The 1,111,466-nt window shown below is 40.6% G+C and overlaps 39 protein-coding genes and 11 long non-coding RNA genes across 81 annotated transcripts; 19 read left to right on the forward strand and 31 right to left on the reverse strand.

Annotated features, from left to right (window-relative positions):
- The first annotated feature begins 5,753 nt into the window (after window positions 1-5,753).
- Window positions 5,754-8,485, forward strand: LOC145434442 (uncharacterized). 3 transcript variants are annotated; one of them, XR_013913395.1, is made up of 4 exons: window positions 6,563-6,704; window positions 6,901-7,121; window positions 7,475-7,633; window positions 7,898-8,485. It is a non-coding gene; the product is annotated as an uncharacterized LOC145434442 (long non-coding RNA). The 3 variants fall into 3 exon arrangements; XR_013913394.1 differs by having other exon boundaries at window positions 7,475-7,616; XR_013913393.1 differs by having other exon boundaries at window positions 5,754-6,704; window positions 7,475-8,485.
- LOC145434441 (uncharacterized) lies at window positions 7,235-10,714 on the reverse strand. 5 transcript variants are annotated; one of them, XM_080311790.1, is made up of 4 exons: window positions 10,522-10,714; window positions 10,167-10,368; window positions 8,896-10,103; window positions 7,235-8,471 (listed from the first exon to the last, which is right to left on the reverse strand). In XM_080311790.1, exons 3-4 carry the CDS (start codon window positions 9,052-9,054, stop codon window positions 7,827-7,829), a joined length of 804 nt encoding a protein of 267 aa, XP_080167916.1. In that variant the 5' UTR covers window positions 9,055-10,103; window positions 10,167-10,368; window positions 10,522-10,714; the 3' UTR covers window positions 7,235-7,826. The 5 variants fall into 4 exon arrangements, 4 of the variants coding, with proteins under 4 accessions (XP_080167916.1, XP_080167917.1, XP_080167915.1 ...); XR_013913392.1 differs by having other exon boundaries at window positions 8,896-10,368; XM_080311791.1 differs by having other exon boundaries at window positions 7,235-10,103.
- An 8,086-nt stretch (window positions 10,715-18,800) lies between these two features.
- On the forward strand, window positions 18,801-23,762 carry LOC145458355 (uncharacterized). The gene is made up of 3 exons (XR_013921116.1): window positions 18,801-19,014; window positions 19,071-19,182; window positions 20,792-23,762. It is a non-coding gene; the product is annotated as an uncharacterized LOC145458355 (long non-coding RNA).
- A 5,841-nt stretch (window positions 23,763-29,603) lies between these two features.
- On the reverse strand, window positions 29,604-37,425 carry LOC145458314 (uncharacterized). 2 transcript variants are annotated; one of them, XR_013921111.1, is made up of 4 exons: window positions 37,204-37,425; window positions 36,208-36,406; window positions 32,675-33,806; window positions 29,604-29,955 (listed from the first exon to the last, which is right to left on the reverse strand). XR_013921111.1 is itself a non-coding variant. In XM_080336651.1 (2 exons), exons 1-2 carry the CDS (start codon window positions 32,892-32,894, stop codon window positions 29,762-29,764), a joined length of 414 nt encoding a protein of 137 aa, XP_080192777.1. In that variant the 5' UTR covers window positions 32,895-33,550; the 3' UTR covers window positions 29,604-29,761. The 2 variants fall into 2 exon arrangements, 1 of the variants encoding a protein (XP_080192777.1); XM_080336651.1 differs by lacking the exons at window positions 36,208-36,406; window positions 37,204-37,425 and having other exon boundaries at window positions 32,675-33,550.
- A 31-nt stretch (window positions 37,426-37,456) lies between these two features.
- LOC145458301 (uncharacterized) lies at window positions 37,457-45,849 on the reverse strand. The gene is made up of 3 exons (XM_080336638.1): window positions 45,667-45,849; window positions 41,695-41,809; window positions 37,457-38,823 (listed from the first exon to the last, which is right to left on the reverse strand). The coding sequence occupies exons 1-3, from the start codon at window positions 45,778-45,780 to the stop codon at window positions 38,636-38,638; spliced, it is 417 nt and encodes a 138-aa protein (XP_080192764.1). The 5' UTR covers window positions 45,781-45,849; the 3' UTR covers window positions 37,457-38,635.
- A 6,632-nt stretch (window positions 45,850-52,481) lies between these two features.
- LOC145458193 (hydroxylysine kinase-like) lies at window positions 52,482-54,978 on the reverse strand. The gene has a single exon (XM_080336526.1). The coding sequence runs from the start codon at window positions 54,474-54,476 to the stop codon at window positions 53,376-53,378; it is 1,101 nt and encodes a 366-aa protein (XP_080192652.1). The 5' UTR covers window positions 54,477-54,978; the 3' UTR covers window positions 52,482-53,375.
- A 32,591-nt stretch (window positions 54,979-87,569) lies between these two features.
- On the reverse strand, window positions 87,570-90,928 carry LOC145434444 (heat shock protein 75 kDa, mitochondrial-like). 2 transcript variants are annotated; one of them, XM_080311793.1, is made up of 2 exons: window positions 90,101-90,928; window positions 87,570-90,002 (listed from the first exon to the last, which is right to left on the reverse strand). In XM_080311793.1, exon 2 carries the CDS (start codon window positions 89,982-89,984, stop codon window positions 87,906-87,908), a length of 2,079 nt encoding a protein of 692 aa, XP_080167919.1. In that variant the 5' UTR covers window positions 89,985-90,002; window positions 90,101-90,928; the 3' UTR covers window positions 87,570-87,905. The 2 variants fall into 2 exon arrangements, with proteins under 2 accessions (XP_080167919.1, XP_080167918.1); XM_080311792.1 differs by having other exon boundaries at window positions 87,570-90,042; window positions 90,101-90,927.
- Window positions 90,929-114,802: 23,874 nt separating this feature from the next.
- LOC145434479 (uncharacterized) lies at window positions 114,803-128,436 on the reverse strand. 2 transcript variants are annotated; one of them, XM_080311840.1, is made up of 4 exons: window positions 128,173-128,436; window positions 121,378-121,483; window positions 121,092-121,213; window positions 114,803-115,521 (listed from the first exon to the last, which is right to left on the reverse strand). In XM_080311840.1, the coding sequence occupies exons 1-4, from the start codon at window positions 128,299-128,301 to the stop codon at window positions 115,303-115,305; spliced, it is 576 nt and encodes a 191-aa protein (XP_080167966.1). In that variant the 5' UTR covers window positions 128,302-128,436; the 3' UTR covers window positions 114,803-115,302. The 2 variants fall into 2 exon arrangements, with proteins under 2 accessions (XP_080167966.1, XP_080167965.1); XM_080311839.1 differs by having other exon boundaries at window positions 121,092-121,294; window positions 128,173-128,435.
- On the reverse strand, window positions 122,494-128,163 carry LOC145434482 (uncharacterized). The gene is made up of 2 exons (XR_013913413.1): window positions 126,251-128,163; window positions 122,494-126,192 (listed from the first exon to the last, which is right to left on the reverse strand). It is a non-coding gene; the product is annotated as an uncharacterized LOC145434482 (long non-coding RNA).
- A 5,331-nt stretch (window positions 128,437-133,767) lies between the features above and the next one.
- LOC145434448 (uncharacterized) lies at window positions 133,768-135,617 on the forward strand. 2 transcript variants are annotated; one of them, XM_080311802.1, is made up of 3 exons: window positions 133,768-134,268; window positions 134,623-134,699; window positions 135,144-135,617. In XM_080311802.1, the coding sequence occupies exons 1-3, from the start codon at window positions 133,944-133,946 to the stop codon at window positions 135,198-135,200; spliced, it is 459 nt and encodes a 152-aa protein (XP_080167928.1). In that variant the 5' UTR covers window positions 133,768-133,943; the 3' UTR covers window positions 135,201-135,617. The 2 variants fall into 2 exon arrangements, with proteins under 2 accessions (XP_080167928.1, XP_080167927.1); XM_080311801.1 differs by lacking the exon at window positions 134,623-134,699 and having other exon boundaries at window positions 133,780-134,268.
- Window positions 135,618-142,373: 6,756 nt separating this feature from the next.
- On the forward strand, window positions 142,374-161,320 carry LOC145434447 (sodium-coupled monocarboxylate transporter 1-like). The gene is made up of 12 exons (XM_080311798.1): window positions 142,374-143,650; window positions 143,719-143,822; window positions 145,434-145,622; window positions 147,391-147,456; window positions 148,842-148,961; window positions 153,609-153,763; window positions 155,989-156,129; window positions 157,308-157,526; window positions 159,004-159,116; window positions 159,176-159,333; window positions 159,805-160,129; window positions 161,051-161,320. Exons 1-12 carry the CDS (start codon window positions 143,605-143,607, stop codon window positions 161,221-161,223), a joined length of 1,809 nt encoding a protein of 602 aa, XP_080167924.1. The 5' UTR covers window positions 142,374-143,604; the 3' UTR covers window positions 161,224-161,320.
- An 8,720-nt stretch (window positions 161,321-170,040) lies between these two features.
- Window positions 170,041-196,330, forward strand: LOC145434446 (aminopeptidase N-like). The gene is made up of 23 exons (XM_080311797.1): window positions 170,041-170,245; window positions 171,104-171,252; window positions 176,347-176,525; window positions 177,202-177,435; window positions 178,980-179,136; window positions 181,503-181,634; window positions 181,868-181,994; window positions 183,661-183,815; window positions 184,021-184,134; window positions 184,197-184,331; window positions 184,392-184,457; window positions 185,553-185,618; window positions 185,685-185,875; window positions 185,940-186,028; window positions 187,103-187,224; window positions 188,452-188,507; window positions 192,192-192,339; window positions 192,472-192,560; window positions 193,716-193,826; window positions 193,886-194,014; window positions 194,608-194,790; window positions 194,866-194,944; window positions 195,886-196,330. The coding sequence occupies exons 1-23, from the start codon at window positions 170,128-170,130 to the stop codon at window positions 196,039-196,041; spliced, it is 2,985 nt and encodes a 994-aa protein (XP_080167923.1). The 5' UTR covers window positions 170,041-170,127; the 3' UTR covers window positions 196,042-196,330.
- A 1,815-nt stretch (window positions 196,331-198,145) lies between these two features.
- Window positions 198,146-228,046, forward strand: LOC145434445 (aminopeptidase N-like). Of its 2 annotated transcripts, XM_080311796.1 has the most exons (24): window positions 198,146-198,339; window positions 205,418-205,553; window positions 208,898-209,049; window positions 210,397-210,575; window positions 211,960-212,196; window positions 212,964-213,120; window positions 214,230-214,364; window positions 216,911-217,037; window positions 217,700-217,854; window positions 220,699-220,812; window positions 220,875-221,009; window positions 221,067-221,132; window positions 221,432-221,497; window positions 222,046-222,236; window positions 222,316-222,404; window positions 222,465-222,586; window positions 222,749-222,804; window positions 222,887-223,034; window positions 223,755-223,843; window positions 225,630-225,740; window positions 225,963-226,091; window positions 226,488-226,670; window positions 226,745-226,823; window positions 227,569-228,046. In XM_080311796.1, the coding sequence occupies exons 2-24, from the start codon at window positions 205,436-205,438 to the stop codon at window positions 227,722-227,724; spliced, it is 2,994 nt and encodes a 997-aa protein (XP_080167922.1). In that variant the 5' UTR covers window positions 198,146-198,339; window positions 205,418-205,435; the 3' UTR covers window positions 227,725-228,046. The 2 variants fall into 2 exon arrangements, with proteins under 2 accessions (XP_080167922.1, XP_080167920.1); XM_080311794.1 differs by lacking the exon at window positions 198,146-198,339 and having other exon boundaries at window positions 204,156-205,553.
- A 27,089-nt stretch (window positions 228,047-255,135) lies between these two features.
- Window positions 255,136-315,761, forward strand: LOC145434449 (uncharacterized). Of its 8 annotated transcripts, XM_080311803.1 has the most exons (41): window positions 255,136-255,266; window positions 259,334-259,473; window positions 259,537-259,722; window positions 263,082-263,205; window positions 264,054-264,320; window positions 269,704-269,814; window positions 269,877-270,002; window positions 271,520-271,609; window positions 271,677-271,802; window positions 272,558-272,728; window positions 275,879-275,995; window positions 276,561-276,671; window positions 276,727-276,843; window positions 280,738-280,860; window positions 282,561-282,671; window positions 282,733-282,843; window positions 283,621-283,731; window positions 284,582-284,686; window positions 285,674-285,778; window positions 293,740-293,844; window positions 295,708-295,812; window positions 296,909-297,013; window positions 297,564-297,668; window positions 297,891-297,995; window positions 298,069-298,173; window positions 298,245-298,349; window positions 298,422-298,526; window positions 298,600-298,704; window positions 298,773-298,877; window positions 300,320-300,424; window positions 301,929-302,033; window positions 302,424-302,528; window positions 302,863-302,967; window positions 304,008-304,112; window positions 305,011-305,115; window positions 307,047-307,151; window positions 307,354-307,458; window positions 307,518-307,625; window positions 307,699-307,809; window positions 312,656-312,850; window positions 315,405-315,761. In XM_080311803.1, the coding sequence occupies exons 1-41, from the start codon at window positions 255,203-255,205 to the stop codon at window positions 315,467-315,469; spliced, it is 4,785 nt and encodes a 1,594-aa protein (XP_080167929.1). In that variant the 5' UTR covers window positions 255,136-255,202; the 3' UTR covers window positions 315,470-315,761. The 8 variants fall into 8 exon arrangements, with proteins under 8 accessions (XP_080167929.1, XP_080167933.1, XP_080167931.1 ...); XM_080311807.1 differs by lacking the exon at window positions 302,424-302,528; XM_080311805.1 differs by lacking the exon at window positions 298,245-298,349.
- LOC145434451 (uncharacterized) lies at window positions 264,723-268,218 on the reverse strand. The gene is made up of 4 exons (XM_080311812.1): window positions 267,379-268,218; window positions 266,414-266,527; window positions 266,048-266,127; window positions 264,723-265,291 (listed from the first exon to the last, which is right to left on the reverse strand). Exons 2-4 carry the CDS (start codon window positions 266,454-266,456, stop codon window positions 265,037-265,039), a joined length of 378 nt encoding a protein of 125 aa, XP_080167938.1. The 5' UTR covers window positions 266,457-266,527; window positions 267,379-268,218; the 3' UTR covers window positions 264,723-265,036.
- Window positions 286,632-289,251, reverse strand: LOC145434452 (uncharacterized). Its single transcript, XR_013913396.1, has 3 exons — window positions 288,057-289,251; window positions 287,544-287,674; window positions 286,632-286,909 (listed from the first exon to the last, which is right to left on the reverse strand). It is a non-coding gene; the product is annotated as an uncharacterized LOC145434452 (long non-coding RNA).
- LOC145434453 (uncharacterized) lies at window positions 303,337-306,372 on the reverse strand. Its single transcript, XR_013913397.1, has 3 exons — window positions 306,090-306,372; window positions 304,342-305,483; window positions 303,337-303,430 (listed from the first exon to the last, which is right to left on the reverse strand). It is a non-coding gene; the product is annotated as an uncharacterized LOC145434453 (long non-coding RNA).
- A 15,592-nt stretch (window positions 315,762-331,353) lies between the features above and the next one.
- LOC145434454 (uncharacterized) lies at window positions 331,354-344,578 on the reverse strand. Its single transcript, XR_013913398.1, has 2 exons — window positions 344,433-344,578; window positions 331,354-331,718 (listed from the first exon to the last, which is right to left on the reverse strand). It is a non-coding gene; the product is annotated as an uncharacterized LOC145434454 (long non-coding RNA).
- On the forward strand, window positions 331,718-344,942 carry LOC145434455 (uncharacterized). Its single transcript, XR_013913399.1, has 2 exons — window positions 331,718-331,863; window positions 344,578-344,942. It is a non-coding gene; the product is annotated as an uncharacterized LOC145434455 (long non-coding RNA).
- A 6,062-nt stretch (window positions 344,943-351,004) lies between these two features.
- On the forward strand, window positions 351,005-353,789 carry LOC145434456 (mucosa-associated lymphoid tissue lymphoma translocation protein 1-like). The gene has a single exon (XM_080311813.1). The coding sequence runs from the start codon at window positions 351,235-351,237 to the stop codon at window positions 353,206-353,208; it is 1,974 nt and encodes a 657-aa protein (XP_080167939.1). The 5' UTR covers window positions 351,005-351,234; the 3' UTR covers window positions 353,209-353,789.
- Window positions 353,790-384,418: 30,629 nt separating this feature from the next.
- Window positions 384,419-388,457, reverse strand: LOC145434477 (endophilin-B1-like). The gene has a single exon (XM_080311837.1). The coding sequence runs from the start codon at window positions 388,352-388,354 to the stop codon at window positions 387,308-387,310; it is 1,047 nt and encodes a 348-aa protein (XP_080167963.1). The 5' UTR covers window positions 388,355-388,457; the 3' UTR covers window positions 384,419-387,307.
- Window positions 388,458-390,600: 2,143 nt separating this feature from the next.
- LOC145434474 (lysosomal leucine aminopeptidase-like) lies at window positions 390,601-619,669 on the forward strand. Of its 2 annotated transcripts, none has more exons than XM_080311834.1 (2): window positions 390,601-390,612; window positions 617,805-619,669. In XM_080311834.1, exon 2 carries the CDS (start codon window positions 617,839-617,841, stop codon window positions 619,429-619,431), a length of 1,593 nt encoding a protein of 530 aa, XP_080167960.1. In that variant the 5' UTR covers window positions 390,601-390,612; window positions 617,805-617,838; the 3' UTR covers window positions 619,432-619,669. The 2 variants fall into 2 exon arrangements, with proteins under 2 accessions (XP_080167960.1, XP_080167959.1); XM_080311833.1 differs by lacking the exon at window positions 390,601-390,612 and adding an exon at window positions 391,685-391,974.
- Window positions 431,835-434,464, forward strand: LOC145434457 (uncharacterized). The gene has a single exon (XM_080311814.1). The coding sequence runs from the start codon at window positions 432,233-432,235 to the stop codon at window positions 434,447-434,449; it is 2,217 nt and encodes a 738-aa protein (XP_080167940.1). The 5' UTR covers window positions 431,835-432,232; the 3' UTR covers window positions 434,450-434,464.
- Window positions 440,034-442,657, reverse strand: LOC145434475 (PDZ and LIM domain protein 7-like). The gene is made up of 2 exons (XM_080311835.1): window positions 442,517-442,657; window positions 440,034-442,129 (listed from the first exon to the last, which is right to left on the reverse strand). The coding sequence occupies exon 2, from the start codon at window positions 442,100-442,102 to the stop codon at window positions 440,939-440,941; it is 1,164 nt and encodes a 387-aa protein (XP_080167961.1). The 5' UTR covers window positions 442,103-442,129; window positions 442,517-442,657; the 3' UTR covers window positions 440,034-440,938.
- Window positions 443,710-447,474, forward strand: LOC145434458 (uncharacterized). Of its 2 annotated transcripts, none has more exons than XR_013913400.1 (4): window positions 443,710-444,054; window positions 445,276-445,467; window positions 446,080-446,222; window positions 446,277-447,474. XR_013913400.1 is itself a non-coding variant. In XM_080311815.1 (4 exons), the coding sequence occupies exons 1-3, from the start codon at window positions 443,774-443,776 to the stop codon at window positions 446,176-446,178; spliced, it is 483 nt and encodes a 160-aa protein (XP_080167941.1). In that variant the 5' UTR covers window positions 443,710-443,773; the 3' UTR covers window positions 446,179-446,222; window positions 446,277-447,474. The 2 variants fall into 2 exon arrangements, 1 of the variants encoding a protein (XP_080167941.1); XM_080311815.1 differs by having other exon boundaries at window positions 445,365-445,467.
- Window positions 466,883-496,980, reverse strand: LOC145434473 (uncharacterized). Its single transcript, XM_080311832.1, has 13 exons — window positions 495,199-496,980; window positions 492,550-492,656; window positions 491,911-491,975; window positions 482,873-483,063; window positions 477,822-478,079; window positions 477,047-477,164; window positions 476,183-476,334; window positions 475,148-475,342; window positions 474,635-474,787; window positions 473,831-474,001; window positions 472,833-473,111; window positions 471,376-471,874; window positions 466,883-469,911 (listed from the first exon to the last, which is right to left on the reverse strand). Exons 1-13 carry the CDS (start codon window positions 495,234-495,236, stop codon window positions 469,357-469,359), a joined length of 2,781 nt encoding a protein of 926 aa, XP_080167958.1. The 5' UTR covers window positions 495,237-496,980; the 3' UTR covers window positions 466,883-469,356.
- Window positions 497,613-502,164, forward strand: LOC145434469 (DNA-directed RNA polymerase III subunit RPC1-like). The gene has a single exon (XM_080311825.1). The coding sequence runs from the start codon at window positions 497,814-497,816 to the stop codon at window positions 501,966-501,968; it is 4,155 nt and encodes a 1,384-aa protein (XP_080167951.1). The 5' UTR covers window positions 497,613-497,813; the 3' UTR covers window positions 501,969-502,164.
- On the reverse strand, window positions 512,604-518,119 carry LOC145434470 (uncharacterized). Its single transcript, XM_080311826.1, has 4 exons — window positions 517,629-518,119; window positions 517,531-517,570; window positions 512,943-517,467; window positions 512,604-512,851 (listed from the first exon to the last, which is right to left on the reverse strand). The coding sequence occupies exons 1-3, from the start codon at window positions 517,655-517,657 to the stop codon at window positions 513,874-513,876; spliced, it is 3,663 nt and encodes a 1,220-aa protein (XP_080167952.1). The 5' UTR covers window positions 517,658-518,119; the 3' UTR covers window positions 512,604-512,851; window positions 512,943-513,873.
- LOC145434460 (uncharacterized) lies at window positions 525,234-537,805 on the reverse strand. 2 transcript variants are annotated; one of them, XM_080311816.1, is made up of 10 exons: window positions 537,628-537,805; window positions 536,633-536,675; window positions 535,083-535,236; window positions 533,121-533,169; window positions 532,904-533,038; window positions 532,126-532,222; window positions 529,690-529,726; window positions 529,553-529,625; window positions 527,404-527,659; window positions 525,234-526,115 (listed from the first exon to the last, which is right to left on the reverse strand). In XM_080311816.1, exons 1-10 carry the CDS (start codon window positions 537,645-537,647, stop codon window positions 525,387-525,389), a joined length of 1,593 nt encoding a protein of 530 aa, XP_080167942.1. In that variant the 5' UTR covers window positions 537,648-537,805; the 3' UTR covers window positions 525,234-525,386. The 2 variants fall into 2 exon arrangements, with proteins under 2 accessions (XP_080167942.1, XP_080167943.1); XM_080311817.1 differs by lacking the exon at window positions 535,083-535,236.
- Window positions 550,353-952,606, reverse strand: LOC145434472 (sarcoplasmic/endoplasmic reticulum calcium ATPase 1-like). 3 transcript variants are annotated; one of them, XM_080311829.1, is made up of 23 exons: window positions 952,595-952,606; window positions 580,666-580,876; window positions 579,833-579,850; window positions 579,686-579,768; window positions 579,519-579,623; window positions 578,131-578,269; window positions 568,760-568,840; window positions 568,612-568,697; window positions 567,445-567,600; window positions 566,359-566,463; window positions 565,387-565,590; window positions 564,099-564,290; window positions 562,315-562,446; window positions 560,519-560,651; window positions 559,822-560,027; window positions 558,730-559,065; window positions 557,568-557,788; window positions 556,729-556,931; window positions 555,222-555,307; window positions 553,997-554,130; window positions 552,774-552,891; window positions 552,463-552,580; window positions 550,353-552,253 (listed from the first exon to the last, which is right to left on the reverse strand). In XM_080311829.1, the coding sequence occupies exons 2-23, from the start codon at window positions 580,781-580,783 to the stop codon at window positions 552,219-552,221; spliced, it is 3,009 nt and encodes a 1,002-aa protein (XP_080167955.1). In that variant the 5' UTR covers window positions 580,784-580,876; window positions 952,595-952,606; the 3' UTR covers window positions 550,353-552,218. The 3 variants fall into 3 exon arrangements, with proteins under 3 accessions (XP_080167955.1, XP_080167957.1, XP_080167956.1); XM_080311831.1 differs by lacking the exon at window positions 555,222-555,307 and adding an exon at window positions 555,850-555,935; XM_080311830.1 differs by lacking the exon at window positions 952,595-952,606 and having other exon boundaries at window positions 580,666-580,878.
- LOC145434471 (paladin-like) lies at window positions 640,629-719,305 on the forward strand. Its single transcript, XM_080311827.1, has 25 exons — window positions 640,629-640,821; window positions 649,525-649,689; window positions 666,451-666,564; window positions 668,554-668,664; window positions 670,604-670,780; window positions 671,654-671,818; window positions 674,073-674,233; window positions 676,415-676,490; window positions 678,000-678,136; window positions 688,195-688,300; window positions 691,677-691,839; window positions 691,903-691,981; window positions 692,579-692,696; window positions 692,975-693,109; window positions 695,015-695,113; window positions 701,525-701,676; window positions 701,734-701,827; window positions 702,947-703,037; window positions 705,453-705,577; window positions 707,768-707,908; window positions 709,642-709,722; window positions 711,133-711,273; window positions 712,062-712,220; window positions 713,451-713,607; window positions 719,062-719,305. The coding sequence occupies exons 1-25, from the start codon at window positions 640,807-640,809 to the stop codon at window positions 719,133-719,135; spliced, it is 3,036 nt and encodes a 1,011-aa protein (XP_080167953.1). The 5' UTR covers window positions 640,629-640,806; the 3' UTR covers window positions 719,136-719,305.
- On the forward strand, window positions 731,648-747,775 carry LOC145434461 (uncharacterized). Its single transcript, XM_080311818.1, has 9 exons — window positions 731,648-731,769; window positions 732,369-732,442; window positions 734,069-734,361; window positions 734,420-734,537; window positions 738,160-738,290; window positions 738,353-738,460; window positions 738,521-738,653; window positions 746,143-746,415; window positions 746,829-747,775. The coding sequence occupies exons 3-8, from the start codon at window positions 734,131-734,133 to the stop codon at window positions 746,409-746,411; spliced, it is 990 nt and encodes a 329-aa protein (XP_080167944.1). The 5' UTR covers window positions 731,648-731,769; window positions 732,369-732,442; window positions 734,069-734,130; the 3' UTR covers window positions 746,412-746,415; window positions 746,829-747,775.
- LOC145434476 (N-formyl peptide receptor 1-like) lies at window positions 754,772-761,955 on the reverse strand. Its single transcript, XM_080311836.1, has one exon. It carries the CDS (start codon window positions 759,749-759,751, stop codon window positions 758,681-758,683), a length of 1,071 nt encoding a protein of 356 aa, XP_080167962.1. The 5' UTR covers window positions 759,752-761,955; the 3' UTR covers window positions 754,772-758,680.
- Window positions 762,104-807,128, reverse strand: LOC145434478 (ficolin-3-like). The gene is made up of 6 exons (XM_080311838.1): window positions 807,115-807,128; window positions 774,650-774,991; window positions 774,421-774,575; window positions 774,260-774,356; window positions 774,021-774,117; window positions 762,104-763,362 (listed from the first exon to the last, which is right to left on the reverse strand). Exons 2-6 carry the CDS (start codon window positions 774,966-774,968, stop codon window positions 763,050-763,052), a joined length of 981 nt encoding a protein of 326 aa, XP_080167964.1. The 5' UTR covers window positions 774,969-774,991; window positions 807,115-807,128; the 3' UTR covers window positions 762,104-763,049.
- Window positions 779,946-801,186, reverse strand: LOC145459854 (uncharacterized). Its single transcript, XM_080338379.1, is given in 3 exon segments — window positions 779,946-779,997; window positions 780,359-780,836; window positions 801,132-801,186. Coding segments are annotated over 3 exon segments (585 nt in total).
- On the forward strand, window positions 819,590-829,601 carry LOC145434481 (uncharacterized). Of its 8 annotated transcripts, none has more exons than XR_013913408.1 (6): window positions 819,590-820,096; window positions 822,128-822,441; window positions 823,650-823,747; window positions 824,136-824,432; window positions 826,800-826,959; window positions 829,152-829,601. It is a non-coding gene; the product is annotated as an uncharacterized LOC145434481 (long non-coding RNA). The 8 variants fall into 8 exon arrangements; XR_013913410.1 differs by lacking the exon at window positions 823,650-823,747 and having other exon boundaries at window positions 824,136-824,252; window positions 824,320-824,432; XR_013913409.1 differs by lacking the exon at window positions 823,650-823,747.
- On the reverse strand, window positions 835,840-836,842 carry LOC145434672 (calcium/calmodulin-dependent protein kinase type II-like). Its single transcript, XM_080312016.1, has 2 exons — window positions 836,400-836,842; window positions 835,840-836,275 (listed from the first exon to the last, which is right to left on the reverse strand). The coding sequence occupies exons 1-2, from the start codon at window positions 836,840-836,842 to the stop codon at window positions 835,840-835,842; spliced, it is 879 nt and encodes a 292-aa protein (XP_080168142.1).
- Window positions 856,106-858,729, reverse strand: LOC145434462 (uncharacterized). Its single transcript, XM_080311819.1, has 2 exons — window positions 857,159-858,729; window positions 856,106-856,917 (listed from the first exon to the last, which is right to left on the reverse strand). Exons 1-2 carry the CDS (start codon window positions 858,377-858,379, stop codon window positions 856,588-856,590), a joined length of 1,551 nt encoding a protein of 516 aa, XP_080167945.1. The 5' UTR covers window positions 858,380-858,729; the 3' UTR covers window positions 856,106-856,587.
- On the reverse strand, window positions 865,716-866,873 carry LOC145459532 (calcium/calmodulin-dependent protein kinase type II alpha chain-like). Its single transcript, XM_080338174.1, has one exon. The coding sequence runs from the start codon at window positions 866,793-866,795 to the stop codon at window positions 865,785-865,787; it is 1,011 nt and encodes a 336-aa protein (XP_080194300.1). The 5' UTR covers window positions 866,796-866,873; the 3' UTR covers window positions 865,716-865,784.
- LOC145434463 (peroxisomal sarcosine oxidase-like) lies at window positions 918,563-935,512 on the reverse strand. Its single transcript, XM_080311820.1, has 9 exons — window positions 935,354-935,512; window positions 935,188-935,288; window positions 931,553-931,701; window positions 929,181-929,400; window positions 927,837-928,025; window positions 924,911-925,057; window positions 924,679-924,849; window positions 921,123-921,198; window positions 918,563-920,266 (listed from the first exon to the last, which is right to left on the reverse strand). The coding sequence occupies exons 1-9, from the start codon at window positions 935,358-935,360 to the stop codon at window positions 920,142-920,144; spliced, it is 1,185 nt and encodes a 394-aa protein (XP_080167946.1). The 5' UTR covers window positions 935,361-935,512; the 3' UTR covers window positions 918,563-920,141.
- Window positions 941,744-944,214, forward strand: LOC145434464 (3-oxoacyl-[acyl-carrier-protein] reductase FabG-like). The gene is made up of 2 exons (XM_080311822.1): window positions 941,744-942,322; window positions 943,853-944,214. The coding sequence occupies exons 1-2, from the start codon at window positions 941,745-941,747 to the stop codon at window positions 944,037-944,039; spliced, it is 765 nt and encodes a 254-aa protein (XP_080167948.1). The 5' UTR covers window position 941,744; the 3' UTR covers window positions 944,040-944,214.
- Window positions 952,607-954,333: 1,727 nt separating the features above from the next.
- On the reverse strand, window positions 954,334-955,008 carry LOC145434466 (uncharacterized). The gene is made up of 2 exons (XR_013913403.1): window positions 954,854-955,008; window positions 954,334-954,570 (listed from the first exon to the last, which is right to left on the reverse strand). It is a non-coding gene; the product is annotated as an uncharacterized LOC145434466 (long non-coding RNA).
- Window positions 955,009-955,247: 239 nt separating this feature from the next.
- On the forward strand, window positions 955,248-957,776 carry LOC145434465 (uncharacterized). The gene is made up of 3 exons (XR_013913402.1): window positions 955,248-955,383; window positions 955,763-955,892; window positions 957,255-957,776. It is a non-coding gene; the product is annotated as an uncharacterized LOC145434465 (long non-coding RNA).
- Window positions 957,777-987,863: 30,087 nt separating this feature from the next.
- On the reverse strand, window positions 987,864-988,445 carry LOC145434673 (calcium/calmodulin-dependent protein kinase type II delta 1 chain-like). Its single transcript, XM_080312017.1, has one exon. It carries the CDS (start codon window positions 988,443-988,445, stop codon window positions 987,864-987,866), a length of 582 nt encoding a protein of 193 aa, XP_080168143.1.
- Window positions 988,446-988,463: 18 nt separating this feature from the next.
- LOC145434674 (calcium/calmodulin-dependent protein kinase type II-like) lies at window positions 988,464-988,868 on the reverse strand. Its single transcript, XM_080312018.1, has one exon. It carries the CDS (start codon window positions 988,866-988,868, stop codon window positions 988,464-988,466), a length of 405 nt encoding a protein of 134 aa, XP_080168144.1.
- Window positions 988,869-999,988: 11,120 nt separating this feature from the next.
- LOC145434467 (calcium/calmodulin-dependent protein kinase type II alpha chain-like) lies at window positions 999,989-1,001,345 on the reverse strand. The gene has a single exon (XM_080311823.1). The coding sequence runs from the start codon at window positions 1,001,135-1,001,137 to the stop codon at window positions 1,000,127-1,000,129; it is 1,011 nt and encodes a 336-aa protein (XP_080167949.1). The 5' UTR covers window positions 1,001,138-1,001,345; the 3' UTR covers window positions 999,989-1,000,126.
- A 17,314-nt stretch (window positions 1,001,346-1,018,659) lies between these two features.
- Window positions 1,018,660-1,019,926, reverse strand: LOC145434468 (calcium/calmodulin-dependent protein kinase type II alpha chain-like). The gene has a single exon (XM_080311824.1). The coding sequence runs from the start codon at window positions 1,019,781-1,019,783 to the stop codon at window positions 1,018,785-1,018,787; it is 999 nt and encodes a 332-aa protein (XP_080167950.1). The 5' UTR covers window positions 1,019,784-1,019,926; the 3' UTR covers window positions 1,018,660-1,018,784.
- Window positions 1,019,927-1,041,502: 21,576 nt separating this feature from the next.
- Window positions 1,041,503-1,042,531, reverse strand: LOC145434675 (calcium/calmodulin-dependent protein kinase type II subunit delta-like). The gene has a single exon (XM_080312019.1). It carries the CDS (start codon window positions 1,042,529-1,042,531, stop codon window positions 1,041,503-1,041,505), a length of 1,029 nt encoding a protein of 342 aa, XP_080168145.1.
- A 19,498-nt stretch (window positions 1,042,532-1,062,029) lies between these two features.
- LOC145434676 (proteinase-activated receptor 1-like) lies at window positions 1,062,030-1,063,097 on the reverse strand. The gene has a single exon (XM_080312020.1). The coding sequence runs from the start codon at window positions 1,063,095-1,063,097 to the stop codon at window positions 1,062,030-1,062,032; it is 1,068 nt and encodes a 355-aa protein (XP_080168146.1).
- Window positions 1,063,098-1,104,366: 41,269 nt separating this feature from the next.
- On the forward strand, window positions 1,104,367-1,110,714 carry LOC145434484 (uncharacterized). Of its 2 annotated transcripts, XR_013913415.1 has the most exons (3): window positions 1,104,367-1,106,286; window positions 1,106,740-1,106,840; window positions 1,107,021-1,110,714. It is a non-coding gene; the product is annotated as an uncharacterized LOC145434484 (long non-coding RNA). The 2 variants fall into 2 exon arrangements; XR_013913414.1 differs by having other exon boundaries at window positions 1,104,367-1,106,840.
- Window positions 1,110,715-1,111,466: the final 752 nt, after the last annotated feature.

Below are 1,111,466 nucleotides of genomic sequence, written 5' to 3' on the forward strand. Positions count from 1 at the left end.
GAGTCCGAATCCAAGTCATTGTGCTGACTGCTCAGTTTCAGTTAAAGTCTTGGTAAACCCACTTTTTATCTCTGTTTGGTGATATAGAAGGTTCGCATTTATAATATACCAATTTCCTCACTTTTAGCAGTTTCGGTAGCATTTTCAATTACAGACAGACGAAATACCAATAGTGTGTTGGCTTCGAAATTACAGTGAAATGTCGGTCTTGGCCGTCTGAGTCTCGAGTCAATGACTTGGTTCGAGTCATGCGCAATGACTCGAGTCCAAGTCGAGTCAATACACAGATTGACTCGAGTCGAGTCGAGTCATTTCCATGTTTTGAAAAAATGACTCGAGTCAAGTCGAGTCATCAGAAAATCGTGACTCGAGTCATTACAACCCTGATCCCAACATTACCCCCAAAAATATTTCAGCCTTCGGAACACAATAGGGGACCCACCAGAATCCGATGAAAATGGATCATTTTTCAGGAAATAGACATACCAGTATTGATATTATAACGGAATTACAAACCTAATTTTCACTACCCTGCGGCGTCAAAGGCGTAACTACATATTGCTACAGGTCGAGAGGAGTATCCCAACATTACCCAAAAAAATATTTCAACCTTCGGAACACAATAGGGGACCCACCAGAATCCGATGAAATGGATCATTTTTCAGGAAATAGACATACCAGTATTGATATTATAACGGAATTATAAACCTAATTTTCACTACCCTGCGGCGTCAAAGGCGTAACTACATATTGTTAAAAGTCGAGAGGAGTATCCCAACATTACCCCCAAAAATATTTCAGCCTTCGGAACACAATAGGGGACCCACCAGAATCCGATGAAAATGGATCATTTCTCAGGAAATAGACATACCAGTATTGGTATTATAACGGAATTACAAACCTAATTTTCACTACCCTGCGGCGTCAAAGGCGTAACTACATATTGTTAAAAGTCGAGAGGAGTATCCCAACATTACCCCCAAAAATATTTCAGCCTTCGGAACACAATAGGGGACCCACCAGAATCCAATGAAAATGGATCATTTTCAGGAAATAGATATGCCAGTACGGATATTATAACGGAATTCCAAAAATTATTTTCACTACCCTGCGGCGTCAAAGGCGTAACTACATTATGCTACAAGTCGAGGGGAGTATCCCAACATTACCCCTAAAAATATTTCAGCCTTCGGAACACAATAGGGGACCCACCAGAATCCAATGAAAATGGATCATTTTCAGGAAATAGATATGCCAGTACGGATATTATAACGGAATTCCAAAAATCATTTTCACTACTCTGCGGCGTCAAAGGCGTAACTACATATTGCTACAAGTCGAGAGGAGTATCCCAACATTACCCCTAAAAATATTTCAGTCTTCGGAACACAATAGGGGACCCACCAGAATCCGATGAAATGGATCATTTTTCAGGAAATAGACATACCAGTATTGATATTATAACGGAATTACAAACCTAATTTTCACTACCCTGCGGCGTCAAAGGCGTAACTACATATTGTTAAAAGTCGAGAGGAGTATCCCAACATTACCCCCAAAAATATTTCAGCCTTCGGAACACAATAGGGGACCCACCAGAATCCGATGAAAATGGATCATTTCTCAGGAAATAGACATACCAGTATTGGTATTATAACCGAATTCCAAAAATCGTTTTCACTACCCTGCGGCGTCAAAGGCGTAACTACATATTGCTACAAGTCGAGAGGAGTATCCCAACATTACCCCCAAAAATATTTCAGCCTTCGGAACACAACAGGGGACCCACCAGAATCCGATGAAATGGATCATTTTTCAGGAAATAGACATACCAGTATTTATATTATAACGGAAGTTAGAAACGTCATATTCACCCTCATCTCCTGCGGCCTCACAGACAGAACGGAATTACAAACAAAATCATTTCTAATCTAGTAAACCGCAAGGAGAGTACGGATCAGGAAATTGAAAATGCCGTCAGGGAATCTGCTGAGGCTTGTAAGTTTCCAGAGGGACAACAGCAAGATGCCATAGAATTTTTCGAGCTCTGCAATATTCCCACAATTTTGGAAAAGGCCAAAGTGAATTGCGACACGCATATTGAATTACGAGGAGCTTGCCAATCCTGTGGCTTCATAAATCAATCGACCACAAACAAAACAGTCATTCGTCTTGTTGTCGGGGATAATGCACCTGAGTCACTGGAGGACAATATCCGAAAACAATTCGATGATTCGACGACAGAACATTGTTTGAAATGTAACTCTATGGTGGATATGCATCGTCAGATCTTGTCGACTCCGACTTTATTGGTCGTTCATGCACCAAGGAACGATCGCAGCAATATTCTTTCCTACAGTCTCGCAGCAGCGGAAAACATTAAATATGGAGGCAAGTGCTTTAATTTATACGCCGTAGTTTCAAGGCTTGGTGAATCGGTCAACGCGGGGCACTACGTCACCAACGTATTGAAAAAGGATGGTACCGCAGTTGTTTATGATGACAAAACCGTTTATCGAGAAAGCCGTGACGTTTCATCTACTGTGAAGACTCAGAATGGATACATATTTTTTTATGTAAGACGCCCAGATAAGCGTCTGATTATAAGCGACGATGATTCTACCGCCGACGAAGATGAGACTCCAAAACAAAAAATTGTGAAGAGGAAAAGAATGAGACCAATTGAAAATGTGGAAATCAGGATGGAAAATGTGACGGAGTTCCAAATGATAATATTTAAAATACCACAAGAATTTGACGAAATCTTTGCTGACGGTTTAGTTTCGTACTTCGAAGTAAACAGCTTTGTGTGAAAGGCCTCGAAACGCGTGCCAGGAGCCAAATCATCAAACTCACAGATCTTTTCTTATCAACAAGAAATTAATGATGATGCAATCCAGATTGGCTCAGCGTACTCCGTCCAAAGCGCCGGCAGACTTATTACCAGAAGATCAAATTGGAAACTTGTATTGGTATTTGATGTCGAAGTTATGCCTGCATAAGAAACTCTTCAGAAAATGTGTCAATTCGACTGTCACTGTGCACGCGATCAGCACCACGTATCACGAATGTGTTCAATCCATCGGTCATCAAAAAAGATTGTGAACTGATGAAAGTGTTGGAGCCCGATTTTCGTGCAGATGAATACTTCCGACACGTTATACTCAAAGAGGTCTGCATTAAATATGTAATAATTGATCGCCGATTTTTACTTGTATCCTATATATTTGCGACGAACTCTATATAACCCTGGTTTGCATTCGCATTTACGATCTAACGTGAATGTTTGACTTTAGACGAACATCAACGAACATGACATGACTCGACATTATTCCTGTTTTTTTTTCGGAAAAGTTTATGATTGGGATAGTCATTTCGACCTGTAGCACAGTGTAGTTCTGCCTGTGAGGCCGCAGGAGAAGGGGGTAAATATGATGGTAGCAATATGTAGTTACGCCTTTGACGCCGCAGGGTATAGTGAAAATTATGTTCGTAATTCCGTTATAATATCAATACTGGTATGTCTATTTCCTGAAAATGATCCATTTTCATCGGATTCTGGTGGGTCCCCTATTGTGTTCCGAAGGCTGAAATAATTTTGGGGGTAATGTTGGGATACTCCTCTCGACTTGTAGCATTATGTAGTTACGCCTTTGACGCCGTAGGGTAGTGAAAATGATTTTTGGAATTCCGTTATAATACCAATACTGGTATGTCTATTTCCTGAGAAATGATCCATTTTCATCGGATTCTGGTGGGTCCCCTATTGTGTTCCGAAGGCTGAAATATTTTTGGGGGTAATGTTGGGATACTCCTCTCGACTTTTAACAATATGTAGTTACGCCTTTGACGCCGCAGGGTGGTGAAAATTGTGTTTGTAATTCCGTTATAATATCAATACTGGTATGTCTATTTCCTGAAAATGATCCATTTTCATTGGATTCTGGTGGGTCCCCTATTGTGTTCCGAAGGCTGAAATATTTTTGGGGGTAATGTTGGGATACTCCTCTCGACTTGTAGCAATATGTACTTACGCCTTTGACGCCGCAGGGTAGTGAAAATGATTTTTAAAATTTCCGTTATAATATCAATGCGAGCATGTTTATATCCTGAACAATGATCCAGCCAATTTCATTGGATTCTGGTGGGTCCCCTATTGTGTTCCGAAGGCTGAAATATTTTTAGGGGTAATGTTGGGATACTCCTCTCGACTTGTAGCAATATGTAGTTACGCCTTTGACGCCGCAGGGTAGTGAAAATGATTTTTGGAATTCCGTTATAATATCCGTACTTGCATATCCATTTCCTGAAAATGATCCATTTTCATCGGATTCTGGTGGGTCCCCTATTGTGTTCCGAAAGCTGAAATATTTTTGGGGGTAATGTTGGGATACTCCTCTCGACTTGTAGCAATATGTAGTTACGCCTTTGACGCCGCAGGGTAGTGAAAATAATGATTTTTGGAATTCCGTTATAATACCAATACTGGTATGTCTATTTCCTGAAAAATGATCCATTTTCATCGGATTCTGGTGGGTCCCCTATTGTGTTCCGAAGGCTGAAATATTTTGGGGGGTAATGTTGGGATACTCCTCTCGACTTGTAGCATAATGTAGTTACGCCTTTGACGCCGCAGGGTAGTGAAAATTAGGTTTGGAATTCCATTATAATATCAATACTGGTATGTCTATTTCCTGAAAATGATCAATTTTCATTGGATTCTGGTGGGTCCCCTATTGTGTTCCGAAGGCTGAAATATTTTTAGGGGTAATGTTGGGATACTCCTCTCGACTTGTAGCAATATGTAGTTACGCCTTTGACACCGCAGGGTAGTGAAAATGATTTTTGGAATTCCGTTATAATACCAATACTGGTATGTCTATTTCCTGAGAAATGATCCATTTTCATCGGATTCTGGTGGGTCCCCTATTGTGTTCCGAAGGCTGAAATATTTTTGGGGGTAATGTTGGGATACTCCTCTCGACTTTTAACAATATGTAATTACGCCTTTGACGCCGCAGGGTAGTGAAAATTATGTTTGTAATTCCGTTATAATATCAATACTGGTATGTCTATTTCCTGAAAATGATCCATATTCATTGGATTCTGGTGGGTCCCCTATTGTGTTCCAAAGGCTGAAATATTTTTGGGGGTAATGTTGGGATACTCCTCTCGACTTGTAGCAATATGTACTTACGTCTTTGACGCCGCAGGGTAGTGAAAATGATTTTTAACATTTCCGTTATAATATCAATGCGAGCATGTTTATATCCTGAACAATGATCCAGCCAATTTCATTGGATTCTGGTGGGTCCCCTATTGTGTTCCGAAGGTTGAAATATTTTTTAGAGTAATGTTTGGATACTCCTCTTGACTTGTAGCAATATGTAGTCACGCCTTTACGCCGCAGGGTAGTGAATATGATTTTTCAAATTTCCGTTATAATATCAGTGTGGGAATTTCTATTTCCTGATAAATGATCCATTTTCATTGGACTTTGGTGGGTAATCTATTGTCTATGGTCTGTGATTTTGATTGTTGCGTCATACTGTGCCTTTTTGGCTTCAGTGTGCCGATAACTCTTGAAAAGAGGCACCCGAAAAGTCTTTGAGTTTAATAAATATACTGCTACAATGGATGTTGTATTGAAAGCTGTAATCTATTGTGTTCCGAAGATTTAAATATTTTTTTGGGTAATGTTGGGATAGTCATCTCGAATTGCAGCACGGTGTAGTTCTTCCTTTGAGACTGCAAGCGGGTAAATCTGATTTTTGAAATTTCTCGTTTCTTAACATCAAGAACTGGCAACTGGTTTTCCAGAGAATTTTGAGATCTGGCAACCCATGTTCCAGTTATTCCTAAATTTTATATACGGAAAAAATACGTTATTTCCATGTACATTCACAATGATTCACCCGGTCATGATATTTCTGCTGATGTGCTATTAGCATCACAGTGGTATGGCAATATGCCGCTCAAATGATGATAAAGGCCTGCAAATCCTAATATCCAAGGTTAGAAGCTTAGAACGAGAACTGAAGAAGAGAGATTCGATTTTACATCAGTTTCAATTGTTATATAATTTTATAGTAAAATGCGCCAATTTGGAGCCAACGCGTCAAACGTAATTTTTCGTTGCCAAACGACCTTTAAAACAGCCAAATTTCCGAAATTTGGCACTCAAATGCGCCAATTGCAATTGGCAGTGCGCCTGATTGGAATCGCTGGCCTTTTTGCCTGATATATCAGGTGAGCAGCGATGATTTTCCAAGTTAAAGTAATTTAATAAAAAATAATCAAAAAATAGAATATAGTGTGAGCACAGGACACCGATTCCATACAGGCCAGTGCGCAATTGTCAGTGCTATCCTCCAATGTTGCCAACTCCGCAACTCCGGATGGAAGAAAATCGGTAAAACTGGTGTCAAAAATCGCTAGATGTCGCTAAATATTGAGAAAAAAGCGCTAAAAAATAGCGCTAAATCTGCATTGATTGCTAAAGGTGTTAAATTAAACCATAGCCTTTACAAACTAGCCTGGAAGCGGCAGACCGATTCAGTGCTTTTGTTGTTCCGTGCAGCGACACCGCGTGTAAGACTGCGACTTTCAATTTCTGCAGCCATTTGATACTTGGAGATGTGTGTATTCTGCATATCTACCCGATCGATCTGACTGAGGAAGAACTCAAAGAAATGTTTAAAGACGTAAGTAATAGCTATAAAACATCAAGGACAGAAATAAAATACGTCCTTTCTTGTGGTAACTGATGATATACAAATTATTTCAATAGAGCAGTGAAATCAAACGGAATCAGGGAGTAGGCCTACTCTCCCCGTTGCTGTTCTGTTGATCCAAGCTTGTTGAAAAGTCGGATGACGTGTTGCTCATATTATGTTTCAGAATGAAGAGGACGTAGTTGTAACGTCAAATGAAGAGGGATGTTTTGAGATTCAAACTGGAGATATTGATATCGGATGTTAACTGCCGTCACTTTCATCTTCACAACAAAGATCTGTACAGTACTGCTGGTGCTGGGGTTATAGATCCTCTCTACTGGGATCATAACTATTATTGGTGTGACATTAGATATGACTCTGCAACCCAACGGAATACTCAACAATGTGAGTAATAATTATTTACCGCGTTTTTTTCGGACGATTTGTGCTTCTAAACTTGTCCCTGGAAACAGCAGAACCATACTATAAAATGACTGAAAAATTGCAAACTAACAGCATATCATTGCAAAGAACAGTATATTTAAAAAATATCGATCATACTGTAGCTATGTCCTACATAGTCATAACTTAACGTTGGAACTTGTTGGTGCTTCAATTGGTTGCTTCAACACAGCCAAGTTCAACATGTTGGTAGCAAACTGACATATTGTTGGATTATTTGTCCTTGCCCCACGTTCTCTTTGCATACCGAAGTATGCCTCCAAAGTGTCGACTGGCCCTTTCTGCTTGCTTTATAGGTACCTCCTGCAATTTGGACAGCCTGCGATATTTACTCCTTTGCTTTTCATCAAATTTAACATGTGACTTCATGCATTCTGCACATACAGAACCATCTTTGGAGATGACAACCTCGCATGTTTTGGGATAATGTCTGCAAAAGTAACATCCTCGAAATTGTTGGTATAATTGCGTCACAGTTTTAAAATAAGGATAATAATATTTATAATATAAGAATATATGATAAGTATCTGCTTTGCTTGGAAACTTGCAAACTACCTCATTGCAATGTACTTGGTCGTATTTCTGAAGTTTTTTTTAAATTCTTTGCCAACTTTTGTAAGTCTATTCAACTTTGTAATTTTTATTTTCTCAGATCCAATACACGAAAAACTTAACTGACCTCGATTTTTCGACCAACTTTCCTCCCTCTTTTGTTGCAGTGCAACGTACTCTCCAGAGGTTATCTTCCACGCTAAAATCTGCATACCCGTCACAGACATCCAACTTTTTCAAATCCCGAAGCAGCTTTTGAAGCGAAAATTCCAAAGTAAGAGTATGTGAGAATGCTGATGCATACACTCCTTGAATGGCTAAAGACAGTTCAAAGGAAGAAGATTGATGCCGAATCAAGAGACTCATGTATGGACACGCGTGAATGTCGGGGTCTTTGTAATATGTCAAGTGCAGCCTGTTTTCATCGATTTTGTGGGCTCTCCAGTTTACAATAGGATGCAAAACAAAATCAGTGTAAACATCATCAATAGAACCATAATATTTCTTATTCGGGTAAGAAATTGGAAGTGAATATTTGACAATTGTTCTTCTAGCAGAATTTGGAGTGCACTCGTGTGATTTTTTTGGGAGATTTTCCGTAGGCAGAGCTCCCCATTTGATCCGGGATCGTTTGCTGTTGGCCACTATGTCTCCTGAAGCAAAATGCTTCTCGCAAATGTACACTTCCTTCGTCTTCAGACGATTACGAAATTGAGAATCATCCCTGTATTTCAATAAACGCTGAAATGAAAGGATACTTGATGTTCATGGATTGCATTGTGGTTTTTGGGGGTCAATGAATAGATGGATTGGTAACAACGGTAGGTACCGGACGAGCAGGTATTCACTAGAGGTGGCAATAGAGTAGGGTTACCATACGTAGGATTTGTCCTCCTTTTTCAGGTTTTTGAAAATGTCCTCTGAGGACACCTAAATGTCCTTCTTTTTGGCGATTCGTCCTTTACAGCTGAGATAATGGAAATTCGTGGTTCGATCAAAAGCGACGACCTTTTTTTAGTCAACCCTTCAGCAAAAATAGCAAAATCGGCTGATTTCAGTTTTGACCAACTAACTTATCTGAATTGGTAAAAGTATCCTCCTTTCCCCCTTCCAAAATATGGTAACCCTACAATAAAGTGATCATAGTTTAGAACGAGTTGTTAACCTGATGAAAATTGGATGCCCATTCTTGATCTGCAGAATGGGAGCTACCATCTTTCTCATTTGGAACTTTATACAGGCGAATCCTACTTCTCTGAGAACTTGTACACCCCGGCAAACAGCAGTATTTACCGGATCCCTTTCCACACCAGGCCTTTTTCATGTCTCTCTGTAGGCAAAACTATCTAATTCTTTCTCAATTAAAGAATAGAACTCGGTCACTACTTCACAATTCCAGCAACTTGACAGCAAATTTTGTCATTGTAATGCAAAAGTAACAAAGTTTAACACTCAATCATTGGGCTATTCATGCATACCAAAACTTAGCAATTTTTTTTTCGTTCCAATGTAGTAATTGACAAATAATTGCAAAGAATGAACGAAGTGACGAGCAGCCAGTAATCTATTGATATTTTTTTTCCAATAAAAAACTCTTAAAAACACAAGATTGTCATAATGAAAAGTTACGAGGGAGACTTGGAGTAATTGTTTTTTAATTTTCTAATATGACACCCAACTTGGCCTCAGAGAACATTTAAATGCATGCAAAGTGTACACTGAAAGAAAATAATAGAAAGCAATATAAAATGGAAACGGAAATATGCAAAGGAAATGAAGTAGCATATGTCGGAAATATGAAGAACCAGTTTCGATAATGTTGAGACCATATTCAACTTCGGATACGATCTCGCAGTGCTTTGGAACCTCTAGATTTATATTTCTTTTGTTCATGATAATTTCTCGTCGCAGCCAGGCAGTATGTATGAGTTCTTGTTCTCACATATTTAGAAATGAGGAGTTTCACAAGAGTCTGGTCACAATGTGGATAATGTAATGGAATATTGACATTCCCGAGAATGCTTCTCATGTCAATAAACCGTGAGTTTTTTTGCTTTTGAAAATAAATTTCGACTTTTTTCATTAGGTAAAAAAATCTTTCATTTGGGCATATCAGTCCTCCTCTGTTTTTAGGTTCGAATTCCATTGGTAGAGGGTTCTTAGATACTTGGTTTTTACACCAATCTCTCCATTCACCAGGAAACTTTTTGACAGCCCACTTCAATATAGCACCACATCTATATTTAATTACTTTCAGGTCATCATCAGTTATCAATACACTCTTATACTTTGAAACTCCCCAGTCCGTAGCTTTTTTAATTGCTCCAGGAATAATCGTCTTCAGCAAGTGCTTGACACGACTTTCAGGTATATCTAAGCAGCAAATGTAGGTCTTTTGCATGAGGGCAGAGTATGATAGCATCATTTCCTTTTTACTTTCGAATGATAGAGTTTTCTTTATATCTTGCAATAGTTCTTTGTATAGGTCTGTTTCCTTTTTTATCGTTATTTCCAATCCTAAAGTACATATCCCGGTGTCCAATAGTTCCTCACAGTTAACATCCGATATCAATATCTCCACAGTTTGACTCTCCGAACATCCCTCCCTATCTGACGTTCCTACTATGTCCTCTTCATTCTGAAACATATGAGCAAAACGTCATTTAACTTCAAGAGGCCCTTTTCAACACAACAGCAAGGGGGGGTACTCCCTGGTTCCGTTTGACTTTCACTCCTTTATTAAGAACATGAAATAATTAGTATATCATCAGTTACTATAGCTATTACTTACGTCATTAAATATTTCTGCGAGTTCTTCCTCAGTAAGATCCATCGGCTAGATATATATACAAAATACGCACAGGTCCAAGTAGCAAATGGCCGCAGAAAATGAAAGTCGCAGTCTTACACGCGGTGTCGCTGCACGGAACAACAAAAGCACTGAATCGGTCTGCCGCTTCCAGGCTAGTTTGTAAAGGCTATGATTAAACCATTATATCAATACATTCTTCTCGGCTATATTTTACTCGTCTGGGGCCAAAGTCACTTATCATATTTCTTTTTCATAATACGGAATAGTCATCTCTAAGCGGGACAAAACGTGCAGTGCATTTCGATAAAGCAAATTGCTTTGCACAATGATCGCTATACGTGACCACTGAGCAGGTTTGCAGGCATAACCGCTGAATATATAAGCGTGCCTTGCTCGATGCGTCCGTGGATACGTGATGCGATGTACCGTGAAAAGTGCGCTTGACTTCTTCTCTAAACCATAGTGTCCTATATGGTGTCGACACAAGCAAATCTCACGGTTCAATGAAATTGTATCACGTCGCAATTTCCATTTGGCAACAGGCAATTTGACGGTTATCTTTGACCGGCTTGCCGGGCAATAAATTTGATGAATCGGGTATCAATCGAAAGCTGACTCCGCACTGATTACGAAAATATAAATTTTATTCCACTCATGGCCCTGGAACCCCCACAATCAGCCCCAAATTATTCATTGTTGAGTAGATTGGCAGTGTGACGCAACAATGCTGTCTGGCGAAACGAGAGAGAAACTCAAGAGCAAGGATGCGACCGAGCGGCGAGAGTGGGATCCTCTTGAGTTTCTCTCTCGTTTCGCCAGACAGCATCGTTGCGTCACACTGCCAATCTACTCAACAATGAATAATTTGGGGCTGATTGTGGGGGTTCCAGGGCCATGAGTGGAATAAAATTTATATTTTCGTAATCAGTGCAGAGTTAGCTTTCGATTGATACCCGATTCATCAAATTTATTGCTCGGCAAGCCGGTCAAAAATAACCGTCAAATTGCCTGTAGCCAAATGGAAATTGTGACGTGATACAATTTCATTGAACCGTGAGATTTGCTTGTGTCGACACCATATAGGACACTATGTCTAAACTGTGTTGGAGTACTTGAACACGACATGCGACTTGACACACGTGAACACGATATGCGACTTGACCCGACTCAACACGACTTGAACCGGGTTTGCCAGCCACTATACGTGAGACGCTAAGAAAATAATCCGAGGAACAACCCGGGGTATGAAATTTAATTAATCTGGTCTTAAACGAAAGCTAGTGTCACACTGATTCCGACAATACGAATTAAATTCTTGTCAAGACAACGACCTCAAAACAGCCCCCAAAGTCTGAAAATCGGCATTGATCATACAGAACAATCGCTGAACGAAATTGGTCATTGTTATGATCATAGTGTTGCGGCGGTGCCATTGTTGGAGCAATGCCGGTTTTCAGATTTTGGGGGCTGTTTTGGAGTGCATGGTTCCATTGTCCGGACGAGATTTTATTTCGTATTTTCGAAATCACTGCGACACTAGCTTTAGATCATGGCCAATTATATTAAATTTCAGCGCTCAGGTCGCCAGATGTAGCACTGCTACTTTTAGATTACTCAGCAAGAAGAGACACTGTTTGCCCATGCGTAACCGCCAGGAGTTGCGTATCTACTATCTATCCGTATAGGTTAGTAATCTATAATTATATATCATAGGAGTCCGCACTCTGGTGACCGGTATAGCGAATGTAGTGGTCGGTCAGAACTGATATTTATTGGTTATTTTCGGTAAAAAAGCGCTAAATAATCGCTAAATACTTTATCAAAAATCGCTAGATTTATCGCTAGGCGCTAGATCCGTATTTTTTGGCGCTAAACCGGATGAAAAATCGCTAGATCTAGCGCGAAAATCGCTAAATTGGCAACACTGCTATCATCACTATTGCATTCGCATTTCGCAAGACATTAATATTAGCAAGTCGAGCAGAACGGTGGTCAGTGAAGCATGTCTGATAACCTGCTGGAGTTGTAAACACTGATACAAGCCCCACGTTATAGTAGTTGATCTGCGTTATAGTCCTTAATCTGACAATTCAACGAGAATGCGATTACATTAACTATTGCCTCAGATACAGCTGGGGAGATAGCGTAGTGGTAACGATAAGCGCCCCCAAATCTGACGGAACCGGATCGATTCCCGTCAGAGGTTTATCTGGGCTCCTCTTCCCCCGCCGTTGCCGTTCTTACGGCGACAAAAAAGTCCAGAAAAATACCCGACGAAAGAAAGCACTCGCAAGGAATGGAAAGAACTATAGTAGAAAGGTCCGCGGCTTCAAAAAGATCAACATCGAAAAGAACTGTGACATCGGGCACTCTAGGCCGAGGTGGATGTTAGAGTATAACCCAACGATATTATATTGGTCGAACGACATATATTGGTCGAATGGATGGAATATACATTAGGATATGGCGGGCTATATATAATTGAAATACACGCGTTTATAAATGATAAGTCAGGTGGTCGTCATCATCATCATTGGTTTATTAGCAATTTTATCAGTTCAATACACCACAAATTGCGATACAATGAAAAGATAGGAAGGTGTCGAAGCGACTTGGAGTAGTCTATGGAACGAGAAGAAAGCTCAGTGGAAGAAAGGCATAAGAGACGATATATACAGATATGGGAAAATGTACCATAACGAGATGTTATATCTTATAAGTGTATGGACCGCATTGTGTGTCTTGTATATCGCATTATACATTGCGTATATGTCTTGGGCAGATTAAAAAATATATATATATAAAAGAAGTGAGGGCGCAGGGCGACCTACACCCGACAAAAAAAAGAGTTCATTATAGCGGCACATCGAATGTATAGGTGAACGGGGTGCCATAATATCCAAATCAATGAATGCGATAACGTCGATCAAATGACTGCAATATTGTAATGATGTAATATTTATACATCATGATTTTATACACCAGATTTACGAAACATTGTCAGGTAACATGCGCAGAAATTTGGGATGTTCTCCTATCGGGTTACCATATTTTGAGATCCGAAAAAGAGAACACTTCTGAAAGCTCCTGTACCGGAAAAGAAAACTGGTGATTTTGTGACTTTTCCGACCAATAGTACCAAAAAAAGGTCATCACTTTCACTCAACTCCCGAACTAACTGCTTTTTACGTAAGAACTTTTGTTGACTAAAAAAAATCTTTCCCATCACTACTCCCAAAATACCAGTCGCGTCGTATTTTTCGTTGATTGTCTTGCCAGCTCTGGTGTTCGCTGCGTTGGAGTCGAGATTTTGATCGCATTTTAATACTTTTCCTAGAAAAGAGGACAAATTCGCAAAAAAGATGAACATTTATAGGCGTCTTTCGCAGACACTTTCAATTTATTGAAAAAAGAGGACAAATCCTCTTAAAAGAGGACATATGGTAGCCCTATTCTCAGTGAAATATTCATTGATGCCATCAGTTACTGTTCATTCGAGACATCTAAATACCCAACAGCTGTATATTCGATAATTGAGTCGAATTTGTGATGTTGGGTGTATGCGTTAGTTTGTTATAGGCCTATTCCTGATGAAATAAGGAAAAGACAGTTGCATCATTGATAGGGTTGTAATGACTCAAGTCACGATCTTCTGATTCTGATGACTCGACTTGACTCGAGTCATTTTCTTAAAACACGGAAATGACTCGACTCGACTCGAGTCAATTTGTGTATTGACTATACTTGGACTCGAGTCATTGCGCATGACTCGATCCAAGTCATATGACTCGATACTCAGACGGCCAAAACCGTCATTTCATTGTAATTTCGAAGTAAGGTAACCACACTATTTAGATTTCGTCTATTGGTACTGGTGCTTGAAAATGCGACCAGAAACTGCTAAAAGTCTGAAAAATTAGTTTATTATAAAGACGAACCATTCGATGTCACCAAATAGAGTTATAAAAAGTGGGTTTAACATAGGGTTACAATATTTTGGAATCAGGGAAGGAGGACACTTTTTTAATATTTTCAGACTTACAACACTGGAGTAAAATCCTGTAGAAATGATCAATTAAACACGAAATTTTGGTTGGTTTACTAAAGAAAAGTCGTCGCCTACGTTCGAACCACGAATTACCTGTTTAGCATCATTTATGCCCATTTTCACTCGAATCTATACCCATCATCTTTGCTCTAAAGGCTGTAAAGGAGGACATTGAGGCGTCCTCGGGAGACATTTTAAAAAACTTGATAAAAGAGGACAAATCCTTTTTTATGACGTACGGTAACCCTAGTTTAACAATACTTTAACTAGAAACTGAGCAGTCAACACAATGACATGAAGTCGGACTCGACCCTCTGCTCGCCGACTTGGACTCGGATTTGACTCGGTTGTGAATTGAAAATGACTCGACTTGACTCGGTTACAACTATAAAAGTGAGATTGACTTGTGACTCTGAGCCTTGTGACTTGGTTATAACCCTGATCATTGAAGAAATCGGCTCATGAAAACTGCATACAAGCATACAGGGATCGCGTATCATTGTTATTGCTCATTTGCAGGGCCGTATAACTTACGCAACCTATTATAGGGGATCTCTCTCGCCCCTTGTAGTTGTTACCAGATTCTAGCATGGCTTGTTATGCTTAAACAAAAAAAAATAGGAAGTACAAATACCGCCATTTGAACCAGTTCAAAGCAGCAAACCCATATTGAAGGATGAGTAGGCCTAAGCCTACTTATACCCACAGTAATACATGTTGGTATTTCTAGCATTAAATTATAGAAACCCACAGGGACGACAGCTAGCGTACTGTATGTTGATGATTATGAAAATTAAATATCTGAGACAGGGGTGGCTAACCTGTGGCCAGAGAACAAACATTATCCAGCCGCCTACCTACACGTTATTTAATTAGCGTGTGATGACAGCCGTGAAATGCAATTTCAATTAAAGAATTGGATTTTAATTCAACTTGAAAATTTTGTCTCGCGCCATTCAGGCTGATTTAATTTTTCGTTATTAATATAGTATTGCCCTTGTGATCTGAGCACCAATGCACACATGCGAATCGCAGAGTTAAATGATGCACCCCATAAAAATTAAACATAGAACAATAAAAAAAAAAAATGGAATCGTGTGTGGTTGAGCGCCTCACGAAGAAAGGTTTTTCTAGTATACATTTGGGCGATTCCAATGAAATTTTGACGATACCAACAATCTGTTGCCAAATTTATTCCAAACCCTTTCAATACTCTAACAACATATTCACACAATTGTAGTATGCGAACTCACGGTAATCTGTGCCTTATCCGAACGAAAATCATGACTTTATATGCGATCAAACAGTAAAAGTCTTCAATCCCGGAGCCTCGTAGATGGACGTGTTTGATACTCTTTTAATGGAAGTGACGATCGACGACCCATTTGCTGCAAAACATGTAGGCCTATTTAACATAACATAACATAACATAACATGGTTGGGTTATATTTTTATCTGAACAAGTCACACACAATGTACAATGCGATAAGACACAATGCGATGTCATGAACAGATAGGAGGATGTAGAACGACACGCATCAGTAGCGATCCTTTACTCTAACATCCACCTCGGCCTAGAGTGCCCGATGTCACAGTTCTTTTTCGATGTTGATCTCTTTGAAGCCGCGGCCCTTTCTACTAGTTCTTTTCCATTCATTGTGAGTGCTTTCTTTCTTTTCGGGTATTTTTCTGGGCTTTTTTGTCGCCGTAAGAACGGCAACGGCAGGGGAAGAGGAGCCCAGATAAACCTCCGACGGGAATCGTTTGCAGTAGGCCTATTTACTAGAAATTTTGTTTAGCTGACTAAAAATGGGACATCACAATCATTCGACTCTCGAATGACCCGCTCGAACCTACTAACCTATTTCACATCATTTATGCCAATTTTCAGTTGAACATCTACATTATCCTAGCTGTAAAAGCTGTAAAGGACGACCAGTTGCCAAATAAGAGGACATTTAGGCGTCCTCGGAGGACATTTTCAAAAACCTGAAAAAGGGGGACAAATCCTCCTAAAGGCGGACGTATGGTATAACCCTACTTGATAAGAACCACTAATCTATTTACTGCGTGTGGATGATTCGTTACGCATTGACGAGCAAACCTAATACTTTGTGATGTAATCATGAGTAGTAGAATTTGAAAACCCGACGTATCTGCTATCAATAATTTGATCAAATATCGCACTATTACTTGGTCAGGGATGGTCAGTTCATGTCATAGTTCTGGTAGTAACAAAATGTAATAGTTATTTTACAAATAAATCGATTACATTTGTCAAATAATGGATTACTATTACTATTACTTCAGATTTTGTTCGAATGTAATCGATTGCGATTACGATTATTTGAAAATGCTGTAATCGTTGTAATCGATTACGATTACTAACCACGATCACCCGATTATTGGGCCTACTTCTGCGCATTTGATTCTGATTTCAGAGACTACTCCAACTCGTTGCGACACCTTCCCATCTTTCCATTGTGTCGCAGTCTTGTGGTGTATTGAAATGATGAAATTGTGGGACAGTGACCGCGATGTACTTCGTAGGGATGGTGTGAACGCCAGGTTCGCGTTCGTGTTCTGTGTGAGAACCTCGGAAATTTAGAGGTTCGCGTTGACAACAGAACCTCGGTAGGTTCTGCACTGTTAATCTTTTTTCATAGATTACAATTTTCACTTCATTGTAACATCTTGGTTCAAATTTATTATATTTCAACTGCGGGCCAGTCTATGTATGGCGCTGGCAGCATTAAAAATCAACACTAAACGAACATGCACCTTGACAATCTCTAAAGTTTTACCTGCTTTGTTACGATAGTTTGCTCGAAATATCCAGCTTTCCGTTTGTGGATATTTAGTAACACTCTGCTGTGAGCTTGAGCCGCATCACACAACATCACGAGCCGAATACGTGGTCAGCGAATGATGCTTATTCAACCAATCAATGAGATTGATATCGTTTTCTGATGCAAAAAATCTAGCAGGCGTACGGGGTCAATCTTGAATTCATATCTTTACTGTATCATTAAAACCAAATCCGTGCGATTGAGGTGTTGGCTACTGCTGTAGAACTTGTTAATGGGGTAATATCTGTAGCAAGTAAAGAAACCCGGTTTACACTCTGCTCAATATCAATGTAGCAATACCCAGACGCCGAATACATTGTCCGGTCTGGCCAAGACCTTCAAGGCGTAAGCTTATATTTCTTCGTAAGTCCTCGTCGAAATTGTTGGCAAAGCGACGGAAGATATTGATTTTATGGGAGTATTATATCCTTTGATTGCCTCAGTTGATATATTTAGCGGCGTTTAAAACACCAATATGTACTTCAGCATTGTGGCCTTATATGGCCTGAGTCGTCGCTACGTATCGTGTACATCAGTGGTTCCCAACCTTTTTCGACTCATCGCCCCCTTTTCAAGCTCAAGGCCGATCATCGCCCCCCAGATTTTGTGGACCGAAAAATCGGTATACAATCTGCAGCCATCGGCGGGTTGACTAAAAAAAAAAAAGGTCAACTTTGCGGATCGTTGTCGAATTTTACACTTTTGCAACCAAATTTTCGTGGGTTGACCAAAAAAAAAAGGTCATTTCTCCGAATTGACTCCAAAATAGCGTCATCGCCCCCCTATCGCCCCCTTCGCTATTTTCGCCCCCTGTCGCCCCCTTTGTCCATTTTCGCCCCCCTATCGCCCCCTTCGTCATGTTCGCCCCCCTAGGCCGCCAAATCGCCCCCTGGGGGGCGATATCGCCCACGTTGGGAACCACTGGTGTACATTAATATCGGTTATCGCTTCATTGAAAGATAGAGATGAAGGTAGCAAAATGACGTCACGTGACGTCACGAGGTTCACGTTCGTGTTCACACAGAACCTTTCAAAAAGGTTCGCGTTCACACGAACCTGAACCTTTCAGAGGTTCACACCATCCCTAACTTCGTTCTGTCTAAATATAAATCGAAAATGAAGTGGTTTTAAAGTACGATTAACAGTCTCTCGTTTATTAAACCAGTCATTATAAATATCACAAGACTGTAAAACATCGAATATCGATAAAAGTAATTGTTGAATTATTTGAGTTTATGGCTCTCCCTGGACCGAGGCAGCGCAACTGAAATTGTGGAGTGACATCGCGTCCGATAAGAATGTAATGGTGCATCACTCTCGCTCTCGCAGTCTCCTCCAAAGCTTGTCATAAAATATCTCTCGCTGGTCACATTCTTAGATTACTTTACCGCGAAGAGAAAATCCACCTACAATATCCGCAGGCCGCGTTACGAAACATGAACAATTCCTTAAGGCTGATGGTTTTCATTACGCCACATTATCCTGACTGCATTCAGAAGATCACTCCAGGATGCGCAGAGAAGGGGTCCGTTATTCTCTGTAACAATGAAGTTGATATACAACAAAAGTATAAAGGTGACATCAAATAGAATGACGTTGTGCACTCGATGCAGTATCCACCACTTGACCAGGTAGTGCTACCGAGATGCGCGGAGAGGGGATGTGACACTCGTCAATTTGTCTCCGTTCACTGTGTGTTGATGGATCAGCCCCCACTTGCTGGAGCTCATCGCTGGGTGTTTCGTGAGTGTTCGATTGATTTGCAGTTTGCATGCAAGCGGGAATGGCGTTCTGAATGTCTTCAATCAGTCGCTTGCTTGCGGTTTTGATATCGGCTGATGCAATATAGTAAAGGAAGGGATTGACACATTCGCAAATGCGAAGGACGCCATGAGCCGTCAAGATAAGCGGTAAAAAGACGTGTTCGGGAATCAGCATTTTTTTAGCTGCCATATATGTCCTGACCGTGAAATCAACAGAGTATCCCAAAGCATGGGTGGTTACAATTGCCACCAATTGAATCAGGGCTTGTTTCTCTGTACGCGACGAAGATGACATTCGGTGTAATCGGCGATGTACGAGAAATACTATCAACACAGAACAGAATACCAATATTAGAATTGATGGAATGATTGCACCAATTACAGTTGACAATATGACCGTAATTATATACTCTACATCCATCCTCCTCGAAACAGTGCAGTGATGCGTGTCACCATTTTGATCATATTCGATAATGCTAATGGCTATGCCTATGTGAACGAGAAAGGTACTGATATACGAAGTGACAACAAAAATACGACATCTCTTTGTTGTCATGTTCATGGTGAATCCGGTAATTTTTGTGATGCTCACTAATCGTATGAGACTCAACAGAAAAACATGATGGACAGTGATGTAGGTTGTTGCGCTGTCCACCGGTAGCCAAACGAAACAAGAGAGCCATGGAAGTCTGTAGTCCCATTTGTTCAGTTGTGAGTAAACAAACAGTGGGCTGTTGAAACCGGAAATGATATCCGAGAAGCAAAGTCCAGTTATGATGACAGTGAAGAAAGTCGGCTTCATACGAAACAAAATTATTACCATTAGCGTATTCATGATCACTCCAAATATGGACAAAAAAGTGACCGCTGCCCAAATGCTCGATTCCTGCATTGCAGTGAGATTGAAGTTGTCCAATGAAATATTCATCGGTGCTATCGAACGCTGCTCAGTGCTCATTCGAGAGATCTAAATATCCATCAGGATTCGCGAATGCAGCTGACTTTATGATACTTGATGTTTGACTGCATGTATTAGTTACATTCCTATGGAGGAATTGATGGATGGAATAAATAATAAATTGTTGATCATATGAGTAGTAATAATAATAATAAAATAACTTTATAGCGCCGAATAAAGTTATATATCATCGCTACACTAGAGCGCTGGACAAGGGCAATATAACGATATGCATATGAGACAGAGTACACCAGCTCGTACAAACTCGAAAGAGCACAACGCGCAACACTCGCCTCACAGTCTGTTTTCAGATTTTAATATGGCTTATTCGATAGGACAGTATAAGTGTGGGAATTATGAAGTGCACAAACTATGTAGCCTATAGGTGACTGTCATTTGAAGCAATTCAAAAAGCAGCAGACCCATCTTGAAAGGTGAGTAGGTCTACTTACCAACGGCAATACATGTCGGTCCACTTGTTGCATCTAACTAGAATCTATCGGGATTTCGGAAGACAGCGAGGTTACGTTGGTTAGGTCAAGTTGAAGAGGCACTGCGCTGTAGATATGACGTGGCCTCAAATTAAAGACAAAATAGAGAATAAAATTTTATCCGCAGTCATTTTCTTCAGAAAGCCACCGTAATGAAACTGCATCTACTGGTCAGGCACTCAACGGAAGACGTTCAGCCACGTGTATTTGTGTTTGAAGCTTGTACCGTACGACTACTTGCCGTAACTAAAGCACAGTGGTTTGTGAAACAAAATTCTTTCATAATATATCGGCAGACAACTATTCAAAATTCATTCTCTGCGTGATTGCTTGATCGCGTCGAGCAAGTGCGAGTGAAGATATCGTGGCAGAAATCTCGCAACGGGGAAAGCAACAAACTTGCGCAGCCGCGACAGCCTGCACTGCACCTGTGGTTCTTAACCTTTACTATCCCGCGGAACACTTACGCTAATCTGGAAGCTTTCGCGGACGCCACATTTTTACTGAGTCGTAAGAACAAAAATATAGGCCTACCACAATACACATCTAATACATCACTATAGATTGCTGGTGCTAAAACAGAGTTTTAAAAGAACAAAACCATTTAAATATGATTTCCACTCAAAACGAAAACATAAAAATGATTTGCAAATCTGTTTCCATTCAGATACCGATTCAGAAATGCGAGGCTTCAACTTGGATAGTTTATTGTACTTTTCGATCGAAACGCAACCGCGATGCCAATGGCTTGAGTACAAATGAGATTATAAATATTGGATATCTAATTGGCATTTTAGAAAGGTTGGGTTTTGATTTCAAATCTCAACCTTCCCTGCGTACGCCATTGGACACGACGTACCCCCACAACATTCCCAAACTCACAATTCGACTTCTGATCGCGCCTAAATGTCGGCAGCCAATGATGACCAAATCACAAATCATATATGGGTTATAGGGTTGCATTTAAAACAAACGGTGTTTCAAAACACTTTGTTTAAAACAGTGTTTTAAACAAAGGTCTTTAATAAATAGTGTTTTTTTTTAGTTGTAAAATTATGCCATAATTGTGTATATACTATCCAAAAAACATGCTGTATGAGCCTATCGGACAATTGCCACCTGATATAGTCGACGTATATCAATATGGGATGGTTTGAACTCTCAGAATAGTCGGTTCAACAGCAATAGCACAGATATTTCGTCAAAGGAGCTATATTTACCCTATATTTTCAATTGTCAATGATAATCCCCTATGACGTCACAATTGGATATTGGTGAAGTATTAGCTTTGAAAAAAAAACGACAAAAAAATGATTTAAACAAGGGCCTTGTTTTAAACATGTTTGATTTAAATAGATTTTTGTTTCAAATGCAACCCTAATGGGCTGAGTGTGTGTCCTGAGCTCCAGGGAACTCTTAACACAGGCATATAGAGTGGAGCGGGGATTTTAGAAAAGTAATTTAGCTGCAGTTTCATTAGAGTGACTTTCTGAGGAAAATAGCTGCGGTCAAAAATTGTTTCCCGATTTTATCTTTAATACGAGACAACATCATATTAATAGCGCAGTCCCCTTTTAACGATTATGAAAATTGTCCTTGTATTCACATCCATTTCGATGGCAACCCGGCGTATAATATTTATCACGCACTGGACAAGTAGGATATTAGATATAGGGTAGGATTCATGTCGGCTTGGAGAGTTGGCATCGTCACAAAATTTGCTAATGAATTACTGAATTTGGGAACATCTTCAAATTGTCAGAATGTCTGTGGCTGGGCGAAGTCGAGTGCGCAACTGATTCGATTCTGATTCAACTCTATTACATTCCAATCGAGTCGACTGATCGAGCTACATTTTGTTTATTACGTTCTTATGATATGTTAAATTCCACAATTGAAAGCACATAGCGGTAAGAAGGCGCAACACTCAAATTTCATAAACTCAATAATTTCGAATTTCAATTTCGCTTCGACTGATCGAGCGTAACTATAATCATTCAATCATCGAATATAGGCCAAATATATCTAATATTATATACAGTAACAAACAATTGACAATTTTCCAACGTTTACGCGGAGACGAAGAACGTATAGTCGTATAATTCCTGTTACAGTCGCCGAAGATCTATAATTCGGTATTTGTTGACCTTAACTACTATATTACTGCACTTTGTGATAATGCTGTGGGTAGATCACTATACAGCACAGAAATAGATTTTACATGTGTCCTGTCTATAGGCTTGATGTTTTGGATGCTGTGAAACAAACGATAGATTCACACGGTAAGCGCGCGCATGCTCACGCTCACTTGCTCAGGCAACCTGCACGTCTCCGAATGAGAATCATGACTTGGTATGCAATCAAACTGATGGTACCCTTCAAGCCTGCAATCGTAATAATGAACTTGTTTCAAACACATTTATTGGAAGTTGCTGTCTACGATCCATTTGTAAACCATGTATTTATCTGTAGCATAAGTATCAAATTCGTATTTTAGGGTACCTCGAAGTTTGCAATCTCGCGCAATCGTCCATTAGAAGCACCAATTGATTGCATTTTAGATCGCAATCATTGAAATCAAACCTCACCTCCTTTAATTTTATATTATTTCATCATACATTCCAAAGTCTGTGAGTGTACGACGCTTTTAATTTTATGTTAGACCATAGGGGGTTGTAATGACTGGAGACATTTTCTCAGTGGGTATCGACCCCAGCTGATATCAAGAACGACATGGGGCCCCCAGACCTCCCATTAGGCTCTACTTCTTGCCGCTACTTATCAGTGAGATCTGTTGTACTGTTTGGTTAGTCAGCTTCTTTCGCCTAGACGCGGGAAGTGCGAAAATTTTCTCTAATTCATGATTGAATCGGTAAATATGATCGGGAACTGCATATATATCGTGACCAATCTCACGTAATCGGATTTACCGGTAGAGGTCAGTGAGGTGTAGGCTATTGTGGCCGTAAATAACAATTAAACAGCTTCGGGTGGACCCGTTGGTATAATGACTTTGTTACATGATGCTATTTCGAGACCTTCTGTCTGCTATGTCAAAAGATATTGAAATCGCCGAAACGTACTAAACTAAAAGACGCGAACGATTTCAAATTGGTATTTTTTCACTGACAAATAATTTTCCCCCTGCAGGATGGCATTTGTCTTGTGGGGTTCCGATTGCCAGGAAATGCAGGAACATTCGGCGCCAGCCATTTAGCATAAGGTTACCATATTTTGGAATCGGGAAAGGAAGACACTTTTACCAAATCAGAAAAGTTAGTTGATCAAATCTGAAATCAGCCGATTTCGCTATTTTGCTGAAAAATTTGATGGGTTGACGAAAAAAAAGGTCATCACTTTCGTTCGACTCCCGATTTACACACTTATTTTACACACGTATGGTAACCCTAATTTGTCACCTACGGATATTTACACAAATAAACATATATGTATGTATAATGTATATATATCGAAGTCATGCGTACTTTTTCTTGGGGAAGAGTACCCATACCCAATAATCGAGCTATTTGGCAACATTAAATCGCGTGCAGCGCGAAAATTTTTTGAAAAAGTTGCATAGATTTTCAAAAAAATACACTATAATTTATGTTAATTCACGAAATAACTTTGGGCCCCTTCGTGCGGCAGTTATGGTCCTGGGTAGAAGTCATGGCAAACGAATCATTGCATGGCATCCGTTTTGATGCTCTCTAACCCTATTCTGGCCACGGAACCCTTTACGGAAGTCAATGCAACTAATTTTAGAGATTTCGTTATAGTACATAAGCCTACTATATAATATGATTGGACAACATGGCTTTTGTGTGTTTGAGTCCTTTGCCTACTTTGGGAGCACTGAATGTGGTATCGTTTTGTTTCCAACGCGTTATGTGTTTCAGATTACAGAGATTGTCCGTACCGAACTACTTCTCTTTTGAAGTAGCCTACTACGGCCGGTATATTTTGACTTTCCTTACATCAATTAGGAATGATTAAATTTTTAGACCGCTTCCTCACCCATAGAAGGTAGATATGGATGGAAAATACATGGCAGCTAAAACAGTAAGAGCCGTTTGTGCGTGACAAAGCCAGATTTCACATTTCTTGGCGATTTTGAGGGGTTCTGACCAGAGTTCGATCAATTGTAATTTGTAATTGAACCGAATGTAATTAATTACATTTTTCATGTAATTGGAATTGAAACATTTCTATTTTGTGTAATTGTAATTGTAATTTGATAAAAATTTTGCTCAATTACAATTTCAATTACATTGTTATGGAAACCTGACAATCACAACATTCATTCGTCACACCAGTGAAAATCCGGTACGGACCGGGATGACGACGAGGGGCCGCAGGCAGGGTTGGGACTTCGGGATCAAATTTAGAAATCCCGGGATCGGGATTTCCCGGGATTCTCGCATCTCTGATCTTAAAGGCTACTCCAAGTTGTTTCGACACCTTCCCATCTTTTCATTGTATCGCAGTCTTGTGATGTTTTGAAACGATGAAAATATTAATAAACCTGATTGATTGATTAGAAAAGTAGTAAAATACACATACAAGCTACACAAACAACATTTATTCCTTGTAATTTGACTCAAAACATGCATATGTTTGGATTGTTCGTCAATGATGGTGTATCCCGTGAGAGCGACCAATCATTTAATGATCGTGCGTTATACTGAGACTCCATTGTTTTCTCACAAATTTATTGACCGCTAACGAAGTGATCGAAGCTTACAGCTTACGTTGTCCTAAACTAGTATAGTAAACTAAATTCTGTTCTCTGTTTTTACCTTAACCAAACCTATTGTTTTATTGAAACTGAATTCGAATATAGTTTATATAGTCCTCAACCATTGGCGCAGGCTCGAATTGTATCATATCGATTTGTAAATGCGTAATGCATTGCATCTCAGTAATTCGTATCTATATTCACTATCTTGTCTGCTGGTCACTGTAAACTGAGGTTTAGCAGTTCTACTTATATGTAGGGCTGGGCAAAATCGAGTACCTGAGTGATTCGATTCTGAATCACGTAATATGCTTCGAGTCGAGTCGAGTAATCGAGTATCCCCCATTATGACGTCATAAAAGGATGTAATACGTCAAAGTTCAAATATGTACCGCTTATGCCACCACAGAGAATATAATGCCTGCTATCCATCTCATAAATGATACTCTGGTAGTTTTTCGACCATACCGATTTCATTCCACGTGGTGACGTGGGATAATCATGACTTCGGAAATGCGCTACGTCCAGTAACCGTCGTAGCTTTGTATTATATGTTTCGTATGTTACGATACCGTCGATCAAGGTTTCAAGGCTTCAGCAGTGAAAATTAGTATCAAAACTATCATTCTCGTTGATAAATTAACTTTCAGTTGCCAGGAGCGTATAATTTCAGTACTCGAAAAAATCGTATTTTAATACTCGACTCGAATCATTAAAATTAATACTCGATTCAGATTCGAGTACTCGAATCATTGTGCCCAGCCCTACTTATATGTGCGCGATACAGCGCCTTCTTGCGTGTATATTTAACTCTATATTCGTTCATCGGTTCAATATCAATGACCACTCCATCTGTATTTCAGACAGCTAGCAAAATGCATTGTCGTTATCATGCTTCATACTTCGAAAGGGCAACTTGACTTGAATTGTGACTTCTCTCGTGACTTGACTTGACTCGAGTCACCTCCAAAAATCGAGTGACTTGACTGGACTCGTGTCACCTTTAAAAATCGATTGACTTGACTTGACTCAAGTCGAAATGTGCAATGACTCGAAATGACTCATGGCTCGAAGGTAGTGACTTGATCCCAACACTGTTAGACACCATACGAGACGACAATTGCATCATGTCATCGTAAAAGCAGTCGCGCTAAAAGTTCGCAGCTAGCGGACATATGACACGTGATAGCGATTCGGGTGTTTGGAGTGTCTTTAGAGTGAATTTTAAGTTTTCAAATCCGAAATAAGAAATTTCCTGTTAAATATTGGCGAATACTTGAAATTTCAAAATGCCGACGTAGGCTGCAAAAAATCTTCTCGCGGGCCGCGTGTTTGAGACCACTGTTTTCGACAATCAGCCGAGTTTGTGACATTGCTTTATTACCAAAATAAGAGATATGGCGCTACGTAAGCCTTGATAGATACTGTTTACAAATCCCGGAATTTCATTGGGATTAATTCCGGGATCGAGATTTCCCGGGGTTCCAACGCTAGCCGCAAGGCCTTTTAAGGCCTTAGTACACAGTCGCCACCTGTAATAGCCTATTTACATCGGTGTTCTATGCGTGCCGCGTTATAACCAGATAATTCAGCCATTCTAAACTGTTTCCCATACTTCAGTAGCAACAGAAAACTTTGTGAATTACAATGTAGGCTAAACCAGTGGTTCTCAAACTGGGGGGCGTGCCCCCTTGGGCGGCGCGTGAAAGCCTCTGAAGGGGGCGCGAAGCTCCGGGAAACTAAAATTTTTCCGCGCTTGGTGCGATTCACCTCAATTTCATAGTTATTGCTCGGTGTATAGTCCGAATTTCATATTGGAGAATTCTCTCATCAACAGTCATTACCTTATACCAGTGGTTCTCAACCTGTTTGACCTCGCGGCACACTTTGGAAACGAAAAATTGTTCGCGGCACACCATCACAGTGGTTATGAACTTTTTTGGCTTACGACACCTGTAAACTACCAGAATACTTATTAGCACCCAGTAAGAACGCCGACTAATGTGACCACCTCTGCAGTAAATCCAAAATGTTTCTGTAGGCTACTCCTTTTTTAGAATAAACTTTTACATTTTAATAAACTTTTGTACGCAAAGCGTCCCTTATATAGCTTACTATGCCGTGATAGAAAGTCGTCGTGTTCCTCGGGCCAGAATATCGTTGCTCCGTGATTACAACAAACAGCGCGTAGTCAGACGAAGGCAAAAGGAGGGATTTTGATATACGACTTCACAGAAACTTCGACCATTTCATACGATTTGTTTGACAATAAATCCGCCCACTGCCGCATTAGTTCGAAGAGGTCAAGCGCCATCGCCGCTAACGAATACGGAGGCGTAAAGGTGTACGCTATACCAGGCTATACAATAATACATTTTCACGCACATCGTGTACCACGCGTGAGGATAGCCATACCTCAATAGTTCTAATGGCAGCTGCCCGCAGTTCAATTATACTTTCAACAAACGAAGATTATAACAACAGCGGCTATGAGGTTTGTTAACTGATATAATTTGATCAACATTACTTCTCAATTCTCATATTCGTCGACATTAATACAACGTTGTGCTACGAGCCTACATTTTAACCAAAGTGTCGGCACGATACCTAACAATCGCAATCGGGATTGGCATCTTTGAAATTCGAATATGTAAACGCGAACGTCAATCACAAAGAAGTTGATTTATCGCCGGTGATTGGGGAGACAGTGAGGATTAGACAACTGCCTTGTCATTCAGGCGCGGCCTTGTTCGTTCTTCTCTGCTTGCGATCATCTATAGTGCAAAATTGAATTCAGCCTGCAAGGCACGCGATCCGCCCGGTAAAGCGAATTCGAGGGGGATATTGATTGCGGGCATAATATCAATTTTGATTTGTCAAATGTACAAACTTCACATTAAGCTCGATTTACATGATTGATCGTTTGTTACAGACTAGAATTATTTTGCGCGTAATTTCGAAATTCTGGAGAAATCGCTCGCGGCACACTTGCGAGACGTAAACGGCACACCGGTTGAGAACCACTGCCTTATACCATCAAACTATCTGTAAGGATTGCTAACATTCTGGTTTCATTGTGTGATATGACGACAAGGGGGGAACGAACTATTTCACTGTCATAAAGAGGGGCACGTGTCTAAAAAAAAGTTAAAGAACCAGTGGGCTAAACTAAATCTTAATATTTCAAAAATGGATGAACAGTAAATAAACCCTTCTGAAACTTGTGCTGAACCATTTCCTACACCACGGTCAGAGTTTTTTTTAAATCTCTGACCAGTACCGATGCTTGCTGCAACAATTGCAAAAAGAAATTCAAGTTTCCAACAAAGGCTCTATCAAACTTGATCACGCATTTGTAGAGATGTTATCCCAATCTTACTTTCAATCTTGGCCAAATTTACTGGGGCCAGAAACTTTTCGCATCCTAATGTTCATCAAATGCAATCTAACAGTTTCCGAGCAAGTGTAAATGTAAATGCGAACCAAAATGTTGTAATTCGTAGTTATCAGGAGGTTCTTTCCTTTGGCATTTATTTTAATTTTACACACCTTATCGCTGACGCCTTACCAATTACATTTCATTGTCCTCACTCTGCTCTGAGTAGCCTAAACGTTTGATTGCATTTCATTAACTGTCCTGTAGCCTATTCGATGCTAGTCGCTCAAACTCATTGTTGTTAACAGTAGCTTGAAACATTTTTCTGTGTTTGTAGTTTTCAGTAGTCATGATTAGAAATAGTTCGAATACGTTCGAGTTTTTTTTTAATTAAAGGGTATTCTTCGTATCATTACGTCGCTACGGTTGTCAAAGAACACCTCTCTACCGAGTCAATTACATGTTTAAAAGTAATTGATCCGTATCTGTTCTGACACTTTTGACGATTCGATTATTACCGGTAATTCTGAGCTGTTTATGACGAGTTGTGCTATCACAGTTGAGGCTCGACTCGTCTGCCTCAACCCTCCTTTCGCGCCGTATTTTTACCACTGCCTCGCTGACCGCAACTCACTGGGTGGGTTGCGTATGGTAACTTCCGTGAAAAACTTCTAGATGTAGTTTTACGGTGGTGACTTTCTGGGGAAATGGCAGCTACAACCTTAATTTCCAGACCAGATCATATGTAGAGGGAAGGGCCTCTTCAAGTCTACAGCCCGACTGCATTGGCAGCCTACACACTGCGCTAACAGATTACAACTTGTACACCATCAGAACGCATACTGGATCGCTTTAATAGTGTCGCAAATATCCAAAGTGACGCGACATTCACAAATTACGAAGCGAAAATAGACATGATAGCAAAAATCATCCAAATACGACGTATTCGATTGTTATTTGTATTACGATTGCATAGGTATTGAAACACGGCCGTCTTCAATCACTTTTCTCCTTTTTACGTCCCTTGCCGCACACCACGAGGTAGAGGCAGGCGCAGGCCAGGCACGCGGGAAAGGCTATTTTGCCAACGGGATCTTTCAACTTGTAATGTGTGTGGGCGGCGGAAGCCATAACAACTGTAAGTATCAGTGCCGCCAACGCAGCTAAATTGTTTGTGAGTAGGAGCATTCCTGAAAGAATAGCAGAATGATGGGAAGTAACGGAAAAATAATGTTTATCATGATTAATTCATTTCAGCATTATCATAATTAAAATAACTAGCAACTTCACCGATAACTACGATATATGTATGACAACTAGCTAAACCAAAATTTTCAAAACTTCAAAGCCTTTATTTGAACGTATTTGCAGTTTCCAGTCATTGCTATGATTGGACATGACAGGCTGCATCTGGGCACGCGTAAGCTATATGAAATATATCAATAGTCCCACTCTAACAGTAGCAGACTATACTTCCCACCACCACAGTGTAACGTCAAGAAAATTGCCGATATTTCTTAACCTCGTGCCCGTTACTGGCAATTCTTGTTCAAGACTGAACTAAAAACAATCGTTTTTTTGGCACGTTCTGCTATCACGTATAAATGCAAGAGCGAGATGAGCAACGCCAACGCGTGAACTTGAATTTGAAAATACAAGATTGCAGTGTTGGGATGACTCGAGTCAGACTCGAGTCAACTTTTTCGTGTGACTTGACTTGACTCGAGTCACTTTGCAAAAATGACTTGACTTGACTCGGCGCTTCAAAAATGCGGATTGACTCGTGACTCGGAGCAAAATTTACGAGTCAATTTCAAGTCATCAAGTAAACGGTCTCGATTAAATCACTCTATTTTGTGTATGTTCATATCGTTCGTGATACGCCTATGGCACTTGTGAGAGTAACCAATGACCAGTCATCCACTGATTATACGTTTCACTGATCCTCTATTGTCACATCCCAAATAAATTGACCACTAACGAAATGATCACAGCCTATACGTTGTCGTATCAGCAGTAGATTAATATAATAGCAACGTATCTCTGTTTCTTTCGCATCTCTGCTCAGTGCTTACATTGCGCAGTGATCCCCTTTACCAACCCTCTTGTATGATTTAAATGGAGTGAATACAGGTTATGCGTATATTTTACCTCCGATGTGTATATGTAGATGGGTAGTGTGTATTGTACCATATTAGGTTGTTTCAACTTCTCGAGGCTTCGTATTCGATCCTATTGGCTAATAATAACAGACTGTGGCATATGGAGCTATACAGTTACTGGCGTATTATATTTGCAGTTCCACGTGTGCCGGTGTGCGTGATTGATACAGCGCCTTCTTGCATATTTGATTCAAGATAAATGGCCAATTATTCTGTCTTTCACACTGCTAGCAAAATGTAATGACTTTGAATCGTCACTGATACTTCGAAAATTCAATTTTACTTGAATTGTGACTTGACTCGTGACTCGATTTGACTTGACTTGACTTGACTCGAGTCACCTCCAAAAAACCAGTGACTTGACTTGACTCGAGTCACCTTCAAAAATTGATTGACTTGACTTGACTCGAGTCAAAATGTGCGATGACTCGAGATGACTCGTGTCTCGAAGGTAGTGACTTGATCCCAACACTGCAAGATTGTAAGATTTCGGGCGAATTTGAGACAATTTCTCCGAACAAGATTTTTGACACGCATTAATTTTCGATTTGCACACCACTCCTAAATGGATCTCAGCGATTTGGAATTCGAGTAGATTCGCTAAACTTTAATCAATACCACGTGTAACTTTGAAAAAGAACAGTATAGATGAGAGCCACTGGTTCAATGGCACTATTATCCAGTGGTTTTTAGTTCTAAGCACTCGAAAATCAAGTTTTTTCAACTGTGAAGGTCTGTGTGATGCCATGCCTCTAAACCAGTGGTTCCCAAAATCCCAACTTGGACAATATCGCCCCCAGTGGGGTATTTCGAGAAACGAGGGGGCGGCTGAGGGTGAAAATGTTAGAACGTCCAGAGTCTGAGATCTATTTGATTAACATGTGAAAAAATGCACGTGAAGACGGCTTATTCTGCGTATGACGAGAAAGTTGACTTGAAAAAGTCAACTCAACGGAAAGTAAACACAGAAACCAGTTTTACGAGCACCTACTCGAAAAATGACCTCTTTTATTCAGTTCACCAGCGATTAGAGTTTGGTGAATAAATTTTCTGTTTATATCTTTTTCGGATCCGTGAATATGGGGGCCGAAATTGGTGTCGAGCTTGATAATGGGCCTATGAGTTGAAAAAGGTTGGGAACCACTGTTATAAACCATTTACTGGTACTCAAGTACTTTCAGAACCTCTGGATCACTACTTGCACTAGACGGATTTATGGTATGCACTAGACACCTCTGTTTGCACTCTAACCTTCGAGTACTTGAACCACAAAAATAAATCAATGTTCCCAGTCTAGAAGAGGGTGGAATGCAAAAAGTTTGGATTTCAAAAGTGCCATTGATACTTGGTCCCAAATCTCAAATGAATTACATCTATCATGATTTCAGGTTCTAGGTCTAGCACCCTCTTAGTGGCCGTGCAATTTTACCAAACAAGCCGAAAATAGCTAATTTTGCCATGTCTTGATAATCGCTCATGCTAGAAAGCCAGTTTTGGGCTTGAAATGCGCGGAAGTATTCGCAGATTATAGATCTCTGACTCCCTAATTATCATGCTATTGCTATGGCATCCCCAAAATTGCTGATATTTTATACCTCATGGCTGATACCGGTGTTTCTACCCGAGTGTGATATCAACTCGATATTTTCGCCAAACCAATGTCACGCTCTACTGAAGCAGTTATGCTTTTACCCGTGCTCAGCTCTATTCAACGTGAGAAACACTGATATCGTAATCGGCCACTTACCGGCAAGTAATTCGGTATAGCCGACAATGTGCATGTACTGCACAGACGTGATTTTGATGTACCCCTTGAAGGGCGCCACGCGCAAGAACTTTCCGAAATCTTTCGCCATGCTCTTGTGCACGTCGGGAACGATGGCGTGGCCAAACCTGGTGATTTTCACGCAGCCGGAGCAGACAAATAGCGCCCCAAGAGTGAAACGGAGTACCGTTGACAAACCCATAAGTACAGTTAAATATATTCGTTAATCTGGTAAAATGTTCGATAAAAGAAAGAACAGTTATGTTGACGTGCGGTCCTAAATGATTTTGGTGGCATCATAGCTAGAAGATGAATTAATAATGAAATCGTTCAGAAAAATTAAAAATACCACAAAAACGATGGTGCATTGAACAAGAAACTTCAGCAAATAACATAACTTACGTAACGTCAGGGGCCACAATTGAAATGCGAGACACCCGCTTTCAACATCAGAAATAGCAGAAAATATTTGAATCAATCGAATTTCAATTATGTCGAATAAATCAAATTTCTATAAAACTGAAATCTCGAACTCTATCTTGTGGTATCGTACCAAGTGAGATGGGAGATGCTGATCAGTAAGTGCCGACCTAATCAGGCTATTCGAAATATCAGCGCTGCAGCAGGAACGACTACTTACAGGTATTGGCTAAGAATGGATTTTAATTTGGTTTTGAAAACAAACAGATTTCAATATTTTCGCACAATTTGGTTAGACTATTGAGTTACGATGAATTGAACTGAAAATTGTCTTCAGAATTTCGTGCAGCTTTTGAAAAAATTTCAGCCATCGCATTTGTTTGAAGATGATTCGGAAGAAGATTTGGACTACAAGCAGAAATTGGATTTACAAATAATATTTGGTCACACGGGTGAATCATTGCAAATAAACATCATAAAGCTATTCTGTGCTAAATTGACTTCAAGATAGGGATGTGCGGATGGGTTACAAAATAAAAAAAAAGCTCTACTACGTAGTACGTATATAAATCATAAGCGCTCGTTGATACTGGGCTGGCAATTGTAAATGGAGCACAGTGTACTCCAGTCTCGGCATTCAAGAGCATATCATGTAAGCATGTCCACATCCATATTTCCTGTTGACTGAAAATACCTGCAAAAATACAAAATCATCAGATTTATCATATCATCTGATTTATGTACCGATATTTGTTGGATAATCTGAGAGAAGCATGGTTATACATTAGCATCTGAAGATGTTGGCTGGAGCTAGATTTATAAAAATGATCCCACATGGTAGCCTATCCGTCACATTTACAGATAATCTTGGAGAGAAAGTAGAAACAGAAGTACCGATTTCCAGGATACCACAAGTGGAAGTATAAAATGAAAGGTCTGGCAATTTTTTTTGGTGGCTACTTTTGAAAGCGCGAGACGAATCTACACAGCTAAAACACATAATGACATGAGAAAAGAAACAAGCGCAATCTTCTAATAAACATCTAGTTAACTAGATGCAGGGGCTATTTCACACAGTTGTCATGACAATTTCCCTCAAAAAAGTAGTAGCGTAGCCTACTAGGTTACCTACTAATGCATGGGCTGGCAACCTTTTGTATGCAGGGTGTCAAAATATCAAAAAATTGTAAAATATTACCAACTGGCGTGTCAACCATATTTAATTTTGTCATATTCAGCGTTTCAAGCAAGGAATCACACCAACTACCTATCTGCAACGCAACTGGCACATGGCAACGGCGTCGGTTACGTCAGTGATTCTTACAGTATTAGTCGCGAAGGGTATAAATGTTGGTCGCTACCGCACTAGACATACCGCCTTCTGTACGTAATATGTGCATCATCCAAATTTGGTCGTGTAATGGTCTTTCTTCTACGGTTGCCTTGATAGTTCACAAGTCTACTGTGTTCGGTACCATAGCCAATAAGTGACAGGCCCATCAAAGATGTTATGAGATGGCCTGATGATAAAATGTGCCAACCCCTGTATCATGCAAGTCGGTTTGACGTCACAATTTAGTTGGTCTGGCACTAGATTTGTGTGCAAAGCTTCAAAGATTGCGGTATAGCAGTAAAGGTTATTGTCGTTGTTCCAGATATATTGGAATCGCTTACACGTATCAGGCGAAACTAAAACAATATATCCTTTCATGAGACGAACACAATTCCAAATTCGCATTTCGACATGGGACTCATTATTTCCCTTTGTGGGTCTCATTCGAGACGTGCTGCTCAGGCTGCGGGAGCTGGACTCTTCGCGTCAGTCATTTCGGCGCCTGGACAGTGGACATATCAATGTCGAACGTTTTGGTCAACATGCAGGAGGTTATTATATTTATATGTTTTATCGTCGCAAATCATTTTGGCCACGCACACAACGCACGGAGTCGCCTGTTGCCGAAACGTGCATCTCCTAGGGTGAAAATGCCCAGCACCAAAATGCTGGTTCATATAAAATATTCGCGGTCCCACATGCTGCACAGTGCACACTCCTAGACTAAAGCATCTTAACAGTTTCATACGATATTCGGTTACCGTATATATATTTTTGTGGGCTTCGAAAAATCAAGTAATTAGGTCACGGTGAATCGAGCTAAAAAAATGTGCAGGATAACTAAAATCTGTCATAAAAAGTCTCCGTATTATGTTCATTTATCAAATATTTTAGCTTTTCGATTTTGAAAACTTACGGTATGTGAAATGTTTTGCAACAAAACATGGTTATAATGTCGGGTTCGTTGAATCATTTATCGTGCCATGAAAAATCACCTCACGTGCCAGGGTTTGCTGACCCCTGGACTAATGGCTACCTCTGGACATTTGGGGTGTTCAAAAATGACTTTTTTCTAAATTGTACTGGCTACTCGGTAGCCTACCACTTGGCAAACCAAATTTGGTTTAATTCCAACCAGTTGCCGCATTGCTACAGGAGAAGTTTTTTCATTTAGTATTTCTCATGAAAATTAATTGAAAAACAATTTTAAAATTTTCTGTTATCCCAATGAAATTGTTATGTTGCCTATAGAAACGATGTTCACCGAATCTGACTGAATTCCAACCAGTGGAAGCAAAGTTATTGCCGTCGAAAAATTTGGATTTGGATAAAATAGTATTGACGGTGGGCACACCTATAATAAATAATTAAAGAATTGGTCACCGTTAATACTATTTTATTCAAAAACTTTTTCAGCGGCAACAACTCCGCTTTCGCTGGTGTGAATCGAGCCAAATTTGTTGAGCCTCGATTCTATAGACAACCCAACATTTTCATGGGGTGATCAGAAAATTTTGAAAATTTTTTTCATTCATTTTTACATACCGGTAATAAATACAACACTTTCTTCTGTAGCAATGCGGCTACTGGTTGGAGCTGAACCAAATTCGGTCTGCAGGCTTCAATTAGGTAACCTAACAATTGTATCAAATAGCCAGTACAATATGAAAAGGTAGTTTTTCAACACCCCTACTGGACATGGTATTAAACATACTATAAAAGTTGATTGGAAACACATTCTGTCAAAACATTGTGTACATACCATCATTAATCGCATTTCTTCATCTTACGCCCCTTCCCACACCAAGCGACGTAGAGGCTAGCGCACGCCATGCACGCATGAAACGCTATTCTATCGAAGGGCTCTCTCACTTTATAGTGACTATGTGTGGCAGCCACCTTGACGAGAGCAAGCACCAATGCCGCATAGACTGTTGCATTGTTTGTCAGCAGCAGCATACCTTCGAGAGTAAAGCCTGGTCAGTGTTGTATGAGGTACTACTTCTACAGTTTGAAAGAACGCGACCAAGGAGAAATAATTGCGAATCGGAATCATTAGGTGGCCTAAATAACAGCCGAACACGAAATTTGGCTCAATCCCAACCAGTAGCCTACAAACCACGACAGAGCCAATTGAAATTTCAAGTAAAAAAGTTTTTCGAATTTCACTGGCATGGCAACCCTATGAAATTGTCAAGTTGCCTTAAAAAATAAGATGCATAACAATTTTTGCTCACTTCCAACCAGCGGAAGTGAAGTTATGCAGTTGAAAGTTTTGGATTTGCAAGAATAGAATTGAATGTTGGGTAGCCTAATTCCAGAATTATTGATAGAAAATTCAAATAACCTTACTTCTACGGGTTGGAATGGCGTCAAATTTCTTTTACATTGTTTTTGTAGACAACTCAACAATTTCATGAGGTAGTCAGTCCAATTTATAACTTTTTTTAATTTTCTGAATAAACTCAAAAATTTCAATCAGCTCTGCCGCGGTTTGTTCTGGTTGGAATTGAGTCTAATTTGGTGAGCAGCGTTTTAGGCAACCTAGCAATTTAATAAGTGAATCTCTGGAAATCCGGAAAAAAAATAAGTTATTTTTGAACAACTTATTTCACACCTATGATTCACAGAACCACTCTCGCTTGTGCTTGAGTGCAATCAATGATTGCCACTTTGACCAACGACCAGGAACAGCCGTCAAATGAAACTTTTGCAGCGACGGTGAAATCAGCAACTTCAACAGTGATCATTCACTCACCTCCCAGTAGTTCAGAGTAGCCCACAAAGTGCATATACTGCGAAGACGTGACCTTGATGTACCCCTTGAAGGGTGCCGCGCGCAGATACTTTGCATAATCTTTGGCCATGCTTTTGTGCATGTCAGGAACCACTGCGTTACCCAACCTGGTAATTTTCACGCAGCCAGAGCACACAAATAACGCTCCTACTACGAAACGAGCAATTGTCGCCAAACCCATCAGTGAAGTTATATATATTCAATGTAAATACAATCTGTAAGCAAAGAATAGGTGAACACATCGTCGGTCATGATTTTAATGGTATCGAAGTTGAGTATCAAAAATTGATCTCACAAAACATGAGTTCAGCCAGAAACACTTTCATTACCCTAGAAAAAATTGTGTGGTAGATACACTCGAGCATAATTTCGGCACACAAAAATGAGTAAAGATATACAATCAAAACATTGCGAATTGTAGAAAAATGAAGACAGACCGCAAAGCAGACTTGTTAAAAGTTAATTTCAGATTGGATAGAAAATCACAGCAACACGGAATGTGACTGATACAATTTGGAATGTCTCATGCAACACACTAGCATTTTGGTCAGCAAGGCAGTAAATGAGGAACGTAAATTTATGCAGCCTAATTGTACGTCCCGTTTGCAGGAAAAGGAATTTGTTGCAAAAGTTGATAACAGTGCAAGTTTCAGCGATAATTTGAGCCAAAAATCAGCAGTGACAGTGTCAGCACAGTGTGCCGATCTTATGGCAGCAATTGAAGCGATCAACATGACATAACACCGCTAATGCTTGGAATATCTCTAGGTTTCAATGCATACCATTTGTCCCAAGCATAGTGGGAAAAGGACAGCCTAAATAGCAAAATCTTCAAGATCAATTCATCTCAATCGTATTTTTCATTAAAATTCGCCAATCATGGAGAGAATCAAATTAATATTTGTGTAATATTGTAGTGTTTGCTAGTAATTGGTCAATGACTGATACAGTTATCTGTATTTTCAGTACCAGTGTATGTCATATATCCACAGCAAAATTCTAATTTTGTGGTAGCTGGCACAACTCGCAACTGATATACTCCAAGTCTGAAACTTCAAGTTAAAACGATTAACGACGTCTTGAAAAAGTACATCCATATCAGCTTCAGTCATGATGATCGCAAGGCAAATCAAAAGCATGCGATTGCAACCTATACAAGGTCATTCAATTCATTTCTATTATCGTACAATATCCAAATAAACGCTAATTTCAGTAAGACGCACAGCCCAAAATATACAAAAATTCATTTCATTCAAATGTGCACAAATTCTCGCAATACAAATTATACAGGTACAGCCCCGGCAGGCCTCTTGCACAAATTACATACACATCACAGACGTTCCTCTCTTCGGAACTAACTATAGTCCACGAAACACAATACCCGATGTACACCTCAATCGGTTTTCTCTTTCGAGCCCCCGCTAAAGCAGATGGAGGCTAACGCCAAAATCAAGCCGCCGACTACGGCCATGTATTGGACCGGTGCTTTCATGATGAACAGAGTGTACTCGAGTCCCGCCGTTTCGATGAGCAAAGTAAATGACGCGAGACCCACCATATTTCCTGTCATTATCAAAAACCCTGCAAACAGTAATACACCGATGAAGAATTTGATTAGTGGGATGAGCGTTAGTTCATTTTTCTCTGTTCAATCAATGAATTTACCATTCAGGTTGCTCTGGAGATCGGGGCTTGGTGATTTTGGGTCAGAGTAAGGTATACAGCTGAGTGACCAAATATATTTGAATTATAGCTTTCCTGTAGCTATTATATTATCAATGTATTATTATACACTGGCGTTTTCGACGTGAATAACTATTATTTGGTCCATTTTTCCAGAAAACTCTGAACTAATAGTGAGCTTTTTTGCATTCTCAAAATATAGCGTCAATGTCACTGACTTGTTCCTCCAAACTCCACACTGCCTTCAGATGGTGATAATGTTGCTCAGGAACATGTTTCACATTTACTGTCCTATGCATAGGCGCCTACTTACGAGGTGATGCGCCACCTCGTGACCATATTTACGAGGTGGCGGCCACCTCGTACAAAATGCTCAAACACCCAGTGATTTGTGACCAGTAATTAGTAATCATGCAAATCGATGCGACCTCGTTAGAGACGCGCGTGTGCCAGGCTCGTAGCCCCGTTGGTTTCTGGGGTCAAACTTCCCTATTTGAAACGCGAAACCCCGTCATTTTGAAATGAGCATTCTAACTCTAATATTCAGTTGCAATTCACTAATTGGGTTATCAGTGTTCCACGCAGCCGATTTGCGACACATGTTGTCAATTAGCGAGAAGAGTCAGCGATGATTTCCCGCTGAGATGGTCGCAAAATTACGTCATTCATTCCCGTGCACGTGGCAATCGTCGCTAGCCTGATTTATCGCGTCTCGAACAAGCCTGGTTCCGCAGGCTTGAACAATCGCATCTGCAATAGGCCCAGTTCACACTGTATCATCGCTTGCCTGCGCAATCGCACCTGCATTGGCGGCTTCGGCCGGGTGTGCACAATATCATCGCTGGCCTACACATACACAATAGCATCTGCAATAGGCCTGTTGTGAAAGATATCATTGCTGGCCTAACTATCGCGTCTCGGGCATAGCGTGCTTTGGCTCCTAACTCTTGCTGGTTTGGAGACAAGAGGTCGGGTTTACGCTAATTAGTAATTGTTTTATGTCATATTGATTAAAAAGCGACATCGCGAAAACGAATAACATCGAATCGTTGCAAACAGACGTAATTGATTCCCGCTAATACTTGAACGTAACAATCAGATGAAGTGTATCATGGCTTGAGTTCTGAAAGACGACAAATGTTTGAAATCGGTGCCATCAAGTTCGGACATTTTGCTTTGCGAAAACTGTCGCCGAGACAGCGTAATATACGCCCGTGATTAATTGTTTACCAGAGATCAAGGACTCGCTACTTGACAGCACTTCCGACTCTTTGGCAAGCTTATCATACGCCAAAAATCGTCGATACGAAGAGATGATATGATCGCCATTTACACATGTACTTGACCCGAATTGAATTGATGATATATTAGTAAATTTGAAAAAAAATTCCCCCTAATTTTTCAACTGGCTACGCGCCTAGCGTGTGCTGAGAAGCACCATCCTAGATCTCCTCTCTCGATAAGGCGCCCAAATTATGATTTGATTCGATTCGTTTGAACATTGAACCATTTACATTCCGGTAAACTTGATTGCTGGATGTACTCGTATCGAGAACAACAATATCGAATATTAAACTATTAGGCATTAGGTAGACAGTGGATTTCTATTGATAAGACCGCGGCTTGCGCCCGGTAGTGGAATTAATTCTAGCCCAGAGGGGGCCAACCTGCGGCCGTAGAAGGAAATTTGTGCAGCCGTCAACACGTAATTCAATTAGTATGTGTTGGCGGCCGTCGACAATGCAAATTGAATTTACGAATTGACCGATGTACTCCTGAAATACTGCGCGAACGTAAATCAGGAAATGCACCAATGCCGTCCAAATCGCTCTTTTAATCTGCAAATAATTTCAGCGATGCGAGTAGGTCAACGCGAAGCAAGAAACCGCAAGATACAATTACTGATTGGCTGCGCGATTTCGCGTTTGGAATCATCATTATTGTCCGCTTGAAATATTCGAGAGTTGTCGTGTGTTACTTGGCAGGCGAGTGCGTAGTGTATTTCGTTGCTCACACGGCTAGTTGCGCGTGAATAACATTGATGCAATTCCAGATTCTCAGTGACGTAAATTCTGATTTTTGTTCGATGCATTCCGTCGGACGGACTGGTAGCGCAGGCCGCAGTTACACTTTCGAATGATCGTACCGTTTTAAGATTCCATTTAATATGCATGGTTTGATATTAATGAGTGCAGACTACAGCCTGCAGGGCCAAACGTCACTGAATGGTTTAACACTGCACGTACACCAGCGGCATGTAGTAAAGTGTGTTTCAGTGCAACGATGACGTCATCGATATGGAACAATTATGACGTCACAAGACTTCGCCACCTCGTAAAAAAATAAAAGTCGGTGCCTATGGTCCTATGGGATTATTTACAAAGAACACTAAAAATCCAAATTTTGTTGAAATGTGCTGGATAAAACAATTATTTTTTAAATTTACACAGAATGGCTCTGAGGTGGGGGGGGGGGGGGTGCGGCTCGTATGCTCGACACCCCCGCCTTAGAGTCCCCATCTTCAGCTCAGCTAACATATCATACCAGCACCAGACGATAACTTCGATTGGAAAGACATTTCGCCAGCCGTCCATCATTCAAAATTGACACGTCTGACAGCTGTGGCCTGTCCTACGGTTTCACAATTTACAATAAGCAGCCTTTTGAAAATTGAGCTAATATCTCGGTTACATCGATAATAACTGACATCCTCATGATTAACGCATGGAGTGCTTTTATAAGTCACAAATAAATTGAAAATACACTGACCACAAATCAAGTCTACGTAGCCGAATAGTTCTTGCGCTTCGGCAGCGGTGACTTTCACATCATCTCGTCCGGGAAAATCTTTCAAGGCACGGTCCATGTCCTTAAATCCTTTTTCCTGCAATTTTTAAAATCATGACGGTGAACGCATACTCTCCCAGATCGAGATTACATCTTTATATCAGATATCATATTCAGATCTCCCTTAACATCTGCCGCAGCTCTGTGTTCGGAGCATTGGTCCAGCAATCTGCAGGTCTGGACACCCAGGCTCCGACCCAGTGGCAGTACGAAGAAGGGAAAATGCGCCGAGGTCACAGGTAATGCAGAACAGGGCATTGCGCTTCCCAGCCCACATTTAATATAAGCTTTATTGTGCGACCAACTATGAGATATCACCAAATAAATGAAAACCAAATTTATGAGAAAATGAACAATCTATAAACATGCAATTTAATAGCAATGCGGAAATTGCATATGGTAGGGTCATATCAAGTCACTTGCTCCAGGCCAAATTTCCACCATCTCGGATTTTCATGAAAAACTGCTTGCTTACAGAGCTTTGTTTTCTGATTACAGAAAACCAAATTTCATCGAAAAAGGTCATCTAGAACCGAAGATATGGCCGTTCAAAAATTGCGGTTTTTGTGATCGCTCAAGCGAAAAAAATGTCAGAAATTTATACATGAAACTTGAATTTGCCATAATTCGATCAAATTAGGGTTGTTGAGGGTGACACTGTCACACATGTTCATTTACATCAGGGGTCGCCAACTCAAAACGGGTCGCGGGCCACTTTTCAAATTTCGTAGCGGCCGCGGGCCGCATGAATTCAATATCGATATAAAGTAGGCAACCACGTTTTAAAACTTTATGTCAGTACAACGCTGTGCTACCTAACATAGTCGATGGGCATAGTGATCACAAAAGAAGTGATATTGTATTAGAATATCACCGTCATCAATTTCATTTTATTTTGAACTCTGAGCTGTGCACGATACCTTGAAACGATTTTTGGGGCTAGCGATATACGCTACTAGATGAAAGACCATCTCCACGTAAAGCTCGATCTTGTGAAGAAGCCCTAAGTCAGTGGTTCTGAAACCTTTTTAGACATGTCCCGCTTTATGATACTGAAAATTGTCTCTCCCCCCATTATTGTCACGTCACAAAATGCATCCATAGAGCTAGCAATCTGAACGGATAGTTTAATGGCATGGATGGTAATGAATGTTGATGACAGAATTCTATAATATGAATTCGGGACTATACAAAGAGCAATAACTATAACTATGAACACGAGACAAATCGCGCGGAGCGCGAAAAAGTTTTCAGTTGACTTCAGCTCCGCGCCCCCTTGAAATGCTTTCACGCGCCCACAAGGCGACACGCCCCACAGTTTCAGAACCACTGCTCTAAACCGTTTTCTAAGCGTCTCGGTCTTGGCAGTATTTCCGCCATTGAAGGTCAATTTCAGCATTTGCAAAATCTTTTCTTAGCTTTCTTCCGAAATCTCAAATCAAGTCGCGGGCCGCAAAATAAGACCTCGTGGGCCGCGTGTTGGTGACCCCTGATTTACATCCTACTTGATACTTTGCCCCCTTCTTTGACACCTTGGGTTGCACAGTCTGACCTTTAACCCCGTGATTCTGTTCATGTCTTCAAAAATCGCTCACGCATGACGTCATTTTTAATTGCAAATATCATTTGGCTAAGAGGAGATGTCATCAAGTGTAAGGTGTCATTGGAAAGCTCTTGACAAGGACTTTCGAAATCAACAATAACATTGTTGGATATAGAATCATTACATACCATAAGAGTGCCATGAAACTAACCTGCAAATAACGTGTTTTAATTAAAAATCTCACCTTTCGTAACATGACACAAACTCTGTGAAACAACTAATTTTACTTTTATTCCATATACAGTACCAATTGATCCATAGACAAGGTAATCAGTATAACTCAGAACAGATAATTGCTGACATAAATTATGCCGGAAATAATTTTGAAGATATTTTTGAAAATTGGAGAAAAATTTGCTACACAGTTTGAGGTGAACACACAGTACTTCAAAAATGAATCAGAATTCACAACTAACGTAATGATAAGATGCGATATTTTATGTATTCTACACAATACATTTGGGCAACGATCAGCACTAAACAATGAAATGAACAATTACAATTAAATCCAATATCAATGACCTGCGGGTTTCAGGGTTTGTAGTTTTCATATTATGGTGAGATATTAACTATGCACATATCAGAGTCTTCATGCAGTTGGTGAATCTCCAGTAAAGCTGCATTCTCTTTCTGGTAATCGAAAAATTAGATACGACAAAAGAAAAATACAAGAATTGAATCTCAACGTAAGAGCAAAGCTTGCCAAGGTTTTACATGTTGATGAGATTCAAGAATTAGTAGTGACGGGAAAAGAGGAATATGAAAATGAAACTGCTTTTGAAAATATCATATCAAAAATGAAAGAAAAAATCAGTAGCCCTTAGCCCTAATTCAACAAGAGCTCAAAAAATTCAAGTCTTAACAATGGCTCTAGAAAATTGGTCAAGAAAGATAATCTCGGAAATTTTTGGAGTAAGTGAGGTTGGTTGGTGAGAGATGCGAAACAGCAATAAAATGACAATGGAGTTTTTTCTTTGCCACCACCACGAAAAGGGAAGATGCTTTCAGAGGAAACAATTGAAAAAGTTGTGAAGTTTTTCGAAAACAACGAACACAGCAGGTTGATGCCAGAAATGAAAGAACGAGTTAGCAATAAAAAGAATGTGTATAAACAACACTGAAAGTCAAAGAAGTTTGGAAGACATATCATCAAAGATAAATATATCTGATATGTGCATAGTTAATATCTCACCATAATATGAAAACTACCAACCCGCAGGACATTGATATTGATTTTCATTGTTATTGTTCATTTCATTGTTTAGTGATGATCGTTGCCCAAATGTATTGTGTAGAATACATAAAATATTGCATCTTATCATTGCGTTAACTGTGTGTTCACCTCAAACTGTCTAGCAAATTTTTCTCCAATTTTCAAAAATATCTCCAAAATTATTTCCAGCTTCAGCAATTATCTATTCTGAGTTATACTGATTACCATTTCTATAGATCAATTGGTACTGTATAAGAATAAAAGTAAAATTAGTTGTTTCACAGAGTGTGTGTCATGTTAAGAAAGGTGAGATTTTTAATTAAAACATGTTATTTGCAGGTTAGTTTCATGGCACTCTTATGGTATGTAATGATTCTATATCCAGGAATGTTATTGTTGATTTTGAAAGTCCTTGTCAAGAGCATTCCAATGACACCTTACACTTGATGACATCACCTCTTAGCCAAAAGATATTTGCAATTAAAAATGATGTCATGCGTGAGCGATTTCTGAAGACATGAACAGAATCACGGGGTTAAAGGTCAGACTATGCAACCCCAGGTGTCAAAGAAAGGGCAAAGTATCAAGTAAGATGTAAATGAACATGTGTGAAAGTGTCACCCTCAACAACCCTAATTTGACCAAAATATAGCAAATTTCAAATACATGTGTAAATTTCTGACATTTTTTCCGCTTGAGCGATCACAAAACCAGCATTTTTTGAACGTTCACATTTTCGGTTGTACTTGACCGATTTTCATAAAATTTGTTTTTCTGAAATCAGAAAGAAAAGTTTTCTAAGCATACCAATTTTCATGAAAATCTGAGATGGTAGGGGTACATTTTGAAATTTTTCTGGAGCACCTGAAATGAACTGACCCGGTATGCATATGCACGGATAGTGTGTATGTATATCATGAGTCAGTGTAGGAGGCAATATGCCGTAAAAACATCAAGGACCTAAATAACGTTCTGTTCCTATTTCACAAACCCCTACAAAATAGTCACGTCTGTAGGCCTAAATACAAAATTATTTTGGATTACTTGCAATGCAACCAATTGGTAAATTCAAACCTACCGCTATTTTCCACGCTTTAGGCACGAACCTCTTTCCCAGCTTCTTCGTCTTCACAAAGCCGGCAGTCATGAAAAACAGTCCGATGGCAACACGCAATAACGTAGACGTCCTCATCTTGCAATATTCTGTTGCCTAATATCTATAAAGTAGACTAAAGAAAACTGCCAAAATAGAAGAATTATATTAATAAAAATGTAGCGATGCGTTTCAACTAATAGAACCGAGCAAGTAAGAATATTATAGCTTGGCCGCATAAGAACTAAATATTGTGCAAAAATAACACTGGAGCCATAAGAAAAGACGGGTGATATGCGCGATTGTACATGTACATATTTGAATGACACAGTGGACTTTGTGATAACATAATAACAGAGCTACCTCTCAAAACATAGCAAAATAACAAATCAAACACTTTTGAATGACATGATTAGGAATTCCGTGCGAGCCAAAACAATGATAGAAGTTACATCCGGAAAAATCTCTATTCATGATCCATACCAGATATTAGAAAGCATTCAATAAAAAGAACGTTGACTTCAATGGAGGCATCAAAATGGCATTGTAATCAAGTCATGACATGCAAAACCGGCCTTCCCAACTTCACAGCTATTGATCCTCCATATCGCAGAATATGTGTGCTATTTGTTTCAATGCAACCCTGCCACTTACTGCAGTTTCATTACTAAATGTAGACTACTATAAATCACACTCCAAACAATGTTTGTTCTGTAGCCTAGCTCACTTAGTCTGGCTTAGGGCTAGGCCAATTAGGTAGAGTCGTCTGCACTGCACTGAGCTGGTGTGCCATTTGTAAGCGAGCGAAATTCGCTGGGTGCGTTGAGTCGCTGGCCTAAACATTCACATCTGCAACAGGTCTGGTTATGCTGGCCTGAACAATCGCATCTACAATAGGCCTTGTGTGCACAATATAATCGTTGGCCTGAGCAATCGCCACTGCAATAGGCCTGGTGCAGAAGATATCGTTGCTGGCCCGAGCTATCGCATCTCTTCGACTCCTATCTCTATTTCGTTTAGAGACAATGCCGTTAAGCGTATAATGATCAGCGATCGTTATGTGACATCGACTCAACGCAACTTCAACGTGCGTAATTGATTTCCGCTAATACTAGAACATAATTATCGATGGTAACTTATAAAACGCTCAAGTTCGTCAACAAGAGAATCTTGCATTATCGGCATTTACGCATGTACTATGCCTGTACTGCTCGTGCAGGGTGCGTACTATACATGGGTACAGGTTTTTTCCGAAAAATCTACATGCTATTTTTAGGACGCGTATTATTAACCTGAACATCTCATGAAACCTCGCCTGCTGACACACAAATCAATAGGGAACACTTGCGTCAAGGAGGAAAAATATTCAATATAAGCCAAAACGAAGGAATATGAGCACTGTGATATTGATACAAGAGAAAGACAACTGGGCAATGTATAAGCAGTAGGGCTGTTCAAAAATAACCTTTTTTCCTGAATCTTTCTGGTTACTTGATTAAATCGTTAGGTTGCCTTAAAAAACGACGCACACCAAATTTGAATTCATTCCAACCAATATTCGCGGATTACGTAGAGTTCGAAAATTTTGAATTTGCCTAAAAATACAAAAAAAAAATTTTTCAAATTTTTCTGTCAACCCCATGGAATTGTTGCGCTGTCTTCAAAAACGATGCAAAACAAATTTGACTCAATTCGAAGCCGTAGAAGTGGAGTTATTTCAGTTTTTCTTTGATAATTCTGAGATGATCCTTGATTGGTGGATCATCCCAGAATTATCATCAAAAAACTTGAATAACTCCGCTTCTGTAGCTTGGAATTGAGTCAATTTTTTTTTCCTTCATTTTTGAAGACAGCGCAACAATTCCATAAGGTTGAAAGGAAAATTTGAAGAAATTTTTTTTTTCATTTTTAGGCAAATTTAAAATTTTCGAACTCTACGTAATTCGCGAATATTGGTTGGAATGAATTCAAATTTGGTGTGCGTCGTTTTTTAAGGCAACCTAACGATTTAATCAAGTAACCAGAAAGATTCAGGAAAAAAGGTTATTTTTGAACAGCCCTAATAAGCAGACAGCACACTGACACGATTGCAAACTTGTGCATTCATATAGCTGTATTTCCTCATATTTTTGGTACGCGGAAGTGCACAAATAATTTACGACCAACATCGACATCCTTTCATTCACTAGCAATGTTGGTTTACCATATGTAAATAATGAATTGATTCAAACAAAAAAACGACTTTACAGCAGGCCTATTTGCGATATCGGGCCAAGATGAATCTGGTCCAGTGGCGCAAAGCCTTTTGCCAGTCGCGCATCCCCTTTTTAAAAATTATAAAGCTTGCAGATCCATTAATCACCAAGACTTTAATCTGTACAATAATTTTGCCATCCCGAGTAGATACGGAAATCCTAGCGAATCTCAATTACGGCGATTGAAGGTGGATTAGATGAAGCAGGAGTGTAACAGAATTATGACAGCTCTCCACTAATATTGGTCTTGGCTCTTCACATCGTTATCAACCACACTAATTAGAGCGAAATGCAAGGAATCCAATTCTGATCTAATTTGTGAAATGTTTCCATGCAGTAATTTCAATTCCAATCTAATTTCCGTAGCCTAAAGTACGGAACGGGCCAAGCTTGCCTACAGGGTTGGTTCGATTGGTTTGAAATAAGGATAGTCATGTTAGAAATGAGGACAGTCTCATGTTTGAAATGAGGATAGTCATGTCAGAAATAAGGATAGTCATGTTTGAAATAAGGATAGTCGCTATATTCACTATAAAGTCAGTTGCAGTACCAGGCACGACTTTCCAGTGGGAACCCAGTCCGAACACATCCCAGACATGATGTCCGAACACGCCCCAGACACGATTTCCTAGCGTCAGCACAGTCCTAACATACCCCAGACATGATGTCCGAACACGCCCCCGACACGATGTCCGATTGGCAGCACAGGCCGAACACACCCCGGACATGATGTTCAAACACGCGCCAGACACGATGTACGACTGTCAATACAGGCCTAACACGCCCAAGACACCATGTCTGAATGGCAACACAGACCGAACACGCCCCAGACACGATGTCCTAGTGTCAACTCAGATCCGAAAACAACCCAGACACCGTGTTTGAATGACCGAACATGCCCCAGACACGATGTCCGATTGGCAGCACAGGCCGAACACACCCCACACATGATGTCCGAACTCGCCGCAGACACAATGTCCGAGTGTCAACTCAGTCCGAACACAACCCAGACACCATGTTTGAATCGCCGATCTCGACCCAGACATGATATCCGAACACGCGCCAGACACGATGTCCGAGTATCAACACAGGCCGAACACGCCCAAAGACACCATGTCCGAATGACAACACAGACCGAACACGCCCCAGACACGATGTCTGATTCGCAACACAGGCCGAACACACCCCGGTCATGATGTCCGAACACGCTCCAGACACGATGTCCGAGTTTCAACACAGGCCTAACACGCCCAAGACACCATGTCTGAATGGCAACACAGACCGAACACGCCCCAGACACGATGTCCGATGAGTGTCAACTTAGTCCGAACACAACCCAGACACCATGTTTGAATGGCCGATCTCACCCCTGACATAATGTAAGAACACGCGCCAGACACGATGTCCGAGTATCAACACAGGCCGAACACGCACAAGGCACCATGTCCGAATGGTAGCACAGGCCGAACACACCCCAGACTTGATGTCCGAACACGCCTCAGACACAGTGTCCGAGTGTCAACACAGGCCGAACACGCCCATGTCTGAATGGCAGCACAGGCCGAACACCCCCCAGACATGATGTCCGAACACTCCCAAGGCACGATGTCCGAACACGCGCCAGACAGGTGTCAACACAGGCCTAACACGCCCAAGACACCATGCTGAATGGCAACACAGACCGAACACGCCCCAGACACGGTGCCCGAGTGTCATCTCAGTCTGAACACAACCCAGACACCATGTTTGAATGGCAATAGCACAGGCCGAACACACCCCACACATGATGTCCGAACTCGCCGCAGACACAATGTCCGAGTGTCAACTCAGTCCGAACACAACCCAGACACCATGTTTGAATGGCCGAACACACCCCAGACATGATGTTCGGACATCGTGTCTAGGATGTGTTCGGACTGGAGCTGGGATGTGTTAGGACTGGGTTCTGGGAAATCGTGCCTGGTACTACAACTGACCTCATAGTGAATATAATAGCGACTATCCTTATTTCAAACATGACTAACCTCATTTCTAACATGACTATCCTCATTTCAAACACGAGACTAACCTCATTTCAAACATGACTATCCTTATATCAAACATGACTATCCTCATTTCTGACATGACTATCCTCATTTCAAACATGAGACTAACCTCATTTCAAACATGACTATCCTTATATCAAACATGACTATCCTCATTTCTAACATGACTATCCTTATTTCAAACACGAGACTGACCTTATTTCAAACATGACCAACCTTATTAACATCGTGTCCGGGGGGGGGGGGGGGGGGGGGCTGGGACTGTGTTGCCAATCGCACATCGTGTCTGGGGCGTGTTCCGACATCATGTCTGGGTTGTGTTCGGCATGTGCTGCCATTTAGACATTATGTCTGGGGCGTGTCGGCCTGTGTTGACACTCGGACATCGTGTCTGGGGCGTGTTTGGACATCATGTCTAGGGTGTGTTCGGCCTGTGGTGCCAATCGGACATCGTGTCTGGGGCGTGTTTGGACATCATGTCTGGGGTGTGTTCGGCCTGTGCTGCCAATAGGACATCGTGTCTGGGGCGTGTTCGGCCATTCAAACATGGTGTCTTGGTTGTTTTCGGATCTGAGTTGACACAAAGACATCGTGTCTGGGGCGTGTTCGGTCTGTGTTGCCATTCAGACATGGTGTCTTGGGCGTATTAGGCCTGTATTGACACTCGTACATCGTGTCTGGCGCGTGTTTGAACATCATGTCTGGGGTGTGTTCGGCCTGTGCTGCCAATCGGACATCGTGTCTGGGGCGTGTTCGGCCATTCAAACATGGTGTCTTGGTTGTTTTCGGATCTGAGTTGACACTAAGACATCCTGTCTGGGGCGTGTTCGGTCTGTTTTGCCATTCAGACATGGTGTCTTGGGCGTGTTAGGCCTGTATTGACACTCGTACATCGTGTCTGGCGCGTGTTTGAACATCATGTCTGGGGTGTGTTCGGCCTGTGCTGCCAATCGGACATCGTGTCTGGGACGTGTTTGGACATCATGTCTGTGGTGTGTTCGGTCTGTGCTGCCAATCGGACATCGTGTCTGGGGCGTGTTCGGTCCGTGTTGCCATTCGGACATGGTGTCTTGGGCGTGTTAGGCCTGTATTGACACTCGTAGATCGTGTCTGGCACGTGTTTGAACATCATGTCTGGGGTGTGTTCGGTCTGTGCTACCATTCGGACATCGTGTCTGGGGCGTGTTCGGACATCATGTCTGGGGTATGTTAGGACTGTGTTGACACTAGGACATCGTGTCTGGGGCGTGTTCGGTCTGTGTTGCGATTCAGACATGGTGTCTTGGGCGTGTTAGGCCTGTATTGACACTCGTAGATCGTGTCTGGCACGTGTTTGAACATCATGTCTGGGGTGTGTTCGGTCTGTGCTACCATTCGGACATCGTGTCTGGGGCGTGTTCGGACATCATGTCTGGGGTATGTTAGGACTGTGTTGACGCTAGGACATCGTGTCTGGGGCGTGTTCGGACATCATGTCTGGGATGTGTTCGGACTGGGTTACCACTGGGAAGTCGTGCCTGGTACTGCAACTGACTTTATAGTGAATATAGCGACTATCCTCATTTCAAACATGACTATCCTTATTTCTGACATGACTATCCTCATTTCAAACATGAGACTCTCCTCATTTCAAACAAATCTGTCCTTATTTCAAACCAATCGAACCAACCTTCCTCAAGCTTGCTGTACACGACATTTGCTATTTCCAGGCTCGGTAGAATAAGCTATGATTTGATATCAACAGAACTTGATTCAATGTCTAAGTTTTCGATAATTCAGTACTGGTAATTCTAATCTAATTAGGAAATACCTGTGTAGCTATAATTATAATTCTAGAATATAATTTTAAAAAGCTTAACATTTTTAGTTTGTATCAACAAATCATTTATGATTTAAAAAAATGATTGTGAGGCTCCTCTTCTAGTTTTGACATACCAATTACAGTTTTGGGGTGCAGAAGCTATACAAGTCCTTGTTTCACATACAAATCAGTTGATTTTGCCTGGCCTTAGCTACATCCGGATGTAGTCAGTACCACTAACTAGTTCAATTTTTACTTCCGAGTGGTCAAGCAGGTAAGCACAATATGCACAAGCCATGTTGCTCTGCTCTGAGACGTGGGAAGGAGCCTCTGCACCACGTTAAATAATTTGTTTGTAGTGTCATTGGTCATTCTGTTGGTCGTGAAGACGCAACTAGCAATTTTCAAATTGGTGACCACTGATTAACCGCTAAAAATCTACCGTACTTTTTGAAAGTACTTACTTGAGCATCCAACTTTTCACAAGTTAATTTTGTACTTGCACAGATAGCCTATTCCACTTTACTCAATTTGCACTGGACTACTATATTATGATTCTTACCAGACAGCTACAGTTGTCCTCGCAAAAGCTCATCCGAAGTTGAGATTCATTGCGACGAACATCAAAAAGAATACCCTGTTAAGAAACAGGCTATAGGGCCTATTCATTATCCAATCAATAAAGTTAATAGGTTGACCTACAAAATGAAGGTATAGTTTCAATAATTATGGTGCAACACCAATCACAGTATTAGCCTACCTAAAGATATTCAAATTGTCTTGAATAAAATTAAACGGGTGTAGCATAAAAATCAGTATTACATCAATTAATGGCGCAATCAATGCCCAATGAATGAGTAGTTCAGACAAGAGAAATAATTCTTGTTACAAAATGCAGTTCGGCCAAACTAGAAAGTACCCAGCACTGTCAATTACGGCTACTATAGATAATAAAGATCATTAAAGATCTAGGAAAATGCATGATAATGTAGGCTGTGGCTACTCATATTATTTCAAGTTTGGAAAGGGCATAAAACAGCTTAGTAGTACATGATTGCCTTGTATGTTGTTTTAATGAACTATCTATGTAATTATGTGCTCAGCCATTAGGAGAGAGAGCATTTCAGCTTCTCTTGACTGTGCGTAGCCACAGCGAGCGGATCAGTGCGCAATTGCCTGTACAAGGATTTGACTGAACCTGAGACCCCAGGAATCTTTGTACTTTTCACAATAAATTGTGAGGCATGATAGGTCTCTATATGAAATTCTTGTCAATTACGAGGCAAGTCACAAAGAAACTGGATACCAATCTCATGGACGCCAGTGGTATTAGCAGTTAAATTAGGCTGCTTTTTTAAATTTATGTCATCAAGATTACTTCAACAGTGGTTAGTGCAGAAAGGAAAGTTGAGCAAAGACGTTAAATCAACACATTTGCTTTCATGCTTTATTGGGTGCTTGTGGCTATTTTCAGGAGGCCGTGTGCAACTAGAAAAGGGTTATGGCCACACAAGACACTAATTCCACACTGTGACGAGAATAAAGGTTTGAGAGACTGGGGGTGTTACTAATGATGGCTGTTACGCGCAAGCATCACGATCTACGAAAAACATTATCAAATCTCTCTTTTCCAACACACCACAATTCCTCAATGAAGTAATCCAGGGTGCTTGATTCATGCTCCTCATGTTGTGAGGTCTGTGGGTTATGAAGAACATCATACCCACCCAAAATTCTCAGGGAAGCAAAGCGGGCTAAGACTGCATAGTACAGAAAATCTATTTCTTCGGGTTTGAAGGTGATGTGCTGTTGAAATCCACTCATAAATAATTTGGCTGCCGGGAAGTACGTCAACCCATTCACAAAGTAGGTTTGATACATACAGCTCGCAATGGGTATGGCAGCATCAAAAATAGAATAACCAAACGTCATATCAGAAAAATCTATCACGCCAACAACAGCATATTCCTTTCTAACGTTAGGTGAAAATACTAAATTTTCAAGGCAGAGATCATGATGAATCAGTGTTTTCGTAAGAAAAGACGGTTTAGCTGACAAACTTTCAATGACATCCATAATTTTGGAACAGATATTTTGCACATTGAGATTCGTCACAATATTTAACTTATCCCGCGATAAATGTAAACTTTCAGTCATATAAACATCATTGGGACGTAATGGCAGGAGGGTTCGGGTGTCATTCGAGAGAATATGCAATTGAGAAGCAAGCCTACCAGCACAGCATCCGATATTGTGACACAAAGTTAAGAAATTATCTTCGTTGAGACGCAATTCTTTGTGATCAATCCCATCTATGTAACTTAGGAGGACTACTTTTCTTGCAATACCCGTGATCGATGTGTGTTCCACAAACTTTCCATTGTCAGTCGCTATGGGTCGGGGAGTTGACATTTCCATGGATGGCAGCAAGTGAAGAACATTCATTATCGCTTCCGTCAAGTTTTCAGTGTTGGAATCATTGACATTAACGATTTTAAGAACATACTTTCCAGCAATTCCGGATGACAGACACTTCCCCACAACTGCATAATTCATATCATCATACCCTGTTAGCCGTGACACAGATTCTGTCTCTAAGTTGAATTTATCAAGCAATAGTTTACTGATGTCGAGTATTTCAGGAACAATGGTCATTGCCACACAAATATATACAATAGTTGTCTGGAAAAGCATAGGAATCGTTTGATAGAGACAGCAACCCAATCCTTAAAAATTGAACAGATTTCAGTTGATTTGTATCTGGGCGCCGCCGGCACTACCGAAATGACACGTGACACAATATCTTGCCAGCACATCAGTAACCGTTTGCATATCACGTTACATTATGCAATCACCTTGCGTCGGACGATTCGAATTCAAGACCAACATTTGTCGACACGATATTCGATAAGCATTCATAAAGGTATCGGCACGGCAAAAAAGTTGTGAGAGTGGTAACATGTACTCTACAAATGTATCGGCCCTGTACATCGCAGACGTGTATTGCATATATTCCTTACGCAAATGCACTGGAACGACACTGGAAATCTGAAGCGTTACAAGAAATACTTCTGATTACTAGGATAATGCAAAAGCTTCCGGATAGTCGTTAATCTACGGGAAATTCTGTTTGCACAGCGGCAAGACCGCTCTGAAGAGCGGCAGATCGGCGAGTAGCTCAAACAGAACCGACCCGCCTTCTAGTTGTCCAATAGCAAATGGCCGCCTCGCCAGTTTTACGAGAACCGCCTCTTTAGCAATTCATGCATGAATGCATGGATATTGGACACCTATCATTTGACTACAGGTAACTAACCTCCGTATGTTAGCTATAATTTGACTCAGTCATAATTTTCCGGTGACTCGACGTCATGAAGTAATAGGTGGTTGGCTTTGTGTTTGCAGGTTTGAATTGGATGTAGGCCTACCGCTCGGAATCTGGGGCACAGCCTGCACGTCACTAATGATGCTACACGGCAGCTACGTGAGCATCAAAGGGCAGAACTGGGCGAAGTGCGGCCCGCTAAGCTATTCTGTGCGGCCCGCTAACCTATTCTGTGCCTGTACGGCCCGCGAAAGGTCGCTTGGAATTCGTACCTTAAAACCTGCATTTTGAATGTTGACGCATATGGACTAAAACCATAGGCTGTATCAACTAAACAGAAAATTCGTTTTCTTTGAATCCGGTTCATTATTATGCCACGATTACGCTGCCTACGTACCTCGCATGCATAATCCAGATTGAAAATAAAAGGCAATTTGACAAAGTATGAGTATAGCAATTAAAGTCACAAGAAATCACTCTTTGCAAATAGTTTAGGTCAAACCTTTGCTGCCATTATCGCATTACGTATTATACGGTAGGCTATGTGTTTCAAATTGTTACTTGAGGCGTTTCCAAATCCCTTATTTGTAAAACAAGTCAATCAGTGCTCGCAATTGCTATCTGAATCATCATATCACATCACTCATAAAGGATGAACGGGCATGTCAAAAAAAGAAAGCTGCTGGAAGCTGAAATTCAAAGAAGGCTATAGAGCACTATATATTTGTAAACTGGAGATTAGGGGTAAACCCGTCTTTTTAGTTTTTGCCGAGCATCTTGCCGAGATTTTAGGGATCTTAATTATGGCAAAAACACGAAACACTCGGTCAAGGAAGGGTGAATTTCAGAAAAACTGCAAGCTTCGCCCAACATCAATCAAGGTTATTTGAGGTGAACACTGCTCGATCGGAAGGCAGCGATCGAGACAATAAACTTTGTACTATGCCATACATTTCAGTGCAGTGGTTCTCGAACTAGCGGGCGTGAAAGCATCTGAAGAGGGGCGCGACGCCGAAGTTATAAAATGATTTTTTTTTTCGCGCTCGGCGCGGTTTACCCCGTGATTATGGTGTTATAGTTATGGCTCCGTGTATTGTCCGACTTTGATATTTCCGAATTATCTCATCATCAGCCATAACCTTCCATGCCATCAAACCATCCGTTGCCATTAATTATGCTCTTGGTGTACAGACAGCCGCGGCGGCCAACCCGTGGCCCGCGAGAAGGTTTTGAGTGAGGTAATTTTCGAAATGAGTTACAATAAAAATAATTACCCAGGTCATTTTTTGTAAACTTTCAAGGGCTGCTTTGCAAAGGATGTTGATGACTATATTCCGCACATTGGCGTCGCAAGGGGCCATAAGCCACAATTTCGTAGATCTTCGTATTACCCAGCTAGCACGCCCACTTGGTATCCAGGTGGAATTTAAGTGGTTAGGTGGGATGGATGATCGGAATGGGTTAGTAACATGTAACCCACATCGAAACCAAGCGGGATTTCCATCCATAAAGATGCGTGGTTATACCATACCAATCCCAGGTAGATTGCAATAAGTCTCTTCTAATTGTACCTATCAATTTGAACTCGGGGGAGTTTTACTTGTTGAGTTTTTGATATCAAATCATCTTGAAACATGAGAAATCCACTTATGGAGGAGCTCAGATTTCCCATATATCACCCACACAGGAACCAACCTTATTTTCCATCAATGTTATTTGGTTTATTTCATCGAATAATAAAGGTGGTTCGATATGTAGTAAAGTTTTCTAGCTATTATGCTATCCCTGTTGGTTGCTCGAACCTCGAACATTAAAACCCCTATGCTTTACTTCGTCAATGTGATTTGAACTATTTAAAATTGACCGTTTGTCACACTGAAGTGAACTGAAATTTCCGTTGCTAGAGTAGGCTACTCAATTCCTCACAGCGTGCGGTATATTTTTCTTGCGTAGATCCCATTACCTTTATCCCTTATCTGTATCTATTATTTTTAACTCAGGATTAATTTTACTCGTAAAATTTCTGTGATCAAATAATTGGAACTTGTTATTTTCGTCAATGAAGAATGGTCGACTTTTCATACGGCTCCCACATGTGACCGAGTAGTTTTCCGAAATAGATGCTTCTATTATATTTTCCTACAGCAAGGTTTGTTCATTTATATAGTAAAGTCATGTTATAATCGGTTTCTGATTTATTCATTTGCGATGCTGGTCGCTGGGACATTTCCAAATTGAATTCCACCACCATATGAATTGAATTCGGGTACTGGTGACGATAAGCGCCTAAGAATCGGGCGGCCTCGGTTCGACTCCCGTTGGAGGTTTGTCCGGGCTCCTCTTCTTGCGACATATGAGACCCGAGAATATCTCGACGAAAGAATGCACTCACAAGTTATGGAAATCGCTAGCAAGGGCCGTGGCCTCGAAAATGATCAACATCGAGAGTAACTGTGACGGCGGGCACTCTAAGCCGAGGTAGATGTCAGTCTAAAAGACGGCAACTGCGCGTTGGTCGGCATCCTCCTATCTGTTCATGACATCGCTTTGTATCTTATCGCATTGTACATTGTGTGTGTCTTGTTCAGTTGAAAATATAACTCAACGATTACACTTAAACAGTGATGATGGCCTCACTCACCCACCGTAAAGGTTATTATATACTCAGATTACCGTATATATTGTTTGGTTTGAGTAAGTGTTGGTAGCAGGTATTTACTGTACCGGATACAATGTCAAAGTTAAATAACGTGTAGGGATTACCCAACATCGCCTTAGGACATGTCTACATCGAAATCTCGGCCCACTTAAACTGTCACTGCTACTGCCACAAGGACCGGGGTCGTAATATTGTCTTCGCTATCAACTTGGTGGGTTACCCACATGGTTCCCCAGAAAATACCTCTGTAATATGGGGCCAAAAATGTACGGTTCCCGATTGGTTTCACCAGCTGGTTACCACAATTCATCTCACCTTGATACCTTGTGGTACCAGGCGCGTATCCAGAGCGCGAAAAAGGGGGGGGGGTTGCGTTACGAAATTGGCTATTGTGACGTCATCATTATGATCACTCGTCTCCACACCATGGCGAATATTTAATATATTATAGTTTAATAATAAACAGAGATTTGCGGTGAGTGGGAGATGTACGAATACGATACGGACATTGCCTGAAAATCGCGTTTCTTTTAATGTACGATTGAAAGAAATTCGTAAATGCTCACATTTAGTCATGAGCCGGCAAACGCCGCCCGTCTTCAAGCGCCTAGTTGCAATCAGAGATGCGCGATTTTGTTGGGTTTTGACGATATTATGCGCTCGGTCGGTAGTAACGCAGCGGACGAACAAGCGCGGAATAGGGCGGTAGCATAAACGAGGGCGATCGCCACAGAGAGGTGTGGTGTGAACAGTGTACGTCGTACACGAATGTGTGCTTTTCGATGGCTTTACTAGCCGTACGGCTGAGCGTGTAGTACGCGCGAAGATAATTAGACCTTAATTGCAAGCACGCAAGTCAGTCAACTAATACAGAGTACACACTGGGATAATAACTTGATCGACAGAGAAACTTGTCAGCCGATATAATTAGGTTAACTTTACTACTAGGCCTACTCAATTCTCCCGTTCAGCGACAACATAGGCCAGTATTTGGACGACAGCAAGCCACCTAACAATCGAGAACGTGGATTGCTAGGCTTGTATTTTGAAATGTGAATGTCAATCCTAGGCCATTTCTCGCCAATAATCGCGAATACAATGTGGATTTGAGAATAGCATTGTCGTACTGGTGCCGTCGTGTCTGCGTCTCGCTGATCAATCAACACGCCGCGTGCAATTCATAATTAGGATTTCATGGCGAGCAGGTGCAGCGAATTCGCGAGCGATGTTGATTGCCGACAACTTCGTCTTTCCAATTACGTATCGCGTCGGCCAATTAGATTAGATTTTCCTAAAATGCGTCTCTCGTTTTAGCAAGCCGAGAGAGAAATCGAGGGAAGAAAGTTGAGAACGTCGGCAATTGCCACAGCTGAAATGTAGCTGAACAAGCGCAGAATTCGTATGAAATTAGCGAATTATAATGACCTATTTTATCCTTTCGACTAATTCGGCGCATAATTCCAATATTTTGTAGGGGTGTTAGTCCCCTTAAATAACATCAAGACGCCATATTCGCCTTTTCATACGTAAAAACGAATATGTTAAACTAATAAATTAGCAAATATTAGAGGCTATATTTGACATCAATTTTTATGATTTTGAAAAGGGGGGGTTCCGACCCCCTAAAACCCCCCTGGATACGCCACTGTGTGGTACCCAAGCAGGCGTGCTACCTGGGTATAGGGTTACCACGTCTTGTGCGCTTTTTTTACTTTTTTGAAAGCGTCCTCGGAAGACGCCCTCTTGTCCTCTTTTTTGAGAAAATTGTTAAAATTTACGGCCAAATTCGACTGATATGCCGTAAATCAGCACCGAAGTACCGCCCTGGCGGGTATTTCGGAAGCTGAGCCGGGTATAATTGACCATTTTGTTTGGTCAACCACGCTGATAATGTTAAAGCAAAACTGTATTTTGGGCACTGAGCGAGAAAGTTAACCTTTTTCTGTAGTCAACCAACCACGAAGTGGGAAAAATTTACCATTATTTCAGGATTTTCCTCCGGTTTTGCAAGTCTAAATCAGGGATATCTAGACTAGATATCCTTGATCTAAATATTATGAAAAAGTGTCCTCTTTTCAGATTTCCAAAATATGGTAACCCTATAGTATTAGGGATATGGTGTGAACCTCCGAAAGGTTCAGGTTCGTGTGAACGCGAACGTAAACCTCATGACGTCACGTGACGTCATATTGCTAATACCAAACCTACATTTCAGTGAAGTGATAGTCTATATTAATGTATACACACGATATCTAGCGACGGCTCAGGCCACATCATGCCACAAAGGCTGGAGTATATATTGACGTTTTAAACGTCGCCAATGGACCAACTCGAGCAGTGGTTCCCAACCTGGGGGGCGCGCCCCCCTTGGGGGGGGGAAAAGCGTGAAAGCATATCTGAGGGTGGCGCGAAGAAGCGATCAACTGCAAAAATAATTCGCGTTCTGCGCGATTTACCTCCAATTCACGCGTGTTTCTCTATATATAGACCGAATTTCATATTTCCTAATTCTCTCATCAACAGTCATAATCTTCCATGCCATCAAACAATCTATTGAAGTTGCTAGCATCCCGATTTGATTTTGTGATATGACGATAAGGGGGGCGCGAAATTTTTCACAATCATAAAGGGGCGCGTGTCTAAAAAAAGGTTGAGAACCACTGAACTAGAGCAATCAAAGGATATAATGATGTCACAAAATCTATATCTTTTGTCGCTTTGCCAACAATTACGACGGGGACTTGCAAGGGAATATAAGCTACGCCTTGGTAAGACCGGACAATGTATTCTTAAAGGCACCTATGACTACTGCTACATTGATATTGAGCAGAGTGTAAAACTGGTTTCTATACTTGCTACCGATATTATACCAGAGGTGGTCAAAGTAGTCAAGAAAGCTACTCAAGTAGAAGTGGAAGTAGCGACGAAAAATTCTACTCAAGTACGAGTAGAAGTACTTTTTCCATAAGCCACCTTAAACTACTTGAAGTAGAAATAGAATTGACTGACTTTAAATCTACTCAAGTATGTGAGTAGTTTTGATAACAGTCTTTCGTACTTGGACTGTCAAAAGCTGCAAATTGAGCTATGCGGAAGGTGCAGAGAGCTTGATTCGTATTGCTTCATCCCAGGAGGTATCAATTTTCGACAGAATATAAGCATTCTTTCGCATCATGGGATGCAAATTATAGTATTGATATGTAAATGCGATACTAACTCTTGGTTAACTAGAAGACCCCGTTTTAGAGAATATCATGGCATGGCGCCTTACTCCATATTACAAGGCCCCAAGTTTAGGCGAAGAGCAATACGGAGAAGTTGTACCAAATATGTTTCAACACTTTGCGCGATTAGTATACGTTAATAACAAATATTGTGGATCGTAAAATTTATATTTAGAGTAGCTTTATTTTCGGAAAATAGAGGCATTACTACACTTCCCAGCAAACACGAGATGTCTTTTGAACTTGTCAGGATATCTTTTTCTGGTCCAGCCATGTTCAAATCATATCTTGTGCATGCCTTGTGCTGAAGCACAACTTAAATATATCTTTTTCATGTCCAGTCATGTTCAAATCATATCTTATGCATACCTTGTGGTGAAGCACGACTTGAATATATCTTTTTCTTGTCCAGTCAAGTCCAAATCATATCTTGTCCATACCTTGTGCTGAAGCACGACCTAAATATATCTTGTTTTTGTCCAGTCAAGTCTAAATCATATCTTGTGCATACCATGTGCTGAAGCACCACTTTTCTTGGCCAAATTTTGTCGAATGCTGAAAATATATTTGTTGCGAATATCAAATTCGATTATTGCTTCCTATTGTGGGAGAGTTGCGTTTATAAATGTACAGTTGATTATGTTGAACTTTTGCTCTCATAGGGCGATTATATAGTCACCTATAAGTAGTTATGTAGATCGGTCGCGAACGGCTATTGGTTCTTATGGGCGGGGTGGTGACTCGTATTGAAACCGGGGGTGGTGATTCGTACTTTCAGACCCCCCTCTCGGCCGTGATTCGTAATGGGTTCTTATGGACGCGGTGGTGAGTCGTACTTTTGGGTATAGGCTGCGGCGGTGACTCGTATTGAAAACTCGTGGTCGTGAGTCGTACTTTTGGGTATAGGCTGCGGCGGTGACTCGTATTGAAAACTCGTGGTCGTGATTCGTACTTTCGGGTATAGGCTGCGGCGGTGAATCGTATTGAAATACTCGTGTTGGTAAGTCGTAATTTCAGGTATAGACTGTGGCAGTGATTCACCTGTCGTGTATTCTTACGGGATCTGTGGTGACTCGCCATGTGTTCTTATGGGTGCGGTCGTGATTCGTACTTTCAGGCATCTCTCGTGCGGTGTTGAATATGTACGAGTCACCAACAATAACCGCACAAACGGAAACGTGGCTTGCAAGAGGATTATTACGCAGTGCGTGCGACCTATATTCCGAATGACCTGCGCGCTGAATTATTTCCCGTCCAGCTGTGTGCTACTATCGATTATTACACTAGACCAGTCAGTGCGAAATAGTTTGATCGTAAATTATGATATATGATGTCGTAGTTTAGTCGTGTCAAATGACCGATCGTGTTCTCTTTCCTCGCTATTGATTGCTACCTGAATAATACTTTCGGCTTATTCACACCGCTGTTTCGCGCCTACAGAATAGTCTGCTGTTCACAGTCGCAACTTCATCGCGATAGCACAATTTTCACACCTCGATCAGTAGAACAACACCGCGCTAACCCAGTTGTCGAAACACATAGGTCATACATTTTACGTGAAAATGAAATATTGTATTGTGGTATACAAATATGCAAACTATTCTTTCAATTCGACAAGTCTAGTTAACTGATCGATTTTCAATCTGCCGACACAGTTTTTAACACGAGTGAGTTGATATTTCTTCCCGGGTACGAGCGAGGCCTTGTTCCATCGATCCAACACCACCTCTCCGGTATCGTCTTTTAATGTAAAACTGTATAATTTCAACTTCTTTCCGGCACCAGAATTGACCATCTTCTCCTCTCGAGAAACACAAGTAGCGGCGATCGATACGTATTCATCTTTATTTCCGTATACCGATTCACAGATCAATAATGGGTATTCTTCAGTCGTATGTCTCGATTTTCCATGCAGAGTTACTGACGAAGCCCGTCCCAGTAATACAGCAGGTTTTCCAGTAAACTTGTCAATTTGGACCCAACCGGATTTGACCATGAGTTTTTTTCGTTTGGAGAATGCTTTCTCAATGACCCCGAACAATTCACGATTGAAACACGTGAAAGATATCTCTTCGTTATTACTGTCGATGAATATACCTTTGAGATATTGACTAACGCCACCTCTTTTGGGTGATGAGACGAATTTGACGCCGACGTGAAAATTTGAAACTGCTCCGACTTGCATACTGCTGACGCTGTTCGATGCCATATCGTTTGGTAAAGTGAGAGTCATCAACAAATCCGTCGATATTTATAGAATTAGGTGCGTGGTATTGAGTGAGTTAACAGTCTTTGTATAATCCTGATGACCCGCGTGAATAGACTTGGATTGAAATAAACTTTACAGGAGTTCTGTAAGAAAGGATACCGTTCACAAGTACCAAACGACACGAATGAATTTTCTTCTTACCCAGTCACTTATCAATGTACTGTAGTGAGTATTCAAGATGTCTGTTGCTAAATCTCTGTACGTCGCTAGGGTGCGTATGTCACTTTTCATCGCCGCAATGCTTATGACACTAAAAACCCCATTCCAGTCGATGTCGTATGATCGAATCGAGTTAACCAATGCGGTAAAATCACACTTTCGAACACGGTTCACGTTTTGTCCATGTACATAGAAATCTAGTATCTTATGGATGGATTTTTCCGTTTCGCTCAAGGCGGGGGTAGTCAAATTATGATAGTACAGAAGGTAATTCTCAATAATCGCGCTAGTTGCCATAACGAGTATATGTAACTATCAACTGAAAAAGTAAACCATGAGAATGTCACCACAATGTGTTAAAATGGTGAAATACACCGCTCAGATTTCGAAAAAACAGATGTTGGCGGGTGCGTTTGACATGTGTGACACAATAAAATCGCCCGTTTCGCTAAACAGGAAATTCATAAAGCGCAGTGTGCTGTGCGATTTTGAAAAATCAGATATCTGTAGCGACGTTTTGATCTGTGACACACTAAATACGTCCGGTTCTGAAAGTCGGAAACGCGATCGGATCTGAGGATTACGCAGTGTGCGTGCGGTCTATATTTCGAATGACCTGCGCACCGAATTATTTTCCATCCAACCGCGTGCTACTATCGAATTAAATCTATAAATAGCCAACACCGCGATCCGGTTGTTATACTTCGCTGTTGCAGACATAAACGCTGGTTGGAGCAGTTAGATTAATTATTATACAATGGCCGAGGTTCAGATAGATAATCTTGACAAATTTGGTTATGAACCAAATGCATTCGAATCGCAATTTGAAGAGAACGCGGATATCTTTGATGCGATTAATCCTGGTGATCTGATGACGCCGGATTTAAGAGTTGAATCCGCAGAACGCGACCTTACGGCAACGATCGAAATGCAGTCAAACTATACAGATATAGCGCGCCAGGCGTGGCTGAAGTCGGGTCAACTAGCTAGAGAAAGCGCGATTAACGATCTCACGAACTTGGTGACGATACCGTGTGTACCGATCGATGAGACAGCCGTTAGCAACGAATTACCGAATCCCGAGAAACCGTCGACTTCTGGGATGACGATACCGCGCCCCGCGGGGTCGCTATCGACGACTGATTTATTCCTAAATCTGTATCAACCGGCAAGCCAACTCGAAAAAGAACCACATCGACAACGGCGGGCATACCACCGGCTAAACAGCTTCGTAATGGAAAATCGAAAAATTTGAATCGTACCGAACCCAGACAGAAGATTGGTAAGAAACCTGTGAAATCTAAAAGCGCGCGTGAAGGGAAAAAAGAAGCAGGAAGAAAAGTTATGTCAATACACAGTTGACAAGATGGTCACCTACCTCCAGACTATTGACGTTGTTAAGCCGCATTTAGGTTCAATACTATGTTATGTTGATTCGTTGACGGAGAAAAAAAATTTGACTGTCACAAAGCTCATGGCTGACATCAAACGATTGCTTACTGTCAAGGGTCAGCGTTGGAGTCTTGATGAGATTCAACCTGAATTAAATACCGCAACCAATGAGTACTTGCATCGACTTCTGGAAATTAGAACAAAATTGAAGTATAATTTGTGATTGTGCTGAATGATTTTCATTGTTGTGAGTGTCTATTCTCAATTTCTGTTTTCCGTTTCAGATTTTACATTAGAGTCATAAATAAACAATAGATTCTAAAAGCGCAACCACTAGTGGTGCTGGCGCTCTTGTAATCTCGAATCAGCGGTTTGGGTCTTTCTCTCTGGGTGTCGAGTAGCGAACAACGTGGCTGACTGTCTGGGTATATTCGACTGCGATTGGTGGATAAGGAGTTAATTAGTAAGTTATTCGGTACGATTACTTTGATTTATGAATATAATTTGTTATTTATTTATCCGCCAGACAAAACAAGCGCGGGATTAAAGAATTGAAACGGTGAGATATTACTGTTCAGAATGATAGGAGTGTGATGTAACGATTTTGTTGTTGAACAGACAGAGCAAACTCAAGGATTAATAACAACAGCCAAGTCTACTGGTAAGTTATCTGCTATAACACAACGTTAGTGGACATAGATTGATGTGTTACTTGTTTTATTAAGCATAAAGAATCGAAGACACCAACAAAGAAACTAGAATGTAAGTGAGACCAGTTTCATGTTCGCCAAGTGCTGAATTTGACCACGTGTTATTAATTTTACAGATGAGTCGACGCAGACGGAATCGTGTTCGCGAAGAACCGAATGCACCACCAGAGATTGGCGACGAACGCCAAGAAGTTGTAAATCAGAACTGGCAAGCGATAAAATCGTATGTAGTGAAAAAGACCAGTCATGTGTATAATATTCGAGTTATCGATCGTGAGCTAACGGATGTTTACCGCGATATCCAAGCGATATTTTTCTCCGAGTCACATACCTTTAAAGTGAACTACGCACATGCCTTCATTTTATATCACACTGAGACTCTGAGATTTCGGTATTTTCATGCTTCGGCAAACATCGATAGTGTATTAGAAACACCAGCGCTAATTTCAACACTATCTGAATTTGATGAATTCGTTGAATCTATTCACCTGGAAACCGCACTTGATTTGTTACAAAACTCTCGAGCAGATACAAAGTCACTGCCAGTCTGTCTGACTAATGTCCAGTTTTATGTATACCCTACGAGTCATTTACTGATTGGTTGTGGTGGTATTAAGCTACCAATGTGGCTTGCGAAATCGAAATGCATCTTGACATTTACCCATCAAAAAAATCGAAATCGATACAGAGACAATCTGTGCGCTTTTCGCTGTATCGCTCACTCACTAGGAAAAGACACCAAAGATTTAGCTCAACAATTCACTTCGGTGTATGGCATCAGTGTAGAATCCGGTGTGACTCTCGACATGCTGAATGATATCGAGGTCTTGTTTAATGTGGCCATATTTGTATACACCAAGACTGATGGTGAAGCTGTCGCGCTCCGTCGTAGTACGTTTGAAGCGAAACCTGTGTATTTACATCTAGAACATGCACACTTCTGTCTCATTTCTGATATGAGGTGATATATAGAGACCTATAAATGTGATGTTTGCCAACGATTATTTGATGAACAATATGATTTGACCAGACACAAATGTGTAACGGGTCCCGTTGAAGTGTTCCCGGGTGGTGTGTATACACCTCCTCTGAACATCTTTGAAAAACTTGATCTAGTAGGGGTGTTCGTTCCTCACCGACTTCGTTATTTCAAATACCGTATCGCGTTCAGTATAGAGAGTGTGTATGATACCTCAAAAACTTTGCGAGAGCGCCAGAACATCCCCATCTCTGTTAGCATATCGTCTAATGTGGAAGGTTACTTGGAGTCGCATGTAATTGTCTCGAGTGGTGATACAAACGATTTATGCGCACAAATGATTGATCATTTTCACGATATTCAAAGTGAATCATTCAGACTGTCACTCACAGAATATCGACCCTACCTGGACATGCTCAAATCGAAAATTACCGAAATGAAAGTGCTCGATCCTTCAAAACACCCAATACCCCTTGAACGTTTACAAGTGGAGTTTATGAGTTATTTGCGTCAAATCCCTGTTTTGTCGTTCAATGGTGATCGATATGACTTGAACTGGCTCAAAGCGTACTTGTTTGGTTTTCTCGTTGACGACAATCTTAGTGTACTGAAACGCGGTAACAAATTTCTCACAATGACGACCAACAGACTTCAATTCTTGGACATTGTGAATTAATTGGCACCCGGGTTCTCGTATGATTCATATTTGGAAGCCATCAAATGTAGCACCGCTAAAGCTCACTTTCCGTACCAGTTTCTGACTAGTTTGAAAAAGTTGGATAACTCGAGTCTACCAAGCCACGACGAGTTTTACAACCCACTAAAAGGTTGTAATATATCCACAGCTGAATATGAAAACTGTTTGAAGGTTTGGAACGACAACAAAATGACCTCTCTGCGTGATTATCTCAAATGGTGCAACGCGAACGATACTCACTACTTCATAGAGGTTTTAGAAGAACAATTCCAATCATTCAAAAGTCAATTCAATGTTGATATATTCAAGGATGCGGTCTGCCTGCTCGGGGTTGTATCGAGGCATCTTTTTAACAGCATCCCGCGTGATTTCACAATGTTCAACGACAAACACCAGGATCTGGTTTCGCTATTCAGAGACAATTTAGTGCGTGGACCATCGATCATTTTCCATCGATACCCAAAACCGGGTGTAACTCGAATCAAAGAACATGTCTATAAGGAAAATACACAGATTGCACAACATATAACAAGTTTGACCAGCGACTCGCTCTATCAGTATGCTTTAAGTCGACCAAGTCCAACTGGATTTGCGATACGTTGGCAACCAATCGACCCCGAGTGTACAAAATTCAAACCTGTCAAGACCGCGCCGAAATGCTCAGAGACTGTAACCCAGTGGATGAATTGGTATTCCCATATTCATAAGGTTCATGTTCACCACGCTTTTAACGGACCTGAAATTCATGTGGGTGTGCGCAATTATCGACCTGATGGGTTTTATAGTAATTCGGCCGGACAAGGGATAATCTTATCATTCCTTAGATGTGATTTTCACGCCCACGATTGCAGATTCGGATGTGATGACCCAGTACGTCGAGAGCGAGCTAAACGCATTCATGATTATTACGAAAGTCTAAATTATCGAGTTGTATGTAAATGGGAATGTGAGTGGAATATTGAGAAGAGAAATCCTCATATTGTGCGATATCTCGATGGTATTCAACTATAGAGTATGACTGGAGTGACGACTCGATTGTTCTCCCATTGTTAGCCGGCAGAATGGTCACGGTCAGATGGCTGCACCCAAAACAGGATCGCTCAGTGCTTGTTTATATGGCGTTCAAGGCGATTCGTCGTGTATTTCTTGAAGCTGCGTCGGATTTAGTTAGACAGTTCAACATTTAGGTAGCGGTGGCGAGTCGTTATGACTAGGGAATAATACCGTGTAGCCTCTGTTATATTTTTCGCCAGAATTAGATCATACTTCGTCACGCATAGAGTCGGTATCATGGCTGATTCGGCCGCATCACTTTGGCCTTTGGGGATGGCTGGGAGGGATTAACTGAAATGGAAATTGAAGAATGTTTCGAAGGACTCAATAACTGGAAAGGTGTGTTTTGTAAGGAATGCGAAGCATCCTTTCCTACTGTGAAAGCTTTGAAGAAACATTACAAAAATCATAAAGTTCTCGCCAGTAATTGGAATATATCTGAGGATGCTGTAATTGCTGTTTTAAAGAGGTTTTGTGTAAATAGCAAAAAATACTTTGAATGCGCCCCATCATTCGAGGAACTAGACATGACCAAAGCTGTTCCATTGGTGGAAAAACTCCATTCTGAATATTGTAAACTTGGTATTGACGGATTTTATCAACATTATTCTAGTATCTGCCTTTGAGCTAAGAAGTTTTTGGGTTTGCCACAATTGCCAGCTTCAGCCTTACTTTTGAAGATTTTTGATTCTCTCGTCTGCGGTAAAGAACAGCATCCAATCACATAGATTGGAGGAGTCAACAGCTAGGAATGTGGTAAGTAAATAGCCTATACTTTGCCTTTCCATGGAAAAACTTTGACGTGTTTTTAGACATACTTGAATATATTGGTAGAGTGCTTTTGGGAGCCATTTCTAAGCAAGCCAACGAAGCAATTGCCACCTACCTAGCAACTGCAGCGCCATCGGGAAACCTCATTAAAGTGATGCAGAATAAAGACGGTGGATTGAAGAGCCCGTCTGAACAGTTTCATGGCATGGTTCTCCGCTTATATGTTAACCACAGTGTAAAGAAATGACAAATCCCATGAAAAATATAATTTTTTCAGGGTACTTGAGGCAATTCAATGTCATCCATTCTATAACAAATTGATTCATACTGTATCACTTCAATCTGGTTCAGACGTAAATGAGGTTGAGGATGTCATGGACAAGGCAATGAAACACTTGAATAACATCTGTTCTCACAATTTTGCGATGTTTGCATTGCATGAGAAGCAGAAAAAGTCTTCCACATTTTCCAAATGTTTGCGAGATAGCTTGAAAAAAGCAGGGGTGTCAAAGATACGGCCCGCCAGACGATTTCATCCGGCCCGCGAAGCAATTCTGAGTAGAGTGAAATATTCTTATATTTTCCAGCATATCTGTTACAAATGTTGAGATTTTTGGCAGGAATTACTTCCATGTTCATAGGTCCCATTATAACCCCCCCCTCCGACTATATGTGGCTCCACTCTAGTTACCACTAGTAACAAGTCGGTGAAATTTACATCAAATTTCAAGAAGGCCAAAAGTGAACACTAAGTTCAGAGTTCTATACAAATATGAACCAAGAACATGGTCAAGCTGACAATTCGGCTTTTGAATGGTGTTATGGAATCAGTATCTTTCAGAGTCCTAACACAAGATGTTCTGGAAGCACCATTTGGATCTTTGATAACTTCAGTTGACAGTCATTAATATTATTCACGAATGTTAACCTGAATTAATGATTGCCTTTTTAACTGCGGTCTTCGATGAGATACAGCAGGAATCCAGATATTAGCCAAGTCAGTTACTCAGTGAATGCCTTATGCCAGGGTAAGGCCATAAAGAGAGGGAAGGGTGCCGATACAACATATGCCTATGGTGATCAAAAGTCTGCCAGGAACCCATGACCAAGAAAAGATTCAGCAAATGAAGCTAATGTAGTTTCTGGTAGTGTTAGTATGGTCGTTTTTTCTCTCTGTGGAAAATGCTGCCTATCCACATTCCCTACCTAAAAAAGGAAACCAATGCGTTGGTCGAAACCTTGACGTGGTGCATTGGCTTTCTACTAATGTCGACCAGAAGAGGTTTTCCAAGCGAATTCCAGGTTATTCTACTATTTTTGGTAATGCCAACGAGTTCCATTCAAGTGCGTTTTTGCATACTTCCAAGGAGTAAGCTCTGACTATTGTGAATTGAGATCAAGCAGAACATTAACATTACACGAGGCTCTGGTTCTAGTCATCCTCAAGTTTCTGCGGTTATCGAACAGGCATACAAGACTATTGCGATGTTATTTGTTATATTCATACTTGAATTTCTGCAGTTAATATTGGACATACTTTCAATCAAAGATATTGTGAACTGCATATCGATATAGTTCAAGATCTTTCTTCTTGTTCACTTTGTAGTATTCTTCGGTCGTCCTTTCCATGAATTCGTCTCACACTAGCCAATGCACACGAACCAGATATTCTATATACCTTCTGTCTTTATATTTAAATACGTAGCAAACTCTGTAAAGGATCAAAGCCAGAATATCACTTAAATCTCGTGAGAAATGTAACATAGGTTACACGGTAATATTCACTAGTCATAACGACTCGCCACCGCTACCTAAATGTTGAACTGTCCAACTAAATCCGACGCAACTTCAAGAAATACACGACGAATCGCCTTTGAACGCCATATAAACAAACACTGAGCGATAGTGTTTTGGGTGCAGCCATCTGACCGTGACCATTCTGCCGGCTAACAATGGGAGAACAATCGAGTCGTCACTCCAGTCATACTCCATAATTCAACCACAACTGACTCGTGCCAAGTCTGTCACCCCACAGAAATTGATGGAGATGGTGATGAATGGTACTTTCTTTGGTTGTTTGCTGGTTGATATTTGTACACGACCACATACACGATATTCAAAAATACCACAGTGTCTCGCGATACCGTGAAAAGTGACATGAATCAGCTTGCTGTAGATCGGAAATCACCCAGTAAACCCACTGACATGTTGGTTGCGTCGTACTGCGGTAAGAAAATCTTGCTAACCTCCGACTTGATCAAATGGTATGTAGATCACGGATTGGTGGTATCAAAAATTCATGAGGCTGTCGAATTCACAAAAAGACATGTTTTGACAACTTTGCGAAAAATTTCTCAGACTGTCGACGTGCTGGGGATCGCGATCCTAACATGGAGATTATTGGGCTAACGCAAAAACTCGCTGCGAATTCTTGTTATGATCGCGAGTTAATGAATCCGCGTAAACTCGAACAAACCACGTTCTGTGATAAAAGTGAATTGAACGCAAATGTGGAGGATCGCTTTTTCGTCAAGTGTGAACAATTAAACACAGATCTATTTGAAATAACGAAGAGCCCTCAAAAGATCGAGCAAGATAACTGCATTCAAGTATCGTTCTGGATGTATTATAATGTCAAATTACGGATGTTGTCGTTTTTTTTATGACTGTTTATGCAAATATTTTCGCGCTGACTGCTTCATGCTACTTTCGGTGGATATCAACTCGTTTTTCATCGCACATTCAGCACCACTCGATGACATTCTCATCCCCGAGAAAAGGCATGAATTTTACTGCGATTACGAGAACTGGTTTCCGCGTTATTTTTGCGATGACCATCGAAACGAATTCTTGACTGACCCGGCTTCTTTTGACCACTCGAGGCAGTGCTGTAAAGATACGTATGCTCATTATCTTCATCAACCTGGTTTGATGGAAGTGAGATACGACGCCGATGCATCTTTCAGTGGTCTCAATCACTTTCACAGCGATCCAAAAAAACATTAATCACGGCATTGAATGTTATTGCGGTGTACTTGTATATATTTTGTGTGACTTTAATTTATTTGTATATACTGTGTGTTTGATGTGATTTATTTGTATTGTGTGTTCATGTATCATTTGTTTTCCAGATCGATAACACTATTACCTATCTAAAGTCTATCATGTCATTATATTTAAATAGTTTACATGTAGAGATGATTACCTTGGAGTGGGAATTACCACAGTTCATGATTCTTGGTTTTACCAAACATTCCCCAACGTCGATGATACCCGATTGATGAAAAAGCAGATCACCAAAACTTGTGCTCCGTGGTGAGGTCTATAGTTTGTTATCGAAACACTATATTTTAAAGCGCTATGAACGTACATTATGAATCCTCTAATGTGATTTATTATTTTGCAGATTGGGATCAGCTGCTTGACGACCTGAAGCATTCGTAACACTACAACTTCCACCGATGATGAGGAACAGATGAAGATTTCATAACCAGTGGAAAATTGTTAAATCGAGCTCTACTGGGGTTATATATTCCACTAGAACAAGATGACTACAACAGTGGATATTCCAACCTTGTTGATATATAAACACATACACTTTATCGAGTTTTCAATAAACAACAAACGATGGAATTGATCCACCCATTCGCGTGTATTGTGAGTGGTCCTTCAAGAAGTGGGAAGACTACTTTTGTTGCAAAGCTGATTAGGCATGCCACATCAATGATTAAACCAAGTGTATCCAGGGTCGTATATTGTTACAATAATTATCAGGAAGTTTTCAAGACGATGCATAATGTAGAATTTCACGCCGGTCTAGATATTTTAGAAGAGTTGAAGGTTTGCTTTGAAGACACCTTGATTATAGTGGATGATTTCATGGCTGAGACCGCGAAAATTGCAGACTACTTTACAAGATTTTCACATCATTCGGCCAATTCAATTTGCTATATCACGCAGAACCTGTATCACAAGGGTAAAGGAGCACGTGACTTGAGTCTTTCAAGCTCGTATATGGTGATTTTCAAGAATCCGCGCGATCAACAACAGATCAGTTTTCTTGGTCGACAAATGTACCCAAACTCTAGATTTTTAACAGAGGCTTATCGTGACGCTGCTGGGCAACCTCATAGTTATTTATTCCTTGATCTCACGCAAGAAGCACCTGAAAATCGACGAGTTATGACCAATATATTTCCTGGTGAAACCATGGTGGTTTATAGCCCGATGGTATAAATAGCCAAGCGCAGAGACGACTTTAAACTCAAAATGACCAAGGTACCAGCTCGGACACGACGGCATATACCCACACTAGAGTTCCTACATAAAAGTAAACCCGAGATACGCAAGCAAATTATATCGGGAGCCAGCAAAGAATTTATCGAGTGTATATGCGATTGTACAAAGAACATTTTAAACGGCAACATCCCTCTTTCAAAGTATAAAAGAAAGCGACTATCAGTTCATAAATGTAGTTTACGTCGACTTGTCAGGAAAGACATCCCTATTCGACATAAGAAACGTATGGTTAATCAGAATGGGGGTATGTTTATGACTCTATTATCAAGCATCCTACCCGTCGTCACTGGTTTACTCGGTAATCTTTTCAAAAAATGACTTCTTTTAAAAAAATCTTCATAAATCCGAATCCGATCAACGAGGTTGAAGTTCAGAAATTGAATTTGGATATCGACAAATGTATGAGCGACATATTACAGATGAACATACCCCAAGAACGAAAATTAGCCTTATATAACGACGCACTAAATCGTTATCAAACAAAACACGACACACTGAATCAACAGATGAAAATCGATATATCAGAACAAAGGAATCTATTTTCGGCTAGTGAGTTGGACGCACTGCGACGCCTGATCAAGGGTGAACCATCAAGGATTCCTATACCATCACCGAGTAGCCAACGAAGCAAAGTAAAGACTCAGCATGCCCCGACGAAGAGCGGTCGTACACCCAAGACCCCGAGACGATACGGATGGGAGCCGTACTAAGTATTTCACGCCAGGGCTACCTGGTAGTTACCGCGGTGCATACGTATTCTCTAGAGGGCGGAATAGAGCCAAAGTCAAGGAGTTTCTTTCGAGCAAGGACGCGTACACAAAACATTTTCCCTATCGAAAGAAATTTAAGAGACCTAGAGTGATTACGTCCGGTCTTGGTGTTCAGTATCAAACCGATCTCATGCATATGCAAAACCTTTCAAAAGAAAACGACAATTTTAAATATGTGTTGGTGACGATCGATTGTTTCAGTCGATTTTTATATCTGTATCCACTCAAGAACAAAACCTCGCATGGTATTATTCGCGGATTCAAGGAAATATTTAAGGATCGTATACCTCATGTTATTCAAAGTGATCAGGGTTCCGAGTTTACTAACCGTGCGTTTCAGACTTTCTTAAAATGTAACAATGTGCGACATTTTCATACAGATAGTGAACTGAAAGCATCGATATGCGAGCGTGTTATTCGTACTCTGAAGCAGGTATTATACCGCTATTTCACGCATAATAAGACTTTGAATTATGTCAATGTCCTGTCTGAGATATGCCAAGGGTATAACACTACTTTTCACGTGGCTATAGGGTGACCTCCAGCGGATGTTAATTATTCAAATCAAGAACAAATTTTCCATAGGTTATACGGTGACATGACCCCTAAAAAACCCAAACTAACTATTGGCACACCAGTCAGGATTTCGAAATCGCGTGGTAATTTTGTAAAAAGTGCCTTGGCAAGTTGGACCGAAGAAATCTTTTTCGTATCTCAATGTCGTAAAGGTGACCCTCCTACTTATCAGTTGAAAGACTACCATGGTGAAGTTATAGACGGTAGATTTCAACGCGAAGAGTTACAACCAATAACTAAAAATAATAATATTTACAATATCGAAAAAATCCTGTCTACTCGCAAGAAAGGAAAGAAAACGCAATATCTTGTAAAATGGTTGGGTTACCCGTCTAAATTGAATTCCTGGGTCTCGGATTTGTATAAATAGACGCTGAAAATGTTGTTCAACCAAACTATGGATTCTGATTCCGTCTCATCTCGCATGGGTCAAGTCTCGAACAGTCTGAAAAACCAGATTGCGTTTATTGTACAGATTTGTATGTTAGTGTGTGTAATCGTGTTTTCATTATATCACATTTCTGTCGGGGTGGATCGTGAAATATATTTAACGCTACTGTCTTCTTCACTTGGGTATTTATTACCGAATCCATCACCTCACCGTATATGTTGAAAGAAACAATAAAATGTTGTTGACTCTACCTTCGAATGCGAGTTTGGATAAATTTCCGAATACTAGCACAGATTTTCAAACGGAACTTTACAAAGAATTAGAAATGAATCGCCATGAGCTAGGATTATGTGAGCTGACCTTCCCCCATGATTTTCAGCCGCGAATTGAAGTGACAGCGAAAAGTATCGGTTTTGGATTTGTCGATGCGAATGGATACACCGAACGGTATTATATTCCCGAAGGCTCGTATTACAGCATCGGTGAAATGTTAGAATCGTACGAGAAATATTACATGGGGGACATTTTCATTTTACGAGGATTCGGTGACTTTAGAATCACATTCAGAAGATTAGTCACGAGTAAAAAAAGACACAAGCGAGCTGCATCCATAAATACCGATACCGCAGACTCTAGCGCCAAACACATACCCCGTACCACGCATGACTCACCCGAGCCTTACGGACTGATACCGCTAGGTTCTGTGTTGGACACAATAACATTTAGACGCGTTGTATCTCGTCGCCGCGGAGTGGTAGAATTTATATTTACACCTGCGATAAAGTTGGAACGGATTGATAAGGTTTATGTGTATTGCGATCTGATACAACCAAGACCACATGGTAACAAGCTGCAACAACTTTTACGGGTGGTTACTGTAACCGCTAAACCGAATGAAAACCAAATCAACATATTCCCAAAACCATACTTCTTTGCTTTAGCGAGAAACAATTTTAGAACAATACGAATTTATCTACGTCAGTGGTTCTTAACCTTGCCTCCAGCGCCCCCCAAGGGGCGCTGGCGATTTTGAAGGGGGCGGAAACGCTCAGGGGGCGATATGGGGGGCGCTGGGCTCAGGGGGGCGATATGGGGGGCGCTGGAGAAAAATGGCTTCGCAGTAGATGATGTGGTAGTAGGACATATCCTTAATGAGTATTCAGAGCGAATTAACACTGAAAACTTCGTTATATATAGCCTACAAAAGGCATATAGGTTTAATTGTCCATGGGCGCCTATAAATGACTGGCACCGAATGTTTCTGTCTTGGCAATCTGAACCTCAGAAGACGAATTCCATCTGGCTGGGAAAAATTATATGCCAGTGAAGAAATACCAATTTGAAATCGTGTGCGTCTTTTAGTTTAGTACGATTGGGCGACAGGGATATATAGAACTAGATATCCCTGTTGGGCGATATCCCTGTTGGGTGATTCTATATTTTTTGATATAGCAGACAGGAGGTCACGAAATAACATTATGCAACGAAGTCATACCAACGGGTCCGCTCGCCCGAATATGTTTAATTATTAGTTACGGCCCCTACAGTTTCCAAGATACCTCACAATGTTCCCTTTACGTTTTGACGAGTCTGCGCACACCCACTAACTCACTGCGCAGACCCTTGAACAACAGTGCGTAACGACTAAAAAAAGGTCATAACTTCGGATTTGTTGGGCGTAACGTAGATTTTCTGTGCGCAGAGACCGTGTCAGCACTGCGCACGTGCGCAGCTTAGAGGGAACATTGCACCTCACTCAGCTCTACCGGTAAATCTGGTAACGTGAGCAGAGAGGACAAGAAATTGATAGCAATAAATGCAATTCCCTATCTTACTGACCGATTTTATCATGAATTATCGAAAGTTTTCGCGCTTCGCACTGGCTCGCTAAACAGTACAGCTGATTTCGTGGCAAAAGCGAACAACGTGATGGGTCGGTTTATCACCGTATGGGAGCCGAAGACCCAAGTTTTTTTCGGGGGCCCTGGCGAAGTGCCGTTTCGTTCCTGCCAACGGGTATACGCCCGAAGATGTATAATTATTATTGAGGGGTCCTACCTTTTCAATCACACATCACTCAGCTCTACCGGTAAATCTGATTACGTGGGCTGAGAGGATAAAAAGTTTATAGCGACATATATATGTAATTACCAACTATTCATTCATGCATTATAGAAAATTTTGGTACCTAGGGCGACCAGGCCACACAAACTTTGCTGACCATCGAAATCACGCTACGGGGTTCTTGGGAGCGAAGCCATCAGAAGTTTGGTTTCTCATGCTATAGGTGCGCAAGGCAATCGTTTTTAGGGGGGTTGACGAAGTGCTGTTACGGCCCTCCCTCTTACTCATTGTCTTTATTACATTCCTTACAATATGAGGTTGGGGGGCGCTGGAGCACGATAATTTTTGAAAGGGGGCGCTGGAGGAAAAAAGGTTAAGAACCACTGATCTACGTGATGCAGCTGGCAACCCTATTAAATTTCGAAAAGCACCAGTGACAGTAACCCTACGCTGCCGTCGTAGAGCTGTTGATTCAATATAAGTTACATCACGTTGTCTGGCACCCAAGGTGAATTCTCGGTGGTGTTACCGAATGAAATTATTTGTAATGAGCTTGCGTTAATGGATATGAGTTTTGTCAGTGAATCTCTTGATCGAATTATAATCAATCGTGATCAAGCACTCTGGGAGCTACATAACGAAAAAGATCGAGTAGTAGAAGCGTACCTAACACCACTTGGGAATTATGCAAACAACCTCGAGTTGATGCGAAGAATATTATCAGACAGTTTCAAACACTGTTTCACCGAAAGAATCAACGATGAACTTTTCCGAATTCGTTACCCGAAACATATCACACTCCATCCCACGGATATATTCACAAATTATTTCACTGTAGTTGATCAAGTGTCGACACCAGTATGTAATGTCTCGTCGATCAAATCTAAACCAACTCAACCCCACCTCAGATATCTATTTGTGTATATCAATGTACTACGACATCATCCGGTGGGTGATTACATGAGTCAATTGCTTCGTGTGATCCAAGTAAATAACGAGACGTGTATGAGACAAGAAGTTGTATTTGAAAAACCGTTCTATTTCCCAGTATCGATTAACCACATCCGCGATATAAAAATCACCATCAGGGACCAATACGGTCAGTTAGTATATGATATAGAGACCACATTGACACTCCACGCGCGATGAAAATAGTGATGTTAACCACCTCTATGCTTGGTACTGATTTTGAACACAGACTACTCACCATCAACAACATCCCGACGAGATATTGCGAATTAGCCCTCATGGAGATCGATTTCACTTTAACCGAACCGGCGATTGGTCAATATTTGTTTGTGTATTGCGATATTATTCACCCTCACTTACTTGGAGATACGTTAGCGAATTTATTACGAGTTATACCGCTGACACCCGGCGATGTCGCACATAATTGGATAGCGACAAATCCGTATTATTTCCCTGTTTCAAAAGATGTTGTAGATTCTGTCTGTCTTTACCTCAGGGATGAGTTTGGGAAGCCTATAAATATAATAAGTCGTTCATTGCAAGCTACATTTAACATTAGGAAGCGATTATGAAAGTTGTTTTCACGTGTGATCATCATTCTGTCCATCGTCATTATAACCAGACAGGCGATGGTTATGGATATTTTAGTGGTGGAGTTCAAGCCGGTTCCGGTATCGGGAGTTTGTTTAAATCACTTGGTCGTTTAGTGACACCTATTGCGAAATACGCTGGCGGTCAATTGTTACGGACTGGAGGTGAAATAGCGAGAGATCTATTACGGGGTAACTCGATCAAGTCTAGTGTTGTCAAGAGAAGTAAACAAGCTGGCGGTCGAGTGATTGATAAAATTTTAACCCCAAAAGCTATAAAAAGGAAAAAAACAAAGTCAAAGAACACTTCATCCAAACGTCGTCGTAAACAACAGGATATATTCGACTAAGAACTATGTTGATGCATGCGGGTTCCCGAGAATGTCATAACTCCGGATTAAACATATTTAGTATACCCCACACGCAAACCAGTATTGAAGAATCGCAATATGTCGTCGTCAAACCCCATAGTTTAGGTAATGTCATGGAAGTACAATTACCGAGGACGGATCGATATATGGATCTACAAAACACATTCTTGAGATTACGTTTGAAGCTCACTAAACGCGATGGATCTGATTTAGCAAACGATACACAAGTGGGTCTTGTCAATAACATGATGGATTCTCTTTTCAAACAAATCGATGTAACTATTTCAAATGAGGTTATCACAAATTCGGATAATTGTCATGCCTACAAAGCTTATATCGCTCGGTTGTTGAATGATACTCACGGTGCCTCGGAGAGTTTTGTGCAAGGACAAGTATTTTATAAAGATGTCGCTGGCTCTATGGATGTTCTTGGTGCAGCGAATACTGGATATGTTAAACGAAAAGACCTTACCAAAAACAGCACCCCGCTAGTGTTGATCGGAAAAATTCGAATGGGTCTTTTTGAACAGTCTAGATCAGTGGTTCTCAACCTTTTTTACCCGCGGACTCATCTCAAGCTCGCCAGTATACCCGCGGACTCAAGCTATATATTACTGAAAATTTTTTTTTTCTATCCGAGGGAGTGTAATACGGTATCAACAAAAAATGAGCTAAAATTGAGTCAAGGAAGCTTTCTTAAATCTGTCTTTCCACATCTGTCGGCTTTGCAATTCAAGCAACTATTCAGTAATGCAGACCACATCTCGAGTTCCACTTATATTAGACAACTATAGACTGTTTCTGTGATTAGCACATGTCCCTACGATTTGTAATTTCCCAAATAGTCTGTAAGTGAACAAGTCGCCATAATCAATTACCAGCACTCAGCGTATATCGCGCCGGAAACCTGTGCAATGTGCCTACGTGCAGGGCCGTAACAGCACTTCGTCAGCCCCCCTCAATAACAAAACGTTGGTCTTGGGCCACACAGGCCTTAAACCTAACTTCTGGTGGGCTTCAACCCCAGACCCCCCTTCCGATAATTTTTCTAAAAAGTTGCATAAATTTTCAAAAAACACTCTATAATTTATGTTAATTCACGAATAATTTTGGCCCCCCTTCGAGGTCCCCCCCTCAATTATGGGGGTTTGGTGTACGGCAGTTACGGTCCCGCATACGTGTGTAGTGTATAAAGAGCTGTTTATACCTGGCATATTCTGTATGTGAATTGTTAATAGTGAACACGCGGCATTAAATTCCGAGTCCGGTCGTACTAAATTCAAGTGAATCCGACCAAAATTGTAGAGTTTATGACCGTGATAAAATTGCTTATGACAATTTTAGCAATAGGCTATACCTCGAACATAAATGTAGGGCATTTTGAAAAATTCCAGTTGGCGATAATTGGGGTTTTATACCTGGCGTGATTGGTATCAAACCAGGATGATGCGACAGATGTGCAAAGCATACCCGTTTTGCCTGTGATACTTGCAACCAACTGGTTTGCCCAAGACACAGAAAATCTCAGGAGAACCAATAATGCTTGGAATGCTGATCAATTTGTAGTGGTGCTGTTTCGTTGTTCTTGCGTTTGAAATATACGTGGCCAAACATCGCTTATTGAGGTATCTCTAATATTGCTTCCAAAACTACATTCACTGCAGTATAATTTATTAACTTGCAGGAATTTCGTATGCCCCTTATCAACAAGAGGTAACGGTACAATAAGAAGCATATAGAAAGAGATTCAAACAAAATCCAAATTGGCAAAATATGACGTAACAAGGGAATGATAAAAAGGAACGGTAGCTGGCCAAAGTCAGCTGTACCGGTACTCCGGTAGTCATAATAAAGGGATAATAGAGAATCAAATTATACGATACTCAGAAGACGTTACACAGACAATTAGCGGAATATATTAATGGAATATTGAAAGATTGTATACAAACTCTTTAGCCTTTGTATGGTGCCGTTAATTCTTGATAAGGGAAACCCGAAAAGTCACCGAGGTAATAAATTCTACTGCAATGAATGTAGTTCTGAAAGCACTATTGAAGTTGAGTGCCGCCAGTCACATATTTGAGGTATCTATGCATTTTTTATGACAGCTATTAAGGTTACTAACATTTCAAAATAGGTATTTTGCAAATCACTCAGCCTAATCCTCAAATCGGAATTTGACGAAACCGGACCAGGACGGGGCTCATTCACTTTCGGACCAAAAAGCTATTTTTTCCGTAAGGCTGCAATGACTTTGGTCCGAAAGTGAACGAGCCCCGTAGGTCTGTCAATTACATGTTCCGAAATCATATCGGAAGTGGAAGAAAAAGTGTGCCGAGCCGATTGAGTTACTGAAAATTCCTGTGTTCGCGGACTCACCAAGGACCTTCCGCGGACTCAAATGAGTCCGCGGACTCGGGGTTGGGAAACACTGGTCTAGATGTATGTTGGATAATGTCGACATGAAACTAAAATTTACACATAACGAAGATAATTTCTGTCTTCTCGGTGACGCGGAGGATGTACAAATTGTTTTACTCGAAATGGAGGTGTATGTCAAACAGATGAAGATCGCTGAAAGTGTAAGCCTAGCACACAAGTCTGTACTACAGAAGAATACTGCCAAGTATCCCTGGATACGCTTACAAATGTCGACTCATACATTCGCCGCGGGTTTGTCGAAAATTGATAGAGAGTTAGTTAGCGGCACCATGCCAAAGAAGATCGTAATTGGTTTAGTCGAGACCACGACATTTAACGGTGTTCGAGCCAAAAATCCATTCAACTTTAAACACTTGATGTTCAAAATCTTTCGTTAAGTGTGGACGGGCGTCAAATTAACGGACGCGAATTTCATTTCGATTTTGATAAACATGGCGGACTCGAAGGTTATATGACACTATTCTCTCAGACAGGTCGCTGGGAATCCGAGGCACCTTTAAATATTTCTCGCGAAGATTATGTCAATGGGTACACTCTTTTTGTGTTTGATTTGACACCTGATAATAGTTTGGGATGTTATCAACTTCATAAGACAGGAACTGTGCATCTGGTTTTGACTACGTCGAAGCCTTTACCAACCTCCGTAACCTTGTTATGTTTGAAGGAGTTTCAACATCTTCTACAACTGAATCAAAAAAGACAAGTCGTCGAAATATGAATACGTCTGAGATCGATGATATTCTCTATAACCACCCTGACACACAAAGTCTATATCTAGGAACTTATCCAGTAGATCAGTTACCGAAGAAACCAACTAGCGGAAAATTCGCTATCACCATTAATTACGATGAGTCGAGTTTGCCTGGGTCTCACTGGGTGTCTATATACAGAGATGACGATACTCATTTTCATGATTCGCTAGGCTTCGGACCACTAAAACCTCAGATAATCGAATTCCTGGAGCCGGATGAATTTTCTGTGACTGGGAAACAGTTACAGAGTAAAACTTCAGATGTGTGTGGACATCATGCTATAGCATTCTTGATAAAAAGAGCTCAAGGGTTTTCAACCGAGGAATACTTGGATAATTTTGGCGATGATAAAAAAGTGAATGATACGATTGTACGTGCTTTTGTGAAGAGTTTGATTTCGGAGTAATAAACGAATGTGTAAATGTGTATACTTGTGATTCTTGTTGCGACTGTGAACAGCAGACTATTCTGTAGACGCGAAACAGCGAATAAGCCGAAAGTATTATTCAGGTAGCAATCAATAGCGAGGAAAGAGAAGACGATCGGTCATTTGTCACGACTAAACTACGACATCGTATATAATAATTTACGATCAAACTATTTCGCACTGACTGGTCTAGTGTAATAATCGATAGTAGCACACAGCTGGACGGGAAATAATTCAGCGCGCAGGTCATTCGGAATATAGGTCGCACGCACTGCGTAATAATCCTTTTGCAAGCCACGTTTCCGTTTGTGCGGTTATTGTTGGTGACTCGTACATATTCAACACCGCACGAGAGATGCCTGAAAGTACGAATCACGACCGCACCCATAAGAACACATGGCGAGTCACCACAGATCCCGTAAGAATACACGACAGGTAAATCACTGCCACAGTCTATACCTGAAATTACGACTTACCAACACGAGTATTTCAATACGATTCACCGCCGCAGCCTATACCCGAAAGTACGAATCACGACCACGAGTTTTCAATACGAGTCACCGCCGCAGCCTATACCCAAAAGTACGACTCACGACCACGAGTTTTCAATACGAGTCACCGCCGCAGCCTATACCCAAAAGTACGACTCACCACCGCGTCCATAAGAACCCATTACGAATCACGGCCGAGAGGGGGGTCTGAAAGTACGAATCACCACCCCCGGTTTCAATACGAGTCACCACCCCGCCCATAAGAACCAATAGCCGTTCGCGACCGATCTACATAACTACTCCTATATCGTCGCAGTGGAATCAAAGTGACTTCCCAGCAAACACCTAATCGCCGTGGGCTATCCGAGTCGTGTCCGAGTGGTCCGGCTGGACAGACAGGGGCATATACTTTGCTGTTATGCTTCAACAATCAACAAGTATGATCTGCCGACAAAAGAACTGAAAGTAATTAGAACTCAAAGTATGATACTAGGAATTGAAAGTGAAATAAAAATAACGCTTCTAAAAAGCGGAAAATATATTTCATGTCTTTTGTCCATAAAGCTTCAAAGTGATCTGCTAAAACAGCTGTAACGTTCAAAAAGCCGTATTTTCCAGATTAGTAGGACACGTCATGGGCTGATAGATTACAATATGATAGGTAATTGCTAGATTGCGAAACGGTATAGTTTCAAACGCTATAATGGGCCATACTGTGATGAAAAATTTGATATGGGTGACAATGCGGTGTGAGCGGAACCAAGCAATCTCTGGTACCTAAATTATATTCACTGATACTTTCGTGAAAATATATTTGTCACTCCATGACTACTGTGCGCGAAGCCCAACAAAATTTCTGGGCTATACCTGACTTTTATGAATATTAAATGTTGGTCCTGCGTGAAAACAGCCCCGAAATTCCTCAGGCTATCTTTCGTATTGGGGGATTAAACTACTTCTACTTGAAAACTGAAAATAGCGAAAAGTAAGTAAGTAGATCACAAAATAATACGAAGTAGAAGTAGAGAAAATCAGATCTACTTGAGTAAGTACCAGAAGTAGAGGAAAACTACTTGAGTACTTCCAAAAAGTAGAAGTACTTCGTTATACTGACCACCTCTGTATTATACCCCATTTACAATTTATACAGCAGTAGCCAACACCCCAATTGTACGGATTTGGTTTTTATGATACAATAAACATATGAAATCAAGATTGACCCGCCCGTACGCCTGCTAGATTTTTTACATCAGACAAAGATATCAATTTTATTGATTGGTTGAATAAGCATCATTCGCTGACTACCTATTGTAGTATATTTCGCTCATGATGTTGTGTGATATTACGGGTTAACTCACAGCAGAGAGTCACCAAATATTCACAAACGGAAAGCTGGATATTTCGAGCAAACTTTTGTAACAAAGCAAGTAAAATGTTTGAGGTTCGCAATGGGGCATGCCCGTTTCGAGTTCATTTTTTTTATGTCGGCAACGCCATGCATAAAGTGAGGCGAAGTTGTGAAAAATGGTAATTTATGAAAAAGGTTCACAGTGCAGAACCTTACCAAGGTTCGTTTGTGAACGTGAACCATTAAATTTCTGAGGTTCACACACAGAACGTGAACGCTACGTTCACGCCATCTCTAATATGTAGAGAGAGAGAGATTTATTTTGTCAACCGATGACGCCAAAATAAATAGAACTCCTACATATAATTAAGCTATATTTAACAAACAAAACAGTGGTTTATCGGTATTGTGGACATGTGTGATCATGGCGATCTTCGTCTATGTAGCATACTAGCACCCTCTCTGAAACACTTGTTCGACCCAAGCAGCTGAGCTACTTACTAGAAATATTTTTGATTTTGTCAAGTGGGAAGCAGCGTTTGGTTACATTTGCATCAATTTTACAAATGATGCTGTCACTTACAAAACCGGACGATGTAGTCTTATTATTTACTCTTTTATAAAATCAATGCATAATTCCAAAATTAAGCCAATTTGTGACTGCATCAGTAATTTTGTGTTGGTCGCGGATGTTCGCTTTATTCACATAATTGGTGCTTTTAACAACTTGGGTCATTTGCACCCAGCACGGAAATGCGGACTTTTTCTGGTCATATTGCTGCCATCTTTCCAGAGTTCGGCTCTCTCGTCATCTGGGCTTTTCAAGGCGCTGTGCATGTGCATACAGCTGGATCGGCGATGGAGCCCAGATAAACCTCCGACACATAGAAACACGGCAGAGCCGAGACTCGAACCAGCAGGCATTGGTGTCGCGACTGCAGTGTTTAAGCAACTGCGTCACTCCTACTCCAACTCCACAGCCTTAGCAGAAAGACACAAAGTGATGGAGAAATAAGATATGTGCTTTTGAGGTCATGTCATATGTCACGCATAATATGCAGCAGGAAGCAAGGATTTATATCGAAGTGGCTTAGAACAGTGTTTCTCAAACTTTTTCCGGTCGCGTAGCGCACTAATTTGTTTTTTACTACACCGCGTACCACATATAGATCCCAAATGACCCATGTTAGTCAAATGTACCAGTATTATTAGTAACTGGCGTTGTTAATATTCACCATAACACCAATGAATAGTACGAAAAGTCACAGGCCGAAAGCCTTCCTCGCATTTGCACGCCGAGGCAAGTATGGTGCAAAAGCGGGTAATTCGGGAGATCGAGTCAAAGTGATGACCTTTTCTTGATGGCAACACATACAGTACTATCAGTCGAAAACCTGTCAAAATCACCAGTGTCATCTTTTTCCGGGGAGATAGCGTAGTGGTGACAATAAGCGCCTACGAACCGGCGGCCCTGGTTCGATTCCCGTCAGAGGTTCATCTGGGGCTCCTCTTCCCCCGCCGTCGCCGTTTTTACGGCGACAAAAAAGCGCAGACAGAGACCCGACGAAAGAAAGCACTCACAAGGAATGGAAAGATCTAGAAAGGGCCGCGGCTTCAAAAAGATCAACATCGAAAAGAAATGTTACATCGGGCATTCTAGGCCGAGGTGGATGTCAGTCGAAAACAGTGGATCCCAACCTGGGGGGGGGGGGTGAAAGCTCGGAAGGTGTGCGCGAAGAAGCGGTCAACTGAAAAAAAATTTCGCGCATTGCGCGATTTACCTCCAATTCACGCGTTTCTCTATATATATACACCGAATTTCATATTTTTTAATTCTCTCATCAACAGTTATAACCTTCCATGCCATCAAAAAATCTGTTGGAGTTGCTAGCATCCCGGCTGGATTTTGTGATGTGACGATAAGGGGCGCGCGAAATTTTTCACCATCATAAAAGGGGGCGTGTCTAAAAAAAGGTTGGGAACCACTGGTCTAATCGGATCGCAACTGCGTGTCGTTCGATATCCTCCTATCTGTTCATTACATCGCATTGTACATTGTGTGTGACTTTTTCAGATGAAAAATATAACCTAACGATTATCATCTCAAGTATGTTAACCCTACTTATGGTGAGTTCTACACCATGGGCATGTGGAATTGTACCTCTCACATTTTGGTCCTTGCTACGTCGAGGCGAGTATGTTGGATATAAATTTGGTTCCACAATATGGTAAATCGATCTCACCATTCATATTTTCGTCAACGATCCACGTTCAAATATAGCAAACTCGCTGCAGATTACTGAATATTCCCATTCTTCAAAACTATCTCATGTGGCTAATTCACACAATTACATCCTTATTCTTTACTGATCATTTCACACTGCCTGTATGGAACATCATTTCAACGTACCCAGAAATAATAATATGCATTGTTTTGCAAGAACACGGACTGGAGTATGCAAACTTTGATATTTTCACAGTTGGTTGCAATATCTATGGGGCGCAAGACTGGAAATCCTCAGAGTTGGTCATGGTGTTCGGCGTTGTCACTCAAGTAGAAGTAACACCATACATTTGTAATCAGTTACAAGTGGAAGTAGTGATTTCCAAGACATGTCGAAACCAGATCAAGCGGAAGTAAAAAGATGAAGATAAGTACCCAAATTAGCGGTTTCAAACAGTAGATATGGCAAAGGGGCCTGCATACATTTAGCCAGTAATCGAAGGTGGCTACTTCAGAAATCATAGTAACACAAAATGACACTATACAAACGGTGCAATTTTTTAAAATATATATAGCTACCTTGATACATGGGATATTTCGCCCAGTTGTTATAAGCAATTTACTTGCGAAATTGACCCAAACACAACCCTAAACCACTTCTTATGTTACAAAATCATAAGTGTTAACGTAGTAGTTTGCCCTAAACAGCTTAGTACAAGTGCTTTAAAACACACTTGAGTAGTGCAAGTAATCCAAACTGATTTGAGCACGTTGAAAAAGTACAAGTAAACTGCGTTACGGTTCAATTCTGAAAATCCCACACAACTACCAAGTGTATAGAAACAAAACCGAGATATATTGTAGTAATTGTACCATAATAGAAATCAACAATTCCATGTCACAATTTTCAACAGCACATACACAATCCAATTGTAGACTTGCAACCAGCACATACCACAAAAAACACATGATTCCTACAATCCAATCTATCCCTATTTGCAGTGCTGTTACGGATTTCGTATACGCTGGATGAAACTAGCAAGATGCATTTAGGTTTCTCTCATAGAATGTAAAATTACTTAATCATCCGTGAGAGAAGCACGTAGTGAAATGAAAACCGGTACGTTTTCCTTGTGGTGAGAGGAGTAGCATGAAGTCGTCTGTGAAATCATCAAATTTTCTCCAAAATCTTGGTTAGCAAGTCATTCAAACGATTGACCATAGGTCTCGCGTCTTCTATTAGCCCGGCTGATACCATAGCGTTTTCGTACAGCTGTTCCAGCGCTAGCGATGATATTTCGGGTTCCGTTTCGTGTATTTGAGAAAGTTTCAGTACAGCTGGATGGTTGCTGTTCAGCTGGAAAACGGGCTTGAATAGCATGCCCCTCTCTTTGTCCGACAAGCCTTTCGGATCCACTAAATACTGACTGCGTAAAAAGTGCCGGACCGAACCCATTTCCCAAACAGTCACCATGGCGGGGTGTTTATCGAGTTTGGTCGTTGTCTTTACCTCCGCCACGCGTTCGCCGAGAACACCTTTTGTCCAATCTTTAAACTTGGTCATTTGCGGCGAGACGAGTTCATCCGTGGTGTCAGTTTTCTTATCATCTTTGAACATGTCCGCAACTATTTCGTTCTCCACCGAAAAAAGCTGCTTGCCTCGATAGGTTTTCAACTGCAGCATCATTATTTCATCGAAAGGATCGTAGCAGAATAGGACTTCCATTTTTTTGCTTTTGACGGCTTCATAGTACGGTGATGATTCGGCAAGTTGTCTGCTCGGCGCGCAAAGGTAAAATATGTTCCGCTGATCGTCTGTCATGTTCTTAATGTATTCGTCTAGACTGACAGACTGTCCTTCCGGTTTTAACGAAGTTTCATACCTTAACAACTGCGCTACCTCTTCTCTTTTGTCTTGCGTCGATTCAGACATGACGCCTTCGGCGATAAACATTTTGTAAGCCGCGTGAAATACGGCATACTTTTCTTCATCTTTTTTGCTTTGGTCTTTGAAGAAACGGATTAATCTGCCAGTGATGGTGTCTCGAATTTTGGCGATTAGCGAACTATTTTGTAGCAGCTCCCTGCTCAAATTCAAAGGTATGTCCTCGCTATCGACAACGCCGCGTACGAAACGAAGCCACTTCGGTATAAGATGTTCGGTTTTGTCCTGTATGAGCACTTTTCGCGAATACAAAGAAACGCCGGACGTAGATTCCTTTGACATATCCAACAAGGAAGGTCTCGATTCTGGAACGTAAAATATACTTCGAATATTCAACGGGGCGTCGGTCTTGTAAACGAGCTTGTACTGGTAGTGATCAGTAGTCGAGCCTGACATGTACCTAAAAAAATTCAAGTGCATGTCCTCATCTATCTGACTCGGCCCCATAGTCCATAAAGGCTGCACTGTGTTCAACTGCGTACCGTTTAGTTTTATTGGAAAACCCACAAAATTGTTGTATTTCTGGACAATCCCTTTCACCGCGTCTTCAGTCGCAAATTTTCTGCAATCCGGTTTGAGATGAATCACTATTTTTGTTCCAGGATCAACGTTTTGCGCTTCGCTGATGCTAAAAGACACCCCGCCTTCCGACGACCACATGAAACCAGGACTGTCATCACCGTGAGGTTTACTGTACACAACAACTTTTGATCCTACCATGAAAGCGGAATAAAACCCAACGCCGAATTGTCCGATGATAGAATTGGCACCGTCGCCTTGGCTTTTTAGCTGTTCGATAAATTTTTTAGAGCCGGACCTGGCAATGACTCCTAAGTTGGATATCAAATCTTCTGAATTCATGCCGATTCCGTTATCCTGAAACGTGATTGTGTTCTCTTGTTTATCAACGATGATGTTGATTTCATAGTCGTCATCGCTTACACCATCGTTCTCTTGACTGAGATGTTGGTACCTTTGTTTTTCCAAAGCATCGCTGCTATTGGATATCAACTCTCGAATAAAGATTTCATTTTCAGAGTATAAAGATTTTGCGACAATATCCAGCAACTGTGCCGTTTCCGCTTGGAACTCGTAATCACCCAACTTGGCATCACCAGACTGTGAAGTTGCAGTATTTGCTTGCGCGGATGAGTAAAATGCAATTGACGATGGGTGTTGTTTTGGCAATGCAAACAGTTGGTTTGTGCATGTTACACGTGCAGAATTCGATATTCTACTGTAAGATCTTGTCAAGATGCTCTTCAAGCGTTGACCAACGATTCGAGACACGCCAGAAGTTGCCATGATTGAAGAAAATAGAATCTGGAGTAAGCAAGAATGGAATTTGCATTCAAGTTGTGATCTGTTATGAAAAATACATTCACATTACTACTCCAACACATCAAACTCAATAAAAATACCTTAATGGCTGTGCAGAATGTTATTCAGGTGCCCTACTGGAATCTTGGTACGTTTTGCCTGATATAACAGGTGAGCAGCGATGATTTTCCAAGTTGAAGTAAAATAATAAAAAATAATTAAAAAATAAAACATAGTGTGAGCACTGGACAACGATTCCATACAAGTTCAGGTGTGTGCTGACACCAGGCCTGAGATATCTTGTCCCAGTATTGAATTTTACGACTATTTCATGCGGTCACATAGGCTGACTAACAAAGAATTTTCGGCACACCACGAACACAAATAGATTTCAGAGGTAGATACAATACAAGTCAAAAGACATTACAAATCCATATATTGTAACTCACATTCACAAGCATTTGGTTTATAAAGCTTTGAAGTCATTAGACTAGTTGGACTTGCATGCATTGGAAACGCGTCACTCAAACTCGGAAATACAAGCTTCTATTCTAATCACATTCAATTAGTTGAAGAAAAGGTACCTTAATTACACAATAGACCAAAATTTCCAATGTATATTCAACCACATTAAACATAACTACAATGCAGGTGAAAATATTTGTCTTTGTACCAACAGCAAGGAAGCCGGGAACACTGCGTTAGATAAAAGCAACCGACCGTTTTGAGGCCATTTCAAAGACGACTTCTGCGATCTGCTCATTATACTGTTCTTTCTACGCATCTTAAAATTGACATGTCACTGCAAGCGGCATGTTCTGCAAAGTGCAAACGATGACAATCGTGAACGTGAATTTTGCTCACGTTACGTTGTTGCCGCCCTATGTACGCATCCTTCAGAAATCGCTACAATCGACACAAAATCACCTTCGAGACCACACATGTTCAACACATTAGTATTTAGCAGAGACCAGAGATGAGCATGGATTAGGATTAGGATTAGGATTTGAAAAAGCAGGATTTGTGAAATTTTATTGGATTTAGATTGGATTAGGATTAGAGATTTTTTTCTGAGCGGATTAGGATTTGGATTGGATTTACCGATTTCCTGAGAGATTAATATGTCGTGGGGCGAATGGCGACAAACTTTATTCAGATCAGTCATTGATGTACTTATAGTTCACTACACTATGGTTTACTCGGTGCAAATGAACATGAGAGGTGCAGCCCTATGCTAAGTTATCTTAAACCAAGAGAATCGTTGATTGTGAAAGAAAATTTTCCAATCCCTCCTTTGCATAAATTAGCATTTTTCTGAATTCCAAGTTGGAATCGGATCAGGATTGGACATGGACTTGAATGTGAAAAAGTTATTGATTAGGTTTTGGATTTGGATTTGAAGTTTCGGATTTGGATTGGATTTGGACATAGAAATCCCAAATCCGCTCATCTCTGGTATTTAGTAATCGGTTGTTACGTGTGAAGCACTTCAGATAACGACAATCACTTTAGGAAGACGAAAAACAAAATGCTCATTGCTTATCCTTAGGCATTGTTATTATTGGTATTTCGGGAAACAAATGCCAAAGACTGCCAAAAATAAAATTTTGAAAATGTCAAAAATAAGACGTTTCAGGAATATAGATTTTTAACCCTAGACTGCATACACGAAAAAACTTACGCTAATGCATAACAGGGGGCATTTTGACTCATATTGCTATTACGTGCAATTCTATTATAAAAGACGTAGAATATTTTACTTCTTGTTTTTTTCCTCGGATCTTCCATAAGCGTAATGATGACATATATCTAGAGTTTTCGCTGCATTTTAATGAAACAACCGACGAAAAACAGATTGAATATAGTACATTCATATTGAAATGAATATACTATTCAATTGTATATTGAAGTTCTGTACCTCCAAGAAGCTCTTCGAAAAACAGATTAAAGAAGTCAATAATGATAAAATAAAATAAAAGTCCAGAACGGTTTACACTACAAAGAATAGCCCGATTCATTCACTTCATTTGGGAAGCGAGTGGCGCAGTGTGCTAAGCGATACCATCACCGGTTGCTGGTTTGAGTCTCGGCTCTGCCATGTTTCTATGTGTCGGAGGTTTATCTAGGTTCCTCATCGCCGACTTCGCTGTTACCGCAGCGTCTTGAAAAAGCCCAGTAGAAGAGTGTGCATATGCTCGAAAGTCGGCAACAGACACCAGAAAGTGGACGCGCGATACCGAGAGATAATGAAGAGTGGGAGTGCGCGTGGAAGCAAAAAGTCATCCTCATTACCCAAAGCTAATAGACACTGAACTTTAAGAAATGTACTGTTGTGGCGCACAAGGCTTAAACAGGCGATAAACACCACTGTAAATGTGTATTAATAATGATAATAATTCACTCCATTTGTTGCCTGTGATCATGGTCACGCTGTATTCTGGGCTCACGGGTCTGCAACATCTGTAGCAACATTTTGCAACTTTCTTATCCTTTGCGTTTGGACATAAGGAACCAGACATGGGGTAATCGTGATTAGTAATCGTAATCGATTGCGACGATTACAGCATATTCAAGTAATCGTAATCGCAATCGATTACATTCGAGAAAATTCAGAAGTAATCGTAATCGTAATCGACTACTTCCCATATTTAATCGATTTCTTTGTGAAAGAACGATTACTTTTTATTTGTACAGGACTATGACATAAACTGAGCATTCGTGAACATAGAAGAGGTATTATACCAGTTAGTGATAGCACAAACGTCAGATTTTCAAATGCCACTGCTCATTATTACGTCAGAAGTGGCCTATTAGCTTTGCTCGTCATCGTGTTAGAAGTATCCAGCTATCCACACATAGTGAATAGATATTCGATGTACATTAGTGTGATTGTAAGAACACTCATCGTGCTGTATATCAGGTTATCAATACATTCTAGAAACCAGCACTACCTCGCAGCACGATAATTAATCACTACTCTGCCTAGTTTAAAATAGTAACTTTTGTATTGATGTTTGGTTAAGCTTAGTTAAACGCAGTTTGACCGTTGCTGCTTAGCGAGCAGTAGGCCTAAGTATCACGAACGTACACCGGACAAAGGTTTGAAATTTTTTAGCCTAATCGTCAAATAAAGCATTACGGTTTCCACGACGAAGCATTAAAAATCAACAGCTGCTGATATATATCATAACCGAGCCGTTTCTCGTGATGGCCGCTTGCAATACATTATCTGTATTAAGTTGAAGGCAGAAGTTTATGTTCACTTTCTCTTATTCTGATAAGAATCTGCTTGAAACGGGCACCGTTATTTCACAATTCTGTACTCAAAATTTGGACCTGCCGCCATAGTCCTCGGCTTATATACAATGTTAGCGTGGCTTGTAGCTAGAATCAGGACAAAAACAGCAAATCGTCCCCCACTCCAAACGTTGGTCTTGGGTCCCTATAGGGTAGCCTAGTTAATTTTCAAGTTGAAGATTTAGTTTCGTCAATAATATTGGTAATTGCAATATATTACTATTCATTTTTAACATTCTCTCAGCCCCCGATGGTCAGATTTATCTGAAGAGCTGGGAGCACGCAATTCATAATTATAACATCTGGTATCTTGTAATAATTACTTTAGGGTATGTTGTTAATTCGTGACCTTCGGTCTGTTATATAATCAAAAGATATTGTTGTGGTCAAAACGTAGCAGACTAAAAGAAATACTTGCGTGAGACGCACACACAAATTGCCATGTCTTTAATGCTCTGTGGGTGCCAGGGTGGCATTTGCATTGGGGGCTTAGATTGGAAGGACCGGACTATTAGTCACGCCCACCCAGCTCGGCTATTGACAATGAACGCATACCCCAAGTTTCGGCCAATGTCTTTCATTAGTAGCACACTTCGTGGGTTCGCATGTTGGCCGAAACTGCATATGTATTTTGCAGGGATATCTAGACTCTAGATATCCCTGGTATTTTGGTGTGTCGTGGCGCAGTATTGACTGGCACCTAAATGCCTGTTACTATAAATGATGCATGAGGAGACGTAGGCTATGCATTTCAAAATCAAGCTATCTAGAGATATTTAAATCGCAATGCTCGTAGGCAATTTCCAAGTTCATGAAATCTCTCGAAAATAGTCTATAATTTGCGTTGGTTTACGAAATACTTTTGAGTCCCCTTCGAGCTCGCTCCCCACCCTATTAGGAAATTTGGGGTGCGGCAGTTGTGGACCTGGCAAGAATGCAAATCGTTGGGTGCGATAAATCGTCCAATATAAAATGGGCAATGGGTACTTTATGACGTAACAAGCAAATGTCGCATCTTTTTAAAAGAAAGTTTTTGTCTCATTAGGCCTTTGTCTTCCAATATAAGTTGTAAGAAGCCAAATATATGTAATCGTGAGTAATCGTGATTACTTTTCCAAAGTAATCGTAATCGTAATCGACTACTTCCTGATTTTGCTGTAATCGTAATCGTAATCGTAATCGCGTTATTCAGAAGTAATCGTAATCGCAATCGATTACATTCACGAAGTAATCACCCCATGTCTGTAAGGAACACCGATTCCTCTTCGGCAACGTGTTTACTGTTTGCGGGGATGAACTTCGAAAAGCTATCAAGCCACATCTCAACATAGCCTCTCTTGTGGCTCTGTGGTGTTGTCTTGTCTGTCTTGTCATCATGTGGGACAAAATGAGGCATTTATTAGCAAGATATGTTATGAAACTTCGCTGCTTTGAACCTTGTCCACTCTTATGATCAGGATATACTTGACTGAATATAGTATATGCATTTAGAGCTGCGATGTCGAGCAGACTGTAGAAGAGAACTAGAGGTCATCGGCAGGTTTGTCGTTTGCAAGTGTATGATAGAACCATTTGGTCAATCAAGTCCACACAAATCTGGTTATAAAATCTGATGATCACAGGCCTCTTTTTTCTATTTCAATTGGCTGCGGGTCAAAATGACCCCTGTTATGCATTCTCGGGGTACTTAATGAAAAATGCATTTTTTTGTCAAAAGTAAAATTGTACAGAACAATTTTTTCTCATCATGTATAAGTATAAAAGACTAACAAAGGCAAGAAATTCCAGAACTTAATTCCCAATATGTGTTAAGCAGTTATGATGAGTAGCACCGTTTGGGTCATTTTGAACCTGTTCTGCATTCTAGGGTTAAGAAAGTTTTTGATAGAAATGTCAACAAAAATTAGCAGGAGTTTGTAAGAAGCGACAAAATAAATGTATAAAGCAGAATTGTTAACTTAGGGTCCGTGAATCTTTCGGGGGTCCGGAAACTACTATCCACAGGTTCCATGAAAAGGCCAAAAAGTCCAGTGATTAAATGTGGACTTACAGCCAATCTGTGGATTGATGAATCCAGCGATCAGGATACAAATGATATCCAGCGATAAGGAAGTAGATGGTCCAGTGGTTCCCAACCTTTTTCGACTCGTCGCCCCCTTATCAATCTCAACACAAATTTTCGCCCCCCCCCCATATTTACGAATCTGAAAAATAGAACATATAAACGGAAAATTTATTCACTTAACTCTGATTGCTTGGGAATTTTCCGAGGTGATAAGTGCTCGGAAAACCGGTTTCCGCGTCTGCTTCCCGTTGAGATAACCCTTTTACGCGTCATATGCAGAATAAGCCATCTTCACATGCATTTTTCGACGAGTTAATTAAATATATCTCACCTGACGTTCTAACATTTTTTCTCCCCAGTCGCCCCCTTTGGTGTTTTTCGCCCCCTTGTTTCTCAAAATCGCCCACTGGGGGGCGATATCGGCTACGTTGGGCTGGAAGTGGGAACCACTGTATTAAGCGATTAGGAAGTAGATGATCTCTGCACCTAAAAGTATAGTAAATATTTCGAAATCGGTGATAGAGGGCTCGATTTTTTAAATTTAACGCAAATACTAAACATTTTCCTGTTGTCAATGTTCATGCCCCCGCCATCGATATCTATTCTAATTACACCTCGAAAATGCAGTAAAATTTGATTTTTCGATATTGTGGTGCAATGCTGAAGTCAATTGAGTCCAAGCTGGTACAAAACATCGAATTAAACAAACAGAAACTCACTTTCATGCACTAGAAATTTAGAATCCTCTCCTGATCCGGATCCGGAAGTCGAGCAAAACATGAGTGTCTGGATCCGATCCTGATTGAGAACAACTTCCCGGATTCATGTCCGGTTATAATCTAAAATCCTGATCCTGTAGCCCTATCGCTAATGTTGATACCGAATTGACAAGTCAGAATACGCCAGATTCACTCAAGCTATGCATAAAGCAGGATGTTTCGGATTTTTCGCAATCAGTAATTCAATAAGATTTTTAAAAGCGTCGAAATGCAAAGTTGTAACCAAAAAAGTCACAGAGTCGCGAGTCAGTCACAAGTCAATTCTACTTTTATAGTTTTGACTCGAGCCAAAGTCGAGTCATTTTCAATTCATCACTGAGTCAAGTCCGATGCCAAGTCAGGGTTCAAAGGTTCGAGTCCGAGTCACAGTGTTGGGATTAGAGTCCGAGTCCTATAGTCATTGTGTTGTGTTCACTGTTCATTTTCGAGTTCAATGTTGTTCAACTCACTCAAATCTGTTTGGATGACATTGAATGCCTAGCATTCATAGGTAATTTTCCTCACTTTACAAAATTTCTGACCCTATTTTACGAACACCAGTACTGATAGCCAAAATACCAATCATGTGGTAGCTTACAATGCTTCGAAGTTACACCGAAATGTTAGTCTTAGCCGTCCGAGTCTCAAGTCATATGACCTGGTTGTGTCATGTGCAATAACTGGAGTACAAGTCGAGCAAATATATTGTCTCTGCCGAGTCGAATAATTTTCTATATTTTGGAAAATAACCGGGGTCAAGTCAAGGCACCAAAAAACCCCACTCGAGTCTGACTTGAGTCGAGTCATTACAACCCTGGAATTTAGTAGGATTTAATCCATGGGCGGGCAACATACGACCCGCGAAGGGATTTTGTCCGGCCCGCGGACAGTTTTCCATCTTACATGATAATGTGGCCCGCGTCCCCAGTCTGCCAAGACTCCCCACTACTTGCTTACTACGTCAAATTTTAGTGACTGTATGTTATTATATACGTGTATGAGCAGCGTTGCGAGATTAGAGCTTTCGCGGAAGTTCGTCGAAGCGAGAAGACTTGCATTATCGGCATTTACGATGCACTCAACCCTAATGTCGTCTGTGGTAATCATGATTTTTATCGACTACAATGGTCATTTACACCAGGCTGATATTTCTTATTTTTGATTCCGTAACCGCCGACTTGTAGCACGGCACACTTCTAGGCTTTTTGCACCGCATATGCCAGGGGTCGCCAACTCAAAACGGGTCGCAGGCCACCTTTCAAATTTCGTAGAGGGCGCGGGCCGCATGAATTCAATATCGACATTAATTTGGCCACACAGTTGAAGAACGACGCTGTCCCGTCACCTACTCAACCCTAATGAATTGGTATCTAGGTAAATTAGGGTTACCGGGCTTATCGAACGCCTTGAAATCCTAATTAGGGATTCACCGTGTGTTGATTGATCAGATAGAAGCAGACATGCAGACACAAGCAGACACAAGCCTGTATGACAATGTTATTCTCAAATACACATTGTCTTCGCCATCAGGGGCGAGAATTGGCTTTGAAGTGACATTGCTGTCGTAAAAATACATTCATTAAATACGATTTATTCCTTGTATATGTGGATAAATGGGCGAATAATGTATCGATTCAGCAATCCGGCCCGCCAAGTACTCAATTTTCCTAAATCCGGCCCGCCGACTGGTTAAATTGCCCGCCCTGATTTAAGCAATTCTTTCGAGCAACGCTCACGACACCTAAGTGGATGTGGGTGTCTGATTTCGAAGACTATTCCAATTTTCAAGTCGTTGTGGCACCTTCCTATCTTTTATTGTATCGCAGTCTTGTGGTGTTTCGAAATTATGAAATTGTTAACAATAAATTGAAGTGAAAAAATTAATCACTAGGGCGCAGAATTTGTCTCTACGGGTGGCATTTGTAATGTGCATGGGGCTCAGATGATCAGGACAATAGTATTCAGAGGTGGTTAGTGACGAAGTACTTCTACTTTTTGAAGTAGATTTTGCCTACTCGCACCACTTATTAAGTAGTTAAGATTTTAGACTACTTCTACTTGACAGTTTTCAGTTTTTTAGGCAAACATAGGCGTAAAATACCTACTTACTTACTTGCTTGTGAACTGCCACTCCTACTTCTACTTGAGTAGAAATTCCGGCGTTACTTCTACTTCTACTAGAGCAGCGACGGTGACTACTTTGACCACCTCTGATTGCAATAGGCACGGGCGATCTAGTCACCCGTCAACGGCTTTTGTGCGTCGTGACGCGGTAATGGCCGACGCCGAAATGTCTATCTCTATAAATTACGCGGTTTTTGGGTGGAGGAGGGTACCCATTTTAAGAGCAACACAGCTGTTGATATCACACCGCAAAGAAAATTTGTAAAATGTATAAATTTTCAATAAATTACTCTATATTTTGTTTTAATTCACGCAAGAATTTGGGGCTCCCTTCGAGTTCGCCCCCCTCCAATTGGGGGTTCGAATGTGGCTATAAGCTTGAGAACTTTGTTCTCTCGTCTCCACGATTATATGTCCGACAAAATAACTATAGGGTTGAAAGGGTGATTGAGTGCCTGTTCGCATTGATCACACGATATTTAGCCCTTGCTTTTGGATTATATGATGCGACAATCAAGTGCATCAGCGATCCTTTTCGATGTGCAGCCTGCAATTTTCGAAAATAAATGCCAGATACCGACTGTAATTCGGTGCACTGCGACAGCTGTAATTGCCATGGATCCTACAAGCGAATGCTAGTTCAAATGTATGCTACATTGATCATCGAATCTCGAAGCAACACAGCTTGCAACACCAACCAGTAAGCTTATCATACTACATTGCGGATACTCGTCTTGACAGCACGACATCACGGCGATGGACGACATAAATCAAACTTCATCTACCGTTGACGTTCGGATTAATCTAGGTACAACCCAAAAGACGTACTGGTCGGATGTATCCAGTTTTAAAATATGGCTGACGTCGGTCATAACATCCAGTCTGTTTCTGGTGATATCTGCGTACATTCTAGTTAGATTACTGATCGACTCGATGCGAAATGGAATATATCATGACGGAAGCTGGCAGATTTTGCCGGCTGAGAGATATTGGTCTGGTGCTATGTCTGTCTGTCGCATAACGTCAGTGACCTGCGGCGCTGTGGTCTTCGTGGAAGACTTGTTCGTGCGGGTAGCAGTCGATCACTTCATGCAGTACCTGTGTCATGCTAGCAAAGTCACAAAAGTAGTCGCGATGAGTGTTGGATTCATATCTAGCTACATGGTGATGTGGGTGAGGCAGAAAATGGCGTACGACAAGTCCACGGCTAGAAGTCTTCGCGATGAAAACACGAGAATGGTGTCCGCCTTGGTCCCGATCTTGCTCTTCGGAACAAGCATCAGTTACTGCTTATCATACGTGTTAGTAACTACGTTCGGAATGATCGAAGCTGGTTGTGCAATTGAGAAGCTACAGGTCCCCACCCGTCAACCGTGGATCATTGCATGTGTGATATTCGCCATGATGCAAATACTTATCCTCTGGCTTTTCCATCAACCATTGAGGAAGAACGAACTGAGTAAAGACGACCTATTAGGAGATCTCAAGCCTATATTGCAGCGCGGATTTTACACTACTCTCGGTTGCTCTGTATCCGACTCCATCAGTTCAGCGTTGGCAGTGACATCAAAATTCGAGGACGGAGTGAAGTTGAGTTTGGTGAATAATATCAGCGTGTTTACAAACGTGATGATGGTGACGGTCTCCTACATTACCTGGAAGGACACCATACTGTTTCGAAGGTCGGTTGAGGAAGATAATGCGGAACAATAATAAACCTTTACTAATACATCAATTTGCGACACATTATGGTCAAACATTCGATAAGTCCTGGGCCTGGGTATCTGCAGACACCGATGACCATTTTATTTAGCACCGTATTGCCGAGGCAGGGACTCGCTGCCCGCACCATACTTTAAGCCACACGACACACAAAAAGAATTAAAATCTGAAAGAAAGGACCGTTCTATAACCGCCCATTTTGTATGAAAAGTATTAAGTATTTGGTCTTTCGTAAATTTTGATGAACGTTACGCCATAATCGTCGTGAATAAATTTTCGATACGTGACGATTTCCATTAGAGAAAATTTGCTTGCTATGGTTGAACATTTAGCTCCAGCAATCCATACATGGTGGCTTCTGTCGCGTTTCGTGCTACAAGAACTTAGTGATGGAGTTTAGGCTAGGATTGTTCGCCGATGCTACATTTCGAGGGTCTAAAATTGATGCACGTACGAATTCGCAACAACCAAAGGCAGTATATATGGATGACTATTTTGCAATTATGTACATTTTAGTGCTGTTCCGCTTCATTTCCAACAGCTTGTCGCTTGGTTTTATTTATATTGAAATGTTTCGTGTCCGCATTATGCATTATTAAATACATCCTGCTAAGCAAAGTCTTTGTATCTAACCACGAGTATTCTTTTTGTTTTGATAAACGGGGGAGGTTGAACTTTATAACGGTTGATGGTTGCGAATGAATGAGTTTGTATAAGAATAATCCAAGAAATATATTGCGAAATTTACAGTATACACACGCTTCGGAATATGACGTAAACTTTCGGGGAAAATGAAAGACGATTTTTACACAAGCACATCTTCAAATCATTATGCCTGACCATGAGCCTAGGAGTTCCCGCAACCGTCATATAGCTAGGGCTCGGCACAATCGAATCTGAATCGAGTATTATAATTCTAATGCTAATTCGAGTTGAGCATTGAGAGACGTTTTTTTCGAGTACGAAAGTTATACGCTCCTCGCTACTGAGAGTTAATTTGTCAACGAGAATCATATTTTCAAGGGAATTTGCCAATGCGGAAGGCTGTAACCTCGAAACATGTAGTACAACAGAGCCGCAACAGCACTTCGTCAGGCCCCCCCCAAAACGTTGGTCTCGGGCCCCCCATAGGGTGGGAAATCTAACTTATGGGGGGCTTCGCCCCCCAGACCCCCCTCCGACTATACGCTGTTTACATACGGTGTGCGCTGTTTCTTCAATGCTTGTCCGTTTAGTGAGTCTGCTTTGCTTGCCTAATCGCGCGAAGCGCGAGAAAATTTTGTAATTCACGACTGAATACGTCAATATGACGCTGTTTATACATGGAGTGTCCGTTTAGTAAGTCAGCTTTGCTTGCTTAATCACGCGAAGCGCGAGAAATTTCTATAATTCATGACTGAATCTGTCAATATGGTCGGTATTACTTATATATTGCTATCAATTTTTATCCTCTCTCTGCTCCCGTAATCTGATTTACCGGTAGAGCTGAGTAAAGTGTACTTGAAAAGGTAGGACCCCTCAATAATAATTGAACATCTCCGGGTGTATACCCGTTGGCAGGAACGAAACAACACTTCGTCAGGCCCATAAAAAACTTGAGTCTTGGGCTCCCATAGGGTGATAAACCGACCCCCCCAAATCACGTTGTTCGCGTTTGTCATGTAATTACAGTTGTACAGTTCAGTTAGCCAGCGCCACGCGCGAAAACTTTTGATAATTGATGATAAAATCGGTCAATAAGATTGGGAATTGCATATATATTGCCATCAATTTCTTGTCCTCTCTACTCACGAAATCAGATTTACCGGTAGAGCTGAGTAAGATGTCTTTGAAACTGTAGAGCCCGTAAATAATAATTAAACACCTTCTGACGGGCGGACTCATTGGTATGACTTCGTTACATGATGTTACTTCGTGACCTCCTGTCTGCTATATCAAAAAATATAGAATCGCCCAAACGTAGCCTACTAAACTAAAAGATCACACGATTTCAAATTGGTATTTCTTCACTGGCATGTAATTTTTCGATGCGGGATGGTATCTGTCCTATGAGGTTCAGATTACCAAGACAGGAACATTCGGCGCCAGTCATTTAGGCGACTATGGACAAATAAACCTATATGTCGCCTATTTCGTAGCCTATAGCCTATATAACGAAGTTTTCGGTCATCATAAGGGCAGTCCTTTTCTGCCAAGGTTTCTCGCTGCCGATCGTTCTGGCACACTTCTTGGAGTCGCGTGTTACATGGCCTAAAACTGTATATGTCTTGGTGCGTCGCGGCGCGGTAATGGCCAACGCCGATATGCCCATTTCTATAAATCTTGTGTATTTTTCACTGGGGTAAGAGTACCCAATAATCATCACATTTGGCAACTTGAAATCGCGCGCAGCGCGAAAAATTTGTGAAAATGTCGCATAAAGTTTCAAAAAAATGCTCTATAATTTATGCTAATTCACCAAAAAATTTGGGGCCCCCTTCGAGCTCGGGCCCCTCCCAATTGGGGGGTTTGGGGTGCGGCAGTTACGGCCCTGAGTACAAAGCTACGCACGTATGTGAACTTGTGGAGTCGTGATAGCTCACATCATTGTCACAACTCACAAGTGCAATGATTTCCCCGAATTTTCAAAAACTCTGACGTTCGCTGTGACGGACTCGAGTTTTTGATAACATTTAATACATTTTCTACAAAACGAGTGCTGTCGCTTCGTCTGATGATTTTTTTCGAACAACAGGTGGATAGTTTTTCTGCACGGCACACATTTTTCTGTGCTAGCAGCTTAGAGGGAGCATTTCCATTTACCCTGGGTAAAACGGTGCTTGCTGTGCAAGCAGTGAGCACAATTGCAAGTTACAGTTACTTAGTAGTGTTTCCCTTTCTATCAGGTGAAGCAATATTTAGGAAAGTGATGGAAAAGTATAGGCCTACGTATCTACGTGAATGATATTACTTCTATATTCTTACACGTTGTTATAGTCTGTATACTGTTTTCTGAAGCTTTCACTTTGCTGATTACCCTGGTCAACACATATTTTTAGGCAGACAGAGTAAGAGTGGTCTTGGGGGCTCCGAAGGGCACTGATTTCGAATATCACCTAAGCTCTGTATTTGGAGATAACTCATGGAGCTATTTTGACTAAAATCTCATATTTTCGCTGTATGGGCTGGATAAAAATAGGCCTACGGTTCAGTCGGATTATATTGTTCAGAAATTCAATCTACTTGTTATTTTTACACACTGAAGACTGTTTTAAAACAAAATACAGCAACATCATTATATTTAGGGCATTAGATTTATCATAGTTGTATGTAGCCTACATAAATAAACTATAATAATCATATATATATATGTATCTATCTAAATACTCATATAACATTGCATTAATTCAATCAGTTTTATGTCAGCCACCTATTGTAAATTCAAAATAATCAGTTGGAATGTAATATTATTAATTTATCTTAAAAGAAAATTGTTTTCTGGACGATTTTCGCTTTTAAGCAATTTAGTGCAGCCTCTCGAGAGATTCCAGCACTATTTTGCCATAATATGTTCACGTTCAGCCCATCTGCCCTGATATCATTCTTTTGTCGTTTTGACGTCTTGATGGAACCTTAACCTAGCCCTTCACTCTAATCACAGAGATGATCAGAAAATATATCAAGATGACTGAACAGGAAGTGAACTTTAATGCTGGTGTTTTCTCCAAGTTTTCCATATGCAGAACCAATTTTTGGACCAACTGTTTGTAGTTGAGTGCTTTGAAATCTTCAAAAAAGTTTAATTTGCTACATCCTATAAGGAATTCATTGCAGTGAGCTCTTTTCTAATTATGAAATTTAAATCTTACATCCATATTCGAATCTGAAGTCCATCAAGGATTAGGGGGACCATAAGCAAATTCTCAAAACTCATTAGCGCCAACTAGTGTGTTTCAAAATGAGGTATGAACACATCATAGTGTTCTCTATTGGTTGGACTCAAGCAAATCTCACGGCTCAGTGAAATTAGTCTACGTCACACTTTCCATTTGGATAAAGGCAATTTGACGGTAATTTTTGACCGGCTTGCCGGACGCGAAATCTAATAAAACGGGTATAAATCGAAAGCTACCGCGGCACTGATTGTAAATATATAAATTTTATTCAGCTTGTGGTCGTGAAACCCCCAAAATCAGCCTCGAATGCTGCATTGTAACGGATCAGAGAGAAGCAGACGTGGCGGCGCCAGTATGACAATGCTGTTTGCAAATCCACATTGTCTTCGTCATTATTGACAAGAGATGGCTTTGAAGTGACATTACTTTCATTAAAATACATTCGTTAAATACGATTTATTTCTTGTAGATGTGGATAAATGGCCGAATAATGTATCGATTCAGCAATCCGGCCCGCCTAGTACTTAATTTTCCTGTATCCGGCCCACCGACTGGAGAAGTTGCCCGCCCCTGAACTATGGAGTGAATATCCTCAATGTAATTCTAATGCCTTGTTTCGGCGATGCAATATTGTTCGGAACAATGCCATATTCTCATCATTGGTGGGGATTGTTATCTTCTTGATCTTGTTTGAACAATAACTCATACGACGAGGTTGCAATACGAAATCAGTATTATCAGCAGTATGACTTCAAGACAGGCGACACGATCCAGAGTTCAGTTAAACGAAAGCCCAGTAGTCAACAGAACACAGGGTATAAATACAAAGCACGACACACGAGGAAATAATGATTGGCGGTAATTACTAATCCTAGACAAATGAGAGACAAACGATACCAACGTAAAATGCACGAACATAACAGTCCTCCCCTGTAAGTTTAAAGTACAAGATAATTTACGTTGGCCGATAGAAATCAGTTTTGGTCCTAATTCTAAGATGATAACGTCTGCCCGACGTTCGAGCAGGACTAGCTGCAGGACGTTGTGCCCTATGTAGCGTTGGGACCCCGGGTAATCCCGATCCCGGGATCCCGGGATTTGAAGCAATCCCGATCCCGGGATTAATCCCAATGAAATCCCGGGATTTGTAAACAGCATTTTCCAAGGCTTACGTAGCGCCATATCTCTTATTTTGGTAATAAAGCAATGTCACAAACTCTGCTGATCGTCTAAATAACAATTCACAATTATTTGATATTAAAGCCAACTATGTCATAACAATGATTTACACAATCACTTTCGTCGTAGTCTACGGATCGTAGCAGTGTATCGGAAAGTCACAAGGACGGTGCGGTGGAGGTGAAATACAGGTCGAACAATAGCGAATTTCGATTCGAAGATGTCAATGCGAAGAAAAAATTACATGTTTGGCGACACTGTTTGTTTTATAAATCTACATAAAAAGCCAAATGCAACTTGTCTCAAGACGTTTTGAAAGCTTCAGTGTCTAGCATAAAGGGACTGATAACGCATTTAAGGTCTGTAAAAATGATAGTAATTAAACCATGCATGATTCAATCGGACACGTCAAAGAAAGATCAGCCAAAATGATAATGAAGAAGATCGATTCCTATAAAATAAATCGCATAAGCCTCGCCTCGATGAACTTCTTAACCAGTTAACTGCTGTGGACGGGTAAACATTTATTCAATTACCCAAAATGAGTGAATTCGTCGGGCCTTCAAGGCTTATGGCTATGACTTGTCAAGATGTCGCAAACGGGTTTGTGACTTGGTGATCGAGCACAGCAAATAAATCCGTAAGTGTGTGGAAGAAGAGCTTATGGCAATGAAACGCAACATTGGACGTTTTTCGATCACGTTTGACGAATCAACTTCTACACGAAACAGGCGGTACACGAATTTAAACGCTCACTATCCGGGTGGCCTTCGGTCGCTGGTTTCATTCGTCTTCACGGGAGCATGTTTCTGCGTCAATACTACAAGGAATAAATGTTGTGTGTGTAGCTTGTATGTGTATTTTACTATACTTTGCTAATCTCGGGAAATCCCGGGATTGAGAAGCGCAAATCCCGGGAAATCCCGATCCCGGGATTTCAAATTTGATCCCGAAGTCCCAACCCTAGCCCTATGTCTGACCAATGGTTGCTCAGCTTGTGACTGTTGCGGCTGAGCAACTTCCTGTGTGGCTGTATCATGACCAGTGGAAATCAAGCGTGGTTGAAGTTGGTTTTTGTGCCTCCTCCAATAACCATGATGTGTTTTTATAATGTACACAACACGCCCCCGTATTTCCGTCACCACGCCAGCACCCCACTTTGGTTCGCGTCGGTAACTACGAGCGTAAACCGAGGAACCAATCCCGAAATGAGTGACTGATTGTCTAGGCGTAACGGGTTTCGATTTATCGAAGGGCGAGCACAAACTTTACAAATTGCGCGGCTGTCGACCATGTAAAATCTCGGCAGGCGTTTTCCAGTCTATGCCCGGGTGCGGTGCACATCGGTACGTAGCGAGAAGTGTTTGGAGCGCGAAGTTGAGATCTTTTCCCCCGTCGCAATTTTTTATTAATCCAGCTTTTAAAGTCTGGACGAAACCCTCCGCTTCCCCGTTCGAGGCAGGGTGAAAAGACGGTGATACGATATGGCTGATTGCCAAATTAGAACAAAACGTATCGAATTCATTCGATGTGAAATGCGGCCCGCCATCCGTGACAATTGTTATGGGCAAGCCTTCGATAGAAAAGACTTCCCTCAAAGCGTTTACTACACACAAGGTTGCGGTAGATCCGACATTCATTACTTTAACGAAAGGATATTTCGAATGCGCATCGACGATGACAAGAAACATTTTATTTTTTATTGGACCTGCGAAATCCAAGTGAATTCGTTCAAAGCTTTCAGACGTTTTTGGCCATTCGCGATACTGACGATCAGGCGCTTTCATTACTTTACGGCAAGCGTCGCAACTCTTAACGAGATTTTCAATGTCGCAATTAATGGAAGGCCATGCGATGTAACGTCGAGCCATCTGCTTCATTTTCGCGATACCCCAATGTCCTTCGTGCAACAATGATAAGGCTCGCTCTCGAAGTGACTGCGGAATTACTACGCGCTGGAAACCATCGATATTGAGCATGACTATGTCTTCGTGCAGAGAAAGCGAATGTTTGCGAGTCGAAAACCAAGAAAAATCATCAATGTGCGTCTTTGGATTCCAATTACCATGAGTGACAGATAATTTCACTAGTTCCATGGTTTTGTCTTTCAGCGTCGCGTCGCGAATTTCATTGCGAGGTAACGGTAAGCCATCGAATGCCATATTAATAGCGTGAACGATCTCTGCGTTTTCACGCATTTCCAATTCGTCAAACTCAGGGTCTGGACCCTTTGGTAGGCGAGATAAACCGTCGGCGTTTCCGTGCTGATTAGTCGGTTTATAGCGAATGTCATATTGATAAGCCATGAGCGTTAGTGCCCATCGCTGTAAGCGTTGCGCTGTAATCACAGGAATTTTCTTGTCCGGCGAGAAAATAGCTAAAAGCGGTTTGTGGTCCGTCACGAGCGTAAATTTTCTACCATACAAAAATTGACGAAATTTAGTGACTCCGTAAATGATCGACAGAGCTTCCTTCTCTATTTGAGAGTAGGATTTTCGCGAATCGGAAAGCGTTTTCGATGCGTGCGCGATAGGTCTCTCTTCGCCATTGTGCTCAATTGAGAGGACAGCGCCGATTCCGAATTGAGAAGCATCCGTTGACAAAATGAGCTGCTTGTTTACATCATAATGAGCTAACTGCGTAGCGTCGATTACGCCGTTTTTGAGAATGCGAAAAGCTGCATCACAGTCCGTATTCCAAATAAATTCCGCGTCTATTTGAAGAAGACGGTACAAGGCAGCGGCTTTATTCGTGAAATTAGGAATAAACGCGCGATAATAATTGACTTTGCCCAGGAATGCCTGTAGCTGGCGAACATCCCGAGGTTTAGGCAACTGTTTGATTGCTTCAACGGATTTGTTAGACGGGTGTTTGCCATCCTTGTCAATTATGTGACCAAGATACTCGATACTACTTTTGAAAAATTCGCATTTCGCGAAGTTGACGGTGAAACCGTATTCGGTGAGGCGCTCAAAGAGCAGCGATAAGTTGCGAAAATGATCGCGTTCATCAATGCCAGTAACGATTATGTCATCGATAAAACTAGCAACACCGGGCAAGCCGGCGATCATGGCATCAATACAGCGTTGAAAATTTGCGGGACTAGATGCGACTCCGAAACACACGCGTCGATAACGGAAAAGACCGAATTGCGTGTTGATGACACACAAATTCTTCGCATCATCATCTAATTCTAGCTGAAAATAAGCATCGGCAAGATCAATTTTCGTGAAAATACAACCACCCTGTAACTTGTGAAGAATTTCATCCAAGGAGGGCAGGGGATGTTGATCTATCTGAATCTGTGGATTCAATGCTTTAAAGCCGCCACAAATGCGTACTGATCCATTAAACTTGGTGACGGCAACAATTGGTGCTGCCCAATCACTGTAATTGATTGGTTCGAGAATACCATGATTGACTAATCTATCCAATTCGGTTTGAACAGCGATTTGCCTTGCAAACGGCAAAGGGCGTGGCTTGTTAAATACGGGCTTGGCATTGGGTTTCAAGTGAATTGTCACCTTTGTCTTGGTGCATCGTCCTAATACATTAGAGAAAACGGAGGGAAATTTGGACTGAAAAGATACCAATTTGTCGTTCGAATCAGAAATGTCGATAGTATTACATGATTGCGATTTGACCATCTGCGAGGAAATTGCATCCAAAACAGACGTTCCCTTAGCGGTCATGGAGAAAGCATCGCTCCAATCGAGACCAAAACTGTTTTGCCCACGGTGTTCGTCGAGAACTACCAATTTTAAGCCAACTCGAACTTCGGAACCCACCTGCACTGTTACAGTGCAAATACCTTTCACTTTCAGTGGCTTGTCGCCATACGCTACGAAAGAGCAATGGTATGCTGAGAGTTTCGGAGAGCCCAAAGTTTTGTACCCAGTCAATCCCACCATGGCGGAGGGTGCACCAGTGTCCCACTGTGTCGGCAACGGAATGCCGTTGATGCTGGAGTTGATCCAGAGCTGGTTTATTACGCGTCGATATAGTTGATCGATGTCGAAGGAGAGGAGTGGCACTTAGCAGAAATTGACGGATGTGACCTGTTGCGTGATACTAGGTTTGGTTGACATGCACACAGGTTTGATATGACCTTTACGACCAGTAAGTGTTACGACACAGTCAAAACCAATGTGATTTTTACAACAACACAACTGCTCCCTTCAACACGCAAAGACGCTCTCCCTTCACTTCAACAAAGTAATGTAGTGTACGAATATAAATGCCACTGTGATTGTGGCTACGTGGGAAGAACGTCAAAACGTCTGCAGGAACGCATAAACCAACATGTCCCGAGATTCATCAGAACACGTGCTTCACGCTCAGTGAAAAGCTCACCCTTACCTCATCCGCTTAAGATTGATGCTGATCGATCAAAGGCCATCAATTCTGCCATCGGCAAACATTTGTTAGATAATGCGATTTGTGCGAATAATTATCGAGACGACCGATTTCGAATCGTTGGGCGAGGCCGTTCACAATTCCATTTGTGTGCCTTGGAGTCGACTTTTATCAAAATACACCAACCACAACTCTGTCAACAAAAGGAGTACGTGTACCACCTAAAAATAGTACATTGAACTATAGATAACTAACCTACGTAGGTTAGTTATCTATATAATTGAACGCTCGCTCATTCACGAAATTTCATGCTGGTGACGTCATATTTTGTGATACGATTGTTGATATACAATGTTCTTTCCATTTCTCTACTAGTTGCTGACGATTACCCCTGACGAGTGTCAGCCGAAAATATTCGGGTTCATTTCAATATGAATATACTATTCAATTGTATATTGAAGTTCTGTTCCTCCAAGAAGCTCTTTGATCTTGGTAGAATGACCAATCGATACAGGAGAATATGTATTTCCGTTGTGCAAAAGTACAATTTTCAGGCTTGACAAATTGCGTTTTTGGCAAACAAATATTTCGCACCAAGTCATGTTAATATTGATAGAATGACTGAGAATGACATAAGGGTTCTTCATAGTCAATTAGTTATTTATGCACAGTATAAAATTAGAAAAAAACACGATTTTCTTCCTACCAAGTGAAATATTTAAAGTTAAATACAGTAAGTTTGGGCGTTTTTAGGGGTGTGAATATCTTCTGACAATGAGCCAATCTGACAAAACTAATGTGATATTCGTAATCAGCAACCTCAAAAACCCCAGAAACGGCTCTCAGATGTTCTGCCTAAAAAATTTTTTTTTCATTTTGTTGACCAGTGTTATCAGCCAGTACAATAATAGTTTTCGGCTGGATCCGATTTTATATTATGAAGGTACAGTCGCTATATTGATACCATACTATATAAAATTGCCTAGTTGCTCTCACAATCATCGTAATCATCCCTCCTCTGTTAGTAAATCAAGTGGCGTAAATGAAGCCAGAAAATTTTCAAATCATTATTTAACAAATCCTTCCAGGTTCTGCTCATCTATGTTGACGCTCACCCTCTAGGCCAGTGGTCGGGAACCTTTTTCGACCGAAGAGCCATATTGGCCCAATAGTTTCAATTGTAACTCCGAAAGAGCCATACATGTCAATCAACTGTAACGTCACAATTGAGCATGCGTGACGTATGGTAGTACTAAATTAGTACTACTAATATATGGGATTCGTAGTGTTTGCCATATTTGTCTGCCCACACGCGTAGTTGGAGCCAAACATGGTCACTACTGCTGTACATACATGTGTGATACGGCAGTGCCTCAGATGTCGTCAGTGATGACTGAAGGAAAATTGTGAACCCTTCAATGGTTATTGGTATCTTCTATCGATGTTTATGAATGAATGGATTCTGAACATTTTTATTCCCCAAATCACGGAATTTTCATATCTCCTGTTCGAAAATGAAGCGCGAAAGGAGAGGTAAGACTCAGATGAGGCACAGGCGGGCCAAGCCTCACCTGTGATAGCGCAACTCATCGCCAATAGCTTAGAATTTATGATCACTGATATTAATGAAATGTAATTGACGCGCTGATTCTGAAAATCTAAGTATTGATCGACTTCTAAAATATTCGGCGTAACGTAACGTTGCGTTACAAACTCACATTTTTACGGCAGTGCTAAAAAGCTAATAACTAGGGCAAGTTTTTGTTGCAGTCAAATCTGCGGAAAGTTGCATTTATTTTTCACAAAAGTTGCAGTAAAAGTTTGCATTTATTTTTCACAAAAGTTGCACTAAAAAGTTGCATTTATGGACAAGTTCCTTGAAATTATTATGATATGAGACACTCGAATCGATCCGTATGCAAGGCACTGTAGCAAAACTCAGTGTTGGCGACTTCAACAAAATCAATAGCCTGAAGAGATTTACCAAGTGAAAAAGTATTTTTCGGGGCCTAGCTTGAATGTACGTCAAATCAGAAAGGACCTCAAATTTGAACGACAGGGTATTTAATCAAGCGATATATTCACATATAAGTGCCAAATATTTCTAGTAAAAAGTTAGTTGCAAGAAAAATCCAAAAAACTTTCAAAAAGTTGCATGAAAAATCAAAAAAAGTTGCATAAGGTTGCATGAGAAAAGTTGCAAAAAGTTGCAAAAAGTAGCAATGTAAGATTCCTCCAAACAGCTTAAAACACCATAGTACATAAGTATGTTGGAAGCTGCCTGAAGCTGTAAAAAAAGTTGCAAAAGTTGCAAAAACTTGCCCTACTGATAACTAATCGAGAAAAGGGATAGGTATAGCGTTGTTTTTAATTTTAATTTGTAATTGTGAATGTTACTTCAACGGCATTTTATTTCTCGGTGTAGATCAGGAAGACATTGTGTATGAGAAAACTTCATTGTCCTACAAGTGTCGCCATGTCTGTTATTCTCTTTCGTCAATCAAGGTAACCTGCAATCTAAGATTGCTAGGCGCGCGATGGTTGGTAGGTCGAATTCGCGTGTGGTGTTAGTCGCCGGTGCGACAGAAGCTTAAATTTGGGAATTTTGAAAAGAGGGCGGTGCGAGCCCCTAACCCTGCATACCCCACTGTCTTGACCTCTCAAATACGCATGTTTGTGCTGCCACGAGAATAATTATTCTCGCCACCATTAAAATTTACCAACAAGTTGCTGCAATATTGATAAATTGAGTAAAAAATAAAAAATTAGGAGCCATATCTTATACCCAAAAGAGCCATAGGTTCCTGACCACTGCTTTAGGCTGTGTCGTACATGCATGTATGTCACCGATGCGGAAATGTTTAGCAGCTAGTCGGTACTTTGATCAACGTGCATCGTCAAAAGTTTTTCACATCCTAGCAGAGGTGGTCAAAGTAGTCAAGAAAGCTTCTCAAGTAGAAGTAGAAGTAGCGACGAAAAAGATCTACTCAAGTACGAGTAGAAGTACTTCTTCCATAAGCATCCTAAAACTACTTGAAGGAGAAGTAGAATTGACTGACTTTAAATCTACTCAAGTAAGTAAGTAGTTGTGAAAACGATCGTAATTCGTTCGCATGGATTGTCAAAATATAGAATGTAAACATTCTATAGTCAAAAGCTGCAAATTAAGCTATGCGAAAGGTGCAGATCTTGATTCGTTTTGATGCATACCAGGAGGCATCCCCTTTTCGACAGCATAAGCATTCGTCCGAATCATGAAATGAGAATTATAGCATTGATATGGAAATGCGATACTAATCCTCTGTTTACTCGAATAGCCCGTTTTAGAAAATACCATGGTATGACGACCTACCCCATATTATAAGGTCCGTAGTTTGGTCGAAGAGCGATACGGAGAAATTGTATCGGATGCGGTATACACACTTTGTGCGATTAGTAAACGTTAATAAAAATTTGATGGATCGTGAAAATGCCATATTGTGTAGCTTTATTTCCGGAAATTGAAGGCATTTCTACACTTGCTCTTATACTTCAACATGCATGTCCTCCAGAAAAAAAGAATGGAAACTAATTAGAACTCAAAGTATGATACTGGGAATTGAAAGAGAAATATGAATACTACTTCTAAAAGCGGAAAATGTATTTCATGTCTTTGGCCCAGAAAATTTCAAATGTGGTATGCTAGAAAAGGTCTAAAGCTAAAAAAAATCATCAAAGTCCACTTTTCCAGAATAGGACACGCCATTACGATACGATAGGTAAACGCTTGATTGCGAAACATCAGATTCAAACGTTATGATGGGCGATATATCTGCTGCGATGAAATATTTTATATGGGCAATAATGCGGTGTGAACGGAACCACGAGACCCGCTACCTAAATTATATTCACCGATATTTTCGTGAAATCATATTGGTCACTCCATAGCCACTGTGCGCTAAGCGCGACGAAAATTCTGGGCTTTACTCAACTTTTATGAAAATTAAATGTTGATACTCCGTGATAACAGCCCCGAAATTACTCAGGATATCTTCCTGTTTGGAGGAGCAAACTACTTCTACTTGACAAACTGAAAATAGCGAAAAGTAAGTATGTAGATGACAAAATATTACAAAGTATCAAGCAGAAGTAGAGGGGTAATTAGATCTACTTGAGTAAGTACCCAAGCAGCGGAAAACTACTTGAGTACTTGAAAAAAGTAGAAGTACCTCGTTGCCGACCACCTCTGCATCCTAGTATGCAGCACTGCCTCGATATGCTCACGAATTCAACTAAAACTCAAACAACTAGGTAAAATACGTGAAATATTACGCCATCAGGGTCGATTGCAGCACTCCACCGCAGTCGACATAACGCAATCCGGTACCTCCGCTCAAGCATATCCCCCGACGGACTGATTTCGCCGGGAACCGATGTTATAGCGTTAAGGGGCGTGGCAGTTTCCAATCATTGTATATATATCATTGGTCCACACCATAGGACACTATGAACACACTGTCTGTCAATATGCGTCACACTATCTAAGCTTTGCCTATCGACTGTATTCAGGAGTGGAACATAGGTATTGAATCTAATGCGAGCTCTGCGGTGATGCTGTACAGTATTGGATTCTCATTTGATCTGCGAAAGATTTCTTCGCGAATCGTCTGGTGGGCCGTTTCCGACCCGCTGGTGATGGATGATGACTACGAAAATGCAGGGATCGTTAAATCATGTTCATGTCACACGAATAAGACTATTTATGACCGAAATAACGGTTCGCACCAGCAGGTTGCACAATGCACATCCGGTGATTTCCATCCTTTTATGGTCTCGATTCCATTTCCAATTTGAAAATGTTCCTTGGCCCAAGTCAAAATTTTGTAAGCTGATTACTAAAAAAAGGCAGCACCTTTGCACCGACTTACTCATGGCCTATTTTGGAAGCTGATTACGATCAACATCTTTCCATTCCTCAGAATAAAGGCCAACGACCATCAGGTTCAGAACCATTGTTGTTGACTAAAGCATCCATACGGTGGGTTTACCATACGTCCTCCTTTAGGAGGATTTGTCCTCCTTTTCCAGGTTTTGGAAAATGTCCTCCGAGGACGCCTAAATGTCATCCTTTTTGAAATTTTGTCCTCTTTTTTGAGAATTTTGATTAAATATAGGGCAAAATTCGACTAAAATACAGTAAATCAACACTCAAGTAACGCTCCAGTGGCTATTTCGGGAGCTGAGCAGGAAAGTTGACCCTTTTTTAGTCAACCGACCACAAAGTGGGAAAAATTTACCATTTTTCAAGATTGTCCTCCGGTATTCTAAATTTTAAAATTTTAAAAAAGTGTCCCCCTTTCCCGCTTCCGAAATATGGTAAACCCACCATACGGCCTTGAACGACTCTAGGAATATACCGTTATCTTATCATGGCGATTACAATTAGACTTACATACAATTGAACAGTTTATTCATATTGATATGAACCCGGATATTTTTGACTGACACTCGTCAGGGGTAAACGTCAGTAACTAGTAGAGAATGGAAAAGGACATCGTATATCAACAATCGTATCACAAAATATGACGTCACCAGCATGAAATTCTGAATACGAGAGCGTCCAATGTACTATTTTTAGACGTTACACGAACTCTTTCACACACACTTTCATTTATGTGCCTTGGATTTGACTTTTATTAAAATACACCAGCCAAGGCTGTGTCCACGTCCAAATTAAAATCTAAATCTGATACTAATTCCAATGAGTTCTTCAATTCAATTTTTCCCATACAAATCTAAATCCACGCACACCTTTGCTATATTATTGTAAAATCATCGTGGGAAACCGACTAGAGCTTGCGCGTTGACTTGGTATAGGTAACGGAAATCAATGAGCCACACAGCTGTGTTTCAAAATACATTTTAAAAACAGGAGTTATATTCCTCTGCTATAATATCTTTCGCATCACATGAATCTTGATTAATCCGTCATGAATATTGACTGTACCGAATCCCAGATATCTTGCGACATTCAAAGCATCGACGGAGGTTTCTGGAACGCAGTAGAGCACGGTATCGTAACCAGAGGATTTTGCTTTTGCAAGGCCTTGCTCAAGCAGTTCGACGCCGATAGTCTTGAAATCTTTGTCGGTACACACGGCCGTCCTCTTAAGCAAAATATTACGACAGTAGTCTGCAGTCAAGATCACATACTTTTATAATCATACAAATAATTCTCATGTAGCGATAATTGGGTTTAAAAATATATATAATGATACAAAATCTCGAGTCGGCGCTTGGGATGTCAAACCGATATCTTATCTTACCAACATCACACATACGCATTGAGCAGGCTATATGTGTTCCAAACTGGTTAGTGGTTATGCAACGCACCAAGTAGTAAGAAAGGTAGAGGCATGCTATACAATACATGCATAGCATGCCAATAACAAAAATGACTCTGATAGCACTTCCGCACAATTGAAGCCAATAATATCAATTAAAATGAACATAAATTGCTTTACATAAGTCTGGCCAGTATGTCGTGGTGACTATTTATTGGGAGATTCGGTAATTTTGTATTGAATGTTGTTGCTACCACAAGTCGATAGACGCCGAGTGGCTACCAGATGTATTACTGTAATCACAGGTATGCAGTTGTGCACAGAGGTGGTCAAAGTAGTCAAGAAGGCTACTCAAGTAGAAGTAGAAGTAGCGACGAAAAAATCTACTCAAGTACGAGTAGAAGTACTTCTTCTTCTTCCATAAGCAACCCAAGACTACTTCAAGTAGAAGTAGAATTGACTGACTTTAAATCTACTCAAGTAAGTAAGTAGTTGTGAAAACGATCCTAATTCGTTCACAGGGATTGTCAAAAGCTGCAAATTGAGCTACGCGAAAGGTGCCGAGCTTGATTCATATTGATACATATCAGGAGGTATCCAACTTTCGACAGCATCCGTGCGCATCATGGGATGAAAATGATAGTATTGATATGGAAATGGTATACTAATCCTCTGTTTTCACGAACAGCACGTTTTAGAAAATATCATGGTATGGCGCCCTCCCCCATATTATATGACCCGTAGTTTAGTCGAAGAACAATACGGGGAAGTTATATAGGATACGGTGTAAACACTTTGCGCGATTAGTAGACGGTAATAAAAAATATGGTGGACCGTAAAAATGCCATATTGTGTAGCTTTATTTCCGGAAATTAAAAGCATTGCTACACTTGCTTTTAGAGTTCAACATGTATGTTATCCGGACAAAGAACTGATATTAATTAGAACTCAAAGTATATGATACTGAGAATTGAAAGTGAAATATAAATACTACTTATAAAAGCGGAACATGTATTTCATCTCTTTAGTCCAGAAAGTTTCAAAGGTGGTATGCAGCACCGTAACTGCCGCACCCCAAACCCCCCAATTGGGGGGGGGGGGGCGAGCTCGAAGGGGGCCCAAAATTATTTCGTGAATTAGCATAAATCATAGAGAATTTTTTGAAAATTTATGCATCTTTTTTTCGCGCTGCGCGCGAATTCAAGTAGCCATTTATCTTTATTATTGGGTATTGGGCCATTACCGCGCCACGACCCACCAAGACATACAATCAAGTTTTAGGCCATATAACATGCGACTCCAAGAAGTGTGCCAGAACGATCAGCAGCGAGAAAACCTTGGCCGAAAAGGTCTATGCCCTAGGTCTATGCTGACCGAAGAATTCGTTATATATACAAAATACACATAGGTTTAATTGTCCATAGGCGCCTAAATGACTGGCGCCGAATGTTCCTGTCTTTGCAATCTGAACCTCACAAGACAAATACCATCCAGCTGGGAAAAAATTTATGTCAGTGAAGAAATACCAATTTGAAATCGTGTGCGTCTCTTAGTTTAGAAGCCTACGTTTGGGCGATTCTACATTTGTTGATATAGCAGACTGGAAGTCACGAAATAACATCATGTAACGAAGTCATATCAACGGGTCCGCCCGCCCGAAGATGTTTAATTATTATTTACGGGCCCTCCCGTTTTCAGTACACTTCACTCAGCTCTACCGGTAAATCTAATTACGTGAGTAGAGAGGACAATAAATTGATAGCATTATATATATGCAATCGCCGATCTGATTGACCGATTTTATCATAAATTATCGAAAATTTTCGCGCTTCGCGCTGGCTCACAATACAGTACGGATGATTTCGTGACAAACGCGAACAACGTGATGGGGGGTCGTTTATTCACCCTATGGGAGCCCAAGACCCACATTTGTGGGGGCCTGACGAGGTGCTGTTTCGTTCCTACCAACGGGTATACGCCTGAAGATGTTTAAATATTATTGAGTGGTCCTACCTTTTCAAACACACCTCACTCAGCTCTACCCGCAAATCTGATTTCGTGAGCAGAGAGAAGATAAAAAATGATAACAATATATGCAATTCCCCATCATACTGACCGATTCAATCATGAATTCTAAAAATTTTCCGCGCTTAGCGCGCTTAGGCGACAAAAGCTGATTCACTAAACCAACTCCCAATGAATATGATAAATAGCGGTAAACAGTGTATCGACGGAGGGGGGTTTGGTTCGGTCTATAACCCTATGGGGGAGCCCAAGACCAAAGTTTTTTTTGGGGGGGGCTGACGAAGTGCTGTTACGGCCCTGGTGGTATGCTAGAACAGCTCTAAAACTAAAAAAAGGTCAGAGTCCACTTTTTCGGATTAGGACACGCCATGGACATGCTATATTACGATCTGAAAAGTAAATGCTAGATTGCGAAACATCAGTTTCAAACGTTATGATGAGCCATATATATACTGTGATGAAATATTTCATATGGGCGAAAGGCGACAATGTGGCGTGAACGGAACCACGCCAACCCGTTTCCTAAATTATATTCATCGATACTATCGTGAAATTATAGTGGTTACTCCGTATCCACTGTGCGCGAAGCGAGACAAAAATTCTGGGCTTTACTCAACTGTTATGAAAATTAAATGTTGATACTCAGTGAAAACAGCCCCGAAAACCTCCTGCAACCTTCCTGATTGGATGATTGAACTACTTCTACTTGACAAACTGAAAATAGCGAAAAGTAAGTAAGTAGATCACAAAATAACACGAAGTAGAAGTAGCGAAAATCAGATGTACATGAGTAAGTACCAGAAGAAGAGGAAAACTACTTGAGTACTTCGAAAAAGTAGAAATACTTCGTTACTGACCACCTCTGGTTGTGCAGTGTGCAGGGGACGTATACACAATTACACATACACGTATACACGCCGGAAAGTACGGCAACAGCCAAAATTAGCAGCTTCACTACCACGTCATTTGATAACTAAGTTTTCCTGTGAAAAATACAATGATATGCACAGTGCACACCTAGATATCCAGATATAGATTGTTATGTTCGTGCATTTACGTTCGGTGTCGTAGAACTCTTTCTTTCTATAGGATTAGTAATTTCAGCCAATCATTATTTCCTCGTGTGTCATGCTTGTATTTATACCCTGTGTTCTGTTGTCTCGTGGTCTTTCATTTAACTGAACTCTGGATCGTGTCGCTGCCGTTAAGTTATTCTGCTGTTATTATATACTGATTTCATATTGCAACCTCGTCGTATTGAGTTATTGTTCAAACAAGATCTAGAACATAACAATTGGTGTCAGAAGTGGGATTCGAACCCACGCCTCCATTCGGAACTAGCAGGGATGGTGTGAGCGTGAGGTTCACGTACGCGTTCTGTGTGTGAACCTCAGAAATTTAGAGGTTCACGTTCACAAACGAACCTTGGTAGGTTCCGCACTGTGAACGTTTTTCATGTAGCCTATTACAATTTTTCACGTCATTATAACATCTTTGTTTTATATTCTTTGCATTTCAACTTTGGACCTCTCTATGCAAGGCGCTGGCAGCATAAAAATATCAATACTAAACGAGCATGCACCTTGCTCGACTCGAGTCACTTCGAGAAAATGACTTGACTTGACTCGTCGCCTCAGAAATATGGATTAACTCGTGACTCGAAGCGAAATGTCCGAGTAAATTTCAAGTCGTCAAGAAATCAGTGTCAACTACGTCAGTCTCCACACCCTTATATGATCTATGTAAGCAAACAACCATTTAACGATCGGTCAGCCTGATTTTTATCAGCCCCTATCGCTAAGTCTCAAATTAGTTGACCACAAACATACAGTGATTATGGCATATGTTGTCGTAGACTAGTAGTATTCCATCTATAGCAGTGTCTTTCTGCTCAGTGCTAAACTTAACGAAACTATTTCATAATTACAATAGGACCGATATAGTAGTTTATATATTTATATTACTCGATAACCATTGGTGCAGGCTATTGTATTGATGTGGTGGAGGATTATGTATTGCATCACATCAATTTGTTCTGAGGTTTCATTTTCAATTACCTATTCGGCGGACAGTGACTGACGTGGCCTACTTGTATGTTAGGGTTAACATACGTCCTTTCAAGAGAATTTGTCCTCTTTTTGCCGTTTTTTTTAAAGTGTCCTCGGATGAAGCCCAAATGTCCTCTTTTTTGCCATTCTGTCCTCTTTTTTGAGAATGTTGTTTAAATATAGGGTAAAATCGAGTGAGATACAGGAAACCAGCAATGAAGTAACACTCCGGCGGCTACTTCGAGATCTGAGCCGGAAAGTTGACCTTTTTTTTAGTCAACCATTAGTTACCATTTTTTCAGGATTTTCCTCCGGTATTGCAAGTTTGAAAATTCTGAAAAAGTGTCCTCTTTTCAGATTTCCAAAATATGGTGAACCTAATGTACCTAGTGAGCCATACAACGCCCCATTAAAGGTGTAATAACGCTTTATTCGTCTCTCGATTCATAATTATAGTAAATCAATCCGTACTTCAATCATCTTGCAAAATGAATTGGCTGGAATCATGGCCCGAACTTTGAAAATTCGACATGACTTTGTGACTTAACTCGAGTCACCTTCAAAAATCGAGTGACTTGACTTGACTCGAGTCAAAATGTGCAATGACTCGAATTGACTTGTGGTACTACTCGAAGGTAGTGACTTGATCCCCGCAACACTGGTAGGTAGCCAACGAATGATGCTTATTCAACCAATCATTGAATTGATATAAGGAATACGTCGTTGTCTAATGTTAAAAAATCCAGCAGGCGTACGGGATCCATCTTGATTTGATAAGTTTATTGATTCATGAGAGCCAAATACGTGCCTGTAATAACTTGTTTATGGAATAATATTGGTAGCAAGTAAAGAAATCCGCTTTACACCCTGCTCAATATCGATGTAGCAAAAGTCGGACGCCGAATACATTGTCTGGTCTGGCCTCGACCTTTAAGGCGTAAGCTTATATTCCTTTGCAAGTCCTCGTCGAAATTGTTGGCAAGCTGAGGAAGATACATTTGGTGAAGTTCGAAAAGAACAGTACGTCAGCATTGTGGCATAATGCGGCCTGAGTTGTCGCTAGGTATCGTGTACAATGTATATTTATCTATCACTTCACAGACATGTAGGGTTGGAGTTGGTAATATGACGTTAAGTGACGTCACAAGGTTCACGTTTGCGTTCACACAGAACCCTTCAAGAAGGTTCGCGTTCACACTAACCTGAACCTTTTCGGGGTTCGCACCATCCCTAAATCCCTGACATGGAGGCCCGTGGATTAGGAATCATGAATGGTATACTTAGATTTCAGTTAATACCCTGATTAGGCAACTATCTTACCGTAATTTCAACGCAAGAGCCTTTATATTCGTCTGACGCAATTATCGAGCGATTTTTCGGGCCGAGAGCGTAAGAACCGACAATTTCATTCTTGTTTTTAGATTCCGCCACCCAAAATCCACCTGTAAAGGCACCTTCACACGCTTCCCAGTCCCATAAGTCTTTATTATGGCTCATGATACGCAGTCGGAATATGATGAAAACTGTGTTGTCGGGGTAATTAGTCAGCTGGTTTGTGAATTTATTGATGTAGCAAATCCATAAAGATTGATATAGGCCTACTCACCAACAAATACCATCAACGCGTTATTGAGGATGTGGATTACGACAAATGAGAGAACTCCTCCTTGTGCTAACGCAAAGCCGATGAGGGACATGAAACCCAAGAAGGCCTGAAAATTCAACATATATTTTAGAAAGATCTGGTACCATTCCAAATCGCGGTACGTAATCCGATCAAAGGGCTTCTCCACATGTTGTACAGCAGGGGTCAGAAACTTTTTATACTCCGCGGAACGATTTCAAAATGATCCTTTTATCGCGGGTCGGTCTTTTAATATTCAAGGAAATGAAATTTGCCACTATCGAATTACTTATTCATAGCGGGTTTCTGCAGACTGAATTAACTCAGCTTTCCGTCATCATTATCTAATCAAATATGATATCTATAACATAGTGTAGCATTCTAGTTGTGTTGAGATGGTATTGCTCAGTGAACCAGGGGCCGGGAACCTATGGCTCGCGAGCCATATATGGCTTTTTGATGATGTGATATGACTATTTGAAAAATTTTCTATTGTGCAGTGAATTCAAATCTTATTCATAGATTTGTTGTACAATTTCACAATTGCCCAAGTCATTATCCTTTATCCTTGTGGTAGCAGAGACAAGTTCATGTGAGGTCAAGTTAGAGGCGTATCCACACTACACAGGGGTTTCAGGAGGCTAAGAACAGCCTCCTTCATTTTCAAATTTCTGAAAATTAGGACCAATATTGCCTGCTGATAATTGCTCATTTATTGGTTCAATATGATCATTTTTTTTACCTATAATAGGTCAAATACGGTACGTTATTTAGGGGCCTACAACAGACAAATCTTATCCGTGGAGCTCGGTACAAAGTTTGTGTTGCAAAACAATATCGCTGTCGCGGCGGCGAGCAATATCACTCACGATCTCGTCGAACCCAACATTCGATGCCTTGAAATCTAGGATTGCACAGTATGCGTTGATTGGTCAGAGAATCAACGCAGATTTAAAAAGTCCACATTGTATACCTGATGATAGACCTGAAATGAACTTCTTTGGAACTTCCCAACAACAAATTCACTTTACAAACTGATATCTGATATTTCTCGCTTCCGATGAATCTTGCGCGTTTTGGAAAACGATTGGCAAATAACTCAATTTTCCACAGAAAAGGAGAAAAATAGGATCGTCGCATTATTCGGTATAAGCACACAGCGCGCGTCTAATTACGAATGAGCGTTCATGCTGAGATATATTACGGATGGAAACAAGGATTCGAAAGTGAGGAGTATTTGATCCTAGAAGGGAAGTGTTCGAACTTCCGAAACTTACCCCTGCCTAAGTCACGGCCAGTAACACACATGGTTTGATCAAAAAGTTTTTGTTCATTTATGTATAATTGATCATCGCCACTGTTTAATACCCCCCTCTACACTGTAATTTAGTACACTTTTGGTTTTATTTCAATACAGGAGGTTAATAACTGTGCGGCTAGGGTGGTGTTTCAAAGGTTTTCTGATATTTGAGCATGCGACACTTGAACATGTGACGTTACAACTCAAACTCAAACCGGACCCTAAAACTAACCATATTGGTACCCTAACCCAGGGCTATCTAGATATCCCTGCCCAATCCTCGACCTAACTTTGACCCACGTGCATAAATGTCACCTGCTATTGTGTTGCATGCTCATATGTCCAGGGAATGTTTCAGCACCACCATTGGTATTCATTTCAGGAAATGGTGGTTTAACTGTGAAACAACCCTAGATTGCACACAGCACAGCACACACTCTCTATTTTACAAGTTATTCGATATCTGTACTTCATATTCATGAGATTTACAGTGAAAAATGGATGATTATGCCATCAAGGTTGGCACACATGATGAATTTCACAGTACAATTAGATGTAAACGATTTGAATGATTACATCAATGACCATGCGAGATTGTTGCCGATCGGGAATGCGTATACCAGTGGTTCTCAAACTGGGGGGCGCGAAGCTGCGGTCAACTGAAAAAAGTTTACCTCCAATTCATACTTGTTACTCTGTATATAGTCCGAATTTCATATTTGAGAATTATCTCATCAGCAGTCATAACCTTCCATGCCATGAAAACATCCGTTGGGGTTGCTAGCATTCTGTTTGCATTTTGTGATATTACAATAAGGGGGGCGTGAAAGTTTGAGAACCACTGGCGTATACCGTAAAACCTGCTATTCTTTCAGAAATTCAATAGCGCGATTAATTCGAATTGTTATTTTATATACTTCCGGGGCCTACGATATTCGTATCGTAGGCTCCGATACTTCACTACGTAACATACTGGTAGTAGTGTATTACGAAGTGGAGCCATATTGGCCAAATAAAAACTAGTTCATAAAAATGTCGATAAATATCCGACCCATACTGCAAGCAAGTCGCCTAATGTGTCGTTGAAAAGAGGAGATCGTTATCTAACCCAGTGGTTCTCAACCGCCGGTCCGTGACGACTTTCCAGCCGGTCCGCCAGGTATGTTACAACTTTATACCTTAATTTCAAGATGCAATATCTTGAGGGCTTTTCCATTGATAAAATAAATATAACACCAATTTTTAAACTGATTCAGAACTACATGAAAAAATAGGTCTGGAAACATGTTCGATTTGACTTGTAGTTCAAGCCGTGTCATTTGACGACATGCGAGCGACAAGTACGAGCTGAGTCGCTAAACCGCGCAATTCGCGCGGTCATTCGTTTTCGATTCATTCATTTTGTGAAGAACCGTAGCTGCCGCACCCCGAACCCCCAATTGGAGCGGGGCCGAGCTTGAAGGGATCCCCAAAATTATTTTGTGAATGAACATAAATTATACAGTATCATTTGAAATTTTATTCAACCTTTGTCGATTTTTTCCCGCTTTGCGCGATTTATGTGGCTAAATGTGTTGATTATTGGGTGCCCTTCCTACAAGAAATACGCATGATTTATAAAAATAGGCATTTCGGCGTCAGCCATCACAGCGCCGCGACGCGCCAACACATAATGCAGTTCAGGCTAACATGGAACTCCAAAAAGTGTGCCAAAAATTCGTCATCGAGGAAACCTTGGCCTAAAACGACTGCTCTTTGTTGACCGTAAACTTCTATATGTACGTATATGTATATTGTCGATAGGTTCATAGACGGCTGACTCCTAATCTCACTGCACTGGCAATCTGTACCCCACTGGACAAATGCCATATACTAAAGAGAAAAATTATTTGCCAGTGAAGATATAACTATTTGGAATCGTGTGCGTTTTTTACTTTAGTACGCTTGGGTGATTTCAATATCTACTCATTAAATAACAGACAGTAGGTCTGGAAATAATGACATGCAATGAGGTAATTACTTCAACAGTCCCACCCGAATATGCCTAATTACTAATTACGTGCCTGCATTTTCTAAGGCGACACCTCACTCAACTCTACCGGAAAGTCGGATAATTCTTAAAGTATAAAAAATTTATAGCAATATATATGCAATTACCAATATTATTGACCGATTCAGTCATGAATTATGGAAAATATTCGCGCTTCGCGCGATTACCTTGCATCAACTCTATGCCTACACTAAGTAAAATGATTGTGCTCACAAATACACGTGAAAACATTCACCCAACTGTGATGTTTGGGGGGCGAAGTCCCCCAAAGTTTGCTTCATCACCCTGTGGGGACCCAAGACCAACGTTTTTGGACGGGTGGGCTGACGAAGTGCTTTTTCGGCCCCGATTTTGTGGACGGTCAGCTATAGCTGTTGCCAGGTGTTTTCGCGCGGCGCATTGTATTCGTAATAGTAGCCAGAGTAGCCCAAGTCTGGTGATAGTGGGCAATGAGCATGGTAACACGACAAAGGGCTTGGTTCGACTCCAAAACGTCTTTTCTCTCGATATTGCCGAAGAGAAGAATATTATTCGAGTTAGCGTGCCCGGTAAAATCCATGACCTTCGGCGCGAAAGGCTGTAAACGACTCTCGGCGGTAGCACGTTTATTTGGGCAACGCAAGGATGCTTTCATGATCATAATTAATTACGATAAAACACCGCAAAATGTCACTCTTTAGCACCATATAATTGCAAACAACGGTTGCATACTTCACGTTTGAGGTTGATTTCAATTTTTGAAGGTCCACCGGCACGACAAATATTTTTGGAAATTTGACCGGTCTGCGAGGTGAAAAAGGTTGAGAACCACTGGTCTGATTACGCAATCGTACGGTAGATGCGAGAGAGGGCGTCTGGGTTCACGTCTTGTAAACACGAGAAATAGTTTTGAGTTAGCTAGACTCGTTGTATCAGAATGTTATAAAATCTGAACCTACTTTCGATCATATTTATTTTGTGAATATTCATTACGCTATTGTTCTGGCTAAATGTACCCTGTTCAGCTCACTAAAGCGATTACTCCTTACTATCCCGCAGCCAACGACTAAACCAAATGAACGAACGAATATGAACTTTATTACCGAAGCCGCACCTTTCTGTAGAAATAGTTATTGGTCATATTGACCACAAATTCCAAAATCTTCAGCGAAAAAAAAAACTCGAGGAAAGCCGTAGCAGGCGAATGGACAGGGTTTCATCGTGTTGCACGTTCATTTGGCTTTGTGAATGCTATCTTTGGCGTCTCTTCAGGGACAGTCTTTGTCCAAAGAAATGCCCTTTCAGGTGTCCTAGTTTTTTGTACTTTTTTGAATTCGATTTTGATAGCAATTGGAATTCGTTACAGGATCAGAACTCGCCTCTGTTTGAAGGGGTGTTGCTGCAGTAGTAGAAGACTCTGTATCCGAAACTGAACTATCGGCAACCACATCTTAAGTTCGAACATGTACTATAAAGAAATTATTACAAATTTTTATCGATTCAAGTATTTATTTGCTACTACTTACCATTTTCATCCGGTAGATCTTCATCTTCCTCTAGAGCAGCGTCCTCTTCTTTATCGGGCCAAATGTCTTCGTCCACATCATCTCTCAGTATCATTCTCATAACCTCATCAAATGGCACTACCCTATCTCTATCCATACCTAAAACCTTCGATCTCTCAAACGAGTCAAAAATAACTAAGTGGTAGGGGAGATGTGGTACCGATGGATCAAAAATCGGAAAATGATCGCTGGCCCTAAAATGTTCAGCCGAAAACAACAGATCTTTTGCTGGCTCAGCACTTTGATACAAGCTCTACCTATCGCGCACATATACATGAATATCCGTCTTTTCAAAAAATATTTATGGGCGTTCAAAATTTGTTGCTCGAACGTGTCATCGGTCCCCACCCGGTGGGTCCAATGACACACGACCCGGGGACCTATGACACATATACCCTAAAAAACTCAAATGTAACTACTTTTCTTGCTCAGTATTATAATCTAAGCTACAGCAAGCCAAAGAAGAATGTTTTGTCGCACATGTCAAAAAATAGAATAAATATTAACTCAAATGTTGTCATAAAATCGCGTCTCGATTTAGGCTCGGACCTATAAATTTGAGGGTACATACATATTGTCCGAAAATCGACAGTGTGACTTCCAAATACCTCGTTATAGCGGTAAAACATCATATGCAATTATTACATAAAGATTTTCTGTACGTAGACATGTTTCATTTGTTTCATGATTAGTATGCATGATTATTTTGCTTGATTTGGCTATTGTATCATCGGTCCCCACCCTACGAATTTTATACATGAATCGAAAAAAAGTCCACTCAAGGAAAGTACTGGGTGGGTGATAGGTGTCATTATATAGCCTGATACAAGTCCTACACTTCACAATAAAAATGATTGCTGTTTTGTTCGTGTTGAAGGTTACAAAGAAAAATGTATATGTCGATCTAAATTTAGCTTACACCCCCTAAAACAAAAATCATCTGTGAGAGACCCCATTGCTCGCGCACGTCGAATTTTTTTGTATGTGAGGAAAGATTTTGCCAGAATACAATTGTAGACAAGTTCACGGAGTGTAATCATAGAATTATCATAGAGAATTTTCAAAGTATTTTCGGTCCCAGTGATCCATCGGTACCACATCTCCCCTACCTAAGTCAGATACCAACTTCTAAATTGGGTATGTTTAGACTAGAGAGTATGAACTGAGAGAGGGGAAAAGTATTGCGGAAAAGATATTATGGCATCACTGGAACCCTGTGTGAGTGAAAACAACTTTCCAGCCTGCATACAAATTGAGATATACTTGAAAAAAGTGACCCATATCAGATATGATACGCAAACTTCGTAAGGGTTGAAAACTGACGCACCTAAAAATCATAATAAAAACTAAGAATACCAATGGCTATAATAAAAATAAGGGAACTGATGACGACATTGATGATCATTTAAAATAAGGAACTGAATGAGAATAAAAATCATAATTCATGGCACATTAAGCTGATTTCACATTTACTAGATTCAAGTCACTATAGATCGTGTATTCGGGATTTGAATCACGACCTATTTATATTCAGACAACCATCCTGCCGATAACTGCCAGTGCTCCAGCAATATATTGTGCTCATCTTGTTGTGGTATGCAACCGCTTGAGACAGCTGCTGTCGTAAATAATCTGGTAATATAGACCGATTTCACCGAATATGCGCAGCACAATCGTACTAGTAGAGACAGTATTTCCAATACTGATCTAAACTTTACTAGTATAATCTATTGAAACCTCTTTCGATAAGGGTTTTTGTACTGCGGTAAAGTGAAATCATATCATCATATTATCTGCATGAAGTAACATACCGGTAATATAAGGCGACGATGCCCATCACCTTCGCACTGAAGAAAACCGAATAATCTAATTGATTGCAGTACCTGCACAGCCCAATGCGAAGCTATCATCCAAAGCAGCTTACGTCTCATCGGGTTGAATTGCGGCATAATCATGGCGCGGATCGCAGGTAAGTCCGACATGCAGACTTCACGAACCCTGTATTCATCCATAGTTATTACCTCCCCTTCGTAGTAGCCCTGCGCACTCGTATCTACACGCGGTACATCCTAATGAACACGGCCAATCGGCTATCATGTGTGCAAACGGTACATAGCCTACCTCTCGCCCTCTATAAGGCATAGTAAGCTTTTGGTCGTGTGACTATAGTCATGTTTTCTCGAAGCAAACACAAAATGTGTAGAGTATTGATTTAAGAAAAATATGGCGCCGATTCATGTAAACTTAATAATAGGACATAGGAGATCACGATAAATTGTAGTCCAGTGGTTCCTAAACCGTTAGTCCTTGGACCACAGTAACTTTTTGGTGTAGACGACAGATCTATATCTGTAATATCACACAGTAAATTCCGGAAAAGTTCATTAGCACAGTTCGTTCGATTTACTATTCAACGTTATAAATTTATTGTAGTAAAAATCCATCGATAAATCGAATCCCCCCGTCAGGTTGAAAGTGTTTGTCGCGACTGATCATCGGCAATTATTGTACTGTCTAGTGCAGGGGTGGGCAAACTACGGCCCGCAGGCCGCATGCGGCCCTCCACACCGTTCTGTGCGGCCCGCGAGAGTCTAAAGAAACTTATTAAAAATATTGATAAAATGCGTACTAAAAATCTAATTAATGCTGGGACTTGGTTAAACTGTTTCTTAGTATATTTCACCATGATAATTCTTAGGTAGTGGTTGCCAAACTGGAGGCGCACTCCCCTTGGGGAGGTAAAAGCATTTGAAGGTGGGCGCGAAGCTGAGCTCAAACGAAAACAATTTTCGCGCTTCGCACGATCTACATCCATTCATATTTGTTGCTCTGTATTTCTAGTCTGGATTTCATATTTAAAAATCTCTCATCCACAGTCGTAACCTTCCATGCCACATAACTATCCGTTAGGTTTGCTAGCATCCTGGTTGCGTTTTGTGGTATGACGATAAGGGTGTGCGAACTCTTTTACCCTCATAAGGGGGTGGGGTGGCGTGTCTTAAAAGTACGATATCATCAAAGCAATGTTTAGATTGTTTTAAATAAGCAAATATATTATCTCCTTGTCCTCACCATATAATCAAATACCAATGTTGCGTTTTGGTTTATAATGCCAGTTTTATATAGTGCGGCCCGCGAATGGATTCAGACATTGAATGCGGCCCGCGAGCTCAAAAGTTTGCCCACCCCTGGTCTAGTGAGACGCGTTACTTCACCTAAACGCGTCTAGCGCGAACAATTCATGATTAAATCGGTCAATATGATCGGGAATTGTATAGATGTTGCTCTCAATTTTTTTATCCTCCCTACTCACGTAATCAGATTTCCCGGTAGATCTGAATGAGGTGTCTTGGAAACTGTAGGGCCCGTAAATAAACAATAAACATATTCAGGCGGAATAATAACTTTATTGTATGATATTGTTTCGTGAACTCCTGTCTGCTATGTCAAAGGATATTGAAATCGCTCAAACGTATAGCCTACTAAACTAAAAGAGGGACAGGATTTCCAATTGGTATTTCCTCACCGGCAATAAAATTTTCCTTGCTAGTTGGCATCTGTCTTGTCGGGTTCAGATTGCCAGAACAGGAACATTCGGAGCCAGCCTTTTAGGCGCCTATGGACATGGACAATAAAACATATAGGCCTATGTATATATATCGAAGTTTTCGGTCGACATAAGGGCAGTTGTTTTCGGCCAAAGTTTTCTCGCCGCCGATCGTGCTGGCACACTTCTTGGAGTTGCATGTTACATGGCATAAAACTGTATATGTCCTTTGTGTGTCGTGCTGTGGTAATGGCCGACATACCCATCTGTACAAAACATCCCTATTTATTGTTGGTACCCGATAACCCAGATATTCGGCAACATTCAGTCGCGCGCAGAGCGAAATTTTTTTATCAAGTTGCAAAATTTCCAAAAAACTCTATAATTTATGCTAATTTACGAAATAATCTTGGGCCTCCTTCGAGCTTGGGCTCCCCTCAATTGGGGGGTTTGGGGTGCGGCAGTTACGGTCCTGCATACACAAGATGAGCTACAGTTCCATTGTTTTATCTACATCAGGGGTGTCAAACTCAAATTACGTCGCGGGCCGGATTCAAACCTTCAAATCGCTCGCGGGCCACACCAGTCCACTGATTCCAAAATTTTACCTCAAGTCTTCGCTTTTCACATTAATGCATTATTATTATGCATACATATATAATTATAATTCATCATCATCATAATCATTGGTTTACTAGCAACTTTATCAGTTCAATGCACCACGAAAATGCGATACAATGAAAGGATAGGAAGGGGTCGAAGCGACTTGGAGTAGCCTAGTCTATGGAACCAGACACCCACCTTGGCCTAGGCGATGTAAAGAGGAGGCATGCACAGTTGCGCACTGAATGAAAAGTAAAAGAAGATAATATAGAAATAGCAAACGACAAAAATGGGGTGGCATATCATGGAAGGCGAGATCGATAGGTCAGGTCGTGGTCCGGTAATCTTGAGAATGGACTAGTATTCATTTAGTAGTACTTGCTCGTATTTCGACTTGAATGTGGACATGCTCGTCGACTGACGGAAGGCCGTCGGGATACTGTTCCACAGGTCCGGCATATTTTTTCGGTCTATCATATGATATTTGGACGACGTGGACGCGCGTATGTTGTAGCCTACTCGTGAGCTTTTGATTCCGAGGTAAAGAAGTCATTGAAATATTTGGGGCAATGACCGCAGTGGAACTGAAACATAAACTTGGCGATTTCTAGTTTCCGCATATCTTCTATGTTTAGGACACCGAATCTCTTCAACAGCGACTTGTTGGATTGACAACCACGCCCCTTTGGGGCCCTAGCTATGATACGGAGTACGAAGAATGTTGTAGTTTTTTCAGTGGCTGGAGTGCAGTTTTACTGAACCGCAATACGACGTAATATGCTATTGCAATAGTAGGCCTATATATTACATTGCATCACGGTTCATAAGGGTTTTATTCTAGCAAATAGCAACACCTCGATTCGCGAACAATGGAATTGGTCAAAGTACGATATTTAGCCTGTTGAGTAGCAGTTATTAACCGCTAAACAGTGGCGGAAACGACGGTATGAGTCGGCATACTTCTTAGCTCCCTTAGCTTTGGTCCTAATCTTGGCCTTGTGAGGAATACAAGAGATTCAACTGTAAACGGAAACGTTGGACTTTGGTTGAAATCAGATTAATTTTTGTGTGGATTCCGGAAACCTTGTGAGTCGGAAGCGACACAGCAGAGCGACCACATATACTTGAATTATATCTTTGGAGTAACTATAGTGTATTCTCCATGTGCCCTTCATATTACGTCTCCGCTTTGGCGTTTTCAATTCTGTGAATAAGCACTTTTTGGTTTATTTTCCATAAAATTTAAATCAATGTTCACTTTTGAGCCTTATCGAAATTAGGTGCCAATGTATTCGACTTGTTCCTAGTGGCAACTAGAGTGACAACATCATCACCGCAGTTGGGTGGTTGTGGCCTACGAACATGCTCGACATTTGCTGTATTGAGGGATTATTTAATGGAAGTATTTCCTCAAACATCTCAACATCAGTTACAGATGTGCTTGATAAGATACACATTTTTCAATCTACTCAGAATTGCTTCGCGGGCCGGATGAAACCGTCTGGCGGGCCGTATGTTTGACACCCATGATCTACATTTTTGATTATACAGAATTGGATATATGTCATGTTTGACTGATTCATGCATATTAGGGTTTTAGAGAGTCCATGTTATAAAAACTCATAAAATATGAAAAAGGAAGGATATGTAGCAATGCACTCTTACATGTTGATTGCATGGTAAATAATTCGAGCTGTACCAACAATGAATCAAGTTTGCATGCCATCGTTAATTATATGTTTGCATAACTTTATTGGTTACATGATAGTCATTTAACAGTTATTGTGGCATATAATTTTTGAAGTAATTTGGTAATACTGTTGGAGTCGGTATATTGAAAATGTGTGGAGTCGGTATAATGAAAATGTCTGGAGTTGAAGTCGGTTTAAAAATTTACCGACTCCACAGCCCTGTATGTTATGTTGAAAAGCATTAGAAGAAACGATCTTCTTTGAGAGTGGTAGACACAGTGGTTCTTAAATACGATTCACAAGACACAATGCGATGTACTAGTACTGGTACAACCTGACATGAATCAAACGCTGCGTTTACTCCAGGATGGGCATTCCACAAAAATTAGAGCCTTCACGCACCCAATTCGTAAAATTCGGGAGCAGCTCCGCCATTCCTAACAAATGATAGATAGATAGATAGATAATTGTATTTCGTGTGTAGCAATTTACGCTTTATACACTGTCTGACTAGGATGATGTAAGCGTTATTTGGCACATTCATAATATGCGCCAGGTTTTCACGACAAATTCGTAGATTTCGGCATCTAGCAATGGTTCAGATAAAATGTCAAATGACACTCGTGTTGCAGATCCCTTACGCCAGAATAACATGTCTACTTGCCACTTTGATTAATAATTAAATCAGTTGCAGACACACATTTATCCAATTACGTCGTGGCGGTGTTTATTATCCTTTCTATGGTTTGTCTCAATGCTGTCTGCCACACATAGTTGCAACCGCAGTGAGAGGTTCTATGGCGCGGAGGAGTGATAGGTGCTACGTGCGGGCTGTATTAGTAAATTGCCAGCAGTTGTACTTGGGTAAAATCTATGTTGTGTTATCATATATTAACAACTCAACGTAGCATAACGTGGAAGGTGTGGGGGCATTAATACACCTATGGAATCACTCCAGACTATATCGCGGCATCGGCTATTGGTAGCCTGAATGATGGAGATTTGAGACTGACAAGTTAGTTGGCGACCAACGAGTAGATGAGTTGAAGTATAGCGAAGTGTCCTATACTTGAATGGTATATTCGCAAGTCGGTTCGCAGATCGAATCATCTGCATTGTGCAAATTTTCTTTGAAACTCGTCATCAGACTTATCAAAATATGAAGCTTGGTGGTCGATATGGGCTACTAATCGTATATGGGCTACTTATCGTAATCGTATACTACGCCAGTTTCCACCCATAGATTTTTCAGAGCTACAAGTATAGTTCAAATTATCCTGTTTCCATCATGGAGTAGGACGCAAATACGTAAATTAGATGAACAGCGTTCTACGGTACCAAATATTGCTTTCACACCCATTCCAATGTGTTAAAACGAGTCAAATCCACCAATTCTTATGGAGATATGCTGCGGATGCGGAGTAGGTTGGGTTGTGGCGTACCACCACAGAAATGCGCAGGAAATGGTACTCTCAAACGTAAATCGCTACACACGTATCTGGGAAATATCTATTTTTCACGGTTTCCCCGATTTAAATAGTTGTGAAAGCCGGAATCCAGTACGAGAATGTGCCGGTGCCGACGGCCTCGTTTTGCATTCTACGCTTTGATGTAAATCTGGCAAATACACGCTATTTTTTCCACTCGCTCATTTACAGCGTTTCAACTTCCGCTGGCTTAAATAGCGCTAGGATATTATATCTTATACTTCCGATTACCCACGAAGTGAAGCCTGCAATGATCTTAACAGCACACCCACGTCTAGTTTCAGTCTGTTGTGGATCCCTGAATGAATAGTTACCCATACTAAACAATGCTTTTCGAGCTATGCACATGGTCGCAATACGAAATGCTGCGCACCGTAGAGCTCATGATTGAGTACGCCTGCGGCACTAGAGAGTTTCTTCACTATGATGTAGTACCTTTGACTGTTACCGGGTCCGAAGGAGGGTGCATACCCAATAAACTGTGTAAATACGAAGAACGCTCCTGTTATTCGTGTGGTTTACCTTATGTCAAAGATGATGAAAGAAAACCCATACGAGACATCACGCCTGTATATCGTTTCGTTGCTGCCAAACTAGGACTGATACCGTTCAGACAACCTACTAGAATGAGAGAAGTGGCCGGATTTGAAGGTAACAAGTAATTTTCAATTGTTCAAGAGGTTATGTACTTCAAATCCTATCCTCGCTGTACAGGTGTTCAGGACCTGGTTAATAGGCGTCGCTTGTCAATTTATGTTTGTTCATTGATGATTGAATTGCAAATTAATTGCTGCATAACAATGAACTTGTACGGAAACGTTGACGACGACTTCCAAATTGAATGCGTCTTGTACGATCTCGAATGACATGACCACGTCTCAATATATCTGCTTTTAGTGTGCAAACAGTAGATTTACGGATTTCAATAGTGCATGTCACCCCCTTTTATTCAACGCCGCAATCGACCGGTTTGTAGTTATCGTACTTGCAGGTTCTTGGTTGCAGGTTGTGAACGCCCCCCCAGTGAATGGCTGGTTTATGGCCTACCTTCATCATATTGGTTGGTGTTTGCAATGACAAAGGTAATAATTTGAATACGAGGTTATAAAACGTGGCACTCGCATTTGATAGTAGAGTGAGTAGAAGTAACAGGAACGCCCTGACTTTCTACTCGGTAGAAGTAAAAACTACCAAGTCAGCATTCTGGTCTGATCTTACCTAATAAGCTGAACTATTTTGAGTAGAAGTCGATGTAAGCCTAGTCTTGAATCGTAACCAATTGAGTGTTGTAGTCTCAAATCGTAAACAAATGAGTAAGTAGTTCAAGTGGAAACGGTGATCTTGTTCAACTGGTTAGCCGGCAACGTTGAATATCCCAATATCTCGAGCCGAATCCGTTCTATTTCAGACTGTACGGAAAGAAGTGATGCTTCCATGCACATTTCAAAGTTGATTATCGAATCAGCTAATGATCGCCAAAGAGTATGTGCCAAATTCGGTAAACCAACCTATTTTGTTATCTTCAGATATCTTTAAAAAGGCTCGAGCCGACTTCTATGCAAAAAAAGGCCAAGATGTCCTGAGTCGTAATTTTGGCCCGGTCAATGATCATTTACATTCGCATTATTATCTGGGTTCCAGCATTCCTAACTACGTCGATTTCATCCTTTTCAATTTGATGGAGCTACATGAACGTAAGCATCCAGGCTTCATCAGTAAACTTCAATATATAAGGCGTCACTACAATAACATGAAAGATCTGCCAAAAGTGAAAGATTACCTTCCGCGGTATGGAATTGGGGAAGATGCACCAAAAAGGGGTTACGTTCTCAAAGCGTATCGCGGTCTACGCACTCCGCACGACTGTGTGAAAATGTGATCAGTTGTGCTGTTAACTTGAACGGGATGTTGTGTTGACTTTGAACCTTCCTTCGAGTGTTCATTAAATCGCTTCATATTGCCTTTGTCGCCTGTCGCCAGTAAACCGATCACTAATAGCATTCCATTGTTTAATGATATTGCTTTAGCAGTGATGTGCAGCGAGGTTCATGGTTGGTAAGGTAAGGCACTCAACAGTTTGAGTCTGGATTCAAAAATATATAAACCCAAAATGATAGCCGACTGCGTCGAGGACTTTTCTCATGACGTTCGCACTCTTCTCGTGCAGGCTACGTACAAGAATCTACTATAATGTTCAGTGTTCACGATTGAATTGATGTGGATGGAAATAGCAACAGCTACATCGGTAAGGGAATGATTTTCACTACACTACGTGTTGGCAGTAGCAACTATATAGTATACACGATTCATTACTGCCCGTTCGAGAAATCGATAGCGCATTGTATCATTGCGCTCTGAGCGCATTGTATCATAGCGCTGTGATTGTGTTGTTAACCAACAATGAGTGAGGTATGTATATTCATCTGTGCCTCACTTGGTCATTGTTTCCCTGCGCTGTCACTGTACGTAAAAAAGCCAAATTTCTCATACATTTGTGGTATGAGCGGGCCCAGTCCTACTCCGTTCCCGTTTCTACAATGGAATCTGGCTCTGATCCAACTCCGGCCATATCAGAACAAGTTTAAATGCGGATCCTATATCGACTCTGGTATTGAAAGTCAGCTATATGGTTAATAAACTTCCAATTTTGGCAAAGAATGCGTTGATATAACCAAATCGATTCCACTTTCAAACTTGTCTAAGGTCAGCAAATGCGGTCCGGCTTGGTGCCAAATTATGGTACTTTGATTTATCGCTGGTATTACGTCTTTACGTCCTTCACTTGCGACCTCCGTTCAAATAAACTTTTGTTCGAATAAACTTTTGATAACCAGGACACCTCAACTTCCTGTAGATTAATCAGATGAAGGCAGTTCTTCCACTTCTCGTCAGTGCGGCTAACCATTGGTTTGGTTCCCGGGGTTAACTAAAAGCTTCACAACATTTCAGTATGTTTTTGAATAAAGGGGCTATGTCTACCATAGGCCTATAGATTACCTTCATTGCGCCACAAACTATATTACGGTAAAGAAAAAACCATTCACATAATTCGTTCAAAGTGCATCTAGAATTGGCCGACCAGTAATTCCAAGATACCGATGCGCGTATATGCGGGATATAATTGAAGAGAGATTATAGCAATCGCACATTGTTGTCTTCTGCCTTTTCAATGAATACGTTCACGTGATAAAAGTCCAAACATGAAATGGAGTGAACAAAATCGGACTGCATTAAGGTGAAAGTATGATTGCAAAACCCCTGACTACCTTCTTATTCAAAGCAATGCACAGCCCCGCAGTTTATGTGTCAAAGGTTCATACGAAAATTCAAGGTTATCGAAGCACTGCTCGTGGTATTTGATGAAGTTATCGAATAACTGGAACCATGGGATCGGAATAGGAAAGATACGCTATCGTTGAAATTTCATTAGGAAAACAATTTTCACGGGTGGCATTTAGCAAAATTTGAGATCTCGCGTAATAAATAAAATAAAAATACTGGATTGATTGTTTAGGTCGTGTATTTCAAGAAATTCCATATCATGATTTATTATTCCATATATTTAAAAAAATTTGTATTGACATGTATTCGACATATACATATAATATTATTGTCGAGAAGTCGGGAATATGGGTGAGATTATTTCTATCTTGCTGCCAGAGAGACAGATATTCGAAAAAAACAAAGTGATTGAGGTGAGGCGGAGTCGTTGGAGAGCAAACTGCGACGTTGATAACAGCTTGGTTATACATATATTTACATACTATACTTGGTTAAGAGCAGCGTTCAAAGTCAAGTTTACTTGGAAAGTTCCGAAAAGTACAACGGAACGCCAATTTGACCAATTGCAATAGATACGGCATGTATGTAAATTTTCGCAGAGTCGCAAAAACAAAAATCTACCACATTACACATCTAACTACAAGTTTCATACATTATATAAATCAAAGGTGGCCAACCTTTGTGCCATTCACGGCCGCATTTCGACTGCTCATGTAGCTTCACGGCCGCATTCCACGATATAGTCGTAATGATCTAGCTGCACGCCGAGTACTCATGTTAAACTATCTTTGTCAATTTCCGGGGCACTCCGGACTAATCTATTTAATGATATAGGCATAATACACGCACCAAAATCGCGAGTGGTCACTGGCCATGTCCTCGGGCTGTTCATAGTCGCGCGAAGCGCGAAAAACTTTTCAGATTCACTGATGCATTTCGTCATTAATATTATTAGTTTTGCATAATACTATCAAACATTTATCCTTTCTCAGTCCATGTGATCAGATTCAAAGGTAGAGTTGATGTAGAGCAGTGGTTCTCAACCTTTTTCACCTCGCGGACCGGTAAAATTTCAAAAAATATCTGGCTGACCGGTAGAGCTTCAAAAATTGAAATCAACCCAAAATGTTAAGTATGAACCGTTTTTTTGCACGTATGGTACTAGAAAATGACATTTTGAGGGTTTGGTCCATGATAGTACTCATGTGATTTTACTGTAGCTAGTCAGCTGAGACGAGGTAAATTCTTATTACAGTCATTCGCGATGAACGCCGTGGATTAACTGACTATCTGCCACTTCTATAATATTCTTCTGTTCGGCGATATCTGTAAGAAGCGGTTCGGAGTCGGACCATGCCAGTGTTGGGATGGCTCGAGTGATGACTAGACTCGAGTCAACGTTTTCAAATGACTTGACTGGACTCGGTGTCTCAAAAATGTGGATTTACTCGTGACTTTAAGCAAAATTTCCGAGTGAATTTCAAGTCATGAAATAATCGGTGTCGACTAACTCGCTGTTGTACTTCGCCCCCCCCCCGTAGGGTATTAAATCAAACTTCTGGGGGTTTTTACCCACCATACCCCTCTCAATTTATACGTTTCCAGCGCTACTTGTCAGCGACTTTTCTTAGAATCATCAGTGAATCTGTTTATGTGGGTCCCGCCTAGTGCAAAAATTTTCATGTAATTAAAGACACTATCGATCAATAATATCGGGAAATGCATATATATTGCTACAATAAAATTTATCTATCCCCTCTCTGCCGACGTAGTCAGATTCACTGATGGAGCTGAGTGAGGTTTTGTGATGGAAAATGTAGGCGTCGTGGCGCAGTAATGGACGCCGTCAAAATAGCTATTTCTATAAATCATGCGTATTTTGTCTTGGGGGAATAATACCATATAACGGAGATAAACGGCAATATTAAATAGCGCGAAACGCGGAAAAAATTGTATAAAGTTGCATAAATTTTCAAAAAATACTTCAATTCATGTCCATTCACGAAATAATGTCAGGCCCCCATCGAGCTCCGCCTCGCCTAATTTGGGATTTGGGGTGCGTCAGTTACGGTCCTGCGTACATGCTCTCGACACGCTGATATGATATGTGAGCAACCAGCCATTAAACTATTGCGCAACTTGGTTTTACTTAGCCTCCGTCGGCAAGTCACAAATAATGATTGCAAACGTAGAGATTAGAGCTTTCGTTGTTGTTGACTAGTAGTATTCTATCTGTAGCAGTGTCTTTCTGCTCAGTACTTATCTTTACGAACCTGGTATATTTGTTTATACATTTATAATACTCCTCAACAATTGTTTCAGGCTTCAATTGTATCGTATGGATATATCGTTGAATTGTGTATGGGATCATAATCAATTTGTTTCAACTTCTGAAGTTACCAACGTGGCCGAATATTTCTGCGCATACGTGAGCCAATCAAGGCCCGGTTGTATGTATAATTACCTGGATATTCGTTACTCGATTCATCGTAAATCAATGTGTACTTCAATCACCTTGCGCAATGCAACGGCTTGAATCATGCCTCGAACTTCGAAAATTCGACGTGACTTTGTGACTTGACTCGAGTCACCTTCAAAAATCGAGTGTCTTTGACTTGACTCGTACCAGTTAGAGTAGTGGTTCGAACTGAGTGGTGACCCGAAGTTAGGGACTTGATCCCAACACTGGACCAAGCGCGTTGTTGTTCTACCTTGCTCATTTCTCACCACCACCAGAGGTACTGTGAGTGCAATACGCCGCACGAAAATACCTGACAGCCGCGATACGGGCTTATCCATAAAATTAATGAAGTTGAAAAGGAATGATTGTGAAAACTGCGTGGTTTAGAGAGTCAACTCGTACTGGTCTCTCGCATGTCGACAAAGGAGAAGGCTTGAACTTCAAGTTATATCGAACATTTTTCCAGGCCTAATGTTACCTCACGAAGTTCTGAATATGGTAAGGTTTCATTTATTTCAGCAATTGACAAGCCTTCAGCATTTTGCATCTTGGAATTAAGGTATTAGATTTTAAAATACCTGGCGGACCGGCAGAAAAGTCAGAACGACTGATGTAGAGGATGTTTTAGAAAATTTGAAGAAACGTCCTCCCTTCGCCAAAAGGTCCTCCGTTTTGACAATTTGTCATCCTTTTTAGTCTAAAATGCCCAAATGGACCGCGAAAGTCCTTAAGTTAAGTCTAAAAGATAGACGACGGGTTATGTGGGAGTGATATCTGAAGAATATCCTTTTTTGGTGACCCTTTAATATGTAATTTGAATTTTTGTCTCGACATCAAGGAAACCCCTGAAACTGCTGACTCATTCTCCTTCAATGAACTACCAGTAGGCAACCTGTTGGGGACAAGAAATAAGGCATAGCCATAGTTTTCATACTCATACAAGCACATAACATCCACCTACTGGACTACGTGACTACCACAGAATTGTTGACACGGCAAGGGTTGGGGACACCGATTCAAGTACTCGAATCTGAATGGAGTGTCAATGCCAGTGGTTCGAGACGAGCAATGAGAGATGTACTTTTCGAGCTTACGCTTCTTGCCATTGTAGTCTGAATAATGTTTTCCCCTGGATAAGGCCTGGTTAGTGGAAATGACATTTCCTGATGAGTAGTGATCACTGCACAACATTGTCACAAAGTGAAATGACATAGGTTTGACAAAAGACACCAAATAATCTTTAATGTGATATATAACTGGCATTACATTCTATTCAGTAGTTCCGAACGTAAGCGATATCAAAAATGTTGGAACGTCCAGGGAGATATATTTAATTAACACGGTCAAAGAATGCACGTGAAGACGGCTTATTCTGCATATAAACTCAATGGAAAGTAGACGCGGAAAACGGTTTTCTGAGCACCTAACACCTCGGAAAATGGCATTTTTCAAATAAATTTACCGGCGATCAGAGTTAGGTCAATAAATTTTCGCAGAGTCGCTAAAACAAAAATCTACCACATAACAAATCTAACTACAAGTTTCATACATTATTTAAATCAGGGGTGGCCAACCTTTTTGCCACTCCACCGCGTGTTACGGGCACCGGCCTTAATTTATCTTAATAGATAACGGTACAGTTTATAATCGTATGCTTCAGCTTGACACATGTGCATTTAAAGAGAGAAATGAAGGTAAAAAGATCACTTTTCGTTTTTATCAAAAATTCATAAATGTAATATTGTACCCCCAAGGGGTCCGTGGACCCCGGGTTGGGGAACACCACTCTACGTACACGATTTTGCCCGGCCCGAGTAACGATGAAATTATTGAGTATATAGCTAAAACTTGTGATGTTATGACCAGTGACGTTCGAAAATATGCCACTTCTATATTGCCAATAATAATTTGATACCTCTCACTTTTCCTTGTTCAGCTTTTGCCCACTGTAAAACTAAAAAGCATCGGATTATGTATACAAATATAAAAATAATTCATAGCGATTACCTTGAACATTTGCAAATGTGTGACAACGATTACTTGAGAATGTTGTAACCGTCGTAATCGTGAAAAAATATAGCTAACATTATGGTTACAATACGCCCTCCTTTAGGAAGATTTGTCCTGCTTTTTCAGGTTTTTGAAAATGTCCTCTGAGGACGCCTAAATGTCCTTCTTTTTGGCAATTCGACCTTCTTTAAGCTTTTAGAGCTAAGATGGGGAATAGATTCGAGCTAAAATGGGCATAAATGACGCTAAATAGGAAATTCGTGGTTCGAACGAAAGTGACGACCTTTTTTTAGTCAACCAATGTAAAGTGTGAAGGAAAAACTGTAGCCTATTTTCTGAGTTGAGTATTTTAGTCAACCAACGGACAATGTGAAAGAGAAAGGGTATTTTGGTAGTTGAGCTGGAAAGTTGACCTTTGTTTTTGTCAACCGACCGGGTTTTTCAGGATTTTCCTTCGGTATTCCAAGTTTGAAAATTTTGAAAAAGTGTCCTCCTTTCCCGATTCCAAAATATGGTAACCCTAGCTAATATATATTATTATCATAAAGAATGACATCGCGAAAAAGTCGTGAAAATATTGACCCTGATGTCGCATAAGAATCTCGTATGAGTGGGTATATTTCTTTCTTCGACGCACGGCAAATTATCAGCACGGTGAGTCAGTGACTTCGGGTCGAAATAACGATACCAACACGTCATGCCACAGATTGTCGTATTGTGGAATGAAGAGTTCCTGTGGTTGAGTGGTGATTAGCATTCTAAAATCTGGGATGTTGGGTAAACACTCGCTTATCCAACACTACAGCGTATTGCCAAGGCATGAATCGATTCGAGCCATTGATTCATGTTGTGCGAGCAGTTCGAAGTTGCGAGTAAACACACTCGAGTCGGTTTCCTCGAAGACGTATTTACGCGTTAGCTTCACGACGTCATATTTGATGATGAAAGCAGCATAGTATAACGTCGCTTTGTAAAATACACATGCTCACTGATTTGTATACAGCGGGGGCCAGAAGTCACTATAATGATTCCAATTATTGCACTGGAAAACATGAGCTTTGCTTGCCGTGTGAGTAGTTGGCGGGTTGGTTATTCCACCGCCGCCATCGGTGCTGGAAACCTCGGTTGCAATACCGGCAGTGGCACGATTCGAACTATCTTAGTTGTATCTTGGTTCCTTTCCACCACGTCGGTGTTGTTATGGCCTCTTTCCAACAAGACACGTAATGACCCGGTAAAGGAGGAATACAAGGAAAGGGAACGGAAAATAACAAGGGAAAGCGTGTAAAGACAGATAATAATCATCAAGTATTTTATACATCGGCCATCAGAGGGATGTGGATGTCAATCTGAAAGACCGTACTTCGTCGCTTCGACTGCCTCCTCGCTGTTCATTACATCGCCTTGTGTATTGCATTGTACAATGTATGTCTTGAACGGATGAAAATTGTAGAACCGCTAATTATGATTATTATGGTAGGATTGAAATCAACATCCAGTTACTCAGATTGACATATCATGCAGTGTCGATTACTGTTGGTATATTGTTTGTGTTGACCTACCTATCAGAAAATGACTAATGCCTATAAATTCTCGTAATTCATATTTGGAAGCATCAATCTAACCGAATTCCTATGATAGATCTACGATTGATTCTGCTGTCAAAATTACTGAGCTGGTCACAACAGTTCAAGACCTGAGTTTAAACATGATGATGCCTTTGTAATCAAATTATGGTGTGCAAAAACAAAAGGAACCAATGTTCATAGTATCAAAATGTTTAGGCAATATACAAATCTATTGGGGTCGATTTTAATCGAAAGCTCGAACATATTTTCGTCAGTCGCAGTCATATATGGAGAACAACAATCATTCCAAAGTGTAGCGGTAATGGGCTACTTGCAAAGTGCTGAAGTATTGTAACATAAAGAACTGGCAATAATGTAATGTTGGCGTTTGTAGATCAACCTAAAACCGTTCGGGTGAATCTGTTTGCAACAGCTAAAAATAAGATAGGATTCTTTTCCTTTATACCCGACTCGCACGTAATTTCTTCACTAACTAGCAGTCCGCGAGACCTGCATGATCGGGTCGAACTAAACATTTGTTTTTGATCGCCATCTCAAGTGGATAGAGTTACCGCAACAGAATAACATTGCTACTACATAGCGGACGTGTCTTGGTACGAATTTGGGAGTAGGATTGCAACGCTCCTGCTAAGGAGTGCACGCGAAATGGATCATGACTATTTTGGAAGTGTGGACTTTATGTTTTTTGGAGGTGCGAATGTATAAGATTTGAGCGCGATCATTCCGAATACCATTTCATTTCACGCTGAACATATTTAGGGTTGTTGCTCCTGTCGTCCCTAATCGGTATATTCTCGGCGTGCCAAGGGAAAAATGAACAGACCACGGAGAATTATTACTTTGGAAACAGGAGAATGTCTCCGGTAAGTAGGGGGTTTCGGTTTAGATGCTTTCAACCTTTGCCAGTTGAAGTCTAGAATATGCGTAACTAAATTGAAACAATATAGCCTATATTAGCACTTGCTCTTGCCACACAATCAGCAATATCAGCAGCTGTACACGAAAAGAGTGTGGCAAAGGGATAAATCTTGACAAAACAACGAATGTCATACTTGGGCAATGATATTGTCACCAAATATCACCCAGAAACTTTTCTGTGAAAATTCACGATGAAGAGGTAACTCATTGTCATACTTCGATAACTATTCCGACCATTGTAGTGTTCCAACGATGGCGTTGACGTTCAAGTTGCGAAGGTATTGACTGTTCATATCCTTCCTGGAGTTCGGGAACATCATGCATGTCACTTTATTTCGTTTGTTGCTTCTTAAGACGTGACACGATCCAACTCAATTGTGGAAAGTTTGCGACTGCAAATTCAAATTCCTGCTGCGCCGCTGTGAGCCTATTTGCACGCATAATTGTTCGTAGTCTTCTTACTCTACACCGGGATAATTTATTACCGCGTACTTCCCGAAGAGCCGTGACGCCAACAAATATAGTGAGGTTATGCATCAATGTTAATAACGATATGCCCGTCTGCCAAGGGGCAAATAGGCCTATGCGGTTTATCAAGTGTACTTAAATTGGCACATATCATAATAATAAATAAACAGTGAATATATTCTAATTAATGATATCTTCATCTGTGATCCATAAACAGCATTGATATGTAAAGCGTGATAATATTGGATGAATGACGTAGATATAAATGAGTCACAAGCAGTGTCGAAATTATCACACACATAGGCTACATGCAGCATTGCCATTTTCCCGGTAGCACAGCCTAAGCGGCTACATTGTTAATTGAGAAATATCAAGTGAGACTTGGTTTCGATGCTGAAGATTGCAAACTGCAATTAGCATAATGTTTTGACAAATTTTCGGCGATAGCATTGCCACTTTACGTGGGTGGTTGATGAGCATATAGCCGTGTTAGTCACTTGAGCCTACGGCAAATTCAATATTGTGGTTGGTTGGATGCTGTTTCTCAAGTGTTACAACACTGTTGTTTACACGTCATGGCACGGAGTAACATTCGAAGTACACAAATGTACAGTCAAATTAATTGTAAATTTTTCATTGCGACGATTATACCGACGGCGCGATATTTTGCAGTTACTAATGCGGACTGGGTAAAAAGAGTCTAAAATAAGCCTACGCTTAACTACATATTCTCATAAAATAGAATTATAGTCATGTCAGAAAGTATGATATGCGCAATCACGCTATTTCGTCATTTTATTTTAAACAAATGCAAATGCTTGATCAGCAATATTATGTGTGCTTCCACTACGCCGATCCTTGAACGAGTTGAAAGAATATGAATGAAAAGTCATCGTCAAAACGTGGCACAATATGAGATTGTATCAAAGTTTTCTTTGTAGAACCACTCCGAATATGAATAGTTCCACGCGTACGCAGTAGCGTGCAGGGTTCTGTTGACAGCGAACGTCGATGAACTCAACCGTGCACCCGTGATCTCCCTAATCCAATTAAGATATTACAATATTGTTATTTTTCCACCGCCACAGATACCGGTCGGTTTATCCCTTGGCGTTTCATTCATATCGGCCGTTACTGTGATCGGCGGTCCCGTGGAGTCGTATCTGTTCGGCGCCGTACTCTCGTGGATGTCTGTCGGGTTTGCCATTGGACTGGCGTTTACATCGGTTTATTTCGTGCCCCTCGTCTACAGACTAAACATATCCAGCATATATGAGGTAAAGATATATAAAAATATGGTAGGAATATTAAGTCTACCACATATAGGGTTGCGAGTCTCATTCGTTATTGGGTATCTGCGGTTGACCGACATTTGAGCATGCGACAGGATGAAACACAACAGTGGGACATGCGACATTTGAGCATGTTACTTCAAACCTAAAAATAACCATACCACAGCTAAAACCCACGATTTAATCGTTATACTAACCGTATAACACATACCGTAACCCTAATCTAACCCTAAATCTAACCGCCACCCTAGTGTGATCCCAGTTGTAACCCCCATGTTCAAGTGTCTCAAGCCGGAATATCGTATGCTGAAGTGTAGCAAGTTATATTGAGTCGCATGGTGACGGTCATGTGTCCAGGGGCCGGTATCAGCAACACGAACCACTAATTTGAAATTGATTCATATCACTTTAGATGTCACCTGATTCGAATCACGTGTCTCAAATCGAATCAAGCCTTTCAAATAACGAATCACACGATTCTACGAAGGAACAGCGAAATCGAGAATGTAGAACGCACGGATCACATATATATGATATAATTTGCGAGCAAGAATAACAAAGTTACGAGTTGCTACAAAGTGTACCTGTGATATGGAATCATCAGATATGTTTTGTGACTCCATATCAACTGATTAAATTTTGTGTCGTGCAAAAGAACTGATCTATTCACATACAATAATTGAACCATTCCTTCATTTGTTTGTTTTCATTTTCACGGCGTTTCTAGACGCATAATCCAAAGCCCTCGCGCTTGTTGCTACTTCGTGAATCGTTAGCTTTTCACCAGCAAATCAACGTATCATGTGTGCTCGATATATTAGTGATTTCGTCAATTCCCAGCACAGGCCACACTTGATACCTGTCTCGGGTCCCGCAGTAGTACAAAATTATGATCGTTAAGAGATATAGATCGGAATCAAAATTGCATTTATAGACTAATTCTTCTCTAAAACAACAACAACAAAGGCTACGACATACATGCCTTGCGGTGTGAGAAATTCCATTTAATTAATACGTAACAGCTGCTTAACATTTATTCGCTTGAGCGATTTATAATTATATACCTCAAATCCCATTGTACACAAACTTGACAGTTATCGCTGTCCAACACTTTAACGTCAACCAGTAATTTGGGAAACCGCATCGCAGATGCCTGGTTACATTATTTACATTCTTTATCGGGTATGTGTTCTTATTAGGGTGATGCATGCGAAGTTGAATCCAACATGCCCAATTGTGCAATGTTGTTAGGGCAATTCTTTCTGATAGAAAAATAAAACAATGTCAAAACTCATTAAGCTGACAATTTTTAGGCATCGCTGCTACGCATTTTCATTTCTTCACACTTCGTGGGTTTGCGACATGATATTCTAAGCAAATAACATACCACCGTGATAAATCATGACTGATCTCAAAACACTAGTCACTGGCCCAGAATCCGTTACGAATTCAATTATACTTATTGATATTGTTGTTGTCTCGAAACGATTTTTGCTGATAACTATTATAATTGATATTCCACTGTATATAGTTAGTGTGCGATTCATGAGCATGTGAGATATATCAAATGCGATCCGAATGACTGAGCCTAATTGGCATTGGTATATCTCTCCTGTCATACGTTTGTATCGAACGATATAATATCCATTACCTGTCCAGTGTCCACCCATGATTGGACCATCAAATTTGTAAGAATTGAAGGATTCTAAGGTCCACGCCACCTTGCGTCACAGTATGACGATATGTTTTGCAGTATCTCGAGATGCGATTCGACAGAAGAGTTCGCGTGTTTTGTTCGTCCTTGACAGTTTTACAAATGGTGGGTGATAAACATTTTCGTGACCTTTCGCTCACTATACTTAAAGGGAGTTTAATGATTTCATATCGTCAGATTTAACGCTTGCCTCACTAGCATCGATCACTTGTCAGCATCAGCCAGAATTTCTTAATGATTCACGTTTAATCGGCTATGTTTGTCAGCTTTTAGGTCTTTTTGAGTTACTATGTTACGGATATCTTGTGTGCGTCCAACTAAATATGGTAGAACGAATCGGGGACCTTAATTCTCATATTGACGATATTACGGCTCATTGACGGGGATTAACCGATGATCGAGAACTGCTGTCACATACAGTTCATCTAACTGTCAGTGCGAACTGCACGCGTGTATCGCAGCTTACAATAGATATGTTATGAAATTAAAATGGTTTGTGATGAAAATAGTTGGCGAGTATCTTTGACAAAATCTCATCACTAATTAGTGTATTTTCGGTCTCACGGACATAGATGTGCTGATTTCATGAATTAAAAGGTGATATCCACAAATTTGCATAGCGACGTAGGGTAGTTGTAGGATCCACAGCTGCATCACCAATAGGTTACGGGGCGACTCAAGAATCCCTTCTCAAGTATCGTGGGCTCATCTAGGATCCTCCTTATCCCCGTAAGCGGTGTTGCAAAGAAGATTACAGTTGGGCCGTGCTACAAGTCGGTAATCATAATAAAGAATACAGGACTGGTGTAAATGACCATTTTAGTCGAAAGACACCAGGAATACCACAGAACAACAACGCGGGTATTCCATCTCAATCGACATTTTGAGTTCGTATTTCAACAACTGAAAGTTCAAATATTTATGTGCCACTTGCCAAAGCCCCTTTACGAATCCACGCGTAACCCCAATGACTCGAAAGCGCCAATACCGCGGAATAGTTTGGTAGGTATTTACTCCATATAGCGCACAGGGTTACTATATTTTGAGATCCGGAAAGAAGGACATTTTTAAAAATCATAAAATTTATATAAATCAGACGAGAAAAAAGGTAATTTGCAAATCGTTACAAAATATATTTTATTAAAAAAGTCATTTTTCAACACGACTTCCGGAAGTTCCGCTCTTACGTAATATTGTTGTGTTGGCTATAAAAAAGGTCCTTTTCTCACCTCGACTCCCGATAAACTCGCTAAAACGTCCACATTACAGATTTCGTGTCATATATGGCGTATTTGAATTGTGCCTTTACGATCGACTGGCTGACAAAGCTATGACGGAGGGCGAATTGCCAAAAAGGAGGTCATTTGGGCGTATGGTAACCCAAATAGCAGATGTAGTGTTTAATTCGTCCGTCTCGGTTTTCCATAGTTCTATATTGAATCTAAATGTCTCTGGTTCACAATTTGACACATGCCCGACTGCTTTCCCAGGTATTTTATATGGGAGTCTGCATATACGTTCCAGCATTGGCACTGAGCGCCGTCACACCCCTCGAGATGAAATGGACGATCATTCTCACAAGTTTAGTGTGCACCTTTTACACCAGTTTGGTGAGTCAAAGCCTATACCATTCGCCGATTACGCGGTAAGCGTTACCACCATTACATAGATATATGAGTGAACCGCGAAGTTGCGTCATAGTTACGTACCGATCCTATGATTGGTGTGTGTGGGGTTGGCAAATGAGCAGACAGGGCTATATGTATTTACTATGGACTTGAATGTGACACAATCGGTTTGAAATATTTCGATTGATAATTCTGGCAGGAGGTGGTGGTCACTCAGTACTTTTACCTTTTCGGAATACTCATGTATAGGTTCACGACTTACTCAAATGGTAATAGAACTAGAGCTATAAACTTATTTATTACGTACTTTGAAATCGCTACTTCTATAATTACACTTCAGTATAAATTTATGACACTACTTTACTTATACTCTGGAGTACCGAGGCTGACTTCTTCGGCCTCTTCCGTGTGAATGAAATCCACCTAAACCTAAGAGCCTTGCTAAAGGGGTTATGTAAAAATGCTTACACTTCTACCGCACAATTTTTAGGACAAAACTATTTACTGTGTGGATCCTTCAATTTTATAAGGTAGAAAGTAGGTTTGAGTAGGGGAGAGAGAGAGGGGGGTAGGGAACCACAGTACACAAATAAGCCCTAAATGAAACACACAGGATGGACAGTGCTGGCTTTTGGGGTGGGTGACGTGTGCGGTCGGCCGCCCAGGCCCCTGGTTGAACGGCCCCTCTTAGATATTAACGCTTTTTTCAATGGTTATAGTGAATAGACGTAAAAATCCGTGTACCAATCCAGAAGATGATTCCATTTAGATGGGTCAATCATCAAATCTCTGCATTGGTTAGAAAAGTACCATATTCATCATGCCGTAGAGCAGTGGTTCCCAACCTGTGGTACGCGTACCACTAGTGGTACGCAAAGGTCTTTCAGGTGGTACGCGAGTAGATTCTGATTTTTTCGACCGAAGTGAGTTATTAGTTCAGGTGAGGTTGATTTCAAGTTTTTTGAATCCGTTGTCTCACGCTATTCCCCAGCTGCTAATTTTCCCTTATACGTGGGAATGCGAGCAAGGATTTTCATCCCTGATGACTATCAAGTCGAAGAAACGAAAGCGACTTGTTGCGCCCATTCATGACTTTCGATGCGCTGTAAGCAAACGTATGCCACGCATCGACAAGCTAGTGGAAAATAAACACAAGCAGCCACCGCATTAAATAAATTGACTTTTGTTGTGTGTTTTTATTTCATTATGTTGTTCTTCTTGTGACTGGTGGTGAAAACATCAATTCCATACATCCCATCAACCCTGGCTGATAATGCCTAGTTCAGGGGTGTCAAACTCAAATTGCATTGCATCGCGGGCCGGATCGAACACCAGCAATGAAATTGGCGAAAATACGATGTATGTCCGGTTGAATACAGTTAAGAACCGCTAAAACAATGGCATTGCCGGCGATACAAGTAGACATATTTCAGTGTTCCCTTTGCTTTAGTCCAGGGGTGGTCAACCTGCGGCCGTAAGAGGGAATTTGTACGGCCGTAGACACGCAATTCAATTGGTATGTGTTGGCGGCCGTCGACATGCAATTCGAATCTACGAATTGACTCCCGATTTCTTGAAAGATTTTAATTAATCTTGGAATTTTCTTCGCGCTGCGCGCGATTCAATGCAACTACATTTTTCGATTTTAATATAGTAGCACCCTTTGTTACTAATATCAATGACGAAATTCACTGGTGAATCTAAATTTTTCTCGCGCTTCGCGCGACTATGAGCACCTCCTTCCTTAACATTACCAGTGACCACTCGCGATTTTAGTGCGCACAGCAAGCCTATCATTAAATAGATTAGTCCGGAGTTCACTAGAAATGGACATAGACACTTTAACTTGGGTATTTGGCGTCCAGCTCGTTCAGTACGAATATGCCCTGGAATGCAGCCGTAAGCTACACTAGTAATCGAAATGTGGCCGTGAATGGCAAAAAGGTTGGCCACCCCTGCGTTAGTCATAATCTGGCGTTAGCCCTGCGTATGCGTTGTGATGAATCAGGGATTTCTAGATTCTAGGTATCCCTGTGATGAATACAAGATATTTAACAGTCAACGCGGACGTTGTAATTTGGTTTATTACTGTGGATGTGATGGTTAATATAATCTTTTTTCAATGTACTCAGAATTGCTATGCAGGCCGGATAAAATCGTCTGGCGGGCCGGATCCGGCCCATTGGCCCTATGTTTGACAATTCTGGCCTAGTTTAATAAAATACACCTCTCGTAGCTCAAATACGGGAGGAGTATGACGTCATAAATTGTGGAAACGCGCGTAACTTATATAGGTAATACGCGAGCACTGCCTAAAACCTCAAAATGGTACGTGGGTGGAGAAAGGTTGGGAACCACTGCCGTAGAGGTACTGAGTTTAAATGCAGTCTATCCTTGTAACAATACAATGATAGATATGACCTAATCCAGCGCCTGGCTCAAACTTTGACGTGGTGTGCTGGCTTATTACTAATATCAAGCAGTAACTTTCCAGTTAGTGTGGTATATTCAGCCTGCAGCAGTTGTGTCCCTATTCTATTTCGGTCTGCTTCAAAGCTATGTGTTAAAGTGTCATATACATATCACGTAATACCGTTCCATATGGCGCACTAATATTGAATTGGTATGCGAAAGGGGGGTCTGGGTGACGGAGACCCCCAGAAGCTGTGATTACATGCTTATAGGGGCTTCCGGAAGTCTCGCACAGAGCCCCCTAATCGTAGGGCCACCCCTGAGGATAAAAGAACAATTGTCTTCACCAGATTCTCGATATAGTGCTTTACTACCAGGTTATGTGTATTTTGGTCAAATGGTTGAAATGTATTCAATAAATGCCAACGTTGATTTTACATGTACGGGATGAGCCACGTACAAACCTATATACTGCGAGACTACAACAGTAATAATTCGAAAGCCTCTATTGCTGGATTATCAGGAATGTTGCCATTATCATACCCCCACCCTCCGTTTTCGCTGACATTGCTAGCGAGTTATTACGTAACTTCTAGAAATCGCGGGCGACTTTCAGCCTTAGAGGTTGTCACGGTTGGCATGCGGTATTTGTAGGTGGCCGGATAACACGGATTACTTCCGTCATTAGTGCTAAACCTCTTGTGGTTGGCGAAGATGAAATTGTAAACTAACTCTGCTATCCCATAACAAGAGCGGTTATTGTAGGCTAAAAACAATTCAATCCCGTAACCTACGTCACACATACAGCACTGCGTAATGCAATGCGATAAGTAGTGTTTTCAAGCATACATAAAATATGAGCTTTCACACTTGTAGAAGAGAGGAAGGCGTATTTGGCATTGATTACCGTGATTCCAAGAGCAGGAAGCATTGCGTTTAAGGATTGGCAACGTTAAATCACAGCCGATAAGAATCGAGTTCGAATAATCATGCCTTAATTGGATCATCAGATTCGGTTTGAATTAACTGACTCAAATCGGATATGATTCGAATTTATTGTGATTCGTACTGAGTATTGACCATGCTTAACTGTGTTAATCTTCGCGTCGAGCTGGATAAAATAATTAGTGGTGACATCTTTATTTCCACTACTGTGTGAGTCAATGCGCGATTTTATCTATATGTTCCTATTATCTTTCATTATATTTATTCGACCGATGTGGATTTCCATTCATACTGCATTTGGCATGGTAGGATACGTTGGATAACTAATAAACTAAAAACGACTGCAATGCTAACTATTTTCGTCAGATGTGGAAGATCAAGTATAAAAATATCCCCAGCTGATCTTGCAACATCTCGGTCACAACGTCTCTTTGTTCGAAATCGCGCATGGTTCATGGAAATAATTTTTACAGCGTGACCCACAGAATTTCTGGGTAATCCCGACCGAATCCTTTCTCTTGCTGGTAACTGTTTACTACATAGTAGGCGAGCGTGAAATCAGCAAGGTTTCAAATTGCCCATTTGTTGAGTACTAAAATTCCGCCCACCTAGGCGGTAAATTGTTATAAATGGGTTAGTTTGCATCACAAGTACTTATCGACAATCTTGACCAAAACAATGGTTAAGAAAATGCGTGAAATTGAAACTATGCCAACTTGAGAAATCATGTATCGGAAGTTTCACATTATTACTGTCATTGATCGCTTATTATACGTATTTCAAGACACCGCATCACAAGCAGGTAGTTTACGGACATCGTTACATTGTCATGACACATCTTATAGTGTTATACCAAAGAATAAGAATGCACTCTACTCTATATCCAACTGGCTAATTAAAGCACGGCGTCATCTCACCGTGGAGCAGATAGTAGCACCAAAACGTATTGAAAATGATAGTCCGATCTGACTCTCATCACAGCATTCGCTGAGAAATATCTAATCTTCAATCGCACCGATTGCTTGATATAACGAAAAATTGTGCGATTAATGTCGCGGTTACTCAACACCACTGACTTGAAGTAAACAAAGCAAGACTTCTTAATGAATTAATGAATAGCCGATGTACTTATGATTTCTTTTTTCGGCAGGTCGAAATTATTCAAATCCTACGCCTATATTTTATCTTTCGGGACATGTTATGTATAACATAGGTCTATATAACATCGTCCTGTTTACCAGTAACGCTATCAATATTTAAAATTTATTTCAGGGAGGCTTCAAAGCCGTTGTTTGGACGGACTCGTTGCAAGCGGCTATTATGTTTATCGGCTCCCTAGCACTGTGCATTCAAGGAACGATTTTGGTTGGCGGGTCATCGAAGGTTTGGAACGCTGCGATTCGCGGTGGAAGACTGAACGTATTCAAGTAGTGTATTTCTCCTTATTTTATTTACCTTTCTGGCGTACTTCGTACGTGATCTTACTTTCGCTACTTACTCAAATAGTTATGCTAGTGGACTACTTCCAATTCTTCTTCATTTCTTGCCATAATTTCTTTGATTCCGAATAGTAGAAATCAGTTTCGGGATAAATTTCCAAAACTGCATGGAAAATCCCGTTAATCCCGTTAATACATTTTCGAAGACTGTCAGTGTCAGTAGTGTCAGTCACGGTGAAGCTCGTAATTTCGCATGAAACCATATGCGATTAGGGACTATATGGCATTGCTTGATTAATTCTATTTTTGAAATTATTCACTTGACTACTTTTCAAGCATTTCCAAGTGCTCTTTGGATTCTATTTTGCCTCGGACCAGAAATGAAGTTGATACCCGGGTCTGAATGTGATTTGGTCAAATGTCACACGTGAAGCCACGTGTGAAAAGTAAAATTCGTCGAACCCAAATCCTTGCGAAAAGTTCAATACATAATTCTTACTCATGTTACATCCACAGCGACCGCATAGCTCACCGGTTTAACCTGCTTTCTGGTAAACCAGAATTTTCGGTTTAGATTCCTGTTGACTATCTCTCAGGAATCTAGCCTTTACAGGTCCCGATCATGAATAGATGGATATGGTTGCGACAGGAAGGCCTACTGGAATAAACTTTCACCAGTGATATGAATGATCGAGCACTGATCCACTGTGGTAACAAAACTCATTCCGATGCTCTTGTACAAATATTTAGCCCACAACACGTATCAGCAATGATCATGGATTTAGAGTTGTGTCTCAGAAACAGATTGAAGATTGTGGGTTTGAGTGGACAGGATTTTCATTTCATAGTTTTATTTTCCACTGGATTTTGACTTGGATATGGACTTATTCATTTTTAATTTCTATTCGGCCTATGAAATCTTCTAGTAGAGCGCGCGTGTACGACTGGCTTTATAGCATGCGGGGTCGAAAATGGCGAAAATGAAACATTTATCTAACAGTGGCAGCCAACCCGTGGCCAACAAGAAGGTTTTGAGTTGAGCTAATTCTCGAAATAGTTATAATATCAACAACTTAAAATTACCCAGGTGAACTTGCAAGAACAACCAAAATTTGATTCACCTGACCGCGAACTTTAGGATGTTGATGTGTAAAACATCAATTCCGACTTATTGGCGTAGCCAGGGGCCATCCATATTTTCGTAGATCTTCCTATATGACAATAAAATAGAATATTTCGTGGCAGATTTATGTGACTCGATATTTTCTTAGCACTTCGTGCGATTTATTGTCACTCGATTTCTTACTTTTAGTATTGGTGGCTCCTCCTGAAAACTCAAAATTATAAATACGCCTAATTTGCGGAATTGAGTCTAACTATATTCGCAATTATTAGAGAACGTGTACTCCAACATGCGTCTGCACTCACAGAAAGACCGTCGGCGATGTAACCTTAGCACTGAGTGATAGACGCATGTTCAATGACCCACAAGACATGCAACTGACAGTATTATTGACCGAATTCATTCATTAGCTTTGATAAAAAGTTGGCCACCCCTGACTAACAATTGTCTCACACCATTGGACATGCCCTTCCTTAAATGAGTTGTTCGTATAGCTAGTCTCGAGCGTCAGTTACCGTTTCGACACTCCCTAAAAGGTATATTCATTATCTTCATGCGCAACTGAACTGATATTATTTGGGTTGCATTTAAAACAAACGGTGTTTTAAAACAATTTGTTTAAAACATGTTTTAAACACTGTTTTAAACAAAGGCCTTTTTTTAAACGAAATTGTGTTTTTTAATTTGTAAAATTATGCCATAATTGTGCAAATACTTCCCAAAAAACATGTTGTATGAGCTACGGACACTTACCACCCGATTTAGCCAACGTATATCGATATGGGATGGTAGGAATCCTCAAAATAGTTGGTTCAACAGTTATAGTACAGATATTTCGTCAAAGGAGCTATATTTACCCTATATTTTCAATTGTCAATGTCAAATCATTATGATGTCACAATTAAATATTCGCGAGGTCATGGCTTAATATTAAAAAAACGATAAAAAATAGGTTTTAGATAGGGCCTTGTTTTAAACATGTTTGTTTTAAAGTGATTTTTGTTTTGAATGCAACCCCACCCTAAATATTATGATATTTTGCTCGATATGAAATCGCTGACGAGACAAGAAATCGCTGTTGTATTTTCAGAGTTTCGTTTGATCCAACCGTCCGAATATCAATTCTACACTGTATCATTGGTCAGAGCGTCATGACCATGGCCCTAACGTGCAGCAACCAAGCGATGGTGCAGCGAATCATGTCGTGTCGATCTCAAACGATAGCAAGAAGGTAAATGCAATGGAGTGGCCGTATTCGTGCGCAAAATCGTAGGCATATAGTAAAGCACGGTGAAATACAAAGATCATACCACACAAGGCGCGAATAGCAAGAATGACACGTAAAAGGAGCGATTAATTTTAATATTGTAGTGATGACAACGTGGCATGCGTAACCAGAATGGCGTCAAAACAAGAATATGTACGACGGGAGAGAGTGATCTTTGAATACCAGACCATATGCCACGGTCATCCACGTTTCTGTAGTAGCTTAGCGCAGTACAGCCATGCTCATATCAGTGTATTGATATAAAGCAGGTCATGGCAAGTCAGGCGGGAGAGTTAGCCTAGTGCTGGTAGGTGGTAGGTGGGAAGCCCCTGTTCGACTCGTGACAGTAGCACAGTCCGCTCTGTTGAAGTTTCGGAAGTTGATGTGCATTCCTACTCTCCTATCTTGCTGTTCTTACCGCATCTTTACGACGAAGTCCAGAATAAGACCCGATTAAAGGCGAACACAAAGAAAGCGAATAAAAACGGAAAAGCGTCTTAAAGGCAGCCGAAGTTACACATTCGGCGTTAAGCGGAGATGGATGCTCGATAAAAAGATCTCACTTGTTCCATACAACTTTCTACTGTCTGTTCATTGCATCACATTGTGTCTTGTCTAGCGAATTGTACACTGTATGTCATAAGCGGACAAAAATAACATTACCCCCTCATTGTTGGATATCTCTCACTTCCTATTTGTATAAATGAGTATATCTCTCGTATCAGTATGAGACTGAAGTTACCTACTGCTAATGAATACACCCGAAGGCGGAATCGGGTTGTGTTTTAGTGCACCACCCCAAGAAGGCACAAAAAGGTGGTACACCCCTAATATAGCCTATATATGTTCATAAAGTTTTATGTATGTTACACGCATTTGCCCATTGAAATGGGCATGAAAGTGCAATTTGGTACCACAGAATGCCGATGACCTGATTAGCACCATCGTACACTATATGGTGGAAGTTTCGTAAAATCAGATATTAGAAAACATACATATACAATGTCGCCTTTTCGAAAATGATTTCGAAGTCCGTGAGCAAAAAAGACTTCAAACGCCGACCTACAGTGCGTTCGTTTGATTTCAGAGAATTCCGAGATGTGTAGCCTACATATTACGGTAAGATTCCCTCTACATTCCAGAGCCCTCTTCTTCTGCCTCGTTCCGGTATCAGTGATCTCCACGCTGGCTGTAGGCAACGGCTTGGTGATGTACGCCTACTACGAAAATTGCGATCCACTTCTGTCTCATATCATCAACAAGCCCGACCAGATGATTCCGAAAATGATGACGAAAGCGTTTTTCGAAGTACCCGGTTTGGCTGGGATATTTGTCGCCGCAGCATGTAGCGGCACACTAAGGTACTGAGATAAAATGTCAACAATCAATTGTTATGATTTTGATTGCATTACATAATCTAAAATAGACTACGTATATTTACAGTAGCGATTGCTTGGATCGCTAAAAGGTTCTAAGACTTATGAACCTAATCTTTTACTCACTGGTTCCCAAACTATTCAGGCATGTGGCACAACAGAAATATCAAAAAACAATCGCAGCACAAGCAAATTGATGTGGTAACTCACGTGGTAATGCGAGGGTCATGCTTATCCAGACCACGAGTGAAACGAGCTTACATTGCTGACAAACATGACCTTATTAGGCGAGAAGCGCTACTGTTGTTGTGTCAATAAAACAAACAAACAAACCCGCATTTCATCGTCAATTTCAAGCAGTGTCTCTCGTATCCAACAGCTTTTTTTACTTCAGTCAAAACAGCAAAAGCTATATTCGCATAGTCATAGGGATACGCAATGTGCATGGCATGAAATACTGGTTTCTTTTTTCACCCATGGTAAAGGATTATGAATCAGACCGCCATAACCATATTTGTGGAAACAGCGTTTCCGAAAACTGGGCGTTTTGTTTATCAGTGAGCTGTTATTCTGTAGAAAAATTGCTTGATTCACTGCTTCCAAATGTACTATATACCCATCTAACGTTGTGCAGAACAAATCGTGAGAAGTAATATTGGATTGTAAGTTGAAGTCCAGGCCGCTTGCCCACGTTTTGAGGAGTAACATTTTGTTTCATTTGGAGCGGAAAGCGAATTTAGGAATTCAGACTTCACACTTCCACACACCACAATCCAATTATGACGTGAAATTATCCAACTCATTGGCAATGTCATGATTGGTTTCATTGTAATGGTCACATGTGCCTGCTTATTTATCATCTATGAAGCAGTTAGAGCGCTTCAAGTCGCATATGCTACCATGCATGCGTCATTTTGAAAGCTGAAATTCGTTCATAAATTTCTTAAAGATTCAACGCACATCTAAGAATCTGTGGCGGTAAACTAATGCGTCGCGGCACACAATTTGGCAATCACCGATAACTAAATAATTTTTGCGAACACGAACGATGAATTGACTGTAATCTGTTACAATCTGCCAAATATGGATCTACTGTGACGAGAAGTAGCGTATTAAATATGTCCACATCCGCAACTCATTTCGTTTTATTCATACAAATCCATGTTGACATCGTATGACGACTCAAATGTATAAAAATATCGAAGGAAAAAGCCAAATTCATCAAGATCTCCTCTACAAATACCTTGTATAAATCCAGTTTCGCAAATCCAACAAATACAAATTTAATTCATTTCTTACTAGAACCATCAAATGTTTGTTTTTTTAAATCCATTCACTCGCCCATATTCGACTCTATATAGCATGGGTGCGCACTGCGCATATTAGCGCCTCGCCGATTCCCAGCTGCTGAAGCATGACAAATTCCGGCAGACATTTGTATTGCCCGTCAACATTTTCGCAGCACTGTGTCGTCGGGAATTAATTCGCTGTCCGTTGTGATCGTGGAAGATTTCGCGACGCTGCTGAAGAAGTCATTGTCGCCGAAACAGAAATTATGGGGCGGCAGGTTATGCGGTAAAGTCTCCTTTTTGCTTTTTCTACCGATAACAACTTCTAAAACAAATATATTCCAGGAGCCTTTCTTGGATGTCTGGTTACTCTTATAGCCTTCATAGCCGGAAGCCTCGGGTCAACCGTTATTCAAATCGCTTCGTCGTTAATAGGCGGGTTCGGCGGCCCTATCTTTGGTATCTTTGTATCTGGTATATTCATTCCAAGAACTACGGCGAAGGTACGGAAACGTTGACGATATCAGGCTTGGACAGCTCGATAACTCGTGTTGTCTAATTAAACTAATTCCGTCGAAATGCCGGTCATCTAACTGTAATCTAATTTGTGACATCTTTAAGTACTTTAATTTCAATTCTAGTCCAATTTGAGGTTTACCTGAAAATGTTGCATGACAACTGTATAGTCCGAAACGCGCCATGCCGTAATACAATATGAGAATGATTTCTGATTTGATATGAAAAGAGCTTGATTTTTGTTGCGTTTCTTTTTCAACTTGTAACTAATTTAAGTCAAATTCCAAGATATTGAGAATCCAATATCTCTAATTATAATATAATTTAGACAAAGCTGTTTAGCTATGTTAATTCTAATCTGATTGGAAAAGCTGAAATTTTTCTAGTAATCGACCCCTGGTCATATGTGGAGCCGTAGAATGTGCCAGTTGAATCGCAGTAAACGATTTATTCAACAGGGCGCCTTGGTTGGGCTTACCGTATCGACGATTATGAGCCTGTGGGTAATATCAGGGTCGGCTGTTTACAAAGGCAATCCTGCGAAGCAAAATTACCTAAACAGATCCATCAGCAATTGCTCGATCGACGTTACATTGCCACCTATTGATTGGAATGTGACGACTCTTTCGCCCACCTTCGAAACGACAGTCAACGAAACAATTGCTACTCATGACGAGCGGCCTTTAATAGCGGACACCTTGTATTCAATCTCGTACTTTTACGTTTGCATGTTTGGAGCAGCGGTGTCGATTGCTGTCGCATCATTTGTTTCAATCTTGTCGGGTATGTTTATTTCTATCTATTGCGTAGCAGTCATATACTATCGGAATTGATATTCATCATCACAAGCAAATTTCAAAATTCAGGTGTAGCTCCAAATCTTGAAATCATTTCCGCTCATGCCCAGATCCGTTTCATTGTAATTAAAACATGATGATTCGATGCGTACATTGTACATCAAATTTGCTTCATATTAATTGCAACATGAAAGTAAGTAGGGTTAGCATACGATCTCTTTTAAGAGGATTTGTCCTCTTTTTGATTTTTTCGAAAGTGTTCTCGGAGAACGCCGAAATGTCCTCTTCTTGCGATATTATCCTCTTTTATGAGAATTCTGGTTAAATTCGACTGAGATACAGTAAATCAGCACTGAAGTAACGCTCCGGCGGCTATTTCATTTCGGCAGCTGTGCCGGAAAGCTTACTTTATTTTTAGTCAACCGACCACGAAGTGGGAAAAATTCACCATTTTTCAGGATTTTTTTTTCGGTATTGCAAGTCTGAAAATTTTGAATAATTGTCCAAAATATGGTAACTCTAAAAGTAAGTGGCATGCAAGAGATGTCAATTTTGATTCGGGTACATTTGACCCCAAGAGACTTGTGGGTCTCACTCATTAAAACGGTCGGGCTTATGTTTAACCCAACCAGGATAACCAACGAGAACCTTTAATAATTCTTCGTACTCAGTGATCACATCATAAACAATTTGGAATTCCCATGAGCTGTTAGAATGAATTTGAGTTCGACGACAATAGGGGGTAAAATGTGGGCATGATACGGTATTAATTTCTAATTCCGATTTGAACTCGGATATTCAACTAATATCAGCGGCAGCAGTTGAAAATATCCACTAATTTCAGCTGAATGAACTTTCCATTCGTACATTTTTTCAATGTTCAATAAAAAACAATATATTTTGTCAGGGCCAAACAATCCAAAAGATATTGACCCCCTACTGTTCGTGCCATTGGTCGACAACAAAAGATTGCCAGCGAAAATCAGAAAGTTCTTCCGCTTCGGAGTCCCGGAATACGAGGAATACGAACACGTCGCCGTGAAAAATGATGACTTACTCCTCAGAACTGACGTTGCATGAAATACACTACATTCATTGATAGCTATGAGATAGGAAAGATTGTACAACTACATGTGTTACACACTTAAAGATACTATGAAATGTTCAAATCTGTAAACAGTGTCGAGTGCCTACTGAGTACATAATGCGGTTTGTTTGAGGTTGTGTTTTAAGCAGAGTCTCCCTGGGACGACAACTAGGGTAGGTATGTCCGGGTATTGCGACTTTCAAGAGTAGTTTTGGCCACTGGCTCCTATTTAATGATGGATGTGATACTGTATGGTCCGCGTAAGCACTCTCCCAAAGTTTGACAACTTATCCAGTTTCCATGAATTCAGAATAACAGACTTTGATCGACCGTTAAACGGATATATTGCTTACTTTATGTCAAGTACGGGACGCGATAACACACATCGGGAGCATTTCTAATAGTATATATCGATAGATCAGCGCAATGTCACAAGTTTTAGTTGGATTAATCACCAGAAACGAGGTGGAGCCTAGATAAACCTCCTACGCTATTACACTAGTGTAGGAATTCTGGAGTCGGAACCGGTCAGTTTGGGACTTGAGTCCCATTCGTGCTGCAGACGTGGAACACACCACAATGCTATCACACCAATTCAAATCTGACGTCTATGGGCTTACGTTGAACAGTCTCAGGTATGTTATATATAAATCATACAATATCCAGACATATGACTCTCGACGTATAACTCACACCAGGTCAATGCTGAGTGCTGACGTACAAGTATATGTCAATGTACGCTGTCGGCGTGTTCTAAATCAACACATAAATCAAAGTAGAATCAATACAACTGATTGGTTGTTCCCCCTAAACTACAGGAAAACCAGTTAACGATATTTGCACAATGCAGGTAAATGACTACGCTACACGAAAGAGAGGGAAAGTCAAAAAGACACATCGTAATAAAGGTTAAGCAAACACACCACCATTATCGCATACAATTGGGTGCATGAATAATCGTTAAAATCATGTGACATTCGCTTACTCAATGCTTTTGTGGTGTTATACTACGTTGTAATTTAGCATCGAGCTTTTACTGCTCAGGTTGATGAAACGAAATCGTAGGTTAGATAACTGGGCTTTGAATAATTTTATGTTATGATGTGGTCGTCTCCTTCGTTTGCATATGGATAAAAGCGATTTGGGGCGAAGTTGACTCATTTATTATCCAAGACTAATTTAAGGGTCGGTTGAGGTTAAGGTTAGTGTAGGGTGTACCACTGGAATCAGCAGAGAAACCAAACTTTGAATTGAATTTTTGCCTGATATAATATAGTCTATAAAATCAAAATATGGAACACTGTCACTTAAGAAAATCATAATTGGATTTGGATTTTGAAAAAAAATCGGATGGATTCACGCTTTGAGTTCTCAGATTGCAGCTCATGCCCAGAGTGAAAGGTGCTGAGTTTATATGGTAGTATAACAGAGACGAGAAACCTGTAGCCGTTTTACTTTTTTCATTTCGCCCATCCATGCTGTAATTTCGTCAAGTATGCGAAATACGATAGATACATCGATGGATCGTACTTTCTGTCGTATTCCGGCCATTCGATTGCCTGTCTCTTCAGTACAAAATCTTTTACCACGTTTTAACTTTTCTAACTACTCTTGTTAACTATTCCAAGTTGTTACGACACCTTTCTATTTTTTCATTGTATCACAGTCTTCTGGTGTGTTGAAATGATAAAATTCCTAACTGAGTGCAAGGTGTGGCGAGATAGCGCAGTGGTATAATCCGTGGCTGCTACACAAATGGGTTGCGGGTTCGAGTCCGACCGAGGTCGACTTCAGAATTCCTATACCTAAGTGTTGGAGGGCTTATCTAGGCTCCTCCTCGCCACCTCATCCGCGTAAGCGAATATCGTGTATTCCCCGATTTGTACTATAGTGTATCTCAGTTTCACACACATTCCAATGAGTGATAATGAGTCAAATACACCATTTCTTAGTATGCCAGTGATATATTACAGAGGTTGAGAGGGTTATGTTTTCCAGTATATCACTTCCAGAACGCGTTAAAGGTGGTACACGTACAGATCTCCTACGCTTCCGGGATATATCTCCATAAGTAGTGGTGCATTTGATTCATGAGAAAGCAAGTTAGGGGCCGGAAAGTGCCGATTTCCTGATTTACACCCTGCGCTGTGGCCGTGGTCTGGTAAATTCACCTAATTCTCATCAGTCCGTTACGGCAGGGGCGGGCAACATACGGCCCACGAAGGGATTTTGACCGGCCCGCAGAGAGTTTCTACCGTGAAAGGGAAATTCTAATCTGAAAGTACAGTTGAATAGTATATTCATATCGAAATGAACCCGAATATTTTCGGCTGACACTCGTCAGGGTTAATCGTCAGCAACCATGGTGAAAAGCTCGCCCCTCACTCATCCGCTCAAGCTCGATGCTGAGCGATCAAAGGCCAGAAACTATGCCATTTGCAAACATTTGTTGGATAATCCCGCTTGTGCAAAAAATAATCAAGACGACAAATGTTGGCGTCATCGGAAGGGACCGCTCACACTATCATCTGCGTGCCTTGGAGTGGACCTTTATCAAAATACACCAGCTCAAGCTTTGTCTAGAAAAAGGAGTTCGTGTACCTTCTTAAAATAGTACATTGAACGCTCTCTTATTTGAGATTACATTCCAAGCCGGTGACGTCATATTTTGTGATACGATTGTTGATATACAATGTTCTTTCCAATTCTCTACTGGTTGCTGACGATTCCCCCTGACAAGTGTCAGCCGAAAATATTCGGGTACATTTTAATATGAATATGGTATTCAATTGTATATTGAAGTTCTGTACCCCCAAGAAGCTCGTTAATCTAAAAGTATCGACAAATTTTATGCGTCACAAAATGAATCCAAGTGTGCCAACCTGGGCAAGATGGACATGAAACTACTTGCTCTGATCGGATGTACAATGTACATGTAGGCTACATATATTTTCGACCGTGAACATTAACGAGACAAGGCTACGTTCCAATATAACTGATGTTCACGTGCAGTCTTTACTAAGGGTTTCTACATACAACATGCAGCCAGCGTCCAAAGAACTTGTTGACAACTCTGACCCGCCACGGATGTCCGATTGACCTCAACAGCTACTGTTAATAAATTCATTGAACAGGCCACTGTTTTGGTGTCTATGCTTTAAACTTAATGTTCACATTAAATACGATTTATTCCTTATGTAGGTGGATAAATGCGATTAATGTATATATTCTGTAATCCGGCCCGCCAAGTGCTTCATTTTCCCATATCCGGCCCGCCGACCGGAGAAGATGCCCGCCCCTGCGTTACGGTATAGCGCAACGTGCCATTTCTGTTATTTGAAGTCGTTCCACCTGGAAAATAGAAAGATAAAGGAGTGAGGATGGGTAAGGAGGGTCTTCAGAAACCGGTGGAAAGCTATTAATTTTTTTATTTTCGTAAGTTATAGACTTGCGAGATACGTTCGTTGGAAGCGGTCACTGGAGGGAATAACTATTTCTATACAGTCCTTCCGCTGGTTAGAGGTGGAAGTCGGGTATACGGTACTCGGGTTTGGCTCGGTTTTGGAAACGAATTCGCGATTGAATAGGTTCGGATGACCATTCCATCAATCAACAATGTGATATTTTCATTGGTTTCCGGAATCAAAACAGGCTCTAATTATACGATACAATCGACCTTCGGGCAAGGACCCAATGCGCAGTCCCGTTTCGATCTCTGATTTGGCTACCCTTCAGATTACCTGATAAAAATGCGTGGTTCTAATGGCTCGAGTCGCGATTTTGGTGTCTCGACTTGACTCAAGTCATTTACTTTAATGCGGAAAATAACTCGACCCGAGTCATATGACTTGGAACTATATAGAACGGCAAAGACAGGTTCACTGTAACCGCGAATAATAATAAAGTTACCACATTATTGGTATTTCGTCTATCCCGTACTGGTATTGAAAAAGGGCCAGAAGCTGCTAAAAGTGAGGAAAATTCGTATATTAAGAATGCGAGGCTTTTGATATCACCCAAGCAGAGTTGTTTAAAGTGGATTTAACATGACTTGAATTCGAAACTGAATAGTAAATGCAATGACTTGGACTCGTGCTCGAGTTTAAACGCTGTGAATCGAATCTCAGCGCGCTGACTTGGATCGGACTTGAGTTGGTGGTGAATTGAAAATGGCTCGAGTCAAGACTAAAAGAAGACAAGATTGAATTGTTACTCGGAGAATGGTGACTTGGTTATAAAAATGAAATGAAATTTGCGAATAAGAACATATTCATTTCCACCAAACACCCGTTCGACTTAACATCACTTGTTGTATCGGGGTTATTTTATAAGGATTTTAGAAATGAGAAAAGGCGGCCTTTCTAAAGCACACGATTCATGCGGCCCGTAGTACACGAACGATTCCCCACTCCTGCAGTATTGTGGCATACCCCGCCAATATAGTGCACGCGAGTGGAACGATTACCACATATTTTATTGGAACGTTAAAACGTTCAGATCATAACCGAGAGTCTTAAAAATACCTATACATGATCATTTATGATATTTACCTGAGCTATTTATTTCCGGCTATTGCTATGAGCTAGGTCTATTTGCGGAGCTCAAAATAAAGCTAGCGCCGGTTATGCATTGTGTATATGGGAATCTTAAAAGCAGGTACCCTATTTGGCAAATATAACTTGCATCCCATGAAAAATCCTTTTAGGCATCTTTCTGATATAAACACCGTACTTCTGTTATTGCCTATACCCACGGGCTCCCTTGTATGTACATTGCACAGTACACACACTTTTCGACAAAGGAATCAAACATTTCTATCCAGAGTAGCGATAGATAATATATTTGCTGTTTTGCACCATTTGAATGGTGATGTAGGTCTATTTACGCAGTTATCCAGTTTGCGCTGAGTGGTGGCGAGCCGTCCACAGAAACAGGCGTGTAGAAAAGTTGAGACTAAAACTTCATATTGTTTGACAAAAGTCGGCAAAATGATGAAATTGTATTAGTCATGTGGTATATTTTAACAGGATTTGGCGATTTCTCGGCTCCCATAATTCTAAGAAAATATCGAAACTCTGTTTATCGTTGAGGAAAGAATTCATGGTGTAATGTGAAGGACGTATATTTTTGTTACCCAGAAAACCGAATCATTCTACTTTACACAAATCGTTACAACTGATAATAACGATGGTCAACACATATTTTTAGGCAGACAAAGTAACAGTGGTTTTGGGGGTTCTGAAGGGGACTGAATCCGAATATGACCTTGTTTTGTTTTTTCAAATTGGCTCTATTTTAGAAGATAACCCACGGGGCTATTTTGACTAAAATATCATATATTCAGAAATTCAATCTACTTGTTATGTTGACACGCTGAAGACTGTTTTAAATCAAACTACATCAACAGAATTATATTTCAGGGTACTATATTTATTATAATTTAAGACTTTCACGGATATCATGTACATTGTACATAAATAAACTTTAATCATGTATATAAGTATTTACATATGTACTGAATTAACGTTGCATCAATTGAATCAGTTTTTTATCATCCACCTATTCTAAATTCTAAATAATGAGTTGGAATATAATAATAATACTTTATCCTAAAGCAAAATTGGTTCTTGTACTAGGCCTATTTTCGGTTATAAGCAATTTAGTGCATTAATCCGAAAGGTTCTAGAAATAGGCTGCCATAATATGTTCGTCGCATCTGCACTGATATCTTGTTCTTGTTGTTTTTATGTATTGGTGGAACATTTCCCCTTTCTATTCCCTCTAATCAACAATATCATCTAAATATATATCAAGATGTCTGAACAGGAAGCGGGATGTATTGCTCATGTTTGCTCCAAGGTTTCCATATGCAGATACCAATTCTCAGACCAACTGTTTGTAGTTGGTTGCTTTGTAATCTTCCAAAAAGAAACATTTACTACATCTTAGAAGGAAGTTTATGCACTGAGCCCCTTTCTTAATATAAAATTGTAATCCTTAGTCCGTATTCAAATCTGATATCCATCAGAGATTGCAGATTCAAACTTCTCGTTTGATATGGATACTAGGTATACCCACTTTGTTGGCTTTACGGAAAATTATCCATTTACAAGTGAAAAGAGATGAGACGTATATGAGTATTTTAGTTAAGCTTTCCAGGGACAACTTGACAGCTTTATACTCCTCTTTCATCTTGGTAGAATGACCAACTGGTAAAGGAGAAAATATATTTCGATTGTGGCAAAAGTACAATTTTTAGGCTTGACAAACTGCTATTTTAACAAACAAAGTTCTCGCATCAGGTAATGTTAATATTGATGAAATAACTGAGAACGACATGCGTGTTCATCATAGTCAATTAATTATCTATTTATGCGCAGTGTAAAAGTAGAAAAATCCAATATTCACTTCCTACCAAGTGAAATATTCAAGGGTAAATACAGTAATTTCAAACTTTTTTAGGGGTATAAGTGTCTTCTTTTCTAGCGCCAATCTGGCAAAACTAATGTGATATTCGTAATCAGCAACCCTGAAAACCCCAGAAATTGCTTATAGATGTTCTGCCAATTTTTTAGCTTCATTTTGTTGACCAGTGTAATCGACTCGGATCAATGTTCCAATCCCTAACCCCACATAAAAGCTAGTTGATTTGAAAAAAGTGATATTTCCACCCAGCGTAGTCGAAATTGCGCCAGTGCAATAGCTTATTCATAATCATTTAGTTTTGTCAGGTATAGTAAGTGTTTTTTTTTGCAATGACATTGCGTAGGTTCAATTAAGAGCAAACAATATTCGCTAAAAATTAGGATCCAACGTGATGAAACGCTTCCAACTAATTGTACTGCTTTGCGGTGGCTACCTGAGTATACGTTAAATTAGTGATTCCCAACCTTTTTCGACTCATCGCCCCCTTATTAAGCTCGGCACAAATTTTCGCCCTAATATTTATGGATCCGAAAATGAGGACATATAAACGGGAAATATATTCACCTAACTCTGATCGCTTTTGAATTAACTAATAAAAGACAAATAATTTTTCGAAGTAGGTGCTCGGAAAACCGGCAAGATAGCGTAACGATGAAGCGTCCGGCTTCTCTTGATCGGTAGGTTGTGGGTTCGATTCCCGGCCGGGTCAGATCAAAGACCTGATTAGTAACACTGGTATCCATGACTTCCCCGGTTGGCGCTCATGCATTACTGGGATAGCATGGACGGGTGGTAGGGCCGTAACAGCACTTCACCAGGTCCCCCTAAAACTTTGGTCTTGGGCTCCCCATAGGGTAATAGACCGAACTTATGGGGGGCTTCGCCCCCCAGACCCCCCTCCGCCAATACACTGTTTACCGCTGTTCATTGTATACACTGGGAGTTTCTTTAGCGTATCAGCTTTTGTCGCCTAAGCGCGCCAAGCGCGGAAAAAATCTATAATTCATGATTTCATCGGTCAGTATGATCGGGAATTGCATATTTGTTATTAATTTTTATCTGCTCTCTGCTCACATAATCAGATTTGCCGGTAGAGCTGAGTGAGGTGTGTTTGAAAAAGTAGGACCACTCAATATTAATTAAACATCTTCGGGCGTATACCCGTTGGCAGTAACGAAACAGCACCTCATCAGGGCCCCATCAATTATCTGTACTGTATTGTGAGCCAGCGCGAAGCGCGAAAATTTTCGATAATTTATGATAAAATCGGTCAATCAGATCGGCGATTGCATATATATTATGCTATCAATTTATTGTCCTCTCTACTCACGTAATTAGATTTACCGGTAGAGCTGAGTGAAGTGTCTTGAAAATGGGAGAGCCCGTAAATAATGATTAAACGTCTTCGGGCGGGCGGACCCGTTGATATGACTTCGTTAAATGATGTTATTTCGTGACTTCCAGTCTGCTATATCAAAAAATATAGAATCGCCCAAACGTTGGCTTCTAAACTAAGAGACGCACACGATTTCAAATTGGTATTTCTTCACTGGCATAAAATTTTTCCCAGCGGGATGGTATTTGTCTTGTGAGGTTCAGATTGCAAAGACAGGAACATTCGGCGCCAGTCATTTAGGCGCCTATGGACAATGAAACCTATATGTATTTTGTATAGCCTATATAACGAAGTCTTCGGTCTGCATAAGGGCATAGACCTTTTCGGCCAAGCTTTTATCGCTGCCGATCGTTCTGGCACACTTCTTGGAGTCGCATGTTATATGGCCTAAAACTTGATTGTATGTCTTGGTGGGTCGTGGCGCGGTAATAGCCCAATACCCAATAATATAGAAAAATGGCAAATTGAATTCGCGCGCAACGCGAAAAAATTTTGAAAAAATTGCATAAATTTTCCAAAAATAGTTTATGATTTATGCTAATTCACGAAATAATTTTGGGCCCCCTTCGAGCTCGCCCCCCCCCCCGATTGGGGGGTTTGGGGTGCGGCAGTTACGGTGCTGGGTGGTGCATGACTTCGAAAGCCGTAGAAGGCTATATCTGTACCTTCCTTGTCCTGCGGCATACGGACATCATCCACTCATGGTATGCATATGCAGTTACGCACAGATCGTGTACATGTATATCATGAGTGGGTGTATATGCTGCAAATAAAAACATCAATAACAGAAATAATTTGTGTCTTTTTCCTTTTTCGCGTTTACTTGCCGTTGAGTTACTTTTTTATCGTCATATGCAGAATAAACCATCTTCAAGTGCATTTTTTGGTCAGGACAGTTAAATATATCACACTGGTCGTTCTAACATTTTCGCCCCCATCTCCCCCTGTCGCCCCCTTGTTTCTTAAAATCGTCCACTGGGGGGGGGGTATCGCCCAAGTTGGGAACCACTGCGTTACATGGAAACAACCAAGAACATATGGCATTGTAATTTCACAGTAACAGCGTAGTGTCATCATGGGATATGAAGATTTTGATAGTGACGGCCAAAAGCTTGGAGGAAAGGGATATTTTCTCACTAAAACTACAATCGCTTTCGTGTCACTGATGGTGGTGGTGTTGCTGGTAGCTGAAGGTAAGAATATGTTTTGGAAGCTGGCAGATTTTATATTACTCCTCTAACGATATTGTCCCCGGTTGTTACATGTCCACAGGTATGAGTAACCAGGCTGGAAATTTGGGATCTACCTAAATATACGAAGTGACAGAACCATTGCGACATAGTCACCACATATGACAGCAAAATGAGGGTGGGGGTCTTCTGCCGTATGTCTAGACATGTGTGCTCCGGAATTTGTCTAGGATTTTCATTTCGATATTCACCAGATTTCTAATATTTACAATAAATTTAGTACCAGATTTCAATTGGGATCTTGACGTGAAATCTTTAAAAAATTTCAATTTTTGTGCGACAATCGTGTAAATTGCAGTCATCGATGAATTTGAACTTGGATGTCGACATGATTTGTACTAAATTCGGGATTTCGGCTGAGATTTGACTATCAAACCCAGAAAAGTCTCTCAATTTGAAAACATCCGCTTATTTTAAAATAGCGCGAAGTCGTATAGTCCTTGATATATCCCCAGTATCACCACATCAGACTGTAGTATAGAAATTGTACCTGGCAAGCGCAATAGTCATACTCCAATTGCCGAGAGTGTGCGTCGGACGGTCGATGTAAATAGTCGATTCGAAACCAATTACAATCGTGACTTTTAATGAGAATACTTCGATATCGCTTGTATGTTTGGTTTCAGGAGATAAGCATCAGTATCTATATATGAGCGGAAATGTCGTATGCGGGGCAAAGATAACATTGGGAAATAATACAAATGACTATTGATATTATGTCAAAAATAAATACATTGGAATTTCCAGATTTGATTTAATCCGAATCGCGATGCAATTTCACCCGCTGTAAAATAATTCCAGGTCTCATAATCGGATTAGCTGGACGGCCCGAATGTGAGGTTTACGCTCCTATAGATGCGACAACAACTAAAGCCCCCCCGACGACAGCGACCACAACGCCGATAACCGTCACCACCACCACCAGCATGTCCACAACGACATTTGAAGATGTAAGTGAAATTTAGTTCAGGGTTATCATAAATTCGGCCTACCGCTCATTGTTAACAATATTGCTGTAAAGGACATTCATGAACCATTTGACTTCATTCAACACAGATTCGTACACATGCAACGACGGCTAACGGCTGATACTGAAGTTCACATGCATAGGCTGACATTAATGGCAGGACATAGCTTGAATTGATCCATGTCACATTATATCAAGGATTGTTCGGCGTTGTGATGCAACAGTGCAGTGGTTCCCAACATGTGGTACGCGTACCATTAGTGGTGCGCGAAGGTCTTTCAGGTGGTACGCAAGTAGATTCTGTTTTTTTATTCGACCGGAGGGAGTTATTCGTTCTGGTGGGGTTGATTTTGAGATTTTGAAACCGTTGTCGTCGTGGGTAGGGGCAATCCCACCCATGACGACCTACGGGGAAGACATCTAGTTGCAAAGCATTGGGATTTATACTTAACTAAATTCCGTTTTAATATATTTGACCACAAGAATTCCAAGTGGATCCACTACAGAAATCATATACTGCGCCTTAAAACTGACAGGCTGTTTCTGCCAAAGGTTTTTGACCGCCTTCGGCGCGCGTACCTTATGCAGGTGGTACGTGAGCACTGCATAAAACCTCGAAATGGTACGTGAGTGGAAAAAGGTTGGGAACCACTGCACCAGTGGCATAGTAAACAGGCCCGCGAACGGCATACATAAATCACATCGATATATCTATATATATTAGGGTTGTCCAAAATTTGGAAAATCTCAAAAAAGATGCGTATCCATGTCTCATTCTATAGATTATTGATAAAAAACGTCAATGAACATGCAATAAGCTTACAGGAAAGTCGTTAACATTTGTCTTAACGCGTTTGAAAGTAGCTCCCATAGAGTGGGCGTGTCAGCGACCATGGAACGGCGAGAAGACTTGTAATCACGAAATCACGTCTCTTGATAGGTTAATCAGCTATGCTTCAATGATCACGACCACGGCGGCTTGCTGATTATGTGCTTCTACTAGTTCAAGAAGTACGCTAACGGCAATGATGATTCTGCAAGCGCATTGTACGTTGGTGATTAAATACTAAAATGAGACACTTGGTCATTGAATTTTCAGCGTTAAAACTAGATAACGATAGGTTCAGAACAACAATACCGTCTTGCATGCATGACAGAGGTGAAACAGCGAATGCTTGTGAACTTATAGGTCCCTGAAATACCTATCTGATATGATTGAGATTACGCCAAGTGGTCCTGCTTTTCTGGGTGCAGTGCAGGTGAAGTATATTAGTTATCACCAAACTGGTGCAGCACACCATGTGAGATGGATTCTGGACACAATCCTTTATGCTCAGAATATGTGTGGGCCGACCAGGTAGCTTGCATTGGGACTCTGAAGAAATGTAACTACCGCACCGCTTCAATACATTCTTTTTTATGTCCATGTCTGGTTTGATTCAAGCATTAGTCGTGATGCAGCCGGTAATGATCTAAGATTCATTATGGACATGATAAACAATGCAAGCGAACAGTCTTTTTACTGGTCCTACCAGCATAGTCTATGCTTGCCTTTAGACCTTCTTCCGGGGCATAATTGAGGACTTAGACAGCACTCGTAGGTATGATTCATTATGCTACAAGAATGTGACAAGTGACAAGCATAAATGGCTGATTCATCCAGCCCGTACAGCTTTTAAGACTTCAATTATATAGGCTACCACAAGATAAGATCAGACACAGTAGTGTCAATGTCAAGTTTTATATTTGTATTCATTCATGGAACATCCCCCCTCAAACTACAAGTTCGTTCACCACTTGCATAAGCGCCTTTGCAATATTTCTTCTCGTGTTTTTGTGCTTTCTCTCGATGAAAACAAGGCATACAGGCTACAACGGTAGCCTTCACAATAAGCCATCAAGTCATGTATTTGAAGTTTTTGTGAAGCAGCTGTTCTTTGTTCATCATGTATTTCGTCACTCAACATGTTCTGAATTAATCTTGAATCATTATCTGCGAAGCAAACTACAATGCGCTTACAGAATTGCAGCTATTAGCCGACTCCTTGACCAGCTGATCAGCAAGCCGCCACCGTCGTGAGCATTGAAGCATAGCAGATTAGCCAATTAAGCGCCGTGATTTCGTGATTACTAGTCTGCTTGCCGTTCTATGGTCGCTGACACGCCCACTCTACGGCAGCTGCTTTCAAACGCATTTAGACAAATGTTAACGACTTTGCTGTGAGCTTATTGCAGGTTCATTGACGTTTTTCATCTATAATCTATAGAATGAGACATGGATACGCATAAATTTTGAGATTTTCCAAATTATGGACAACCCTAATATATATATTGAACATGACGTGTATTCTGTTTGTAACGGTTCGAGCGTGAGTTTAGAAATTGGTAAGCGAGATAGTGTAACAGTGATGCGTCCGGCTTATTGATCGGTAGGCCGTGGGTTCGATCCCCGGCCGGGTCAGACCAAAGACTCGGAAACTGGTATCTCAGCATCCACGGATAGCACGGAGGAGAAGAAAAAAGCGGGGTGCTGTCTATAGCTAGGTGGCTTACGGTCGTATCGCACCTCCGTCGTCAAAAGCATATCGATGGTACAGGCGAAAACGAATACCCCCATTCCCTCTCTCTCTCTTTCTCTCTCTCTCTCTCTCTCTCTCTCTCTCTCTCTCTCTCTCTCTCTCTCTCTCTCTCTCTCTCTCTCTCTCTCTCTCTCTCTCTCAAGTGTCTGGTTAGTAAATATTGTAAATTGCCTCCAAAATGATTCGAAAGAATGCCAATCGTTAAATCATTTTACTTTCGACGGACGACAGATCGTGACTAATGCGTGATCGTTTAATGCTGGCAGTATGGTCCCCTGTAGCTTGCATCAAGTCTTCTATGTCATGCAATATTTGCGCGGAATGTCAAATAAACTTGGAAGCCTGTATGTTCTGACGTCATAATCAGTTTAAACAAGCAAGAATTAATGTTTGATCAAAGAATTCAACTCAAATATATACTCACGCGTATACTTTTGTAGTTCCGCTATGTCCTTCACGCTACTGAATGGTGTAGCATACTCGAAAACCTTGCGGCTCCAAGCACGTCGGTGGTGCAGACGAAAATAGGCGTCATTACCTCCTATTCTGGAAATGAAATGAACGTTGCTACGAATTTCGTGGTGTCGCATGAACTTACTGTCGTTTATCAATTCTCACACTATAATTGTTTCCGTGTGACTTTTGATGTTAACACAGAGTATTTTCATATATCACTAAACGGGGCTTCTACCAATCCTTTTCCAACCACGGCCCGCAAAATTAGGAAGTAGTGATAATGAAAAATAACTGCAGTGTAAGCGTTGCTTGGTTCAATGTATACGAGTTTTGGAGTGAACTGGACTTGAAGTATTGGAACCCGCGGTAAATATGCGGTGATACAGCTCATTGATGTATATCAAAAAGTGTTGGATTATCAGGATCAATGTAGCATACGCACTATTTCGTTACTTTAGACTTGTAATTGAGTGAACAAAACCATCGAAGTGCAGCATTCTATAAAATATATCTCTGGCAGTATTTTCGAGACTATTGAGCAATAAACTACTGCAGCAACTCTAACCGCTTGCCCGAAGCAAGCAACCAATGAAATGCCACATTATTTATGGATCTAGTCCACCATATACCACGAATAAATATTGAGTGCTTAGCTTCCGAACAATGCATAGAGTGGAATTAAATTCCGTTCATATATATGTTATTTTGGCATACTTGTGCAGGACAGTAACAGAATATTTCTGCAGTTTGGAGAACTTTTATGGTTTGTATATTCTGCAACCAACAGAAGTGGTTGTGTTTTTACACTACTTTCATTTCTACTCAGAGGGGTCAAAGTAGTCAGCGTTACTACTCAAGTAGATGCAGAGGTAACCGCCTGACTTCCTACTGAATTACAAGTAGCCTATATGCAGCGATTTCTAAGAGATCAAAACTACTTCCAGTGATATAGAAAATGAAAGGTCTGACAATTACACAAGTAAATAGTTCCAAAAAGTAGATTTCATCGAGGGCCGCATGCTTTTAACAGATATTACAATCAGAGGCGCTACTTTAAAAGTTGCACTGTGTATCTTGGACGAATGAATAATGCAACTACTAATAGGGTTACCATATGTCCTACTTTAGAATGATGTGTCCTACTTTTTCAGGAAATCGAAAATGTCTCCCGCGTAAACCTAAACGTCCTCCTTTTTGAAGTGCCATCCTTCTTCATAGCTTCGACAGACAGGCTAATGGACAGACACAACTAAAATGGCATAGATGAAGCGAAATCAAAATCGAAATGCGGATGTCCGGACGGGTCTTTTGGGAATAGGACTGGAAAAATTACCTATTTATTTCAGTCAAAACCACATCAGTGTTATTTTAAAGAGAGAACTCGGCAGTCGAGTTGGAAAGATGACCTTTTTAAGTCAGCACAACATGATTTCCCGTAAAAATTCTACAACTGGCAGTTTTCTAGTCCGATAATGTAACTTTTGTAACTTATGAAAAGTGTCCCCCTTTCCGGACTCTGGAATATGGCAACCCTAACTACCAATATCTGTAATTATCAAATATGTATTTAGTTACCGTGATATAGAGGCTATTACACATGGTTTCTATGACAATTTCAATCGCAAAAGTGATGAAAAAGGCATCTCAAAACGACATCGTTTCAAAATCCTAATTATATAAAGTACATAAGTATAAGTATATGACGAAATAGCGCATAGGTATAATCCGCGGCTGCAGCACCAATGGGTGCGGGTTCGAGTCCGACCGAGGTCGACTTCAGAATTCCTATGCCTAAGTGATGGGGGTTTACCTAGGCTCTACCTCTTACAAAAAGCCTAGAAGTGGGTCGTGCTATAAGTCAGCAGTTACGGAAAAAATGAAGAATCTCGGCCTGGTGTAAATGACCGTATAGTAGTCGACAAATACCATGAATACCACAAAAAAGTATAAGGATCTTTGCGATACTGGTTAGAGCTAGTTTCAAAGGACACTGTGTGTCCGATTTGAATCTCGCTGGTAACGCTAAAATCGTCTATTCAAAGGGGCCCTGGAAGAATTTCAGGATGCCTCTCAATCTTATTCCGTACGAGTACGACATATCACTGCGACCCATCTTGGATCTCGGCACACCGATATCGTATAACAATTACACGTTCAAAGGCTCGTCAACCGTACGATATGTCTGCGATATTCCAACCCCGTACATAATACTACACACCAGGTGGGTACCAGAGGGTGATTGCGATGAAATTTCGAGTGGGTCTGGGAACTGGAAAAACAAGCGATATTTCCGGAGGTGGCCAGTAATCGAGTAGTCAATTGAGATTTTCCGACTTGCACCACTTACATATATTTATGGTTTCTGGACCACTAACACTTCTCTGAACAGTTCTTGAAGCATAACTAAGGCGTAAAACATTAGATGTAGCATACCTAGTCTACAAGACATGGATTTGAACTTGAAAAAATTTAATATTTCAAGATTTTTGCTTGATTAGGATCGAATATGTGTATACGATTTTTTAAGCTGGATTTGGATTTTTATTTAGATTTTAATATAATTTATCATTTTATGCTTGCTTTGTTAAAATATCTGTAATTACGGAACATGAATTACATGATACAAAATCCAGTATGGATTTAAATCTGAAATCCGGAACACGATTTGAATAAGAGTATTAAATACATGAAACCCTGAAGCCTGCAGCAGCTCGATCGCAATATAGCATCGAATTTATCGAACATGTATTTGCCTCCAACGTTGCCGGAACCTTCATAAAATTCAGTCATTACAACTTACAGTACCGAATGAAGTTCATGAAGCCTAAATGTTTCTTATACAAATCACGTGATGTTGGAAATTTTGAGATTTACGTATGGTCAACCTGCTCTTCCAGGCTTCTGGATTACGCCCTGTCGGACTGGACACTGAGTAAAATTGGCGGAGGATCAATTACTTTGAAACGAATGTTCTTTTACGAGCCGAACGCCTACGTGATTTTCGAAACGGAACAATCGTGTGAGCAAGGGGAGAGTTACGAATTACACGTGGCTGACTTTACAGGACAGCTGAGAAATGACGGCGATGGTCTTTACAGCAGTGACTATTATAACAACGACGGAGATTACATGTAAGTTCTCGTCTTTGAGAATAGTTTGGTGGGCGTGAATAAGCCCCCAGAGGCATGTAGTGTTTCATCATCACCCTAGGGTTCTCTTTTTCGCACCGTAAAAGAAGTCCATAGGTCAGTGATTGTCAACCTTTTTCAAAATGTTACACCCTTTTCCGGATTTCTTCAAACTTATACACGATGGTCTACGCCAGTGGTTCCCAACGTGGGCGATATCGCCCCCCAGGGGGCGATTTGGCGATCCAGGGGGGCGAAAATGACGAAGGGGGCGACGGGGGGGCGAAAATGGACGAAGGGGGCGACGGGGGGCGAAAATAGCGAAGGGGGCGATAGGGGGGCGATGACGCGTAAAAACGGCTGACCTTTTTTTTTTTTTTTTTTTTTTTTTTAGTCATCCACCTAGCACCTAGAAAAAACGTTATTTTCAGCTCTGAGCGGTGAAATATGACCTTCTTTTTTTTTTTTTTTTTTTTTTTTAGTCAACCCGCCGGTGATTACAGTCTGTTTGCCCAATTATCGGTGCACAAAATTTGGGGGGCGATGATCGGTGTTGACCTCGAAAAGGGGGCGATGGGTCGAAAAAGGTTGGGAACCACTGGTCTACGCAATATAACAGATATGTGGTAATCCTGATCGGAATAGGCAAGTGTAAGGCTGCAACGTATAACAAATGCATATTTAATATTGCATCGGTCATTTCATTCGAACGTTGCTGCTGAATTTCCTCAGCCAGTTTTGGATGTAGCCTTTTTTCAAGTGCCCTCTTAAGAGGGAATCAACATCCTTGATACAAATACTTTTTTAGACTTAATTTTGACGATAGCAGAGAATATTCTCATATTTAGGGTTACGGTATATATTGCAGTACACTGTGCATACAAGTACATGCCAAGCAGGAATTGAACTGTCTGATAAACGCATGGCAACTCCGCACTACTCTACTGCACAAATATGGTTAAACAACCAAGAGAAAGATTTTGTTTTAACATTACAACTCGTACAATGTACATCCAGTAAATATGGTCTGAAGCATAAAATTGCTTATTTATAGTGATAGTGAGTCATCGGTCTACTGCAATGTGATGTCTGGTAGTCTACAAAGCAGTGCACAATATAAAAATGGTCCACCCCTTCTACATTATGGTACGCCCGAGTGATATAGAATGGCTCGCATTCATAATACCGTAATTTTTCTCCGTCCTAGCTGTTTGTTGCCCTATTTTTCAAGTATCAGAACCGATAGACGAATTATCAATAATGTGGCGACTTTACTATTCTTCCAAGATACAATGAAATGTCTGTCTTGGCCGTCCTAGTCGCCGTCCTTGTCTCATGTCATATCACTTGGTTCGAGTTATGCACAATGACTCGAGTACAAGTCGCGTCAACACACAAATTGACTCTCAAGTCAAGTCATTATACACATTTGAAAAATGACTCGAGTCGGGGCCTACGATAAGTTATAGTAGGCCCCGCTCGAGTCAAGTCGAGTCTCCAAATAAATCGTGACTCGAGTCATTACAATCTTGTCTGACCTAATTCAGAGTCATCGCAACCTCTCAAATGGAATGGACTGGCGCCAGGAAGACATTTCCGTGCTTCGACGAGCCGTCGCTCAAAGCCAAATTTGTAGTGACGTTGTGGCATAAAACCTCAACCGGCTTCTTCTCTTTGTCCAACATGCCGGAAGTTAGTCAGCAGGTAATCCGGACTTTTCATCTTTGCGCGGACTTTCATCTTCTTAATAAGATTTGTCTGCAGTTTAAATTAATATCCGTTTACAGTGCTTCCGAGCCTTTCACAGTTCGCGACCAATTCTATATGCAAATATAGTTGTACGACGCACAATAGGCTTTGAGCGAACGAATTAGAACGTAGTTCCACTCACGATGAGTCGCGTGAGTGTGACAAAACGTCGACAAGTGACATTACGCGATAATTCCGGAATACGAGTTTATCAAGCAGATAAGAATTACTAAACGTAATAGATTATTACAAATGAGAAAGCGCGTATTCTATCGTCGAAGACATAGAGACATATAACAAGGAATTTAAGGAATAAGCAGTAAACACGGTTCTGGTGCACAAAGCCTTAGCAGCTAAGCACCACTCATCACAAATACCCACCCACCCACAAAGAGTTCTGAGTTGCTTGCATCGTGGAAATTATTTGCTGATTATTGCGGCAAATCGGAGAGGATTGCTGCATTTGCAGATTAACTTTCGCAAAGCCTAGGGAGGAAGGAATGCATTCCCACCTACAGACATACACAATTACACACTGCTCAATTTCGCGCTACCCCACGAATTATTGTGAGCACGAGAACACGACTTGCGGCGCTTATGGGCCCGAGAATAATTCAATTTAGAGGAGAACGTATATTTGCTCGTCGGATGTTGTGAGGATAAAGTATTTGGTATATTGGGTAAATTGAATAGAAAACTGCAACATTTAGAAGTTCTTCGCGGCCCGTCTGAAATAGCTTCGCGGTCCACATGGTTGGGAGGCACTAGTTAGGGTCATAACCTTGCGAGACGGGCCACGTTTGCGTTTGTACCATCAAACGATTGAACGCATGCGATATATCTGGGAGAATTCTTCAAAGAATTTGATCCAATAATTCGTTGCTTCCTCTAAATCTCTACAATTGATTATTATTAGGGTTGTATTTAAAACAAAAATTCATTTAAAACATACATATTTAAAACAAGGCCCTTGTTTAAAACTTCTTTTTAAGTCATGACGTTAATAATATTCCATTGTGACGTCATAATCGATTACATTGGCAAATAAAGACATAGGGTAAATAAAGCTACTTTGACGAAATAGGCTTCTAACGCCTGTCATACACGGACCAAAAATATTCTTAACCAGGACTACATCGTCATGCAGCATTTTCACAATCGTGGTCATGATCATCAGAACATTTCATCCCGTACCCATGGTCTATATTTGCTATAGCTGTTTAGCCGACTATTTCGAGGGTTCAACCATGCCATATCGTATACGTTGGCTATATCGGGTGTAGATCGTCCGTAGGCTCAAACTACATGTCTTGGGAAAGTATTTACACAAGTATAGCATAATTATAGCAACCCTAATTACGAGGACGCTTCCTGTATTTGGTAAACGATACCATTAACTGAACTGGCGTGCGATTCTAAACGGAATTCGTCATATTCGAATTAAATTGGCGAGTAACGCGCACATAATTCTTTCACCCATGGCCCAAAACGAAGGTGGTGACCTGGTCAGCAATCGGCGTTGCTGCGCAGGTAGGCATTGAAGTCGCACCTAAGATGTTATTTCGAATACAACTGGAAGTATCGATTCCCAAGATTTTTCAAAACTACCTCAAGTGTATGTAGAATATGAGCGGTTTGAAAATTACCCAAGTGAGTCGTGTCAAAATTAGGTTCCTTCGACGCGTCGCATACTCTTAGCACTCAGTCAGCATTGGCTACTTTCGAAATGAAAGATGCTTCATAGCGGGTGACACAAAATAACTAATGGCGATCAACTTTTCGAAAAGATATCAAGTGTCCATGATACGGGGACTATTATGATTGGTTGTCATGACAACTTCACTCGTAAATTTATTACAATGCAGCCAAAAATGACTTTATAGTTTACAAAAATTCCAATTTTAAAATAGCTCTTCAGAACCCGTGAAAGTGTTGAGTGACTCAAAAAGCAAAGCATTGAAACTTGCTCATGACATAGTCGAAAAGGTGTAATATATTTAATCTTCATATTTCGGAGAATAGCATTTCAATAGTAGAATATGTGTAGCATGGCCGCCAGCCGGGTTTCCCTGCCGATTCAGTTCCATAGGTACAATCACAGTACCTCTCGCCATCACAACCATAGTTGATCAAACTCTACCACGATCTCAGTCACTACCCTCCCCACAATCGCGTGCACGCCGTGCGTGGCATCAATTCCAAACTGTGATAAAGAACAATGTCGCACAACCAAGAATGCCACACTTGTGGGTGAAATTTAATTAATAATTCACATGAACCTACGGCATTGGGATATCATTCAATAATCATCACTTTTGTAGACTCAAGTGTTTGATATGGAACAATGGACTGGAACCACATTCGCACAGACGGTGGTTATGCCGACATATTTACTTGCGATGGTTGTCAGCGACTTCGGATACCTTGAAAATTCTACAACGGATGGTGTTCAGGTATATGCAAAACTTTATTATCAAACATTTCTGTTTTCGGAGTAGTTTAATCCAGTGATTCTCAACTGACGGTCCGTGACAAGTTTCCTGTCGTTCCGCCAAGTATTACAATTTCTTATCTCAATTAGTAAATGCAAGAAATTGGTTGCTTGTCCATTAATTGGAGAAATAAATTATATCATGTTATAAGACATTTCGTCACAACGTTATAAGTGACATAATATCAATTTCAGACCAACATTTACGCAAGAAAGGATTTCATCGCAGCCGGGGATGCAGAGTACGCGGCCCAAATTACCCCCATCCAACTTGAATTCTTCGAAAATTATGTCGGGATTGATTACACGCTTGCCAAATCAGGTATTTATCTCCGACGTATTGACCACAGCGTTTCCGTATCCGGAATTGATCTCGTTCTGTTGCCGAGTTCGAATATAAATACGGTTTTTCGAGACACGTCAATTTAATCCGGCCCAATTCTTCAAACCGCATCTAAATCGTTGATATTCACTGCATCAATCTCTAGATCTCTCCTTGTGGGGAATTAAGAAAATTAACTGTTTTAATTGCAAATCAATTCATTGTCTAAATCAGTGGTTCTCAAACTTTTTCGACTTGGGGTACACTTGAAAAGTTATAAAACTCTCGCGGCACACTTGGACCGAGAAAAAATGCTTTGAAAAAGATAGATGTTTTTGTTACATGAACAGAACATATGCCAGGGTTGTAATGACTCGAGTCATGACTCGACTCGAGTCACGATTTTATGATGACTCGACTTGACTCGAGTCATTTTCTCAAAATACGGAAATGACTCGACTCGACTCTAGTCAATCTGTGTATTGACTCGACTTGGACTCGAGTCATTGCGCATGACTCGAACCAAGTCATATGACTCGAGACTCAGACGGCCAAGACCGACATTTCATTGTAATTTCGAAGAATAGTAAAGTAACCACAATATTGGGATTTCGCCTATTGGTACTGGTACTTGAAAATGCCACCAGAAACTGCTAAAAATGAGGAAATTAGTATAATATGAATGCGAGCCATTCGATATCACCAAACAAAATTATAGAAAGTGGATTTAGCAAGACTTAAACTGGAATCTGGTCAGTCAACACAATGACTTGGACTCGACTCGAGTCATAATACCATGACTCGGACTCGACCCTCTGTTCGTTGACTTGTACTCGGACTTGACTCGGTGGTGAATTGAAAATGACTCGACTTGACTCGAGTCAAAACTATAAAAGTGAGATTGACTTGTGACTCGGAACCTTGTGACTTGGTTACAACCCTGAATATGCAATAGAAAGGAGGTTGAACTGTTTACAAACTTACCCGCATTTTGTAATGCACATCCATATATATTAAAAAGATTTTAGCAAAGGGCGAACAAACTACTTGCGTTGAAATCGCCAAACAAACCTAATCAACAACAATAACCCACATTTAGGCATTAATTAGTAAGCAGTGTGTCTGGTTTACAGCTTGCTTTTAATTTCCCTCAAAAAGAAAATACATATAGTTGCTGGAAGACAGCTAAAATATACCCCATTTCTTTTGGAGAAATAGCTTTAAAATTTTGTAAATCAATTAGCTGATCTTCTGCTTGATTTCTTTGGATGCCATAACTGATTTCATCGTCACTTGTGCTTATTTATCAGCTGCTGAAAAAGCTAAAGCGCGGATATTAGGCTTCAGGTATTTTTTCAAAATATTATTCAGTTCTTTTTCGAAACTCCAGGAATGTTCGCGGCACACCTGAGAATCTGTGGCTGCACAGTAATGTGCCGCGGCACACAGTTTGGGAATCACTGGTCTAAATTCGGCTGATGCGACCCGACTTGCGATTTATCAATGGTCAGTAGTCCTAAGAACGAATATTTACGGTTACGAATAAGCCATAGCATAACAGCGGTATCATTTCGGTACATGAATTACCATCCCCCCGTTATAAAGCACGGTGTAACGGCCCTCCATATATCGAGAACAAGATATTCATAATTGAAATCTATTTCAGATCAAATTTGCGTCCCGGATTTCAGCGCGGGAGCCATGGAAAACTGGGGCTTGATCATTTACAGAGAAAGGTACTTGATGTATAATGAGACCACAACATCCGACGGCCTGAGAATTTTCATCGCGTCAATCATCGGACACGAATTGGCCCACCAGGTCGGATTAAATTATATATTTTGTGATATCTGTCATCACTGCGACTATAGTATTCACACCATCCAACCGCGTAAACATAAGGGTAAATCATCGTTACATCAGTAAATTACGCCTAGCAGCTATATATTGCACGAATAATATAACGCATATTTAAAGATTTCATTGTCGAATAATACCGTAAAAAGATAGAAATATCATATTCTAGTGGTTCGGCAATCTTGTAAGCTGCGAATGGTGGGACCAGTTATGGCTCAACGAAGGGTTTGCGACCTACTATTCTTATCTGGGCGAAAACTCCGTGAAATCAATATGGAAACCGGTAATGTACAATCCTGTATTTCCGATATATCATAGTTCACACCAACCTAAAATAAATTGCAGTTGATAAGATTCATCAGTGACGAGATGCGACCCGCCTTCAGAGTGGACGAAGTTACCACGTCGCATCCAATTATACGGCCGGTGAATTCTGAAGCAGAAATAGGCTCGATGTTTGACACTATAACGTACAACAAGGTATTCACACTTGAATGGCGTTTCATGAGTTAACGTACAACTTTAGAAGTGATTTTCCAGGGCGGCAGCGTGCTGAGAATGGTGAACGCATTTATGGGTGAAGAGTATTTTATAGCTGCGAATAAGGCAAGTCACCAAGTAGAGCGACAGATCTGTTAGTTGTAAAGCAATTCAAGCGCCGCTAACACTATTTCTCTGTGATCGATAAATGACAAAATTATTGTGCAATAATAGCATTTCAATCAACAGCAGTACCAATTAGCCCGGCATAACGTCCTTTTCGTCATACACATCAAACGTTGTGTCTCTTTTTGAGCAAGAGATTTTACACAGCGATGTATTTCTTATGTGATTCTTCAATTCTTTCTCAACTCTGAGCAGGGTGCACAAAGTATAAATACATGGTTGTAAAATTGGTTTCTTTATTAGATTTTAACCATAGAGAAGCGTTCGAATCAAACTACCAACGCTTTCTGATAACCACATTTTGCTTTCACAACCATTCCTAACTATGACAACCAGCCAAATACTCCAATCCATATGGAGATAAATCCCTGTGGTACAGTGGGTCTTGTTTTGTGCACCACATATTTTCGCCTTCTTGGGTACACGAAGACAAAGGCCACTCCGCCAATGGGAGATATCTAAAGAGGAGAAAAGGTATTTATCTCGTCATCATCCATTGGACTGGCTGCGGAAGCAATATTTTGTGCTATAAAATGCCGTCTCCATGTTGCTCATCCAGCGCAATGGTAAAAATCGCCAACATACACGATGTTCGTTTACAGTGCAGTGCGCGCAGCGGGAATTTAAGATTTTCACCACGACGATGCCGTGTGGTGCAGATCAGGTTTGCGGCGCGTTACCACATATCCCTATACAAACGTGAAATCATATGCATAGGTCGGGGTGCGTTTCTTTCACGTCTAGGCTACCACCACCGAAAAGGTGAAAAAAGCAATAGCGTAAACTGAATCCAATTGAACCCCTTCATGTGGTCTCATTGCTATAGATGTGTTCGCCGCGTTAACACCAACTGGGTGTAAAGAACGAATTATCCCACTAATCATAAATTACCGCTGAATTGATTTGCACCCACGTCATGATAATGTAAACATCAAAATAACTATTTTTTTGGTATGTCGAGGTGGTTTCTATCCAGCAAGTACCAGTATTATCGGTCACGTAAATCAACACGACTATAGCACCTTCATTCACCAGGAATACCTGATGGGCCGAGAATATGGAGTCGCAAATCAAGATCAGCTTTTCTCGTACTGGGCAAACGTAAGTGAATTACATTGAAGAAGGTAAGAAAACTAACGCGGACAATATTCTTTTTCAAACTCACAGCACGTCTCACACCTCAGTCTCCCTACCGAGATGTCAACCATTATGGAGACTTGGACTTTACAAATGGGATTCCCACTTGTAACCGTGACTGACACTGAACCGCTGACCAACACCTTTACCGTCAGCCAAGAGTACTATCTGAGAAAAGCCGACGCGGAACCGGTACACACGCCTGGCAGTATAAAATACGGGCAAGCATATACAGTCGCTATGTAACTTATGAATTGTGGATCTTATCTGTACCTTGTCGTTCAGATACAAGTGGTACATTCCGTTCATGTACAGGAGAGGCAGCAATCTGGCTAGAGAAGCGGAACTGGTATGGATCGTTCCGGATCAACCACGTGGGTTACTTTATTTGCCTTAATTCAAGGCATTGCTTGCTTGACTCAGGGCGGTAAACAGAATGTTAACAATGTGGGATTTACCCAGCGAATAAATAATTTCAGTAAAATCTTGTCACAATTTTCCTTACCACTTCTAGGCATGACAACGTTATTTCTAAGGCTGTGCAACATGATTCGATTACTCAAGTCTCAATCCACTTTTATTCTAATGATTTGAGTCGAGTAGTGAGTGATGATTTTTGAGTAGGCCTACGGTAATTATACGGTCGTTGCCACTAATAGTTAGTCTATCAAAGAATTATAGTTTTGATATTAGCCTATCTACCACTAACGAAGGCTATAAACCTCGATTGAGCGTATCGCTGCATACCAAGCTACTCACGTTACTAGAAATGACGTTTCTGCGAAGTCGTAATCAATCCACATCGTTGTCACATATAGCAATGGAATAGGTATGGTGGAAAGAGGTATCAAGTTTTAAACTTAATGCGATATGGGGTTAACATTATATGCTTTGTGGTCGCATTAAAGACACACATACTCGATTTTGTCCAGCCCCAGTTATTTCTATAGTATCATTTATATCATTAATACGTCACAAAGACTATAGTGTATCTTATTTCCATGTTGAGCAACGTGCATTGTCACAATGCATTCTACTTGATCGCTGTGTTTTCTCTCTCACTTTCCTGTGTCAATCTCCGTTCTCTACTACAGGCGTCGAAACTCGGGTGGCCCGGCCTGTGGGCTCTGAAAGTCTCAATGTCCACAGGGAGATAGGCGACAGATAGAATAACCTGCGTACATGGGAAATTGGCATTTCTGGGTTTCGAACGAGATGCTATTGGTGCCCTGAATGTGTCTTTGCGCATTAACTTTCCCCATTATGATATCAATATTGTCTTGGCAAATATAAATGTAACGATACCAGCGGCATCATTCTTGGTAACCCACTATTTGTATACCTACTACCCTACCCACCCAATTCACCACCGCATCGTGCACTGCATTAGCGTTGGAGTGGGGTCTATTTGAATATATGAGATATTTGTAGGTAATCTTACTTTACAGTTACGTTGACGGAGTCCGAATTCATCCTCGGTAATTCCGAAGTGCAAGGGTACTACAGAGTCAACTACGATATCGGATCGTGGGAGAGAATCGCCAACAGGCTCAACTCAGAATTCTACGTGGTACAAATATTAACAATCCCTCTGATTGTTAACATTATTTAAAGTATTCAAGCAGTTTCACATATCTCAGACTATTATAAATCGTGAAAGAGTCGAGCCTGTAAAATAATTAAATAAATAATTGTATTCATACAAATTAAAACATAACCATTTGCTTTATTATTTTCATCCGTTCATCACACACAATTAACGATGCGATACACAATGCGATGTAATTACTGATAGGATGTCGAAACGACAAGCCACAGTCAATATCGATCTAAGAACCAGCTGGGCCTAAAAAGCCCCGATATTTTAATGTGGCCGTGATATTTTGGATGTAATTATTATAACGCTTTCCTCGCCCAGCTCATTCCTCTATACGTAGGCCTATTCGTCCTTCGTCGTGTGTTTCCATGAACGTCTGTTTTGCAAAGATAGAGTATAAATAGCGAGGAAGGCGCATTTTCTCTTGCGTTGGCGTTGGCCGTTGGCGGTTGAAATAATATATATGTTATAAATGAGGCGATTATCTTTTAACCGATAAAAACTGAAGATTTTGCACTGAAAACTGAATATTTTGGCATTTTTTGACATTAGAAAACTGGATATTGACAAAATATTAGAATTAGACATTGTTGCACATGATATTGGAATTTTAGTAATTTTCCACATTTCAGATTGGAATTTTCTATTCTAAAGAAGTAGCTAGACAGTAATAGAAAATAAAAAAACGTTCAACAATCTTGTCTACATCGCAACATTTAGACCGCAACCTGAAGCTGAGTTTGTACATCTCCCGTACAACTAATACGTTGAGAACCACTGTGATATAAGAGCCAATGTCCACTACGCAGCCAAGTTTCAGATTCGGATTTGAGAAATCGGCGTGAGCTTGTAAAAACTCCATACCTGCTAAAAATTTCACTAGGTTTTAGGTGTGTTGATCATCATGCCATTTCAAATTATTTGTTTCAATCGACAGTTTTGATTTACAATGGACCATCTACAGCAGTAGGCATATGAAGTAAGCTGCAAGGTGTAAAATGTCTATGAAGTTTTCCGACAGGGCAACCTCTATGACGCCAACGAAATTTCGTGAACTTTGTGAGCAATTTTGACAATTTTCCTACTAATGCTAAAATCCTTTTATTTTGCACGTAAAAGATTAATCGCCCTCGTATAAATCATCATTTCTGAAATTTCAAAACTGTAGTATTGCAATCATTGTAAAATTACCATTCACAGGATATACCAGAGGAAAATAGAGCGCAGCTTATCGATGACGCCTTCGCCTTGTCAAGGTATTTATAGCTGTACGGTCATAATTATAATCTAAAACTTCACACGACATCAAAGTAGCATATTCGGGACATTTTGAACCTGCGATGTCACATTACTAATTCGGAATGCGTTATAAATCCGAAACACGTATACAAGTGAGTGCGGACAGACTTCACAGCTCGTTTTAAAATTGGACGCAGCGTGACGTCACCATTGAAAACAAACCTATTAGGAAAAGTACCGTTCTCCCAGTTCCTCGCTCACAACATGGTTGTGTGCAGCTTTGTATTTAGTGGTTCTTACAATGTACTTTTAAGTTGTAACCGTTTAGGTTAAATTATCCTATGACATTTCAATCAAGTATTGACCGAAACTGATAATTTACTATATGTATTCGATTTAATGTTTGCACACCGGGCGCAGCATATAATTTGTAACCATTACTTTATTATTATGAATGTCGTGGCACTTCGCGAAATTAATTATCTAGCTTGTTCAGATTTATGAAAGTTAGTTGCTTGTGATGCAAACGACATTATCCTTGTAATTAGCACCATATCATTCTTTAATGATAATAAAACTACTGTGTTGTGTGACCTCCCATGCCTGTTTCGACTTCAGGCTTCATGAGGTATAAATAGCTACCTTACCAACGTAAAAGTCATATTAACAAGAACAGGAAATAAATCTTGCGGTTCATTCGCATCTCCATAGTCCAATCACTTCGATGGTGAAGACGAAATTGAACTGTCTACCTCAGGGCCGGCCAACCCGTGGCCCGCGAGAAGGTTTTGAGTGGCCCGCGAGGTAATTTCCGAAATTTCTAATATCATCGAAAATGGATTGCACAGATTGTGAACTTGCAAGGCGAACCAAAAATTTGATTAGTCTGGCCGCAACACTAGAGATGTGGTGACTAAAATACTAAAATATCAGTTCCAAAGCATTGACAGATCCATCAGCAATTCTTATATTGGTATATCTTCGTACACTACAATAAAGCAGAATAATTGGCGATATATTTATCAAAGATAAAAATTTTCTACAAGCTTGGTGCAACATGTTGTCACTCGATTTCTTGTTTTTAATGTTGTTTCCCTTTTGTGAAAATGGAAGAATACCTAATGTATCAGATTGAGTCTAACTATATTCGCGATTACGAGACAAAGTGTCGTTCAACATATGCGACATTGCGTTTGCGCTCGCAGTAAGACCGTCGACTATGAAATCTAGGCACGAAATGATTGACGCATGTTGGTCGCAGCTTTCGATATCGATATGTCCATGCGCCGAATAGCCCAGTCCTCGCAAACTTAGAACAGCGATATACAACACGCAATATAGTCAAGTGACAATATTATTCACCTATGAACTTCAAAAAATTTTCGCGCTTTGCGCGGCTAGTGGCCCGCGCAATAGTTCGTCAATCGAATGTGGCCCTTTGGCTGAAAAGGTTGGTCAGCCCTGGTCTACCTAGAACAGGGGTCACCAAGTCAAAATGAGTCGCGAGCCACTTTTCAAATTTCGTAGAGGCCCCGAGCCGCATGACTTCAATATCGAGATAAAAATGGGCAACGTATAGTTTAGCAGCCACGTTTTGACAACTCAACGTCATTACAACGCTGTGCTCTTCAACATGGGCGACGGATATAGGCCTGGTTACCACAAAAGAAATAATATTTTATGGACGAAATGCAAATGCAACGGAAAATATCTTGATCATCACTTTCATTCTATATTGAACTATGAGCTGCGCACGATGCCTGACAACACTCTTCAGCAACTAAAGCAGGGGGAAACCGTTTTGCTATTTACGCCCGCATTCGATAACTTAGGTAGCACACGGCTGTATTCAAGTGCATAGTCGTTATGAACTAACTGCTGGTAGACAAATACCCACCTTAAACTGTCCAGTGTCCATGTCCATTGTCGTTGAACTCCGGACTAATCTATTTACTCATATCGCCTGCAACACCAATGGGTGCGGGTTCGAGTCCGACCGAGCTCGACTTCCGAATTCCGCTACCTGAGTGTTGGAGGTTTGCCTAAGCTCCTCCTCGCCACCTCATCCGCGTCAGCGGTGTCTTACAAAAGCCCAGAGGTGGGCCGTGCTATAAGTCGGCAGTTACGGAAAATAAGAAGAATGTCGGCCTGGTGTAAATGACCATAGTATAGTCGACAAACACCATGAATACCCCAAAACAAAAGAAACTCATATCGCTTTACTATGGGCACCGAAATCGCGAATAATCATTTTATGAATAGGCACAGGGATGCATGTTGTAGTTATTTTTCATATTCATGAGTGAATTTCGTAATTAATATTAGTATAGTTTTACATATTACTATCGAATATTTATCCTTTATCAGCCCATTGTGATCAGATTCACCGGTAGAATTGATGCAGCGGGTGTCTTAGAAAACTTTAGGAAAATTATCCTGTGCTGCATCTTTGGGCGGGCCAATTGTTATTGGTCCTCTTTGTTGGATGCTGTTGTTTCTTGACCTCCCATCAGGGCTATCGATATATAGTTGAAATATATTGGACACGTCCAAACGTAAGCCTATCAGGACAAATTTCCTTCGAGATGAGGAGGACACGATCACAGAATGGTATTTCGTTATGGGGCGCATTATTTTCTACGCATCTCTACCCTACGGCTCAGATTGCAAAGGACACTACTATATTAAAATTCCATTTGACCGGGTTTAAGGTGAAAAAAATCAAGAATAAATCAAACCTCTCAGTAATTAGGGAGTCAATTCATAAATGCAATTTGCTTATTGACGGCCGCCAACATATCTTAATGGAATTGAGTGTCGACGGTCGTATAATTTTCCTTTTACTGCCGCAGTTCGCCAAACCCTGGACTAAAGAATTGATATTGTGGTTAGCTAGACACCGTACTTCCTGGAAAAACTATCTCCTCGTATAGCTTGGTGTTTTGGGGAGCCCGAAGTCGTTTTCAAAGCGTCTCGGTCTTGGCAGTAATGGGCCATTGCGCGTCAAGGCAATATGCTCATTCATATCAGCAAATCTTACTCCATGGAATGATATTTACTATCGCCGAAGCCGTATCAGTTAGTGAGGAATAGTGATATTGGCAAAATGGGAATAGTTTACATTGAACAACAACAACATCAGTATGTTTAAACTGAAATCAATTTCAGCATTTCAAAATGCTCTACTACAATTTCTTCCGAAATTTCAAATCAGGTCGCGGGCCGCAAAATATGACCTCGCGGGACGCGTGTTGGTGACCCCTGACCTAGAACCTACTATAGTGCGGAGCGGATCGACAAACTCTCTAGTACTACTCCGATCCTGTATTTTATCTCTCTGGCCCGACTCCGGCGAGACACACAGGCCGGATTTTAGAAATGACCGTGATCCTGTCCGCAAAACTCCGATAGTAATTAATATTTACCGTTTTATAATATGGTCACAAATTTGACCTTATCTAGACTTTTAAGAAGCTGTATTTTGCAGGATCAAAAAAATCCTAATTAAAAAAATCCGGATTTCCTTTCCTAGACAAGACCCAGGAATCACGACACCGATACAAGTTGGTTGATCAGCAATCTAGCAATTCCTAAATTGAACCTTTTGTTAGAGTTATGGCAATAAATTTCCAGTATCCAATGTTTCCATGCAACTCCCTTCGGAATTTTGAAGAACTTCAATGCTTCCGTTCGCTTTTTAGCTCCGGAAGGTTGGATCCTATTATACCCCTCCAACTGTCTGAATACCTACATCGCGAAGACAGTTACTTTGCATGGGACTCCTTCGTCGACAGTATAAAATATTACGAATACATGCTCGGCAGAACAGAGGTTTTCGGTACTTTCAAGGTAAACATGCACAATTCGATCGAATGGTTGATTAGGGAAATCAATTCGATCTACACTTCCTATGCCACACGAAGCTAAGTATTACATTCCCTTACCTTTGTCATTTATATGCGACTCCTGATATTTTCTCAGAACTACGTGTTGGAGCTTGTAGTGCCTTCTTTGTACAATAAATATGGATGGGACGATGGCGCAAGAACAGACGACAAAATGCTGGAAAGGTAACCGATTTAGGGATGCTGAAAATGTTTTGTTAACGGTCTTGTCTTGTATGAGAACCATGATAATTCAGTGGTTCGAATTGGCAAACGAACCTTAGTTGGTTTTGCTCTGTGACGATATCTGTGGACTAATAGAAGTTTACAGTAGCTTCGACATCTTTTAACGTTATAGCGTACGGAAATGTAACGAATTAAAGTGACTGTTTGCAATTTTTACGGTTGTGTTCGCAAGGGCCTAAACATTTCATTGGTTAGGAGACAAACTCGAATAGTAATCACGTAAAGATCTATTAAAAGTAGATTGTGGTGCAGAATCGCGAACGTTTCTCAGTCAGTCGCCAGTGAGCACTGTCAATTTCCTTGCAAACCCAGATATTGTAAGTGACTAATGATGTCACAGCGAGATGAAATTTTGACAGATGTGGTCAAAGTAGTCAGCATTTCTACTCAGGTAGAAGTAAGGACGAAAATTTCTACTTTGCTACAAGTAGAAGTAGCAATTATCAAAACGCGCCAAAACTATACTACAAGTTCGGATATGTACTCGAGTAATTAGTTTGTATAATTCGAGGTCGTATCTAATCGAAGGAGGTACAATAGGTACAATATTTGAAAATATATTCAGCTACCGTGAGAGAACGGTTATTCGACATGGTTTTATGAGATTTTTATTCATAAGTGATACAACTCCTTTCAAAACTACCTCTTCGTTTTAAAATCCAAATTCAAAGAATAATTAGCTTTGTCTAAAAGCTGTCCAAGTACAGAAGTGGAAATAGTCTTGAGCGAGTCTTTACCAAACAATCTATGTTTCACCGATTTTAATTGGATTGAGCGCATGTTTAGTGGGGGATGGGGGTTGTAGACTGCAGGGGATGAAGACCCGAATAAATCGGAATTGGATGAAGAAGCAAATAAGTTCGGAACCACTGCTCTAACGTGCACAATATATATTTATATTCATATATTGATACGGCTGCAAGCTTACACTTAACTGATCCAAACCCTACTACGTAGGCCTACCGCCTAAAATATGAATTGTTGCAAGCTGCAAATTCCGACACAACACTAAATGTGCGCTGCTGATAGGGCTATACCGGTCTAAGACAAACATTGGGTCAACATTCTGTGGATATATCTCACTATATTGTGCAGACTTACCAGAGCGGTTGCGATAGACGCTGCTTGTTACTACGATCATCCGGAATGTGTGGGAAACGCAACCGAATACCTGCAGGAATGGATGCAATCACCCGAGGACGAAACGTGAGCCATATCATGCGGTGCCTGATTCCAGTTTTAATCCGTGATATGCATTTTTTCAGGATACTGCCGCTGTATTACAGATCTGATATAGTTTGCGCTGCGATCCGTGCTGGTGATATCGAAGAGTGGAACTTTGTATTTGAGAGATACCAAGCCGCTAGTGACGTTGATTTGAAATCCAGCTTGAGGTGTTACAGAACGATCAATTCTACTAGTACTTTATGCCGTTGCATCGATCAAATTGTCGTTTGTCCATAAAATGCACTAATGCAGGTCATACCTTTTAAATTATTTGAGTTGTCATGTATACTTATTTCATACATAATTACTACTCATCTCGTTATCTTATCTTATAGTAACTAATTTCAGATTTCTACTAAATGTATGTGACACTTCGGCCAAACCTATTTATCAAAATTATTCAGACCATTCAGTTTGTATTTCGACTTGAACTAGTTTTAGTTTTGGAATGTCTTAGAAATCGCTACTCGTACCTATAAATGAGTATATATTTACTGTAATACTTCAACTTCTATAGTTGAGTAGCAATACTGACTAATTTTACCACCTCTGCTTTTTATAACGGAGGAATGCTGATGCTGATGCATTCCTCCATTCTTCGAATAAATTGGTTGAAAATGTGATTCATACCCATGTATCATCCGTGCTATGTAATTTGATTAGCATATGACATCTTCATTTTTATTCCTGATATGATTTTGCATTCGAACTGGCGCTGTGCACTCCGCCTGCATTTGTCATTGACGATATTGATATTCAGGTACGGAATGGCCTGCAGTAAAGACCCGTGGACTCTAAACCGCTACCTCGCGTACACGCTCGATTCTTCCAAGATCGATCTATCAGACGCAATCACCATCATGCGATACGTCGGACGAGAGGAATACGGTCGAGATATCGCTTGGTCTTTCCTGGTCAACAACTGGAACGAATTGGTCACTACGTGAGACGCCATACTATATTAGGCTATGGAGCGCGCGTGGATCCTTTTTAATCAAAACCCTGATTTATATTTCAGATTTTCCCGCACTACTGTATTTTCCAGCCTGATCACAGATATTGCCAGGCGCTTTTCGACTGAATTCGACCTTAAACTGGTAATTATGTTTCTAATTTAAAACACTTTAGAATGGTTAGTAACGAGATGCTACTGCTTCGTAGGGTGTATTCAAGTGGTTTATATCGATTATCTACTTCAATTTCGTACTCAACAGATGTGGCCGAAGAAGTCAGTGTGGCTAGTGAAGTAACAGTATAATGTCGTAAATCTCTACTCGAATAAAATTAACAAGATCGATTAACAAGACTAAAAACTGGAAGTGGAAGTCGAAAATTAAAGTTCTGACAAGTACACAAGTAAGCAGTTCCAAGAAATAGATTTCGTCTAGATGTCATAGGCTTTTTGCAATCGATCGGAGGTTCCTACTTTCTAAATTGCAATATGTATCTTCTCGACTCATACAATACGTCTAATGACACTACAGGTAGATGCTATATATAAATATATAATTATTTACCGTGATACATGGGCTATTTCACGCGATTTTTTTGACGACATCTCTGAATAAAGTGATGCAAATTTTTGCCATACGTCTTTCGAATTTTCAAAATCCAAGTTGTTATACGTAAACAATATTATCTAGAAGTGTAAGTAATCTAAAAACATTAATACATTGCTGGTAAGTTAAATCCTGCATTAGTAACTACGCAGATATAGAACTGATTCTTTACTGGTACTCTCCTGGATTGTATTTATAGTACAACTTACATCTTGAAGCGAATCAATATACCTTCTACATTTTGGGTTTTGTCAGGTGGAAATTAGTGTTTGTATAAATTTGCATCACTTTTATGAGTGAGCTCGGCAAACTGACAAAAATGGCAACCTTGAGATGTATCGCTGCATGACTGTAGCAGAAAACGATTCGGAAAAGTACACTTATTTATATAATTGTTGGTCATTCTGATCTGGTCTCGGCGACACAGTGTGCGGTTTCGATAGCTGTCGCTGCTCCTTAAAATGAATTCATTTCGTCAGCTTGAAGACTTCAAAGAGACTACGCCCGACCTCGGAGGCCTGGTGGCATCCATTGACTCAGCCATTGAAACAACCAAAGCCAATATTCAATGGAGGGCCAACAATGAAGCGGATTTGACCCAGTGGTTTTACGATAACGTGGACGTGGTGGTTTGACAAGTTTACGTACCATGGAGTATTATTTTTGTCAATGCAACGCATCAGACGATCATTTTTACCATGAATTTCGAATCAATAAAGCACGAGGGTTACAACTTATAGCGATACTATGCAGACTATCGGCGGATATAAATGTTCCTGAATACATATCGCATAATTGAATTTCTTTCGCGAATAGGATATTGTCTAATTTTCTCACAATGCGTTTTACAATTTCCGATTCATCGTATTCAAACTAAAATAATTATAGTTGGTGATGTACAATACAGTATTGAATATTGCGAAATATTGGTGTGTGAAATGATTGTTAATGGTATTAGAAGTCTGCCTTACCGAGGTCAGAAGAACATGGCAACGGCTTGGCGTTCATCGGCAACTCAGATATACCTTTTAATTCTGGTCCAATAATTACACACGACGTGATAATATCGATGATGGTCCGGTGCATTTATTTTGTCTATTCTCGATTTAAAGGGATGGATTATTCCTTTTCCGAACTCTATAGATAAATGACTGCGGCTCCGTTTGAAGAGGAAAGTGCTACTAATGACTTTTGAAAGCAGATATGTAATAAATTAAAACATGCTTTTGATAAATGTTTGTAAAATATTTCGATATATTCAACTTATAATATTGCCAAGTTTCCATCCAGTACCCGTGCATGTGCATAGCTTCAGGGTGTCGTAGAATACATGGCGGGTATATGTGTACAAAAAGACATGAAAATCCAAGTAAGCCGAATGAACTATACATAACATATAGTAAATGTGAAGCAGAACGGAATCGGTACATTGAGGACGTATTAGGGCACTTGCGGAACGTACAGGGATGTCAAATTTTAAAATGATTTAATAACAATAGAGTACATAATAGGCTGGCACACACGATATGTCGAGGCGAAAAATAATGTACTTAAAATATGGCAACGAATTCATGCCGCCCGGTAACATGTCACCGAGCTCGTAAGTCTGAATAAAATCAATATTTGAAAAGGCAATTCTTACCCGAAGCAAACAACAATGATTATTCATAAAGTTTGCGAACAGTAACCCGTGGTCTCTAATCACGGGCACTGGATCAAAAACATTACAAAGGAATTTTTCGTAATTACTGGCAAACAGTTCGCTTGTAGCTAAGGCAATCATCGGAAACATACAGTGACGCTTGTGTTCAGTCCAATGTATGCAATGACTTTATGTAAAAGCTATATGTTTTACCTTAGCTGTTGAACTCAAGGCCGCGCAGCGGGCGGAGTTGAACGAAATATTAGCTGGTAAACAAGTGTGAGATTGACTTTGAGTGCAGCAACTGTCAAGTTTCGGACGTAAACATCTATAGAAGTTGCAAAATGTTATCATCTTCACTGAATGCGATATCTCTGACCTTGTCAACATTTCTTATCCCCCGATCCCCACCGGTGTCTTTCTGGGCAGTAGGAATATCGATATTATTCATCACGCCTAACGTGGTTCTTCAGTGCAGTTTAATTGATTTATCAGAAAATAGACGTTTACTTCTTGGTGAAAATGCGGAAAAGTTATTCTCATAAACTACGATGTAGACTATGCCTGATGGATTGAAAGTAGCCTGTGATATAGTTTCCTACTTAAGCCTATGCCTGCAGATTCAATGTAAATATATATGAAGATTTTTCAACCTACCGTTGCTAGTTAAAAATCCCAGCATAAATACATGTCACATTGTTATATCGGCTTTGGACTTTGTCGGAAGAATATTTTGAATCGGCTTACATCGCAGACATCGTTCGAGCTCCAGTTAACGCAGGTGGAAATAGTTATCCTTAAGTAACGTTCCTCTTATTCAACCGCTGCTCAGTCATTGATTTCCGTTTCAGATATGCAATAGGGGGTATCGAATGCCACATTGCCACATAATTGGAATCGATAGCTGGATCCGCTACCAAAACTAAGTAAACATGTTTTTGTGTAATGTAACTTGTCCTCTGCTCTACTGATGTAGATAATACAGATTAAATCAATCAAGCGTGAAATTTTAAAATAAGTATAAGCTGGTGCTGCGCTGATCGTAAATTTGTTTATTGAACCTAATAACCCTGCTCCACCAAACGGGAAATATATCCTATGTAGGAATAATGTATCCCATGTAGAGATTATAGCCTTTGCTAATAACTGTTGCTGCGACGATAATGAATAGGAATTTCCGCGAGCATAAAGATCATTTTCTTGAAGGATCATTGCAAATATGAACTTCACTACACAAGGAGAAGCAATAAGCATGACCTCGTTCGAACAACCGAATACAGCAGCTGATAAGGTAATACCAGTCGTCTCATCATCGAAACAGTGGAGAGTGTTATATAATGATGTTATCGGAAGACAGACGACGATAAAAGTCTAATCAGGAGTCGATACTGGAACAGTAACAAAGTACATGCTCTAGATATGCAATAGTCAACGAATAGCATATATTTCATGTTGTTCGACGTATGACCAATGGCCATGGACAACAGATGGTACAGATGGTCAGTAATGAAGTACTTCTGCTTTCTCGGAGTACTCAAGTGCGATTTGTCTACTTTTACTCCTTATTCAAGCGCAAAATAAAAGATAATGTTTTTTAGATTTTGGATTTTGTTAAGTATAAATTAATTCGGGGATATGTTTGCTTGGGCTTTATAGGTGAAATTGTGATATCATCTGCCAGTGTTGGGATTAATCGAATCATGACTTGACTCGAGTCAGACTTGAGTCACCTTTTTCGTATGACTTGACTTGACTTGACTCGGCGTATCAGAAATGTGGATTGAGTCGTGACTCGGAGCAAAATTCCTGATTCAATTTCAAGTCATCAAGTAATCGGTGTCGATAAAAGTAACTGTATCTTGCATACGTTCGGATTGTTCGCGAATCGCAGGTGTAGCCCATGAGAGCGACCAATCATTCAATGATCGTGCGTTTTACTAAGCCTCCATTGTTCTATCACAAACGAAGTGATCGAAACTTACAGCTTACGTTGTCGCAAACTAGTAATGAAGTAATATATTTGCAAAATATCTATTTCTGTTCTCTGTTCTTACCTTAACCAAATCTCTTGTTTTATTGAAATTGAAGTCGATATTTTATAATATACTCCTTAACCATTGGCGCAGACGCGAATAGTATCATATCAATATGTATGAATCATATTGCATCTTATCAACTCGTTTCTCTATTCTCTATGCTCTATTTTGGATGGTAACTATAAAATGAGGCTATGGAATTACTTATCCAGTTCAACAGTTCTACGTATATGTGAGCAATACAGCGCCGTTTTGCGTGTATATTTAACTCTATAGTTGTTCATCGGTTCAGAATCAATGACCACTCAATTTGTATTTCAAACAGCTAGCAAAATGCAATGTCGTAATTATGCTTCATACTTCGAAAAGGCGACTTGACTTGAATTGTGACTTGACTCGTGACTTGACTTGACTTGACTTGACTCGAGTCACCTCCAAAAATCGAGTGACTTTATATGACTCGAGTCACCTTTTAAAATCGATTGACTTAACTTGACTTGACTTGACTCGAGTCAAAATGTGCAATGACTCGAAATGACTCGTGACTCGAAGGTAGTGACTTGATCCCAACACGGTCATCTGCACTAAATAGTCCCGTGTCACGGCAACTGACTTTATGTTCGATAATTGTTCCTATATTTTAGTAGAATTAGTCATTTTGAGGTAATCGCGAAGAAGGACCCTGCAATTTCAAAACTCGTCATCTCCGATATACGGCTAGAATTATGCGACACTTAATCCAAATCTAATTTTTGAAATTACACACTCCATTAGATCTTAGTCCTGGCATTTCCTCCTTCTTCTTGCAGTAGTTTTGACATGTCCTGGAAATTGCTACTTCTACTTATAATGGAGTCGAAATCTACTACGTACTTCTGCTTCTATATCTGTACCAATGATGAATACTTTGACCACCAGTGGCTTTAACCCGCATGCTCATCAAGTGCCGCATTCTCAAATGTTCCATGCGATCGCTTCACTTTTCCGCATGTCATTTACAGAATAGGGGTTGCCACATCGGGATCGGTGAACCGCATTACAGTGTGACTGAAGTGTTTACTACTTAGCGCCGTATGTTATTTCTGACGTAAATCTACCCATTTTCCCGATTTCGGGACCGGCACTGCAATGGATGGATCTCACCGGTGGCTTCGTTTCAGTGTGATAGCCGCCGATGAGACTCAACCAGGACCTGCCGATTGCGAGACCAGTGCTATCACTACTGGGGCATAGATATTATATTTTGATTGCGTAATGATGACAGAAACAAGGTAAATAGACGTGGGTTGTGGACATTGTGATTTCGATAAGGCATTCCTATTTATCATGCTTCAGAAGCATATTTGACGTTAAGGCACGACATGACCTATTATATACAATTATGGTCAGCCTCTTATCGGCATCACGCGGTGTGATCAAGGATTGCCCGACACTGAACAAATGTTGGCATAAGTTGACGAGTAGGGATGGTGTGAACCTATGAAAGGCTCAGGTCCGTGCGAACGCGAACCTTATTGAAAGGTTCTGTGTGAACACGAACGTGAACCTCATGACCTCACGTGACGTCATGTTGCTAATTCCAACCATACTTTTCAGTGAATTTATATATTAATATACACGATACTTGACGACAACTCGAGCCACATTGCTGAAGTACATACTGACTTTTTAACCATCGCCAAATGCATCAGCCGGATCAATCAAATGATCAATATCTTCCGTCGCTTTGCCAACAATTTCACAATTACACTGATATTGAGCAGAGTGTAAAACGGGTTTCTATACTTGCTACCGATATTATCCCATTACCAAGGTATACAGAAGTAGCCAACACCCCAATCACACGGATTTGGTTTTTATTATACAATAAACAAATCAAATCAAGATGAACACCATACGCCTGGTAGATTTTTTACATTAGACAACGATGCATTCGTTATATGAGTTTCATTGATTGGTTGAATAAGCATCATTCGCTCACTACCTATATGTAGCGTATTTCGCTCTTGATGTTGTGTGATTGCGGGTTAAGCTCACAGCATAGTCCCTAAACATTCACAAACGGAAAACGGGATATTTCGAGCAAACTTTTGTAACAAAGCAAGTATAATTTTTGAGATTGTCAAGGTGCATGCTCGTTTAGAGTTGATTTTTTTTTACGTTGCCAGCGCCATATATACCAGAGTGACCCGCAGTTGAAATGCAAAGAATGTCAACCAAAGATGTTGTGATGACGTGGAAAATTGTGATATATGAAAAAGGTTCACATTGCAGAACCTACCAAGGTTCGTTTGTGAACGTGAACCGCTAAATTTCTGAGGTTCACACACATAACGCGAACGTGAACCTCATGTTCACACCATTCGTACTGACGACTCATTGCCTATAGTCACCCTTCAACGTCACGAATCAATACAAATAAATTTTGGTATCTCACTACTCCTAGATAATAAATAGATAGCCTATATGCAAATAAAACAGCAATAACTCGACCCCATTGTCTCAGCGTATTTAATAGTTAAAGATACGCTAATGACGAACCACAATGCAATTCGCTAAAACATTTTGCGCAGTGATACAAACCCGCAAACATATTCATAATCAGGTGTCGAGGGGCAGCCAATTTTCATTCTGATTCTTCCGAGTACCCAAAATACCTCATTTGGTATTGAAGGGCATGCCCGAAACAGGATTTCGGATTCGCCACATGACCGACTGCCGCCGAGGGGCACCGCTGGCGAATAGAGCAGTAGTATATTATGTGTATCAACCCCGATGGGTTGCAGGTTCCTGTACAGCCGACGTCCACTCCAGAATACTTGACCTCATGTATGTGGTAAATCCAGACTCCTCATCGCCACCCGACACCTTGATTCATTGCGTTATAGTAAGATTCAAGAAATCGGGGAAGCAGAAGAGGGTGGATGGATCTTCAATGACCTCCTCGACTAGAAGCATAAATAGTAATAGGAATATAGTTCAATTATAAAATCGAATTTCCCTTCCCTCCCTACATATCATTGATGAAACATGAAATAAGTGTGTGCATGTGCTTGGTTTATGGCAGTGTTGGGATCAATTCATTACACCCGAGTCACGCGTTAAGCAAGGTCAATTCAGAATTTTTGAAATCAAGTCTCGTCACGAGATCAGCCGTTCAAATTTGCAAAGAGGCAAAAAGTCACAGCATCCCAACTTTTCCGAGTTGAAGTCTCTTTCAAGTCACCAAATAATCCAAGTTTTACTATGTGGCTGGCCAGATGCAGGTACACATGCAGAACTAATAAGACGACAGGAGTTGCTAGTTATTTATGTAAGTTGCTAAGAATATTTATTCCGCAGGAAGCTTTTCGACTGGCTCTCTTCAGCAGTGAACGCCAGTAAATGAGGTTAACCAAGTTCGAAATATAGAAAGAATATTGTGATATGTGTACTTGTCATTATTGCGTCACAACGACAATATTTTTTCTATATTTCGAACTTGGTTAACCTCATTTACTGGCATTCACTGCTGAAGAGAGCCAGTCGAAAAGCATCCAGTGGAATGAATATGACAATATGAACGTATTGTTTACTGCAATATTGAAGTTCTGTACTTCGAAAAGCCTATTTGCTGAGAATATTGCTCACATGCTGAACACTGTAGGGGTATATTTCAATGTTAGCGAAGTTATTTGACTGAAAGTCTGCGTTAAGGCAGTGCGGGTAGGGTTGCATTCAAAACAAATGGTTGTTTAAAACACTTTGTTTAAAACATGTTTCACATAGCATTTTAAGCAAGGACCCTTTTTTAAAATTGTGTTTTTATAAAGTTGTATAATTATGCCATAATTGTGTAAATACTTTTCAAAAACATGTTATATCAGCCTACGGACGACGATTACCACTCGATATAGCCGTCGTATGCGATATGGAATGGTTGCAACCCCCGAAACAGTCGGTTCAACAGTTATAGTACGTAGTTATCAATCATTGGTACGAAATGAATGTTCTGATGATGATGACCACCGACCAGAAAAATGCTGCAAGACAATGCAGCCCTGGTTAAAGATATTTTAGTCCGTATATGACAGGGTTTGGAAGCCTATTTCGTCACAGGAGCTATATTTACCCCATATTTCAATTGTGAATATCAATCTACTATGACGTCACAATTGAATATGTGTGACGTCATGGCTTAGACAAAAAAACATATTTTAAACAAGGGCCTTATTTTAAACATGTTTGTTTTAAATTGATTTTTGTTTAAAACGCAGCCCTAAGTACGAGTGGTAGCCGAACTCATTATGTAGGGAAGAAAAAAATGTTCCAGTGTTTATGATAAATTTGTTAGCCGCACAGCGATGTCTTGATATCTCCGGCCGTCAAATTTGTCGGAATAGTCATGAAAGGACCAACCTTAGCTCTTAGTAACACAGAATTTTAATCAGCAACGATGCAACTGAATGCTGAATGTGAGTGGCTCTGCCGTTGCATGTACTCCATTCTCCAAAATTCATGTAGACTCTTGGAGTAGACCAGAAATGAGATTCTTCCAGAACCAGCGCACAAAGCCGGACCGTAACTGCCGCACCCCAAACCCCCCAATCGGGGGGCCTGAGCTTGAAGGGGGCCCAAAGTTATTTCGTGAAGTAACATAAATCATTGAGTATTTTTTTGGAAATTTATGCATATTTTTCAAGAAATTTTCACGCCGCGCGCAAATTAATGTTGCCAAATATCTTGATTATTGGGTACCCTTCCCCCAACAAAAAATACGGAAGGTTTATAGAAATGGGCACTTTGGCGTCGGCCATTACCGTGCCACGACGCACCATGACATATAAAGTTATGGGCCATGTAACATGCGACTCCGAAAAGTGTGCCAGAACGATCAGCAGCGAGAACACCTCGGCCCTTGGCTGAGAAGGACTGCCCTTGTGCTGACTGAAAACTTCGATATATTTATACAGATATGTTTAATTGTCCATAGGCGCCTAAATGGCTGGGGGTTCGGTTTATCACGCGGTGAAGGCTCAAGAGGGGGGTGACTGGCGAAGTTCTGTTACGGTTCTGGCACAAAGTACACACCAAACAGATCTTGCACAATTGGTGCTCGTATATTTTATACCAGTTTAAAATCCCGCATATAGCCCATGATGGCTTCGAACACGTGTGACATGTGCGCATGTGAATAAATAGATGCTGACTGTAACGATATTATAATGCCAATCAAAACCATTATCACTGCACTTGTTGCCATTCCCAACTTCTTACATCTGTGATTTAGCTGCTGATGGAGTTACAGCCATATCGGAAACGTAAATGGAAATCAAATTTAATAGATAAAGGATCAATTTCAATTGTGGCTGCGGGTTTTTGAATACTTTGCGGAGTTTGTTTGTTGGTAGTCTTCGTGGTGTTTGTCGACTAGGCTACTATGGTCATTTACACCAGGCTGATTTTTTAAATTTTGATTCCGGAACTGCCGACTTGTAGTACCGCCCACTTCTAGGCTTTTCTAAGACACCCCTCACGCGGATGAGATGACGCGGAGTAGCCTAGATAAATCTCCATCACCTAGGTCACAGGAATTCTGGAGTCGATCTCTGTCGGACTGGAACCCACAACCAATTGGTGTTGCAGCTGTGGATTATACCACTACGCTATCTCGCCAGTACTACTTTGTGGAGTTCAATATGTCACAGCAGAAAATTGACTTAAACAATTTACGAGCCCGAATCAAGTCAAGTCATTCAAAATAGGCGACCAGAGTCATCTGATCACCGATTTATGAGTACCAGCACGAGATCAACTGAAAATCAACAACCAAAATAAAATTACCGATGTTTAGTAGCCAATTTCAATGAGTTGTGTCGAAATGAAGCTTGTCATGTATCGTTGCTGTGAAAAGATTAAGTGTGTACCTTGCAATATGGGCATTCGTTTTTAACATGATTCTGCATTTCATGACTATATTTGTAGTTTGGAGTTCGATTGAGGAATTACGGTAATTTATTTTGACTCCTTTCTTTATTTTTCTTGTATCGTTATTCTTATGGTATTTTAAATCAATAGAACTTCTTATAAATCAATTAATGAATGAGATACCGAGAGGCTCCATGTCAGAGGTTTCTAATTTATTTTTACCGCGGACCCTTCCATTTTTGGGTGGTTGCATGAACCGCCTAACCATAACATAGGTTGTCACTTTTGCTATCGCGTCTCAAGTTTATGCCTAAAAAACTATCCGATATGATTCACTTTTTCCCCAATCGCGTCACTTAAGTGTGCATGGTATGATTGAACGTTACTGCTGTTTATCTAACTTTGTGCTTATCCTCTTGAATATAGATATAGCGTAAATCAGCCATGGCTTACGACAGTTTCGACGAAAATGGCCAAAAGCTGGGAGGCAAAGGATATTTCTTTACCAAAACAACGATTGCCATCGTATCCTTTCTAGTCGTCGCATTACTTATCGCTGAAGGTAAGGGCAAAATTCATTGATACATCGCATGATATAGAAATACGTCTACTTTGTCAACCAAAACAGTCAACCAAAATATAACATATACATGAGTAGCCTACCTCCAAAAAGTCGAAATAATTCTTTACTGATCACTAGTAAAGTTTTTGTAGCACTAAAAACCTGAGAAAGTTGCATTTTTTTAAAAATTTTATCAAAAGTTGCAGAAGTTGCATTTATACAATTTTTTGAAATCATGAGGGTATGAGATACTCGAAAGGTTCCAGCAGTTTAAAATTTGCATGGTGTCTGCTTGTTCCGTTTCTTCCTTCGCTATTCAATCGATCATGGTTACATTTCTATTTACATAGGGTTTGAAACCTACATGAAAGCAGCAAGAAAATATCGAAAATAATAAGCGATATTCCCCCCAAATCAAATATCACACCCAAACCACCTCCCTAGGTCTGCAAACATGATCCAAGGCTTCCTGGAAAAGGTGACCCAGTGAAAATATCATTTTCGATCGCATCGATTGGGCGTCCGAGAAATAGGAAGAGACGTCAAATTTGAACGACAGTGAATTAATCAAGCGATCTATTTATATATAGTGCCAAATATTTCCAGACATTGTCGGGGGAGAAATGACGATCGTTTGCCAACAGTTTGTGTGGCATGCTGAAACTTCGTTCCACAGAGCATGAAGCTGCTTGGCAATTTAACAATTTGGCATACAGTTCTGGACTGGTGTTTGGTTGGGTCATTTCCACAATTGCTTTCAGGTGCCTGTTCAGTTCAAATCGATGATCCAAATACAATTTTATTCTTGATGGATCACTGCTAAAGTCAAATGTGTAACCTCTTTCATAGGCTTGAGCAATGCTACATTCTGTGCTCTCTGCTCTTTTTATTTCATCAACAAGTTGAATATAACATTGACAAATTTCCCTTAGGCTTCTAGGAAGGCTTTCAGCCGTGACTGCTTTCTTCGCTTTCATCACTAACAGCCCCGTGCCTTCAAAAGCATTAACAATCTCAAGAACTTGCGGAAGGTTTTTGGCATAGTATTTTGTTGCCTTCAACCAACTTCCCCATCTGGTGACCACAGGTTGTGGGGGACTATTGATTGCTGAAAACTTGGCTCTTCGATCATTATTTTTCACCACTGAAGCTTTTACTGCTGCAATTAGGTTATCAACATCCTCACAATTATTCCGGATTCGTTGCGCTACATTGTGTAACGCATGAGCTACATAGGTGATGTGAAACACCCTCGGAAATGTTCCTTTAACAACACGACCTGTTGCTGTCATGTACCTTGCAGCATCTGTGATCAACAGGATAAAATTATCTCTGTCTGTTCGTAGTGTACGTATTGCATCGTCTGCTGCATGTACAATGGTTTGCTGATTTGGTGATGCGCCAAGAATCTTACAATGCAAAAGATAACTAGTTTGTGGATATTCTATATCTCCGACTAGAGTGTTTAAATATTTGAATCCTGAAATATCAGATTCCTCAATGACCATGAAAATGAGCTTATCTGATAGAATATTGCAGATTCGATCAACTTCATGTTTACCCATGGTATCAATTCGCTTTCGGCGTGCTGACTCAGACGGAGATTTTCGTCCAACAAATTTAAATAGAGCCTGTAGGTCAGGATTGTTAAGTTTGTAGAGGGGAATATCTGCTGAAAGGAAAGCAGCTGTCGCTTTGCCAACATAATCATTCCATTGGAAACTCGTTGCTGGTAGCGGTTGCTGCCGTTGTTGCGATGTTGATGACAGAGCCTTGAGATGCTTTCTACTCTGACGATGTTTGTCCAGTAGTCCACTGAAAATTTCCTGTCGTGCGAGACAATTGTGGAGCACTGTGTGCAAAATAGTTCTCCGCGGGCACTGACCATGAGTTCCGCATCGTAGCGTGCAACGTAGGCTTGCGCCTTGGAAAGTGACGATTTTGTTTCTTTTGGCAATCTTGTATAAATGTTAATAATTTCTATTGTATGATATTGAGATAATACAATTTTTTTGAACAGTATCTAAAATTCATAGTTATTCTTTGTAAGTTACCGACGACTCGCAGAGTAACTTCACGGAAAAGGTATCGGTAGCCCAAGACTCACGTAGACAATAAGGAGATTTCAATCACTCCGTCCCTGGAACAAGCTATACGCATCTTCGGCGACGGCTAGCTATCGTCACAAACTAAAGTTACAATAACTATTTACACAAATGCCCAAGTATGATAACTGGAATCGGTTGAGTAGAGTGACACCAATTTCAGATGCGTCAAAACTTTTGATATCTCTAGCCTGCAACACATCTTCTGATCGCAAACCAAAATCAATAACGCCGCTTGAGTCTGTTCGCAACCAGTATGCTGTATGTATTTTAATCAACTTCGTCCGCGTCCTCAGTCTTGATCCAGTATGACATCACAATCGCAGTAGACGTAATGGTTCCGGCCGGCGAGTCGGATATCATATTTCTACAGAGCAGGAGAGGGCAATTACAACATTTCGCGGGTGTAGAAATCAACATCTTTGGTATCGAGCTCCCGGTCTTGTCGTGTCGCGTCGCGTTTTCTAATTACTCACGTTTCATCAATGTGTTGATAATTTGCTCACGTAAGCAGTAGCACGTCAACAAAATACTTTGCTTATTTCCGAATCTCACAATTTACCAGTTAGTTCAGGGAGTTTCACGACTAACGGAATAGTGGGTATGCCGCATACCCGAAAAAATTGCTAGGTAAACACGGCATACCCAGTATACCTGCGTCCGGCGCCTATGGTGGGCCGCATTGTCACTTGAAATCCATTAATTTAGTCTTACTTATAGTTTTATAGCATATTCTGCGCAATACTTGAGAAAAGTTGCAGAAAGAAGTTGCATGAAAAATATAGACAAAAGTTGCAAAATGTTGCAACATAAAACTCCTCCAAACAGATTAAAACACCATACTACATACATTATGAGTATTTACGAAGCTTCCAGAAGCTGTAAAAAAAGTTGCAAAAGTTGCAAAAACTTGCCCTACTGATCACATGTGCAGTATCATAACAACAGCAACGGCAATCTATACAAAAACTACTATTTGAAAAACGTAAGAACGGTGAAGCGCAAGTACTAATATATTAAAATTGGAGGTAGGAATAATTGAAAACCAACTTCACTCGCGTCAGTGTAATGTAGTGTATGTAGAGGAAGTATACTTGACTACTCCTAAAACGTCCCACGGCCGGTCGTCTCTTATTCATAACTTATTCGTATATTGTAATATGTATTCGTGTTATGAAATTATTAAAAGGGATGATTTGAGCATGAAATACCTGCTTCAGCTTTTTAATCTTGTTTAAGGTCTGATTATTGGTTTGGCTGGCAGACCAGAATGCGAGGTCTGTGGTCCTATCGATGCAACAACAACGAAACCAACTACCACTACATCTAGCACCACAACGTCGACGACAACAACGACAACTAACGAAATGTCAACGACCACAGCTGAAAGTGTAAGTGAATCTTATAGCGAATATTTTTCATATTACATCGTAGTTCAAATGCTATGAATTGCGTGTTCAATTCAAATTCGAGTGAAGACTGGTACTGGTACATACTGGTACATACTGGTACATACTGGTACAAAATAGGATGAAAGCAGAAATAATATAATGTAGACTTTCAGTCCTTGATCCAGGCTTGTAATCAAGTCACAAGGTTCCGAGTTACAAGTCAATCTTACTGTTATAGTTTTGACTCAAGTCGAGTCATTTTCAATTCACCACCGAGTCAAGTCTGTGTCCAAGTCAGTGAGTCGAGCTCTAGTCCGAGTCATAGTGTTATGACTCGAGTCCGAGTCCAAATTATTTTGTTCACTGTTCAGTTGTGAGTTCAATCCGATTCAACTCACTTTTTTCTACTCTGCTGGAGGGATGGCTTACATTCATAATATCGTAATTTTCCTCAGCCATAACAGTTTCAGACCTTATTTCCCAAGTATCAGTACTGACATATGAAATACCAATAATGTGCTGACTTTACTATTCTTCGAAGTTACCATGATATGTCTGTCTTGACCATCCTAGTCTCGAGTCATATGACTTGATTCGAGTCATGCGAAATGACTCTAGTACAAGTCGAGTCAATGCACAAATGGACTCAAGTCAAGTCGAGTGATTTTACGCGTCTGAAAAAATGACCCGAGTCAACTCGAGTCATGACTAGAGTCATTACCACACTGCCTCGGTCCTATCTAACTTTCCGATGTGGATGGCTACCATCCTCCAGGCTTAACTGAATCGAGTGACCAGCAGATTTAAAGGATATATGGCCACGAATGCAGGTACATCTATATACACAGCAACCAATTCATGTCGGATCAGCATAATATTTCCCTGTTACCGGCTACCGCAAGACAGCGACAAGCCGATTCATTTCTCCCTTTCTCTCAGCATGCTACACAGTACACATGACTGATCTTGCCACCAGCGGCCACACAGGGTGGTTAGTGGGTACACATCCCTCTATTAAATCGGAGTGAACCAGAAGTAGAAAGAGATCACTCACACGTGGCAAGACATCAGCATGGAGCAAGGAAAAGTATTACAAAATTGGCAAGGAAATGTAGAAGGAGATAATTTCACATACAGCGATAGAGTCAAATTAAACCGGCCACTTATATTGCTGTGAAGCGAAACAGTTCCATAGTAATTTATCATAGATGTCAGAGAAAGGCATCTGAGGTGATCGCGAAACAGAATCTCTGCTATACAGTTCCATGATTGTGCATGTGCAATGCACAATATGCTTCAAACTAACTGTTCTAGAAATATCGACATCTTACATTTCTATCTTCATAGGGACCATGGACTAGCTATCGCATGCCACTCAATCTTATTCCTTATGAATATGAAGTATCACTCCGTCCTGTCCTCGACCTCGGTCAACCGATCGCATTGAACAATTACGTTTTCTACGGCTCTTCCACAGTCCGATACGTTTGCGATGTACCGACGAACTACATAATACTGCATTCAAGGTTAGTGAATTATCGCATGTTTGCAGTTAAAGTATTATTGCGTCGTTCACTTGCTATAAACGGTGTTTAGTTGGTAGATTTCGAGATATTATAGCATATGCTATAGGTGTATATGTGTGAACACGTGATGTGACAATAAGACTCATGAAAATCTCACCTTATCTCACCTTAATATGTGCATTTTAACAGTTCGATGTGGTCCGATAGTCATTCTAGTAACCAGTTAATGCTCTTCGTGCAACGCTTATCCCTAATCAAGTGCAATGGGAAGTAGTGCCTTCAAATAAAAATAGTAAACCTGAAAGGTAATCTAATAAGGAGTTTAGAAAGATACGTTGGAACACGGAATCACGGCACCAACTAAGATCCATCACGGTGCCTAACGCGGGATAACGAATGGCGTCACAATATAGTTGCATTTTCGAAACTATCCTGTGAACGAGATGCAGGGCCACATCGGTCTGCTCTTAGATCGTTTTCAGTGGTACCGGGGCCAACGATACGAATATCGTACGCCCTGGTGCACCAATAATGCAAATTTACCAGAAATCTACGGATTGCATTATACTTTGACTCCAATACCCGCAGTGATCTCAGCGTCCAGGTATAGTCTAATATCAACAGCACTTGAGCAATTAGTGCAAATAGACAGAGCTTATCTGAGCACTCACACAGCGTGAAGTAGCCTACTTCATTGCTGACAAATGTGGTCAGTAAAGATGTGCGTCTGCTTCCTCGTAACATTTAAGTGGATTTTTTTCAAATGTACTACTTTTCCGAGTGGCTATGTTCTATTTACCATATTTTTATAGCAAAAAGACCTACTTCTCGCAGTTTGGATTTTGTAAGGTGGAAAGTAGTCTTGGGATAAGCTTGCGTCACTTTTATGAGCGAAATCGTCATGACAACATCGTGAAATTACCCCTGTGGGTCGCGGTAACTGGATTTATAAACGTGTAGATTGCACCTATATCGGTAGTGTGATTAATCCTTGCTTAGCCATTTTGTGTTGTGCTTGTTTCGCAGATGCAAGCTGCAATTGAAAATATAGCTTCTTCGAAAATACCTGCTACGAATGCGCCTCTCGATCAAATCCATATTTAAACCTACTTACTATGAGTACTTTCTTACCTTTTTTTTTATATAATTACTAGGCGTAGATTTGAAATGTCTTGGAAGTCGTTACTTCTACTCGTATTTAGTAGTCCAGTACTTCTACTTGTACTTACGTAGCTCCGCTGAGCACTTTTCCCATATCTGATTGTATTGATGAGGCCCATATGCACTGAATAACTGAAGCGTACTGGACGGAACTGGTATTGCGGGATTTCATGCTGCGATCCGTGTTGTGTTCACTATATCCTTAATGAAATCGATTTTGCAGACTCCTGGATTATACCCTGGATGACTGGTCCCTGACCAAAATCGACGACGGCCTCAGCATAGCGTTGACACGGATGTTCTTCTACGAACCAAATTACTACGTTATTCTCGAGTCAGAGGCAGCGTGCGAGCAAGGTGCCAGCTACGAATTGGCTCTGGCGGCCTTCACTGGACAGCTAAGATCGGACAACACCGGGTTTTACAGTAGCGATTACTTTAACAGCGACGGAGAATATGTGTGAGTAGTAGGGTAGATTGTCGTAGATACCGACTGCTCTGAAAGCGTATTACTTACTTCGTTTGCAAATATGATTTAACCGTTAGTACACAAGCCGGTCCACCGCCAGTCGCACTCCATGATCACCTTTGCTGTCACAACTGTTGTACAGTAGCACAATCCGCCCAGTTGCATCAATTTATCAAGCTAACATGATCAATGGTCAATGATCAATGGTATGAAGTGTCGCATATCATTGATCTAATGTGATTATATTTTTCCCCTGAGTCATGCATGTTTTGGTAGAGGCAAATGACTATTTGCGATGTAACCAAAATGTAACTCCAGCGATCGCAATAAATCTTAACATTCACTTGACATGACATATATATTATGACGCCTATGGAGTCAATACTGGGACCCCAAAAAAATCCACATTTAGTTTAAGCTTACTATCCAGTGTCAGAGAGGATTCTATGTTCATGCCTAGCTTGTACAATGTAGGCCTACATGTACTGTACATGCACAGTACATTGAACACATATCTCAAAGATGCGGCGAAGGTGTGAACGCATATTGGTCCGGGTCCTGTACAAATGTGAATGCAGATACAATCCCACTCCGGAAAAACTTGCCACACTCCTACCTGGTTATTATTTAAAATTACAGTAGTATAGTAGTACATATTACGGTATTTATTATTACAGTAGGCTTAATTGAATTCAGTACATATAAGCCTGTACAGCATCGTTATAACGTATACCTATCCAATAACGCTTTGATTTCAGTGTGATTGCAACTACCCAAATGGAGTCATCCGGGGCGCGGAAGACTTTTCCCTGTTTCGACGAACCGTCTTTCAAGGCTCAATTCGTGATCAAGCTCTGGCACAAAACGAACAGCGACTATTTATCATTGTCCAACATGCCGGTTCAAGGCACTAGGGTGCGTACAATTGAGACTTGCATACTTCGTACGTGACGTCACCACGCATATTAAATTTGAAATCTCCCGCTCCGAAGGCTCGATGATCCCGTAGCCTTCGGATTCTCTAGGCTACTACGTTAGAAGAGCGCAGTCTTTCACATGGTTAGCGCATATATCACAAAATGAGTAATGGCATCAGCTTGTGCCTGAAGAAAAGTGCAAACGTTTCCTCTCTCGAATAGCTCGACCACCAAAGGTCCGGATTGTCTCAGATTCATTCCTGTCTTAATGCAAGTGCAAGACTCTCATAGGCTTTAAAAAATTGCTTGAAACTATATGCACAATTTTCCATCACTTGAAGATACTATTTACTCTAGTTATTCGTTCTTTGGCTTTCCGAATTATTGCTCACAATTTCACACAATAAGCACCTGCACCTTGATAACGGCTGAGGGATAAAATTAGACAGCGACAATTCTCAAGTAAATGTTGGGTTTACGCGGCAAATTTCCGCTCAAGTATACAGACGTAGAAATTTCTATGACTTGTCAAAACTACATTATTCGAAAGTAGAAAACGATATTTCTAAAATTTACTGAAGTACAAGTAGTTTTAAAACGTGGATTTTCTCGAGGGGTCACATACTTTGCTCAGGTCATCTGAGGGTCTATAGTCTATACATTCGAAGTTGCAAGATGTACGACTAACACTAAATGGTTACTGGCACTATGAAAACAAATATTCGCAAATACATATTGAGTTACCTTGATACAAGGGTTATTTAATATAAAGTTCTTACGGTAATTTCGTTCATACATGAGATGCAAACTTATAAAGAAACTTTATTTATACTTTTCGAAGTCCCACTCATAATAAATAAATATTTCCTAAGAAATTCAATAGTTGTAGTGAAAGTAGTGTAAAAAGATAACTACTTGCGTTCTGCAATGAAGCAGAAGTACATCGTCACTGATCACTTCCGGGTAAGGTCCTTTCCCACTGACCAGATGGTCGCTTCGAGTCTGTACATTCTGTGCAACAGGGTCGGCAGCCCCTGGCACGCGTGTCACGTGAATCAATTTCTTCCAAGCCAAGAAACGAATAAACACACTCCTGAAATATTTTAGGAGGAGACAATCGACGGGGTACTATGGACGGAGACTACATTCGATCAAAGTGTCGTAATGCCAACGTATTTACTTGCGATGGTAGTGAGTGATTTTGGAGCGGTTCAAAACAGAACGTCGGACGGTTTGGTGCAGGTAATTACTACACTTGCATATCAGCATGACGTTGCTACAAATAAGTGCAATCTCAAAACAATATTCCGTTATGTGATACGTATGCTTGGACCGGGCAGCGAAAGCCGTGTTTGCCCATCAATTTTCGTATCGGACATCGTGTTTCACTGCTGCCTCACAATATATTCATGATTTCATGTTATGACAGGACAAATTTCTCTCCCCATCATCACAAATGAACTGTTCTCCTGAGTAGGGTTTATAACAGGGTCTACAACATTCCATAATGCAGGTTTAATGTTATGAATTCCAAGCAACCTTTCGCGGGCCGCACAGAATGGCTTCACGAGGCGCATTTGGCCCGCGGGCTGCACTTTGCCCAGCTCTGGTCTATATCCATATTAACTGGTAGTTAGGCGATTTATCTCCGGAAAATGATGTGAAAGTATATATACATCGACGAAGTACTGTCTGCTATACAATATATCAACTAGTAAAAGTAAATAGGTTCTTTCGGAACACCGCTAATAACAGGGATTGGCAGACTTTTTTAGCTCACGGTCCGCATTCAACATCTGAATCTATTCGCGGGCCGCACTATAAAAAAATTGAGATACTGAGCCAAAATTCAATATTGGTATTTGACTATATAATGACCAACGACATGGAAATAATATAATTGTAATTGTATGTTTAAAACAAACCAAACATTTGATGAAATTCGGTTGTCTCGATTCTTAGAACTGGATGTAAATTTGAGTCTGTAAGCACCGATCTTTTCATAGATTTGCTGGTAAAACTTTTGGTTTAAGTCCAGGACACACAATGCTGACAGTATGATAACGATGTTACCTTTAAATACGATTCTACAATATATCAATATTATAGATATAAATACTTCTACACATACAAAGAACGAATCTATCTAACATACTCGCGAATCAGTTTTCCAAGTACAGAATTAAAAGCAATAAACTTCCTCGTGTTGTCAATCTAAAAATTACACTCGTGGTCCGAATTATGGTAAGTCATTTACGTTTCACTTTCTGTGATGCTTAGGAATTGAAACCTTTCAAAATGCTTAGATATCGAGGTCGGGCTTTCACGCCACCAATGGAATAGAAAAAATACTAAATTAGGATATAAGTTACTATCATGTTGAATTAGTTTAATAAAAGTGTAATCAAGTACCCAGAGTAATTGTAATTTTAGTACGCATTTCATCAATATATTTACAACGCTTCTTGAGGCTTTCACGGGCCGCACAAAACGGTGTCGCGGGCCGTAGTTTTACCACTCTAGCTATCAGAATACTATAGCTGACTATGCCCATAAAAGGTATGGTATAATTCACTCATAAGCCGGGAATATTTACAGACCAGAGCTGGGCAAATATCTTTCCCATGGGCGAAAAGCGAAGCCGATAATATGTTGTCGGGCCGAGCCCAAAGTTTAAATTATATTCTGGGGCGAATTAATTTACTTCTAAATTGAAAGCAGTGAATTACTTAGTTTACACAGGCAGCTATGTCGATGTGTTGATATTGGATAATGATAATAGGAACATTATTATACAAAAATTAGTGTTTATTCAGTGTCATTATTCCAAACGGTGATCAACATGAAACATTTCCAACTCTTTTTTATTCACATTAACCCCATAGACACTTCTTTCTACTAAGGCACCAAAACGTATTTGTTTTGTGATATTGCAGATAAAGAGCTGGCCTTGCAGTCGATGCAACCCGAGTTGTGCGTAGCTTGATGTAATAGCCTTGTGGATCTGCTAGCTTCATTAACAGGTCTTTCGAAATTCGCGTTCTCTCAGCCTCTGACGAGAGCCTGTATTTCGCTGGGTGTTGTTCCTCATAAAGCAGACTCAAATTATACTCATGAACGCAGACCACATGATCATCCCAAACTAAACTAAAAAGACGAGTTTACCTCTTAACTTCAGGAAACAAATATTTTGTACCCCTAATCTTCTTGACATTTCGGCATTCAGCCTCCCCCTTCCTTATTTGACATGACATTTCATGAGTGACGACGACACCTGATCATGATTATGTGCATTGATTGACTAGTTTTATAAATCAGGGGTTGTAAACGTTTAAAGGACAAACTGTTTAATTTATAATGTACCAGTTGCAACAAAAACAGTTTTAACTATACTATATGGAAACAGTGAGTACTGAATTTAAATCTTGTGACAAACTTTGCTGTATATTGGCTTTATTTTGAACCTGGATTACGCATACGACGTACGTGCGCTACGTGATCACTGATCACGTTACATAAATAAACAAGCTTCAGAGTAAACGCGTGTCCAATTTGATTCAAACATCCTATGGTTTTAGTCTACGCATTACGTTCAAAAATATAGGTTTGATGTTCTAAAGTCCAATCAGCTCTTAGCGGACTGGATTTGGCCCGCGGGCAATAAAATACCTAGGTCTGTTACGAACTATATTATATATATTTACATAATAGATAGTGTATATACCAGTCAAGTTATTTTGAACGCTTACCCCTGCAATTCGTATACTGATTGCATAGTGTTTTTGTAGACGAACATATATGCAAGGAAAGAATACATCAGCGCTGGAGAGGCGGACTATGCGGCAATCATCACCCCTGCTCAATTAGATTTTTTCGAGGACTATACCGGGATAATATATCCGCTCGCGAAATCAGGTGCTTTACGACCACCAATTGTTTTGATTGAATATGGTACATTTTAGAAACTTTTTATTTATTAGATCCTTGCCTAAACGGCAAATTTGTTTCCGGTGATCGGCAGCTCCGTTACATAGGCCTGTCCGTCATTGGCATACTCGGGTTTATTCGTCAAGTAAATACCACATTTTACCAACATCCTGGTACTGACCCGAAGTAAACCTACACATCATTCTTACGGGGTGTTATGGGGAAACTTCTCAGGGTTAGGGGATATTGTAAAAATCGTATCGTCCTGCGGCATATAGCAAAAAACAATAGTCGTCATTTACAACTTTCATACTCGTGCTCATAAACTTTACCAATATACCAGTGAAGTGTTTCACGAATCGATGTGACTGTATTAGTCAGGACGTATTAAGCGTAGATTTAGCATCGAGAAATTTAATATTAAAGTTTTATTTTTAATTTTGAAATCGTATCAGAATTTGAAGTTGAATTACAATGTTTTTTATGTTACATTTGAACACGTTCGATACAGGCCACACCTGCCGCCATGCATTATGACGTGATATAAAATAATATGGCCGAGTATTTGGATTTGCAGGTTTCAAACCCTATATTTTTGCTTCAAAAAGCTCGTATCTGAAAATTAAATTTAATCACTAATAATTTTACAGATCAGATATGTGTTCCGGATTTCGCTGCGGGGGCCATGGAGAACTGGGGACTTGTCATTTACAGAGAAGAATATTTGATGTACAACGATACGTCGACATCTGACAGATACAAGATCTTCATCACTTCCATCATAGGCCACGAATTGGCTCATCAGGTTTCAACATAGCATTGCAATAATACTGATACTGATTATGCGAAAATGTATTCCCGAGCTGGGAAATGGGAAATATATTCCCGCATAATTTTCCTATCGTATCATACCGAATTACGTGTCGTAAAATCGAAGTTGCTACCTCGATGACGTTTAGCGAATATATTCAACTACTTGATAATATTATCTCGCATTCAGTTCGCTTATGGGTATGAAACGAGCGTGGTGACCTGGAAATCTTTCATTTACACTTTGGTTTCCATAGCGATTATCTGTTCGTTGACTTTCATATACTTCCACTTGTTCACGCATTTTCTTTTCCTGTTTAGTTTGTCATGATATCGGATGAATCGCTTCGATTTCAACAGATGCGGAATTGAATACTAATTCTTACAATAACTCTAGAACGAAACTGGCCGTGCTACAGTCGGCAGATCGGTAATCATAATAAGGAATATTAGACCTGTGTAAACTGACCAGTGACAATATAACACTCAATATGTGCTGACAGTGGTCCTTTCCCGTTGAATATTTTGATACGGTTGGGTAACATCACTCTAGACCAGAGTCTAGTCTCTGTAATCACTATGTTACAGGTAATGATTTTGCACTTTATTTTGAAACTGAGTAAACTTTCATTTATTAAGAACATGAATCCTTGCCGAAAGGCAACATGCAATAAGGTATCCAATTAGGTTCAAAAGCTAGTTTTACCCGCACCTACTTCTAGGAAGAGTAACCTTTTTCACCGAAGGGAAACAATAAACACAGTGACACATGTGTGAGATGCATTCCGAACTTTCGCCACTATGGTCACAGGGCGAGACCCCGTCTGACAGGTATAGCTAGCCTAGGGTTGCCATACGTCCGGAATTTCCCGGACATGTCCGGAATTTCACTGAAAAATCAGCGTCCGGGAGGAATTTCTAAAATATGCCTAAATGTCCGGAATTTTGAAGGCTTGAAGCAGGCTCAAAAGTTTTTCGTAAATCAACATAAACAATATTACTTTCAAGCAGATTTATGCTATTCAAAATTGTTCTTCGCGCCGCGCGCGAGTTAATGCAACGTATAATGATATTAGTATGAGCACCAGGCACCACCCTCTCCAAAAAATGCAATCAAAAGTAATATAACTAACCATCATTTACTGAAATAAGTCCGATTGTAATCGCAATTATAAGCTAAAGGTCTATTCCTAGTGTTGGTTGAGGCCGATTGGATGCTTCAATCACAGACAGTGGTTCCAACTCTTGGGGTCGTTCTCCTTTATCTGGGGATCGCGATGATGTTGGACGTAATCAACTTCCTAGGCCGTGAGTAAGTTTGGGCAAGCTGAATTTTTTTAGTAATCAGCTAATCAAGTTTTGAACTTTGCCACGGAACATTTGCAAGTGGGAAAAGAGGTCGCGACCATAAAAGGTTGGAAATCACCGGATGTGCAACCTACTGGTGCATTTCATAGTAGCCTAATATATATGGAAGAATCAATGTTATTGACAGAATTAATACATAAAATTTAACAGCCAAATGCATATAGTAAGTGCCCAACAAGTTACATCGACTACCCTATGGTTGGCAAAAGATCAGTGCTTTTTGGGCGGAAGGGGTGGGGGGTGGGGAGAAAAAAGGTTGTTTCGGACCTGATTAAAACACATATACAGATAGCCCACCGACCTACCAGTATAGCAGGGCTGTCAAACACAATCCTGACAGGCCAGACACGGCCCGCCAGATGATTTCATCCGGCCCATGGAGGAATCTATTGCAAACCCTAGCAAGTAGCAATCACCAGAACTCACATTACAGATGGCCCTAGTCATGACCTATGTTCCACTCCATTTCTGTATAGCAGGGGTGGCCAACCTTTTCGGCCAAAGGGCCACATTTCATTGACGAACCATCGCGCGGGCCACTAGCCACGCGAAGTATGAAAATTATTTAAAGTCTATAGGTCAATATTATTGTTGATTGAGAATATTGCGGGTCGCTGTATATTGTTGGGCTCAGTTTGCAAGAACTGGACTATTCGGCACCTGGACATATCGATATCGAAAGCTTCGGCCAACATGCGTCAATCATTTTATGCCTATGTTTCATCGTCGACGACCTTTCTGCGAGCAGAAACGCAAGGTCGCATGTTGGACGACACTTTCGCTCGTAATCGCGATCATAATTAGACTTAATCAGGTGCGTTTGGCGTTCTTTTATTTTCGGGAGGGGATAACATAATATTAAAAGCAATAAATCGAATGACAAGATATTGCGTGTAGCCTGAAGAATATTCCGCTTTATTCCAATGTACGAAGATCTACCAAAATTTGACTGGCCCATAGATCTGACAATGCGTCGGAATTGATATTTTAGTCGTCACATCCCAAGTGTTGCAGTCGGACTAATCAAATATTTAGTTGGCTATGCAAGTTCACAATCTGGCAGTGGGCAATCCATTTTTGGTAATATTACTATTTTCTAAAATTACCTCGCGGGCCACTCAAAACCTTCTCGCGGGCCACGGGTTGGCCGGCCCTGCTGTATAGTGTATACAGTCGATGGGCAATGCTTTGCTAGTGTGACGTGATATTGGCGGTCAATGAGTTACACCTCATTTTGAAATCCGCTAGTGGGCGCTAAAAAGTGTCCGGAATTTGCTTCACAAAAATATGGTAACCCTAAGCTAGCCTGATTTCCATTGTCTCGAGGAGAATAAATGAAACGTCACGAAAAAACAAATTGAAGCGAGGAAAACCCGCTCGAATCGAATGGGTAATATTAGAAGTCATTGCGACAGGGTCGCCACAAAGACCTTGGATATTTCCACATGCTAACATATTTTACTTTTTCAAGTGGTTCGGTAACCTGGTGAGTTGCGAATGGTGGGACCAGCTCTGGTTAAACGAGGGATTCGCCACTTATTACTCTTACCTTGGCGAAAACGCAGTTCAACCCACGTGGAAACCGGTGAAAAACACTCGCGGTCCGTTGCTGACTCAGTGACTGACGCTAAAAATAATTAATTCCAGCTGATAAGATTTATTCCTGACGAAATCCGGAGAGCGTTCGGAGTGGACGAGCTCACAACCTCGCGTCCGATTATTCGGGAGGTCAACTCGCAGGCGGACATTGGAGCGATGTTCGACACCATCACTTATCAAAAAGTAATGATCGGATTTCCGGTTACCGGATTCAGCTGTTTTTAAAAACATATTTTCCAGGGTGGCAGCGTGCTACGAATGGTCAACGGATTCATGGGGGAGGAAAACTTTGTTAATGCAAATAAGGTATATTATTCAGTGTGGCTCATAATTTACATATATATGTACTGTATATATAATATGCGGTCTACTGATATAATGCGAGCTCATGTGAGGATTTTCGGTTTCACTCCAATCCTGTTTCAAATTGACAATACTCCAATGCTTCAAAATTCAATATATAATATCGTACAACCAACTAGCTGATATTATCACCGTTCTGGGCGATACTAGCGTGTATGACTCTGCCCGTACGGACACTGCGGATGTAGTTATTCGAAGGTAGCTTTATAATCAATATGCTGAATGTTTATAATATATTTCAGGAATATCTCACTGCTCAGGCATATGGAGTGGCGAACCAAGACCAGCTGTTCTCATATTGGGAGAAGGTAAATTTGGCTTGAAATGTTTCGGCCAGCATCAGCAAATGATGTCCAATCTGCGTCAACGCTTAGTCACGATCGCCGTGCTGTTACAATCAAGCGTGGCACTTGTTGGGTACGAGGGATAGATTGCTTCTTTCTGAATCAGAGGCGTAAATAAATACGGAAAACTATTGCTGTTTTTTTTATTACCATTACCTACATTTGGACTTCTTTCGCAATCAGTAGGGGATATTTTAGCTCAGTTACAGGTGTTTTGTCTAGGTATATGGGCGGTTTATGCATCGATTTTAGTGCTTTAATTCGTAGCAGTGCGGATTCGATACTGAATGTCATCAAGCTTCGAATTTAATATTAATATTAACTCGCATACCCCAGTCACGGAGTTGTTAATGCAGCTACTTACCTAAACTCAGCAATACTGTAAAATAGCAATAAAATACGAATTCCCCTTGGTGCTTCCACCTGGCCCTAAAATAAGATAGCTACCGGTGTGAAGGGAAAGGGAAATTGGAAAGTGCCGTGGAGTGATTTATCTGCGCATTCATTTACAGTACACGTCGCATTTGAGTCTTCCTACTGAGTTGTCAATTATCATGGAGACGTGGACTTTACAAATGGGATTTCCTCTTGTTACGGTAACTGATAGTGAACCGTTGACCAACACATTCACAGTCGGCCAAGAATACTATCTGAGAAATGCGGACGCGGTGCCGACGCACACAACTGGCAGTTTAAAATATGGGTAACCACTAACCAGACATCAAATCGACGGCTTGAACGGTTTTCTTGAGAAATATCTAATGCTATATCTTTTCATTCAGGTACAAATGGTACATTCCTTTCTTCTTCAAGAGAGGTAGCAATCTGGCGCGGGAATCGGAGCTTGTGTGGATCACGCCAGATCAGCCACGTAGGGTTGAAATTGATTTGACGGATGCGAGTTGTGTTGTTCATTGCGTTCTATCTTTAGTTACGCTGACTGAATCGGACTTTATACTCGGCAATTCCGAAGTGCAAGGGTACTACAGGGTCAATTACGACAGGGGCTCCTGGGAGAGAATCGCGAACAGATTGGATTCCGAGTTCTATGTGGTAATGTCCGCTGTTTTCATACCCTAATAATTCTAAAAATATATAAATGCAACTTTTGTTAAAATTGAGTTCGACTTTCTCATGATTTTAGTGCAACAAAAACTTGCCCTAATCATAACGGATCTAAAACGAACCCTTCAAGCTTCTCACATATTTTTGCAGGATATACCAGAGGAAAACCGTGCGCAGCTCTTAGATGACGCTTTCTCGCTGGCCAGGTACATGCCGTGATTTTCACAGTGTGCTGTATACCGTGTAGGAGCGATCTTTACGTGTGCTGACTGATTGTGTCATTTGCAGCTCCGGCCGCCTGAATCCAGTGATTCCGATTCAGATGTCAGCTTTTCTTCATCGCGACGACAGTTACTTTGCTTGGGACACTTTCGTCGATAACATAAAGTATTACGAGTACATGCTCGGCAGGACTGAAGTTTTTGGAACATTCAAGGTGACAATACATTTTAATCATACTGAAATAGATTTCGTGATACACGCTATTAGGTTTGTGGTACTACTACGTTATAGGTGTCGATTTAAGCAGTCTAGATCGGTGTTGCTAGATTTTATCAGAACTGATCAAAATGGTCAGCGTGTATACTCAAGTAAATGTATAAATAGCATCGTATTAGAAGTAGCGATTTCAAAAAGATGTGAAAACTACGGAAAATGGAAGTAGAATGTTAACGTCTTAAAAGTGATCAAGTTCCGGGATACACTATAATTAAGTATATTTGGTGGAGAGGTCGCGAATAACACAGAATGAAAAATGACACTAAAAATCTAGGAGCAATGGTCAAAAATATAATCAGTAACCGTGATATACGGCTATTTAGCGGAGTTGTTGTGACAGCTTCAATCATAAAATATATTCAAACATATCCCCAAACCACTTTTCATGTACAAGTGCCAAACGCTGAGTAAGTAGATTAGATAAAATCTATACTTTAGTTCTCCGAAAATGCATATTTATTTCGTTATTGGCCACCTCCGTGTTCTAGCCATCACTTGCAACGACATCTGCATTTCTGTCGGAGCGCAACGCATGGTGTAATGGTGATGTCTGATATCTGATGTCTGATGGTCTGGTTATGTCTCGGAACCGAACACCCAACCTATTGTGAAGAAATTTGCGGGATGTCGTCAACGTAACATCGCATATGTTATTTAGAGTTTCGTGCTGGAAATGGTGGTGCCGTCATTGTATGACAAATACGGCTGGGAGGACGGCGCGCGAACCGACGATAAGATGTTGGAGAGGTGAGTGAAGCCACTCATTTTCATCTCAGACTGAATTTAATGCCAGTGTTTTCGAATATCGCCATGGTTGCTTATAATATGAAATGTTTCACGATAAACGATGCCATTTTATGTGTTCGTGCTGTAGTCAGTAAACGGCGCGCGTCTGTAAACGGCGCGTCAGGAACGTCTACCAATCTTGCACTGTTGCTAAACACGGTACAACAAATTTCATCAAAGTAGCCATTAGTGAACATTCCGTAGCACCTTTCTAGTCTGAACCAAGACGTAATTATTTCTCGAACATGATGCTGAAGGTATGGATAAACGAAAAATAGAAAAGTTAATCTGGTTCAAGGCAAATGCATGATTTGTTTGCTTGTTTGTTTTATTCAAACACAAAGTGGCGCTTATCGTCTATAAGCTCATTTAGCCGCGACATTAATTTCAGTAATTTCAGTCCATCAGGCATTTGTAATGTTTCGGACGACTTCCATGCTCTTTCATCATCTTACATTATCTTTCGTCATCGGTCTCTCTCGTTTTCCATGCGCCCATAGGCTGGACTTGGCTCGGCTCACCTTCACTCTGGGCATTGAAAACAGTGCCTGTGAAGTCAGCGATGAGGCAGAGAGGCACCCACAGAAAACTCCGACACATAGAAACTTATTAGAGCCGAGACTCGAACCAACAACCATTGGTGTCGCGACGACGTCGCTTACCACACTGCGCCACTCGCTTCCCCCAAACGGTTACAAGCAATATATATATATATGTGTATTTGTATTCTTGTCGCAGTTGATCCATATTTTTTATTTTCTGAACTACGCTAAATATTAAACAACCTTTTTGAAACCAAGAGCTTCTTCGGGGGTACTGATTATTTCGACGGGCTACCAGTTACTCCCGTCGTTTATCCGTGCTCAGCTGGGTTTCTTCGCTTAGACCAGTGGTTTCCAACTTCTTTCGACTCATCGCCCCCTTTTGCTCCAAACCGATCATCGCTGCTCAAATATTTGGAACCGAAAATGGGCGTACAAACTGTAATCATCAGCGAGTTGACTAAAGAAAGTCAACTTTTCGGCTTGACCTCGAAATTACACTCTAACATTCAGCTAAATTTTTGTGTGTTGACTAAAAAAAGGTCATATCTCCGACATATCTCCAATATAGCCGTTTTAACGCGCCATCGCCCCCCTACTGCACCTTCGTTATTTTCGCCCCCTATCGCCCCCTTCGTCCGTTTTCGCCCCCCTATCGCCCCCTTCGGTATTTCCGCCCCCCTAGACCACCAAATCGCCGCCTTGGGGCGATATCGCCCACGTTGGAAACCACTGGCTTAGACTATAGTTTCTTAACCTGGTCGCCAGCGCCCCCAAAGGCGCGATTTGGATTTTAAAGGGGGCATAAACGATCAGGGCACGATATGGGCGCTAGACCCAGGGGCTGTATGGCGGAGGGCGAGGAAAATAGCGTCTCTGTAGAGGTGTAGTAGGGACATATGTTTATATAGTAGTGGAACAACGACAACAAAATCTGCCAAATCTTGAAATTTTTAGTCACTAGTTCTTAAGCCTTTCATTCTTTACTTTACCGTGAAGTAGTTTGTTCATGCATTAGTTATCCCTACTTCCTGTAATTGAGTAATTTCTATGACCATCTAAACAATAGTCAAGCAATACGTTAAGACAGAGCTTGTAGACCCGAGTTTCGCAAAATTAAAATAATAAATTGGTATCAGTATGATTCAATCCGACCTAAACCTAGCGCTGGGTATGAGATAAAATTTATTTCTATTCTTTAACAGGCAGAGCAGAGCTATCGCTATCGATGCGGCTTGCTATTATGAGCATCCTGACTGCGTCGAAACTGCTACCAACTATTTCCAGGACTGGATGACATCTCCCGATGACTATACGTGAGTGAATGAACTGCGTGTGTAGATATTCCTCCATTTGCTATATTTTATAGCGAATCTTTAAGCATATGCAGCGATGTATTACCCTGACGAGTGTATATTACATCTAGTGTGTCCGTGATAGCCAAAACAATATAGATTATCGATATAGATTATAGGATACGTAGTATCAAATTCTGAAGGTGGGTGCTGACAAATAAATTTTTGCGATACTCCATTAAGAATAATCCCAGCATCATACCGAAGCGACATTCTGTGCGCCGCAATCCGCGCAGGTGACATTGAGGAGTGGAATTTCGCCTTTGAAAGATATGGTTCAACTAATCACACTGGATGGAAATCAAGTTTGAGGTACGATTTACGTCGCAACAACAAAAGTTAAACTGCCCTTGAATTTCCTATTAGGTTTATTTGAATTATCCAGGTCAGAAAAATTAATAATTATTATTCACGATTTTCATTCGCACCATTCGCACCACCTTCGTCATTCGCACTGCAATTTTTTTCATTCGCACATGTGCAAACCGTCACACAGGTTGAAAAGCACTGCATAGACGAAAACGGACCAAATACACCAATCCCAAGGGCGTAGTGCGTTCTTACAGTGTGTACTACATTTCGGAGTCTTCTTGGGGTGGTATACGAAAACAGTAGGCCTGCCAACTACACTTCTGTCTTTGTTTGCTATCTTTTAATAATGACTGCTCTTCAATTACCACGGTATATCTGGTATACTAAATTACCCAGGTACGGCATGGCCTGCAGCAAAGATCCATGGGTCCTAAACCGATACCTCACTTACACGCTCGACTCCAACAAGATCGCTTTCGTCGACGCTATTTCAAGCATGCGATATATTGGACGGGAGGAATATGGCCGGGATATCGCCTGGGCCTTCATGATCAATAATTGGGATGAGCTCCTCGCAAAGTGAGACGCTGGCCTATGGTTACATTTGTTTTTGGGCATATGCTCTCATCTAACGAATCACTTCGTTATTCTAGATTTGGATCGCCAGTTATGTTTTCGGGTCTTGTGCTGGATATTACAAGGCGTTTTTCGACAGAGTTTGACTTGAAATTGGTAATACTTTCTCTTCTACCGTATCTGCAGTTTCGTTTTATTTTCGTCCGTGGCTTGCGAACCACACTATGTAAAATAGGGGGATTACCCAAATTATCACCAGCACTGGATGCAAATCAGGCCATCAGCACAATTCAGCATCTCAATTCACTTTCACATCTATTTCCGTGGGTAAAAATAAGTCAAATATGTACACCAATTTGTTGGAAACATGTCCGACTGGGGTATAAAATGAGTGAAATGGGCGTGAAAACAAAGTTTCGCACCTGGATATGTCGCTTAACCGGTTTGACTTTGTATACAATTTTGACAATTTTCTGACCTAACGCTACAATTTTGACAAGATTTTTACTTATTTTGACATGTCATAAAAATCGCATCAGTGATGTCCCAATGTTTGGATCATGATTTCGGTGTGAAAACGTCTTTTTCTCTCTCTTTGCGATCCATATTTATTGAATGTGGCAGTGCTCGAATCATTATATCCAACCTTACTAATTCATTACGCGGCAAGGGCACCACGATGCCACACAATTATTGGAAATTTTTAGCCTCTTCTAAATTTCTTACCGCTCCTGTTAAGTTTTTATCCTGGCTACGCCAATGGGCCAGAACCTCGCTTTACCTCACGTAGATGATTTGGAATAACGTCGAGCGCTAAATTGCCTAAATACGTCTCTGTGGTATAACATGAGGTAGTAGTGAATATTAAAACTCACTGTTTAAAATCCGAATCTTTTGTCAGCTTCAAGATTTCAAAGAAACAACCCCTGATCTCGGAGGGCTGGCTGTATCGGTAGACTCCGCCATTGAAACCACCAACGCAAATATCAATTGGCGGGCAGCCAACGAGGATACCCTAACGCAATGGTTTTACGACAACGTGGACGGTGTCGTCTAACTTGCGCATAGTTTCATTGCAAACACCATTGAATTTGTGACATCAACAAGCCGTTCGCCGGCTTTTTCGTTTGAGTTGTTGGCATATTTGCCCAAGCAAAATTCACCATTCACGGAATTGTCTCTTAAACTGTTAAAAATGGTTTTCAATATTCTTTGAATTCATCTCGATTTGTGAAGATTTCATTATGCTCGTATCAATACGTTCCGAATTTGTCCTATGCAATGAATAATGTAATGGATTTAAACAAGATTTGATGACGGTTAAGTGCTCGATGACGTTAATTATTGCGTATACGAATGTATAAGATGATTTGCAGAAAGGCGAAGTGGTCAATGCTGAATTCTCCGTATGGGATGGACTGTGAGATCATTGATGTAACGGAGCTGCTTCCCAGGAGATGTAGGCTAGAGAGAGAGAGAGAGAGAGATTCTTTATTTTCATCCAACCAAAATCCTTAGAAAAACAGACGGCAATAGTGGTGGTACAGAAAATATGCATGCACAGTATTCGGTATTAGATAGGAATGATCGACGCGACCGTGAAGGTCAACTAATCCGATCACACCAGCATCAAACAGGTACACTTGACTCTATACAGCCTGGCTGTAAAAAAATGTTAGTTTAAAAAAGGCAAAGAAAAAACAAAAGTAAACGATGGTAGCAAATGATCAATGAAGCAATGTCTGGGCAAGGTTGGACAACAGTGTCAATAGAACGACAAAAGGTGATTAAGTAGGTCTTTTTTTAATCTACTACAAGGCAATTCACGGATATGTGGTGGTGATTCATTCCAGATGATAGGTCCTGAGTCGTCGCTAGATCTCTTAGTTCGGTTGCTATTGGGTGGGGGCAAGTAGATATACGTCCCTTTGATGAGGATCTCGTGTAATGGGAGTGGACATTTTTATCAGGTATAATAAGTCATCAAACACATTGGGCAAACTATTCAAAAGTATTTGTGTATAGCTTTTGATACTTCGAAGCGATAAGTTCGACAACTAGCAAAATTCGATGCTTACGGTAGTAAGGCGACAATTTGGTGCGTTAAGATACAGATGAGATCAACCGTATCGCACGATTTTGCGGGGTTCGAATCCTGTGCAAAAATAATTTGCATGCATTTCCCCGCATTACGATTCCATATTACAGGTGAGAGTGAAAAAGTGAGAAGTAGATGGTTCGTAGTATTGATCTAGAAACCAAAGGTCTAGGTAAGGATCAGTCAAGGTAGGCCAGGGGCTTTGCGACGACACGTGGACGTTATCCATACTACATTGTTCTCCTCTCTCCGTATTTGTAATGCAAACATATCAGATTCGACGATTAGTGAACCACGGTACGGCTACGTACAACGACCGAGTATCATCTATCTCTCGCGTACAAAGTATTGGGTTATTATTCTAATAAGTAATTGAAGGCGGCCATGTAAACACTTCTGCAGTCATGAGCATGTGAATCAAATTTAGGAGCGAACCGGCATACAAAATAAATTGCAGGACATTAGCAGGTGTCGTAATTTCTTCTCATTCTTGAAAAGCGACAGAAGCATTGGCGTAAAAAGTGTTATATATTCCTAATATTAGAGCTAAGCAGGTGCAAGGATTTCATTATTATTGACTCTCATGACCATGTTTGATGTTATCGTGTGATATTATCAAACAATGTATCGACTCAGTAATATTTAGAGTTTATTTGTGTAATTCGATGGTTGCCAGTCAAAAACAAACAAAATAAAGTGTTTGGTATGGGAGTTACTGACATAATTTGGCATTTGGCATGCTGCATATGAGAGGCTGTCGACCAATGTTATACATGCATTGTATACAATCGGAATCTAACCGTATTTTTCCACATATGTTGTTTGCGAATATAGACGTTGCCAGAATAGCGCGCTTCACTATCTTTTGTGATATTATATATGATGTATAAGCTTCAAAACAAATCATACCAGTGTAAAACCAAGGTCTGGAATTGAAGGTACCGTTTTGGAATCAGTTCACTTGTGCGGCTCGCCAACCATCATAAGGTTCAAATCCGGCCCGCGTCCCAAATTGAGTTTTACACTCCTGCGGCAGAGCTTTATTGCACATGGCTAGTCACTTATCTCCAGTGTTGGGATCAAGTCACTACCTTCGAGTCACGAGTCATTTCGAGTCATTGCACATTTTGACTCGAGTCAAGTCAAGTCAATCGATTTTCAAAGGTGACTCGAGTCAAGTCAAGTCACTCGATTTTTGGAGGTGACTCGAGTCAAGTCGAGTCAAGTCAAGTCAAGTCACGAGTCAAGTCACAATTCAAGTCAAGTTGTCTTTTCAAAGTATGAGGTACGCTACTTCACGGCATTTTGCTAGCTGTCTGTAATACAGATTGAGTGGTCATTGATTTTGAACCGATGAACGAATATAGAGTGAAATATAGCAAGAAGGCGCTGTATCGATCACATATAAGTAGAACTGCTAAACCTCAGTTTATAGTTACCAGCCAAGATAGAGAATAGATACGAACTGATAAGATGCAATACATTACGCATTTACAAATCTATATGATACAATTCGAGCCAGCGCCAATGGTTGAGGACGATATAAACTATATTCGAATTCAGTTTCAATAAAACAACAGGTTTGGTTAAGGTAAAAACAGAGAACAGAATTTACTTTACTCTACGAGTTTACGACATCCTAAGCTGTAAGCTTCGATCGATTAGTTTGCGGTCAATTCATCAGTGAGAGAACAATGGAGGCTCAATAAAACGCACGATCATTAAATGATTGGTCGCTCTCACGGGTTACACCAGCGTATGGCGAACAATTCGAACATATGCAAGATGCAGTGATTTTAATCAAAGCCGATTACTTATTGACTTGAAATTGACTCGTGAATTTTGCTCCGAGTCACGAGTCAATCTACATTTCTGATAGGCCAAGCCAAGTCAAGTCAAGTCATTTTAGCAAAGTGACTAGAGTCAAGTCAAGTCATACCAAAAAGGTGACTCGAGTCTGACTCGAGTCAAGTCATGACTCGAGTCATCCCAACACTGCTTATCTCACTGTGATGATAATAGTATTGTAGCATCTTAGTGATTTTAAACTAGGCCTTTCGAGTCACAAGACGAATATTTCCACATAAAGTATATGTTTGTATAGGATAGGCCATCAGTAAATTCAGCAATTCATCGCGGTGTCGCACTCTTTTATGTTCGACGCGAAGGTCTTCGTTCACGAAACAGTTGTTTTGTGACATAAATGACAATGGAGTACAATTTCCGTATGTATATACTTGGACAAGACCTTGTATGTTTAGTATAATGCTTAGTCGAACTAATTTATTCGGTGATGTCAACTTGACCGTGACATTCTGTCCTTTGCCGCAATCTCAGTGTGCGGATTGTGACGAAATCAATCGCATTGTATAATAATGGTAATATTATTTTGAAAATCTGAAAAGAGGACACTTTCTCAAAATTTTCAAACTTGCAAAACCGGAGGAAAATCCTGAAAAAATGGTAAATTTTACCCACTTCGTGGTTGGTTGACTAAAAAAAGCTCAACTTTCTCTCTCAACGCCCAAAATACAGTTTTTCTTTCACATTATCAGGTGGTTGACTACAAAAAGTTCAATTTTTCGGCCCAGCCCCAAAATACACGTGGGTGCGTTACTTCAGTGCTGATTTACTATGTCCAAGTCTATTTTGCCATATTTACCAAAATTCTCAAAAAAGAGGACAAAATCTCAAAGAATAGAGCATTTGGGCGTCCTACGAGTAAAACAAGAGGACAAATCCTCTTAAAAGAGGACGTATGGTTACCATAATGTATGTCAATGCAGGGGTCACCTCGGCAGTGCCCGCGGCTCCAGAGGTATCCTGTCAGACCAATTGAGTCGACTGCGGTCGCAGTAGCAAATGTATTCAGATGAGATCTTTGAAGGACGAAGATGGAGAAAGGTTCCATATGAATAGCAGTTGAGCATGGGTCAGTCGACCCTAAGGAACATGCAATGATGCGAACGCAGTTTTCGAACGACGCATTGCTCGTCTTCGCCTGCGCCTTCGCAGAGGCAATTTAGTGCGGAGCGGATCGACAAATTCTCTGGTCCGATTCCGATTCGGTTTTTCAATTCTCTGGTCGGGCTCCGATCCGGCTCCGGCCTTATCAAGAAAAAGTGCAGATACGGCTCTGATCCGGTTCCGACCAAAATTGAAAATATCCGGTCGGATATCCAATCCGGCTCCGATCCATGCTCCGCACTAAGAGGCATACCGGCAATATGATCAATATTCCTGAGCCTCGACGCGGAGATTGGCGTTTCGCAGCGCAGTGCAACAACGCAACTGAGCTCGGAGACGTCGGTGTGAGTCCCAGAGAGAGTTATCCGTTCTTTGAAGAAGATTAAACCTGGCCCAGTGCTCTGAATGTCTAAGTCAGGAGTGTCAAACTCAACTGGCATCGCGGGCCGTATCGAAACCTGCAAATCGCTCGCCGGCGGGACCAGTCAAATCATTCCACCATGTTACCTCGACATCCATGCCCGCGAACACTTTATTATCAAGCCTATATGTAGGCCTAGATATTAGTGCGTATTTTATTATCTTTCGGGTCATAGGGGTTATATTCTAGCAACACCTTTATTCAATAACAATGGCATTGGAACAATACGATGATTGACCGATTGAATACAGCTATAAACTGCAAAAATAGGGGGGTCAAAGGACGATATAAGTTGGTATATTTATACGCTCCCTTTGCTTGAGTGGCAGTATGGTGTTAACACCTCGTATGCGCTGTGAGAAATACAGGAAATTTAACTGTAAACGCGGACGTTGAAATTTAGTTTATTATCATTAAGTCGCGATTCGGGTTTGTCTGGAATCCGGGGAACTGCAGAGGCAGAGCCGTGATACACTAGTGCGAACACATATATTTGAATTATATATCAATTATATTTTTTGTCTAATTAATATATTCTCCATGTAACATTACTAAGTGTGTACATTTGCCTACTAGGAATTGGGTGTCCATGCCACAAATTTGTTCCTACTGACGACTAGAGTGAAACCACAACATCGCTGTCGGGTGGTTATAATGTGGCCCATGAATTGAATGCACCCGACATTGGCCGTCTTGAGGGATTATTTATTGGAAGTATTTGTTTCTGAGAAGCTCAGTATTTGCTGTAAATGTGCGCGATAAAACAAACCTACTCCCGTCTACTCAGAATTTCTTCACGGGCCGGATTAAATCGACTGACGGGCCGGTTGCGGCCCGCGGGCGTTATGTTTGACACCCCTGATTTAAGTAAATAAATCAAACCTAGCACAGATGAACGGCATGAGTAACTGGTAGCCCATCGTATTAATCAGTACCAAGGACGAAGCTCACGCGGTTTCAAAATGGATGGTGACACCTGGTTCGGTGGTATATAGTCCTATCTCGCCCCCGTACTGCCACCACTATATTTCCAGTGTAGTAGGGGAGATGTGGTACCGATGGATCACTGGGACCGAAAATACCTGAAAAATTCTCCATGATAATTACATGATTACACTCCGTGAATTTGTCTACAATTACATGCTGACAGAATCTTTCCCCACATGCAAAAAAAATCGACCTGCGTGAGTTATGGGGTCTGTGACGAATGATTTACATTTTAGGGGGTGTAAAGTAAATTTGGATCGACATTTGCATTTTCCTATATCACCTTTCAGACTAACAAACCCGCCATAATTTTTGATGTGAAGTACAGGGCTTGTACCAGGGTATATAATGGCACATATTTTTTGATTCACTACCATGCTCGAGTGGACTATTTTCAAGTCAATTACAATATTTATGGGGTGGGGGACCTACGGCACCATATCCAAATCAAGCAAAATAGATGGACCAACTAATCACTCAACAACAGAAACTCGCCTACATATATATAGCAGAGGTGGTCAGTAACGAAGTACTTCTACTTTTTGAAGTACTTGAAGTAGATTTTTTCTACCACACTACTTTTTAAGTAGTTATGATTTTAGACTACTTCTACTTCTACTTGACAGTTTTCAGTTTTGTAGGCACAAATAAGCGTAAAATACCTACTTACTTACTTACTTGTGAACCACCACTTCTACTTCTACTTGAGTAGAAGTTCCGGCGTTACTTCTACTTCTACTTGAGTAGCGACGGTGACTACTTTGACCACCTCTGATATATAGGCTGTAAATCATAGTTACCTGTGGTGTTTTATCGCTATTACAAGGTATTTGAAATTCAAAATGTCGATTTGCGGGTAATATGTATGTCGCATTAATTTTGTAAGCTAGGCGTAAATCAAATCATGATTTTATGCCAACATTTGAGTTAATATAATCTATTTTATTCTTGAAGGTCGTGACGAAACATTCCTCATTGGCTTGCTGTAGCTTAGCTTATAGTACACAACAAAACAAGTTAACAAATTTGAGTTTTTGAGCATATGTCTCATAGGTCCCGTGGTCGTGTGCCTTTGGACCCACCGGGTGGGGACCGATGACACGTTCGAGCAACAAATTTTAAACGCCTATCAATATATTTTGAAAAGGCAGATATTCATGTAAATGTCCGCAATAGATAGAACTTGTATCGAAGTGTTGAGACAGCAAAAGATCTGCTATTCTCGGCTGAAGATTTGAGGGCCAGAGATCATTTTGCAATTTTTGATCCATCGGTACCACATCTCCCCTTCCTAAATATTAAAAGTCAATTGATTTGTTTAAATGGTCTATCGTATGGTAATAAGATATTCAACCAATATTCTGAACCCAAAATGTCTTATCAGATGCCTAAACTATAGTAGGCCTACCTAAACAAATTTTGTAGACCAGTGATTTCCCAACTTTTCAACTAAAAAATTTACGAAACATCCCACGTTTTTTTTAATGATTCACGTTCCGTTACCAAATCAACACAAAACAACACATTGAATTTTGTCGTGTGCGAGGTACATGTGAAATCCTGTGTAAGCTAATCAATACCTACGTCAGTGCTCTTCAACCTGTGTGACCGTTCGCACTTGTGCGAATGATAAAAAAATGCAGTGCGAATGACGAGCATGGTGCGAAGGGGGCGAATGAAAATCCCGGATGAGTGCGAATGACGAAGGTGGTGCGAACAGTGCGAATGAAAATCCCGTATGAGTGCGAATGAAAATCGTGAATAATAATTATTAATTTTTCTGACCTGGAATAATTCAAATAAACCTTATAGGAAATTCAAGGGCAGTGTAACTTTTTTTGTTGCGACGCAATTGTAAAAACTTGCTCAACTTACGACGGACCACTAGTCGTAGCTCTCACAAGCCGTAGTGAATTAATATTTTCGCACTATAATTATTACGTGACCAAAAGCCTGGTTTGGAAGCTAATGTAGTGGCAGACATACAGTATATCAGCCCGTCTGAGCCTGCGACAGGCTGGGAAAATGACGTTAAATTGACTTTCTACTTACTTTCGCTAAACAATCATCATACTTCCATAATACCTGTTCGATTAGTGTGAGGCACGAGGATAGTAGTTAATACCATCATAACAGACTCCCATTTGCAGGTGACTGTAACGAAAATTTTACTCCTCCATCCAAGGGTTATTAAAGTATGGACTGCAAAAGGTATAATTTTGGGTCTACACGGTGCCAGAGCTATCCGTTGAAATGTATGTAATATTTGTTGAAATTATTGCAAAAATCCTACGACAGTTTTTACAAATCTATGGTCACGGTGTTGGGTACTGGAGCGAATAAGCGGGACATGCAGAAAATATGGCTTTATCATGAGAATTCATGGTAAGAATTGCCCGACTGGTTTTTCTGGAAAATATATTCGAAGACCGTTGGGATGAACGACTGTAGGGACTAGGGATGTGCAACGAGCAAGTTCAGGTCTATGAGACTTATTCATTTCGAGGCCAACCACTTTCGCGTCGGGTCACATGAAGATGGAAAGTTTTGATCAACATACGGCTGATAAAATGCAATACCAAAACATAAGCGTCGACAAAACCTTGGCCACAAAATGACCGATACTGGATGGCCAAACCATTCCATATGGATATGCTCCATTGACGGCACGGAATAGTCCCGTTTTTGCAATCTAAGTAAACCAGGGGTGTCAAACTCAACTGACGTCGAGGGCCGGAATCAACACCTCAGATCGCTCGCGGGCCGCACCTAAATTCCCCATCCCCAAATTACCTCAAAATCGATGCCTTATTTTTCATTTGATTACTCCATTAACCAGCGTACATACACAATAGTGTGTTACGCTGTATTGCGGATCATAGGGGTTCTATTCTAGCTGCACCTTTTATTCGCCAACAGTGGAATTGGGCGGATGAGTCAAGTTATAGCCTATAAAGCAGTGGCTCTAACGATGGTTTAAGTTGGCATATTTCCATGCTCCCGTCGTTTTAGTCATATATTGGCATCAACCCTGCGAATGCGTTTTGAGGAATGGAAACACGGACGTTGGAATTTACTTCATAGTATTATATCGCGAATCGAGTTTCTCTAGAGTAGTGGTTCTCAACCTTTTTTAGACACGCCCCCTTTATGATAGTGAAAAATTTCGAGCCCCCCTTATCGTCATATCACAAAATCCAACCGGGATGCCAGCAACCCCAACAGATTGTTTGATGACATGGAAGGTTATGACTGTTGTCAAGAGAATTAATAATATGACATTCGGTCTATATAGAGAGAAACACGCTTGAATTGGAGGTAAATCGGGCAGAGACCCCCCCCCTTCAGGTTGAGAGCCACTGCTTTAGAGGCTGGGGACCTCTAATATATTTAATATATTTTCCATATAACCTATATATCAGGCTTTTTGGCGTTTTTACTTCTGTGAATAACTAGTCGTTGGTCAGTGAAATGAGTTCGCACTTTCTTGCCTTCTCGGAATTGAGTGTCAATGTCAGCGACCAGGTACTAATGGTGACTATAAGAAACCACAACAACGTCGTCTGGTGGTTATTAGGGCTGGGCAAAATCGAGTACCTGAGTGATTCGATTCTGAATCACGTAATATGCTTCGAGTCGAGTCGAGTAATCGAGTATCACTCATTATGACGTCATAACAGAATGTAATATGTCAAAGTTCAAATATGTACCTTTTACGCGACCACAAAGAATGTAATGCCTGTTATCCATCACATTAAACACACTATGGTATTTTTTCGACCATGTTGATTTCATGCACTTGGTGACAATGTTGTGGGATGATCATGGATTCGGAAATGTGCCATTTCCAGAAACGCTCGTAGCTTTGTACTACATGTTTCGTATGCTACGATACGGCCAATCAAGGTTTCAACACTTCAACATTGAAAATTAGTTACGAAACTATAGTTATTGTTGATAAATTACCTATCAGTGGCGAGAAGCGTATAATTTCAGTACTCGAAAACATTGTCTTTTACTACTCGACTCGAATCATTAAAATTAATACTCGATTCAGATTCGAGTACTCGAATCATAGTGCCCAGCCCTAGTGGTTATAATGTTGCCTATAAACATGCCCGACATGTGCTATCTTGAAGGACTATATAATGGATACATTCCTTACTAAAACTCTCAACGTCGTCTGATAGAAATGTTCTGGATATGACAAGCATTTATCAATTTACTCAGAATTGCTTCGCGGGCCGGATGTTTGACACCCCTGGAGTAGACAGTAGCACAACTGCGACACGCAAAGGAATTTAATTCATCCTAATTTGAAATCGCGTGCATCAGACATATTTTGTAGAGCTGTGTTGGATAGAACTGTGGTGTGCGCGTTCTGTATGTCATGCATGTCCGTAAAATCATAGCATACTACTGTAATTCCTTTTCATGGGTGAGGCTCGGGTCGCGAGAAGCCACAAAACTCAGATTTTGGTGGTAGTCTAAAAGCTGCTTTAAATGTAATAAACTGTCATAAATTCTGAAGTTAGATTGAGCTAATGAGCAGAACACACAGTATCGTGAGTTTATTTTAGGCTTACCATACGTCCTCTTTTAAGAGGATTTGTCCTCTTTTTTCACTTTTTTGAAAGTGTCCTCGGAGGACGCCCTTTTGTCCTCTTTTTTGAGATTCTGTCCTCTTTTTTGAAAATTTAGGTCAGATTTAGAGGAAATCTCGAGTGATATGCCGTAAATTAGCGCAGAAGTGAAGCTCCGGCGGGTAATTCGGAGGGAAAAGTGGTGATTTAAGCACTGAGCGAAAAGAAGACCTTTTTTTTTAGTCATCCACCTGGCAATGTAGAGAGAAAAACGTTATTTTGAGCTCTGAGCGGTAGTGATGACCTTTTTTTTTTTTTTTTCTTTAGTCTTTCTTTTTTCTTCTCCAGTTTTGCATGTCTGAAATTTCTGAAAAAGTGTCCTCTTTTTACATTTCCAAAATATGGTAAGCCTAGTTTATTTGCTCTTACCAATACTTGCGAGACAGAAAATGGGTAATCCAAAAAAGTAGGAGCAACGTATCATAAGGTAGCGAGCTCTAATGTGCCTACTCTACTTGATCATTTGGACCTTATTCGCCAAGACATAAGGCAAAGCCTCCACACAAACAAGTGGGTTTTTCACACTTTCGACATACACGAGCCTCCTATACCTTTTTATCAGCTCTCAAAATCGATTTTTTTTTCAGCAAGCATTTTTCACTCTTGAAAAATACGATGTTTGATAGGAGTGCAGAACAGACTTCGAGACCTGGCCATCCAAGCACTAGTAGAAGGGTTTTAGTGAAATAGCTGAAATCAAAACGAGCGAAAATAGTAGCCTTTTTAATGAAACACTTAATAGCCTAAGATACATAGTAGCCAATTTGTTGCACATCTGAGCAAATAAATGTTGTATTTTCATCTTCTTTTTGTATAACAATTTTCGGTTAGTTTGTGTGAATGAAATTTATTTTACAAAAAAAGTGCGAATGAAGCTCAAAAAGGTTGGAAAGCACTGACCTGCGTGATTCAAAAGATCTAATCGGTCATAAGCGCAACTATCCAAATAATAATAAGGTTAACGTTACTTGATTATTCAATTAATTACTTTAACTTAACCTAACTTCTGAACTGACGCACCACTGCTGTGGATGGGATGCCTGCCAAACGTTCTAGATATATCGCAACTGGACGTATCTGCCCCAGGAACAGGCGGATGACCCCAGAGGACTCGCCAACTCCGACCACACGGGAACACCAAAGAGGAGATATTTCTCAACATGGCGCCAGTGCAACACCGAACTGTGGATCACAAAACAGCTCTGCTGCAAAAGAAGAATAGAAGAGACACAGATGGAGTAAAGAAGAGTATGAAGAAATAATGAGATGTTACTTCTTAACCAACCTTGAAAACTCGGCAGGAGTAACCGAAGGAACTTTTCAAAAATGGAAAGAGAGAACAAACAACTCTCCAACCATGACTGCCAATACCCTGGCAACTATGAAGACGCTGTGTAATCAAAAATTTATCAGAACAAGAACTCGCAGAAATCGAGAGTGAAATTTGAAACAAAAACACAACAAATTCTGAGGCACTACAACTTCAATTCGGCCAAGATGACCTGAATCCGCTACAACCACTTTACGACCATAACATAACAGAAGTAACATTACAAAACACCACCGGACACCCGAATGAACCAACAACACCTAACTATGACGACATGAACACGGAATTAGAATTGGAGATCAAAAATCAAATCATCGACCGAATGAACTCCACATTGGATATAAATGACAGAGTGAAATTACCTGACCTACTAATTACAAAGAAACTGAAAACTGATATTTCAGTAGCGAACAAAATTTTGACAGAAACCATACTACCTGCAATTCTAAATGAAAAACAAGAAGAAAGGCCACAATGTCCATTGACAACAATCAACAACTTCATTTACAGCACTGCAGCACTTATCTCAGAAAGGCACTGCAAAATACCAAGACCTGTCAAAAAAAGGGGAAGCATACGCCAGATTGGCAACGTAAAATTGAAAACAAAATCGCAAAACTAAGGTGTGATGTTGCGATACTCTCAGAACTAAAAAAAAAGGAAATGTTTCTCGCAAAGTAAAAAATAAAGTAAAAAGAATAGAACTGGAATACCAAAGCAAACTGCAGTCAACAGAAAAAGTGACAATGTTGCAAGAAGAATTAAAAATGAGAATATGCGCCAAAGCACAACGATTGAAACGATATAAAAAACGAGAAACACAATATCGCAAAAACTTGTTATTTGCTCGCATACCTGGCTAATTTTTCCGAGTGGTGAAACTGACGTCAAACCACAAAATTACCAGCAGCACAATACCAGCCAGTGCAGATGTGGAATCGTTTTGGAAAAAATATGAGAAACCATACAATTGTACAACCCAAATGCAAATCGGATAAGAGACCTCCACACTGACCAGCGACCACCAACAAACACCAGAACAACAGTGGTCAGAAATCACAAAACAAGAAATCAAGGAGGCCCTAAAATGTTCGCTGAACTGGAAAGCAGCTAGTCCTGACCAGATCAAAAACTTTTGGCTGAAAAAACTGCAACACATAAATACCTAGCAGCAACCTATTATCCTCAACCAACTCGCACGAGATCTTAGCCTGGTTCACACAAGGGATCACCTATCTTATTCCAAAAAATGAAAACACCAGAGACCCCAAGAACTACAGGCCGATAACATGGCCGACAACCATGTACAAAACACTGACCAAAATCCGGGCTAAACGAAGCTATAAACACCTAGAAAACCTTCTTCTGTCTGAGCAGAAAGGATGTAAGGAATGCGTCCATGGCTGTAAGGACCACCTGCTCCTTAACAATACCATTCTTGAAAACTGCAAGAGGAGACACACTAACCTAAGCATGGCATGGATACACTACAAAAAAGCTTTCGATTAAGTCCCTCCCACAAGGATACTGAAAACAATGCGTATACAAAATGAATCCGATCATCATCACACTTACTGAAGACTCAATGAAAAATTGGCATACAAAACTGTTGATCAAACATAACCAAAGTGAAACAGAAACCTGTACAATTCAAATCCACAATGGTATCTTTCAATAATGCGACTCATTTTCGCCACTTCTATCCTGCGTCAGCTTAGCTCCGATCCGTGAGTTGCTGAGGAAAAAGAAACAGGATACGTGATGAAAAAAGCAGCAAAGTCAGGAGGTCAAAAGATTCATCACCTTTTGTTCATGGATGATCTGAAATTGTATGCGAAATCCGATGCGGACCTGAATCACCAAATGAAAATTGTTCATGAGTTTTCGGAAAATATAAGAATGAAATTTGGCTTGGATGAACGTTGAAAACGTACCATACGTGGTGGCCGTGGAACAGTCACCGGCACTGGAGACATGAACTTCAAAATGGGTGAAACCATAACAGAATTGAATGCTGAAGATCACTATAAATATCTAGGGATCTGTGAAAGCGACAACATCAAACATGCTGCAATGAAATTAAGTCTAAAAAAAGAATGCATTAGCAGGCTCAAGTCAATCCTCCAAACTGAACGCATTTCCGAGAATAAAATCAATGCCATAAACAGTTTTGCAGTGCCTGTCTTGAGATATAGCTTTGGTGTGGTGTACTAGCGCAAAGATGAAATGAAAAAATTGGACACAAATACTAGAAAACTGATTACAATGTACCACATGCATCACCCAAAATCTGATAGAGAAAGACTGTACATCCCCAGAAAAAAAGGTGGTCGAGAACTACTAGAAACTGAACAAACTTTCAAAACAGAAATCATCGGCTTGTCACAGTACATCAACAACAGCGATAACATTTACTGCAAACTCATTGCACAGGAAGACAAACAGCACAAACCAGAATCTATGCTATCGGCACGACAAGTACGCCAGAGAAGTCAACATGAAAACCACTAACCTGTACAGTGTACACTGCTGAAAACCCTGTTGCCAAACCCATAACAATAGCAAAAGCAGCACGAGTTCAATACAACGATGCAACACTCAAAATGAGAGAAACGATATGGGAGTCGATGCCTCTTCATTAGGGCTCTTCAAAAATGACTTTTTTCTCAAATCGCAATGGCTACTTAATAGAATTGTTAGGTTACCTAATTTAAGCCTACACACCAAATTTGGTTCAATTCCAACCAGTAGCAGCATTGCTACAGGAGAATAATGTTTCTATTTATTATATAAAAATAAATAACAAAAAATTTGAAAATTTCCTGTTCACCCCATGAAAGCGGTAGGTTGTCTATAGAAACGACGTTCACCAAATTTGGTTGAATTCCAACCAATACAAGCGGAGTTATTGCCGTTGAAAAATTTGGACTTGAATAAAATAGTATTTACGGTGGGCACTACTATAATAAATAATTAAAGAATTGGTCACCGTAAATACAATTTCATTCATAATCCAAATTTTTAGACGGCAATAACTCCGCTTCCACTGGTTTGATATGAACCAAATTTGGTGAACATCGTTTCTATAGACAAGCTAACACTTTCAGGGGGTGAACAGAAAATTTTCAAATTTTTTGTTATTTATTTTTATGTAATAAATATAAACTTCCTTCTCCTTTAGCAATGCGGCTACTGGTTGGAATTGAATCAAATTTGGTGTGTAGGCTTAAATTAGGTAACCTAACAATTTTATCAAGTAGCCAGTGCGATTTGAGAAAAAAAAGTCATTTTTGAAGAGCCCTACTCTTCATGGACAGCACAAGAAGTTAACTTCACAGCCCCATGTACACGAGCTTTCATGGACCTAAGCGAAGGGTTCATTTTCGCAGCACAAGATCAATCGTTTCCTACAAAATACTATCGCAAAAGAATTCTGAAGCAAAACACGGACGGAAAATGCAGAATGTGCCACAACCAAAATGAAACTGTAGCACATCTCATATCCGGCTGTGGTGCACTTGCAGCTACCGAATACACATGGAGACACAATAAGATTCGTCACTACATTCATCTTGAATTATGCAAACATTTTAACATTACCACTTCGACAAAAAATTATTGCGATTAGAGCCGAGCACCAGTTACAGAAAACGACCAAGTAATAATTCTGTGGGATGTACCAGTTATAACTTACCGCGAAATCAGGAGCAACCGCCCAGATATGATCATCAAACTAAAAAAGAAAAGAGAATGCTTATTCATTGAACTGGCTGTCTCAGCTGATCACAACATACTACAAAAAGAATCAAAATCCAGAAACTACAGCATAAAGTACTCCGAATCATAGCTAGGGCCCCAAAGGGGCCTGGCTGCCTATCCAATAAGTCGCTGCTAAAGAGATTCGGCGTCCTAAACATAGAAGATATGCGGAAACTAGAAATCGCCAAGTTTATGTATCAGTTTCACTGCGGTCGTTGCCCCGAATATTTCAATGACTTCTTTACCTCTGAATCAAAAGCGCACAAGTACACAACACACGCGCGTCCACGTCGTCCAAATATCATATGATCGACCGAAAAGATCATCGCTCCATCAAATATGCCGGACCTGATGTGTGGAACAGTATCCCGCCGGCCATCCGACAGTCGACGAGCATGTCCACATTCAAGTCGAAATACAAGCAATTACTACTAAATAAATACAGTCCATCCTCAAGATTACCGGACCACGACTGACCTATCGATCTCGCTTCCCATGACATGCCGCCCTATTTCTTGTCGCATTCTTTTTCTATACTATCTTCTTTACTTTCATTCAGTGTGCATGCCTCCTCTTTACATCGCCTAGGCCAAGGTGGGTGTCAGATTCCATAGACTACTCCTTGTCGCTTCGACATCTTCCTGTCTTTTCATTGTATCGCATTTTTGTGGTGTATTGAACTGATAAAATTGCTAATAAACCAATGATGATGATGATGATGATATAAAACAACTTAGTTGCTCACACAATTATTGTAATCAACCCTTCTCTTTTAAAAAAATCAGGTGACATAAATGCGGCCAGAATATTTTAAAATCCTCTTTTAACAATCCTTCTAGGTTCTGCACATCTATATTGACGCTCATCCACAGTATCTATTAATTTTTTAGGCTGTGTCGTACATGCATGGTTGCAACCGATACTAAAATGCCTCACAGCTAGTCGGTACTTTGATAAATATGCATTGTTAAAAGTTATATTACATCCTAGTATGCAGCACTGCCTCACTATGCTCAAGAATCCAACAAAAACTAAACCAATTGGGGAAAATCAGTGAATTAGTACGCCAGAAAGGTCGATTGCAGCACTCCCCCACAGTCGACATCCGCAATCCCGTACCTCTACTCAAGCATATCCCGCGACGGACTGATTTCGTCGGGGATCTATCTTATAGCGTTAAGGGGCGTGGCAGTTTCCAATCATTGTATATATATCATTGGTAAAGCCTCGTACGGATCATACTGGTTGTCTTATTTGAGTAATGAGTATGCGAAACTTGAGTTACATAGGCCTTTTGCACTGCGAGCCATATGATATTTTTCGAAGCTTGAGACAATCAACATTTAGATTTCCAACAGACGCAGACAACAGTAAAAGTATTAATCTACTTTTACACGCTTTTTACAGTTTATGCGTATTTTGATATTGCTTGGTATTCCTGATGGCTTTGTAGTCTGGTTGCGGTTAAGCTTCATACAAAATTTGAGACTTTCGTCAGTTATACGAGATCGTAGGTTCGTCTTGATGCTAGGCTATTCTTAATGCGAGGACCAGGGTTGCAACCGAGTCACAAGACTCCAAGTCACAAGTCAATCACACTTTTATAGATTTGACTCGAGTCAAGTCGAGTCATTTTCAATTCACCACCGAGTCAAGTCCGAGTCCAAGTCAGCGAACAGAGGGTCGAGTCCGAGTCATGGTACTATGTCTCGAGTCCGAGTCCAAGTCCTTGTGTTGACTGCTCAGTTTCCAGTTAAAGTCGTGGTAAACCCACTTTTTATAACTCTGTTTGGTGATATCGAACGGCTCACATTTAAAATATACAAATTTCCTCACTTTTAGCAGTTTCTGGGACCATTTTCAAGTACCAGTACCGATAGACGAAATTCAACAGCGTGGTTACTTTATTATTATTGGAAATTACAATGATATGTTGGTCTTGGCCGTCTGAGTCTCGAGTCGTATGACTTGGTTCAAGTCTTGCGCAATGACTCGAGACCAAGTCGAGTCAATATACAGATTGACTCGAGTCGAGTAGAGTCATTTCTGTATTTTTTGAAAATGACTCGAGTCAAGTCGAGTCATCAGAAAATCGTGACTCGAGTCGAGTCATGACTCAAGTCATTACAACCCTGCCGAGGACCCATGATGACATACGAAGCTGGAGCCAAACATGGTCAGTGGTCACTATACATCAGTATACATATCCACTGTAATGTGTGATGCGTCGGTGAGGTGGGGTCAGGGGAGGCAAAGTGAGGCAGTGCCTCACTTGTCTACTAGATTGTGAACATTTTTACTACCAAAATCGCGCAAATTGCCTATTTACTGCTCGAAATTAAAGCGTGAAAGGAGCAGTAAGGCATAGGGGAGGCACGACTGGGCGATGCCTTTGCTGTGACAGCGCAATTGATCGTAAATATTAAAGAATTTATAATAACTGATATTAGTCGAATGTAATTGTGGCAATGATTCAGATACGACTTTCTTAATTCCCGAGGTATTCGGCGGTAAAAAAAAACGAAGCGCCACGCGCCCACATTTTAAAGCGATTACAAAGCTACGTTGTCAATCAAGAACGTGGATAGCCATGGCGTTGTTTGTAATTTGAATTTGTAATTGTGAATGTCACTTCCACGGCAATTCAATTATCTCGCCGTAAATCAAGAACACAATGTGTGTTTGAAAACTGCATTGTGATACAGACGCCGCCCTGTGTGCTATTGTCTTTGATCAATCGACGTATCGTGCAATTCAAGATTGCGTGGCGTGTACATCGAATTCGGGAGTGATATTGGTCGCCGGAGTGATATTGGTCGGCGGCGCGACAGCAACTTAAATTTGAGGATTTTGAAAAGGGGGTTCGAGCCCCTGACCCTAAATACGCCTCTGTATTACCCTATCAAAGACACTTTATACTGTCACGAGAATATTTATACTGGTTGTGCTGAAGATTTAATTACAATAGTTGCTACAATATTGATAAATTAGGTACAAAAATAAAAATTTCGCAAAGAGCCATATCTTTTGCCCAAAAGAGCCATATATGGCTCGCGAGCCATAGGTTCTCGACCACTGATATACACGATAGTATAGGCCTACATATTTACGTAGACACATGCACGATCACCGTAACCAGTTAAATCAGTGGTTGCCAACCTTTTCGACTTCATTCCCCACTTCAGATCTATCTCGAGTCTTCATTCCCCACTATCCAAAACTCCTATATACTCTTTAAAATAGGGTTACCATATTATGAGATCCTAATAAGAGGACACTTTTCTATAAATTCTGAACGCTCCATGAAAACTGGTGATTTTAAACATTATTCGACCGATACTATTGTGTTGACTAAAAAAGCTCATCACTTTTACTCTGCTCCCAATTTTTTTATGAAACTTTCCGCGTCGGAGTGGCAGTTTTCGTGAGATTTAAATCCTTTTCGGAGAAAAAGATGAAAAATTCCCCAAAAAGAGGACATTTAGGCGTCATCCGAAGACACTTTCAATTTTTAATTTTCGATACATACATTCCAGAGCATTTAACTCAGTGGTTCCCAACCGGTGGTTGGTGGGGAATTCAATGGTTTCTGGTAGGAAATAGACGCATTTGTTAAACATTATATACAGGATAGTCTTCCTATTTACGGAGACACATGCGCCTTGCGCGGTTACCGTTACCAGTTAACTTCTCCGGAATGTATGTTTCGAAAATTATATTGCGTGTTGTTCACTAAAAGTAATTTTAACTCTGGATAATCAATGATGGCGTCGCAAACACATCCAGCACGACCAGACGTGAAATACCGCTTTCGCTAAATTTTGCGGGTTACAGGTATCGGTTCACAATACGTTTATGTTGCAGTTATAGGCAATTGTCTTGCGTATTGGTGTGGCTGTGTGTCTTTTGTACTCGAACAACCAAATAGCTGCTCCGTAATGACAAAAGTGTTGAGTAGTGGGGAATGAATGCTCGGAATAAATCTGAAGTGGGGAATGAAGACAAAAAGGTTGGGAACCACTGCATTAGAGGGTGTCATACCGAGCGAGATAGTGTAATGGTGATGCGTCCGGCTTCTTTTTCGGTAGGTCGTGGGTTCTACTCCCAACCGGGTCAGTCCAAACACTTGAAAACTGTTATCCTGCTAGGCGTTCGGCATCCACGGCTAGCATGGAGGAGAATAGAACGGGGTTGCTGACTAGGTGACCTTACGGTCGTATCGCATCACCGTCGTCAAAGCATCTAGAAAACGAATATCCCCTTCTCTCATCTGTAATATTCTTGGTAAAAAGTACTGATCCGACTGTACGATCCGACTCCGGCCGCATCAGAAAATCCAGCCGCATATCCAATCCGGCTCCGGTCCATGTTCCCCCCTATTACACAGTAGCCAACCCCCCAATCGGACGGATTTGGTTTTTATGATACAATAAGGATTATCACGTTCTCAGCCAACTCGCTCATTAACAATCTCAACACGCGGTCTCCAGCCATACCACGCACAACATAATTTCCAAACGGCAAATACATAACATTCTGGAAACCCTGGGTTTCCACAGTTCATTAGAGAGTTGGCTTAGAGCGCAACTAAAGATGGATACGAGTGAGTATGTCTCTATGTTTGGTAGCGTCAAGTATTAGTAGTCGGGAGCAGCAGCATCAAGTAGTAGTAGTATAATTCAGTTGGCGCGTTGCAGGCTCGAGGTAGATGTATCCTGTCGAAATCTATTCGCGGATAGTTTGACTGGGGCACGGAATGGTCACAGACGATGCTGCGCGAGCATCTAGGACAGTGGTTCCCAACCTTTTTCATCCCATGCCTCCTTTGGCCGAAATCTGAGCCAAAATTCCCCCCTTGGCAGAAATCTGCCCCATGATTAAATAAGGTCATTTTTACCGCGCAAGCACCTGTTGACTGAAAAATAAGACGTACGGTACCGACACCTTTTTGACCTCCAAAAACAATGGTCTTGGTTCCAATCAAACATATTCTGGAAGGCTTGACTCAAAAGACCTACACTTCCATTTGTGTTTTCGGCGTACCAGGCACCAATCGCTAATATAACTGCTGAAAAAAATCAGTATGCATTAATTTACTGGTGTCATGATATTTTCTCAAGTTTGCGTATGCATTTGGTCAATAATATTGGTGCTTTGGTACTACAAGGTTGACCAGACTCGAGTCCGACTCGAGTCATTTTCTTAAAATACGGAAACGACTCGACTCGAGACAATCTGTGTATTGACTTGACGTGGACTCGAGTCATTGTACATGACTCGAACCAAGCCATATGACTCGAAACTATAAGACGGCAAAGACCGACATTTCATTGTAGTTCCGAAGAACAGTAAAGTGACCACCCTATTGGAATTTCGCCTATTGGTCCTGGTACTTGAAAATGCGACAAGAAACTGCTCTAAGTGAGGAAAAGTAGCATAGTATAAATTCATATCTTTCAATATCACTAAACAGGGTTATAAAAAGTGGGTTTAACAAGACTTCAACTGGAAACTGAGCAGTCAACACAATGACTTGGACTCGGACTCGAGTCATAATACCATGACTCGAACTCGACCTTCTGCTCGGTGACTTGGACTCGGACTTGACTCAATGGTGAATTGAAAATGACTCCACTTGACTCGAGTCAAAACTATAAAAGTGAGATGGACTTGTGACTCGGAGCCTCGTGACTTGATTGCAGCCAGATATATCACATACACGTGATCAGATTTCCTGCTGGAGCTCATTGAAACTTAGGACACCCATTCCGTTTCGGCAACATTACACCAAGTTTAACATGTATTTCATCGATCGGGTAGCTTTTCACTAAAAATAAAGCAAATCTCTCTCTAAGGTAGCATGCGGGATTGGGAAAGCGGAAGTGAAGATAGTTGGATTTGAGTTGAGCTTGGATAGTCTTGGTATGGAGTTTGTCTTGGATTGTCTCTGTGTGGGGTTGTTACTGCGTTAAGTCTTGGATTGGATTGGAAGTATTGAAGTATTTTTTGTGCCTGCCTAGGTTGTAATATATCCGTCAAATCTGCAATGAGTCACTGGGTCCAGTCGAACCTGAAGTAACTTAGCCGCATTCAGTCAGAAAGCGAGGACTACGACCGAACGGTTACACCTTGCTGTGATAGATTCGGCACGACATTTGCTCGCTTAGGATATATTTGATTGAGATGCCGTCGCTGGCCTACAAAATTGTCTTGCAAACTGCAGCACATCCGAATAAGTTTTAAAAAGGGGGAATTTCTATGTGAAAAAGAGATTTCAAATAGCATTGCACATACTTCGAGCAAAAAACAGCCTTAAGGAGCATACGTTCGGATATAACTGGTTCACTACATGACAGTTCGGACATGTACAATTTGGGATATCCGTAACAATTCTAAGGTGGAAATTCTCCCTAAAAATTGCAAAATTCCTCCTAAGGGGGGAATTCCTCCCCGGTTGGAAACCACTGATCTTTACGGAGTGCTGTAGCTCAGTAGGTAGTCCGTACTCGCATATATATGCAGCTTCTGTAGATTTAGTCATAGTTATCGGAATACGGTTTGTGTGAAGTTCATTGCTGCCTGCTGCGTGTGGGCCTGTATCTCGTATTGGTAGGTTGTCTGTTTCCGTTATCAGTTTGTGTGTATCGCTATTGCGAGAATATGAGTTTTGTGCATCGCCGTTTGAAATAATGTGCCTTGGAATACAATCTTATTAAAACCGTATGGACTTGTGTGCTGTGTTAGGCGTTTCGTTTAACGAGTGCGACCAGGCGGCTATCGCAGAAAGACGATGTCTCTGGCCCAGGAACACACCCGCGTTCCCTGTTAGGCAGCCTACACCGCGCCGTATCAGGGTCACTAAACATGAAAACGGTTCACAGTGCAGAATCTACTAAGGTTCGTATGTGAACGCGAACCTCCAACTTTCCGAGGTTCACAAATATAGAAGGCGAACGTGAACCTCACGGCACACCATCCCTAAACTCGCACAGAGGGGACTACGCCGAATCCCAAGTACAAAGAGCAGGGCATATATTATGTTAACTTATAGAACGGAAAATTTCCGTATTCCATTCCCGCCTCGCTCGTCCGATATCACACGTACAATTTTCCGTACTATAGCGGCATTGTTCCATACGATATTCGATGCATTTCCATACCTTCTCAGTTGCTCAACATCTCGGATACTATAATCATATTTTAGAGGTGAAGAAATTCTTCAGCGTTTAAATTCTAATTACTTTTAATTGCATTATACTTTGCATCCCATTCCCATTTTTCTAGTGTCATATGTCATCGATCATGGTTGCCTGATCATCGAAGACAGAATGTAAAATTGCCATAAGGGATTCTTCTTCTGTGTCATAATCGACGTAGCGTGATGAAAATACGATCACCGTGCAAGACACGATTCCAAATTCTCAAGTTGATACAATTTGAGATTTGAACTGAGACCTTTAAGCGAACGATTTTCTGGGGCATGCAATCAATTCGATAAATAAAAAGTAGTGCATTTGTCATGCTTTTTGCAAAATTGCCAGGTATGGAAGTATTGAAATAATTCCCATACCATACCATACCATATAGGCTACTATACCCTGAGAATGAGGCCGTATGTGCATTGTGCATGTGCGTGTTCACTGTGCACTGTGCTCATCAGAAATAATTTAGACATGACGCACCATTGATAAGATTGCCTGACGATAACATTGATCCTAACTGATATTAACGACAAATTACGGAGAAATGCTCCTCCCATGAATAGGTGTGCATAGTTTTTCATATCATTTCTAATATCTGCCTATACGCTTATCAGTAATGGTGACACGTTATTACGTATATGTTTGGCGAGATAGACTAATCGTCTGTGAATTACTTTCAGTATCCGATTTCTGTATGACAACTTCGCTGACGACCAGATTGAAGAAGAACAAAACTGTTTTTAGTTACATGATCACAACAATCTCATTCTGCGGCTCTATCATTTTTTCAGCTCAAGACACACAATATACAATGCGATACACAAGATACAGTGCGATGTCATCAACAGATAGGAGGATGTCGAAACGACCGAGTACGTTCTATCAATATAACATCCACCTATGCCTACTCGTCAACATGATGTCCTTAATTCGGTTCAATTATAAACAACCACTCTAAAAGCGCGTTAAAGCGTGGACTGTTTATTAATAATGACGATCAGCTATATCTTGTCCATGATTGCATATGGTGGTACAATCCGGGACTGAAAACGAAAAGCGCTGGTTTAGGCGATGCCATGTTGTAGTTAATGTCAGCTTTATCATTGAGCCGTAGGGCGAAACAGGCACAATAACAAATGGATGCTCGTGTTGCAGCTATGCTGTCTGCAGAATTACTCGAATAAGACAAAAGATTTTCGGAGTTTGTTTGAATTACGTTTCGTCTTAGCCGTATCATTATACCTTTCGCAAAGGACGATGCTTTTAAGAACGGGTAACGATATCAGAAATCTATTTCCACGTATAACGGAAAACCTCATTTCGAAAGTTACTGCAAGCATGGCTCTCGTGCGAGAGGCGGTCAGTAAACGAAGTACCTATAATTTTCGGAGTACTTGAGTAGGTTTAGGATGTTGGAATTGCTTACTCCAATGTTTATATTTCAGCCTAGTTCCATTTCGACTTAAATGCTTTTAGACTTCGAGCTTTGATAACACTAGTCGACATGATTTTTGTTTTTTGGCCCAAATTATGTCTATTATGTCAATTTTCGTACGCTGATTACGAATATGAAGTCGCTTTTTTCCCCATCACGTCAAGATTTTTTATAATCTGTGATTTAAAATTTTGCATTTCAGTGCTAAAAACAGCCTGTTCTGTGACGTATTCCTTGCTGTTGGGTCATAGCTATAACCATTGTGACATCATCAGAGGTGGTCAAAGTACTTACCATATGTACTCAAGTAGAAGTAGAAGTAACGGCGTCAATTTTTACTCAAGTATAAGTAAAAGTAACTTTTTATAAGTATGTAAAAAAGTAAGTTTTCTAGGCCTAGTTTTTGATATCAGTACCAATATATTAATATTTCCTTCCTTTCTAAACATCACAGGACGGCGATACAATGAAAAGATGGGAAGGCATTGAAACGACTTGGAGTAGTCTTTGAAAGCTATATAAAGTTGAATCAAGCTGAACTAGAAAACCTTGTCATAAATTTGAATTTGCCAAATTAATCCGCTCTTATTGTAGGTTCCAGATTAAAAGCCAAACATTTACTTGGCACTGATACCACTGTTGCTTGATATATGCATCGTGATAGTGAATATACACGCTTCTTTGCCTCCGAACCATCTTTAGTCCATTGTGTCGATGTTCAAAATCTCATAGAGACATTGGGAACTGTGAATTGTGCCTTTTTATTTATGCACCAACCCTCAAAGCTGCTTTGTCGCACAATACAAATCAATGCTCTTCTATCCCTGTAGCTGGTACAACTGGCATCAAGGGGTCTTACGAGGATATGAAACTTTTGATTTCAAATTTGGAATATAGTAGCCTACTCATACTACTCAAACGTGTAAAGTTTGCATTAATTTTGAGCTCATAAATATGCTACTGGTTCAACTGTCAAGACCTATAGGGTATCCTTGTTTATATATGAATGGGACAGTAGATATCATTGAATTAAACGTAAGTGGCCGATGAGGGAATATCTTACACTAAGCTTTAAAATGTTTCAGAGCCTGCTCTTATCGAAAGATCTAATGTTGTATTTGTACCATTATATATTAAACTGGATCTGATGAAAAAGTTTTTGAAGGCTCCGATCAAAGAGGTGCATGTTGTAAATATATTCATGAAAGATTTCCTAACTTGAGTCAATACAGCATAGAACAGTGGTTCCCAAACGGTGGGGAATTCCCCACTGGTGGGGAATTCAATGATTTCAGGTGGGGAATAGGCCCATTTGGTATACATTATATACAGGATATTATACATATTTACTGAGACACATGCGCGATTACAGTTACCAGTTAACTGCTCAGGAATGTATGTATCGAAAATTATAAATTGAGTGTCCTCGGAGGACGCCTAAATGCCCTATTTTTTGGTAACTTGTCCTTTTGTTCCGCTGAATTCCACGAAAAATACGTCAGAGTTTCGGGAGCCGCGAGTAAAATGACGACCCTTTTCTGGTCGAACTGTTTTTTTAATCACCATAGTTCTCTTGGAGCTTTCTGAATTTATGAATATAAGTGTTCTCTTTTTTGGGCTCTCGAAATATATATAACCTTATTTAAAAGGAATATAGGAGTTTTGGGTAGTGGGGAGTGAAGACTCGGAATAAATCTGAAGTGGGGAATGAAGACAAAAAGGTTGGGAACCACTGGCATAGAACATATATGTCGGACCTCAATCAGAACACTCACCAGAACCCCCTATCTCTTATTAGCAAGGCAGATTTGAAAAAAAATACATGACTCTCTTTCATTGAAGTTGCATCTAAATTTCGTGGAAATACCAAGGATCCTGATTATTTGGAGGGTTTAGTTTAAGATAACTACACCTCAAATCCAATAAAGCAAGTTCGGAGCATTGGATGTGTTTCGTATCATATACGGGCCTGAACGGCATAAGCGTCCTTAATATAGCTGTTTTTGAGTAAAATATTTATTCGATTTTTGTGGAAAACTGTGACGTGATGAGTGACTTCTGACGGCAAATTCGGAATCAGCAACGTCAAATTAGGTAAACTCAATTAATCGTTCTCGAAAAAAAAAAGTTGAAAAATGTCGACCAGTGTAAGTAGAAAGTAGTTTTGGGATAAGCTTCCCCTTACCGACGATGTCATTAGCAACGGGTGCGATGGCGAGCGGATTTAGGTTTACGTGAGCTGCGCTGAGAAGACGCAGGGTGGTGTTGCACGTGAGCCGAACGAACCTCTTCCCACACATATGGAATCATACGTTTGAGTGTATTTATCTCATTTATGCCAATTCGTGAGGGTGGAAAGGCCGAATTACATATCGGAAAGAGACGCCGAATCGATTAACCAGCCACATCTCGGTGAAAATCTGTAATACCGTGTATTGCTTTTGTTGCATGGTTACATTTGTAGGAATATTGATCCAAGCACTTGAAATTATACTCGCCTGCTAGAAAATCACGTGGAAAGTGGGAAAGGAGAACTCTAGAATTGTGTAGTTCATTTTGTATTTGTATGTTTATTTTGAAGCATGGCTCTTTCACATTATCATGAATATATTTCAGTATTTTCAGTCAAAGCCTTATCGCTATGATCACGTACACGATGCATATGAATTTTGTACAGAAAAGCTTTGTACTGACTTGCACGCAACTACGCTCCGTTGTAAATTAACGAAATACACGATATTCGTTGACGAAGTCAACCATGCAAACAACTTGAAATTACATCCTCGAAGTTGGGATACGGCAAATTCAAAATATAGTCAGGGGTTGACTTTTATCTACACAGCCGAGGCAGGATAAATTTAAGGTCACCAAAGTACCCTGCGGCGATAATTAGTCCTAGAACATTGAAATTATACACCTTGCTAAAATAGACATTCGAGTAAACCCAATGAAGAAGTTCTCGTAGGTGATATAAGTCACCTTGTACCAGACGGTTTTATTCTAAAACAGCGCTGCAAACGTTGAACCGCACATCATCGGCTTAGATCGTATCAGCTTGTAAACAGTATGTTTCGATAATGAAAAGCTTGAGGGATTGTTTAAAAGTTGATTCAAACAGGTTATGGTTAGCATTATATTCGTTTGGGGACATATCAGCGTCGGATTTAAATCTAGAAGCTCTAGGAAAATACAGAGGGTTGTAATGTCGTATCGATTGTTGTCTATAGAATTCGATTGAAGTAGGATTTTCGACAATTACCACTTTCGCGACACGACTGGAGTAATGCCGTTGTGGTACGAGGTGCAGATCCCGACCTAATCGTGTGAGTTTGATCTTGGATCACACATTGACACTTTTGAGCAAGAAAGAGCCAATTCATCAAAATATTTTAAAGGGAAAGCGTAGAACTTCGCTCAATGAAGACATTGCTCCATTGTGGTGGTGGTGTTATTATCATATAATGTTACGAGATCTACGGACATTTCCAACAGGTCGGCAATCATGTTTGTGATCCCGTGGTCGTAGCAATGCCCTATTTCATTTGGGCTCTGATGTCAATATAGCAGTCACATTGCCTTAGCTATAACAGAGCTACCACTGCTTGTTTGGCGTTAACGTATATAACGCATATAACTCCTGTGATAAAGTTGCCGCATTGTTATTTTACAGCGGTAAGACTAAATACAGCAGTCATGGAAAGATTAACGGTGATTTTAGCTGCGATCGCTTCCGTGTGCGGCCAGGTTTTCCAAGAAAGTAAGTACACCATTTCGTAGTCAAATGTTGCATATTCTTTTGGGCAGTGGTCCGCTAGGAGTTCGTTAGTGGTCCGCGATAAGTTTGTACACTCGAGCAAAATGGTCAACATCACTGATAAAATTGAAAGAGAATCGAGTTAATCTCTTTAATCTAAACATATACGTGCTACTGCTTTACCGCATACCCTTTACTGACATTATCTTGTACGAGGTGGAAACAAGCATAAAGGTTGCAGACCCAACTCATTTGATTTAACAGGTAGTGTCGGGAACAAGTCCGTAGCTTCGAGTATCAAGTCATTTTGAGTCACTTCAGTTTCTGACTAGAGTCTTGTCAAGCCACAATTCCGATTGCCTTGAGAATTAGAGTAGCTGATCAGTTGCGAATTGTCTTAAAATGTAACTTTAGATTCACCATAGTCATTTCACGTTTGTTATACCCCAAGTCCCGGCCAAATCAATTCACGGGAAAATAGGCTCACATCGGGTGATCACAATGCTGTCAACAAAGTTTGACGTTGTGCTAGATAGTCCCGCAAACTTGTGCGAGAAGTTGACCCCAATTTAGCTCATATTATGGTTCAAAATTCAGCTTTAACGTGCATATTAGTTGGTTTAAATATTAATGACTCATGTACGTTCATTGAAACGAGGCCATAAACCAGGGGTGGTATTGGTTTATTTGTATGTACTACCTGATGATGTGGTAATAGTAGTGATACACCTCATTTTATGAAATGTTTCTTGCCATGGAGGACAAGCATATGCAAAACATCTGAAAGTACTATAAATTAATTATTGCGAATCCATCGTATCAGAATTTATAATGCGATCATCACACTAAAATTTGAGGTATGTCAGTCTTGATTCGTGAGTTCCATTACCTTTACTTCGCGGCAAGCTTTAATCGAATGGAATCACTGATAGCGGGAAAGTGCTTATTACCATCACGAAAGGTGGCTTACGTCAGAATCGGCATATCGAATCACAAGCGTGGGTTGATTTGGCATTTACTTCAACTGATATGGGTGTAAAAGCGGGAGCGTGCGCCGAAAAGACCGTTTTTTTACTCTATGACGGCAGGCTTGAAAATCCATACTTGTCGTTTACATTGTAGTTTCGGTGATCTTTAGAGTTCGGAAGATATTCGGAATGTCAAGTCCGCGAAACAACGTAGATAAAAATATTTACTTTTTGTACACCCATCATGAACTCTTCTTTGCGATTGGTGCGATACAATAAAATTAGTGTTAAGTCTAGACTCGCGCGCGGTCTGCCTTTTATTATATTCGGCTATCGTCTATAAGAGGGTCGCAATGTTTCGATTCACCTTTCTAAGAAACCATCACTCGTGTCACCCGGCTCGATATTTCAAGCTGCGCCGGTCAGCACCAGGCACAGATTCGCACAAACCTGAACGATTCTTATCGCGCTTTCTCGCGTAGTTACTTAGCGATCCCAGATTTAGTTACGAAAGTAGACATGTTTAAAGTGAAATATATTGCTGCGTTATATCGTGCCATCGATCGAATGTCTTTACCTTCCGTAATGGTACAATACGTGTGAATTGACCCCGAGGGCGAGACGCACGTGCCGCCGAGATCTGTAAACGTCTTGTTTCGGCCGCTCCAAAGATTCTGAATTGCCCGCCTCACGCGAGTAACATTTTTCGTCGCGTGCCGCGAAACTGATTGTATTTGCGTCGCGTGTGTTACGGCAAATACTCGGTGCTATCTTTCCTTTACGAATTACTGGATGGCTTCTTTGCGCAGTATATCCAAAGCATAAGTCTTTAGGTCTGATTGAGTGATATGTACGCTGTAAATTAAAAGATTTCCACCATTTCGTACGGTGTATGTCACGTCATTACCCCATTTTGGTACCAATTACAGCATTCTCTTCCATTTCAATGGGTAGTAGCAAACCAAACACACCAATTAGGATGAGGGTATATCCCAACGGTGTTGTGGGTGTAGTTTCCCTATGCTTCCTTTTTGTTCCATCTTGAGTGGCACACGAAGACAGCAGCAACTGCACTACTGGGATATATATCCAGAGCTATTGCTCTATGGTTCGTTTTCTTCCGTTCGAGTGGGTGTCAACGCATGATTTTGTATTAGAAGGGGCGTTTACCGCATTTCCCCTATACGTCATGTTGTAAATCGATGAAATACGCGATTTTCGTTTACAGTTTATTGTGATAGACTGATGTACTGATTCAGTGTTTTCCAATCCGAATCTCGAATTAGTTCTGCATCATTTTGCTACAACTGTTCCGGAATTCAAAAATCGTATGTCTAAACCTCGCCACAGAAATCCGAGTCTATTCGTTATATTTGAATGGGGCTGCCTCAACACCATTTCCATAGTGTATCCATGATATCGGTAGAGAAATGTACGGACTATGATTTCCACTGTTATTGTACAGCAATAGATATTAAAAGCCTGGACTCGACTACAAAATAAAACTTCTTCCTATTCTTCCAGCGCCTGCAATATCAGTCGCTGACTTCGTCTTTTGGTGTAGTAGATTCCTCTAACAATTTGCAATATTCCTTACACATAACGAACGAGTTTTGGACTATAACTTATCCCATCGTAAGCTCCAAACCTTGTCAAGTGATAATACCCAATATCAGTTCGTTTGTGATATCAACAAGCTCTAATCCGGTTCCGGTAGCCAACCAGCAGTTAAAAATGTCATATGAAAAATAAAAATCGACTTGGAAATTTTATTTTGTCCAAATAAAAATCTACTTTCGCAAGTATTCCGAATCCGAATTCATGCCAAAGTCGTCAAATTCTTCCGGTACAGATTTTAATGCATGTCTCTGAGATCTGGACACGGTATGTTAAAGTGAGCAGCTGAAAATGTGTACACATACAACCGTATAAAATTTACATTACGAGTAATAATGGTGTGATACGGGAAGCACTGTAAATATAAATCGATTCAAAGTTGAACCCCACTTAATAAAATTTACTAATACCCTTGTTATTTTGATATCGTCTCCAGGTCCAAAACTGGATTTGAACAAGTAGGAATAATGACTGCATTGACTGTTCTGGATATGGGGAATAAATTATCTCTGATTCGAGTTTCTGTTCGGACTTCGAGCTTCAAAGTAAAGTCCAACTCGTGATTTCTATGGATATCATTTCCGAGTCCGAGTCTTATTCCAGTTTTATCGCAATATGGTCAGCCAGTTTTCCAAGACCTGAATAGCACTCCAGGCAGGTAGCTTATTTGCCTTTAAATTCAATTGCAATCATATGTATCTGAGTTCCAGGGGGTGTCAATTGAAAACCCGAATCAAATTTTACACTTTTATAGATTAGCTCTTATCAGGATATCATAATTCATTGCCAAATGCTTATTTTTGTCCGCTCATTTAATTCATCCTCACGTAAAAACCAACACCAAATATACCATTGACGACACAATGGATAGCTAATCGCTAAATTATATTGAACACTGTTACGTAATCCCTCAAAAATAACTGTTGTGTTGTCAATGGATAGGTCTTGAGGAAAAATCGAGTACTTGAGTTATTCCGTTCCGAATCGGAATCGGCTTAGGGTCGAGTCGCTCCGAATCGGAATCGGAGTATGGGACAATGATTATGATGTCACAACACTATTAATGACTCTCAATTCAAATATGTACCGTTTATGCAAATGTAGAGCAAACAATGCCTGTAACATCACATAACAAATGAATTGATATTTCGTAGATGCTGCAGATTAATCACCATATCACGGAAATGTCATTTTCATGAACATGCGTAACCTAGTGCTCCAAGTTTGGTATTCTGGGGTATCACCCACTTTGGTTTCAAGATCTCCACGGTGAAAAGAAAGTACTGAACTCTATTTGTTGTTGATAAAATATTCAACTCCTAATCGCACGGGATACAGGCTATTACTATGTTGCTGAAGAAATTAGTTACTCGACCAGAATCATTACAATCGAGACTCGATTCGGATTCGGGTGCTCGAATTGTTGTTCTCAGCGGAATCTTTTTTGTTACGAAAGAACCTGATCAAGATATAATATTTTGACAGGTGGCACTCTGTCCCCAAGTCCAGATTATACGGTTTCGTTCCAATACAATCGAGCTGACGACAGCGTTACGTTCACGATAACAGCTTCAGTTCAAGCTAATCGGTGGGCCGGATTAGGGTTCTCTAATGACCGCAGTATGGTATGATTCAACAGTTAGCCAATGGTGTTGTAGCAAAGTAACAAACAAGGATTCCATTCGCAGACCAATTCCGACGCTGTTGTCGGACATATACCGGCGACCAACTCACCTGTGATCGGGGACTACTTCTTAGAATCCAGGAGTCTGGTTGGGGTAACGAAGGACGCTACAAATGATGCCACGCTCGGGACAGCGAATTATGCAGACGGGAAGCTTACCTATTCGTTCACGAGACCACGAGTAACTTCGGTAATATTATTAGTACTACTTCAAGTTTTAGGTATGAGGCAATTTACTACTACAGCTAACATGTTAGGTCTGCGAAGTAAGCCAAATAAAACGGCCGGCTGTCACATTGTGATCCGCGTATACTGTATATATAGGATAAGATTCTACACATTCTTAACATCACCTATAAATTAACTATAACGAAAAGGATTAACGGCATCGTTCATGGATATTACAAGGGATCAATCTGAATTTCTATAATGTCAAATAACAGTCATTAGCTATTTGGATTGTAATTTGTTTTTGTCTGCAGTCTGCACTACCGCAAATCGGTGCAACATATTAGCCAACTCTATAATGTAATCAATTCGATGTTATATATCCGTATTCAAGTCATTCGGCTATACCTTGACGGAACGTCGAAATCATCATGGTCTACTCTAATCTTACCTTTGAAAAGGAAATACTATAGTATCAAATTACTCGATTATCTCGCGGGCGAATCAGTTGTTTTATGGCTAGGAATTCAATTGGGGTCATCGGGTTTCATTATATCATTTCACAAAATTCGCCGCATATCGATTTAGACATATAAATCGGTGTCGTTCTATCCTCTCCCCCACTCTCCGTACTAAGCGATCCCGTCGTCATCTTAAACCACCAACGTAGCTGAGATCCTTCGCGATGTAATCGGTCACTATTTAACTGTTTATATATACGTGTTTACAAACGGTATGCGCTGTACTGCACATTAAGCTGTGAGCTCATACTATAGGTATATAGTATTCTATTTGATTGACTTTGATGCTATTACCTACCTCCAGGAATAAGAAAATTCAAGATTTCAAAATTTTCCCGGTAAACATTCGGTGAAAGCAGCAAGTCTAAGAAAAGATATAGTAACATCGCTTCTCTGCGATAAACTTTCCTACTCTGTTGAAAATATATCTCTCATCGCAAAATTTACCATTCGTGGCTACTGGCTAGCTGGCTACATTTGCCGCTGATTGTAGTAAGTAAGAGGACTAGGGCAGGGAAACATCGAGTACCTGAGTGATCCCATTCGGAGTCCTGTATTGCGCTGTATCACTAATTATGACGATAATTCTGTATAATGCTGTATCACTCATTATGACGACTCAACAGAATGTACTATGTCAAAGTTCGAATATGTACCATTTATTCCACCACAAAGAACATAATGCCTGTTATCCGTCAGATTAAACATACTTTGGTATTTTTTTCGAAAATACCGATTTTATCGCACTGCTTGACAATGTTGTGGAATGATCATGACTTCGGAAATGTGTTATTTCCAGTAACGTTCGTGGCTTTGTACTATGTCTCGAATGTTGCGACACGGCCAAGCAAAGTTAGGCTTCCTCAGTGGAGAACAGTATCGAATCTATCATTGGCGTTAGTAAGTAAAACGTTCAGTGGCGAGGAGCGTATAATTTAAGTACTCGAAAAATTCGTCATTTACTACTACTCGACTCGAATCAATAAAATTAATACTTGGTTCAGATTCGAGTACTCGAATCATTGTGCCCAGCCCTAGTCAGGACTGCGCGGTTGATTAGCCCATAAGGTTTCTTGGAGTTATGCCGATTACGGGTGCTAAGTTGGGACATACTTTCGACTGAAATTCGCCAAGAAATCTTGGTGGTTTCATAGCACAAGCACAAACTTATTGTAGCCTATTATGCATTACTCACGATCCCCACTCACTGAAATGAGTTTGTTTTTTATTTTCTGCGATTAATATGGCAAGGCATCTTGATTCATGAATCAAACAGGGATTTGATGATTTTGTTAATGTTGCTCATATAATTCACTCTCAAATTTCTTCTAAAAATGCTTAGGGATCGGTGCTCAATCCAGAGGTGGTCAAAATGGTGTTGTTACTTAAGTAGTAGGACAAAATCTGATGTATTAAGTCTTGCTCAATTACAAGTTGAAGCATCATTTTCCAATAAATTACTTCAAGTAGAAGTAGAAGTTGAAAGGTCCGAAATTACCGAAGAAAGTAGTTTTGAGAAATCGGATTTGACCTAGGGACCGCACATTTTTAGAAGTTAATGATGGGAGGTGCCTACTTTCGAAGTTGCATGGTACGTCTTCGTGACTGATGACGCAACCAATAGTTGCAATTTTATCTACCGTGACACAGGAGCTATTTTGACCAGCTGTTATGATAAATTCACCCATACGAGAGACGTACACATATCCCAAAACTAACTTCTACTTTACAAAATCCAAAGTGTCAAATTTAAGCAATTTGTTCTTAAAAAATATTGAATTTAAATGGGCGTAGTGTAAAAGAAGTAATCTAAGTAATAAAACCCATCCTGAGTGCTTCTACAAAGTACTGTGCTATTGATCACCTCTGGTTTTGACCTCAAGAAGCATTACTTTCAAGTTGGATCTAGATCAGGGACGGGCAACATAAGGCTCGCGGGCCGGATCTGGCCCGCGACGGGATTTTGTGCGGCTCGCCGACAGTTTCCTGTCTTACGTGATGATGAGACCCGCGCCCCCGTCTACAGACATTTAGGCGCGAACATTTTCGAGCATGAACATTAGCAAGACAAAGCGATATATATCAATACAACTGATATTCACCGCATTGACGTACGAATGGGATAATGCTATTCCCAAATTTTTCGAGAATATTCGTAATATTTATAAATAGTGTAATATTTTCGGGCAGATGGATTCAAACTAAAACATTTCGCGCGCTTCTCGCGAATTAGAGAGGCCGTTGGGTTGCAGGAGTTTTTCAGCAAAGTAATCAATAAGAATGAACCGGCCCGAAGTGAATAATCTGCGATAAGTTCATGCCATGATCAATGTTCAAAATTATAATTAGACGTGCAGTTAATTTTCGAAGAAACCACTTGCTCATACACTCATCAATATCATTGATCAAATTCATTCTTTTATGATAAAATTTTTGCGCCTGGCGCGACTAGTAGTCAGATATACTATGATTTTCTATCACATTCATATCAACGATTTGGGCTCGCCCGTGAAACGGTCACCCAATCCAGATATGGTTCGCAACTGCAGGAATGTGTGCGTCTCTGAATTGTATGTACAAAGGGTAGTGCAGGGTATGATGGACGGATCTGTGGCGCGTTCCCACGGAGGGAGTTCCCCTAAACTCATTAAAAAAAAATCAGAAATCCGGCCTCATGTTCATGTTCCCCTATCCGGCCCGCCGGATGGAGAAGTTGCCCGCCCCTGATCTAGATATTCCCACATATTGTGATATTGAAAAGCCTAACCCTCGACATCTAGGTCTTGTTACTACAATTTGCTAGCACCCTTGAGTGGATATTTTGGGAAATGATCTTTATCTCGTTGTATGTTTCTGACAGGACCAGGGTGACTTATCCCTTGACGAATGCCGATACATGATTTTCGCTTGGAACGGACCCGTCTTTGGAGATCAGATCTTCAGACACTCTTCGACTGCGGTCAGCGACCAGCGTATTTGCATCGGTGAGTTCAATTACTGCATAGTCATAGCGGGAATAGATACTTGGGCTCGGCGGTTGGGAATATTATGAGGCGTGAACATTTCTGCCAGTGATGTTCATTGTAACGGGGTGACTAAAACTATGACATGGCGTCCAAGTTGAATTTCTGGGGCACGCGCACCATTCGCCTTCCCCTTGACTACTCAGGTTATGTACGGTGTTGGTACGCCGTTTTGAATCGAGAACAGAATATTTTGCGACGAAAACTGAGTCAGGGGAACGTGGATTTGGAGTTCGCTTTAAAACGTATCAGTTTTGAGGATTTGGACCGGGTTCGGATTAACGATTTTTGACAAACTAGATCTGAATTTTGGATAATGAATTTCTGAGAGCTATTTCAATTTACATGACGCTCTTGAATGAATTATCCAAATAAAACTTTGGTTTAAGCAAGATTAAGGGTGGACAATGGACAATAATTCGAATCAATATCGGCTCTAACGACTATCGAAGCATTGAGTTCGACAGGAATCCAGAGGAATTTTCTCATCTCGGATTGCTTACTTTGTATCAGTTTGCATAAGTTTATCATTGGGCGAAATAGTTATGTTTAGCAGCTCGCAATTATCATGTCATGCGCAAACCAATCAGTTCTGACGTTGAATATCGAATATTTCAATTAAATCGACTCGATTCGATTCCGTAGTTTTTATCGGAATTCGATCATTATAATCATTTTACGTCTGTGATTCGAAGCCGCCCAGCCCCAAGTATGACATAGTATGAAATAAGGATTTCTATTTGGATTCAAGTCTCGAATCCCGAACACAATTTGGATTGGAAAATATTAAACCAGCTCGTCTCCGCTAGGTCCGGAAGTGACTCAGCCTCTCTTCGTCAAAGCCACTGCTCATTTCCAAGCCACGAATGACCCTGTTATCAGACAGCAAGTCAATTGCGGGCCACCACCTGATGTTGAATTCGCGAGTCGGTCTTTTCCGGACGAGTCTGCGTTCGGGGTTGGGTCTATCATAGTTTTTACATGCGCCGCCGGCTACACCCTCAACGGCCCACAGTCATTGTCATGCGTCGAAGGAGGGACCTGGAATAATGATGCACCGGCTTGCGTTGACACCAGTAAGTATGGGCAACCTGCATGGACATTGGACAGGGATAGAGAGCATGTACCACGGGGAAGCGAAATGGTGCGCGGTAGTTTTTAAACACGAACTTCCATCTCAATACTCTAACTACACTGTAAATCTAAAAGGTGGAGATTTCCTCCATTAGAAGTGGTTCACCATTTTGACCATTTATGGTGGAATGCAACTCCACCCCCCATCATGGTGGAAATACTTTCCACCCTATATGGGGGAGTACCCTCCTCCCTATATGAGGATTACCTTCCACCCTATATGGAGGAATACCCTCTACCCTATATGGGGGACATACCTTCCACCCCAACCTATCTGTCAGCTGCCACACATCTTTGCTTTATGCAATACTGCAGAATACAAATCCAATTAAAACATACAAGCATGGCATTTCATGCATTTTATTATGCGTATTCAAACAGTCATTACTATAGGGTTACCATATTACAGAATCGAAAAAGGAGGACAATTTTACCAATTCAGGAAAGTTAATTGATCAAGACTGACAGCCGATTTTGCTATTTTTTGCTGGAAAACTTTTGGTGTTGAATGAAAGCGTTGAGTCCAGAATTACCATATTTTTACTTAAATTTAGTCGTGTTGACTAAAATAAAAAGTCGGCACTGACAATCGACTTCGAATGACCTGCTTGAGCCTCCGTATGGTAACCCTACATAACTATGATGACAGTTCCATTGTTTATGGCAACATATTGGTAGCCCTAACAACAAGATTTGTCAGCTCTACGCCAGGCAGCTTTAGCAGGTATGACGAAAGGCAAGTGAGAGTGTGCTTGATATTCTTCTGAAACTTGATGTTCAATATCCAATGAGCTGCGATCAGAAGAGCATGTGTTTCATCAAAACTGGCAATGTTTTTTGAGAAGACGATTCCATCCAAGTGCAGGCTCCATTGCGAATTGTAGACCATCGTTGGATATGGAGAGATAGAAACCTGAAAGATATATTATATTACTATGAAATCTTCGGACTTCAGATCATTATGATATCGAGATAGGCTTAGCACATAGGACAATTTATATTACCACTGCACAAGTTATAAACATGAATTTGTGTCACAAAATGTTGCTCATTTGATTTATGCTTTTAAAAATATCTTGTCACCAGTCTGTCTGCTGCAATGAAGTATATTTCAATCTCATGAGCCCCAATCCATTAATTAAGCTATGCGCGACGCCTGTACCAGGTCTACTGAAGCTTGCCACTTTCTATTGCTAGAAGTTGTAACGGCATATAAGAAATATGGATTGACTTGATTTTGAAACACTGGTTTACCATTATGGTCATTTACAACAGGCCGGTGTTCCTTATTTTTTAATCCGTATTTGCCTACTTGTAGCACGGCTCACTTCTAGGATTCTTGTAAGACACCGCTTACGCGGATAAGATGGCGAGGTAGAAACCAGACTTGTACAAACTACTGAATTTTCAAAATCATCAACTAGAACTACAACTACTGAATTTTCAAAATCACTAACTTGAACTACAACTACCGAATTTTCAATATCAGCAACTAACTACAACTACTGAATTTTCAAAATCCGCAACTAGAACTACAACCACTGAATTTTCAAAATCAGCAATTAGAACTATAACTAATCGAAAAAACGTTAGCTAGCTGACCAACGACTAACCAACTGTTTAGTTGTAACAATGTATATTATACACCATCTATCTACGAACAGCTTACCTCTCCAATATGAAGAAAATTGTCATATCCTTCTCCAAAAATGGTTGTTATACCAGCACGCCAATCCAACACTCCATCACCTATAAAGCAGACACAGGTTATTAGAACTATCGATGATCACTTCTAGCATTCCCATATTTATTTTGAACGCGTGTAATTTTCGGAAATGAATCAAACTCTAACTGGCTGGTACGAGACTATGTTATTGTGAAAGCCACGATTATTGGTGCGGCGCAAGTCAAACAAGTTTCTACAATTGCATCTCAACGGCAGAAGTTAGAGAGCCACTGCACTTGAATTCATTCGAAAAAAATTGTTAGCGGAAAATTTGCAATGCCACACAATTTCATGAAATAATACTCTCACCTAGTAATCCTTGTATAGTCTCGGGAACTTTAGGCCACTTCATTTTGGCCTGAGCTATATTGTACCGGCTCTGTGTTGTGCACTTCCCATCAAGGTTTCAGCCTCTTTCAACATCTTAATATACATAAGATATGATACACCCGTGGCAATGACAATTTATACTACCAGGGGTCACCAACACCCGGCCCGCGACTTGATTTGAGATTTCGGAAGAAAGCTAAGAAAACATTTTAAAATGCTGAAATTGGCGTGTAATGGCCGAAACACTGCCAAGACCAAGGCGCATAGAAAACAGCTTAGGGCAATGGTTCTGAAAGTGGGGGCGCGTCCTCTAGTGGGGGCTTTAAAGCATTTGAAGGGGGCGCGGAGCTGCGGTCAACTGAATTTTTTTTCGCGCTCTGCGCGATTTCATAGTTATAGTTATTGCTCTGTGTATAGTCCCGAATTCATATTATAGAATTCTCTCATCAACATTCATAACCATCCACGCCGTTAAACTATCCGATTGCTAACAGTATGGGTACATTTTGTGATATGACGATAAGAAGGGCGGGAGAAATATTTCAGTGTCATAAAGGTTTGAGAACCACTGGCTTAGGGTTTCCCCACAAGATCAGCGTTCCCAGGTATCGTGCACAGCTCAGAGTTCAAAATAAAATGAAATTGATGCCAGTGATGTTTTGTTGTATTTTTATTCCTTCATTAAAATATTACTTCTTTTGTGGTCACTATGTCCATCGCCTACGTTAGGTAGCACAGCGTTGTACTGACGTAGAGTTTTAAGCCGTGGTTGCCTACTTTATATCGATTTTGGATTCATTCGGCCCGCGGCCGCTACGAAATTTGAAAAGTGGCCCGCGACCCGTTTTGAGTTGGCGACCCCTGCTATAGACTATTGTACATCCTGAAAAATTAGAGTTTAACTAGCTCATCTTAAATCTAAGATATAAATTAACTGGACTTACAACCCTGGCTCTTTTGCATCTAGAGCTGCTGGCTCCTTCTTCTTCCTCAATCACATTCTTTCGTTTTGTACCATGCTTCTGCTTCATCTGATTCACCAATTCAGTTTCCAAATGTCTTCGATAGTCCTTGAACTTCTGCCTCAAGGCAATATGCCACGAGCCCTGAAGAAATGCAAATATTGTTGGACTCAACTCTGCAGAGAGTACTATTACTAAAAGCAAGGAAAAACCCCTAAACAGTCCACAAAGTCTAAAAATTGGCATTGTTTCAACAATGGCAGCGCCACGACACAATGAACATAACAATGGGTGGTTCTATTGCATTGACTCGATAAGCGATTTTTGGGTGACTCGACTTGAATCTAGTCTTTTTTTTCAAATATGTTAAATGACTCGACTCGAATCAATTTTTCATTGCATCTACGAAGAATAGTTATTTCGAGTACGAGTCCTGATACTTGGCAAAATAGGGCCAGAAACTGCTAAGACTGAGGAAAATTACTGTATTCTGGATGCGAGCCAATTACACAAGCAGAATTGATAAAATGTGGATTGAGCTAAAAACCGAACATTGAACATACGGTAACGACTTGGACTCGGCTTATCTTGTAGGTATTCTGGAATTGTAGCTATTGCCTTCAGAACTACATTGAAGCTGCGTACAGTGTACGGGTATAGTCATGACAAAAGAGACCATAGGCGACGACTTACGAGGTGGCGCAAGTTCGGACATTTTGATTTGCGAAAACTGTCGCCGAGGCTGCGTAATACCAGCGCGTATTTAATTGTTCACCAGACATCAGGGACTCGCTAATTGGCAGCGCTTCCGGACTCTTTGGCAAGCTTATCATACTCTAACTATATATAGCAATCGTTCCCAAACTTTTTCGTGTCAACCAGGGCAACGTCGAATCGCTCATGTGCCATGCGGTAATCAGAGCATCTGCGACGTGCAGCACCAGGTCACGCTCACGCATGTTCTGCTCCTGGAGAACACTTTTATAAGTGACCTTATCAAAAGATTCTATGTAATAATTGTAATTGTAGGGTGACAAATATAGAATACTTCTGAAAGCTGTGCGATGAAATCAATCTATATCAAGATCTCTAAACGGCCAAGTACGGCCAATTAATCAGGCATCCTTCTAGGTCTTATGATGTTACAATGTTATATAATGTAAGATATAAAAGTGCTCGATTTTGATATTTCCGCGTTCCTTGCTCTTTTCCTTCTCTTCCTTGCCTTGGTTGTTCATCGGGTCTTTCTCTGAGCCGTAGGATCAAGGTTGTAATTATCCGTTGGCGATGAAAGATTGAAAATGATGACTAGCAGTAGTGCATTCCTCTTATTACAATTACTCACTCAAAGCATTTAGACTGACTCTAATAAGGGTCGATTTTCAGTAAATATGGTGTTATATGATTTTCACATCAGAGTTGAACTTGAGATTGTCAATAAATTTAATACAGCTTTGGCTTTCATTAAAGTTTAACTCAAAGCAGTGTTGAGATGATTCGAGTCGTGACCTAACCCAAATCAGGCTTTTCAAGTGATTTAAGTTAATCTCGAGTCACTGCCTCCTGTCCACTGCCCGGACTCGACTCATGACAAATATGAAATGACTCGTGACTAATAGCATAATTTCCAAGTCATTCTGTTTCTTCGCAACGCATTCTTGACATGCTTGGTACACTGAGAAATGACCACATTACCAATCTTAATAACTAGGGCGCGTTTTTATTGCAATAAAATCTCGAGAAAGTTGCAGTTTACTTATCTGACTATGTAGAAAGCTCCCCGAAGCTGCAAGAAATAGTTGCAAAAGTTGCAAAGACCGCCGCACTCATGAAAACCACATTCCCTTCTCATATACGTTTTCGATATGGTTATAATTCCGTCAGCAGCGACATAGCAGAAACAACAGCTGTGACAGGCCCTAAATTGCGAGCATATCAGCCTGTACATTATAATTAACAACCAGTAATACCTTTAGTCAATATAAGTCTCGGTTGGGTGTAATTTACTGGTGTTTTCTATGCATGCAACCAAGTTAAACTAATTGTTACACATCTTTCAACATAGCACAAAATCGTGTCTTATTTGAAACGGCATGCCATACCTCTTGCTTTGGCGCTTCGTACCCCTGGGCAGAAATCCCTGCTCTAATAGAACTCAATCAGGCAAGCTCTATCATTTTTAGGACCTACTGACGAATGCGGCCTGTTTTGCATTCTATATATATATATGCTTTTGGATATTGCGATTTTTATTTAGTCGGGTCCCACAAGAATGAAATATGTTTATGAGCAAGATATTATTCTCAGGCTCTGATGCTACCACGACGGAAGCAGCCACGACGACCCCGATAACAGCGGCTACTGCCGCAGCAGCGGCCGAGCCAGACACTGAAGTAGGAGCCGGTTCCAGATCGCTGGGTCTGTTTCACAACTACAACCGCACCCATTGATTAAGAATGCACCCTAAATTTCAATTACAGATCCATGCAATCCGAATCCATGCCCCGCTAATTCACAATGCAAAATCGAACCCACTCTCGGAATCGGATTTTGTGAGTGCAACGCCGGATACACGTTCAACAGCGACGGAGAATGTGCGATGACGGGTCAGCATTTCAATTCGATCCATATGAATCTTTTAGCTTTATCTGAATCTTGCGCAGGATAAAACCACACACTTAACAAAATCTCTTATACAGTAGCATTAAGCATTATTTATACAGCTGTTTACCATTTTATCAACTGCCGTTATGACCGTTGAGAAATGCGATATTTCTTTCCGTATGTTTGGTAAGTGTGTGACGGTATTGGCGACGCTATGGTTGATATTATGCTCCATTCAGTATCCTTGCCCCGCCAATTAGTCGTGTGATATGCCCATGATTGTCCAACGTCGAAAACCGGTTTAGGATTTATGTTAGAAACCCGTATTTATCGTGGGTTTTCTCTAGAGCAGTGGTTCCCAACGTGGCGATATCGACCCACAGGGGGCGATTTGGCGGTCTAGGGGGGCGAAAATGACGAAGGGGGCGACAGGGGGGCGAAAATAGACAAAGGGGGCGACGGGGGGCGAAAATGGCGAAGGGGGCGATGACGCGTCAAATCGGCTGACCTTTTTTTCTTTTTTTTTCTAGTCAACCCACGAAAATTTTGTTCCAAAAGTGTGTCAAATACATCGATCCGAAAATTTGACCTTTTTTTTTTCTTTAGTCAACCCGCCGGTGATTACAGTTTGTATGCCCAATTTTCGGTACTCAAAATTTGGGGGGCGATGATCGGTGTTGACCTTGAAAAGGGGGCGATGGGTCGAAAAAGGTTGGGAACCACTGCTCTAGAGGTAGTTAACGTATACGTGACGTAGTAAATTTTACTTAATTACCAGTATAGAAAGAGTGATTGCCAAGGCATGTCAAAACTGGTCGAAGTGGAAGTGGTCAACGAAACTCTGAACGCAGGCTACTGGAGTGAGTAGTGTCTAAAGGTAGTATGTTTACCAGGTAATCGGAGATGGCTACCTTTGAAATGGCAAAGTGTATCCTCGCAACTGACACAAATTGAACAATGGCATTACAAATAGGCCCAATATTTGGATATATATGTAGTAGGGTTGCCATATTTTGGAATAGGATAAGGACAGGACACTTTTTCAAAATTTTCTGACTTCCACTACTGTAGTAAAATCTGGAAAATGGTAAATTTATCACAAAATTGTGGTAGTTGACTAAAAAAGGTCAACTTTTCGGCTCAAGTCCTGAAATACAGTTTTTCTTTCACATTTTCCGTTGGTTGACTAAAATAACGGACGTTCGAAATAGCGTCATTTATACCCATTTTCACTAGAATCTGTCTATCATCTTAGCTCTAAAAGTTGTAAAGTAGGGGAAATTGCCCAAAAAAGAGGACATCCAGGCGTCCTCGAAGGACATCTTCAAAAACTGGTGAAATGAGGACAAATCCTCCTAAAGGAGGGCGTATGGTAACCCTAATATTTAGTCACCGTTTTATTGGGTCTATCTCACGCGGATTTTATCCACTTTCACTCATTTTGTCGCTAATGTTGTTATACTACGTTCTGTGAATGTAGGCATCATGTTCACGTTTATATACATTTTTTTCTATACAGCCACAGCACCACAGCCGCCACAACAACAGGCGCCAGCAGCACCAGCTGAACCAGCAGCACCATCCCTCCTGTCCTACCAGTCCTCCGTCGGTGGGTTGAAAATATACATCCAGGGTCAATTAGCTGCGCATTGCTAACACCATCCTTACCATGACAGATCCGTGCGTTCCGAATCCTTGTCCCACGAATTCAGCCTGTAGAATCAATCCAGAATCGGGTGGAGGCTACTGTCTATGCAACACGGGATACACATTTAACACTCTCGGCCAGTGCATACCAATTGGTTAGTGCAATCATTTTATTCATTCGACAAATTTGAACGGGGCGCTCGCGGTACGTTGCATAATGCCGTTTGGATGCGAAGTAACGATGAATTTACTTGCATTCTGGGTACATAAATATTGGTAGACTGTATTTTCGTGGTACCAGAGGTGATAAAAAGGACTATCAGTCGTCGGTACGAAGTGCTACGAAAATCTATCCTCCAATACAAGTTTATGCAGGTAGCTATTTCAAGATCATGTCCAGCCCAGTGTCACTGACAAATATATATTTACGTCTTTTTAATTTCGTAACCTGTTGTAACCCATTCTATCAAATTATACAAGGAAGCACTTAGTGTGTTACTTTACAAAATTCACAGTTTTAAATGTAAGTATTTTGGCCAAAAACTTGCTAACCCCTTGATGATGTACTACAAGAAGGCAAATTATGCTAATTGAGCAGTTGAGCACTCCGAAAAAGCAGCACATCGTTACTGAGCACCTTCGTCAAACAGTTCTTTCTACATCTCGTAGTTGAAAACTACCATAAGCCTCGACTAAAATACTGTTGCTGAAATAAGGTCAGTTATGGTTTAGGAGCAACACTACCAGAGTGAGCAGTGCAAGTATGCATAAATACTTCTGCGAAATAGAAAAGCACCAACTCTTTGAAACCTTTTTCAATAATGCAGCAACATTGTTGTCATTTTGTGACCGCACCTGATGATATTTTATGTTGCTGCTAAACTAATAGGCTGACTTCTTATGGGTGCAGCAACGCCACCGACAGCTCCGCCCCAACCGCGACCAACCACCACACCGGTATCATCGAACATTTGTGCGGCGGTGCAATGCGGATCGTACTCACAATGCGTGGCAATCGGCGGTGTAGGCTATTGCGTCTGCAACGAGGGATATCACTCGTCACAATTGGGAGTTTGCGTTCGTAAGTATCATTCAATTCATAATTACTTGGAATGGTTCCAACGTTATGTTCATCTTCGCAATAAGTAAGCCAACCTAAATAGTACGGTAGTTCGTGTTTGCAAATGGACTGGGAAGGTTCTACACTGCGGTAAACTTGAAATCTTTGATCGTAAACTTTGATATGCCACTTCCTATCACTATCACGATGACAGCAAGAAAGGGGCGTCAACATGAATCTAAACTAAACCTATAACATAGTGACGATTTTTGTTGAAGAGTTGATTCATAAGGAGCGCGTAACGATTCAAATACTTCCTTCCAGACATAGCAGCCCGATTACAACTTGTCAATTAGGCCTACCCTACTCTTCGACAATGTCGCGATTGGTTTCATGGTGATGGTCAAATGTAGGCTAAGCATTTAATAGCTATTGGAGCAGTTGGGGTGCATATAAGTAGTAGGCTATGTGCTGGTCTGCTAGTCTTATGGTAAATAGGGATACAGTTCTTATCCAAAATAATAAAAAGATTCGATAGCACACCTAAGAATCTCTGGCGGTACATCACTGAGCCGCGGCCGACCGTTCGGTAATACCTGCTTTAAAATAGTATTGTGACGTGACATATTCGTTTATTTACAGCGGAAATTACATAAACGTTCGTTGTCACGCGATCCAGAACCCTTTACTGGTGCGCCCTGAGTCATAACAAATACCTTATAAGTATAACTAGTATCTGTGGCTTCCCCTCTAGTCGTACAGCATTCCGGGATAGCATAGGTGGTGTTAAGAGACTTATAGAAATCCTTACGAGTAATATTCCCTCTCATTTTTCACAAGTCTGCGCGCATTCACCAACAGCTCACTGCGCGGTCCCTTGCACAACAGTGCGTAACGACTAATAAAAAGGTCATCACTTCGGCCTTTTTGTGCGCTGCACAGATTTTTCTGTGCGCGGTGGCGCACGCGCGCAGCTCAGAGGGAGCATTCCATGCAGGGCTATTCTGCACCCTCTCCATCCAGCGGCATGCGCACATCCATGATATGCATGCATATATGCAGTATGTAGGCTACAATGTACATATCGATAGTATCCCGGGTTGTAACCAAGTCACAATGACGCTCCGAGTCACAAATCAATCTCACTTTTACAGTTTTGACTCCACTCGAGTCAAGTCGAGTCATTTTCAATTTACCACCGAGTCAAGTCCGAGTCCAAGTCATTGTGTTGACTACTCAGTTTCCCGTTAAAGTCTTGTTAACCCCACTTTTTGTAACTCTGTTTGGTCATATCGAATGTATGATATACTAATTTTCCACATTTTTAGCAGTTTCTGGTCTCATTTTCAAGTACCAGTACCGATAGACGAAATCCCTATAGGCTGGTTACTTTACTATTCTTCGAAATTACAATTACATGTCGGTCTTGGCCGCCTGAGTCTCGAGTCATATGACTTGCTTCGAGTCATGCGCAATGACTCGAGTCCAAGAGTCCACAGATTGACTGGAGTCGAGTCGAGTCATTTCCGTATTTTGAGAAAATGACTCGAGTCATTACAAACCTGATAGTATTTATATCATGAGTCGACGTATATGCCGCAAAAACATCAAAGGCAGAAATATAAAACGTCCTAGTCCTTTTCCCCTATACCTGGCCTACGAAATACCACGATTGTCATCTCTCACGATATGCAGCATTTGCATATGCAACGCGAATCTTCACTTGGATATTAATGAGACTTCTTATGTTGACGCATGATACCGAAGGTGAACGTTTTTATATTTCTGGAATATTTTTGTTTCCGTTAATCAATCATTTGTTATCAATTCCACCAGTTCAAAATAATGCGATGAAACGAAGGATTTCAACTTACAAACTCCTAAGTCTAGATTGCAACTAAACGGCTAAAATTCACATCGATCAGTATGCGGATCGGCCAATTTGGCATTTACAATTCTGTATGAATTCAATAATTGTGTGTAGCCAGATTCTATAATTCTGAGACTCGGTGATGCACAAAATCAATTGAGGACTGAGAACTAGGGATGGTGTGAACCTCTGAAAGGTTCAGGTTCGTGTGAACGCGAACCTTTTTGAAAGGTTCTGTGTGAACGTGAACGTGAACCTCATGACGTCACGTGACGTCATATTGCTAATTCCAACCCAATATTAATGTTCAATTGTACGCGATACCTAGCGACGACTCGGGCCACATAATGCCACATATTGGCGTTTTAAATGTCGCCAAATGTATCAACTGAGGCAATCAAATGATATAATAATTCCATAAAATCAATATCTTCCGTCGCTTTGCCGACAATTGCGACGAGGACTTACCAGGGAATATAAGCTTACGCCTTAACGGTCTAGGCCAGACCGTACAATGTAGTCGGCGTCTGAGTTGATATTGAACAGAGTGTCAAACAGGTTTCTATACTTGTCCCCGATATTACCCCATTAACAAGTTATACGGCAGTAGCCAACACCTCAATCGCACGGATTTGGTTTTAATGATACATTAACATATGAAGTCAAGATCGCGCCTGCTTGATTTTTTACATCACAAAACGATATCAATCTCATTGATTGGTTGAATAAGCATCATTCGCTGACTACATGTAGTGTATTTCGCTCGTGATGTTGTGGGATTGCGGGTCAAGCTCACAGCAGAGAGTCATATCTAGCTTTCCGTTTGTAATCACAAACGGAAAGCTAGATATTTCGAGCAAACTTTTGTAACAAAGCAAGTAAAATTTTTGAGATTGCCAAGGTGCATGCTCGTTTATTGTTGATTTTTTTATGCTGCCAGCGCCGTGCATAGAGTGACCCGCAGTTGAAATGCAATAAATTTGAACCAAAGATGTTATAATGAAGTGAAAATTGTAATATATGAAAAAGGTTCACAGTGCAGAACCTACCAAGGTTCTGTTGTGAACGCGAACCTCTAAATTTCCGAGGTTCACACACAGAACGCGAACGTGAACCTCACGTTCACACCATCCCTACTGAGAACCACTGTAGTGAAGTCTAGCACAGTACAATATACACACTCACATTACGATAGAATATAGCATATTGTTTGGATCAAGCTGTTTCAGATTTGATCATCATTTGTGCAAATCATTGAATGTAGATCCCATTGCTTTCACTTCCTCATCGTTTCTTTCCAGGCAATGACGCGTGTTATGGAGTCGACTGCGGTGTTCATGGTGTTTGCAACGTACAGGGAACTGTTGGAGTGTGTCAATGCACGGCAGGATACAGGCGTGTAGGCAACGTTTGCGTAGGTAATAGACTCTCCACTATGCTGTAATATTATTGTTGAATTTCCACCAACGTTGTCAATAGAATAGAGTATGCCAGCGCTTCCCCGTAAACAAAACTAGCGCCAAACGCCCATTCGTACATCCTTTCGCTGTCACTTTGTGAAACTGCACTGCCCGACACATAAACCTGCAAAAGCTGACGAAGCATTTCCTGCATCATGTAGCCGCTAAGCACGCCATATGTCTTTGGCACATATAGTTCAATCCTGATCTAGATATCTGGATACCACTCGCGTATACCCCGTTATTCATAAATCCTCACACGATGCAAGCATTGGCAATCTTCGTTGAACACTCTGACCAGTGTAGAGAACAGATCAACTCCTTCGAGTGTGATATAAAATCAGTGCCAACTCCAATTGTGGTGACGAATCTGTAAGAATTTCCCGTGCCTACCTGACTCAGGCTGGAATAGCTACCGTAGGTTGGTCATCCATACTCAGACAAGGAATTGCCATACTTTACGTCATAGTGACTTTTTGCAGAATTCTGTCGGAATGATTTACATGACATATTTTCCGTTCAGTTATTTCTGCGTGTACTGGTGTTCAATGTCAACAGCACTCTACGTGCTCGAACGGAGCCTGTGTGTGCAATACCGGTTTTGTGCAGCCTTCTCCTGGAACGTGCGTGCCAGGTATGTCACGTATATTATAGGTAAAATATCGTGTACTGATCGCTTATTATCTCAGCAAACGCATGTTCATCGACGACATGCGGTCCGAACCAAGAATGCTCTGTCAATGCGGGACAGACTTTCTGCATTTGTAAGCAAGGGTACATTCCGGATGGATCAGGAAACTGTGCTGGTATGTGTCGTGTAATTCCGTTAACTCGATAGACTTTGACTGACCGTAACTACGAGGGAATAGTACGCTGTCCATCAGCAAAAGTAGTCATGGAGGCTACTCAATTACAATGAACATGTATAGCGATTTTCCAGACATGCTCAACTATAACAGATGTATGTGGTGAAGGGTTATTGAGAAAAGTACTCGAGTTATTTGAAAAAAGAAGTTTTGGACAAGGTCTAACAGACTTGTATCGGTCAATTGCCGGCGACAACTTTCAAAATTCCAAAATCATTGAGGAGCTGATTACATTGCAGTATACAAAATTTTTTGTTCAACCCGAAGTTTAATATCTCCAATCAGTCGTTCTGGATACAGATTTAACTCTAATAGAAATACTCTTACTGGAGTCGGGTTGACTTTTTCATCGTTGCCCTTCCCGCTCATATTTGATAGAACGTGTTTTCAGTGCCGTGACAAGGTTTTTGGCTCACAGCAACAACCGATTTGACATTACGAGACGTGGAGACTGGAGATTTTAGAATGAGATTGTTCTTATCAAAACTGAAACCCAATATGACGAAGATGATGATAATAATACACCAGCTTCATCCGTCTCGGTATTATTTTTAACAAATGCAAAACAACTTTCGTTTTGTGATTTACGCGTGGTGAGCGGGGTTGGGAGCTGGCACTTTATTCGTTGTCTAGGGGAGCGGTAGCTCAAAAAAGTTTGGGAAACACTGGATTAGATGCACGCCTTCTCCTTTGCGACCGGCTGTATTTCTTGTGGTCTGCTTGATACACTCGTATTCCCGAATTATCGCGCATTGTCATTTGTCAGTGTACCATTCGATATGAACACGGCGCATTGTGCACGACATTGAATTTCGTTGTCAAATATTGATGCATCACGAGACGGCACAATTCTGAATTTATTCGATTCGTTTGGACGGGCAACATTCTATATTCCATTAAACGTGATTGCTGGTCGGAATGTTATCGAGAGCAGTAATATCAAATTACAAACTATTGGGCATTTGGTAGACAGTGGATTTCTACAGATAAGATCACGGCATGCGCCCGGAATTAGAATTAATTATAGCCCATAATCGTTACATTAAATAGAAATATGACGTGATATATGTTTGCGGCATATACACACCGATATACTCCATAATCCAGGGGTGGGCAAACTACTGCCCGCGGGTCGCATGCGGCCTGCGAAAGCCATATGAAACGTTGTAAAAATATTGATCAATGAAATCCAATTACTGCGGGTACTTGATTAAACTTTTTCTTAATATATAATGCTTCAACATGAGAATGATCAGTTATATTCTTATTCTTACCACAGTATTTTTTTTCATTTATTTTATTGATGTCGCGATAGTCGGACCTCGCGGCTCATGCATTTTTAAAGGTTGGAATTGCTAAACATCGCAGAAAATGAAACGTGAATGACTTAATTCAGAACACGGGAGTGATTTCAGTTTGACAACACGAGCAAGTTTATTACATTTGGTGCTACTTGGATGAACCGATTCACGAGTGTGTTGGCTAGATTCGTTCTTTATGTGTGTAGGGGTATTTATATTTATAATATTTATATATTGTAGAAGCGTATTTAAAGGTAACATGGTTATGATGCTGTCAGCATCGTGTGTCCTGGAATTAAAACAAAAGCACAATCAGCAAATCGCTGCTCACAGATTCAAATTTACAGCCATTTCTAAGAATTGGGACAACCGACTTGCATCCTTACTTTTGACAATGAGGACTACCATCTTTTAAATTCTCAGCAATGTTTCTGACGCGTGTACGTTATCATCAAATCAATGTTTGATTTGTTTAAGATTTACAAATACATCTGTATTATTTCCATGCTGTCGGTCACGATATACTCAAATAACAATATTGAATTTTGGCTTAGTATCGCAGTTTTATATAGTGCGGCCCGCGAGCTAAAAAGTTTGCCCACTCCTGCGTAAATCGCGAAATGCAGGAATGCCGCCAAAATCGCTGTTTTAATCTGCAAACAATTACCGCGATGCGACCTAGGCTACTCCACGCGAAGTCAGAAACCCAGTGTGCGGGCCGAAAGAGACAATTACTGATTGGTTGCGCGCTTTCGTGTTTGTAGTCGTCATTCTTGCCTGCTTGAAACATAATATTCCAGAGTCGCGCATTGCGAACTTGCCAGTGCGTAGTATATTTCGTTACTCGCACGGCGCATTGTGCGCGAATTACATTGACAAAGTTTTCAGCAGAGGTGGTCAGTATCGAAGTACTTCTACTTTTTCGAAGTACTCAAGTAGTTTTCCTCTACTTCTGGTACTTACTCAAGTAGATCTTTTTTTCGCTACTTCTACTTGTTAATATTTTGTGAACTACTTACTTACTTTTCACTATTTTCAGTTTGTCAAGTAGAAGTAGAATAATCCCCCCATAAGAAAGATAGCCTAAGGAATTTGGGGGCTGTTTTCACGTAGTACAAACATTGAATTTTCATAATAGTCATGTAATACCCAGGATTTTCGTTGCGCTTCGCGCACAGTAGATATGATGGGAGAAATGTGTTTTAACGAAAGTATCGCTGAATATAATTTAGACACCGGGTTGCGTGGTTCCGTTCACACCGCATTGCCGCCTATACCAAATATTTCATCACAGTAAGTACGACACCCCATAACGTTTGAAACTATCGTTTCGCACTTTAGCAATAACCTATTATACCTAGCAGCCCACGAAGTGTCCTAATATGGAAAAGTGGACTGATTTTTTTAATGTTAGACCTGTTTTAGCAGACCACCGTTGAAACTTTCTGGACAAAAGACATGAAATATATTTTCCGCTTTTTAGTAGTAGTATTTGCATTTTTCTTTCAATTAGGAGTATTATACGTTGAGTTCTAATCATAGTTTCAGTTCTTTTGTCTGGAAAACACAAATGTTGAAGTATAGAAGCAAGTCTAATACTTTCCGAAATTAAAGCTATATACTATATGGCATTTTTACGATTTGCCATGTTTCTAATTAACGCATACTAATCGCGCAAAATGTTTAAGCAGTATCCGACACAATTTCTCCGTATTGCTCTTCGACTGAGCTAGGGACATTATAATATGGGGGAGGGCGCCATGGCATGATATTTTCTAAACGGAGTGTTCGAGAAAACAAAGAATTAGTATCGCATTCCATATCAACACTATCATTTACATCCCATGATATGGACGACTGCTTATTCTGTCAAAAATTGACATTGACATTGAAATTGCATCAATATGAATCAAGCTCTCTACACCTTCCGCATTCGTCAATTTGCGGATTTTGATATTCCATGCGAACGAATGACGATCATTTTCACAACTACTTACTTACTTGAGTAGATTTAAAGTCAGTCAATTCTACTTCTTCTTCAAGTAGTTTTAGGTTGTGTATGAAAGAAGTACTTCTACTCGTACTTGAGTAGATTTTTTTCGTCGCTACTTCTACTTCTACTTGAGTAGCTTGCTTGACTACTTTGACCACCTCTGGTTTTCAGTGACATACATTTCAATTTTATTCGATGGATTTGAACGGGAACCTTCGGTATTCCATTAAATCGATTGCCGTCGGACGGACTGGTAACGCAGTTCCACTTTTCAATGATCGTAGGCTACCGTTTTAAGATTCCGTTTAATAACTCGACTGTATAGCTTGATGTTAATGAGTGCAGGACCGGTATTAAAACGTCACGTGAGTGGTTTAACAATCAGTAAGGTGCGTTCTAGTGCGACTATGACGTCACCGATTGTGGAATGATTATGACGTCACATGACGTTGCATATTCTTGTTGAATATACATCAAACTGGAAATGGGACGTCATGACATTGCTAATAACTTGCGGCACTTAATTTCCTATTTTTACAGCTCCCAACGCATGTGGAATCGCAACATGTCCCCAGTTCAGCACCTGTTCCACTGAAGGCGGAGTGTCTGCGTGTATTTGTATATCGGGATATGTCTTTGCCTCTGCTACGCAAACGTGTGTTGGTGAGCTCTGCAACTTTTCCAATTTTCCTGGAGTCTCCAATCGCAAACTATTACATTTAAATATAGTCAATCGTATAGCGACGCATTGCAACATGGTTGTACCGATTACTTGTGGTCATTGCTCAGTAACGAAGTATTTCTTTTATTTTTTTATTATTTTGTGTGTCTTTTTCTTTCCTCTGTTATCTTCTATATGGGTTACAGACTATCTACTGTTGACATGTTGAAATGAATACACTGTGTTACTCCCCCAGTCGTTTTAGGTTTCCCCATATTTATTTCCATCCAGTATTCATGCCTCTTAATTACGTCGCCCAAGACCAGTGGTTCCCAACCATTTTGTCTTCGCGGACCGCCTTTGAACCGTCACAGACTTCCGCGGACCCCCAGGTTTTAGTTCAAATATAGCTCTATCGTGCAACCGTCATCTGTCTTCTTCAAGTATTAGTTGTAGGCAAGTATTAAACAGCAACAAAATTACCATTATTTAAAATAACATCATGCTATATTTATGTTGAAATTGAGACGACTTTCAGTATTTCAAAGCGAATTCTGTGGCCACATTTATTGAAACACACTACCGTGTCTCGAAAATCCTTGACGTCAATTTTACATGAACGAGTGTCAAAATTCCAATAATTTCCACAAAGCTATTAGGTGGTGGGGAATGTAACAAAAGCGTCTAACGCTTCCGACGACACCTTTGGGTCTCATCGCAACATCGGCACCAATATAACGTCATTTCTATCTAGCAACTCATCTTGAAGTTATTCTGGAACAGCGGTTATGTATATCAAAGGAGAAAGTGAATTTTTTGCAAGCGAATTTATTCCAAAACCTAATAAAACATATCTGAACAGCGATATGTTTGTATCAGTAGGGTATCGGCAATTTGGCGATTAAAATGAGCTCGCAAAGTAAGATATTTTATTTCAGACGGCCATTCTGTTTACGTAAGTCCTAAGTTTTAGCAGGTATGAAACGAAACTGCTTCGAAGTTTCTCTAATTTTAAAAAAAGGAATAGGTTGACAGATCACACATTTTGCAAATTTGAAGGTTTTGCGGACCCCCTGAAATTGTTTCGCAGACCCCCGGTTGAGAACCACTGGCCTAGACCCAGTTGGGTGTCTGGTTTCAGAGACTACCACTCCAAGTCGTTTCGACACCTTCCAATCTTTTGATTTTATTGCAGTCTTGTGTGTTTTGAAATGATGAAAATGTCAATAAACTGATACTGACACTGCTTTTATGGTGACGATTAACATATCATCATGTCTGCATCCCCGGTCTGCCTGAATTCGTCTGTCTGTCTTCTACTTTTTCGGAATACTCAAGTACTTCTTGCCTACTTGTACCACTTATTCAATGCATTAAGTTGTTAGACTACTTTCACTTCTACTGAGCTGTTGTTCTGGCAAGACATTTGACGCTATTAATTTTGTGAAGTACAAAGTAGTCTGGGTATATGTTTGTATAACTTCGAGGAGTGCTATTGTCAGATAATTTGTGAGAAATAGACCCGCGTCGCCCTTCATCACATTTTTGCATTCCGACAGTCCAGCCAGTACGATTTCATTGTCGTGGATTATTTATTGTCTTGTAGGATACTGAGTTGAGTCAATGGGCTCTTTGTGGACATAGGACGAAGTATGATTTCTTACCGGCAATTATTCAACTCTCATATTTTTGTCTATTCCAGTTATCGATCCCTGCCAATCCGTCTCGTGTCCTCAGTATTCCTCTTGCAATCGGGGAAGATGTTATTGCAATTCCGGTTACGAAGGCGACCCGTCACGGGGTCCATGCACTCGTAAGTAGATCTGTGTCGCTCGAAATATGACGGTGATTTATGAAGGCAACCTGTTTTTCAGTTATTGACCCTTGCCGTACGGTTCAGTGCCCACAATACTCCAGCTGTCAACAGGGACGCTGTGTATGTGACACCGGTTATCAAGGCGATCCTAGTAAAGAACCATGCAGTGGTTGGTGTTCCGTTCGTATTTTTAGTGTAATAATTATGAATAATATACGCCGAGATTTATAGACTTATGAATAACAGCAAAGGACTTCAGAGTAACTATAATGTCCAGTCCATGTGGTCACTTCACTTATCATCCATATTACAAGTAGTAGACATTTTTCCCTATTTAAATGTTTAAAGTTTATTCGGACTTCCCTCAATACTTTACCTTTTGAGCGAGCTGCAAAAGCTAAGATCAAACGTGGGTCGCGCTAAATGAAAGTAGAAAACGGACCACACAAGACACGTATAAACTGCCGTAAATGATCTTGGTTGTCTCAACGCCCTGATATCATAAACACTATCACCAGTATACATTTGTTCCACATATCAGCGCAAACGACAATAGGGTAGATGTTTTTGTTGCTAACAAATCAATCAAGTATAAATAGACATGATCGAAATACATGACCAATTGCAGGGAGAAAGACATTTTGTATTAGTGAATATTTGTTGGATGAAGTAGCAGAGTTAGCGAGAGAACTGCTCAAGTGCTCATACGAATGCATTATGAATTGGTTGAACATTTTCCTTGTTTTTCTACATCCCTACTCTGCTGTATATATTAGCAGAAAAACTGCGAGGAGAGAAAATATCCCACGCTCGGGCTAGATCCGACTAACCGAAAACATTAGCTGTACATTTGCTACTCATATAGTGTGATGTACCATGAAGAATAGTGCCGTGATTCCACATTCAACCCGACTTCAAGTGTCAAAATATGCCATTTTACCTTCAGCGATTGACCCATGCAAAGGAGTGGTTTGTCCAACCAATTCGCAGTGCTTCCAAGGAAAATGCAGATGCAACGCTGGCTATCAAACTGATTCCACCAGGCAACAATGCATCCGTGAGTCATTACATTCAAGTGTTTATAAGTGTCTGAAGAGTGGCAACAGGCCTCTGCGTAATTCGTTAATCTTGCAGATCCACCCCACATCGTTAGAGATTTCGATTTAGGGATTGAGAAATTGAGAAAGTCCAGGTTGCTATGATCAAATGCTGTTGGCCATGCTGACCATGATTAATGATAAAAATTAAAAGCTGTAGTACTGTTTTCTCATCTCAATCCATAGTAGTTAATCATATAATTGTGACAAAAGTAAGAAATGGATTTGTCCGCCAACAGGATCTTGTGCTCAGATCCTCTCTCTTGAAGAGCGCTTCGCTGGAAAGGCAATATGCCGATTAATACATGTATATAATTGTATATGCATTCTTATTCTTATGAAACTTTCTGATCTTTATGTAGTCCCAAAATTTCTAATTGACCCTGAGAACAGATATCAAAATCGGAAGAATTATTTTGAAATGTGTTTCCCGTATCATCTGCATCTGACCCAATGGTTCTGGCACGTTTTCTGTTGTGCAGGCTACAGCAAGTGTCCAATGTCCATGCAACGTCCTGAGTGTAGGACACATGGTGAAAATACGATTTCAAAATGCTCTCTGAATGTGTTGGCTGTTACACTGTGTTCAATCTGACATATATTATGGAAGCTCTTAATATATTATAATGTAAATTATTTCTATTCATATTTGGGCAATATGAAATCTTTTGAAGCATTGCTGCATAAAGTTGGATTTGACACAAGTGCTACGCAACCGTTACTATGTTACCTGTGTGGATACACTGCAGCATGTTTCATGTTACTAAAACGTAATCGTCAAACATTCATTTGAATTCATTACAATTGTAGCAATCGATCCTTGCGCTGGGGTTACGTGCGGGCCAAATTCGTCCTGCGACAAAGGAGTCTGTGTTTGCCGAACAGGCTACGTCTTGCGGGCGGATGTGTGCGTCGGTAAGTCAAGCTACACATTTTAGGAAGGTTAATTGCTTCGATTGGAACTCATTGTCAAAGTGGTTCGGTGTGTGGTACTGTGATATATTTCGTTAGAGGTGACATGTTGGCCGTTTCTTCGCTATGCCCCGAGGGAATTTTCGTATGGATAAGCATAAATTCACCACTCCACTACTCACCGCCAGTTCCCCGTCATTCGCATGGTCCAATATGCCTTATTGATAGCGTCATCACGCAATCACTCAAATCTAATCTCCGGTGATATCAAGATAAGCACTTTCTCCATCATCCAAACGCAGCGATTGTTCAGCCATTCGGTGAAACAAATTCGCATTCAGTATTTCGATGGTTTTGCGACAGCATGTCACTTCTTATGTAACGCCTAAAGGTGATATCGAGAGCAACGTCTCTCTGAAAACAACCATGGTGTCCTTAACATTTTACAATATCGAGAGGTCTTCCCTAGTGTTAGCATAAAATCCAGCTTGGCTACGTAAAATGCTGAATAAGGTATTTTGCATTAATGATCATTAACTTACAGTATGCGCGGTTTCACCTGACCACAAACTAAACAATAACAAACACAACAAACTGGACCGATTTGCACCATTGTTAAATAATGCTACATACAAAGTAATGTTGGATTCCGTGATAGTTATTTATGCCTACGTGTACGATCAGCTATCTGAGATTGCAGATGTTCGAGAACATCACAGCCTGCCATTGATAATGGAAATTCATACTTTGGCCTTGAAGTTGTCGGCTTTTTGTGGGGACAGTGCTAGCACGCCTGACTCCCGAAGCTATTAGAATGAGCGGTCGCTGGAATGTTATGGATGGAAATGTTATCGCACATGCCGCAATCCAGCAACAATATTCATATCCAAGATGAATACTATATAAATGTATTTTAATTCAATGAAGAATGAGCACCCTATCTCTAAAATAAAGTGTCAATTTGTGCAAACTGTGTTTCATATACAACAGTTATTGACCCCTGCAGTGGAGTTACGTGCGGAGTGCATTCAACCTGCCGCCGAGGTACATGTATTTGCAACACTGGATACGTGGCTCAAGGAAACGTTTGTGTTGGTTAGTGTTGGATTGCTAGTTGTCATAGCATTCAGCAGGGATAGCCGTCGCTGACAGCATATTTTTCATTAAGAGTTAGTTGATGACCTTTAGCAATGCTTGATAAGACCGCGCTGCAAAGAAGTTTTCTTCGATCCAGGAATAGTGGAGAAGCTAACACTTCCTATAATTTTCCTATATACTAGGGTTACCATACGTTCTCCATTAAGAGGATTTGTCCTCTTGTTTCAGGTTTTGGAAAATGTCCTCCGAGGACGCCTAAATGTCCTCTTTATTTTGAGAATTTTTGTTAAATTCGACTGAGACTGAGTAAATATGCAGTGAGGTAACGCTCCGGCGGCTGTTTCGGGAGCTGAGCCGGAAAGTTGACCCTTTTGTTTTGTTTTTTATTCAACTAACTGATAATGTGAAAGAAAAACTGTATTTCGGGCACTGAGCGACAAATGTGACCTTTTTCAGTCAACCGACCACGAAGTGGAAAAAATTTACCATCTTTTCTAGATTTTCCTCCGGTATTCTAAGTTTGAAAATTTTGAAAATGTGTCCCCCTTACCCGATTCCAAAATATGGTAACCCTACACTGTAAAAAAAAAACTAGATTTACCGCGAAATGTTTGGAAGCACGGTAGCCAGACATTTCGTGGTAATTTAACATTACCGTTAGTCAATGTAAATTTAACTTACACTCGTCCGGTAATCTCACTTAACACGCCAGACTGTAATGTTACAGTCACCTCCGGTATATCCAATCTACATTTTATCCTGTATATTTGCCACTCGGACTGTAATTTTACCGCCTACATATTATACATGCTGTCTCTGTAAATCAGGATTACATACCAGCTTGTAAATTCACGTACATCCCATACCTATCGCAAAGCAACCCGATGCTAAAATATCGCAGAAGCTTCTTCACACCCCCAAAACGACATTGGAACAAACTGTATAGTGTATAATCATTCATGATTCACGGTGAGAAGATTATCGATGGAAAAGTATTGCTGCTGGAGGTCTAATTCTTCTTTAGGAGACATGCAGTAACACGAGTGGTCTTCCACCATCGGCCAGACTTCTAATTGTTTCTTTTTCCCGTCCTCATTCCTTCTGTGTAGCTAGTATCTTGCAGTTCCACTAAAAAGAATTCATGCGTAAGTCTCTATATGAAGCAAAGTTCCTAACCTAGACATGACATTATAAAGACTACTAAGACAAATAGGGTAACAAAGATATAACAATTTTTGAAGTACCGGTACTGGTACATTGTGAGGTGACGGCTCCGCCTTTTACATGATATAGCAGAGATTCATGACTTACTTTATCAAATGCAGCGGGCAAGTTATAAATGATAATGCATCTTCGTGTGGGCCAATTATTATTAGTCATGCAATTTATTGCATGCTGTTATTTCTTAACCCCCGATCAGGATTGTCCATCGTATTGGTAGTGGAAACATCTTGAGATCGCCCAAATGTACCATAAATCAATTTGTTTCAAGGTAGGTTGCACTGAGACTAATCCTGATGCTGGTAGTGACTACAGAGAACAGGGCGTCGTTCTGTACTGCCATGCTCAATTTGATCAGTTTTGGAATTGAATTGAGTTAAATTGTGTTGATGTAGCGTAGCTTAATTGAGGGCGAAACCAAGCAACCTATATTGCATCTAAGTCTGTCTTACGCAGTGCAGTTCGCCAGCTATTAACAACAGCTACCCAGCGCAACGAGCTTTAGGCTACTGCCAAAGCTATGAAGTAATGAATGACTTACACGTGGGAATTCCTCCAAATCTTCAAAGAATATCAAAATTTTGCTTAAATGAAGTTGAGCGCGGCTGCTGGAGTTTGAATTTGGCGAGCTTTCTTGAATACGAAATAAGTTTCATCTTCAACGATCGTCTTCTGAAAATGGTTGCAAAATACATGTTTAGTCAGAATTCATACAGACTTAGTCAATTTCTCGCGTTCCCCAGGGTGACAACCACTGATCCTATGTATTGAAGGAAAAGGTTCCTCATTTGAGGTGGCATGTGTGCCATACAAATCCAGCAGTGGATGGAAACATCTCTATGCTATGGCCCAAAAATGACATAAACATGCCAACAGTTTCAACTACTCCGCGGCAGAGTATGTGGTGTCACAGGTCAGTATATGGGTCGACTAACATCCCAAAATAGAACAGAGAATGCGGCGAATTAAATATTTCAATCATGAAATCAAAGTCATCCCGGTGGTGTGCACAGTCATAGATATTCACGGCAACGAATACTATGTAGTACTGTACCTTTTACGATGCGTATCCCAATCACCATTCCTAGGAATCTTCAACGATCGTGCTGTCCGCTTTCTTCAAGCACAACAAGCTTCGCTCCACCAGTGTTGCCACTCTAGGTTCCCGGAAAAACACAAGATTATGTCGTGAAAAAACACTAGATTGGCGAAAAATACACTAGATTAGTAAATTGCAGGAAAAATTTGTCCTTGCCAAGTAATCATGATGACCAAGGTACAAATCCACAGATAAGAAGTGTTCCACACATGAATTCGATACATATGCATGATATACTGCATGATTAATTGATTATTCAACGAAAATTAATGAAACGAATTCAACAGCGCAATAAACCAAATTTGTCACTTTCGAATTGTGCGGCATCATAAAAATTATCTTTCGATTGTACACCATCCATCAAACATAAGTATCTTTTGTGGGGCATCTTGCTCACTACCGCACATCTTCAACCAAACAATGGGGAGGTTTCCATGTGCAGCATACTTCAATGGAATATGGCAATGCCAAGAAATTCGTCATGAGCTTCCCCAGTAAATGGAATCTGGATTCACCGAATCCATTGTGCACTTATTTCAATTTTTGCAAAAATTCTGTTGGAGGGCATTGACTGATAACCTGCAGCTCATTTTGCGATCTTGCCAAAGTTCAAGTTCATCAAATAATATCACAGAGGGAAATTGCACAGCTAGAGGAATGATTGATTTTACTATTATTATTCTTACTATTCTTCGGCCTGCTTACGTTTTTCAATATTTATTGATGACGCGAGACTCGAATTGAACAATGCTTAATTAGCACTCCATCAATGCAGCTGGCTGGATGATCCGCGGGAAACCGACAGATCGTAGCGCTGCAGCATGAATTATATTTTTATTGCAATTTTGTTCAATAAAACTGTCTGTCTGTCTGTCTCGGCAAATGAAAATCTTGCCCGAATCTGCATACTGAGTTCAACAAGAAACGACAGAGCATCAGAGCGAAATCGCTCTTCATTTTTTTAGAGACTTTCGCTCATGAGTACGGATTCACAGCGCACCCTGTTACGTAATAATTGCGTGTTACTGCACCACCACATAGAATTGTTGAAAACAAACACAGCCAGAGACACCAAATCGCCTCATTAGCGATAAATTTAGCGTATAATTAAGTAGTCCAACGTTAGAATATTCATCATTCGCATAATTGCCGAAAAAACACTAGATTGGCAAAATTTTGCGAAAAAAAACAATAGAACACTAGGACAACCGAAAAAACACTAGATCTAGTGTTAAAACACCAGGAGTGGCACCACTACGCTCCACCCTTTGCTCAAATCTCAATAATGGCCAGACGACGATACGACACTATTAAGATTTCGAAATAAGTGGTATTCATCCGTTGACATGCCACCAATAATATTTACTAGCCACTGCGTTATAATGTTTGATTAGGGTCGTTTTTTCATACAGAAACATTTATCATTACATCTAGTCCCTTTCATTTCCATCTGATTGCGTATAAGTTGATATTTATTCCATATTTTGTCACTACTTGCCGTACTTACGTAAACCAGACGCTGCTTGTGATGTCACAGTTGTGCGTTGGTTGTTTACTACGAATCTCAGAAAAAGCAGTAACGCGTAACGGTAACCTAACTCGCCTTGTTCGCCATTAACAAATGGCCAACTTAGCATGCGGTGCTGATATTTCTAGTTTCCCGAACAATATTATACATCCTAAACTGATATTCTAACTCATCAGTCCTATCCGTGACAACGAATGTAACCAGCGAGACCGGCCGTATAGCCATAGCCTTATAATATAATATAGTGGCTATCTACGATTGCCAGTTGTTTCTTTTACCCTACTATGTACTATACCGAAATTGGTACTAGGGCCAACAATTTCCGTATGACAGACCCCAGTCTCGCGAATGAGGTTGAATCAGGTCAAATCACCACGAGAATGATATCAGTAACATTCATCAGTTCCACGTATACATTGGCTCTTGGCTGCAGAGATTTTCAAGCTAATCAATTTTGCCAATAGCCTGGTAAACTTCAATAACCAGTAAATGTCAGTAATTTTTCGAAGAAATTCTGGTAACTTGACTTTAGAGCTAAATTGAGGTAATAATACATATCAAAATGTAAAATTACAAGCTACGCACAGTTATTGGCAGCAGACATGGGGTAATAGCGATTAGTAATCGTAATCGATTACGACGATTACAGCATTTTGAAGTAATCGTAATCGCAATCGATTACATTCGAAAAAAATCCGAAGTAATCGTAATCGTAATCGACTACTTCCCATATCTAATCGATTTGTTTGTGAAAGAACGATTACTTTTTGTTTGTACAAGGACTATGACATAAACTGAATATTCGTGAACAAGAATGAGATAATATACCACGTTAGCGTTAGCACAAACGTCTGTTTTCAAACGCCACTGACTCATTATTACGTCAGAAGTATTAGCTCCGCTCGTCATTGCGTAACAAGTATCCACACATAGTAAACAGACATGCGATGGACATTGTAGTGTGATTGTAAGAACACCTCCCGTGGTGTATATCAGGTTATCAATACACTACAGAAGCCGCTACCTCGCAGCAGGATATTGATCACCACTCTGCCTATAGTTTCAAATAGTAACTTATGTATTAATGTTTGGTTGTGCTTAGTTAAACGCAGTTTACCATTGCTGCTTGGCGAGCAGGAGGCCTACATACGCACGTGCACCTGACGAAGATTCGGAATTTTGTACTCGTCGAATAAGACATTGCAGTTTCCACAACGAAGCATTACAAATAAACAGCTGCTGATATATATCATAACCGAGCCGTGCTTAGCCGTTTCTCGTAACAGCAGCTTGCTGTATATGTATTAAGTTGAAGGCAGAATTTTTATGTTAACCATATCTTATTCTCATATAACTACTTGAAACGGGCGTCAATCGTTATTTCACAGTTCGTTACTTAGCATTTGGACCTAACGCCATGACCATCCGCTTATATAGCCTGACATGTTAGCGTGGGTTGTAGTTAGAATCAGCAATTCAGCCAAAACAGCAATTCCCCTGTCCAACCGTTGGTCAATTTTCAAAAGTGAATTTCGTCAATAATATTGGTAATTGCATTATATTACTATTCATTTATAACCTCTCTGAGCCCCGAGTGTCAGATTTACCTGTAAAGCTGGGGCACGTAATTCATATTCATAGCATCTGGTATGTTGTTATAATTACTGTATGTTGTTAATTCGCGACCTCCAGTCCGTTGTATAATCACAAGATATTGTACTCGCCCAAACGTAGCAGAATAAAAGAATATCTTTTGTGAGATGCACACACAAATTGTCATGGCTTTATTCTTTTATGGATGCGCCGGGTGACATTTGCATTGTGGGCCCAGATTGGAAGGACAGGAGTTATTAGTCCCGCCCACTCAGCGCGGCTATTGACAATGGACGAATACCCTAAGTTTCGGCCAAGGTATTTCTTTGGTATCACATCCCGTGGAGTTGCGTGTTGGCCGAAACTGCATCTGTGATTTGGCGTGTTGTGGGATCGTGGCGCGGTAATGACCGGCTACGAAATGCCTGTTCCCATAAAATATAGCCTATGTATGTTTTTTCTTGAGGGGAAGGGGTATGCATTTCAAACCCAGCTATCTACTGGAGCAGGGGTCACCAACTGTTTTGAAACAAAAAGCTACTTCTTGTGTAATGTGTACTGATTATTGCGACGACCGACGGGTTACCTCGTACTCCCGTCGTTTATCCATGTTTCCGCCCCTTACCGAAAAAAACACGCTCACTCGCAGGGACTCACACCAGCTCCTCCAAGCTCAGTTGCGTTGCTGCAGTGCGCGCAGAAGCGCCGATCTCCGCGTCTAAACTCGGGAATATTAACTATATAGATTCCCGTTGAGACGCCGCGTGGGCGAAGACAAGCAATGCCCAGAGCGACTGCGTTCGTATGCTCCTTGGCGTCGGCCGACCCATGTTCAACTGCTGCTCATATGAAACGAGCTTCAACTATCAAATCTCTCATTTGGATATTTGCTACATACGAACGGGGGGGGGGCTGGGCGAGACTTACCGGCCCCCCCCCCTATAAGTATCTATCCGTAACTTATGGGGGGCTTCGCCCCCCAGACCCCTCTTTCGCATCTGTTATTATTATCTATCTATCAAGGTTTGGCCAGGTGCTGGATTCGGCCATGTCTATTTTTTCATGTGTGCAAAGATACGCGACATTAAAACTAAGTAATTCTACCGCATGCAGACACGTGATGATTATCGGGATATGGTACTTTTCTAACATATGCAGAGATTTGATGATGATTGACACATCTGTACGGAATCCTATTCTTGCCTTACACGGATTTCCATGTTTATTCGTTATTATCCTTAAAAAAGCGCATAATCCAAATAGGGGAGCCCTTCGGCCAGCCAGCCCCCCCTGGCGACCGCCCACCTCGCCCACCCCAAAAGCCACCACTACTACAGCGACTGCGGGCGACTCATTTGGTCCGCGCTGGTGACCCCTGTACTAGAGATATTTGAATCGCAAAGCTCGAAAAACATTTACAAGAATTAATTAAATTCTCCAAAATGCTCTATAATATATGTTGGTTTACGAAATACTTTTGAGTCCCCTTCGAGCACGCTCCCCACTCTATTAAGGAATTTGGGGCGCGGCAGGTAAATACCTGGCAATAATGCAAATCGTTGGATGCGATAAATCATCCACTATAAAGTTGGGCAATTGATATATTATGACGTAATAAGCAAATGACGCATGATGAAGAAAGTTGATGTCTCATTAAGCCTTTTCATCGCAATCCTTGTATTGTCTTCCCATATATCATTTAAGAGTATAGTCCTAATCAAAACAAATGTAATCGTGAGTAATCGTGATTACTTTTTCAATGTAATCGTAATCGTAATCGACTACTTCATGATTTTGCTGTAATCGTAATCGTAATCGCGTGATTCCGAAGTAATCGTAATCGCAATCGATTACATTCATAAAGTAATCACCCCATGTCTGATTGGCAGCTACCGATAATTCGTTGCAAAATTTACAGAGATTTCCCAGTAAATCTACCAGATTTTTTACAGTGTATATATACTGCTTTCAAATATGTAACGATTATTTATATCGTATTTAGTAATCATATCACGACATAAATCAAACGACTGACCCAAGATCCACTTAAGCACGCACATTGAAGAAATAGATTGGGGCGAGGCGTCGCCGATTTTTGTTTATCAATCGCTGGTGCTAGATTTCAATATCGCAATATGCATCTTCATCTCCAATGCAGAATTACTAAAGGCGAGGAATAGAGGTGCAATTCTGGAAGTTGGGATATGTCCAGTCCATCCATACACTAATTTTTACCTGACAAAATGCATAAATGGAATAGTTACGCTTTAAAAACTATTAAATGAAAGTGGAATTAATCTAGAAAACGCAACCACTTGAGTAACAGCAGTAGACAAAATCCACTTTCGTATTTAGAAAAAGAAGTACTCCGTGACCGACCACTTCTGCAAACTGATAACAATTTGCTGCGTCTGTGTGTCCGCCCTTTACTCCTGTCTGAATATGCTGTGGATTGTAGCGTGTTACTAGGAATTAGTCGTCGAACTCGTAATCTGAATTAGCCCGTTACCATTGCAGCAATTGACCCTTGCTACGGAGTGACGTGCGGACCAAATTCGTCATGTAAAAATGGAGTCTGTGTCTGCCAAACAGGCTACGTCCTGCAGTCGGGAGCGTGCGTTGGTAAGTGAAACCCCACATTTTATGAAAGTCAATGATGTCGATTGGGACTTATTGCCGCCAAATATGTTTGCTCCGCGGTACTGTGATGGGATTCTTTCGATTAGGCATGTTGGCTGTAACTACTCTCTGCCGTCGGTGAATTTCCGCATGGATAAACGCGTGTTCCCGTATTGTAGGGTTGCCATGCGTCCGGAATTTCCCGCACATGTCCGGAATTGCACTGTTAAAACTGCGTCCGGTTGGAATTTCTAAAATATGCCTAGATGTCCGGAATTTTTAAGGCTTAAAGAATGCTCATAATATTTTCGTAAATCAAATTGAACAATATCATCTTTGGGGAGATTTATGATACATGAAAGTTTTCGTCGCGCTGCGCGCGATTTAGTATCATATATATTGGTTTACACCGTTTGGATGCTTTATTCAAAGATAGTGGTTCTAAACCTGGGGGTAATTTGCCTTTATTCTGGAGTTCGCGAAGATGTTGAACGTAATCAGCTTCCTAAATAGGCCGTGAGTAAGTATTGACAAATGTACCGAGCGTTAATAAGTAATCAGCCCATCAAATTTTGAGCCGGGCCACGGAACATTTTTGAAGTGGAAATGGAGTCGCGACCAAAAAAGGTTGGAAACCATCGGATGTGCGGTGTTTACATAGCTTAGTGGTGCGGTGCGCACTGGCATTAGGCTGATAAATAATCCTATCGGTGTGACATGAACATGACTCAGCGATGTACAAATACACTCGTTGCATTTTCGAAGTCATCATCCTCCACCAGCTTTACCGCTAACTCTGATCATCTGGGCAGAGAGAGGATCAAAATTATGTAGTAATATTTGGAATAACCAATATTATAGACATAATTCATTTAAATCATTTACCGACCAGATGCATACAGTAAGTCCCCGGAAGTTACATCGATTACCCTATGGTGGGTCCAAAATTTGTGTTTATTTGAGCAGGACGGGGCTGAAAAAATGTGACTTTGGCGCTGGTTACAACTTATGACACGCAACCAGATACTCCTGAACCGGATCGTGACCACCTCTAGTTGATAGACAAAGCTTTGCTGGTGTGACGTCATATTGATCGACATTGTGCTCATACCTCATTTTGAAATCCGCTAGTGGGCGCTAAAGAGCGCCCGGAATTTGTGCCACTCAAATATGGTGGTAACCCTACCCTATCGCTAATAGAAGCCAGCCATTCGTCGCTTTTCTGACGGTCAAATATTGCCTCGTCAGCCAATAAATAAATTGTAATCTCTACTGATATCGAGATTTACAACTTATCTGTGTCTTCACTTCCAATTGACGACAAAATACGTATATTGATAGAGCGTCCAGATTGTCGCGTCATAACCAGGTGGCGGGTTTGGGTCACTGCCGGGTGAATCCTAGGTTTACTCGGGAATTTGGTATTAACGGCTTAACCGCTGGACACTCACATATATCGTGAAAGGGAATATGGTTGTGCCCCCTCAGTAACCTTATGTAGTGCATTCGCATCGCTTCTCTATGATCCAAACCCCTTGATTATGCGGGTGAATATATACCCTGTTCCTTCCTTACCCCTTCATGATAAGAAATTGGCGTAGCCTACTACAGTACTTGAAAATGGAGTTAGCATTAAATCCGAACTAGATACACCAGAAAAAAATTCTTCATCAGACGTGGACAATACTTTACAGTATGAACGGTTTTACCTGGCCATAAAAGTGAGATATAAAACACCCGTAAACTGGCCCTAGTCCCAGCGTTATTAAACAATTGTCGAATTTAGATGTATCTGAATTTAATGACGAATGAGTATCAATAAAATACAGTGTCATTTTAGTACAAACTTTGTTTCATATACAACAGTTAGGGACCCGTGCAGAGGAGTTAGATGCGGACAGTATGCAACCTGCCGTCGAGGTGCATGCGTTTGCATCACTGGATATGTACAGCAGGGATCCGTATGCGTGGGTCAGTGCTGGAATGCTATTTCATATTCAATTCAGATAGTGGTTATCAGCATTGCTGAAAGCAGTTATTTCATTGATGAACACAATGTTTTGAGTTTTTTAATGACCTTGCACCAGGCTTGATAAGACCGTACGATAAGGAACAATTCTATTCGCGCCAGGAATAGTAGAGAAGCTCGAATATTACAATAAGATGTACTTGTTGTTATTATGACGCGCTTAATTTTTCGTGATTAGTTATCATCTGGCATATAATCATAGGTGGTCATAGGTCAAAGTAGTCATTGTTGATACTCAAGTATATAAGTATTGTTGCAAATTTCTGCTCTAACACAAGTAGACGAAGCGATTTTCAGAGCATGCTAAAACTCTTTCAGGAATACTGTTAAAAAACGACAGACCGGTGAAGCAATCTGGCAAACAACTTGAAGAATTAGATTGGGATGAAGCGTTGTCAATTTTTCTTTATCAATCGCTGGTGTCAGTTTTCGATATTGCAATATGCATCTTCATGAGGAAAGTTTAAGGCGAAGAAATTATATGCAATTCTAGAAGTTATAATATGTTACCATCATAAATAGTCTTCAACGCCCAGTTGTCATGGCAAATTCAGTTGTGAAAGTGACGTAAATCTATTCATGAATGACTTTTGACTTAGCAAAGTCCAAAACGTATAAAAAGAGGTTGTGGATTTTTCGCTGTTGCCGTAGAAATGGGAGTAATCTATGGAAATATAGCACTGGTATGTAAGTAGCGGTAGTATATCCTACACCACCGACTTGCGTATTCCTGCAAAGTAGATGTGCCAACAGAATGAGGTCGTGTATCATTCAAAATAGTGCAGTGAGCTTAAGCTATCTGTTCACCTCGATTATTCGAAATTTCATGCCAGTAACGTCATATTTGGTGATACGATTGTTGATATAAAATGTTTCTTTTAATTCTCTAGTCTCTAGTATATTTGCTGACGATTACTTCTGACGAATGTCATCCGAATATATATGGATTTATTTTCAGTACGAATATACTATTCCAAAGTGTCGGGTGTAATCAGAAATTCACCGACACACTATTAATCACAATCATTACAATTGCAGTTCCCGATCCTTGCGCTGGAGTCACGTGCGGACCGAATTCGTCATGTGACAAAGGAAAGTGCGTCTGCCGAACAGGCTACGTCCTGCAGTCTGGAGTATGCGTTGGTAAGTCAATCCTGACACTACAGTCATTTTATGAGCGATAACGATAGGGGTGCCGTTATTTTGTACAAGGAAACTTATGAAACTTTATTTTGTACATCTAAACTTATGAAACAGGGTAACTAATGAAACAGGGATAAGCATGTTTCATTATCATGATGTGCACGCCCAACGGCAGATTTCGACGACAACAAAGGCAGCATAGAGATATACCAACTTCTATCATCGCTAGCGCCACTGGTTTATAGGCTCTTAACTGTATTCAACCTGACAAGCATCGTGTTTTTGCCAATATAATTGTTCGCGGATAAAGGTGTTGCGACCTGCTGGAATAGAATCCCTATGATCTCTGTGTTATCTATATACGCTCGATAATATAGTATTCAAGTGAAAAGCAAGGACAGGAGGTAACATTTGGGAATCAGTTGACTGATCCGGCCCGCGGGCGATTTGAAGCTTTGAATCCATCCCGCGACACAATTAGAGTTTGACACCCCTGATCTGTTATATCTATTATTGACTGCTTTGACCACTAATATTACTACCTTTCCAGTTCCCGATCCATGCGCAGGCGTTACGTGCGCAGCAAATGCGCACTGCAGAGGTGGCATATGCGTCTGCAAGGACGGATTCGTCGAATATCAAGGCACATGTGTCGGTAAGTTTCCCCGCCTGTTGTGTATAATGTAATCGCAGTTCAGAGGGAAGATCCCCTTGAAATTGGAAAAAAAAGCATTTTTGTGTTGAAATCTGTTCTATTAAAATTCCTCTGTCCAATGATGAGATAAGCCTATGTGTGACAAATTTAACCCTATGGCGAATTTTATGATATAACTCTATCGTACATTGGGAATTACCAAAATGTTCAATTGTATTATAGTCCCAGATCCGTGCAGGGGCGTAGTATGCGGACCAAACTCGAAATGTAAAGGCGGCATTTGTGAATGTGTGGCGGGTTACTACGTTGATGGGTCTTCATGCAAGAGTTAGTATTCATGCACCACAGTACAGAAATATATTCCTCGTTACGATGTTATATGTTTGGTTAATTCTTCCAGAAATTGATCCATGCAGTGGTGTGGTTTGTGGACCGTACTCGGAATGTAAAAACGGCATCTGTGAATGTATTGCTGGTTACCACGTTCAAGGATCGTCTTGCAAGAGTTAGTATGCAGGCACTGCAATCCAGAATTTTGTTCCTCGTTACGATGTTTTGTTCTGTAAATTCTTCCAGAAATTGATCCATGCAGTGGTGTGGTTTGTGGACCGTACTCGCAATGTAGCAACGGCATTTGTGAATGCATTGCTGGTTACCACATTCAAGGATCCTCTTGCAAGAGTTAGTATGCGTGCACTACAATCCAGAAATTTTTTCCTCGTTATGATGTTATATGTCTGTAAATTCTTCCAGAAATTGATCCGTGCAGTGGCGTGGTTTGTGGACCGTACTCGAAATGTCAAAACGGCTTTTGTGAATGCATTTCCGGTTACCACGTTCAAGGATCGTCTTGCAAGAGTTAGTATTCATGCAACGTAACCCACGAATGTATCGCTCGTTACGATATTATATTGTCCGAAAATTCTTCCAGAGATTGATCCGTGTAGTGGCATCGTATGCGGACCGTACTCGCAATGTAACGGCGGCATTTGCGAATGCGTTGCTGGTTACCACGTTCAAGGATCGTCATGCAAGAGTTAGTATTCATGCCCCGTAATCCACTAATTTATACCTTGTTACAATGCTATAATTGCGTTCACACAGAAATTGATCCCTGTCATGGAGTGAAATGTGGACAAAATTCATATTGTTCTGGAGGCGTATGTCATTGCATGGATGGTTACACAGTGAAGGGCGGTCGTTGCGTCAGTAAGTACATGACAAATGGGACATGTTTCAAACATTTGAATATGCAAGCTCATTCGTTATTTAGTCCATGCATATTGCATCGGAATAGGATGAGCTGCGACTCTCTGTGTGGGAAAATCTCACATAAATCCGCCATACAAACATCTCCCTGAGCATTCGACTAACGACTAGCCGTTCCGACGTTACACTCCGGACTAATCTATTTACTCATATCGGCTTCATATGCGCACCGAAATCGTTGGTAGTCATGTTGTGAATGACCGCAGGGATTCGTTTTCTAGTCGCGCAAAGCGTGATAATTTTTCATATTCTTGAGTGAATTTCGTCATAAATATTAGTATAGTTTCGCATATTACTATCAAATATTTATCCTTTCTCAGCCCATAGGATCAAATTCACCGGTAAAGTTGATGCAGGGGGTGTCTTAGAAAATTTAGGGAAGTTATTAATGCTGTGCTGCATCTTTGGGTGGGTCAATTGTTATTAGTTCCCTTTGTTGCATATGCTGTTATTTCGTGACATCCCATCACGATTGTCGGTATAGTGGAAAGATATTGGATTCGCTCAAACGTACCAGAAATGAATTTCTTTTGCGAGAAGCACACGATTCCGAGTTGGTATTTCTATATGGGGTGCTTCGTTTTCCTCTGCTGATCGAATCTGTACTGTGGGGCTCAGATTGCAAAGGGCGATAGTATATCAAAAATGAAAAACGAAGTATTGAATTGAATTACGTTGAATCGCGCGTGGCGTGAAGAAAATTTCAAGATTGGTCAAAATCTCTCAAATATTCCGCGGTAGGACTACCAGAAACAAATTTTCTTCGTGATGAGTACGATTACAAATTGGTACTTCTTTATGAGCCGCATCATTTACCCTGCTGTTCGCTGTTCTGTGGGGATCAAATTACAAAGGACACTTCTATATTAAAATCGGAAATGAACACGCATTGAACCGCGCGTAGCGCAAAGAAACTTTTAAGAATAGTTAAAACCTCTCATTAATCAGGGAATCAATTCGTAAGTTCAATTTGCATATTGACGGCCGCCAATACATCCTAATCGACATGTGTCGACGGCCGCATAATTTTCCTTTCACTGCCGCAGATTGGCCACCCCTGGACTTGAGAAACGATAATGGGGTTAGCTAGACATGATACTCGTAAAGCTTGGTCTTCTGGGAAGCCCGAAGTTGTTTTCTAAGCATCGCAGTCTTGGCAGTGGTGGGACATTGCACGTCAAGACAATATACCCATTCATATCAGCAAATTCTTCCTCCATGGAATGATATTACCATCGCCGAAGCCGTATATAACAGCTAGTACGGAATAATGATATTGGGCGCGGGAGAATAGCTTACTATGAACCAACAACAACAATATGATTAAACTGAAATCAATTTCAGTATTTAGAAATGCTTTAATGCATTAATTTATTTTCTAGTGATCGACCCGTGCATGGGAGTGTCATGTGGACCGTACTCGAGTTGTCACAACGGAGCGTGTCATTGCGATGACGGATACACTGTTCGCGGCAGCCGCTGCGTTGGTGAGTTGGACTACATTTGCAATTGCACAATGTGGATGCATGTATTGTATATTAGCAGGAGTTCAGTTTCTGGGGTAGGTGTTGTTGTTTTAGTATTCATTGCGTTGCGATATCTGTCGCCGATATTCTTAGGTTTTGACTTGGTATAGTTCGAGCAGTCGAGTTATTGCATGGCACAATTCCATTTTCGAAGCATTTGTAGGACTCTGTCTGTATACGGATCGGGTGGCAATTAGGAGCCTATAGTTAAACTTCCATCGCTGGAGTCGATCTCGATCGGCATCTCGCAGGTAAATCATCGATTTGCAGCACTGGAATTTGCCCCTTGACTGCTCTCTACCTCTCTTGGGTTCCCAATGGAAAAGACAGCGGTAGTTATTGATGATAATCAAGGTCCAATACAAGTAATGCCTTGAATCTTGACTGAATTAAAATTAGCTGCAGCGATTTTCAAGACATGTCAAAGCTATTTGAACTAGAATATCATATGTTGCAAAAGGCTGCTAATCTATCTGGTTTGATCAAGTATAGATTTTGGCTTTTGTTACTCATTCACCGGTGACAGCTCTCCAAAAGACTTGTTGCGTCTTCGGAACTCTTGCAGAATGGCTAATGGCGTCTCAAATGTAGGTGCTATTATCGAGTGTCGGCCTATGCATTCTTTGTTACCACCGTGATGCAGTGTTGGGATGACTCGTGTCAGACTCGAGTCACCTTTTTGGTATGACTTGACTTGACTCGAGTCACTTTGCAAAAATGTCTTGACTAGACTTAACTCGGCGTTTCAGAAATGGGTATTGACTCGTGACTCGGAGCAAAATTGACGAGTCAGTTTCAAGTAATCGGCGTTGATAAAAATTGCTGTATCTTGCACATGTTCGGATTGTTCTCGATACGCTGGTGTGACCCGAGAGAGCGTCCGATTCCATTTATTCAATGATTTTGCGTTTTACTGAACCGCCGATGCTCTATCACAAATAATTGACCAGAAAGGAAGTGGGCTTACAGCGTACGTAGCCTACTACTTTGACGTAACTAGTAATATAAAAGCAAAGCATTTACCTCTGTTCTATCGACTGGTCATTTGTGCTCGGTGCTCATGCTCACCTTAACCAAACCTCTCGTATGATTTAAATTGAATTGTCGCAGGCTTAATCATGCCTCATACTTCGAAAAAGCACAGCTTAACTTGAATTGTGACTTGACTCGTGACTTGTCTTGACTTCACTCAAGTCACTTTCAAAGATCGATTGCCTTGACTTGACTCGAGTCAAAATGTGAATGACTCGAGATGACTTGTGACTCGAAGGTAGTGATTTATCCCAACATTGCCGTGATGCAGGGGCGACCTTGCGCGGTTGATATTCACTGATTGCTATTATTAATGTGCTTTCTCCAATTGAGCCAAAATAGCACGGCGTGCAAAAATACATGATGATAACAGACACTTTGATTGTTATCTGATGAGTTTTCTATAATTTGTGTTATTCATTTTATTTTTCAGCAATGGACCCGTGCATGGGTGTAACATGTGGAGACCATTCCAGTTGCCAAGGTGGATCGTGCCATTGCGATCATGGATACACTGTTCGAGGCAGCGACTGCGTTTGTGAGTTGTTCAACGAGTTTTGTCATTCGCACTGTGCTTCTGTAAAGTGTCTAAATTACACTGATGATACATGCATGTTTGGGCTCAGTTTCTGGGATAGTTGTACATATAGGTTATATGACATTGAGCTATCTACAACAATTATTGCTTGCCTTCGTTTTAGGACTTAACCGCAGTCTAGAATTCAACACTGCATACCTGTATGACTAGTAGCTAGTTTGCATATAGTCATAGTCTTCGATGTATATCTTTCATAGTTTTCTACTCCCATTTAATGAAAATATCCGATCATGTTCACTTGTGGTTAAAGTTAATACATTCAACTAGTGTTTTATGACTTTTTTTAACCCTTCTGTCCACTCCAAATGCGTAATATATTTTCTTTTTCAGCAATCGACCCGTGTATGGGTGTTTCATGTGGAGACCATTCGAGTTGCCACGATGGATCGTGCCATTGCGATCGTGGATATACTGTTCGAGGCAGCAACTGCGTTCGTGAGTTGTTTGACGAGCTTTGCGATTCGAACTGTGCTTCTATGAAGTGTATCTACAGCTGTCCACACACAGCATATTATCTTCATCACTGCTATCTAGGTTGCATCTATCCAGAAGCTTTGATGTAGAGTAGGGCTGCATCTTTCATAGTTTTGCTACTCCCATTTAATAATGATATCCGATCATGTTCACTTCTGGATCAAGTTAACGCATTCAACCATAGTGTTGTTCTAACTTTCAAATTCTTGCAAACAAATGCAATATAATAACAGATACTTTGATTGCTGTCCAGGAGGTTTCTTTTCATTGTTTATGTTTTCATTTCTTTTTTCAGCAATCGATCCGTGCATGGGTGTCTCATGTGGAGTCCATTCGAATTGTCACGAAGGATCGTGTCATTGCGATCATGGATACACTGTTCGTGGGCACAGCTGCGTCCGTGAGTTGTTTGATGAGTATTGAGATTGCTAACTCGGCTTGAGTGACTTGTGTGAATTTCAATGGCGATGCATGCAAGTTCGGTTTCAATTCCTCGGGTAGATATTACGGAAAGGTCATACCAAATTGAACCGTCCGCAACAATGCAACAATTCAGTGCCACTATTTGTGAACTCAATAACAATCGAGTATTCGATACTGCTTACTTTGGGCACTGATATCTACGGTAGTTTTCAGCTGGCCAGAAGACATGTTTTTGTCTTTTAGCTGTTGTTATGCTACGCCACGATTTTGTTTATCCGTCCTCTCCAATTCCTCTAAACTTGAAGTATATGAGTGAATATTGTTCTGAACGGCGTGGAGTCAAATACTTGACAATAGCAGATACTCAGAATGCTTTGGTCTTACAGTATCAAACGATTCTCGACTGGACATCATCAAGTTGTTTATGTCCAGAGATTCCGCTGAAAATAGGATAATATGCATTCGATTTCTCGCTACGATTTTCTTCTCAGTACCCCCTCTCTTAGACATAGACAAGCTATAGTTGCCTATTTTCATATGGACACCGATTTAGCCTCGGAAGACGCCGTTTTCGTTACCTAAACTCCTTCCCGAACATAAATTCAACTTGTAATTTATGATATTATCTAGGTTGGATATGTCACAATTGATCAGTGACATAGTGCCGTTGTTTGTTATTTTTGCCGGATCCCCCTACTGTTAGCAGCATTCAAGGACACTATACCTTTGCGTGATAACGAACAGACTTGAGTCAGCAAACAGAATATTTTGGGCCGTCATTTTCGTGGTTTAACTTGTGTTTGAATCATAGAGAGCTTGTTTCAGCTCGATGTCTAGCGGGGAATTGTAGAGGTCTCTTGAACCTCTGTTTATACTCGCATCAACTCTGTATGCATGACATCAGTGTTTCAGGAATGGAGACGATTTTAAAGGATTACAAAATCAGTACGGCTCACCCAAACATAATAGTATCCGCCCCAAAGAAATTTCCAAAAAAGACATTTTCCCTAATTCCAGCTGTTGATCCATGCGCTACCGTTACGTGCAAAAGTTACGCCTTATGTGTGAATGGCCGATGCAAATGCCAAACTGGATATGTACAGCACGGCGAGGAATGTAAAAGTAAGTGGACTTTTTAATATGCGATCGATGGTAATCAGTCCTCCATCACCCAATCAACAAGGTCAAATACGGGGAAGCTGTGACGTATGTAGGAATTCAAGAAGCATACATGTAAACAAGACATCTGAACAATTATTAACGACAATGATGCGAGATACTGGCCGTCCCTTCTCTGTATATTTATTATCTGGTCGGTTGATAATATAACTTTGTGGCACAAGAAACTTACCATAATTTCGGTACTGCCATGCTCGATTCGGATTCAAGTACGCGAGTCGTTTTTTCCGAGCCCTCTTGTAGCCGCCACAACCAGCCTCTGACATTAATTTAGGGTTTCCATGCCTGTATATAACACCGCAGATCTTGAGGGTGCCATCCGTTCCGGAGGCTGGCTAAAAATAAGACTCTGAATATCCTTGGTACTGAAATTTGCTGTAACTGAGATACACGCATAATACCAATGCCACTTAAATCAAAGGTTGAAATAAGCTTTCGCTCATTTTCGTAAAATATCGCACATTGTGAGTTCCTTTACGTTGACCAGACCACGGCAAATGGATCCGTGACGTGATGCCTTTGTTGTATTTTTTCAACGTTCTCGACGGTCGCTCCCAAACTTCATCTTTGTCAAGCTTGTTCTTGCAGTAATGACTAGTCAGTTGGTCTTGTTGTCTGGTGTTCATGGTGTTTCGACTACATAACGGCATAGTCACCTGTCTGATATTCTTCAATATGAATCCGCATCTATCGACTTGTAACACGTGTCGGAATTTCACTTGTGGTGTGCGAACTTGATCGTTTTCATTTTCTGCATTTGGCCTTCATTAGAAACCGTCGACACCCCTGGTCTACATCTATGACCTGGTATGATATCATAAAAATTTCTGGTGTTGTTCAGATGCGGACCCGTGCGCGGATGTACTTTGTCGAAAGAATTCACACTGCGTCAGAGGGCAATGTCACTGCGACCGTGGTTACCTGGCCAGGGGAAATGAATGTGTCCGTGAGTCTCATTCCCGAGGTTGTAATGACTCAATTCGAATCGCGGTCTTATCGTGACTCGACATGACTCGAGTCATTTTCGTAAAATACGGAAACTAAAAGCTACTCGATTTGAGTCAATGTGTGTGTTGAATCGACTTGCGCTCGAATCATAGCACATGCCCCGACCAAATCATATGACCCGGACTCGGACGATCAAGACAGACATTTCTCTGTAACTTCGAAGAAGAATAAAGTTCCCACATTATTCGAATTTTGTCTGTCAGTACTGGTACTTGGAAAATAGGGCCAAAATTCGTATATCATGAATACGATGCATTCGATATTATTAAGGCAGAGTTGTAAGAAGTGTCTTGATCATGACCTGAACTCGAAACTCAACACTAGGGTTGTTCAAAAAAAACTTTTTTTTCCAAATCTCACTCGCCTACTGACTAAATCGTCAGGTTGTCCAAGAAAACGATGCACACCAAATTTGACTCAATTCCAACCAGTCATGGCCGTGCAATCTTGAATTGAAATTTTTAATTTATTAAAAAAATTAAAAAAAAAAATTTCTCAAATTTTTCTGTCAACCCCATGAAATTGTTGAGCTGTCTTCAAAGACGATGCAAAACAAATTTTAGTCAATTCCGACTAGTAGAAGCGGAGCTATTTGAGTTTTTCGTTGATAATCCCCGGCTCAAGGATAATCCGAGAAATATCAACGAAAAACGCGAATAACTCCGCTTCTACTGGTCGGAATTGACTCAAATTTGTTTTGCATCGTCTTTGAAGACAGCTCAACAATTTCATGGGGTTGACAGAAAAATTAGATTTTTTTTTTTTTTTTAATAAATTAAAAATTTCAATTCAAGATTGCACGGCCGTGACTGGTTAGAATTGAGTCAAATTTGGTGTGCATCGTTTTCTTGGACAACCTGACGATTTAGTCAGTAGGCGAGTGAGATTTGGAAAAAAAAGTTTTTTTTTAACAACCCTACTGAACACTGTGCTATATTTTGAGAGCTGACTAATCAAGTAAGTACATTTCAAAAGATGTTGGCGATTTGCAAGTTTCGAATATATATTCAGTTATCTTGATACGGGCATTTGTGATGGATTTGACTTATAACTGTCATGCAAACATGTAACAATAGTAGGCCTACTTTCAATCTTGGTGTAAAACGTCTGTAGTTTTGCCGTCAACATTCTGAAGTGGAAATGGTGAAAAAACATACCCACGAAAGTAATGCATGTATGCAAAGCCTACGGAGTAGAAGTACATCATAGCAGGGTCACCTCTGGACGTATTTCTAGGCTTCGAATTTCGCCAGCTGAAGTTACGCTCAATATCGGACATATTTCTATTTGAAGCCACACAAAATGCCGAACTCCCTCACCCCCTGGCCCCATCCCCCCGTGAATGTAACCGCGAATGCAGAATATGTAACAAAAAGAAAATATCAGCTGTTGGTCAGTGGTGAGCGGATATTGCTTTCTGAGAATCCGAATTCGTCCGACAGCTTTAGTCACTGAGGGACAATCCATCCGATTACAAAATCTGGTTTGAATAACTTTTCCGAAGATTCCGAATTGTACAGCTTAGTTATGATGCCTTTGAAAGGTGTTAGCTGGTTTATATTTGTTTGTAGTTTTGGCAGAACCGCTTTAAAGTGCTACCAGTCCTGTCACAAGGTGTTCACTGTTCACTGTCCGTGTTTTTTTGTCGAGCGAACGATTTATTCTCTTGGCTTGTGAGAGCAAAAGTCACGTCTGGCCAGAACTATCCAAAAATATCCCAAACAAAAGTTACAGCGATATGAAAACATCCGAAATAATATCAGCAATAGAATCCGAATCCAATCCACTGTCACATAATCCGGTCCAAGTCCGGTCAATGCTCATCACTGCTGTTGGAGTTATCCGTGACATTTAATACGCTATTTACAGATAGTGACCCGTGCTACCAAGTAAAATGCTCAGCAAACTCCCACTGTGTTGGCGGACATTGCCAATGCATGGACGGCTACGTACGAAGACACAACAAATGCGAAAGTAAGTCATCCGGATTACCTGAAAGCTGTTATTTCACCAGCTTAAATTACGACCCATGCTAGACATCTTTCTTTTTGAAGCCACACAAAAAGCCGAACTCCCTCAACACCCCTAGTGAATGTAACCACAAATGCATAATAAGTAACGCAAAGCAAGCGTCAGCTGTTGGTGGCAACCGTGACACTTGTCACGCTATTTACAGATAGTGACCCGTGCTACCACGTCAAATGCGCTGCAAACTCCCACTGCGTTGCCGGACAATGCCAATGTATGGACGGCTACGTACGAAGACACAACAAATGCGAAAGTAAGTCATCCGGATTACCGGAGACATGTTATTTCACTCAACCATTTGCTCAACTGCAGAAGACGACCCGTGCTACGATGTCAGATGTCCAAATTTAGCATCATGCAAAGACGGCCAATGCTATTGCAGAGACGGATATATCAACGATGGACACGGTAAATGTACATGTAAGTTGAGATTGCTCTGTTGTGAAAGATTGTATCATTGGAAATCGACTGTACATGATGTGATTTATTTCAGCGGCTGATCAATGTCCGAGAAAGCCTTGCCCTCCCAATTCAGTGTGCCAGCAAGGGATATGTGTCTGTTACCCAGGATTCGTTGCTTGGGAAAAACGCTGTATACAGCAAAGTGAGTGCAATGTCGATCCGGACCTAAGTCACATCAGCTATAGGTCACGGACTACATGTTCTCGGAGTTACAGTAAGGATAATATGTTCTCGTATCCGATATTAAGGCTATCGGCGATGACATTTTATGAGATCACTAGGATGAAAGTGGTGTTCGTGGTTCATAAAGTCGAAGGAACATTGTTGCTACGGCTGGGCAAATTTGTGTACCTGGCTACCTGATTACCTGCCTATTTCAAAGACAAGCAGAAATGTAGAAAATTACATGAGTAAGTAGTTGTGGCAAGTTGATGGGAAAAGGCACCGTATATTCGTTCGTGGATCGCCAGTGTCAATGTCCGCGACTAAGGGGCAGAGGGGGTCAGGAACAAAGTATTTTTACTTTTTTGAAGTACTCAATTAGTTTTCGCTACTTGGATACTTACTCAAGTAGATCTTATTTCCTGCTACTTCAACTTCGTAATATTTTGTGATCTACTTACTTACTTTTCGCTATTTTCAGTTTGTCAAGTAGTAGAAGTAGTTTATTCCTCCAATCAGGAAGATAGCCTGAAGAATTTCACGGCTGTTTTCACGGAGTATCAACAATGAATTTTTGTAAAAGTTGAACCACCGTGTTTTTTATTAACGTTTACTAATCGCGCAAAGTGTTTATATCGTATCTGATGCAACTTCTGCGTATTGCTCTTCGACTAAACTACGGGCCTTATAATGTGGGGAATGGCGCCATACCATATTTTTTTTCTAAAACGGGCTGTTCGAGTAAACAGTGGAATAATATCACATTTCCCTATCAATTCTATCATTTTCATGCCATGATGCGGACGAATGCTTATGCTATCGAAAATTGGATACCTCCTGGTATGCATCAATATGAATCAAGCTCTGGACCTTTCGCATAGCTCAATTAGCAACTTTTGACAATCAATGCGAACAAATTACGATCGTTTTCACAACTACTTATTTACTTGAGTAGATTAAGTATCAGTCAATTCTACTTCTACTTCAAATAGTTTTAGGTTCCTCATGGAAGAAGTACTTCTACTCGTACTAAAGTAGTTTTTTCCTCGATACATCTACTTCTACATGAGTAGTTTTCTTGACTAATTTGACCAACTCTGCTAAGGGGAATGCTCAGTGCTACCTCAAACAAGAAAACTTGAAGTTGTGATCGCCATGTCGCAGTGGCGTATCCAAGGGGGGGTTAGGGGGTCGGAACCTCCCCTTTTCAAAATCCTAAGAATTATGTCAAATATAGCCTCTATTATTGCTAATTTATTAGTTCAACATAGTCGTTTTTTCGTATGATAGGGCGATTATGGCGCCTTAATGTTATTTAGGAGGTCTAAAACCCCTACAAAGTTTTTGAATTATGCGCCGAATTAATCGAAAGGATAAAAAAGTTATATTTCGCTAATTTTTACGCATTCTGCGCTTGTTCAGCTACATTTCAGCTATGGCAGTTGCTGCCGTTCTCAATTTTCTCCCCTCGATTTCTCTCTCGCCTTGCAAAAACGAGAGACGCGATATGTAATTAGAATTAAACCAAGATCAAGTTGTCGGCAATCAACATCACCCGCGAATTCGCTGCACCTGCTCGCATTGAAATCATAATCAAGGATTGCACGGTGTACTGAAAACGTACAACGACCTTATCGCAAGTTTGGTTTTCATTAACTAAATGAAGACTCAAGCAACTTAACGCGACACACAAAAACACCCAATATATAGGGAGGGTAAGATGCGGGTAATAATCAACACAAATGATGAGATCACGAAGAAACAATAAACACCACACACGGCGTGTTGATTGATCAGCGAGACGCAGACATGGCGACACCAGTAAGACAATGCTGTTCTCAAATCCACATTGTCTTCGCGATTATCGGCGAGAAATGGCCTACAATTGACATTCACATTTCAAAATGCATAAGCCTAGCGATCCACGTTCTCGAATATTAGGTGGCTTGCTGTCGTTAAAATACCGGCCTATGTTGCTGCTGAACGGGAGAATTGAGTAGGCCTAGTAGTAAAGCTAACCTAATGATATCGACTGGCAAGTTTCTCTGTTGCTCGAGTCATTATCCCAGTGTGTAGTCAGTAGTAATTGACTGACTTGAGTGCTAGCAATTAAGGTCTAATTATCTTCGCGCGTACTACGCGCTCAGCCGTACCGCTAGTAACGCCATCGAAAAGCACACATTCGTGCACCCTGCACAGTGCACTGCACACCTCTGTGTGGCGATCGCCCTCGTTTATGCGATCGCCGTATCCCGCGTTTGTTCGTCCGCTGCGATACTACAGGCTGTGCGCATCATATAGTCAAAACCTAACAAAATCGCGTATCTCTGGCCGGAACCTGGCGTTTGGGGACGGGCGGCGTTTGCCGGCTCATGACTAAATGTGATAATTTACGAATTTCTTTCAGTCATACCCGATAAACGCAGTTTTCAGGCATTGTCGTATTAATATATCATTTCCCACTCACCGCATTTTTTTTTTATCGTTGAACTTCAATATATCGTACAAATTCGCCACGGAGCTTAGACGAATGATCATAATGATGGCGTCATTATGGTCAATTGTGTAACGGAACCCCCTCCCCTTTTTTGCGTTCTAGATAGACGCCTGTCCTGTCGGTATGATGACTTCATTCACAAACCTTCCACATAAAAAACCAGCGGTTTGACCTTGAAATCTGACAAAGTAGAATGGTAGTAGTCTTCAAAAATATACGCTTGATGAAGTCGAACAAATGCTGGTCGATACCCTCTTGAGTATTTCCGAACATACCGTATGTCGCAAAAAGAGGCCGGCAACTCTAGAAAAGTGTTACAACAACTATGATGTCCGTCAAGACTATCTTCTGTATGACAGCAATTTACCCAATATAATTTTGGCAGTTAATTGGAGGTGGCTATTTTAATAATTTCGAGATGTATCGTTACGAATAACGCAAAATGACCAATGTTATTATTAGAATTGTAAAAAGTAGTAGAGGCTCTTATCTCCCGGAAGGATCTGGTGCGTCACCGTCTGTAATTACCGAGACCCCCAGACCCCCCTCCGACTATACGCTGTTTACATTGGGTTTACGCTGTTTCTTCATTAGATGTCCGTTGAGTGAGTCAGCTTTGCTTACCTAATCGCGCCAAAGCGAGAAATATTTATAATTCGTGACTGAATCGGTCAATATGATCGGTGTTGCTTATATATTGCTATCAATTTTTATCCTCGCTCTGCTCCCGTAATCTGGTATACCGGTACAGCTGAGTAAGGTGTGCTTGAAAAGGTAGGACCCCTCAATAATAATTGAACATCTCCGGGTGTATAGTAGTATACCTGTTGGCAGGAACGAAACAGCACTTCGTCAGGCCCCCCAAAAAAACTTGAGTCTTGGGCTCCCATAGGGTGAGAAACCGACCCCCCCCCCCCCCCATCACGTTGCTCGCTTTTGCCACGAAATTACAGTGGTACTGTTCAGTTAGCCAGCGCTAAGCGCGAAAATCTTTGATAATTAATGATAAAATCGGTCAATAAGATCGGGAGTTGAATATATATTGCTCTCAATTTCTTGTCCTCTCTACTCACGTAATCAGATTTACCGATAGAGCTGAGTGAGGTGTCTTTGAAACTGTTGAGCCCGTAAATAATAGCCTATTAAACGTCTTCTGACGGGCGGACTCGTTGGTATGACTTCGTTACATGATGTTATTTCGTGACCTCCTGTCTGCTATATCAAAAAATATAGAATCGCCCAAACGTACTAAACTAAAAGATCACACTATTTCAAATTGGTAATTCTTCACTGGTATCTAATTTTCTACTGCGGGATCGTATTTGTCTTGTGAGGTTCAGATTACCGAGACAGAAACATTCGGCACCAGTCATTTAGGCGCCTATGGACAAATAAACCTATCTCTATTTCGTACATAAAACGGAGTTTTCGGTCACCATAAGGGCAGTCCTTTTTTGCCAAGGTTTCTCGCTGCCGATCGTTCTGACACTCTTCTTGGAGTCGCGTGTTACATGGCGTAAAACTGTATATGTCTTTGTGCGTCGTGGCGCGGTAATGCCCATTTTTATAAATCTTGCGTATTTTACCTTGGGGGAAGAGTGCCCAATAATCATAACATATGGCGACTTGAAATCGCGCGCAGCGCGCAAAATTTTTGAAGAAGTTGCCTAAATTTTTGAAAAATACTCTATAATTTATGCTATTTCACCAAAAAATTTGGGGCTCTCTTCGAGCTCGCCCCCGCCCAATTGGGGGGTTTGGGGTGCGGCAGTTACGGCCCTGGGTATTAGTTACTTTGAAACATAATTCATCTTCGGCTATATACGAATCCAAATTAGGTAGTCTACTAGATGATATCACAAATTCGGCCGCAGGGGTTAATAGCTCGGGCTGTGCCAAACAAAATGACTAATATCACCACAAACAGGTCAATCTGCAACAGTAGGCTATATTCAGTTGACCTTGATATAAGGAATATTTCACGTGGATGTTAAGACAGTCTCATTCGTAAAAGAGACTCAAACGCATCACCAAACTGTTCTCTACTGTTTAAACCAGAGTGTAAAAAGGAAACAGTTAGCCTAAAAAAACTTGGCTAACTGTCAAGTATAGGAGTGTAAGTAGTCTAAAACCATGACCACTTGATTAAGTAGTGCAAATTGGCAAGACCTACTTTGACTCCGAAAAAGTAGAATCACTTAGTTACTGGACACCTCTGGATGAAGTTATCTGAGAATCATATAATAGTTATGTTAGTATAGTAACGAATGCTTCGAATATACGCAGTTACGTACTCAAGCCTAAGCCGACCGCCATGTTTACGTTTCAGGCATTCCATCTTATGGTAGTGGTCCTGGATATGGACAGGGTGCGGGAATGGGCTATGGTCCGGGATACGGTGGCGCTTCTGGTGGTTATGGATATGGGAGTTGCCAGGGATTTTGCGGATCAGTTACGGGATCGTGTTCCTGCCAGGCGGCCTGTCTAAATTCGAATACCTGCTGCAGTGATTTCAGTCTGCACTGTGAGTTCCTTACTGTTATACGCTGTACTTCGTAGGGAATTATATGGAAGCTTGACTCTGGAATTCCGGCCTGTGAAACGTTTGTCTTGACCCCTCATGGCCAATCGCAGCAGCTGGGCTATGAGTTGAAAAAGCCTAGTGCAAAAACGGTCTGTGGTACTTTTAGTTAGCAGGAAAACACGGCAACTCAACGGGTGTAATATCGATCGCCAAGAGTGATCAAGTCGTACCAACGTCAAGTTGATCATGTATCTCCGTTGGACATTGTCCAGAGCTCGAAGAGCGTTGTCAAGAAATGACCAGTTTTCAAGACTTCATAGCTTTCAGTCAGTGCATTTCAAAAACATCTGTTTCCAGAACGTTTCTCTGAACTGATGTGTAAACAATTGGGTCACAACCCAATTTCCGATTTGAAAATGTTCCACTAAAAAAGGCCAGCACTATCGCTCAAACCTAACCACGTCCCATTTGGGAAGCTGCTTCCTGAAAAAGTCAGGACCTCGTGGCCTCCAGAAAAAAGGTTGAACCTTGTATATCCCTGAAACGAGGGTTGCATACAAAACAATCATCAACTTGAAACAAACATTTGTTAAATCGCCATTGTTTAAAACAAGTTTTTTATTGTTTCATTTGATTTTTTGTAACCATGACTTCACGAATCTTTATTTGTGACGTCACAACGAATTGACATTGCCAAGTCATAATTTAGGGAGAATATGACTCTTTAGAGCAGTGGTTCCCAACGTGGGCGATATCGCCCCCCAGGGGGCGATTTGGCGGTCCAGGGGGGCGAAAATAACGAAGGGGGCGATAGGGGGGCGAAAACGGACGAAGGGGGCGATAGGGGGGCGATGGCACGGTAAGACGGCTATATTGGAGTCGGGACCGTAACTACCGCACCCCAAACCCCCCAATTGGGGGTGGGGGCCCAAACTCGAATGAGGCCTAAATTACTTCGTGAATTAACATAAATTGTGGAGTAATTTCTTAGTAATTCACGCAACTTTTTCGAAAAATTTTCGCGCTGCTCGCGATTTTATATTTTCTTATATCTTGACTTTGGGATACCCATCCCCCAACAAAATTACGCAGGATTTATGGAAATGGGAGACTTCGGTGTCAGCCATTACTGCACCACCACGCACCAAGACATATTAAGTTTGAGGCCATGTAACATGCGACTCTGAGAAGTGTGCCAGAACGATCAGCAGCGAGAAGACCTTGGCCGAAAAGGAATGCCCTTGTGCTGACCGAAAACTTCGACATATATACATATATGTTTAATTGTCCATAGGTGCCTCATTGGCTGGAGTCGAATGTTCCTGCCCTGGTGACCTTAACCCTACAGGACAAATGCTATCCCGCAAAGTAAAAATTATTTACCAATTTGAAATCATGTGCGTCTTTTAGTTTGGTACGTTTTGACGAGTTCCATACCTTCTGACATAGCAGATATAGGAGGTCTCGAGATAGCAACATGTAACGAAGTCAATATAACAACGATTCCGCCTAATTTCGGGGCCAAAGCGAACAACGTGATGGGAGTCGGTTTATCACCCAATGGGAACCCAAGACCAAAGTTTTTTTGGGGAGGGCCTGACGAAGTGTTGTTTCGGTCCTGCCAACGGGTATACACCCGAAGATGTTTAATTATTATTTAGGGCTGTCCTACCTTTTCCAACACACCACACTCAGCTCTACCGGTAAATCTGATTACGTGAGCAGAAAGAGGATGAAAAAATTGATAGCAATGTATATGCAATTCCCGACCATACTGACCGATTCAAACGTGAATTCTATAAATTTGTGGCTCTTCGCGCGTTTAGGCGAAATACGGTGACTCACCAAACAGTACATGTCTTAGGGTATAGCTGATATGTAGCGAAAAAAAAAACACTGGCTGACAGGGGGTCTGAGGTGGTTTATCACCCTATGGGGACAAAGACCAACGTTTTAGGGGGGTGACAAAGTGCTGTTTTTTGGTTCCCAATATTTGGGGGGCGATGATCGGTGTGGAGCTTCAAAAGGGGGCGATGAGTCGAAAAAGGTTGGGAACCACTGCTTTAGAGGCTTTCGACTCCTGTCAAAAATATCTTTAACCAGCACTACATCATCAGACCACCCATTCCATACCAATGATCTATATCTACGTGCAAGAACTGTTGAACCGACAACGATTACGAGGGTTCCACCAACCATTCCATATCAAATATAAAGCGTACGAATCGTCGGTAGGGTCATACTACATGTTTTTGCGAAAGAATTTACACAATTATGGCATAATTATACCACGGTGAAAAAAAATAATTTTAAAGGCATCTTTTAAAACACCATTTGTTCAATATGCAGCCCAACCTGAAACACTGATATTGTCTCGTCTATAGTGAATTCCTTAACGACGCTGCTTTTGAAACATCCACATTTCTTGCGATCGGGGTGTGGGGATAATTGTGGGATGTCCCCAAAGACGAGTAATTGTCTTTACTGTTATCGCCCTCTCTCTCTCGAATATACTCTAAAGAAAGCCCCATTGTGAGACCTACTTCTTATTCAGGTGCTCTGCAACCAGTTGTGCAACCAGTTCAACAAATGGTTCCAGGATTACCCTATTACGGTTAAACTTTTCAAGAGAAGTTCATCGGAAGAATCTGGAGAGCTTTTCAATATGAATATCTATATATTTGTTCTAATTATTTCATGTATATGTTATGCGATGCCCCTTCTTCCACTTACACAGGAAACATAGAAACAAAAAGATACCTCATTAACCGGAAATGATCTGTATCTGTTGATGAAAATAAGGATTGGACGAAGTTCAGTATCGCTACAGATTAAATTATGATGGAAACCTTAATCGTTTGTCTAATGATTTGTACGAAATATATATGGTTCTGGAAGTGAATTAACATTATCTGTGCCCGCGTATTAACCAATGGCTGTTGTTCGTCAATGTGAGACAGAGCGAGAGGGTTTATTAGGCTGCAGCTACATATGGAACGATTACTGTCTCAGTGTAATCGATTGTGATTACGATTACAGCAACGTCCCCAAATATTCGATCATGATTAGGCCTACATGGAAAGTAATGACGATGAACTCACATTGGAAGACAATATAAGAATTGAGATGAGACTTAATTATGAGCGAACATACTTTTGAGAATTGTTATGTTTCACATTGCTTACTCTCATTTTTCGTTCTGGTTACTACCCAAACAAATAATGGCGGATTAACGATCGCCCTGGTTAGTCTGCGGTTAGTTTCCGCTGATGGTTGAGGTCGTACGAGTGCTTGTGATTTTAAACTTGTCGGTTGTGATGTTGCTGGTTTTATTTAGATTGTATCCAAGGTAGTATGTGTGCTTTTGTGAGAGTGCTTTTATAGGCAGTTCTCAAGTTTTGTGGCGAATAGTGTAGCATAGGATTTACCATATTTTCGTTGGTCAAAATCCGGGCGCTCTTTAGCGCTTACTAGTTGAGCGTCAACCACCGTTGAAACTGCATCGACAATATACATGAAATATATTTCTTCTTTTTTTAAATTATAGTTGTATTTAGCTTTATGCACCGTATCGCTACAGAGAGATCTTCTACGTAATCTGAGTTCTTTGGTCCGGAGCGCATGCTCGTGGAGGCTTAAAATCAAAGTACACTGTTGCTTTTTTCCTCCCGAAGTGAAATTAAATGTAAATGGCATATTCACGATCTACCGTAATTTTGGTGTGTGAGAGAGAGAGAGTCAGTCTTCATTTTCATCCAACCAAAATACATAAACAGACGACAATGATGGCGGTACAGAAAATATGCATGCACATTGCACAGTATTAGGTTCCAGATAGGAATGATTGATACGACCGTGAAGGTCAACTAGTCTGATCACACCCGCATCAAACAGGTACACTTCTTGTCTCCATACGGTCTGGCTGTAGCATACAATAATAGCGAATATCGTTATTGCAGTGGGGTAAACAAAAGTTAAGAACCACTGTGCCAAAGCAAAACAATCATTTGCATTCCATATGATGCGGTCGAATTCTTATGTGTGGAAACCTTGTAGGCCTACCTCTTAGTATGTAGCAGGACGAACACAGCTCTCTGCGCCGTCCGCTCAGCTCTGACATACGCCTGCACGGCATTGATAGTGACTGCAACATCCATTTCATTCGCACATGATTTGTTCCGACCTGGTGTGCTTGGATGGGGCACAATGATATCCAAAGGCAGATTTCACAAAATATAGAAAAACAGAAGAGTGCATAGAAGCAAGATCGTCACCTACACACTCCCTTACAAACATCCCTTGCAGTGTCAGGAGGACGTTAAGCTGATTTTACGACTCCTTATAATCATGAGACGCGACAAAGCAGCGAACAAACGGTCTTCGTTCAAGTTTCATTGCGAATCCAAACTTCGGGAAGTAAATCATAACTGATCTAGGAAACCTGCTAGTCCATCCTTGTCGCCAGTGGTTTTCAGTTTCTTGCCAACTGATGCGGTGTTTAATTTTTAGTATGCTACTGTCTCATTTCCCCTACCGCTTGTCCCATTGTGTCCCGCCTAACGCGCCGTAGCCTAAGACCGGAAGTTTTATTTGGCGTGTCGTAAATACTGCCAAACAAATTATTACAGTACTTTACGAACATAGATTACGAAAATATAAATTTTACTCTGCTCACGGCCATTTTGTGAATGAAATCTGTCTATAATATTGGTTCTTCCATACATTACTATCAAATTTTGATCCTCTCTCCAGCGACATGATCATAGTAAGCGGTAGAGCTGGAACGGATGATGACTTCGAAAATGCAGGGAACGTAATTGTACATCGTAAAGTCATGTCATGTAACACGGGTATGACTGTTTATAAACCTAAATGCCGTTATGCACCAGCAGGTTGCACATCCGGTTGCATCCGGTTGCACAACCCATTTATGATCGCGACTCCATTTCTAATTTGAAAATATTCAGTAGCCCAATCTCAAAATTTGATAAGATGATTACTGAAAACCGATCAGCAATCAGCATCTTTGCCCAGACTTACTCACGGCCTATTTCGGAAGCTGATAACCACGTTCAACATCTTATAGCTTGTTGCACCCAGATAAGTGCATTGAGTGAAGGGACAGATACATTGCTTCCTTGTTGTTAAAATGGAGGTGTCGGATCACACTTCCCTAAGGAAGCGGGTCCGACCGGAAGACGAGAACTTTTGCGATAGCGATGAGAGCTGCAGTACAGATGCTAAGATTCCTGCCAGACACTATGCGCCACCTTCGTCGTCCAACAGTGCTGAAAATGTAGCTAGTGGTGCGCCGTGCTCCGATGGAAATAATTTGAAGGTTTTGGTGACCGGTACAAATAGGCCGTTAAGGCAATATCACCCCACCGCAGTCAACAGTGCAATATTTCACCTTGTTGGTAGTTCGGAAAGCATTCGCATGCTTAACTCTGGCGATCTGCTTACATCTTGCGTTAATGTTAAGCAAGTAAAAAAACTCCTGGAATGCGATAAGCTTACCCACGCAAAGACTAACATCCCGATTAAGGCATCCGTTTTCTTACCCAAACCCCCAACATCTAGGGCTGTGATCTGGGACGTGCCCATAGAGATATCAGATGACGAATTGCTGGACGGGTTCCAAAAGTACAAGGTTTCATATGTCAAACGATTTCGTAGGAAGACAGACGAAGGCTTTGAACCCTGCCAATCAGTTCTTTTAAATTTTGCTAGCACTACAGTCCCCCGGTTTCTGACATTCGCCTATCTCCGATTCCAAACCCGACCGTACAACCCACCACCGACCAGATGCTACAACTGCAACCGTTTCGGCCTTACAGCGACGAAATGCCGTGGAAAACATAGCTGTACCAAATGTGGGGGATCAGATCATAAGTCCAGCAACTGTAAAAATTTAGTACAATGTCTCAATTGCAACAAACCGCATAGTGCAGCATACGCAGGCTGCCCTAACTACAAGGAAGAAGCGCGGATACAAATAATTAAAGAACGCAATCAGGTTTCCTACTCCGAGGCGAAAGAAACCCTACTACTAGGCGAAAATCCTAGCCCGATTACGCCAGATGTAGAGCTCGCTAGTAATAACGTTCCAAGCCGAGACCTCGCGTACTCGCAAGTGCTTAGACATAGTAGAAGGAATACATCGCGCATTACGACACCAGCCCCAAACGACGCAGACCTACGCTTCTTCGTGCCTCGTAATAACCAACGTTTCGATAATGAGCCGATATCCCGAGAACCCTAGGCTTACCATATTTCGGAAATGAAAAAAGAGGACACTTTTTCAGAAATTTCAGACATGCAAAACTGGAGAAGAATTCTCAAAAACCGGTAAGTTTTTCCCACTTCATGATCGGTTGACTAAAAAGAAAAAAAAAGGTCATCTCTTCCGCTCAGAGCTCAAAATCACGTTTTTCACTCCACATTGCTGGGTGGATGACTAAAAAAAAAAGGTCTTCTTTTCGCTCAGAGCTGAAATCACCGCTTTTCCCTCCGAAATGACCGCCGGAGCTTCACTTCTGCGCTAATTTGCGGCATATCACTCGCAATTTCCTCTAAATCTGACCTAAATTTTCAAAAAAGAGGACAAAATCTCAAAAAAGAGGACAAAAGGGCGTCCTCCGAGGACACTTTCAAAAAAGTAAAAAAAGAGGACAAATCCTCTTAAAAGAGGACGTATGGTAAGCCTAGAGAACCCCCAGTCGGAGTCCGTAGCACCTCCAACATAGCTGCATCAATAGCACAACTCGATCCAATTCGCCTACTTGCGCTTGTTGCGGAAATCGTACAACTTACTGTCACAGCATGCAAAGACGGGAATAGCAATGTATTTAGCCTAGTCGCGGAAGTTTCCTCCAAATACCTGGGGTACACAGTTGAGAGTGCAACCCTTAAATCAGTCTCTGACACTTGCAACAACCGTTGTCAGTCCTCTGTTCCGTCTGCATCAGAACAGCCTTCAGCTTGACCCAATCGCTGAACCTGATGCAATGGAACTGTCGCGGTATCTATCGAAAATTCCATGAACTCAAACATTATCTCGCGACGCTAGAAGCGAAACCTGACGTTATAATTCTGCAGGAGACGCATCTTGTTGAAAGGTACTCTCCTAGGATACATGGCTATACCATATATCGGCAAGACAAAACTCTTCACTCCGGTGGGTTATGCATTTTTGTCGTTGAAACTCTCTCATCAAGTCTTCTTTTTACAAAACAATCCAAACTCGAAGTTCTCGCGGTGAAGGTTTGCAATATTACCATCTGCAATGTCTACATACCCCCAGACTGCGTTGAACCGATGCGATCTGCAGTTTTTCGATAATTTATTGTCAAGGGCCATTATATGCGGTGATTTCAACGCTCACCACACGTCGTGGAGCCCCATGAACAACCAACGCGGAACGCTGCTTTATGATGTTATGGACCATCATAGCATGGTGTTACTAAATTCTGGATCTCCTACCAGACTCAACATCTCAACTAGTGCGGTGAATCGCTGGTCCCTTATCGATTTAACACTGGTCTCTAGAGATATTGCGGCAAAATGCCTGACTACGGTATCAGAGCGACTTCTTGGGAGCGATCATCTTGTCGATTTCACCACCTACAACGATAGGATCCTTCGCAGAATACCAAGACCGTCAAGATGGATATTTAATATAGCAGACTGGCCGACACTTTCGAGACTTGTTAACGACCAACTATGCTCACATGACCTTCGAGATTTCAATGCCGAAAGGTTGAACGAAACCATTACAAAATTCCTGCTCGCCTCTGCTGAGGAAACAATACCGCGTCTGAAGACCCCCGAAAAGAACCCCGTGCCTTGGTGGACTGCAACGTGTCAAAGAGCAATCCGTCGTAAAAAAGCAGCTTTTCAGAAAATGAAGCGGACATTCTCCACAGCAGACGTGTTACAGTTCAAGAAGATGAGAGCAGAATGCCGAAAAACGATCTTGGCAGCAAAACGCACATGTTGGGAGGAATTCTGTGCATCCTTGAACGAGCACTCGGGTTTTAAAAAGGTATGGAATGTGGTAAGGTCAATCTCTGGTCAAACTGCATCTCGAGCAATCACACATATCGTTGACAATAATATCACTATTTCGGACGACTATGAAAAAGCTAATGTATTCGGCAGACTCTTTCGTGATGTCAGCAGCTCCGATCACTACACAGAGGCATTCCGGTCTCACCAAATGCGTGATAGCATGATTCAGCCTATTTTATCCTCTTCTACTGCGGATCCAATTAATATTCCTTTCAGCCGGGAAGAAATGATGTCCGCAATTGCTTCACGTGGTAAAACGTCTCCCGGCGGTGACTCAATTTGCTATCAAATGCTGAAAAATTTATCTCAGAACTCGCTCACTGATCTTCTTGCGTTATTCAACAGATCGTGGGACAAAAGTGAAATACCCGAATCCTGGAAGCGATCAGTTGTCGTCCCCATCCTGAAAAGTGGAAAAATTAAGTCTCAAACCAAGTCGTATAGGCCAATCTCATTAACTAGTCACATTTGTAAAATAATGGAAACCATGATTGTGTACAGGTTGAAGTGGTACGTTGAATCGAACAATCTATTATCTCCCAGTCAATCCGGTTTTCGTCAACGTCGGAGCACTCTCGATCACATTCTGCGTCTCCACGATACCGCCTACAAAGCGATCAACAACCAGAGATCAGTTGTTTCCGTCTTCGTCGATTTCCAGAGTGCATACGATATGGTATGGAGAAAAGGTTTGTTGCATAAACTTTCCCAGATGGGAATACGAGGTAACATGCTTTTGTGGATTGAAAACTTTCTGACGGAGCGGGTGTTTCAAGTGCGAGTTGGAAACTCTCTTTCGGCAGATTATACCCTTGAAAATGGCTTGCCTCAGGGTTGTGTGATTAGCCCGATTCTGTTTTCGATTATGATTAATGATCTACCACAGATTATTAAATGTGACCATGCGATGTATGCAGACGATGTTGCTGTTTGGGATAGTGGATTGTCTATCCCGTCACTGGTTGAAAATGTGCAAATATCTCTCAACGCCATACACGACTGGTGCCAAAAGTTGGGCTTCATTATTTCGGAATCCAAGACTGTGGCTATGATATTCTCTCGCAAACGCAATTTCCCCCAGGTGTCCTTGCATCTCGGAGGCAAATCCATTTCAGTGCAAGATATGGTGAGGTATTTAGGAGTGACTTTCGACAAAACATTGTCCTACAAATACCACATCGACAAGATCGTCGATAAATGTAGCAAACGACTCAACCTTATTCGAATTCTTACAGGGACGGCATGGGGCGCTGGTAAAAGATCCCTCTTGATGCTATATAGAGCACTGATACGTCCTGTCATAGAGTATGGGATGGTAGCATACTTCTTTGCCCCGAAGTGTCACCTTGCGAAAGTCCAAACTATCCCGAACCGTGCACTACGTCTCTAATGTGGGGCGATGCGAAGCTCACCTATATGCGCGCTACAAGCTGCTTGTAATGAGATGCCGCTTAGTCTTCGTCATATCCAGCTGTGTCTCAACCTCCGTTGTAAATTGCAAACGGTGCCATCGATGATTCCGTACCATGAACAGCTCATTGAAGGAACTTGGCACGAGATTTACCATCTAACAAACCCCAACTTCCGAACATTTAATATAATCACACAGATACCCTCACTGCGAGAACTGAAACTGCAGACCAAACCAACCTCTTTTCCCGCCCCGTGGACCGCGCCGTGTCCAAACGTCGATCTCGAACTTTGCGAGACTATATCGAAGTGCTCCACGCCCCCAGTTATCCTATCTGATAGCCTGGATTTCATTTTTGAAAAATACGCAGGTTTCCTAACGATGTACACTGACGGGTCCAAGACTGAGAACGGTGTTGGCTACGGCCTGTTCATTCCCGCCCACTCCGTTCAATTATCCAAAGCGTTACCGAATGCATATTCCAGTTATTCCGCCGAATTGAGCGCCATTCTTCATGCTTTGAAGTGGATTACAGAACATGGCTCATCGTACTCTCGGTATATCATCCTGTCAGATTGTCTCGGTGCCCTCAAATCCATTTCAAATGTATCGCGAACAGAGCTACCGTGCAGCACCAACGCTATTTTACTAAATATTTTCGAATCCTTACTTCAGGTCACCAATCAGTGCCTCCATGTAACTCTGGCTTGGATCCCAGGACACAGTAGGATCCCGGGAAATAGCCAAGCCGATGAACTTGCTAGGACGGCATCGTTATGCCCTCCTCCAACCGATGCAGCGACAGTGTCACTACCAGAAGCCAAAACCGCAATCAGATCACTGTGTGTTGACCAGGGCTTTGGAGCAGCCGTAAATTTAAACTGCTCCAGCTCCGGCGCTTTCTTCTATCATACATTAGCTCCGGCTCCAGCTCCGGAGCCGCATTATTACCACTGCTCCGGCTCCAGCTCCGGCTCCGGCTCTGAAATTATCGAATGGGCCTGTCTATATCAGGGGTGGCCAACCTGCGGGCCAAATGTGGCCCGCGAGATGGTTTTGCGTGGCCAGCGAGGTAATTTCCTATTATATTATCGAAAATGAATTGCTCAAATTGTGAACTTGCAATGCCAACAAAAAATTACAAGTCTGGCTGCGACACTTGGGATGTTGATGACTAAAATATCAGTTCCGAGGCATTGGCAGATCCAGGGTCCAGTCACATTTTCAGTAAATCGTAGTACATTACAATAAACTAAAATAGTAGTGAAATTTTTCTTCACGCTTCGCGTTTATAATTATCACACGATTTCTTGCTTGGTAGCCTACCCCTACTGAAAATGGAAAAAACGCCTAATTTACCCGATTGAGTTTAACTTATTTCGCAATTACGGGAGAAAGTCTTTTCGCGTTCGCGCTCGCATAAAGATCGTCGACGGTGAAATATAGGCACAAAATCATTGTCGCATATGATCGGAGACCTTCGATATCGATGTGGCCAAACGCCGAATAGTCGTGTCCTTGCAAACTGAGCCTAGCGGGCGGTATACAGTAGACCCGCAATATACTCAAGTAATAAAATTATTGACCTAGTTTATTTATAAACTTTGAATATTTTTACCCATTTGGCGCGGCTAGTGGAATGCGCACTCGTTCGTCAATCGCATGTGCCCCTTTAGCCGAAAAGGTTCGCCATTCTTAGTCTATATAGATTACTAATCTACCCCTAGGTTAGTTATCTATAGTAATCTAGAGTCGGTCAGCCGTCAGTAACATCCGATGTAGCAACAACGACATAGGTGCCGGCGTGCTGGCTTGTGACGTCATACTTGTCAGTTGTCGATAACATCATAGTTGCACTAGAACGCACTTTACTCTATATGTCATTGCTGTGCACAGCATTAAAATTCAGGCCTGCTGTTCAATTACGATAAATCAGCAGATGTGGTTGTTGCATATATAATAGCATCTTATGAAATGCGTCGGAGCCGGAGCTACTCCTCAAATAACTGGCTCCAGCTCCGGCTCCGGCTCCGGCTGAATTTTATTTAGAGCTCCGGCTCCTGCTCCAGCTCCGGCGAAAATGCACTGCTCCGGGGCTCCGGCTCCGGCTCCAAAGCCCTGGTGTTGACCTCTGGCAAGACCGATACCGTTCTTCGGACACCGGGTCGCACTACCGTCAATTCCGAGAATCAATCCTCGCGCCTGCGCCGATGCTCTCTAATCGTCTATTCGACTCCATCATGTTCCGGCTCCGCACTGGACACTGCAAGCTGAAGAGTCATCTGTTCAAAATCGGTTGTGTTCCCTCCCCCCTTTGTGAACGTTGTCACGTACCTGAAACGGTGTACCATTTTGTTATTGTATGTCCGAAATATCAATTTTATCGCAGATTTCTGCGCGACGAGTGTACTAGGCTCAATCTTCATTTTACTCTGTTTCAAGTGTTGTCTAACCCAGCCTTATCGCCCGCTGTTGCTGAATTTGTTCTATCAAGTGGTAGATACATCTGAGTGCCGTTGTCATGCTGAGTGCCTTGTTCTTGAATTTTCCTGAGTACCTTTTTCTTGAATTTTTCCTAATCTTATTTGCGTCCGTGGCACACAAGACCTTAACAGGTGATAAGTGCCACTGAAAACCTTTATTAATAATAACAATAAGACACCCATTTTGGCCTAGGCGATGTAAAGAGGAGGCATGCACGCTGAATGAAAAGGAAAGGAATAGTATAGAACGGGGGTTCTCAACCTGGGGGGCGCGGGAGGCTCTCAGGGGGGGCGCGAGAAATTGACGAAGTCTGTATAAATTGTGACTAAAAATGTGTTTCGCAACCATTCTGAAAAGACGATTGTTGAAGATTAAACTTTTTTCGTATTCTATAAATCTTGCCAATCTCAAACTCCAGCAGTCGCGCTCAACGGAGTATAGGCTGACTCAACTTCATTTTGGCAAATTTTTGATATTCTTTGAAGATTTAGAGCAATTCCTACGTGCAACTCATTCATTACTTTATAGCTTTGGCAGTAGCCTATATCTCGGTGCGCTAGGTAGCTGTTGTTGATAGATAGCGAACTGCACTGCCTAAGACAGACTTGGACGCAATATGCGTTACCCGGTTTCGCCCTGCATTAGGCTATAATTCAACTCAATTTAATTCATTTCCAAAACTGATCAAATTTAGCACGGTAGCACTGAACGATGCCGTGCTCTCTGTAGTCACTACCAGCATCATGATTAGTCTCAGTGCAACCTACCTTGAAATTAATAGATGTACCGTTCAATGTCTTTTTTTGTTATTTTCGAACAAGTTTGGGGAAATTTGTCAGCAATGTAAAAGACTCAACATCTGGAATGCGGATTCAAAATTGGCGTAAGATATACCTTATGTATACTATTAGATCAGGGGTGGGCAACCTGCGCCAGTAGGCCTACGGCCGAATGCGGCCGTAGAAGGGAATTTGTGCGGCCGTCGACGCCTAATTTAATTAGTACGTGTTGGCGGCCGCAAGCATGCAAACTGCATTTACGAATTCACTCCCGAATTTTCGAGAGATTACATTTAATCTTGAAATTTTCTCGCGCTCCGCGCAATTCATCAAGACTCCATTTTTCGATTTTAATGCAGTAGCGCCCTTCTTAAACTGAGCCGGAATGGGAATCGTCAAGAAATAACAATTCATTCGCGGCTCTGAAAAATTTTCGCGCTCCGCGCGACAATATGCGCTTTCAGCAACTATTCAGGACATTGCCACTCGCGACTTCAGTGCCTACAATAGGCCGTTGTGAAAAGTAGAATAGTCCGTAGTTCACCGGGAATGGATATGGATACTTTACCATAGGTATTTAGCGTCCAGGTCGTTCATTGCGGCTATGCCCTGGAATGCGGCTACATACGTGATCGAAATGTGGTCGTGATTAGCAAGATGGTTGTCCACCTTTGTACTAGCTGATGTGCTCTTTTTGACATGACGATAAATGCAAGCCGTCAGGGGGGGCGCGATTTTCTTTACCATCGCCAAGGGGGGCGCGTGTCAAAAAAGGTTGAGAACCGCTGGTATAGAAGAAAGCATGCAACAAAAATGGGGTGGCGTGTCACGGAACGCGAGATCGATTGGTCAGGTCGTGGTCCGGTAATCTTGCGGCCTACTAGTATTCATTTAGTAGTACATTGTATTTCGACTTGAATGTGGATGTAATTGCTCGTCGACTGTCGGATGGCCACCGGGACACTGTTCCACGCGTCAGGTCCGGCATATTTGATAGGGCGATGATATTTTCGGTCAATCATATGATATTTGGACGACATGGACGCGCGTGTGTTCGTGATGTACTTGTGCGCTTTTGATTCCGAGGTAAAGAAGACATTGAAATATTCGGGGCAATGACCGCAGTGTCCTGGGAGGACGCCTAAATGTCCTTTTTTGGGGGGAATTTATCCACTTTACTACAGAAAATGTTAAAAAGCGATCGAGTTGGCAAGACAATCAAAAGAAAAATGCGACGTGACGGGTAATTTGGGAGTAGAGATGGGAAAGCTTTTTTATTCAACACAGTACTATTGTCGAAAATTTAAAAATCCCCAGTTTTCTTTTCCGGTACTAAAGCTTTCAGAATTTTTGAAAATTGTCCTCTTTTACAGATCTCAGAATATGATGGGAACCCTGGTTTACATCCCATGCAATGCACCTTGTGGAGCGTGATTGAAGAATGGAGACGCATTGAGATGCAAAGCTCATCCGAGTCTCTATAATATCCAGCAGAGGAGGCCACGATCCGGTTCAGTAGCCGGAGTGGGAGCATGATTTTGAATTTTATTTGAAAATCGTTTTTTTTTTCACTAGAATTTAACAAATTAGCAGGATTTTTTCAGACTCTGTCATGGATATCCAGATTCGAAATTTACCAGTCGGATTTTTTAAATTACCAGCCGGACCCGGATGGATTCGGATTCTAAATATTAGGAATCCGATCATCTCCGTCCTACAGGGTTGGTTCGATTATGTTCACAATAAGAGCAATTTTGTTCACAATAAGAACAGTCTCATGTTCACAATAAGAGCAGTCATGTTCACAATAAGAGCAGTCTCATGTTCACAATAAGAGCAGTCGTTGTATTCACAATAACATCAGTCGCAGCACCACCATATCCCCCGGACACGATGTCCGAGTGGCAACATAGTCCGAACACAACCCAAACATGATGTCCGAACACCCCCAGACACGATGTCCGAACCCCCCAGACACGCCCCAGACACGATGTCCGAGTGTACACGCAGTCCGAACACACCCCAGACACGATGTCCGAACGCCCCCCCCCCCCCCCCCCCAGACACGATGTCCGAGTGTCAACGCAGTCCGAACACACTCCTGACATGATGTCCAAACACCCCCAGACATGATGTCCGAGTGTTAACGCAGTCCGAACACACCCCAGACACGATGTCTGAACGCCCCTTCCCCAGACACACCCCAGACAATCCCCAGACATGATGTCCAAACACCCCCAGACATGAGGTCCAGAGTGTCAATGCAGTCCGAAGATACCCCAGACATGATAATACAATAAGAACAGCCATGTTCACAAATACTCGACTGATTTTATCGCATCACGTCATTTGTGAAACAACTGACAAAGAATATAAGCTCGACTGGCACCTGAACAGAGCTATCTCGCGAAACACTATCGCCGTCGCGAAATCTTCACAGCTGATAGTTGTCGCTCTGCTGCAAACAAAATATCGAAAAATGCATTTCTAGACAACAAAATCTGGATTGGACAAAACAAATAGTGTTCCGACACCTGAAACACCGTACCTCAAAATCTTGATGTCTCTCTTGATCAAACAGTTATTTTAGAAAGTAATAGGACAGTCCTATATGTTGCTAAACTGTAAACAAGTGTGTGCAACTCATCTTGAAGAAATCTCAAAACTATACGATACGCTCAACTATACAGTCAAGAATATTAAAAGTTATTCACGAAAAATATTCTAAATTTTTCAATCTATTCACTGTGTCAAGGAATGGCTTTCAAATACGTATAGCCTTTAGTTAAGCCTAGCATCACACCAATTTTCAGAGATATCCAAGTGGCGCAAGGTGTCCAACGGGCCCGATACGCTCGGCTGCACGGTCATTGAAATTCAAATTTATTCACGAAAAGTATTCGAAAATTTTCAAACTATAACCTGTGTCAAGGAATGGCTTTCAAATACGTATAGCCTTTAGTTAAGCCTAGCATCACACCAATTTTCAGAGATATCCAAGTGGCGCAAGGTGTCCAACGGGCCCGATACGCTCGGCTGCACAGTCATTGAAATTCAAATTTATTCACGAAAAATATTCTAAATTTTTCAATCTATTCACTGTGTCAAGGAATGGCTTTCGAATACGTATAACTTACAGTCAAGCCTAGCATCACACCAATTTTCAGAGATATCCAAGTGGCGCAAGGTGTCCAACGGGCCCGATACGCTCGGCTGCACAGTCATTGAAATTCAAATTTATTCACGAAAAATATTCTAAATTTTTCAATCTATTCACTGTGTCAAGGAATGGCTTTCAAATACGTATAACTTACAGTCAAGCCTAGCATCACACCAATTTTCAGAGATATCCAAGTGGCGCAAGGTGTCCAACGGGCCCGATACGCTCGGCTGCACAGTCATTGAAATTCAAATTTATTCACGAAAAATATTCTAAATTTTTCAATCTATTGACTGTGTCAAGGAATGGCTTTCAAATACGTATAGCTTACAGTCAAGCCTAGCATCACACCAATTTTCAGAGATATCCAAGTGGCGCAAGGTGTCCAACGGGCCCGATACGCTCGGCTACACAGTCATTGAAATTCAAATTTATTCACGAAAAATATTCTAAATTTTTCAATCTATTCACTGTGTCAAGGAATGGCTTTCAAATACGTATAGCCTTTAGTTAAGCCTAGCATCACACCAATTTTCAGAGATATCCAAGTGGCGCAAGGTGTCCAACGGGCCCGATACGTCTGACTGCTCATTGTGCTCAGTGATAAAAATTCAAATTTATTCACGAAAAGTATTCGAAAATTTTCAAACTATAACCTGTGTCAAGGAATGGCTTTCAAATACGTATAGCCTTTAGTTAAGCCTAGCATCACACCAATTTTCAGAGATATCCAAGTGGCGCAAGGTGTCCAACGGGCCCGATACGCTCGGCTGCACAGTCATTGAAATTCAAATTTATTCACGAAAAATATTCTAAATTTTTCAATCTATTCACTGTGTCAAGGAATGGCTTTCAAATACGTATAGCCTTTAGTTAAGCCTAGCATCACACCAATTTTCAGAGATATCCAAGTGGCGCAAGGTGTCCAACGGGCCCAATAAGCTCGACTGAACAATCATTGAAATTCAAATTTATTCGCGAAAAATATTCGAAAATTTTAAACTATAACCTGTGTTAAGGAATGGCTTTCAAATACGTATAGTCTATCGTTAGGCCTAGCATCACACCAGTTTTCAGCGATATCCAAGTGGCGCACTGTAGCCAACCAATTATTAATAGCAGTGAATGGTATTAAATGGAAAATAATAGTGAAATAATAATAAAATTGTGTTTTTTACAAATGTATGTATCCATCAAACTGGATACGGCGGTATGAAATATCGACAAAAACGAAATTGAATGATACGAACATTCAAACAATAGCAAAACAATAAAATATTAAATAATAATAAATAATGAAATTATGTAAATGAATAATTTCAAATGCCTATAGCACACAGTACCATTACAGAGTACCATAACACCAATTGTCAGTGATATCAAAGTGGTGCAAGGTGTCCAGATGCGCGCCATGAACCAGGAAACTAAATTATAACTGACACACAATTATAATGAATACAATCATAGGATCATACTAAATTTGAATCACAATGAATAAATGAAAACAAAATGATATTAAATAAAACAAACGCGCCAATGAATGACTTCCACATACATATGGCATACAGTCAGGCCATAATAAATTATAGCAATATTCGAGTGGCTCAAAGGTGCCAAACACCATCCACTAAGTGAGCTCATCTACTTGTCGCATAGGAATTACGTTGCCATGGTATAGCCTCATTTTCCTTTACTTCTTTTGGAATGGTCGTTGGAGAACATCGAGCATGAATCCATTCCTTACAGGAAGAGCATTCAACCATATCACCGTGCATTGTGACGTATGGCAGTTTGCAGAGACAGTAAGTCTTCACAGAAATAGTTGCTCGTGGTTGTGGAGCTTCTTCAACACTGCTATGCATTTTTCGAACAATGTTGTCCTCCATCATACCACGACAAGTTCTTCGCAGTTCGGCCTCAGTGAACTCGGCGCATTCGGGTCGAACGTCAAAACAAATGCAAATGGCACAGGCGATCGCCAGCACACCGCAGTTTCCTGAATTAGTTTGTTGTTGGACATCAGGAAAAATCATCTTCACATCTTGTGTGTTGGGACGAAGAAGTTTCGCGATGACGCATTGCGATGCCGCGTTGTAGGCATGCTTGTTATATGCGGAATCGTATACGCACACCTCTTGTGAGTTCGCAGCAAAATAATTTGACACTGTTACCCAATGATTATTATTGATGTTGATAATTTGGACAAATTTTGAATTCGGTGCATACGATACATCGCAATCCATTGTGTAGATGCTGCAACTGGAAAAGCCATCCACGCTTGGAAATTTCCTTGACATCATCCACATCAAATGGTCAATTATATCTCCATTCAGCCATGCATCCGCTGAATCTATAATGCGTTTGCATGCGATAGTAGTATAGTCGATCGCTCGCATGACGCAATGGGTTTCTTATGGGCGGGGTGGCATGGTGCCGTGAAACCGGGGGTGGCATGGTGACCCTTATGTCTTATGGCGGGGGTGGCATGGTGCCATTGTGTCTTATGGCGGGGGTGGCATGGTTACCTTTTCGGGTATAGGCTGCGGCGGCATGGTGCCGAGAAACCGGGGGTGGCATGCGGCTATTTCGTCTTATGGCGGGGGTGGCATGGTGCCATTGTGTCTTATGGCGGCGGTGGCATGGTTACCTTTTCGGGTATAGGCTGCGGCGGTATGGTACCGTGAAACTCGTGGTGGCATGGTGACCCTTATAACTATAGGCTGCGGTCGCATGGTGCCACTGTGTCTTATGGGTGCGGCGACATGCTAACGACGATAAATGTGTCTGTCATGTATTCTTACGGGCTCAGTGATGAGTCGCCATGTGTTCTTATGGGTGCGGTCGTGAATCGTACTTTCAGGCATCTCTCGTGCGGTGTTGAATAGTCACCAACAATAACCGCACAAACGGAAACTTGGCTTGCAAGAGGATTAAGCAGTGCGTGCGACCTATATTTCGAATGACCTGCGCGCTGAATTGTTTCCGTGCAGTCGTGTGCTACTATCGATTATTACACTAGATCAGTCAGTGTGAAATAGTTCGCTAAATCTAGGAATCAGTCGCATGGTGTTACTTTAGTAATTAGTTTACCACAGAGCCGGCGTAGCCGGTGATTCGAATACCGACAAATTTTCACTTATTTCTGACCCAACCCTAATCCTCTGTGAAGTTGACGCTTATTCAAAAAGGTGTGAAATATTTGTAAAACCCTGCGATCGCTGACAAGATAATGTCTCGAACATAACCATCTTTAGCGACTTGGTGTTACAGACATACCGATCGCTCACAAGGTAATATCTCCGCAGTAAGTTTGTCACAGAGCCGGCGCAGACGGTGATTCGTAAACCAACAATTTGACACTTTCTGGTGGTCGCTATATGTTTGACACTTCGGAACGCGGTTGACTTTAGTTGTATGATAAGAATCATGCAAAAATACAAGTAATGTGTCAATTTGTCAACTTGAAATGAAACTTACTACACAGCTCAAGTTGATTCGTATCTGAATGTGTTAATTCGGTACAATTCTAATTATTTTGAGAAATCTTTTCGTGATCTTTTGATTCGACCATAACCCGAATATTACTGACGCCGACTATCAGCCACATTGAATTATTCGCACATTCCACGCTGCTGTTTTCACACTTATAGAATCAATACCAACTATAATTCTACAAGAATCAAGAATCACAAGTATGTGCATTATACAGTTATTGTCTTTATCAACACGAAATCAAACTCTTAACAAAAACACACATCTTATCACTCGTCAACTCTATCATGAAAAGCCTCGAGTCCTTATTATCAAAAATGTTATACCGCGGTGTCGGAATCCATTCGCGGGATGTACTACAGGTAAATCCAGATAATCCAAAATGACATATTTGGACTTTGACATAATCTGAATTGAAATATATTGACAAACATGACTACCAACTTTGATCCAGTCACATTTCAAGATCATACTTTGAAACTTACAACTCTATTCACGATCCTGCTTTCCGTTTGTCAAAGAGATATTTCAACATCTTACCATACTCAAAAGAATTATTCACAACATTAACAATTGTTAAAAATCTAGTTTTCACTTACTTGATTATATCACTACAACTCATAAATTTGAATTAATTCATCTTGGTTGTACTCGTATGATCGGTCTTTTTTTATTCGATTGTAAAGGTCGTTACTATTCTGAAGAGAAAGTATTTACTAATCGGTGCATATACGATTTTACTTGAACATATTATATTTTGAGTATACGAGATTTGAATGTCTGAACAATAACTGAGAAATAATTTATCACAATTAAATCCGTATATCACAGCGTAAAAGATATTGGAATGTCAGCAACTCGGTAAGGTCATAGTTACTACCGCATTACCTAATTTACCCGACCAACTCGTCATGATCATTCCTGAAATCAACACAAACATAACCACTGACTTGAGTTAACCACAAAACAGCATCAAGTTTTAAATCCACTTGTAGCTTACGGCTTATTTGAATGCGGGTTATGTTTTGTTGTAATAGTATTACGTCTCGACATCTCACCATCTTACCATATTCAAAGAGTCAACCACGAAAACATTGTCAAGTAAATCCGTTTGTAACTTACCCGACCAACTCAAACAGTATCAGTATGAAAAACAGCCAAACATACACGAATCCACACAATCACTAAAACCTAAAATCCATAACAAGCTTGGTTGTATTCATATCCCTACACACCTTTTTTTATTCAACTTGAAAAGTCGTTACTATTCTGTAAGATAGATGAATTACTACGCGGTATATTCTGCAAGACAAAAGTAATTACTTCTCAGGGTCGGCGACTTGAGATTAACATAATATGTTTGAGTATACGAGATTTGAAAGTCCGACCAACGTAGTTGAGAATTCATTTCTTACAATCGAACGATGGTGTTATATTCAAAGTTATCATGCTGTGAACATAAGGATTGACACATTGATTTGACATATGAGATTTTGTAATAGTTGATCATTACTTTATTATTAAATTATTCGCGTTAATTAGACCCGGCGTTGTGGTAAATGTTATGACAGCAACAAACTTTTCAGTACCAATGTTATTAACATATTAAGCTGTAAAACTATGTGTGTCTGAAATGTTCTTGATAGGAAAATTACTCCACCTTGGTAAAAATCACTCTGCGTATCGCGGATATCAGAAAATATTTCCAGTAACCAAGACTAAAGATGAAACGACAATATCGGTATTATTACATTCAACAATCAGTACAATTATTAAAATCTATCGTTTGCGATAAACAGCACTAAAGATGTAATAATTCCAGTATTCATACATTGAACATTCGATACAAAATGCTTTATTATCCCGATTCCCAACGAGTAATTGAAACGACTAAGTGTAGAATCAGTATATCAAAATATCGTTACTATTGAATCCAACGATTTATGGTCGGAATTTGTGACAGAGAATTGAAACATATGCACTTTACAGAGTGTGAAAATATCACTTTGAGTATCGAGTACCGTTCGAAGCTAGCGATCAATTCTTAATCATTTCAGTAACTCCCCGTTGTGCGCGCTAAATGTAAAATATCGCGAGGTTATACACTTAAAGACTTTGATTATTGCAAAAGTAAATTGTGATATGTTTGTTAGATGCATCCAATTCAACTAGAAGTGTCTAGTGCCCAACACTCGTAATATCGAAAAAGTACTTGCTACAATATAATTCGCTAAACGTGTTTTGTATTGTTGTTCATTTGTAGTATTGATTGTTTTTGAACCCTCAAATAATAATTCCCGACATGAAACTAAGCCGCCGAAAGTCGTTACCATCACAAAGAAACAATTTACACGATGTTTGCCAAATGTATCCTATAGTTAGGTGTACTGGAATTATTTGTAAAACACACTCTGGTAAAGAAATCGAAAAGATATCCTACACCTAAATCTGATAAAACCATTTTGTACTTTGTGTTCGTCAGTAGTATCCATTTGAATTTTTCCATTTCCTCTCGTCAAAGTAGATGTAATCATAGTCGCTAAAGAACTTACTTGGATGTGTTTGAATTCTAGACATAGTTCTGATTTACCCAATACAAGACCCAAGGACAACCCTAGTTTCAGCCAAACACAGATATCCAAAATATCACACACTTCGCTATTCCTAAAGCACAAACACCCGATACAAAATAATACTTGTTGTGTTGTTGCGGCATCATCACTCAACAATATCACCCTCAATACAAATGATGTTTATGTGTAACATGCTATTGATTTGAACCACACCCACCTGACGGAAGAGGATTTACTCAATCTTTACAAAATGGATATTGACCAACATCACATCACCGGATTGTATCTGTTTCGCTGGATACGAGTTATGTTAGTTCAACAGTAAACAAATGTCACCCTCTTGGATTATGAACTCAATGCGTTAGCAGTCATTCAATATTTTGTTTGTGTCAACTAGTTACTTGGTATGTTACTCCACAACTCTTACAAAAGTACGAAGGATATTAACATCACACTAAGTAATTAACTTTACTCGATATTCCCGCATTACGAAACTAAAGAATGGTTGGTTAGACTCTACAAACTGTTTCGATATCACAAGACCTTTATTGTCTGAATAGGTGTTCATGTGTCTTAAGAACCAAATAGTTCAACACAGCACTAGTACCAACAGAAACATCAGAGTTGTTTACACAAAAAAGTTTGTATGCGTGCAGTATGCGAATACCATGTATAAGTCCAGCACAATTGCGGTATCCATCCGGGTTTAGTTAACACAATTTACGACACCGAGGTCACCTCATCTTTCGTAAGACAACAAACCAACCAAGGTTCAGGATATGTCCATGTCATAGCAATAAATCAGCTACTCCAACAACAGAGTACATATGTTTTGTAGTTACGGTGCTTACATCTTACACACAAATCAATCTACTTTGCTAACAAAAAGTGCTGGGTCATCAAGTGATTGCCCTAGCAACAAAACAGCTAAACGTACTATCATACAAAATGGCCGTTATAGTCACCAACGGTACATGGTACAAGTAACAAGTCTCGAGAGTCCAGTTATTGAAAAAACATGAAAGTGTTTCTCCTGTGCCAAGTCGGTATGTTGACGAAAGCGTCTAATGTAATATCATGATCGATTTGCATTCGTTGGTCACAAAATGTCACTACTCTAAATAATTATTTTTCACTCAAACACAAACGCATACTTGTCACCAATCGTTTTCATCAAGCACGAGTTAAAGAAACCTGCTACGACATGAATTCCGATTTAGTTTTACAAATATTTTATAATTGTTTTTAGTAACACTATATCAATGTCACCAAGTTGAGTGTTTACGATATTGGTGTGTAGATGTGTGTCATACTTGGGGGATCCGTATTACAATTGACTCGAATTAACTAAATGTAAGAAGGGTTGAAATGTTTCGAATCGATTCATAAGTGGTCTTCGTTGTGGTTTTCGTCGGACATACAGCACGAACTAACTGTAGGCTCCTCTCTGTTGTACAGCTACTCGGTAATCGAAATGCATTAACATGTAAACAACGATCTTGTTTCGGCACACCAAAAATATGTTCACTGTCGCGATACTCCGCACAAGACGTGCATAGCCTTTTCACACTCGTAATAGTATACCAACGTCAAGCGATAACGTTTAACAAGACCAACGACACTGAACCCACGACGTTTACCTATGTAAAATTACCACTTTCACTTGTCAGTCCATCGTTTACCTGACTAAACATATTATTTTCCTTTGGAGATCTGACGTTTACCCAAAGTAAGAAACCATTTTCACTTGTAAATATATTTTTTCCTCGGCTAACAAACCTTTTTTCACTTGGAAATATATTTTTTCTCTGGGTAACAAACCTTTTTCACTTGGAAATATATTTTTTCTCTGGTTAACAAACCTTTTTTACTTGGAAAAATATTTTTTCTCTGGGTAACAAACCTTTTTCACTTGGAAATATATTTTTTCCCTGGGTAACAAACCTTTTTCCCTGAGCAACAAACCATTTTCACTTGGTGGTCCGTCGTTTACCCGAGTAAAAATATCATTTTCCTTTGGAGATCCGGCGTTTACCCAGTGTAACAATACATTTTCACTTGGAAAAATACTTTTACCTAGAGTAACTAATCATTTTCTCCTGGGTAACAAACCCTTTCGTCTGGAAACTATCATTTAACTGAGTACCAATACCGTTTTCACTTGGAAATACATTTTTTCCCTGGGTAACAATACCATTTTCGTTTTGAAAACTGACAACCACACCGGCCAATTTGATATTTTTGTATATTGTTACAACGGTCAGTGACAAAATATACACCAACAACGACTCCGATACATTTGTGTAATCGCATACTCACTTGCTCTGGCGCAGTCCCATCAAAATCGACGGTTAGCCACACACACACACACAAACACAATAACAATGCACTATTTCGATATGACTGCGATGTCCGGGTTTATGCTTTAGATTTTCCAGAACCAATCCGTCTAAAGTTGTAATCCCCCACCTTTGTTAACTGGTTGATACACGGATAACAATCTTCGGAAAATGTAGGAACGCATACTACCCATCGTGCTAGCGATTCCAGGTTACTTGTGATTAATTTCCTTGCTCACCCTATACAGGTTATACGTACAGCGATATGTAGCGGTAATCGGTTTGGTCAATACATATCGCCCCATTCAGTATGGAATTACCAACCCAATACAGGTCAGTTCATAACCGGATCCGGATATTCAATGCAAAGCGATAAAGCAGAACCAATGACCAAATGTAATTAAACATGTAGATTCACAACCCTTGATTTTTTTCGTGAAAATTGACAATACATATCGAATATGTATTACATTACATACAATGTGTCGGTGTACAAATGTTGGGTGTTTATGCACACATCGGTATGACCTATAGACAACATCATCATACCCTCCAGGACTTCGTTATTACATCGCGAGTTCAATAAAATCAATTTTGTATATTCAATCGGTGGCATAGACGACGGAAGGCTTGGAGATCCAATGTAAAATTCAGACAAACAAACGGGTATATTTGTCCATCTTGGTTCTTCACTCAACTACCATTGGTGCTCTCGATACGGCGAACGGTACAGTATGCAACGCATATCATTAGAGTGATATATCCACAGGTAAATATGGGGCCTGGCCACAATAATTGTATCGAGATTTAACCCAGATTACTATCCGTTCACTGATTCACTCGATGGTTTTAGCAACTAGTAACAACACAAGATAGACACGACTGGAATTACTAATATTCATAATGTTTATGATAAGTGTCGTTTCCGATCGTTCACTAAGTCGATGTGAATATTCGAAAAATCGGATATCACTACTCTCAACACCAGTGATTCGGTTTAAGTTTGAAATCGATTTGGTAATGTAATCCAAGTTGTGCTTCTGCAGGATCTGCTAACCTTTACAAGAGAGTGCTGTATCTTTGACACATGAAACAATTATCATCAACCACACCTTGCGTGCATCGATTTGTCGGTGTCGTACAATTATTGTGGCCAGGCCCCATATTTACTTGTGGATATATCACTCTAATGATATGCGTTGCATACTGTACCGTTCGCCGTATCGAGAGCACCAATGGTAGTTGAGTGAAGAACCAAGATGGACAAATATACCCGTTTGTTTGTCTGAATTTTACATTGGATCTCCAAGCCTTCCGTCGTCTATGCCACCGATTGAATATACAAAAGTGATTTTATTGAACTCGCGATGTAATAACGAAGTCCTCGAGGGTATGATGATGTTGTCTATAGGTCATACCGATGTGTGCATAAACACCCAACAATTGTACACCGACACATTGTATGTAATGTAATACATATTCGATATGTATTGTCAATTTTCACGAAAAAAATCAAGGGTTGTGAATCTACATGTTTAATTACATTTGGTCATTGGTTCTGCTTTATCGCTTTGCATTGAATATCCGGATCCGGTTATGAACTGACCTGTATTGGGTTTGTAATTCCATACTGAATGGGGCGATATGTATTGACCAAACCGATTACCGCTACATATCGCTGTACGTATAACCTGTATAGGGTGAGCAAGGAAATTAATCACAAGTAACCTGGAATCGCTAGCACGATGGGTAGTATGCGTTCCTACATTTTCCGAAGATTGTTATCCGTGTATCAACCAGTTAACAAAGGTGGGGGATTACAACTTTAGACGGATTGGTTCTGGAAAATCTAAAGCATAAACCCGGACATCGCAGTCATATCGAAATAGTGCATTGTTATTGTGTTTGTGTGTGTGTGTGTGGCTAACCGTCGATTTTGATGGGACTGCGCCAGAGCAAGTGAGTATGCGATTACACAAATGTATCGGAGTCGTTGTTGGTGTATATTTTGTCACTGACCGTTGTAACAATATACAAAAATATCAAATTGGCCGGTGTGGTTGTCAGTTTTCAAAACGAAAATGGTATTGTTACCCAGGGAAAAAATGTATTTCCAAGTGAAAACGGTATTGGTACTCAGTTAAATGATAGTTTCCAGACGAAAGGGTTTGTTACCCAGGAGAAAATGATTAGTTACTCTAGGTAAAAGTATTTTTCCGAGTGAAAATGTATTGTTACACTGGGTAAACGCCGGATCTCCAAAGGAAAATGATATTTTTACTCGGGTAAACGACGGACCACCAAGTGAAAATGGTTTGTTGCTCAGGGAAAAAGGTTTGTTACCCAGGGAAAAAATATATTTCCAAGTGAAAAAGGTTTGTTACCCAGAGAAAAAATATTTTTCCAAGTGAAAAAGGTTTGTTAACCAGAGAAAAAATATATTTCCAAGTGAAAAAGGTTTGTTACCCAGAGAAAAAATATATTTCCAAGTGAAAAAGGTTTGTTGTTCAGGAAAAAAATATATTTTCAAGTGAAAAAAGGTTTGTTAGCCGAGGAAAAAATATATTTACAAGTGAAAATGGTTTCTTACTTTGGGTAAACGTCAGATCTCCAAAGGAAAATAATATGTTTAGTCAGGTAAACGATGGACTGACAAGTGAAAGTGGTAATTTTACATAGGTAAACGTCGTGGGTTCAGTGTCGTTGGTCTTGTTAAACGTTATCGCTTGACGTTGGTATACTATTACGAGTGTGAAAAGGCTATGCACGTCTTGTGCGGAGTATCGCGACAGTGAGCATATTTTTGGTGTGACGAAACAAGATCGTTGTTTACATGTTAATGCATTTCGATTACCGAGTAGCTGTACAACAGAGAGGAGCCTACAGTTAGTTCGTGCTGTATGTCCGACGAAAACCACAACGAAGACCACTTATGAATCGATTCGAAACATTTCAACCCTTCTTACATTTAGTTAATTCGAGTCAATTGTAATACGGATCCCCCAAGTATGACACACATCTACACACCAATATCGTAAACACTCAACTTGGTGACATTGATATAGTGTTACTAAAAACAATTATAAAATATTTGTAAAACTAAATCGGAATTCATGTCGTAGCAGGTTTCTTTAACTCGTGCTTGATGAAAACGATTGGTGACAAGTATGCGTTTGTGTTTGAGTGAAAAATAATTATTTAGAGTAGTGACATTTTGTGACCAACGAATGCAAATCGATCATGATATTACATTAGACGCTTTCGTCAACATACCGACTTGGCACAGGAGAAACACTTTCATGTTTTTTCAATAACTGGATTCTCGAGACTTGTTACTTGTACCATGTACCGTTGGTGACTATAACGGCCATTTTGTATGATAGTACGTTTAGCTGTTTTGTTGCTAGGGCAATCACTTGATGACCCAGCACTTTTTGTTAGCAAAGTAGATTGATTTGTGTGTAAGATGTAAGCACCGTAACTACAAAACATATGTACTCTGTTGTTGGAGTAGCTGATTTATTGCTATGACATGGACATATCCTGAACCTTGGTTGGTTTGTTGTCTTACGAAAGATGAGGTGACCTCGGTGTCGTAAATTGTGTTAACTAAACCCGGATGGATACCGCAATTGTGCTGGACTTATACATGGTATTCGCATACTGCACGCATACAAACTTTTTTGTGTAAACAACTCTGATGTTTCTGTTGGTACTAGTGCTGTGTTGAACTATTTGGTTCTTAAGACACATGAACACCTATTCAGACAATAAAGGTCTTGTGATATCGAAACAGTTTGTAGAGTCTAACCAACCATTCTTTAGTTTCGTAATGCGGGAATATCGAGTAAAGTTAATTACTTAGTGTGATGTTAATATCCTTCGTACTTTTGTAAGAGTTGTGGAGTAACATACCAAGTAACTAGTTGACACAAACAAAATATTGAATGACTGCTAACGCATTGAGTTCATAATCCAAGAGGGTGAAATTTGTTTACTGTTGAACTAACATAACTCGTATCCAGCGAAACAGATACAATCCGGTGATGTGATGTTGGTCAATATCCATTTTGTAAAGATTGAGTAAATCCTCTTCCGTCAGGTGGGTGTGGTTCAAATCAATAGCATGTTACACATAAACATCATTTGTATTGAGGGTGATATTGTTGAGTGATGATGCCGCAACAACACAACAAGTATTATTTTGTATCGGGTGTTTGTGCTTTAGGAATAGCGAAGTGTGTGATATTTTGGATATCTGTGTTTGGCTGAAACTAGGGTTGTCCTTGGGTCTTGTATTGGGTAAATCAGAACTATGTCTAGAATTCAAACACATCCAAGTAAGTTCTTTAGCGACTATGATTACATCTACTTTGACGAGAGGAAATGGAAAAATTCAAATGGATACTACTGACGAACACAAAGTACAAAATGGTTTTATCAGATTTAGGTGTAGGATATCTTTTCGATTTCTTTACCAGAGTGTGTTTTACAAATAATTCCAGTACACCTAACTATAGGATACATTTGGCAAACATCGTGTAAATTGTTTCTTTGTGATGGTAACGACTTTCGGCGGCTTAGTTTCATGTCGGGAATTATTATTTGAGGGTTCAAAAACAATCAATACTACAAATGAACAACAATACAAAACACGTTTAGCGAATTATATTGTAGCAAGTACTTTTTCGATATTACGAGTGTTGGGCACTAGACACTTCTAGTTGAATTGGATGCATCTAACAAACATATCACAATTTACTTTTGCAATAATCAAAGTCTTTAAGTGTATAACCTCGCGATATTTCACATTTAGCGCGCACAACGGGGAGTTACTGAAATGATTAAGAATTGATCGCTAGCTTCGAACGGTACTCGATACTCAAAGTGATATTTTCACACTCTGTAAAGTGCATATGTTTCAATTCTCTGTCACAAATTCCGACCATAAATCGTTGGATTCAATAGTAACGATATTTTGATATACTGATTCTACACTTAGTCGTTTCAATTACCCGTTGGGAATCGGGATAATAAAGCATTTTGTATCGAATGTTCAATGTATGAATACTGGAATTATTACATCTTTAGTGCTGTTTATCGCAAACGATAGATTTTAATAATTGTACTGATTGTTGAATGTAATAATACCGATATTGTCGTTTCATCTTTAGTCTTGGTTACTGGAAATATTTTCTGATATCCGCGATACGCAGAGTGATTTTTACCAAGGTGGAGTAATTTTCCTATCAAGAACATTTCAGACACACATAGTTTTACAGCTTAATATGTTAATAACATTGGTACTGAAAAGTTTGTTGCTGTCATAACATTTACCACAACGCCGGGTCTAATTAACGCGAATAATTTAATAATAAAGTAATGATCAACTATTACAAAATCTCATATGTCAAATCAATGTGTCAATCCTTATGTTCACAGCATGATAACTTTGAATATAACACCATCGTTCGATTGTAAGAAATGAATTCTCAACTACGTTGGTCGGACTTTCAAATCTCGTATACTCAAACATATTATGTTAATCTCAAGTCGCCGACCCTGAGAAGTAATTACTTTTGTCTTGCAGAATATACCGCGTAGTAATTCATCTATCTTACAGAATAGTAACGACTTTTCAAGTTGAATAAAAAAAGGTGTGTAGGGATATGAATACAACCAAGCTTGTTATGGATTTTAGGTTTTAGTGATTGTGTGGATTCGTGTATGTTTGGCTGTTTTTCATACTGATACTGTTTGAGTTGGTCGGGTAAGTTACAAACGGATTTACTTGACAATGTTTTCGTGGTTGACTCTTTGAATATGGTAAGATGGTGAGATGTCGAGACGTAATACTATTACAACAAAACATAACCCGCATTCAAATAAGCCGTAAGCTACAAGTGGATTTAAAACTTGATGCTGTTTTGTGGTTAACTCAAGTCAGTGGTTATGTTTGCGTTGATTTCAGGAATGATCATGACGAGTTGGTCGGGTAAATTAGGTAATACGGTAGTAACTATGACCTTACCGAGTTGCTGACATTCCAATATCTTTTCGCTGTGATATACGGATTTAATTGTGATAAATTATTTCTCAGTTATTGTTCAGACATTCAAATCTCGTATACTCAAAATATAATATGTTCAAGTAAAATCGTATATGCACCGATTAGTAAATACTTTCTCTTCAGAATAGTAACGACCTTTACAATCGAATAAAAAAAGACCGATCATACGAGTACAACCAAGATGAATTTATTCAAATTTATGAGTTGTAGTGATATAATCAAGTAAGTGAAAACTAGATTTTTAACAATTGTTAATGTTGTGAATAATTCTTTTGAGTATGGTAAGATGTTGAAATATCTCTTTGACAAACGGAAAGCAGGATCGTGAATAGAGTTGTAAGTTTCAAAGTATGATCTTGAAATGTGACTGGATCAAAGTTGGTAGTCATGTTTGTCAATATATTTCAATTCAGATTATGTCAAAGTCCAAATATGTCATTTTGGATTATCTGGATTTACCTTTAGTACATCCCGCGAATGGATTCCGACACCGCGGTATAACATTTTTGATAATAAGGACTCGAGGCTTTTCATGATAGAGTTGACGAGTGATAAGATGTGTGTTTTTGTTAAGAGTTTGATTTCGTGTTGATAAAGACAATAACTGTATAATGCACATACTTGTGATTCTTGATTCTTGTAGAATTATAGTTGGTATTGATTCTATAAGTGTGAAAACAGCAGCGTGGAATGTGCGAATAATTCAATGTGGCTGATAGTCGGCGTCAGTAATATTCGGGTTATGGTCGAATCAAAAGATCACGAAAAGATTTCTCAAAATAATTAGAATTGTACCGAATTAACACATTCAGATACGAATCAACTTGAGCTGTGTAGTAAGTTTCATTTCAAGTTGACAAATTGACACATTACTTGTATTTTTGCATGATTCTTATCATACAACTAAAGTCAACCGCGTTCCGCAGTGTCAAACATATAGCGACCACCAGAAAGTGTCAAATTGTTGGTTTACGAATCACCGTCTGCGCCGGCTCTGTGACAAACTTACTGCGGAAATATTACCTTGTGAGCGATCGGTATGTCTGTAACACCAAGTCGCTAAAGATGGTTATGTTCGAGACATTATCTTGTCAGCGATCGCAGGGTTTTACAAATATTTCACACCTTTTTGAATAAGCGTCAACTTCACAGAGGATTAGGGTTGGGTCAGAAATAAGTGAAAATTTGTCGGTATTCGAATCACCGGCTACGCCGGCTCTGTGGTAAACTAATTACTAAAGTAACACCATGCGACTGATTCCTAGATTTAGCGAACTATTTCACACTGACTGATCTAGTGTAATAATCGATAGTAGCACACGACTGCACGGAAACAATTCAGCGCGCAGGTCATTCGAAATATAGGTCGCACGCACTGCTTAATCCTCTTGCAAGCCAAGTTTCCGTTTGTGCGGTTATTGTTGGTGACTATTCAACACCGCACGAGAGATGCCTGAAAGTACGATTCACGACCGCACCCATAAGAACACATGGCGACTCATCACTGAGCCCGTAAGAATACATGACAGACACATTTATCGTCGTTAGCATGTCGCCGCACCCATAAGACACAGTGGCACCATGCGACCGCAGCCTATAGTTATAAGGGTCACCATGCCACCACGAGTTTCACGGTACCATACCGCCGCAGCCTATACCCGAAAAGGTAACCATGCCACCCCCGCCATAAGACACAATGGCACCATGCCACCCCCGCCATAAGACGAAATAGCCGCATGCCACCCCCGGTTTCTCGGCACCATGCCGCCGCAGCCTATACCCGAAAAGGTAACCATGCCACCCCCGCCATAAGACACAATGGCACCATGCCACCCCCGCCATAAGACATAAGGGTCACCATGCCACCCCCGGTTTCACGGCACCATGCCACCCCGCCCATAAGAAACCCATTGCGTCATGCGAGCGATCGACTATACTACTTGCGATGGAGACTTCGGTCAAACGGGGAGCGAGAAATTTTTCTACTTCTAAACGACTATTTAGAGGCACTGGATCTGACGTGATTAGGTCCGATTCATTTGTAGTTTGGATGATTGAAACTCCACGAAACGACTTTGAAGGAGGTTGGAGATATTTTCCGACGGAAATATTTGGTGGGTAGTGTCTTCTTCGTTTTTTCCATATTTCTACCTCCTCCGCATTGCTCTCTGATGGAATTCTACGAATTTTTGGATTTTTTTTTGCTTCTTGAAGGTATCATATAATTGTCGTGAAATTCACGAATCAGACCAAGGTGAAGATTATCATAAAGTATCGCCAATTCATCCAACCTAGAAACTCTACGACCCTCTAACCTTGTGCTTTTCAATTCTTGGTTAGATTTTTCCATGATCCCGTTTGTACGGCAATTGCTAGTCAAATTTTGAAATTTTGATCGTTTCAATGACATAAAAAAACGTATTATAGTTCTCGTAGGCTTCACTAGTGCCAAAACGCGACAAATTGCCCGATAGCAGACTGGTGAAGAGGGGAATTCTTGGAAGAAAATTCTTCGTGAAGCTATCAAACATTTCAGGGCAGAAGAACCGGTTTTCTCCATGTTTTGCTGCAGCGTCTACTTCGCTCATTGCGGATGCAATTGTGTGGTTTAATTCCACGATGAACGGATCTTGATCATTGATTGCCGCGGAGTTGATTGTAAAGTCGTTCGATGTTTCGTCGTCATCGTCGTCTTGACTTTCCTCAATACTGGATACCATTTCATTTAATCCGATGTCACTCTCGATGACTTGACTGAAGAAATAGTGCGATCGTTGTGACAACGTCTCATTGGAAGAATTCAGAAGGATCGTCAAGTGGTGAATTTGGAGCTTGATGAATTTCCAATTTGATGACCTCACCAACAAGCCGAATATAAACATCATTTCACTGTACCTGCGGGAGTTCTTTTTGCACAAGGTTTTAAAATTCTTCATGATGTGACTAGCACATAACCGTAGGAATGGCTTGTTCAAGTCACAAAATGAGGCATTTCCTGAAATGACGCGATGGCACCGAGCGATGTATACTGGTACCTGCTCTTCCATGAATACGTGAAGTATTGATTTTATTAGGACAATGCTTCCGTCGCAAATGAAAAGTCTAGCCGGCTTTTTATTGGTATTACTTCTATTTGCATCACGACTGAAATAGAGCAGAAATGTCTCGATCTCAGCGACGTTGTGTCGACTGGTGAGGAATGAGGCCAATGCTATCGGAGCCTTCCTAGAGACAGGGTGTCTCGCTATACATGTAGTATGTTCCATCTGCTCCACGGAGGATACTACCAGTTGCATCTATATAAATAACGTCGATTCGCGATAAGTGGTGGAAAATGCGTATGGTTTCTGAGGACCAAAACATAATACCGGGTGGCTCAAAGTTCACCCGCTGCAGCGTTCCACGCACGAATCTTTTGTCTTTATCTTTACAGCGCTGTCGATCAATTATGAGGCGCAAAGATTTCCAGAGATCCTTGTGGGGAACGGGTATACGGTTAGCCTCTTGGCTGACTTTGTTCAAAACAGATTGTGAAGGAGTAAAGTCTCGATTTCCAGAAGACCAAACGTCCTGTGGTAAATTACTCAAACACCTGATTGCTGTAATTCGAGGTTTGTTGTTCTTCATGATTTTTCTAAATTTAGCCCTTCGCTGCCCGGAAAGTTTGGTCGATTTCAATCCCATGTGACGCATATCCCCGGAGAAATTTGCACACATCACTCTGGGTCTAGTTCGATGGCAAGACACCTTTACTATGCAGCTGCAAGTTTTGAATGTGCATCGTCCGTAACACACGAAAACTGTTTTTGATTTTAACCCATTGAAGTTATGGCCTTTGAATGCAAAACTGCAGTAAGGATTGAATTTTTTCAATCCCTTCCGAATGACGTCCGTCCAACCAACCATTAAATTGCACAGTTCGTTCTCGAACTGAGTTAACAATCCGAGACCAATTATGCATGATAACACGAAAATTACCGTTTTCCGGTCTTTTTGTAGGTCTCCAGACGCGTTCATCCGGTAACGAATGCGGTGCTGTCTCCGTGCAGCCAGGGGACAGATCGCAGGAAGGCTGGCAAGCTTCTGAAGAGGCGTGCTGATGTGAATCTTCCACCTCTGAGACTGCATCACAGGAAGAGCTTTGAGACACCGAATCACAGAACGGTAGTTCTTCATGGGAGGGACTGTGACTCGCCAAACTTTCCTGAGGCTCGACACCATCAGACGAGGTGTCATCGAAATTCAAATTTTTTAGTGGCTGTTTCGACAAGCAAACACCATTTACGAACTGTTGATTCGATTCCACAGCTTGACACGATGAAGAATTCGATTTCTCAGATGTGTGGTTGTAACCGGGGTTGAGATATGCATGGGATATTGATGCGTCTCCGTTCAAGCACGCTTCGTATGACGGGACATCATCAGGGGGAGGATGCTTGGCCTCAGACTGTATAGCGGCCCGTTCCAACTGGTCCGATAAGTGGTTGAAACCAGGAATAACATCTTCTTTGAGAATTGATCCTTCTCCGTTCAAGCACGCTTCGTATGACGGGACATCATCAGGGGGAGGATGCTTGGCCTCAGACTGTATAGCGGCCCGTTCCAACTGGTCCGATAAGTGGTTGAAACCAGGAATAACATCTTCTTTGAGAATTGATCCTTCTCCGTGCAAGCACGCTTCGTATGACTGGACATCATCAGGGGGAGGATGCTTGGCCTCGGATTGTATAGCGGCCCGTTCCAACTGCTCCGATAAGTGGTTAAAATCAGGATTAAAATATTCTTTGGCAATTAATCCTTCTCCGTTCACGTACACTTCGTATGACGGGACATCATCAGGAGGAGGATCCTGGGCCTCAGACAGCATAGCCGCTCTTTTCGATAATATAGCAACTTTGTGCCTAGCATATCGGCTTCGTAGCAGCTTGATGTACCGTTTCAAATTGTCGTTACCGCGACGACATTTTCCAATGAAATTTTGCGCTACGAGTTTCCACGTAGGTGTGACCCCGATGTCTGCTATGCAGAAATCAACCAAAGCAGCAGCTATCTGGTCATCCGTCACAAACGTGTTGCGTGATGCCATAATTTTGAAAACACGTTATAATAAGCAGATTGCATAAAGGACGTTTTTGTAGCGCAGTCGCAGTAAGCAATGAATGACTATTTGTAAAAATCGAAAGTTTTTATACTGAATGCCACCCAATGTCCGTCTCTGTGCAACTACTCGCGTCAGTTGAATTGTCTCATTTTATGTGTATTCGACATGACTGGCGCCAGCTGCGCGCAGAATCCACCTGCAGCATGACTCTCTGGGCGTGTTCTGCAGGTGCGATAGGGCTTTGAAAAGCCGCGGTGCATCTGTTGTTGTTGTTGTTGTTCTTGTTATTCTGGTTTGTTGTTGATGCTGTTGTTGCTTGTCCTTGGTATTCATGGTGTTTGTCGACCACAATGATGATATATACTAGGCCGATATGCTTTATTTTGTTTCCGTAGCTTCCGACCTGTAGCACGGGCCACTGCTAGGCTTTTTAAGACACCGCGTACGCCAATGAGATGGTGAGAAGGATCCTAGATAAACATCCAATAAATCGGTAGGAATTCTGGAGTCAACTTCGGTCGGACTCGAACTCGCACCTCATTGGTGCCACATAATGTACGTTTGTAACCAAGTCACAAGTCAATCTAACTTCAATAGTTTTACCCAGAGTCATATTCAATTCACGACGAAGTCAAGTGCTTGCCTACGTCAAACAATTACGAGGGCTACTTGGATATCGCAATTTCTCATGGTACCTACATTGAAATCTCTGAAAATTGGTGTGATGCTAGGCTTGACTGTAAGTTATACGTATTTGAAAGCCATTCCTTGACACAGTGAATAGATTGAAAAATTTAGAATATTTTTCGTGAATAAATTTGAATTTCAATGACTGTGCAGCCGAGCGTATCGGGCCCGTTGGACACCTTGCGCCACTTGGATGTCTCTGAAAATTGGTGTGATGCTAGGCTTAACTAAAGGCTATACGTATTTGAAAGCCATTCCTTGACACAGTGAATAGATTGAAAAATTTAGAATATTTTTCGTGAATAAATTTGAATTTCAATGACTGTGCAGCCGAGCGTATCGGGCCCGTTGGACACCTTGCGCCACTTAGATATCTCTGAAAATTGGTGTGATGCTAGGCTTAACTAAAGGCTATACGTATTTGAAAGCCATTCCTTGACACAGGTTATAGTTTGAAAATTTTCGAATACTTTTCGTGAATAAATTTGAATTTCAATGACCGTGCAGCCGAGCGTATCGGGCCCGTTGGACACCTTGCGCCACTTGGATATCTCTGAAAATTGGTGTGATGCTAGGCTTGACTGTAAGCTATACGTATTTGAAAGCCATTCCTTGACACAGTGAATAGATTGAAAAATTTAGAATATTTTTCGTGAATAAATTTGAATTTCAATGACTGTGCAGCCGAGCGTATCGGGCCCGTTGGACACCTTGCGCCACTTGGATATCTCTGAAAATTGGTGTGATGCTAGGCTTAACTAAAGGCTATACGTATTTGAAAGCCATTCCTTGACACAGGTTATAGTTTGAAAATTCTCGAATACTTTTCGTGAATAAATTTGAATTTCAATGACCGTGCAGCCGAGCGTATCGGGCCCGTTGGACACCTTGCGCCACTTGGATATCTCTGAAAATTGGTGTGATGCTAGGCTTAACTAAAGGCTATACGTATTTGAAAGCCATTCCTTGACACAGTGAATAGATTGAAAAATTTAGAATATTTTTCGTGAATAACTTTTAATGTTCTTGACTGTATAGTTGAGCGTATCGTATAGTTTTGAGATTTCTTCAAGATGAGTTGCACACACTTGTTTACAGTTTAGCAACATATAGGACTGTCCTATTACTTTCTAAAATAACTGTTTGATCAAGAGAGACATCAAGATTTTGAGGTACGGTGTTTCAGGTGTCGGAACACTATTTGTTTTGTCCAATCCAGATTTTGTTGTCTAGAAATGCATTTTTCGATATTTTGTTTGCAGCAGAGCGACAACTATCAGCTGTGAAGATTTCGCGACGGCGATAGTGTTTCGCGAGATAGCTCTGTTCAGGTGCCAGTCGAGCTTATATTCTTTGTTAGTTGTTTCACAAATGACGTGATGCGATGAAATCAGCTGGTAATTTGTATGCTGATTGATTTATAATTACTTTAATTCGTATTTCAACGCGGCCAACGTCGAAACATCATATGTGGCCGATTGCTGCCACGCGCCATGGCCGGAAGAGTGATCCTGGTGATACATTCGATACCTGCGTTGTTGTACATAGTAGTTCTGAAATTTTTTCTTGATGGCTAGAATTTGATGGCCAACTTCCCCCCCGGTCCTGTATAAGTATGAGGCAAGGGATTTCGATGACCGAATATAATAATAGCGCAAGTAGGTGTAACTTGGCATCGGCATACCTCGCGTCAGCAACGATAGGTCGTTGATGTTTCAGTAAACGTGGTATTTCAGCTACACTAGGCCGATACCAGTATGGAATCGGTGCCCTGTGCCCACACTGCGTTTTTTTTATTTATTTTTTATTAAATTACGTTAACTTGGAAAATCATCGCTGCTCACCTGATATATCAGGCAAAACGTACCGAGATTCCAATGGGGAGCCGATATCCTTCAATGTGATTCTTGAGCTGTCGACTACACGACTATGAATCTATGACCCATGTGTAGCGTGCTGCTGGGGTGCTGCATATGTTGATGTTTTATTAACCTAAAAAGGCCATAAGCACAAACATCGTTTGTGTGAACAATACCATAAACAAAACTTTATGTCGATGTTAGGGGGGCGTTCGGTACCTGAATTATTGCCCAAGGAAGCGTTGTGTAAAAATGTTTTGGAAACACTGATTAATACATAGCTCGTGATGTTCTGCACAAGGTGTTATCATATATATATATAGCCTACTAGTGACTTGATGTGACGCTTAGGTCGAAGAATGACCGACCTCAACTTGAATGAGGCCGCGATTTGTTGTGATTGTATTCTACGCCTCCAACCGTCATCTCTGCGAATCGCCTTCAGCCAATTGTGCGAATATCTCAACGCAACAGTATGGGCCATCCTCTGCAAGCATTTCCTCCAGATAAAGTTCCTCTGCGATGGCGACATGGAAGCGATATCCCGAGCTTCGCGGCTACACAGTGCTTCGCAATCGCAAGAAATGTTACTCCGGCTAGAGAAACGGAAAAATATGACAATCGGGATGTTGTTACGGCATGTGCGATGTGCTTTTGATGACTCTCAATTTAAGTGCGTCGTGTCCTTATTCAGTCCGTTGCACACGAAAACGTGCGCCGTCTATTCCCTGACAGCTCAATATTTCGATCCAATCTCGCTGCAGCCTACACCTGCTACTTCTGCAAATTTGAACCATTTACGACAGTGTAATTCACTACCAGCACCAGTCAGGCAAACACAACATCAGGGTCACGTTCATGGTAATAGTTACTGCCCAAGCATTGCGCACAATGGCAACGTGTCTTCAAATTTTAATTCATTACAACTCGAAAGCATGAATAACCTTTCCGACCCTTTCAAGCCGTATTTGGTGATAACACAACACCCCAAAAGCGTATCTCTTCCGGGAGGTGACGATATAATGCTAAAATGCACTGCAGAAAGCGATGCGCCGGTTAAATACTCTTGGAAAAAGAATGGCAAATTATTAACCGGCTGTACCGGGAAGCTGTTGATGATACCCGATGTTCGACATGATGACAGCGGTGTGTATTTGTGTGTAGCGAAAACGGATACTTTGGAAGTTGTTTCGGACTCCGCCAATGTGACGATTGATGATGCGAACGCCTCCCATGTTGCAATTATGCAAAATTTTGAAACGCCGGGGTATTTCGCAACAAAAAAGGTGGCTTTACTTATCGCGAACGAACAATACAAGTACAACCCAGTATTGTCGTCAGCATCGAATGATGTTCTAGCCATCGCCCGGACTTTGAGAGAGCTCGGGTTCAAAACAATGACTCTCGTCAATCTGAAATTGGATGAAATGGTGACGGCGGTGGAGTTGTTTTGCAAAAGTTTGATAGACGGGGCCTACTGTGTAACGTACTTGGCCGGTCATGGTTTCGAAAATGACGGCCAAAGCTTCATCGTGCCAGTTAATGCCCCTGTGAATTACACCATGGAGCATTGTTTTTCAATTAAACAAATGATCGAAAATATCCAGTCAGCACGAGACTTGAATCTCGCCGTGTTTTTACTTGACGTGTGTCGGAAGAGATTGAAACGTAGCGACGGATCTGTGAGACCGATGCCTTCATACAAGAAATCCGGCAATTTCGTGATCAGTTACGCAACAATGGAGCATGGAATGGCGTACGAAGTTAAAGGGCATGAACTTGGCGTTTACGCTTCAAGTTTAGTGAATCATCTCAAAAAAGACAAACGAGTCACGAGAGTAGTTGAATTGGTACACAGCGATATCTATAGGAATAGTGTTACGAACGGTAACCAGCGGCCTGAATTTAATTCCAATATGTTTGAGGACAGGAAATTAACCGATCCGTTACATTCGCCCTGCGGACAAAACGAAGAAATTTTGGAAAACAAAAAGTGGAATCTAATTCACGTTGGCCAGAAACCAAATCTTTATATCTTCGAATGCGGAGTCGACGTCGTATTGCATAAGACTTCTCCGTTTTCAAATCAGTTCCTGCTAGAGGCCGCGTTCGAATCTGGCAACACTCCACCTCTCAACGTTTTCAACGTCTGCATAACTCTAAAAGGACACAGTAATGCCGCCCGTCAAAAGATATTGATCGAAAACATTCAACGTTTAAGCAACAGAGAAGTGACCATTGAAATACAGTTGCGATCTTCCGACGCTAATGTCATCGATCGTTATGAAGACTCGATTTACATTCCGTTTGTGGATTGGTGGAAACAGTCCTGACGTCGGCTTTTGGTCGATTGTGGCACTGTCTCATGCTTCACCACTGTGACGCGTTTATTTGCCAGGCATTACCGGAGGTGGTCACTGGGTCAGTTTTAAATACTTGTACCTAGCCTACTCTTAATGGATAATCACTTAGCTTTTGTGTGCTTGCAGACTGCTTCCGCTGAACGGTTTCAAAACTTCATACTTTTCACACTTTAGATTTTGTTTAGTGTAAAGTAGTTTAAGGCTATGTTTGTGTCACAGCGACTGAATATATATTTGAAATTGTGGCTATTCGTAGTGTTTTTTTGTCGCAAAGATGCACCAGCCATTTCAAAAGCAACCACCTCGGATTACATGCTGAAAGTAATTGACCCCTTGATCAAATCTACATTTTCGAGCTGCCTAGTTGAGTACTATTAAAGCCTTTATTTTGTACTTCGATTTGAAGTAGTTTGGACATGTCTTTGAAATCATTACTTCTTTTTGTAATTGAGCAGGAATTTCCAGTTTTACTTCTACTCCAATTCTTACTACTTTATGTTGACCACCTCTGGGCTTCACATACAATCTTTCGATGACTATCAACTGTCCTCGAATTTATCTTGTTTACCGTGCTGCTACCTCTTTGTCTCGGGTGCTATGGGGAACGTATTGCATCATTTACTATTTCTACATGGGCTTTATGACCTTTGACGGCTGAGTGAGTCGATTATGTGTCAAGCGTTGGTTGCTTAATCGGGCATCATTCCTAGGTAACTTCACGGGTGGACACATATTTGTTAATTTTCCGCTGTCTGAAACTATAGCCTATTATGCATTTTGCAACTTTGGGAAATATTGGCATGGCAATGGGTGTACTTTTACGGTACCGTAGTTGCTGTTTTTAGGCTGCAGTTGACTCGACAATTTCGTATCCTTTCACAGCAGCCCTGTTATCATTATTTCTCGTATTTGTGATTTATTTATTATGAACCAAACTAACTTGGTGCCATTAACTTTCAACAAGAGACACTTGGGTAATTTCCTGCCAAATCAACAAGGGGGTTGCACCAAGGTTGGAGAATTTATATGAGATTTGGCACACTGGCTGATGTAGCTTTAGACAGGCCAAATCCAAATTTTTTTTTGAAAAATTCTGAAAAAGTACCAAGTGATGATGCTTCAAAGTTTGCACATTTTCCTTGTCACACTTCATTGAACACTGTCAATAATTTTTTCAATGTCATAATTTTAAAGGTAAAAAGCCGTCAGCGTGGCTGAAATTTGGGGACATGATGCTACTGCTATCCAAGAATTCTTAAATTGATGGCCCAAACATTTCAGAGTATGTTATCATAGAAAATAATGTCACCAAAGACTCCTACTGCATGTTTTGGTACCGAAAGTTTACACTCCCATAAATAAAAAGGGGAAAAATTTTAGAAGCCTAAATTCTGGAAAAATAATCTTGAATATATTGTCTTTCATTTAATATTGATTCAATTCATTAATTTCCAACTACACCAGTAAAAAACTTCAAATTAATAATTGGATTAGATAAACAATGAACTAAAACTTTCAAGGCATTGTTCACTGTGATGTCACAATGCATGGACTGTTAAAGGAGGCTGAATGGAGTAAACTGGCCATGGGAATTAAAGTAAAGTTGTGGCTGAGTAACTAGTCCAATTTTAGTGATTGAGTGACTTTATTGTCTTAATTTCAACAGGTAAATAACTCATTTGAATGCATAGTTAGAAAGGTGATGTCTCAGCTTGAAAATTGCAGTATTGGAAGAAACTTGGAAGAAATTTGCCACAAATTACATTTTACCGCAAAAACCGGGTTGATAACTGTGCCAAGCTTATTTCATTGGCCAGCAAGAGAAGATATCTGCTATGTCCCATTTTCTCATATACTTCTTTGCATTGACATGCCTTCAACTTTAGTGGCAGGCAGTACAAAGTACATGAAGACAATATCCAAAAAATACAGAACATTTTCCATGGATTGGGCAATTGAGATGCTTTTGTACAAGTATGCTACGAGATCAATTTCATTTTTTTTTAGTTATGTGGTATATGATTAGAGAAACTGTTGATTCCAGAGCAATTAGCATGGGAAATTTGGATTGAATTACATGTATTCATTTACAGTAGGCCTATACAACCATTTTATGTGAATTTCGTTTGTTAAGCTTGTTTGGTTTGTGACGTCATAATTGGAAATGCTAAAAATTCACAGTAATCAGAAATTGTCCAATTTCCACCTGATAATGTGGAAATTAATTGTTCATTTTTTGTAGCAAGGTAGAATGCTCATTGAAAACCATTAATTCATGAAAATGACCTTAAATTTTTTTTCCCCTTTTCAGATATACCACATTCCATTCAAGCTGTAGGAAAATGAGAAGCTGCTATTCACAAGCCTCACTAACATGATATAGACTTCAAATGGTTCATTCAGCTCACTTTATATGTTAGTCAGGCTCTTGAGGAGATTTCCACCAAATTTTAGGGTTATCAAACTATCATAGTAAGATATATTGCTGTTTCACTGCAGATTTGATGAAAATCACTGAAGCGTGACATGCAAAAAGCATGATTTTGTGAGGAGTGTAACTCGGTCATCAGATTGAATTTGAGAAAAAAATTTTGGATTCCCTCATGATAATGACAAAAGAATCAATGTGCCAAATTTCATAGCCATCCATTAACCTTGGTGCTCATCTGAAAATAAATTTGCTCATTTGGCAGGAAATTACCCACTTGGAAGTTCAGAATGTCTTCTTGCAATAGATGTTGAGATGAAATCAATCTTAATTGATTGGAGGGAGTAAAGAATCAATTTTCAGTGCCTTGCTTGATGATTACAATCGATACTTGAACTACCCGGCTCTAGTAATAATGCACTTTTTCCGTGTCTTGTCGTTTCTATCGCCATTTATCCCTATGTTGATTCACTGTTTAGTACACACCCCACTGACGCAGTTGCAAGCAATGACCCGACTGCAGTATTACATTGCTTTTGACATCTTCGCCATACTGATGGCTCGCTGTAGTTCTGTGGAGTGTGTTCAGCTATTATCGCTTTCTCTCAAATGAGCCATTGTAAGTATTAGTGTCTGTGTCGTAAAATATGCGAGGTACTTATTTGTTATTGCCACAAATTTTCAGTTTAAGTATTCTTATCCTTATTTAAGAGCTTCGAATTGAATAGCCTGCTTTCTTCAATTGGTCGTACAATGTTTCATTGTGGTCAATCTAAACGCCTTATTTGAATATTATCTAATCTTGACCAATTCACATCTGCTGTTATAATGTTGCATCTTGCCGGAATAGATCTGTGTCCTACATGTATGGTTTGATTATCTTTCGAGAATGATACGGTACGACATTGAGATAGCCCGAAACTAATCAGACTAAATTACAATTTTGCCTCAGGATACTCAGAAAACTATTTAATATTAGAATATGAGTGCACGGTGGCTACTGTTTCATTCTGATGTGATATTTGCTTGCTACAATATAGGAGAGTGGTATCAGCACTGTTACTCTCTAGACATCCTATTCCAAGAATGTGACAACCATACTGATCATTAAACTGCATAATATGAAACCTCACAGTGACAGGAAACTAGATCGAAGTCGTTCAAACCTCCCATTCGCATGCTAACACCATTTCTTATTTGAGCAAGCCAACTCTCAAACGTACCAAATGCACAGAAGCTCTCGCTTTCTTTATTTCCCCATATGATGCTTGGGAATACAATCCATTATAATAAATACGAATGCAATTACAGGCGTGGTGAGGATCGTAAAACAAATGCATGATTGCTGTAAAGGGACAAAATGTTGTCAAGATGAGCTACACAATCTGTCCCGGCTATGTTTGTTCATTTTGTATTACATTCTTACGACAATTCAAGTTAAATTTAGGTCATGCGTTAAGACTTCTTTAGTAGTATGCATCGCTATGACATAGTCACTTCATGACATAATGAGATACGGTATAGAACAGTTGGTATCAATCTTATGTATGGTTTTCGCGGGCCCCTTCTGGACAGTCATGTCACACGGACCCCCAAAGTTTTAGTTGAAGTATTTTGCAACCATCATCTATCTGTCTTGTTTCAACAAAACATCTCTAAACGACATGTTTGTATCAGTAGGCTATTGGCAATTTTGCAATTAAAATGAGTTCGCTCAGTAGGATATTTCGCCTCAGAAGGTCATTCTGTTGATGAGAGTCCTGACGGCCTGCCTCATGATTTCTCTAATTTAAAGAAACACAAATTAGGTCATCAACCAGTTTGCAAATTTAGAGATTTCGCGGACCCCCGGTTGAGAAGGATATCCCTGGGGTATGAAAGCATCCGAGGAGAGCGCGAAGCCGCCTGTCAGAAATGATGTTTCGGCAATAATACTAGTTACATTTTGATTTTAAATGTCATAATTACATCGTAACATCCGTACACCGATGCTAGATTTACATCCAGCTCAAAATTATTGCTAAACGTGTAGTCTGGATTTCATATTGAGGAGTTACTTGATCAATGGTCATAACTAGGGCAAGTGTTTGCAACTTTTTTGTACAGCTTCCTAGATACTCAGATTCTATGTACTATGATGTTTTAAGCTGTTTGGAGGGATTTTTTACTGGAATGTAAAGGACTTGAGTTAAAACATGCTATAGATCAGGGGTTCTCAACCCGCGGGCCGCATGCGGCCCACAGACGATTCTTTTGCGGCCCGCGACATCTTTCAATATAATCACTACTGGCCCCGTATTGTTATGGAAGACCGATGTGTCACATTTGTCGAAGAACAGTTGTTGTAACAAAGCCTAGAAGCTTGAAATGATAGCACGATAGTTTCATCTGGAGTTATACATATCAAACGTTGCTAGCTTGGTTTCAAGCCCAGCAATCCATATTTCGAATCATTTTTAAAATTGCCGACGACGTGACAGGCGCATTGTTCAAAATTGCTTGGAATATCGCTAAACCCAAGAATCTGCTAAAGAAGGTATGACTTCAATAAAACTTTAACGTACTGTGCGAATATTCGCTGTTTCCGGAACTTAAGCAGCAAGTCTTACATCACCTGACAAATTTCGAAGCTACAGTTGTCTGATTCAACAGTCACCAGACGAGTAACAACGATATCAGTCGATCTTTTATCGCATGTTCTGTAACACGTTGCCACGTAGACTACTTTAGCCTATAGCATTGGCCCTGTCCATCGATGCAAAAAGTGCACACACATTGCATAGCTAATTATCCAGGGGCTTTTTATCAGAGTGAGCATGGGCATATTTCCAGAGGAAATGCTGACGGGGCGAACGTGGAAAGGGGACCAGGACATCAATTTGACAAAGCTGACTTCTGCAACTATTGGTGTAGGGTTCCAGCCATGGAAGGAAAGGAGGAGAGTTGATTGATTTGCTCAGAAATGACCCCCCAACGTCTTAATTCTTCTCATATCACTGAGAGCTCAAAGTGATAATGACCTCAGTAACGAAAAAGTCACCGTAATTTTATACTTGCTCGCTCACGCATTGAAACAGAGAGTTCGGTTCTCTTGTGGTGGAAGGGTTTGAAGGGTGCATATACTATACCGACATGGCAACGAATGGAATGTACGCTCCATGAAGGGATTTACTTGCGCCACTTGAAGATCGATATTCTCACAAAAAACAGCAACTGCAAACTTACGAACGCTCTCCATTAATGCTTTAGAATGCATAAAAACGTACTAAATGCCCGAATATGACTGCTAAATAGGCCTAAATTTAATAGTAGCCCACAAGTACATGGTGATAATGTTCTGCGGCCCGCAGCGTCTTTTAGTGTGAAAATGCGGCCCGTTATACGAGGGAAGTTGAGAACCCCTGCTATAGACTATTTGTAGTATGATTCTATTCTATTCTGCAAGCAGGAATTTCAACTACCCCTGCCAAGCACGACCGTGGCAAGAACAATAAGGTATATAGATCGCTTTATTAATTCTGTCGTTAAATTTTGAGATAGTTTCCCATTTCATGAACGCCCAGACGACACCGCCAAAAAATGCATTTTCACTGGGTCGCCTTTTTTAGACACTGGGTCGCCAAGAGTGAGTTCTTCTGCAATGCCTTGTGTCAAGTTATACAAAGGAACCTTGCGAGTATCTCATACACTAATAACCAGTGTTGGGATCAAGTCACTACCTTCGAGTCACGAGTCATCTCCAGTCATTGCACATTTGATTCGAGTCAAGTCAATCGATTTTCAAGAGTGACTCGAGTCAAGTCAAGTCACTCGTTTTTTGGAGAGTCAAGTCAAGTCACGAGTCAAGTCACAATCCAAGTCAAATTGAATTTTTGAAGTATACGAGTGATGATTGAAAGTCATTTACATTTTGCTAGCTGTGTGAAAGACGGATTAATTGATCATTCATCTTGATTCAAATAACGAATATAGTTATAAATATACATGCAAAAAGACGCTGTATCCCTCACGCACACGTAGCACTGCTAATAAGATAAGGAAGTAACTGTACAGCTACATGATACAGTCAGTTATTATCATCCAAAATATAGGACCTAATGCGAAGCTTCGAGATTGATATGGTACAATAGCCTACACTACCCGTTTACACATCCGTGAGAATATAAATGCACTTGCACAAACTATATTTGTTCGATTTAAATCATACAAGAGCAGGGTTGGTTAATATTAGCACTGCGCAACGTAAGCATCGAGCCGTCTAAGAAACGGAGACACATTGCTATTTAGATTAATCTTCTACTATTATTTCGACAACGTAAGCTGTGATCGTTTAGTTGCGGTCAATGTATATGTGATGTAACAATGGAGGATCAGTGTAACGTAGAATCGGTGAATGACTGGTATCTCTCACAAGTGACACCGGCGTATCTCGAACAATCCGGACATATATAAGATACAGTGATTTATTCGACAGCGTTTACTTGATGACTTGAAATTAACTCGTAAATTTTACTACGAGTCACGAGTCAATGCCCATTTTTGAAGCTCCGAGTCAAGTCAAATCATTTTTCCAAAGTGACTCGAGTCAAGTCAATTCCTACGAAAAAGTTGACTCGAGTCTGACTCGAGTCAAGTCATGACTCCAGTCATCCAAACACTGCTAATGATGCAACAAAAATTATAAATGCAACTTTTGTTCAAATTAAGTGCAAATTTCTCGCAATTTTAGTGCAACAAAAACGTGCCCTAGTCATAACCTTCCATTCCATCAAACTATACGTTGGGATCGCAAACATTCTGGTTGCTCTTTCTAACAGTGTTGGGATCAAGTCACTACCTTCGAGTCACGAGTCATCTCGAGTCATTGCACATTTTGACTCGAGTCAAGTCAAGTCAATCGATTTTCAAAGATGACTCGAGTCAAGTCAAGTCACTCGTTTTTTGGAGGTGACTCGAGTCAAGTCAAGTCAAGTCAAGTCACGAGTCATCATCATTGGTTTATTAGCAATTTTATCAGTTCAATACACCACAAAAAATGCGATACAATGAAAAGACAGGAAGATGTCGAAGCGACAAGGAGTAGTCTATGGAATCTGACACCCACCTTGGCCTAGGCGATGTAAAGAGGAGGCATGCACACTGAATGAAAGTAAAGAAGATAGTATAGAAAAAGAATGCGACAAGAAATAGGGCGGCATGTCATGGGAAGCGAGATCGATAGGTCAGTCGTGGTCCGGTAATCTTGAGGATGGATTGTATTTATTTAGTAGTAATTGCTTGTATTTCGACTTGAATGTGGACATGCTCGTCGACTGTCGGATGGCCGGCGGGATACTGTTCCACACATCAGGTCCGGCATATTTGATGGAGCGATGATCTTTTCAAGTCACAATTCAAGTCATATTGAATTTTCGAAGTATGAGTGATCATTCAAATTCATTATCTTTTAATAGCTGTGTTAAAGAGATCAATTGGTCATTAATCTTGAATTAAATAACGAATTTAAAGTTAAATATACATGCAAAAATGCGTTGTATCGCTCATACGCACACGTAGAACTGCTAATAAAATATGTCAGTAACTGTATAGCTACGACTCGGTGTCAAACATACGACTCGCCAAATGATTTCATTCAGCCCGCGAAAGACATTCTGAGTAGGCTATATGTTGAAAATTGCGTGATTTTATCCAACACATTTCTCGAATTTCTAGTAAGAAATACTACTAATAAATATTCCTTCAAGATAGCAAATGTCGAGTATATTCATAGGCCACATTACAACCACCCGACAGCGGCGTTGTGATTGTAGTCATCGTCAGGAGAAAATCGCTGACATTGACACCCAATTCCGAGAATGCGAAAAAGTGCATATATTGAGTTAAGAGTTATAGTAATATTGTGGAATCATTTGACTGGTGCGGCCCGCGAGTGATCTGAATATTTGAATTCGACCCGCGACGTCAATTGAGTTTGACAACTCTGAGCTACATGCTACATTCTCTTATTATCAGCCAAAATAGAGGATCGAATACGAAGCCTCGAGAAGATGGAAGAAATTGATATTGTACAATACACTGGCCATCTATACACACCCGTGTGGATATGAATGCATAAAATGTATTTGTTCGATTTAAACCATACAAGAGGGTTGGTAAAGGTGAGCACCGTGCAATGTAAGAACAGAGCCGTCCAATAAACAGCGTTGCTATCAGATTAATCTGCTACTACGACAACGCAAGCTGTGATCATTTCGTTTGCGGTCAATGTATTTGTGAAGTAACAATGTAGGATCAGTGAAACGTACAACCAGTGCATGACTGGTTGCTCTCACAAGTCACAACGGCGTACCGTGAATGATCCGGACATGCAGAAATACATTGATTTAGTCGACACCGTTTACTTGATGACTTGAAATTGACTCGTAAATTTTGCTCCGAGTCACGAGTCAATCCACAGTTTTGAAGCGCCGAGTCAAGTCAAGTCAAGTCATTTTTGCAAAGTGACTCGAGTCAAGTCAAGTCATTCGAAAAAGTTGACTCGAGTCAAGTCATGACTCGAGTCATCCCAACACTGCTTTCTAATATTTTTTGATTTTACGATTAAAGGGGACGCGAAAGTATTCCTTATCTTCAAGGGGGGCGTGTCTATAAAGTTCGAGAACCACTGCTCTATATGGTCCATGAAACAGCAGGAGCAGGAGTCGATTTGAGTCACAATTAGGAATCGTTAGCTGGGTGAGGAGGTGAGACTCCTCAGTCCTGTACCGGGGATCGGTTCTTAACCCTACGTTAGTAGCCTGGGGTGTTTCAACACCCCAGTAAAATATATTTGCTTGTAACTTTTTTTTGGAAGAGCTTGCATCATTGTTCTTTTCAGTACCTTCCTAAATATTACTGCTTGGTAATCCCTGAAAATTTCACGGTCCTGGGCCTATTTCTTCCCATCGTTTTTGAGGAACTGTTTATTACCCCTAAGATACTCAAATTGGTGGTAGAAAATACTAACATGATTATTCATAAGTAAAAAGATATAAAACTATACCCTAAAAAGAAAAAAAAGCCTAGTGATGATATAGAAGTGCAAGCGCTCGTTGTCAAATACTTTTAGCTGGTAACTTTCACTAGAACAGAATAAAACTTGATGTTTTATGGAAAAGTCTTGAAACTGATAGAGACATTTATTGACTCCCAATGTCACTGTGCGGTTTCTGATTTTACTGCGTTACAAACGGTTTGTTGACAAACCATACGTACCTCCAAGAAGGTTATTAGATAAGCCTGCCCGAATAACAGACATTGTATATATATATATCGACTTTTCAATTAGATAAAATAAAAAGGGCAGAAGAAAACAGGAAACAAGACAACATCGAAATAATCAGTTTTGGGCTCGTGTTAAGCGTCTCCAACGTAGGTGGTCGTGGGCGTCTTCAAGCGACAGCCCGAGTTGCGCTAGATCAGTCTCCATTGTCGAGCGCCATGTTTTCCGATTCCAGCCACCTCTGCGCCATGGCTCCGTGGGAATGTGATTGATGATGGCGGCGACTGGTTGCTCGTCTTGATGCCGCACTATAGATGGCCGATTAGGAGGAAGCGTCGTTCAGCTGCCAGTAGCCGGCATGGGACCGTTCCTGTGAGTTCTCGCAATGCATTCGTGGATATAAGCTCCGGATGGTGAATGCCGAGTGCATAGCGGAGGAGTGCGTCGTAGTTAGCGTTGAGATTCTTAGCCAGCTTCTCTGTCAGCGTGAGTGCCTCTATTCCGTAGAGAAGAACCTGCTCGACAGTGGCACGGAAGATACGGGTCTTGAGCTGGGTTGAGGCACTTGAATGGAAGAGGCTATATGTAGCCGTCTTGCCGCGCCCCAGGCCTTTGCTCGCCTCGCCTTGGGCGCTTTTCCAGAGTCAGCGACGTCAATACCGAGGTATACAAAACTCGTTACATACTTGAGATCGATTTCTCCCAGTTGAATTGGTGTCGCGTTCTCCGGTAGAGCTGGTACGGCCAGAACCTCAGTCTTCTTGGCGTTGATCTGGAGGCCAACAAGAGCGGCGGCCGCCTCTAGCTGGTTAATGAGGCGCTGTGCCGATGCGGTGTTCGGGGCAAGCAAGGCTAGGTCGTCTGCGTAGGCAAGAATACCTACGTGGATTGCCTCGCGAGTCGTACGCTTGCGCGTTCCTTGCCGTGGCCGCCATTCAAAGATTCAAAGAAGCTCGTATTATCCGGAAAGGCCGTTCGTAGCACGAAGTCAAGGATGACCACGAACAAGAATGGTGCCAGGGTGTCACCTTGAAGCACACCAGCCGAAGTGTTGAAATCTCCGCTTGGGCCGTCATCTGTTCGGACTCGCGCTCGTGTGTCAGTGTAGAGGCCCATAATGGCGTACGTTATCACCTCAGGAATTCCATTGAATCTGAAGATCTCCGCCATGGCTGGGCGCGAGACCGAGTCGAAGGCTTTCGCGAAATCAACGAAGACGGCCACAACATTCTTTTTGTGTGAGCGGCAGGTGTCAATGATTGTGCGCAGTGTCAAGATGTGCTCTGTTGTACCGCGAGATGATCGAAATCCATTCTGAGCATTCAGGAGCTTGGTAGAGAGTTGCTCACGTATGCGAAGGAACAGTACTCGGTCGAACAGCTTGGCAGCGGTCTGCATCAATGAGCATTGTGGAGTATTTCGAACGATTATTTACGATCGTAGTTTGTAACAATTGATGACACAGTTATTGTCTTCGAGGGCAAATCAGACAATAAATGACTACAAAAAACTAGCTGAGTATGGAATAAAGATGCAGCAATTAGCCGATGCTAATCCCTATTATATTTGCAAAATTAACATTTATGCAGGAAAACAATCTGAGTTCAAGTCGTCAAAAGTCAAAATCAAAAATTCCGCCTTTGTAGAACGCAGCATATTTGTGTCCTTGATTTTGTGCGGCACATATACCGACTCACGATACACATACACACGATCTGTATATATGCATACCAGAAGTTCATGATGTGCTTAGGCATATGCCGCTAGAGAAGGAAGGCGCAAATATAGCCCTTGTAAGGCTTTCCAAGTCTGTTACCACCCCTCTCGGTTTAGAACCCCTAACCTATACTCAAATTAGTGATAGAAAATACTAACATGATTATTTATAAGTCAAAAGATATAACTATACTCTAAAAAGAAAACAAGGGCATGGTGATAATGTAGAAATGGAAGCGATCATTGTTTAATACTTCTAGCTAGTAACTATCACTAAAACAGAATTAAACTCGAGGATTTATGGGAAAGTGATGAAACTGGTATGGCATATTTTTGTCCTTGATATTTGTGCAGCACATACACCGACTCGCGATACACATACACACGATCTGTGCATTTGCATACAATGAATGCATGATGAGCTTCGGCATATGCCGCTGGAGAAAGAAGGTGCAAATATAGCACTGTAAAAGGCTTTCCAAGTCTGGTACCACCCCTCCATGCTATCAAGGTAATGCTGAGCGCCAAGCGGGGAAGCCATAAATACCAGTGTCACTAATCAGGTCTCCATGGTCTGACCCGGCCCGGGATTGAACCCACGACCTACCGATCAAGAAACTGGACGCTTCACCATAACGCTAACTTGTCGTTATCAGTATCTCATCCACCATTCGCTATATTTGATGTAGTTAGTAGACTTTATTTAAGAATCTCAGGATCAGGAAGAAATTATACATCTGAAAATAACTGGTGTACCTTTAGCCCAATTTTCTTCAGCTTTGATATTTCTTCAGAGCTTTGAGCTTGTTTGCAAGATGTGTCATTGTATTCCGACATTCGTCATACAATTTTTGATGGCCAAAATGCAATTTCTGGTAATAAATAACCGATTTTGTGATGGGGTGTCAAAACACCCCACGGTACTAACGGTGTTTACAATTTGCCAGGGTACTAACCAGGGCTTTGGAGCAGCCGTAAATGTTAACTGCTCCAGCTCCGGCTCCGGAGCTTTCTTCTATCATACATTAGCTCCGGCTCCAGCTCCGGAGCCGCATTATCACCACTGCTCCGGCTCCAGCTCCGGCTCCGGCTCTGAAAGTTACCGAATGGGTCTGTCTATATCAGGGGTGGCCAACCCGCAGGCCAAATGTGGCCAAATGTGGCCCGCGAGAGGGATTTGAGTGGCCCGCGAGATAATTTCGTATTATATTATCGAAATCCTGTTATATTATCGAAAATGATTTGCTCAGATTATAAACTTGCAAGGCCAACCAAACATTACAAGTCTGGCTGCGACATTCGGGATGTTGATGACTAAATATCAGTTCCGACGCATTGGCAGATCCAGGGTCCAGTCACATTTTTAGTAAATCGTCGTACATTACAATAATCTGAAATAGTAGTGAAATTTTTATTTACGCTTCGCGCGTTTAATTGTCACACGATTTCTTTCTCGATTTTTTGCTTGGTAGCCTACCCCTTCCTAAAAATGAAAAAAGCGCCCAATTTACCCGATTGAGTCTAACTGTATTCGCAATTACGGGAGAAAGTCTTTTCGCGTTTGCGCTCGCAGAAAGATCGTCGACGATGAAATGTAAGCACAAAATGATCGTCGCATATTACCGGAAACCTTCGATATCGATGTGTCCAGACACCGAATAGTCGTGTCCTTGCAAACTGCGCCCAGCGGGCGGTATACAGTAGACCCGCAATATACTCAAGTAATAATATTATTGACCTCGTTCATTTACCAACTTTGAAAGTTTTACCCGCTTGGCGCGGCTATTGGACCGCGCACTCGTTTGTCAATTGCATGTGCCCCTTCAGCCGAAAAGGTTGGCCATCCTTGGTCTATATAGATTACTAATCTACCCATAGGTTAGTTATCTATAGTAATCTAGAGTCTGTCAGCCGTCAGTAACATCGGATGCAGCAACGAAGACATAGGTGCCGCCGTGCCGGCTTGTGACCTCATAATAAATACTTGTTAATTGTCGATAACATCATAGTTGCACTAGAATGCACTTTACTCCATGTCATTGCTGTGTACAGCATTAAACTTCACGCCTGCTGCTAAATTATGTGGAATCAGCAGATATAGTTATTGCATGTATAATAGCATCTTATGAAATACGTCGGAGCCGGAGCAACTCCTCAAATAACGGGCTCCAGCTCCGGCTCCGGCTCCAGCTGAATTTTATGTGGAGCTCCGGCTCCGGCTCCAGCTCCGGTGAAAATGCACGGCTCCGGGGCTCCGGCTCCTTGCTCCGGCTCCGGCTCCAAAGCCCTGGACTAACGTAGGGTTAAGCATCACATTGCTACCGCACAGCAGATAACGGGTTTCAGTATTTTGATATATACTGTTCCAATTTTAAAATCAAATCGAAGTTCAGAATTCATTTTGTGTCATGTCCGAGTCACGTAGCTACTGGCTGATGTTGTCTCATATGCTGTGTGAAAATGAAAAATTTCATGCATGAATCCAGCTTTGAAGCAGTCGTAAATCCGAATTCTGCACTGGGTACCTTTTCATATCTTACAATTTTCATGCCATCATAATATCTTTGGGTTGAAATTTATTGCATTTCAACTGCGGGCCGCTCTATGCATGGCGCTGACAGCATGAAAATCAACACTAAACTAGGGTGGCCAATGGCCATACGTCCGGAAATTCCCGGACATGTCCGGAATTTCACTGTAAAAACTGCGTCCGGGAGGAATTTCTAAAATATTCCTAAATGTCCGGAATTTTGAAGGCTTGAAGTAGGCCCGATTTTTTTCCGTAAATCAACATAAACAATATTTATTTTGAAGCAGATAAATGCTATTTGAAATTTTTTTCGCGCTGGGCGCGATTTAGTGCAACGTATGTTGATGTTAGTAGACCACGCACCGCCCTCGCAAAAATGCGAGCAAAAATAAATGAAAATAATCATCATTTACTTAAATACTTTTAATTGTAATCGCAATTATAAGATAACGGTATATTTCTAGAGTTGTTAAGGCCGTTTGGATGCTTTAGTCAAAGACATATAGGTTCTAAACCTGGGGGTCGTTTGCCTTTATTCTGGGGATCGCGAATATGTTGGACGTTATCAGCTTCAGTAAGTCGTGAGCAAGCCGTGAGTAAGTCTGGGCAAGCTGACCTTTTTTAGTAATCAGCCTAGCCGGATCGTGGAACATTTGAGGTCGCAACCATAAAAAGTTGGAAACCACCGGATGTGCAACCTGCTGGAGCATTTTATAGTAATATATGGAAGAAACCAATATTATTGACAAAATTTATTCAGAAAATGTTACAACCAGATGCATATAGCAGTGTTGGTATCAAGTCACTACCTTCGAGTCACGAGTCATTTCGAGTCATTGCAGATTTTGACTCGAGTCAAGTCAAGTCAATCGATTTTCGAAGGTGACTCGAGTCAAGTCAAGTCATGTCACTCTATTTTTGGCGGTGACTCGAGTCAAGTCAAGTCACGAGTCAAAGTCACAATTCAAGTCAAGTTTCCTTTTCGAAGTATGAGGCATGCTTGCGTCATTGCATTTTGCTAGCTGTCTGAAGTACAGATTGAGTGGGCATTGATTCTGAACCGATGATCGAATATAGAGTTAAATGTACACGCAAGAAGCCGTTGTATCGCTCACATAGGCCTATACGTAGAAATGCTAAACTACGTAAGTAATTACATAGCCTCAGTTTGTAGTTACCAGCCAAAATAGAGAATAGAGATCGAAACGAATTGACAAGATGCAATATATTATCCATTTACAAATTGATATGATACAATTCGAGCCTGCGCCAACGGTTGAGGACTATACAAACTATATTTGAATTCAATTTCAATAAAATAAGAGGTTTGGTTTTAAGGTGAGAACAGAGAACAGAAATATACATTTTGCTATTAAATTATACTCTACTATACTAGTTTACGACAGCGTAAGCTGTAAGCTTCGATCACTTCGTTCGCGGTCAATTCATTTGTGAGAGAACAATGGAGGCTCAGTAAAATGCACGATTATTGAATGATTGGTCGCTTTCACGGGTTACACCAGCATTTCGCGAACAATCCGACCATATGCAAGATACAGTGATTTTATCGACATCGATTGCTTGATGACTTGAAATTGACTCGTGAATTTTGCTCCGAGTCACGAGTCAATCCTCATTTCTGATACGCCGAGTCAAGTCAAGTCAAGTCAATTTAGCAAAGTGACTCGAGTCAAGTCAAGTCATTCGAAACAGTTGACTCGAGTCAAGTGATGACACGAGTCATCCCAACACTGGCATATAGTAGGCCTAAGCCCCGGAGAAGCTAGATCGATTTCCCTATGGTGCGCACAAGATCTGCAGTGCTTTTTTTGGGCGGAATTGAACTGTTAAACGCACGACCGGCCGACCGGATACGGTCCGCCAGCAAGGGCGTAGCCAGAAAAAATATTTGGGGTGGGGCGAAAAATTCGATGACGTAAATCAGCCAATCCCCCTTAAAGATAAGGAAAAATAGTTTAAAAACGGTGGTCTTGGCCCCTTATTGGATGATTAACACAACATCTTGGGCTAATATTCCACTCATACATAAAGTGATGTGATAATATAATGATTGTTGAAAACTCGGGGGTGAAGACTTTCGCGCGAAGCGCGAAAATTTTGTTATAGTTAATGAATGAAATGGGTTCAATATATTGTTACTTGCATATTGCAAATACGTTTACCGGTAGAGCTGATAAAAGTGGTGTCATCGAACATTCAGGGGACCCGCTTGAACTATGCTCATACCATACGGCAAGACCATTTAGAGCAGTGGTTCTTAACCGGGAGTCCGCAAATCATAATTGCCAATAGCCTACTCATACTAACATATTGCTGTTCAGGGATGTTTTGTTGGGGTTTTGGAAAAAATTGTTAGCAGATATCCATTTTCTTCTATGATATGCACGACCGCTATTCCAGAATAACTTCACGATGAGCTGTTCGATAGAAATGACTAGGCTGGAGGTTATATTGGTCCGTGTATGTTGCCATCATATCTAGGGTTACCATATTTTTGAGAAGCAAATTCCGGACGCTTTTCAGCGCCCACTAGCGGATTTTAAAATGAGGTGTTACACATTGACCGTCAATATGACGTCACACTAGCAAAGCATTGGCCATCGACTGTATACACCAGTGGTCGGGAACCTTTTTCGTCTGAAGAGCCATGTTAGCCCTATATTTTCTATTTCAACTCAAAGAGCCATACATATCAATTAATTGTTACGTCACGATTGAAAATTCGTGACGTCCTGACAGCACAAATTCGAACTCACTACGTGGGATTAGTCGTGGGGCCATATTTTCTCTGTAAAAACTGGTAGGCTACTAATCATCATGTGATGGCGCAATCCATCGTAAATAGCTCAGAATATATGATAATTGATATTAAGCGAACATAACTGTAGCACTGATTCCGTAAATCTCAATATTGATCGACTTCTCAATTAGGAGGTAACATAAACGTTGCACTACGCATACATTTTACGGCAGTACTAGAAAGCTACTTATAATTGAAGAACGTGTATAACGAAGCGTTGTTTGTAATTTGGATTTGTAATTGGAATGTCACTTCCAAGGCAGTTCATTTCTCGACGTAGATCAGGAAGACAATGTGTATTTGTGTGTCTGCTATTCTCTTTGATCAACCAACGCATGGTGCAATCCAAGCTTACACTGCGCGCGATGCCTGGTAGCCTACATCGAATTCGCTAGGGATTGTGATCGCTGGCGCAACAGCAACTTCAATTTGAGGATTTTGTAAAGTAATCCGAGTCCTTAACCCTGGATACGCCACTGTCTTGACCTCTCAAATACATGTTTATGCTACCACAAGAATCATTATTCCGGCCGTTAAGAAAATTTACCAACAAGTTGCTGCAATATCGATAAAATTAGGTACAAAATTTAAAAATGTCAAAGAGCCATATCTTATATCCAAAAGAGCCATATATGGCTCGCGAGCCATAGGTTCCCGACCACTGGTATACACTATGCAGGAATGAAGTGGAACATAGGTCATGAATTGGGCTATCTGTCATGTGAGCTCACGTGATTGCTACTTGCTAGGGTTTGCAATAGATTCCTCCACGGGCCGGAAGAAATCATCTGGCGGGCCGTGTCTGGCCTGTCAGGATTGTGTTTGACAGCCCTGCTATGCAGTTAGGTCGGTGCGGCTATCTGTTTATGTGTTTTAATCAGATTCGAAACAACATTTTTTCTCCCCCTTTCCGCCAAAAAAAGCACTGATCTTGGGCCCATCATAGGGTAGTCGATGTATCTTGTTGGGCACTTACTATATGCATTTTGGCTGTTAAATTTTATGTATGAATTCTGTCAGTAATATTGATTCTTCGATATATTAGGCTACTATAAAATGCACCAGCAGGTTGCACATCCGGTGATTTCCAACCTTTTATGGCCGCGACCTCATTTCCCACTTGAAATATTCCGCGGCAAAGCTCAAAACTTGATAAGCTGGTTACTAAAACAATTCAGCTTGCCCACACTTACTCACGGCCCAGGAAGCTGATTACGTCCAACATCATCACGATCCCCAGATAAAGGCGGACGACCCCAAGATTTCGAACCACAGTCTGTGATTGAAGCATCCAATCGGCCTTAACCAACTCTAGGAATAGACCGTTAGCTTATAATTGCGATTACAATCAGACTTATTTCAGTAAATGATGGTTATTTATATTTATTTTGATTGCGTTTTTGGCGAGGGGTGCCTGGTGCCCATACTAATATCATTATACGTTGCATGAACTCGCGCGCGGCGCGAAGGACAATTTTGAATAGCATAAATCTGCTTGAAAATAATATTGTTTATGTTGATTTACGAAAAACTTTTGAGCCTGCTTCCAGCCTTCAAAATTCCGGACATTTAGGCATATTTCAGAAATTCCTCCCGGACGCAGATTTTTCAGTGAAATTCCGGACATGTCCGGGAAATTCCGGACGTATGGCAACCCTATCATAGCCGCAAAGGTGTCGTCGGAAGCGTTACATTCGCCACCTCCTATCTTTGTGGAAATGGATTTTCGGCACTCGTTCATATCAAATCGCTGACATTAAGTGATGAACAATCAGTGTGAATTTTGGACCTATAGTCGCGCGGAGCGTCAAATGTTTTTGGATAAATGAACGAATTTGATGAATAATATTCGTGCGTGAGCAAGTGGATTCCGGTCTTATTAATTACTTCGTTGAAGCACGGTTATTTAGCAACCTCTGGTAAAGATTGACGCTATACGTTAAAGATTGGAATTGCTGATACATACCAGACCAAATTAAAAAACTCCTTTGATCAGACTTTTTAACGGTATGTGTGCCAGTCGCATTTATGTCGGAGGGGTCTGCTGATTGCAGGGGCAGGATCAATAGGCGCCAGCCATTTAAGCACCCGAAAATCTATATCGAAGGCTTCGGAATACATGCGTCGGTTTTATAGTTGTCAATCATTTTGAGAGCGGACTTTGCGGAGTCTCATGTAGCCTACTTTAAATGTCTTCGTGTGTCCCGGTACGGCAATTGCTGGAACTCACAGTCACCAACCCCCTTACTGAACTGACACCCCTAGACTCAATCAACTCAACGACCTCGGGCTACTCTCGTGTATGTACTGGTACTGTTGTATTCTCATGAGAATGCAGCTAAATTCAATTATGGGTAGGCTATTTGTAGAATAATTTTTTTTTTCGGGATTCCGATAATAAAAACAAGACGTGTATATGGATACTAAATCGCGCGAAGCGTGAAGAAATTTTTTAGGTTGCATTCGTCTGCCCCAAAATACTGTTATATTTATTGATTTTAGTAAAAGTTTTCAAAAATTTGGGGAGAGCGATTGCCCGTTTCGCCCCTCTCTGGCTACTCCAGTGTCCGCCAGGCGATTTCATCCGGCCCGTGAAGAAATCTGTTGCAGACCCTAGCAATCACCAGAGCTCACATAAGAGATGGCCCAATTCAGAACCTATGTTCCACTCCACTCCTGTATACAGTCGATAATCGAAGCTTTGCTAGTGTGACGTCATATTGACTGACAATGTGTTCATTAGGGTTGTTCAAAATTTGGAAAATGTTTGGAATTCTGCGTGTCCATCGCTTATTCTTTAGATTATTGTTAAAAAACAATAATGGGCTTGAAAGAAGCTCCCAGGAAAGCCGCTAACATTTGTCTAAATGCGTTTGAAAGTCGTTGTTGAAGAGTGGGCGGGCAACCGACAGCAGAGGCGGGCAATCACGAAACCACGGTTCTTGATTCGGTAATCGGCTAAGCTTCACTGATTACTGCAACAGCTGACTCGGATTCGGGAGCTTCGCTGAATTGAAAGTCTGTTTTGCTGAGGTAGAGTCTGTTAGTAGCGGTTGTGGTTCTGTACAAGCGCGTTGTGTGTTGATGAGTCATTAGTAGTACTGTAACACGTGTTCTTTGAATGCATCACAGTCGATAGCAGTAGTTTATGCTTTGGAGCAACAATAGTGCAGTCATGGCAGAGGCAAAACGGCGAAAGATTGCACACATGCCGCAGCGAAGAACAAGATCCAAATCTGAGCAGTACTTGGTCGGATATACTTGCGATTACATCTGTGGCTCGAGATTACCTACTATACGAGAAGTAATGAGTTACTTGCTGCATCTGAAAGAGCATTGTCCTCAGTCAACCCCTACTCATGAACTATGTACTGTGGTGGTGGATGATGTAATGACAGTGTGGAAAATGGCGAGAATTGCGACAATGCAGAAATCACATGTGGTGCGATCACATGAAAACCTGCACGAAAGATGGCGTGATCTGAAGAAGAATACGAAACAGGAAAGTGATTCCAAAGGTAAGAGGAGAAAATTCACTGATGATTTGGACAAGCTGTGGGATATTGGAAGTAGAGATGCCATACCAACAATAAAAAATGACATTTATCTATCACATGAAAGAAAGCTTGAAGACATTGCAATTTATGAAGATCAACGGCAATCTCGCCAGTCAATAATGTTGGGAAGAGACAAAATTCTGGCTAAAGACCTCAAAAAGAAAACAGCAGCCATTGCAGATCAAACTGTTGAAAACGTTTCACACGACTCAAGTTGTGACTATGTTGTTTTAGCATCATCGTCATCTTCAAAAGAGGGTGACAGTTTGAGTTCAAGTTCTGACTATGATGCTGATGTTGGACTTGGCACCTCGACCCAATCCATTAAACTGATGGCACCTAAAAATATTATGAAAAATATGCATGTTTCCCAAGCTCTGGATCGATTGCAAGTAACTGACAACGATGCAACGATGCTGATGGGAGCATTTATTAAGGCTTGTGGAGGAGATATAGCCATGTTCTCCCTGTCAAGATCTTCAACGAAGAGAGCCAGGGAAACAAATCGCCTGGAAATATCTCAGGACATTTTGGAAAAATTTGCCGAAAATAGACCACAGCATGTTGCCATTCATTGGGATGGAAAGCTCACAGAGGATAGATTAGGAAATCGATATGAAGCTTTGTCAATTGTTCTATCTTGTCAACCTCAATACTCGGAAGGAAAACTACTTGGAATTCAGAAGATACAAAATGCGGCAGGTCAGACACAAGCTGAAACTACTTTCGACATAATTAAAAAGTGGGATATACAAGATGCTGTAACAGCTTTGATTTTTGACACCACAGCAAGCAACAGCGGCTGGAAGAAGGGTGCAGCGAAGATCCTTGAGGACCTCCTAGGAAAGAAGGTTTTTTACCATGCGTGTCGGCACCATGTGTATGAGCTAGTAGTCAAAGACGTCTGGAAATGTTTATTTGGAAAAGCAACAACCGGACCAAAGAACACATGGTTTGCCCACCTTAAGAAGAGCTGGAGCAGTCTTGACAGAAAACAGCAATTCAAGACTCTGACTATTCCTATATGCTTTAAAGAACGAGCAGCAATGACAGTTGAGAACTTCAAGCTACTACTCGCCAGAAGATTTCTTCACACGGGATGACTACAAACAATGTGTGACTAATGCTCTTGCTCTTCTCGGTGCAGATGGAGATATACATCATCACAAACCTGGTGCAACACACCATGCAAGGTGGATGGGCACAATTCTGTATGCTCAGAAGATGTTCATGTGGGCTGATCAGTTACATTACAAATCTGAAGAAGTGGAACTGCTGCATCGCTTCAATTTATTTTTAGTTCTCTTCTATATCCCTGCCTGGGTTGCTTCCAGCATCGGTCGTGATGCAGCCGGTAATGACTTGAGATTCATCCAGGACATGTTGAGTTACAAGGAACATGATGAACAAGTTTCCAAAGCTGCTTCACAAAAGCTTTTAAAGCATGACTGGTATATCGTGGAGGAAACCGCTGTATATGCCTTGTTTTCGCCGAGTGAAAGCAATGAAACCCGAGAAAATATGGCAAAGACGCTCCTACAGGTAGAGCGAACTTCAAGTTTCAGGAGAGGCCCGCCCTCGTTGAATGCAACTGTACGCATCAACAAGGACACTACTTTGTCTGATTTTATTGGGCCACAGTCGTGGTACATATTTGATGTTTTTGAATGCTCTGGGGCGTGGCTAGCTCAACCGGTTGATGTTTGGCACTTATCAGATTCCTACACCAGAATGAGCTCCTACATCAGTTCTGTCAAAGTCGTTAATGATGCCGCAGAACGAGGTGTAAAGCTAAGCACAGACTATGCTGCAATCTTGACTGACAATGAACAACAAAGAGACAGTCTGCTTCAAGCTGTGGAACAGCATAGGAAGACAGTTGGAGACAGCAGGAAGTCAACTCTAATCAAAAGCCTGTAATCTGCAACTTGTGCCTGACAATGCAACGCTAATCTGCAACGTACTTTTTTAATGTCTTTTGTAAATGGTGCTTTTCGCCTTCATTCAATTGTGAATAAAAAGTGTAATATGCGTTTGTTTATGGGTGAGACGTCGACCAGTCATAACAAGTACTACTGAGATGTTGACTCCTGGTGGTAAATTTTTGAGTTTCACTCACTGTCAGTAACTTTTGGAAAGGTAGCAATATGCATGCATCTAGTTTATTCGTATCTCAACTAGCGAGAGCACCTGTGCAATACATAGCACTTTCTGCAGGTAGATATTAACTTAGGCGGTTGCGATGTTGTACTATGGACTCTTGGTGACAACATTAACAAAGGCAATATATCATGTCTGTAATGCCACCAACAGAAACGACTGCACAACAGCACGCAAAAATCGTTACCAGCAGTGTTCACAAAGTCGGTCTTTCAGCCAATCATTAGCTTATTATTACCGGCTTCAACCAATCAGGATTAATGGCTTCTCTTTGCCCGCCCACTTCATCGATTCCCCGCCCACTCGCCGACGGCTACTTTCAAACGCATTTAGACAAATGTTAGCGGCTTTCCTGCGCGCTTCTTTCAAGCCCATTATTGTTTTTTAACAATAATCTACAGAATAAGCGATGAACACGCAGAATTCCAAACATTTTCCAAATTTTGAACAACCCTAGTGTTCATAATTCATTGTAAAACCCGCTAGTAGGCGCTAAGGACCGTCCGGAATTTGAGCCACAAAAATATGGTAACCCTACACTAAACGAGCATGCACCTTGACAATCTCAATAATTTTACCTGCTTTGTTACAAAAGTTTGCTCGAAATATCCAGCTTTCTGTTTGTGAAAAATCAGTGACTCTCTGCTGTGAGCTTGACCCGCAATCACACAACATCAAGAGCGAAATACGCTACATGTAGGTAAGCGAATGATGCTTATTCAACCAATCAATGATATTGATATCGTTGTCTGATGTAAAAAAAATCTAGCAAGCGTAGGGGGTCCATTTCGATTTCATCTTTATTGTATCATAAAGACCAAATCCGTGCGTACTGCTGTATAACTTGTTAATGGGGTAAAACCCGTTTTACACTCTCCTCGACATCAACATAGCAGCACTCAGACGCCGAATACATTGCCCGGTCTAGCCTAGACCGTTAAGCCGTAAGCTTATATTCCTTGGAAAGTCCTCGTCGCAACTGTTGTCAAAGCGAAGTAAGATATTGATTTTATGGGATCATATCATTTGATTGCTCCAGTTGATACATTTGGCGACGTTTAAAAGTCAGTATGTACTTCAACATTGTGGCATTATGCGGCCCGAGTCGTCGCTAGGTATCGTGTACTTTAATATATATCACTTCACTGAAATGCAGGGTTGGTATTAGCAAAATGATGTTCGCGTTCACACATAACCTATCAAAAAGTTTCCCGTTCACACGAACCTGAACCGAGCGAGATAGTGTAATGGTTATGCGTCCGGCTTCTCGAGCGGTAGGTCGTGGGTTCGATCCCCGGCCGGGTCATACCAAAGACTCGAAAAATGGTATCCGCAGCTATCCTGCTAGGCGCTCAGCAATCACGGATAGCATGGAGGAGAAAAAAAAAACGGGGGCGCAGACTAGATGACCTCATGGGGTCGTATCGCAACTCCGTCGCCAAAGCATCTCGATGGTGCAGGTGAGAAAGAATATCATATCTCTCTCTCTCTCTCTGCTCAACAGTTCAAGTAAAATCGAGGTGATTTCCCAAGTTTGTTCAGTGAAATGTTCACGCCATCTAGTGTCGCACATTCACACCGTACCAGGTCTTCGACTTCAAAAAATGTATTTATTTCACATATCACGAATCATAAGTGACGCAGATCCATCTTATATTATGGTCCAAAAATATGGAATGCCATTCCGTTAGCCTGTAAGGAATTGTCATTTTCTGCATTTTGTCGCGAATACAGAACTCATTTACTTATACCGTAGTTAGCAGACATGGGGTGATTACGTCATGAATGTAATCGATTGCGATAACGATTACTTCTGAATGACGCGATTACGATTACGATTACAGCAAAATCAGGAAGTAGTTGATTACGATTACATTGGAAAAGTAATCACGATTACATTTAGTTTGCATCTTAGAATTTATATTGGAAGACAATATGTGGATTGCGCTGAAAAGGCCTAATGAGATAACAAACTTCCTTTAAAAAAGATGCGTCATTTGCTTGTTACGTCATAATGTAGCCTACCTATTGCCCATTTTTATAGAGCACGATTTATCGCACCCAACGATTTGCATTCTTGCCAGGTCCATGACTGCCGCAGTGCCGCAGCCCAAATTTCTCAATAGGGTGAGGAGCGAGCCCGAAGGGGACTCAAAGTATTTCGTGGACCAACATAAATTATAGAGTATTTTTGAGAGATTAAATTGACTTGAAAATTCTCTCTAGATAAGCTTGATTTTGAAATGCGTACGTCTTCCCCTCAACAAAAAAAAGCATACATAATTTAAAGTAGGGCTGCATTTAAAACAAATGGTCGTTTAAAACACTTTGTTTAAAACATGTTTTGAACAAAGACTTTAAAAAACAAAATTATGTTTTTTTAAGTTGTAAAATTATGCCATAATTGTGTAAATACTTTTCAAAAAACATGTTGTATGAGCCTACAGACAATAACCACTCGATTTAGCCGACGTAGAGGCTACTTTATGCTCAATGTGATCGATAATTACATTTCTTCTGAAATATTATCCGCACAGGTATGTAAATAGTATAAATGTGCGGATAATGTTTCAGAAGAAATGTAATTATCAATCACATTGAGCATAAAGTACGTTGCATCATGATTGCTTGTAAGTTCTCGTCACTCAGGGAATGAGGTATAGTTGGAGTAGCCAACATTACCAATTATTGCGTCACATGATAGACTATGCTCGGATACGTCGTGTCTAGACTCAATAGAATATCGGATCAACATTACAGTTATCATTATTACATCACAAAATCATGCCATTCCAAGTGCTCCTAAAACCGTTGCACAAGCGTGTATTTTATCCTGCACAGCGTTCAATAGTTCACGTTCACACATAACAAAAGTGATCGTATTCCGTGAACAGCGAACAACGTACGCTTCATGGAGCTTGCATAGATCACGATAAAATGTATAAAACACCAAAGTATGGAAGCATGGAAATGTCGTTCCATACCATAGATTAAAATCTTCCATTCCATATCATACTTGCATTGCTCCATATTCCATACCAAAATATCGATCCATACCATACCATGCCCTGCATATGAGAATAAGATGCAGAGAACATAAAATTCTGCCTTCAACTTGATAGAGATAATGTACTGCAAGCTGCCGTTACGAGAAACGGCAATACGGCTCGATTATGATATATATCAGCAGCTGTTGATTTTCAATGCTTCGTTGTGGAAACCGTAATGTATTATTTGACGAGTACAAAATTTCAAATCTTTGTCCGATGTACGTATACGTACTACATAGGCCTACTGCTCGCCAAGCAGCATCGGTCAAACTGCGTTTAAATAAGCATAACCAAAAATCAATACACAAGTTACTATTTTAAACTAGGCAGAGTGGTGATTAATTATCCTGCTGCGAGGTACTGGCGTGTGGAACATTGTGATAACCTGATATACAGCACAGCGGGTGTTCTTACAATCAGACTAATGTTCGATTGTACGTACATCGAATATCTATTCTATTTGCTGTTGATGTGGATACTTCTTACGCAATGACTAGCAAAGCTAATAGGCAACTTCTGACGTAATAATGAGCAATGGCATTTGAAAATCAGACGTTTGTGCTATCACGAGCCTGGTATAATATCTCTTCCTTGTTCACGAATGTTCAGTTTATGTCATAGTCCTTGTACAAATAAAAAGTAATCGTTCTTTCACAAAGAAATCGATTAGATATGGGAAGTAGTCGATTACGATTACTTCGGATTTTTTTCGAATGTAATCGATTGCGATTACGATTACTTGAAATTGCTGTGATCGTCGTAATCGATTACGATTACTAATCGCGATTACCCCATGTCTGGTAGTTAGTTGCTTTACATTGTAATTGCCGTTCACCCTATTTATTTCCTGTTTCGGTTGAATTTAGTCCTTTAGTATTTTGCCTGTTACCAGAGGTGGTCAAAGTAGCCAAGAAAGCTACTCAAGTAGAAGTAGAAGTAGCGACGAATAAATCTACTCAAGTACGAGTAGAAGTACTTCTTCAATGAGCCACCTAAAACTACTTGAAGTAGAAGTAGAATTGGCCGACTTTAAATCTACTCAAGTAAGTAAGTAGTTTTGAAAACAGTCTTAATTCGTTCGCATGGACTGTCAAAAGCTGCGAATTGAGCTATGCGGCAGGTGCAGAGAGCTTGATTCGCATTGATGCATACAAAGAGGTATCAATATTCGACTGAATATGCATTGTTTCGCATCATGGGATGCAAATTATAGTATTGATATGAAAGTGCGATACTAACCATTTGTTTACTAGAATACCCCGTTTTTAGAGAATATCATGGCATGGCGCCCTACCCCATATTATAAGGCGCCAAGTTTAGGCGAAGAGCAATACGTTGAAGTTGTATCGGATATGGTTTCATCACTTTGCGCGATTAGTATACGTTAATAACAAATATTGATGATCTTAAAAGTTATATTTATTAGTGTAGCTTTATTTTCGGAAAATAGAGGCATTACTACACTATCTTTTGTGCTTCAACATGTATGTCCTGTAGACAAAAGAACTGAAAGTAATTACTACTCAAAGTATGATACTCGCAATTGAAAGTGAAATACAAATACCACTTCTAAAAAGTGGAAAATATACTCCATGTCTTTTGTCCATAAAGCTTCAAGTTTATCTGCTAAAATAGGTGTAACGTTGAAAAAAAGCTGGATTTTCCATATTAGCAAGACACGTAATGGCCTGCTAGATTACGATATGATAGGTAATTGCTAGATTGCGAAACGGTAGTTTCAAACGTTATGGCGGGCCATATTTACTGTGATGAAATATTTGATATGGGCGACAATGCGGTGTGAGAGGAATCAAGCAATCCGGTGCCTAAATATTATTCCCTGATACTTTCTTGAAAACATATTTGTCAGTCCATTACTACTATGCGCGAGGCGCAACAAAATTTCTGGGCTTCACTTGACTTTCATGAATATTAAATGTTGGTACTACATGAAAACAGCCCCGAAATTCCTCAGGCTATCTTTCGTATTGGGGGATTAAACTACTTCTACTTGACAAACTGAAAATAGCGAAAAGTAAGTAAGTAGATCACAAAATTTTATGAAGTAGAAGTAGAAGTAGAGAAAATCAGATCTACTTGAGTAAGTACCACAAGTAGAGGAAAACTACTTGAGTACTTCCAAAAAGTAGAAGTACTTCGTTACTGACCACCTCTGCCTGTTACTCATTTGATGTTCCAACATACCACTATTCGGCCTGCTTACATTTTTTTAATATTTATTTATGACGCGAGACTCGAATTGAACAATGCTTAATTAGTACTCCATCAATGCAGCTATGATCCGCGGGACTCCCAAAGGATCGTATCGCTGCAGCATGTATTATATTTTTTTGCAATTTTGTTCAATAAAACTGTATATCTGTCTATAGGCACCCTGCGGCCTGCATTCGCATTGCATGAATAGAATGTGCGTAAATGCCGATTATACAAGTTTTTCGTGTTGACAAACTTGCGCGATAAATTAGCGAGGATCGCTGCAATCAATCACCGAATTTCCCTCGAGTACAAACGGCAAACCAAGGCAGCAGGAGATCCGTGCTGTTGTGCAGTGCAGACGACTCTCGCTAATTGGCAGCGTGCAACACTGATAATACGAATTGCTGGGCACGATGGCTGAATGTGATACACGATTGAAAACAAACCTGAGAAAGGTGTGATTTCAAGTTTTATTTCGAGGGAGATTTTTTTCAATACTTGTCCCCATGCATAATGAGCATCCCCGATTTTAGGACAAAAAATCGGTAAAATTTTGCGCATTATGCATGGAAAATTATGGTAGAGATCAGAAAAAAATCTCAGGTTATTGAATAAATTTTGTCGAAAACATCTAAAATGTCCAAACTCAGCTGCCATTCATAAAGCCTACTTGACCTAGATTGGATTAAAAATCAATTTGCTACTCCTACGCCATTCAGAATAGACTCTTATTCGCGATTTTATAGTAGGAGTGGCTGTTCCCAAGACAGGTCAAACTACTTCAAGTGGCAGTAGAAAAGAAAGATCTGTAAAGTACTAAAGTACTTGACCCACAGCATCTAATAACAAATAAGTGTAATTCTCAAAAATATATTCAGTTGTAGACGAACAAGACACTCGTATAGGGGCTTTTTCGTCCAAAACTATTTTCTACTTTACAAATTTCAAAGCGTAAAAAGTTAGTGTTGCATAAAAAACTGTCGAAGTGGAAGTAGCAAAAAAACACAACCAGTCAAGTAGTGCAAGTAGCGAACCTACTCGAGCATTCAGCAGAAGTAGAAGCACTCAGTCACTGACCAATACTTAACAAACTTCACCAGAGTTTTATAGCATTTCAGTGGATTTTACAGTGTAATATGCAGGACATCAATTGCGATTATTGTCCAGAATAAAAAAGGCTCAGCTGCCTGTGATTGTCGGGGTTTCTGCGAGCGATCTTAAACCTGAGCAGCAGCTCTACGTATTCCGATTTATACGACTTGTCCAAATCGAGGTAAGCGTCCGGCTTCAGTCGCAATAACTCCGCGATAATATCCGAGAGAGGCCGTGACGCATCATCTGGCGGCGGAAAATGGCGTTTCACGAAACTGCTCAGTCCCTTTTCCAACTTTTTACATCGAGCCGTGTTGTTACTAGCACCCGGTGAAAAGTTCTTTCCTTTGCATTGCGCAATATCCGTCGTCAAGACATCTTGCTCCCGTAGAAACAACGTCTTATCGTCAACGTCCGTCCGTAACTTTTCGACGTACTGCTCGCAATAGTCCAAGTATTTTGTGGCGGAAGATATCTCATCTTCGAGTCTTTTCGACAGAATATCGGCGTTGACGATCGGGTGATCGAGCGGTTGCGTGGGTTCGATACGCTCGAGCATTTTAGTCTCGTATTTGAGCAGAACAAGGTGACGTTCTCTAACATCGCCAGCGGCCCCTACTCGGTTGGCATCGCGTGTCGGTGACATCGCGTCTAACTCTTCGGCGAGAGAGATGCATTCCTCCTTCAAATCATTTTCGACTGCTTCCAAGTCAGACATCTTCGGCGACCTGCATGAATCAGTCGGTGAATGAGCGAGGATTTGCATTCGTTTTCAAAAGATGACAGATCAGAACAGTGGTTCTCAACCTTTTTCGACTGATCGCCCCCTTGACAACCTCGACACAAATTTTCGATATCGCTTGAGAAACTGGGTGGCGAAAATAACAAAGGTAGCAATTGGGGGCAAAAATGCTAGAACCTTCATTCAGATATATTTAATTACCCGGCAACTGGATACCGGCAAAAAGCAGAAATGAAAAACGTGTTTTTCTGGAATTGCCGCGAAAGTTGACTAAAAGGAAGGTAAACTCGCCACAAACTATCCTCAGATACCAAGATTTTCAGGGTTCGCCGCGAAAAGTTGCACAATCATGTTGGAAACATATCTCTTAGAGCAGGGGCGGCCAACGTTTTTGGCCAAAGGGCCACACGAGATTTACGATCCATTGGCCGGGCCACTTGAATGTTGATGTTCCGTTTTTAGTCGTCCGATAGTAGCGAACTGGATTAGATAACGGTGAAAACAGAACGCATCAAAATCGATACCAATTATGTCATTAAAAGTCAGCGTGTATTCATGCCATAACCGCGTGAAGCGCGAAAAATTTTCAAAGTTAATGAACGAATTCGTTCAATAATAATGTCACTTGCATATATTGCGGGTCACCTCTCGGCTCATTTGGCACTGATAATTTAGTCATTAACATCCCAAATTTCACTGTCAGGCTAATCAAATTTTTTGTTGGTCATACAAGTTCACAATGAATTACCCCGGCAATTTTTTTATATAATATAACTTATTTCCAGAATTACCTTGTGGGCAGCTCAAAACCATCTCGCGGGCAACGGGGGTTGGCCGCCCCTGTCTTAGTGACAAGCGGCATATAATTTCAATCGACTCGAAAACATCGTCTGTCACTGCAAGTACCCAAATCATTGTGCCCAGATCTACTAATTACCCACCCTATTCTTTACAGTTTATGTCATTCTCGATGAGCAATAATCAAGTAGGTAAGTCCCATACCTTCAAGCCAAAAGAAATCAACAAATATGATTTGCGTGAGCTGAATTGTCCCGATGGAAGGGCAATCGAAAGTCGTTACGAAGCCATTTATCGGGCATCAATTGACGTAGAACCAGTGTAAATCGGGTTTGCTACAGACCGTGCTAGCTACTGATAAACAGAACTCCGGTAAGGATAATGCCAACATTTTTTTAAAACATGGTTTTCTACCTAGATTGTACTGTTGGCAAGGCTTCGAGATTGCTAGCATCTATTACCGGTTTGCGACGTCGAGTCTCATGCATGATGGCCCCACACATCGGTGATTGAGTACTGAGTCTATAACATTTTCAAGTCCAAATCATGTTCCACAGTATTTAAGATTCAAATTTCAATGATATATGACTGAAATTTTTCGGAACATCGCTTGAAATTCAAAACCATGGAGAATTGCTTGTCCAAATCTAGTTAGGCCTAAGTAAACGAGGTAACATATAAATCCACTTTTATTGTTGATAGACTTTGAGGGAACATTTTGCTTACCATTAAATTGTAGAGGAATTCTTGTTTGCGTGCGATCAGCAGCGAAGATACATCTCGATAATTAAAAGTAAGCCTAATTCCACTACAACATAATACAACCATCATCGATAACACCAAAACATGTCAGGTGATAAAATAGCAACAGCAGTAACCAGATTGAAGCCTATGATATCCCATTATAAATGTCGCGCAGTAAACAGCAAATAGGAAGAACGGACAAATGAAGTATACATGCTACAAGGTACTATTCTAATATAACACAGTCAATAAAGCGGATCACATAACCTACATCAATCCCTGCTACATAATAATATAGGCATATACAATTATACATACACGTCAATAACTAGGCCATTGAGCTTTCCAGAAGAATATATGACATCAAACACTGCTCAGGTGATACAAGGGCACAAGTTAAGTGTTCATGGGTTTGTTGCAACCTCATTAATTTTATAAATGATCAAATAACTTCTTTAAATATATTGTTACACAATATACAACCACACAGGTATTCATGTTTTAGGCTGCTTGTGTTGCAATCTCGAAATCCAAAACACTGCAAAGCTGAACATGCTTGCATTTACTCAAACTCAGTTCCAGTTACGTTGTGACTTGGCAAATAAAAACCAAACCCACATCACAAGGTCCAGAAATCAATTCTATTCAGAAGATCGCTGAAAAGACCGACATCACAGGCCTTCTATATCCAAGGCTTATGAGAACTACGATTTACGAATCCTACCACATTCAAATCAGTCACCGTCTTCAAGACATTCATGAATGATATAACATAGTTCCCAAAAAGTCGCAAACATTCGTGAGATGAAGCTGAACTAGGCATTTGGCTACTATCCGCAAATTTTACAACGAACTTCGAATGCTGGGCTACAGAAATGCATGACTAAACCATGATAATATATTCTAAGAATGAGATACAAAAAAACTGTAGATGAATATAGAAAATAACGAATGAATTGTCACGTCAACTACTAATAACGGGCTCGAAAATCAGAACCCAACGATGTTTACATGAGAATAAAATTTTTACACAACACAGCAATTACTCTTTATGCGATCCAATCTAACTAGGGAAGATTGCTCTAAATTACTGCCTGTAACACCTCTAAACAATATTGACCAACACCAAAGCTATACTTTCATTGGACTAATTTGTTTAGCTATGCAAATCGTACAAGTGATTTGAATTGTCGCAGACTTGCAGTACATTAGTTCAAGTTTTGTTTCATTCAAATGCTGAATAGACGACATTATGGCTTGGAGATGTTATTTTCCTTAGGGCACATCGATTGATTTTCAATTACGCATAGTTGCGTGGAAAGAGTTGCACATCATTGGGCAACTAAGTCCATTTACATTTCCCCAGAAAGGCATGTAGCAACAGTCTATCAATCAATTCATATCTCCATGGTGTACTTGTACAGTGTGAGTAGATACCGGTACGGCCATATTATGGGCTACAAACAAGTACAACAGTTGCAACTTACAAGACCAATTATTTTGAAGCAGTTATCGTCACCATAACTTGGAAGTCATATGACCCCATTTGCAGTCAAATACACGAACAAAACCTATTTATAATGTAAAGTTTTGTCGCCAAAATGTCAACGAGTTAACTCAAGTTGAACCACACCCTGCTGCATGGTAAATCACATTACCATACTGGTATCAGCAAGTCCCAATAAAACTTACAGGGAAGACCTCGAAATAACGGAAAAGGAAATGACCTCGCTACAAGGTGGGTTTTTGCGGAAGGGAAAGGTAATTGCTAAGGACAACTGTTAATAGAGTTATGGTTCCTTATTAGGGGCAGAGTAAGAGTCTGCCATAGAACATGAGTTGATTGTTAGCAGTTTTGCCTTAAATAGATAAATTCATCTTTCAGTTCGCAAATATTCAAAATCTAAAAGATACCGTGTAACCAACACTCCAGAGCAATGTTCCCTCCAATTTTTGACGAGTCTGCGCACACTCACCAACTCACTGCGTAGACACTTGGACAACAGTGCGTAACGACTAAATATAAAGGTCATCACTCCGGATTTTTTGCGCGCAACTTAGATTTTCTGTGCGCAGAGACCCTGTCGGCACTGCGCTTTTGCGCACGTGCGCAGCTTAGAGGGAACATTGCTCCAGAGTATGTCAATATAACGAGCATGTCCATATACAGAAAGACAAACGTCTTGTGAACGAAATTATGGCTGACCCTGCCGTTTTAAAACAAGGGGCTAAAGACGCACATAAACGACCGAGTACCCTGACTTGCTGACTAATGAGCCAAGAATTGGGAGAAAATTTCTGACTTCAAGTGCAAAATACCAATCCCGTCTCTTAGCAATGATTATAGAAGTGAAACACCGTGGACAGGAGGACACGAAAACGCCAAAATCCACAATCACATCCCCTTGCGGACAAGTTCTGGCCATATTAAACACGCTTTTTTTAATGTAATGTCCGGTGATATCAACAGGCTGTAGGCCTACATCCAACTCATTTTTTCTATAATATGCTTATGCCGCGTACTCTATAGCCACGAAGTGAACGAGCATGACAGACCGTACGATTCAATATAGTGAATATAATATACAACCCTTCATATATCCAATAATAGCATCAGGCATATGTATATGCCTTAACTACAAAAAAAAAACGGGTTTTGTTTCAGATTTTAAAATCTACCGATCTATGCCAATTCCACTTAAAACCTCATTTACCAAGTCTTTTCATACAATCGAAGCAATCTACACCGAGAAGCAAACTTGGGTTAATTAACACAGTTGAAACCTCCACACATATCACCTACAAATAACGACACAGATTTAAAATCCCCCGCTGGCTGGCAGTGTCGGGGTACAATAACAACGACAGCCCCCGTAATTTGTTGGACAATAGTATACTTTTTGAAGTCAGTACGCACGAAAAGACGAAGAAATTCTGTCTAGGACAAAATCGATTACAAGATTTCGATATAGTTCAACGGCACTTTCCCTTTCAAAGAACGCCGTTCTCCCATCACAAAATCTTTATGCATATCAGGAACCGCAGTAACTGTTATGACTTCATCGGCAAGCAATGATAACTCTGTGGTGTCGGCAGCATCGTAGTCATACAGCACTCGGGCTTTGCGCACTCCTGTGAACGGCAGGCCGTCATTTCTGGGAATGATTGCATTCAAATCAATCGGGGACACGTCAGAGCCGCTGTATATTGAAGATGTGTCACCGACACTGTTCAATTCTCGTTTCAACTCTTGCATAACCTGATCGCAAGTGGCATGGTATCTGCTTTGCGCGTCAATGAATTCTTTCAGGCTTCGTAAGTGATGAGAGTGCGTGCTGCTTACGCCGTGAAGGAGTAATTTCGTGATTTCCTGCTGCCGATCAAATTCAGTTTGGGCCACGTGCAGGTCGCTTTCAGTCGCGGATTTCGCTTCATCGGATTTGGCTTTACGCGCACGGTTCTTGCAGGCATCCAAATCCAATCTTTTTGATTCCAGAGTTTTTCGTTCCTTCTGTATCGTCTTGCAGTCTCCTTCCAAAAAACTCGCCAATGGCTTTAGAAAATTCAAGGCTGCCGTATGCACTAACGCCTTTTCCGCCTCGCCAAGCTTATTCTGTGCATGACCACAATTGATCAACGCTTTTCCATACGAGGTACCAGGCCCAAAGCCTTCGCCAGCTTCAATCATGGTCGCGCCCAATATTTGTTGATTCGTGGGACCCTCAGACTGTCTACGGTCTAGCTTGTTGTAAACAAAATCCTTCATTCGTAAATTAGGATTAGGCTGCAGCGCTATTTCCGTTTGCGCTTTCATTTTCTCGACCCATTGCTTGGTGTTGTCGAAACGCTCCAGTAAGTGTTCAAAATTAGCGTCATATTCCGTTTTTTCAGCACTACCCAATTTCTCTTCGGTGTATTGCAGTGCACGGCTTAACAATGTCGACGCATCGGACGTGATTTGTCTCACTCCAGAAACGGAAAACTTGGATCGCAAGTCCATAGCAAAGAAGATATCTCGAATCCGAAAGAAGTTATAATACCATATCAGAGCAAATACTAAACAAAATAGAGACTAGAATACAATCAACACAATTATGAGAAAATGGGTTGATGCCTCCGACGGAACGCAATAGTATCAATATAGTATTTATGGTGACTGGGCTGAGCTGTGATGAATATCATATAAAAATCTTTTCCTCAAGTCAGTCAATATATATATATATTATTCCAAATATATTTACTCGAAGTCATTACTATTTATTTAGCTTCGACCAACACATACCGTAGTTGAGTTTTGACGTATAGATTAAATTTATGCTTCTCACGAAATTTGACTCATCCTTTGTAGCACACAATTGAAATGTCATATTCACTATAATATTATTTTTCACTGTATCTTCAATTTACACAATATAGAATCAATCACTCCAACTGCTGAAGTATCGTAGACTTTATATGATTACCAGATCACTACGCTGCAGGTTTATCTCGCAATTACTGTAACTAAATCATATACTTGGCTGGCATATCTATTTGTGCATAGACCGAACATGGAAAAATATTATGCCTTTGAATTTTCAAATTGCTCGACACCTAAACTTCATGGGAATCAGATTTCCATCTAGTTTGGCAGAAAATATGTAACACTATCAATACGAGTAAAATCTCTCATATACTATACATGGTTACTGCAAACAACCTCAGTAGGGTACCTTACTAAATGTGTTAACCCATCTTAGTATCGTTATGCAAGCTACAGAACATTCTAAATGAAGCATGTCGAGCCTGCTAAATTAGTGAAAATTTACACCTTTATTTTCCTTTCGGGGTTCTTTTTATAATTTCTGGTACCGTAAAATCTATAGCGTATTCAATCTATCTATGATTTGAGAGCGAAGCACAACTTCGGCAGACGCCAACGGACGGCCAACTCATATTTCCTAGTTTTAGGTTGCCAAGCACATCACTGAAAGCGTTCATTCCAACCACCAGTATAGTAAGCAAAATGGCAAATTATAGATAAACCTGGCTTGCCAGATAAGTTCTATCAAAAAGTCAAGAGCAGAATTGATGGCAACGTCACCAGCAACCTGTAGAACCAGAGTGGAACTGGTGGCAACATCAAGCAGAACTTTCTGTTTAATTACTTAATTATTCTATGCAGAAAAGCTCTCATCACGCAGGATTTATTTCAAAAAATGAACCGGGATTTCATAGGGGTTGTGGAAAAGCGAGAACAACCACTGTTACCAGTCTGACCGAAAAGGGCCTGACATGCTGACAACGTCTTTTTCTAGAATAATCTATAGCGTAGCATACATAAATGGGAGCTTGTGCACGATCTGCCCTAAGTCAACGGTGTTTCGTCCCGGCGCTCAGGCAAAATCCGCCGTATCATAAACGGAAAATTATTAATGGGCACACTGCTTTTTACCGGGTGGAAATTACATTAACCTGTCTGCTTTTAAGGCAGAAATGGGAAATAAAGGTGTTAATACTACTTTAGTAGTTCTATAAAATCGAGCCCCGTAAATTTATGTTATTTATTACAAATACCGATGTAATTTATCACAAATACCGATATAAAATATGTAAATGTGTTTGCAGGCGAACTATAAGGTGGCGAAAGTAGAATAAAGACTGACATACAACGAGTCGGTATAGAAGCGGGAAAAACCGTGGAATCACAGTTATGATAACCAAAAGATCCACAATTGGGGACCCGTAATTCTAGGATTTAGTTACGCTGATGAATGCATAGCAACTATGGCTAACTGGCGCTATCTAAAATTCGGACCGTTGTGTATGTTTTGAGATATCACGGATTATTATCAAAATCTACGGATTGTAACAATGCAACACAAAAGGTTTATATGAATCTTTTTATTTGTTGAAACCCAAATTGAAATTAAATTGAGGTTGATGACATCATAAACTAGAAAATACATCACTAAGTTAAATGCCCGAGTGATGCGTTGAGGAAGTTGGCTGAATTTAAATACCGGAAGCTTGAAAATATGGCCAGATGTTGATCGTCACACATTAGATATAGGATAATACGTTAGTCGCCGTCATTATTGTATTAGCGCGGATCTGAACAGGACGGTGATTCCAGACCTTTTTGGATTCGAGAAATAGGATAGTGTTAGCGGATATCAGAAGTATATAGTCGGATCTTAAAATGCAAATGTAATGATAACAAATGAACCGTATTTTGCCAGTAGAAGCATCATGCGAGCAAGATTAGTTGTATTAATTGTAAAGATGTTGTTGACTAGTGTCAGAATGTTCGTATTTCTTGACTTATTTATTTTGCACTCCAAAGATTAAATTGGAGATGAGGCACGGTAATTTAAGTGTATGGCGTAATTTTATGTTTGAACTGTTAATGCTTGTATGCTTTACTGCAATAATTGAATATCCGTAATATACCAATATAGGAACATGCATGTCTTTAAAAATGAGGATGACATATATCTGTTGGCGATAGCCGTATAGATTATGGATTGGTGTTTGTGTATACTATACAGCTTTCGTTGAAGTTGAAACTAACTACCACGGCGGCCCATAAGAAGCCTTTAAGCACACGTGTGTTGTTGCTAAACAACAGAGGTGTGATTGCCCCCCTTATAAGAAAACATTATCTAATGTTTTCTGGGAATAATGTCAGTATTGTAGCCCAGAAAATAATTACGACGGAGTACATAGGGCCTTAGGCAGATAACTTTTTGAAGAAGGTCATTAACAAAATTAGGTGATCGTTTTGGTCAACTAACTACCGATAGGTAGGTGCTTAGTGAAAACCACCTTACATACAACCCAAAGCTGACACACTTGTTATGCGTAACAAATGTGTCTGAAGCGAATGCGAAGGATTAGCCTATAGTGGCTAATCCCGGTTTGTCTGTAATTGTTATGTACACTACATGCAAATATTAAGTTGCTTTATAATGATGGCTCTGCCATTTTCGGTGTCTGCGAACTTTTACAGTGAAAAGGCGTTACGGTGAATTGACTGTGTGTATTATATATTGTGCGTCATATTATATCCACATATTGCGTCACCCTAGAAAAACGGTTAATAAAGTCAAGCCCAATCCTATAGAAGTAAAGTGATTACATATATATGTGTAAGTATTTATTGCATTTTTGGGATCAATGTATATTGAAAATTGTGTGATTTTGTGTGAATTATTTAGTATGCGTCATAACTAGTCCACGCCCCAGCGACTAGAACCCCTACACTTGAGTGAGGTTGGACGGTTATAAAACCAAGACAAGTTGCTTGAGAGAACTGTCATAAAATTAGATAAGTAACACCCTAGTGTATTCGAGATTATACAAATACACAAAAAACCTTGATCAGCCTTAAACGATAATATGAAGATGTAACAAGCCCTTCACCAGAATGCTTTGGCCCTGGGTCAATTGAATACATGAAATAGAGTATAGGATACGTGGAATTGCTGTTGAAATATGGTCTTAATCGCATATGTGTTGAATTGCACGATTTTAGAAAACTTTAGTAACAGTTGGATGGATTTTGTGAATGTATTGTTGCTATGGTAACATCGCTATTTGAGTGTAAATTCTAATATTGGAGTATTTGGTTGTATTAAGGTATGCATCCCGCTGGGGAGGAATCAGGCCTAAATATGTACAAATATGCAATCTAAGGCTGGACCCTAAGGTCATTGAAAGCTCAAGACACTTCGAAGGCTACTCTACCTGCAACAGTGATTTACCAAATTGAATTACAAGCAAAAGAACCCAGGCTCAAACAATATCTTCCTACTAACAAGATTGAAGGCAAGATATTTCTACAAACACATATGGAGGCACCCGACGGAATTGTAATTCAAGGCGCCTGGTAATCATTGTTGCTTCTGGAATATTCGTCTTCAGAAGAGAGTGGACTTTCACATATTTCTGAAGAGTGGGGAGGTGAGCGGTAATCAATCATGAAGTTATTTTGGCTACGAAAAAGTAAAGAGGACACTCGCACCCTTCGCAAAAACACCCAACTGATGAAGACCACTCAACAACGGCAGCTAACGACTCGGGCTAATGAAGGTCAGCTGACAGCACGTGTCCAGCATCAAACAAAATTCGTGAAAAAGGTGACGTCCATTCTACATAAGACGGCAAAACTATTCAAAAAAGCCAGAAAAGACGTCAAACAAGCGACAACTTATTTGACTACCGTCCGGAAAGTGAGTACCAAAAATATTGCCGATTCGCTTGAACCAATCTTAAGGAGCCAACCAAAATCTGGAGTGGCCAGGAGTGAAATCATACACCGGGTTGCAAATCTGTTAGAAATGCCGACGCCGGCAAAAGTCAAACCAGTAACACCTCTTCCGAAGTGTGGGTCCCGTCAGTCGTCGCCCGAAGTCACAGAAGATATGAAGTTGGGATCTGGAAATCACCCAACACCACGGTCAATGACAGAAAGAGTGTCACTCAATGCGAACGCAAATCCTCACATTGTACAGGGGACTTTCTGTACGCCCCTCGATCGAGAGAAGGTGCCACAGGTAGTATTACCTTCTCAGCGTCCAAAAATGATCGATAAAAAACAATTTATTACTGCGGAAGAAACAATATTGATATCACCCAGTAATAGGCTGATTATTTGGTGCATGATAGCTGTTTTCCGATATATGTTACATGTGGATACAGTAGCTGATAGTATTTTAGAAAATGTCGTAGGCCTACATTGTCCACTGCTGATTCCCATGAAGTCGAGATAAAAAAGAATTATACTTTTCAATTCTATTTAGAATGTTTGGGGAAATCAAAGATTCTGATGAATGTAATTTCGCAAAGCTTTTTGGGGGTGAATTGATGTACCTAGTCGATATGAATACTAATGTAAATTTTTTAGCAGATACAGGAAGCGTGCCAAATTTGATGATGTCGTCAACGGCGAAATTGGTTTATCCCTATAGTTGGCGAAGGCGGTGTTCATTGCGTATGAATTTACAAGGTATAGGTGGGTCGTCACAGGTTGAGTCATTGATATATATAGAAATTGATGGGGTTTCAATTCCTTTTGCGTGTGGTAATGTCCCGTTAAATATTATTGGATATCATTGGATAGACAAGGTTATACCGCTGCCTTCAATTGATACGGTGTTAAAGAGCTGGCTCAGTCCGAAATAGGTGTTCCGTGTTCATTGTCGACACATGCCGTAATAGAATATGATGGTGAAGGGTGGGAAATAAAAACTTTGGCCAAACAAGGAAATAACGTGAAAAACAGCAATCGCGAGGCTGTTTCGAATGTTAGGTCGTTAGAAATTGGAAAGTCGCACCCGTGCCAATTTAATAGTGACAGCGCCGTTAGGATATGCGCTGAAAATATTGGTGAAATGCAGGCACGAAATTTGGTCACATTCGGTGTAAAATGTGAGTGCGACGGGTTGAAAAGTTTTAGGGCGCAAGATCTTTTCAATCCAATAGGCCCCGAAGTGGATGTTGACGTAAGCGTACCGAAGCATCAAAAATCTCATAGTGGAGAGTTATTTGCCTCGTTTCTAACGACAAATAAAAGGCCAAAATATTTCCCGCGAAAGGTATTCGATGGTCCAATAACGGAATATGTGTTGCAAAATGAATCGGATATAGAGGTTAGATTGGAATTGGAAGAGCTTCGTAAGCAATCCGTATTGCTGTCAAAAGCGCCATTCCAACAGCCCGATCTTAATGACGACGCCAATACTATTATAGACGAAAAAACATGGAGAGCGGTGTATGAGCCGTTTGCCACAGAATTGGAAGATCTTGTCGGGCATTTGCGGGGGAAACAAGCCATGAAGTATCCATGTAAAATAGAACTAAAAGATGAATCGATCCCTCCATTCGTGTGTTCACCTTATAATTTGAGAGGGATAGAACAACTGAATGCAGCGATGAAGCCAATAACCAGAGTTTCACAGTTAAAAAAAATGCGTGGTGTATTAGGGAATTATATAAAACAACCTACCCTTTTAAAAAAAGTGGGGGGAGAGTGATGGCCGTCTAGGTATGGTCATGCGATAGGAAAAACATCTGAATAGGATTGCTACAAACGTAATGAGATTCTATATAAAATGATTTGACTCGCAAATGTTCTATACGTCCAGACCGAAGGGTAAATTGATAGGAATGTATCATCGACATATTTAGTTCACTACTAAACGTGAAGACAAAACTGGAAATCGACCGAAGGCCTTACATTTGAAATCGCAATAAGAAATGCTCGAATTGGGATTATATAGTCAATTCCCGATCCATACCTCATTTTAGGCTAGGACTCAATCACAGTGCATTGTTAAAATTGATGGAATGAAGTGATTTATTGTATGGTTATATAGTACCGTATATATATGTATATAGTATATAGCGAATAACGCAAAATAGAGTTTCTGAGTGTCCTATTGTTGTACATAATGGTAAATATGAATGGACTATCTGAGTAGCATAATGCCGCAACCTTTTAGTGTATAATTTAGATCTGCAAAGCGAAAATTGGTACAATTCTGATGCCCTGGAGATTGGCTAATATTCGGTGGATTGTTAATTTAAAATGAGGGAAGCTCTTGTGAAAAAATATCCATATGCTCGGTGATTAACTGTCGGAAATATGAATCATATGAAGCTGCGATCATGCATGAGATCATGCGATCATTTGTATGACACTGTCGTCATAGGCTATAGTGTGCACCGTGACAACAGATATGCGGGCGGAAAATGCACATGCTCCTATATCCTTGGCCTTGCATTTCTACGAGTCACGTTGCATCGTGCATCAGCCCCCATAAATGATTACTGCGTGGCTCCAGCAATGCTCAGAAGTGTATAAAGTAATACCATTCTTACTGAATCATATACCACTACATACCAATTAGTGAGTAGACGAAAATGTGATTTTGAAAATGTAAATAGCAAATATTAGGTTACACTTCAGTATTATAATTCAAGTAGTGCAGCTAACAGAACCACAACGGTATCTAGATATCCCTGGACATGCCAATTACTGTCTGTATTCCTTGACCAAACGTGTTGATATTGGCATTCACCGTTCGTCCAGTTAAATCGGGTTTGCACGTTTACACCATATCAGCTAATCTAATCAGCAAGACAGGAGAGAGCCGACTCAAGCTCGGCGATAAATGGGCAACAAACAGCTAACACTAAACGACGAACCACTTGTAATACTAAACGGCGGCCCGAGAGGAACCACCGAGGCCCCGACGACGAGGAGGACAAACAAAGGCACAATCGCTAAAATTGACATGGCAGAAAGAGCGACCCGCGGGCGTAACAGGCGGAACTCGCAACACTAAACGTCAGACCAAGAGTCAGGTGAGAGTGGAGTAGAAAAAATTTCCGCAAATCTAACGACAGACCGCAGACGGCAGAACTGGCGCAACTATCGCAACTCCTATTCCTCAAACGGTTTTTCTCTTGGACCACTTTTTGAAGTTCTTACTTCATTACAATATTTTGTCACTTAAAATATAATTTTGTGAAGTAATGTAATTATTAGGGCAATTTTTATATGACCCTAAAAAATCAATAATATAACTTTATTTTTTGGAAAATATGACTTTATATGACTTTATATGACTTTATGTGAAAATCGTGTATTTTTACATGCGAGCAACGTCACTCACGGAAGTAAAGAGTAAAACATATGCAACATAACAGTAATGCACATCCCATGTTATTTTAAACCAGTGGTTCCCAACCTTTTTCGACTCATCGCCCCCTTTTCAAGCTCCGCTCCGATCATCGCCCCCCAAATATTGGGAGCCGAAAAATAGGCATACAAACTGTAATCGCCGACGATTTGACCTAAAAAAGGTCATTTCTCCGACTTGACTCAAAAGGACCGTAACAGCAATTCGTCAGCCCCCAAAACGTGTGTCTTTGGGCCCCGATATGGTGATAAACCAAACGTCTGGGGGGCTTTGCCCCTCAGACTCCCTCCCCCGATACCTCTTTACCGCTACTTCTCAGCAAAAACTATTGGACTCTTTAGTTAGTTAGTCGGCTTAATTCGCGTGAAACGCGACAAATTTCTATCATCCATGATTGGATCGGTCAATATGTTGGGGAATTGCATATATATTGCTGTCAATTTTTTATCCTCTCTCTGCTCATGTATTCAGATTTACCGGTAGAGCTGAGTGAGGTGTCTTGGAAAATGTAGGATCCGTAATTATTAATTAAAAATATTCTGGCGGACATGTGGGTATAAAGACTTCGTTAGGTGATGGCATTTCGTGGCATGTCTGCTATGTCAAAAGATATTCAAATCGCCCATACGTACTGAACTAAGAGACGAACACGATTTAGAATTGTTATTTCTGCACTCACAATTGATTTTTCTCTGCGGGATGGCATTTGTCTTGTGGGATTCTGATTGCCAGGACAGGAACATTTGGCGCCAGCGATTTAGGGGCCTATGGACAATTACACATATATGTGTATCATATATGGTACATATATCGAAGTCGGTCAGCATAAAGACAGTGCTTTTCCGCCAAGGTTTTCTCGTTCTGGCACACTTCTCGAAGTCGCATGTTACATGGCCTGAAATTTCATATGCCTTGCTGCGTCATGGCGTGGTAATGGCTGAGCGATGCCTTTTTCTATATCTCATGCGTATTATTTCTTGGGTGACGGTTATCCAATAAGCAAGAAATGTGACATCGCTAAATCGCGCGCAGCGCGAAAATATTTTAAAAAAGTTGCATAAATTTCCCAACTATTACTCTAATTCATGTTAATTCATGAACAAATTTTGGGACCCTTCGAGCTCGGGCCTCCCATCCCAATTGGGGGTTTGGGGTGCGGTAATTGCGGTCCTAGACTCCAATATAGCGGTTTCAACGCGCCATCGCCCCCTATCGCCCCCTTCGTCCGTTTTCGCCCCCCTATCGCCCCCTTCGCTATTTTCGCCCCCCTGGACCGCCAAATCGCCCCCTGGGGGGCGATATCGCCCACGTTGGGAACCACTGTTTTAAACCATTGTTGTAGTACAGTTTCATGTAGTGTGGAATGTTAGAGTCTTTGAAGTTGGACGTAAAATGACTTTAGTAAGGAAAATGAGCGCTCCACAGACGCTGATGTGGGTTGACACTTCTGCAGTTTTGCATTAAGCGCTGGTGAAATGTCTTGTCTTTGTAGCTCCATAATTTGTTTCACATCGTTTTTGTCCAATCGCTTCTTAGTGTAATTTTTGAGCTAAGCGGATCTTTTCCGATATCAAGGTCATTTAGATCAGCATGGGTCTCTTTGATGGTGTACGTCGGTACAACTTTCCATTTTGAGTAATAAACTTGAAATATTGTGATAGTGGAGGTATATTTCTGTTAACTGATTAGTCAACTTTGGATCGTTGACTGAATTTTTGACTCTAATAAGTCCTTCACTTTCCTATGCATTGACTATTTCTTTCACTTGTGGAAGTCTCTCGGCATAATATTGAGCAGTATTCAACCAGCTACCCCAACGACTAACTACCTTAGTTTCTTATAGTGCTTAATTTCTTCACCGCCTAAATTGCTACTTTTTATTTAAAGTATTCAACGATATGACTTTATAACTCAAAAATATGACTATATAACTTAATAAGCTGATTTATGATCTAACCAGCAAAATATGACTTTATATGACTTCATAACTTTTTTAATATAGGCTACATACATCATAGGGATGCGGTTCTACCGTTAAAATTGATTTCACGAATTACTGGTGCATAAAAAATATGACTATGACTTTATGGCCCTAGTAATTAATTATGCAACGTCTAGTCCCGATTTAATTTCAAATCTTTCAACCCTGAAATAGTATTGATCTACTGAAAAAAATATCGCCTTAAATTGACTACAGGTATAGGGTTACCATACGTCCTCCTTCAAAATGATTTGTCTTCCTTTTTGAGGTTTCTGAAAATGTACTCCGAGTAGCCTATGCCTAAATGTCCTCCTTTTTGACAATTCGTCCTCCTTTACAGCTTTTGGAGCTAAGATGAGAGATAGATTCGAGTGAAAATGGGTATATCTAAACATAAATCTAAGCATAAATGACGCTAAACAGGAAACGTAAGTGACGACCTTTTTTAGCCAACCAACCACAACTTCGTGGTAAATTGTTTTCCAGATTTTACTCCAGTATTGTAAGTCTGAAAATTTTGAAAAAGTGTCCTCCTTTCCCAATTCCAAAGTATGGTATGTGGGGTTAGTCGATATACTTCAAAATAATCCGAGTAGTGATCAACTGTAATCAAATAATGTTGCCCTTCAAATTCACTTAAATCGCTAACGATTATTTGCCAAGGACGACCTGGTACCAGATGTGAAATCAAACTTTCCTTTTGTTGTTTGGGTTGGTGCAATAGCCACATGTGGGACAGCTTGATACGAAGTCCGTGATATCGTTAACCATGTCGGGCCAGTACAAACATTCACGAGCCCGGCGTACACAACCTTGAATTCCAACATGACTGGCATGAAGTCGCTTGAGAATATAGTGCCTTTTATGGACGACGGTACGACAATACGATGACCCTTCAGGACGATTTGGTCCTGAAATGTCAATTCCTCTTTAAAACAGTAGAAATTTCGAGTTGATTGGGGTACCAGCTTGGCTTCATTCGGCCATTCGGATTGATTGATCATTCGGCCACCCATGCTTTATAAAAGAGATTAACGTGTTCACTGTTCATGACAGAATCAGAGATTGTTGCCTGGCTGACCATGCCGAGTGTGGAGCTTGATAACGGTATATCATTTAACATGTCGATATGTTCAATCTGTTGAAAGATATCAAACACATCAGCAGTTTCAGTGTCTTTGGGTGATTTCGGAATGTACGCACGACTCAACGTATCCGCCACAAATCCAGGCTTGTATTTCACCTCGAAGTCATACTTTTGGAGCTGAAGTAACATGCGCTGTAGCCTAACCATTTTGGTGCATTAACCAGACTTTTTTTGGTGGTCACTTCCAGAGATTTGTGATCGCTTTCTGCTGTTACAAATCTGCCATAGACATATAGGCTAACTCAAATTTTTCCATGGCAAAGAGAATAGCAGCAATTCTTTTTCGATTTGCGCATAGTTGCACTCCGTTTTTGTCAACGCAAGTGAAGCATACGCAACAGGGTGAAAGTTTTGCAATGCACAGCATCCTAGCCCTTTTGAACTGGCATCACATTGCAGTAACATAGGCGCGTTTTTGTTGAAGTATTGTAAAACTGGCGCGCTGATCAAGGTTTGTTTTATTTTCTCAAAGCATGCCCCATGGAGGATTGGATCCCATAAGAAAGCGTTGACGTTTTTAGCAGTTCGCGGATGGGAGCGGTTATATCTGAAAGCCTAGGGGCAAAACGCTGCAGAAAGTTTGTCATCGCTAGAATTCTCTGGACGCCCTGCTTATCTGTTGGAGGGGCATTTTTATGATGCCTTCAATCTTGCTCGATGAGGGTTTTAGTCCATCTTTTGAGATGGTATGGCTTAAGTAGGGCACTTCAGTCTGCAGATAGCGTAGTTTCGCTTTATTCATTTTAATACCTGTTTCTTGACAGCGTTATAACTGTTCAAAGAAGTTTTTCATATTGTCCAGTCGCCTCTTCAACAATGTCGCCCACACCATAAATCAAGATGTCATCCGCCACGGGTGTGATTCCTTTCAGGCCTACCAGCGCTATCTTCAGTCTTCTCATAAACTTCTCTGGTGCTGGGCTGATTCCGAAAGGAAGTCGGAGCCATCTGTAACGACCATATGGAGTACCGAATGTAGTTAGTGTGACAAGCCGGGGTTTCCATAATGTTCTGTATTTTCCGTTTAGAAATTATCTGGCGCGTGGTAGGGCTGGTAACCGCGTGCGGATTGAGTTGATCAGAGATGCCACTTCTGGGTTTTTCAACCCAGATCTGGGTTTTTTGAGCATCACCTGGGTTTCTGGGTTTTTATCCTTGAAATCTGGGTTTATTTTCAACATCCAGTTCGCCAGGTCAGTTTTACGCTCAAAATTAATTATCGGATTAGTATGGTCGCATTATCGTAAAATGCACGCACTTCAGTTCGCCATTGTTAATGGATTTTGCTGTTATTGTAACGACAGAGCGCTGATAATCTATTTCACTACTAAAATTTGAGTCTTCGGCTTGATGCGATGGCGCTTCATTCAATGGTAACTTCCAGATCGCAGAAAGTCATGTTCATGTAGGACGATTGCCAGTTGCGAACTCGGCACTTGATGAACTTGGTGAACAATTCGGCATGTATCGATAAATATCATGAGTAGTATGTATGATCGGTCGCGAACTAGCGTGGGGCTCTTATGGGTGCGGTGGCGAGCGGCTGGGAAACCGGGGGTGGCGAGCGGCTCTTATTTCTTATGGGCGCGGTGGCGAGCGGCTATTGCGTCTTATGGCGGGGGTGGTGAGCGGCTCTTATGTCTTATGGCGGGGGTGGCGAGCGGCTATTGTGTCTTATGACGGGGGTGGCAAGCGGTTCTTAGGTCTTATGGCGGGGGTCGCAAGCGGCTCTTATGTCTTGTGGTGGCACGGTAAACCTTTTCAGTATAGTAATCGGTCGCATGCTAACGTTGTGGGTATAGGCTGCGGCGGTGACTCGTATGGAAAACTCGTGGTCGTGATTCGCCTTTTTTGCTATAGGCCGCGGTGATGATGTGCCTGTCATGTATTCTTACGGGATCTGTGATGAGTCGCCATGTGTTCTTATGGGTGCGGTGATGATGGTACCCTTTCAGATATAGGCTGCGGTGGTGGTGTGCCTGAAAACTCGTCCTGAACCGGTGACCCTTTCAGACCCCCCTTCCACCGACCGGTGCCTTATGAGTATAGGGATCTCTCGACCGGTGCCTCGAAACTCGTCTTGAACCGGTGACCCTTTTCGGTATAGGGATCACTCAACCGGTGCTAGTATAGCCATCTCTCGACCGGTAACCCTTTTCGGTATAGGGATCACTCGACCGGTGCCGCGAAAACTCGTCTTGAACCCGTGACCCTTTTCGGTATATGCATCACTCAACCTGTGCTAGTATAGCCATCTCTCGACCGGTGTTGAATATGTATCAAGTAAATAGTCATGTGAATGAATCTTTGTTAATGTGTATATCGTGAAAACTCGTGGTCGTGACTCGCCTTTTTTACTATAGGCGGTGACGGTGATTCGCCTGCCGTGTATTCTTACGGGATCTGTGGTGACTCGCCATGTGTTCTTATGGGTGCGGTCGCATGCGGCTATTGCGTCTTATGGCGGGGATGGCGAGCGGTTATTGATGCTAACACGAAACCCGGGGTGGCGAGCGGCGATGATGTGGCTGTCGTGTATTCTTACTGAGTCTCTGGTGATTCGCCTTGTGTTCTTATGGGTGCGGTCGTGAATCGTACTTTCGGATATAGGAATCTCTCGCATGGTGTTGAATATGTATCAAGTAAATAGTCACGAGTATCGCTAAACAGGAAATTCACTAAACCGCAGTGCAATGCGCGATTTTGAAAAGGATTATCGCGACCGCGTTTTGATATTTGTGACCCACTAAATACATCCGTTTTGGAAACGCGACCTGATGTGGGGATTTCGAGCGCGCACTATCGTATCGATTATTACACTAATCCAGTCAGTACTATCACATTCAGGAGTATTCAGTATTCAGCAGTGACACAAAAGCGAGCAACAAATAACCGCGCTCGTAAATTAACACTTCAAAAAGTGTAAAATAGATTGCAAATCCCGCGATCGCTAACAAGATAATGTCTCGGACATAACCATTTTTAGCGACTTGGTGTTAAAGACATACCGATCACTCACAAGGCAATATTTCGGTAATTAGTTTGTCACAGAGCCGTCGCAGACGGTGATTCGAAAACCAACAATTTGACACTTTCTGGTGGTCGCTATATGTTTTGACACTTCGAACAGTGGCTGACTTTAGTTGCGCGATAAGAATTATGAGAATATTCAATCAAAGCCTATTCACATGAGTCTCGACTTTATCACGACAAAGTCAAATGAAGCGAAGCGGCTGACCTACTCTCACGCTTCAGTAGTAAAAGTCCCGGGATCTGCCGAGTGATTTGCAACTTGGATTTTCACATGACGCATTGGCAGCCGCTATCATCGTAGCACGATTTTCATATAAACGGAAGTAAAAATTGATCCACCATGAACATAACAATGCAAAATGTGATAAATATAGAATAGAAGTACTAATATAAGTGTTTCTCTACTAGGATATACAATTAAATAGTATATTCATATTGAAATGAACCCGAATATTTTCGGCTGACACTCGTCAGGGGTAATCGTCAGCAACTAGTAGGATATAGCTACTAGGATATAGCTTACAAAATTAGCAGTCTATCGCTTTAAGTCAATAGAAACCACATTCACCTCGAAAAAGTCATGTATGAATTGCGCTGAGGACTAGCGCGTCTACACCTTTTTCAAATTTCAACTAATGTCATACAGGACCGTTTCCCGAGGACCACTCTGATTGTAATAAACTTATCTAAGATTCTATACCGTGAGATAAAAGCAAATTTAAATCTTTCTAGGTCCGACACGATGTCCAACTATCACTTTGAAATTGGCCATCAATACGCGTATATTGCGATTACCAGCCGCGCGTATGTACCGTTTTCAAAGTTAATTTAACGTCACCCAGAACAGTTTCCCGATGACCACTCTGATTTTAATTCACTCATCTGATTCTATACTGGGAAATAAAAGTAAATTAAAATCTTGCTAGGTTAGACACGATGTCCAACTATCACTTTGAAATTGGCTTATCATTACGCGTAAATTGCGATTACCAGCAGCGCGTGTGTACCATTTTCAAAGTTAATTTAGTGTCACCCAGAACAGTTTCTCGAGGACCAATCTCGTTTTAATATACTCCAATGAACGTATACTGTGATATAAAAGTAAATTAAGACACTCCTAGGTCCGACACGATGTCCAACTATCACTTTGAAATTGGCCTATCAATACGCGTATATTGCGATTACCAGCCGCGCGTATGTACCATTTTCAAAGTTAATTTAACGTCACCCAGAACAGTCTACTATGAGATGCCTACTATAGCCTACTGTGAGATGAAAGTAAATTAAAATCTTGTTAGGTTAGACACGATGTCCAACTATCACTTTTAAATTGCCGTATCATTACGCGTAAATTGCGATTACCAGCAGCGCGTATGTACCATTTTGAATTTGAAGTGAACCGATCATTAAATGACTTGGATTGTCGGCTAACCATGAGCGGTAAATCGCTGTCCAAACACAGGATTTATCATGATTGCATTTACCGCTCATGTTTAGCCGACAATCCAAGTCATCAAATGATCGGTTCACTTCAAATTCATGTTTCAACATCGTGCCGGGCCTAGAATTGTCTAGAGTAGTCATCGGGAAACGGTTCTGGGTGACTTTTTCATACCTGCTAAACATGTCCATTCCCATTACACGAGATCTTCGTCTAAAGGAAACGTCTACTTACCCCAACCCAATAGCAACCTAACTAAGAGATCTATCGACTACTCGGGACCTATCATCTGGAATGCATTGCCATCACATATCCGTGAATTGCCTTATAATAGATTCAAAAAAGCCCTACTTGATCTCCTCTTGTCGTTACACTAACACTGTTGCCCTACCTCGCCCAGACATTGCTTCATTGATCATTTGCTACCATTTTTTAATTTTTTTTCTATTTTCCTTTCCTAACTAAACACTTTTTTACAGCCAGACTGTTCTGAGTCAAGTGTACCTGTTTGATGCTGGTGTGATTAGACTAGATGACCTTCACGGTCTTATCGATCATTCCTATCTAATACCGAATACTGTGTACGCATATTTTCTGTACCACCATCACTGCCGTTTGTTATGTATTTTGGTTCGATGAAAAATAAAGACTCTCTCTCTCTCTCTCTCACACTAAATTAATTTTGAAAATGGTACATATACGCGCTGCTGGTAATCGCAATTTAGCGTAGAATAATGATACGACAATTTCAAAGTGATTGTTGGACCATAGCAATTTACTGCGTAAATTGCTATGGTTGGACAATGGACATCGTGTCGGACCTAGAAATGTCCTAATTTATTTTTATCTCAAAGTATATGATCATTTGAGTATATTAAAACTAGATTGGTCCTCGGGAAACAATCGAGGGTGTTGCTAAACAAACTTTAAAAATGGTACATACGCGCTGCTGGTATTCGTAATTTACGCGTAATGATAAGGCAATTTCAAGGTGATAGTTGGACGTCGTTTCGGACCTACAAATGTTTTAATTTACATCTATATAAACGTATATGATCATTGGAGTATATTAAAACCAGATTGGTCCTGCAAAGTAAGCATATATTGCGTCAAATTCTTGAAAATTCGCCGATCAATTGAAATATATTATAGTTGCTATCATTTCCGGGCCAGCGATCTTCCCTACTTCACACGACAAAGCAGGAAATACCCTGCTCCAAAGACGAGTGACTACACTCACGCCAAAACGCATGACAAAATCTCTAGCCATGACGACGGGCTCAGTATTCTCTCGAATCTGTCACACATAACCGATCAACTGGAAATCTCATGACGCGTTCATGTGTGTCGTGATACCAAATTGCTTCATGTGAAAAGGCTTAATGTATCAATTTGCCAACTCGAAATGAAACTTACTACACAAACCAAGTTGATTCGTATCTGAATGTGTTAATTCGGTACAATTCTAATTATTTTGAGAAATCTTTTCGTGATCTTTTGATTCGACCATAACCCGAATATTACTGACGCCGACTTTCAGCCACATTGAATTATTCGCACATTCCACGCCGCTGTTTTCACACTTATAGAATCAATACCAACTATAATTCTACAAGAATCAAGAATCACAAGTATATGCATTATACAGTTATTGTCTTTATCAACACGAAATCAAACTCTTAACAAAAACACGCATCTTATCACTCGTCAACTCTATCATGAAAATCCTCGAGTCCTTATCATCAAAAATGTTATAGCGCGGCGTCGGAATCCATTCGTGAGATGTGCTAAAGGTAAATCCAGATAATCCAAAATGAAATATTTAGACTTTGACATTGCGCGAATTGAAATAGTTTTGACAAACATGACTACCAACTTTCACCCAGTCACATTTCAAGATTATACTTTGAAACAATCCTTGAAACTGACAACTCTATTCACGACTCCGTTTCCGTTTGTAAAATAGAGTTTCAGAAATACTATCGCGATATTTTAATGTGTTACTACACACAATAGAATCAATCAATGAAATAACACCTGTTGTAAATATTTCTAACTTGACAACCACTTGTACATACCGCGATCGACTTGTGACGCGATGAGTTAAATCGGAATATTTCAATCTATTTGTCGAAACCTTGAACAAACTATCGGGTTATTTTTTGTTGCAATCGAGTGAACGGAAATAGTATTACGTCTCGACATCTCGCCGTCTTACCATATTCAAAGAGTCAACCACGAAAACATTGTCAAGTAAATCCGTTACCCGACCAACTCAAGCAGTTAGCCAAGCATACACGAGTCCATACAAACACTAAAACCTAAAATCCATAACAAGTTCGGTTGTATTCATATCCCTACACTTCATTTTTTATTCAACTTTAAAAGTCGTTACTATTCTGTAAGAAAGAGGAATTACTACGCGGTATATTCTACAAGACAAAGTAATTATTACTCGATATATTTTGTAAGACAAAAGTAATTACTACCCGCTGCAGGCGACTTGAGCTTAACATAATATGTTTGAGTATACGAGATTCGAAAGTCTGATCGACGTAGTTGCGACTTCATTTCTTACAATCGAACGCTGGTGTTATATTCAAAGTTATCATACCGTAAACATAAGGATTGACACATCGATTTGACGTATGTAATAGTGATCACGACTTGATTATTAAATTATTCGCGTTAATTAGACCCGGCGTTGTGGTAAATGTTATGACAGCAACAAACTTTTCAGTACCAATGTTATTAACATATTAAGCTGTAAAACTATGTGTGTCTGAAATGTTCTTGATAGGAAAATTACTCCACCTTGGTAAAAATCACTCTGCGTATCGCGGATATCAGAAAATATTTCCAGTAACCAAGACTAAAGATGAAACGACAATATCGGTATTATTACATTCAACAATCAGTAAAATTATTAAAATCTATCGTTTGCGATAAACAGCACTAAAGATGTAATAATTCCAGTATTCATACATTGAACATCCGATACAAAATGCTGTATTATCCCGATTCCCAACGAGTCATTGAAACGACTAAGTGTAGAATCAGTATATCACAATATCGTTACTATTGAATCCAACGATTTATTGTCGGAATTTGTGACAGAGAATTGAAACATATGCACTTTACAGAGTGTGAAAATATCACTTTGAGTATCGAGTGCCGTTCGAAGCTAGCGATCAATTCTTAATCATTTCAGTAACTCCCCATTGTGCGTGCTAAATGTAAAATATCGCGAGGTTATACACTCTAAGACTTTGATTATTGTAAAAGTAAATTGTGATATGTTTGTTAGATACATCCAATTCAACTAGAAGTGTCTAGTGCCCAACACTCGTAATATCAAAAAAGTACTTGCTACACTGTTATTTGCTAAACGTGTTTTGCATTGTTGTTCATTTGTAGTATTGATTGTTCTTGAACCCTCAAATAATAATTCCCGACATGAAACCAAGTCGCTGAAAGTCGTTACCATCACGAAGATACAATGTGTACGATGTTTGTCAAATGTGTCCTACATGGCCAACAGAAAACAATTTTCACTCACTCGAAATGAAACCAATGTGATGGTCTCCATTCGATATTTTGTTTGTGTCAAATACTTTGCAATGAACACATTAGCGTGGTTGAGCTTTACATCATCAAGCTGTTATTTGTAAATCAAGATTTCGGTAAACTTGTAAATGTATCGTTTAACTAACCGACATTTAGTGATTGGGGAACATACCAAACGATACACATCCATCTCCGAAATACTGCGTTGATCTCAATTCCTTTGTCGTGATAATCGAAGTACATTTGTTTCGATTTCATAAAAACCAACTTTTCTATGACGTGATAAATTTTTGAAAAGTTATGCTTAGAAGATTGTTGCATCTCGCGAAAAAATAATATACCACTCATATTGATACTGTTACTCCAATGATCGGTATTTTCAAACGAGTCGATTTTCAACCGAGCAAAATTTATTACTTGAGTTGTCCTGCTTACTATATTTAAATGTAAACTCACCCGTCTTTCAACAACAAAGACATGGATAAAAAGTACGCAAGCAAACACAACAAGTTTTACTTTTGTTGGACACCAATTATTATTCCACGCATCTCATTTCATACTAAGTGTATATGAAAGATATTCATGGCACACGAAAATATTCGATATTCCATGCTACGAACCTACGCAATGATTGGTGACGCTTTCCCACTATTTCGATTTAGTTATTTACCCACACACCGTGATTTAGCTGAACATGTAGTTTAGAAAATCTCAAAATCATCGTCTTCTTTGTACGGCGTTACTGTGTGTCTCATCCTCGTGGATTCGTGTTAAATTGGACTGAAGTTTGATTTACACGGGACCGATCCCGCGACAACGGATTATGTGTGTCCAGCTACTTACCGGGGCTATACAAAAAACATGAAAGTGAAGCCGATTTCCCTGATCCTGCCATCAATCCATAATCTGCTGTACGTCAATATCTGACCACTGCATTGGGACTGAAAGACACAAACAACATTTCTTTATTTTTTCACAAAATTTAATGATCACATTTTACATCGTTACACTGACATGACTAGTCATGTGCCTTGCCAGTCCATTTTTTCGTATAAATCTTTTCGCACAAATATGACATTCGTAGGCCCTGATGTCGGCGTGAATATCCAAATGCGACTTTAATTGGGTCTTTAGATGAAAATCTTTTCCACAGATCGGGCATTTGTGGTCTTTTTCATCTTTATGGATACCCATATGTCGTCTGAGCGAGCCTTCACGACCGAACTCTTTCCCGCAAATTTCGCACTTATGAGGCCTGGCGTTGACATGTGTAGCCGTTCGGTCGTAGTCCTCGCTATGACGCTATCTAACTGAATGCGGCTAAATTACTTCAGGTTCGACTGGACCCAGAGACACATTGCAGATTCGACGGATATATTACAACGAAGGCAGGCACAATAAACACATCAATACTTCCAATCCAATCCAATCCAAGACTTAACACAGCAACTCCATACAATGACACTCCAATACCAGCTCCATACCAAACCCAAACTACATACCAAAGACTAACTCAAATCACTTCCTCTTTTCAATACCGCATGTTACCCTACGCATGACTGGTCTTACAACCAGATAGTCCGGAGTCATTATGGCTCCGGAGCCGAGCGGTTACACATCCCCGTTCCCAAGTTGAGTGATCTAGTAGTAAAGATCACTCACAAGCGACAAGACGGAGCACAAAAAAAACAGAGTATAAAAATTGCAAGAATATGAACAAAGAAGAAATATGATCAAGCAAGATTAGATATTACAACATCTCACAACCGCCAATATTACAATAGTTCATTCAATTGACGACAATACACGATATCATAGGCACAATCCACCAACAACGTACATCAGTAGTCATTTTCCACAACATAACGCCATGTGCTAAAACCAAGGCTACAACATAACACCATGTGCTAAAACCAAGGCAATTACAGAAACATAACAAGAGGTATCAATACCCGTAAACGATAGCCGTTCATTATCAAATCAAGATCACAGTTCCAACATCTCAACATCAGGGGCGAAGTCCAAGTCCGCTGTCAAATCCCAATGTACCACCATCTCATTCGAACATCTCTCGAAGTAAAAGCTTTACGGTGTGACGGCTCCTTTATATTCACATTGAAACGTTCAATGGCCAGCTCACAGTATACCAACGACTCGAAAGTTCCAGGTACATCCCAGACGTTTACTTCTCTACCAACCAAGCCCTTGTTTCCAATTGACGAAGCCACTGCAGCACTTTCACCTCCACAATCCTCAGTCAATTGTTCCTCCATCACACCTCCTCCACCTTGACAATCATCATCATCATCATCATCATCATTATTATCATCAACTATCTCATCACACGACTTCAATGGTACCATGACTACCATCTCAGATCCATTATCATCAACAGGTGCAGTAAATATCTCTTCAGAAACCACCACTTTGCTCTCACATGCCAACACATCAACGATTTCCTCTACATGCGGTTTTTCGAAATCCTCCTCTTCCAGGGTCACATCAATAACAGAGTTTCCAACAGACGAGCATACCGACACATGCTCCAAGCCACCACGTGCCAAATTATCCATTTCCCCAACAGCACGAGTGTCCAATAACTTCACAATTCGTCGTGCTTCCTTCCCAAGCATTCCTTTTGCTAACTTGTTAAAAAACCGTGCAAGTGCAACTTCTTCTTTCCTCTTCAATAACTGTCTTGCTTCAAGTCCATCGCATCCGTCTCTTACTGCAAGCGGCATCTCTATACCGGATCCAGCATCAGGCTGCGTGCTCGCCATTTGTAGCCGTTCGGTCGTAGTCCTCGCTATGACGCTATCTAACTGAATGCGGCTAAATTACTTCAGGTTCGACTGGACCCAGAGACACATTGCAGATTCGACGGATATATTACAACGAAGGCAGGCACAATAAACACATCAATACTTCCAATCCAATCCAATCCAAGACTTAACACAGCAACTCCATACAATGACACTCCAATACCAGCTCCATACCAAACCCAAACTACATACCAAAGACTAACTCAAATCACTTCCTCTTTTCAATACCGCATGTTACCCTACGCATGACTGGTCTTACAACCAGATAGTCCGGAGTCATTATGGCTCCGGAGCCGAGCGGTTACACATGTGCATTCAGGTGATCCTTTAAACTATGGGTTTGAGTAAATGTTTTTCCACACACCCAACATTTGTGTTTTTTAATGACAAAGTGAGTAGCCACGTGATTGGGCAGGATCAGGGAAATCGGCTTCACTTTCATGTTTTTTGTATAGCCCCGGTAAGTAGCTGGACACACATAATCCGTTGTCGCGGGATCGGTCCCCTGTAAATCAAACTTCAGTCCAATTTAACACGAATCCACGAGGATGAGACACACAGTAACGCCGTACAAAGAAGACGATGATTTTGAGATTTTCTAAACTACATGTTCAGCTAAATCACGGTGTGTGGGTAAATAATCACGAAGTATACTTGATTTGCGCGATGTCTTGTTATTTTCATAGAGACACAGGTTGTGGTGTGTGGTTTATCGATTCAGAGTTGATATCCGGAACCGGTTAATACTTTCTCGGGGTTTCCGATTTCTAACTGCATGGGGCTGTATGTATTGGTCAATAAAGAGTGACACAACATAGTAAACACAAGTAACCCGGTGTTGTTAGCCCGATGGAAACGTAAATTCCTCGATTTCCGACTGCTGTTATCTGTGCGCCAAACATTTACCCAAGTCGAGGCGGTGTTTTATTCAGACACTTTGACTCTGGAAAACCTAAAGCGCGAACCTGGACATCGCGGACATGTCGAGAACTATTGTCCAATTTCCAAAACACGCATTTCGATATACAAGAGCATATTGCATGTGGTTAACCGATGATATTGATGTGATACGACTGATGGGGGTATACTCTGAAACCGGTTGTCCATGTATATTTTCGTTACTGTTCGTTGTAATCAATTTCCAACTATCGTCAATAGGCTACAACAAATATCAAATTGTCAGGTGTGTTTGTCAGATTTCAAAATGAAAATGGTTTTGTTATTCTAGGAAAAGCTAGATAACCAAGAGAAAATGCATTGTTACACTGGGTAAACGCCAGATCTCCAAAGGAAAATGATATTTTTACTCGGGTAACGACTGACCTCCAGGTGAAAATGGAAATTTTACTTGAGTAGGTATCGTATGTTTAGTGTCGTTGGTATTGTTAAACGTTGTCGCCGGTAGCTGTTGGTATACTATTACGAGTGTGAAAAGGATTGACATGACCTGTGTAGAGTATCGCGATAGTAAACATATTTTTGGTGCGACGAAACAAGATCGTTGTTCAAATGTTAATGTATTTCGATTACCGAGTTACTGTACAATAGAGATGACTTTAAATTAGAACGGGCTGTGTACTTCGATTACAATCACAAAACCACATGTAAATCTATTCACACAACTCGATGATGTTGATATAGTGTTACTAAAATGAATTATTACCTATTTACACAACATAAAAATAACAATTCATGTCGTAGTAAGTAGGTTTCGTGAACTCATACTTGATGAAAACGAGTGGTGACAAGCGTGCGTTTGTGTTTGAGTGAAAAATAATTATTTAGAGTAGTGACATTTTGTGACCAATGAATGCAAATCGATCATGGTATTACAATATACGCTTTTGTCAACATAACGACTTGGCGCCGCGCATACAAACTTTTGTGTAAACAACTCTGATGTTACTGTTGGTACTAGTGCTGTGTTGAACTATTTGGTTCTTAAGACACATGAACACCCATTCAGACAATAAAGGTCTTGAGGTAACGAAACAGTTTGTGGAGTCAAACCAACCATTCTTTATTGTCGTAATGTGAGAATATCGAGTAAAGTTGATTACTTTGTGTGATGTAAATATCTTTCGTACTTTTGTAAGAGTTGTGGGGGTCTCATGAAAAAGTAACTAGTTGACAAAAACAAAATATTGAATGAAGGTTCGTCTGTTGTTTTCATAAGTCAAGAGAGTGAAAATTGTTGTTGTTGTTTTTGTTACACTAAATCGAAATAGTGGGAAAGCGTCACCAATCATTGCGTAGGTTCGTAGCATGGAATATCGAATATTTTCGTGTGCCATGAATATCTTTCATATACACTTAGTATGAAATGAGATGCGTGGAATAATAATTGGTGTCCAACAAAAGTAAAACTTGTTGTGTTTGCTTGCGTACTTTTTATCCATGTCTTTGTTGTTGAAAGACGGGTGAGTTTACATTTAAATATAGTAAGCAGGACAACTCAAGTAATAAATTTTGCTCGGTTGAAAATCGACTCGTTTGAAAATACCGATCAATGGAGTAACAGTATCAATATGAGTGGTATATTATTTTTTCGCGAGATGCAACAATCTTCTAAGCATAACTTTTCAAAAATTTATCACGTCATAGAAAAGTTGGTTTTTATGAAATCGAAACAAATGTACTTCGATTATCACGACAAAGGAATTGAGATCAACGCAGTATTTCGGAGATGGATGTGTATCGTTTGGTATGTTCCCCAATCACTAAATGTCGGTTAGTTAAACGATACATTTACAAGTTTACCGAAATCTTGATTTACAAATAACAGCTTGATGATGTAAAGCTCAACCACGCTAATGTGTTCATTGCAAAGTATTTGACACAAACAAAATATCGAATGGAGACCATCACATTGGTTTCATTTCGAGTGAGTGAAAATTGTTTTCTGTTGGCCAGGTAGGACACATTTGACAAACATCGTACACATTGTATCTTCGTGATGGTAACGACTTTCAGCGACTTGGTTTCATGTCGGGAATTATTATTTGAGGGTTCAAGAACAATCAATACTACAAATGAACAACAATGCAAAACACGTTTAGCAAATAACAGTGTAGCAAGTACTTTTTTGATATTACGAGTGTTGGGCACTAGACACTTCTAGTTGAATTGGATGTATCTAACAAACATATCACAATTTACTTTTACAATAATCAAAGTCTTAGAGTGTATAACCTCGCGATATTTTACATTTAGCACGCACAATGGGGAGTTACTGAAATGATTAAGAATTGATCGCTAGCTTCGAACGGCACTCGATACTCAAAGTGATATTTTCACACTCTGTAAAGTGCATATGTTTCAATTCTCTGTCACAAATTCCGACAATAAATCGTTGGATTCAATAGTAACGATATTGTGATATACTGATTCTACACTTAGTCGTTTCAATTACTCGTTGGGAATCGGGATAATAAAGCATTTTGTATCGGATGTTCAATGTATGAATACTGGAATTATTACATCTTTAGTGCTGTTTATCGCAAACGATAGATTTTAATAATTTTACTGATTGTTGAATGTAATAATACCGATATTGTCGTTTCATCTTTAGTCTTGGTTACTGGAAATATTTTCTGATATCCGCGATACGCAGAGTGATTTTTACCAAGGTGGAGTAATTTTCCTATCAAGAACATTTCAGACACACATAGTTTTACAGCTTAATATGTTAATAACATTGGTACTGAAAAGTTTGTTGCTGTCATAACATTTACCACAACGCCGGGTCTAATTAACGCGAATAATTTAATAATCAAGTCGTGATCACTATTACATACGTCAAATCGATGTGTCAATCCTTATGTTTACGGTATGATAACTTTGAATATAACACCAGCGTTCGATTGTAAGAAATGAAGTCGCAACTACGTCGATCAGACTTTCGAATCTCGTATACTCAAACATATTATGTTAAGCTCAAGTCGCCTGCAGCGGGTAGTAATTACTTTTGTCTTACAAAATATATCGAGTAATAATTACTTTGTCTTGTAGAATATACCGCGTAGTAATTCCTCTTTCTTACAGAATAGTAACGACTTTTAAAGTTGAATAAAAAATGAAGTGTAGGGATATGAATACAACCGAACTTGTTATGGATTTTAGGTTTTAGTGTTTGTATGGACTCGTGTATGCTTGGCTAACTGCTTGAGTTGGTCGGGTAACGGATTTACTTGACAATGTTTTCGTGGTTGACTCTTTGAATATGGTAAGACGGCGAGATGTCGAGACGTAATACTATTTCCGTTCACTCGATTGCAACAAAAAATAACCCGATAGTTTGTTCAAGGTTTCGACAAATAGATTGAAATATTCCGATTTAACTCATCGCGTCACAAGTCGATCGCGGTATGTACAAGTGGTTGTCAAGTTAGAAATATTTACAACAGGTGTTATTTCATTGATTGATTCTATTGTGTGTAGTAACACATTAAAATATCGCGATAGTATTTCTGAAACTCTATTTTACAAACGGAAACGGAGTCGTGAATAGAGTTGTCAGTTTCAAGGATTGTTTCAAAGTATAATCTTGAAATGTGACTGGGTGAAAGTTGGTAGTCATGTTTGTCAAAACTATTTCAATTCGCGCAATGTCAAAGTCTAAATATTTCATTTTGGATTATCTGGATTTACCTTTAGCACATCTCACGAATGGATTCCGACGCCGCGCTATAACATTTTTGATGATAAGGACTCGAGGATTTTCATGATAGAGTTGACGAGTGATAAGATGCGTGTTTTTGTTAAGAGTTTGATTTCGTGTTGATAAAGACAATAACTGTATAATGCATATACTTGTGATTCTCGATTCTTGTAGAATTATAGTTGGTATTGATTCTATAAGTGTGAAAACAGCGGCGTGGAATGTGCGAATAATTCAATGTGGCTGAAAGTCGGCGTCAGTAATATTCGGGTTATGGTCGAATCAAAAGATCACGAAAAGATTTCTCAAAATAATTAGAATTGTACCGAATTAACACATTCAGATACGAATCAACTTGGTTTGTGTAGTAAGTTTCATTTCGAGTTGGCAAATTGATACATTGATTGAATATTCTCATAATTCTTATCGCGCAACTAAAGTCAGCCACTGTTCGAAGTGTCAAAACATATAGCGACCACCAGAAAGTGTCAAATTGTTGGTTTTCGAATCACCGTCTGCGACGGCTCTGTGACAAACTAATTACCGAAATATTACCTTGTGAGTGATCGGTATGTCTTTAACACCAAGTCGCTAAAAATGGTTATGTCCGAGACATTATCTTGTTAGCGATCGCGGGATTTGCAATCTATTTTACACTTTTTGAAGTGTTAATTTACGAGCGCGGTTATTTGTTGCTCGCTTTTGTGTCACTGCTGAATACTGAATACTCCTGAATGTGATAGTACTGACTGGATTAGTGTAATAATCGATACGATAGTGCGCGCTCGAAATCCCCACATCAGGTCGCGTTTCCAAAACGGATGTATTTAGTGGGTCACAAATATCAAAACGCGGTCGCGATAATCCTTTTCAAAATCGCGCATTGCACTGCGGTTTAGTGAATTTCCTGTTTAGCGATACTCGTGACCAGAGATGGCCACAGTCCGGTTCAGGAGCCGGAGCCGGAGCAGGATTTTGATGAATTTTACTGTGGCCGGATCGGAGCCGGATTCTGAAACTGCCATATGAGCCGGATTTAAACAGGATTTGATATTCATAACAAATATTGGGTGATAAAAGGTTCAAGATATCTTATATTCAATGAAAAAAGCTGCTTCGATATTATTTCCGTAGTTAAATCATAGCCTTTATAAGCCTTATAAAGGCTATGGTTAAATGCATTCACTGCTATGGATCAAGCCCAGGCTTGTTCCGACAATAAATGACAACGTTGAAATCGCTGATACCGGTCACGTCGTTGAAATGCGTAAGCAACATAAGTAAAGTTTCTGCAATGATGAGATTACTGCTGGATGAGATGAGGACGAAGGCAGGCTCCAGCAAGCGAGCTGCAGAAGTGTTTGTTTTCGAATTAAGTTGCTCCTCAGATATTGATTCTTATACTTCCTGTTCATCAGCCATTAGGGTACTTGATATCAGTTGTCAGGATGACAGAAAAGCGAGGTATCGGTATTGTTGCCGAATGCAGAGGTAACTGGTGGTTCTGATTTCTGATGTCATTTGGAATGATTGTGTGGTGTGGTAATGTATGAATATATGCTGGCATGGTCAATTGGTCATGTTTATGATTTCGGAAACACTAGAACTGAAGTACCACCGGTACTCTATGATTGATTGTGCACATCATCATGCTGATTATATAATATTATATATATTTCCTATTCATTGCTGCTCTGTCAAGTGATCATTTTGATTGATTCATCCATTTTGTTTGATACATGTCTGTTCTGTGAAAATTTAGTTCTATTCTTCAGTAGTACTATAGGCCTAGTTGTCTTGGCCAAGTCACAATGCACAAATCTGATTTTGTTGTTGGCATCATGGCATGCCTGGGTTACTATGTTTACCCCCTCCGTAAAGCAACTAATATTGCTTTCTCTGTTCTCACAGTCTTTTTAGCTCATTTCCCCTGCCTAGTTCCTACTACTCGCATTTATATTCAAGATATATACCGTACCTAACATTATTGATTCGAAATGTGATATAAATAAACCCTTGTAAGGCATTACTTGATACTAATTTGGTGATTATAATGTTCATATCTGTTTTGCAGGCTATATTTAATGTGAAATAGCACTAAAGCAATAGCAGGATTTTTTCGGATCCTAATTTTGTTGCTCAACTGTCGGACTCCGAAATCCTATTTGACTGTCGGATCAGGACGGATACGGATTCCCAAAATCTGGAATCCGCCCATCTCTGCTCGTGACTATTTACTTGATACATATTCAACACCATGCGAGAGATTCCTATATCCGAAATACGATTCACGACCGCACCCATAAGAACACATGGCGAATCACCAGAGACTCAGTAAGAATACACGACAGCCACATCATCGCCGCTCGCCACCCCGGGTTTCGTGTTAGCATCAATAACCGCTCGCCATCCCCGCCATAAGACGCAATAGCCGCATGCGACCGCACCCATAAGAACACATGGCGAGTCACCACAGATCCCGTAAGAATACACGGCAGGCGAATCACCGTCACCGCCTATAGTAAAAAAGGCGAGTCACGACCACGAGTTTTCACGATATACACATTAACAAAGATTCATTCACATGACTATTTACTTGATACATATTCAACACCGGTCTAGAGATGGCTATACTAGCACCGGTTGAGTGATGCATATACCGAAAAGGGTCACCGGTTCAAGACGAGTTTTCGCGGCACCGGTCGAGTGATCCCTATACCGAAAAGGGTTACCGGTCGAGAGATGTTCCGACGCGTCACTGAAGTGAATGCGTGGCGCTTTGTCAGGTGTCGGATCCTGTCTGCTGCACACTAAATCTGGCTCGGACTAGTCAAACTGTTGCGTATCAACTCTCTTCGGTTGTCGAATACAAGCAGTCCAAATGAATATACGGAACAGCTTGTTCAAAATATGAAGATACGTAAATGGTGAGATTCGCAAGATTGCTTGCTCGTCCGATAACAGTTGAAAAAGAGAATGAAACAACAGCAACAGTGAAATATAAAGGTAAACGAGAACGGACGGCGCAACAATTAAATTAACCAATCACCAAATCAAACAAGAGCAATTAAGAGTTGTCGTGGAGAATAACGGAATGCAAATAAAGGACAGTAACTAAAACATGACTCGTCAAAACACTCCCCCACTTGACCGGCTGTAATCGGTCAACAGATTCTTTCATCATCTATCCAAATCCCAAAGACGAAGGAATGGATGTAGAATTACCGCCGAACCCGCTGATGTCGAAACAATCGCTTTTAATCGGTGATAGCTTCAATGAATCAGCTAGATCACGAGTTACAAAGCTCTTACGGGAAAAAGGGTCAAAGGCGATTTTAACCGCTTTACCATCACCACTGTGGTTAATCCGTCCCAACGCAGTAGGCAAGAATGTGTTTGAATCAGAATCCCGCAATGCAGAGGTGGAAACGTCAATAGTTGTTACCATACACTTGGAGTCGCTCGATGGTTCCGCAGAAACGTGCAGCAATTTGTGGTGGGTTTTCCCACAACCAGTGACGGTACAACGTTCCCTGCACTGATGAAAGTGTTTCGGGTGGCCTTTGTGTCCCTTCGGTGATAAGCATTTAAAACACACTTTCCCAGGCTTCATAACCAAGTCGGCCAATCGCTGGGGTGGGTTTAATTTCATAAATTTCATACAATCTTTCAACAGATGAGGTTTTGTGCAGTAGGTGCATGAAAGCGGGACAGACTGAATGACGAGAGAATGAGCAGAAAAGGAATTATCAGCTTTCTCGATTCCAACACTAACCTGTTTGCCTTCATGTGGGGACTTTTCACGTGCGTCAGCAGGGCGACGCCAATTCTTGGACTTCTGCAAAGATTCCATCGTTGCCAACTCCGTTGATAAAAATTCAAACAGAAGATCGGAATCAGGAACCTCGTCGGCTTCGATCAGGGGACTAGTTTTCCTGATCCAACGCTCAAGCAACGTACCCGGCAACTGGGACTCTAGTACTTGTGTAAAGAGTTGGTCCCAAGAGACGTCATACTGCGATAAAATAGCCTTTTTGGCAGTAGCGGCATCGAGAAGTTGTCTGACTTTGTCGATCTTGAATTCTACTTTCTCACCTTGCAGTAAGTCTTCGATGTGATTTCTCACGATCGCTTGCTTCTTTCCGTACCTCTTAAGAACGGCTTCCACTGCAGGCTCATAATTCACTGCCGTTGATGAGAAACCATTGAGAAGGCCGGATGACGATCCTTTAAGAGCCGCCTTTAAATACGAAATTTTGTAGAAGCGACTGACCTTCGGATTCTTATGAACCAACGGCTCGAACGACTCCCAGAATTGAGGAAATGTCAAAATGTCACCATTAAATGTAGGCGGCACAATCCCACTCGGTAGAGATCCAGCGGCGTGTTCGGCTTCCTCGGCAGCTTTAAGTGATGAGGACTTTGATTGCGCAAGAGGAATGCGAGCAAAATAAATTTCTTTTGATCTTCTCATTCCATCAATGATTTCGGTCTTGACATCACCATCGTCAAGGCGATCGATCTTGGAATCCACGAATGTCTTGAGATCGGTCATTGATATTTCTACCGACCGTATGAAGACGTTGATTCCTTCGGCAGATGTGGAATACTCATATTTATTTTTAAGCGCTTCCAAAGACTCGACGACTTCGGCATTCATGCGTCTGAATTTCCTTATAGTAACATCAGGTAGACATGAATCTCCAATGTTTGCCGATGGATGGTTTTCGGGCTTCTTGACAGCGTCTTTCAAGAATTCCCCCAAGTCTTTTGTTAACTGCTGGCGAATTTCTTCCAGTTGCAGTTGGAACCGACTTTCGCTTTCCTCACGATCCAGCACCTGTCTCTTCCTGAGCTCTTCGAGCTGCAACTGAAACTTGCGATTGGCAGCTTCACGATCTAATTGCTGCTGCTGGCGATCAGCTTCACGATCTAATTGCTGCTGCTGACGATCGAGATCTTGCTGATGCTTCATCATCTGAAAAAGCATAACCAGTTCAGATGGACTCTCAGTAGTGCTCAGTGGTGAGGACTTCGGCTCTGTCTTCTGTGAAGGCTTGGTCAAATCACGGATTTTCCTTAATCGCTCCGTTAATACCGCCTTGCTCCCACTTGTAGTTTCGCCAAGATCTTGTAATTCGGATCGTAAATCGTCGACCGTCATCTTAGCTAATGACTTCCAAGTCGGTGCTAGGGTTGGAGACTTGCGGGAATCCGTAGGAGATTTCACAAAAGACATCACTCAAACGTATGGAAAATATATAATTATTAGCAGATTTAGTGCCAAGCAGAGTCGATCGATCTTCGTTGGGCAGCAGAGTCTTGAATGTAGACTAATACCATGCGGCGCCTAAATTGAAGAGCGTATCGACAATATCGGCTTTAATTGGCTTCTTGCGAATTGTTCCGACGCGTCACTGAAGTGAATGCGTGGCGCTTTGTCAGGTGTCGGATCCTGTCTGCTGCACACTAAATCTGGCTCGGACTAGTCAAACTGTTGCGTATCAACTCTCTTCGGTTGTCGAATACAAGCAGTCCAAATGAATATACGGAACAGCTTGTTCAAAATATGAAGATACGTAAATGGTGAGATTCGCAAGATTGCTTGCTCGTCCGATAACAGTTGAAAAAGAGAATGAAACAACAGCAACAGTGAAATATAAAGGTAAACGAGAACGGACGGCGCAACAATTAAATTAACCAATCACCAAATCAAACAAGAGCAATTAAGAGTTGTCGTGGAGAATAACGGAATGCAAATAAAGGACAGTAACTAAAACATGACTCGTCAAAACAGATGGCTATACTAGCACCGGTTGAGTGATCCCTATACCGAAAAGGGTCACCGGTTCAAGACGAGTTTCGAGGCACTTGTCGAGAGATCCCTATACTCATAAGGCACCGGTCGGGTGGAAGGGGGGTCTGAAAGGGTCACCGGTTCAGGACGAGTTTTCAGGCACATCACCACCGCAGCCTATATCTGAAAGGGTACCATCATCACCGCACCCATAAGAACACATGGCGACTCATCACAGATCCCGTAAGAATACATGACAGGCACATCATCACCGCGGCCTATAGCAAACAAGGCGAATCACGACCACGAGTTTTCCATACGAGTCACCGCCGCAGCCTATACCCACAACGTTAGCATGCGACCGATTACTATACTGAAAAGGTTTACCGTGCCACCACAAGACATAAGAGCCGCTTGCGACCCCCGCCATAAGACCTAAGAACCGCTTGCCACCCCCGTCATAAGACACAATAGCCGCTCGCCACCCCCGCCATAAGACATAAGAGCCGCTCACCACCCCCGCCATAAGACGCAATAGCCGCTCGCCACCGCGCCCATAAGAAATAAGAGCCGCTCGCCACCCCCGGTTTCCCAGCCCCTCGCCACCGCGCCCATAAGAACCCCACGCTAGTTCGCGACCGATCATACATACTACTATCATGTAACTGTATGGCAAGCACAAGCACATGAACAGACCAGGTGATGATCCGACTAATATAATCCTATTGTTATCTGAGTATATTTATAGTTCCGACAGGGACACTCAGAGCGAGCGAGAGAGAGAGAGAGTTAGTTAGTTGGGCACCCCTAGCAAGTTAATCAGAGGCATTGGTTATCAGCACATTCGAACCCAAACCCTGATCATGATTTGGCAGTTATTTATATATTTCCACTATACATTGGTCTGTGATTATTCCAAATAAAAGTGATCGTCGTAGGATTAATCAATCGAAAGCCACTTTCAATCTGTTCAGGTCGCTGAAAATACATGAAATCATCCTTAGAAATAGGGAATGGATGGCATTGCATTGAACTTTCGCAGCGCGATGATATAATTAGTACCGGTACACTATTAAGTATTCGCGCTGCGCCCCAATTGTTTCATGCGATGTGTCGAGAGGAAAACAACGTTTTTTGTGCGATTCGCAGTGTTAACCAAGCAAAATGTGTATTATGAACTGTTGTAAATTCAATATGAAAGGCTTCAATGACTGTATGAGTGTATTCGACGACTATCAGGCTCCACTTTCACAGCTATCTCGTGCCTTTTGAGTGAAATAGAGGATCTGGGTTTTTCTGGGTTTATTTCGCCTCCACATCTGGGTTTTTCCGAAATAGCCCAGTGGCATCTCTGGAGTTGATTAGGGAGTTGGCTGAGAGCGTGGCTGAAGATGGATGTGAGTGAGTATGTCTCTGTGTTTGGTAGCCTGAAGTATGAGAAGTCGGGCACATCAGCATGAAGTTGTTGTAGTAGTGACAGAGGAGTGAAGTAGCAGGTAGTTGGCATTGTATTCGTAGGCTAGAGGTGGATGTATCCTGTCGGAATCTATGTTCAGATAGATTGACTGGGGCATGGAAAAATAACGGACGATGCTGTGCGAGCATCTGCGGAGTGATATTGTACCCTAGTTAGTCCCTCGCCTGTAGCTGGCAAGGCTGCTGCTGGTGTAGGTTTAGGCCTATAACTGTCGGAATACGCGGTTTGTGTGAACTTGTATGCTGCTGTTTGTAGGCCTGTGTCTCGTATTGGTAGGTCGTCTGTGTATACGTTGTCAGTTTGTATGTGTCGCTATGTAGTGTGAGAATATGAGTCTAGTGTGAAACGCCGTTTAGAGTGCTGTGTGGTGGAATATAATCTTATTATTACCGTATGGACTTGTGTACTGTCTTAGGCGTTTCGTGTTACGAGCGCGGAGCAGGCGGCGACCCGCTTCCCTGCTAGGTACGTAACGCCGTATCAGGGTCGCTACATTAGATAACTACTAGCATCATCAAGTTCTACGTACCAAAATACATTTTTACATCACACAGCGTAAATACTTTGGCATTGTGCATATATAGTAACACGTCATCAACTGTCTGCATTGGATAGTTGTTGCGTTTTTGGGCTTTGCTCAGCGCCAGGGGATGAAGGCAGAAGCGGATATCTCCAGGTTGCTTTTTTACAGTGACCAGATTAGATATCCAGGGAGTATGGCAATCTACGGGAGCTATTATGTCAGCATCTACCAAACTATCAATTTTCTCATTCGCTCGTGCTTCAAGCGCCAGGGGTATTATGCGAACAGGCATATGAACTGAACACTGTACAGGAGTGATAGTGTCATCAATTTCCATGTGAGGTTTACCCTCTAGCTTTCACGTACCATTGAAAACATCAGAAAATTGTTCACATATTTGATCAAATTCCAGTGTAGCAAAATTGGCGAATTCAGAATCCTTCGCTATAAGAGCTTGTACTGAAGGTTCCTCGATCATTATCTTTTCAAAATTGATCGTAATTAGTTTCATCCTTTCAGCGTCTGCGGAACCAATGATGGAAGTGTTTGGCTTCTCAACCACTAGGCCTACAAATTATAGCAAGTAGTTTTCACCATTCTTTTATTGGTGATTTCCAACGTTGTTATTCCGAGAGGCCTTATCACTTCCTCGTTATATACAACCAGTCTCATAGAATTAGGTTTCAAGTTGAGCATTGTTGTGTCACCAGTTGCATTTAAGTAATCTCACCACGTAAGAACATTTACGGTTGCGCAACAATCAATTTGGAATTTTACATACAGGTTAACAAGGTATAGCAGAGCAAATATTTTCTTAACATAGGATTCCTCTGTAGCACTCGCATGTTCAAACGAGAGAACTTCGTCATCCTACACTCTCCATAAAAATGAAAAATTCGAGGCTAATTGTGGGGGTTGCAGGGCCATGAGCGAAATAAAATTTATATTTTCGTAATCAGTACAGCGTCCGCTTTCGATTGATACCCGTTTCATCAAATTTGATGCTCGACAAGCCGGTCAAAAATTACCATCAAATTGCCTTCAGCCAAATGGAAAATGTGACGTAGACCAATTTCACTGAGCCATGAGATTTGCTTGTGTCCACACCATATAGTACACTATGGTGTCACCTACCCCTAAATTGTACTGTACAATGTAGAAGTCTTGCATAAGCCACAAGGAAAGAAACAACTCGAAAATAATACGCTTATTGATGACAAATAATATCGCGAGTCTTTGGAGTTATGAATTAACACAATATTTCTAGCATACAATTAAAATTCGCTTTCTTTTTCGGGAGTAACCAGGATCAAAACATCACCGTCGAGCTAAGACCAGCTGAGCTGGGATCTAATGCTGAAATTTCAATATCCGAAGCAACCGATTCCTAATCAAATTCTTCAGACGCCGCATTCACCGAAGACTTTTTTCAATCCCATACAAAAAAGGCCTTCCTCTCCGCCGACCCCACAACTCTGGCCGAGATTCAAAACAGACTATGTCTAGGAAGCGCGCAAAACCGAAGGATGACGTCGATCCCGCTATCGTGAATTGCTTTAAAGCAGGGGTTCTCAACCTGGGGGGCGCGGGAGGCTCTCAGGGGGGGCGCGAGAAATTTTTGTCAATGTCTGTATAAATTGTGACTAAACATGCGTTTCACAACCATTCTGAAGATACGATTATTGAAGATTAAACTTAATTCGTATTCTAGAAAGCTTGACAAACTCAAACTCCAGCAGTCGCGCTCAACGGAGTATAGGCTGACTTCAACTTCATTTGAGCAAATTTCTGATATTCTTTGAAGATTTAGAGAAATTCCTACGTGCAAGTCATTCATTACTTTATAGCTTTGGCAGTAGCCTAAATCTCTGTGCGCTAGGTAGCTGTTGTTGATAGCTGGCGAACTGCACTGCCTAAGACAGACTTAGATGCAATATAGGTTGCCCGGTTTCGCCCTCAATTTGGCTATAAATCAACACAATTTAATTCATTTCCAAAACTGATCAAATTTAGCATGGCAGGACAGAACGACGCCGTGCTCTCTGTAGTCACTACCAGCATCAGGATTGGTCTCAGTGCAACCTACCTTGAAATTGATTGATGTCCTTTTCAATGTTTTTTTGTTATTTTCAAACAAGTTTGGGGAAATTTGTCAGCAACGTAAAAGACTAAACAACTGTAATGCGGATTCAAAATTGGCGTAAGATATACTTTATGTATACTATTATATCAGGGGTGGGCAGCCCGTATGGCCGCATGCGACCGCGTAGAAGGGAATTTGTGCGGCCGTCGACGCCTAATTCAATTAGTATGTGTTTGCAGCCGTAGACATGCAAATTGCAATTACGAATTCACTCCCGAATTTTCGAGGGATTTTATTTAATCTTGAAATTTTCTTCGCGCTCCGCGCAATTCAACAAAACTTCATTTTTCGATCTTAATGCAGTAGCGCCCTTCTCAACTGGAGCAGGAATGGGAATCCTCAAGCAATAACAATTCATTCGCGGCTCTGAAAAATTTTCGCGCTCCGCGCGACAATACGTACTACCATCAACTATTCATGACATTGCCACTCGCGATTTCGGTGCGTACAATAGGCCGTTGTGAAAAGTAGAATAGTCCGGAGTTCACCGGGAATGGATATGGACAGTTTACCATAGGTACTTTGCGTCCAGATCGTTCATTGCGGCTATGCCCTGGAATGCGGCCTTAGGCTACATAAGTTGTCGAAATGCGGCCATGATTAGCAGGAAGGTTGCCCACCTCTGTGTTAGATGATGTGCTCTTTTTGACATGACGATAAATGTAAGGAGGGTCAGGGGGGGCGCGATTTTTCTGACTATCGCCAAGGGGGGCGCGTGTCAAAAAAGGTTGAGAACCGCTGCTTTAAAGAGTAAACTGATCCGGATGAACATTTTGTTCGATAATACATCGCCGCCGCTGAACTGAAATCTCTTGACGAGCCTATGAGATCTGAAGCCAAATTCAAAAATCACCACTATATTTACAAATTGAAGACGTCAAATTGAAATGAAATGAAGGAGACAGAGAAACCGGGTCTCTAAGGTTCAAGTACGGTGAACTCAAGGTGTCGGATATATTGGAGAGAATAAAAAGATTCGTAGAATGGATTATTAATGACTTTCATCCGGGAGTATCTCAGGAACTACCCGGTACCAAATGGTTCTAAAACTCTGTGCTCGTGTATTGTGTCTCAATGCTCGAACGCTCTTTCATCTCAATTGCTGCTGTTATCGTAGGCTACTACACAGGCATTGCAAAAGAACATTATCAGGCAGTGTTTCTGTACTTTGATTATTTTGACATATGTAGCCACTAGGGATGGAAAAAACGAATCGCTGATTCGAATTCGATCCTAATCATGTTTCATACCATATGATTCAAATCGGGCGAATCGAATCAACAGAAATTATGATCAATTCCTGGATTGTTTTTGTTGTTGGCCAAAGTGGTGACGTTATTTTCTTGTCATCAGCAAGTTTTTCTTACATGGGCATTGGGCATGGACAATTTCAGCTTGAATATTGGACAGATGAAAAATGTTAGGGACCGGCGTGCTAAACTAACAAGGAGTGCGTTTATCATCACGCTGTATAACTGCTAGGGGTGAGAGTATTCAATAAACTTGTGTGTATGGACATCGAACTTAATTAGATAGAATCAAACAATGACACTATGGTAGGGTTACCATATTTTGGAATCAGAAAAAGAGGACACTTTTTCAAACTTACAATACCGGAGGGAAATCTTCAAAAAATGGCAAATTTTTGCCACTTCGTGGTCGGTTGACTTCGGCTTAGCTCCCGAAATAGCCGCCGGTGCGTTACTTCAGTACTGATTTGCTGTATCTCAGTCGAACTTTACCCTATATTTAACCAAAATTCTCAAAAAATAGGTCAAAATATCAAAAAGGCGGACATTTAGACGTCCTCGGAGGACATCTTCAAAATCCTGAAAAAAAGAGGACAAATCCTCCTAAAGGAGGACGTATGGTAATTGGTAACCCTACAGTTTGCATATTTTCAATGTGAGCGCGAGTGTGACAATTTTGTAAAATTGACCAGGCTACACCTGTCTCTCCAATTTTCTGTAAAGAAAGTAAGCAATGGCTTCTAATTTAGGGTGTTTTGGTTAAGACACCTGAACGAATGTTCTTATCGTCCGTGTTCAGAAAACCTACCTTCACTGGGGAATTTATTCGTTGGGATTCGTTTTCTCCTAAGCATCGCAGGTTGAATTTAAAATCAAGTTTGGTTCAACGAACAGTGCGCCTTCGTTCGTCTGAGAAACTTCCACATGAGTTAGATAAGATTCCCTCAATTCTTTTGAGCAATGGTCACCCTGAGAGCATTTATTGAAAAGCTTAGTTGCAAACAGGGCTGTGGAGTCGGTAAATTTTACCACCGACTCCGACTCCACCCATTTTCAATATACCGTCTCCGACTCCTGAGTCTTTAAACGTACCGACTACCGACTCTGACCCCAGCATTATTACCAATTTACTTCGAAAATTATATGCCACATTGTGGGTTGAATGACTATCATACAACCATTAAACATATGCAAACATATGATTAACGGTGGCATGCTAAATTGTTTCATTGTGGCACAGCTCGAATTATCCACTATGCAATTAACATGAAATAAAGATTTGCTAAATATCCTTCCTTTTTCAAGTTTTTATAACATGGACTCTCTAATATCCTGAAATGTATGAATCATTCAAATATGGCAGATATCCAATCCTGTATATTAAAAATGTAGATAAAAAATCCAAGTGTAGCTCTTCAGTCAGCAACTAATAAAGAGATTGAACTTACTAACTTTGTCATTGCACACTATCCTGATTACAAGCGCACACACCCTTACTACTAATAGACATCGGTCATAAATAGAATTTAGTTAAGTAGTCAAAGACCATAGCCTATGTCTAGTCTACATGTACTTAATCAAGTATTCAAGGATTGGGACTTGCAGTCTTTCTTAATCATTTGTTCGATCCAAACAGCTAAGCTTCACTACAAATATTTTTAATTTTGTCAAGTGGGAAGCATCGTTTGGTCATATTTACATCATTTTTACAATTTTACAAAACCAGCCGATGCATTTGCTTTGTCATAGTATCATGGTATAATTCCAAAAATTGCATCAATTTTGACTGCATCGCGAAAACGCATATTGCGATTTTCTTCGCCTGTGCAACGGAGTTGTAATTTGCAAGTGATGTCTAATTTTATCTTTATCAAGGGTGGACAACCTTTTCGGCCAAAGGGACACATGAGATTTACGAACCATTGCGCGGGCAACTGGAATGTTGATAACCTTTTTCTAGTCGTCCGATAGGAGCGAACCGAATTAGGTAACATTGCAAACAAGACTTATATTAATACGCTCTAAAATTGATAACAATATGTCATGCAACTGTGCAGTGCGCAATCAGGCCCTGGTCACGCGAAGCGCGAAATTTTTTTGCAAGATAATGACTGAATTATATCAATAAATATGTTGCTAACATACATTGATACCACTGTATACCACTTGCCTCATATGGCAAGTACAGGATTATTCGACGTTTAGACATAGAAAAATCGACGGTATCAGTGAACATGCCTCTATCATTTTGTGCAAATGTTTTGTCGACGATCTCGCTGGGAGTGCACAAGCGAAGCCGCATGTTGGACGACACGTTATCTCCTAATTGCGAATATCGTTGGACTCAATTCTGTGACGCCTATGTATTTATAATTTTCAGGAGAGAGAGAGAGATATTCTTTTTCGCCTGCACCATCATGACGCCTATGTATTTATAATTTTCAGGAGAGAGAGAGAGATATTCTTTTTCGCCTGCACCATCGAGATGCTTTGACGACGGAGTTGCGATATGGCCCCAGGAGGTCATCTAGTCCGCGCCCCCGGTTTTTTTTCTCCTCCATGCTATCCGTGATTGCTGAGCGCCTATAGCAGGATAGCTGCGGATACCAATTTTCAAATCTTTGGTATGACCGGGAATCGAACCCACGACCTACCGCTCGAGAAGCCGGACGCATAACCATTACACTATCTCGCTCGGTGGGCTCAAATATTGAATGTAAGAAATCTGGTGACAATGAATCATGCGAAGTGCCGAGAAAAATTTCAAGTCAAATAAATCTATGAAATATTATACTTTATGGTCATATACGAAGATCTGGGATAAATGTGGCTGGCCCCTGCATGGATACGTCAATGCGTCAGAACTGTTGTTTTAGTCATCATCAAATTTCGCGGTCATGCTAATCAAATTTTGGTTGGCCTTGCAATTGTAATAAATATTTTCGAGAGTTACCTTGCAGGCCACACCTAACCTTCTCGTGTGCCAAATTTGGCCTGCGTGCCACGGGCTGGCCGCACCTGATCTGTATGGTTATTAATAATAGTGATTGGTGGTACATAAAAATTCTATTGAAAATTCTTTGAAAGCAAATGTTTTCATGATAGAGAAATTGGAATCGTAGTCGAAGTCAGGGTCATTCTCACAAACTCCGACTCCGACTCCAGCTATTATAGTTTTCACGACTCCGACTCCATCAAGCGAAAATTACCCAGACTCCGACTCCACAGCCCTGGTTGCAAATGTAGCCTACTATTATTGTGCGTTTTCTTGTTATGCAGTTGGTTGGATGAAAAATGAAGCCTCTTTTTTACGCCAGAGATGTCCGAAATCTGAATCCAATTCTGACAAGGCAACAACGCCTTTGGGTATGACCGCAGTACGAGGCAAGCAGAAAAATTGAGAAGCAGATCTTTCCAGTAACATCATCGTCATCATCATCATCGTTGGTTTATCAGCAATTTTAATCAGGTCAATATACCACAAAAATGCGATACAATGATAAGATAGGAAGATGTCGAAGCGACTTGGAGTTTTAGTCTATGGAATCAGACACCTACCTTGGCCTAGGGCCTAGGCGATGTAAAGAGGAGGCACGCACACTGAATGAAAAGTAGAAGAAGATAGTATAGAAAAAAAGCTAGCGACAAAAATGGGGTGGCATGTCGTGGAAGGATATGCTCGTCGACTGTCGGATGGCCGGGGGATACAGTTTCACAAGTCAGGCCCGGCATATTTGATAGAGCGATGATCTTTAGGCTACGGTCAATCATGTGATATTTGGACGACGTGGACGCGCGTGAACCAAAAGGACTGCTCTAATGCTGACTGAAAACTTCGATACATATACAATACATATATAGCCCATCTATATGATTATTTCTCCATAGGTGCCTATGGCTGGCGCCGAATGTTCCTGTCCCGACAATCTGAACCCCACAAGACACGTCATGCCGCAGACAAAAATTATTTGCCAGTGAAAAAACACCAATTTGAAATCATGTGCGACGGGAGTCTCTTCGATTAGTGCGTTTTGGCGATTTCGATAACTTTTGACATAGCAGACAGGAGGTCACGAAATAACATCATGTAACGAAGAAAGAGAATTTTTTTATTCGTCAATCATGAAATATAGTATAGGCAATATCCACAAACATTCATGTCCAATAGTATACATTTTTTTAAATATTTTCCTAACTATATTTTACACGGTATAGACTGGGAGACCCGATATGACCGAAGTCTTCTAGGCCGGAGTCACCCAAGCATAGGCCTATTGGCAGTATTAATGATAATATGAATCAATTTCTTCTCTCAGTCAAGTAGCACAGCAAAGAGTAACGAAATAAACAAAAGTAAATAAGAGACAGCAACACTAGTGAACGACGGTTACCATTGTTAACAGTGTGATCAGAAAATAACAATTTCACCCATGTACACAGTGGTAATATTATTGTGGCATATAAAATGAAACAAAACAACATCACTGTGGTCATGAGATATGTTCTTCTTAGTACTTGCAGTGGTGGCTTTTGGGGTGGGCGAGGTGGTCGGTCGCCCGGGGCCCCCCCTAGTCGAAGCCCCCCCCCCCCCTATTTGGATTTTGCGGTTTTTGCAAGGAGAATGACGAATAAACATGGAAATCCGTGCACCAAGCAAGAATATGATTCCGTACAGATGTGTCAATCATCATCAAATCACTGCATTTGTTAGAAAAGCCTCGTATCCCGATAATCATCACGTCTCTGCATGCGGTAGAATTACTTAGTTTTGATGTAGTCTATCCATGCACACATGCCAAATAGACATGGCCTAATCCAGCACCTGGGCAAACCTTTGCGGTGGTGAAAGATAGATAATAATCACCGATGCGGAAGGGGGGTCTGGGGGGCGGAGCCCCCCAGAAGTTACAGATAGATACTTATAGGGGGCCCCCCCGGTAAGTCTCGCCCAGGGCCCCCCCGTTCGTAGGGCCACCACTGAGTACTTGGATAAGATAAATTTGTAATAGCGAGATTTAAACTTATGATAAGGAAGAGTACGGTAGATAGCTGGTACGTTGTTCCAAAATTTCACACCTATATGAGATAGGGAATTTCTTGACAGTCTAGATCAGTGGTTCCCAACGTGGGCGACCTTTTTTTTTTTTTTAGTCAACCCACGGAAATTTCGTTGCAAAAGTGCAAAATTCGACAATGAGCTGAAAAGGTTGACTTTTTTTTTTTTAGTCAACCCGCCGATGATTACAGTTTGTATACCGATTTATTTTTCGGTACACAAAATCTGGGGGGCGATGATCGGCGTCGAGCTTGAAAAGGGGGCGATGAGTCGAAAAAGGTTGGGAACCACTGGTCTAGATGAATTCAATTTAACAAATAGGGACTGATTCTGTGACAATCTTGTGTTATAATGGTGAATAGAATTGGAGCATTGAAAAAAGGTGTCGAAATAGTCAGGTAAAGTCATTATACCAACCGGCCTGCCCGAATACGGGCCCTACATTTTCCAGGACACAACCTCAATCAGCTGTACCGGTAGATATATGATTACGTGAGGACTGGGCATGGGCATGCAGAGAAAGGGTAAACAAAATTATGGCAACATACATGCAATTCCCGATATTATTGACTGACTCAGTATAATGAGTATAAAAAATATCGCTCACAAGTAGCGGTGAATACGTTATCCTGATGGGGGCCTGGGGGGCGAAGACTGCCAAAAACATCACGTACGATGCATGCACTACACAATTTCACATGCCTATAGTATCCAGACGAAATGGATACTCGTACCAATGATGCTCGCTTAATGATGTAATGAGAGATGTAACATTAGAAACATCAACAGCAACGAATCCACATCCCCAGGCACTCGAATCTGCCCAGCCCGAGTGGCAGCTAAATTCTCATCGCATGTGATTTGTGACGTCAGACAGAACAATAGATCAAGCGTAGCTGATGTTTTGTTATATTCCTAAGTGTGTCATCAGTCATCATGCTCGTAGCTCGTGCACTTTGCAGTACTACATTTCAGCAAGGATTACGGTACTAATGAAATATTGTACTTTGCCTGAGCATCGCCGCTAACTCTGAAGCGATATGATTAGTTAAAATTTGCATCTCTAATCTCGAAGACGCTATGAACTGTGCAATGGAAATTCATCATAGGCTGTAGGCCTGAAGAAACCGAGCACTTCTCTGACTCGACGAAGCATCTAACCTCGGCAAAGAAGTGAAAGAACTATACGTGGTGGATCTTACTGAGTTGTGGCAGTTTTCCTATGTACGGACAGCCCGCTGTGTGAAATTTTCAAGTTCAAGTCAATACAATACATAACTGGATACGGTATGTAATGGATGCTTTGTTATTATTGCTCATAGGATTCTCATTGATTAACATTACCTCGCAGTCAGCGCCCCTATCTCACAGTAATCGATCTATGATTCGAGATCTTCAGTGGTGCGCCAGTACCCTCAATTTTAACGACCTTGCTAGTCACATCAAACTAGAAAATTGTCTTTACGATGAAGACTACCAGTACGCGGACGGAACGATTTCCTATTCCCAGAAAAATTCTCCGCCGTTTTTACCAACTTCCAGCAATGTTTTAGTAAGTCCGCCACAATATGGAATGATTATTAAACCCGCACCTTCCATTCGTGGACAAGTTTTCACTTCTGCTTGCGATGCAATGGTTCTCGTAATCGCACTCCATTCTTCTCTGCTTTTTACCAATAATGGGTTTGCTACCTATCGGAACATTACAGTTGATGATGAAGATACCGAAATTATAGATGTAGATTCACTGGTATTGACCTACGAACTGATGTTCATCGTTAGCGAAGGCAAGATTTACTCAGCAAATCACATCTTAGCCGAACAACATTTCAACTTCACTTTAACAACTGCTTCACCTGAAGGAATTAAAGGTATTTCCGGCCCACCTATTTGCTATCGCGGTCCTCAAATGAAGGAACTAAATTTTCAACTGTATGCTTGGAACGAGTCATCGATATTTCAATTTCGAAAAGGCGTACTCAAATTCCAACTTCTTGAGATTGATGCATCTAGTAATATTACCCGCAGTATACGTTATGTCGAATTATTAGCAAATCCGGATTCCCTGACTATCACTACTTCATCTCCGGACGGTGATACAGCAATCTCATTGTGCATTCTTCGCAAAGAGGGAGGTGATAGCGAGTGTGGAATTGTTCGCCATAACGTATCAAACGATACAAAAATGAGATCGTTAGCATCGGCAAAATTCTACTTTCTAATGTGGAACGGACAAGAAGTTACCGCGGTTGCAAATGGGTCCTCAATAGTTAACCGTTTCAACCAGACGGTCAGAAATGTATTTTTGTCACAGAAAAGGGATTCGTGGATTGTGGTAACCGCTAATGGTAGTATATACTACGGTTCCCTTCATTTTCCCCGTGCATCACAACTGAACATGACTCTGCCATCTGAAGCATCCATGGTTCTCATATCTCAAGATAGCATGTTCCTGATATCGAATCAAGCACTCTCCAAAATCGATATACACGATGTAATGTTGGCGACTAGTGCTCCTCGAGCAGGTGATGACAAGCAAGTGTTTTTTAATCCCGCAACATTAGATAATAATGTCATAATTCTTGGAGGAACCACTACGAACGCCGTGATAAATCTGAGATTAATTTCTTCCCGTTCCGACCCTAAAAAGATAACAGTTTTTCAACAGTTTGGTAATACGTCGATAGCAACTGGTGTGAAGAGAGAAATGTCATCTATTAGGAACTCATTGGATACAGTTCTTCGAGAGCTTTTAACCTCGGTCACAGTATTAGCAAATTGCAGCAGACAAATGTGCGCGTTGGGCTATGGTTTGGTAGAGTTGTCGTACATTCCCAATGAAAGTTTTATGCGAAATCAGGCTCGTTCATATCTGTATGTCATAAGCGCTTCGTGTCCGGCTGGATTGCATTTGCGCTTGGGCAATGATCAATCACAGTTCGTTGACTGTTCCTTGAACACGAGTGTCTGCGTCCGTCGAATGCATAAGAATGAACAGCTCTTTCTGAGATTTCAAATATGGCAGGATGATGAATTTATGTCCGATGTCCGGGACAACGTACTTCTAACGGAGTTGCAGCAGCGCTCGGGATTCGGCTATCATGACTTCAACCTACTTTCGCGATTTTGCTACCAGTGCTCCAACTTTTTGGAGAGACCTAGATCTCATCAGCTTGTGTTGCAAACTTTCAGAGGAGCCTGCCCATGCCGCGCGAATGATACTAATGACAGTGGTTGGGTCGGCAATTTATCATTCCCTAACGTATACAGCACGGTCGATCGCGATATTTTACGGTTCTCCGCCAAGGCCTTGTCAGACAGTTTCTGTGACTTATTCACGGAATTTACTGTGGAACTAATATCGGAACCGGATTTAACATTTCATTATTTGGAATATGTATTGTTGATTATTTGCGTTACCTTGACCAGTGCTCTGCTGTGCGTTTCGTACTATAACTATATCAAACGAACGAGAAACAAGCAAACACGCTTTAGCGTCACGGAAAAATAAAATCAGCACAGCATACACGCCGATGTGTTTTGAGTAGGTCACAATTGCCTACGATATTATGATTCAGGGCTTATAACTTATTCCTTCGTGATGGAAGTTATCGCAAGAATTCAACGGGATGATGATGCATTTTGGAGTACCGCGACTAGATGGAGTCTCCGAAAAACTTCAGTCGCGGATTGCAGTTAGGGGTTGCTGATAATAAACCCAAACTCAAGCTGACGGAAAGCGAGCCCAAGCTTGTACGACTTCATCAGTGTGTTTGATATTCGTGGTGTTTCGACGACATTGGTCATTTTGCACTAGACCGATACTATTCATTTTTTATTCCGTATTTACCGACTTGCAGCACGGTTCACTTCTAGGCTTTTTATAAGACACCGATTACGCGGATCACGTGGCGAGGAGGAGCCTATAGATAAACCTTAGGTAGGAATTCTGGAGTCGACCTCGGTCGGACTCGAACCCTCAATCCATTGGTGTGGTAGGCTATCTGAGGATCATACCACTAGTGCGCTGGATCTCGCCACGACTTCATCAGTAACACTGGTCAACAAAATGAAGAAACAAAAATGTCAGAACATCTGGGAGCCGTTTCTGGGGTTTTCGAGGTTGCTGATTACTAATATCACATTAGATTCGCCAGATTGGCTCTTGTTCAGAAGATATTTATACCCCTAAAAAGCCCAAAATTAGGCTATATGTATATACCCTTGAATATCTCACTTGGTAGGAAGAAAATCGTAGCTTGTGCATAAATAGATAATGACTATGAAGAACCCTTATGTCGTTCTCAGTCATTCTATCAATATTAACATGACATGATGCGAAATATTTGTTTGACAAAAAAGCAGTTTGTCAAGCCTAACAATTGTACTTGTACACAACGGAAACACATATTCTCCTGTATTGATTGGTCATCAAGGTGGGTGTCTGATTCCATAGACTACTCCAAGTCGCTTCGACACCTTCCTATCTTTCATTGTATCGCATTTTTGTGGTGTATTGAACTGATAAAATTGCTAATAAAGCAATGATGATGATCCTACCAAGATGAAAAGGGAAAAGCGATGAAATTTGTCCTTGAAGCCTAACTACAGTACTCATATGCGTCTCATTTCTTTTGACTTGTAAATGGATAATTTTCTGCTGAGCCAACAAAGTGGGTAAACCTAGTAGGCCTATCTCTATCAAATGAGAAACTTAAATCTAGTATCTTTGATAGATTTCAGATTCGAATACGGATGAAAGATTCCAATTTCATATTAGGAAGGAGTATGGAGAAGCATGGAATTTATCCTAAGATAATAAACAAAACTTTTTAGATGATCACAAAGCACCCAACTACAAACAGTTGGTCCGAAAATTCGTACCTGCATATGGAAAACTTGGAAACCCTAACCAAACATGAGCATAAAAGTTCACTTCCTGTTTAGTCATCTTTATATATATTTCCCTATCATCTTGCTGATTAGTAAGGGGAGAGTTTCCACCAAGACATCAAGACTACAAATGAAAGATATCAGGGCAGATGAGATGAACATATTATGACAGACCATTGCTGGAGTCTTACGAGAAACTCCACTAAATTGCTTAGGCGAAAAACAATTGTGGTTTAAAATAAATTAATGATGTTATTTATATTCCAACTGATTATTTCAAATTTACAATAGGTTGTTGACGTAAAACTGATTGAAAAATGCCACGTTATTTGAGCATCTAGGTCAGGGGTGGGCAAACTACGGCCCGCGGGCCGCATGCGGCCCGCCACACCGTTCTGTGCGGCCCGCGAGAGTCTAAAGAAACTTTTTAAAAATGTTGATAAAATCCATACTAAAAATCGAATTAATGCAGGGACTTCAATAAACTTTTTCTTAGTATATTTCACCATGATAATTCGAAGTCAGTGGGTCTAAAACTGGGGTGCTTCCCCCCCCCCTCCACTGAAAAAAAATTTTCGCGCTCCGCGCGATTATCATTCACGTCTTCATTATTGCTGTGTATTTAGTCTAAATTTCATATTGAAAAATTCCTGATCCACATTCGTAACCTTCCGTGCCATCTAACTATCTGTTAGGTTTGCTAGCACCCTATAGTTGCGTTTTGTGATATGGCGATAAGGGTGGCGCGAAATTTTTCACCATCATAAGGGGGGGGGGGCGTGTCTCAAAAAGTTTTAGAGCCACTGTTTTAAAGTAAATACTTCCTTACTTTATGTTTAATTTCTGGCGCGACAGCCCGTATGTTTAATTTCTGGCGCGACAGCCCGATCTCAAGGCCCACCCAGTTTGAAAGGTTTCAACTATATACTAAACATCACAGAAATCCTAAACGAGATTGATGTAACTCGGATAACGAGTGGGATTTCATATTGGCCACTTCAGTTTTAATTATTTCAGTGATGTGCTTATACAAACGATTTGCGCGTGTCTTAGGTAGATTCGTTCTCTGTATGCGTAGAATTGGGGCATTTATATTTTATCCACACATCGTAGATGTGTGTTTGAAGCTAACATGGTTATGATGCTGTGAGTATTGTGTGTCCTGGAACTGAACCAAAAGTGGAATTAGTAAATCTATGAACAGATCGCTGCTCATAGATTTAAATTTCAATCCTGTTCTAAGAATCGGGACAACCGATTTTCATCTATATAGTTTTGACAAATTGGTTATTGAGGTCGACCAGCCAATGAAATCTCGCCATGTTTCTGACGCGTGTACGATATCATCAAAGCAATGTTTGTTTTGTTTTGAATAGGAACATATATAATCTCCATGTCCTCACTATATAATCTCAATTTTATATAATGCGGCCCGCGAATGAATTTAGATGTTGAATGCGGCCCGCGAGCTCAAAAGTTTGCCCACCCCTGATCTAGGTAAATACTTAGCCTACATACATGACTGGAGTTTCTTTATGTAAATGATATCCGTGAAAGTATATAACTATAGGGTTAACCATACGTCCTCTTTTAAGAGGATTAGTCTTCTTTTTTTTACTTTTTTGAAAGTGTCCTCGGAGTATACGCCCTTTTGTCCTATTTTTTGAGATTTTGTCCTCTTTTTTGCGAATTTTGGTCAAACTACGGCAAATTCGACTGAGATGCCGTAAATCATCACTGAAGTGACGTTCCGGCAGGTATTTCGGGAGCTGAACTGGAAAGTTCACCTTTTTTAATTATTCAACCGACCACGAAGTGGGAAAAATTTACCATTTACTCAGAATTCTCCTCCGGTTTTGCAAGTCTGCAAATACTGAAAAAGTGTCCTCTTTTCAGATTTCCAAAATATGGTAACCCTATATATAACTATGATAAATCTAATACCCCTAAATATAGTGCTTTCGCTGTATTTTGATTTAAAATGGTCTTCTGTGTTTAAAAATAACTAGTTGATTGAATTTATAAACCTTATATTACGACCGAGCCGATTTTCTATCTAGCCGTTATAGCGAAAATGGGAGGTTTCGGTCAAAATAGCCCCATGGGTTATCTCTAGAACAAGAGCCAATTTGAAATAACTAAGGTCATATTCGGAATCAGTGCCCTTCAGAACCCCCAAAACCGCATTTTTACATTGTCTGCCTAAAGATATGTGTTTTGACCAGTGTAATCGTTCACAGGCGTCTGTCGAACACTGAATTAAGCCTGTCGCGGCAAAGTTATCTGTGCAGGACGCTTCTACCTACGGAACCACTCAATTGAGAGACAGGGAATGGTAGGTCGAACGGCTCATTCGAGCCTGCGAAAATTGACACCCCGACCCTGATCCGGGTTTTTTTGCGAAGTGCCGAGGCCATAGCGGCGATCGTAATACGCATTGGATGTCCAGCACGACTTGTCTGAAATTTCAAATGTCAGAATTAGAGGTACTCGCTTCTTAAGTGGAGTAGAGAATGAATGTACGAAGAGCACTGAAGTATGTATAGTTTGATAAAGTAGATTTGGTCGAGGGGTCGCGTACTTTTAGCAGTGAACAAATTGTAAGATGCGTCTTCACCGCTAACGGAACTTCAAATACGTGCCATTTTCGGAAATATATCCAGATACCGTGACGCAGGAGCTATTTCAAAAAGGACGCACACATATTCTTTTCTACTTTACAAAATCAAAATTACAAAAAGCATGTTTCCTAGTCTTACCGAAAAATATGTAAGTATGAGTCAAGCAAAACCACTTGAGTAGCATTAGTAGGCCAAACCTACTCAAGTACTCTTAAAAAGTAGCAGGCTACTTCGTCACTGAACACGTCTGGTCAGAATTGGCTGGTTACAGCCAGGGTACAGGGCCCACCCTGAAACGGCCAGGAAACAGGTCCCACCCTGGTGGTTACTACAATTATCTCCCAAAATCAGACATAGCACTCTTAATGTCAAGTACTCAAAATGCCAAGTACCTTTTTGGTGTTTTACTGGATTCGGACATGTCCTGGAAGAGTCACATACAATCACTCAAACCACAACTATCGAAGGTATGTGGTCTATTTCGCCGCCTTAGCTACACTCTGCCAGTCAGCGTGCTGTTGATACTCTTCAACACTCTATTCCTATCAAAGTTACAATACGGAATTCTTTGTTGGGGTGCTGCCTGCAAGAATACAATTTACCCACTGCAAAAACTTCAACAACGGATCATCCGTATCATTGCCAAAGCCCCACGGGGGCCTGGATGTGCAACTGATAAATCGCTTCTCAAAAGATTTGGTGTTCTAAACTTAGAAGATATGAGGAAGCTAGAAATTGCCAAGTTTATGTATCAGTTGCATTGCGGTCAATGTCCCTCAAATTTCAACGACTACTTCACCTCGGAGACAAAAGCGCACAAGTACAGCACACGCGCGTCAACGAAGAACAACTACCATATGATCAGGACTGAATACAAGGAAACGCATTGCTCTATCAAGTATGCCGGACCCCAATCGTGGAACAGCATCTCGCCGGCTATCCGACAGTCGTCGAGCATGTCCGCATTCAAGTCGAAATACAAGCAATTTCTTCTAAATCAATACTAGCCAGTCTTCAGGATTACCGGACCACGACCTAACATCGACCTCGCCCTCCGCCACATTCCACCTCATTTTGTCGCTTGCGTCTTATATTCTCTGCATTACTTTTCATTCAGTGTGCATGCCTCTTATTTACTTCGCCTAGGCTAAGGTGGGTGTCTGATCTTTAAGGCTACTCCAAGTTGTTTCGACACCTTCCTATCTTTTCATTGTATCGCAGTCTTGTGATGTTTTGAAACGATGAAAATATTAATAAACCTGATTGATTACTCAACTAGATCTCCTCTGCATTACTATTTGAACCAATTGAACCGGATATGTCTGTCAATTATGTACGTCAGCAAGGATTCGATTTAGTCATTGAATTCGTACGCAAAGATGCCCTTTTCTCCTTACCTTATGTATACAATTGCGTCAAGACATAGCTATTGACTCAACTGTGGTATTATGCAGTTGAGTATCACCAAATTTCGCCATGCTTGAACGCACATGAAGTGTGATCCTGCAATAAGTTATGGGATAAACTTGACGCAACAATGATGCTTTGACCTATTAGTATGTAGCCGAAAATTGGAAGTCATAGTTTTGACGAATTTTATTTAATCATCCCATTACAGAAAGCAAGAAGATACACTAAACAGGCTCATATTTTGTGTAAGTGCTATGATAAGACATGTCGCAAAATGAAAAAGTAGTAATCTAGAGAATCACATTTGAGACAAGAATGCACTGATTTTACAGGAATGCGCCAGTAATTCAATAACTTTGCATTACTACCAAATAGAAGATGGTGGTTTGAAATCCATAATAGTGATGTATCAAACTTACAAGATGCATGTTCAACTGTCTGTGCAACCACAGCTGGTGGATTTACACGAATCAGTCTCAAATGATAATAATGGCAAGGATTTCGATAGTTTGACAAGTACTGCATGTTGATATCGTCTATAGTGCAGTACTTCTTCAAGGAGCACCTTCGATAATTATAAGCAAGCACGCCATGCTTCTGATCAGAACTTTGGAATGCTAATTTTATAGAGCGAGAACAAAGCCGTACAGAAACAACTGATCAAGAACAGACACAAACATAGTCATCAGTGACATAATGAAGAGTCACATCATTGCACTATTATATTTGTAACGAACTCGGGTATGATAGCATACAGGATTGGCATGGTGAATCATTGAGAAGCGCTTACTACTGGGAGCATTATTAGAATGAGTTATATGACTCTTACGGTGGATATTTGGTTGCAAAACAACACTAATAAGGGCTTGCGATGCATAATCTGCGAGTCATAACAACATAATTTTCGTCGCCACAAGAATCAATATTGATTCCACTCCAGCCATACTGATTCAGTAAAAAGCCAACGCAAAATAGGATGCCCTGAGAACGCCCTTGCTTAATAATCACAAATGAGATTGTTTGAAGGAGTTTCTACAATACCAACTGCATCATTGGTGTGATCAATGCGAAATCATTTATGCAATTCTTGCATTTTTATGATTCGAGCACACTGGCTTTCCAGAGGCTGCGAAAAATCCTTGGTTCTTCAAGTCGATGTGGCATACAGCACAGTTGAAACAAGTCTCGTGCCAAGCGGCGCTGATAGCCTCCAAATAACGATCACCCGGGTCGATAGAGAAGTTGCATCCTTTACAGATTTGACTGAAGAGCCGATTGTAGCAATCCACACAGTACGCTTTGTCGTTCTGCATTTGAAATACGCCGTCGGTAAACGGCTGGTTGCACGAGTTGCAGACAAAACACGTCATGTGCCAAGTCTGATTCAACGCGTGCATGACTTCTCCCACTATCTTCCGGTGGCATTTTCCACACGAATGGGCGAAATGCTTCTCGTAGCAATCCTGGCAGTATTTGTCTCCGTTTTCCTCCACAAAGCCAACACTTTGTAGAGGTTTCCGGCAATTTCTGGCGGCGCACACGAACTCATCAACGTGCCAATTTTTCCCCTTGTGAGACAGGTACGGCCCGAGAATCACTTTTTTACATCCTTCGCAAATTGGATCCGGCCCGCTACTAGGCTGCTCGATATCGACTGACAACAGGCTTGGGGGTGGCGGCGGTAGAGGCTCATCTGATAATTTCAAATCGGCGATGCTTGTAGGCTTTGAAACCGGAGTGTAGGAAGGTCTTTCCGATCGTGACGGAGTTGTCTGATAGGACGGAGTGCTTTGAACAAAATCTTGAGATTTTGCAGGTTTCGGGGCTGACGAGTATCCAGATTGAGGGACAGGTTTTGAGGCTGATGAGTACCCAGATTGAGGGGTGGGTTTTGGTGGGGCTGACGTATACCCAGTTTGAGGCAAGGTGCTTGCGGGTTTTGGGGCTGACGTGTATCCGGTTTGCGGCGTGCTGTTGGGTTGTTTAGCACCAGCAGAATCGACCAACAGATTCAACGACATGCCGGCCGATTTTATCTTATTTTGCGCCTCGAGATGTGTAAGTTCCTTAGTAGGTACTCTATTTATCTCCAGTAAAACTAATCCGGGTGTTATACCAGCCTTTTCTGCTTTCCCGCCTGGGGTGACTTTCGATACTGATAAATCAGTACGAAATTCTTTCCCGCCAACCAGTCTAAATCCCCAAGGACTTCCTCCAGTTAACCGATAAGTTGAAGGCATTTTGGCTTATTTTCTGCACAGCAAATTCTGCATCAAAGCACAATCAATGTCAGACGTTGAACACAAATGCTGACATTGACTTGTGACGGTAACGGAACTTTATGGGATATAGGCTAGACCGTACTGCATAGTAAATGATTAATGGTACCAGACGTAGCTTACGCGGTGATCGATTGAAAATTAACTCCAATTCTGAATGAGGGTATGAGGCACTATAATAAACCTTCAATCCAAATATTAAGAATATCTAGAATAGCATGACGGAGCTAGCGAGTATTCACTTCGGAAAACCCTATTGCACTTCTACTACGACATTGATTGCTGAACATAAGTGCGCCAACCGCCTGTGCTGGATATCAATGACTAACAAGCGCCACAGCGAGAGGCGCAGACCCGAGAAAAAAGTAGACTCACCGTCTCGACCAAATATGGCAATCACATAGTTTTCGTAACTTGCGCATTACTAAAACGCGACAGGAATGCTGGTATATTACAGAAAATGACACGGTGTGATCATTGATCGTTTATCGTATAGGAATTATCTTTTCGAAACAAAGCAGAAAGAAATTTGATAGGCTTCGGCTGAAATCTCTTTGCTTTTGTTAATGATATGGCTCAATAGCTTTGCCAAATGTTGCTTTCGGTTACATTCTTGTCCTGTAGCAATGCGGCTACTGGTTGGAATTGAAACAAATTTGGTGTGCAGGCTTTAATTAGGTAACCTAACAATTTTGTCCAGTAGCCAGTACAATTTGAGAAAAAATGTCATTTTTAAATACCCCTCTACACCAGTGATTCCCAACCGCGGCCCTCAGATAGCCTTCTTGCGGCCCCAAAAATATAGTAAGAAATCGATTTAGGACAAAAAAAAATAAAACTTATATTTATAAACTACTCTTGCTTGGCTTGGCCTCTGTAGTTTTTAATTATAGAATTGCAGGAATGTTGTGAGTAGACTGCTAAGTTACGTCACTGCTGTTTCAATGCAATGTGCCCTAACTTTCCAGTTGAACGAGCAGTAGCTATAGATATAGGAAGTGTCTACTCGTCCGGTTTAACGCAGAGCGAACGTTTGTAGTTGTATAATTGTATATCTGACTCCAAGAAGGTTGCGTTTACAATTCGCTGCGTGTTCTTCTTCCGTTCGACGACCGGCGTAACCCACGCCGTACGACCTTGTTGGCTGACGCACCACCAGGCCTGTCTATTGCACACGTATTCGATGGATCACACTGACGAATATATTTTGTTTCCGTCTCCCCGACTTGTAACTTTATTGAATATCACGTACGGTTCAAAATGCAATATATCTCCACCCAACCAGCGAAATACTTATGAATGTCTGTCGACTTCCGAACCAGCAAAATAATCATGAATGTATATCGACCTCCGAACTAGCTAATAATCATGAATGTATATGTACGCTGTATTACATCCGTACATATATCATAACCACAACAGATTACATGCACCAAACATCGTACGATTTATACTTTGTTATCTACGTTCACACGACAAAATATACGACTCACGAAGGCCTCATCGGGTTTACCAACTCCTTATTGGATATCATTAAAATGACGTTACACCAATATATTTCGTTAAATCCGGTACCGGACGAATTAAGTTCCTCAGGCTATTCGTCCGGCGTAAGCATGCCGCAACTGCAGAATGGGTACCGGGATTTCCGGAACTGTGGGCCGTAACTGCGGCATGGATTCCGAGAGTAAGTTCGCCTCTTACGAAGACTTGAAAAGTGCTTTGGAGAAATACCAGAAAGAAAATTACGTCCAGCTCTACAAGAGAGATTCACGTACGCTCGATGCAGTAAGAAAGCGAATCACTCGGCGAAATTTCAATGATGCGCTCAAGTATGGCCAGATATCTTTTCACTGCATCCACGGCGGCCGCAGATTTCAGAGCTTATCTGAGGGTCTTCGACCTAACCAACGGTAAGCAAGCTTTACGTATGATACGTAATTTCCACCGGGTCCACAACCACATGAACATCAAGAAGCAATGTTCCCCATGAGCATTTTGTAGTCTTGGTATCGTGAAATTAGGGTTGGATTAGCCTCAGCCTAAACCCCAACCCATTCCTATGACACCCCACCACCTCATCTTACGACACCCTAATCCTAACCCCACACATGCAACCTCATCTTACGACACCCTAATCCTAATCCCACGCGTGCCGACACCTCAATTCTAACCCCACACATGCAACCGCAACCCTGCCACCCCTATCCTAACCCCGCACATGCAACTGCAACCCCACCACCTCACCCCACATATGCAACTGCAACCCCACCACCTCATCTTACGACACCCTAATCCTAACCCCACGCGTGCCGACACCCCAATCCTAACCCCACACATGCAACCTCATCTTACGACACCCTAATCCTAACCCCACGCGTGCCGACACCCCAATCCTAACCCCACACATGCAACCTCATCTTACGACACCCTAATCCTAACCCCACGCGTGCCGACACTACAATTCTAACCCCACGCATGCAACCGCAACCCTGCCACCCATATCCTAACCCCGCACATGCAACTGCAACCCCACCACCTCATCTTACGCATACGCAACCCCACCACCTCATCTTACGACACCCTAATCCTAACCCCACGCGTGCTGACACGCCAATCCTAACCCCACACATGCAACCTCATCTTACGACACCCTAATCGTAACCCCACGCGTGCCGACACCCCAATTCTAACCCCACACATGCAACCGCAACCCTGCCACCCATATCCTAACCCCGCACATGCAACTGCAACCCCACCACCTCATCTTACGCATACGCAACCCCACACATGCAACTGCAACCCCACCACCTCATCTTACGCATACGCAACCCCACACATGCAACTGCAACCCCACCACCTCATCTTACGACACCCTAATCCTAACCCCACGCATGCCAACACCCCAATCCTAGCCCCACACATGCAACCGCCACCCCAATCCTAACCCCACACATGCAACCGCAACCCCGCCACCCCAATCCTAACCCACCCGACCCTAATATCCCCCACCCCAACGCGAAAAACAATTTATTTTAACGTTTATAAATTTTCACATGTTCATGGGAAGCATTGGTTTCATGGGGATCACTTCTCGATGTGTGGAGAATAACGAAGAAGTTCCCCCTTTTTAGCTCGCTACTGGACTACGAGCAGCGGCACTGCCACACATGCTGTGCATTACGCTTGAAACACAGGGTAACGTATCACCATTTCATTGCAGCACTTTCCGTAAAGAGTGCCAAGCTCATATCAGGTTTGGTACATCAGAGGATGGGCAGTATCTCATAGTGAAGAGTGAACAGCATAACCACGGGTTGAGCAAGGTAATATGCGATTATCACTATTGAATCAATAAATAACGACTAATGCATAATCACCGTTATATTTTTTCATTTTGATCTGATGATTCAATAAATGACAACTAATGCATAATCACCGTTATATTATTGGAATTTATTGCAGGTCACCTTCGAATTTCTACTATTTATGATTGAATCGGTCAATATGATTGAGAATTGCATAAATATTGCTGTCAATTTTTTATCCTCTCTCTGCTCATGTATTCAGATTTACCGGTAAAGCTGAGTGAGGTGTCTTGGAAAATGTAGGGCCCGTAAATAATATTTGAACATATTCGGGCGGACCCGTGGGTATAATGACTTCGTTACGTAATGACATTTCGTGGCCTGTCTGCTATGTCAAAAGATATTCAAATCGCCCATATGTACTAAACTAAAAGACGCACACGATTTCAAATTGGTTGGTCAATTGCGCTATAGCAGTGTCCGAAGTCTGTGATGCAGAAAATAGCACCCCAGCAGTGTCCGTAGTCTGTAGCAAAATAACCATGACACCAGACAAGTTCACGGGTTGGTGTCAAATTAATCCAAACTTTATCTTGCTACACTATAATAAAACTGATCTTGCTGTTTCAGATCTTTCCAACATTCATCTGCCATCAAAACTGGAAAAAAAGAGGACGCCCAAAAGGCTTGGAACAAACTGTGGTTGGCCTTCCGAAGAAGAAGAAATGAGACGCTCCAGTTCCATTTAAAAAAAGACATGGACAGAGACCGATGTAAGTTTATTTCATGCAGAACCTCAGCAAATTTCACTTCTGCCTCATTCACAGTGATGCTGTCATGGTTTGTATCACCATCGGACACTAATGAAGCAGTGTATAGAAAGAAATTGGGCAGTAAGTCTGTCACGTCTGACACTCGTCTCATCCCCAACAGCTGCCTTGTTGAGACTGTGAATATACTCCACATCGGGCATTACTTCGCATATGATGGATGGGCTGCTGTGATGAAGGCATTCCAAAGTAAATATAGTCAAAAGGACTGGTACTGTGGAGTATGCGACCCTCAACTTACAAAGAGCAATTCAATTCGTTGTGACTCCTGTCTCAACCAGTATCATCTCCTATGTGCTGGACTAAACACTTCCCCGAAACAAAACAAATGGTTTTGTGGCCGCTGCAAAAAATAATAGATGCCTCTGTTAGAGAAATATGTAGCGGCAACTTTGACATTGAAAGTACTTCAATGTTAGTTTTCATGATTGATGTTCCCAGTGAAAACACGCTATCAATGCTTAAATATCTTGGAAGCAGCAAATTGTATGCACAGCATTTACTGTCACTTGCAATATGGAATGTGCGGAAATGCCACCGTCATGCATACCAGATTAACACCCAATGATCATATATACATTGAAAGTTATACACATATTTTTCGAACAGTTTGTCGTATGTGTTCGATGACTTTTTCATACCTGCTTAAGTTGTTCACTCCCTTAATACAAGACCCTCGTCGAAGGGAAATATCTACTTGGGCCCATTTAATAGCTACCTAACCAAGAGATCTATCGACTGACCTATCATTTTGAATGGATTACCATCTGTGAATTGCTGTATGGCAGATTATAAAAAAAATACCTCATTACCTCTTGTCGCCGTAATAACACTCTTGCCATACCTGATTACCTCTGATAGTCCTATTAACACTCTTGACCTACCTGATTACCTCTGATAGTCGTATTAACACTGTTGCCCTACTTCGCCCAGACATTGCTTCATTCATTCATTTGCTATCATTTAATTTTTCTTCGTCTTTTCAACTATAATTCGTTACAGACAGATGATGCAGAGACAATGTAGGCATATACTTGTTTCATGCGGGTTTTATCAGACCCATTGACTTCCAAGGCTGTATCGATCTCTCCTATCCGACACCAAATACTGTGCATGCACATGTTTTCTGTATGATCATTGCTGCTGTCCATTTGTTCTGTATTTCTGTTGTATGAAAATGAAGACGTCTCTCTCAGTTGGTATTCCAATCATTACTGCGCAGCAACATGAAGTATGAGTACTCGTAGTACAGCAGAGGTGACAATTCCGTCTTAGCTGTGTACAAGTTCACGTACAATTGATTAGGTCAACGACGCTTGCATGAGTTCAGAAATAGGTGGAGGCAGCAAGAATTTCAGCGAATCGTTCGTGTTCTGACTGCATCCGGTTATTTATCGATAGCACTTTGGAACTCTTCGTATGGCGCAAACATTCCCTCGGAGCTCCAATTATGAGCATACAAATCAGTATCCTACTTGTTCTTACTTCATTAAGCGTAGGTGAACATATCTTGTAGAGGTAAAGGTGGGCATCAAGTTCTGGTACTTTCACGACAGCAATTTGCAATTATCAGTATGGCGTAAACTTTCCCTCGGAGCTATAATTATGAGCACACAAGTCAGCAACAGTAACCATTCAATTCAGTAACCAGAAATGCGAATAAATAATGTACAAATCCGAAGCCTGTCAAAAACGCATACAGTCTCCATGGTAACGGGCCTACGTCACGCGGTGCCGGACGAATAGCCTGAGAAACTTATTCGTCCGGTACCGGACGAGTAGCCACTGCCATAGATATATATAGGTATTGATAACTTTCGAAACCGGAGGAAAATCCTGAAAAAATGGTAAATGTTTTCCACTTCGTGGTCGCTTGACTAAAAAAGAAAATAGGCTCAACTCCCGGAAAATACAGTTTTTCTTTCACATTTACATGGTCAAGTCGTCTTGAAGCCAAGTCGTCTTGGAGTGACGTCATGAGACGGCTTGCCAAAGTGATCGAGTTTACATGGTCAGATTTATCGCAGCTCGAGTGATACACAGCACTTTGGGATTCAGCTCGGGAATATGCTACGGCAGTTGAGATATCCAGAAATACTTCAACACAATTCTAGAATGACCAAATACACCGTGTATATATTCTTTCTGATAGTGAGTTGGGCAGGTTATATCGTTGGCTGTACTCGCTTCATAAGTTGTGACGCTGAACAAATAAGACCAGGTGTATATTATAAAAGCAGTATCATGTACTGATAGAGCTTTCATATTCACCCAGTTGAAATACGTGACGGTTTCGTGAAATATGAACATGGAATGTTGGTATGTTGCTGCAGTCTGGATTCGTTTACAAGTACCGGTACTGTTCAAGTCGTCTCCAAGCGACTCTGCGGAACGGATTGAGCTCGAGACGGATTGAAGCCGTCTGCCTTTTTCTCTTTTTCAAAAACGAGAGAGTCGGATTGACGAGTCAGCTTCGAAGCTGACCCAAACGGCCATGTAAATGGGCTTATTGACAGGTGTTTGACTGAAAAAGGGTCAACTTTTCAGCCCAGCTCCCGAAATAGCCACCGTAGCGTTCCTACAGTGCTGACTTAATGTATATCAGTCGAATTTGGCCCTATATTCAACCAAAATTCTCAAAAAAGAAGACAAAATCTCAAAAAAGAGGACATCTGGGCGTCCTCCGAGGACACTTAAAAAAAATCAAAAAAAGAGGACAGATTCTCCTAAAAGATGACGTATGGTAACCCTATGATAACTATAGATGTACAACACGTGACTCACGGTTGAATACGCCGAGATGCGTACTGCTTAGTCGGCTGAAAGCAGCATAATTGGTAGTCATATAGCCAGGGCCGTAACTGCCGCACCCCAAACCCCCCAATTGAGGCGAACCGAGCTCGAAGGGGGCACAAAATCAATTCGTGGATTAGCATAATTATAGAGTATTTTTTGAAAATTTATTCGCCACATATCTTGATTATTGGGTACTCTTCCCCTTAAAAAAATCAGGCAAGATTTATAGAAATAGGCATATCGGCGTTGGCCATTACCGCACCAAGACATATAAAGTTTTAGGCCATGTAACATGCGACTCCAAGAAGTGTGCCAGAACGATCGGCAGCGAGAAAACCTTGGCCGTAAAGGACTGCTTTTATGCTGACCAAAAACTTCGTTATATAGGCTATACAAAATACATATAGGTTTAATTGTCTATATAGGCACTATTTTGAGGCTTCGCGGACCCCCGGTTGACAACCACTGGTTTAGGATATGCAATATGCATGATGAACTAATTTCGTGCCAGACTTTCGTTTGAAGATATTTTACACGTGCCTCTAAAGCAATTCCAAGAGTAGATTTACTGGTGGAGAACGCTCCAAACAGCTTATGACACCACGCTATACATTCTGAGTATTTATGGGTGCTCCCAAATTAATTATGGCCAGTCAAGCGAAGTACTTTTGCAAATCAATGAAATATCTGGGAGTTTTTATTGACCATGACCTCAGCTGGAATACCCATACAAGCCATGTTTCGTCCAAGATCTCTCGCAATACTGGTGTCTTGTGGCGACTAAATAGAATTGTTCCTAGGCCTATGCTCAGAAGTCTTTATTTCTCCATCGTTCACTGCCATTTGCAATATGGTATTATTATGTGGGGATCTGCAACCCAAACTATTTTGAAAGCACTGCAAGTAATGCAGAATAAAGCCATTCGGGCCATTGCTGGACTGACCATCTATCATCGCTTATCTCCATATTATAAGAAACTTCGCAATCTTAAAGTTGAGGACATATATATTTTTGAAATAGCAAAGTTCATGTATAAGTTTAACAAACAACAAGTTCCAAATTCATTTGTAAACTACTTTGAATACTGCATGAATATACACAACTACGGTACTCGATCTAAGAGCTCTTCTAACCTATTTATGTCTAGTTCCGACAATGCTTTTCCTCCGTTGAAGCGTGCTGGTATTGATGTGTGGAATAAATTGCCCCTGCGACTGAAAAGTATGAGTTTTCCGTCATTCAAGGCGGAGCTCCTTGACTTACTCCTCAGTAAGTACTAATCGTATGTATTCCCCATCTGCTATTGCATCAAGGCATCCACTGTGTACTTCAATGTTGTTATCAATTTTCGTTTTTTTCTTTTCATAACTAGTAAGCGTGAGTTTATGTATCTATATACTTGTCTCTAATCTCCAAGGTTCCGGCTTGACATAAAGATCGTAAGGATCATATCGCCGGCACCCGTCTATACCGTTATAGAGCCAGTTACACGCTATTATTATTGTGTATGTGTTTTTGTTTTGAGTATTGTTTTTTATTTTTGCATACTCATTCTGTTTATTCCGGTTGACGAAGAAATAAATCTCTCTCTCTCTCTCTCCCGGAAGCTGTAAAAAAAATTGCAAAAGTTGCGAAAACTTGTCCTACTCATTAGTATTAAATCGCTATTAGGTTTTCCACTGATCTGATGAGTCACGGGCTTTCGGCGACATAAAAAGGTCCTTGAGTATAACCAACGCGCTGAATCCACTCAACACAGAAGGACGAAGATGTGATGAGCAGAGTTGGATCAATTGTAATTTGTAATTGTAATTGAATGTAATAATTACATTTTTCAGTGTAATTGTAATGTAATTGTAATTGAAGCATTTTTATTTTGTGTAATTGTAATTGTAATTGTAATTTGACAAAAATTTTGCTCAATTACAATTTCAATTACATTAAATTGCTATTGAGACCTGACAAGCACAACATAAAATATTTGACTTATAATGCATTCTCTTTAAATGTCGACAAGGAATTTGATGGATCCATTCGCGGAAGCCCTTGACTGCGCCCTTGCAGGCGAAGTTTTTTTTATTTTTACCGCTATGCTGGCCTCGGCTGCCATTGTATACAATTATTAGATTACTAACCAACGGATGGATTCGCAACACGTGACTCACGATTGAATACGCCGAGATACGAACTGCTGAGCCGGCTAAAAGCAGCAGAATTGATAGTCCAATTGATGGCGATCCAAGCGTCGAAATTTGATATGTATGGTCCTAATCGCACTGATTCCGCAATAAAAGTATATTTCCAGGCAATGGTACCATCCCAAAATAGTCGTGAAAGTCTGGGAATCGGCATTGTTCTGAACAATCGCTGGGCGTAATTGGTCAGTGTTGTGGTCATGCTGCTGCGGCGCTCTCACTTTTCAGAACAGTCGGCCTTATACGGCTATTTTGGAGCAGTTACATTGCCCTGACGAGATTTTAATTTGTATTTTCGGAATTAGTGCATCAATAGCTTACGATAAAGACCAGATGCATCAAATTTGGACGCTTGGATCGCCAGCTCTAGGACTACAAAGTTTGCTGCTTTTAGCCGGCTCTGCAGTACGTTTGTCGGTGCATTCATCCGTGACTCACATCTTGCGCATCTATCCGTGGGTTGGCAATCTGCAATACGATTTCAGATCACGATGCTGCATCGTTACTTCGTCTGGCTAACTAATCAGACCACTGGATATTATATAACGTCTTATCTGACAAAGCACGGTTTTGTTTTTACTCCTCATCCTAATTCCTACGTCCCTCGATAAAAATAATAATATTTCTTTAATTATATACTATATACGCAAATCCAACACGTGCATATATTATAATACTTTTTTCAACGACATACTGCATACTGGAATAGTTCGAAAACGTTTTTTCTTTTTATTAATTAACGGGTATTTGCGCATCATGAATGAAACATGAATACTTGATGTGTTGTTAATTACGACGCTACGGTTGTCAAGGAGCGCGGTTGAATTTATGATTATTCAATAACATGTTCAACAGCAGCAATTGTAATTGTAATTGTAATGTAATTGAAGCATGCAAGGAGTAATTGTAATTTGATATTTTTAGCATGGAGTAATTGTAATTGTAATGTAATTGAAACATGCATGAAAGTAATTGTAATTGTAATTGTAATTATACTGAAATAATGTAATTGATCCAACTCTGGTGATGAGATTACCGCGACTGATGTATTTTGAAATGAGATATTTGATTGCAGGAATAGGCTATCCCTGGGTATACGCGCGTACCCCCAGGGGCAACTTCATTTTTGACCACTTTGACAGAGAGAGATGATATTCTTTTTCGCCTGCACCATCGAGATGCTTTGACGACGGAGATGCCATACGGCAGGGCTGGCCAACCTTTTCAGCCAAAGGGCCACATTCGAACGCCGAAATATTGCGCGGGCCACTAGCCGCGCGAAGCGAGAAAATTTTTCGAAGTTCATAGCTCAATAATATTGTCACTTGACTATATTGCGGGCCTGCAGTATATCGCTGGGCTCAGTTTGCCAGGACTGGACTATTCAGCGCCTGGACATATCAATTTCGAAAGCTTCGACCAACATGCGTCAATCATTTTGTGCCTAGGTTTCATAGTCGACGGTCTTTCTGCGAGCGCAAACGCTAGGTCGCATATGTTGAACGACACTTTGTCTCGTAATCGAGAATATAGTTAGCCTCAATCTGATACATTAGGCGTTCATTCATTTTCAAAAAGGGATAACAATATTAAAAGCAAGGAATCGAATGACTACATGTTGCGCGAAGCGTGTAGAAAATATTTACTTTTGATAAATTTATCGCAAATTATTCTGCTTTGTAGTGTACGAAGATCTACCAAAGTGTGACTGGCTCATGGACATGCCAATGCGTCGTAACTGATATTTTAGTCATCACATCTCAAGTGTTGCGGCGAGACTAATCAAATTTTTGGTTGGCCTTGCAAGTTCACAATCTGTGCAATTCATTTTTTTTTATAACATTACCAAGTTCGGAAATTACCTCGCGGGCCTCTCAAAACCTTCTTGCGGGCCACATGTGGCCCGCAGGCCACGGGTTGGCCGGCCCTGCCATACGGCCTTCATAGTAAGGTCATCTATAGTTTGCACCCCCATTTTCTCCTCCATGCTATCCGTGATTGCTGAGCGCCAGGATTGTAATGACATCGGGTCTGATTTTCTCAAAATACGGAAATGACTCGACTTATTCAATATGTGTATTGACTCGACTTGGACTCGAGTCATTGCGCATGACTCAAACCAAGTCATAATACTCGAGACTCAGACTGCCGAGACCGACATTTCATTGTAATTTCGAAGAATAGTAACGTAACCACCATATTAGTACTTTCGTCTATTGGTAAGTATACTGGAAAATTAGTATATTATAAATACGAACCATTTGATATCACCAAACAGAGTTATAAAAGTGGGTTTAGCAAGACTTTAACTGGAAACTGAGCAGTCAACACAATGACTTGGACTCGGACTCGAGTTATAATACTATGACTCGGACTCGAACCTCTGCTCGATGACTTGGACGCGGACTCGGGAATTAAAAATGACTCGACTTGACTCGAGTCAAAACTATAAAAGTGAGATTGACTTGTGAGTTGTGACTCAGAGCCTTGTGACTTGCTGGTTACAACCCTGTTGAGCGCCTAGAGCAGGGGTGTCAAACTCAAATTACGTCGCGGGCCGGATTCAAAACTTCAAGTCGCTCGCGGGCCGCACCAGTCAAATGATTCCAAAATTTTACTTCATGCCCATGATTTTCACTTGAGTACATTATTATCAAGCATAACTAAACACTAGTATGTCGTATCAAGGACCATAAGGAATTTTTCCCGACGAATGCAATCGGTAAAAGTACTATGATTGGCCGTTTGAATACATTGATGATCCGCCTAAACCATGGCGGTAGCGACGACATAAGTCGGCATATTTCTATGCTTCCTTTGCTTTAGTCGTAATCTAACGTTATCCATGTTTGTGCGTGCCCTGTATGTGCGTTGCGAGGAATACAAGAGAATCATGACTTTAAAAGCGGAAGTTGGAATTTGTATCATTATTATTAAATCGCGATTTGGATTTCTCTGGGTCCCAGTCAGAGATGGCCACAGTCCGGTGCAGGAGCCGGAGTCGGAGCAGGATTTCATTGAATTTTTACCTGGCCGGACTGGATCCGGATTTTGAATTTGCGGTGATGGTCGGATTTTAGCCGGATTTTTTGCTGCAATATGATTAATTAGCATTGTTATGGCAGGATTTTTTCGGATTCCAAGCTGGACCTTCAACAGCCGGACTCCGAATTTCACATTGCCAGCCGGATCCGGATAGATTCGGATCCCGAAATTTGGGAATCCGCCCATCTCTGGTCCCAGTGACCTTTTCAGTTGAAAGTGATACAGCGGTGCGACCACAGATATTTGAATGATATTTCTATGTAACTAATATATTCTCCACGTAAACTGCATAACGATTCCGAATTGGCGTTTATACTTATGTGAATAACTGCTTATTGTTCCATTTTCCCATATAACTGTGAACTCAATGTGCGCTTTTTGTCTTCTCGAATTGGGTGTCAATGTGACCGACTTGTTCCTATACGGCCGTAAACCAAACTTTGCGCTGATTGGTCGAGAGACAATGGCCATGGATACGGCGCAGCAACGGAGGACGCTGCATTTACCTAAGCCTTGTTGGCAGTTCGATGTATTCCTATGGCCGTGTAATACTGAATAAAACGACAAGATTACAGTAAAATGTTTATTTCTTCATCAATAATAAGAATTAGGAAAGGAAATAGCATATTTACTGACACATACTAAAATACAATGCCGAAATATTGCTGTGTTTATAAATGCAGTGCCACCAATATAAATGAACTGCGGAAGAACAGATCTTTCCATTCCTTTCCTTCCAACGCAAAGGACAGGAAGGCTTGGGAATGCAGAGTAAGAAGACATGACTTCAAGCCTACTTCGACAAGCTTCATTTGTTCCTATCACTTTTGCAAGGAGGATTTTGCTGCAGTGCATTAGATACACCAATACAGTTTCGAAAATCACGTCTAGGTGCGATTCCCAGTCACAATCTCCTTGGTAAAGCAGAATATACGCGCATTGCAAAAAGTCGGACCCTGAACTCCATGCCGTGTCAAGCTGCCTTCCTCCAATGTAGTGGATTATACCTATTCAGGAACTAGTTCTTTTGAAGATAGAGATATGTTAGTCCAGTTCCGTTCCGAATTATAAATAGAATTTTTTGACAATGAACAATGGAGAAATGCGAGTTCAAATTATGATTCGAGTAGTTGGTTGAGCATTACATCCAGATGAAATTCCTGGAGTTTTGGAATGTTTTGTTTCCATTCAGGGTCTCTTAATACTTTGCAAATCCGCATATCCCTTTGTAGTCCAAATAACAAAATGTGCCCAGTCACTATTTGAGGCATACATTTGGGCCTGAATTTGATGCCAATAAGAGTGATTTACTTGTAATTATCCAGCATAGCAATAAAATAAAAATATTTTTCTGTGATTTCCGCCCAAGTTCAAATTTCATGAGGTCATCGACTGTGTTGTTACGATATGGGCCGCGTGTTCGAGACCTCTGATCTGATACACTAGCAGCAAAATCTTCCTTGCAAAAGTGGTAGGAATAAATGAGGCATGTCGTAGTAGGCTTGAATTCCTGTATTCTTACTCTGCATTCCCAAGCCTTCCTGTACTTTGCGTTGGGAGGAGATGAATGGAAAGATCGGTTCTTCCCCAGTTCATTGCCATTGGTGGGACTGCACTTATAAACACAGCAGTATTTCGGCATTATATTTTAGTATGTTTTCGTAAATATTTTATTTCCTTTCCTAATTCCTATTATTATTGATGAAGAAATAAACATTTAACTGTTATCTTGTCGTTTTTAAACAGTCTACACGGCTATAGGAATACATCGTAGAGCCAACTAGGCTTAGGTAAATGCAGCGTCCTCCGTTGCTGCGCCGTATCCATGGTCATTGTCTCTCGACCAATCAGCGCAAAGTTTGGTTTACGGCTGTATAGTGGTTACTATAGAAAAGTGGCCGGGAACCTTTTTCGACCGAAGAGCCATATTGACTAGGGTTGCCATACGTCCGAAATTTCCTGGACATGTCCGGAATTTCACTGTTAAAACTGCGTCCTGGAAGAATTTCTAAAATCTGCCTAAATGTCCGGAATTTTGAAGTAAGCTCATAAATTTTTCCTAAATCAACGTAAACAATATTATTTTGGGACAGATTTATGCTACATGAAATTTTTCTTCGCGCTAGGCGCGATTTAGTACCACATTAGTTTTGATATGGGGACTACCACCAAGGGCGTAGCCAGAAAAAATATTTGGGGGGGGGGGCGAAAAATTCGATGACGTAAATGAACGTTAAAGATAAAGTAAAATAGCTAAAAACGATGGACTTGGGCCCTTATTGGATGATTAACATAACATCTGGGGCGATCGTTATATATATATATATATTCCATACACAGACATGATGTGATAGTATGGCGATTGTGGAAAACCCCGACGACCACACCTTCACGCAAAGCGCGAAAATTTTTTTTGGTTCATTATATTGTTATTTGCATATTGCAAATACGTTTCCATTATCAGATTTACCGACAGGGCTGATAGAAGTCAAAGAGTCGGGGGGGGGGGGGGGGGCGCTTAATTATACATCTTGAACTATAATATGTTCCATATGAACTATATATGAATGTTGATGAACTTTTTTTACTCTTCCGATAGGAGTGAAAACAATACTTATATTTATACGTATCGAAATCAATAACAATTATGACATGAAGTCTTCTGATGGATACCCGACCTAGCCGCGCGAAATGTTGCACATTATATAGAACGATCTACGAAAAATGTGGCTCTCCCCTGGCTACGCCAATGCGTCGGAACTGATATTTTAGTCGTCAAAATCCCAAATTTCGCGGTCAAGTTAAACAAAATTTGGTTATTTGGTTTTGGTAATTTATTTTTTGATAATATTAGTAATTTCGAGAATTAACCCGCAGGTCACTCAAAACCTTCTCGCGGGCAACGGGTTGGCCGCCCCTGTTCTAGAGAATGTGCAGAACGTATTTTTTTTTTGGATAAATGAAGGAATAATTTGATCAATAATATTAGTGCGTCTGTATGAACAAGTGGTGTCCATTCTTATCACTTCGTTGAAGCACGGTTAGTTCGTAACCTCTGGTACAGATTGACGCTATACCTTAAAGATTGAAATCGCTGATACAAATCAGACCAATTAAAAAACCTCCTTTGATCAGACTCGTTCAATTTCCAATTAGCAGTTTTTAACGTGAAGTGGTGATATTTTCTTGTGCCATGCAGTCGCATTTATGTTGGAGGGGCCCGATTGCAGGGACAGGATCATTAGGCGCCATGCAACCATTTAAGCACCCGAAAATGTTTCTCGAAGGCTTTTGGGTCGGTTTTATGGCCGACAATCATTTTGGGAGCGCACTTTGCGGAGTCGCATGTAGCCTATACTTTATATATCTTCGTGTGTCCCGGAACGGAAGTTGCCGGAGTCAACAGTTCCCAACTCCCATACTGAACTGACACTCCTAAAGACTCAATCAATCCAACAACCTCGAGCTACTCTAGTGTATCTACTGGTACTGTTGTATTTTCATAATAGAGAATGCAGCTAAACTCTACAATGGGTATTTGCGGAAGAGTTCGTGATACCGATGATAAAATCAAGACATGAATGGACAAGAAATCGCGCGAAGAAAAATTTTAGGTTACATACATCTGCCCCAAATACTGTAATATCTATTCCTTTTACGAAAATTTTCCAAAAATTTGGGGGGGGGGGGCGACCGCCCCTTTCGCCCCTCCCTGGCTACGCCAGTGACTACCACCCTCGCAAAAACTGCGATCAAAAATAAATAAAAATAACATTTATTTACAGAAAGTAGTCTAACTGTAATCGCAATTACAAGACAACGGTATATTCGTAGAGTCGATTTAGGCCATTTTGATGCTTCATTCAAAGATAGTGGTTCTAGTAGTTTGCCTTTATTCTGGGGTTCGCGAAGATGTTGAACGTAACCAGCTTCCAAACTAGGTCGTGGGTAAGTCTGGGCAAATGCGCCGACCTTTAATAAGTAATCTGCTTATCAAATTTTGAGCCGGGTCACGGAACATTTTCAAATTGGAAATGAAGTCACGACCATAAAAGGTTGGAAACCACCGAATGTGCTGATAGCTCAGTGGTGCAGTGCGCACGCAATCATTCGTCTGATAAATAATCTTATCGGTGTGACTTGAACATGACTTAACGATCTATGATAGCAATTTTCAATCTACTCAGAATTGCTCCGCGGGCCGGATGAAATCGTCTGGCGGGCCGTAAGTTTGTCTCCCCTAGGTAGCCGGTAGCCGACCTAGAGGATAGCCGCGGATACCAGTTTTCAAGTCTTTGGTCTGACCCGTCCGGGAGAGAGAGAGATATGATATTCTTTTTCGCCTGCACCATCGAGATGCTTTGCCTTGATGCTTAGCAGGATAGCTGCGGATACCAATTTTCGAGTCTTTGGTATGACCCGACCGGGGATCGAACCCAGGACCTACCGATCAAGAAGCAGGACGCATCACCATTACACTTTTCTGCAACAGCCATTTCAACGCTATGTGCCAAGCAAATAAAAATTGTAGCCTACCAAGTACACTGTACATCAGCGGTTCTCAACCTTTTTTGACACGCGCCCCCCTTGGCGATGGTCAAAAAATCGCGCCCCCCTGACCCCCCTTACATTTATCGTCATGTCAAAAAGAGTACATCATCTAATACAGAAGTGGGCAACCTTCTTGCTAGTCATGACCACATTTCGATTACTTATGTAGCCTAAGGCCGCATTCCAGGGCATAGCCGCAATGAACGATCTGGACGCTAAATACCTATGGTAAACTGTCCATATCCATTCCCGGTGAACTCCGGACTATTCTACTTTTCACAACGGTCTATTGTACGCACCGAAATCGCGAGTGGCAATGTTATGAATAGTTGCTGGGAGTGCATATTGTCGCGCCGTGCGCGAAAATTTTTCAGAGCCGCGAATGAATTGTTATTTCTTGAGGATTCCCTTTCCTGCTCCAAGTAAGAAAGGCGCTAATGCATTAAAATCGAAAAATGAAGTCTTGTTGAATTGCGCGGAGCGCGAAGAAAATTTCAAGATTAAATAAAATCTCTCGAAAATTCGGGAGTGAATTCGTAATTGCAATTTGCATGTCTGCGGCTGCCAACACATACTAATTGAATTAGGCGTCGACGGCCGCACAAATTCCCTTCTACGGCCGCATGCTGCCGTACGGGCTGCCCACCCCTGATCTAATAGTATACAAGAGGTATATCTTACGCCAATTTTGAATCCGCATTCCGGTTGTTTAGTCTTTTACATTGCTGACAAACTTCCCCAAACTTGTTTGAAAATAACAAAAAAAAAAACATTGAAAAGAACATCAATTAATTTCAAGGTAGGTTGCACTGAGACTAATCCTGATGCTGGTAGTGACTACAGAGAGCACGGCGTCGTTCTGTCCTGTCATGCTAAATTTGATCAGTTTTGGAAATGAATTAAATTGTGTTGATTTATAGCCAAATTGAGGACGAAACCGGGCAACCTATATTGCATCTAAGTCTGTCTTAAGCAGTGCAGTTCGCCAGCTATCAACAACAGCTACCTAGCGCACAGAGATTTAGGCTACTGCCAAAGTTATAAAGTAATGAATGACTTGCACGTGGGAATTTCTCTAAATCTTCAAAGAATATCAAAAATTTGCTCAAATGAAGTTGAAGTCAGCCTATACTCCGTTGAGCGCAACTGCTGGAGTTTGAGTTTGTCAAGCTTTCTAGAATACTAATTATGTTTAATCTTCAATAATCGTCTCTTCAGAATGGTTGTGAAACACATGTTAAGTCCCAATTTATACAGACATTGACAAAATTGACAAAAATTTCTCGCGCCCCCCCTGAGAGCCTCCCGCGCCCCCCAGGTTGAGAACCCCTGCTGTACAGTGTACAGCGTGCATTAATAAGGCTCTGACGACCAACGATCATGCTTTTATATTGCCGTGTGTAAGGTGTAACGTTAAGTCTGCCTTAGCTGCTGTGGATTTGTGCCTCTACTTCCGCGGTGACGAGACGTACTGTAGCCTACTGTATATCCAGGATTAGTTCTACTAGAACCGAAGTCATTTACGAATTATTATGAATGCTACTTGGTTAGCGCTATTGCAATCTTCAGTGTTTTGCTCATGTTCACTGTTCAGTTCATTGCATAAGAATATGCATCAGGCTGTAGTTCATATACTGTTCGTGTTCAGTTAACTCGTACCCATGCAGTGTTAAAAATGTATAGGCCTGCAGTCTTTTGCTCTTATCCCCGCCAATGTGAGCAAGGTTTTTTGAGTATGCGCAGTGCGCACGACGAATAACACATTTCTTGCCAGACCTCAGCTGAACGTAATTTTACACGAGCCCTTTCAAAACACTTCCACGAATATTATTTATCGCTAAGCTCATCCATCGCAATGAAATAATTCTTGAAATTATAAATATCGTTGGCTGTGTCGGGGCCTATGATAGGGTTGCCATACGTCCGGAATTTCCCGGACATGTCCGGAATTTCACTGTTCAAACTAGCGTCCGGGAGGAATTTCTAAAATATGCCAAATGTCCGGAATTTTGAAGACTGGACGTAAATCAGCATAAAAACAATATTTTTGGGAATATTTACGCTGATGCATGATATTTGTCTTCGCGATGCGCGCGATTTACTATCACATTTATTGATTTTAATATGGAGACTACCACCCTCGCAAAAACCGCAATAAAATATAAATAAAAATAACAGTCATTTACTGGAATAAGCCTAATTGTAATCGCATTTATAGGAGAACGGTATATTCCTAGAGATCGTTGAGGCGGTTTAAATGCTTCATTCAAAGATAGTGGTTCCAATCGTTTGTCTTTATTGTGGTGCTTTCGAATATGTTGAACGTAATCAACTTACAAATTAGCCCGTGAGTAAGTCTGAGCAAAGGTGCTGACTTCTTTTTTGATCTGGGCCACGGAACATTTTCAAATTGGAGATGGAGTCACGATCATAAAAGATTCGAAACCAATTGATGTGGAATTGATGTCGTGCGCACCGGCATGAGGCTGATAAACAATCTTATCGGTAGGACATGAACATGACTTAACGATGTGCAATTACGCTCCTTGTATTTTCGAGCTCATTATCCTGCACCAGCTCTACCGCTAACTCTGATCAGGTGGCCGGAGAGTAGTATCTATATAGTAATATATGTAACGACCAGTATTATTGACAGAATTCATTCAAATAATTTAACCACCAGATGCATATAGAAACCCAATTCATATAGCAATCACCCTTCCCCCCCCCAGAAGTTGCATCGAATACCCTATAGTGTGGGTATTTGTTTATTTGGGTGGGAGGAGGCTGAAAACATGTGCTTTCGGTCCCGATTATAAAACACAAATAGCCACATACTCCTGAACCGCATCGCGACCACCGCTGGTCTATGAGCCAGGGATATCCCTGCTAAAACTTTTAGATATTTTTAGATATCCCTGCTATGAGCAAAGCTTTACTACTGTGACGTCATAAATCATTTTGAAATCCACCAGTGGGCGCTAAAGAGTGTATGGAATTTGGGTTGCTGAAATATGGTAACCCTAGCCTATGACGACGATAACTCGGTTGTGTTTATTGCCTACACTTGATGCAAAATTATTTTAAAGGGGCGAGATCAGATCAGTATATTATTAATATTCTCATCATTTCAAAACACAACAAAACTGCGATACAATGAAAAGATAGGAAGGTGTCAAAATGACTTGGAGTAGTCTTTGAAATCATAGACACCCACCTTAGCCTATAGGCGAAGTGGAGAAGGGGCATGCACACTGAATGAAAAGTAAAGCAGAGAATATATAAGGCAAGCGACAAAATGAGGTGGCATGTGGTGGAAAGCGAGATCGATATGTCAGGTCGTGGTCCGGTAATCCTAAAGGCTGACTAGTGGGCTATTCATTTAGAAAAAATTGCTTGTATTTCGACGTGAATGCGGCGACATGCTCGACGACTGTCGGATAGCCGGCGAGATGCTATGCCACAATTTGGTCCAGCATACTTTGATAGAGCAATGCGTTTTCTTGTATTCCGTCCTGATCATATGGTAGTTGTTCTTCGTTGGCGCGCGTGTGCCGTACATGTTCGCTTTTGACTCCGAGGTGAAGTAGTCGTTGAAATTTTAGGGACATTGACCGCTGTAGCGGTCGATGCAACGACTTGTTGCAAGACACGCTGGTATAGTGCTCGATTGGATTCGATGCTACAGTTCCTGTTGTACGCACAAGCCGACTGATCACACACGCGTCATGACTTGAAAAAACGCAATAAAAACGTGTTTTAAGTTAGGACCTTGTTTTAAACATGTTTGTTTTAAATTGATTTTTGTTTTAAATGCAACCCTATCTATATAGGCCCTACGACTCGCTGCGACTGACGCGCGAGCACGCCCGCTACACTTGGCGATCACACAAAGCATGTGCTTCGCAGGTGTGAAAACCCTGGTATTCGATTTGTAACAGTCCAGTAATTACATTGTGTCGTCACACTTGATTTGTTACACTCGCGCTTCCTTCGTAGTTTCACATGGAATGTTCGCTGAAGTTCTGCGGTTGGCACGTGGTTTTTTGGCTAGGGATGGAGCGGTAACGATCGTCTGTGTGTATTGTGTACTAGTGTACAGTACACTGGCGTATTTGGCTGTATTGAAGATTCGCCTTGGATTATGAAATTAAACTGATTTATATATGGTACAACGCTGGGCTCGTGTGTTGTGCTAACAACCGTCCGTCGCCAGGAGAGGTTCCGAGACCCGAACACACTCACGACTTCCCCGTTAAGCAATTATCGCCGAATCGGGGACGCTACAAACTTGGCGAGCACGCCAGGAGCTCTTCTTAAAGTGACGGTTCGGTTGGAACGACATGGACTGGAAGACTGCCATGACGGAGCAGTGGCGTAGGGATGTTCTACAGAAGCTGTCGGACAAGGTACAAGCGTGCATTAACGGATACAATGAAAGGATGCAGCGAGGGGACCAAGGGGCCGGAGTCACCGCTGGGATTGACCGTGTGCGCAACAGCCGGACAGGGCTTCTTTCGGCTAGAACGAGCATTTCAAAGCGGAAATCGGAAGGCAAGGATTCAGGCTTGCCTGAGAGGGAGACTAAGCAACAGAGCAGTGGCTGTCTTGACGACGCTGTGAGTGGGAGAGTAGACGCCCACTGGGATGGCACTGCTGCTGATGGACCTGCTTTGACGACTGGAGCGCTATTGGTCGCAGAAGGCAAGGAGTCAGGCTTGCCTTGGACTGAGCAACAGAGCAGTGGCTGTCTTAATGACGCTGTGAGTGGGAGAGTAGACACCCACAGGGATGACACTGCTGCTGATGGACCTGCTTTGACGACACATGCGCCATTGGACGCAGAAGGCAAGGAGTCAGGCTTGCCTTGGACTGAGCAACAGAGTAGTGACTGTCTTGATGACGCTGTGAGTGGGAGGGTAGACACCCACTGGGATGGCACTACTGCTGTTGGAGCTACTTGGACGATGCGTGAGCTATCGGCCGCGGAAAGCAAGGAGTCAGGCTTGCCTTTGACTGAGCAACAGGGTAGTGGCTGCTGTGACGAATGACGATGACGTGGGTGGGAGAGCGGACACCTACTGGGATGGCACTGCTGATGAGGTTCCGTCGACGACATGCGCGATACTGGTCGCGGAAGGCAAGGAGTCAAGCATGCCTGAGACAAAGCTGCCGTGTTCTGGCTGTCGTGACGACAAGGAAAGTAGGAAAACGGACACTTGCCGGGGTAACGCTGCTGCGGACGGGATTGATTCGACGGTACGGCCGGTTTTGGTCGTTGAGAGCAACGTTTCGTGTTTACCTGAGACCGAGCAGCAGGAGAATGATTGCCATAGTAATGCGGCTGCCGATGTTTTCTTCACTAAGCGTGAGAATGGTGTTGCGCTGAGTGCACGTGAGAGTTCAGATGCCCAGGGATGTTGGTGCGAGCTGCGGAAATCCTTCGTCCCATTCGCGACCAATGGGATTTTGACTGAGTGTCTGAGGCTGACCATTCGAGGAGCGAGACTGACCACGTCGAAGGAGCGAATCGGTGCAGTGACGTGAAGGAGTTGTGGAAATGGGACTGTGCGGGGATGACGAATTTGGAACGGACATAGTAGTTTAATCTTTTTTTTTTCGATTGAGTGGAACGAAGTGCTATACATTTGTATACTAGGCCTAATACTGTATGTGATTTGATGAGCTAGCGATCACAACTGTCATTTGTAGGGTTGGTTAGTTGAGTAGATTTTGTGTGATTGAGATTTTTTTGTAGGGAAAATCCAATCCAGAAAGGTGAGGGTAGTGTGAAAACCCTGGTATTCGATTTGTAACAGTCCAGTAATTACATTGTGTCGTCACGCTTGATTTGTTACACTCGCGCTTCCTTCGTAGTATCGCATGGAATGTTCGCTGAAGTTCTGCGGTTGGCACGTGGTTTTTTGGCTAGGGATGGAGCGGTAACGATCGTCTGTGTGTATTGTGTACTAGTGTACAGTACACTGGCGTATTTGGCTGTATTGAAGATTCGCCTTGGATTATGAAATTAAACTGATTTATATATGGTACAACGCTGGGCTCGTGTGCTGTGCTAACAACCGTCCGTCGCCAGGAGAGGTTCCGAGACCCGAACACACTCACGACTTCCCCGTTAAGCAATTATCGCCGAATCGGGGACGCTACACAGGCAACTTCGTCAATACGATTAAGGTCGGGGGAAACTAGGTTATGGGTGCAGGGGTACGCGTGGAAAGATTGTTGACACCCTGCTGGGACAGATGCTACAACCGCAATGGAACTGATACACACTTGACAATTTCTAGCTTCCATATCTTCTATCAGGGATATCTAGATATCCCTGCTTCTATGTTTAGAACACAAAATCTTTTGAGTAGCGATTTATCAGTTGCACATCCAGGCCCCCATGGGGCTTTGACAATAATACGGATGATCCGATGTTGTAGTTTTTGCAGTGGATCAATCGTATTCTTCCAGGCAGCACCCCAGCAAAGAATTCCGTATTGTAACTTTGATAGGAATAGAGTGCTGAGGAGTATCAACAGAACCCCAGCGGGCAGAGTGTAACTAAGGCGGCGAAACAGACCATATACCTTCGATAGTTGTGGTTTGAGTGATTGTATGTGACTCTTCCAAGACATGTCCGAATCCAGTAAAACAACAAGGTATTTGGCATTTCTAGCGTTGGAATTTGGTTGGCCAGCGATGTCAACGGTTACGTTATCGCAGGAGTTCACGACCAATAGTTGGGATTTCGCAGCGTTAATCCGAAGGCTATTATGGGACGTACAGTCGTCCACTCCTGCACTTTGGGCCAAACATGCAGATAATCCGAAAGACATACGCACTTAAAAAGTTTTAATATCCCTCTGGAAGACTAAATGCCTTTGCAAGGCTGGGGGACCGTCCGAGTGAGAGGTTATCTAGAAGCGTGTGAAAACATGTATTTGTATAATATTTTTAGCGCTATGTCACTTTTACATTCAACCATTTAGGCAACGGTTTATGGCAACTCTTTCGCCACACGATGCCGATTTTGGAACGAATGTTTAACCCGCACATTTTGAAAAATTATCATTTGAAAAATGACTGGACCAAGCAAATCTCTTTCGTATTATAAATTACGTCGCGGCGCAACTGTGAACATCTCACAGCTCACTGGTTGAAAACTACAGTTCTAGAGGACTCGCGCAACCACCACGAAGTCACATTTTCGTATCAGAATACGCTATTGTGAACAAGATAAAATCGCGCGGCTTCTGGTGCCACGGCCTTGCATCTCCGGTGATGAGCCATTTGGTCAAGGTGTCACCACAAAATTGTGCAATTTTTGAAGATATAGTCCGTTTTTATTGCAAGCCAAGCCAGGAACTACTTTCTGCTTTCCAAAAACCGGTGTGTAAAACACAGGGTTGCAACCAAGTCCAAAGTCAATCTCACTCAAGTCCGAATCATTGTGTTCACTGTTCAGTTCGGAGTTCAATCCGCTTTTTCAACTCTGCTTCTGGGATATAGAATGACTCACATTCATAATATTGTTACTTTCGTCAGTCCTAACAGTTTCTGGCCCTATTTTCCAAGTATCAGGACTGATAGACGAAATACCAATCATGTGGTGACTTTACTATTCATCAAAGTTACAATGAAATGCCTTTTTGGCCGTCCTAGTCTCGCGTCATGCACAATGACTCGAGTCGACTCATTTTACGCAATCGAAAAACGACTCGAGTCGAGTCATCAAAAATCGCGACTCGTTTCGTGTCCTGACAAACCTGGTAAACGTAATTAACCTTGGGTAAAAAACTCAGAAAAAGTACAAGAACCTCGTTACCGACCACTTCTGCTGTCTCTTTTGATGAAAGCTTGTGTCTACCACGGCATCATTTTACACGGATAACTCAAGCATCGCGGTCACCACTGAGAAAGAAACGTCTGTTATTATCGAATTCCCCTCCATATCCAGGCTAGGACCCCACTTCGTAAAATTGCCACAGTTTCAGCTCGGTACAAATGAATATTGCTCTGAAGAAGTAACTTTATTGGTAGTAAAGGTCAACCTAAGAGAACTAAAATGACTACTATATCCCTACTTACATAGATATATAAAAACACGGTGCAATTCTGCGCATGTCACACTAAATAAAGCGGCATAATTACGGTATTAGTACACTTTTCGGAAGCATAGCTCATGAACTGCATACACGTCAAACTTGCCAGTGTGTATATCTTGTCGCGTTACATGAAATCTACGTTGTTGGCGTCAAATGTCGGCTTACTCCTGTACATAGGTTGATGTCCTACATGGCGTGAGATTGAGAAAAATCCAGGTATCACGACTGATTTACTATCTGCTGAAACATGACCTCAACATTGGGATGTTTCGCAAAGCTTTTTACAAGGCAGGAAAATTATTAAAATAGGAGTAACGATACACAAATTATTATGAGCGATAACACACATCACAGTATCAATATGACCGCATAATGAAAGATATCGTCCTATCAACTCAACTAAGAAGAGCAAATGCTCTACTCTCTGTGGTAGGAAAGGGCGTTATGGCCGCGATACACTGACATAATGGCAGGACACGTTAAATGCGCAGAAAAATATTAATCACCGCAAACTCCGCGTAATTGCCACTTCAGCAACACAAGAAAAAGAGCATTCAAATAAATTACATTGGCTTCGCATGATATAGAACTCGGCGGATAGAAATAAACGTTGAGCTACATTCGTCTGGACATGCTGGATAATAACACAATCTCGCGAAGCACACCTTAATACAGTGACGGCCAAAAGAATCCTTACATTTGGAATCTTTTTGGCCTCTTTACTTGATAAATTACCCCTTTGGAAACACCAATATCTCCGGCTATACTAATCACACAATCTCCCTTCTTCAAGTCAAGTCACAATATTTTTCCTCCATTTGCATCTTTTTCGAATGAATGTTGCCGTACTACGCGACCGCACTATTCGCAAAGCCGTAAAGCAACAGCAGGCACACAGAGCAATGGCTTTGCTGCGAAGTGTTGCCTGACAGTAGCTTATGATATAACGACAATCGTTGTTGTGAAACAATGCTTTTGTCGGGAGCAGTGAGCTAAGATCTTTTGCAGATTTAACAGTTAAAGGTTTATTTTGCAGACCAAATGTAAAGATTGATTGCCGGCACTGTATTGACAGTGGCGGTGGCAGGCGGAGGACTTTTTCGATAAAATACACCGGCGTTTGACCCACAAAAAAGAGTATTCTCTAAGCTTCGGAAGCGGCCCCACCATTAAAATTTTTTGAAGATTTGAAGAAAATTCGCCACGTGATCGCCTTAAAATGAATTCCCGGCGACCAGGAAAGGGTATGCTGTAGGCCTACGCAGTCTGGATACACAAGATTTTTGAAGGCGAACACCTGCCATGTTCTTTTATAAGGGAGTTAGCAACATCTCAGCCCACAGACACCCTGGACTTCCAAGAAGAATTAAGCAAGTCAAAATCATGATAACAGCCAAATCGTAAGGCGTTTAACTGGCTTAATACGATCAGACAGGGTAGCAAGTCTCTGCATTCAATCTCTGAAAAACTAATGGCAGCCTATTCCCGATTTTTCGCTGTACGATCGGATATGGGCTACTGAAGACACAGTTCTTTTTACAATGTCATGACTCAGCCTAACCTACACTAACAGGCGTAAGCCAGCAAACGAGACCGAACAAAGTCGCCAGCACCGTTCCAGAAGCCATAGAGTGTAAATCAAACCACAGGAAGACAAGCTTGAAGATTACGGCCATTACGATTACAGCCGGCGTAGATACAACAAATTATGCATTGCACATTACGTCCCTCGAAATTTCGGCGTCTGGACTATGTCGCAGTAACTGTTGCGATAATAATGCATTTAACACGCGAGCGCCATCAGTGTAGGGTAAGTGCTATTATTTCATTCGCAAACTGGCATGTATACTTCGAGACGGCAATTCGGGCGCGTGTCTGCACAAATTTAACATGACGGAAGCCGACGGGCACCCTTAAATCCATTCAAGTACGCTAAACCCAGGATTTCACCGGATCAATCGAAAAGAAATCATTTCCGCAAACGTCGTGTCTTGAAATACTTGGAATTACTCGATTGTCAATAGCATAATGCTTTAGTTATACCGGGCAGACAATATATTCTATCATCACCACGGCAGTGTGCGTGATTGTCACTAAATCAAATGTCATTTATTACACCCCTAGTTGCAGCCCCGATGCCATATATGTAGTGCGTGACAAACTCAAGTGTTAGGCATTGAGATGATTTTTTGAGTATCGATCATTATGAAGACATAAGAGCGTGGATTACGTGGAAATGTGTGCCTATTATGCGATCACAAAGAAAATTAACAAGTGATACCATCACACTCCACCCTCAGCCTAGGACAGGTACTCTATTTTTCCCAACGGTACGTGCAGCGTTATAATCTACGGTAGATTTCGACCGCCGATACAGTTTAAATCGATTTATAAAGCGAGTTCTGCCTGTCGATTCGGTTCAAGTTGCTTTGAATGCATTTTTTAGAATTCTGCTCTCCGTTTTCGACGGCAAACGCCGAATTTTTGTCCGCGCCATTACTATTTACGATCACCTCTGTATCGGCTGAATTCGCCGACACGCAGTTCTCGATAACGACAGGCTGCACCCTGGACCCGGGCACCCTCTCGGACTGCGTCCTAGTCACGCCGCGCCTGTACCTGTCCTTGTTGAAAGACACGCTTTTTTTGATGGCCCGGCCGCCCGTGGCGAAGTACTGCTGGAACCGGTTGTACGGGGTGGGCGCGTCAAACGATCGCATTCGCGTCAATTTGTTTTCGTGTTCTGCGGGTTCCTCTTTTTTTGAGGCTTCCCGGTCCGGCTCCACGGCCTGGCCGCTTTCGATAGTCCGCGCCATTCTCTTCACCAGCCCTTTGCGCACTTTGCACGAGTGACGGGACCCGGGCTCCGCATCTTTTTCCGGGGACAAGCTGGAATCGCTCGGCCTCTTCTCGCCGATGAAAGTCAGGCCGACCTGCAAAACGGAATAAGCCATCAGTTTTCCAAATTGAGACAGCAATGCAATATGCAAAATTGGGTGCACTAACATTTAGGAGTACTTTATATAGGAGTACTCGAGCTGGCATAGACGCTGTCAGTAACAAAGTACTTCTACTTTTTCAGAGTACCGAAGTAAGATTTGCCTACTCACACTATTTACTTGAGTGGTTTGTTTTCAAACTACTTCCTTTTCTACTAAAGAGCTTCTTTGAGATACAGAAGTTCGAAATGCAATTCAGTCTCGTGTGTATCTATGGTGAAACGCTCCACCATGTATTGATAGTATCGATGGAAATAGTTGAGCAAAAGCGGTCACTCATGGTTTGTTTGAATGACATCTCTGTCGCAGCGAACAACACATACCTATTCGCACTAGGTATATGTTCTGGACTCGTTACCGAAGTAACCAAAACATGTACATCTTTACAAGGTTTTCTCGTCTTCTTGATTATAGACACCCTTGGTTCACCGACTCTGGTCCAGCTTTGTGGCGTAGTTGGTTACGCGTAGAAATTGTGAAACCAACGGGTCGTTGGTTTTGCATCCCATTGAGGTCGTGTTTTACAGTTTTAAAAAGTGATGCCAACATTTTTCGGAAAAACCAGCCGCTTAAAAATGACATACGGTTATCCTAAGGCAGGGGCGGGCAACTTCTTCAGTCGGCGGGTTGGATATAGGAAAATTAAGTACCTGGCGGGCCGGATTGCTGAATCGATACATTATTCGCCCATTTATCTACTTATACAAGAAATAAATTGTATTTAACGAATGTATTTTAACAAGAGCAATGTCACTTTAAAGCCATTTCTCGCCGATAACGACGAAGACGATGTGGATTTGAGAACAGCATTATCATAAATATGACGACACCATCTCTGCTTCTCTCTGATCAATCAACACACGGTGCAAACCTTAATTAAGATTTTGACAAGTTCGATAGGCCCGGTACCCCAAATTTACCAAGATATCAATTCATTAGGGTTGAGTAGGCGACGAGATAGCGTCGTTGTTCGGCTGTGTGGCCTATTTTATCTTGATATCGAGTTCATGCGGCCCGCGGCCTCTACGAAATTTGAAAAGTGGCCCGCGACCCGTTTTGAGTTGGCGACCCCTGGCATAAGCGGTGTCTTACAAAAGCCTAGAAGTGTGCCGTGCTACAAGTCGACGGTTACGGAATCAAAAATCGGAAATATTGGACTGGTGCAAATGACAATTGCAGTCGACAAACACCATGATTACCACAAACAACATTAGGGTTGCGTGCATCGTAAATGCCGATAATGCAAGTCTTCTCGCTTCGACGAACTTACGCGCAAGCTCCACTCTCGCACGCTGCGCACACACGTATGTAATAACATACAGTCACTAAAATTTGGGGGCGCGGCCACATTATCATGTATGTTGCCCGCCCCTGTCCTAAGGGAATCTCGAAACTCACTTCTCTTATAATTCTCAGTTGCTCCTCCGTTAATGGGCGGTATTCCTTTGGCTTTGCTTCGACTTTACTGTCAGGAAGTGGTATAATCACTACTTTGGCTTCAGAGGGCGCCGCACTCGGCTTCGAACTGTTGTTGTTCGAATTTGGATTCTCTGTACTCGCGCTTTGCGAGTTCGGGTCTGTGTTCTGTGACAAAGTCCTTTCCTTCACCACAATTTCTCTCAGATCCGACCCGGCCCGCGAATGGGTCCTACTCGAATACTTGGACTCAATGCTGCTGACGATATTTTTGACGGACGGCTGTTCCGATGCCGTGTCTGTGTCCAGGTCCTCCTTTTCGAAGACCTCGTCGATGGCTTCGGGCTGTTGGGCGGACCTGTCCCGGGGGTAAACGGTGCTTTTGCCGAAAATTCTCGGGACTCGAGACACGTCTGCGTTGTCTTCGCTTGATGTTATCGAAGAGGGACTCCACGAATATCGGTTTGTGATGACGCCGCAGCTAGATGAGGAAAGAAAGGTTATTTAATAGGGCCAAAACTACAATTTTTTCATTCATAATTTACTGCTGCAGAGACTTGGGAGTCACAAGCGGAGACTGAAGTTGAGATCGAAAATTATACGAAGGAACCGCCATTCTTACGCAGAAAAATACTATTTCCTGTTAATATTTTCATGCTACAGGACTTGGAGACACATGAAGTCACTGATATTAATACGTAAAGACGAGAATGAAGACTAAAGCTAAGATCTAAAATCCTACAAATGCTCAATTCTAAGACAAAAATACTATTTTATGTTTATAATTTCTTATTGTAAGGACAGGCAGATATGCCCGAACGGATTACGAATGGTGCGAAGTCAAAGCTTGAGTTATTTTATAAACTTCAACCCCGATTACAAATGATTATTTCCGAGGGCAGTTATATTTTTTATTTATAATACAATTTTTCTGCTTGTAACTTCCTATTGTCGGGACTGACAGGCACTTGGCAGAAATGCCTAGAGGAATAACGAATATGGCCAAATTAAATGTTCCCGTTCTTGCAAATTACACCACGTGTACAAATACTAATTTCAAATGGACAAAATACCAATTTTGTGATAATGAATTCATATTGCAGGCACTAACAGGCGGAGATGGCTTGAGGAATTACAAATTCCGTAAAAGTGAAAGTTTAAGTTTCGGTATGAGATACAATTGCTACAATTCCAACCGCAATTCTATTTTCAAGCTGAAAAACACTTATGTTTATCATTTCCTATTACAGGGACTGGGACACATGTGTACAAAACTATGAACACTGTAAAAGTGGAAGTTCAAGTTAAGCTGAGAAATTAGATTCTAGCACAAGCATTGATTCGAAGGGCAGGAAACGTTATTTTCCAACAGAAAAGTGCACTTTTCCGTTTGTAACACAGCAATTTAACAATTCAAACACAAATTCAGGCAATCTCACTCTGAATTGGCCACCACGCTCTCGTCGCTCCGCAGAATGTCGGAAATCCCGCCGATGTCCGTGTGACGCCTCTGGAGTTTACGCTTCTTCTTCCTGCCGAACGCGGTCCGAGGCGGTTCGCCCATCTTGTCCATGCCGCTCGATTTCAGGCCCCCCAGCCCCTGCGGTTCGGAGTGGGGCTCCGTGATGTCGTCGCCGTACAGGTCCAGGAAGATGTCGTCCTCTTCGCTGTACCTCAGATCGCCGGCAGTCCAAGATTTAGATCTACGATGACGATACCTACCGCCAACAGGTAAAGATTATTTCCCAACATACAAATTACAATACGAGGCGTATTTACAAACGAAAATGGTAGAGTAGATTTGGATCGAAGGTTTTTGTAGCCGCATTTTAGCCAAACCTAGGCACGATGGCAGCATAATATCTACAAAAAGGAAATAATAGTAATTTTTTCTGTTTGTAAGTAATGAGAGGGAGTGGATTCGCATCGCCATATTTATAGCTGAATCTTAGCCCGACACAGGCATGATACTAGCATATTCTTTATAAACAGAACTAATAGTCTTTTTTTTTCTGTTTATAAGTCGTGAGGGGATTTGGATCGCATTACGCCTAGCCAGATTTTAGCGGGATTCGGGCACCATAGCAGTGGATGGAGATCGAATAAACCATTATTCATTAAGGAAAAAAAGAGTATTTTCTCTGTTTATAAAAGATGTCCAATCGCCAAATTGTAGCAGGAAGCATGAAGGTGAAGGTACTAAGTTAGATGGAAATAAGCACCTTATTTAGAAACAGAAAATAGTAATTCTTCGGTTTATAAATGATACGCATCTTCATCTGTATCATGCTTTTATGACTAATAGCGTGAATCTGTTTGGATGGTGAAAATTTTTCAATTACTAGGAATTCTGTGCGAAATTTAAAAATTCACCAACACAAATACTACAAAATTTGTCAAATCTGCGTTTTCCAATCCGCACATGACGCTATCTCACCTTCGCGAGGCGGACGTGATGTCCAGCAGGCGTCTGTTGAAGTCGATGTTGCTCTCGCCCGCTAGCAAGGGCTGCGTCCCGCCAGACTTCTCGTCCTTGGTCATGCCGGATTGGTCGGATGACAAGTTGCTCTCAGACAACGAACGGAACAGGGCGTTGTGTCGTTGCGAGCTGAGATGGAAATGTGTAACTAAGCGGGAGGATGTCTCATACAATACGGCAATCGGCAAGCACTTTTAACGTTAACAGTATTCAAACACATCCGGAAAAGGAAAAAGAGACCAAAGTCACTTGTTCGCTATGACAATTAGAATCAATCCAGAAAGTTATTTCCGGGCAATAAACCTCAAAATGTACAACCTTAGATATTCAGAGGGGGCTACTCTCAAAGATGCCGGCTGCATCTTTGCGACTAACTCAAAATCACAAAATTCACTGCGAGTACATGCAATTTCGGACACGTACTCACACTACTATGATGCAGGGGCTATTTTGGCCAGTCACCACGGCAATTTTTCTAGTAAAAGTCACACAAACATATCGCCAAACAATTTCTACTTCACAAAATATAAAGTGTGAATAGTGCGAATAACTACGTGCTCTTCACTGCGACAGAGATGTCTTCTTTCAAACAAGGCATGAGTGGCCGCTTTTGCTCAAAAAATTCGATCGATACTATCAAAACATGGTGGAGCGCTTCACCATAAACACGCAGGGTGATAATTTTACGCAAAAACCCGCCTAAAATAACCTCCGTACCAAGGCCAGCCCTTCCTGATTCGGCATAGGGCCGGAATCCCCTACCTGGCTTTCAATATCCCTTCGTACTCCCGTAGTTGATCCATGAAACCCAAATTGGGCAGTATGATCGGGCGGCGTTCGCGCACAAATTCCAACGCTTTCTCCATCGAATACTGCAGTTCCTTCATGACGAACGCAGTCACCGTGGCTGACGATCTGGCGCAGAAGAAGTCCAGTCAAAGATAGAAAAACCAAGCGAAATTCACATGACGGAACACAATTTTGCAGAAGCAGCTAAAAAAATCCGACTTAAATCATGTTCAAAGTTAGATCGAGGTACATCGGAAGCATTAGCTTTGAGAACAACTGCTTCTGTTATTAGAATGCTTTTGCTCTGGAAGTTTTTTGGTGCTTGAATGTAGTGCAATTTTCACAGCATCAACTCCCCTTCCACTCGATTACCATCGGTGATCGACTCTGGGTTTGGCGTCAGATCAGGCCCGGATTCGGGTAATCACTTGAATTCATCGAGACACGTTCAGTACGCAGCCCACACACAGCCCACACAAAACCCACCTGCTAATACCCATCTTGCAATGCACCAGGCATTTGCCCCCTTGCCGCATGGCGCCTTTTATGAACTTGTACGTTTGGTTCCACCAAGGGAGCAGGTCGGATTGCGGTTCGTCGTAGAGGCGTACGTTTTTGTACGCGAAATTGCCTGGGAAGTAATTGTCCACTTCGACGGTGATGTTCAAGATGTGGGTGATCCTGGGAATGAAGAACGAGTATTGTAGGTAACAGAACCGAGTATGCCAACAGAAATTGGCAGTATAATTCAAGTAGCTGGACTAATTTGGTTAAGAGTCGGAGTAGCGATTGAAACATTCCCTGTCCTCTGTGTACAGTTCATGTTCTCGATTCCTCTTTTTTAACTTTAATTGAGGTGCTGGAATCGCACCTCATGCAGAAGAAAAACATTAATGATAATCATTGTGATCAAACTTCTCACCACTAGAAATTACATTGCGGTGACAGGTAATGTGTGCCGAATTGATTGAAATACGCTACTTGGGATGAGCGCAATACAACAAACTGCTGGATATTCAAAATGCGCAACTAAAACTAGAACTCCTCGCATTTCAAAACTCATAACTAAATCGAGATGTAACCTTTAAAAATCCACAACTAACCATAACCATATTCAATTACAAAGCGGCTAATTCACTTTTATTCATCGGAATCGGATCAAACTGGCTAAAATGGGAGGGGTCTTGACCCCAAACACCCAGCCCCTGGCTATGCCAGTGTTAGTAGCGATGACTCTGAGTTACCAATCAATGGCTGCGAGAACATCACATAACAGAAAAATGGTATCACACTGACGAGCATTTCCCAGTTTATTGGCAATTAATTTTTCAAATCCACAACTAGTACTACAACAGAACTGCTATAAAATCCAGTACCTAGTTGATAAACGCCAACAAACTAGATTGGCAGTTACTACAAGTTTGGAAGTGAGTGATTGAACATTGCACCAAATAATTCGGCCCATTCAATCAAGCTGGCACTGCGTGTCTTACATAAAAACACACTGCTACAAAACAATACCCTTGAATCTCGAGCTGTTCCGCGTCGGCCGCGTTCCAAGCCGAGCCCAGATAGAGGTAGTCCAAGATTTTCGACGACGCCTCCAACTGCTGCAGGATGACGACCATTTCGTCGTAGATGAACGACTTGAACTCGGTCAGGTCCAGGTCGGTCTGAAAACAAAATCAGGATGTTTGTCAAGGCCGAACAGGTCTTCCCTTGCAAGAAGCCAGATTTGGATTTACGCTTTCCGTAAGACAGGGCCAACGTTCGGACATAGGACTACGCAGAAAAATTTGAAGTACCCACCATTGAAAAATTTAACTTTGGTTTTTTCATAGCAAGCAAAACTTGTACCATGCGGGTATGCATAATGCGCATGGGGACATATTTTTAATTGACCAACCAGAGCATTATCACATACTGTAGATAGCATGCACTCTTGCTATGCATATGCACAGACAGATTGTGTGCGTGTATATCTTCAGTCTGTATATATGCCACAAAAACATGGACAAAAATATGCCGAGTGGTCAAGTTTTCCTTGCAATCGTATGAACTTCATATATTTGAACTAGCACTTGACTTTGTCCAGCCCAAGTATATGGCACAGATGGGTGGATTTAGCATTCCCAGACTCATATACTGTGCTAGATCTGAGATTAAAATCCATATTTCACTTCAAGACACTGTCATGTAGGAAGTAACGCAAATGACTCAAAATCAACAATTCAAAGAGCGTCATGAAAATTAAGTGGCCAAAATCCAAAATTAATTTTTTTTTGCATTCAGATCCAAGCTCTGTTGCTGTTAAAAGAACAGAAAAACAGTACAGACGGAAGAGCAATCTAAACCCGTGTAGAAAGACCCTCACAACATACTCACCGCCTTTTCTAGCTCTTCCCGAATGTCCCTGCACGTGCAATTGTCCAAATCCATCCGCATCATAACCTGCTTCAGGACTTCACGAATCTGCCTTTCGGTATTTTCGAGTTCTTTGTCCCTGAACAGCGACCATACCACGTTATTATAATATTTGCGGTGAGCAACAAAATTAAATCATAAATTAGCATTTCATGTGTCATATATGGCAATACTTGGAAGTTCAAACACTTTCGATTGAATAGGTATAATATTTGTGATGATAAATTCATAATTAAACAGATGATAAACAAATTCCTTCGAAAGATGCAGACCTGGTTGACGAATTGTAATCATTCAAGACACCAGAACAAACAAATGAAATAAATTGCGAAAATTATCGAGACGACAGATTTCGAATGGTCGAGAGAGGCTCGTTCACACTTTCTTTTGGGTGCCTTGGAGTCGACTTTTATCAAAATACGACAACCAAGCCTGTGCCTACAGAATCAGTTTGTGTACCATGTTAAAATAGGACATTGAACTTAAGCTTTCTCTTCGCGTCAAGTATTCGAAATTTCATGCTGGTGATGTCATACTTTGTGATACGATTGTTGATATACAATGTTCTTTGCAATTCTTTACTGGTTGCTGAAGATTACCGCTGACGAGTGTCAGACGAAAATATTCGGGTTCATTTCAATATGAATGTACTATCCAATTGTATAGTCAAAATATTCAGCCACAAAACCCACTTGAGGACTCCGGTTGTTAGCGAGCACCTCCGGTTTCAACTCACTTGATTGAATAATAATTCGGTCTCCGAGTCCACACGAAATCGTCATGCTCCCACTCGTTCAGAAAGATTCTAGACGACTGCACCCTGCTTTCGTAATAGCAGGTCCACGTCAGATATAGTCCGCCCGTGAAGTAATTGTGCCGTCGCGCAGTCGCGATACAGTGATGCACGGCCTGCAGCGCGGACCACATGGCTTGCACGGATATTGGCTTGAACATGCGCACTTCGTCTTTCTCCAGCGCCTTCATTTGGAAACCTCTGCAAAGATGATCGCGCTCAAATGACGAAGGATCGCATTTATTATTCTAATCTTGCACGTTGCAAAGGAGCGGAAAAACTACTTTTGAAAACTCACTCAAACACATGAAGTGCCAGGCTAGTATAAACACGGCTCGGTCTCGGAATAGCGACTGTTAGAACTGCACATTGTATAACAGCGGCCATCAGTAGAGCGACAATATTGCCAGGTACTTCATTTCCCCATTACAGAATTTTACTTCAGATCAAAATTAAAACGGGGTGAGGGATATGAAAGTCGGTGGAAAGTCGACACACTCAAATTTTTGGAATTCTCCACTGCCAAAGGCTCAAAGGAATCTATCTACATAGGAATTCAATTCAATTTATTGTTAAAAATTTCACCACTTCAATACAACACAAGAATGCGACACAATGAAAGATAGGAAGGTGTCGAAACAACATGGAGTAGGGCTAATCTGCGAAATCAGACAACCACCAGGCCTAGGAAGACAGTAATGAATTAAAAACACAGTAGCCTAATCACTTTAGCTGTAGGCAAGAATGTCCCTTGCAAGTTCAGACTTCGTCTTTAAGGCGCCGCGTCATTTTTCAAATAATGTGGCTCTAAAATTATACATTCTGGTAATACATTCGACCAAGTACATATAACTGATCTGAGTATATATCGCCGGGCTATACATACACCAACTTTTCAATATTGGGTGCAGTCAATTGGGGCAAAAGGTAGCCTGTCCTGTTTTCTTCGAGTGAGCAATAGAGTTTCGGCTTCTGGGACTTGAAACCCGCGGTTCCAGGCTAAGATAAAATCTACGGCAAACATGACGGCTGGCCCGGTCTATTTCAGTCTTCAACTACGGTCAGGTTTACAAGCTGCCAGTCCTACATTAAATCTCAGAATATTATATATTCTGTAGACGAACATTGATTGCTATCTCTTCAAGCATAAATTATTTCAAGCATATCAAAATAGCATCCTCATTCACAAATATCGCTTAGTTAGCCAGCGATTTGGTAGCGACGCAAGTCCAAGCAAGAAGAACATAACCTATCAGACCATGAGCTAAGTCAGACTGAAGAATTCGTTTTATCCCATGACCACCGACCACTATCAAGAGTGAGGAGGTATTTGCGGAATTTGAAGTTCTCCTCGTCCAATTAAAACACCATGAACCTAAATGTTTTTTCATGAAAAAACCCAAGATTTGCCGAATTTGGAAAAAAATACACACTAGAACAGAAGGTCAATTCAAAATGCACTAGACCTAGTGTAAAAACACTAGCAGTGGCCACACTGCGTATGTGTGACATCATAGAGATGGTACTGGGATACTTCTCTCAACCCTATTCAGCGAGTAGATTCAGTGACGATACGGTTTTCCTCGAAGAATAGATGTAGGCTAAACCAACATAAATATGATGACCAATAAAATATGTTACAACCAAACCAAATACGGAACCGATATGCTAAAAATACTCTGCAACGGATTATACATTGTCCAAAACACAGGTTTCGGCATGGTATGTCAATGTTTGCTAGTTGAGCCCAAGACACAGAACAAATATGAAAATGCTAAGTCAACACCAGTGCCAGTGCGAAGGAACAGAAAAACCTTTTTAAAATAACTTTCGGTTTTTGGCCGCATGAGCCTGCATGACACTGTGCAATTTCAAACGTCGTCGCAGCTCACTGGCCATTGAAAATTTGAACGAGTAACACTGTGCTACCTTACAATCGGTAAAAGGAGTAATCTAAGATCTCCAAGTTCTCATTCTTGAGTAGCTTTGATTTCAAAGTCTCTACGTGCTGGTATTCCAATCTAATTTACGACATTACTCGTAGTTCTGAACCGGTAGAATTTAGAGCATTACTTCTGCTTCTAAAGCAGGGGTCACCGAGGTCATATTTCGCGGGTCGCAATCAGGTTTGATATTTCGGAAGAACGCTTAGAAAATCATTTCGAAATACTGAAATTGAGTTCAGTTTCAAAATATTGTTGTTCTGCTCCTATGCCTAACATCATTATTCGTCACTAGCTATATCGGCTTCGGCGATGGCAACAGCATTCCACCGAGGGAGAATCAGCTGATATGAATGGGCATATTGCCTTGACGTAGAATGGACCCGACACTGCCAAGACAAAGACGCTTAGAAAACGGCTTGGGCTTTATAGTCTATCAGCTAGTATCCTACTGTATCAAGCTAGCCCTAATATCAATTCTTTCGTCGCTGAAAGTTGTTTTCAGTTATCGTCCGTAGCTCATAGTCCAAAATAGAAGTGATAATCATGATACTTTTTGTTGTATTAGTATTTCTTCAATAAAATATCTATATATTATTTCTTTTGCGGTAGGCCTAACTATGCCCGTCGCAGTGTTGGGATCAAGTCACTACCTTCGAGTCACGAGTCATTGCAGATTTTGACTCGAGTCAAGTCAAGTCGATCGATTTTCGAAGGTGACTCGAGTCAAGTCAAGTCACTCAATTTTTGGAGGTGACTCGAGTCAAGTCGAGTCAAGTCAAGTCACGAGTCAAGTCACGAGTCAAGTCACAATTCAAGTCAAATCGAATGTTCGAAGTATGAGTGATGATTCAAAGTCATGACATTTTGCCAGATGTGTGAAAGACAGATTAATTAGCCATTTATCTTGAATCAAATAACGAATATAAAGTTGGATATACATGCAAAAAGGCGTTCTATCGCACACGCAGCGAACTGCTAATGAAATACGCGAGTAACTGTATAGTTACATGCTACAGTCTGTTAATACCAGCCAAAATAGAGGATCGAATACGAAGCCTCAAGAAGTTTTATCGATATGGTACAATGCCCTACCCATCTACACATCCGTGAGAATATAAACGCATGAACTATATTAATTCGATTTAAATCATACATGAGGTTTGGTAAAGGTGAGCACTGCGCAGTACGCAATGTAAGCACTGAGCCGTCTAAGAAACAGTGATACGTTGATATTAATCTACTACTACTACTACTGCGGCAACGTAAGCTGTGATCATCTCGTTTGCGGCCAATTTATTTGTGATGTAACAATGGAGGACCAGTGAAACGTACAATAAGTGAATGACTGGTTGCTATCACAAGTGTAATCGTCGTATCGCGAATAATCCGAATATACACATGAAACAGTGATTTAGTCGACACCATTTACTTATTGATGACTTGAAATTGACTCGTAAATTTTGCTCCGAGTCACGAGTCAATCCACATTTCTGAAGCGCCGAGTCAAGTCAAGTCAAGTCATTTTTGCGAAGTGACTCGAGTCAAGTCATGACTCGAGTCATCCCAACACTGGCCCGTCGTCATGTTAATGAGCACAGCGTTGTACCGATGTAAAGCTTTAAAAATGTGGTTGCTAAACGGTGTGGCCTATTTTGTCTCGATATTGCATTCTTGTGGCCTATATGAAATTTGAAAAGTGGCTTGCGACCCGTTTTGAGTTGGCGACCCCTGTTCTAAAACATTATCGATGAGAGCTTAATTCTACCGCATCGGTATACGAACGTGGAACATTACTATCAATAGCATTGATGCAATAAAGGAAGAGTGACTTATTCAAAAAGCATATCGTCATAGGTTGATGGCTTGTTCAAATTACCGTAATCCACAAACATGTTTCCATCGAGCGCATTAGTCATCACTGAAGGCTCATGCTTTGGATATCGGCAGCTGAGACATATTCAAATAGAGAATGACGGGTTATAGGATCTGCAGTATGCGTAACATGTTTTAAAATGAACATGATATTTTGTCTAACGTCCGCACTATGTGGTCAACTTTTTCACAGTACTGCTGCAGATGAGATATATATTATTATTGTGATATTCAGTCTGTAAAAGTGCCCCTCTAGACGTTTTCTGGGACTAGTTTATGGTCTATTCGCTACTTATGACACGTCACAATGCTGCAAGCGTTGTGCCAAACTATTTAAAGGTAGCATACAACTTGTTTAGAGCCGGAAATATTTTAAAGCTAAGACTTTTTGAACAAAATTTGAAGAAATTTGACGCTATAACTTAATTCAACACAACTTGGACTTGCAAAAACTTCTACAGATCAAATTAAAATTTCAATTCTTTGTTTTGAGTTGCACACCGTAGTTTCGTCATAATCGGGTTCTGAGATGATTTTTATTTTCAAAAGTTCTCCGGTCCACAAACTATTTTTCAAATCTTACCGGACCGCAGGCCTAAAAAGCCGGGAAGTAAACAAGTCTCAAGGTTCCGAGTCAAAAGTCAATCTCACTTTTACAGTTTTGACTCGAGTCAAGTCGAGCCATTTTCGATTCACCACAGAGTCAAGTCCGAGTCCAAGTCAGCTAGTAGAGGGTCGAGTCCGAGTCATGGTGTTCTGACTCGAGTCCGAGTCCAAGTCAATATATTCACTGTTCAGGTTTCAGATCAATCTGGTTCAACCCACTATTTTCAACTCTGCTCGGGCGATTGGCTATAGATTGGCTCGCATTCATAATATAGTAATTTCACTCAGTCTTAACAGTTTCTGGCCCTATTTTCCAAGTATCAGGACTGATAGACGAAATACCAATCATGTGGTAACTTCACTATTCTTTGAAGTTCCAATGAAATGTCTATATTAGCCGTCCTAGCCTCGAGTCATATGACTTGGTTAGAGTCATGCACAATGACTCGAGTACAAGGCGAGTCAACACAAAAATTGCTGCATGACTGGCTACCGAGACGGCAGGGGCTAACTAACACGCCACGATAGCAAGACTAACAAGTTGCGTATGTGTATAAGTACTTTATTTACCCATCGCCGTCCAACTCAACAGTCATGTCGTTGTAAATGGGGATCACGAGTCCGATGGTGCATTCGTTGTGTTGGTCTTTGTCGAAATCGATACCGAGCACGAGGCTTTCCTCCGTGTCCTGACGCCCGATCGTCGACACGATGACGAGATAACGAATATGCAACGGATCCCAACTTTGTAGTCTTGCGACCTGAAGAAGGAGACAAAGTGGAAAAAATATGAACTCACTTGCGCGCCAGGTGGGCAAAATCGAGTCTCAGAGTGATTCTATTCCTAGTTGAGTATCCGAGTCACTGGTTAGTAACTCGGTACTTCTACCTTTTTGGTACTCAAATAGGTCTTGCCTGCTGGCATCACTCATTCATGTGGATTGTGGTTTACGCGGTTATGTTATTACTATGGCAAGTTTTTGTCGCGGTCAAATCTGTGGAAAATTGCACTTATTATTCACAAAAGTTGCATTTATGGACAATTTCCTTGAAATTATCAGGGTATGAGAAAGAGATACTCGAATCGTTCCGTATTCAAGGCGCTGTAGCAAAACTCGATGTTGGAGACTTCAACAAAATCGATACCGGTAGCATGAAAAAAATTGACCCAGCGAAAATATAATTTTCGGCGGTGAAGCCTAAATGTACGACCTCAAACTAGCGACAGCGAAATAATCAAGCGATCCATTTACATCTACAGTGCCAAACATTTCCAGTAAAACGTTGGTTGCATAAAAATCGAAAAAACTAGCAAAAAGTTGCATGACAAATCGAAATGAGTTGCATAAAGTTGCATGAAAAAATGAAGAAAGAATGTAATATAAGATTCCTCCAAACAGCTTAAAACAGCATAGCACATAACTTCTGAGTATCTAGGAAGATGCCGGAGGCTGTACAAAAAAGTTGCAAAAACTTACCCTAGCTATTATACTACTTTCACTTCTACATAACTTTTTTTAGGAAGAGCTAGTTACCGTACTTTCTACAATTCTTCATGTTGGCTGTTGTAAGGTCTAATGCAGCTTGGAATATGTTCAACTTTTATGAGTGAAATTGTCAAAGCAACAGGGTGAAATAGCCCATGCATCACGGAAACTGCATGTTTACAAAACATGTACTCATTTGAGCATACACCTATCAATTTAAACTACTTGAGTAACTTCCCGACCTTCATTTTCTACTGGTAGGCTATTTGAAGTAGTTTCGACATGTCTATAAAATTGCGACTTCTATTGTAATTAAGTAAAAGTTTGTGACACTAACTGTAACTTCAACTTAAGTAGGCTACCAATGATGACTACTTTGACTAATCTGACAGTGAGACAGATTTATAGTGTTCAAATATGTACCTCTTATGTGACAAACGAAGTAAATAATACCACTCACACATGATCTTAAATTATTTACGAGCTATTAACAGTTGAGACTATGCCATAGTGATCTGAAACGATACTGCAGTGCAGGCTGATCATTATCATGAAGGAATATGGTTTCAGTGGGTCGTAGGTGGCCTGCTACATGCAATATATGTGTCCCATAACATGCTACCTCGTATCGCGGTTTAAGGTTCTCGAAAATTTCACAACAACAATTCCGCTCATGAAAAAACATGGGCGTAAAGTTTCGATGATCAAAACATAGGCTCTCAGCTCACCACTCTTCTCAAATTATCAAAATTGATACTTGGATTTGAGTGCATTATGAATAATCATTATGCCCAGCCACACAAATCTGTGACTGAATCATGGTAAAATGTAACCACGATGGATCTCTCAGCTGTTCCTCGTTAAGTCGACATGGTAGCCTACTATAACAGTACACAGGAATAGGAATGAGGAAATTTTAAATAGGTAGGGTGAGTGCAGGGATCATTAACGAATGATTCCATGTCTTTTTAGCTGATTGGTTTCAGGTGTCATAGCCTATATCTTCCCCAATACGTAGGCTACGCAACGTCTGAAAAAAACTATGAAAGCAGCATGTAAAGTAGCTTACTGAGGAGGACGTGTTTATTGCAGATAATTTTGGCTGAAGTCGCCACATTGCAACATAGCAATGACCCGGTGAACTATTTAAATTTTCATAACCGGCCTTGTGCCTATAGTTTCAGAGAAGAAACTGGTGCCATTCAAGTGCAAATGGCGAATTTCCCAGGCAGTTCAAGATTAGTTGAGTATTCAAATAGAAAAAAGTGTCAAAGGTTTTCAAGAATCAATGATAATAACATGTAGTTTAGGTCAACATTCCAGGACTAGCATTTGCCAATAGCGAGCATTAACCCATTTACCATCACCATCATCACAATCCAAGTACTGTCGGATTTATTCATTACAGCAATAGGTGTTGAATGCTGAAAAGTTATAATTCCTGAGCTTGAACTAGTTTCATACCGAGCTGGAGTTTGTAAGTAAATAAAACAAAGTCTATATGGGATATATTTTTTCAAAGTACTGCCATTATTTGGAAGTTCCAGTTGGAATATATCACATTTTGATATCAAAAGAAAATATAAGCTGAATATTTCATATAATTGGGATCTCGTAGGCAATCCTACTTTACCCACAGGAGCTATTTACAATAGTTCATGAGTTAGCTATTTATAATTCCCCACCGGTACCCCAAATAAGGAAACGCTGTCAACGTGCTCCTGCCATTCCAAGCACTCAACGAGCGAGCGGATAATGACTAATAGCATTCTCGCTGCTATGAAGCAGGATATCCTCTCTCGCGAAATTCAATGATACAAGCAGTAGTTTCAAATTCATCCAGTTGCGAAGCAGCTAACCGATTGACCGGCGCAGGCGCATGAATGTGCAGGGTGTTGGCTGAATACATTTCGTAAAACAGAAACCGGTTTGATTGAAGAATTTAGTATATCATGATCGCTGTGTCGTGGTATTCTGTGGGAAAGCTGTACATTTGGATTAGTATCTACTCTTGTGAAGCATATGACATCTTGATTTTGTTTGAAAATGTCATATGCAGCTATCTAAAATTACAGCCAGTCTGAAGCAATATAAATATCCCAGTGATACCAGTGTGGCAGTACATATAATGCTAGGACCACCTTGCAATGAACACAACAACAATTTGTGACTCTGCAGAGTTACTGATACCGTAAATAAAGTTTGGCTTTAGTGTGCAGCAATAGCACAAATTCAGAAATAGCCCACACACATGATAGCTAGCAATCACTACAAACCAACAGTCCTCTAATCGGAAGAGTTACAAGAAAATTGTACCCAGTGTGCATTGTACAAAAGAAATTTGTTATCTCGAGAAATTATGACACCTTAGAAAGCAAGTCATTACAAATACTGCATGATAGGTAATAAGAAGGCCTACCGCCATTAATATTTCAGACACACCTCTTCTATGTAAACGTCACTCCATTGGATAAAGGGCGTTAGAAGCAGGGGACTGCAATAAACAAACTGTTAAAAGGCACAAAGTTGACCGGTATGAGGATTGTCTAATATATCTCTACTGAAACTGGGTATACAGGCCTGTAACTGAATATTGCTCAATTTTAAAATTAATTGCCAAAGGATTCTCTGATTATTTCCAGTACTGACATCCGGCAGGCCTCATGAAATTAACTCCTTGGAGAATATATCTCTGAAAATCTGCTACCAGAAGTAATTGCTGCACACAGGACGAAAATGGCAATTGAAATATAACCCTAGTAAAATTCGTTCACGGAGACACAAACCAGACATGGGGTAATCGCGATTAGTAATCGTAATCGTAATCGACTACTTCCCATATCTAATCGATTTCTTTGTGAATAAACGATTACTTTTTATTTGTCCAAGGCTATGTCATAAACTAAACATTTGGAAGAGATATTATACCATAGGTTAGTGATACCACAAACGTCTGATGTCCAACCGCCATTGCTCATTATTACGTCAGACGTATTATAGCTTTGCTCGTCATTGCGTAAGAAGTATCCACAGTAAATATATATTCGTAGGAAGGTATAGTCTGATTGTAATAACACCCGCCGTGCTGTATATCAGGTTATAAATACGCGCCATACGCCACTACTTCGCAGCTGGATAATATTCGCCTTATATTCAACTTATCTATTGATGTTCAGTTATGCTTAGTTAAACGCAGCTTGACCGTTGCTGCTTGGTGAGCAGTGGGCATATGTACGTACGTAGGCCTACACCTGACAAAGATTTAAAATTTTGTACTCGTCAGATAAAACATCACGGTTTCCACAACGAAGCATTAAAAATCAACAGCTGCTACTACTATATATTATAATCGAGCCGTTCCGAGCTTGCAGCATCTGTGCCAATTAAGGCAGAGTTTTATTTTAATTTTATCTTATTCTCACATTGCTCTACTTGAAACGGGCGCCAATCGTTATTTCAAAATTATTTACTCAACATTTGGACCTGCTGCCATAGCCATCCGCTTATATACCATGTTAGCGTGGGTGGTAGCTAGAATCAGCACCAAAATACTAATTCGTTCCCCTCTCCAAGCGTTTTTCTTTGGCCCACAAAGGGTGACAATTTTCAAGTTGAAGACTGAATTTCGTCCATTATGATACTGGTAATTGCATTTTATTACTGTTAATTATTAATTCTCTCTCAGTCCCTCTTGGTCAGATATACCTGTAGAGCTGAAGGCAAGTAATTCATAATTATAACATCTGGTAGGTTATTGTAATTACTTTACTGTATGTTGTTAATTTGTGACTTCCGGTCTGTTAAATAATCAAACGATATGTTAGTCGCCCAAACGTAGCAGGCTATAAAAGAAAAACTTTTGCGAGACGCACACACAAATTGTCATTTCTTTATTCCACTGTGGGTGCCCCGAGCGGATTTTGCATTGTGGGCTCAGATTGGAAGGACATGACTATTAGTCACGCCCACCCAGCATATTATTGACAATGGACATATACCCTACATTTCGGCCAAGGTCTTACTGTAGTAGCACACTTCGTTGAGTCGCATGTTGGCCGAAACTGCTTATGTCTTTTGATGTGTCGTGACGTTGTAATGACCGGCAACGAAATGCATTTGCATTTTAAACAAACGGTGTTTTAAAACACTTTGTTTAAAACATGTTTTAAACAGTGTTTTGAACAAATGGCTTTTTGAATATTATTTTTTTTCAAACGTGGTCTAATTATCCCATAATTGTGTAGCTACGTCCGAAAAAACACATGTGGTATGAGCCAACGGACGATTTTCACCCGAAATAGTCGACGTATACGATGTGGGGTTGCTGGAACCCTCGCAATCGTCGTCGTTTCAACAGTTTTTGCACGTAGATATAGATCATTGGTACGGAATAGGTGTTCTAATGATGATGACCGCCGACCGTAAAAATGCTGCATGCCGATGTAGTCCTGATTAAAGATATTTTTGGTTTGTTTATGACAGTGATCGGAATCCCCTTTCGTCGAAGGAGGCATATTTACCCTATATTTTCAATTGTCAATGCCAACCCACTGTGACGTCACACTTAAATATTAAACAAAAAAAGAGTAAAAAGCATGTTTTAAACAAGTGCTTCGTTTTAAATTGATATTTGTTTTAAATGCAACCCTAACTATTCCTGTAAATGATGCACGCTTTTTTCTTGGGGGGGGGGGGGGTATGCATTTAGAAATCAAGCTATCCAGTGACATTTAAATCTCGAAATTGGAAATTTTTTAAAGTTTATCAAATCTCTCGAAAATACTTTATGTTGGTTTACGAAATACTTTTGAGTCCCCTTCGAGCTCGCTCCCCACCATTTTGGGGAGTTTGGGGTGCGGCAGTTATGGGCCTGGCAAGATTTCAAATCGTTCGTAACGATAAATCGTCCCCTATAAAGTTGAGCAATGGGTACATTATGACGTAACAAGTAAATGACGCTAATTTATAAAGAAAGTTGTTATCTCATTAGCCCGTTTCATCGCAATCCTTATATTGTATTCCAATATATCTTCTGAGATTAGTTCTAAGAAGCAAAATGAATGTAATCGTGAGTAATCGTGATTACTTTTCCAATGTAATCGTAATCGTAATCGACTACTTCCTGATTTTGCTGTAATCGTAATCGTAATCGTAATCGCGGGATTCGGGAGTAATCGTAATCGCAATCGATTACATTCATGAAGTAATCACCCCATGTCTGACACAAACCCCTGTATCATATTAATCGGTTGTATATTGACATGGTGTGTTTGACATACATTTATGTTCCCAAGCAAATTGCAACCAGAAGAATCACACCCTCGCTTAGAACCAAATCAGTAAAGAAATATATTCACCCAGCCCTATTCAGGGCGGTGTTTTTGGAAGAATAGATGTCAACATAAAAATGACAACCGATAAAATATGTTATATCCGAATATGGAACTGGTATGCTAAAAAACACTCTTAACGGATTGTCCAAAATATTGGTTTCGGCCAGGTATGTCAATGTTTGCCAGCTGAGCCCAAGATACAAAACAAATCTGAAAATGCCAAAGTAAACACCATAGCGATTTCATGGCTACATGCCAAACATTTACAGCCACATAACAATTCTTCCATGACACAGGGCATGACATTAAAAATCATGACACAATGAAACAGAAATCGCATTCTATTGTCAGTATTATGAAATGTTTTGCAATGTTAAATGCTACAAGATCAATGAGCAGTGAGAGGTGTCAACAAATTTATGCCTGCTTAATTATACAGGCGATAAGTCTTCTATCAAAATAACGCAGACATGCCTGAAATGCCTTTTATGCCGGGATCGACAGTGCATATAAGCACAAAAATTCTCCAAACATCGTTTCAAATTACATGCTGCAATTCCAAGTCAGAGTCCAACCAAGCATGAAACGAAATGGATTCAAAGCTCTATCATATCAGGAGTATGAAGTGAAGTACACACAAGGGAGACAAATACTAACAACCTCACACGTTGCATATGAAAGAGAACTCAAAATTACGGAGGTGCCCTAAAGTAGTGTGAATCATTCAATTCCCCTACTCAGAAGTTCAAGACAGATATCAATGATTTGGGTATTATGTAAACTGAGATTGACATCGAATAACGAATGGTTTATACTTGGCTTAGCACCAGCCTCATGGTGCTTTCAACACATTAAAGGCTTACACTGTTATCCCGTCACCTTGAAAAGTAAGAGGAAATTCAACAACCACTAAAGCATTGGACTTGATCTAGATCCGGCTACATTAGAGGCAGTAGCGAGTTCCTCAATAACTCATGGACCACCACCAAATTCATTCACACAAAACAATGCATAGGCTTTCAAAAATTCAACCACAGCCCCATGAACACCACTGCAAGTATTATAGCGCTCAGTTAAATTAAGTGGTAACATCACCACAAAGCAGGTATTGAATATTATGCCCTCAAAGCATAAATTAGGTGCACAACTGAGTTATCCAAAGCTGGGCTATAGCTTAGTAAAGAGGTTTGAGTGTTGACTTATTCAGAATCACTATATGATAACTATAATATGTTGGTCGCTGACTCAATGTATCTACCCAGGCGATTATTCAATTCACAACTCATAAGTTCACTTGCCAATTTGACAGATATCAATTGAGTGGTCCAAGAATATTGCTTGTCAGTGGCTTGATATTGAAGGAGCAAGCTTGAAAATCGCTGACTATAGTATAGACTGGATTGCAGTCTACCTTTCGAACCAGGATAACATGACGGCTGGACCAAGAACTACTGTGTGGAATAGATTCTTATAGATTACATTCCAACTCCATATAACTTGAATACTGCCATTTAAAAGTATCTTTTTTCATATTGTAGATATTTCATGACTGAGAAGTCAAACCCATTTCAACCACCTTCAAAGGCATAGCCGTACCGTAATGAAGTATTGTATCTCACAGCAAATAGAGACTACCAAAAACTGTCATTGCTGTCCTGCAGAATCACTTCCAACCCAATCCACCACTCTGACAGCACAAGTCAAGTATTGAATTTGGTTGAGATTGTATTTTTGTGTCCTTTGCAAATAGTAGAGATACCGGTACTCAAAAACCACCAAAAGGAAGCATCGATACTATGCTGTGGACATGCTTTGGAATTTGAACTTTGATATGCAATACTTTCATTGCACAATAGAGATTACTTGACTAAGACGCAGCATTTCTCCATGCACTTTGATTATATAGTAGAGCAGAACAGCAAATTTGAATACTTTCTGTTCCACATTTTCAACATTTCACCTTCCATCACAAATATTGCTGAATGCTTTCTAGCATACCAAGCATAAACTCCATGGCAAGGTTGTCGTCTAAATGGGCCTGCATAGAAATATCGACATCGGCAGAGATTATCGGTGTATCAGCAAGAATCTGTTTCATCACTGGTATCAGCATATCAGTTGGGCAAGTACTCTTATTGAAAGTATTTTATAAACCAAATTCTATGTCAATTATACCATTCATATGCATCGACAATGTTACTGATGCGGAGGACAATGGCAACAATGCTGTACCATACTATGTTGGTCATCAGCGTGTGACTGTACACAGGTACACCTGTTTATTTACAAAGTAAATACAGCATACCTGTATCTTAAGCCCAGTTTAATTCCGTTACGAAGGAGTGTACTATTTTGTATGTACAGTATCAAAAACCTCACAAGGTGTAGATAAAACTACAATATCCAATGACAAAAACTACATTTGCCTTACATACAAGGCAGTGAAGCATGCAACTTGATGCTTCCTTATACGGTAAGCTATTAAGCCCTAATCATTCCACACTTTGCCCGTACAAAATCATTTAACACTTATTCAAGTATAACATATTTGCTAGGGTTGTGACATGCAGTGATTCCTTTCGTGGATACACCAATGATTCAAACTCTAATCTAATTTGTGAAATAATTACATGCTCCAATTTCAACATAATTTCTGGGTTCCCTGAAAACGTTACAGGGGAGCTGTATAATGCGAAACGAGCCAAGCTAGGTCTACAGACATATTCCATCCCCATACTTATGATTATATCATTACATAGTGATTACATCAAACAAAAGTAACACTTACTAGTTTAATTTGATCTTGTGGCCTCACTATTCGTATGATTGCATATAGATGTGTCTTCAGATCCCCTGTAACAAAGCAATATTCGAGTACGGGTAAAAGAACCCCTTACAAACCAGAACGGATAAATACTGGGGAAAATTATTCTTCTGATAGGTATTCATCTTTTGATTGAATGAAATCTTGGAATTTCTTTCCAAAACACAGATTACACAGAAAACACAGATTTTACATTTTCACACAGAAATCCTGGTTCAAATGTGAGCTTAAAATCCAAGTCGAAAAACAATAATTTATATCGCTATATGCTATTGAACGAAATTCATCCGAAAGTTACATGTAAATTAGAAATTATCCAAAATTCCAGGTCTAAATCGGATCGAGATCCCGAGTCAAATCAGTTATTTTATCTATTTCCTATTTTTATAATGTATAGAACATATTTGGATATTTATTAAAAGACTTGTTGTCAAAGGACAATTTCATGTCAGGTAAGTAGGCCTATATCAATTTCTTCATCGAATTGAAGTATATAATGATTGCCTCACAACTTAGGCACACGTATGCTTGCACGTTAGTGATTATGATTACTTTGACAACCTCTGCAACTAGTTAATGGAAATGGAAGTACAATCAACCCACCGCCAAACTTTAGACTCTTCATATTTTTGACAGGCTCGCACGGAGATCCAGATTTCGGCAAAATAAGCGACGCATGGTTGACGGCAAAGAAGTTTTCACTTACGCTCCTGCAAAGCAGTGGGTTTAAAACGTGCTTCAGTACAAGCACTTCAATGCATATTACTAATAAGTTCGATAGACACTATGAAACAGTCAACAGGTCATAAATTTTGTCTTCAGTGTCGAAAACATCCTAATAGTAACAAGAGGTGGTCAGTAACGAGTACTCAAGTAGGTCTCGCCTACTTACACTACGTACTCAAGCAGTGATGTACCGTATTCAGATTTCTTCTACTTTTAATTGGACAGTTTTTTGGTAAGTTGGCAACCACTTTTCAACAATCTGGATTTCGAAACTTGGTAAATAGCTTTGCGATGAAGTTTCATTACTATGAGTGAAATTGTCATAAGAAACGAGTGAAATGGCCCAGTACTACGGTAACTGACGATAATGTATTTGAAGATTTTATCAATGTGTAGGGTGGAGCCCAATTTCTCTGCTGAGTGGCGATTTTCTACTCAGCAACGATTTCGTTACTCAACTCACGCCAAAAAGTATACTCACACTCAAATGCGTCCAGATCGGCACTCAAAACTAAGTCAGCGCACCACCAGACTTAAGTGACAATTTTCACGGTCGAGCAGCCAACTGCAGGCAACACTCGCCAGATACCGGTACCGGAGTACCGGTATTGTCGTATATAGGACATAGATAGGTACACTATTTCGCGATGTGAGGCTCTGCTGAGCGAATGACATCAGTGGCGCTTGGACGGATGTTGTGTTTATAATTGCATTTGTCATTATCTTCTGTACCCTTTCGACTTCTTGTCGTACGGCATATCGGTATACCGGAATGGTAACTTCAGCAGTCTCAATGCGCTAGCATCCCCCGCCGTCGCCGTTCTTACGACCCGACAAAAGAAAGCACTCACAAGGAATGGAAAAAACTAGAAAGGGCCGTGGCTTCAAAAAGATCAACATCGAAAAGAACTGTGACATCGGGCACTCTAGGCCGAGGTGGATGTCAGTATAAAAATAGATCGCAACTGCGTGTCGTTCGATGTCCTCATATCTGTTCATTACATTGCATTGTGTCTTATCGCATTCTACATTGTATGTGACTTGTTCAGATGAAAAATATAAATTAACGATTATTATTAATATTACGCATGCTCTTCTCACAATTAAATAGACGAAGCATCTTGAACAGACCCCTAGCATGAACCTCGATCAGCTGATAGAGTTCCTGCATGGTAATATCAGTGTTGGGATGGAGTCGCTATACCTTCAAGCCAATTTAGACGATAGCAGCAATAAGCTATTGGTGGGTCTGGGTATTTCTGGAAGTTGAATGGTAGAGGGGCAAAGTGAATGGTTCAAAGAGAATTAGAAAGAAATCCTGAAAATATGTAAATTTTTCAATTTGTTTTCACGATATGCATTCTTTTGTTCTTTCCATAGCCTTATAAAGGCTACCGGTATGGTTCTTTCAGGCCTGCACTTACGTGTTCGCCTGCTTGGAAACTTATCTTCATAAATTTCGAATGAGTTTGCACTTTGTAGCGTCTTGCAAATATATACTTCTGTGGGGCATAGGAACGTTCCGGGTATCTTCAAGGATTTATATATTTTTATTGGGTCATCTTCAAAGAGTGTGGATCAGCTGGGCGTATTCGTATTCATTGCATTTAGATAAATCAGTCAGAACTTCGTCTACTCTGTAGGTCAGTGACGAAATAGGCACGACAGCGTCGTGTTGTCATGACAAAATCGTTCACGCGTGTCCGGTCGAAGGCGAAAAATAATCTGGCAACGACATCTCGGAAAACGACGTCTGGAAATGTATTCGTAACTGAGCAAAGAGAATTGGCGCGCACTCAACGCTGAGTACCAATCGATTTTTAGTTGAGTGGAGATTCGCATTTAAGCAGTAGGCTACTTAGTTGAGGAGAAGAATTGGGCTCCACCCGTAGTGCAGGAAGTCATTTTGCATTGTGTCTTGCAATTCCGAAAGCAGTCATCCCAAATTTACTGATATGGTAAAAGTAAGGAGTAAAAACATACTGTACCATGATAAATTATCTTGAGACTATATGATTTGATGGTTGGAATTTGATAGTTTACATTTGTTGCTATATGAATCATTGATTTGAATTATTTTTGTGCCATGAGAGATTCAAATCGGGAACTAAAGTTCAAACGAAGTCTTCGGATAATTAACCATAGGTTCCATTTACAAGATGACATGATTGCATCACATTGACAGATTTGGTTCTGTATCCCGATTATGGCTGATCATAATTGCTGACAATGGACATGTGTCGGCCTAAAAAAATCTTGAGGTAGAATGAATGTAGCAATTGAAGCTAATAGACCAGCTCTGTGCGCCCCAGGTTAAGAGCCACTGAAATAATATCTTGTCAAGATTCTTGGAAAGGTTGAAAACACTAGGTAATATTTTGCTTGACTGAAAGAACGCCTCAGGTCATACAGATATCAGCTGACATACCGGTCGCAATTATAATGAAGTAATTTCAACAACAGTACAACGGCATAACCTTCGCAATTAAAGTTATAGACAATTGTGCCAAAAAAAGAGGAACAGACCCTTGCCGCAGCAATTTTTTGTCTCTTTTCTTTTCCATTTGCCACTGGATTGACGATCAGGTTGCGTCAAAATCCTACTTTCATGTCTCGAAACAATAATTCCCCATTCACGTAATCCACATTCCACTGAACTGATTACCTTACAGCAGGTGCTTTGCCTGCATGTGATCGAGCTAAAAGTGCAGCAATCATAAGTACAACACGAGATCTAGAGTTTCTATGATAGTGCAACATATGGAAGAAAATTTGTAGCCAGAGATTTGTGACAGTGAAAACATTGTTGAGTAAGGACTGTTGTCAAAAGTAAATGCAATAGAAACAAGATATGCGATCGACATGTTCACTCTATTCATACGTTTTAGTAACACAATCACCTGTCCAGCTGTATCAAACACTGCCCAAGTTATAATCAAATATAAAAACGGCACAAGCAGATTCTGTGGTGGCAATACCTTGAAAGTCTACCACACTACCAGACTGGAACTAGTGGTTGTTTTCGGCAATAAGTTGCGCGTGACAGAAGGGTTTCTGCCATAGAATAATTAAGGAATTTAATGGAAAGTTGCGCGTGACGTTTGCCACCAATTCCACTCTGGCCACACTAAAGGTTGAGGACCACTGATCTCGATCACATTTAAACCAATGCTTTATGCAGAACTGAGAACTACATTGTTGCACCATTCCGTTATTTGTTTACTGAATTTTTGGTGTAAGTGAAAAACTATTTAACCTCTTAATGCTTAGAATTTTGAAGAAGAATAAATTCCATCATGGTAAATTCCATGAACTTACATATTTCCGTTAGACCCTTTACTGCTCTATTCACTATACGAGATTTACAAGTCATAGCCTACCACGAATAATGCCAACTAGTTTTAAGTTTATACTATTATTGCGATGCTTTATTGATTTCCCATTCAATAAATATGCACCACTGACGCTGATTACAACCCATGCTATGAGCGATTATGTGAGATCCTATATGGAATCTCTGTCCATTTTTTGAAATAAATCCTGCGTGATGAGAGCTTTTCTATATAGAATAATTAAGGAATTAAACAGAAAATCCTGCGTGACGTTGCCACCAATTCCACTCCGGTGTGAGATTAAAATGAGGTGATGGCACATTTTGATGAAGCAATGACCGCTGCCAACCACTATAGGACATTCTGAGAATGAGAAGTCTGACAGAATGCGAGTATACCAACTGAACTGGATTGCATTTGGAACATCGCCAATATTCTATGAACTTAGCATTCTTGGGCTGCCCTGTCAGTGTCAGAGTAAGAGACAGAGCATAATACCGAATACTGCCACAAACGAAACATTTTCTTTTTTTTAACCACAAGACAAGAGAATGAACGATTCTGACTCATATGAAATTAGTAAATTACTTGAACTGTGGAACAGAAATCTACGGTACCTAGCTCAAGTCTGTCTGTATTCAACAAAAAAAAAATGAAAAAAGAATATATTATATCACAACAATTCGTGCAAACGAAACCTATACCGTAGTCCCTGATAATAGTTTCAAACCAATGCCTTTGCTTGTAATATCACGACACAGGGACACGGTCTGTATGGCTATATCTTGTAGATTACATATACACACCACACGACACCGCTTCTGAACCCTGTATTACCGGTACTTCGGAAACTGGCAACCTTCACACTCAAACAACCCTGAACGATGTTAATATTACCTTATCCCTCCAATTAAAACCGAACCGCGAATCTTAAAGGCACTGCCTCTTGGCTCTTTCTGCGAAGTTACTACGTACTGAACTATTTAGGGCTGTCAGCGGAAATCCCAGCATCCCGTCTCTGTTTGTAGCAAGCAGCGAGCCAAATAAAAGAAATTGAGCAATAAGTCGAGGTACGTCGTCGACAGTTCTACTTTTGTGAATGTTATCTTTCGTACGAGCAATTTGAGTATGTGAAGAAAAAACGAAGAAACGATGACGAACGAGGTTGCAAAAGACTACGGTAGTCAGTTGTTTCACTACGTAGTCGTAGATGTTGTCTTCGTGAAATGTACACCGGATTTCCTATTCGAGAACTATTGGGTAAAAGCAACATTGCATCTGGTTTGCCGTTACCTTATTCACGAATCCATGTATCTTGCTTATAGATTTATATTTAGATACCGCATCTCACACTGAATGACAGCATATCGAAGCTATTATTTCCCACCGTTCCCTGTTGCAGAGTACAGTGTACATCTGGTATAAAAGGAGGAAGTTTGTTTGTAGAAACAAATGTCATCTCAATCTATACCCGACTTTCATGATCAAATCATGATAACATAGCCTTGTGGTTGCGCCATCTTCAAGTGGAGAAAAATTGTGAAATTAATATGATATGGATAGATATTGAATATGCCAGAACGTAGATTATATACTACTAGTTAAAACAATGATCAATGGTCAACGAGTCCAAATGATATGCCTCACTGGATTTCTCATGCTCTCGTCAAGAAGCGCAAATGTGCCGTATTCTGTGTATAGTAATTTCTTACGAAATTGGAAAGCTTTAGGAGTAACTGAATCGCAAGTATGAAACTACGTCGCGAGCTGGTTTAAATTGCTATTTCTCCGCATTAACAGCTGGACGAGATGGTGAAGGAGCAGTTCAGGGAGGCGGACTCTGCGAAAAAGATAAGCGATGTCAGCTTCAGCATACAGACTCCGGATCAGATGAGCAAATACGCTCATTTACAATGCATCAGCAAAAACCTATACCTTCAAGACCCGTCTCATACCCCAGTGACGTACGGCGTACTCGATGGAAGGATGGGAACCAGCCGAAAAGATAAGCACTGCGAGACTTGCGGGCAAAATTTGGCGGATTGCACCGGACATTACGGGTATGTTGATCTTGAGTTACCTTGCTTCCACGTTGGGTATTTCCGTGCCACGATTTGCATCTTGCAAATGATATGCAAGAGTTGCAGTCGTGTTCTGCTGTCAGATGATTTGCGTCTCCATTTTCTTCGCACTCTGAAACGGCCTGGTCTCACATATTTACAAAAGAGAGTGCTGCGCAAAAAAGTGATTGAAAAAACTAAAAAAGTCCACAAGTGCATGTACTGCGACGAATTCAACGGGACCGTAAAGAAATGCGGGATGCTGAAAATCATTCATGAAAAGTACAAAAGCGCTTCTAAAAGAAATGTGGATCCTGCCATAACTGATTTCTTCAAATCTTTCGAAGTCGCCAAAAAACACAACAAAGACATCGATTCGTTACTGACTCGTGCATCTGAAGATTTGAATCCGCTTGTTGTGAAAGATCTATTCGAAAGAATACCAGATGAAGACCTTCCTTTACTGATGATGAATCGTGAAGTTGGTAAACCTACTGATATGATACTAACAAGATTGCTTGTGCCTCCATTGTGTATTCGTCCTTCAGTTATCAATGATTTAAAGTCTGGCACTACGGAAGACGACCTTACCATGAAGTTAACGGAAATTATATTTCTGAACAACGTCATCGAAAAACACCGTATGTCCGGCGCCAAGTCCCAAATGATAATGGAAGACTGGGACTTTTTACAGCTTCAGTGCACTCTTTACATCAACAGCGAGCAATCCGGCATCCCGTTTAATATGAAGCCGCAAAAGCCTACACGCGGGTTAGTTCAAAGGCTTAAAGGCAAGCAGGGTCGTTTCCGCGGTAATTTGTCAGGCAAACGAGTCGATTTTTCAGGGCGAACTGTCATATCTCCTGATCCAAACTTGCGCATCGATCAAGTCGGCGTGCCGGTGTTGGTAGCAAAAGTACTCACATACCCGGAGAGAGTTACGAAAAGCAACATTGAATTGATGCGAAAGTTGGTGATCAACGGCTGCGACAAGCACCCGGGCGCGAACTTCTTACAGCAACGCCACACCAACATGAAACGCTTTCTCAAGTACGGCAACAGAGAGAAAATCGCGTCCGAGTTGAGATACGGTGACGTGGTGGAACGACATTTGATGGATGGCGATGTTGTTTTGTTCAACCGACAACCGTCACTCCACAAGCTGAGCATCATGTCTCATTTCGCGAAAGTCGTGCCTCACAGAACTTTCAGGTTTAACGAGTGCGTGTGTAATCCGTACAATGCCGATTTCGACGGGGACGAGATGAATCTTCATTTGCCGCAAACAGAAGAGGCAAAAGCCGAAGCACTTATCCTTATGGGCACGAAAAGCAATCTCGTAACGCCGAGAAATGGGGAGCTGCTAATCGCCGCCATTCAAGATTTCATAACGGCCGCGTATTTACTCACAAGAAAGGACGTGTTTCTCAACCGATCACAAGCGATCCGGATTATATCGTCGATCCTCGCGTACAAAGACCGTAAGGTCAAAATCAAACTGCCTCACCCGGCCATCGTGAAACCAGCCGCGTTGTGGACCGGCAAGCAGGTTTTCAGCTTGATCCTGAAACCGAACGATGAGTGCAACATCAGAGCCAACTTGCGCGCTAAGGGGAAGCAGTATTCCGGGAAGGGAGAGGATTTATGCGTCAACGATTCGTACGTTGTGATTTACAACTCGTGTCTTTTGGCAGGCGCAATGGACAAAGCCACTCTCGGTTCTGGCTCAAAGAATAATATATTCTACATTCTGCTAAGAGATTACGGCCAACAGGCCGCTGCTGACGCGATGTGGAGACTGGCACGCATTTGCCCGGTGTTTTTGAGCAATCGCGGCTTCTCGATTGGCATCGGTGATGTCACGCCGGGAGAAGGATTGCTGCAGGCCAAGAGTCAGCTGCTCAGCGACGGATATAAAAAATGCGACGGTTTCATCACTGCACTTTCAGAAGGGAAGTTACAGTCTCAGCCAGGGTGCACGCCAGAACAAACGCTCGAGGCTGTGATTTTGAAGGAACTGTCTGTGATCAGAGATCACGCCGGTAAGGCATGTCTGAGAGAGTTGCATCGCAGCAACACGCCGCTCACCATGGCTGTCTGCGGATCGAAAGGTTCTTTCATCAACATTTCTCAAATGATTGCTTGTGTGGGACAGCAAGCTATCAGCGGAAACCGTGTGCCTAACGGTTTCGAAGACCGTGCGCTGCCACATTTTGTGAAGCATTCGAAAGACCCAGCGGCGCGTGGCTTTGTCGAGAACAGCTTCTACTCTGGACTGACGCCGACCGAGTTCTTTTTTCATACTATGGGTGGGAGAGAAGGTCTTGTGGACACTGCTGTGAAAACGGCAGAAACCGGATACATGCAAAGGCGGCTGGTGAAATCGTTGGAGGACCTCTGCGGGCATTACGATTTGACAGTACGGTCCTCTACGAAGGATATCATACAATTTGTCTATGGCGGAGATGGGTTAGACCCGACCGACATGGAAGGAAAAGACCAGCCTGTTGACTTCAAAAGAGTGCTCGAAGACGTGAAAACAAAGCTCCCTGATTTGCCGGGTTTTGCGCTGAGCAGTGAATCTGTTGTGTCCGAAGCTGAACCGTTCATATCAGACTACAAGTCGCTGAGCGAAGAATTCAAGGCGTCTATGCGAAACTTCTTGAATGATGTCTCCACAAAGATATCGTCTGCCAGAAAGAGGCACAGCATCAGCGACGATGGGACCACGCAACCGCCGGTGTTGTATCAGATTGACCGTGTCACAAAGAATCAGTTGGATCTGTTCGTGCAGACTTGCGCCCGCAAGTATGTGAAGGCGATCGTGGAGCCTGGGACTGCAGTTGGGGCGCTGTGCGCGCAAAGCATCGGAGAACCCGGCACGCAAATGACGCTGAAAACGTTTCATTTCGCAGGGGTCGCGTCCATGAATATCACGCTCGGTGTGCCGCGTATTAAAGAAATCATCAACGCCTCGAAAAATATCAGCACTCCGATTATATCGGCTTATCTCCGCGATGATAAGGATCCTGATTTTGCGAGGAAGATCAAAGGCAGAATCGAGGCTACTACTCTCGGGGAAATCAGCGAGTACATTGACGAAGTCTACCAGATCGACGACTGCTACCTCATCATCAAGCTGTCAATGACGCGAGTACGTCTTCTAAAGCTGGAGGTCAACGCGGAGACTGTTCGCTACAACCTTTGTGTCTCGTCGTTGCCTGTCAAGGAGAATCAGATCTTGATTCGTAGCCGAGACGTGATCACAATACACCCGACGCACTCGACGAAAGGCAGCATGTACCACACTTTGCAGCTGTTGAAAGGCTCAGTGTCCTCTGTGGTGGTCCAGGGGATTGTGAACGTGTCGAGGGCCGTGATCCACATTGATGAGAAAGACGGGAAGCGGAAGTACAAGCTTTTGGTGGAGGGTGACGATTTGGCCGGTGTCATCGGCACGCCTGGTATCTACGGCGAAAAAACTACGTCTAACAACACGATGGAGGTGGAAAAATGTCTCGGTATAGAAGCGGCTAGGCAGACGATTATCAACGAAGTGCAATACACGATGGTGAACCACGGGATGAGTATCGACCGGCGGCATTTGATGCTGCTTGCGGACCTGATGACTTACAAAGGCGAGGTGCTGGGAATCACCAGGTACGGGCTGGCGAAAATGAAGGAAAGCGTGCTCATGCTGGCGTCTTTCGAAAAGACGGCCGATCACTTGTTTGACGCATCCTACTACGGACAGACGGACACGATTTCCGGCGTGTCTGAATGTATCATCATGGGAATTCCTATGAGTATAGGATCGGGTATTTTTAAGTTGTTGCAGAAGACCGAAAAGAAATCGCGACCTAAGCGTTCGTCGTATGTGTTTGATAATTTCGAGGATCCTTGATTTTTGGTGCCTCTGTGAGGTATGGTGCTATTTTCAATCATGTACCGTAATTGCTGCGTTTTCGGATTTCTTTTGGCGTTGGTTTTGCTTCTTGATATTGCTTCTCCTCGCGATTATTTAGCAATCGTAAAATATAGGCGATTGTCGTCGCAATTTTTCCAGTAGTTGGTAAATCCGATGCAACTGGAGATACTGATTTTCGCTTTGCTTATGTGGATCACAGTTAGCCAGTCGATATGACAACTTCCGTACCTAGATCTTTCAGAGTTTCGTGCTTAGAAACAAACGTTGGAAGGTTATGCAGTGAATATTTTTGTGAAATAGCAGGTAAACTGTAACCTCTGACCTAGCTTACTTGAATTGCGACTTCGGATTGCTCTCTGCAAGAAAATAACATGAACACAGATCAAATGTGATAAATTGAATATAGATGATGTCGCCCCAGATATGGAAGGAATAGTCAGTATCGGTTGTGAAGTGGAAGTGACTCTGTGCATTTCTGCATAAGTAGAAGTAGATACCCCTGGTCTACTTTAGGAGGAGGTAAAAAATGAAGGTGTGGAAAGTCGTTAAGTGGTTTCAAAAGGTGGAGAAGTCGCATAGTTTTAGTGGTGGCCACTTCAGGGGTTGCAAATTAAGGTTGCCTTATGGCGTAGTGTTAAATCCGTTAGTGCCGGTTCTAAACTCGGCAGTAACACGTTCTGGGGTGTGTTGGTGTTCTATGGGCTCATCCCCTACGTCCCTGATCTTGAAGTCTTTACAAAAATGCAAGGCACGGATTAGGACGAATAGAAGGAAAGCGTCTAGAACAGTGGTTCTCATACTGGGGGTGGGGAGGGGGGCGGGGCGCGAATTCGCCTGAGAGAAGTGATGTTTATTGAACTCGTAATGAGTTTAGTTTGTGCTCAAACTTCCTAGTTTGGACAATAGCAATAATCCTTATGTGTGGAACAGTATCCCGCCGGCCGTCCGACAGTCGACGAGCATGTCCACATTCAAGTCGAAATACAAGCAATTACTACTAAATAAATACAGTCCATCCTCAAGATTACCGGACCACGACTGACCTATCGATCTCGCTTCCCATGACATGCCGCCCTATTTCTTGTCGCATTCTTCTTCTATACTATCTTCTTTTCTTTCATTCAGTGTGCATGCCTCCTCTTTACATCGCCTAGGCCAGTGGTTCCCAACGTGGGCGATTTGGCGATCTAGGGGGCGATAGGGGGGCGAAAATGGACAAAGGGGGCGACGGGGGGCGAAAATAGCGAAGGGGGCGATAGGGGGGCGATGACGCGTCAAAACGGCTGACTTTTTTTTTTTTTTTCTTTTTTTAGTCATCCACCTAGCAATTCGGAGGGAAAAAACGTTATTTTCTCAGCTCTGAGCGGAGAAAGATGACCTTTTTTTTTTCAGTCAACCCGCCGGTGATTACAGTCTGTATGCCCAATTATCGGTTCACAAAATTTGGGGGGCGATGATCGGTGTTGACCTTGAAAAGGGGGCGATGGGTCGAAAAAGGTTGGGAACCACTGGCCTAGGCCAAGGTGGGTGTCAGATTCCATAGACTACTCCTTGTCGCTTCGACATCTTCCTGTCTTTTCATTGTATCGCATTTTTGTGGTGTATTGAACTGATAAAATTGCTAATAAACCAATGATGATTATATTTCGATTTGAAATGTCATAATTTCGTCGTATCATCAACAGTCACACACTGATACTGGATTTTTACCGATATCGAACCTTCCACTAATCAGAAGATGTCCTTGAATGAAGTGTTGAATACGTGTTGCTATGCCATTGGTTTGTTTATTTGGCTTATGGTCGGGTATGTTTAAGCTAAGCTCATGTGGGGCAATACGTATTAGGTACCAAATCACTAAAATATATATGTGCTACGTTGTCACCAGCATTGCACATGATTATCTTTAACAACATTTTCAGCTGGAATTATTTCTCGCGAATTTCGGTGATCGCCTATGCTCAACATAGCAAGACGCTACAAAATGTCATCGACACGTTACTAGACGGCCCTCAAGTTTACCGGACCACGACCTGACATATCGATCTCATGCACCTTCCGTCACCTCTTTTTGTCGTCTGTCCTTCTGTATTATCTTCGTTTAATTCAGTGTGTAATGTGCATGCCTCCTCTTTACATAGGCTAGGCCATGGGTGTCAAACATACGACCCGCGGGCCGCATCCGACCCGCGAAGCTATTTTGAAAAATGGCTGTATTATCCAGCACATATCTTACAAATATCGAGAAGGTAAAAAATGCACACTCAATTCCGAGTTTTACGGAAAAATGGACCAAAAGTAGTTATTCACAGAAGTGAAAACTTCTGAAGGTTACATGGAGAATATAATTGTTACACAAAAATATAATTCAAATATCTGTGGCCGCACTCCCAATTTCGCTTATGACTCAGCAGAACCTCTGCATACTGAGAAACCCGAATCGCGATATAATAGTAATGAACCAGCTTCACTCTCCTCTTCCTCATAACGCATACACATGAGGTATATCGTCCTTAAAAGCTGTACTCTTTTCGCAATTTATATCACCATATTTAACCAGCCATAATCTCAATTTTGCTAATTCCATTGTTCGGTAATCGAGGTGTTACTAGAGCACCCCCTATGATCCGCTATAATGTAAAATATTATTAGACTTAATAATTGGGTATATTCAAGCAAAATATACAAGGGGATGGAATTTCAATCATTTGAATTATCCGGCCCACGAGCGATCAGATGGTTTGAATCCGGCCTGAGACGCAATTTGACTTTGACAACCCGGGCCTGGGCCCTACTGTAATAGGCTACACTTATAAAAAGTGATTCACTAACCGCGAATGGTTTGAAGAGAAACAAGAACAAGGAACGGGAAATTAAACAGCGAAAACTAGGTTTGTAATGTAACTCTGCGTGGAAAATGAATTTGCATTCTCAGATATATATGGAAAACCGATGTGTCATATTTGTCGAAGAACAGTTGTCGTAACGAAGCGTAGAAGCTTAAAATGATACCATGGCGGTTTCTTCTGTGTTATACACAGCGCCTGATCCATGTCCTACTAGGCCATGCCTGATCTCAGAAAACGTTACCAACCAGGTGTCAAGCCGGAAATCCAGGCGTTAGTTGTTAAACTTGCGGACGATGTTACAGACGCATCATTCAAAATTGATTGGTAGGCTAGTAGTATAGTAGATCGGTCAACCGGTGCCTGGGGTTCTTATGGGCGGGGTGGTGAGCGGCTGGAAAACCGGGGGTGGTGAGCGGCTCTTATTTCTTATGGCGGGGGTGGTGAGCGGCTATTGCGTCTTATGGCGGGGGTGGTGAGCGGCTCTTATTTCTTATGGCGGGGGTCGTGAGCGGCTAGAAAACCGGGGGTGGTGAGCGGCTTTTATGTCTTATGGCGGGGGTCGTGAGCGGCTATTGTGTCTTGTGGTCGAACGGTAACCCTTTTCAGTATAGGGATAGCTCGCACGCGGCTTCGTTGTTGGCATGTCGTACTTCGTGTTGAATATGTATCAAGTAAATAGTCATGTGATTGATCCTTAGGTAATGTGTATATTCCAAATTACGGCGAGTACGACAATGATATATCGTTATTCTTATGGATGCGGCGATGATTCGTACTTTCAGGCATCTCTCGCGTGGTGTTGAATATGTACGAGTCACCAACAATAACCGCGCGGACGGAAACGTGGCTTGTTGCGAGGATTAAGCAGTGCGACCTATATTTCGAATGACCTGCGCGCTGAATTGTTTCCGTACAGTTGTGTGCTACTATCGATTATTACACTAGAACGATCAGTGTGAAATAGTTTGATCGTAAATTATGATATATGATGTCGTAGTTTAGTCGTATCAAATGACCGATCGTGTTCTCTTTCCTCGCTATTGGTTGCTAGCTGAATATTACTTTCGGCTTATTCACACCGCTGTTTCGCACCTACAGAATAGTCTGCTGTTCACATCCACAACAAGAATCACAAGTATACACATTTACACATTCGTTTATTACTCTGAAATCAAACTCTTCACAAATACACGTACAATCGTATCATTCACTTTTTTATCATCGCCAAAATTATCCAAGTATTCCTCGGTTGAAAACCCTTGAGCTCTTTTTATCAAGAATGCGATAGCATGATCTCCACACACATCTGAAGTTTTACTCTGTAACTGTTTCCCAGTCACTGAAAATTCATCCGGCTCCAGGAATTCGATTATCTGAGGTTTTAGTGGTCCGAAGCCTAGCGAATCATGAAAATGAGTATCGTCATCTCTGTATATAGACACCCAGTGAGATCCAGGCAAACTCGATTCGTCGTAATTAATGGTGATAGCGAATTTTCCGCTAGTTGGTTTCTTCGGTAACTGATCTACTGGATAAGTTCCTAGATATAGACTTTGTGTGTCAGGGTGGTTATAGAGAATATCATCGATCTCAGACGTATTTATATTTCGACGACTTGTCTTTTTTGATTCAGCTGTAGAAGATGTTGAAACTCCTTCAAACATAACAAGGTTACGGAGGTTGGTAAAGGCTTCGACGTAGTCAAAACCAGATGCACAGTTCCTGTCTTATGAAGTTGATAACATCCCAAACTATTATCGGGTGTCAAATCAAACACAAAAAGAGTGTATCCGTTGACATAATCTTTGCGTGAAATATTTAAAGGTGCCTCGGATTCCCAGCGACCTGTCTGGGAGAATAGTGTCATATAACCTTCCAGGCCGCCGTGTTTATCAAAATCGAAATGAAATTCCCGTCCGTTAATTTGACGCCCATCCACACTTAAAGAAAGATTTTGAACATCAAAGTGTTTAAAGTTGAACGGATTTTTGGCTCGAACACCATTAAATGTCGTGGTCTCGACTAAACCAATTACGATCTTCTTTGGCATGGTGCCGCTAACTAACTCTCTATCAATTTTCGACAAGCCCGCGGCGAATGTATGAGTCGACATTTGTAAGCGTATCCAGGGGTACTTAGCAGTATTCTTCTGTAATACAGACTTGTGTGCTAAGCTTACACTTTCAGCGATCTTCATCTGTTTGACATACACCTCCATTTCGAGTAAAACAATTTGTACATCTTCCGCATCACCAAGCAGACAGAAATTATCTTCGTTACGTGTAAATTTTAATTTCATGTCGACATTATCCAACATACATCTAGACTGTTCAAAAAGACCCATTCGAATTTTTCCGATCAACTCTAACGGAGTGCTGTTTTTTGTAAGGTCTTTTCGTTTAACATATCCAGTATTCGCTGCACCAAGAACATCCATAGATCCAGCGACATCTTTATAAAAACCCTGTCCTTGCACAAAACTCTCCGAGGCACCATGTGTATCATTCAACAACCGAGAGATATAAGCTTTGTACGCATGACAATTATCCGAATTCGTGATAACCTCGTTTGAAATAGTTACATCGATTTGTTTGAAAAGAGAATCCAACATGTTATTGACCAGGCCCACTTGTGTATCGTTTGCTAAATCAGTTCCATCGCGTTTAGTGAGCTTCAAACGTAATCTCAAGAACGTGTTTTGTAGATCCATATATCGATCCGTCCTTGGTAATTGTACTTCCATGACATTACCTAAACTATGGGGTTTGACGACGACATATTGCGATTCCTCAATACTGGTTTGCGTGTGGGGTATACTAAATATGTTTAATCCCGAGTTATGACATTCTCTGGAACCCGCGTGCATCAACATAGTTCTTAGTCGAATATATCCTGTTGTTTACGACGACGTTTGGATGAAGTGTTCTTTGACTTTGTTTTTTTCCTTTTTATAGCTTTTGGGGTTAAAATTTTATCAATCACTCGACCACCAGCTTGTTTACTTCTCTTGACAACACTAGACTTGATCGAGTTACCCCGTAATAGATCTCTCGCTATTTCACCTCCAGTCCGTAACAATTGACCGCCAGCGTATTTCGCAATAGGTGTCACTAAACGACCGAGTGATTTAAACAAACTCCCGATACCGGAACCGGCTTGAACTCCACCACTAAAATATCCATAACCATCGCCTGTCTGGTTATAATGACGATGGACAGAATGATGATCACACGTGAAAACAACTTTCATAATCGCTTCCTAATGTTAAATGTAGCTTGCAATGAACGACTTATTATATTTATAGGTTCCCCAAACTCATCCCTGAGGTAAAGACATACAGAGTCTACAACATCTTTTGAAACAGGGAAATAATACGGATTTGTCGCTACCCAATTATGCGTGACATCACCAGGTGTCAGCGGTATAACTCGTAATAAACGCGCTAACGTATCTCCAAGTAAGTGAGGGTGAATAATATCGCAATACACAAACAAATATTGACCAATCACCGGTTCGGTTAAAGTGAAATCGATCTCCATGAGGGCTAATTCGCAATATCTCGTCGGGATGTTGTTGATGGTGAGTAGTCTGTGTTCAAAATCAGCACCAAGCATAGAGGTGGTTAACGTCACTATTTTCATCGTGCGTGGAGTGTCAATGTGGTCTCTATATCATGTACTAACTGACCGTATTGGTCCCGGATGGTGATTTTTATATCGCGGATGTGGTTAATCGACACTGGGAAATAAAACGGTTTTTCATATACAACTTCTTGTCTCATGCACGTCTCGTTATTTACTTGGATCACACGAAGCAATTGACTCATGTAATCACCCACCGGATGATGTCGTAGTACATTGATATACACAAAAAGATATCTGAGGTGGGGTTGAGTTGGTTTAGGTTTGATCGACGTGACATTACATACTGGTGTCGACACTTGATCAACTACACTGAAATAATTCGTGAATATGTCCGTGGGGTGGAGTGTGATACGTTTCGAGTAACGAATTCGGAAAAGTTCATCGTTGATTCTTTCGGTGAAACAGTGTTTGAAACTTTCAGATAATATTCTTCGCGTCAACTCGAGGTTGTTTGCATAATTCCCAAGTGGTGTTAGGTACGCATCTACTATTCGGTCTTTCTCATTATGTAGCTCCCAGAGTGCTTGATCACGATTGATTATAATTCGATCAAGACATTCACTGACAAAACTCATATCCATCAACGCGAGTTCATTACAAATAATTTCATTCGGTAACACCACTGAGAATTCGTCCTGGGTGCCAGACAACGTGATGTAACTCATATTGAATCAACAGCTCTACGACGGAAGCGTAGGGTCACAGTCACTGGTGCTTTTCGAAATTTAATGGGGTTGCCAGCTGCATCACGTAAATAAATTCGTATTGTTCTAAAATTGTTTTTCGCTAAAGCAAAGAAGTATGGTTTTGGGAATATGTTGATTTGGTTTTCATTCGGTTTAGCGGTTACAGTAACCACCCGTAAAAGTTGTTGCAGCTTGTTACCGTGTGGTCTTGGTTGTATCAGATCACAATACACATAAACCTTATCAATCCGTTCCAACTTTATCGCGGGTGTAAAGATAAATTCTACCACTCCGCGGCGACGAGATACAACGCGTCTAAATGTTATTGTATCCAACACAGAACCAAGTGGTATCAATCCGTAAGGTTCGGGTGAATCATGCGTGGTACGGGGTATGTGTTTGACACTAGAGTCTGCGGTATCGGTATTTATGGGTACACCTCGCTTGTATCTTTTTTTACTCGTGACTAATCTTCTGAATGTGATTCTAAAGTCTCCGAACCCTTGTAAAATGAAAATGTCCCCCATGTAATATTTCTCGTACGATTCTAACATTTCACCGACGCTGTAATACGATCCTTCGGGAATATAATACCGATCGGTGTATCCATTCGCATCGACAAATCCAAAACCGATACTGTTCGCTGTCACTTCAATTCGTGGTTGAAAATCATGGGGGAAGGTCAGCTCACATAATCCTAGCTCATGGCGATTCATTTCTAATTCTTTGTAAAGTTCCGTTTGAAAATCTGTGCTAGTATTCGGAAATTTATCCAAACTCGCATTCGAAGGTAGAGTCAACAACATTTTATTGTTTCTTTTAACATATACGGTGAGGTGATGGATTCGGTAATAAATACCCAAGTGAAGAAGACAGTAGCGTTAAATATATTTCACGATCCACCCCGACAGAAATTTGATATAATGAAAACACGATTACACACACTAACATACAAATCTGTACAATAAACACAATCTGGTTTTTCAGACTGTTCGAGACTTGACCCATGCGAGATGAGACGGAATCAGAATCCATAGTTTGGTTGAACAACATTTTCAGCGTCTATTTATACAAATCCGAGACCCAGGAATTAAATTTAGATGGGTAACCCAACCATTTTACAAGATATTGCGTTTTCTTTCCTTTCTTGCGAGTAGACAGGATTTTCTCGATATTGTAAATATTATTATTTTTAGTTATTGGTTGTAATTCTTCACGCTGGAAGCGACCGTCTATAACTTCACCGTGGTAGTCTTTCAACTGATAAGTAGGAGGGTCACCTTTACGACATTGAGATACGAAAAAGATTTCTTCGCTCCAACTCGCCAAGGCACTTTTTACAAAATTACCACGTGATTTCGAAATCCTGACGGGTGTGCCGATAGTTAGTTTGGGTTTTTTAGGGGTCATGTCACCGTATAACCTATGGAAAATTTGTTCTTGATTTGAATAATCAACATCCGCTGGAGGACACCCTATAGCCACGTGAAAAGTAGTGTTATACCCTCGACATATCTCAGACAGGACATTGACATAATTCAAAGTCTTATTATGCGTGAAATAACGGTATAACACTTGCTTAACAGTACGAATAACACGCTCGCATATCGATGCTTTCAGTTCACTATTTGTATGAAAATGTCGCACATTGTTATCTTTCAAGAAAGTCTGAAACGCACGGTTAGTAAACTCAGAACCCTGATCACTTTGAATAACATGAGGTATACGATCCTTAAATATTTCCTTGAATCCACGAATAATACCTTGCGAGGTTTTGTTCTTGAGCGGATACAGATATAAAAATCGGCTGAAACAATCGATCGTCACCAACACATATTTAAAATTATCGTTTTCTTTTGAAAGGTTTTGCATATGCATGAGATCGGTTTGATACTGAACACCAAGACCGGACGTAATCACTCTAGGTCTCTTAAATTTCTTTCGATATGGAAAATGTTTCGTGTACGCGTCCTTGCTCGAAAGAAACTCCTTGACTTTGGCTCTATTCCGCCCTCTAGAGAATACGTATGCACCGCGATAACTACCGGGTAGCCCTGGTGTGAAATACTTAGTATGGCTCCCATCCGTATCGTCTCGGGGTCTTGGGTGTACGACCGCTTTTCGTCGGGGCATGCTGAGTCTTTACTTTGCTTCGTTGGCTACTCGGTGATGGTATAGGAATCCTTGATGGTTCACCCTTGATCAGGCGTCGCAGTGCGTCCAACTCACTAGCCGAAAATAGATTCCTTTGTTCTGATATATCGATTTTCATCGGTTGATTCAGTGTGTCGTGTTTTGTTTGATAACGATTTAGTGCGTCGTTATATAAGGCTAATTTTCGTTCTTGGGGTATGTTCATCTGTAATATGTCGCTCATACATTTGTCGATATCCAAATCCAATTTCTGAACGTCAGCTCCGTTGATCGGGCTCGGATTTATGAAGATTTTTTTAAAAGAAGTCATTTTTTGAAAAGATTACCGAGTAAACCAGTGACGACGGGTAGGATGCTTGATAATAGAGTCATAAACATACCCCCATTCTGGTTGACCATACGTTTTTTATGTCGAATAGGGATGTCTTTCCTGACAAGTCGACGTAAACTACATTTATGAGCTGATAGTCGCTTTCTTTTATACTTTGAAAGAGGGATGTTGCCGTTTAAAATGTTCTTTGTACAATCGCATATACACTCGATCAATTCTTTGCTGGCCCCCGATATAATTTGCTTGCGTATCTCGGGTTTACTTTTATGTAGGAACTCTAGTGTGGGAATATGCCGCCGTGTCCGAGCTGGTACCTTGGTCATTTTGCGTTTAAAGTCGGCTCTGCGTCTGGCTATTTATACCATCGGGCTATAAACCACCATGGTTTCACCAGGGAATATATTGGTCATAACGCGTCGATTTTCAGGTGCTTCTTGCGTGAGATCGATAAATAAATAACTATGAGGTTGTCTAGCAGCGTCACGATAAGCCTCTGTTAAAAATCTAGAGTTTGGATACATTTGTCGACCAAGAAAACTGATCTGCTGTTGGTCGCGCGGATTCTTGAAAATCACCATATACGAGCTCGAGAGACTCAAGTCACGTGCTCCTTTACCCTTGTGATACAGGTTCTGTGTGATATAGCAAATTGACTTGGCTGAATGATGAGAAAATCTTGTAAAGTAGTCTGCAATTTTCGCTGTCTCAGTCATGAAATCATCCACTATAATCAAGGTGTCTTCAGAGCAAACCTTCAACTCTTCTAAAATATCTAGACCAGCGTGGAATTCTACGTTATGCATCGTCTTGAAAACCTCCTGATAATTATTGTAACAATATACGACCCTGGACACACTAGGTTTAATCATTGATGTCGCATGTCTAATCAGCTTGGTAACGAAAGTAGTCTTCCCACTTCTTGAAGGACCACTCACAATACACGCGAATGGGTGGATCAATTCCATCATTTGTTGTTTATTGAAACTCGATAAAGTGCATGTGTTTATATATCAACAAGGTTGGGAATATCCACTGTTGTAGTCATCTTGTTCTAGTGGAATATATAAACCCAGTAGAGTTCGATTTAACAATTTTCCACGGGTTATGAAATCTTCATCTGTCCCTCGTAATTTCGTCAGTGGAAGTTGTAGTGTTACGAACGCTTTATTCAAGTCGTCAAGCAACTGATCCCAATCTGTAAAATAATAAATCACATAAGAGGATTCATAATACGTTCATAGCGCTTTAAAATCTAACAGCGTTACTATAACAACTATAGATCTCACCTTTTGAACACTCTTTCAAATCTTTATGTTGTCTGTGTTGTTCGTATAATTCATGCGATATCTCTCGTTTCAAATACAGCTCCACGAAGTGGACATGATCGCGACGTTGTACAAGTGTCTTTTCGTGTAACCGAGTCAGATCTGCTTGCTCCAGAACAGCTATTATGTAATCACTAACCATCTGCAAAAACAAGACACAGATATCAGCAAATATTGTTACTAAAATGTTTTAGTTACAACATTTCGAAAACACCCACAGATTGTAAACAAAGTTTCACCTAAAACTATCAGTGTTCACCACAGATTATGTTCACAATGACCAAGAGAATCATGCTTGCAAAAAATCATCGGTTGTAGCATCGCTACTTTCAGAGTCAGAACGAGGTCGTTTCAAACTGTTTGCGACTCTATGTTGATCAAGGAAAAATTGGAATTTTCTATGTCGCCTGCGAGTTCCCAAGTAGGCTTGTCTCTCTTCGTGACCGAAAAGCGGTATCCACGAACAATTTTTTCCCAAGACCACATAATTTGTCAGCTTCGCCCTGTTGAATAGGATGTGGTTATCACTCGGTGTCTTTCGATCAGGAAATTGTAGTTGAAGTAGCGCTTCTATGCAGACACTTCGGACACGGGTCCATTTCTCGTCTAGTTCCTGCCGGCGCGCCTTGGATCGATCGGGTATCGTGCGGTCTTGTGAGTTGTCGTCGGTACCGTGAATCGAGAGTTGTGTTAATTCCTGTTCCAGTTCAATCGTCTCTTTGTGCAAACTATTTAAATCCAATTCTACCATTACTGACTCAATATATGAAATAGCGTTATCCATCTGGAAAACAAATGACACATTAGCACATAAAAAGTACAAGTAAATCATAACAACAGCAGACACACAGATAAAATACAATAGCACACAAAATATACAATTACGTCACAATTACACATTCAATGGCAGGGTTGACACACCATCCTCGAGCACTCGACGTTTGGCATAGAAATAGGAAAATGTTTTACGCTGTTGTTTGTACGTATAGACACCTCCATCTCTGCACCGAAACCCCTTGTTCACTCCCCCGACAGATTGCCTAGATGTCAAGACACCCAGAAAAGTTTCGAAATCGACTGGGTTGGATTTCTGGAGACCTTTGGAAGCCAATTTTTTCTTTGGACCATCACAAAAGTAATTTTTGGATTGGAGACCACAGATAGATGTACCGCCTTCATACTCCACTTTCATCAAACCCGGTTGACGAAGGTAATACGCGTACGTGTCTTTGCAACACTGCCTCGAGCGATCAAAAGAAACCGGGTCAGCCAAAAACTCAGTTCGGTGCTCATCACAAAAATAGCGTGGAAACCAGTTCTCATATTCAAGATAAAATTCACCCCTTTTCTCGGGGATAAGAATATCATCGAATGAGGCTGAATGCGAGAGATAGAGGGAGTCTGTGTCCATCATTAATAGCATGAAGCACTCGTCACGGAAATATTTACACAAGCAGTCATAAAAAAACGACAACATCTTGAGCTTAGCATTGTTATACACCCAGAATCCTACTTGAATACAGTTACCCCACTTGATCGTTTTAGGTCGCTTCGTTATTTCAAATAGATTAGCGTTCAATTCGTCACATTTCACAAAAAAACGATCCTTCACATTGGTGCCTAATTCGCTTTTATCACAGTAGGAGGTTCGTTTGAATTTACGCGGGTTCATCAAGACGCGGCCATAGCTGCTGTTTCCGGCTAATTTTTGTGTCAGGGCAATGATCTCTAGGCTAGGGTCGCGGTCTCCAGCTCGTCGACAGTCTGAGACATTTTTTGCAAAGTTGTCAAAACAGGTCTTTTTTGTGAATTCGACCGCCTCATGAATTTTGGATATAATCAACCCGTGCTCTACATACCACTTGATCAAGTCAGAGGTCAACAAGATTTTCTTACCCCAGTATGAAGCAACTAACATGCGCGTGGGTTTGGTGAGTAATTTACGATCAATGGCAAACTGCTTCATGTGACCTGTCAAATGCTCGCGAGACACCATCGTATTTTTGAATATCGGACATAGTTCAACAAACTTCCTTTGTAAATGTTTTGGTGTAAAAATATCAACTGATAAACATCCGAAGAATGTACCAGTCATTACCATCTCCATCAATTTTTGTGCGGTGACAGACTTGGTTCGAGTCAATTGTGGTTGAATACCAATAAGATATCGCACAATATCAGGATTTTCCTGTTTCTCCGTGCGCCAGTCGCATTCCCATTTACATATGACTTGGTAATTGAGGCTTTTGTAATAATCATGAACACGTTTAGTTCGTTCTCGCCGTTCCAAGTCATCACACCCAAATCTGCATTGATGCGCGTGAAAATGACATCCAAGAAAAGACAAGATTACCCCTTGACCAGCTGAATTACGATAGAACCCATCAGCCGGATAATTACGAGCTCCTACACGGATTTCAGGTCCATTAAAATCATGGTGGACATGTACATTGTGGGTATACGAATACCAGTTTAACCATTGAACTGCTGTCTCCCCCCATTTCGGTGCAGTCTTTACAGGTTTGAATTTAGTACACTCAGCATCAAGTGGTTGCCAATGTACCGGGAAACCAGTTGGACTAGGTTCACTCAAAGCAAAAAGGTATAACGAATTGCTGTCCAGCCCTGTTACATGTTGGGTAATCTGAGCGTTTTCCTTATAAAAAAATTCTTTGATTCGAGTTTCACCCTGCTTTTGATATCGATGAAAAATGACTGACGGTCCACCCACTAAATTATCTCTGAATAGCGAAACCAGATCCTGGTGTTTATCATTGAACAAGGTGAAATCACGTGGAATGCTATTGAAAAGATGTCTTGATACAACCCCAGGTAGGGAGACAGCTTCCTTGAATATATCCACACTGAATTGACTTTTGAAAGATTGAAATTGTTTTTCCAACCCCTCAATGAAGTAGTGAGTGTCGATGGCATTGTACCATTTGAGATAATCACGCAAAGTGGTCATTTTGTTATCGTTCCAAACCTTCAGACAGTTTTCATATTCAGCTGTGGATATATTACGACCTTTTAGCGAGCTGTAAAACTCGTCGTGGTTAGGTAGAGTCGGATAATCTAACTTTTCCAAACTAGTCAGAAACTCGTACGGAAAATGACCCTTAGCGGCGCTACATTTGAAGGCTTTCAAATAAGCATCGTACGAGAACCCCGGTGCCAAGTAATTTACAATGTCCAAAAATTTGAGTCTGTTAGTTGTCAAAGATAGGAAGTTGTTACCCCGTTTCAATACACTCAGATTTTCGTCAACGAGTAAACCCATCAAGTACTCTTTGAGACAGTTCAAGTCATACCGACCACCATTGAACGACAAAACAGGGATTTGTTTTAAATATCGCATAAACTCCTCCTGTAAACGTTCAAGTGGTATTTTTTTCTCGGAAGGATCGAGCGCTTTCATTTCGGTAATTTTAGTTTCGAGCATATCCAAGTAGTGATGATATTCCATCTGTAACAACCTAAATGACTCACTTTGAATATCATGAAAATGATCAACCATTTCCGCACACAAGTCGTTTGGGTCACCGTTCGAGACAATTACATACGGTTCCAAGAACCCTTTCACGTTAGAAGATATGCTAACAGAAATGGGAATATGTTTGCACTCCCATGAAGTTTTGGAGGAATCTGGAATATCACACTTCTCAAACATACTCTCGATATCAAACGCGATACGGTATTTGAAATAACGAAGCTGCTGAGGAACAAATACCCCTTCTAGATCAAGTTTTTCAAATATGTTCAGAGGAGGTGTATACACGCCACCGGGAAACACTTCAACAGGTTCCGTTGTACATTTGTGTCTGGTCAATTCATACTGCTCATAAAAAAATCTTTGACAAACATCACATCGATAGCTCTCTGCATAACGGTTCACGTTAGTAATGAGACAGAAATGTCGATCCTCTAAATGTAAATACACAGGTTTCGCTTCAAACGTACTACGACGTAGTGCGACAGCTTTACCCTCGGTCTTGGTGTATACAAATATAGCGACATTAAACAAATCCTCGATATCATCCAACATGTCAAGAGTTACACCAGATTCTACACTGACACCGTATGCTGAAGTGAATTGTTGGGCCATTGCTTTGGTGTCTTTACCTATCGAGTGACCAATACAGCGAAAAGCACAGAGATTGTCATTGTACCGCTTCTTATTTTTCCGACGTGTAAATGGCATGATCGATTTCGATTGCGCAAGCCATGTCGGTAGTTTAATACCAACACAACCAATCAACACACCCTCGGTAGGATATTCATATATCTGCGGGTTGATCAGACAGGTCGATTGGGTATCTTGGAAAACATCCGACCGCTTACGATTGCTGACGCTAGTATTGCGCACGTGGTTACTGTTCACTACATACGATTTCACCGCTTGCCAGTTCTGAGATGTAATTTGCTGCTTTTGGTTGTCGATCTCTGGCGGTGCGTGTTCTTCATGATTCCAAAGGTGTCGAGTCATCTGTAAAATTGATACCGCGTGGCTACATTCAACACTTGGGAATATTAAACTAGTGTTACTTACAATGGGGTTTCTTTTTCGGTATCTTCCTTGGATCTTTATACTAAACAAGTAACACGTCAAACTATGTCGCTAACATAGTAATATAACAGATAACTCACCAGTAGACTTGTGTATCCCACTTAATCATTGAGTTCGCTTTGTCTGTTCAACAACAAAATCATTACATCATGCTCAATAGTTCTACACAGTAATAACTCACCGTATCAATTCTTTAATCCCACGGTTGTTTTGTCTGGTGGATAAATAAATAACAAATTATATTCATAAATCAAAGTATTCGCACCGAATAACTTACCTATCAAACCTTAATCCCTATGTCAATGTAATCTCTATATGTAAACTATATAAATCTAATGACATAACCGACTTGAGATATGAAATAATGTTATCCACCTGGAAAACAAATGATACATTAACACACAATACAAAAAAAAAATCATATTAAACAAACATAATGTACAATTAAACCCCAATAACGCCACACACACAATATATACAAGTACATCTCAATAAAATTCAATGACAGGATTATTTTCTTGGGTTGCTATGAAAATGATTGAGATCATGAAAAGACACATCGGCATCGTATTTCGATATCAGCTCAACCAATCAACAAACCGTCAGTGGGGTATACGTAAAACTGTACATTAGCCAGACAGACTGCCCTGTATTTTGTATCTGGTCGAGAGTCTTGTAACACATCTAGTGCCGTTTCCAAGCGAATAGATTCAACAAATTCATCGAATTTAGCTAGTGTTGAAATTGCCGCTGGTGTTTCTAATACACTATCAACATTCGCCGATGCATGAAAATACCGAAATCTCCCAGCCGCGATGTTATGTAAAATGATTCCATACGCAAAATTGATTTTGAAACGAGTCGACTCTGAGAAAAATATCGCTTGGATATCGCGGAAAACATCCGGTATCTCACGATCGATGACTCGGATATTATACACGCGCCGACTCTGATTCACTACATATGATTTTATCGCTTGCCAGTTCTGGGATACAACTTCTTGGTATTGGTCGCCTGTCTCTGGTGGTGTGTCTTCTTCCTCGCGAACACGACTCCGTCTGCGTCGACTCACAGACTTCAGCGACGCCTGGCGCGCTATATCTGCGTGGTTTGGCTGCATTTCGATCGTTGTCGTAAGGTCGCGTTGTGCGGATTCAACTCTTAAATCAGGCGTCATCAGATCACCAGGATTAATCACGTCAAAGATATCGGCATTCTCTTCAAATTGCGATTCGAATGCGTTTGGTTCATAACCAAATGTATCAAGATTATCTAGCTGAGCCTCGGCCATTGTACAATAATTAATCTAACTGCTCCAACCAACGTTTATGTCTGCGACAGCGAAGTATAACAATCAGATCGCGGTGTTGGCTATTTATAGATTTAATTCGATAGTAGCACGCGGCTGGGCGGGAAATAATTCAGCGCACAGGTCATTCGAAATATAGGCCGCACGCACACTGCGTAATCCCCAGAACCGACCGTGTTTCCGAATTTCAGAACCGGACGTATTTAGTGTGTCACACAGATCGAAACGCGGCCGCGGACATCTGTTTTTTCAAAATCACACAGCACACTGCGCTTTAGTGAATTTCCTGTTTAGCGAAACGGGTGATTTTATTGTGTCACACATGTCAAACGCACCCGCCAACATCTGTTTTTTTTTTTGAAATCTGAGCGGTGTATTTCACCATTTTAACACATTGTGGTGTCATTCTCATGGTTTACTTTTTCAGGTGATAGTTACATATACTCGTTATGGCAACTAGCGCGATTATTGAGAATTACCTTCTCTATTATCATAACTTGACAACCCCCACATTGAGCGAGACGGAAAAATTCATCCACGGAGTACTAGATTTCTATGTACATGGACAAAACGTGAGCCGTGTTCGAAAGTGTGATTTTACCGCATTGGTTAACTCGATTCGATCATACGGCATCGACTGGAATGGGGTTTTTAGTGTCATAAGCATTGCGGCGATGAAAAGTGACATAAGTACCCTAGCGGCGTACAGAGATTTAGCAACAGACAACTTGAATACTCACTACAGTACATTGATAAGTGACTGGGTAAGAAGAAAATTCATTCGTATCGTTTGTCACTTGTGAACGGCATCCTTTCTTACAGAACTCCTGTAAAGTTTATTTCAATCCAAGTCTATTCACGCGGGTCATCAGGGTTATACAAAGACTGTTAACTCACTTAATACCACGTGCCTAATTCTATAAATATCGACGGATTTGTTGATGACTCCCACTTTATCAAACGATATGGCATCGAACAGCGTCAACACTATGCAAGTCGGAGCAACTTCAAATTTTCACGTCGGCGTCAAATTCGTCTCATCACCCAAAAGAGGTGGCGTTAGCCAATATCTCAAAGGTATATTCATCGATGGCAATAACGAAGAGATATCTTTCACGTGTTTCAATCGTGATTTGTTCGGGAACATTGAGAAAGCATTCACCAAACGAAAGAAACTCATGGTCAAATCCGGTTGGGTTCAAACTGATAAATTTACTGGAAAACCCGCTGTATTACTTGGTCGGGCTTCGTCAGTAACTCTACATGGAAAATCGAGACATACGACTGAAGAATACCCATTATTGACCTGCGAATCGGTATACGGAAATAAAGATGAATACGTCTCGGTCGCCGCTACTTGTGTTTCTCGAGAGGAGAAGATGGTCAATTCTGGCGCCGGAAAGGAGTTGAAATTATACAGTTTTACATTGAAGGATGATACTGGCGAGGTGGTTTTGGATCAATGGAACAAAGCCTCGCTCGTACCCGGGAAGAAATATAAACTAACTCGTGTTAAAAACTGTGTCGGCAGCTTGAAAATCGATTCGTTAACTAGACTTGTTGAATTGAAAGAGTAGTTTGCATATTTGTATACCACAATACAATATTTCATTTCGCGTAAAATGTATGACCTATGTGATTCGACAACTGGGTTAGTGCGGTGTTGTTCTACTGATCGAGGTGTGAAAATTGTACTATCGCGATGAAGTTGTGACTGTGAACAGCAGACTATTCTGTAGGTGCGAAACAGCGGTGTGAATAAGCCGAAAGTATTATTCGGGTAGCAATCAATAGCGAGGAAAGAGAACACGATCGGTCATTTGATACGACTAAACTACGACATCATATATCATAATTTACGATCAAACTATTTCACACTGATCGTTCTAGTGTAATAATCGATAGTAGCACACAACTGTACGGAAACAATTCAGCGCGCAGGTCATTCGAAATATAGGTCGCACTGCTTAATCCTCGCAACAAGCCACGTTTCTGTCCGCGCGGTTATTGTTGGTGACTCGTACATATTCAACACCACGCGAGAGATGCCTGAAAGTACGAATCATCGCCGCATCCATAAGAATAACGATATATCATTGTCGTACTCGCCGTAATTTGGAATATACACATTACCTAAGGACCAATCACATGACTATTTACTTGATACATATTCAACACGAAGTACGACATGCCAACAACGAAGCCGCGTGCGAGCTATCCCTATACTGAAAAGGGTTACCGTTCGACCACAAGACACAATAGCCGCTCACGACCCCCGCCATAAGACATAAAAGCCGCTCACCACCCCCGGTTTTCTAGCCGCTCACGACCCCCGCCATAAGAAATAAGAGCCGCTCACCACCCCCGCCATAAGACGCAATAGCCGCTCACCACCCCCGCCATAAGAAATAAGAGCCGCTCACCACCCCCGGTTTTCCAGCCGCTCACCACCCCGCCCATAAGAACCCCAGGCACCGGTTGACCGATCTACTATACTACTTAGGCTACATCGCGAAACCCAAAAAATATGCTAGAGAAGGTGGTATTTCAATAAAACTTTAACATACTGTGCGAGTATTCTCTGTTTCCGAATCTTAGCAGCAAGGACAACATCAGCTGGCAAATTTCAAAGCAACAGTTATCCGATTCAACCGTGACCAGAAGTGTATAACCGCAATGTCAGTCGATCTTTTATTGCAAGTTCTGAAACACGTTTCCGCGTAACTCCTGACTATAAGCCTAACACATTTGTTTTCCATTTTTTCTTTTGTTTTTGGCCTAGCAATACAGAATCTTTGAGATGCGTTACATTATTTGTAATTATTTATATTGAAAAGATTCTGAACATAAAATAATTTCAAACTTTGCTGCAGTCTACTTTTAGGGCGGCATTTTCAACGAAAGCCAAGGGCGGCAGCATCTGCTCCTACGCCACTGAGTATAGGACTATACATCCTGTTTCGATTCACGCACCCTATGTTAAGTTTTGGGTGACTGTCGCTCACGCAGAAAATCACACCTAATACAATCAGATTCACTGAGGAAAGATGTCCACTCGATATGAGACACTTTGACAATATAGCCTACCAGCATGTGACCAATGCCGAAATGTATTCGTGTTAGATCAGCGATTGTTAAAAGCAACAATTCTCTTGATAAAAAAATCGCGACGAGTTGAATAAATCCGCCTAAAATATTCTACTTGATGTTGATTTGCGAAATAGGCTAATATCAGGCCTTGAATCGTATAATTTCACGCAACATATCGGACCTTGGTGCTCGTACCCACAACTGGACCATGCATTACTGGTTAAAACCCGCTGGTTAAGTATCAATCGTGGAGTTGCGACGATTAACATGGAGTGCGAAGCAAAAGGGAATAGCCTACATTGCTTTACTGATGTAGGACATTTACCTAGCTAGCCTGCGTGCAGAGTGCAAATGTGATAAGAAATAAATCGCCTGAATGATCTAACCTCCTGGGTTTATATAGCTGTAAATATGACTCCCAAAGAGGTCAGCGCCTCGCCATCCACGAACCTCACCGTACTACATTGATGTGTATATCGATAATTTCTAGTGCAAGTCGTCCGAGGTTTAAACTATATGTTTTAGTAGGCCTAATATATTTAGACAATATGACATATTATGCAACTTCTTATAACACATTTAGAAATTGCATTAACCATATTTTAAACAAGTTGTTTTAAACAACCGTAATCCCACAATAATCCAAAAATACAACCGACAATATTTATCTCTTACGCACAAACAAAGTTCGATTTGTGAATGCTGTAACTTTATCGAAGCAAGGATTTCTTACAGGGATATAGCCTATCTATATATAACTTCTTCATGGCGGTCAACTATAGCTCTTCCTGGAAGAAAAAATTAGATCCGCTTCATCAGATTACCTCAGCAAAGGTGACTACAAATTTTATCTTAAATTGATTACATGAATCAAATTTCTTCCACTGTGACCGCATTTGAACTTGAAGTCAAAGGTTTGCTGGCTTCTTGATAAAGCCAAGGTAAGCAGATGGTGATGATGTTATTGTCACATATTCATCATGTGATATAGTCCAGGGTGTTCAACCTGGCACGTGATTGGGATTCGGTTACCGTTTTCGCGAAAATTTATCAACCCCTTGAATGTCGATAATATTTGTAGTATCACATATTACTATCAAATATTTATCCATTCTCAGCCCACGTAATCAGATTAACCGGTAGAGCTGACAGGGGGATGTGTGAGAAATATTTCGGCATCCAATTATTATTGATGGTTCTTCCGGTTTTTTCTAACCGTATTGTTGCAAGACGGTCGGTATAGTCAAAATATATTGGAATCGCCCAAACGTAGCAGAAAAACCTTCATTCGTGAAACGTACACGATTTCAACATGTTATTTCTTTATGAGGAGTATCAATTTTTCCCTCTACGGTTCGTATTTGTACGGTGGGGGCTCAGATTGCAAGAACACATTAAAAACGAAAAATCCCTAAATCGCGCCAAGAGTGAAGAAAATCTCTGAAAGATATTGGAACAAATTCGTACATTCAAATTGCATATTTACGACCGCTAACACATGCTAGCTCAACTACATGCAGACGGTCGCATAGTTTTAGATTTTACGGCTGCATAGTGCATGCGGCCATGCGCCCGCAGGTTGGCCACCCCAGCTGGCCTAATCGAAATATGGATGAGCAAGGCTGCGACGTAGAGGTTATGCAAAATACAAATCAGGATTCGATGTTACCGGATCACCACCTAACGCAGTAGTTATCAAAGTCGACGCCCGACACCCTGTGGTTTAGTTATGCGCATGTATTTATGTGCACTGCGCTATTCATAATCATCATGGATTCAAAGTGTCCGAGCTATCGCGGTGGTTTCTTCAAGAATCATTATAGACTAGGCTTACCATACGTCCTCTTTTAAGAGGATTTGTCCTCTTTTTTGACTTTTTTGAAAGTGTCCTCGGAGGACGCCCTTTTGTCCCCTTTTTTGAGATTTTGTCCTTTTTTTTGAAAATTTAGGTAAGATTTAGAGCAAATTGCAAGTGATATGCCGCAAATTAGCAGAGAAGCGAAGCTCCGGTGATATTTCGGAGTGAAAAACGGTGATTTTAGCTCTGAGCGAAAAGATGACCTTTTTTTGTTTTTAGTCATCCACCTGGCCGTGTGGAGAAAAAACGGTATTTTGAGCTCTGAGCGGAAGTGATGACCTTTTTTTTTTAGTCAACCGATCACAAAGTGGGAAAAATTCACCGGTTTTTGAGAATTCTACTCAGGTTTTGCATATTGCAAATTTCTGAAAAAGTGTCCTCTTTTTTCATTTCCAAAATATGGTAAGCCTATTATAGACATATATCGCAACCTGAACACTTGCTATCTCCAATTCTCCATCCCGTCCTATATCAAAAGTAACCAATAATTCCATTACCTACGGCTACTGATGACGAGAAGAGTCATATTTTGTTGGAGTGGATGGCACGCAAATATAAAGCACCAATTCAGCTGAAACTAAATCGACCGAAGTGCGAAGGAAATTTTCAAGTTGAAGATCTCCGATCACTTACATTATGCTCTATGATGATTTGCAAAATAATTTTAGTCATGAAATAGCGTAGAACTTCACACTGCATCTCATACTCCCTACAATCCTACATTAATGCTTCGCACCCTAAAGCGGTCAACCACGTGCCCCTGGTTAAGAACCGCTGCCTTAGTGAGACCATGTTCGAAATGCAATAGGTTTCGCTTTATTAAAAAACTATCATCGTATTGTTCGGTCGAAACGCCACATAGCGATACCAATTGCTTTATTGCAGTAGCTCTTGAACTGGGGCGCGTTAAAGCATGTGCAGACGGGGCAAGCAGCGGTCAACTGGAAATTTGCCTCCGATTCATATTTAGCTATTCATATTCATTTAATATTGGAGAATTCTCTCGTCAACAGCCATAATCTTCAATGCCATCAAACCATCAGAGGGGATTGCTAGCATTCTGGTTGCATTTTGTGATATGACGATAAAGGGACGCGATATTTTTCACTATCATCAAGTTTGAGAAGCACTGCTTTATTGCTTATGAGCTAGTAACATTGGAGATGAACTAATAACATTGGGGATCTATTTCGACCCCCAACCTCACCTGCGTAGGCTACTCTCCACACGAAGCAGCACCACAACAATTTGGCTGCTGATCGCGTTTAATTGACGCAGTCAGTAGGCTTTATGACCAAGACGGGCGTCCAATCGCGAATCATATGAATAAAATGAGTGTGTGATTTGACCGGCAGCGGAACCGCAGTGACTGGATCAAGGAACCCCGGTTATGAACGACTGCCGTCGATGGTATGCGCAGACATGAAATTAAATTAGGAGCGAAGCTTGTTTATTACACAGCAAACACAATGAAAAAACAACAACGATGTATCAGTATATTCGAACCACCCAAACTCTTCGTAAAGAACGCATCGTAACGAACGTATTCGTAAATAACGCGTCTTCGTAAAAAACGCATTGTCACATTTTTACATGGGTAGCGTTTTTCTTGAACCTGGCGCTTCGTCGCTTCTTGGAGGGTAGTGTAACGGTCGTTTCCGCAGACGTCTCCGTTCCACCATCTACTAATAATACAGAACAGCCCGTCTGCGTCTGCTGGTCTATAGAAGGTAGATTGTGAAAGGTCTGGGTTAACGCATTTTTGTTCCCAGGCGTTGAAACTGCTGGTATATCGGATTGTTGCTGTGGTTCAATAGGCATATCAGCAGAGTCACCCACCATTGATAAGGTTTTCGACCCGGGTGGTGAAAGATCAGGCAGAGTGTATACGGTTGTCGATGTTTGCGGAATCACGGTGCAAGTTTCTGAACTGGGCCTGGCTGTCCGCAAATCGTGTTCATAAAACCCAGTCTCTATCGCGGCTTCAGGTATCCCAGTGCCCCTACCATTCGCCCACGGCAAAGCGTCATTTCCATCTAAAAAAGGTGACATAGCACCCTGGTCACGCATGCCCTCGAAGTTGTTGATATCCTGAGCCCGTAACGAATTTTCCGTCCGAGATTCTGCGCGAAATTCTGTCGGCGGACCTGTCGCGCCTCTGATCAACACTTCTTCGGAGTTTTGTGCGCACGTCGGGAAATATGAGGATGTGGATCGTTGCGAACCACCGGGAGAAATGATGTTTTCAATGCTCGCTGACAACTTATCGGCGAATGACGTATCGAGTGGATCTTGATCCTCCTCGGGTAACTGTGCGAATGAAATGACGGCAACATAAACGCAATCAAACCATGTTCTTTTGGTTTTGTGACATGGTCAACTTTACTATGTAAGGTGGTAAAACGAAACCCGGGTTTTGATGGCAGTTCGGTCTACTCTTAATCCGGCTTTTGAATCGGCAGAAACCCGGGTTTTAAAATTTTTTCTGTTGCATCATATACTTACTTTTCATTACCGCTACTCTACTAATGATTCGGTAAACGAAAATTTCGCCTGTGTTGACAAATTTGCAAGAAGACACAGATTGCAAGTGTAAACTACATATGGTTATCAAGATTACAACGAAAGTCTTACATTCACTATACATTATACAAGGATACTCAATTGTGGTACCGCGGACCTTTGAAGTATTGGACCTCATCTGGTTCAGTATCCTTAAGTAGAATATCCGGATACGACACACTGGCGGGAGAGTTGGCCTTTATTTTTATAGTCATCACACCACAAGTATCAGTAACCGACGTAAAAAGGTCGAAAAATCTCAATATCCACGAGTGGATAGTGCGGATTTGGCTGTCAGGCGGAAGAGTTGACTTTTTGATTCAGTCATCACCACAAGCCTAGCCAACCGAAAAAGAGCGGTAAGACTCCTGCCGAATCTAAGAAACTTTCAATCTTCTGTTTATGAAGCTCTGTTAAAAATAGTGGTGCATCCCTGCACTATAACCTTGACAAGCACATTTCATAGTATTATTAATCAAGAAATGATCGTAAACATGAAAAACTGTAATATTCAACCCGCTATTTGAAACACTACTGTCAGAAGTACAATTAGGCCTATTGTTAGGAGTTGGATATGTCGATTTAGCCTAACAACTAAGTCATGGTACATTGTAGCATAGTACTTTACTGTAATTTATAAGTCAGTTTGATCGTGCTTGTCATGTTTCACTCTCTGAAAACACAGACTCGCAGAAAGTGGTGATATCGGTATCACAGTGTGAATGTATTGCGGACACGAGGGACATGTTACTTTCAAGTCGAAATCATGTTCTGAATTTTAGTCCCAACTCAAAGTTAAAAACTGGCAATGGTTCAAATCCATCGAAAAGTCGCACGGTGTAAAACGCCGCTTGGAAACAGAAAGATAACTCCAGTTTTAAAATTTCGTGAAGCCATATTAGCCCTCAAATTTTAAAATCCAGTTTATCAAATCCCAATTCAGGATGATATGATAGATAAGCAAATAGTTCTCCGGGCTTTAGCGATTCGGGAATAACTAAGCAGTATAATGCGAGAGTATCGAAATTCATCTTACGCTCTGTATCAGCGAAGATTCATCGAAGCGAACGGTGCGTGGAACATGCTGCTGTATTCCAAATGAACGGGGCGAGTCTGGGTGTTCACGCGTGTTATTGTAAAGTTCGTTTTCCAACGAGAAGCTCGAAGGATCGCAACTTTCGAACATTCCGGTTGTTGGTACACCGAATTTCTGCTGAAAGTCCATTCCTGATCGTGTAGGGAACTGACGGGGTTCGTCAGAGCATGTGATTTGACGACTCCTTTGGCGGATTCTGAAGTACAAATTGACGAGTTCACTGTCAAACAGAACGGTGGCTATAGTTGAGAAAATATCGGTCAATCGCGTGTATAGTTTACCAAGAAAATTTCAGTACGCCTTCACGCTTCTCAACTGGCGAATCGTGGTCCTAATGCGGAACTTGTCAGTGCTGAGCCACCAGAGTATAGTTTTGGCGAAAGGAAGGATTCACAAATAACTTTCATGCTCTTCGCAAATGTTTGGGTCTATTTACAGAGCTGCAAGTAAGCGCTTTCAAACACGAATTTTATTTAAAAAAATATGATTTCGCACCTGTATGACCAGTGAAAACCTTCACCACTGCCTTCGATTTGCTCTTACGACTTTGGAACAAAAATATAAAGAACTGGCAAGATATATAAAATTGCCAATCTTCCCACTATAGCTGCATGCGTCTAACACAGGGGTGGCCAACCTTTTTGGCCAAAGAGCCATATTTCACTGACGAACCATCGCGCGGGCCACTAGCCGCGCGAAAAAATTTCAAAGTTTATAGGTCAATATTATTGTTGCTTGTGTATATTGCTGGGCTCAGTTTACAAGAACTGGACTATTCGGCGCCTGGCCATATCGATATCGAAAGCTTCGGCCAACATGCGTCAATCATTTACTGCCTATATGTTTCATCGTCGATGGTCTTTCTGCGAGTGCAAACGCAAGGTCGCATGTTGGACGACACTTTCTCTCGTAATTGCGAATATAATTAGACTTAATCTGGTACATTAGGCGTTCTTTCATTTTCAGGAGGGGGTAACGATATTAAAAGCAAGAAATCGAGTGACAACATATTGTGGAAAGCGTGAAGAAAAATTTTACTCTAGATAAATCTACCAAAATTTGACTGGCCCATGGATCTGCCAATGCGTCGGAACTGATATTTTAGTCGTCACATCCCAAGTTTTGGGGCCAGACTAACCAAATTTTTGGTTGGCCAGGCCATGCAAGTTCACAATCTGAGCAATCCACTTTTGGTGATATTACCAATTTATAAAATTACCTCGCGGGCCACTCAAAACCTTCTCGCGGGCAGGTATAGTCAGTGAATGATGCTTATTCAACCAATCAATGAAATAGATATCGTTGCCTGATGTAAAAAAATGTAGCACGCCTACGGGGTCAATCCTGATTTCATATGTTTATTTGTACATTGTATCAAAAAATCCAAATCCGTGCAATTGCGGTATTGGATCAGGGTAGCAATACTCAGACGCCTAATGCATTACTGGTCTGGCCTAGACCGTAAGCTTATATTCCTTTGCAGGTCCTCGTGGAAATCGTCGGCAAAGCGACGGAAGATATTGATTTTATAGGATTATTATATCATTTGATTGCCCCAGTTGATACATTTGGCTACGTTTAAAACGGCAATATTTACTTCAGCATTGTGGCATTAAGTGGCTCGAGTCGTAGCCAGGTACCGTGTACATTAGGGGTCTTCAAAAATGAATTTTTTCTCAAATCGTACTGGCTACTTGATAAAATTGTTAGGTTACCTAATTTAAGCCTACACACCAAATTTGGCTCAATTCCAACCAGTAGCCGCATTGCTACAGGAGAAGAAAGTTTCTATTTATTATATAAAATTAAATAACTAAAAAATTGAAAATTTTCTGTTCACCCCACGAAAGTGTTAGGTTGTCTATAGAAACGATGGTCACCAAATTTGGTTGAATTCCAACCAGTACAAGCGGAGTTATTGCCGTCTAAAAATTTGGATTTGATTAAAATAGTATTTACGGTGGGCACCACTACAATGAATAATTAAACAATCGGTCACCGTAAATACTATTTTATTCATAGTCCAAATTTTTTGACGGCGATGAACTCCGCTTCACTGCACACTTCGGTAGATATAGCTCATACTTACAAGTGAGAGTCGCGCGAACTTTGCTGGGATGACGACCATGGTTCACGCAAGTTAATCTTTCCAAAGCCAGCACCTGTACCAACATCAAGTATGATTTGCAGTGGAAGTGAAAGTCATTTACCAAGAGCTGGATTTACCTCTCTGCCGCTCCGATGAGTGGCCGTGTCGGGAAATCTGGATAAATATCGAACGGAAAATGAACACAAGACGAGAGGCATTCCGATGAATTCTAATTTCGATGAGTACGTCATAGATATTTGCGCGCAGTGGTGATAATTCTGATCTTCGCTACTCGGCTAATCGTAATATAACAAAGCTATTGCCTATACACCAGTGTTGGGATGACTCTAGTCATGACTTGACTCGAGTCAACTTTTTCGTATGACTTGACTTGACTCGAGTCACTTTGCAAAAATGACTTGACTTGACTCGACGCTTCAGAAATGTGGATTGACTCGTGACTCGGAGAAAAATTTACGAGTCAATTTCAAGTCATCAATAAGTAAATGGTGTCGACTAAATCACTGTATCACGTCACGTGTATGTTCGGATTATTCGCGATACGCTGGTGACACTTGTGAGAGCAACCAGTCATTCACTTATTGTACGTTTCTCTGGTCCTCGATTGTTACATCACAAAGAAATTGACCGCAAACGAAATGATTACGGCTCATGTTGTCGTATTAGTAGTAGTAGATTAATGGAAACGTATCTATTTCTTAGTCGATTCGGCGCTTACATTGAGCGGTGCTCACCTTTACCAACCCTCCTGTATGATTTAAATCGAATGAATATACTTCATGCGTTTATATTCTCACGGATGTGTAGCTGGGTAGTGTATTGTACCATGTCAATTTGGTTAAACTTCTCGAAGTTTCGTATTCGATCCTCTATTTTGGCTGATAATAACAGACTGTAGCATGTAACTATAGTTAATCACGTATTTTATTAGCAGTTCTACGTGTGCGTGTGCGATACATCGCCCTTTTCCTTGTATATTTCACTTTATATTCGTTACTTGATTCAAGCTAAATGGCCGATTAATCTGTCTTTCACGCATCTGGCAAAATGCTATGACTTTGAATCATCACTCATACTTCGAAGATTCAATTTGACTTGAATTGTGACTTGACTCGTGACTTGACTTGACTTGACTCGACTTGACTCGAGTCACCTCCAAAAATCGAGTGACTTGACTGGACTCGAGTCATCTTCAAATATCGATTGACTTGACTTGACTCGAGTCAAAATCTGCAATGACTCGAGATGACTCGTGACTCGAAGGTAGTGACTTGATCCCAACACTGCTATACACCACGAAATCCTATATTGCAAAAGACGTATCCTGTCCAGAGACGGCCAAAGTAGCTACCGTTGGTTCTCCAGTAGAAGTATAGGTTAAGGCTGTACATTAGGGTTGTTAAAAAAAAACTTTTTTTTCCAAATCTCACTCGCCTACTGACTAAATCGTCAGGTTGTCCAAGAAAACGATGCACACCAAATTTGACTCAATTCCAACCAGTCAAGGCCGTGCAATCTTGAATTGAAATTTTTAATTTATTAAAAAAAATTGAAAAAAAAAATTTCTCAAATTTTTCTGTCAACCCCATGAAATTGTTGAGCTGTCTTCAAAGACAATGCAAAACAAATTTGAGTCAATTCCGACTTGTAGAAGCGGAGTTATTCGCGTTTTTCGTTGATATTTGTCGGATTATCCTTGATCCGGGGATTATCAACGAAAAACTCAAATAGCTCCGCTTCTACAAGTCGGAATTGACTCAAATTTGTTTTGCATCGTCTTTGAAGACAGCCCAACAATTTCATGGGGTTGACAGAAAAATTTGAGAAATTTTTTTTTTCAATTTTTTTTAATAAATTAAAAATTTCAATTCAAGATTGCACGGCCTTGACTGGTTGGAATTGAGTCAAATTTGGTGTGCATCGTTTTCTTGGACAACCTGACGATTTAGTCAGTAGGCGAGTGAGATTTGGAAAAAAAAAAGGTTTTTTTGAACAACCCTACTGTACATTTCTACTCTATTACAAGTACAAGTACAGATTCCCATATCAATTCCAAAGCTTCTTTACCTGGAAGTAGAAAATGAAGATATGAAAAGTACCCAAATAAGCAGTTTGTAATATAGCGATGGCCGAGGGGCCGCATTTACTCGCATACTTTTCTGGCCGGCGGTGACTTCCTTCGAAATAGCAGAGTGCATTTTCGAGACTAAATGACTAATGAATGTACGGTAATGATATTACGAATAGGTGACATTTTCAATATTAGATTCAGTTACCATGACACAGGGTATTTCGCCCAATTTTTATGACACTAAATTTCTATCATAAACATGAAACCCCAACCCCAACACTACTATCTGATACAAGCATAGCTAGTACAAGTATATACTCTCCAAACCTACTAGGGTACACCCGAAAGGCATACTTCCCTACTGATAACCGCTGATCCTGTCTAAATGCCCCAAGCTGATGCACGCAATATGGAGTGCATAGTAAAGTTACCCTGTTAGCAACACGCGATAAGAACCACAATTAAAAGTTAGTGCGCCAACCTGTTGCATGAATTGGTCTATACGTGTTGACTGGTTGGAAGGCTGTGGGTCGAAATGGCGCCGCCGAATCCAGTCAATATCGAAATCGAACAGCGAACTGAAGTAAATTTCAAACCGTGGAATAATTCCGTGATACAGACAGAGTTGTCCAGCGACTCAAGTTAGTCACTTATATTTCTCAAGTCGACAATTGCTCGATCTGTGTGTTACCTAAGTCTACAATGATAGTGAACGGCTAGAGATATATGTATGTATAGCGTAGCATTAAAAGTAGTTTCCGAGCAGCTTCTATGATTAAATTACAAGATGCATTGCGATGACTCACGATAAGTGCTTGATAATGGAAAATCTCCCAGGTTCCATCAGGTAAAGTAATTATGATTCCTGCATAAACTGTTGTTTTATAAAAGAAAAACATGCAAAGGCGGATTGCTCGAAAGGATGCAGTGCAAGTGGAAATTGAGTATCACTTTTAAAAACTAAAACTACCTCGTTACTGACATTATGTCGAAATATATCATGAGCAATGTTCCCTTCAAGCTGTGCAATTGCCCAGTGCTGAGACGGTCGAAGTGAGGACCTTTTTTTAGTCGTTACGCACTATTGTCCAAGGAGCTGCGCAGTAAGTTGGTAAGTGCGCGCAGACTCGTGAAAAATTAGAGGGAACATTGATCAAGGGCATCATCAAAAATTGAATGCAATGCAACTGGCCTCGTGAATGTGGCGAACAGTCTGTTCTGACTGTTCTAAGTGAAGTTTTCCAGCCCAAACGCGTTACCTTTCTGGAAACAATCCCTCGCTTGCCTTGTCCGTAGTGCCAGCGAAGTCAAACTTAGGAGGTTCTGCCATAGCAGAAGCGTTCGGCACATTGAGAGTTTGACCGCACTTCCCGGGATTGCCGTCACTCTTATTCCTATGGCCAGAGGGTAAGTTAGCGTCAAACAGGATCAAATGTACGAGAGAGGAAAATATCATTAAACTTGACGCCCGTTCACCTTGCTCTACAGGGCATCAGTCCAGACGTTCCGGTGTTGATATTTGTACCTGATAATAGGAATCAATGTGACGACTTCGACTATTTCTTGTGTGCGGACTGTCCCTCTTTTATATGACAGCAAATCTTTACTAAAGAATATTATTGTCGATAGAGGTCGTCAGTAACGAAGTACTTCTTTCTTGGAGTAGGCTACTCGAGTTGGTTTTGGCTGCATGTGCGAGGAATTTATGCTTTTATATACTACTGTTTTTATACTCCTACTTGATATTTTTAGGTAAAACTACTTACTTTTTACACTCCGTTGATAGTAGTTTTTTGATGTATTTGCATGACTGAAACTGTAAAGGCATTCATCATCATCATTGGTTTATTAGCAATTTTATCAGTTCAATACACCACAAAAATGCGATACAATGAAAAGACAGGAAGATGTCGAAGCGACAAGGCGTAGTCTATGGAATCTGACACCCACCTTGGCCTAGGCGATGTAAAGAGGAGGCATGCACACTGAATGAAAGTAAAGAAGATAGTATAGAAGAAGAATGCGACAAGAAATAGGGCGGCATGTCACGGGAAGCGAGATCGATAGGTCAGTCGTGGTCCGGTAATCTTGAGGATGGACTGTATTTATTTAGTAGTAATTGCTTGTATTTCGACTTGAATGTGGACATGCTCGTCGACTATCGGATGGCCGGCGGGATACTGTTCCACACATCAGGTCCGGCATATTTGATGGAGCGATGATCTTTTCGGTCGATCATATGATATTTGGACGACGTGGACGCGCGTGTGTTGTACTTGTGCGCTTTTGATTCAGAGGTAAAGAAGTCATTGAAATATTCGGGGCAACGACCGCAGTGAAACTGATACATAAACTTGGCGATTTCTAGTTTCCGCATATCTTCTATGTTTAGGACGCCGAATCGCTTCAGCAGCGACTTATTGGATGGGCAGCCAAGCCCCTTTGGGGCCCTAGCTATGATTCGGAGCACTTTATGCTGCAGTTTCTGCAGTGGCTTGAGTGCAGTTTTACTGGCAGCCCCCCAACAGAGGATGCCATAATGTAACTTCGATTGGATTAAGGATTTAAAGAGTATCAGAAGAACCCATGCTGGCATGAAGCGCCCAAGGCTGTAGAACAGGCCGCACTTCGGTGATAATTTAGTTTCTAGGGACTGAATATGACTCTTCCAGCACATGTTCGAGTCCAGTAAAACATCTTAGTGGATTAGCCCCGTTATCGCGGAAATTGAATCTATCTTCGAAAATGTCTATTATTTGAGTGTCACTTGTCATTTTGGCGTTAGTCGTGAAGATGAATTTTGCGATTACGAAAGTAGCCGCCTCCGATCAGCTGCTAAACGCATGGGAGCCCTCGTCCAAATCTACTTACGTACTTTCATACCTTCAATATATACTGCATGCGACTTGAAGTAGTCTTGACATGCATTGGCAATCGCCACCTCGTCTTGTAATGGGTGGAAATTTATGTTGTTGTTGCTTCTATTTCTACTCGAGTGCCAACGTTGACCATGCACACTTGCACAGTGACCATCTCATTGATAAATATGCGTTGCACCAATCACTCCGTAATTTTTGAACCGTGCGGTAAACTCGAGTATTGGCATCAACATTTCGAAACAGAGATACAAAAAAAAGAGCAAAATTAAAATCAACATCATGTCGCCTCAATTTATAGCCCACATACCCCGCGTGCCTGCGTAATTCGTAAAATTGGATATTTACCTATGTTCAACAACGTTAGATGTAAAATGAATGATGAAACTTTCCATGCCACGAGTACGGACTACGGGGTAGTCACTCCAACGACAGTGGTAGATTATTTTGCAAAAGTTGTGTAGTATTGTGCAGATTTTCCACTTTGTCTCGTCCATAACAGGGTTAATAATATCAATGAGGCCGAGAGGGTAAATTATTACGATCACTTTAAAACACCAACCGCTATAAACATTCCTTGCAGATCGCTTCGTGTTAACGACACAGTCGAGATGAACCAGATCTTTACTCCGATGATCACTCGCGTAGCGAGGCCTACGCACTACGTTCATGGCAGTCTTGTTGCGCGATCCATTACGTATACATTCGAAAAACACCTAAACATTTGGTATTGATTTATCTAATTTACGAGTAGTCGGACTGAATTTGGATTTAGATTTGCTCGGTACTGAGGATTATAACCAAGACCGTAACTGCCGCACCCCAAACCCCGTAATTTAGGGAGGGGGTGAGCTCGAAGGGGGCCCATAATAATTTCGTGAATTAGCATAAATTATACAGTATATTTGAAAATTTATGCAACTTTTCAAAAAATTTTCGCGCGATTTCAAGTTGCCAAATATCTTGGTTTTTGGTTACTCTTCCCTCAAGAAACATGCGCAACATTTATAGCTATGGGCATATCGGCGTTGGCCATTACCGCGCAACGACGCACCAAGACATATGATGCTTTAAGCTATGTAACATGCGACTCCAAGAAGTGTGCCAGAACGATCGGCAGCGAGAAAACTTTGGCCGAAAATGACTGCCCTTATGCTGACCGAAAACTTCGTTATGTATACAATATACTATTATAGGCTTAATTGTCCGTAGGCGCCTAAATTACTGGCGCCGAATGTTTACGTCTTGGCAATCTCAACCTCACAAGACAAATACCAGCTCGCAGAGAAAAATTATATGCCAGTGAAGAAATACCAATTTGAAATCATGTGATCTTTTAGTTTAGTACGTTTGGGCGATTCTATATTTTTTGATATAGCAGACAGGAGATCACGAAGTCATACCAACGGGTCCACCCGTTCGAAGACGTTTAATTATTATTTACGGGCCCTACAGTTTTCAAGACACCTCAGTCAGCTCTACCGGTAAATCTGATTACGTGAGCAGAGAGGACAAGAAATTGATAGCAATATATATGCAATTCCTGATGTTATTGACCGATTTTATCATGAATTATCGAAAATTTACGCGCTTGACGCTGGCTCTCTAAACAGTACAACTATAATTTCGTGGCCAAAGCGAACGACGTGATGGGGGTGGGGGTCGGTTTATCACCTTATGGTAGCCCAAGATTCAAATCTTTTTTTTGGGGGGGGGGGCTGACGAAGTGCCGTTTCATTCCTGCCAACGGGTATGCACCCGAAGATGTTTAATTATTATTATTGGGGAGTCATACCTTTTCAAACACACCTCACTCAGCTCTACTGTTAAATCTGATTGCGCGAGCAGACAGAGGATAAAATTTGACAGCAATATGTATCATGCCATTCCCGATCATATTCGATAGTGCCACATCGTTTCATTTTCAGCAATTAATGTGTAAAATCAAACTTAACATAATTTTCTTTGCACTATTGAGTATCGAAATCGCAATAGGAAAGTAATTAAATATCCACGATAGAGCGGTAGGCCTACAATTAGACTATCGGGATAATAGTTGCAGGTAATATATTATTGGCAAAAGAGCATGAGATGAAACGTGTGGCAGGCTACCTTGGAGCTCTTTCGAGGAATTCGTGAACGGGATGTACTATTCCTGCAAAATATAGAGCATCTATAAAATTCTCTCTCACAAAACGCATGAAACACGTCACTAGTTTCAAATGTGATGATTTCTTTTTGGGATATTCATGTTATTTCCGACTGCAATGGTCATTTATCACTGGGTCGATATTCTTTTTATTATTCCGTGTCTGCCGGCTTGTAGCGCGGCCCACTTCTAGTTTTTTTATGACATCAGTCACTCAGATCATATGGCGAAACCCGCAACCTATTGATGTTTCAGGTTCAGCTGTGGATCGTGGCACTACGCTAATCTCGCCGATTCGAAGATGGTCACGGATATTAACAGTAGGCTTACCATATTTTGGAAATCTAAAAAGAGGACACTTTTTCAGAAATTTGAGACTTGCAAAACCGGAGAAGAATTCTCAAAAACCGGTGAATTTTTCCCACTTTGTGATCGGTTGACTAGAAAAAAAATGGGTCATCTTTTCCACTCAGAGCTCAAAATACCGTTTTTCTTTCCGCATTGCTAGGTGGATGACTAAAAAAAGGTCGTCTTTCCGCCCAGAGCTAAAATCACCGTTTTTCACTCCAAAATACCCACAGGATCGTCACTTCTGTGCTAATTTACGGCATATCGCTCGCAATTGGCTCTAAATCTGACCTAAATTTTCAAATAAGAGGACAAAATATCAAAAAAGAGGACAAATCCTCTTAAAAGAGGACGTATGGTACGGTAACCCTAATTAACAGATAATTTCCTGTAGCCTCAACGACATAAACACTGCGTCCAAAATAATGGGATTTATAGTAAATAGTTCAATTTAGATTTATGCGCGACAAGAACCCCTAATCCTAAAATTCTTGCAATATATATATGTTCAACGCAGAGCCCGATTACGTAGAAAAATAGTGGCATCCATCACGACGATTCTGAAACGCTCACTACCGGTACTGGTTTGTTATCAACTCGCATCTCTCACCTATTAGTGGTCCAATTCATTTTCTACGAATTCCAGCAAGTATTTGCTTCTAAACGACTCGTAACCTCGACGATCTAACTGAAAACCAGATCAGAATTATCTTTCACACTGGATCAACGCACAGTTGAGTGTGGATGTTGATTGTTGTTGACAAACTGTCGCCAGCGAACAACCATCTAGGCTACGCATTGTAGATTGTATGTTACGTCACAGAGGTGTACGGTAAAGGCTTTGAACGCCAGCTGTAGTCTTCAAGTAGTCTTCGGTCGCAACGAAAAATGTATTCAACAAGGTTGTAACCAAGTCACAAGGCTCCGAGTCACAAGTCAATCTCACATTTTATAGTTTTGACTCGAGTCATTTTCAATTCCTCACCGAATCAAGTCCTAGTCCAAGTCAGCGAACAGAGGGTTGAGTTCGAGTCATGACGTTATGACTCGAGTCCGAGTCCGAGTCATTGTGTTGACTGCTCGGTTTCCAATTCGATTCCAAATTCGATAATGCAGCAATCAAGCAGTCAATCGACAACTGAAGCTATTGCATTTTACGACATTATGATCTTACTAATCTAATATAATTGATTTTCTAACATGAAATTAACCTAATGAACATGATGTTGAAAAAAAAAAACAGATTTTAAGGACAAAAACCCAGAAACCCAGGTGATGCTCGAAAAGCCCAGATCTGGGTGGAAAAACCCAGGAGTGGCATCTCTGCACTACAGGAGAGCGTTAGCCCGACTGTGCCTCATTCATTAAAAATCTAGTCATTCATAAGCATCGTTAGAAAATACCAATAATCATTGAATGTTTCAATGTATGTACTGCCGTAGTGACCAGACATGGGGTAATCGCGATTAGTAATCGTAATCGATTACGACGATTACAGCATTTTCAAGTAATCGTAATCGCAATCGATTACATTCGAAAAAATGCCGAAGTAATCGTAATCGTGATCGTAATCGACTACTTCCCGTATCTAATCGATTCTTTGTGAAAGAACGATTACTTTTTATTTGTACATGGACTATGGCAGTGGTTCCCAATTGGGGAGGAATTCCCCCTTGGGGAGATTTTGCAATTTTTAGGGAGGAATTCCACTTTGGAACTGTAACGGATTTCCCAAATTGCTCATGTCCGAACTGTCATGTAGTCAACCCCCTTGTTTTTTTTTTAAAAACTAGTTCAGATGTGCTGCAGTTCGCAAGACAATTGTAGGCCAGCGAAGGCCTCTCAATCAAATACATCCTAAGCGAGCAAATGTCGTGCCGAATCTATCACAACAAGGCCTCTGGTGAAAGTATTTACCTTGTATTTTCAAGTCAACATTTTCAGACAGTGACAAAATATTCCATGTCATCGACTCAAGTCGAAGAGATCGCTAGCCTTGTTTTATTTTTAGTGAACAGCTACCCGATCAAAAAAGGCATGTTAAGCTTGGTGCAATGTTGCCGAAACGTTGGGCCAATTGTAAGTATAGTCCCCTTCGTTGCACTATGTTATTTCTTGACATCCCATCAGGATTGTCGGTATAGTGGAAAGATATTGGATTCGCCCAAACGTAGGCCTACCAGAAACAAATTTCCTTCGTGAACACGAATACAAATTGGTATTTCTTTATGAGGCGCATCATTTTCCTCTGCTGTTCGCATCTGTACAAAGGACACTTCTATATTAAAATCGGATATCAACTCGCATTAAAACCGCCCATAGCGAGAAGAAAATTTCAAGAATAATTCACACCTCTCAATATTTCGTTGAGGTTAGCTAACTACGGTATTTGCTGGAAATCTATCTCCTCGCAAAGCTTGGTGTTTCTGAGAGCCCGAAGTCGTTTTTAAAGCGCCTCGGTCTAGGCAGTGGTGGGCCATTGCACGTCAATGCAATATGCCCATTCATATCAGCAAATTCTTCCACCATGGAATGATATTACCATCGCCGAGGCGGTATCAGCTACTTCCAACTGAAAGACTTTGGAATTAGGCTCAGTTGTAAGCCAACTATCTCAATTGACTCCAACAAAACAGAACTATTGTCGGTTTCTCACTACATGGACTGTTATTATATATGTATCTGATTATCTGATACATATTATGTTAGTAGCACAACTAACTTTGCTACAACCTTAAAGATTTTCAAGTACAAACTGAATGATCAAAAATGACCATAAGGCTCACCAGCTCATTCTTGTGTTTTACAATTCTTGGATATGGTGGTGCTATTTGTGTCAATTGGGTTTACACCATAGTATTTTGCTTTTTGTCTTAAAGCAGCCCCATACATGGGTTTCTCAAATAGCGGGTTGACATTCCTTCTTCTTAAGAATTATGTAATTGTGTAATAATGAGTATGCATAAATACGCTGCTTAGAATGTTATAATCCAATGTTCATGCGCTTACCATACAATTTATTTTCGGGTCGGGCAAAAAAATATTCGAGAACCTCTGCTTTGTAGACTATATATGCTTTGCGACTTCAGTTTATATCTGTTCCATTTTATTCAACAAAATAACTGCAACAACACAACTGGTACATCGTTTATAATTGTCAATTATCAGAGAGGATGAGATCTAGTCGGTATTAGTGGTATTTTATCGTTTAAAAACACCAACAGATAGTGATGAGATTACAGAATAGGAAGGTATTGGAATGACACAGGGTTGTAACCAACTTACAAGGCTCCAAGTCACAAGTCAATCTCACTTTTATATTTTTGACTCGGGTCAAGTCGAGTCATTTTCAATTCCCACCGAGTCAAGTCCGAGTCCAAGTCAGCGAACAGAGGATCGAGTCCGAGTCATGGTATTATGACTCGAGTCCGAGTCCAAGTCATTGTGTTGACTGATCAGTTTCCAGTTAAAGTCATCCTAAACCCACTTTTTTTAACTCTGTTTGGTGATACTGAATGGTTCGCATTTATAATATATCAAACTTCATCACTTTTAACAGTTTCTGGCCGCATTTTCAAGCACCAGTACCAACAAACGAAATCCCAATAATGTGTTGGCTTCGAAATTACAATGAAATGTCAGTCTCGGCCGTCTGAATCTCGAGTCAATGACTTGCTTCAAGTCATGCGCAATGACTCGAGTCCAAGTCGAGTCAATACACAGATTGACTCGAGTCGAGTCGAGTCATTTCCGTATTTTTAGAAAATGACTCGAGTCGAGTCGAGTCATCCGAAAATCGTGACTCGAGTCTGACTCGAGTCATTACAACCCTGGAATGACATGAAGTCTTTCAACCAGACAGCTATTTGGTTAAGGTCATAATATATCTAGAAAGGGTTTGTGTTGAATCCAGTCCAATCTGGTGTAGTTTTGGTCGCTAAATGTCGAAAATAATAATGATAGAACCATTGTAGTTGGTGATAAGGATTGAATCATAATTTCAGCACTTCCATCACGAGGACAAGACGCCAAGAAATAGCATCATTTTCGTCGGCTAACAGCTCTTTGATATCCATATGGTTGATTTAAGTTGATATGGATACTTTCACCATCCTCGTTGTACGTCCAGAGACGAAATTAGGTCCATGTTTAGTCCAGTCCCATAGTAAAGTATATAACAACAAAACAGATTTGGGTCGAGTTACCTTTGTCGCCACCGCGAGTTCAAAATGAAGTGGAACAGCCCCATTGCACATCGTTAAGTTATGTTCATGTCCTGTCGATAAGCTTGTTAATCAGCCTTACGCCGGTTCGCACCACGGAGCTTTATAAACACCCCACATCCAGTGGTTTCCAACCTTTTATGGTAGCGACTCAATCTCCAATTTGAAAATGTTCCGTGGCCCAGATCAAAATTTTACGAGCTGATTACTAAAAGAAGTCAGCACCTTTGCCCAGACTTACTCACGGGCTATTTTGTGACTGATTACGTTCAACATATTCGCAAACCCATAATGAAGGCAAACGACCCCTCCCCTCGTTTGGAGTCACTATATTTGAATAAAGCATTTAAACGGCCTTAACGATCTCTAGGAATATACCGTTCTCCTATAATTGCGATTACAATTTGGCTTATTCCAGTAAACGAAGGTCGTTTTTATTTATATTTTATGGCAGTTTTTGCGAGGGTGGTAAGTCTCCATATTAAAATCATTAAATGTGAATGTAAGTCGCGCGCAGCGCGAAGAAAAATATCATATATCAGCATAAATATTCCCAAACAATATTGTTTTTATGCTGATTTACGAAAAAAATCATGAGCCTACGTCAAAATTCCGGACATTTGGCATATTTTAGAAATTCCTCCCAGACGCTAGTTTGAACAGTGAAATTCCGGACATGTCCGGGAAATTCCGGACGTATGGCAACCCTAGATAGCCTACATACTATGGACCAAACGTTATATCGCAATTCGTAGTTCAGATTTGGAATCTTCGGTACTGTCACCCGCTTATACCATGTTAGCGTCACATTTTCCTAAATAAGTTGTCTCATGATGCAATCGTATATATGTTTCGAATACGCAACGCCTCTAGGCACAAGTCGCAAGTTCAAGTACGCAAAATATAAATCAGAAATGACTATAGACCTATTCGTCGGTCCGTAAGGTGCTTTTACCTCCAAAATCTTATATCACTGTGGAGGAGTGACGTAGCCTAAGCCATCTATCTGCTAGTCATCTTACGGTAGACACCGTTAAGCATGTGAATTATACTGAACGATAACCGTCTCGAGTTTCACGAATATCTATGGGCACTATAGCAGTGGCACACGAAGAGCGCGTGCGTGGCCAAGTTTACTGAGACTGCCTAGCACAGACAGCAAGCTAAGCTCTCTAAACCGGCATTTGTATACCTATTTAGCTATGGCCAACGAAGTATATTCGGAATCTCAGCAACGACCAAGTTCGATTGTCAGTTTTCGTAAATTTCCCACGCGGGAAAATGCTCGGAGCTGTAGACAATCTGCGATTGTAACCCTCTGAGATTTGTTGATTGGCGGTGCTGCGAAAAATTAGACTTGTGAAAAGCATATAGAGTAGCTATGAGATTCGTTTGTATTGGATGTATTCGAGGTGCGCAGTAATGCAGGGAATGTGAAAAGAAAGTGCAATGAGGACTGCCGTTTACCATAGACAAGTGTTTAGTCCGTGCGTTGCAGGCCTTATGGACGTAAGCTCAACTGCGGCCCAGTCCGTTATCTCACCTCGCTGTATTTGATTATATTTATAAAGCAGTATGCAACCAAGGTGTCATTTATACTAGTACTACCCATTTAAGTTATTGGCTATCCAGAAGCATTATATAATGAGGCTAAATCTAATCGACATCAAGTATTGTATACGTTGGCAAGTATTATACTACATACCTTGGCGCAGTATCGCGATTGCATTACTTTCACGTGCAAGACGGGGCTTGGTAACGCAAGATTTTTCAACGATAGCAATCGGTAATCAAAATCACTAATCAGTGTTGAATCTGTTGATACTAAGTCATAATAGGCACACTGTCGATAGGCGGGTATTCGTGTGTGAAGCACGCTCGGATGCGGTTTGCACAGGAGGCATGGCAGAACCTTAGTAGGGGACTTGGGGTGAAATTGGTCACTCAAGTACTCGACTGATAATGCAGTCACTCGAATAGAATAGGCTAATTCTGCACCAACTTATAGCTGGATTTTATTGGAAAGTCAATTGACTGCAAAAGAATGACGGCACAAAAAAGTTGATTGCATATCAGGCATTGAAGTGGCGTAGGCCTACTAGTCCGACCAAGAATCGAAATGGTATAGTTTCAGATATATTAGCAAGCGGAATGGTTGCAAACCAACTCCGTAAACTGTACAGAAGCCATCTAATTTGAAGTGAGAATGCTTTCTTACAGTTTCTTGTAGTTAATGTAAATACGTTGTTACCTTTGCGAGCCTACTGAATTTTGGATGCATCAGGGAATCGTTACAGTCGAAGATTGGTTCAAATTGCTTGATATTGACACGCAGTGTGATGGATGACGGAGACAGTACAAGTCAAAATTTTGGAAATATGGATGACGTGGTTCTAGAGTGTTTAGTCAGCCCCTCCCCTGTTGCTACTCTTCCATGGCTGCAGGATTGCAGTTTGAATAAATCGCACTCACTACCAGCCAAACGAGACGTAAACGCGAATGATAACTATGAGGCATTTCGGATTGCTTTGAAGAAAGCTAACGGACGAAGAGAGCTGATTGAAGCTAATAGGGCCAGTACAAATCATGAATTCTCGAAAGCTTTCCAAGCACTCTGTGATGAGATCTCGCGTACGAGTGCTTTTGATACGATTACAACAAAAAAGCGAGGCCAGCATGTACCTGATGTTTGCGTTGATCGCTCAGACATTGGCAACCCGCCATTATCCGAATTGAATAACCGCGAACTAGTTCCTGGTCAGTCGAAAACCTCTCACGGTGACTTTAACATGAATTGCCTCGATCAAACTACGAAACTAGAAAGTGTGATAGCACCGAACGCGTTATTCCAAAACTACACACAAAATGATGCTATCTCGAAGAATGGCGGAAGCTTTGGACACGAGTTATTGTCTTCCGAAAAGATCGACCCTTCTGCAGTATCCAGGAGCGCACCTAAAATCCGGGATAGGCTCGTTCAATCTCAAAATCCAGCGAGTCTGATTGCGCCGAAAGTAGTACAGGATTTATCCGAAAACACCGGAAGAAACGACCTCTTTCCGAAGAATGACGCTAGCTTAGCACAAGGGATTGATGCTTCAAAGACTGGTCCCTTCACAGAATCTATTGGTGCAACTAAGATACCGAATTGTGTCGATCAAGCTACAGGTGTAATTGCACCAAAAGCATCAAAGGCTTTATACAAAGACAACAGTAGAAACGATCTCTTTATAAGGAATGGAGCTAGCTTTGCACAACCTATCGATGCAACGAAGAAATCATATTCCGCCCACTGTAACGACGCAGCTATCGTCCCGACATGTGGTCGCAATAGAACGTACGTTTCGGTCATGGAGACTTACCACGATCCGAGACTGGATACATCGCGACCTGACAGTGAAGTTCCTACTCTTAGCCCACCATGCGACGACACACTTATAATTGTACCGACAGCGGCTTCCAATCGTCTATCGACTCGTGATCATGATGCTAGCCAATCCCCGAATACCGCTGCTGGATGTGCCTCAAATGAACCTACCCAGCCCCCAAAATCTCCCTCGAAGACATCGGAATATTTTAGCATTAATCTGCCTTCCAACATAGCAATGAGTGTTCGTGCACCTGACGCTCAGTTGCTCTCTAGTGAAATGACCGGCAAGGGAAATGCTTGTATTCCACAAAATGAAACATCCTCATACGGTGTGAAGCTCGCTACAGGTACTTCGCACGAGTGTCGACCCGGCCGACCGCGCAGCGATACCAGTGCCATTCACTCAACGCAAAATGAATTCGTGGAGGTGGAAATCAAAGTGGAATCAGCATCCAGAGAGTCCGCTATTCCTAGATCCCGCCAACATTCATCAGTGCTGTCCACGTACGATTCCTTCGCAGGGTGTATTGCTGACGACATGTCGCATCAATCCACGCCTCACAAATCGCCAAGAAGTAACATGGCGGCGTCCGAAAACCCACTACTTGCCAACCAAGCTCACAACACTGCGATAATACTGCAGCAGCCCAAGATTGGAAACAACCTCAACCCACCGGACAAGGAAAACGAGAGACCGTGCACCGTCGTCACAATGAAATACGAGGCCGCGTCGTCCGCAACGGCCGTGGATTACAAAGGTCCAAAACTGTACAAAGAGTTCACCTACAAAATCAACAAGCACATCATCAACAACGCAATTTGTCACAATTGCTTGCCCGGGAAAGTGAACGAAAATACCCGCACCTCGGTAATCTCGACGTTGGAAGCCTCCGAATGCAGGCACTTCGTGATATTATTTCGCGACACTCAATGCAAATACCGCGCGTTATATTCCTACGACTTGGATGAGAACAAATTGTCGAAATTAATCGGCAACGGTCCGAGCACAATTGCGCCGTCCTCGATCGACTATATGTTCAAGTATAACTCTGGACGCAAGTCGTTCACGAAGCTGTCGTCCAAGACGCTGTCGTTGAGCATTGACGCCGTTGCGATTAAGAACGCGCTGTGGCAGACTGTGAAACGTGGAAATACAGTCAGAAGATGATTCAAATAGCAGAATTATAACCTCTACGCTAAGGCATGTAGTTAAGTGCGCTTGTGAGAGTGTTTGAATACCGTCTTTCGAAATCTTTCGCAACTGACTCTATGGTGAAAAAAGTCGCACAGTTTCGAGTATTTCGTGTTTTGCAGTCCCTTTCGTTATATTCCAACCTTTTTGAAAATATCTTCCAACAAGTTGTCCTGTTGGAAAATGCATTTTGTATTCGTTGCACCCGTCTTTTTCCCGATAAATATGATTAGATTACAATGACTTGACTTGATTTCTTCGTACGATGGTCAGGAAATTGATTTTGATTTCCGATACAAATACCTTTCTGATATTGTTGGGTACCGACATCATTACCTCGTGTCGTAGTGGGAGCAATTTCTGCAATCATTTATTTTGATTCCTTGAAGTCGATTCAGAAAGCCATCTATAAATAGCTTCGGCACCTTGTATTGGGAATGTGAATGTAAGTAGTAAATGCAAGACAGCTTTTCCAGTATTTCAACGACTGTGGTAAAACACTATACGTGAGAGCTATTTCTTATAGATTTCGTAGGTCGCAATTTCGAATTTCTTTTCGCTGATATTTTGCGATGATTTTTGAAGTAAAATCGTTCACCTCTTTCATTCGTGTCACGTAAAATGCACAATAAAATACAAACTGCGACAGTGGCGGCTCGTGACAATATCGGGTGGCGGGGCAAGGGGTGTACGCGATTTTTATTGTCTAAATGACGTCACAATAGTGTATTCCGACGTGAAAATGTGACTTCGTGGTGACCACACACAGTTTGTATGGGGTATAGACATATTACGCATGGCTAACAAGGCGTACGTATTTCAAATTATTCGAAAGAAAATATGAAGGACGGTAGTTCATACCTGCATATGCATATTTTAACGTTTGTATCAGTGAGCCTACTGCGCGCGGCGTGATTTCAAATGTTCAATGACGAGTTCATTGAAATCTGGAATACCCAGAAACGCATCTAACGCATCGAGCCTAATTACTGCAGCAAAGTTGATAGAAAGCGATTTTTCAACTATAGGAATTTTAAAAGTTCACTAGTGGTTACTACTTTTGAAAAATATGTATTGGAATATAAACAAGTCAACTCGAGTCGAGCAAAGTCGACCATCGGGTGATATCGAGACACCGTTTGCAGTAGACCACATGCTTCAGGCCACGATACCCAATTTCCGTCGAACTGGACACACTGCCCCTGGCACTAGCAGTGTTAAAGTGTATAACAAGGCGTCCTTAGACTTGCATATACGTCAGCCATTCATTTTTGTCGAAATACGTTGGAAAAATACAAGAGTGCGCTTTCCTCCCGCGTACGATTAGATCAATGGATAATTTCCAGTCTGATAAGCAATGTTCCCTCTAATCTGCGCACGTGCGCAAATGCGCAGTGCTGATACGGTCTCTGCGCACAAAAAATCCGAAGTGATGACCTTTTTTTAGTCGTTACGCACTGTTGTCCAAGGGTCTGGGCAGTGAGTTGGTGATTGTGCGCAGACTCGTCAAAAATTAGAGGGAATATTGCTGATAAGGACCGAGTTTTGCGTAAAAACACTGAATTTTGCGTAAAATATATTGAGGAATAGACTGATCAATCATTTAGCTGTTAGCCGTCATTGAAAACGAACTAGCTATCGCGCTTGACAGGGGGTTGTAAGCAAATGGTCTGAAGGCCACAATTTCACGGTGAAATTGACATTGGACAATATAAAATAAAGTAAATATTTGAATGCAAACCGAGAATCTTAGTAAACTGTTTCATGAGATCATAATCTCATCACCTATCTCAGTATGAAACACAGTTAAATTTATTAGCACAGACCAACACTGGCTTTTGCGTGAAATCCACGATGCGGTAGTTAGGCCTACGTGTCAGATCAGCGTAGGCTACATCTCTACCATACTCGACCTCGATAACGAAATTACTGTCCTAATCTTTGAGTGTCAACCTCGGGACTTGGCACAGCGTTCGATACTAGAATCAAGACATACCGTCCAAAAATTTATGACCGATGAAGGTATGGAGCATCGTTAGAGTGAATAGAGACCGATAGCGGTTTTGCGTAAAATCTGTTAGCGATAAATAGCGAGTCAGCTCTCACTCGATTAAGGTAACGAAATGAACGCCCACATAGTTCAGTGATACACTTGAGACTTGGTATAGCGTTCGATACTAACAGTAAGACTTACTATGCCCATTGCCCAATGTTACGACCGATCTCGGTATGGAACATCGCGAAAATCAATGGAGACCAATACCCGGCTTTGAGTAAAATCTGCTTGCGTTTATGATACTTGACGGATCAGCACACAGACAACTTTGGAAACGAAATTAATACCCTAAACTTCAAGTAGCAACCCTAAAACTTTGTAGCAGTGTTAAATACCACCATTACACATAACATACCTATAGTTTCAAGAATTATCATTTTGCGAAACAGAGCCGTAACAACACCTCGTCAGCCCCCCCCCAAACGTTGGCCTTCGGCCCCCAAATATGATGATAAACCGAGCTTCTGGGGGGCGGGGGCTGCACCCCCAGACCCCCTTAGGTTATACACTGCTTATCGCTACTTAACATCTACATTGGGGCCGTCAGCTGAATCAGCTTTTCACACCTGCACGCGCGAAACGCGAGGAAATTCTATAATTCACGATTGAATCGGTCAATATGATCGGGAATAGCATACATAGCCTATTGCTACCAATTTTCATCCTCTCTCTGCTCACGTATTCAGATTAATAGGTAGAGCTGAGTGATATGTGCTTGAAAAGGTAGGACCCCTCAATAATAATGAAACATCTTCGGGCGTATAGGCTACCCGTTGGCAGGAACGAAACAGCACTTCGTCAGCCCCCCCAAAAAAACTTGGGTCTTGGGCTCCAATAGGGTGATAAACCTACCCCCAATCACGTTGTTCGCTTTTGCCACGCACAGACGTATTTCAGTGAGCCAGCGCGAAGCGCGCAAATTTTCGATAATTCATGATAAAATCGGTCAATAAGAACGGGAATTGCATATATATTGCTATCAATTTCTTGTCCTCTCTGCTCACGTAATCAGATTTACCGGTAGAGCTGAGTGAGGTGTTATGGAAACTGTAGGGCCCGTTGGTAACATATGTTATTTCGTGACCTCCTGTCTGCTATATCAAAAATATAGAATCGCCCAAACGTAGGCTACTAAACTAAAAGACGCACACGATTTCAAATTGGTATTTCTTCACTGGCATATAATATTTCCCTGCGGGATGGTATTTGTCTTGTGAGGTTCAGATTGCCAAGACAGGAACATTCGGCGCCAGCAATTTAGGCGCCTAATTAAACCTAAATGTATTTTGTAGATATAGGATAACGAAGTTTTCGGTCAGCATAAGTAGGACAGTCCTTTTCGGCCAAGGTATTCTCGCTGTCGATCGTTCTGGCACACTTCTTGGAGTCGCATGTTACATAGGCTTACCATATTTTGGAAATCAAAAAAGAGGACACTTTTTCAGAAATTTGCAAGTTGCAGAACCGGAGAGAAATTCTCAAAATTCGGTTAATTTCTCCCCACTTTGTGATCGGTTGACTAAAAAAAAAAAAAAAAAAAAAAAAAAAAAGGTCATCTTTTCGCTCAGAGCCAAAATCACCGTTTTTCACCCGTCGGAGCTTCACGTCTGTGCTAATATGTGGCATATCACTCGCAATTTGCTCTAAATCTGCTCTAAATCCTTAAAAAGAGGACAAAATCTCAAAAAAGAGGACAAAAGGGCGTCCTCCGAGGACACTTTCAAAAAAGTCAAAAAAGAGGACAAATCCTCTTAAAAGAGGACGTATGGTAAGCCTAATGTTACATGGCCTAAAACTTTATATGTCTTGTCTTGGTGCGTCGTGGTCCGGTAATGGCTGACGCGGATATGCCCTTTTCTATAAATCACCAGCTAGGTTCTTGGCAGACAGCAAATGAACCCGGTATCTGAGGTAGGCTAACCCTGCTACTACGCTCGCCATCGATAGAATCGTATGGTCACAGAAGTCACAAATCATCATCATGTTACTATTTGAAACGAGGCCTATGGAGTCCGAGTTTTGTGTTGATAGAGTGAGAAAAAGATTTCATCAATCTTTGGAGTCGGGAAACACACTATGGCTGAAGTCGGAGCTTGTTAAAATACTCCCACCCCGACTATATTTAAAATCGAACTCAACGTTGCAAGAAACGTTCTAAAACCTAATTTATTTCTGCATGCTGATTCACTTGATATAACTTACCAAAATGTAACTTTAGCGTATAACGTCCCTAGTTGAATTCGCAGTTTTGTGAATAGGCTAGAAACGAGTGTTTCAGAAGTAATAAAGGTAAAGTAAGCATACTCCACCGCGCCGTTTGAAACTAGATCGAAACGAATGAATACCTTTGGCTTTAGAAAATTCTTCCGCGCCACCAGACACCTCGCGGGTCGCCTGTTCTAAGCCTTCCTAAGCTTGGCCTCACCTGCATTACTTTTGCTACAGCTCAACTAGTCTCTCCTTCAAACACTGACATCAAACAGAATCGCGCTGCTCAGACGTGGGCTACAGCCAGCAACTCTATTCGCATTCGCAATCCATTCAGAGAACGTAATCGGAACATCTCAACGCAGTAGAAATTGCATCAGCGCTCGAAACAGCATAGAAAGACTTTTCATTCGCACGGCAACAGTAATTTGAGCAGCTTAGGTTAATTGCAACCGGTCCGCGAAAGGCGCAAATCCACACACTTTCACGTTACGCAACGGTGACACCGACAAAAACCCGAGATAGTATTTGCAAAATGCCTCATATTGTCTTACGCAATGCCAGATAACGGTACTAATTTCAATAGCAAAAATTTAGTGTGTCACAACATGCTTAGTGCCTACAAACGCACGGATCAATCATCCACATTCCACAATGTTATGGCCAGAACCACACGGATTAAGTATTTCAGTTACCGCGCCAGAAGAATTGTATGCACGCGAGACGGAAAATTAAAGACGCGTGTTAACGTCACAATTAACTGTAACGTCACTGTGTCGCGCTTCCGATATCTTCGTAAATTCACAACACACGTCTAAGATCCATTGCGATAGTGCTAAGCAATAACCACATGGACGCATTCGTCCTGTATTAATCAGGTTACAATCCCCACACCATAACAGTGCAATCAATCTCCAAACAACGATTTTGTAATATCGTCAATATCAACCGTATTTTACCGAAATTAAACGGAAAATCTCAAGCAATGTCGCCATATTTTGACCCAGTATTGCCAAGATCGAAAGAAAAGGTAAAAACGTAACCCTCTGGCACACTATGGGAAGAGGTTGACTTCTGTACAATCGTAGCAGCATAAAAATAAATTCAGGTGTAGGTGTAGCTCACACTTGAGGGTTAACGTCGGCACGGCTGCATCAGCATCTGAATGAATCCATCTAGTCTTAAATTAAAAACTTTTTATCAATATCTCTACATAATATAAATATAACAGATGAGCAGTATGCAATCAGTCCACACCGCGACGAAGATATAAATAGCCATATCCGAGTGGTTCTTTAGCAAGGGTTACACAGTACAACCAAAGATGGGCAATTTTATAAATTGTTTTACGTTTCAATGGGGGAATAAAGAAATAAACAATTTTCCGATTTCAAAGCGAATCCAACAGATAGATGTTAGGATCAGGTGCATAAATACTATTACAGGTGTCTATTTGTTTTACCGGTAACAGTATATAGATTGATTCGTACCCAGGATTCAGTACATTTGTCATAGTTAGTTTGCTCCGTTCTGTTTTTCGGCAGGGGGTACAAAGAGGATGAATGGAAACGGTTGCAATTTGACAAGCCAAGCTCGTTTACTCGTGGCATTCAAATGGGACATTAGCAGGTCTGTAACTCACTTCACTAGAGTATGGTAATAGAAAACAGGTTACTACCAGGTTAGTTTGTATCATCAACTTACGGGGCAGGCGATGTTACTCTACAACAGGCTAAGGTCGCAAAAACAGAAAGAAAATGGTGAAAGATCCTACATTTTTGATGTGCTGTTCGGAAGGTCTCCCGGCACTTATAAAACAAATTCAGAGTCCAATTAAACATATGAGCTATCGATTTCAATATCAACATTTCAGGCGAGTCAGGCACCAGCACCTCACCCCACCGACAGACACACGGGACTGCATCTCGATTTACACGAATCACAGAACGTAAATTACCTAAAAACCAAACGCATGCAGCTTGTTGTTTTTGAAAAAACACACAGGTACGGGAGAACGGCAACTCGACAAATAACAATTACAAGACGTAAACAAGAAATCGACTGCGACGGTAAGAAAAGTGTTTTGTCCTTTGCAGTCTCGCAGTGTCTCGGGGAGAGTCCAAACATGAGGGGCTGCGGCGCGCGTGCCCGTTCAGTCCGTCTTTTTCGAAACCGATTCCTCGGGCACTGTGACGCAATCAGGAAAAATTAAGGTCGAAACTGCTATCGAATAAGAAAGCCATAGTAGGATAGGCACATGAAAGATGTGCAAAACTTATCCCAGATCTTATTCCAAAAACCATTTCGCATTCTATTCCTACTGTGTCTCGCAAAGGAGTGATGTGATTACTCTAGCCCCAACTCCTGTTTCAAACCATATCACGCAGACAACATACCTTCCACGAAAACGCGAGCCAGGTACTTCAATATTTCGTCAATCAAAATAACAGGCAGAGACATGTACAGCACCATGCTCCATTCAGCACAGTTCAGAGGACAGATTTGGAAGATGATCTGGAAAGGTCAAATGCAGTGTTATAGCATTATAGCAACTTGTGTTATTCACACACTGTGGGAAATACAAAGCATAGCGGCCATTTCACAACATCAAAGCATCAAGTCGCTCAAATCTTGGCTTTCCAAAGAGCAGAATTAACATTTTTAGCTCCAGCTGCATTATTCACGAAACGTATCCCTTTCCACTTACCGGTAGCGGGTCGACGTACAGAATCATGAAGTGAAGCAGCATCGACAAAACGATGGCGCCAATGAGCCACATGTTGCGCCACGGCGGCATCTTGAACAGGGACTGGTTTTCTGACACGCTGCAGCGAACAAAAATCAGACATGACAGCGTGAAAGGTACATCCAGACATAGAACTATGTAAAACTTCGACCAAATCTGTCAAACTAGTTTTAATTACTGTCTCCTCTTGATGTAGTTTCATGACATGTCTGGAAATCGGTGTTGGGTTGACTAGTGTCACCTTTTTCGCGTGACTTGACGTAGGATATCAGAAATGAGGATTGACTCGTGACTAGGAGCAAAATCCACTGGTCAATATCAAGTCATCAAGTAATCGGTGCTGAGAAAAATCACTGCATCTTGCATATGTTTGAATCGTTTGCGAAACGCCGGTGTAACCCGTGAGAGCGACCAATCATTCAATGAACATGCGTTTTACTGAGCCGACACTGAACTGTCACAAATAGATTGACCGCAAACGAAATGAATTCGAATAAAGTTTTGGCGCTGGCTCGAATTGTGTCACAAGAATATGTAGGAATGCATTGCATCTTATCAATTCGTCTCTCTATTCCATTGTCTTTATTTCGGTTGGTAAGTATCAACCAAGGCTATGCAAATTACTTGCGTAGTTTAGCAGTTCTACGTATATGCGAGCGATGCAACTCTATATTCGTTCATCGGTTCAAAATCAATGACCACTCAATCTGTATTTCAAACAGATAGCAAAATGCAATGACGCAGTCACACCCCATTCTTCGAAAAGTCAAGTCGACTTGAATTGTGACTTGACTCGAGTCACCTCGGAAATCCATTGACTCGACTCAAGTCAAAATGTACACTGTCTCGAAATGACTTGTGAAGAAGGTAGTGAAAGTGAGTTTATCTGCTGGAAATTGCCATTTCTACTTGGAAATTAACGATGAAACTTCTATTTCAGTACCCATGCTGAGTACTTCGGTCACTCCTTTGGGCAGTAGTTCTACAAAATTTCCAGCTTTTCCAAATTAGAGCAGAACTAGAATTATAGCTACAGTTTTTTCCAAATTAGATTAGCATTATAGCTAGCCCATACAGTTTTAATAAATTTAGACTAATAAGAATTACTGCACTCGCAAAATTAGGAATTGAATAAGTTTCTAGACATTTGAGTCTGCTGTGGACATCACAAGACCACACCGTACCTGTTCAAAGCGTTGCACAGCTCGATAGTGACCAGGACAGAGAGCGCCATAGTCATGGGGTGCGGGTCCTCGAATATCTTGCAGTCGATTCCTTCAAAGTTGTCGGCGTCGGTCGTGCATGTCATGTAGTGAGTCTGGTGTGCACAAGTCCAAGGTTAGAGGTCATCACCACAATTTGTGAACCTTGAGTTTTTATTATATGCAGCATAGTTATATGGAATTATCAGAATCCAGAATTTTTCAACCGAACTTAGACCTGGTGACGCCCGCATAGATATGGAGTGTGACTAATATTGAACATCCTGTTATTTTAGGAAACGGAAATAACAGAATCATAATCAAAATCAAACGTGCATTGACACTGCGTTAGAGTCAACCGAACAACTCATCAGTGCCAGGAAACACAGCTTGAGGATACATATTATGGTTATCACTCAAATACCCATATAAATGATGATATTCAACAACCTTGAGCCTAATTAGTCACACTCAAACCATTCCTTGGTTATAAGAAAACAGCTCGGCAACACCCATGCCCAAGCACAGCATTAGCCACCCTACAAGGAGGTATCTTGAGGACATTAAAAAAGGAATCCCCTAAATCAGTGCCAGGAAACACCGTTAAAAGGAAAATACAAAATTTAATTTGTGAGAAGACACCCACCTTGCGGATATCCAACAACCAGAATATCAATTATTATTATGATTCCAGGACAACATTCTTAAAGCGGTATAACCCACCTTGAAGTATACTACACACCGTATAAAAAGGTATGGTGAAACACACCCTAAAGACGTTATAAAATCCAACCACAAAACAGGGTGAAGCAACCTTACTGGTAAAGTAAATTACACCTATACTCGAATAGGGGTGGTACATTTTATCAATTAAATACTGAGGGACACTAAATTGCTCCAGTAATGCAAAACAGATGTATGTTATTGTGTATAGCACAGTTGAGATCATCCTATAACAATTGCCCGCCCCATGTACTACGATAAACGAACAGTGGCATTCGCCCCACAACAGCGAATTACAGCATAAGCTACGTTAAACAAATGAAGCAGTATGGAAGGAGACTGCCGAATTGCTCGTAGACGCTATCTGATTTTTCTGATTTCACCGTTCTACACAGCATCTCTGACCAAGTTATTGTACTGTCTGAAACAAAAATAAACTGATCCATGCACTAAAAGCGAGCCATGCACAGACACACATACTAACCAACTGCCACCACGAGGTCTTCGGCCCGTTGTCGGCATACATGAACCACCACGATGCAGCGGCGACTGTGGCAAACCCAACGTAAACTGAGATGGAAAGAAAACGGAAAAATGAAAGTGATCCGACACCCACGAACGATCGCAAATACCACAAGGAACGAGCAGAAACGTTGCGGCAGTTTGAAATAGGAATGAGAATGTAACTCAAAATCTACCGAAGGTCTTTGCTAACAATGATCAATCGTGGCCATAAAAGAGACCAAATGATCATAGCTCATTCGTCATGATATAGGCCTAGATCCTGACGGCGAACATATTTTTCATCATTGCCAGGAAATGTGATTTATAGGCTTCAATACAAAACCAACAGGCCACATTACAAACAACGTAAAAACACTACCGTAAATTCCTATTATTATTGAAAAGTTCACACGAATTTCACACTTATGAAGGCGTATATGTATTGTTCTCAAAAACGGCATTATCTGATGACACAAGAGATGAGCGCAAACTACATTCCAGGGATAAGAGTATGACGGCGTGCATCGCAAACTAGAAACCAAAATCAAACGAAACCGACACTGCCCCGGTCATGCTCGTGGCAAGCGACGGACGACTTTTTGTCTTACCAGTTGCCACCAGCTCATTTGCGGGCCGGACTCCGCCGACACGAACCACCAACTGGCCGCGCCCACAGTGGCGCAACCAACGTACACTAGATTGAGAAGAGTTATGAGTGGGGAAAGCAATTTCTCGCGCGTGTGGAAATTTGTAGACAGTGTCAGTCCACTGAATAAGATGAGGTTAGATTTCAACTTGAAAAAATGAATTTTCATCCCAATTCACATATTTCGTAAAGCCCCATCAGGATTGGACAATGGCAAAGATCACAATGAAAGGACATGATGACAGAACGAACAACAGTTGGGTGTGAATCCCGACAACATTCATAGAATCCAAGGGGTTGATACCAGGCTAATCCTAAAAATGTTGATAAATGAAGTCGATTGAACGTTTTCGAAAACCGAATCCTGTTACTGCCACAAATTCACTTCGCATAACACCAAAAACACAAGTCCATAGTAAGGCCAAGGGTGCATACTCTGATTCTGTATTCAGATTCAAGCGGGATAAGTGGAACCACAAAATGAATGGATTCTCGCGAAAAAATTTGTCGTTTTTTTAGTCAAAAAGTATTTTCAGGCCAAACTATGTGGGAAAACATTTATTTAACATACACGATGTCAAAATTTGGTCGAAATCAGGTACAAAGATGAAAAAAATTACAAAATTTTGATTTTTCAGGTCAAACTATTCCGTTTTTTAGATCCACACCTAACTTGAGATAGAAAGACCACTTCTTATTTGGTATAAGGGGAATGCAATATTTGTGTAGTTTCAGCTCTACATTGCCGCTAAAATTACACCGAAGAGAGGGGGAGGGTCATAACAATGTCATAATAGGAATAAAAAAACGTGACACTTTGCCAGCAGATGAAAACACTCACTTCCAATGACGCAATACCGGAAAAGCAGCCATCCGCTGATCAGCGTGTCCTTGGTGGACCTCGGCTTTTTAGTCATGATATCCAAATCGGGCGGGTTGAAGCTGAGCGCGGTGGCGGGCAGACCGTCGGTGACCAAGTTGACCCACAGCAGCTGGACCGGGATCAGAGCCTCCGGGACACCGAGGGCGGCGGCCAGGAAAATACTGCAACGGAATAGCATACGAGTAAATTTCTATGATGAAATAAACAATATTGATTAACCTATATCGAGAATTTCTGTTTCTTTATAATTTTCAGCCCATGTTTCACCTAGTTTCTTGATATTGTATGTAATGCTGACGAGAAAGTTTGCGTTGTTTGAGATCAGACAAACTATGGACCGCTTACGCTAGATAGGAAAAAACCGTGGCATAACTCGGCGACCAGCAAAAATCGTGGACACCAGACTATATATCCGGATGATATCATAAAGTTAGTTAGTCCGGGAGAATAGTAATCGCCTAATTAAAAACTATTAACGAGGCAACCTACATGGCTCATTAAAAGGTTCACCAGACCACTCGGGATAATCCTTGCCCGAAATCTAATCCAAATTCATGCACCGCGATTAACAGTTTATAATTAAACTATCAGCATTGACCCGGATTAGCTAACATCACGATCGCAGCCCGTTTGAGTTGACACGACGTTTTCTTTTACGAGCAAATCCCACATCTCTCTCCTATTCATAAACCCAATAGTTTCGTCTGACACTCATCGGTGACTAGTGGAGAATTCAAAACAATTCTACATCAAAATCTGCATCCCTAAATCACCAAAGCTAAGCACGAGTGACTCACCACACGACTTCGCCGATGTTGGAAGAAATGAGATATCTGATGAACTGTTTCATGTTGTTGTAAATGGCGCGACCCTCTTCGACTGCGGCCACGATGGAAGTGAAGTTGTCGTCTGCCAGCACCATTTCCGAAGCCGACTTTGCCACAGCGGTGCCGCTGCCCATCGCGATTCCGATCTCCGCTTTTTTCAAAGCTGGTGCGTCGTTGACTCCGTCCCCGGTCTGGTGACATCAAAAGCGACCGATTAGAGACAGAAAGCATTGGATTCAAGCTAACCGGAACGACCTAGATTTACACTCAAGCCGACACAGGGTTAGTAGTAGAAACGCGAAACCATGTCCTTTTGAAAGTCGTATTATCAGCGTTGCACGCTACCAATTAGCGAGAAGTGTGTTGCCGATTAGCAAGATTCGCCTGTGCACAATGTAACGCGATCTACCGTTGAGATTATTGCAAAATGAGACCATCGATTGTCATGTGCTCGGCAATCGTCGCTGGCCTGATTTATCGCGTCTCCGACAAGCCTAGGCCTAGTTCTGCTGGCTTGAAGAATTGCATCTGCAATAGGCCTGGTTCGCATTATACCATCGAAGGCCTTCACAATCACATCTGCATTGGCCTGGCTATCATGATATCATCACTGGCTTGCAGAATAGCTGGCCTAACTATTGCATCGCAGGCCTAACATGTTTAGCTTCTTTCTCTCGATGAGTCGGAGACAATGCCGTTACGTGTACGCCGATTAGCGATCAAAGAGTGACATCGCAAAACTGAATGACATTGAATGTCCGCAAACACGCGCGAGTGTACATCCATAATGTATTTCCGCTAATACCTACACTTCACTATCAGAAGATGTGTGTCAAGGCTTGAGTTATAAGAGATGAGAAAGGTCTGAACCACGTTAAATAATTGCCACAGCAACTAAATTGTTCATGAGAGATCAGGGACTCGCTAAGTAACAGCACTTCCGGACTCGATGGCAAGCTTATGATACGCGTAAGTTCGTCAACACGAGGAGATTGTATAATCATCATTTATGCATGCACTTGACCCCTATGAATTGACGCTATATTAGTAAATTTGAAAAAAATCGACCCCCCTATATTTTTCGGCTGTCTACGCACATATACTGCTTTGATGACCTCCAAACCGAACCCACCATGGCCGTGATATCCCCGTTGGACTGCAGATACTCCACGATCTTGCTCTTGTGCGCCGGTTCCACTCTCGCAAACAGTCTCGCCTTGAGACAAGCCGCCTCCTGTTCCCTGGCGGACAAATCGTCAAAGTCCCGCCCGGTGTACGACAGGCCCTCGGTGGACTCGTTCTCGCCGAAGACCCCGATCCTGCGGCAGATCGCCTCGGCCGTGGCTTTGTTGTCGCCCGTGATGACGATCACCCGGATGCCGGCGCTCCTGCACTGCTGGATGGCGTCGTACACTTCCGTTCGCGGCGGGTCCAACATGCCGACCACGCCCACAAAGGTGATGTCGGTCTGAGAATTGGGGATAGTTTTATCCATTTACGCTACAATAACAAGCCACACTCTAAACAACATTAGATGCAAGAGCGGTGGCTGGCAGGTCACGCAGAGAATTAAAAGCCATACACCGCTTATTTGTCCGGCTAAATTTCAGCATTTCAGCCAGATTTGGACAACTAGATCTTTGTAATTGTCTAATAAGAGGAGTGTTTTTCGGGGTTGTAACCAGCACCAGCAAGTCACAAGGTTCCGAGTCACAAGTCAATCTCACTTTTATAGTTTTGACTCGAGTCATTTTCAATTCATCGCCGAGGCCAAGTCACGGAGTAGAGTGTCTAGTCCGAGTCATAGTGTTTTGACTTGAGTTCGAGTCCAAGTCACTGTGTTTACTGTTCAGTTCCGATTTAATGTCATGTGAAACCCACTTTTTCCAACTCTGCTTGGTGATATCAAATGGTTCACATTCATAATGGCCTAATTTTCCTTACTTTTAACAGCTTCTGGTACCATTTTCAAGTATCAGTGCTGATACACGAAATCATAATAGCGTAATAATTTTACTATTCTTCGAAATTACAATGAAACGCCTGTCTCGTAGGACACAGTCTCGGGTCATATGACTTGGTCCGAGTCATGCGAAATGACTCGAGTCAAGTTGAGTCACCAAAATATTGCGACTTGAGTCCGACTCGAGTCGTTACTACTCTGGTGTTTTCTTAACCTTTTTAGGGCTCGTAGCAGACGCATAAAAGTAACGGGGCCGCTCACCTCGTAGAGAGCAAACTTTGTCGAATCGGACAAGTCCATGCTGGCGGGTTTCAAAGGGTTGTCGATGGTGCCGAGCCCGAGGCACCGCAGAGTGTCGCGTCCCGTCCCGTACTCTTTCACGAGCTGCAGGATACGTCGCTTGATCTCGGGCGTCATGGGCTGCTTTTCTTTGCCGACGCGAATGTGCGAGCAGCGATCCAGCAAACCTGAACAGCAATACCTCTTTTTCATGTAGCAACCAACTTTCAGGTTATACTGACTTAAGTTATGTCTAGAACCCTTCTAACAAACTTGAAAACCTGAACCAGCTTTCATGCAGAGCATAATTTCTAGCCTATACTGACTTTTTATAACCAGTCTAGTACACCTGAAAATCTGCATCACTTTTTCATGAAGAGCATATTTTCTAGTGTACAGTAATTGTATTCATTGTTGGAGACGTTCCGGTAAAGGTAAAAACGGAGACTGTTTTGCACACAGAGACCATTTTCTAGCTTATATTACATCTATTTATGGCAATAGCCTGTCCGATGTGTCTCAGTTTCTCGGTATGGCTAATTCCTGTCGATAATTATTAGATTGTCCATCGACGCTGCTGTGAGAGGGTCGTCAGTACTGTCGAATTGATTTACAATGACAGCACTTATTTGTGGAATACTGAAAAGCTGCGTTTTCTGAACTACGACACCAAACGCACCTTCGGGAGCTCCTTTCACGAACATTTTCGGTCCGGGATCGGTCGTGTCTTTCGGCAAGCAGTAAACGCTCATCGATTTCCTGTCGCGCGAGAACTCGAGCGTGAACTCCTTCGCCATCATCCCTTTGATGACCTGAAAACCAGCGAAACGCATCAGAGAATGGATGTTTGCTAGAAAACAACATGTTTAGCAACAACGTGTTTAGAACTTTGCGACAGTACAACGCTGTACACTTCACCATGGCATAGTTATCACAAAAGTAATGATATTTTATTGAAGAGTAACAAATACACCAAAAAGTATCATGATTATCACTTTTCAGCAACTAAGCAAGATTGCAATGACATGAGTCACGTTTTCCTGATGACTTGACTCGAGTCATTTTCTCAAAATATGGATATGACTCGACTCGAGTCAATCTGTGTATTGACTCGACTTGGACTCGAACCAAGTCATATGACTCTAGACTCAGACAGCCAAGACCGACATTTTATTGTAATTTCGGAGAATAGTAATGTAATGGGATTTGGGATTTATTGGGATTTCGTCTATTGGTACTGGTACTTGAAAATGCGACCAGAAACTGCAAAAAGTGAGGAAAATTAGTATATTATAAATGCGAACCATTCGATATCACCAAACAGAGTTCTAAAAGTGGGTTTAACAAGACTTAACTGGAAACTGAGCAGTCAACACAATGACTTGGACTTGACTCGGTGGTGAATTGAAAATGACTCGAGTCAAAACTACAAAAGTGAGGTTGACTTGCGACTCGGAGTTTTGTGACTTGGTTAGAACCCTGCGACTAATGAGCCGATATTAGGTAGGGTTACCATACGACCTCCTTTCGGAGGATTTGTCCTTCTTTTTCAAGAAATCGAATATGTCCACCGACGACGCCAAAATGTCCTTGTTTTTGGCAATTTGTCCTCATTTATATAGGTTAGAGAGCCAGGCGATTGTACGGGACAAGTCAAAAATGCCATGAATGACGCGAATTCAACAAAGTCAATTAAAAAAAGGTCAGCTCTAATCGATGTTAAGTGAGAATGGGTCTTTCGAGAGTCGAGTTGGAAAAATGACCTTTTCAAATACCCGTTTTCTCTTCCGCTATTGTATCTTTCGTAACTTGTAAAAAGTGTCCTCTTCCATGGAACTCAAAATGTTGTAACCGTAATACTGGGGCTAGCGAGACACTTCGCAATGCTTGATGTTGTGGAGAAGCCCTAAGCTGTTTTCTAAACGTCTCGTCTTGGCAGACAGTATGCCCATTCATATCGGTTGATTCCCCATCGACAGAATGTTGTTGCCATTGGCCGAAACCGTTTCAGCTAGTGACGAATAGTGATTTTTGGAATAGGACAAGAGCTGATTTTCAACAACAGCAACCAGCACAACAAAAATATTTTAAAACTGAAATCAAATACAGCATTTCAAAATGCTTCATTAGGCGGTATTATGAAATCTCAAATCAGATGGCGGGGCCGCAAAACATGACCTCGCGGGACGCCTGTTGGTTACCCCTGGTCTAGAACTAGTTTTGGCCGTGGATTTTTGAATAATTCTCATTCGGCTTTCAGAATGAATTTGGAACATTCCCAGATTTGCACGTGGAAAGTGAAATTTGGAACAGGATTTGGTTGTGAAGAGCAAATCAACTTCATCTGTCACACCGATAATACGGCAAGCCTTTTTCTCACCATTTTCAAGTGTTTTACGTGAAACCTTTCCGAAATCCGGGTGGTTGCCAAGACATAAGTCAAGTCACTACAATCGTCTGACCATAAGCACTTACATTGTTGCACGCATTTGCCCTTTCCTGCTTCGACAATTTCTCCACGTTCGTACGGAAAACATTCATCTTCTCGCAGAGAACCGTAAGAGCGGTTTCCGTGGCCTCACCAACTTTTTCGTAAACTCCTTTGGTCTGTAAAACATAAGAGGGAAATAAGCATTAGAGGTCGAATAGCATGCTATCACCGACAGAGCACCCAAAAGTAACCCAATGATTGCTATCGAAGAAGTGGATTGTTTGTTTGTTTGATATTAATGGTGTTTTGACTACATTGGTCATTTTCAACCCATTGGTGTTGCAGGTATGGATCATACAACTATGCTTTGTCGCCACTGAAAATGTGGATTCTTGGCAAAGATATCCAAATTCGACAGAGACACGCCCAAATCCAAGATTCACAATCGCAATTGGAAAAAATGAAAATCAAACAATGAGATTGACTAAATCCATTAAAGCTAGGAGCTTTGGAGCAGGCGCGTAGCCAGGGGGGGAGTTTTGGGGGTCGAAACCCCCTCCTTTAGAAACACGTAACCCCCTCCTTTAACGCGAAACCCCGACCTTTTCAAATGACCGCTCTGACGCTAATACTCGGTTGCAATTCAACAAGTCGTATTATCAGTATTGCGCGCGGATAATTAACGAAAGGCGTGTTGCCAATTAGCGAGATTCGTCCTTGCGCATTGCCCTTCACAAATGTAACACTACACGATCTCCCGCCAAGATAATTACGAAATCAGGTCATTCATTGTCGCGCGTTCGGCGATCGTTGCTAGCCTGATTTACCGCGTCTCCAACAAGCCTAATTCCGCTGGCTTGAATAATCGCATCTGCAATAGGCCCCGTGCGCACGATATCGTCGCTGGCGTACACAATCACATCGGCATTGGCTTGGTGCGCACTGCGCTCGATATCGTCGCTGGCCTACACAATCGCATCTGCATTAGGCCTAGTACTCAAGGTATCGCTAGCTTAACTACCGCGTCTTGGGCCTATTATGCTTTGGCTCCTATTTCTTGATGGCTTGGATAAAATGCTATCAAGTATATGCTGATTAGCGATTGTGTTTAAAGAGTGACATCTCGTAACTGAATGACATCGAATGTCCGCAATCATGTGCGACGTGTGCGTACATGCGTAATTGATTTCCACTAGTCTTGAGTTATAGTCCAGTAGGCTTGAGTTATAAAAGAGGTAAGTTTTGAACCACCTGAAATCGGCGTCATTATAGCACATATTCCATAAAAACTCGTACATTTTGACTTGCGCAAATCGTCGCCGAGGCTACGGAAGACGCGAGACGCATTGATAAGCGGGCGTAATAAATCGTTGGACGCGTTGATAAGCGCGCGTATTTAATTGTTGGACGCGTTGATAAGCGCGTGTATTCGAATGTTCGACGCGTGCGTATTTCATTGTTCACGACAGATCAGGGAGTCGCTAATTAACAGCACTTCCGGACTTGTCGACAAGCTAATCGTTATTTACGCATCGCATGTACTTAACCCTAATGAATTGATGCTACATTACTAAATTCGAAAAAATCGAAACCCTCCCCTTTTATTTCAAACCCCCCCTTATTTTTCGGGTGGCTACGCGCCTGCTTTGGAGCTAGGGTAAAATCAAAGAACTGTCTCAACTGACTGCCAAACCCAAAAAAGCATCAAAAGTCTCTGGTAACCGGCCCAAATCATGACTTTTACAGCTGTAAGCACCCGAGTCAGGCTCAATTCTAGAATCCCAGATTTTCGATCAGGTATGGAACCGAAGAAAACACAGCCACCGACCTCGTTGTAGTCAAGCGAAGAGTCGTTGCACAAAGCACAGATGGTGGCCAGCTCCACGCATCCGTCGTAGTCGCCGGCGTTGACCTTCTTGCCGTCTTTCGTGACCTCGCCTTTGGGCTCGTAGGTCGAACCGCTGACCGTGAACTGGTGGAACGTGACGTCGTCGTCCTTGATCTGGTCTACGATCATCATCTGACGCCAAAAAAGAGTCCCACGTTACACTTTATAAAGGAGCATTTGCTGGTTCATCAAATGCAATTTTATATGTCAATTGCAAGATATAGGAAGTTAGAGTCCAACTGTTCATTAATTGAAAGTGTTCTCAAAACTTTTTAAACGCAAGTATACAATTGAATATTACATTCATATTGAGCTGAGCCCGAATATTTTCGGCTGACACCCGTCAGGGGTAATCGTCAGTAACTAGTAGAGAATTGGAAAAGAACATCGTACAGCTTGTGCGGAAAGCTATTGAGACGACAGATTTCGTGTCGCTGGGAGGGCCGTTCACACTTTCATTAGTGTGCCTTGGAGTCGAGTAATATCAAAATACACCAGATAAGGCTGTGTCAACAAAAAGAGTTCGCGTACCATCTAAAATAGCACATTGAACGCTCTCTCATATTCAAAATTTCAAGCTGGTGACGTCATATTTTGTGATACGATTGTTAATGTACAATGTTCTTCCCAATTCTCTACTAGTTGCTGACGATTACCTCTGACGAGTGTCAGCCAAAAATATTCGCGCTCATTTCAATATGAATATACTATTCAATTGTATATTGAAGTTCTGCACCGAAAAGAAGCTCTACAATTGAATATAAATATTCATATTGAAATATAACCCAAATATTTTTGGATTGCACCCGTCAGGGGTCAGCACCTAGTATAAAATTGAACAGCATTGTGTAACAACAACGGTATCATCTAAAAATAGCACATCGAACCTAAGCCGTCTGTTTGCCTGGCTTATTTGAATTTCGTATGCCGGTGACGTCATATCTGGTGATACGATTGTTGATATACAATCTGTACCAGTTGCTGACGATTACACCAGACGAGTGCCAACCAAAATATGCCAGTTTCTTCCAAATGAATATACATTATTCACTTGTATATTGAAGTTCTGTGTCTCCGAGAAGCTACTTGCATTCCACAGTGCATGAATAATAGTCATTGACAATCGTGTCGCGTAACAAAGTAAGGCAGTCAATAATGCGATTGCAATCAATAAATCCATGTAACTAATTATTATCACTCCCGTCCAGAGACCCAGATGTCCACCTACCCGGCAAGCAGACATTTGATTTGTGGTCAACGTTCCGGTTTTATCCGAGCAGATAACCGACGTGCACCCGAGAGTTTCGACGGACGGCAGGCTTCTGACGATGGAGTTCTTCTTGGCCATTCGGCGCGTGCCGAGCGCCAGACAAGTGGTGATGACGGCGGGCAGACCTTCTGGAATAGCAGCTACGGCCAACGCCACAGCGATCTAAATGCGGACCGGTGGTGTATCGTCAGTAATAAGTCAGAGTAATCAGTGATGCCTTGCCACTCGAGCACGGGCAGCGGATAGATTTTAAAGACACAGAGAGAGAGGTGGACAAAGTCACCGGTTTGGTGCCACAATTTTACAAACTACTCATTTAGTTGGTTAACAGTCAACTAATTAACGTTTTTTTGAGTAGTCCTAGATCTAGCTGCTGATTTTCTTGAAAATTGAGTAGTTCTACTTCTAGTTGTTGATTTTGAAAAGCGAATAATTCCAGTTCTAGTTGCTGATTTTGAAAATTGAGTACTTGCAGTTCTAGTTTCTGATTTTGAAAATCGAGTAGTTGCAGTTCTAGCTGCAGATTTTTTTGAAAATTGAGTACTTGCAGTTCTAGTTTCTGATTTTGAAAATCGAGTAGTTGCAGTTCTAGTTCTAGTTGCTAATTTTGAAAAGTGATTAGTTTTAGTTGTAGTTCTAGCTGCAGATTTTTTTTTGGTTCCAGTTCTAGTTACGGTTTTTGAAAATCCAGTAATTTGTTCAAGTCTGACTGGTACTTCAGTGAAAGTAGTTATTCCCGGGGCATGTCACACTACTTCATGAGAGGTAGTTTGAAACTGAATAGTTGGTCGAGGGGTCTAAATTGTAGCCTAGTGAACAAACTGCATCGTCCAGACTAGGGCAAAACCGCGAAAAAAAAACGGAACTACCAAACCAACATAATGCAATAGAACAATCACAAACGGCTCGTCATGAAAACGGAAAAAATACCTTGAAATAGTAGATGGCCCCTTTGATCCACGACCCGCCGTGGATAGGGTCGTTGAAATGGCCGATATTGATGGCCCAGACCGCGATGCATATGAGTGTAATAATCTGAAATAGGTAAAACTATGAATGAAGTACCGCAGGAGCGCAAGAAAACAAAACAATATTCAATAGACAATTTATTCTATTCCATGCAATGAGAGAAGGTGGAATCACAAACGGCCAGTATCATAATCCGAGTCATAACGAGATAGTTTTGCCGATGGAGTCAATAACAAAACGTAGCATCAACCAACTACAAATTCGAATCAGTGGCAGTAGTTTGAGAAATATATCCCACATAAATGTTATTCACTACAATCAAACTACGACTGAATACGAAACTGGTACTTGCATTCCAACAGTGCATAGGGGAGAGGAGGCCAAGATGAGACACTTTTCTGATAATTCAACGCCACTCGAAGAGTAATGCCTTCTGAGGATTAATTTTGATACCAATGGAAAGCCTGTGATCTGTACTATTTATGACTATGGCTGGAGTTATATTGAACAGCAAGCTTATGGATTTCTTGGCCCTCAAAAATCCTAGCTCAAATATCTCAACTTACTCCCAGGTGAGGGTAAGATGAGACACACTGTGTTCAAGATGAGACACATTGTGTTCAAGATGAGACACCAAGCAATTCTTGCTCTTTACACCACCAATTCATCTCAAATGATGAATCAACTAGCAACATCGTGAATAAAATATAATAATCATGAAATAATTCACTTTTAAAAAGAATTTATACATCATATGCAAATTTAAATGACATCGAAAACCAATTATCCATGAGATCCAGCAACAATAAGAGTTTCATTTTTATTTTGTCTTGTAATGTCACATCTGGTAAACTACTACATGAATAATACATTTTGTGTGCCTTCAACAGTAAATTTTTAATCTTCCGAGGCCTTCAATAGAAAAGCCCTCTGATACCCATGTCTCATCTTACCCCCAGGGTTTTGTCTCATCTTACGCCCACACCTAAATTAACGTATAAATTTGAATAAAAAAATTCTGTCAGGCTAAAAAACACTTCGCTGCACCTTTGACAACTGCTCGCCGAATTCATCGATTTTCTGTTGCAACGGAGTCTTTTCCGATTCCGTGTCGGCCATCTCGTCACGGATCTTTCCAATTTCCGTGTTGCTACCGGTGCCGATGACGACTCCAACTGCCTTGCCCGAAGCGATATTGGTACCCTTCGCAAAACGCGATAAAACACATTGAGCCACAGACGGTGAATTGCTATATTACAGAAAATATTGACTCAGTGGAGCTTATCTCTATTTTTTTTGACATGTCAAAATTTGTCAGAATTTTGTCAAAATTGTAGCGTTGGGTCAAAATTTTTCATGAAGTCAAAATTTTTTTGACGTCTACATTTCGTTTGTATCGTAGATTTTCCACTGTTGGTCAACTTATCATTTGATATTTTACAGCTTGTAGCCTAGGCTACTTTATAGGCCTATCGTTGTAAACGGCTAATTGTCTGCTCATTGTGAATCACAAACGGTCAAATAAAACAAATAGGTAGACATGGTGTTATGACCAACCTACCGCAATATTCTAACTGAAGAAAGACTTCTTGGGCATTGTATCATTCTTATTTTTAGAAGCGCATGATGAAAAATTGTGATGTAGACAACATTGTCAGAATGAAGCAACACACCAACAGTGTACGCACAACTTGAGTGTTGTCAGCCAACAACTGTTGCTGTTGAACGTCCTTGGCAAGTTTCTTAGTTAGGACATGCACTTTCTACCCAAGAATGTAGGAAAGTATCTCTCGTTGTACTACAAATTTTTAAATTATTTCTACCATAATAAATAAAAATATTGTAACCACCGGAATACTTCATAGGGCCTGGGTCAGATTTTGTTAAAATATTGTTGTTTTTTTCATGTAAAAAGTTGCCTGTTTCTAAGCCAAAACGATTTGTCAGGCCAAACTACTTTGTTAGGACAGCCAGTTCCAACCAGAAATGAAGATAAATGGTACAATTTCAACATTATGTGGGGAAAACACCTAATTTGCATACGTTAGGTCAAAATTCAGTTTGTTTAGGTAGAAAATTTTTTTTTGATTTTTTAGGTAAAAAAAATGCTCTACATACAGCTATTTACGTCAGATAAAATAGACACAACCAATTCATGTTTCAATTCCTCATATTTCTGTTATCAGAAAGGCGAATAAATATGCAACATCTCACCGAAAACAACATATTCTTTTTATCCTGATTGACGGCACGCGGGTCCGGCACTGGGTCGGTGTGCTTGATCACGCTGACGCTTTCCCCTACATTGCACCAAGCCCCGTAAGAAATATTGCATGTGTTTAAAATACACAAGTTATCTGACCTGTCAAGATAGCCTGGTCGACGCGGAGAGTAGTGGAACGGATGTGGATGATACGGATGTCTGCGGGTACCTTGTCTCCGACTGTAATAAGACATAATAGGATACATGTTAGATTTTTCAAATAAAAAAACGCGCACATAACTGCCCAATATACTCAGGTCTGACCAGTCGCGGCAGGGGGGTTACTTGATAATTTTTTCTCAAAATCCCACTTGTATAGGGAATAAATTGTGGGGTTGCCTAAAAACCACCACACACCAAATTTGGCTTATTTCTGATCAGCAGAAGAATGTAATACGAAATACAAATTTCAACTATTTTTTTTAAATAACTGAAGCTACAGTGACGAATTTGGTCACTTCGCCATGAGCATAATTTCTAAAAATATATAAAATTGAAATTTCGGATCGCACGACTTCTACTCGTCACGTATTGAGTAAAATTTGATGTGTCAACCTAACAATTTAATCACTAAGCAAGTCAGATTTGGTAAGAGAAGTTATTTTTCAACATCCCTGGTGACCACTTGAACCAGCTTTAGCTGTCAAGAAGACAGTCGGCCAGTACAAATTAATTCTGCCAATTCTGAGTTGAATAATAAACATTTACATATACCATACCTTATGAAACGTAATACAGATGACTACTATTTGTAGGGGCCCTACATTATTTAATCAGATAGAGCGGCCAAGCACTTCTATGTGAGCAGAATGCTACAACATCACTACCAAGTCAGCTTCAGCAGCATTGGAGACTACTTATATCAGGGCTGGCCAACCTTTTCGGCCAAAGGGCCACATTCGATTGACGAACATTTGCGCGGGCCACTATCCGCGCGAAGCGCGAAATTTTTTTGAAGTTCATAGGTCAATAATATTGTCACTTGACTATATTGCGGACCTGCTGTATATCGCTGGGCTAAGTTTGCGAGGACTGGGCTATTCGGCGCATGGACAGATCGATATCGAAAGCTGTGACCAACATGCGTCAATCATTTCGTGCCTAGGTTTCATGGTCGACGGTCTTACTGCGAGCGCAAACGCAAGGTCGCATATGTTGAACGACACTTTGTCTCGTAATCGCGAATGTAGTTAGACTCAATCTGATACATTAGGTGTTCTTCCATTTTCACAAAACGGCAACAATATTGAAAACAAGAAATCGAGTGACAACATATTGCGCTAAGCTTGTAGAAAATTTTTACCTTTGATAAATCTATCGCAAATTATTCTGCTCTATTGTAGTGTACGAAGATATACCAATATGTGAATGGCTGATGGATCTGTCAATGCGTTGGAACTGATGTTTTAGTCATCACATCTCAAGTATTGCGGCCAGACTAATCAAATTTTTGATTGGCCTTGCAAGCTCAAAATCTGTGCAATCCATTTTTGATGATATTAGAAATTTCGGAAATTACCTCGCGGGCCACTCAAAACCTTCTCGCGGGCCACGGGTTGGCCGGCCCTGACTTATATTGTAACCAAGAGGCAATCAGTATTACAAACTGTATAAACGTAGTTCATGGTAGTAGTTTGCTTAGAGTACCACAACTGGAGGGAGCATATTTGTATTGCGTACTCGATAAAGACCTAAGCACCAAGCGAATGATTATCGTGTTTATAAGCGCCATCGCTATCAACACTTGAGCAGTTTCAAGTCAACGCTAGGAAAAAGTAAAAGATTACATTTGACATCTTGATTGTACACTAAGCGTTGTCCATGACGACAAAATATTTCATTAACCGACTTAGAAAGAGGCTAGAATTTAGTGGGATGAATGTATGACTTGCTAAGAGGATATCTTATGTTCCGCACATCCTGTTCCAAACACAAACTCCCAGAAAACACTGTTCTATCAAGCACAACGTCTGAATGTAAGACTCATTTTTCATGACTTTGCAATTGATGCCAGCTTTCTAGCCAGCATCTGTTGAATTGTTCAAATCCTTTCAAGAGTATTCAGAGCGTCTCAAAAACACAATGAAATTTGAATTATGAAACGCATATGCCAATAGCATATGCGTATCACTATTATTACTTATAACCAAAATCATCTACATATAAGTATGCCAAAATGACACCCAATAACATCCACTCTGAAGATTGTTCCATTAAAGTAATCCTCCTACAGACGTGCAAAGCAGAACAGGCGTACGGTAGCTAGGGCTGGGCACAATGATTCGAGTACTCGAATCTGAATCGAGTATTTATTTCAATGATTCGAGTCGAGTAGTAAAATATGAGTTTTTCGAGTACTGAAATTATGCTTTCGATGCCACTAAGAGTTAATTTATCGATGAAAATTATAGTTTCGACAGTATGTTCCATTGTGGCAGCCTTGAACAAATGATTGGTCCTTTCATATCATAGAAAAGATTTATTACAGAGCTACAAATTTACTTTGTGGTGCACAACAGGCATTATATTCTTTGAGATAGCATAAAAGGTACATATTTAAACTTTCAATATCTTTCATACTGTTATGACATCATAATGATAGATACTCGAATACTCGACTCGAAGCATAATACGTGATTCAGAATCGAATCACTCAGGTACTCGATTTTGCCCAGCCCTAATGGTAGCAAGTGTAAAAGGCGTGATATCCCAAGCTCTTCAACATTTCAAAGTATAGTTGCGGGTCATCATTCCCAGACGCAAGTGTTCTACGATAGGCAGGAGATCTCCATGTTTGAATGGAAATGAGGAAAGGCTGTGCTGATTATGATTATGTTAGAAAACCCTGCATTAAAATAACCTGTTTGGTGTCCCATGAGGAGATTGTAATTGATTGCCTCTGTCAATCTCAACAGAGCACATCACATCATACAGGCACAAGTGCCCGGCCCAATTTTGCTGAAATGATCAAAAGAAAAATGTAACCCATTTAAATGATTATCTGAGCGCCTAAATCTGATGAGAATTGGGTGATGCAATTGTTGATATACAATGTTCTTTATAATTCTGTACTAGTTCCTGACGATTACCCCCGACGAGTGTCAGCCAAAAATATTCGGGTTTATTTCAATATGAATATGGCATTCAATTATAAAATGTATTCTATTTCAAAACATGGTGAGAAACAGTTTCAGAATAACGGAATTTCCCACCAAATTTCAAGTGTTCATGAATACCGTGTTTTGTTACCAAATTTCCATATGGATTTCAGATTCAAACAATGCCAAGTCAATAAAGACACAGATGGCTACAAGGCTTCTGCAGACTAATAAATCAGACTGACCTCATTTCCCAATCTGGCACACTTGCCTTCACGGACTTATTTTCCTTGGATGTATTGATTTTACAGCAGTTTAAATTGATCGAGATCCAATGTATCTCTACAGCAAGTCATACAGTATTAATTGAAGCCGATAATTATCACTATTTGTTATTCATCTTTTAGAGTGGGGCTAATAAAAAATTCATTACTCTCAAGAAGCAGTATCTAATTCATCCGCATCTTTCATGAATGCCTCAATATCATCAACTGCCAGTTCAATCCAAGTATTCGGACTATCTTCATCATAGCGGACTATCTTCAGACAAACAGCTGTCATTAATTTGCATACTGCTACAAGAATTCCCTGATGTGGCCTAGCGCAATTCAGCAGCGATTTGCACAAATGGTTATAGTCCTTATAGTCAATTTCAATAATGTTGACATATAAAGTAGTACATCCAGCACAGTAGGGGAGCCATAAGCATACCATGATGGTGTTACTACAATTTTCATTCAGGGAAAAACAGTATATTGAAAGCTACTTTGGCTAAATGTCAACAACTAGGGACTGAGTGAATTCAAATCAATGCTGATGGCTAATGACAAAAGTCAGACACACTTTAGTTTATTGCACAAATCTACCTTGACAATGTTTAACAACAACATCAACCAGCATGGCTGATATTATGAAAATTAGACTATTATCAATTGGCATTGTATCAGCATACCGTAATTGTTCAGATATTGAAACTTACACTTGGAGGCAACAGTTTAGATTCAAATCCAGTAATGAACATGACACACATCTGCTAATCCTTGGAAAATATCAAGTCAGACCGGCTTGATTTACATTGGGTCATTTGAAATTCGATTACGCCAAATTATTTCAATCCAAGTTACAAGTTTCTCTATTCAAACGATATTTACAAGGATTGCATAAATTCCGCATCGGAAACAAAGCCAGTGCACATCCGCCACGCAGGAAAGTAGATATCGGATTACAAGCCTAGTCCTAATTTTACAGGGCAAAACACGGCCTTAGCTCATTAACGAGCCAACAAATGTATTTATACCATAAGACTTCATCATAGGACTAGACTTGCCATTGCTTCCGTTCGATAGGCCTACTGTGAATTCATATCGACAATACTGTAACTGTTTGATTTGGAAATTAACCGGAATAGAATAGATCAGATGGACTATATAACCGTCAAGATATAAATAAATCATGTATTTTATTAATATAATAAAATGTATGCTTTGCACATCACTAGCAACAGAAATTTCAAGATTATAAATCTAAAGTTGATACAATATATTGACAAATTCCAGAACATGTGTTCGTACACAAGATTGCTTGAGAATTGTCTTCATTGTTCAATGCTTACATCATTGTATCGGCCTCAGGGTCGTTCGCTCGTTTGCATTCAGATTAGAGACCTAATAATCTGCATTTTGCAAGGCTTCGAACTTGATTGCAGGCTTATTCCACGGAAAAATTTATAATTCTTATTTCATCCTGCACATTTGACGACTCCAAGTAGGGATGATCAGTGGTTTTAATGAGCACATTCCCAAGGGCAGACCTTATCATAATATTATCGAGTCATAGAACAAAGGCAAATTTCATTGTGTCGATTCTTGGTCCAGTCAACTCAAGACATAATATATTTATACTTCAAATTATTCTCTCATCCGAATTATTACATAACATAAAACGTTGCAAGCAGGTTAATACTTGCAAAACCAAAAACACTCTAATATATAATCATGGTTCATCTAATAGTCAATATGATCTCTTCATATTACGATTATCTTTTAATTGAGTTCAATTTTAACTGCCACACAAACAGGAAACATCATTACTGCAGTTTGTCTTGACATCTCGACTTGGCTTCAGCAAGTGGTGTAATTTGGAAATGTCAATGTGGTTTATCAGATAGAGTTGTCAAAGATGCTTGATTGACAATAGAAGAACTGTGAAATGTTAATCCAGTATATCTTCATTCAACACACCCACTCTCATATTTCACCATGATTTCAACACAGCTAAACAACGCAAAATTCAAGTCAACGCTTCAAAGACCCATGATAACTCGGACAAAACCCATATTAAGAACCATACATGAAATTGGGTCGGAGTAGGGACTACATACAGCGCGAGACAATATTTGCTGATGGGACATTTGAATTGAATCAATGTTAAATTAAAACGGAGTGACTATTTATCATGGGTAGTGGGTTATATATACACAACATTGTGTAACTGCTGAGTGTACATATCAAGAAAACAGTATTGACCTTCTTAAAGACAGGATGCATAAATCACGACAGACGTAGCCTAAATCCAATTAGCTTAGTGCAAATGATAGGGACAAATACAAATAATTAGCGCAGACATCATTGTTAGGATGAGGTCGGTCTGCAACATCTCCAAACTCTGTTAATTGACAACCAATCCGAGTTCTACGCAGGCATTTGGCATTGATACGAATTCTCTCGAGGGATTTAAATAAATATTTATATCTGTCAGCTGGACAAGCATAAGCCATCATACCGATGCTTGTGCAGTGTTATGTAACAGTTGCTGTAGTTATTAGGCAACATTTATTGTATTTATATATGCTTGCACGCCTGCAAACGTGAAGATTGTAAAAAAGAGCATGAATTTGAATTCAAAGATCTTGGCCGAATTTATGATCATCATGGCTGTAAACTATGAACTTGGATCTCAGCACCACATGCAGCTATACAGGATTTCGATTTGAAGCTCAAATGATAATTTACATAGTTTCAAAGTCATAGCTACCTCAGCAGTACACAATTATGACACAGAACCAGAAAAAAAAACAGAAAAGCAATAAAAAGCAGAGAAATTTTATCACTCATAAAATGAGAGAAATATATTTGTTCCGGTCAGTGCAGATCAAGACACGAATCAATAGGCCTGGTCTAAATCACATCTGCACACATCTGCAAAGACTGAAAGATGGGCCTGAATAATTGATTTTGGAAGATCGCAATCTCACACAGCGGTTGCAAAAATACCATATAGTGAACAAGGAGGAAGTTTTTTACGGGTGTATGTACAGGAAATTGTGAACCTAAACAATGGATATCAAATTTTGACTGTTAACCATGATTGAGCATTGCAGCTGGACGCACTGAAGCGAGTATAGTACCGTATAATTCAAGTCAGCTTGGATGATACATAAATAAATCGTAGAGACTGCGACTGCCTGGAATTTGATGTGATAATTTTTTGCAGTGAAATAAATATACCCCAGATTCTGGGTCATATTAGTAGAGAAAGCATACGTGGCCTACTGTAAACATGCTAATAAGGTTTGTATGATCCTCAGTACTGCCAAGGTACTTTAAAGTTTTAATACTAGTGGCAAAACGAATACTTAAATTGAGACATCTCAAATTGGAAACCACACGATCAATTCACTATAACGCAAGATCCATATTTTCCGGCATAGTATATAGTTACAGTTTCAGAGTATAGTTCCCAAGCGGATATAACGAGTATCGTTTCTACTTCCAGGATATACTCGGATTGGTAGGTGCAATGAGTCAGAAGAGGAACCTTGAATTAAAATTGCGTTGCTAGTGCGATAGTATTTGACGTAGAAAAATTCGAAATGTACGTGTAGAATATTATTTTGAGTAACTCTTCTTGGATTCATAATTGCCTGGGAGTTGTGTTCGATCCTAGTATCAAAGATAGAGATCTTCTTCCTCGGTTTGCTTCACATCAGCTACATGCAAGAGGGACAAACATACCTCTGAATCCCAATTTTAATAGTGCAAGACCGCTAGTACCAGTACTGGTACGACGAGGTAGCGTAATGGTGAAGCGTCCGGCTTCTTGATCGGTAGGTCATGGGTTCGATACCCGGCCCGGCCGGCTGGGTCAGACCAAAGACCTGATTAGTAACACGCTTCCTTGTCCAGCGACATATGCACATCATGCACTCATGGTATGCATATGCACAGATCACGTGTATGTGTATCATGAGTCGGTGTATATGCCGCAAAAAACATCAAGGACAAAAATATACTACGTCCTTTCCTTCCTTTGTAAACGATGGTTAATGGTCAAAGTACCATACGAATGGGGAAATGTAATCACTACATGCTACTTATCAGACTGGAGGCTCTCCCTATAGACAAATCAAATGCACAATGTCGTGAAAAATGCGCATTCCAAATTTTCCGAGATTTAGCATAGCAAAAAGTTCAATAGTAATATTTCTGATTGAAGAAGGTAGCCTAGCCCTATACCGTCGCCAAACGACACACAATATCAAGTAAAAGCAGATTACGTCCAAGCCTCACAATTAAAAATGTCACTCAAGCGCAAGTACTTCTACCAAAGAGCTGAGATCATCAAGGCATCAGGGAAGAATGCTGTTAAGTGTGTAATGTAACAAATACAATTACGGTAGCAGATAGATTTATTGTGTACTGAGGCCTACATCCACTTTAACGACATACGCTTCCAAAGATTCTTCCAAATAATGATGAAATGATATCGTCGTCATTATAATGAAGTGACTAAAGTTCGAATTTCATTCTTTTCAAAAACTCAAAATCCCAAGAAAACAGAGTGACAAAGATAGGAATTTCCTCAAGTATTTAATGTTCTCCCCAACAAGATGAATAATTGGCTTCATGACTTCGAGTGTCACTTTGTGGAGATGGGAGCCGAGGTTTTGTTAAAGCCAAAATCAAGCTTTAGCATATCTTGCAAGAGGAATTACGAGGTAGTACGAATTTTCTGTTTTCGTTGGGCAATCTAGAGTCAAAGTAGCAAGAAATCAAGCATAGTGTGTGCCAAAGCCTTGGCTAGTATAGTCCAGCTTGGTATGAGTCATTCAGCCTGGTTTGGTTTCGAGTCTATTATGAAAATGGAATGGGATGCATAGCGTGAATAGCAAGTCCGTCATACTTTACCATCAGATTTATTTTCCTATCGATAGTTCATCAGAATACACACATGTTAACGTCTCAATTTTATACAACTTAATTGATACATTCATCCAGCAAAATCAGAGCATTGGCTTTGACAGTATCGATAGCAGCACATCGATTGATACAGAAATGGAACCATGCCAGTAACGAGATTTCAAAATGCAAACTGTGTCATACGTTGAAGGCGCTAAACGTTGAATCGAAGGTTTTTAAGTGTCTCGACTATTTGTGTTCAATATTGACAACAATCATTTTGATCAACGATTAACGAGCATGGTAGCGGAAGCGGAAAAGAACTTGATAAAACTCTGCAAATACAGTATCCTATTTCGGTTAAGTCTTTCTGCTACCAACCTACTTTCGAGATTTGAAACATATTTGCAGCACAGCACACGTTTTCCTCTTATTAGTGCAACGCTACTCAAGGCAGTCAGTGGGCCTACCCGGTACCCAACTACTCAAGGTTTCATCTACTTTCGCTTCCGACTCCGGTGGCTGAGTTCTTAGACACTCGCCTCTACATTTTTGCAGTCCAGCAACATACCGCTTGTAGGTTTTGTGTCTACTTTTGCAGCTCAGGTGGTTACGTTTTCTGACCAATGACACTTCTAGACTTGGCCAAGCAGAAAAAGGTGTTCAGTTGGGCTGGTGACAAGTGATTAGAGTAGGCCTACTGAAATCTGAATCGAGTACCGATTCAAATGATTCAAGTCAAGAAACGATTTCGTTAAGATATCGTGCCAGCAACCTCGCCACCGCACCACCATTGAACACTATTAATTCAACTGGCGAGGAATGGGGATAGTTGGAATTTTTGTTTAGCTACAGTTCCATTACTGTGGCTTTCTGAAGAAAATGGCTACGGTCAAAAAAATTTTCCCCATTTTATCTTTCTTTTGAGACCACATCATACTCAAGAGCTCAGTGGCCCATGAAGACCTTCTATTTTCCACTTTTAATTGAAGCGGTTTTGGCAGGATTTGAAAAATGATATTTTTACTGGTCGTTGAGCAGGTCATGGTGAGACTACTCAAAAACATTCGATATTGGACTACACATACCAACGCCAAAGATTTTTTTCATGTCGTTCCATAAATTGTGTCAAAAAACACGTAGACTCCCGCTCGCGCCATCCACGAGAAAGGTAGAAAAACAAAGAGTAGCTTACCAGCAACTTCCACAATGTCCCCAGGAACGATTTCCTTGGCCATGATTCGTTGCACGGCCGCCTTATCCTGCCGAAGAACCTTACCCATCTCGGGCTCGTACTCCTTCAACGCTTCGATGGCACTCTCCGCATTCTTTTCCTGTAAGCGGGAGTGTGTCCATCAAATGCAGTTAAGTGATCGGTAGGGCGATTTATTTTTGTCATTAAAAATAAGGTCAAAATTGTGGCGTTTGGTCAAAAAATGTCAAAATTGAAGTAAAAACGTTTTCCAACCTGCATTTCGTTTGTATCGTAGATTTTGCACTGTGGTGAACTTATCCTTTGATATTTTACAGCTTGTAACCTACTTTATAGGCCTACCTTTGTAGACAGTCCATTGTCTGCTCATTGCGAATCATGAACATTCAAATGAAACCAGGGATTTCGAGAAATCCCTGAATGAAACAAATATCCCAACTGAAGCAAGACTGCGTGGGCATTGCATGGTTCTTATATCAAGAAGTACATGATGAAAAATTGTGATGTAGAAACTATTGCCAGAATGAAGCAACACGGTTTGTCACCAGCAGTGTACTCACAACTTCAATGTTGTCAGCCAACAAATGCTGCTGTTGAACGTTATTTCTCCATTCTTGGCAAGCTACTTAGTTCAGGACAGACACTTTCTACCCGAGAATGTAGGAAAGTGTCTTTCGTTGTACTACGAAAATTTGTAATCTTTCTACCCTAATGCGTAATGTAACTACTGAAATTCTTCATAAGGCCAGATTTCAACAAAATAGAGTTTTTTCATGTAAAAATTCATCAGTTTTTGAGGCAAAAAAGTTTTTTTCGACCAAACTACTTCGCAAGGACATAGGCTACAGTTCCAACTAGAAATGAAGATAAGTAGTACAATTTTAACATTATGTGGGAAAACACTTACGGTAATTTGAATACGCTATGTCAAATTTAGTCAGAATTAATATATTCAAGGTCAAAAAATGTCAAAATTCTGATTTTTTAGGTCAAAATCCTATGATTTTTACGTAAAAAAAAATAAACCGCCCCAGTGATCAGTATTAGTAGCCTACTTATATTTTTGGAAGCACCCAAGTACAGGTAAGTGGCTATGATTTTCGGCCACTTGTAAGTTGACAGAAATTTACGTCGCTACTTCTACTGGAGTACCATAGATGCAACACAACTCTACTGCATGGATAGGATGAGGTTTTGTTGTAACACTTTCTACGTGGCCATTATCGCTTGAGTTCTATGAATCTGAGCGAGTGCTCAAGATTAGTAACCGGGTAACAGCTGTGGTCGCATCAATACAGTCATGAATAAATTTGTACAAAATCAATACATCAATCATTTCTTTTTCATTCAAAAATTCCCTTCCCACATACCTGCCAAATCCCAACGATAGCGTTTGCAATCAATATCAGCAAGATAACAAAAGGTTCCACGAAAGCCGTTACCGTGTCTTCGCCCTCTTCAAACAGAGCCAATATCTATAAATGCACAATATCCCTTAGCAAACAGTCGAACTCGCCAGGTTCCCAGGAACACTCACAAAAGAAATAACGGCAGCCAATAGTAGGATTCTAACTAGAAGATCTTCAAACTGTTCCACAATCAACTGCCAGAGAGCTTTCCCTGTGGAGAGAAATAGACGAATTAGCGATATGATGCAGGCTGATTTGATGTTATTGAATCTTACCCTCTTCGGCTGGCAATTCTGCAAAAAAGAATAGAATACCGTTAAGGGGTGAATGTTAGCCATACATTGTCATGAAAATTTGTTATGCCTCAGCTCAGAGAGAGAGCACAACAGAACAATGACACCTGAGCCATAACAAACTTTCAATAGGTTCTACTGAGTTTTTTTCTCAGGCATACAGGTACCGTACTGAAATATTCAAGACGATTATTCATGTAAGATGAGCATTTCAACTCTTGCTTTCAACTTTACAATGTCTGTGGGCGACTTCCTGATAAAAGTTGACCTTATGGAAAGTTGAGTCTCCATCGCTAATGTAAAGCAACTACCGGAGCTCATAGAATACACAATCACTTCAACACGTTCATCAGTAAAAACGATGTAAAATATTCACCGAAGTTTCGTTAAAAGATATACGAGAACCTAGTGACGTCTGTTAGTTTTTTGCCGCATGCTAAAGAAGTATGGATTATCTACTCCACATCAATAAGCGAGTGTAAACGACAGGGGGTCATAGCAATCACAAATGCAACCTCACTCATTTCAATCTGTCCACTGCGACATGTTTGAATTGAAGGTTTACGGCTGTAGGTTACCAGTGAATTTGGCTATTTGAAATAAATAAATATTATGGAAGCAAATGCATCAATATTGTAGTAATAAATTCAAAAATGAATGTTTCATTAAACACGAGAGTGAATTGCGATATACAGCACTTGGAACGTATTAATGTATTCAGGTTAGCGCTCACAGCACGGGTAGGTTAGGATCAAGGGCCCCACATGGCAACTGTCAACCCGGTGGTTAATTTTAAAATTAGAGATAAGACTTACCGTTCAATCCATATCTATTCCTGTTTTTCTTGACTTGCTCCTGAGTCAGACCCAGACTCTCGGTGACACCAAAAAATTTCAAGACCTCCTCCTTGGGGTGGTGATAGGCGTCTTCCATGGCGACAAGTCCGGCACGTCGATAACTAAATTCTCCGATTTTGCAGTAATTTATACGAGTTACAATGTCGGAACTAGTCGGAGGAAATAGACACTGCCAAAACAACATCGTTTTTTAAACCAGTTCACTATTGTCATGGAACTCTTGACCTTGGCTTATCGCATGTGTTCAAGTTAATAATGTAGCCTCCAAAATTTACAGCAATCACAAAGAATCGGACTTTTCAACCCACATTTACAGATCAGGCAAGTTGGTAAAACCCCCGTCTTACACCAATATTTTCTCAGCATTCCACTTCTACAGTCAATCCCCAGACCCATCACAAATGTAATACGCGCCAATGTGTCTTGATAATGCCGAAAATACCAGATTTATAGATACAAGCTGTGATATCCCACACGACAACAGTTGTACCAACAGTTATCGCACAACCGACAACTGGCAATTGAAGGATTTTCAGGGAGAGAAGACTCGAAATTTCGTAACCTCGTGAGTTGGAACAGCAGATCAGTGCTTAGTGATCTGTAACATGACTCGGCAGAATTTTACGCCAAAGGCCTTCCCTTACCATTTACTCGCAAATATGACACCCAGATCAGAGTCATGTACAAAATAAAAATACTTCGTAATAAATCAGTCGTTTTAAGGAGTGAGGGATGTAAAAGATCCTCAAACCAGAAAAATATTGCATGCAAACAAGTGTACATATTTTTCAGTAGGCCTAGCCTTCCATTCAACTTCGCCGGTCATCAATGTTAAATTATCCGAGTCGCAACACTAGGTGAGGAATTATCGCAATTTCAATCATAGTTTTTCATCACATCTCACTTTCAGCAACATAACAAATCTCACATTATCATATAAAGACAGTAAATTACCAGATTATTCATTGAAATTAGTTTTTTGCCATTCATCACAAATACTAGAATACTGTGTGAATGACATAAGTTTCAAGTATCCCCATAGGATAGCGGCAATTAGTGTGCTAAGGTCAAAGTACAAAATTCAAGAGTACGTACTCACGTACTCTACCTACTCGCTAAGACATGGACTCAACTGATAATGCAGCTCAGACTAGTTTCAATTAGAGATAGCCCTCCAGTACTACATTGAAATGGTGTGCAGCAAATTGATATTTGCAGTCACTACACAGGCCTACACGTTCTATATAAGTATATCTCGATACTGTAATGAATAAATACCATATGCCAGTTATTCTAAGAATAGTAGTTAATTAAAACGCAGTTCAAATAAATAAAATATATTCAGGCAGGTCTTAGAATCGGCAGCTGTGAAGCGACATCCAAAAATAATACAGTGCAGGTAATTTGATAGAGATTGCCAAAAGATAATACCCAAGACGACCCATATTGACGCAAGTAAGATCGGATACCTTTACCCGTACCAGAATAAACGCTGGGTAATGACAGCATGTTCAATGTCTCAGGGGTCATTTCACGGTATCCGATGTTGTCACATGATGACAGATTGCAGACCACTAAAAATACCACACTATCTAACTGTATTTTGCAATGCCACCACTATGGCTAATGGTCTACATCAATTCTAGACTAGGATGATAAGATAAGTCAGCATATTAGTCTGTGAATTTGCAAGTAATACTGAGTTCTCAAACCACCTAACCTTCAATTGAATTTCTTACATAGGCAAGTGAAGGATAAGGCAAACAGTTCTAGAGAATTCAGAATAGGTACCCAGTAAAAATACTACCCTACGTTCTTATCTATATCTTATCTTTGAATGTCCACTGAATATCTGAAAATAATGATGGACCACCTCGAAACTGTCTGTTTTGTTCCACCATGCACCTTTCATCAACTTTAATCACGAGTCAATTAGGTCAAGGTGGCAATATAAACATGAAAATTCAATATTTTTGTATCAGGGTTACTCTGGGGCACAACATATAAAATGGCATAAATGCCAATTACAATTGTTAATTATGACGAAGTACAAAAATCTATTGCAGCATCACAAATGTAAGGGACCTCTTTGACACACGCAAAACATCAAAAATTTCTCCCATCATTAAGTAAATGTAGGCCTACGTCACTGAATGAAGTTGGGTTTCGGGGCTGCTACCGCGTTTCAGATCGACGAGTGGGTTTGATATGGCACACATACTGCCCCTGGCAGTAGAAATCATGGGCCGTGTAACGGTAGGCCTACCTCAAATTGCACCTTCACGAGTCAACTACATTATGATATCAAAGGGTAAGGAGAAGCCGGCCAAGACCTTGACTCGTACCAACACCCACGAGTAACCCCGTAACCAAGAGAGCGCATTGACCAAGTGACATGGGAAGCCTTTCAAATAGTTTGATTTGTGTTCATGAGGGGCAATTCCCGATGCAGTGCTTTTACCAAAGAATCACCAAACATAAATACAAAATTAGAGTAACTTATAAACTTTGAACACCCGGTTGGCATGAAAATCAATTTGTTATAAATGCACCAATGGGCCCAGACTGACAAAGGTGGCTGTTTTCACAGTAAATACAGTGTCACTGAAGGGCATACTGCATAATGACACAATGAAAAGGAAAATTGCGTGGGACGTTGCCACAGGGTTGTAACCAAGTCACTAGGCTCCGAGTCACAAGTTAATCCCACTTTTATAGTTTTGACTCGAGTCCAGTCGGGTCATTTTCAATTCACCACAGAGTAAAGTACGAGTCCAAGTCAACAATCAGAGGGTCAAGTCCGAGTCATGGTATTATGACTCGAGTCCGAGTCAAAGTCATTGTGTTAACCGTTCAGTTCCGAGTTAATGTCATGTGAAACCCACTTTGTATAACTCTGCTCGGTGATATCGAATGCTTCGCATTCATAAAATACTAATTTCCCTCACTTTTAGCAGTTTCTGGTCGCATTTTCAAGTAGGCTACCAGTACCAATAGACGAAATCCCAATAGTGTGGTTACTTTTCTATTCTTCGAAATGACAATGAAATGTCGGTCTTGGCCGTCAGAGTCTCGAGTCATATGACTTGGTTCGAGTCATACGAAATGACTCGAGTCTAAGTCGAGTCAATACACAGATTGACTCGAGTCACTTGGATCGTATTTTGAGATGACTCGAATCATTGGAAAACCGTGACTCTCATTACAACCCTGTGTTGCCACCAATTCCACTCCAGCAAGGGTGGCCTGTAGCAACATAGGGTTGTAGAATTTGTCTGTTTTAGCTAGCCATGCCTTCATGATACGACAATCACACGGTCAGTGCAAAATGAGATCCAAACGTGAAACAGGAAGGTTTTGTAGCAAAATGACCTTATAGAAATACCGTAGTAGCTTTTACTCTCGGAGGATTTTGGCTCGGGTATATCGTCCGAAGGGGCCCACAGGATCAGAGAGGTGGGAAACGAGTGACGTAGCAAGTCTGCTAATAACAAGTCTACCACAACAATGGTAATGTTGGTCCTGTTTATCGTTTTATATAGTAAAAACTAGGAATGGTGTGGATGGATGTTCACGTTCACGTTCTGTGTGTGAACCTCAGAAATTCAGAGGTTCAAGTTCACAAACGAACCTTTGTAGGTTCTGCACTGTGAACCTTTTCCATAAATCACAATTTTTTACCTCATTACAAGCATTTCAACTTGCGACCACATAAAATAAATCAACACTAAACGAGCACAGAAATTGACAATCTTAAAAATTTTACTTGATTTGTTAGAAAAGTTTGCTTAAAATATTCAGCTTTGCATTTGTGAATATTTGGTGACTCTCTGCTGTGAGCTTGACCCAACCTCAAGAAATAAATGAAACTAGGAGTAGGTAGTCAGTGAACTATGAATAACCTGTTTAGACCTATGGGATAATATCGGTAGCAAGCATAGAAACCCCTTGTACACTCAACTCAATATGTAGCGTCAGAAGTCGAATACATTGTTCGGTCTGGCCTAAAAAGGTCCGCGTTCACACGAACCTGAACCTGTTGGGGGTTCACAGCATCCCCAGCAAGGACCATTGTAATGTAATAATGAAATGATAAAATAACCATCAGCAATGCCACCTTTGCTCTCCCATAAATCGCTATGGGCCGTGATGATCATGTTTGGCAAAAGAGATTTTCTTGTCAGAGCCTTTACTCTTATCTCAGAAATTCAGACACATTTTCACAAACAATAAATCATTGGGAATTCATTGTTTCAGTATCAATTGACATGGGCAACACATGATTTGATCGACAACCACTATAACAATAAGTAATAACCATAACAAAGCAGACGACTAAAACAAGCTATACCAACCTATCGCAAAGTTCCAAAAGAGCAAACAAAATTCACTGAGATTATTCTGACAATCCTCAAGACATCAACTACTATAGCTAGACTAGAGGCTAATAGTCAACCAGAGGTGGCTAAAGTAGTCAATGTTGCTACTAAAGTAGAAGAAATGTTGGTAAATTTGCACTCAACTGCCAGTTAACATTTTCAAGTAAAAAAAATGAGTATTCTAGGCCTAGTTTTTCCTAGTAAACTTGGAACATCCAAGTAGAGGTATAAGTAGGCTAAATCAGAACAACTTGTGCGCTCTGCCCTCTGGTCGCCATCCATAAGATTACCATAGTTCTCAATTCAACCGACTAGTAATAGGCATTAAAAAGGAGTGACGTTACTCCCCCAGGCCTGATTGGAATCGCTGGCCTTTTTGCCTGATATATCAGGTGAGCAGCGATGATTTTCCAAGTTAAAGTAATTTAGTAAAAAATATTTAAAAAATGAAATATAGTGTGAGCACAGGACACCGATTCCGAACAGGCATTACATACGACATTACTTCACATATAGATGGCATGAGTATGACTATAAACGCAATACTACATACAGAATTGTCACACAAAGATATACGTAATGGCATGGATTATTAGGCTATCGTCATTTCATCAAGATGTTCATCAAATTAAAAGATCATAAGATTGCGATATAATGAAAAGAGAGGAAGGTGAATATACGACTTGAAGCGTCTTTCAACCAGACACCCACCTTGCTGTTGCACTGTGGAGCATGTAAATCAGAGGCAAAATAAGAGGGCACTATTTAGCTAATAGTTCTTGGAACAGGTATTATCACCTAAACTAGAACAACACTTCTTCACACAATCATCACTTACGGCGCTTACCTAATTGTGATACTATGGTAGTGGTATGGTGATGTATGTCCTTGACATAGTACGATGACAAGACGAAATCCAGACACATACTCACAGAATACAGTGATATAGTTCATTTGATGCCCATCCGACACCTCACGAAACTCACAGAGAATGAGGAGATCCTGTATAATCCATTGAGAAAAATTATTCGTTCGAGAGATCTTCGAAGAATACCAATATCATGACATTGATACATCTGGCTCGGCTAACAAACCTTGAAAAACGTTCTCATATGCGAAAAAAACCCAGTAGGCTAAGGATCAGCAGGCAGCATGCGTGAAGCCTACGATCGCTACTGATGACGAGGCAACATTACACCGGCTCATCGTATTGCAGTCATTGAGCCATGAACAGCTGTAAGTCGTAACCAGAGATGGGCGGATTCCCAAATTTCGGGATCCGAATCTATCCGGATCCGGCTGGCAATGTGAGATTCGGAGTCCGGCTGTTGAAGGTCCAGCTTGGAATCCGAAAAAATCCTGCCATAACAATGCTAATTAATCATATTGCAGCAAAAAATCCGGCTAAAATCCGACCATCACCGCAAATTCAAAATCCGGATCCAGTCCGGCCAGGTAAAAATTCAATGAAATCCTGCTCCGGCTCCGGCTCCTGAACCGGACTGTGGCCATCTCTGGTCGTAACGCACCACTGAACATATACATTTTAAATTTCATCCCAATCGCAATGATCGTAATCGTGGGGATATGTATTTTCATACGTCCCAGACATGCAATGGACAATGGGATACAGCGAACTTAGCTCCATGCAGTGAAACAGATAGAAGGATGTTGTATCGCAGCAGTTACGGTTTCTTATGTAACATGTCGGCGCGTCCATGTCGTCCAAATATCGTATGATCGACCGAAAAGATCATCGCTCTATCAAATATGCCGGACCTAACGTGTGGAACAGTATCACGCCGGCCATCCAACAGTTGGCGAGCATGTCCATTGTCCACATTCAAATTAAAATACAAGCAATATGTACTAAATAAATACTAGTCCGCCCTCCAGACCACCGGACCACGACCTGACCTGACCTATCGATCTCGCCTTCCGTGACATGCCACCCAATCTTGTCGCTTGCTTTTTATATACTATCTTCTTTTACTTTTCATCAAGTGTGCATGCCTACTCTTCACATCGGGTCGACCAAGGTATGGGTGTCTGATTCCAAAGACTACTCCAAGTCGTTTCGACGACTTCCTATCTTTTCATTGTATCGCAATTTTTGTGGTGTATCAAACTGAAAAAATTGCCTATAAACCGAACTGAACTGAATTAAACTACTAACAATCTTACATCCACCTCGGCTACTGCCCGGTCATCCTAATCATCAATAATTACCGCCAGACTACAATGTTTTCATCTGATAGACACAACACACAATGTATACAATGCGATGTAATGAACAGGTAGAAGATGCCGAACTACCGGTTGTGGTCTCTGAAACTGACATTCACCTCGACCTAGCGCCCGATGTCACGGTTCTTTTTCGATCTTTTTTCCGCAGCTCTTTATTCTTGCTCTTTGCATTCCTTGGTGGGTGCGTTCTTGCATTGGGTCTTTTTCTGGGATTTTCTGTCGCCATAAGAACTGCGACGCGGGGAAGAGGAGCACAGATGAATGTCCGACGCGGAATCGAACCCGGGTAGCAGGCGCTTGTCGTAACCACAACGCTAACATTGTTCGAGCTTGATCTTTCGTCTGTTTTTTCTTTATACGCTCTTACTGGCTCTTCGTGGGGTACCCTTCTCTTTTACTCCGTAAGACGAGTGACTCAGAGGAGAGGCGCCAAGATACATCTACCACGGTTGGAAAGCGTGCTATTATTGGCAGTAATCGAACCAAGGTTCGCCTGCATCAAAGACGATAGATTTGACCACCAACTTTCCCACTCCAACACCATGTATGGCTCTGTGTTTATGGACCAGTGTTGGGATCAAGTCACTATTTGAGTCAAAAGTCATCTCGAGTCATTGCACATTTTGACTCCATATCCAGTCAAGTCAGGTCACTCGATAATCTAACGTGACTCGAGTCAAGTCAAGTAACTAGTCAAACCAAAGTTGAATTTCCAACGTACGTGACATGATTCAAAGACGTAGCATTTTGCTAACTGTTTTAAATACAAGTGGAGCCCTATTTATTCTGAACCGAGGAACGAATAAAGAGTTGAGTTATGAGTATACACGAACGCAAAGGCGATGTATCGCTCACGTATAGGGCCTACGCAGGACCAAAACAGACCTCCCAAAAAACGTTGGTATTGGACCCCCATAGGACGATAAACCAATGCGAGATGACATTTGTCTTGTGGAGATCAGATTTCTTGGACAGGAACAAGCAAATCCCTCGGCTCAGTGAAATTGGTCTACGTCTGACTTTTTCTTGGTCAAATAAAAGGCATATTGACTATAATTTTTGTCCGGCTTGCCCAGGGGCGGGAAACTTCTTCATCCGGCGGGCCGGATAGAGGAACATGAACTTGAGGCGGGCCGGATTCCTGAATTTTTTCAAGAGTTGAGGGGAGCTCCCCCGGGGGGAACGCGCCACAGATCCGTCCATCCTACCCTACACTACCCTTTGTACATACAATTCAGAGACGCACACATTCCTGCAGTTGCGAACTATGTATAGATTGGGCGACCGATTCACGGGCGAGCGCATATCGGTGATATGAATGTGATCAAAATTCAGTATAATTTACCTCTAGTCGCGCGAAGCGCGAAAATTTTTTGCATATAATTGAATGAATTTGATCAATGATATTTGTGAGTGTATGAGCAAGTGGTTTCTTCGAAAATTTACAGCACGTATAATTATAATTTTGAACATTGATCATGGCATAAGAATATCCATTCATGAGCTTATCGCAGATTATTCACTTCCGGCGGGTTTATTCTTATTAATTACTTTGTTGAAAACTCCTGCTTCACCCGTCCTCCTGGGAATGGCATGGCCACATTTGCCCCTGCCCAGCAAACACTCGATGTCCAGCTGACTTCCGGTGGAATTGCCGGCAGGACGTCCGGTAACTTACGGCCGTCACCTCCCTGGAGTGAGTTTGTCGACAACTAGGGACGTCCTGTCTGCTCTCTGAGTACGTCCGCAATGACGTGTTGTGGACATGAAGCGACTCCTCATGGACGCGGCTGACCTATCCTGGACGTCACGTGGTTCCCTATGGACGTGGCTGACGTACTGTGGACGTCATGCCACTCCCTATGGACGCGCCTGACGTACTGTGACTTGACGCCACTCCCTATGGACGCCAGTCCACGTACTGCGGACGTGTTATTCGCCCCTGTTCAAGTCCTCAGGACTCCCTGTGGAATACTTAATGATCTCTATGATTACCTCCTCCACTTCGATACCTGCTCTGCTCCCACTACATGGAATCCCAACTACATGGAATCCAACATCATATAAGCTCACAAACTGTTTATATTGGGTTACTGGAAAACGACAATTGCAAATTTCAAGTAAAACATTAATTAAAGAACTCTTATTATTTAATTTAACAAAGTTAAGGATTAAGTGAAAATTCGATCACAAAATTATAAAAATATGAAATAAATGTGTCGCTAGTTTTAACTAACTAACATGACAAACATTCCAATTGAGGTGCATACGAGAAATTTGAAAGAAACGTGTCAAAGGAATTTGACAAAGGACAACCGCTAAGACAATTAAAAACAGACATAAGCAATCATAAGTAGGAACTACCATTGCAAGACGTAAAACGATGCATCGGCTGTACCGCATCATGTTAAGAGCGCGTATTTGTCTTTGGCAATAAACTTTGGTTGCAACAACAGGTTTCTTCTCAGTCCTTGTTTTGCCTGAAGCACATAAAAACAATGTCAGCAAATTGTATGTAGATACACTCTTCATAGCACATGAAATATGTATCAGAACTTCACTATATATTTCCACTTGCATTAATTGTAATATGTCTTGTAAATCGCTACTTCTATTTGTACTTGAGTGAAAATTTATGACGATACTATGACTACTGCGTCTATTTGAGTGTGGAGAGCTTCTGAACTAGCGATACAGAGTATGCGTCAGCCAATCAAATCAACTTGTGGAAACACCCAGGGCTGTAATTGCAATGAGTCGAGTTGCGATTTCTGGTGACTCAAGTCTTTTTCTCAAAATTTGGAAATGACTCGACTCGAGTCAATCTATGTAATGACTCGGACAAGTCATATGAATCGAGACTCGGACGGCTAAGACCGATAACACACTAGTGTAACCACACTATTGGTATTTCGTCTAATGGTAGCAGTACTTGAAAATGCGACCAGAAACTGTTAAAGGTGAGAAAAATCAGTAGCCTATATTATAAATGTGAACCGTTGATATCACCGAACAGAGTTATAAAAACTGGATTAAACAAGAATTTAGCTGGAAACTGAGCAGTCAACGCAGTGGTTGAACTTAGTCATAACACGATGACTCGGACTCGACCCTATACTCGCCAACTTGGACTTGACTCGGTGGGTAATTGGAAATGACTCGACTTGACTCGAGTCAAAACTATATAAGTGAGATTGACTTGTGACTTGGCTACAACCCTGGAAACATCTAAAGTACATACTTGAGTACTTTTCAGAAATTATACTTTCACATCAATTAGTTTGGACAAGACTTGTAAATCACTGCTTGTACCAGAGTGGAAATACATGGCGTTACTACTACTTCTACTCCATTGATGACACAACAAATACTTCTACTTGAGTGCTGAAAACAACTACGTTTTTGACCATCTCTGTTCAGAAGCATGCACCTACGACTCAGGGTTGTAACCAAGTCACAAGTCAATCTCAATTTTATAGTTTTGACTCGAGTCAATTTGAGTCATTTTCAATTCACCACCGAGTCAAGTCCGAGTCCAAGTCATTGTGTTGACGCTCAAGTTTCCAGTTAAAGCCTTGTTAACCCACTTGTTATAACTGTGTTTGGTGATATCGAATGGTTCTCAATTCTCATTCAAAATATAGCCTACTAATTTTCCTCACTTTTAGCAGTTTCTGGTCGCATTTTCGAATACAAGTACCAATAGATGAATTCCCAATAGTGTGGTCACTTTACTATACTTCGAAATTGCAATGAAATGTTGGTCTCGAGTCATATGACTTGGTTCGAGTCATGCGCAATGACTCGAGTCCGAGTCGAGTCAATATACAGATTGACTCGAGTAGAGTCAAATCATTTCCTAATTTTGCGAAAATGACTCGAGTCAAGTCAAGTCATAAGAAAATCGGGTCACGAGTCGAGTCATGACTCGATTCATTACAACCCTGCTACGACTACATACAATAAGCCTCGACATTTCGACTGTGTCCATTTTTTGAAACTACTCACCCCAGTAGCCTACTTTTTCGAACTTCACTTTCTACTTATACTTGAAAGGTAGTTTGATGTCTTGTAAATCGCTATTGATACTGAAGTACTAACTACGACTACTCCGAGTCTCCGACCATCTTTGTTTGGAAGCGACCACCTAGAATAACTAGGGCTGGCCAGTGGCCACAATGATTCTAGTACTTGAATCTGAATTGAGTATTAATTCCAATGATTCGAGTCGAGTAAGTGAAAGTAAATTTCGTGTACGAATATAGAATCGAAATTCTAATTCTCAGTAAAGTATTATATATTTTCAGTATTCGAAACTATATAATACTTTACCGAGAATTCGAATTTCGATTCTATATATCACACACTGTGCAATCCTTATATTAATGAAGATTTCAAGGTGTTCGATAAGCCCGGTACCCCAAATTTACCAAGAGATCAATTCATTAGGGCAGCGGTTCTCAACCGGGGGTCCGCGAGACCTCTAAATGTCAAAATGGTTGATATACTAATTCTTATTTTATTTTTTAATTTGAGAAAAGAATGAGGCAGTTTCTCACCACAACTGCTAAAACCTCATGAATCATATCATCATAATAATCGTCTGACATGAACTATCGTAGTGTGGAAACTCATTTTCCTTGCCAATTTTCCAATAACCTGCTGATACAAACATATTGCTGTTTAGAGACGTTCAGTTTGGGTTTGTGGGAAAAATAAAAATATGGAGATATTTACGTGAATCAGGGTGACTTCGTAATTTCTGCGAAACCTTCTGAATTTGAAGTTGTCAGTCTCATCAAATTAGTGAACAGTCGTTTAAAATAAATATTTTCGATTTTTTTAAAAATTTGTCCCAATGCAGGGATTGAAACCTCGCCACGAAATCCATTGTATCCTGTGATATACATAACCACTATTTGAACAGCTTCTTGGAGGTACATTACTTTAATATACAATTGCATAGTATATTCATATTGAAATGAACCCGAATATTTTTGGCTGACACTCGTGATAAATCGGACAATGATATACCTGCTCTTAAAGTTCGGCTATCAGATTCGGTGCATTCTTACTGCGGATGCCCTATTGACAAGGCTGGTTTTTTGATGAACAAGGAGTGTTTCGTTGCTATCAAAGCATTACGCTCCAATCCTGAAATTCATATCACCAGTTTTATTGGTATGCAGCCTTGTCTTGTTAATGTTCAATTGTTCATGGTCGAAAATGTTTGATCGTAAATATACATGTAAAACGAACAGAACAAGTTATTTCTCAGGTTGGAAAACTTGGATCCATTGTTTGGCGCACAACATTTGTCTATACGTTTAGATTAGGATTTCACTTTGGCGGTAGAAACTCTCTGCGGGCCGTATGTTGCCCGTCCCTGCGCTAAATGCTGGACGTGATATATTCATTAAATATATGTTTCTTCATTTTGGTGTCATAAATGTTGCGATCACACCATAAGTATCGTCAGAAGCGTTGTGCGTTAATATTCCATTAGCCTCCATCTATCTTTGTGGAAATGATTTTCGGCACTCCTCGTTTATGTCATAACGAAGACGCGGATTTACAAGACACGGCCACCGGGCCACGTACTTCAAGAAATACAGCAGCAAAATTAGCTTTGGAATAATAAAAATCTACCAACTTCCACATAAATAGTATGATGTTATTTTCAATAAAAATCATTATTTCGCTGTTTATCATAAGCCTACAGTTCATATTTGCACAAGATGGATGAAGGTTGCACCATGATAGATCTAAAATTGAACTAAAACTTGAGGGGGTCCGCGAGCGCCCGTGACGGTCAAAAGGGGTCCGCGAAGCCAAAAAGGTTGAGAACCACTGCATTAGGGGTTAGTATAGGTGACAAGATAGCGTGGTTGTTCAACTGTGTGGCCTATTTTATCTCGATATTGAATTCATGCGGCCAGCGGCCTCGGAATTTGAAAGTGGCGCGCGACCCGTTTTGAGTTGGCGACCCCTGGCATAAGCGGTGTCTTACAAAAGGCCAGGAGTGTGCCGTGCTATAAGTCGACGGTTACGGAATCAAAAATAAGAAATATCGGCGTGGTGTAAATGACCATTGTAGTCGACAAAAACCGTGATTACCACAAATGACATTAGGATTGTGTACATCGTAAGTGCCGATAATGCATGTCTTCTCGCTTTGACGAACTACGCGTAAGCTCCACTGTCGCCTTGTGAACCACTAATTATACTGGAGTAGATGTTAACAGCGTTGCTACTACTTCTACTCAAGTGCAAACAATGATTACTTTGATCACCCCACCAACTATTGAGTATGCAACGGTCTGTGGACATACGGGCATGCGACACATGAGCATGCGAGTTAAATTACGGGTTAGGGTTGAATTTAAGCTTGGGTTAGGGTAGGGCTTGGGGTCGAGATATATAGCGGTTAATTTCAGTGTTATGTTTCGGGTTAGGGTTAGTTTTGGGGTTATGAAGTCACATACTGAAGTGACGCATGCTAAACTGTTCCATGCTCATGCTCAACTGTCGTTTTCCATTGTGTCGCATGCTCATATGTCGGGCAATCGTATGCAACACATCGACCAAATCTACTTTTTAAAAGTAATTAATATTTCAGAACTTCATTTTCGACTTCCATTTCAAATAGATTTGACACACCTTGTAGCTTGTTACATCTACGTGTGTATAAATTCATGACATTACTTCAACTTCAGTACAAAAGATGATTACTTTGACCACCTCTGGTTTCTATATAGTCTGTTCAATGTTTTTTACCTTCGATTGCTTTCTGAGTTTTTCCCGAGCATGGCGCAGCACCGATTTTGTAGAGTAAAAGCAACGCTTGTTCTAGGTCACAGTAGTTTTTCCAAACGATCTCGGCCCCAGTCTAGAAGGCATTCTTCGTACAGCCTGCTTGACGTTGTTGCCATCAATTGAAGACATTGTCGATCTAGAAAATTTAAATGATTAGAATAGGTTTAGTGAAGGCATTTGTCAAGAACTGAAGCCAGGTATCCATAACATCCTGTTGAAAAAACAAAAACAATGGTGTACAAGTACAAACTTGGCACATGAGTACTCGAATCTAAATCGAGTATTAATTCGATTACCAGTAAACTCAGCCCATTGAACCCAGCCTACGGTAAACTCGGCCTTCAGATGTGAACTCGGCCTAAACCTAAGCCTCTCCAACCCTAATCTTGGGATGCACCTAATTCACGATGTGCGATCTGATCCTTGACGTTCTGCACTCTTCGTCAACATTATACAGCTCCGTACGTTCAATATAACATTTTATACATCCGACATACGATACCGCCCCCAGTGGGAATAACATTCATGCGACATATCCGCCACCACCAATTCGCCATTGCCTTCAATTAATAATACGATTCACGACATTTATAATAATTTGTATTGACAAAGTCACCATCTGCCCAGTTCACCGAAGGCCGAGTTCAATAGGCCGAATTCGTCATGGGCCGAGTTCACTGGTCACCATTAATTCTATTGATTCGAGCCAACTAGATGACTTTTTCAAGTAGGCCTTCTGAAATTATACGCTCTTTGCCACCAAGAGTACAGTTATCAATAAAATTATATCTTTGATACCATTTTCCAATGTGGAAGTAGCATACAAAATACGTAGTACAAAGCTATTCACTTTAGTGGAAATGACATATCTGTGAAGTCATGATTAACCCACAGCATAGTCACAAAGTGCAATGAAATAGGTATCGGTCGAAAATATACCAAATTATCTGTAATTTAGTGTGATGTAAAACTAGCATTGCATCATTGTATGTTCTTAGTAGAAACATAAAAGATACGTTTTCAACTTTCCATAATACTGTTATGAGTATAACATCATAATGAGTGATTATCGAATACTTGACACTTAACACCAGATTCAGAATCAATCACTCTTCACTCAGGTGCTCGATTTTGCCAAGCCCTACTAATCAGAACAGAAGTGATGCAGCCAACCTGAGATATCTATGGAAATCATGTATACCAGATTAGCGTTACTGTGAATTATGGCACACTTGGATTCAACGAAACATCAGGTCGTAGAGTTACAATATCAAAATATCATGCAGCAATTTTGAGCACCACTGGCGAAATCCTGAACGGGAACCACCGTCACAGTCTCACAGAGTCTATTTGCGCATCATTTATGACACTTTTTTCAGGCTAATAAATCGCTGATTAATGAACATGAACAATCATAAATCATCACTCCAACTTACATGATTCATCTTCTTAATCCATGGACAATGCACGACTGGGATGCGTTGCTCCGAAGTTGTAAAGTACTATATAACATTGCCTGTTCCATATTTAGACTCCTGCTAAAAATGAAGCGATGTTGTATACGCAGACCCATATATGCCCCTGCCTCATCCGCATTAAGAGTCCATTGATAATAAGGGTCAATAGTGTGCTTTCTTATTCATGACAACATGACCATCAGCAATCAGTCTTCCCTAGGGCCCATCTACTTTGTGAATGTCGCTGTAATGTAGGCAATGTTATTGCCGTGCAATATATTTTGTGAATGTCGGCATAATGTCTCCGTGCAATATACTTATTGGAAGGTAATGGGCGAAATATCAAGATAAATGTCAACTCAAGGTCCGAGAAGAAGTGAAAATTCAAATGGAATAATTATCTACTTTCACCAATTTTAAACTTTCATAATACATGACAAGGAACGCGCAAGATATCCAATGAGCTATAAATGCGACTATAATTTTTACGACTACTATTTCTTACCAGGGATTTCAAGATATCGTATAGATAAGCTATATGTAAATTATAAGTTATCGTTATATTGCAAGTTATAAGTAAGCATTTTAAGTATGTTGCACGGCGACATTGCCGACATTGCGACAACCCGTCTGCCCCATGAACATGTTAAAATCCATGTAGTATATAATTGGTTTAGCATTGGGGTATCATTAAATTAGGCTGAGGTTAAAGTTGGGTTAACTATAATGATTGTTCCTAGAATACCCTAACATTAAACTAATAATAAAGCCATACATTTTGACATGTTCACCGAAAACCTCGACTAGTTTCAATGGTTATAATGTTGTTGTGGACACAACACAAAATTACAACGAATACGATAATAAATATGCCAGTCAATAGGATGCAAATATTCATTACCATAGGTGCAACAATAGTTTTCAGCCACAAATTCAGCAATCTCACATTCCGTAAAGGAACATCCTATAATACACTTTCAAATTATGTAGCTATATAAACCAAGGCTATAATACATTCCTCGATGCTGCATCTGGTTTGCTGCATGGATCTTGCAGTCTTTGGAAATTCTTTTCAAACTTTTCATAGTATATACCGTACACATCAAACAGAAGTTGGATATTACAACAACATGAAACCCACTGTGCTGCAAATCGAACTTCAATGATTGCACATAATTAAATATTATCATGATCATGCTCATCGCTATATATAGTATTTCAAGTACTGCATATGTTTACGATTAGCGGCGAGTCGATTAGTTTCGTTCGTACATGATAAACCGCGGCGCAGACGTGCCACTAGAATCATAGTGAAATTCATGACGGTTATCGCAGTTAATGATGACCGAGGCTGTTGCTGTTCAATAAATATAGCACTCAAATACCAAGCTTCCCCGCTCTCTGCCTTTCTAGTACTTATGACAGCGACAATATCAATAATAATCAATAGCACGCACAATCCATCCACGCCGTTAAGTATCCTATTCTAAACTAAACCATCCCTGTGATAAACCCTTCACTCCGCCATTACTACAAAACCTGTTCTTTCAAATTCAAACTGAATCACGCGCGCGCATGCTCGCCAGACAGAAGAACGCAGTCTTTATTGGTTTTATGGTTGAATGAATTTCAAGCAACAGGCGTGCTCGGCTCGACACTCGAGACTCGACAGGTATCGGAATGCCTCATATCACTGAGCTATATGCATTATCGCTGGCCTCTTGCGCAGTACGGCCTCAATTATCGATAATAGCCGGGCAGACTGAGTAGTTCCGTGATTGGAATAGTCATCACCATACCATTATAACGGATGTCAAGTTTTCATTTCGGAAGATTTCACATGCATTGGGTATACGGTATATTTGAAATAACATATATTTTGCCTTGATGTGGACATTTCGATCCAGTAATGTCACAATAAAATAGCTGTATGTCTCAATATCGTACATTATATCTATAACAATGTGCAACCGCGATCATCGATAGCCGGGCTTCTGAAGTTCCGCGCGATAGAAAATCATCGCCATATCATCAATCAACATTCTCGTATTCACTCCAATAGATTACAAATGGTGAAATGTATCATGACATTCATGAGTGTATTCAGAAAACTATTTTGCATTGATTGCACAATGCACACTTGAATTCATAGAAAGTAGGGACATCCTGACGAACTCCTGTGTAGGTGGCATCCAGGCATCACACCATTATGACATCCACTGGAATGGTCAATGGTGACTGGCACAGGAGCATTCTAAAATTCACTTCCTCTGGTAGTCACCTGGAGTTACATAAATTGACGTCCAATGTTGGGCATACTGAGCAAGTCCTCCGCAACTGAGGGTGGGAGGTGGGACGAGTGGGAACAATTGTGGACATACCAGTAACTCCACGGGATATCGGGTGTTTGCTGGGTGGCTACTTCAATGCGGTGAACATCAGTTGTATTAGAACAGGGCCGGCCAACCCGTGGCCCGCGGGCCACATGTGGCCCGCGAGAAGGTTTTGAGTGGCCCGCGAGGTAATTTCCGAAATTTCTAATATCATCAAAAATGGATTGCACAGATTTTGAGCTTGCAAGGACAACCAAAAATTTGATTAGTCCGGCCGCAATACTTGAGATGTGATGACTACAATATCAGTTCCGACGCATTGACAGATCCATCAGCCATTCACATATTGATACATCTTCGTACACTACAATAAAGCAGAATAATTTGCGATAGATTTATCAAAGGTAAAAATTTTCTACAAGCTTGGCGCAATATGTTGACTCTCGATTTCTTGTTTTTAATATTGTTGCCCTTTTGTGAAAATGGAAGAACACCTAATGTATCAGATTGAGTCTAACTATATTCGCGATTACGAGACAAAGTGTCGTTCAACATTTGCGACCTTGCGTTTGCACTCGCAGTAAGACCGTCCACCGTGAAACCTAGGCACGAAATAATTGACGCATGTTGGTCACAGCTTTCGATAGCGATATGTCCATGCGCCGAATAGCCCAGTCCTTGCAAACTTAGCGATATACAGCAGGCCCGCAATATAGTCAAGTGACAATATTATTGACCTAAGAACTTCAAAATTTTTTCGCGCTTCGCGCGGATAGTGGCCCGCGCAAAAGTTCATCAATCGAATATGGCCCTTTGACCGAAAAGGTTGGCCAGCCCTGTATTAGAACGTCACTTTGTCTTGCTAATGTTCATGTTCGAAAATGTTTGCGCCTAAATGCCAGTAGACGGCGACGCGGGCCTCATCATCACGTAAGACCGAAAACTGTCGGCGGGCCGTATGTTGCCCGCCCCTGGGCTTGCTGATCATAAAATTTGATAAAACGGGTATCAATCAAAAGCTACCGTTGTACTGATTACAAAGATATGAATTTTATTCTGCTCGTGGTCCTGGACCCCCCAAATCAGTCTCGAATGTTGCATTGTAACTTATTATTATATTCTTTATTCACAGTAAAACTGGTAGATACACACATAATCCGGGGAGCAACCTGCCCCCAAAGGAAAATGGCGAGATTGGAGTAAATTTTTAAAATTTCAGTAATACATTCAAATTGTTATTCCTATGCAATACACGGAGAAGTCAGATTACAGAATTGCAGCAGATGAAGAATTGGCAAGGGTTACAGAGCAGAGGTAGAGATGATTGAAGATGAAGAATCGAAATTACAGAAATTATGCTGTGATTCACAAGCGTAATTTTAGTCCAGTGGTGCATTCAAGGCCTTCCGAAGAATGTGCACAGTGCCCAATAATGTGATCTTTTGGATCATGTCGAATCGAACGTTACCCGGAATTTGTTGGATATGTCTCATGAGTTTTTTGCTCACGACCCCTGTAGCACCAATGACTATCGGTACAATGTTTATTTTGCATCGCCACATTTTCTCACATTCCATTTTGAGGTCTGCGTATTTGGAGTATTTTTCTGATTCTTTTTGCAGTAGGTTGTGATCAGCTGGGACAGCCAGTTCAATGAATAAGCATTCTCTTTTCTTTTTTAGTTTGACGATTATATCCGGGCGGTTGCTCCTGATTTCGCGGTCAGTTATAACTGGTACATCCCACAGAATTTTTACTTGTTCGTTTTCTGTCACTGGTGCTGGGCTGTAATCGTACCAATTTTTTGTCGAAGTGGTGATGTTAAAATGTTTGCATAATTCAAGATGAATGTAGTGACCAATCCTATTGTGTCTCCATGTGTATTCGGTAGCTGCAAGTGCACCACAGCCGGACATGAGATGTGCTACAGTTTCATTTTGGTTGTGGCACATTCTGCATTTGCCGTCCGTGTTTTGCTTCAGAATTCTTTTGCGATAGTATTTTGTAGGAAGCGATTGGTCTTGTGCTGCGAAAATGAATCCTTCGCTTGCCGGTTTCAGGCCAGAGCTGGATAGCCAGGTCCATGAAAGCTCGTCTACATGGGGCTGTGAAGTTAACTTCTTGTGCTGTCCATGAAGAGGCATCGACTCCCATATCGTTTCTCTCATTTTCAGCGTTGCATTTTTGTATCGGACTCGTGCTGCTTTTGCTATTGTTGTGGGTTTAGCAACAGTGTTTTCTGCAGTGTACAGGTTAGCTGTTTCCAAGTTGACTTCTCTGGCGTACTTGTCGTGACGATAGCTCAGAGATTTTGTTTTGCGCTGTTTGTCTTCCTGTGCAATGAGTTTGCAGTAAATGTTATCGCTGTTGTTGATGTACTGTGACAAGCCGATGATTTCTGTTTTGAAGGTTTGTTCAATTTCTTGTAGTCCTCGACCACCTTTTTTTCTGGGGATGTACAGTCTTTGTGTATCAGATTTTGGGTGATGCATGTGGTGCATTGTCATCAGTTTTCTCGTCTTTGTGTCCAATTTTTTAATTTCATCTTTACGCCAGTTCACCACACCAAAGCTATATCTCAAGACAGGCACTGCAAGACTGTTTATGGCATTGATTTTGTTTTTGGAATTGAGTTCAGTTTTGAGAATTGACTTGAGCCTGCTGATGTATTCTTTTTTTAGACTTGATTTCATTGCAGCATGTTTAATGTTGTCGCTTTCACAGATCCCTAGATATTTATAGTGATCTTCGGCATTCAATTCTGTTATGGTTTCGTCCATTTTGAAGTTCATGTCGCCAGTGCTGGTGGCTCTTCCGCGTCGTATGGTAAGTTTTGAGCATTTATCCAAGCCAAATTTCATTTTTATATCTTCCGAAAACTCATGAACAATTTTCATTTGGTTATTCAGGTCCGTGTCGGATTTCGCATACAGTTTCAGATCATCCATGAACAAAAGGTGATGAATCTTTTGACCTTCAGAATTTGCTGCTTTTTTCATCACGTATCCTGTTTCATTTTTTCTCAGCAACTCACTGAGTGGAGCTAAGCTGAGGCAGAATAGAAGTGGTGAGAATGAGTCGCCTTGAAGATACCATTGCATATCTGAATTGTACAGGTTTCTGTTTCACCTTGGTCATGTTTGATCAACAGTTTTGTATGCCAATTTTTCATTGAATTTTCAATAAATCTGATGATGATCGGATTCATTTTGTACATACGCATTGTTTTCAGTATCCACGTGTGAGGGACTGAATCGAAAGCTTTTTTGTAATCTATCCATGCCATGCTGAGGTTAGTGTGTCTCCTCTTGCAGTTTTCAAGAATGGTTTTGTCAAGGAGCAGGTGGTCCTTACAGCCAAGGGCGCCTTCCTTGCATCCTTTCTGCTCAGGCGGTAGAAGATTTTCTAGGTGTTTGTAGCTTCGTTTTGCCAGGATTTTGGTCAGTGTTTTGTACATGGTTGTCAGGCATGTTATTGGCCTGTAGTTCTTGGGGTCCCTGGTGTTTTCGTTTTTTGGAATAAGATAGGTGATCCCTTGTGTGAACCAGGCTGGGATCTCGTGCGAGCTGGTTGAGGATAAAAGCTCATTGTAGGTCAACGCTAGGTAATTATGTGTTGCAGTTAGTTTTTTTAGCCAAAAGTTTTTGATCTGGTCAGGACCAGCTGCTTTCCAGTTCAGTGAACTCTTTAGGGCCTCCTTGATTTCTTGTTTTGTGATTTCTGACCATTGTTGTTCTGGTGTTTGTAGATGGTCAGTGTGGAGGTCTTGTATCCAATTTGCATTTGAGTTGTGCAATTTTTTGGTTTCCCATATTTTCTTCCAATTATTATTATGTATAAAAACATTTAGTGGTGCTTTTCGCATCGAAGGCTTTTTGCACCACGGCGATTTAGATATTTTGATCAAAATGATAGCATGAAATGTCATGAAAATACAAGATGAGTACATAGCTAAATGCGACGCTTTGACTCTCGTATGAAGTCCAGTAGATCGGCAATAATGTTGATGTCCGTTAAAAGGTTATATAGCTGGAACGGTACGTTCTTTGTCTGCGCGATACGTTGTAGTTTTCTTCTTATCTCGGTCAGATGTGAGCAGGTCATAATATAGTGTTCGACCGTTTCTAATTCACCGCAATGCTCGCACAATGGTGATTCCGAGCAGCCAATGTGGTGGAGATGTGCATTGAGTCCGCAGTGACCGGTGCGTAGTCGAAACAACGTAGCTTCGCTGCGTCTTGGTGGGACTGATGGTAATTTCACCTCCAGATTTGGTCGGAAGATTTTGTAATGGCTTCCTGTTTCTGAATCGAGATATTCCCGGTTCCAAATAGCTTTGCATTTATGTAAAGCGATTTTCTTCGCATCGTCTATAGGGATGTCATGAATTGTGATGGCACGGTGTGACGACGTCGCCTCCTTGGCCAGACGATCGGCTACTTCATTGCCGGGAATTCCTGCGTGACCCGGAATCCATATGAGCGTGATTAATTTTCCTTCACTCGTCAACCTGTTGAGAACATTAACGATTTGATTAACGATAAAATGTCCATCTGTTCGATAGTTAGCTATACAGTCTAGTGCACTAAGGCAATCGCTGAGAACAACAGCTCGGGTAACGTTATTCGTTTCGATCCAATGAAGAGCGGATAATATTGCATATGATTCTACTGAAAATGACGACAGGCCTCCTTGGCATTTATGGGATATTGTTACAATAATGATCTTTTACGAATATCGCATAACCAGTGGCATCCGTGGTCTTCGATCCGTCTGTGAAAACATGTAAATGGTTTGGGTATGAGCCCATTAGTTCAGTATAGGCTACGTCCACAATGTATTGGAATGAGTGACGATTGATAATTCGTGATAATGACAAATCAACCTGTAAATCTGCGATTGTCCAAGGCGCTGCTCGAACGAGTTCCTTGCCGCGAATACACTGGTCGTCGAGTGGGTTTGATCTTGTTAGGAAGTTGAACGTACAATATCTGTTTCTTAATAGGCAGTATGTGTCTTCCCACGTTGTCTGGAGTAATTCAGAGTTTGGGTGGTTCGACTTAGGTAAAGTTTCATATCGGTATTTCAAACAAAGAAACTGGTGTCTTATGTGTATTGGCATCTCGTTGCACGACGCTTCTATCGAACATATCGGAGTGCTTTTCATCGCACCACAGCACACCCGTAATGCCTTATTAGTGATTGCCGCGATTTTCTTGAGGTACGTTACAGGCGCGAAGAAATACGCCTCCATTCCATAATCGATCACGGATTTTACTAGAGTTCTGTACAAAGTTAGAAGTACATGTTTCGAGGCCCCCCATTTTGTTCCAGACATCAGTTTCAGGAAATTTATCCGTTTTTCGCATTTTTGAGCAATGTAGTCAATATGATACTTATAGTTTAGTCTTTTGTCAAATATTATTCCAAGGTATTTGTAAGTATCCGCACAAGTGACCACGTGATCTCTCATACGTAGATTGGGAAGAATTACTTTCCTTTTCCGGGTGAAAAGCATTGCGACGGTTTTTTGACTGGCGATTTCAAATCCCCAATTCCTACACCATTGGTGTACTGATTCTAGTGATATCTGTATCTCAGAAGCGATAGCTTCAATGTTTAGGTCACTTTGCCATAATGCAATGTCGTCGGCGTATAATCGGCAGTGTGAAGTCACAGTGGCGGGGAGGTCGTTAATCATTACCGCGAAGAGTAGAGGACTGAGGACGCTTCCCTGGGCGATTCCGTTTTCCGTAATAAACGATTCTGATAGTGTAGTACCGAGCCGTACTTGAAACGACCTGTCAGTGAGAAACTGGTTCAACCAATTCAAGATCTTACCTCGGACTCCTAATAGAAATAGTTTGTGAATAACTGCTTGTCGCCAAACCGTGTCGTATGCTTTCTTAATGTCGATGAACACTGCAATTGTGGAACGTCCGTTGTGAATTGCTTTGTAGACTTCATCATGCAGAGCGATTACATGATCGAGACACCTCCGACCACGTCGAAATCCACATTGAGAGGTGTGAAGTAAATCGTTGGTTTCCAAAAACCAAGATAGACGATGAGCGATCATAGATTCCATGACTTTACTGAAATGGCTCGTTAGCGCGATTGGGCGGTATGAATTTGTAAGGGATGGGTCTTTATTTCCCTTCAATATAGGAACTACTGTGGATTGTTTCCAAGTCCGAGGAACTTGTCCAGAGTTCCAAGACTGGTTTATAATGTCTAACATGCTTGTCAAGCCAGAGGTTGGCAAGTGCTTAAACATAGTATAGTTGATCATATCATTGCCAGGAGAAGAGCTTTTTTTGGATTTGATGGCTTTAGTTAACTCATTTATCGTGAAGGGACAGTCAAATTGGTGGTTGCTATCGTCATTGATTAAATGTCCAATGGTTAGCTGTTGTCTCCGAAGTCTGAGTTCCTCTGAAAGTTGAGAGTTACTACTAACGCTTTCGAAAGCTTGGGCTATTGCATCTGCCTTTTCCTTCTCTGACTTTACAGTAGCCTACTTGTACCCACCTGTAGATCAGGGATTGCACCAGTTGTTCGTTTTCCGGATATGGATCGTGCAATATTCCAGACCTGCCGGAGGTTCGCCTTATCGCCGAGTGATTCACAGAACGCTTTCCATGATGACTTTTTTGCTTCCAATATTGTTCTCCGACAGAGTGAGCGAAGACGTTTGAACTCAATAATATGTTTGATGCCGAAAGTACGTTTCATCTTGAGGAAAGCGGCTTTCTTCCTTCTGACGGCCCGATCGCATTCTTCATTCCACCAGGGAACTGGGTTCTTTTTATGATTACGTTTCATTGGTATAGATATACTAGCCGCCTGGAATATTTTCTGTGTGAAGTTATCACATGCCTCATTAATGTTCGCCGAATTATATTGTATCGGGTAGGACATTTCAGCGTTTTGCGTGAATGTCTCCCAATCTGCTTTGTTCATATTCCATCTAGGTGGACGTTGTACAGAATTAACGATCCGCATCGCATAGGATATGTGAATAACGGCGTGGTCACTGTCGATCAGGTCGTTCGTAACGCTGACAGTGCACCTGTTTGCGATATCAGTCGAAGCAATCGAGAGATCAATCAGTGACCATCTTCGTATTGCGTTTGTTGCGATGTTAATGTGGGTGGGGTTTGTTACGTTCAAGGCAATTAAAGGGTTATTGTAACGTAGTTTGGTATTGTGACGCAACAAGGCCGTCTGGGAGCAGGTGAGAAGCAGCGCAAACCGCAAACGTATTAGCCATTCTTGCACAACCGATTGAGCATTGCCCCTCTCACTCTCTTGCGCATTTGCTCCTGAGCTGCTCATACGGCATCGTTGCGTCACAATACCAAATTTTGTTACAATTCAACATTCGAGGCTGATTTTTTTGTGGCGGGGGGGGGGGGGGGGGACCACGAGCGCAGAATAAAATCTATGTTTTCGTAATTAGTACAACGGTAGCTTTCGGTTGATAGCTTGATACCCGTTTTATCAAATTTAATGCTCGGCAAGCCGGTCAAAAATCACCGTCAAATTGCCTTTGACCAAATGGAAAGTGTGACGTAAACCAATTGCACTGAGCCGTGAGATTTGCTTGTGTCCACATCATAAAAGACGATGTTCGGACAATACTGAGAATGTACATTACCCAGAATGGACAATATCGAGAATGGACATTAGCGAGAATGGACAATCCCGAGAATGGACATTACCGAGAATGGAGACCACCGAGAATGGACATTACTGAGAACGCAATATATGCAATGCAGGCATGTTATGCATATGAACAGGTCGTGTGTGTGCATCACGGCGTTACCACATTCAGTATCGATTCTCAGGTATAACTTTCTCGACAACGTCCGTTATATTAAGCTAGATCAGTGGTTCTCAACCTTTTTGCCTTCGCGGACTCCTTTTGGACGGTGACGGACCCCGCGGACCCCCTCAAGTTTTAGTCTAATTTACCTCAATTCAGTGTTGGGATGACTCGAGTCATGACTTGACTCGAGTCAGACTCGAGTCAACTTTTTCGTATGACTTGACTTGACTCGAGTCACTTTGCAAAAATGACTTGACTTGACTTGACTCTACACTTCAAAAATGTGGATTGACTCGTGACTCGGAGCAAAATTTTCGAGTCAATTTCAAGTCATCAATAAGCAAACTGTGTCGACTAAATCCTTGTATCATGTCTACGTTCAGATTATTCGCGATACGGCGCTGACACTTGTGAGAGCAACTAGGCCATGGAAAACTGAACTAGGCATTCACTTATTGTAGGCCTACATTTCACTGGTCCTCCATCGTTACATCACAAATAAATTGACCGCAAACGAAATGATCACGGCTTACGTTGTCGTAGTAGTAGTAGAGTAATAGAAACGTATCTCTGTTTCTTAGTCGACTCAACGCTTACATTGGGCAGTGCTCACCTTTACCAAACCTCCTCTATGATTTAAATCGAATGAATATAGTTTATGCGCTTATACTCTCACGGAGTTGCGTAGATGGGTACCATATCAATTTGTTCAAACTTCTCGAAGCTTCGTATTCGATACTCTATTTTGGCTGATAATAACAGACTGTAGCATGTAACTATAGTTAATCACGTATTTTATTAGCAGTTTTACGAGTGCGTGTGCGATACATCGCCTTTTTGCTTGTATATTTAACTTTATATTCGTTATTTGATTCAAGCTAAATGGCCAATTAATCTGTCTTTCACGCAGCTGGCAAAATGTCAGGACTTTGAATCACGACTCATACGTCGAAAATTCAATTTGACTTGAATTGTGACTTGACTCGTAACTTGACTTGACTTGACTCGACTTGACTCGAGTCACCTCCAAAAATCGAGTGACTTGACTTGACTCGAGTCACCTTCGAAAATCGATTGACTTGACTTGACTTGACTCGAGTCAAAATCTGCAATGACTCGAGATGACTCGTGACTCGAAGATATAGTGACTTGATCCCAACACTGCCTCAATTATCGTGCAACCGTCGTCTGTGTTATGCAAATATCAACTCAAGGCTATAGCAGAGTTGGGATCAAGCCACTACCTTCGAGTCACGAGTCATTTCGAGTCATTGCACATTTGGACTCGAGTCAAGTCAAGTCAATCGATTTTCGAAGGTGACTCGAGTCAAGTCAAGTCACTCGATTTCTGGAGGTGACTCGAGTCAAGTCGAGTCAAGTCAAGTCAAGTCAAGTCACGAGTCAAGTAACAATTCAAGTCAAGTTGCCTTTTCGAAGTATGAGGCGTGATTGCGTGATTGCATTTTGCTAGCTGCCTGAAATACCGATTGAGTCGAAATACAAGCAATTACTACTAAATAAATACAGTCCATCCTCAAGATTACCGGACCACGACTGACCTATCGATCTCGCTTCCCCTGACATGCCGCCCTATTTCTTGTCGCTTCCTTTTTCTATACTATCTTCTTTACTTTCATTCAGTGTGCATGCCTCCTCTTTACATCGCCTAGGCCAAGGTGGGTGTCCGATTCCATAGACAACTCCTAGTCGCTTCGACATCTTCCTTTCTTTTCATTGTATCGCATTTTTTGTGGTGTATTGAACTGATAAAATTGCTAATAAACCAATGATGATGATGATGACTAGTCATTGATTTTGAACCGATGAACGGATATAGAGTTTAATATGCATACCAGAAGGTGCTGTATCGCTCACATATAGCCTACATAGAACTGCTAAAATACGTAAGTAAATGCATAGCCTCAGGTTATAGTTACCAGCCAAAATAGAGAATAGAGGAACGAATTGATAAGATGCAATACATTACGCATTTACAAATTGATATGATACAATTCGAGCCTGTGCCAATGGTTGAGGACTATATATAAATTATATTAGAATTCAATTTCAATAAAACAAGAGGTTTGGTTAAGGTAAGAACAGATAACAAAAATAGACATTTTGCTATTAAATTCCTTTACTATACTAATTTACGACAACGTAAGCTGTACGCTTCGACCACTTCGTTCGCGGTCGATTTATTTGTAATAGGACAATGGAGGCTCAGTAAAACGAACGATCATTTAATGATTGGTCGCTCTCACGGGTTGCAGCAGCGTTTCGCGAACAATCCGAACATATGCAAGATACAGTGATTTTTATTGACACTGATTAGATGATTACTTGGTGACTTGAAATTGACTCGTGAATTTTGCTCCGAGTCACGAGTCAATCCACATTTCTGATACGCCGAGTCAAGTCAAGTCATTTTAGCAAAGTGACTTGAGTCAAGTCAAGTCATACGAAAAAGGTGACTCGAGTCATCCCAACACTGGGCTATAGTGATAAAGAACATTATTATTATTATATTCTTTATTCATAGTAAGAAACTGGTCAATACACACATAATCCGGGGAGCAACCTGCACCCAAAGGAAAATGGCGAGATTGGAGTAAATTTTTTAAAATTTCAGTAATGCAGTCAAATTGTTATTCCTATGCAATACATCGAGTCTAAGTCAGATTACAGAATTGCAGTAGATGAAGAATTGGCAAGGGTTACAGAGCAGAGGTAGAGATGATTGAAAATGAAGAATCGAAATTACAGAAATGATGCTGTGATTTACTAGTATAATTTTAGTCCAGTGGTGCATTCAACGCCTTCCGAAGAATATGCACAGTGCCCAATAACGTGATCTTTTGGATCATGTCGAATCGAACGTAAACGTAAACGATGAAAAGATAGTGACGCTTTTCACATTCAAGCCTTTTGCGTCACACCATAGCATGCATATGAGAAATGCACAAAGTTATCATGCAAGAAATATTAGAATGATGGAAAAATAAATCGTCGACAGAGGCATACACAAGCATATATGAGTGATCAGTAGGCACACAACAAATTCGGAAACATAACCGCTACGAATTCAGAGATATAAACATTTAAATACCGCGCCTTGTTTCCTTGACATATTGAATGACATGGTCCAACATGCATTCACTAGTTAATAGGTCTACTGTATTAAAAAGACTGTCATTATTTAATAGCGTTTCAGATTTGCACGTTGCCGTACATACTTCAAACATTTCATTAGATAATGATCGACGGTTTCGGGCAACGAACATTGTTTACATAGAGGAGAATCATTGTATCCAATCTTATGCAGGTGGTAGTTGAGCCGACAATGGCCTGATCTCAACCGAAACAGAATGATTTGCTCTTTTCTCGATGCTAAACTTGGTAATCTCTTGTAAATCGTGTCTTTGATGAGCTTGTACTGACTTCCGGTGTCGCTTGTCCTGTACAGTTGATCCCAGTTGTTTCTGCACGAATTCCTAAGGAGCGAGTACGCATCTCCTGCGGAGACGAAGTCCATTTGATGACGGGGCGGTGTTTCTGATTCTGTAGCGCTTCTTGCAAATTGGTCGGCGATTTCATTGTGTTGAATACCACAGTGTGCTGGAATCCACACAAGTGATATTGTGACCTCGCGTTGTTTCAATGGGGCTGTTCCACTTCATTTTGAACACGCGGTGGTGACAAAGGTAACTCGACCCAAATCTGTTTTGTTGCTATATACTAGGCTTACCATACGTCCTCTTTTAAGAGGATTTGTCCTCTTTTTTGACTTTTTTGAAAGTGTCCTCGGAGGACGCCCTTTTGTCCTCTTTTTTGAGATTTTGTCCTCTTTTTTCGGATTTAGAGCAGATTTAGAGAAAATTGCGAGTGATATGCCACATATTAGCACAGACGTGAAGCTCCGACGGGTGAAAAACGGTGATTTTAGCTCTGAGCGAAAAGAAGATCTTTTTTTTTTTGTTTTTTTTTTTGTTTTTTTAGTCATCCACCTGGCGATGTGGAGTAAAAAACGTTATTTTGAGATCTGAGCGAAAAGATGACCTTTTTTTTTTTTTTTAGTTAACCAGTCACAAAGTGGGAAAAATTCACCGGTTTTTGAGAATTCTACTCCGATTTTGGAAGTTGCAAATTTATGAAAAAGTGTCCTCTTTTTAGATTTCCAAAATATGGTAAGCCTACTATATACTTTACTATGGGACTGGACTAAACATGGACCTAATTTCGTCTCTGGACGTAGAACGAGGATGGTGAAAGTATCCATATCAACTTAAATCAACCATATGGATATCAAAGAGCTGTTAGCCGACGAAAATGATGGTATTTCTTGGGGTCTTGTCCTCGTGATGGAAGTGCTGAAATTATGATTCAATCCTTATCACCAACTACGATGGTTCTATCATTATTATTTTCGACATTTAGCGACCAAAACTACACCAGATTGGACTGGATTCAACACAAACCCTTTCTAGATATATTATGACCTTAACCAAATAGCTGTCTGGTTGAAAGACTTCATGTCATTCCAATATCTTCCTATTCTGTAATCTCATCACTATCTGTTGGTGTTCTTAAATGATAAAATACCACTAATACCGACTAGATCTCATCCTCTCTGATAATTGACAATTATAAACGATGTACCAGTTGTGTTGTTGCAGTTATTTTGTTGAATAAAATAGAACAGATATCAACTGAAGTCGCAAAGCATATATAGTCTATAAAGCAGAGGTTCTCGAATATTTTTTTGCCCGACCCGAAAATAAATTGTATGGTAAGCACATGAACATTGGATTATAATATTCTAAGCAGCGTATTTATGCATACTCATTATTACACAATTACATAATTCTTAAGAAGAAGGAATGTCAACCCGCTATTTGAGAAACCCATGTATGGGACTGCTTTAAGACAAAAAGCAAAATACTATGGTGTAAGCCAAATTTATGCAAATAGCACCACCATATCCAAGAATTGTAAAACACAAGAATGAGCTGGTGAGCCTTATGGTCATTTTTGATCATTCAGATTTTACTTGGAAATCTTTAAGGTTGTAGCAAAGTTAGTTGTGCTACTAACATAATATGTATCAGATAATAACAGTCCATGTAGTGAGAAACCGACAATAGTTCTGTTTTGTTGGAGTCAATTGAGATACCGTAGTTGTCTTACAACTGAGCCTAATTCCAAAGTCTTTCAGTTGGAAGTACAAAAATGACGCCATGCTTTCAATATCCAACAGTGATAAGTGTTCAGGATTTATAATTGGAATGATGGTTACCTTTCACTATCAACTATAGAGTATGCTTCTTTCAATAATGGGTGAATCACTATATATTCAGCTATCCCATTTTCCAAATTGTTGAATTGTCAGAACAAGATGCCGTGACTGATGACTCGTACGGTCTATTCTTTTGCAACAGCTTTTGACACTGACGTCTCTTCTGCAACCTCTTTCATTGAAAACAGAACAGATGACGCTGCCATTGCTGAAGTTTCATCAGCTTCATTGTAATCCAAACGCATGATTTTTCATGTTGTAGGACCTCACAGCAGCAAATGTACGATGTACATAACATAATTTTCCATAACACACAGCACTCATAGGGGAACTGATTTATTGCAGGGGAAGCAGGATGAATCATGTTGGTGAAATGATATTATGCAGACAACTTTTCCAGGAGAGGACCAGGCATCCATACCTCCTCTTCGTAAACGGAACCCATCCTCCCAATAATTTTCTGTTTCTAATTGATGCATCTTCTGAGATCAAATGACCGTCATCCTTACACAATAAGGCATATAACACTCGCCATATCATACGACTCTCGGGAAATTAACAGTGAATGTACCGGTAAGCTGCCATCTGCCAGGGTGCCAATGTCCATCACGAGGACAAGACGCCGAAAAATAGCGTCATTTTCGTCAGCTAACAGCTCTTTGATATCCATATGGATGATTTATATTGATATGGATACTTTCACCATCCTCGTTGTACGCCAAGAGACGAAATTCGGTCCTTGTTGAGTCCATTCCCATAGTAAAGCATATAACAACAAAACAGATTTGGGTCGAGTTACCTTTGTCGCCACCACGTGTTCAAAATGAAGTGGAACAGTGTATCTTCTCGACTATCTCGGTGATAAGGAGAGGAGCTGCGAAATTGAAATTTGCTATACATGTTAATGCGCTCAAGCAATCACTGAGTATTGCCACTCTACTGTGGGTATTATTCAGCACCCAAGATAGGGAATCTGAAATAGCGATTAGTTCGGCCGGAGAATACTGAAAAATAGGGCGGCAATGAATTTGCAGACGTAGTAATATTTGGAATATGATAAGAGTATCCACACCCTGTCGCAGTCTTGGATCCATCTGTGAAAATCTGAGTGTAGCCTTGATATGTAGAGAATATATGATCGAATGATACTGATTTTCTGACATCGGGGGGATGTATCTTGCGTATTGAGTGGCACAAAGAAAGGTCCACATTTGATGTTAAAATTGTCCATGGAAGAGTCGTCGAGATTTCGCTTCCACAAATCCGTAGGTGGTCGATATCAGCAAACCTAGACAGGATATTAACGGTGACGAACCGTCTATTTAGCAGACTGTATGTTTCTTCCCAAGAGCTTTCGAGTATATCATTGGCCAGATTGTCCTGTAAAGAACAGCAAAATGACCGTGCATGAAAATAACATCATACTATATATGTATAAATATGGGTAGATTTTTATTATTTCGAAGGGACTTCTGCAGCTGAATTTCTTATTTCTTGAAATAGCCTATGTGGTCGTGTCTTGAAAATTGACGCCTTCGATTTGATATGAACGAGTAGCCTACCGATAATCCATTTCCACAAAGGTAGGTTGCTGTTATGTTCGTGCATTTTACGTTGGTATCGTTTGTTTCTTATCTGTCTAGGATTAGTAATTACCGCCAATCATTATTTCCTCGTGTGTCGTTCTTCGTATTTATACCCTGTGTTCTGTTGTCTCGTGGTCTTTCATTTAACTGCACTCTGGATCGTGTCACTGCCGTAAAGTTATACTGCTGATAATATACTGATTTCTTATTGCAACCTCGTCGCATTGAGTTATTGTTCAAACAAGATCAAGAGCATAACAGTTGCAGTAAATGTAATATTACCGCGTGACGACGACCGACGAGACCTTTGAGCAAGATCACAACATATATGGCACCAAAATGGAGAAACAGATTTTTCAATGAAGTAATAACGTCCAGTCTAGTCATTTCTATGTATAGCAGCTCATCTTCAAGATATTCTGGAATAGTAGTTATATCACAAGAGAAAATGGTTGCTAAGGTTTTAATCCTTTTTTCGAGACAGACTGGAAAAAGCAATATGTTTGTATCAGTAGGCTATTGGCAATTTGGCAATTAAAATGAGTTTACGAAGTAGGGTATTTAATCTCATATACGACCATTCTGATGATTTACTCATTGAAGCATTAGCAGTTTTGAAGCGAAACTGCTTCGTGATTTTCCTAATTTAAAAAGTTACAAATTCGTTATCAGTCATTTTGCAAATTTAGAGGTTTCGCGGACCCCCTGAAAATGCTTAACTAGCCCCCGGCTGAGAACCACTGAGCTAGATTCTTGGCATTGGCCGTTCTCGGTAATGTCCATTCTCGGTAATGTTCATTCTCGGTGCAGCAATTAACGGTTCATTGTATCTGGTGATCTGTATAAAAGTATAGCTAACCAATCGCATTGGTGCTCGGCTATACAATACTTATCTGGAGATAGCCTGTTGCTGTTGGTGAGGTTCTTCGTAACAGATATATATATTCTCAATACAATGGTTTATTCAGAACGTTGCCGTAGTTTGCGTATAGAGTCTCATAATCAAAGTAATCTCTAACACGTGTTACATACACTTTTATACGAGTCCATAGCTCAGTGGTCTCGAGTCATCACAAGAAGTAGTTTCTTATGCGAGACTATAGAGTATGTCATACTCTATAGGGAGACACAACAGAATATCATGGACGTATGAACACAGCGGAATAGCTGAGTCTCATCTTGAAAGTGACTTAAGTAAGACTAATTAAGGAAAAGCCATTAGATCAGTGGTCGGGAACCTATGGTTCGCGAGCCATATATTGCTCTTTTGGGTATAAGATATGGCTCTTTGCCAAATTTTAGTTTGTACTGAATTGATCAATATTGCAGCGACTTGTTGGTAAATTTTCATCACGACCAGGATAATTATTCTCGTAGCGTAATAGACATGTCTTTGAGAGGTACAGACAATGACGTCTTCAGGTTTATGGGGTCGGACCCACCTCTTTTAATCATTATATGTACCCGACTCGAAATCTTGAATTGGGCGATACGTTGATAAAAATCAAAGAGCATAGCAGACATGGCAACGCAGTTTTCAAATACACACTGTCTTCCTGATCTACGGCGCGAAATGAACTGCTGTGGATGTGACATTCACAATTACAAACTCGAATTACAGACAACGCCATAGCTATAATCCACGTTGATTGGTAAGCTCTGTGTAGTGCCGGCGATAAAATGTAGGTGTGTAGCGCAATGTTATGTTACCGCCGAATACTTCGTTTATAATTGAGAACTATCTAGATTTTCGGAATAGGTGTGATAGTCATATTCTATAAATATCAGTTATTATAAATATCAAGCTACTTTCGAATTGCGTTATCAATGGTGAGGCTTGACCCGTCTGCGCCTTACCTCTCGTTTCGAGCTATATTTCGAACAATAAATACCTGTCCTTACAGAGAAAATATGGCGCACATGACACGAGGAATCCCATGTAGTAAGTTCGAATTGGTGCTGCGATGACGTCACGAATTTTCAATTGTGACGTAACAGTTGATTGGAATGTATGGCTCTTTGGGAGTTGAGATGGAAAAAATAGGGCCAATATGGCTCTTCGGCCAAAAAAGGTTCCCGACCTCTGCATTAGATAATACGACCATGAATGACAATAATAATTTACTATGTCGAGTACAAATTTGGTACAGAAAGGTGATGTCCATCTCGGTATTAGCATTCCCGGTAATAGTATGGAACCATATAGGACACTGATTAAACATATGTGTATTGTATTACAGAGGTGGTCAAAGTAGTCACCGTGGCTACTCAAGTAGAAGTAGAAGTAATGCCGGAATTTCATTCTACGCTTATTTTTGTCTAGAAAACTGAAAACTGTCAAGTAGAAGTAGAAGTAGTCTAAAATCATAACTATTTAAAAAGTAGTTTGAGTAGGCAAAATCTACTTCAAGTACTTCAAAAAGTAGAAGTACTTCGTTACTGACCACCTCTATCAGTGTTGGGATGACTCAAGTCACCCTTTTTGTATGAAATGACTTGACTTAACTTGACTCGATTACGCTTCAGAAATGTGGATCATGTCGTGACTCGAAGCAAAATTTCCGAGTCAATTTCAAGTCAGCAAGTAATCGATGTCGACTTAATCGCAGAGTATCTTGTATAAATACGGATTGTTATTAACGATGCGCTGGTGGGCGGGCGGGCGGACCCGTAGGTATACTATAATTATAGATAACTAACCTACGTAGGTTAGTTATCTATACTATAATGACTTCATCACGCGGTGTTATTTCGGGACCTCCTGTCTACTATATCATACTATATCAAAAGATAGTGAAATCGCCTAAACGTACAGAAAAATTGCTATTTATTCACTGGCGATTAATTTGACCATGTTGATGGCATGTACATTTTGGGGTTCAGATTGGCAGGACAGGAACATTCGGCGCCAGCCATCTAGGGACCTATGGACATATTATACATGTATCTATAGATCGAAGTTTTCGGGCAGTCCTATTCGGTCAAGGTTTAATCGATGCCGATGGTTCTGGCACACTTCCTGGGGTCACATGTTACAGCTGGTCTGAAACTTTATATGTCTTGGTACGTCAAGTCGCGGTAATGGCCGACGCCGATCAAGATAGCGTAATGGTTAAGCGTCCGGCTTCTTGATCGGTAGGTCGTGGGTTCGATTTCCGGCCGGGTCAGACCAAAGACCTGATTAGTGATTAGTAACACTGGTATCCATGGCTTCCCTGCTTGACGCTCATGCATTACTGGGATAGCATGGAGGGGTGGTGCACGACTTAGAAAGCCGTAAAGGCTATATCTGCACTTCCTTGTCCAGCGGCATATGCACATCATGCACTCATGGTATGCATATGCGCAGATCGTGTGTATGTATATCATGAGTCGGTGTATATGCCGCAAAAACATCAAGGACAAAAATAAACTACGTCCTTTCCTTTCCGAAACGCCCATTTTTTATAAATCATTCGTATTTTTTTTCTTGGAGGAAGGTACCCAATACCCAAGATATATCGAAAGGTTGATTCAAGCGCAGCGCGAAAATATTTTGAAAAGTTGCATAAATTTCCGAAAAAATACTCTATAATTTATGTTAATTCACGAAATTCACGAATTTTGGGCCCCCTCCGAGCTCGCCCCCTCCCCCCAATTGGCGGGTTTGGGGTGCGGCAGTTACGATCCTTATCTCGCCTTCCGTGACTACGTGCCACCCCATTTTTGTCACTTGCTTTTTCTATACTATCTTCTTTTACTTTTCATTCAGTGTGCAATGTGCATGCCTCCTCTTTACATCGTTTAGCTAGGCCAAGGTGGGTGTCCGATTTCAAAGACTACTCCAATTCGTTTCGATACCTTTCTATCTTTTCATTGTATCGCAAAAATGATGATTTGTGGTGTATTGAACTGATGAAAGTTGCTAATAAACCGAACTGAACTGAACATTGGCCAGATTGACCGTGAATGCAGGATATGGCAACAACGTTTGTGTTTGAGCTCCCCTGTCACGGGTTCTTGAGATCGGAAAACAACAAAACGTTCTTCCCTCTTCAGCTTGCATGCTTCGTATCGTTGTTGACTTGACTTGACATGCGGTCGTTGTGGCTTGTGGCAAATACTTATTGCACGATTGTGTCGAATCGTGGCTGTGTAATGTGCATCTATACGGAAGCGAAGGATAACGATCACATGCAGTAAGTGGCGATGATAACAAGTGAACAGTCCTTTTTACAGTTTCGACTGTCCACTGTCCAGTGTATATAGATACTTTGCATTGCAATTGCATTGCATTGCATGCAGGCAGAGGCAGGCAGAGCGTGATCGCCTGATCGATACTGCTCAATGTTCTGTTCGTATAAAATTTCAGGTTTGAAGTTTAACTCTAGCATTTGTTAGAGTACTGCCCAGTGCCCATATTCTGTACGCTTCGTCAACTAGCTATATATATATATTTCTTATTTTAAGCAACACTTGACTGCCAGTGTTTACCCAAAGTTTCGTCGAAGGCCTGATCATGTTTTATGCCTAATGTAAAGTGTAAATTGCGAGCATTTGATAGCTCATTTCAAAAATCTTCAGTAAAAATATTTTTTCAAATGGCTGCGCCTTTCTTGCTTGAGAACATACCATAATTTGCAGAGAGCAGCAAGGCTATAATGTCTCGAGTCATGACTGTACTCAAGTCGTAATTTTTTGTCGTATTGAGTCACTTTGTGTATTGACACGACTTGTACTCGAGTCAAATACGCATGACTCGAGAGATTTGATATGACTTTCAGTCTCGTCGAGGCATTCAATATCACCCAAAAGTGAGTTTAACCTGACTTTAACACGATAATGAACACGCTCGAGTCTCAACACTATGACTCATATTGGACCCTTTGCTCCATGACTTGGACTTGAATTGGTTGTGAATTGAAAATGACCGGACTTGACTCTAGTGAAAACTACAAACGCAAGATTGACTTCTGAGTCGGAACCTTGTGACTTGGTTACAGCCCTGTAAGAGTGGAAGTTCCAGCATTAGTTTGGCAAAAATAGGCAGATGAAATGATGGATGGAATGAAGAAACGATCAGAAATGGTATCACTATGAATATGCTGTGCTAATGAGCAATTCTTGTATATGGTTTTGAAAAACACCTTATTCGACCGTTCCATTTTTTCAGAAATTTTTGTAATCATAAGCACAAGCCATATAATATGCATTTGGTCTTATTACTGCTGGTGACTGTTGCCGGCTCATTTGCATCAGCCATAGATGGGTCAGTATTTCTGATGGACGGTCAATATCATTTTAAACAAGGTCGAGTGAACGGGGCTATTGCCTACGGCGTTTACAATGACAGCATCCAAGAAACAGGCTGGGGTGTGCTGGATATCAAAGCTACTTCGGTAGGCGGAAAGTACACTGGAGACCAGATAATGTACGCTTCTGGTATGTTGGAAGGCGCATTGACGTCTGTAAGGATTTACCAGCAATACCAAAACTTGCGTGGGTTTCTGTACGATCGTAGGCCCAGTAACACCTATGAAAAGACATGTCAATTTTTTGAAGACCAGGAAGTTTGGATGCGCAGCATGATCGCAAGTCACCCTAACGATAAATTTTGGAAATCCGTCGGATTCATGGATAGTCAGCTCAAAGGTCTTTACGCCGGATATAACCTCACAGGGACCCACTCAATGGAGATGTGCAAGTTCCAAATTCTCAGCGGTACCGGCGACATGATCGACCTGTTGAATGTATTCAAACGAAGGAATTTAAGAAGTTTTCTTGAAATGCTGCGAATTAATTTACGAGACTTTGAGCAGCGAAATGGCCATTGCTCGGCGCTCGTGAAAATCACGCCAGGATACGAAAATATTTTCATGGGCCATTCCAGTTGGTTTATATACAGCGCAATGCTGCGAATATACAAACACTACGACGTACGAGTGTTTGGTGATGATGATGTAACTACAAAGTCATCATTCTCAAGTTACCCTGGATTTCTCAATTCCTTGGATGATTTTTATGTGCTCGGCAGTGAAATGGTGATGCTTCAAACCACCAACAATATCTTCAACACTTCTCTTTACGACTTAGTCGTACCGCAATCGGTTCCTGCTTGGTACCGCGTACGTGTCGCGAATCTGCTCGCCAAAGATGGTCAAGAATGGGGCGATATTATCAAGAAACATAATTCCGGCACATATAACAACCAGTACATGGTTATAGACCTGAAAAAATTCCATCCCAACGTGGGGCTGGACAATGGAGCTCTCTATGTCGTCGAACAAATACCTGGATTAGTCGAGTCACATGATCAAACTGCAATACTCCGAGAAGGATATTGGGCGTCATACAATGTCCCGTTTTATGAGGACATATTCAGGATTAGCGGTTATAAGGCAGTTTCGCAAAGCGACCCACAGCAAACGCATGCTTTAGCTCCGCGGGCTGAAATATTCAGACGCGATCAAAGCACGGTTATTGATATCGAAACCATGAAGCAGATCATGCGTTATAACAATTATAAAACAGATAAATACTCCTACTCAGATTCGTGCAACTCCATTTGCTGCCGGGCCGATTTGAAATCTTCTGGTGCCTCGCTGTCCGGGTGTTATGACTCGAAGGTGACTGATTATTACCACGCGATGAACTTCACTTCTCAAGCCGTCAGCGGCCCTACTGTCGGTGGGCAAAGTCAAATTCCCGCATTTGTATGGAAAAGCGATATGCCCTACCACGATGGCATGCCAGATGTGTACAACTTCCCTTTTGTTACCATGTCGCCTAAGCAATTATAATTTCCCTTCTGTACTACCAATGAAATTTATTACCTTGTTATATTGCCTGTGTAACTGTCAATTCTTCACTGAGCAGTGAGCATTACCTGTTTAGGTGCCTCATGACATTCCGACTATGTGAATATCTGAATCAACAATATTGTATTATGTGATGAACTTCGTATCAAACTATTCATATATACATGTCTTATTTGCTTCGATTTTGCCACATAACAATAAACATATCATGGATGCAAAATTGAGTTTGAATGAGAATTTATTATAAGGAGTTGCTATGGTGATTATCTGTCAGAGGGGTTTAATAACGAAGTAGACTATTTCTACTTTTCCAGAAGTCCAATTCTTACTTTATTTGTGATTCGTATGCAGGGTTCTGATAAACTTTTCAACGACATTGGATGCTGATACAATTGTTCATGAAATGTGATGAGTTACTGGCCTTCTTCAGAGATTGCCAAGCACAAAAACCCGAATATGCTAATTAACTGGTGACGAAATACCTAAATGAGTGTAATCCCCCCAATCAGTGATGAACTTAAATCACTGCTTTTTAGTGGCAAGTTATTTCGAGTCGTAGTCAATTTTGACCGGAGTCAAAACGAATGAAATCAAAAATTTCACACAAATTTATCAGAGAGACTCGAGGTGATTCGAGTTGTCGCATGTTTTCCGTTTTCGAGTCAGTTTCAATTCACCGAAAATTTATTACATTTTGACCAAGTCAATGCGGCATTGAACAGAGAAGGCGTTTCTTGGTTGAAGTATTGTTTCACACCGAACATAGTTGATGCTTGTAAGCAAGAATGAATTACGACGTTGTAACTCGGGACAAACCAGCGTATGAATTAAATTGTGTGTATTAAACACTACATTTTGAAGAGACTCCCACAACTATGCATTATACACAGACGTGGTCAAAGTAGTCAAGAAGGCTTCTCAAGTAGAAGTAGAAGTAGTGACGAAAAAATCTACTCAAGTAGGGGTAGAAGTACTTCTTTCCTAGGCAACCTAAAACTACTTGAAGTAGAAGTAGAATTGACGGACTTTAAATCTACTCAAGTAAGTAAGTAGTTGTGAAAACGATCGTAATTCGTTCGCATGGACTGTCAAAAGCTGCAAATGGCGCTATGCGGAAAGTGTAGAGAGCTTGATTCATATTGATGCATCCCAGGAGGTGTCAATTTTTGACAGAATAAGCAGTCGTCCACATCATGGCATGTAAATGATAGTATTGATATGGAAATCCGATACTAGGGTAGAGTGGGGCAACGCGTCTACCCTAAGCGGGAAACGTCATAATATCCACCAAACTAGTCAAAACGAATTGAATTTCGGAATTTGCACGCGAGATATCGTCCCCACTGTACCATAATCATCTGGAAAGTCCAAGTATCAATTATCATATGTAAAATTATCATTCATTCATGTCCATCAATTTGACGTTCTGCTACATGGGTGGGGTAAAACGCCTCCATTTGCGTTTCACCCCGTTATACCCTACTAAATACCTCATGGCACTCAGTAACCGATGAATATTTAATCCATATACATACCTATATAAGCTTCTCCGCCTCATCATGGCGCATCTATTCTTTTGAAAACAAATTCCATCCAGAAATCTAACTGATTATAATAAGTCAAAAAACAAAGTCGGAATTTCTTGAAATGTATCTTGTTTAGTCAGAGGGATAGCCAATATTTGCCAGCCGAATAGCAATTTCAATAGAAATGGCGTTCTCCAAGAAGGCATTCTTGAGGAACCCATATTTACTGGACTTTAAGGGGTGGGGCGTTTTACCCCACGGTAGGGGTAGGCGTTTTAGCCTCGAGGTAGCCATTGTGTGCCGACTAGCTACCAGGCGGTTATTATGTGAATTCGCCTCTGGACTGTGGCTTAAATCCAACTACGCGCTGGTAAATCATAAATAAGACCGGAAAACTATCTGCAGCATCCGTTAAATATGACATTTCACTTGATTGTAAAAGGCTCTCTTTTGGTAAGAATATGTGTTAAAGTCATAAATTCTCATAAAACGTTACAAATCTTCATAAGGGCGTGGAAATCAAAGTGGCAGTTTCGTCTGACCATTAGGCGATATTTGCAATACTGTGACGCATTCTAAGCTAGCTTTGTTCTAATATATTGATGGTAGGCGTTTTACCTCGCCGGTGCGTCTTACCCCACTCTACCCTAATCCTTTGTTTACTCGAACACCCCGTTTTAGAAAATATCATGGCATGGCGCCCTCCCCCATGTTATAAGGCCCCTAGTTTAGTCAGAGAGCAATACGGAGAAGTTGTGTCGCATACGGCTTTAACACTTTGCGCGATTAATATACGTTAATTAAAAATATGGCAGATCGTAAAAATGCCATATACTGTATAACTTTTTTTCGGAAAATATAAGGCTTTGCTACACTTGCTTTTATACTTTACCATGTATGTTCTCCAGAGAAAAGAATTGAAACTATAATTAGAACTCAACGTATAATACTCGTAAAGGAAAGAAAAATACAGGCTACTACTTCTAAAAAGCGGAAAATATATTTCATGACTTTTGTCCAGAAAGTTTCAACGGTGGTATGCTAAAACTGGTCTAACATTAAATAAAGTCAAAATCCACTTTTCCGGTTTAGGACACGTCATGGGCTGCTAGGTATAATAGGTAATTGCTAGATTGCGAAATGGTAGTTCCAAACGTTATGGGAGCCATATTTACTGTGATCAAATATTTGATACTGGCGACAATGCGGTGTGAACGGAACGACGCAACCCGGTATCTAAATTATATTCAGCGATACTTTCGCTAAAACATATTAGTCGCTCCATATCTACTGTGCGCGAAGCGAAACGAAAATTCTGGGTATTACATGACTTTTATGAAAATTGAATGTTGGTGCTGCGTGAAAACAGCCCCGAAATTCCTTAGGCTATCTTTTTATTGGGGATTAAACCATACTTCTACTTGACAAACTGAAAGTGGCGAAAAGTAAGTAAGTAGTTCACAAAATATTACGAAGTAGAAGTAGAAGTGACGAAAAAAGATCTACTTGAGTAAGTACCAGAAGTAGAGGAAAACTACTTGAGTACTTCGGAAAAGTAGAAGTACTTCGTTACTGACCACCTCTGATTATACAACTATCACATGCATTATTGAAAGGGTATTACGAAGTTGCACAAAGCACAGTGCACCTACACACTGATAACGATATCAAAGGTTGCTGTATGGACTGTGGACCCCAAACGAATATTCCGCAACTGAAATGATATATTGAAAAAAATATAGCAAACATATTCGAGTTCATAGAATGGATTATTGTGTTCAATATCAGAACTAATCCATTTCATGACAAATGGACGTAACTCATCTGTTGAATTACATAAATGTGAACGTTTTCTTTCTAAATGTTTTCTTTTTGTGGTATTCATGGTGTCAGTCGACTACAATGGTCATCTACACCAGGCAAATAATTCTTATGTTTTGATTCCGTAGCTGCCGACTTGTGGCCCGGCCCACTTCCAGGAATTCTGGAGTCGACCCCTGTCGGACTCGAACCCGCAACCCATTGATGTTGCAGCTGAGCATTATACCACTGCGGTATCTCGCCACATCTTTCTAAATGCTAACCTATTATGGGAAAACTTGGCTAATTGAAGTTTGTTAGTTTGCTAATTTAAGGCACGAATTTGATTCACTTGGTAGGTTAATTAGAATTCTTTGAATTCGTTTCTCATTACAGCGTGTTCCATGAATGGGATTTCCAAATAACCTAAAAAATTCGGATGGTTTTGGCATAGGACAGGGGGGGGGGGCAACTTTTTCGGTCGGCATGCCGGATATGGGTAAATGATGTCCTTGGTGGGCCGGATTACAGAATATATACATTCATCGCGTATTTATATCCACCTACATACAAGGGAAAAAATCGTAATTTATGTGAACTGTACGGGGAGGTACAGGGAAGTAGTTTCATGTCCATCTTTATCAGGCTGGCAAACTTGGATTCATTCTGTGACGCATCAAATTCACCAATACAGAATAAAATTTCACTTTCAGGATAGAAACTCTCCGCGGGCCGGATCCGGCCCGCTGGTCGTATGTTGCCCGTCCGTGGCATAGGACATGTCAATAATCAATAATCGTTGAGATATATTTCATCTGAACAAGACACACACAAAGTACAATGCGATGTAATGAACAGATATGAGGAGGTCGAACGACGCGCAGATGTGGTCTTTATTCAGACTGACATCCACCTCGGCCTAGAGTGCCCGCCGCCGTCACAATTCTTTTCGATGTTGATCTTTTTGAAGACGTGGCTCTTTCTAGTTTATTCCATTCCTTGTGAGTGCTGTCTTTCTTCGGGTCTTTCGCAGAGCTTTTTTTGTCGGCGACGGCTGGGGAGGAGGAGCCCATCAGATAAACCGCTGACGGGAATCGAACCGTGACCGTCCAATTATAGTACTCTTATCGTCACCAGTACGCTATCTCCTCCACATGTTGGCGATTAGGACCAGAATAGCACTTTTTCATCTCCCCAAACACTGGCCTTGGACCCCGTTAGGGTGTTCGGCCTCACTTCTTGGCAAGGGTGTCAAGCTCAATTGACGTCGCGGGCCGGACTCAAATATTCAGATCACTTGCGGGCCGCATCAGTAAAATGATTCCAAAATATTAGGCCTACTTCAAAATCCATACCCTTGTTTTTCATTTGAGTACTTTGCCATCACACCTAGATACACAATAGTATATTCCGGAAAATAGGGGTTCTATTCGAGCTTTATTCGCAAACAATGGAATTGGCAATAATATACGATGATTTCGCGACTAAATACAGTTACAAACCGATATAACAATAACAGTGTGTCTCCAACTATTATGATAGTATATAAGTTGGCATATTTCTATGTTCCCTTTGTTTCAGTCGTATACTATAGCTCTAGCTGACGTCATAACGCTGCGTATGCGTTGAGAGGAATAGAAAAGATTTTGCGGTAAACGCGGACGTTGATATTTAGTTCAATATTATCATTATCATATCACGATTCAGGTTTCTCTTGGCGCTTTGAGTCAGAACTAATAATGTAGCAGTACGACCATAGATATTTCAATTATGTTTGCGCGTAACTATTATGTACCCCATATAACCTGTATGTACGGGTTTCGCATTGGCGTTTTCGCTTCTGTGAATATAACTAGTTGTGGTAAATATTTAGGGAGTTTGTAGTTGGTTGACTAAAAAAAGGTCATTTTCCGACTCGACTCCAGAAATATACACTTTTTTGTATTCTTCGTTGGTTGTCTAAAAAAAGAAGAAAATGTCAACTTTCTTTCTCAACTCCCGAAATACCCACCGGAACGTTAATTGAGTACAAATATTTCCTATATCACAGTTGAATTTTAAAATTAATTTAATCAAAATTCTCAAAAAAGCGGACAAATTCTCAAAAAAGAGGACATTTAGGCGTCCTCCGAGGACACGTTCAAAAATGTCAAAAAAGAGGACATATGGTAAATTGGTAACCCTACCTAATGGTTTCCAGTGACGTGCAGTCAAATGAGGCAAGTGAGGCGATGCCTCACCTGTCGTCAGGGTGAGTAAGAGAAAATTGTTAAAATCCTCAATGATTATTGATCTTTTCCATCGATGTTAATAAATAACTAACTTTGAACACTTTTTCACCCAACATCATCAATTTGCATAATTATTATTATTCAAAAATACAACGCGAAAGGTGAGGTGCGAGGCACAGTTGAGGCACGGTCGGGTTGTGCCTCACCTGCATCAATGCAATTCATCATAAACAGCTCGGAACTCATAATAACTCGTATCAATCGAATGCTATCGTCGCACTGATTCTGAAAAGCTATCTTTTAACAGTGTCAGAGCACCAGAACTAGGGTTGGGCCTTTGGGATCAAATTTGAAATCCCGGGATCGGGATTTCGCGGGATTTGCGCTTCTCAATCCCGGGATTTCCCGGGATCAGCAAATTAGTAAAATACACATACAAGCTGCACACACAACATTTATTCCTTGTAGTATTGACGCAAAAACATGCTCCCGTGAATATGAATGAAACCCAGCGACCGTAGGCCACTGGGATAATGAGCGTTTAAATTCATGTACCGCCTGTTTCGTGTAGAAGTTGATTCGTCAAACGTCCAATGCTGCGTTTCATTTCCATAAGCTCTTCTTCCACACACTTACGGACTTATTTGCTGTGCTTGATCACCAAGTCACGAACCCGTCTGCGACATTTTGACAAGTCATAGCCATAAGCCTCGAATGCCCGACGAATTCGCTCACTTTGGGTAATTGAATAAATGTTAACTCGTACACAGTAGTTAACTGGCTAAGAAGTTCATCGAGGCGAAGCTTATGCGATTTATTTATAGGAATCGATCTTCCTCATCTTTATTTTTGACTGATCTTCCTTTGACGTGTTCGATTGAATCATGCATGATTTAATTACTATCATTTGTACGGACCTTAAATGCGTTATTTGTCCCTTTGTGCTAGACACTGAAGCTTTCAAAACGTGTTGACACAAGTTGCATTTGGCTTTTTATGTAGATTTATGAAACAAACAGTTTCGCCAAACATGTGATTTTCTCTTTGCATTGACATCTTCGAAATTCGCCACTATTCGACCAGTATTTCACCTCCACAGCACACCGTCCTTGTGACTTTCCTATACTCAGTTACACTGCTACGATTCGTAGACTACGACTGATTGTATAGTTCATTGTTATGCCATAGCTGGCTTTGATATCAAATAATTGTGAATTGTTTTAGACAATCAGCAGAGTTTGTGACAATTGCTTTATTACCAAAATAAGAGATATGGCGTTACGTAAGCCTTGGATAATGCTCTACACAAATCCCGTGATTCCATTGGGATTAATCCCGGGATCGGAATTGCTTCAAATCCCGGGATCCCGGGATCGGGACTTTCCGGGGTCCCAACGCTAACCAGAACCCCCTCATAATCACCAAGGAATATGACATTCGGCTTTATTATAGAAAATGCCATCGTAGAGAAACATTAGCCAGGTGAGGCACAAATGAATCTGCCTCATGCACTATTCGCTAACAATCGGACAATCGCAGCACAGCGAAACGCGCTATCGATTTCGGAAACCAACAGTCTTCTAGAAATTGTATAAGTAGCGACGGCCAATACGTAGTGCGAAGCAAATACGCCCCCTTGCTGATGTTATGCATTTTCCATCCATAGCTATACGTAAATCGTGGTATGTGATAGCTCCTTACATGAAGCCTGAGTTGTCGTTGTTTGTGGCCCTTATGGTGTTTTCGACTGCAATAGTCATTTACACCAGTAGATATTCTATGTTTGATTCCATATCTGCCAACTTGTAGCACGGTCCACTTCTAGGTTTTTGTAAGATACCGCTGACAATCTTACATGGAACAGATGGCGAGGAGTAGCCTATAGATAGCCTGCGTCTGAAGATGGCTAATGTGATAAGAAACAGGACGCTAATTCAATCAGATAACCTTGTAGGTTTTATATATTTGCGAATCTTAATCCACGGAAATCAGCATCCCCAGACCCCAATCAAAATCTTGAATCTAACCCTGGTTTTCCACAGTCTGAATGATGGGCTGAATGTTCGATGTTAGTGAGCGACATATTTAGTTTGCTAATACAGTTCTATTTCAATCTTGAAAAAAAAGGAGTTTGAACGAGCAAATAGCTATAGAGACTAATAGACCGAAATTAGGACCTTAAATAACGTATTTTTTAATATTTTCCGGTGAGCAATCTGTATTATTAAATTACTGAATATTTCACTAAAGGAAAAAAATTGAATATGTATTGCAGAATGTAGAATAGAAACGACTAACAGGGTGCAGAGAAAACGCTGTCGCCTGGTCGCTTCTCTTGCTACTGATGTGTTCACATATTTGTGTATATCAGGTATTTCACCTGTATGGGTCTGTGCGTGTGTGTGTGTGTGGGAGTGGGGGTGGGGGTGGGGGTCAGTGCCTCACCAGCCACGAACCTCACTGCACGTCACTGATGGTTACTATAGAACTCAAAACACGGCTTTCGGGTGGTTATGATGTAGGGTTACCATATTTATGTTAAGCAAATTCCTGGCACTCTTCAGCGCTCACTAGCGGATTTTAAAATGAGGTAAACCACATTTTCTATCAATATGACGTCACACCAGCAAAGCTTTGCCTATCGGCCATAGTCTTGGGTTACCATATTTTTGTGGCCCAACATCCGGACACTTTTTAGCGCCTACTAGCGGGTTTTACAATGAGGTCTGAACACATTGTCTGTCAATATAACGCCACACTGGCAAAATCGACTGTATACAGGAATGGAGTGGCACATAGGTCATGAATTGTGCCATCAGTAATGTGAGCTCTGGTGATTGCTTTGCTAGGGTCTGTAATAGATTTCTTCACGGACCCGATGAAATCGTCTGGCCGGCCGTGTCTGGCTTGTTGGGATTGTGTTTGACAGCCCTGCATAGTACTAGGTCGGTGCGAATATCTGGTTGTGTGCTTTAACCAGGTCCGAAACAACATTTTTTCAGACCCCTTCCGCCCAAAAAAGCACTGATCTTGGGCCCACCATTGGGTAATCGATGTAATTTCTTGAGCTCTTACTATATGCATTTGGTTGTTAAATCTTTTGAATGGATTCTGTCAATACTATTGATTCTGCCATATATTAGCCGGATGCTATAAAATGCACCAGCAGGTTGCACAGCTGGTGATTTCCAACCTTTTATGATCGCGACCTCATTTCCAATTTGAAAATGTTCCATGTCCCTGCCCAAAATTTGATAAGCTGATTACTAAAAAAATTCAGCTTGCCCTGACTTACTCAAGGCCTATTTTGGAAGCTGATTACGTCCAACTTCATCTTCGCGATCCCCAGATAAAGGCAAACGACCCCAAGATTCGTAACCCCTGTCTGTGACTGAAGCATCCAATTGGCCTTAACCAACTCAAGGAATATACCGTCAGCTCTTAGCTTGTAATTGCGATTACAATTAGACCTATTTCAGTAAATGATGGTTGTTTATATTTATTTTTGATTTCATTTTTTTGCGAGGGCGCTGCCTGGTCCCCATATTAATATCAATATAAGTTGCATTACCTCGATTGATATATCATACCGTATTTGGTCGATTAGGCCCCTTCCTATCTGTTCATTACATCGCATTGTAATTGTGCGTCTTGAGCACAAATGTAAACATAGACGCGTACGATTACTAATAATCGCGCAAAGCGCAAAGACAAAATTCGACTCAGATAAATTAGTGTTACCATATTTTGGAATCGGGAACGGAGGACACTTTTACCATATCAGAAAAGTTAGTTGATCAAGAGTAAAAACAGCGGATTTTGCTATTTTCGCTGGTGTGGAGTTGACTAAAAAAACGGTCATCACTTTCGTTCGACTCACGATTACACACTTTTTACTTGAATTTAGTGGTGTCGACTAGATAAAAAAAGGTCGTCACTTTCGATCGACTACCGGATTATCCACTCGAACGTCCGTATTTGCTATTTAGCGTCATTTACGCCCATTACAGTCGAATCGGCCCTTATCCTAGCTGTAAAGGAGGATGCATTACTAAAAAGGACATTTAGGCGTCCTCGGAAGACATTTTCAAAAACCTCGAAAAAGAGGACAAATCCTCCTAAAGGGAGGACGTATGGTAACCCTAAATAAATAATCTGCACACAAATATTATATTTTAGGTGGATTTACAAAGTAGTCTTCGACTCGTCCAAGCTTATCCCCAATTCGGGGGCTTGGGGCGCGGCAGTTAAGGTCTTGCCGGTGATATCTATTGTTTTACGCCAAAATTCGTCTGCATATCATGGGCTACCAAATTCCAGGCATTCACGTCAGTAGGCCGACCTGAAGTGTGGGACAGCATCTCGCTGGTCGCCGACAGTAGTCGAGCATGTTCAGTTGTTCACATTCAAGTTGAAATACAAGCAATTTCTACTGAATCAATACTTGCTGGCCTCAAGACTTCGAAATACGCTTTTGCGTTACTCATTGCTATACTATAATGAATAAGTTTTGGTCGATAATATTGCTGTTCTGCGTATGGTACGTAGCAAGATATATTCCATACTTATTTTTGAAATATTGTAGAATGTATAGATCATTGCGGTAGTCGACAGAAACAACACGGAGGCCGTGGCGGGTTAGAGTCTGACCGAGGTCGACTCCAGAATTCCTGTTGGATGTTTATCTAGGCTCCGCCTCGCCATCTCATCCGGGTAAGCGGTGTCTTACAAAAGCTTGAAAGTGGGCCGTGCTACAAGTCAGCAGCCCCAGAATAAAAATGAAAAATATCGGCCTGGTGTAAATGACCATAGCAGTCGACAAACACCACGAATAACACACACACAAAAGCAGAGGCAGTGTATAGTGTCTGCGTCTGCAATCAGGGAAATTGCCAGCTGATATACTGCTGTACCCTTTGATAGAACTCAATACGATCGGTTCCTAGGCTTTTATTAACATAAAAGTAAGATAGTATATCTGAATCCAACAAGTCTGTAAAACAGAGTTAACGCAGATACAATGAACAGAAGCGACGCCACAGCCAAGTGACCCATCTGGTACAGAATGAAATGAAAAGTCACGCAAAGGTAATCAGTAGGGCAAGTTTTCGTTGCACTAAAATCGCGGGAAAGTTGTATTTAATTTTACCAAAAGTTGCAGTAAAAAGTTGCATTTATAATTTTTGTTGAATTATTAGGGTATGAGATACTTGAAAGGTTACTTTGTATAACCTAATTACTGCAGAGCTGTCAAATTTGTTACTTTATGGCCATTTATCGCACGGTCTGGCGGAACTGCCAAAAATTACATTTTTTCCGGCACATCGTAAGAAAATTGCGCAATGCTGGAATAATTTTCCCCCAAAAAAGCCAAACAGCATAGCGATAGCCCCTTCCCCTAAAACAAGTCAAATAACACACCCCAAACCCCCTAGGTCTGCAAACTTGATCCAAGGCATTACAGAAAAACTCAGTCTGGTTGACTTTAACAAAGGCAATAGCCTGAAAAAGGTACGTGACTCAGTGAAAATGTAATTTTCGGCAGTCTCGCCTGGTCGCTCGTGCAATGGGAAACTGTTTCAAATTTAAACGACAGAATACATGAAGCGATCTATTTACATATTGTTCGGGCACGGTCGTGCTTGGCAGGGGTAGTTGAATTTCCTGCTTGCAAGCCATTGTGTCAGAGATAACAGTGAGATGCAGCTAACCCACCATACAGCGTTTGTTTTGCAAATCAAAGAGATAAAACCAAATTTGAAATAGTTTACAGCATGTTTTTAAATAACTCTGATACATTTTAACGCAATATTTGATAAAAGTTGCCGTAAAAATTGGCAAGAAAAATAGGGAAAAGTTGCAAAAAGTTGCACTATAAAATCCCTCCAAACAGCTTAAAACATCATAGTAAATAGATTCCGAGTATCCAGGAAGCTGTCGGAAGCTGTAAAAAAAGTTGCAAAGGTTGCAAAAACTTGCCCTAGTAATCAGAAAGCAATCAGCATTAACACCCACCCAGTGGTCAGAAGGAACTGAATCACCACACATACTTTGATGGTCTTGAGCAGTGGTTCCCAACCTTTTTGAATGTTGGAGCCGCATTTCAAACTTCAGAGTACGTATGGAGCCACATGAAAACACTCGAGTGGGCTAATTATAACGAAAATTCAACGAAGCTAATTCAAAAGGATGCACAATTGCATATGCATATAGACTTCTATAGGTTCTAAATTAGTTATTTTCGCATTAATAGACGCAGATTGACCAGTGCTAGGGATACCATACGTCCTCCTCCAGGAGAATTTGTCCTCCTTTTTCAGGTTTTTGAAAATGTCCTCCGAGGACGCCTAACTCCTGACGATAAATAGCAAAGATCGTGGTTCGATCGAGAGTGACGACCTTTAGTCAACTCACCAAATTTTACAGCAAAAATCGCGAAATCGACTGTTTTCAGTCTTGGTCAACCAACTTTCCTGATTTCGTAAAAGTGTCCTCCTTTCCCGATTACAAAATATGGTCACCTTGACGAGTGCTACACGTTGAAATATAGTGAGAATGCATATCATTACTACAACATACTACTATGTCGGTATATGATAGCTCTTCAAACATTCCAGCACCTATGCACAAGTTTGTGGGGGATTATACGCTGAGCAATATTGGACTTGACTATGAGCTGTTATTTTGCTGCAGGCATATATAGAACTTTTTAGTAATCAGCCTATCAATTTTCGAGCTGATCCACGTAACATTTTCAAATCAGAAAATGAGGTCGTTACCATAAAAGGTTTGAAACCAGCGGATGTGCACCCTGCTAGTGTGTTTTATTGTAATATATGGAAGAACCAGCATTATTGACAGAATTCATTTACAAAGTTTTATAACCAGGTGCATATAGTTATAGTAGGCCCCCAAGAAATTGCATCGATTACCCTATGGTCAATGTTCCCTCTAAGCTGCGCACGTGCGCAAATGCGCAGTGCTGAAGCGGTCTCTCCGCACAGAAAATCTAAGTTGCGCACAAAAAATCAGAAGTGATGTTTTTTTTAAAGTCGTTGCGTACTGTTGTCCGAGGGACCACGCAGGGGCGCAAACTCGTGAAAAATTAGAGGGAACATTGCCAGGGGCAAATAGTGTTATCGCTGAAGTCTTACACCGAGGTACAAGTGCGGCCTGCAAAGGTAAATATCGCGCTCCGTGAAGAAATGAGACTTTGCAATCACGGGCGCCTAACGAAAAATCTTTTATTTTAGTATGGTCTCGTACGCGTGAGCGATATTGATATCATCTCAATAGCGCATTATTTTCTGGGAATGGCGAAATAACATGGTTTAACAAAGTTATAGATAACAATGGGCTAGCTCGAAGATAATCTGCGAGAAACTAGCGCATAGTCTTCTCCGCGTGTCATGAACATTTCGTAAGATTTCTTCAGGACCTTAACTGCCGCACCCCAAACCCTCAATTAGGGGGACGAGATCGAAAGGAGACCAAAATTATTTCGTGAATTATAGAATTAACATAAATCATGGTGTATTTTTTTGGAACTTTTTCAAAATATTTTTCGCGCCGCGCGCGAATTAATTTTGTCAAATATCTTGATTATTGGATACCCTTCCAATAACAAAAAATACGCGTGATTAAGAGAAATGGGCATTTGGGCGTCGGCCATTACCTCGCCACGACACACCAAGACATATGAAATTATAGGCTATGTGACATGCGACTCCGAGAAGTGCGCCAAAACGATGACCGGCGAGAAAACCTTGGCTGAAAAGGACTGCCCTATATGCTGACCGAAAACTTCGATTCATACATATAAGTTTAAGTGTTCATAGGCGCGTAAATGGCTGGCACTGAATGTTCATGTGCTGGCGATCCGAGTCCCACAATAAGACAAATGTCATGTCTATAGGGAACATTATTTACCAGTAGAAAAATACCAATTTTAAATCGTGTCCGTGTTTTAGTTCAGTACGTTTGAGTGATTTCAATGTCTCTTGACATAGCCGAAAGGAGGTCACGAAATAGCATCATGCAACGAAGTCATTACACCTACGGGTGTGCCCGAAGATGTTTAATTAATATTTAGAGGACCTACCTTTTTTAACACACCTCACTCGATCAGCTTTACCGGTAAATCTGATTATGTGAGCAGAGAGAGGATAAAAATGGATAGCAATAGATATAGGCAATTCTCGATCATATTGACCGATTCAATCATGAACCATATAAAATTTTCGCGCTTTGCGCGTTCAGGCGACACAGCCACCAAACCTGCCCCGATGTAGATGATAAGTATCGGCAAAAAGCACAGAGCCCGATAGGGGGGTTATGTTTATTACCTTATGTGGGGGGCTGGTTGCGCACTATTGTCCAAGGGCCTGCGCAGTGAGTTAACGTGTTTGCGCAGACTCGTGAAAAATTAGAGGGAACATTGCCTATGGTGGGCCCAAGATCAGAGCTTTTCTGGGCGGAAGGGGGCTGAAAACATGTTGTTTCGGACTTGGATATAACACACAACCAGATAACCGCACCGACCTAACAACATAGCAGGGCTGTCAAACAGGACCGGCGGACCAGATACGGTCCACTAGACGATTTCATCCGGCCCGCGAAGAAAGCTGTTGTAGGCCCGCAACCAATCACCAGCGCTTACATTAGAGATGGCCCAATTCAGAATCTATGTTACACTTCACTCCTCTATATTAGTGGTCGGGAACCTATGGCTCGCGAGCCATATATAACTCTTTTGGGTATTAGATATGACTCTTTGCGAAATTTTAATTTTTGTGCTCAATTTATCAATATTGCAGCAACTTGTTATTAAATCTTCCGCCTGTATCACAATGCAGTTTTCAAATACGCATTGGTGAGAAATGAACTGCAGTGGAAGTGACATTCACAATTACAATTTCAAATTACAAACAACGCCATAGCTATCCACATTCTTGATTGATAACGTATAGCTTTGTAGCCGCTGTTATCGAGTAGGCGTGAGGCGCATCGTCGTGTTACTGCTGAATACTTTGAGAATTGAGAAGTCGAATCGGAATCAGTGCGACAATTACATTCGATTGATATCAGTTATTACAAATTCTACGATAGTTACGATGAATTGCGCTACCACAGGGAAGGCCTGGCTGGCTCGGCCGTGCCTCACCTATGCCTCACCTCTCTTATCACGCTTTATTTTCAAACAATAAATAGGCAAGTTGCGTTATTTTTATCGTAAAAAAATTCAAAATCTAGCACACATAGGTGAGGCACTGCCTCCCCTGACCCCATTCACTGACGCATCACACATTCCAGGAGGTATACAATATGCATACTGCTGTATAGTGAGTGACCATGTTTGGCTCCACATATACGTATGTCATCATGGGTCCTAGCATTTAGAAATAGTATCTAGAGGAAATTACGATCTAGTACAGTGGTTCCCAACCTTTTTTTAGACATGCCCCCTTTGTGATGGTGAAAAATTTCGCGCCCCCCTTATCGTCATATCACAAAATCCAACCGGGGTCCTAGCAACCCCAACAGATTGTTTGATGGCATGGAAGGGTATGACTGTTGATGAAAGAATTCAAAAATATGAAATTCGGTCTATATATAGAGAAACACGCGTGAATTTGAGGTAAATCGCGCAAAGCGCGAAAAAAAGTTCAGTGTACTGCTTCTTCGCGCCCCCTTCAGATGCTTTCACGCCCCCAGGTTGGGAACCACTGATCTAGTATAACTGACGAAAGTCTCAAATTTTGTATGAAGCTTAACCTCAACAATTGAAAGCTATCAGGAATACCATGCAACACCGAAAACCGCATAAACTGTAAAATGCGTGTAAAAATTATAGATTCATAATTTTACTGTTGTCTGCGTCTGTTGGAAATCTATATGTTAATTGTCTTAAGCATAGAAAAATATCATATGCATCTCAGTGCAATACCATTAAAAATATATAACTTACAAAAGATCTATGTAGCTTAGGGTTGTTCAGATTTGAAAAATTGTCAGGAAACTTCGATGCTTGTGACCCAAATGAAGGTTTAGTACATAAAAACACTTTTATGAGCAATTTTGGTCATCTTCGTCGTGATCTTCTATCCCCGAAAACCCCCCAAAGATCCACGGGGCAATTCTCCTTACTACTGGATATGCAATGTTAACCACGTTACCGGTTTATAGCTTTTGTGACGTTATCAGTTGTAAACGGCCGTGTAGAGATGATATATTGCAATAAAATAGCCATGATTTCAAAATTGTACTTAACTGCAGTCCCATAAAGGCCACATGCACAACGATTTCACTCTGCACAAACTGTCTATCATGATCATGGGAATCATGTATTGGTTGCACCATTGACATCGGCTTGTTTTGGATCGTACATTGAAGAAGCGCCGTTGGGTTGCAATTCGTGACCAAATACTGATATTCCCAGCTAGTTTTCAGCCATAAGATATTATTCAGAGGTATGTAATGTCAGTAATACTTTTCTCAACTTCAAATCATCTGTAAAATACCGAGTTATCTTATTTTATGGTAGACTGCAATTTAGTTGCAGAAGAAAGTCTGAAACAAAGCGGATATGGGTTTTGCGGACCAACCATGAATAAGATTCAGGTCTGCCTACTATTTGGTCTGATATTCTGGTCACTATTCGGAAGGATATTTATCTGAGTGTATCTGAGTGTCACTCCAAGTTACCGACTGTAGATGAGGTTCTACTACATCCGCCATATCTGAAAGAAAATTGCCCCGAAACTACCACAACGCACGACTGTGTCCTTCTAACTGTTGAAGAGGTTGACAATGTATGGAATATGACAAGAATATCTATAAGGCAAGCGCTGAACATTGTGTTGATGCATTGTTTCAGGCATTCTTCTTCAACTAAATTGCAGTCTACCATAAAATAAGATAACTCGGTATTTTACAGATGATTTGAAGTTGAGAAAAGCATTACTGACATTACATACATTTTAATAATATCTTATGGCTGAAAACTAGCTGGGAATATCAGTATTTGTTGACGAATTGCAACCCAACGGCGTTTCTTCAATGTACGATCCTAAACAAGCCGATGTCAATGGTGCAACCGATACATGATTCCCATGAGCATGATAGACAGTTTGTGCAGAGTGAAATCGTTGTGCATGTGGCCTTTATGGGACTGCAGTCAAGTACAATTTTGAAATCATGGCTATTTTATTGCAATATATCATCTCTACACGGCCGTTTTCAACTGATAACGACACAAAAGCTATAAACCGGTGACGTGGTCAACATTGCTTATCCAGTAGTAAGGAGAATTGCCCCGTGGATCTTTGGGGGGGTTTCGGGGATAGAAGATCACGACGAAGATGACCAAAATTGCTCATAAAAGTGTTTTTATGTACTAAACCTTCATTTGGGTCACAAGCATCGAAGTTTCCTGACAATTTTTCAAATCTGAACAACCCTCCCGTAGCTCAAGTTTCGCATAGGCCTACTCATCACTCAAATAAGGCAACCAGCATGATTAGTAGCCTACGAATTTTTACAGATAAAATACGGTGCAAACGACGAAACCCATGTAGTGATTTCGAATTTGCGCTACGATGACGTCACGATCTTTTGATTGTGACGTAGTATTTGAATGACATGCATGGCTCTTTGGGAGTTAAAATGGAAAATATAGGGTCAATTTGGCTCTTTGGACCAAAAAGGTTCCCGACCACTGGTCTATACAGTCGATAGGCGAAGCTTTGCTAATGTGACGTCAGATTGACTGACAATGTATTCATACCCCATTGTAAACCCGCTAGTGGGCGCTAAAGACTGGGGAATTTGAGCCACAAAAGTAGATTAACCCTGATGTACAGAAATTGACTATAACTATTCAATATTCATAGAAATAGACAACAACTGTCGTCTATCATAGTTTTGTGACATATGTCGAGAGCAATCAGAGCCACAAGAAGGCAACCTTGAAGCTGCGGTTGGGAATCACATACATATATACATACATACATACATACATACATACATACATACATACATACATACATACATACATACATACATACATACATACATACATACATACATACATACATACATACATACATACATACATACATACATACATACATACATACATACACATACACACACACACACACACACACAAACACACACACACACACACACACACACACACACACACACACACACACACACACACACACACACACACACACACACATACACACATACCACACACACATACACACACACACACACACACACACACACACACACAAACACACACACATACTTTCCATAGAAAATTAATTTCGGTACTATACGCGATACTCGAACGAGCCGGATTAGGTAACGGCAAGCGCAAGACTTATATGTTTATGCTTGTCAGCTTTCTGCGCATCACGCAACAACCACGCGATATTCTACTTTATTTTACTACACGAAAAATGAGCAGGGGGGAAGATCCTGAAAAACATTTAGACATGAAAACTACTAATTCGCTCTTCTTCGCTGCTCACCGTTTGACTACAAGTCAGATACCAGAAGTGACCAGATTTATATTTCTAAATTTAAATCCCGTTATTAATTTTAGATATAAATTCTAGCTCCAATCAAAATCCGGAATTCATTTCGTAGCTCGTGCACGCAGCAATGAGTAATATTTTCCAACAGCCACAATAAAATTTGAAAATTCCAAATCCAGGCTCATCGCTGTCTCAATTGATCGGATTGAATATTGTGTATGGAATCCCAAATTCAATCGCGTCGTAAATAAAGTCTTCTGCGGGTGTCCTTTTGCCCATACTCTTGTATTTAGCCATTGAATGCAATTTCTTGCAGTAATCACTGAGAATTACCGCGTTATTTACCGGACTGACGATGCTTCTTAGCCGGATCAAGGGAATAGCGAATGGGATATGAGATAGATGATAATGTCGACAGTAAGCCCACGCGTCCGCAATTGAACCTGTGCCTGCACTATATGATCGATCGGGAGCATCAAACTACGGAGCGGTGTTCATAATCTGAGAAGGGGGCAATTATATGTGTCTACAACATCATTGATCGGATTGCACTCTCGAAGTTCATCCAATGATCGTAAAGTGGGAGCTAATTAAAGAGTCTGGCTTTGGTGTATCGATCAGCAAAATTACGTTGTTTGGGGCGAATATCTCTCGACCTTTTCGTAAGGCCGGGTACAAATATTGCATGCGCATGACATTGCTATTGTGCGAATGGAGATTAGGCGCAAGGTTAGCATTGGAAAGCGAGCAAATAGCGAGTAGAGTTTTGCGGAAGACATGGAGGTAGATGACAATTCGCATGCAATCACTGCAAATTCTCAATTAAAAAATATCGAAAACGTACTGCACTTTCAGAAGTGAATAATATTTTTTTTCGGTGGGTGGAAATCCTCAACAGAGCCCCGCCACATATCTATTGACATGTTGCGAACGGAAATAACGTCACAATGCCTAATACCCACAAATACCGAATCCGTAAATTGCTTCATAAGTAGTATTCATATTCAAGTAGTAAGCTTCGAGTCGAGCCAAGTATTCGATTACCACTTATTATTACGTCATATTACGTCATAACAGTAACACAGCCATGAAGTGTTCAAATATGTACATTTTACGCGGCCACAAAGTATATATTGCCAGTTGAACTTATTCGAACATTATTTTCAATTTGTTGACACTAATATGTCATCGCAACTAGCGACATGAAACAATAGTGCTGGTTGATCACTGCTATACCGGAATATTATTTCTATGAACATGAGGAACCTTGCTCTAAATTTTGAGAATGATATATGCTACCTCGAATTAAGGTTTCAAGGCTCGGTCAAACTCAGCTTGCGTCGCGGCCGGATTCAAACCTTCGGATCGCTCGCGGGCCGCACAAGTTGAATGATTCCGCAATATTACCCCAAAAACCATGCCCTTGTTTTTCATTTGAATACTTTAGTATCAAGCCTATATACGCAATAGTATATTACATTATATATAGCATAGGGGTTATATTCTAGCTACACCGTTATTCGTTAACAGTGGAATTGACAATAATTCGCATTGAATACAGTTATAAACGGCTAAAACAGTGGCTCTGACGAATATAAAAGTTGTCATATTTTCGGCTCCTTTTGTTTTAGTCGTATACTGACGTCAGCCCTGCGTGTGCGTTGTGAGGAATACAAGAGCTGACCCATATATTTCAGTGTAACTATCATTTCCTCCGTGTAACCTGCATATTATGGTTTCGCATTGGTGTTTTCGCTTCTATATATAACTAGTTTTGGGTCCCTTCTTCCATAAAACTCTGAACTCTGTATGCACTTCTTTGACTTCTCGGAATTGGGTCTCAACGAGAGTGACTTGTTCCTGATGGTGACTATGGGGTTATCATATGTTGAGATGCGAAAAAGAGGTCACTTTTAAAAACTTTGAGAGCTGTAATACTGGAAAAGAAAATGAATAATTTGAAAAGTTTTCGACCAATAGTACCTGTGTTGACAAAAAGGTTCATTGAATTGACTTAAGTCCCGAATTGCCTTCATTTTTACGATACGTACGTGGTGTTGACGAAAAAGGTCATCGATTTGACTTGATTCCCGGATCACTAGTAACCCCGTTACAAAGCAACATTTGAGGCTGATTTTGGTGGTTCCAGGAGCACGAGCTGAATAGAATTTATATTTTCGCAATTGATACCGCGGTAGCTTTCAATTGATACCAATTTAATAAAATTTAACGCTTGGCAAGCCGGCCAAAATTTACCGTCAAATTGCCTTAAGCAAAATCGAATGTGTGACGCAGACCAATCGCAGTGAGCCGTGAGATTTGCTGGTGTCCACAACAATGTCGGACACTATGATGCCACCATCACCCATCAATGCAAATGAGATCAATATGCTTGACTGCACTCATTTTCAGAATAAAGTGATTTCATGGACACGTGCTATAGTTACACGGACAGTCCAAAATATTGTGACATACTAACGTACAAATAATATGAATATAAAATATGAATAAAATAGGCTTCACTGTTCAGTGACCAGTTCAAGGTTTTGTAGTGTCGCTTACAGTACTGCCGATATCGTATTTGGTTAACGTATATAATCTATATTGTCCTCCCAATTGCCCATCTATTGTATGGTGTGCTATTAGCCCAGATTGCTTAGATACAGCATGTTTAAAATATCACATTATACCAAGGTATGAACTATTACTGATGTATAGTCAAGTAGCTACGCTTTGAGAATTCAGCATCGGCACACAGTTTCTGTAACCATCATAGTGAGAAGTCAGCTTGTATATACACGATAGCAATAGTCAATATTTTTGACAATACTCACGATATAAAGCGCTTCAATCAATCAATGAATCAATCAGTTTTATTAATATTTTCATCGTTTCAAAACACCACAAAACTGCGATACAATGAAAAGATCGAACAAATTACAATTCCGCGAAAAGCGAATAATCGCTGTCCGCAATCGCAGTTCCTGAGTGATCTATCGCCACTTTCCATCAAAATTATATTTTCCAAGGACTCTTTCATTATTCATCAATAACCCTCACGACCGTATCATTTCGCAGCATTACTGCTCGCCGAGCTCGTCTCTGACACGGAACGAACGCCCTATCGGGTAATATCCATCTTGAGAACGCGGCTAGTCATATTTTTAGATGAAGTTATCAGATGATTTAGTGTAGTGTGCTTTGTAATCTAATCCGATACGTTTCGACCTTTGGACTGCGCCGCCGGAAATTATGGATCATTTTTGGGTGAGTCAGCGTTATGTTACGTTATGTTGGATTGTGCAGGTTGGAATTTTATTTCGACTGCGTTACCCGGAATGAAACCGTCATTGAAACATCCATTACCAGATCGCAGGGCTTTGTAATATCGACCGGTCGATGCTAAGTGAATTTCGCAGATACAAGCTCACAGACTCTACGATTATACAGCGATTCACGCACACGCATTCGCTATTAGTTACAGGATGATGCGGTCGAATGCTCACAGAGTCAAGAAGAAAACAAGTGTCAGATTCAGATAGGAAGTGAATTGTACAAGAGCATAGGCAAAGAATGCAAACGAAATAGGTGCAGTTCCTAAATTTTCACAATGGTTATGATGGACGCTAAATCAGGCCTTCGTGCTGTTATTACCAGTCGGTGTAAATGAGACAGGGACAGAGGTGATCAAAGTTGTCACCATTGCTACGCAATTACAAGAGGAAATAATATTTTTGAGCCGTGTCAAAACAGCTTCAAGTAGAAGTACAAAATGAAAGTTCTGAAAGTACTCAGGGAAGTAGTTTTAAAACGTAGATCTGGAGCGGGCTAGCATACTTTTGGCAGATTATCGGTGGTGGCTACTTCCGAAATTACACGACGCCTCTTCGAGACAAATGCAAAATGAGTAATGACGCTACAAAAAGGTGCAATTTTCGAAAACTATATTTAAAAGCTACTGCGAAGGCTATTTCCCGCGGTGCTTATGACGATTTCACTCCTAAAAGTGACGTAATTGGGTAATTTTGACTGGAGGGCAGTTCAGGTATAAGTAGACGTCGTCGTCTGAAACACAACCATGATAAGGAAGACTAAATAGGCAAAATCTACTTGAGTATACTTCGAACAAGAAGTATTACTGCGTTACTGACAACGTCTGGACAGGACATCCGTACTTTAGACATACGATGCTATGTTACGCCTAGGGTTAGGGGCGTGATACACCAGCAGAACCACTATGTACCTTCATGTGATGCATTTATACTCCGATGAGCATGGAGGGGGATGAGGAATATGTAACTCGACAGACCCTGGTGTGTACAATGTCTACCTTTTACCGGATCTTAATGCGAGCTATACCTTGTATTAGTTAACCGCAATTGCGACCAGAGATTGCCACTGCCCGGTTGAAGAGCCGGAACAGTATTTCATCGAGTGTTATCGTAGCCAGTCTGGATCCAGATTTTTAATTTGTTATGACAGTAAGGATTTTCGCATGATTTCCCCACTGACACATGCAAAATTAGCGTGGGTTTGGCAGGATCTTTTCGGACTCTCAATTGGGAATTCATCAGCCAGATTTTTTAAGAATCTGAATTTCAAATTGCTAGTCGGAGCCGGATGGTTTCTGATTCCGAAATTTGGGAATCCGATCATTTCTGAATGTGACACGGCGCTTTGTAGCAATGCTGCGGGTCAATCAATGTGTCGGCAAATTGTCGTTTTCATGTAAATACGCATATAGGCTTGCGCAACATGTTCGGATGCTGTGATACAACTTATTAACTTGTCAAGTCCCCGAAGGGACAAAAATATTGGATCGGTAATTCTCGTTCATCAAAAATTGTCGCTGCCGAAAGACAATCTCACTACCAAAAAACGCCCCATACGTCCTGAATCGAATAATACAATCAATACCCGATTCTGTTTCGATCGCGTGAATCGTTTTGTCGGTCCCTCTTGATTCATAATACTCCTGACTAGAGGTCGACCGATATTGATTTTTACAGGCCGATACCGATACTGATATATCGGCCCCCTACAAGGCCGATAACCGATATCATAGGCCGATATTAATATGGAAGGAGCAGAGAACAATTTCACCAAAAATATTATATATTAGGCAAGATGGCACTTATTCATGCCACAGAAAGCTGAACAACAAACGAGAAAACTGAAATCGAAAAGAATTGTTGCTTATTTGTGCACATTCGTTAAAAATTGGGATAACCCAAAAAGCAAAACATGATACAGAATTGCAGATCGGTTCAGAAAAGGTAGATTGTAATGCAGGAAGCATAGTTTCTCCGCATGCTCACCCAGTTAAACTCGTCCTGCAAGGGTAAATCTGTCATATATCACCTTTTGCGTCGTCGATTTCTTGAGATTGAGAACACGGAGCATTGAATTTCCAATATTTTTGAATTTTTTTTAAATATAAAATATCGGCCACAAAATCGGCCTTAATAGGCCGATGTCGATAATCGGGAAAAGCTCTAAATATCGGCCTCGATTTTCGGCCATTTCGATTATCGGTCGACCTCTACTCCTGACGAAGTAGTTTCAACTGCGCATTTCTTTTCGCAGCCCTGTGATGTTAAAAAAAGTGGAGTGGATATTGGGTTGGTTGTAGGCTATATACAATTACGATGTTTACAGCGTGTACAGCTGGGATGTCAAACTCAAATTGCATCGCTGAGCGGATTCAAGCCTTAAAATCGATCGCGGGCCGGACCGCAGTCAACTGATTCCAAAATGTTACCTCGTGCTCTTGCTTTTCACTTTAATGCTTTATTGTCAAGCATATATATACTCTATAGCAAGTCGTAAAACCTTTATTCGCGAGCAATAGAACTGGAAAAAATACGATGATTGTCCGGTTGAATGCAATTAGGAACCGATAGAACAGTAGCTCTAACGACGATAGAAGTTGGCGTCTTTATATGCTCCCTTTGCCTTAGTCGTAATCTGGCGGTAGCATTGCGTATGCATTGTGATGAATACAATATATTTAACTGTAAACGCGGACGTTGGAGTAAGGTTTATTATTATAAAATCGCGATCCGGGGACACAGCAGTGCGACCATAGATATTTGAAGTACATATTTGTTTGAATTGCATGTAAAGGTTCCAATTAGCGTTTTCGCTTCTGTGAATAGCTATACTTTTAGGCCCAATTTCCCATAAACCTCTGAACTCAGTGTGCACTTTTTGCCTTCTCCAAATTGGGTGTTAATTTCACCTGCTTGTACCTGGTGTGGTAACTAGAGTGGAACTGCAACGCAGTAGTCGGGTGGTTATAATGTGACCTCTATGAACGATGAACATGCCCGACATTTGCTGTCTTGAAGGAATATTTAATGGAAGTATTTTATGCAAAAAATCTTATTATTTATTACAAATGCGCTGGATAATATAAGAGTTTTTCAACCTACTCACAATTGCTTCGCGGTCTGGATGCGGCTCGCGGGCCGTATGTGTGGCATCCCTGGTGTACAGTATAAATCAGGTCATCGGTAATTTATGGCACAAAAGTTTGCTTTTACGCCCATTCCTATCCTTATGGACATATATCCCAACATGGATCTGTCTCCGTGTACCCCATTTTACGTGTTCTTGGAGTGGTAGGCCTACATGAAAACTGAGCCCAATCCATCCCTGGGAGTTGCTGTATATGTTACCTACTATAATGAGTTTGAAAGCAGATTTCTGTACGATAAAGGTACCTGATGTACACCGTTTTATTATGTGCCATTTGCCGCAAAGGTATTCCCCTCGGCATCCCATAAACCCGTCGACATGCGTAAGCTGTTGCAGAAGGGCATGTAACATTGAATGAGACAATACAGAAATAGCCGCTTGAAGTAGTTGAACAGCCACTGATTGAATAAAAAAGACATTCGTTATTGCACAGAACGGGTGAAATCGATACGTCAGATGCGGTAATGATAGCAAGCGATGACAGGTCAATTTTTACTACAGCCACTGGTGGAGTTCCGTGTTGAATATAAACAAACGTCTATCTCGACAATTCCCTATCCCACAATTGGGTCCATGTCGACTTTTGTCTCCTTTGAGTATTTCGGCGATTCTCGCTTTTTTCATCATGTTTAAGGGACACTGATCCACCAGTGTTATACTTGTTGGTGATTACGAAGTTTAAGAGTACCGTTATTCATCCAGCCGGACGTTACGTAATAGGTAGGTTAGTAATAGGCGAGGGCAGGACTTCTCGACTGGGGAACCACTGTCCGAATGCGGATCATTTTATTGTTGAATGCAGGTTGTTTAAGTATCAGTATTTCTCTAACTTTTTTAACAAAACCAAATCCGTTATCGTTGATTTGCATACACAAAGTGCGATATTATATTATTTCTGTTCAGCTATTCTGTCAGCGTTTTGAAGCATAATGTAGAATTAGCATCTGCACGATCAGTGTTGGCTTCTGGTTAATGTATAAATCTCGTAATTTCCTTGATACAGTTATGCGACATCACACCGAATTTATGGCCGTTTTATCCTGCTGAGAGTCATCCGAAAAATATCAACCCGGATTAAATTTGGCAAAATGAAAATAGTTTTGTTGGAATAACCGGAGCAACTAAACCTATCCTTTCACCAACTTTGTCACTTTCTCAATATAGCTTTGTGGTCCATCTGCAAATGCTTTCGTGGCCCACTAGTGAGACAAGACCTTTCAGGCCGGAAACAACTGCTCTACGGTATATACAGCAATCGACTTTTCAAATTGCGTCAATCTTTTCACGATATCGTCTGCGATTGCCAATCAGCGTTATCATACACACATAAGACATGGAAACAGCTCTGGACTAAGTCGTTTATATTGTAAGCTATTCTAAGCGTAATCTCCAGGAGTAATCTTGGGCTTTCAAAGATTAAAATACAAGTATCCTTATCAGGAGTGAAGGCTTAATTGGTGTCTTCGCGTATACTCAGTCCGCCCAAGTATCGATTAAGTTTACGCATTCGAAATTGGTGGCGAGTATAGAATGATGCGTAATGACGTGGATGATATGTTTAAGGTTTGAAATCAGCTGTCCTAGTCAGTTAAGTCACAGGGTCAGTTATGATGTAAATTCTATACACTTATACTTGTGAATGGAAGTCACAACGGACGGACATCACTATAATCGATTTATTTTTGTTTGAGGCGCTTGGGTCTTTACTATCAATTTCCATCACTTTTATGGTTGTATTTCCGTCTCTACCCATACATATACTTACACTATAAAAGGTATCTAGAAGGAACTGCATCACTTAAAGCATTGCATTCTGTCAGCTATTCTTATAGACGCCTTCGACAGACAATCCGACTCGTTGTGTCATGCTAGTCATTAGATAGCAGAACGAATTCAAAATATATCACATGCCACAGGGAGATTTCATATGCCTGTTTTAGTACTGATAACCAATAGGGATGGTGAGAACCTCTGAAAGGTTCAGGTTCGTGTGAACGCGAACCTTTTTGAAAGGTTCTGTGTGAACGCGAACGTGAACCTCATGACATCACGTGACGTCATATTGCTAATTTCAACCCTACATTTCAGTGCAGTGATATATATTAATGTACACGATACCTAACGACGACTCGGGCCACACAATGTCACAATGCTGAAGTTTATACTGACTTTTTGAACGTCGCGTAATGTATCAACTGGAGCAATCAAATAATATAATAATCCCATAAAATCAATATCTTTCGTCGTTTTGCCAACAATTTCGGCAAGGACTTGCAAGGGAGTATAAGCTTACGCTTTAACGGTCTAGGCCAGACCGGACAATGTATTCGGCGTCTGAGTGTTGCTACGTTGATATTGGACAGAGTGTAAAACGGGTTTACTATATGAACAAAGTAATACAGCAGTAACCAACACCCTAATCGATTTGGTTTTTATGACACAATAAACATATGGAATCGAGATGGACCAGGTACGCTTGATAGATTTTTTACATCAGACAACATGATCAATTTCATTGATTGGTTGAATAAGCATCATTCGCTGACTCCCTCCGTGTAGCGTATTTTGCTCTTGATATTGTGTGATCGCGGGTCAAGTTCACAGCAGAGAGTCACTAAATATTCAGAAAGCTGGATATTTCGAGCAAATTTTTTTAACAAAGCAGGTAAAATTTTTGAGATTGACAAGGTGCATGGTCGCTTAGTGTTGATTTTTTATGCTGCCAGCGCTATGCATAGAGTGGCCCGCAGTTGAAATGCAATAAATTTCAATGAAATATGTTACAATTACGAAAAAATCGTAATATATGAAACAGGTTCACAGTGCAGAACATACCAAGGTTCGTTTGTGAACGTGAACCTCTAGATTTTCGAGGTTCACACACAGAACGCGAACGTGAACCTCACGATCACACCAACCCTAATAACCAGAGGTGGTCAAAGTAGTCAAGAAAGCTATTCAAGTAGAAGTAGAAGTAGAGACGGAAAAATCTACTCAAGTACGAGTAGAAGTACTTCTTTCATAAGAAACCTAAAACTACTTGAAGTAGAAGTAGAATTGACTGCCTTTAAATCTACTTAAGTAAGTAGGTAGTTTTGAAATCAGTCTTAATTCGTTCGACTGGACTGTCAAAAGCTGCAAATTGAGATATGCGGAATGTGCAGAGAGCTTGATTCGCATTGATGCATCCCAGAAGGTATCAATTTTCGACAGAATAAGCATTTTTTCGCATCATCGGATGCAAATTATGGCATTGATATGAAAATGCGATACTAACCCTTTGTTTACTGCAAGACCCCATATTCGAGAATATCATGGCATGGCGCCCCACCCCATATTATAAGGCCCCAAGTTTAGGCGAAAAGCAATACGGAAAAGTTGCATCGGATATGGTTTCAACACTTTGCGCGATTGATATACGTTGATAACAAATATTGTGGATCGAAAAATTTGTATTTAGTGTAGCTTTATTTTCGGACAATAGAGGCATTACTACACTAGCTTTCATGACCAAAGAACTGAAAGTATTAAGAACTGAAAGTATGTTACTCAGAATTGAAAGTGAAAAACAAATACCACTTCTAAAAAGCGCAAAATTTATTTCATGTCTTTTGTCCATAACGCTTCAAAGGTGATCTGCTAAAACAGGTGTAATGTTAAAAAAGTCGGATTTTCCAGATTAGCAGGACACGTCATAGGCTGCTAGATTACGATATGATAGGCAATTGCTAGATGGCGAAACGGTACTTTCAAACGTTGGTGAGCCATATTTACTGTGATGAAATATTTGATATGGGCGCCAATGCGGTGTGAGCGGAACCAAGCAATCCGGTACCTAAATTATATTCACTGATACTTCCGTGAAAACATAATTGTCACTCCAAGACTACTGAGCGCGAAGCGCAACAAAATTTCTGGGCTTTACTTGACTTTTATGTATAAATGAGTGTACTCCGTGAAAACAGCCCCGAAATTCCTCAGGATATCTTCCGTATTGGGGATTAAACTACTTCTACTTGACAAAGAGAAAATAGCGAAAAGTAAGTAAGTAGATCACAAAATATTGCGAAGTAGAAGTAGAAGTAGCGAAAATCAGATCTACTTGAGTAAGTAGCAGAAGTAGAGGTTAACTACTTGAGTACTTCAAAAAAGTAGAAGTACTTCATTACTGACCACCTCTGCTAATAACCAATGCATTAGCCCAAGAATGACTGGTACCAAGCACAGAAGCTTATTAGCATTTCGCATACCGCCGATTTAAAAATAGAACCGTGAAACAAACAAATACACTGATTCAATATTATCAAAATCCAATTCGTTGATTTCATGGTTTTTAAGTGACTTGATTGAATAGGATACTACGTCAATCGATCACTGCAAATGTATCTACACTATGCCGCCTTCTATAAATATGCAATCAATTTCTAAAAAAAACGTTCCATGCTGGACAAGATCACTCATGCTGTTGTACGCAAACGATTCATAAATGCTGCTGCAGTCATTTATGTCACATGTAGCCGACTCACCGAAGATAAAGTGCTAGGTTTGTCCACTAACATATATAGTGGTTGTCAGTAGCGAACTACTTCTACTTTTTCGGAGTGCTCAAGGAGACCTATAGCCTACTTGCAACATATGGGGCCTACTTGAGTCGATATTATTTTAGACTATCTCCCATTCTACTGAACAGATTTTCAAACAAAACTATACTTACTTTACACTTTGAATTTCGCACAGTTGAAATAATTAATATGGTTTCAATTGCATCATTTATGCGAGTAAAATTGTCATACGTATTTGGCGAATAATCATTCGAAAATGTGCCAATTTTTAATTACTGGATTATTGTGGGTTGGTATCGAACATGCATCTTGCAATTGAAGTTACCACCTTCACTTCAGTTCATTTCAGTTCATTTCATTATTAAAATTCATCATTTCAAAAACACCATTAGACTGCAGTACATGACGTAGTCTCTGAGATCAGACTCTCAACTGGGCCTAAGCGACGTACAGAGGAGTCATGTAAACTGAATGAAAAGTACAAGAAGTTACTATAAAAGGAGAAGCGAAAAAATGAGGTGGTATGTGACGGTAGGCGAGATCGATATGTCAGGTCTTGGTCCGGTTAAGTAGAAGGCTGACTAGTATTGATTCAGTAGAAATTGCTTGTATTTCGACTTGAATGTGGACAAGGACGTGCTCGACGACTGACGGATAGCCGTCGAGAAACTATTCCATAGATTAGGTCCGGCACATTTTATAGAGCGATGATATACTGAAAGTTCCGACGAAATTTACGAAATTACGTCTACTTGAGTAGCAAGGCTGTTCAATTCTAGCACATCTGCTCATGTCTCAGGAAAGTGTCCACATCTAGAGCACTATTCCGCTGAAGGTGTGGGCTAATTTAGCTGCTAGTCAAATCATGTGGCTTGCATAGAGAATGTAGAACAGCAAGAGTAAATTGAATGACGCAGGGTTTTTACAGGCATCGCTTTGTCTAAATGGTTCTAGCAATAACCAACGGCGCGTGACACGACTGAGTCATCGACGCAAGACAGCGGTAGAATCACCGCTTCTGAGTCGCGCCCGGAGAGTCAGCTCTACTGTCGCTGCAGCAGTCAAGCGATCATCATTTTCTGCTCCGGGAAACGTAAGCATTCGTTAATGTGATGTATGAGAACTTTTTGTTTAGACAAAGTAAAATATCCTTTGATAACATAATATCGTACCTAAAATACAACTATCTAGCTACCACGCGCTGCCTTGAGCAAAGATATACCATTGGTATCACTAGCTACCTTGGATAAATTCATGTGTCAGCAGGCCTGGACATGACAGCATCCGCGCCCCACACTAATATCCACATGAGTAGGCCAATAGGCTTACCTTGAAAATCCGAGCTGAGTGACACTACCATAACCTCTGAACCATAACCGCGAAATGAAAGCAAAGCAATGGTCGCGATGACGCGTCCTTGAACAAATAGAATAGACCGAATGAAGATTTGAGGTTCATCAATTCGAAGAATCAACAGCTTTCGGAGCTCGTTTGTCACGTGGGAGAGTTAGCATTCATATGCTATAATTGAAGGCATGGCTGGAATGAGGAGATAACGTGCCGCTACTTAAATGTATTACAAGACTTTTGAGGGAAATCGTATGCTTTAGCTTTACTTTCATTAACGTTCTATCTATCCCAGTATTACGCAGCTATGTGTACCGCTCCATGCAATAGTTCCTTGCGCGTAACAAAAGTTGCTATCATAGAGGAGCTGTGACACTACATCAGGAATATCGCATTCTACATTCGTTATTTTTAATCTTGTATTTGATAACATTAAATGGAAATAGTTGGAACCTACATTACGAGACTATGTGAGACCTTGTGACACTGTATAATATGCCGGAATGCAAGCGTGTTGACCGAATCATTGTGAATTGAAATCATGACGTCATGAAAATGTGTATTCGCGCATAGTTTAAAAGTTTCTCGGTACTGGTTATTCAGTATCCCTATTCGAGGTAACATATGCATTTCCTTACCAAATATCTGTCTATATTCTGATTTTAGGTACCACATACTCATTAACCACCGACCCCCTCAAATACAAAATCGATCCTTAACTCAAATTGGACATACAAAATTGTATATCCGCTTGGGACACCAAGTTAATCTGCGTGACCAATGCATTGTTTACATCTCGCTTCACGGCGATATGGGACAGAGTCAGCCGTCACTCCAGCGCGTGTTTAATCAGCGTGTACTCAAAGGTGGTGTGGAAACTCGAAAAATCACGTGACTGTCACGCCCAGATACCTTTGGTGACTTTGTTATTGTCGATCCGTCTGCAACAGTAATTGAAGGCAAAGTCGCTATTGCTCTTCGTTGATTTTAACTATGTTCCATATGGAGTTGGGTGACAGAATTTCGTATGGTATATTTTGATGCTGTCATCTTGCTCTGTACCAAGTTTCAAGACTATGGCTTTATGACTAGCGTAGTAATTTTGGTGACGAAGTCGAGTATCTAGTAAATCAGCGCGTACCGACATTATTGTCGACTTTGATAACGGAATTAGTATGCTAATCATTGACCGACGATACTGAAACTTACTGCGAAGCTGCAGAACACAACCAAGATATACCATGTCAAATTTCGGCATCCATCTCGGCATGGAACACTTTCAAAACTCACATATACCAATATCAAATTTTGCGAAAATTCCGTTAAGCGGTAGGCTCATTACGACATCAGCGCACGTGAGTAGTATAGTAGATCGCTCGTGACCTGCAATGGTGTCTTATGGGCCCGCTGGTGAGGTGCCGCGAAACTCGTGTTGGTGATGGCACCCTTTTGACCCCCCCTTCCGCTGGTGAGGTGCCATGTGTTCTTATGGGATCTCTGATGATGGTACCCTTTCGGGTATAGGCTTCGTCGGTGATGTGCCGCGAAAACTCGTGTTGGTGATGGTACCCTTTCAGACCACCTATCGCTCATGATGTGCCATAGTTTCTTACGGGATCTCTGGTGATGTGCTATTGGTTCTTATGGGATCTCTGGTGATGTGTCATTGTTTCTTATGGGATCTCTGGTGAAGTGGTGTTGAATATCAAGTATAGTAAACAGTGACGCCATTACCTAACGTGTATATTCAAAATTATTAAATATGACCGATTCGAGTTAATCCCAACGTTTACGGTGAGTGCGACTTCAATATATCGTTATTCTTATGGGTGCGGCGGTGATTCGCCTGTCGTGCATATAGGATCTCTGATGACGCCACCCTTTCAGGTATACGTTGTGTTGACATGTCGTACTTTCAACAAAAAAGACGTGAAAATAGTTTGCTAAATCTAGGAATTACTCACATGGTAATGTTTGAGTAATTAGATTACCCCAGAGCCGGCGTAGACGGTGATTCGAATACCAACAATAGCCGCGTTCACATATTAACACTCCAAATAGGTGTGAAATAGTTTGCAAACCCTGCGATCGCTGACAAGATAATGTCTCGGACATAGCCATCTTTCGCGGCTTTGTGTTACAGGCATACCGATCGCTCACGTGGTGAAAATTTAGTAAGCAGTTTGTCACAGAACTCGATTTCACTCGTAAGATTTAATAAGTAACGAATGACAGAACCACCAGTGTCGGTAACTTGAATTGCGACAAATTGTCATTTATTTCTACTCTAACCCTAATCCTTTGTGAAGTGTACGCTTATTCAAAAAGGTGTGAAATAATTTTAAAATCCTAGGACCGCTCACAGGGTAATGCTTCAGACATAGCGATCGCTCATGATTTGGTGTTACAGACATACCGATCGCTCACAAGGTAATATTTCCGCAATAAGTTTGTCACAGAGACGGTGATTCGTAAACCAACAATTTGACACTTTCTGGTGGTCGCTATATGTTTTGACACTTTGGAACGTGGTTGACTTTAGTTGTATGATAAGAATAATGCGAATATTCAAGCAATGTGTCAATTTGTCAACTTGAAATGAAATTTACTACACAGCTCAAGTTGATTCGTATCTGAATGTGTTAATTCGGTACAATTCTAATTATTTCGAGAAATCCATTTACCGCGATCTGTTGATTCGAACGTAACCTGAATATTACTGACTCCAACTTCAATCGCGTCGAATTATTCACACATTCCACGCCGCTGTTTCACACCTATAGAATCAATACCAACTAACTAAACAAGAATCAAGAAATCTCAAGTATACACATATAATAATTGTATTTATTTCTGAGAAATCAAACGCCTAACAAAAACACGCAACTTATCATTTGGCCAACTCTAGCATTACCAAAAAATCTAGGTATTGTTGATTGAAAACCCTTGAGTCCTTATTATCAAAAATGTTATAGTGTGGCGTCGGAATCCATTCGCGAGATGTTCTATAGGTAAATTGAGGTAATCCAAAATGAAATATCTCGACTTTGACATAGTCTAAATTGAAATAAATTGACAAACATGACTACCAACTTTCCCGCAGCTCCATTTCAATATTATACGCACATTGATTTGAAACAAGTAATGATACCTTACAACTCTATTCGCGATCCGGCTTTTCGTTTGTCAAAGCGACATTTTAACATCTTACCATACTCAAAAGAATTATTCACAACATCACCAAGTGTTAAAAATCTAGTTTTCACTTACTTGATTATATCACTGCAACTCACAAATTTGAATTAATTCATTCTGGTTGTATTCGTATGATCGGTCTTTTTTTTTATTCAATTGTAAAGGTCGTTACTGTTCTGAAGACAAAGTAAGCTATTTACTAATCGACACATATACGACTTGACATAAACATATTGTATTTTGAGTATACGAGATTTGAATGTCTGAATAATAACCGAGAAATAATTTATCACAATAAAATCCGTACATTACAGCGTAAAAGATGTTGGAATGTCAGCAACTCTGTACGGTCAACCCGATCAACTCGTCATGATCATTCCTGAAATCGACACAAACACGACCACTGACTTGAGTTAACCACAAAACAGCATCAAGTTTTAAATCCACTTGTAGCTTACGGCTTATTCGAATGCTGGTTATGTTTTGTTGTAATTGAGTGTACGGAAATAGTATTACATCTCGACATCTTACCATCTTACCATATTCAAAGAGTCAACCACGAAAACATTGCCAAGTAAATCCGTTTGTAACTTACCCAACCAACTCAACAGTATCCTTATGAAAAGTAGACAAGACTACGCGAGTAATCACCACAATCCGAAATCCATAGCAAGTTCAGTTGTATTCATAGTCCGCCAACTCGTATTTTTTTATTCAGCTGTAAAAGTCGTTACTATTCTGTAACCTAAAGTAATTACTACTCGGCGCGCACAACTTGAGATTAACATAATATGTTTGAGTATACGAGGTTTGAAAGTTTGACCAACGTAGTTGAGAATTCATTTCTTACAAACGAACGCAGGCGTTATATTGAAAATTATAATGATGTAAACATAAGGTTCGACACATTGATTTGACATATGAGATTTTGTAATGCTCGACCATGACTTGATTATTAAATTATTTTGAATCGCCTGAAATAATTGTCGTCATCTAACCAGACTACTGAAAGTCGTTGCCATCACAAAAACAATTTGCATGACGTTTATTAAATGTGTCCTATAGTTAGAATTATTTGTAAAATACACACACAATCAGAGAAATTGAAAATCTTCCTAATTTCATTCGTCAAAGTAAATGTCATCACAATACTCAGTCACTAAAAGACCTTACTTGTACGGGATTGAAGCACCGATAATTAACTAGCTAAACCGAACTCCAAAGAAATTTTACTCACTCGACGGATATGAAACAGCGTCGCTTAATCGGTCTATATCGTTTTTCTAAATGCAAATCATATCCACCCAGCAGAAAACAATTTTCACTCGCTTGGTAATGAAACCGAAGTCTCCATTTGATATTTTATTTTTGGTCAAATACTTTGCAATGAACACATTTGAGTGGCTGAGCTTTACATCATCAAGCTGTCATCTGTAAATCAAGATTACATCCAACTTGTAACTGTATCGTTTAACTACCAGGTTGCATCAGTTTGCTATTTTTGTCATTCAGTGACTGCTGAACATACCAAACGATACACATTCACTTACGAAATACTGTGTTGATCGTAATTTGCATCATCGTGATAATCGCAGTACATTTGTTTCGAGTTCATAACAACCGACTACTTCTCTATGACATGACGAATTTTTGAAAAGTTAAGCTTAGAAGATTGGTGCATCTCGCGAAAAATAATATACCACTCATATTGATACTGTTACTCCATTGACCGGTATTTTCAAACGAGTCGATTTTCAACCGTGCAAAATTTATTACTTGAGTTGTCCCGCTTACTATATTTAAATGTAAACTCACCCGTCTTTCAACAACAAACAATGATAAAAAAGTACACAAGCAAACACAACAAGTTTTACTTTTGTTGGACACTAATTATTATTCCACGCATCTCATTTCACACTAAGTGTATATGAAAGATATTCATGGTACACGAATATATTCGCTCATGCTACGAACATACGCAATGATTGGTGACGCTTTCACACTATTTCAATTTAGTGTAACAAAAACAACAACAACAATTTTCACTCTCTTGACTTATGAAAACAACAGACGAACCTTCATTCAATATTTTGTTTTTGTCAACTAGTTACTTCTTCATGAGACCCCCACTACTCTTACAAAAGTACGAAAGATATTTACATCACACAAAGTAATCAACTTTACTCGATATTCCCACATTACGAAACTAAAGAATGGTTGGTTTGGCTCTACAAACTGTTTCGTTACCTCAAGACCTTTATTGTCTGAATGGTTGTTCATGTGTCTTAAGAACCGAATAGTTCAACACAGCACTAGTATTAACAGAAACACCAGAGTTGTTTACACAAAAGTTGTATGTGTGCAGTATACAAATATCATGTGTAAGTCCAGCACAATTGTGGTATCCATACGAGTTAAGTTAACACAATTTACGACACCGAGGTCGCCTCATCTTTCGTAAGACAACAAACCAAGGCTTCAGGATATGTCCATGTCATAACAATAAATCAGCTACGCCAACAACAGAGTACATATGTTTTCTAGTTACGGTGCTTACATCTTACACTCAAATCGACCTACTTTGCTAACGAAAAGTGCTGAGTCATCACATGATTGTCCTCACAACAATACAACTAAAACATATTATCATACAAAATGATCGTTATAGTTTGCACACCAATGGTACATCGTACAAGTAACAAGTCTCGAGGATTGAGTTATTGAAAAAACGTTAAAGTGTTTCTACGTCAAGTCGTTATGTTGACGAAAGCGTATATTGTAATATCATGATCGATTTGCATTCGTTGGTCACAAACTGTTACTACTCTAAATAATTCTTTTTCACTCAAAGCCTACTTGTCACCATTCGTTTTCATCAAGTACGAGCTCAAGAAACTTACTACGACATGAATTTTTATTTTTATGTTGTGTAAATAGGTAATAATTTTAGTAACACTATATCAACATCATCGAGTTGCGCGAATAGATTTACATGTGGTCTTGTGGTTTTAATCGAAGCATACAGCACGGTCTAATGTAGAGTCATCTCTATTGTACAGCAAGCCGGTAATCGAAATGCATGAATTAGCATTTGAACAACGATCTTGTTTCGTCCTACCAAAAATAGTTTTACTGTCGCGATACTCTGCACAAGACGTGTAAATCCTTTTCACATTCGTAATAGTATACCAACGGATACCGGCGACAACGTTTAACAATACCAACGACACTAAACATACGATACCTACCAAAGTAAAATTACCATTTTCACCTAGAGGTCGGTCGTTACCCGAGTAGAAATACCATTGTCCTTTGGAGATTTATCGTTTACCCAGTGTAACAAACCCCTTTTCCTTTGGAAATATATTTTTTCTCTGGGTAACAAACCTTTTTCACTTGGAAATATATTTTTTCTCTGGGTAACAAACCTTTTTCACTTGGAAATATATTTTTTCTCTGGTTAACAAACCTTTTTCACTTGGAAATATATTTTTTCTCTGGTTAACAAACCTTTTTCACTTGGAAATATATTTTTTCTCTGGGTAACAAACCTTTTTCACTTGGAAATATATTTTTTCCCCGGGTAACAAACCTTTTTCCCTGAGCAACAAACCATTTTCACTTGGTGGTCCGTCGTTTACCCGAGTAAAAATATCATTTTCTTTTGGAGATCCGGCGTTTACCCAGTGTAACAATACATTTTCACTTGGAAAAATACTTTTACCTAGAGTAACTAATCATTTTCTCCTGGGTAGCAAACCCTTTTCGTCTGGAAACTATCATTTACCTGAGTACCAATACCGTTTTCACTTGGAAATCTATCTTTTCCCTGGGTAACAATACCATTTTCGTTTGGAAAACTGACAACCACACCGGTCAATTTGATATTTTTTGTATATTGTTACAACAGACAGCGACAAAATATACACCAACAACGACTCCGATACATTTGTCTAATCAAATATTCACTTGCTCTGATGCATCCCATCAAAATCATTGGTTACTCACATACAATAACAATGTGCTGTTGTACATCGACATGTATGTTTCGGAATTGGTGAATAAAGGGGTTTCCGATATGTCCGTGATGTCCGGGTTCGTGATTTGGATTTTCCAGAGTCAAAATGTCTGAATAAAACACCTCCTCGACTTTGGTAACTGGTTGATACACGGATAATGGTGTTTGGAAAACGGATGAATTTATGTTCCCCATCGCGCTGACAACATCGGGTTACTTGTGAGTTTCCTCGGGTCTGTTTACTATATTGTGTCTTTACTGGTCAATACATGTCGCTCCAGTCAGCTGAAACCGGATCACTCATATGAGAAAGTATGTGGACCGGATCCGGATATTCACTCATGACCCAACGACCGATATTCAAGTAAACATGTTACAGACCGTGTTTTGTCTCCATGAAAAATACCTATGCATACACCATCACATCAAGTACGTCACGATTGTTCACAAGTATTTGCGTAAACGAGGTGTATGTACAATGTGTCGATGCACAAACATCATGGGACACAAATTCACGTTCTCAAGTCTCATCATGCGCCGACTCTGTACATTCAATGTGGGCATAGACGACACACGACATGATACAATGGATAGTGCATTATGCATACTGATATATTCTCAGTCAAATATGCGAACCATACACAACCATATACCCTGATTTTCGCTGAATATCCACAACACCAACAAATCTGTACATTTCCTTTCCCTCGACCTCGACGATAGAGTTGTCGTCCCAATGTACCAATCGAGTGTATGGTTCATCAGGTGTAAAATCCAAATCAAATGTCACCAAGGTATCGTTTTTCATTTTCAATATTTCCACCGCTGCGTCTTGTCTGTGTCGTAAGACCACGGTGTGGGGCCAGAGGAATCTATGGACAGTTACGCGTAGTCCCATATTTACCCGTGGATATGGTCAGGTTACGACAACGTTTTCTCAATGGTCTGCGTGGGTGCACCGTTTCAATAGGTAACTGGATCAACTAGACCAAAAGTTTCCGACCGCGGTTTATGTTAACCTGTAGAGTTACGAGATAGCACCTTCTTGCGGTGTGATTAACACGAAATCAGCCTTCAGCTCGCAGAGACACACCTGGATTACATTATCAAATCGTAATTAAACTCGAGATTCACACACACACACAGTCCCTGTTTACGATTTCAATCCGGAGTCACTGCTCGCGATGTTTGTCTGTAGTCGTTGTGTGGGAGTAGCAACATCGGGCATATTCATCACCTGCAAGATTGATAACGATGGTGATCGCCAAATACATTAAACCAGGTGAAACACTGCGGTCTCAGCAAAAAGTTCGCAGGTTAGGACGAACAATACGTGGAGGGATTGAGCGAGTTACGCAACCCGATTATGTCGAAGTCTGGATCACGATACAAGTCTACCTGAGAATCCGAACAATCTTGCGAAATCAAGGTGTGAACCCGTGAAAGGGCTGTACTCGTGTGAGATTTATTTTTCACAAGTTGGGTGGAGGTCGGTTCATACTAAGACCATGTTACGTCAAAATATGACCGCTTGCCTGTCTCCAAGTCGTCTATGCCCACATTGAATGTACAGAGTCGGCGCATGATGAGACTTGAGAACGTGAGTTTGTGTCCCATGATGTTTGTGCATCGACACATTGTACATACACCTCGTTTACGCAAATACTTGTGAACAATCGTGACGTACTTGATGTGATGGTGTATGCATAGGTATTTTTCATGGAGACAAAACACGGTCTGTAACATGTTTACTTGAATATCGGTCGTTGGGTCATGAGTGAATATCCGGATCCGGTCCACATACTTTCTCATATTAGTGATCCGGTTTCAGCTGACTGGAGCGACATGTATTGACCAGTAAAGACACAATATAGTAAACAGACCCGAGGAAACTCACAAGTAACCCGATGTTGTCAGCGCGATGGGGAACATAAATTCATCCGTTTTCCAAACACCATTATCCGTGTATCAACCAGTTACCAAAGTCGAGGAGGTGTTTTATTCAGACATTTTGACTCTGGAAAATCCAAAGCACGAACCCGGACATCACGGACATATCGGAAACCCCTTTATTCACCAATTCCGAAACATACATGTCGATGTACAACAGCACATTGTTATTGTATGTGAGTAACCAATGATTTTGATGGGATGCATCAGAGCAAGTGAATATTTGATTAGACAAATGTATCGGAGTCGTTGTTGGTGTATATTTTGTCGCTGTCTGTTGTAACAATATACAAAAAATATCAAATTGACCGGTGTGGTTGTCAGTTTTCCAAACGAAAATGGTATTGTTACCCAGGGAAAAGATAGATTTCCAAGTGAAAACGGTATTGGTACTCAGGTAAATGATAGTTTCCAGACGAAAAGGGTTTGCTACCCAGGAGAAAATGATTAGTTACTCTAGGTAAAAGTATTTTTCCAAGTGAAAATGTATTGTTACACTGGGTAAACGCCGGATCTCCAAAAGAAAATGATATTTTTACTCGGGTAAACGACGGACCACCAAGTGAAAATGGTTTGTTGCTCAGGGAAAAAGGTTTGTTACCCGGGGAAAAAATATATTTCCAAGTGAAAAAGGTTTGTTACCCAGAGAAAAAATATATTTCCAAGTGAAAAAGGTTTGTTAACCAGAGAAAAAATATATTTCCAAGTGAAAAAGGTTTGTTAACCAGAGAAAAAATATATTTCCAAGTGAAAAAGGTTTGTTACCCAGAGAAAAAATATATTTCCAAGTGAAAAAGGTTTGTTACCCAGAGAAAAAATATATTTCCAAAGGAAAAGGGGTTTGTTACACTGGGTAAACGATAAATCTCCAAAGGACAATGGTATTTCTACTCGGGTAACGACCGACCTCTAGGTGAAAATGGTAATTTTACTTTGGTAGGTATCGTATGTTTAGTGTCGTTGGTATTGTTAAACGTTGTCGCCGGTATCCGTTGGTATACTATTACGAATGTGAAAAGGATTTACACGTCTTGTGCAGAGTATCGCGACAGTAAAACTATTTTTGGTAGGACGAAACAAGATCGTTGTTCAAATGCTAATTCATGCATTTCGATTACCGGCTTGCTGTACAATAGAGATGACTCTACATTAGACCGTGCTGTATGCTTCGATTAAAACCACAAGACCACATGTAAATCTATTCGCGCAACTCGATGATGTTGATATAGTGTTACTAAAATTATTACCTATTTACACAACATAAAAATAAAAATTCATGTCGTAGTAAGTTTCTTGAGCTCGTACTTGATGAAAACGAATGGTGACAAGTAGGCTTTGAGTGAAAAAGAATTATTTAGAGTAGTAACAGTTTGTGACCAACGAATGCAAATCGATCATGATATTACAATATACGCTTTCGTCAACATAACGACTTGACGTAGAAACACTTTAACGTTTTTTCAATAACTCAATCCTCGAGACTTGTTACTTGTACGATGTACCATTGGTGTGCAAACTATAACGATCATTTTGTATGATAATATGTTTTAGTTGTATTGTTGTGAGGACAATCATGTGATGACTCAGCACTTTTCGTTAGCAAAGTAGGTCGATTTGAGTGTAAGATGTAAGCACCGTAACTAGAAAACATATGTACTCTGTTGTTGGCGTAGCTGATTTATTGTTATGACATGGACATATCCTGAAGCCTTGGTTTGTTGTCTTACGAAAGATGAGGCGACCTCGGTGTCGTAAATTGTGTTAACTTAACTCGTATGGATACCACAATTGTGCTGGACTTACACATGATATTTGTATACTGCACACATACAACTTTTGTGTAAACAACTCTGGTGTTTCTGTTAATACTAGTGCTGTGTTGAACTATTCGGTTCTTAAGACACATGAACAACCATTCAGACAATAAAGGTCTTGAGGTAACGAAACAGTTTGTAGAGCCAAACCAACCATTCTTTAGTTTCGTAATGTGGGAATATCGAGTAAAGTTGATTACTTTGTGTGATGTAAATATCTTTCGTACTTTTGTAAGAGTAGTGGGGGTCTCATGAAGAAGTAACTAGTTGACAAAAACAAAATATTGAATGAAGGTTCGTCTGTTGTTTTCATAAGTCAAGAGAGTGAAAATTGTTGTTGTTGTTTTTGTTACACTAAATTGAAATAGTGTGAAAGCGTCACCAATCATTGCGTATGTTCGTAGCATGAGCGAATATATTCGTGTACCATGAATATCTTTCATATACACTTAGTGTGAAATGAGATGCGTGGAATAATAATTAGTGTCCAACAAAAGTAAAACTTGTTGTGTTTGCTTGTGTACTTTTTTATCATTGTTTGTTGTTGAAAGACGGGTGAGTTTACATTTAAATATAGTAAGCGGGACAACTCAAGTAATAAATTTTGCACGGTTGAAAATCGACTCGTTTGAAAATACCGGTCAATGGAGTAACAGTATCAATATGAGTGGTATATTATTTTTCGCGAGATGCACCAATCTTCTAAGCTTAACTTTTCAAAAATTCGTCATGTCATAGAGAAGTAGTCGGTTGTTATGAACTCGAAACAAATGTACTGCGATTATCACGATGATGCAAATTACGATCAACACAGTATTTCGTAAGTGAATGTGTATCGTTTGGTATGTTCAGCAGTCACTGAATGACAAAAATAGCAAACTGATGCAACCTGGTAGTTAAACGATACAGTTACAAGTTGGATGTAATCTTGATTTACAGATGACAGCTTGATGATGTAAAGCTCAGCCACTCAAATGTGTTCATTGCAAAGTATTTGACCAAAAATAAAATATCAAATGGAGACTTCGGTTTCATTACCAAGCGAGTGAAAATTGTTTTCTGCTGGGTGGATATGATTTGCATTTAGAAAAACGATATAGACCGATTAAGCGACGCTGTTTCATATCCGTCGAGTGAGTAAAATTTCTTTGGAGTTCGGTTTAGCTAGTTAATTATCGGTGCTTCAATCCCGTACAAGTAAGGTCTTTTAGTGACTGAGTATTGTGATGACATTTACTTTGACGAATGAAATTAGGAAGATTTTCAATTTCTCTGATTGTGTGTGTATTTTACAAATAATTCTAACTATAGGACACATTTAATAAACGTCATGCAAATTGTTTTTGTGATGGCAACGACTTTCAGTAGTCTGGTTAGATGACGACAATTATTTCAGGCGATTCAAAATAATTTAATAATCAAGTCATGGTCGAGCATTACAAAATCTCATATGTCAAATCAATGTGTCGAACCTTATGTTTACATCATTATAATTTTCAATATAACGCCTGCGTTCGTTTGTAAGAAATGAATTCTCAACTACGTTGGTCAAACTTTCAAACCTCGTATACTCAAACATATTATGTTAATCTCAAGTTGTGCGCGCCGAGTAGTAATTACTTTAGGTTACAGAATAGTAACGACTTTTACAGCTGAATAAAAAAATACGAGTTGGCGGACTATGAATACAACTGAACTTGCTATGGATTTCGGATTGTGGTGATTACTCGCGTAGTCTTGTCTACTTTTCATAAGGATACTGTTGAGTTGGTTGGGTAAGTTACAAACGGATTTACTTGGCAATGTTTTCGTGGTTGACTCTTTGAATATGGTAAGATGGTAAGATGTCGAGATGTAATACTATTTCCGTACACTCAATTACAACAAAACATAACCAGCATTCGAATAAGCCGTAAGCTACAAGTGGATTTAAAACTTGATGCTGTTTTGTGGTTAACTCAAGTCAGTGGTCGTGTTTGTGTCGATTTCAGGAATGATCATGACGAGTTGATCGGGTTGACCGTACAGAGTTGCTGACATTCCAACATCTTTTACGCTGTAATGTACGGATTTTATTGTGATAAATTATTTCTCGGTTATTATTCAGACATTCAAATCTCGTATACTCAAAATACAATATGTTTATGTCAAGTCGTATATGTGTCGATTAGTAAATAGCTTACTTTGTCTTCAGAACAGTAACGACCTTTACAATTGAATAAAAAAAAAGACCGATCATACGAATACAACCAGAATGAATTAATTCAAATTTGTGAGTTGCAGTGATATAATCAAGTAAGTGAAAACTAGATTTTTAACACTTGGTGATGTTGTGAATAATTCTTTTGAGTATGGTAAGATGTTAAAATGTCGCTTTGACAAACGAAAAGCCGGATCGCGAATAGAGTTGTAAGGTATCATTACTTGTTTCAAATCAATGTGCGTATAATATTGAAATGGAGCTGCGGGAAAGTTGGTAGTCATGTTTGTCAATTTATTTCAATTTAGACTATGTCAAAGTCGAGATATTTCATTTTGGATTACCTCAATTTACCTATAGAACATCTCGCGAATGGATTCCGACGCCACACTATAACATTTTTGATAATAAGGACTCAAGGGTTTTCAATCAACAATACCTAGATTTTTTGGTAATGCTAGAGTTGGCCAAATGATAAGTTGCGTGTTTTTGTTAGGCGTTTGATTTCTCAGAAATAAATACAATTATTATATGTGTATACTTGAGATTTCTTGATTCTTGTTTAGTTAGTTGGTATTGATTCTATAGGTGTGAAACAGCGGCGTGGAATGTGTGAATAATTCGACGCGATTGAAGTTGGAGTCAGTAATATTCAGGTTACGTTCGAATCAACAGATCGCGGTAAATGGATTTCTCGAAATAATTAGAATTGTACCGAATTAACACATTCAGATACGAATCAACTTGAGCTGTGTAGTAAATTTCATTTCAAGTTGACAAATTGACACATTGCTTGAATATTCGCATTATTCTTATCATACAACTAAAGTCAACCACGTTCCAAAGTGTCAAAACATATAGCGACCACCAGAAAGTGTCAAATTGTTGGTTTACGAATCACCGTCTCTGTGACAAACTTATTGCGGAAATATTACCTTGTGAGCGATCGGTATGTCTGTAACACCAAATCATGAGCGATCGCTATGTCTGAAGCATTACCCTGTGAGCGGTCCTAGGATTTTAAAATTATTTCACACCTTTTTGAATAAGCGTACACTTCACAAAGGATTAGGGTTAGAGTAGAAATAAATGACAATTTGTCGCAATTCAAGTTACCGACACTGGTGGTTCTGTCATTCGTTACTTATTAAATCTTACGAGTGAAATCGAGTTCTGTGACAAACTGCTTACTAAATTTTCACCACGTGAGCGATCGGTATGCCTGTAACACAAAGCCGCGAAAGATGGCTATGTCCGAGACATTATCTTGTCAGCGATCGCAGGGTTTGCAAACTATTTCACACCTATTTGGAGTGTTAATATGTGAACGCGGCTATTGTTGGTATTCGAATCACCGTCTACGCCGGCTCTGGGGTAATCTAATTACTCAAACATTACCATGTGAGTAATTCCTAGATTTAGCAAACTATTTTCACGTCTTTTTTGTTGAAAGTACGACATGTCAACACAACGTATACCTGAAAGGGTGGCGTCATCAGAGATCCTATATGCACGACAGGCGAATCACCGCCGCACCCATAAGAATAACGATATATTGAAGTCGCACTCACCGTAAACGTTGGGATTAACTCGAATCGGTCATATTTAATAATTTTGAATATACACGTTAGGTAATGGCGTCACTGTTTACTATACTTGATATTCAACACCACTTCACCAGAGATCCCATAAGAAACAATGACACATCACCAGAGATCCCATAAGAACCAATAGCACATCACCAGAGATCCCGTAAGAAACTATGGCACATCATGAGCGATAGGTGGTCTGAAAGGGTACCATCACCAACACGAGTTTTCGCGGCACATCACCGACGAAGCCTATACCCGAAAGGGTACCATCATCAGAGATCCCATAAGAACACATGGCACCTCACCAGCGGAAGGAGGGGTCAAAAGGGTGCCATCACCAACACGAGTTTCGCGGCACCTCACCAGCGGGCCCATAAGACACCATTGCAGGTCACGAGCGATCTACTATACTACTCACGTGGACCCTTGATACTCGACTTTGATAACGTACTTACTACTGCAATTATTGGGTCACAGCTTTAGAACTTCGTACAGTGTTAGATGCCATCATGAAGATATGTAGTACGAAATTTTGTTATCCCTCGCCGTATAGGACACAATCAAAATCTACACATACTAATACTGTTTTTCTTGAAAAATCAGTTATGCGGTTGGCTGAAGGTCAAATGATTGCATCTTACACTGAACCAATTTTTGAGGGTGTGACTCGGTGATCAGGATAGTAATTTCGTTATCATAGTCGAGTATATCAAGTACATCGCTGACCTGCCATCTTGCCTACTGCATGACAGATTTTTCACAAAAGCCGAAATTGCTGTAATGCTATATGTAGGCTTTGAATGTGTTTTATTCCTGGGTGAATAACAAAATATCGTATTATATATTCTGATGGAGACATCTAGCACTGTATCGAGTTTTAAGGCTGTGACTCAATTATTACGGTAGCAATTTCGTTTTCAAAGTCGCGTATATCAGGGTGGCGCTGATTTGGCATTCAGCCTGCCGAATAGCAGATTTTATTGCAAAAGCCAATATTGGTATGTGTACAATTTAAATGTATTTTATACGGCTATGGATAATAAAATTTCGTATTGTATATCTTGATGAAGGAATCTAACACTGTTTCAAGGGTGTGACTCTATAATTACAGTAGTAAGTACGTTATCAAATTCGAGTATCCAGGGTCTGCGTGTGCTGATTTGGCATTGCGCCTACCGCATAAATGAATTTCCGCAAAATTTGATATTGGTATATGTGAATTTTGAAATTGTTTCATACCGAGATGGATGACGAAATTTGGCATGGTATATCTTGGCTGTGTTATGCAGCTTCGCAGTAGGTTTTAGTATCGTCAGTCAATGATTAGCATAGTAATTCCGTTATCAAAATCGACAATATATCGGTGCGCGCTGATTTACTCGATACTCGACTTCGACACCGAAATTACGACGCTAGTCATAAAGCCGTAGTCTTGAAACTTGGTACAGCGCAAGATGACAGCATCAAAATATACCAGACGAAATTATGTCGCCCAACTCGATATGGAACATAGTTAAAATCAACGAAGAGCAATAGCGACTTTGCCTTTAATTACTGTTGCAGACTGATCGACATTAACTAAGTCGTCAAAGGTATATGGGCGTGACAGTCACGTGATTTTCCAAGTGTCCACACCACCTTTGAGTACACGCTGGTTTAATAATGACGTATACGAAAGTCAATTGCATGGTCAATTGGTCATGGTCACACTCGACCGAACGGACGCTTTTTGATGCAGTTTTCTCGGAGCTTCCCAAGTGCAACAGCGAGAGAATCCACAACCGACTTATTTCGAGAGTTCAGCCTGGAAGACTTCGCTATGCATAACAACTACACTGTTATAGGCAACAAGGTTAGTACGATCGGTATTTGTGTTGACGCGTAATTTACGTTAGAATTCTAGAACCCATCTACAGCCAGTAGTAGCCAACGTTGGGGTCGTCACGTGTCGTCTAAATCTACTCACGGAGACGAATTGTAACATGAAGTGCAATTGCATAAATTCTGTGCTGCCGTGTAACTATAAGTCGATGTCAAACCACAGCGAAACCACAGCCAAATTAGTCAAGGATTTACAACGCATATACATTCACACTGTTGAGGGTAATAAAAGGATAAATGTTGCAAATTCTTTACATGCATGTATAATTGAAGCTCTCTTTTTCTAATTAGCGTGTAACCCGATTTTAATGATGTATCGCTCACGAATATTTATCATGTAGCCTATTTATCTATTAGATGCGGAGATGGTATATAATGAAGTTGGTGTACTTTTTCGGGGTACTCAAATAGATTTTGATTCCACTCACGTGTTTATATTTTAAAACTACTTTAACTCCTACTTCACAGTTGTTTAGGCAAAACTACATATTTTTGTCATTCAGATTTATAAAAAAGTAGAAAATAATTTTGGAATCAATTTTCATCCTTTTTATGAATGGAATTTTCGCTAAAACAGCGTTAAATAGCCGTGGAGTCACAATAACTATATATATATACATATCCTATTTGTAGTGACATTGGTCACTTAGCAATATTCGTGAAGATACATCTTCCAAAATTGAAACTAATCACCTGCGATTACCCACAAGAAGTAGTCGACATCTGAGCCAAATCTACTTGTTGAATATACTTACTTGAGTATTCTTCAGAAACTTCCATTTTCTACAGCCCCTTCAAGGGGTTTTGACATGTCTTAAAAATAGGTTCTTCTATACTTCCATTTAAGCACAAATTTACGGCGTGAATCTACTTCAATTCTACTTTTACGCTTACTATTTTGATCACATCTGATTAGTTGTGCTTCATACATTCCAGTGGTAGCACAAGGGTTGCATTTAAAACAAACGATATTTGAAAACACTTTGTTTAAAACATGGGGCTTAAAAAAATTTGTGTTTTTTTTTAAGTTGTAAAATTATGCCATAATTTGGTAAATACACTCGACAAAACATGTTGTATAAGCCTAAGGACAATTAACACCCGATGCAGCCGACGTATATCGATATGGGATGGTTAGAACCCTCAAAATAGTCGGTTCAACAGCAACAGTACAGATATTTCGTCGAAGGAGCTGTATTTACCCTATTATTTCAATTGTCAATGTCAATCCACTATGACGTCACAATTGAATTTTCGTGACGTCATGGCTTAATAAAAATAAAAAAAAACAATAAAAAACATGTTTCAAATAAGGGCCTAGTTTTAAACATGTTTGTTTTAAATTGATTTTTATTTTAAATGCAACCCTAGGTAGCACCAAACGTAAATGAACAATGATCTTCGCCATGGTATACCTCTTGCTTTGAATGTAAATATCCGAAGAAGACAAAGTAGACACTTTTAATCTTATTCGTTGCGGAGTCATTCATCCTCACGTTGTCACAATAATGAATCTGCGACTTCGCGGTAGTGATGAACTGCTGATGTAGGACTACAGCTACAACACCAATGGGTTCGAGTCTGACCGAGGTCGACTTCAGAATTCCTACCTGAGTGTTGAAGGTTTATCCAGGCCCCTCCTCGCCACCTCATCCGTGTAAGCGGTGTCTTATGAAAGCCTGGAAGTGCTACAAGTCGGTAAATACCGAATCTTCACAAAGAATATCGGCCATGTATAAAATGACCTATGTAGTCGAAACACCATAAATATCATAAACAACAAATGTCATCTGGTTGCGTCCATGCTTGTGGCCTTTCCCACCGTCCAATAAATTGAGTCAGCTATATGGTCAATGCGACAGCACCTATTTACAATCCAGATCATGGTCTTGATAGAAATACAATCCTTACTAATTGTATGACGCGAGCGTAGGTTCGAGTGATGCAATTTCTACCATAGGTTGCGCCCGTCATTATACGGAACTGTGCCGAAGAATATCAAATGACGAACAACAGACGGAACGAAAGCGGTCAATTGCATTCTCATTACACGGCTCACGATCTGCTCATGGTAACATTGCTTTCAATCTCTCGCGGCCATAATTCGTGATTTCTAGAAACGATTGACATATTAGGTCTTGCTATATAGTAAGGAGACTGCATAATGTATCGATTACCACTAAGCCGTTCTGATTGCATCGCCTATTACTGCAATATCTGAACCAATTACTGTCTCTGTTGGAAGCATGCGGTTCTTATTCAACCACAAAATGTAGCGGTTCAGTTGACTTGATTTCAAATTGTGCTGGAGTAGGCTGGATGGCGATTGGTGGATTATGGTCTTACGTAACCATCTTTCACGACTATACCAACTAAATCAAGGGCGGGTAACTTTTCCGGTCGTCGGGCCGGATATGGGAAATGAAATACTTGGCGAGCCGGGTTACAGAATCGATACATTATTCGCGTATTTATCCACCTTCGTATTTAATGTAAACGTCAAATTCAAAGCATATATCCAAAACAGTATTTAAATTAATAGCTGTTGAGGTAAATCAGACATCTGTGGTCAAAATTGTCAACAAGTTCTTTGAACTCTGGCTGCATGTCAGATGTAGAAACCCTTAGTCAACACTGCACGTGTACATCAGTTATATGTTTGCTCGCAATCTATATGTAGACCCGAACAGAACACAGTTTCATGACCATCATTCTCAGTTTGGCAAACTTGGATTCATTCTGTGGCTCAAATTTTTTCAATACTTTCAGATTAGGATTCCACTTTCAGGGTAGCTCTGCGGCCGCTCAAAATCCAGTCGCGGGCCGTATGTTGCCCGACCCTGAAGTACGGAATCGTATTCCGTATCCTGTTTTTATGTGGTCAAACAAGTTTCTGACGTTTGAGCATGTACGTACAGTAGTACACTGTACAACAGGGATGGTGTGAACCTCTGAAAGGTTCAGGTTCGTGTGAACGCGAACCTTTTTGAAAGGTTCTGTGTGAACGCGAACGTGAACCTCATGACGTCACGTGACGTCATTTTGCTAATTCCAACCATACATTTCAGTGAAATGATAGCCTATATTAATGTGCACGATACCTAGCGACAACTCGGACCACATAATGCCACAATGCATAAGTACGATTGACGTTTTAAACGTCGCCAATTGTATCAACTGGGGCAATCAAATGACATAACAATCTCATAAAATCACTATCTTCCGTAGATTTGCCAACAATTTCGATGAGTAGACCTACCTGCAATGCAAAGGAATATAAGCTTAGGCCTTAACGGTCTAGGCCAGACAGGACAATGTATTCGGCGTCCGAGTATTGCTACGTTGATATTCAGCAGAGTGTAAAATGGCTTTCTATACTTGCTACCGACATTAGCAAGTTATACAACAGTATAGCCAACACCCCAATCGCACGGATTTGGTTTTATGATACAATAAACATACGAAGTCGAGATTGACCCCGTATGCGTGCTAGATTTTTTACATCAGACAACGATATCAATTTCATTGATTGGTTTAATAAGCATCATTCGCTGACTACCTACATGCAGTGTATTTCGCTATTGATTTTGTGTGATTGCGGGTCAAGCTCACAGCATAGAGTCACTAAATATTCACAAACGGAAAGCCGGATATTTCGAGTAATATTTTGTAACAAAACAAGTAAAGTTTTTGAGATTACCAAGGTGCATGTTCATTTTAGTGTTGATATATTATGCTGCTAGAGCCATACATACAGTGGCCCGCAGTTAAAATGCAATAAATTTCAACCAAAGATATTATAATGAAGTGAAAACTGTAATATATGAAAAAGGTTCACAGTGCAGAACCTATCAAGGTTCGTTTGTGAACGTGAATCTCTAAATTTCTAAGGTTCACACACAGAACGCGAACGCGAACCTCACGTTCACACCATCCCTGCTGTACAGCATACTCGGAGCTACAGGAAGTTTGTTTTATACAAGTTAAAAATACGATTCGTTTAAAATCAGGACAAATTCTTCCTGCTGAAAGACAGTTTCGTCGGTATCGACAGACACAACACCATCGAGGAACACGGAGTTCCCAACCTCCACGCAGTCAACGTGAAGCCGACCATTTACGCGATAGGCCAACCTACTATGAACGGACTGGAGAAATTTTCCGTCGAGCTACTCGAGAAACACGAGGTTTGTCCTATAGGACAGGGGCATGCAATGTCTCCGTTCAGCGGGCTTGATATGGGAAAATGAAGTGTTTGGCGGGCCGGATTCCTGAATTGATACATTAATCGCGTATACGCATTATTTATCCACCTATACAAAGAATATGTCGTATACTCGTATTTAATGTAAACTTTAAGTTGAAAGCGTAGAAACCTGCCCGTGGGACGTATGATGGCCGCCCATGACCTAGGGTCATAGGTTTAGAGAACATTCACGCTTCTTATCGACCCTATCGCAATTGTTCGACAAGTATTTTTCAAACTTCAATATCGAATTATACTAATAGAAACTTAACAATGAATAAATTTAGTCCAACATATTCTCGTAGCGTCTAAAATCTCACAAAACTACAATATTGCGACAAAATATCCTGTTCCGTTTAGGTCTCTGATAAAATTTTAGGTTTGACTAGCTGTTTGCAAATTTCCACTGGAGGAGACCTGCTGTGACCCGGTGCGGTGCTAAGATTCTAATTTCATTGCAAGGATCGCTAAAATTATCCATAACCTTGGACAATTGGACATAGGATAACGATTCTTGCCCTTGTCAATATTGCCGCTATGCTCAGGATTCATCTGGGTGGACCTAAATGCGACCTAGTCGAATAATACTGTTGCGTCAATATCTGGTATGCAAATCATAATTTAATTATCTCAATGTATGTGCCAATAACAGTCATCACCGTTGTGGATGACTTGTTGAACGTCATTCCACCCGTAAAACTTTGAATTCTTCAATCGGACTACGGTGGGCTGGGCAGTTCACAGGCGTTTCCTCGTAGTTGATTCGCGTCAATGAGCATGAAACATAACATCATTACGTCATGCCTCGTTTCAGTTCGTTTACTACGTCAACGTTCGTGCGCTACCGACTCTGTTTTTACGTCGCAGCGGAGATTTCATTCCATACTCCGCGTACATTCCCAAGCGCCGGGGTGAGGCACCGTGTTTCTTCACTAGCGAAACGGCTCTTCTCGACGCTGAGAGGGAGATGCAGTTACAGGTATCTGCGATATGTTTAACGTATTGGAGCGGCAAGGCATCAAATAGTGTTAATAGTCTGATAAAACCAATCATGGCCGATTTCAATCGGACTGCAATATCGACGCCGGAATCTAGTCGCTATGTGGTAACATCTTTTTGGAGGGTGTAAATCAAAATCGTTTAGCCTATTGCAGTGGTTCCCAGCCTTTTTCGCTCCCATATTTACGCATCCGAAAAGAGGACATACAAACGGAAAATTTATTCACCTAAATCTGATCGCTGGTGAATTGAGTAAGAAAATAAGTCTTTATCCTAGTAGGTGCTCGGAAAACCGGTTTCCATGTCTACTTTCGGTTGAGCTGACATTTTAACGCCGTTTTCACGTGTATTTTTCAGCCTTTTCATTAAATATGTCTCACTGGACTTTGTGACATTTTTTCCATCCTACCGCCCCCAAATCACCCCTTTGCTATTTCACCCTCTTGTTTATCAAAATCACCCTACTTTGAGTACCACTGGCGTAATGGGCAAATACTAAGTACTTGGAATGTGACTAATTCTGTTGATTCGCTTCGGACCAACTAATCATCGGACTTGATATTTGAGAGACTGTATTCGATCCTATAAATGCCTGACTCGGAATGATTTCGAATTTGCGATCCATAATATCCCTCCCAAATTAGTAATCACAATGTGATAACGCTGCAACTTGATCATTTATGTTCAAATAAAATACGAAGCCTCCGTTGAAACTATTCTGTTGGATGTGGCGAAAAAAATCCCTGTATTCGCAGTAATCGCCTAGCAAGCACACTCAACAACAACCACCAAACTAAGATGAAGATAAGCGTACTAATTAGTTCCAGGTCAAGCCCAATCGAGGTTGACTCCAAAATTGATGTCATCGTGATGAAGTTTTCTATAGGAGTCTCATCAACATAAAGCCATGTATCGTATGAAGCTAATATTTTTGCATCCGACAGCGTCATCTCAATCTACAACACCCATCAGTTCTTCAAGCAGACCTTTTGATGTAGTGTAAAATCATTTGAAATCTATAATGAATAATTCAGAGTTATTTCTGATTTTCTCGGCGCGAATATCACCACGGTATTGTAGTATTAGATGGACACTATAGCTCTCCCTAGCTGCATCATTCGTTATTTGCGAATCATATACGACACAGAGCAAACTCATGTCTCAACGTCTAAATCCAAACAGACCTCACATCCTTGCGAAGTTCAGAACCGATGCGTCCTATGCCCATACTCTCAGTTTAGTGCTACGGATAAATCTACTGAGCACTTAGATGTGGTCAGTAACGAATAACTCATGCATATTCGAATTACTCGAGTAAGTTTTCCGGAGTTATACTCCTTAATCTAGTGCTTATATATTTAGAGTAAAGGTGTCATAACAACTCGGCTACATATCCCCTGCATCGCGATAACTGAATATATATTTCGAAAATTTCGTTTGCTTATAGCAGCTGATCTAAAAATCTTTAGACCGCGACCGAAATTTAAGTTTTATTGGCATCTCGTGATTCACGCATCGAAATAATTTATTTTTTAATGATAGTATGCTACGACTTCAAATTACGGGGTGCATTGTTTTCATTGCGGGCCGCATTTGTACGGCGGGCCTCAGATTACAAGAACAGATTAGGTGCCAACCATTTCCACGACCGGACATATCAATATCGAAGGTTTATCGGAAGTTACGGCCCCGCTCTTTCCCTCTCCCTACCCTAGCCGAGTATTAACCGCGCATGTTAAAGCTTTACAGAAAAGCCAATGTGGAACAAATCTTCTCATAACCTCAAAACAATTTATAAAGATTCGCACATTTTCATGATCAAGCCATATTGTCGTAACCACAGATCTGCTTGTCTCATTTATTGACTATAATACTCAATAGTGTGACTTTGGGTATGGGCAGACTATCTACAGAAGATCGCGCGAAACGCGAACACATTTTTACGTTGCAAGAAATTCGGCAAATATTACATACATCTTTGAAGATCGCTCTGATGCGGTCGCGACCGAAATTTATGTCCGTCGCGACCCATGCTTCGGTCGTTAATAAATCCATTTTCCTTTGACAATACTTACTTGAGTGCTCTTCAGACCCTCTTTTCTATTTCGACATGTAATTGAGTACGACTTGACGACAATACTTATACTTCTGTCGTCTCAACGTCTCAGCGTTCACTATCTTGACCGCCCCTGGAAACACATCGCGGATACCTCAATGTTTGTTCTGCGGCACAGGCTTTGAATATCGCTCGCATGAACGGGGGTTTATTTTATTTCTACAACGTCCTCGACGCGTCGCCCGACGAACCTCACATGTATCAGATCAGCACGATGGAAGATCTTGTCACGTCACGGCAGCTGTTTTCGAAGGTGCAATCCGACCATACCAATTTCAGGTAAATCCGTACGACGCCGCATCTGTAATATACGCTTCAACTACATGCACTATGTGCTCTAATGGTGCTTTGTAGACTTCTAATTCGACAATTTCTGAACCTGATGTCCTTTCACATTTTTGTCAAGTAGAGAGTAATTTTGGAATACCACCATACCTTTTCATCATGACCGGTCAATTTGTCAATTCCCTAGTCCGTAGAACCATTAGCCATTGTTAACAGCGATGTGTCTGTTTATTACCAGATTAAGTCAAGGATGATTGCATGAATTTATGATGAATCGCGCCTGCGTCCACCAAATCCTTTGCGCGACCCAATTTTTGGTTGGCAACCAATGTTTATAATGTTTCTATTATGTACTGCATCCTGATATATAGGATGCAACAAAGAAAATTAAAGTTCATTGGCTATACATCGCGTACGAACACGAAGCCCCGGAAAACAACTGAAATATTAATGATGTTTCGCTTACGCTGCACATGGTTAATCTTAGTATCACCCCTTCGGTGCTGTTGCTGTGGTAATGACTTCAGTTATATTCTTGTCAACAATGTAATGGAGTCCCAAAGGAATCGACGATGCGAACAAATAAGAATAAGATCAATACAGTGGTTTATAATGGATATTGGGAGTGTACTTGAACTGAACTTGAAGCATTCCTCATATATTACCAGTGGCGTGTGTATAATTCAAAAGAACGCTCTGCTTACTAAGATTTCTTGATCCCACTGCACTGGGAATTGCATTATATAAACATTCACATATTTGTTATCGGTATGGGTGTGGAAAAAGAGTTTTATCGGTGACAAGGGAATATCGAAATCATGACAGATTTTCACCGGAATCTATAAGTGTCGCATCGAATCCGACAGAAAGCACATATGATACTACTGTGAAAATAAAAACAGTTCTCACAATCTCCACAATTATAGTTAGGGCTGCATTTAAAACAAATGGTTGTTCAAAACACTTTGTATAAAACATGTCTTAAACAGTGTTTTGAAGAAAGGACTTGAAAAAAACATTTTTTTTTAAGTTGTAAAATTATGTCCTAATTGTGTAAATACTTTCCAAAAACATGTTGCATGAGCCTACAGACAATTACCACCAGATATAGCCGACGTATACGATATGGAATGGATGGAACCCTCAAAATAGTCAGTTCAGTAGCTATAGTACGTTGATATTTCGTCAAAGGAGCTAAATCTAGCATATAATTTCAATTGTCAATGTCAATTCACTATGACATCACAATTGAATATTCCTGACGTCATGGCTTAAAAGAACATGTTTTAAACAAGGGCCCATTTTTCAATTGATATTTGTTTCAAATGCAACCCTAATTATACTGTAATTGAAGCGCAGTTTCACAGGAGTTATAAGAAACGCATGAAGTTTGTACCAGCATTTTCGAGGTATTTTGCCGAAATACAAGAAATTATATACCCACTGTTCATGTCCATGTGGCATATATTTCATCGTCATGTGCCATACCCCTTCCCCTTTGTATACTTAATAGGTCATGGTCAAGCTCGAGAATAGAGGCGTGATCAACGGAATACTGCCAACGTCGTTGAACTGTAGCAAACTTCAACATGATAGATGATGTCGCCGCCATGCTAGGTCCCGTAATAGGGTAGGAGGGGTACGATATTTCGGAATGCAAAAATCCCGGATAATAATCATATATTGATGCTTTAGTTGAATTTTCGATCCGCGAGATATGCCAATTAGAATGAAATCTTTGTTGAGTATTAAATGAATAAGTAATTTGAAAAGAGTAAGCGTCGGAAACTATAAAAATGAAGGTAAACATGGTTCGTGCCACGTGTACGTATCAAGAACCAATACCGCAGTGTGTTCCAATAAAGAATAAGTCATTGAGACTTGTCATTGCTGATTAGGCCAATGAGGGGCTGATTGTCGTATGTGTTTCTCAGATGAGTATGAATTTGAATTTATTTTCTGTCAAGTACAGTTATCGGCCTTCTCAATAGTCAAAAAACCGCCACGAAAGAGTATCTGTCCGGAATTAGGAAATTATATCGGATGGTGTGTAACTGGCATAATTTATCCCGTGGCAGCAACAAAGATACACGTTTCAAGTCATGAGTAATGTTGCGACGTCATAATATGCCGTACTCGACAAGACTCTAGGCTATCTTATACCTGCTTTTTCAGATACAAAAGAATGGTTTTGCCAGATTGTGAAGACCCGACAATCGAATGGATGGACTCTCTCGTTGACTTGATGAAGGCAAGACAACAGACTTTGCCTTGTCTTGTTGTCCTAGTTCAGTTATTCCCAACCAGTGGTCCACGGAACCCTTAGGGGTTCGTGAGAAAGCATTCGGGGCTCCGTGATGACCTTGATGAATTTTGGGAAAGAAACGAAAAGTGATCTTTTGCTTTCATTTATATCATTAAACTAGGGTCACCATACGTCATCCTTTAGGAGGATTTGTCCTCATTTTTCAGGTTTTTGAAAGTGTCGTTCGAGGACACCTAAATGTCCTCCATTTTGGCAATTCGTCCTCCTTTACAGCTTTAAAAGCTAAGATAGTGGATAGATTCGAGTGAAAAAGGGCATAAATGACGCTAAATAGGAAATTCGTCGTTCGATCGATCCCAGCAAATTTTTCAGCAAAAATAGCGAAATCGACTGATTTAAGTTTTGATCAACGAGCTTTTCCGATTTGGTAAAAGTGTCCTCCTTTCCCGATTCCAAAATATGGTAACCCTACTTTAAATGCACATGTGTCAAGCTCACGCACGCGAGAATAAACTGTACAGGTAGTTGATGCTGCTGCCTACAGGGTGTACATGTACATTGACCTTACACTACAATACTACATCTACCACAACGCATGGCGATTACAGTCAAATCCGGACTGTCTATTACATAATCGAGAAAAAAATGCGTTTTAGTTCAGGAAAGGCATCAATAGCTATTTGTTTAAATTTGCTTACGTTGAAAAAGTTTCGGTTCACCTTTTAAAAAAAAATATATCTCAGAGGTAATCCGCTTGGCGAAGGGCGAAAAGTTGGGTCACCTTCAATTAAAATTGATATCCCGGAGGTAAACCGCTTGGCGGAGGGCGACCAAGTCCTTATAGTGCGATGTGTAACTCCCGCTAAAACATCTAGCACTCTTCTCGTGTTGTGCAGACGTATTGCGTTGGTCGTCAGCCAACCTTGTATTCATTTATATATTTCTCGACTTTTTCTAGTTTCTTGTTTTGGTATTATGTCAATTGTTATTCAACTTTATGAAAACGGTGTATTCAACTTTTAATCTTTGATTCGTTCTGTTGTTGTTCTTTCTTTCTTTAACAACAATAATTTGACACATTACAGTAGTTGAGTAGCATAATTATTTTTATAATTAACAGTTTGTTTATGGGGTACAGGCAGACATCCGTAGAGTTAATAATTTGTCTGAAGGGGTCCGTGACAACGAAAAGGCTGGGAACCACTGTCCTAATTATAGTTGTCTTGCACTGTATGTATGGCAGTCAAATCAGCAATTAACATTGATGAAGGGATGAATGGATTTGTTGCTGTAAAATCCTGCAACATTTTTATGCAATGGCAATACATTATATTAAATGAAAATGTATGTTTCCATGAGGGTTTAAAAACCTTCTGCGAGTAATAGTGCAGCCAAGCCCATACTTAGTCACCAATGACACACGAAGAAGCTGCGTTTCATAACTATTGACTGAAGCTCTCATTGGCCTGGCGTGAACAAAGATATCTCTTGCAGGAAATCAAAAACCATGAAGCGAAGAACGTTGCTCTCGTATTTCAATGCCTGACCGGAGAAGGAGCGGCACGACTGGCCGCCATGGTCGCCTTGCTCTCACTGGACAATCCGCAACTGTCGCTTGACCAATCAGAAGAGTAAGTATGCTGGTAGTTAGGCCTAGGTATTAAGGGGGTAATGGGGCTTAGCTACTCGGCTTTTTGCCCAGGACGATATCTGGCGATAAGAGTATGCTGGCGATTATTCAATCGGCGATTAATGTATTCTTGCAAAGTTGGCGATTATATCCAGGGACATGGCAGAAGTTTGTCATCCCGTAACGGTGGTCTTGTGCTCCCATATGGTGATCATTACAACCTATGGGAGTGGATCATGATTCGTTGAACGATTTCTCGTAGCTGTTGCTGCAAAAGAGGGAAACAAATCAATGTGCTTGCCCACATGCACCATTTTAAATATTTATGCAGTTCTTATCCAAACTAAATAAATAATCGGGGCACAACTGAGAATCTGCGGCGGCACACACTTCAGATATAACTGGTCGATCGGAAATATCAATGATATTAAATATTAGTGTGCATTTGTTTCGGGATCACAGGCTGCAGAGCCTTCGACTAAAGCAGTGGTTCTTAACCTTGCACCCAGCGCCCCCAAGGGGGCGCTGGCGATTTTAAAGGGGGGCGGAAACGCTCAGGGGGCGATATGAGGGCGCTGGGCTCAGGGGGGCGGTATGGGGGGGGGGGGGGGGGGCGCTGGAGAAAAATGGCTTCGCAGTAGATGATGTGGTGATACGACATATCCTTAATGAGTATTCAGAGCAAATTAACACCGAAAACTTCGTTACATATAGCCTTACATATCGATTTAATTGTCCATGGGCGCCTAAATGACTGACACCGAATGTTCCTGTCTTGGCAATCTGAACCCCAGAAGACGAATTCTATCTGGCAGGGAAAAATTATATGTCAGTGAAGAAATACCAATCTGAAATCGTGTGCGTCTTTTAGTTTAGTACGATTGGGCGACAGGGATATTCCTGTTGGGCGATATCCCCATTGAGCGATTCTATAGTTTTTGATATTGCAGACAGGGAGTCACGAAATAACATCATGCAACGAAGTCATACCAACGGGTTCGCCCGGCCGAATATGTTTAATTATTAGTAACGGGCCCTACAGTTTCCAAGAAACCTCACAATGTTCGCTTTAAGTTTTGATGAGTATGCGCACACTCAACAACTCACTGCGCTGACCCTTGGACAACAGTGCGTAACGACTAAAAAAAGGTAATAACTTCGGATTTGTTGTGCGCAACGTAGATTTTCTGTGCGCAGAGACCGTGTCAGCACTGCGCACGTGCGCAGCTTAGAGGGAACATTGCACCTCACTCAGCTCTACCGGTAAATGTGTTTACGTGAGCAGAGAGAGGATAAAAATTAATCTCCATTTACATGCAATTCCCGATGATATTGACCAATTCAATCATTAATTAGTGAAATTTTTCGCGCTTCGCGCGACTAGGCGAGAATAGCTGCCTCAGTAAATGGACACCCAATGTAGATACCTAATAGGCTATCAGCAAATAGCGGACAGCCTAATTGGGGTCTGGGAGTGAAGTCCCCCGGAAATTTGGTTTATCACCCGATGGGGGCCCAGGACCAACGTTTTTTGTTTTAGGGGGGGGGGCTGACGAAGTACTGTTACGGCCATGATAACGAATAATTGTACCTGCGGGCACACCCGAATATGTTTAATTATTAATTACGTGCCCTTTATTTTCATATACCACAGCTCACTCAGTGCTACTGGTAAATCTGATTACGTGGGCTGAGAGGATAAAAAGTTTATAGCGACTTATATATGTAATTACCACCTATTCATTCATGCATTATAGAAAATTTTGGTACCTCGGGCAACCAGGTCACACAAACTTTGCTGACCATCGAAATCACGATATGGGGTTCGTGAGGGCGAAGCCCTCAGAAGTTCGGTTTATCACGCTATGGGGGCGCAAGGCAATCGTTTTTTGGGGGGTTGACGAAGTGCTGTTACGGCCCTCTCTTTTAATCGTTGTCTTTATTACATTCCTTACAATATGAAGTTGGGGGGGGGGGGGCTGGAGCACGATAATTTTTGAAAGGGGGCGCTGGAGGAAAAAAGGTTAAGAACCGCTGGACTAAAGCATCCAATACAACCTCCGATGATGCTAGGAATATATCGTTCTCTTGTAATTGCGTATACTGTTAGACTCAGTTCTGTAAATTATGCGTATTTTGTTTATTGTTATTTTTTGTTCATTTTATTTTTCGGAATGATACCCAATCAAAATATTTAGTGACTCTAGACCGCAGAAAGCACACAGAAAAATTTCAAGTTGACTAAATTTGCTCCCAAATACTATACTTCAGTGCTTTTCAACCTTTTTGAGCTCCATTCGCACTTAAAAAAAAAAAATTCATTCGCACAAACTAATCGAAAATTGTTATACAAAATGGAAATGAAGCTACTTAACAACATTTTGTTCAGATGTGCAACAAATTGACTACACGATTTGCTTTCAACTATTTCACTAAAACCCTTCCCGGCCAAACAATGTTGTTATGGGAATTTGTACAAGAACGGCTACTAGTGCTTGGATGGCCAGGTCTTAAAATCTGTACTGCACTCCTATCCAAAATACAGCGTATTTTTTTGCGAGTGAAAAATGCTTGCTGGCAAAAATCGTTTTTGCGAGCTGACACAAAGGTCCCGGAGGCTTCAATTTGTCGAAAGGATGAAAAACCCACATGTTTGTGTTGAGGCGTTTGCCTGATGTCTTTGGAACACAAGGTGCAAAACGATCAAGGAGAGTAGGCACATTAAAGCTCGCTACCTGATGATACGTTGCTCCAACTTCTGTCTCGCGAGTATATGAAAACAGCAAATTGACTCACGATACTGTGTGCTCTGCTCTTTAGCTCAATCTAACTTGAGAATTCATAACAGTTTAATAACGGTAAAGCAGCTTTTAGACTACCACCAAAATCTAAGTTTTTGTGGCATCTCGCAACCCAAGCCTCACCCATGAAAAGGAATTCATTTTTAATATTCCAGTTATATGCTACGATTTTATGGGCATGTATGATATACAGAACGCGTACACCACAATTCTACCCAACACATCTCTACAAAACATGTCTGACGCACGTGATTTCAAATTAGGGCGAATTAAATTCCTCTGCGTATCGCAGTCGAACTACTGTCTACTCAGATTGCAAGAACGGGACTATTCCGTGCCGACAACGGAGCATATCCATCTCGAAAGGTTTGGCCATCGAGCATAGGTCATTTTTAGACCGAGGTTTTGTCGCCGCTTATGTTTTTAGCACTGCATTTTATCAGCGGTTTGTTCGCCGAAATTTTACGTCTTCATGTGCCCCGACGCAGAAGGGGTTGGCCTCGAAATGAATGAGCCTCATTGGCCCGAACTCGCTCGTTGCACACCCCTACACTACTTCATCCCAACGCTATTGACCATGTTTTCCAGAAAAAACAGTCGGACAAATTTTATGATGAATTCTCATGATAAAGCCATATTTTCTGGGTGTCTCGCTCATTGGCGACAGTACCCAATACAGTGACCTTGGATATGTAAAAACTATCGTAGGATTTTTTGCAATAAATTCATTAAATAATACATACATATTAACAGATAGCTCTGGCACCGTGTCGACCCAAAATTATACCCTTTGCGGTCCATACTTTAATAACCTTTGAAGGGGTAAAAATTTGCGTTACTGTAACTTGCAAATGTGAGTCTGTAATGATGGTATTTATTGCTATCCTTGTGCCTCGTGCTATAATCGAACAGTTATTACGAAAATATGATGATTGTTTAGCGAAAGAAAGGAGAAAGTCAATTTTACGTAATTTTTCAGCCTGTCGCAGGCTCAGACGGGCTGATAGGTTGTATGTCTGCCACTACGCCAGCTTCCAAACTAGGCTTTTGGTTACGTGATAATTATAATGAGAGAATATTAATTCAATACAGCTTGTGAGAGCTACGATTAGTCGTGCGACGTATTGAGTTTTTACAATTGCGTCGCAACTACAACAGTTATACTGATCTTAAATTTCTTATTAGGTTTATTTGAATTATTCCACGTCAGAAAAATTAACAATTCTTCACGATTTTCATTCGCACTTGATCCGGATTTTCATTCGCACCATTCGCACCACTCGTCATTCGCACTGCAATTTTTTTCATTCGCACATGTGCGAACCGTCACACAGGTTGAAAAGCACTGCTCTACTTTATGCTAATATAAGAACATATTGTTTTCCCCCCATTTGATCTCCCTCAAATTCGGACCTTCGGCGCGCGGCAGGTCCATTTCAATCCTTACCTATCTTTACGACCGCTTCGCGCTCCCGGACATTCAGAATATATGCTGTCTCTATTATAGCTCTAATGTTCGAAGTCATATAAAACTAAATGAGATACAAATTTGTTATTACTTAATAAAATATGACGATTTCGTCCTTAATCGTAGGATTATTCACCCCTGGTTCGGTGCAGATGCAGTGTTGGGATGACTCGAGTCACCTTTTTCGTATGACTTGACTTGACTCGAGTCACTTTGCTAAAATGACTTGACTCGACTTGACTCGGCGTATCAGAAATGTAGATTGACTCGTCACTCGGAGCAAAATTCACGAGTCAATTTCAAGTCATCAAGTAATCGGTGTCGATGAAAATCACTGTATCTTGCATATGTTCGGATTGTTCGCGATACGCTAGTGCAGTGCTTTTCAACCTGTGTGACGGTTCGCACTTGTGCGAATGAAAAAAATTGCAGTGCGAATGACGAAGGTAGTGCGAACAGTGCGAATGAAAATCCGGATCAAGTGCGAATGAAAATCGTGATTAATTGTTAACTTTTCTGACTCGGAATAATTCAAATAAACCTAAACGGAAATTTAGGATCAGTGTAACTTTTGTAGTTGAGACGCAATTGTAAAAACTTTATACGACGTAGCTCTTACAAGCCGTAGTGAATTAATATTCTCACACTATAATTATTACGTAACCAAAAGCCTGGTTTGGAAGCTGGTGTAGTGGAAACAGAGATCTCTACAATCTCTATAGTGGCAGACATACAGTATATCAGCCCTTCAGAGCCTGCGACAGGATGGCAAAATGATGTCAGATTGACTGTCTGCTTTCTTTCGCTAAACAATCATCATATTTTCGTAATAACTGTTCGATTAGCGCGAGGTACGAGGATGGTAGTAAATACCATCATTACAGACTCACCTTTGCAAGTTTACTGTGACGCAAATTTTCACCCCTTGATGGGGTAAAGTATAATTCTCGGTCGACACGGTGCCAGAGCTATCTGTTAACAATATGTATCTAATATTTAATGAATTTATTGTAAAAAATCCTGCGATCGTTTTCATATATCCAAGGTCACTGTGTTGGGTACTGAAGCCAATAAACGAGACGCACATTAAATGTGGCTTTATCATGAGAATTCATGGTCAGATTTGTCCGACTTTTTTTTTCTTCTGGAAAACATGGTCGAAGACCGTTGGGATGGACTTGTGTAGGGGTGTGCAACGAGCGAGTTCAGGCCTATCAGACTCATTCATTTCGAGGCCAACCCCTCTGCGTCGGGGTACATAAAGCCGTAAAGTTTTGGCGAACAAACCGCTGATAAAATGCGGTTCCAAAAACATATGCGGCGACAAAACCTCGGTCTAAAAATGATCGATACTGGATGGCCTAACCTTTCGAGATGGGTTGGATATGCTCCGTTTTCGGCACGGAATAGTCGCGTTCTTGCAATCTGAGTAGACAGTAGTACAACTGCAAAACGCATAGGAATTTAATTCGTCCTAATTTGAAATCGCGTGCGTCAGACATGTGTTGTAAGCTGTGTTGGTTAGAATTGTGATGCGCGCGTTCTGTATGTCACTATGTCATACATGCCCGTAACATCGTAGCATACAACTGTGATATTAAAAATAAATTCCTTTTCATGGGTGAGGCTCGGGTCGCGAGATGCCACAAAAACTCGGATTTTGGTGGTATAGTCTTAAAGCTGATTTACCCTTATTAAACTGTTATGAATCCTCAAGTTAGATTGGGTTAAAGAGTAGCCTAGAACACACAGTATCATCAAGTTTGTTTGTTTTTGGGGTATTTATGGTGTTTGTCGACTAGGCCTACTATGGTCATTTACACCAGACCCATATTCTGCTTATTTTCCGTAACTGCCGGCTTATAGCACGGCCCTCCTCTAGGCCTTTGTAAGACACCGCTGACGCGGATGAGGCGGCGAGGAGGAGCCTAGGTAAACCTCTAACACTTAGGTATCGGAATTCGGAAGTCGACCTCGGTCGGACTCGAACCCGCAGCCATTGGTGTGGCAGACACAGTATTATGAGTTATTTGCTCTTCTCAAAAACTTGCGAGACAGTATAGTTGGACCAACGTATCATCAGGTAGCGAGCTCTAATATGCCTAGGCCTACTCTCCTTGATCATTTTGCACCTTATGCTCCAATGACATAAGGCAAAAGCCTCAACACAAACATGTAGGTTTTTCATCCTTTCGACAAACTGGAGCCTCGCGGGACCTTTAATTGTGTCAGCTCTAACTCTCACTCTCACTCTCTGTCTCACTTCACTCATGAAAAATACGCTGTATTTTGGATAGGAGTGCAGAACAGATCTTAAGACCTGGCCATCCAAGCACTAGTAAACGTTCTTGTACAATACCCAACAACTTGTTTTGCCAAGAACGGTTTCAGTGAAATAATTTGAAGCAAAACGAGCGAGAAAAGTTGCCTTTTTAATGATACATTGATAGCTTAAGCTACATAGCTATCCAATTTGTTGCACATCTGAACAAAATGTTGTTAAGTGAGCCTATCTTCATCTTCTTTTTGCATAAAAATTTTCAATTAGTTTGTGCGAATGAAATTTATTTTACAAAAAAAGTGCGAATGGAGATCAAAAAGGTTGAAAAGCACTGCGCTAGTGTAACCCGCGAGAGCGACCAATCACTAAATGATCGTGCGTTTTAGTGAGCCTCGATTGTCTCACAAATAAATTGACCGCAAACGAAGTGATCGAAGCTTACAGCCTACGTTGTCGTAAACTAGTATAGTAAAGTAATTCAATAGCAAAATGTATATTTCTGTACTCTGTTCTTACCTTAACCAAACCTATTGTTTTATTGAAATCGAATATTGTTTATTACAGTTCTCAACCATTGGCGCATAAGGCTAGAATTGTATCATATCAATTTGTAAATGGATAATGTATTGCATCTTATCAATTTGATTCTCTATTCTCTTGTTTGGCTGATAACTATAAACTGAGGCTATGCTCACGCAGGTTAGCAATTATACGTATATGTGAGCGATACAGCGCCTTCTTGCGTGTATATTCAACTCTATATTCGTTCATCGGCTCAAAATCAATGACCACTCAATCTGTATTTCCGACACCTATCAAAATGCAATGACGTAATTATGCCTCATACTTCCAAAAGGCAACTTGACTTGAATTGTGACTTGACTCGTGACTTGACTTGACTTGACTTGACTCGACTTGACTCGAGTCATCTCCAAAATTCGAATGACTTGACTTGACTCGAGTCGCCTCCGAAAATCGATTGACTTGACTTGACTCGAGTCAAAATGTGCAATGACTCGAAATGACTCGTGACTTGAAGTTAGTGACTTGATCCCATCACTGTTCAGATGTCATATCATTATAGCATACTACGCTGTTGTCACGACAAGTCAGGCGATCTCTTAGGGATGCTAGGCAAGCTTTTATTTTTGACTTATACTCTATCATCTCATGACATATGATATTCAGAAAGATCTGCTGTGAAAAGAGCCCATATGTTATGCTCGTACCCTTGCATCCTGGGATTTTAATCATGATCGAGGAGATATATGAAGCGGTGAGAACAGGCGATATCTGATCGAACATAACAGTGTTATTGGCATACTAATTGCCGATTATCGCTAATTAGCAGATGTAAATAATCATGTCCCTGTGAGTACAGCTAAAGCTAATAAGGATTGCAGTAATGTTAATATTTACGGCACAGCAAATCAATAATGCAGCAGTATGCATATAAATATTCGGATCGCGTTATATATGGTATTCGTATAACAATTATTGCGAATATTAACCCCAAAAGATTATGCCAAATGGGTCAATGTAACGCGTAATCTGTCTATATATCCTTCTCGACTAGCAGTATAATCCCGTAAAATGACACATAGAATTAAGCAGCCGAGATGACAACGTATTGATCAAGAAATCATGCAATTTAGATGCTAATCTTGGTTAAAGCCGGTAAAAGGATTAGGAAAATAAATTCACCTTCTGTCCTAAGCCGATTACAATGGATCTGTATTTGCACAAAATTAGGGTTGACGTATTAACCATCCCCGACAATGCCGCCGCGCTTTTATAGAGCACTGCTGGTTCCTAAACCTGTTTGACTCATCACCCCAAAAAGCTCGAAGAGATCAGCAACATAGCAGTTATACTTTCCCGTAGTAGGCTACTCATTCAGATTGCGTTTGCTTATTTCACGAACTCATACAGTTTCATTTGCGTACTATTTCTATTTCAGCAGCGTTAGATGATGAAGTTTTAATTTTGCGTCTCTAGTATAGTCAAGTGAAGAGCAGTTTTTGAATGTAGTTCAGCAAACGCGTTGCTACGAAGTTGAGAGAATTAATAAACAAGTTGAATTGGTGTTAGAGCGTGACGAATTTACATGATTCGTTACTTTTCACCTCTCGCGGGCTGGGATGAATCAAGCATCGCGCTGCTTTGCTATCAACATTCATCGATTGTAAATTGAATTTAACAAGAAATGAAACAAGTAATTGAATATAATTGACTGAACGTTTTGAAATTTTTGCACATTTAGCAATATCCCACAATTTCGGAACCACTGATCTAGGGGGAGATGTGGTGCCGATGGATCAAAAATAGCAAAATGCTCTCTGGCCCAAATATCTTTAGCCGAAAACAGCAGACCTGTTGCTCGCTCAATACTTTGATCCCAGCTCCAACTACAGCGGATACATACATGAATATCCACATTTAAAAAATATCTATGAACGATCAAAATTTGTTGGTGAAACGTATCGTAAAATCGGACAGTTAATCTGTAGGTATGTTTCTCTTATTGCTTGATTAGTTAGTCCAACTATTTTGCTTGATTTGGCTGTGGTATCATCGGCCTCTACTCTGAAAATTTTGTAATTGAAGTGAAAAAGTCCACTCCTGGATGGTGTTGGATAAAAATATGTGCTTTTATATAACTTGAAACAAGGCCTACACTTCCCATCAAACTGATTGCTTGTTTGTTCGTGTTGAAGGTTACTAAGAATAATGTATACCTCGTTCGAAATTCCCTTTACCCCCCCCCCCCCCCCAAATGAAATAAATCTGTCACAGACCCCATATCTCGCGCAGGTATTAGTTATTTGCATGTGAAGAAGGATTCTGACAGCATGCAATAGTAACCAAATTCACGGAGTGTAATCATGGGATTAATTATAATGATTACCAATATTAATATTCGATAATAGTTATCATTGAGAATTTTCCTAGTAATTTCGGCCCCAGTGTGTCATCGGTACAACAACTCCCATGCATGGCATTTGGCATGACTCCTCGCTTAGGAAAATACATGTATTCCCTGGGAGTTGACTACGCTCTCCAGTATATCTTTATTTGTCGAAACCTTCCAGTCATATATAGTAACTAATAATGTCGGGAAAATTATTCGAGTAGTCCAATCCAAATCGAGTATTAATGGTCGATAGTTAATGGTCCACTGACCCCAAATTAGAAACACCTGCTGTGACTGATAATGTTATCCCACACCTCGATCAAATATAATTTTTGTACCTACTACATTCACTTAAAGTATATTTGCCATGTCTTGGAAATCCCTTTTTCTCGCAATCTAATAAAAATGTATGGAATTAATTTAATTTTTACTGCAGTAGCAAGTCTAGCAACTCTGTCTACTTCGACGACCTCTGCATATTGCAGAAAAGATCGCAATACTAGAAACATTATGAATTGGAAAACCCCACAAACTTCCGTCAATGACCACGGATGCCAGAGAATTTTCTGAATCATGTTAGCTATTCTTCGCGCAGAAAAATGACGAACCGTATCAGAGATATCCAATCCAAGATTCCATGGCGAAATTGCGTGATGGACAGCATCGTCGCGTCGACACGTATGCAGAACGCGCGGAACGAGGTTAGTTCGCTGGGCGCTTTGTTTGACTCCGTTGGCGATACCTTATCAAGTAAACCCCAATTCCTGGCACGTAATACGACATTTAAACGCAAACCAGTTGGTGGTAATGAGTCAAACACACCCAAAAGACATAGGCACGTGAGCACGTGATGTGGGCTATGTTGACGTTTAGCACGCTTTTGAGCCTTGGCGTGGTATACGCAACAACACCACCACCGGGCTCGTGAATATGGCATTGTAATGGGTGAATCTGACTCATTTACATCAAATGACAAGAACGGAAAGTAGGAATTGCGTATACCAGAATTGCTCGCCGACTTGATCTACACCCCGCGTCATAGCGAAAACCAGGAGTATCCACAAATTAAAAACCTACTTCGTTTGCAGTGTGTAGCTCAGTGGAAGTCAGTAAGGAAGTGCGTCTACTTTTTCGGAGTACTCAAGTATAGGTGTTTCCTACGTGTGCGCTATTTACTCGAGGTGGCTATGTTTTATATTCAACTTATACCTTACAGTTTAGTAGGCAGAACTACTTGCTTTTGACTGTTTTGATTTTCTAAATTAGTTTTTAGTTTTGGGTATAGTTTTTGTGTCACTTTTGTGGGTCCCTGTATATCAAAGTAACTGTGTACGTTTTCGAAAATTGCAACGATTTCAAGTAACATTAGTCATTCTCCGCCAGTCAGAGGCTTTCGATATCACTGAAAAGTCTCACAGAAGTTACTCTAACCCGACTTGAACTCGATACCAAACGGTAAACACTATGACTCGGACTCGATCCGTTGCTCTCTGATATGTAACTCGGAACCTTGTGACTCATGGTTATAACCCGACTATTTACATGATTACTGTTCATACCAGGGCTGAGGAGTCGGAGTCGGAGTTTGGCTAATTTTCGCTTGATGGAGTCGGAGTCGTGGAAAAAATACTTACTGGAGTCGGAGTCGGAGTTTGTGAAAATGACCCTGACTTCGACTCCGACTCCGACTCCAACTTCTTTATCATGAAAAGAATTGCTTTCAAAGATATCTTTAAATTACTAAAATTACTAATAATAACTATAAGAGGATTTTTATGTACCACTTTTATTAGTAACGATACAGATCAGGGGCGGCCAGACCGTGTCCCGCAGCCAAAATGTGGCCCGCGAGAAGGTTTTGTGTGACCTGCGAGGTATTGTATTGTATTGTATTGATAAGGTACGGCAGTGGTGCTTATAGCCTTATGAGGCTTTGTGCTCCACGACAATGGCACGATGGCAATTTCAACAGTTCAATGCATACTTTCATGACGACTTTTCTTGCACTCTCTCTTCCACGAATCTGTCACTCTCTGTACCATGCACCTTCCTTCATTGGATCATTGCTGCCGACTTTCAAGCTCGGCTCACTGAACTTTCTGGGCTTTTTAAGTCACTGCAATCGCAGTGAGGTCGGCGATGAGGAGCCCAGATAAACCTCCGACACATGGAAACTTGGTAAAGCCGAAACCCGAACCAACAACCATTGGTGTCGTGACGGTAACTATCGAGATTAGATATAACATCAGGAAAAATTGCAAGACCACCAACATTTGATTAGCCTGACCGCGAAATTTGATTATGATTGAAACATCAGTTTCGAATCGTAATCATGGGCCAGCCACATTCATCGCAGATCTTCGTATATGACCAAAAAGTAGAATATTCCGTAGCAAATTTATTTGACTTGAAATTCTTCTTAGTAGTTAGCATGATCTATTGTCACATTTCTTGCAGTTAGTATTGGAAACCCATCTGGAAATTATAAATACGCTTAAGTTACAGAATTGAGTCCAACTATACTCGCAATTAGAAGATAACGTGTCATCTAGCATGCGACTTCGCTTGCGCGCTCGAAGCGAGATCGTCGGCGATGAAACATTTGCACAACAGACAGAGTCATGTTCACCGAAACCGTCGATAGTGCTATGTCTTAAACGCCAAATAATCCTGTCCTTGCCAAATGAGCCCATTGCTATACAGAGGCGACCCCCAATGTATGCAAGTAATATATTTATTGATCGAATTCATTCATTACCTACGAAAAAATTTCGTGCTTCGCGCGACCAGGGCATGACTGCACAGCACACTGTACAGTTGCACACGTAGTTTCATGACATCGGCTAATTGTTATCAATTTTAAAGCGTTGTCATCTAAGTCTTGTTTTCAATGTTACCGAAATCGGTTCGTTCCTGTCGGGTTATCAACATTCAAGTTGCCCGCGCAATGGTTCGTAAATCTCATGTGCCCTTTTGGCCGAAAAGGTTGGACAACCCTGACATAGATAGAATTGGACATTATTTGCAAATTACAATTCAGTTGCATAGAGGAAGAAAGAAGCAGTATGCATCTTCGCGATGCAGTCTCAAATTGATGCAATTTTTGGAATTATACCATGATATTGTCACATTGTGACGGAGCAAATATATCGTCTGGTTGTAAAATTGATGTAAATATGACCAACCGCTACTTCCCACTTAACAAAATTAAAAATATCTGTAGTGTAGCTTAGCTGCTTGGGTCAAACAAATGATCGAAAAAGACTGCAAGTCTTAGTCTTTGAATACTTGACTAAGTGCATGCAGACTAGACATATGCTATTTGACTACCTCCTAAATATCGTTTATTACCAATGTCTATTAATAGTGAGAGTGTGTGCGCTTGTAATCAGTACAGTGTGTAATGAGAAAATAAGCAAGATGCATCTCTGTATTAGCTGCTGACTCATACACAAGAGCAACACTTCTATTGTTTTATCTACATTTTAATTATACAGGATTGGATGTATGCCGTGTTTGAATGATTCATACATATTAGGTTATTAGAGAGTCCATGTTATAAAAACTGATAAAATATGAAAAAGGGAAGGAAATTTAGAAAGGCAATCTTTCATGCATAATGGATAATTCGAGCTGTGCCACAATCAACCAATTTCGCATGACATCGTTAATCATATGTTTTCACATGTTTGATGGTTATATGATACTCATTTAACCGTCACTGTGGCATATAATTTCCGAAGTAAATTGGTAATACTGTTGGAGTCAGGGTTGGAGTCGGAGTCGGAGTCGGAGTCGGTAGTTTTAAAGACTCAGGAGTCGGAGTCTGAGTAGGCACGTTTAAAGACTCAGGAGTCGGAGTCGGAGTCGGAGTTGCAGTCGGTGGTAAAATTTAGCGACTCCACAGTCCTGGTTCATACCTTGATCTTCTAATTTCAATTTCGGTAGTTGTGACATATCTCGTAAATCGATACTACCACTTGAAACTAAGTCGAAATTGACGGCGCTTCTTCTAACCGAGTACCAACGCTGACAACTTTGACAACCTCTGGTGTAGCCTACAACTTTACTCTCTAGGTCGACTGCGCCTTGGCAAGACTTAGTACTGTGGAAGGAATGTACTCCTTCACCTCAAATATGAACCCACAGAAAGGATATATGTGCATGGCAGGAAGGGGTGATGTCAATACGCCATCAACAACGACGATGTCTGCAGGTGGCAACCCCTTTTTCAGATCCGGTAAACATGGCCCGGTTTGAATCATGACGGTCTCACTAATCGTTAATATCGTTTTTGTTCCAGAGAGCGTGTCTAATATGTCGTTGCGAGAATTATCGGAAATGAGTATTTCAAGTCTAGGTACTGACAACAGCGATGGCAAGTATGTCGTCATTCAATTTTTACCGTTGTAAATAGTATTCAGGAGGAACGCATCTATTGATTTTTAAGAGGTGGTATTCATGTACAGGGAAAGTAGCAATTTACGATAATTTCCAACATTATTCCAAGTAGTAATAAATAGCGTATTGGGTCCTTCCACATCATCAACGCAAACGGGTTGTGAATTTGAGTCCGACCGTTTTCCGCTCCAGAATCCCTTCATAACGATTGGGCATGTCGAAACTTTGGTATCGGATATAATATATTTAATCATATTGCAAAGGAAACGAAATCCGGTAGATAAAGGATATATATTAATGATGTGATCATTTCTAGTGCGGTTGCGATTGTCCCAGACACGTCAAGTCATTTTCGAATATTGGTTCGAATTGAGCCACCATTACATTGTCTCCTTAACGGAATTCCTCACCGCGTTCAATTCAAATATACTCTGTTGAAATATAAATTTATAAAATATACTAAGCACAGCAACTAGACTCATCCTTCTGTTCCAATATGCAATTAGGAAATATATTAACTATCTACTTGTGCCAGACACGCGGATCTGAATCGATGACCCGAAGCATTTATTTGACAGGGCTGCCTACCCGACTCGATTCGAATTTGTTGACGAAGAAAAGTTGATGACATCTCTACTTTATCATGTGGATATCTACTGTCTTTTTTTAGTTTTTCGTTGTTATGCCATCGACCAGGTATTCGATAATATATGCATTGCATAATCGGGCATATTATCGGAACTATTTGACGCTCGTAATCTATAGCTCATTGGTAATTGCCCAATGCCAATGTATCATCTTTAGTCCTTCTTAATTTATCGGTTTAAACTTTGTAACACGGGGAAAACCCTAACGACCTCTCCGGCATACAAACACTCCGCCAATTACCACAGATGGGAAATCGATATTGCATGCAAAAGTTCAAATGTTGCTGTTACCGTGTCGGATACCTCGATTGTGTTGCTTGTTTTAAGAGGCCGCATTCCTTTCGACTGTCCTTTGCCAGCTGGCTTGCGTACAAACCACACTACCTCTTTGACCTGTCGCAAGCGAACACGGCGCGGCAGAATATGGCGGAGCTGGATGTCGCGATACCGTACTGGCAACTTGTAAGTAATCTTTGTTTTTATTGTAAACAGAAGTGGTCAAAGAGATCAGTAGTGCTACTTAAGTATAATTAGATGTATTGTCGTAAATTTTTACTCAATTACAAGTAGCAGTAGCTATATTCAAGACATCCCAAAACTACTTCAAGCTTAAGCAGAAAAGTGAGGTTTGAAAACTACTCACTAAGTAAGTAGGCTACTCATTTAAAGTTTTCGAAAGTAGATTTGTTCAAGGCGTCGCATACATTTTGTACAGCAGGGGTCACCAACCCGGTGCCCGCGGGCACCAGGTCGCCCGCGAGGACTAGATGAGTAGCCCGCGAGCTCATTTTAAAAATAGGTGGAATAGCAGCATTTACCAATATTCGTCAGATTATTACCAGTGAGCTTCTAAATATATAAATTGATTGATTCAGCTAGCCTATTCTTGTTTAAAACACACTAACATGTAACTTACATATATAAACACTTGAAAATATCTTCTATTACAATTAGTAATATATAGATGTACTTGATAGAATCACCAGAAATTCAAGATAAGGCGCATTGCGTATAAAGGCGACATGACGGAATGCCGTCCAAGGTCTTCTTGAAATGGTGGGGGGTTCCGTTACGATAGCTCGACGACCAGGACAATGCCAAAGTAGTAAACAATATTACTATTCGGAGTCAGATAGCCGTGAAGTACTAGCAGATTTTCAATATATGTATACCCATTACGTATTGCATCTTTTTGCACAGCTTGTTTCTGTAACACTCAACGCAGTTTAATATACCATGTTTCTAACTTTCTGTAATCGTTGCTGCTGTCCGGTATAATGCAATCTTGTCATTTCTGGATGCTGAACAGTTGGAGATTGAAATTGTAACACTGCAAAATGACCCCCACCTCAGTCTGCAGCAAACGTTTGGTTCATTGTTGATACGGAAAAGTACAGTGGTCGAGTGGTGTATGCGCTGCAGCTATGAAGATTGCAATCGTCTATGGTTCAACTTATCGTTGTGAATCAGCCTTTTCGGACATGAACTTCATCAAAAGCAAACACAAAACACGCTCAATCAATGCACATCTGAAACAATCACTCAGAATTGCAGTGTCAAGTTACATACCAGAGTACAGCGCACTAGTTGATATCATACAATGCTAGGCATCCCACTGACTGCTATGGAAACAGATAACATGATGTCCAGTCCTGCCAGGTGCTATGAATATCAAAGCGGAAATTCAGTGTGGTGCGGGTAAACGGCGGGAGTAAATAGTAGCCCGCCGCTTCAATCATTACGCAAAAGTAGCCCTCGGTTGCAAAAAGGTTGGTGACCCCTGTTGTACAGTATATCAGAAATGGGCGACTTTCGAAATTGCAAAATGCATCTTTGCGACAACGAAAATGTGACCGATGACTCTAGTAATACGGCAATATTCCAATCATATTCTGCCACCATGAGGAAAGGAGTATTTTGCCCAGTTAATGTGATAATTTTACTCGGAAATTGATACAGACCAATTCCAAAACCACTTTCAAATTTACAGAAGTCACAACGGTATTAATAAATGCTTTTACGTCAACAACTGTTGAGTAAAAGTGAAATTATAGTGTAAAACCTATTCATAACATAACCACTTGAGTTCGTACTGCAATTAGGCAAAGCCTAAGGCATAAGCTGATTAAGTAATTCGTTACTGACCACCTCTGATATAATAAAGCGTGGTACAACGATATCCAGTATAGCTACATGACATTGAAGTTCTCTAAACTTGCTATTTCTCTCTCTCTCTCTCTCTCTCTCTCTCTCTCTCTCTCTTTTTCTCTATGTCTCATGAAAAACCATGATCATTCTAGTTCAAATCCGGAGTTGATCATCAGAATCATTTTCAAATCGAAATCGATTTTGCATTGCTATTTTCAGCGCTTCCACGAAGGAGTAAAGGGGGAGATATCCATGGACCCGACCTTTCATCGCGTGGCAGGGTGCCCGATTTTCGGCATTGCTCAAACGACGGGGAAGGTAGTTATTACGCTCAAACACGGAAGTTCAACATGGCAGGGCAGGGGTGGAGGACGTTATCTATTTTTGTCCTTCTTGTTTTGCGGCATATACACAGACTCATGATACACATACAAATGATCTGTGCATATGCATACCATGAGTTCATGAAGTGCATATGTCGCTGGACATGGGAAGGTGCAGAAATAACCTTGTAAGGCTTTCGAAATCCTGCTCCACCTCTCCGTGCTGTCCCGGTAATATTGAGCGTCAAGCAGGGAAATCATGGATACTAGAGTTACTAAACAGGTATTTCGTCTGACCCGGCAGGGGATTGAACCCTCGACCTACCGATCAAGAAACCGGGCGCTCCACCATTACGTTATCTTGTCGATACTTCAAGTTTTGCCGAGTACTTTCGTAGGTTTGCCTGATTTCACTACTTTCTCAGATGACTATGTTTGCAGACTACTTCCAGTTTTACTTCACTCTTTTTGTCGGAAAGCTACTTAGTTTTGGTAATTTAGAGTTGGTTTCATAAAAAGTAGGGTCCTGGAATAGGTAACTAGATAGATAAATTCATTTAAACCAGTGATTCCCAAACTGTGCGGCACATTCGTGCGCCGCCACAGATTCTCAGGTGTGCCACGAATATTTTTGGAAAAGATCAGTTGAAATATATTCATACGGGCCTGAAGCACATGCGATCCAAAGGTGCGCTAACTTCTTCAACAGCTGACAAATAGGCAGACGTGACAATGAAATCAAATACTGCATCGTAATAAATCAAACAATCTTTCAGCAGAAGAACAGCTAATTGATTCACGAAAACGCCTATTAAAAAAAAGCTGTTTCTACAAATTAAATGAAGAAGTTTTGGTTGTCTGCTTCTAAATCCTATACCATGATCGGTGCAAAGACAATCAAAATTATGTTAACATGTGCATCCTATTGGCTATGTGATCATGGGCCGTTATTTATTGACTGAGATCAAAAGCTGTAACGGAGAGACACTGCTTGGAAGTGACGCATACAAATGCGAGTATGTTTGTCAACAATGAAACCGCGTTTCTGTTCTGTGCATTATGTTCATATATTCAATCACATCCATATTTTGCCGCTTTTATCGCGAAAGTTTTATAATTTCTGAAGTGCGCCACAAGCTGTAAAAGTTTGGGAATCAACTGCTTTAACCAGTGAAATTATCTTAACAACAGGGCGAAATTACCACTTGATCTCTCGACCCTGAATATATCTTCGAAAATATCATCTTATTAAAGTGTTGTCGTTTTACGTTAGTCGCCAAGATGCACCTGAAAAGTTCGAAAGTAGTCTATCTCTGATTTATGGAAAGACGTATGTGACGCCTCGATAAAACACACGCTCTAAAACTATTTACCCCTGACGAGTGTCAGCTGAAACTGTTTTTTTTTTAATGAGAATATATTATTCCATCGTATACTGAAGTTCTGCACCTCCAAGACTCATTTTGAACTACTTACTACCTGAGTATACATTCATAATTTGCATCTTCAATTCAGTGCTTCTCAACCGGTGAGTTGCGAACCACTAGTGGGTCGCGAAGCTAGTTCAGGTGGGTCGCGAAGACGTTTTAAATGTCACACTTTCGTATTCAATTTTCCAAATATTCCAAACACTTTATATTCTCAAGCTTAGAGCAGAGTAAATGCACATTCTACTCCTACAAATTATATTCATATGCGCCCATAACCGCCACAAGCCTCGTTGCCGTGCTCACTATAATTCATGAGCCAGATTTTCGTCACAGTCCTATTGATTGGACCGTGCAATCCGACAGTGCGTTATTGTGCAAGGGCGAGATTGAAATTCATTCTTTCCTCCAAAGTCTTTGCGAACGTTGATCGGGAAATGCAGCAATCCAGCCCGATTTTTCGTTATAATCAGAAGACAATTGTGACATCGCAAGCTCCCCATAACCCCTTGGTGTTTGACGTAATAGATGAATTGGTGATTAGTAGGGCAAGTTTTTGCAAAAACTTTTGCAACTTTTTTTTACAGCTTCCGGCAGCTTCCTAAATACTCGTAAGATATGTAGAATGCTGTTTTAAGCTGTTTGAAGGAATCTCATACTGCAACTTATTGCAACTTTTGTCCATTTTTTTTCATGCAACTTTTTGCAACATTTTGCAACTTTTTCGATTTTTTATGAAAGTATTTTTGATTTTGGTAAAATACACGGTCAAATTCGACTGAAATACTGCAAATCAGCACTGAAGCAACGCTCATACGGGTATTTCGGGAGCTGGGCCGGAAAGTTGACTTTTTTTTTTTACTCAAACCGGGAAGTTGACCTTTTTTTTTCAGTCAAACTGGGAAGTTGACCTTTTTTTTAGTCAACCGAGAGCAAAATGTGGTCTTTTAGTGCAAATTTTGTGAGAAAATAAATGCAACTTTTTACTGCAACTTTTGTCAAAAATAAATGCAACTTTACATGGATTTAACTGCAACAAAAACTTGCGCTAGTGATTAGATACGCGCTTTATCGTCTGTTGTTTGTGGTATTCATGTTGTTTTCTACTACAATGGTCATTTGCACCAGGCCGATATTCTCTATGATGATTGCACATTTGCCGACTTGGAGCACGGTCCACTTCCAGACTTTTTCAAAACACCGGATCGAAACCTTCGTCCGAATATTCCATTGACTGATAGGCGCCTGAATGGTTGTCTCCAAATATCGCTGTCGCTAAAAATTCATAGTAGTACATGCAATTGCCAATTTCTATGACCGAATGTTATCATGAATTCGGGCAAAATATTCACGCTAGGCGCGACCAGATGACTGTAACGCACTGCAAACATAAAAGCCGGCGCCCACGAGCAGTGGTTTTAACGTTAGTCGCGAAAGGGCGTCTGGTGGGTGGCGCAATGAAATTTGGATGAAAAGTGGGTCGCGAACTGAAAAAGGGTGGAGAAGCACTGCTAATTCATCTTGAAGTAGTTGAGAAATTTTTTGTAAGTCGTTTCTTCTACTCGTAACTAATTATAAGGTAGCGGCATCACTTCCAATTCTACGTGAGTAGTTGTGCTAGCTACACTTTTCCCTCCTCTGATGGGGGAATTTGCGGTTTCATTCAAAACAATAGCGATTCAAATTGGAAGAGCTCAATAGCAATGGCTGATTCGACTCGTAATACATGATTCGATGCGGGTCGATTAATAACTTGTTAAATCCCAATTGGCAAGACCCGATTCGATTTCGAATCAGTAACATCTCTACTATAATATATACTCGGAGTGCATGTGTCCCTAAACCGATTTTACTAACCTGAAGGCAGTGTTGGGATGACTCGAGTCATGACTTGACTCGAGTCGGACTCGAGTCACCTTTTTCGCATGACTTGACTTGACTCGAGGCACTTTGTTAAAATGACTTGACTTGACTTGACTCGGCGTATCAGAAATGTGGATTGACTCGTGACTCGGAGCAAAATTCACGAGTCAATTTCAAGTCATCAAGAAATCGGTTTCGATAAAAACACTGTATCTTGCATATGTTGGGATTGTTCGCGAAACGCTGGTGTAACCCGTGAGGGCGACCAATCATTCAATTACCGTGCGTTTCACTGAGCCTCGATAGTTCTCTCACAAATAAATTGACCTAGTAGTAAAGTAATAGAATAGCAAAATGTCTATTTCTGTTCTCTGTTCTTACCTTAACCAAATCTCTTGTTTTATTGAAATTAAAGTCGAATGTAGTTTATATTGTCCTCGACCATTGGCGCAGGCTCGAATGGTATCATATCTATTTGTATATGGGTAATATATTGCATCTTATCAGTTCGTTTCTCTATTCTCTATTTTGGCTGGTAACTATAAACTGAGGCTATGCAACTACGTCGTTTAACAGTTCTACGTATAGCCTATATGTGAGCGATACAGCGCCTTCTTGCGTGTATATTTAACTCTATATTCGATCATCGGTTCGGAATCAATGACCACTCAAACTGTATTTCAGACAGCTAGCAAATTGCAATGACGTAATTATGCCTCATATACGTAGCCTACTTCGAGAAGGCAACTTGACTTGAAATATGACTTGACTCGTGACTTGACTTGACTTGACTCGACTTGACTCGAGTCACCTCCAAAAATCGAGTGACTTGATTTGACTCGAGTCAAAATGTGCAATGACTCGAAAGGACTCGTGACTCGAAGGTAGTGACTTGATCCCAACACTGCCTGAAGGTGCGACCAATTATAAAACTGTAAAATTTAAATAATTTACAGAGTTGGTCAGATTAATCATTGGTGACACATATGACACTAAAGCACTAATTATGCCGTATATGTGTCCTCAGCAGTGTTGGGATCAAGTCACTACCTTCGAGTCACGAGTCATTTCGAGTCATTGCACATTTTGACTCGAGTCAAGTCAAGTCAATCGATTTTCGAAGGTGACTCGAGTCACGTCAAGTCACTCGATTTTTGGAGGTGACTCGAGTCAAGTCGAGTCGATTCAAGTCAAGTCAAGTCAAGTCAAGTCAAGTCACGAGTCGAGTCACAATTCCAGTCAAGTTGCCTTTTCGAAGTATGAGACATATCTACGTCATTGCATTTTGCTGGCTGTCTGAAATACAGATTGAGTGGTCATTGATTCTGAACCAATGAACGAATATAGACTTAAATATACATGCAAGAAGGCGCTGTTTCGCTCACATATAGCCCCAGCCTAGCCATAGCCTCCGTTTATAGTTACCAGCCAAAATAGAGAATAGAGACTCAAATTGCTTAGATGCAATACATTACCCATTTACAAATTGATATGATACAATTCGAGCCTGCGCCAAATATTTGGGAATATATAAACTAACTATATTCGAATTAAATTTCAATAAAACAAGAGGTTTGGTTAAGGTATAAGAACAGAGAACATAAATAGAACTATATTATACTAGTGTACGATAACGTAAGCTGAAAGCTTCGATCACTTCGTTTGCGGTCAATTTATTTGTGAGAGAAGAATGGAAGCTCAGTAAAACGCGCGATCATTGCATGATTGGTCGCTCTCTCGGGTTACACCAGCGTTTCGCGAACCATCCGACCATATGCAAGATAGTGATTTTTATCGACACCGATTACTTGATGACTTGAAATTGACTCGTGAATTTTGCTCCGAGTCACGAGTCAATCCACATTTCTGATACGCCGAGTCAAGTCAAGTCAAGTCATTTTAGCAATGTGACTCGAGTCAAGTCAAGTCATACGAAAAAGGTGACTTGAGTCATCCCAACACTGGTCCTCAGACATCAAAATAATCGATCTAAAAGGGGAAAATTTTATATCTGGAGATACTCAAAAAATTAGATTGGAATAATGTCCCGCAGACGTTGTTCCTCAATCTCTAGGGATAGCTGCAAAATTACAAAATTTATCTTCGTCACTAACTTACAATGACTGAACGCGCCACAGATATGTCCAATTCACGGAATTTTATCATGATACAGTGATACAGAACTTACAAGGCAGGGTTGTAATGACTCGAGTCACGAATTTATGGTGACTCGACTTGACTCGAGTCATTTTTTCAAATGCGTGAATTGTCTCGACTCGAGTCATTTTTTCAAATGCGTAAAATGTCTCGACTCGACTCGAGTCAATTTGTGTATTGACCCGACTTGTACTCGAGTCATTATCCATGACTCGAGACTATAGGACGGCCAAGACAGACATTTATTTGATTGTATCTTTGAAAAATAGTAAAGTCACCACATTATTGGTATTTCGTCTATCAGTCTTGATACTTGAAAAATGGGCCCAGAAACCGTTAGGACTGAGGAAATTACGATATTATGAATGCGAGCACTTCCATATCGCTAGATCATAGTTGGAAAAAGTAGGTTGAACCAGATTGAACTCAAACTGAACATTGAATATAATGACTTGGATTCTGACTTGAGTCACAACAGCATGACTCGAACTTCACCCCTCACTCACTGACTTGGACTCGGCCTTGACTCGGTAGTGGATTGAAAATGACTCGACTTGACTCGAGTCAAAACTATAAAAGTGAGATCGACTTGCGACTCGGAACCTTTTGACTTGGTTGCAACCATGTTACAAGGTACTGTTGTTATATAATGAAACCCGAGACGAATCAATCCAATCACAACGTACTGCTTATCAAGATCTAACATTCAGAAGTATGCAACACGATTTACGTGCTGGTGTAGTAGTAGAAGAGGAAGTATCTTAAAAACCTATTTATCAAGTATGTTGTACGAGTGTTTAAAACCTACTTTAGTACGCTGAGAAAGTAGAAATATCTCGTTACTGACCGGCTCTGGCTGTAGATTTTCCGAAATGAATGTTCCCGTTTAAATTGGCACGGACTTGTGTGCCTATGAAATGTGCATTTGGGTAACCTACAGTATCCACAATATCTTCCAGCGATTTCGAAAAATTGTTAAGAAACTGTGCGGCGCCCAAACGCGCAAGAAATACAAGCATCTGTACTTCATCAACGTCCGTGACGACTCCGTGTTTTACCACTATCCTCGCCCTGCAGATCAAGACATACCGGATCGGTCTGCCGCAAATGGGTAGACTTGTAAGTTTCGCCTGTCTGCGGTTTTTGTAATTTTGTCGCCTGTCTACAGCCGGGACACTGCCTCTCTGGAAAAGGAAACACTTTGGGAATTCGCACTCATCTCGTTACCATGTATGTTCGGAGCTCGCACCGGCCTAGTAAACGTTCGTATACCATATATTGTATACCATGCATGTGTCTATGTCATTATTAGACCAATAAGAGCGTAATGCTGGTAATCTAATTCTAATCATATTAGTGAAATGTTTCTCTCGTCTTAATTCTCTCTAATTTCTGGTTTTCTCGAAAATGCTACAGGACCGCTGTTTAGTGCGTAACGAGCCAATATTGGTGTACATGCATTTTCCATCGCATGCTTATGAGAATAAGCTCAGGATTAATACGATCTGGACTTGTTTGTTTGTAGTATTCATGGAGTTTGTCGACTACCGTGGTCATGTACACCAGGCCGATATTCAGCATCTTTATTCCGTAGCACTTGTAGCACGGCCCACTTCTACGTATTTTTAGACACCACTCACGCAGATGAGATGACGAGGAGGATCCTAGATAAACCTCCAACACTTGGGTAGGAATTCTGAAGTCGACCGCGTTCGGAGTTGAACCCACAACCCATTGGTGCTGTAGCTGTCGATTATACCACTTCGCTATCTCGCCACCACTGGGCGATTGCTAATCGTCTCAATAAAACTGTTGACCGTAGCTCATAAAGTTGGACAAGTTTCGCACGAGCATTTTTCCGAGTCGTCCGGCGCCACGATTGGACGGTTCTAATCATACGATTAGCATTCTCCCGGTCTCTCATAAAAAAACGGCCATCGAAATATAAAATTCAAATGATGATGATAGTACCGATGCAAAATTCTTAAATCCCACCTTCATTCGAATCGCGCAACTACGCCATCGGCAGTTCAAGTCATTATACTCTTTCATCTGGAATTGCTATTGCGGAAGTCGCCGGCTTATTCATAATTAATGAAGCCGTCATACTACGGACGTTGTAGTTACAGCAAAGTCGACGGTATGAATTCGACTATTTTCAGGATTATATTTATACAAGTGAACAGTGTATGACCGGTTATGTTTGGAATCAGTATACGCGAGGTTAAATAGCGGTTCCAGCCAGATTTACAATGAATTGTTATCTCGAAAGTGATGGTGCCGAGATCTTGATCAAGTGCGAATTTATCCTTCCTTGAAATCCGAGAGCTGTATTTCGACATTATTTTTGTTTATTAACATTTGTTATTTTGTATACGCAGAAAATTGAAGAAAGACTGGCGACGGTGTTTACTCATCACCCAGACTCGTTATCGCTTGTGGATCGCGTACAGACTGTCCCGGTATGTCGCGGTAAGAATTCAGATGAGTCTATATCAGACGAGTTAAGACGAGTGTGAAATTGAATTTGGACGGGACGTGTTAGACTTCACATTTTCGCAAAACCGAATTTGATCGTCGACAGAAAATAGGAAATTTCTGATACGTTCAATAGGAGCTTAGTCGAATTTCAGATACATCCGGATTTGCACTTGGAACTGATGAAAAGCCAATTTAGTATTTGGATTCAAAAATGCAAACCTGCGATCTAGCTGCATACAGTACGAGACTTCCGTGTCTTCATATTATCCTACAATTGGTGGTAGACCTGACTCACGTCATAGCTGTTACTCCTGTTAGCATTAACCGAATGCAAAACAGCAATTGGTGAGGATTAGTAGGAATACAGTAGCTTTGTGTCATCTCTATTCGAAAATATCATCAAGACATAAAAAGTTCAGTAAAGCAATTTTTTACAGAGAAAGCATGGATTTCGATTTGCATAAAATGGATTTGAAGATTTTTCCGCATTTGGATCGGACATGGACTCACTATTAATTATCAATAATTTAAAATAATTAATTTTAGGCCTCATTTGAACTTAGACTTGAACGTGAATTTTGTAATTACTTCAAATTTTCATGCGACTTTTGAAACAAAATTCAGTATTTACTGGAGGTGATATGAAATCTAATAAAATAAAATCAATTATGTAACAGGTTTCTCAAGTAGAAATATTAAACCTGTTTATCTCTTATGCATAATACCTAAATAGAAATTACGATAGGACTGGAATCTTTAAGCACACTTTGACAAGTGCCTTTTCGTGTGAATTATTCAAGCTCCAATTTAGTAGTATAGGAGGGTTTCGTAAACGAGTTCGTTAGCCCCTTACTGCAGGGGCGTGCGACATGCGGCTAGCGAAGAAGTAACAATTTAGAATGGTGAGCGGATCGCGGAATTGGTTAATTCTATCACTAGAAATTTCGAGTGGGCTGACCAAAATAACTCTCAAACGACTAAAATATGAAGATGCTAATTTTGAACTTGAATGTTTTGACGAAAATTATTCAATAACCTGAAATCTTTGCGCGTTACTACTAAAAGCATGTGTGCGACCCGCGGTTTCAGGACCCACTTCTCAGAGCGGCTGCACATTAACACAACCCTGCCTAACAGTATCCATTTGTCTAATTACTAGTAAGTACCTGTTACGTGGATATCGCTAAATAGTCAATGAACATAGTTGACGTCAACAAATTTCTACTTTCTGCCTCTAGAAATTGTGACAAATCTCGGGAATCAGACGAATCATGGTTCTCAAAAATGAAAAAATATCAACCTGTATGGTATATTTAAGCTTACCGACTTGCGTTTGGATGAATGACCAGTACAAAAATATTTGCAATAAAAAAGGCGATGAGACTTGTTAAATCGCCCCACAGTCAACACAGCACCTGGACACTCGGCTAGTGATTTTTACGTCTAGAGCAGTGGTCGGGAACCTATGGCTCGCGAGCCATATATGGCTCTTTTAGGTATAAGATATGGCTCTTTGACAAATATTTATTTTTGCACTGAATTGATCAATACTGCAGCGACTTGTTGGTAAATTTTCATCACGGCCTGAATAATTATTCTCGTGGCAGTATAAACATGTCTTTGAGAGATAAATACAATGTCGTCTTCAGGTTTGGGAGCTCAGACCCTCTCTTTTTAAAATCATCATATTTAAGTTACTGTCACGCCGGCGGCCAACATCACTCACGAATTCTATGTAGGCCTACCCGACTCGAAATCTTGAATTATCCGATACTTTGATTAATCAAAGAGCATAACAGACATGGCGACGCCCATTTCTAAACGCAGTTTTCGAATACGCATTATTTTCCTGATCTAAGGACGAAATTCACTGTTGTGAATTTGTCAATTACAAACTCGAATCGCTAACAACGTCATAGCTATCCACGATTTAGATTGGTAAGTATAGCTCTGTGTAGTACCGGCGATAAAATGTTGGCGTGTAGCGCAACGTTATGTTACCGCTGAATACTTTGAGGATTGAGAAGTCGATTAGTATTTAGATTTTTGGAATCAGTGTGGCAGTCACATCAGATTAATATCAGTTAGATTAAATTCTAAGCTACTTACGGCAAATTTCGTTATCAATGGTGAGGCTTGGCCCGTTTGTGCCTTACTTCTCGTTTCGAGCTTGATTTTCGAACAATAACTACCAGTTTTTACAGAAAAAATATGACGCACAAGAGGAATCCCATGTAGTGAGTTCGAATTAGTGCTACCATGACGTCACGGGTTTTCAATTGTGACGTAACAGTTGATTAGCATGTTTGGCTCTTTGGGAGTTGAGATGGAAAAATGGGGCCTATATGACTCTTCGGACAAAAAAGGTTCCCGACCACTGGTCTAGAGCATTGCGTAAATTTTCAGGAACGTGGAAAAGCACGAATCAATTGATGTTGGATATTAAAAGCGACGAAACTGTCAACGCAATTTGCAGTGACATAAAGTATAGAAGAATACCGATTCCGAAATATCGCATTCCGAGATTTGAGGTGAGCGGACAGAAGTAGGTTTCAACTGAGCTGATGATTTTGCGGGGTCCGAGTACAGAGACAAACAAATCATTAGTATAGTCCCTTATGGAATGATAATATCTGTTTTAAACTATTTAAATCGATTATTTGAAACTGCTTGCTCAGTTACTTTTAAAATCATTTATATTCTACTTGAATCAGTGGCTCTCAACCTGGGGGAGGGTCGTGACAAGCATATGAGGGGCGGCGCGAAGCCGGCTGAGGGAAATTATGTGCCTTGAACTCGAAATGATATTAATTAGTGCTAAAACCTCCAAGTTTCAACAATGGCAATAATCCTAATTATACTTCGATTTTAAATGTCATAAATGTCAATTGTGTGGTACCATCCACACATTGATGCTAGATTGTAACTGATACCGAATCTTCCACTAATCAGGAGATGCACCTGATGAAGTGTAACTGGTAAATACGTGCAGCTTCCATTGCTTGTTAATTTAGGTTATGGTCATTGCTCAGGTACGTTTGAGCTACCGTAAGCGCAAGGGGAGTAATAGAAGATGTTATGCAACAAAATCGTTACAATATCTATGTGTTACCTGCTATCATTGCACAGGATTAGGTTTAACAAAATATTGAACTGTCAATTTTTTCGCGCTCTGCGCAATTTAGATACATCTCATCATTGTTGCTCTGTGTTTAGTCCGAATTCCATATTGGAGAAGTGTCTCAACAGACAGACAACCTTACATGCCACCAAACAATGCATTAGGTTTGCAAACATTCTGGTTGTGCTTTTAAATATTTTTTGATATGACGATAAGGGAGTAGCGAAATTCTTCATTATCATTAAGCGGGCGTATCGAAAAAACTTTGAGACCGACTGACTTAAATAGAAAGACTTAAGAGTAAGACACTACCTTCATACTAACATAATCAATTCAGAATACAGCGTAACTTCGTCTACCTTTTTGCTAGCGTAACATCTGCGAAGTCGTTCAAATTTTATAAGAGATCCATTCAATTGTTATGAAGCTACAAATTTCGTTACTGCGATATACTATGGATATAAGGCAAGTTGTCTTGCTGCTCAATATGAATTAGCGTTGGGACCCCGGGAAATCCCGATCCCGGGATCCTGGGATTTGAAGCAATCCCGATCCCGGGATTAATCCCAATGAAATCCCGGGATTTGTAAACAGCATTTTCCAAGGCTTACGTAGCGCCATATCTCTTATTTTGGTAATGAAGCAATGTCACAAACTCTGCTGATTGTCTAAAACAATTCACAATTATTTGATATTAAAGCCAACTATGTCATAACAATGATTAACACAATCACTTCCGTCGTAGTCTACGAATCGTAGCAGTGTAACTGAGTATCGAAAAGTCACAAGGACGGTGCTGTGAGGTGAAATACAGGTCGAATAATAGAGAATCTTTAAGATGAAGAGAAAATCACATGTTTGGCGAAACTATTTGTTTTATAAATCTACATAAAAAGCCAAATGCAACGTGTGTCAAAACGTTTTGAAAGCTTCAGTGTCTAGCACAAAGTGACTGATAACGCATTTAAGGTCCGTACAAATGATAGAAATTAAACCATGCATGATTCAATCGGACACGTCAAAGAAAGATCAGCCAAAAATGAAAATGAGGAAGATCGATTCCTATAAAATAAATCGCATGAGCCTCGCCTCGATGAACTTCTTAACCAGTTAACTGCTGTGGACGGGTTAACATTTATTCAATTACCCAAAGTGAGTGAATTCGACGGGCCTTTAAGGCTAATGGCTATGAATTGTCAAGATGTCGCAAACGGGTTCGTGACATGATGATCGAGCACAGCAAATAAATCCGTAAGTGTGTGGAAGAAGAGCTTATGGCAATGAAACGACACATTGGACGTTTTTCGATCACGTTTGACGAATCAACTTCTACACGAAACAGCAGGCGGTTCATGAATTTGAACGCTCATTATCCGGGAGCCTTCGGTCGCTGGGTTTCATTCGTATTCACGGGAGCACGTTTCTGCGTGAATACTACAAGGAATAAATGTTGTGTGTGTAGCTTGTATGTGTATTTAACTACTTTGCTAATTCCGGGAAATCCCGGGATTGAGAAGCGCAAATCCCGGGAAATCCCGATCCCAGGATTTCAAATTTGATCCCGAAGTCCCAACCCTAATATGAATATGTCTCCATTCAGTGCTTCGACGATCTGGTGTCGACTGTCCGAGACGCAATCGAAATCGATAGCGACACTGCTTTTGTGTTCTTCTGTCACAATGGTAAAAAGAGAACGACTAATATGATGGTGGCAGCTTCCCTTGTACTTCTTCATATGAAGGTAAGGCATATTCGAAGATGGATCTTGACAAAAAGTACATACATTTGAATTCAAAACTCAAGTATAGCGAGAGGTGTTCAAAGTAGCCAGTCTCGGTAGTCAAGCAGATTAAGAAATTATGCCACAAATATCTATTCAAGTACAAGTAGAAGAAGCTATTTAAAAGGCAGGTCAAAACTACTTCACGTTGAAGAAGAAAATGAAGATCTGAAAAGTAGTCAGTAGCTTCATAAAGTGGATTTGGTCGAGGAATCACATAATTTAGAAGTTAATCGGAGAGAGAGAGAGAGAGAGAGTCTTTACTCTCATCTAACCAAAATACATAACAAACAGACGGCAATGATGGTGGTACAGAAAATATGCATGTACAGTATTTGGTAGGAATGATCGAAACGATCGCGAAGATCAACTAGTTTGATCACTCCAGCATCAAACAGGTACACTTGACTCTATACAGTCTGGCTGTAAAAAAGAAAAAGTAAACGATGGTAGCAAATGATCAAATGATCAATGAAGCAATGTCTGGGCAACAGTGTTAATATAACGACAAGAGGTGATTAAGTAGGTCTTTTTTTAATCAATTATATGGCAATTCACGGATATATTGTGGTAATGCATTCCATATGATTGGTCCTGAGTAGTCAATAGATCTCTTAGGTAGGTTGCTATTGGGTGGGGGTAAGTAGATATTTCCCTCTGACGAGGATCTCGGGTAATGGGAGTGGACATTTTTAGCAGGTATGAAAAAGTCATCAAACACATGAGGCAAACTATTGGAGAAATATTTATGTATATCCTTTGATACTTCGAAGCGATATAGATCGTCAACTCGCAAAATTCGATACATGCGGTGGCCAGGTGGGTGCTCTCTGGTCTGGGGTTACCATATTTTGAGATACGGTAAAGAGGACACTTTTTACAAATCACAAAACTTATATAATCGGACGAGAAAACGAGTACTTTCAAAATTTTCACTAGAAAAGCTGTCGCGTTGACTAAAAAAAGGGCGTTTTCCAACTCGACTCCCTTGCCGTCACTGCCGTCGGAATCCATATTTCGCGTCATCTACGGCGTTTTTAGTTGTGCCTGTTGTGCAATCGCCTGGCTGTCGAAGCTGTAACGGAGGACGGATTGCCAAAGAGGAGAACGTTTGGGCGTCCTCGGGGGACATTTTCGATTTCTTGAAAGAGGAGGATAAATCCTCCTAAAAGAGGACGCATGGTAACCTTAGTACTCTCGATATTTAAAGATTCACCTTCGCAACTAATGCAAATCCCTTATGACACTAAAGCATATGCACACTTAGCTTGCCATAATACTAGGGCTATTCCGCACGTTGGTGCGAGAATTTCACTCACAGAAGTGATCCGAACATATCCTAAAAGTACTTGCTACTCCGCACAAAATCTAAGCTGTAAAAAGTGGGCAGATCTGTCGATAATATTGTTAGGTAGAAGTAGAAGTAGTCTAAATGCTTAACCACTGGAGTGAATATTAAAAGTACACCATAGTACGTCGTTACTGACCACCTTCGACTATACATTAGCCATAGGTGATGTGATTACCCAAGTGCATTTTTACCTACTAGCACTGCTACTGGAACAGTTTTTATTACTAAAGTACTTATGGCCCGTAAACTCTTTCTGTATTTGATAAGAACAAATTGATAAATAGGCAAGTTTGTAGTGATTCAGCTATTAACACAGTTGTATAATGCTGTCATCGAATTTCAGATATTTGATATTGCCATGTATGCTGAAAATACAGAGACCAGCGATTTCTGCGTACCGGAATTCAATAAAGGAGAATACAAGGTAAATAGGTAAATGTGAAGAGCTGATCATAGCTATATTTGAGAGATCACAGGAGAGAATACAGGGCTACCACATGGTATTAATCACCTCTATAACCGAATAATTGATCCAACACGGCTCTTGACGATGCATAAGTATCATTCGACCTACCTGCAGTCGTTTATCAATTTAATCACCTCAGCACATTACACATGCTCTGATTCAGATGAGTATAATATTTATACTGCCACAGTGTACTCGAGTTGAATTGTCCGTGTCTGCTATTTGCAACAGGTCTTCAAGTACCGAAATAATACGCCCCTTAATATGTTATGAACGAGAATTTACGTAGCAAAAACTTCTTCAAGCTGCGAGAACCTTAAAACTTCGATACGAGGTAGCATATCATTTAAAACACGCAGCACAAGTCTTGACAGTGTACGTACACACTTCAATTCAATTATTCACTTGATTGCTAACAGTTTCATCATTTCAATGCATCACAAGACTGCGATACAATGAATGATAGGGAGGTGTCGAAACGACTCGGAGTAGTCTTGGAAATCAGACACCCGCCTGGCCTAGGCGATGTAAAAAAGGAGGCATGCACACTGAATGAATAGGAATGACATACTCGTGTAGTAGTGATCGACCTGCAGTATTGATTCAGACCTTTACGACATATAGTGTCAATGAATTTGAACTAATTTATCATTAAAGTGACTATGGCATTAGTTACTTCGCGTCGCATAAAAGGTACACATTTGAACACTTCAAGTCCGGTCTACTCTAGTGACTTTGTAATGAATGGTACTCGAGTACTCCGCTGAAGGCTTTATACGCGAATACCTGATTTTGCTCCAGCACTAATTTGCAATTTCCCACTGTCGATTCAAGTAACTGTCTTCTCCTTCAAATGTTTTACTTCATATCACTGGCATTGTTTTTGTGTTCGCAGTTCCGTTCCTTTTCTTTTGTTATCAAGTCCAGGAGAAATCGATGGCGATATCGAAACATCAATACGCGAATCCGGCTCCGACTGATGTCATATCGGGTCTCCATGTTAATCCGTTGAATATCGATATAGAGGAATATTCGAAATTACGTACTGTTACCAATATACAGGGGCTGTTTTTCCCCTGTTGTTAAGATGATATCACTCATACAAGTGATGCAAAACAATCCAAAATCTACTTTCAACTTCACAAAAGTCAAAGAGTACAAACTAAGTACAGTTTCGATAGAAGGTACAAGTATAAGTAGTCTTTAAATATGACCACTTGAATTAATTAATTGGAATGGATAAAACCTACTTAAGTACTCCCGGAAAGAAGGCCTCTGGAGTCTAACCAAGTCTTTATATGTGTCTGCTTGAACAGAATGTGGTCAAGGACTTTGAGGTAACTAAAGGGTCCCCCTCTTTTCGCGAAGGTAATTCTGGAGCTGATCCAAGTTCTTCCCGGTTGTCACGTACGCAAAAAAGAAGTGGACAAGGCTTTGGATATATGCCACGAAGACATGAGCACCATGCATTATCATCTGCGTGAGCACCTGAACCCTTGCTTCGAGAAGGTGGGTTACACCCCATAAATTCAATACGGGATTCTTTTCTGATGCTTCATCGTGACTTTGACAACTATGTGTTATTTATTTATGATATATTCCTTATTTGTCTTCCACTGTGATCAACTAATGAACTATTCGGCCGATATTCCGAACATCTGTTGGTCACCGTTGCAATTTTGGATCCACCAACCCTAGCACTGTTTGACGTCGAAACTGAGTCTAAACAGAAATTCAAGACACATATCTGGATGCTGCGGAATACGAAGTGGAATATGTCTCAAAGCATGCCCATTTCAGTGAGTGATGCAAGTGGGAAAACCTACTTTACTACTCTAAACAGTAGAAGTACTGACCACGTCTGGCAGCCACAGTACAAATCCACTCTCTTCCCTGTGAGTTCTAGTGAGTTCAACGAGACAACGCGAACACGAGTTTCAAGAAGCTTCAAGAGATGGCCCCAAATGTACCGTGGTCTGAAGTGAGAAACTTCGGGTTCAAAGTTCGTTCCATGGTTTTATAAGCGCGAGATTTGCAGGAACAGTTGTCAATAACTTGCAGATCTCACATTTAATCACACTAGCGAAATTGTTTGAACTCGCCTTCAAGCAATTTGGTGGATTGTTGGATATTGCTATATCAAATTGTATAGAAATGTTCTTTTCTATTCTCTACTAGTTACTGACGATAATATTCGAATTTAATTCAATATCAATATACTAATCAATTGAATATTGAAGTTCTGTACCTCAAAGAGTCTCTTCATTTATGTAGAAGTAAATACGATCTCATAACAGGCTCGCCGAGCGACAGATTTCGACAATTACATCACTCTAAAGCACCGTGCTTATCTGGGACTGGAACTGTACGCGTTTTTGATCATCTTCAATTGTTATTTGTACCAGGAGAAGGAACACCTGTGGCGTAGACTGTCTTTCGCCCAATGGATGTCAACGGTATGATTGATTTGAATGTTATGTTGAATATCTGATCGGGAGCCGTCGTTGACATGTTGAATAAACCTGCTCACTTAAAACTCGCTATTAACAAATCAGAATCCTGTTCCTGGCCAATACCCCTGTAATCTTATTACAAATGAGATCCACCCGATTTTCTGCCCTTTTGTGATCGAACGCATGAATGGAAGAGCATTTCTACACACCGGGGTGCGCTATAGTCACCAATCGCTCACAATAAATCAGCTGTCACTGTGACCGCCAAAATTGGAAAATATTCTAAGCATGCAACATTGATTACTCCGTTTATTTTCATGGCATATATACCATGAAAGGAATTACCAAAACAGAAATCGAATTGTTGTGGTATTGCATACTATGTAAAATTTAGATTATTAAGACCATTCGGGAGTGTTATCCTGTTGTTGCACGGATAATCCATGAAATATTGATGTATCAGTATCAATAGGATATACAGCAGGTGATCAACAGTGCAGTGTGCGCATGTGTGCTCACCGCATAATACAAAATGGATGTATAATAAAGATGAAGTTGTGTCTAAAAGTTTGGGAAGCATCAGTTACAGCGTTAGTTCGGAAGGATGATTCGATGATAGAGACATGATAGATCCGAGAGAAATAATGTCATCACTCTGAAATGCCAACGGATTCGCCACACCTACTCCAAATGCTTTGTCGTGATAAGCGGATTTATCTATTGCTGTACGTCCAAATTCAAATCCAAACGTGAGCATCGACTTCAAATCAAAATCTTGAACAGGATAGATACCCCTACACAGCTGGAGTGGGAAAGATCATGTAATTGAAGATTATCGCATATTGTATTTGGAACTTAATCTAGTTTTGCCAATATCATAAATTGCAATGTGTCAAATTATTCAAATACATTTTCAAGCACCGTGATGACTCGTTTTGCAACAAGAAGGGGATAGCATGAAAAGATAGAAATGAGCCAGAACCCACTTTTCATCCATGAACCACGTAACTTGGCATACAAAAGTAGAATATCACACTTTGTGAGACACAAAATTAATGGTGTAAAAGTGGACAGGAATTAAGAAAAGGAAGGGATCAAAATAGGAGGAATCGGGAAGTTGAACCCGGTCTCTGTACATATAATGCGGGTAAATAGGTTCAATTCTGATTTCACTGCGCAAACGATTTACGTAGCTTTGATCTCACTATACCGTGCCTATGTTTTTGATTACAGTACGCTGCGCCACTGGGAGTTTTAAACATTTTGAATAACTTCGGATACACCCAAATGGGGCAGGACTATCCGCTGAATATGATGAGATCGAGATGGATGGACACTTCTGTTTTGCTGGAAAAGACCAGTCGGAACTGTCCAGAAGAAGCCGACAAAGGTATTCAACATATGAGCGTTAAATTAGTGGATTTACTTACATGTAATAATTGCCCCGAGAATCCGTGATCCATCGGACTCGGTGAGTGCTCACATGGGATATTTGTAGTCTACTTTCAGTACTTACACAAGCGGTGCTTTTTTAAACTATACTTTCCCTACATGAAAAAACTTTATTTTAACCAAAACTGGACCGATAAAAAATTCCAGTAGTTACATCACGCATTATGTTAAAATAGCTGGTTCGTGGTACAGAACTTGAATATAGCTTTCTATACAATATCCATTGTATAATAATATTTATTGAACTCGAAGACTTTTCGGGTGCCTCTTTTCAAGAGTTAACGGCACACTAAAGGGATTTAAACAGATTTAAAAGCAAAACCAAAAAGGCAAAGTATGACGCAGCAATCAAAATCACAAACCATGAAATTCGCATTGTTTCAATGGCAACAATAACAAACTATGAAGTATAAAGACATACGGTACTATAGTAGCGGTTGCCAGTAAACTCGCCCCAAAGTAAATTCGGCCCGTCGAATTCGGCCCTCGGTCACTTTGGCCGTCGGTGAATTCGGCCCTCGGTAAATTCGGCCCTCGGCAAATTCGGCCAGGGCCAGAGTAACAATAACAGTTACAATACCATTACCTAACCTGAATCCTAACCCTAATCCTAACCTAACTCTAATCCTAACCTAACCCTAATCCTAACCTAACCCTAATCCTAACCCTAATCTTAACCTAACCCTAATCCTAACCTAACCCTAATCCTAACCTAACCTAACCCTAATCCTAACCCTAACCTAACCCTAATCCTAACCCTAAACCTAACCCCTAACCTCCAAATCACTTGATAATATTATAATTATGTAATATAATACACATTATTAGTTATTAGTTATTAGTAGGTTTAGGGTTAGGATTAGCGTTAGGGTTAGGATTAGGTTAGGGTTACGTTAGGTTAGGTTAGGATTAGGGTTAGGTTAGGATTCGGTTTAGGATTAGGGTTAGGTTAGGGTTAGGTTAGGATTAGGGTTAGGTTAGGTTAGGATTAGGGTTAGGTTAGAATTAGGGTTAGGATTAGTGTTAGGGTTCAGGTTAGATAATATTATAATTATGTAATATAATACACATTATTAGTTCGTAATACAATTTCACACAATGTTCTCCGAGGGCCGAATATACCGATTGAAGTCGGCTGTCGGTAAATTCGGCCCCATAAACATTGGCATAAATATATACATATATGTATTTATACGCATACCCTGTTCTCCAAATCACTTGATAATAATATAATTATGAAATTAATTCACATTAATAGTTGGTAATACATTTTCATAAAAAATTCTCCGAGGGCAGAATTGACCGAGTAACCAGTGAATTGACCGGTGAATTCGGCCGTCGGTAAATTCGGTCCCCGTGAATATCCGCGCTATCTCCCGTGATTACGCGATCTACGCATACCCTGACATCCAAATCACTTAATAATAGTATAATTATGTAATTAATTCATGTTAACGGTTGGTATTACATTTTAATACAATATTCTCGGTGGGCCGAATTTACTGATGTAATGGCCGAATTTGCCTGGGCCGAATTTACTTTGGGGCGAGTTTACTGGCAACCATAGTAGCAACGCAATTAGTGAATAAACAATTACACGCACGAAACACATGCACTAATGAGAAATTTGTAGGTTATAGAGGAAATCTTTTGGTCTACATAAAATAGGTTTGTTCAACTGAATAATAGTAGACTCCAGCAGTTTTAGATGAAACAAAGACCTACCAGGCGCAATGACAATGAACATATTGTCATCATAGTGCTGTGCACAGGCGAGGTTTTCACTCAAATGCTGACCAATTGACGAAGCATATGCTTGGTAATCGTCATAGCAGTCTGTTTTGGCAGCCAATTTGCACTGACGTGCAAGCTCCGTGCGAGTATTTGTCCGCATATGTCCGTATACTTCATAGTTTGTTATTGTTGCCATTGGTACAATGCGAATTTCATGGTTTGTGATTTTGATCGCTGCGTCATACTTTGCCTTTTTGGTTTTGCTTTAAAATCTGTTTAAATCCCTTTAGTGTGCCGTTAACTCTTGAAAAGAGGCACCCGAAAAGTCTTCGAGTTCAATGAATATTATTATACAATGGATATTGAATTGAAAGCTATTATGTTAGAAATAATTAAGATTTGTTGTAGTATATAGGCTTACCATATTTTGGAAATCTTTTCAGAAATTTGAGACTTGAATTCTCAAAAACCGGTGAATTTTTCCCACTCTGTGATCGGTGGACTAAAAAAAAAAAAGGTCATCTTTTCCGCTCAGAGCTCAAAATACCGTTTTCCTTGCCGCATTGCTAGGTGGATGACTAAAAAAAAAAGGTCATATTTCCGCCCAGAGCTAAAATCACCCCTTTTCGCTCCGAAATACCCGCCGGAGCGTCACTTCTGTGCTAATTTACGGCATATAATTCGCAATTTGCTTTAAATCTGACCTAAATTTTCAAAAAAGAGGACAAAATCTCAAAAAGAGGACAAAAGGCCGTCTTCCGAGGACACTTTCAAAAAAGTCAAAAAAGAGGACAAATCCTCTTAAAAGAGGACGTATGGTAACCCTATTGTAGTACAACACAAGATGCTTTCCTACATTCTCCTACAAAGTGTATGTCCTTAATAAGTAGCTTGCCAAGAATGGAGAAAGAACGTTGAACAGCAGGAGTTGCTGGCTGGCTGGCTTGCTGGCAACACTGAAGTTGTGCGTACACTGCTGGTGACAGATCGTGTTGCTTCATTCTGACAATACTGTCTATATCACAATGCCAACGCAGTCTTGCTTCAGTCAGGACAGTGGTTCTCAACCTTTTTGACCTCGCGGCACCCTTTGGAAATGAAAAATAGTTCGGGGCACACCATGACAGGGGTTCTGAGCTTTTTCGATTTACAGCAACTATAAACTACCAGAATACTTATTAGCACCCAGTAGTAACGCTGACTAATGTGACCTCCTCTGCAGTCAATCCAACAATGTCTCTGCACTTCCTTTCTTTTAAAATAAACTTCTCCATTTTAATATTTCTATAAATAAACTTTTGTACGTATAGCGTCCCGAATATAGCTTACTAAGCCGTGATAGAAAGTCGTCGTTTTCCTCGGGCCATAATATCGTTCCGTCGTGATTACAACAAATAGTACGTATTCAGACCTAAGTAAAAGTGGTCATTTTGATGTACGGCTGCACAGAAACTTCGGGCTGCCCGTATATAGATACTATTTCCTAAGATTTGTTTGACCATAAATCTGCCCATTGTCGCATTGGGTCGAACAGGTCAAGCACGATCGCCGCTAACGAATACGGAGGCGTAGAGGTGTAGGCTATACCAGGCTATACAATGCATTTCCACGCAGATCATGTAACACAGGGGCCGGCAACCTTTCGTATGCAGCGTGAAAAAATATGAACAATTATAAAATATTACCAACTGGCGTGCCAACCATTTTAAATTTTGTCATATTTAGCGTTTCAAGCAAGGAATCACAGCAACCCCCCATCTGTAGCTGGCAACGGCGTCAGTGATTCTAGCAGTATTGGTCGCGAAGGGTATAAATCTTGGTCGCTACCACAATAGTCCTACCGCCTAATGTACGCAATGTGTGCAGACTGTGCACCATTTAAATTTAGGCGCGTAATGATCCATCTTATGTGGTTGCCTTGATCGTTTCCAAATATACTGTGTATGGTACCATAGCCAATAAGTGACAGGCCCATCAAAGATTTTATGAGGAGATGGCCTGATGATAAAAATACGCCTTCCCCTGCAAATTGTTTTGGCAACGCACACAGCGCATGGAGTCGCATGTTTCTGAACGTTAATCTCATATCGTGAAAATGACCTGGGCCAAAATGCTGGTTTCTATAAAATATTCGCGATATGCATATGCACGGTGCACACTGCACATGCACATTCCTAGACTAAAGATTCCGAACGGCTTCATACGATATTTGGTTGCCGTATATATAGTTTCCCAAGATGAAGACATTAGGTCACGGTAAAACGCGCAGAGCGCGAAAAAATATGTCTAGGATAACCAAAATCTGCCCCGAAAGACTCCGTATTATGTCGATTTATCAAATGATTTTAGCTTTTCCGTTTTTACAACTTATGTGACATGTTTTGCAACAAACATGGTTATAATATGTCGTTTTCGTCAAATCATTTGGCGTGCGATGAAAAATCATATCACGTGCCACAAATGGCACGCGTGCCGCGGTTTGCCGACCGCTATTGTAGCACCCAGGAAGATGCAATAGCCATACCTCAATAGCTCTACTGGCACTCACCCACAGTTCAATTATACTTCCAACAAACCAAGCTTATAACCTCAGCGGCGAAGAGGTTTATTGACTGATATAATTTGATCTACCTTACTTCTAAATTCTCATATTCGTCGGCAGTAACACAACGTTGTGCTACAAGCCTAATTTTAACGGAACTTCCGGCACGATACCTAACAATCGCAATGTGGATTGACGTATTTGTAATTCGAATTTGTAAAGGCGAACGTCAATTCCAAAGCAGTTAATTTCTCGCTTGTGATTGGGGAGACAAGGAGGATTAGAAAACTGCATTGTCAATGTCATTCAGGCGTCGTTATGTCTGCTCTCCTCGGCGATCAATCGACGTATTGTGCAAAATTGAATGCAGCCTTCAAGGCACACGGCATGTCGGGTAAAGCGAATTCGAGGGAGTTATTGATTGAGGGCATAACATAACTTTTAATTTCCAAATGTACAAACTTCACATCAAACTCGATTTAGACTATTGATCGTTTGCTAAAGACTAGAATTATTTTGCGCATAATTTCAAAATTCCGAACAAATCGCTCGCGGCACACTTCCGAGACGTAAATGGCACACCAGTGTGCCGCGGCACACCGGTTGAGAACCACTGAGTTAGGATATTGCGGTACGTTGACCATAACACCATGTCAACGTATTTGTCTCATTTGACCGTTTATGATTCACAATGAGCAGACAATGGGCCATCTACAACGGTAGGCCTATAAAGTAGGCAAAAAGCTGTAAAATGTCAAATGATAAGTTCACCGACAGTGCAAATATCTACGATGCAAATGAAATGGAGGTTCCAAAAATGCTGACTTTGTAAACAATGTCGACAATTTTCTGACCTATCACTACAATTTTGACAAAATATTGACTTTTTTGACATGTAAAAGAAAATCCCCCTTGTCGAGTAATGCGACTCGATTTGCCTTTCAAGTAACGAGCCTATACGACTTCACTCTAAGAATGTTTCATAAACTAAATATTATAGTGACAATTTTTATCAACCATTCCACACGGGCAGCCATGTGTATCCGACGAACAGTACATTTGTTATGGGCGTAGCCATGATTTAGAATGACGTCTTATTTATTCTTTCATTGACAGGCCAAGACGACGACAACGCCAGTCTTGCTACATTTGGGAAGGCAAACAGCCTCAATATGATATGCGAACACTGAACGGCCGGAAATCATTTCCGCTCAGTTATTCACCAAAATGAATATTTTATCACGTTACGAGCACTCTTATGTGTGTTTTAGGTCGATATTATCTGCGTTCTTCGACCACTTCCTAGCTATATTCGTTTATCTTGTATCCGGTAAATTATATCATGTGCAACGTTGGAAGATCTATATAAGACTCGCCCCCGGAACTTTTGTTAGGCATGTCAGGGTTGTAAATACCAGGAACATGTTTATCAAAAGTTGTAAATACTAGGAAAAAACATTCATTAGGTATACTCGCACTGGGGTGTATAGTCACGTTATAACGGGGGATTCTGCTCGACTGTTGAGAGGGAAAGAAAATTCACTATTCTTGCACTGCGCTTACTACGATGCTTAGGTGATGGAGATACGAAGCAGCAGACAGGTTAAGGAGGCAGTGTGACCCCTTCTGCTTCTGCTTAAACAATACCAATTGCAATTGAAAAAATGGATGCGATGATTTGCTGCTGCACAAATGTGCCATTGGAAATTTTTTCGTGCCGTCAATAATTCCTTATCTTTTCACCTCTGTCTTGCAGATCCATGTCGACATGCAATTGCAGTATTTGTGTGTAAAAGTAGACCATGAATAGTTTATTAATATGAAGATATTATTTCCGCCAGCTTCCAATCACCGTGCTGGCAATCAAACTAAATATTCACAAATGTCAAATTACACAGTTAACTTGAGGTTGAACTATTCGGAGTGACGCGGTCTCAGTTGACTTCATCGCATCAACACGGCCGAAACCGCTATCTGGTTATTTATTGATTTTCATGCGATCAATAGCGATCAATTTCGAAATGTCATTAAGAATGTTTTACATCTTGCAAGTATATTTTAAGGATTGCACTACTAGATCCTTTGTCGCGGTTCCTGATATGAATGGACTTGTTAAATTTGAGGGATCCTGTGGTCTTATAACAATCATATGACATCACGTAGTTCAGGGGTCTCTAACTCAAATGTGCTCGCGGGTCAATTTCCAAGTAGGCCTTATTTGACGGGACCTTTTAGACCAGTGATTCCCAAGCGCGGCCCTCAGATAGCCTTCTTGCGACCCCCAAAATATATTAAGAAATCGATTTATGACAAAAAATAAAATTTATATTTATAAAATACTCTTGCTTGGCTTGGCCTCTGTAGTTTTTAATTATAGAATTGCAGGAAAGTTGTGAGTATAGACTGCTAACGTTACGTCACTGCTGTTTCAATGCAATGTGCCCTAACTTTCCAGTTGAACGAGCAGTAGCTATAGATATAAATAGGTATTGATAACTTTCAAAACCGGCGGAAAATTCTGAAAAAATGGTAAATTTTTCCCACTTCGTGGTCGCTTGACTAAAAAAGAAAAAGAGTCTCAACTCCCGGAAAATACAGTTTTTCTTTCACATTAACAGGTGGTTGACTGAACAAAAAGGTCAACTTTCCGGTCCAGCTCCCGAAATAGCCGCCGTAGCGTTCCTACAGTGCTGACGTAATGTATATCAGTCGAATTTGGCCCTATATGTAACCAAAATCCTCAAAAAAGAAGACAGAATCTTAAAAAAGAAGACATTTGGGCGTCCTCCGAGGACACTTAGAAAAAAATCAAAAAAGAGGACAAATCATCTTAAAAGAGGACGTATGGTAACCCTATGGTAACTATAGATGTGCAACACGTGACTCACGGTTGAATACGCCGAGATGCATACTGCTTAGCCGGCTAAAAGCAGCATAATTGGTAGTCCTATAGGAAGGGCCGTAACTGCCGCACCCCAAACCCCCCAATTGAGGGGGGCCGAGCTCGAAGGGGTCCCAAAATTATTTCGTGAATTAGCATAAATTATAGAGTATTTTTTGAAAATTTATGCAACCTTTTCAAAAAATTTTCGCGCCAGTCGCGATTTCAATTCGCCACATGTCCTGATTATTGGGTACTCTTCCCCAAGAATAAATACGCAAGATGTATAGAAATGCGCATATCAGCGTTGGCCATGACCGCACCACAACGCACCAAGACATATAAAGTTTTAGACCATGTAACATGTGACTCCAAGAAGTGTGTCAGAACGATCGGCTGCGAGAAAGCCTTGGCCGTAAAGGACTGCTTTTATGCTGCAGTTTCAAAGACACCTCTCACTCAGCTCTACCGGTAAATCTGATTACGTGGGCAAAGAGAACAACCATGCAATTCCCGATCTTATTCACCGATTTTATCATGAATTATCGAAATATTCGCGCGTCGCGCTCTCTCACTAAACAGTACAACTTTAATTTCGTGGCAAAAGCGAACAACGTGATGCGGGGTCAGTTTATCACCCTATGGGAGCCCGGAGTCCTGATGAAGTGGTGTTACGTTCCTGCCAACGGGTATACCCCCGGAGATGTTTAATTACTATTGAGGGGGCCTATACCTTTTCAAACACACCTCACTCAGCTCTACCGGTAAATCAGATTACGTGAACAGAGACAGGATGAAAATTGATAGCAATACATGCAATTCCCGATCATATTGACCGATTCATTCATGAAACTAAAGAAATTTATCGCGCTTCGCGCGTTTAGGCGAGAAAAGCTGATTCACTCAACGGACACCCAATGCAGCAGATAAGTAGCGGTAAACAGTGTACAGGGCCAGGGCAATAAAACTACTCCGAAATAGCCTTGATGACTGTTTGGGTCCGTTTCATAGCCGTAGTATTCGTGCGGCCCCGACCGTACTCTGAAATTCTAAATTTGGCCCTCACACCGAAAAAGTTTGGGAACCACTGTTTTAGACTGACATTCCACGCACTTCGTGAAAATGTGATGTACTATCGTAATATTCACGCCTGGCACGAAATAATCACATTTTTAAATATTTGAATCAGGGCTTTGGAGCAGCCGTAAATTTCCATCACTCCAGCTCCGGCTCCGGAGCTTTCTTCTATCATACATTAGCTCCTGCTCCAGCTCCGGAGCCGCATTATTACCACTGCTCCGGCTCCAGCTCCGGCTCCGGCTCTGAAAACTATCGAAGGTGTCTGTCTATATCAGAGGTGGGCAACCCGCGGCCTGCAGGCCATATGGGGCCCGTGAGAAGGTTTTGAGTAGCCCACGAGCTCATTTCCCATTATATATTATCGAAATTCTGTTTATCGATATTGAATTGCTCAGATTGTGAACTTGCAAGGCCAACCAAAAATATGATTAGTCTGACCGCGACACTTGGGATGTTGATGACTAAAATATCAGTTCCGATGCATTGGCAGATCCAGGGTCCAGTCACATTTTTAGTAAATCGTCGTACATTACAATAAATTAAAAAAGTAGTAAAATTTTTCTTCACGCTTCGAGTGTTTAATTGTCACACGATTTCTTGCTTTGTAGCCTAACCCCACCTGAAAATGAAAAAACGCCTGATTTAGCCGATTGAGTCTAACTATATTCGCAATTACGACGAAAGTCTTTTCGCGTTTGCGCTCGCAGAAAGATCGTAGACGATGAAATGTAGGCACAAAATGATTGTCGTATATTAGCGGAAATCTTCGATATCGATATGTCCAGATGCCGAATAGTCCTGTCCTTGCAAACTGAGCCCAGCGGGCGGTATACAGTCGACCCGCAATATACCCAACTATTATTAATATTAACTTTGAAAATTTTACGCGCCTGGCGCGGCTAGTGGGCATGGGCAGCGCACTCGTTCGTCAATTTCATGTGGCCCTTTAGCCGAAAAGGTTGGCCACCCCTGGTCTATATAGATTACTAATTTACCCGTAGGTTAGTTATCTATAGTAATCTAGAGTCTGTCAGCCGTCAGTAACATCGGATGCAGCAACGAACACATAAGTGCCGCCGTGCCGGCTTGTGACGTCATATTGAATACTTGTCAATTGTCGTTAACATCATAGTTGCACTAGAACGCACTTTACTCGGTGGCATTGCTGTGTATAGCATTAAAATTATGATACGGCGTTTTAACACTGGCACTGTACTCGTTAACATTAAGCCATACAGCTCAATTCAATCTTTAAATGTGCGATTATTATTCAACTGTAACTGTAGTAAGAGCAATATGGGCGGATATCACGACGTGATCAATAGAAATTCGATTTGTACCAAATGGCCAATGGTTTGACGTTCGATATTGGTGCACTCGTTGTCGTTACCAGTCCATCCGGTATCGATCAAGTTTATCGGAATATAATATTTTCCCGTTGAAACGAATCGAATAATTGAATTAAACACTGTGCCATGTACAGTGCGCCATGCCCATAACGAATTAAACTATGCAGTATGCACATTGCACATTTACAAGTCACAGTGCGCGATAATCCTGGAATACTAGAGTATCAAGCAGACATCAAGAATGAATTTACGAAACAGATGATTACAAATTGGAAATCGCGTATCAAATCAGTAATTTGTCTCCAACATAAAACACCATGGGGTCCTGACTCTTGTCATCGCATTGAGTAGCTCGCACCGCGACAATTGTTTACTGAGTGTAACGGCGTTTATAGGCTACTCTTCTGTAGGGTTGGGCACAATGATTCGAGTACTCGAATCTGAATCGAGTAATAATTTTAATGGTTCGAGTCGAGTAGTAAAGACGATTTTTTCGAGTACTGAAATTATGCGCTCCTCGCCACCTAAAGTTAATTTATCATCGAGAATTATAGTTTCGATACTAATTTTCACTGTTGAAGCCATGAAACCTTGATTGGCCGTATTGTAGCATACTAAACATATCGTACAAAGATACGAACGTTACTAGAAATAGCACATTTCCGAAGTCATGATCATCCCACAACATTGTCACCAAGTACAATGAAATCGGTATGGTCGAAAAAATACCAAAGTATCTTGAATGAGATAGATAACAGGCATTATATTATTCGCGGTCGAATAAAAGGAACCTATTTGAACTTTGCAATATTACATTCTGTTATGACGTCATAATGAGTGATACTCGATTAGTCGACTCGACTCGAAGCATACTACGTGATTCAGAATCGAATCACTCAGGTACTCGATTTTGCCCGGCCCGACTCTTCTGCCATCTCCTATTTACGCTTGAAAATCCTTACTGGAGTGAATGACGATCATGCGCAGTAATGAATTCCAATTAGCATGCATAATTGCATACTCAATAACACTGTCCAATTTCGCGGCCCGATTAAAGAACTAACACGAAAGATCGAGTATTTTCTCATCCGATTCATAGCAACGATGAGATGGAATTTCTCGGCTCGTGCTCGTCATATCGACATGTGCAACGAAATCACGTTTTTATCTTCTCTCCCATTTCGCGTAATACATAGTGATCATTATTTTCGAACCGTACAATTGGCCAACAAGGTAGTGCTGATGATGAAATTGCGGGTATGCCGAATACCCACAATATTCACAGGCATATTTCGCATACCGCGAGGTTCGGCACTCATGTATGGAAATTGAACATTGAACATATGACTGCTCTGCTGTTAAATCCCCAGGAACATGGTTAGTCGGAAAAGGTAGCGCCAAAGAGGAAAAGATTCTTAATTTCGCGAAGGCCTGCTGTTGAATTATGTGAAATCAGCAGATATAGTTGTTGCATATATAATAGCATCTTATGAAATACGTCGGGGCCGGAGCTACCCCTCAAATAACTGGCCCCAGCTCCGGCTCCGGCTGAATTTTATGTAGAGCTCCGGCTCCGGCTCCAGCTCCGGTAAATATGCACGGCTTCGGGGCTCCGGCTCCGGGCTCTGGCTCCGGCTCCAAAGCCCTGATTTCAATGAGCTTGTTGTGCTACGTGGCATAACTTATCAAAATAATTAGATAGACGCAGACACAAGCACGGGGAAAATGCACCGTGACACCGTAAAAGCCGTCGCGTTACAATTTTACAGCTAGCAGACATTTGACGTGTCACAATTATAAGTAAAATATGTTAGAATTTAATAAGAATTGATCTTATATCAGAGCATTTGAGCAGTGTAATCCAATCCACGTTTCGGGCATACTCCTTATTAGTAGGATATTGGCCATGTCATTGCCAAAGTCAAATTAAATCAGCGTTAGATTTACATTCGAATATTGTAACAGATAAATAACAACATAAATGTGTTATAGTAAAGAAATGTTCAATCGCCAAACAATCCATTGGTGTTACAGCTGTCGAGCGTACCACTTTGTTACTAGCCACCTTTATTTGGCGATAATAACATGGATGGAGAGACCTCAAGATGTGACTAACTCTACATCAAAGAGACAACAAAATGCCAATGATTGCCATACCGACCTTTTTATAGATAGAGAAATCCGCTACGCTACGCTACGCCCGCCACGACCTTTTGATAGATTACTATTCCTCATGACAGCAGTGTTGGGATCAAGTCACCATCTTCGAGTCACGATTCATTTCGAGTCACTGCACATTTTGACTCGAGTCAAGTCAAGTCAATCGATTTTCGAAAGTGACTCGAGTCAAGTCAAGTCACCCGATTTTTGGAGATGACTCGAGTCAAGTCAAGTCACGAGTGAAGTCACAATTCAAGTCAAGTTGCCTTTTCGAAGTATGGGGCATGATTACATCATTGCATTTTTTTAGCTGTCTGAAATGCAGATTGAGTAGTCATTGATTCGGAACCGATGAACGAATGCAGAGTTTAATATACACGCTGTATCGCTCACATATATGTGGAACTGTTAAACTACGTGAGTAATTGCATAGACTCAGTGTATAGTTCGCAGCAGAATAGAGAATAGAGAATAGAGAAACGAATTGAAAAGATGCAATACATTACCCACTTACAAATTGATTTGATACAATTCGAGCCTGTGCCAATGATTGAGAACTATATAAACTATATTCGAATTCAATATCAATAAAACAAGAGGCGTGGTTAAGGTAAGAACAGAAATAGACATTTAGCTATTAAATTATTTTACTATACTAGTTTACGACAACGTAAGCTGTAAGCTTCGATCACTTCGTTTGCGGGCAATTTATTTGTGAGAGAACAATGACGGCTCATTAAATCATTGAATTATTGAATGATTGCTCACTCTCACGGGTTACGCCAGCGTTTCGCGAACAATTCGACCATATGCAAGATACAGGGATTTTTAACGACACCGATTACTTGATGACTTGAAATTGACTTGTGAATTTTGCTCCGAGTCAATCCACATTTCTGATACGCCGAGTCCAGTCAAGTCAAGTCATTTTAGCAAAGTGACTCGAGTCAAGTCAAGTCATACGAAAAAGGTGACTCGAGTCTGACTCGAGTCAAGTCATGACTCGAGTCATCCCAACACTGCATGACAGTTTGATAGTTTGTTGCGTCCATGGCTTTACCTACCCATGGCGTTACAAGTCACATGTCCTTCTCTGATTTTAACGTTTGAACCAACTCAACTCGAGTCATTTTCATTTTATCACCAAGTTCGAGTAATTCTACTAAAGATCGCGCATAAGCCAAAATTACAATTTTTAGTCACGAATCATCAACGGGTCAAGTTTTATCATCAGGAACAGGTAATGTGACGTGATAGCAGATCTTCAACCGCATGGTTGCTTTTGAGAGTGTTGCGATCACTGAGCTACTGCAATATTGAAGTTGATAAGGAGTTCAAGGTTTTTGGAGTGAATTTTAAGTTCTTAGGGTTAAAAAAGATATGTAACAGTTAAATATTGTCGAATACTTGAAAATCCAAAATGCTGACGCGGGCCACACAAAATGTACTCTCGGGTCGCTTGTTTGAGACCTCTGATATTTTCACTCTTGTCAACGAGAGTTAGCCTATACAAAATCCACCAGCTACGCTGCTCAGTTTTTCTTTGAGATCTGCCACTTTCACAGCATGTTCTTTTGCAAGATCTTACATTCATGATGGTAAAATGACCCGTGAAATACCTCAAATTCGAGAAAAATAATCAAAACCTAGCACAACAATGAGACAGATGTAGAATTTTTGCCTTCTGCTAAAATGCATCATACTTCCGATCGAAACCAAAGAAAATCACGAACTACCTAATGCAACAATAGCATATTCGGCCTTGCGATTGGGTAATTGTAGTGATTTACTCAAAAAAAAAGATTAAACGATAGAAACACAGGTTATGAGGCGTCCACTGTGATCACTCTCACAAGTGACAAACACGAATAAAATATTCGCATCAACGAAAGTGATACATCCTACATTGGAGCGACAAGAGATAGTCCCGATATTGACTATTACTTTGGTAATATATTTCTGCTTGTTACAATTTGACCCGCTGCTACTGGTTGGAATGGAGCCAAATGTCCGGTGTACCATTTTTTATGGAAGCTAACAATTTATTAGCTAAGCCAAAAGTTTTATTAAAAGCCAATATACAACAACGACGATACATGCTACTTTTCAAAGCTTTCATTCATTACTTAAATCCTAATTTAGTTGAAGCCAATGTAAAAACAAATTTCGTAATTAAAACAGAATCAGATAGCAAATAGTCTGACTATATCTGTTCATGGCAGTCCCATCAGCCGCAGTTGATTAGAGCAGAACTTGTAACGTAGGATTCATTGTAGCAGGATGGTAGGTAGGCCTACTTCTTGCTACTGAAGTTGTAGGAGAAGCGCAGTACGAAGTATCACCAACTTCGAAACTTGTGTGTTGGTATAAAAGTATGTCAGCCAACATCGCATGCTAGTAACAATTGTGTGCTTGGCATCAGACATGGGGTGATTACTTCATGAATGTAATCGATTGCGATTACGATTACTTCGGAATCACGCGATTACGATTACGATTACGATTACAGCAAAATCAGGAAGTAGTCGATTACGATTACGATTATATTGGAAAAGTAATCACGATTACTCACGATTACATTTGTTTTGCTTCTTAGGACTATAATCTTATATGATATATCGGAAGACAATACAAGGATTGCGATGAAAAGGCCTAATGAGATATCAACTCTCTTCATACATCATGCGTCATTTGCCTATTACGTCATAATATACCAATTGCTCAACTTTATAGTGGATGATTTATCGCACCCAACGATTTGAATTATTGCCAGGTCTTTACCTGCCGCACCCCAAATTCCTTAATAGGGTGGGAAGCGTGCTCGACGAGGACTCAAAAGTATTTTGTAAACCAACATAAATTATAGAGTATTTTCGAGAATTTAATTAATTCTTGAAAATGTTCTTCGAGCTTTGTGATTCAAATGTCTCTAGTAGCCTACAGGGTCACCAACGCGGACCAAATGAGTCGCCCGCGGTCGCTGTATCAAATATCCAAATAAGAGATTTGAAAGTTGAAGCTGGTTTCACATGAGCAGCAGTTGAACATGGGTCGGCCGACCCCAAGGAACATACGAACGCCGTCGCTCGGGGCATTGCTTGTCTTCGCCCACGCGGCGGCTCTACGGGAATCTATGGTTAATATTCCCGCGGAGATTGGCGCTTCGGCGCGCACTGCAGCAACGCAACTGAACCCGGAGGAGCTGTTGTGAGTCCCGGCGAGTGAGCGATTTTTGTTCTTGGTAAGGGGCGGAAACCTGGCCCAGTGTTCTGATTGTCTTACTCTAAGTGAATAAATCCAACTGAACACGGATAAACGGCGGAAGTAATTGGTAACCCGTCGGTCGTCGCAATAATCAGTCGACACTACACAAGAAGAAGCTTTTTGTTTCAAAACGGTTGGTGACCCCGGCTCCAGTAGATAGCTGGGTTTGAAATGCATACCTCTTCCCCTCAAGAAAAAAACATGCATAGGCTATTTTATGGGAGCCGGAATTTTGGAGCCGGTCATTACCGCACCACGATCCCACAACACACCAAAAGACATATGCAGTTTCGGCCTTCTCGCAACTCCACGGGATGTGATACCAAAGAAATACCTTGGCTGAAACTTAGGGTATTCGTCCATTGTCAATAGCCGCGCAGGGTGGGCGTGACTAATAACTCATGTCCTTCTAATCTGGGCACACAATGCAAATGCCACCCGGCACATCCACAAAGGAATAAAGCTATGACAATTTGTGTGTGCGTCTCACGAAATATATTCTTTTAGTCTGCTGCGTTTGGGCGAGTACAATATCTTTGGAATATACAACAGACTGGAGGTCGCGAATTAGCCACATACAATAAAGTAAATATAACAACATACCAGATGCTATGATTATGAATTACGTGCCCCAGCTCTACAGGTTAATCTGACAATCGGACCTGAGAGAGGTTATAAATGAATAGTAATATAATGCAATTACCAATATTATTGACGAAATTCAGTTTTGACAATTGACCAACGGTTGGACAGGGGGACGAATTGTTGTTCTGGCTGAATTGGCTGAATTTTTGATTCTAGCTACTACAACGAACTGTGAAATAATGATTGACGCCCGTTTCAAGTAGTTATATGAGATTAAGATATAGTGCACATGAAAATTCTGCCTTCAACTTAATACATATACTGCGAGCTGCTGTTACGAGAAACGGCTAAGCACGGTTCAGTTATGATATATATCAGCAGCTGTTTATTTGTAATGCTTCGTTGTGGAAACTGCAATGTTTTATTCGACGAGAACAAAATTCCGAATCTTCGTCAGGTGCACGTGCGTACGTAGGCCTCCTGCTCGCCAAGCAGCAACGGTAAATTGCGTTTAACTAAGCACAACCGAACATCAATACATAAGTTACTATTTGAAACTATAGGCAGAGAGGTGATCAATATCCTGCTGCGAGGTAGGGGCTTCTGTAGTGTGTTGATAACCTGATATACATCACGGGGTTGTTCCCACGATCACACTACAATGTCCATCGCATGTCTGTTTACTATGTGTGGATACTTCTTACGCAATGACGAGCGGAGCTATTACGTCTGACGTAATAATGAGTCAGTGGCGTTGAAAACAGACGATTGTACTGTCGCTAACGTGGTACATTAGGCCTATCTCATTCTTGTTCACGAATATTCAGTTTATGTCATAGTCCTTGTACAAACAAAAAGTAATCGTTCTTTCACAAAAAATCGATTAGATATGGGAAGTAGTCGATTACGATTACGATTACTTCGGATTTTTTTCGAATGTAATCGATTACGATTACTTCAAAATGCTGTAATCGTCGTAATCGATTACGATTACTAATCGCGATTACCCCATGTCTGCTTGGCATTCGCATACTTGATTCCTCTAATCACATCTGGCAAATATCAAACGGTAGAGCCTTATACGGCCGACGCTATTGTTACGTCTTTACTTGGCCACAATTAAGTCGAAGCAACAGAGAGGTCATTCAAGCAGATTGTATGACGCCACCATTTAATTACTGCCGTCTCCCGAATATAGGACTTAATGATTTCCTCCAATCTGAATTTCAGATTTTGGCGAGAGGAAATGAGGCAACCGTGATTTAACGTAAGCTTAAACTCGGTAAAATGGTTAGATCGCATCTATATAGAAAATATATTATATATTTGAAGTAACCATAGTTTAACATGAGGCATCAGTGCATGCATGCTATATATATCGGCATATCAGGAATCATAAACAGGACATCGGACTGGTGTAAATTGAAAATTGGTGATAATATACTCTAGATGCCAAATAGCAACAACAGCAATAACTGTGCTCCAGCGAGACTTACGTGTGGGGGTTACGCTTTAGAAGACCACGCAGTCTACCAAGGAGCAGAGTCTCATACCGGATTTATGCATGCATAGATTGAGCTCATATTAGCAGATAGCCTTTGAATAGGGGCCAGTGCGCCAGATCTCAGTGTAGTTGCTAATTAACAACAATGTAGAAGTGTCTATAGACGTGTAGTTCGGAAATAATAACAGTTAGTGTAAGAAGATAATTATAGTCTAATCTTATTTATATGATAAAAATCTAAAATATTCACAGTGCGAACACCCCTATCCGGTTTCAGTCATACTTGCGCAAAAGAGCAACAAGATTTAAGGATATTTTTTGACTTTTAAACATAAATCGACTGATGCAGAAAGCATTGTAATTGAAAAATATACCAGCAATAATATCACAATTGTCGGCATTTTATAACGTGTTGTGAACGTTTCAAAGTCTATCTATTGCTATAATCGTTGTGCAAATGGATGGAGACAGAGGTTTCTTTATAAGCAAATATGCATTGCCTGCCACCTGAATTTTCTGTCTGAGATTCCGTAACATTCCATAACGCGGATGCGATGCGCGAAGTCGTATCCGCGTCATTTTCCAATCGCAATCCCCGTAACAACCGTCATTGACACTCATTACAAAGGCGTACGCATGAGATAATCGTGTTTAACATTCCTATTCCTAATAACCCGCATCACTCATACACAGTCGTCTGCTCACTTCCACGGTATACATCACAGTAAATGTCAATCTAGCACCTTCTCGACCTTCTCGTACAAAAGGCGCAGTGTACGCACTGGTTCATGAAGTCAATATCTATTAAAGCAGGGCCTTAAACGCATACATTTTTATACTTGACAACGACATTGATATGAGGCCTATATTTCCATAACAAATCTATCGTTTTATATTATTCAAAGTTTGGTTTCAACTAATTTTGTGTTAGCCATTGTGACTTATATGAACCTGTATCAAGAGTAATCTTTTACCGCAACCAGATCGCCGTTTGATCGCAGGTAATAGCTTTGATATAAATAATTGCTGGTTATGTATGTTTAGATCTTCGATATTGGTCGCATATGGTAATAGTTAGTTGCAGCTGTCTGGATTGAGATGTGAATTACATAATTGGAACTAAGGCTAAGTTAGTTCAAGCCAGTGAAGCTTCATCCGTTGCTACTATTTAGCATCGTATGCAATATACCTACACCAATTGACTACACAGCTCTATGTTGGGGTACCATACGTTCACTTTTTTCAATAAATTGAAAGTTTCCTCGGAGGACGCCTAACTGTCTTATGTTTTGGAAATTTTTTTCGTCAACACCACAGACACATCGTAAAAATGCGGGTAATTTGGGAGTCAGGTCAAATGGATGACCTTTTTATTAGTCAGCACTGCTGGTACTTTTGGTCGAGCAATTTTAAATTCATCGATTTTCTTTTCCGGTATCACAGCTTTCGGAGTTTTTAAAAAGTGTCATCTTTTTCGGAACTCAAAACATGGTAAACATATATGTAATACTGCTCGCACTTGGCGTCGCAGTACTTCCAGATATCCGCACACCTTTATTTATATTTCCACCAGTTCGTGATATTTGATACTTTTCGACAGAAATTATTATGTCTATACTTATGAAAGTCAAGCTACATTACTGATGCCGTTTGTGGAGGCGAACCAAGTTGCAGGTAAGAGTCGTCGTAAGAGTCTCAGACCAGATTTGGATATACGATTTTTACTAAAGTGGATTTGGATACAATTACTTGTTGAAGATGTATCTTAAGACGAAACAATAGTTAATGCGGTTTTGAATACGTATATAAGGTGAAATAGCGATTTATGAGATTCGCCAAAACTATTTGAACTCGACGTAGAGGGAGATAAGTTGTAAAAGTACAGGGGTGAGTCATGAGTCATAGTTTCGTATTCTTCATTATTTATTCGCCCATAGCAACCGTCAAAATTACAGGATGCAATTTCGCGACAATAGAGGCAATTTGAAGTCTATACTCCATCACAGTGACACCGAGCCCCAAGCTTGTCCCAGTTCCGTGTACACAGCAAAATAAATTAGACTTCGAAGCAATCAACGTCAGTCAACCTCTAGTTGTTGTTGTCAAAATTATCAATCTCTCTTCGACCTCTCTATTCCTACAGTAACTTGTATATGCAACATTTATCCAATCGCATCGTTAATTGGAGGCCGTACTGTGTACTGTTTATGTGGCGTACATCGCGTCAAGTTTGCTTTCGGATAAAATGAGGGGAACATCGAATCGTTTTAGAGACCCCCAGTTGCCGATTTAAAGGAATCAATCTCAGATTCTAAAACTGCTAGATTGAATATTATTTTCAAACCTGGACAGGTTATTGTCAGATATAACCTAGAATGTCAAGAACTATCGATAATAATGCAATCATTGAATTTAGGAATCGAATTTGAAAACAAACATTAAATCCATATTGCTACCATATAATATAACGATATTTTAGGTCAGTGTTTCTTAATCATATTAGCTCTCGTACTATTTGAGCTCCCAAGAAAAGTTCTCGTAGCCACTCTCCATTTTCAACACAACATTTCATGGTGCGTGGTGCCTGTATTAAAATCAAAAAGACCAATCACATAGAGCGAGGAAAATTGTTGAGTTGAATAAATCGACGCAGAAAACATTTTTTGCGAAATAATATTCGACTCTAGATAGCGTGTGCCGACAGGCCTAATTCAAAAATGCATGGCGTACCCTTTGATTTGGTTCTGCGTCCACGGGCACATGGTAAAGAACCCATGTTTAACGTGATCGCTTATAAAATCGTAAGCAAATACTTTACTGAACTGTTTCATGACGTACATTAATCAACTTAACCAGAGGTAATCGACAAGGAAAATTGATTAAACGATGATGCTGGTTGGTTTTCCTCAATTCTACTAATTATCGCTAATACAATTATTCGAACTTTCGTTAATATCAGACCAGATTGATGGACACAATGACCGCAGGGCTTACATTGATCAGTCAGGCGCGTTACAGTTATGATTTTCAATAATCGAGGGGAAGTCGTACCGTTCTATATAAGTCAATATTAGTTGTGATTTGTTGTTTGTCCCCCATAGTGATCACAGCAAATGTGTGCACTGATATGTATTGCGCAATGAGATTGTGTTTAAGCTAGATTAGCAACCGTAGATTCAAAGTACGTAATAAATATTGCCGTGCTTCATTTTACCGTCAAGTATAGGCCACGTTCGGTTTCAATTTTAAGTAATATATCATTTTAATTATTTTAGAATAACAATTTACATTTCTTCACAGAGCGGTACGAATATTCTGCCTCCGCATATTTGCGGAAGAAACGTTAACAGGGCCATAAAGAAATGGACAACTACCACAAATTGACTATAAAATACCGAAATACTGAGATCAACTCCAACATATTTACCTACTTTTTCTTGCTGGTCTGTCTCCCCATATTTCATGCCGCGCCAATGCCAAACACGGTGGGATTTAACGCAACCAACTCATTCGACATAAAGGATCAGGAATATCGTATTGAATTACCATTTTCGATAAGGTTGTTTGGTGACGGGCAATTTTCTGCAGTGTATGTAAGTACAAAATGTTGCAGGTGCAGTGGTGCCTTTGACGAAATTGCTCATTTTGTAGATAAACTCCGTCGGTGGTGTGAGCTTCGGCGCGGGTGCTATTCCAAACACAAGACTTGATTTGATAAAGACGAAAGTGATCATTTTCGCGCCTCTGCTGTTAATGCCTGATGTGGAAGGTGCGTTCCACCCTTTAGATATACTAATGAACATAGATTGATGTGCTGGTCATATTAATACTGAAAATGTAAGAGAGACTGGTGTAGATAAATTGTGCATTGTTTTAGCGTTTTAAGACGCTAGTCAGATATAGATATAGCCCGAGCAGCGGCTAGGCTTCTTAGTAGTTGTGTATAGAGGAAAATAGCTGGGAAATATATGTGTGTTGTTGTTGGTAGCATTCATGGTCTTTGTCGATCACAAAGGTCGTTTACAACATGTCGACATTCCCTATTTATGATTTCGTTGCTGCCGACGTAGCACGGCCCACTTCTAGGCTTTTGAAAGGCACCGCTTACACGGTTGAGAAGGCGAGAAGGAGCCTAGATAAACCTCCTACAGTTAGGTAAGGAATTTTGGACCCCCGACCCATTGGTATTGCAACTGTGGACTATACCAATACGCCAGTGGTTCTCAACCTTTGTGTCTTCGCGGACCCCTTTTGAATCGTCACGAACCCCCTCGGACCCCCCAAGTTTAAGATCAAATTTATTGTGCCACCGTTATCTGCCTGCTTCAAACATTAACTGTAAGCTGGTGACAAACAACAACAAAATGTCTTTTCCTGAAAATCACATCATACTATTTATGCACGAGTGCCGAAAATAGATTTCCTGAAATATGGGGGGCGGCAAATTGACCCGTAACGCTTCCGATGACGCATTTGGATATGATCGCAACCTATATGGCACCAAAATGGAGAATATATTTTTATTGAACATCCAGCCTAGTCATTTCTATCAAGCAGCTGACCTTGAAGGTATTCCGGAATGGTGGTTATGTACATCACAGGAGAAAATGACTTAATGCAAACATTTCGAAGTGACCCTGATGGACCTTAGTACTTCCACAAACCACCACAACAACATGACAATTCTGTTGACATTTTAGCAGCTATGATTACCTAATTTAAAGAAATACAAATTTAGTTATCAAACGTTTTGCAAATTTAGAGGTTTCGCGGACCCCCGGTTACGAACCACTGCCTTACGCTATATCGCCACATGGAAAATATATAATAATCGCGAAGCCCGAACATTTTTGTACCGTGCTTGAAGTAATCTGTAGTTTCATGCGATCAAATCGTTTCCATAACAAGTATATCAAAACTCCGAAAGGAAGCCCACGATTTTATCGCGTATATATCGTCCGTTGTTGTTATTTGTGGTATTCGTGGTGTTTGCAGACTGCAATGGTCATTGAAACCAAGCTGATATTTGTTATTTTCAATCCTGTAACTGCCGACTTGTAGCATGGCCCACTTCTTCGCTTCTGTATGACACCGCTTACGCGGGTGACATGGCGGGGAGGAGCCTAGATAAACCTCCAACACTTGGGTAGGAATTCTGCAGTCGACCTCGGTCGGATTCGAACCCATAACCTATTGGAGTTGTAGCTACGGATTATACCACTAAGCCAGGGGTGGGCAAACTTTTGAGCTCGCGGGCCGCATTCAACATCTGAATCCATTCGCGGGCCGCACTATATAAAATTGAGATTATAAACCAAAACGCATTATTGGTGTTTGATTATATAGTGAGGACATGAAGATATTATATATGCCAATTTAAAACAAACCAAAGATTGCTTTGATGATATCGTACACACGTCAGAAATAGTGACTAGATTTCATAGGCTGGCCGACCTCAATAACCAATTTGTCAAAACTATAGTAGAGATGATAGTCGGTTATCCCGAATCTTAGAACAAGATTGAAATTTAAATCTGTGAAGAGCGATCTGTTCATAGATTTAGTAATTCCGCTTTCGGTTCAGTTCCAGGCCACACAACGCTGACAGCATCATAACCATGGTAGCTTCAAACACGCTTCTACCATATGTGTAGATAAAATATAAATACCCTAATTCTACGCATACAGAGAACGAATCTACCAAATTAAGACACGCGCGAATCATTTTTATAAGCACATCACTGAAATGATTAAAACTGGAGTTGCCAATCTGAAATCACAGTCTTGAGTCGTGATCCGAATTATGTCAATGTCGTTTAGTATTTCTGTGATGTTTAGCAGAAACCCTTCAAACTTCGTGGGCCTCGAGATCGGGCTGTCGCGCCAGAAATTGAATATAAGAAACAATATAGTAAGTATTTAACTTAGAACAGTTGTTCTTTTTAAGACACGCCCCCCTTATGATGGTGAAAGATTTCGCGCCCCACTTGTCGTCATATCACGAAACGTGACATACTCGGATGCTAGCAAACATAGCCGATAGTTTGCTGGCATGGAAGGTTACGACTGTGGATGAGAGATTTTTAAATATGAAATTCAGACTAAATACAGAGCAATAACTATGAATTATATGTAAATCGCGCGAAGCGCGAAAAAATTCAGTTGAGCTCAGCTTCGCAACCCCCTTCAGATGTTTTCACTCCGCGCCCACCCCAATTTGAGAACCACTGCCTTAGAATTATCATGGTGAAATATACTAAGAAAAAATTTAATCAAGTCCCTGCATTAATTCGATTTTTAGTAAGCTTTTTATCAATATTTTTTTAATCTGTTTCTTTAGACTCTCGCGGGCCGCACAGAACGGTGTTGCGGGCCGCATGCGGCCCGCGGGCCGTAGTTTGCCCACCCCTGCACTAAGCTATCTCGCCACACATATCTTCCGCGTACGTTCTCTCAAATTGTTAATGTCGGGTGTCGTATCAGTTGATTGCGTCTCAATGCATCCGCGATAAAACATTAGTGTGATAAATATCCTGTCCATCTAATATTTTAATCGTGAATATGCCTATCATGGTGCCCTCCTAACACCTACCAGAAACTGCGTTATGACCTGCTCGAACGCCCGCATTACTTATTTCGCGTCATTTATGGCGATTTTCAGTTGACCTTGTCCATTAGCCTAGCTGGCAAAGCGGTAAAGGAGGACGAATTACTAAAAAGGAGGACATTTAGGCGTCCTCGGAGGACATTTTCGATGTCCTGAAAAAGGAGGACGAATCCTCCTTAAGGAGGACATATATGGTAACCCTACGTTTGGAGACGGCCCGTTAAAAATCTATTGTTTCTTAGTGAGTTGGGCTGGGCATAACGATTCGAAAATTCGAATCCTAATCGAGTGTCAATTTTGATGATTCGAGCCGAGTAGCGAGAGGCTATGTTTCGAGTTCCGAAATTATTCGCCTCTTATTATTATTTTGCGACAGTTATCGGTTCAATACCTTATTCTCACACAAGGCGCTTTGAAATCTCAATGCAATATAGCATATTATTTAAAATATGAAACGACATTTCGGTGTATCGTATAGTTTTCGCACTGCAGTAGGCTATATCAGATCGCCACGACAAGTTACTGCCAACAACTTGGAAATATCTGTGATTATTTCATATTCACGCCGTGGTCATATATAGAGTACCTACTTGGACAATTCAAATCTTCATTAGTGGTATGTCGTATCTGAATACCTGCTTGTAATCGAATCACACAGGCATTCGATCTTGCCCAGGAATGAGATGTCAACTCTCGCATCACACAAAACTATTTCAACGATGTCACTATACAAAACTACAGATGAAATTATAACAAAATGATCTTATCTATTCATTATATGCAGCCGAAATTCAAATTCAATATCTATTCACCGACGAAAAACGAGCCGCATTACAAGAGAAGTTTCGCCGAAGAACGGGTGCTTTAACGTTTGTCGTAGAGAACGCAGTCTTACTGACATGGATAGAGCCTATGGTAATCGCCTTGTTCAGGTGGAAATCATTCTCTGGTCACAAATGTTATTGTAACATTCACAGGGTAACGCGTACCGCCTGTACATTGCGACGGGTATTAATGAAAGAACGTACGTTTTGTACGATTTCGACAATGTGACGCGGGTAGACGACGCATTTGGATACGCGTTGGTACGTATGGGCGTTATTACGTCAAAATGCCGTACAGTAACGGCGCGTTATAATTTGCAGTCTGGCGTGTTTGCGATTGAAGACGGCTCCATTTTGTGTCCGGTGGAGTTGGAGGGTTCCGGAACGCCGGCAATACGGAATGTGTCGAACTTTCATTTGAGAGTGGATTTGCCGCTAGCATGCGATTCATTCAGTAAGTTCGATCCACACTTTGATGGTACTTGGGCTAAATGATTTTTTTACAATACCATATTGAATTGATGCTTCGTGGCCTAAATCTAGCCCCAAATCTGGCAATGTGGAGTATAATCTACCAAACGACTCCAATGTCGATACAGTGAAAAAGTCACATGGATCCGATCCTCCTCGATAAGATCGAAAATCCCGATCTAAGCCGGATTTCTTTCCACATTTATAGTAATTTGAAATTGCGGATCTCCAAAATACTGTTTACATTGGCCAATGAACGCTTAACATTTAATGTTACGTGCTCACAGTGTAATGTATCCTTGACAAGATGCCACGGGCTGCGTCGAGATGAGATGTAGTAATATGATGGTATAAAAAGAATTGAAACTTTGCGAGTAAGAAAACCAGTAGGAGAAGATTCGGAACGTTACACCCATCCGGATACGGCTCTCCAAGAAAAAAATCATGTCCTATTGCAAAAACGGATTCATATACGACTATAATTCAAATAAAAAAGCAGGATCCTCTACATATCAGACGATGGTATGGTCCCTATTGCGATAGGGGAAGGGTTGGCTTATGAGGTAAACAGGTAACACTAAAACAACACCTTGAAATTCTAGATTAGTCCATCTATCATAACATTTGTCAATTGTTGTCGTTAGCATAGCGTCGCATCATTTTACAATTTTATCCGTCATAACTAAGAGTATTTGAGAATAGCTCAACCCCAATCAAAATGTAGTAAAAAAATTGGTCAATACTGCAGTTACCTCAGATTTCCGTCGTAATTTTTAACCTGGTCCTGAGACTCATAAATAGCGACCCCATTGGAATACGATGTCAAGATCACGAATTTTTACATGAATCACGAGCCTATTCAATGTTGAGTTATTATTATATGGATTACATGCAGTCACTATGGCTTGGAATCACAAGCTCGCTATTTAGTCAAGTACATCGATATCAAGCGGTTGATTTATCTTAAGATAATCGGATTCTAGTTATTTCGAGTAATTACATCGGATGTTCTAAATATAAAACGCTCTTTTTGCTGCTGAGATACCTGTTTACCTATGTTCAAAAGTCTTGAAGCACCGATGAAAGATGTGGGGGAAATTTTGTAGTAATTTCAACTAGACCATTTTACTGGTTAATTTTACTGCAATTTGACGTCATGCTCTAATATTGAAAATGTAAGAGGTAAATGGTTCCGCATGAATAGCGCACCGACGAGTATAATATAAGTTAATGATATGCCGGCTGGCCTAAAGATATTATTTTCAGTAATAATACTGTATTAATCTGGCACCGAAACCTCTAATTACGATCTTAGAACAATCATTTGAAATTTATAGTCCTATAAAATTCTACTTCAACCAAGAGAAAAGTTGTTCAACTGTCAAATGTGGAAACCTTACCGACTTATCTAGACAAATTGCCTATTAATATTGGGCCAAGATGTCCAGAATAAGATCAGACGCCAACGCGCATATTTGCTGCCTATTCGCACTTTTGTGTCGTATCGAAAGCCACCATCTTGATCAGGGATTCGGAACATTTGGTTTAATCCGGGCAATAAAATATAGTTAACCTGACATTTGACCCTGTCGTCTAAGCTGCAATCACATTTAGAAGGATTCCAAGCAGTGTCAGATTATATCGATGCCTTTTCCAAATACTAAGATTTCTTCCGCGAATTTAATGGAGTTAAATACGCAACATCCATTTACGTACAAGAAAATTGTTGAACTTGACGAACTTATAATTCGCGTAAATGAAAGTTAATCTGCTCAAGCTTATGAGATGCGTTTCCTTGCATGTTGCACAATATTGACTGACGAGAAAATGGGAAAAGCGATTGACGTGATATGGCAGCGATTCTTCGACCTTTTAGCCCGTGATCCAAATCTCAGTTTTATTGGCATCTCGCGACCCAAGCCTTACACGTGAAAAATAATACATTTTATATTTTATATGTTTTCTACGGGCATGTATGATATAGCGACAGCAAATTACAAGGATGGGACTATTAGGTGCCGACCATTTCGACGACCTGTCATATCAATTCCAAAGGTTTTGGACAACCAGCAACGGTCACTGTCCATTTGGACCAAGGTTTTTTGTCGTCTCCGATCTTTTTCGTATCGCACATGCCCAGCCGCATGTTGGCCAAAACTTCATATCTTCATGTTTACTGGCGGTGATGGGGATGGCCTTGAAATACCTGTGTTTCACATTTCCGCGCTCGCTCGTTGCACACCCCGACATTAGAGCATCCCAACGGTCTCCGAAAGTGTTTTCCAGAGAAATCAATGTCGCACAAATCTTATCATGAATTCAAACCAATTTGTGTAATGCAAGGGTCGGCACATTTTCATGATGGAGCCGTAATGTAAAAGCCGTAATGTAGACTTTTCTATGTATCTCGCTTATTGGCTATAGTACAGACTTGGACAACTGGAAAATGTTCAGCTTTTCCGAATTAGATTAGAATTAGAATTAGAGTTACACAGTTTTTCCAAATTACATCAAAACTAGAATTAGAGCTACACGGATTTTTCCAGATTAGATTTGAATTAGAATTAGAGCTACACAGTTGTTTCCAAATTAAATTAAAATTAGAATTAGAATTACTGAATTCACGAAATCTTGGAAATTGAACGAAATTGGGAATAAGAAATGAATACAGCAAAAATCAAGTTCAGTTCACATCTAATTACAGTGCATTCCCTTACGCATGAGAATGGTTAACGTATGTCAGTGTTGGGATGACTCGACTCGAGTCACCTTTTTCGCATGACTTGACCTGTCTCTAGTCACTTTGCCAAAATGACTTGACTTGACTTGACGTTTCAAAAATGCATATTGACTCGTGACTCGGAGAAAAATTTACCGGTCAATTTCAAGTTATCAAGTAATTTGTGTCGATAAAAATCGCTGTATCTTTCATATGTTCGGATTGTTCTCGATACGCTGGTGTGACCTGTGAGAGCGACCAAAGTCATTTATTCAATGATTTCCCATTTTACTGAACCTCCATGTCCTATCACAAATAAATTGACCGCATGCGAAGTGATTGGACCTTACAGCGTACGTTTTCGTTAACGTAAGAAAGCAGTATAATAGCAAAGTATCCATCTCTGTGCTAAAGACTATGGTCATTGGTGCCCGGTGCTTAACATAACGTTTAACCAAACCTCTTGCATGATTTAAATTAAATCTGAAGCAATAATCTTATTTTTTTCTTGATATAGTTGAGAGCGTGGAATTGAACAAGCTTGTGTTAACTATCTCTGTTTCTTCGCTGCTGTGCTGCTTGTGATCGAAACTAGAATGATGTTCGCAGACTACCAGCTACTATGCCTGCATGACTATTCGTCACACTAACTACTATGATTGTGCTTTCATTTAAGTAATGCGATGGCGGCTTGGCACTGGATTTTTACTGTGCGAGAAGGATATTCTTGGTAACTCGCTGCAAAATGCGGCGGACGAATAGGCATTTTCAGGAGAACAATAAATTAGATTACAATTAAAATTATAACGTAGGAGCATTTCACAAATTACATTAGGATTAGAATCAGAGCATATGATCAATTCACAAATTAGATTAGAATTAGAGCATGGAAACATTTTACAAATTAGATAAGAATTAGATTTCTAGCATCTTGCTCAAATTTAGTGAAATTATCTAGTTGTCCAAGTCTGCCATAGTAGGCTACCCGGCACGCTGACTTCGGATTTGCACAAATTATATCAACAACCTATTTCTAGATTTCGGACATTATCAACTCGTTAAAGCTGTATGCAATGCAACTGGTATATGAAGTGTTAAAATTTGTTTACTGTCTTTTAGGATGGACAGCAATATGGTTTGGCTCATTGTACTTCAGGGGTTGTTAAACTGTGGGGCGTGAAAGTGAGGCGATAACTGTTTGCAGATCAGACTTTATAACCAGGAACGTAATTGCCTCACCAATACCGTCCAATTGGGAGGCCAAGCTTGCGCTGCATGAGATTACGTGTAACTAGATATATTGTTCTTATTATAGCCTCGCAAAAAAAAAAAACGCTCAAAATGAATAAAAAAAGGCGTAGTATATTAAAAATAAGTCCAATTTTATTCGCTATTCTGGGAAAACGGTATATTCCTATAGTGTCGCGTTACGCCACTTGGGTGCTTCATTCAAAGTCAGGGGTTTTCTACCTGGGGATTAGGGCCGCTCGGGGTCGTTTGCCATTTTCTGGAGATCGCTGAACGCGATCAGCTTCTAAAATAGGTCAGCGTTTTTAGGAGGCTGACAAATTGCTGTTTGGCCTATTATCATAGCCGACAATGCCTAATTTAAAACTTGTCTGCTACGATCATTAAGAAAACTATAAGGCAGCGAAAACAGCAGGAAAATAGGGCAACGAGAAGTCTGTTGCAAACCAAATGAGAATACCAACCCTAGCATAGAGATCACCAGAGCTTCAGTCAGAGACGGCCCAATAGTCTATAGTTATCATGTTCAAACTCCACACCGGTATACATTGGATAGACGAAGAATTGCTAGTGTTGCGTCACATTGACACTATAATGAGCACTAAAGAGTATCCGGATTTCGCGCCACGAAAATAAAATTCGTCAGTGATATTAGTAGTTGTACATATTACTATCAAACCTTTAACTTGTGATCAGATTTACCAGTAGAATTGAATATTGATGGAGGGGGTGCTTCCAAACACTTAGGGCAAGTTATAACTGATCATGGATCTACGGTGGGCCAATTGTTATTAGTCCCTTTTTTGCGTGCTGTTGTTTACTAACCTCCCATAAGGATTGTCGGTGTAATGGAAAGATATTGGAATCGCCCAAACTTACCAGAAATAAATTGCTTTCGTGAGGGGAACACGATTCCAAGTTGGTATTTCTGTATGGGGCGCATATGGGTGGCGAGATAGCGCAGTGGTATAATCCTCAGTTGCAACACCAATGGGTTGCGAGTTCGAGTCCGACCGAGGTCGACTCCAGAATTTCTACCAATGTGTTGGAGGTTTATCTTGGCTCCTCCTCGCCATCTCATCCGCTTATGCGGTGTCTTATAGAAGCCAGAAGTTGGTCGTGCTACAAGTCCATAGCTACGGAATAAAACTGAATAAAATCGGCCTGGTGTAAATGACCATAGTAGTCGACAAACACCATGAACACCACACAACAACAATATGGGTCGCATCATTTCCATCTCTTGTTCGCATATGTACTGAAGGGCTCAGATTGCAAATGCGCTACTATGTTAAAATTGAAAAATGAAGTCGCATTGAATCGCGCGCTTCGCAAAGAAAACTTAAAGATTAATTAAAATCTCTCAAAAATTTGGGAGGTAATTCGCAAATTCAATTCGCAGGTCGACGGCCGCCAACACATACTACTTGAATTACGTATCGACGGCCGCACAAATTCCCTTCAACGGCCGCAGGTTGGCCCTGCCCTATATTAAAGGCCGTAGGTGAAGTTCTAGCTCGTGGACTTATAATGTATATGGAATTATCGAAAGTTATGTGACATGAATCGGAATAAAGTATCGGTCGTGAAGGGTTTAAATCTAAGCCGCGACAAAGTTCTATCACAATCTTAGATGTGGAACCAGACGGATAGTTGACATTAGCTAAAATTTGCCGTAATAATTGCAGTTATCATATTATTAAAAAATTTCATGGCTATTCGCGTCACCTTTGCTACCAATCATGAAGTTGGAGGTGCAGACAAGTTGTGACAACTATAAAATCGGATCATATATATACACCCGCCGCTCTTTTAATACGTAATTCCACTTGATGGCACAGAATGGTCTGCCTTACATTTGACTGTGTGATTGCCTTTGTTAAGAATTGTGTAGTTAGTTGCATGGGCCACTAGACATGCCGGTTCGAAAGAGCGAGAGAGAGAGAGAGAGAGGAGGGAGAGAGAGAGAGATTTGGCGTTTAATCTGGGGAAGTTAAATCGTCGACATCACCCTCACGTTTGCACCGGTATTGTCGGTCAACGGGTCACCAGAATGTCGGATTAGGAAAATAGTGTATCGGAAGAAGGAAGATATAGAAATCCCGATTTGAGTGTTCGCAACCTTTCGCACGATAAGAGCGTAAAATTTTGTTTAATATGTCGTTTTATCATTAAATTATATAGCACCAATTTCCAGCATTTATTTCGCTAGATAGTATATTTTTCTACTCGGAGTCTCATGTTCAAAAGTACGCCAGAAAGCACAGATTTACGGATTATGCATTGTAAATATTCCGTTGGAGACATTGCATTGATACCGATCACTTTGACATTGAAGTTTTGTAATAACTCATGTGTCATAAAACGAGATATGCAGCCTACTGCAACTGATTGTGTGTGCCTCGTTTATATCTTACGTGTCAGAAAAAAAAAGTATCATGTGAACATTGAAAATGAATTTTTTGGAAATGGGTCGTGAGGCGTTTATAGAACTGATAGTTGTGTTGCGGTCTAAACATGTGTTTCAGGATGCATGTACCAGTGTTGGGATCAAGTCACTACCTTCGAGTCACGAGTCATTTCGAGTCATTGCACATTTTGACTCGAGTCAAGTCAAGTCAATCGATTTTCGAAGATGACTCGAGTCAAGTCAAGTCAGTCGATTTTTGGAGGTGACTCGAGTCAAGTCGAGTCAAGTCAAGTCAAGTCACGAGTCAAGTCACAATTCAAGTCAAATTGCCTTTTGAGGTATGAGGCGTGATTACGTCATTGTATTTGAACCGATGAAGGGATATAGTTGAATATACACGCAAGTGAGGCGCTGTATCGCTCACATATAAGTAGAACTAATATACTACGTAAGGAATTGCTCAGCCTCAGTTTATAGTTACCAGCCAAAATAGAGAATAGAGAAACGAATTGATAAGATGTAATACATTACCCTTTTGCAAATTGATATGATACAATTCGAGCCTGCGCCAATGGTTGAGGACTATATAAACTATTTTTAAATTCAATTTCAATAAAACAAGAGGTTTGGTTGTTAAGTTAAGAACACAGGACAGGAATAGACATTTTGGTATAAAATTACTTTTCTATACTATAGTTAAGACAACGTAGGCTGTAAGCTTCGATCACGTCGTTTGCGATCAATATATTTGTGAGAGAACAATGGAGGCTCAGGAAAACGCACGATCATTGAATGATTGGCCGCTCTCACGGGTTACACCAGCGCTGCGCGAGCAATCCGAACATATGCAATGTTTTTATCGACACCGATTACTTGATGACTTGAAATTGACTCGTGAATTTTACTCCGAGTCACGGGTCAATCCACATTTCTGATACGCCGAGTCAAGTCAAGTCAAGTCATTTTAGCAAAGTGACTCGAGTCAAGTCAAGTCATACGAAAAAGTGACTCGAGTCTGACTCGAGTCAAGTTATGACTCGAGTCATCCCAACACTGGCATGTACTACGTGTTTTTGGCATATACATTGATTTCAGATATATCCTGCAACACCACGAACAACGCCACAGAAGAGATGCAGAGACAATTATCCGCGGAATGGGAAGGACACTTCTTCGAGACGCTGTCCGTAACCGAATGGACCTTCTATCGCTTGTACATGTGTACGCCGAGACTCACAAAAGAAGACGGCACAATCGCCATCAAGGAAAAGTGCCAATATGACCCTGATTATTACGAATACTCCTGGAGCTCCATAAAAGATGCTGATAAATGCAGCGTGCCAAGTCCAATTGCTACACGTTGATAAGGTGAGGCTAAATCCAGTAAAATTATCGGCGGGTGGACATTAACGAAGTACGTCTGCCTTTACGGAGTACCGCAGTAGATTTTGATTACTCACGCAACTTAGTCAAGAGGATATGTTTTTAGACTATACTTCCAATTCTACTTGAACAGTTTTGTTGGCAAATCTACACGGATATATATTCAGTTACCATGATACGGAGCCTTTTACGACTGTCCTTATGACAATTTCACTCTTAAAGGTGACGGAAGCATATCTAGAAGTACGTCATTACTGACCATTTCTGACCATTATAAATATTTAAGATGCTTTTACTCTCTTCTTAAAATACATTGACTTTCATCGTTATTCATTACAAAATTTCCGTTATACCAGTTTGCGAAATTTATTGCTACAAAAACTACACTTGCTTTTCAGGACGGCCGCGTGATTTGGAAAACGACGAATTACATGGTTGTCACATCGGTTCCATTTACTTACTTATTAAAAATTAATTATTATATCATCCAATAGGCAATCATATTATGATGTAAATAGGATTATATCATGATGTCCAGTAAATGCACCATTTTAAAGCCTGGCTACGTGAAATGAATGCTTCTATAGTATAGGCAATAACCTTCCAATTCAATCACGCTTTGAAATGTGCATGACCGTAACCAACCAGACAAACGAAACGGAAGCTTATTTTCTCTCTAAATAAATCGAAGTTACAGAAATTTGATGAAGACTAGCTGGTGATGGCCCGAATGCCCTCGGCTATTCGAATGCTAAAGTTTCGAATTGCCATTGCATTCTAGCCGGTTGATCCCGTCACGCTTCGATAATTAACCCATCTCAAAATAGATCACGAAAGACATACACAAATTTGAAGCCAATAAGCAAATTCATCAGTACGCCAGTGGAAGAAGTCCTAGTTAAGAAGCGTTGCGTTCTAACACTCATCACAGCCATGTCAACTTGGGACAGAAAATTAGGGATTTGAAATGTACCAGGTTAGGCTGCATCATAATACCTTTAGTGAGAAGCGATGCATGCTAGAAATATACTCACCGATATCTATGAGGCCAAGAACGCTGCACATCTCGTTATTTACGCAAAGTGACAAATTATGGTTCAGTAGATGTCATTTGCAAATTCTTCTTCGCCGATATGCATGCATGAATCCAACGATAATATGCACACTACTTCGCGATATTCGAAATATGAATTATTAACTGTGACTTGAAATTAAACATCCGAGTAACGGTATTATCCACAGGCCGCAATCTTTATTTTGTTGATAATTCGATTGATCAAGATGGCAAAGTGTGTTTGCGATAAGTTTATTTGCATGTCGAATATATGATACGACAGAGCCCGAATAGTCGATTCCCTGCATGACGGGCTTCAGAAGGGTGTTCGGTCAATACCGAGAAAACCATTACCGAAAATGCCATTACTGAGAATGGACACCACCGAGAATGGACGTTACCGAGAATGGACACGACAGAGGATGAACATTACCGAGAATGGTCACCACCGAGAATGGACAGTACCGAGAATGCAATATATGCAATGCAGGCATATTATGCATATGAACAGGTCGTGTATGTGCATCACGGCGTTGCCACATTCGGTGTCGATTCTCAGGTATAAATTTCTCGACAACTTCCGTCCAAGTAAGCTAGATCTTGACATTGGCCATTCTCGGTAATGTCCATTCTAGGTAATGGTTTTCTCGGTATTGGTATACAACCCTTCAGAAGAAGCTAGACAGGCCTACGTTACGTAAAGGACATACTTGAATGATAATCTTCAGGCTGAGATAAAATGTAGATGAAACTCTGTTCTACTTCGGCATGAACTAGTAGTCTTCGCGGATTTGATGGCGGGACGCATCCGGTGGTCATGTTCAAATTATCCAGCAATACCTTTCCAATGATGCCTTGTCGTTATGAGGATAGATTAAGTTTGAGGTTTGAGAAAACGAATATAATGAAAGTGGTCGGATTGGGATTGGATTTTTTGAAAACAGGGCATGGAATCGGATAGTTATCAGAGTAGTGATTCTCAAAATGGGCATTAGTGCCCTCTGCAGCGTTAGCGGCCTGACAGACGGAGGTTTTCTATCATATATGCCTGACCTAAAGCAGCATCTCTCCCGCTAACCGACGGTCGTCGAGCATGTCCAGATTCAAGTTGAAAAACAAGCAAATCCTACAGTATGAACACTAGTCAGCCGTCAACATTGTTGGACTTCGATCCAGAGTTGGGATGACTCGAGTCATGAGTTGACTCGAGTCAACTTTTTCGTATGACTTGACTTGACTCGAGTCACTTTGCAAAAATGACTTGACTTGACTTGAGTCGGCGTTTCAGAAATGTGGATTGACTCGTGAATCGGAGCAAAATTTACGAGTCAATTCCAAGTCATCAGTAAGTAAATGCAGTCGACTAAATCACTGTATCATGTGTATGTTCGGATAACTCGCGATACGCCGGGGTCACTTGTGACAGTTGTGAGTGCAACTAGTCATTCACTTATTATACGTTTGACTTTCACTGGTCCTCCATTGTTACATCACAAATAAATTGACCGCAAACGAAATGATCACAGCTTACGTTTCTGTGGTAGTAGTAGATTAATCTAATAGCTGTTTCCTTGATGGCGCAGTGCTTACATTGCGCAGTGCTCACCTTTACCAACCTTCTTGTATGATTTGAACCGAATGAATGTAGTATATGCGTTTATATTCTCACGGATGTGTAGACGGGTAGTGTATCGTACCATATCAATTTCCTTATACTTCTCGAGGCTTTTATTCGGTCCTCTATTTTGGCTGATAATAACAGACCTTAGCGTGTAACTATGCAGTTACTCACGTATTTTATTAGCAGTTCTACGTTTGCATGTATATTTAACTTTATATTCGTTATTTAATTCAAGTAATAGGCTAATTAATCTGTCTTTCACACAACTGGCAAAATGTTATGAATTTGAATCATCACTCATACTTTGAAAATTCAATTAGACTTGAATTGTGACTTGACTCGTGACTTGACTTGACTTGACTCGACTTGACTCGAGTCACCTTAAAAAATCGAGTGACTTGACTTGACTCGAGTCACCTTCGAAAATCGATTGACTTGACTTGACTCGAGTCAAAATCTGCAATGACTCGAGATGACTCGTGACTCGAAGGTAGTGACTTGATCCCAACACTGCTTCGATCTGACATATCAAAATCACCTATCGACACACGCGTCCATCTTTTTCATCACTATTAGTCCTTTTATGTTATCCTTTATTTATTTCCATCCAGCAGTGCACATGTCTCTTGATTACGTCGCCTAGCCCTAGAGGCCCATGTTAGTATCTGATTTTGGAGACTACTCCAAGTCTTTTCGACACCTTCCTGTTCGTTCATTGTATCGCAGTCTTTCGGTGTTTTGAAATGATGAAAGTTTTAGAAAACTGATGATGATGATGATGATGATGATGATGATGATGATGGGTGATTTGGGCAGTGGGGATGAAAACATAAGAGTGCACTAACATCAAACATATGATTACGTGTTCGCATCGTTCGCGGTCGTACAAGACATATTCCATCGGGAAACGTAATCAACGCTCTACCTATAGGTGTTAGTTGTCATCGAAGATGGTCAGTAACAAGTACATAAGCGCCGACTTTTATTTTTGAATGGGGTGGCGGCAGGCGCGTAGCCAGGGGGTAGTCGAAACCCCCTTCTTTTGAAACGCAAAACCCCGTCCTTTGGAAATGACCATTCTGATGCTAATATTCAGTTGCAAGTTGCAATTCAACTAGTATTATCAGTGTTACGCGCGGCCGCGACCAATTAGCGAGATTCGTCTGTGCACGCATAACACCACGCGATCTCCCGCTGAGATGATAGCGAAATTAGGTCATCGATAGCCGAGCGTTCGGCATTCATCGCTGGACTGAGCAATGAGCATGAGCAATGAGCATAACACGGCGCGACAATTCTGGAACACGAAAGACAGACAAAAATGATGATTACAAACGCGCGCGGCCAGCACAATGGGATTTTACTTAGTATTGAGAAGCTCGCATCGCGACAATTGGTTGTTGAATAAAACATCGATTTTGACTGCATTGCTGTCATTTCCCGATTTACATTCGCAAAGCATAATTGGACCAATGTTATGGGCACTGGAATAAATTCCAACCAGCAGGCACACACAATAGTACACTGTTCAACTTTGCGCTCCGAGAATATTTATTACAAAAATGGTTCACAAAATATTTCAACGCTTTAATTAGAAGAAGGTGAACGTATATTTGGTCGTCAAATCGCGATAGGAGATGGTGTTTCTCAGAGCACTGAAATCGACGTTTCTAACGATGAGGTCGAATTTGTACATCTAATAAAGGATCGTTGCTAAAATCAGCATCGGTAAGCTGTGCGAAGTGCATCGTAGTGATCAATTTTATCAGACTGCACAATCGGCCGGCAAGGTTGCGCTGATAACGAAATTGCAGACATGCCGCAAACCCGCAATAATTACAATTACAGGGTGCGCTAGTCATACCTAAATACCCAGATTCGGCAACGGCAACGAGCCGAGCACAATTTATTTGGACGGGGGCAAAGTTTTATTCTAAAAGATACATAAACATAGACAATATTACAGTCAGAGATTGTTACTGTTTGGCGAAAGTGTTTCTGCGGACGGTAGCAGGCCTGCATGCGGACGCGCTAAAACAAACCACCGACGATAGTACACATGAGATATCGATGACCCGTTTCAAATACAAATGATTCTCCCTAATTTGCAGTACGCAGCATCGATAATACGAATTAGTGAATTGGCATTTCAAAAGGACGGGATTTCTAGTTATAAATGAGAAACTCCCTGGCTACGCACCTAGGGTTTTAATACCGACAACGCGCTGGTTAATATCAGCCCGGGGCCTACGGCCGACCGATAAGCCTGTCGAATTTGGTCGTAAAATGGTGTTATCCACGTGTTATTGCAGCAAGAGCAATATGGGCGCATGCTCCGACCTTAGCAATAGAAATACACTTCTAATAGTTTTTAAATTCGATCCGCGATATAGAGCCGTCCATCAATGAAGTTTATTAGTTCCCGTTCAAACTAATCAAATAAATTCAGAATTTGCGCCACCGAGAATCTCGTGTTGCATCAATATCTGACAAGTAATTCAACGCCGTGCACTGCACAATGCGCAGTATTAATAACAAATCAAACACTGACAAGTGACACCGAGGGAATACTAGTGAATAAAGCAGACAAGAATTAGTAGCCTACAGATGATAGCAAACGAGAAAGCGCGCATCTAATCAGTAATTCCTCAACTTGCGCACAGCATAATGGCGGTTCCGAGTCTGACATCGCGACAATTGTTTTCTCAATATAACGACGTTTGAGCTGCATTGTTGCATTTCCCGATAAAAGTTGGCAGAGCCTTGTTAGAGTAATGAATATTGAATATGCGCACTTTGCGCAGGAATGATTTTCAATTCGCAGGCATACACAAACACACTGTCTTATTTCGCGATCGAAGCCTCCAATCAGAGAGACCATCACGGAACTAACTCAAGAATTATTTTGTAAACGAATATGGGCGCAAATACAATTTAATTAAGAGAAGGAGAACGTAAATTCGCTCGTCTGGCCGAGAAAGAAGATGGTGTTTCTCAGCGCAAGCGTGTCGAAATCAACGTCGTAAACGAGGTTGCTTCGAATGTCTGATTACTAATCACGGATTACAATTTATTTGGGCGTTTTAAGCACTAGTTCGTCGTCGCCGATGCAGCTGCGTATTCAATTATTCGCGCACGTCTCGGTTAATGGTAATTAGTTGGCATTTACGCGCTATCACGTACTCGCTAATTGACAAAGCTGATGATTTAAAATCGCCGACGGCGGGTGTTCAGTCTTATTGTATGGGGTGGCCGCCACCCCATAAATTTGTCATGGGGTGGCTGTGCCACCCCGCCACCCCGTAACTCGGCGCCTATGAACAAGTATACATCAACGTTTTTGGAGTACTCCAGTATATTTTGCATACTTGTACCACTTACTCAACTGGTTGTGAGTTTAGCCTATTTCCACTTCTACTTTGACAGATTTAGTTTTTAGGCAAAATCAAGCCTAGAATACTTCTTTTACTTACTTCGAAATTGCTAATTCTAACTGTAGTTTAGATAACTTTACGACAGAGAACCAAAGATGAATACTTGGACGACCTCTGACTGTTATGCAACATTAAGTGGTCTGACAAATTATTCAATCACACTGGAGATTTATTTGTAAGCTAGGTTATTTGAGCCTAAGGTCTGAACATAATGAAGTTTTAGCTACTTCACCACATCAAAGTACGATGGATTTATAAGGGAAACTGCATCGTACGATTTTATTCGATGATTTTGTCTCTGCCGGAATCTGTACCATGTTGTAACCACAACAGAGCTGGTATTGCCGTGGAATATAATTTTTTCCTCGATGTGAATCAAATTGACGCAGGTAGCGCTTGGGGATCAATCGTATTCAGGGCCCTAACTTCCGCACCCAAAGTCGCTAATTGGCGGGGATTCCGAGCTCAAAGTGGCTTAAAATTTATTCGTTCAACTATATCAGTGGTTCGTAACCTTTTTTCCTGCAGTGCCCCTTTTCAGAAATTGCCTAGGTCTGGCGCCCACCAATATTTTAAAAACTAGTAAAAACAACAGGCCCGGTCGGTCTTTTTGAGTTAAGACTTTACTATTGGAAACACTTGAATTGCGCACGAGGACCACTCGACTAATTAAAGCTATAATAATTGTATGTGCTATACTCGGGATCAAACCAAGGTTGTTAGAACAGCCATCGGGTATACGGGCTCATACCATCTGTTTCAAGCTCGATGTACACATACAAAATTCACCTTCGCGATTGGCAATACGGAAAAGTTGATTGTATTGGGTTTTGTTTTTATTTCTTTGTGTAACTAGTAAATCAACTGAGAATGTGGTGGTACTGCACCCAGTTATTAACTTTAATATGAATGTGAAAACATTGATCTTGCGGGACCGACATATTGTGATAAAACAATCCACCCTTCTACGACTGGTCGTGCTCAAACCATACTGTCCGAAACGAACTAAGTCCGGCATTACGCGGGGGAGTTTGTATAGGTAATAAAGCTCCTGACTAAAATACTTTTATATCGGCTTACAAGGTAATATGTCATTGTGTCACTGTGTATTCGTTGTCTAGTCGCATCAAGCGCGGCAATTGTTTGAAATTCCGAATTAAATTATGTCGTTTTGGGTCAAGGTTTTTTTCGCCGTCGATCTTGTAGTCAGCACGCATCGCTGAGTCGCATGTTGGTCTAAACTTCATACGTCCCGGATTGTCTTGGCATGGTAATGGGCGGCGTCGAAATACCAGGGCCTAATAGCCATGTACGTGCACGCAGGCTGTGTAACCTCAAACTGAAGCAAACCCAACGGCCTCAAGCGATAAGAGAAATATACCTTTCTTTTATATTTGCGAATACAGCGGTCTGACTCATTTCTGTAAATTATGCTTATTTTTCTCGAGGAAGAAAACTAGTAATACTAAATCGTGGAAAGAAATTTTTTACGTTGAATAAATCTTTTGAAATAATTCTCAACACTTTATAATGATTTAAGAAAAAACCATTATGCCCCATCCGAGCTTGGCGCCTCCAAATTTGATGGCTTGGGCTGCGGGAGTTACGGCCCCGATTTTAGACGACATCCACTTCTACCAGGGTTGTAATGACTCGAATCACGTTTTTTTTTGCGACTCGACTTGACTCGAGTCATTTTTTCGAATGCGTAAAATAACTCGACTCGACTCGGGTAAATTTGTGTATTGACTCGACTTGTCCTCGAGTCATTGTGCAAGACTCGAACCAAGTCATAAGACTCGAGACTAGGACGGCCAAGATGGACATTTCATTGTAACTTCGCAGAATAATAAAGTCATCTCGTGGGTTCGATCCCCGGCCGGGTCAAACCAAAGACTTGAGAACTGGTAACTGCTGCTATCCTGCTAGGCGCTCAGTATCCGCGGATAGCATGGAAGAGAAAAACGGTGGTGCAGACTAGATGACCTTTCGGTCGTATCGCATCTCCGTCGTCAAAGCATCTCGATGGTGGAGGCGAAAACGAATACCCCCTTCTCGCCTTTCTCTTATTCAGCGCAAGTTCTGAACAAACGCCTAAAAAACGCCTGAAAAGTTTCCAAGTGCTTACTGCGCACATATCCCACGAACAAGATTTAGATTTGAAAATACCGAACCCTGTGCTATAGAATAAATGCAGGCTTACATAGTCTTAATAACTATTTATTGTTCAAATTCAAAAGGTAAGCGAAGTTTGTATTAATAATAATTCGAAACGTGAAATACAGCAGTACCGAATCAATACTGCTTCGGAGTGGACAGAAAATAGTTACATAACACCAAAGAAAACATCTCGAAACAAAATTCAATAATGTGCAGAATATTAAGTCGGTCTACACTCTACACCAGTGGTCGGGAACCTATGACTCGCGAGCCGTGAATGGGTCTTTTGGGTATCAGATATGGCTATTTGGCAAATTTTCAACTTTTTACCTAATTTATCAATATTGCAGCAACTATTTGCAACTTGATAGTTAATTTTTCTAACGGCCTAATTAATTTTTATACCTGCCATAATAGTTATTCTCGCGGCAGCATAAACATGTCTGAAAGAGGTCAAGACAGTAAGGTATCCATACTAAGGGACTCGTATCCCCTTTTTAAAAATCCTCAAATATAAGCTGCTTTCGCGCCGCGACTAACATCACTCGCGAATTCGATCTACCCGATAGCGAGCGCCTAGAAATCTTGGGTTGTACGATACCTTGATTGATCAAAGAGAAAAGCAGACAGCATGGCGACGCTTGTATGACAATATGCCGCACACTACGAATCCCATCTATTAGTGCTACCATTACGTCAATAATTTTAAATTGTGACGTAACAGTTGATTGACATGTATGGCTCTTTGAGAGTTACAATTGAAAATATTGCGCCAATATGGCTCTTCGGTCGAAAAAGGTTCCCGACCCCTAATCTATACCTACTTAAATTGAAAATATAAATTATATATGCATATACACTACAGCAGTGGTTCCCAAACGGTGGGGAATTCCCCACTGGTGGGGAATTCAATGGTTTCTTGTGGGGAATAGACGCATCTGTTCAAAATAATATAGAAGACAGTCTATATATTCACGGAGACACATGCGCAATTACCATTACCAGTTAACTGCTCTGGAATGTGTGTATCGAAAATTATATCGCGTGTTGTTCACAAAACCTCATTTGTAACTCTGGATGGCCAATCATGGCGTCACAAACGCATCCAGCACGACTAGTTTGACATGAAATAATGCTTTCGCGAAATTTTTAGCCTTACTGGTATCGGTTCACAATAGTTTTATGTGGCGGTTATTGGCGATTATCTTGCGTACTGGTGTGGTTGTGTGTCTTGTGTGGTCAGTGGTGGCTTTTGGGGTGGGCGAGGTGGGCGGTCGCCCGACTCCCCCCCCCTGGTCGAAGGGGCCCCCCTATCTGGATTTTGCGCTTTTTTCAAGGAGAATGACGAAGAAACATGGAAATCCGTGCACCAAGCAAGAATATGATTCCGTACAGATGTGTCAGTCATCATCAAATCACTGCATTTGTTAGAAAAGTCCCGTGACCCGATAATCATCACGTCTCTGCGTGTGGTAGAATTACTTAGTTTTGATGTAGTCTATCCTTGCACACATGCAAAATAGACATGGCCGAATCCAGCACCTGGGCAAACCTTTGCGGTGGTGAAAGATAGATAATAATAACCGATACGGAAGGGAGGTCTGGGGGGCGGAGCCCCCCAGAAGTTACGGATAGATACTCATAGGGGCCCCCCCGGTAAGTCTCGCCCAGGCCCCCCCCGTTCGTAGGGCCACCACTGTGTGTAGTCAAACCAGCAAATAGCTAGCTGCTCTGTGATGACAAAAGTGCTGGGTAGTGGAGAACAGGACCGTAACTGCTGCACCACAAACCTCCTTGCGATTTAATATTGCGGAATATCTGGTTATTGGGTACCCTTCCCCCACGAAAATACGCTGAATTTATAGAAATGAAGACTTTGGCGCATGCCATTACTGCGCCAAGACGCACCAAAGGCATATGAGGTTATAGGCCATGGAACATGCAACTCCGAGAAGTGTGCCAGAACGATCAGCAGCGAGAAGACCTTGGCCGAGAAGGAATGCCGTTGTGGTGACCCAAAACTTGTTTTGACGAGTCATGTTTTAGTTAATCAGTTTAATTCAACTGTCCTTTATTAGCATTCCGTTATTCTCCTCGACAACTCTTAATTGTTTTGTTTGATTTAATGATTATGGTTGATTGAATTGTTACATCGTTCGTTTTCGTTTACCTTTATATTGCTCAGTTGCTGCTATTTCTTTCTCCATTCAACTGTTATCGGACGAGCAAGCAATCTTGCGAATCTCACCATTTACATGTCTTCATTCTGAAAAAGCTGTTTCCGTATAATTCGTTTGGACTGCTTGAATTTGAGATCAGAAGAAGATTTGATAAGCAACAGTTTGACTATAGTCCGAGCCAGATTTAGTGTACAGCAGACAGGATCCGACACCTAACAAAGCGCCACTCATTCACTTCAGTGACGCGTCGGAACAATATATATATGCAATATACATATATGTTTAATTGGCTAAATGGCTGGCGCCGAATGTTCCTGTCCTGACGATCTGAACCCTACAGGACAAATGCCATTCCGCAGGGAAAATTATTTGCCAATGAAGCAATACTAATTTGAATCCTCACCGGCAGACAATTGTGACGCTAATGGATCTATCAGACTCTTGAGACCTGGTGTAAAAGGCCATAGTAGCCGAACACCATATGTACAATACTAACAACAAAAACAACTAATTTGAAATCGTGTGTGCATTTTAGTTTTGGCGATTTCCATATCTTTTGACATAGCAGATAAAGGAGGCCACGAAATAGCATAATGTAACTGAGTCAATATATACCAACGGGTCCGCCCAAAGATGATCAATTCTTATTTAGGGGTCCTACCTTTTCCAATTCACCTCACTCAGCTCTACTCAAATCTGATTACGTGAGCAGAGAGGGGATAAAAAATTGATAGCACAATATATGCAATTCCTAATGATATTGGCCGATTAAAGCACGAATTATATAAATTTTACGAGCTTCGCGTGTTTAGTCGAAATAAGGCGACGCACTAAACAGTAAACCCATGTAGCTGATAAGTTGCAGAGAAAAAGCGTACAGGCTCACTGGGGCTGAGGGGGTTCTGGGGGCCCAAGACCAACGTTTTTGGCGGGGCTGAAAAAGTGCTGTTACGGTCTTGGTAGGGAATGAAGGCTCGGAATAAATCTGAAGTGGGGAATGAAGACAAAAAGGTTGAGAACCACTGCACCACAGCGTACACTACATGCGATGACTAAAATTAAACACATATCATTCACGAATATGGCAAATATTGAACAGTTACCACGGACAGATAAAGCTTGGTCGTTAAGGGATTCGTTTCAAAGCGGTTCACCTTGACCGTAAGAATATTGAAAGAAAGTGCGATGCATTACGTAGCGCGACTTTGATTTTGTCGTATAGCTGCAGTGATCGATCGTTGGATTGTCGGTGTACGCGCGATCGCTGATTTATATTCTGACCAATATCTGTAACGAACCCAAAGCCTGGAATATAAATAAATTGGAATATCAAGTAACAAGAAGCGCGATTGCGGGTGGGCATGGGATAGATAGAATTGACAACTTGCGATACAGCAATGCAAATTTTTGTATAATCGCGAAATGACCAGTTATTACCATAATTGCTGAACATACATCGCGTGCAAGACCCTCTGTACTATTAAGAGGGATTTGGGTTTCCAATGCTAGTGTAAACCGGCACCGGTCTACTTCCGCAATAATGAAGAAGTTGTGGGCACGCCTTTAATGAAACTCAGGAAGCTTGGACTGACCAATCCAGACTTGCAGTTTCCAACGCAAAGCAAGATATTGCATTTTCAAATACTTTTTCCAAAAGTCAAGCTCAACATTATCGATTATACGACATTGTTCAAGCGAAACTCACAACTGCTACCGACAAGTTGACTACAGTTAGAAATATTGTTCTGACATGTAACAGGACTGTTCCACCTCTTCTCACCATACTCAATTTTCTCGACTGCTAATTTGTTTCGGCCCATGCAATTTTCACTGTACGAGTACCCTTCGGCGGAACAGTTTCAAGGGTCCCGGCATCGGCCATTGCATTCATTGGGGGCGTTCTTTCACACTTTATTACCTTTCGCATGTCGTCTTTGAGACGTTTCGCTTCGTTTCTAATTTCATTGGAGGCGTAGTAATAGAGAATTGGGTTAAGACATTCCGTGAAGCGAAGAATACCGTTCGGTATGAAGACAAATAACAGAAAATGTTTGTTCTCTAATATTTGTCGCATAGTGAGGATTAGTATTTTCCCCGTGCAATCAATGCTATAGCCTACTAGGAAACTGATTACTATAGCTTTCAGTTGTAGCAAAGCTCGTTCCTCTCTCTTTTTTGAAGTGGAACTCTGTCCTACTGTGGTTGAGGATCTTCGAGTGGCAAGGTGATGAATTATTGCAAGACAGAGGCCGACGATCGTGATAGTTGGTACGAACACACTCAATGAAATTGATAGAACCGACAGCACCTGCACCCGCATGGCTGGCTTGATATCCATCCAGCATATCTTTCCGTTTTTCCATGGTTCGACTTTCATTTGAATGTAATGTGGGAATGTCAGCAGTGTAAACGAAAATATCCAGGAACCAGCAAGCAACATGCGGCAAAATTTCACAGAAACTTCTCGTCGCCCATCGAACGCGTGCACGACCCCACGATACCGGATGATGCTCAACATCAAAACGTGATGCACCGTGACCATCGTTGTTGCAGTACTAGTTGAAGTTATCATATTACACACAAAAGAGGGCAAGGTAAAGTGCGCCACGTGCACAACTTGGTAGACAGTGAATGGGCTGATGCATGATGCTATTAGATCTGTAAAACTTAGTCCGAGAGTAATAGTGACGAAGACTGTCTGCTTCATTCTCAGTAGGATGACTATCATCACGGCATTAGTAACGAATCCAGCAACACTCAACAATCCAAACGTGACAACAGTGCAAATTCGTTCGACCATGCCAAAGTTCTTTTCGAGGACTTCCGTACCGTTGGCATTCAGATGCTGTATCAATTCATCTATATCCAGCATGTCGTATAGCCTACTTCTATTGTGCGTTTAAACAAGGAAACTCATCATCGACTAAATCAGTAAACCCTCTATTTCACTTGACACAAAAGCCGTCAGGAATTCCCAGTGCTCCACACCGAATAGATGAAATATTTCCTTGGCCGAGAAAATATAAATAGCGGACTGCTGCTGAAGACGTGCGACATGTGACTACAGATAATGCAGGATGAAATCCAGTAGTGGGTTGTAAGTTCCTGTGATTGCGGTCAATCGCAGTACACGCGTGGTCGTTATTTCTACGAGGAATATTGAATACCAATACTTTCTCAGTCGATTTAGTCATGTTTGCAGGATAAGGTATTGTTCGTTGTCTGCCTAATTATATGTTTCCGTAGTAAAATTGTCGAGTTGAGGTCAGTACACAGTCGATCGATAGTTCTGCAAAGAGTATAGGCACCAGTGATGAGCGGATATTGATTCCTGAGTATCCGAATCCGTCCGACTTTAGGCCCTCATAAACATTCGGCGTACCCACCCGTATCATTTCATGTCAACCACGACAAAGAAACTTGCTCAAACACAGGTTCGCGAACGGCATATTACAACGCACGGTTGGCGGTTACCTTCGATGACAAGAGATTTCAATGCCATGTTACTGGAAATCCTCAGAACTGTAACGAAGTATTTCGATGTTCATTTACCACAGTGGTTCTCAACCTTTTTTCCTCCAGCGCCCACTTTCCGAAATTATGGTGCTCCAGCGCCCCCTCCCCATATTGTAAGGACAATGGGTGAGAGTAGGGCCGTACCAGCCCGTCGTCAGCCCCCCTAAAAACGATTGTCTTGGGCACCTATAGCGTGATAAACCAAACTCATGAGGGCTTGACCCCGAAGAACCCCGTCGAGTGATTTCGATGGTCAGCAAAGTTTATGTGACCTGGTCGCCCTAGGAGCCAAAGTTTTCCATAATGCATGAATGAAATAGGTTGTACTTGCATATATATGTCACTATAAACTTTTTATCCTCTCAGATCACGTCATTAGATTTACCAGTAGCGCTGAGTGAGCTGTTGTATTGGAAAATGAATGCCAGGTAATTATTAATTGAACATATTCGGGCATGCCCGTTGGTACAATTAAATCGTTACATGTTATTTTGTTACCTCTTGTCCGCTATATAGTCAAAAGTTATTGAAACGCATGAACGCATTAAACTAAAGAAAGCACACGATAAAAAATTGGTATTTCGTCATTGACAAATAATTTTCTCTGATGGATGTTATTAGTCCTGTGGGTGCAGATTGCGACGACATGATAATTCGGCACGAGCGATTTAAACACCTATGGACAATTAGACTCATCTACATCGAAGTTTACGCTCAACATTAGGGCCTCTTCGGTTAAGGTCTTCTCGCTGACGATCTTTTTTACACACTTCTCGGAGTCCCATATTCACCGGAACTTCATGTCTTCGTGCATCGTAGTGTGGTAATGGCCCACGCCGAGATACCTATTTCTATTCATAATTATGCGTATTCTTCCGTAAGGGAGTCGTAAAAACATGATGTTCAATGTATGTTCATTCACCGAAATAATTTAGGGCACCCTTTGAGCTAACCTATAAGGGGTTTGGGTTGCAGCAGTTTCGGTCTTGGTAAGACGTCCAAGTTCAGTCTGTCTTTTTGGGACTTTGGTATTGGAGATATTTCGCGCTTTAATCGCGCTCGAGGGCCATTCAACTAAAATAAACCATATAATATTTGTGTGTGCTATATTCAGGGTCAAATCAAGGTTGTTATATCAGCAACAATCGGGTACGGTATCTTACCCTGTGGTTCGAACCCTTCAGAATTCACATCGCCGATTGATAATACGGGGAAATTAATGGTATTGGATTTTGTCTTATTGCTTTGTGAAACTAAAAGTATGTCAAGTGAGAATTGGATGCATATATCTGCTCAAATTGGATTTAGTACTGTACCCAGTTATTAATTTTAACATGAATGTATTCCAAACAAAGCAACTCATATTATATAACGTTCATGTGAGAGTGAGGTTGTGAACCACAACACGAGATGGTATCATCCTTTATGATACGATGAAGAAATATTCTGACGATTTAATTTTGTAGCTCTCAAATATAGGTATATTTTGTTATTCATTTCGTTCACAAAGCTTCAAAACTTATTTTATGTACAAAGGGCTCTCACTCTCAATCAAAAGTGATATACAGGGCCTTTTTCTTTGATTTTCACACGCTGTGCGCTGCGGGATATAATACCTAATTCGAAATATTTTGTTGAAAATAACCCTAGCAAGTGTGACAGCAGTGTTTTAAATAACGCGAAATTGGCGATCTAAAATTACGCGCAATTCGTTTTATATAAATTATAATAACCCACTACATTTATGTAAACATATGTAGCAAACATCGTCGCGTAGCGAGACCAAAATTTCGGGATTTGACACATTTTGTGGAATGTTTTATTCGTTCTGAATACTCAGAATATGTCCACGGCGAAGCCATTTTTCTTCAGCGCCCCCTTGAGCCCAGCGCCCCCCATATCGCCCCATGAGCGTTTCCGCCCCCTTCAAAATCGCCGGCGCCCCTTGGGGGGCGCTGGAGGCAAGGTTAAGAACCACTGCTATAGACAATCAGTTCTACTATAGAGTAGGGTTTAAAATCAAAATCAAAACAAACATCTTTACATGTAAAACATAGCGCTAGTTAAAAAACTTTCTTTCTTTTTCAAACATGATTACGTATAGATTAACAAAAAGAACAATATTTATGCAATGCTCTGGCGAGATAGCGTATATTGGTATGGTCCTCAGCTTCAACACCAATACGTTATGAGTATGAGTGCAATCGAGGTCGACCACAGAACTCTAATCGAAGTGTTGTAGGTTTATCCAGGCTCTTCCTCGCCATATCATCCGCGCAAGCGGTGTCTTAGAAAGCCTGAAAGTGGGTCGTGCTGCAAATTGGCATTTGCAGAATCATAATATTAAAGAGCTCCAGAAGTTCAATATACAATTGAATAGTATAGTTATATTGGAATGAACCCGAATATGTTCGGGTGGCACTCGTCAGGGGTAATCGTCAGCAACCAGTAGAGAATTGGAAAGAACATAGTATATCACCAATCGTATCACAAAATATGACGTTACGAGCTTGGAATGAAATCTCAAATAAGAGAGCATTCAATGCGTTCAATCATAGTAAAGAATACCGGACTGGTGTAAATGAGAGTCGCAAGGTCGTCTAACAGTAGGCTAGGGCATATATACATGGTATCGAATAACCATCCGTTCTAATTCACAGCCTTTTTCGAAATTTCATCTCAGTGAAGCGCAGGTTTCTTTTGTTCCAACCATTATCGGCATCACGCCAAACAATTCCCCTCCAATCCGACTTTTTAAAATTCCCATTAAGATTACTGTGGTAACACCCGACATACCACCAAGCTCCCTCATGAGCAGATGCACAATTACTGGAACTAGTATCATGATCAGCGTCTATGGTTGTAAATGGTCGATTGTTATGATATGCGAGGCAGTCGGTTGCGTTTCCTGAGTATCCGCTCACTGTCAGTCTGTAGTTGTCCGTCGATGGACCGATTTGGAAATTGCTGGGTTAAAGAATAAAATGTTGAACACTATTACAGATGAAAATGATATGTTGGCTACATGTTTTCCATTTGGATAACTTATCATCAGTCCAAGTTGATACGGCTAGGAACTGGATCGCGTTACTTACTCTCTGCGAGTCAGCATATTTTGTCGGAGATTTGCATGATGTCGATATGAAGCCTCTTTAATCATACGGCTTCGGCCCGAAGTTCATTTTAGTCTCATAGAAGACATATCGTCAGTTGTCGTCAACTATATCATTGCACAGCGATGTTTTAGCGCTATAGATCTGTCTGTGATTACATGGAGCGGTTATTTATCGATAACAGTGGTTATTAACCTTGGATCCAGCGGTCTAAGGGTGATTTAGATTTGGAAGGGGTCAGAAACACTCAGTGGGCGTTATGGGGCCGCTGATAATGGAAACATATGATAATTCTATAGTACAGTGGTCGGGAATCTTTTTTGTCAGAAGAGCCATATTGGTTCTATTTTTTCCATCTCAACTCCCAAAGAGCCACACTTTCCGATCAACTGTTACGTCACAATTGGAAATTCGTGACGTCATGGTAGCACTAATTCGAACTCACCACAAGGGATTACTCGTGTGCGCCATATTTTCTCTTTAAAAAATTGTTTTTATTGTTCGAAAATAAGCTCGAAACGAAAGGTAAGACGCAGACGGGCCAAGCCTCACCAATGATTACGCAATTCATCGTAAGTAGCTTAGAATTTATCATAACTGATATTAATGTGACTGTCACACTGATTCCGAAAATCTAAATACTTATCGAATTCTCAATTCTCGAAGTATTCGGCGGTAATATAACGTTGCGCTACACGCATAAATTTTATCGCCGGTACTACACAGAAGGTGGAGAACGTGGAAAGCTCTGGCGTTGTATGTAATTCGAGTTTATAATTGTGAATGTCACATCCACAACAGTTCATTTCGCGCCGTAGATCAGGAAGACAATGTGAATGTGAAAACTGAGTCTTGAAATGAGCGTCGCCATGCGTGATATGTTCTTTGATTCAACGCATCGCACAATTCAAGATTTCGATTCCGATACATCGCCAGGAGGTTCGAGTCACCAGCCATTTAGAGGGCGTGGGTTCGAATCCCATCGCTGCCATCACGCCAGGATACGGAGCATATGTACTCCCTGTAGCACAACGAAACGATGTCGACACACGATAAACGTTTGTTATTGAAGAGACATCGTAACAGCACGGGTATAGTCGTTTTATTAGGCAATTGCCCTTATTGGGCATTGCCCTTTCCGTGGAAAAGGAGTTGGAAGCAGGCCGATCAAGAGCAGCCTGGAAAGCTATCGGTGAATTAGTTGGCTTCAAGAGGACCCGCGTGAAGGCCTGTACGGAAGACCTCGCAGCACACTTCGAGACCCTGTTATCTACACCTGCACCGGACATCGATGTGCTCGTTGCACCGCCTTCACTAGCAGCAAATCCTCTAGCGATCAATACAACCCTGATCACGCTTGGTGAGCTCAAGACAGCCATGAGTGGAGTACCACAATTCAAGGCCACCGGCACGGACGGCATCCCAACGGCTGCTTACACCTCGGGCGTTGCACCTGTGCTCCTCGACGTCATGAATGGCGTCCTCGAAGGCGGCCCGGTGCCCCCCGAGTGGCTCGAGAGCGAAATCGTCCCTATCTACAAGAAAGGCGCTGCGAGTGACCCAGCGAACTACAGAGGCATCTCCCTGATGCAGACCGCTGCCAAGCTGTTCGACCGAGTACTGCTCCTTCGCATACGTCAGCAACTCTCTACCAAGCTCCTGAATGCTCAGAATGGATTTCGACCATCCCGCGGTACAACAGAGCACATCCTGGCACTGCGCACAATCATTGACACCTGCCGCTCACACAAAAAGAATGTTGTGGCCGTTTTCGTTGATTTCGCGAAAGCCTTCGACTCGGTCTCGCGCCCAGCCATGGCGGAGATCCTCAGATTCTATGGAATTCCTGAGGTGATAACGTACGCCATTATGGCCCTCTACACTGACACACGAGCGCGAGTCCGAACAGATGACGGCCCAAGCGGAGATTTCAACACTTCGGCTGCTGTGCTTCAAGGTGACACCCTGGCACCATTCTTGTTTGTGGTCATCCTTGACTTCGTGCTGCGAACGGCCTTCCCGGATACTACGAACTTCTTCGAATGGCGGCCACGGCAAGGAACGCGCACGCGTACGACTCGCGAGGCAATCCACGTAGGTGTTCTTGCCTACGCAGACGACCTAGCCCTGCTTGCCCCGAACACCGCATCGGCACAGCGTCTCATAAACCAGCTAGAGGCCGCCGCCGCTCTTGTTGGCCTCCAGATCAACGCTAAGAAGACTGAGGTTCTGGCCATACCAGCTCTACCGGCGAACGCGACACCAATTCAACTGGGAGATATCGATCTCAAGTATGTAACGAGTTTTGTATACCTCGGTATTGACGTCGCTGACTCTGGAAAAGCGCTCAAGGCGAGGCGAGCAAAGGCCTGGGGCGCGGCAAGACGGCTACATAGCCTCTTCCACTCAAGTGCCTCAACCCAGCTCAAGACCCGCATCTTCCGTGCCACTGTCGAGCAGGTTCTTCTCTACGGAATAGAAGCACTCACGCTGACAGAAAAGCTGGCTAAGACACTCAACGCCAACTACGATGCACTCCTCCGCTACGCACTCGGCATCCACCACCCGGAGCACATATCCACCAATGCTCTGCGCAAACTCACAAAAACAGTCCCATGCCGTTTGCTGGCTGCCGAACGACGCTTACGCTTAATCGGTCATCTAGTGCGGCATCAAGACGATCAACCAGCCGCCGCCATCATCAACCACATTCCGACGGAGCCATGGCGCAGAGGTGGCTGGAATAGAACCACATGGCGCTCAACAATAGAGACCGAGCTAGCGCAATGCGGGCTATCGCTCGAAGACGCCCACGACCGCCCACGATGGAGGCGCTTAATAAGGGCCGAAAACTCATTATCTTGATGTTCGTTTGTTTCCTGTTTTCTTTTGCCCTTTTATTTAATTGAAAGACGATATATATATATATTAGGCAACTAAATAAACGGTGCAATCAGAGAACTAATCAATAGTCTGCCAATTAACAGGAGCCGAGGTTCGGCTCCAGTATAACACAAAAAAACTGGCGCATAGAATTCGCGACTGATATTGGCCGCCGGCGTGACAGTAACTTAAATTTGATTATTTTGAAGAGAGGGGGCCCTAGCCCCTAAACCTGAAGAGGGCATATTCTTGCTGCAATATTGATCAATTCAGTACAAAAATAAATGTATGGCAAAGAGCCATATCTTATACCCAATAAAGCCATATATGAGTCGCGAGCCATAGGTTCCCGACCACTGCTGTAGTAAAACAATAGTTGAATAGTAGTATAAATTCACGTTGCAAATTTAAATTGGATAAACTTTGTCAAATCTAGAACCTTTTCGTCGCACTTGGCGCGAAATATAGCGTCGACGTGTACACCGTGTTTCCATACATGCAGTGGTTGTTATTATAATTCGCATAAAATGAAAGTTGCGTGCATCATGCGCCTGATTTTAGATCGTAAATTCTCCCTGAGCACACTTCCGTCACGCTAGCAGTATTGGACAACTAGAAAATTTTAAGCTTTTCCGAATTATATTAAAATTAGATCTACACAGAATTTTCCAAATTAGATTAGAATTAGAACTACTGAACGGGAACGGGACCCCCATAACGAAGGCCTCGTAGCGATGTGTCGGGAGGAAAACATCATATTTCGATGGATTGCTCATTTAACTGAGCAAAATGTGAAGTATGAAAATGGACAGTTGGGATTTCAATATCAAGGGCTAAAACTTCTTATGTTGGTATACCTGTTATTGATGACTCTCAGTCTCTATTTTACAGCTAAATCATAGGAATTTGAGTGCAATATAGGATCTGGGTATTTCTGTTTTATTTTAAGGTCCAAATCTGGGTTTTTCCAAATTATCTCGGTGGCATCTCTGCTTGGCACTGGATTTCCCTGTGCGAGAGGGTTATTCTTGTTAACTCGCTGCAAAATGCGTCGAACAAAGAGGCATTTTCAGGAAACCAATAAATTAGATTAAAACTAACATTAGAGCATAGAGAATTTCACAAATTAAATTTGTATTTGAATTAGAGCATATAGGAACATTTCACAAATAAGATTAGAATTAGAATTAGCGCACTGAAAGATTGCACAAATTAGATTAAAATTAGATAACTGGCATCTCGCTTAGACAACTTGAATTATCTGGTTGTCCAGGTCTGTGCGCTAGATTGTGTTTGACAAAAATGTTTCGAACTAGATGTTGCACCACGCAGCGCGCAACGTGTCTAAATCTGAGAAAGAGTCACGGTACAAATTTTAATCGCGTGCTGAGCCCTTAGAAGTGTTTTTGTCGAAATAATGCAGCTGTACTATCCTAGTATTGTAGAGCTACAAAGGAAATCGTCAGTATATTTCATCATCGTACCACATTGGATGATGATGTTGGTGCTGTAAGCTACAACCTCTCATGTACGTTGTACAATATGAGGTATTTTGGCTAATTAAATTCAATGTGAGCATTGGTGCACATTCTCTGGTCCTACTCCGATCCTGTTTTAAAAGCCCTGATCCGATTTCAGTCCGACTCCTCTGCCGGATTCTAGAAATGACCATCATCCGGACCGACAAACTCCGATAATAATTATCTACTCACACAATGGTATTGAATATTGATTCAAACAATGCAAACGTAAAATGAAAAACTCAAAGATCAAGCCCAACCATTTTCTGAAGTAATTATGACAACTTGGACTTAGCATGTGGTTTACTTCCTTGAACTTTTCACTTTAACTATTGCTTCGAGGGTGGAAGAGGGTAAGGCTGTCCTGTTATTGGTAAAAAGTACTGATCCGTCGCCGAACCGGCTTCGGTCCATGCCCCGCTCTAGTGAGCATCGGTTCAAACCACAATGTCAGTTGATTTACTAGTCGTACAAAGCAATCACACAACGAGCATACCATCAACTATCAACCAATCGCAGAAATGGTTTCGGGATGTGTACATTGGGATCGAACAGCGATGAGCAGATATTGATTTCTGAGAATCCGAATCCGTCCGACAGCTCGAGTCTCTGACGAACTATCAGTCCGAATCCGAACACACCCAACCAAGAATCCACGCGAATTTGAATAATTCCGTCCGGAACCGAATCGAATAACTTTACCGAAGAATCCTAATTGGACATCTGAGCAGAGTAGTCTTTACAAATGCTAAGGTTAGAGTTAACTGATTTACATTTGCTTGGACCTTCGACAGAACAGCTTGTGAGTGCCACCAGTCCTATCAGAACGTCTTTACTGTCCGTGTTTGGTCTTTGAGCGGACGATTTTTTCTTTTGACTTGAAATCAAACGTCACTCCTGATCAAAATTATCCAAAATATCCGAAGCAAAAGTTACAACTATCCGAAAATATCCGAAAAAAATCTGCAATAGAAGCCGAATCCGATCCGACTGTCTCAAAATGTAGCGAAATCCGGTCTGAACGCTATCCGAGTCCGTCCGATGCTCATCACTGGGATCGAGCCGGATAAGCATCATCGCATACCCGATGGTAGTTATAAAAACCTTGATGTTATCCCGAATATTGCACATACAATTATTAGATCGTTAATTAGTCGATTAGTCATTGTGCGCCAGTGTTGGGATGACTCGAGTCATGACTTGACTCGAGTCAGACTCGAGTCACCTTTTTCGTATGACTTGACTTGACTCGAGTCAATTTGCTAAAATGACTTGAATTGACTTGACTCGGCGTATCAAAAATGTGGATTGACTCGTGACTCGGAGCAAAATTCACGAGTCAATTTCAAGTCATCAAGTAATCGGTGTCGATAAAAATCATTGTATCTTGCATATGGTCGTATTGCTCGCGAAACGCTCGTGTAACCCGCGAAAGCGACTAATCATTCAATGATCTTGCGTTTCACTGTGCCTTCATTGTTCTTTCTCAAATAAATTAACCGCAAACGAAGTGATCGAAGCTTATAGCTTACGATGTCGTAAACTAGTATAGTAAAGTAATTTAATAGTAAAATGTATATTTCTGTTTTCTGTTATTACCTTAACCAAACCTCTTGGTTGATTGAAATTGAATTCGAATAGAGTTTATATAGTAATCAACCATTGGCGCAGGCTCGAATGTTTGTAAAGTGCATCTTATCAATTCGTTTCTCTATTCTCTATTTTGGCTGGTAACTATAAACTGAGGCTATGCAATTACTTACGTAGTTTAGCAGTTCTAGGTATATGTGAGCGATACAGCGTCTTCTTGGGTGTATATTTAACTCTATATTCGTTTATTGGTTCAGAATCAATGACCACTCAATATGTATTTCAGACAGCCAGCAAACTGAAATGACAAAATCATGCCTCATACTTTGAAAAGCCAACTTGACTTGAATTGTGACTTGACTCGTGACTTGACTTGACTTGACTCGACTTGACTCGAGTCAACTCCAAAAATCGAGTGACTTGACTTGACTCGAGTCACTTTCGAAAATCGATTGACTTGACTTGACTCGAGTCAAAATGTGCAATGACTCGAAATGACTCGTGACTCGAAGGTAGTGACTTGATCCCAACACTGTTGTGCGCACAAGCATGAATATTTCCAATAGTAAAATCCGAACCCGAAAAGACAAACCGGACTTCGACGTCTTACCCATCATTTTTAGTACAATCCTTAAAATATGGGGACGCCATACCATTTAAATTTCTGAAAAGGGGCGCTGGGGAAGGGGGGAGGTTAAGAACCACTAATTTATAATATAGCAATGGCCCGAATCTAAGGAAACTAAACCTATGGTAGTGCAGGCTGGTAACTCCGAATCTTCTCGTAATACAAAGATACTGTGCGCAAAATTATCACCATATTTCATAAGTCTCTTCCACCGGCCGCATGATTTGGACACTGTACAACAGAGGTCTCAAACACGCGGCCCGCGGGCCGCATGCGGCCCGCCAGAGCATTTCGGGCGGCCCGCGACGACATTTCAGATTTTCATTAATTTTTCCACATATAAGTGCCACATATATCCTTTCAAGTTGTAAATAGAAAATCACCTTTTAAATTGCTCCGATAGCCTAAAACTACTCATCAAACTTCACTATCCGCGACCATGCAGTAGAGATTCCCTATTTTGTCACATTTCCAATTCACGATGATAAACCCTGACCCTTAGACGATATTCGTTTATAGCACTATACTTAGACGATTGGTGACTAAAATTTGTGAGTTAGACTTGGACGCGACCTTTATTAAAATTACTCAGACTCGGGCTGATTCGATGGCCAATCGAAAATGACCGTAGTGGACTCGGATGGACTCTGAAAGCCGTGACCTGGTTAGAACCATGGACGCAACAAACTAGTTGCGTGTCATGGGAATAGTAATAGATCAGAAGGTCGCAGCTTAACATTCGCTAACTAACCAAATAGTTATGGCAGCCATTGGCAATCTGTTAGTTATATCTTGGGTCGCTAAACCATGTTAATAATGCCACTCAAAGGTATCGAGTATACCCTAGTGGTACGCTCCAACGATGTTGTTCCGCGTTCCGAAATCTCTATAACTATGACACATTCATCAAGCTATTTATATTGTTATTTTCCGCTCCAATATTCGAAGGTAATTGACCATGAGCTTAATAACCCACTTATCCGGAGTATACCCAAATCCTGGATTGGGCTGCATTGCTAAACCCCAAATGCTGTGATAGCAGATAAATCTCTATTATCAATCTGTTAAATTCTTAATATTCATAGTAGCTGCAAAATTATAACGTGATAGCTTTCAGGATAATAATATATATTTGTCCGCTCACATGGCGTCTATATCTTAGAGTAAATTACATTTTTATGATGAGTGTTGAATGTCAGTCTGTTATATTGGCTCACTTTCAATAGGACAATTTCATTCCATCAAATACGGCCTACTTTGAAAGACATTTAATAATAGCCCTGTTGATGCTGCGGCCCGCGGCGTCGTCAAAACTGGAAAATTGGCCCGCGAGCACATTTGAGTTTGAGACCTCTGCTGTACAATATTACTTGAACACCTAGCAATATGGTTTATTAGCAAACATATAGAACAGTAGGGTTACCATACGTTATCCTTTTTTAGGAAATTGAAAATGTTCTCCGAATACGCCTAAATGTCCTCATTTTTGGCAATTCGTTCTCCTTCACAGCTTTTACAGCTAGGCTAATGGACAGGGTTAACTGAAGATCGGAATAAACGACGCGAAATAGGTAATACCGGCGTTCGAGCGGGTGATTTGAGATAGACAGGGTTGCCATACCGTCCTTATTTCTGAGATTTGTCCGTCCTTATTTTCAAAGGCCAGGTCTTAGAAAACTCAACTGTCCTTGTTTCTAAGAAATGCCCTTCTTTCCGACTTACGTCTTTATTTTGTCTTATTTTTGACAACTACACAACTTCGATCGTTTTCCACTGGTATATTCTAAAATAATGATTTTGCGTCGAGAGTTTATGCCATCACAAATGAAAATAACTCCCGGCGTGTACACATCACAGGATTTGACTATAATAGTACTAGTGAGATCATAGTGTCGTAAACGGTGTGGACACCCTTTGGGTTTACATCATACTTTTCATTCGGTCAAAGGCAATTTAACGGCCATTTCTGACCAGCTTGCCCAGCGCTAGCTTTAATAAAATGGTTATTAATGGAAAGCTGCTACTCTACTGATTACGAAAATATCAATTTTACTCTCGTTCGTGGCCCTAGAACCCCAAAAATCATCCTCAAATTTTCCATTGTGACACAATTCTGTCGGGTAAAACGAGAGTGCAGCTCAAGAGAAACAACCTGACACGTCAAAGAGACAATCTCCATCGCAAGGCTAAATTTGAGGCTGGATTTTTTGGGGTGGGGTGTCCAAGGGCTATGAGCAGAATGAAATTAACGTTTTCGCAATCAGTACAGCTTTCCATTGATCACCACTTTATTAAAATTAGCGCTCGGCAAGCCTGTCCAAATGGACGTAAGATTGAAATGACGGTAAAATCCCAGCTACCTGTAACGGTAAACCTAGACCTCAGGTGTAGTGAGATTCATGAAGCACTTTCTAATAACAAGTAGTGGCTGGAGCAGATTGTTTCTGGCAAAAAAGTATTCCAATCAAAGTAACAATATAGCATTATCTATTGGGAGAGGCTATACCAGTGCTAGCGGACTGAAGCAACTGCAAAAACCACAACACCAGGTTCTCCGTATCATAGTCAGGGCCCCAAAGTGGCCGGGATGTGTATCAAGCAAATCACTGCTCAAAATATTCTAAATATAAAAGATATGCGGAAACTAGAAATAACAAAGTTTATTTATCAGTGCCACTGCCCCGAAAACGGTAATAAATTCTCCACCTCGGTATCAAATATGCACGGCAAACGCGCGTCCACGTCGTCCAACTACCACATGGTAGACAAAAAAGATCATCGCTCTATCAAATATGCCGGACCCAATTTGTAGGACAATATCTTTCCGGCTATCCGACATTCATCGAGCATGTCCTGTTCACATTCAAGTCGAAATACAAAGAATAAATCCTGGTCAGCCTCTAGTTTATCGGATCACGACGTGATATATCGATCTCGCCTTCCAACACTAGCCGCTTTTTTGTCTCCCGTCCGTTTGTAATGTCTTCTTTTACTTTTCATTCAGTGTGCATGCCTCCTTTTTACATCGAATAAGCCAGGTTGGGGTCTGATTTCGAAGAATACTCCAAGTCGTTTTGAAACCTTCCTATCTTTCATTGTATCGCAGTCTCGTGGAGAATTAAAAGACGAAATTATTAGCAGTAAGATGAATTGCATATGATATGCCGAAACTCATATAAATACAAACGAAGTATGCAAAAAAACGCTTTTTAATCTAATTTTTCGACCGTGCTTATTTTTGGGTCCAAGTCGCTGGCAACCCTGCCTATAGAACAGGGTATTTCTCATACGCCAGGGTATCGCAGTCGAGGGTGTGAATGCTATCACCTAGTGAACATATGGGTTTACGCAATCAAGAAAATGATTATGCGTGTACTAATCGGCACCCATAAATTAGAAAAGGCGTCACCAACACGAGGTTCGCGACAATATATATTTTGCGACCGCGATCTGATTTGACATTAGGAAAGAATGCTAAGTAAAGCATTTTGAAATGCTGAAATTGAGTGTGTTGTTTTTGTTTCAAAGTAAGCTATTCGCCTGTGCCTAACATCACTGTTCTTCACTAGGTGAAACTGCGTCAGCGGCGGCAACAGCATTCCATCCAGAGAGAATGAGCTGATATGAATGGGCATATTGCCTTGACGTGCAATGGCTCAGACACTGCCATTACCGAAATGCTTAGAAAACTGCCCAGGGCTTCCCTCGTTTCAATATGACTTGTAGAATCAGTACCGGCTAGCCATTATGGTTTGTGTTCGTGTTTACAATGAACCAATTTCTAAAGTTCCACTCGACACAAACTAGAACATTTCAAATGGACTCGCTACTCCTAAATGATATAGCCTTAGAATTATTACAAATTGCAAAGTATTGAAAATATTGCCACACCTGTATTTAGCGAACAGCTGAATTCCATTATTTGTGACCATGTTGATTTTCAACTCCACGCCCCCTTCCTTTGTCAGCTGGTACATGGACTCAAGTCCTGAAGAAAATCACAATATACGTTGGGACGACTTGCATAAATATATCCCTGTTATAATTTTTCCTGAACATATGAAGGTATTTATATGCATCAGGCGAATGATACTGCTTTATGAAAGCAATTATTCCGTAGTTACACATACCAAGCCAAAAATCGCCTTGTAAATTCCCAAATCCAGTAGCGTAATCAGCCCAGTTTCGAAGAAAATCAACGTCGCCGATCATTCTCCGTTGGAATACCTAGATGGATGCCGCACCCATTAGCCTATATGTCTTATATAATGTGAGTTTAGCCTGAACTCACTAGCCAATTTCCACCTTCATCGAGAACGTCGCAATAAACTTTAATAAGCCCAATAAAAGGTATGTACAACTTGAATACTCCACCGGATTCGTTTCGTACAGATGCGTATTCAAGTTCTACGCCAGCACAGTCGATCCGATTGAACATTTCAACGACTATATGAAATAAAACATGAATTATACTGAAGTTACTACACGCATAATAATGCATCTTAGTGACGATATCATACCTTTCCTTATTTTGCTATCGATGCTGTATTCGACGGCTGTCATGTTAACTTCTCCCTTTAGTCCCCGAGGCCCGACCGGCCCAACTCGCCCCTTCGGCCCGATATCACCAGGTCTGCCAACGGGTCCTTTAGGTCCCGGGTCACCGCGAGCTCCACGGGGTCCAGCCTTGCCGACCCTAGTCACCACACCATTCGTAATACCCGTATTTGCCGAACACCATTGGTCACATTGATCACAGACAATTCCTTTGAAATACGATGATGCAGCGAATGCACTGCACACATATGCAAACAGCAGGGTCAATTTGAAAAGTTCCATAAAATATTCAAGTGTATACAGGCCTGAGGGTCAATCAATGATAGTATTATAGCTTCAAATAGGAGAATGGTAACATACAATTCGGTATTGACTATGAAGTTTAAGATATCACATGACAACGTGATGAACCATGCCACTCGTATATGCGAACCTTAATTTGTACTGACCGCGGTTGGTAACAATGTAGGTCCTGGCCTTCACTGCTCTGGAACAAACCAAGTTCCATAAAACGCTATTTCCTAGAATTTATTCAAGTTACAATCGGTGCTCATGGGCAGAATCCCCGTGACACGAAAGAAGATCTGGATACAGGCGATCAATTGTTGTCAAAATACATCTTGAATCATTACACCTGTTGATATCTGCTATCTGCGGCTATGTTAATGATGAGTGGGCTCGACAAATTAAAATCCACAGTGGTCGTTTTCAGACTCTACACGTTCTTAAATACGTTTCGAAACACGCATCAGTCTCATTTTTATTTTGCAACGTTGGATCGGATTGTCACAAACACATGTTCATGTTCATCGATTCGCGAGAATAACAAAGAAATCTGAAATTTGCTGACATCTGAAAATTCATGATCCACAAAAACATGTTTTCACGAGTATGATGAGTTGATCACCGATGATAAGTGGTATTCATTACCGTTATTACTTGACATCCAGTGAAAATTAGTCAGAACGACTACGTTGGGCCTTGAGTGGCCTATCAGTTATTTTCGACTAACTGTCGAAAAGACCATTCTTATTATGTAAGCATTTATAACCAGGTTAAAAAGCTAATGAAAAAGTCAGTCGTTCTCCGCTACCAACTACTTGAAACATATGAATGGATACGCAGTAGGCCTACACAATATCGACAAGATAGCGTAATGGTGGAGCGTCCGGCTTCTTGATCGGTCGGTCGGGGGTTTGATCCCCGGCCGGGCCAGACCTGAGACCTGATTAGTAACAAAGGTATCTATAACTTCCCTGCTTGGCGCTCATGCATTACTGGGATAGCATGGAGGGGTGGTGCAAGACTTAGAAAGCCGTTAAAGGCTATATTTGCACCTTCCTTGTCCAGCGGCATATGCACATCATGCACTCATGGTATGCATATATGCACAGATCGTGTGTATGTGTATCATGAGTCGGTGCGTATGCCGCAAAAACATCAAGGACAAAATAAACTACGTCCTTTCCTTTCCATATACAATATGACTTCATAGTGAGGGATTTATAAGGCATTTATCACTAGATATTTGATAAGCTTACCTAAAACACCTGCCGTAAAATAACTAGACTTCGCTTCCCTCGCATCATACTGTGTTACCCTCAAAGGTGTCCCCGAAACTTGCGTAAATTGTCACGACTACCGTAAAATCTCGCTCTTGATGTACATTACTGCCTTCAAGCAGGAAACTATAATTAGGAGAAAATTACTCAGACAGACATCGTTAATTTAAATTTGACCACCCAGTATGAATTCAGAACGTCGACGGCTCTGGGCCTGAAAGGTGTTGCGATTAAGTAATCTTAGGCAAGAATATGCCTGTTAACACTAGATTTCCGGTGATCAAGCATTTATTAATATTATTGATGAGAAGGGGAGTGACGCTTTACGCCTTTAAGGCCAAGTACGTCACGGACTAGAATGTGCGGGTGGTATACCAAATATGTAGGCAAGAACCCATTTACAAATACATCAAGCGTCCAACTGCTGTTTCGGGAAAGTTTTCGCAGCATCCGGGGCGTCGGAGAGTGGGAGCTCAAGTGCGGTCAAAACTTATTTCGTGAATCAACATAAAGTACGGTAGTTTTTGCAAGTTTACTCAACTACAATTTTTTTTAGGTTACTTGATTCCAAATTGGGCTCCCCAAAACCATAACTATAAACATTAGGAGTAGGAAATATAGCCAAAATTTTCAGAAAATTATGAATGACGCGATTTCGAGTCATTTCAGTTTGGTATTCTCATCAATAACATCCACTGCACGGTGGGAAGCAGTCGAACCGGTTTGAATTGTCTATTAATCACAAATCCAGGGTTGTAACCAAGTCACACGGTTCCGAGTCACAAGTCAATCTCACTTTTAAAGTTTTGACTCGAGTCAAGTCGAGTCATTTTCAATTCACCACCGAGTAAATTCTCGTGGGACCGTAATCTGCCTGGTGCAAATATTAACTGTAGGCTAATGATACATAGCAACAAAATGCCTTTTCAAAAAGTATCATCATACTATTTATGTATAAATGGGGCGGACTTTTATTATTTTAAAGCGAATTCTGTAGCTGCATTTCTTGAAATACGGAATCGTGTCTTGAAAATTGGCATCTGCGATTTAATATGAACGAGAGCCGTAAATCCATTTTCGCCCACTTAGACGGTGGCGAATGTAATAAAAACGCGTAACGCTCGAGACGCCACCCTTTGGTATGATTGCAACATACAGGTACCAAATTTTTTTTTAATGAACGTATGACGCCCAGCCTAGTCATTTATATCTAGCAGCTCATCTTGAGGTTACTCTGGAATGGTGGTTTTGTATGTTACAGGGGAAAATGGAGTTTTTCAAACATTTCGAAGTCAACCCGTTTGACCTTACTAGTCCATATTTTTTTAATTATTTTTCCACAAACCCCAACAGAACATCTCGACACAGCAATATGTTTGTATCAGTTGGCTATTGGCAATTTGGCAGTTCAAATTAGTTTGAACAGTGGGATATTTCACCTTAGACGACCATTCTGTTGATGTCACTCCTAAAGTTTTAGCATTTATGAAGATAAATTGCCTCGTGATTTTCCTAACTTAAAGAAATACAAATTAGGTTTTCAACCCTTTTGTAATTTTAAAGTTTTCGCGGACCCCTGAAAATTCTTCGCGGACCCCCGGTTGAGAACGTCTGATCTACTGCGACGCCATTTTTCTTCAGCGCCCCCGTACCGCCGCCGAGCTCATCTTCCCCATATAGCCTCTTGAGCGTTTCCGCCCGGGGGCGCTGGAGCCCAGGTCAAAAACCACTGTTTTAGCCTGTTATTGAATATGTATTACTCATCCGATCAATCTAATTTATCGGATAGTCAAGTTTGAACTGGTATGGTGAACAAGATCATAATAATATGATATTCCTTATTCACAGTAAAACTGGTAAATACACACATAATCCGGGGAGCAACCTGTCCCTAAAGGACAATGGCAAGATTGTTATTTCTATGCAATGCATGAAAAGGACAGATTACAGAATTGGCAAGGATTGCAGAGCAGAGCATAGGTAGAGATGATTGAAAATGAAGGATATTATGCACAACAGCTGTGCTTTTAGCCTGTTTAAGGCTTTGTGCTCCACTATATTACAATGTTTTGTACAGTACAATGAATGCATGTCTTCATTTTCTTCCCCTCTCTCACTCTTTCACGCGCGCTTTATCGTTTCTTTTGCTCGGCTCACGGTGATTAGGCGGCTTCTAAGTCACTGCGACTGCAGGGAGGTCGGCGATGAGGAGCCCATCTAACCTCCGACACGTAGAAGTTGATCCGAACCGGGATTCGAACCGGGGCCATCGGTGCCGTGATACTGGCGGATAACCAACTCGCCACTCGCCACCACTTCCCAAAGATTGAAGCAGCTACGAACCATAAACTTCACATATAATAGAAACAGCAACGACAGCAACAACAACAACAACAACAACAACAACAGCAACAGCAACAACAACAACAACAACAACAACAACAACAACAATAACAACAGCAGCAGCAGCAGCAACAGCAACAACACAAACAAGGACATAGCTATATGTATAAAAATCAAATTTGATCAAACGCATCAGAAAAATTCCCAAGATTTGATAAGATGGCTATTATCAATTATCAATTTTTCAAAATTATGGATAAAAGATGGGCAATGCCGATTCTTAAAACAGGATGGAAATTTTATTCTATGGGCAGCGGACATAGATTTGCTGATGCTTCCTTTGGTTTTATTTCAGGACACACAATGGTAACAGCATCATAACCATACAACTTTTAAATATCCAATGGTTTAATATGTTTGCGTTTAAAATATGCCTTCTTCAAGTTCTTTTATGAAGGCATCATTAACATAATGTGCTGTTGCAGCAAAAATTTTATTATTTCTGATTCTTTATTTTGAAGCTCATAATTTGATACGTTTTGTCTATAATTAAGAAGTTCGGTTTAAATGGCGTCTGAAATTGCAGCAACAAGTTCTTTATATGATACTGTTCAGTCGATACTTTTTTGAAAGAAATGCATGTATCGTCAACTTGCTTTCTACAACTCATTATGAAGGAGTTGTGACGGAAGGTATGAGCTATACCTAACTGCAGATATCGAGGGTAAATCTACCAATCATCAGCACGAATCAGTTTTTCCAAGTATACAGCACTAAAATTAATACATAGGGCAAGTTTTTGTTGCACTAAAATTGTGATAAAATTGCATTGATTTTAACAAATGTTGCGGTAAAAAGTTGCATCTATGCGTGAGATTTTTATTATTATTAGGGCATGTTTTACTCGGAAGGTTCAGGCGTAATTTCCAACAGCCTCATTGATTGAGCCTGGTTGCCTTATTCCAACTTTATATTTTTCCACGAACCCCAACAAAAATTCTCTAAACAGCAATATGTTTGTATCAGTAGTCTATTAAAAATTTAGCAATTAAAATGAATTTGTACAGTAGAATATTTCATATGTCATCATTACGTAAGTCATGACGTTTTAGCAGAAATTAAGCGAAACTGACCCGTAATTTCGCTAACATAAATATGTAATAAAACTAAGTTATCAACAATGTTGGAAATGTAGAGGTTTCGAGGACCCCGGTTAGTACCCATTGGGTTGGAGTCATAATCCGGTTTATGTAATACCGTTATGATTTTGCTGTAGGCTACTCTTTTGTCAGTCTTATTGAGTGGCCAATTGGGAGAGATGCATATCTGTCACCGTTATGTATCAATCCACATTTCAAACCCTTTTTGAACTTTCAATGAATGAGCGCCACTCTTGAGGTCTATATCAGGGCATCCAATCTTTTTTTTGACTCATTGCCCCCATATCAATCACGACGCCGCCACATTTAAGGATCCGAAAAGAGGACATATAATCAGGAAATTTATTCAACTAATTATGATCGCTGGTAAATTTACTAAACAGGTGGTAGGTGCTCGGAAAACCGGACGTTTTTATCGCGTCATATGCAGAATAGACCGTCTTCGCGTGCGTTTTGTGAACGTGTTAATTAGAAATAAGTCACTGGACGTTCCATTATTTGCGCCTATTGTCGCCCACTGGCGCCCACTTGGGCATTTTCGTCCTCTTGTTTCTCTAGTCGTCCACTGGGGGCAATATCGTTGATGTTGGGAACCCCTGATCTATATTGTGGCACTCCCATTATCAGCAGAAGCCCTTCTTTGCAGTAAACAAGTTCATCTTGTTCACTAAAATACAGGAGTAATTCCTTCTCTCATGTAGGTCAACGGTAGAATGTCATTGAAGTTCCTGTTCCAACGCAGTTTTTATATTCGAGTTGAGATGCCAAAATATATGCTACCTTCTTGGATACGTTAAGATCCCTGATAAGATCGCTTAGCTCCTCCTGCTTGAATGGCTTTGGAAGTAATGGACTGCTTTCGAACATACTTCCACTGCTGTCACTTGCAGAGCTTTCAACCTTTTCATAAAGCTCATCATATTCCAAAGATGCGTCAGGTAAATCACTAAATTCAGGCACAGACACTTTCTCAGAGTGAATTGCAGGTCGCCGAGAGGATTCTAAATCTTCCTGATTCCAAGTAATCTTCTTACGACGATTAAATAAAATAAAGTAAATAAAAAATAAATAACAAATATCGATGTCTCAAAAACTAGTGCCAATTCAAAAAGAAACTGATGTCATTATCGGACTGAGCAGCCCCAAAATACCAAGACCCCCCATTATAGTATATTTACCACTAAAAATAGTTTTTCGGTTGGCCAGTGTTTTCCACTCGATATACTTTTGTCCCGGTGTAAATGTTATGATTATATTTCGATCGAAGAAATATTTGAGTAATAATGTCGAATGAGTGGTCAATCTGCATAAATACCCTCTAGTACTAGAGTCGTTGTGCCCAGCCTTAAGGTTCACCCTAGCTTACCTCTGTTCGATTTTATGCACTTTACAGCGGTTATTTTATAATCGAATTCCCTCCCATGGGTCGTCATATGCCAGAGGTGGGCAAACTACGGCCCGCGGGCCGCATGCGGCCCGCAACAACAGTTTGTGCGGCCCGCGAAGGCATCGAAAAACGTGATACAAATATTGATAAAAATTTGCAGATAAAAAATCAAATTACTGGAGCGAATCGATTAAACTTTTTCTAAATATAATATCAAATCAACATTTAAATTATTTTAATATACATATGTATCTCTAAGTCTTCGGTTGCTTACATCAGGGATTCTGAAAGTATGGGCCGCGAAGGGTATAATTTTTGGTTGTGATGGCATTAGAGCGATTCCTAAAGTATGTAATATTTGTTGAGTTTCAACAAAAATTCTTCGCGGGTCGCGAAATTTCCTGTGGATCGTTTGTTGTTGCTGTTTATTTAACATAAAGATTTGACATTTGTCGCCTGACGGCCTTTTGCACCACGGTCAAGAACATTGTAAACGAAAAGAGAAGGTCGTATAAACAGTGTATCGTTTGTGAATTTCCGAGGACACTGTCTTGGGTACTATCGGTCAATAAGCGAGACACGTGGAAGAGTCATTGCAACAACTTGGTTGGATCATAAAAAATGTGCCGACCTTTATAATACATAAATTGGTTTCAATTCACATCAGGATTTATTGTCCGGACAGTGTTTTACCTGAAAAATACTGTCGTTAGGATGCTTTAGTGTAGGGGTGTGCCTGTGCAACGATCTAGTGCGAGACTATGAGAGAGATGACTTACGAGGCCAGCCCCTTGCGCGCCAGGTCTCATGAAGACATTAAGTTTTGGGCAACATATCAACGGGTACAGTGCGGTGCCAAAAATATTAGCGGTGATAAAGCCTTGGCCAAAAATGACCGTCGCTGACTGGCTAAAACCATCGATATTGATATGTCCGGTCATCGAAATGGTCGGTACTAAATAGTATGAGTAGACCATACCTGGGCAAAGTGCGACCCGCGACACGATTAGTTAACTGGAGTCAGGGGCAATGCTCCCTCTAAGCTGCGCGCGTGCGCAATTGCGCAGTGCTGACACGGTCTCTGCGCACGGAAAATCTAAGCTGCACACAAAAAATCCGAAAAGATGACCATTTTTATTTAGTCGTTACTCACAAAATTGTGTCCAAGGGACCGCGCAGTGAGTTGGTGAGTGCGCGCAGACTCGTGGAACATTAGAGGGAACATTGGTCAGGGGTAGATCCGTCCTTTTAGTTTGTCGCGAGCACGTCGTCGTGGAGTATAATTTAAGTCGGCATTATGGGGAAAACACACGAAGACAGAGACTCGGCTACGGGAGGGCGAAATTCGGAAGCACTGCTATAGTTTCGATAGCAGCAAAGGCTATTTAACCAAGCTATACACTGCTCGGGTAGCAGCGATGAAGACTAAATACATTTTAATGCCTTAATAAGGAACGTGTCTGTAGGTTAAAAAAGAGTTTAAAATGTTTCATATCTACCATTGCTTTCAATTATGACGGCAAATAAATATTATTCTTGTTCATTAACCGTTACTTTGTCGTTGCCTAATATACATCCACTGAGCACCGTGTATTTCAATTTAGAAATAGAATTATTACGCCGCAGAATATAGTTAAAAATTTTGATTCAGCCCGCCAATGTATTTTTTGCTGTCATTTGGCCCGCTGGGAACAATAATTGCCCACCCCTGGAGTAGGCAGTAGTACAAATGTGACGCGTATGGTGAAATATTACACTCTAATTTGAAAGCGCGTCGAGTCAGATATGTTCCATGGAGCTTCATTGCGTACAACTGCTGTCTGCGCGTTCTCCATATCGTATACATGACGGTAAAATGTAGCATAGTTATATTTAAAATGTATAAGATTGACGCTTGAGGCGTGCGTCGCGAGATGCCACTAAAACTATGATATGCGTCGCAGTCAAAATATTTTAAGAACCACTGCTTTATATAATCGAATAAAAGCTTGCGTTTTGGTTAATAAATACGATTTTACCATAGTGCGACCCGCGAATGTAATCAGATGTTGAATGTGGCCCGCGAGCTGAAAAGTTTGCCCACCCCTGTCATGCCATTCTAGAAGCACTTTGCGCAGCGCATGCATACTTTCCATGATAGCCAAGAAATTAAATTGGATGCGGACAAAATTTATAAACGCCTACTCCATATAAAACTATTTACCTACTTTATACCGATCTGAACCCGACAATTTAACTATAGAAACACATAATTAATCAGACAATATTTAATTTCAACATTAACCGCATAGCAGTAATGACCACGCGAACGCTCAATTGGTGGCGATCGTCGGAACATGCAACCCATCGTTGCGAATGCATTATCTGTGGTCTCATGAAAATTGTGTGAAAATTGATGAAAATTGCAAAGGCTGAAACAAATTCCCAGGTCATAAAATTTGTCGTGATATGCGGTTGTTTAATCTTGTTGCAGGACAAAACAATATTTCGAACTACGTACAACTTGATCTTAGCGACTGTGGGCTTGAAATCGTACATAAGAGCATGACTTCCGGAAAAAGTATTTTTGAATGGCTGGTATTTAACGGGATACCAGGTGTCCTGACAATCGAAGATGATTTGGTTCAATTTGAGCTGGCCCACAAGTTATCAATTGATGTGAAAGGTGCTTGTTTACAACTGCGTTGGAAATGCGAATCGCTCCACCCGCTGACTGCATTTTTATGTTAAGTCTCTTTTTATCACAATTTAAATTGTGGATTTCTAGTGCTCGAAGAAATACGTGTCTCGAATCCTCGATTTTGATCCTAGAACACGACCAATCGAGGTTTCAAGGCCCCCACAGTGTAAATAGTAACAAAGGTATAATTCTGGTGGAAAAAATACCTCTAACTATAGTGTCATGACCAGAGATGGCCACAGTCCGGTTCAGGAGCCGGAGCCGGAGCAGGATTTCATTGATTTTTCACCTGGCCGGACTGGATCCGGATTTTGAATTTGCGGTGTCGGTCGGATTTTAGCCGGATTTTTTGCTGCAATTTGAATAATTAGCATTGTTCTGGCAGGATTTTTTCGGATTCCGAACTGGACCTTCACCAGCCGGATTTTTTCGGACTCTGAATTTCCAATTGCCAGCCGGATCCGGATAGATTCGGATCCCGAAATTTTGGAATCCGCCCATCTCTGGTCATGACTCGAAAAGATCATCTCTCACCAATCCACTCGAACCACAATGTTTCTTGATGAATGAGATGCACGCGCCTGTGCTTGTTTTGGAAACTTCAACGGTGGCGTCTAAGTCAGGCCAGCAAAGTAGGCCCCTACACATTTTAGAAGTATGCACTCAGTGCAATCAAATATCCCCATAAACCACTGATTTGAAACCACGAAGCTGGAAATGGACGGATGCTAGTTTACACTTACATCTAAAATCCTAATCACTCTTTCTGATGGATTCATGTTTACGTTTAGTCACATTTGTTAATGTTGAGTGGTAAATTTTGATTGCACAACAAATACATGCCACAGAACAACACTTTCTTGCTTTGGAAGTCCAACTTTCCATTGCTATTACGAAGTTTACAAATATTTTCTGTGGTCAATAATAATCCACAATTATGGTAATGACTAGGGCGATTTTTTTTTACCTAAAAAACGGAAGATTGTGACGTAAAAAATCAAAATTTTGCCATTTCTTTGACCTTAAAAATCCTAATTGTGACCAAATCTGATCTAAAGTATGCAAATTAGGTGTTTTCCCGCATAATGTTAGAATAGTACTTCTTATCTTCATTTCTTGTTGGAACTGACTTTCGTTACGAAGAAGTTGGGCCTGAAAAACAACCATTTTGCCTCAAAACCTAATAAAGTTTTACATGAAAAAAACTTTATTTTAACGAAATCTGGCCCTGAAGAATTCCAGTAGTTACATTACGCATTATTGTAGAAATAAGTGGAATTTTTGTATTACAACGAAAGTTACTTTCCTACATTTTCGGGTAGAAAGTGTCTGTCCTTACTAAGTACGTTGCCAAGAATGGGGGAAGAACGTTCAACCGCAGCAGTTGTTGGCTGACAAAGCGTGTTGCTTCATTCTGGCAATGGTGTGTACATCACAATTTTTCATCAAGCGCTTCTTAATATAAGAATCCTGCAATGCCCACGCAGTCTGGCTTCAGTTGGGATATTGCCGTACGTTGAGCATAACACCATGTCAACCTATTTGTTTCATTTGAATGTTTGTGATTCATAATGAGTAGACAATGGCCGTCTACAACGGTAGGTCTATAAAGTAGGCTAAGAAGCTGTAAAATGCCAAATGATAAGTTCACCGCAGTGCAAAATCTACGATACAAGCGAAATGCAGGTTTCAAAAAATTTTTAACTTTGTAAAATATTTTGATATTTTTTGACCTAACGATACAATTTTGACTTTTTTGACATGTCAAAAAAATCGTTCTAGTAATGACAATTGATGTCCCGAATAGACAGGGTTTAGTATCATGCAATATGACACCATAATTCCAACTTCTTGTCGTCGCTTCAACGACTATGGCCCTTTTCATACCGGGGTTCCGGGAATAACATTTCCCGAAAATGTTTACGGGAACCCCTCTATATGAACATAACACTGGTTTTACGGGGCAGTATGAACGCGCTCATTTTCGGAGATTTTTACGGGACCGATTGAGTATGAACACGAATGGCGCAGGTGGGTTTCCGGAACGCTGTCAATCAAACCTTTAGTTACAGTAACGCGCTGTTCATTCAGGCTGCGTGTATTTCGAGGTCAGCTACCTCCAGAATTTTGATCTTCTTGGGTAATGGCGTTTGGGCTGAATTATTCTTGGATTTATATTATGTATACTCACAATACGTAGTCTGCTTCTTTTTTTCTGTTGTTTTGTAAACATGGCATGGCTAAAAAGGTGGAACACAATCTCCAAATGATGCAGTTACCAATTGGGTGAGTTGCCTGAAAACTTTATGACTTCAACACTCATTTCGTTGCTGATCTTAACCCTTGCCAAGTTTGTTACATCAGAGGCAAGTTTCTAACCATGGATATGTTGTGCGTAGGTTAGTCACCATCATATCGCCTGTAGACTGAAAAGGGGATTTGGTAACATCTGCTTTGATAGTGGCAGAACAGCAGAGAATGATGTCCTTAGCTCTGAATCACTAACCAAAATTGAAATTGTACGAACGAACTGGTAAGCCATCACACGTCATCCAAGCCATACTTGGGTTATTACCACTGCCTCCATTCTCTTGTTTTAGTATAGTTACAGCCATGTCATTACTTTGCCATGCGATGTTAGGCAAGTGTAACTTATATCTGATCTTTTTGCAGATCTAGATGGAGGATACTGATGAAAAAGATGGAACTGTGCATTAAGTTACAATTTCTCTGATGAATAAAATGAAACAGCACAAACGCATCTGATTAAGCAAGAGCATTGTTTATTGAGAAAGTCACACAGGAAATTTCCGACATCTGGGCTTGCGATACTTGGATCACCACCAGGTCTTCATTGCGCATACCAACCATCCTCTGTATCATTCTGGCCTTAGCGGGTTGCAGTTTCTGAGCAAAGCCGACCACCGCGCCTTCAGTCGACCAACATCTTTCCAAAATCTTTCAACCTTCATGTGTTCTTCGCTAAGTTTCTGAAAAATCAATTATGAATTTGAAGGGCAGCATAAAGGAAATTTATATTACATATTGGAAATTGTCTTAAGCTTATGCCCTGAAATTAGCTCTAGCTTATGCTCTGTTTGTGTCTCAGAGAAAAGGCTTCATGAGTCAGGGCTGAAACGGATAGGCTGCGTCATCAGTTATGTAGGCTAGTACGGAACACTCTGGCTCCCAACCATGAAGTCATTCTGAAAAAACTTAATGCAGCAAATGCATGTTTGGTACAAATGTTGCTGTAGTAATTTTTTATCCACCCACTACACCCGGACTTGTACAAAGTACTGTAATTCCACAATGCGCAACTTCAACTAGAACTACTCGATTTTTAAAACTAGCAATTAGAACTACCAACTCTTCTAAACCTACAATTAGAATTTCAGTCTTAATGATGAAGTGAGCAGGGTTGTAACCAAGTCACAAGTCGATCTCACTTTTATAGTTTTGACTCGAGTCAAGTAGAGTCATTTTCAATTCGCCATCGAGTATAAGTCATTGAGCAGAGTATCGAGTCGAAGTCATTGTGTTGACTGCTCAGTTTCCAGTTAAAGTCTTATTAAACCCACTTGTTATAACTCTGAGTGGTGATATCGAATGGTTCACATATCGCATTTATAATATACTGATTTTTCTTACTTTTAGCAGTTTTTGGTCGCATTTTCAAGTACCAGCACCAATATATGAAATCCCAATAGTGTGGTTACTGTACTATTCTTCGAAATTATAGTGAAATGTTGGTCTTGGTCATCTGAGTCTCGAGTTATATGACTTGGTTCGAGTCATGCGTATTGCACAATGACTCGAGTCCAAGTCAAGTCAATACACTGATTGACGCGATTCGAGTCACTACCGTATTTTGAGGAAATGACTCGAGTCATCCGAAAATTGTGACTCGAGTCATTACAACCCTGGAAGTGAGGTCTTAAAATCGGGACTGATTCAGCTCTTCAAGTCCATATAAAATTCTCACACTTTTTCAATCTATAAATAAGACCAAGAAGCGCAAGAAGACAGATTGTGCTTATCAAGACCGTATTTTATTGCAGAACTTTTTTTGTCTTGATTTCAAGGCAAATTTTGGTAACGAAGAAACAATATAATCTGTGGTCTTAAAAATGAGACCGAATAGTTCTCACGAGACATGAACACAAGACACAACCAGCTGATTGAGACAATTTTTGATGCTTACGTTTTTCAACTCTCATATTAAAGACGAATTGAGCCTCGTCTTAAAAAATGAGGCGGGTAAGTCATCATGAGCCAGGAGCACAAGAGATAACCAACTTGTTGAGACAAATTGATTTTTTTTTCTTTTCCCGGACCTGGACCAGGCTCATACACTTTCGGTCCCAAAACCCATTTTCCCTGAATGTTAGCAATGGTTTGTGGTCTGAAAGTGATGAGCCCTCCAGGTCCATGGATTAAATCTGCCGGAATCGGAAGTACTACTGACAAAGGCTGGACATGGACATTAGGTGGTACCAGGTTGTTGGTTGCATACCACCCTTCAACTTGATCAAATGTATGGGGTATTTGCACCACAACCAGAATTCAAAGTACCTTATTACTTTGACTGATACACACATACATTGATGGGCTATCCGCTACCGACTTGAACACCACAAATGCTAGTATTGACTCGGACAGCCGTATATATTGTTCTTGAGTTTTGAGTAATGAGTGGTAAGTGGCATGTACCTTGATGGTAGTGAATGAATTGTTAACTCATTATCACGTTAATATCCCAACACTGCGAACTCGGGTCTCTCACGCTCTCCTTTCACTAATACCTTAATGCTGAACAGATTGCCACCACAGCACTGCTAGGCCGACTATTTTTCATCAATTTGGGTATTACTTTTGAGACAAAAAAGTAGTCTACTTGGTAAGACCAATTGGTCTTTCAGACTTCCTTTTCTAACATAATGATTCAAGACCAAATTTGTGTGATGTAGTGGTATGCTATGCTATGCAAAAACTGGCTTCATACTGACATTCCACCATGACAAATATAGAAATATTACTAGGCACCAGCAATAATTTCTATTAAAATCAACTTGTGCCAGTTGCCATCTTAAAAATACATCTAAAGTTTACCTGGATCTATGAACGATTGGCTCCATTGGCTAGCCTCCAAAGAGCAACAGCTACTCAGCAATCAGGAGAAATTGAGTTCGTATAATTTGCTGGCTGCTTTTCGCTATGGTCTCGAAGCTCGTTGCAGAGTATACCAAACGTTTCTCTCACTGATTTCTAGAGATTCCTGGTTTCTCTGTAATGTGCAAATAAGATTGTATTTACTCCAACCATTATACAGCAATCACAAAGATAAACTGACTTTGTCGCACGCAGATGTCATCGGTTGTTCTTTTCATTCCAAGACTCTATCCTCTTCGTTGGCTTTGAGTTTCAGCTCTCAGCTTCGGTTGACAATATACAAACCAGGAACATGTTCGGGCTCTATTACTGATACAGGTATATTGAGTATAGAGCCCCACATACATTGAGAAGGCATATCCGCAACACCCCATAGCTTAAAGTTGAAGCCAACTTCTCCGCATCTCACGAATAAGCCTCTCCCACATCGTTTTCCACAAGTCCACGACACCAAAATACTACTCAGGTCGAAGCATATTACAACTGTAACACCCCACAGACATGGTTTCGTAACTATCAACACTTACGGAGAATCGCGTTCATACTGGCCATGATTTCCCGGGAATTTACCGAAAAAGCGACTTGTCTGAACAAAAGTTCGCGGTAACTCTAAATAGGTGTGAACACGACCTGTTCTCGGAAATGTTACCGTAATTTCTGCTCTATATGAACATCGTCTGTTTCGGCGCATGTTCCCGAAAGAGTTTCGTAAATCCGGTATGAAAAGGGCCTATGTTATATCTGATCCATGGTAACTGTTCAATAATCGCTTTGTATGTGTGCTTCTGCTGTAGGCTATATTTAATCTCGGTCATCACATATAATTATGATTTTTCGCTGTCCATTTCGAAGTACACTGTCTCGGTACTACACCATGTAATCGCTTCGCATTACTACAGCCATCGGCGTTAAATTGTTGAAATTAAACAATAAAGAGTGTATCAGTGATGAGCACCGGAGCGGAGTCGGAGTGGAGTCGGAGCGGAGTTTTGCCAATTTTGTGATACCCGGAGTGGAGTCGGAGTTTACAACAGATATTTTTCCGGAGTTTTACGGAGTATTGTTAGTTTTGCCCCCGATATCTTTCGATAGCTTTGACCAGAAGACACTATTGATTACAAACCAAAACACAGACAGTTGACACCTTGTAAAGTTGTAATATGACCGGTAACATGCAAAAATGATTGACAAGTGCATAAAAATCAGCCATCTGCACTGCAATTGGGGACTGGAGAGTAACCTAGTGATCTAGCAAGGCACTTCCGCTGAGCAGTGTCTGTAGTTCACAAACTTGAAGACACCCAATATCGTTCGCAGCGCATCATTTTTCCCTGCAATGAGATGCAGTCTTTGAATCCACTGCTGAATGTCACCATATTATGAGATAAGATCTCCAGAATCTTCCACGTTGTTGTCATTGCAGTCTTCTATAGTCACATCATATTCCTCCTTGCGTATTTGTTTCGTGACTAATTTTCATGCTACCCCAGTAATTGTGCGAAACATTTACAATCAGCAACATACAGCGGGGCTTCCCTATGGTACAGCCTTTGGCTACCCTGATTCTTCCAGCAAGTTGATGATCATAACGGAATATATCCCATTATCCTGATGACATTCAAGATAGTAATAGGTCCATTTTGTGAAAATGTATTCCCAACAAGATAATATCCGACACCACTTTTGTGATAACTTTTCGCAACTTTCATCGTACTTGCAATTTGCAGTGAGAGATATCGATAATAAGTGTTACATCAATATTACCTTTATATCTGTGACAAATATACATACAACAAGCAAGTATCTGGATGGAAACAATAATAACTTATGCAATGTGTTACATGATTTAATGACATTGCGACGAATTTTCGCTAGTAAGATCCGCTCACAGAGGCATACCAGCATCTAAACCCGCTTTAAAGATTTCAACAATACATAAATCACTAAGGTAAGCTGATCTTACCCTATAAAAACAGAATATTCCGAATTTCTGAACAGCCACACTAAATAACTAAACAAACAACCGTCTGCTTTGCTCTGCTCGCATCAACTCAACTACCCTTCCTTCAATATTGATTGACGTAGTCAGTCATCCAGAACTCTTCTGAATTTTCGTCATGTAATGTTTGGTTTGATTGAGAAATGACTTTGATGTGATATGAAAAATCAGCACCGCAATCAAGTTTCTGCTGCTGGTCTGTCTCAGACTCCAAATTCCAGATATCATGTATCAGCTTCAAAATTGGAAGTCACTAGTCATTTAGTCAACTTAAAGGAGCGTCGATCGGTGCGTCAGTGATGCATCATGTATGTTTAGTGCAGTGCAGTTCCATCAACTGTTTCATGGCGATGCGGAACTTAATTTACTGAAACCTGTGATGTGATCGTCGATTTCAGTGGTGTTAGTGGTAGTTAGTTCGAACTGACTGGTCTTCCTTCGTCGTTTTAATATAATGGCTGAAGCACCGTCGACGTCAAGTGGGTTACTCACTAAGACGCAGAAAAAGAGTGACGTGTGGAAGGATTTAACTCTGATGCTGCATGATAATAACGGCCAGTATACTGGGTTTGCGAGATGTCAAAATTGCAATGTTAAGCTAAAGCATCACAAGTTGACAAGTGGTACGTCGCATCTTCGAAGACATATCGAAGCTTGTAAGAAGAATTGATCGCAGTTGAAATGCAAGTAAGCGAGTAATCAAAGGAGAAGGTGATCATGGGGAACACTGATCGCCGGGTGGAGATTCTGGAGAATACCGAAGAAGTGCCGGTTTGCCGTGGTGTTGTGCAGAAGACGTTTTGCCATCCAGATTTACGGTGAAACATAAGTTCGATGAGGAGGCTTCATCTTTAAAGCAGAAGCTGTCAGAGGAACTAAGAGTTGCTATCAAGTGTTACGGGCTGGCTGGCATCACCACAGATATGTGGACCGATCTAAAGGGTCGCAGTTCTATTAGCTTGACTGTCCATTTTGTTGGAGAGAACATGACTCTCAGAAGTAATGTTGCGACTGTTCGGCAATCCACGGATACTAAAAAAACTGGTATGAATATCAGACAGGCTATCGAAAACATCGATTGGGATTCTTCGACAATGGTCTGAATATATTTCGGGGACTGGACAAGATTCTTCGGGTTATCTCGGAGTCTGGGATTGAGATCCCCGGAGTCGGAGGGACTTTGCCTCAGAGACCAAAGTTGTCGGAGGGACTCGGAGTCTCGAAAAGCAGACTCCGCTCATCACTGGAGTGTATACCAGTCTGGGTGTATTGAATATCACAGGTCGAATTCGTCACCATCACATCCATTATACGGCAATATGTTACTTCCGCGTTTTCATTCCCATAGATATCATTACGCGCAGTCCCCATGCGTCGTATATATCTTCATATATTTCATAGTATGTGGGAAAGCGGGTGGCGCAGTGGGCTAATCATCGTCGTCACGACGCCGAAGGTTTGTGTGTATGCGTGTGAAAGAGAAAGAGAGAGATAGAGAGAGAGAGAGAGAGAGCGAGAGAGAGAGAGAGAGAGAGAGAGACGGAGCAATGGAACCCTTTCGAGTACGAAGAACCAAATGAGAATGAGAAAGAAAATATTGCACAGCATGTAGGCCTAATTCCACAGCGTACTACTGCCTTACTCGCCACCGATAGTCCCATGGATGAAGAGAACGAACAACACCCAGCATGTGACCATACTATACGTCACAGTAGTAGTGAGGCTAAGGAACTTTGGTACGCACAAATCAGAGAAAGCCACGTCATCCTAATTGCCACGCCCATTTTCATGCCGGCCACGCCCATTTTCAATAATGTTTTGTGAATTTCAATACCGATTTTTTAGATATTCTAATGTTTTGTGAATTTCCATACCGATTTTCCATGTGTATTTAGCAATATGTATTGAGTAACTTGCTTTCGAAAAATAAATATAATTCAGATTATACATAAGTTTCGAAAACTATGATATCTATGCAAGGCTATGTTCGCCAGATAATATTATTATGTGTATTTGGACTTTATATTTTCACGGATAACATCAGCTCTCAGATAACACATTTTTGTGAATGTGAATTTGAATTCAATTGATTTAAGTGCGTATTTTGCGCAGTTTTATGGCGACATATTAAAATTCTACATATATTTCGCGCAATCAATTTATGTGTATCTAAGACTATATATGATACACAAGACCTCTGTAAATATTGAGAAATGGCATCATCACTAATTAATTAATGTTCATTTATTTCGAAAAAAGAGCATAATATATCAGTAATAGCGTTAACGTCACAAACGCATCCAGCACGACCAGACGGCGTGAAACAACGCTTTCGCTCGATTCTTGTAGTCACCACATTTCATACGATTCAGTCCTTTTCATGTCACTAGAATAAGGGTAATTAAACCGACAGTGAAACGCTGCCGGCGTCTTATAACGTAATAATGTAAGCTGTGTCGGGTGCTGCCATAATGTTAGGAGCGAATATAGTAGAAATTCCACGTCTGGACACCTGTTGCTCTGCGATAATTTTGATCACTATGTTTTGATAATGACTTGCATCCGAGAAATAAATAACATTCATTATACGTTAGATGATACTTTTCCTTGATATTCTATCATGTGTATTTAGGACAAATGCGACATCACTATGTTTACGACAGGTCTGATTTGAACACACTAATTTTGCGTATTACACCACAAACTGCGCAAGCCTTCAAAGTTGATAAGTAAACAAGTATTTGTACTCCATCAGAATACTAAAGTAGCTTTTCGCGTATATGTACCTAATGCTAAAGTGTTTATGATTTCAGATTGCTTCAACTTCATAACATTTTCAGTATTAAACAGAAATATAAACCTAGAATACTAACTTTTATTCGTAAATAGCTACTTCTACCTTAATTTAATGGATTTATCTGAGATCATTGCTTTACTTAATCTCTCCAAAATGTGCATTATACAAGTACGTCAGCATCGAAATCCTCTGGCTATAACTATCTGGCAGTATAATTGCAGCAAATACTCGGGTACTAATTTTAAAGTAGCTTAGGTATCTAAATGAGCTCTGAGTCGCTGTTACTACTCCCTACTTCACAAAATATAAAGTTATAAAAGTAAGCAGATTTGTATGAAAACCCGTTAAATAGAAGTAAAAGTAGCCTAGAAACATAACTACTTACTGAAACATCGTTACGTAGAAGTGGGGTTAGTCTACGAACATAACCACTTACTTACTTTGAAATCTCTACTTGTACTTGTATTCGAGCGGAATTGCGACCGATGCATTAATGACTTTAATACTCTGTATTTTAAATTATCATCGCAAAGTTCACGAATTTCCATGTTGATCAAATACCACAAACTTTACTTGCTTTCAGAGTTAGTAACTAAGCGCATAACAGAATTTACCCAAAATAAATCGGTACTCCGAAAGTTTTGTAAAGTAGAGCTTTTTGGTGTTGGACTCAAGTTCCAATAAACAAGTGTTCACGTAGGTTCGAGGTCTTAATGGGTCTTTTAAAGTAGATAGAAACGAAAAAACTAACCGAAAAAATTTATGAAGTTTGGATGCGCCATATGTAGGTTTTAAAAAAAATATTCATACCCCCGATTCGAAATATTGTTTACTTGGTACGTAGTTGCAGGACATTGTGATTATTCAGCATACCAAATTTCCTCACACATTTCATGATGGAACAACTTTAAAACTAACGCGGCTCAACATCGACTTTTTGCGTACATCTGTTTCGCGGGAGCGTATAGCACGTACCTATACATGGTCAACTTTAATAACGGAATTACCATGCTTAACATTGAATCCCAACTCGAAACTTGATACGTAGTTGTAGGACATTATGGCAATGCACCATGCTAAATTTCATCACACATCTAATGATGGAACACCTTTAAAACCAACGCAGTCGTATACCGACTTTTACGCATATCTGTTTTGCATGAACATAGCATATACCCATACATAGTCAATTTTAATAACAGAATTAGCATGCCAAACATTAAATTCTCACCTTGAAGGTTGGTACACAGTTGTAGGACACAATAACAATGCACTATACCAAATTTGATCACGCATTTCATGATGTAACACCTTTAAAACTAACGCACTTCTCTACAGACTTTTGCGTAAATCTGTTTTTCGGTACCGTACCACGTAGGCTACCTATATATAGTAAGCTTTAATAACGGAATTACCATGCTAATAGTCAAATCCCCACCCTGAAACTTGGTACGCACCGCGAAAACGCATTGTACGATATAGATGAAACTTATGCAAATCCTAGGATCCTCATTTTCAAAGTAGCTTAGATCTCGAAATAAGATCTGACTCGCTATTCTCCTCAAAGCATGGAATTATCACGAGTATCACCTTCGATCACTGAAGAAAAGGATGAAATTATATCCGAAGCATATTCCTTGACCAGGAATTTTATCATGTACGAACTCGACGGCTCATGCGTTAAGGTAAACACGAAAGCAGAGAGAACCTTACGTCGAGTTGGGGATGAAATGTTCGAGCGACATCGAACTGTCCTAAACGCAGTCTCCAAACGTCTCCGCTATGGTGATGTCGAAGTCAATGAAAAATATAAAGAATATTTACCCGATGAGCGAATGTTCCTGATGATAGCTGATGAAATTTGCAAAGATACAAAAGAAAATTGGGGTAGGATTGTCTCCCTTTTTGTGGTCGGTAGCATTCTTGCTCGCAAGAACGAGGATGAACATCACGGGGAGCATATAGAAGCTATCATACAGACAGTCAGTGATCAGTGAATGACTGGTTGCTCTCACAATTGTTACCGGCATATCGCGAATAATCCGAACATATGTACACTGTACAGTGATTTAATCAACACCATTGGTTATTGATGACTTGAAATTTACTCGTAGATTTTGCTCCGAGTCACGAGTCAATCCACAATTCTGAAGCGCCGAGTCAAGTCAAGTCAAGTCATTTTTGCAAAGTGACTCGAGTCAAGTCAAGTCATACGAAAAAGTTGACTCGAGTCTGACTCGAGTCGAGTCATGACTCGAGTCATCCCAACACTGCAAGAAGCCGGACGCGTCACCATTACACTATCTCGCTCGGAGGCGCGGATGACACGACCACGTGTTTCAAGAAATGCAGTTGCAGAATTCGCTTTGAAATAATAGAAGTAAACCCAATTTCTACACGAATAGTATGATCTTATTTTCAGGAAAAGTCATTTTGTTGCTGTTTATAACTTGCACAAGACAGATGACGATTTCACGATAATCGAGCTAAATTTGAACTAAAACTTCGTGGGGGTCCGCGGGGGTCCGTGACGGTCCGAAAGGGGTCCGCGAAGACAAAAAGGTTGGGAGTCCCTGGTGTAAAAGGAAGGCTGTTACATGGTTTCACCGACTTTTGCCACGTAGTTGCCCATGTCAATTTCAAATTACAAGACAAGTGTCTGTGGACAACCTAGATTTATTACTGTTAGCCAAAATATAGGTCTCTCGAGATTATATACACAAGATGACACATGAGCTATACCAGGGGCGGGCAACATACGGCCCGCGGACAGTTTCCCGTCTTACATGATTATGTGGCCTGCGACTCCAGTCTGCCGAGATTCCCCACTATATACTTGCGCAAACGTCTGATTTTAGTGACTGTACGTTATTGCAGTAGTGGTGTTCATAAATGACTTTTTTCTCAAATTGTATTGGCTACTTGATAAAATCGTGAGGTTACCTAATCTAGGCCTACACACCAAATTTGGTTCAGTTACAACCATTTAGCCGCATTACTACAGAAGAAGAACGTATCTATTTATTATATAAAAATTATTAGAAAAAATTTTCAAAATTTTATGTTCACCCCATGAAAGTGTTAGGTTGTCTATACATACGATGTTCCGCAAATTTGACCCAATTCCAACAAGTGGAAGCGGAGTTATTGCCGTCGAGAAATTTGGGTTCGAATAAAATAGTATTTACGGTGGGCACAATTATGATAAATAATTGAAGAATTGGCCACCGTAAATACTCTTTTATTCAATTCCAAAAGCTAACAATTTTATCAAATAGATATAGGACAATTTGAGAAAAAAAAGTCATTTTTGTGAACACCCCTATGGCCCTATATTACATACGTGTGTGCGTAGCGTGCGAGAGCAGAGCTTACGCGTAAGTTAGTTGTAGTGAGAAGGCTTGCATTATCGGCATTTATCATGCACTCAACCCTAATGAATTGATATATGGGTAAATTTGGGGTACTTGGCTCATCGAACGACTGGAAATCTTAATTATGGACTGCACCGTGTGTTAATTGATCAGAGAGAAGCAGACATGGCGGAGGTTGTGTGACAATGCTGTTCTCAAATCCACATTGTTTTCGACATTATCGGCGAGAAATGGCTTTGAAATGACGTTAATGTCGTTAAAATACATTCATTTAATACGATTTATTCCTTGTATATGTGGAATATTAAGCGAATAATGTATCGATTCAGCAATCCGGCCCTCCAAGTACTTAATTTTCCTATATCCGGCCCGCCGACTGCAGAAGTTACCCGCCCCTGAGCTATACTGTACGGTATTTCCTCGGTCATTTTGCCAAATAAAAGATTTCCAAATGTAATGATTGCATAAAACAACGAAGGCAAAATTATCAAACCGATACAGGATATATGGCAAAGACATATTCGTGCAGCGACTGTTTTATCAATTCTGATACACGCTGGAGTTGTGACGGTGTTGGAAAACACTAGAGAATCGAACAAACTCGTCCTCATTCTACTGAGATGTATACGAATGTAGTGACATGTTCTACCAGCTATCACAGTTGTCACAATAAATTCACAACACTTGTCACTAGGTGAAACGGTTGAGAATTCATAATGTCTGCGGCCCGATATAGAGGTTAGTATTTAATCATGTTTACATAAAAATAATCTCACACAAATTTTCCTACGAAATTCTGTCATAGATTATCTCCCTATGCGACATCATGATGTCTAAATTAGACAAAGATGCCTGCACTAAAACACATGCTATATTTATAACGATAGACATAATGTAAGGTAACAACCGACAGCCTCTTTTCTCTCAGTAGGACATGTATCGTCATAAGACTATAAATTTCAACCTAGGTGTGAATTAAATAACGCAATAGAGTTTCGACTTATGAATAGCTGGCAAACGAATTATTCCTCGGGCTATTCTGATTTTCTTCGGGTAGTTGAATTGACGATACGCCAGTCAATAATGTTGCTTCATCTACGGTACGAAAATCTGCTTATTTCGATCAGAAATTGGAGATAGATAGAACCAAATGTATGAATGCTCTGTGAATGGCGTCTAGCCATCGGAAGAAAAAACGGGGGGGGGGGTGCTAACTAAAATAGAGTTCATGGTGAAGTCATGAGAAAGTCTCATCAATCGCGTCCAGGAGTAGACGTGAAGAGCGAATTTTATACCATAATCGCGATTTGCCGAGTGGGTAGTTCATGCTAAGTTATGATGTTGACGGAACAGCGGAGAATATGCGGAGACACATGGAAAATCCTAATTCCGAAAATATATGCATGTACTAGCAAGGTTTATTGTTGAATTATAGCTTACCCTTGTTGTTACTTGCGAACTAAGTACCAATTGGTTATCAGCATCTGAAATCAAATAAGATGTTTGATGCGTGAGACGTCTGTATTTATTTCTCATCAGATCAGTACTCTAATCTGATGGCTGTTGAAATGTCATGGATAACCAGAAAGGAGAAAGTATAGCAATAATTCTTACGATTGTATACGATTAGACGCATGCGACTGAAGATACGCACCGTCACGGAAACACCTCGAGACATAGTTGAAGTTACATAGTTGAAAAAAATATTGATAGCCTGCTGACATGTATGTTCAACATTGAGAAAAACGAAAACGATTTATTAGGCTATTGGGTTAATTAGGGAGGGTCAAGTCGGTCAAGGTCAGCACTTCCCAAACTTTTTTCACAAAACTAAAGCAAAATTGGATGAATGCGGAATATACGACGAATGCGCAGTGTATGCGAGCGAAGTGACCACATCTTCATGTATTAGTTATTTTGCACAATTGAAGTTATTTATTTATGCATCCTTACACTATCTGCGCCGTCAATCACCGATTTGCGCCCCCATTGATGTCACTTACGACTCCAGGGAGCCCTGGTACTCACTTTGGAATTCATTTTTCTAGTTGGTAAATATTGTGGATAGCTCGAAAACTACCGACCGTGGGCAGAGAGCAATGTCATAATCGGATTCTGCGGTCACACTTTACCTGTGAATCGAGCTTATTGAGAAGAATTGGATTTATTATCTGTTTAGTATAGCAAATAGAGTCATAAAAACGTGACAAAGAGTTGGAACGACAGGTGTGTGTATGTGGACAAGATTGAAACCCACTCTTGTAATATATTAAATATGGAGTGTATTTTCAACGATATGGCGCAACCCATCCCTACATTCTTGCTGTTCCGAATTATTTTTGAGAACTCCAAGTCATATGCCCGGTGAAATGATTCCAATGAACTGGTCCCCACATTTTTTCTAACTCTATTTTCTAACTATATTATACACGATTGTTCATATCAAATGACTAGAGCCACTCATCAGAAAATTGAGGTCCAACTAGCATCACTGCCACCACGAAAGTACTAATTGAGATGGCAATCCCCGACATATCCTACAGTAGTATACGGAGTATATTTGAAAAATACTATTGAGGAAAGGAAATGATCTGCAACGCCAACGAAAATAGGGCCATAAGTGAATCACCAACTCGTGACTCCATTTAACATGAATAAACAAAAAGCGGAGTAGTCGTGTTGGGAAGATAGTCAGTTACATTTGACTGTATTGGGATTATAAAAACCTATAAGTCTGCAGTATTAAGGACTCTTTTTGCTCTACGGGCCGGTGTCAAAAACGAAATATTTTCGCAGACCTCACAAAACGGTTATGTTTCGCATTGTAAACTTAATAATGCGCGTACATTCTAAGAACTTTAGTCATTGCTAGGTGCTATGTCTACAATGCGGTCACGAGTATGTTATAACGAAACAGGATATATTGTTACTTAACTTGAAAATAAATACGCGACTTCGGCATGCAAGCTTTTGAATACCAAAATGCTCAAAGCGGAATATGTTATGTAATGATAGGGTTACCATTTGTCCTCTTTTTTGACTTTTTTGAAAGTGTCCTCGGAGGACGCCCTTTTGTCCTCTTTTTTGAGATTTTGTCCTCTTTTTTGAAAATTTAGGTCAGATTTAGAGCAAATTGCGAGTGATATGCCGTAAATTAGCACAGAAGTGACGCTCCGACGGGTATTTCGGAGTGAAAAACGGTGATTTTAGCTCTGAGCGAAAAGATGACCTTTTTTTTAGTCATCCACCTAGCAATGTGGAGAGAAAAATGGTAGTTTGAGCTCTGAGCGGAAAGATGACCTTTTTCTTTTTTTTAGTCAACCGATCACAAAGTGAGCAAAATCCACCGTAAGCCTATGTAATGATACAATTTGCAATTTGTCATATCGCTAAATTCAGTGTGTAACAATTGTCCGCTTTACTAATGTATTGCTATCGCAGACCAGTAAGGTATCTATTTACTGATTGACCTGTTTTTATTATTCACGCAATCAAGCATATCAATTTCAATTAACCAGAGAGATATCTACAAACCAACAGCTAAGATGAGTAAACGTTTCATTACTGCATGACTGTGTTCATAATTACGATAAGTAAATTACGCTTGTATTCACAAAATAGGGGAAATGCTCAGCGTACATCTAAATAGGAATGAGCAATAGTGCTAAGAAATATTTATTATGGCTCTTTTGGATTCGAAGAAAGCAGGTATCTTTTCCTGCCTAAGCCACTGCTAGTAAGAAGCATGTATTGAATAAAGTGATTAATAACTTTTCATCAGTGATCTCAACCACAATACTTATGAACCTTATACTTGTCCTTCAAAAGTATAGAAACTGGTCACAGAATAGTGACAAACACCTCGCGGACTGACTCTGGCCCGCGGTTGCCTACCTCCCTACTAAGTGCAATCCAATCTATCAGAATACTAGGAAGACACGAACGGCAAGGTCTGCGGGTACCGCCATTACCGTGCGCCCGGTCGACTTCCACACCAGACGCAAGCAAGTGATTTTGAAGAGACATCGCACAAAGACATGTTGCATATGAGAGAATTGTTAAATTCGAAACGTTGCTCATTGTACACGGTTAGTCTACATCAGTGGTTCCCAAAGTGTGCGCCAGCGCCCGCCTGGGGGCGTTCGCGAGCGTGGAGGGGGCGCTGGCCATGAAATGGGCGATTGGGGGGGGGGGGGCGCTGGCTAGAAAATTGGGCGGCAGGGGGGTGCTGAGAGCAAATGCAGGCGGTATAGGTTTAGAAGTCAACTGCTGCGTATATAGTGTTGAAACGATTGATTAATAAAGAGGCTGGATTCGCAGTACCAGAAACATCCATCGTTACTCAACAATGGGAACTCATGAACTATACGCCCTCTTTTCCCGTGCATATGAAACACGTCATCAATCATGTTTCCCCATGATCATATAATTCACACTCACCATTTCTTCAGTCACTGAATCCTTTTTCTCTTCTTTATTCTCTCGTTTTTTCACACGAGTAATATTAATGCTGACTCAGCATTATTTCTAGTTACGAGGTTTCAGTTTTGTCCGACTTCTCCCATTGTAGCACATATTTACAATCTGCCAAAAACAGCTTTACATCTTTAGTATGACTGTGGGTGGTATAGGACCTTCGCATAACACCACTTCTTGTATGTTTGATTGCAGCAGTACAAGTCCCTCGTTCCTTATATCTGCTGCCTTCATGCAAACTACCGTATTTCGTTTTTTGCTTTTCTTCGTTATCGTTTTGCTCCAATGAATGAATCTCCTATTCATTCGTTCAATGCCTGTAGACATTATCTGTCGTGCATTGTTTTAATCGCCATGTGGTACAATATCTCGTAGCCTTTATATTTACAGTGCGGAGGGGGCAACCCTTTTGTATGTCCATGGGCAGCCGTCAAACCACAGTTCTAGACTATTACTCTATCGCACCTTTTCATGACGTTCTTGATTTCTTCAATTCTCATTTGCACCCCCATTTTCTTTTTTATGACGCCGCAAAATTTCTTCCCAGGGATGGTATTCATCTACTGAGTCATTACAAAGATAATGGCGACAATGAGACTCTTGAGTTCCGTCTTAACGCTTGGACTGGTCCCTTGTTGTGGTAACTTGGCCAACCATTGGCCAATGTGAATCTCGTGATGAACGGGGTTTTGCTGTTGGTGGAGAGAGGGCGAGGTTCTTCGTTGTCAGCGGGGATTCCCTACCTATTCAATCTAACCTCTGATCTCGGCGTGTGCCCACGCCTACCGTCACACCAACGGACTCAGTCGCCGCCGGGGCCTTGTTTCTGGGGAGACGTGCATCCTAAAATCCCCAGACTCCTCGTCGGTCATATCCGGATATATGTCCGGTTGACCGGCAACAGCTGCTTTCTGGTTACCTTTTGGGAAAGTAGGTAAGACGGTGGCTGTCGTAATGCTACTATGGGCCGAACAGTTACAATCGTTCGGACAAGTGCATCTACGAGAGCTGCCAGGACCAATTTTCTCGTGTTGGTCCTCATTTGCGCCAGCGGGGATTCCACACTCGACGTCTTCAAGAATAGTGCCAGCAGGGATTCCTGACTCGACACTTGGAGTTTCCCATAGGTTTTGTGTGACGTTAGTTGCGCTTTTCAACTCGTCGTTCGCACCAGTGGTGATTACCATCTCGGTACTTGCGCCAGCGGCATCGGCCAGCGGCGACGGCCAGCGTGCCGGCTCGACGCTTATTTGATTTGCAGCTTCCATCAACCCATCATCGGTTACAGTGTCGCGAGGACTGCTTCCGACTTTGGTTCCGTCCCGTTGATCTCATGAGATCCCATCATGTAGCGTTACTAAAGACAACTCTTCAATTGCGTTAGACCAGAGGTCTCAAACACGCGGCCCGCGGGCCGCATGCGGCCCCCCAGAGCATTTTGTGCGGCCCGCGACGACATTTTATATTTTTATTAATTTGACAATATATAAGTGTCACATATATCTTTTCAGGTTATAAAGTGAAAATTCCCTCTTAAATTGTGCCGAAAGCCTGAAACTATTCATCAAACTTCACTATCACATCAATTGCAAACGCTACCATGCAGTGAAAGTTTCACTATTTCGCGACATTTCCAATTCATGATGACAAAACCTGACCGTTAGACGATTCATGACTGAAATTTGTGAGTGGGACTTGGATGCGACCTTTCTTAGAATTATTCAGAATCGCACTAACTCGATGGCCAAAGGAGAATGACTCTAGTGGACTCGGAATGCCGTGAATTTGTTTGAACCATGGACGGAACAAAATAATCGCGTATCAGGAGAATAGTAATAGATCAGAAGGTCGCAGCTTGGTATTTCACTTATAGATAACTAACCTACGGTTAGTTATCTATATTTCACTACCTAAACACGTAGTTATGGCAACCATTGGCAATCTGTTAGTTATATCTTTGGTCGCTAAACCATGTTATTAAGGCCACTTAAAGGTACCGAGTACCGTATTGGTACTCTCCAACGATGTAACATCAATGGGTCGTTCGGCGTTCCAGCATTTCAATCACTAGGACACATTCATTAATATATTTACATTATATTTATATTTTTTCAGCTCCTATATTTGAAGATACTTGACCATAAGATTAATAGCCTACTTATCGGAAGTATGCCCGAATCCTGGACTGGAATTACAATGCTCAACTTAAAAATGTTTTGATAACAGATCAGTCTCGATTATCAATCTGTTAAATTCAAGCTGCAAAATTATAATCCGATAGCTTTTATGATGGCATCATACATTTGTCCGACCATATGGTGCCTGTATCTTATAATTAATATATATCAAGTACAACAACAATTCTATTCAAATAGTTGTAAATGTGATGATTCTTTTCGTGCCAGGCTTAAATTGATACAAGAGTAAATCACATTTTGACGACATGTGTTTACTGTCAGTCTGCTGGATCGGCTCACTTTCAATAGGACAATTCATTCCCGCCAAATAAGTCCTACTTGGAAAGACATAGAATTCCCCTATAAATGCTGCGGCCCGCGGCGTCATCAAAACTGGAAAACTGGCTCGCGAGCACATTTGAGTTTGAGACCTCTGCGTTAGACGGTGTTTTCAACCCAATTACTATGCTTGGTAATTGCTGTCCTTGATCAATCCATTTTAACCCTATGATATTAAGTGGGACTCCTAATCCGGTCACAAATGGAACTGACAGACCATCAAAATTAAGCTCTAACAAGCAATCAACTCGGGACGAGCCACCTATTGCTGCTAATTCCATGTCTATTGGTTGACGTTCCTCCCAGCTTTGTGGGTATTTAGTAATAACGACCTTTTTCATTATCAAATTGGGGATGCTTCCCGTGTCAGCTAGGAATTTCGAACCCGTTGTTGTATCAATCAAATACAACAATTGGCCTCCGAACAATTCCGTAAATCGGGCTGTAATGGGTCATCCGGCGTATCAAGAAATGTAAATAGGGGCAGGGAATCATTATATACAGTTTTTGCGTGTTGGGGTAGTATATTAACTGGGAGCTGATTTACCGGATCAATCAGCACCCGCAAGCGATTTTAGAGAGTCGAATACCTTGATTCAGTTCATCATCCGTCCAATATGAAGCATCATATCGACGATGATCGGGGTATTGAGGTTCCGCCCAAGCCACTTGGCTATTACCTAGGGATGAGTGTGCAGGCGGTAAAGATGGCTTTGTGTCACGCACTTCCTTCGTTTCCTGGTTCCTAGGGCGCGTCTCTTGTTCATCCAGAAACTCGGAGTTCCAAACAAATTGTAGTTCTTCCGCAACGTCCCGCCAGGTTTTGTCTTTTTCCTAGCCTCGTAACATCAGTCTGAGCGCTTCAGGTAGTCGTTGTCGCAGATTTCGAAACAGACGCAATCCATCAGGATTATTTTTAATTCTACTGTCCATGTTTATTTCCAGTTGCTTCAAGGCGCTATTGAGCAACGGTAGTGGCTCATCCTCCCAGCGATAATCTCTGCGGAAATCTCCAATGATTTTTTCGTCATTTACCAAACCCTGGGGATTTGATAAGGAAAGAGATCGCATCACCGATTCCCATTCTGCTTCTCCCGAATTGGTATTAAAAAAATTTCCAAGTTGGGTAGCCTGCTTGTGCCAGCCAGCCGCCCTCAATTTCTTCTGCAAAGCATTAGCCAAAATCACATCAGCATCCGTATTCCCGGGACCGTGGCGTATTCGTCTCATCGAATTTTCCATCCACTTTAGCAATGGCATGTCCCCAGGGTCCATCATAAGCTGAAGCATTTCTTTTTCTGATTGCATTTTAACAGGTACGTTGAGCATTGGAACTGTTACACCGGGATATTGGTGCAACTGTTGTTGCCCTGGCCTTCGGCTACGATCGTTAAGAGTAGAGGTAAAACGAGGCATATTTGGATAAGTCGGGTTGTTAGGTCGGCCCCCATCCTTATCTTCATCCGACGAATTTTCGGAACTTTGGAGAGACTTCCCAACCTCCTTTATTTCTCGAGCCAATATTCGCATTCCAGTATCGTAATCGTCATCTCCAGCGTCTTCCGCATCTTCCCTTGTATCACCTTGTTCTCGAAAGGTCACCTGTCGGGATTCGCCATCCGCACTCCCCGCTCGTTTTCGAGAATCCTTCTCCTCGTTACGACGTTTCTGCCATCCTCGATACCCCATATACTTATCGAAGGGACTCTTTTTTGGTTTTGACGCAACAGGGGACTCCTTCCCCCCCAAGTCTGATGGAGCTTGGCATTTCAGGCGGGTTGGTAGGTTTTTGTTTGGCACGCGCACCACCTTCCACATGGAAACATGGAGTCGTTCCCCTGCAGGAATCTGACAGCGAGGTCGGCTCGGAACGTGGTAGCTTAGGATAGACGGCCGTTACTGTATGACAATCCAGACCCTTGCGAACCGTCATTGTTGGTCCTTATTTTACGTCTCCACTTGGCCGCTCAGCAGCAAGAACGTACGCCGGAGGATCATATTCTGGTGCATTTGGAAGTACCGTCAAAACGGGAGGTTGGGTTCTATCTCGCGTAACCTGTGCATGCGACTTTCCGAGCTCAAACTCTGACGTAAGAATGTCATTCAGCACATCGGCGGAGACCTTCCCGCTAACTTTTGTTGTGGCATCACAAACAGCTTTGAGGACCGCTTGAGCTTTTCGAACCTCTTTCTTTGCCTTCTCTAAACCTTTCATAGTTTTCGGAAGAGCTGTTTTTACTTCCTTTAAAACTTCAGCCTGTTCCGCCACATCTTTAGCAAGTTGTCTTTCTTGTCGCCGTGCATCTTCATGGCGTTTTTGTGTCGCTTTAAGCAAGGTAATCCCTTGTTTGAGTTCTTCTGTTGCCTCTGACGACTTTTTCCTTTTCAATGCTTTCAATATTCTTCGCATATCACTTCCTATTGACTGGAGGAAGTACTGTTGACAGAAGGTAGTTGATCAGGTGAAGATACGTTGAAATAGAATGTATATCCTTGCGTCGTATCCGTGGGTTGGACGTAAGCAGTGGATTCGCTGCTATTGGATCCCAAAAATACGTTCAACAGATTAGAAAACGTTCCAGGCGATACATGCAGATATATTGCTGCCAATGTAATCAGGAGAGATACAGACAATGAAAGCAAGGATACGACAAGTACAAGTTTTACGATGGTCGTCTTGGAAAGCATCGATTGGTCAACATCTGAACACCGGAAGTATCCCCGTACTGGCCACCAATTTTGTTTTTATAGTGCAGCTCCGATAACGATTGTTATGCGAGTAGTCCACACTTGTTCGGGTTACTTCCTAGTAAAGCGTTGCCTTTCGTTTGCTTTAGTATCCTGACGACGTTTGTAAATGGTGATTGGAGCAACAACAGTTGTAGGATTGTTTCTTCTCAAGTTGACAATTACCCTGGGGTCCAGAATTTTAATCTACCTTTATCTACTGATAATCTAGAACCTTCATACAACCAAATACTCCAATCAGTTAATCGCGCAGACGGAAATGAGGTAACTCTATGCAAAGCTTGGTTAAATTGGCATACACATCATTCATCAATTATAACACAAGGCATGGTTTAACCTATACATCATCATACACGATTCATAAACATTTTCAATACTCCAAGGTTTGTTTACGCATATAATTGATGCGACGGCCTTTCCTGCCGAAAAGCAGCTCCAAGGTTGGTTTACACATAGAATTCATGTGACGGCCGTTCCTGCCGAAAAGTTTATACATGACATATCGTTTCACACTCCATTACAATAGTCATGTAAGAACTAATGTTTTGAATTCAATCTGTTTTTTCACCGGGTTCTTTTAGTATTGGTGTCCTTAAGCTTTTTATTCATTCGTATGTTGACTAGCAATCGTCAAAGGCAAACAGCATGTTTTCGATGCCAAATATTTACATAACTCGGATGATTACGAGGGTCTTGATAATAAGTTTAACAATTATAACTTCCTATGTACGTGCTCATTAAATGCAACACGTAATGTTATGTTATTTTATGTCCTATTGAATAACAGTCCGCACAGGCAACCCGTCCTGATTTTGGCGTTATTATGTCCTATTAAATAACAGTCCGCACAGGCAACCCATCCTGATTTTGTGATCATGAAACCTCAGTAAAATGTAGGGGTCCTACCGCTGAGTGTGGGTAGTTATAACACATAACCAAGGCCTAATCAATGCCTGAATCCGTAGTACTTGCTAATAAATTACTACAATAACAACCAATTATTCACATATTAATGATCATCAACTCATACACATATCTAAGACATAAAATTTTAGCGCCATTTTGAAGCAACCTGATGGTAATGATCAAAGATACAGTAATACAATGCTTGATCACAATAAGGAACATTGGAGTCACTATGCAATAATATAACATGAGAATACCATTGTTGTGTTATGACTATTGGTGTCCCGTCGTCATGCAGCAGATTGATTTATGCCATCGATCCTCCAACGCATCCTTTCCGATCTCCATCATCAAATGTTCAGAACACATTTCGTAATTGTACGTTAGAGTGCTAAGTCTTGTGCATCTATTTTCGGACCTGATTTCTTTGACTCCCATGATCATGAAACAACTTTTCTGCGCATCTCTTCTTGATTCCGCAGCCGTCATGATCGTTTCTTTCTCCGTTACCTTTAACGCGATTTCTTGCGGGCTTGGTCTGGCACGTCCCATTCTTAGGTTCAATGTTGATTGCGCCAGATCACTTTATTAAGCCCTTGAGAGGAGCAATCTTTTCGGGATGTCGTTTGGCACTTTTAGAGTTGTACTCCCAAGTCGTATATTATCGCCAGCAGAGTGTCCCAGTATTGCGTGGGTAAAAGTATGGCATTTCTTTCTCGGCATTTTCCAGACGGTATCACGTGGTCTTGTCATATAAGTTTTGAATACACTCAATGCTCACAGGGATGACATTTAAACAGACACATATCAGACCATGGCGTCATTTGTTATCATAACGACGTTATAATACAATACAGTAATTTGCATACATATGCAGATCACGGTGCGATAACTGCACCTGCCAGGCATATCCATTTCGTGAAACGAATGTGCAGACAAGGCGGGTCTAATTCTAATGTCCCACTCAACCATCGACACATCAGTTTCGAAAAACGAATGTGTGGAGAGGATCCATGGATTATTTTCCCAAGGTCTTTATGATAGCAGTACGGGCCTGAGGTATTCCTCTTTGATTCTAGTCCTAGTTCTAGTCCTAGTTCTAATTCTAGCCCTAATCATTTTGGAATATCTGGCGGTCTTCTCCAAAGTCTAGCACCAAGGTACCGGGGCCATATCCATTGTGGATAAGCAACTTTTGGTTGCCATCTTGTTCGTCGTAACGCTTTTAATATTTTTTCCATGAATTCTCCAAGAGTAACGTTTCACACCACAACAAATCTGGCTTAGCGTTATACGCATCATATTGTTCCGTCTATACATCAATACTATCATATATTTGTACAAGTTTTTCTTCAGTTGTGTCCATTCTCGTTCATTACGGTTGCTATCGCATAACAATAACTTTCCTGTAGTCGGCCGTCCTTTTGACTTTGCGGCGATCACTTTCTCCAGCGGCATACCTTATTTTTATAGGGCCTTGTATGGCCATGTCGTCTCTCCTGAATGATGTCATCTATAAGCGTCGTCGAAACTTGCGACGTAGTCACTCCTGTCATCCGTTGGATTTGCGCCTTCTGTTCTTCCGTAAGATTTTTAAATCTTGCCATCCCGTAAAGTTTGTTATGACGTTCTGCCGACCAACTAGCAAATATCAACTGATAGTCTTTCCTATATTCCAAAGACTCGTGGTACAGAAGGTGACCCATTTCGTTCAGAATAAGTCATCATATGCCATGACATGCGACTGATTTCGTACCACATATTGTCTAGCATTTTCACGGTGTATTGTCCGGTACGTTCGAGTCTTTGCAGATTTCATTCAGGATTTACTTCTCCATTATGCTCAAACCATATATCCAGTTTGTTGTATAGCGTTACTATTGCATTCTCATTGTAACTCAAGTTTTCATTCATAATACTTTTCCTTATTCATAATACCCCAGCATTAAGCGTGACATCATCCCACCATGAATCATGGTAAAGTAATCACTTCATCAGTGGACTAACAGGAGCTTTTTGTTGACGAAACTATACATAGTCTAAATGAGCTTTTCCCAATTTTCAATGGTAACAATAATCCCCCCCCCCCACAAAGGAATATCAATGAACACGTACAACTAGAACTGCCCCCAGGAATTGTTCCATCATTTCGAGCGTCTTAGAGGGATCAATTAGTTGAGGCAGCTCCCGTCACACAGATTATTTAAGTACCATGCCCATAAAACATTTTTAAATTTCTCCGTAAATATGGCAATGTTGGGAACAAGTCACTACCTTTGAGTCACGAGTCAAGTCATGATCCTATTCTAGTAGCCCGTCGCTTTAACACCTGAGCAATGCTTTAAGCAACTCCCCGTTTTGTTTTACAATTTTATTTTCAAACATAAAAACGCACTTGCTAGTTATCTGGTTCCTGTTAACCTTTCTGTTGGATGCTAGTAAGTCTTCACTTGTTTACAATATAACTTCGTCTTCTGCACCTCAGCTCCATGTGAGATAAACTAAATTTTTAGGCCTCGTTCTCCAAGTTATATTCAGTTCTGAGCGGAAGGACGTTGACTTTCATGCATTCCCACGCGTCAATCAATAGGCAATATATTGCTTCCTTAATTATAGACTGACGCACATCCCGACATTCATCAAGCAAATTTTGCCGCTATCACGCATCATATGGCGTGATTAAACCGTCAATTAAAATCAAATTCCACCGTTTTGCTGTAATTTATACTTTTATGGCTTCCTAATTTCGTTACAACATTGCAATTCCCACTGCCTTTTGCAGCATCATTTTGCAACAGTTCCGCAATCTGCTTCCAAGTCTGCATATTGTCGCATTTCACGACCCGTACTTATTTTTATTACATAAACAGCACTTGGTTTTGTTACGCAATCCGTAACTCCAGCAGTTACATAAATTCTTTTGTACTTGGTTTTGTTACGCAATCCGTAACTCCAGCAGTTACATAAATTCTTTTTTCTCCGATTATGCAATTCGCAATTTTACTAGTTATGTAATTCTTGTTTTTACTTATTACGCAATTCACATCTTTGCTTGTTATGTAAATTTTCATTACGGTCAGAACAAATATTCTGATGGCACTTTACAATGCAGTCATCAGGTTTAGGGCTCGGACCACCTTTCCCCCAAAAAATCCGCAAATTTAGATTACTGCCGTGCCGTGCCAGCTACCATATCCCTTGGCAATTCTATGTAGCCTTCCCGACTCGAAATTTTGAATTGTGCGGGACGTTGATTAATCAAAGAGCATAGCAGAAATGGTGAGTGGCAACGCCGATATCACAACGCAGCTTTTCAAATACACATTGTCTCCCGGGCCTACGGCGCGAAATGAACTGACGCGAACGTGGTATACGGTAACGTAAGCTGTAATCTACGGTCATTTTGTGCGAATTAAATTTATTTTCCAAAACAAGTGCTAATGGAGTTTCAGAAAAAGTTAAAAAGCACGGCATTAGACGCTTCCCATTGTGCAACTCCATTTAGTATTTTCAACACGATAGGACATATGATCAATATAATTCAGTGCGCCACAGGCGTAACCAGGGCCGAAATCAAAACTTCTCCATTTTCAAAACCCGATGTTATACTTATAACAAGCACTGTTAATTCCCCAGCATCCGCAACTACTAAAACCTGCTACGTTCGAAATGTGGTTTTTCTTGTATATAGTGCAATTATCATCATATGTGTATGATTTTGACTCACAAGATCGCCCTTTCACACATTATTAGTCAATCCAAGGTCTGCAAGTTAGCGGAAAACACACCTGTTTGAGGCAAGTTGTCCGCAGAACCTGTCATTAGGTTTAGTAACTTCTCAAAGGGTCGTAACGAGGTTAGAACTTGGGTCTCTTCATCCACGTTATTATCGCCAATGAAAGATGGCGAGTAACAAACTGGTGGGCTCGACAGCAGTAATCACTCACGGAATGCTAGGTGATTGAACCTTTCCTTGCTACGTAACATTTAGGTACAACATCGTTCACAAAGCCATTTCTGTCGAGCACCATAATACAATACCAATTACCAAGGCAACATAATTCAGTAATTGTGTTGTTATTTATCTGATCCAATATTGGAAGATAAATTTATATTTAGACTTAAATAGATTTAGATGGAAATTACATTTTGCCACGGCCGCAAAACTTCAACGTGACAGAATTCACTCTGCCGCGACGCAATTGCACGCCTACACTGTCTCTGTGTCCCATAATTTTGACAAGTTATGCCAAGTACAACAACCTTTTTATTCAGTTATTTCAGAATGTGCATTTTTCTCGTGCCAGGCGTAAATGTTGCTATAGTAGGCCTACATAGTACACTCATAATGTGTGTGGAATCTGCGCAGTCCAAATTCAAAATAGGGTCGACACCACGCAGATTATTCTAGGTATTGTTATTTCAAAACCATGTACTTTTTTTGCCTAAACTGCAACTGTTGAGAGTTCGTATTCTACCATTTTGAGCTGTTACATTGCTTTACTCTTTTATGGCCTTTCAACAGTATAACTATTCATAACCGCTACCATCGCACAAGCGATTTCCGGCAATTTTTGTGGAAACCGGTACCATGCAAACCTATAAGTTTCACTTTAATTCAATTATTGATCTTACGCGCAGTCGTGACTGGTGCAATGTACATACTGTTTTGTTACTGACATATGTCAGAATTACCACTCTCATTTGTGTACTCGAATGCACGATGTAGCGCGCTGTGTAATGCAATTTACTTATACTAAACTAAAGCCGCGAAACAAGCGGTATTCACTTCGTGTCGTTAGACAGCAGTAGTTATAAAAACCAAATTGACAGAAGTGTTGGAAAATCAACTCACCCGACACAAAAACCTACCCACTGGTTCCGAAATATCTAATGCAAATGGTGATGCGGTATGCACGGATAACCACCTGCATTCATGCAGCTTACAACACCGACCATGATAACAATTTAGAATTGCTGTTAATACTTTTGGGCCACAACTATTCCCTCGCTAGCCAATAGTTAGAATTCACGAGTTACTGATAAAGCAGTAAGTTACCGAATGTTTGGGGGACTAGTATGGTAGACATTGGTGGGGTTACTTCTTAGTCACTGGGACAATTAAATTAACGACCATTACTTCAGCGGGCCTTTCAACATTTTCCAATTTATTAGCATATTCGTCAAGCTAAGTCCACTACAACAAATTTATTTTCCTTGAGTATTCAGAGCTAGTGTTTTCCGTAACTTTGTGGCTTGTTACATCAAAAGTGCACATTCAGACTGTGTGCGTTCACCTTTGACCAAAAGTGATCGTCAGACTGTGGTGTGAACACGTCTTCATGGATATGCCATTCCAATAATGTGCATATTGCGTAGCTTTGTACTGAATGATTAATATGTTGCGATGCACCAACATTCTCCCCCGCCTTCAATAAATACAATTATTAATTCATTAATTCAATTATTACGTATTTTTTATTGACGATTTTAATTTGTCCTGCAAATTAATGGCTGTTATATACGTTTACTGGTTATCAATACGAGTAATACCCCCAATATATTTTCTAGTCCTGTTTTTGCAGTACTTCATATAGGTGACATATGTCAATGATGTAATGATAGACATGCTTACTACGAAAATTATGGAATAACTATTTAGCGGGTTCTACATTCTACGTAGCCCGGTCAGCACCGGGGTATTAAGTTGGGATGATTCAATCTTCCAGAACTGGGCGGTCCAGACGATGGAACCGCGGCCGGAACCATGATCGCTACAATATCACCGCTTGTGGCTCGAATATTGACGTTTGGTATATTTTGTTCAGGTGTCTCATCGGAAATACATGTGGTGTTTATTAGTGTGACATTTGTGTAATGCCCCTGACGGGACCAAGCGCAGTACATTGTATGTCCTTCTTTGATGGCCTGCGTAGATCTGCGTAAGCAAACAGCACAACATGTGTGGAATATTAAATCCCTGCCGCCATGTGCGGGGCTAACGTCGTTTTTCTCGACAACTCATAACTATTGATTCTCTCCTTTTTAATCCCGTACAATTTATATGGCAGGGTGGTCTTTTTCACCTGTTCCACACTAGACCTAGTGAATCTACCACCCATATTTCAAGGTCCAGGGGAAACACTAACATACCTACCACACACCCATCACTTGATGCTGCATACTTTTGCCGACAACACCTCTGGGCATGTAATTCACTAGTACCCAACAATGTTATTCCTGCTTATCAATGGATCAATTTAGCAGTCGGCATCATCCCCGAAAAGCGTCGTTCATTGTGCGCTGCTGTGAGAACTACGAAGTATATTAGAGCAGTTATTGCTCACTGCAAGATGTGATGGCCTTTTAAGAGGAACTGTCTTGCGTGATTTTATTATCTGTTTCAAATGATGTTGGATTTTTCACAGCGCTGTCACCATGGCCTTCGACATGGTGTTCTGGTTGCGAGAAACGACATTACTCCTACTTGATGGCCGTATTTCTCAAAATTTAAGGGTAGAATATATCCGTTCATGGTATTGATGAAACCTGATAAACGTGAACATCTGTATTCGCTGACATGTCAGTGATAGACAATTTACCGGAATTTTGCGACACGTCAACTGTTCTAATTCTCAAGCTTGGCTATGAGTTACCGGTCCAGCCCGAATACCTGATTTTGATGGAGAAACATGAATCAATCATCTCACAAAATTACGCAAGGATAGTGATTTGGTTCCAGGATATGTTCCAATTAGATATTCCTCACCGGATAATCAATCCATTCTGTGACGTGTCCAGGCATGAAATGTGTGAGCAGCTGATTGCATTGTAGTCAGGGTTGCCATACGTCCCCTTTTAAGAGGATTTGTCCTCTTTTTTGACTTTTTTGAAAGTGTCCTCGGAGGACGTCTAAACGTCCTCTTTCTTGAGAATTGTTCCTCTTTTTTGTAATTTTTGGTTAAATGTACGTGGAAATTGGACTGAGATATAGGAAATCAGCGCCCGAATAACGGTCTGGCGGGTTTTTCGGAACCTGAGCCAGAAAATGACTTTTTTTAGTCAATTAGCCACAAACTCGGGAAAAATTTACCCTTTTTCCGGATTTTACTCCATCATTGTAAATCTGAAAATTTTGAAAAAGCGTCATTTTTTCAGATTTCGAAAATATGGTAACCCTAATTGTAGTGTAGAACTATTTTGAGTTCAACCAGAAGTTCAATATCTCCAATCAATCGTTCTGGGTACACAACTGAATAAAAAAATAAACACTCTCACTGAAGTTGGGCTTGGCTTTTTCGCCGTTACCCTTCCCCGCTCATATTTGATAGAACGCGTTTTTTTGGCTAATCGAGGAGGGTCTTCGACGGGCACTACACCAACCTTGAAATTTGATACTACAATTATTGTAGATAAATAGGGGAACGTCGCAGACGTAGTCTAATGTTTGTTCTGGAAGCGATTGTAGCAGGTACATTTCAATTCTTACATGCAATCAGGTTGTAGTGCTCTTGCAATTGAAAATTGGGTTAATCAGTTGACTCATATCTTGACATGTACTTGACAATGTCAATAAATATGTGTAAAATCATTCGCAAAACCAAACATTCGTATTCGCCCTATCTAGAAAAGAGGTTCTCGAACTTTTTTAGACACGCCCCGCTTGATTATAGTGAAATTTCACGCCCCGTCATCGACATATATAAAAAAAAAACGTATTAAAATGGGCGACCAGAATGTTTGCAATCCCAACGCATAGTTTGATGGCATGGAAAATTATGAATAATGAGAGGCTAATTCAACTTATCCTTTTTTTTCGATTAATGATGCATATTATACATGGCATATGACACGGCCTGGTAAGGATCTTATTTCTTAATAAAACGGTGCTTTTCGACGCACTCTGCACAGATGCTTGACAGACAGACCATAAAACGTCAGCTAGCAGTTGTGCTACGCTGTACAGTGTACAGTTTACGAACCATTGTGCGGTCCTCTTGAATGTTTATGACCTAGTTTAGTCTTCCGATAAAAACGAAGCGGATTAGGTAATGGTGAAACAAGACTTACATTACTCTATGCATCAACATCGATTACAGTTATGTCATGAAAACTCTGTGTAAAAAAGGGTTGTCCAAAATTGGGAGAATCTTAAAAATACTCCGCGACTGATGTGTTTCATTCTACAGATTATTTATTTAAAAAAAACAATGAGCCAGAACGAAGCTAACAGGAGAGCCGTTCAGATTTCAATCAAAGCGTTTGAAAGTAGCTGCTCAAGAATGGGTGTGCCACCGACCATAGAACGGCGAGAAGACTAGTAATCACATAACCATTACTCTTGATTAGCAAATCGGCTATGCTTCAATGATCACGACAGCAGCAGCTTGATGATTAGGTGTTCAAGGAGTCTGTAACCGGCGGGGATTCAGAAAGCGCATTGTTGGTAGGTTGGCAGATGATGATTTAAGATTATTTCACGACATGTTGAGGTACATAGCGGGGGACATAGCGTAGTGGTGACGATAAGCGCCTACAAATCTGGCGGATCCAACTCGATTCCCGTCGGAGGTTTATCTGGGCTCCTCTTCCCCCGCCGTTGCCGTTCTTTACGGCGACAAAAAAGTACAGAAAAATACCCGACGAAAGAAAGCACTCACAAGGAATGGAAAGAACTGGTAGAAAGGGCCGCAGCTTCAAAAATATAAACTTCGAAAAGAACTGTGACATCGGGCACTCTAGGCCGAGGTGGATGTTAGATTAAAAGGATCGCTACTGATGCGTGTCGTTCGACATCGTCCTATCTATTCATGACATCGCATTATATCTTATCGAATTGTACATTGTGTGTGACTTGTTCAGATGAAAAATATAACTCAAAGATTTACGAAATACATGATGAAGAAACAACAGCTTCTTCACAAAAATTTCTACAGCACGACTGCTTTATTGTGAAGGTAGCGGCTAGGGGTGGTGTGAACCTCTAAAAGGTTCAGGTTCGTGTGAACGCGAACCTTTTTGAAAGGTTCTGTGTGAACACGAACGTGAACCTCATGACGTCACGGGACGTCATATTGCTAATTCCAATCTATCCTTCAATGAAATGATAGCCTATATTAATGTACACCAGAGGTCTCAAACACGCGGCCCGCGGGCCGCATGCGGCCCGCCAGAGTATTTTGAGCGGCCCGCGACGACATTTTAGATTTTTATTAATTTGACAAAATATAAATTTCACATATGTTTTTTTCAGGTTATAAAGTGAAAAATCCCTCTTAAATTGCTCCGAAAACCTTAAATCAAACTTTATTATCACATCAATTGCAAACGCTATCATGCAGTGGAACATTCACTATTTCGCCGCATTTCCAATTCATGATGATAAAATCGGACCCTTAGACGATTCTAGACTGAAATTTGTGAGTTGGAATGGGACGCGACCTTCCTTAGAATTACTCAGACTCGGGCTAACTCGATGACAAAATGAAAATGACTCGAGTGGACTTGAAGTGACTCGGAATGCCGTGAATTTGTTAGAACCATGGACGCAACAAACTAATCCCGTATCAGGGGAATAGTAATAGATCAGAAGGTCGCAGCTTGGTATTTCGCTAACTAAGCAAGTATAGTTATGACAACCATTGGCAATCTGTTAGTTACATCGCTAAACCATGTTATTACAGCCACTTAAAGGTACCGAGTACCGTAGTGGAACGCTCCAACGATGTAACAGCAATGGGCCGTTCGGCGTTCCGACATTTCAATCACTAGGACAAATTCATTAATATATTTATATTATATTTATATTTTTTCTGCTCCTATATTTGAAGATTTCGCTATGTGATTAATAGCCTACTGATCAGAAGTATACCCGAATCATGGATTGGAATTACAATGCTCAACTTAAAAATGTTTTGATGTCAGATCAGTCTTTATTATCAGTCTGTTAGATTCAAAATATTCATAGTAGCTGAAAATTATAACCTGATAGCTTTTATGATGGCATCACACATTTGTCCGCCCATATGGTGTCTATATCTTATACTTAATATATATCAAGTACAACAACAATTCTATTCAAATAGTTATAAATGTGATGATTCTTTTCGTGCCAGGCCTAAATTGATACAAACGTAAATCACATTTTGACGATGTGTGTTTACTATGAGTCTGCTGGATCGGCTCACTTTCAATAGGAAAAGTCATTCCCCCCAAATAAGGCCGACTTGGAAAGACATAGAATATCCATATAAATGCTGCGGCCCGCGGCGTCGTCAAAACTGGAGAAATGGCCCGCAAGAACATTTGAGTTTGAGACCTCTGATGTACACGATACCTAGCGACGACTCGGGCAACATTACGTCACAATGCTGAAATACATATTGACGTTTTAAACGTCGCCAAATGTATCAACTGGGGCAATCAAATGATATAATAATCCCATAAAATCAATATCTTCCGTCGCTTTGCCAACAATTTTGACGAGGACTTACCAGGGAATATAAGGAAACGAAGGGACGTAGTATATTTTTGTCCTTGATGTTCTTGCGGCATATACACCGACTCATGATATACATACACACGATCTGCGTATATGCATACCATGAGTAGATATGCAAGATGCAGATATAGCCTTGTAGCAGTGTTGGGATGACTCGAGTTATGACTTGACTCAAGTCAGACTCGAGTCACCTTTTTCGTATGACAGATCGGAAAATGTATTCGGCGTCTGAGTACATTGATATTGAGCAGAGTGTGAAACGGGTTTCTATACTTGCTACCGATAGTAGGCCTACCCCAGTTACAAGTGTGTAGTCACAGTAGCCAACACCTCAATCGCACCGATTTGGTTTTAATGATCCAGTAAACATATGAAGTCAATATTGACCCCAAACGTCTGCTAGATTGATTAGTTGAATAAACATCATTCGCTGACTACGTTGCTTATTTCGCTCGTGATATTTTGTGATTGTGGGTCAAGCTCGCAGCAGAAAGTCAATAGATATATTTACAAACGGAAAGTTGGATATTTCGAGGAAACTTTTGCAACAAAGCAAGTAAAACTTTTGAGATTGTCAAGGTACATGCTCGTTTAGTGTTGATTTTTTATGCCTATTGCGCCATGCATAGAGTGGCCTGCAGTTGAAATGCAATAAATTTGAACCAACGATGAAGTGAAAATTGTAATATATGAAAAAGGTTCACAGTGCAGAACCTACCAAGGTTCTGTTGTGAACGCGAACCTCTAAATTTCCGAGGTTCACACACAGAACGCGAACTTGAACCTCACGTTCACACCATCCCTAGTAGCGGCTGTAGTCAACATGCCGTGTTTCCATCGAGGGAAAGCAAATGCGCTTATGCAAGTGGCGAACGAATTCCCCATTGCAGAAGGGATCCATCATCAGTGAATACAAATATAAAGTGTGACTATGGCACTATACTTTGTGTGATCTTATTGGACCCAAGTTGTAGTATATAGCGGATGTTTTGAATGCTTGGTTATGCTTGGCAATTATACTTACAGCAGATCGAATTCACTTGTAAGTGTTGGCAAAGTCCCTAATGATGCTGCAGAAAAGAGGTATAAGGCAAGCACAAACTATGCTAGATACTATGCAGCATAATCTGTGCTTTTCGTTACACCTCTTTTCTGCGGGATCATTTAGGACTTTGACATATAGGCTACCATATCCAGCATAGCCTGTGGGTGCATTTACACTTCTCTTTTCTGTGTTTATCATTAAGGACATTGACAACACTTACAAGTGACTTCAAATTGCTGTAACCCAGCAAACACAGAACCGTAAAAAAACCTTTCGGGATGGTTTCGAATGGTTATTTTAGGGTTTCGATTTTTATGTTTCAGAGGTATGTTTAAAATACGTAGGAAAAATGATCTTGAGGATCAAATTATTCTGTATGAATTCCAATTTGGTGGTAAGTATTCTGATGTGGGAAGCTATTTGGAACCTGTAGATACCGTTGCGTTTTGATAGAGTGCTGTCATCAGTATAAATTCATGTTACTTGGTCGAAAACCTTATTTTCTGATTTACCGTCATCATTATATACAGCCTATATTCATTGTCTCGTGAGTCTCGTCTGTTTCGCTAGCTGAGCATGAATTCCAGTTTTATTCCGAGTAAATATAACTAAATAAGTCGAATGGGTGCACTTAACTGTACGTGGTTATCCGAGCGTGACTTCTAGATTATTCTGGAAATTTGAACCGCGCTTCGCGCTTCGTTCGCGGGATGACTGTTTCGGAATGTGGTTGTATACAGGGCTGTGGAGTCGGAGTCGGAGTCGGTGGAGTCGGAGTCGGAGTCGGGGTGATTTTCGCTTGATGGGGTCGGAGTCGGAGTCGGAGTCGTGAAAACTATAATAGCTGGAGTCGGAGTCGGAGTCGGAGTCGGTGGGAAAATATTGACTGGAGTCGGAGTCGGAGTTTGTGATAATGACTATGACTTCGACTCCGACTCCGACTCCAACTTCTCTATCATGAAAACATATGCTTTCAAAGAATTTTCAATATAATTTTTATGTACCACCAATCACTGTTATTGATAACCATACAGATCAGGGGCGGCCAGCCCGTGGCACGCAGGCCAAATTTGGCACACGAGAAGGTTAGGTGTGGCCTGCGAGGTAATTTTCGAAATTATTTATGACATCAGGTACAATTGCAAAACCAACCAAAATTTGATTAGCATGACCGCGAAATTTGATGATGACTAAAACAACAGTTCTGACGCATTGACGTATCCAGGGGTCAGCGACATTTATCCCAGATCTTCTTATATGACCATGAAGTAGAATAGGCTATTTCATAGCAGATTTATTTGACTTGAAATTTTTCTCGGTACTTCGCATGATTCATTGTCACTAGATTTCTTGCATTCAGTATTTGAGCCCCCTTCTGAAAATTATAAATACATATTATTCACAGAATTGAGTCTAACTATATTCGCAATTAGGAGATACGGCTTCGCTTGTGCACTCGCAGCGAGATCGTCGACACAACATTTGTACAAAATGATAGAGGCATGTTCACTGATACCGTCGATTTTGCTATGTCTAAACGTCGAATAATCCTGTCCTTGCCAAATGACCCCAGTGGTATACAGATGCGACCCCCAATGTATGTTAGCGACATATTTATCGATGTAGCTATAGCCTAATTCAGTCGTTATCTTGCAAAAAAATTTCGCGCTTCGCGCGACCATGCCCTGCTGCGCACAGCACAGTTGCATGACATATTGTTATCAATTTTAGAGCGTATTATATAAGTCTTGTTTGCAATGTTACCTAATTCGGTTCGCTCCTATATCGACGACTAAAAAAGGTTTTCCACATTCCAGTTGCCCGTGCAATGGTTCGTAAATCTCAGGTGTCTCTTTCACCCTGATATAGATAAAATTATACATTACTTGCAAATTACGACTCAGTTGCAGAGGGGAAGAAAATCGCAAGATGCGTTTTGCGTTGATGCAATTTTTAGAATTATACCATGATACTGTGACAGAGAAAATGCATCGGCTGGTTTTGTAAAATTGTAAAAATGATGTAAATATGACCAAAGGATGCTTCCCACATGACAAAATTAAAAATATTTGTAGTGTAGCTTAGCTGTTTGGGTCGAACAAATGATTAAGAAAGACTGCAAGTCCCAATCCTTGAATACTTGATTAAGTACATGTAGACTAGACATAGGCTATGGTCTTTGACTACTTAACTAAATTCCATTTACGACCAATGTCTATTATTAGTAGTAGTAAGAGTGTTTGTGCTTGTAATCAGGATAGTGTGCAATGACGAAATTAGTAAGTTCAATTTCTTTATTAGTTGCTGAGTTATACACAAGAGCTACACTTGGATTTTTTATCTACATTTTTGTTATACAGGATTGGATATCTGCCATATTTGAATGATTCATACATTTCAGGATATTAGAGAGTCCATGTTATAAAAACTTGAATAAGGAAGGATATTTAGCAAATCTTTATTTCATGTTAATTGCATAGTGGATAATTCGAGCTGTGCCACAATGAAACAATTTAGCATGCCACAGTTAATCATATGTTTGCATGTGTTTAATGGTTGTATGATAGTCATTCAACCGACAATGTGGCATATAATTTTCGAAGTAAATTGGTAATAATGCTGGAGTCGGAGTCGGAGTCGGAGTCGGAGTCGGTACATTTAAAGACTCGGGAGTCGGAGTCGGAGTCGGAGTCGGTATATTGAAAATGTGTGGAGTCGGAGTCGGAGCCGGAGTCGGTGGTAAAATTTACCGACTCCACAGCCCTGGTTGTATAGTTGTGTATGTTAAATTCTGGAAGCTGGAATTGCGACTGGTACCGGATGTGGGTAAGAACTAGGTGTACGGTACATAGTTGAGCGAGTAATATGCTATTTTGAAGGAATACCCTGTAGTTTATGACTCCGAGAGCTGTTTGACTTGCTGCAAACAGTTCGAAAATTACGTCTATTTCGGTGGCTGTAATAATAATAATACAAGCATTTTCAGCTATTTATAACATTATAATGTAGCATGTTATCAGGGACAATCACCGTACCGGAATGCATACTATATGGGTTGCTCAATGGCTTGGTCGTCTGCAGTTATCCACGTAAGTTTCTAAAATGATGCTTATATGAGTCATTTTCGTATCATATTATGATAACATACCGTAACATGTAGGAGATTATATGACACGGCCTACTGGGTATAATCTTAGCGCTGGCGACCAGCTGTACCAACTACTTTTTCACTGATTCCTAAAATACTAATTAAAATCTCGTCCGGGCACTGAAACCCCCTAAAATCTCTCACAAAGTTGGAAATTTTCATTTTACTGAACAATAGGGGCGCCCGAGCTGAATGCCGATTAACATTTGGTACGCACGGTACCGATTGTGACGCCATGCCATTGAGCGTCTCGGCGAAGTCAAGCCGTGCTCCCGGTGAGGCCGTGACCCTCTGAGTATGTTGCTAGAGATTGATGTGATGCCAATATACGTCCTATTCGAGTAGTTTTAGTATTTCGCGTCGTAGCGCATTTACAAATTTGAGAATACAAATGATAGCACTGAAGCCAACGCATATTGTAGAATTTACTATCAACATCAACGTGTACTTATTTGAAGCTAGCTGGCCAATTTACAAAACAATTATATAGTTCCATTCGGGTCTTGATGGTTCCTAAATTTTATTTGAATTGGCAGTATTGGAACGTAGTTTTATAGGTGTTGCAACCAATGTTCCCTGTAAGCTGCTCAAGTGTGCAATTGCGACATGCTGACACCGTATCTGGGCACAGAAAATTTAAGCTGCGCACAAAACATCAAAGTGATGACCTTTTTTTAGTCGCTACGCACTGTTGTCCAAGTTGAGTGCGTGCAGACTCTTGAAAAATTGGAGGGAACATTGGTTGCAGCTACTTTGAGTTGGTTGCATCGCATCAATCGCTGTAAACGCGAATACGTCCTAAAATGCAAGTAGCCTACTTTCATATTTTTTGTCGCGCATATAGAAATTTGGACAAATAGAAATGAGAACACACCAGTTATTCTCTGCGATTAACCGACTGATTAACAAAACGGCTCATTCTCATAATTCATTCAGCTAAGTCCTAAACGGCATCCCAACCAAACCAAAAATGATATCGCAAATGTATGATTTCAAACTGCCGAACATCCCAATTATAGGTACAATTTATCTATCTATGATGCACTATAAACACTGTTTCGTTAATTAGCCTGTTATGCGCAGAGAACACCTAGTGTGTTATCGCACTGGTGTCTCATTCACATTAGAACTATGTTATAATATTGTCAGTTCCGATGAAATTTATGACCCACAAAGAGCCGAATGGATTCATCTGCTACGTGCAAGGAAGTACGCATCTATATCGAATTCCGCAGTGATATGCGTAGGTAGGCTGCATTTGTATAATCAAAATTCGTGGATGCGCGATGATGCGAAATGCAAAAACTACTCGACGTATTCGGGTCACATTGAATTATATGTCGCAAAATACTCTGACAATCATGGGGAACACAGCTCGACTTTGCCGAGACGCTTGTTGGCGTCACAGTCGAAAAGAGACTTTATTCGACTATTGTCTACGGGCGATACAATTGTTAGAAACAATGTAGATTCGGACATTCAGGGTTATTTTCGGGGGGTTCCAGTGGCCGGACCAAATTTTAATTTATATTTTCGAAATCAATGTGACAGTAGCTTTCGATTGAGACCGGTTGAACAAAATTTTGAGCTCGAGTTGCCAGCGCTAAGATTACCACCTACTGCTTTCGATTTCAGAAACAGCAGCACTGATTTTTTTCGGAAGAGCAAGCGGATGCGTAAGAGCTGGCAAAATTGGTAAACTTCTTGACCGGAAAGTGAATTAAACTGTTCTACAAAAAGATTGTACCGCAGGTATGAGGCTGAATATTTCTAATACTTCTGAGACTTATGGCTAGCAAAACATGATATACAATTGCAGTTTAAAGTTCATCCAACGCAGAAGCAACTTCCCACTTGGCAGACCGCACTGTCACAATATCACACTGATACGATCGCAAAAGTGGATTTACATACTTTCGTAGTATTCCCTCGGTATGTCTAGAATTTTTAACCGGACTGACTTTGATAATTATAATGATATCAAAAACTCAATCTCAAACCAAGTATCAATGTTTGATTCGTGGATGTGAAGCAATAACTGCAACTGCTGTACCCAGAATCCCTCAATAGGGTTCTTTAGAGTAATGAGGTATCTTCAGTAACTTGAGACTATATTTTCATGCTTTGCGGGGATAGTTATGTGCACTAGATTCATTTTAATATTCTGAAAACAATGTGGGGGTCGAATATCCGCATTTTAGTTTCATGACCAAAAGTATTTAAGAACCCCTGTAGATACGATACCGCCATATTGTATATTTTGACTCGCGTCAAGTCAGGTTAATCGATTTTCGAAGGTGACTCGAGTCAAATCAGTCGATTTTTGTATGTGACTCGAGTTGAGTCAAAATTCAAGTCAAGGTGCCTTTTCGTCGTATGAGGCATGATTATGTCATTGCATTTTGCTAGCTGTCTGAAACAGATTGAGCGGTAATTGACTCTGAGCCAATGAACGAATACAGAGTTAAATATACGCGCAAGAAGACGCTGTATCGCTCACATATACGCAGAACTGTTAAACTGCGTAAGTAATTGCACAGCCTCAGTTTATAGAACTTCTAGAACTGGTAACTTTACCAGCCAAAATAGAGAATAGAGAAATAAATTGATAAGATGCAATACATTACCCTTTTACAAACAGATATGATACACCATGCGTTAGTACAACGACGAAGCCGTTTCTGCTAGTGCGGAATAGTGTTGTTGCACACAGGCGAATAGCTTATTTTGAAAAAAAAACAATAATTTGAAACTGACATCAATTTCAGCATTCAACCGTCAGCCACGTGTTGCACATCTATCCGTAGATTAGTTATCAATACCTATATCTATAGCTAATGTTCGGTCAACTGGAAAGTTACACAGCACATTGCATTGAAATAGCAGTGACGTAACGTTAGCAGTCTTCTCACAACTTTTCTGCAATCCTAGTTAAAACTCCAGACTCAAAGCAAGAGGCTTGGATGCATGATTATGCATTTTTGTTTTACTTCTAATCCAATTCCTTGTGTTCCTGTAAAGGCTACTGCAGGCCTATTGTGTGAAACAAGCCAAGCTTGCTGTACGGCAGGGGTGGGCAACATACGGCCCGCGGGCCGGATCCGGCCCGCGAAGGGATTTTGTCCGGCCCGCGGACAGTTTTCCGTTTTACATGATAATGTGGCCCGCGGCCCCAGTCTGCCGAGATTTGCCACTACTTGCTTACAACGTCAAATTTTAGTGACTGCATAGTGCATGTTATTATATACGTATATGCGCAGCGTGCTAGAGTGGAGCTTACGCGTAATTTCGTCGAAGCGAGAAGACTTGTATTATCGGCATTTGCGATGTACTCAACCCTAATGTCGTTTGAGGTAATCATGGTGTTTGTCGACTACAATGGTCAATTACACCAGGCTGATATTTCTTATTTTTCATTCTGTAACCGCCGACTTGTAGCACGGCACACTTCTAGGCTTTTGTAAGACGAAAGCACTGCTTATACCAAGGGGTCGCCAACTCAAAACGGGTCGCGGGCCACTTTTCAAATTTCGTAGAGGTCGCGGACCGCATGAATTCATTATCGAGATTTCTCAGGCCACACAGTTGAACAACGATGCTATCTCGTCACCTACTCAACCCTAACGAATATATGTGTTGGTAAATTAGGGGTACAGGGGTTATCGAACTCCTTGAAATCTTAATTGAGGATTGCACCGTGTGTTGATTGATCAGATAGAAGCAGACATGGCGGCGCCTGTATGACAATGCTATTCTCAAATCCACATTGTCTTCGTCACTATCGGCGAGAAATGGCTTTGAAGTGACATTACTGTCGTTAAAATGTATTCATTAAATGCGATTTATTCCTTGTATATGTGGAATGTGGATAAATGGGCGGATATTGTATCGATTCAGCAATCCGGCCCGCCAAGTACTTAATTTTCCGATATCCGGCCCGCCGACTCGAGAAGTTGCCCGCCCCTGCTGTACGGTATAGACATTTGCTATTCTCATGTCCTTAATAAGAATGGACCATGATTTGGAACTTGGTGCGATGTCCGAGTTTTCTCGAATTTAGTCATTTTAATCTAATTTGTATACAAACTGTAGCTATAACTCTAATTTAAATCTAATTTGCAGACAACTGCTGTGTAGCTATAATCCTTATTCTACTCTGATTCGGAAATATATCTAACTGTAATTCCAATCTAATCAGGAAAAGCTAAAATATTTCTAATTGTCCAAGTCTTTTTGTGAAGTCCTTGCCGGGTATGATCGTTGCACTTGAATAATTCTGTTTGTATATTATGATTTCAGATAGCTGGATTCAGCTCAGTTGGAGGCGACACAATTGGCCAATCTGTCAGATCCATCATGAAAAAGGTCGCTACTACCCGTGTGTGGAGCAGTTACAGCCGTGTTGGAAAATGTGGGAAGGAGGCTTTTAACAAGCTCGCGTTGTACAAGATCATATATAGTGAGCAACATTTATGTTTACCTTCGAACCTATCTATATGTGTTCAGTAGCCTACCTTACACCCCATGTAAATGTTGAGCTAGCTCAGTGGTTCTCGAACTTTTTTGACAAGCTACCTTGGCAATAGCTAAAATTTTCGCCACCACCCCTTTATCGTTATATCAAAAATATTAAAACGAGCAGCCAGAATATTAGCGACCCCAACACATTGTTTGACGGCATGCAGGGTATTCTGGCTACACTATGTTACCAGCCTGAACTATCGCGTCTCCAGCAGGACTGTCGTGTGTGCGCAGCGTGTGCGAATGTTAGCCTGACCGCGGACTTTAGGCTGTCGATGACTAAAATATCAGTTCCGACATGTTGGCGTAGCCAGGAGCCATCTTTGTATATGACCATAAAGTAGAATATCTCGTAAAGGATTTATTTGTCTTGATATTTTTTTAGCGCTGCGCTCGATTTATTGCCAATCGATTTATTGCTTTTAGTATTGGTGTCTCCTCCTGAAACGTCTTATTTACGGAATTGATATTAGCTATATTGGCAATTATGCGAGAACGTGTCGTCCGACATACGACTTCGCGTCTGCACTCGCGAAAAGATCGTCGGCGATGAAACCTTTGCACAAAGTGATAGACGCACTTTCACTGAACTCTTCGATATTGATACGTCCAAGCGTTGATTAATCATGTCCTGGCCAAATGAGCCCAGCAGTTTACAGCGTCGACCCACAATATATGCAACTAACAATGTTTTATTGACCTAATTCTTTCATTAACTTAAATAATATTTTCGCGCTTTGCGCGACTAGGACATGTTTTCATGACATAATTGTTAACGATTTTGATGTGTGGTAATATGAGTCCTTTTTTACTGTTACCTATAATCCGGTTCGTTCCTATCGAACGACTAAAAAAGCACATCAACATTCAAGTGGCCCACGCAATGGTTTGGAAATCTCATGTGGCCCGTTGGCCGAAAAGGTTGACCACCCCTGATGTACGGTATCAATAAATTTTTGTCAATCATTATTCAATCGATTAACCAATTCAGTGTCATGGTTCAGTTATTCAAATGTAATACGATGTAATGTTATTCAACAGAATGTTATGTAATTTAACATTGCAAGTCTATTATGGTTAGTGCAGGGGTGGCCAATCGTTTTCAAAAGTCTATTATCGTTTGTGCAGGGGTGGCCAACCTTTTCAAATTTTTTCAAAGTTCACGAAACAATTAGGTCAATGAAATAATGTTAGTTGCATATATTGTGGGCCGTCGCTGTATACCGCTGGGCTTATTTGACCAGGACATGATTAATCAACGCTTGGACATATCAGTATCGAAGAGTTCAGTGAAAGCGCGTCTATCACTTTGTGCAAAGGTTTCATCGCCGACGATCTCTTCGCGAGTGCAGGCGCGAAGTCGGATGTCGGACGACACGTTCTCGCATTCCATTTTGCTGGGTAAAAGACGGATTAATCGGTCATTTATCTTCAATCAAATAATATAAAGTTAAATATAAATGCAAAAGGCGTTTTATCACTCACACGTAGAACTGCTAATAGCATATGTGAGTAACTGTATAGCTACACGCTACGTTCTATTATCAGCCGAAATAGAGGATCGAATACGAAGCCTCGAGAAGTTGCAATAAATTGATAAGGGACAATATACTACCCTTCCGTGAGAATAGGGACGCATAGACAATATTCGTTCGATTTAAATTATACAGGAGAGTTGGTAAAAGATAGCACCGCGCAATTTAACCACTGTGCTGTCTGAGAAACAAAGATACCTTGCTAACAGAATAAACTACTACTACGACGACAACGCAAGCATAAGCTGTGACCGTTTCGTTTGCGGTCAATTAAATTATGATGTAACAACAGGATCAGTGAAAGGTGCGATCAGTGAATGGCTGTTTGCTCTCACAAGTGATACCGGCATATCGCAAAAAATCCGAACGTACATAAGATATAGGGTGATTTAATTGACACCGTTTACTTGATTACTTGAAATTGACTCGTGAATTTTACTCCGAGTCACGAGTCAATCCATATATCTCGAGCGCCGAGTCGAGTCAAGTCATTTTTGCAAAGTGACTCGAGTCATCCCAACACTGCGTAGTACTAAGAGCTATCTAAACAGGATCGAGCATGTCTTTAACATTCAATGTTGTTGTTTCTCTGTAGGGTTCTATGGGGAAAAAGGCAGAAAGCAGCGTCTTATCCTTGTCATCAGAAGATGAAGAAGACACATAATCAGTTGGCTTGATTATTTTTTCATTCGCTTCTTTGACATCGTTTCGTTTTGAATTATTTTCTTTGAGTTTCGTTGACACTGTTTTCTGTATGAATTATAAGTTCATCAAAGGCAATGTGTACTGTGATACGTGTATGTGTCCGCAGCCACCCTCAGGTATGCCTAAATATGGGAATACAGGGATGTTAGTATCTCAGGATGTTTTTCTGACCATCGATTGTACGTTCTAAAGCATTGTAGATACACAGTTTTATCTACGTTTTATTAACGATCCCGATTTGCGTGAAGAACGCGTTAAAACGCGTCGACACAAAAACCGACTTAAAACTATCCTGCTAGTCTTTAATATGAACCAAATAAAAACGTTTTTTTAACCTCAATGGGCTGTTTCGTGTTTGCTGGGAAGCATCTGATAAGTACTAAGTGTAACCCATTACATTCTCTTACATTCTATCAGTGTTGGGATCAAGTCACTACCTTCGAGTCACGAGTCATTTCGAGTCATTGGATATTTTGACTCGAGTCAAGTCAAGTCATTCGATCTTCGAAGGTGACTCGAGTCAAGTCAAGTCACTCGATTTTTGGAAGTGACTCGAGTCAAGTCAAGTCAAGTCAAGTCAAGTCACGAGTCAAGTCATATTTCAAGTCAAGTTGCCTTTTCGAAGTATGAGGCATGCCTACGCCATTGCATTTTTGTAGTTGTCCGAAACACAGATTCACTGGTCATTGATTTTGAACCGATGAACGAATATGAAGTTGAATATACACGTAAGACGGCGCTGTATCGCTCGCATATAGGCTACGTAGAAATGCTAAACTACGCAAGTATAATTGCATAGCCTCAGTTTATAGTTTCCAGCCAAAATAGAGAATCGAGAAACGAATTGATAAGATACAATTTATTACCCATTTACAAATGGATATGATACAATTCGAGCCTGCGCCAATGGTCGAGGACTATATAAAGTATCTTCGAATTTAATTTCAAGAAAACAAGAGGTTTGGTTCAGGTACAGAGAACAGTAATACACATTTTTCTTTAAAATACTTTACTTAATAGTTTACGACAGCGTTAGCTGTAAGCTTCGATCACTTCGTAAGCGGTCCATTTATTTGTGAGAGAACAATCGGGGCTCAGTAAAACGCACGATCATTGAATAATTGGTCGCTCTCACGGGTTACACCAGCGTTTCGCGATCAATTCGATTGCAAGATACAGTGATTTTTATCGACATCGATTGCTTGATGACTTGAAATTGACTCGTGAATTTTGCTTCGAGTCACGAGTCAATCCACATTTCTGATACGCCGAGTCAAGTCAAGTCAAGTCATTTTCACAAAGTGACTCGAGTCAAGTCAAGTCATACGAAAAAGGTGACTCGAGTCTGACTCGAGTCAAGTCATGACTCGAGTCATCCCAACACTGCATTCTATCACGGAAATATAGCTGTCATGTACTGCTCTCAGCATTATGTCAATTTCACAACCAGACTTGAACAAACTCGTAACTATAAGTAGGCCTATATCTAGAACTACCCTCCTTCAAAATCCGCAACTATACTAACTAAAATACATCTACGGCAACTAGATTCAATTCCAAAGCGACTTCTTAAATTTTACTTTATCGGAATCGGATCGGTTCTCCATATGAACTTCATTGCAAGTTTGAAATAGGAGGGGCTATGACCCACGCGCCCCCCACAGCCACGCCGGGCTTCGCCACTGGTAGAGATGGCTCTGAGCTAGCAATAGGGGAAAGAACATCAGACAACAGAACACAGGTATCGCGATTTCCGCAAGACGACGAAACGTATTTTTTTAGTCGTTCGGCAACTAATATTACTAGAACTAACTAGAACTACTCATTCATCGAAGTGCGCAACTAGAACTAGAACCAGAACTATCCACTTTTAAAAATACGCAACTAGAACTAGAATTAGAAGTAGGCTGCTCAAAAAACCTGTAGTAAGTTGACAATCTACAAACTAGATTGTTAGTTTGTACAAGTTTGTTGACAAGGCCTTTTTACCCAGTTTTACGAATTTAATAGGTTATAGAGTAGTTGTTCTCAATTATTTGAAGCCGCGACCCACTTTCCAGTTTAAAAATAGTCTGTGAACCAGTTTTCAAAATTCTACTCGAACTATAAATAAAGATATGTTTTTGTAACGTTATAGCGACAACTGAGCAAAATTTATATCTGACGTGTGAGTGAGTGAGAAATATCAATTGCGATATTTCATTACTGTTATATTGTTTACGGATTATTTTCTTGTAAGCTTTGCTGGTTAATCTTACCGATATCAGCTACTGATGCAGCAAGTTTCAAGTTTCCATCACCTTTCAAAGCTAGAACAACTTATCGTTAAAATATTGTAGGTCTCGAAAATTGTGGCGAAGCAGAAGAAACAGCAACAACATAAGTATCATTGATACATATCATTGATACAATAATGTGTTACTAGTAAATGTGGTGGATTTATGTTTTAGTCGCACAAGCTAAAAATTGGGGTTCGCCGAAAGCTTGCAGCGTATGGTTTCGGCATGTAGATAAACGTTAATAACCACCTGGCATTAGAGTTACTCATGTTAACGAATTCTTTAAATTTTAGATGCTCAGATGCTCATTGTTCATTCGTATGAAAATTGCGTCAACTTGCACAACTGTCGTGTATGTGTATATAGACAAGACAAATAACTAGGAATTTTTCGATGAATATAATCCTACTATTTTCTCGCACGCGGATCTTTTTTCTAATCAACGTAGAATACGTGCACCACACCTTTTCGTTATAAACACAAGGATCAGAAAAATATCCTCACATTCTCGGGACAGAAGTAGTTTTTAGTACTGACCGTGCCATATGCCACGACCAACGACGAAAGTATTCTCGTACAGCTCGTCAGTCGTCAGCTTCCATTCTGAAAACGGAAGTTACGGGAAGTTTCTTTATATAATTTTCCACAAAGCTAAAATGCTGTGTGAACCTCGGATATTTGGAGGTTCGCGTTCGCGAACGAACCTTGGTGGATTCTGCACTGTGAAACTTTTTCATACATTAAAATTTTTCGCGTCATAATACCATCTTTGGTTGAATATATCTATATTTCAACTTCGAACTACTTTCCTCATGACACTGGTGGTATGAAAAAAATCAGCACTAAACGAGCATGCACCTTGCCAATTTGAAAATTATTCGCTTTGTTGGAAAGTTTGATCGAAATTTTCAGCTTGCCATTTGTGAATTTTTACTGACTCTTTTATATAAGCTTTGCCCACAATCACACAATAGCTAGAACTAATATACTAGACCAGTGGTTCTCAGACTGGGGACGCGCCACCATTGGGGGACGTGATAACATCTGAAAGGGGGCGCAAAGCTCCAGTCAACTGATTTTTTCGCGCCTCAAGCGATTTACCTCTAATTCATTGTTATTCCTCTGTGTATAGTCTGAATTTCTTACATGAGAATTCTCTCATCAACAGTCATAACCTTCCATGGCAGTTAACTATCCGTTGGGATTGCTATAGCATTATGTTTGTATTTTGTGATATGACGATAAAGGGGGCAAGAATATTTTCACTGTCATAAAGCAAAAGTCAGACTCGAGTCAACTTATCGTATGACTTGACTTGACTCGAGTCACTTTGCAAAAATGACTTGTTTTGACTTAACTAGGCGGTTCAGAAATGTGGATTAACTCGTGACTCGGTGCAAAATTTACGAGTTAATTTCAAGTCATCAAGTAAATGGTGTCGATTAAATCTCTTTACCTTGTTTATGTTCGGATTGTTCTCGATGCGCCGGTGTGACTTGTGAGAGCAAATGAAATGATCACAGATTATGTTCTAGTAGTAGAATAATCTAATAACAACGTATCTCTGTTTCTTAGACTGCCCTAGGTTTGCATTTAAAACAAATGGTGTCTTGAAACACCTCATCACCTTTGTAAACACGATTCAACAACAAACACACTATATCCGTATCGATTGCAGTCCACGGTTACCCACTTCACAAACGCAAGACTTATATATATTTGTTTATAGTGTAACGACAGGCTTTTTTATTCACTGACCGCCCACGTGCACAGATTAGCCGGTAGAGGTCATAAATTCGAAAACATAGTGCACCACATTGTATACAATGTATAGTTGTACACTAGGGTTATGACTTGAACGAAAAATTCAAAATTTTGTGTGTCCTGTAGTCATGAATGATGAACTTTTGTGTCCTGATTTGAAAACTCACAAAAGTTAAGACTGTTCAAACAAAAACCTACCGCACAAAAGTTTTCCAGTTTTCAGTGTGTGAAGGATAGGTTTATTTTGGAGATACAGACTATATAATATATGTATCGACTGATTTGAATGTAACTTAATCAATTCCAATTGCGAAGATTTAAAATAGTATTTTGGTATATTGTTATTGCCCAGATTGAATTAATTCTATCGTGTTCTTGTTTACAGTCAAAAATAAATAATCATTAAATAATGAAGAATTTCGATTTTAGATGTAGACAGTATGGTATAATTTCAATTGGTTCGACACAAATCAAATTGGGTGTTCGAAAATGGGAAAATAGAACAACTCAAGATATTTTCAGCTGTCTAGAAAACCGATTAGAGGAATATGATGCATAGGGAAATTTGAAAATGTCATATCATATGTGACACAGCATCTGTTGATACTCGACGGCGAAATGGCGTTGTTGTGAAATTGCAAAATGCAATGATGAGCAAGGGTTTTGATAAACCACCATACATTGGTTGCCAACATCATATTATTGAGTCTTAAAGCATATATCAGAGTCCTTCGATCCAACGTCTTCAACAAATCCAACTCTCAGCTACAAATTTGGAGATGATGTGGTAAAACACCACGAAAACTTGGTACAATCCACCAAGCCAGAACTTCAGATGAAAATATTAGAAAACCAAGGCTGGAGGGATGATTTTAAGTTTATCTTTGAGCTGTGCAGAGCATGCCGCTCTTTCAACAAAAATAGTAGATTACCACTAATCGGCATCGGTATCGGTATCGGTCATTGAAGGTGAAAAATTACGTCACAACATGGCGGTAGGAATAAGTCAGCAAACTATAATCTTTGACCGCTTGACTCAGAATATTGATAGCTGCCTTTCTATAGTTTATTTCATGTTCAAGTATAACAATGGCTATAAAGCTGTTCAAATAAATGCTCCAAAGCGTTGAAAATGTGCCTATTAAGATATATTCCACTTCTTTTGAATATCGGGTTTATCGGTCAAGGTGTGAGCTATCGTTTTTATCGGGATCGACCCAAAATTCCAATATCGGCCGGGCTCTAAAATATAACAAATATTATTTGCTGCTATCTTTGAGCTCGAATGTCCTGCAGCGATAAAGTGCCTTAAAACCCCATCGGAATTAGGATAAGTACATTGTATATGTCTCTGGCACTAACACAATTACAGAAAGGGAAGTCAAATTCATGGAAGAACTTTACCAGAAGTGCAAAAGAAAAATATTTGAAGATTAAATTTGTAGCGTAGAATAATCTTCGAATTGTAATTTTTTTCTATCTTTAAATCAATGTCCAAAATTGAATTTAGTTTGCGCGGGACATTTTTTACGATTTGAACAAAATAATTATAATTTGATCAATTTATACCGAAATGTTCATTAATTCCTGCTAAAGGTATTTTTTCAAGTCATAACCCTATTGTAAACCTTAAATTAAGTCATGGATTCCCAATTCGCATTTATTCAAGGGGCACATTGTCTGCTCTGATGATCACATTTGTAACGCGGGGCTCAGATTGCAGGACGGGACTATTCGGCACCGGCTATATTTGCGGATGAAGATATCACTATCGTAAGTTTCGCCACTTTTTCGGGGCCAACGTTGTATCGCCTCCGATCTCGGGGCCAACACTGCATACGTCTGTGGTCAAGTATGCCTTGTGGCGTGATGTATAACCGAATAGCATTACCTAGTATAGTACTTATTATTACTAATATTTGAGAGTGCGGTACCCATAATCGAGTTTTTGTATAACTATTTACATGAAATTGTGCCTAGCGCGAAGAGAATTTTCTATTTAAATGTAAACTGCTCAGCAAATTTTCCACCAAATGATGGCTTTCGAAATAATTTTGGTCTCCAAGCAGTGCATGATTCCACAATCCATCTCGTACACCTTTTTTGGAACTTCGCATACCTCCAATGGGATCCTGCACTCCTGGCTAGCTAAGAATCCACGATCTGTAGATTCCTATACATACTCGGTGATTTCGTTCTAACAAATGTTCCTGTTACCTGTATGAAAACTACCGATATTGCACTCAGCACCCGGCAGTCAATTTACTTTACTATCATACGTCATTTTCTATATGTCTACTCTACATGTAACTCGAAATCGAACCCTCAGAAATAATAAACGAACTACTCGACAATATCGAATGCCAGATGTTCATTTATTTTGAATAAGGTGAACATGAACAATTTACCTGATCAAGCGCAATGCATTCTGTCCAAAATTCGTGTTATATGAGGGATACCGAACAATTGAAATTCGCCACCGGATTAGATTATTTAGCATCAGGCTATTCCCTTTCTCATCCTTAACAGGAGAGTCTAATTAATACTGAGTGTATTACTATCGAGGGTGACGGTTTCCCACATTTTCTGCCGAGTAAATTCCGCCAATCCGTGGACAGCGATTGTAAGAGGGAACTTGATTCCCACTCGACTGCCATCAAAAAAGAAATCGTGATCCAACGCCTGGGCGGCGGTGATGCGATCTCGATCATCGTAAGTCAGCAGTTTAATCGCCAAGTCCTTTGCCTGTGACGACAGGACTCGCCAACCCTCCGAAACGAAAGACGGATCCTTACCCGTGGCAAAGTAGTGAGGATGTGAACCAGTCAGCAGATTGTACACGATGCAGCCGCATGCGAATACGTCGACACCACAGTGGTATCCGTCCACAAAAGTTGTTTCAGGGGATCTGTAGCCCACCGTACCGACGGATCCGTAACAACCGTCACCGTGCTTTGCTTCAACCGCTGAACTAAAGCCAAGGAGCTTCACAGATTCACCACGATACGTTCTGGCGAGGAATAAATTCGGAGGAATAACGTTTTTGTGGATTATTTTCTTATCGTGACAGTATCGAAGTGCGAACACGCATGTACCACGTCACATGCATTTCGCAGTGCGATCTATCGTATTGGCCGATAACGGACTTGAAGAGTTCGTCTCCGACCATCTTTTCAAATACTTGGAAATGTATGGCTTGTTCGTGGTAACTTCTGTAGAAATACACTATATTTGGATGACCGCGCAGTTTATCCAATATCTTCTCTTCCCTATCGAAATTCCACTTCAGGTTTTCGGGCCTAGGCCTACCCATTCGGAACATCGCCAAGTCTTCTTTGAACCTCAACTTCACGGCAAATTCACCCGGTTCCGGTTCATCATTTTTGTTACAGTACGACTTCACAATTGAGAATTCACCTTTAGCAATCACAGTCAACTTATCACGGAGGTCCTTGGTTATTGAACGGGGTGGACGGGCATTATTGGAACGGTCGACACCACGCAGGATATCCACGATCACGAATGGCGAAATAAACATAGTCAAATGAAAAGTACACAGAACAGACCTTCAGCAATATGAATTACCTGTTGTTGGATTCGGAGCAGCCTGCACGCCGTCTCGGAGTCTCGCAGTGATCGCCGATAATTACCTTCACATGAGACGACGAATTACCAGACTTATTGATATGCGTACGGGCAAGACATCAGCTCGGTCCCGTTCGTACGTTGGATTATAGAAAACGCTCGTGTCACATGTAGTTGCTTGGACTGTATCAGTCTCGAAATATTGTCATTTTCCTCATTACCTTGAACAGTTTAAAAAGATGTCACCAGGTGATCGATTTATCAGTATCAGAAGTCTGCGAAACCCGGACGTCGCTCGGCAAGCAACTTACAAGAAACATTTCTACACCCTTCACTTACATGGATCATTTAGGCAACTATAATTGTTTTCAGATGTCTTGAAAGCAGCTATCTACACGCAAAATAGAGCCATAATATACAACATTACTTTTCTCTTTTATTGAGTGATATATCAGTCCTGTAGAGTCGGTTCAGTCCATACCAGTGACTTCAAACATGTTCAATATACGGACTTCAAACCTGACTCAGACTACGGAAACGTCAAACACACGGACCCCGGACTCCAGCTCCGGCTGCAAAAATTTTATTTATATCTCCATTTTTCCTACAAATCAACTCAGAAAACTATACATGTCACATTCACAATCAATCACATGTACTCAAATTAGTGAGCATTTCTACTCAACCGGATGCAGGAATAATGTCGTAAACTAAATTTGAATGGTATATTCCTATTGAAATGAACCCGAATATTTTCGGCTGACACTCGCCAGGGGTAATCGTAAGAGTCAGCAACTATAGTAGAGAATTCAAAAGAACATTGTATATCAACAATTGTATCAGAAAATGTGACGTCACCAGCATGAAATTTCGAATACAAGAGCGTTCAATGTACTATTTTCAGACGATACACGAACTCTATTTGTTGACACAGCCTTGGCTGCTGTATTTTGATAAAAGTCGACTCCAAGGCACACAAATGAAAGTGTGAACGACCCTTTCCGAGTGCGCGAAATGTGTTGTCTCGATAATTTTTTGCAGAGGTGGGTTCATCCAACAAGTGTTTTCCAATTGCAGAATTTATGGCCTTTGATTGCTCCGCTTCAATCTTGAGCGGGTGAGTCAAGGGTGAGCTTTTCACCGAGCGTGACGAGCGTGTTCTAATGAATCTAGGGACATGCTGATCTATGCGTTCCTGCAAGCGCTTCGATGTTCTTCCCACGTAGCCACAATCACAGTGACACTTAAATTCGTAAACTACATTGCTCTGTTGAAGTGCAGGAAGCACGTCTTTACGTGTTGCAGAGAGAAGTTGCGTTGTCCAACATAGGTGGAATTAGTATATGCAAATCATACATCAGGATTTTTCTGGACATGTCCGTAATTTTAGTGTTTAATCTGCGTCCTAATGTATTTGAATAATATATGCATATCTAATCCCGAAGCTTTTCGGCTGACACATATCTGGGGATAACGTCAGCAATAATGCGAGCATTCAACAAAATTTGTTTAGCAACAATCTGTATCGCTAAGTCAAGTCGAGTAAACTACAAAAATTCGAAATACGAGAGAGCTATAGCCAAGGTTGCCATCGACATGGACTCAAATATAAGGACAGTTGAAAAATTAGATTAGGCTGCCAATAAAAGCGATTTTGTATATACTTTGTATTTATACGAGCCGTGGCATATCACATTACATACTTTTCGCAAGAAACAACCTTCTCCTGCAACTCCTTGTTATTAGAAAGTGCTTTATGGATCTCACGACAGCTCAGGTTTAGGTTTACCATTACTCAAGGCCGAAACAGCACTTCGTCAGCCCCTCCCCCAAAACACACGCTGGTCCGCCCCCCCCCCCATAGAATGATAAACCAAACTTCTTCACCTCGTTCTGATTAGAGGCGTCAACCAAGATGGAAAAAGTTTAGACAAAATCATTTTTGAGCGTATGGAGCAAGAACTCCAGTAACAATGCTTGTAGTCTTGGTCCTGACCGAAGCAGACGTCCTTGCGATGTTGGAACCGCTTTGAACAATTGCGATGTGCAATCGTTGTAGAGGAATGATTGCTGATATTTGACAGTATGGGATGTCCAGGTACCCGCAGCAGCAGCTGCCTAGTAGTCTATGCTGGTCGTTGGTGTTGATCGACTTGTGAAAAAATAATTCATCGACTGGCTCGAGACAATCATTATGACACACTTCTTGTGTTTTGAGGTATCAATGTGAGTTGAAATAGCGGTCTTTCCTATGGCCTCCAGGTTAATGTCACAATTGCAGAGATTGCAATGTGCGAAACACTCGCCCTTCATTAAGCTTCCTTTGATATATTCGAATTCTCGTTCATAATCGTCACGAAAAACGTTTTTACGCCTGCTCATTCTAACTGAACAGATTTAGATATAATTTAGATAAATTTATCAATGATTAATAGCTTTACTACTTTTTAGCCCAAGTGTCGACTACACTTCGCCCTTTTCCGGTACGCAATAAATGCTGCCTTCCCCACAGCTTTTTCAGCTGGCTAGACGGCAGAAGCCTGGTGCGGCTGTTTACTACTAAAATGACGTCCACTGCGATAGCTTGGTAGGCCTACAGCCGAAACCACTATACCACTCACTGCCTTAGCTATCTCACCACTTAGAACTCAAATCCTGTGGTGTGTACGCCACAGGAGTACCTTTCATTTATGATGTCATAAAATTTTGACGCAAAAACGTATTTTGGAATATTATGCAACACAGATACCAGAGGAAAACGATGGAAGTTCTGTAGTGGTTGAAAATAAGACAAAATAAGGACGCAAGTCGAAAATAAGGACATTTCTTAGAAATAAGGATAGTTGAGTTTTCTAAGACGTGGCCCTTAAAAATGAGGACAAATCTTGGAAATAAGGACGGTATGGCAACCCTGGCTATAGCACAGTCAAGATGAGAAAGAAACAAAACTAGTTGATGTGCGATATCGAAGCATACGATTTGGTACACAGTTGAATGTGTTCATTGATGCGGTCCTGCAACAGTTTGGAAGTTCTCCAAATGGCATAACCAGGAGGAGACAAAAGTGGTCATGGCCCTATAATGAATAATAATTTTTGGAAATTTTTTGAAAATTGACACAAGTTGAGTTTTAAGCAGATGTATTAAACATGAACTTTTTCTTTGCATTCGCGTGATATATTGTGTCGGTCGATTTTTAATTATTGTGTAGCCGCCTTCCCATCAATAAAATGAAAGAATATGCCCATGCCCAAGTACAGAATTTAATTCAACATGAAGTGCGATCCCAGAAAGGTTGCCGGTTATAGAACCGTGGCCGAAGATCGCGCCGGATGGCCCTCGCATTGCCCTAAGTCCCGCGGTAAAAATACCAGCAGAGGAACAGGAAATAACAACATGCATCAACTAAGTAAGTTTACAAAGTACCATGCACTAACTAACTATCCTCAGAGCAAATCATCAGCGCCCGATGGACCAAGGTGCCGACCTAATTGATTTTACAATCTTTTAGACTAAGAGCAGAGGTGCAATAAGCTGAAGAGCTAAATCTTCATAGAACACCACAGATATAGCAGCTAGAATAGGCCCCAATGATGATTTCGTGGCTCAATCTCTTTCTACATTATACTGTTGATACTAAATGCAACGGAGCAAACAGCGTTTCTCATCCATTCAATGGAGATAGCATTCGAAAAGGGAGAGGTATTAGCTTACCGTTATATAGAGTAGGGCTTTTCAACCAGGTGTGCACCCTGGGCTGTAATATAATTTCAAAGGGTGTACCACTCGGATGGGGTGTACTGGGATGTACCAGATCCGTAATACAAAGGACTGATGACTAGCTATCACAATAAATTGGCAAGTTTATGCTTCAGAACAGATCGAGTAGATGTGCTATATCGTACAATGTTCCTGTTAAATGTAGGCATCTTGTAAATTTTATTTCCTTTGGTATGCCATAAGCAAATGTTTCTCCTCATTGAGGCGATTTTTTACCTAAAAAAAGAAAAATTTTGACCTAAAAATCGAAATTTTGACATTTTTTGACCATAAAAAGCTTAATTTGGACCAAATTGTGACCTCATGTATGTACATTAGATGTTTTCCCACATAATGTTAGAATTGTACTACTTATCTTCATTTCTGGTTGGAACTGTCTGCCTTATGAAGTAGTTTGACCTGAAAAAACTTCATTTTAACGGAATTTGGACCTATGAAGAATTCCAGTAGTTACATCACGCATTATGGCAGATATAATTAAAATTTGTTGTTATACAACGAAAGATACATTCCTAAATTCTCAGGTAGAAAGTGCCTGTCCTTACTAAGTAGCTTGTCAAGAATGGAGAAAGAACGTTCAACAGCAGCAGTTGTTGGCTGGCAACACTAAGTTGGGTGTACACTGCTGGTGACACACCGTGTTGCTTCATTCTGACAATGTTGTTTACATCACAATTTTTCAGCATGCACTTCTTGATATAAGAACCAATGCCCACGCAGTCTTGCTTCAGTCAGGATATTGCGGTACGTTCAGCGTAACACCATGTCAAACTTATTTGTTTGAGTTGGCCGTTTCTGATTCGCAATGAGCAGATAATGGGCCGCCAACAGCGGAAGGTCTATAAAGTAGGCTGCAGGCTGTAAAATGTTAAACGATAACTTCACCGACGAACATTTACGATACAAAAGAAATGCGGTTTGAAAAAAATGACTTTGTAAACAATTGTGACATTTTTTTGACCTAACGCTACAATTTTGACAAAATTTTGACTTATTTTGACACGTCAACAAATATCGCCCTTCTCATTATTTCACCGTTTGACAGCAATATTTGAGACTACTAACATTTTTGACGAAATTCATTAAAGAGATTGAAAGATTTTTCACGCTCGGCGCGACAATGGATACCGGGCCCGATACGCTTTTCCTGACATTTACGCTCGCGATTTTGGTGCATATCTAGTATTGCTGTTGGAATGTTCTGCTTCTACCAATTGAAACTTCCATACGCAAGGTATATCTGAAGGTGCAAAGCTTCCAATAGCCAGTTCCACATATGTATTTGTCGTCCAGATGGGCAGCTGGAATGCGGCGGAATTAAATATATGTCATCGAAATGCTGTCATGCTTAGGAAAAAGGTTGAACATCCCTGGATTAGGCTTACTACGGAATAGGTGTATTGTGTGGTCAGGGATGTACGAGTTTTCATCAGTGTTGGGATGACTCAAGTCTTGACTTTACTCAAGTCAGACACGAGTCACTTTTTCGTATGACTTGACTTGACTCGAGTCACTTTGCTAAAATGACTTGACTTTACTTGACTCGGCGTATCAGAAATGTGGATTGACTCGTGACTCGAAGCAAAACTCACGAGTCAATTTCAAGTCATCATGAAATCGGTGTCGATAAAAATCACTGTATCTTGCATATGTTCGGATTGTTCGCGCAACGCTGGTGTAACCCGTGAGAGCGACCAATCATTCAATGATCGTGCGTTTTACTGAGCCTCCATTGTTCTCTCACAAATATAGTGATCGCAAACGAAGTGATCGAAGCTTACAACCTACGTTGTCGGACACTATAGTATAGTAAAGTAATTTAATAGCAAAATGTCTATTTCTGTTCTGTGTTCTTAACTAAATCAAACCTCTTGTTTTATTGAAATGGAATTAGATAATAGTTTATTTATAGTCCTCGACCATTGGCGCAGGCTCGAATTGTATCATATCAATTTGCAAAAGGGTTATGTATTGCATCTTATCAATTCGTTTCTCTATTCTCTATTTTGGCTGGTAACTATAAACTGACGCTGTGCAATTACGTGTTTATTAGTTATACTTATATGTGAGCGATACAGCGCCTCACTTGCGTGTATATTTAATCTGTATTTCAGACGGCCAGTAGAATACAATGACGTAATCACGTCTCATACCTCGAAAAGGCAATTTGACTTGAATTGTGACTTAACTCGTGACTTAACTTGACTTGACTCGAGTCACCTCCAAAAATCGAGTGACTTGACTTGACTCTGACTTGACTCGAGTCAAAATGTGCAATGACTCGAAATCACTCGTGACTCGAAGGTAGTGACTTGATCACAACACTGCTTTTCATTAACCGTTAAAAGGGTGTACCACGAAGAAAAAGGCACAAATATTCAAAGTCTCATTTAGTTGATCAAAAGGTTCTTTATGTCAAATGAGCATGGAAAGTTACAGCATATGCAGTGCGTATAGTTGTGAACAACGCATCTCATCGGCGAAGGTGAAAGAATTGTGTAGGGGAGACCGGGGACAAATGTAACTAGGGGCAAATGTAACAATCGACCTCACCGCTAGTAGGATGGAGAAATCAGCTTGATATTTTAAGTGCACATGCAGTAGTTATCTCTTCTATTATACCTGGAGTTACGTTGAGCTACGATGCGAAACCCCGGAATAATTTTCAAAAAACGAAATTTTTTACCCTTGAGTAAAGTTTTTCTGGTCTGGAATAATTTGTCTGGACGAATAGTACCTCAAGTAGTTACAAAGTAATATGTGTAGCTGGAACAATGTTACTATAGTCTACCGTGGTGATGGAAAGAATAGGACTTGCATCGCCGGGAAGGTACCATACTGAGACACTAATCATGGTCGAGCGTGTCAGGGGCAATCGTAACACTCTGTTACTTTTGCCCCGTTACAATATGTTATTAATTCTGAATGTCTTTGTTCATATGTTGGTATTACCATTCATCTATACTGCAGAATAATCTTGCAACAGCCAGAAGTTCACCAGAACAGATACTGCCTTGCGATACCAATTCTAACATGATCATCTGTCGAAACGGCCATACAATAGTGGTGATGTGAATCTGACGGTTCGGTTATTTTCGTGATTCGACCACCCTTTCTCATGTTGGTCGACTTTTGGTGTGTCGAACTTCAATAGTCATGTCTTAATTCTCGTCCTCTGACTTTGATCATGGCATGAACAATTTACGTTAATTTTCTACAGCACAGATAAATATCATTATAGCTTTGACGCCACACAATGTTGCGTCCTCGTTTTACTATACTATCATCGGCCCATTCAACCAAGATATGTTAGCCAGGTCGGTTTCGCACCTTCGCAGGTGACCGAATGACCAACCCATTATGCACGCTGAACAACAGAACCTTGGTAGAAGAGGCCGAATATGTGTAGGGAGATGATGGAATGAATGTGTCTCTTGTACACTTTAAGCTTGAACAAGACACGAAGGGTGATATTGCATTCAGATGCCATAAATGCGATGGGCTGTAGCCTGGAAGCGTTCAAACGTCTCTTTCTTTAGTTTCATGCAATGTTACAATTTGTGCTTACGTTTTCGTTGTTCATTCAGTTTGTGTTTACTTATAAATAACACTGTTACAATTGCCCCGCAAAGGTGGTACAATTGCCCCTGGGTACGGGGCGATTGTAACATTTGAGCAGCAATTTTTGCGACCCAAAATTTCCATGATTGATTGTTGATTGAGTTCCAATTTAGTTTTCATATCAACTATCGAGTTGTTGGCTTCTTTATATATAACTTTGGAAGTGAAATTTCCACGAGAAGAACACGTAATGTTGGAAAATACGAAAAGTGTTACAATTGTCCCCGGTCTCCCCTACGCACTGTGACCGTATAGGTGGAGAACAGGTTCCAGTATGTCGATCAACCACTTCACTAACTTGTGCTTGGTTGACCGAGTCATGCTGCGTATCGGTATGAGTGGCACATCGTCTTTAATAGGGTTACCATATTTTGAGATCCAAAAATAAAGGACACTTTTCAAAAATTCCTAAAGCTATAGTACCGGCATATAAAACTAGTGATTTTGAAAATTTTTCAACCAATAGCACTAAAAAAATGTCATCACTTTGACTCGACTCCCGAATTACCCGCTTTTTACGATACTTCTGTGATGTTGACTAAAAAAGTTCATCTTTTCCGTCTCTACTGCCTAAATAGGCCTACTCGTGGCGCTTTTTGATCTCATTTTTATAAATTTTCTAGAAAAAAGAGGACAAATTCATAAAATAGAGGACATTTAGGCGTCCTCCGAAGACACTTTAAATTATTTAAGAAAGAGGACAAATCCTCTTAAAAGAGGGCGTATGCGTCTTCGGTATTCCGTACATACGCGGTCGTTGGGAACCAACAGACCTAATGCAGTCGTATGACTCTGTCGATAATATGTCGTCATTTGTCAATCTTCGAAGGCGTCGTTGTAGTCGCGATTCAATCTTTGCGGTGTTGTCATATTTCAAAATCGGGTCAAGTAGGACGAATGGATTTATATTCAGGAATTGATAACATTTTCTATTCGTAAACATTCTTGTTCAGAATTAGCACGCCTGTACCTTTATTAGGTTTTTATATTGCTGTTGGGCTTGCTTCGCAAATATGTTATTTGGCACTGAATCATTCCATGGTCATCAAAAAATCGGCCTTGTCATCCGGACATCCTCAATACCAGTGTTCCGGATCCGAAATCTTGTTTTTGAGCGCCGGCCCGTCATCAATCGATTTTACCTAAACGATGCTTCAACTCAGCTATTATTATCTCGAATTCGGAGAAAACCTCTTCACTCTTGACATTAGTTGGTGGTATGCAAAGTTCAATCCGTGTGATGAAGCAAACTTTCCAGTCGATGACAGTGCATAATCAGATAGGTCAGCGACTAGCCGGTTTAAATTTCGTTCGATTTTTGATAGATACTGATTATTGTTAAACATAGTTTGTTGAATGCTCGCATTATTGATGAAGGTATCCCTTGATGAGTGTCAGCTGACAAGCTTCGGGAATAAATATGAATATAAAATTCAAATGCAGCATGAGGCTCTTTACTCTACAGCAGTGGTTCTTAACCTTGCCTCGTGCGCCCCCCAAGGGGCGCTGGCGGTTTTGAAGGGGGCGGAGCAGCTCAGCGGGCGATATGGCAGGCGCTGAGCTCAGGGGGCGATAAGGGGGGCGCTGAAGAAAAATGGCTTCGCCGTAGATGATGTGGTAGTAGGACATATCCTTAATGAGTTCAGAACAAATTAACATTCCACAAAACATGTCAAATCCCGAAATCTTTGGTCGCGCTACGCAACGATGTTTGCCACATATGTTTTCATAAATGCAGTGGGGTATTATAATCAGAGGTGGTCAAAGTAGTCACCGTCGCTACTCAAGTAGAAGTAGAAGTAACGCCGGAATTTCTACTCAAGTAGAAGTAGGCGTGGTGGTTCACAAGTAAGTAAGTAAGTAGGTATTCTACGCTTATTTTTGCCTACAAAACTGGAAACTGTTAAGTAGAAGTAGAAGTAGTCTAAAATCATAACTACTTAAAAAGTAGTGTGAGTAGGCAAAATCTACTTCAAGTACTTCAAAAAGTAGAAGTACTTCGTTACTGACCACCTCTGATTATAATTCATATAAACGAATTGCGCATACCTTTAGATCACCAATTTCCCGTTATTTAAAACGCTGCCGTCACATTTGCTAGGGTTATTTTCAACAAAATGTTTCTAATTAGGTATTATATCCCGCAGTGCACAGCGTGTGAAAATCGAAGGAGGCACTGTATGTCACTTTTTGATTGAGAGCATAGGTGTATGGGAGGAAAAACTTTTGGGGATGCGAAATTTTTTTTCCAAATAGACGGTGAGCGACAAAAGTAGGTATAAAGCACCTAATAGTATAAATGACGCACTGGGAAGAACTTTACCCATATTTAGAACAAACTGCAATACAGTCAAAGCAAAGATAACCCATCACTGAAGCGAAATCCGAAATTATTTCAAGGCTCGGATATTTATGAGCAGTCAGTATCACCAATTCAAAAAAAGTATTTGTCTCTGCCATGATGCATACCAAATAGGCCTACATCAATGATGCGCTCAATATTGACATTAGGTAAAATAACGCCATATTGGTAAGTCGTGCCTGACCCATAGTCCATCTGAGATATGTTTTTTAGTCTTTTCAACTTCGAAAGTGCACTTTCAGAACTGCGGTCAGAATTTTTTCATCGCTGTAAGATGAGTCTTGCACTTTGCATGATTAACCAATTTATGAGGCATTCTCCATTGTGAATACTTGAATCCATCATTTGATTTGTTGAATTTCAGGCATGGACAGCGTTTCATTATGGAATGTGACTATGGAACGGAAACTCCCGTTTTCCATTGTTAAGTTACGCTCGACTGAATCTAGCGGCTTTGGTCAATCGCAGCGCAACAATTGAACAATTTGCCTTGGGTTAAATGGCATATCACACTTATAGATACTCAACTTTGATAACGAAATTACTAGACTAATCAGTCAGTGGTAATCTTGAAACTTGCTACAGTGTTAGATGACATCATCAGGATATATAATTCGGAAGCTAGTTGCTCATCTGGGTATGCAACACAAATAAAATCCACATATAGACCGATACTGGCTTTTGCGAAAAATACGTTACGCGCTAGGCTGCGCTCACCTATATACTGCGTAAAATCTACTACCGGTATGCGATAGCGCACTTTGCGCAAACCTATGCAATATACAAATACACGCAACTTCGAATGGGCATTTCGGCGTCGGCAATTATTTATCACCCTATTGGAGGCCCAAGACCGACGTTTTGGGGGGCCTGGCGAAGTGCTGTTACTGTCCTGCATCCAGCCTATAGGCCTACCTGCCGAACAGATTTTATGCAAAATCCTGTGTTGCTCTATAGATTTTGAAGGTGTTTCCATAGCGGGAGAGATGACGAGATTTCGTATCTATTATTCGGATTATGCGTTCTAACTCTGTGCGAAATTTAAAGGCTCTTCCTACACAGTTGGATTAGTAATTTCGTTACCGAAGTCGAGTATGTAACTATGTATTGCATAGGTGCGCAATGCGCACAGCCTAGCCAATAACGGATTTTTCGCAAAAGCCGGTATCGGTCTATGTTGATTTCGAATGTGTTGAATACGGAGATGAGCGACTAGCTTTCGAAGTGTATATCTTGATGATGTCATCTAACACTACAGCAAGTTTCAAGATTGCTACCAATTGATTAGGGTGGTAATTTAGATATCGAAGTCGAGTATATAGGTGCGCGCAGCCTAGCGCGTAGCGGATTTTTCGCAAAAGCCGCTATCGGTCTATGTGCATTTTGATTGTGCTGCATACCCAGATGAGCGACTAGCTTCCGCATTGTATATCGTGATAATGTCATCTAACACTGTAGCAAGTTTCAAGATTACCACTAACTGATGAGTCTAGTAATTTCGTTATCAAAGTCGAGTATCTGTAAGTGTGATATGCCATTTAACCTAACGCAAATTGTTCGATTGTTGCGCTGCGATTGACCAAAGCCGCTAGATTCAGTCGAGCGTGACCTAACAATGGGAAAACGGGAGTTTCCGTTCCATAGTCACATTCCATAGTTTCATAGTCTTGTCATTTTTGTTACAAGTTAACCAGGGATGAGTTTTGAAGACTTGAGATTTCGTTTTGAGGAGTTGGATTGAAATCTCTTGTTTCTCATTGCCATGGGCTATTTCTTTTGATTGTAGCATTGTAAAATTTGTCGATGAGGCTCAATCTTGTCGCCAGCAGATGTTTTGAAATCATTGCTCATTGCCGGATCAATATTTGATTGTAATTGTTTCAAGATTTGCTATCACACATGTTTCTGGCACTGACTGAAGAAAGAGACACTTGCACAACAATCGCTGCAACAGTAGTTATATCGTGAGCAGGCGTTTCAATGGGCTTGTGCACTGTCAATTGGTATCAGTAATGTTCCATTCTAATAGGCCATTTGCAGGACTTCGATCACGTGACTAGATACGCATAGCAACCACAAATTGGTTAGCAAGCTACTTTCTCGCGCACCTGCTGCAGTGCTAAATATCGCATACTGTACTGTTGATTTCTGGTTGTAAACGTTTCAGAAATTTGTTGTGGAAGTCATCAGAGATTCACCTATGCTAGACGTCAGTCCTGTACAAAGCATTTCGAATGACATCGGTAGAATTACGCAGAAATCTCTCGGTAACGTAGTCGTATTACGGTACTCAGGGCCGTAACAGCACTTCGTCAGGCCCCCCCCAAAACTTTGGTCTTGGGCCCCCCATAGGGTTATAGACCGAACTTCTGGGGGGGTTCGCCCCCCAGACCCCCCCTCCGGCGATACACTGTTTACCACTATTCATCTTAGACTTTGGGACTTTGTTTAGTGAATCAGTTTTTGTCGCCTAAGCGCGCGAAGCGCGGAAAATTTATGATTTCATCAGTCAGTATGATCGGGGATTGCGTATTTGTTATCAATTTTTATCTTCTCTCTGCTGACGTAATCTGATTTGCCGGTAGAGCTGAGTGAGGTGTGTTTGAAAAGGTAGGACCACTCAATAATAATTAAATAGCACCTCGTCACGTTGTTCGCGTTTGTCACGAAATTATCTGTACTGTATTGTGAGCCGAGCGAAAGCGAGGCGCGAAAATTTTCGATAATTCATGATAAAATCGGTCAATCAGATCGGTGATTGCATATATATTATGCTATCAATTTATTGTCCTCTCTACTCACTTAATTAGATTTACCGGTTGAGCTGAGTGAAGTGTCTTGAAAACGGGAGGGCCCGTAAATATTGATTAAACATCTTCGGGCGGGCGGACCCGTTGATATGACTTCGTTATGGTGTTATTTCGTGACTTCCAGTCTGCTATATCAAAAAATATAGAATCGCCCAAACGTAGGCTTCTAAACTATAAGAGACGCACACGATTTCAAATTGGTATTTCTTCACTGGCATAAAATTTTCCCCAGCGGGATGGTAATTGTCTCATGAGGTTCAGATTTCAAAGATAGGAACATTCGGCGCCAGTCATTCAGGAGCCTATGGACAATTAAACCTATATGTATTTTGTATAGCCTATATAACGAAGTTTTCGGTCTGCATAAGGGCATAGACCTTTTCGGCCAAACTTTTCTCGCTGCCGATCGTTCTGGCACACCTCTTGGAGTCGCATGTTATATGGCCTAAAAGTTGATTGTATGTCTCGGTCGGCCGAGGCGCGGTAATGGCCCAATATCCAATAATATAGAATAATGGCTGCTTGAATTCGCGCGCGGCGCGAAAGTTTTTTTAAAAATTTGCATAAATTTTCAAAAAATACGCTATGATTTATGCTAATTCACGAAATGATTTTGGGCCCCCTTCGAGCTCGCCCCCCCCCCCAATTGGGGGGTTTGGGGTGCGGCAGTTACGGTGCTGACGGTACTCAACTATGATCATATGTACTTGCATTCAGGCATTTGAAGTAGAGCGATTGGTTTATATTCTGGTGAGAGTATTTGTTAGTTCAAGTAGTACTATATGTCTGCTGTGGAGCCTGATTTTGGATGGAAAGATATGACTGAAGCAGCTGGGACCCGCAAGGATCAAGATATAGCCTACTGTTTGCTGTGCTATCGTGCTGACATAAAACAATGTCGCTGCACACATTGGAACTATCTTTTGGGAGAACCTGACATCAAGACTAAACAAACCAGTGCACTTCATTGTTGCCTTATACAATGCTGATTTTATTAGCACTTCTTCGCAGCTGCGATGGAAATAGATTTGGAAAATCACACGCGATTTTGACTAATAGTTGATTTCACATTTGCGCTATTTAGGGAACTAAGAGAAGTAACTATCAATTAAATCTTAGAGCAGCTCAACCGCAGTGACAAGATCGGTCATCCTATACCCAGAGGTGGTCAACGTAGTCATTGTTGGGAACCGAGTAGAAGTAGAAGTAACTCCGTAATTTATACTCCAGTACAACTAGAACTAATTACTTCCAAGACAGGTTAAAAGTACTTCAAATGGAAGTAGAAATGAATTTCTGAAAAGTAGTCAAGAAATTCGTTACATGAAGTAGATTTGGTTGAGGGTTGCATAGTTATAGAAATTTATGCCAGGTGACAACTGTTAACATTGTGCGGCGCATCTTCTTGGTCAACGCAAAAGAGTAATTGCACTACAAATAGGTGCAATTTTCAAAAATTGATTTAGTTGCCGTGGTACTGCGGGGCTATTATGCCCAGTTGTTATGACAACCTCATGCTTGAAGGGGAGTCAATCATGCGCCAAAGCTACTTTCTAGTTGACAAGATCTCAAATCTGACAAAAAGGTCAAGTAGAAGTGGGAGTAGCCTAAACTCATAATGACGCGAGTACTCAGGTAAAATAGTACTTCGCTGCTGACCCCCTCTGTACATTGGTTCAACCAACTCAGAAACATCCTCTAAAGACGACGAACATTGTTTCTGTTGCATTGACTTCATAATATTCTGAACAAATGATATTCTTTGATTCATTGAATTTACAAATATACTTGGAAAGAAGTGCTATTTATTAATTTTTGTTTTGCATTCGATACCCAGAGCATAAAAAAATAGTTGAAGAATGCATGTCAACCTTATCAAGTTCAATAACTGCCGACACTTTATGCCCATGCCTTTTCCTCTGCCTCCATAGCCACTTGTCTAGACCAGTGGTTCCCAACCTGTGGTACGCGTACCACTAGTGGTACGCGAAGGTCTTCCAGGTGGTACGCAAGTAGATTTTGTTTTTTCGACCGATGGAAGTTATTAGTTTAGGTGGGGTTGATTTTGAATTTTTTTGACTAGTGGTAAAAAAACAATTCCATGCATCTCATCAACCCGGGCTGATAATGCCTAGTTTAATAGAATTTGCTATTACTAGGGCGATTGTTTTGTCAAAATTGACGTGTCAAGTCAAAAAATTGTCAAAATTGTTCACAGAGTCAAAAAATTTTTGACCCCTCCATTTCGTTTGCATCGTAGATTTTGTAGACGGCCCATTGTCTGCTCATCGTGGATCATAAACTGTCAAACGAAACAAATAGGTTGACAATTGACACGGTATTATGGTCAACGTACCGCAATATCCTAACTGAAGCAAGACTACTTGGGAATTTCATTGTTCTTTTATCAAGAAGCGCATGATGAAAGATTGTGATGTACGACAGCATTGTCAGAATGAAGCAACATGGTGTGTCACCAGAGCAGTGTACGCACAACTTCAGTGTTGTCAGCCAACAACTACTGCTGTTGAACAGTTCTCCATTATTGGCAAGCTACTTAGTAAGGACAGACACTTTCTACCCGAGAATGTGGGAAAGTATATTTTGTTGTACTACGACAAATTTTAAATAACTCTACCTTAATACGTGGTGTAACTACTGGGTCAGATATCGCTAAAATAAAGTTTTTGATGTCAAAATTTGTCAGTTTTTAAGTCAAAAACGCTTTATCAGGCCAAACTACTTCGTAAGAACAGACAGTCCCAACCAGAAATGAATATAAGTAGTGCAATTTTAACATTATGCGCTAGAACACCTAATTTGCGTACGTGAGGTCAAAATTAAGTTCTAAATTCTAGGTCAAAATCCTACGATTTTTAGGTAAAATATCGCCCTATTTATTACACCTCACATAGGTCAAATACGTGATTATGACGTCATGAATGATGGAAAAAAAATCGACCGCCCACGGCGTGCGTAAATTATGTAGGTGGTACGCGAGCACTGCAAAAAACCTCGAAGTGGTACGTGGGTGGAGAAAGGTTGGGAACCACTGGTCTAGACGGATTCATGGCATCTACGGAAGAGCGCTTATCTTGCTGTACGAAAATGAAATATTATTTTCAAAGCAGACATCAGCATCGGGAAAGAAGTTCCGGACAGTTAGTCAGTGGTCAGATCATCTGCTGAAATTTCTGTCGGCATGAAACCACACTACCTTTTACCGCATGACCAAATTTTATGCGGTGATCATAATTGGCTCCAGGCTGAATTTTTTACGAGGGCATCATCAATTTCTTAGTTGCCTATGTTCGGCTCTCTTGGGATAATCCATCAGATCATTAATTCGTATACATGTAGTAAAGCAATGTCTTGAAACTCAATATATTTGCAATGTGCCAAACAGTAAAGTAATCCAATCCAAGCAATCAATCAAGTAATCCAGACAGTTTGTTGCATCATCAGCTGGAGCTGATGATCATTTTTCTTCGGGTAGTGGCACTTGGCAGCATGATCAATAACTTGGGTATATGTAATATAGGTATAGAGGTCTAAATATGTTGAATTGTTTAACTGAGAAGCCATACAATAGCATAGGATGTTTAATATATATATTGTATGTAGCATGTTGCATGAATTCCTAACACATCAACATACTGGCAGTCATTAATCAATTGTCTCTTCAGGCTTACAAATAGCGGTATCCTATATATATTGCAAACGATATCAATCATCAAAATACTGCAATGATTACCAACTACCACTATACAATACAACTATAGTAGGCTATAAGTATACTATCCACACCTAACTTAATGCTGCATTAAATATCACGTAGTCAATCAATCTGTGCTAATAAAATCAGCATTGTACAAGGCAACAATGAAGTGCACTGCTTTGTTTAGTCTTGATGTCAGGTTTTCCCAAAAGATACTTCCGATTGTTCAGCGTCATTGTTTTATGTCAACACGACAGCAGAGCAGACAGTATATCCTGATCCTTGCGGGTCCCAGCTGCTTCAGTCATATCTTCCATCCAAAATCAGGCTCCACAACAGACATATAGTACTACTTGAACTAACAAATACTCTTACCAGAATATAAACCAATCGCTCTGCATCAAATGCCAGAATTTATGTACATATGATCAGAGTTGAGTACCGTAATACGACTACGTTACCGAGGGATTTCTGCGTAATTCTGACGATGTCATTCGAAATGCTTTGTACAGGACTGACGTCTAGCATAGGTGAATCTCTGATGACATCCACAACAAATTTCTGAAACGTTTACAACCAGAAATCAACAGTACATTATGCGTTATTTAGGACTGAAGTAGGTGCGCGAGAAAGTAGCTTGCTAACCAATTTGTGGTTGCTATGCGTATTTAGTCACGTGATCGAAGTCCTGCAAATGGCCTATTGGCCGAGAAATGGGTGTAAATGTTAACTTTCTTCGTTCAAGGTTATCTTCAGCACTAAATTCAATTGAACAGTTAGTAGACTTGTATGCTCTTCTTTGTAGGATGCAGCATGCAGATAGGGATTGGCGGCAGTTTTTGCATGTTGGTTGATGTCCGAAAACTTTCTCTTTTGATGCTTATCCATTGGATTATCTGGGTAAAATTCAAAACCTTTACTGACTTTTTAGTAGTTACACTATTTTTTGCTATTTCTCAAGTTAGCGAGCAACTGATCTCCACCTACATGGTAGACAATAACCGTATACCTGATAGGCGAAAACTACAAGAATTAGTTTGGATACTGCTTATCATCAAAGCCGACATAATTTCATGCAAAATCCAATTAAAAGAAATATACAGCTCACCTGCTTTCTGTATAAATTTCGAATCCAACAAATTCCCGACAGCGCGACACATCTTATTCTCCCTCAACCAACACACCCTCAGCTTACACAAAAGACAAAGACATTTTTCATTGCAATTCGACATGAATAAAGTGGCAGGAGCCAACAAACCAAGCATATATTCTGTTGGATTAGTGTGCGATGAACCATAGCTGCAATAATAATGCCTGTGATATTAGATTGCTTTTTCCAATATATGATTTAACGATATGATATCATTTTCACTATATGCAGAAATTATCCCTTGTTTTATGCGACCATTATCTCTGTCAGTCGTGTTCATCTCATATCCGGATTGATAGATTGAATATGTTCGTTCACCTATGACCTCAAATGTTTTGTTCCAACCCAGTGACCACTGCTGACGAGTCTACTACGGCTGGCTTGTGTTATTTTTGGCGATGACCAAAAATCTTTGATGAGCAATAAGAAATTTAGCAACCTAAAAGCTGCATACTTAGGAAATCCATAAATTAAACTTCCTTTACATTTTTAAACTTATACGGGCTGAAACCGGAAGTACGCTACCTAGCTTCTGATTGGTCACTAAGTGTTGTCCTTAGTAACTGCTGATTACGGCGTCGTCAGGTAGGCTGTAGGCTGCGTATTGCTATGCTATAGTATGGAATAGGGATGTAAACAAAACATTTTGAGGCTATTTTATAGTAATATGAAGTTCCAGTTGCCGTCAGGATGAATCTGCTGATTATTCCTCGTGATATTGCCCAATATCTCACTTCTCATTTGTCGCAGTGTCACATTGATAGATATTATAGTAATTCATGGATACGGAGATTATCACACTAGCAGGTGCATTATCCTTCTTTTCTGAAGATCTGGGCGTTATTGGAAAGGCTGAACTGAAGATTAAATCAAATCATGTAGTTTCATTGAAAATAGACGAGTTCCGAATTAATGCAAAGATCAGGGCATCATGGAAGGACAAAGAGTACAATGTTATTGTCAATATAGATGGGACAGGCGGTATTAGTAGTGCGGCGTGTGAATGCCCTCGAGGCAAATGGATCTGCAGTCACATGGCAACAGTAGCCATATACGTAAACAAAAATGGTATGTCGAAAACGGACCTCCCAAATTCATGGATTAAGCGTCCAAGAGGAGCGCATAAAGAAAATATTCAACCACTGAAAGAGTTATTTCCATCGTCCAAACCATTATACAGTGCCTTGCCAAGAAAATTGGATCTAGAGGATAGAAAATCCTTCCAAATGAATTTGTTCAAAACTGATACTACGTGCCCGATGAAATGGATTGCTGGCCCTGAGCCCCCATCACACTTAGCATCATCCGCTAGAATAACAGAAAGTATTTCCGATCTGTTCCCATTATTCCAAGCAGACAGGAACGAATTCTTGCATAAGTGCCGGGTAGAACCTGATCAAATTGCCATTGTGGCTGAAGAAACTAAGCTGCAATCCAAATCACAGTTATGGGGTCGGATGCGCAGTCACAGACTGACTGGAAGTAACTTTGGACGGGTCATCAAAGCCTTTGATAGGCATAGTTGCTCTGGTTCTTACCCCGAGTCGTTATTTAAAACCCTCTGTGGCGAATACAATTTATCGTGCAAAAGTGCGATAATGTGGGGCCAGATGCACGAGGATGCAGCGGTCAAAGCTTATCAAGACGTCACCGGCAACACTGTTGAGAAGGCTGGGCTATTTCTATTCCCTTGTGGATATCTTGGGTGCACACCCGATGGCATTATACTTACTGCTGATGGAATGAGAGGAGTATTAGAAATTAAGTGTCCATGGTCTCACCGGAACAAAACTTTTATTCAAATCATGACGGAGAAACAAGAAAAAGACACTTCAACATACTTGGATCAGAGCGGTGTACTGAAGAAAAACCACGAATATTGGCATCAAACTCAAGCGGAAATGGTAGCTACTAAGACATTATGGTGTCACTTTGTACTGTGGACAACAAAAGATATGCGAATCATAACAGTAACAAAGGACAATCATTGGACCGAAGAAAACTTGCCAAAATTGACCAATTTCTATCTGGATACGTTTTTGCCACACGTCACATCTTCAAAATAATTTCTTCCTGATCTGGCTATCATTAATTTTGACTGAATATACTCATACTCAATTTCATAAGCTATCTTTGTTTGTTCATTCAGGAAAGACACAATCAACAAAAGAGATCTGCGGTTTCCAAAATATCAGCTGAAGCTGTAGGCACTACAACTATTTTGATTCAAGACAATACGAGAAATTCTGCATTGAATCTAAACTGGGTTATTTGATTCAAGGTATCGCTCAAATACTCCTTGAATGGTTGGAGACTGCAAATTTACTAGAACTCCACATAGTTGCACCAGCTTATCTACGAAAGGTCTCTTTGTGCTAGTAATCAAATTTAAAATTTTATAATTGCGGATTCTTTCTATAGCTCTCTCGACATGTATTCTACAAGAAGCTATCTTTTTGCAGAACTTTGCCTCATTCTCGGTAAATTGCTTCTTTCCTGCTAGGAATGGTGGCAGATTCAACGAAACTCCGCTTGGCATCAATTCATGAATGACAAATCCTTTGTCTGCCAGAACTAAATCCCCGGCCTGTTATAAAGAAGCATCATATAATCTTACGGATTACAATGTTTAAATAGCTAAATAATATTCAATGGAACGCCTGGAGCTAACCTTATTTCAGACTTGGACTTATTGTCATCAAATAGTAATTCAAATTTCATGAAACAATAATTTGATTCATTCTGAAAGCCTCCAACTTTAATATCCTAAATAGACGATATGTGTCTGTCTATAATAATCTGTCTATGATTCGAATGCTGATACAGACCTGGAAATGTTGTAATACTCCTGAAAGCTTGGTGATCATTTTGTCACTGGTACTTCCAGGGTATCCATCACTAATGAAAGTTATTGCTCCATTGGGAGCTACTCCAATTAGATATTTAGCTGTCAGTCGTTTCTTGTAGTTACTGAAACTTGAGCAAGCTGCTTCAAGATCTTTTCTTGGGGTTTCTATGAAGAATTCTGTGCAGTCTATAATCATGCGGCAATTTGAAATCCCATGAAACTTCTGAGGAGTTGTGCACAAATGCTTGGCAACCGATGGAACTTGGTTCAAAAATTCTTTGAAAAATAGCTCATGCATGACATGCAAGTACGTCAAAAATATGTTATTGATTGAGGTATGGCTCAGATTGAACAGTTTTGCTAAAAAAACACTTGGCAGGTCGAATTTCATTTTCAGGAGCATTATGAGCAGCTGGTCAGAAGTGCTCACAGATTGCACAATTTTGCCGGTCCAGTAAGTCAAAGGCTGGAATCGGTCAATCTGCTTTACAATAAGTTCAAAAATATCTTTACTTAGTCCAGTGAAATTATGAACTTCAGCATTGGTCATATTTGTTGCTGACAGTATTCGTGATGACTGTGCAGCCATAGAGAGGAGTGTTGCCTCGGTGTCGCACTTCAGCTGATCAAGTTGTTGCGCCTGGCTTCTGGTTTTATCCACAAGGGCAGCAATCACACTATGGGCAACAGCTATTTCTCCTTTAAGCTTTTCCAACTGCTCTTGCTGTGGAATCTTTTCCAGTTCCTCTTGCTTTGGTATGTATTGTTCTTCTGATGGGATAGTGATGGTACTGTCATTTACAGAACTACCACTGGATTTGCTGGATACCATAACTGTGCTGCAACTTGGCTTTTCATCAGCAGTCACTGTTCCACTAGCACGCTGAGATGTACAAGTTTTACGCTGGTATATTCGTGTATCCCTTTCCTCACCTCGAAGATTGCAGCTTGGCACAGCATCCTTTTTCAATCTCTTTTTTTGAAACTCATCTGGTACATCTGACAATCTTTTACGGCTGTAATCTTCAACTCTGAAATGATACGAGCACACTAGAGAAGTAGGGCAGGGTGACCAATTTTTTCTATTAATCCTATTAATCCACATCTTTTCAAGCTTTTTATCTTTTGGAAATTGGTGAAACGATCGACCCGGATTTCTTTTGTGCGTGGCTGCACACCCAAATACAACACAATGCACCATAGTGATTACAGCAACAGTGTGCTGTAAAGCTCTCTTCAACAAATTATACGCTCTTAAAAATATACCTATTTATAGGAATAAGAGATCGTTTCAAATTCAACTAAAATCGCAGAAATACACATTACCGTGACAAAATAGTATGTATTATTATTATAGCGAAACTTTATCACCAGACACTCCGTAATCCTAACATCTCTTTTGCAGTTTCATGGCAAATGTTCGTAGTATCATACTATCATACGCAAAAACCATAATAACAGTCGCGGCGCTTGCGTTGCTATCGGCAGTTGCTAACGCCTAGACGCATTGTCCAATCAGAATGCGTCCTTACAAACTTCCGGTTTCAGCCCGTATTGCTTTGCAAGAAAATGTTGGTACAGTAATTGTTTCAAAGAAAAATGCAGGTACACGTACCGGTAACGTTTTCTATTACTACGTGGGGCTGACCAAATCTAGAAGTGATTCTATTCAAGATTGCAAGTCTGGTGTCAATCATTATTATCTCATAACAGTTTTTATGAATTATAAATATGAATATCTTATGCCATAGAAGAAGAAGCAGAAAATATCGACTTTACGGCCGTAAGAAGATGGGGAATTTGGTGCAGATGGTCCATCGATGACATAGCGGACTTTGATACGGCCATAATATGCTGAAACTAGGATCTAAGTGGAAAAGATGTCTGAAGAGGGAAACGCCATCCTAAGTGGGAAAGATGTCTGAAGAGGGGAACGCCATCCATTCGAGTTCCGGGCTAATCTGATAGAGGATTGCCGAATGTCCATCGGGGACATAGCGGACAGTGATACGGTCATAATATGCTGAAACCAGGATCATAAATATGTAGAAAACAATTCTAAGGAGAGGAAAGGCCAACCATGCATGTTCCAGGCTAATTTGACAGAAGATTGCCCAATGTCCATCGATGACATAGCTGACAGTGATACGGTCATAATATTCAGAAACCAAGGTCATAAATATGTGGAAACCATCTCTGAAGATCTGGGAAAGCCAACTATGCGAGTTCCAAGCTAATCTGGGGGAAGATTGCCCAATGTCCATCAATTACATAGCGGATATGCGGATACGGTCATAATATGCTGAAACCTCAATCAAAATATGTGGATAATGGAAATTTTGATGCTCGGTTCATACGCTTGTCATGGTGCCGTTAACTCCATAAATGGCAAACAAAGAGTCCTCGAATTAATAACATATACTGCAATGAATGTATTGCCTTGAAAAAATATACCTGTTACTATAAATATATACCTACTCCACGTATATTGTACAATTTTCTGTCAATGCTAATATAATATAGTGAAGAAGCAGATTAGAGTATTCTTTTGAAGTTATCGCAAAACTAGAATAATCAATTTGCAAAAAATTTCAAACATTTGGGGATGCGGTCGCATCCGTCGCATACCCCTCCCATACGCTGGTGTTTCAGAGTGAGAGCCCCTTGTACATAAAATAAGTTTTGAAGCATTGTGCACGAAATGAATAACTTGCATTTGAGAGATGATACTATCTCGTGTTGTGGTTCACAACCTCACATGAACGTTGTATAATATGAGTTTCTTTATTTGGAATACATTCATGTTAAAATTAATAACTGGGTACAGTACTAAATTCAATGTGAGCAGATATATGCATCCAATTCTCAATTGACTTACTTATAGTTACACAAAGCACTAAAACAAAATCCAACACCATTAATTTCCCGTATTGCCAATCGCCGATGTGAGTTCGGGAGGATTCGAACCACAGGGTATGAGACCGTACCCGATTGTTGATATATCAACCCCCTGAATATATAACACACACAATTAATATATGGTTTATTATAGTCGAATGGTCCTCGAGCGCGATTGAAGCGCGAAATATTTCCAATACCAAAGTCCCAAGAAGACCGACTGAACTTTAACTCTTACCAAGACCGAAACTGCTGCAACCCAAACCCCTTATCGGTTAGCTCGAAGGGTGCCCTAAATTATTTCTGTGAATGAACATAAATTAAACTTCATGTTTTTGCGACTCCCCCACGAGAGAATACGCATAATTATAGAAAATAGAAATAGGCATTTCGGCGTCGGCCAGTACCACGCCACGATGCACGAAGACATATGAAGTTCCGGTGAATATGGGACTCCGAGAAGTGTGTCAAAAAGATCGTCAACGAGAAAACCTTAGCCAAAGAGGATTGCCCATATGTTGAGCGTAAACTTCGATGTATATAAGTCTAACTGTCCATATGCGCTCAAATCGCTCGTGCCGAATTATGAGGTCGTCGCAATCTGCACCCCACAGGACAATAACATCTATCAGAAAAAATTATTTGCCAGTGACGAAACCCTTACTTTAGTTTAATACGTTTATGCGTTTCAATATCTTTTGACTATATAGCGGACAGGAGGTAACAAAATAACAACTTGTAGCGAAGTAGTTGTACCAACGGGCACGCCCGAATATGTTTAAATAATAATTACGTGGCTTTCATTTTCCTAGACAACAGCTCACTCAGCGCTACTGGTAATTCTGATTACGTGGACTGAGAGGATAAAAAGTTTATAGCGACATATATATGCAATTACCACCTAGGGGAGATGTGGTACCGATGGATCGAAAATTGCAAAATGATCTCTGGCCCTCAAATCTCCAGCCGAGAATAGCAGATCTTTTGCTGTCTCAACACTTCGATATAAGCTCTACCTATCGCGGACATTTACATGAATATCCGCCGTTTAAAAAAATATTTATGAACGTTTAAAATTTGTTGCTCGAACGTGTCATCGGTCCCCGCCCGGTGGGTCCAAAGGCACACGACCATGGGACCTATGAGACACGCTCAATAACTCAGGTTTGTTAACTTGTTTTGTTGTGTACTATAAGCTAAGCTACAACAAGCCAATGAAGAATGTTTCGTCGCGACCTTCAAGAATAAAATAGATTATATCAACTCAAATGTTGGCATAAAATCATGTTTTGATTTACGCCTAAACTTACAAAATTAATGCCACATACATATAACCCGCAAATCGACATTTTGACTTTCAAATACCTCCAAATTGCGATAAAACATCACAGGTAACTATGATATACAGCCTATATATATGTAAGCGAGTTTCTGTTGTTAAGTTTAAAGTTGGTCCATCTATTTTGCTTGATTTGGCTATGGTACCATAGGTCCTCCACCCCATAAATATTGTAATTGACTTGAAAATAGTCCACTCGAGGATGGTATTGATTCTGAAAATATGTGCCATTATATACCCAGATACAAGCCCTATACTTCACATCAAAAATTATGGCGGGTTTGTTAGTCTGAAAGGTAATATAGAAAAATGCAAATGTCGATCCAAATTTATTTTACACCTCCTAAAACGTAAATCATTCGTCACAGACCCCATAACTCACGAAGGTCGAATTTTTTTTGCATGTGAGGAAAGATTCTGTCTGCATGTAATTGTAGCCAAATTCACGGAGTGTATTCATGGAATTATCATGGAGAATTCTTCAAGTATTTTCGGACCCAGTGATCCATCGGTACCACATCTACCCTATTCATTCATGCATTATTGAAAAATTTTGCGCCTAGGGCGACCAAGTCACATACACTTTGCTGACCATCGAAATCACGCGACGGGGTTTTTGGGAGCTAAACCCCAAGAAGTTTGGTTTATCACGCTATGTGTGCGCAAGACAATCGTTTTTTTAAGGGGGTTGACGAAGTGCTGTTACGTCCCTCCCGCTTACCCATTTTCTTTATTACAGTCCTTACAATATGTTGAGGGGGGCGCTAGAGCCCGATAATTTTTGAAAGGGGGCGCTGGAGGAAAAAAGGTTAAAAACCACTGCTCTCCAGCTTCCTTTAATCTGCGTCCATGGGAAAATGCCAAAATATGCCTGATTTAGGGTGGCCATACGTCCCGAATTTCCCGGACATGTCCGGAATTTCACTGTAAAAACTGCGTCCGGGAGGAAATTCTAAAATATGCTGAAATGTCCGGAATTTCGAAGGTTTGAAGTGAGGCCAAATTTTTTTTCGTAAATCAACATAAATTATATTATTTATTCCAGGACATGGTCACATTGAACTGACTAGAAACAAAATACCAATGGTAAACTGCCCATGTCCATTTCTGGTGAACTCCGGACGAATCCACTTTTTCATATCGTCTTACTATACGCATCGAAATCGCTAAGTAGTGGTCATGTTATCCATAATGACTGGGACCGTCATGAATAGTCATAGTATCACATATTACCAGCAAATATTTATTCTTTTTTCAACCAAAGTGATCAGATTCATCGGTCGAGTTGATTGAGGGAGTGCTTTCGAAAATTTAGAGCTTATGATGCATCTTCGGGTGGGCAAATTGTTAGCATCATCATTTTAGGCAGTTTTGTTATTTCTTGACCTCCCATCACGATTGTCGGTATAGTGGAAAGATATTGGAATCTCCCAAACGTACCAGAAACAAATTTTTTTCGTGAGGAGCGCACGATTCCAAATTGTTATTTCGATATCGGGCGCATCATTTTCCTCCGCTGTTCGCATCTGTACTGTGGGGCTCAGATTGCAAAGGGCGTTAGGACTATATTAAAATCGAAAAATGAACTCGCATTGGATCGCACCTAGTGCGAAGAAAATTTCAAGAATAAATTAAATATCTAAAAAATTCTTGAGTCAATTCGCAAATTCGATTTTCATGTCGACGGCTGCCAACATATACTAATTGAATTGCGTGTCCACGGCCATGTAGATTTCCTTCTACGGCCGCAGGTTGGATACTCCTGTACTAGTGACGGTTTTGTTCGTTATTAAATATATTTCCGATGATATTCATTTGATTTTACTGTATTGAGTGCTGAGTCTAGGTAAAATTTACTTGATCAGATAAACATAGGCTAATTTCGCGCCGAAGGCCGTGAATTAACAGATCGCGCAAACTGGAATAAAATTCTTGTCTTTGACAATATCCAGAGATGAAGCGTTTCGGAGTAGGACCAAGCACCTTGTCAAGCTATCTTGCTCATTTCCTACTACTAGCATCTGTAGCCTACTGCGAGCACCATGCGCCTCACGACAACTCCTGATTACATCGATACCTGGCCATCCACAAAATTTATGAATCGAGAACGAATGATCGTACGGATGGTGCGGTTTAGCGAGTCGCTCACATGTCGCCACCGGAGACAGCTTGACTTTAAGTCAAATCGAACCGGTTTCCGGGCCTAATCTATAAGCACACGAATTTCCGCATCAGTTTAGAATTTGACGTTCTATTTATTTTACCAATAGACAAACCTTCAACATCTTGCATCTTGAAATCAAGGTATAAAATCTTAATATACCTCGCGGACCAGCAGAAAAGTCATCGCGGACCGGCGGTCGAGAATCACTGTTCTAGAGTGAAGTCTCGCATTTTTGAACTGGTAAATGAGAACCGCACAAGTCAACCTGATTTTTGTTAAATACTCACCATATAATGTTTTCATTTTATGTGAAAATTATGTTTAGTAGTTTCTTCCTTTAACATGCAGTTGAGGTACCCTTCCTTTTGTTAACCAATAATTTATAGTAATGTATTAGATATCCAGTTAGATAGGTTATAGTAGTGACATTTTTTATTGACTCGGCGAAAAATTGGGGTGCCGCGACAGGTTGCAGATTACCGTCAGTGTTTAGCGTATTAGTAATGGTTAAGAACCACTGCTTTATAATTTATGTTGATTTACGAAATAATTGCGGGCTCCCTTTGCGCTCGGGGGCTTGTAGCGCGGTAGTTTCGGTCATGCAGATGTATAACAAGTAGGCTACCAGTTGGCTACCTGTAGCTACCAGGCTTGGCTAAATATTTCTTTCAATTCCAGACCAGTTCGGCACAACTGGTTATAAGAACTATCCAAAACTCATATCCATAAAATGTAGCGTGTTTTCCGCGATTGAAAATTCTTGCTGGCAGAAATAGTTTTAAACGTATGAGCTGAAAGTATCGGGCGCTCATGCTCATCGACGGGTAACAAAACCCACCGCTTAGTTTTCAATGGTGCGTCTCGGTGACCAGGTTTGTGCTCCCAACTCATTTCTTTTTATCCGCACTTGCAAGTGCGTGCCATGCCACAGGTTGAAAAACACTGATGCAGGGGGATGTTTTCATGAACTGTCAAGTTTTAGTTAATCGTCAACGTCGAGGAAGTTCTAAATTTCTTAATTTGTTCTAAATTTCTAAATTTGTTCGCTTTGGTGTGATAGGATATCATCTTGACCTAAAATGGATTTCGTCCTATGTATCACGGGACAACGTTTTACTCAAATGTATTACTCGGTTTATATTAATCTATTCAGACAAGGCCTCAATTTCGCTCAAACCCAACACCGAAGTCACAGACACTTGATTGCCTTACGCGCACAATTCTTCACCAAGTTTCTTCATGAATAGGGGTGAAATTGTAACCAATGTCTGCACTATCCCAGATTCCGATGTCCGGTGGCCGCGGGACCTACGAAATTTTATATGCACAGCGAAGCTGGCAAACTCTTGTTACTCGATAGTATATCATTCGCCATCAACCATCTTTGTGGATCTGGATTTTTGGAATTCGTTCATATCAAATCGAAGACGCATATTGACAAGACACCACCACGTACTCCAAAAAATACAGCTGCAAAATTCGCTTGGAAATAATAAAAGTTATGTTATTTTCATGATAGTCTTTTGTTGCCGTTTATATAGCCAGCCTACTGTTAATATTTGCACGGACAGATGTAGGTTGCACGATAATTGAGCTAACTTTGAACTAAAACTTGACCGGGTCCGCGGGGATCCGTAACAGTCCAAAAGGGTCCGCGAAGACAAAAAGTTCAGGAACCCCTGGTCTACTATTTGTGAAACCGACATCAAATATCTAAATTCCATCCACTTCTCAAACATCATACATGTATAATGTATATATACTAATCTATAGTAGTATGGTACACAAAATAGCACACCGATCCGGATTGCGTAGAAAAAAATTACACCAACGATCACAATTTCACTATAGATTAATTGACCAGACGTAGCATACATAGAGCTGCATACTGTATTCACTAATTAGCGTAGGGTATAGCATACGTCTGTTTATTTTCCAGTTTAACTGGCACGAAAGTAACGTGCGGTTGCATATCTCAAAAGTTCGTTGGCACAAGGTATGTAGCGTACATAGATATATATATATATATATATATATATATATATGGATATAGAATCATATCTGTCCACCGACATCTTTTTTACTTCCCGAAAACCGAGATCATATCATGAGCGAGCTGAATCATAGGCCTAATAATAAAAAATTACAACCAACACAATAGCATCAATCTTTCGGTACTGCAACTTCTATGAATGGGACAGTGGTTTAACATGATTCTTTCACGGTATCGTCCATAGATGCGCCGGCGTGCTGCGATCCTCCTGGTGGCGATGGCATTACGCTGGCCATGATCGGTGCTAATACTGAATTAGTAACTATCCCGACTCCCCCAGCCGTTTTCCACATTTCCTTTTGAGTGAATTCGGTCAGATGCATTATAGCGTCGCCAAGATACTGGCTTTCTTCTCGCATGGGATTAAAAAATGAATGATTCAGCGCTTCTGCGGCGGTGATGCGACTGTCTTGATCTTCATTCAAAAGCTGTTTTATCAAGTCCTTCGAAGACTCCGAAACGCGATCCCAATAAAGTGAAGGGAAGGAAGCACCAGACGGGTGCGTTCCGCTGAGCAAATTGTAAAGTACGCACCCACACGCCCATAAGTCGATCGGCGTGCCATACTTGAGACCTTGGACCATCTCCGGCGCTTTATATTTACGCGTACCGAGGTCTCCGAGTTTTCGCCTGGCTTTGCCCTTTGTCTCGACCGCCAAACCGAAGTCCACTAGCTTCACAACTTCTCTTTTGTCTTCGATAGTCAACGAGAGATTGGGAGGCTTCACGTCACGGTGTATGATATTTTTAGTGTGGCAGTATTGTAGTCCGGTGAATATGTCTCTCATATAACGCATCACGTTGCTTTCGCAATGAGAAGTACGCTGTCTTTTGATGACATACTGGTAGAGATCGCCACCATTCAATAGCTCGAACACCAGTCGATAATCCTTCGCGTCCGAAAAGCTGCCGTAGAACTTCACAATGTTACGATGGTCAAGTTTCTTGATAATATGCTTCTCTTCGGACAATATCTCGACTTCCGGTCGCTGCATACCTTCTTTACTGATGATCTTAACGGCGTATTCTCTCGCCGACTCTCTATGAATGCATTTCTTAACTATTGCGCAGGCTCCGGTGCCGAGAACTTCTTCCTCTTCGTACAAGTCATCGAACCCCAACCTTCTGCCAGGGCACACGAAGGCACCACATGAAAAGTCCATCTTCACTGCAAACCGTACTGGTAAGACTGCTCAGACAGTGTCCCCGACAGTAAAGCTCTTTTTCCAGATGAACAACGGCAGTACTAAGCTTCGCGCTAGCATGGGGTGATAAAAACATTGCTTACATTGTAATTTCCCGGGCGACACGTTTAGTACGATTGACTTCTAATTACTCTTTCGCACCGCAGAGCACCCAACTCAGACTTCTTGTGCGGCTGACTTTGAAAAGGCTTTAGCAACTACAGTATGGTTTAAGAATAAGACGGTATAGTAAGAATTTATATAGCAATAGTCGCTCATTTTATTTCAGCGAACCTGAGAATCTCAACCAACTTCTATAGTCAATGGGAACGATTAGAGAAGGGCAAATTATATATTATGTAACTGAATCAATGCCGAATCTAATACTAGGCTTAAAGTCGAGAATTCGATTGCCACACATTATGACGTCATACATGATAAGAGCAAATAACCAAGTTTAGGTTTGTACCTTTCAGAAAGTCTGAATGAAAATATTGACAGTGACACTCACTCAAATCCATATGTCAATATCTATTCATTATTTAGCCGCATGCTGCATGTCTTCTCTACTGTTACGAATTCAGTATAGATGTCATAGTTTCGACAGTGGGATGAAAGTGTCGAAATAATAATTCCTGTCTATTAAATAGTTCTTCATCACACACTTTGGCAGAAGAATAAAATTACACTCTGCGACCAGAATCACTACAATCTGTAATCATCTCGATTTCGATTACTCGGATCGTTTTGCTTAGATCACAGCCAAAGAAATTACTTTCCATAGTGATGACGCACGCTAAATTCCTCTGATCTAACCCACCATTTCCCGCATGTCCAACCGAACAAACAAGCGCGACGGCTAATTTCAAAAGCCGTGTCGTCATTATTTCTATTCGATTTGTAGGGCTACTGCTATCCTAGACGACGATAGAGTCGATGACAATGCATTGACGTGCTTTGCACAGTAATAAACAGAGCAGGGGGACTTTTCATGCGTATAATTGGAGTAATTCCTCAAATAGGCGATCAATAATTGACTGTTCCCACGCACTAGATCAGGGGTTCTCAGCCCTTTCTTGGCCGTGGCCCATTTTTCGATTCAAAAATGTGGTGTGGCCCACCTGATATCTTGGAGTCATAATCCTGTTCAATGCGTGGTGATCGACTGCACCGATATGCCTATTTCTCTCTAAACTATGCGCATTTTCCTTTTAATGTACTGCTGATATTTAAATGTAGACCGTTCGGCCCATTCAACGAAAATTTTCATGTCGAATAAATATCCTCCAACAAATGACCAACGAAATAATCATCTTGGACCCTCCGAGGTCCCGCAATCGGGGGTATGGGTGCAGCAGTTACTGCCTTGGTAGATCATTAGGCTGAAACTCTTGTGTATATTATGATCGTCCGCCTGCTCCATTTGCATCGCAAAACACAATGATCAAATCCACGCATTCACTATGTGATTGGGATTTTAGTTCCACCTTTGTGGGGAATAATATAATCATTCTGAGTGAGATTCCAACAATTCATTGGTGAATGGGGTACTACAGAGAAGTGGAGAAAGATTTTTCAATATGCATGCAATAACACATCTTGTACCAAACCAACTGAAGTTGCGATGTCAGAATATTCAATCCAATGATACTATAAATTCACGTGACTCTTACATTATGTACAATGATAGCAGGGCGGACATTTTAAACCGACTCCAAATATTAATGAGCTCCGATAAATCTTCAATCCATTACGATTCGTTGCGGTGGTGCGGTATAACTCCACCAGAATTTGCTAATAATTTGCAGTCATGGCTATTTTTATCCTACAATAATACGACTTGCCTTAGTAGCCTACTGTAAATCTATTGATCAATTACTCTTCATTCCGAGTTTATTGCACACCCCTTTCAACGGCGTACGACATATGCCGCCCTGCCCCTGCCGGATTACTTGGTTACTTCAGCATTACCTTCCAGTTAAAATATACTCGAAATTATTTTAGTTGCTGTTAGCTGTAGGTTGCCAGAGTCAGTGGAAAAGCCGCCGTTTCTCCCTACCGTTTTGGACATGTACATGCAGACTCCATACGTATGCCACTACTTCTCATAAGAGTCGGGTGAAAAACTTTACGCAGCCTACGTTTAATTCGATAACATGAATAACTTTTTAGCGATTAACATAACAAATATAACTAAACTAACAGTAATTCTAAAATTTTCGAAATAGCTTTGTGGCCCACCTCAAATGCTCCTGTGGCCCACCAGTGGGCCATGGCCCACCCATTGAGAACCCCTGCTATAGACACCTTGTATATATTAACTTGTCAAAGTCCGTTATCAATCTGCGCATGCAACTCACGGCACAGTGCGAGAGATTGGGAAGGGCCATTAAGGTTTCTTGAGAGGGGTGGGACAATATGTATGGTCAGATGTCATGTGACACTCCTAAGTTTTTGAGTCACTACAGTAAGAGTTGGTCTACCTGAACCACTTACGCATGCGGTTATTTTTAGACTGCATCTGTTTCTACTTGAACAGATTTTGAACAACACGACTTATTTTTCACAAAAATACTTTCATTGTTTTGTCTGGATATTGTATCACTTTCGTGTGTAAACTTGTCCTACTAAGCGGGCGAAGATGCCGATGTATTGCGGCACTGAAGACAAGTTAAGAGATCGGACCCTCTTTCAAAACTTTATTTACCATCTTTTGCAAGAAGATGCACTCTGCGATTTCCAAAGTAGCTACGTCCGACCCACCGGTAACAACAGGCATCCCCCCGACCGAGTATACGTTTTGAACTATTGTCTTGGATACTTTTTCGCATTCATTATATACTTCCAATCGAAATAGTTTTGACATGTCTTGGACATCCCTCTTACTACTTTCTGTTGTGCAGAATTTCATGGCGATTCTTCTACTTTTACTTGGTTCAAAAGCCAGACTGCTGCGACATATGTCTTACACCTTCATGCGCATGCCACATTGCATACTGAAAAACATAGCCTACAAGCATTTAATTTACAGTGCCAGCAAAATATCTTTACATTCAGTGGGCAAGAAATACCTTTAAAATGAAAATGTGCATAAGTTCGTAGCTTATTTTTCCCGCCAGAAGCATCGCGTTACCACCAGGGCTGTGCAGTCGGTCAATTTTACTACCGACTCCGGCTCCGACTCCGACTCCACACAGTTTCAATATACCGACTCCGACTCCTGAGTCTATAAACGTACCGACTCCGACTCCGACTCCTAGGTCTTTAAACGTACCGACTCTGACTCCGACTCCGACTCCCGACTCCGACTCCAGCATTATTACCAATTTACTTCGAAAATTATATGCCACATTGTCGGTTGAATGACTATCATACAACCATTAAACATATGCAAACATATGATTAACGGTGGCATGCTAAATTGTTCCACTATGGCACAGCTCGAATTATCCACTATGCAATTAACATGAAAGAAAGACTTGCTCAATATCCTTGATTGTTCAAGTTTTTATAACATGGACTCTCTAATATCATGAAATGTATGAATCATTCAAATATGGCAAATATCCAATCCTGTACAATAAAAATGTAGATAAAAATCCTAGTGTAGCTCTTGTGTATGAGTCAGCAACTAATAAATAGATTGAACTTACTAATTTTGTCATTGCACACTATACTGATTACAAGCACACACCTCTTATTACTAATAGACATTGGTCATAAATGGAATTTAGTTAAGTAGTAAAAGACCATAGCCTAAGTCTAGTCTACATGTACTTAATCAAGTATTCAAGGATTGGGACTTGCAGTCTTTCTTAATCATTTGTTCGACCCAAACAGCTAAGCTACACTACAAATATTTTTAATTTTGTCAAGTGGGACGCATCGTTTGGTCATATTTACATCATTTTTACAATTTAAAAAAACCAGCCGATGAATTTGCAGCTGTCACAGTATTATGGTATAATTCCAAAAATTGCATCAATTTTGACTGCATCGCGAAAACGCATATTGCGATTTCTTCCGCTGTGCAACTGAGTTGTAATTTGCAAGTAATGTCTAATTTTATCTATATCAGGGGTGGGCAACTTTTTCGGCCAAAGGGACACATGAAATTTACGAGCCATTGCGCGGGCAACTGGAATGTTGATAACCTTTTTTTTAGTCGTGCGATAGGAGCGAACCGAATTGCAAACAAGACTTATATTAATCTGCTCTAAAACTGATAACTATATGTCATGCAACTGTGCAGTGTGCAATCGGTCCCTGTTCGCGCGAAGCGCGAAATATTTTTGCAAGATAATGACTGAATTATATCAATGAATATGTTGCTAACATATATTGGGGGTCGCATCTGTATACCACTGGGCTCATTTGGCAAGGACAGGATTATTCAACGTTTAGACATAGCAAAATCGACGGTATCAGTGAACATGCCTCTATCATTTTGTGCAGATGTTTTGTCGACGATCTCGCTGCGAGTGCACTAGCGAAGCCGCATGTTGGACGACACGTTATCTCCTAATTACGAATATAGATAGACTCAATTCTGTGAATATTATGTATTTATAATTTTCAGAAGGGGGCTCAAATACTGAATGCAAGAAATCTAGTGACAATGGATCATGTGAAGTACCGAGAAAAATTTCAAGTCAAATAAATCTGCTATGAATTATTATACCTTATGGTCATATACGAAGATCTGGGATAAATGTGGCTGGCCTCTGGATACGTCAATGCGTGAGAACTGTTGTTTTAGTCATCATCAAATTTCGCGGTCATGCTAATCAAATTTTGGTTGGCCTTGCAATTTTACCTGATATCATAAATAATTCCGAGAATTTCTTCGCAGGCCACACCTAACCTTCTCGTGTGCCAAATTTGGCCTGCGTGCCACGGGCTGGCCACACCTGATCTGTAGGCCTGTGGTTATTAATAACAGTGATTGGTGGTACATAAAAATTCTATTGAAAAATTCTTTCAAAGCAAATGTTTTCATGATAAAGAAGTTGGAGACGGAGTCGGAGTCGAAGTCAGGGTCATTCTTACAAATTCCGACTCCGACTCCAGTCAGTATTTTCCCCACGACTCCGACTCCGAATCCAGCTATTATAGTTTTCACAACTCCGACTCCATCAAGCAGAAATTACCCAGACTCCCGACTCCGACTCACCCGAGTCCACAGCCCTGGTTACCACAACGTTTACAAGATGTTTTTCTCACAATTGCATATTCTTTCGAACTTTTTAGCTTCAGAATGGATTTTGAAAGCCGTCGACATTTTTTGGAAAGGAACAATATCGTGCGATTTCAGAAGCCTTATTATCTCGGAAGATGTAACGCAGCAGAAGGCATGCAGAGCAATGGCCTTGCAAGAAAGTGCAGCAAAATCTACAACCACTCTGGTGACGCGAATCTTCTGACTTAAATGTGTAAGTTGGGAAGCACGTGGAGCAGTTGGCTAAGCCGCCATCACCACGACACCAATGGAAATGGAAATGGAACAACAGTTCCGCCTATCTCTTATGTGTTGGGGGTTTATCTGGGCTCCTCATCGCTAACCGCACTGCCATTTCAGTGCAGTCCACATTGACAGTGAGCCGAGACAAAAATTCGGCAGTAAGGACGGGCGCATGAAAATCGAGAGCGACTAATGCTGAAAGAGTGCGAAAGTAGTCCGGAAGATTACGAAAACCGAATATAATGACCAATACAGATGTTACAGTCGTGGCGCACATGGCCTCAATAGCCGGCAGGTGCCACTGCCGTGCAAAATAAATAAACAAGTGAAGTTTTTTGTCGACTGGATGTAAAGAATTTTTGTCATCACTGTACAACACATGAGGAAGCATTTATACATGCATCATCCCTCTTAGGAACAAATCATAATTGATAGCGAACAAATCTGCTGCAACAAACGCTTAAAAATGACATCAATCCACATGCAATTGCATGCGAGTACACTAGTATAGCGAGTATAATACATCCACATCTTTTCTATTATATTACAGTGACAACTCAATATGTTTCGAGAATATACTATCTAAGTGTCTATGCTTTGTCTCAAACTGTCGGGATGGGATTGAATGTGTTTTTTGACGGAGCTGATTGATGGATGCGGTATGAGAGCAGGCGTCTTTACAATTGGAGAATTATGACTTTTTTTCTACTTCTCCCGAATTATTAAAATCAGCACTTGGATCGCTGGACCCTGCGCTACTACGGAGTTCAATAAATTGAACCTGGTCTGAGAAAATGATTCTGTAACAAAATGTGACTTATTCACTCACATTCATGATAATATCGAATACCCTCTCCCGATCGCAGTAAGGACAATAGCCCAAGAGCACGTCAAACTGCTAGAATTAAGGCACCAACAACGTTTCTAATATTTGCTCTAATATCCGAAACCGGAAATCTCAAAGAATTTTCATGTCGAACACGAGCTATTCATGAATATATTCGGCAATGCGATTCATTCATCAATTCAAAGACGCAACGTCCGCCAATTACGGTCTGTCAAAGATTTCAGCATATGCCGAATTCGCTCCCCTGTGACCAATTGAAGTCTTATCTTTCAAAATCGCGATCGTATGAAGTCGTATTTCTGGGTCGCTTGACAGGCGATCGTATCCCGAGCTGCAGATACTTTCTTTGGTATCAAGCACCGGCTCGCGTTGGGTTTACCTGGAACATCGCCGGAGTCATCACCACCAGCCACCGTTTTCCAGATTTTCTTTTCTGTGAATTCTATCAATCTTGTGACTGCGGCGGTGAGAGGGATGCATTGAGCAACACACTTGTTGCGTGTTAGAAATGAATGACGCAGCGCCTGCGCAGCGGTATAGCGTAGTTCCTGTTTGGAAATTAACAGTTTCCCGACCAAGTCTTCCGCCGGTTTTGAGATGACGTCCTAAGCAGGCTCGGGGAACGAAAACGTATCACTGGTTGCATTATTGTACGGATCGCAACCGTATAGCAGATTGAAAAGGATGCATCCGCATGCAAACAAGTCAACTGGTGTTCCGTAACTATCGCCACGTCTCACTTCCGGCGCGATGTAACCAGGCACGCCGCATGATCCGTGCCAGAGTCGATCTCCTCCATTCGTGTTGACCGCCGAACCAAAGTCAATAAGTTTCACCACAGCTCCGGTGCCAGGAATATAATTAACACGCAGATTCGGAGGCTGCAAGTCTCTGTGAATGATATTCCTTTTGTGGCAATACTCCAGTCCTCGTAAGATAACGCGCATATACGCGCATCACATCCCATTCCCAGTGAAAATCATGTTGACCCCTAATAACATATTGGTAGAGTTCGCGTCTATCCAATAGTTCAAACACCAAAATAACTCTTCTCGGATCCGGAATACGTGCGTAAAATTTTACAACGTTTCGGTGATTGAGTGTTTCCAGTACACTTTCTTCAGTGGATTTTCGCTGAGATTCATTCGTCGGCGCTTCACGGGAAGGAATTATCTTAACGGCATACTCCTTTGCAAAACCTCTGCCAGTGAACCTCTTGACGGTCGAAGAAGTGCCACGACCGAGCTCTTCACACTCTTCATTCAACCCAACTCCGTCCACATTGGCTCTTGATACACCTCACTGCGTCGTCCTTATGTTCTGAAATGTCCTGTTGACTCATCTACGAACCGACTAGACTAAATCCTATCTTGTGGCTGCGGTGCGTACTAATGATTGAACGCCGCCCAATTTCCGCGTCTGATAGATTGTTCAAAGTCAAACTCCACAATTGTTCACTGGAGCAGCAGTTGGCTCGTCGATTTTAGAATGTGGGTCGGCCATTCAATAGCAACGACAAACTTTTCGTTTCGAAAGTATTTCATAGCCCGCCTTATAATATTGAAGCTTATGTTTTCATTGCAACGTAATAAAAAGTTATGTCTTTTTATGAAACAGGATATATGACAAATGAACTTACGAATATTTCATAACTTGGTGAGGAATTCAATGGTTTCTGTTGGGGAATAGAAGCATTTGGTAAACATCATATACAGCAGAGGTTTCAAACTCAAATGTGCTCGCGGGCCAGTTTTCCGGTTTTGACGACGCCGCGGGCCGCAGCATTTATAGGGGTATTCTATGTCTTTCCAAGTAGGCCTTATTTTGCGGGAATGAATTGTCCTATTGAAAGTGAGCCGATCCAACATACTGACAGTGAACACACATCGTCAAAATGTGATATACTCTTGTATCAATTTAGGCCTGGCAAGAATAGAATCATCACATTTATAACTATTTGAATAGAATTGTTGTTGTACTTGATATATATTAATTATAAGATATAGACACCATATGGCGGACAAATGTATGATACCCGCATAAAAGCTATCGGGTTATTAATTTTAAGCTACTATGAATATTTTGAATTTAACAGATTGATAATAGAGACTGATCTGATATCAAAACATTTTTAAGTTCAGCATTGTAATTCCAATCCATGATTCGGGTATACTTCTGATAAGTAGGCTATTAATCTCATGGCCATATATCTTCAAATATACGAGCAGAAAAAAATATAAATAATATAAATATATTAATGAATGTGTCCTAGTGATTGAAATGTCGGAACGTCGAACGGCCCATTGCTGTTACATCGTTGGAGCGTTCCATTACGGTACTCGATACCTTTAAGTGGCCTTAATAACATGATTTTGCGACCAAAGATGTAACTAACACATTGCCTATGGTTGCCATAACAACTAGCTCAGTTAACGAAATACCAAGCTGCAACCTTCTGATCTATTTCTCCTCTGATACGCGATTAGTTTGTTGCGTCCATGGTTCTAACAAATTCACGGCATTCCGAGTCACTCCCAAGTCCACTCGAGTCGTTTCCATTTTGCCATGGAGTTAGCCCGAGTCTGAGTAATTTAAAAAAGGTCGCGTCTAAGTCCAGCTCACAAATTTCAATCACGAATCGTCTAAAAGTCACGATTTGTCATCATGAATTGGAAATGAGGTGAAATAGTGAATGTTCCACTGCATGATAGCGTTTGCAATTGATGTGATAGTGAAGTTTGATGAATAGTTTGAGGCTTTCGGAGCAATTTAAGAGTGCATTTTCACTTTATTACCTGAAAAGATATATGTGACACTTATATATTGTCAAATTAATAAAAATCTAAAATGTCGTCGCGGGCCGCACAAAATGCTCGGCGGGCTGCATGCGGCCCGCGGGCCGCGTGTTTGAGACCTCTGATATTCAGGATAGTCTCCACATAGTTACGGAGACACATGCGCGACCCGCGATTACCGTTACCAGTTACCTGTTCTGGAATTCATGTATCGAAAGTTATAAATTGAAATTGGCCTCGGATGACGCTTAAATGTCTTCTTATTTGGGAAATTTGTCCCATTTTTCTTTAAAAGGGATTTAAATGCCATGAAACATGCGACTGCGACGCGCTGAGTCAAGGTGGTCACCTTCTTTTACTGAACACAATACTATCGGTCGAAAACATTTCAAAATCACCAATTTTCTTGGAGCTGTCAGAATTTATAATAAGTTGGCCTCTTTTGCGATCTCAAAATATCGCTATAACCCTATTTTAAAGGGTATAAATGAGTTTTGGGTAGTGAGGAATGGAGACAAAAAGGTTGGGAACCACTGCCTTAGTTGCTTATGTTTGCATTGACAAACATCGGGTGTGACTGATAATACACAACTAAAATCGAGTACCCGTCATAATATTTGATTTTTTTCTTCATATTTTTATTTATGTTTCTTCGGTATTGTTAAGTAAATACGTTCATTGCACGATTTAACTATAAGCACAATGTTTTAAGTGACGTGATCGTATAGAACAGTGCTTTGCAGGCCTTTTAAGCGCCATCTGCAATTTTGTTTTGCAAAAGAAATTATATCCACACAAAACGAACCGAGAACTGCTGTGCAAAAGAAAATGCAGATACTCAACAATCGTTTGTTTGAACGTGTAGCAAGTAGTCTACCGGCTTTGACCATCATGGGTCTCATTAAAAAGACAACTCTTTTCCCTCGTTTTCATTTCAATTATAGTTAACAAAAGTCCTTTTCGATCAAATAAGTTTTTTGGTTATGTACGAGAACTTCCTGTGCATGGGTGGAAAGTTCTTTAAAAGAACTATCCAGCACTCGTATCCAACATACAGCATATTGTCGACGAGTGGAAAATGATTGCTGACGGAAATCGTTTTAAGACTATGACAAAAAGGTCCCAGAGGCTCCAGTTCCTCGGACAGTGCATGATCCACATCTTTGTCTATTACTGCTTCTGCCTGATTGGCAGATTGGAAAGTGAACTTCATATGTGTTGAACAGATTCTCTAGTGGCCACATGATAAGCCATCACCTTATTGTACGCTGCTCTAACTTACATTCTGTTTGCCCTTTTTCCAACTCACTTCTAGACCAGGAGAGCAAATAAAATCGCGACACTGCGTGTTCGACATATTAGCTAAATCTTCGTCGAAAGTTGATAGCAGTTTAATTAACTTTAAAGCAGGGGTTCTTAAACTTTTTATACCACTACCAAAATCAGAGTTTGAGTGGCATCTCGCCATCTATAGGCTAAGCCTCACAAAATAAAAATAATGGATTTTTTGGTATGATACGTTTTTACGGGCATGTATGACATAAAGAATACGCGCACAACAGCAGGACGCTACGCAGCTGTATCAAAAATGTCGCACGCAAGCGGTTTCAAATCGGGGTGCATTATTTACCTCTGCGTGTCGCATTTCTAACGCACTTCTACTACTCCTACTCATATCGCAAGATTTCGATTATTTGGTGCCGATCATTTTGACGACCGTAGGCCTACATATCAATATTCAAGGTTCATCCCTACTCGTGACGGTCATTTTTGGTCAAGGTGTTATCGCCGCCGATCTCTTTGGAACCGAAATTTGCCCAGCAGTGTGTTGATCAATATTTCGTTTCTTCATGTGCATCGGCGCAGAAGGGGTTGTACTCGAAATGCCTGTTTGCCATAGTTCCTCACCCGATCGTTGCACTCCCTTACACTAAAGCGCCCACGCGGCAGTTTTTAGAGATACCAATTTCAGACCAATCTTATCATGAATTCAAAGCGATTTGTGACTTACAAATTTCGGCACGTTTTCATGATCAAGTGATTTTATATAGTAACGACGTTTCCACGTGTCTCTGATATTGGCCATAGTACCTAACACGGTGACCTCGGCAATGGACCAACTATCCATAGGAAATCGTCCGTAGCACGAATAATTCTTTTGGTGCGAGCATAATTCACGAAATATTACATACATAATAAAATATCACTGTGGTGCCGTTGCCACCTAAAATCAAACAACCATTCGCAACCAATGTTTTGGTTTCGATCAATACTTCAATGACCGCTGCCGTGAAGGAAGAACAATTTGCATTACGTTACCATGTTAAAAATGTGAGTCTGTAATGAAAGTACTTAATACGATGTATGTATGCATGTATGTATAATTGGAAATGGTGCGTATAACTGCGGATGGTTTTTTGCACCACGTCATTTCAAAAGCGAAACTTTTATACTGTAGTACATATAGACCAGTGGTTCCCAACCGCGGCCCTGAGGGCCGCATGCGGCCCCCAGCTAGCCTTTCTGCGGCCCCCACAAAAATACTGAGAACTCGATCTATGAAAAAATATATATATTTATAAAATATTCATGCTCGGCTTGGAGTCTGGAGTTTTCAATTAGGATTGCAGGAAAGTTGTGAGTAGACTGATAGGATTACGTCACTGCTGTTTCAATGCAATGTGCCCTAACTTTCCAGTTGAACGAGCAGTACCTATAGATATAGGTATAGATATAGGTATTGACAGGACCGTAGCTGCCGCACCCCAAGTCCCCCAATTGGGGGGAACGAGCCCGAAGGGGGCCCAAAATTATTTAGTTATTATTATAGAGTATTTTATGAAATTTTATGCAACTTTTTCAAATTTTTTTCCCGCTGCGCGCGATTTCAAGTTCCCAAGTACCTTCACTATTGGATACTCTTCCACCAAGATATAATACGCAAGATTTATAGAAGTGGGCATATCGGCGTTGGCCATTGCCGTGTCATGACGCACGAAGACATATAAAGTCTTAGGCCATATAACATGCGACTCCAAGAAGTGTGCCAGAACGATCGACAGCGAGAAAACCTTTGCCGAAGAGGACTGCCCTTACGCTGACTGGAAACGTCGTTATGTATATTCAAAATACATATAGGTGTAATTGACCATAGGTGCCTAAATGACTGGCGCCGAATATTCCTGTCTTGGAAATCTGAACCTCACGAGACAAATAGGCTACCACCCCGAAGGGAAGAATTATATGCCAGTGAAGAAATCGTGTGCATCTTTTAGTTTAGTATGTTTGGGCGATTCTATATTTTTTGATGTAGCAGACTGGAGGTCACGAAATAACATCATGTAACGATAAGTCATACCAGCGGGTCCGCCCGTCCGAATATGTTTAATTATTATTTACGGGCCCTACAGTTTCCAAGACACCTCACTCAGCTCTACCGGTAAATCTAATTACGTGAGCAGAGAGGACAAGTAATTGATAGCAATATATATGCAATTCCCAATCTTATTGACGTATTTTATTTTGAATTATCGAAATTTTTCGCGCTCAACGCTGGCTCACTAAATGGTGATCCTGATTTCTTGGCAGAAGCGAACAACGGGACGGGTGGATCGGTTTATCATCCTATGGTAGCTCAACACCCAAGTGTTTTGAGGGGCATGACGAAGTGCTGTTTCGTTCCTGCCAACTGGTGTAAGCCCGAATATGAATAATTATTATTGAGTGGCCCTACCTTTTCAAACACAACTCACTCGGCTCAACCGATCAATCTGATTACGTGATGAGAGAGAGAGGATAAAAATTGATACCAATATATTTTCAATTCCCGATTATATTGACCGATTCAATAATGAATTATAGAAATTCTTCGCGCTTCACGCGATTAGTCGAGAGAAGTCGCCTAAAACGGACACCCGATTTAGATGATAAATAGCGGTAAACAGCCATCTGGCCTGAGGGGGCCAAGAGCAACGTTGGGGGGGGGGGGGGGGGGGGCGGCTGACGAAGTGCTGTTACGGCCCTGGGTATTGATAACTAATTTACGGATAGATGTGCAACAAGTGACTCACGATGAAATACACAGAGATACGTACTGCTTAGCCGGCAAAACAGCATAATTGTTAGTCCTATAGCTCGCGACCCAAGCGTCCGAATAATTTGTTATGACGGTATTTATCGGAAGGAGGTGTCGCACTGATTACTAAAATACGAATTGAAATCTCGCCAGGGCAATAAAACTACTCCGAAATAGCCAGCAAAGGTTGATTGTTCTGAACAACGGGAGCGCGGCAACACAATGACCAGTAGCGTCAAGCGGATGATCGGAACAATGCGACTTTTCATATTTTGGTGACTATTTTGGGTTCCTCTCATTGACCTGGTATTCGTGCGGCCCCCACCGTACTCTGAAATTCTAAATTTGGCCCTGCCACCGAAAAAGGTTGGGAACCACTGATATAGACTGTCCTATTGTTATATTTCTCTACCGGATATTAAGACAAATTCAATTACTGGTGTAGGCTACTGGTATAAGGGCTAGATAGCGATCTAGAGAGCGATCTTCATTTCTCGTGCCTTTCGCACCGTTATTACGAGTTCATGATGATTGTGGAAATGAGGGTAGGCAGAAGGCCAATTTCACGCCCTTTGCCGCGTTCCGTGGCTCATATGTGCTGATTCAGTGTATGCCTGCCACTACACCCGATTTCGAACAAGACGTTCGATTTCGTAATATTGATAGTGCACAAATATTATTTTAAAGTTTCAGGACACAATAATGCATAAAGGTAGCATTTATATGTAAGCCATTAGTATGCATGTCAGATATTCAAGTAAACGCGATTAGTATTCATGTTAGCAGTGATTCGACGGCCACACGACATACTATATACGACATTCGACTCAATGGAATGAATGTCCTGGTCATTCGACTACTGAATTCACCGTATTCGCTCCTATGAAAATATTGTATGGACCCCACGCTGGCTAGCAAGCAAACGTCAGTTTCAATATTATTATTTACATAATTGACCAAATGAAAAGGTGAAGCTATTTCCAATAGTATTTTGCGTCATGTCAACGTATGCAGCCTATGTTAACTTACATATCGATGCTCTCATGAGTTCTCAAAACAAAGAAATCGAAATATCATTCAAGATATGAGCAAGTATGGTCCATCTTCACGACACTATTTATCCGAGCCCGGTCGCACCCCGCTATGTTCCGCCATTTCAACGTTTTCCTTCTTTGCGGGTTGCTGCGTTACCCTGTTCTCCCTCGGTGTCGGTGGTCTGCATATGCAGAAGATACCGCGCAAAGTGTGCTTGGTTGATTCACGTATAGACTACGAACCGATATTGTAGACGATCGGGTTGACAGATTCCGTGACGCTCAACAGTAACCTGTAAGTCAGTAAGACTACTCTGCAGACGTGATGGCTGTCTGAAATACGGAATATGGTAAAAACAAGATAGCAGATCTTGGGAATGTATCCCAAAAGGAAAGAGGCAATGATCAAAGCAAGCTGCAGCAACGCGTCCCTGTCCTCTTTACGGAGTTGGTGATTTCCCGAGAGGTGTTGTCTTTTCGATCTCTGCGCAAGCAGCGACAATCCTATAGCAACGCACAGAATGATGATCAAAGCCACAAGAACAAAAGTTATGACGACAGCATCGATGATATTGAAAATACGAAACACCCACATGTCGGGTGGTCGGAAAAAGCAGACCAATTTCGTCGAATTAGCAGAGTATTTGACATCCAAGTAGTAAGCTGGAGTAGGAACAATAACTATGATGGCAACCACCCACACAGCCGCGGTTATCCGCTTGGGTCGTTTCAGAATCATGACCTTGCTAGCTCGATGGGGGCAATGAATAGCGTACATCCGCCAAAAAGAGAGTGTCAGCACTAGAGGGACTGTTACAGCTGGCGTGAGAATCAGTATGGGATGCAGTGGCGGCTCGTGACAATATCGTGTGGTGGGGCAAGGGGTGTACGCGATTTTAATTGTCTAAATGACGTCACAATAGTGTATTGCGACGTGAAAATGTGACTTCGTGATGGTCACACACAATTTGTATGGGGTATAGACATTAGGCATGGCATGGCATGGCCATGGCCATGGTTAACAAAGATTACGCATTTCAAATTATTCGAGAGAAAATATGAAGTACAGTAGTTCATACCTGCACATTTTAACGTTTGTATCAGTAGGCCTATTGCGCGCGGCGTGATTTCATAGTTGAAAAATGTTCAACGACGAGTTCATTGAAATCTGGAATACCCAGAATGAGAGCGTAAGAATCGTGAGCACATCTAACGCATCGAGCCTAATCACTGCAGCAAAGTTGATAAAAAGCGATTTTTCATAGGAATTTTACAAGTTCACTAGTGGTTACTACTACGGAAAAAGGTGTATTGGAATATAAACCAGTCAAATCGAGTTGAGCAATGTCGACCATCGGGTAATATCGAGACACCGTTTGCAGTAGCCCGCATGGTTCAGATCACGTTACCCAATTTCGGTCGCACTAAAGACACTGTCCCCTGGCACCAGCAGTGTAAAAGTGTATTTGTATAACATGGCGTCCTCATCCTCGCTTATACGTCAGCCTTTCATTTTTTATCGAAGTACGTTGGGAAAAGGGTAAGAGTGCGCTTTCCTTCCGTGTACGTTTAGATCAATGGATGATTTCCAGGCTGATAAGGGCCGAGTCTAGTGTAAAAACACCGAATTTAGCGTAAAATATATTAAGGTATAGACTGATCAAGCGATCAGCTGTTGGCCGTCATCGAAAACGAACTAGGCCTATAGCTAACGTGCTTGACATAGGGATGTCAGCAAATGGCTTGAAGGCCACAATTTCACGGTAAAATTGACATTGGAGAATATAAAATAAAGTAAAGATTTGAATGCAAACCACGAATCTTAGTAACCTCATTTATGAGATCATCATCTCTTCACCTATCTCAGTATGAAACACAGTTAAAATTAGCACAGACCAACACAGGCTTTTGCGTGAAATCCGCAATGCGGTAGTTAGCATTAGGCCTGTGTCAGATCAGCACCCATCTCTACTATACTTGACCTCGACAACGAAATTAGTGTCCAAATCATTGAGTGTCAACCTCAAGACTTGGCACAACGTTTGATACTGAAATCAAGACATATCGTCCAAAAGCTCAAGACCGATCTAGGTATGGAGCATCGTTAAAATCGATAGAGACCAATACAGGTTTTGCGTAAAATCTGTTAGTGATAAATGGCGAGTCAGCTCTCACTCGACTCAGGAGACGAAATTACCACTCACATAGCTCCGTGATAAACTTAAAACTTGGTACGGCGTTCGATACTAACACTATGACTAACTATGCCAAATGTCATGACCGATCTGGGCATGAAACATCGTCAAAATCAATGGAGACCAATATCCGCTTTTAAGTAAAATCTGTTTGTGATACATGACGGATTAGCACACTGTCAACGTTGGAAACGAAATTACTGCCCTACACTTTGATTAGCAACCCTGAAACTTGGAGCGGTGTTAAATACCACCTTCACGACATAACATACCAAGTTTCAAGAATTATCAATGGGTGAAACATCGCAAAAATCGTCCAATACCAGCTAAGGTCGACTCAACGCGTGTGCCGGTAACCGAGTTGAGATATAGATGCGATTGTTACATCACACCTTAGGGGCAACCAGGTAAGTTGCCCTACTTGCTCGGTAATTTTATGAATAGGAGAGAGTAAATCACCGTTTCTTTATTGTGCGCGGATTTTAGAGAATAGACAGTGAAAACTTGTTATGAGCGCTACTGGAGCAAGCCCCGGCTAGGCATTCACAAAGCGAAAACACAGAAGAGAATTCGATTTTCGTATAGACTGCGCTAGGTATGGGCATTCACAAGCGAAAGCACAAGAAGAATGCGGGTTTCGCTGTGATATCGGTATATATTGGTTGCTGTGCGTCTATAAATGGTAAATGATTGTTATTGAACAGCATTTTAGGTGGGGCAATGCCCCAGTTGCCCTATAGGACGAGCCGCCACTGATGGGATGCATCGCTTTGCAGATTGCTCTGTTCCAAGGATAATCTTTTCCAATCACGGAATAGAGGAGCTGAGTTATGACGAAAGGCGTAGCAAGAATGGACAGTATATCGGAACAGCACAAGCTAATGATGATCACATTGAGAGGGGTTTGTTTCATTTTGAAAAGAGCCATCAGTGCAATTATATTCGAATCGAGTCCAAAAGTACACGTCGTCCCGAAAGCTGGTATAACTAAAGAGATCTCAATTTCCCTAATCCTTGGTGGAAGCTCAAGCGATGCAGTCGTTGCTAATGACATTTTTGGGTCGATTGCGTGTTTCGAAGTTGAACTATTCATCATTAGCACGTATGGGATCTGACTTTGCCTGTAAGATTGAAAGAACCAACTGTATTCCAGAAGATGTAATATTGATAGTCTTATATCTATTGGTTCGCGTCAGTAACGACGTACTTCCACTTCTTCGAAATACTCAGGTAGGTATTCTCTACTTGCAGTACTTACTCAAGTATATCTAAATTTCCGCTACTTCTACTTTTACTCCGTCACATATTGTTACATACTTAGTCCTAGCGATTTTTTGTCAAATATAAACAGTTTGCTCTCACAACGTGAGAGAGAGAGAGCAATCCAGGGCTCGCTAGCCATATGGGGCTCTTTTACGCATCTACCCCGGCTACCTCTTTGCAGGTAAAGCAAAATAAATGTATATTGCATCAAAAATTTCATGAGATAATAATTATATTTAGAGATAATTGATAATGGTATTGTTGCGCTTATGTAACTTCCGTGCAAGACTGCATTTTCAAATTGATTGTGGCGTTGAAGAGAGATATCAAAAAGTTCTCGAATGTTTTGCCCGCTAGTCGCATGTGATCACATGGTTGTCTTTCCAATCTCTAGTCCACAACAAAATCACTAACGCAAACACGTACCTAACTCGTCTTGTATTTCTTGCAACAAACTTTATAGGACAAATTTAAGTGTTGGGCAGAATACTTCAACACCTTTACCACCTGATGAAGGAGCGGCGCTCCGAAAGCTCGTGTACCTAATAAAGTTATATTCATTCGCAAGTGGACGTTAAATAGAGTGTGAAAGCTGCCAAGGTCTTACGTTTATATAGATCGTCCGCCATCGGCGCAACAAAGTATTCAACAGAATATAAGGTAACGTTTCAAGTTAGTACAGACTATCCAGTCTCTATCAATTGTAGATACTCAATTTTGTTCTGCATGTCAGTAAGCGCCTGACTTCCCGATGCTACGCAGAATTTCGCCTCGCTATACGGGCCCGCAAATCAGCTACATTTAGGGTTGTGTTTAAACCAAAAGACAATTTAAAACAAACATGATTAAAACAAGGCTATTGTTTAAAACAGGTATTTTTCCAAGCTAGGACGCCACGCATATTCAATTGTGACGTCATTTTGGATTGATATTCACAATGGAAAATATGGGGTAAATATAGCTCATTTGATGAAATAGGCTTCCAACCCCTGTCATACCAACCAAAAATATCTTTAACCAGAACTACATCGTCTTCAGCCCTTTTTAGGGTCGGTGGTCATCACCATCACAACATTCACTCCGTACCAATGATCTATATATACGTACTATAGCTGTTGAAACGACTTTCGAGGGTTTCAACCATCCCATATCGTATACGTCGGCTATGTCGGTCGGAAATCGTCGTCTGTAGGCTAATACAACATGTTTTAGAAAGTATTTACACAATTATGGCATAATTATACAAATTAAAAAATACATATTTTTTGAGAGGCCTTTGTTTAAAACACTGTTCGAAACATGTTTTAAAACAAAGTGTTTTAAACAACCATGTATCTTAAATGCAACCCTACCTTTATCGGTGTATTAACATCCCGGCACATGGTAAACCTTTTTCATACAAATGACCACTTACATGCAGGGTAAAGTTGCAACCTGAATATTTTGCATTTTGTGAACACAAATGAGGCAAAATATTGTCCACTTAACGTTTCCTTACATGATTTCTACAATTTATTTCGTCACTACCGTTGCCGTTAAACCAGACTTGGACAAGTAGACAATTTTCAGCTTTTCCAAGTTAGATTAAAATTAGAATTAGAGCTACACAGTTTTTTCCAAATTATATTGAAATTAAAATTAGAGCTACACAGTTTTTTCCAACTTATATTAGAATTAGAATTAGAATTAGAGCTACACAGCTTTTTCCAAATTAGATTAGAATTAGAATTAGAGTTTCATAGTTTTTTTCCAAATTACATTAGATTAGGAATTAGAATTACTGAATTCGCAAAAACTTGGAAATTGAATGAAATTGCGAATGAGAATTAAATAGAGCAAAGTCCAAGTTCAGTTCATATCAAACAATAATGCATTCACATAAGCATTAGAATAGTTAACGTCTGTACACCAAGCTTGGTTCGTTTTGTACTATACCAGAGGTCACCAACACGCGGGCCACATACGGTTGGTGATCTGATTTGTGATTTTGGATGGACGTGAAGCAAAAAATTTTGAAATGATGAAATTGATTTCAGTTTCAAATTATTATAGTTGTTTCAAAATTAGCTATTCGTCTCAACACACAAAAACACTGGTACCCACTAACTGGAACGGCTTCGGATATGGCAACAGCATTTCATCGATGGAGAGTCTGCTGATATGGGCATATTGCCTAAACGTGCAATGGCTCAGGCACTGCCAAGACGGAGACGCTTAGCAAATGGCTAAGGGCTTTCCCACAAGATCAATCATTAGGATGAAATAGCTTTTCGGCTAGTAACATGTCTGACAAGCTCCAATATCGATTCATTAGTGGCTGGAAAGCGGGATCAGGTATCGTGCGAGGCTATTAGTTCAAAATAAAATGAAGTTGTGATCATAATATTTCTTGTTTTATTTATTAAAATTACTTCTTTTGTGGTAACCATGTCCATCTCCCACGTAAGTGAGCACGGCGTTGTACTAACGTAAAGATTTAAAAACAGCGAATATTCGTCACAATAACCACTATGATTGAACGGTGTAAGTAATGCGATGGCGGTTTGGCACTGGATTTCCCTGCGAGAAAAAGATATTCTTGCTGCAAAATGCCGCGGAAAAAATGCATTTCCAGGAAAACAATAAATTAGATTAGAATTAAAATTACAGCACAAAAACATTTACCAAATTGGATTAGAATTAGAATGAGAGCATAGATCGTTTCACAAATTAGATTAAAATTAGATTACTGGCATTTTGCTCTAATTTACTTGAATTGGAAAACTAGAATTATCTAGTTGTCCAAGTCTGCGTTTAACTCCCACAATATACCAGTGTGTTTGATTATCCTGCGTCAAAACTCGTCCCCCAAATTTCCTACAATATGATGACTGGGCAATTTTTTTACCTAAATAACGGAAGATTTTGACCAAAAATTTTTAAAAAACCTGATTTTGACCAAATTTTGACCTAACGTATGCAAATTAGGTGTTTTCCCACATAATGTTAATATTGTACTACTTATATTCATTTCTGGTTCGAACTGCCTGTCCTTACGAAGTAGTTCGGCCTGAAAAACTTTTTTGACTCAAGAACTGACAAATGTTTTCATGAAAAATCTTGATTTCAACGAAATCTGACCCTATGAAGAATTCCAGTAATTACATAGGGTTACCATACGTACTCCGTTTTTGAAAAAGTCCTCCGAGGACGCCTAAATGTCCTCCTTTTTGAGATTTTGTCCTCTTTTTTGAGAATTTTGGTCAAATTTAGAGCAAAATTCGACGGAGATACCGTAAATAAGCACCGAAGTGACGCTCCGGCGGGTATTTCGGGAGCTGAGTGAGAAGTCGACCTTTTTTTTAGTCCACCACCTGATAATGAGAAGTACAAAACAGTATTTTGGTCGCTGGGCGAAGTGGAAAAAATTTACCATTTTTTCAGGATTTTCCACCGGTATTCTAAGTTTGAAAATTTTGATTATTTCCCGATTCCAAAATATGGTAACCCTAAGTTACATCACGTATTGTGGTACAAATATTTGAAATCTGTTGTAGTACAACGAACGATATTTTCCTACATTCTTGGGTAGAAAGTGTACATTCCTGGGCAGAAAGTGTTTGTTCCTACCAAGTAGCTTGCCAAGAATAGAGAAAGAACGTTCAACAGCAGCAGTTGTTGGCTGACAACATTGAAGTTGGGCGTGCGTGCACTGCTGATGACACAGCACCGTGTTGCTTCATTAGGACAATGTTGTCTACAACTACATCACAATTGTACGTTGATTATAAGACCATGTCAACCTATTCGTTTAATTTGAATGTTTATGATTCACAATGTGCAGACAATGTGCCGTCTACAACGGTAGGCCTATAAAATAGGCTAAAAGCTGTGAAATGTCAAATGATAAGTTCCCGACAGTGCAAAATTTACGATAAAAATATATTTTGACTTTGTGTACAATTTTGACATTTTTTGGCCTAACGCTACAACTTTGACCTAATTTAGACTTCGCCTTCGCCTGGACTGATGGCTGTAGTTCTTTGATTAATTAAACATGATCGCTTGGTTGAGCTAGTATTATAGCAGGGGACACCAACACGCGTCTCAAGATCGTATTTTGCCACCCGCGATCTGATTTCAAAGAACTTTAAGTAAAACATTTTGAAATTCTGTAATTGATTTCAATTTCGAAATTTTGCTGTTGTTGTTTGAAAACAAGCCATTCTCCTGAGCACAACATCACTATTTCTCACTAGCTGAAATGGCTCCGGCGATGGCACAGCCTTCCAACGAGGGAGAGCGAGCTAATATGAATGGGCAGTTGGGGACATTGCCTTGACGTGCTGAAAAGCGTTTTTAGGTACCTTGTTCAGCTCATAGTTCAAAATGAAATTGACTATCATGATATTTTGTCGTATTTGTATTGCTTTAATAAAATATTACTACTTTGTGGTATACTTGCCACCAACGTTTTGCTACTTATAACTTAACTTATAAAACATATTGGAAGACAACATAACAATTGCGATGGAAGACCTAATGAGTATTTCGATTGTTTTGACATGTCAAAAAAAGTCAGAATTTTGTCAAAATTGTAGCGGTAGGTCAAAAATTGTCAAAACTGTTTACAATGTCGATCTTTCCTTTGCAACCTGCATTTCGTTTGTATCGTAGATGTTTGCACTATCGGTGAGTTTTTTCATGCAAAGATTTGTAAGTTTTCAAGTCATAAAGTTTTTTTTCCAGTCGAAACGGCTTTGTAAAGACAGACAATTCCAACCAGAAAGGAAGATAAGTAGTACAATTAAAACATTATGTGCGGAAACACTTAGTTTACATACATGATGGCAAGATTTTGTCACAATTAAGTTTTTTAAGGTCACAAAGTGTCAAAATTAGATTTTTAGGTCAAAATCTTTCGTTTATTAGGTAAAATAATCACCCTACTCACGAGAGTACAATTTCATTTTTAAAGTGACGTCATTTGTTTGTTACATCACAATATAACATCGGAACTTCATAGCTGACGACCTCTCGCAATCAACGATTTGCATTTTAGACAGGGCCATGAATGCCGCACACCAAATCCCCAATTGGGTGGGGGAGAGCTCAAAGGGGGCTTAAAATTGTTTCGTAAATCAAAATTTTTGAGAAATTTAATAATCTTGAGAATTTTCGTGATTTTAATATGCATATCATTCCATCTCAAGGAAAACTATTCATAATATATAGAAATATTCATTTCTGCGCCAGCCATAACCGCACCACAACACACCATTGTGCAGTTAAACCAACATGCAACTCCACAAAGTGTACTACCAAAGAAAGACCTTGAATACTTCATAGTCAATTAGCCATTTATGCGCAGTATAAAATTAGAAAAAACTACGATTTTCTTCCCACCAAGTGAAATATCTAAGGGTAAATACAGTAATTTTGGGCTTTTTTAGGGGTATAAATATCTTCTGACAAAGAGCCAATCTGACAAAACTAATGTGATATTCGTAATCAGCAACCTCAAAAACCCCAGAAACGGCTTTCACATATTCTGCCTAAATTATTTTTTTCTTCATTTTGGTGACCAGTGTAATCAATGGCGTATCAAAATCGGACGTTTCTGCTGTGAATAACGGGTTATATTATCGAATTCTCCCTTGTTCATGAATATTCAGTTTGTGTCATTCCCCTTTAAATTGAAAAGCAATCGTTTTTTCATAGAGAACTCTTGATGAATTTGATTTCGTTCATATAACGAACCGCTACGCCAGCTATAGTTTTAAAACCGTTAAAAGCAACAAATGCGAATAAAAATCTAAATAAAATGCAAGTTTTGCAACGCCTCATTATCCCACGGAAACCTTGAGCATTCCAAATTACGAACCAAGGTGCCATGGCATCCCGGTCGAGAACCACTATAGGTCAGGACTTTATTTTTTCGAACAGTTCCAACTTACCAACTCCGCTATCTTCAACTGCAAAATTCTTAAACGTAGTTGCTTTTATATATAAATTTCACAACTTCTATCGCGTCGCAAAACTCAAAATCCCTCCTCTCGTAAAGACCTATACTACTTTCTGTTAACACGGCCAGATTTGGCCCACAAGTATGATAAGATGACATATTCCGAGCATCTCACAATCAATAACGGCCGCTCAATTGTTTTGCCGCATAGCTGTACATTATTTCGCCAGATGTGCTAAAGTACTCAATACATCACTTCACTGAAATGTAGAGTGAAGTTAGCATTATGACCTCACGTGACGTCATAGGTTCACGTTCGCGTTCACACAGAATCTTTCACATGAACTATTCCTAGTTTTAAGTGGCCTGCGAGGTAATTCTTGAAATTAGTTTTATTATCAGAAAATAAATTTGCTAGGTAAATTATTGCGAACTTGCCACGTCAACCAATAACTCGAATAGCCTGACCGCAAACTAATATATGTTGATGACTAAGATATCAGTTCCGACGCATTGGCGTAGCCAAGGGCCAGCCACATTTTCCGCAGATCTTCGTATATGACCTCGAAGTACAATATTTGATATTGATATTTTTAGCGTTTCGCGCGATTCATTGTCACTCGATTGATTGCTTTTAGTATACCATAGTGCAGGGGCGGGCAACTTCTTCAGCCGGCGTGCCGGAAACCGGAACATGAACATAAGGCGGGCCGGACTCTTGAAATTTTAATGAGTTTAGGGGAAGTACACCCATGAGAACCAGCCACAGATGTGTCCATCCTACCCTGCAGTACCCTTTTGTACATACAATTCAGAGACGCCCTCATTCTTGCAGTTGCAAACTATATTTGGGTTTGGCGACCTATTCACGGGAGAGCCAAAATCAGTGATATGAATGTGATAAAAAAAATCAAAGTGCATTTGGCTTCTAGTCGCACGAAAAGCGAAATATTTTTGAATAAATGAATGAATTTGATAAACGATATTGGTGAGTGTATGAGCAAGTGTTTTTTTCGAAAATTTACGTCACGTATAATTATAATTTTGAACATTGATCACGCCACAAGAATATGTATTCATCAGCTGGTTCATTCTTATTAATAACTAGGGCTGGGCACAATGATTCGAGTACTCGAATCTGAATCGATTAATGATTCGAGTCGAGTAGTAAAAGACGATTTTTGATCACTGAAATCATACACTTCTAGTGACTGAAAGTTAATTTATTAACGAGAATTATAGTTTCGATACTAACTTTCACTGTTGGAGCCTTTAAAGCTTGATTGGTGGTATCGTAGCATACGAAAAATATAGTTCAAAGCTACGAAGGTTACGTGACGTATAGCACAACTCCGAAGTCATGATTATCCCACAACATTGGCACCAAGTGAAATGAAATTGGTATGGTCGAAAAAATACCAAAGTATCATTTATGAGAGAGAGAGATATATGATATTCTCTTTCGCCTGCACCATCGAGATGCTTTGACGACGGAGTTGCGATACGGCCCCATGAGGTCATCTAGTCTGCGCCACCGTTTTTTTCTCCTCCATGCTATCCGTGATTGCTGAGCGCCTAGCAGGATAGCTGCGGATACCAATTATCGAGTCTTTGGTATGACCCGGCCGGGGATCGAACCCCCGACCTACCGCTTGAGAAGCCGGACGCATAACCATTACACTATCTCGCTTATGAGATGGATAACAGGCATTATAATCTTTGTGGTAGCATATTTGAATTTTGATGTATTATTTTATGTCATGACGTCATAATGAGTGATACTCGATTACTCGACTCGACTCGAAGCACAGTCCGTGGTTCAGAATCGAATCACTCAGGTACTCGATTTTGCCCAGCCCTATTAATAACTTCGTTGAAAGCTCCTGCAACTCAACGGCCTCGGGCTATTCTAGTGCATCTATGAAACTGTATTCTCATAATCAATACACATACACAGAGACACTAAATCGCGCGAAGCGCGCGATTTTTTTTAGTTTGAATCAATCTGCCAGGAAATATTGTACTATTTATAGATATTACGAATATTCTCGAAAGATTTGAGAATGCCATGGCCCATATTCGCCCCTGGCTACTTCGATGCGGTGAACATCAGTGGTATTGGAAAGTCGCTTTGTCTTGCTAATGTTCATGCTAGCAAATTTTTGCGCCTAAATGCTTGTGGACGGCGATGCGGACCACATCATCATATGCGGTGTCCGGTCAATACCGAGAATGCTATTACCAAGAATGACAATACCGAGAATGGACATTACCGAGATTGGACAATACCGAGAATAGACATTACCGAGAATGGAAACCACAGAGAATGTAGCCTAAATTACCAAGAATGCAATATATGCAATGCAGGCATGTTATGCATATGAACAGCTCGTGTGTGTGCGTCACGGCGTTGCCACATTCGGTATCGATTCTCAGGTAAAAATTTCTCTACAACTTCCGTCCCAGTAAGCTAGATTCTTGGCATTGGCAATTCTCGGTAATGTCCATTCTCGGTAATGTTTGTTCTCGCGAATGTCCATTCTCGGTAATGTCCATTCTCAGTAATAGCATTCTCGGTAATGTCCATCTCGGTAATAGCATTCTCGGTAATAGTATGGAACCATCATATGCGACCGTAAACTGTCGGCGGGCTGCACAAAATCCCGTCGCGGGCCGGATCCGGCCTGCGAGCCGTATGTTGTCCGCCCCTGTTATAGTGGTACCCCTTTCTGAAAATTTAAAATATTCCCAATTTACAGAATTGAGTCTAGCTATATTCGCAATTTTGTGAGAATGTGTCGTCCAGCATGCGACTTCACGTCTACACTGGCAGAAAGATCTCGGCGACGAAACCTTGGCACAAAATGACAAACGCATGTTCACAGAAATCTTCGACATTGATATGTCCAGGCCCCGAATAATCCTGTCCGTGTCAAAGGAGCCCAGCGGTATACAGAGGCGACGGTCCGCAGTACATGCAAGTACCGTTATTATTGACCGAATTCATTCATCAACTTTGCGAGGCTATGACGTTTATGTAAACTATGGGTTTTAATGACATGATTGTTATCGATTGTGATGCGTAGTAATATAAGTCATGTTTTCACCGTTACCCAATCCGGTTCGCTCTTATTAGACGACTACCAAAATACCATCAATATTCAAGTGGCCCGAGCAATGTTTCGCAAATCTCAGGTGGCGCTTTGGCCGCAGAGGTTGGCCACCCCTAGCATACACATTAACGAATCATTCTGGTACCGTGACGATCCAAAATGACGCTTTTGCGACCCATACGAAACCTGGAAGGGGGGACATTTATGTTAGATTACCCTGCAAATGTGAGTCTGCAATGATGGTATTTACTAATATCTTCGGGCCTCGTGCCAAACTGCCAATCGAACCGTTGTTACGAAAATATGATGATTGTTCAAAGAACGAAATCAGAAAGTCAATTTCACGACATCTTTTCCCGCATGTCGCAAGCTCAGATGGGCTGATACACTGTATGCCTGCCACTACACTGATACACTGATACACTGTAACAGCCACTTGGCGGTTCTGGCTCTGCGCCAGAGGCGGCAAGCTGCGAGGGGGCGGTAAAATGAGGCTGCACACAGCACGAATAGATAGCAAATCACACGCTAATTTGTTGCGACACGATTTTGTCCCGCAAACCAAGGAAACTCAGGAAGGTGAACTATAGGTCCTCCTTTAGGAGGATTTTTCCAAGAAATTGGAAATGTCCTCCAAGGACACCTAAATGTCCTTCTTCATGAAAATTTCTCCTCCTTCACAGTTTTTACCGCTACGCTAATGGACTGAGTCAACTGAAAATAGGCTTAATGACACCAAATGGGTAATGTGGACGTTCGAGCGGGTAATTTGGAAGTCGAATCAGAATGATGACCTTTTCTTTTAGTCAACACCACAGAAGTGTCGTAAAAAGTGGGTAATGAGGGAGTCAACAGAACGGGGCTACCTTTATTTCTTGTCAACACGATAAGACTTCCAGTAAATAATATAAATCGGCTGTTTTCAGTTTCGGTAAACTAACTTTTGTGATTTTGAAAAAGTTTCCTCCTTTCCGGATTCCAAAATATGGTAACCCGAGTGAACCAGCCCTGGGCCCCTGGTATGTGGAAATGTTTAACTTGTTATAAATTTTAAAGGTTTAAATGACAGGTTGTGGTCAAATTTATACAAGTGTTGATTTAGACTCAACACCTATACTTGATTCCGCACCATATATTTATACTTGTGTCGGAAACTTTATCTTGCGATCGGTGTTTCAATTGGAGTTTCCCAAAGCTCAAAACGAGGAAGTCGTATACACGTTTTGTTATGTTCTTGATCTTGTTTGAACAATAACTCAATACGACGAGGTTGCAATACGAAATCAGTATATTTTACAACAGTATGACTTTAAGGCAGCGACACGATCCAGAGTACAGTTAAATGAAAAGACCCCGAGGCAACAGAACACAGGGTATAAATACAAGCATGACACACGAGGAAATAATGATTGGCTGAAATTACTAATCCTATAGAAAGAAAGAGTTCTACGACACCGAACGTAAATGCACGAACATATCAGTCCTCCCTTGTAAGTTAGAGGGTTGCCCACATTTACGGTCTATAGAAATCGGTGGGTTTCCTATTTCTAAGAGGATAACGTCTGCCCGACGATCGAGCAGGACTAGCTGCAGGACGTTGTGCCCTATTCCTGACCAATGGTTGCTCAGCTTGGGACTGTTGAGGCTGAGCAACTTCCTGTGTGGCTGTATCATGACCAGTGGAAATCAAGCGTGGTTGGAGTTGGTTTTTGTGCCTCCTCCAATACCCATGATCTGTTTTTATGATGTACACAACACGCCCCAGTATTTCCGTCACCACGCCAGCAACCCACTTTGGTCCGCTTCGGTAACTGCGAGCGTAAACCGAGGAACCAATCTCAAAATGAGTGACTGATTGTCTAGGCGTAACGGGTTTCGATTTGTCGAAGGGCGAGCACAAACTTAACAAATTGCGCGGCTGCCGACCATGTAAAATCTCGGCAGGCGTTTTCCAGTCTATGCCCGGGTGCGGTGCACATCGGTACGTAGCGAGAAGTGTTTGGAGCGCGAAGTTGAGATCTTTTCCCCCGTCGCAATTTTTTATCAATCCAGCTTTTAGAGTCTGGACGAAACGCTCCGCTTCCCCGTTAGAGGCAGGGTGAAAAGACGGTGATACGATATGACTGATTGCCAAATTAGAACAAAACGTATCGAATTCATTCGATGTGAATTGCGGCCCGCCATCTGTGACAATTGTTATGGGCAAGCCTTCGATAGAGAAGACTTCCCCCAAAGCGTTGACCACACACAAGGTTGTGGTAGAACCGACATTCATTACTTTAACGAAAGGATATTTCGAATGCGCATCGACGATGACAAGAAACATTTTATTGTTAATTGGACCTGCGAAATCCAAGTGAATTCGTTCAAAGCTTTCAGAAGTTTTGGGCCATTCGCGATACTGACGATCAGGCGCTTTCATTACCTTACGGCAAGCGTCGCAATCCTTAACGAGATTTTCAATGTCGCGATTAATGGAAGGCCATGCGATGTAACGTCGAGCCATCTGCTTCATTTTCGCGATACCCCAATGTCCTTCGTGCAACAATGATAAGACTCGCGAGCGAAGTGACTGCGGAATTACTACGCGCTGAAAACCATCAATATTAAGCATGACTATGTCTTCGTGCAGAGAAAGCGAATGTTTGCGAGTCGAAAACCAAGAAAAATCATCAATGTGCACCTTTGGATTCCAATTACCATGAGTGACAGATAATTTTACGAATTTCATGGTTTCGTCCTTCAGCGTCGCGTCGCGAATTTCATTGCGAGTTAACGGCAAGCCATCGAATGCCATATTAATAGCGTGAACGATCTCCGCGTTTTCACGAATTTCCAGTTCGTCAAACTCAGGGTCTGGACCCTTTGGTAGGCGAGATAAACCGTCGGCGTTTCCGTGCTGATCAGTCGGTTTATAGCGAATATCGTATTGATAAGCCATGAGCGTTAGTGCCCATCGCTGTAAGCGTTGCGCTGTAATCACGGGAATTTTCTTGACCGGCGAGAAAATAGCTAAAAGCGGTTTGTGGTCCGTTACGAGCGTAAATTTTCTACCATACAAGAATTGACGAAATTTAGTGACTCCGTAAATGATTGACAGAGCTTCCTTCTCGATTTGAGAGTAGGATTTTTGCGAATCGGAAAGCGTTTTCGACGCGTGTGCGATCGGTCTCTCTTCGCCATTGTGCTCGATTGAGAGGACAGCGCCGATTCCGAATTGAGAAGCATCAGTTGACAAAATGAGCTGCTTCTTTACATCATAATGAGCTAACTGCGTAGCGTCGATTACGTCGTTTTTGAGAATGCGAAAAGCTGCGTCACAGTCCGTATTCCAAATGAATTTCGCGTCTTTTTGAAGTAGACGGTACAAGGCAGCGGCTTTATTCGTAAAATTAGGAATAAACGCGCGATAATAATTGACTTTGCCCAGGAATGCCTGTAGCTGGCGAACATCCTGAGGTTTAGGCAACTGTTTGATTGCTTCAACGGATTTGTGAGACGGGCGTTTGCCGTCCTTGTCGATTATGTGACCAAGGTACTCGATACTACTTTTGAAAAATTCACATTTAGCGAAGTTGACGGTGAAACCGTACTCGGTGAGGCGCTCAAAGAGTAGCGATAAGTTGCGAAAATGATCGCATTCATCAATGCCAGTAACGATTATGTCATCGATAAAACTAGCAACACCGGGTAAGCCGGCGATCATGGCATCAATACAACGTTGGAAATTTGCGGGACTAGATGCGACTCCGAAACACATGCGTCGATAACGGAATAGACCGAATTGCGTGTTGATGACACACAAATTCTTCGCATCATCATCTAATTCTAGCTGAAAATAAGCATCGGCAAGATCAATTTTCGTGAAAATACAACCACCCTGTAACTTGTGAAGGATTTCATCCAAGGAGGGCAGGGGATGTTGATCTATCTGAATTTGTTGATTCAATGCTTTGAAGTCACCACAAATGCGTACTGATCCATTTGATTTAGTGACGGCAACAATTGGTGCTGCCCAATCACTGTAATTGATTGGTTCGAGGATACCTTGATTGACTAATATATTCAATTCGGTTTGAACAGCGATTTGCCTTGCGAAAGGCAAAGGACGTGGCTTGTTAAATACGGGCTTGGCATTAGGTTTCAAGTGAATTGTCACCTTTGTCTTGGTGCATCGTCCTAATACATCAGAGAAAACGGAGGGAAATTTGGACTGAAAAGATACCAATTTGTCGTTCGAATCAGAAATGTCAATAGTATTACATGATTGCGATTTGACCATCTGCGAGGAAATTGCATCCAAAGCAGAAGTTTCCTTAGCGGTCATGGAGAAAGCATCGCTCCAATCGAGACCAAAAATGTTTTGCCCACGGTGTTCGTCGAGAACTACCAATTTTAAGCCAACTCGAACTTCAGAACCCACCTGCACAGTTACAGTGCAAATACCTTTCACTTTCAGTGGCTTGTCGCCGCACGCTACGAAAGAGCAATGGTATGCTGAGAGTTTCGGAGAGCCCAAAGTTTTGTACCCAGTCAATCCCACCATGGCGGAGGGTGCACCAGTGTCCCACTGTGTCGGCAACGGAATGCCGTTGATGCTGGAGTTGATCCAGAGCTGGTTTCCTACGCGTCGATATGGTTGATCGATGTCGAAGGAGAGTAGCGGCACTGAGCAGAAATTGACGGATGTGACCTGATGCGTGATACTAGGTTTGGTAGACATGCAAACAGGTTTGATATGACCTTTACGACCACATTTCTGACGTACTGAATGTCGATATTGACAGTCTTTTCTCTGATGATCGATGAAACAGCGGCTGCAGGATTTCAGTCTTTCCGGGAAGTTGCCCTGGATGGATTTGGAAGGTTTTTCCCCTTCTGATAACTTCCCGTCATTTTGTTGACGATGGAAGTATCTTTACCGTTACTCCCGCCCGGGATAACCCTATCAGTTTCCAGCGTTCTCACGTATGTTGCGGCTACTTTGAGAACGTCGTCGAGGGATGGATTGGTTTGTGTTAGACAATGCCGTCTCACATCCGCGTGCGGCATTTCTTTAATGATGAGATCGCGCATTAGCTCATCAACGTAGCTTTGATCACAGCCATCTCTTGAGCATATGAAGTTGCAATCCTTGGAGATTCCGCGTAGAGTTGCGATCCAATCGGCGTACGATTGCCCCGGTTGCATTTTGCAATTGTAAAATTCGTACCTGGCTACTTGCACATGAATGGAGTCCTTGAAGTGTGTAAACAACTTCTCAGTCAACGCGTCGAAGGTTTGCGCACTGACATCAGCAGCACCAAACAAATTACGTAGGAGCGAGTACGTTTCAGGTCCAACCCATGAGAGTAGACACGCTCTTTTTTTCTCCATGCTGGAAATGCCGTAAATTGCTAGGTGATGGTTGCATGATATTGGTCCCATTTCTCTTTTGATTTGATGAACGAATCAAACTTGGGAGCAGTAGCTTCAGATGCTGACGCACCGAGATTCAACCTCTGCGTCAATTGCGTCATCTCTGTCATGACTTTTGCCATTGCTTCGTCATGCTTTGCTTGTTGTTGCACCATCATCTCTTGCTGCTTCGCTTGTTGTTGCGCCATAATCGCTTGCTGCTTCGCTTGTTGTTTCAAATCTTCTCTGTGCCGAGCATTTTGCTGCTCCAGCTCTTCTTTACGCTGTGATTTTTGATTTGCTATGGTTTCTTCGTGTTGCCTTTGTTGCTTAGCCATCATTTCCTGCTGCTTCTCGAGAAGCTTCAGTATACCCGATTCCATGATATATACAGTATTTGTCGCAGAAATAACTATGAATCCGACTTCTGACACCAATTGTTATGTTCTTGATCTTGTTTGAACAATAACTCAATACGACGAGGTTGCAATACGAAATCAGTATATTTTACAACAGTATGACTTTAAGGCAGCGACACGATCCAGAGTACAGTTAAATGAAAAGACCCCGAGACAACAGAACACAGGGTATAAATACAAGCATGACACACGAGGAAATAATGATTGGCTGAAATTACTAATCCTATAGAAAGAAAGAGTTCTACGACACCGAACGTAAATGCACGAACATAACACGTTTCACCATGAATGATGATCGGCTATTAGCTCTATCGAAAGATACTACGTTCAAAATCTTGATTTTGAAGATATTACCGCTGATTTTGCTTCGGCGAGAGCGCAAATTTTGGAACGGCAATTGACCGTTTATTTGCCTAATACCTTTGTTCTCCATTTTGTCTTTTATTTTGCCTTAACGCCAAGACAGTGAGGCTTCATTCTCAGGCAATATAAAACTTCTGAGTTGCGGCAAATTATTTATAATTCTTTTAATGGAACGACTGCTTGAACATGAAACTATTTCCGAATTGTTGGAGTCGGAGTCGGACTCGTGAAAAAATACTGGCTGGAGTGCTGATCGCAGTTGTGAAAATGTCCCTATGACTCCGACTTCCTTGTTATGAAAACAAGTTCTTTCAGAGGTCTTTTGAAATTACTAGTATTAAATACAATATGATTTGTATGTATCAACAATCACTGCTATTATAGTAATGATATTGAATAAATTGAACATTATTTGCAAATTGCAATTGAGTTACATAGAGGAAGAACATTGCAAGATGCATATATTCGTGACCAACGCAAAAATGATGACGCTATTACTATAGCTGCAATTTTGGGACTTATGCCATGATACTGTGAAAGAGTAAATAGATCGTTTGGTTTTGTAAGTGACAAACATCATTTGTAAAGTTGATGCAGACATAACAAACGCTGATTCCCACTTGACAAAATCAAAATATTTGTAGTAAGAAGGGGAGATGTGAGTAGTAGGATGAGCTGGGTTTGGCGCAGACCAATCAGAGAGCGCCACGTCATCCTAATTGCCACGCCCATTTTCATGCCCTAAGGGTACATTCATCTGCTACGTCATCTGTGCCACATCATCAAGCGCCACGCCTATAGTGCCACATCATCCATCCATTGCCATATCATCGCTGCATTGATTGCCGCATCTTGATACTTTTCTCAGATATTGTATTATGTGTATTTAGGACTAATATCATCCGTCCATATTTTCAACTTGATTTTATGTGTACAAGTTACGGTTTCTGCAGTTTCCACATTTTACGACTTATGATTGCCGCGTCAAAACTTACCTTGGCTAGAATCGACAGATTTTCTATTATGTGTATTTAGGACTATGTAATTAAATTCCTATTCAGATTATACATAAATGCGAAAACTATGATGTCTATGCAAGGTTATATTCTCCGGATAATATTATTAATATCAAAGTTCTACACATCATCACTAATTACTTAATATAAAATGCGATTTTGAGCGCTGCGACTTGATAATATGAATCCCTACGCTTCTGATGCATGATTTTTTGTGATAATGACCTAGGTAATATTCATAGTCTGCTACGATTGTTTGGATATACATTATAGCAATACCCCACTAAACTATAGGCGGTTTTATTACTCTATTGGTCAGAGATAACTCATCCGTCCATATTTTTAAACTTGATTTTATGTATATAAGTTACGGTCTCTGCAGCCTCCACATTTTACGACTTATTTTCATTAGACGCAGGCAAGCGATTCTCTAGGTCGGAGCTACGGAAACAAATCACTCGCATGTGAGCGTTCCGAATAGTCTTATAGAAATTTCTAAAGTCGTAACAGCTTAGTAGCATATGCGCGAATCCCAAGGCGAAAATAATCGAATGAACTATAGCCGCAGGCGTGCGATTCGCAGGACTTTAATTATACAAACAGTTTCGATGCCTGTACGCGAACCCCAGCGTTATAACGATGAGGTCTAATTAGCACGTTCTGAAGCCGTAAATTTAGTCAACATCATTGAGATAGCCATGATTTAAAGATGGTGATCGAGTGTGACAATAGCACTCGTCAAGGTTAGACAAACATAACTACTCTCTACTTCACAAAATATAAAGTTATAAAAGTAAGCAGATTTCTATGAAAACCCGTCAAATAGAAGTAAAATTAGCCTAGAACCATAACTACTTACTGAAAAATCGTTACGTAGAAGTGGGGTTAGTCTACGAACATAACCACTTACTTTCTTTGAAATCTCTACTTGTACTTGTATTCGAGCGGAATTGCGACCGATGCATTAATGACTTTAATACTCTGTATTTTAAATTATCATCGCAAAGTGCACGAATTTCCATGTTGATCAAATACCACAAACTTTGCTTGCTTTCAGAGTTAGTAACTAAGCGCATAACAGAATTTACCCAAAAAATCGGTACTCCGAAAATTTTGTAAAGTAGAGCTTTTTGGTGTTGGACTCAAGTTCCAATGAACAAGTGTTCACGTAGCTTCGAGGTCTGAATGAGTCTTTTAAAGTAGATAAAAACGACAAAAACTAACCGAAAAAATTTACGAAGTTTGGATGCGCCATATTTAGATTTTTAAAAATTATTCATACCCATGATTCGAAATATTGTTAACTAACTTATGTTTTCGACATAAGATAAGCGTGAAGTGTACAAATTTCGATGTTGCGCAAATACCAAAAACTTTGCTTGCTTTCAGAGCCGGCAACTAAATGCAAGACAGACTTTACGCAAAAAGTTGATATTCTGAAAATTTTATCAAGTTAATAGTTTAAAAAATTATACTTGAGCACTACGAAATGTACAAGTACTTTACCTTTACACGACGTTTTTTGTAAAATGAATACTAATTTTATTTAAAAAACTATGGGAATGAGGTATTAGAAAATACCAATTCGAGAGGTTCTCTACTAGATAGTGCCTAGCTTTCTCCATCGCCAATACCTGATGCTGTCGGATAAGTTTATGAAACTGACACCTCTCATCCAGAGCAATGAAAAAAGTACATTCCAACCTTTTATTATCACTAAATTTCTTCTAAAGTACAGGAAGTGCAGATCTCAAACAAGTGAAAAAGTACGTATTAAAGGTATAGTTTGCCAGATAACTGAAAATAATAAATAAAATTAAAAAATTAAAAAGCGCAAAATATTACATTTTATCCCGGAACGCAACAAGAAATATCGTATGAGTTTTGTAAAGTAGATAGAAAACTATGCCTGATAACTGAAAATAATAAAAATAAAATTAAAAAGTGCGAAAATCACATTTTATCCCGGAACGCAACACGAAAATTCGTATTACTTTTTTAAAGTAGAAAGAAAACTACACTATTCCGATGCACTAAAGACTTTTACACTCCGGATTTTGTATAGTACATAATAATTTTACATTGCGGGGTATTCAGTAAACTTTAATCCAGTGATCCTCCGTCTATTTTCAATCACGCTCCTTTTATTAGTCTAGGTTTCGAACCACACATCCAGTACGTTTTTATGGGGATTAATATTTTTAGACTCAAATACTTTTCCAATGTACTAAAGTCTTACAGTACGGATTTTGTAGAGTAGTTAGAAAACTACCTTTTGAGTCGATAGCGAAGTACTTGTTCATTTTGGAGTACTCAAGTATTGGTTTGGCCTTGGTAGCAATATACTCAATCAAGTGATTATCTATTTACAGCGCATCTACTTCTATTTCAGAGTTTTCGGTTTTCAGACAAACTATACCTTCAATACTTACTGATTTACTCGTTCGGAAATCATCACTTCTTGCACTTTACTAAAAATTTACTGATACTAAAATGTTAAAATGTACCTTTTCAATGCCCTCGATGAGCAGCGCCAGTTTCCACTATATTCTATCATGCATTTTCGCGCTGCAGAATGACTTATCGCAACGAAAAATAGCAAAAATACATCGAGAATCTGCAAACTCTCACTGCGAAATATTTGAGTTTTACGAATTATCCTTCAAAGTGAGCTTACATATTGGATATTATCAAAATCCTCTCCATATCGAAATAATTGTACATTTGGAGTACTCAAGTATAGGTTTCGCCTGCTTGCGCTATACTTAATCAAGTGATTATCTATTTAGACTTCATCTACTTCTATTTCAATTTCAGAGTTTTCAGTTATCAGACAAATAATAACTTCAATACTTACTTTTTCACTCGCTCGGAAATCAGCACTTCATGTACTTCAGAAGAAATTTACTGGTAATAGAATATTGAAATGTACTATTCCATTGGCCTTGATGAGCGGGCCCCGTTTCATCTATATTCTACAATGCATTTTCACACTTCAGAATGACTTATCGCAATGAAAAATAGCACAAATACATCGAGAATTTGCGAACCATCACTATACGATAATTGAGTTTTACAAATTACCCTTCAAGGTGAACCTACATGTTGCGTATTATCCAAAACCTCGTAGAATTTTGCTCCGAGCGACAAATCCTTTGAATTAAGGTGGAAGTACCTATTTCCGACTAAGTAAAACGTCAGAGTTCTAGGTCTATTTCTGCTTAATTCTGAAACTATAACGGATTTGAAGCAGTACAATATCATAAACACTTGAGAGTATTTGTTGCATGTAGGCAAAAAACGTACTTGAGTACTCGGAAGAAGTCAATACTTACTTGTTTACCCGCTCGGACATCGTCACTTCTTGTACTTTAATAGAAATTTACTACTGATAAATGAGTAATCGACTTTACTCGATATTCGCGTACTATGAAACTGAAGAATGAATAGACGCGTTTTCAAACTATAGAATGATATAGTCTCTACAAAATGTTTTTGATAACAAGATAACTTTTTACATGAATGGCTACGTATTCTAATATTCAAATAACCCAACACAGAGCTCGTACTTACAGGAATATCGTAGTTCTTGTAATAAAGTTGCATGTGCACAATATATGTTTAAGGTGAGTCCTACATATTCATGATTTCGTCCGAGTTTGTATTTTAGAAAATATTATACAACAATTTACTTTACTAACAAGAAGTGTCGAGTTATCGAATGATTTTCCCTTCCGTCAAAACAAATAGAATGTGAAACTATATTTCTAACGTTTCTAACCCTTTGCACACCAGTGGTAAATCACAAAAGCAACAAGTTTCGAGAATCGAGTTATTGAATAACGTGAAAGCGTTTTTTCAGTGTCAAGTCGTTATGTTGATTAAAGCGTATATTTTAATACCCCGAAGTGAGACTTCGAAACTATCGTCAGTTCTCCAAGAGCAAATATCGTGTTCTACAAGTGTTAAGTTGTTGCATTATGTAGCTGGTAATTGGTGCACGTAAGCCAAGGATCGAACCAACTTGTGTTAACTTGCGTTATTATGTACCTAGTAATTGGTGCGAGTAATCCCGCAACTGCTGCTGTTCAATGGCTTTACCGCGTTCTTACCAAGTACCTTAATGAGGATAGACAGCCCCAAGCTGATAATGTAAGTATGTATGTATGAATGATGGGTCTTATGGTGCTTGATGATAGAAGCTGGTCTTCTATTCTATATTCCGAAATAATCAAGCTGGTGGTTTTACCAGCACCGAGCCACATAGAAACTTTAGTAGAATCACTTATTATAACTCCTCACGTTCACTCAAGTAAATCTAATTTGATACTCGAGTACTGAACCTTAATTTTCCAGCAGTGTGATAAACGCCGTCAGATGGTACTCAACATCGCGCAATTCCGCTCGAATACAAGTAAAAGTACAGATTTCAAAGTAAGTAAGTGAGTAACTGCTGGTTATGTTTGTAGACTATATCTCCACTTCTATCGTTCAGAGATGGCAAGTGGCATTATCAGACATGAAAATGATATTATCACCTAATACCAGAAGTTAACACACGTCAATGTGGTTCGGAATTCACGAAAATTGGTTACTAAGAGAAGTATATTCTTGTATACACAATAGCGGAGAGAATCTTTAAAATGTAGTAAGCAGGCCGATGGGTATTCGTTGAGTTGTACAAGCATAAAAAGCATTCCCGCGCGCGTCTTAGGATTAGGTGGTAGGGTTAGAAAGAGTTAGGTCTATGAGCGCGCGGGAATGTTTTTTATGCTTGTAAAACTCAACGAATACCCATCGGCCTGCTTACTACATTTTAAAGATTCTCTCCGCTATTGTGTATACAAGAATATACTTCTCTTAGTAACCAATTTTTCGTGAATTCCGAACCACATTGACGTGTGTTAACTTCTGGTATTAGGTGATAATATCATTTTCATGTCTGATAATGCCACTTGTCAAGGTAATACAAACGTAAGCTCAAGCTACTTTAATGTTAATTCATTCAATTAGCTTGTGTTTATCTTGAAATTACTTGGATTATGCTGAGTTTCGCTATTAAAAAACACTGCAACATGACTGAGTTAATCAAACACAGCGCAAATAATTACAAATCGCCTGCAGTAGGTATTATTTTATGATATACGAAGGAGGATGACACGAATATCTTATAATACTCTAGTAATTCATTTATTTATCTTGTGTTAATTATGAAATCACTTGGCTCACGCTGTAAAATTACACTGCAACGTGAAAAGTTATTATATTTAATCTCATAAGTTAGAGCTAAATTTGAACTCGTTGGAAAAATAAGATTCAGTAGGCCTACTTGATTATCAAATTAGATTTACTTGAGTAAACGTGAGGAGTTATAAGTTATTCTACTGAAGTTTCTACGAGGTGAGGTCCTGTCAAAAACCACCAACTTGATTATTTCGGAATAGAATAGACGATCAACTTCATTCGTCAAGCGGCATAAGACCCCTCATACATACATACACAGTACACACTTACATTAGCTGATTGGGGCTGTCTATCCTTACGAGGATGCTTGGTAAAAACGAGGAAAAGGCCTTGAACAGCAGTTGCGGACTTACTTGCACCAATTACTAGCTATATAATACAACAAGTTACCACTCGTTGATGTAACTGTCCTCATTTGTATGCATAGCCTACGAGAAATTGCTTACTGAGGGAGGTACTTTTTTGAAGATTGCAACAACATAGCCATATATGTATTCATCCCGTATACACAATATTTTTATAACACGATATTTGAAGGTGGAGATGAACTAACGAAATTTGGTGTCGTGGTACATAATTTTAAACTGTCGTAACTTCGTATCGCTATGATGTCATATAACACTGTTCCAAGTCCCAGGACTATCACTGAAGAGCTCGTCGAATGAATATCGTTAGTCAAGATGATCAAACAGAACGAATAGAAGCTCACCGTAACATATACTGCTATTTGACAGACTTCAAATATAGCGAAAAGTAATTATGTAAGTCATAACACATAGTCAAGTGTACAAGTACATATAGAATTAATAATAAATGAGATTTACTTGCTACACTCAAGTACAGGTTAAAGAAAAGATTTCCGAATGGGTGAATGAGCTAGTTTTTTATTCCAAATTTTGTCTCAAACTGAAACTGTCAAGAACTGATAAAGTACTCTAAAACCTAGTCACTTTTTACGTGGAGTGAGTCGATAGCGAAGTACTTGCACATTTTGGAGTACTCAAGTATAGGTTTGGCCTGCTTGCGCTATACTTAATCAAGTGATTACCTATTTACACTGCATCTACTTCTATTTCAGAGTTGTCGGTTTTTCGAGCAAACTGTACCTTCAATACTTACTTTTAACTCACTCGGAAATCACCACTTCTTGTCCTTTACTAGGAATTTACTGCTACTAAAATGTTGAAATGTACTTCTTTTCAGTGGCCTTGGTGAGCGGTGTCAGTTTCATCTATATCCTACGATGCATTATCGCGCCGCAGAATGACTTACTGCAATAAAAATATCAAAAATACATCGAGAATTTGCGAACTCTCACTGCGCAATATTTGAGTTTTACGAAGTACCCTTCAAAGTGAGCCTATATGTTCGATATTATTCAAAACCTCATAAAATTACGCGTCGAGCGAGGAAACCTTTAAAATAAGATAGAAGTAGTCATTTCCGAGTAAGTAAAACGTTAGTACTCCAGATATATTTCTGCTTAATACTATAACTATCATGAAGTTGAAGCACTTCGATATCATAAGGACTTGAGAGTATTTGGTGCATGTAGGCAAAAAACCTACTTGGTATACTCTGAAAAAGTACGAGTACTTCTTTACTTAACAACTCCAAAGGTTAGCACAGTTTGTGGTATTACGATTACCTGCTAATAAAATGTTGAAATGTAATGTACTTTTATTCAGGGGTCTTGATGAATTGTACCAGTTTCATCTATTTCCTACAATGCATTTCGCTGTCCTGAATGACTTATCATCACCGTGAAAAAATAGCAAAAATATACCGAAAATTTGGGAAGTCCTACTATGCGATATTTGAGTTTTTCAATTTACATTTCGAAATTAGCCCAGTTGGATATCAACGAAAACCACGTAAAATTTCTTTTCAAGCGTTATGGCTTCAACTCGAGCAAATACGTATTCCGAATTTTATGAGTGAAATAACCCTTCTTATGTTAAATCTACATAGGGCAGAATGAATCGAAAAAAAAATGCGGAAGCCTAGGCATCGAGATATAGCTCGGCGTCACACCGCGGTCCAATAACGAGAGTGGAATAATATAGAAATCATACCGAACCATTGTAAAAGTGACGTTTCTTAGTTTATGCATATAAAATTTCACATTGTAAAAGTTAGTATTCAAGGTCCATTTTTGTTCAATACTGAAACTGTCTTGAATTTGAAACAGGCCTATATCATAAACACTTGAGTAGTTGGTGCATGTAGGCAAAAAAACACTTGAGTACTTTGAAGAAATACATGTACTTCTCTGCTCAACATCTCTGAACGATAGAAGTGGAGATATAGTCTACAAACATAACCAGCAGTTACTCACTTACTTACTTTGAAATCTGTACTTTTACTTGTATTCGAGCGGAATTGCGCGATGTTGAGTACCATATGACGGCGTTTATCACACTGCTGGAAAATTAAGGTTCAATACTCGAGTATCAAATTAGATTTACTTGAGTGAACGTGAGGAGTTATAATAAGTGATTCTACTAAAGTTTCTATGTGGCTCGGTGCTGGTAAAACCACCAGCTTGATTATTTCGGAATATAGAATAGAAGACCAGCTTCTATCATCAAGCACCATAAGACTCATCATTCATACATACATACTTACATTATCTGCTTGGGGCTGTCTATCCTTATTAAGGTACTTGGTAAGAACGCGGTAAAGCCATTGAACAGCAGCAGTTGCGGGATTACTCGCACCAATTACTAGGTACATAATAACGCAAGTTAACACAAGTTGGTTCGATCCTTGGCTTACGTGCACCAATTACCAGCTACATAATACAACAACTTAACACTTGTAGAACACGATATTTGCTCTTGGAGAACTGACGATAGTTTCGAAGTCTCACTTCGGGGTATTAAAATATACGCTTTAATCAACATAACGACTTGACACTGAAAAAACGCTTTCACGTTATTCAATAACTCGATTCTCGAAACTTGTTGCTTTTGTGATTTACCACTGGTGTGCAAAGGGTTAGAAACGTTTGAAATATAGTTTCACATTCTATTTGTTTTGACGGAAGGGAAAATCATTCGATAACTCGACACTTCTTGTTAGTAAAGTAAATTGTTGTATAATATTTTCTAAAATACAAACTCGGACGAAATCATGAATATGTAGGACTCACCTTAAACATATATTGCTGTGCACATGCAACTTTATTACAAGAACTACGATATTCCTGTAAGTACGAGCTCTGTGTTGGGTTATTTGAATATTAGAATACGTGGCCATTCATGTAAAAAGTTATCTTGATATCAAAAACATTTTGTAGAGACTATATCATTCTATAGTTTGAAAACGCGTCTATTCATTCTTCAGTTTCATAGTACGCGAATATCGAGTAAAGTCGATTACTCATTTATCAGTAGTAAATTTCTATTAAAGTACAAGAAGTGACGATGTCCGAGCGGGTAAACAAGTAAGTATTGACTTCTTCCGAGTACTCAAGTACGTTTTTTGCCTACATGCAACAAATACTCTCAAGTGTTTATCATATTGTACTGCTTCAAATCCGTTATAGTTTCAGAATTAAGCAGAAATAGACCTAGAACTCTGACGTTTTACTTAGTCGGAAATAGGTACTTCCACCTTAATTCAAAGGATTTGTCGCTCGGAGCAAAATTCTACGAGGTTTTGGATAATACGCAACATGTAGGTTCACTTTGAAGGGTAATTTGTAAAACTCAATTATCGTATAGTGATGGTTCGCAAATTCTCGATGTATTTGTGCTATTTTTCATTGCGATAAGTCATTCTGAAGTGTGAAAATGCATTGTAGAATATAGATGAAACGGGGCCCGCTCATCAAGGCCAATGGAATAGTACATTTCAATATTCTATTACCAGTAAATTTCTTCTGAAGTACATGAAGTGCTGATTTCCGAGCGAGTGAAAAAGTAAGTATTGAAGGTATTATTTGTCTGATAACTGAAAACTCTGAAATTGAAATAGAAGTAGATGAAGTCTAAATAGATAATCACTTGATTAAGTATAGCGCAAGCAGGCGAAACCTATACTTGAGTACTCCAAACGTACAATTATTTCGATATGGAGAGGATTTTGATAATATCCAATATGTAAGCTCACTTTGAAGGATAATTCGTAAAACTCAAATATTTCGCAGTGAGAGTTTGCAGATTCTCGATGTATTTTTGCTATTTTTCGTTGCGATAAGTCATTCTGCAGCGCGAAAATGCATGATAGAATATAGTGGAAACTGGCGCTGCTCATCGAGGGCATTGAAAAGGTACATTTTAACATTTTAGTATCAGTAAATTTTTAGTAAAGTGCAAGAAGTGATGATTTCCGAACGAGTAAATCAGTAAGTATTGAAGGTATAGTTTGTCTGAAAACCGAAAACTCTGAAATAGAAGTAGATGCGCTGTAAATAGATAATCACTTGATTGAGTATATTGCTACCAAGGCCAAACCAATACTTGAGTACTCCAAAATGAACAAGTACTTCGCTATCGACTCAAAAGGTAGTTTTCTAACTACTCTACAAAATCCGTACTGTAAGACTTTAGTACATTGGAAAAGTATTTGAGTCTAAAAATATTAATCCCCATAAAAACGTACTGGATGTGTGGTTCGAAACCTAGACTAATAAAAGGAGCGTGATTGAAAATAGACGGAAGATCACTGGATTAAAGTTTACTGAATACCCCGCAATGTAAAATTATTATGTACTATACAAAATCCGGAGTGTAAAAGTCTTTAGTGCATCGGAATAGTGTAGTTTTCTTTCTACTTTAAAAAAGTAATACGAATTTTCGTGTTGCGTTCCGGGATAAAATGTGATTTTCGCACTTTTTAATTTTATTTTTATTATTTTCAGTTATCAGGCATAGTTTTCTATCTACTTTACAAAACTCATACGATTTTTCTTGTTGCGTTCCGGGATAAAATGTAATATTTTGCGCTTTTTAATTTTTTAATTTTATTTATTATTTTCAGTTATCTGGCAAACTATACCTTTAATACGTACTTTTTCACTTGTTTGAGATCTGCACTTCCTGTACTTTAGTAGAAATTTAGTGATAATAAAAGGTTGGAATGTACTTTTTTCATTGCTCTGGATGAGAGGTGTCAGTTTCATAAACTTATCCGACAGCATCAGGTATTGGCGATGGAGAAAGCTAGGCACTATCTAGTAGAGAACCTCTCGAATTGGTATTTTCTAATACCTCATTCCCATAGTTTTTTAAATAAAATTAGTATTCATTTTACAAAAAACGTCGTGTAAAGGTAAAGTACTTGTACATTTCGTAGTGCTCAAGTATAATTTTTTAAACTATTAACTTGATAAAATTTTCAGAATATCAACTTTTTGCGTAAAGTCTGTCTTGCATTTAGTTGCCGGCTCTGAAAGCAAGCAAAGTTTTTGGTATTTGCGCAACATCGAAATTTGTACACTTCACGCTTATCTTATGTCGAAAAAATAAGTTAGTTAACAATATTTCGAATCATGGGTATGAATAATTTTTAAAAACCTAAATATGGCGCATCCAAACTTCGTAAATTTTTTTCGGTTAGTTTTTGTCGTTTTTATCTACTTTAAAAGACTCATTCAGACCTCGAAGCTACGTGAACACTTGTTCATTGGAACTTGAGTCCAACACCAAAAAGCTCTACTTTACAAAATTTTCGGAGTACCGATTTTTTGGGTAAATTCTGTTATGCGCTTAGTTACTAACTCTGAAAGCAAGCAAAGTTTGTGGTATTTGATCAACATGGAAATTCGTGCACTTTGCGATGATAATTTAAAATACAGAGTATTAAAGTCATTAATGCATCGGTCGCAATTCCGCTCGAATACAAGTACAAGTAGAGATTTCAAAGAAAGTAAGTGGTTATGTTCGTAGACTAACCCCACTTCTACGTAACGATTTTTCAGTAAGTAGTTATGGTTCTAGGCTAATTTTACTTCTATTTGACGGGTTTTCATAGAAATCTGCTTACTTTTATAACTTTATATTTTGTGAAGTAGAGAGTAGTTATGTTTGTCTAACCTTGACGAGTGCTATTGTCACACTCGATCACCATCTTTAAATCATGGCTATCTCAATGATGTTGACTAAATTTACGGCTTCAGAACGTGCTAATTAGACCTCATCGTTATAACGCTGGGGTTCGCGTACAGGCATCGAAACTGTTTGTATAATTAAAGTCCTGCGAATCGCACGCCTGCGGCTATAGTTCATTCGATTATTTTCGCCTTGGGATTCGCGCATATGCTACTAAGCTGTTACAACTTTAGAAATTTCTATAAGACTATTCGGAACGCGCACATGCGAGTGATTTGTTTCCGTAGCTCCGACCTAGAGAATCGCTTGCCCTCGTCTAATGAAAATAAGTCGTAAAATGTGGAGGCTGCAGAGACAGTAACTTGTATACATAAATCAAGTTTAAAAATATGGACGGATGAGTTATCTCTGACCAATAGAGTAATATAACCGCCTATAGTTTAGTGGGCGCCTATAGTTTAGTAGTTTTGACGCGGCAGTCATAAGTCGTAAAATGTGGAAACTGCAGAAACCGTAACTTGTACACATAAAATCAAGTTTAAAATATGGACGGATGATGTTAGTCCTAAATACACATAATACAATATCTGAGAAAAGTATCAGGATGCGGCAATCAATGCAGCGATGATATAGCAATGGATGGATGATGTGGCACTATAGGCGTGGCGCTTGATGATGTGGCACAGATGACGTAGCAGATGAATGTACCCTTAGGGCGTGGCAATTAGGATGACGTGGCGCTCTCTGATTGGTCTGCGCCAAACCCAGCTCATCCTACTACTGATGTGGGAGTGTTGATATATAACTGTGACGTCATAACTATAGCCTTCACGCTAACTAGAGCAAACTAGAATCTAGTACAGTGGATCTCAAACTTTTCGTATTTACGCCGGCAGCCATAATAGGTGATTTTAATCCGGCGTTTAAAAGCGTGACAATCAACAAAAAGTACCATCGGCTTAATATATTTTTGTTGCGAATGATTAGTATGTATAGGCAATGTAAAACCGAGCCTTGTGAGTTGCAATTAGATGCTACGTTTTATCAATCTGTAACGTTGCAGATCGGTGGAAAACCACATCCTTCAGTTACGCAGTCACGGACGCGTCTGTAATACGATACGTTATTGTTCCACACGGCGGTAGCTCCACGATACATCATTTTGACAACTAGCTTCAGAATTAAAGAGCAGCCGGAAATGAGGATAACTGAAATCCTCTTGCTTCTTATTACAAATCTACATACTGCTGTACGATCGTCTTGAAGCTGTCGCGCTGTGGCCTGCTATGGAAACCGCTGTATAGCATGGCGAAAAAATTGTATAGCATGGCGAAAAAATTGACGCGAGCAGACGCAACCTACAATGGATGTGGTAGCGGTGTTAGTTATGTGTAAATATACAGTGTTGTAAAATTTATGTTTAGGAGTAACGAAAATCCTTCGATCTCGGTTCATATCCTAATCGCGCAAAGAGGTTATGTATAGTATCTGATACATCATATATTTATCGCTCATCGTCTTACTAACTAAAGACCTCGTAATAGTGGAGGCCTCATAAGGTCTCATTTTCTGAAAAGAGCAATGAGGTGAAAAAAGGGGAATAGAACGACTGCGGTCGAATCCTTATGCTGTTAAAATTATGCATCTCTCACGGGGAGTGGATGGCAACACAGCCCAGCCCTGACCCTCAGCATATGCCAATTTCCAGATTTTGATGAAGCATCAAATTCTACTTCTACTTGAAGTAGCTTTGGGCGACATCGAACAGCACTACTTCTACTCGTACTTGAGTAAAATTCTGCCTCGCTACTTCGACTTCTACTTGAGTAGCTTTCCTGACTCCTTTGACCACATTTGTTTTCATCCCACTGATTTCCTGTCATATCAAATGCACGTTATTTACAACATTCATGTTCTGGAGAAGCAGAAATCTTTTGCGTGGGCCGCTAGGTGTTTAGCTCATTGATGCTTCGCTTGGTATGCATTCTGTTCGGTTCACTCCGGATAGCCTCGTCGATCGATGTGAATCGTGAATTATCACCGGGTCATTGTGAAAACCCCTACTAATCAGCGGATGCCTATATATGTGTCCCGATTACGCTAACAAAGAAAGTCACGAAATTATCAATTAACTTGACGAATACATTTTTCATCAACACATATAGTTTTATGACGAATCGGAATATAAGTACACGGAAGTTACAGCACGACGGAATTCGGCATGCACGAATAACTCAATATGGCACGGCATACGGGCAAGAGAATGAAAAGCCCCACATAACCTTCGTGAAACTAAGGCTGCAATTAGGTTTGAATAATATCATTCCATCTTCAATCGATAGTTCTGCACTGAATAATCATTTCAAATGCATTCGATTCCGATAACGCCATGCTTGGTATTCTGATATCACCAATACTACGAACGACTTTTGCCTGGTGATCTGACGCATTAACACAAAGGAATAGTACTAATAGAATTTAAGGCTTGTATGTACTGTACGAAGTGTTCCGGATAGCCAAGTCAATGACTATTCATGCTATAGCTATAGCTGCAGTTATCTATACACTGCTCTAGAGACCCAAACCAGATTATACAACACCAAACACTAATAATAAAACCTGGCAAAATTCAAATTTCATGTTTATAGTCTAGGCCAGGACCAACAATACGTTCACGTCCATGGGGAAACTACGAGGGTGAAATGTAGGGATGGTGTGAACGCGAGGTTCACGTTCGCGTTCTGTGTGTGAACCTCGGAAATTTAGAGGTTCACGTTCACAACAGAACCTTGGTAGGTTCTGCACCGTGAACCTTTCGCGTATATTACAATTTTCACTTCATTATGACATTTTTCGTTCAAATTTATTGCATTTCAACTGCGAGCCACTCAATGCATGGCGCTGGCAGTATAAAAATCAACAGTAAACGACCAAACGACCATGCACCTTGACAATCTCAAAAGTTTTACTTGCTTTGTTACAATTGTTTGCTCGAAATATCCAGCTTTATTACCCTTTGTGAACATTTAGTGACTCTCTGCTGTGAGCTTGACCCGCAATCACACAACATCACGAGCGAAATGCGTAGTCAGCAATGATGCTTACTCCACCAATCAATGAGATTAATATCGTTTTCTGATGTAAAAAATCTAGCAGGAGTTCAGGGTCAATCTTGACTGCATAGGTTCACTGTATCATTAAATCCAAATCCGTACGGTTGAGGTGTTGGCTACTGCTGTATAACTTGTTAATGGAGTAAAATCGGTAGCAAGTATAGAAACCTGTTTTACACTCTGCTCGATATCAATGTAGCAATACTCAGACGCCGAATACATTGTCCGGTCTGGGCTAGACCGTTGAGGCGTAAGCTCTTATTCCCTGGTAATTCGTCGTCGAAATTGTTGGCTAGACGACGGAAAATATTGATTTTATGGGATTATTATATCACTTGATTGCATCAGTTGATACATTTAGCGACGTTTAAAACGCCAATATGTACCTCAGCATTGTGGCATTATGTTGTCCGAGTCGTCACTAGGTATTGTGTACAGCTGGAAGCTATCACTTCACTGAAAGATAGGATTGGAATTAGCAATATGACGTCACGTGACGTCATGAGGTTCACGTTCGTGTTCACACAGAACCTTTCAAAAAGGTTCGCGTTCACACGAACCTGAACCTTTCAGAGGTTCGCACCATCCCTAGTGAAATGCTGTTCAAAATGTATCTCATTTTGTTTTCAAATATGACCAGCAGAAGACATACAGAATGACACAAACGAAGTAGAAAGGTAGTGGAAAACACGCGGAAACGGCGACATTAATCGTATTGATCATGAGTCGTACTATAGCTGTGCTTATTGGGATGCTTATGACAGACCCGCAACTCGTAAGACAAACCGCCCTTAACCGAATAGAAAAAGGTTGATCTATCATTACCGCCACTATGCGATGAGTTAGACAGACGAATGCAACATATCTCGTGCACTCAGCAAAGCTAGTTGCACCGATCACTAATGCTAAGGAATGTATATATTCCGATAAACCCAACGACACTAAGACGATCCCCATCATACTGCAGACTGTGAGCACGATCAACACAAGGCGTGGCCTATCATATCGATCAAGAATGTATCCTAAAAGGGCTGAACCAATAGAGGATATGCATACGTTGCACATGAAGACTGTTCCAGCAAATACATCATTTGTGCCCGTGAACGTTGATGTGATGATGGAAGATAGGAGTATTTCTGTCAAAGGCAAGATTGTATATACGAACGAGCTTGCCGCAAGTAGCAAGATATACGGTCGATTGTACCATACGTGTAAAAATCGTTTCAAGTCCTGCGGAAGATTCGGTGGTAGCTCTTCATTGGTGGTTTCTTTGAAATGTGACTGCCCGTCTTCCTGTGCTTTCGGGGGCGCTTCAGAAACTATAAACCATGAAGTCAGACAGCACAGAAACGATATTGACAATAGAGTGCCGAAGACAATCATGTAAGTTTTCGAATACTCTTCAGTTAGGTGACGTTTCACAAAGCTGTCCGTCGCGTTTAATGGACGTTCCGTCGCTAGGTTTGTAATACGTCCAATGGATCTTGTAGCAACAGCGTTCGACAGTATTGAAGTTATCCGTCTTGCGACAAGGGGTAGAGCGACAGCCCTTCCTCTTTCATACTTCGGAAACCAGTTCATAGCCACCAATTGCAACAGCACTACTGTCAACGCAGACGATACTCCGGTCAACACCTGACCAAACATCACAAATCCAATATTATTTTGCGATGAAACACCAAATGCGATGAATGCATTGGCAAAAACCATAACGCCAGACGACAATAAAGTCATGTTTCGAAATTTTGCTCTGTCGCTGAAGAAACATACAACGATACCCGACACCACTCTTGCCATATGATTAATGGACGTCAGTACGTCCACTACGGCTGGTCTGGCGGCGAAGAACACAGCTGTGATATCGTTTATGAATCCGAAGAACGACAAGTTGAAAATATCCAGCATCAAAATAAAACTTACGAGCAATAGCAATACCCATCGCTTCAGACAAATCTTGTAAATTGTGCCGTGGAGTTCAAATGTTTCCTGTTCCGTCGGCGGCTTATCGCCGCTTTCAATCTTTTCGTAAGCTGATCTCATTCTCAAGAATATACACACTTCATCACTTGCACCGCTCGGTATGGATTGAGATGCGCAATGCGCATAAATCGATCAATCGCTTCCTGTTAAGGATAGTTGGTTCACGCACTCGTTCGTCCACAAATGAAAATTACGAAGTATGTCGGGCACCCGAAACACGGTGGCTCCTATTTTATATATGTATGTAGGAAATGTGAGAAAAACGTGACATTTACGTAACATCTGTACACGATATTGTAACATACAGGACGAAATCATTGAGATCAGTGGTTCTTCATATTTAATAATCTGCGGAACACTTACGGTAATATGCAAGCCCTCGCGAAGCCCCAAATTTTCGCTGAGTCATGAAAACAGAAATCTACCACAATACACATCTAACTACAGATCTAATACATTGCTATAGATTGCTGTGCATCAACAGCGTGGTAAAACAAAAACATTAAAACACGATTTCCACGCAAAACCAAAACATTATAATGAATATTCATTGAAAATCGGCTGTTCCCTTCCAGACACGAGATACCAGTTCAGAAATGCGAGGTTTCACATTGTTAAGTGTCATGGTCACCGTGTTGATCGCTCAAACGAAAGCGTGATACCAATTGCTTCATTGCAAATGATCTTGTTAATATTGGTAATTTTGTTTCCCAATATCGAACCTCAACCTTCCCGCGTATGCCACAACAGTCATGATTCGACTGCGCGGGCCTAAATATCTGCAAACAAAGATGGCCAAGAAGGGCGTATCTTCACTAGGGCGATTTTTTTAACCTAAAAAACGGAAGATTTTGACACAAAAAACTTGATTTTAACCAAATTCTGACCTCACATATGCAGATTAGGTGTTTCCGCACATAATGTTAAAATTGTACTACTTAGCTTCATTTCAGGTTGAAATTGTCTGTTCTTACGAAGTAATTTGGTCGGATATACATTGATCATAACACCATGTTAACCTATTTGTTTCATTTGACCGTTTATGATTCACAATGAGCAGACAATCGGCCGCCTTTAACGGTGGGCCCATAAAGAAGGCTACAAGCTGTACAATATGAAATGATAAGTTCACTGACAGTGCAAAATCTACGATACAAACGAAATGTGTCTTGGCCTCTACAGAGCCCCCGAGACTGACTCCGGGTACCCCTAGTGTTCCATAGAACACCGCCTGAGAACCACAACAATGTAGATTGCAGAGATAGAATTGTCCTTTCAAAGGAACGGGGTTCCGATTCTAAACCTAAACCCCTGCGCATGGCACAGCACACGACCTGTAACCACGGCATTTACAATTTGGATAGTTATTGAGCCTAATTCCCTGCACCCAATAATGGTGTGTCATCACAAGTCATACAAACGAGTTTTGTGCGTCTTGGCCTTCTGCGGAACGCCTGGAACACCAGTTAAGAACCAATGATTCAGATGCTTTATAGTCTCCATGTCTGTAAGAGAATTCGTGATATCCTCTGGTAGGGCAATCCAACGAAGAATATATTTAGTGCAATGCAGCTTTATTAGAACCACATGATTCATAACTATACATTTGCGGTTGTACGCATCATTTTCATATCACACGATACCTAGACACATTAACCCGAACACAAACATAGTTACATGTACAGTGTACACCACACATTACACAGATATACAAATTCCATACCTAACATAAATGTATATATGCCGGCGATGATTTTCCGATGTTTGAGTGTTAGTTCTTCGGTACCTTCTTGCGAGGCAGAGCATAGTAAATTAGTTCTACAGATTACGGTGTAACAATATAGTGAATGTATTGAGGATGATATCTGTGGTGATTAAGTTCCTTTGACCACTAGAGGGTGCTTCTGCTGATTGCATTATGATAAACCTTTACACCACGGGTGGCCAACCTCTTCGGCCAAAGGCAACATGAGATTTACGAACCATTGCGCGGGCCACTTGACTGTTGATGACCCTCTTTTAGTCGTGTGACAGCAGTGAACTTGGTTAAATAGCGGTGCAACAAGACTTATATTGCTACGCATCAAAATCGCGCAACAATTATGTCGTTAAAACTTACTGTGCATTCATGTCCTAGCCGTACCGAGGGCGAAAATCTTTTCAACGGTATTGAATGAATTCGGCCAACAAAAGTGTTACTTTAGGATCTGTATAGCGCTGGGCTAATTTAGCAAGGACAGGAATATTTGGCGCTTAGACGTATAAATATAGAATATTTCAGCGAATATGCGTCTATCATTTGGTGCGAAGGTTTCATTGCCGATGATCTTTCAGCGAGTTCAGACGCGAAGTCGGATGTTGGACGACACGCTCTCTCATAATTGCGAATATAGTTAGTCCCAATTCTGTATATTCGGCGAATTTGTAATTTTCAGGAGGTGGTACCAATAGATCTACGAAAAGCAAAAAATCGGGTGACAATAAATCGCGCGAAGTGCTAAGAAAAATATCAAGTCAAATAAATCTGTCACGAAATATTCTACTTTATGATCAATTGGTCATATACGAAGCTTTACGAAAAATGTGGTTGGCGCATGGCTATGTCAATGCGTTCGGATGGATATTCATCAACATCCCAAATTTCAATGGTCAGGAATATCACATTTTCGGTTGGAGTTGCAAGTTTTGAAATTATAACTAATTTCGAGAATTACCTTGCGGGCCACCGGATGGCCGGCCCTGCTTTACAGGGGCACTATTCATTTCATTCTGCTGGCTACTAGTTAAGTGTGGAATCGGTTCTGTTCGTTGTAGCCTACATGCGATAACTCTGTTTTATTGTCGTATTGTATTCAGATATACTAGCTTTCTTTTTTTGTCAATAATAGCCTAGAAACCGATCGTATTGCGAGTTCTATCAAAAGGTACAACAATATCCCTAACGATAACTATGATGAATTGCTGTTTAAAAGGAGGTCATTCAATAGCACATGAACAAGTCCCTTGTTAATTACAGTCTTGATATACTGCTGCAGCGACGCAGTGCAAATGGCTCTGGGTTGTACGGTGGTTGAAGACCAAGAGCCATGTTGGCCAACATATGTCCAACAGAAGGTGCTGTCTTGAATCCATGTCCTAAAGAAATTGTTGATGTCTCATTTTATACTTTGCTCATGTTCTTGGACTATCACACCCATAGTGTGTCCTTGAACCCACGGTAAGCTATGGATATTTGTACATGATTTCTTTCAGAGAATATTATCAAAAGCTCGAACTATACAAAGAAGAAGTAAAATCAGTATATTAAGAGACTCAATGAACTTCGATATAAGATTGAATATATTATTCAAAAGTAGTATTGTCGACATCCGGAGGGGAAAACAGTCACGAGGCACAACATGGGCAGAGGTGGTCACGTAGTAACTGTCGATACTCAATTACAAGTATCAATAATATCGTAAACGTCTACTCAACTATAGGTAAGATAAGCTTTTGACTAGACATGCAAAAATAAGTTCAAAATGAAATAGAAAACGCGAGGTAAGTACTAAAGTAAGTTGTTCGAAGGAGAAGAATACCGGTCTAGTTTAAAATGAACATAAATGTAGAAATATACTATGGATACGGGGTGTCGCATAAATTTGGTTAGTCAATCGTAGGCGACAGTTTTTAGAATTGCGAAACGTGTCTTCGCCAGTAACGCAGAATAGCTACTAATGATGATAAAAGTACTTGCAATTTCTGAAATTATATTTTGGGATTACAAGCTGTCACTGGAAATTCACCGACGAAAATTACGCAAAACTATTAAAACTGTCTACCTGACAAGATCTGAGCCATAAAAGATAAGAAGAGTTTAGCTTCTTGTAGTTCAAGTAACAGTGAAAACAGCTTGGTTTTATTCTGATTTGTGTGGAGATGGTGTTAGATATGTGAACAGTCTTGGGAAAATCACTTCATTCCAGATCACAGTACATTACTACAGACGTACCGGAAAATCCAGATCCGATGACGATGTTGCGGTGTTCTGGGTGGTGATCGATGATAAAATTTCTGTCAGGAGTTTCCTGTCGAGAATGACAGTACAGCATTGAAAGGAGGTTTGAACATGTAAAAATATCACAAATTTCGGGAATGTCTGGAGTATTAAGAATTAATTCCCATGAAAAAGGCAGATGTGTTCGAAGTACTTCTGTTACCAGTAGAAGTAACTTGGTGAATTCCCACTCAATTACTTGTAGAAGTGGCGATTTCCTATACCTGTCCAAAGTAGTTTAAGTACAAGTAGAATAGTATGTCAGAAGAACATTGGAGTGAGTAGTTTCAGGCAGTGTTGGGATGACTCGAGTCATGACTTGACTCGAGTCAGACTCGAGTCACCTTTTTCGTATGACTTGACTTGACTCGAGTCACTTTGCTAAAATGACTTGACTTGACTTGACTTGGCGTATCAGAAATGTGGATTGACTCGTGACTCGGACCAAAATTCACGAGTCAATTTCAAGTCATCAAGTAATCAGTGTCGATAAAAATCACTGTATCTTGCATATGTTCGGATTGTTCGAGAAACGCTGGTATAACCCTGGAGAGCGACCAATCATTCATTGATCGAGTATTTTACTGAGCCTCGATTGTTCTCTCATAAATAAATTGACCGCAAACGAAGTGATCGAAGCTTGTCGTAAACTCTAGTAGTACAGTAAAGTAATAAAATAGCAAAGTGTATCTGTCTCTGTTCTTTTTTTCCTTACCAAACCTCTTGTTTTATTGAAATTGAATTCTAATATACGTTATATTGTCGTCGACCATTAGCGCATGCTCGAATTGTATCATATCTATTTTTAAATGGGTAATGTATAAAATCTTATCACTTCGTTTCTCCATTCTGGATTTTGGTTGGTGACTATTAACTGAGGCCATGCAACATTTCTACGCATACGTGAGCGATACAACGTCTTCTAGCGTGTATATTTACCTCTATATTCGTTCATCGGTTCGGAATCAGTGACCACTCAATCTGTATTTCAGACAGCTAGCAACTTACAATGACGTAATCATGCCTCACACTTCGAAAATGCAACTTGACTTGAAATGTGACTTGACTCGTGACTTGACTTGACTTGACTCGACTTGACTCGAGTCACCTCGGAAAATCGATTGACTTGACTTGACTCGAGTCACCTTTGAAAATCGATTGACTTGACTTGACTCGAGTCAAAATGTCCAATGACTCGGAATGACTCGTGACTCGAAGGTAGTGACTTGATCCCAACACTGGTTTCAGGGAGTATGGGTTCGATCTTTTATCAGTTCATTAGAGGCGGCTATTTTCTATATGGCAATATTTTATCTTCTTGCCTAATACAAAATATAAAATGACGATATAAATGGGTGAAATCCGCAAAAAGATATGTAGTTACCGCGATTTCACCCAGTTGCTTTGATGAGTTCACTCTTCAAAGGGATGCAAACATGTCCCAAACCGAATGTGTACTTTCCCAAACGGAAGTAGTTTTTCCAAAACAAATCCTAACACCGCTTGCCTGAAACAGGCAACGGGATCGATTAACGCAGTGGTTATTAAAGTATAAGTCTCGAAGGGTACAAATTGGGGTCACGACTAGGACTGGTCGCAATGATTTGCGTACTCGAATCTGATCGAGCACTTAATCTAATAATTCGAGTCGATTAATGTAAGATGATTTTTCCCAGTACTGAAATTATACGGTCCGTGTCACTAAGAGATATTTTACCGACGGAACTGCAGTATGTATACTATTTGCCACTGCGGGAGGTTGTACACCTGGATTTGTCGTAGGCCTATTGCAGCATACAAACAAGTACAAAGCCACGCACCAGAACTAACATTTATTGTAGGCCTAAATCATATTTGCGCTCCAATCGAACGTCTGTAGTCGCCTTGGTCGATTGCGTATCAATTGTGTCTGGTATCATAGCCAATAAGTTGAACGCGCACCTACGTATCTACGACAATATGTCATGATCATGAAAGATGTGCCCACCACTGTATCATACAAGCAGAGTTGTAACCAAGACACTATAGGCTCCGAGTCACAAGTCAAGCTCCCTTTTATAGTTTTGACTCGAGTAAAGTCGAGTCATTTTCAATTCACCACCGAGTCAAGTCAGAGTCAAAATCAACGATCAGAGGGTCAAGTCCGAGTCATGGTATTATGACTCGAGTCCGAGTCCAAGTCATTGTGTCGACTGCTCAGTTTCCAGTTAAAGTCTTGTTGAACCCACTTTTTATAACTGTTTGGTGATATAGAATGATTCGCATTTATAATATACTACTTTTCCTCAATTATAGCAGTTTCTGGTCGCATTTTTAAGTACCAGTACCAATAGACGAAATCCCATTAGTGTGGTTACTTTACTATTCTTCGAAATTACAATGAAATGTCGATCTTGGACGTCAGAGTCTTTAGTCATATGACTTGGTTCGAGTCAATGACTCGAGTCCAAGTCGAGTCAATACACAGATTGACTCGAGTCGAGTCGAGTCATTTCCGTATTTTGAGAAAATGACTCGAGTCATCAGAAAATCGTGACTTGAGTCAGACTGGAGTCATTACATTCCTGCATACATGTCGGTTTGATGTCACATATACGTGGTACGGATACCTACTACGTTTGTCTGCAAAGCCATGACTACCAGGGTAAAGATAGTCGCTACGGGATATGTATTGGAATCACTCACACTTAACAGACCAAACTAAAAGAAAATCTCTTTCGATTCCAAACTCGCATTTCGTCATAATGCAAAATATTTTCCTCTACGGGTGGCGTTGATATCGCGCGGCTGCATGCCCATGATTATTCAGTGCCGTTCATCTCAGTAACTGGACATGTGAATATGGCCAACACGGCGGTGCTCTGCGCCAGTCGGAGAAGCCATGAGTACCAGTAACACTGATTTCGTCTTTTGACTGACTCGGCTGGGGATTGAACCAATGACCTACTGATCAAGAAGCCGGACGATCCACCATTGCGATATTTTGTCGATCGCCTCCCCGAATTTAAGAATTGTTTTGTAATGAATTATGTTTCCTAGAACTGCAAAGCTTAGAACTGGTTGTCTGCACCTTCTCTATTTCATACATGCACGTAAATTGCTACACTACAATAACATTAGAATGCGTTTCTTTAGATGTATGAGGCTTAGGTCACGAGATGTTACACTGAGATTTAGATCGGGCTATAGAAAGTTTAAGAGCCACTGCCTTATCAAATCTGTTTTGTCTCCATTGGGGTGAACATTCGAAAAAACTAGGTGAAATCGACTAGGAAAAAGTTGAACAAAAATAGCTTTAGAAGTAACCGTATACCGAATTCGGCTGTGGTGTTGCATTTACGTTTGTCAATAAACCATAAAAGTTGGGTGCGCGTTTCGGGGGCGTCACGAATTTCAAGTTGACTACGTCTGCGTCAAAAAATCATCTCGCGGCCACTTTTGGAACGCGCGCCAGGGGTTGCCGACCCTGATTTAGATCATTTGCACCACCCCGCTATTTCCCTACTCTTACTGTGTAAATGCATGATTCGATTAGAGCTGGATCTGAACTATCGACATCGGTGTAGTGGGTTTGGATATTCTTCCTGATGGCTTCAATGTGACTGTCAGCTGCTCTTCTCCATTCAGGAGTCAGTTGATCTCTGGCTGTGGGGTCGCAAGGCGTGCCGATATGCCAGCCTAGCTGTAAATACAAATGCGATGTAATTAGGAATGAATGTCAGAAAAAATTACACTCATTTTACCTTCATCAATCCCGAATATTCTAGTGATGGCATGCAATAAAAGCAAGCCAGCCCGTGAGGTATCATAACACAGGGAAATCCATTCGAGGCCGAATATTTATCTTTCGATGACGTGTCCTTCCAGTACGTGACTTGAACTCGCAGCAACTTTGGTTGATAAAAATTAATTAGTAAACTGCTAAAATTCGTTGCCGGAACTTACCATGAAGCAAGGCGAAAGTATAAGTAAATATATATATATATATACTAGAGGTCGACCGATTATCGGCCAGGCCGATTATCGAAGCCGATATTTGAAACTTTCACGATTATCGATATCGGGCTATGAAGGCCGATATCGCGGTCGATATATTTTATAAAAAAGAATATTGGAAATTACATGCTCAGTGTTCCCAATCTCAAGAAATCGGCGAAGCAAAAGGGCGATACGTGATAGATTACATTTGCAGGAGGACAAGTTGAATTGGTGAGCAGGCAGAGAAGCTGTGCTTCCTGCATTGCAATTTACCTCGACTGGACTGCCCAATTCAGCAATAATTCTTTTAATTTCAATTTGCTTGTTTGTTGCTCAGCTATATAATCTTTTTTTGGGAAATGGTTCTCTGCTCCTCCCATATTAATGTCGGCCTGTGTTATCGGTTACCGGCCTTGCGAGTGTGTCGATAATCGGTATCGGTATCGGCCTTCAAATATCGATATCGGTCGATCTCTAATAAATATATATACATTATATATATACCCACGAGGATGGCTTAAATACTTTAAAATATATTTTGCGATTCAAAATGTGAATAAATATGTCCCAACTCCAACATTTGAAAGAATTAGGCCAAAAATACCTTCTCCTTTCACATACTAATTACAAGCGACATCGCTACCCCGGAAGGTAATGGTTACGGTTAACGAATTTCTATAAGCACGAACCTATGAGGTCACGAGGACTTAATTAGCGTAGTTGGTTAATCAACCGCCATCGGCTTGTGAAACTGCGGTTCGAGTCTAGGCACGTTTCGAAGTGTTTGGTTATTTATATGGGCTCCTCCTCCTTTGCGTCGATGTTATGACGGTTTCATTACAATATAGTGCTCAGCTGAAGATCCAGCTAAGGATAAATACATTCTGGGGTAGATACTGTCTGTTCTTACTAAGTAGCTTGCCAAGAATGGAGAAAGGACATTCAACAGTTGCAGTTGTTGATTGACAACACCGAAGTTGTGCGTACACTGCTGGTGACACACCGTGCTGCTTCATTATGACAATGCAGTCTGCATCACAATTTTTCATCATGTGCTTCTTGACATAAGAAAAAGCAGAATCTACTCGCGTACCACCTGGAAGACCTTCGCGTACCACTACTGGTACGCGTACCGCAGGTTGGGAACCACTGATTTATACAATACTTGAGGAACTGGGTAGCTGTCTAAACTCGAAACATCAATAACGTTTGAAAATACGATATCGTATTGGATCATTCATTGGATAACTCTTTCCAAAATCTAGATGAGGAGTTGCATTGGAGAACGCTTTTGCTTTGTGTCCAAGAACCATTCTGAATAGGATGTTGCGGGGTAGTGTTCACTGTTCATTAATCAGAGTATACGGCCGTCAAATATTGCATCGTAATTATAGTGCACGCCATTTCGAGTCTATACTGGAGACAGTCAGCGACGCCGTTCTTCCGTCTTTTGGGAGTAGTTCGGTTAAAAGGCAACACGTACTCAACTGACGTTAATTGTTTCTTCTCTATTCTTGTGCGTGTTACGGGCATTAGGGAATATGACTCGCTCCTTCTCTCTCTCTCTCTCTCTCTCGGCACTAGTGGATAAAGGGAAATAATCGTTCACATAAACCAGGAGTGGGCAAACTTTTGAGCTCGGGGGCCGCATTCAACGTCTGAATCCATTCGCGGGCCGCACTACATAAAATTGCGGCTATAAACCAAAATACAATATTGGTATTTGATTATATAGTGAGGACTTGGATATAATATATATGCTTATTTAAAACAATCCAAACATTGCTTTGATGATATCGTACACGCGTCAGAACCGTGGCGAGATTTCATACACTGGTCGACCCCAATAACCAATTTGTCAAAACTATAGATATGAAAGTCGGTTGTCCCGCTTCTTAGAACAGGATTGAAATTTAAATCTGCGTGTAAATCTGTTCATATATTTACTATAATTCCACTTTGGGTTCAATTTCAGGACACAAAATTCTGACAGCATCATGACCAAATTAGCTTCAAACACGCTTATGTGTAGATAACATATAAATACCGTAATTCTACGCATACAGAGAACGAATCTACCTAAAACACGCACTGAAATAATTAAAACTGGAGTGGCCAGTCTAAAATCACACTCGTGATCCGAATATGTCAATCTCGTTTAGGATTTCTGTGATGTTTAGTTGAAACCTTTGAATCTGCGTGGGCGTTGAGATCGGGCTGTCGCGTCAGAAATTAAACATAAAATATAATCTAGGAAGTATATCACAAAACGCAACCAGGATGCTAGCAAACCTAATGAATAGTTTGATGGCATGGAAGGTTACGACTGTGGACGAAAGCTCTTTAAATATGAAATTCAGATTAGATGCAGAGCAATAATTATGAGCGGGATATAAATCGCGCAGAGCGCGGAATATTTTTAATTGAGCTCCGCAGAGCGCCCTCTTCAGATGCTTTCACGCTCCAAGGGGGGTGCGCCCCCAGTTTGGGAACCCCTCTCTTAGAATTGTCATGGTGAAATATACTAAGAAAAAGTTTAATCAAGTCCCTGCGTTAATTCGATTTTCAGTACGCATTTTATCAATACTTTTAATAAGTTTATTTAGACTCTCGTGGACCGCACAGAACGGTGTGGAGGACCGCATGCGGCCCTCGGGCCGTAGTTTGCCCACCCATGACATAAACACTCACCTCTACTGGGAGTTTCAAGTTGTTTTTCTCCAATAGCTTGTTGATATATGGACCGCAAGTGAGAATAACGGATTGGCAGTGGTATGTATCCTTTACTGTCTTCACCGAAACCTTTTCTCCATGCAAAGGTTTTACAGAAAGTACCTGCTCGGATTCGCGCAACTCAATTCCCTTTCGCAACACCAGGCTCTGTAAGAAGTGGAGAAAAGGAAATGCTCAGATGTTTTCGCCAGTTATTGATGACAGGAAAGCAAATGTTTGTGATATTTAAGTTTAGAGATGTGCTAACACTGCTATTAGCCATAACACATTTATTGATTTGCATTGATTTGTACGCGAAATGGAGTGATTGACATCTCCTGCCATGTAATGATATGATGCGCGTAGCATCTCGCTGATGATAATTACACGTCGTACAAGCGTATGGTTCTTAACCTGGGTTCAAACGAAACCTGCGGGCTCACTGAGCTAGTCTCAGGGTCTCAGACACACACACCCGACGACCGACGTATGCTAAGTAATGACATGTCCAACTGGCTCCCATTAGCAGTAGTAAATTAGACTCGTACAGTAGGACTAGTCGAATTATGACTATTGCAGTGGTACGTCGTGTGTAGTGGCGTATGCAGGTAAAGCTGGTGTTCGAAATCGACACCCAGTGAAAGTTTGGGGTGACCTGTAGTGAGCACTGGCAACAAGACAAAACATTGACGTAGGGCAAAAATATGGAAATATCTTATATAGAAAGACAATGCAGTAGGTTTTATAGTTAATAGTTGTAGTTTAAATATAGGACTTCCATTGACCTCTTACACTATAGTCCGTTGGGGTCCAAGGGGTGCATGGACCTCAGGCTAACAAACCAAAGTCTCCAAAGACAGATAGGCCTACCTAAACGGTTGGTAGCACTAACCAGTGCTAATACATCAAATCGACGCATTAATGCAGGCATTGCATCGTACATTAGGGTACATTACAACGGAGCATTTTAAAGATTTTCCAAATTTTGGACAACCCTATCGTACAGTCATTAAAATGCCAGCTTATATGGTGACATTTTCCGTAATCCTTGATTATTTTTAGTATGCACTTCTAGTTTCTTAGCGACTGAAATGCGACCCGTATTTGGTTATGTCCGCAATCCACGATGCACAATACTCATACGTTTCCGGTAAACGATATTTAAACTAGCTGGCTACCGTTTCGAAGGCTCGTTTTCGTATTCACAACATTCACACCTCTCACCAGTTGCTGGCCATCCAAAGCGTGATTCGAAGCTCTACACTAACAGCGATACCGTCACAGAGAACCAGGGCTAAACTTGGTGGTATAGTAAACTCTTACCCGTAGTGCGCCAACGCACTGGTCCGCAAGTAAAACTCCAGAGTCAGCATCGTGAATGCCTCTGTGCATCGAATCAAACATCAAACCCGGAAACCTTTTCCCGATTTTATCGCCCGACACGACCTCATGATTAACTTTATGAGTCTCCAGGTTTTTAAGTATTGAATGAAAATCATCCGCACGCTTGGTTACGTCATATACGGTTAGCAATCCAGTCTTGCTGAAGACAAAATTTTTCCGATGAATATAATAAGCAGTATGAAGTATAGTGATGGTAGCCCTACTACTGTTTTATTTAAGTTCCGGCCCGATCACAGACGTATGGAAAGGAAAACTTTTGTGGATGAAAAACACAATTTACCAAATTGAGAGTAAACCACAAACGCACCCGCAATTATAATGTATAGCTAATGTCGTCTACTCAATACGCAGAGATTAGGCATGCAAAAACATTTCGACCAAATCGAAGCGAACACACTGCAACAAAATCTAAACATATATGGGCAGTAATCCCAATCAAAAGATCCAAATCAAAATATGTTTCCGTCTGCTATGACGCATACAGAATTCATCAATATGATATAGCCTTCTAGTTACAAGTGTAAAACCGCGATGTTGGTAAGTCGTGTCTAACTCCAAGCGATCTCGGACACGTCTGTAATCTTCTCATCCCGTCTTTGCATGTGGCCTCGAACAGATGTATCCCAACTAACAGATCGCTTTATTTAGCGACTACCAGCGAAGATCTGATTAAGAGGGGATATTAAATCATCTATTGCTTGATTTTGTTGAAAATGCACGTGAAGACGGCTTATTCTGCATATGACGCGGAAGTTGACTAAAAAAAGCAGAAATCGGTTTTCCGAGCACCAATTCGGAAAAATGACTTTTCGTTTTTAGCCAATTCACCAGCGATCAGAGTTTGGTGAATAGATTTCCCGTTGATATGCCCCATTTTTTGGAGGGGGGGGGGGGCGAAACTTTGCGTCGTACTTGATAAGAGGGCGACGAGTCGAAAAAGGTTGGAAACCACTGGCTCTAGGATATAGGGATAGTGCGAACCCCTGAAAGGTTCTGGTACCTTTTTCACAGGTACTGCGTGAACGCTAACGTGAACACGAACCTATGACGTCACGTGACGTCATGTTGCTAATTCCAACCCTTCATTTCCGTGAAGTAATATATTAATGAAGAGGATAACTAGCGCCAACTCAGGCCACATTATGCCGCAATGCAGATGTCATACAGGCTGACTTTTTAAACGTCACCAAATGTATCAACTGAAGGAATCAAATGCTATATTAATTCCACAACATCATTATCTTCCGTGGCTTTGCCAACAATTTCGACCAGGACTCGGCAAGACCGGACATATCTATTCATCGGGTTCTCTACTTGCGGCAGATAATATCTCAAAAACAAGTTTTACAGCACCCAACACCCCAATCGGACGGATTTGGTTTTTATGATACAATTCGGATATCAAAACAAGATAGATCCCGTACGCCTGTTAGATTTTTTACATTTGACATTGATGCATTCTTTATATCAATTTTCTTGATGTATATAATTGATTGGTTGACTAAGCGCAATATAGAGATTCAATAAAAGATAGAGTCGATTAAATAGCGAACGTTAAGACATTTCGATCCCGCAACGTCGTGGAATGACATTTCAAGCATGACACCTAATGACACCTAATTTGTTTTATCACTATACTTTGACCAATTTTAAATAGACATGGGCAAGGCGGACAGTTTTATCAGATATCCCGACACGGGTGAAATGGCAGAGTTTCAAAACAAGGGTTATTGATTCCGAAAAGTCGAAGAAATGAAACATCTAAATAACGAAGTACGTAGATAGCTATATATTATTGTACGTTTATATTTTCTCATTAAATGGATGGAATTATTCTGGGAAAATTATTATCGTAGCTTGAGAGCCCCTCTACAAAGCAGCTTCAGTAATTAGGACGATGTCTTGACGGATGAAACCACTCTTTTGTATTAGAAATGCATGGTAATTGTAGAATATAGTAAATAGTAGTTGTTTTCAAGGCTGTGTACGTGCAGTCGTGCAATTACCACTCCAATCATTGCCGCAAACCAATCAATTCATGCGGGATCGGGGCAGGTACTGGTTTTTCATGCCAGTGGATGGGTACTAGGAAGATAGCTAGCGATAATCGTGCCAGAGACATCTGCTTTGCGGGACCATAAGTGAAACCAGTAAGGTACGGTGGCACAAAGAGAGTTTGCGGTCTGAAAATTGATTACCTATATTTTGCGGTTCTATACTTCGTAAGCTACAGAACTAGATAAAACAAGGGAAATGAAATATCTTATGAGTTTTCCGGACGAATAACTCACATGAATAATTTTTTCCGTGCATGATCTTCTAGTTCTTCCCATTTACGAAAGGATTCCGGCATCAAAGCTGCGTATTCTGGTTCGCAATATGAGGTGCGCGTGATTCTTGATTGGCCGTGAGAGCTTCCTCGTGTATGCGGATAGGCGAACTTCAAAGAGAATTTCACATAGTGCAATGTGCTATGTCCAGAAGAGATATGTGGAAACACGGAGTGGAACCAGTGATGTATATTACAAAAGTAGTGCTTTCCAAATCAGTGCTGGGATGACTCGCATCTCAATTGTAATATAGGTCATCCTCCTACCATGAAAATTATACATAATTTATAGAAATAGGCATTTCGGCATCGTTCATTACCGCGTCACGACACACCAGCACATATAAAGTTTCGACCAACAGGTGACAACGTTAGAGTTACCATACGTCCTCTTTTAGGAGGATTTGTCCTCTTTTTTGACTTTTTGAAAGTGTCCATGGAGGACGCCTAAATGTCCTCTTTCTTGAGAATTTGTGCTTTTTTTGAAATTAATGTTAAATGTACGTGGAAATTGGAATGAGATGTATAGTAAATCAGCGATCAAGTGACGGTCCGGCGGGCTTTCCGGGATTTGAGCCAGAAAAATGGCCTCTTTTTGTTTTTATTTTTTATTTTTGTTGTCACCCAACGGAAAAACGCATAAAAATTGGATATATCGGGAGTTGAGCCGGAAAGTTGACCTTTTTTTAGTCAACCAAGCACAAAAACGGGACTTTTACCACTTTTTCCTGATTTTACTCCAGCATTCCAAGTCTCAAAATGTTAAAAAAGTGTCCTCGTTTCAGATTTCCAAAATATGGTAACCCTAGACAACGTGAAGTATGCTGGCAAAAGTTAGGCGCCGCGAAAACCTTGACCAAAAATGACCGCCATCTGTTTACCGAATACTTCGATATATTTATGTCCATTGTCAATCCATTGTCTTAAGAGCTTGAATGGCCGGTGACGAATAGTCCAGTCCTTGCAATCTGAACACCTTGATACAACGCATGCGCATCGTCATCTAACTTTATATTCGTTTTCCGATTCTAAATAAAAGCCGACTCAATCTGTGTTTCGATCAGATAACAAAATTAACTTTGTGATATGTCTCGTACTTCGAAAATTCAACCAGACTTGACTAGAGTCACCTCCAAAATTCGAGTGACATAACCTGACTCGAGTCAAAATCAGAAATTGCTCGACATTACTTGTGACTCAAAGATATCCATGATCGAAATTACGTGTGGAAAATGCATAGCAGCTGCATTAGTGAGAAGGTATATGCTCTGCACTACACGGAACCATCGCAACTCCGCAATTCATACTGCACCGTCGGTTCGGAAATTCGATAACTCGTTGTTTTATTGCTATGAGATTGTCCTATTCTTAGGCCGTCAATCGATGCGGCAGATTATTTTGTGTCACACCATGTATTGTGTTTCACTGCGCTGCACTGATATTGTACGAGTTGACATTGAGTGACAATCACCAGTGGAAGCTGTAATGTGAATGGTCCTTACAAAATGAATAATCGCATTTAATATCCATTTCAGTTAGGGGTGGGTAAATTAAGCTGCGAGCCGAGTCAAGAATTCGAGATACCAATTATTCCGACGGCATACATAGTGAGAATGAGTTTCAAAGTCAAAATTTATACTCGTCCCACAATGAATATTTTCATATTCGTTATCCGTAACTATATGGCAAATCGCTTTCGTTTGATGTTGCTACTCCTGAGTGTCGTGATCATGAACGTACATAGCCTGATGCCAATAAAGCCGAAGGAGGTTTAAGTGCTTCCACAATAAGAAAAAGTGTCGAAACAATGCTTTAGGGCAGGGGTGGGCAACCTGTTGCCTATGCACGGCCGCATTTAGATTACTTATGTAGCCTACGGCCGCATTCCTGTGATTGAGCCGTAATGAACTAACTGGGCGTCAAATACCCATGTTATACCGTCCATGTCCATTTCAGTTGAACTCCAGACTTATCTAATTTCTCATATCGGCTTTATATACACGCCGACATCGCGAGTGGCCATGTTTTGAATAATCACCGACTCACCGTGAAAGTGATGGTCGCGATTCAGATTCAGATTCATAATTAAATTTCGTCATCATTATTAGTATACTCACAAATTGCAATCAAATATTTATCCTTTATCAGCCCATGTGATCAAATCCACTGGTGGAGTTCATAGAGGTGGTGTCTTCCTAAATTTCGGGCAGTTGGTATTGGTCACTTTGTTGCATGCTATTATTTCCTGACCTTCCATCAGTGAGGTCGGTAGGCTTAGCGGAAATATATTGGAATCGCCTGAACCAGTGGTTCCCAACCTTTTTGGGTGTCGGGGTCACATTTCAAACTTCAGAGTACGAATGGGCCGCATGAAAACACTCAAGTATAGGCTAGTTGTAACGAAAATTTAAAGGTAGCTAGCCTACCTCAGCTCTCACCATCCAGCTAATCAAAAACATGCATAGCACATATTGCACATGGACTTCTATAGATTCTATATCGGTAATTATAGCATTGATACAAGCAAATTGGCGAGTACTATAATGGCGTGATGTTACAGCTCTCATACATTCCTGCACTTTATGCACTAGTTTGCGGGGAATTATACGCTGAACAATGTTGGATTTATTGCAATTTATACTTGTCTATGAGCCTGTACTTTGATGCTAGTAAAATATTGTCGAAATTTACTCCTCACAGTGACGTCATATAACGGTATATGACCAGCAGAACTCAAGATACATCGTTGTCAGACGGGTATTCATCCATGCGTTCGACGTCAGTCTGCAAGAATTCTTTTTCCCAATTACCAGAAGCGGACTTGGACGGCTTTAGACATAACTAATGTCCCCCATTTTAGCATTCATGTACAGAAATTGCCTATAGCTATTCATAGAAACAAGCAACAAGCGTCCTCTATTATATTTTTGTGGCATATCTAGAGGTCAATCAGAGCCGCAAGAAGGCTTTCTTGGAGCCGCATGTGACTCTGAGAGCGGCGGTTGGGAATCACTGGCATAAACGTATCAGAAACAAATTTCTTTCGTGAGAAGCACACTATACCAAGTAGGTATTTCTATATAGGGCGCATCATTTTTATCTGATGTTGACGTCTGTACTGTGGGGCTCCGATTGGCAACAGCGCTACTATGAAGTATAGCATTGAATCGCGTCCAGCGCGAAGAGAATTCCAAGATTATTTAAAATTCAATTAATCAAAATTTCAATTTACCCGTTGACGGCCGCCAACACATACTAATTAAATTACGTGTCACGGCCGCACAAATTTCCTTCTGCGGCTGCAGGTTGCCCTCCCCTGCTTTAGGGTGTCAATTAACTGTTCGTCAATGGAGGGTGCTATATAGCTTTTTACTCGAAAAAAATGGACTCCTACTGCTCCACTCGAAGTAGCATTTCAATCAATGCTCGACTGCAATCCGAGTTCCCGAATCGTTATGCTCAGAACTCATTTCAGTGATGAAGTGATTTGATTGATACATTGAGACGAAACCCATGCAAATGTAGTCGCAATGATAAATAGTCCCCCGTTCATTCATTATTTCGTGCGTGGTAGCAACAACAGGGAATCCCGATCACCTGTTCAAAAAGTATCGTCTTTGTTCCATGTTGTGCAAGATGATAAGCAGTCCATAAACCAACAATGCCTCCTCCCACAATAATCACATCCGCGTATTGGTCTGAAATGCAAGGTGATGATTGACGCTATTCGTATTTTGTAATCCCCAAAATTTTGAGAAATCACCTGTCATATTTTATCCCTTGGTACGAGTGTTGTTATAGATAATTATATATATTATGAATATAATTATTTATAATATTGTATCAGATGAAACGAATTTCTAAGAAGATTGTAGATTGTAGAAACATTTCATTACGCGCAAATTCGAAGAGCAGCCGATGGAATTCAAGCAAAATTATAGTTTTGAATAGATAATACTGGTCTACACGATTTTTGCGGGCGCTGAATACGGATCACGTCACGTTTGGAAGAAAATATCTCTATCGATTTTTACTACTTTTTCGGGGTAGTCAAGTAGATTTGTTCTACTTGCAGTACTTTCTGAAGTTGATATGTTTTCAGACTACTTCCACTTCTACCTGAACGATATTTTGGATAAACTATTTACTTTTGCAATTTGGATTTTGAAAAGTGGAAAGTAGTTTTGGGAAAAGAATGCACCACTCTCATGAGTTGCATGATCATTAGAACTGCGTGACACAGCCCCTCAGAGCTAGGTAAGTGAATATAATTTCGAAGGTTCTACCAATAGGTAATGTCATTATGAACGTTTTGCGTTAGCCGAGAAGATAAGTCTTGCGATTTCGTAGTAGCCACCTCCGATTAACTGTTAAAAGTATGCGACCACCCTCACCCCAACCAAATATACTTAGATATTCACTGGCTTTTAGTAATTCTCATACCTTTCATTTCGACTTCCACTTGAAGTAGTTTTCACATGTTTTTGAAATAACCACTTCTACTTGTAATTGAGTAGAAATGTAAGGCGCTACTTGTGCTACTTGAGTAGCAACGCCGATCACTTCGACCGCCTCTAGTTCATAGTAAAATATTACGACAAATCAGCAACCGCCAAAAATGTAAAGCTTTTTGTATTTAGAACTGGCGTTTAATCATGCAAAGACTAACAACATGCCTCGGAGCCATTTAAAAACATCACTAGAAATCAACCAATGCTTATCTCTGGCTCTGTTCCAGCATAGAAAACATGGTATTTGGTGTTGGCCACAGAATGTCAGATGTCGGGACGAATCGACTGTTCTAGAACCGATGCATATTTATTTCTAATGTGAAGTAACACGCACTTCAGGTTTCGTGTTGAGCTGTTAGTAAGCAGTCTCCGTTCATCTGGTTGTCCATAATAGACAAGGCAAAAGAAGTCCTTTATATCGTGGCAATAAACCAAAAGTAAAACAGTTCAGATACAGCTTTCCTCGATTCCGATAAAATGTGATAGTATATGGAAACTGGAGAAGAGCAATTAGCATGATAAGTACAGGCCGAGAGATTAATGACGATAAACTCTTTCAAGTTCGCATGATAAGCATTTTTTTTCTTTGGAAAAGCAGACATCCTGTTTCTTTTAATGTCTCAAAACTAGCTTAAAGGGACAAATATTTGGGTCATGTACCAGAGTGAACAATTCTCTTCTACATAATATACCGACAATACAATGTCTATTGTTTGCAATCTTTTGCGTTTTGCGAGAGAGCAGTGTGCTGTCACAAAATACATTTACTGATGAAGTCTGCAGGACAGATGTACAAAGATAGATAACGTAGGGAACTAAATTATGTCCGGAGCTACTAATCACAATCTTTAAACGAAGAGCGGTATACGAAGATGATAAATGCTACCGACTAAAAATACTTGTATCCACCTCTAAATGTAGGGTCGGAAAGAGGTCCTGAGTACAATGTTTGTTCAAGCGTGACAACAGGAATTGCGTATCTGTAGGTTAGTAATCTATACAAAAACCAATCAGAATCCTAAGTAAAAATATCATTGGCTATTGCAATCAAAGAGCACCATGAAAACTACAGATAAACAAACCGTAAACTATGAAATCAAATGAAAATGAAGAGACTTGACACTCCTTTACTGAAATGTCCGTCCAGTAGGCTACTGGTTAATCAATGACTCGGTTGGTGCTAAATAGTTCTGGCAATTTTAGTTAGGAACAATTTCTTGATCTCTAAGCTCCTCGAATTATGAAATCAAGAAATGAAGTGTACTCCTTTTCCTCGTTTTGATGTCAACTAGAACACTTAATCCTTTTCGGCAAGATAAATTGTGGAGTTTTGTACAAGAACTTTTGGTGTTTGGATGACCATTGACCATGGCTCTATAAAAACAATTCAAAGCTCCTATCCAAAATGCAGCGTGTTTCCGCCACTGAAAAATGCTTGCAGGCACAAATCGTTTTAACGAGTATGACCAAGTGCTCGGAGGATCCAAGTCATGACCAAACATTTTCGTTTGACTTGACTTGACTCGAGGTACTTTGCAAATATGACTTCACTTGACTCAACTCGGCGTATCAGAAATGCGGAATTCGTGTAATCAAATGATCAGTGTCGACTGTATCTTGTACGCGCTCAGATTGTTAGTAAAACGCGCGATACCATCGAACGAATTTAGTTTATAGGTTTATATTAGGCTACTCGCAAACAATTGGAACAGAATGAAACTGTATCTGTTACAGAAGAGACTTACAAAATCTTAAATCGTATAAAGTTTGCGAAAGTCTGACAAGCGCTGTTCTTGCGGTGCTTTCTTTGGAATACAAGCATATAGTACATTTCGATGAAATAGAGCAGTAATATAGAAAAATAAACCTCCTGCAATATTACCACATATATGCTTTCACGGTCACTTCCTTTCTAGCACCGGCATATCATTGCATATCAGTCACTGTAACGTTCGTCATCTTAGTATATGCGGCAGTTGCGTACAATAGGAAGATCCAACATACCTCCTTAGTAATCATAACAAGTTGCGGTTTGCTAACTCGCCTCAGGTGATTTGGAGGAATTCTGCTGAACAATCCTTCTAATCAAAAATAAGACACTTTTAGCAGTCACGGTACTTGACGGCAGTGGATCTATGATCTTCACATTTTCGAATTCAAAATAGAGTAGTTCTGATGCAGTATATGCATTTAGTCTTATGACCGTTTCAAGGACATGTGCAGAAAGGACGACATTTTCGAGCAGTCTGTCCAGCCTGCTACATTTAGGCTTCGACATGGATCATGTCACCATTATCATTAGTGATGTTATAGCAGCGATATTGAAATATTGTAACGATACGTCCATATGCATCCAGGGTAAATTGCGGGAGCCGTGGTAGAATGTCTCAGTGGAACTAAATTTATTTAACGGACGTAGCGTTATAGATCCAATTATTAGGTAGTGATTACAGCTGATACCATAATTGTCAAGTCGAAAAATTGGCTGACATTAATGTACACTTCCCTCTTCTTGAATAGGTCGGATGGCCATGATGAACAATGATGGATTAGCATCAACATACGACCCTTTAGCATGAAATACTTTAATATGTAACTCTCCAAGACCAAGTTAACCTCTATCCAACCCCCAACCTTATCCTAGCTGTAACTCAACCCGCACCATACCTTTACCCAAATGGGCAAGTGTCTCATGTTCACATCTCCGGTGCCAACGGAACAACGGTAAAATCAGGGACATTGAACATATATATGCGACGCGAACATTTGATGGCTTATTTGCTGGCATATTCTGCTGCTTTCGCCGTGTCTAGTTTATTTAGGCTTACCATACGTCCTCTTTTAAGAGGATTTGTCCTCTTTTTTGACTTTTTTGAAAGTGTCCTCGGAGGACGCCCTTTTGTCCTCTTTTTTTAGATTTTGTCCTCTTTTTTGAAAATTTAGGCAGATTTAGAGCAAATTGCGAGTGATATGCCGCATATTAGTACAGTAGTGAAGCTCCGGCGGGTATTTCGGAGTGAAAAACGGTGATTTTAGCTCTGAGCGAAAAGATGACCTTTTTTTTTTTTTTTAGTCAACCGATCACAAAGTGGGAAAAATTAACCGGTTTTTGAGAATTTCACTCCGGTTTTGCAAGTTGCAAATTTCTGGAAAAGTGTCCTCTTTTTTGATTTCCAAAATATGGTAAGCCTAAGTTTATTGATCAGCCTATATCAGGAGCGGGCAACATACGGCCCGCGAAGGGATTTTGTCCGGCCCCCGAACAGTTTCTCGTCCTACATGATAATGTGGCCAGCGGCCCCAGTCTTCGGAAATTTCCCACTACTTGCTTACACACGTCAAATTTCAGTGACTGTATGTTATTATACACGTGTATGCGCATTGCGCAGCGACCGAGGGTAGAGCTTACGCGTAAGTTCGTCGAAGCGAGAAGACCTGCATTATCGGCATTTACGATGTACTCAACCCATATGTCATTTGCGGTAATGTAAAACACCGCTGTTGCCAGGGGTCGCCAACTCAAAACGGGTCGCGGGCCACTTGCAGATTTCGTAGAGGCCCCGCGCCGCATGAATTCAATATCGAGATAAAATAGGCCACACAGTTGAACAACTATGCTATCTCGTCACCTACTAAAGTCTAAACCAGTGGTTCTCTCAATCGGGGGTCCGCGTAGCATTTTCAGGGGGTCCGCGAGACCTCCAAATTTTCAAAATAATTAATAGACTAATTTGTATTTTTTTTAATTAGGTAAATCAGGAGACAGATTCCCTTCATAACTTGTAAAACTTCACTACTCACATTACAAAAATGGCTTACTACTATCCTACTGTGGAAACTCATTTTAATTGATAGATTCACATCAGCCTAACGATACAAGCATATATGCTATGTGAAGATGTTTCGTCAGGGTTTGTGAAAAAATAAAAAGTTAGTGTAGTCAGGTTAATCGGGGTGATTTCGAAGTGTTTACAAATTGTCAGTCTCAGCAAACTAGTAGGCAGTCACTAGAAATGGAAATTATTGATCCATTTTTTTCTGTAATATATAACCACTCTTCAAGAATAACTTCAAGATGAGTTGCTAGATAGAAATGACTGGACGACGTGGACGTTTATTCAAAAATCTGTTTCTCAATTTTGGTCGTCGGAAGCGTTACGAGTTGATATTACATTCGCCACCACCTCTCTTTTTCGAAATGGGTTTCAGCACCCCTTCATATCAAATTGAAAGCGCGGGTCTTCAAGACGCGATAGCTCATTTCAATAAATACACCTGCAAAATTCACTTTGAAATAATAAAAATCGATGCAATTTACAGATAATGTAAGATATTATTTATAAGATAAGTCATTTTGTTGCTGTTTATCACTATACTAAGGCTAAATTTTGCACAAGTCATATCACGGTTGCACGATAATTGAGATAAATTTGAACGAAAACTTAAGGGGGTCCGCGGAGGTCCCTGACGGCCAAAAGGGGTCCGTGAAGACAAAAAGGTTGAAAACCGCTGGTCTAAACCCTAATGAATTGATACATTGGTCAATTTGTGGTACCGGGCTCATCGAACGCCTTGAAATCTTAATTAAGGATTGCACCATGCGTTGTTGGATCAGAGAGAAGCAGACATGGTGGTGCCTGTATGACACTGCTGTTCTCAAATCCACAACGTATTCGTCATTATTGGCGAGAAATGGCTTTGAAGTTGCATTGCTGTAGTTGAAACACATTCATTAAATACGATTTATTCCTTGTATATGTAGATAAATGTGCGAATAATGTGTCGATTCAGCAATCCGGCCCGTCAAGTAGGCCTACCTAATTTTCCTATATCAGGCCCGCCGACTGAGAAGTTGCCCGCGCCCCTGGCATATATCGATGTCGATGTGGTATGAAATTACCTTTTATATGTAAATGTATAATCTTCCGCTCAATCCGGCTGACATTTGTCATTTCAACGTGTAGGTAAAGAAATCAGTGTTGCTTCGTATGTAACTTCGTAAGATGCGACGTTTTGTTAATGCTGTTGCATCGCCCCGAGGCAGGATTACATCGGTGTTGGTGTTTATGGAGCAAATACGTCGATACTGGTGAAATAAGACGGATACAATACGACGCACGTAGTATATGTTCACAATCAGAAGAGACGACGCATGTGGCACACGTAGGATATGCAACTGGTCACTTAGAAGCAGGACCGCGAGAAAATAAACTTTAATATGGTCCATGGATAGATAAGCATGCTACATGCAACACTTCAACATGAGGATTAAAGTTGGTTTGGGTTAGGATGACATTTAGGGTTATGGTTTGGGTTAGGGTTCATTTCATAGTTCGGATAATGTAAGGGTTCGTTTCGGGGTCGCAGTTACATGCTCAACTGTCGTTTTGATCGAGATGCATACTTTATATCAGTGATTCCTAAACTTTTTACACCGCGAGCCAAATCCAAGTTTTATTTCATATCGCGACCTAAGCCTCGCGCATCGACATGAAGGCATTTTTAATGACAGTATGCTACGTATTTACTGGCATTTATGATATAGAGAAGGCGCAGATGTTGCAAGAAATTTAGCAATCGCGTAGGGCGGTCGCGACCCATACGTTAAGAGCCCTTGCTTCATATGTTACATATATTAGCAGGATGGAATTTGTCGATAAAATAGTTATAGTCACCGGCGCTTCAAGCGGCATTGGACGAGCGACAGCGTTGGCTTTTGCGGAGCACGGATGCTTTCTTACCATAACTGGAAGGAACATGGCAAATCTTAATGACGTTTCAAGCCTATGCAAAAATAAAGGAGCCAAGGACGTAGTCATAGTAAAGGCGGAGTTTAAAAACCTGGAAGACGTGGAGTCGATTGTACATGCCACTGTCGAAAAGTACAAGAAAATTGACGTGCTTGTCAATAATGCGGGGATTAATGTCGTTGAAGATCTGGAAAACACGAAAATGACCAACTTCGACCTTCTATTTCAAGTCAATGTGAAGTCCATGCTACGGATTACCCAACTGGCCATGCCCTATTTGGTGGAATCAAAGGGTAACATAGTCAATGTGTCCAGCTACTGTGCCGACAAGCATGTACCCAAGTTTCTCTTGCTTGGCATGACAAAGGCGGCAATCAGTCAACTCACAAAGACGACTGCGCTGGACTACGCTCCGAAAGGCGTAAGGGTGAATGCAATATGTCCTTATGTCGTCTTGACCGGTATCGCCAGGTACGTTTGCCACATTTTACATGTGTTACTGCATTGTTTTTCACGTGGTGTTCCGCAACAAATCTGCTCGCTTAGCTATATATGATACTTCGAAAGTCCTAACTGTACACCAAATTCGGCTCAAATTGTAACATGTAGACGCGACGCTCTTGATGCTCAAGATTATGGATTTGAAATAATAGTATTTACGGGGGGTTGGGAATATCTATATTTGATTATAATAAAAATATATATAATTGAAAATAACATTGAAATTAGGCTAAATTTGTAGTACATCGTCTTCGTAACTAGGTTAACAATTCCAATGGGTTGACAGATCTATTTAAAAACAATTCAAAATAAATTTACCATTTTTTAACTTAAGTAGCTTCAATTCTACTCGTTGGAATGGAGCAAAATTTGGCGTAAAACAATTCTATCGAATAGCCAGTGAAGTTTGAACTGTAGGCGATCGACTCAACACAGGAGATGTAATGAGCTTACTATTGTGTTTGTATATTCAGTATCACCGACACGAATATCTAGTCGTTATTTGCTTCACTTAGCTTCACTTGCTGTGGGTTACCCATATAACTAGACCTGTACACAGCGATTAAAGCAGGCGTACTCGAATGCGACACTAGAATTAATTGTAATATTTACATGAATCTTCTACAAATCGAAACTTGCGCAGCTGAAACCCACACCAGCCACGTGTGGGTCACATTTTACGCAAACTAGTAAAAAAATAGTTGTTTGACTGTAATCAACTTAATAATGTCTTAGTGAAATTTGGGAAGGCGACAGGGACTAACAATAATAGCACACGAAAAATATTAAATTCACAAAGCGGAGCCTCGTGACGTAGGACTGTTTGCTGATGTTGTGTCCAAGAGATGCAATTTCGAAACTGATATCCGCGATGTTGATACGACACCTGCAGCATGCCCAATGATATTCGCAGCCATACAAGTAGTGCAACACGTTGGGAATTTAAAGTTGTCTTGCTATGCCCTTTATCGTTCGAATTAAGCAGTCGATAGGCATTTTAGTCTGCAAATTGTCGTGGAAGTAAAATCGAAATGCACAAACATTGACTGGTCATTCAGAACTTGAGTGTGCCGTTGCCGAGAGAGCTCAATACGAAACGGCTCGCCAATTGTGAGATTCACGATCAGGGATATCTCGTTGTTTACGTAAAATACAGTTGCATATTATATCAACATTTCAACTTCATGCAGGACTTATGTAAAAAACCATTTCAAGCTTGAAATTATTGATTCGTGCCAGATCAGGTACAGCGGCCACCAACCAAATGATACAACGCTGTTTTGTTCATGTGGCTCTTCTATCGTCAGTAGTAATATTGACTTATTTACGGATCTGTTGAGGACCGGCAGTGCGGTTTGGTTATGATTGCAAACATTCTTGCTATCCTCGCGTATGGTTGGTGTATACGCGGCAATATAGCAACGTGTGCCAGTAAAAAAAAGCTTTGCGTATAACATGTATATACTATTCGAAGAGTTATAAATCGAATTCTGCCTGCAGAGACCGATTCGACACACGCGAGGAATTCGACAAATATTACAAAGACGCGGCAGCTGCAATTCCTCTCGGTAGAATTGGCGAGGCTGAGGAGTGCTCCAACGCTATCCTTTTTCTGGCTTCCAACAAATCTGCTTGGACCACTGGACAATGCCTTGTTCTGGATGGAGGCAAGGGCCTCGTGTCGTAATCACAATTGAGCAACGCAATGCAGCGTTACACTACACATTGCAATAATCATAGCACTCATTTTCTTGGAGAGTGAAATCAACGCACTGCATTTTCGGGCATCACAAGACGTGTAAAGTATACGGTTTCAATTGACCTTATAATAAATTGATCACGGTACATCGCGTAATGCGAAATTTGTATTGTCGTAATGTGACCGCTGCGGTTGGAGACTGAGAAGAGTCATAAATAGGGCAAGTTTTTGCAACTTTTGCAACTTTTTTTACAGCTTTCGACAGCTTCCTATACCTACACTGTAAAAAATCTGGTGGATTTACTGGGAAATCCCTGTAAATTTTGCAAAGAATGACCGGTCGCAGCCAATAACTTTGCGTAGCTTGTAATTTTACATTTTGATGTGTAATATTACCTCAATTTAGCTGTAAAGTCAAGTTACCAGAATTTCTTCGCAAAATTACTGACAGTTACTCGTTACTGAAGTTTACCAGGCTATTGGCAAAATTGATTAGCTTGAAAATCTCAGCAGCCAATTTATACGTGGAACTGAATGTTACTGATATCACTCTCGTGGTGATTTGACCTGATTCAACCTCGGTCGCGAGACTGGGGTCTGTCATACGTCAATTGTCGGCCCTAGTAGCAATTTCAGTGTAGTACATAGTAGGGTAAAAGAAACAACTGACAATCGTAGCTAATGTGGCACACCATAGCCACTATATTATATTATAAGGCTATGGCTATAATGCCGGTCTGGCTGGTTACATTCGTTGTCACGGATCGGACTGATGAGTTAGAAGATTAGTTTACGATGCAGGCCTGTAATATTGTTCGGGAAACTAGAAATATCAGCACCGCAGGCTCTGTTGACGATTTGTTGATGGCGAACAACGCGACCTGTAATAGGTTACATTAGGTCAGTGGTTCCCAACCTTATTCATCTCGTGCCTCCCTTGGCCGAAATTTAAGCCAAAATTCCCCCTTAGGATAAATCTGCATGCCCGATGATTAAAAAAGGTCATTTTTACCGCGCAAACACCTGTTGACTGAGAGAATAAGACGGGCGGTACCGAGTGTTTGTTTCTAGCAGTGCTGTAATAACACTTGGTAGACCTCCAAAAGCAATGGTATTGGTCCCAATCAAACAAATTCTGGAAGGCTTGACTCAACAGACCCCCACACTTCCATTTATGTTTTCGACTTACCATGCACCAATGGCTAATATAACTGTTGTGAAAAATCACTGTGCATACATTTACTGGTCTCGCGATTTTTTTCTAAAGTTTGCGTATATGCATTTGGCGAATAATATTGGTACTTTCATGTATAGGATGGTTGACCAGACTAGAGTCTGACTCGAGTCACCATTTTCTGATGACTCGACTTGACTCAAGTCATTTTCTCAAAATACGGAAGCGACTCGACTCGGCTCGACTCGAGACAATCTGAGTATTGACTCGACTTGGACTCAGAGACAGAGACAGAGACAGTTTTTATTGAGCAAAAACTTACACTCAAAAACAAAATACATGTTGCAGCGATACGGTTCCTTAGGGACCATCTAGTCAGCTGCAGCGATGGAGTACAAAAATCGTCTTTTAATAGAGTCTCGCGTCAAGAATAAATTAAAAACAGGTAGAACAGTGGTAAGTTGGAACAACAACAGAGTAACAGGCAACAATAATAAAGAAGTAAACTAAAGAATGAAATGCAATGAAAACAAAAAATAAATAGAAGATGGATAAATGTACAGAGTTGTCAGTTCAAATTATGAAAAAGAAACAATTTGGCAACATAAGATTATCAAATCCAATATACGGCAATACGGCAATTACAATGCAAATCTAACTAACTTCAATATGACAAGAGTAAATGAGATTTAAATTCGCGACAAAAGGCTGAAAAAGACATTTCCCTCATGGCTAAAGGAATGTCATTCCATATTTTTGGTCCATGATATATGATTGATCTGCGGCACTTACTATTCGTCACACGAGATACAAATAATTTTTTTGAAGTCGAAGACCGAGAACGGTGTGTATGTACGACACTAGATGGCGTGAACATATCACTAAACAAACTTGGGAGATCACTTCGATCATACTTATACATCAATTTAGCAACCTCGAGAGTGCAAAGGTCCTTTACTTTCAAGATGTTCAGGGATTTATATTTGGGGGAGAGTCGTTCCCGTTCTTTCATACCCCTGATGTATTTGATTGCCAAATTTTGAAGTACTTCGATTTTCGAATAGTAAGTTTTGCAGCTAAGTCCCCAGAAGACTATGCCATAACTGAGCTGACTGTGAAAGAGTGAGAAATATAAATTTCTAAGCACAGGTCTTGGGAGACTGTGTCTTGGACGAGAAAAATCCCTACAAACCTGGAAAGTTTCGTAGTAATTTTATCGATATGGGATTTCCATGATAAATTATCGTCAATGTGAATTCCAAGGTACTTCACACAGGAGATGGGGTTCACATTTGTATTATTCAGATTCAAAAATGGAGAGAAGAATGTAACAGGACTAGGCTTTTGGTTAATGATTAGAATTTGCGTTTTAGACGGATTTATGAGTAGCTTGTTCGCATTCATCCAGGAACTTATTCGATGCATTTGAGTGTGAACTAATTCTTGCAAGATTGGAAGAGAGGAAGCCGAGACATACAAGCATGTGTCATCCGCAAAAAGTGTCGTGTGAAAAGGAGAGCATGCGATCAAGTCGTTCAAGTAAATATTGAACAGTAACGGTCCAAGGACCGATCCTTGTGGGATGCCACAGGTAACTAACGATGAAGCAGACTTGACAGAAGATAGATCATCAACATATTGCATGCGGTTTGATAGATAAGATTTTATTAGATTGTGCTGAGAGCCTCTCACCCCATATCGAAATAGTTTATCGAGTAAAAGACTGTGGTTTACTGTGTCAAAAGCTTTTTGAAGGTCCAGAAAAATACTACAGCCAATTTCATTTTTAGATATTGTTGAATAATATTGAAGAAGAAGGTTGAGTACTGCTTGGTTAGTATTGCAGTTGGTACGAAAGCCAAATTGGTTAGGGTACAGTAGAGGTTCAAAGTACTTATATAGACGTGTATGGATGAGCTTCTCAAACACTATAGCCATGCAAGATAAGATCGATATAGGCCTATAGTTAGACATATCACTTTTGTCCCCTTTTTTATAAACTGGAACCACCCTTGCAATTTTAAGTGAGTTAGGGAAAATTCCATTTTCTACACACTGATTGAAGAAGTGGCAGATGTATGGTGTAATAGCTGGTGTTATTACTTTGAGCAGCTCAACTGGTAACTTATCGTAACCCTCTGCCTTCCCACCCTTCATATTTCTAATTATATCATGTATTTCTCGTTCATTGGCAGGCACCATGAACATGCTGTTAGCATTGCTCTGGAATGGAGGCAAGATGCATCTGTTGTGCGAATTTTTACACTTCAAAGCAAGATTTGGACCAATTGATGTAAAATATTTGTTGAAAGTGCATGCTATGGATGCAGGATCAGATATCACCAGCTCATTTTCATCGATAATTTGGGATGGTTTGGTTGATTTATGTGAGCAAGGATTGATGAGATTCTTTATCCCACGCCACATTTGTTTTTGATTTGAGCTATGTTGATTGAAATATTTGTGAAAGTATGATTTTTTTGCCTTGAATTTAATCTGGTTTAATTTATTTGCATATGTTTTATACTTGATTCGGTCTAATTCAATACCATTTGTGATCCATATACGATGAAGATTATTCTAGGGATGGTGTGGACCTTTGAAAGGTTCAGGTTCGTGTGAACGCGAACCTTTTTGAAAGGTTCTGTGTGAACGCGAACGTGAACCTCATGACGTCATATCGCTAATTTCAACCCTACATTTCAATGCAGTGATAGCCTATATTCATGTACAATCCACACGATACACATAAAATGACACAATGCTGAATTACATTGACGTTTTAAACGTCACCAAATGTATCAACTGGGGCAATCAAATGAAATAATAATCCCATAAAATCAATATCCTCCGTCGCTTTGCCAACAATTTCGATGAGGACTTGTAAGGGAATATAAGCTTACGCCTTAACACTAGAACGATCTAGTGGCTTTTTTGACGCATTTTCATTTTTGAAGAGCTGGCATTCAGTCAAATCTTACGCTGTTCGGCTGAAACTTCTTGACTTTTATTTATTTTATGTAGGCCACCTTACCCATGATTTTCATCACTCATCTAGTACAAATAAAAAAGTTATACACAGAACTACCTAGAACTACCGAGTGGCTGTTTTGACGCATTACACTTTTTCTACCTTCAGGAATCGCAGTTTCATATTCTTGAAAGTGGTTATGTATCTGATAAACGCAGAAAAGCCGTTTGTAACAACAGAACTTTGTTAATATAGACTCGGTCTAACTGTGTTAGCAACAACATCCCTTGTAATAGAAGGCCCTGGATCTTCCTCGTTCCAAGTCACCAAAGCTCTGTAATATTATATTTTTGAAGCTCAGCGTGTTACAGGACATGAAATTTGAAATGTACCATTAGACCAAGCCGACATCTGTATTGTCCATACTAATATACTAGGGTTGTACAAGGGCAAAGGGTCTTTGCTCCGGTCTACGAGATGGATCTTCGGGGGGAGAGTGAGCTGAATCTAGTGAATTGAATGCATATGAGGACTGAGGGCATGGGTGCATTATGTTTAGTCAGGCCCTCTCGAAGAACAAATTTATGGAAGTCATGATCTTTCCATTGACATAAAGAGTAAAAAAAGGTGTGGATTCGATAAAGATAATATGGTTTTCGTTCATTACATGGTCGAAATGCCAGCAAATAATTGGGGTAAAATGTCAGATGGTGGACGCTGCTGCTACCAAGTATCTGTACAAGGGCGTCTCATATTTAGGCAAGGATAGGACAGGACACCTCTTCCATAATCTATACATTTGCCAAGCATAGTAATGTGAAGAGTCTGATGTGATCCATCTCGAAACAATGTTACGTGAATGTGGCTGTATACGCTTGGAGAAGCAAACGAAGTCCCAGTTGACACTATTGTCAAAAGTCGCTTGAAGCTACCCAGGACCAGAAGGAACACAGGCAGCTTCATGCAGCCACACTTTTCAAAGCTATCATCTTGTTGATAAGCGTAACGGCGAGATGCCAGTGTAGAGATCGAATTTGTACACATATATATTGAGTTCACTGCAACCTGTGGTAACTGTTTCCTTCAGAAACAACACAAACAGGAAACCAGTGACGGTTCAATGTTATAACGAAACAAAACCAGGGGGATATTATTGGTCAGGTTGCAAGGCAGTATTCTACGAGGGTACCAACAAGTCGACGATGGTCCGTGCATGTTTTCTTAGAATGTGAATGATCGTCTACTTGCCAAAATGCCGATACTCTATAAATATGCAAATCGAGGATTAGTTGCAAAATTGAATTATGCAAATCTTATCTGATAAGCTTTATGATATGTCAGCAATAACCAACAATGATGATGTGGCTAAAGCGGATCTGGAACCTACTCTAAATTTTTAAAGAACGTGCTCAAATACCAAATGCACACCAGAGCAACACTTATATGTTACACCAAAAAATGGCAATTTGTTTTATAAGTGTTAACCTAAAGGTGTATGTAAAATATTGCAAGTAGCTGTGAGCGCAATTAACAATGGTTTCTGATGCCGTTTGCAGAGATTTGTGCTAATTTTTAGCTCCGGTAAATGCATTTAATCGAAGAAGATTCAACATGCGTCAAAAAAGCCACATGGTAGTTCTAGGTAGTTCGAAGTTCCGGTAGTTCTAGTGTTAACGGTCTAGGCCAGACTGGACAATGTATTTGGCGTCTGAGTATTGCTACGTGGATATTGAGCAGAGTGTAAAACGAGTTTCTATGCTTGCCACCGATATTACCCCAATAACAAGTTATACAGCTGTTGCCAACACCAGCGGATTTGGTTTTATGATACAATAAACATATGAAATGAAGATTGACCCCGTACGCCTGCTAGACTCTTCTTACATATCAGACAACGATATCAACTTCATTGATTGGTTGAATAAGCATCATTCGCTGACTAGCTACATGTAGCGTATTTCGCTCTTTCGCTGTTGATGTTGTGTGATTGCGGGTCAAGCTCAAAGCAAAGAGTCACTAAATATTCGAGCAAACTTTTGTAAAGCAATTGACATTTTTGAGATTTTCCAGGTACATGCTCGTTTAGTGCTAATTTGTACGCTATCAGCGCCATGTATTTAGTGGCTCGCAGTTGAAATGTAATAAATTTCAATCAAAGATGTTATAATGAAGCGAAAATCGTAATATATGAAAAAGGTTCACAGTGCAGAACCTACCAAGGTTCGTTTGTGAACGTGAACCTCTAAATTTCTGAGGTTCACACACAGAACGCGAACGTGAACCTCACGTTCACACCGTACCTAGTTTATTCCTTTTCTTAATGGAGCGCAGAATACCTGGAGTGATCCAGGGTTTGAGATGTAACTTGCGTTGTCTACGTGTAAGGCGCTGGATAGGAATGTGTTTGTTGACTAGGTCAGTGATCTGAGATAGAAAGCTCTCAAACTGAGCATCAAGATTTTCTTTGGCGAGCGGCTGTAGATCATTACCAGGAAAATAGTCGAATGATTCAACTAATAATGAAGTCTTGGACTCCATTGTAGGTAGTCTTTTATAAACATAACTACTTTTAAATGGTGGAGATTTGGTAACAACATCGGCCAAAACTGGATAATGGTCTGTAAGATCATTCCGGATAACCAAAGGATGAATAGGGCACGCAGTTAAGTTGGTGTATATGTGATCAAGTAGTGTTGCAGAGTGATGAGTTACTCGAGTCGGTAAAGTGATAAGAGGAGCCGTACCGTGAGAGTTCAAAATATTCAAATGGTCAAGAGTTCCCGTTGTAGTAGATAGTAAGTTGATATACAAGTCTCCGAGGATGAAAAAAGTTTTCGTTTGAGAATTTAGTAATGACAATGTGCGGCTCAGTTCCGCAGAGAAATCTGAGAAGGAGTGACTTGGATGTCTATAGATAACACCAACTATGAAAGAGGGCGAATTGCCGATAGGATGAGCTATTTTGGCCCATATTTGCTCTACACCATGAACATCTAGGTCATAAGTATCTGTCAGCGAAACTGGATAAGTCGATTTTATGTAGAGGGCGACACCACCAGCATTTGTGGGGGATGGTGAATGATAGAAATCGAAACCATCAAGATTAAGATCAGGAGCATTTGTATTGGGTAACTTAGTTTCGGATATTCCTATATTAGATGGTGCATTATGCAGGCTATAAATCATGTCGCTAAGGTCATCAATATGACTAGCTAGAGATTTAAGATTGAGGTGCATTAGAGTAACTTTTTCACGGTGCCCTATGTCATCCAGTTTATGTGAAATGTCATCAATGTCGGAGGAGTAACACTCAAATACATTGCTGAAGTTAAATTTGGAAATGTCTAACATTTGATTATCATGAGGAGTAGCAATTACCGTATCATGTCGTGATGATGTAGAGGACATCTTTGAGAGTTATTTCTTGATAAAATGGACATCTGTACTGAAGTCACTTGATATTATGTAAGTCACTTTGATTGCATACTTGAAGAATCGATGCATCATCATTCTTTCTCACCAGAACTCTTCCAAACTTAGTCCAGAGGTATGAGTAGCCATGATCCCTTTTCAATTTCCTGGCATCGAAGAAGAGTTGGCGGTTCTTTTCAGTCAGGTTTTCAATAATGAAGACTTTGTCCATGTCAGGAATCCTTGGTGTGTCGGTCGAATTTTTTAGGTTATGGCGGCTTGAATAAACATTGTTTCGGATTTTTCTGGAGGAAAACTTGACTATTATTGGTGGAGGCTTGGATGAAGTCTCATCAGCATGAAATTTTCGATGTGAGTACGAAATGTCGGATTTGCTCAAGGTAATATTCAATTTGGATACAACTTCATTGATCAAGGAGTTAGTATCCTCTTTTTGAGTTGCTGCAATCCCATGAAATTCCAGGATATCCATTCTGCATTGACGATCCATTTCTTCCATTTTATTGGTTAGTTTTTCAATTACTGCAGATTGACTTTGTATCATTTCTTCGTGATCTTTGATGAGCTTTTTGTTATCTTTCAATGTTATTGAGTTGATTTCAATTCGCTTTTCGAATTCATCAAATTTATCGGTAATAAAGTTCTGACTTCTTTTTATTTCGTCCAGCTCTAATTTCAGATCTTTGATGGATGAATTGACTTCCAAAAGAGATTTTTGTAGATCAGGATTGGATAGATGGAAGTTTCCTTCTTTGCAAACTTCTTCAAGACAGTTCTTGATAATAGTTGGAAGTTCCGTACGAATTTGCTGCAGTACGCTCTGGTGTAGGGTACCGGTAGTCACACCAGAATTGTTGGCAGACTTTTGTTTGCTTCCATGTCCAGCAGAAGACCCAGTGGGCTTGTCACAGGGCTTCGTCATAGTATTTAACGTAAGACTAGTAGACTTATAACAACCAAATACGCCTTAATACAACCAAATACGGTAAGTAGTGAACAACACATGGAATAGATATCAATTTATACGCAATTAAATGGAGAAGAAAGGGACTATATGTAATGATAATTGTGCATGACTCGAATCAAGCCATATGATTCGAGACTATAAGACGGCCAAGAACGACATTTCATTGTAATTTCGAAGAACAGTAAAGTGACCACCCTATTGGAATTTCGTCTATTGATCCTGGTATTTGACAATGCGACAAGAAACTGCTAAAAGTGAGAAAAATTAGTATATCATAAATCCAAATCATTCAATATCACCAAACAGTGTTGACTGGAGTGTGACTTGGACTCGGACTCGACACATAGTACCATGACTCGGACTCGACCCCTGCTCGGTGACTTGGACTCGGACTTGACTCAATGATGACTTGAAAATGACTCGACTTGACTCGAGTCAAAACTATTAAAGCCTCGTGATTTGGTTGCAGCCTTGATATATAACATACAAGTGATCAGATTCCCTGCTGGAGCTCATTGAAATTTAGGACACCCATTACGTTTCGGCAACATTGCACCAAGTTTACCATATCTTTTTTCGATCGGGTAGCTGTTCACTGAAAATAAAGCAAGGCTAGCGATCTCTTTGACTTGAATCGATGACGTTGGAATATTTTGTCACTGTCTGAAAATGTTGACTTGAAAATATAAGATAAATACTTCCACTAGAGGCCTTGTGATAGACACGGCACGACATTTGCTCGCTTAGGATATATTTGATTGAGAGGCCGTCGCTGGCCTACAAAATTGTCTTGCGAACTGCAGCACATCTGATCTAATTTTTAAAAAATGGGTGGGGGGGAATTGTATGTGAAAAAGAGATTTCAAATAGCATTTGAACATACTTTCAGCAAACAAAACAAACCATAAGGAGCATACGTTCGGATATAACTGGTTGACTACATGACAGTTCGGACATGAACAATTTAGGAAATCCAATTCTAAAGTGGAATTCATCCCTAAAAATTGCAAAATTCCCCCCAAGGGGGAATTCCTCCCCGGTTGGGAACCACGGCATTAGGTTAACGTTACGCGTTAATGATTTTTCTGAGATTCGTAGTAAACAACCAACGCACAACTGTGACATCACAAGCACCGTCTGGTTTAGTAGGTACGGTCAAAGAATGTAGAAGGACAAGAAGTGCGAGGTCATTGTGTCGTCATTTCATTGTTACGTATGGAGTCCGCCATTTTGGTCTCAAAAGCTGCAACGATCTGCCTTCGGTTTGCCTACAGACGCGCTCACCGGTTCTATTAAAATGTATTTTTTGGATAATTTCACCCTTTATTTATAAAGTCCGACTATGAGTGATTAATTTATACTCCAATTAATCATTACTAAGAAACTGGAACGAGCCTCAACCCGAGAATATATTAAAAAAATAAGATAAATGTTCCTGGTATCAGAGGATTACTCAGATATCTACACTATCGAATGTTTACATTCGATATAGAAACACTGTTGGAGCTCAAAAACTACCCATGCTTTCCAAATGAAAACCTGATTTTCAGTGCTGACATAATTGTATCACCGGCCCATCTGCATCCAGAGGCCTGCTCTTCTCTTTTCAAAGCCTGAATCTGATCCTTGTTGAATATAACCTTCCTATCCGCCTCCATCTGTTCCTTGCTATCCGAGCTTACATGCAAGTACCAAAACGATCATAAATTGTACAATTCCGCTATTAATCACATTTGGGTATCTTGTATGGTTTTCATTGTGTATTTGTATCGACAAAATGCTACAATTAATTTCACAAGGATTTCGCATTACCAGCGATTTCAACCGCGCAATTTCTTCATCTTTCTCCCTGAATTTGTTTGCACTGTATTCCGTGGCACACAAGACCTAAACAGGTGATAAGGGTGACTCTAAACTTTTAATAATAATAATAACGCGCAATTTCTTCATCTTTCTCCTGACACCGGCCTTGTAGCTGCAGATTGTAAGATGGGTGACTTTATATCGTAGTGGGTGGTCTATGCTGTTACAGTATCTATGCGGAAAGTTCCTATCGGCAATATTGAATCTTACTAGCTCCATCTCCTGCTTCAACAGGATACAATTCTCACAATGAGAAGCCTTTAGGTTGAGATTCTAAATATATCGCCATATGTAGACCTACAATTCGGTGCAGCCCAGAAAGGCATTTTGTTGTGGTAGTCCGGAGTGATCTGAAATAAAAACGACCAGCAGACAACGAAAATACATAAATTCACCTTGGTTTCTATGTCCAATATCCCAGTTGCGAGCGTAATCCCATAAATATCACTGTCAATATGACCGAAAACTACAGCCGCACGCATAGGTTCAGGCTGTTTTTGTGGTCTTTTGAGACCAAAATGGATGCCGCTGCGTAACAGTGGCGTGACGCAACGATGACCTCGCACTTCTTGTCCTTCTACATTCTTTGGGTACGGTAAGTAGTGAACAACACATGGAATAGATATCAATTTATACGCAATTAAATGGAGAAGAAAGGGACTATATGTAATGATAAATGTTTCTGTATGAAAAAACGACCGAAATCAAACATTATACCGCAGTGGCCAGTAAATATTATTGGTGGCATGTCAGCGGATGAATACCACTTATTTCGAAATCATTCGAGTGTCGTATCGTCGTCGTCGTCGTCTGGCCATTATTGAGATGTGAGCAATGGGTGGAGCGAAGCTTGTTGTGCTTGAAGAAAGTGGACACGATCGTTGAAGACTCCAAGGAATGCTGAATGCGATACGCATCGTTAAAGGTACAGTACTACATAGTATTCGTTACCGTGAATATCTACAACTGACTGTGCACACCACCGCCCACCGGGATGACTTTGATTTCATGATTGAAATATTTCATTCGCCGCATTCTCTGTTCTATTTTGGGATATTAGTCGACTTATGTAGTGAACTGTGACACCACATACTCCGCCGTCGAGGAGTTGAAACTGTTGGCTTGTTAATGTCATTTTCGGGCCATAGCATAGAGATGTTTTCATTGCTGGATTTGTTTGGCACTCATGCCACCTCAAATGATGAACCTTTTACTTCAATACATAAGATCAGATGGTTCTTAACCTGGGGAACGCAAAGTCTGTGTGAATTCTGACTAAACATGTGTTTCGCAACCATTTTCAGAAGACGAGTGTTGAAGATGAAACTTATTTCGTATGAAGAAAACTTGCCAAATTCCAACTCCAGCAGTCGCACTCAACTTCATTTGAGCAAATTTTTGATATTCTTTGAAGATTTAGAGGAATTCCCACGTGTAAGTCATTCATTACTTCATAGCTTTGGCAGTAGCCTAAAGCTCGGTGCGCTGGGTCGCTGTTGTTAATAGCTGGCAAGCTGCACTGCGTAAGACAGACTTGGATGCAATATAGGTTGTTCGGTTTTGCCCTCAATTAAGCTACCCTATATCAACACAATTTAATTCAATTCCAAAACTGATCAAATTGGGCATGGCAGTACAGAACGACGCCTTGTTCTCTGTAGTCACTACCAGCATTTGGATTAGTCTCAGTGCAACCTACCTTGAAATAGATTGATGTCCTGTTCAATGTTTTTTTTGCTATTTTCAAACAAGTTTGGGGAAATTTGTCAGAAATGTTAAAGACTGGAATAATATACTATTACATCTGCTGCCGTAGAAGGGAATTAGTGCGGCCGCCGACACCTAATTCAATTAGTATGTGCTAGCATCCGTCGACATGCAAATTGAAAGTACTTATTTACTCCCCATATTTTTAAGAGATTTTAATTAATCTTGAAATTTTCTTCGCGCTCCGCGCAATTCAACATAACTTAATTTCTCGATTCTAATATAGTAGCGCCCTTCTAAATCTGAGCAGGAATCAGTATCGTGTGTTCTCGAAAGAAATTTTTTTATGGTACATTTGGGTGATTTCAATATATTTCCACTACCGATACGATGGACAATCCTGATGGGGGGGTCATCAAGTAACAGCATGCAACAAAGTGCATGACTAATAACAATTGGCCCACACGAAGATCCATTATCATATATAACTTGCCGTAAATTTTCGAAAGTACTCCGTCCATGAACCCTACCGGTGAATCTGATCATATGGGCTGAAAAAGGATAAATATTTGATAGTAATACGTGATACTGCTACTATTACTTACGGTATTCATTCGTGAATCTAAAAAACTTTCGCGCTCCGCTCTGCGCAAAAATATGAAATCCCAGCAACTACTCATAGCATTGCCACTCACGATTTCGGTGCGTACAATAGCCCTTTGTGAAAAGTATAATAGTCCAGAGTTCACCGGGAATGGCTATGGACATTGGACGGATTAACATAGCCTATTTCTATGTTAGATGATGTGCTCTTTTTGACATGACGATAAGTGCAGGGGCGCAATTTTTTTGGCCATCGCCAAGGGGGGCGCATGTCCAAAAAGGTTGAGAACCACTGCATTAGAGAAAGTAAGTCATGAATCTCTGCTATATCATGTAAAGGGCGGAGCCGTCATCACACAATGTACCAGTACCGGTACTTCAAAAATTGTTATATTTTTGTTAGCCTATTTGTCTTAGTAGTCTTTATAATGTCATGTCTAGGTTAGGAACTTTGCTTATAGGGACTTACGCATGAATTCTTTTTAGTGGAACTGCAAGATACTAGTTACACAGAAGGAATGAGGACGAGAAAAAGAAGCAATTTGAAGTTTGGCCTATGGTGGGAGACCACTCGTGTTACTGCATCTCTCCTAAAGAAGAATTAGACCTCCAGCAGCAATACTTTTCCATCGATAACCTTCTCATCGTGAATCATGAATGAATATACAGTTTGTTCCAATGTCGTTTTGGGGGTGTGAAGAAGCTTTTGCGATATTTTAGCGTCGGGTTGCTTTGCGATAGGTATGGGATGTAGGCTACGTGAATTTATAAGCTGGTATGTAATCCTGATTTACGCAGACAGCATGTATGTTGGTAGGCGGTAAAGTTACAGTCACTGTGGCAAATATACAGGAGAAAATGTAGATTGGATATACCGGAGGTGACTGTAACATACAGTCTGGCGTGTAAAGTGAGATTACTGGTCGAGTGCAAGTTAAATTTACATTGACTAACGGTAATGTTACATTACCACGAAATGTCTGGCTACCGTGCTTTCAAACATTTCGCGGTAAATCGAGTTTTTTTTTACAGTGTAGTATCTATGTACTATGATGTTTTAAGCTTAACCTGTTTGGAGGGATTTTATAGTGCAACTTTTGCAACTTTTCTATATTTTTCATACCAATTTTTGCTGTAACTTTGGTCAAATAATGCGTCAAAATTTAAAGGAGGGGTTTAAAAACATGCTAGAGACCATTTCTAACATGGTTCTATTCTCTTTCATTTACGTAACAAAGAGCTATATGATGGGTTAGCTGCATCATCTTAGACGCAATGGCTTGCAAGCAAGAAGTTCAACTACCCCTGTCAAGCACGACCGTGTCCGAGCAATGTGTAGAGGTGGTCAAAGTAGTCAAGAATGCTACTCAAGTAGAAGTAGCGACGAAAAAATCTACTCAAGTACAAGTACTTCTATCATGAGCAACCTAAAACTACTTGAAGTAGAAGTAGAATTGACTGACTTTAAAAGTACTCAAGTAAGTAAGTAGTTGTGAAAACGATCCTGATTGGATGGATTTAAAAAAGGTGCAAATTGAGCTATGTGATAGGTGACGAGATGATTCATATTGATGCTTACCAGCAGGTATCCAATTTTCGAAAATTCTGTGCTTTACTAAACTTTTATGAAAATTAAATGTTAATACTCCGTGAAAACAGCTCCGAAATTCCTCAGGCTATCTTCCTGATTGGAAGATTGAACTACTTCTACTTGACAAACTGAAAATAGCGAAAAGTAAGTAAGTAGATCACAAAATATTAAGAAGTAGAAGTAGCGACAATCAGATATACTTGAGTAAGTACCAGAAGTAGAGGAAAACTACTTGAGTACTTTGAAAAAGTAGAAGTGCTTCGTTACTGACCACCTCTGGCAATATGTAAATAGATCGCTTTATCAATTCTGTCGTTTAAATTTGAGAGATTTTCCCATTTCACGAACGCCCAGGCGAGACCGCCGAAAATTACGTTTTCACTGGATCACCTTATTCAGGCTATAGATTGTGTTAAAGCAATGATATATATACAATAGGGTTGTTCAAAATTTGGAAAATGTTTGGAATACTGCGTATCCGTGGCTTATTCTGTAGATTATTAAAAAACAATAATGGGCCTGAAAGAAGCTCGCAGGAAAGCCGGTAATATTTGTCTAAATGCGTTTGAAAGTAGCCGTCGGCGAGTGGGCGGGGCATCGATGAAGTGGGCGGGCAAACAGAAGCCAATAATCTTGATTGGTTGAAGTCGGTAATAATAAGCTACTGATTGGCTGAAAGACCGACTTTGTGAACACTGCTGGTAACGATTTCTGTGTGCTGTTGTTCAGCCGTTTACGTTGGTGGCATTGCAGACACGATATATTGCCTTTGTTAATCTTGTCATCGAGAGTCCATAGTACAACATTGCAACCCCCTAAGTTATTATGTAGCTGCAGAACGTATATAACAGTGTTGCTATGTATTGCACAGGTGCTTCTCATAGTTGAGATACGAATAAACTAAATACATGCATCTTGCTGCCTTCGACCTTTCCAAAACTTACTGACAGTGAGTGAAACTCAAAAATTTCCCACCAGTAGTCAACATCTCAGAAGTACTTGTTATGTTTAGTCGACGTCTCACTAATAAACGAACGCATTTTACATTTTTTATTCACAATTGAATGAAGACAAAAAGCACTATTTACAACAGACATTAAAAAAGTACGCTGCAGGATCAGTGTTGCATTGTCAGGCACAAGTTGCAGATTACAGGCTTTTGATTAGAGACGACTTCCTGTTGTCTCCAACTGTCTTCATATGCTAGGCTTACCATACGTCCTCTTTTAAGAGGATTTGTCCTCTTTTTTGACTTTTTTGAAAGTGTCCTCGGAGGACGCCCTTTTGTCCTCTTTTTTGAGATTTTGTCCTCTTTTTTGAAAATTTAGGTCAGATATAGAGGAAATTGCGAGTGATATGCCGCAAATTAGCGCAGAAGTGAAGCTCCGGCGGGTATTTCGGAGGAAAAAGCGGTGATTTCAGCTCTGAGCGAAATGAAGACCTTTTTTTTTTTTTTTTAGTCATCCACCTAGCAATGTGGAGTTAAAAACGTGTTTTTGAGCTCTGAGCAGAAGTGATGACCTTTTTTTTTTTTTTTTTAGTCATCAACCTGGCAATGTGGAGTAAAAAACGTTATTTTGAGGTCTGAGCAGAAGTGATGACCTTTTTTTTTAGTCAACCGATCACAAAGTGGGAAAAATTATCCGTTTTTGAGAATTTCACTCCGGTTTTGCATGTCTGAAATTTCTGAAAAAGTGTCCTCTTTTTTCATTTCCGAAATATGGTAAGCCTATCATATGCTGTTCCACAGCTTGAAGCAGACTGTCTCCATGTTGTTCATTGTCAGTCAAGACTGCAGCATAGTCTGTGCTTAGCTTTAGCCTACACCTCGCTCTGCGACATCATTAACGACTTTGACAGAATTGATGTAGGAGCTCATTCTGGTATGGGAATCTGATAAGTTCCAATCATCAACCAGTTGAGTTAGCCACATCCCAGAGCATTCGAAAAGATCAAATATGTACCACGACTGTGGCCCAATAAAATCAGACAAAGTAATGTCCTTGTTGATTCGTACAGTTACACTTAACGAGGCCGGGCCCCTTCTGAGACTTGAAGTTTGCTCTACTCGCAGTAGCGTCTTTGCCATATTCTCTCGAGTTTCGATGCTTTCACTCAGCGAAGGCATATACAGCGGTTTCCTCCACGATACAGCAGTCATACTTTATTAGCTGTTGTAAAGCAGCTTTGGAAATTTGTTCCTTGCGACTCAACATGTCCTGGGTGAATCTAAAGTCATTACCGGCTGCATCACGACCGATGCTGGAATCAACCCAGGCAGGTATATAAAAGTGAACTAAATACAAATTGAAGCGATGCAGTAGTTCCTCTTCTTCAGATTTGTAATGTTACTGATAAGCCCACATGAACATCTTCTGAGCATACAGAATTGTGCGCATCCATCTTGCATGGTGTGTCGCACCAGGTTTGTGATGATGTATATCTTCACCTGCACCGAGAATAGCAAGAGCAATAGTCACACATTGTCTGTAGTCATCCCGTGTGAAGAAATCTGGGAAGAAATCTTTTCTGGTCAGTAGTAGCTTGGAGTTATCAGCTGTCATTGCTGCTCGTTCTTTAAAACATATAGGAATAGGGATAGGGATATAGGAATAGGCACAACGTCTTGAATGGCTGTTTTCTATCAAGACGGCTCAAGCTCTTAAGGTGGGCATACCATGTGATCACGCCATCTTTCGTGTAGGTTTTGAAGTGATCGCACCACATGTGATGTCTGCATTGTCGCAATCCTCGCCATTTTCCACACTGTCATTACATCATCCACCACCACATTACATAGTTCATGAGTAGGGGTTGACTGAGGACGATGCTCATTCAGATGCAGAAAGCATCTCATTACTTGATCTACTCATTACTTGATCTAAATCTGAGCAGTACTGTACTTGGTCGGATATACTTGCGATTACATCTGTGGCTCGAGATTACCAACTATATGAGAAGTAATGAGATGCTTTCTGCATCTGAATGCTCATGAATTGTTCTTCGCTGCGGCATGTGTACAATCCTTCGCCGTTTTGCCTCTGCCATGACTGCAATATTGTTGCTCCAAATCATAAACTAGGCTACTGCTATCGACTCTAAAGCATTCAAAGAACACGTGTTACAGTACTATTAATGACTCATCAACCCACAACGCGCTCGAACAGAACCACAGCCGCTACTAACAGACTCGACTTCAGCAAAGCAGACTTTATATTTAGTAAAGCGACGCACCCGAATTCGAGTCAGCTGTTGCAGTAATCATTGAAGCCTAGCCGATTACCCAATCAAGAACCGTGCTGTCCGGATTCCCCGCCTTTTTGCAAGTCTGATGTCGGTGGCCCGCCCACTCTTCACCAACGACTTTCAAACGCATTTAGACAAATATTACCGGCTTTCCTGCGAGCTTCTTTCAGGCCCATTATTGTTTTTTTTTTAACAATAATCTACAGAATAAGCCACGGATACGCAGTATTCCAAACATTTTCCAAATTTTGAACAACCCTAATATACAATGATTGGAAACTGCCACGCCCCTCAACGCTATAAGATAGGTTCCCGGCAAAATCAGTCCGTCGCGGGATATGCTTGAGTAGAGGTACGGGATTCCGTATGTCGATTGTGGTGGAGTGCTGCAATCGACCTTGCTAGCGTAATAATTCACTGATTTTCCCTGATTGGTTTAGTTTTAGTTGGTTTCTTGAGCATAGTGAGGCAGTACTGCATACTATAGGATGTAATACAACTTAACGATGCACATTTATCAAAGTACCGACTAGCTGCGAGGCATTTTAGCATCGGTTGCAACCATGCATGTACGACACAGCCTAAAAAATTAACAGAGACTGTGCGTGAGCGTCAACATAGATGTGCAGAACCTGGAAGGATTGTTAAAGGTCAACTGCATCTTTACAGACAACTTTGCGGAATCATGTTCAGAACTTTTTTTTATACCGAAATTACCAACTTTCCGTGTTTCAACTCAATCGGAAATTGCCGTAATTTTGACTGAAAGTCCCAATATTGGCATGTTTACAGAAAAAGCAGAATGTGCATCGTGACGTCAAGTACATGATATCTATATTCTCACCACAGCGGATATATGTATTCGCCAAGACGCTGGGCGAATATTTGAGTTAGTTGTATGGCGAAGGACTCGCTTGTATGGTGTTGAAACTGAGTCTGAGTACTTGAATGTAAGTATGAAATGCGGACGCGCTTCAGGTGGGGATTCGCTCGATCCCACATCAGTGGAACCCCTATCAGCTTCGTATAATGATAGGTCGGTTGGTAATCTGTAGTGTGATCAGCGTAAAAGCTAAATGAAATGCAGTATGGTAGCGGCCTATGTATAATTCGGTGGATTACTTCGTTTCAAATAGGAATCTTGCTACAATCAATCACAGGTGTTAATATGGAGGTTGCCAGCTTAAATGCCAACTATCAGGGAGAGTTTGTGCTGACAGAATAAGAGTGAATCACAGCATTACCATGATTTCAATCAGCTTGTTGGGATGGTGATGCATTAAAGATGTCTTACTATAGAACTGAACAGGATTATGGCCACAGAATTATAACATCTAGTTTGATGCATGAGTGAATGAGCCTCATTAAGATGAAACGGCGAGTCCGTTGCCAAGTAATTTCCTAACACAACTACACTTTTCAGGAAGCTGAGAAACACTGCACAGGAATTTCGTCCGATCGCTACGGGGATTCTGCAGAAAACAACACGGAAAATCCTGCCTGCGCATGTCGTTACTGCCATCCGATCAAAAGTCACATCCAGTAGTTTCAAAGGATTTCAATTTTGAAATGCTTCATTGTGAATGAAAATAGTTTTATTGAAAATAGTAAACGCAACAAACTAATCCATTAACACTGCTACTGTATCAGGAAGAGAAATATATCGGGTTTTGTGTCCAGCAATATCATCATCCGAGCTAGTTTTGACGATGCCGCCACTCAAATAAAATTGATGAACTCTGCCGTTCCTGGTCATGTTTTGATGAGTGCATTGACTTCTTCATTGCAGTAATCTAGAGAAGGCAAAAAATATCACAAGGTGTTATAACGCCGTCAGATTGAAGGCAGTATTCCTAACGTTGTATTCTTAAGTATCATTAAATAAAGGATTGCCAACTGCATCCTACAATGATGCGTATGGCCTGTGAATATGGTGAAATCTTATAAGGGTTGTTTTGAACAGTTATCACAGTACTTTACGACAGTTATGGATGGTGATACTGGTACTTTCTCATCTCCGCTGAGCTGCCAACATCTTGAGAGGGACATAGATTACGATATAGTAATGGATCATCGGTATTATCTTGTTGCTTTTGCTGCTTACATCAGTGGTTCCCAACCTTTTTCCACCCACGTACCATTTTGAGGTTTTATGCAGTGCCCGCGTACCACCTATATAAGTTATGCGCGTTTCCACCATTTATGACGTCATACTCACGTATTTGACGTATGCGAGGTGTATTAACAAATTCTATCGAACTAAGCCAGGGATGTCAAATATACGGCCATGGGCCGGATCCGGCCCGCCAGACGATTTTATCCAGCCCGCATAGCAATTCTGAGTACACTGAAAAAAGATTATATCTTCAATCACATCCGCAGTAATAAACAAATTACAACGTCCGCGTTGACAGTTAAATATCTTGTATTCATCACAACGCATACGCAGGGCTAACGCCAGATTATGACTAAAGCAAGGGTGGCCAACCTTTTTGCAATTCAGGGCCGCATTTCGACTACTCGTGTAGCCTACGGCCGCATTCCAGGGCATAGTCGAAATGAACGAGCTGATGGACGCCAAATACCCAGGTTAAAGTGTCTATGTCCATGTCCATTTCCGGTGAACTCCGGACTAATCTAATTAATGATAGGCTTACTATGTGCACAAAATCGCGAGTGGTCACTGGTAATGTTAAGGAAGGAAGTCATCATAGTCGCGCGAAGCGCGAAAAAAAATCAGATTCACGAATGAATTTCGTCATTGATATTACTAGTTTTACATATTACCCTCAAACATTTATCCTTTCTCATCCCGTGTGATCAGATTCACTGGTATAGAGTGTATGTAGGGGTGTTTTCGAAAATTTAAAGCAAGTTATAAATTATGATGCATCTTCGGGTGGGCCAATTGGTATTAGTCACTTTGTAGCATGCTGTTATTTCTTGACCTCCCATCAGGATTGTTAGCATAGTGAGGAGCACACGATTCCGCGCTGATATTTCCATGTGAGGCGCATCATTTCCCACTGATGTTCGCATCTGTATTTTGAGGCTGTGGTTGCAAAGGGTGCTACTATAGTAAAATTGAAAATTGTAATCGCATTGAATCACGCGCAACGCGAAGAAAATTTCAAAATTAATGAAAATCTTTCAAGAAATCGGGAGTCAATTCCTAAATTCAAATTTCATGTCGGCGGCCGCTAACACATACTAATTGAATTGCGTGCCTACGCCCACACAAATTCCCTCTTACGGCCGCAGGTTGGCCACCCCTGGACTGAAGCAAAGGGAACACTTAAATATGTCTACTTGTATCGCCGGTAATGCCATTGTTTTAGCGGTTCTTAACTGTATTCAACCGGACAAACATCATATTTTCGCATTGCTCGCAAATAATGGTGTTGCGACTCGCTAGAATGAAACCCCTACGATTCGTGTATTATCTATATATGCTTGATAATAAAGTATTCCAGCGAGAAGCAATGGCACGAGGCAACATTTACGATTCCGTTGACTGGTCCGGCCCGCGAGCGATTTCATGACTTCGATCCGGCCCGCGATGCAATTTGAGTTTGACACCCCTGAACTAAGCATTATCAGCCAGGGTTGATGGGATGTATGGAATTTTTTTTCACCACCAGTCACAAGAAGAACAGCGTAATGATATACCAACGCACAACAAAAGTCAATTTATTTAATGCGATGGCTGCATTTGTTTATTTTCCACTAGCTTGTCGATGCGTGGCATACGTTTGCTTACAGCGCATCGAAAGTCATGTATGGGCGCAACAAGTCGGTTTAGTTTCTTCGACTTGATAATCATCAGGGATGAAAATCCTTGCTCGCATTCCCATGTATAAGGGAAAATCAGCAGCTATGGGGAATAGCGGGAGACGACGGCTTCAAAAAACTCAAAATCAACCTCGCCTGAGTTAATAACTCCCTTTGATCGAAAAAAAACAGAATCTGCTCGCGTACCACCTGGAAGACCTTCGCGTACCACTAGTGGTACGCGTACCACAGGTTGGGAACCACTGGCTTACATGATAAGCAGGCTTCCTGACTCATAGGCTATAGCTTCATCAGTCTATGATTTAACCAGGGTTGTAGCCAAGTCGCAAATTTCCGAGTCACAAGTCAATCTCACTTCTATAGTTTTGGCTCGAGTCGCGTCCTTTTCAATTATCCACGGAGTCCATAAAGGTGGTCAGTGATGTAGCCATCAGGTCATGCAGTCAGCTGGTTACATATTCCCTTTTCAGTAACTAATGCCACTACTTCATTCAATGAGTGAAGTGGCTTAATTTTAGAATACTTCCACTTCAAAAGTTTTTGAAGGCATATACTTAAATCTACATGTATACTTGAGTGCAAACAATAACTACTTTCATTACCACCACAGTCAATACTAATAGAAACGGTTAGTTACACTCTTATAGTACTAGCTGACTCAATACATTTTCACTTACCGATTTCGGACAGTACGTAGCTTTAGAGGAGTACCGGTATTCCTACGTGAAAATAAAGTGTGGACGGGAGTACATGCGATAGTTGCCTGTGTTCGGTAGTCAACTAGCTTGTGTATCTCGGATACTTCATTGAAGCAAGATGGTTGGAAGTGATCCGCGCATAAATATGATTCTGTGCGCAATTTTGGTCTTCACGGTGTTCCGCACTGTTCAGCTACAGACGTCCGGTCGGCTGCCGGCATATGGCTTGTGAAAGCGATGTAAGGACACTTTGAGTACCGCATATTGCGTATTGTAGCAGCCATACGCGACATAACGTCTACCTCCATTCCTCATCTTCTTTACAGCTTTCACGATCACACTGAAATACTCAAATCCACAGCAACAGGGATAACCTTATGCAAACTAGGTATCAAGACTTCTGCTCAGTGTTGCCACTCTAGGTTCCTAGAAAAACACAAGATTATGTCGTGAAAAAACACTAGATTGGCGAAAAAAACACTAGATTAGTAAATTGCAGGAAAAATTTGCCGTTGCCAAGTAATCATGATGACCAAGGTACAAATCCATAGATAAGAAGTGTTCCACACATGAATTCGATACGTATGTATGATATACTGCATGATTAATGATTATTCAACGAAAATTAATGAACCAAATTGATATACTGCATGATTATTCCACGAAAATTAATGAAACGAATTTAACAGAGTAGGAAAAAGTAAAATATTGTCGCTTTCGACTTTTACGGCATCATAAAAATTATCTTTCGATTGTTCACCATCCTTCAAACATAAGTTTCTTTTGTGTGGCATCTTACTCACTGCCGTAGGCTACATCTTCAACCAAACAATGGGGAGGTGTCCATGTGCAGCATACTTCATTTTCACGCATGCAGTGGAATGTGGCAACGCCAAGAGATTCGTCATGAGCTTCCCCAGTAAAGGAAATTTTGATTCACCGAATCCATTGTGCACAGATTGCAATTTTTGCCAAAATTCTGTTGGAGGGCTTTGACTGATTGAAAGCTCATTTTGCGAATTTGCCAAAGCAGCCCATTCTTCAAACAAATCATCAACTTCATCAAATAATATCACAGAGGGAAATTGCACAGCTTGAGGAATGATTGATTTTACTTTTCTTTGTGTTGATAAGGCTGTTCACGGATTCAATACACTCAAGTACGAAAGTATGCTGTCCGCGGCTAATGAAAATCTTGCCCGAATCTGCAAGAGTGAGTTCAACAAGAAACGACAGAGCATCAGAGCGAAATCGCTCTTCATTTTTTCCGAGACTTTTGCTCTTAAGTACGGATTCATAGCGCACCTTGTTACATAATAATTGCATTGTTACTGCACCACCACATAGAATTGTTGATAACAAACACAGCCAGAGACACCAAATCGCCTTAGTAGCGATAAATTAGCGTATAATTCAGTAGTCTTATGTTAGAATATTCATTGTTCGCTCAATTGCAGAAAAACACTAGATTAGCAAAATTGTGCGAAAAAAACACTAGAACACTGAGACGACCGAAAAAACACTAGATCTAGTGTTAAAACACTAGGAGTGGCACCACTGCTTCTGCTGTGTCAGTTACATGACGTCATTTCATGGCTGAATGGTTTCGTTTCCGTTTTTTGGCTTTTCGATTTATAATTTAAATTACTTCAAAATTATGCAGAAATTACAATTTTTATTATTTTATTCATATTGCTAGCGACATAATGTATGAAATAAGCAAAAGTCTTTTTGAAGATGCAGTTGACCTTTAAAAGAGGATTTGAAAATTTTCTGGCATCATTTACGTCACTTGATTTCTTAAAAGAGAAGGGTTGATTACGATAATTCTGTGAGCAACTAAATTGTTTTATATAGTATAGTATCAATATAGCGATTGTACCTTAATAATATAAAATCTAACCGAAAACTATCCCCATCAATGATGAGAATCGGCATTTTTCCAAACAATATTCCATCGGCAAAACAATGCACTAGAATGACATTGAGGATAGTCACTCATAGTTAGTGTTGTTCACATCGACCTGGCGTGATATGTCGTACTCCACTCAACAGTTGAATCTTTCACAGCGGGTGTGCGAAAACGTCTGCCAATGCCCATTTATTGAAAATATTCCTGGTAAACGTTTTGGCACTTCTTCGATATAAACTACACGTTGTGAAGTGTTCCCCATGAATTGCCTGTACACCTTGAAAATTAACAAGGAGTACTCGTCAAGATTGATAGCTGGAAGGGTTGTACATAATAGATGATTTGTGCATTTGCGAGCAACATTCTATGGCGTCTTATTCATTGAAAGGTTTGGAAATCTGCGCACACTAATAATCGTTGCAATTCCATATTTTACAATACATGTAGGACTGGTCACTATTTGTGCTAAATGGGCAGGCTTTGACAGATAGTAATTACTATCTCTTCAAGTACCGGTATAAATTATTCGAGGCACATGAAAAGAGCATCCTTAGTTACAATTTTGTTCAGTAAAAAACACTAGATTTACCGAATTTCGAAGGAAAATGTACTAGGCCAAGTCAAAATACACTAGATCTAGTGTAAAAACACTAGGAGTGGCACCACTGACCAAACAACGACAACGCAGGCTGTGTAAGCATAGCTATCACATACCACAATTAGGGGTTATAGGTATTGCAGTCGAACACAGCATAAAGGACACAAACAGCGACAATGTAGCTTATGCAAGGAGCTATCACATACCACAATTTAGCGTAGCTATGGATGGAAAATATATAACAGCTACATAAGTAAAGGATTGTATTGGCTCCGCATTGCGTATTTGCCTTCGCTACTATATAATTCCTAGCTACAAGACTGCTGGATTCTGGAACCGATAGCGCGTTTCACTGCGCTTCGATTGTCCAATTGTAAGCGAATAGTGCATGCAGCCGGTTCGTTTGTGCCTCACCTGGCCATTGTTTCGCTGCGATGGCATTATCTGTAATAAAGCCGAATGTCACCTTCATTGGTGATTTTGAGGGGGTTCTGGTGGTCTGACACTGTTAATATTTGGATTTTCGGAATCAGTGTGACAATAGCCTTTGATTGATATCAGTTATTGTGAATTCCGAGCTATTTATGATGAATTGCATTGTCGCAGGTGAGGCACGACCCGCCCGTGCCTCACCTTACGTTTGGCGCTGTATTTTGAATAATAATTATGCAGATTGATTAATTTGGGTGATAAAAATGTTCAAATTTAGGTATTTATGAACATCGATGTAAAACATCAATAAATCATCGACTCATCGAGGGTTTTCACGATGTTCACTTACTCATCCAGACGACAGGTGAGGAACTGCCTCACCTGCCTCATTGGACCGCACGTCACTGCATCTATGGTATTTTATGTATAACCTTCATAATTTTTCGCTATTTGAATCACGCTTTATGACCTGAGCATGAGCATGAGCATCAACTTGCATTTGTATATGCTGCTGCCTCAAATGCCCAGGTTATTTTTCCAGCAACTCCATAATCCTCCATTGCAAGATCTCTCTCTTGAATATGCTCATATATAATGCATATGCGGTAATACAGAAAATACTTATTTAACTTGATTTCAATTGTAGTTGACTGGCAAAACTGTTACATAACAAATTCCCATTTTGTAAATATCTAATGCATAAATTTTTTACAGGACCTTTATTGACCAATTTGAAAATTGTAGTCCATTCTAACTTTCAAGAAAAGATTGTTCGTGTATTGAAACAGCCGCAAAGCAACCAACAACCGCGAGGAAATTGGAAAGAATTTAGGGATGTTAATATAAGTGCAAATCATTATCTTATGGGATTCTGGCACGGCAGGCACTACATGAGAAGCAACCATGTCATGTTCCACTCTGCTTCAGACATTGAGATATTTCCAAAGATTGTAGTCAAAATGAATAATACTTCACGATTGGTGCCAGATTGGATTGATACTCATTGGGTCGATTGATGTGAAGAAAAATAGTCTTGCTGAAAGACTATGCATATTATCCGAGTGCGAGAGGTGAGGAGATGGACACTACAATGCAATCTGTGGATAATTTTGTGTGCCTTGTGAATACGACACCAAGTTCAGCTACAACTGCCATTTTAAGCCATATTGCATTACGGGTAATATTGCTTCACTTGTACTAGCTGGAAAAGGATATGCCGCTACTGCAATACTGGAGATATTCTTATGCCGCAGAAACAGCAATGTCCAGAGCAATGAAATTCGTGAGCAGGGAAACTTATCAAGGCGACAAGAAAACAACAGCAATGATAAATTTGATACGGACATTTTTGCCAATCCATCGAGCAGACTACATCATTACCACCAAGAGATTGAGTCTTGATCTGTTATTGGAATCATTTTTAGCCTGATCAGGAAATCTGGCCGTACTTGCGATATGGTAATTTTCAAAGAATAATTGATTTCTAAAGAGGCTTGAAACATACTAGTATTCAAATGCCATGGAACTTGATGCTTCAATGCCCTCCGATGCTCAACATCATATAAAATCGCCGCTCTACCATCCAACTGCAGTCCTGTTATAGTCATTAAGAGAGAATAGAAACGATCGAAAAAATAACATTTGAGAATATATATTTTTGTTACGTGACAAGAGTAGTATATAGGATCGGTCGTGACCTGGCAGGGGCTCTTATGGGCGGGGTGGTGAGGTGCCTGAAAACCGGGGGTGGCATGCGGCTCTTATCTCTTATGGCGGGGGTGGCATGCGGCTATTTCGTCTTATGGCGGGGGTGGCATGCGGCTCTTATTTCTTATGGCGGGGGTGGCGAGCGGCACTTATTTCTTATGGCGGCGGCTCTTATTTCTTATGGGTGCGGTCGCATGCGGCTATTGCGTCTTATGGCGGGGGTGACGAGCGGCACTTATGTCTTATGGCGGGGGTCGCAAGCGGCTCTCGCCTTTTTTGCTATAGGTGGTGGCGGTGATTCGCCTGTCGTGTATTCTTACGAGATCTGTGGTGATTCGCCATGTGTTCTTATGGGCGCGGTCGTGATTCGCACTTTCGAGTATAGGCATCTCTCGCATATCGCGTTGAAACTCGGGGTCGTGACTCGCCTTTTTTGCTATAGGGGGGTAGCGGTGATTCGCCTGTCGTGTATTCTTACGGGATCTGTGGTGACTCGCCATGTGTTCTTATGGGTGCGGTCGCATGCGGCTATTGCGTCTTATGGGTGCGGTCGTGATTCGTACTTTCGGGTATAGGCTGCGGCGGTGACTCGTATTGAAAAACTCGGGGTCGTGATTCGTACTTTCGGGTATAGGCTCCGGTCGCATGATAGCGTTATGGAGATAGGGATCGGTCGCATGCTAACGTTTTCGGATATAGGCGGCGGCGGCAAGTCCTACTCTCGGGTATTTAGTTTGCCACAGAGCCGGCGTAGACGGCGATTCGAATATCAACAATAGTCGCGTTCGCAAACTAACACTTCAAAAAAGATGTGAAAAATTTTTGTAAAATCCTACGATCGCTCACAAGATACCACTTCCGGCATATCGATCTATCACTCAATACACAACCGAAGTTGAATTGTAATTGAATGCGTAACTTTATCACCTCGACATCAAAATTCGAAAACAACAACTTGATGCTTTATGTTCTCACTCTAATTTCATGATAAGTGTAATAAGTACCGAATAACAGATACACCACCGGCGAGACTTGAATACCAACAAATTGTCACTTATTTCTATTCTAGCCGTAATCCTTTGTGAAGTTAACGCTTATTCAAAAAGGTGTGAAATATTTGCAAAACCCCGCGATCACTGACAAGATAATGTCTCGGACATAGTCATCTTTCACGACTTGGTGTCATAGCCATACCGATCGCTCACGCGGTGAAATTTTAGTAATCAGTTTGTCACAGAACTGGATTTCACTGGTAAGATTTAATAAATACCGACTAACAGAACCATCAGTGTGGGTAACTTGAATAGCAACAAATTGTCAGTTATTTCCGACGGGAAATTCACTAAACCGCAGTACAATGTGTGATTTTGAAAAACAGATGTTTGCGCTTGCGTTTTGATATGTGTGACCCACTAACTACGTCCGTTTTGGAAACGCGATCTGTTGTGAGGATTACGCAGCGCGTGCGGGCTATATTTCGAATGACCTGTGCGCTGAATTATTTCCCGTCCAGCCGTGTGCTACTATCGATTAACACACTAGCCCAGTCAGTGCGAAATAGTTTGCTAAATCTAGGAATCAGTCGCATGGTAATGTTTTGGTAATTAGTTGTCGCAGGGCCGGCGTAGATGGTGATTCGAAAACCAACAATAACCGCACTCGCAAATTCACACTTCAAAAAAGTGTAAAAAATAGATTGCAAATCCCACAACCCGGATTAAAGTGGTTTTATCTCAAGCGCCTAGACATGGTAATATGTTATATTCATTAATTATATTCAGCTGCGACACGAAAAGCGCGTGCGAAATAGTTTGCTAAATCTTGGAATTACTCGCATGTTAATATTTTGGTAATTAATTGACCCCAGAGCCAGAGTAGACGGTGATTCGAAAACCAACAATAACCGTGCAGACGGAAACATGGCTTGTTGTGAGGATATCGAGCGTGCGCGACCTATATTTCGAATGACCTGTGCGCTGAATCGTTTCCCTTGCAGTCGTGTGTCACTTCCACAAAAACATTGTCAAGTAAATCCGTTACCCGACCAACTCAAACAGTATCAATATGAAAAACAGCCAAACATACACGAATCCATACAATCACTAAAACCTAAAATCCATAACAAGCTTGGCTGTATTCATATCCCTACGCAACTTGAAAAGTCGTTACTATTCTGTAAGATAAAGGAATTACTACGCGGTATATTCTGCAAGACAAACTAATTACTACTCGGTATATTTTGAAAGACAAAAGTAATTACTTCTCAGTGTCGGCGACTTGAGATTAACATAATATGTTTGAGTATACGAGATTTGACAGTCTGACCATCGTAGTTGAGAATTCATTTCTTACAATCGAACACAGGTGTTATATCAAAAATTATCATGATCATAAGGATTGACACATTGATTTGACATATGAGATTTTGTAATAGTTGATCATTACTTTATTATTAAATTATTTGCGTTAATTAGACCCCGCGTTGCGGTAAATGTTATGACAACAACAAACTTTTCAGTACCAATGTTATTAACATATTAAGCTGTAAAACTATGTGTGTCTGAAATGTTCTTGATAGGAAAATTACTCCACCTTGGTAAAAATCACTCTGTGTATCGCGGATATCAGAAAATATTTCCAGTAACCAAGACTAAAGATGAAACGACAATATCGGTATTATTACATTCAACAATCAGTACAATTATTAAAATCTATCGTTTGCGATAAACAGCACTAAAGATGTAATAATTCCAGTATTCATACACTGAACATCCGATACAAAATGCTTTATTATCCCGATTCCCAACGGGTAATTGAAACGACTAAGTGTAGAATCAGTATATCACAATATCGTTACTATTGAATCCAACGATTTATTGTCGGAATTTGTGACAGAGAATTTAAACATATGCACTTTACAGAGTGTGAAAATATCACTTTGAGTATCGCGTACCGTTCGAAGCTAGCGATCAATTCTTAATCATTTCAGTAACTCCCCATTGTGCGTGCTAAATGTAAAATATCGCGAGGTTATACACTCTAAGACTTTGATTATTGCAAAAGTAAATTGTGATATGTTTGTTAGATGCATCCAATTCAACTAGAAGTGTCTAGTGCCCAACACTCGTAATATCAAAAAAGTACTTGCTACACTATAATTCACTAAACGTGTTTTGCATTGTTGTTCATTTGTAGTATTGATTGAAATTGTTTTGAACCCTCAAATAATAATTCCCGACATGAAACTTAAGCCGCCGAAAGTCGTTACCATCACAAAGAAACAATTTGCACGATGTTTACCAAATGTGTCCTACCTGACCATCAGAAAACAATTTTCACTCACTCGAAATGAAACCAATGTGATGGTCTCCATTCGATATTTTGTTTGTGTCAAATACTTTGCAATGAACACATTTGCGTGGTTGAGCTTTACATCATCAAGCTGTTATTTGTAAATCAAGATTTCGGTAAACTTGTAAATGTATCGTTTAACTAACCGACATTTAGTGATTGGGGAACACACCAAACGATACACATCCATCTCCGAAATACTGCATTGATCTTAATTTCCATCATCGTGATAAGCGAAGTACATTTGTTTTGAATTCATAACAATAGGCTTTTCTATGGCATGATAAATTATTGACAAGTTCTGCTTAGAAGATTGGTTGCATATCACTAAAAATAATATACCACACATATTATTACTGTTACTCCATTCATCGGTATTTTTTCCGTTGTCGATTTTCAAACGAGTAAAATTTATTACTTGAGTTGCTCTGCTTAATGTAAATGTAAACTCACCCGTCTTTCAACAACAAACAATGTTTAAAAAGTATGCAATCAAACACAACAAGTTTTACGATACTAATTATTATCCCACATAATACATTTCTTACCGAAGACATATGAAATATATTCATGTTACACGAAAATATTCGCTCATGCTGCAAACCTGTAAAATGATTGGTGGCGCTTTCAAACTATTTCGATACCTCAAGAACTTTATTGGCTGAATGGTTGTTCATGTATCGTAATAATCAAGTAGTTCAACACAGAACTAGTATTAACAGAAACACCAGAGTTGTTTACACAAAAGTTTGTATGTGTACAGTATACGAATACCATGTGTAAGTCCAGCACAATTGCGGTATCCATACGAGTTTAGTTAACACAATTTACGACACCGAGGTCGCCTCATCTTTCGTAAGACAACAAACCAAGGCTTCAGGATATGTCCATGTCATAACAATAAATCAGCTACTCCAACAACAGAGTACATATGTTTTCTAGTACGGTGCTTACATCTTACACACAATTCATCACATGGTTGTCCTCACAACAATAAAACTAAAACATACTATCATACATAATGGTCGTTATAGTTTGCACACCAACGATACATCGTGCAAGTAGCAAGTCTCGAGAATCCAGTTATTCAAAAAAACGTGAAAGTGTTTCTACACCAAGTCGGTATGTTGGCGAAAGCCTATATTGTAATATCATGATCGATTTACATTCGTTGGTCGCAAAATGTCACTACTCTAAATAATTATTTTTCACTCAAAGCCTACTTGTCACCATTCGTTTCATCAAGCACGAGTTCAAGAAACCTGCTACGACATGAATTGTTATTTTTTATGTTGTGTAAATAGGTAATAATTAATTTTAGTAACACTATATCAACATCATCGAGTTGTGCGAATAGATTTACATGTGGTCTTGTGGTTTTAATCGAAGTATACAGCACGGTCTAATGTGGAGTCATCTCTATTGTACAGCAACTCGGTAATCGAAATGCATTAAAATTTAAACAGCGATCTTGTGTCGTCACGCGAAAAATATGTTCACTATCGCGATAATCCTTTTCACACTCGTAATGGTATACCAACGGCAAGCGATAACGTTTAACAACACCAACGACACTAAACATACGATACCTACCCAAGTAAAATTACCATTTTCACCTGGAGGTCAGTCGTTACCCGAGTAGAAATACCATTGTCCTTTGGAGATTTATCGTTTACTCAGAGTAACAAACCCCTTTTCACTTGGAAATCTATTTTTGCCCTGGATAACAAACCCCTTTTTCACTTGGAAATATATTTTTTCTCTCGGTTACAAACCTTTTTCACTTGGAAATATATTTTTTCTCTTGGTAACAAACCTTTTTCACTTGGAAATATATTTTTTCTCTGGGTAACAAACCTTTTTTCACTTGGAAATATATTTTTTTCTCTGGACAACAAACCTTTTTCCCCGGGTAACAAACCTTTTTCTCTGAGCAACAAGCCATTTTCGCTTGGTGGTCCGTCGTTTACCTGAGTAAAAATATCATTTTCCTTTGGGGGTCTGGCGTTTACCCAGTGTAACAATACATTTTCTCTTGGTCATCTAGCTTTTCCTAGAGTAACATGTAATGCGCTGTACATCGATGTGAATGTTTTGGAATATTGGACAATCGACTTCGATAGTTCTGTGATGTCCGGGTTCGTGCTTTGGATTTTCCAGAGTCAAAAGGTCTGAATAAAAAACCTCCTCGACGATGGTTGGTATGTGGATAACGGTGTTCGGAAAACGGTTGGATTTATGTCACCCATCGCGATAACAATTCCAGGTCGAGTTTCCCCCCCCCCCGCATGTTTACTATATTGTGTCTTTATTGGTCAATGTATGTCTCGACATTCAGTTTGAAATCGGAAACCCTGATAAAGTATGTAACCGGATCCGGATATCAACTCTGAATCGATAAACCAATGAACAATATTCAAAGTAAACATGTTACACCCTGTGTTTCCACGAAAAAATACCATCCAGACATACGTCGCGCTTGTTTACCCACAACAGTATACGCGCAAATGGAGGTGTGTGACATTGCATGCAATGTGTTGGTATACAAATATCGATCCACAGACATTATCATAGCCGGTAGTTTTGATGTAGATCGAATGTCATCACACCCGATAACAATGTCATACCAATAAGCCACATTGCAATGACTCTGAGTCCGCGCTATTACATCGATATTTCGACGCCGTCCTCTTTCTTGAGAATTGTTCCTCTTTTTTGTAATTTTTGGTTAAATGTACGTGGAAATTGGACTGAGATATAGGAAATCAGCGCCCGAATAACGGTCTGGCGGGTTTTTCGGAACCTGAGCCAGAAAATGACTTTTTTTAGTCAATTAGCCACAAACTCGGGAAAAATTTACCCTTTTTCCGGATTTTACTCCATCATTGTAAATCTGAAAATTTTGAAAAAGCGTCATTTTTTCAGATTTCGAAAATATGGTAACCCTAATTGTAGTGTAGAACTATTTTGAGTTCAACCAGAAGTTCAATATCTCCAATCAATCGTTCTGGGTACACAACTGAATAAAAAAATAAACACTCTCACTGAAGTTGGGCTTGGCTTTTTCGCCGTTACCCTTCCCCGCTCATATTTGATAGAACGCGTTTTTTTGGCTAATCAAGGAGGGTCTTCGACGGGCACTACACCAACCTTGAAATTTGATACTACAATTATTGTAGATAAATAGGGGAACGTCGCAGACGTAGTCTAATGTTTGTTCTGGAAGCGATTGTAGCAGGTACATTTCAATTCTTACATGCAATCAGGTTGTAGTGCTCTTGCAATTGAAAATTGGGTTAATCAGTTGACTCATATCTTGACATGTACTTGACAATGTCAATAAATATGTGTAAAATCATTCGCAAAACCAAACATTCGTATTCGCCCTATCTAGAAAAGAGGTTCTCGAACTTTTTTAGACACGCCCCGCTTGATTATAGTGAAATTTCACGCCCCGTCATCGACATATATAAAAAAAAAACGTAATAAAATGGGCGACCAGAATGTTTGCAATCCCAACGCATAGTTTGATGGCATGGAAAATTATGAATAATGAGAGGCTAATTCAACTTATCCTTTTTTTTCGATTAATGATGCATATTATACATGGCATATGACACGGCCTGGTAAGGATCTTATTTCTTAATAAAACGGTGCTTTTCGACGCACTCTGCACAGATGCTTGACAGACAGACCATAAAACGTCAGCTAGCAGTTGTGCTACGCTGTACAGTGTACAGTTTACGAACCATTGTGCGGTCCTCTTGAATGTTTATGACCTTGTTTAGTCTTCCGATAAAAACGAAGCGGATTAGGTAATGGTGAAACAAGACTTACATTACTCTATGCATCAACATCGATTACAGTTATGTCATGAAAACTCTGTGTAAAAAAGGGTTGTCCAAAATTGGGAGAATCTTAAAAATACTCCGCGACTGATGTGTTTCATTCTACAGATTATTTATTTAAAAAAAACAATGAGCCAGAACGAAGCTAACAGGAGAGCCGTTCAGATTTCAATCAAAGCGTTTGAAAGTAGCTGCTCAAGAATGGGTGTGCCACCGACCATAGAACGGCGAGAAGACTAGTAATCACATAACCATTACTCTTGATTAGCAAATCGGCTATGCTTCAATGATCACGACAGCAGCAGCTTGATGATTAGGTGTTCAAGGAGTCTGTAACCGGCGGGGATTCAGAAAGCGCATTGTTGGTAGGTTGGCAGATGATGATTTAAGATTATTTCACGACATGTTGAGGTACATAGCGGGGGACATAGCGTAGTGGTGACGATAAGCGCCTACAAATCTGGCGGATCCAACTCGATTCCCGTCGGAGGTTTATCTGGGCTCCTCTTCCCCCGCCGTTGCCGTTCTTTACGGCGACAAAAAAGTACAGAAAAATACCCGACGAAAGAAAGCACTCACAAGGAATGGAAAGAACTGGTAGAAAGGGCCGCAGCTTCAAAAATATAAACTTCGAAAAGAACTGTGACATCGGGCACTCTAGGCCGAGGTGGATGTTAGATTAAAAGGATCGCTACTGATGCGTGTCGTTCGACATCGTCCTATCTATTCATGACATCGCATTATATCTTATCGAATTGTACATTGTGTGTGACTTGTTCAGATGAAAAATATAACTCAAAGATTTACGAAATACATGATGAAGAAACAACAGCTTCTTCACAAAAATTTCTACAGCACGACTGCTTTATTGTGAAGGTAGCGGCTAGGGGTGGTGTGAACCTCTAAAAGGTTCAGGTTCGTGTGAACGCGAACCTTTTTGAAAGGTTCTGTGTGAACACGAACGTGAACCTCATGACGTCACGGGACGTCATATTGCTAATTCCAATCTATCCTTCAATGAAATGATAGCCTATATTAATGTACACCAGAGGTATCAAACACGCGGCCCGCGGGCCGCATGCGGCCCGCCAGAGTATTTTGAGCGGCCCGCGACGACATTTTAGATTTTTATTAATTTGACAAAATATAAATTTCACATATGTTTTTTTCAGGTTATAAAGTGAAAAATCCCTCTTAAATTGCTCCGAAAACCTTAAATCAAACTTTATTATCACATCAATTGCAAACGCTATCATGCAGTGGAACATTCACTATTTCGCCGCATTTCCAATTCATGATGATAAAATCGGACCCTTAGACGATTCTAGACTGAAATTTGTGAGTTGGAATGGGACGCGACCTTCCTTAGAATTACTCAGACTCGGGCTAACTCGATGACAAAATGAAAATGACTCGAGTGGACTTGAAGTGACTCGGAATGCCGTGAATTTGTTAGAACCATGGACGCAACAAACTAATCCCGTATCAGGGGAATAGTAATAGATCAGAAGGTCGCAGCTTGGTATTTCGCTAACTAAGCAAGTATAGTTATGACAACCATTGGCAATCTGTTAGTTACATCGCTAAACCATGTTATTACAGCCACTTAAAGGTACCGAGTACCGTAGTGGAACGCTCCAACGATGTAACAGCAATGGGCCGTTCGGCGTTCCGACATTTCAATCACTAGGACAAATTCATTAATATATTTATATTATATTTATATTTTTTCTGCTCCTATATTTGAAGATTTCGCTATGTGATTAATAGCCTACTGATCAGAAGTATACCCGAATCATGGATTGGAATTACAATGCTCAACTTAAAAATGTTTTGATGTCAGATCAGTCTTTATTATCAGTCTGTTAGATTCAAAATATTCATAGTAGCTGAAAATTATAACCTGATAGCTTTTATGATGGCATCACACATTTGTCCGCCCATATGGTGTCTATATCTTATACTTAATATATATCAAGTACAACAACAATTCTATTCAAATAGTTATAAATGTGATTATTCTTTTCGTGCCAGGCCTAAATTGATACAAACGTAAATCACATTTTGACGATGTGTGTTTACTATGAGTCTGCTGGATCGGCTCACTTTCAATAGGAAAAGTCATTCCCCCCAAATAAGGCCGACTTGGAAAGACATAGAATATCCATATAAATGCTGCGGCCCGCGGCGTCGTCAAAACTGGAGAAATGGCCCGCAAGAACATTTGAGTTTGAGACCTCTGATGTACACGATACCTAGCGACGACTCGGGCAACATTACGTCACAATGCTGAAATACATATTGACGTTTTAAATGTCGCCAAATGTATCAACTGGGGCAATCAAATGATATAATAATCCCATAAAATCAATATCTTCCGTCGCTTTGCCAACAATTTTGACGAGGACTTACCAGGGAATATAAGGAAACGAAGGGACGTAGTATATTTTTGTCCTTGATGTTCTTGCGGCATATACACCGACTCATGATATACATACACACGATCTGCGTATATGCATACCATGAGTAGATATGCAAGATGCAGATATAGCCTTGTAGCAGTGTTGGGATGACTCGAGTTATGACTTGACTCAAGTCAGACTCGAGTCACCTTTTTCGTATGACAGATCGGAAAATGTATTCGGCGTCTGAGTACATTGATATTGAGCAGAGTGTGAAACGGGTTTCTATACTTGCTACCGATAGTAGGCCTACCCCAGTTACAAGTGTGTAGTCACAGTAGCCAACACCTCAATCGCACCGATTTGGTTTTAATGATCCAGTAAACATATGAAGTCAAAATTGACCCCAAACGTCTGCTAGATTGATTAGTTGAATAAACATCATTCGCTGACTACGTTGCTTATTTCGCTCGTGATATTTTGTGATTGTGGGTCAAGCTCGCAGCAGAAAGTCAATAGATATATTTACAAACGGAAAGTTGGATATTTCGAGGAAACTTTTGCAACAAAGCAAGTAAAACTTTTGAGATTGTCAAGGTACATGCTCGTTTAGTGTTGATTTTTTATGCCTATTGCGCCATGCATAGAGTGGCCTGCAGTTGAAATGCAATAAATTTGAACCAACGATGAAGTGAAAATTGTAATATATGAAAAAGGTTCACAGTGCAGAACCTACCAAGGTTCTGTTGTGAACGCGAACCTCTAAATTTCCGAGGTTCACACACAGAACGCGAACTTGAACCTCACGTTCACACCATCCCTAGTAGCGGCTGTAGTCAACATGCCGTGTTTCCATCGAGGGAAAGCAAATGCGCTTATGCAAGTGGCGAACGAATTCCCCATTGCAGAAGGGATCCATCATCAGTGAATACAAATATAAAGTGTGACTATGGCACTATACTTTGTGTGATCTTATTGGACCCAAGTTGTAGTATATAGCGGATGTTTTGAATGCTTGGTTATGCTTGGCAATTATACTTACAGCAGATCGAATTCACTTGTAAGTGTTGGCAAAGTCCCTAATGATGCTGCAGAAAAGAGGTATAAGGCAAGCACAAACTATGCTAGATACTATGCAGCATAATCTGTGCTTTTCGTTACACCTCTTTTCTGCGGGATCATTTAGGACTTTGACATATAGGCTACCATATCCAGCATAGCCTGTGGGTGCATTTACACTTCTCTTTTCTGTGTTTATCATTAAGGACATTGACAACACTTACAAGTGACTTCAAATTGCTGTAAGCATCTGATAAGTACTAAGTGTAACCCATTACATTCTCTTACATTCTATCAGTGTTGGGATCAAGTCACTACCTTCGAGTCACGAGTCATTTCGAGTCATTGGATATTTTGACTCGAGTCAAGTCAAGTCATTCGATCTTCGAAGGTGACTCGAGTCAAGTCAAGTCACTCGATTTTTGGAAGTGACTCGAGTCAAGTCAAGTCAAGTCAAGTCAAGTCACGAGTCAAGTCATATTTCAAGTCAAGTTGCCTTTTCGAAGTATGAGGCATGCCTACGCCATTGCATTTTTGTAGTTGTCCGAAACACAGATTCACTGGTCATTGATTTTGAACCGATGAACGAATATGAAGTTGAATATACACGTAAGACGGCGCTGTATCGCTCGCATATAGGCTACGTAGAAATGCTAAACTACGCAAGTATAATTGCATAGCCTCAGTTTATAGTTTCCAGCCAAAATAGAGAATCGAGAAACGAATTGATAAGATACAATTTATTACCCATTTACAAATGGATATGATACAATTCGAGCCTGCGCCAATGGTCGAGGACTATATAAAGTATCTTCGAATTTAATTTCAAGAAAACAAGAGGTTTGGTTCAGGTACAGAGAACAGTAATACACATTTTTCTTTAAAATACTTTACTTAATAGTTTACGACAGCGTTAGCTGTAAGCTTCGATCACTTCGTAAGCGGTCCATTTATTTGTGAGAGAACAATCGGGGCTCAGTAAAACGCACGATCATTGAATAATTGGTCGCTCTCACGGGTTACACCAGCGTTTCGCGATCAATTCGATTGCAAGATACAGTGATTTTTATCGACATCGATTGCTTGATGACTTGAAATTGACTCGTGAATTTTGCTTCGAGTCACGAGTCAATCCACATTTCTGATACGCCGAGTCAAGTCAAGTCAAGTCATTTTCACAAAGTGACTCGAGTCAAGTCAAGTCATACGAAAAAGGTGACTCGAGTCTGACTCGAGTCAAGTCATGACTCGAGTCATCCCAACACTGCATTCTATCACGGAAATATAGCTGTCATGTACTGCTCTCAGCATTATGTCAATTTCACAACCAGACTTGAACAAACTCGTAACTATAAGTAGGCCTATATCTAGAACTACCCTCCTTCAAAATCCGCAACTATACTAACTAAAATACATCTACGGCAACTAGATTCAATTCCAAAGCGACTTCTTAAATTTTACTTTATCGGAATCGGATCGGTTCTCCATATGAACTTCATTGCAAGTTTGAAATAGGAGGGGCTATGACCCACGCGCCCCCCACAGCCACGCCGGGCTTCGCCACTGGTAGAGATGGCTCTGAGCTAGCAATAGGGGAAAGAACATCAGACAACAGAACACAGGTATCGCGATTTCCGCAAGACGACGAAACGTATTTTTTTAGTCGTTCGGCAACTAATATTACTAGAACTAACTAGAACTACTCATTCATCGAAGTGCGCAACTAGAACTAGAACCAGAACTATCCACTTTTAAAAATACGCAACTAGAACTAGAATTAGAAGTAGGCTGCTCAAAAAACCTGTAGTAAGTTGACAATCTACAAACTAGATTGTTAGTTTGTACAAGTTTGTTGACAAGGCCTTTTTACCCAGTTTTACGAATTTAATAGGTTATAGAGTAGTTGTTCTCAATTATTTGAAGCCGCGACCCACTTTCCAGTTTAAAAATAGTCTGTGAACCAGTTTTCAAAATTCTACTCGAACTATAAATAAAGATATGTTTTTGTAACGTTATAGCGACAACTGAGCAAAATTTATATCTGACGTGTGAGTGAGTGAGAAATATCAATTGCGATATTTCATTACTGTTATATTGTTTACGGATTATTTTCTTGTAAGCTTTGCTGGTTAATCTTACCGATATCAGCTACTGATGCAGCAAGTTTCAAGTTTCCATCACCTTTCAAAGCTAGAACAACTTATCGTTAAAATATTGTAGGTCTCGAAAATTGTGGCGAAGCAGAAGAAACAGCAACAACATAAGTATCATTGATACATATCATTGATACAATAATGTGTTACTAGTAAATGTGGTGGATTTATGTTTTAGTCGCACAAGCTAAAAATTGGGGTTCGCCGAAAGCTTGCAGCGTATGGTTTCGGCATGTAGATAAACGTTAATAACCACCTGGCATTAGAGTTACTCATGTTAACGAATTCTTTAAATTTTAGATGCTCAGATGCTCATTGTTCATTCGTATGAAAATTGCGTCAACTTGCACAACTGTCGTGTATGTGTATATAGACAAGACAAATAACTAGGAATTTTTCGATGAATATAATCCTACTATTTTCTCGCACGCGGATCTTTTTTCTAATCAACGTAGAATACGTGCACCACACCTTTTCGTTATAAACACAAGGATCAGAAAAATATCCTCACATTCTCGGGACAGAAGTAGTTTTTAGTACTGACCGTGCCATATGCCACGACCAACGACGAAAGTATTCTCGTACAGCTCGTCAGTCGTCAGCTTCCATTCTGAAAACGGAAGTTACGGGAAGTTTCTTTATATAATTTTCCACAAAGCTAAAATGCTGTGTGAACCTCGGATATTTGGAGGTTCGCGTTCGCGAACGAACCTTGGTGGATTCTGCACTGTGAAACTTTTTCATACATTAAAATTTTTCGCGTCATAATACCATCTTTGGTTGAATATATCTATATTTCAACTTCGAACTACTTTCCTCATGACACTGGTGGTATGAAAAAAATCAGCACTAAACGAGCATGCACCTTGCCAATTTGAAAATTATTCGCTTTGTTGGAAAGTTTGATCGAAATTTTCAGCTTGCCATTTGTGAATTTTTACTGACTCTTTTATATAAGCTTTGCCCACAATCACACAATAGCTAGAACTAATATACTAGACCAGTGGTTCTCAGACTGGGGACGCGCCACCGTTGGGGGACGTGATAACATCTGAAAGGGGGCGCAAAGCTCCAGTCAACTGATTTTTTCGCGCCTCAAGCGATTTACCTCTAATTCATTGTTATTCCTCTGTGTATAGTCTGAATTTCTTACATGAGAATTCTCTCATCAACAGTCATAACCTTCCATGGCAGTTAACTATCCGTTGGGATTGCTATAGCATTATGTTTGTATTTTGTGATATGACGATAAAGGGGGCAAGAATATTTTCACTGTCATAAAGCAAAAGTCAGACTCGAGTCAACTTATCGTATGACTTGACTTGACTCGAGTCACTTTGCAAAAATGACTTGTTTTGACTTAACTAGGCGGTTCAGAAATGTGGATTAACTCGTGACTCGGTGCAAAATTTACGAGTTAATTTCAAGTCATCAAGTAAATGGTGTCGATTAAATCTCTTTACCTTGTTTATGTTCGGATTGTTCTCGATGCGCCGGTGTGACTTGTGAGAGCAAATGAAATGATCACAGATTATGTTCTAGTAGTAGAATAATCTAATAACAACGTATCTCTGTTTCTTAGACTGCCCTAGGTTTGCATTTAAAACAAATGGTGTCTTGAAACACCTCATCACCTTTGTAAACACGATTCAACAACAAACACACTATATCCGTATCGATTGCAGTCCACGGTTACCCACTTCACAAACGCAAGACTTATATATATTTGTTTATAGTGTAACGACAGGCTTTTTTATTCACTGACCGCCCACGTGCACAGATTAGCCGGTAGAGGTCATAAATTCGAAAACATAGTGCACCACATTGTATACAATGTATAGTTGTACACTAGGGTTATGACTTGAACGAAAAATTCAAAATTTTGTGTGTCCTGTAGTCATGAATGATGAACTTTTGTGTCCTGATTTGAAAACTCACAAAAGTTAAGACTGTTCAAACAAAAACCTACCGCACAAAAGTTTTCCAGTTTTCAGTGTGTGAAGGATAGGTTTATTTTGGAGATACAGACTATATAATATATGTATCGACTGATTTGAATGTAACTTAATCAATTCCAATTGCGAAGATTTAAAATAGTATTTTGGTATATTGTTATTGCCCAGATTGAATTAATTCTATCGTGTTCTTGTTTACAGTCAAAAATAAATAATCATTAAATAATGAAGAATTTCGATTTTAGATGTAGACAGTATGGTATAATTTCAATTGGTTCGACACAAATCAAATTGGGTGTTCGAAAATGGGAAAATAGAACAACTCAAGATATTTTCAGCTGTCTAGAAAACCGATTAGAGGAATATGATGCATAGGGAAATTTGAAAATGTCATATCATATGTGACACAGCATCTGTTGATACTCGACGGCGAAATGGCGTTGTTGTGAAATTGCAAAATGCAATGATGAGCAAGGGTTTTGATAAACCACCATACATTGGTTGCCAACATCATATTATTGAGTCTTAAAGCATATATCAGAGTCCTTCGATCCAACGTCTTCAACAAATCCAACTCTCAGCTACAAATTTGGAGATGATGTGGTAAAACACCACGAAAACTTGGTACAATCCACCAAGCCAGAACTTCAGATGAAAATATTAGAAAACCAAGGATGGAGGGATGATTTTAAGTTTATCTTTGAGCTGTGCAGAGCATGCCGCTCTTTCAACAAAAATAGTAGATTACCACTAATCGGCATCGGTATCGGTATCGGTCATTGAAGGTGAAAAATTACGTCACAACATGGCGGTAGGAATAAGTCAGCAAACTATAATCTTTGACCGCTAGACTCAGAATATTGATAGCAGCCTTTCTATAGTTTATTTCATGTTCAAGTATAACAATGGCTGTAAAGCTGTTCAAATAAATGCTCCAAAGCGTTGAAAATGTGCCTATTAAGATATATTCCACTTCTTTTGAATATCGGGTTTATCGGTCAAGGTGTGAGCTATCGTTTTTATCGGGATCGACCCAAAATTCCAATATCGGCCGGGCTCTAAAATATAACAAATATTATTTGCTGCTATCTTTGAGCTCGAATGTCCTGCAGCGATAAAGTGCCTTAAAACCCCATCGGAATTAGGATAAGTACATTGTATATGTCTCTGGCACTAACACAATTACAGAAAGGGAAGTCAAATTCATGGAAGAACTTTACCAGAAGTGTAAAAGAAAAATATTTGAAGATTAAATTTGTAGCGTAGAATAATCTTCGAATTGTAATTTTTTTCTATCTTTAAATCAATGTCCAAAATTGAATTTAGTTTGCGCGGGACATTTTTTACGATTTGAACAAAATAATTATAATTTGATCAATTTATACCGAAATGTTCATTAATTCCTGCTAAAGGCATTTTTTCAAGTCATAACCCTATTGTAAACCTTAAATTAAGTCATGGATTCCCAATTCGCATTTATTCAAGGGGCACATTGTCTGCTCTGATGATCACATTTGTAACGCGGGGCTCAGATTGCAGGACGGGACTATTCGGCACCGGCTATATTTGCGGATGAAGATATCACTATCGTAAGTTTCGCCACTTTTTCGGGGCCAACGTTGTATCGCCTCCGATCTCGGGGCCAACACTGCATACGTCTGTGGTCAAGTATGCCTTGTGGCGTGATGTATAACCGAATAGCATTACCTAGTATAGTACTTATTATTACTAATATTTGAGAGTGCGGTACCCATAATCGAGTTTTTGTATAACTATTTACATGAAATTGTGCCTAGCGCGAAGAGAATTTTCTATTTAAATGTAAACTGCTCAGCAAATTTTCCACCAAATGATGGCTTTCGAAATAATTTTGGTCTCCAAGCAGTGCATGATTCCACAATCCATCTCGTACACCTTTTTTGGAACTTCGCATACCTCCAATGGGATCCTGCACTCCTGGCTAGCTAAGAATCCACGATCTGTATATTCCTATACATACTCGGTGATTTCGTTCTAACAAATGTTCCTGTTACCTGTATGAAAACTACCGATATTGCACTCAGCACCCGGCAGTCAATTTACTTTACTATCATACGTCATTTTCTATATGTCTACTCTACATGTAACTCGAAATCGAACCCTCAGAAATAATAAACGAACTACTCGACAATATCGAATGCCAGATGTTCATTTATTTTGAATAAGGTGAACATGAACAATTTACCTGATCAAGCGCAATGCATTCTGTCCAAAATTCGTGTTATATGAGGGATACAGAACAATTGAAATTCGCCACCGGATTACATCATTTAGCATCAGGCTATTCCCTTTCTCATCCTTAACAGGAGAGTCTAATTAATACTGAGTGTATTACTATCGAGGGTGACGGTTTCCCACATTTTCTGCCGAGTAAATTCCGCCAATCCGTGGACAGCGATTGTAAGAGGGAACTTGATTCCCACTCGACTGCCATCAAAAAAGAAATCGTGATCCAACGCCTGGGCGGCGGTGATGCGATCTCGATCATCGTAAGTCAGCAGTTTAATCGCCAAGTCCTTTGCCTGTGACGACAGGACTCGCCAACCCTCCGAAACGAAAGACGGATCCTTACCCGTGGCAAAGTAGTGAGGATGTGAACCAGTCAGCAGATTGTACACGATGCAGCCGCTTGCGAATACGTCGACACCACAGTGGTATCCGTGCACAAAAGTTGTTTCCGGAGCTCTGTAGCCCACCGTGCCGACGGATCCGTAACAACCGTCACCGTGCTTTGCTTCAACCGCTGAACTAAAGCCAAGGAGCTTCACAGATTCACCACGATACGTTCTGGCGAGGAATAAATTCGGAGGAATCACGTTTTTGTGGATGATTTTCTTATCGTGACAGTATCGAAGTGCGTTGAAGATATCACGCATGTACCACGTCACATGCATTTCGCAGTGCGATCTATCTTATTGGCCGATAACGGACTTGAAGAGTTCTTCTCCTACCATCTTTTCAAATACTTGGAAATGTATGGCTTGTTCGTGATAACTTCTGCAGAAATACACTATATTTGGATGACCGCGCAGTTTATCCAATATCTTCTCTTCCCTATCGAAGTTCCACTTCAGGTTTTCGGGCATACCCATTCGGAACATCGCCAAGTCTTTTTTGAACCTCAACTTCACGGCAAATTCACCCGGTTCCGGTTCATCATCTTCATTACAGTACGACTTCACAATTGAAAATTCGCCTTTAGCAATCACAGTCAACTTATCACGGAGGTCCTTGGTTATTGAACGGGGTAGACGGGCATTCTTGGAGCGGTCGACACCACGCAGGATATCCACGATCGCGAATGGCGAAATAAACATAGTCAAATGAAATGTAGACAGAACAGACCTTCAGCAATATGAATGACCTGTTGTTGGATTCGGAGCAGCCTACACGCCGTCTCGGAGTCTCGCAGTCATCGCCGATAATTACCTTCACATGAGACGACGAATTACCAGACTGATTGATATGCGCACGGGCAAGACATCAGCTCAGTCCCGTTCGTCCGTTGGATTATAGAAAATGATCATATCACATGCAGTTGCTTGGACTGTATCAGTCTCGAAATATTGTCATTTTTCTCAGTACCTTGAACAGTTTTGAAAGATGTCATCAAATGATCGATTGATCAGTATCAGAAGTCTGCGAAACCCGGACCTAGCTCGGCAAGCTACTTACACGAAACATTTTGACACCCTTCACTTACATGGATCATTCAGGCACCTACAGTTGTTTTCAGATGTCTTGAAAGCAGCTACCTACACGCATACAGCGCCATAATATACAACATTACTTTTCTCTTTTATTGAGTGATATATCAGTCCTGAAGAGTCGGTTCAGTCCATACCAGCGACTTCAAACATGATCAATATACGGACTTCAACCCTGACTCAGACCACGGAAACGTCAAAAACACGGACCCCGGACTCCAGCTCCGGCTGCAAAAATTTTATTTGTATCTCCATTATTCCTACAAATTACCTCAGAAAACTACATGTCACATTCACAATCAATCACATGTACTCAAATTAGTGAGCATTTCTACTCAACCGGACGTAGAAATAACGTCGTAAACTAAATTTGAATAGTATATTCCTTTCGAAATGAGCCCGAATATTTTCGGCTGACACTCGTCAGGGGTAATCGTCAGCAACTAGTAGAGAATTCAAAACAACATTGCATATCAAGAATGGTATCAGAAAATATGACGTCACCAGCATGAAATTTCGAATACAATAGCGTTCAATGTACTATTTTCAGATGATACACGAACTCCTTTTGTTGACACAGCCTTGGCTGGTGTATTTTGATAAAAGTCGACTCCAAGGCACACATATGAAAGTGTGAACTTTCCGAGTGCGCGAAATCTGTTGTCTCGATAATTTTTCGCACAGACGGGTTCATCCAACAAGTGTTTTCCGAATGCAGAATTTATGGCCTTGATTGTTCCGCATCAATCATGAGCGGATGAGTCAAGGGTGAGCTTTTCACCGAGCGTGACGAGCGCGTTCTAATGAATCTAGGGACATGGTGATTTATGCGTTCCTGCAAGCGCTTCGACGTTCTTCCCACGTAGCCACAATCGCAGTGACATTTAAATTCGTAAACTATATTGCTCTGTTGTAGTGCAGGAAACACGTCTTTACGTGTGTAGCAACAATATGTATCGCTGATTATGACGTCAAGTCGAGTGAACTACAAAAATTCGAAATGCGAGAGAGCTATAGCGCAGTCAGGATGAGAACGGGACAAAACTAGTTGATGTGCGATATCGAAGCATACGATTTGATACACAGTTCAAAGTGTTCATTGATGCGGTCCTGCAACAGTTTGGACGTTCTCCATATGGCGTAACCAGGAGGAGACAAAAGGGGTCATGGCCCTATAATGAAAAATAATATTTGGAAATTTGTTGAAAATTGACACACAAGTTGAGTTTTAAGCAGATATATTAAACATGAACTTTTTCTTCGCACTTCGCGTGATATATCGTGTCGGTCGATTTTAATTATTGTGTAGCCGCCTTCCCATCAATATAATGAAAGAATATGCCCATGCCTAAATACAGAATTTAATCCAACACGAAGTGCAATCCCAGAAAGGTTGCCGGTTATAGAACCGTGGTCGAAGATCGCGCCGGATTGCTCTCGCCTTGCCCTAAGTCCCGCGGTAAAAATACCAGCAGAGTGAAATATTATATCCCGTGAATAAATGCGATTTGGGAACAGTGTGCGCTTCAAAGAAGTTCTCTTTCAATGAGTTGTGGTACGCGTGCGCTATCTTTTGAGTGGCGACAACTTTCGGCGGGGATCAGGAAATAACAACATGCATCAACTAACTAAGTTTACAAAATCCCATCCACTAACTAACTATCCTCAGAGCAAATCATCAGCGCGCGATGGACCAAGGTGCCGACCTAATTGATTTTAAAATCTTTTGGACTAAGAGAGTTCTATAGAAGGTAATAACTAGGGAGGTTTTTTTTACCTAAAAAAAAAGAAAAATTTGACCTAAAAAATCTGAATTTTGACCAAATTTTGACCTAACGTTAGCAAATTATGTGTTTTCCCAAATAATGTCAAAATTGTACCAGTTATCTACATTTCCGGTTGTAACTGGCTGTCCCAACGAAGTAGTTTGGCCTGAAAAAACGTTTTTGGCATAGAAACAGGCAACTTTGTACTATACATATAAAAAACAATATTTAACGAAATCTGGCCCTATGAAGAATTCCAGTAGTTGCAGTACGTATTATGGTGAGAATAATTAAAAAAAAATTGTAGTACAACGAGAGATACTTTCATACATTCTTGGGTAAAAAGTGCATGTCCTTACTTGCCAAGGACGTTCAACAGCAGCAGTTGTTGGCTGACAACACTCAAATTGTGCGTACACTACTGGTGACACACCATGTTGCTTCATTCTGACAATGTTGTCTATTAATATTTTTCATCATGCGCTTCTCAATATAAGAATGATGCTCCAGTTAGGATATTGCGGTACGTTGACCATAATACCATGTCCACCTATTTGTTTTTTTTTTTGACCGTTGATGATTCAGTATGAGCAGACAATTCGCCGTTTACAACAGTAGGCCTATAAAGTAGGCTACAAGCTGTAAAATATCAAATGATACATTCACCGACAGTGCAAAATCTACGATACAAACGAAATAAAGACGTCAAATAATTTTGACTTTATGACCAATTTTGACAAATTTTGACCTAACACTACAATTTTGACAAAATTTTGACAAATTTTGACATGTCAAAAAAAAAAACGCCCTAGTAATAACCTATAAACGCAGGCTTCCTATTAGCAGAGGTCAGAAATTGATCGTCCCCCTTTTCCACCAGGACGTCAAGGAATGCTATGCGGTTGTGTAGTTCCTTTTCCGACGTGAATTTCAATGCTGGATGCAATTTATTTAGATCATTTAGGAAACTGTTGCAGTAAGATTTACTATCGAAAATCACGACTGTGTCATCGACGTACCGATAGTATAAGGGTATATTACTGCAATAAGTGAAGAGCTAAATCTTCATAGAACACCGCAAATATATCAGCTAGAATAGGCCCCAATGATGATCTCGTGGCTCAACCTCTTTCTACATTATACTGTTGAAACTAAATGCAACGGAGCAAACAGCGTTTCTCATCCATTCAATGATGACAGCTCTCGAAAACGGAGCGGTAATATAGCTTACCGTTATATAGAGCAGGGCTCTTCAACCAGGTGTACACCCTGGGCTGTGCCATAATTTCAAGGGGTGTACCACTCGGATGGGGTGTACTGGAAAGTACCAGATCCGCAATACAAAGAACTGATGACCAGCTACCACAATAGATTGGCAAGTTTATGCTTCAGAACAGATCGACCAGATGTGTTATATCGTACAATGTTCCACTTAATTGTAGGAAATTGTAAATTTGATTTCCTTTGTTATGCCATAAGCAAATGCTTCTCCTCATTGGGGCGATTTTTTTACCTAAAGAAAGAAAAATTTTGACCTAAAAATCAAAATTTTGACATTTTTTGACCATAACAAGCTTAATTTGGACCAAATTATGACCTCATGTATGTAAATTAGATGTTTTCCCACATAATGTTAGAATTGTACAAGTTATCTTCATTTCTGGTTGGAACTGTCTGCCTTATGAAGTAGTTTGACCTGAAAAAACTTCATTTTAACGGAATCTAGACCTATGAAGAATTCCGGTAGTTACATCACGCATTATGGTAGATATAATTAAAAAAATTTGTTGTACAACGAAAGATACAATCCTACATTCTCAGGTGCCTGTCCTTACTAAGTAGCTTGTCGAGAATGGAGAAAGACCATTCAACAGCAGCAGTTGTTGGCTGGCAACATCAGGTTAGGTGTACACTGCTGGTGACACACCGTGTTGCTTCATACTGACAATGTTGTTTACATCACAATTTTTCAGCATGCACTTCTTGATATAAGAACCAATGCCCACGCAGTCTTGTTTCGGTGGGGGGGGGGGGGCGCTGAACAAAAATGAGATCGCGGTAGATGATGTGGCGGTATGACATATCCTTAATGAGTATTTAGAGCAAATTAACATTCCACGAAACATGTCAAATCTCGAAATTTTTGGTCGTTGTGTTTGTTACGTATGTTTTCATAAATGTAGTTGGCTATTATAATTCATATAAAACGAATTGCGCGTACTTCTAGATCGCCAATTCCCCGTTAAAACAATGCCGCCACGCTTGCTAGGGTTATTTTAAACAAAATGTTGCGAATTAGATATTATATCCTGCAGCGCACAGCGTGTAAAAATTAAAAAAGCAGTCACTCTCTATCCCTTTTGAGAGTGAGAGTCCTTTGTACATAAAACATATTTTGAAGCTTTGGGCACGAAATGAATAACTAAATATACCTGTATTTGAGAGCTACAAAATTAAATCGTCAGAATATTTCTTCATCATATCATAAGGATGATACTATCTAGTGTTGTGGTTCACAACCTCACATGACCGTTATATAAGATAAGTTGATTTGTTTGGAATACATTCATGTTGATATTAATAACTGGGTACAGTACTAAATTCAATGTGACTAGATATACGCATCCCATTTTCAGTTGACTTACTTAGCCACACAAAGCCCTAAGACAAAATCCAATACCATTAATTTCTTCGTATTTCCTATCGCAGATATGAATTCGAGATGGTTCGAACCACAGGGTATGAGACCGTACCCGATTGCTGTTATAACAACCTCGATTTGACCCTGAGTATACCACACACAATCATTATATGGCAGTGACATGCGGTCCAATGAGGCAGGTGAGGCACTGCCTCATCTGTCGTCTGGATGAGTAAGTGAAAATTGTGAAACCCCTCCATGAGTCGATGATTATATTGATGTTACACATCGATGTTCTTAAATAACTAAATTGGAACATTTTTTTTCATCAAACATCATCAATTTGCATCATTATTATTCAAAAATACAGCGCGAAAGGAGAGGTGAGGCACAGGTGAGGCACGGGCGCGTCGTGCCTCACCTGCAACAATGCAATTCATCATAAACAGCTCGGAATTCTAAATAACTGGAATCAATGAAATGCTATAGTGACACTGATTCCGGAAATCTTTAACAGTGTCAGAGCACCAGAAACCCCAAAAATCGCCAAGGAAGGTGACCTTCGCCTTTATTACAGAAAATGCCATCGTAGAGAAACAATGGCTAGGTGAGGCACAAACGAATCTGCTTCATGCACTATTCGCTAACAATTGGACAATCGAAACCGAGTGAAACGCGCTACCGACTTCGGAATCCAATAATCTTGAAGGAATTATATAAGATTGAAGCGACGGCCAATGCGTAGCCAATACATTCCCTTACTTATTATGTAGCTGCATGGCCTACTTTTTAGTAGGCCATGGTAGCTGTTATGTATTTTGCACCCATAGCTACGTTAAATTGTGGTATGTGATAGCTATTTGCATAGGCTGCATTGTCGTTGTTTGTGTCCTGTATGCTGTGTTCGACTGCAATCCCTTTAACCGTTAATTGTGGTATGTGATTGAGATAGCCATACTTACAAAGCCTGCGTTGTTGTTTGTGGTAGTGGTGCCACTCCCGAACACTAGATCACTGTATTTTGACTTGACCCAGTGCATTTTCTTTCGAAATTCAGCAAATCTAGTGTTTTTTACTAAATAAAATTTGTAACTGAGGATGCTTATTTCATGTTCTTCGAAGAATTTACACCGGAAGGCCTACTTGAAAAGATCGTAATCAGTATTTGTCTAAACATGCCCATTTGGCACAATAGCGACCAATCCTACATCTATTATAGAATGCGAAATTGCAGCGGCTACCAATGTGCAAAGAAAATGCTCTCTATACCCGCTGTTGTTGTAATTCACATTTCAAGTCTCTTTACGTGCGTGTTGTTCTTTTGTGTGTGGGGGGGGAGCGTGCCTCACCAGCCATGAACCTCACCGCACGTCACTGTTATATGGTTTATTATAGTCGAATGGTCCTCGAGCGCGATTAAAGCTCGAAATGTTTCCAATACCAAAGTCCCGAAAAGACCGACTGGACTTTGACCTCTTACCAGGACCGAAACTGCTGCAACCCTAACCCCCAATCGGTGAGCTAAGGCAAAGGGTGCGTTAAATTAATTCGGTGAATGAACATTAAATACAGATCATATTTTCACGACTCCCGTAACCTAACTAAGAGATCTATCGACTACTCGGGACCTGTCATATGGAATGCATTACCACCACACATCCGTGAATTGCCTTATAATAGATTCAAAGAAGCCCTACTTGATCACCTCTTGTCGTTACACTAACACTGTTGCCCTACCTCGCCCAGACATTGCTTCATTGATCATTTGCTACCATCGTTATGATTTGTCTTCTATTTTATATTTTTAACTACTGTAACCTTTTTTACAGCCAGACTGCTTAGAGTCAAGTGTACCTGTTTGATGCTGGTGTGATCAGACTAGATGACCCCCACGGTCTTATCGATCATTCCTATCTAATACCGAATACTGTGCAAGCATATTTTCTGTACCACCATCACTGCCGTGTGCTATGTATTTTGGTTGGATGAAAATAAATACTCTCTCTCTCTCTCTCGTACGAAAATACACATAATTAGAGAAAATAGAAATAGGCATTTCGGCGTCGACCATTACAACACAACACGATGCACGAAGGCATATGAAGTTCCGGCCAATATGGGACTCCGAGAAATGCGTCAAAAAGATCGTTTTTAGGGGGAGCTGACAAAGTACTGTTACGACCCTTACCCATTGTCTTTATTACAGTCGTTACAATATGAGGTGGGGGCGCTAGAGCACGACAATTTTTGAAAGGGGGCACTGGAGAAAAAAAGGTTAAGAACCACTGATATAGACCATCGACGCAAATATTCAAAGTCTCATTTAGTTGATGAAAAGGCTCTTTATGTTGAATGAGCCTAGAAAATTACAGCAGCATGTGCAGTGCGTATAGTTGTGAACAACGCATCTCATCGCACTGAGACCGTATAGGTGTACAACAGGTTCCAGTGTGTTGATTAACCACTTCACCAACTTGTGCTGGGTTGACCAAGTCATGCTGCATATCGGTGTGAGTGGCACATCGTCTTTAATAAGGTTACCATATTTTGAGATCCGAAAATAAAGGTCACCTTTCAAAAATTCCTAAAGCTCCAGTACCGGATTAGAAAACTAGTGACTTTGAAAATTTTTCAACCAATAGCACTAAAAAATGGTCATAACTTTGACTCGACTTCCGAATTACCCGCTTTTTACGATACTTCTGTGATGTTGACTAAAAAAAGGTCATCCTTTCCGTCTCTACTCCCGAAATACCCGTGGGGCCTTTTGATCTCATTTTTATACATTTTCTAGAAAAAGAGGACAAATTCTTGGAATAGAGGACATTTAGGCGTCCTCCGAGAACACTTTAAATTAATTTAAGAAAGAGGACAAATCCTCTTAAAAGAGGACCTGATGCAGTCGTATGACTCTGTCGATAATATGCAGAGGTGGTCAGTAACGAAGTACTTCTACTTTTACGAAGTACTCAAGTAGTTTTCCTCTACTTCTGGTACTTACTCAAGTAGATCTGATTTTCGCTACTTTTACTTCTACTTCGTAATATTTTGTGATCTACTTACTTACTTTTCGCTAGTTTCAGTTTGTCAAGTAGAAGTAGTTCAATCTTTCAATCTGGAAGATAGCCTGAGGAATTTTGAGACTGTTTTCACGGAGTATCAACATTTAATTTTCATAGTAGTTTAGTGAAGCCCAGAATTTTCGTCGCGTTTCGCGAGCAGTGCTGGATACGGAGTGACCAGTATGAATTCACGAAAGTATCGGTGAATATAATTTAGGTAGATGGTTGGCGTGGTTCCGTTCACACCCCATTGTCGCCCTTCTTCCATATCAAATAATTCATCACAGTTTATATGGCTCATCATAACGTTTGAAACTGATGTTTGGCAATATAGCATTTATTTGTCATATCGTAATCTGGCATGTCCATGGCGTGTCCAAATCTGGAAAAGTGGACTCCGACTTTTTTTAGTTTTAGAGCTGTTTTAGCATACCACCTTTGAAAATTTCTGGACCAAAAACATGAAATACATGTTCTGCTTTTAGAAGTAGTATTTATATTTCACTTTCAATTCCCAGTATCATCTTTTGTCTGGATAACATACATGTTGAAGTATAAAAGCAAGTGTAGTAATGCCTTTAATTTTTGGAAATGAAGCTACACAATATGGCATTTTTACGGTCCACTATATTTTTTATTAACGTTTACTAATCGCGCAAAGTGTTTACACCGTATCCTATACAGCTTCTCCGTATTGCTCTTCGACTAAACTACGGGCCTTATAATATGGGGAATGGCGCCATACCATGGTATTTCCTAAAACGTGCTGTTCGAGAAAACAGAGGATTAGCATCGCATTTCCATATCAATACTATCATTTTCATCCCATGATGTGGACGAATACTTATGCTATCGAAAATTGGATACCTGCTGGTATGCATCAATATGAATCAAGCTCGTCACCTATCGCATAGCTCAACTTGCACCTTTTTACAATCCATGTGGACGAATTAGGATCGTTTTCATAACTACTTACTTACTTGAGTACATTTAAAGTCACTCAATTCTACTTCTACTTCAAGTAGTTTTAGGTTGCTTATGGAAGAAGTACTTCTATTCAAACTTGAGTAGATTTTTTCATCGCTACTTCTACTTCTACTTGAGTAGATTTCTTGACTACTTTGACCACCTCTGATAATATGTCGTCATTTGTCAATCTTCGAAGGCGTCATTGTAGTCGCGCTTCAATCTTTGCGGCGATGTCATATTTCAAAATCGGGTCAAGTACGACGAATAGATTTATTTTCAGGAATTGACAACATTTTCGATTCGTAATCATTCTTGTTTAGAATTGGCACGCCTGTACCTTTATCAGGTTTTTATGTGGCTGTTGGGGTTGCTTCGCAAATATGTTATTTGGCACTGAATCATTCCATGGTCATCAGGAAATCGGCCTTGTCAACCGGATATCCGCAATACGAGTGTTTCAGGTCCGCAATCTTATTTTTGAGCGCCGGCCCGTCATCAATCCATTTTACCTCACGATGCTTCAACTCAGCTATTAGTATCTCGAATTCGGAGAAAACTTCTTCACTCTTAACATTAGGTGGTGGTATGCAAAGTTCAATCCGTGTGATGAAGCAAACTTTCCAGTCGATGACAGTGCGTTATCAGATAGGTCAGCGACTAGCCGGTTTAAATTTCGTTCGATTTTTGATAGATATTGATTATTGTTAAACCTAGTTTGTTGAATGCTCGCATTATTGATGACGGTATCCCTTGATGAGTGTCAGCCGACAAGCTTCGGGAATAAATATGAATAAAAAATTCAAATGCAATATGAGGTTCTTTACTCTACAGCTTCCTTTAATCTGCGTCCATGGGAAAATGCCAAAATGTGCCTTAATTGGGGGGACCATGCGTCCCGAATTTCCCGGACATTTCCGGGATTTCACTGTAAAAACTGCGTCAGGGAGGAAATTCTAAAATATGCTGAAATGTCTGAATTTCAAAGGTTTGAAGTGGGGTCAAATGTTTTTTGCTCATGTCCATTTCTGCTGAACTCCGGATTAATCCACTTTTTACATCTCGTTTAAACGATACCTAGCCATCCACAAAATTAATGAATCGAGAACGAATGATCTTACGTCTAAGCGCTTGCAGCAAAGAATTCGCCAGCATATCCCACGGCAGATTAGAATAAGTAATGTTTCTACAACTCCATCATCGCAGTCTGTTGACACACTGCGTGATTATGATCAAGTTACTGCTTGTAATTCGGCTATTGGACAGCATCTGTTATCCCATCCTGCTGGTGCTAATCATTACAATGACATTTGCTCGTGGCCGATCTCTTTTTCATTTGAAGGTCCTGGAATCTACGATCATTAGGCTGCGAAAGCCGATTCTCTGTCGCCAGAAGGAACGCCTCTACAGTGTACACTCGTGGAATATTTCATTAATGTTGTGTGCTGTGTTCTCGGTTATTTATAACCGAATATGTGCTCGTTAACGTTTGTTTTGTATCGTTACTACCGTATCTTGCCCGTCTACTAGCTGTTTGTTTTTGTTGTTATTACGTCATAGACACAAAATAGTTCTTGCATTTCGAATTTGATCCACCCTATCACTGACGTTCGCTACTGATGAGGGTCAGTCGAAAAGCTTTTAGCGAATACAGTAACAATATGAAGTTATTGTTTCGCGTAATTTCACTATCGATTAATTGATCAGAGGTAGCATACATAGGGCTGCATACTGTATTCACCAACTAGCGTAGGGTACAGCGTACGTCTGTTTATTTTCCAGTTTAACTGGCAAGAAGGTAACGAACAGTTGCATATCTCAAAAGTTCGTTGGCACAAGGTATATACCAGAGATGAGCATGGATTAGGATTAGGTTTTGAAAAAACAGGATTTGTGAAATTTTGTCGGATTAGGATTGGATTTGGATTAGACATTTTTTTCAGAACGGATTAGGATTTGGATTGGATTTACCTATTTTCTGGGAGATTGAAATGTCGTGTGGCGAATGGCGAATAACTTTATTCAGATCAGTTATTAATGTAATTATGGTTACTAAGTTATCTTGAATCATGTGAATCGTTGGTTGTGAAAGAAAATTTTCGAGTCCCTTCATTGCATAAATTAGTATTTTTCTGAATTTCCTGTTGGAATCGGATTAGGATTGGACATGGACTTGAATATGAAAAAGTTATGGATTAGGATTTGGATTTGAATTTGAAGGTTCGGATTTGGATTGGATTAGGACATAGAAATTTCAAATCCGCTCATCTCTGGTATATACCGTACATATATATATGGATATAATCAGATCTGTCCACCGACATCTTTTTACTGCCCGAAAACCGACATCATATAATGAGCGAACTGAAAAATTACAACCTAACAATTGCATCAATCTTTCGGTACTGCAACTTCTATAAATGGGACAGTGGTTTAACATGATTCTTTCACGGCATCGTCCATAGATGCGCCGGCGTGCTGCGAGCCTCTTGGTGGCGATGGCATTACGCTGGCCATGATCGGTGCTAATACTGAATTAGTAACTATCCCGACTCCCCCAGCCGTTTTCCACATTTTCTTTTGAGTGAATTCGGTCAGATGCACTATAGCGTCGCCAAGATACTGGCTCTCTTCCCGCATGGGATTGAAAAACGAATGATTCAGCGCTTCTGCGGCGGTGATGCGACTGTCTTGATCTTCATTCAAAAGCTGCTTTATCAAGTCCTTCGCAGACTCCGAAACGCGACCCCAATAAAGTGAAGGGAAGGAAGCACCAGACGGGTGTGTTCCGCTGAGCAAATTGTAAAGTACGCACCCACACGCCCATAAGTCGATTGGCGTGCCGTACTTGAGACCTTGGATCATCTCCGGCGCTTTATATTTACGCGTACCGAGGTCTCCGAGTTTTCGCCTCGCTTTGCCCTTTGTGTCGACCGCCAAACCGAAGTCCACTAGCTTCACAACTTCTCTTTTGTCTTCGATAGTCAACGATAGATTGGGAGGCTTCACGTCACGGTGTATGATATTTTTAGTGTGGCAGTATTGTAGTCCGGTGAATATGTCTCTCATATAACGCATCACGTTGCTTTCGCAATGAGAAGCACGCTGTCTGTCGATGACATACTGGTAGAGATCGCCACCATTCAACAGCTCGAATACCAGTCGATAATCCTTCGCGCCCGAGAAGCTGCCGTAGAACTTCACAATGTTACGATGGTCAAGTTTCTTGATAATATCCTTCTCTTCGGACAATATCTCGATTTCCGGCCGCTGCATACCTTCTTTACTGATGATCTTAACGGCGTATTCTCTCGCCGATTCTCTATGAATGCATTTCTTAACTATAGCGCAGGCCCCAGTGCCAAGAACTTCTTCCTCTTCGTACAAGTCATCGAACCTCAACCTTCTGCTAGGGCACACGCAGGCACCACACAAAAAGTCCATCTTCACTGCAAACCGTACTGGTGAGACTGCTCAAACAGTGTCCCCGAAACAAAAGCTCTTTTTCTGATGAACAACGGCAATATTAAGCTTCGCGCTGACAAGCGGCTATCTGTAATAAACATTGCTTGCATTGTAATTTCACAGGCGACACGTTTAGTACGATTGTTTCATAATTACTCTTCCGCACCGCAGAGCCCCAACTCAGACTTCTTGAGCGGTTGACTTTAAAAAAGCTTTAGCAAGTACAGTATGGTTTAAGAGTAAGACGGTATACTATATCGGTTTTATACAGCCATAGTCGCTTATTTTGTTTCAGCGAATCTGAGAATCACAACCAACTTCTATAGTCAATGGGCAGCGATTAGAAAAGGGCAAAATATATTATGTAACTCAGAGGCGGGCAACTTCTCCAGTCGGCGGGTCGGCGGGCCGGCTGGCCGGATTGCTGAATCTATACATTATTCGCCCATTTATCCACGTATACAAGGAATAAATCGTATTTTATGAATGTATTTTAACGACAGCAATGCAACTTCAAAGCAATTTCTCGCCGATAATGACGAAGACAATGTGGATTTGAGAACAGCATTGTCATACAGCAGGGGCGGCCAAACCTTTTTGTCAGTCACGGCCGCATTTCGACTACTCATGTCGCCTACGGCCGCATTCCAGGGCATAGTCGTAATGAACAGGACGCCAAATACTCATGTTAAAGTGTCTCTGTCCATTTCCGGTGATCTCCGTACCAGACATGGGGTAATCGCGATTAGTAATCGTAATCGATTACGACGATTACAGCATTTTCAAGTAATCGTAATCGCAATCGATTACAATCGAAAAAATCCCGAAGTAATCGTAATCGTAATCGACTACTTCCCATATTTAATCGATTTATGTGTGAAAGAACGATTACTTTTTATTTGTACCAGGACTGTGACATAAACTGAACACTCGTGAACAAGGAAGAGATATTATACCAGTTATTGATAGCATAAACGTCTGATTCTCAAATGCCACTGCTCATTATTACGTCAGAGGTAGCCTATTAGCTTTGCTCGTCTCTGCGTAGGAAGTGTCCACACATAGTAAATAGATATTCAATGTACATTAGTGTGATTGTAAGAAAACCCACCGTGCTGTATATCGGTTCATAAATACATTTCAGACGCCACTACCTCGCATCAGGATAATTAATCATAATCACCTCTCTGCCTAAGTTAAAATAGCAACTTTTGTATTGATGTTTGGTTATGCTTCGTTAAACTATAGAATATAATAATTCGAGTTCTAGAGTTAAATGCAGTTTCACCGTTGCTGCTTGGCGAGCAGTAGGCCTATATGGCGCGAACGTACAGCAGACAAAGGATTTTGTACTCGCCAAATAAAACACTACGGTTTCCACAACGAAGCATTAAAATCAGCAGCTGCTGATATATATTATAACTGGGCTGTTGTTTTGCCGTTTTTCGTAATGGCAGCTTGCATTGCATTATCTGCATAAGTTGAAGGCAGAATTTTATGTTCACTTTCTGTTATTCTCTTATTATTCTGCTCAAAATGGGCGCCAATCGCTAATTCACGAATCTTGACTGAACATTTGGACTTGCCGCCATAGCCATCGGCTTATAACATGTTAGCGTGGGTTGTAGCTAGAATCAGGATCAAAACAGCAAAAGCGTCCCCCAACCAAACTTTGGTCTTGGGCCTCCGTAGGGTAGTCAATTGTGAAGTTGAAGATTTAATTTCGTCAATATTATTGGTAATTGCATAATATTGCATTTTTAATCCGATCTCAGCGCCCCATGGTCAGATTTACCTGAAGAGCGGGGGGACGGGAGGGGGGGCGTAATTCATAATTATAACATCTGGTATCTTGCAATAATTACTTTATTGTATGTTGTTAATTCGTGACCTCCGGTCTGTTATATAGCCAAAAGATATTGATTGTAGTGGCCGAAACAGCAGACTAAAAGAAAAACTTGCGTGAGACGCACACACAAATTGTCATGTCTAATGCTCTGTGGGTGCTCGGGTGGCATTTGCATCGTGGGCTCAGATTGGAAGGAATGGACTGTTAGTCACGCCCACCCAGCGCGGCTATTAACAATGGACACATACCCTAAGTTTTGGCCAATGTCTTTCTTTAATAGCACACTTCGTGGAGTCTCATGTTGGCCGAAACTCCATATGTCTTTTGATGTGTCGAGGAGCGGTATTGACTGGCACCTAAATGCCTATTACTATGAAATATGCATGCTTTATTTCTTGGGGGGGGAAGGGGGGACGTATGCATTTCGAAATCAAGCACTCTAGAGACATTTAAATCGCAAGGCTCAAAGAGAAATTCCAAGTTAATGACATCTCACGAAAATACTCTATAATTTATGTTGGTTTGCAAAATACTTTTGAGTCCCCTCCAACCACGCTCCCCGCCCCGGCAGGCCAATTATTATTAGTCACTTTGTTGCATGCTGTTCTTTGCATGTCTTGACCTCCCGTCAGGATTGTCGGTATGCTGAGGAGCACACGATTCCGAGTTGGTATTTCTATATGAGGCGCATCTGTTCGCAATTGTACTGTGGGGCTCTGATTGCCAAGTGCGCAACTATGTTAAAATCGAAAAATGAAGTCGCGTTGAATTGCGCGCTACGCGAAGAAAATTTCAAGAATAAATAAGATCTTTCAATAAATCTGGAGTCAATTCGTAAATTCAAATTCCATGTCGACGGCCGTCAACACCTACTAATTGAATTACGCGTCCACGGCCGCACGAAATTGCTTCTACGCCCGCAGGTTGGCCACCCCTGTCATACAGGTACCACCATGTCTGCTTCTCTCTGATCAATCAACACACGGTGCAATCCTTCATTAAGATTTCAAGGCATTCATTAAGCCCGGTACCCCCAATTTACCAAGATATCAATGCATTAATTAGGGTTTGGTAGGTGACGAGATAGCGTGGTTGCTAAACTATGTGGCCTGTTTATCTCGATACTGAATTCATGCGGGCCACGGCCTCGAAATTTGAAATTGGCCCGCGACCCGTTTTCAGTTGGCGACACCTGGCACAAGCGGTGTGTTACAAAAGCCTAGAAGTGTGCGCCGTGCTACAAGTCGACGGTTACGGAATCAAAAATAGGAAATATCGGCTTGGTGTAAATGACCATTGTCGTCGACAAACACCATGATTACCACAAATTACATTAGGGTTCAGTACATCGTAAATGCCGATGCTGCAAGTCTTCTCGCTTCGACTAACTTACGCGTAAGCTCCATACTCGCTCGCTGCGCATACTTGTATATAATGACGTACAGTCACTAAAATTTGATGTATGTAAGCAATTAGGGGGAATCTCGGAAGACTGAAGCCGGCGGGCCGCAATATCATGTAAGACGAAAAACTCTCCGCGGGCCGGACAAATTCCCTTCGCGGGCCGTATGTTGCCCGCCCCTGATGTAACTGAATCAATTCCGAATCTAACACTAGGCTTAAAGTCGAGAAGTCGATTGCCACACATTATGACGTCATACATAATAAGAATAAATAACTAAGTTTTAGTTTGTACCTTAGACCAGTGCTCTTCAACCGGGGTTTTCGTACACCCTGGGGTGTACCAAAATTTTAAAAGGGTGTACCACTCACATGGGGTGTACAGGGGTGTACCAGATCCGAATTAAACTTGACCGATGACTATATAGCTATCACAATAAACAGGCAGTGGTATGCTTCAGAAATTCAATATGTTGACCGGGCGTGCATCATCGTAAAATATGTTCATATCAGCTGTACGAGCTTGTAAGCTATATTCCTTTTGGTGTATCATAAGCATATGTTTGTGCACATCACTTGAATGTTGGTATGGACTTTTTGATTCCTTTTGGAGTAGAAAAGAATGGAGATGACACGTGTTTCGCTTGCAATATCCATCTATAATGATGCTTGACGAAACCACTGCGACGGTTCAGAAATATTGAATTTGTACTTTCTGTGAGCTCCTTATAAATAGCGCAGTGTACATCATTACAGGGGCGTAGCCAGGTTGTCTCGAAGGGGTCTAGTTTGAGAACCACTGTGCTAGCTGGTGGTCCGGATCCTCGAGCCCTGATTAGTATTTAGCATTTCAAATACGTTACAGCATTGTTCATCCTTATTTCAACAGGCCAGCACCTGCAGACATACGGTCGCATGCAGCCGTTAAACAATATTTATGCAAAACATATTAATTAAATTAGAGCGTGTTTCGGGGTCCGTTATTATGAAATTTGAATTAACGAATAGGTTCTCAAATCTTTTAGTGATTTTAAACTTGAAAATTTTATTCACGCTTGCGCTATTCAGAGGAGCAGGATTTTTCGTATTTTATATATAGTGTAATCTGAGTCCCACCGAACAAATGCAAACCGTAAAGGAAAATGATGCACCCCATAAAGAAATACCAAGACGGATTCGTATGCGTGTATGCCTACAACCCCTCCATCTGCTCCATCGCTCAATCAATCACGTGTGCCAAGAATGGATAAATAGTTGACAGTAATATATGAAACTACCCATATTATAGACGAAATAAATATTCCGCATGTAAAAGTTTTTAGCGCCCGCGCGACTACTGTTACGATTAAAAACTTCTATACGCAATGTATACCTCAAGAAATCAGTGATGGCGCAGAACACCACAAGCGCTCTCCGCGGTATCAAGTTGCCAGTAGCCAATTTAACATGAGTAATGAGTATATGCGGGGCCGAAACAGCTCTTCGTCAGCCCCCCCCCCGCCTAAACAAACGTTGGTCTTGGGCCCCCATAGCGTCGTGACATAAACCAAACAGTAGACCCCTCATCACGGTCTACTTTTTATAACCGCTATTTTGTTATACACGTTAGTGGGCTAGTTTATACCGTAAGATCGCGTGAGGCGTAAAATTTTCTATCATTCGTGGGTGAATCCGTCAATAATATCAGAAATTGCATACATATTGTTATAAATTATGTTATTCTCTCACTCTGCCCAGGTAATCAGATTTACTTTGAGATTTACAATCAAAATGAAATGTTTTGGAAAATGTAGAGCCCGTAAATAAAAATAATTCGGGAGGGCCCCTTGGTCCCCTCGGGGTTTTCAGTCAGCACGAGGCGGTCCTTTTTGACCAATGTTTTCTCGCTGCAGATCATTCTGCCACACTTCTAGGATTGCATTTTGTTACATGGCCTAAAACTTCATATGTCTTGCAGCCTCGTGGCGCGGTAATGGCCGACACCGAAATGCCCATTGCTATTAATCTCGCATATTTTTTCTTGGGGAAGGCTACCCAATAATGAAGAAATTTGACATTAAATTGAGCGTAGGGCGAAAAAAATTGAATGAAGTTGAACAAATTTTTAAAAATATACTCGATAATTTATGTTTATTCAAGAAATAATTTTGGGACCCCTTCGAGCTCGCCCCCCCAATCGACGGGTTTCGGGTGCGGCAGTTAGAGTCCTGATGATATGACGACCAGATGAGCCATTCCGACTCTACGCCGGAATGCGGTATAGTATGCTATGTAAGAAATCGAAGCACGGCCGTGAATAACAAGGAGGTTGAACACCCCTAGTCTAGGCTTACTATACGGAATCAATGAGTTATCCGGTCAGGGGTGTACCAGTTTCAAGTAAACCTCAAAAGGGTGTACCACGATGAAAAAGGTTGAAGAGCACTGCCTTAGACAGTCTGAATGAAAATATCGACAGTTACACTCACTCAAATCAGTATGGCAATATCTATTCATTATTTAGCCTCATGCTGCATGTCTTGTCTACTGTTATGACTTGAGTATAGGTGTCATAGTTTCGACAGTGGGATGAAAGTGTCGAAATGATAATTCCTGTCTATTAAATAGTTCTTCATCACACATTTTGGCAGTAGAAAAAAAATTCCGCTCTTCGACCAGAATTACTGCAATCTATAATCATCTCGATTTCGATAACTCGGATCGTTTTGGCTAGCCTAGATCAGAGCCAAAGAAATTACTTTCCATAGTGATGACGCACGCTAAATTCTTCGGATCTAACCCTGCTATGATTCGCATCTCCAACCGAACAAACAAGAGCGACGTCTAATTTCAGACGCCTTGTCGTGATTATTTCTTTTCGATTTGTAGGCCTACTGCTATCCCAGACATCGATATAGAGTCGATGACAATGTATTGACGTGCTGTGCACAGTAATAAACAGGGAAGGGGAGCTTTTCATCCGTCTAATTGGTGTAATTCCTCAAATAGCCTTTCAATAATAATTGACTGTTCCCACGCACTACATCCATACTCGTATCGTGGTAAATATACGGAAAAGTAAATTAGGATTACAATTCTGCGAATGAAATCATGACAGCTCTTACCGAAATTGCGATGTGATTTGAGGTATGATTTATTTCAATTCAACTGGGATTTATATGTGTTGTATGGAATTTCAAGCTTAGCGTATGAATTAGTTTGGGAGACTCGCCTTTCTGCCATTGCCGATTGCCGGAACCGGTCATACACTGCAGAAACCTTGTATATATTAACTTGGCAAAGTCCGTTCCCTATCTGCGCATGCATTTTTGTCAGATAATTCATTTTCCATACAATTATAAATTAGGAAGGAGTTGGGATAGCAGTCAATCGAAGGTCATTACTGTACAATGGCGGGTATTCCTCACATTTCCTGACAACAGAAGTACCAATATAACAGTGCGAGAGATTGAGAAGGGCCATTGAGGTTTCTTGAGAAGGTCGTATGGTTCAGTGGCGGCTCGTAACAATATCGGGTGGTGGGACAAGGGCTTCGAGCGACTTTTATCAACATGACGTCACAGTGGCGTTTTCCAACGTCAAAAAGTAACTTTATGATGGTCACATGAATTTTCCGACAACTATTTGCTAGGGATTCAATTACATACAAGTAAGGTATTTTAATGACTGAGTATTGTGATGGCATTCACTTTAGCGAACGACAACGGAAAAATTTCCGATTTCTTTGTCGGTGTATGTGTTACACAGCTAATTCTAGTACACCTAACTATAGGACACATTTGGTAAACATCGTACAAAGTGTTTCTTTGTGATGGTAACGACTTTCAGCGGCTCGGTTTCATGTCGGGAATTATTATTCGGGGGTTCAAGAACAGTTTCAATCAATACTACAAATGAACAACAATGCGAAACACGTTTAGCGAATTGCAGTGTAGCAAGTACTTCCTTGATATTACGAGTGTTGTGCACTAGACACTTTTAGTTGAATTGGATGCGTCTAGCAAACATATCCCAATTTACTTTTGTAATGATCAAAGTCTTGGAGTGTAACCTCGCGATATTTTACATTTAGCACGTTCCATAGGAAGTGTGAACGGAGTTGAGTATTAATCGTGTACTTGGGATAGTGCTTTGATATCAAAGAGATATCTTCACACTGTGTAATGTTTTCAATTATCTGTTTCGAATTCCGACAGTAACCACATTGATGTTAAATCCTCACTCTCGGTCATTGTAAGTGTATCCTAAACATCGCAACAGTCGGTATGGAAATCGAACGCATGCATACTTTTAGATAGGCGACACTAACAAGTTTATTACATCCATGAAATACTCAGAAACGTCGATTCGTGATTGTGTCAGCTTGATTCATCCTCTATACCCGTGGACACAAAGATATCTTAACTTTGGTTACAACTCATTCGAAACGAATTGTCGCGTGCAATCTAAAAAAGCCCAAGTCGACGAGGAATGATTTGATTTTAATCAACTAAAAAGTTCTTTTGTTTTGATGTTGGATTTAATACAATTTGTATGACTATAACGAATCCGATTCCAAAAGTGAAATGTTACTTTAAACATAAGTTTGACGACTTGCAGTCTGATATTGATAGATGTGTAGAGTAATATGACTAGTTTATAAAATCTCGGTAATGTTTCTTGTCATGTCTGTGTTATCATCAAACAAATAGGGGAGATGTGGTACCGATGGATCACTGGGACCGAAGATACTTTAAAAATTCTCCATGATAATTCCATGATTACACTCCGTGAATTTTTCTACAAGTACATGCTGACAGAATCTTTTCTCACATGCAAAAAAATTCTACCTGCATGAGTTATGGGGTCTGTGACGAATGATTTACGTTTTAGGGGGTGTAAAGTAAATTTGGATCGACATTTGCATTTTTCTATATCACCTTTCAGACTAATAAACCCGCTATAATTTTTGATGTGAAGTATAGGGCTTGTATCAGGGTATATAATGGCACATATTTTTTGAATCAATACCACCCTCGAGTGGACTATTTTCAAGTCAATTACAATATCTATGGGGTGGGGGACCTATGGTACCATAGCCAAATCAAGCAAAATAGATGGACCAACTAATCACTCAGCAACAGAAACGCGCCTGCATATATATAGGCTGTAAATCATAGTTACATGCGGTGTTTTATCGCTATTACGAGGTATTTGAAAGTCAAAATGTCGATTTGCGGGTAATATGTATGTAGCATTAATTTTATAAGTTTAGGCGTAAATCAAAACATGATTTTTTGCCAACATTTGAGTTGATATAATCTATTTCATTCTTGAAGGTCGCGACGAAACATTCTTCATTGACTTACTGTAGCTTAGCTTACAGTACACAACAAAACAAGTCAACAAATTTGAGTTTTTGAGCGTATGTCTCATAGGTCCCGTGGTCGTGTGCCTTTGGACCCACCGGGTGGGGACCGATGACACGTTCGAGCAACAAATTTTAAACGTTTATAATTATTTTTTGAAAAGGCGGATATTCATGTAAATGTCCGCGATAGGTAGAGCTTGTATCGAAGTGTTGAGACAGCAAAAGATCTGCTATTCTCGGCTGAAGATTTGAGGGCCAGAGATCATTTTGTAATTTTTGATCCATCGGTACCACAGCTCCCCTATGTGATTTGTTTCAAGTCTTACGATTAGATGTTATCTTTCGCGGTTGTAATAAAACGAAAGTTCTTTTAGAATACTTACGAGTTCAATAATATTCTCTATCGACGAATGTTCCTGTGTCTTGCTGAATTTAGCTCTGTGTGGGTAAATTGATAGTAATTCAATTATAACTCAAATTCATATTAACCGAAAAATACCTTTCGGTGATTTGGATTTTGTGATAATATTTGGTTCCAATACTGCGAATGAACAGTGATACAAAACACCAGATTACCAGATTGGCCAGATTACGGTGTACAATTCCGATGTCTTTGATATTCCGAATTCAACATATAAACCAATAAGTGTACCAAACTAGTTTAAGCCTTGAAACCACATGTCGAAGGTGAACGATTTGTTTTATTCAAATAAAAAAATACTTTGCTTCGGTGTCGCAGAAATGTAATTTGTATGAATTACATACACAACAATGAATCTATTTCTACAATTTGGAATGCCACTTTTACCAGAATGTCTGTCGACTTGTATTCTAATATTCACAGACGGGTTAATCAAGATGAACGGTTTATAAAATCGCGGCGGTGTTTTTTGTTATACGACTGTTATCATCAAACAAATTTGTTTGTTTCAAGTCTTACGATTAGGCATTATCTTTCGTAGTTGAAATAAAACGAAAGTTTGTTGTTATGAGTTCAATAATATTCTCTATCGATGAATGCGAATGATACGACAGCTTGATACAGTTTTGTGGTTAACTCAAGTCAGGGATCATGTTTGCGTTGATTTCGAGAATGAACATGACGGGGTAGCAGATAATTTAGTTAATGTGGTAATAACCATGTCGTAAAGAGTTGCTGACATTAAAATATATTTTACGGTGTAATGTACGGATTCACTTGTGGTAATTTAATTCTCAGTCCCTGATCGGACGAGTATTCAAATATCGTATACTCAAAATATAATTTGTTTATGTCAAGTCGGGTATGCACCGATTAGTAAATACTTTGTCTTACAGAATAGTGATGAGATTTACAGTTGAATAAAAAGATCGGTCATATGTGTACAGTCAGGATGAATTATTCAAGTTTGCAAGTTGTAGTGATATAATCAAGTAAGTCAAAATCGGATTTATGACTTGTGAATGTTGTTTGTGAAGTCCTTTGAGTGTGGTAAGATATTGAAACGTCGGGATGTACTAGCGCTTTCATTTCCCTAAACTCAGTTGCAACAAAAAACAATTATAGACCAATGATAAAGTTGTAAGTTTCAACGTTCTGTTTCAAATCATTGTGTGAATAATCCGACAAACACGCATTCAACATTCTTAATATTATTGATATAAGACATTACCATGTTTACTGACTTTGAATAATATTATCCTGATGTCAAGGCGGTAGATTAACATATTCCGATACAATTCAGCTTCACTTGTAGCGCGAGTGAGATTTCGAGTTGGTAAATTAACACATTGATTGAATATTATCATGATTCTTATGACGCAACTAAAGTCAATCCTATTCTAGAAGCGTGAAAACTTATAGCGACTGTGTGGAAATCGAAAACGGAGCTGAAAGTTGGTCAAGTCAAGTAATATTCAGTTTCAAAAAGATTAAACTCCTAAAAAGATTAGAGTTATACCGACAATTGACAATTTGTTGGTATTCAAGTTACCCATGCTGGAGGTTCTTTTATTCGTTACATATTAAATCTTACCAGCGAAATCAAGTTCTGTGACAAAATGATTACTAAAATTTCACCGCGTGAGCGATCGGTATGGCTGTAACACCAAGTCACTAAAGATGGTTATGTCCGAGACATTATCTTGTCAGCGATCGCGGGATTTGCAATCTATTTTACACTTTTGTGAAGTGTTAATTTGCGAGCGCGGTTATTGTTGGTTTTCGAACACCGTCTATGCCGGCTCTGTGACCAATTAATTACCAAAATATTAACATGCGAGTAATTCCTAGATTTAGCAAACTATTTCACACCATTTTGCTGTAGGGCTTGACCGAACTACTGTACAATATACTGTAGCGGCACAAAACATCCAACCAGCTGTTCAACGGGAAACAATTCAGGATGTGAGAGGGCAGGATGCCAGAGTCATTTGTCGCACGGAATATAGGTCGCGCTCGAAAACATGTTTTCAAAATCCACTTGCGATGAAATGCACAACGCGCCGCGTTTCTGAATTTCCTGTGTCTGCTTATTGATTATATTTTGCGAAACGATATAGGCCGATTTTAACGTGTCACACAGGTCAAAATGCAGCGTTTGCGACTTCCGAAATGCACTTTTCTGACTTCCGCTAGGCTAGGGTTGCCATACGTCCGGAATTACCCGGACATGTCCGGAATTTCACTGAAAAATTTGCGTCCGGGAGGAATTTCTAAAATATGCCTAAATGTCCGGAATTTTGAAGGCTTGAAGCAGGCTCAAAAGTTTTTCGTAAATCAACATAAACAATATTTTTTTCAAGCAGATTTATGCTATTCAAAATTGTTCTTCACGCCACGCGCGAGCTTGTAACGTATAAGGATATTATTATGGGCTTCAGGCACCACCCTCGCAAAAAAATGCAATCAAAATAAATATAAATAACCATCATTTACTGAAATAAGTCTGATTGTAATCGCTATATAAGCTAATAAGCTAACGGTATATTCCTAGAGTTGGTTAAGGCTGATTGGATGCTTCAATCACATACAGTTGCTCCAAATCTTGGGGTCGTCCGCCTTTATCTGGAGATCGCGATGATGTTGAACGTAATCAGCTTCCTATGCCGTGTGCAAGTTTGGGCAAGCTGAATTTTTTTAGTAATCTGCTTATCAAGTTTTGAGCTTTGCCACGGAACATTTTCTAGTGGGAAATGAGGTCGCGAGCATAAAAGGTTGGAAATCACCGGATTTGCAACCAGCTAGTACAGTGGTTCTCAACCTTTTTTTGACGCGCCGCCCTTTTTAATAGTGAAAAATTTCGCGCCCCCCCTTATCGTCATATCACAAAATCTAACTGGGATGCTAGCAACCCCAACAGATTGTTTGGTGGTATGGTCGCGGTCGGTTATGAATGTTGATGAGAGAATAAAAAATATGAAATTGCGTCTATATAGAGAAACACGCCTGCATTGAAGGCAAATCGCGCAAAGCACGAAAAATTTTTTCAGGTGACCGCTTCTTCGCGCCCCCTTCAGATGTTTCACGCCCCCCAAGGGGGGCGCGCCCCCAGGTTGAGAACCCCTGTGCTAGTGCATTTTATAGTAGGCTAATATATCGAAGAATCAATATTATTGACAGAATTCATACATAAAATATAACAGTCAAATGCAAATAGTAAGTGCCCACCAAGTTACATCGACTACCCTATGGTGGCCCAAGATCAGTGCTTTTTGGGCGGAAGGGGGGGAGGGGAGAAAAAAATGTTGTTTCGGACCAGAGTTGGATCAATTACATTATTTCAGTTCAATTACAATTACAATTACAATTACTTTCATGCATGTTTCAATTACATTACAATTACAATTACTCCATGCTAAAAATATCAAATTACAATTACAATTACAATTACTCCTTGCATGCTTCAATTACATTACAATTACAATTACAATTACTGCTGTTGAATATGTAATTGAATAATCATAAATTCAACCGTGCTCCTTGACAACCGTAGCGTCGTATTTAACAACAATTCAAGTCTAGTTCAGATTGTGTAGTAATAAATGCGTTTATGTGCGTACATAGTATGCTATGTAAGATGTCATCGTGACGTAAGACGTAATATAAGCGTGTTTTGTATGCTCGGTAATTATGGTTCACGTAATTGGAAATGTAAAATGTTATTTACCTAATTTCCTATGGGTTAGGATTAACGATAGGGTGCAGTATGTCGTTGAAAAAGTATTATAATATATGCACGTGTTGGATTTGCGTATATAGTATATAATTAAAGAAATAATATTATTTTCATCGAGAGACGTAGGAATTAGGATGAGGAGTAAAAAAAAACCGTGAATTGTCAGATAAGACGTTATATAATATCCAGTGGTCTGGTTAGTTAGCCAAACGAAGTAACGATGCAGCATCGTGATCTGAAATCGTATTGTAGATTGCCAACCCACGGATAGATGCGCAGGATGTGAGTCACGGATGAATGCACCGACAAACGTACTGCAGAGCCGGCTAAAAGCAGCAAACTTTGTAGTCCTAGAGCTGGCGATCCATGCGTCCAAATTTGATGCATCTGGTCTTTATCGTAAGCTATTGATGTACTAATTCCGAAAATACAAAATAAAATCTCGTCAGGGCAATGTATCTGCTCCAAAATAGCCGTTTAAGGCCGACTGTTCTGGAAAGTGAGAGCGCTGCAGCATGACCACAACAATTACCAATTACGCCCAGCGATTGTTCAGAACAATGCCGATTCCCAGACTTTCACGACTATTTTGGGATGGTACCATTGCCTGGAAATATACTTTTATTGCGGAATCAGTGTGACACTAGCTTTTGATTAGGACCATACATATCAAATTTCGACGCTTGGATCGCCAGCTATGGGACTGTCAATTCTGCTGCTTTTAGCCGGCTCAGCAGTCCGCTTCTCGCTTCTCTGAGTCACGTGTTGCGAATCCATCCGTTGGTTAGTAATCTAAAAATTGTATACAATGGCAGCCGAGGCCAGCATAGCGGTAAAAAAAAAAAACTTCGCCCGCAAGGGCGCAGTCAAGGGCTTCCGCGAATGGATCCACCAAATTCCTTGTCGACATTTGAAGAGAATGCATTATAAGTCAAATATTTTATGTTGTACTTGTCAGGTCTCAATAGCAATTCAATGTAATTGAAATGTAATTGAGCAAAATTTTTGTCAAATTACAATTACAATTACAATTACACAAAATAAAAATGCTTCAATTACAATTAAATTACAATTACATTGAAAAATGTAATTAATTACATTCAATTACAATTACAAATTACAATTGATCCAACTCTGTTTCGGACCTGATTAAAACACATAAACAGATAGCCGCACCGACCTAACTGTATAGCAGGGCTGTCAAACACAATCCTGACAGCCCAGACACGGCCCGCCAGATGATTTCATCCGGCCCGTGGAGTCATCTATTGCTAACCCTAGCAAGAAGCAATCACCAGAGCTCACATTACATATGGCCCAATTCATGACCTATGTTCCACTTCATTCCTGTATAGTGTATACAGTCGATGGGCAATGCTTTGCTAGTGTGACGTCATATTGACGGCCAATGTGTTACACCTCATTTTAAAATCCGCTAGGGGGCGCTAAAGAGTGTCCGGAATTTGCTTCACAAAAATATGGCAACCCTACGCTAGGCCTATTTTCGACCACAAGGCAGCTCAAAATACAGCGTTTCTGACTCCAAAATGCGCGTTTTCTGAATTTCCGGTCGCTTGTTTATTTATTATATTCCCATATCACCAGCGGGTACTTACACTACTCATATTCGTCGGTGCAGCAAAACATGTTCACTACAGCAGTATATATCCACCTCTAAACCCAAGGACGACATCGCCTTTACCCCTCAAAGACATGTTTATACTGTCACGAGAATAATTATTCTGGCCGTGATGAAAATTTATTAAAAAGATGCGGCAATATTGATCTATTCAATACAAAAAATAAATATTTGGCAAAGAGCCATATTTTATACCAAGAAGAGCCATATATGGCTCGCGAGCCATAGGTTCCTGACCACTGGTATAGTGGGAAGATATTGGATTTTCCAAAACGTAGGTCTACCAGAAAAAGAAATTTCCTTCGTGATGAGGAGAACACGATTAAAAATTACTATTTATATATGGGGTGCATCATTTTCCTCTGCTGGTCCCATCTATACTGTCGGGCTCATATTGCAAAGGACACTGCTACATAAATATCGAAAAGCAACCCGCACTGAATCGCGCGCAGCGCGAAGACAATTTCAAGAATAATTCAAACCTCTCATTAATTAGGCAGCTTACTTTGAATAACAACCACAAAATGTTTGAACTGAAATCAATTTCAGCATTTCAAAATGCTTTACTAAGCGTTCTTTCAAAATTTCAAATCAGGTCGTTGGTCGCGTGTTGCTGACCCCTGGTTTACACCGTATCCTACACAACTTCTCCGTATTGCTTTACGACTAAAGTACGGTCCTAATAATATGGTGGAGGGTGCCATACCATGATATTTTCTGAAACGTGCTGTTCGAGAAAACAGAGGATTAGGATCGCATTTCCATGTCAAAACTATCATTTTCATCCCATGATGCGAACGGATGCTTATGCTGTTGAAAATAGGATACCTCCAGGTATGCATCAATATAAATCAAGCTGGGCACAGTTCGCATAGCTCAATTTGAACGTTTTCACAATCCATGGGAACGAATTAGGATCGAGTAGGATGAGTCAATTCTGCTTCTACTTCAAGTAGTTTTAGGTTGCTTATCGGAGAAGTACTTCTACTCGTACTTGAGTAGATTTTTTCCTCGCTACTTCCACTTCTACTTGAGTAGTTTTCTTGACTACATTGACCCCCTCTCTGTATACTTGCTTCCGATAATACTTTAACACGTTTAACACGTTATAACATTAACACGTTATACAGTAGCCAATACCACAATCGCACGGATTTGGTTTTTATGATACGATAAGCATGCAAAATAAAGATCGATCCCATACGCCTGTTAGATTTTTTACAGTAGACAGCGATGTATTCTTGATATCAACTTCATTGATTGGAGGAATGAGAAGGATGATTTGCTGACTGACAGGTTGTAACCAAGTTAGAAAGCTCCGAGTAGGAAAGTCAATCTTACTTGTATGGTTTTGACTCGAGTCAAGTCGAATCATTTTCAATTCACCGCCGAGTCAAGTCCGAGTCCAAGTCAGTGAGTAGAGGGTCGAGTCCGAGTCATGGTATTATGACTCGAGGCCGAGTCCAAGTCACTGTGTTGACTGCTCAGTTTCCGGTCAAAGTCTTGTTAAAACCTCTTTTTATAACTCCGTTTGTTGATATCGAATGGTTCGCATTTATAATATACTAATTTTCCTCACTTTTAGCAGTTTCTGGTCGCATTTTCAAGTACCAGTACCAATAGACGAAATCCTAATAGTATTGTTACTTCACTATTCTTCGAAGTTACAATGAAATGTCGGTCTTGGCCGCCCGAGTCTCCAGTCATATGACTTGGTTCGAGTCATACGCAATTACTCGAGTCCAAGTCGAGTCAATACACAGATTGATTCCAGTCGAGTCATTTTCGTATTTTAAGAAAATGACTCGAGTCAAGTCGAGTCATTAGAAAATCGTGACTCGAGTCGAGTCATGACTCGAGTCATTACCACCCTGCTGAGTACCTACATGTAGCGTATTCCGCTCTTGGTGATGTGTGACTGCGGGTCATGCTCAAAGTAGAGAGTCACTAAATATTCACAAACGGAAAGGTGGATATTTCAAGCAAACTATTGTGTCAAAGCAAGGAAAATATTTGAGATTGGCAGGGTGCATGCTCGATTAGTGTTGATTTTTTTTTATATTGCCAGCATCATGCATAGTGGCCCGAAGTAGAAAAGCAAAGAATTTCAACCAATAATGTTATGATGTGAAAAATTGTAACATATGATTAAGGTTCACAGCCCTGAACCTACGAAGGTTCGTTTGTGAACGTGAGCCTCTAAATTTCCGACGTTCAGACACAGAACGCGAACGTGAACCTCATGTTCACACCGTACTAAATTCTAATTCATAGTGTAGCCAGAGTAACCTACGACTGGTGGTAGTGGGCAATTAGCAAGATAACACGACAAGGTGCTTGGTTCGACTTGAAAACGCTTGTTTTCTCGATATTATCGAAGAGAATATTATTATTCGAATTGACGTGGTCGGTTAAATACATGGCGTTAGGCGCCAAAGACCGTAACGGCTCTCGGCTCTAAGGGCAATATTAACTAGACTCTGCAAACCCACTACGGTATATTCAGATGGATGTATCATGATTATATTCAATTACGATCAAACCCCTCAAAACGGCCCTCTCTAGCATTATATACTTGCATAAAACAATTGCATACTCCACGTTTTGAGTTGATTTTAATTTTTGAAAGTTCACCGGTTCGCCGAATACTTTTTGAAATTTTACCGGTCCGCGAGGTGAAAAGGTTGTGATTCACTGTGACAGACTAAAAAGTCAATCTGCTTCACGACTAGACTTCTATGTCGGTTTCACATTGGGGCGGAAATGGGCACCCACACAAAAATCAAGAACTGCCATGACACTATTGCGCGCAAGCACGATGGAATATCCAATTTGAATAAACCTGACCAAAAAGTGCTGTACGTTACGTTAATTCACGTAATCTTCTCCGAATACAAGTTACCCATACATTACGTACGAGATTTCTTATCCCTCTCAAATATTAATACACGGACCACTCAGAACCTTCTCGTGGGTCACGTACCTGCAACCTATTGTCTGTATATATAACTCTACATCGAATTCGTAACGACATTTCTCATTGCAGCTGCAGCCCCCGTCTTCAACCATCCTTCATATTTGAAAATCACGAACTACCTGGCAACGTCGGATGTCACATATTTATATTTCGAAGGTAAACAGATAACGAATATATTGTCTCCTGACCAAATTTCAAGCTTTTTGTGGATATTGGATAACCGAAATTTACTAACGGAATAGATTGGTTATTTTCAGACCTTTCCGTAGTGTTTCCTAATCCTCAGAGACTGACAAAGATACGGCCTATCATCACATGAGGCGACCCTTTCCCACAACTTGTGCTCAGTGAATTTGGTCAATTCCTCGACAGCAATTGTAAGATTGTCGTTCAGTCCCACTCGCCCGACATCATGGAAAAAAGGATGATCCAACGCCTGTGCGGCGGTAATGCGCTTATTAGGATCGAAAAACAGCATTTTCGTCACCAAGTCCCTAGCCCATCTGGATATGAGCTTCCAAGCAGGGGTGAGGGAAAATGGGCGTTCACGCGTGTTATGGATGAAAGGGTGTGATCCGGTCAGCAAATTGTAAAGGATGCAGCCGCACGCGAATAAGTCGACTCGATAGCAGTATACATCCACCCATGTTATTTCCGGGGCTCTGTAACCCGCCGTACCAACGATTCCGTAGCAGCCCGCGTCGTGCTTTGCATATAACGCCAAGCTAAAGCCAACCAGCTTCACAGATCCACTATTAGTGAGGAACAAGTTCGGGGGTATCACGTTTCTGTGAATGATTTTCTTTTCGTGGCAGTATCGCAGTCCGTTCAAGATATCGCGCATGTATCCAACCACATCTTTTTCGCAGTGCGAACCGCCGTATTTGCCAGTAACAGATGGATATAGGTCGGCTCCATATAGCCGTTCAAACACCTGGAAATGTTGCGCTTGCTCCGTGAAACTCGTGATGAACAACACAATATTTGAATGAAGACCCAGCTTCGATAATATTTTCTTTTCTTCAGCGAACTCCCACTTGTGTTTCTCGGCGTACTTCCATGTCTGTCTCACTGGCATTTTATGTTTTTGCCTCACTTTCACGGCATATGCATTTGCGCTGCCTTTACAAAGGTATACTTTCACAAACGACCATGTGCCTCTACCAATCACCTCGAACGAGTCCCTGTAGAAATCGGTAATAGCCTCCGGGCGTTCGTCGGAATTCCGCGAACAGCCTGCCCCGCAAATCATCTTAATAGCAGTGACGAGAACACAATCGAAACGCAGACAAACGAAACATACAGAGCCAAGATCTCATGCGAAATGAATAAGTTGGTAGCGGAATCGAGCTAGACTGCACACTGTCTCAGATCAGCAATCTGCGGTGATTATTACCATGGCGTAGGCTAATTTTCCACCGGAATTTAAATGTGCTCGAGGAACTCGCTAGTTGCACAGCGTTCGTCCGTGGAAACCAAGGTAAGGGCACTATGGAAAAGGCTTGTTTAACGAAGTATACGGCTTGAAGCCAGAAGTTCGCTACCTTGCTTCTGATTGGTCAGAATTTGTTGTTCTTAGTGATGACTGACAGCGTCGTCGTCAATAGAGATATGATATTCTTTCTCGCCTGTACCATCGAGATGCTTTGGCGACAGAGTTGCGATACGGCCCCATGAGGTCATCTAGCCTGCGCCCCCGTTTTTTTTTCTCCTCCATGCTATCCGTGATTGCTGAGCGCCTAGCAGGATAGCTGCGAATACCATTTTTCGAGTCTTTGGTCTCGAGAAGCCGGACGCATAACCATTACACTATCTCGCTCAAGGGCATGCTGACTGCGCTATACACTGTAAAAAATAATCATGGGTGTACCCATAGTCTAGACCTGGTCCCACCTGAGTCATGTTGACATGGAAAAGGCCCATGATAACTTGTCGACATCCATGTTCCTACCCATGTCCTAATATTGCCTCAAATTGACCTTTCACCTCTACTAATGTACACATACCCTGTGGTTAGATGTATTTAGCTGTATTTGACATCTGGAATGTTTGCAAGAGAATCTGCGAAAAGTTCAATGAACTCGCTGACGCTGGCGCAAACTTGATGTTGAAACGCAATATGCTAGTCCAGAGGGAGTGTAGACAAAAATATTGAAACAATGTTTTGCAACCGTTTCAAAGTTCCAGACTTTGTCAGGATGAGTCTGTTTGGTTATAACCTGAGATATAACATTCTATCGGTTGCAGTAACATCACCCCAGCAGGAGAAATACCATACTTTTCGGGAATTTCCAGAGTTATTTTTAATTCTAAATGTTACCTGTATCGTAAATAGGGATATTATTAGTAAGACACTTATAATTTGTTGTTATCCACTATGTAGCTCTTGGAGGTACAAAACTTCAATTCACAATTTATTGGTATATTCTTATTGAAATATACCCGAATCTTTTAGTCATACACTCTTCAGGGGTAATTGTCAGCGAAGAGAAGGGTAGTGTAGAACCCTGAGAAAACTCCAGGCATTGTCAGGATAAATTTGTTAGGTTATTCGTCGTGATATTACCTAATATACAGTATAATATTATTTCGATTGCAGTAATATTGGAAGCTATTCGTAATTCATGGATTCAGCGGTAGTCACCCTAGCAGGAGCGTTATCATTCTTTTCTGAAGACCTGGCTGTAATTGGAAAAGCAGAGTTGAAAATCAAATCCAATCATGTTATCTCGCTGAAGATAAAAGACTTTCAGATTATTGCAAAGATCAGAGCATCTTGGAAAGACGCTGTTTACAAAGTCACCATCAATTTAGATGGAACTAGGGGCATTAGTAGTGCAACGTGTGAATGCCCGCGGGGCAATTGGATTTGCAGCCACATGGCCACAGTTGCGATCTATGTCAACAAAAATGGCATGTCTAAAACCGATCTGCCAAATTCGTGGATTACACACCCAAGAAGGGCATGTGAAGAAATCGTACAGCCTATGAAAGAGTTATTTCCTTCATCCAAAAAATGTTACAGTGCCTTGCCAAGAAAATTTGACATGGAAGATAGAAAATCCTTCCAAACACTTATAATGAAAGCTGACACTACGTGCCCAATAAAATGGATTACAGGTCTGGAGCCACCATCACATGTATCTTCATTTGTCAGCATAACAGAAAATATATCTGATCTCTTTACACCAGGGGTTCTCAACCCGCGGCCCGCAGACGTTCTTTTTGCGGCCCGCGACATCTCTCATCATGAACGCAATTATTAGGGGGACGGTATTGTAACATATCAATTTAGCTACTTGACTCTCTTATCGCACCGTCTTTGTTTCATTTGATTACTCATTCTTTGATGTGTTCTGGATTCTTGATATACGCTCGAGTTTAGATTGTTCTTGTTTTGAATCGCTATTCGGCTGGACTCTGGTTCAAGGGGACCCCGCTTCGTAGTAGGCCTATACTTTTATAGAGTGTTTCACTCACCGCGAATGATTTGAACAGAAACAAGAAAAGGGAACGGGACATTAAACGTCGAAAACTGGGTTTGTAACTCTGCGCGCAACAATGAATTTGCTTTCTCGGATATAAACGGAAACCAATGTGTCATATTTGTCGAAGAACACTTGTAGTACAGAAGGGTTGAAGCTTACAATGACACCAAGACAGTTTCTTCTGGAGTTATACATATCACCTGATCTTAGAAAAAACGCTACTACCTAGGTGTCAAACCAAGCAATTCAAATTTCAAGACATTGTTAAAATTGCTGACGACGTTGCAGGCGCATCGTTCAAAATTGATTGGAATAACCCTAAACCGAAGAAATCTGCTAGAGAAGGTGTATTTCAATTAAACTTTAATATACTGTGGGAATATTCGCTGTTTCCTGCGCTTAGCGCCAAGGACAACATCACCTGAAAAATTTCGACGCTACAGTTGTCTGATTCAACCGTGACGAGACGAGTAACAGCAATGTCAGTCGATCTTTTACCGCATGTTCTGAAACACGTTGCCGCGGAGACTACTCTAGCCTCGCATTGGACTAATCCACTGGCTCCACATACATTACATAGCTAATTATCTGGGTACATTTATCAGAGGAAGCATATTTGCAGACGAGATGCTGGCGGGGCAAAAGTGGGGAGGGACCAGCGAAAAACATCAACTTGATAGAGCTGACTTTTGTAACTATGGAATGAAAGGAGAAGGGTTGATTGGTTTGCTCAGAAATGACACCGAACGCCAGACTTCTTCTCATATATTTGCGAGCTTAAAGTGATAATTGCCTCATTACCGAAAAAGTGACAGTAATTTAATGCTTGCTCGTTCACGCATTGAAACAGAGAGTTTGGTTCTCTAGTGGAAGAGTTCGAAGGTGCATATAACGACTTGCACGCTCCATGAATGCAATGCACGCTCCATGAAGGGACTTACTTGCGCCGCTTGAAGATACTTATTCTCACAAAAAAACAGCAACTGCAAACTTACGAACGCCGTCCATCAATGCTTTAGAATTCATAAAAATGTCCTAAATGCCCGTATACGATTGGTATATAGGCTACAGAAGCCCAAATTTATTAGTAGCCCAAAAATACATAGTAATAATGTTCTGCGGCCCGCAGCGTCATTAACTGTTGAAATGCGGGTCGAATGCGCAGTTACAGACTGACTGGAAGCAACTTTGGACGGGTGATAAAAGCTTTCGACAGACATGGTTGCTCTGGTGTCTACCCCGAGTCCCTATTCAAAACGCTTTGTGGTGAATATAATTTATCTTGCAAAAGTGCAATACTGTGGGGTCAGATGCATGAGGATGTCGCGATAAAAGCATATGAAGATTACACCGGCAACTCTATTATGAAGGTTGGATTGCTTCTATTCCCTTGTGGTTATCTTGGGTGCAGCCCAGATGGAATTATAAGCACTTCTAGTGGCGAAAGAGGGCTATTAGAAATCAAGTGTCCATGGATTCACCGCAATAAAACTTTTGATGATATAATGTTTGAGAAACGTGGAAGAGATACTTCTCCACATTTGGATCAATGTGGTTCATTGAAAATCAACCATGAATATTGGCATCAAATCCTGGCCGGAATGGAAGCAGCCAAGACTTCATGAGGTCATTTTGTATTATGGACCACAAAAGATATCCACATCATAAAGGCGGCAAAGGACAATCGTTGGGGCGAAACCAACTTCCCCAAGTTGACTGATTTTTATTTGAATTCGTTTCTGCCTCATTTTACTGCTAAATAAGTTTTATAAAAACATCCATTGCAGGGATACGTATAATATATTTTGTGTGCTTCTTATCAACAGTAATCGGCACATTGAAGGGTTTCAAATATATTCAAAAAGTAAAGTATGTACCAATAAAATTACACACCATGAAGTTCGCACTGTAACAACACACTTTGAATTAGCATATAGGCCTACGGTAGAATAATGACAACGCAATCAAGAAAGAAAAACTGCAGTGTCTCAATCCTTTCCAAATCCAAGCACTATGATTATTTTGAATTAAAAAAATCTATATCTGCGCTGGCTCATTCGAGTTTAGGTATCGATCAAATACGCCATCAATAGTTGGAGACTGAAAATTTACTAAAGCTCAACATAATTGTACTAGCTGATCGACAAATGGTCTCTTCTTACTAGCTAAAATTTTGTAATTACGGATTCTTTCTATTGCTCTCTCCACGTGTATTCGACAACTTGCTATCTTTTTGCAGGACCTCGCCTCAGTCTCAGTAAATTGCCTTTTTCCAGCTAGAAATGGTAGAAGATTCAAGGACACTCCACTTGGCATCAATTCATGAATAAGAAATCCTTTGTCGGCCAGAACTAAATCCCCAGCCTGTTATAAAGAAGTATAATATCATCCAGGGTTGTAACTTGTAAGTATCAAAGTCACAAGGAGTGCTATCACACCATGAGACTTCGATCGGGTCATGTCTAATTTCTTGATCTATAATACTTGGTCCGAGTCGAGTCAATGAAAACAATGACAAAAGTCTATTCACTAGAAAAATTGTTACTCAAGTCATTACAAGCCTGATAATTATCATCTTATAATAGGTTTACCACTGATTCTAATGCTGATACAGACCTGAAAATGTCGTAAAACCCCTGACAGCTTGGTAATCATTTTATCACTGGTACTGCCAGGGTAGGCCTATCCATCACTGATGTAAGTTATTGCTCCATTCGGAGCTACTCCAATAAGGTATTTAGCTGTCAGTCACTTTTTGTAGTTGCTAAAACTTGAACAAGCTGCTTCAAGATCTTGTCTTGGAGTCTCTATAAAAAATTCGAGACGGACTCTCAGCATTCCCGTGGCCACTTACTGGCCACGGATAATTTCGTGGCCGGCCACAGATATTCCGTGGCCGGCCATGAAAAGTGCTATTCTATGGCCGGCCATGGTGATTTTCATGGCCGGCCATGAAATTTCGGTATGGCCGGCCATGAAATATCCATGGCCGGCCATGTCAAACTCATTCTTCTGGCCGGCCATGACTGAATTTCATGGCCGGCCATAGCCAAATTTCATGGCCGGCTACAATATATCAAGTTAGTATTGATGATCAGCACTGTACGTGACCCAATCGTGCTCAAATGTATGATCAATTATGTTCTATTATGGGCGTTTAGTAAATAGAACTAGGTGAGAGCGAGAGTTTAGCTCAGTCTATAAGCATTTTTACCCGAAATACCGGAAGAATAGCGATACAAAAAACGATAGGAAGAAGTCGAAACGATCCGGCCTAGTCTCTATATATCAATTAAAAACACACAAAATGATGTAAAGAATGCAATAAAAAGGAGATACCGCTAAATGAAACAGGAAATAATGGTATAGAAAGCTAGAAGCAACGAAGACATGTAGGCCTAACTGATAGGTAAGTGTTGATTTGGATGTTTTTTTGTTGTTGTTGTAGAAATAGACCCAAATATTCAGCTGACACTCGTCACAGCTACTCGTAAGCAACTGTATAGAATTGGAAAAAACAATGTATACCAAATATATGTCAGAAAATCTCTAAAAGTACCCCAAAAGCTGTGAAATTCACATGACATTCTGTGGCCGGCCACAGAACAGATCGGAGCTCGCTGTGGCCGGTGCTTCCCCCGTTCTGATATTGATTTTCTGCGGTAAGATGTGCATTGTGCAGACGCTGCAATCCATTGTATAGTTGGTTATATTTTGTAAATATGCAAATCTACGATTCTGTGCAGTCTATAATCATGCGGCAATTTGGAATATCTTGGAACTTTTGTGGAGTAGAGCACAAATGCTTCGCAACCGATGGAACTTGGTTCAAAAATTGCTTGAAGAATATTTCGTGCATGGCGTGCAAGAATGTTACAAATATATTGTTTATTGACGTATGACTTAGATCGAACTGCTTGGCTAAAAACACATTCGGTAGGTCGAATTTCAATTTCATGAGAAGTATCAGCAGCTGTTCAGTAGTGCTCACAGAATGTACACTTTTGCCAGTCCAATAATTCAATGGCTGAAATCTGTCAATCTCCAGCACAATAATATAAAATACGTCTCTATTCAGTCCGGTGAAATTGTGGAGTTCAGCATCAGTCATATTTGCCGCTCTGAATATCCGTGAAGATTGTCCAAGCATAGAAAGAAGTTTAGCTTCATTGTCACTCTTGAGCTGAGCAATTTGTTGCTCTTGGTTTCTGGTCTTATCAATAAGAGCAGCAATTGCACTACGAGCAACAGCTACTTCACCTCTCAGCTTTTCAAGCTCTCCTCCTTGGGGGTGGGTATCTGAGCTACTGCAACATTGTTCTGAAGACGATGACATGGCTTTTGTACTGCCATTTACAGAGCAATCAGAAGAGTTGGTGGATACCTAGCTAGATGAATTATGACAATTTTTATCTGCATCTAAAGTTGTGTCACTAGCACGCTGGGCTGTACACGCTTTACGTTTGGTATTCCGTGTATCCTCTTTCTCGCCTCGAAGATTGCAGCTCGGCACGGCATCCATTCTTAACCTTTTTTTCTGGAACCCAACTGGCACATCTGACACCCTTTTACGGCTGTAATATTTTGTTCTGAAGTGATAAGAGCACACTCTGGAGCCAGTACCGGGTGACCAATCTTTCCTGCTAATTCTGTTTATCCACGTCTTTTTAAGCTTTTCATCACTTGGAAATTGGTGAAAAGATCGATCAGGATTTCTTTTTTGTGTAGCTGCACATCCAAACACCGCACAATGGGCCATAGTGGATAACAACAAACTATAAGTGTCTTACCAATAATATACCTCTACGACAAAGAGAACATTTGGAATTAAAAATGACTATGGAAATTCCCGAAAAGTATGGTATTTCTCCTACTAGAGGGTGATGTAACTGCAGCCAATAGAATGTTATATCTTAGGTTATAACCAAACGGACTCATCCTGACAAGGCCTGCAACTTTGAAACGGTTGCAAAATACTGTTCCAATATGTTTGTTTACATTCCTTATGGACTAGCGCAGTCGGCATACACTTGACGACGACGCTGTCAGCCATCACCAAGGACAACAAATTCTGACCAATCAGAAGCAAGATCACGAACTTCCGGTTTCAACCCGTATTCATTCTTTTGTTGTAAAGGCCTGCATTGTTAAGCTTTTTCATTGATTGACTACGTGAACGAATTGACGCACCGTTTTAAACCACATCTGCAAACTTTACGCAATTGAATGATTTCTTCACCTTTCAAGTTATATATGTCTACTTGGAGTAGATTTGACAATGTCTTAAAAATCCCTACTTTGACGACTATTGAGTAGGTATTTCGGTTATTTCTTGTATGTGAACTTGAGTATTATTTCTATGCTTGGATTCGGTTAACTTTACCACCCACTACAGCTACGAAACATAATATTATCCCTACATGAGTCCGAATCTAACTAGATTTTCCTAAAAATTGACTGAGGTAATCATATATAAATATATATATATTTCATTCTAACACAGTGCTGCAAACATAAAAGTCTATCTAGATATCCTTGTGACAAAATCGTACGTAAATTGTTCTAAAATAATTCGCGTACTCGTTTCTGCGAGGCTTCAATGACGCAAAACAAACTCTGATTCTCCTGTTACATAATTTAATTTACTGTTCAAAATTTGTTATCATTAGCTAAATTTTAAAGTACTAGGAATCGGAGTCATAATAATGAGCATTTCAACAAACTCCGTATGCGAGTCTGACACCAGAGGGCGTAAACAGTTTCTGCGACCATGACTTCCTTTATCCAAATTCAAACTCCTTATTCTTCCACTCCACTGTCTTGCAATATGCTTGATGATTTTAGACGCCGTTAGCTTGAATGAAGTAGAGAAATGCAGAATGAATTGTTCAATTCAACTTATGCAGGATCCAAACGTCATCTGTACAACTACAACGCTGGAAATTCGAAATAATCTCAGCCCAACAGCTTCCATATCGGACTGGTAGCGGCGCTTCTCTGTGGCATAATTGCGTTTCTGTGCAAAATCAACGGACAGCGTTTGCGGAAGGAATTCAGACGTAAATATAGATACGAACAAAAGGCCAGGAGACAGATGGATGGGTCATTTATTGCGAAACATAGCAGAGTGAACGCAAACATTTTTGAAAGGTTCAATGGGAAAGCGAGTGTGAACACAAACCTATGACGTTACGTGACGTCATATCGCTTGTTCTAACCCTACATTTCCGCAAAGTAACATAATAATGTACACTGTACAATGTACACGATATCTAGTGGAGACTCAGACCACTTATGTCATAATTATGCAGTATAGGATGACTTCACCAAATGAATCAACTGGAACCATCAGATGCTGTAACAATTTCGTTAAATTAATATTTCTGTCGCTTTGCCAACAATTTTGACGAGCAGTTGTTGCGCAGGAATATAAGCTTATATGCCTGAAAGGTCAAGACTAGACCGAGTATTTGCTAGATTGAAATTGATCAAAGTGAAATATCGGTTACTATACTTGTCCGAGATATTACCTCTAGTTATGCAGTAGCCAACACCCCAATCGGATCGATTTGATTTTGATGGTGCAATAAACATATCATAACAAGATAGATCCCATACGCCTTCTATGTATTTTACATCAGACAACGTTGCTCAAAGTCAAATCAAACAGGATTGTTCGAAAAAACATCAAAAGATCTTTGATCTGATGTAGACCTGGCAATATATATTTTCGGACGTATAAAACGCATATAATCCGCATTATCAATACTGTCATGGCGTCCGGGTCCGTAGTTGACGCACCCCAACCCCCGAAGTGGGGGGGAGGTCAATAGAAACCCAAAATTATCTTGTGAATTAAAATGAGTTAGAGAGTATTTTTTGAGAATTCTAGCAACTTTTCGAAAACATTTTCGCACTTGGCGCGACTTATTGTTGCCTGATATCTTGATAATTGTGTACCCTTGCCCCACGAAAAAGCAAAAATGATTTTTCGAAGAGCTTCTTGGAGATACAGAACTTCAATATAAAATTGAATAATACTTCTTCGAGTCAATAGTCAATTCGAGTCATTGCAGTGTTGAGCTGCCGAAGGCAGCGAAACAGAAAAATACATTGCACATTTTAAGGCGCAGTATATGATTTCTGTAGTAGATCCATTTGGAATTCTGACGATCGAATATAACAAAACTGGATTTGGTTAGGTAAGAATCCCAATGCTTTACAACTAGATCTCTTTCCCGTAGGCTGTCATTGGTGGGATTGCCCCTACCCACGGAAGTGGCTGGATTGTGAGATTTAGTTAGCAATTTTGTAGCGAAAATTTTACAGATAATGTGGTATGTTAGTAGTGATATTAAAGAAGTCAAGTTGAGTGTATGATAAATATATATAATAATATAATATAAAGAGAACGCGAAGGCTAGTAATTTTACAAAGAGAAAGCGAAGGGTAGTAATATTATAAAAATAATATGACTCTGTCCAATCAATCGATTTTCGAATGTGACTCGAGTCAAGTCAAGTCAATCGTTTTTGGAGGTGAGTCGAGTCAACACAATTCAAGTCAAATTGAATTTTCGAAGTATATGAGTGACGATTCAAAGTCATTACATTTTGCTATCTGTGTGAAAGACAGATTATTTTTCCATTTATTTTGAATCAAAGAACTAATATAAAGTTAAATATCCATGCAAAAAGGCGTTGTATCGCTCACGCATGCGTAGAACAGCTAATAAAATACGTGAGCAACTTAATAGCTACATACTGCAGCAGTCTGTTGTTATCAGCCGAAATAGAGGATATAATATAGGAAGCCTCGAGAAGTTGAAACAAATTGATATGGTACAATACACTACACTACCCATCGGTGAGAATTTCAACGCATAAACTATATTCGTTCGATTTAAATCATACAAGAGGATTGTTAAAGGTGAGCACTGCGCAATGTAAGCACTGAATCGTTTAAGCAACAGAGAGACGTTGCTATTATATTATTATTATTCCACTACTACTACGACAACGTAAACTGTGATCATTTCGTTTGCGGTCAATTTCTTTGTGATGCAAGAATGGAGGATCAGTTTAATGTTACAATCAGTAAATGACTGATTGGTCTCACAATTGGCATCGGCGTATCGCAAACAATCCTAACAAACACAAGATACAGTAATTTAATCGATACCGTTTACTTGGTGAATTGGAATTGACTCGTAAATTTTGCTCCGAGTCACGAGTCAATCCACATTTCTGAAGCGTCGAGTCAAGTCAAGTCATATTATTTTTGCAAAGTGACTCGATTCAAGTCAAGTCATATGAAAAAGTTGACTCGAGTCATCCCAACACTGGTTTTTGATAGTCCTTATATGCGTGGTCTTTGCGATCCCGTCGGTCTGATTGAGCTGTATATCTACGCCGTCAAGACATCGTTTTTTTTTCAACACCAGTAGCCAGCATACTAGTCGTGCTTCAATTTTGGTTGTGTTATCGAATTCAGAAACCGAACCGAGCGAAATAAATTTGGTTTCGTCGTGCAATATTGAATCCATTTTCGAAATGTAGTCAGCTTTGTTCAGAATGACAACACCGAATCCCTTGTCTGGTTTGGTGATATGGATTTCAGGGTTGGAGAGTAATGCTTTGATAGAAAGGAAACACTCCTTGTCGATAGGGCATCCGCAATACGAATGCACCAAATCTGATAACCGAGCTTTAAGAGCAGGTATATTCACGTCTGGTTTAGGTTCGTGGTGATCTAATTGGCCGATCAGAATTTCGAATTTCGCAAATACCTCCTCACTCTTGAAAGCGGTCGGCGGTAGGCAAAACATTGAGCATATGGGATAAAACGAATTCTTCAGTAGCAGTGAACTCGTGGTCTGATAGGTTGAGGAGGGGCCTGAAGCAGTGCTGTTACGGTCCTGATGGCGTAATAATGAGTGATACTTGACTTGAATGCCTAATACTCGATTCAGAGTCGAATCACTCAGGTAATCGATTTAGCCCAGTCCTACGATGCGATGTAGGCTACTCACGTAGCAATATTATTGGCCGAACTCCTTCATCTACTTTCATGAAGTATCGCGCCTGGCGCGACTAGAATTTTCCAGAACGTTAATATTAGCTATTTCGTTGCGTTATAAGCCGATATACCAAGGGAGGTCAAATGATGGAAGATGCAATTCCATGATCGTATAATAATGCTTTTTATGACGTGTTAATAATACGCATACGGTATATTCGCATTGTTTCTTTTTTACGGTTTACGCAGCAATTGGAAACACGCTATCTCGGCTATGCAGGGTTAATGGTATAGTCAGTGTTGCCACTCGAGCTGCGTGAAAAAACACAATATTTGTCGACTAAAAGACACTAAATCGACACATATACACTAGTTTTGAAATTTAGGCCCAAACTTACGAATAAATCATAGACTATGCGGGAAATGCATTTTTTAACGCCAACAACGTTAAAAGAAGCTTAGAAAATGACAGATTCATCACATTATCTAAAATCGATTGCTATCAGACAATATTGTCAAGTTGCCTATTTATTGCTACATAACCAAATTTAACTTCAGCTCAAAGGTAAAACGTCTGTCAGCGAATGCAGTGTCCATTCCATTCCATCCAATCCGAGTGAGGGATATGAAAGTCGGCGGAACATCATACACTGACCAAGCAATGAGTGGTTTTGGAATTTACACACTGTCAACGAATCAAATGAAGCTACACAAGAACACTTTGTGGAATTAAAACACAATAGCGTACTTGATATAGGCTAGAATGCCTCCTCATTCAACTTTCCCTTTCATGACTGTGTGTCATTTTGTCACCACAAAAGTATTGCATCCTGGCAGCACCAGACATTTATAACTGAGTTCATACCACAGGGTTATATAGTCATGAACCTATACACATCTTCTGGTAATCATTTAATAATGGTACCAGTCATCTTGGGCAAGGTATCACGTTAATTTCAGGTCGCAGAGATTGGACCTCTGTAACTCGAAAGAAACCCAGTCTCATATGTTTGGTAAGGCGGCCCGGTTTACGGCCGGCCCGGTCTTTCTTAGTTGTTGTTATACAAACTTCACCAATATTAGGATATGAAGATCGGATTTCCAATGTGCAAGTATATGGGCCTGGTAAAAACTCCTAACATGGACTCCCGAAGATGATATCGTAACTCCAAACTAGGCGTCGTGATTGCAGATGTACAACAGATGCCTATACAGCCCTTGATTTAATCTCGGGATATTAGAAAGTCTGCTACTGATGAAAATGTGTGGAAGTCAAGGGACCTGTACGGCTGATTCTTGAGCTAAATCAGCATGTGAAGACGTATATCAACCACCACCCCATCAGTTTTAGCCAGGCCGTGTTATTTTAGGTATTTTGGAAACCAAATGCCAAAACTGCCAAAAATAAAAATTGTAAAATGCCAAAAATCAGCTATTTTAGGTATTTTTGGCATATACCAAAATAGACATTTTTATGAACGTTTTGGATAAAAATTTCAACAAGTATTGCAAAGAGTCTGTATGAAACGACAAAAGAAGTGTATAAAGCTAAATTCCTAAGTTGAGACCCGTGAGCCCTTCGAAAGGCCGCGGTCTACCGTCCTACGGATCTATGTAATGAGAATGAAAATCTTAGCGTCAAGGCAAAATAGTCGAGTACGGAAATCTGGATTTACGATACACTATCGATTGATCAACCCGGGTAGTAAATGATGTCCAGCAATTAGAGGGATGTAGCTAAATGCCAAGTCAACACAACAAGATTTTCAGTAAATCTTTCGAAATCAGTTGTTTTCAATTTCGGTAAACTAACTTTTCCGATTCCAAAACATGATAACCCTACTAGACAATAGGGATATAGTTACATCAATGAGCAATTGAACATATACATTTACACAGTGCAAAATTCCTCAGTCGCCAAGAAGTTACCCCCCCCCCCTCCCCTCCAATCAATGTCTACCATACAGAGGCCGGCAAACTTTTATTACTTCGTTGTTTTATGTTTGCCCGTTGGAGAATTTTTTCATATCATCAGCAACGATTTTGAAAAGTTAACATAAGTGGTATTATGATCTGCGTGCATTAGGGCTGTTCAAAAAGAATTTTTCCCCCGTATTCCAGCCATTCACTTATTAAATTGTCAGGTTACCCTAAAAAACGCTGCACATCGAATTTATATCTAACAAGATAGGGTAAATCGGGGGCGCTGAGCTCGGAAATGACATTGGTTTCTTCATATTGGTTCTATCTCTCAAGATATTACCTAATTTTTTATTTATTTTTTTATTCAAACTAAATTACATTTTATCCTAACAGTCTATATTAAATGCATTAGTAGGTCCGTCTGTACTGAAACCCTGAGAATATGAGAAATGTACAAACACAATTAGATCGGCGGAACGAAGCTGTGCTGCAGAGATCTATTCTTTTCCACATATCGAACACAAAAATACCCCGTTTATCCGTATTTTCATCGGATTCTCCTAATATATAGTAATTTGTGACAATAAGCTTCCTTTTCCTATAAATGCATTGGACGGGTTGAGACTTTACTATTGGACCACTCGATTAATTAATGATATTTTAATTGTATGTTCTACATTCTGGATCAAATCAAGGTTGTTCCGCCAATCATCGGGTGCGCGCTAATACCGTCTGGTTTGAGCCGATGTACGCACCAGGGCTGTGAATTCGGATTCGGAGTTTCGCTAATTCTTCCTTAATAGAGTCGGAGTCTCAGAATTTTTTTAGCACTCCTTGGAGACGGAGTCGTGAAAAAAGACTGGCTGGAGTCGAAGTCGGAGTTTGTGAAAATGCTCCTGACTCCGACTTCTTTAATGTGCAAGCAAGGGCTTACAAAAATCTCCTAAATTTAATCATAATAAATAAAATAGGAGCAGTATGTACCAACAATCACTGTTATTAGTAAAGATGTTGATACAATTGGACATTATTTGCCAATTGCAATTTAGTTGCATAGAAGAAGAACATTGCATGATGCATCTTCGTGACCAACGCAAAATTGTTGATGCAATCACAAATTAGTGCAATTTTTGGAATTATGCCATGATACTGTGAAAGAGTGAATAAATCATTTGGTTGTGTAAGTGACAACATCACTTTTAAAATTGATGCAAATATAACCAAACGCGGCTTCCCATTCGATAAAATCAAAAATATTTCTAGTAATGAGTAACTTAACCGCTTGGTTCGCACAGATCTTTAATAAATAGTGCAAGTATAGTCCATGAATACTTGACTAAGTGTATCTAAACCAGTGGTTCCCAAACTTTTCCTGCTTGTGGCACACTAGAAAAATTGTGAAATTCTGGCGGCACATTTACCAAAAAATCTTGCTTTTTAAGGGTTTTTGTAATGGCTATGCTTAGTTATACAAATATATATAAGACTGAAACGAGGTTGCGTTGTTGACAAACATACCCGCATTCATCGTCAATTACAAGCAGTTTCTTTCGTGTACAGCTTAATTTCAGTAAAAACCAAAAAGCTATGTTCACATAGTCATGGCGACGCACATCGCAATACAATTGTGATTGCTTTTGCTCCTAGCAAGGTGTAGGATTTAGAAGGAGACTGCCGTAACTCATCTATTTTTGTGGAAGCAGCGTTTTGAAAAACTTAGCATTTCGTAAATCAGCTGTTCAACTGCTAAAGTATTACTTGATTCACTGCTTCCAAATGGCTGACTACCCAGCCAAAGTTGTGACAAGTAATAGTGCATGGTAAGTTGAAAACTATAGGCAGTGTACTAACGTTTTGGGACGTAATTTCTTGTAGATGAGTTGATTCAATGGGACCGTGAAATGAACTAAGCACTTTCCCCGACACATAGCAGCCCAATTAGGACATAAAAATTACCCAAGTCATCGTTAATGACATGATTGGCTCCATTTCATTGGTAACATGTGCATTGTGCAATTGTGCATGTTTATCAGCTATGAAGCAGTTAGAGCGCTTCCAAGTCGCATATGTTAGCCTACATGCCTCATCACTTTTAAAAAATTATGAAGCTTTTTCCAACATCAGAAAATATTTGCGGCACTCCTGAGAATCTGTGACGGCACACTAATGCGCTGCGGCACACAGTTTGTGAATCACTGATGTAGACGTATATGCTTTTCGACTACTCCCTAAATTTCGTTTCTGATAACCATTTATTAGTAGTGAAAGAGTGTGTGCTTGTCACTAGCATAGTGTGTAGTGATAAAATCTGTACCCTACGTACATCTCTGAAGATAGTTCCTGACTCATACCAGTGTTGGGATCAAGTCACTACCTTCGAGTCACGAGTCATCTCGAGTCATTGCAGATTTTGACTCGAGTCAAGTCAAGTCAATCGATTTTCAAAGGTGACTCGAGTCAAGTCAAGTCACTCATTTTTTGGAGGTGACTCGAGTCAAGTCGAGTCAAGTCAAGTCAAGTCACGAGTCAAGTCACAATTCAAGTCAAATTGAATTTTTGATGTATGAGTGATGATTCAAAGTCATTAAATTTTGCTAGCTGTGTGAAAGACAGATTAATTGATCATTTATCTTGAATCAAATAAAGAATATCTAGTTAAATATACATCCAAAAATACGTTGTATCCCTCAAGCACTCGTTGCTAATACAATACGTGAGTAACTGTACAGCTCCATGCTACAGTCAGTTATTATCAGCCAATATATAAGACCTAATACGAAGCTTCGAGAAGTTGAAACAAGTTGATATGGTGCAATTGCCTACACTACCCAATACCCATCTACACATCCGTAAGAATGTAAACGCACAAACTATATTTGTTTGATTTAAATCATACAAGAGGGTTGGTAAATGTGAGCATTGCGCAACGTGGGCCTAGGCATTTAGCCGTCCAAGAAACAGAGACACATTGCTATTTAGATTAATCTTCGACTCCTACCGCTACGGAAGCGTAAGCTATGATCGTTTAGTTTGCGGTCAATTTATTTGTGATCTAACAATGGAGGATCAGTGTAACGTACAATCAGTGAATGACTGGTTCCTCTCACGAGTGACACCGGCGTATCTCGAACAATCCGAACATACGCAAGACACAGTGATTTATTCGACAACGTTTACTTGATGACTTGGAATTGACTCGTAAATTTTGCTCAGAGTCACAAGTCAATGCACAATTTTGATGCTCCGAGTCAAGTCAAGTCAAGTCATTTTTTCAAAGTGACTCGAGTCAAGTCAAGTCATACGAAATAGTTGACTCGAGTCTGACTCGAGTCATCCCAACACTGACTCATACACAAGAGCTACACTTTTATTGACATTTTCATTATACGGGATGGGATCTGAAGAGCTTCTTGGGGGTTCAGAACTTAAGTATACAATTGAATAGTATATTCATATTGAAATGAACCTGAATATTTTCGACTGACACTCGTTAGGGGTAATCGTCAGCAACTAGTAGAGAATAAGAAAGAACATTGTATATCAACAATCGTATCACAAAATATGACGTCATCAGCATGAAACTTCGAATGAGAGAGCATTCAGTGCACTATTCCTAGGTGGTACACGAACTCCTTCTGTTGACAGAGTTTCGGTTGGTGTATTTTGATAAAAGTCGACTCCAAGGCACACAAGTGGAAGTGTGAACGGCCCCTCCCAATAACCCGAAATTTGTCGTCTCGGTAATTATTCGCACAAATCGGATTATCCAACAGATGTTTGCCGATTGCAGAATTTATGGCCTTCGATCGGTTAGCATCAAGCTTGAGTGGATGAATTAAGGGTGAGCTTTTCACCGAGCTTGATGCACGTGTTCTAGCCATTAATTCTGCAATCGGCAAACACCTAGGAATAGTGCACTGAATGCTCTCTCATTCGAAGTTTCATGCTGGTGACGTCATATTTTGTGATACGATTGTTGATATACAATGTTCTTTCTTATTCTCTACTAGTTGCTGACGATTACCCCTGACGAGTGTCAGCCGAAAATATTCGGGTTCATTTCAATAGGATGGGATCTATATCATATTTGAATGATTCATACATATTATGGAGTATACTAGAGTCTAAAAACTTATAAGAAATGAAAATAAGAAGGATATTTCCAAATAAATAGGCTTGATCCATGTTAATTATGCAGTGAGTGCCGCAATGAAACAATTTTGCTTTCCATCGTGAATAATAGGGTTTCTTATGTTCTAATGGTTATATGAATATCATTACACCATCACTGTGACCTATAATTTTCGAAGTAAATTTGTAGTACTGTTGCAGTCGGAGTTGGAATCGGGGTTCTGTGAGGAAAATAGTCGGCGTCGGAGCCGAAGTCGGTGCGTTTAAAGACTCGGGAGTCGGAGTTGGAGTCGGTGGCAAAATTTACAGATTACACAGCCATGGTACACACCTCACCTCCACATCTACGATTGGCAATGAGGGGTAGTTAATTGTATTAGATTGTGCTTTATTTCTTTGTGTGACTAGTAAACCACTGACAATGTGGTGGGGATCTTTTGCTCGTATTGATTGTAGTACTGCACCCAGTTACTAACTTTAACATGAACGTATTCCAAACAAAGCAGCCCACATCAACGTTAAAGTGAGGCTGTGGGTCGCAATGCAAAACAGTATCATTCTTTATGATAGGACGTAGCAATATTCTGACCATTCGATTTTATAACTCTCAAATAAACGTTTATTTAGGTATTCGTGTAGGCGAAAAAGCTTCTGAGCATATTTAATGTACGATTGGCTCTCACTCTAAAAAGTGGTGGGATACAGTGCCTTGATTTCAACATGCGGTTTATTGCTGAATACAATACATACTTTGAAACATATTGTGGAAAATATCCCGAGCTAGCGTTGCGGGAGTTTTATTTTGCGGGAATTGCCGAACTGAAAGTTCGCGCAATTCATTTTGACTGAATAATAAATACCACAGCATTCGTGGCAGTACGCTGCAAACATCCTCGGCAAATATTCGCGGCGAAAATGTCGGGACTTGACAGATTTTTTCGACTGTTAATTTGCAATGAGAATTCAGGGATGTATAGCACTATTGTTTTACTATATAATTAATAATCATATGTCTCTAATACCCTATCTACTGCGAAGCCAGTTTTCTTCAGCGCCGCAATACCACCCAGAGCCTATAGCGCCTCCCATATCCATCCCTGAGCGTTTCCGCATCCGTCAACGTACAAATCGGTCCTTGCGGGAGCTGCATATCCCTGATTTTGAGTGTCGGATTCAGTGATTCCCAATCGGAGTGCCGCAGTGTGCCGCCAACGCTTCGCAGGTGTGCAGAGAGTCTTTCCGGAATATTGGAGATTTGTTTGTCAACAATTAAATATCGTTTCAGTCGAATATATGTTTGTATGAACCAGAGTTGGATCAATTGTAATTTGTAATTGAGCTGAATGTAATAATTACATTTTTTCATGTAATTGTAATTGTAATTGAAGCATTTCTATTTTGTGTAATTGTAATTGTAATTGTAATTTAATCAACATTTTGCTCAATTACAATCTCACTTACATTTTCATGGAAACCTGACAATCACAACATAAAATAATCATTTATTCAATCAATCATTTATTCGTCGCACCAGTGAAAATCCGCTACGAACCAGGATGACGACGAGGGGCCTTAAGGCCTTAGTTAACAGTCACCACATGTAATAATTAGCCTATTTACATCGGTGTTCTATGCGTGCTGCGTTATAAGTAGATAATTCAGTCACGCTAAACTGTTTCCCATACTTCAGTAGCAACAGTAAACTTTGTGAATTACGATATAGGCTAAACCAGTGGTTCTCAAACTGGGAGCGTGCCCCCTTGGACGACGTGAAAGCATCTGAACGGGGCGCGACGCTCCAGTGAACTGAAATCTTTTCCGCGCTTGGCCTGAATCACCTCCGTTTTATGGTTATTGCTCGGTGTATAGTCTGAATTTCGTATTGAAGAATTCTCTCATCAACAGTCATAACCTTCCATACCATCAAACTATATGTAAGGAATGCTAACTTTCTGGCTTCATTGTGCGCTATGACGATAAGGGGGCACGAAATATTCACTGTCAAAGGGGGCGTGTCTAAGAAAGTTAGAGAACCATAGTTGGATAAACTAAATCTTAATATTTCAAAAATGAATTAACTGCAAATAAACTCTTCTGAAACATGTGCTGAACCATTTCCTACACCACGGTCAAAGTTTTTTTTTTAATCTCTGATCAGTACCGAGGCTTGTTGCAACGAAATAAAGATAAATTCAAGTTTCCAACCAAGGCTTCATCAAAATTGATCACGCATTTTTAGAGATGTTATCCCAATCTTACCTCCAATCTTGGCCAAATTTACTGGGGCCAGAAACTTTTCGCACCCTAATGTTCATCAAATGCAATCTAACAGTTTCTGAGCAAGTGAAAATGTAAGTGCCAACCAAAATATTGTAATTCTTAGTTATCAGGAGGTTCTTTCCTTTTGCATTTATTTTAATTTTACGCACCTTATCGGTATCACCCTTATCGCTGACGCCTTACCAATTACATTTCATTATCCTGACCCAGCTCTGACGAGTAGCCTGATCGTTTTATTACATTTCATTGACTGTCCTGTAGCCTATTCGCTGTTAGTCGCTCATACCTTTGGTTCTTAACGGTCGCTTATTGAAACATTTTTCTGTGCTTGTAGTTTTCAGTACTCATGATTAGGGATAGTTCGAATAAGTTCGAGTTAGCCTACATATCAGGAATGAAACATGAATAGCTTGAGATTATTGCTAATTACGTCGCTACGGTTGTCAAAGAACACCTTTACTGAATCAATTACCTGTTTAAAAGTAATTGTAATTGTAAATAATTACATGTTTAACAGTAATTGTAATTGTAATTGTAATTTGATATTTTTAGCATTGAGTAATTGTAATTGTAATGTAATTGAAACATGCAAGGAAGTAATTGTAATTGTAATTGTAATTGTAATTGAATTAAAATATTGTAATTGATCCAACTCTGGTATGAACAAGCATAGCTCTCGCATGAACACGTGAATAGATTTCTAAGTTATAATTTCTTTTATTGCGCCAGGAGCGGTATATAATATTCCTAGTGTGCCACAAGCTGAAAAATTTGGGAATCACTGGTCTCATCACATCATAAAATAAGCTCTCGATGCTGAATTGCAAATCATTACCCTTACAAATAAGTCACGGGTCAAAACCAGGTTTAACAGCCAATACTTTTCAAAATCGGTCATGGGTAACACAGATTCGAAATAATTGAAGCGAAACTTTATCCTGGTACAATTGAGAAGTAACATATCACACGGAATCTGACTTCAAGACTCCTTCTATATCTTAAAGAGCTTGTAGGAGGTACGGAAATTGAATATTCAATTGAATTGTCTATTCGATTTCATTTCAATATGAAGATACTTTTGAATTGCAATATCTTAGTTACTAATGATTCCTAGTTGGTCTAAATTACTTGACAATCAATCTTTAAAATTATGCATTTTTGAGAAAAAATAAGTGGGCGTATGAATTAAAGATACCGATGATAGGAAAGTAAACTATTTAGATTTTCCAACTTATCGCCCCATAAAACATAGTTACATCAAGAAATCGAGCAAAAAAATGCTGTTACGTAATATATAATCAATCAAACCTGGATTAATCATAACTTCATGGAGGGTCACAACCAGTGTTGGGATTACTCGAGTCATGACTTGACTCGAATCAGACTCGAGTCACCTTTTTCGCATGACTTGACTTGACTCGAGTCACTATGCTAAAATGACTTGACTTGACTCGGCGTATCAGAAATGTGGATTGACTCGTGACTCGGAGCATTGCATCTTATCAATTCGTTCCTCTGTTCTCTATCTTGGTTGGTAACTACGAACTGAGGCCACGTATATGTCAGCGATACAGTGCCTTCTTGGGTGTATATTCAACTTTATATTCGTTCATCGGTTCAAAAACAATGACCACCCAATCTGTATTTCAGACAGCTAGCAAAATGTAATGACGTAATCATGCCACATACTACGAAAAAGGCAACTTGACTTGAATTTCGACTTGACTAGTGACTTGACTTGAATTGACTCAACTTGACTCGAGTCACCTCCAAAAATCGGGTGACTTGACTTGACTCGTGCCACCTTCAAAAACCAATTGACTTGACTTGACTCGAGTCAAAATGTGCAATGACTCGAAATGACTCGTGACTCGGAGGTAGTGACTTGATTCCAACACTGGTCACAACTGGTCTATAAATAACCATATCGAATTCGTAGCGACGTTTCTTTTTGCAAGTATACAGCCCCGTCTTGGACCAACCTTCCGAATTGCAAAACCCGAACTTGTTGACAATTTCGAACGGCGTGTATTTGTATATTTTCAATATTGCGAATACTTAACAGAACGGAGACAATGCACATGTTTGCAAATTCTAAATTTATTTATGGACATCGCATAACCGAAATTATCTACCAGAATAGTTTCGTTAACTTCGGATCGTTCTTTCGACTTTTCCGAGACTCCCGAGCCGCACAATAACACGACGTATCATCATCGGAGGCGACCGTTTCCCACATTTTCTGCTGTGTGAATTCTGTCAATCCGTCGACAGCAATTGTAAGAGGGTTCCTCCATCCAGTCCGCGCGACGTTACGAAAAAAAGGGTGAAACATCGCTTGTGAGGCGGTAATGCGATCATAATCCTCGTAGAGCAACATTCTCATTACCAAGTCCCTAGCGTCTGCGGATATGAGCTTCCAAGCAGGCGAGAGAAAAGAGGTACCCTCACTGGTGTGAGAAATGAAAGGGTGTGTACCGGTCAGCAAATTGTAAAATACGCAGCCGCACGCGAATATGTCGACTGGATAATGGTATTTGTTCACCGACGTTATTTCCGGGGCTCTGTAACCCGCCGTACCAACTAAGCCGAACAACTCTTCACCGTGCTTCGCTTTAACAGCTAAACTAAAGCCAACTAGCTTCACATCACCACCAGCAGGCGAAGGAACGAAAAACAAATTTGGAGGTATCACGTTTCTGTGAATGATTTGATTCTTGTGGCAGTATTGCAGCGCGGTCAAAATACCACGCATGTAAATAATCACATCCAATTCGCAGTGCGATTCGCCGTTTTTTTCAATAATGGACCGATAGAGGTCGGCTCCGTTCAGCAGTTCGAACACTTGACAATGTTGAGCTTGCTCCGCAAAACTTGTGACGAAAGACACAATATTTTCATGACCAACCAGTTTCCTCAATATCTTCTCTTCTTTATCGAACTTCCACTCGTGTTTCTCGGCGTAATTCCACTCCTGCGACATCGGCATATTCTTTTTGAGCCTAGTTTTCACGGCATATTCACCCTGTCCAGTCTTAGACTTGTATACTTTCACAAACGACCACCTGCCTCTACCAATCAATGTTAGCGTGTCTTTGTAAAAATCGGTAATTGTCGCAGGACGAAAATCGCCTCGTGAACAGCCAGCACCGCACAGCATCCCCGCAACCACAGAAGAAATGTTAAGAAACGTAATATAAACCAAAAGAGATCGTGCACCTGCGACCTGCCGTGCAATAATGCCCTGCAGACGGAATCGAACTACATACACGATACGGCAGTTCAGCAGTCTGTGGCGATAATTGCTATCACGTACGATTACTCACGGAACCAATTTTCGATCAGGATTAATGTGTTTTCCAGCAAATATTCAACCCGACTGCCTTCACACGTGGAAACCAAGCTGAGACCGCACTTAACAGTTTAGAAAGCTGTCACCGCCAATCGACTAGCAATAATCTACGACGCCCCCTTTCAAACTAGCAGAGGCGGCTGTTCCCAACAGGCAAATAAGGCAATTCCCATACCTATAATTCTGTGCTGTAACATATTAAAATGAAAATAATAAATTATAGAGCGGAGCAATGAAAATAGCGAAATTGAGGAGAAGATCGCGTGTTTGTGCTGATAAATGCCTAGTCGGACTATACATTTTCTTGCAACGATAGCGCTCATAGCTCCTTATGGCAGCGTCTTAACCCAACTTCTCATAGTCGGAGATGAGCCAAACCGAATCCATTAGAACAGTGGTTCCAAACCATTTTCTACCCAAGTATCATTTCGAGGTTTTATGCAGTGCTCGCGTACCACCTACAGAAGTTACGCGTGCCGAAGACGGCTAAAATGTACTCACCGTGGCCGAAGGCAGCGAAACAGAAAATAAACTGCGCATTTTAAGTCGTAGTATATGATTACTGTAGTGCAGGGGTTCTCAACCTTTTTATCTTCGCGTACCCCTCTTGAGCCGTCGCGGAGCCCCGCGGACTCCCACAATTTTTTGTTCAAATTTAGCTCAATTATCGTGCAATCGTCATCTGTCTTGTGCAAATGATCTCTGCAGGCTAGTGACAAACAGTAACAAAATGACTTTTCTTGAAAATAACATCATATTGTTTGCCTAGAAATTGGGTTGACTGTATTATTTCAAAGTCAATTTCAAAGTCAACGGCATTTCCTGAAATACGTGGTCGTGTCTTGAAAATCCCCGCCTTCGATTTGACTTGAACGAGTGCCGAAAATCAATTTCAACAAAGATAGGTGGTGGCGAATGTAGTAATAACGCGTAACGCTTCCGGAGACACATTTGGCTTTTCCCAACAAACATGGCATCAAAATTGACAAACTATTTTTTAACGAATATATAATGTCAAACCTGGTCATTTCTATCAAGCAGCTCACCTTGAAGTGATCATGGAAAATGGTTATGTATATCTCAGGAGAAAATGGATTTTTCCAAACATTTCGAGGTCATCGTGATTGACCTTACTAATCTAACTATTTATTTTTTCTACAATCTTTGACAAAGTATCTCTAAACAGCAAAATATATGTATCAGTAGGCTATTGGTATTTAGCAATTAAAATGAGTCCGCACTGTCGGATATTTCATCTCAGACGGCCATTCTGTTGATGTGAGTTCTGGAGTTTTACTAATGATCAGGCCTGTTTATTTTTGGATTTCTCCAAAAAAAAAATAGCTTAGTTTTGGATGTTTTCAAATTTTGTTTTTGGAGAATCTTCAAAAATAAGAAATAAAGGTGTTTTTAGACCTAATACTACTAGAAAACTTCACCGAAAGTATGTTATTATCCAGTATTCAAGTCCTCCCACACATAGGCGCCGACTTTTATTTTTGTATGGGGTGGCGGCCGGCGCGTAGCCAGGTGGGTGTCGAAACCCCCTCCTTTTGAAACGCAAAACCCCTTCCTTTTGAAATGACCATTCTGACGCTAATATTCAGTTGCAATTCAACAAGCCGTGTTATCAGTGTTACGCGGGGCCAATTAGCGAGATTTTTCTGTGCACGCATATCGCATCACACAGTGTAACGCGATGCGATCTTCCGCTGAGATGATTGCGAAAGTAGGTCATTGATTGTCGCGCACTCGGCATTCGTCGCTGGACTGAGCAGTAACTCGGCGCGACAATTCTGGAACACGAAAGACAGGCAAGAATGATGATTACAAACGCGCGCGGCCAATCAGTAATTATCCCTTACCGCCAACGCAATGGGTTTTTACTTAGTATTAAGTAGCTCACATCGCGACAATTGGTTGCTGATTAAAACATCGATTTTGACTGCATTGCTGCATTTCTCGATTTACGTTCGCAAAGCATAATTGGAATTATGGGCACTGGAATAAATTCCAACTAGCATGCACACACAATAAAACACTGTTCAACTTCGCGCTACGAGAATATTTATCACAAAAATGGTTCACAAAATATTTTAAACGCGGCTTGCGGCCTTCAACGATGCAGATAATGCACTTTAATTTGTAGAAGGTGAACGTATATTTGGTCGCCAAATCGCGATAGGAGATGGTGTTTCTCGGAGCGCGCGAAGAAATCTACGTTTCCAGCGATGAGGTCGAATTTGTACATCTAATAAGGATCGTCAGTTTGCTGAAATCAGCATCAGTACGCTGCGCGAAATACATAGTAGTGATCAATTTTATCGGACTGTACATACAATCGGCCGGCAAGGTTGCATTGATAACGAAATTGCAGACATGCCGCAAACCTTCAACAATTACAATTTCAGGGGGCGCTAGTCATACCTAAATACCCAGATTCGGCAATGACAACGAGTACAATTTGTTCAGGCGCGGGTATAAGTTTTAATCAAAAAGATACATACACACTAACAATATTACACTCAGAGATTGTTACTGTTTGGCGAAAGTGATTCTGCAGACGGTAGTAGGCCTGCATGCGGGGGCGCTAAATAATACCACCGCCGATAGTACCAATGAGACATCGATGACCCATTTCGCATTCAAATGATTTTCGCTAATTTTAGTACGCAGCATCGATAATACGAATTAGTGAATTGGCATTTCAAAAGGACTGGATTTCTAGTTTTAAGTGAGAAACTCACTGGCTACGCACCTAGGGTTTTATTACCGACAACGCGTTATTCAGCCCGGGACCTACGGCAGACGCAAGTCCCGATCAGCCAGCCGAATTTGATCGTGAAATGGTGCGATTTTAATTATCCAGGTGTTATTGCTGCAAGAGCATTATGGCTGCACACGTGCACAGTGCACATGCCGCAACCTTATCAATGGAAATACAAATCCCGATGGTTTGAAATTCGATCCGCGACATAGCTGTGCCCGATAGAGTCCCTCCAGCAATGAAGTTTATTGGAACTTAAAAGGTTCCCGCTCAAAATAATCGTATAAATTCATAATTTTCGCCACCGAGAATCTCTTGTTGCATCAATATTTGACAACATAATTCAACGCCTTGCACTGCACAATGCACAGTGTTAATAACAGATCAAACACTGATAAGTGTCTTTGAGGGAATACGAGTGTGTAAAGCAGACAAGAATTAGTAGCCTAGAGATTGTGCAACTTTGCATAGCAAACGAGAAAGCGCGCATCTAATCCGTAATTCCTCAACTTGCGTATGGCACAATGGAGTTCCGAGTCTGACATCGCGACAATTCTTTGCAATTGAATATGCGCACTTGGCGCAGGAATGACTTTCAATTCGCAGGCATACACAAACACACTGTCCTTTTTCGCGGTTCAGTTAAAAAGGCTATCACGAAACTAACTCAAGAATTATTTTGTAAACGAATATGCGTGCAAATACAATTTAATTGAGAGAAGTATAACGTGAATTCGCTCGTCCAGTGGAGAGAGCTGTTGCTTCTCAGCGCACGCGTGTCGAAATCGACGTCGTAAACGAGGTCCCGTCGATTGTATGATTACTAATCACGGATTACAATTTATTTGACCGTTAAGCACTAGTTTAAGCTGCGTATACAATTAGTCGCGCGCGTATCGGTTAATAGTAAATAGTTGGCATTTACGCGATATCACAGACTCGCTAATTGACAGCACAGACGGCGGGCGTTTAAGCATTTTGTATGGGGTGGCCGCCACCCCATAATTGTGTCATGGGGTGGCTGCGCCACCCCGCCACCCCCTAACTCGGCGCCTATGCTCCCACACATCGACATCACCGTGCATCTTCATCGAACTTTCTAAAACATTCGTCACAAAGTGTTTGGCCTGGAGAATGCCCTCCAAACAAAAATCAGTGAGACACCCGGTCAAGACCCTTCTCTCCCTTGATTTTCGAGAAATCAGCCTCGACCGTAGCAGTTGGCGGAAACATCGAGCTTTGGGGTCCAAAGAACTATCGGATGGCTTCAAAGTTCCCAAACTCCTCAATCTTCCAATCCTTTGCTCCTGACAAGCGCTCGTCGATAATGCGCTTGGAAATGACGCCCGTTTTGTAAGGGAGAGACAGGGACTGGAATTGGGTCTCCGATATTCTGTATCTGCTCGGGAACGGTCCAGAACTGCACACCTCTGACAAGAAATGCTTCCTTGCAGCGGGCGTCATTGTCCCATTCCTCAGCTGGGCAAATAGCTCGAAGACGTTCGACCAGGCGCTAGAGATCCTCCTGTTGCTCCACTATCAGAAGGCCAAGTCCGTGAAGCTTCGTGACTGTGGTGCTCAGCTCGGTGGCCATGCGATCGAGGACATTTCTCGTCCATAGTCTCGAGGAGTTTGGTACCGTGTCTATGAGTCAACCAAGAATTCACCTTCTTCATTGACAACCAACGTGTGTCAACAAACTTGGAGCACGTACTTTATATCTCGTGGTTCAAGTTCTGTTGCCGTCTGAGGTAGCCAATCAGTCCCGTCATCGTGTGGACGAAGTAATTGTTGTAGAGGTGGTGGTATTCGGCCTGCGCCATAAGATCCAGCCCGCACCACACTCGCACGATTTCATACTCTGCCGCCTTTTCAATACTTATTCTCTCCCCGTCACTGCTGAAACCTATGATCCTTTTTTGTTGTGTTTTTATTAGTTTCCCGGTTGTTTCAAAAGTATTTACACTGCTCTGACTCGTTTATTTCACTAAAAAAACTTCTCCAAAAATAACAAAAATAGCTTAGTTTTGGATGTTTTCAAATCTTATTTTTGGAGAATCTCCAAAAATAAAACCCAATATTCAAAAATAAACAGGCCTGCTAATGATGAAGCGAAACTGCCTCGTGATTTTCCCAATTAAAAAATACAAATTAGGTTATCAACTCTTTTGTAAATATGGTGTCTTCGCGGACCCCCGGAAAATGCTTCGTGGACCCCTGGTTGCGAAACACTGCTGTAGTAGATCCATTTGGAATTCTTGTGGACAAATATATTAAAACTGAATTTGGTTATTTGATAATCTCAATGCTTTTCGACTAGATCTCTTCCTCGTAGGCCGTCATTGGTGGGATTGCCCCTACCCACGACGGCCACCTTACCACGACGACGACGGCTTACGAAAAATTAAAATCAACCCCACCTGAACTAATAAATGCCTTCGGTCGAAAATAAAAGAATCTTCTCGAGTACCACCTAGAAGACCTTCACGTACCACTGGTAGTACGCGTACCACAGGTTGGGAACCACTGCATTAGAACAAGGCATTTAGTGAACTTACTTTACTTTTTACTTACTTTTTTCAAGTCAACACCTGCCCAATGGCAGAAAAATAAATTTTAAAATCAAAAATTCTACTCAAACTCATCACAAGCGAACTTGGTGATTTATCTTTAGTCAAAAGCTACACGATCGTGGAAAATCATTGGAACATTTAGATCAACGGAAAGTGACGACTTACTTTCGTTTGCTTCGTTTATTTTTTAAAAACGACAGAATAAATTGATACAGACGTGTCAAGCAGTAGCAAATGTAATGCGGGTCGTATTCGAATTAGTTTGGGCATCTATGCCCTAGAGCAGTGGTTCTCAACCACCGGTCCGCGACGACATTATTGCCGGTCCGCCAGGTAGCCTACATTAGAATGTTATACCTTAATTTCAAGATGCAATGTTGCGGACTTGTTCATTGATAAAATAAATAAAACATGGAATTTTAAAATGATTAAGAAGTTTGTGAGGTAACATTAGGACTGGAAACATTATTGATTTGACTTAAAGTCCAAGACGTGTCATTTGACGACATTGGAGCGACAAGTACAGAACAGATACGAGCTGACTCATCGCCAAACAGCGCAGTTTGCGCGATCATTGGTTTTCGATTCATTCATTTTGTACAGGACTGCAGCGAGGGCACCTCAAACCGCTCAATTGGAGAGGGGCCAATCTTTAAAAGAGCCCAAAATTATTTTTCAAATGAACATCAATCACGGCGTATTTTTTTGAAACTTTTCCAACAGTTTTCAGTTTCTTTTCGAGCTTTGCGTGGATTCGTGTCACTAAGTGTCTTGCTTATTAGGCGCCCTTCTTCGAGAAACACGCATGATTCATAGAAATAGGTATTTCGGCGTCAGCCATTACCACGCCACGACGTACCAACACATAATGAATTTTAGGCTAACATGGGACCCCGAAAGGTGTGCCAAAAATTCGGCAGCGAGAAAATCGATTCAGGCATGAATGATCGAAAACTTTCGCTATGGTCGCGATTAAGCTACATAAACTCTCTGCAAATACTGAGTAGAATGAGTGTGCCCACAAAAACAGATGAAAATATCCGCTTAACGGTATGGCATGGGGGTGAAGCCCCCGGAAGTTTGACTTATCGCCCTGTGGGGACCAAGGCTAACGCTTTAGGGGTGGGCAGACTAAGTACCTTTTCGGGCCGGATTTGCGGATGGCCGGTATAGTTGCTGAAAGGTGTTTTCTTGCGGCCCGCATTGTATTCGTAGTTGCCAGAGTAGCCTATGCGTCTGGTGAAGGAGAGCCTGAGCAATGAGCAAGGTAGCACGACAAGGGTGCTTGGCTCCACTCCGAAATGCTTTTTCTCTCAATATTGTCAAAGAGAAGAATATTATTCTAGTTGGCGTCGTCGGTTAAACACACGGCCTTCGGCGCGAAAGACTGTGAACGACTGTCAGCGGTAGCATGTTCATCTGGACAAGGCAATTTTACCCAGACTCAACAGACTGACTAGTGACTACCATAGAATCACATGGACGCCACAATGAAGATAATTAATTACGATCAAAACCCTCTAAATTACACTCTCTAGCACCATATAATTCTGAAACACGGTTGCATTTTGGATTGATTTCGATTTTGAAAGTTCATCGGTCCGCCAGACATTTTTTGAAATTTTACCGGTCCGCGAGGTGAAAAAGGTTGAGAACCACTGCCCTAGAGCCTTAAAGCCTCATCTTTCTGGTAACTTCACAACCATGTTTGTGCGTGACAAATGAGCTTTCTCAGTTGCCCGGCTAGTTTTTCATATGGGGGTTTGCTCAAATATCGGGCGAAGGGGTACAAGGCACAACAAAGGTTTGGAACCACTGATTTAACCGATTTACAGTCAACTGACTTGTTATACAAAATTTTGGGTGGGGGCCCACCAGACCAACGAGGTCGTAAGCACTACGGTGTTTAAAACCACCGATACAAATTCAAACGAGAGAGCAGGGAGCAGATGTACGTCATCCATTACAAAACAAACACGCATAAGAAATTAGTGGTATTCGTCAGACATGGGGTACTCGCGATTAGTAATCGTAATCGATTACGACGATTACAGCATTTTCAAGTAATCGTAATCGCAATCGATTACATTCGAAAAAATTCCGAAGTAATCGTAATCGTAATCGAATACTTTCCATATCTAATCGATTTCTTTGTGAAAGAACGATTACTTTTTATTTGTATAAGGAATATGAAATGAACTGAATATTCGAGAACAAGGAAGAGGTGTTATACCAGTTACATGATAGCACAAACGTCTGATTTTCAAATGCCATTGCCCATTATTACGTCAGAAGTAGCCTATTAGCTTTGCTAGTCATTGTGTGCCACAGTAAATAGATATTCGATGTACGTACATTAGTGTGATTGTAAGAACAGCCGCTGTGCTGTTTATCAGCTTATCAACACGTCTCACACGCCATAGTACCCCGCAGCAGGATAATTAATCACCACTTTGCCTAGTTTAAAATAGTAACTTGTGCATTAATGTTTGGTTATGCTTAGTTAAACGCAGTTTGACAGTTGCTGATTGGCGAGCAGTAGGCCTATGTACGTTCACCGGAGAAAGATTTAAAATTTTGTACTCGTCAAATAAAACGAAGCATTAAACATCAACAGCTGCTGATACACAGTGGCGGTTCGTGACAATATCGGGTGGTGGGGCAAGGGCTGCAAGCGACTTTTTATCACGATGACGTCACAATGGCGTTTTCCAACGTAAACAAGTAACTTAATGATGGTACGGTAACATGAATTTCCCGGCAACACTGATTTTAACGTATGTGCCACGAGAGGTCCGCTGGTGAGCTGTGACTTGAAGTGTGGTAACTGCGTAAACGGCGTACGGAACAAAGATTCAACACGGTTCATGTTCGCATTAGACCTGACTAATTATCTGCAGAAATGGAAATGACTATAACTCGAGAGATAGCGTAAGCCTAATTGGAAAGGTCAACGAATTCGGACAGATACGCAATTGTTATCTCATAGATTGGGCCTGTCCTATTGAATCCAAAACATCATTGTAAAGGACTAAGAATAGCAGCCTCGGAAATTTGGTCTCGGTACAGCATAAGAGATTTTGGCCTTGAAACTGGAGACTGTAACACGACACATACGTTTTTATTACTGTCTTATAGGTCTGCTGCGAAATCGCCTTTGAAAAATATATTACCGAATAAATACGTGGATGAAAGCCCTAAACTTGGTACACTGTTACATGACATTATCGAGAAGTGGCCTCATGGCCCTTTTCGGTATGGTACACTGTCAAAATTAATGCGAACAGACCAACACCGAATTTTGCGTAAAATTTACTGAGGAATAGGCTGATCAAGTGACGGGGGGGTTGTACGCAAATGGCTTGAAGGCCACAATTTCACGGTGAAATTGACATTGGAGAATATTCGATCAAAGTAAATATTTGAATGCAAACTGAGAATGATATCATCATCTCACTTAACGTTACCGCAGATACACCGGCTTTTGCGTGAAATCCGCAATGTGTTGTAGGCTAAGGTGTCAGATCGGAGCACATCTTTACCATACTCGACCTTGATAACGAAATTACTGCCCTAATCATTGAGTGTCAACCTTGAGACTTGGCACAGCGTTCGATACTAAAATCAAGACATACCGTGCAGAAGCTTGTGATGGATCTAGGTAAGGAGCATCGTTAAAATCAATAGAGACCAATACCGGCTTTGCGTATAATCTGTTAGCGATAAATGACGAGTCAGCTCTCACTCGAATTAGGAAACGAAATTACCACTAACACAGTTCAGTGACAAACTTAAAACTTGGTACAGCGTTCGATACTAACATTAAGACTTACCGTGCCAAATGTCATAACCGATCTCAGTATTGAACACCGTCAAAACCAATGGATACCAATACCGGCTTTTGAGTAAAATCTGTTTGCGATACATGACGGATCAGCACACACTTAACTTCGGAAACGGAATTACTACCCTAAACTTTAAGTAGAAACCCTGAAACTTGGGGCAGTGTTAAATACCACCATCACGACATGACATAACAAGTTTCAAGAGTTTTCATGGTGTGAAACCCCATTAAAATCGACCTATACCAGCAAAGGTCGACTAAACGCATATGACGGTAACAGAGTTCAGCTATAGATACGATTGTTACATCACACCTTAAGGGCACAGAGCTATCGTGCCCCGGTTGCTCGGTAATTTTATGAATAGGAGAGAGTAAATCACCGTTTCTTTATTGTGCGCGGTTTTGAGAGAATAGACAGTGAAAGCTTGTTATGAGCGCTACCGGGGCAAGCCCCGGCTAGGCATTCGCAAAGCGAAAACACAGAAGAGAATTCGATTTTCGCATAGACTTCGCTATATATGGGCATTTACAAGCGAAAGGACAAGAAGTATACGATTTTCGCTGTGATTTCGGTTTATATAGATAGGTGTGCGTCTGTAAATGGTAAAGAATTGGTATTGAACAGAATTTTAGGTGGGGCAATGCCCCAGTTGCCCTATAGGACGAGCCGCCACTGCTGATACATATCGTAACCGAGCCGTTTTTGCCGTTTCTCGTAACGGCAGCTTGCAGTACATATCTGTATTAAGTTCAAAGCAGAGTTTTATGTTCTCTGCATCTTATTCTCGTATGACTCTACTGCCGTCATAGCCATGGACTTATATATCATGTTAGCGTGGGATATACCTAGAATCAGAACCAAAACAACAATTCGTCCCCCAGTCCAAACGTTGGTCTTTGGCCCCCATTGGGTGGTATTTTCAAGTTGAAGACTGAATGTCATCAATAACATTGGTAATAGCATTATATTATTATTAATTTTTAATCCTCTCTCTGCCCCCGATAGTCAGATTTACGTCTGGTATCTTGTTATAATTACTTTAGTGTATGTTGTTAATTCAAGGCCTCCGGTCTGTTATATAACCAAAAGATATTGTTGCATCCCAAACGTAGCAGACTAAAAGAAAAAACTTTTGTGAGACGCACACACAAATTGTCATGTCTTTAATGTTCTGTGGGTGCCCGGGAGTGGCATTTGCATTGTGGATTCAGATTGGAATGACCAGACTATTAGTCACGACCACCCAGCGCGGCTATTGACAATGGGCACATACCCTAAGTTTCGGCCAAGGTCTTTCTTTAGTAGCACACTTCGTGAAGTCGCGTGTTGGTCGAAACTGCATGTCTTTTGGTGCGTCGTGACACGGTATTGAATGGAACCTAAATGCCCATTACTATAAATTAGGGGTGCTTTTAGAACAAAATCAATTTAAAGCAAACATGTTTAAAAGAAGGCCCTTGTTTAAAACATGTTTTTTATTGATTCTTTTTTTATGCAATGGCGTCCGGAATGTGGATTGACATTGGCAATTGAAATATAGGGAAATATAGCTCATTTTACGAAATATCTTTAATACAATTGTTGAAACGACTATTTTGAGGATGTATGTCGGCTACATCGGGTGGCAATTGTCCGTAGGCTCATACAACATGTTTTTTCGAAAGCATTTACACAAATATGGCATAATTTTACAACTTGAAAAAACACAATTTTCAAGTTATTTAAATCTCTCAAAAATACTCTATGATTCATGTAGGTTTAAGAAATACTTTTGAGTCCCCTTCGAGCTCGCTCCCCGCCCTATTGAGAAATGTGGGATGGGCACTGGTCAATCATGAACCTGGCAAGAATGCAAATCGTTGGGTGCGATAAATCGTCCACTATAAAAATGGGCAATATGTACATTATGACGTAACAAGCAAATGACGCATCTTTTTAAAGGAAGTTTGTTATCTCATTAGGCGTTTTCAGAGCAATCCATATATTGTCTTCCAATAAAAATTCTAACATGCAAAATAAATGTAATCGTGAGTAATCGTGATTACTTTTCCAATGTAATCGTAATCGTAATCGACTACTTCCCGATTTTGCTGTAATCGTAATCGTAATCGTAATCGCGTCATTCAGAAGTAATCGTAATCGCAATCGACTACATTCATGAAGTAATCACCCCATGTCTGGTATTCGTACCATTCCGCGATCAGTATCTTTCTCATTCCTATATAATAATAAGATGATCTTCACCAATGAGTTGTTAACTGCTGTGAACTGTGTCTTAACTATGTTTGAGAATCTGCAATGTAAATATTTTATTGTTTGCTGCTTGAAGCTATATTTGTTTGCTGGTGGAAAAATCCCCATCCACTCCCGTTCGCCTTCCGGTTCCAATGAATTTAGGAATCAGTTGATTGGAAAAAATGATCGGAAATATACATTGTAAATATATCGCACAATCTATGATGCATCACCCAGCCGAATGTTTTCTTTGTAATTCAAGTTGATAAATGCCCGGTTAATCAGCGATTGGCAACGCGGTGTGCATTCTATATACCCTCAGCGCCTACGGATACAAACATTTTCCTGTTTTGAGATGTTTTGTTGTGGATTGTGGATAAAAAAAAGTTGGATGAGTAGGGTCAATCACGGTGACTTCGAAATGTTTACAAAAATCCAATTTCTCCTGTCATATATATATATATATATAACCATTTTTTCTACAATACCTTCAAGATAAACTGCTAGATCGAAATGACCAGGCTTGATGTTATATGTTCATTAAAAAATTTGTTCGTCAATTTTGGTGTCGTCGGAAGCGTTACGCGTTATTACTACATTTACCACCACCTATATTTGTGGAAATGGATTTTCGGCACTCGTAAATATATCCTAATGAACGCGCGGATTTTCAAGACACGACCACGTATTTCAAGAAATGCAATTGCAGAATTCGCTTTTAAGTAATAGAAGTCAACTCGATTTCTGCATGGATAGTATGATCTTTTTTTCAAGGAAGGTCAATTTACTGCTGTTTAGCACCAAGCCTACAGTTATAATTTGTACAAGACATATGACTATTGCGTGCTAATTGAGCTGAATTTGAAGAAAAAACTTTGTTGTGGTCCGCGGGGTCCCTAACAGTGCGAAAGTGGTCCCCGAAGACAAAAAGGTTAAGAACCACTGGTCTAGCCGTTGAACAATCCGTTGGGCTTGATGACTCAAGTACTTCATTGCCAACAGGCGGCTGTCTTGTGACGACTTGAAATCGGCCCATAACTCTATTTGCAGAACATTACCACCCCATAATTTTATAGCGTTTGATCTTAGGTATGGCTCTCTGTGGTTCCTCAGGGTCGTATACTAGGCACTCTTTTGAGTTTACGGATTGTTATCACAAAGAACCACAGGTGCACGGTATGGGTTTATACGCGGTTGTGAAAATATTTACTGAGAAGTCGTCGGGTATGGAATACGCCGTGAAAATCTTTAATTGCATCTACGGCGACTGTCACATTTTCAAAGCCTACGACTCGTACAGTCAGTGGTGCAAGATCCCGCTATTCATCGAGAGATTTCTTACGGGTGACTTCAAGGTATCTAGTTTTGTTCAGGAACGTGTATCGAATAGCCATATCCCATTCCTGTTTTAGACCCGTTTGTATAGATCAAGGGAGGGCAACCTACGGCCCGCATTACCGTTCTGTGCGGCCCGCGAGAGTCAAAAGAAACTTATTAAAAATATTGATAAATGCGTATTAAAATCGAATTAATGCAGGGACTTGATTAAAGTTTTTAGCATATTTCATCATGATATTTTTAAGGAAGTGGTTCTCAAACTGGGGGGCGCAGCCCCCTTGCAGACGTGAAAGCATCTGAAGAAGGGCGCGAAGCTGAGATCAACTGGAAAATTTTTTCGCGCCCTGCGCGATTTATACCGGATTCACATTTGTTGCTCTGTAATTAGTCTAAATTTCATTTTTAAAAATCTCTCATCTACAGTCGTAGCCTTGCGTTTTGTGATCGGACGATAGGGGGACGTGATATCTTTCACCATCATAAATAAGAGGGTGTGTCTTGCAAAGTTTGAGAACCACTGTTCTAACGTATAAACTTCCTATATTCTTTTTTATGTTTAATGTCTGGCGCGACAGCCCGATATTAAAGCTCACACAGTTTGAAAGGTTTGAACTGCTAAAAACCATATAAATCCTGAACGAGATTGACGTAACACGGATCACGGTTGTGATTTCAGATTGGTCACTCCAGTTTTAATTTTTTCAGTGATGTGGTTATAAAAACGATTCACGCTTGTCTTAGGTGGATTCGTTCTCTGTAAATGCGTAGAATTATGGTATTTATATTTTATCTACACACAGTATAGAAGCGTGTTTGAAGCTAACATGCTTATGATGCCGTCAGCATTGTGTGTCCTGGAACTGAAACAAAAGTGGAATTAGCAAATCTATGAACAGCTCGCTGCTGACAGATTTAAATTTCAATCCTGTTCTAAGAATCGGAACCACCGACTTTCATCTCTATAGTTTTGACAAATTTGGTTATTGAGGTCGGCCAGCCTATGAAATCTTGCCACTTTTTCTGACGCATGTACGATATCATCAAAGCAATGCTGGGTTTGTGTTAAATAAGCATCTCCATGTCCCAACTATATAATCAAATACCAATATTGCGTTTTGATTTATATTCCCAATTTTATATAGTGCGGCCCGCGAATGGATTCAGATGTTGAATGCGGCCCGCGAGCTCAAAAGTTTGCCCACCCCTGGTATAGATTGTTGTGTATTCTTCACAGTTGGTTGTGATCTTTGAAGAGTGCTACAACTGTTTCTACAGATGTTTCTTTACTTACTGAAAGTGAAAACGCGGATTCTACATCGGGGAGTGACGTAGCCTTAGGTGGTAGCGATAGTATCACGTTTCTTACAATATTCTCATTAGAAATGGCATACATATATATTATTAGGGTTGCATTTAAAAGAAACGGTGTTTTAAAACACTTTGTTTAAAACATGTTTTAAACAAATGTGCTTTTTTAAAGTGGTATAATTATGCCAAAATTGTTAAAATACATGTATGAATCAACGGACAATTACCGCCCGATATATCCGACGTATATGGATATGGGATGGTTGGAACCCTCAAATAAGTCGGTTCAACATTAATAGTACAGATATTTTGTCAAAATAGATTAATTTATCCTATACTTTCAATTGTCATTATCAATCTACTATTACGTCACAATTAAATATTCGTGACGTCATGGCTTTAAAAAACAAACAAACCAAACAATAAAAAACATGTTTTAAATTAGGGCCCTGTTTTAAACATGTTTGTTTAAATTGATTTTATTTTAAATGCAACCCTATTGTGTAAAGGTACGTAAAATTGAGAATAACTCATTGAATAAAGCAGCGTTCCTAACCTTTTTCATATCATCCCCTCCCCCAAGAAGAATGTGACGTGATACAATTACCCTTTTAAAAAATATAACAACCCAGGTAACACAACTACATGGGACCCACAAGGTACCCATAGGGATTCCCCACGGGTCCCCATGTGGGGGACCCGATTGGGTTCCACGTGGATTTGGCGGCTATGTATGTTGGGATTATATAGGGTCCCATTTGGGCATCCCACGAAGGAGGTAGGTAACAGAATATTACGAATCCGGTCCTTGTAGCGATGCAGGTGTTCATGTCAGGGGTAGGTAACAGCGGTAACTTACCGGGAATCTTCGTAGACATGTGATGAAGCGTTGATATTTAACTCTACATATATCTCTATCATTGTACAGTACATAAAACTTAGCCTAATCCGTAAATCGACATATATGGGATTATCAGTATATAATAACCTTTACGGTGGGTGAGTGCAACCATTGTGCAAGTCAGTGGTTCTCAAACTGGGGGGGGGGGGGCTTGGGGCATCTGAAGGGGTCGCGACAAAGCTGCGGTCAATTGAGTATTTTCTTCGCGCTTCGCGCGATTTACCTCCTATTCATCGTTATTGCTTTGTGTATAGTCCCAATTTCATATTTGACAATTCTCTCATCAACAGTCATCCTCCCATGCCGTCAGGCTATCCGTTGGGATTGCTAGCATTCTGGCTGCATTTTGCGATATGGCGATAAAGGGCGCCGAAATTCTTCACTATCATAAAAGGGGGTGTTAAAAAAGTTTGGGAACCACCGGTGTAAGTGAAAAGTGACAATAAGATACGTCGAATTCAATTCATATGGAGAAAGGAATAATTATAATTGTGGTGATGAAATTCAAGTTGAAAATGTCCCAGCGATCATCATCGCAAAGGAATAAATCGGAAGCCGATAATAATATGACTTTACTATACAGATGAACAAACCTTGCTGTAGGAAAATATAAAATAAGCATCGAATAGGAAAAACTACTGGGTCCCATGTGGGAGCCGTGTGGGAAATCGACACGTCTTCATCGACGAAAATCACAAGTTCAAATGATTTGATCACATAAATTTTACGAGTAAAATTAATCCTCAGTGAAAATAGTAGATATAAATAAGTGAGCAAGGTAGTGGGATCTAGGTGGGATTAGTATGGTATATCCCAGCTACTGCTTAGCTTGAAATCCCACTTTGGGTCCATATGGGACCCATGCTATGAGACCCATCTATTTTGCCAACCCATCTATCCACCTAACTACCACATGGGTACCACGTGGTCGTGTTACCTGGGAAATTACATCTTGCACTCAATTAATTGTAAAACAACGTAATGATAACGTCATAATGCATGGTGAAAATATCAAGTCAATGGGAGGGTTGATGTTGTTTTCATGTTATCCAGTGGAAGTGGTCAAATTCAAGCAAAGGGGAGGATAATTATAATAGACTGTATACCATGTAACTGTAAATCGAAAACTTATTTCGTTTTGATGGATACCATTGCAGAAAATCCAACTTCACGGCAGTAAGTGGAAGGAAATTCAAGCAGAAAGCTCAATGCCATTAGAACAAAGATTGGTTACTCATTTTGGAGGCGAACCCAAAAGGTTCCCATATCTTCCTCTCGTTTTTTAGAAGATATTTTGATGATGTCAGACTTATTTTTACTGATTAAACTAGACCACTACACTTCAATACTAACGACTATATATCTACGATTTTATTATTGTATTATGGGTGAAGAGCTAAACTTAGATTCCCCTTGTTGTGTTTCAATTTGCAAGAATAGAATAGGCTTGGTCAATGGGGCTGTTCCACTTCATTTTGAACACGCGGTGGCGACAAAGTTAACTCGACCCAAATTTGTTTTGTTGCTATATACTTTACTATGGGACTGGACTAAACATCGACCTAATTTCGTGTCTTGACGTACAACGAGGATGGTGAAAGTATCCATATCAACTTAAATCATCCATATGGATATCAAATAGCTGTTAGATGACGAAATGATGCTATTTCTTGGCGTCTTGTTCTCGTGATGGAAGTGCTGAAATTATGATTCTATCCTTATCACCAACTGCAATGATTCTATCATTATTATTTTCGCCATTTAGCGCCCAATACTACACGAGGTTGGACTGGGTTCAACACAAACCCTTTCTAGATATATTATTACCTTAACCAAATAGCTGTCTGGTTGAAAGACTTCATGTCCTTCCAATACCTTCCTATTCTTCAACCTCATCACTATCTGTTGGTGTTTTTAAATGATAAAATACTAATAATGCCAACTAGATCTCATCATTTCTGATGATTGACAATTAAACAGTGTACCAGTAGTATTGTAGCAGTTATAATACTAATAATACCAACTATAGATCTCATCCTCTCTGATCATTGACAATTAAACGATGTACCAGTTGTATTGTTGCCGTTATTTTGTTGAATAAAATGGAACGGTTATAAACTGAAGTCGCAAAGCGTATATAGTCTATAAAGCAAAGGTTCTCGAATATTTTTTTGCCCGACCCGAAAATAAATAGTATGGTAAGCACATAAACATTGGATATAACATTCTAAGCAACGGATTTATGCATGCTCATTATTACACATTAACATAATTCTTAGGAAAAAGGAATGTCAACCTGCTATTTGAGAAACCCATGCATGGGACTGAGACGTAAAGCAAAATACTATGGTGTAAACCAAATTGATACAAATAGCATTACCATATCCAAAAATTGTAAAACACAAAAATGAGCTTGTGAGTCTTGGTCATTTTTGATCATCGAGTTTGTACTTGAAAATCTTGAAGGTTGTAGCAAAGTTCGTTGTGCTACCAACATAATAGGTATCAGATAATCAGATACGTATAATAAGAGTCCATGTGCAACCGACAATAGTCCTGTTTTGTTGAAGTAATATGAGATAGTTGTCTTACAACTAAGCCTGATTGCTAAGTCTTTCAGTTGGAAGTACACAAATGACGCCATGCTTTCAATATCCGACAGTGCTGAGTGTTTAGGATTTATAATTGGAATGATGGTTGCTTTACACTATCAACTATAGAGTATGCTTCTTTCAATAACGGGGGAATCTCTGTAGATTCAGCTATCTCCTTTTCCGAATTGTTGAATTGTCAGAACAAGATTCCGTGACTGCTGACTTGTACGGTTTATTCTTTTGCAACAGCTTTTGACACTGACGTCTCTTCTGTAACCTCTTTCATTGAAAACAGAATAGATGAGGGTGCCTTGACTGAAGTTTCATCAGCTTCATTGTAATTCAAACGCATGATTTTGTAGGACCTCACAGCAGCAAATGTACAATTACATAGCATAATTTTCCACAACACACAACACTCACGGGGGTACTGATTTACTGCAGCGGAAGCAGGATAAATCATGCTGGTGAAATGATATTCTGCAGACTACTTTTCCAGGAGAGGACCAGGCATCCATGCCTCTTCTTCGTAAACGGAACCCATCCTCCCTTTTTGTTTCTAATTGATGCATCTTCTGCGATCAAATGACCGTCATCCTTACACAATGAGGCATATAACACTTGCCATATCAACGATTCTCGGAAAATTTACAGCAATGTACCGGTAAGCTGCAACCTGCCAGGGTGCCAATGTCCAGCACGAGGACAAGACGCCAAGAAATAGCCTCATTTTCGTCGGCTAACAGTTATTCGATATCCATATGGATGATATATATTGATATGGATACTTTCACCATCATTGTTGTACGCCAAGAGACGAAATTCGGTCCATATTTAGTCCATTCCCATAGTAAAGCATATAGCAACAAAACAGATTTGGGTCGAGTTACCTTTGTCGCCACCGCGTGTTCAAAATGAAGTGGAACAGCCCCATTGAATAATAGTAGACTCCAACTCTTTTAAATGGAACGCAGATCTGGCTCGCGCAATGACAGTGAACATATCATCATTATAGTGTTGTGCGCAGGTGAGGCTTTCACTTAAATGTTGACCAATCGACGAAGCATATGCTTGGTAATCGTCATAGCAATCTGTTTTCGCAGCTAATTTGCATTGGCGTGCGAGCTCCGAGCGGTCATTTGCGCATGTTTTGAGCGAATCAATTTGGGAATATGCCGCTTTATACCAGGGTTAACCTACGTCCTCTTTTAAGAAGATTTGTCCTCTTTTTTGGCTTTTTTGAAAGTGTCCTCAGAGGACGCCCAAATGTCCTCTTCTTTGAGAATTTTGCTTAAATATGGCAAAATCGACTTAGATGTATTAAATCAGCACTAAAGTAACGATCCACCGGGTATATTTGGAGCTGGGCTACGATGTGGGAAAGATTTGCCATTTTTACGGATTTTCCTACGGTTTTGCAAGTCTGAAGATTTGGAAAAGGTGTCCTCTTTTGAAATTTTCAAAATATGGCAGCCCTACTTTATACAAGCTCAAACAATCTTTGAGATGGACGTCCTACATACCAACTATCACAGTGGCACTTGTTTTGGTAGACAACATTACTTGCATTAAAGGCAGGTCTGACGAATCAGTTTAAATCCTTTTAGTGTGCCGTTAACTCATGAAAAGTGGCACCCGAAAAGTTCTCGCGTTCAATAAATTTTCTACTATAATGGATATTGTATTGAAAGCTATATTCAAGTTCTGTACCACGAACCAGCTATTTAAACATCGATACGATACAATCAAGCATGGGTCTCCTCAGCTTTTTCTCTAATGTTATTCTGCTGGATCGAGGATTCCTTTGTGTCTGCAAAGATGTGACATTTGCAGAGTAGTCTTCTCCAAGTTTCGGAAACCGACTTCCAGAGCGCTGGTGTCGTGAGAATGTATACTATTGGGTTGATTGATTCCGTCAGATTGACGACCCAAAGTCTCGTCAGATAAACTACCGCGTGCTTACGATGTCCGTTGAAGCCAATCATATACCAAATAACGTACAAAAATTTAGGAAGATATCCAACCAGGAAAGAGCACGCGATAGCAGCAAGTTGGATCAACGCCCTCTTTTCTTCATGTCGAAATGCCGCTCCCCCGACACTGTGTTGCCTCACCAACTTATGCCGGAGCAGAGATAGTCCAATGGCAATGCACAGCACGACGACTGAAGATATCGGAACAAGCGTAAGTAAAGCTGTGTCGAAGAAATAGTAAACATAAGCATGCAATCGGCGGTTATTTTTGGCGAAGCATATCCGCTTGTGTCTCGAATCCAATAGGATAATATCCAAATAGTACAGCGGTAGTGGCATGGTCAATACGAATAATGATAACCAAGCGCTGATGACTACAGTTCTCGCTCTTTTCAGTGTCATGCAGGCAAAGGCATTGGTAGGATATTTGAGTGCACAAAATCTCCATATCGAAAGAGCCAGTACCAGAGCGATTGTAACGGCCGATGTGTACCCAATCGTTGGTGACGCGATTTTGCATATGAAGGTTCCGAATGGATAATCTTCATTGGCCGCGGACACAAGTACCGGCGTAACTGCGAACGGTGATATGAGTGCAGATAGAATGTCCGAGCCACACAAACCCATAACAATTATGTTGAAAGGCGTCTGCTTCATCTTGATGAATGCAACGAGGATCACGACGTTCGCCACAATAGCAAAACTCCACACAATTGCGAACGCTATCCAAGTCGCGAGTATTTCATTCTCCGAAAGGCTTTGCGCAGAGTCAGTCACGTTGGCAGCCTGATTGACGTAAGAAGAAATATTTGGATAAGCCGAAGTCACCGTCGCATTCATAGTCGATCAGTAAAACATATATTATGATCTTCTGTTGCAATAAATCATACTTTATCGTGACCCAACATGCTAGTCAATCAATATAAATTAACTGTATGTTAACGTTCAAATATATTCACGTACGTACACGTCACACATTCCCTGGAAAACAGAATATATAATATTTTCCTAATTGGGGCCGTAATAGCCCGGCATTCCCCTGAACAACATTAATAATTTGTTTTCCGCACCCACATACATACCCTAAGTCTGGGGTGAGCAAACTAAGGCCTGTGGGCCGCATGTGGCCCGCAACAGCGTTTCGTGCGGTCTGCGGAACCACGACAAAAGTATTGAAATTATTGATTAAATGCGTATACTAAAAATCTAATTATTACAGGGACTTGATTAAACATTTTCTCAGTTCATTTCATCATGATAATCATAAGTTATATTCCTATAGCCTATAGTCTTTTTTGTATTTCATTGCTGGCGCGATAGCCCGACGTCAAGTTTCGGGCATTTTGAAAGGTCACAGTTAGACCAAACGGGAATGATGTTATTCGGATACACCAGTGTGATTTTAAATTGGCCATTCCAACGAGTTTATTACTTAAGGCGGAAATTATAAAGTTAGCTGATGCGAGAGAATGCTAATCGAGTGATTAAAAACTGCTAATCGGGACGCTTTGTAGGCGGAGAAAATAAAGTTAGCTGATCAGGAAAAATGCTACTCGTGTGATTAAATACTGCAAATCGCGACGCATAAAGTTGGAAAAGGTCACGCGCGATTCTTAGGCGAGGTGTCCCGAGTTTTCAATCAAGTTGCATTATCTGTTGCACCATAATGCGAAAACGCGTTATAGGCTGTCAGTTGTCAATTGATAGAATGAAACAGCAGCCTGCTAATAACGCTACTGCCACTGCAATAGGTAGAATTATCATCATCGCGAATTGAAAGTCGTGTCCCATTCATACGGTACAGCTAAGAAACGGATTATAGAATATTGATATGGCTCTGCAATGGCGGGTACATAATTCGTTGATTGTTTAATGAAGCCATTACCTATAGAACAGCGGTTCTCAACCTTTTTGGACATGCGCCCCCCTTGGGGATGGTCGAAAATATTGCGCCCCCCCTGACACCCCCCTACACTTTTCGTCATGTCAAAAAGAGAACATCATCTAATACAGAGGTAGGCAACCTTTTTGCTAATCACGGCCTATTTCGATAACTTATTTAGCCTGAGGCCGCATTCCAGGGCATAGCCGTAATGAACTAACTGGACGCGATTTACCTATGTTAATCTGTCCATATCCATTGCCGGTGAACTACGGAGTCAGGACGATTATACTTTTAACAAAAGCCTTTTTTGTACGTACCGAAATTGCGAGTCGCAATGTTATGAATAGATGCTGGGATTGCATATTGTCGCGCCGAGCGCGAAAATTTTTCAGATTCACGAATGAATTCCGTAAGTAATAGTAGCAGTATCACATATTATTATCAAATATTTATCCTCTCTTAGCCCATGTGATCACATACACCGGTAGGGTTCATTGAGAGAGTGCTTTTGAAATTTTAGGGCAAGTTATAAATGATAATGCATCTTCGGGTGGGCCAAATGTTAATAGTCACTTGGTTGCATGCTGTTATTTCTTGACCCCCGATCAGGATAGTCGATTGTATCAGTAGTGGAAATATATTAAAATCGCCCAAATGTACCATAAACAAATTTCATTCGTGCGGAAAGCACGATTCCGATTCCGGCTAAGAGTGAGAAGGGCGCTACTCTATTAAAATCGAAAAATTAGGTTATGTTGAATTGCGCGGGGTGTGAAGAAAATTTCAAGATTAATTAGAATCTCTCAAAAATTTTGGAGTGAATTCGTAATTTCAATTTGCATATCGATGGATGCCAACACATACTAATTGAATTAGGTGTCGACGGCTGCACAAATTCCCATCTACAGCAACAGGTTGCCCTTCCCTGATCTAATAGTATACATATGGTATGTCTTACGCCAAGTTTGAATCCGCATTCCAGTTGTTGAGTCTTTAACATTTCTGACAAATTTCCCCAAACTTGTTTGAAAATAGCAAAAAAACATTGAACAGAACATCAAATTATTTCAAGGTAGGTTGCACTGAGAAATCCTAATGCTGGTAGTGACTACAGAGAGCACGGCGTCGTTCTGTACTGACATGCTAAATTCGATCGGTTTTGGAATTCAATAAATTGTGTTTATTAAGGGTAGCTTAATTGAGGGCGAAACCGGGCAACTTATATTGCATCTAAATCTGTCTTGAGCAGTGCAGTTCGCCAATTATTAACAACAGCTACCCAGCGCACCGAACTTTAGGCTACTGCAAAGCTATGAAGTAATGAATGACTTACACGTGGGAACTGCTGCAAATTTTCAAAGAATATAAAAAATTTGCTCAAGTGAAGTTGAAATCAGCCTATACTCCGTTGAGCGCAAATGCTGGAGTTGGAATTTGGCGAGATTTCTTGAATACAAAATAAGTTTCATCTTTAACAATCGTCTTCTCAGAATGATTGTGAAGCACATTTTTAGTCAGAACTCATACAGACGTGGTTAATGTCTCGCGCATCCCCTGAGAGCTTCCCGCACCCCCCAGGTTGAGAACCCCTGCTATAGAAGGAGACAGTCGCTACGATCATTATCGGAAATATTTCTGCGTATGAATGGTACGCAGTGTATGCAGTTTTATAGTTAAATCATGAGATTACCACTAACTTTACGCGCCGCGATCAACCGGTTTCCTTAATCCTGGGTTGATAAATCCTGGCGAACGAGATAATCGACTTTATTGCTAATCCAACTTTATTATCTCCGCCTCTAGTGTGTACTTGGAAAACCAGATTCGTGCTTGTATTAGGTAGATTCGTTCTCGTTATGTGGAGACGAAGTAATTATAGTATCTATATATTGTAGAAGCGTATATTTGAAGCTAACATGGTGATGATGCTGTCAGCATTGTGTTGTGTGTCCTGGAGTTGAATCAAAAGTAGAATCAGCGAATCTATGATCCGATTGCTGCTCACAGATTCAACTTTCCATCCTGTTCTAAGAATCGAGATGACCGGCTTCCATCCCTGATTTTGACAAATTGGTTATTGAGGTCGACCAGCTTATAAAATCTCACCTATGTTTCTGACGCGTGTACGATATCATCAAATCAATGTTTCGCTTGTTTTAAATATCTCGATGTCCTCAGTATAACCAAATGCAAATATCGCTTTTTGGCTCGGAATATAAATTTTATAAAGTGTGGCCCGCGAATGTAGATTCATATGTTGAATGCGACCCCCGAGCTAAAATGTTTGCCCACCCCTGCTATAAGTGGTAGGCCTACATATACGTTAAAAGAAACTCATTTTTGGCAAGTCGAACCCACAGCATTGTCTCAAACCGCATCGGAATTGGTATGGTTTAAAAAATATAAAACTATCTTTAGTTTAGTGTGTACGTGACATGACATTTATTTTGCTAACTTTCACTGTGTTAGCAAAATAACTGCTTTCCAAATTATACGGTTAAGGCGTCATAACGAGTAAATCCCCAATATACTGTACTCAAAAGCCTAATGCTCGTTTCAGAATCGAATCACTACATCACTCGATTTTCCTAGCCCTATTTCAAAGGTATATTACTTGTAAAGGCTTAGTGCAGTATACAGTGCTGTGCTAATTCGGCAACAGGCCCCCCTAACACAGCATGCAAATACTATTTAGTACTAAGCATGCCTCATTTGCTTTGATTCTGCAAAAGCATGGCAAAGCTTAACTCCTAAATCAGTGGTTCTCAACCTTTTTGTCTTCGCGGACCCCCTTTAGACCATCACGGACCCCGCGGACCCCCGAAGTTTTAGTTAAAATTTAGCTCTATTACCGTGCAATAACCGTCATCTGTCTTGCGGCAATATTAACTGCAGGCTAGTGATAAACAGCAACAAAATGACATTTCTTGTAATTAGCTTCATAATATTTATGTAGAAATTGGGAAGACGTTTATTATTTCAAAGCCAATACTGTTGCTGCATTTCTTGATATACACTGCCGTGTCTCGAAAATCCTCGCCGACGATTTGACATGTACGAGTTCGGAAAGTACATTAATTTCCACATATATAGGGGGTGGTGAATGTAATAATAACGCGTAACGCTTCTAACGACACCTTTGGATCTGATCGCAACATACATGGCACCAATATCATCATCATCCTCCTCATTCATTTTATTATTGATGTAACGCCCAGCCTATTCATTTCCTCTTAACAGCTCATCATGAAGTTATTATGAAATAGCGTCCATGTATATAAAAAGAGAAAATGGATTTTTGCAAGCGAATTTATTCTGAAACCCCCACAAAACTTCTCTAAACAGCAATATGTTTCTATCAGTATAGGCTATTGGCAATTATAGGTGATTAAAATTAGTTTGCACAGTACAATATTTCATCTCAGACGGCCATTCTGTTTACGCAAGTATTCACATACGGAGAGCTCAATATTTCGAGCCAACTTTTGTAACAAAGCAAGCAAAAATTTTGAAATGGGCAAGGTGAATGCTCGTTCAGTGTTGATTTTTATGCTACCAGCGCCATGCATAGGGTGGTCCGATGTTGAAATACAAAGATTTTGTAATTGAATAGTATATTCATATTGAAATGAACCCGAATATTTTCGGCTGACGCTCGTCAGGGGTAATCGTCAGCAACTAGTGGAGAATTGAAAAGAACAGAGTATATCAGGGGCGGGCAACATACGGCCCGCGGACAGTTTCCCGTCTTGTATGATAATGTGGCCTGCGGCCCCAGTCTGCCGAGATTCCCCACTATATACTTGCTCAAACGTCTAATTTTAGTGACTGTACGTTATTAAAGTAGTGGTGTTCATAAATGACTTTTTTCTCAAATTGTACTGGCTACATGATAAAATTGTTAGGTTACCTAATCTAGGCCTACACACCAAATTTGGTTCAGTTCCAACCATTTAGCCGCATTACTACAGAAGAATAACGTTTCTATTTATTACATAAATATTATTAGAAAAAATTTCAAAATTTTCTGTTCACCCCATGAAAGTGTTAGGTTGTCTATAGAAACGATGTTCCGCAAATTTGACCCAATTCCAACTAGTGGAAGCGGAGTTATTGCCGTCGAGAAATTTGGGTTAGAATAAATAGTATATGTGGGCACAACTATGATAAATAATTGAAGAATTGGCCACCGTAAATACTCTTTTATTCAATTCAAAAAGCTAACAATTTTATCAAGTAGCCATAGTACAATTTGAGAGAAAAAAGTCATTTTTGTGAACACCCCTATGGCATTATATCACACACGTGTGTGCGCAGCGTGCGAGAGTATAGAGCTTACGCGTAAGTTAGTTGTAGCGAGGAGGCTTGCATTATCGGCATTTACCATGTACTTAACACTAATGAATTGATATATGGGTAAATTTGGGGTAACTGGCTCATCGAACGCCTGGAAATCTTAATTATGGACTGCACCGTGTGTTAATTGATCAGAGAGAAGCAGACATGGCGGTATTTGTGTGACAATGCTGTTCTCAAATCCACATTGTTTTCGTCATTATCGGCGAGAAATGACTTTGAAATGACGTTGCTGTCGTTAAAATACATTCATTTAGTACGATTTATTCCTTGTATATGTGGAATAATGAGCGAATAATGCATCGATTCAGCAATCCGGCCCTCCAAGTACTTAATTTTCCTATATCCGGCTCGCCGACTGCAGAAGTTGCCCGCCCCTGGCGTATATCAACAATCGTAGCACAAAATATGACGTCACCAGCGTGAAATGTCGAATACGAGAGCGTTCACCAGCTAAGGCTGTGTCAACAAAAAGAGTTCGTGTATCATCTAAAAATAGTACATTGAACGCTCTCGTATTCGACGTTTCAAGCTGGTGACGTCGTATTTTGTGCTACGATTGTTGATATACGCTGTTCTTTTCAATTCTCTACTAGTTGCAGACGATTACCCCTGACGAGTGTCAGCCGAAAATATTCGGGTTCATTTCAATATGAATATACTATTCAATTGTATATTGAAGTTCTGTACCTCCAAGAAGCTGTTCAAAGATATAAAGTGACGCGGAAAATTGTGTTTTATGAAAAAGGTTCGCAGCGCGGAACCTACCAAGGTTCGTTTGTGAACGTGGACCTCTAAATTTCTGAGGTTCACACACAGAACGCGAACGGGAACCTCGCGTTCACACCATCCCAGCCCTAGAAATTAGGTTATCACTAGGGCAAGTTTTTGTTGCACTAAAACCGCGAGAAAGTTGCACTTAATTTTGACTAAAGTTGCAGTAAAAAGTTGCATATATATTTTTTGTTGAATTAGTAGGGTATGAGATACTCAAATGGTTCTGTTGTATAAACTAGTTCTTGTAGAGCTGTCAAATTTACAACTTTGCCATTTCACGGACATTCTGGCAAGAGCGCAAAAAATTATATTTTTTCCCTGTACACAGCAAGAAATTTACACAATGCGGGAATAACTTCCCCCAAAGAAGCCAAACAGCATAGCGATAACCCCCTCCCACTAAAACAAGTCGAATAACACACCCACCCCAAACCACCTATAGGTCTGCAAACTTGACTCAAGGCGTTGCAGAAAAACTCACTCTTGGCTGCTTTAACAAAATCAGTAGCCTGAATAAGTTGATTCATAGAAAATGCAATTTTCGACGGTCTCGCCTGTGCGTTCGTGAAATGGGAAACGATCTCAAATTTAAACGACAGAATTAGTAAAGCGATCTATTTACATATTGTTTGGACACGGTCGTGCTTGGCAAGGATAGATGAACTTGCTTGCAAGTCATTGCGTCAAATATAACACAGTGGGATGCAGCTAACCCATCATACAGCTCTTTTTGTTATGCAAATAAAAGAGAATAGAACCATACTAAAGATAGTTCATATCATGTTTTAATTCATTCCTTTACATTCTGACGCAATATTTGCAAAAAGTTGCAGTAAAAATTGGAATGAAAAATAGAGAAAAGTTGCAAAAATTGAGCTATAAAATCCCTCCAAACAGCCTAAAACATCATAGTACGTAGATTCTGGGTATCTAGGAAGCTGTCGGAAGCTGTAAAAAAGTTGCAAAAGTTGCAAAAACTTGCCCTAGTTATCACACGTTTTGCAAATTTGGAGGCTCCTCGTACCCCCGGAAATTGCTGCTCGGATTCCCGGTTGAGAACCACTGCCCTAAATCACGTCAGAGCCTTCGGGGCTCAATACGGTAAGCCGACTTGCTCATCAGCCCAGTGCCTCAGCTCCCGTGTACGACTCTTCAAAATGTTGCTAATCTCGACACCCTATCCGGCTCTTTTATCGAAAATACAGCGTAACTTCCGCAAATGAAAAATGCCTGCTGGCGGAAATTATTTTCAGGAGTATGACGGAAAGTTCCCGGAGGCTCCAGTCATCGAAGGCGTACGAAACCCACGTCTTTATTTTAATGTTTCTGCGGGATGGCTGCGCGCCTCTGCGCGTGTTCCAGACGTGCTGATCCAGTGTGTGACTACCACTACACCAGCGTTCGAACACGACTTTTAAATAGATAATAATACTGCGCAAATACAAATTCACCATGTCTGTTGTGAGACAAATCGATTGTAAAAGCTACGATTATTGGTGCGTCGTGAGTTCAACAGATTTTCACGGTGGCGTCCCCACGACAGTAGTAGTATAGATCGGTCGTGAGGTGGGTGGGGTTCTTATGGGCCCGCTCGCATGCGGCTGGGAAACTCGTGTTGGCATGCGGCTCTTATTTCTTATGGGCCCGCTCGCATGCGGCTATTGCGTCTTATGGCCCCTCTCGCACGGTAACTCTTTTCAGTATAGGGATCGCTCGCACGCGGCTGGGAAACTCGTGTTGGCATGCGGCTCTTATGTCTTATGGGTGAGTTGGCATGCGGCTCTTATGTCTTATGGGTGAGTTGGCATGCGGCGCTTATTCCTTATGGGTGAGTTGGCATGCGGTTATTGCGTCTTATGGCGGAGCTGGCATGCGGCTATTGTGTTCTTATGGGTGCGTCGGCATATCGTACTTTCGGGTATAGGCATCTCTCGACCGGTGTTGAATATGTATCAAGTAAATAGTCATGTGATTGGTCCTTAGTTAATGTGTATATTCCAAATTACGGCGAGTACGACAATGATATATCGTTATTCTTATGGACGCGGCGATGATTCGTACTTTCGTTGATAGAATGCTAGCGGCATGTCGTAATTTCACCAAAAAGGGTGTGAAATAGTTTGCTAAATCTAGGAATCAGTCGCTTGGTAATTAGTTTACCACGGAGCCGGCGTAGACGGCGGTTCGAATAGCAACAATAGCCGCGTTCACAAACTAACACTCCAAAAAGGTGTGAAATATTGGTAAAATCCCGCGATCGCTCACAAGATAATACCTAAGACATAACCATCGCTCGCGACTCGCTGTTACATACATGCCGATCGTTGACAATGTAATATTTTGGTAATTAGTTTACCACAGAACCCGCGTAGACGGCGATACCGACAATAGCCGCGTTCACAAACTAACACTTCAAAAAGGTGCGAAATAGGTTGCAAATCCCACGATCGCTCACGAGATAACACCTAAGACATAGCCATCCCTCGCAACTTGTTGTTACATACATTCCAATCGCCACAATGTAATATTTTGATAATCAGTATGTCACGGAACTGGATTTCACTGGTAAAATTTAATAAGTGACGAATAACAGAGCCGTCACAGACGATGATTCGAATACCGACAAATTCTCACTTATTTCTGATCCCCCCCTAATCCTTTGCGAAGTTGACGCTTATTCGAAAAGGTGTGAAATAATTGTAAAACCCTACGTCGCTGACGGGATAATGCATCAGACATAGCGATCTAGTTATAGCATGGGTCGGAATCCATTCGCGGGATGTACTAGGTAAATTGAGATAATCCGAAACGAAATATTTTGACTTTGGTGTAGTGTGAATTGAAATAGGATTGACAAACATGGCTATCAACTTTCCCACAGTCCCATATTGATATTATACGCACATTGATTCGAAACAAGTAATGGAACATTGCAACTCTATTCGCGATCCGACTTTTCGTTTGTCAAAGCGACAGTTTTAACATCTTACCATACTCAAAAGAATTATTTACAACATTAACAAGTGTTCAAAATCTAGTTTTCACTTACTTGATTATACCACTGCAACTCACAAATTTGAATTAATTCATTCTGGTTGTATTCATATGATCGGTCTTTTTTATTCAATTGTAAAGGTCGTTACTATTCTGAAGACAAAGTAAGCTATTTACTAATCGACACATAAATGACTTGACATAAACATATTATATTTTGAGTATACGAGATTTGAATGTCTGAACAATAACTGAGAAATAATTTATCACAATAAAATACGTATATTACAGCGTAAAAGATGTTTGAATGTCAGCAACTCTGTACGGTCATAGTTACTACCACTAATTTACCCGACCAACTCGTCATGATCATTCCTGAAATCAACACAAATATGACCACTGACTTGAGTTAACCACAAAACAGCATCAAGTTTTAAATCCACTTGTAGCTTACGGATTATTTGAATGCTGGTTATGTTTTGTTGTAATTGAGTTAACGGAAATAGTATTACGTCTCGACATCTGACCATCTTACCATATTCAAAGAACCAACCACGAAAACATTGGCAAGTAAATCCGTTAACCGACCAACTCAACAGTATCAACATGAAAAACAGCCAAACATACAGGAATCCATACAAGCACTAAAACCTAAAATCCATAACAAGCCTGTTTGTATTCATATCCCTACATGTCTTTTTTATTCAACTTGAAAAGTCGTTACTATTCTGTAAGACAAAGAAATTACTATGCGGTATATTTTGTAAGATAAAAGTAATTACTTCTCGGTGCCCGCGACTTGAGATTAACATAATATGTTTGAGTATGCGAGATTTGAATGTCTGCCCAACATGTTGAGAATTCATTTCTTACAATCGAACGCAGGTGTTATATTGAAAATTATCATGATGTAAACATAAGGATTGACACATTGATTTGACATATGTAATAGTTGATCATGACTTGACTATTAAATTATTTGCGTTAATTAGACCCGGCGTTGTGGTAAAGATTATTGTGACAGCAACAAACTTTTCAGTACCATTGTTATTAACATATTGAGTTGTAAACTATGTGTGTCTAAAATGTTCTCGATTGGAAAATTATTCAGCCTTGGTACAAACCACGCAGAGTATTGTGGATATCAGGAAATATTTTACAAATGTAATTGTCTGCAGTAAACAAGACTAAAGATGAAACAACAATTTCCTTTGTTGAACAATAACCGGTGCAATACTTTATTGTCGGTGAGAATTGAAACACTTTCGCGCATTACCTGGTGTCAAGATATCACACTAGGTGAATTGACATACCTACTCACTTTGATCATTACAAAAGTAAATTGGAATATGTTTGCCAGGCCCCACCTATTCAACTATACTTGAGTAATACAGAAACCTCTCAGCATTAATAAAATCGAAATGTGCGCTACACTGAAATCTACAAAAATGTGTTTGTATTGCTGTTCGTAGTAGCGATATCGATTTGAACCTCCATCATCTAACCAAACTACTGAGAGTCGTTGTCAATTTACATGACGTTCACTGATTACATACTAGAACTATTTGTGCAACGCACACGATCAGAGAAATTGGACATTTTTCCATTGCCATTCGTCAAAGTAAATGTCGTCACAATAATCAGTCACTAAAAGACCATATACTTGTATGTGATTGAATCGCCGACAATTAACTCGGTAAATCAAACCCCTGAGAAATTTCACTCAGTCATTGGATAGGAAACAGCGTCGCTTAATCGGTGTGAGTCGCTTTTTCTAAATACTAATCATATCTGTCCAGCCAAGAACAATTTTCACTCACTTGGGTAACGAACCCAGTGTCCAATATCAATACAAGATATTTTCGTCACACAAAAATAATCAACTTCACTCGATATTCCCGTACTACGAAACTGTACAAAGGTTACATGTTTTTGTATGACATGGAATTAATACCGATCGAAGTAACCGTATTGGAGATAACTTTTAAACAAACACACTCTACGTGGTTAACATTCTCGTCGATTCTATTGTGATTAATGTATACTTCATGTGATCTGGATTCATTTCGATATGGCTAATCATTCAACCTCGACGGATACGAATTGTCACACACTCAAGTAATATCATACCAAATAGTTATTTACAAGACACAGAAAATTTGTTTTGGTCGTTTCGACTTTATTACTGGAGATACTCATCACTTCGCTTAATACAATCTAGATTTAAACTCCATCGAACCTTTGGTGTCTATCGTTTTGCTGGATACGAGTTATGTTAGTCTAAGAGTACACAATTTTCACTCTCTTGGATTATGGACTCAATGTGTTAGCGCACATTCAATATTTTGTTGTATCAACTAGTTACTTTGTAGGATACGAATGATCATCCTCACAACTCTTACAAAAGTACGAAGGATATTTACATCACACAAAGTAATCGACTTTACTCGATATCCTCACACTACGAAACTGAATGGTTGGTTTGACTCTACAAACTGTTCTGATGCCACAAGAACTTTTTCATACGAATGGTTACGTATCTAAATATTCAAATAATCCAACACACGACTATAGCACTTACAAAAATATCATAGTTCTTGTAACAAAGTTGTATAAGTATAATGTTTATCGTAAGTCCTACATAGCCATGATATCCGTCCGAGTTTGACTTTTAGAAAACATTATACCGACATCGCGACATCTTTCAAAATTAAAACCACGGTGACTGCTTCAGAGATCTACCAATGATATTGCAGTAATACAGTTACTTCCACAAAAGAGTATGTATTCGACTTACTTACCACAAATCTAACGCACAAAACAATTTACTTTACTAACGAGAAGCACCGAGCCTCACATCAAAACAACTAGAAAGTGGAACTATATTAAAAAACGTCGCTAACCTTTGTGGACCAGCTGTAAATCACACAAGCAACATGTTTCAAGATTCTGGTTATTGAAAAACGTTAAAGTGTTTCTCCTGCACCAAGTCGTTATGTTGACGAAAGCGTATATTGTAATACCATGATCGATTTGCATTCGTTGGTCACAAACTGTCACTACTCTAAATAATTATTTTTCACTCAAACACAAAAGCATACTTGTCGCCAATCGTTTTCATCAAGCACGAGTTCAAGAAGCTTACTTACTACGACATGAATTGCTATTTTTATGTTGTGTAAATAGGTAATAATTTATTTTAGTAACACTACATCAGCATCATCGAGTTGTGCGAATAGATTTACATGTGGTTTTAATCGAAGTACACAGCACGGTCTAATGTAGATTCATCTCTATTGTACAGCAACTCGGTAATCGAAATGCATTAACATTTAAACAACGATCTTGGTTCGTCACGCGAAAAATATCTTTACTGTCGCAACACTCTGATACTCTGCACAAGATGTGTAAATCCTTTTCACACTCATAATAATACACTAACGGGATAGCGATGTCAAGCAACAACGTTTAACAACATCACTGACACTGAACATACGATACCTACCCAAGTAAAAATATCATTTTCACCAGGAGGTCAGTCGTTACTTGTGTACAATTACCATTTTCCCTTGGGAGTTTAGCGTTACCCGAGTAACAAAACCATTTTCACTTGGAAATATATGTTTTCCCTCAACAACAAACGTTTTTCACTTGGAAATATATTTTTTCCCTGGGTAACAAACCCCTTTTCACTTGGAAATATATTTTTGCCCTGGATAACAAACCTTTTTCACTTGGAAATATATTTTTTCTCTTGGTAACAAACCTTTTTCACTTGGAAATATATTTTTACCCGATCAACAAACCTTTTTCACTTGGAAATATATTTTTTCCCCGAGCAACAAACCATTTTCACTGAGCAACAAACCCTTTTCTCCCCAGGCAACAAACCCTTTTCGTTTGGAAAACTATCATCTACCTGAGTACCAATACCGTTTGCACTTGGAAATCTATCTTTTCTCTGGGTAACAATACCATTTTCGTTTTGAAAACTGACAACCACACCCGACAATTTGATATTTTTGTATATTGTTACAACGGGCAGTGACAAAATATACACCAACAACGACTCCGATACATTTGTGCAATCGCATATTTACTTGTGTTGGTGCATCCCATCATCGGTTACCCTCATGCAATGTGCTCTTGTATATCGAAATGTATGTTTGGGAAATTGGAGAATAGGTTTCGATAGGTCTGTGATGTCCGGGTTCGTGCTTTGGATTTTCCAGAGTCAAAATGTCTGAATAAAACACCTCCTCGACGATGGTTGGTATGTGGATAACGGTGTTCGGAAAACGGTTGGATTTATGTCACCCATCGCGATAACAATTCCAGGTCGAGTTTTCCCCGCATGTTTACTATATTGTGTCTTTATTGATCAATGTATGTCTCAACATTCAGTTTGAAATCGGAAACTCTGATAAAGTATGTAACCGGATCCGGATATCAACTCTGAATCGATAAACCAATGAACAATATTCAAAGTAAACATGTTACACCCTGTGTTTCCACGAAAAAATACCATCCAGACATACGTCGCGCTTGTTTGCCCACACCAGTATACGCGTAAATGGAGGTGTGTGACATTGCATGCAATGTGTTGGTATACAAACATCGATCCACAGACATTATCATAGCCGGTAATTTTGATGCAGATCGAATGTCATCAAGCACACCCGATAACAATACCAATAAGCCACATTGCAATGACTCTGAGTCCGCGCTATGACATCGATATTTCGACGCCGTTCACTGATTTATTCGATGGTGTTATCGTGTTGTAACATTACAAGATAGTCATGACTCTATCTGCAGACGGACCACCCAGACCAATTGGACACATCGATCAATGTGTTGTCGACACCGAAGTTTTCTGCTGAGACTGCAGCGTTTGACCAATGTGAACTATCGAAGTACGGGTGCTCGAAATGATTGCGATCAGTCTTTCAGTCACGATGCATGGATATCGCTACTCCCACATAATGACTCCAAATAAATATCGTGAACAGTGATTCTGCAAATCTCGGACTGATACTGTGATCCAATAAGGTGTGTTTCTGTGGAATGAAGACTGCAATCGTACACCACAATAGAACACTACCTCGTGATTTCACACGCAAGCATATTACACACTTTCGTAAGGGTCCAGTTCGTCCGGTTTCGAAACGGTCATCGCCACAAGAGATCGAGGTTGGTCTCGTCATATCGGAGCATTTTGAAACTGTCATCACCACAAGGTTATTGACGTTGGTTTCAGTTGGTCATGTCAATCCGTTTCACAATCCACCGTTTTTCAACTCCCCGCACCATAGTGTTACGACACAGACAAGAAGCGTCGGTGGAAATAATAAAACACGGAAGGGACACTTTGGTGTTATTTGACATGGACTTTACACCTGACGAACCTTACATTCGAGCGATGCATTGGAATGCCGCTTGTATTATTGACGTAGAAGGAACAGAAATGTATCGATTTATTGGTTTCGTACATATCCAACGAAAATCTGGGTATATGATTGTGCATGGCTCGCATATTCGACTGTGAACGCTCTATTGATATATGCTGTACAGTTCACTTTCGCCGTCGTGCGAATAACCCATGTTACGGTTCCATGTTTGTGCGTCTGTATGTCATGCTTCAGATTGACTCAGAGTCATTGCAATGTGGCTTATTGGTATTGTTATCGGGTGTGTTTGATGACATTCGATCTGCATCAAAATTACCGGCTATGATAATGTCTGTGGATCGATGTTTGTATACCAACACATTGCATGCAATGTCACACACCTCCATTTACGCGTATACTGGTGTGGGCAAACAAGCGCGACGTATGTCTGGATGGTATTTTTTCGTGGAAACACAGGGTGTAACATGTTTACTTTGAATATTGTTCATTGGTTTATCGATTCAGAGTTGATATCCGGATCCGGTTACATACTTTATCAGAGTTTCCGATTTCAAACTGAATGTTGAGACATACATTGATCAATAAAGACACAATATAGTAAACATGCGGGGAAAACTCGACCTGGAATTGTTATCGCGATGGGTGACATAAATCCAACCGTTTTCCGAACACCGTTATCCACATACCAACCATCGTCGAGGAGGTGTTTTATTCAGACATTTTGACTCTGGAAAATCCAAAGCACGAACCCGGACATCACAGACCTATCGAAACCTATTGTCCAATTTCCCAAACATACATTTCGATATACAAGAGCACATTGCATGAGGGTAACCGATGATGGGATGCACCAACACAAGTAAATATGCGATTGCACAAATGTATCGGAGTCGTTGTTGGTGTATATTTTGTCACTGCCCGTTGTAACAATATACAAAAATAACAAATTGTCGGGTGTGGTTGTCAGTTTTCAAAACGAAAATGGTATTGTTACCCAGAGAAAAGATAGATTTCCAAGTGCAAACGGTATTGGTACTCAGGTAGATGATAGTTTTCCAAACGAAAAGGGTTTGTTGCCTGGGGAGAAAAGGGTTTGTTGCTCAGTGAAAATGGTTTGTTGCTCGGGGAAAAATATATTCCCAAGTGAAAAAGGTTTGTTACCCAGAGAAAAAATATATTTCCAAGTGAAAAAGGTTTGTTACCAAGAGAAAAAATATATTTCCAAGTGAAAAAGGTTTGTTATCCAGGGTAAAAATATATTTCCAAGTGAAAAGGGGTTTGTTACCCAGGGAAAAAATATATTTCCAAGTGAAAAACGTTTGTTGTTGAGGGAAAACATATATTTCCAAGTGAAAATGGTTTTGTTACTCGGGTAACGCTAAACTCCCAAGGGAAAATGGTAATTGTACACAAGTAACGACTGACCTCCTGGTGAAAATGATATTTTTACTTGGGTAGGTATCGTATGTTCAGTGTCAGTGATGTTGTTAAACGTTGTTGCTTGACATCGCTATCCCGTTAGTGTATTATTATGAGTGTGAAAAGGATTTACACATCTTGTGCAGAGTATCAGAGTGTTGCGACAGTAAAGATATTTTTCGCGTGACGAACCAAGATCGTTGTTGAAATGTTAATGCATTTCGATTACCGAGTTGCTGTACAATAGAGATGAATCTACATTAGACCGTGCTGTGTACTTCGATTAAAACCACATGTAAATCTATTCGCACAACTCGATGATGCTGATGTAGTGTTACTAAAATAAATTATTACCTATTTACACAACATAAAAATAGCAATTCATGTCGTAGTAAGTAAGCTTCTTGAACTCGTGCTTGATGAAAACGATTGGCGACAAGTATGCTTTTGTGTTTGAGTGAAAAATAATTATTTAGAGTAGTGACAGTTTGTGACCAACGAATGCAAATCGATCATGGTATTACAATATACGCTTTCGTCAACATAACGACTTGGTGCAGGAGAAACACTTTAACGTTTTTCAATAACCAGAATCTTGAAACATGTTGCTTGTGTGATTTACAGCTGGTGCACAAAGGTTAGCGACGTTTTTTAATATAGTTCCACTTTCTAGTTGTTTTGATGTGAGGCTCGGTGCTTCTCGTTAGTAAAGTAAATTGTTTTGTGCGTTAGATTTGTGGTAAGTAAGTCGAATACATACTCTTTTGTGGAAGTAACTGTATTACTGCAATATCATTGGTAGATCTCTGAAGCAGTCACCGTGGTTTTAATTTTGAAAGATGTCGCGATGTCGGTATAATGTTTTCTAAAAGTCAAACTCGGACGGATATCATGGCTATGTAGGACTTACGATAAACATTATACTTATACAACTTTGTTACAAGAACTATGATATTTCTGTAAGTGCTATAGTCGTGTGTTGGATTATTTGAATATTTAGATACGTAACCATTCGTATGAAAAAGTTCTTGTGGCATCAGAACAGTTTGTAGAGTCAAACCAACCATTCAGTTTCGTAGTGTGAGGATATCGAGTAAAGTCGATTACTTTGTGTGATGTAAATATCCTTCGTACTTTTGTAAGAGTTGTGAGGATGATCATTCGTATCCTACAAAGTAAGTAGTTGATACAACAAAATATTGAATGTGCGCTAACACATTGAGTCCATAATCCAAGAGAGTGAAAATTGTGTACCCTTAGACTAACATAACTCGTATCCAGCAAAACGATAGACACCAAAGGTTCGATGGAGTTTCAATCTAGATTGTATTAAGCGAAGTGATGAGTATATCCAGTAATAAAGTCGAAACGACCAAAACAAATTTTCTGTGTCTTGTAAATAACTATTTGGTATGATATTACTTGAGTGTGTGACAATTCGTATCCGTCGAGGTTGAATGTTTAGCCATATCGAAATGAATCCAGATAACATGAAGTATACATTAATCACAATAGAATCGACGAGAATGTTAACCACGTAGAGTGTGTTTGTTTAAAAGTTATCTCCAATACGGTTACTTCGATCGGTATTAATTCCATGTCATACAAAAACATGTAACCTTTGTACAGTTTCGTAGTACGGGAATATCGAGTGAAGTTGATTATTTTTGTGTGACGAAAATATCTTGTATTGATATTGGACACTGGTTTCGTTACCCAAGTGAGTGAAAATTGTTCTTGGCTGGACAGATATGATTAGTATTTAGAAAAAACGACTCACACCGATTAAGCGACGCTGTTTCCTATCCAATGACTGAGTGAAATTTCTCAGGGGTTTGATTTACCGAGTTAATTGTCGGCGATTCAATCACATACAAGTATATGGTCTTTTAGTGACTGATTATTGTGACGACATTTACTTTGACGAATGGCAATGGAAAAATGTCCAATTTCTCTGATCGTGTGCGTTGCACAAATAGTTCTAGTATGTAATCAGTGAACGTCATGTAAATTGACAACGACTCTCAGTAGTTTGGTTAGATGATGGAGGTTCAAATCGATATCGCTACTACGAACAGCAATACAAACACATTTTTGTAGATTTCAGTGTAGCGCACATTTCGATTTTATTAATGCTGAGAGGTTTCTGTATTACTCAAGTATAGTTGAATAGGTGGGGCCTGGCAAACATATTCCAATTTACTTTTGTAATGATCAAAGTGAGTGTGAAATGATGCGAACGGCTTAAGCATTAATCAAATGGTGGTATGTCAATTCACCTAGTGTGATATCTTGACACCAGGTAATGCGCGAAAGTGTTTCAATTCTCACCGACAATAAAGTATTGTACCGGTTATTGTTCAACAAAGGAAATTGTTGTTTCATCTTTAGTCTTGTTTACTGCAGACAATTACATTTGTAAAATATTTCCTGATATCCACAATACTCTGCGTGGTTTGTACCAAGGCTGAATAATTTTCCAATCGAGAACATTTTAGACACACATAGTTTACAACTCAATATGTTAATAACAATGGTACTGAAAAGTTTGTTGCTGTCACAATAATCTTTACCACAACGCCGGGTCTAATTAACGCAAATAATTTAATAGTCAAGTCATGATCAACTATTACATATGTCAAATCAATGTGTCAATCCTTATGTTTACATCATGATAATTTTCAATATAACACCTGCGTTCGATTGTAAGAAATGAATTCTCAACATGTTGGGCAGACATTCAAATCTCGCATACTCAAACATATTATGTTAATCTCAAGTCGCGGGCACCGAGAAGTAATTACTTTTATCTTACAAAATATACCGCATAGTAATTTCTTTGTCTTACAGAATAGTAACGACTTTTCAAGTTGAATAAAAAAGACATGTAGGGATATGAATACAAACAGGCTTGTTATGGATTTTAGGTTTTAGTGCTTGTATGGATTCCTGTATGTTTGGCTGTGTTTCATGTTGATACTGTTGAGTTGGTCGGTTAACGGATTTACTTGCCAATGTTTTCGTGGTTGGTTCTTTGAATATGGTAAGATGGTCAGATGTCGAGACGTAATACTATTTCCGTTAACTCAATTACAACAAAACATAACCAGCATTCAAATAATCCGTAAGCTACAAGTGGATTTAAAACTTGATGCTGTTTTGTGGTTAACTCAAGTCAGTGGTCATATTTGTGTTGATTTCAGGAATGATCATGACGAGTTGGTCGGGTAAATTAGTGGTAGTAACTATGACCGTACAGAGCTGCTGACATTCAAACATCTTTTACGCTGTAATATACGTATTTTATTGTGATAAATTATTTCTCAGTTATTGTTCAGACATTCAAATCTCGTATACTCAAAATATAATATGTTTATGTCAAGTCATTTATGTGTCGATTAGTAAATAGCTTACTTTGTCTTCAGAATAGTAACGACCTTTACAATTGAATAAAAAAGACCGATCATATGAATACAACCAGAATGAATTAATTCAAATTTGTGAGTTGCAGTGGTATAATCAAGTAAGTGAAAACTAGATTTTGAACACTTGTTAATGTTGTAAATAATTCTTTTGAGTATGGTAAGATGTTAAAACTGTCGCTTTGACAAACGAAAAGTCGGATCGCGAATAGAGTTGCAATGTTCCATTACTTGTTTCGAATCAATGTGCGTATAATATCAATATGGGACTGTGGGAAAGTTGATAGCCATGTTTGTCAATCCTATTTCAATTCACACTACACCAAAGTCAAAATATTTCGTTTCGGATTATCTCAATTTACCTAGTACATCCCGCGAATGGATTCCGACCCATGCTATAACTAGATCGCTATGTCTGATGCATTATCCCGTCAGCGACGTAGGGTTTTACAATTATTTCACACCTTTTCGAATAAGCGTCAACTTCGCAAAGGATTAGGGGGGGATCAGAAATAAGTGAGAATTTGTCGGTATTCGAATCATCGTCTGTGACGGCTCTGTTATTCGTCACTTATTAAATTTTACCAGTGAAATCCAGTTCCGTGACATACTGATTATCAAAATATTACATTGTGGCGATTGGAATGTATGTAACAACAAGTTGCGAGGGATGGCTATGTCTTAGGTGTTATCTCGTGAGCGATCGTGGGATTTGCAACCTATTTCGCACCTTTTTGAAGTGTTAGTTTGTGAACGCGGCTATTGTCGGTATCGCCGTCTACGCGGGTTCTGTGGTAAACTAATTACCAAAATATTACATTGTCAACGATCGGCATGTATGTAACAGCGAGTCGCGAGCGATGGTTATGTCTTAGGTATTATCTTGTGAGCGATCGCGGGATTTTACCAATATTTCACACCTTTTTGGAGTGTTAGTTTGTGAACGCGGCTATTGTTGCTATTCGAACCGCCGTCTACGCCGGCTCCGTGGTAAACTAATTACCAAGCGACTGATTCCTAGATTTAGCAAACTATTTCACACCCTTTTTGGTGAAAGTACGACACGCCGCTAGCATTCTATCAACGAAAGTACGAATCATCGCCGCGTCCATAAGAATAACGATATATCATTGTCGTACTCGCCGTAATTTGGAATATACACATTAACTAAGGACCAATCACATGACTATTTACTTGATACATATTCAACATCGGGCGAGAGATGTCTATACCCGAAAGGGCGATTCACGGCCGCACCCATAAGACACAATAGCCGCATGCCAGCCCCGCCAGGCGTTACAAAGTTTATAGTGTTTTGGGCGATTCCCCTTGTCTCACCCTCACCCGCACGCAAGGATGTGAAGCATTACCCTGTGAGTGGCCGTAGGATTTTAAAATTAATTCACACCTTTTCGAATAAGCGTTCACATCCTTGCGTGCGGTTGAGGGTGAGACAAGGGGAATCGCCCAAAACACTGTGAACTTTGTAACGCCTCTCTGTAATAAAATATGTTCACTACGAAACGATGTGTTTTGGGGGATTCCCCTTGTCTCACCCTCACCCGCACGCAAGGATGTGAACGCTTATTCGAAAAGGTGTGAATTAATTTTAAAATCCTACGGCCACTCACAGGGTAATGCTTCACATCCTTGCGTGCGGGTGAGGGTGAGACAAGGGGAATCGCCCAAAACACTGTAAACTTTGTAACGCCTCTCTGTAATAAAATATGTTCACTACGAAACGATGTGTTTAGGGCAGTGGTTCTCAACCTTTTTTCAGACACGCCCCCCTTCATTATAGTGAAAAATGTCGCGCCCCCTTATCGTCATATCACAAAATCCAACCGGGATGCTAACAACCCCAACAGATTGTTTGATGGCATGGAAGATTATGACTGTTGATGAAAGAATTAAAAAATATGAAATTCGGTAAATATATATGGAGAAACACGCGTGAATTGGAGGTAAATCGCGCAGAGAATGTAATTTTTTTTTCAGTTTTCCGCTTCTTCGCGCCCCCTTCATATGCTTTCACGCCCCCCAAGGGGGGCGCGCCCCCCAGGTTGAGAACCACTGGTTTAGGGGGATTCCCCTTGTCTCACCCTCACCCGCACGCAAGGATGTGAAGCATTACCCTGTGAGTGTCGTAGGATTTTAAAATGATATCACACCCTTTTGAATAAGCGTTCACTTCACAAAGGATTGGGGTTAGAGCGGAAATAAGTGACAATTTGTCGCTATTCAAGTTACCGACACTGGCGGTCTGTTATTCGTTACTTGTTAAATCTTACCAGCGATATCAAGTTCTGTGTCAAACTGCTTGCGAAAATTTCACCGCGTGAGCGATCGGTATGGTTATGACACCAAGTCGCTAAAGATGGTTATGTCCGAGACATTATCTTGTCAGCGATCGCGGGGTTTTGCAAACTATTTCACACCTTTTTGGAGTGTTAATTTGTGACCGTTGTTATTGTTGGTATTCGAATCACCGTCTACGACGGTTCCGTGGTAAACCAAGCGACTGATTCCTAGATTTAGCAAACTATTTCACACCTTTTTTGGTGAAAGTACGACATGTCGCCCGCAGTCTATACCGAAAGTACGAATCACGACCGCACCCATAAGACGCAATAGCCGCATGCGAGCGCCGCCGTAAGAAATAAGAGCCGCTCGTCACCCCCGCCATAAGACGCAATAGCCGCATGCCACCCCCGCCATAAGACAAAAGAGCCGCTTGCCACCCCGGGTTTCCCAGCCGCTTGCGACCCCCGCCATAAGAATAACGATATATTATTGTCGTACTCACCGTAAACGTTGGGATTAACTCGAATCGGTCATATTTAATAATTTGTAATACACACATTAACTAAGAATCAATCACGTGACTATTTACTATTCCTGATACTTCTTCAACACAGCGCGAGAGTTGACTATACCCGAAAGTACGAATTACCACCACGGCACCGGTTGAGTGATCCCTATACCGAATAGTGTTACCGGTCGAGAGATGGCTATGCTAGCACCGGTTGAGTGATCCCTATACCGAAAAGGGTCACCGGTTCAAGACGAGTTTCGAGGCACCGGTTGAGTGATCCCTATACCGAAAAGGGTTACCGGTTCAAGACGAGTTTCGAGGCACCGGTCGAGTGATCCCTATACCGAAAAGGGTTACCGGTCGAGAGATGCCTATACCAACCCAGGCACCGGTCGGGTGGAAGGGGGGTCTGAAAGGGTCACCGGTTCAGGACGAGTTTCGCGGCACCGGTCGGGTGCACCCATAAGAACCCCTGCCACCCCCAGAGCGATCTATACTACTACTCACGACAAAAGTTAGAGAGCCACGGTACTTGAATTTCCTACTGAGCTTATCTGAATTATTCCACGTCAGAATTAGTCACAAATATCCACGATTTGCATCCGCATAACGTTTGTCACTCGCACTCCAATTATTTGCATCCGCATAAGTGCGTAAGATTTAACATCTCACTATTTAAAAAAGCACCGGCCTAAGTAGCCTACTAAAGGGCATTCCTGACTAAACGCAACTAATCCTATCACTCATGCACGATACTGAAGCTAATATCTAGTATTACAGGTGTTATACATGATTGTTACTATTTCATTCATCTACACTTACGACCTCATGCATTGTCCTAGCATAGACAGATGAGAGCAAATGTGGGTGCGGATCGTTATAATTCTAACCGCTATAGTAGCTAAATTAAAACACTCCTGCAGTTTCTTTTGACGTTGATTTTTGATTCTGTCATTTATGTTGCCTTCCGGATGACATGTGGCTGTCGCACCAGGCTTACGAACCTGCAAATTTGCGAAAAAGTTCTGTATCTCTCTCGGCCGAAGTGAGGTTTAATTAAATTATGTAAGTGCTTCATTTTTCAACGAGACGATATTTATTACAACCCAATATTAAAGCCACCAAGTCATTATATGCTTATGTAACGCAATTACTGACGTACTGGTAACGGTTCCGCTAGAACATTCAAATTTTTCGATGACACCCTGATTGTCTTTGATATCTTTTCAAGGTATAAATTAATTTTGCTAGTTGTACATGATCAAATAAATCACACTTTCACTACTTATTACCGGAATTATTGAAAATAAGCTGGTGGAAAGCTATCTATTTTATAATGGATTCGTACTTTTGAACATTCTAATCGGCGCGTATCAACAATGACCACGTAAGAAACGGTAGACCCACTACATCCATTTGTGTCTCGTATAGTTGATAAATATATATAGGTCTACTAGTAGCCATCGTGTATTGCCATGGACACGGCCATCTTCTTTCGCATACGCTTCTAAACAACATTCGAGGTTGCGCAATCGATGATGACCCGATGAAAACCGTTCGTCAGTTCAGGTTTGTTGTTTTTAGTATTTGTGGTGATTGCTTAAGACAATTGATGTCTATTGCGCTGTTTACTGTAATTCGGAGGTGCCAAACTCAAATTGCGTCGCGGGCCGGATTCCAGTCTTCAACTCGCCCACTGGCCGCATCATCCAACTGATTTCCAAATGTCACCTCGTGTCCTTGCTTTTCACTTGAATACTTTATTATCAATCATATATAGATAATTTACAGATCATAGGGCAGGCTTTTTGCCCTGGCGGCACACTTTGGAAATGAAAAATAGTTCGCGACACACTAACACAGAGGTACTAAATTATCTGGGCTTACGGCATGTGCAAGCTACCGGAATATTTAGCAACACCCACCGTCGTACAGAGTTGGTGTCCGACGAAGTACTTCAACCTTTCCGGAGCACTCAATTAGGCTTTGCTCTGCTTCAAAGAAGAAATTACGGTATCTTTTATATCTGAGGAGATGTCACAAATACATCTACGAAAAGTATCATTTGACATGGAATCGTTTTCTATTCTTCCGCAGATTTGCTCCCAAACATTTTTTACAATTATGGTGCAAGCGGGAAGAATAACATTCTCCGCAGACAAAGCGCGCTTCCTGTTAGGTTTTGAATTTTTAGCTATTATTAGCTCCGCGATCACATATCTGGCTTGCTGCGATCTCGTTGAAACTTCGGGTTGCGCTTATATACTATTAATTAAGATTTGTTTGACAATAAACTCTGCCCACTACCGCATTGTCAATGTAATTAATCATCGCACCGAAGAGGCCAAGCACGATCGCCATCGTTTACTTTTCTTTTTATTTTCCTTTTTCAACCAGCATTTTTTACAGTCAGACTGTATAAAGCAGCAGTCAGCAGACCCCTGGGTGTTCGCGAAGCATTTTCAGAGGGTCCGCGAAGCCTCAAAATATTTGGTATCCTAATTTGTATTTTTTCAATTCGGAAAATCACGAGACAGTTTCGCTTCATTACCAGTAAAACTCCAGAGCTCACGTCAACAGAATGGTCGTCTGAGATGAAATAGCCTACTAAGCAGACTCATTTTAATTGCTTAATTGCCAATCGCTCACTGACACAAACATTTTGCTGTTTTGAGATGTTTTGTTGGGGATTGTGGGAAAGAAAAGTTGGATGAGTAAGGTCAATCACGGTGACGTCGAAACATTTACTAAAATCGATTTTCTCCTGTGATAGACAACCGTTTTTCCATAATAACTTCAAAATAAGCTGCTAGGTAAAAATGACCAGGCTTGATGAAGGAGCGGCGCAACGAAAGCTCGTGTAAATTTTAAAGGTATATTCATTCGCAAGTGGACGTTAAATAGAGTGTGAAAGCTACCAAGCCATTAAGTTTATATATATCGTCTGCTATCGGCGCAACAAAACATTCAACTATGTTCATTAAGAAAATTTGTTTGCCAATATTGGTGCCATATTTGTTGCGATCATACCCAAATGTGTCGTCGAAAGCGTTTCGCGTAATTATTGCATTCGCCACCATCAATATTTGTGGAAATGGATTCTCGTCACTCGTTCATGTCAAGTTGAAGGCGCGGATTTTCAAGACACGGCCACTTATTTCAAGAAATGCAGTTGCAGAATTCACTTTGAAATAATAAAAATCAACCCAATTTCTACACGAATAGTATCATCTTATTTTCAAGAAAAATCATTTTGTTGATATTTATTACTGATGCTACAGTTATTTTTTGCGCAAGACAGAGGACGATTGTGCGATAATTGAGCTAAATTTGAACTAAAACTTTGTGGAGGTCCGCGGGGGTCCGTGACGATCCGAAAGGGGTCCGCAAGACAAAAAGTTTGAGAACCGTGGTATATAGAGTCAAGTGTAACCTGTTCGATGCGGGCGTAATCAGAATAGTTGACCGTTAAGGTTGTGTCGATCATTCCTATCTAATACTGAATACTGTGCAAGTGTCCAATGTCCATGCATATTTGCTGTACCACCATAATTCCCGTCTGTTATTATGTATTTTGGTTGGATGAAAATAAAGACTCTCTATCTCTCTCTTTGACTCGGATTTAAATTAGTGATTGTTTGGTCTAGACTGGAATTATTTTGCGAATAATTTCCAAATTTCGAAGAAATCTCTTGCGGCACCTTTGCGAGACGTAAATGACACACTTGTGCGCCGCGGCACACCGGTTGAGAACCACTGTCATAGGGGTTCTATTGGAGCAATCCGCAACACCTTTATTCGCGAATCATTGTTTTGTCGAAAAGACGATGATTGTCCTGTTCAATACACAGTTAAAAGCCGATGAAACAGTGGCGCCAAGAACGATATAAGTTGGCATATTTCTATGCTCCCTTTGCTGCAGCCGTAATCTGCCGTTAGCCCACGTGTGTGCTGTGAGAAATACAAGATATTTACCTATAACCGCGAGCGTAGGCATTTGGGTTATTATTATTAAATTGCTAGTCCGGTTTCTCTGCCGAAGTCCGTGGACCAATATTGAATGTGAAGTGATACAGCAGTGCGGCCGTAGATATTTTATTCATTATATTTCTATAACCAAGATATTTCCGATGTAAATTGCATATAACGGTGCCGCATTGGCGTTTTCACTTCTGGGAATAGCTACTTTTTGGTATATTTTTCTATAAAACTCTGAACTCAGTGTGAACTTTTTGACTTCTAGAATTAGAGAGAGTGAAAACACAACGGCCTAGTCGGGTAGGTATAATGTGGCCTATGAACAATGAACATGCTCGGGATTCACTGCCTTGAGGGAATATCTGATGAAAGTATTTCCTGCAAACAATCTCAACATTTGTTACAAATGTGCAGGATAATATAGGAATTTCTCAATCTACTCAGAATTGCTTCGCGGGCCGGATGAAATCATCTGGTGAGCCGTATGTTTGACAATCCTGCTGTAATTAGTTACTTCGCTCTGTTCATTCTGTCCGTTACCTCAGTTGCTTTGTTTGTGCAGGGAAGTGCATGTCTTAGTTATTTGTAGTTGATTTTAGGCGAATTTTATTAACTAAAAACTGGTAAAGCGATAAAGCAGATTCATGCTTTCCACGAAAGGTCACTACGATTTTATTGATCACTATTGACACAATCGACTATCACAGTAACTACGTTTCTTTCATAAGCCTATATATATATATATATATAATATTGGGGGTACCCATATTCCAAGCAAGAAATCAGGTTCCAGTGAATCGCACCATATGCGGAAAATTTTTTGAAGATGAAGAAAATCTGCCCCAAAAGACGTTGTTTTATGATTGTTTACGAAATAAAGTTTGGTCGCCTACGAGCTTTGTACATCTTGAAAACTTCTACATCACTTTCTTGCAAAAATATGGTTGTATTATATGTCTTGTGCTCCAAATCATTTGGCGTGCCATGAAAAATCATCTCGCGTGACTGAGGTTGCCGACCCCTGTGTAGGATATGGGCCTGGTGTAAATGACCATTGCAGTCCATAAACATCATAAACGCCACAAACGGCAACCGAAACAACGCAGGCTGTGTAAGTAGCTATTATCTTACCATAGTTTTAGGTAGGTATGAATAAAAATAGGAAATATTGATTATAATATTTCTGTCCTTTGTGATAATCATGTTTTAGTGACGGTTGTTTAAATTTGTGCGATGTACAGTTCGTTTCAGTTCATCACAAGTATTCTACAGTATAGTAATATTACCGTTGTTGTTTATTAAATATTGCTTGCAAAAAAGTTTACCAATGCCATAATGAGATTGCGTAGGGAATATTATTTCGTCAAGATACCAAAATACGACAAGACTCAAAAATCATTAATGGCGGTATAGTGCTGTATTAGATGTGCAATTATATGTGTTTTTGCGATTCGCAAAAATTTGGTGTTCGCCGAAGGTTTACAGATTTACGTAAGGGTTCGCCAACGTATTTTGTCGTATTTATAGCGTATAGCTGGTAGTTTATCACATAAATGAGTCCTTGTGTTTTCAATGAATATGAAAAATCGAACTTTTGCTGTTGATACTTTTTACAATTATTTCATCATCGTCATTTATATTTACAGGCTCAAACTATTACAGCGATTGGTATTTGCATCGTGAAATCGTAGCACTCGTGTGAAGGCACATCCCAGCATTTCGAGCCACCAAGCTTTATGGGGAATAACAACGTTGGTCAGAATCTTAGCTCAGTTGATTTGTGTTTCCCAGTATTATCTCGTTATGCCGGCAGAAACACATATTCATATTGACACACTTGCATACCATAATATTTTTGCTTGCTATAAAATGGTGCATATTGTGTCAACGTAAATACACATGCGTTGAGTTTATCAAATATATTATTATAAATCTTTCAGCCCGCAAAAATTCAACTATTTTCTAATAGAAGTTTATTGGAAGAATCTGAAGAAAACGCAGGACACTACATCAGGCGTTGCATTTTACGCAGGCAAAGTGAGTGACGCATCACGTGTTTTCCACGTACTAACTATAAAGCAATGCGACTGGAAGATGGAGGTTGCGTCGTGAAACTGGGTTGATCAAGTGCAACAGTGACGAAATCGTGATTTCGATTTCACAACGGGTGAACAGTGAAGACGCGCAGTCGCGACACCGACTTTAATCATTCATTTTGAATGTATGTGAGGGGCAATTAAATTTGATAATCGACCACTCATTTCACAATAGCTTAACACATTTCGCAACTTGCTGCATCGAGTAATTGCTTGTTGCTGCAAGACGGCGACCCGAACTAAACTATATATTCAATTCGGTGTTGCTTGAAAGCTACTATCGCTTTTATTATGAAACTATCAATATCATACTAGACATGGTACGAAATTGTATGATTCAAGATAATCGTAAAGCAGCGAAAGAGTGTCCGATCCATTATTTCATGTGCTCAAGCTAAACAAAGTGGATTCCATATGACACCCCCCTAACTACTGGCGTAGCCAGCGAGGGGCGAAAGAGGCGATCGCCCCCCCCCCCCTCTTAAATTTTTGGAAAATTTTTCGTAAAATCAATAAATATGACATTATTTTAGGGCAGATGAATGCAAACTAAAAAATTTCATTTAGTGTCCATGATCATAACTGTATTGATTTTATTATCGGTGTCCCGAAAAAAAATCTTCCGCAAATACCCACAATTGATTTTAGCTGCATTCTTAATTATGAGAATACAACAGTACCAGTAGATACACGAGAGTATTCCAAGGTCGTTGGGTTGATTGAGTTTAGGGTTGTCCGTTCAGTATGAGGATTGGGGACTGTTAGCTTCGACAATTCCCGTTACAGGACACACGAAGACATATAGGCTAAAGTAGGTTATTACATGCGACTCCGCAAAGTGCGCTCCCAAAATGATTGACGGCCATAAAACCGACGCATGTATTCGATATAGATTTTCGGGTACTTAAATGGCTGGCGCCTAATGATCCTGTCCCTGCAATCAGATTTCTCCGACATGAATGCGACTGGCAAAGGAAAATATCGCCACCTCCCTTTAAAAAGTGCTAATTTGAAATCGCACGAGTCTGATCAAAGGAGTTTTGTAATTTGGTCTGGTATATATATCAGCAATTCCAATCTCCAAACTAGCATCAATCTTTACCAGAGGTCACTAAATAACCGTGCTTCAACGAAGTAATTATTAAGAATTGAATCCACTTGCTCATAAACACGCACCAATATTATTGATCAAATACTTTCATTTATTCGAAAACATGTACGCTCCGCGCGACTAGGTCCGAAATGCACACAGCTTTCCAACTGGAAGCAACTGGAAACTTCCATAGGGTATGAGTGTGCGTGCGTCTAAGAATCGTCTGAATAAAGGGTAGTGATGAAATTGTCCATGGCAGGATGTACGGTTCTGCGAGGTGTTCCCATGGGAGAGCTTCCCTAAACTCATAAGAACCCCCCCCCCCCCCGCAATAAAAAAAATGTAATTCTGGCTACGACCTTGTGTATGAGCGATCTCTTGAGTGGTGACAGCTTTCTCCGCAAGTCATGAAGTAACAGCAATAAATGACCACTGTCCCGCCCAGCGTCCACCCTATACAAACTCTAAATCAGTGGTTCTCAACCTTTTTGTTGTCGCGGACCCTCTTTGCACCTTCCCGTAGGCCTACCCCGGCGGACCCCCAGTTCTTTTTTTCAAATTTGCCTCTATTATCATGCAACCTTCATCTGTCTTGTGCAAATATTATCTGTAGGCTAGTGATAAACAATAGCGAAATTACCTTTCTTGAAAATAACATCGACTTTTTATTATTTTAAAGCGAATTCTGTAGCTGCATTTCTTGAAATACAGGGCTATGTCTTGAAAATCCACGTCGTCGATTTGATATGAACGAGTGCCGAGAATCCATTTCCACAGAGATAGGTGGTGGCGAATGTAATAATAACGCGTAACGTGTCCGACGACACATTTGGCTATGATGGCAACATACATGGATCAATGTATCCTCCAGCCTAGTCATTTCTATCTAGCACAGGGCTGGCCAACCTTTTCAGCCAACGGGCCACATTCTATTGACAAATTTTCGCGCGGGCCACTAGCCGCGCGAAGCGCGAAAATTTTTTGAAGTTCACAGGTCAATATTATTGTCATTTGGCTATATTGCGGGCCTGTTGTACATCGCTGGGCTAATTTTGCGAGGACAGGGCTATTCGGCGCATGGACATATCGATATCGAAAGATGCGACCAACATGCGTCAATCATTTCGTGCCAAGGTTTCATAGCCAACGGTCTTACTGCGAGCGCAAACGCAATGTCGCATGTGTTGAACGACACTTTGTCTCGTAATCGCGAATATAGTTAGACTCAATCTGATACATTACGATTAGGTGTTCTTACATTTTCATAAAAGGGCAACAATATTAAAAACAAGAAATCGAGTGACAACATGTTGCGCCAAGCTTGTAGAAAATTTTTACCTTTGATAAATCTACCGCAAATTATTCTGCTTTATTGTAGTGTACGAAGATATATATACCAATATGTGAATGGCTGATGGATCTGTCAATGCGTCGGAACTGATATTTTAGTCATCACATCTCAAGTGTTGCGGCCAGAATAATCAAATTTTCGGTTGGCCTTGCAAGTTCACAATCTGTGCAATCCATTTTTGATGATATTAGAAATTTTGGAAATGACCTCGCGGGCCACTCAAAACCTTCTCGCGGGCCACGGGTTGGCCGGCCCTGATCTAGCAGCTCATCGTGAAGTTATTCTGGAATAGCGGTCGGTGTATTTCATAGGAGAAAATGGATCTCTGCATACAATTATTTCCAAAACCCCAGCAAAACATTCCTAAATAGCAATGTGTTCGTATAAGTAGGCTATTGGCAATTAAAATGACTTTGCGCGGTGTAATATTTCATCTCAGACGGCCATTCTCTGTTTATGTGAGTCCTGAACTTTCAGCATTTATGAAGCGAAAGTGCTTCATCATCTCTCTAATTTAAAGCAAACCAAAAATAGCTTATTATTATTAGGTTATCAACCATTTTGCAAATTTGGAGTTTTCGTGGATCCCTTGAAAAGGCTTTGCGGATCACCGGTTGAGAACCACTGCTCTAAATGCCGTGTGTTATTAACATAGTTCCAGTGTACTAGCGTAGTACTAGCCCTGAATGTTCGATGACACCACTGCTATCAGCTTTGCCGGTAAATCTGATAATGAAAACGTATTTGCAATATGCAAGTAACAATATTCTTTAACCAAAAAGTTTTCTACAATCACACATCACTTTATATGAGCGGAATATATGCATAAAGATCGCCTCAGATGTTGTGTTAATCATCCAATAGGGGCCCAAGACCACCGTTTTAGCCCATTTTTCCTTATCTTTAGGTGGGAGGGACTCATTTACGTCATCGCCCCCCCCCCCCCCCCAAATATTTTTTCTGGCTACGCCCTTGCCCCTAACCGGTTGGGAACCTATGCGCTATGTCAACGCCCTGAATGAATAAAGTCGAGTTGCAAAGAAAAGAAAGCATTGGCCACGAAACGATTATAATATTTACCGAAAAGCTCTCATGAGTTTGTACGCTTGCATTGGTACATGATCTGTCATCCGGCCGCATTCCAATCGATCAATAATATTATATAACTTGAAATTAAATAATTACGGTATCTAAAGCGATATCGCGTATTTATACGCATCACGTATTCTCCAAGAACGGATGCAATACCAAGTGATTATACGGTAACTTAAATTTCGCATCTCTTTAAATTTGCGAAAGTACTGTTCCGTATAATAATATGGTTACTATTCTTTTACCTGTGTTTAGTCGTAAGAATATCGCATATGTATAATCCGCAAATGTTAATTTATGTTGCTCTGCGACATCAAACAAGGGAGAGCGGTCGACCATATTATTCTGACGAAAGATCTTTAATGACATGATAGGAATAATTTTGGCGGCTACCAAATATCATTTCGTTGACGAATGACTCACTGTTATAATTAGGACTATTGATTGCTTACATGTTACGGCAGTGATTCAAGTGGACAAATCCTATTTCATTACTTCGAAAAGATGGAATATCGTTTCGTTTAGCAGATACCCAACGAAGCGATTTGCGTTTGGTTATGATATCCTTCGTAAATCACCTTCCATGTTGATTGTTGCTAGTCAATGAGACATCCACAGTCACATCCGGAAAAAATCGAGGGTGTGACAACAGCGAAGTCTAGAAGAGTGGGGCATCCGAAGTGGCGTAGAATTCAAAATAGTAACTGTCACAACAGCGTAGCCCTAATGCATCACCGTACCATATATGCTCAACTTGATATAGCGGAAAATCATTGAATTGATGCGACGGGTCGCATCAATTGGTCCCGACTTATTTTGTGAGCATTAGAGCTTAAATATAATTATCTGTTTTTTTATGTACATTCGGCTTATCAACAAACGGTCATCGGAATTAATATTGTATTCTGTAGCATTTAGTTAAATTGATCCCCTTACCGGAGATAACAGCAGTTACTGTTACAGTGCGAATCGAGCAAGCACCAATGATTCCATAATATTTTTTTCATATTTATTATAATTATCAAAAGAATATAGATAATATTCAGGGATATCCCTGATAACATTCTGTGAAATATGTTTGGATTATTCTATATATCGACATCGAACAAATGCGAAAGACTTGTAATTATATTGTTTATCATTTGGAATTCTATCACACGAGATCTGCTAAGTACTCTAATAATCACTGCGATTAATCAATTAATCAATTTTGATATGCCGACATGTTTTGCGAATGGCCAGCCCATGTTTGACATGGCGACGGAAAAGGCGAAATTACTCGGACGGTAAAACTTTAACAATTTATTACATTGATATTGGTAATTGGTTGGTGGTACAAAATCTGAATACTGCTTTCAAAAGTACGTTCGTGACAAACGTTTATTCAATTGCTCGAAGTTTCATGCCAGTGACGTCATATTGGGTGATGTGATTGTGAATATACAGTTCTCCACTAGTTACTCATGATTACCCCGGACCAGCGTCAAACGAAAATATTAGGATTTTGTTATGTTTTTGATCTTGTTTGAACAATAACTCATACGACGAGGTTGCAATATGAAATCAGTATATTAACAGCAGAATAACTTTAAGACAGGCAACACGATCCAGAGTTCAGTTAAACGAAAGACGAGTAGACAACAGAACACAGGGTATAAATACAAAGCACGACACACGAGGAAATAATGATTGGCGGCAATTACTAATCCAAGACAAATAAGAAACAAACGATACCAACGTAAAATGCACGAACATAACAGATTTACTTCAATATGAATGTCTTATTTTATGCAGGGTCGCTTCATATCTGCATTTCTACGTCGTTGACAAAGATATGAACCAATTTAAACCAGGCCTCCGGCGTGGTGCATTCTGGTTTACACGCTACTCCGTTCAACTGCTCATTCATTCCATTCAGTGTTTTTTCTAAATTTGACAGTGACCCTCACCATGCCAAGAACATAAATCTCAGAGCTATAGTAACTCGATTTCTTGAACAATTTATTGAAATTCACCTCTGCACCGGGTTGCAGACATACCTGGTGTCTAGATTTGGACACATGTGTTTTCAGTGTAAGATTTAGGAAAAAACCAACAGCAGATCATTGTAAATTTAGGAAAACAGAACCCAACGTATGATCAGTACGTTAGATCAAATAAAGTATAGAAAGCAAATGATTAGCGTAACGGATATCTTGCGAGAGCTGGAGATGAAAGTGGGCCATGTATACGAAAAGTCGGCATTTATAGGTCAGGGCCGGACAACTTCGCCAGCCGGCGGACCGGATATGGCAAAATTAAGTACTTTGCCTGCCGGATTCCTGAATCGATACATTAAAAGCGTATTTATCCATCTATATCAGGATTGATCGCATTTAAGGTAAATTTTAAGTTCGAAGCAAAGAGACCTAAGCAGTATTCAAGGAATTTATAAACGTAATGTACTTCAACAACTGTGAAGTCGATGAGACATCTGTGGTCGATCAAAGTTGCGTACAGCTTCTTTGAACACTGACTGCATGTCGGACACAAAGAAAACAAAGAAGTATTATTTGTGTCCGAATACAAGAAGGAAGGAATAACCCACACTCACTATAATTTGGCGTATAGTAAGCAAGTCTAGAGGAGAATTGCGGAAGAATGTGACCTATACAGCCGTACTATCATTTAAGACCGAAACCTATCTGCGGGATTGTCAAAGTCACGTCACAGGCCGGTTCCGTCCAGCGGAAAGTATGTTGCCCGTCCCTGATTTGGGTCATTGGTTCTCAAACTGGGGGAACGCGCCCCTTGGGAGCGTGAAAGCATCTGAAGAGGGCACGAAGCTGCTTTCAACTGAAATTATTTTGCGCCCTGCGCGATTTATCTCTTATTCAGAGTTATTGCTCTTTGTATAGTCAAAATTTCATATCTAAAATTATCACTATTATTACGGAAAAAGGGGCGCTTTCAACCGATTATGGTAATATTTGCGCCACGCTTAGTATATGTTCAATGAAACTATCAGAAAAGGCAATATATATGTCTGGAAAAAATTCCCAGGAGAGAAAAAACTCATTTTTCACTGACACAATGTTCAACCAGAAAGCGGCGATGAAATTCAAATTTACGGCATGAACAGTGTCCGGGGCGCAGCATAAGGAACATAAGGGGAAGTCGACAAACCCCATCCTAAATAAGTGGGAGATAAGACGGCAATGACCTGACCGAATCCTCAATAGTAGCTGGTCTTGGTAATATTGACGATACTTCGTTGAGAATTCTCTCATCAGCAGTCATAACCTTCCATGCCACCAAACTATCCGTTGGGACTTCCAGCATTCTGGTTGTATTTTGTGATATGACGATAAGGGAGCGCAAAATTGTTCACAATACTCAAGGGAGGCGTGTCTAAAATATTTGAGAACCATTGATTCAGGTAGTAAGCCCTGAATCGCAATTGATTTCTCAGTATCCCTTTCTTGAACAATGATCATATATGTTAATATGGTAAACGTGGTTAAACCGTCATGGTATCGGCGACATCAAGACAAGTATCCTATCCGTCGCTCATTAATAACATTTTACGAGTAATCATTAAATGGAAGACTCCGCGAGTTCCTCTTCAGCGTTTCGGTTGATTTCAGTTTTCTTGAGTATCGTATCGCTTGCAACACTCCTGGGCAAAATCCGCGCAAACTTGCCTAAGAGCCGTTTCAATGTTTCCTTTACTGACCGCCAGAGATCTTGCGACGAAACCTTGTATACGATGGGGTTGATCGTTTCCGTGAAATGCAGAATCCAACGGCCTGTCAGGAACCCTACTGCGTGCTGACGATAACTGGCGAAGCTGACATAATACCATAAGGCGTAAGTAAACTGTGGGACATATCCGATGAAGAAGGAAGACACGATGGCAGCAAGTTGAATCAAGGCTTGCTTCTCTTCTTTTCGGAAGGCTGAGTCCCCTGTGCGTTCTTGTCTTCTCAATTTCCGCCTCAGTAACGACAGTCCAATGGCAACACATAGTACGACAATGAAAGATATCGGAAAGAGTGTCAGCACTATAGTGTGCATTAAATGGTAAATATCGGAAAGCCATAGGTAGGATTTCTGCACAAAGCATATCTTCTTCTCACTTAACCTTGACGGGATAATATCTAGATAAATTAGGGGCAGAGGCATGATTAGAACAAGGAATGTCAGCCAAACACTAATTACTAGAGCCCTTGCTCGGGGCCTATACGATATAAGACCGTGAATATCGTAGGCCCCGCCTTGCTCTTTTTAGTGTTAACAAGCAGGGCATGGTATGGTATGGTATGGAACGAGGATTCTCCATACTCCAAACTTGCCTTACTCACTCCCTACCATACTTGCAATTCTCCATACCATACCAACATTGTTCCATACCATACTTGATACATATTCCGTACTTTTAAATACTTCAATATCATAAGTATAGCACCTTTTCTAGCACCTATGTTATTTATATTTCGGAAGTCATTATTGTTTAAACTATAGCCATGATGCGAATCTAATTCCTGGTATTAGTTTACAGAATCTGTTTTGGTGAGGTTTAGTACACGGTGGTGAGGTGCCGTGTACGTCTACGCTACAGTTTCCGCGAGCAAAATGAGATTGTCAGCAGATTGTTATCTAGGACCGTTTACAAAAGGGACGGGCAGAGAGAGAGAGATGTGGTATTCTTTTTCGCCTGCACCATCGAGATGCTTTTGACGACGGAGATGCGATACGGCCATTATAGTAAGGTCATCTAGTCTGCACCCCCGGTTTTTTTCTCCTCCATGCTATCCGTGATTGCTGAGCGCCTAGCAGGATAGCCGCGGATACCAGTTTTTGAGTCTTTGGTCTGACCCGGCCGGGGATCGAACCCACGACCTACCGATCGAGAAGCCGGACGCACAACCATTACACTATCTCGCTCGACTAGCTCGACTAGCTCGACTAGCTCGACTAGCTCGACTAGCTCGCACGACCTGCGGGCTTGATGCGGCCCGCAACAAGATTTTGTCCGGCCCGCGGCCCCAGTCTGCCGAGATTCCCCACTATACTTGCCCAAACGTCGAATTTTAGTGACTGTATGTTATTATATACGTGTGCGCACTGCGCAGCGTGCAAGAGTGGAGCTTACGCGTAAGTTCGTCGAAGCAAGAAGACTTGCACTAGCGGCATTTACGATGTACTCAACCCTAATGAATTGATATCTTGATAAATTTCGGGTACCGGGCTTATCAAACGCTTTGAAATCTTAAGGATTGTGAGTTAGTTCGTCATTATCGGCGAGAAATGGTGCTAAAGTGACATTGCTGTCGTCAAAATACATTCATTAAATACGATTTACTCTTTGTATGGGCGAATAATGCATTGATTCTGTAATCCGATCCGCCAAGTACTTAATTTTCCTATATCCGGCCCGCCAGCTGGAGAAGTTGCCCGCCCATGCTCCATAAGAATATCATCGCATTTCCGGTATAGGCCTGTTGGCATGAGCCACATGTAAGTTTGAAGTAAATATTCGCAAAATCATTTATAATATAGACGCACCCATAAAATATCCCAGCTGCAAGCGATCAATACTACAGCGATCTGCGTGATTATTAGTACACTATTTGGTTGGGGTTAGCGTGGCGGAGAATTTCAAACTATATCTACCCCACTCCCTGATCTATCATCCTAATGCTAGAGCGTTTGAAATATGACCAATAAGATATCTCGGTATGTAAATAGTATAAATGTGCGGACAATGTTTCAGATGGAATGTAATTATCAATCACATTGAGAAATTAGTACGTTGCATCATGATTGCTTGTAAGCTGTCGTCACTCAAGGAATGACGTAGTTGGAGTGGCCTACATTACCAATTATTGCGTCACATGATAGACTATGTTCGGAGATGTCGTGTCTAGTAGACTCAGTAGAATATCGGATCAACATTACTGTTGTCATTATTACATCACAAAATCATGTCATTCCAAGTGCTCTTATAAAACCGTTGCACAAGCGTGTATTTGTTCCTACACAGTGTTCAATAGTTCACGTTCACACATAACAAAAGCCATCGTATTCCGTGAACAGCGAACAACATACGCTTCCTGAAGCTTGCACAGATCACGATAAAATGTATAAAATACCAAAGTATGGAAGTATGGAAATGTCGTTCCATACCATAGATTAAAATCTTCCATTCCATACCATACTTGGATTGTTCCATATTCCATACCAAAATATCGATCCATACCATATCATACTTCCATACCGTACCATACTATACCATGCCCTGTTAACAAGGCGTTCGCATTGATGGAAGTTTGAAAAGCGTGAAATCTCCATGTTGATAGTGCCAGAACTTGTGCAACAGTAATGCTCGACACAACTTCAATCACGGGGAAAGCCGTTTTGCAAACGAATATGCCGCATGGAAAATTTTCATTAGTAGCCGATGCTAGTATTCGTTTTACAACAAATAGAGATATGAGCGCGGATAAAATATCGGAGACGCATAAACCCATGATAATTACGTTGAGCGGTGTATGTTTTATTTTAAGGAATGCAACTAAAGTTATTGCATTTGCAACAAACCCAAAGCTCCATACCGCTGCAAACCCTATCCAAGCAAGAAGTATTTCATTCTCGAAAGGCTTCGCTTGAAATCATCCGGACCTGCGGTGGTCTGCGTGGTAAAGTGTAACACATTTTCAAATCCTGAACTCGTCACGTCCATGATCGCTATATAGGTAGAAGCTTTGATGAGTAGTTCGCTTCAGGTTTGTACTTCGCACAAACACACTCCAGATATATCTCTTTAGTATGAGTCGAAGAAGTATAATTCCAAACTGATGGTATGTATAGCTGTTTAGTGTTTATAGCTTGAGATATACGTGAATCTCTGAACAAGAATATGCGGCATTGGCACCAATTATCGTATCAGTAGGAAATCTATAGATCGTCAGTAGGGTGATTTTATTTACCTAAATAACGGAAGATTTTGACCTGAAGAAACAAAATCAGACTTTTTTGACCTAATAAAACAGAATTCTGACCAAATTTTGACCTGACGTATGCGAATTAGGTGTTTTCCCACATAATGTAAAAATTATACTATTTATCTTTATCTCTGGCTAGAACTCTCTGTCCTTACGAAGTAGTTTCGGCTGAAAAAACGTTTTTGACTTGGAAACTAACAAATTTTTGCATGAAAAAACTAGTATTTAAATGAAATCTGGCTCTATGAAGAATTCCAGTAGTTACATCACGTATTATGGTAGAAACAATTAAAAATTTTTGTACTACAACGAAAGATACTTTCCTACATTCTCGGGTAAAAAGTGTCTGTCCTTATTAAGTAGCTTGCCCACATTAGAGAAAGAACGTTCAACAGCAGCGGTTGTTGGCTGGCAACGCTGAAGTTGTGTGTACGATGCTGGTGACACACCGTGTTGCGCCATTCTGACAATGTTGTCTACGTCACAATTTTTCATCATTTGATCGATCATCAAAGCAGCCACCCCCGATTAACTGCAAAAAAATGGCGACCAATCGAACAAAACTATATACCCAGGGTTGCCATACCGTCCTTAATTCTAAGATTTGTCCTTATTTTCAAGGGCCACGTCTTAGAAAACTGAACTGTCCTTATTTCTAAGAGATGTCTTGAGACTTGATGACTTGAGTACTTATTTTGTCTTATTTTCAACAACTACAGAATTTCGATCGTTTTCCTCTGGAATCGGTGCTGCATAATATTCTAAAATTATGCTTTTGCGTCGAGATTTTATGACATCATAAATGAAAGGAGCTCCTGTGACGTACACACCACAGGATTGGACTTGATTTGACTAAGTGATGAGATAGCTTGGGCAGTGAGTGTACGTATAGCAGTTGCGGCTGTACCAAGCTATCGCAGCTGGCGTCATTTTAGCAGTAAACAGCAGTACCAGGTTTATGCTGTTTAGTTTAGTGTACAGCAGAATAAGCTGTGGGGAAGGCAGCATTTATTGCGTACTGAAAAAGGGTGCAGTGCAGTCGACACTCGGGTTAAAAAGTAGTAAAGCTATAAATCATCGATAAATTAATCGAAATTGTATTGCTTTTGCTAAGGCTAAATCTGGTTAGTTAAAGTGAGCAGGCGTAATAACGTTTTTCGTGACGTGTATGAGAGAGAAGTGCTGTTTCGGCCCTGAGTACAGGGAAACCTAGACCTGAGCTGTCATGAGAACTTTGAAGCACTTTCTAATAACAAGGAGTTGCTGAAGCAGATTGTTTCTGGCGAAAAGTATGGAATGTGATATGACACGGCTCGTATAAATACAAAATATGTACAAAAACGCCTTTTAATACTAATCTAATTTTTCGACTATCCTCATTTTTAGGTTTATGTCGATGGCAACTCTGTACATACCTTTGGAAACTACTGACTCGAGCTGCCTACTTTTTAGGTCCTCATACTCTAATGCTACTTGAGGCGGTCTTGACACGTCTTTGTAATTGTAACTTGTCGATCGAGGATGCGTTGTTGCGATTTGGTCAAAATGATCGAGAAGAATGAATAGCATAACTATAGAATGATAGTATAACTGCTAATGGAAAAGGGCTCGGAGATATTGTCTCTTATTACTCGATTCGGATTCGAGTAGGCTACTCGATTCATTGTGCACAGCCCTACACTCTAAATCGAAAGCATCGATTTAGACACAAAATTGTGCATTCAAAAATGCAATATGCGACAAACACATAAAGTCGACCCAAATCTTTCGCCGAAGTGGTGTTATAATATGTGCAAGTCCACACTTCATCAGATAAAGTTACGAAATATGTGCTTCTGCTCTCATCTTATCATCTGTCGTCGGCTTATGATCACTATGAAAGAGTTTACGTATACATTTTAATAGTCCGGTAAGTCGCCGCACGAGTTGTGACATCAGTAAGATTGAGAGAGGTTGTGAGGTCGACGCTGGAAACGCTGCTGAAATGTAATCGTAATGTCACTGGTAAATGACCAGATCATCCAGGGTAAGGTACGGTACACTCGTGTGCCGATCATGACGTCAGCGGTAAACCCAATCACCCTGGGGTCCGTTTGCTCCCGCTGGGTTATTTGCAGGGGAGGAATTAAGCTGCAAGATATAGATTCTCAAATGATGCAGCATTTCTATAATAGATGTTGAACGGTAATAACGACTCTCGTGTAAGTAATGTGTGCTTTTAGCCCCGTTTACATATAGCTCAGAAGCAATGTTACCTCTAATTTTGACGAGTCTGCAACAAGCGCTCACCTATTCACTGCGCGCTCCCTTGGACAATAGTGCGTAACCACTAAAAAAAAGGTCATCTCTTCGGATTTTTTGTGCGCAACTTATAATTTATGCGAGCAGAGACCGTGTCAGCTCAAATCAATTGCACACACGCGTACCTAACAGGCAGAGGTGGTCAAAGTAGTCAAGGAAGCTACTCAAGTAGAAGTAGAAGTAGCGACGAAAAAATCTACTTAAGTACAAGTAGAAGTACTTTTTCCATAAGCCACCTAAAACTACTTGAAGTAGAAGTAGAATTTACTGACTTTAAATCTACTCAAGTAAGTAAGTAGTTTTGAAAACAGTCCTAATTCGTTCACATGGACTATCAGGCTGCAAATGGAGCTATGTGCGGAAGGTGCAGAGAGCTTGATTCGTATTGATGCATCCCAGGAGGTATCAATTTTTGACAAAATATGCATTCTTTCGCGTCATGGGATGCAACTTATAGTATTAATATGAAAATTCGATACTAACGCTTTGTTTACTAAAAGAGCCCGTTTTACAATACCGTGGCACGGCGCCCTACCCCAAGGCCCCAAGTTTAAGCGAAGAGCAATAACTAGAAGTTGTATCGGATACGGTTTCAACACTTTGCGCTATTAGTAGGCTATATGTTAATCACAAATATTGGGGATCGCAAAATTTATATTTAGTGTAGCTTTAATTTTGGAAAATACATATATTACTACACTTGCTTTTACGCTTCAACATGTATATGTTCTGGAGACAAAAGAACTGAAAGTGATTAGACATCAAAGTATGATACGCGGAATTGTAAGTGAAATACATATACCACATCTAAAAAGCGGAAAATATATTTCATGTCTTTTGTACATACAGCTTCAATTGTGATCTGCTAAAACGGGTGCGTAACGTTCAAAAAAGCCAGATTTTCCAGATTAGCAGGACACGTCATGGGCTGCTAGATTACGATATGATAGGTGTAATTGCTAGATTGCGAAACGGTAGTTTCAAACGTTATGGTGGGCCATACTTACTATGATGAAATATTTGATATGGGCGACAATGCGGTGTGAGCTGAACCAAGCAATCCGGTACCTAAATTATATTCACTGATCTACTCTCGTGAAAACATATTTGCCACTCCGTAACTACTGTGCGCGAAGCGCAACAAAATTTCTGGGCGTTACTTGACTTTTATGAACATTAAATGTTGGTACTCCGTGAAAACAGCCCCGAAATTTCTCAGGCTATCTTTCGTATCGGGGGATTAAACTACTTCTACTTGACAAACTGAAAATAGCGAAAAGTAAGTAAGTAGATCACAAAATATTACGAAGTAGAAGTAGAAGTAGCGAAAATCAGATCTACTTGAGTAAGTACCAGAAGTAGAGGAAAACTACTTGAGTACTTCCAAAAAGTAGAAGTACTTCGTTACTGACCACCTCTGCTAATAGGGCACATTGCTCAGGAGCCATGAAGTGGACTGCTGTTTCATCAATGTCGCTCCATTATTTTAGTGCGTCGCTTTCTTGCATTTACTAGATTTTGTGAACGTTTCTCTTCTCATTTTATTTACCTACCAAACTGGCAGAAGAAATTGATCATTTCAACCCAATTATATATATCATTGTTATAACCACATGATTGTCTGACTTGACTATGACTTCCATTATATTGCGTTTCCTCATTATTGATCATTGATATATCAGCAGTATAGCAATGAAGAAATCAATCAATCAATCAATCATTGTCATCACCATGTAATTTTGAAGTACGTTGTTTAGTAATCGTTAGTGTTACCTGGCTATTATCAGTGCATTCTGCTTTTGACTGTTGACTGAATAAACATCTCTGTATTTCGCTATTGCTATCCCTCTCTCTCTCTCTCATTCACGCTTCACATCTCTCGGTAACGGCGGGAACTCAGTCACGGTCAAATTTAAATGGAGCTACAGGTCGCAGTACAGTGACTTTGTGGATGTGGATGAACGTGTCGCTAATCTCATCATAGCGGAAGGAATAAAGAAGATGTTGATTGCGTACGGCATTACGAGAGAACACATTGCTTTAATAATTTAAGGTAATTCGTTCAAGAATATCAACATGCGATATGTTATGATTACCGGTATGTTGTCAAGAGGGTTCTTACAGCAAGCAGCAGTGTGAGAAATAATGGTAGATTGCCTTTTAGATCAACTTGCAGTAGCATCGAAACTGAGTTTCAGAATGTCAGTTAAGTCTCTAACTTGATGCAATATGGGTTTACAACTAGAATTCTTGACCAAGTTATATAGATCTTGCTTTGCAGTTGACTCACTTGTTTTTCCAATTACATGACATTTTCATTGGTTGAAAACATGATATTTCATTCATGAACCTATTATAATAATTATTGTTAATATTATCCAGTGAAATAAATCTTATTATATTCATATCAAGTTCCCTCTATATAACACATAGAAGTGTGTGTGCAATGTGCATGCTTAGCTCACTACATAGCTGCTTTTATAGTAACACTTTGCCTTTGTAATAGATCAGAGCGGGGTTTCAAATGTTCGTTCCGAGGAGTGTCGAAGCGAAATACTTACTACTCCTGAAGAAATATTTGGAGTAGAGCTAGAGACAGGTGAAGAGGTTAGTATTATTTAACTATTCTAGAATGAATTCATTAATTGGGATAATCCTGTTTATTTTTGTTGCAATTTTATATATTAAATATTGTTGTGTCAGAACTCTTGCCTTCATATCAACCGGAATGCAATAAGTGGAATGTCCTTCAACCAAATAGATCTTCTACTTTATATTTATTTGTAGGGAAAACAAGCCGCTGCGGTTATGCTCCTGAGGGAGTTACGAAATGCAGTAACTGAAAAGAGAATCACAACAGGATTTGAGGCCGATAACGCTTTATCAGGTGAGTTGTAGGATTTGCTGCTTGATTAACCTGGAACTGTGTGAACAATGAACATAGATGTACCATAACGTCCTGATTTGTCAGATTTGTACTGATTTCGACTCTTGTCCTGATTTTTCGGCAAACATTGTTCGGCGTTTTCCGTAACACCTTGGACGTTTTGCATGCCACTATCTGGCACAAGTTTGAACTTAACAGACCGTCACAAAAGTACAGCTAGTTGTTTGAAAATTTTATGGCTATGCGCGCATGTTGAGTTGGTTCTAATTCGGGGGTCTGTTAATTTCCAAGTTGCGCCACAAACATGTGTTCTAATTCGGGGTCTGTTGAGCTCAGACGTGTGCCACATTTTGTTTTTGGGTGCTGAAAATATGGTAGGCGTATGTTTTGATTGACGCTGTTTACATTATGACGGTGCAATAAACACTCGAACTGAAAGAAGTCCTCCAAAAATAAATGATTATTAAATGCTTTTCAATTACATCATTATTTTTGATAAGGCCATAAATCTAAGTTAGAATGAGCTGGTGTAAATTCGTTTTCGTCCCGCGCCACGGAAAATCATTTCTGCTGCTAATGTAATTTTTGGTTTTCCTGACTACGAGTCCATGAGGATGGCTACCAAGGATATAGTGCATAGAATCAGTGAATGTGAACATTATACTTTTGCCGTTCCAAAAGGAACCTGTATGATGGTATACTGATCAAATCTGAATGGATCATTAAAGGTTAGTAAACTTATGATTATGTGGAAAAACCCATACATGTCAACGACTAGACAGCATGTCGTGACGACAGAATTTGCTATCACTTGTTTCCATGAGTTAAGCTTGTTAACCATATTGGCAAAAACCTATATTGACCTATTCAGCTCTATTTTTATTCAATATGCATTATGCAGAAGTCCCATAAAGGCAATTCTACATAATCTAAATCTTGTGCTTTCGATTCACGCATGGATTATTGGCAATATAATTTTACTTAACATATTTCTTTCAATTCCAGGCCCATTCAGTCCAATTAACGGCCACAAAGCTGAGTCCTCGACATCTCGTACTAGCGCACCATGAAAATGGTGACCTGCAGTCATGGATCGTGGCGAATGGCATCCGCATAAAGGGATCGTCTCACAATAAAGCGAAACCATTTGAGATGGTGCTGGATCTTCTCGCGTGTTATTATGTTTGTGACCCCGCATATCCAAAAGTTTTCCAGATACTGTCAATTTTACAGTATGTCCTGATTGGAGACAAAAATTTGGGTTTCAATCCAACAAGCTTCTCTGTTTTATGAGCAGATTCCAGAATCCCAGTAATGATTTTGATTTCGTTTGCTAACTTGGACAACTATACAATTCTAGTACTAGTCTAGTTGTCTAATTAGAGTGAAAAAAACGTGTAGCTAAAATTCTGATTATACTCTAATTTTGAAAATAAAAACTAGCTATAATTATAATTCTACTTCAATTCGTGAAGTGCTTCGTCTCTCTCATTCGAATCTAATTTGTGAGAACAACTGAACCTATAATTCTAGTTGTACTCTAATTTGGAAAAAACAGTGTTGCTATAGTTCTAATTCTACTCTATAATTTGAAAAAAACTGTTAATATAATTCTGATCCCACTCTAATTCCGAAAAAAAACGAGCTACAAATCTAATTCTACTCTAATTTGGAAAAAGCTGTGTAGCTATAAATTCTGATGCTACTCTAATTTGTGAAATGTTTCTTTGCTCTCAATCGAATCTAATTTAGAAAAAAACTACCGTATAGCTATATTTCTAATTCTACTCTAATTTGAAATAAAAACTACCCCTAATTGGATTCTAGTCTAATTCAGAAAATATACTGCAGTAATTATTCTGATTCTACTCCAATTTTTCAAATGTTTCTTTGCTCTGATTCGAATCTAATTTGTGATAACAACTGTGTCGCTATAATTCTAATTCTACTCCAATTTGGAAAATATTTTTTTGATCTAATTAGAATCTAATTTGTGAAAACAACTGTGTTACCATCATTCTAATTCTATTCCAATTTTTGAAAGGTTTTTTTTGCTCTAATTAGAATCTAATTTGTGATAACAACTGTGTCGCTATGATTCTAATTCTACTCCAATTTGGGAAATATTTTTGGGGTAATTAGAATCTAATTTGTGAAAACAACTGTGTTGGTACGATTGTAATTCTACTCCTATTTTTGAAATGTTTTTTGCTCTAATTATAATCTATTTTGTGATAACAACTGTGTCGCTATAATTCAATTCTACTCCTATTTTTAAAATGTTTTTTGATCCAATTAAAATCTAATTTGTGGAAACAACTGTGTTACCATAATTCTAATTCTACTCCTATTTTTGAAATGTTTTTTTTGCTCTAATTAGAATCTAATTTGTGATAAGAACTGTGTCGCTATGATTCTAACTCTACTCCAATTTATGAAATGTTTTTTGCACTGACTAGAATCTAATTTGTGATAACAACTGTGTCGCTATGACTTTAATTCTACTCCAATTTGGGAAATATTTTTTTGCACTAATTAGAATCTAATTTGTGAAAACAACTGTGTTGCTGTGATGGTAATTCTGCTCCAATTTATGAAATGTTTTTTTCAATAATTAGAATCTAATTTGTGAAAACAACTGTGTTACCATGATTCTAATTCTACTCCTATTTTTGAAATGTTTTTTTTTGCTCTAATTAGAATCTAATTTGTGATAAGAACTGTGTCGCTATGATTCTAACTCTACTCCAATTTATGAAATGTTTTTGCACTGACTAGAATCTAATTTGTGATAACAACTGTGTCGCTATGATTCTAACTCTACTCCAATTTATGAAATGTTTTTGCACTGACTAGAATCTAATTTGTGATAACAACTGTGTCGCTATGACTTTAATTCTACTCCAATTTGGGAAATATTTTTTTGCACTAATTAGAATCTAATTTGTGAAAACAACTGTGTTGCTATGATTGTAATTCTACTCCAATTTTTGAAATGCTTCTCTGCTTTGATTCAAATGTAGTTTGTGGCTGCAACTGGTCGCTATAATACTAATTCGATACCAATTTGTGAAATGTTTCTTTGCTCTAATTAGAAAGTAATTTGTTAAAACAGCCGTGTCGCTAGGATTGTAATTCTACCCCAATTTTTGAAATGTTTTTTTTCTTCAATTAGAATCTAATTTGTGATAACAACTGTGTCGCTATGATTCTAATTCTATCCCAATTTGTGAAATGTTTCTTTGCTCTGATTCAAATGTAATTTGTGGTTGCAACTGTGTCGCTATAATTCTATTTCCACACCAATTTGTGAAATGCTTTTTATCTCTGATTAGATTCTAATTTGCAAAAACAACTGTGTCGCTATAACTCTAATTCTACACCAATTAGTGAAACGTTTCTTTGCTCTAATTAGAATCTAATTTATGATAACTTTGTAGCTGTAGTTCTTATTTCAATTTGGAAAAGCTTAAGTTTTTCAATTGTGCAATGTGCAAGCTAGAAATTCACACATTTTCGTCTGCAAATGAATGTTCTGTATTGATCTTTCGTTGCAATAAAATCTTTTTTGAGCCTGAGCTGAGTAAAAATTCATGGATGGCTGGTATTAATTTCGAGCTCTGCACCAGTCAACATGAACACACCACCACTAAACACAGGATAGCCAGGCACACATCGGCTCCAGCACGTTCTATGGTAGTTAAAAAAAAACCGGATTTGGCGTGTAAGTTTGCGTTCCACTGCACGCATTCGAATTTAGAGTGTACATAATTCTGACTACATAATCTGCTGTTTCTTAAAAAATTCTATATTCGATATTTAGCTTTAGCCTTTTCCTGGTTGCTATGTCATTACAGGTTCGATTATCCAATGTTGCGTTAAGTTAATGAGTTCCTCTGACGGTCCATGGCAGCTTGTGCAAACGAGTTCCAGAACCATACTTATCGCGTTCCGAAAATATTGCTGTTCAGTCGGTATATATATCGTCACGTGAGATAATGGGGATGCATCGACAGTAAAAATAACTCGTATGGACCGCAATTTATTACAATAATATTTACATACGCGTACGTGATAATTGGAGTGAAACCACACATCAATTATTGAATATTTATGAGTGTTCGACTGATCACGATCGATTATGCCTCGAAGCACAACATAGAGAAAACCCATTGACGTATGATATATTTTTCCATTCGGTCATGGTGTATGTGGGCCTACTTTGATATTGCAACGGTTCATATAGATTCTCGTGGATTCGTACACTTTGGCAGTATAGGTCTATATCAGAGGCGGGTTACTTCTCCAATCTCTGGGCCTGATATGAGGGAATTACTTGGCGGGCC

This window comes from Botryllus schlosseri, chromosome 2 (assembly GCF_051294905.1).
Source record: "Botryllus schlosseri isolate E-star chromosome 2, Bs_hap1, whole genome shotgun sequence".
In the NCBI taxonomy this organism is placed as follows: Eukaryota; Metazoa; Chordata; class Ascidiacea; order Stolidobranchia; family Styelidae; genus Botryllus; species Botryllus schlosseri.

Bases quoted from the DNA above. Each gene is read 5' to 3' on its own strand.
- LOC145434441 (XM_080311788.1), bottom strand. From the start codon at position 10,563: ATGGATCTTACTGAGGAAGAACTCGCAGAAATATTTAATGAC. The intron at 10,369-10,521 runs GTAAGTAATAGC...CATATGTTTCAG, and splicing joins TCGCAGAAATATTTAATGAC to AATGAAGAGGACATAGTAGG.
- LOC145458314 (XM_080336651.1), bottom strand. From the start codon at position 32,894: ATGGGTTTGTCAACGGTACTCCGTTTCACTCTTGGGGCGCTATTTGTC. The intron at 29,956-32,674 runs GTAAGTGGCCGA...CTATTCTTTCAG, and splicing joins CTATACCGAATTACTTGCCG to GAATGCTCCTACTCACAAAC.
- LOC145458301 (XM_080336638.1), bottom strand. From the start codon at position 45,780: ATGAGGACGTCTACGTTATTGCGTGTTGCCATCGGACTGTTTTTCATG. The intron at 41,810-45,666 runs GTAGGTTTGAAT...TAAAAATTGCAG, and splicing joins CTAAAGCGTGGAAAATAGCG to GAAAAAGGATTTAAGGACAT. The intron at 38,824-41,694 runs GTCAGTGTATTT...TACTGTTTGCAG, and splicing joins CTACGTAGACTTGATTTGTG to GGTTTTTGATAATGACAGGA.
- LOC145458193 (XM_080336526.1), bottom strand. From the start codon at position 54,476: ATGCTTTTCCAGACAACTATTGTATATATTTGTGTGGCAATGACCATT.
- LOC145434444 (XM_080311793.1), bottom strand. From the start codon at position 89,984: ATGGCAACTTCTGGCGTGTCTCGAATCGTTGGTCAACGCTTGAAGAGC.
- LOC145434479 (XM_080311839.1), bottom strand. From the start codon at position 128,301: ATGGATGAATACAGGGTTCGTGAAGTCTGCATGTCGGACTTACCTGCG. The intron at 121,484-128,172 runs GTACTGCAATCA...TTGAATTTTCAG, and splicing joins CTTCGCATTGGGCTGTGCAG to GCCTTCTTGGGTTTCATGTC. The intron at 115,522-121,091 runs GTAAGATAGTTG...ATTTTGCTTAAG, and splicing joins GCTCTTGCGTTGAAATTACG to AGGACGGCCGTGTGTACCGA.
- LOC145434448 (XM_080311801.1), top strand. From the start codon at position 133,944: ATGCTTTTCGAGCTATGCACATGGTCGCAATACGAAATGCTGCGCACC. The intron at 134,269-135,143 runs GTAACAAGTAAT...TGTTATCTTCAG, and splicing joins AGAAGTGGCCGGATTTGAAG to ATATCTTTAAAAAGGCTCGA.
- LOC145434447 (XM_080311798.1), top strand. From the start codon at position 143,605: ATGGATCATGACTATTTTGGAAGTGTGGACTTTATGTTTTTTGGAG. The intron at 157,527-159,003 runs GTACTGAGATAA...ACATTTTCGCAG, and splicing joins GCATGTAGCGGCACACTAAG to CACTGTGTCGTCGGGAATTA. The intron at 159,117-159,175 runs GTAAAGTCTCCT...AATATATTCCAG, and splicing joins ATGGGGCGGCAGGTTATGCG to GAGCCTTTCTTGGATGTCTG.
- LOC145434446 (XM_080311797.1), top strand. From the start codon at position 170,128: ATGGGATATGAAGATTTTGATAGTGACGGCCAAAAGCTTGGAGGAAAG. The intron at 192,340-192,471 runs GTAAACATGCAC...ATATTTTCTCAG, and splicing joins AGGTTTTCGGTACTTTCAAG to AACTACGTGTTGGAGCTTGT. The intron at 193,827-193,885 runs GTGAGCCATATC...GCATTTTTTCAG, and splicing joins CAATCACCCGAGGACGAAAC to GATACTGCCGCTGTATTACA.
- LOC145434445 (XM_080311796.1), top strand. From the start codon at position 205,436: ATGGCTTACGACAGTTTCGACGAAAATGGCCAAAAGCTGGGAGGCAAA. The intron at 209,050-210,396 runs GTAAGTGAATCT...CTATCTTCATAG, and splicing joins CAACGACCACAGCTGAAAGT to GGACCATGGACTAGCTATCG. The intron at 221,498-222,045 runs GTAAATTTGGCT...ATTCATTTACAG, and splicing joins TGTTCTCATATTGGGAGAAG to TACACGTCGCATTTGAGTCT.
- LOC145434449 (XM_080311803.1), top strand. From the start codon at position 255,203: ATGGAAAGATTAACGGTGATTTTAGCTGCGATCGCTTCCGTGTGCGGC. The intron at 300,425-301,928 runs GTGAGTTGGACT...TTTATTTTTCAG, and splicing joins TCGCGGCAGCCGCTGCGTTG to CAATGGACCCGTGCATGGGT. The intron at 307,810-312,655 runs GTGAGTGCAATG...TTTACGTTTCAG, and splicing joins AAAACGCTGTATACAGCAAA to GCATTCCATCTTATGGTAGT.
- LOC145434451 (XM_080311812.1), bottom strand. From the start codon at position 266,456: ATGAAGTGGCCTAAAGTTCCCGAGACTATACAAGGATTACTAG. The intron at 266,128-266,413 runs GTGAGAGTATTA...TCTGCTTTATAG, and splicing joins GACTATACAAGGATTACTAG to GTGATGGAGTGTTGGATTGG. The intron at 265,292-266,047 runs GTAAGCTGTTCG...TATATCTTTCAG, and splicing joins ATTTTCTTCATATTGGAGAG to GTTTCTATCTCTCCATATCC.
- LOC145434456 (XM_080311813.1), top strand. From the start codon at position 351,235: ATGACCGACCTCAACTTGAATGAGGCCGCGATTTGTTGTGATTGTATT.
- LOC145434477 (XM_080311837.1), bottom strand. From the start codon at position 388,354: ATGGACTTGCGATCCAAGTTTTCCGTTTCTGGAGTGAGACAAATCACG.
- LOC145434457 (XM_080311814.1), top strand. From the start codon at position 432,233: ATGGATGCTTTGTTATTATTGCTCATAGGATTCTCATTGATTAACATT.
- LOC145434475 (XM_080311835.1), bottom strand. From the start codon at position 442,102: ATGCCTTCAACTTATCGGTTAACTGGAGGAAGTCCTTGGGGATTTAGA.
- LOC145434458 (XM_080311815.1), top strand. From the start codon at position 443,774: ATGGGTACCGGGATTTCCGGAACTGTGGGCCGTAACTGCGGCATGGAT. The intron at 444,055-445,364 runs GTAAGCAAGCTT...ATTTCATTGCAG, and splicing joins GGTCTTCGACCTAACCAACG to CACTTTCCGTAAAGAGTGCC. The intron at 445,468-446,079 runs GTAATATGCGAT...TTGCTGTTTCAG, and splicing joins ATAACCACGGGTTGAGCAAG to ATCTTTCCAACATTCATCTG.
- LOC145434473 (XM_080311832.1), bottom strand. From the start codon at position 495,236: ATGGAAAAGAAAAGAGACAAAAAATTGCTGCGGCAAGG. The intron at 477,165-477,821 runs GTGAGTTGAAAC...GTCGCTGTTCAG, and splicing joins CCGAATTATTATTCAATCAA to GGACAAAGAACTCGAAAATA. The intron at 474,002-474,634 runs GTAGGGGATTCC...TTTCCATCTCAG, and splicing joins GAAGGGATATTGAAAGCCAG to CTCGCAACGACACAACGCCC.
- LOC145434469 (XM_080311825.1), top strand. From the start codon at position 497,814: ATGGTGAAGGAGCAGTTCAGGGAGGCGGACTCTGCGAAAAAGATAAGC.
- LOC145434470 (XM_080311826.1), bottom strand. From the start codon at position 517,657: ATGATTAAGTGGGATACACAAGTCTACTG. The intron at 517,571-517,628 runs GTGAGTTATCTG...TTACTTGTTTAG, and splicing joins TGGGATACACAAGTCTACTG to TATAAAGATCCAAGGAAGAT. The intron at 517,468-517,530 runs GTAAGTAACACT...TCAATTTTACAG, and splicing joins ACCGAAAAAGAAACCCCATT to ATGACTCGACACCTTTGGAA.
- LOC145434460 (XM_080311816.1), bottom strand. From the start codon at position 537,647: ATGAATTGGACCACTAATAG. The intron at 529,626-529,689 runs GTAAATCCAGCT...ATGTTGGTACAG, and splicing joins CTCATCGGAGCGGCAGAGAG to GTGCTGGCTTTGGAAAGATT. The intron at 527,660-529,552 runs GTAAGTATGAGC...TTTGTACTTCAG, and splicing joins AGTTCGCGCGACTCTCACTT to AATCCGCCAAAGGAGTCGTC.
- LOC145434472 (XM_080311829.1), bottom strand. From the start codon at position 580,783: ATGGAAGACGCCTATCACCACCCCAAGGAGGAGGTCTTGAAATTTTTT. The intron at 566,464-567,444 runs GTGCAGCGAAGT...TACCTATTTCAG, and splicing joins TCGGCGAGCAGTTGTCAAAG to ATTATTACACTCATATGCAT. The intron at 552,254-552,462 runs GTATGTTGTCTG...ATTGCGTCACAG, and splicing joins GGCTCGCGTTTTCGTGGAAG to TGCCCGAGGAATCGGTTTCG.
- LOC145434474 (XM_080311834.1), top strand. From the start codon at position 617,839: ATGCATTTGGTCTTATTACTGCTGGTGACTGTTGCCGGCTCATTTGCA.
- LOC145434471 (XM_080311827.1), top strand. The intron at 691,840-691,902 runs GTAAACATGGCC...TTTTTGTTCCAG, and splicing joins CAACCCCTTTTTCAGATCCG to AGAGCGTGTCTAATATGTCG. The intron at 705,578-707,767 runs GTGAGCGGACAG...GTCTCCATTCAG, and splicing joins ATCGCATTCCGAGATTTGAG to TGCTTCGACGATCTGGTGTC.
- LOC145434461 (XM_080311818.1), top strand. From the start codon at position 734,131: ATGGACAACTACCACAAATTGACTATAAAATACCGAAATACTGAGATC. The intron at 738,291-738,352 runs GTAATCGCCTTG...TAACATTCACAG, and splicing joins TGACATGGATAGAGCCTATG to GGTAACGCGTACCGCCTGTA. The intron at 738,461-738,520 runs GTACGTATGGGC...TATAATTTGCAG, and splicing joins ACGCATTTGGATACGCGTTG to TCTGGCGTGTTTGCGATTGA.
- LOC145434476 (XM_080311836.1), bottom strand. From the start codon at position 759,751: ATGCTGGATATAGATGAATTGATACAGCATCTGAATGCCAACGGTACG.
- LOC145434478 (XM_080311838.1), bottom strand. From the start codon at position 774,968: ATGGAACTTTTCAAATTGACCCTGCTGTTTGCATATGTGTGCAGTGCA. The intron at 774,357-774,420 runs GTGAGTTCAGGC...GCATCCATCTAG, and splicing joins ATGAAGGTGGAAATTGGCTA to GTATTCCAACGGAGAATGAT. The intron at 774,118-774,259 runs GTATGTGTAACT...GATTTTCTTCAG, and splicing joins ACAAGGCGATTTTTGGCTTG to GACTTGAGTCCATGTACCAG.
- LOC145434672 (XM_080312016.1), bottom strand. From the start codon at position 836,842: ATGTTTATTTCGCCATTCGTGATCGTGGATATCCTGCGTGGTGTCGAC. The intron at 836,276-836,399 runs GTACATGCGTGT...CCTTGGCTTTAG, and splicing joins TGCGAAATGCATGTGACGTG to TTCAGCGGTTGAAGCAAAGC.
- LOC145434462 (XM_080311819.1), bottom strand. From the start codon at position 858,379: ATGGTGCATTGTGTTGTATTTGGGTGTGCAGCCACGCACAAAAGAAAT. The intron at 856,918-857,158 runs GTCTGTATCAGC...TCTTTATAACAG, and splicing joins GAGTATTACAACATTTCCAG to GCCGGGGATTTAGTTCTGGC.
- LOC145459532 (XM_080338174.1), bottom strand. From the start codon at position 866,795: ATGGACTTTTCATGTGGTGCCTTCGTGTGCCCTGGCAGAAGGTTGGGG.
- LOC145434463 (XM_080311820.1), bottom strand. The intron at 924,850-924,910 runs GTAAAATGAGTG...TTGTATTTACAG, and splicing joins AATATTCGGGATTGATGAAG to CTAGGCTGGCATATCGGCAC. The intron at 920,267-921,122 runs GTACGTCTGTAG...CAATTTCTTTAG, and splicing joins CATCGGATCTGGATTTTCCG to GACATGGATTCAAGACAGCA.
- LOC145434464 (XM_080311822.1), top strand. From the start codon at position 941,745: ATGGAATTTGTCGATAAAATAGTTATAGTCACCGGCGCTTCAAGCGGC. The intron at 942,323-943,852 runs GTACGTTTGCCA...TTCTGCCTGCAG, and splicing joins GTCTTGACCGGTATCGCCAG to AGACCGATTCGACACACGCG.
- LOC145434673 (XM_080312017.1), bottom strand. From the start codon at position 988,445: ATGCATGTGACGTGGTACATGCGTGATATCTTCAACGCACTTCGATAC.
- LOC145434674 (XM_080312018.1), bottom strand. From the start codon at position 988,868: ATGTTTATTTCGCCATTCGCGATCGTGGATATCCTGCGTGGTGTCGAC.
- LOC145434467 (XM_080311823.1), bottom strand. From the start codon at position 1,001,137: ATGGACTTTTTGTGTGGTGCCTGCGTGTGCCCTAGCAGAAGGTTGAGG.
- LOC145434468 (XM_080311824.1), bottom strand. From the start codon at position 1,019,783: ATGATTTGCGGGGCAGGCTGTTCGCGGAATTCCGACGAACGCCCGGAG.
- LOC145434675 (XM_080312019.1), bottom strand. From the start codon at position 1,042,531: ATGCTGTGCGGTGCTGGCTGTTCACGAGGCGATTTTCGTCCTGCGACA.
- LOC145434676 (XM_080312020.1), bottom strand. From the start codon at position 1,063,097: ATGAATGCGACGGTGACTTCGGCTTATCCAAATATTTCTTCTTACGTC.